Raw genomic sequence first — 1,120,408 nt, 5'->3', positions numbered from 1 at the left:
CATATAGTCTTGGATTTGCTGATAACTATTTACTTAAGTTTAAAAATTGTGTTTTTTAGAGAGATGGGGTCTTGCTGTGTTGCCCAGGCTAGTCTCAAACTCCTGGGCTCAAGTGATCCTCCTGTTTCAGCCTCCCAAAGTGCTGGGATTACAGGCATGAGCTACCACATACAGCCATGGTAATGACTTTTTAGCTACAACACCAAAGGCATGACCCTTTTATGAAAGAATTTATGAATCGGACTTTGTTAAAACTAAATACTTGTGTTCTTCAAAAGACACTGTGAAGAGAATGGAAAGACAAACCAGACTGAGAAAATATTTGCAAAAGACTTAGGATGAAGGGTATCAAGCTATCATCCAAAATATACAAACAACTAGTAAAACTCAACAGTAAGAAAATGAACAACCCAGATAAAAAATGAACAAAAGTAGGCATAGTGGCTCACACCTGTAGTCCCAGCTACTTGGACGGCTGAGGTGGGACAATCACTTGAACCCAGAAACTCGAGTCTATAGTGAACTATGATCGTGCACTCCCACCTGGGTGACAGAGCAAGACCCCATCTCCAAAAAAATAAAAATAAAAATAAATTTAATAGACAAAACACTGGAACATACATCTCACCAAAGAGATGTACTGATGGCAAATAAGCGTATGAAAAGATGCTTAACATTGTATATTACTAGAGATTTACCAATTAAAACAATGAGATACTACTATATACCTGTTAGAATGTGAAAAGTCCAAAACACTGATGATAAAACCAAATACCTGAGAGGACATGGGACAACGAGAACTCTCATTTGTTGCTGGTAGGAGCACAAAATGGTACAGCTACTGTGGAAGACAATTGGGCAGTTTGTTACTAAACTAAGCATGATCTAACTGTGTCATCTAGCAATTGTACTCCTTGGTATTTACCCAAAGGAGTTGAAAGCTTATGTCCCCACAGAAACCTACACACGGATGTTTCTAGTGACTTTATTCATAATTACCAAAACTTGAGAGCAACCAAGATATCTTTCAGTAGGTGAATGGATAAATAAACTGTGATACATCCAGATAATGAAATGTTATCCAGCTCTAAAAAGAAATGAGCTAACAAGACATGAAAAGACATGGAGGAAATTTAAATGCATATTTCTAAGTTATTTGATTCAGGGCAGAGGACTACACAAGGCTGTGAACATTGGGAAGTTAGGGTCACTGTGGGCCTTCTTAAAGGCTGGCTACCATGCAAAGTTTTTCACCTTTATCAGAAGAAAGTAGTTCTTAGTATTTATCTGTGATTCTTTAAATATGCCATATCAAAAATCATCCCTCTTTACAGTCCTAAAGTTTTTGATGTGTGATACTCTCTCTCTCTCTTTCTCTCTCTCTTGGCCCTCAGAAGTCAAATGATGAGGTGCTGTGACCACCAGAATGAATGCTAAATAAGCCACATAATAGATGACCGCTAGACTTGTCTATCCCACAGGGTCACTGGATGGTCCAGGGAGGTTGAATGCGTTTTTCAAATCCAAGTAAATAAATGTGGAGGGTGATGTAAATGACAAAATTTTCCTTACACTTCTTATGCTGGGAGAACTCCTACTCATCTCTTACTAGTCATTCATTCAGCACCAGTGTTAACCTCTGTTAGGTTGACCATACTCTTTGATAATTATTTACTTATATGTCTGTCTCTCAGTTCTCCAATAACACATTCCTTCAAGTGAGGGCTCCTCCAGAGCTAGAATCCATATGTATCCTATAGTCCTCAAGGCACAAAGTAGGCATCAGGAGACTAGACTTGCTAAATCAAAGAAGGATAAACTATCAGTGATTCTCAGAATAGACATCCTCCCTCCAATTTTTAGCCTTTTCTAAACCTTTGGAAATCATTATTGGAAATGCATCAGCCAAATCCCAGGGAGTTCTGCAGGGGTGAAGGGAGGAAATGTACCACCGGATTATGTTATTTAAAAAATATATCTCCTAACGACTGGAAAACAGCACCAGGCATTATTTTATTTACGGAACTCAAATCAAATCACCAAGAGGCAAAGACCTAAGTAGCAGGAAGTCAGCAGATAATTGACTAATCAGAGCTGTCTTCTCATCCTATTTGATTCTAGGGTTAAAGAAAATCTGTGTTGTGCAATCCATTTATAATCTAAACACATACATGACTTTCTCCCCCCGAAACACCAATGCTCCCAGCTTAACTGATGCTGAAAACTCTGCCTATATTGTAGGGGAAAAGAGCTGAAGTCCAGTGGATGTAGCTAGTGGAAGAGTGCGGGAGACATAAATTGAGAGATAGCAAAGACAGAACAAAAGTTACTTGGAGGAACAAGAGATCTTCTGGAGAAGGTGTCCAAGTGGTTTCTTAGGATGCTCCACTTATGGGTCTTCTGGGTGAGCCTTTTGGATACTAATAGCTACCATTTATTGAGCCATTGCCATATGCCAGATGTTGTGGTAAGCATTTTTAGTGCATTATCTCATTTTAATTCTCAGAACAACCTTGCAAGTTCAGTATTGGTACCCCCATTCATAGATGAAACTGAAGGTCAGAAGATTGTAGTGATTTGCCCATTGCCATAGAGTTAAGAGCTACAAAAGCCATGAATCCCTGCAGATTAGATTTGACTCAAAGCTTCTGCCCTGGGTCGTTAACTATCCTCACAAAACCACTTTTCTTTTCTTTTCTTTTCTTTTCTTTTCTTTTTTTTTTTTTTTTTTTTTTTTTTTTTGAGATGGAGTTTTGCTTTTGTCACCCAGGCTGGAGTGCAATGGCACTGTCTCGGATCACTGCAACCTCCACCTCCCAGGTTCAAGCGATTCTCCTGCCTCAGCCTCCTGAGTAGCTGGGATTACAGGCACACAGCACCACGCCCAGGTAATTTTTATATTTTTAGTACAGACAGGGTCTTGAATTCCCGACCTCAGGTGATCCACCCGCCTCAGCCTCCCAAAGTGCTGGGATTACAGCGTGAGCCACGACGCCCGGCCCACTAAACCATTTTTGAGGCAGCTAGTAAGTATTTCCTCCATTCTACAGATGAGGAGACTGAAGCCCAGGGATGACTTAACTTGCCCAAGTGACACAGAGAGTAGCAGAGCCAAACCAGGTTTCCAACTCCAAAATCTCTTCTGCTTTAAAGATAGAAGAAGAGCAACCGCGAAGAGTGAGAACGTGCCAGAAGGCCCCTGCAGGCCAGGCACTGCCCTCTCCTAGGACACAGCTCCGACCCACCCCCAACCTCCACAATTAAGCCACTTTCAAGAATTTTCTTTTCTCTACCTCTGCCCCAGTGTGGCCCCTGAACTGAACAGGGACTGGGTGGTTCTTGGGAGAGTCTAAAAGATACCTTCGCAAAGATTCCCTAGGAAGGGAACAGCCAGGGCACCACCAGCCCTGGTGCTCCCATTCCCACACATCTGAGCAAGGCCCGTGCATAAGACTGGCAAGTGCTTGAACCAGGAGGCAACCAAACTGGGCTCAAACACAGCCCGCCGGTTTTGACCAATACCAGCAGCTCCCCTTTTCAAAGCATCTATTCAGCGACAGACATTTCACTAGGAGTTTCCTCCATGTTTTAAAATTTAATAGCTCCCCCTCCACCAACGATTGGCCCTATTTTACAAAAGAGGAGCCTCCGACTCTTGGGGATGAAGCGACAAGCCCAAGGACAGAAAGTCCTCACGAGCTTGGGACTTGAACCCACTACGGCCCCAGATTCTGCTGTTGCCCGGGAGCAGAGGAGGGAGGAGCTGCCAGTGCGGAGGGAGGTGGGGAGAGAGGGCAAGCTCCCAGCAGCGCGAGCTGACGACAGCAGGTGTTTTTTTTTTTTTTTTTTTTTTTTTTTTTTTTTCCCAGCACTTTTTCAGTCAGCATCGTTCCTGGATTTTTTTTCTCCCGGCTGAGCGGCGTAAAAGGGTGGGGCCGCTTTCCTGCAGCAGAGGCAGAGGCGGCGGCGGCAGCTGCTGCAGCATCTTTCACAGGCAGCGGCAGAGACCGAGAGCTGCAGAAAAGGGTGGGGTCGCTTCCCAGGAGAGAAGGCAGTGGCGGCGGCGGCTGCGGCATCCTCGCGGGCAGCGGCGGAGGCAGCAATGCTCGGTCTTCGCTGGAGGTGATGGCCTCCCAGTCCTGCTAGGTGGCCGGCTGCACTAGGACGCCGGCAGGAAGGAGACTCGAGCCCGGTCCGCGAATCCTGCGGCCACACCGCCCGGCCCCTCCTCTGCGCCATGGCTTAAGCCTGCAGCCACCTCTCCTCACGTCGCCGCGCTCGACCGAGGTCTGTGCGCCGCCGCAGCCGCAGGGAGGGGCGCGTCCCAGACACCCTCGCCCGGGACTCGGGAACGCCGTGCCTCTCGCCCTTCGGCGCCTGCAGCAGACTGCGCTCCCAAAGGCGTTTGCAACCGGTAATTGAGGGACTCAACAGACTCTCTTAGGATAGCTCTCCCCGGGTGCTCGCTGAGGGAGGAGGGCGAACTAGCTCCGGCTGATCGGGGGTAGAAAACGGTGGGAACCACATTGGCTGGTCAGGATCGGAGGCTGAAGGAAGATTAGAGACTTGCTTTAGAACCTCAAGAAGAAAGAGGGGGCCGGCTTTTCAGCTAGCATCATGGCGTGGCCGTGCATCACGAGGGCCTGCTGCATCGCCCGCTTCTGGAACCAGTTGGACAAAGCGGACATCGCGGTGCCGCTGGTTTTCACCAAGTACTCGGAGGCCACCGAGCACCCGGGCGCCCCGCCGCAGCCACCGCCGCCGCAGCAGCAGCAGGCGCAGCCTGCGCTCGCGCCCCCCTCAGCGCGCGCGGTTGCCATAGAGACGCAGCCAGCCCAGGGCGAGTTGGATGCAGTTGCCCGGGCAACGGGGCCAGCGCCTGGGCCTAGCGGTGAGCGTGAGCCGGCGGCTGGCCCCGGCCGGGGCGGGCCGGGCCCGGGCTTGGGCTCCGGCTCCACCTCCGGCACCGCGGACTCGGTGATGCGGCAGGACTACCGCGCCTGGAAGGTGCAGCGGCCCGAGCCCAGCTGCCGGCCGCGCAGCGAGTACCAGCCCTCCGACGCGCCCTTCGAGCGCGAGACCCAGTACCAGAAGGACTTCCGCGCCTGGCCACTGCCGCGCCGCGGAGACCACCCGTGGATCCCCAAGCCAGTGCAGATCCCCGCGGCCTCCCAGGCGTCGGCGCCCATCCTCGGGGCGCCCAAGCGCCGGCCGCAGAGCCAGGAGCGCTGGCCAGTGCAGGCCGCCGCTGAGGCCCGGGAGCAGGAGGCGGCCCCCGGCGGAGCTGGCGGCCTGGCGGCCGGAAAGCCGTCCGGAGCGGACGAGCGCGACACGCGCAGGAAGGCCGGGCCTGCCTGGATGGTGCGCCGCGCCGAGGGCCTGGGGCACGAGCAGACGCCGCTGCCCGCGGCCCAGACCCAGGTCCAGGCCACCGGCCCCGAGGTTGGCAGGGGGCGCGCCGCGGCGGACGCCGTCAACCGGCAAATCCGCGAGGAGGTGGCGAGTGCAGTGAGCAGCTCCTACAGGTGAGACGCGGCCGCTGCTAGCGCGGGGGAGTCGCCGCGCAGACGATCCCCAACGCAGGCCTAGCGTGCAGCCTGCCTCCAGTCCCAGGCCACACCCTCTCCCCAGCCGCCTCCCAGGCCACCTCCCGTCGAAGCCTTCTCTTCTGCCCTGTCCTGTGCGCAAGCTGTTAGTATTTTCCATCTCAGCCTGCCTGGCTCTTTCACTTTACAGCTGTAGCGGTTTTCTCCATCTCGCCCACCTCAGATCCCTGCCTGCCCACAGAGACCCTTTGCGATGTCAGCAGTGGCTGCGCTTCCGTCCTGCTCCCACCCAGCTCACCTGCTATGTTAGCCTGGATGCTGCCCTTTGCCGTCCGACAGGGTCCCCATTCTTCTAGAAGAAGAATTCTTTCCAAGTGGCCTCTCGCCCTCCTCCCTGGCCCAGTTCCCTTGGCCCTTCATTCTTTCCTCCCTCTCTCAGTCTCTGGGCAACACCCAAGCACCATACCTTTTTCTAGATTACCCACAGGATCTTTACAAATCACCCTCCTCCTTCCACTGCTGGAACTTTGAAGTCATTGTCCTTCTACTTCTTACTAGCTGTGACTTTTATTGATTTGATATTAAATATTTTATTTTTATTTAATTAATATTAAATATTCAACATATTTTTGAGTGCCTACTATATGCCAGGCACTGTGATGGACATTGTGAGGATTAAATGAGATGATTCAGGAGAACAGCTCGTGCCTAGCACATAGTGGTAATTAGTACATCTTGATTCCATTCCTACCTTCCACGTGATGCCTTATGATCCTAGATGCCTCCAGCCTTCTCTGCTATTGAGGCATCTTCTTTCTACTTTCCCTACATGTTCTCCAGATGTCTCTCATTCTCTTGCCATCAAGAAGCCCTTTCTCCATCTCACTCAATTCCTTGCAGATGAATGCTTTCAAGCATGAAGAATCTCTCTCTCTCTCTCTCTCTCTCTCTTTCCTTCTGGAATTTTCCCTCTGCTACAGCCTCAGCCATTCCAGTCTGCCTTCTTGCCCTTCATCCATCCTGTATATACTTCTGACGGCTTAGCTTTCAATTCTGCCCTTATGTTTCAACCAACAATTAGCTAACAGAACACGGTTGACTCTGGACATGTAACATTGCATTTGGGGTTTCTCGAGGAAGATGTGTATGAATAGTAATTGAGCTAGAGGTGTTCAAAATGCAGCTTATGGGGTCCTTCATCAATGTCACAGCTTTCTGCTGCCTTCTTCCTGCAAGAGGGTGTGGTGGGGGAGGACTAGAGAGTTAGTCTTTTGCCAATAATCTGTATGTAGCCTCATGTTAGACTAATGTCCTTCTCCACTGAACATTACCAATACTGTCTCATAGGCTGAGGAAAGAATGGCATATCCAGACATCCTTCATGTTAAGAGAAAATCTGTCCCCCAACTCCTACCCCTGCATTTCTCATCTTCCTGAATTCCACCTCCCACTTGGCATCTCTCTCTTGGTTTACTGCTGTCACAACAGCCACACTGGGAACCCAGGAGTACAGCACTTCCTTTGAGCTCTTGGTCAAACAAGGACATACATCCTTTTCCTTGAATAGCCATGAGATGGTAGAATGTTCACTATGTTTTTATGCTGCTATCAAGCGGGGAGCAAAAGAAAAGAGGGGAAATAAACAAGAGACATAAAAAAACAAAGGCAGGATGTAGTTTTCTGGTTCTGCTATGGCTTTCTTGCTTCAAGACCCTACTTCATTTCTTGATCTTCCTACCCTGAGAAGGACGACCCACGTCTGGCCCAACATCATAGATTACTGGCCTGGCCTCTTCATCTTCCCACTCTCATTCTAGCACCCTGTGGCAGGTGGAACCTTACTACCCACTAGCAGGAGCTGTCTCTTCTCACCACCATACAGTCAATGCCAATCAAGAGAGATTCCAGATTCTTAAGCCTCTTTGGGTGATCCTGTTCAGTTTATGATTTCAAGTTGGCAGGACTTGCTTTGTTTATGGATGAGTGACCTGTCACTCAAGGAATGACCACATCCTTTGGATATAACGCACTCCAGATTTGGGGTTGTACTTTGTTCCGTATAGCCTTTTTCCTCAAAACAGCAGCTTAACTGTGCAGTAAGCATGTCATGCTTCACGTTACACACATACTGGAAATGACTGGATTTGGTGGGGGAAGGCTATGCCCTCGGAGCTGGTGAGAATGATTATTTTTAGCACTTATCAATTCTATTAACCTGTCAAAAAAATCTTTTAACACCTCAAAAAATTTTTTAAATTTAGGTCTTTTGTAAAATTTAATTATACCTATGACTTAGGGGTCAGGAGTACTATTTTGCTATATAATCAGAAGGGTTTTGAAATATTAAGGGAATGATTATTGTTAAGAAACATCAATTTCTTTAATGAACAATTTAAGTGCATGACAAATTTGATGTGAAATTTAATGGTTTTTTTGTTCCAGAATAAAAATGAACAAATAATTGAGAAATTCACTTTGATTGAAAGTAGATATAAAGAAATAAGATATTCGGTACATTAAATACACAATAAAGAAAAAATCATTGGCAATTATAAGCTTATCTAGAACATTGATTTTCCTTCCCTATTGTCTCGCATTCTTTTCCTTGCTATGATTCTAGGATATCTTCTGAATTTAAGTACCATGTCCACTGTAGATGGGCCTTATGTCACCTTAGAAGCCAAGCTGTGCTCCACTTCAATGATAATTTGATTTACAAACCCTTTTCTTCTGCCATTCTACATAAATTATGGTGTGTTTACACCATGGTGACTGGTTCATCTCATGGACTTTACAAATGACATCTGCTGCATGACATCAATGTGAACAGTCTGCTTAAACAGAAAGGGACATACAGTCCATCATGTAAAATATACATTCAAAATTCAGAGTAATATGCGTGCTCATTGTTTTACTTTACAATTTACAGTCATAAATAACATTACATACCCTTTGACGTTGTGGTTTTGAGAAACCTTCCCTATTCAATAACTCATCTAATTCCCAATCCATTCGTATCAGCCTGAGATTTTTGCATTCAAGTAGTATCCAAGATAGCTTTAGGGTTATTCACAAACATGAGTTTGATTAATTTTTAATACATTCATTTTACATAGATGATGTTATAAAACTGAGAAGCATGTCTTTTTTTTTTGAGCCGGAGTCTCGCTCTGTCGCCCAGGCCCCAGGCTGGAGTGCAGTGACCAGATCTCAGCTCACTGCAAGCTCCGCCTCCCGGGTTCACGCCATTCTCCTGCCTCAGCCTCCCAAGTAGCTGGGACTACAGGCGCCCACCACCTCACCCGGCTAGTTTTTTGTATTTTTTAGCAGAGACAGGGTTTCACCATGTTAGCCAGGATAGTCTCGATCTCCTGACCTCGTGATCTGCCCGTCTCGGCCTCCCAAAATGCTGGGATTACAGGCTTGAGCCACCGCGCCCGGCCAAAGCATGTCTTTATTGCCATTTTTAATGTTAAAGATGGATTTCATTGGGAAGCCATTTGTGACTTTAGACCTGACGTTCTCAATTAGAAAATAGATGAGTCATAAGGAGGTGATTAAAATTCCTCTCCCAGACAACCCCATTGCCCTGGCCATCAGATAATAGGGGTAGATAGGGTAGCAGCTGCTCCCTATAGACATGCTAATGAGAAACTTTTCCTAGAAGAAACCAGCTGAGGCACTAGGAGGTAGAATTAATAAACCAGGGTGAAATACTTGAAAAATAAGAGCAGTAACAAGGAAGTTAGAAAGAAAAGGAGTCTTTAATGTCTGCCCTCCAGCCTTGCATGAAGGTTACAGGAAGGCCCATCTGACTTACTTTATGCTATGCAGAACTGCCCCATTCTCCAACTGCCCATTTCCCTAATTTCCTCTTGGGTCAATCCCAGCAATGCCTCAAGGCCAATCTTGGATATGGAATTTATAGCGATGCCTTCCTAGATCCAGCCATTCTGAATGAATTTTTCTTCTATTCCCTTTTTACTTTCTTAACTCTTATCGTTGTCTGCTTGATTGTAAAATACTTTTGTCTATATCTGTCTCCCCCACCAGGTCATGAACACCTGAAGAGAAGGCTGTATTTTGTTCACTCTGTACCTCTCACAGCCTAGGTGCTATATAGATTTGTTGAATCTAATGGAATTTTTAGGGCTTGGTGAAAATTTTATTTATCTACATATTGATAGAGTCAATTTCATTTAGTTGAATTTTTTTCAGAAAATGATCACCAAACCCCTGCCATGTACCAGATAAGGAGCTGGGGATATAAAATAAATGAGTCATAATTTTAATGTAAGAAAATTATGTCTTCCTCAATCAAGTTAAAGTCCAAATCCTGGTCAGGCGCGGTGACTCACGCCTGTAATCCTAGCACTTCGGGAGGCTGGGCGGGGGAGGGCAGATCATGAGGTCAGGAGTTCGAGACAAGCCTGACCAACATGGTGAAACCCCATCTCTACTAAAAATACAAAAAATTAGCTGGGCATGGTGGCGTGCGCCTGTAATCCCAGCTACTCAGGAGGCTGAGGCAGGAGAATCGCTTGAACCTGGAAGGCGGAGGTTGCGGTGAGCCAAGATCATGCCACTGCACTCCAGCCTGGGCGACAGAGCGAGAGTCCGTCTCAAAAAAAAAAAAAAAAAAAAAAAGTACAGATCCTACCAGGTTAGCACTAAAAGTAAATGTTCAAATGGAGAAGGGCAGCAAACTTTACAGACGTGACTCTACATGGACTTTCACCTAGGGCAGTGGTCCTCAACCTCGGCTACACATTGGAATCAGTGGAGAACTTTCAAAAGATGCATAGGGGCCTTGCCCAGAAAATCTGATTTCATTGGTCTGGGGTGTAGCCTGGGCAACCAAGTTTTTAAAAACTATCTCAAGTGATTCTAATGCGCAACTCACGTTATGATCTACTTTTATAAGGCATGGTTCTCAAAATATAGTACACAAAAGAATCACCTAGAGAGCTTTCTGAAATGCAGATTCCTGGGCCACATCCTCATACATACTAATTCAATGGGCTTAAAATGGAGCCTAAGTAATTTTTAGCAAGCATGCTAGATAATTTTAATGCAGGTGAATGCAGGCTTTACTTGGGAAAAAATTACTTGGAGAGATTTGCCATCTTTAAGCTATTGAGTTTTCCCATATGCAAACATGGCAAAGGTGGCCATTTATTTAAGTCTTTTATGTTCTTCACTTATATTTGGTAATTTTCTCCACAAAATCACATACACATATATACTCATATATATACACATATATACCGTTTTAAAGTTTTATTTCTGTATTTAAATTGTTAATAATCTAACTAGATTTTATCTTGATGAGTAGAGTGAGGTAAGGATTGAATTTTTCCCTATATGGAAAGTCATTTATCCTTACACCCTTTTTTAAAGCTTTACTTTTCCCCACTAACTTATGATATCTCCTCTATCACATAAGGGTCACATATCTTTAGATATTATGTCTGAGTTCTCTGTTCTATTCCATCAGTCTGAGCTAATATCACATTATTTTATTTTTTTCTGATCTAGCTTTTAATTATTGTTCCTATTGTGAAGAGTTTATTACCTTTTCTAATTTATTATTGCCCATTTGCATTAATTTTTGTATGTTAATCTTGTATTCAGGAACCTTATCATACTCTCTAATTAGTTTTGATTGTAGACACTCCTGGATTGTCTGTGGAGATAATGTATGTTTTTAGCAAATAACACTTTATTATCTTCCTTTCCAAGATTTACATATCTTGTTTTTTGTGTGTGTGTGTTGCTCTGTTGGTTAGGACATCTGGGGTGGTTTCAAATAGTAGGTGATAACAAACATCCTCGTCATGGGATTTGGCAAGTTTCTAAAGTTTTATCATTAAGTATGAGGTTTGCTATATGTTTTTATAAGATAAGATTAAGAAATTTCTATTTTTCTTAGTTTGCTAGGGGTTTCTAAAAATTAGTTTGGCTATTGAATCTTACTGAATGCTTTTTCTCTTATTGAAGGCTCAGTATCAACTGAGATGATCTGTGATTTTTCTTTTTTAATCTGTTAATAGATTTTTTTTCTCATATTGAACAATCTCTGCATTTCTAGGATAAATCTCGCTTAGACAGAAATATATTTTATTATGCTGAATTTGGTTTGCTATTTTTTATCTGAAATGTTTGCATATATATTCATAAATAAGATTGGCCTATAATTTTTCCTTTTTTATATTGGTCTTACGTACTGTTGGGATCAAGGTTATACCTATAAAATCAGATGGATAGATTCCCCTCCTTTTTAGTTATTTGAAAAAGCTTATATAAGAAAGACTCCTCCTCAAATATCTGATAAAATTATCCTGTAAAACTTGCTGGACCTGTTGTCTTTTTCATGGATTTTTTTTTTAAACTATCAATTCGATGTCTTTAATAGTGATTCACTTATCCAGGTATTATATTTCTTCCTGAGCCAATTTTGGTAATTTATTTTTTTCTGGAAAAATGTGCATTTCTTCTAATTTTATAATTTATTGACATAAAATTGATCATAGCATTATCTTGTGGATTTAAAAATAATCTCTACTTACCTGTAGTTATGTCTCTTTTTTCATACCTAATATTTATTTGTTTCTCGCTTTTTTTTTTTTCAGGATTAGTCTTGCTCAGATTTGTTTTGTTTTTTAGTCTTTCCAAAGAATAAATTTTTGATTTTGTTGAGCATCTCTTTTTTCAGTAAATTTTACTCTTATTTTTATTATTCCCTTTCTTTTTGTGCTCTGAGAGGTAGGCAGAGGTCAGCTTATCAACAGCCTTGTATTCCTGGCTAAGAAATTTGGATTTGCTTCTACAGACAATAATGAGTCACTGAAAAAATTTAAGCAGAGGGACAACATAGTTTGATTCCAATTTTATAAAGCTCCCACTGGCTGGCTGACCTGGGGAGATTAGAGAAACGGAGGCCAATAAGGAGGCTATTGAGATAATTTGGAGAAAATAACAAAGCCTCAATCATGGTTGTGAGATCGGAGATTTTTTTTTTTTTTTTTGAGATGGAGTCTTGCTCTGTCACCCAGGCTAAAGTGCAGTGGCACATTCTTGGCTCACTGCAAGCTCTGCCTCCCTGGTTCAAGCAATTCTCCTGCCTCAGCCTCCCGAGTAGCTGGGATTACAGGCACCTGCCACCGTGCCTGGCTAATTTTTGTATTTTTAGTAGAGATGGGGTTTCACTATCTTGGCCTGGCTGGCCTCAAACTCCTGACCTCGTGATCCACCCATCTCGGCCTCCCAAAGTGTTGGGATTACAGGCGTGAGCCACCGCGCCCGGCCAGAGATCGGAGATTTATAAGATAATATGGGTACAAAACAACAGATCTAAATGACCAAGCGAGATTCATAGAAGAGGATATGGCCCAGAGTGACCCTTGTGTTTCTGATTTTGGTAACTGGTAGTGATGCTAGTCACTGGAACAGGGAATATACAGGGAGAAAAAAGTCTGAAGTGAAAATTGAGGTACTTTTCAATATATAGAATTTGGATTGTCTATGGGATATCTAACAAGAGGTGTTTGAGGGTCAGTTGAGTAAGTGGATCTGAAAGCTTAGGGAGAGGCCTGGGCTGTAAATATAGATTTGGAAGCAATCAGCTTGTGGATGTTTCACTTCCTGTGAAAGTCATAGGAAGAGGCAAAATTACCCTTGGAAAAGGAGTAGACAAAATTAACCAACAGAAAATGGAGCCATGGGGGATACACATATTTGGAGTACTGACAGCAGAAGGGATGTCCATGAAAAAGATGAAGGAGGAGTGATGTGAGGAAGGAAGAAAGCCAGTAGAGAAACTTGTCATGGAAACCTCATGTAAACTCAGCAGTGTTTGATGTCTGTTTGGACATTTTTACTGAGGCGTTTTGTTAGATCATTGGTTAACTTTGTACAATTAACCCTCAGAAATACAAAGCTGACCAAGACTAACCCACAAAGAAGATAAGATATATACAATTAATTATTTGTTGCTCTCATAGGGAAAGATTGCATCTAACACATATATGAACTTTAAAAAAAAGTCAAGCCAGTGATAGTTCTAAAATCAACAATCACTAAGAATCATTCAGTGCCCCAAATATAAAACTAAAATAAATCAACAAATGTTCATTAAGATTAAGGAGCTATCTCTACAATGCTGCTTTGGCTTTACAAACTGTGTCAACTGTATTAATGTAAACAGGTAAGCTTCTCATTCTCTGCTGAATGAAGATGACTTCAACATGGACCTGAACCAGCAAACTAAAAACTTCTAGTTTCACCATCAGAAATAATAATACTAATAGTAGCTAATTTAGTGCCTAGCATGTGCCTGGCAGAAGGCTAGAAACCTTAGATACATTTTCTCCCTGAAATCTTTGCAGTCACTCTTCAGGAACCATGCTGTTACTTCCCTGTTAGAGCTTATGATCCCCCTTCCTCTTATCGCCCAGGCTGAAGTACAGTGACGCCATCTCGGCTCACTGCAACCTCTGCCTCCTGGGTTCACGCAATTCTCCTGCCTCAGCCTCCTGAGTAGCTGGGACTACAGGCACGCACCACCCATGCCTGGTTAATTTTTGTATTTTTAGTAGAGATAGGGTTTCACCATGTTGGTCAGGCTGGTCTTGAACTCCTGACCTCAGGTGATCCACCCACCTCTGCCTCCCAAAGTGCTGGGATTACAGGCATGAGCCACCGCGCTCGGCCCCTTTAGGTTTTAAGACTGTTGAAATCACAGATTTTGTCTACGCTTGTCTTTCTCTACACTCAGCACTTCCTCCATATCATATTAATATATACTCTCTTCATTCAGTTTTCATTCAGTAAATGTTTATTTGTATCTACTATGTCAAATCCTGGACCAAGTCCCTGGATGACAAAGTGGTCCCTGCTCTTAAGAGTCTTATATTTATTGGACAGAGACAAGTGTGCTGAAAAGTTACAGATTCCCTGATAAAATGTCTGTGCAGGGCATGGTGGAGCACAGAGAAGAGAGGAGTTAAGTCTGCCCGATTTGAGGGTTGTTGGAAAAGAATTCAGTAGAGAAGGTGACTAGTATGCTGAGTCTTGAAAGATGAGTTGGCAGTAAATGGGAGAATGGATTAATTTGAGTAAAAGTACAAGAAGAGAAATTATAAGCAGTTCTGTGTGGGCAGAACTTGGAAGTATCATTGCATAAGGATAGAATGGCAAGGGACAGAAGAGGGAGGTAGGCTGGGGATAGCTCCTTTGTCTTATAAGCAACAGGAGAATCAGGGTTCAGTTTTAGATTTTAGAAAAGGTGACTTTGACAGCAGTGGGAAGAATGGACTGGAGAGAGAGACTGGGAATAGAGTCCAGGGAAGAAACTATAGTCTAGGTGAGAGATAATAAAGACCTCCATCAAGAATAGAATGTAAGCAAGTGCTGATAAGAATAAAATAATAATGGCTAAATAAAAGTAGAAAGGGAGAGGGAAGAGTCTAGGATGTTTCCAGGATTCATGTTTTGGATGTCTGGGGCGGAGGGGTGGGGAAATGGTATACACTGAGATAGATAGCACAGTTTGCTAAGTTGGGTTAAGGGTGTCTTTGGAAGGTCTACTTGGAGATGTTCAGTACAGAATGAAAATGGAAACTCATACTGCTGCTAAGGGTGTAAATTCGTACAGCCACATTATAAAACTGTTTAGCGTTATCTATTCAAGCTAAACATACATTTACCATGACCAAGAAATTCCATTCTTGAGTATCTACCTAACAGAAATGAATACAGAAGATGTGTATAAGAATGTTTATAGCAGCATTATTAATAGCTAAGAACTAAAACAGCCCAAATGTCCATCAACAGTAGGATACATAAATTGTGGTATATTCATACAACAGAATATGATATAGTAGGGTATGGAAGGCAGAATAATCTCCCCTACAAAGATATCCAAATCCTAATTCTAGGAATTTGTGAATATGTTATCTTACATGGCAAAAGGGACTTTACAGATGTCATTAAGTTATGGGCCTTGAAATGGGAAGTATAGCCTGGTTTCACTTGGGCTCGGTGTAATCACAAGAGTCCTTATAAGTGAAAGAGGAAGACAGAAGTGTCAATATTAGGGTGATGCAGTGTGTCAAAGACTTGACTGGTGGTTGTTGGCTTTGAAGATGGAAGGACATGTGCCAAGGAATGTAAGCCGCCTCTAGAAGCTGGCAAAGGCAAAGAAAGTATTCTCTCCTAGAGCTTCCAATGAGACCCATTTTGGACTTCTGAATGACAGAAGTGTGAGATGATAAATCTGTGTTGCTTTAAGCCATTCCGTTTGTGGTAATTTGTTGCAGTAGCTATAGGAGATTGATACACAGGGTTTATCAATTATTGACCAGATAATTCTTTGTTGTGGGCCTGTCCTGTGCATTGTAGGATGTCTAGCAGCATCCCTGGCTTCTATGTACTACACGCCAGTAATATTTCCCAGCCCTCCCCACCCTGAGTTGTGGCAGTCAAAAGTGTCTCCACACACTACCAAAAGCTTCCTAGTGGACAACAAAATTGATCCCAGATACAGGGGTATTTACTGAATGATTCCATTTATATGAAGTTCAAAAACAGGCAAAGTAATTGATGGTGATAGATGCTGGAATAATGGTAATCTCTGGGATTTAGGTGGGTAATTGGCTGAGAAGGAGCACAGGAGAACCTTCTGAGGTGTTGGAAATGTTCTATATCTTGATCTGAGTGGTGGTGACATGGGTTTATACACACAAACAATTGAGACTTATGGACTTTATTCTCTGTATGTTATACCTCAACAAAAAATAAGAAACAAAATACAAAAGAACTAAATGGAGATAGAGCTTGAAGTTCAGGAGAAAGGCCAGAACAGAAAAGATCAGGACAACATCAGCCTGTTGGTGAGAATCGAACCCATAGATATTAGGGTAGGTAGGGGACAGAGAGGGTGAGAAGAAAAGAATGCTAAGGTCAGTGCCCAGCAAGCATCGACATCTCTGGTATATGTGGGAGGAGTAAGAAAAGGATGAGCTCTTCGTGTCTGTGCTTGCCTCTCCTGTCCGAAAGAGAGTAGGAGCATAGGCCTCACTGTGGTCTCAGCCTCCCACCTCTGGTGCTGCTGGCCTTGTACATTACACACAGGAACTGCTATGTATTACATAATATACATCGTTATTATCTTTGCTATCCTTCCCTTATCCTAGTATAGTCCACTGTCAGTGGGTATTTGTTTTCAAACTGAATGAAGAGGCTTTTGCAGGATTAGGCCTGGTGTAACCTCTTTTAGTGGGAAAATTGTGCCCAGGCCTCAAGCCACAAAACCCACCACAAGTGCATCCCTGAAACAGTACCTCCTCCACTGAGCTGTACCCTTGTGGTCACTGTCCATTTTGTGCAGTGACTTCGAAACAGTGACGCACATTGTGGCATACCCTAGAGTGCACAGTGCATTTTTGCAAGCCTCCTAGCCCTTAAGGATTGTTCCCCATTAAACCATAATAATTAGGCAGAAGGTAGATCAAGGCAGAATGCAAAAGAGCAGAATATTAGAAAGAACAGAGACATAATTGAGTTTCAGGCTCATCTGCTGAGTGTTTACTCTGTGCCATCTGCTTTAACGTATCTTTTTCTATAGACTTCCTAATGACCTTTTAAGGTAAACATCTCTATCTTTAAAGATGCAGAATAGACTCAGGGAGGTGTGGGGATTGAGGTTACAGAAACAGTCAGTGGCTGAGTTGGCTCAGGAATCTGATTCTCCTCATTCCAGCCACAGCTGTGTCTTGCTTGTGCAGCTCCAGCAGGCCCCTGCCAAATCCCCTCATGTTCGCCTAGTCTAACATGCCATTCTTGGGACGGCTGCTGCCAACTTCAACCTTTATGCTGTCTTTCTGGCCCCAACTCTGCTAAGCCCATACCATCTCCATCCACTAACCTTGTTTCTACAGTGGAGGAGGGGTGGGTTGTTTCACCTCTTCTTGTCCTAAACTCTCGATGGATTCCCTTCTCCTCCAGGGCAAGACCCAGGCACCTTGGTGTGCAGTCAGTGCCTTCCATTATCTGACCTATCTGATGCTTCCAGTCTTTTTACCCACTGCTCCCTGCACACACTCAATGCTTTTTCTTGGGTGTTCTCAGCCCTGGCTGCACATTAAAATCATATGGGCCTCAGCAGGTGCTCTGACCAAATCACAGCCTAAACTGGGTCTCACAAGCCCCACATTCAAACTACTGCTGGATTTTGCTCACAGTTTCCCCCCTGCCCTCCTCCCATCTTCTTTCTAAATCCTTTCGATCCTTCGGGGCTTTTAGTCCATTGAGAAAGAGGCTTATACTATAAAAGCAGGGAATTAGGTTGGATTTATTTGATCCTAATTCCATAATAATAATGCAGTGGGCCTAATATTATTTTTACTCAGAGTTCAATGCAACATCTTAAAGCATGCCAAGGCTGGGACTATAGGCTATGAAGATTCAAGGTGAAGAGCACATGACCCCTGTTTGCAGGAGATTGCTGTCTTTTGAGGGAGATAATATATGTGCAAGTATTGTATATAAAAGTACCAGGCAGGCCCTGGTGAGAGTGAAAATTGGGAGCCAGAGTTCTCTAGGGGCACAACAGTGGCTAGTTAACACTATTGGAAGATTGTTGGAAGGAATGGTTGTATGAGTCCTGGGAGGTGCCCTTATGTCCTGTGAAGAATTTAGCGTCCATCAAAGCTGGGTTTGAATCATGCATCTTAACTTAAAGTCTGTGTGGTCTTGGGAAAGCCTTTATTTTTCTCATCAATAAAATGGGGGTAACTACACAGTTGTGACTTCACAGAGTCATGATGAAGATGAGGGGAGATAATGCTTGTATACAGTGCATACTCATCATAGTAAGTGCTGGCTACTTTTATTATTATCACTGAAATAATGAAGTAGAGTAGGTTACCAATGAAAGTTTTTCATTTACTCATTCAGGAAACATTTATTGCATCTCAATGAATCACTATGCTAGGGTAGAGAGATGAATTATACCTAGCAACTGTCCCAAAGGAGCTCCTGGTCTAGTAGGAGGAAGGCATTTTTTTTTTTGAGACAGAGTCTCGCTCTGTCGCCCAGGCTGAAGTGCAGTGGCCGGATCTCAGCTCACTGCAAGCTCCACCTCCCGGATTCACGCCATTCTCCTGCCTCAGCCTCCCGAGTAGCTGGGACTACAGGCGCCCGCCACCTTCCCCGGCTAATTTTTTTGTAGTTGCAGTAGAGACGGGGTTTCACCATGTTAGCCAGGATGGTCTCGATCTCCTGACCTCGTGATCCGCCCATCTTGGCCTCCTAAAGTGCTGGGATTACAGGCTTGAGCCACCGCGCCCGGCCGGAAGGCATATTTTTCGAAAGTATAGTCATAGTAGTAAGTACAAGAATAGAAATGTGCGCAGGATATTGAGGAGATGTAGAGGAAAGGGGGTTTCCGGCCTGAGTCATGAACCACATCCTGAAGGGGTGTACCTGTACAGTGTGTCAAAATCTTAGGAGTTAGTTCCATTGAGAAGGAAAAAGATTAGGAACTATAACTTTCTTCCTAGAGGTTTTTATCAATGAGATGAAAATTCAGAAGGGCACTTAAAAGTACAATACTTTTTTATAATTCCTGCTTTCCTCTGATGTCTGGCTTTATTTAGGACTTTGGTTTCAAGTCCTGCTTACCACATATTAACTGTATGATTTCGGGCAAGTTGCTTAATTTCTCTTCTCTGACTTTGTTTCCTTAGTGGTGAAACAGAATCACTAATATCTACCTTACAAGTTGTTGAAAGACTTAACATTCCATTAAGTCTGTTACTCTCTTCCCTGTCTTATTTACCATTGTACCTCCAGCACCTAGCTTAGTGCATGTTATTTAATAGATGCTTAATAGATATTAATTAATTGAACAAATGAATGAATGATGTACATACAGTGCTTAGCACAGTCCTCACCCGTAGTAAGCACTCAATAAATGGCAACTATCCTCATCATCATTGTCCCTGGTGGGTTGAGTACTACTTGGCTAATATTAATTAATTGAACAAATGAATGAATGATGTACATACAGTGCTTAGCACAGTCCTCACCCGTAGTAAGCACTCAATAAATGGCAACTATCCTTATCATCATTGTCCCTGGTGGGTTGAGTACTACTTGGCTAATATAGAGAGGTCCTTTGCCCTTCTCATTGCACATATTCTGAATTTCTGGGCAAAGAACCATTAAATGCTCAGGTCAAAGATTTTCTGTGAGTATTTTTTTAGTCCAGTAAGCATCTCTGAGTCACCATGTTCTAATCTAACTGTGCAAATGTGAATTATATGGAGAGGCCTGGCTTTTGCCACTTTGTATACACAAAAATTATTTATTTTATTGCGTGAGTAAAATAAGAATCATAAAGTTAGAATTGTAATAAAAGCAATTAGAAAAGAATGATTTTTAACAAGTTTAAATTTGCTCTGAAAATGAATTCAGAAATGTTTATGTGCTTAGTAAAGTGATGTTATCTAATATTTGCCAAAGTCTGGATTTGGGTGGCATCTAAGTGGCACAGGTCAGAGAATGGGTTTATTGTGTACAAACTCAAGGTCGAATTTTCCTCCTTGGATTGTGATGACTTGCCAGCCAAGTATCTGTGCTATTCTGACAGCATTATGCCCACATCTCCTCAAAAAGCCCAGGGGCCCCAAGGACTCCTCCCGAGAATTTGGTATAGTTCACATGATTTTTCAGGGATGTACAAGAAAGTCCATTCAGCTTGCTTTCCTTGCAGGCAGAGCCTGGGCCTTGTCTTTTTATCCCTTTCTTAGGCCTGGCGCAGAAGAGAGTTCAACCAGTGTTTGAAGAATGACTCTCAGCGAGTGGATGGGTCCATTGCCATTCTTCTCAGAGCTTCCTGATGACCACATTCTCCCTTGTGGATTGAGTGAGCCACTGGATTAAATATGCAATTCAGATACTGAGACTCTGTTTAGCAGGTACAGGGAGAGAAAAAAATGAGGCATCGTGGATGTAATATGGGTGGGAGAGAAGTAAGCGGAGGAGAAGGAGTAGGGATGGCAGTCGGAGTGTTGCTGTCCATAAGCAGAACCGTGCCCCACGCCTGATGACTCGAGAAGACCACATTGTCAAGGTTTCTAAAGATGGATTCACAGTATTTTTCTTTGTTTGTTTTGTTTTGTTGTGTTTTTTGTTTGTTTGTTTTTTGAGATGGAGTCTCACTCTATCACCCAGGCTGGAGTGCAGTGGCATGATCTCAGCTCACTGCAACCTCCGCCTCCTGGATTCAAGTGATCCTCCTGCCTCAGCCTCCCTAGTAGCTGGGATTACAGGCACATGCCACCACGCCCGGCTAATTTTTTGTATTTTTAGTAGAGACGGGGTTTCACCATGTTGGCCAGGATGGTCTCGATCTCCTGACCTCAAGTGATCCACCCGCCTCAGCCTCCCAAAGTGCTGGGATTACAGGCGTGAGCCACCGTGCCTGGCTGATTCACAGTATTTTTCTGAATAATACTTACTGTAGTGTGTCAACACACAATTCTCCATCCTTTTAACTTACCACAGCCTTGCTGTACCAAGTGCACTTCTTCCTGAGGGTGAGCAAAGACGTAAGTCAGTGGTAGAAACAACCAGTTTGGAGTTTAGATCACCCTTCCAACAGCAGTCAGGTTACCTTTTCATTAATTATTTCTTCCTTTCCTGTTAGCACATCAGTCAGTTATTCATTCATTAAACAGACATTTGTCAGTCTCCTACTGTATGTACATAACTTCCTGCCCAGAGGACACTTGCAGTATAGGAGGAAAGGCAGCCATGGATGTGAACTCCTTGACTATAGCAAAGTAAATTACGTTTTATAGGATGTCACCTGCTTTGGTTTTTTTTGTTTTTTTGGTTTTTTGTTTTTTTTTGAGACAGAGTTTCCTTCTTTCACCCAGTGGAGTGCAGTGGCGCGATCTCCACTTACCGCAACCTCTGCCTCCTGGGTTCAAGCGATTCTCCTGCCTCAGCCTCCTGAGTAGCTAGGATTACAGGCACATGCCACCATGGCTAATTTTTGTATTTTTAGTAGAGACGGGGCTTCACCATGTTGGTCAGGCTGGTCTCAAACTCCTGACCTCGTGATCTGCCCGCCTCAGCCTCCCTAAGTGCTGGGATTACAGGCGTGAGCCACCGTGCACAGCCCAGATACTACATACTTTTTGAGCAGAGGATCTTATCAATTCTAACTTGAAAAGTCAGAGAAGACTTCAGAAATGAGGATGGCATCTGAGCTGGACCTAGAAGGATTAGTCTGATATCAGCAGGCAAAACAATCAGGCAGGCAGCAAAGGAGGTGGCAGGTCCCAGCAGAAGGGACAGCTGTGGCATGGAGAGCTAGACACGCCTATGGAGAACCACGGATATTTTCATATAACAGGTGTTCCAAGCATAAGAAGTGACATGGTGGGAGACAAGCTTTATAGCTTTAGTCGAAACCAGTGGTGGGCAAAATTCCTATAGAGGGACAGAGAGTAAATATTGTAGGCTTTGCAGGCTAAGATGCAAAATTAAGGTTATTAAGTAGGTACTTACATAACAAGCAAGAAAACAAATTTCCACCAAAATTTTATTGCTAAAGTTCAAAATATAATAATAATTATTGAATATAATCTTTTATAATACTGCTCTGCTAATGAGAATAATTTTGGGGGGGCAATAACATTTGCTGAATTGGGGTTCAAAGTTAGTGTTCCCTTTCATCAGGTTGATTGCAAACATTCATCGACAAAAACCATTCTTAGCTCGCGGTGGAACAAAACAGACAGAGGGCTGGATCTGGCCGGTAGGCAATAGTTTGCCAACCTCTGATCTAGGTTATTGAGGACAGAATACTGTGTTACCAAGTTTCAGACTCTGTATTGAAGTAGCAGGTAACCCCCTGAGCAGAGTGCATAAGAATACTTGGTTCAACTGTGCCTTAGTAAGCACATCACTCATTCTTCCAAAGTGACATAGCCATTCTTTTGTTTCCTTACAACTGAATAGCAACAGGAAGCTGATGTACATGTAAGAGTCTCTTTGTCTTTATATATAATGGATAACCAACCAATCTCGCATAGCAACCAAGAATGCAAGGTACAGGAGTCACCATTGTGAAATACTGTTAGTCTCTGGCTACTATGACCATTTTTGTGTGGGGTTCCCTTTGGAGCTACAACATGGAATTTTTTAAAAAATAGACGAGAGATAAATGGTATTAAAAGGTATACAGTGAGATAATCAACATGCCAGGATCTAGCACCCAAAAATAGCACAGAAGAGAGAGCTCTACCATGAGGGACTGTTATGACACCTCACTGAAGCCCTGGTCCAGCATTTCTTCAGAGAGGGCCAAAGGCAGGCTGTGAATTGGAGAAAGGCTTGGTAATTCTAAAAATCTACTCTAACAACACCATTCTCTGGGGAGCCTTTTAGCACGTCATAGTAGTCCCAATTCAGACTGCATTTGTGAGAATGAGATTCTCTGCAAGCCCTTGGTAGAATGCATTACTTTAGTCATTTGTTCATTCAATTCATATTTGTTGAGCTCTTCCTACAAATAAGACTCTGAGCTAGGCTCTGGGGATATGACTATGAAATCCAGGCATTGGGACGTGCTGATTGAAGTAGGAGTGTCAGCTCCTACTTCAATAGTAGAGAGAAATGTGATGATGAAGATGGTGATGATGATGGGGATTATGGTACTGGTGGGTGAGGAAGAGAGGACAGAGCAGCAGAAGCATGAATGCTCTTAAATAAGGAAGGTCTTTAGGGTTAGGAGTGTGTGATTTAGGGGAGAAGTGTTCTGCAGAAAAGGTGAGGAACACAGGAGAAATTAGTAATCACAGCTACTCATCTGGTAGCCATGGTGCAGTGGACCCACCAAATGGCTTGGGATCAGAAAACCTCAGCTTAAATTCCAGCCTTTCCATTTACTATTTGTGTGACCTTGGTAAAGTTATTTCAAGTCTCTGAGCCTCAGTTTCCTCCTTCAGAAAACAGGGCAGTATGATACATGTCATAGGATACAGGATATGAACATGTGTAAACTCTTAGATCCTTGCAGTTGTAATTCCTAAATATTAATACTCAGAGGTGAGCGTGGAATCTGAATGCACACTAGTCTGGACACCAAGAGAGCAGTCACTCAGGGAACGGACTCTGAACTAAGTTATTGGATTACAGCCATGAACAAGACAAAGTTCATCATGGAATGAGCAGTGTAATGACAGATAAGGTGTCAAGTGTGCATTTCAATAACTAATGATTAAATTCAGCTGTGATAAATGCTTGGCAGGGAAGGTACAAGGTGCTAACAGAGCATTTAATGGGAGCTGACAGGCCAACCTAGATGAGGAGCTGGAGCTGTCATGTGAGGAAGTGGTGTTGGAGCAGAGCTTAAAGGTTAAAGAGGAACCTTGAGGCCAGCTTTGCCTCCTGTGTGACCCTGGACAAGTCTCTCCTTCCTGCTTCATTGTCCTCATCTGTTACTAGGGGTTGGCCCAATTTTTGGGGGCGTCCTTTCCAGCACTACAGTGCCACACTCAGAGATCCCTTTAAAGGCCTGGGTGCGTGATGCCAAAGAATGGTCTCGCGTTGGAGTGGGGAACACAGGAAGGAGCACGACGGATCTGAAAATCCGATGACATTGAAGAGGGAGGGAACTCATGGCCAAAGAATCAATTCCATCCATTTGATACTGCTCTCATTCCCGCCTAAGTATCTGATGGTGCCTGCTCCAATAAATCCTCAAAGCATTTTCTGTTTTTTGTTTTTTGGGTTTTTTTTTGGGGGGGGGGGCAGAACTTTAAAAAATACACCACTAAGAAGGGTAAAACACACATATTTTCACTATCCAGAGTTTTAAAAATTAACATTTTATTATATTTGCGCTGGGTGCGGTGGCTCACACCTATAATCCCAGCACTTTGGGAGGCCGAGATGGGTGGATCACGAGGTCAGGAGTTCAAGACCAGCCTGGCCAAGATGCTGAAACCCTGTCTCTACTAAAAACACAAAAATTAGCTGGGCGTGGTAGTGCACGTGCCTGTAATCCCAGCTACTTGGGAGGCTGAGGCAGGAAAATTGCTTGAGCCCAGGCAGCAGAGGTTGCAGTGAGCCGAGATTGCGCCACTGTACTCCAGCCTGGGCAACAGAACAAGACTCCATCTCAAAATCAATCAATCAATCAATCAATCAATCATATTTGCTTCTAGTCTTTTTTGTATTTAAAAATATTTTTTCAGATAAAGTTTTTGTGTGTTTTTTTTTTCCCCACTAGGCCCAGACCCATTCTGCTTCTTCCTTTGCCCCCTGGGCAGTCACCACTGTTATAAAGAGGTATACTTTTGTGTATACCTCTTCATCCATGAGCTATATAAGGCCTTGCAGTTATGTGTGCTTTCTGACATGGCATCCTACACTGTGTATCATTCTGTCACTTTGTTTTTTTCACCCAACATCACGTGTCTTGAGAAAATGCAAACACACACATATATGTAAATACCCATACATATACAGATCATTCTTTTTAATGGCTCTATAATCTGCCATCATACGAAAATATCACATATTATTTATATCCCTATTTACTTTTAGGTTTTTGTACATTTTTACTATCACAAATAATGTTGCAGTGAATATCCTTATACATGTCTAGCTGTGAATATATTAAAGGGTTAGAAGAGAAATTGTTGGGTGTTGGGTTATGCACATTTTGTATTTTATTAAATGTTGAAAAATTGTTCTTTTTACTGGCTGGACCCATTTATACTTCAACTAATACATATAAAAGTATCCCCTTTGTCTTATAATGTCAGACTTAAAAATTCTTGCCAATTTCATAATATGAAAATGTTGTTTTGTTTACATCATATTTCCCTGATTTTGAGTCAAATTAAGAAATTTTCCATGTGTTTATACACAATTTGCATTACTTCTTCTGTGAATTGCATATTCCTACACTTTCCCATTGTCCTGTTCAGGTGTTATCTTTTTCCTGCTTGTCTACATTGATTCTGATTACTAATCTTTTTTTCTGTGGCTTGTCTTTTACCTTTGTAGTGTCTTTTGTCACGCATAAATTTTTCATTTTAATGTATTCAGTGGACTTAGTCCTTGCCTTTATCATTTATTTTTTATTGCTAATGTAAGAAATACTTCACTATCCCAGAGTTATAAAGGCACTATTTTCTTCTGATAGTTTTCTGTTTATTTGTTTGTTTTTAGACAGGGTCTCACTGTGTTGCCCAGACTGGAGTACAGTGGTGGGATCACAGCTCATTTGTGTCTCAACCTTCCAGGGTCAAGCAATCCTCCCACCTCAGCCTCCTGAGTAGCTGGGACCACAGGCATGCACCACTCCACCTGGCTAGTTTTTAAAATTATTTTTGCTAGAGATGGGGTCTCACTATGTTGCTCAGGCTGGTCTTGAACTCCTGGGCTCAAGCGATCCACCTGCCTTGGCCTCCCAAAGTGTTGGGATTACAAGCTTGAGCCACTGTGCCCAGCCACTTCTAATAGTTTTAAAATTTGTTTTTCACATCTAGATGTGTAATACATCTGGAGTTCATTTTTGTGTATAGTGTGAAATAGGGTACAATTTCCTGTTCTTATATGTAGGAAGTCAAGTATCCCAAATCCGTTATTTGTCTGACAGGTAATTCTTTTTTCCTTGATTAAAAAAGTTCTCACTATTATATAGCAAGTTTCCTCATTAGTTTCTGGGCTCTCTATTTTGTTGGATTGATCTGTTTGTCTTTTTCTAAAAAAATGCCACACTTATTTGTCATAGCTTTATAATACGCTTTGATTTTTAACAGGACGGATCTCTCTTGGTTGTTTTTTTTTTTTTTTTTTTTTTTTCAGAATTGTCTTGGCCTTTCTCAGATATTTATCCTTTCATATTTATGTTGGACTCAGTTTTCAAGTACTGCAAAAAATACTGTTGGGATTTTGATTGGCCTCAGGTTAAATTTATAGATTAATCTAAGGATTAACATCTCTATAATACTGAGTCTTTCTATGTGTAAACAAGATATCATTCCCTTTACTCAAGTTGTCCTTTATATTCTTCAAAAAGGTCTCTTTTCCTTGAGATTTTTCCTATACGTTTTCTAGATTTTGTTGCTATTATGAATGAGTTTTTTTCTGTTATCGTTTCTAATTGGTTGTTGTGGTATATAGGAACAGCGTTGTTATGTCTTCTACCTGTGAACTTGCTAATTCTTTTATTCTAATATTTTCTCCTTTGATTCTTTTTCTTTACTCCTTTTCGATGCATTTCTGTCTTCTATTGAACTACATTTTTCTGTATTCCCTTCTATGTGGAAGTTACATATTCATTTTTGTGGGGTTTTGTTTTTCTGGTCAGGTGGTTTATTTTTTTTCATAGCTATTCTTATTTTTAAATAAGAATTAAAAAATAAGTTTCAGCCGGGCATGGTAGTTCATGCCTGTAATCCTAACACTTTGGGAGGCCAAGGCGGGGATTCCTTGAGGTCAGGAGTTCAAGGCCAGCCTGGCCAATATGGTAAAACATCGTCTCTACTAAAAATGCAAAAATTAGCCGGGCCTGGTGGTACATGCCTGTAATCCCAGCTACTTGGGAGGCTGAGGCAGAAGAATCACTTGAACCTGGGAGGCGGAGGGTGCAGTAAGCTGAGATCATATCACTGTACTCCAGCCTGGGTGACAGAGCAAGACTCTGTCTCAAAAAAAAAAAAGAAAAAAAGTTTCAAATCAATCAAGATCTACTGCTCCCAATTTCCATGTTTTTCTTGTCTTATATTTTACCTCATCTTTGCTTTATAAATCCTTGATTTAGAAACAATTAGTAATACAATTTTTAAACCCAATGCTTATTAGATTTGCCCGCATGTCTACTAATATTTTACTCACCATTGCTTCTTCTTTTTTTTTTTTCTTTTCCGAGACGGAGTTTTGCTCTTGTTGCCCACGCTGGAGTGCAGTGGCATGATCTTGGCTCACCTGAACTTCCACTTCCTGGGTTCAAGTGATTCTTCTGCCTCAGCCTCCGGAATAGCTGGGATTACAGGCGTGTGCCACCACACCTGGCTAATTTTGTATTTTTAGTAGAGATGGGATTTCTCCACGTCAGGCTGGCCTCGAACTCCTGACCTCAGGTGATCTGCCCACCTCAGCCTCCCAGAGTGCTGAGATTACAGGCATGAGCCACCGCTCTTGGCCTTTTTTTTTTTTTTTTTGTAATAGAGGGGTTTTCACCATGTTGCTCAAGCTGGTCTTGAACTCCTGGGCTCAAGTGATCTGCCTGCCTCGGCCTCCCAAAGTGCTGGGATTACAGGCATGAACCACCAAGCCCAGCCAGCCATTGCTTCTTGAATCCCACTCTTTTGTGCTGAAAATTTGGCCTTTGCCTGAGGGATCTTTATCTCACTCTCCCGCTTTAGAGATAGTGTCACTGAGCGAAGAATTCTGGAAAGGCAATAATGTTTTCTTAGCACTTTGAAGATACCATTCTATGGTATGCTGGCCTCTGCTGTTGCCTGTGAGAAGTCTGCTATCACTCTCATTGTTCTTCCTTCCAATGGAATCTTTCCTCTTTGTTTTAAGATTTCTGTCTGTGTTTGCTGTTTTGCAGTTCAGTATTATGCATCTAAGTATGGACTTGCTTTTATGGATCATGCTTGAGACTAGTTATTTTCCTGAATTTGAAGACATATAACTTTTTCTATTCCATGAATTTCTCATCCAGTATCCCTGAATAATGCCTCTCTTTGTTTCTCTATTCTTTTCCCTAGAACTTGTATTACACATATTTTATTTCTTCTCAATATATCCTCCTTGTCTTTAAACCACTCCTTATTTTTCATATATCTTATCTATTTGTGCTTCATTCTGGGAAATTTTCTCAGTCTTTCACTAATTTTCTCAAATAGGATATTTACCTCATTCAGTAAAATTGTAATTTCTATGATACTTCATTTCTAGAAGTTCTGTTTGATTTTTCTAATGTGAGTATTCTTTTTTCATCATGTCCTATTGTTTCACTATGCTTTCTTTTTTGTTTAAGTCTTTAAATGTTTTAAAAACATTTATTTTATAGTCTCTTTTAGGTTAGATGTTATCTCAAGTTTTTTGGATGTTAATCCTCATGGCAGATCATTTCCTCATATGGTTTTAAGTTTTTATTGTGGGTTGGGAAAATGGCCCCCTGGAGCAATTGCGCTTTTGTTCCTGAGAAATATTTCAGGGTTTCACTGGTCTGGGGTTCATTTTTACCTTAATTCCTCAGCTTGGAAATTCTGTACTCTGGGTACTGCAAATAGGGATTCCACACCCATGCATGACTCTCACTTAGGGTTCTGATGGATAGTGGCAGCTTCCCTGACTCCATCCCACCCCTACCCAGAACCCTAAACAGAAAGGGACATCCTTAGACTTCCCTGGGCCAGTGACTCCATTACACAGTGCGGCAACCTTTGTGGCCCTGCTTCATGCATGAGTTTCAGTTCCCACTCTCCATTCTACAGAAGGCCAGGTCTCTTCTCCTTGCCTTGCCATTAGAGCTGACACTGGGGTCCAGAGTGCCCTCTCGGCAGCAATGCAGTCACTTCTTACGTTTACTGCTCTGACTCAGGGGTGCCTTCACTGAAATCCTTGAGATGAACTGGATGCTGCAACAGCTGCCCTCTTGGGTTTAGGTGTTGTTCCTTTATGGAATCCATGCCTAGGTCTGTGGCATACAATTTTTAGGTATCTCATTCGACCAGTTCCAGAGGTATTTCAGCTTTTAGCCTTGATATTCCAGTTATACTGCCTTTACTGCTCTGATTCAGGGTTTCCTGCATCTGAAGATTCTCTTTCTTTGGAGCTCATCTATGAATGTAAAAAATATTTTTATTATATTTTACTATATTTTATGCAGCATTTCTATGCATTTTGTGGGGGGAGAGGGGAGCTTAACTCAGTCAACCAAATTTTCTTTCTTGGATTTTCTGTATAAATAATTGTATTATCTGCAAATGATGACAATGTTGTCTCTGCCTTTACAATCTTTCTTCCTCTTATTTCTTCGATTTTGTCTTATATCACTGTCTAGGAATACCAGTACAATGTTGCAAAGTTTTTGTCATAGTCACAAAATAGACTATGAATATAGGCTTGATTACTATTTGATTCAGGAAGGAAGTCACTCACATTATTGACAAACAAGTGTATTCTGACATGATTTTTTTTTTAACCAGAACATTTATTGTGCTGACTAATCACTGAAATACTTGAGATGAACTGGATGCTGCAACAGCTGCCCTCTTGGGTTTAGGTGTGTTGTTCCTTTATGGAATCCGTGCCTAGGTCTGCGGTGTACAATTTTTAGGTGTCTCATTCGACCAGTTGCAGTAGTATTTCAGCTTTTAGCCTTTGCATTCCAGCTATACTTTCTCTTGCGCTTTGTAGGGTAGCAACATTTGCCACCGTTCAACTTCTAAAAGTGGAAGGCCTTAGCGCCACCACAGAAGCACAATGTGTGTCTTATGGCAAGGGTTTCCAAACAATGATGAATGGGATGTTCTCTTCATCGTCTTGCTTCTGTGCCAAGACCAGAGAGCCTGATGTGTATGTTGACTGATATTTCTGTTTGTATTAAGGGGAAGGTGAGAGAGAAACAATGAAGATGTATAAAGACATATACCAGAACTAGTCAGTCAATGTTGTGGATATCTTTGTTCAATCAGATAATCGTTTTGAATCTTAGAAATGTAGTTCCTTAATTTTTTATGCTATTTACAATGTAACAATTACAAATACAACCCATTTTTAAGCCTAATCTGCATTATTAACATTTACTCCATTACTTTCTTAAATCTAGACAGTCAACAGAGTAATAGACCTAGTGCTGATTTGTAACATTTGCTGATTTCCAGGGTGTCAGTATGCCCACTATGGCAAATTTCAATCAGCCAACATGACCCTGAAGACCACAGAGTTGGGAAGAGCTGTACAGAAGCACATCATTGTTTAGCATTTCCACCCTAAGTCTACAGTAGATGGAAATCACCTCAAGAGCGTAGCTAATAGCAAATGTGCTAAAAGAATTAGGAAATGATTAATTTTGAGCATTTGTTTCTTTAGTTTTAATGTAATTTATTTAATTGCATATTTATATAAATTTTGTATAATGGTTGTGCTTAATAACTGGCTCATAAAATTCCAGAAAATTTAGTTGTGGCTCTCTCGAGCCATTGTGAACTGGCTCCAGCACACTACTGACCTCTGAAATAGACTTGCAGACCAGAGGAAGCTTCCTGAAAGACTGACGTTTGAGTGGGACTCTGGGGGTTGAGTAGAATTCTGCTAGATGAAGTAGAGGGTGGCATCTCAGGCAGAGGAAATGAAGAGAACGAGGAAAGATACCCACAAGGTTACAGCATTAGCTTCACCTGGAAGCTTAACAGAAGTGCAGAATCCCAAGTCCTGCCCTGGAAATACTGGATCAGACTGCATTTTAGCCAAACCCTTATCAGCATTTTAAAGTCTGAGAATCCCCAAGCCAGAGCAGGCTTTCTCTCAAGTGGTCCAGACCACTTATGTTGGAATCACACGAAATGGTTGTTTACAGTGCAGATCCTGGGCCCCACTCAGGCTCCTGACCTTCTAAATTGGAATTTCTAAGGTTGGGCCCAGTAACCTGAAATTTCAGCGTGCTTCTGAGGTTGTTATTATGCATGTCAGCAGTCCACACTAAAAGACTTGGCCCCAAACAGTCATGTTTGAATTGGGTCAGAAAAATGAAACTCCTTAAGCCCTCCTAGTAAACTATTCCCTTCCCTTTGTATGCAAAGCATATAGGTCGTTGTCTGGCAGACAATAGGTGCTGTACCAATGGTAGCAATTGTTCTTGCAGTATTTGTGATATTTGAAACATCATGAGTTTCTTGTCAAGGCCAGAATTAAGCATGATCTAGGGAAAGAGGTGTGTGTGTGTGTGTGTGTGTGTGTGTGTGTGTGTGAATGTGTGTGGGGGGGGTGGGGGTTGGTTGGGAAGGAGGGTATGCAAGGGACTGGATAATTCAGATTGTCCGCTCAGCCTGTTCCCCACTCTCAGTGCCGGCAACCATCTGCTCTAGGAGCCGCCTGTCTGGGAGTGGAGGGTATCCATGGTTACCAGTGTGGAGGTTGCCAAGAGGACACTGTGGCCGCCAGCCAGAGGGGAGAGTGGAAATTAAGTGGAACCGAAAGTGACAGACTCGTGTGTGTTCAATGGAGTAGGAGGCAGTCAGCTGTGAGAGCCACGGTGGGGCATGGGCATGGCAAAGCTAGCGCTTGGGCACCCAGAGGAAGCCTCTAGACAACAGTGACTGCACAGCTGTGCCCAGGAGGATCACTTTAGGCAGTCTGAACAGTAATCTCTCTCTGTGTGTGTCTGTCTCTCTCTCCCGCACACAAACCGCCTCCCTCCCTTGTTTTCTCCCTCCACTCCTAAGCAGATGCTTTAATTGTGGTGTTGGTTCATCTGTCTTTCTACACATATTTTTATAGGGTTGAAATCATGCACTTCCAATTCTGGATTCTTTACAAAAAGTTCCTTTGAGTCAGGCATTTAGCTTTGAGAAGAAATTATAGATTTAGAGTGAGATGTCTCCTGTGTTTGCACCCCGCATCAGCCTGGTCAAAAATTAGTGCTTGAGGCCAAAATGACAAGTTGGCCCAAAATGGATGTTCCTAAGTGAATGCTATTGTACATCTCAACCATTTTACTCATTTCACCAGTTTTCAAGTTGGGGTTTTTTTGTGTGTGTATTTAGCAGCTTTGATAAAGCCTTCCGCATAAAGAAAAAAACACTTCCAACAGGAAGAAAGGAATGGGGGATTGTTTTACTTAGATATATATTTTTAAACTTTGTTTTTATAGATTTAGGGGGTGTAAGTGCGGCTGGTTACATGGATATATTATGTAGTGGTGAAATCTAGGCTTTTACTGTACCCATCACCCAAAGAGCATATATTGTAGTTATTAAGTAATCCTTCATCCTTTACCTGCCTCCCACCCTACTACCCTTCTGAGTTTCCAAAGTTGTTATTCTACTCTCTGTCCATGTGTACACATTATTTAGCTCCCACTTACAAGTTAGAATATGTGGTATTTGACTTTCTGTTTGAGTTATTTCACTTAAGATAATGACTTCCAATTCTATCTGTGTTACTGCAAAAGATATGATTTCATTGTCTTCTATGGCTGAATAGTATTCCGTGGTATATATACACTGTATTTTCTTTATCTACTCATCCATTGATGGACACAGATTGATTCTATATCTTTGTTATTGTGAACAGAGCTGTGATCAGCAGCAGCAGCTATCTTTTTTATATCATGGTTTCTTTTGTTTTGGAGTAGACACCCGGTAGTGGGATTGCTGGATTATATGATAGTTCTATTTTTAGTTCTTTGAGAAATCTCCATACTGTTTTCCATAGAGATTGTACTAATTTACATAACCAGCAACAATATATAAGCGTTCCCTTTTCTCCGCATCCTTGCCAGCATCTGTTATTTTTTGACTTTTTAGTAAATAGCCATTCTGACTGGTGTACGGTGGCGTCTCATTGTTTTGTTTCAGATATTTTTGAAAAGAGCATTCAGATATAAAATGCTGTATTGATCTTGGAGCGTGACATTAATAGAGTGAGAAACAATGTAAGTGGATCATTTCTCCTCATTTAGTGGTACAACAACAACCAGAGGCCTCATTATTCCTGTTACCCCAAGAGCACTAGAGGTGACAGTTGGGGAAGTTGGCAGGAGCACCCCAAGGGCAGTGCCAAATCCTTAGTGACCAACCATGTTTCAGGGGAAAATGGGCATTACCTGCCAGGGAGATCAAGATACCATTTCAAGCAGAATGTTTCTCAGATTCATCCATTGTCTAGATGAGTTCTGTTTCTGATCAGTTCATCTAGTTGTATATTATCTTGAGCAGGATACTTCATGGGAGTGGAAACAACTGCTAGGATTGCTGTAAGCCAGGCCTGAGGGGCCTGTGAGGAGAGCTCAGCAGAGCACAGGGCAGATCCAGGCCCAGTCAAGCCACCCTGGTGTTCCTGAATTTTCCCCAAGGCAATGAAACTCTTTATTTACATCATTTAAATGATTACATACTATTCTAGCATGTAGACATAGCACATCTTATTTAACCATTCCCCTATTATTGGACATTTCACTTGTTTTCAGGTTTTCACTCCGGTTAATTCAAAACATTACAGTGAAGGTAGTTTTGTCTGTCCTTCCTTCTTTCCCTCCCTCCCTCCCTCCCTTCCTCCTTCCTTCCTTCCTTCCTTCCCTCCTTCCTTCTTCCTTCCCTCCCTCCCTTCCTCCTTCCTTCCTTCCTTCCCTCCTTCCTTCTTCCTTCCTTCCTTCCCTCCTTCCTTCTTCCCTCCCTCCCTCCCTCTCTTCCTTTCTTCCTATCTTTCTTTCTTTCTTCCTTAAGAAACAACTCCATTTCAAGGCAATAATTTTGATCCACTGATAGTTTTTGACCAGAAGGAGTTTTATAAGGAACCTGTCCTGCCCTCCCATTTTAGAGATGTGACATCTGAGGCTGACAGCAGGGTTTGTGATTTATTCAGTGGCAAATCTACGGTGGGGTTCAGAGTAGAGAACTGGATCCAAGTCTTTTTGGACTCCTACTCTAGTGCTGTCTTCTCTCTCACCAAGCAGCCTCCAGCTCCACCTTTTCGTTTTGCCTGATCATGTATTTCACACCCCATCACCCAGAAATACTACAAAATTAGTCCATTCAAGACCCTATAAATAGCTGAGTTTATTTTATTGGATGTGTTTCTGCCCTTTTAAATGTTTATTTATGAGTCAATACTGTTTTCACAGCAAACTAGAAAGCAGGGACTGTATCTTTTTCAATTTATAGTCAGTAAATGCTTTTCTTGCATGATTGAAAGGAGCGTGTGAATAATTCAACCACTCCATATATACAGTCTGCCATTAACTTTTATATTTTTGCTTGAGAAAAACATCAGTTTGGCAGCGGCTTGAAAATTGATTTAAAATTCTAACCTCGGCTGGGCGCGGTGGCTCAAGCCTGTAATCCCAGCACTTAAGGAGGCCGAGATAGGCGAATCACGAGGTCAGGAGATCGAGACCATCCTGGCTAACATGGTGAAACCCCGTCTCTACTAAAAAAAATACAAAAAAAACTAGCCGGGCGAGGTGGCGGGTGCCTGTAGTCCCAGCTACTCGGGAGGCTGAGGCAGGAGAATGGCGTAAACCTGGGAGGCGGAGCTTGCAGTGAGCTGAGATCTGGCCACTGCACTCCAGCCTGGGCGACAGAGGGAGACTGTTTCAAAAAAAAAAAAAAAATTCTAACCCCAAAGATGAGCAAGATCACCAATAGAAGGCTTCGCTTAAGCTTCTTGACTCTTTAAATTAACTCAACAAATAGTTTGGACATCTGCAGTGAACAAAACACCAAGTTAATCTAATTAATAGCTGTTGAAAAGGGAGAAGGGCTTTATCCTCAGATTGCTTCCAGTTTAGTATGGGAGGCTGTTTTCAAATGCAAACTTCATTATTACTCATATATGATGAGGCCAGTGGATCAGGAGACAACTGCCATTGAAAGAGATAGTTCGCTCCCAGGAGGAATATTGCGCCATGCAAGGCCACACAGGGAAGCACCAAGTTGGTTCAGGGGGCAAGAAGTATTGAGGGGGAATATGAATGAAAGGCTTCTTTGTAGTTTTTGCAGGAAGGAATGGGTAAGCTGGGGTAAGCAGGCTAAATGGGCTTAGGATTGGCTAGTTTGAATAGTTTCGGTGGGTTCTGGGGCACAGGGGCTGTCCACAGTGGTCTGGTACCTGGCCCTGGGGTGATTAGGGCAGGGGAATAGTGGTCCAAGTGTGAGAGCCTGCTAAAGGAGGTGGTTGGGGAATGGTTATTGGGTCGGTTGGTTTGCATATAAAAGGCACCCTCATAGACAAGTTGTTTACTATCTCTAAAAATTGTCTAGTCCTGGGGTGTATGTGGGGGCTGGGGAGCGAGGGACAGTTTCCAGAGCATCTCTAAGGCCCCAGATGCCAAAATATCAGAATAAAAAAGATGCACTTAATACAGAGGCAAAGCAGGTGCTTCATGCTAGCATTGTATAAGATGAAAAGCTGTAAGTAACAAAAGAGAAGCACTCTTTGGTTAAGAGGAAGAGATTATTTGAAGTGTACTTGTTCTGGCACAGGCTTAATAGAAGAAATGGCTTTTCAGCAGGGCAGGTGAGGGGAAGGAGCCCAGCTCCCATCGTTCATTGGCAAGTCGCCCACCTTGAGTAAATTACTTGAACCCTCTGAACCATGTTTATTCTGTTTATATCCCAAGGATGTTGGGCAGATTCAGTAAATACCTTAGAGTTTCTCTCAATGTGCACCATCTGTGGACCTGCATCGGAATCACCTGGAGTGCTCATTTCAAGTGCAGCTTCCTGGGACCCAGAAGCAGACTATGGGGATGGGGCCCAGGACTCTGCATTCTGACAAGCCCCTCACTCCCACCCTAGGTGATTCTTAGGAGCACTAAAGTTGGGAACCAGCATGGAGAAAACAATGCCAGATGCATTCTAGGATCTAAAGGGTAAATATTACACTTGGGTAAAGAGGTTTTGTGTACTTACTATAAAACAACCATAGCCTTTCCCGTGCTTCAGTATCTCATGCCTGGCAGCTCCTTACACGAGCGTAGGATCCGCTGAGCTAGATGTTAAACACACAGACACAATGAAGATACCTCCCCAAAGCCCTACCTCCTGCAGCTCTGGCCGGCTTGGGCCAGCTGCACGGGGAGGCTAACGTTACAGATGTTCTGATATGGCTCAGAAAAGAATGAAGCCAAGGAACCAAGTCCTCAGACTGCAAGAAGGCTTGAGTCACAGCTTGGCTGCCGATGCAGCTGTGTGGTTTCAAACGCCATGTTTATCCCCATGAGTTTCTATTTTTACCTCAAAAATTTAAAAATATGAACCAACAAACTAATTGAAAGTGTTTTAGCAGTTTCAAGTAAACTTAAGTAAAAATTATTGAAAAATTGCTAAGTCTTTTGGCCTTGCCTAATTGGGCTTTTGGCAGCGAGACGCTGCCTGGCCTGGTGCTGATGGAAGGGGCTTAAGGAGATGAACACTTTGTAAGCACCAGATGCCGCTCATTTGTCTTGGTGTTGATGTGTTTAACCCTCACAGCAGACCTAGGAGTTACATTTTTCCCTTTTCACTTTAATAAAATGAGGCTCAGACACACAGGCCCCAGATTTCACAGGAAGTGAGGTGTGAACGAGGACTTCAGGCCGGCTCTGTTTGTTTTCAGAGGCTCCTTTATGTCCCAGGCAGGCTGCCTCCAAGAAGAGCAGAGTCCCCAGGGGAACCCAGAGGCTGCTCCTGCACCTCCTGTTGATTGCTTTACAATACCCGAGTGCCATTGCTTCCATGTTATGAGCCTTAAACTTTTGGTTCACTGACTTTCACAGAGATCATTATTATCAAATCTCTGACAGAACAACCAAAATCCTGGCCGCCTATTTTGCTCCACATTTTCCTTCCCACTCCCCTAGTAATTATACAGTAATTACAATGTTGGTAATTACCTCATTAGTAATTTGGTGTGAGAAAGCTCAATGAAAGAATAATAAAAGGACATCTCTTTATAGCTGCCAGATTACAGATGACAAACACAGTTTTAATAGCCCTTGAACACTCATTAATAGAAAAATAAATTTTCCTGCACAATATTTTGAAAAGTGTCAGCATCTCTCTTAACCCATGCATGGCTTTCTAAAGAGGCCGAGGCTTTCTCGTCTGAAGAGCCAATTTCCAAGCAAGCGAAGGTACTCTGAAAGTTCTAGTAAGAGCCGTCTCTGTGGAATTTGCTTTCGCCATCCTTTGGCCATGAAAAGCCATGTGTCTCCCATCTTTGGTGAATTCATATCATAAAGATGAGACTTGGCTGGGTGCTGTGGCTCACACCTATAATCTCAGCACTTTGGGAGGCCGAGGTGGGTGGATCACTTGAGGTCAAGACCAGCCTGGCCAACATGGTGAAACCCTGTCTCTACCAAAAGTACAAAAATTAGCTGGATGTGGTGGCACACACCTGTAATCCCAGCTACTCAGAAGGCTGAGGCAGGAGAATTGCTTGAACCCAGGAGGCGGAGGTTGCAGTGAGCCAAGATCGTGCCACTGCACTCCAGCCTGGGTGGCAGAGACTTTGTCTCAAAAAGAAAAAAGAATAAAAAGATTAGACTCGTGTCTTCTTTGACATTTTTGTCCCTGCTTCCACTTCCATAAAGTAGAATAAATCTTCTCATTTATGTGCTCTTAACACTGTTTACATACTTTCTGTGTAAGATTCTTCATTCATTCAACAAGTTTCAGCAAGTATCTCTACTCAAGAGTCTCTTCTGCTGAGCCTGGGGATGGGGACACAGCTACTCTCGCCCACCCATCATAATCTTTTGTCTGGACTATCGAAGGAGTCTCCTAACAGGTCTCCCTGCTTCTGCCTTGCCCAGCTAGTGTCTGTTCTGAACACAGCAGCTGAAATAAACATAAACCGAGAGTCAAATCATGCCACTCGGAGCTAGATCAGGTCTGTTCAAATCCTCCAGCCGCTCCCCATCGCACAGAGGATTAAACCAAATCCCTCTCTCTGCTATCCAAGGCCCTCCCACTTCTGCTCGCCCTTCTCTGATCTCTGCTACTCCTTGTTAGCTCCCACTCAGCCTCACTGGCCTGTTCAGCATTCCTCAGACACATCCTCCTGCCTTAGGGTCTTTGCACTCTTCCCGCAGAAGCTCCACAAGGCTCACTTCCTCCAGGTGTTCAAATGTCACTTGTCAGAGAGGCTGTTGTTGACCCTAGGTAAGCACACATATACACACACAGCACATGTGACTTTCTGTCACCTTTATTACTCTTGTTGGAACTTCCCACCACCTGACATACCAGCTTATTGGCTTATGGTCCCTCTCCCTTCCCTGGAATGTAAGTCACTGCTCTCCGAGAGGGCAGGGACTTTGTATCCTCTGTTCTCTGTTGTATCCCAATGTCTTCGCACAGCACCTAAGTTAATATATGTTAAACGAATGAGTGAATTTTTGAGCATCTCTCACTGGCATTCCTTATGAAATACTTACCCACAGAAAAATCCTAAGTTTACCCAGAGTATCTCTCAGAGGAGTGAGATTTAATTTCAAGTTATATGAGGATCAGCCTAAAGAACAAAAGGCACATGGACCTTTTGGGAAGATCATTTGCCTTCATAAGTCCCGTGGGATGGGGATTTATGAGCAAACCCCAAGCAATTCAGAGGACATACTTAATGGAATAATTTCTAATGCCCTGTACATGGTAACTCACATGAAATACTTAAGTAAAGGTATGTTACAAACAGTCAGGTTTTGTGGAGATATTGTCTATTGTTGTTTTTAATAACAATATACTATTAGTACCTTTAAAATACTGTCTCTTCTGGTGCAAAACAACAACAACAGCAACAACAACAACAAAACTAGACCAGGAAATGAGAAACTGGAATGCTGGTTCCAGCTCTGCCATCAGTTGCTATGTGACTTTAATGGAGTTATTTCCTCTCTCTCCATCTAATTTTTTCAATCTGTGAAAATTAACATATTGAATTAAATTATCTCTATGATGTCTGCCAGCTCTAAAATTCTAGGGTTCTAGGAATTACTGACTGGCTGACTGGATGGATAGATGATTCTAATTTCCACATTACACAGTCATAACAATAGTGATTAGTTCTAATCTCTTCTTATCACTGTCTTCCCACAATTCCCTAGTCCAGAGAATACTACCCTTTATCTGAGGTTGTGTACATCTCTTACCCTTAGGTCCTTGTATCTATCTTCTTTGAATAGTGAACAGTTAGAAGCCAGTAGATTATAGAATCACACAAAACAAAAGTGGTGGTAACGGAAGGGTATTTATTCTGTGAGAAAGGAAAGAAGAAGATGGATGTATTAACTTACAACCAAGAATCAGGAAGGCATACAAAGTAGTTCATGCAGTCCACTTCACCATGCCTGTCTGTTTGTGAGAGACATTTCTTTACACACTTTTGCACAAATTATTACAGAGATTATACAGACATTGAATCTTCCCTTTGGTGGATTATAAACTCTGATGGCTGAACATGGAAAAACCCAGAATAACATCTGAAAAAGTGATATTTTCCCCCTAATTTGCTGTCCCCGTGCAAGTCTCTAGAGTTAGAATGGAACACAGAGGAAGCCTGCCCTGGGCTCAGATCTACTTCTTACTAGCTGGGTGACCTTGGGTAAGGCACCCGCTATCCCCATGTTCCTGGAAATAGAATAGAGCTAATAGGGTTGAAGTGAGGATTAAACAAGAAGGCTCAGTGAGGTAAAGTAACTTGCCCCTAATGTCACAGGGCTAATCATTTGAATCCCAAAGCCATAGTAGGAAATGAATGTAAAAGGAATCAAAAGAGACTCCTATAATTTTACACTCTCCGTTGATTAAATTGATGGATTTAAAGTAAGGAATGCCTGTATGGGGCTCGCAGAGATAATTTCCCCATTGCTAGAAATTCACTTATTCACAAACTTGGTGTCCATTCAGCAAAATATACCAGAAATGTGTTCACTGGTGGTACTTGCTGGATGAAATTGGATCATTCCATCTAAGTGAAATAATTGTATACCCAGTGCCTATCTCCTGCAATAGCAGAAATGATCACTTTTCATTGATCTCCTTTTAGACCTGACCTTGATACTCCCTCATTTCCTCCTAAATATATCAAAGCACCCGAGGATATAAGTGTGCTCTGCTTCAGTTGAATTTCACTGGTCTCATGTTGAGATTTGTGTTCTGAAGCAAGCACTTGATCATCTCATCACCAGCCTTTGAATCTGCTTCCTTTTCTTCTCTTTTTATGTTTGAGTTTCCTTAGCTAAGACAGCCACTTGACAGCCATCCATCACTGTAGCTGTGAAAGTGCATTTGTGCCGTCTCCTGCTGGCCCTGTGTTACATGAGCCCATCTGGAGGAGGGGAGTGGGAGAGGGTTGGGCAAAGGGCAAAGGGCAATTAAGAAAAAAAAATTACACTGTATTTTATTAAATCTGCACACCACCACAGCAAGGTAGATGACATTATCGCTGTTTACAGATGAGGAAGCTGAGGCTCAGTGAGAGTAGTTCTTGAAGTTCCACAGCTGATACACAGCATAATTGGGATTCCAAACACAAGCCCTTTTTCATAGTCCATGCTTTGTTATTGCTGAGAATGAGTGGAGATTGTGGGAGAGTGACCAAGAATACCTAGATAAGCCTGCAGTCCTATCAACAATTTTTACCTAGCTGTAGCCCTGTTTAAGGTAATTTGCATTATGCTTCTTAAACCAGTCACATTGGCACCCACAGCATGCCACCTTGAGCCAAGTGGTGTGCCAGGCACTTTATTATAGACACAAATTACTTTATTCATCATCTTTATCCACAAAGTCCTGATAACTTTAAAGTGGTGTTTTTCAAAGTATGCTCCTCTGACCAACTGCATTAGAATCACCCAAGGAACTTGTTAAAATCAGATTCCAGGGCTTCACCACAAGAGTAAGAACAGTGGAATTTTCATTATTAACAAATTCTATGATACATTTGGACAGTTCTTAAAAGGTAATAAGTCCTTGTTATTAACAAAATACTTGAATCATTACCTTTTAACAAGCCTTTGTAAGTTAAGCATTTTGTATTTAAAATGTAGCTGTGGCTTCCTTTAATTAGTAATGAGTTTAGGGAGATACAGATAGGAAGCTGGAACTCAGTGCAGGGCTTAGTTGAATGACTGTTACCTGGTACCCAGAGACATTTGAAGGATTCTATTTTTAGGAGTGACTAGTCGGTCACATCTATGAAATTCAAGATCTGGTATAAATAGTCTGAAATTTGTACTTCAGTCTGGACTTTTGTAGTATTCTATGATATATCAGATAAAAGCCTCTTTTAAAAATTTACGTTAAATATTCATCATTAAATTATATCAGGTAAGATACAAAATTATAGAAACAGATTCATTACCTTTAATAAACATCAGCTGCGAACTAGATGCAATGGTTTACAAAAACAGTTAAGCCGGTGATTCCTGCCAAACATGCAAAGAAAAATTAATACCAATTTTCACAAACTCTTCCAAAAAATAGAAAAAGAGAGAACACTTCATAACTCGTTCTATAAGGTCAGTATTACCCTGACACCAAAACCAAACAAAGACACAAGAATTCACCAGTGAAGGTGGGAGGATTTTAAGCCCAGGTTCCATGCTGGTTCTTTAACTGGGCGGGGTGGATTTCCAGGAGAGGGTAGAGTCGGAAAGCTCAGAAGACCGCGACGAAGACAATGGTGTGAAGGTGGTGGTGATGATAGTTACAGCAGCACATGCACACACACTCGCATCACTCATATGAACACAGATTTGAAATCCAGTAGCGTGTTTTATCAAGCATTCTTCTGTAAGGTAGGCCCTGGCCTTATCTTTGCTGTAGTTACTAATTGTGGTGGATATTAGAAGACATGAGAATTCAGTGTGTTGCAGATGAACAAGAACCAAGACTTTTGGTCCTGTGTCAATAAGACTTCCTCTCACTGCCTTCTTATTTTCTCTTCTCCTCTTCATCTCCCTCAGCCCACTCCCCTCCCGGCAATGCCCTCACTGTCCTTCAGTAAGAGCTCCCTCCACACACCACCACCCCTGTCAACTTATCTATAGCCCTGTTTACAAACTTGCATCCAGACCTAGATCTAGTTATTTGGTTATGACACTGCAGTTTTTGTTAACCCTTTGACAAACAAGCAGGTGATAGCAGCTGTGGAATAAACTTTTTCCAATCCCTTTGACCTCAAAATAAAAGAATATAAGAATATAAAGTCAGTCTTTTGAGCAAAAAAAAAAAGTGTACTTCATATGCAGGATGCCAAAAAACTCCCACCCTGAGCACCACTTTTACTGGCGCAAGTTGACCTGTGAAGTCCCAAGCAGAGACACGATAGAAAGACCCAGGCTTGGCAGGGGGCGGTGGCTCATGCCTGTAATCCCAGCACTTTGGGAGGCCAAAGTAGGAGGATCACTTGAGACCAGGAGTTGGAGACCAGCCTGACCAACATGGTGAAACCCCATCTCTACTAAAAATACAGAAATCAGCCAAATGTTGTGGCACATTCATGTAATCCCAGCTACTTGGGAGGCTGAGGCAGGAAAATCACTTGAACTCAGGAGGCGGAAGTTGCAGTGAGCCAAGATCGCACCACTGCACTCCAGCCTGAGTAACAGAGCAAGACTTTGTCTCAAAAAATAAAAACAAAAAAACGAGAGATGCAGGCTTTTTGTCCTCATGAGCCTGAGTCCCACTTGTTGGCTCTGTGACTTTAGGCAGATCTCTTTACGTCTCTGAGCCTCTGTGTTCCAACCTGTAAAACAGGAGTAGTAACTTCTATCTTGCAGGGTTGATTTAAGATTACATTAGATCAAGTGTGCAAATCTATTATTAAAGCATCTGGCACATAGTAAGTTTTCATTCATTGTAAGTGTAACTTTTACTTTCAACAAATGCAGCTCATCAGACATAATTGCAAGGTGATTTTACTTTTGCCTCCCACTATCCCTTTAAATTTATTCTCCAGGTCAAGTTCTTCCCCTCCCCTTTCACAAAATTTTGGATGAGTCTCATAACTTGTACAATATTTAGGGAGGTCTTGTAACTTGGCAAATGTCAGCAAATAAAAGTCCTCCCGTAATTTAAATGTTCAGTCCCGTGTAATAGTCAAAGTAGTCAGTCTATTTTTAAAGTGAATGTTTTTCTCCCTCCTGCCGTTCTGGCGTGCTGCAGAGGAGATGCCTGCAGTGGGCTTCTACTGCCCTGTCCTCCCCTCCCCTAGCTCCTCACCTTTCCAGGGTTGGTATTCAGGGAGCAAGGGCGGGGAGGAGGCGAGCTCTCGCTTGGACCCGTGTGGCCACGGTGACTGCTCTCCCCCAGCAGGTGTTTAAGGTGGGATCTTTCTCTTGCGGGCGCTTTGCTGGGTTCTTTGGAGGCCCCACCCATCACTTTGGATCTCATCCCACAGTCCCTTGATAAATGTGAATCTCTCCAGCTGCTTCCATACTCCTTTTTCACCCCCAACATCCTGCAGTCCCTCCAGCTTCTTTCTGGTGGGATCTGTTTGCCACTTCAGCTGGCCCTCTTGACCCCATCTGCTCCAGGAAAACAGCACTGTGCATTCTTTGCTCCAGCAAACAGAGTACAAGCCACCCCCAACACAACCATTTCTCTCTCCCTCTGCTCCAGGATCAGCTAGCCAGCTGTCTCCTGGGCCTTTAGGTCTCTCAGATGAGTCAGCTATGGCTCCAGCACAGCCCCTGAGATGTGGGTGTCCTTGAGCCTCTCTCTTGTTTTCAGTAGAGGAGAGAAGTAGCCCCGTCACAGCACATAGAACTCTTGCCAGTGTCCTCTCCCTCCACCATTCTCAGCCTTTCCTTTGAGGATCCTGCATTGTGACCTTGTGCCCACTTTGGTATTGTCTCAGTTCCTCAGCTGAATGTTCCATTTCAGTTCTGGGACACGGCTCTTAATTGTAGTATTTTTGTTTAATCCTAACATCTCTACTTATTGCTGTCCAAGGTCGAGACACGGAACCCCCTCAGATCCTGTTTCCTCATCTGTAAAACAAGGATGATAATAACAGTGTCTACTCCATAGGGTCTCCATGACGATTAAATGAGATAGTGAAAAAGTGTGCCTCATACAGTTTCTGGAACCAAGAAGCTTCTCTGTCATCTACCTTCACAGTCGTCACCATTAGCATCAGTAGTCTCAAAGCAAATCCGTTTCTCACTGGGACGGACCCCTTGTTTTCAGGTCCTTTTGTTACCAACCCTCCCTCCTCCTACTGTTTGGCCAGAGCACACACACACAAAGACACGTACAGACACGGATGTACGTGCAAGCACAGCCGCATGTGCAGAGCAGAGGCCGTTTAGGCATGTCTTTGCAGCTGACGCTTCCACACCCAGCACTCTGGTGCCCCTTACTAACTGGTTTATCTCTGCACACTGCCCTCCTAGGAACCTAATTAAGTTGTGGGCCTGTGTGAGGCCAGCTGCTGCTGGACCATCAGCATCTCTCTCCCAGGACCCCTAGGTCTCCCCAGATGGCACAGAGTTCCCTGGGGCAGAAAGACAGGCTAATCCCATTGTTGGGAAGTCAGGTGCAGAGTGTCTGTGTTGAATGATTACAAGCATGAAGATGATTTTTGAGTCTCACAGAGGGGTGCTCTGCATATTTCCTCTCTGCTTTCAGCCATTTCCTGGGTTATACACAGTTTGGCTCTGCTCCAAAAAGAGAAAATGTAAGTAATAGGACAGTAGGCCTGTTTTCAATTTGTAATGCATTTTTTTCTGCCACCATCACAATTAGACTTCACTCATTGCCTCATGCTAGCGGTTACAGCCCTGCTCTGGGCCTCCTCAGCTCCCTCTTTTTCCCTGGGTTATAGCATCTCTGATATCAAATGACTCAAATCATTTATTTTCTTTTTCTGCCCTTCACTAGCTTGTGGGCTTCTTGTCTTTTCTTCCCAGGGCCTGGATCATAGTCTCTCTGAGGCCCTAGATAAGTAACTTCACCTCTCTGAGCTTAGTCTCCTCATCCACAAAACAGAAAGTAATAGTGCCTACCTCAAAAGGTGGCTCTGAGGTTTAAATTAAATAATGAATGCAAAGCACCTGGTACACAGTGGGCCCTCAGTAAAGGGTGCCCATGTTATAATTGCTGCAGGCACTCAATAAATGCATTAAATAATTTATTAACAGAAGTGACACTAAGTTTGTAATTAAGATTATTATTAAATAAAACATACATGAATCTGCAGCCTCTAGTCTCTCCCTATCCCAGCCTCTTATTGTCCCAAAGTGGCCTGAGTCACCAAAACAAAATATCTCCCAGGCCACATCATCACGTCACTCCTCTGCTCTGAGCTCTTGAGTGGCTCCTGCTGCTTCCAGAGTCAAGCCTGAGCTCCAGTGTGTGGTCCCTCCTCACCTCTCCACCTTCTTTGCCTCTATTGGCCTTCATATAATTCTTAGCTATAAAATGAAAGTGTTCAGATGTCTGTCCAGCTCTGCTACTCCGTGATTCTTAGGCAGTCATATTCACTCAGCAAGCCTTTTCTCAGTGCCTGCTCTGTGCTGGGCTAGGCTCAGATACGCTCCCATCCTCTAGGGCATCCAGTTCAGAGAGGATATATGCTTGTCAAGAGATGACTGCAGCAGACTGGGATGCCGTGTGGGAGCTGGAGTGAGAGTTTTCATCCAGTCTTGGGGGTCAGTGATGGCTCACAGAGGTGACACGTGTGAGGTGAAGCAAAGAGCATGGGGCAAGGCCGGGCACGGTGGCTCAAGCCTGTAATCCCAGCACTTTGGGAGGCCGAGACGGGCGAATCACGAGGTCAGGAGATCGAGACCATCCTGGCTAACATGGTGAAACCCCGTCTCTACTAAAAATACAAAAAATTAGCCGGGCGCGGTGGCGGGCGCCTGTAGTCCCAGCTACTCGGGAGGCTGAGGCAGGAGAATGGCGTGAACCTGGGAGGCGGAGCTTGCAGTGAGCCGAGATCGCGCCACTGCACTTCAGCCTGGGCGACAGAGTGAGACTCCGTCTCAAAAAACAAAAAACAAAAAACAAACAAACAAAAAAAGCATGGGGCCTGGGAGAGCATTCTAGAAACAGAGCAATATAAGCAAGTGTGGATAAGCTGCTCAGAGGACGAGAGTGGGAGGCAATGGGCCTACAGAAGTGGGCTGTGCTGGACTGGATCCGTGGTCTGGCTGAGGAGTCTGGCCTTGATCCTCCAGAGGCAGAATTAGCAGAGGTCTTTTAATCAGGCCAAGCCTATTTTCAACCGTGGCAGAAGTGTGCCTCCCTTTTGGTAGTGTAATTTGTGCATGTGATTGGTACTAAGTTTTATTTTGATATTGAAGTAAGAGAAAAAAGTTTTGGGATTCTTTTTTTGTTTTTCGTTTGTTTGTTTATTTGTTTTCTGTACAGAAACTGATTACTGTAGAAAAGTAGGAAAATGTCAGATCTGAAGTTAATGGTTCACGCTTGAATTTGAGTTCTGGTCCTCCTGTTTGTTAGCTGTGTGCCCTTGAGCAAATCGCTCACCTCTCTGGGCTTTGGTTTTCTCATTAGAATGAGGGGAAGTCCCCGCCTGGTGGCACTGTGTGGGGATTGAGGGCATGTTTGTGCAGCATCTGGTGCACACTGTAGGCCCCAATATCCTCTTCTCTTCTGTCCCCCTCAGTCCCAGGATGCCAGCCTGATGACCTGCACAGCTGACAGATAAAGAATGCAGGGTGCTGATGCGAAGGAGGCTTCCTTTGAAATATTAATTACTTCCCCCAAAGACTAGGTGTTTTCAAGGGCTTTGTTTACCCAGCTGAATGCACATGACATGACGGGCTTGGACCTGCCATCCTAGGCTGCCTGGAAAATGCCTCTAAAGATGACTCCAAGCACTGTGGCTGTGTTAATGAGTTTGTGGGGATGATCTTCCTGTGAATGCTGGGAGGGAAGGATTGCAGAAATGTCAGTGCCTCCCCTTCCCTGCCTGAAAATTCCTACTCTTCTAAAACTGCCCTGAGATTCCTTGGCGAGGCCCTTGAACTCCCAGAGCACCTGCTCTCCCCAGGTCCTGGTGTGCACTTTTGTTTTCTTTGTGTTGAGGGAGGCTTACTGCCCCACTCAGCTGAACATGGTGAGAGGCCAGCTCACATCTTCATATTACTCTAGGATGCATCCTCAATGCGTGTTGAACAGAATCGCTGGCAGAGGCCCAGCGGCATGAAACAATGCTTACTATGTAGGCTGAGCACCTGCTATGTGCAAGGTGTGTTCAGTAGGCACTTGTTGTCCATTGGAATATGGACGTGTTGTGCAGGTGATCATGCCTTTCGAAAGAACATGGCTATTCTCCTGATGGGTCCATGCTTTACGCTGACTTGTGCCCTTAGCCTCTTTCTCTCTACTCCTTTTTTTGGGCTATATTTAAGTTGCATCTCGGGTAGAAAAGGGAAGCAGAAAATTCAAGGCGGGGCAGTTCATGCAGACACAGACTAATGAACGTGCTTCAAGCATCTACAAGGGAGCTCGTGGAGCTTGAGATATGGAGTTGGATGGGCCTGGGTTCTAGTCAGGCCCTCACTGGCCGTGACACTTCAGGGAAGACCTTGAACGTCTCTAGGAGCCAGGGGGCCTCCAGCCTTACTGGGCTGTGCTGAAGGTGAGAGAATGAGTGCATATAAGTGCTGCCCACCCCTCTGGCATGGAGAGGAATTAAGGAAGTCATGCAGCCGCCCTGAGCAATTGGCCTCTGAGGTGCTGGCCACAGCACATCCCTGTCACCCTGGGTCCCGGCCCAGGCAAGTTTTATGCTGCAGCTTCATGATGAAATTCCACATCCCATTTTTGAGGAAGCCCCTCTGGATTTCATGGCCTGAAAAACAAGTCTCACATTTTCTCAGACACTGACACCTCTGAGTATGTCTATTACTTCTAGAGTTAGCAGGTTGCTGAAAAGCTTGCTGAAAGTAAAATTACAATGTGAAAAAGAAAGAAATATATCGAAGCCAGGGAAGGTTAGTTGGGCCTGGGTAAATGAAGTCCATGATTCACTCACCAGACTGCCCACCCACAGCTGGCCCAGCTGCACATCCCTGACGTACTCCAGAGCTCTGGCCACTGCAGGTGAGACAGGGTGGGCAGCTGAGGGTCTCAGTGTGGGCAACGGGGCTTCATCAGCATCACTTCCAGGGAATCAGTAGCAACAAGAATCAAAAGCAGCACAAAATGCAATAGAAGTGGTATTTCATGCCACTTTCATCATGGATGAATTGCTTGAACCCAGGAGGCAGAGGTTGCGGTGAGCCGAGATAGCGCCACTACACTCCAGCCTGGGTGACAGAGCGAGACTCTGTCTCAAAAAAAAAGTAAGACAAAGGTGTTTATTCATTGGTTAAGTAACACTGACTTGAGTGCATGCTGAAACGTGCCAACCTCCAAACCAGACACCAGGGATGCACAGATGGGTCAGATGCCACCTCTGCTCTCCTAGGCCCCACAGATGAGCTTGGAAACAAATAACAAAGATCACAGTATAAGTCAGACAAAGAAGGTGGGCATCAGAGGAGGCAGGGATCACCCCCTTGCAAAGGGAGGGGTGTCAGGAAAGGGGATGTTCCAGCTGGATTTTTAAACAGCTTTATTGAGGTATCATTTACATAACATAAAATGCACCCCTTTTAAGTGTATATTTTCATGAGATTTAGTAAAATTATACGTTGGTGCAATCGTCTCTGAAAGACAGTTTTAGCATCCTCCCTTTCACTCACAGGCCTCGGCAACCACTGATCTTTCTGTTTCTACAGTTTGCCTTTTCTAGAATTTTCATATAGTTGGAATCATACAATATGTGTTATATTCTGTTAGCCTTCTTTCATTTAGCATGTTTTTAAGAGTCATCCATATTGGTTCATTTCTTTTTGTTGCTAAGTAGTATTCCATTATATGGATACACTCATTTTGTCTATTCATTAGTTGATGGACATTTAGGCTGTTTCTATCTTTTTCTCAAAAATAAATTGACTATATATGTGAGCCAATGGTATGATGATAAATGTTTAATAACTTTTTCCCACTTTCTGGAAAAAAAAAAGAAGGGCCTTATTTGTCTTATTTATAGTGTTAGCCAATTTCCTGATATGAATACTGTCACATGGCTGCTTTCAAGCTACCAATAGTTTAACAATCAGTTCATCGAATTCCTGAAAATTTAACAATTATTGCTGTAAGCCAGTGTGAGCCAGCTTTAGCACACTTCTGTATGCAAAGATCTATTTCTAAACACTCTATTCCGTTCATAGATCTATGTGTCTATCCTTATGCGAGTAACACACTGACTGATTACAGTAGCTTTATAAGTTTTGAAATCAGGTAGTGTAAATCCTCACACTTTTTTTCTCCTATTCAAAATTGTTTTGGCAATTCTAGATCTTTTGCATTTCCCTGTAAATTTTAAGATCAGCTTGTCATTTTCTACAAAGAGTCCTGCTGGGATTTTGATATTAGTTGCTTCGAATTTATAGATCAATTTCTAGAGCGTTGCCATCTTAACAATGTTGAATCTTGCAGTTTATGAATATGGTGTATCTATTTATAGTATTTCTTCAATCTCTCTCAGCGGCATTATGTAGTTTTCAGTGTACAGCCATTGCATTTCTTTTTTTACATTTATTACTGGCTGAGTGCAGTGGCTCACATGTAATCTCAGAACTTTGGGAGGCCGAGGTGGGAGGATTGCTTGAGACCAGGAATTTGTGGCTGCAATGAGCCATGATCATACCCCTGTACTCCAGCCTGGCTGACAGAGTGAGACCTTGTCTCTTTAAATTAAAAAATAAATTAAAAATTTAAAAAAAAACCTTATTCCTGTTGTATTCTGATTGATATTATTGTGAATGAAATTCTAAAATTTTATTTTCCCATTGTCTGTTACTAGTATGTAGACATACAATTAATTTTTGTGTATTGATCTAGCATCCAGCAATCTTGCTAAACTAACTCATTTTTTCTAGTAGCCTTTGTTGTTTTGTTTTTGTTTTTGTTGAGATGGAGTCTTGCTCTATGCCCAGGCTGGAGTGCCCTCGGATCACTACAACCTCCACCTCCTGGGTTCAAGCGATTCTACTGCCTCAGCCTCCCAAGTAGCTAGGATTACAGGCACCCACCACACCACCTAGCTAATTTTTGTATTTTTAGTAAAGATGGGGTTTCACCATGTTGGCCAGGCTAGTCTCGAACCCGTGACCCCAAGTGATCCACCCACCTTGGCCTTCCAAAGTGCTGGGATTACCCGGCCAATTGCCGAGTATTTTCTAAATGCAAGATTATGTTACATGCAAATAATGACAGTTTTGTGTCTTCTTTTCTAATCTGTATGCCTTTAACTTCTTTTCTTGTTTTATTATACTGACTATGGCTGTCAATACAATATTGAATAGAAGGGTTGAAAATGGGCATCCTTACTTTGTTCCTGATCTTAGAGGGAAAGCATTTGGTCTTTTACCATTGAGTATTATGTTAGTTGTAGGGTTTTTGTAGATTTCCTCTAGTAAGTTGAGGGAGTTCCCCACTATTTCTAGACTGATGATATTTCTCTTTCTTTCTTTCTTTCTTTCTTTCTTTCTTTCTTTCTTTCTTTCTTTCTTTCTTTCTTTCTTTCTTTCTTTCTTTCTTTCTTTCAAGTAAAGATAGGGTTTCATCATGTTGGCAAGGTTGGTCTTGAACTCCTGGCCTCAAGTGATCTGCCTGCCTTGGCCTTCCAACATGCTGGAATTACAAGAGTGAGCCATCACGCCCAGCAATATTTCTTTTTATCATGAAAGGGTGTTAGATTTTGTCACATGCTTTTTCTAAGAATATTGAGATGATCATATGGTTTCTGTTCTTTATTCTGTTACTATATGATATATTATCCTAATTGATTTGGAATGTTAAACTGACCTTGTACTCCTGGGATAAACTTTACTTGGTCATGGTGTTTAAATCTTTTTATGTTGCTGGATTTGATTTGCTAATATTTTGTTAAGAGTTTTCACATATGTGTTCATGAGGAATATTAGCCTATAGTTTTCTTTTCTTGTGATGTCTTTGACTGGCTTGGTATCAAGGTATCAGGGAAATGCTGTCCTCTTAAAATGAGGTGAGAAGCATTCTCTTTTCCTCTATTTTCTTTTTTTTTCTTTCTTTCTTTCTTTCTTTTTTTTTTCCTCTTTTGAGTCAGAATCTTGCTCTGTCACACAGGCTGGAGTGCAGTGGCACCATCTCTGCTCACTGCAACCTCCACCTCCTGGGCGCAAACCATCCTACCACTTCAGCCTCCCAAGTATCTGGGACTACAGGCATGCGCCACCACACCCAGCTAATTTGTATGTATTTTTGTAGAAATGGGATTTCACCATGTTTATCAGGCTGGTCTCAAACTCTTGGGCTCAGGTGATCCACCCACCTCGGCCTACCAAAGTACTAGGATTACAAGCTTGAAACAATATGCCCAGCCTCTTTTTCTCTATTTTCTAAAAGAAGTTGTTAGGATTGGTATTTATTTTTTCCTTAATGTTTGATAGAATTCACCAGTGAAGCCATCAAGCATCGGACTTTCTTTGTGTAAAGATTTTAAGTTACTAAGAGATATGCACATCAAAACCACAATGGGATACCATCTCATGGCAGTCAGAATGGCAGTTATTAAAAAGTCAAAAAATAACAGATGCTGGTGAGGTTGTGGAGAAAAAGGAATGCCCATACACTGTTGGTGGGAATGTAAATTAGTTCAACCATTGTGGAAGACAATTCCTTAGAGATCTAAAGACAGAAATACCATTCAACCCAGCAATCCCATTACTGGATATATACCCAAATGAATACAAATCATTCTGTTATAAAGACACATACACGTATAAAGACACAGCACTATTCACAATAGCAAAGGCATGGAACCAACCTAAATGCCCATCAGTGACAGACTGGATAAAGAAAATGTGGTCCGTATTTCTTTTTTTATGTCCTTTGCAGAGACATGGAAGGAACTGGAGGCCATTATCCTTAGCAAACTAATGTAGGAACAGAAAACCAAATACTGCATATTCTCACTTATAAGTGGAAGCTAAATTATGAGAACATATGAAACCATAGAGGGGTACAACACACACTGGGGCCTGTCAGAAGGTGGAAGGTGGGAAGAGGGAGAGGATCAGGAAAAATAACCAGTGAGTTCTAAGTTTAATACATGGGTGATGAAATAGTCTGTACAACAAACCCCTGTGACAAGTTTACCTATGTAACAAACCTGTACATGTACCCTTGAACTTAAAAGTTAAAAAATAAGTAACAAATGAAAAATATATGTACAGATTAAAAAAAAAGATTTAAAATTATGAATTCAATTTCTGTACCTGATATAGGTTTATTCAGGTTTTCTATTTCTTCTTGAGTCAATTTTTTTTAAAGCAAATAAAACATTCATTCATATTTTTCTCTTTTTTACAAAAATGTCCATACATACACAGGGTATGGTGTGTCCTAGGAAAGACACACACTAACACGCACGCCTCACTCACGGACACACTTGCGCACACTCCTCACGCACACACTTTCCTGCTTGGCCCCAGGCCTGGACCTCCAAAAGCCTTAAAGACTTTGCTAGAGCAGCCTCCCCTCCTCTATGTTTGTATCTTCTCTCCCACCCTCTCCCCCTCAGCCTGCTTAGTCCTTTGTGAGGCAGGAGTCAGAGCTGTGGTGGGGGAGGCCCCAGAAACAGAGAAGGCTCACGGATCGGGCAGTGGCCGAGGGGTCCCAGGGATATGCTCTGCTTCTGGGGGAGATGAAGGATTTGGCACTATTGGATCAGGAAGCACAGGACTCCCAGAGCACCTGTCGGCTCCACCAGGGCATCAACAGGAGGTCAATGTAGGGGGGCCTCTGGCCAGGGCAGGGACCAGATAGAGGTCTGCCGGTCTCGACTGTCAGGGAGCTTTGTCTCAGTACCCAGTGGTGTGGGGAAGCTTCCAGAGTCATCTGAGGAAGCAGGTGAGAGGGACTCCCCCTGCACTCAGGGATAAGAGTCTTTTTTTTTTTTTTTTTTTTTAACAATCTCACTGTGTCGCCCAGGCTGGAGTGCAGTGGCATGATCTCGGCTCACTGCAACTCTGCCTCTCAGCTTCAAGCAACTCTCCTGACTCAGCCTCCCAAGTACCTGGGATTACAGGCGCCCACGACCATGCCTGGCTAATTTTTGTATTTTTAGTAGAGATGGAGTTTCACCATGTTGGTCAGACTGGTCCCAAACTCCTGACCTCAAGTGATCCTCCCACCTCAGCCTCCCAAAGTGCTGGGATTATAGGCGTGAGCCACCACGCCCAGCCAAGAGTCAATTTTATAATTTGCATCTTTCTAAGAATTTGCCTACTTCATGTGTATTGTCAAACTTATTGACATTGAGTTGTTCCCAGTATTCCCTTATAAAACATTTTAAGGAGTAAATTAGCATGGTTCTCAAGAATTCATAAAATGATGTTATTTTTAGTGCCAGCTTTGTTTAAAACATATTAAGTACTTTTTTCAAAAAAAAAAAAAAAAAAAAAAGAAAAACAGGTTTATGGAGTACTTCGCTAGATGTACCATACTGTGTCCTTGGCAGTTTTTACAGAGTTTACTCTCAGAACTCTAGGTTACCCCACTAAAGGAGCAGCACTCCCTCCCACCTTTCAGGGCTTATCTCCCTTCAACATTTCCATTTCCAGTCTAGGGAACCATCTTTCTGCAAGGACGGACACAGATCATTGGGGACCCAGCTAACCAAAAGAGCGTAGCCTTCTCTCCTCAATCTCAACTGATAACTCTATGGCTTTGTGGCACAACCACCTCAGCATTCCTAGGACTGATAAACCCTGACAGTGATGGGGAAATGGTTATGGGGAAGTTTTCTTACAACCCTATCACTTCTCATCTATCTCTTATTTTTTTCTACTTGAGGTTTATTTGTAAGTGTACTTGTCTTAACTCTCACACTCCCCCACTCTTATCCTCCACCTCGGCCAACTGTAGGTTTTCTCATTTTGCACCATTTTTCTTCCTACGGTTTCTAATAAATACTGCAATTGAAATTAATTTGTGTAGAATCAAACTGACTCCTAATTTGAGTTTTTGGGGTTTTTTGTTTGTTTGTTTGTTTGTTTGTTTTTGGAGACAGAGTCTTGTTCTGTTGCCCAGACTGCAGTGCAGGGGCATGATCTCGGCTCACTGCAACCTCTGCCTCCCAGGTTCAAGCCATTCTCCTGCCTCAGCCTCCTGAGTAGCTGGGATTACAAGCACCCACCACCACACCTGGCTAATTTTTGTATTTTAGTAGAGAGGGGGTTTTACCATGTTGGCCAGGCTGATCTTGAACTCCTGGCCTCAAGATATCCGCCGGCCTTGGCCTCCCAGGGTGCTAGGATCATAGGCATGAGCCACCGTGCCCAGCCTAGTTTGAGCAGTTTTCATTTTTAATTGTCCATCCTCATGGTTTTATATACATTGTTCCTGTGGACTTTCTTTGAATGAGACACTGTTTCCCAGATGCACAAGGGCCTCTAAGCTGCAGGTCACCCATAACTAGACTTAGATAGCAGCTATATGCAGAATGAGCCATTTACCTAGTACAGGGGCCCAAACCTTGACACCTATCATTGCCAGATGTTACTAATCTTTCTATGTAAGAGAGAGGGAGCATTCTTTTCTATTAATTATCTACTCAGATTAGCTTCAAACTTTTCTTTATATACTTGACCATTTTTTGTCCAAGTATGTGCTTTCTCATTTTATGAAATCATCATCCATGGTATACCTGTACTTACTGGATATTAATGGATGAGAAAAATGATCCTAAATAATTAGAATACTGTCATTCTCAATGCAATACTTTTTTCTCCCTTTCACACAAAAGAAACTGAGAACTGTGCACGAGCATGTACACATACATAGATCTTCAAGCTGCTCTCTTGGCCAGGTCATCTCTGGCCAGGAAAAAGCAATCTTCTACTACATTCTAAAAGGAGACAGAAGCTCTCTACACCACTTGCAGCCCTCTAGGCCCCAGGATGTTCTTTGTTTTTAATCTATAGATCCTGCTTCCATTAACCACATCCTGACAATAGCTTGGCAACCGACAGCATTCAGCGACTGCCTCCATCAGAGTGCACAAAGGAGACGGCTTCCCTTCTTCAGGAACACTTTACAATAACAAATGTAGACAAGATTTTTGAACAGAGACTTAACATGTTTCCATGGCAACATAAATTACCTACAAAAATCTGTGGGAAAACTAGACCCTTAAGACTTAAAAGCACTGTCTTCTTCCTTCGTAAAGCAGTCGAGGAATGTCAAAAAATTTTTATGAAGAAGATGGGGAAAGAATTGTATTTTCCCAGGATTTAGATACATAATAAATAATAAATACTTAGACACATAATAAATAAATTCCTCTTCCCTTATGAACAGAGAAATGGGATTTTTGTGTAGCCATAGTTGTCAGCAATCCATTATTCTAAGTCTCTACTTTTATCAAGAAGTGATTTGTACCGATTAACACATGTAAATGTTCTTCACAGCAGTAAAACTTGTTCCTTATATAATTATATTTCCTTGTTTCTTGTAAATGTCAGTGTTTTTCACATTAGCAATGAAAGCACAGGCTCCCCTCTGTTCTTTTACAGTACTTTCCAGGGCCAAACCCGCCCACCCCGCTCACTCCTGTTGCCTCCCTCCCTCCCTCTTCTGGGGCCTGGCCTCATCAGTGACAAGCTGTCTTCGGGCTCTCCATCTATAATTGCTCTTTCAGTATCTCCGCTTGAATGACTGCAAGCAACTATGCTTAAGTGGAACAAGGTCTTAAAAAGGGAACATCTGTTTATAGTGGGTACTCAGTATTGGAGATTCAATTAATCAGGCATTCATTGAATGCTACTTTGTTCAAGTCTAACTTGAAATGCACTCAGAAATAAGCCTGGCGCTGGAAGCTGCTGCCCAAATTTTGCCCACTCTGGGCACCAGAACGTTGACTGCAGCATTCAGAAGTGTAACAATAGCTGTCACAGATATTTGATTATGTAATTGTTGATCTCTCCCCACCTGACAACAAGGTCTGTGGAGGCAGGGGCTTCATCTGTCTGTACACATTGCATTTCTAGCTCCATGTCTGGAGCACAGAAGAAATGCAGTAATTTTTCTTGAATAAACGACTCTGTAATGAAAGCCAAATACATTTATTATGCGCGTGTCTACCATGGGCTTTGTAATTCTGATATGAATGTCCAGGTCCTCTTCAACTAAAGAACTGCTTTACATTCTTTCTCATTTAACCCCTGCATCAATTCTATGAGTAGGCCGTGTATAAATCCTTTGCAAATGAGTTCACCAATGTTCAGAGCAGGCAAGACCTGGCCCATGGCTTAGAGCTAGGATGGATGTATCTCACTCCAGAGCCAGTTCTCTTTCCAGTAACTTGTCATCATCATCTGGCCCAGGTTCCATGCTTCTTCTCACCCTGTTAACCTCTGTCTGCACTTCTGAGAAGCTTGCATGTGCTGTGTGCTCTGAGACGTCATTTTCTTCTGTGATGGCCTATGTTTCTTTTTTCTGCTTATGACCTGGATCCAAGGCAGTTGCATCGTTATCAGCTTTGCTGCACTGGAGGCTTTGCTACCTTCTAAAGAAGGCTGCAGACCATTCACCCTGTTTCTTACAACAGAGCATGACTTCTCTCCATTAAGGTCATGCTGCAGCTCTGCTGGAAACTTGAACTTCTGTGCTCCACTTACACCAGTATTTTCTGCCTTGCTAAGATGACACAAGTGTTTTAAACCCTTTTTGATGAGAAGAGAAAATTTTCTGATTGGGGTTTGTATTAGAATTTGTTGCTTGTAACAAATTACTCCAAAACTTAGCCACATAAATGGCAATAAATATTTTTGACCTCATAAAGTTTCTAAGGGTCAGTAATCCAGGATGGCTTAGCTGGATGGTTCGAGCTCAGGGTCTCTCAGGAAATCATGTCAAGGGTGGTTTGGGTCTTCTAGGACTTTTCACTCCCATGACTTTCGGTAGGAAGCCTCAGTTCCTCCTGACACGGGCCTTTCCACAAGGGCTACTTGAATATCCTTATGACATGGCGGCTTGCTGCCCCAGAGAGAGTAATCCTGGAGAGAGTACAAGGAGGAGGCTGCAAAGCCTTTAATGATCCACTCTCAGAAGTTATGCACCACCACTCTCACCATCTTCTGTTTGTCAGAAGTGAGTCCCCAAGTCCAACCACACTGAAGAGGAAGGAATTAAGCTCTATGTAAGGTAGAAGTATCAAAGAACTTGTGGGCATATTGTAGGAAGTTATATGGATGCCATGAGATGTTGCATAGCAACTTTAGACCCCCTCCCTGGCTGGAGCAGCCACGGGGAGGTGGGAGCTGCATTCCACATCCCTGTCGTAGACATGATGAGACTTACATGGATGCAAAAGGACCGCCTTTACTCTCAGGGATGGCACAGTCTGGAAGGGAAGAAAGTCATCTACACAGGTAGCTTGAGGTAAAATATAGCACATTGCATGCTACAGAGAGGTGCAGGTCACAGAAGGAACAGAGAGACCAGACAGGAGGAGTTGAAGGTTGAATGTTGACTCCTCTGAAAACTTCGCCTGATCAGCAAGATCCCAAAGTCCTGCTTTGGCAGCTGCTCTGAATGTGACTATATGGCTGTTCAAAGGTTCTGGAGGAGCAGCCCAAAAAAATCTTGCCTACTAAGTCTCCATGAGATGGCTCAAACTGGGCCTGGCTCTGCCATCCCTTAGTAGGGGGTTGAGGGCTGGCCCAGCCTTCTCTCCATAAATTTTCCCAGCACAAATAAGCCATCAAAGAGTCATTTAAACCCAGATCTGAATATATCGATTGAGCCCACTCATCTGCAGTTTACCCACCCGCTGGGGGTATCATAGCCCCAGACTCTCCTTCTGCCGCTGCAGGATTGTATATGAGATAGGTCATGTTTCAAGGCTCAAATAACAGGGTCCACCAGAGGCTCTGTTGTGGAGGGGACAGCAGGCCTTTGGTGATGCACTTACAGAGCACCCTGTCCCTGTGACTTCTACACATCACAATACTAGAGAAGCTGTGGCATGAGGAGCATCTCTGGGATGTCAGGAGTAGAAACTCACAGATATGGGACCCTCCCAGTGTGCCCAGGGCCTCACTGTGGTGTACACCCAGGCTGACTGAAGGGAATGGCTTTCTTGTGATTACTTCTAGGAGCCAAAGTGGCCATGAGCTTGAAGGACACCAATACAAGCTTGGGTTACACATCCACCCCCAGGTGTGAGCTTTGGAGTCAGGCATTCCCATGCCACCGAGAAGCAAGTGTCTGCCCCATGTAGGGCAGGGAAGGAAGGGCTCAGGAGGAAGTGACATCAGCTGACCAGAAATAAATCTAACAATAGTTACTAACATTAACTGCCCACTGAATGTCAAGCCCTTAAATCCTGTGAAGAATGTAAAGAAGATACGGAGTGTGGCCCTGTGTGGCAGCCTAGGGTATGGGAAACAGGCAGGGATTGGAGTCCTAGCCCTGCTCGACCCTAACCTGCAGCCTGACATAGCATACCCCTTTGCAGCCATGCAAATGAGACTGGACTCAAGAGTAGGATTCTGTCATAAAATTTGTCTTATCTTATCCCTTAAGAGAGACAAAATGGACTCATGAAAGAACGGAAGAATGGCATGAAACTGCCTGGTAACCACAAAGATGGCCAGTAAAGTAAATGGACCAGGAGCTGAGAGATGGGAAATTTTGGGTTGAGTAACCCAGGAGAGGTTCCTGGAAGAGGAGACCCCTGAGCTGAGCCTTAAAGAATAGGTAGAATCGGGGCAGGCTGATAGTAGGAGAACACCATCAATGGAGAAACAGTGCTGCCTTGCTCATAAACTTTCAGCATCTTCCCAGGCATAGCACATGCTTCCAAACATGGCATCCAGGCTCTGTTCTGCCTGGCCTCGGCTCCTATCCATCCTGGGCACTTTGCACAGCTTCCAAGACCCCACCCTGCATCCTGAGCAGCCTCCTATCCATCCTGGGCACTTTGCACAGCTTCCAAGACCCCACCCTGCATCCTGAGCAGCCTCCTATCCATCCTGGGCACTTTGCACAGCTTCCAAGACCCCACCCTGCATCCTGAGCAGCCTCCTATCCATCCTGGGCACTTTGCACAGCTTCCAAGACCCCACCCTGCATCCTGAGCAGCCTCCTATCCATCCTGGGCACTTTGCACAGCTTCCAAGACCCCACCCTGCATCCTGAGCAGCCACCTGATCAGTTCACCTGCTGTCTGAACCTGCCATACAGACTCAGACTAGTGTCTGAATTCCCTTCATCTGCTTCTCTGTTGACATCCTTCAGTACCCCTTTCCCCAGTCCTCACTCGCCTTCAGAGTTAAGCATTCCTTTCCCTCTTGCCCTCTGACCCCTGTCCCATTTGATTCATTCTGTCTTTTCTTAGGATCACACATGGTCAAGTCTAGATACCTGAACTCTAGACACCTCATCCATGGCTTATACATCCCTGTGGGGCACATTCCATGCCCTTGGCTAGTGTGTGGCAGATGCCAAATGAATGGATGAGTGGATAGATGAATGAATGAATGAATGATCAAGAAAAAATGTAGTTGCATAGGAAGGGAAGATCATGTTACAGGGGACCATGAATTTGTCAAGAGGCACTGGGCATGACAGGGCAAGAGTGTGGCCCATATTGCTCTCAGTCTAGCATCTCAGGGCTGGAGGAGCTTAGGTGCCATCTAGCCTGGTCTGTGTCATGTAACTCCTCTACAGCATTACAGGCAGCAGGCCAGGCCCTGCACAGACACCTCCAGTGAGGGCAGGCCAAGCACACTGCAGCTCTGGCGCATTGCCGAAGTGTAGTGGGAAGGCTGTGGGCTGTGGAGCCTGACTGACCTGAGCTCAGACCCCAGTTCTGCTATTTGCTAGTTGCATTGCCTTATTCTAGCCACTTAATCTCTCTGAGCCTTGGTTACCCTCCTTTATAAAAGGGGCATAATAGTACCTGTTCTCAAAGTTGTTATAAGAACTATAGAGAATATACCAATAAAACAAAATCCTCCAGCTTATAAAAGGCAACTAATGAATGGTAGCTAATTTTCTTTCTATGACATAATAGTTGTTGCATGTGACTGGAGGTTTTACGGAGAGTTCAAAGAAAGTTCTTTTTTCTTTTTTTTTTTTTTATTTTTTCATTTTTTATTATTTGGCTCATTTTCACGCCTTGACAAAGAAGTTTCTAGGAAATGGAATTTGGGCTTAAACCTAACCATCTGTCATAATTACAGTGAACCTGTTCTGCAACTCATTAAAAAGGTCTCATGTGAAGATGACGTACCAGAGTTGTTCAAGATCAGGGGTTACCAAACTTTCCCACAGGGACATGTCCCACTGATAGTGCTCACAGGTGAGATGCTCCCCAGCCCACAGGGGCCACTGCAGGGATGCAGGAGGCTGCAGAGGCTGGTCTGCAAGAGGTGACCCAGAAGCAGTGCTTAGGAATAGGGTACACATATCTCAGTGCTAGTTCTGGAAGTGGGCAGGGGTGTGACAGAGAATCCAAGTTTCTGCTGTCACATGTTCGGGAGCAAGGTTGTTACTGAATTGGTCCTGGGAGGCCCAGGCCCAAATACCAGGAGCCCATCTAACAGGCAAGGCTTCGGCTCTGAGGTTAGAGGGAAGGAGGGAGAGACTGTAGCCTCTGGCAGGTAATGTTGGCCACAGCCCCAAAGCCCCTAGGCCTGTGTGTAGGGCCAAAATGGTTCAGAAGTCAGGTCAGGAAGGAGGATTGAACCTAAAGAAGGTGGAGAAGTGAGGAGGAGGGATGAGGAAGGGATCCAAGAACAGCCTCGTTACTAGGGTAAGTGGGATGCCGTGAACAGATTCATGAGGGCCTCAACCTCTTTCCAAAGCCCATTTTCCTCCCAATTTCCACGTCTCAGTGGGGGACTACTGCCCCCCAGCCAGAGCCCTGGCGTCTCCCCAGATGCCCCCTTGACCTCACCTCCCACCACTCATGAGTTTCCAAGTCCTGCCCATTCTCTCTCTTGACCCAGCACCCTCTTCTCTGTCCCCTGCTTCCGCCACTTCCTAACTGCACAGTCTCCTGCCTGGCCTCTTGCCTCCACTCTTCCCTTCTGTCCGCTGTTCACACTGCTCTCAAAATTCTCTTTCCAAAACTAGCCTGGCCACACTCATCCTTGGCTTGAAATCATTTGGCAACTCTTAGTTACAGTGGAGACTGTCCCCTTAACATGGCTGGCAGGGCCTCCATGGCCTGTCTAGCCTCTTATGCCCTTCCCCACTAAATGTGAGCCCAGCCACCCACACTGCCTGCAGGTCCTCACAGGGCCTTTTCCTACTCGCTTGGGGTCCATAGCACCCAGCATCCTGTTAGGCAGACCATAAGCACTCAGTACATATTTTGTGAATAAAGGAATGAATGAATGAATGAGTGAATGAATGACTGCATGAATGGGTGAAAATGAATGATGAGGGAATCCAGGAGGAGAAAATAATTTTTGGCAGTGAAAACAAGATGATTTGGGTCTAGGGACATTGAGTATGAGTTGTTGGTAGGTGTCTTTTTCCATTTTCTGTTGCCTATAACAGAATATCCAAAACTGGGTAATTTATAAGAAATAAAATGTATTCCTTACAGTTCTGGAGGCTGGGAAGTCCAAGGCCAAGGAGACATATCTGGTGAGGACCTTTTTGTTGGTGGGGACTCTGCAGAGTCCTGAGGCAGCACAGGGTGACACATGGCAAGGGGGCCAAGTGTGCCAGCTCAAGTCTCTCTTCCTCTTCTTATAAAAGCCACCAGTCCCACTCCAATGGCAACTCATTAATCAATTACCTATTAATACATTAATCTAGGAATTGGTTAATTAATTCACAAGGGCAGAGCCCTCATTACCCAGTCACCTCTTACAGACCCCACCTTTCAATACTGCCACCCTGGGGATGAAGTTTGAACATGAGTTTTAGAGGGGACAAACATTCGAACCATAACAACGGGGCATCTAGGTGGAGGCGCAGGCTGCACTGGAAAGGACAGTCTGAAGCTCAGGGAAGGGTCTCTTAAAAGCCAGTGGTCTCTCTTCACATATGAGCCAGTTCCCCTAGAGAAATACAGAGATCAGGAGGTCAAATAACCAGCAAGCTCAGTATTACCAAATCAGCTTTATCAACTAAGACAGCCTCAGAGCTAGAAGGACATTATAAGGACCTTGTTTGGCCTAATTCTTTCATTTTACAAATGAGAAAACGAATGCTTAGAGCAGGGAAAGGCCTGCCAGCATAAGGCAGTGCTAGCGTGAGAGCCTGCGTGTCTCCATCGCAGTCCAAGCTCTTTCTTCTGCCTCCTGCGGACTCCTTGTTCCTGGTAGTCCTCTCTGAGCCCTGAAGGAGGGAGTCATCAGTGAGGGAGACAGTGGGCCTTGGAAGAACCTAACTCCGCAGATATTCATGCCCTAACTCCTCCTTTCCCACAATGCAGCTTTTTGTGCCCCCAAAGGAGAACAGACCCAATAAAGACCCCAGAAGTCACAGAGCTCATGCATTGACTCTCGTGCACTTAACACACAAGGTAGACCCTCGTGACCTCCGTCAGGAGCTACATTTTTTAACTCTGTTTTGAACATTGTCAGCCATCTACTCTCCAGCCCTATAACAGATCATAAACAGCTGATTAGAAACCACGAGAGGGACTGCAGAGAACAAGAAAACTAACACACTGACTCAAAAAAGCAGCAGATGAGGATCATTTAGGATAAGGACCAATAGCCATTTACACCAGAGCACATGAAGACGCTCCCACACACACAGACAGCCCAATACAAGTTGTAGTTGTGAACTCCAAATTATGTTCAGTCTGTGTTGCTTACTAAAGATCTGCAAATATTTAGACATTTCACAAGGATGTTCATCTAAAGTAATTAAGATTATTGAAGTTCTGGCACTCCAAGAAGCAAGTCCTCTGCTATTCAAATGGGGGAATTATCCTCAAGGAATCTGGGCAACAAAAGTTCTTCATTATGAAAAAGGGGGGAAGGGAACTGGCATTCATTGATTTCACAACTCTTTAACTTTGCACATAGCAAACACTCAATATTTTTTTACTTAATGAATGACTGAATGGGTTGAGTTTCTTCAGTCTCATTTTCAAGATTGGGAAAAAGAGCCCTGAAGATTAGAATTGCCTCCCCATGGTCACACAGTGTGGAGCTGGGAGCCTGATCTCTTTCTCCAAGGCACAACTGCTATTGCCACAACCTGACCTGGGTCAACTTTGCAAGAAGGGAGATTTGCACTCTTCCTTATGAAAGAGTGAGGCTAACCCTCCAGCCACACTTCAGTCAATACTGCAAGCACTGATGGAGAGCTTGCTGTGTTTGCAGCCCTGTTTCAGGAGCTCTGCTTCCAGGCAGATGATGCTTCATATCACATATGCTTTCTTTGACTAACAGGAATGAATTCAGGGCATGGACGGACATCAAGCCTGTGAAACCAATAAAGGCCAAGCCCCAGTACAAGCCCCCAGATGATAAGATGGTTCATGAGACCAGCTACAGTGCTCAGTTCAAAGGAGAAGCCAGCAAGCCAACAGCAGCTGACAATAAGGTCATTGATCGCAGAAGAATACGCAGCCTCTACAGTGAACCCTTCAAGGAACCCCCAAAGGTGAGACAGAACTTGTAGGAACCCATCAGCACAGCCTGGACCGTAAGGGTTAACTGCAGCAGAGCATGGGGTGGGCTGCTGTCAAATCTGGCCCAGCCCCTATGGACACCTTTGAAATCCCTGCTTCCTCTAAAGCACAATGAAGACCAGGGGCATCTTCAACAGGAACCTTTCTTAAACTCAAAGGGAATATTTAAGAGGGACATCACCTAAAATAAAGACAGCTTAAAGGCTGGCAGATTTCCAGGGAATTAGCTTCCGACTTTGAGAAATCCAGATAAACAGTAGCAGAAAACCTCACCTGAGCCCTAAATCCCCTTGTCTTAAAATAGATGTGCTTGGGCCCCGGAAGGGCTGGCCCAGTATTGTAGGCCCCCATGCCCGGCTCCCCTCCCGCTAGACCGTGCCCTGCCTCATCCTTGGCTCCAATCACTGGACCCTTTCTTCCCTCCCTAGTCCCTGAAAAGCACCTGCCGTCTCTCATCTTCTCGGGCTAAGCACCATCCACTATGCCTTCTCAGTCTCTCACAATGCACCTGTAGCATCAGCTATAAGATATGTTCCCAGCAATTTGTTACCAAAATGAATGGTTTGTGAAAGCGGACTCAGGGATTTTCCTAAGGTAATATTCCTCCACCTTACGTAGGAGTTTGTGAGCAGAAGAAGCATGTTGGAGATATAGCTGGTGAAGCAGGACTCATACAAGCCATGCAACCTAGCATCTTCTGATGCCAGCCCCCATGGAATTGTACAAATATCCACTGTCCTCTGTATCATAGCAGAAAATGTCTGAGAACCTAAATAGCTCTGGAACCTAATTAGCCTTTTCTCTGCTTTTGTCTAAAAGTCTTACACTTAAGTGGAGTTTCCTATTTGGTCCAGGACCAGTTTATGGGTAAGGTAACTAACCGACCCAGTTTGCCTGGGATTCTTCCATCTTAGCACTGAAAGTTCTGTGTTCCAGGAAACCTCTCAGTTCCAGGCAAACCAGGACGACTGGTTCCTTTCCTTACAGGTCAGGAGTGACTGAAAGCCACTGCACCTCAGTGAGTGAATGATCCAGCCTGTGAGGCCCAGCATCAGCTCCGTCCATCCAGAGATGGGGTGGAACCTGGGGCATGAGATCGGCATTGGACAAAAGAGGACGTAGAGGAGAAAGGAAGGAAAATGAGGGAAACTAAATCTAGAGATGGATGAGGGCGGTGGCCTATTGAAGGGTCACTTTCGGTGACTCCAAAGTTTCCTGAGAAAGAGCAGGCAAGGCCATCTTCTCCAGATGAAGGGGACAGAGTTAGAGGAGGGAGGCTGGGGAGAGTGGAGTGAGCTTAGAACAGCTGCTCTGGGGAAAATGGTAGGGGAGCCAGGCAGAGAAGAGGAGCAGAGGACTGGCGGCAGAAAGCCTAGCTGAGACTGGAGACCCCCCTGCCCAAAGCATCTCAGCAAGGACGCTTCTCCATATGGGTGAGCCAGCCTAGAGACAGAAACAGGGGAAGCTAGTGAGTGCCGCAGTGACCCACCGCCCCAGAACCTCTGCATCTTACATCAACAAAGGTTTATTTCTTATTAATGTCCATTGTGGGTTGGCTGCCACTCTAACCCTCTTCATCTGGGTCTCGGGTGGCAAAGCAGTCTCTCTCTGCTGCAGAGGAAAAGAGAGCACTGGGCAGCACAGGCTGACTCTCAAATCTTCCGCCTGAAGGTGACCCAAGTCACTGCTCACATTTCATTGACTGAAGCAAAATCCTATGCCTGTGGGCGAGTTGAGCAACGTGATGAGGTGTAACTTCCTGCAGGGAGGGGCTCAAATATTGCCCAACAGTGGTATGGCCCACTGCCTGGGGTGGTCGGGGGAAGGCTGGCAGGACAAGGGCGCCCACGTGGCCAGTGAGTGCTGCCAAAGCAACGGAACAGGGAGTTCAGACGGGATTTGCCGAGTGCCCTAATGTACCTGGGAACACCTCATACACTGTGCTCCACCTGGGCCAACCTCTGTCATTACCGTTATTCCTTAATTAACCATATCTTCTCTCTAAATTCTCTCCCACTCCCCCCCTTTTTGTGTTTCTGTATTTGCCGTCTGTCTCTCCGTGCAGGTGGAGAAACCTAGTGTTCAGAGTTCCAAACCAAAAAAGACCTCAGCGAGCCATAAGCCCACGAGGAAGGCCAAAGACAAGCAGGCGGTGTCAGGCCAGGCTGCCAAGAAAAAGAGCGTGGAGGGCCCGAGTACCACCAAGCCAGACGACAAGGAGCAAAGCAAAGAGATGAACAATAAACTGGCTGAGGCGAAAGAGTAAATTTCCCTGCACTTTCCTTTTACTCTTCTCTCTCTCTCCCTCCCCCCAACTTTTTTTTAAACCAACAAACCAAAAAAGGCCACAAAATTAATTAGAGGCTTCTCATCTGCCTTGGTCCTGAGTGTTCCAGGAGCTCTTTGGTTTGGCTTCTTTTGATGGAAGAATCCTGCTTCACAGACTGAGTGGCAGGCCTCCTCCTGAGGGCAGCCCCTGGAGCACCAGGAAGCGTTGCCGCTGGCTGTGCCCTCCCCTGGCACTCCGACTGCATGCTGATGGGCAAGGCAGGCAGGTCGGAGAGGCAAAACTAATCTCCCGGCAGTGCTTGGAAGTGTCTGTGGGGTCTCCTCCTCCCAGATCCCCAAGATCTGTGTCACTGGTCGATTTTGAACTTTAGGTACATGTGTTCTTTTCCAGAATTCAGAGAATCGCCACGTGCCACAGAAGCTCAGCCTGGGCTTCAGCAGTTGACAAAATTTGAGAAAATGTTAAACAAAAACAACAAAGAAAGAAACAACCTTGGCCTTAACGTCAATAAAAGGGAATTGTGTCTGTTAAGTGGTCTTTTCATAGAATCGTCCATTAGACATGTGTGCCTGTGTTTAGTTTCCTATCAGTGGGCTTTAAATTGTATACCAAGTCATAGATATGCCACTGATAACTAAAACTAGGCCAGGGCTGGTGAAACAGGTTAGGTGCTTTAGGTACATTCTAGCTGTCATAGGAAGATCACAGAAATGAGGAGGCTGTTTTCCTCTGATTCCCCTCAGCTGACCACCTGTCCAATGCTGCTGGTTTCCCAGAGCAACTGGTTGGAGATGTCTGAGGAAGAAAGTTCAAGGTGTAGGGATAGTCTATTTGGAATTTGACTTTCTGTTTCTGAGAGACCCAAGGGGGCGTAGATGTAGTGGCAAGTGTGGCGATGTTTACTCTCCCTTCCTGAACCGCTCTGGTCTGCTCCCCAGAAAGGGCAGCAGTGCCAGGCCTCAGGTCAGGGAGAATGTCTGTGACTTAGCTGCAGACTAGGAGACTGCTCTGCTAACTAATTAGCAAGCAGCTTTGACCTCATTAATATATAAAAGCAGCTCTCAGTATATTCCGTGTCGTGTGTGTGTGTGTGTGTGTGTGTGTGTGTGTGGCCAAAGCCCCCAGGGGTGGCAAGTGCCACCTTAGCTGTGCTAGAGTTGTGTTGTAGGAATTAGGGAGTTGTTGTGAAAAAAAAAAAAAAAAAAAAAAAAAAAAAAAAAACCCAGTGCTTGTGAGGGAACGCAAAATAGTTACCAGAAAAATAAAATTTGCCAATGTGATGTGTATATTGCTCAGCACACTCTATATCTCCTGTCCTTAAAATTCTCTCGTCCCTGGCATTCTGACATGCTGGGCTGCCGTCCAGTGTCAAGCCCCGGTGCAGGCTTGCTCTTCTTTTATAATGAAAGGGGTGAAGAGTGAGGGTCTCACAGTTCCTTACCTCAAAGTCCCTTTAGGTCATTCTGGTTTGGAGGAAGTGGAGCCTCCGCAAACTCTCTCTTATTCTGACCATTCAGGCAGCAAAGTCTCTGCTTACATCATTTTGATTGTCACCTTGGGGCTGAGTGAGAAGTCTTTTGCAAATTAATTTGGCATGTGCTACGTGAGCCATAATTATTAATAGAATAGGAATACCAGAAATGAAGTCATTGGTGAGGCCCACTGCGACCTTCCTATCTATCTCAGGGTTTGAAACTGTGAGGAAGGAGAAGTATGAAAAAAGGTAGAAAATGCCGGTGGGTTTCCATGTTTATGAGTCGCAGATTTTGAAAGCTATCAGGAAATGACTGGAGTGGATCTCAGTACTGATTCCAACTCTTTGCCAGCTAATCTTAACATTTACCAGAAAGCTCTAGCAACATGATCTTAATTGTATCCAGAGAATTTGCCAATGTATGTTCAGTCTCTCAAGATTTAGCATTAGTCAGACATGTTGATGCTAGCCACAGTTTGGATTTCTCTGTAGAATAATCTTTTATTTTTGCAGATCAGGTAAATCAGAGTTTACAATGCACAGAGGATCATTCACTTAGCATTCTCTTGCTAGAAGCCTGTGTGCCAGGCACTGTGCTGGGCGTGGTGGGCAGTATAAAGAAATCTGTCTCCACAGCCACACAACCAGAGGGTGCACACGACTTGATCCCTGTGACCAAGTCAAGTTGGTGTTGCCCAAATCGCAGTCTGCCCTAAGGGTCCCACAGGCTTCCCCACCCCCCAACCCCCACTCACTGCCCCAGGGACCAACTTCCTACCCTGCCCACCCGAGGCTTTAGAGGACCTGTAGAATGTCTTTTTCAACCTGTCAGTATCCCCTTCTGTTTAACACACCCACTGAGAAAACCCTGTTTGTAGTTCACTTTGACTCTTGAATGTGTCGCTTCAATGGCAAGAAACTTCCTTTGATTTCTACTGTTTACAAATAAAACTCAGCCAGTCTCATTCTATATCCCAAACATACTGAATGAAACTGATTTTGGTTCCACAAGCAGTGTTTGGGTGTTGCCTTCCTGAAGGTGACCAAGCTTCCAGTGCTTGTCCCACTGGTCTCTGTACATTTCCCTGTGGTTCCCCGTCCTTCCCTGGCGAGGGAGCAAGGACTGAAGCTTTCCCGCTGTTTTCCTGCCTGCAAAAGCAGCCCCAAGAGCTGTGCATTGGCTTCCCTCAGCAATCCTGCCTCTGTCCGTGCTCCCATTTGGTCCACATAGCTTTGCCTCTCTGAGGCAGACAGGAAGTGTCTAATTACGATTTTGTGGCCTGGGTTTTGTTGCATACCACAGATTGTCTATGTAACGTGTAGCGCACACCTCTCTTGGTGCTATTTCATTCCTGCTGTAAGAGAATGACAAAAATATTCATGTATAGCCAATTGATTGTGACGTGCTTGTGGTCTGTGCTTGCTCAGAAAAACAGACAGACAAACAAACAGTTTTTCCAATTATAAATAAATGCTAAAGACGAACACCACTTTCTTGATCTTATTTCCTTGATGAGGCCCACCTGAGTAGGTGAAGGAACGAACCTTTTCCATTTGAGCCATTCTCTGCAAGATGAGCTGTGCCCTGCAGTCTTCCTGGGGCTCTCCATAATGCAGCTTGACTCTTTTAGATTGCCTCTCAGATACTATTTGCAAGCAGTCAGAGCTAAGTGTTGGGAAAGCGAAGATGGACCGGGAGACGCACTGGCCAACAAGGTAGTGTAACGTTCTGATCCCATGTTGCCGGGAAGAGTGACTGCCTGCCCCCAGCACCACCTTGCCATGCTGGGAGGCTGGGCTCTGACTCTTTGCCTCCTTCCTGTTGACTGGCAGAACTGTCGTTTCTGGCTTTTTCTCCTCCCAAGGGATGGCAGAGATGCCTTCACTTGCTCAGTTAATCTATGGTCATTATGGATGTTCCACCCTTAGGGGGCTGGCTCACTGTGGGTTGTGCAGGTGACAGTCACGTGTGTGCCTTATGTGGGGGTGCTGAAACAGCCACCAGAGAGGCAACCAAGTAAAGTAACAACAGATCAGGTAGTTGGGAACTCAAATGAAGGACAGGCTTCTTCCAACAAGGGCTGGGGAGTTGTGGAAGGCTTTGTGGCAGCGGGAGCCCTGGAAAGCAGCTGGGGTGTGGATATGTAAGGGCAAGGCCGCCGCAGGGAGCAAGTCTAGAAATGGAAAAGTGGGGGAGCTGGGTGGGAACCTGAAAGCTAGGACCAAGTTTGCCCACTTTGTTATCCTTCTGGTAAAGTGGAAGACAAAAGATTTTATACTCTTCATTTTTCCAACATATGTTGATTGAATACCTATTATGTGCCAGGCACTGTGCTGGGCACTAGGGAAACCAGGATGACTGAGACCCTGCCTCTGATCACAGTGGGGCACGAAGGAGGAGGCCATTCTAGCTGGTTCCATGGATCAGGGAGGACTTCAGCGATGGGTAGGTGTTGACCAGGTGAACAGAGCTGGGGGTGACCAAGGCATGCCAGACAGAGGGGTCTGCCCAAGCAAAGGTTGGAGGGTGGGGGCTGTCAAACGCCGGATGAACTTAAGTTCTGGGGGGTAGTTCCCTTGGGAGGGTCATGGCACAGGCTGGAGAGTGGCAGAGCTCGGTGGTGGAGAGGCCTGGTGCACGTGAGTGGGCGGTTGCTAACTGGGATCTCCATTTCCATTTGCCCAGATTGCACCCACACCTCTGCATGCTCCCCTGTCATGCTTCTGTCGCTTGCTTACGCGTCGGGCGACACCACAGATCCTCTCTTGCTCTAAGCTAGGAGCCCTAGGGTGGACTTTTATTGCTGGACCTGATTGCTGAGTTTTGGGGGAGGCAGGGGTAGAAATCAATCAAGGGTGGTATAAATGAAAAGTCGTATGTATTTGTTTTCCACATGAATAGAAAACATCCCACCCACCTGTCTACTTTTGTATGAGGCAGAAAACACAAAAGCTGCTCAAGAAATAAAACAAATACATGAAAGCATATTATTAAGCTCTATTTTGACGAGTTAAGGGAGAGAGACAAAACGGGGATTGAGAGAGGTGGTAAGAAAGACAGGCGAGACGTGAGAGGTAGAAATAGTGGCACAGAGAGAAAAAGACACGGGAAGGCACACAAATGAAGACACCTAGAGTAACCTAAGAGAGTGCGAGAAGGTGAGACATACTCAGAGTCAGAGAAAGGACAAGCATTGGGCAATGGAGGAGGCAGGAAGGCAAGGGCCTTGCCAGCTTTGTCAGTGCTGCCCATGCACTCAGGGCTCCCCCAGAGGCTCTTCCGCCTGTGGTTCCCACCATGCTCCCCTCTGCTGCCCAGAGCCCCAGGAGGCGAATCTGTAACCCATCGCTCACATTGCCTCCCACAAACAGCAAACAAACAAAATTCAAACCAGCCCCCTATTTGCAATGAAAATAGGTAATTGTTGCTAAGTTAGCTATAAATGTATTTCATTCTTCCTTAGAGTTTGTGTGTTCTTTGTGAAATTCTTCCCTCTTTTGCTTCACTAAGGTTTAAGAATTTACCACTTTGGGAGGCCGAGACGGGCGGATCACAAGGTCAGGAGATCGAGACCATCCTGGCGAACACGGTGAAACCCCGTCTCTACTAAAAAATACAAAAAACTAGCCGGGCGAGGCGGCGGGCGCCTGTAGTCCCAGCTACTCGGGAGGCTGAGGCAGGAGAATGGCGTAAACCCGGGAGGCGGAGCTTGCAGTGAGCTGAGATCCGGCCACTGCACTCCAGCCTGGGCGACAGAGCGAGACTCCGTCTCAAAAAAAAAAAAAAAAAAAAAAAGAATTTACAACCTGCTTCTCATAGATTTGAGGAGTGTCAAGTCCCATTTCACAAAGTCTATGGACTCCTTTAGTGTGTCACTGTGGTTTAAGGCTCCTTTTACTGCTAAAATGCCTTAAAGCAGTTCACATTTTCAGGACCATAGGTAGAGAAGTTTCTTTCAGGATGTAACCAGTGGACCATCTGCGTTAAAGCAAGGCTCCACCCCTAGCACCACCTGAGACCAGTAGGGCTAGGAAAGTGGCTAGGGCAGCCAAGGCCACTGAAAAGGAAAGACAGCTATTTCAAACAAATGGAGCCCAAACTCCACTCTCACAGAACCAGGCAAGTGATCCAAGCCCCACTTCCACCACACTGCCATTTGATGCATATATCCTCATAACACCTAGACCATCCTAGAATTCCTACACCAGGGAGAAGTAGAATTAACACCGTTATGTACTGTGTTATTTACCCTGTGAATACTGGTTAACATGGACAGTGCTCTTAGGTGTTTACAAGGTTCATGGGTGGAAATCAGTGCTGCCGTGCAAACCTGTGTCTCTCACTAACCTCCTGGAGCATTAGTGTCCTCCTCTGAAAATGGGGATACTAATACCCCCTCAGAGGAGCACAGTGAGGATGAAATGACATGAGGGCTGTAGGGAACCCATGGAGGACACTAAACATATCACTTCATGCCCTTCTCCTCCCTATAGAGTACTTGAAAGTACATGTCCACTTTCTGATAGATATATACTTAGCTGTGAGTAGTACATGAGGTTGACTGAGGCAAACATTCTTAAGAAGATTGCTTTTAAAGAATTACAGCTATTGAATTACCTTGAGTCCACAGACCTAAATGATAATATTCTAACAATTTATATGTATGCATTGCTTATGAAGCATTTCTTTCTGTGACATTCCACTGAACCCTCCCAATGTTATGGGGCAGGTGTTGGCCTCAGGTAACAGAGGAGAAAGGGAAGCTCAAAGAGGAGGGGGCACCTGCCAGCTTGGTCAGGCTTGGAAGATGGAGGAAGCACTGGAATCTAGGCTTCCAGCTTCATAGCCTGCTGTCTCTCCCTCTCACCTGAAGGAGGCTGGGCTGGCCTGAAAAGAATCAGGTTTCAGACAAGTGGGACTCCCAGTAAAAACTAAGCCCATACCCCACAGTGCCACACTCTGGCTGGGCCATTCCAGGTCCTCCAGCAGGCTTGCCTAGTACCCTTTTTAAATCTTGGGACCCAGATATTAACTGAGGGAAAATAAGAATGGGGTCAGGTCTTTACACATCTGACTGAGACATCCCGGCTGTACTGACCAGTCATCACAGCCAATACACAGTTTTTCTCCTTTTGGTACTAGCTTGCCTGGGTGACTGCAATGTAGGTTACTAAATGCAGAATGGTCCAGCAGATTCTTCATTCATAAGAAATATACTCGGTCCTGGAGGTACCAAGATAAAACTGGTATCCATTATTATCTGCAGTATGTGGGTATTGGATCTGAGACTGCCATTTTGAGCATTTTATTTCAGTCAGTGGAATTGAACTTAAATTTCTGTCCCTTGTCCTCATGTAATGGGTCTCGATTACTTGTTAACCTGGCATTGTATATAGTGATCTCAACAGATGGTCCCAGAACTCTTACCTGGGGCCAAGAGAGCTCCAGATGCTGAGATTTAAAAGTTACTGCCACTGCTTGCTACTGGTTTAAGCTGCTAGAGGGATCTTTATGCAAATCTGACCATGTCACCCCGTGCTTTAAACCATCCGTGGGCTCCTCGTGGCGCAGAAGCTTCTTGTTCCCTCGGTGCACCATGCTGCTTCTCACCTCCATGCCTTTCCCTCGCTGTCCACCTGCCCGGAATGCCCTTCTCCTGCTTCTCCACCTGGCTAACTCATCCTTCAAGACTCCGCTCAGGGGACAGCTCCAGGAAGCGTTTCCCGCACCTCCCAAGCTGGGTAAGCTGCTCCCTGTGTGTCTTCATGATGGAACTTGCCACATGTACTGTGTCATCCGCTCATGTGTATGTCCCCCCATTAGACCGTGCTCCTCCAGGGCAAGGGCCAGGTCTCTCTGTTCACCTTTGTAGCCCTAGCTCCTGGCCCAAAGCCTACCATAGAGAGTGTCTTCTAAAGTGCTCGTTGAATGAAAAATGAGTGAGTGAATGAATGATAAGATTCACTATCTGCCTCCACATTCACCATGGTGCCTCCACAAGGCTCTTCTCTGACTAATAACTGTCTCTGCTCCCATGAAAGGGGCAGTTTTGTGAGAGGTCACGGCAACTGTGGAGCAAAGAGCAGTCAATGGCTGGTTTTATACTGGCTGGCCTTTGTTCAGGCCTGCATACCTCTGTACTTTAGATAGCCACTTTTTCTAAACAGTCTTGATTGCATAAAATCATGGGCCCTTGGTTACAGGGTAATCTAAGAGGTTGGCCAATCCCACTCCCTGCTCAGTTCAGGGCTCCTAACTCTAGGGTGACAGGACCCTCCCCATCACCACACATTTCATAGGCATGTCTAATTCCAAGCAAGGATTACAACCAATAGGCCTGGTTCTAAATCCAAGTTCTACTATTTACTAGCTATGTGACCTTAACTGAGTCTCTTAATTTCTTTAAGCCTCCAATAGATAGCAATAATACAAATATCAATCACTCTCTGAATATATTTGGTTCCCAAATTCAGGAAGTAAAAATTTGGCCAGCAAGGGATAACATGTTATTTCAATTTGTTTGTTTCCAGAGTTCAGGATAGCAGGTGGCCAGAGCTCTGATAGCAAGGGATACCTGATTCCCAGGCCTGCAGTGAGGGCCCTGTGGGGAGGCATGCAAAAGTCCTCTGCAAACTGGAATGTGCAACGCCCTTGCCAATAGCTCATGTTATGGGTAGTTTTGCTGACCACAGCTTCCCAGTTAATTACTGCCCTGGTCCCCAGCAGTATGGCAGCTGGAGCTACACAAGGTGAATCCACTCCTTCTGCCACACAATGGCCTGAGATTAAGGCCATCTAGTGTTGGCTCTTGCTGCCTCTTCCTGTCCCCCAGCCCTTCATCTGGCCCCTGCTCTCTAAGCACACCCTATAAATCACCTGGTGCAGATCCATTTCTGCAATTCCACGTTCATTTGGAGTGATCCCCTCTGGACACAGGAAACCAATTTTGATTAATTGCTCAAGATCCAATCCTTTGCTTCAGATGGGGGTTGGGGGAAGACAATGATTGATTTGCAAGTTCCCAGGAGCATAGTGTTAGACAAGAATTGAGCGCTGCCTTAGTCCAACACTTTACATTTTAAAAAGGGTCATTAGCAGAATTATTAGATTCCTGGCAGCCCACTGGGACAATCTACTGTGCCTTTGACTTTGCCTTCTTGGTGCTAAAACAATCGAGAATGCTTTTAAAAATATTTCTCATACAATTGGAAATTTATTTAGTTCTGGTTAGCAGGCCAAATCTAGAAAAGGTATTTAACAATGGCAAAAATAAATAGGTAAATAACCACAAAGAAAACATAACCACCTAGCCACCTACCCACCTAGTGCAACCATTTCCCTGAATTTCAGAAGACCATGTCTGCCTGGAGGGAAGCCGGAGTGGCAGGGAAAGACCTGAACTAGGAACTCACCCCAGATCTTGATTCAACTTTTGTAAAATGCAGAGTTGCCACAGCCTAGGGAGAGGGAATGAACCCTTACTTGGCCTTTACACACTTCCTCTCATTAAATCCTCACAGTAAGGTTAGAGTCTGCAGGTGTCACTCCCATTTACAGATAAAGAAATCAGACCTCGATGGTTAAGGAACAAAGTCACACAACTTGTAAGTGGTGAGCCAGGATGTGAACCTAGGTTTGGGTGACCCTAAAACCAATTCCTTGTCCAGGACTTGGGACTATCTGTAGGATTCCCGTCATAAAGATGTGCATCCCCCTGAAACAGCAGCCTCCTCCTCTGTCCCTCCCTTGCTCTGAAACGTTCGATGACTCTCCATCCTCTAGTCTATGGAAAATGAGTCACAAGAAGGTCACAGATGCTGTTGATCTACACAGTTCTCTCCTTCCACCCCTGACCCAGAATTAAGTCTTGTGGAGGCAGCATTTCTCCTAACTGTGGTCCTAGCCAGTGTTTCCGTGTGATGAGCCACATCTGGCGGACTCAGTGTGACCCTGGGCTGGTAGACTGATTGGCAGCTGCACAAGTAGGGCTTCCAGGTGTGAATGTGGATGGGCACTCTTAGGCAGGACGCCTCTGCTTTCTGGAGCTAAGGTCTTCTTTTTCAGGGTTGGCTGAATGCTAGGAAGTAAACATGGCGGGTAGGGGGCGCTGTGCAGTGGGAGTAGCCAGCCAGGTTGTTGGGGGCCTGGGCCCAGAGGGGCAACTCTCTAAGGAGATGCAGTTGGGAGCTCTGAGCTGGGACCTGCAGAAGTCATTGGCTCCAGCCAGAGCCAGTCAGAGTCATCTCAAGCCGAACCCAGTCCAGACATCTGCAGACAAATTTGGAATCTCTGTATCTATATATCCCACCAGGAGGGATATTATAGAGGGGAAAGAGCTCCTCCATTAAGGTCCTGACTTTGCCCGAACTCACTACGTGACTTTGGGCAACTTACTTCCGCTTTCTGCACCACGTTTTCGCTTCTGGAAGGCGAGGTGAGGACTTTCTGTCTGCCTGGCTGACACCATTGTTGTGAGATTCAAATGCCTTGTATGTAAAGTTATCTCAGAAACCTTAAAGAGATGTTATCATTTGGAGGGACAAAAAAGGTGCTGAGTTAAAAATAGGAAAACATTTTTATGTTATGTAAATGCGGTTGTTAGAATTTGATTTTGCATGAGCTATTTTAAAACTCCTCATTGAGAAGGCAGGCCTCCTACTATGTGCCAGCTCTATGCTAGTGATCCCTATGGCCTGGTACACAGTAGGCATTTAGTAAATGTTTGTGGAAGTCGGAAGGAGGCAAGAGGCAGGGAAGAGAGAGGAGAGGAGGGGAGGGAGAGAGGGAAAGAGAGATGAAGCAGGCATGGTCCCTGGCCTGAAAGTGCCCAGTCTAGAGAGGCAGATACAAAACTAATGAAGCTGATCTGACAGGGGCTGCTGCCGAGGTGGGGGTGGGGGTAGGGGTGAATAAAGAGTTGGTTCTCAGAGCCCTCACATCTCAACTGCCCTCCTTATAACATGTCTCAGTTGGCTCTGTCCCTTGGACAGAGTGAATAAAGAGAAGTGAATAAAGAGAAGAACCTGGAACTGATTCCTCAGTCATGGAGGAGGGGTTTGGACGGCGAGGGATGGTGTTTGGGCAGCCTGCACTGATAAAGCTGGAGCTGCTTGGGCTGATCATTGGAGGTGTAGACTCCAGGGCAGAGGAGGTGTGGCCTGTGTGGAGACCACACCTACAATATGGCTTTCAGTTCTGGAGTTGCACTTTCCAAGGGACAGAGCCAACTGAGACACGTTGTAAGGAGGGCAGTGGAGATGTGAGGGCTGTGAGAACCAAGTCTGAACTGTTGTGGGGCATATGTTACTTGGAGAAGCCAGGGATACAGACCCAATTGCTGCCCCATTCAAATACCTGAAAGGCTGTCCTGGGGCAGCCAGCAGGGCATTCATTAAAAGGGTGGCTCCAGAGTGCAAAACAGGGATCAGTGCAGAGATAGGAAGGAGTGGAGCTGACTGTAATGCAGACTTCTGCTCAGGTCTAACCAGTGGCCACTAAGGAGGAGGCTGCCTCACCAGGCATGTGCAGCGCCCCCCAGGCAGTGCGAGCAGCAACTGGGCAGCCACCTGCCAGGGAGACTGCAGCAGCGGCTCAGGAGACCCGTGGCCCAGCAGTCTGTCCTTCCAGCCCTGGGCACCTTTGATTTGGCTTGTGGAGTTGTGCTTTTATGGAATAGAGAGGGAAGAATTCTCCAACAGAGTGACAGCTTGGCCCCTAATAAGACCTTTGAGCCTCTCTGGTTTGACGAGATACAGGCTGATAAAGTTTAGGGCCCAGCTTGGAGGTGGTGCCTGTACCCGGGTGGTGGTGTCATGTTTGTGGTGTGTGTTGACAGGTCTGTCTCCTGCCTCACTCTAGGAGCTCCTTCCCCCAAGTCAGGGGTTGGCTCTCATTCACTTCTGTGTCCCCAGTGAGGGCCTGACACAGAGCAGGGTCTCAGTAGATTTGTTCAGTGAATGGATAAAAGAGAAAAAATTAAAAGTGAATAAAGAGAAGACGCTACACCAGCCATGTGTTTTTCCCACAAATATCTGCCAGGTACTACAATGAGCCAGACCCTGTGCTAGATACTCGTGACGCAAAGACGAAGAAAACACAGTCCCACGGGCTAGCAGGAGAGGCAAATAATTACCAAGCAACAGGATAATTACTAAAAGAGGAGCTCCCACAGCGTCCTGTTGAGGAGAGAGGCGGAGCGAGAGTTGTTTTGAGAACTCCTGTCTCCTGCAGATTCTTCATAAGAAAAATGAGCCTTTCAAAGATAGTTTCCGTGGCAATCCCCCTTGGCGGCTGTGTTTCCATCACGTGTTAGGAGCTTTGTTTGTGTCTTAAGAATTATGAGCACGTGTATGGGGCCCGTGGAGGCAGGCAGCAAGGGAACAGAGCCCTGGAATCACCCTGTCTCTGTCCATGTCCTGCCAGGGGCCCTGGGGTGCCGTTGGCCTGGGCCTCGCTGTTCCCCTCCTGCCCATCTTTTCTCCAAGTGAGTTTGCTCCATCTCTTCCACCTGCTGCTGAGATGTTGAGAGGCCCATGTTTTAGTCCTGGACCTGGAGAGTCACTTGCCCATTCTGGGCCAAGTTTCCATCTGTGGAGCAACACAATTGGACCAGATCGCCAAGTCGCCCTTTGGAATTGACATTTGCTAAACGTCACCTGTATTCCAGGGGCCATGTCATGAGCATTCACATAACCTAATCCTCCCTAGAAGGTGGACCTGCTAATCCTCCTTTTATAGATTAGGAAACTGAGGCCTGGAGATGTATGCCCCTGATGCCATCCTATGGCTAGGAAGGGGTTGAATTCACATTCAAACCCAGGTCTTCTGGCCTCAAGCCCAGTCAATGCACTGTCTCTTTAGCAGGTTGCTTTTTACATCATGAGAAATAATATATGTTAAAACGTCTGACACCAAGCCTGGCCCATAGTTATTGCTCAGTTTCTTTCTTCCTCAAGGCTTTTCCACAATGCCCCACACTCCCACACTTCCCCGGGAAGGCAGGGGATTCAAGGACAGAGTCCATAGGCTCCCTGCTTTCTGAATGGAGCCCTATGCCGGGAGCATTGCCGCAGCTGTTGGCTGCTTTGATGGTGCAACAGGAGACAATCTGGGAAGAAAAAACCACGTGGATGGACTATAGGACTGGAATTGTGTGCAAGGGCAGGAATCAGTGGGAGGGAGTGAAGTCCTTTCTCCATCCAGTGGAGGGCAGGGCTCAGTAATCCTGCTTCTAGACTCTGGAAAGTGTGGATCCAATGTCAGTGTGTGTGCACTCAGGAGGCATTGCCTGTCTCCATGGAAACAGGAAGAAGGGCAGACAATGAAGTGTCTAAGACAAGATGTCTCATATAACCTTGGAACATTAGTTTTGCAAATAGGACAGAGCCTGGCACAGAACAGTCTCTTTATTCATTCACTCAAGTGTTAAGTCAGAACCCACCTGGGCTCCGGTACTGTTCATTTAAGGTACAGAGGATACAATGATGTGCAAAACTGACATGGTCCCCGCCCTCTGGACACTTCAGTCTAGTGGGAGAAATATTAATCCAAAAGAATACAAGGAATTCACTGAGATAAGAGAGGAAAACAAGTGCCAGGGACTAGGAGAGCCTGTAGCAGGGGGCTGGCCATGACTGTGGGGTCAGGGAAGGCTTCCCAGGGCAGTGCTTCAGTGAGCTGAGAGAGGACAGCTGAGTAGACACTAGCCAGGTGAAGAGGGAACAAGAGAATATTCCAGGAGGAGACAACTGCATATGCAAGAGCTGTAAAATGGGAAGGAGCAGGGCTTGTTGAAGGAACAGAATGCTGGGCACAGAGAACCAGGAAAGGCAGGAAGGAGAGGGGTGAAGGGGTAAGGAAGCAGGTAGATTGGCCAGCTAGGTGGGGCTGTGTAACAGATTTTCTTCTTTATTCTTGGTACAAGGAGGAGGTATTGAAGGGTTGTGAGCAAGGAAGGGACAAGATAGGGTTTGCTCTCTTAAAAGATCATTCTGATTTCTGTATGAAGAATGGATTGGAGGAGAGCAAGAATAGATGGAACAGGGGACAGCAGTTAGGAGGCTGTGACAGTGGTCCAGGGAGATGATGGCATAGCAGGTAGTAGGGGAAGGGAAGGAGGGAAAGAAGCGGGAATATTCAAGAGATAAATGTTAGGAGCTGAAATCAATGGGAACTAATGGATGGGGTGAGGGTTTTGAGGGAGAGGGAGGTATCAAGGATGAATCTGAGTTTCTGGCAGGGGCTAGGGAATAGGGGATGAACCAGCTTTCAGCAACAATAACTTTTAAAACTTTCCATTTTGCCTTCTTTGTTTCAGATACTGTGCTGAGCATTGGGGCTGCAGGCAAGGAGGCTGGCCCCTGCCTTCAGGGAGCTCACTGTCTAGCAAGGGAGCCTGGCCTGCAGTGGGGATATGTGAGAAAGTAGAGGGAGAGACTGTGAGATGGTGCTGCAGCAGGGATGCAAATGAAACTAATCTGGAGAGACACAGGCAGGAAGACCTGGGAGGAGGTGGGAGCTGAGCCGAGCCTTCAAGGACAGGCAGGGCCCTGACAAAGAAAAGTGGGTGAAGCAGAAACAAAGACACAGCCCTTGCTGGCAGTGTGCAAAACAGCATGAGAGGATGATGCAGGGAAAGTGGGGTTCCCCCAGGACTGCTGTGAGGGTTGAATGACATAAGGTAACAGACGCATGAGCATTTTAGTAAACTGCTAACACAGTTATTACAGAAGTGGACTGATTTGTGCACTATCCAAGCACTCCGAAAATATCAAGAATTATTATTCCAGATGCCCACCTAGCAAAGTCTTCTGTTGTAGTAATCCCTGACATTTATATCATTATCCCCACTTGACAGGTGAGGAAACTGAGGTCTATTGTGGTTAAGCAATTGCCCAAGACCTTTCAGGCAATAAGCAGCACAGAAGCCAAGGTCAGCCCAGCAGGTCGTTGTACTTTCTGAGAGGTTAGTGCTTTCAGGGTGCACAGGCTGGGAGAAGGCACCTGTGGCATATGCTATCTTGAGAATATGTGCTGCTGACCAAGGGCACAAGATTTGGTTGTGCAGGTTGGGCCATGCCCAAGGACAGCTGGCCTGTGGCCTGAGTGGGCTGAATGCAGCCTGCTTCTGCTCCCCAAGCCATGAACCAGCTTCCACCCTGAGGGGATGGCTTTGCCTCATTCATACCAGCCTCACTGGAGGAAGTGAGGCACTGTACAGATGGGAGTCTGGCAGGCAACTGGAACCACATGAGGACCAGTCAGTGTCAGTGAGGATTTCATGGCGCCCTTGAGTGCAGTTTCGTGCATAGAAAAACTGCCCAGGCAGCTTGGATTTTAAAAATAAATGCTTAATAAAAAGTAACAAAAATCAAAAACTTAGTAAAATGTAACAATCTCTTTTAAGGAGGATGTTATAGTTTACTTCAATTGCCCTAAATATAAATTAAATTATAAATAATTTTAAATAAATTAAGATAAAAATATGGTGACCATTGGCTTGTCATAAAAGTTCCATCATTGTTTAAAAATGTGTAAAACTGTCATATCTTTCAGCTTTAAATTATACATCTAATTTAATTATTCCATTAAACATTTTATATTGGGATTACAAAACTAATCTGTTAGACATTCTAATATACTAAATTATCTTAAACATTACAAATACCTTTGAAGTAAATCTATGCATATTTTTCCTAAACTTTCTTCTTTTTTTTTTTTTTTTTTCCTGGAGCCGGTGTCTTACTGTGTCACCCAGGTTAGAGTGCAGTGGTATAATCTCACCTCACTTCCACCTCCACCTCCTGGGCTCAAACGATTCTCCCACCTCAACCTCCTGAGTAGCTGGGACTACAGGCACCCACCACCACACCCAGCTAATTTTTGTATTTTTACAAAATACAAAAAATGTAGAGATGGGGTTTCACCATGTTACCCAGGCTGATCTCGAACTCCTGACCTCAAGTGATCTGCCCGCCTCGGCCTCCCAAAGTGCTGGGATTACAGGGTTTTTTAAAAACTTAATGCAAAAAAAGTAATATTGGGGACTTGATTTAATTCATCATTTTTAATCTTAATTATAACCTTCCCATGATTAAAGATACCTACTAAAGAAAAAAGTTTTCTAACCTAAGCAATATGGGGTTATGTATCCATGCAAAGTTGAGGTTAGCTCACAGTTGGCTCATTAAACAGAAGAGCCCATTAAACAGAAATTTGGTACATGGCTCAGGAGCCAATGCTGTAAATATCCAGGGAAACGTACTTCCTGGCCCAGGCTGCAGGGCTGGCCTTCTTTGTGACCTCCATGCCAGTAGGAGACTCCAGGCCCATGGCCTACCCTTGGGATAGGTTCTGCAGCCCAAGCCCCTGAGATGGAGTTAAGCTCCCTTTTTTTCTTTTGTCCCTTCTCAGTTTCCTCACCCTGTTGGGAGGACACCACCCAGGTCGCTTCACAATCTAAGAGAATACCCCTAATCAATTTCCTGCTTGGCTCTATTCTGAATTCGGTTTTTTTTTTCCTCTCTGACCAGCAACCAGTGACTGGAGGTATTTTAATGCTACTTTTGGATTCCACATGCTTCTCACGGCCTTGCCTGGCTCTCTTCTCAAACACTAAGGTCCTACTGATAGCAGCCAGCTGTGTCCATCTGGCCAGAGCAACTGTGTTCCATGTCGTACTGAGCCAGAGAGCCGCCCTGGCCCCTTCCACTGTGATGCTCAGGGACAGCAAGGGGAACTGGATGGAGAGGTTGCCTGTGCCGCGTGGACTCTGCTGAGAAATACCAGTCCCTGGGTGACTCAGGATGCTAAATACAGTAAAAAGCTTCTGCATCAGGACAACACAGAAGAATAAAAGTAGTCCAAATACACATAATTTTACTTCCAAGTAAATAGAAAAACAACCATAATACTACCTAATAATACTATAGTACAAGGTGCTCTAGGTACTGACCTCTAATCATTATAGATTTCTGAGTAAATATCATTATACCCAATAAATAGGGTAATAGTAATAGCTACCTTGCATTGAGCACCTACTATGTGCCAGGCGCGCTAAGGGAAAGAGCACAGGCTCCAGGAGTGGAAGGACCCAGGTGCTAGTCCATGGGGGTCCCCCCACTTTCCCCATCACTTGTCTTCTCACGACCTCATTTTCTTCTTCAGACAAGTAAGGGTAAAGAAAAATCCTTCCTGTGTGCTTCACAGGGCTGCTTTGTTGCTGAAATGAGCTATAAAAGGGAGTCATTTGGAAAGCTGGATGTGTTGTAGGCGTGCAAGGGCCTGTGATGCTTGCTGAGCAATGCCACTCTCGAGTGGCAACTTCCAACATGGCCTGCAAGGAAGGAGTGTGCACTCTAAACCAGAGGGCTCCAGGCTGGCCAGGTCTAAGTGTGGCAACCGTTGTCTTTGAGAGTTAGTGTTGTCACACGCTCTCCACAGTGTGGGTGGGCCAGAGGATGAGGCAGATGGCCACAGTGAGGCAGAGGGAACAGTGCCTGAGGATCCTGATGAAAGACTGGGACTTTTGGCTGCAGGGAAATAAGCCCAGGAGCCTTGGAGTTGGTGAGGGCAAGGGTCTCAGGAGAGCAGAGAGAGTCAGAAATGGGAATGGAGTGAGGGGATCAGGGCCTCATCCCTACCTGAATGCGGAGTCCCAGTGAGTCACCTACCAAAGGTTGGGGGTAGTGGGAATGGTGCAGGCAATCACAGGGTGCACTGTCTATGGAGAATTTAAAGCAATAAAGCTAAAAGCTGCCTGTAGTCCAGCTATTCAGGAGGCTGAGGTGGGAGGATCATTTGAGGTCAGGAGCTGGAGAACAGCCTAGGTGACATAGTGAGACCCCATCTCTACAAAAACAAATAACAAAAAAACTAAGCTGTCCTGCTTTTTATTATCACCATATGCTGCTCATTCTATACAATGTCAGTGATAAAATACTTTTCCCCTTGCAGGAGAGGGGGAGAGAGGCATTCCCACTCCCACTGCTTCCTTTCCTAGTATGCCATGGACCCCTTGCCCCTTCCTGCAGCCAGTGGTTAACAAGGGGGCAGGGAGTCAGGGAGGGAAAAGAACTTGGAAGGCCCTGAGAACAAGGAAAGAGCACCCTGGCCTGTGGGGGCATCTGGTGGGCAGCTAAGATGGGGCTCCCAGGATGGGCCCAATAATCCCAGAAGAAAAAGTAGGAATCTGGATGGAGTGTGGGGTGGACGGGCTGCTGGGATGCCTACTGGATGACTCCGAGTCCAGCTATAGTACTGCCATTGTCACCAGGGTGCTACCCCCTGTGCCACGTGCAGGTTATAATCAATTGGCAAGCACATTGAATGACTGATCCCTGAGCCTTCCCCTCACCCCCCTCTCTCACCCCCACCCACATTCTGTACTGAGAACACAGAAATCAGATTCTCCTGGCTCTCCAGCAAGAGCTGCCTGGCCCAGGCTCCACTAGGCCAAGACTTATTAGGCAATCTGTACTCTGCCCTGTCCCTGCCTGAGCTCTACTCTCACAGTGATCACCTCTCTCTCCTTTGCAGGAGCCTGGCTCAGCCCATCAGTGATTCAAGTAAGAATCGAGGTCCTGTAGCCACAGAGCCAGACAAGGATCAAGGTTCTGTGGTCCCAGGCCTTCTGAAAGGTCAAGGTCCTATGGTCCAAGAGCCTCTGAAGAAGCAAGGTTCTGTGGTCCCAGGGCCTCCGAAGGATCTAGGTCCCATGATCCTGTTACCAGTCAAGGATCAAGATCACGTGGTCCCTGAGCCTTTAAAGAATGAAAGCCCTGTTACCTCAGCACCAGTCAAGGACCAAGGTCCCTCGGTCCCAGTTCCTCCAAAGAATGAAAGTCCTATGATTCCAGCAAGAGCTAAGGATCAAGGTTCTGTGGTACCAGAGTCTCCAAAGGATCAAGGTCCTAGGATTCCTGAGCCTGTGAAGAATCAAGTTCCTATGGTCCCAGCACCTGTCAAGGATGAAGGTCCCATGGTCTCAGCACCTGTCAAGGATCAAGGTCCCATGGTCCCAGCACCTGTCAAGGATCAAGGTCCCATGGTCTCAGCACCTGTCAAGGATCAAGGTCCCATGGTCCCAGAGCATCCGAAGGATGAAAGTGCCATGGCCACAGCACCCATAAAGAATCAAGGTTCCATGGTCTCTGAGCCTGTAAAGAATCAAGGTTTAGTGATCTCAGGGCCAGTTAAGGATCAAGATGTTGTAGTCCCAGAGCATCCAAAGGTTCACGATTCTGCAGTTGTGGCACCTGTAAAGAATCAAGGTCCTGTAGCCCCTGAGTCTGTGAAGAATCAAGACCCCATTCTCCCAGTACTAGTGAAGGATCAAGGCCCCATGGTCCTGCAGCCTCCAAAGAATCAAAGTCCTATAGTCCCTGAACCTCTGAAGAATAAAGTTCCTATAATCCCAGTGCCTCTGAAGGATCAAGATTCTCTGGTGCCAGCACCAGCAAAGGACCAAGGTCCTGCAGTCCCTGAACCTCTGAAGACTCAAGGTCCCAGGGACCCTCAGCTACCTACTGTCTCACCTCTACCCCGAGTCATGATCCCAACTGCCCCCCATACGGAATACATTGAGAGCTCCCCTTGACACTCACCCCTTGACACACCAATGAAGAAGCTGACAGTGAGAGTGCTCCCCTCCCAGGGGCAGTGAAGACACATATTTAATCTGCATGAAACATGTACAGTAGCCTTGCTGGAATCTAATAAAAATGGTCCCTCTGACTCAGCAGTTTCTGTCTGTCTCTGTTGGGCAGGGGTGCATATGTGTGTATAGGTGAGCCTGTCAGGCTCTGCATTCACCCATCTGAACCAGAGGGGACTGAGAAGCACCAGTTCCTGTGAGTTGTCAGCATGAGATGGGAGTGGGCAGGCGATGCTAGGTTGAAACAGGACCCCATCACAGAGGTGGGCAGAATAAGGCAAGGGTCAGATGCCAAGACAGCCTCATAAGTGGTGCCAAATCCCAGCAGGCTGAGCCCTGGGTGGCTGAGTTCATCTGAAGCCTGCAGATGAAACAGGAGCAAGGACCCACCTGGCACACAGGAATTCTGGATGACAGTTGTTTGCCAAGAGCTCAGCCTTAAAGCTCATCCAGGAGTCAAACTTCTTGAGGAAACCAGGCCTCTGATCATAAGTTTCAGGACACGGTAGAACCTAACACCTGTTAATCCTCATTCAATATTCATGACAGCTCAACCGAGAGCTTCTAAAAAATATACCTAGAGCCAGGAACAGTGGCTCATGCCTATAATCCCAGCATTTCGGGAGGCCAAGTTGGGTGGATCATCTGAGGTCAGGAGTTCGAGACTAGCCTGGCCAACATGGTAAAACTCTGTCTCTACTAAAAATAGAAAAATTAGCCAGGTGTAGTGGCGGGCCCCTGTAATCCCAGCTACTCAGGAGGCTGAGGCAGGAGAATCACTTGAACCTGGGAGGCAGAGGTTGCAGTGAGCCGAGATTGTGCCACTACACTCTAGCCTGGGCAACAGAGCGAGATTCGGTCTCAAAAAAAAAAGTGTGTGTGTGTGTGTGTGTGTATCTGAAGTCCCCATTCATTTCTCCATGCAGCAAGCTTGTCCTTAGCATGCACTTTGTGCCAGACTGTGCTGAGCACTGGGGTCACTATGGGAAAGAATATTATGACAATAAAACATGGTATGGGATGAGGCCCTAGGACAAGTCAAGGCCTGGTTTTAAGAGGCCAGTGAAGGGAGAACACCTGGCGAGGGCGGCCAGGAAGGCTTTCCAGAGAAAGTGGCTATGGAGTTCTGATGGAGTCTAGGCAGTCCAGACAGGGTAGACAGGGCGGCATGGGTGTGGCTGAGAACTGGGTAACGCTCCCTCTGGAAGTCCCTGAATAAAAGGAATCTGGTTTGCATGAGGACTTGACCAAGGGTATGGCAGGTCTCTGGGGTGGAAAACTAGGACGAGGCAGGGGTGATCCATTTTCTGAATTCCAGGAAATCAGGGACGGAGTGGGGTCGAGTCCTGTAGGCTGTAAGTGTGGTGCTGGCAGGCCGAGGAACAGCCACAGCCAGGCTGTGGGGAGGAAGGCTGGGAGCTGCCAGCGGGCCTGGGGCTCAGCCTCAGTCAGAGGTGGGTCCTGCCGGGATGCCACTGGCATGGGCCACAAGGCTGTACTACAGCCTCCCTTTCAAAGTCCAGAGCCCCTAAGGAGCTAGGATGGAGGCTTCACCAGTTGCCCCCACCAAAGCTGGCTCCCAAGGAATACTGCTACTCCTTTCAAAGGAGCTCAGCTCAGTTCTTACAGGAAAATCATCAGAGTAAGTACAGTACGGAGGACACCGAAATCGTCTAGTTTTCTAAGCAAGCCTTCCCCATCCAACTGGCCCCAAGCCTGCCTCCTCACGCGTTCCCAACAGCACTAGGGTTTTCTCTACACACACACACACACACACACACACACACAGAGGTTTCTTCACAGTGAGGCTGGCTTTTTTGGCCCAACACAAAAGTAGCCCTCAGAGCTTGCTGCCATATGAGCTCCAATAGTCAGGGACCTGAAGATAAGACAAGGCCACATTGAGGCTAAAGAATTGCGTGTGAGGCCGGGCGCGGTGGCTCAAGCCTGTAATCCCAGCACTTTGGGAGGCCGAGACGGGCGGATCACGAGGTCAGGAGATCGAGACCATCCTGGCTAACACCGTGAAACTCCGTCTCTACTAAAAAATACAAAAAACTAGCCGGGCGAGGTGGCGGGCGCCTGTAGTCCCAGCTACTCGGGAGGCTGAGGCAGGAGAATGGCGTAAACCTGGGAGGCAGAGCTTGCAGTGAGCTGAGATCCGGCCACTGCACTCCAACCTGGGCGACAGAGCGAGACTCCGTCTCAAAAAAAAAAAAAAAAAAGAATTGCGTGTGAAGGCCAGGCTCGATGGCTCACAGCTGTAATCCCAGCACTTTAGGAGGCCGAGGCGGGTGGATTATTTGAGGTCAGGAGTTCAAGACCAGCCTGTCCAACATGGTGAAACCCCCTCTCTACTAAATATACAAAAATTAGCTGGGTGTAGTGGCAGGCACCTGTAATCCCAGGTACTTGGGAGGCTAAGACACGAGAATCGCTTGAACCTGGGAGGCAGAGATTGCAGTGAGCCGAAATCTAGCCACTGCACTCCAGCCTGGGCAATAGAGACTCAGTCTCAACAAACAAACAAACAAACAAACAAACTTTGCGTGTGGACACCCTCCTCCTCCTCCCACTCCTTCCTCTGACCCACACACCAGGTCCCATGACACACACGTTTCCACAGGCCAGGCGGACGTGGTGCCACCTCTGAGAAGCAAAACAAGGTTTCCCTGAGGGCCTCCGAGACACCCGGGGGCAGATGTCCAGGCCACTGGCTACCAGGGCTTGACCTCTGAAGAGACGTCTGGAAACAGGGCCTGGGAGTCAGCTGCCCCGGGGCTGGGGGGAGGATGGTCACAAGTCCCACATGAAGGACACCGCTTCCTCGGAGAGTATCAGAATGGAAAGAGATGCGGGTCCAGTTCCAAGAGGGGCTGGCCCATAGCTGTAAGGAGGAACCAGGGGCCTGTGGTGCCCGGAGTGATTCAATCAGGAGACAGTGAGGCCGGGTCGAAAGCTGGGAGGGCCGGCGCAGATGAGGACTGCGGGGTGGCCGCTAGATCTGGCAGCTTCTGCTATGAGCCCAGAGTCAGCCCCTCAACATCTTCATTTGCAAGCCGGTCCCGACTTAGAGCAGCGCCTCTGAGCTGCAGGCATTCCCAGCTCAGTCCAGTCCAGCTCTCCACTACCGAGAAAGAAGGCCCAGTGGGGGAGGGGCTCTGGGTCCCCATCCTGGGCTGGGGCAGCGAGGGCGGGGGCGCACCCGACTCCCCTGGACCTTCTTACAAGCAGGCTTCACTCGAGGCCTAGCTCCTCCCTGCGGCAGGCACCTCCCCGTCTCCCGCGGCGTCCCCGTCCCCACCTCCTCCCGCCTCTCCTTCCTCCTCCCCGCTGCAGGGCCTCACAAAGCAGAGGCTACCGCAACCCCCGCAGTCCGCGGGCTCCGGCGCCCCTACTGCAGCAGCCCGGGGAGGGGAGAGGACAGCCCCGTGGCAGCGCAGAAAAGGCGCCCCTACGCCGCGAGGGGCTGGGAGTTGGGGGTGGTCTCTGGAATGGGAGTTTCCCCGCCCGGCCCAGGGGCAAAGGCGACCTGCTGAAACCGGATGGGCCGGCGGCGGAACTCCTACCCGAGAGTCCCACCCCGAAGATGCCCAGGCTCGGGAGGGCGTCTCCGCCCACAGAGCCCCGCCACCCGGGCTCTCGGCTTGGAAACAGCAGCCCCCTAGCCCCGCGCACTCGCACAGCCCCCCGCCTGCAGGCTCGTCTCCGGCCCCGCCCCGGACTCTGGGTTCCGCCGCCCGTGCAGCCTGGCCCCGCGAGATCTCGGGACGCGGGATCTGGCCGGTGAGAAGCACAGTGCCCTGGCGAGGGTGGGCGAAAGAGGCCCCAGGATCTGTGCTCCGCCTACCCGCCTAGGGCCGCTAGAGGGCCTGGCTGGGAGACCCTTTCCGGGGGCTGGGCTGAGGCCTCGCTGGAACCCCCGGTGGCTGGTCTGGGGAATGGCCGCGATGTTACTCCTCACACAATGGACCCCACCAGTGATACCTGCCGACGCCCCGCACGGCCTGGGCACCTTGTGCCATATTGGGGGAGCTGGGAGACGGTCTTTGTGGACAAGGGACAGGAGCCAGGTCGGAATGGAGCGACACTTTCGGGAGTCTGTGCCGCTGGGTGGATGGATGGCCTAGAGGAAGTGGGTGGGAATGTACTCGGGTTGACCCAGTTCTCAGCCAGAAGCCGGGAAATCCTTTTTAGTACCAGTCTCTGACCCTCTGCTTCCAATCTATCGCTAAGACCTGCCTGGTCTTCCTGCTAAATAGCAAATTTGCCCACTTTTCACTATCGCTATGGCTACCCCCTCTTCCTTCACACATCTCACAATTTGTAATTCAGTCTATGCATCACAGGATGGCACTCAGGTGTAAGAAATGCCGCGTCTTTATTTTGGCAAATCTCATTAAATACACTGGGAGCCCCCTCCTCTCGTTGCCAGGGTTGACAGGAAATCTGGTATTAGTCATTTTCCTGGAGCCTTATCCTGTCTTTGGGGCTTATCACAATTCCAGGAGGCTCAGGCCATCCTGAGAAGAATCACTATGGCTTTCCTGAGCCCAAGCCAGCAGGGGCAGGCAGCCCCGCTCCCTCTCCCTCTCCCTAGGGCTTGGCTTGGGGGCTCCCAAAGCCTGCCCAGGTTGTGGTATTTCTGCCCAGTTTGCCCAGGCATTCCTATAGCCTCCACATCTGAGCCCATCATCCCTCAGAGGCCCTGCAACGCAGCCCGCAGGCGCCTGGCCCTTTCTGCACACTTTCATTCCCGGAGGCAAGCCACTCCATCCCTCATCCATCAAAGCACCTGCACTTTCATTCGCTCTTCACCTTGGTCCATCAGTTCAACATCCTCTGCTGGGTGTGGTGGTGCATGCCTGTAGGCTTGATGAAGGCTGCCGTGAGCTCTGATCATTCTACTGTGCTCAAGAGCCCATCTCTTGAAGCGTGGGGAAGGGGGGAAAACCCTCTACGGGATTGATTCTGGTTCTGGGTGGGCCAGGGCTCCACTATTTTACATTCCTACCCACAGTGTAGGAGGGTTCCAATTTCTCCGCATCCTCACCAACACTTGTGTCCATCTTTTTCATGTAGCAGTAATTTCTTTGGCTTGTTCCAGAATCTTACATTTTTTTTCTTACACACAAATTAGTATCTAATAAATATGAGTAGACCTTTATTGTTATGTGGATTAATGGGAATCCAGGAAATAGCTTGTTTTGGCAGGAGGATGGACTCAATTTGATGTCCAGGAGACTTCTGGACATGGCGGTCTGAGCCTGGGAAAGGGGTCTGAGCTGAAGGCGGAGATGCAGACCTCATTGAAATGTGAGCCTCACCAACCCACAGAAGGTAAAAAGGCTATGAGAGAGGGTGAGTTTACCTAGCAAGAGTGTAGAAAGTGAGAGACGGATGGGGTCAGGACAGAGTGCTGGGAAACACCCACATTCAGGGGACAGGCAGAGGAAGGAGCCCCCAAGTGGAGGCTGTCCTAAAGAAGCAGAGGAGTCAGAGGAAAACTAGAAAGGAATGTCACCTTGGGAAAGACATCAAGGATGAAGAGTCAACAGGGTTAGAGACCATAACGGCTTCCCTACAATACAGATTTAGAATCTGTTGAACGAAATGGGCAAAATGTCATCACATATTGAAGTTTTGTGATGGGTACTATTATTTATTTATTTTGAGATGGAGTCTTACTCTGTCAGCCAGGCTGGAGTGTAGTAGTGAGAGCTCTGTTCCCTGCAACCTCCACTTCCTGGGTTCAAGCAATTCTCCTGTCTCAGCCTCCCGAGTAGCTGGGACTACAGGCACACACTACCATGCCCAGCTAACTTTTGTATTTTTAGTAGAGACAGAGTTTCACCATGTTGGTCAGGCTGGTCTCGAACTCCTGACCTCATGATCCACCCACCTCAGCCTCCCAAAGTGCTGGGATTACAGGCAGAAGCCACCGTGCCCAGCTATGGGTACTATCATTTAATTGTCATGTATGTTGGAATTTTTTTCATAGGCATGAAATTAGTTGTTTTTTGTTTGTTTGTTTGTTTTTTGAGATGGAGTCTCACTCTGTTGCCAGGCTGGAGTGCAGTGGCATGATCTCGGCTCACTGCAATCTCCGCCTCCCAGGTTCAAGGGATTCTCCTGTCTCAGCCTCCCAAGTAGCTGGGACTACAGGTGCACACCACCATGCCCAGCTAAGTTTTTGTATTTTTAGTAGAGACGGGGTTTCACCATGTTGGCCAGGATGGTCTCAATCTCTTGACCTCGTGATCTGCCTGCCTCAGCCTCCCAAAGTGCTGGGATTACAGGCATGAGCCACTGTGTCCGGCCGAAATTAGTTTTTTTAAAGTAGCAATAAAGAGATCACTGACCTTGGCAATTGCAGACTCTCTGGAGTAGAAGAAACAGAAGCCCGATTTCAGTGAAGGGGGATAAGAAAGGAGAGAAGTCAAGTGTGTTTTCATACCTGATGCATAATTTACTGACATCTCATTTAGCAATGACTGAGCACATATAACCCAAGTATCCCTGAGAAAACACAGTGTGTGTAACAGTCATTAATTACTTTCACAATCCCTTGGTGCCTCCCACATTGAGACCACTGTCAGCTAAGCCCAGCCAGCAGTGAGCAGTCCTTCCCCAAAAGGAGGAAAACTGCTTGCTAAGGAGCAGCAGACTTCACTCCTAAATTGTAGATACTCCATTGTGATTCTTCTGTCAGAGTCTGCCATGGGTTCAAATACCATCCCATCTGCTGCAGACACTTGAGCCACCTTGGGATTGGCTGGGCTATCAGGGCCATGTGGCAGAGTTGCTTGCCTTTCATTCTGGACCACCTGGAAATTTTCCTTTTCTCTGGGCCCCACTCCAACCCTGCAGCCTTATAGTTTACTCAGTAAGCTTATAAGGATCAGAAAAACACACCAATATATGTTGCCTCTAAAATACACAGAAGCCCAAGAAGTGTACTTATTAACAGTAAGAGGCAGAAAGCCCAGCAAGTTGTCTTTCACTTTGCAGCGTCTTTCCTGGCATGATCCAGATCACTGAACACCCAGGAACTTCACGTAGGTGGCAGGCCCCTATGTTCTCACGAGATTTACTTCCATTCTCAGGCACACTTGTATCTTATTGATGCATCTGAAGTACCCACTGCTTCTCCTTCTCCCAATCCTAGCAACGTAGTATAATCAATGTAGTGGACAAATATAATGGCCTGTGATATGGGAGGATGATCAAAATCCACATAGACAGAAAATCAGAGACTTGAGGAGTTTCAAGACAAGATGAGAAAGGTGTACTGCTATCCCTGCCAAGAGAAAGAAAACCGCTAAGGGGACAGTCTACAGAGGACAAGAAAACATAATTCATCAGATAGTTTTACATTGTGGCAGAATAAAATTATAGTTTCCATAAAAAGACCACACCTGGAATAATAGCATCTGCAACTGAACTCACCCCGAGTAAGCTTACGGTAATGCCCTGTCATTCTCCAAGACCCGTGCCTTCTGCACAGACCAAATAGATGAGTTAAATGAAATGTGACAGAAACCACCGTTGCATCTTTCAAGTCTTTGATGGTGGCACAAGTTCCTGTGACTCCCCAGAGTTTATTATTGGTGTATTATTTTTGTAAGAAGGGGAAGATTGAGGGGTTTCCACTTCATCATTTTGCCATAATGATGCTTATTCCACAGGTCTGGAGGCTTATGTGTGAATTCTACCTGTAATTCCAATCATATCATGAAAGTAAAAAATAATCATCATAATTGCAGAATGGGTTCAGGGTCCCACTGCACTCGGGTCAAAACTCCAATTATTACCTGACCCACCTGAGCCTCTACACAGCAGCTTTCTGTGTCCTCAGGAATTCACATTACATAGACTTAACATCCACTAATCCCTGAAAAATTTTCCTTTCACAGAGCACAATTCTCTGGCAAATGGCCCACGACCTTTTGCAGAAGACTGAAGGAATGATTTACAGTATGTATCTCTGGTGCTATTAAAGGGGCTTTTGTGAAGGGTACCGGCCTCTCTTTCATTCTAGGGACTTGGGGTGAGAGGTTGAGATTCTGTTTTTAGTGGGTCAAGTCAAGCTTCCACTTGCCAGCTCTGGAGGGTTTGTGTTTTTCTGTTTGTTGATTGTTTTGTTTTGTTGTTTCTGTTATAGAGATTGAGGAGGGCCAGGTGCAGTGGCTCATGCCTGTAATCCCAGCACTTTGGGAGTCCGAGGTGGGTGGATCATCTGAGGTCAGGAGTTTAAGACCAGCCTGGCCAACATGGTGAAACCCCGTCTCTACTAATAATACAAAAATTCACTGGGCGTAGTGGTACATGCCTGTAATCCCAGCTACTTGGGAGGCTGAGGCAGGAGAATCGCTGGAACCCAGGAGGTGGAGGTTGCAGTGAGCCGAGATCGCACCACTGCAATCCCATCTAAAAAAAAAAGAGAGAGAGAGATTAAAGAGGACCTTAAGAGCTGCCCATCTGTTTGGTCTCCTGGGTCCTATTTGGCCCTTGATTAATCAGCCTTTGCTGAAGTCATTTGTGGTCAGAACATGCTGATTGCCACCTGAGGTCTGATGTTCTGGGCGGTCGAGCGCTGTTCGCCCTCTGCTCCCCTGGGGTCCCATTATTTCCACTGAAATCATGGAGTCCATTTTCATGGCAGCATCTCCCACCAGTATGCCCACGCCACAGAGAGCAAGTGCTGCATCATGCTTCACTCATGTGTTTCTGGGTGCCTTGGTGAAGGGAGTCTTCCAGGCTGTACAGGAGGAAATTAGGCATGTGGAACTTAGCCAAGGAGAGGGAGTGGGTCACACGGGCAACAGTCACCTCAACATTCCTCCCTCCCTTGGTCTTTGAATTGCATCTTCTATATTAAAACAAGGAACTTCTGGCATCTCGATTTCAGTGAGCACAGGCCTTGATTGAATCCAGGAGTCAGTCAACCAGCTAAGCAAACAGAACCACTCCTAGCTGCTCACACTGGCACATTGAATCTAGAATCTCAGCTAAATGTACCTATATTAATCAGTTCAGCCCAGTGAAAATCATATTCCTCCCTCCCTGGATTAGCACCCACAGAAAACATTCTCATATATGCTATCCAGACTTATGCTGATATAAGTTAGCAAAATCTTGCAATTCTTTTGATGTGTGTGCTGCGTCCTCCCAGATTTGACTCAGGAATTAGGCAGGCAAGGATCTAACCCATGATGGGGCTGGAGACAACGTGAGTGTGGCATGAAGAGAACTAGCCTCCCCTCAGGTGACATATGCCCACCATATTTTGCTCCAGAAGTGGAGTCTAGTTTTCACGCCTTGAATTTGGGCTGGCCTCATGACTAGCTTTAACCAGGAGAATGTATGATAAGTGACATGATGCAAGAAGCCCAGGCCTCAGATGCTTAGCTCTTGCCTCCATTCTCCCGGAATCCTGAGGTCACCGTGCCATGAAGAAACTGGGAAGAAGGACCCTGTGGACAGAGAGGCCCAGCATCAGCCATCCCAACTATCCCAGCTGAGCCCAGCATCCAGTGATTGCAGTCATCTGAGCAAACCCAATTAAGTCACTACCTGTGGAGTGGCCTGTTACTCAGCAATAAATAACTAAAACACTGCAGGGTAACTTCAAGGCAAGGTCATTGCAACATCTTCAGGCAAGGCGGCAGGAGCCTCCGCAGGCAGAGGAGCAGGGACTGCTTCTGCCACTAAGAGGCGCTGTGGAGTAGGAGTTGTTGGGGCGGGGGCGGGGGGCCTCTAAATTGTCTGTATCTTCCCACATGACCACTATCTCATTCTCATCGAGGTCTGGGCCCTAAGTTTCACCTGAGACAGAGCAGTACTATGAATTCAGTCGATAAACTGACAATGTAATTTGGCAACAGCAGCCTCAAATTCATGTCTTAAGAAATCAGAAGGCCGGGCACAGTGGCTCACACCTGTAATCCCAGCACTTTCAGAGGCCGAGGCAGGTGGATCACGAGGTCAAGAGATTGAGACCATCCTGGCCAATGTGGTGAAACCCCGTATCTACTAAATATACAAAAATTAGCTGGGTGTGGTGGTGCGTGCCTGTATTCCCAGCTACTTGGGAAGCTGAGGCAGAAGAATCTCTTGAACCCGGGAGGCGGAGGTCGCAGTGAGTCGAGATTATGCCACTGCACTCTAGCCTGGCAACAGAGTGAAAAAGAAGAAGTCAGAAAATGTGGCTCAGTGCACTCTCCTCTGCCTGGAGTTTCCCCTGCTGAGCTTGGGACCTCTGCTTACACCAAAAGTGGGTAAATGGAGAAATGACATGGAAAAAAACAAAGGAAAAGAGCTGTCCATTTCTCAGCGTGTGTCTTTTAAATACAAAGCCACTTCCTCATTCTTGCTGGAGCAGCCAGGTGGATCAGTGTGAACTGGGTGCGCCCAGAGGGATGGGGCACTGGAGACCACGTGGTGGAGCTGAGCACACTGAGAAAAGTCACACTGAGAAAACGGAAGAAAAACGGCAACAAGATGCACGAAGGATGGTGTGTCTCCAGGGCACCTGAAGGGATACTGCTGTGCGTGTGTCATGCTTCTGTCTAGGGGCCTAGAAGATTCCGTGGGGGTCATGCTACCCTTTGAAATAGGCCTCTAAGGATGAGGGGGGCTCAACAGGCAAAGGTGGGAGAGGCCTGGCACCAGGTACAGGAGACAGCATGGGCAAACAGGAAGGGGAGATGGTGATAACTGAGTGGAGCAGTAGAGGTAGCGGGAGTGGCAGGACAAAGGATTGGGAAACTTGAAGGGGTTGAGTGGCAAGGGCCATCTGTCCTGCCTCTAAGAACACTCACTGACCTGCTGTGTGCCTTATCCAGGGGGCTCCCATCACACAGCAGTTCGATCCTCCATCTCCCACTTCCACCCTCCTCACCGCCCCCCTCCCTGTGTTCCAGGGTCACCCTGCCTATTCCAACTGCTGCACCCCTGTTCCAGCTGTCCCTCACATCTGGAATGCCTCTTTCCTTCTTGTCATCCAGCTCTAGCCCCTTCTTCCAGGAGTCTCCCCTGACACTTCAGCCCAGCCTGAACCCAAGGCACTGTGGCATAATGGAAAGGATCAGACTTTTTACAGTTGCAGAGAGGTAGGCTCAAATCCCAGCTCTGCTATATGATTTCTTTTTTTTGTTTTGTTTTGACGGAATCTCACTCTGTCGCCCAGGCTTTCACTCTGTCTTCCAGGCTGGAGTGCAGTGGCACGATCTTGGCTCACTGCAACCTCCACCTCCCAGGTTCAGCGATACTCCTGCCTCAGCCTCCCGAGTAGCCAGGACTACAGGCAAGCACCACCATGCCCAACTAATTTTTGTATTTTTAGTAGAGACGGGGGTTTCACCATATTGGCCAGGCTGGTCTTGAACTCCTGACCTCGTGATCCACCCACCTCGGCCTCCCAAATTGCTGAGATTACAGGTGTGAGCCACCACGCCCGGCCTGCTGTATGATTTTGAATCACTACCTTCTCTTATTAGCAACTATTAATAATATTTACTGGCTATGTATTTGCCAAGTACCAGGGATTACCTCATTTAACTTTCACCACAACCTTATGAGGTAAGTACTGTTATCATTTTCACCTTACTACTGAGGAAACTGAAGCTCAGAGAAGGTAAGTAACTGACCCAAGGTCACACAGCTAGGGAGTGGCAGAGCTGGGATGCCCATCAGACCTGTCAGGCTCCAACGCCTCTGCTGCTAAACACCATAGCTCCCACTGGACAGCTTCCTTAGAATGGGCGTTTATTAGGCACTCCCTGTGTGCTGGGCATTCTGCTAGGTGCGGTGATGCAGCAGGACACAGGCAGACAAGGGCATGCTCTCTCGGAGGCCACAGCTGGAGTGTCAGGAGGACAAGGAGCCCCGTGCTGCGGGGACTGGGGAAAAGTCCCTGCAAGCTGTGACTGCCCCCTGCAAGCTGTGGAGCACGGAGCTCACACATGTCAGTAACTTCTCCTTCCTCTACAGCCAGGAAACCTGGGTTCCCAATGGGCCAAGCTCTGTCATTGACCTGCTGGGTAGCCTTGAGCTGGTCACTTCACCTCTCTGAGCCCCAGTTTTCTTGTTCATAATGTGGGGCAGTAATAGCTACTCCGGAGGGAAGTCTGAAAATTAAATAAAATCATACATGGCAGTGCAGGGCACACAGTAGGCACTCAGGAGAAGGCTAATCCGCATCTCCCCCACTTGCATCCACATCTGGGACCCACACAATCCAACAGGCTCATTATCTCCCGAGACTTTAACAAGCACCAGGGTGAGAATAACAGGGTGATCCCTCCAATGGCCTCCAGGCGGCAGGAAAACTCCACACAGGGCAGTGATGGGCCACTGGGGACAGCAACACTGGCTGGACCAACCTCTAGAACCCACCCCACCCCTAACTCACCCATCTCTGCCACCTGCACTGCCACTCCCACACCAGCAACTCCAGTCATCACAGACTGGTGTTTGAGATGCAACAGCACAGACCTCTTACCACCCTCCCCACCTGAGTCAAGATGGAGGAGCGTGGCCTCAAGAACCCCTTTGGGTCCTCTGGGTGGCCCCACACCCATGCCTGGCTTATTTTACTGCCCATTCCCACTTGGTGGGGGAGCTGTCACGGGCTGAACTTCAGGGCCAGGAAGCCTAGGTTCCAGTCCAGTCTCTGCCTTCTCTGAGCTGCACCTTGTAAAGTTAGGATGACTTCCCACCTAACAGGGCTATTGCGGGGATTAAGTGAGATGGATACAGATTGTATGCAAGTTAACGTGCCTTCTTTACTAGAATCTGTACTCAGTGCTGGGTTCCAGGCACTGTGTTAGGGGCCTCTCCTGCCCTTCCTATGTGGCAAAGCAACTACCCTACCGACTCGGATCGAGTCCCAGTTCGGCCCCCACTGACTGTGGGGGCCTCAGGCAGCTCACTTAACCGCTCAGCCTGTTATCTCACCTGTAAAATGGGAAAAATCCCTTACTAGCCAAGTTGTTAGGAAGCTTGGATAAAATTGTACATATCAAGTATTTGGCACATAGGAGGAGCAAAACACAAAGCAGTACCAGCTGGTTTCACTCAAAGCATTATTCTGATCCGGAAATGCCTACTCACCCTTTAAAGCAGCCCACATGTCACCTCCTCCTGGAAGTCTTCCTCGATATGTGCATGATGCTAAACTAGGTGCAGGACTTACAGCAATAGACAACCAACCATGGACCCTCTCTTCATGGAGCTTCCATTCTAGGAGGGGAGGCATGCAGGGAAGTCTTAAGTGGGTAATTTCATAGTGCTAAGGAGTCAGTAAAGTGAGAAATCATGGTAGAGAAACTGAGGTGGGAGAGGGACTGGTTATGTAGGGTGGTCAGTGAAGGCCTCTCTGAGCAGACGTTTACGCTGAATCCTGGATGACAAAAAGCAACACTGTAAACATCTACAAAAACAGCCTGCCAGGCAGCAAGGACAGCTAGTGCAAAGGCCCTGAGGCAGGGGGACAAGCGTGGCACACAGAACAGAATGATCCAGGTGCCTGGAACACAGTGAGCCCTGAGCACCCTGGTCACTGTCCAAGTCTCCACCTCTAGACAAAGCCCCTTGAGGATAGAGATCTGAATGATTGAGCTGAAGCACAGGACGGCCCTGGGACTCTGAGCAGTCTTGCTGAAACTCTGTTGTGGCAATGACGGGAGTGAATCAGCTAGCCCTTCTGCAGACCCATGTACATCTTGGTGGCTACTGCTGGATTGCTCAGCCAGGAAAGGGGTCCCTTCCTGAATCAACAATCCCCAGGTCACAATCTTTGGCAGAGGAAAGCTGGAGGTGCCCAGAGAAAAAAATGACCTGTCCAAGGTTAAATGGCCAGCAGGCAGCAGAGATGGGGCTCCAGCCCAATATCCTCTGCTCCTCTGCCTCCCTGGCCACTGGCTCCATCCTGTGCATCCCTCTCTCTCCCTGAGTTATGGTGTCAGGAGCCCTAAGGACCATGAGGCATCCAACCGGAGGACTGTGTCAAAAGGGACTGTGTTGGGTACCTCCTCCTCGCCTGCTACAAATCCAACACTTCGGGCCACCTAAGGGCAAGGATCCCCACAAGCTCCTTCCAAAGCCCAGCCTAAAGCCAGGCAACTTACTAAATGTGTGCCTGAGTTTGTACCTGCGGCCCTGGATGCAGCATGAGGTCAGTTTGCAATGAAAGGCTAGAGGAGCTAGGCATAGTGGCTCATGCCCATAGTCCTCCCTGTAGTCCACTACTCTGGAGGTTGAGTAAGGAGGTTCGCTCGAGCCCGAGTTTGAGTCCAGCCCGGGCAACATAGTAAGACCCACTTCTTAAAAAAGGGTAACGAAAGAAAGGCGAAGAGGTTGAAGACTGGCTCCAGGTCCAGTGCTCTCATTCAGGCCCTGCAGCTGCAACTTCTCCAGGGCTGCCAGAGCCAGAACAATTTCCCGGGTCAGCACGGAGTGCACCTGCCACTTGGCGAGGTCTGCACAGTGATCTGCCAGCATTCCAGGGCCTGATATAAGCCATCAGTAGCAAGTCTGCCTTAACAGGAGACCTTGTCCCCTGGGAAGAATGGTGTAAAAATCTCCTGATCCAATCTTCTTCCACGCTTCAACAGAATTTCATTGGAAAAGTTTTATTGAAAAAAAAATTGTACAAATAAGTTCTTGGATTGATAGCAACAAAGGCTCATGTTCCCCCTTCCCTCCCCATCTTTGAAGAACTAAAAAAGGAAGAAACAAAAACAAAAAGTTCATCCCCACAATGCCAGACACGATGCTTCTTGACCAGAGTCTGCCCAGAAGCCCCTCCTGGGAGCTCTTTCTCCATCCGCCTCACTGTGGCCAGGTCATTCTGGGGGTGCCTGGTCCCAGGGGCTGCAGCACCTAGTTTTATAGTTGGGAGAGGTTGGGATAGAGCTAGGGAGGCAGCTGAGGTGTTTTGGCGTCAGGAGAAGAGGGCTGGCTGACCCCGCTAGCTCAATTTGGTCTCACAGGTGAGAAGGTACCTGGCTATAAATATGAACACTGATTGAGGCAGGCTTGATCTGGGACTTTGAGGGCAGGCAGGATGACTGTGGCCCAGGTCCCACAGGATGTGGAGTTTCCAAGCTCAGCATCATGGTATCTGGGGCCCATGTCCAAGTGGAGTGAATTCTAGCTGGGAAGGTCCGCTCAGGCACACGGGAACCCTGGTCTTTTTTTCCACCCCCACCCCATGGAGTATCCAAGGCTGGTACCTCACCTACCCCCAAACCCCAATAGCACCCATGTGTCTCAGAAGCCTTTGGCTGCCTCCTGCCATCCTGTGTGCACCCTAAGGCCCTATAACTCGTCTCGCATCTTGTCACCCTTAGGCCGGACCAGGCGCCCAATGAACAGCAGGGAGCCGCTCTGGGTGTCCCGCACCAGGAAGATGAAGGGGTGGTCGGCGTAGAACAGCTTGGGACTGCGCAGCTCCTCGCGCCCATAGATGTCCTGGTCAAAGGGGTTGCCGTCTGTGTCCAACTCAAAGGCGGTGGCGTGGAATACGCTGGCCAGGTACAGGTCCTTCTTGCCTGACATGCGTGACAAGTCGGCCTTGTTCTTGTCAATGGCCTCAGTCAGGCCCAGCCCAGCCAGATGTTTCTGTGGGAACAAGGAGGTGTGCCAGGTGAGGCCATGGCATGCCAGGCTCCTCCACCCTCAAACCCTCCACCCCATATTACCCTGACTGCTCCTCAGAGAGGAGAGAACTGCTCCCTGGCCACCTTCTGTATGCCAGGCATGGCACTGGGCACTTCAAACCACAGCTTTCTCAATTCTCACTGCAACCCTACAAGGGCTTCTAATCCCCACTTCACAGATGAGGAAGCTGAGACTCAGAAAACAAGTGAGAAACTATCCCAGCACTGCCCAGCCGCAGTTCAGGGACAGGCAGCATGGGCACCACCCAGGAGCTTATCTGAAATGCTCATGTCCTGACCCCAGCCCAGACCCCCTGAATCAGAATCTCTGGGATTGGGCATGGATTCCTTTTCACAAACTCCCCAAGTGCTTTCTTAGCATACTCAAGTTTGAGAAAGACTGATCTAAGGACAACTATGTCCACATCACTCTGGGGCTTAACACCTGTCCAGAGTGATAGGATGCCTGGAATTTGCTTCAGAATAATCGGATGCAGGGGGGAATTGGTGGGTAGAGATGGCTCACTATTGGCCGTGAGCTGATAATGCTTGAAGCTGGGTGATAGACACTTGAGGGTTTGTTACACTAATCTACTTTTAATTTATTTTTCCAATGTTCCATAGTAAAAAGTTAAAACACATACACAAACACACACACGCATCTTTCTACCGCCCTGCACAGCTCTTGGAAGCCAACCATAAGCTCTTTAACATATGACCTGTGCCTCCGTGGCAGCCTCCAGCCACATCCCTTGGCACGCCCCACCCCACCCTCCAGACAGCCTCACTGGACAGCTTATACCCTGGATGGCCATCCTGTCTCCCATTTGGGCTCTTTAGAACCCACTTCTTTCAGGAAGGTTTCCCGAGCCCACAAGACGAGTGGTGTCTCCCTGGACCTTCCTGTTATCAGTCTGGTGCTGCCTGTCTCTCTCACCTGGCTTGGAGCTTCCTGAGGGCAGGGCCCACGTCCAGGGCTCTCCCTGGCTCTCAATGCAGGAGAGAGGACAGTAAAGGGCTGTGGGCTGAGTAAATGGCAGGGCCCAGGGTTCTGCAGGATAACCTCCACCTCCCTGGCAAGGCCACACAGGAATTAGGCCTGAGGTCCTGAGACTCAGGGGGTCCTGAGACAGGCATTCGAGGTAGGCCCAGCTCTTCCCACCCTGACAACCTCGCACACGTCATCCACCTCAAATTTCCCAACTCAATCTACCCCATGAACTGGGGGGTGGGGTCTCCACTGAGAGTTCCAGGAAGACACCAGAGGAACAAGGGGAGAAGGGCGTGGGACAACAGTCACTGGAGAAGGGGCTAGGGAAGGATCAGGCCCAGGACCAGGAGAGAGGCAGTGACCCCTCTCCAGGAACTCCCAGGGTCTACAGCACAAACCAGTACAAGCTTCACTTGTCCCTGGTTTGGAGCCTAAGCCCCACTTCATCTCCAGCTTTCTCTCTCCAAGCTGTCTGGGCAGCAAGTCTGGATCAACTCTGCAGGTGAGAAACATTTTTGGCATCCAAGGAAAAAATGACACAAAAGTTTCCTTTTTTGGGTAAGTCAAAAATCTCTCTCTTGATGACAAAAAGGCCGCTATTATTTTACCTTGAGGTCTAACTGCAACTCCACCACTTACGAGCCTGGGGAAACTTAGCGAGTCATTGCTTCTCTCTGAGCCTCTGCCCACTGCCCAGGGTGGCTGCAAGGGAGAATCTTGAGCATGTGTGTTAAGTTTCTGGCCACCCTAGATGACCCATAGCTACCAGTCTGATTATTGCATGGTAGATAATCCTCCAGCTTAAACAATCTATAACTGGGGGCACTTCAGACCTCAGAGGAAGTGCTGTGATCGAAGGTGAGCTCTGGTGCAAGATGTCTGAATTACTAGCTGTGTGACTCTGCACAGGTTACTTAACTTTTCTGAGCCTCAGTTTCCTCATCTCTAAGATGAAATTTATAGTCCTACCTAATGAAGTTGTTTTGAGGATTAAAAGAGTTTAATACATACAAAGGCTGGGTATGGTGGCTCACACCTGTAATTCCAGCACTTTGGGAGACGGAGGCAGGCGAATCACTTGAGGTCAGGAGTTCAAGACCAGCCTGGCCAACATGGTGAAATCCTGTCTCTATTAAAAATACAAAAATTAGCTGGGGGCGGTGGCTCATGCCTGTAATCCCAGCTACTCGGGAGGCTGAGGCAGGAGAACTGCCTGAATCTGGGAGGTGGAGGTTGCAGTGAGCCGAGATGGCACCATTGCACTCCAGCCTGGGCAACAGAGTGAGACTCCATCTCAAAACAAAACAAAAACAAAAATAAAAACATATAAAGTGCTGAGAAGAACGTCTAGCATACAGGAAGTGTTCCGTTATATTTAGCTGCTGGTATTATCATCATCTTCCCAAGGGCAGGGCCCACACCTCCTGTCCCAACTTCCCCTATCACAGAGCCCAGCACTGCCTGGACATCCAGAGGGTCTTGGGATAGACCTGCTGAATTGGTGAGTGGGCCCCCAACACCTCCCCCTGACTCCAAGCCCTGCAGGCCCCTGGGCTGGGCCACCCCTTACCTGCAGGTCATGGGTCACCTCCACCACACCCTTGGGCAAGGAGATGGCGACAGCCTTCTTCTGCATCTTCCCCATCCAGATCTTCAGCTGCTCTTTGGTCAGCAGCTTTTCAAGGCGCTCAAGAGGCTCCACGTGATGGGGCATGAGGATGATGAGGCTGGAGAGCTTGTGGGCCAGGGGCATCTCCACGATTTGCAGCTTTTCCTTCTCGTCGTCATAGTAGTTGTAGAGGCCTGGGAGAGGAGCGGAGAGGACACCGGGCACCCTGTGTGCAGGGGTCAGACCCTAACTACCCTTAGATCTCCACCCACCTTGACACCCTGCTCCTCACAGCACCTACCTGTCCGGTGCATCATCATGACACCCACGGTATAGGACCGAGTCACCATGAAGCCACGGTTGTCCACCATCTTGTGGTGGAATTTCTCATCCCAGTGTGCTATAGTTGGGGCAAAACACAGTGTCAGAGACACATGGCCGCCCCCAGACACAATGACAGCCCACAGCCACCCCCAACTGCAGACCCTTGATTTGTCCCTGCCACAGGTCTTTGCTCCATTCTTCAGAGCCCAGCTGTAGAGCACCCAGCCCACAGAGTCCATGTTCCCAGCTTTGGGAAGGGGTCTTGGCCCCAGGACATGCCATCTGAGGATGCGGTTCCCTACAGTTAGTGCCTGGCTGCTCCCACATGAAACAGAATTTATTCCACCCTCAGTTCAGCCACCTACCTCTATGGCCACCCCCAGCTCTGGCACTTGTCAGATATTTTGGAAACATGCTCTGAGGTGGGCTTTCTACCCTACCTGGTACCTGAGGGACAGCTGTGCCCTGGGCAGGGAGTGCCCCATGACCACCCTTCATTTTTTTTTTTTTTTGAGGCAGAGTCTTCACTCTGTCGCCCAGGCTGGAGTGCAGTGGCGTGATCTCGGCTCACTGCAAGCTCCACCTCCCGGGTTCGCGCCATTCTCCTGCCTCAGCCTCCCGAGTAGCTGGGACTACAGGTGCCTGCCACCACGCCCGGCTAATTTTTTGTATTTTAGTAGAGACGGGGTTTCGCCGTGTTAGCCAGGATGGTCTCGATCTCCTGACCTCGTGATCCGCCCGCCTCGGCCTCCCAAAGTGCAGGGATTACAGGCGTGAGCCACCGCGCCCGGCCCATTTTTTTTTTTATTTTTCTTTTTGAGATAAGGTCCGTCCTACTCCGTCCCCCAGCTGGAGTGCTGTGGTGCAATCACGACGCACTGCAGTTTTGAATTCCCGGGCTCCAGCAATCCTCACACCTCAGCCTCCAGAGTAGCTGGGACTACCAACATGTGCCACCACGCCTGGCTAATTTTTTGTAGAGATGGGGTCTCGCCATCTTACCCAGGCTGGTCTCGAATTCCTGGGCTCATGTGATCCACCTACCTTGACCTCCCAAAGTGCTAGGATTACAAGAATGAGCTACTGTGCTCGGCCCACCCTTCATTTTTCTCTGCAAGTTCTATCTCCATGACCAGAAAATCACAACAAAAAATATCTGAGAGTGGCCTGAACCCTGCCCTTGCTCACAGCCAGACCTGTGTTCCAATCCAAGCTCAGTCACTGACTCGGGGAGACCTCACCTCTCCTAGCTTGGCCTCATTTGTAAAACAAGGGTTACTTCATTCTCACAGCAAACTGTGAGAATAGTATTGTCTATGTAGGTACTCAAAAATATTTATTAACCCTACATCTAATCTTCAACTGAAGACCGAGGCATCTGGGCCTGAGTCCTGGCTTTGCTTCCTCCTCGCTGAGCCTGTTTCCTCACTGTGAAATGAAGGTAACACTGCCTGTCCCCAAGGTTGCTTTAAGGATTCCGGGTCTTGGTCGGTTATGGTGGCTCGCACCTGTAATCCCAGCACTTTGGGAGGCCGAGGTGGGCAGATCACTTGAGGCCAGAAGTTTGAGACCAGCCTGGCCAACATGGCAAAACCCTGTCTCTACTAAAAATACAAAAATTAGCTGGGTGTGGGGGTAGGCGCCTGTAATCCCAGTTACTCGGGAGGCTAAAGCAGGAGAATTGCTTGAACCTGGGAGGCCAAGGCTGCAGTGAGCTGAGATCGTGCCACTGCACTCCAGCCTGGGTGACAGAGTGAGACTATCTCAAAATAAAAATAAGTTTAAAAAAAGGATTCGGGTTCTTTCTCTAGCTCACTACTGAGGCAGAATGGATTATTAAATTTTATTCATTCCAAGATATAAAGGAGGAGCACTTTGACGAAGTTCGGTGGGAACATATTCCATGGAGTCCCTCTGGGGCCTCGGCTCCCTGAACCATTCCTTTACACACTACCTGTCTTTGAATCTAGTTTCCAGTCTGTACAAAACGCTCAGTGATAGTCCTGCCTCCCTGGGTTGTCACAGCATAAATGAGAGGCAGTGAAGAATGGAGCGCATGGAATGTCGTCCTAACTCTTGTAGGGGGTCCTGGCAGGAGGAGGAAGAGGACCCCTGAGCGCACCCCCGACTCACGCTTGAAGAACATGGCGTTGACTAGCAGGGCGCCGTCCGTGCGCTCCACGTCCTTGGTGACCTCGGGCAGCTTGCCGTCTGTGGTCTGCGCAGCCCACTCGTTGATGGACTGCAGCGCGCTGCGCTTGTCACGGAAGTTGATCTTGGAGTGCTCGCAGTTGTAGTGCTGCTTGCTGCTGCGCACGAAGTCATCAGCGAAGCTCACGGAGCTGGGTCCGTATAGGCGGCTGCCCAGCTTCCACGTCACGTTGCGCGCCGTGGAGTTGCTGAGTGAGCGCAGCAGCTCGCCCAGGCCGGTGTGCACCTCCTCGTCGCGCAGCTGCTCAGCGCTCAGCACTGCCTTGGCCTGCGACGCCGTGGTCGCCTTGCCACCCAGCGACACGAGCCCCAGCGACGAGGCCACCACCACGGGCGACACCAGGATGTTCTCCACTGCCTGGTCCTTGGCCATGGCCTGGTACAGGCTGAAGGCCAGGCCGGCGCTGCGCTCAGCAAGCGTGGCCGCCTTGGGACTCAACTTCTCTGCGGTTCCAGGAGCTGCTGCAGCTGCAGGTTTCTTCACCTCGGCGGTCAGAGCCACCGCAAGAAGGCAGAAGGCGCTGAGGAGCAGGAGGGAGTGCATGGCTGGGAGGTGGTTTTCGTGCACCACGGTGGGCCTGTGAGGGTTGCACAGACAGGGTGGTCTTGAAGCCCAAGGCCTTCCTCCCCCAACAACCACCCCCAGCCCTCTGGCTACCACAAGTCCCCTGGAGATGGGGGCAAGAGAGCCCACAGTCCAGGAATCCCAGACCTGACTCAGGGTTGCCAGCCTCCCAGAGGCTTCTGTGACCTCCCTACTCAAAGCAGCATTCCCAGCAAGTCACCACCAGACCACCTTATTGATTTCCTGCATTGGCCAGCCAACACTTCCACTTATTTGTGTGTTTATTACATATCTATTTCTGCTCCTAAGTAGGCTGTGGCCTCCAGAAGGACAGAAAACCTAGCCAATCTGGTTGCCACTATATCCCCCGTGCCTAGTACACAGTAGGCCTCAGCTCTTCCTGAATGAAGGTAAAACAGGGTCACTTGGCCAGACCTGGGGTCCTCATCAGTTTTATAGAGTGGTCAGCCCTGATCTCACATAACCCTGGGGGCCCTTTTTCAGTGAGAAAAAGCAGCAGCTGAGCTGAGAATCTGCAGGAAGCCCAGATGCCTGGGCAAGGGATGAGGGACAGACCTGGAGAGCTGCCCCGCCCCCATGCCTTTCTTTCTGCTCTGGGATGTTAATGAGTCACCGGTTGGGTCACTCATTAAATGGGGAGCCCAGATGCTTCACTCTGCTGCCCCAAGGGTGACCCTGAGAGTGTGTGTGTGTCCTGTGTCCACTCAGCCTCAGTCTCCCTTTTCCAGGCTGAAGGGTCCAGGTCTCCATGCCCAAGGCTTCTCTCTGGGCAGGAACTTGGAATGTCCATCTGCCCACGGTGCTCCTGGTGCGGATGGGAAATCCCCAGGACAAAAGCTCCTGAGGGACCAACTCCTTTGAAGACTCGGTGGGGGTGGGGAGGAAGCTTCCTGACATAGCACAAGGACAGGATACTAGGGAAAAGGGTGAGTCACACACAGCTCGATAGAGCAGTGACCCCCTCCCCCATCACCAGCAGCTGGCCAGATGTGCAATCAGCCTCCAAGGAAGCTGGAGCCATGTCAGATTCCATTCTGCCCTCCCATCTGACAGCCTCTGCCACACAGGCCATTTGCTCCAAGGCTTCAGGGTTGCCCTCAGGCCTCCTCCCCAAGCCCCAGCAGTAGCAGTGGCCCCCAGGACAAGCCCCAGTCCCCTCTCTGGGGCCTCCAGTTGAGACAGTCTCTGTTCCTGGGATACTTCCACACTCCCTCTCTCCCTTCAGGCCATTATCCTCCTCTACGTCATGCAACAGCAGAGGAGAGATGACAGCGCAAAGGGAAGGATAGAAGGAACCCTGATGGAGGCTGCAGTACCACTGCTCTGGTAGATCCCAACTTGTGGTCATCCTTGAAGAAGACCGAAATTTGAGATCCTGGTGGAAGACCCTCAGGACTCTGGCTGCCTGGGGACCACTGTATTTCTGGGAAGACTCTACTGCTGCCATCCCAAAAACCGGGACAGGTTCCCCATCTCCCGGGACTGCCACCCTCCTCGAAGCCTTGAAGGTGCAGTATAAGAGAAGCAAAGGGTCCAAGGGGAGGGAGGTGGGGAGAAGAGGGAAGGCCCAGAGATCTACAGATGTCTGGCAGGAGCGGGGAGATCTGAGTCTCACCCTAAAATGAAGGGGGGATCTTGGGGCCTAGAATAAACCCCAAGACACCTTCCTCCCAGCCCTGGCTCCTTCCCTGCCAGAACTGGAGCCTCAAAGGCAGAACAACCATATAATTTATTGTACAAACAAGGACACTTATAAAAGTAAAAAGGGCACTACTAATTATTACACCAGGATAATAGGCATATGGCCACCCTACTCAAAAGCCACCTCTGATCCAGACCAGTGATGCTGGAGCTCAGACCGCAACAGAGGCCACCAGCCTCCCTTCCCAGAGAAGGCAGCTGAAGAGCCCGCTCCCAGCCACGCAACGTGGCAGGTACCATCTTGACAGCCCCCACCCCCACCAGCCAGAACCTCAAAGGACTGGGAGGGGCTTCTCAAGCAAGCTCCAAATAACTGGTTTGGGATTCCTCAGGCAGCTTGCTAGGCCCGCAGCAGCTTAGCGCCTGCTCCTGGTGGTGACGTGGCAGGCAGGAAGCTGAACTGTCTCCACCGGCCGGCAGAGGGGGGCTTCCAGCCTGGGAAGCAGGTCTGATTCAGGTCCCTGGGGGTGCCACGTATTTGCCCGGGGACTCCAGGAGCCTTCTTGGCCTTAGTTCCCTTCCCATCTGCACATGGATCTCTGAAGGGAGATGCACTACTGGGGAGAAGGGCAGCCCCATTAAACCCAGCAGCAGGAACGGGGAAAGGCAAGTTACTGCAAGCAGGCCAGCCTCCCACAGCCCAGCCCATCTCGCCACAGAGAAATGCCGGCCCTCAGGCCAAGGTTAGCTGAGTTACAGTCCCACAAAGAAAATACAAGATGACCTAGCCAGGACTGTGCCCACAGCTAGTCGGACTGAGCAGGTTCTGGAAGGGAAAGGGAGGAGATGATGGGGGCCACCAGAGGGTCCCAAACACTTGAGAGGTCTAAAGTACCTGGAAACTGCCTCAGAGGGAGGTCAATGCCTGCCTTTTTCATTCTGAAAGAAAACAGAAGAGTGAAGAGGACGGGAGAGGGCAGAGGACAGATGGTGAGGAGGCCCCTGGCACAGAGGGCACAACCAGTTCCCAATCTACAGGGCCCTTGGAGGTCGACCACCTCACTGTACAATGGGAGAAAAGAGGCCAGGGCAGGGGGCCACCCCAGGTCCCTCGGGATAAACAGGGGTCCGCCTTCCTAGCACAGGGGTTCTTCCTCACAGAAGCACAGATCCCCTCCAGAGGGCTGCATGCGGTGTCCTGTTACACAGCCAGTACAAAAAATCTCTGCTGGGATTCCCGGTGACAGAGGAGACAAAGGAGAGGACGGGAAGGGGGGATGGGTACATGAACCATCTGAAGACAGTAGGGTGTGGCCCCGGTCAGAATTCCGGAGAACCAAAGCCCCCCTCATTCTCCCCAGGCCTCCATCTGGGCCCTACAGCCCAGAGGGACCAGCCGGAAAAAAAGGAAGAGGAGGGGCTGAGACTCTGGGCCAGTCTGGAAGTGCATTCATTGTCCCTCCTGCTCTCCAGCCACCTCAGGAATGTTTCTAAGCTGGGGGGCAGGGAACCCCAGCCTCTGGAAGTTAGACTCTGCAGTTTAACTAAACCCTGCAGTTACTCCAAGAACCCGGTGGCAGTGGACAGAAGGAGAGACTCAAATCCTTCTAGTCAGCCCCTTCATCCCCAAAGCAGAGCAGACCCTGCTGACCCCTACTCCCTTTTTCGGAGGGTAGGGAGCCTCGCTGGCCAAGTGTTTCCCTTGACTGCCATCATCCAGGCTGCAAGCTGCTGATGAGAAATTCAGCCACGGTCGCCCACTTCTATCAGAGCACATGGACCCCAGGAGTCAAGACTATTTCACCTCCTTTCCCACCACCCTACTACCTTCAGGAGGCTAAGATTCCCTCAGCAAGCCTGTGAGGAGGCTGGGCCACCAATCACTGCTGCCCCTGAGTCTCAACCATAGAACGGAAGTGACCGGGAACTGCGAGGCCGGCCTCCCTACCCCTGCGGGAAAAGGCACCGGACCCCATCTCCTTCCTCCTCTGTGTCTTTCCGCAGAGGCTCTGCTCTCCGCCCCCAGGCCCCTTTACACAGCACCTATTCTCATCTCTGCCAGCACCACCTTCTAGGGATCCCTGCACTTTTTCCCAGTCCTCCGAGTGCACGGACTCCCACCCCGGCTCCTATCTCCGCCCTAGCCCTCAGCTGGCTCCATCACCGGGCTAGCCCTGGGCTCTCGATTCCAAACCCTCCAGCGGCCCACAAAGTGCCGGGGGCTCCAGTTTGCAGGCTCTGGCTTGGCCCCCAACGCTTCGCAGGGTCCCCTAGCCCTTCTCACTCACTCGCGCACCCCCAGATTGTTCGGCGCTCCCCCGGGCCGCACGCAGGCGTCTCCCGCGCCTCACCTGGGTCGGGCTGGGCTGGCGCCGGGACGTGACTCTCGCTCTCGAGCCACGACACGATTCTGCTCTTCGCCCGCTCCCCGGCTCCTGGGATCTATATATGGCAGTCCCCACCCCCTCCTGCCCGTCCCGAGAAACTTCTGGAAAGTTGGAAACGCTTCCGGAGGGCGCCCCAGCTCCGCCAAAAAAAGCCAAAGACCTCCCTCAAACCTCCCCAGCCCCCGGCCCCTCCCTCTGCCGGCGCCTCCCGGTCCCTGGGTCCTACTGCCCCCCTCGGCGGCCCAGGCTGCGGGGCGCCGGGAGTCCCCACGGGGACCAGCGTGTCCTTCAGAGTGCGAGACTCCTCCCACTCCCAGGCTCTCTGCACAAGCTAGCCCACTCCTAATTGCACATTCCTTCAGGCACCCTTTTCCCCTCAGGGGCTCTGCTCCAAGCAGAGCCATCTCCCTTCTCCCCGCTCTCCCCCATTTTCAAGCTGAAACATAATTGAGCCCTATGCACCCCTCTCCCTCTCAGGGGAGACGGTCACGCTTCTGAAGGCAGTGCCCTTCTCCATGCTTGTTCATTCAAAAGACCTCAACCTCAGCGATGGCCAGAGGGAGAGGGAGCCGACCGGACCCAGTACCTGCCTGGCACCCGGAAGGTTCAAGTCTTGGAGTAATAGAAGCAGAGATGCCTGGGGAACTTCAGGTGGTCTGGCTGGGCTTGGAGGAGTGCAGAGGAAGGAAAACCTGGCTCTCCACTGAGCAAGGTGCTGTGTGACCCTAAGCAGATTACTTTCCCTTTCTGGGCCTCTGTTCCCTTGGCTGTGAAGTGTGGTGCTAAGGCATCCCTTGCTTTTTCTCCCCTCTCTCTCCCTTTCTCAATCCTTGTCACCCCAGGCCCTCTCCCTATTGCATCCCCTCCCTGTCTGGGTCCCCTTCCACAGGCCTCAGGTCTCACTGTCAATTCCTACCCCACCCTCGAAAACTGATAGCTCCTTGACCTCCGAGTTAAGCTAGGGTATTCATTACTGTTCTAGGTGCTGAGGACACAGCTGAGAGCTGAACAAAGTCCTTGCCCTGTGCAATGTCCATCTGAGGGGTATGCGCATGTTAGTAGGGAATTCAGTGAGGCAGATTGTTTAGGAAACCCTAAATAATCTGGGCGATGGTGGCTCAATTTCTGGTCAGCAGCTTGCAGCCTAGATGATGGCAGCCAAAGGAAAGACTTGGCCAGCGAGGCTCCTCCCTACCCTCCGAAAAGTCCTCTTTAGTAGTTTAATGATACCTATTGGATGGACACAGTATGGAGAGAAAGGGACAGGGTAGGGACTCTTCAGTCATTCATTCATTCATTCATTCATTCATTCATTCAACAAACTGTGTTGAGCGTCTTCTTTCTTCTAGGTGCCTGCCTGGATCCTGAGGAGCAAAAAAATACCAGCACCCAGCAAAGGAGTCAATCACCTGGGTCCCTGCCCTCCATTATGGTTGTGGGGAAGCCTGCTGGTGGTGACACACCTCTCTGTCTGGGTAGGCTTCTGCTGCTCAGAGTCTTTTGAGTACAAAGACTGTGGGAAATCTCAGATCCCAAAAGCTTCAGACTCTGTGGTTCAGGGTCAAGGAATCAGAGATTACTTTCACTCAAAGCCCCCAAGGAGTCTTTGAATCCAGCTAAGGAATCTTAACATATCAAAATCTCAGAGTCGAAGGATTCTGGAATAAATGTATTAAAGACTCAGAGCTGCAAGGCATCCCAAAAAGGCAAGCACCCAGCACCTCTAAGAAGAGAGAGCTTACCTCCTTCAGAGACAGCCCCACATTCTTTTTTAGGACAGGTCTGATTATTAACAAAACCTTCCACCTGTAATCCAGCACTTTGGGAGGCTGAGGCGGGTGGATCACCTGAGGTCAGGAGTTCAAGATTAGCCTGGCCAAAATAGTGAAACCCCATCTCTCTAATAAAAAGTATGAAAATTAGCCAGCTGTGGTGTCATGTGCCTGTAATCCCAGCTACTCAGGAAGCTGAGGTGGAAGAATCGCTTGAACTTGGGAGGTGGAGGTTGTAGTGAGCTGAGATGTTGCCACTGCACTCCAGCATGGGTGACAGACGGAGACTCCATCTCAAAAAAAAAAGATAAATTCTTGTTTATCCAAGGAGAACTCCCGGGTCCCAGGCCAGACCCCACTCTCTACTCTCACCCTCACATTGGCCCTCAGGCTTCCTTGTGACTTGGTCAGGAAGCTGAGGGCAGGGCAGAAACAAAGAGTGCCCATCAATGCTGGCAGAACAGAGGGTCGCCTGGGTTTTCAGCAGGTTCAGACGTCAAAATCCCGACAAGACTTCCTTCCTCTACACTCTTACATCTCTTAGCTCTTTTAAGCTTCACCAACACCTGAGGGGGAGGCTGAGAGTGTTGTGACTGTCCCATTTTGAGGGATAAACCAAGGCTCATGCTGTTAAATAGACCCAGTATCACGAGAGGTCACAGGAGAGAGGATCTGCCTTTACAGACAGCAAAGCTGAGGCCTAAGGTGGGCTGGGTCTGAAGGCCCAACCCCCACTAACCTCCCAGAAGCCTCCTCTGTGGCCCATCCCGCTGCTGCACTATCTCTGTTATCACCCTGTATTGTCAGTGAACCGTCACTGGAGACTTTGGAAGGGCAGGGTCTTTTCCTTGTCACTCTGAGTCCCCAACTCCAGCAAAAGGACAGTATGGAAGAGGCACTGGGTAAGCACAGCCGGCCAGGGGATGAGAAGTGGCTGCTCTGAGTCTGCTGTGCCCCTAGCACAGCCTCCCTGAAGAAGGAAAAGCAACCGGCTCCTTTAAATTTCAAAGATCAGCAAAAAAAAAAAAAAAAAAAAAAAAGTCAAGAGCCTTTGCCACAATATTCTTAGCTCTGAGCCCAGCCCAGACTGACTGTGGCCCTTCCCCCACATTCCAGGCAGAGCTTTCTGGAAAAAGCACTCTTTTAGCGGATGGGGGAGAAGAGTCTGATAAGCAGAGAAACTCTCAAGCATTTTGTCTCTGGACTCCTCCAGTGCCTCGCTTACCTGCAGGAAGTGGTCCTGGTGCCTGGCACATGGAGGCTGGCTGGAAATCCTCTGGGTCCCTAGGTCCCGGGAGGTGTGGAGAGCAGGAAGTAGAAAACCATCAAATCCAGCGGCATCCACACTATACAGAGAGGAAAACGGAGGCCCAGAGAAGGCAGAAATTTACCCAAGGTCACACAGCAAATCAGAGGTGGAGCTGGACTCCCAGCCCTCTTTCTCCCACAGTACCCTCTAATGACCCAGGGGGTATGTAGGCCCAGTTCTGCCAGGTGCTGCGGAAACAGCTTTCTTTGGCCCTAGTGGCTAGATTCACTCAGTCTTCACCCCATAGAATCCTAGGAGAAAAACTAGCATGTCCTTTAAGTGTGCAACATATTCACATTTATTATCATATTTATTCCTTTCAGGTAAGGAAGAATGTTCCCATTTTCAGCATGAAGAAACTGAGGATCAGGGAGACTAAGCAATAGCGTCAAGGGCACACAACAAGCCAGAGTCAGAGCTGGGTTTTGAATCAGGTCTGTTTATGCCATATCCATGGGAAGGCAGGGAGTGGACGAGAAGGAAGTGACATTTATGGGCTATTTTGCCACTGCCAGGCCCTGTGCTGGGCACCATCAACTGTGTCTCACTTTTAATTATAGAACGTTAATCAGAAGGAAGTTTAATCCCCTTCTTTTTACATTGGTATAAAACTGGAGCCCAGAAAGCTCCAACTGCCAGTCCAGGGTCAGCCCCCTCCCTCAGGGAGCCAGGCTGCTGTAGGCAGCTCTTCTTTGAGATGCTGTCCAGGAGCCAAGAATGTGCTCTCAGCCCAAGGCATGAGTCAGGAAAACACGATTTCTGTAATCTCGGATTCTCTCTCTCGGAGCGTGGGGCCTTCCATCCAAAAAGGGCTGTCCTGCGTGCTGCCACGTTGGAGGGTGGGCAGCCGGTCCATGTGGGGATGGGTGGGCACATGATTCCTCCCCTCCTCCTCCTCCCAGGGCAGGCCCGCCCCCACCCCTCTGCAATCCTGGTGCTGAGCAAAGCCACATAGGAACTCCAGCGCCTTCACCCACATGCCTGGCACAATACCCAGCAGACACAATCCCACTGACACGCTATATATACACAGGCGTGTGTGCACCCACACACATGTTGCACACACATGGCACTTAAGCAGTCTCTTCACACAATCCATGTACACACATGTCTGTGTAACTCCAGTAACCCAAATGCACCCCACCCGCCTACACAGGTGTTTGCTGGGTATTGACATATGCACAGGCTCATGTTCCCTGCCCCCTCTCCCAGCCTCCCTCTCTCAGGCTTCCTCTGGCAACCCATGCAACCAGCTCCAGTGCCTGCAAGACCAGGCCTGAAGGGCTGGTGGGATGGAGGATGTGTGTTAAGTACAGTCCTGCCTTTCCCTTCCTTTCTTGTTCTCCTGTCCCTTAGGTGCTGCTGAGCCTGTAATAATAGCGATGCCCAGGTGGGCTGCAGGGCTGTCCTCCCTTGTCTTAGCATCCCTGACACTCAGAAGAGGGACTCCTGAGCTCTGACCACCCCCCTGCCAAACCAGCTATAATCTGCCAAACCAGCTATAATCTGCTTCAGCCCAGTGCAGCCCTGCTGTGCTATGGAGTGCAAAATGCCCTCACTTGGGGGTTAGGAGACCCTGCCCCAGGTCTGCCACTCCTTGGCTATGCGCCCATGATTTAAGTTCCCCCTTTGTAAAATAGGACTGATACTCTGCAGGATGATGAGACACACAGATAAAATAATGAATAGGAGGGGATGTTATGAACACTAAGTGATGTTAGGATCTCCACTCCGCACCTCTGCTCACATCTTCACCAACTGGTCAACTCTTACACAACCCGTAGACGCGAGCTCTGACCATTCCTGCCCTGTCCTCTGACCATTCCTGCCCTGTCCTCTGACCATTCCTGCCCTGTCCTCTGACCATTCCTGCTCTGTCCTCTAAGCGCTATCCCATCAGTTCCTCTCACACCTCACCTTGCACATACACACGACGCTAACAAAGGGCTGTGACTGGAGTGGGGACTTCTCTGAGGAGGAACAGGCAGAGGATAGTAGTCTGGCAAAGCAGGAGAAGCCCAGCCTGGGAGTCAGGAAGTCTGTGTTGGGATCTGTCCCTGCCACTGTTCATCGGTGACCTTGGAAAGTCACTGCACCTCTCTGCACCTCAATTTCCTCATCTGTAACATGGGATATGAGCAGGGTCTGGAAGAGTTTGAAGGATTCCATTTTAAACAGGAAAAAGATGTGTACACACGCCTGGCAGGAGTAGAAATTGGTACATGCTTTCTAGAAGGTAGTTGGCACTTTTAAATAAAAATATGTTATTGAATAATTCCCTGCAACATTGTTTATAACAGCAAAAGTTGGAAGCAACCTAATTGTCCAACCATAGGGGGTGGGAATACCATGAAGCCGGAAAAAAAAAAAAAACGCCAGGAAGTTCTTTATGTCCTGATACTGAATTTGGTGTTAGACTGGAAAAGCAGTGTGCAGAGCATACGTTACCTATTCACACATTTTCACAATTTAAAATTATTCATGTTCTTTTGGAAAAAAAATCAATTTTTAGAAACGTCACTAAAGGAAATGATGTTTAAAAATATGAGCATAGATGTATGTAGAAGAATGTTCTTCAGAACCTTGTGTGTAATAACAAAAAATTAGAGAGAAGGTCAATAAGGGATGAAGTATTTGCAGATGTCAAAAAGGGGAAAGCTTGTTGTAATCCCCAGGCACAGAAAGATCGCTTGGTGGATTGTTGGATAAAAAATAAAGCCGTTTATGAAACAACCTGTTTACGAAAATTCCATGGGAGAGCTGCAGATATCTGGAAGAATGTTCACATTTCACCAAAAAGTTAATGCTGGTTTTGGGGTGATTTTCACTTAATTTTTTAAACGTTTCTGCTATTAAAAGATTTGGGGTTATTTATTTAGAAACAGAATCTCACTCTGTTGCCCAGGCTGGAGTGCAGTGGTGCAAACACAGCTCACTGCAGCCTAGATGTCATGGGCTCAAGCGATCCTCCCACCTCAGACTCCCAAGTAGCTGGGACCACAGGTGTATGCCACCAAGCCTGGCTAATGTTTTGATTTTGTAGAGACAGGGTCTCATCATGTTGCCCAGGCTGGTCTTGAACTCCAAAGGCTGAAGCAATCCTCCCGCCTTGGCCTCCCAAAGTGCTAGGATGACAGGTGTGAGCCACTGCACCCGGCATTGGATTTTTATTGAATGAATGTGTATTATATGTAATTAATACAAAATATATAGGTATACAAAATATTCATAGAGAAAGGCTACAAAGAAGTACTCTTACATGGTTTAATAGTGTTTATCTTTGGAGATAGAAATATATATCATCTTTATTTTCTTTTATCTGCTTCTCTGAACTGTTTTCAATAGCATATATTACTTTTATAGTTAGCCAAAAAAAAAAAATCAACCAACTTGAAACACACAGAAGGGTATCAAGCTCCAGCCTGAAGGGGGCTTGTCCGAGGGTGGCTGGGGAAGTGGTGGTGCTGAGCCGGGGGCTCAGAGCTACTGCACTGCAACCCTGGGGAAGGTGGGAGGCTGGGGCTGTGGCTCCTCTGGCCAGGTCTGGCATTTCCCACCAGCCCAGGCCTGCTGGCTTTAGGCCTCAGGTTAAAGAGCCAAATCATGGTAAGATTTCATGGGATGCAGCCAGGGGAGGGTAGGCATGAGATCCCACAGAGGCCACCATGGGAGGGGGTACGTGTGAGTAAAGCTGTGGAAGTTGGTGACAGGTCATCCTGCGTTTTTGCTTCTCTGCTGCTGCATGGAGAGTGAAAGAAGGAGGCCAGACGAGAGAATGGCTCGGTAACCTGGAGAGAGATGCTGGTGCCCGGACCAGGCAGGGGACTCGGGCTGGAGAGGGCCCAGTGGTGGTGGGTTGGGCACGGAGGGCCTGGGAGAAGGGGGAAGGAGGACTCTCTGGTGCCTGGCCTGGAGAACAAGTGGCAAATGGTCCCTTTCCTGCAGTGAAGACTCTGGGGAAGGCAGTGAGTTCTGGGGGAAGCTGGTGGGCTCCATAGACTGGAGACATCAGGAGGCTATAGTGTCTGTGAGTCTGGTACTTGGGAGAGAAGGCCGGTCCGGAGATGACAATTTGCAAATCATGGTTATAGGGGAGTAACTGAAAGATGCCACAGGTGAAAGATGCGGATCAGAGCAAGCACAGAGAGCCTGAGGAGAAGAGAGGCTGTGGAGAAATGGGCCCACGCCAGGCCAAGGGGTGACCCTGCCACCTCCCAGAAGGGAAACCAAGGCTGAGCTGGCAGAGCCACTAGTGGGGGCAGAGGCACAGAGGGAGGGCCATGCCCCGGGCGATGGAGCAGCAGTCCCCTCCTCCTAGCTGAGAACTGAGGGAGGACCAGGCGGCTGCAGGGTAATGGTAGTGGGGTGGGCTGGACCAGTGCTGGGGTCTGTACACTCGGCCGGGCCCCATTGGCTGTTGGGACCAGAGCAGGCCCAGGGACAGGCCGAGCTGATGCAACGTGGGCCTATCGTTGCAGGCCTTGCTGAGGGGATGCAGCTGTGCTGGCTGCTGCCCAGAGGTTCCAGCAGGGAGGGGGCTGGCTCTCAGGGCCGCCTAGAGCTCTGGGACTGCAGCCCAGCCAGGCCCAAAGGCTGTCTGTTCTGGGTCTGCTCTGACTCAGGAGGGAAACACGCCTTTCATGGAAGCACCCAGCGCTGTTGGCTGGGTCTGTGTGTGTCTGTGTGCCCATGTGTGTGTGATGGGGGAGGAGCCCATAGCTGATGCTATATACACAGCTGTGCTTCACAGGCTCAGCATTCCCAGGGCCAGATGGGGAAACAGGGGAGGGGAGCAGCTGGCCACCTGCCAAGCCCAGGCCTCTGGCTGAGCCCCAGCTCCTGGATTCCAGTCTGTGCTCAGCCTCTGACTCTACACCTGACATTCAGCAAGTCCCTGATCCCTCTGAGCCTCAGTTTCCCCATCTCTTGAGTTGGCACAGAGTTGTGAAAAAGAACTCAGAGGCTGGGAGCTAGAGTGGGAAGGGAGTCCCCAGGGAGCACAGCTGCCTGGTCTTCACACCAAAAGCAAGCACAGGAGAAAGGGAACGAGCGTTTCCTAATGCCCGCGGTGTGCCAGGAGCTCCTGCGTTTTCTATTAATTCCCATCACCCTGCTATGAGGTAGGCATTTTCTCCCCATTCTGCAGATGATGAAACTGAGCCCCAAACAAGCAGAAATTATAGAGGTGGGTTTGAAGCTAGCTCTCCTTGCTGGGGTCTGGGATTCTGTCCACAGCAGCCACTGGGCCATACCTGCAAGGGTGTCAGAAGGTTTGTGCTGGCGTCAGTGTCGCCAAGGACTCCAGGAGCCACCCACATTTTGGGCACTGCCTAAAGTTGATTACTTTGTTAACCTTCCCCAGGCCCCAGGCAGAGGCTTTAAATTGTTAGAACAATGAAGAAGGGAGAGCTGGATAAACACCGGCCAGGGTTGAGGGAGTCCTGGGACATAATTGGGGTAAAGGACTCATCAGAGCATAGGCTAAGGTTCAGGAATTCATAGGCAGCTTCCTCCAGCTCCCTGACACAGGGTCCCTAGAAGACTAATGATGGTGGTGCTGAGTGCTACAAAGGGTCTGTCCCAGACGCAAATCTAGACACCAAGTCTGGTCCCCCGAACAATTCAGGGAGCGAGGTTATTGGAGCAAGGCTATGAGTCCCTGAGGTGAGGAACTACAGAGCTTGGCCTGAAGATGGAGCTTGGCACGGTTTGTGCAGGAGCAAGCAGGTCAACAACAGGCCAGCATCACAGGTCCACAGGACTGGCCCAGCCCCACGCCAATGCCAGGTGTCTGCCCTGCCACCTAGGGTGAGGCTGGCTCTGCCATGGTGCCCATGGGTGGTGGGATGGGGGATGAGGATGTCTAGTGCCTACAGAGCTGGCTCTGCCACCGCTGGGCATTTTCCGAGATGGAGTCTTGCCCAAGGATTACCCCATAGAAGTTTTACCAAGGAACTTCTGGAGACAGAAGGGCTTGACCCAAAGACATCGTGTTGACATAAAATTCCAAGCACTGGGAGACCACTCATTTTCTCTCAAAACCCACTTTTCCTGAGCAACTGTTCCGAGCCAGGCCCTATTCTGGAACACAGAAGCAAAACCGAATCTACTTCCTTAAACAACGGGACTCACTCACACCAGGTGCTCAGGAATGTGACGGAGGGGAGGAAGCAGAAGAGCTCTGGACTGTAGCCCAGCCAGAAGAAGCCCAGAAGTACCCAATCCAATGTGGGAACAGGGGTCAGGGAAGACTTCCTGGAGGAGGCTGCCTAAGGTTGAGAAGTGCACACCAAGCAGAGAAGACTGGGAATAGGGTGAGGCAAGTGAGGCACCTGCCTTGGGGGTGCAATTAATGAGAGCACCAAAAACCTCAGTCATCAAAGTAAATCACTTTTCATGCAATATTTCAAAAAATCTAAATCAATGCAAAAATTCTATGAGTAACAAAATATCACAATTTTTTTTTTTTTTGAGACAGAGTCTCGCTCTGTCGCCCAGGTTGAAGTGCAGTGGCGCGATCTCCGCTCCCGGGTTCACGCCATTCTCCTGCCTCAGCCTCCCTAGAAGCTGGGATTACAGGCGCCCGCCACCACGCCCGGCTAATTTTTTTGTATTTTTAGTAGAGACGGGGTTTCACTGTGTTAGCCAGGATGGTCTCGATCTCCTGACCTTGTGATCCGCCCGTCTCGGCCTCCCAAAGTGCTGGGATTACAGGCTTGAGCCAATTCTTTTATGGTTTTGAGGTCAGAAGACTTAAATGGGCTAGCAACTCCTTCTAAAGACTTGGGATGAATCTGCTTCCTTGCCCTTTCCAGCTTCTAGAAGCCACCCACATTCCTTGACTTGTGGCCCCTGCCTCTACCTTCAAAGCCAGCAGCATGGCAGTTGCCAGTCTCCCTCTCTCTCCGATTTCTCCTTCCCTTATCACATCTGTTTCTCTGACTCCAGCCCCCTTGCCTCCCTCTTGAGATGGACCTCCCTGATGACACTGGGCCACCAGTAAAGTCTCCCTATTTCAAGATCCATAATTTAATCTCACGTGCAAAGTCCCTTGTACCATGCAAGGTAATGCACTCACAGGTTCCAGGGAGTCAGACATGGATGTCTTCGGGGAGCCATTCTTCCTCCAACCAAAGGAGAAGGGAGACCTTTATGGTGGGAGCGGGGGATCCCAAGCAGAGGGAGCTGCATGGGCAAAGGCCCCACAGTTAGAATGAACTAGGCATGCTCTAGGAATAGCAAGAAGGTCAGCCTTCTAGCAAGTAATGCTCCAGTTAGCTTGATTTGCATCAACAACATTCGTGAGGCCAATCCCATCTCTACTGACAAATGTTCTACAGTGTGCGTCCAGGAGCCCTGCAAGTCCAGGGCATCCCCTTGGCATTTCAGGTCATCTCCTGCATCCTTCTGCTTCTAGCTGCCAGACTCTTCACATACTTAGAGCAAGAGCCCTGGACACTTGAGGAAGGTGCCTGCCTGGGCACTCACCTGGGCTGGTGCCAGGCCGACTCTGGTGGAGGGGTGGGCCCAGCCCCCAGTACCTGAGTATAATTCTGCTCTTTCTTCCCCACTGAAGGCCAGGATTGTGTGGCTAAGGATGGATGGGGGCAGGAAAGCTAGACCTCAGGCAGTGGCAGGAGCTGTCAATGGCCATATTGTTAGCTCTGGGCTGCGGCATGGAGGCACCAGGGTAGGGCTGAATGAGGCATCTGTTTGCTAGGTCAGGACGCCTAGGTCAGGGTCTCTCTTGGGAGATGCCTCCTAACCCCAACTCTGTCCAGACCCTGCCATGTGGCTCCCTTGACATCTCTGGTACCCACCCCTCAGGGACCACAGCTGTAACTGGCTGGCTCACTGTAAGGTTGGCTGTCAGATGGTGGTCTTCTCAGTTAAAATGTGAGCTCTCCACATAAGCCAGGAACTGTCTTCATCACCACCAAGTCCCAGCAGCCAGCAGCCAGCACCCAACCCAGGGCCTGGCTCAGAGAAGTTGCTCCATACACGCGTGCAACGAACGGAGGAATGGAGAAATGGATGAGAGAGACTGGGCCACCCTTGCTTCCCCTGGTCACCTCCTCCATTGACCACTGCACCCTCCTGCTCACTAGGCCTCCCTGCCTCTGGTCTCTCTTCCCAGACACTCTTCATTTTAACACACCATCTAGTTAAAACCCTCCTGGGGCTCCCTGAGACCCCCAGGATCTGCCAAGCCCCAGCGTCACCAGGCTACCTGCCCACCGATTCTGTCCTCTACCTCTGCACTCCTCCTCAAGCAGTCCCCGGCGCTGTCCAGTGTGCGCCCTTGTACTTGTGTATTCTTATGCCCAGAAAGCCCCTCCTCCCCTTCTCCCGGTATGGATGGCTCCTACCCTCGGTTCAGGCTCCCCCAGGAAGCGGCCCGGACCACCCCCGGCCTCCCCTGGGCTCCCACAGCCCGTGCTTCCCCCATCTCAGCACCAATTGTAATTCTCAGTTAGTACATCTGTCTCCCTTTCCACACCCTGAGCCCCTCAGGGCAGAGACTAATGCTGACCCATATCTTTCTTTGTCCGATCCAGGGCCCTGGACGAGGTCAGGCACAGAACAAATGTTCAGCAAAGGTGTAAGCCCAGCCCCAGGCCAGTGGGCGGGTCCCATAGCCTGACGAGTGGGCGCTTCTGCCCTCTGGTGTCCATTTTGGGTCACTACGCTTTTCTATCTCTTTCAGGGGCTTCCTAGGGTGATGTACCCCAACAGTGGTTCTCAGAGTGTGGTCCCAGGACCAATGGTATCAGCATCACCTTGGTACCTGTCAGAAAATTCTTGGGCTGTACTCTGGGCATGAATCAGAAACTCTGGCTGGGGGGAAGCAATCTGGATTTTACCAAGCCCTCCAGATGTTTGTGATGCAGGCTAAAGTTTGAAAACCATTCTCCTGGAAGAACCCTAAGCCTGAGCCACTCCCAGGAGCTCCAGGTAAGGGAGGAGACAGGACCCACCTGATGGAGTTGCCAGGTACAATACAGGATTCCCAGTTAAATTTGAATTTCAGATAAACAGAAACACGTTATTGCAAGTATTGCACAAGACATACAAACTAAAAAAAAAAAAAAAAAAATCATTGTTTATGTGAAATTCAACTTCAACTGGATGTCCTATGTTCTCTTTCTGTATCAGCAGCCCTATGCAAAGGACCTTGTTCTTATTTCAGTACGCTGCTGTCGCCATCTTGAAATTCTTTTTTTTTTTTTTTTTTTTTTTTTTTTTGAGACGGAGTCTCGCTCTGTTGCCCAGGCTGGAGTGCAGTGGCCGGATCTCAGCTCACTGCAAGCTCCACCTCCCGGGTTGACGCCATTCTCCTGCCTCAGCCTCCCAAGTAGCTGGGACTACAGGCGCCCGCCACCTCGCCCAGCTAGTTTTTTTTGTATTTTTTAGTAGAGACGGGGTTTCACCGTGTTAGCCAGGATGGTCTCGATCTCCTGACCTCGTGATCCACCCGTCTCGGCCTCCCAAAGTGCTGGGATTACAGGCTTGAGCCACCGCGCCCGGCCTTGAAATTCTTAGTAATCTTTTCTACTAGGAGCCCTGAATTTTCTCTTTTCTTTTTTTTTTTTTTTTAAGACTGAGTCTCGCTCTGTCGCCCAAGCTGGAGTGCAGTAGCATGATCTCGGCTCATGCTACTAGATCTAGACTATCCTGGCTAACATGGTGAAACCCCGTCTCTACTAAAAATAAAAAAAAATCAGCCAGGTGTGGTGGCACGCGCCTGTAGTCCCAGCTACTCAGGAGGGCGAGACAGAAGAATCGCTTGAACCCTGCACTTTTCCACGCAGTCATCCCAGACACCCCTAATCATCTGCTCTCCTGCTGCCCCCTGCCCTCCAATCTCCCAGACCTCTTCGCCACTCTCACTGCGGCTGACGGCCTTGCTTCCTGATTCACTGAGTGGACGCGATCAGCAATGAACTCCAGAGGCTCCACGACCACACCAGCCAACCTCCCTGCATCTGCCTTCTCTCAATGGATAAAGCCACGCGCTCCTCAGAAGATCGGCCCCTGCTCGTGTGGCTGAATTCCAACCCCTCAGCTACTCAAGGCCATGGCTGCGGCAGTCCCTCCATCTCCCCCATATCTTCCACTGTTCTCTCATCTAGACCTTTCCCATCAGCATACACACATTCTATCTCATAAAAACATTCTCGATTTTTCTCTTCATCCCCTTTCCTTCCTTCCCTTTCCATCAGAACTCCTAAAAAAGGTGGTCTAGGCCAGGCATGGTAGCTCACGCTTGTAATCCCAGCACTTTGGGAGGGCGAGGTGGGAGGATCACTTGAGCCCAGGAGTTCGAGACCACCCTGGGCAACATGGTGAGACCCCCATGTCTAAAAATAATTTTTAAAAAATTAGCTGGGCGTGGTGGCATGTGCCTGTGATCCCAGGTATCCAGAGGGCCTGAGGTGGGAGAATCACCTGAGCCCAGGAGGTTGAGGCTGCAGTGAGCCGTGATTGTGCTGCTGCACTCCAGTCTGAGTGACAGCAAGACCCTGTCTCAAAATAAAAAGAGTGGTCCATATCTCTGTCTCCAGTTCCTTCCTCCTGTTCTCTCTCAAGCCCACATGAACCAGCATCCCACGTTTATCACTCCACTGAAACTCTTCAAGCTTACCAAGACCTCCACATTGCTAAATCCAATAGCCAGTCCTCAATCCTGCTCTCCCTTACCAGCAGCAGCAGCAGGGAACCTGCCGACAGCCCCTCCTTGGTTTCACTTTCCTCACCTGCCTTCCAGGACACCACACAACTGTGCTCTTCCTCCCACCTTCCTGGAGGATCCTCCTGCCCTGATATGGGAGCCCCAGAGCTCAGTCCTTGGTCTTCTTGCTTCTCCCTCAACCACCATTTCCTTGACAATGTCATCCAAGTTCAAGGCTTCAGATACCTTCTCTATGCCTGTAACTCCTACATTTCCGGACCTCTACCAGACCTTAGACTTGTGTATCCAACGGTGTGCCTGACATCTTTACTTGGATGCCTAAGACATCTGAAAATGAATATGTCCAATTCTGAATTCTGGTCTGCTCCCCAAAACCTACCCCTCTCATCTTCCTCATGTCAGACAAGGGCAATGTCATCCTTCTAGGTGATCAAGCCAAAACCTGGGGGTCATCCTTGACTCATCTCTTTGTCTCACTACCTACATGTAATTCATCAGAAAATCCTGTGGCTCTACCTCCAAAAGACACCCCAGAATCGGACTACCTGTTACACGGCTCCTGCTGTCACTGTGATCTAACCCGCCATTACCTCTCCTCGGATTGCGGCATTCTCCCCCTGCCTTTACCGTATCCCCCGGGTCTAACTTATAAGTCAAACAATGACACCCCTTTACTTAGAACTCTACAATGCCTTCCCATTTCAACTGGAGTAAAAGTCAAATTCCTACTGCAGGCTCTAGGCCCTCTGTGATTGAATCTCTGTGACCTTGTAGGCTCATCTTTTATCTCTCGCAAGCCCATCAGTCACTCCCTCCATTCCAGCCACATTGGCTTCCTAGTGTGAACACACCAGGGGCCTTCGCACCTGTAGTCTGCTTCAGGTTTTTACTCAAACGTCACCTTCCTTGACTCCTCTATTTAAGTGGCAAGTGCCCTCACTGACGCCTCCTGGTCTCCTCTGTCTATGAGGCTCTTTCTTTTGCCCATAGCATGTATCCCATCTAATACACCACTCCCCGGTATTTGTTTTGCTTATTGTCTACCTCCCTCTACTAGAAAGTAAATTTCATGAAGGCAAAATTTTTCACTGCTGTGTCCCCAGAACTGTATGAAGTAATCACTCAGTATACATTTATTTAAAGCAGGAAGAAAGGAAGGAAGCAACGAATAGCGGAACCAATTGCTCTTCTGTCCTGGAGGGCTGAGCTGCCGGAGAGGGCAGTAGAAACCAGAGGCATGTACCTTCGCATGTAGCATGATGCTCTGGGTCCCATGCTGGCTGCTGGGGACATGGCCGCATGGAAGCAGACACACAAGCTGACATTCACAGAACTGACTGGTAAAGGAGTGGACAGAGGCCTCGGGGAGCCCAGAGAAAAGCTTGAGGTCCAGGCAGGGCTTCTGTGAGGAAGTGACACCTAAGCCGCGTCCTGAAGTCATACCTTGCCACTCTCCTCTGGCTGCCCTCTAGCCCCACTGTGACTCTGAGTCAGCAATGATTCAGAAGAGCGCAGACTTGGGAGTCAGAACCTGGGTTTGCGTATTGGTTTACATGCTGGGTGGCTTTGGGCAAGTCACTTCCTCTGGCCAACCTCAGTTTTCTCATCTGTAAAATGTGACAGTGGCTGGCCTAGAGCATCTCTTAAATTCCTTCCAACTTTAACATCCATTAAGCCATGGAGGTTTCCCACTCAGATCTTCCTTTAAGAGAGTGTAGAGCAGGAGTGTCGTTAGCAACAGATCCCAGCAGCGACATCCCGGGATCTACTGCTGCGTTCCTGACAAGGCCACTTTCTCCTTGGGCAGCCCTAGCCAATGACTCAGCTCAGTGGGAGAAGGAGGCCTGGCCATTTCTGCCCAGCAGATGTCTCCTCTAACTGGTTTTTATTTTATTTTATTTTATTTTGAGCCACGGTATCACTCTGTTGCCCAGGCTGGAGTACAATGGCACGATCTCAGCTCACTGCAACCTCCGCCTCTCAGGCTCAAGCGATCCTTCTGCCTCAGCCTCCTGAGTAGCTGGGACTACAGGTGTGAGCCACCACGCCCAGCCTCTAACAGCTAATTTGTGCTCTGGGCCTCCCCACTGGGCTGGCTGAGGCTTTCTCGGAGCTGCAGTGCAGTCTGAGGCTCTTTCTACTTAATCTCTCCTTCCCTTCCTCCTTTCCCAGATGGCAGGCCCACCTCATGGTCAGAGGGAAGCTTCCCGGAGGAGGAGACATGGGAGCTGTGCCTTCCAGGTTGACTTGGGTGTAGAGGGCCCAGCATGTGCTGCCGAGAGCCAGGAGAGGAGAGCCCCTGAGGAGCTTCAATCAAGAGAATGTTGTGCTCAGATCTGAAATAGTGGGAAGTGGACAGGAGAGGGCAAGAGAGGAAGCAGGGAGAGCACTGAGGAGGCTGACATGATGGGCCCTGGCCTCGGAGGTGATTATGGGAGCCACAGTGTCAAGGAGTGGATGGAAAAATGTTTAGATGTTCAGGAGATAGAAACTCCAGAGTTGGGAGCATGGACACTCCAGTAGCTAGCTTGCTTTTTCTTTGCTTTGCTTTTCTTCTTTCTTTCTTTCTCTCTCTCTCTCTCTCCCTTCCTTCCTTCCCTACTTCCCTTTCCTTCTTTCCTTCCTTCTTTTCTTTCTTTCCTTCTCCTTCCTTCCTTCCTTTCCTTCTCCTTCCCTCCCTTCCTCCCTCCCTCCCTCCCTCCCTCCCTCCCTCCCTCCTTCCTTCCTTCCTTCCTTCCTTCCTTCCTTCCTTCCTTCCTTCCTTCCTTCCTTCTTTCTTTCCTTCCTCACTCCATCACATAGGCTGGAGTGCTGTGGTGCAATCTCAGCTCACCTCAACCTCTGCCTCCTGGATTCAAGTGATTCTCATACCTCAGCCTCCCGAGTGGCTGGAATTACAGGTATGCGCCACCACCAGGCCCAGCTAATTTTTGTATTTTTAGTAGAGATGGGGTTTCACCATGTTGGTCAGACTGGTCTTGAACTCTTGACCTCAAGTGATCCACCCACCTCGGCCTCCCAAAGTGCTGGGATTATAGGCGTGAGCCACCATGCCCGGACTCCAATAGCTTTACAATTCCCTTCCTTGGCCAGGCGCGGTGGCTCACGCCTGTAATCCCAGCACTTTGGCAGGCCGAGGCGGGTGGATCACAAGGCCAGGAGATCAAGACCGTCCTGGCTAACACGGTGAAACCCCGTCTCTACTAAAAAATACAAAAAAAATTAGCTGGGCGTGGTGGTGGGCGCCTATAGTCCCAGCTACTCAGGAGGCTGAGGCAGGAGAATGGCGTGAACCGGGAGGCGGGGCTTGCAGTGAGCCGAGATTGCACCACTGCACTCCAGCCTGGGCAACAGAGCAAGACTCCGTCTAAAAAAAATATATATATATATATAAATAATAAAAAATAAAAAAAGAATTCCCTTCCCTGCATCTCTGTGACTGACTGGCTATAAGGGATGATGTCTAGGATGTTGGGATCTGTCACAGAGATGGAGAATACAGGAGCGGCTTTAGGGGGAATCAATGATGCAGTTTTGGACAGTGTAGAAAAACAACGTGTTGTGTAAGAGTGACACCATCTTGAAGTTAAACTACCATAATGACCAATGTTTTGCTTTAAGAGATGCTCTAGGCCAAGGCATTCCTATACCAAGGCATTCAGCACCAAGGTGAAGAAACAATGCCGGCAGCATAGACAACCCCTTACAAAAATGCTTATCTAACTTCCCCAGTGGCCACGTGGCCTCAGGTTCTGCAGGGTCTGAGACAGGACCAGCTGCACATTTTACCCCAAAAGCTTGCTATATAAAGAATAGTTTGGCTAGGCGCGGTGGCTCACGCCTGTAATCCCAGCACTTTGGGAGGCCGAGGTGGGTGGATCATGAGGTCAGGAGTTTGAGACCATCCTGGCTAACAAGGTGAAACCCCGTCTCTACAAAAAATACAAAAAATTAGCTGGACGTGGTGGCGGGCACCTGTAGTCCCAGCTACTCAGGAGGCTGAAGCAGGAGAATTGCGTGAACCCGGGAGGCGGAGCTTGCAGTGAGCTGAGATTGCACCACTGCACTCCAGCCTGGGTGACAGAGCGAGACTCCGTCTCAACAACAACAACAAAAAGAATAGCTTGTGGTAGGGCCAGTGCCGGGATCCAGCATCTCACAGCTGCCAGAGACATCACTCTGTTTGTGCGTCCCTACTAAATGTTGCTTTCTGAGAAACTGGATTTGCCCCCCTCTTTCTTCGGCCTCTCAGTGTCCCGGCCTCTGGAGGTAGGTTTGCACAGGGCTGCTCACTGCAGAACAGACAGTAAGTTTGAGAGGCCTGTGGATCATCAGAAGGAAGCAGGAAATGTGGGTCTGGGCCTTAGCGGGGAGGTCTGGGCTGGAGAAAGAGAGAAATTAAAGTTATGGCAGTAGAGGGTGGCACCCATGAGACCTAATGACTATTCGCAATTTTTGATGTTTGTAGTTGAGGAAACTATGACCAAGTGTGGTGGGCTGTATTATTCCTCAGCTCTTCCTTCCACCACTGCCATGGTCCATAGTGGGAGGGTGCAGTGTATTTCCTTGCCCTACTGAGATTGGAAATGGGTTTGTGGCTTGCTTTGGCCAATGGAACATGGGCAAAAAGAGATAGTATAACTGTGCTGAGCCCAGGCCTTAAGAGGTGTCATGAGTTTCTGCTTGCAGTTCCTGAGTTTCTGCTGTCACCAGGAGAAAAGCATGCTCTGGGGAGCCACTGATCCCAGAATGAGACACACGTGGGGCAGCCCTGAACCCAAGAAGCAGCCGGAAGCAGAGCTTCCCCTGCCACTCCAGCCTGCCTGCAAGCACGTGACAAGAAAAAATGTATATATTGTTTATTAGCCACCTAGATTTTTGAGTTGTTAGCATTATCATTGCAGCTAACCAATACACCAAGGTAGGGGATGTAATCACAGAAGGTCACGTTAAGTCATAAGTAAGTGAATGTGTATTGCTTGGAAATACGTATGAAATAATGTTGAGTAAAATAAGGAAAGTCTACAATATTACAAACAAACCTCGTTACGACTATACAGAAGGCATGTGTGTGCACTGATCAGAGGGGAGGACACTGGGTAGACTGTCTGCAAGCAGCTCTCCGAGGGATCGCCTCTGCCCCTCCCTCCCTATGTCTGCAGATACAGGTAGCACCGACTTCCTTCTTGGCCCCTGTGAGGGTGGCTGAGGACCATAGCCAACCTGGGCCAACCACCTTCTTCCTAGGAATTGGGAAGCAGGACAGAGATGGGAAGCTGTTTCTCTTGGGGTAGGTGAGCCATAATAATATTCATCTTGGCCAGACGCAGTGGCTCACATCTGTAATCCCGGCACTTTGGGAGGCCGGGGTGGGTGGATCACCTGAGGTCAGGAGTTCAAGACCGGCCTGGCCAACATGACGAAACCCCATCTCTACTAAAAATACAAAAATTAGCCAGGTGTGGTGGCGGGTGCCTGTAATCCCAGCTACTCAGGAGGCTGAGGCAGGGAGAACTGCTTGAACCCAGGACATGAAGGTTTCAGTGAGTTGAGATCATGCCACTGCACTCCAGCATGGGAGACAGCAAGACTCCATCTTAAATAAATAAATAAATAAATAAATAAATAATATTCATCTTGGTCCTGTTTGATGACCCTGTTTTGTTCTCATCTCAAGGTTGTTCATCCCTGTCCTTGGAACTTGGGAGACTCCCTCATATCCTTGCAGTCACTTCCGCTTTATGCTGAAACTCATTCAACTCAGGTTTCTACCACCAACCAAAGAGAACTGACTAAACAGAATCAGAAGAGAACCTGGTGTTGGGGGGCAGAGGTGCTGGGGGAAAGAAGAGAACCTGGGAGGAAGCAGTAGATGGCATTTTGAATTTATGAAATTTCCTTTGGTAAAGTTAACACAAATAAAGGGGTCTGTTTTTGTTACTAATGTGGCACCCCTCTCTCCCCCACTAAACTGAACACTCCTCAAGGGCAGAGGGCAGGGTCTGATTGCATTTTGCATCTCTAGTGCCAGCTTCAGGTCTGGCATGGACTTGGCCCTCAGCACACTTTCCTGGAACTGAGTTATTCTAGGAAGCCAGGGTTCCTATCACCACCCCATGGTACTGGCTGGTTGGGGTATTGCTAAGTTTTGGCCCTGAACAGTGCCCATGGGCGCCTCTTAAGCACGTGATGAGACAGGTGTCTTCTCTCAACTCTCCTCTTCCTTCCCCCTCCCCTGCTGCTCCTGGAGATAAGGAGGCCCCTCTGTTCTGAGAGGGTGTCATAGGGCTATGTTTTGAAGGAAACTCTATCAACTTAACTGGTAGCTACTCTTCCCAGCAGCGGAGGGGCCCAGAAAAAAAGAGCACCAGCAGGGAGGGGACCCACCTGCATGGGTCCTTCAGTGGCCTCACTTTCAGGGGACAAAACCACCGTGTGAAAGTGTAAGAGCGTCTAGTACTTACAGACCCTGGAGGGCACACCAGAGGTCTCTCTGTCTCTCTCACACACACAGGAACACACACACACATACACACGCACACACAGGTCAGGGAGTACAGCCAGAAAGAGATGAGACTCATGGGCCACCGCCTATATTGGGTCGAGAGTGTCCAGTTTTCCCTCAGGGAGCTTTAACTGTTAGGTTTAAAGCAAGCAGCACTAGTTCCAGTTGGTCACACTGTGACTGAGAGGTGGTCACTTCCAGTTTACAAGACCATGTCCGAATGGTCCATTTAAAGGAGGCAGCAGGAAAGCCAGGAACCAGCCTGCTAGGTGGGAGAGAAGCCTCTAAGTTTTATCACCAGCCACCAGCTGGAGCTATTCGGGTGGGGCATAGTATTGATTGGAAACTGTGTCAAGGGTGACTGAGCCCTGCTTCTGGTATGAGAACGTTAAATTTAAAAATGAATGCCGAGTACAGACCCTGCTGGGGAAGTCTGCAAGGTCAAAACTCTTTCCGTAATGAGACTAAGGCATCATTTGCCTTTTTTGCTGGGTTGACATTTCCCTGATTGTGCAAAAGCCATGGCGGCGGCCTCCAGTGCGATGTACAGGAAGTCATCGCGTTTTTCACTGCCACGCCCTCGCAGGGAAACACTGCCAACATCAACCAGGAAAGTCTTTGACACAGCAATAAAAATGATCCCATTCACAATATATTGGTCCTTGAATATACATCTTTTTAATATTCTGGGAAGCAACATAGAGCACTTCTGCCATATCCGATGCAGCACAATGGTTGTCTCCAGGAAAAGCATTTGCACTTGTTTGAACTGTGAGCTTAACTAGCCACTTTTTTTTATGGAACACCATTTTGACTTGAAAGACATACTGACAGATAAATTATGCTTATGCAGACTTGGGTCTCTGGCAGACATTTTCTCAAGAATGAATAAAATGAATCTGTCATTTCATGGCAAACTGACAGTATTTGCTGCTAATGATGAAATCCAAGCTCTAGTGAAAATTAGAATTTTAGAAACCTTGTGTTCACCACTGTGACCTTGGCAGCTTCCCAATACTCAAAGACTTCTCTGATGAGATCGGTACTGATATTAACTAATGTGATTTTTAAAACATAGTATACTAATATCTGTCAATATTTGGAAGACCTGCATAACTTGGTGAACCATTTTTTTCCAAACAGCCAGTGCACTAAGTTATAACAGCATGTTGGACAAAAGATACATCCAAAATGCAAAAGAGTCTAATGTATTTTAATGTAACTGAACATAAAAATTTCTTCGATAGGATTTCAGATTTTTTTTTTTTTTTGAGATGGAGTGCCATGGTGGAATCTTGGCTTACTGCAACCTCTGCCTCCCGGGTTCAAGTGATTCTCCTGCCTCAACCTCCTGAACAGCTGGGACTACAGGCAGGCACCACCATGCCCAGCTAATTTTTGCATTTTTAGTAGAGATGGGGTTTCACCGTATTGACCAGGCTGGTCTCGAACTGCTGACCTCGTGATCTACCCACCCCGGCCTCCCAAAGTGCTGGGATTACAGGCATGAGACACTGCGCCCGGCAGGATTTCAGATTCTAATCACAACTAACCTTCAAAAAAAAAACAGCACTTGTCAAGTTTTGGCTATTATCAAAAAAGAATAGCCAGGCTCAGTAGTTCACACCTGTAATCCCAACACTTAGGGAAGCTGAGGCAGGAAGATTGCTTGAGGCCAGGAAAACACCAACCTGGGCAACATAGTGAGAGCCCATCTGTACCAAAAAAAGAAAAAAAAAAGAAAAATTAGCTGAGTGTGGTGGTAAGTACCTCTAGTACCAGCTACTTGGGAGGCTGAGGTGAAAGGATCACTTGAGCCCAAGAGTTTGAGGTTACAGTGAGCTATGATCATGCTACTGCACTCCAGCCTGGGCGACGGAGCAAGATCCTGCCTCTACAAAATAAAAAAAAAGAATAGCCACAATTATTTGAAAGGGTTGTTAACATACCCCTTTTCCAACTATGTATTTGCATAAGCCTGTATTTTCTTCATAAACTTCACTTAAAACAACATATTGGCTGGGCGCAGTGGCTCACGCCTGTAATCCCAGCACTTTGGGAGGCTGAGGCGGGCGGATCACAAGGTCAGGAGATCGAGACCATCCTGGCTAACACGGTGAAACCCCGTCTCTACTAAAAATGCCAAAAATTAGCTGGGCGTGGCGGTGGGCGCCTGTAGTCCCAGCTACTTGGGAGGCTGAGGCAGGAGAATGGTGTGAACCCGGGAGGTGGAGCTTGCCGTGAGCCCAGATCGCACCACTGCACTCCAGCCTGGGTGACTGAGCGAGACTCCATCTCAAAAAAAAAACAAAAACAACCCCAACATATTGCATCAGATTAAATGCAGAAGTGTGTTTGAAAATCCAGCTGTCTTCTATCAAGACATTAAAGAAATTTGTAAGCATATAAAATAGTGCCAGTCTTCTCATTAATTTTTTATTTTGGTAAATATATTTTTTCTAAAAATGTTGTTACACTACATTTATTATTTTAATTATATAATATGAACATTTTAAAAACACATCAATTTAAATTTATATTAATGTAAATACTAATAGACATAAGACATACAAACAGATGTTCTTTGGGGTCCTCAATAATTTTTAGGCAAGAAAAGGGGTCCTGAAACCATTAAGTTCCAGAACCAGCCCTCTAACGTTGTACCAACCAGTGTTAGACAGCAGGCGGCAGCAGAAGCAACCAAATGAAGGCATCCCCTCTGCATTTCCACAGTTAAAGGTATTGAGTGCCTACTGGGTGTGGCCACACCCTGTGCTGGGACACAGAAATCAATCTGGCAAGTTCATGGTGGGGATTGGAGGGAAGCAGACCCTGGCAACTGACAATGGTGGGGACAAGGTAGATAGCTCCTCCAGTGAGCATCCAAAGGCTCTGGGGAAGGGTCAGCATGGCGTTATGGTGACCTCAGTTATTCCCACTGGCTGGCGACAAGAGCTGGTGGGGAGAGGAAGCTTCCAGGATCTGGGATCAGAAAGGAATGTGAAGCTCCCCGGCTTTGCAAGACTGGAGCCTGAGCAGTGACCCAGGAGATTGAGAAAGGGGGTCATGTATCTTTTTTTTTTTTTTTTTTTTTTTTTTTTTTAGATAGGGTCTCCCAGGCTGGAGTGCAATGGCACGATCTCAGCTCACTGCAGCCTCCACCTCAAGCCTCATGCTTACCGAGTAGCTGGGACTATAGGCATGCGCCACCACACATGGCTAATTTTTGTCGTTTTAGTAGAGACAGGGTTTCACTATGTTGCCCAGGCTGGTCTTGAACTCCTGGCCTCAAGTGATCTATCCGCCTTGGCCTCTCAAAGTGCTGGGATTACAGGCATGAGCTACCTTGCCCAGCCATGATATCATTTTTTTATTAACTTGACACAGACATTTCCCAAAGCCCCCTCTACCAAGTGAGAAGGGGCTGCTTCAGATCTTTCTTTCCTGTCCCCACTGTGGTCCTCACCCCCAACCCCCAAGTACAGCCTCTCTTCAATCCCAGGTCAGCCTCCTGCCCCTCCCTTATTCACAAAGCTTTAACTGAAGCCGTCTTCCAGAAACCAACACCAAAACCAGAACCCTCCTCTGCCTCTGCCTTCCCGGCCAGCTGCCATCCAACCATGTTGCCCTGTCAGCTGCCCTGGAAGGGGCTGTCCACCATGTCACCAAGTAAGCCCCTGCTCCTGCCTCCCACCCCACCCACACCACTCTTTCCAAGTCACCCACAGTCCCAACGGCCCACCCCAGAGGACACCTCCGTCCTGGCCCTCCCGGCCCTGGCTAACCTCTCCCTGTACTCTCTTCTCAGTGTCTGCTCCCCACTGTCCTCTTCTCCTCAGAGGAAGAGGGAAAGAGGAAGCCCTCAGAGGGCTCCTCCTCAGGCCCCAGCCCCTGCCTATCCTCTCCGTGGTGAGCCACACTTCCCTCCCAGGGGCCACTCCCCCTCTCCTCCCAAAGGCTGTCCACTCCCAAGAGGTGGGCTCAAGCCTGGCCCACCCCCAGAGCTCTACCACAGCATATCCCATGTATCTCCCAATGGTCCCTCAAACTCACTGTGTCCCCAAAACACATCATAACCTTTCCTCATACTTGCATCTCCAGGATCCCCGCCACAGCAAATGGTACCACCAGCTGGGCCCCTGGAGTCACCCAGGCATTTCTAGCTCCCTATTGCCCTACGTGGACACAAATCAGTAGCTCGTGCCTCTTTCCCTGTAAATGTTCTTGGATGCCTCCCACCCACTTGGGCCACAGCTGGGGCCCAGGCTCAGACCCGCACCTCTCCTTGTCACCTTGACTGTTAAAACAGGCCCCATTCTGTCTCTCTGACTCAGTGATCTCTGAGACGCACACACGACCTTGTTGTCCCTATGAAACCCTCCCACGGCTCCCCTCACCCTCAGCACAGAGGCCAACTTTTGACTAAGATCTTGTGTGGCGCGCCTCCCCCCCGCCCCGCCCCGCCCCCCGCCTAGCTCTCCAGCCACGGGCTCTCTTAACCTTTCCGCCTTGGTACTACAGAATTGATTTTGGTCTCCCAGATATACATCTTGTACCTCAGGCCTCACTGAACATTTGATCTTTTCATCCTCACCACCTTTGAAGGAGCCACTATTTTATTTTTCTTTTTTTTTCCCAACTGAGCTAAACAGCCTGAAGGAGTTACTATTTTCATCTCCCTTTTACCCACAGGAATCTCAGGCACAAAGAGGGAAGGTGACTGGGCCAGGATGTGCACCTGGCTCCCAAGCCCACAGCGTCACAACCCACAGTGCCCTACATCCAACCAGCTCTCCGGGCCAGACAAGTGCCTCCAGCCCCTCGCCACTCCCCATTCCACATACACACTCCTACCAAATCCACCACATGTTAAGTCAGGCTACAGCTCAGATGCTCACCCTGCACAGGTGTCCTGGATCCCCTTGGGACCCCTAGTTGACCTCCTTTGGCAATAATCTGGAACATAAAGTTTCCCCCAGGTGTACTGGGGTAGGTGTGGCCCCAGCTCCTATAGCACTGTTATACATCAGTTGAAGTCAGTTGGGGCCACAGGGTCACTGAGGGCAGTGGAAGGCCAGAGAGGAGGAGGGGCAGGCAGGTGGGGTCCCAGGGATGCCCTCTGGATGTGCATGAGTGGGTAGAGCAGGCTGGGTCCAAGCCAAGCCTCCCACTCCCCTTCATACTCTCTCCTTGCTAATACTCCAGCATCCTCCCAATAAATTCCAAACACGAACCCCATCTAACATGGCCTCTCTGGCTCCCCCTCATTTACCTGACACTCAATGGGAACTTATGCGTGTCATCAGCACTACCCTAGGTTTCTTACGAAAATTAACTCACTTAATCCTTATAAATATCCTACAAGGTAAGTACTGGGATTATCCCCACTCTACAGATTAGGAAAATGAGGCACCGAGTAACAACAGAGCTAGTACTTGGTAGTGTCGGGATTTGAATCTAGGCCATGCAGCTCCAGAGTCTGTGCTCTAACTGCTCTGTTGTGCAACTCACTTCTCCCTCCCTCTGTCATTTCTGTTGCCTTAAATGCACCTAACTTCTCACCCCCCACCCGCCCATTCCCACTTTCATGCCTTTGCGCTCAGTGTTCCCTCTGCCTAGAAGACGCTTCCCTCCTTATCTTGACAAGTTCTGCTTCTTAGATACCCAAGCATCACCCTCCCTATGAAGCTGCCCTTGGCCCAGCTTGCCCTCCTCCAGCTGAATCAGGCAGCCTCCTCTGTTCACAAAGTACTTGGTACACATTTCCATGCAGACAGCTCTGGGACTGGAGGCCCCTCGATGATGAGGGCAGGTTCTCATCTGATTGTCCCACCCCTAGATACCCAATGTTTGGTATAGGACTTGGTCCAACTCAGGAAACGTTGGTGAATGAGGGACTGGGGCAGAGAGAAATCAGACTCCACCCCTTGCCCTCCAAAAGCTCATAATCTGGTGGGAAAATTGACCCATCAACAGCAGCCCAGATCCAAAGGCATTAGAGTTCCAAGGAGGCACAAAGGGCCTTCAGTGCCACAGGCTCCAAAGGAAGAGGCTGTGCTTGCAACTGGGAGAAGTGGGCAGGGTTCTCAGAGGCATCAGCTTGTGAGAAGGGCCTTGAAGGATGGAGAAAATCCTCACTAGGCAAGCAGGACACATGCAGGAAGGAGAGACAGGGAAAGGACTCCAGGCTGGCAGGGATGGAGACAGAGGAGTAGGAAGGCACGAAGCATTTTAAGGGCTCAATGAGCTCAATAGAGCCCAACCACCCCACCAGACAGGGAGCTGCAGGAGGGCAGAGCGTCCCTGCCATTGCCTCACACAGGACCTGCATATATGGATGCAGTGTAAGGATTTGCTGGAAGCAGATCTCCAGGGGTGTGGAGCCTCATACAATTCTATCTAAGAAAAACTGAAAAATTACTAATATAAATGTAGGTGTGAAAGTGAATGTCTGTCTGCCATAAGAATGGGAGGAGCTGCGTTTAACAGCCCTGGGGCCTGAAGCTGAAGCTGCTGCCTCTGTGTAAGGAAGGTAGAAGGTTCTTGGAAACAGCAGGGCATCAGGCAGAAAAGACTAATGTTTCTGTGCAGCCTTGCCCTCGACCACCGCCCAGACCAGCCACCATGACCACCTCTGTCATGCTTTGTGGAACTCATTTGCCACCAAAAGGCCAGATTCCCCAGCTCACAAGACTCCCTTCCCTTTGGAAGAGTGGCCAGACGGCAAATGTGGGTGTCTGAGACCTGTTTGCTGGTCACCTCCTGATGACCTTGGGCATGTCTCCCCCCACACACCCCCAGCGCCTCAGAGGTCATGGAGGTCTATTCTGAAAAGCTCCTTTTCATTCTGACATCCTGCTCATCTGACCTGGCTGAGGAGGCTCTCGCAGCAGGGGCAGCCAGAGAACTCTCTGAGAGCCTCATTCATCTCCCAGCGCTGAGATCTCACATGGGCAGGCCATGTACCAGGCTGGGTGGTGGTGGGTGGGAGGGAAATCAGACATGGATCAATCATTACAGAACCTTCAAGCTGAGGGAGCCCAGACCAAAGGCAGGCAGCCTGGGGGAGTTCAGGAAGGCTTCTCGGAGGTGGTGATAAATCTTGGAGTAGGTGCCAAGTAAATAATTGTTGAATAAATGACCCATCTCATGTCCCACCTCTCATGAGAGATGGGGCATTTATTCAACAATTATTTATTTGGCACCTACTATGTGCCAGGCTCCATGTTAGGCTCTAGGGATACAGCAGTGAAGAGAACAGGTGGGCATTTGGCCACCTTCAGCCCAGCAGAGAAATGGGAATTAACTCCAGAGAGAAGGGGAACAGCAGGGCAACACATGGAGGAGACAACTGCATGGAGACAGGAAGCATTCTGCTTGCTGATGGAGCTGAGAGAAGTTGGCACAAGCAGAGAGGGAAGTAAGCAATGGGGAGATGAGGTTGGTGGGGTCAGCAGGCAGACAGCAATAACAAAGGGGCTGGAATGCCAGGCTAGGGATGTAGGGCTTGGTCATGCTGGCAATCGGGAGCCAGAGAAGGCTCTGGACAGAGGGAAGGGCCACAAGGTTTCTTAGCGTCAAGTTCAACAGATAAAGGCAAAACTGCCTTCTCCCAGCCCTCAGGCTGGAGAGACCAGTCCCAGCTTCCTGGAGCCAACTTGCCTACTCCCAATCCCTGGGCCTGGAGAAGAGAGGGCACCCTCAAGTCCGCAGCCTAAACTTCAGCCTCCAGCTCACCCTCTTCCTTGTTCTTCCAACCAGTCTCTCAGCCATAGTCTGATGCCATTTCTTTTGCAGGGAATGCCCATGCTTCACCCACTGAAGCCTGCTGCCTGCCCAGTGCCTCACCTGGTTCCCTGCCAGGTAGCACCTTTATTCTTCTTTTATAGATGAGGAAACAGAGGCTCAGAGAGGGAGAGTAATCTGTTAAAGTCACAGAGCTTTACCCTAGAATTTGATAGTGATGGGTGGATACAACTCTGTGCCAGCTGTGTGGTCTTGGGAACGTCACTTAGCCTCTCTGTGCTGAGTCCCCATCTGTGAAATGGAGTACCTATCACAACATAAGGTTGGTGTGAGGCTTACAAAGAGGCTGTCCTGTGCCACCAACATCCCTTAGCTCCCCAGGGCAGTTAGCTGCTTTCACTTGGCCCCTACCCCACTCCCCCGGGGCACACATTCAACTTTCATTCATACATCAATTCCCTCCAACGCCTTCTCTGCGCCTGTCCCTGTGCAGACACACTGAAGACCGCTCCGTGGCCAAGCACCAGGCTCACACCTGTAATCTCAGCACTTTGGGAGTCCGAGGCAGGAGGATCGCTGGAACACAGGAGATGGAGACCAGCCTAGAAAACACTGTGAGACTCTGTCTCTACAAAAAAATTTAAAAATTAGCCGGATGTGGTGGTGCACGCCTGTAGTCACAGCTACCCCGGAGGCACAGGGTGGGAGGATCTCCTGAGCCCGGAAGTTCGAGGCTGCAGTGAGCCGTGATAGTGCCACTGCACTCCACCCTGGGCCACAGAGCGGGACCCTGTCTCAAAATAACATAACACAACATAACATAACATAACATAACATAACATAACATAACATAACATAACATAAAATGAAAGATGGCTCTTGCACCCAATGTGCAGGGTGGGATGGGGCGGGAGCAGACTGCAGATGCATCACGATTCGAAGTGTGTGTCCTCACACAACTCTCCTCTTGAGTTCGTATTTTTAAAAATTGACCACGACGCTCTCCTCCTCGGGGATGGGAGCAGGGAAGGGAGGCTTGTGGAAGACAAATTCGTTCCTTATTTCCAAAAACTTGTTTTTCACCATTTCGTGAAATCTGAACACTTCCCAGACCAACTCTCACCTCTGAGTGCCGAGCACTAGAAGCTGGGCAGGAGCAAGCTGTCGGCGGCATCCCACCACCCAGGAGGGTTCGCTCCAGCGTCCCTGGGATCCCTGACCCCGGATATCCCCCCACGCCTCCACCTTGCCTCGTCCCGGCTTCTTTTCCTACCCTGGCCCCTGCTGCTTCCCCGTGACCCCCGCAATCCCCGCACAGCAGTCCCCAAGCCCCTGTCCCAAACAAGCCAGCCCTCTCGCCTCTCCCTCCATCCGGGTCCCGAGACCAACCCCCTCCCCGACTCGGCCCTTTCTGAACTCCCAGCCCCGCCATTGTCCTTTTGTAGCCGCACCTCTTCATTGTCCGCCCCGCCCTCTCCGAGGTAGAGTCCGCGTTCCGCAGGGCGCCGCTCCGCTCCCACCCTCGGATTGGCTCCTGCGGCCCCATGCGCGGGGCCCGGGAAGGGGAGCCGACGCGCGCCCCGCCCCTGCCCGCTGCCGGCCGGGGGCGGGGTCCCTGCTGACTCCGCCCCGTCCGGGCGGGGCCGCGCTGGCTGGCGCTCCGGCGCTGGGCGGCGCTGCCTCGGCTGAGATCGGGCTGCGGCTCCGGTGGGGGTGGGCGGCGGGGATGACAGCGGAGGTGGCAGCGGCGCGGCGCTGAGCGAGCGGTGAGCGAGCGGGGGAAGAGGAGGAAGTGGAGCCGCAGCCGGGAGCTCGGGAGTCGGCTGCCGCGCCGAGGTCCGCCCCGTTTTACAGAGCGAGCTGAGTCGGGACCTGGAAAGACTTCCCCGCGGGGCTCCGGCCGCCGCACCTCCCCGCCGGCGCCTGCACTGCCCTGCCCTGCCCTGCCCGTCCCAGCCCCGCGGTCCGGGGCGTGCGGCCGGGACGCGCGGAGTCCCGGCCCTGACCCGCTGCGCCGGGGCGGCACGCTCCTAACCCAGCAGTACGGGTCCGTGGTTGCAGGGTAGCTCCGCGCCTTTCCATCAGTGAGGGTCGGAGCCCCTACTCCGGAGCTAGCGCATTGTGGCCCCAGGCTCTCGACTCCGGTGCACGGGACCCCGGACGCCCCCAGCCTCTGGCTCCACGAGACCCCAACCTTCAGTTGCTTCCACCCGAGTGCTTCGGACTTGGAACAGCGCGAGTGCCCAGGAAGCTCCGGCCGGGTCGTGCGCTCCGTGAGGGGTCCTAGGCAGGCAGGACAGTCGGACCGAACGGCCAGGCTGGTGCCACGAACCCAGGCTGCCACCTTCCTCCCGCCTCAGGCGAGGGGCTCAGTGCCTGCCCCGAAGATAACACAGGGGTCCCCTTCTGTCCCGTCGGCCCGCGAGAGCCAAGGCTGCAGGTGAGAGCCCCGGATGCGGGGCAGAAGCGGTCCCCGACCCCATCGCAGCAGCGCGGGGGCCAGCGGAGGGAGTCTCGGGGGGAACAAGCAGAGGCTGGAACTGGCTGGGAGGGGGCGCGGGAAGGGGAGGGGAAAGAAAGAAAACGGGCTCTTATTGAGCGCCCATTGTGTGCGGGTCCGCGCCCCGCCACGCCCCGCCTAAGGCTCACTGCTACTCCTGAAATAGGTGTTGTGTATTATTATCGGCGCTTGCAGATGGAGAAACTGAGGCTTAACGGGGCTGAGTGATCTCCTTTCACTGCGGGGAGGAGACTGGGGAAGCGGGAGAGGATAGAAGGGGAAGAAGCAGAGCACCTGAGCGCTGATCCTAAAGCTGAGGAAGTGGCTTTTTTTTCTTGCCTCCCGCTCCCTGGCCATGTCACCCCCCAGGAAAGGTGACTCAGAGTTGAGGGCAGAGGTGAGAAGCTTCCTAGTTCCAAAGCTTCTCTCCCTGTGGGCCCAGGATGTGAGAGCAGCAGCTCCTGGCCGTTGTGTGTCAGACTCCAGGGTCTCTAAGACACTCTGGAGATCCTGAGATGTGCTTATCTGTTGGTGAATTCACTGCAGAGATCCCCAAGTAAGGGTCCATCAGAGCTGGAGATGTGACCCCTCTGGGGTGGCTGGAGACGTGGCTCACGTGGCTCACCTCCCTCACATTACTAATGGGGCCACTGAGGCCCACCCGAAGGGAGTGTCAGTTATCCGGTCCTAAAGACAGTGAATCCTTGATCCAGAAGTAGACTTGAGAAAACCTTCGTGAGCATCCTTCAAAGTATCCACACTCCTCCCCAGTTAGGATCTTCCGGATAGGTGGCTGGGGCTTTCCCTATCCCTGATGTGAGATCTGGGCGACCATGTATGAGGCTGTGGTGAGAATCAGTGTGGTTGGTGCAGGGGCCCCGAGGAGTGCCCGCAACCCCATAGCCTTTGGCCCAAATGGAAGGTCCAACCTAATTCTCTTCTGGGCAGGGGAACCTGCAGGACACCTCTGCCCAGGAAGGAAGGGACCTGCTCAAGGTCTCAAGGCTGGGGGCTCCCAGGGCTGGGGCACAGTCCCAGGTGTCTTGATTCCCAGGCAGGGGATGCTTCTGCTGCCCCCGAGGCAGGTAGGGAGAGGGGCGTTGTGAAAGAGCCCTTGCCGTGACTCTGTGGGCTCTTGTTCTGTGTGGGGAAGGGGAGGGGATCTGGCCCTGGTCTGGGCCCTGTGGCCTTGGCTAGGACTGGTTAACCCTAGATGTGCTCAACTCCCTGGAGTCAAGGGGAAACCTCCTTGGAAAGCCCCTGGAAGGTGGAGGAGGGTGGTGAGAGGTCAGTGGAAGTCTGAAGCTCAATCCCTGGGGGTGGAAGGGTTAGAGGAACCCAAAAGAAAAGGTGACTGAGGGACTTGGGATTCCCTCTACCCCCTACCTCCATCCAGGGATTCAAATCCTCCCTCACAATAATCTCTACATCTAAACAAAGCTCTTAGAGGAAATAATTTCACACCTGTGATCTCCTTTCATGATGTGGAGAGAGCCTGGAACCTGAAGTGAAGCAGAAGAGGGTTGCGGAGTCACCTGAGACCTCTTGATGCATCCATGGTTCCAAGTGCCACCTTAAAATTGATTATGGCAGGCTGTGTGTTACCTGCTCAGTTAGTGGGGCCATCACATCCAACAGTTAAGTGCTAAGGGGTATGTCGTACTTGCCAAGACTGGGGTAGTTATTAACGGCCCAGTCTTGTGTGGGAAACTGAAGCTCAGATAGGTAAAACCACTTCCCCAGGGCCTTTGAGTTTGCTTGTAGAACTGTTTAAGTGCCAACTGCATACCAGGTGCCCTGGAAGTTACCCAGACGGGCTAAGCGGCAGCCTCGAGCCACAGTAACTGGTGAGCCCCAGATAGTGGTGAATCAGACAGACCAGGTGGGCGTGAGTCTACTCTGCCTCCCACTAGCTGAGTGGCACTGAGCAAATCACTTCATCCCTCTGAGCCTATAAAATTAGAATACCTCCTTTAGCAGGTTGTTGTGAGGATTAAATGAGCTACAAAGATGTAGTGCCTGGCCAAATATCTGTTTCTATCCCTATGAAGAAAAGAAAGCTTGAAGTTTGACCAGGAAGTCTAGGGAAATTATCAGACTTGTTTTAGATTAGAACGCAGGATATTGTTGCAGGCTCAGAGACCTGAATTTGCTCAGCTCAGGCTGCTAGTCTCATAGCCTCTAGAATCAGTCTGCTTGGGGACACTGGCAAGGGGCTCTGGATTCTTACCTCCTCCCTTGGCTTCCTGCTGGCAGGGCTGTGGTGCCTGGAGCTGGTGTCCATTCCCTCAGGTCCATTGTCTGACCTCCCTAGGCACCTAGGTGCGGTGAATAATGTATTACTCCCCTCAGCTGGGGGCAGACTCAGGGAAATAGCTCTATGCTCAGTAAGCTTCTGAACCCTACCAGAGGAGGTGGGGGCTCCTGTCTGTGCTGTTAGCAGTCTTGGATATGGAGGGGCAGGCAGGATAGGACAGGGAGAAAGTATCATCTGGCCCCCAACAGAAGAGAGCTGGGGTTGATGATGTCCTGTCTCTCCTGTTGGGGGCTAGATGGTCCCATAGGCAACACTGGGAACCAAGCTAGCTGAGCTAGGATCAAGTGGGCCTCTGATTCCAGAGAGGTGGTGAAGGGGAGGAGTAAGGGGGAGGGTACAGGGCAGAAAAAGGGTGGAGGGGAGGCCCTTGAGGACTGGGGTAACCAGAAAGGCTTTGTCAGGGAGGTGGCTGTCTGGGCAGAAGCTAGAGGCAACTTGCTGCAGAGATGAGGGATCCTGACATCCCTCCAAGAATGAATCCTGGCTGTGCCACCATCTCACTGAGAGCATGGGCAAGACACATGATCCCACCAGGCCTCCATTTCCTCTTCTGTGAAATGAGGGTCGTGATGTCCACTTCTCAAGGCTGTTACAGATGATCTTGAGGTCCCATGTGTGAAACACACGGCACTATAGGCACTCAACAAGGGGGTGCCTCATCATGAGTGTGAACCATGGGTGGGCTAGTGGCGGGGCAGGTGGCATAGTGTGGTAAGCCGAGAGATGGGGAGAACTTGGGGCGAGGAGCCTGGCTTGGTGGGGTTAGTGAAGGATGAATGCCCATATGGGAGAGGGCCTTGAATGTTGGACAGAACTCACATTTCAGAAAGCTTAATGGAGCCCCCATTTAGAAGCCTCTGTGGCTCCTTACAGCCTGTAAGATGAAGACCAGGCCCTAGTTATGGCATTCAGGTCCTTGGTCGCCGTAGCCTCTGCCTGGCCCTCTGGCTCATTGCTCTACACTGTCTCCTAAACACACCACATGTGGCCCCATCGCAGCCCCTTTGCTTGTTCCTCCCATCACAACTGCCATCTCTGCCTCTTCTCCACTTATCTCCCCACCTGTCAAGACCTGACTCAGGTCATAAATTCCCTCAGAAACATTCCTGGATTACCCAACCCTCTGGTCATGCCCCCTCTGAATCTTTAACGTTCAACAGTAATAGTAAAAAATAATACCTACCATCCATAACATTTTGCAGTTTGTAAAATATATCCACACAATACTACAGTGATGATATCAACAACAGCTGATACTCTTGAGTACTTACTATGAGCCAGACAATGTGCTAAATGCTTTATAGACACTCTTGTTCACCCAAACTCCCCCAGGTAGCTACTGTTATCCCCTAGAAACGGGCTCAGAGAGGTACCTTACCTTTCCCAAGGTCACACAGCTTGAAGGTGGGGAGCAGGGAGCCAAGCTGCATCTGTTTGAATTGTAAATCTGTGCTTAGAAGAAGTACTGTCTCCTCACCTCCACCCAAGTACCTCGAAAGCATACTTTGTATGTAAAAAGCCTGGACAAGGCTTTTTCTCAAGGCTATGGAAGGGCAGTGTTGGACTGAGCATGGCACCCAGGAAGGACCTGGGCCCTAGGCTGTGCGCAGGCTGGCTGGCTGGCTGGCGTGAGTCGGCCCCTCCCTGGGGTCCTGTGTGTCCATGTCTATGGGGAGCAGGGTGGGGTCTGAGCTCCCCTGTAGCTCCAGCTTTCTTTCTTTTTTTTTTTTTTTTTTTTTTTTTGAGACGGAGTCTCGCTCTGTCGCCCAGGCTGGAGTGCAGTGGCCGCATCTCAGCTCACTGCAAGCTCCGCCTCCCGGGTTCACGCCATTCTCCTGCCTCAGCCTCCTGAGTAGCTGGGACTACAGGCGCACGCCACCTCGCCCGGCTAGTTTTTTGTATTTTTTTAGTAGAGACGGGGTTTCACCGTGTTAGCCAGGATGGTCTCGATCTCCTGACCTCGTGATCCGCCCGTCTCGGCCTCCCAAAGTGCTGGGATTACAGGCTTGAGCCACCGCGCCCGGCCGTAGCTCCAGCTTTCTACAGTGTCTTTCGTGACCCTGGAAGGAGGAGGAGGAGACTATAGCACCAGAGCCAGAGGATGTGGTGTGACAGGCAGCTGTGATTTTTGGCCTGGCCACTGTCTGGGCCAGCAGGCTCTGTGGGTAGCTGCCTCGCCCAAAGGAGGGTGGTGGCCTAAGCTGCAGGCAGCATGGTCATTAGCTGGCAGAGGAGACCCTGTGATTGGGAGCTGGCTGGGCCAGGCCAGGCCAGGTTGGCAGGACTGGAGGCAGGCTGGCCGGGCCACAGTGGGGTCACTGGCAGGGCAGCCAACTTCTCCTCCCTTTGCCCCCTTTGGGGTGGTGGCAAACCCACACTGGGCACCAGAGCTTTGTAGGCCAAGGCTTACCCTTTCTCCTGCTGGGACCATGGGAAAGAGCAGTAAGGAGTTCAACCAGGCGCAAAGATGCTGCCTCCTATAAGCTTCCAGGACTCCTCCCATGCAGGTGGGATCCAAGCCTCCTCTGCTGCTGATTCATGGCCATCTGCACACTGACTGTGGTCTGTGGATTGGGGTTCTGCTTGGTCTGCTTCCCTTGCTGGCTTGTCAAAACTAGATTCTATGTGCCCCCCCATCCTCCCCTCCCTCTGAGTGCCTAGAAGTGTGCCTGGCACAGAACCACACCCTCCGGACCAGGGGAGGCAGTGCAAGCTGCCCTGTGGACAGCTTGCTCAACTTTTGCACCTCTGTTTTTTCCCTGTAAATTGGGGCTGATAATAACTGTTATTAAATGAGATGAAGGAAGTGGGGTGCCTGTCCAGGCCTGGCACACAGGTGGGTACTCCATCAGCATGAGTCCTCTTGCCCATCCCCTCAATGGCTTTGGCAACTCAGTAAGAAATTGATGGAAGAGTCCAGTGTGAGATGGCAGGAGGGAGGGCATGCCAGGTAGCAGGGAGGCCTTCTCTTAGGGGGATTTAGCTGGGGTTTGCAGAGACACAGTTCCTACCACCTTCCATGTAAACACTGGTGTGTAAGCAGGTGCTGTTGGCCTGGAAGGGTCCTGAGCTAGGTTCAGGGCAGGGAGAAGGACTGGGATATCTGGGGACTTGGGTTTTGTTGTCAGGCCTACGCAGAAGAAATGACCCAGGTGGGAGAAGCCGTCTGGTGTCCAGCTAGCACATACTGGGCGGAGAGTGTGAGTTCTTCCTTAAAGGGAAGCAGCATTTATTTGGTGCTGCTCACGCATGCATCCAACCAAAATGTAACACGGTTGGAGATTCTGATCTGTGGGGGAAACAACATTAGACAAAGAAATACACAGATGCAAAACTTCCAAATTGTGAGAAGCGGGCTCCTGAGGCAGGGGCCGGTCCCATCTGTATCTGTGGCTGGTGGCACAGGGTAGGGCTAAATGACTTGGGCAAGTGATTTAACCTCTTTGGGTTTTAGTTTCCCCATATGTAAAGTGGGGATAATTATAGCATCTTCATCATAGTTGTGAGGGTGAAATGAATTATACATGTAAAGCACTCAGAAAAATACCCAGCGCATTATGAGCACTCAGTGCAGGTTAGCTGTTATGATCTGTATCTCCAGCACCTCACAGAGGATCTTAGAGAACTCGAACAGGTGCTCAGGAAAGGCGTTTGGAGTGAATCCCAGGCAAAGGGCAGCTGCTCTGTGGAATGAATGAATGAACAGCCTGCTAGGGATGGGAGGACACAGAAGCAGTGACAACACAGAATGTGACAGGGAAGTCCAGGGGCCTGGGGTTGCCCAGCGCTGGGTGGGGAGGGGAGTCAGGGAAGGCTTCCTGGAGGTGGTGCCCGTGTTGCTGACTTTGGACCTCTGTGAGGTCAGCACTGAACGAGCTGAGAGAGAAGTAGCTCCTCTCCAAAGGTAGCTGGCAAGGGGGAGTGCTTGGGCAGACCCCAGGACCAGTGGACTCCACAGGCCTCTCACTTCCCACCACCCCACACTGTCTCTCCATCTGTGACATTCTGCTTTCAGGGCATGAGGAAGGCGAACAGGCAGGTGGGGAGGAAGTGTGGGCTGCTGGTCTGACAGGCCCAGCTCTTCCCAGGCTGGTGACCAAATCTCCTACAGAAAAGGATAAACAGGCCTGCTTTGAGTTCTTTTATCTTCCTGCTCCCAAGGCACGCCAGCAAGCAGAGGGGGTCTTCCAGCATTAATCCTGCAGCTGTTTAGCTTTTGAACGAGTGGACTCTTTAAAAAAATGCCACGAAGAATGTGTCTCACTCTCTCACCCAGAAGCCTCAAAGAGAAACTTCTCTCCCACTGACAAGGGAGCCAGGACCCCCCAAGTGTCTTAAAGAAGCTCACCCCAGGGGCAGTCAGATATCAGGGGACCCCTCATGCTGCCTCGATTTGTTGCTGGCTGGGGGGCCTTGAGGACACCCTTATATTTTGCGTGGCTTCTGCACGTTTTGTAAAATGGGGTCAGGGTAATAAATCCCTTCTTTCCTTAGAGAGGTGTGGGGTAGGGGAGTTTCAGAGGTGGGAAGGGCAGCAGTGGGCATCCAAGCCCATGCCTTTCAAACTTTGTTTCACATTAGAATCATCTGGGAAACTTTTGAAAGTCCTGCAGGCCCTACAATCTCTGGGGCAAGACCCAGGCGTCAGTAGTTGTTGAAGCTCCCCTGGTGATTTCAGTTTGAGAGCCACCTGGCTGCCCTCTGCAGCCTGCCTCCCACAGTGTCCCAAGACAATACTTGGACATCCCCAGGACAAGGAGCTCATCCTTCTGAGGCTACTTCCTCCCCGCAGGACCTCCCTGCCTGGAGAGATGAGGGGAGTGGAAAGACTTGGTAATCCAGTTAACCTGGGTTCCAGCTGCTCCCTGCATGTCTTCTCAGAGCCTTGGTTTCCTCATCTGAAAAATGACAATAACAATCTCTCTGAAAGTGCCACAGAGGCCAGACGAGGCCACACATGGCAAACGTAACCTGACACCGGGCTGGACTGAGACCCTGAACTCCCTGCCCCAGCCACCTGAGGCCAGGTCTCTGAGATTGGTACTGGTTGGGGTGGGATCAACACCCAGCCCTGGGGCCCTTCCCACTGTTCCCTTTGTCTCTAAGAGATAAGACAAGGCAGTAAGCATTTTGTTTTGCTCAGTTTTGCTTTAATGGTCAAAGTGTCAGACTCTCCTTAACAATGAAGCCTTGTCTGAATCTGCTTGTTTTTCCAACCCGGACACCCAACTGCACCACCCACTTGGGGCCCCTGTCCCACCTGGGAGAACTGTAGAATGTCAGAGGATTTTTTTTTTTTAACCTAGGAGGGGGTGTCCAGGGAACATTAGAGGCCTCTGGGCAAATTCTCGCCAATAACTGACCGCACTTAAGTCATCCAACTCTGCTGTGATTGTGAGCCAGTTCACTAAAATTATTTCAAGGCAGTTACTAGGTGTTGTGCCAAACCCCATCAGTGCCAGTGAGGATGGCACCAGGCTCAAGAGACCAAAGAGGAGACCCAGAGCCAGCGAATGAAACATGGAGTTTTACTAGGGGCTCACACACAGGGGAGAGAGTCCAGTGGCTGCTGACTGGACCGAAGAACCACAACCACTTGCAGGAAGTGTGCAGTTTTTTTTGTTTTTGTTTTTGTTTTTGTTTTTGTTGAGATGGAGTTTCGCTCTTATTGTCCAGGCTGGAGTGCAATGGCACGATCTTCACTCACTGCACCCCTCTGCCTCCCAGGTTCAAGCAATTCTCCTGCCTCAGCCTCTCGAGTAGCTGGGATTGCAGACATGTGCCACCACACTCAGCTGATTTTGTATTTTTAGTAGAGATGGAGTTTCACTATGTTGGTCAGGCTGGTCTCAAACTCCTGACTTCAGGTGATCTGCCCACCTCCACCTCTCAAAGTGCTGGGATTATAGCCGTGAGTCACAGCCCCACTGGCCTAAAAGCATGCAATTTCTATAGCATTTTCACTTAGCACCTCCCCCAACAACTTCCACCTAGCAACCTGCATTTACCCCAAAACAACAGGCCTCAATCCTGTTTGGCCCGCAGGTTCCATAGGATGGGCCGGGAGCTCAGATGTTCCTCATAGATAAGGAATGGATCTCCGGGTTGGCTACTCCCAGATCCCTTAGCTTAGAACCAGACTGCATTCAGGTGCATCTGCCATACAAGTTCATTCTCAGGACTTGCTCAAGTCCAGTTATCTCTGTCCAATATGTCTACCATACAGAAGACAGAAAACTTACGTTGATCCTGGCTTTGTCACTTACTGGCAGGATGACCCTGGAAGAATCATTTTATCTCTTTGAGCACGAGTTGTCTCTCCTGTAAAATGCATTAGTAGGAAGGAATTCCTGGGATTGCCTGAGAAGCAAATAAAATTCTTGGTATGTGGAGCGCAGTGCCTACCGTACACTAAGCACTCAAAAGCTGTTGGTGCATGCACTCATTGGGGAGCTGACCCCTGCCTCCTGCCCCTTCCTTCACTGGCTGGTCCATGCTCCCTATCTCCCAACCTGCTCCCCTTGCCCTACCAGGCCCAGGCTGAGACAGAGGACAGAGGAGGCCTGCACGTGTAATCATGGGCATCCCTTCAAACTGCTCTTCTTTAAGAGCAGAGGAGGCTCTGAGGGCTGGACAGAGGAAGACTACAAAAGGGGCCATTGGTGGCAGTGCTTGGTCTCCTTGCCTTGGCACAGCCAGAGAGGGTGCATCAACCCGGAGTGACTGGCTCAGGCATTAGGCGTGTAACAAATCAACACAGGATAGTGCAGCACTGAGGGACTAGTAGTGGCTGGGAGCAGTTGCCACTCAGGGCTGAAGGAGCAAGGGAAGTGGGCAGCTATAGGGACAGGGGCTGTGGGCCATCAGTACAGGGACCCAGTCAACCCACGAGACCTCACAGGGGATAAACCTCAACTGTCTTTTCTCTTTCCTTCAGTCCCCCATCTGTGCTTCCTGTTGGGTGAACCTCTCTGGAAGCCAGCAGCACGGAGCCCACTACAGTCCACAGAGGTCAGTTCCCAGGGCCCCAGACAAGGTGGAGAGTGGCTCTGGAGAGGCAAACTAAAGACACTTCATCAATCTGTCCCTCGAAAGCCCGGGAGTCCACTGAATACACTGTCCTTAGGACACAGTTTAAAGATCATCTGTTTTTACCATGCCCCTTAATGAAGGAGCTCTCAGCTCTCACCCCAAAGATGAATCAGCAGCCCAGCTGCCACAGACACTTTGGCGAGAGGAGTTTTGGAGTTACCCATCTCTCCATCTCTGCCTCCTCCCCCAAAGCAAGTTACAGGTGGCTTCTGGGGTGACCCTGCCAGGGACAGGGGATCCTCTGGAGTGGAGCAGAAGTCATAGGTAGGCTAGTGTCAGGCAAGCTCAGGTGTACAGAGCAGCAGCCCCAGCCCTGCTGCAACTCGCCCAGCCTGGAGCTGGCCCCGATGTGGCCACTTTATACACCTTCCTTAGAGCTGGGTAGTTATTGCCACAGTTCTGGGGATAGTCCTGAACCCAGAACATGTTGCCCATGTCCCGGGTGCCATGAACCACACCACTCTGAGTTCAGAGGGTCTCCCAGGAGCCTGTGAATGTCAGGTAAGTGGAGTGTGGGGCTGAACAGGCCTGGGACAGGCCATGCAGCAAGTGCCACCAAATGCTGCCGGGCCCTGTGATGGGGAGTCTGGGTGTAGAGTTGGGTGGGGGTTGGGGTTCCTGCCAAGTAGGGAGCAGGAGGCATAATGGTGCCAGAGACTAATCCTTGCCCAAGAGGAGGCATGGTCAGGGAAAGGACAGAAGATATGGCACTTTGCACGGAAACCACGTGGGAGGCCCCCACAGGGTGTTGTCTGCAGAGGCACAGCTGGCAGTCCTAGGACACAGAGCCCTTTACAGCTGGCCACCAGTGAGCACTCCCTCTCCTTCCTGAAAGGAACGCCTCTGGCATCTCCTAGCTCACACCTGGGCATCTGAGGTGGCACAGTGAGATGCCCATGGCAGGTGTGGTAACACCTGGATCCTCAGAGACTTCCTGAGAAGGGAGGTATGTGGAGTCAGAGTTCTGGCTTTAAATCCTGGCTCTGCCTCTCTTGAGTGGAACTTAGAAGACATGGGCAAGTAACTTAGCCTCTCTGAGCCTCAGTTGCTCACTTACAAAATTAGAGCAGCAACACTTACCTTCCAGGCTGGTTTGAAAGTAAAATGATGGCCGGGCGCGGTGGCTCAAGCCTGTAATTCCAGCACTTTGGGAGGCCGAGACGGGCGGATAACGAGGTCAGGAGATCGAGACCATCCTGGCTAACACGGTGAAACCCCGTCTCTACTAAAAAAATACAAAAAACTAGCCGGGCGAGGTGGCGGGCGCCGAGATCCGGCCACTGCACTCCAGCCTGGGCGACAGAGCGAGACTCTGTCTCAAAAAAAAAAAAAAAAAAAAAAAAAAAAGAAAGAAAGTAAAATGACATAATGAATGAGACAGCATCCTGTATTTCAGAGGAGATGTTACAGTTGCCCTCATCGTGCCCCCCTTCTCTGTGTTCATGCTTAATGCCTCTGCAGGAAGTTCTTTCTTGAGACTAATTGAAGTCCATTTTGCTGCTATTGGAGCCTTCTTCCTCTTGCTGGGGACTCTGCAGAGGCAGACTGAGCCCCTCCTCCATCCAGATGTGCCCTGTCAGTGCCTGCAGTGAGTGAAGCAGGGAATTGGGTGACCAGGTGTTGATTTTCACCTTGGGGCTTGTGGGCCCAGCCGTCAATGGCCAGAGCCTCTTGACCAGGGCAGGGTAGGGGGTGCATCATCCTAACTCTTCACACTGTTCTTCCTCTCTGTGCTTAATCCATGCTCCAAAAGGGGTGACTTTGGGCCAGTGCAGAGAGCCCTGGGCTGGGCCAGAGCCTGGGTCCTGGCACCTCTGTCTCACTGTGTGGCCCGAGGCCAGTTAGCAACCATTTCGGGCCACCGTGGGCCTGCAAGAATCTCTGTGCTCTGGGGCCCAGGTCCCTCCAGTGAAGACATACGTAGTTCTGACTGAAGTCCCTTCTCCTGCCTCTCCCCTGCTGGGACCTTAGCCAACCTGGGAAGACAGCAGATAGGGTCCTGCTGGTGGCTGGCAGTGGTAACAGCTGAGTCCACCTCTCAGACCAGGACTGCCAAGGGCAGGCTGAGAATTCAAGGTTAGATGGGTGATTCCTGGTAGGTAGGGTTGTGCCTCCCTCCAAAACAGGGATTTTGAGAGCCTGGTGCTCCCCTTCCTGCCACTCAGCTGAACTCACCCAGCTCAAGGGCAGTCATGTTTGAGTCTTTCCTTGGAGTGGATCCTTTCCCACATGAGACCCACTTTCATCCCTCATTTTGCAGGTGAGAAACCTCAGGCTCAGAGGGGTGAGGTGACTGGCCTGAGGTCCCACAGCCTGTCGGTGGGGAGTGGTGAGGGCCCCTGGGGCAGCTCCCATGGCACCTGGGCCAGGCCGTGCCCTCTAGGTCCTTGGCAGGAGTGGAGCACAGGAGAGTCAGGAGGCTACTAGCCAGGTGGTCTCCTGGTCTAGGAGGGGGCCCCATGGGTTCCAGGGGAACCCTGCTCTGTGGGCCTTGAGGGGTCATCTGGGGCTCCTGGGATTGCCGGATCTCTTTCCCTGGGAGGAAGTTAGCCAAGGAATGCCAGAGGTTGAGAGTGAGGAGCCCAGGAGTTCTAGGCTGTGGCCAGTTCTGAGTGCCCCTGTGAACTTCAGTGTTTAGTTTCACGGAGAGTCAAGACTGACTACTTGTTGCCTTTGGACACATAACAGTTTAACTTTATGAAGCACTCTAACATCTATTGCATCCTCACAGCAGTCTGTGAGAAGGAAGCGTGGGTCTTGTTTGGGAGGGTGGGAGAGTGTGGGCTCTGGAATCAGACACACCAGAGCTTACACCCTGACTCCCATCAACTCTCTGACCTCAGGCAAGTTGGTCTCAGTTTGTGAAAGGGACAATTTACCCCACAACAAATTGTTAGCAACACCTGCCTTGCTGACTGTGTACATTAAGAGAACATCTGTAACTGCTGGGTTAGTGTCTAGTGCCATGTAATACTTTTCATGATTTTTATCTTACCCACTTTATAGATGGGAAGATGGAGGCTCAGAGAAGGAAGGTGACTTGTCTGAGGTCATGTAATGATTTAAATCAGTCCTCCAGACTTCTTATCTGTGAATTTTTTTTTCTACAAAACCTCCATCTCTATCCTCAAGTGACCCAATACCTCATTTATCCAGAACCTTCCATATGTGATGCTGTCTGGATGTGGCGTTGTGTCCCCAGTGCCCAACAGCACTTGCCTGGTACACAGTATGTCCTGTGCTTACATGTGTTGATGAATTCATATAAACTGTAAGAAACATTTTTCCAGAAGCAGCAGCTAAGACCTGTGTCTTGCCTTAAAGACTTCCTTCCTTCCTTCCTTCCTCCCTCCCTCCCTTCCTTCCTTCCTTTTTGAGACAGAGTTTTGCTCTTGTTGCCCAGGCTGCAACCTCTGCCTCCCAGGTTCAAGTGATTCTCCTGCCTCAGCCTCCCACATAGCTGGGATTACAGATGCCCACCACCATGCCCGGCTAATTTTGTATTTTTAGTAGAGACAGGGTTTCACCATGTTGGTCAGGCTGGTCTCGAACTCCTGACCTCAGGTGATCCACCCGCCTTGGCCTCCCAAAGTGCTGGGATTACAGGCGTGAGGCAGCACAACCAGCCCTAAAGACTTCTTTGTGCTCTCTATCCCATTAAGAACAACTCTTAACAGTTTTGGTTGGAAACCTTTGCGAAAGAGATTGATCACTTTCTTCCCCTGAACAATGGCAACATGGATGGCTCGAGGGACAGGCCTTAGGAACCCCAACCGCCTTGCTGAGAATGCCGACAGGCTTGACCCCTGTGCCAGATGACTGTGGGCTGCTGCACGTGTTCAACTCTGGTTTCTGGCTCTTCCCACCCTGTCGGTTCCTTTATTCTGCTGCCCACAGACTTGCCTCCAGAGTGCTGCGGCTCTTTCCTCTCCCCTCATGCGTGTGTGTGTGTGTGTGTGTGTGTGTGTGTGTCCTTCCCAATTTGCTGCTTCTACCAGTTGGGGACTAAGAAGTGGAACAGTTGACCTTATTAGAATTGGTTCATGTATTCATTCATACCTATTCAACCAGCCAGCCATTGGTAAGCCTGGGTCACACTGGGGATTCTGTCTGTCCATTCTTCCATGCATCCATGTATCCATCCATCCATCTGTCCTGATTGAGGACCTCTGCAGTGCCTTGTGATCAATCAAGACATTACCACACCCTCCTGGCCATGTATGCAGTGAAATAATGATGCACATAGCAAATGCTGGCACCGGACTTGACAGTTTATAATCTGCCTCTGCTGGCATTACCACGCTGAATCTTCACAACAGCCCTGAGAATAGCATTATCCCCATTTTGCAGATGATGAATGCAAAGCTTAGCAGGATGGGGTCCCCCGCCCAATGGCCAGCAGTGAGCACAAAATGACAGCTGGAACTCACTCAGGTCTCTGGCCCACCCTGTTACTTTCTCTCTCCTTCGTGCTGCATTTGGAAGCTGTCTGATGCCATGTTCATTATCTGTCTCTGTCATGAGCTATTAGTAGTGGTGGCTGAGGTTGAACCTTCTGCCTTTGTCAAATGGTCAGTGCAGGGAAGTGAAGGAAGACACTTCAACCTGCAGACCTTGTCCCACCTGGACCCAGGCACACTATCTAGTCCACACTTCCCAAACTGTCCCCTGAGGAACCCTAGTCCCATGGCATGGGAATGGATTTGAGGATGCATGAGCATACAGATTTGGGAAACACTAGGTCACATAAATCTAAACAGGCCTTCTCAGGGTCTTTAATGTATTAATATGAATTGGGGACCCCAATGGGTGGCACAGTGTGCAGCCACCCTTTCCTAAGCTCATTTGAACATGCAACTCCTTGGTCAAAGAGCAGGGTCTGGACACATCATCTTGAGAAAGTACTGTGAGAAGATCTCATGGGCAAACCCTGACCTTGCTGTTTTGTACAAGGAAGGCTCCAGCTAGAGCTAGTTTCCTGGCCCAGGACTGCATTTTGAGAGAGCATCACAGGGAATACTCTTTAGCCCCAGAAAAGGTTCAGTGGTAATGCTGGAACTTCAGGCAGCAGGGGCAAGTGGCAGGTGGAGATATTTTTATTCTTTCATCCACTAAACGAACATATCTCAGACATTTACTGTGTGCCAGGAACAGAGCCAGCACTTGGAAATGCCAAGACAATCTGACTAAGACTCTTCCATTTCATTTTCCCGTGCCCACCAAGGATTTTTAAAGACAGATAAGCCTTAAATACATGCTTTAAAAGGAGGAAGTGATTTGTTAATTGCTCTGGGTCATTACTTTGGGTGGGTGACACATTTACTCAATTCAGTGGAGCTGCACCTTCTTAGTCCCAGGTCCTGAGGGGCAGAGAGTGAGGCAATTCCAGGACCCATTACCCTGGGCAGAGTGCACAGATGTTGCAAGGGAGGTCAAGAGCATGGGGAGGCCGGGAGGAGGAGGGGACGGGGAGGGGAAAAAGTGAGTGAGCTTCCTCCTGGAGTCCATCAGTTTCAGCTTGGGGTTGGGGGGCACTTAAGTGAGGCTCTGCGAAGAAGAGATTGGGGAGTGGGGATGGACGTGCTCCAAGTGGCTGGGAAGGGCGCTCTTCCAACAGCTGGAGCAGAGTTGAAAGGAGGCAGCACATGACACTGCGTCATGAGGACCCTGTAAGGACCCCGTGGCTGTGGGAGCAGAGGGAGGAAAAGTAGGTCAGATGGGGCTGAAGAAGTTCCTGGGGAGGATTGTGAGGGTCTGAGCTCCAGCTAAGTGGGTACTCACCTGACGAGCCTCTTCAGAGCTGGTCACATTCATCCCAGTGTCCCCCGCACCTGGCTGGTTCCCAGTGGGTGTTTGTGGACTGGCTGGACTCTCCCTCTGTAGGCCTCGGATTCTTCACACTAGTGGTCAAGCGAGGTCACCTGGCACCTCCCTTCCTACCCTGAAGAGCTCTCAGGAGTTCTGGATGCTTGTGCAGGGGAAGGCCTGACCACTCCCCCTGTCCCCTGCCTCAGGGTCCTCTGGGTTGCCCCAGCCAGGCAGGGGCCATGGTGCCCTCAGTGGGGCACAGCCCTCCTGCTGCCAGGGAACTTTGCCCCTCGTGCTTTCTGCCTTCAGCAGTTGACTCCCTGAGTCCAGAAGGACATTCCCAGAAGGACATCCTGTGACTGGGAGTGGCAGTGGAGTTGAGCGCATGCTGCAGCTTAGCACAGGGAGGAAGCTCTGCTTCCATCTATGTGAAAATGGGCAGCCAGGCGCGGTAGCTCACACCTGTAATCCCAACATTTTGGGAGGCTGAGGCGGGCAGATCACTTGAGGTCAGGAGTTCGAGATCAGCCTGGCCAACATGGTGAAACCCTGTCTCTACTGAAAATACAAAAATTAGCTGGGCGTGGTGGTGTGTGCCTGTACTCCCAGCTCCTCGGGAGGCTGAGGCAGCATAATCGCTTGAACCCGGGAGGCAGAGGTTGCAGCGAGCTGAGATCGTGCCACTGCACTCCAGCCTGGGTGACAGAGCGAGACTCCATCTCAAAAAAGAAAGAGAAAATGGGCAAGTGACTCAGCCTCTGAGCCTCTGCCTTCTTGTCTGTTAGTAACTTCCACACTGGACTTTTATGAAGGTTCAACGGGATAAAGTTTATGAACATGGATTGTAAACTGACTTACTCCACAAACAAGTAAATAGTTCTTGCCATTAACAATACTCATTTGTCCAATTTCTATTAATCCCCCAAACCTTTGGACCACTCACCTCTTTTCAAGAAGTGCTCCCTGGCATCAGCTCACTGTTCTCTGTGCAAGCTGCCCCTGCTGGTACATTTTATCCAGGCCAGAGCAATAGGAGCCTCTGAATTATGTACAAGTCGCACACACAGGCCAGAACTGTGTGTCTGCAGCCCTGTCTGTGTTTGAACAGAGAGAAAGATGGTGCTGTCCTTCCTATCTGCTGGGCCCAGGGGCCAGATCCCGCCCCTTCCCTGGCTGCAACCCAGGGGTCTTGGTCTCTGGGGCAGGCTGGGAGCACATGTCAAGAACACCCCCCACACCCAACTTGTCTGTCCTGTTTACAGTCTGGGTCTAACATGGCCTGCCCACATGCAGGAGCCTCTCTGTGTCCTGCATCCCTGGGTGGCTGGTCGGCATAGCGCTCGAGGGGCAAAACAAGACAGTCATTCCACATCCCTTTCACTTCCCTGTTCGTGCCAGGAGGTGTCGGGATGACCAAGATCTTCAATGTGGACACTGCTTTATTTCAGCAGGGCCTCGGGTACCCTCTCTGGGAGGCCTACAGCCTGTCACAGCATGCTGAGTCAAAGCCACCTGCCCAGGGTAGGTGCTGGAGGGACAAGGCTAGGTTGTGCCCAGCATCCCTTCTCCTGGAATTCTGGGGGTCCCTCTCAGTGCCCTTGTTCCTGAGCAGCTCCAGATGGTCCTGGTCCTATGTGGGGGGAGCAGGGGCAGACAGCTGGTGAGGCTGGCACCCAGAGGCATCACAGATCCTCCCTCTGCTTAGACTGGTGTGGGGGCCACAGTGGGGGAGGCAGAGTGGCAGGCAGGGAGAAAGATATACTGGGATATTGATGTAAACCTAAGCGGATTATTTTTAGAAGATCCCAGTGAACAAACATCAATTTACCCCTCCTCCAACTCTCCCCCAGTCTTAAGAAGACGGAGCAGGAACACACCTGGCTTCCTGTCGTGGTTCCATCCCTGCGCCTGTGCAACCTTGAATTTGTGCCTGGGCCTCTCTTAGCCTTAGCTGGCCTCATTTTAAGATGCCGATGATAAGGCCAACGTCACAAGGCTGGTGCGAGATCAAATCAACCCAGTGGGTGGCATACCCAGGAGGGCACCGGATGGATGGCAGGCCACCAGTTTGCAGGGCAGATCTAATGCTAGGCCAGAGCAAAGTAATTGGATGTTTTTAGATACTTGATCTGTGGTCTCTGTAAGCAGGAGAGAGGAGATTTTTGTCGACTTCCTCAAAATGGTCAGTGCAGCTTAGGCACATTTTTGTACCTTGTGGCTCCACCAAAAGGGCTTGAAAATCACCCAGGTATTTGTTGACCTTTCCTCTGGGACCAGGTAAAGTCACTGGGTGTGAGTCCTGAGTCTGTCATATTAGCCAGGTGACCTGGGCGAGTCCCTTGTCCTCCCTGTCCTATAAAATGGAGGGAACAAGTACCTAATTCTCAGGATCATTGTGAGCTTCAGATGAGAAATAATCTATAAAATCCTATTGGAGAAAAAAAAAAAAAAAAAAGCTACTGATAGATAGTGGGTGTTGGGGGATGACGGCCCAGAGTGCAGGTCAAGGGCTCAGGCAGCCGAGGCTGAGTGTCCCGTCCTAAGGACTGGCAGGCTCTGTGATGGTCAATGTGTGTGTGGAGCCTGATTTGCTTTCCTTAATGGGACAGCTGTTTAATTAGCCTCTGAGTGTTCCTGACAAGTGTCCCTGTGATTGTCCCCAGCATCTAACAGGGTCAACTCTCTCCAGACCATGTGTGTGCTGAGCTGGCCAGCCTTGGGTGTGAGGCATTGACCCACTGTCCCATCCTCTGATTCTTGGCTTGTCACTCAGATGGCCTCATGGGGCAGCCACTGTGTTGGGGACTAAGGGAACAGGAGACAGCCCTGCCTTAAGAATCCCGGTCTGGGCTGAAAAGGAGGAATGCAGAAAAGGCTCGGTGGCTGTGACCCAGTGGGGCTTGGAGGCAGCCAGTGCCCCCCAGCCTGGGAACAATTCTGCCTGGCTCTGCCACCAATTCTCTGTGTGACCTTGATCATAGGCCCTTTCTCCCTCTGGGCCTGTTTTCCCCTCTAAATGATGTTGGAAGAAGTGGTCCCAGGAAGCTGCGGCCTACAGCGTAGCAGGGTGAGGGGAGCAGTGATCTGTGAAGCCAGCCCAGCCTGGGGTTCTCAGCCCGGCTCCTGCACTTTCCGGCCTGTGACCCTGGGTAGCCCACCCAGCCTCTCCATGCCTGCCTGACAAGGGTATGCTGGCCCTGCTGGCACAGAGCAGACACTGAACACCCTGCCCAGCAGTATCTGGCATTGGTGGGCCCCAGGGCAGCTTTGACCCTTCCCCTCTTTCTTTCCCTGTTGGTCTCTGCAGTAACCAGAAGTTCCCCCGGGAGTCTTGCCCCAGTGGATGAGGGTGGCATAAAACAAGTGTTGCTGACATAAAACCATGCTGTCAAGTGTTGCTGACCTCAGTGCCAGAGTCCGCTCTGTCGCCCAGGCTGGATGCTGGCCGCATCTGTGCAAGCACCGCCTCCCCGCCATGCCAGCCTCCCGAGGAACCCCCACCAGGATTGGGGGGTTTCAGAGCTGGCCATCCCTCTGCCTCTTCCCAAGGCTGGGATTACAGGCTGGACGGAGAAGGGGGAGGGGGGGGAGGGGGGCAGGGGCAGGGTGCCCACTCTAGAGCCCAGCATCCTGTCTTTGTTGGCATCTTGGAACCTTGGTCCTTAGAACCGTGGACTCTTTCAGTTCCCAAATCTTGGAAGCACTGGATCATGGAACCATAGAATCTTGGTGATATGAAATCCAGACTTGGAGGTGGCCTTAGTGGTCACAATCCAAACCTTCATCCAGCCCAGGCAGCCCCTCTGCAGGCTCCGTGAACACTCTGGCAACTGGGGAGTCATCTGTAGTCCCCTCAGGTAGGTCTTGGACTTCAGTCAGATCACAGAGCTGCCCCTGCCCTTCCTTGTGGTCTTGACTGGCCACTGTGATGCGTGCCTGGGGCTGGTTAGTGCTAATGGACAGCTGGGATGGAACCAGGCGCCTGCTCAGCTAAGAATAGAAGGCTTTGTGTGATTTAAGTAGCAGCCAGATCATATCAGGCCTCCCAGCCAGGCCCCGGGGAGCTTATTAAGCGGGATCTGGGGCCACCCTGGGTCCTCCTAGGTGGAGGGGAAAGCCACTGGACTTCCCCAGGGTTGCTGTCTTGTGTTTACCTGATGATGAATTTTCCTTTTCCCATCAAGTAAGTTCATCCCTCCTCCTTCCTCCTCCCTGGGGCTGGCTGAGGAGCATCACCCAGTGTTCTGGGGGGAGTGTCTTCTGGGAAGAGCTCAAACAAAACAGAGCGTCCCTGAGAGGAACAAACAGATCGATGAAAATGTCTTTGGAAGGGAGAGAACAGATTATGGCGACCTTTTATTGAGTGCCTACTGTGTGCCAAGCTCTTGGCTCAGCATTTTGTGCTGTTGCTGTATCTGACCCTCCCAAGAGGCTCTGGAAAGGGTCCTTATCTCCATGATGCAGATGAGAACACAAAGGCCCAGCTGGTACTTGGTGGAACTGATATTGGAATCAAGGACTGCCCTGCCCGGTTCCTTCTGGGGGAGAAACGGAGTTCCTGAGAGCTAGGGGAAAGAGGCAAGAGTCAGAATTCTTGGAGAGAGCCCTAGGCATGGAGGATTTTGTCTCTCTGACTGCAATGATTCATGCTTTACCTTATGTTAGAGTCTTTTCCACTTTTGGCAGCATGGAATAGGAGAAACGGTGCTGGACTGGAGGAGGAATTACGGCGCTATCACAAATATAGTAGGTGCAGGCACACGTTGGTTAGGTTTGAATTAAACCAAATCCACGTCGGTCTCAGATTTCCCTTCTGTGAAGTGAGTAGAGGCTGCCTGGGGCAGGATCATGAGGCTGCAGCTCCAGATTCCCGGTCTTTTGACCAGAGAGTGTCCTGTTCCCTGCTCTCTGCAGGTCTCTGGTGCCTCTTGCCTCCCCTTGAGAGATTATTCCCAGTGTGAGAATTGGAAGGACACCTAGGAATCGCAGGTCACTCTCTGATGGTACTGACAGGAAAACAGGGGCCCCACAAGGACAAGGACTGGCCCAAGGTCATGCAGTGAGTGGGCCTCAGAGCACATAGTAGGTATTCAGGAAATCCCTTCTTCCAAGCCAATGCCTACTCTCCTCTGGGGCACTGCTTTTCGGTGGTGATCTGGAGAGCCGGGGGTGGGGCGGGGGGCTGAGGCAGCTGGATCCTGAGAGGGAGGCAGGGGCCAAAGGTCCAAGCCTCTGTCTGTAGTGCCCCAGGCCCATCTGTGCTTGCCCAAATCCTGCCCAGCTCAAATGCCCCCTCTTCTGTGAAGCCTTCCTGGACTCCCCTTCCTAATACCCTTTCTAATCTCCCTATCTACCTCGAGAGTGAGAGTATTTTTTAAAATTGTATTATTTTATGTTAACAAACATAAAATGTACCATAGTAACCATGTTAAATACAGTTCCATATGTTAACTATATTCACATTCTTGTGCAACAGATCTCCAGGGCTTTTTCATCTTGCAAAACTGAGACTCTACCTATTACACAACTACTCCCCATTTCCCCCTCTTTCTCTGGCCCCTGGCACCCACCATTCCACTTTCTGTTTCTGAGTTTGACTATTTTAGATACCACATATAAGTGGAAACATACAGTATTTGGCTTATTTCACCTAGCACAGTGTCCTCATGGTTCGTCCATGCTGTAGCATGTGGCGGGATCCCCTTCTTTGTTCGGCAGAGCGCTGCTCCATTGTGTGGCTAGACCACATTTTTCTGTCCGTTCACCTGTCGATGGACCTTTGGGTTGCTTCTGCTTCTTGGCTCTTGTGACAAGAGTGGGGAGTTTTGAAGTTGGATGGGCCTGGGTTGGACCCTGGCTTTTAGCCTCCCTTTAGCTAGGTCTAAGGCCATCCTCACCTGCCACTGTGCCCAGTGGGATTGCTGCAAGGAGTAGAAATTGTTCATGTTGAAACACTTGGCACGCAGCAGGTTTGCAGTGAATAGTAGGTGGGATTCATTCTTGTTATCCACTTTCCCTCTAGGGACAGGTCCCTTTTGCCCATGGCTATAGGACCCACAGCTCACCTGCACCCCATCCATGAGGCCAGCTGAGCACCTGGTGAGTCTCAGAATATTGGAGCTGGAGAGCACCTGTACACAGAGAGGGGCATGGACTGGACTCATCCAAGTTCACACAGCCAGTCAATGGCCATGCCAGGATTCAACTTGGCTCTCCAGCCTGGGGACCTTCCCTCTGCAGTCCCTGAGGTCCGCAAGCCTCCCTAGGGGCCTGTGTCCCTGCAGCATTAGGAGGGAGATGAACATCTCAGGAGGCTCAAGAGATGAGCATCCATGGCCGGGCGCGGTGGCTCACGCCTGGCACTTTGGGAGGCCTGTGTCACAAGGTAATCCCACGGTGCAGCATTCAAAAAATTAGGGCGCGGTGGGGCGCCTGTAGTCCCAGCTACTCGGGAGGCTGAGGCAGAGAATGGCGTGAACCTGGGGGCGGAGCTTGCAGTGAGCCGAGATCGCGCCACACTCCAGCCTGGGCTGGGCGACAGAGCGAGACTCCGTCTCAAAAAAAAAAAAAAAAAAAAAAAGAGATGAGCATCCGTAGTGGACGGAGGCCAATGGCACCTGCTAGTCTCCTCTGATCACCTGACTTTCCCCAGGGCTGTGGACAGCGAAACTGCTTCAGCAACAAGGGGGCTCACTTCAGACTCATTTGCATGGTACAGGCTCTCTAAGGTCCTTGCCTCGCACCTGGGAGTTCATCTGCTTTTGCTCACTTTCATTCATTCATTTGCCTATTCCTTCCTTCGCTCATTTGTTCAGCAACCACTCCCTGAGGCCTGCTGTGGGCTGGGAGACCAATCAGACCTTGCAGGCACTCAGTATGGCATAGCAGTGAATGGTGTGGATTCTGAGGCTAAACTGCCTGGGTTCAAATCCCAGTTCTGCCAGTTACTACCTCTGTGACCTTGGACAAGTTGCTTAGCCTCTCTGCCTCAGATCCTTTTCTGAAGTGGGGAGAATGATAGTTCATAATTTATATTTGTTAGTTATTGTTGTCACATAACAAATCACCCCAAAACTTAGTGACTTTATATAAGAACAGTTATGGCCAGGCGTGGTGGCTCATGCCTGTAATCCCAGCACTTTGGGAGGCTGAGGCAGGTGGATCACCTGTGACCAGGAGTTTGAGACCAGCCTGGCCAACATGATGAAACCCCATCTCTATTAGAAATACAAACATTAGCTGGGCATGGTGGAGCGCACCTGTAATCCCAGCTACTCACGAGTCTGAGGCAGGAGAATCGCTTGAGGCAGAGAGAGTGATCGCTTACCTGAACGAGACTGGGAAAAAAAAAAAAGCAGAGAGTTCGCAGTGAGCTGAGATGTCCCACTGCACTCCTACCTGGGCGATAGAGCGAGACTCTGTCTCAGGAAAAAAAAAAAAAAAGCAATCATTATCTCACAGTTTCTATAGGCCAGGAATTTAAGTTGGACTCAGCCTTGGTCTAAGCCCAGTGGCTCTGGCTCAGGGTCTCACATGGTTTCTGTCAGATGGCGTCTAGAGTGAGGAGGAGCTGGGGCACTTGGAGGTTGACCCGGCTTCTCTTGCTCTTTGCATAGTCTCAGGCCTTCCTTTCTCTCTCTGCGGGCTTGTTTGAGCTTTCCCACAGCAAGGCAGCCTCAGAGCAATCACGGTGTCTACATGGTGGTGCAGGACTTTAGCAGGAGTGTCCCAGTGAAGGAGGCAGAAGCTGCTTCACACTGGATGACCGGTCCCTGAAAGTGCCATAGTGTCACCTCAGCCATTACTCCCAAGCCCTCTCAGATTCAAGTGGGGGTGACAGAGACCCCACCTCTCTCCATGGGACTGGTGTCAGCATCACTTTGTAAGAAGACGGTGTAGGATGGGAGACATTGCTGCAGATGTCTTTGGAAATACAATCTGTTACAATTGTGAGAGTTAGATGAGTAAACACAGGAAATGCCTAGAACAATGCCTAGGCATCGTATATAAATGGTAGCTAGATAAAACCAAGGGTGATTTTGACCATATGCAACTTATTCATGATGTGCTGACTGTAGGATGTGACTGCCACTATGGAAGCCAATCCACCGAATAGCAGCATTTCCCATTTGGGTATTGAGGGATCTATAGGAGTTCACCAGACTGAGGCAAGCAGAAAGGCATTCTACACAGATAAATTAACTTTGCAAAGGTGTCGAGCTGGAGAGAGGAGTCCCTGGAGCAGGAACTTAGCTCCAGGTGGCAGGGCTGGCCTGAGGTGAGGAGTGAAGGAAGTGACTGGAAAGCCCAGGTTGAGAAGAGTTTTGCATGTAGGTTTTGTACTTAATCCTGAAGGTTCCAGGATGTCCGTCTGTTTCTCAGGCAGCAATATGAGAGGCTTGAGTACCATCATGAGGAAGCCATTTCTGAGACCGAATCAACAGGATCTTGGGAGATACTGGACTTGGGCGTGTAGGGAGAGGTCAGGACTGATGGGGCCCACTCCCCGGTGTTTGGCACGGGTCATTTACATCGGTTTTGAATGTGATGTGCATACCTAGCCTGGCTTGCTTTCCCTCCTTTTCCAGTATATTAGAAACTTCGTGATTGTTCTCTGCTGAGATTGGCTCTTTGGTAGGGGAGGGCAGAAGTGTAACTCCCTTGGCAGAGGGGTCTGGAGGAGCCTGGCAGGGCCAGTGGCCTCTTCCTCTGCCCCCAGCCCCGTCTGTGGAGAGTGGCTCCTGCTCCCTCACCCTCTCCTCTCCCAGCACCCCTCCCCACTCTGATCACAGCCTCGAGTCCAAATGAAACCAGCCAGACTGTTCAGGGAACTGTTGCCACGTCTCCCTGAGCCCCTGCTCTGGTGCCCCGAGCACCAGCCTGGAACCCTGGCTGAGCCAAAGGCGTCACCCCTGGAGCAGGTAACTCTGAGCGAGGCCATGGCCCGGGTCTGTGTTTCCAGGATGTTTACATTCCTGTGGACCTGTCTTTGCACGGCTCCATGTACTTCCAGGAGCCTGTGTGCTCACGCCAGTGTGCCCACTCGTGTCACCCGTGTCTGTCCGTGAATATGTGCCCTGTCTTTTTGGATGTCTCTGTGTGTTCGCGTGTGTTTGCACAAGTATGAGGTGGGCCTCTTAGGCTCTCTCCAGGGCCCCCATGGTATCTCCTCATAAATGGCAGGCAGGTTAGGGTGCTCTGAAGGGGGCTAAGTGCGAGGAGGGGCTGAGCCAGGGGATAGCCCTTGCCCCTGGGGGCCTGTGGTCTGAGGGGAAATCCAGACCTCACCAATGTGGCACACTCAGCAGAAAAATACAAATTTCCAGATTTGAGAAACCTCTTTGGGAGCCCTCATGCTGCACTTGGCCTGGATGTTGGGCACCCAGGGTTAGACAGACCCTGCCCCTACCTTCCAGAGCCAGCTCAGGCAGGCAGCTGTGCAGTTGGACACTAGCGTGGCTGCTGAATGGATGGCTGTACAGGGCACATGAAAACAGGTGAAGGCATACCTGGGCCTGCTGGAGAGTCAGGGAGGGCTTCCTGCAGGAGGAGTTTGAGTGGCGACTCCAGGGCTGTTTGGGGGATGAGAGGAAGGAGATGGAGAGCAGAGCTGGGCTTGGCGTCAGATGGCACTAGAGGGTTTGAAGAGGGAGATGGGGAGGGTGATTCTCATCTTCCAGGCCTGGAGGTTGGAGGGAATGGAGGTGCCTTGAAATGCGTGGAAAGGGAGAGGAGTTCCCATTTGGCCACTGTGGGTGTGAGCTTCCTGTGGGGTGTCCAGGTGCAGGTGACCAGAGGGTTGCAGGATACTTGAGTCTTGAGCTTGGTCCAGGCAGAGACGGGTGGTTGAAGCCATGGGGTGGATGATACTGCCAAGAAGGATATGGTGGGCAAGGGAGGGAAAGGGGGCTTAGGATTGAGAGCAGCAGCATTCAGGTGTGGGCAGAGAGACAAGCCAGCAAGGGGCTGGTGAGGTGGGGCCAGAAAGGGGGACGAACAACCGGGCAATTAATGTCCCGGAATCCAAGGAAGGAGACTGGTTTTAGGAGGGCGAGTTCTGCAGTGTCAGCTGAGGATGGAGAAGTGCCCCGTGGATTTACCCACACAGAACCATTGTTGAACTTGGTGGCAGCAGAGGGTATAATGGGTTTTGCAGTGGGTGGGAGGAAGTGGAGATATGGGTGTAGACAACTCTCAAGTTTGAATGAGAAGGAAGGAGAGAAAGGGAGGAGAGCTGGGAAGGGGTGCCGGGGATGAACTGCATGAGCCCCAGGCTGCTCATTGCTGACTGGAAGGAGCCAGAAGAGGAGAGAGGAGAGACCAGAGGGAGACCAGAGGGAGGAGAGAGGGTAAACTGGTCATCTGTAGACACCCGCCTAGTCCTCTGCCCGCGGCAGGGAGGGTGCCTGGAGGGGGTGGTGCTTTCTGGAGGAATGGTTGTGGAGGGCTGAGGGTGGAGGAGGTGCAGTGCTGGGCGGGTAGCCTTCAGTCCTGCCCTGACCTCTGCCAGTCTTCGCATCTGCAGAGTAGGGTGGTAGCAGCCACCCTGGGGCGTGGGGAGGATCCCAGGAGGCAGAAGCCCCACTAGCTCAGAGCATCCTCATAAACCAGGTTCAGGTCAGGAGTTGAAGCTCAGGGCTGGGCGGGGTTGGCCTCTGGTGGTTTTTGCATCTTCAGTGCTCACCAAAGCTGTTTCGTAGACACTGCAAACAAGAAAGGCCTGGGAAGGTCAGGATGTGGATGGCCTGCTTCCAAAGAGGCCACACCCAACCCCATCTCTGGGCCCAGCTCCCAATTACAGGGAAGTTCTTCCTTTGGGTCTAGCCTAAGTTTTTCCCACTGTGCATTCCCTTCTGGTGAACTTGCTCAACCCTGCTCCATGGAGCCAAGCCTATCAGCCGACCACTTGGAGTGGTGGCCAGTGTTTTTACAACTTGTTTTCATGAAGATTATTTGAAGTCTCCTTGCATTCCCAGAATGTCAGACCCGCCCTGATTCACAAGGATTGACCAAAACAGGGTCTGAGCCAACCAGAGGAATCTGAGGACTTAGTCATACCCCTTGGATCATCTGCACATTCCTTTCCTTCCAGTTAAAAAAAAAAAAAAGGAAAAGAAGAAGAAAGAAGGAAAGTTAGCCTAGATGACCAGGAAGGGACAGCGGTATTTGGGGATGTAAACAAACTCAGATGATGCTGGCCATGGATGAAGGGGTGGGGCCTGAGGGGTCAGTGCTTGGCTTTGCACCTGGCAGACGTCAATTCAAGTGCATGTTCTGCTGCTTGTAAGATGGGGATCTTTCACAGGATACTCTTCATGTCTCTGAACTTCGGTTTCCTCATCTCTGAAATGGAAACATTGATGGCAACCACCTCAGACACCTGAAGCAGACCTAGAAGCAGACCCTGAGGCAAGGATTCGTGTGACAGTGATTCATTAGGAAGCTTCCCTGCTAAGGGAAACCTGCTAAGGGAATAGGAAATGTAGAAGCAGAAAGAGAAAGAGAAGAAGCAAGAGGCTATTTCCAGCCAAGCTCCATAGAAGAACTTTGGCTTTGTCTTCCAGAGGAACTCTCATGGGGACACTGTAGGTCATACCCTAGGGCTGGCCCTCCAGGGGCAAAGATGCTGGAGAATTCATACCTCTCCCTCCTGAGTCAACGGATTATATGAGATAAAGCATGTAAGGTGCTGATTGCCCAGGACCTGGCACCAGCAAGTGACAGCTATGAGAAAGGGGTGTGCAGAAGGGGAAATCCCAGGCTGTGTGGTCAGCAAGGGGCAGTGCCTTCTGAGAGCCTGCCTGTGCTCCACTGCTCCTGTAGCCCCAGGTCTTTGTCTGTCAGCTTTTAGAGGCAAAATCCCACAGAGCTCCCGCCCCCATTGTTGTCCCGGATGACTTGGCTTTGGGCAATCTCTCCAGTCAGTCCAGGTCCCTCCCAGCCCTAGAGGCCGGCCCTGGTGCCCTGCTGTAGTTCTCCCTTCCAGCCCACCCACCCAGCCTGGAGGGCATCAGTGATGATTACGAGGTGGGACAAGGCTTAAGGACAGAGATTAGTTCAAGGCCATGGAAGCACCAAATGCCCATAGAGGAAATCGAGGCCATTGTGGCCCATCCCCGCCTGAGTCGAATTTGGATTTGACTTTTCTTCGCAGCCCACCCACTCTGTGTTTCCATAGAAGGTACTCAGGGATCGCTTGGGGGAACTTGCGTGGGTCAGCACATTCCAGGAACAAATAAACAGGTTGCCCTTCCTGGCTGTACTGACTAAATCCTAAGACTCCGACTATGTGACTCTCACTTTCACTGGTGATATCGGGCTGGGTTAGCCCTCATGGGACCCACTCTTACCCTTCTCCTGTCCGCTGTGATATCACAAGAGATGTTACCCATGATCTGGCCTCCCCACTCAGGCCTCTGGGAGTCAACCTCCCCCTCCACTCCCCCCACCCCCAACAGACCATGACAGGCCTGGGTGCTAGTCCACACTCTGTCACCTGCTGTGTGACCTTAGCCAAGTCACCTCCCATCTCTGAGCCTCATGAGGTACCCTATGTTTGTAACCAGTTTTGTATGTGCTCACCTAGAAATCAGGCGATTGTAACATGGTGTTAATCCCTGCTTGACGCAGTGGATGCCCAGAAAGGTGAAGTGATTTGCCGGTGATCACACAGCAAAAGGGCAGAGAGGGCTAGGACCTGCTTCCAACCCCACGGCCAGTTAAGTGAGCATCCTACTCTTTTATCAGCTCTGCTCTGGCCCCCCAGCCCCTCTTTGATTCAGAACTTGAATTAAGCCCCTAGTGGTCAGGATGAACTGAGCAGGCACCGAAGTGGTCAGTCACTGCTGCAAACTCATTAACTCATTTGATTCCCATGTATTGGGTACCTATTGTATAAGGGGTTCTGTGCTCAGATAAGTACAGTTTAACTTTCACCAGGTTTAACATAAATCCACTGCAAAGGCTTGAGCACCTGCAGGTGCCAAGAGTGAGGGTGCCCTTAGGGTGGTGGTCCCAGAGGAGAAAGTGGTCTAGAAAGTCTAGAGCCCCCTCACTGTCCAGGAGGCAGGCAGGGAGTGGCTAGGTTGGGGAGGTGGATGTCAGGGAAACAAGTTTGTTCACTCCTGGGTATTCACTGCTGCCTGTGGTGGGTCCAGCACTGTGCCAGGCTGGGGGTGAGGCTGGGAGACAGCTTTGATTCACCGTCAAGGCCTCCACCCCTTACGCGTCCTGCCGCCTTTGTTCACACGATGCGCTTGGTGTGTTTGTCTACACCATTAGCTCGTGGGCTCGTCCAGCAGGAGCTCCGTCTGTCTGCTGGGCCTACAGGAGAGCTTAGGAAATGTGTGTTGGTGACTAGATTTTTGGTGTCTAGACTGGCTTGGTAGTAACAGTATGAATCCAGGAGACCCTAAATCCCCTCGAGCCTCTGTTTACCATCTATAAAAAGTATCTACTGCAGCCAGGCGTGGTGGCTCATTCCTGTAATCCTAGCACTTTGGGAGGCCGAGGTGGGCAGATCACTTGAGCTCAGGAGTTCAAGACCAGCCTGGGCAACATGGCAAAACCCCCTCTCTACAAAAAAATACAAAAATTAGCTGGGTGTGATGGCACATACCTATAGTCCTAGAGACTCAGGAGGCTGAGGCGGGAGGATTGTTTGAGCCTGGGATGTAGAGGTTGCAGTGAGCCGTGATTGCACCACTGCACTCCAGCCTGAATAACAGAGCGAGACTCCATCTCCAGAAAAAAAAAAAAAGTCTGCAGTGGGAGGCTAAGAGGAGTAAGATAGCACACATAGAAACCTTGGCCTCGTACAGAGAGTATGTCCAGCCCTTGTAAATGTTGGGCAGTATTAACAATAGGTGGGGCCGGGCGCGGTGGCTCAAGCCTGTAATCCCAGCACTTTGGGAGGCCGAGACGGGCGGATCACGAGGTCAGGAGATCGAGACCATCCTGGCTAACATGATGAAACCCTGTCTCTACTAAAAAAAAATACAAAAAACTAGCCGGGCGAGTTGGCGGGCGCCTGTAGTCCCAGCTACTTGGGAGGCTGAGGCAGGAGAATGGCGTAAACCCGGGAGGTGGAGCTTGCAGTGAGCTGAGATCCGGCCACTGCACTCCAGCCTGGGCGACAGAGCGAGACTCCGTCTCAAAAAAAAAAAAAAACAAACAAACAAACAATAGATGGGCCCTCGGCACTGTGCCAGACTGAGCAGGAAACATGAGGGAGATGGGGTCTGGCCCCTGTTACAGCTACTACACACTGTACAGTTTACACAGCCCTGTTACGTCCTGCTCACTGGTTCTCCCTGTCATCCCAAGATGGGATCTGGGCAGGTGCCAGTATCCCCATATGACACAGGAAGATGTTGACCTGCCTTCCAGTGGCCAAGCCAAGATGAAAAGCCAGGTCTCCTGGCTCTCAGTCTCCTGCTCACTCCTCTGCTCCCCCACCTCCCGAACTTGCTTCCTGCTCTCTGGAAGCTCCTTGTGAAAGATGCTAGGCAGGGCAGTGGGCAAGGAATGTGGAGATTTGCCAGCCCAGGTGTTGGGGGCTGAGGGTACATTGTGGTGGCTTTAGCCCAAAGTAGGTTACTGTGGCTAGTAGGTCCAGAGTAAGGGGGCAAGAGGAGAGGTGAGGGAGGGGGACTGAGTGGGGATGCAGAGGAGGAGGAAAATAGCTGTGGGCTATAGGTCACCAGGACCACTGCCCAGCTGGATGGCAGGGGGCTACTAGCCTGGTGCAGCAGAGGCTTCTGGGCCCTCCCAGCCTAGCCGGCTCCCTTTCCGGGGGGATGGTGTAACAAGAACTGGGGATGGAAGACCCTGGGCACCCTGGCTCCCCTGCAAGGCGGTGTTGGAGCTGAAGGGACTTTAAGGAGTACAGGGTCTGTGGGAGAGGCCAGTCAAGTTGTGGTCACTGCCCCTGAGGAAATTTGAGTGCTTACTGCCCTGGAAATACAGCCCCACGCACAAGGCGTAAGCATAAGGACCTTCCATGTGGAAAGCACTTGTGAAAGGCGGACTGGGGAAGGCAGGGCTGGCTGGCAGACATGCAGTTGCTCACAGATGTGAGGTCACCAGCACGGGTGACCTGGGCCCCGCAACATAAGAGGTGGTGGGTGGGGAGTGGACGGGCGCCTCCTAAATTTGGAGAACTGAGAGCAAAAATACAAATAGAGATCCATGTATCTTTGTCAGATATTTGAAGGTTGTAATGCAAGCCAGGAGACTGTTAAATAAAATAGATTTGATTTTCCCACCTTGACAAATATACCTTCGCAATGTACATTGAAATACGTACATTGTGTACTTATTTACATTGTGTAAAGTTTAGTTTTATTTGAGAGTGATAAAATATCAAGAATGTCTGAATTTAATTATTGCACATCTCGGGTATATTGTTGTTAAGCTGATGATGTTCAGATATAAAAAATAAGACTTAACAATTCTTTTTTTTCTTTTTTTGAGAGAGTCTCACTCTGTCACCCACGCTGGAGTGCAGTGTGGTGTGATCTCAGCTCACTGCAACCTCTGCTTCCCAGGTTCAAGTGATTCTCCTGCCTCAGCCTCCTGAGTAGCTGGGATTATATTGAATATATATTTGAATTATATATACATATAGTGTATGTGTGTGTGTGACAGGCTCACTCTGTTGCTCAGGCTGGAGTGCAGTGGGCATGATCTTGGTTCACTGCAACCTCTGTCTTCCGGGTTCAAGCGACGCTCCTGGCTCAGCCTCCCGAGTAGCTGAGACTACAGGCACGTGCCACCATACCCAGCTAATTTTTTGTATTTTTAGTAAAGACAGGGTTTCACCATGTTAGCCAGGATGGTCTTGATCTTCTGACCTTGTGATCTGCCCGCCTCGGCCTCCCAAAGTGCTGGGATTACAGACGTGAGCCACTGTGCCCAGCCTTTATATGTATTTTGTTATTGTTGTTGAGATGGAGTCTCACTCTGTTGCCCAGGCTGGAGTGCAGTGGCATGATGGTAGTGCACTGCAACCTCTGCCTCCCTGATTCAAGTGATTCTCCTTGCCTCAGCCTCCTGAATGGCTGGGACTACAGGCGTGTGCCACCACATCCGGCTAATTTTTTTTTGTTTAGTAGAGACGGGATTTCACCATGTTGGCCAGGCTGGTTTTGAACTCCTGACCTCAGGTGATCTGCCTGCCTAGGCCCTCAGAGTGCTGGGATTATAAGCGTGAGCCACAGCATGTGGCCATCAAATTTTGTATACTTTAAATACAAACACATTTTATTTTTAGTACTTTAGATTATTGCCATCAACAGAACACAAGTGATGAAAATCTTGATTATAACAATATAATTAGTGATCTTGCTAAAATAAAGATTTTATGAAATAAATAAAAATAAGCTGTGGCCAGCTGCAGTGGCTCACACCTGTAATCTCAGCACTGAGGCTGAGGCAAGCAGATCACTGAGGTCAGGAGTTCAAGACCAGCCTGGCCAACATGGTAAAAACCCATCTCTTCTAAAAATATAAAAATTAGTTGGGCATGGTGACACATGCCTGTAATCCCAGCCACTTGAGAGGCTGAGGCAGGAAAATAACTTGAACCTGGGAGGCGGAGGTTGCAGTGAACCAAGATCTTACCTCTGCACTCCAGCCTTCTAGCCTGGGTGACAGAGCGAGATTCTGTCTCAAAATAAATAAATAAATAAATAAATAAATAAATAAATAAATAAATAAAAAGTAAACGAATGTAAATATAAACATAGGCAAATTTATTTTATGTTTTCAAGAGGGTTTTTATTCCATAAAATGATCTATTAAAATGAAAACAATACCCATCACAACGAATGAAGATCAGATTTTTAAATAAAATCTTTAAATAGACATGAAATATTAATTCAATTTTTGAAAATTTTATAGAAATGAAACTATTCACAGTTCTAGTATTCAATGTCCATCTAGTTGCAAATTTAAAGAATTAATACCAGACTTCGTGTTACTTTTTTTTTTTTTTTTTTTTTTTGAGACAGAGTCTTGCTCTGTCACCCAGGCTGGGGTGCAGTGGCCAGATCTCAGCTCACTGCAAGCTCCGCCTCCCGGGTTTAGACCATTCTCCTGCCTCAGCCTCCCGAGTAGCTGGGACTACAGGCGCCCGCCACCTCGCCCGGCTAGTTTTTAGTATTTTTTAGTAGAGACGGGGTTTCACCGTGTTAGCCAGGATGGTCTCGATCTCCTGACCTCGTGATCCGCCCGTCTCGGCCTCCCAAAGTGCTGGGATTACAGGCTTGAGCCACCGCGCCCGGCCCAGACTTCGTGTTACATTAATGTGAGTTGCAGAATATTATAAGATGTTCCTCAGCCACCATGTGCATTTTTGTGAATATCACACTAATTCATGAGTACTTTTAGAACCACAAATTGGAGCAGGAAGAAATGCCAAAATAAAGGATGCACAGCAGGGCTGGAATAGAGATGCTTGCTTATGCAAGAAACTCGTGCTCGCTGCTGTCTGGGAGGAAGGCTTTGACAAGCTAACTTGTGTCTCCCTTGTATATTTTTGCCATTCAGGCCCCCCCCCGCTGCACCCCTCCCCCAAGCAGCATCCATCTCCCCCCTCAGCAGCAACACGACCCGTAGACCTTTACAGCATCTTAACAGAATCACCTTTTGTTCTTCAAGTTCAAGAAATGGAAAGGCCTGGCATGGTAGCGTGCCTGTAGTCCCAGCTACTCAGGAGGCTGAGGCCAGAGGGTTGCTTGAGCCTGGGAGTTCAAGCCTGTAGTGTGTTATGACTGTGCCTGAGAATAGCCACTGCACTCCAGCCTGGGCAGCATAGTAAGACCCAGTCCCCAACTCATGCCTTAAAAAAAAAAAAAAAGAAAAGAAACAGAGAAGAGTTTAACTGGAGCCTTACAGGTGTTAATCAGGAGCGAATGTTTAGGATTACAGGTCACATGAGTGTAATGTGACAGAGGCTCCTGTGTACTCTAATGAATTTATTTGTGAGTGTGTGAGTGTGTGTGTGTGTGTGATGTGTGGGGCCCCCTTTTCCCTGTGTAAGGTGTTCGGGGGGTGAATCTTCTTGCCAATAAAGAGTTCTCTATCATACAGTGAACAATAGACAAATGATAGATCTTATGCTATAGCTAGAGTTTTACATCTAGGTATCTTTTTTTTTTTTCCCGAGACAGAGTCTCGCTCTGTCGCCCAGGCTGGAGTGCAGTGGCCGGATCTCAGCTCACTGCAAGTTCCGCCTCCTGGGTTCACGCCATTCTCCTGCCTCAGCCTCCCGAGTAGCTGGGACTACTGGTGCCCGCCACCTCGCCCGGCTAGTTTTTTTTTTGTATTTTTTAGTAGAGATGGGGTTTCACCGTGTTAGACAGGATGGTCTCGATCTCCTGACCTCGTGATCCACCCATCTCGGCCTCCCAAAGTGCTGGGATTACAGGCTTGAGCCACCGCGCCCGGCCCCATCTAGGTATCTTAATTCACTCATTCATTTCACTCATGTGCATTTGTTCATTCACTTAAAACCCTATATTTGCAAGGTGCAGTGACTCACGCCTATAATCCCAGCACTTTGGGAGGCCAAGGCGGGTGGATCACCTGAGGTCAGAAGTTCAAGACCAGCCTGGCCAACATGGTGAAACCCTGTCTCTAGTAAAGATACAAAAATTAGGTGGATGTGGTGTGTGCCTGTAATCGCAGCTATTCAGCAGGCTGAGGCAAGAGAATCACTTGAACCCGAGAGGCAGAGGTTGCAGTGAGCCGAGATTGCACCATTGCATTCTAACCTGAGCAACAAGAGCGAAAGTCTGTCTCAGAAATAAAATAAAACCCTGTATTCACTTGCTCCAACCCTTCATTTCATGTAGATTACCAGGCTATAGCAGTCTTTTAGTGCAGTCCATGATCCTATGAATGAGGATCAGAGAGGGTACTGATACTGATGTACCTAAGACGCACAGCCAGTCCATAGCAGAAAAGTCCTCAGGCCAGGCAGCAAAAGTGGAGGGTGAGTGCCAAGTTTGAATGTCAGGTAAAATCTGAGCAGATGTTGCTGTGTCCCAATCAGCTTCCCTTCCTTCACCAGCTTCCACTACTAAGCCATCTGCCCCAGGGCACTGGGGGATCCTGCAGGGAGTTTCTGCTTGAAGAGCCTCTTCCTGTTTGGGGCCGAGCGCTTCCTTCAGTGACTCACAGCCTCCCACTGGCCCCGTGCTGGGAAGGCAAGGTGGGAGTGGAGCCAGACCCGGGCGTGTCACCCTCAGCCTGAGACCCCAGCTGGGTGACCTGACACAGGATAGTGGGCACAGGCTGGAGGGAGGAGGAAGGGAATGGCAGGAGGATGTGAGACCATTCTGCCTCACCCAGCCTGGTGGGCAGGATGGAGAGAAGACAGAGTGGGGATGGGGACGGCCTCCACGTCCAGCCAACCCCACAGGTAGTTTCCAGGGCAGCTGTGGGACCAGGTAAGGCTGACAGCAGAGCTGAGAGCCCTGAGGAGACTCTGCGGTACTTTCTTTTCTGACAGGCCATAAAGTGTGGTGGAAGGAGCACTGGGACGGAGTCATGGACTTGTATTTCTCACACCAACTTTCTGGTGGTCATTTCCGTTTTCTGACCCTATCTGGGCCTCAATATCCATGTCTGTCTGATGGGGGAGCGGTTTGATGGCTGTGACGTTTTGTGCAGCTTATAGGTTTGAGCTTGAATTCTGGCTCTGCTGCCTTGCTGGGTGTGTTCACTTCTCAGAACCTCCATTTCAAAATCTGAAATAATAGTCACTTTAAGTGTTTTATGTATGGTAACTAATTTAATCCCCACACTGACCCTATGGGGTAGGTTTTATTATTCGTAGTATTTTATACCTAAGGAGATTGAGGCACAGAAAGGTTAAGTAATTTGCCCAAGGTCACACAGTAAGAGCCAAGATTCTAACTTGTGTAGTTTGACTCCAGGTCCCATGCTCTTGACTCATTCTGGCCTTGCTCCTCAAATTGTGGTCCAGGGACCTGCAGCATCAGCATCACCTGGGAGCTTATCAGAAATGCAGAATCTCAGGCCCCAGCCTAGACTTACTGAGTCAGACTGCATTTTAACAAGTTCCCTAGGTTTCTGAGGTCCAAGGCCCCAGGAAATATAAATAGACCATGGCTTCTCAAACATTAAAGTTTAGAGGAGAAGCCACTGGTCTATTTTTATTTCCTCTGCCACTTAGGCCTTAGGATCATTGTAGGGGGTAGAGGAAATAAGTATGTTTTATAAACTGTAAAGTGCTGTACATTCAGGGCACTGTGAGAAACCTGGGGACTGGAGGTGGAGAGGGGCAGGCCTGGTAGTGTCCCAAGTGCTGATCTCTCAGTGGCTGTCATTTCCCAGCTGTCTCTGAGTCCAGCTCTGTCCACCTCTGGTTCACACACAGAGACGTGTGTTTGACTGTATGTTTCTTGCCAGTGTGTGGCTCTAGAGTCCAGTTGGGTTGGGGAGAGTTGTCATATTGGCACCAGGAGGCTCAGGTCCCAGCCCTGGCTCTGCCTCTGTGTGATGTAGGTAGGCCTCCGTCCCTGCAGCCTCAGTGTCCCTAGTAGACAAGGTGTTAGCATCCTCTGAAGCCTGCAATGCTGACCTGCAGTCTCCTCCTCACATCTCCTGGCCCCTCTGCTTCCCGTGGCCTGTCGATACCATCTCTTTTCCCAGTTCCTGGGCGGGGGGTTGCCCTGCTGGCTGCAGGAGCTGGTGATGGGGGAGGTGGTGCATGAGTCAGAGCTCAGGCACGTAATTGTGGTGCCCCAGATCCCACCTCCGGGCTACCGTCCTTCCCTTAGCAGCTGCTTTAGAAGAACAGCTGGTTTGGCAGCTACCTCAGAGAAACAGGTCCCTGGGCAGCGTGAAAGGGCCTCTGCCCCCAGGGTGGCTGAGCTTTGGATCCTGGGTCCGTGGGTCCTGGAGGGACAGGAGTGGTTCAGGGAACAGGTTGTATGGGTTGGGCCTAGGGCTGGTTTGTGGGCAGCATGCGTGGAGGTGGATTGCATGTGCCGGGTTTCATGGCTCGGGATTAGATCACGTATGTCCTATCAGCCCTCCCACCAGCTTTGTGGCTTCCCCAGGGCAGGGACTTGGTGTCACCCATCACTGGGCCCCACACTCAGCATGGGATGGGCACTCACTAAGGGTCAAGTGGGACAGTAGAAGGCAGGATGAACTGATGAATGAACTCACTGGGTTTATCCCCTTTTCCTCTCAGCTCTCCCAGTGAAGTGATATCACTGCCTCTGTGGACAGGACACCCCCAGGAGCCCAGCTCACAGCCACTGGTACCTTCTTCCAGGTAAAGAGAAAAGGAGGGAGGGAGAAAGGAGTTCAAGACAGGCTGCAGAGGGCAGCTGTCTGGGTTCTTTCACAATGTCCACCTCCCCCATGGGGGCTGCACTCTACGGTTTATGAAAAGGCATAAATGGGATTATTGTCCCATTTTATGGACAGGAAAAACTGAAGCTCTGAGTAGACTTGTCTCTTGCTTAGTACAGCGTTCCAGGTACTTGTCTGAGAGCCCATGAGGCTGATACCATGGTTATCCCCACTTTATAGTTAAGGAAGCTGAGGTATAAAGGCATTTTGAAACTTGCTCCATTAAATACATGGTAGAGCTGGGTTTCAAACCCAGCCAGGTCGCCAGGCATGGTGGCACGTACCTGTAGTCCCAACTACTTGGGAAGCTGAGGCAGGAAGATCGCTTGAGCCCAGGAGTTCAAGTTCCAGTGAGCTATGATTGTGCCACTACACTCCAGCCTGAGTGACAGAGTGAGACTGTCTCTAAAAAAAAAATTAAAATAAATAAAAACCCAGGCAGGCTGACCTCTTCACAAACCCTGTGATTTACTGCCCCTCAAGAGCCCAGCATTAAACTAAGTTTCCTTGACCTCCAATCTGAGGGTTGAATGGGCTCCCAACTCCAGAGAAGATTTATATTTTAAAAGAGAATCCTAGAGAAAGTGATGCTTCCTCCAAAGGAATGAATGACAAATAGTGGATTTGGAGGCCTTATATCATGGAACTGGCATGAACCTTCAAGGTGGGCCAGCCAACTCCTGGGACTTTCTTCCTCAGCATTCAAGCAAGCTCGGTTTTCATTGGTCACCAAGGTGAAACCTGGCCATTTGAAGGAAGAGAGGAAAAGTTTAGGCCCCAGGTTCTCCGACATGCCTGGAAGCAGGGAGACTGCTGCTCTTTGCAGAAGACTGTGAAGAGTAGCAGTGTTCATGACAGTTATGAAATTAGTATCCTGTGCTAGATCTGGGGTCATCTTACACTAGATATGGTATAGAAATGTGCAAATGGATATCAGAGGTTTAAGAAAAATTTGTGAGAGAAAAGTACCTAATTTAGTTTTCTTTTTTTTCTTTTTTTTTTTTTAGTAACTTAATTTTTTTCTGTAAATTGGGAAAAGGCTAATTATTATTCAGAGGCAGAATTCAGGCTTTCAGAAGTGGCTCTGCAGTTGTGTGGTGTAAGATGCTTTGATTGGTTCTTTTTTTCCTTCCGTCTTGCATTTAACCAGCTTTTTGACTGACAACTAATTAGGTACCTCCTTGGTGCCAGGCCCAGTGCAGGGGACATAGGTCCCCTATACAGTGACTCTTCTGGTAAGGACAGGGCCTGGCATATCTTATGTCCCCATCACCAGGTGTGGGGCTGCAGACACTACAGGTCTTCAGAAAAGCTTGGCCAAGTGGATCAGAAGTCTGAACCTGGGGAAGCTCTCAGTCTGGCGGGCGAGGCAGCCACGGAAGCAGATAATTACAGCACACTGAGGCCTGTGATCATTCTCAGGAGCTCTGCCAGATGATGTGAGCACAAAAAGGAGGAGGCAGTGGACTTTTGTTGGGGGGAATTAGCCCAAGCTTTGCACGGGGTCTGTTTGTTAAGATGGATGGGATTTGGGGAGGGCTTTCCTGGCAGAGGGCCCAACCTGAGTGAGGCATGGAGGTGGGAAAGCTGGCTAGGTGTTGTCTTTGGAGCACAGTGGTACAAGGAGGGGCAGGAGAGGACAGAGACAAGATTGCTCTGTACAAGTCTCCACTGTACTCACGCTCCTCCTCCTCCTCCCCCGCCCTTTCATTTACTTGGTGTGCCCCACTTTCCCACTCCCCCTTCCCTGGGACTGAGGAAGAGCCATCAGAAAAAGCCAGCCTGGCTCCTGCAGCTGAGCCACTGGGCTCCTGGAAGGGGCTTGCACAAGTCAAACTGAGGGTGGGGGATGCTGAAAGTCTCTACTGCCCCCGAGTAGTTGTCCCGGGGCCCCTCACTCTCTCTGCCTGCTCCCCAGAGAACCTGTCAGTGTCACTGGGGGAGAAGGGGGTGGGGGCAGGATCTCTTCTTAGGATGGCCTTCCTACAGTCCTGTTGGCTTGGAGAAAACTACTCAGCCCTCCAGGGAGGGAGGGGCCTGTCACTAGGAGTATGCGAGCCTAGGGAAGCCACCGGCCGGTCTGGAGAGACTGGAGAACCACCAGCAGGAGCAGCACAGGGGATTTCTGAATGGAAGGGGAGGCTGGATGGAGTACCTCCGGGACTTTGGCGCTGATACTGTGTGACTTAGCAGTCTGAAATCCAGGGATAGTTGGAAGATGCCAGTTGAATTGTTCAATGAGGATTCCATGACACTGTGAGTCTTGGGTGAAGTGATTCTAGAGCTCCAATTTGGGGCATTTGGAGCCTGAGATTTTGAGTTCTGAGATGCTAAGCTGTGCCCTCTGGGAAAGGCCAGGTCACTTTTGGTGACTACTCAGCCCAAGCTCATAGCCCTGACCTGGGAAAGAGAAGTCCTTTCTGTACCAAGAGAACCCAAGGCCCCCGGGCAGGCTCCTGAGCTGGGGAAGAACTAGTCTACCTTCACCTCTGGGCCCTGCCAGCCTCCTCGCGAGAGGAATGACAATCAGAGGTCTCTTGGGACAGAAGTGTTGGGTAAACAGGAGGCCCTGGCATCACCGTGGAAAGAGATTAATAGTGACCCTAATTATGGCATGATTGATTCTTGGAGGCTCCGGCTGAGCCCCAGCCTTGGCCACTGAGTAACATTTCCCCAGAATGAGCAGGCTTGCAGGGCCTGGGTGGCACAGACCCCACCTGCCTCTTCACCTCAAGGCCTCTCTCCCTGCCTCCTTCCAGGCACCTCTTCCCCAAGCCTCTCCCAACTGGAAGCTGCCCCTGTGACTTAGACTTCCTTCCTGCCCCTAGGTCTGGTTACCTTCTCTGCAGATTCCGTTAGAATCTAGGGCTTCTCCGAGGCCCAGAGAGGTAGAGCGACTTCCCCAAGGCTGTACAGTGAGATGGTGGCAGCTGGGATCTCTCTGTTCAAGCCATCAAATGAGGCTATGCAATGGAAAATAGACTGAGTCGTGAGCTACCTGCAGGAGGCTGGGGCTGTAGAGCATAGGGCAGGGCCGGGGATGAGTGGGTTCCACATTTCACTGGTTGGGCTCTTTCCGGAATCTTTCCTGTCTCCCCCACCTCCAGCCCTCGTCCTGGGGCCAGAAATTCATTTTGTAGGTTTGGGTTTGGTTGTTTTGTTTTGGGAAACGGTCCACTCGGTGAGCTGTTTGGGGTGCCCTCTGCCCTGGGAGAAGCCCCAATCACTGCCCTCCCTGCCACCTAGGCTTCTGCTGTGCTGTCTCCGTACCTAAAATGCCCTTCCTTCTCCCCTTTGTGCTGCAAATCGTTTCTCATTTCTGAATTCTGCATAGATCTCACCATCTCCCGGAAGCCCCTACGCAGTGGTCAGGAAACACAGAGTTGTGGCATCCAGAAGAGATCGTGACCCAGTCAGGAAGGGCTTCCCGGAGGAGGGGCTACCTGAACTGAGATGAGCAGGAGTTCGCCAGGCATTGAGGATAGGCAGAGGGGCTCCACGGCTAAGGTGGTTTCACAGGCACAGCTGGGTTGGGAGCAGGGATGGATGAAGTGGTAAGGAAGGACCGCAGAAAGGCCCTGGTCCTGCTCCAAGGCCATGATCCTGGAGCCCTATGGAAACAAGTCACCATGGCCCTGCACCTTTCATGCCTGGCATTTCACTGTAAGGGAAGTTTGGGGTCATCACTATTTGTGAGTCATCTAGGCCACAATGTACCTACACCTTGAATCCTATCAAAGATGGTGGAGGCTCTTGGGCAGGGCCAGAGCTGGTGCTCAGGATGACCAGGTGCCTAACTTTGTTATGGGCCTTCCTGCCACTTTCATCCAAGTTTTGAACTGCGTCCTAGGAGGGTGACTGTCAGGATGCCCAGTGATTAGCCATGGGAGCAGAGGGGAGCTCTTCCCCAGTCAGACCAGGGAGGGATCAGGGGTTGGCCTTCCCTTTTCCTCAAGCAGCCCCCTCTCTGCTTTGCTACTGGGGGTGAGGAAAGAGTGGGTAGATAAAGGGTTTTAGAAGTTGAGTGCTGGAAAGGCCCTTGGAGATCAGCCGAGGGTGCTCAAACCCTCCCATGATACAGATGGGAAAACTGAGGCCAGAGGCTTGGGGCGGTCACTCAGCCCACTGGTGTTCGAGCTAAGCCTCAGACCATCATCCCAGGGCTGGGCTGGGGTTGCGGCCCAGTGAGGACAGCCATGGCCGAGGAGAAGGGGGGTTTCTCTCCATCTGCTTGCTTGCCCCCTTCCCCAGGGCCCTAGCACAATGCCAAAGGTCGGCCTCCCATCCCCACCCATCCTGGCACTGTTGGGAGTTTTTCCTTTCCTCCCCAATGTTCCTAGACTCATTCTGCCTATGCTTTCCTGATACCAACCAAAATATTGAGCTTGGTCCTTTGAGGTACAATTTTCAGTTATACAGGTGCTGCAGCTGGCATTGACGTGGAAGGTGATAGAAACATGAACAGGCCGGCACTGTGAGGCTGCAACTATGGAGAGTCTGGACTTTAGAGTCAACAGCCCCGGGTTCAAATCCTCCCTCCTCTGTGATTAGCTGTTTGGCCTTGGGTGAATTATCTAACCTCTTGGGTGCAGGTGTGCGCGCGCGCGTGTGTGTGTATGTGTGTGTCTGTGTATTTAATACACTTTTTCAAAAGCAGTTTTAGGTTTGCAGTAAAATTGATTGGAAAGTACATAGAGTTTCCATGTACCCTCCTCCACATTCTCCCTCCCCACAGTCTGGCTTATTCTTTTACATCTTATGTTAATAAGGTACATTTATTACAATTGATGAACTAATATTGGTTAATTATGATTGACTAAAGTTCATAGTTTGCACTATGGTTCACTCCTTGTGTTGCACACTGTATGGGGTTTGACACATGTCCATCATTACTGTATCATACAGAAGGGCTTTGTGGCCTCAAAATTCCTTGAGCACCACTTATTTTTCCCTTCACCCTGAGTCCCTGACAGCCACTGATCTCTGTACTGCCTCCACACTTTTTCCTTTTCTAGAACGTCGCTTAGTTGGAATCATGCAGTATATAGCTTTCCAGATTGGTTTCTGTCACTTAGCAATATGCTTTCAAGGTCTCTCCATTGCTTTTTGTGGCTAGGTAGCTGACTCCTTTTTATTGCCGAATAATATTCCTCATTGTGTGGAATGCACTGCAGTTGGTTTGCCCATTCTTTCAGGCCCACGTTTGCAATCTGTTAGGTAAGACCATTGGTCTTCGCTCAGAAAGGTTGTCAAGGGGAGGGGATGCCTATGCAGTGCTCAGCACGGTACCCAGCAATGACCTGGAGTGCCCACACCACCCAGCAGCAAGTGCTAGCACATCAAACAGTAACCATTGTGGCTGGTAGTCCTCACACTGTACATATGTTAGCTCAGCCAATTCTTTTTATTATTATTATTTTTTTTTTTTAGAGATAGAGGTCTCACCATGTTGCCCATGCTGGTCTTGAACTCCTGGCCTCAAGTGATCCTTCTGCCTCGGCTTCCTCAAAGTGCTGGGATTACAGGCATGAGCGATGGCACCTGACCTCATTCAGTTCTTGAACACATTTATTGAGTGCTTAAAACCTGTTAAAAGCTGGCAACACAGTGAATATCCTCATACCAATCAAGGTTTGGAATTGCAAACAACAGAAACAATTCAGGTTAATTTGGCAGAAGAGTTCCTTGGAAGGAACTAGAGTTGTTTCCAGAATCTGAGGGGTCTGGAGACCCATGCCTGGGTAGGAGTGGAGGGGGCCCAGGTACAGCCAAGGTTTCCAGGCTGTCGTCCCCTCTGGTGCAGCTGCCGCTGACCTCGCAGCACCTCACAACTAGTGCAGACATTCATGTGACTTCCAGACCTGAGCACTTAAACAAAAAAAAGTTTTATTGAGATAAAGTTCCCAACCATCACCACTAATTCCAGGACATTTTCTTTCTTTTTTTTGGGGTTGGGTGGTGGCGTGCAGGGTCTCACTCTGTTGCCCAGGCTGGAGTGTATGGCACCATCTCAGCTCGTTGCAACCACCACCTCCCAGGTTCAAGTGATTCTCCTGCCTCAGCCTCCCAAGTAGCTGAGAGTACAGGCGCGTGCCACTACCGCCCAGCTAATTTTTGTATTTTTAGTAGAGATGGGGTTTCACCATGTTGGCCAGGCTGGTCTTGAACTCCTGACCTCAAGTGATCCACCCGCCTCGGCCTCCCAAAGTGCTGGGATTATAGGCATGAGCCACCGCGCCCGGCCAGGGACATTTTCACCAGCCCAAAAAGAAACTCCACACTTACTAGCAGTCACTCTGCCTTTCCTCCCCAATCCTCCCAGCCCCTGGCATTCACTGAGCAGCTTTCTGTCTCGTTTTTTGCCCATTTTGGTCATTTCTTATACATGGAATCATACGATATGTGGCCTTTTGTGAACTTGGCATGACGTCTTCAGGATTCATGTTGTCGCATGCCTCAATTCCTTTTTATTGCAGACCTGAGCACTTCCATGTATTACCCCATTTAGTCCCCATTCCCCAGATGAGTAAAGTAAGGCTCAGGGAGAGGTAGTGACCTGTCCAAGGTCATGTAGCAAGTCAGTTGAGGGTGATCAGGCTAGAATCCAGGCACTTCATGATCAGAAAGGGGCTGGGAGCAGTGCAGTGTAGTCTGGGGGGCACAGCGTGGGCCTGGCAGTTATGGAAGGGAGAAAGGGTAGGGGAGCAGGCAGGTGCGTCCCGAGATGTGAGGATGGGACAGGACGCCGGAGGTGCACGCCCATCCCCAGCATCCTGTCTCTGCTCCATAGTGGGTGTTTACTCTATCTCAGGCATGGACTCTTGGAAGGCTTTTCCCTGTGCAAGCAGGAGGCTGTGCAAGTTCAGGGATTCTGACAGAAAACAGGACTTTGGGCTGGGGAGGGGCCTTGGACATTAGGCTCAGAGGTGAGAGCGTTCTCTTGTCCCAGAGCCAGCAGTAGCTCCCAGCAAGGGATTTCTTGGGAACTTGGCTGGTATCAGCAACCCTGGGAGGTAGCTTGGAGAAATTGATTGGACCTAAGTAATGCCATTATCCCTGGCAGGAAAGGGAGGGAAGGTGATGGGCTGGTGAGGGATGGCGGAGAGAGTCCCATCTCAGAGCTTGTCCCTGCTGCCAAGTGTGGTGTGAGCAGCATGCCTCCGTTAGCAGAACTTCCGGGCACTTGTCTGAAGTATGGTCCAAGAAGTCCCTAGTGCTTCCTGCTCTTGCTGCCCTGTGTTGCTCCCTGGGGACATGGGGTTAACGCAGACCATCCCATGGGGGAGGCAGGCATGTCCACAGTGCTCTCACAGTGTGCCCAGTTAAGAGGGAGGGACATGCCAGGGATACGGGAGGCTGGGGAGACCTCTAACCAAACTGGGCCTCCATGGAGGAGGGAACATCTGACACTTGAAGGATCAGGAGGAGTTCACCAGGTGAAGGGAGGCAAGGCTGGAAGAGCAGTAGGGGTCAGATCCTGGTCACTGCCTGTTAAGAAGTTCAGTCCAGCTGCAGGTGAGAGCTTGGATTGGAGGGATGGGGCTGACAGCAAGGAATCTGGAGGAGTCCCCAGCCAGGGGAGATGAAGCCTTGGACAGGGGGAGTGGCTGTGTGGATGGCGAGAAAAGGGCCTTAAAAAAGGGTGGTAGAGGGCAGTGTGGCTGAACTGGGTTTGCAAGGCCTGGGTGACAACCCTGGAGACATCCAGGAGCTGCTGGCTGTCTCGATCAGAGGCAGAGCCTGGGTGGCCGTGGCAGCACCTGGTAACTGAAGCCGTGGGAGTGAACAAGATGGCCGTAGCCAGAAGAGCATACAGAAGACAGAGAAGAGGTTTGCCTCCCAGAGAATCCCCTACAGTTATGAACAGGATGAAAATGCACCTTGGGGAGAGGAGACTCTGAGAGCCAGAATCAGTGAAGTTCTGGGCCGAGGCATGACGCACACACTTCTACTTCCCTCTTTTCCAGGTTTGAAGTGGAATTTCCATTCCTGGATGGGTTGTAATGTGCAGGCGTGGGGACAGGGGAGGGGCAGGCAGAGGACATGTGGGAATTAGTCCTGGGGCAGGGGAGTCCTGGGAAAGGAGTGTGAAGGCAGGGGAACCTGGGGTGGGATCCCACATGCATTGCAGGATGTCCACCTGTTGTACCTCAGCGTTGCAGTACCTGCTGGCACCTTTCCCTCACACTGCCCCCAATTGTGTGTCCTATAGAAGTCAAGGCAGAAGCTGTTACTCGCTTTTACAGATTCAGAAACCAAGGCTCAGGGAAGAGCCTGAGTGGCCTCAGCCACAGAGCAAGTCAGTGCGAGGCAGCATAAAGCTAGGCTTCTTTCCACATTGCACCTGCCTCCTCCCTTCCTGGGGAGGCGGGGGCAGACGTAGTGGCTGACATGACAGTAGAGACTCCCGTCTGGGGAGTGCACAGGGTGAGATCTGGCTCCCCTGGCTGTGGACCCTGGCCTACCACCCCTGCGGGAAGGCTGGGAATGTGGGAGTGCCTATGTGGGCACACAACACTCCCCAAATCTTCTGGAGTATAGTAAAGCTGAGAGCACCCCACACCAGCCCCCACCCATGGTCTCCCCAGCCCCATGGGAGCCAAGCTGTATCCCCACCCCAGCCTGCCCCAGGCCCTGGCTCAGGGAAGCCCCAGCAGCTGCACCATAGTCCACATGCCTCCCCAGGGCTCCCCCAGACAGAGGCTGCAGCAGTCCATTCCCAGCACTCAGGAGACTCCAGGTCATTCAGTATTCCCAGCAAGCCCCTAATGCATCTTCCCCCTCAGACTGCAGGCTGTAATGTCATCACTGAGGTGAGGTCAGCATTGGGTGTTGGTGTTGGAGGGATAGGCAGAGGCCCTGAGTGAGGCCTGGTGGTGGAAGTAGTGAGTGGGACTGAAGCCCAGTGTGCTCCTACAGTGCAGCCGCTGGGGCTTTGGAGAGTGGCATCTTAGGAGCTCATGTTCCAGGCCTCAGCTCAGTGCTGACTCCAGGGAGCATGCTCTGACCCTCCCTGCACCATGGTCAGTGCCCACAGGCTCCCTTCCCTCCCTTCATCATACACTGCACTTACCATACGGCTCGTGGGCCATTAGAGTCCAGTGACTTCAGGAGTCTGCAAACTTTCCCTCTGAAGGGCCAGACAGTCAGTATTTTAGGCTTTGCAAGCCATATGGTCTCTGTGGCAACTACTCAACACTGCAGTTACAGTTAAAACAGCCATAGACAATACATAAATGAATGAGCATGGCTGCATCCAATGAAACTTTATTTATGGACACTGAAATTTGACTTTCATGTAATTTTCATGTGTCACAAGATATTTTTGTTTTGACTCTCACAACCATTTAAAAATATAAAGACTATTCTTAGCTTTTGGGCTGTACAAAAATAGGCGGCGGATCAGATTTGGCAGGCCCATGGGTTAGAGCAAGGTCCCTGGAGCCAGCCTGCCTGGGTATGCATCCTGGCTCTGCTGAGTGACCTTTGGTGAGTGGCTCAACCTTTCTGTGCTTCAGAGTTCTCATCTATAAAATGGAGATGATGATGATGATACTTTGGGGATGTAACATGGTGCAGTCACATTGGAAAACAGTTTGGCATTTCCTCAAAAGGTTAAACATAAAAGTTACCATATGATCCAGATGTGGTGGCACACCCCTGTAGTCCCAGCAACTCAGGTGGATCACTTGAGCCCTGAAGTCTGAGGTTTCCATGAGCTATGATCGCACTACTGCACACCAGCTTGGGCAACAGAGCAAGACCTTATCTCAAAAACAAAAGTTAACATATAGCACAGCAATTCCTTTTTTTTTTTTTGAGATGGAGATTCGCCCTGTCACCCTGGCTGGAGTGCAGTGGTGCGATCTTGACAACCTCTGCCTCCTTAAAATCGCTCCTTAAGTGATTTTCCTGCCTCAGCCTCCCGAGTAGCTGGGATTACAGGCGCCCACCACCACGCCCAGCTAATTTTTGCATTTTTAGTAGAGATGGGATTTCACCATGTTGGCCAGGCTGGTCTCGAACTCCTGACCTAAGGTGATCCGCCCGCCTCAGCCTCCCAAAGTGCTGTGACCAGCAATTCTATCCCAAAAGAAATGTGTACCCCAAAAGAATGAAAACAAACGTTCACACAAAAAACTCATTCACAGAAGCATTATGTATAACAACCCAAAAGTGATAACAACCCATATGTCCTTCAGCTGATCAATGGGTAAACAAAATGTGGTAGATCCGTACAATGGAATGTTAGACATAAAAAGGAATGACATGCTGATCCGTGCTACAACATGGATGAGCCTTGAAAACATTATGCTGCGTGAAAGAAGCAAGACACAAAAGGCCACATATTGTATAATTCCATTTATATGAAGTCTCTAGAATAGGCAAGTCCATAGAGACAGAAAGTGGATGAGCAGTTGCCAGGGCCAGAGGAGTGAGGCCGGGGTAAATAGGGAGTGACAGTGCATGAGAAGGGTGCGGGGGCGGGGTGAGGGTTGTTAGGATGGTGAAACTGTTTTGGGATTAGATAGTGGTGATGGTTGTACAACTTGTGAATATACCAAAAACTGAATACTGTATATTAAATACTGAATTGTATACTTTAAAAGGGTAAATTTTATGGTATGTGAATTATATCTCCATTTTTTAAATGCGAATACTTTCTTCCTTCCTAGGGCTGCTGTTACAGTTTCTGCATGGAAAGCATTTGGAACAATGCCTAGCTGTTCCCCTCTCTGGCCCTCTCAGGGCCCTAGGAGTCTTTGTGTGTCCTGCTCACATTGTCTCCAGGGCCTCGGATAGGGCCTGGTACAGAACATATGACTGAGTTTCTGGAGTCCCACAGGCCAGGGTTGGAGTCCTGACACCTCAGTATAGCTGTGTACCTCTGGGCAAATAGTTTCTCTGTTCTGAGTCCCGGGTTTGTCATCAGCAAAATGGAATAAGAATAACTCACAGTGATGTGGAGGACTGGATGACACCTGATACTCAGGGTGTGTGAGGTGCCCCAAGCTCATTGCCACGTGGTCACACTTGACCAACACTGGCCCCCGGAGGCTGTGGCTCCCACAGATATTTCCAGGGTGCCAAGCAGGGCTGAGGCAGTAGCTCCTGGCAGCCACACTTCAACCCTTAAGACACCTCTTGCTGCTATACCATCTTCCCATGGGCTAGGAGGCCCACCTGGCTAGGAGGCTCCCTGTGTCTGGAGAATGAATACTTTGGGGCACTAGAGCAGTTCCTAGATTGACTACGGTCCAGTTATGGGACAGCAGCCAGGCATTGCTCCTTGTTCTCTGAGCCTCAGTTTGTTGAGCTGTCAAATGGGTTTAGGACACAGAACCTGCCATTTCATATGGTTGTGCTGAGATGGAACAATGAATGTAAAGTCGTTACACGGTGCCTGGTGTATTTTAAGTGCTCAACACATCTCAGCTTGTATGATAATTTCTTCTAAAATGTTTATTTTGAAAGTCTGCTATGTGCTAGACACTGTTCCAGTTACTGGGAATACAGCAGAAAATACAACAGACAAAAATCCTTGCCTTCATGAAAACTGCATTATAGTAGGGTCGATAGACAGGAAAAATAAACAAGTTATATTTAAGGACATGATTGAGAAAACAAAGCTGAGAATGTGGGAAGGAGCTTAGGGAACGTGGGAAGGGGCTACAGTTTTACAGAAGGTGATCTGGGACAGTGTCATTGAGAAAAGGACATGTGACCTGGTGCCATGGCTCATGCCTGTCATCTCAGCACTTTGGGAGGCCGAGGCAGGCAGATAACCTGAGGTCAGGAGTTCGAGAACAGCCTGGCCTACATGGCAGAACCCCATCTCTACAAAAATACGAAAATTAGCCAGATGTGGTGGGCACCTGTAATCCCAGTTACTTGGGAGTCTGAGGCAAGAGAATTGCTTGAACCTGGGAGGCAGAGGTTGCAGTGAGCTGAGATCACGCCACTGCACTCCAGCCTGGGTGACAGAGCAAGACTCTATCTCAAAAAGAAAAGAAAAGAAAAGGACATTTGAAGACCTGAAGAGAGGAGGGGAAAGAGGAGGAAGCCGTGCAGGTTTCTAAGGGAAGAGCATTCCAGACAGAGGGGACAGCAGCATGCCAGGCCAGTGAAGAACGTGGAAGAGGTCAGGAATGACTGGAGGAGAAGGAGTAGGGAGGAGGAGGGCCTGGGTGGGAGGCAGAGGACAGGTCCTTGGGGACCTGCAAGGGTGGGCCTGTGACTCCAAGTGAGACGGAGCCCCACTGCAGTGCTTTGAGCAGGGGTGACCCTCCCTGACCTAGGCTACAATGACTTGCTATGTGGTGCCTGACTCTTCACCCTTCCCCTGCCTCACCGCCCTGTGCTTCCTCCTGCAGGACCAGCTGGGGGCCTCCATGGGCGCCTGAGGGCCAGGCGCCAGGGCTGCAGGCACGAGTATGGTGAGACACCAGCCCCTGCAGTACTACGAGCCACAGCTGTGCCTCTCTTGCCTCACGGGCATCTACGGCTGCCGTTGGAAGCGCTACCAGCGCTCCCATGATGATACCACGCCGGTGAGCCACCCTGGAACAGGGTCAGAGGGACCCAGTGAGCCCCAGCAAGCCTGAGGGGCTGGGGGAGGGGTCTTACCTCTGTCTCTGCTGACTCGCTCTGGACAGGCCAATGGCCTTTCTGGGTTTCAGTTTCTCCCTCTGTAAAATGGGCTGATAGTAATTCCTGAATCTGCTGACCAGGAGAGCCAGAAGGAGTTCGTCCCGTTGACATGTTGTTAACTCTCCTCTGACATTGTTGAGGTTAGGCTGCTCCAGAAGGGAAGAGTCACCCCAAGGTAGGCAGAAGTCCTCAGCTTTCTGGCAGACCCTGACAGGCAGGCAGGCAGGCAAACAGGTGGGTGCTGGAGGAGAGAGTGAGGAGGTGGGCCCGGCCATCCTGGAGCCTGAGAGCTGGCAGGGCCACGGTCTGGCACCGGGGCTCAGTCACCTGAGCCACAGGCTTGCCAGAGCTGGCAGCAGGTGCACAGCCGGATAAAGAAAGCCTCCTTCAGTGCTGGGCTCCCCAGGCCAGACCTAAGCTGCACTCTTGTCCCTGGGGCGCTGTCAGCCGGTGGATCTAGTTTCTTCTCTGAAGGAACCCAATTCCTGTGTAGTGTTTATCTAAAAGCTTTACTGTCTGGAGAACAACTTTCCTCCTCCTTCCTGCTTGTCTGAACAAAGAAGCCAGCCTCTAAATTCAGCCAGCCCCAGAAGAGGCTGGAGTGGCCAGGGGGTGGCAGGGTGTGGGCGGCGGGGGAGGTGGGGGGTGGGGGGGGTGTTGGCTCCCACTGATGTCAGAGGCCCAGTAGGCCTGGCTGTCTCTCTGGGGAGGTTGGTGAAGCTTATCCACCTGTCTGCCCTCCTCTGCCTGTGCTGATGAGGAATAGAGCCCTAGACTGAGGAGCCTGGGTTCATGACCCCCAAACAGTAAAAAGCAGGAACTGCCAGGGTGGGCACCAGGCCTGATTCACTGCCATCTCCCCACTCCCAGCCACAGAGGAGTCAAGTGGCCAAACTGAGGCAAAGGAGAGGGAAGGACCTGCCCAAAGCAGGCCCCTGGCAACGTCAATACTAGAGCCCCGGTCTCTCCACTCCAGGCCCCTGCTGGGAAGCCCTCTGAGATACCATATGTCACAGCTTTCCCTCTTACGTGGAGGGGCACAGGCCGTGGGCTCTGGAGTCAGATGGATTCAGGTTTTGGTGGTGCATCCTCTACTTGAATCTAGTTGCCTGTGAGCTCCCTCACCTGTGAACTGGAGGGGAGACACACCCCTCTCAAGGAGCCACTGGGCCATGACATGTGATGAGGGCTGTGATGTGACCAGCACAGTGCCAGCTATGACTAGCCATTGAGACAGGTCATTCCAGATGCCCAAGCCTCAGCCTCTCCATCTCTGAAATGGGAGATAGGTTGTGATCATGGCTTCAGAATCCCGTGGACACTCTGCCGTGTTCCACACTCTGTTCTGGATCTGGACCTAGGCAATGGAGGTCCAGCAGCCACTGGTGTGAATGGGGTGGGGAGACAGCTGAGGCTAAGGGGAGAAGAAAGGTGGCTGAGCTCCCAGGCAGGAAGCCCCTTGGCCATAGGGGCAGACGCCGGGGAAGGCGTATCTCCCAGGAGTCTCATCCCCTTGGTGGGACCAAGGCTGGCCAGTCATAGGCATGGAGTCAGGAAGTGATGGTCTTGGCTGCGGCCAGCACAGGGCCCAGAGTGGAGGAGGTGGGCCGAGGCTGGTTTTGAGCTGACTGAGAACCAGAACAGAACGTGCTCTGCAAGGCTAGGGTCTGGGTCACCAATCTGGGGCAGGGGTCTGGGGCCAAGGCTGGAGGGGCAGCAGGGGGCCATGAGCTAGGCAAGGAGAGGGTATAGGTTTTGCAGCAGCTCTGGGTGGCAGCGCCTCTGCAGAAAGGGCTGAGCTCACCTCAGGTGACCCCAAACTCATAGCTGAAGATGAGCATCCTCTGCTCCCCCGCCCCTTTCTCCCTGCAGTTGCTCACTTTGCTCCACCCCCTGTCTCCTCCTATTTCCTGGTTCCAAGCCTCTACCCCTCATCCTTTCTCTCTCTCCCTGTTTCTCTTTTCTGTCCCTATTCCTCCCTGAGGCAACTGGGTGAGGGCAGCAATGGGGCTGGACTCTCGCAACGAAGGAATAGCAGTCTGGTTTCTCAAAGACATGGCTGGTGCAGGGTAGGGGCTCCAGAAATTTTGCTGAACAAATAGAGGCCTTGCGTGAGCTCCATGGGGGCTGGCAGGGAGAGGAGAGCTGCCTGGGCTGAGGGGTGGTGGAGAGGGCTCTGCCAGTGAGCCTGGTGTCTCTCCTTATTCTCACCATTGCCGCCGCAGGGGGAATTCTCCTCCTGTGTCTCCCAACTCAGAGAAGCCTGGGTTCAACTCTTGTGAAACCAGATCTCCCTGGGTCTCATCTGCGAAATGGGCTGAAAGGTGGGAGAGTCACAAGGCATTTTTATTCTCATTCTTAGGCTGGAAAATGAAGTATGAAAGTAATAGTATCTGTTAACATTTATTGAGTACCTACTGTATGCAGGGAGCAAACGGTTTACATGCATTGTCCTGGTCATTGTTGTAACATCTGCATGGGCCATGTTTAATTGTGTACCCATTTTACACATGGAGAAATCAGCCACACAGGCTGACGATAGATTTGCAGCCTAAACTGCTGGAGACTAGGGAAGATAGCGTGTGTTGAAGATGTGGGTTTAAGTGACAGTTTGCTGGAAGAAGAAAGGCAGGGGGACTTGGGAAGTTGCCTGATGGAGGAGAAAGAGCACTGCACCAGGAGCATTTGGGACAAGATAGGGAGTAGCCTTGAATGCCAGGCTTGGAAGCCTCAGTGTTTCCCTGGTTAGGATCCAACCCTGGGCCCTGAAGTGGATCCTGGGAAGTGGAGAGTGTGCATGGAGAGAGCCTGGGAAGGGCCCCTTCCTCTCCCTCCTTCCTGCCCCCAGCCTGACACATTCCCACCTCTTCCAAGCCTTTGCCCCCCAGCCCCCCAGGACACACACTTAACAAATAAAGAAGCAGGAAACCAAGGACCAGAGAGGTGAAATGGCCTCTTCTCTTGCCCCCAGTTCTGAGGAGTGGAGGAGCCTGGCAGCAGGAGGCCGGGCTCACTCAACAGCCAGGAAGGGGAAGCAGAGCTTTTTATAACTGGGGATAATTAATTGGTTGTTGTCTGTGACTCATTACTCTAATACTGCCAATTAAGGACTTGGTAGGACAGAAGACTGTTCTCAGGCCATCCCCACAGGGTCCCCTGAAGACTGTGTCTGCAAAAGGCAGTGTCAAAACCAGCTTCTCTTTAGAGACGGATATAGGTCAGATGCCTGGAGGAACTTCCCAGCCAGAGACATTGAAAGAGACAGACCATGATAGCCAATTCTTGCACTTCCGTAGTACATTTACCTTTTGAAGGCTGCTATAATCTTAATTGATTTCCTCCAGGAAGAGCAAGGGAGTTACTCAGGCCAAGCGGCTGAGGGCACAGCCTGCACTGACCCCGCTCACACCCTCAGGCCTGTGCCCTCTCATCTGTTCCACACCAAACAGTCTTGTCTGGGGTGCCCTGATTACTTATTTAATCAACAAATCTGTCCTGCTACCTGCTCTGGGGTCATAAGTGTATCAGACCTGGTTCTCCCCTCCCTTGAAGGGCCCCCAGGCTTGTGGCGGAACAGACAAGAACAGACACACCTGGACCACCCAGGGTGATCATTTTGGGGGCCTGGGGAAACCCTGGGGGCAGGGAAGGCTTGCCTGAGCTGGCCTCTGGGAGGATCAGCCCCATCTCCCCATACCGGGGAAATGTTCAGGGTAGGGGGAACCGTGTGCACAAGTGTCTTGTGTTCAGGAACTGAAAGGAATTCAGTCCACCGGCTCAGGTGCAGGGAGGGGGAAGAGTGCTGCTCAGTAGGCCTGAGCCTGAAGCTGTACTGAAGAGCCTGGGCTTCATCCTGGGCAAGTGGGGGCCTGAGCCAGGCTCAGGCTGTGTGAGGAGCACTGTGGTCAAATTGTGGAGAATGCTCTGAGGGCCTCAGGTGGAGGTGGGAGGGCCAGTGAGGCCTCAGGTGTCTGTGTGGGGAGTGAGGAGGTATACACAGGGATGCAGGCCAGGGGAGGCATTCCAGAGACACCTAGAAGTTATCATCCGTGGGCTGGCTGTGGACTGAGCTGCAGAGGAAGGAGTGTCTGACAGTGAATCTCATCCTTCTGTGATGCCCAGCGTGGGTGGATGGAGGCCAGTCCTGGAGATGGGAACCCATGCTGTGCCACAGGAGCAAGTGAGAGAGCGGTCTCGGTAGAGTCCAGGAATAGCACAGGAGGGGTGGGTAGAACAGACAAGTAAGCCTCCCCAACCCCAGTTGCCTGTCTCCTATGATGGGATATGATGAGAACCCCCCATCACCCTGCCTTGGCAGGAAGACACTCGCTCTAGGCAAATCCATCCCCAGCTCCTCTGCCCCTTCCCCTCCATGCTCGTCCATGCCAGCCACCCTGAGCTTCTCCGCATCCCCAGGATAACCTCACCCTTCATAGCACTGGGCCTTTGCTCCTGCCATTCCCTCTGCTTGGAATACCCTTTCTCCTCTCTGCCCCTTAAGACTCATTGCAAATCCCCCTCCATGCCCCCAACTTCTGCCAAAAAATAGCCCTCCTCTTCCTTTCTCTCCTCACTGCTCTCTCTCCCCGCCTTCCTCGCTCCCCTGGGGTCCGACAGCACGTTGACCTGTGCTGGCCGTGTGGATTGTGATTTTTTGTTTCCCACTGAACTCTTTAGGAAAGGGCCTGGGCCTGCACACTCCAGGGACCTGACTCAGAGGAGGTCCTCGGACAAGATTTGCTGAATGAATGACTGGAAGGAGGATTGAGCGTATGTGTTCATAAGCGAGTGAGGAAGTAGTTAGGGGATGTGACTGCCATCTTGCTGACCAGGTGGGGCGGCTGAACCCCTAGAGAGCTGGTGGAGAATGTAGGCGTACATGTGTGGACGGGTGCGTGCTGCGTTCTTGGTGCTGCCTCCTGTGCTCCTGGCGGTGGTTGGCAGTGGAGGGTGCTGCCTCGGCCAGAGGGACCTCCCAGATCACCCTTGGAGCTGGAATTGGGCTCTGCCAGTGCACAAGAGGGAGGAAGAGATGAGGTTCCCAGCTGGTCCCCACTTTTTGTCCTGTCAGCCATGTGGATTTGTGTCCAGGATATGGAGCTGGAAAGAATGGATCCCACTCAGGAAATCAGGGCAGGCTTCAGGGATGAAGCAGCCTTTTGAGATGGGCTCCAGGGTGTGGCTGGATAGAGCCAGATGCCACTGGGCATTCCTGGCAAGGGAGCTGCAGTCTGAACTTGACCCTGCCTTCCAGTGACTGAGTGTGTGATGTCAGGTCAGGCCCAGACCCTCTCTGGGCCTGAGCTTGCTTGTGGGTTAAGTGGAGGTATGAATCTATGTCCTGCAGATACAATTAGATCGTGGATAGGAATGTGCCTCCTGCCTTGTACCGAAGAGACCATTGTTCCAACCCTGCAGAAAACGTGCCCTCCCTACAAACTTTCAAAGTGATGGCTTTCTCTCCTCCAGTGCTTTGAGGAAAAGAGGCCCGGCAGGGGTGAGAGAGAGGCCCTCTGAGCTTTATTTTTCCCACTTCTAAAATTGCAGGATTCCTATAAGGATAAGTAACTAGGAGATTATATTATTACATCCACGAGAGAGAAAGAGGAGGGGCTGGTTTGTTGCAGCACAAGGAGGTGGGGATTTATCGCTGCGATAAAGCCATCCAGTCTCTTGCCTTCGGAAACCTCCACACCCTGCCTAGCTCCTTGCAGAATAGCACCAAGGGCACCTGGCATGACCATGCCACGCTCCAGGGGAAGTGGCTAAGTCTTGTTGATGACACTCTGTGAACACCTTGAGTGTTGGGTTATGGAGCAAGGGTGGGACAGGAGATGGGGCATTACCAGGGGACTATGGCCACCCATCCCTGAGAAGGGATCTGGGATGGTCCTTCCTAAGGGCTCCTCAGCCTTTCTGCTCATGTCTCCCCAAGGGGCTGATGTCAGTGAAGGGATAGGCTGGGAGAGACAGGGTGCTCCAGGCAGGACTTAATTGCATTCTCCTGCCTAATGAACCACTCTGAGTGCACCCCAGCAGAAGCAAGGACAGAGGCCTGATTGCCCAGCTCTCTGTAGTCCAGAAAAATAAATCCAGCCTCTTAGGCTGTCAGGAGCCAGCTGGGGGTGGGGATTCTAATCCCTTTCCCTGCTTGGCCCTAATGCTGCAATATCTCTCCAACCTCCCCAGGCCGCCACCTCCCCCAAATCTCCCGGATCAGGGCCAGGGTAATCCTGCATAGCTTGCCCATCTCTCCCTTTTGGGAGCTCCCTGCACCCTTTCCAGCTGACATTTTTTAGGCTTTCCCATGCATCAGTCCCCCCATTTGGAACTTGGTGAAGGTGGAAAAGGCTGACCATTGGAAGAGCTGAGATGCCCAAGATTTGGCTTGCAGGTGGCAGATTCAGGGGTAGGCACTCCTCCATCTCTCCCTCTTGGTCTCTGTAGGACCACGTGCTGAGGGCGCAGCTGGGCTCTGGGACCTCAAAGAAGAGCTGGAACCACTGGGGAGAGGGCTTGGCCAAGCAAGAAGGAGCTGTGCCAGGCAGAGCCCACACAAGGGGCAAGGGGCTGCCTTGGGCCAGGTTGGAAAACCTGGAAACACAACCACAGGCATTTGAGAACTCACTGTGTGGTGAACGAATGTAGAAATTACTACCAGTATCACAAACGATGTAGGGACAGCTGAAGCATCCATTTGGTGAAAGTAAAATTAGATCCCTGCCTCTTACTTCACACCAAAATAAATTGCAGATGGATTAAGATGTATTTTTTTCTATTTTTAAACTTTTTTCCCATTTTGAAGGCATACATTTGTTGAAAAAATTTAAACAACTTGGAAAGATGTAAAGGAAATTCTAGTCTTCATGCTTTAGAGATAAGGCTTTTAAATCTCTCTCCGCACACGTGATATCCATATGGAACTATATATAGATGGATGTCGGATGGGTGGATTGCAGATTGAAATGTAAACAATGAAGCTGAGAAATCGTGGGTGTAAAATATTACTTAAATATATAATTTTGGGCCACCCTTCTTAAATACAATACCAGAGGCAAAATGTATAAAAGAAAAGAGGGATAGATTTGACTATATAAAAATTTAAATTTCTGTGCAGAAAGCATGATAAATAAAATTAATTCAAATGATATATGAGAAAAAATATACAGCGTGTGTGAAGGCTGATTCTCTTATTATAGGGAAAGCTTTTATAAGCCCATAAAGAACCAGTTCCCCAAAACAAAGCCTGCTTTGCCCTGTGCCTTCAGGCCCTCTGCTCTTTTTCTCTGTCTGGATTGAGGCTCCCCAACGTTGTCCTCTCAACAAGCCCTTTCCTTCCACTTTGCTGCAGGTGTCTCCTCCTCCAGGAAGGCTTCTAGCTCACCCCTCCTCCTATAACTAACAGTGTTAAGGATCTGGGCTCTGAGCTCCTAAGCAACCTGTGTTTTCCCTGCTCACCACACCAATTCCCAGGATTGGAGCTGTTTGCTGCCAGTCTTGGCTCAGGGTGGCCTGATTTATCTCTGAGTGTCTAAGGGCTCAACACATGTATGTAGATGACTGGAAGAGAAGGGTGGTAAGGATGTGGAGGAGAGACACTGAGATTTAGTTTGGTACGGGGTGTGAGGTGGGGGTCTAATTATAGTTGTTACCAAATGAATATCCAGATGTCCCAACACCGTAAGTTGAATTCCCCATGATTTTTGCACTAATATACTAATGTCCTAATCTCTTGCCCACATTTCCAGGCCATTCTCCTTCTTTAGATCGTGGTTTCTCCATTTCTTAGTTGGATCTTTAGGAGATGAGGCGAGATAATCTCTGACATCTTAGTTAACTCTGAAATCCTAGGGTCCCTGCTCTGGCGCTGCCTGTGACTCAAAGTGTGACCTTGGGCAAGGCCCTGTTCCTCTGAGCCTGTTTCCTCCTTGGTCAGGCAAGGATAATGTACATGTCCTGCCCCTTGTTGCCCCGAGATGGCTGGGGACACTGGAGGTACACAGACCTGGTTGTGAATTGTGGTTCCACCATTATGTGTGCCCTTTGTAACCTTGGCAAGTCTCTTCCCTCCTCTGAGACTTGGTTTCCTCTGCTTCGAAGAACTGTGGGGATGATGAGATGCAGCAAGTAAAGGGCTCTTAGGAGTACCATCCCCACCCAGCCCCAGTCCCCCAGTGCCATGGTGAGCTCACACAGGGCTCTGTTCCCGACAGCCCAGGATGCAGCCTGTGAGTGAGATCAGGCAGCTGTCGTGCCAGGGTCTTCTTCCTCCATTGGTGCTGGCTCCCAGGGCCACAGCCTACAGAGCCAGGCCTGGCCTTTGCATCTGGCTGACCATGGCACCCACTCTGGGTTGGGGGCAGGCAATCAACCTGGCTGTCCTCAGCAGCTGGAGAGATGTGGTGTAGAGCAGGGAGGAAAGGCTTGATCACTGTCTTCACATAATTAAAGGTCTGTCAGATGCGAAATGATAATTACAGGAACGATCCTGGATTTGGCGACTTACAGCTTACATCTGTAATCGTGCTGGGGCCTGGCAGTCCTCCTGTGAGGTGGTGGTGATGTCATTCTGTGAACAGAGGAGGAATCTGAGGTCAGAGGTCCTGAGCGATTGACCTACAGCCACACAGCCAGTGGGGAGAAGGGCCCGTGTGAAAATCCAGCTCTTTTGTGTATTCTCCACTCTGTAGTCATTTGACCCCAATATTTCTTACCCTTTGGTTGGCCTTGTTTTGTGTGGTATCAGAGAACCAGCTGCAGGGGAGCAGTGGAGGAGGCAGATTTCAGCTCCACCTCCCGGGGAGCGGGGGGAGGGCAATAACTCCCCTGCCCAGAAGGTCAGTCTCACCAGACACTGTGCACGGGAGGCTTCAGTGGTCTGTGCAGCATGCCGATACTGTCCCCATTTTACAGAGCAGGAAGCTGGGACACAGAGAAGGTAAATGTCTTCCCCAAGGTCACTCAGTCGTGGCCAGTCTGGGATTCAAACCCAATATTGCTAGACTCCCTCAACCCAGCCTCCCATTGTCAGGCTCCATGTCTTGGAAGGAAGAATTTTGAGTCCACAGAAGGACCAGGCAGCATCTGGAAGGAGAGACCGCTTCCCAGGAGCCAGTGGAGTAGAGCAGGGTAAGCTCCTGTCCTGGAGGCTGCAGACACTCTCTCTGCCCCAGGGCAAGGGGACAGGCAGGGGAGCTCTGCGATTCTGAAAGTCTATAACGTTCAGAGAGATGTGTGCAGACTTTAGACCCCAGGTTCTGTTAAGAGACCCAGGGGAGGTGCTCCATAACCTTCAGGGTCCCTAGTAGTGGGAGGGGCAGCTGTGTGCATTTTGGCCTGGGGCTGCAGTCTACAGTGGCAGGGGCCCGTAACCGTGGCAAAAGGCAGCAGCAGAGCCATCCCACCCCAGCGGCCATGTCCATGTGTCCTGTGTGGGGCCAGGGTTGCGGCTGCAGTTGTGCTCTGTGACTCTACGAGCTCCCGCTGGTAATGAGGTCTTTCTCTGTGTTCTTCTCTGAACATGGAGGGCTCTGGGGTGGGTGGGACAGGACAGAGACAAGGAGGGGTGAAGAGAAGACATGACCATCCTCAGGAGACAGTGAGGAGAAGGACTGGCCTTCAGGGAAATTTACCCACAATTGCCCAGATTGCTACAGAGGGGCTCCTGTTCCTGGAGGGTTAGGGTAAGAATGGAAGGAGATGCAGCAACCTCTGGGATGGAGCCTCCAGGATTCTCCATCGCAGCAGTTCCGACCTCAGCCTCCATCCCCTGGGGCAGGAATCAGCATCCTACCCCATCCACAGCCAGGGGCCACTCCTGCCCCAGCTGCTCGCCCTGTCTGGTCCCTCCTTGGGCAGCCTCCAGCACACTCCTCCTGATGCCTACCCTAGGAGCCAGCTGCTCCCCAAGCCCCAGCCCACTCAGCTTTTCTCCTGCTCCCTGAGGGTAAGTCTGGGGCTTACACGATGGTCCTGCCCACTGGTGGCCCTGAGCACCCCTCTGTCGCCCTGTCTCACATCCATACCTCCTTCTGTCCCTCACGCCATAGGTGACCACCACCTTGTGGCCAGCGTGATGCTAGGACCAGGGGACATAGAGACAGCTCAGGCTATTCCTGCCCTGAGGGAGCCCACAGCCCAGTGAGCCAGCCCTCATTATGCGCCTACTGTGTGCCACTTGAAGCCCTTCGGCTCATTTAACAACCTCCCTCCGAGGGAAGGGCTGTTATTCCCATTTACAGCAAGGAGACCAAGGCTCAGAGGGGCCAAGTGACATGCTGAGTGGCAGAGCCAGCTCTTTAGAGCCCGTGCTCTTTCCATCTCCACAATTTACAATTTGATTGAGGGTCACGGTGGTGGGTGCCAAGAGTCTGTGCAGGATGGTCAGGGAGGGGAGGCCTTTGAGGCCTGGAGGGATGGAAAGGCTTCCTGAAGGAGCATCAGGTCTGGCCTAGGGGTCAGAGAGATGGAGGAGAGAAATCCAGGGAACCAGGCTGGACCTGGGATCACCATACTGGGTCCCAGAGGGCAAGGTGGGTTTTGAGGGGAGCTGTTCAGGCTGCCTCCCAAGGGGGGCCTGTAGAGTCCAGTCAGTATGCCTGGGTTCAAATCTTATCCCCACTCCTCCCCTACCTGCTGACCCCTCTGACTCCCCTCCACTCACCCGTGTTGAGCCTTTATGCAAATTAGCAAAAAGCGCCCCTTTCTTAGGACACGACTGCCATGTGCCAGCAAATCATCATAATAAATATGCACATTGATGGTCACCATGATGTGAGTGGCACTTCTTAGGGGGCAGTGCAAAACTTGCTCAGCCATATGTGGTGGCCCTTCTCTGAGCCTCTGTGCAATGGGGGTAGATACCCCTCAATAAACAATCCCTAGTGTTATGCAGACTATGAGAGATGAAGGAGGCCGTGGCCGGGGCATTGAGGCAGCAATCACTGCTCCGTGTCTCTGGGAGCAGGGCCAGATTGGCTTGCTAATGGGTGGAGCGGGCAGGCCTCTCTCTGCTGTAATGTGCCCTGACAAGGACCATTAGTGCCATTGGGGCCTCTTTATCAGTGAAGCTGCTCCCCAGGCCACTTCCTCCAGCTACTTCCTCACTTCCCCTTCCCTTCCTTCCAGCCCCTGCCATTCAGTGTTTTCCTCTGATTGTTCTTAGAGTGACCCCCGCTGCCTGCCTCCCTCTGTGCTAGGGCCTCTTCGTCCCCATCTACAGGCTCCCTGTGGCCTCCGGCTTCAGCTCCCAGGGCTTTAATCCCTAGGTTGACCCAACCCCAGCTCATGCCCTAGTTCTGATCATGGGGTTCCTGACGCCTTGTTGCTTGGGCCCTGCCTGCATTCCTTTCATGCCTGGATGCCTCACCCCCCACCACCGCCAGCTCTAGTTTTGGCTGGTTCCCAGGAGTGGGAGGTGCAGCCCCTCATTCTTGCCCTGCCTTGCTCCACTGTAAGGATTTGGACACGTGAGGACAATGGCCTTTGGGGCATAGGACCCTGGCTGCCATGGGCCCTCCCAGCCCCTGTGGTCTTCCCGGCCCCCTGTCAGCCTTGCCTCTGGGCCCTGCATCATCCCGGCCACAGGACGTCTTCCCAGCGCCTATGGCAGGTTCTCTTACCTTCCCACCTCTAGGGTACTTGCCTGGGACCACACCCATCCTAGGCCGAGGCTCACCCCTCACCTAGGTCCCTCTCAGAACCTTCTCTGCTGGTCAGAGGCACACAGGCCTTGCCCCTGAGGAGGCAAAGTGGTCTCTGTGGACAGACAGCCATCTAGCACTGCCAGCGTGGGCTCTGTAGAAGACTAGGCACTTCTTTGTGGGGATTGGGTGTTAAGCCTGAGGGAAATCTCTTACCCTGGTGAAATGCCAGGGTAGGAGAAAGGGTGTTTCCTCACCTATCATTTCATTATCAAATCTTTCTCAAGTTCCTGTGCCACCTGGAACACAAAGACTGCCTAGATCTCAAGGCACTTATGTACAGCAGGGAGACTGACATGTATAGAGTTCTAGAACTGTGGGGTCTGAGCCATAAGAGAGATGGCTGCATGGGTTACAGAGCTCTGCGGAGATGGGATTCACCCTGCGAGACAGGGTGGTCTTCAGGGAGGAAGCACTCTGGAAGGAGTAGGGGTTTGCCTAATGGAGCAGAGACAGGTTGCTTTCTAGATGGAGGCTCCGGCTGTGTGAAGGCTTGGGGTCTGGAGAGCCTGTTTGGGGAACCATGTGTAATTCTGTGCATGGGGCATAAAGCACAGAGCTGGCCTGGGCCAGACAGAGTAGGCCCTGATATCTACTGAGAAGCTCTGGCCAGTGGGAGACTCAAGCTGGGGCATGACATGACCAGATGGGTGTCAGTCTAAAGACATGGTTCACCCTTTGCGAGACTCAGATGTTTAAGCTGGCGTGGGACTCACCAGCTGCACTCTGCAGGAAATGAAGGCTGTTATGAGCAAAAAAGAATTTGAGGTGGCAAGAGGGATTCTGAGAAAGACTAGTCCTGGGGTGCTGGCTGGAGGATGGTGGAGGGACGGTCATGTGCAGACCCAGACTGCCTCCATGGGAGGCAGGACTGAGTCTAGGGACTCGGTCATTCTCTGGGTGGTGGCTCCTACGGTTCGATTGATCTAGAAGGGCACAAGTCCTGCCCTGCTCCTAGCCAGGGTTTCCCTATTCTTGACCAAGGCTGGGCTTTGCTGTGCCTGGAACTGGAGCTTGTGCCATTCTTGTATCCAGCTGGGGCAGACACAAGTGGCCTACTCTCTGAGAAGCCACCTCCCCAAACCTAAACCTGCTAGAAATACTGGGCCTCAGGGTGTCGTCACCTTTGCCTCTCTGTTTCTGTACAAAGTGAGGCTAAGCAAGGCAGTCTGGCTCTGCACATAACAAGGAGTGGTGGCAGCTGCTCACCCAAGCACAAGTCGCCCAACTGGAGTGACCCACCTGGGCAGGAGGGTCACCCAGGCACCAGCCCTCTTGCCGAAGGTGAGGCATGGAGCAGGCCCTTAGTGGGTATGGAGTCATGGACCATTAGGGTGTGAAGGCCTTTCCTACATTCTAGAGAAGCAGAGGATGTCACAGATACGCTGGTAGTGTGCTGAGTGCTTGCCAAGCCACCTGACTTATATTATCTCATTTAATTCTCCATCAATCCCATGGCATAAGTACTAGTATTGCCCTCATTTCACAGAGGTGAAAACTGAGTTACAGAAAGGATGAGTACTTTGCCCAAAGTTTCACAGCTTGTAAGTGGTGACAGGGATCTGAGGTTCCCAGGTAGACTGATGGTGTCTGCATGGTGTGGGGATGGAGGGATTCTGGACAGTGAGAGGACTTTCCCTCCTTCCTGCCCAATCCTGCATGTGGTCATAAAGTACTAGTGGAGTGGAAGTCGGCTCAGTCTCCATCCTTGCAGAACGCACACTTGTCTGGGGGACACAGTGAGCAGGTCATGGTGTGCAGAGCGTGAGTTTAGACAGAGGGATGCTGATGCTGTGGGAGCAGTGCAGCAGGCATGAGGGTGGCAGGGTGGATCCAGGGAGGCTTCACAGAGGCAGTGATATTTGAGCTGACTTGAAAGGTGAGTGGGAATGTTCAGGGAACAAGCCCACAGACAGTGGCCCTTCCAGGTTGTAGGAAATGGTTGTGGACGTCGAAGCTGGAGAGATCAGGGGGCCACACTCCAGGTCGGCTATCAGTAAGGAGCCATGAAGAGGTTAAACTGGGATGGTTTAGAAACATAGCAGGGAGCCCAGAGGTAGGGCTGCCTCCGGGACTTCACACCCTCAAAAGAAAGGTAGTCTTGGTTCTTCCTCACACTGACCTCTCCTCAAGGGCTGTTGACTTGTTCTGATGATCTCAGCAGTTTCCCGGGATGCAGGATATTCCAAGCTTTTTGTGCTTCCAAGATAAGGGGACGGATGAAAGCAGGGAGAAACCAGAGGTCCAGGAGGAAGTGCCTGCAGATGCCTGAGCTGGCCCCTCAGGAAACAGCAGTGGTGGTATCAGTGTCCCCCGCCACCCCACTTCCACCTGGCTGGAGACGGGTATCTGGCCCAGTGGAGGGAGCAGAACACAGCACTTCTGTACTTCTTCCAGTCCAGAGACCAGGGTGCTGGTCCTGAATCCTCTGCTAACTTGCTGTGTGACCTGGGCAAGTCACTTGGCCTCTCTGGGCCTCAGTGTTTTTCTCGGTAGCAGGGGGTAGAGGTGGAGAAGAACAGTGCCTTCTTTGTAGGCATGTGTGTGAGGGATGTGACTTCACAGACTGTCGATCACTGTGCCTGCACCAAGGGAGCCATCCCCAGAACAGGGAGAGCAGTACATGATGGAAAGGCTGCAGGCCACAGTGAACAGAGCACAGCCCCGGCGGGGAGGCCCTGACTGCCCCTGGCTCTCCACCACTCTGTGACTTTGGGCTTGGTGATGGTGGACAGGTCACTTCCCCTCTCTGAACCTCAGTTTCTCCCAGGGTAAAGAGGGCAGGAATTTCTGCCTGGCAGATTTGGCTACAAAGTGGGAGGGAGGGGGACACATTCTGTTGGGAGGCAGCCTAAGGGGCTGGCCCCTGACCCGCTTAACCCCCTCCTCCTCTGCTCTTCCAGTGGGAGCGCCTCTGGTTCCTGCTCCTCACCTTCACCTTCGGCCTCACGCTCACCTGGCTCTACTTCTGGTGGGAAGTCCACAATGACTATGATGAATTCAACTGGTGAGTGGGGGCAGTGGGCGGGGGAGGAAGGGCCTAGAGCCGGGTAGCCAGCAGCTGGGACCTGGGGGCTGGAGTTAGAGCCTGTCTCCCAGGCTGGCCCTCTGAGCTCTGCCACCAGCTCTCTGTGTGGCCCTGGGCAGGGCCTACTCCCTGGGAGCCTCTGTCCTGCCCACCTCCAGGGCTTTGGTGAGGAGGCTGCTGTGGGACTATAGTGGGAAGTGCCTGAGGTGTGGGTGGGGATTGTATCACAGACTGTCAAGAAAGAAGAGGAGGACACAAAGAGAGATCCATGCCCTGAGGGGAGTCCCTGGGAATTTAGGGAAGGCTTCCTGGAGGAAGAGGCATGGGAACTGGGCCTTAAAGAATGGCTGGGATTGAAACCTGGGGAACTTTAGGGGCTGGTCTTGGAGACTCCTTGGTGCTTGCATTGATGATTCAGCCTGCATTCCTGGCCTCCTGAAGAGGTGGAGGGGAGCCTAAAAGAACAAAGGCTTACAGGAGCCAAAGCCCACTGGGGAGACACAGGACGCTCCTTCCCGGTGCTGTGACCATGGAAAATAGGGACATAAGGCTGGGCCAGGGCTCAGCCGGGGCTGGGGCCTCTGGTCACCCCCTTTGTAGACAAGAAATCTACAGCTCAGAGGTCTCTGCAGAGGAGATAGCCCCAGAGCCTAGGCCTCCTAACTCCCTTAGCCAGGCCCTGGGCAGGGCTGGCAGATGAGCTTGGGGACAGCTCAAGGTCCTTTGTGGGTACCTCAGATCCAAAGGCAGGGCTGTCTGAGCCACTTTCCTGGGTACAGGAGGGGCACCTGTTTTTTTCCTCTTCCCTATTCCATCGCCTGCCTTTTGTTAAGCAGTGGGAGGTCATGGGAGGAGGGCAAGGACCCAGGGTTCCATTGACAGATAAGGAAACAGGCCCAGGTCACACAGCCAGTTGGGGACAGAGCTGGGGCTTGGAAGCCTGGCTCCTCACTCCCCATCCATTGCTGTTCTTTCCTTTTTTTTTTTTTTTGGAGACGGAGTCTTGCTCTGTTGCCCAGGCTGGAGTGCAGTGGCACAATCTCAGCTCACTGCAAGCTCCGCATTCCGGGTTCATGCCATTCTCCTGCCTCAGCCTCCCGAGTTGCTGGAACTACAGGTGCCCGCCACCACGCCCAGCTAAGTTTTTGTATTTTTAGTAGAGACGGGGTTCACCGTGTTAGCCAGGATTGTCTCAATCTCCTGACCTCGTGATCCGCCTGCCTCGGCCTTTCAAAGTGCTGGGATTACAGGTGTGAGCCACCGCGCCTGGCCTATTCCTTCCTTTTGATCAGATGTTCAGGTCAGCGTGGCCGTGAGCAAGTCCCCGGTGCTCTCTGAGCCTCTCCTTCTGTAAATGGGATAACTCCGACCTCATCAGGTCTTTCTGAGGATGAACTGAGATGATGGACACAACAGAGCTCAAAGCTCTACCTAAACATGAGGGCTGCTTCCTGGGAGACCACATCTCTAGCTGGGAGGCAGCATGATGTTAGTATTTGGGATTTTCAGGACCCTGGGCTTCTGACAGGCTGTGGTTTAGGATTCTGTGATGATCCTGGGACTCTGTTCATGGAGCTGGGTGTCCACTTTTCCCCGCATGGCACCAGGCTGTACCTCTGTTATTAATGAACGTAATCAAGAATATGCTGCGGTCCCACCCCTGCTCTGCGGCAGCCAAGCAAGATGAGCCAGAGCCCCGGCAGAGTCCCAGAGGTGGCCTCTGGCCTTTATTAAATGCCATAAATCAATTATTCATCTTTGCAGATGTCCAAAGCATGGGCACCATCATGAGTAAATGGGAACGTTCCCTATTGGTCCTCAACTGCAGACCCGGATAGTTCTTCCAAACTGGAAGTCTGCTGCCTAGAAGATCATCAAGTCTACCCCCATCATGTACAGATGGGGAAATGGAGGCCCAGAGAGGGGCAAGACTCATTCATGGTCACACAACCAGTTAGTGCCAAAAACATGAATTGAGGACAGACTGAAGAGACTAAGGCTTAGAGAGGTTAAGTAGCCTTTCCAATGTCACACAGCAAGAAGCAGACAGATCTGGGACAGGAACTTCAGCCTGCCTGACTGTATCATGTCCATGGAGCCACCCACTCTACCCAGAAAGTGAACTCCCTGTCACTGGGAGATTTAGGCGGAGGATGGGTTCCTGCTCTGTCGGGGAGGTGGCAAGGGGAGGCCTGCCTGGCACTTAGGGATGCCTGGAGACCTGCAGCTTCTTCAGCCTGTCACCTCAGTTTCTTGGAGTCAGTGCTGGGGTTCAGGATGCCCTGGCCCAGTCCTGATGGTCTCAAGAGTCTCTGGGAACCAGGCACAATGACTCATGCCTGTAATCTCAGCACGTTGGGAGGCCCGGCAGGCAGGTCACATGAGTCCAAGGTGTTCAAGATCAGCCTGGGCAACGTGAAAAAACCCCACCTCTACAAAAACTACAAAAAATTAGCCAGGTATGGTGGCATATGCCTGTGGTCCCAGCTACTCAGGAGGCTGAGGTGGGAGGATTGCTTGAGCCTGGGAGGTGGAGGTTGCAGTGCAGTGAGCCGAGATCTCATTTTACCCCATTCTGTAAAATGGGAGTAACGCTGACCTTATCAGATCTCTCTGAGGATGAAATGAGATGATGAACATGAGAAGATTGAAAGCTCTACCTAAACATGAGGGCTGCTTCCTGGGACACCACATCTGTAGCTGGGAGACCACTGCACTCCAGGCTGGGCAACAGAGTGATACTCTGTCTCAAAAAAAAAAAAAAAAAAAAAAAAAAAAATCTCTGAGAATAATTCAATTCATATAGTAAGAGGGTGTGAGTGACAGCCAGGGATCAGCACTAGACAGGAAGGCCAGGGAGGGCCGTCTGGGCTGTTGCTGTCCTGAAGGACCTCCCTGTCAAAAGGGGTCACACTTGAGAGACAAATGGGACCAGAACATCTTTCAGGAATAGTTATCAGGAGCAAGTCTTGCCCCTCTTCAGGCCTCAGTTTCCCAACTGTATGATAAGGTGAGTGCCTTCAGTGATCTGCCAGGCAGTAGATTTTCCCCTGGACTCTGAGGGTGAGGGCCAGGGAGGGCAAATGCCCCATGGGGTCTTCCTGGTGTCCCTTCCCAGCTCTCTGGCAAGGTCCCAGATGACAGCAGGCTGAAGCTGCCTGGTGCTGACTCGGATTTTCTAATGACCTTGAACAAGTTGCTGCCTCTTTCAAGCCTCAGTTTCCCCCTTTGTACAAGGAGGATGTAGGTGGTTCATTCTTTGCGGAGAGCATCTAAGCACTATCTATCAGGCCCCTTAAAAAGTTCATTCCCACCAGGCACAGTGGTGTGTGCCTATAGTCCCAGGCACCAGGGAGGCTGAGACAGGAGGATCGCTTGAGCCCAGGAATTCAAGTTCACCCTGGGCAACAGAGCAAGACCCTGTCTCAAAAAGAAATTCATTCTCTTTGACCCTATAATTGTATCTGTAGGAATCTATCCTCAGGAAGTAATCAAAAATACAGAAAGATATGTATAAAAATTTCATTTTTATGTTAATTTATAATAGTGAAGAATTAGAAAGTATTTCATGCCACTAGTAGGGAGCTGGTTACATATGGTACATTAATTCAGTGGAAAACCATGTGGCTGTTTTAAAAATCACATTTTCTCAGGATTTTTACTGGCATAAGTAAATGCTTGTGTTGAGAAGACAGTTGGCCAGGCATAGTGTCTCACGCCTATAATCCCAGCACTTTGAGAGGCTGAGGTAGGAGGATCACTTGAGCTCAGGAGTTTGAGATCAGCCTGGGCAACATGGCAAGACCCTGCCTCAACAAAAAATACAAAAAAAAAAAAAATTAGCCAGATGTGGTGGTGGGTGCCTGTGGTTCCAGCTGAGGTAGGAGGATTGCTTGAGCCCAGGAGGTCAAAGCTTCAGTGAGCCATGTCCACATCCCTACATTCCAGCCTCAGTGACAGAGACCCTGTCTCAAACAAACAAACAAAAACCAGGAAAGTTTAGAGTACTTACCATGCGTCTCACCTCACTTTATCCTCATGAGACCCCATAAAAGGCACTTTCTTATCCCCATCCTATAGGTGAGGAAACTAAGTCTCAGAGAAGTCAAGTATTACATTCGGTCAATTCTAAGACCCCCAATTTTCACATTTTAACATTGAAGTTGAGATGACAGTCACAAGTGATGGCATCTTAGACTCAGTGAAGCCTGTCCTCCACAAGGTCCCGCAAGACAGTGAAAAGCAGAGAAGACAGGGGGTTTGAATCCAGCCTGCGTGCCTCACTTCAAAGCCTGTGCTCCTGACTGTGTTGCTTTGTGCAATGGGGTCCTGGCTTTGCTGTTTATACAAACATATAGGCACAGGGGCGGGGGAACCCACAGGAGGAAGATCCAGCACAGTCTTGGGAATGATTACTTCTGGCCAATAGGATTATGGGGCATTATTTTCTCCTTTACATTTCTTGGTCCCCAGGTGGCTGCCATGAGCAGGCATGGTACAGCATCAGGCAAATGCTGAGTCTCGTTGCTGGGTGGGCAGGGCCTGGTCATTGAGCCCAGCCTGTGGTCTGTGTGGAGGCTCAGACCATCTTGATTCCTGGGCCAGGCAGTGGCCTGGTGGAGGTCTGACCCCTGCCCCCTCTCCTCCTGGCAGGTACCTCTACAACCGCATGGGCTACTGGAGCGACTGGCCCGTGCCCATCCTTGTGACCACAGCTGCTGCCTTTGCGTACATCGCTGGCCTCCTGGTACGTGGGGCTGTTTCGGAGGGCAGGTGGCCCTGCTCCCAGGGGAAGGGAGACTGGGCCTGTGCTAGGCTGATGGAGGGTGCCACCCTAGTATAAAGGGGAAAGTTGTATTGTAGGAATGTTGTATTTATAGGAATCTATCCTAAGGAAGTAATCAAAAATACAGAAAGATATGTATAAAATTTTTATTTTTATGTTAATTTGTAATAGCAACTAATCAGAAGCTATTTCATGCCACTAGTAGGAAGTTGGCTACATATGGCACATGAATTCAGATTTTGCCCAGGGCCTCTAGGGCTGCTGCACCTCTGAGGCCTGGGTCCCCCAGGGGAGGAAGTCCTCTTGCTTTTGCCCATCTCTCTAGGCTGCCCCTTCCTGGAATGTTTGCCCTGGACCCAGTGAGAGCTGTTCTGGCTGAGAGGGCCCACTGCAGGCTTCCTCTTACAGGAGCCTCTGCTTTGGATTCTTGCTCCCAATATTCCACTCACTGAGATGCAGGTGGATCCCCCCATGCTGGACTGGGGGCTCCTTGGGGACATGCTCAAGTCTGTTTCAGAATCCCAGGGACTGGAACTCCCAAAATGTTTGATGAATGAAGTTGCATAGTCCAAGTACAGCAGCTCCCAGTGACCTCTTAATGGGGAATCCCACAAAGGAAGAACCTAGAGGCCTGGAATCATCTGGGAGGAGGCCAGGCTCAGGCTGGCTAGTCTGGGCTGGGCTGGGGAGGGCAGGGCATTCCCATTGCCTGGAGGGAGGTTTGCTACCTCTGCCCAGGCTCAGACCCAGAGCAGCAGTGGGGAGCAGGGTGTTTGAGAAAGTGGCAAAGTCTTCCCGCCCACACGGGTCTGACAATCACCCTGTGGGCCCCTCCTCAGGTCCTGGCACTATGTCACATTGCCGTGGGGCAGCAGATGAACCTGCACTGGCTGCACAAGGTAAGGGCCGCCTCAGCTGGGGCGGGGAGAGGGCAGGGGAAGCTGGAGGTGGCAGCAGCAGAGGAAGGGCCTGGCCACCGTATCCCTCCCCGGATCACTGTTAGAATTGTTCTCATAGCTAATACTGAGCACTCACTATGCACCAAGCACGTTTCTCACAACCTCGCCCGTCTTCACTCACTTAACGCTCACGGCAACCTTGTGATGTAGGTACTGCTATCATTCCATTTTGTGGTTGGGGAAACTGAAGTACAAAGAGGTTAATTAACTTGCCTAAGGTTCCCAGTTTAAACATGGAAGATCCAGGTTCCTGGTCCCGTAGTCATGCGATTAACCAGCAGAGCTCCACAGCTCATACCGTAGCACCCACCCTCGGGGGCCCTGCCTCGGGTCTCACCTGCCTCTTCCTTCTTTGGTGAGCTCTTTTGAAAACTGTGATCTGGTGATGGCATTCCCCAACTTAAAGCCTTTTCACCACTCCCAGGATGACCCAAACTTCTCTACCTGGCATGATCTGGCCCCTGCTCATCTCCCAACCCGTCATGGGACAGTCACCCTCAGCTTCTGCTACATGAGACATCCCATGCTCTCCCAGCATGTCTGCCTCCCTCCCCTGTTTAGCACTTTGCTCTTGTCCTCCCTTTCTCTCTCAGACCCCTTCCTCAGTACCTCTCCTACATACACAGGCTTCTCTCCCGGGACTTCCTCAGCCCCTGCAGCCCCCACTGCTACATGTCTGAAGAGCTGTGTTTTTGTGTTTTTAGTATTCGTCTGGCTCCTGACCCCGACCCATCCAGTCGAGGTGCTCCTTGCAGGCCAGAGTTAACCTCCATCTCCCTGTTCCCAGTAACCCCCTCAGGGCTGGGCCCAAAGCAGACAGGCTTCACACAATTCTGGAGCCTTAACTCTCTGCCTTACGTCCGTTGCAGGCATAGTGCTGAAGTGTGTTTCTGATGCCTGGCCTTCTTGAGGCCCTGGTGGGCACAGAGTGGTACCCAGCTTAACAAGACAGAGCCCCTCCCTCTCAGGAACATTTGGATCATCTCCCTTTCCCCAGAGCCTGGCTCCCTGTGGGCCTGCCATTTAGGAAAGGGCAGAAATGTTCAGAAACTGCCATGAGCCCATGAGATGGGGCCAGAGTGACTCCAAGGGTAGGGGCTCACTTCTAGCTGGAAGACGGATGTGGAACAGGAAAGGAAGAGGGGATGGCATGAGCCTGGGTTGGGCTGTGTGGAGTGGGAGGTGCCTGTGAGCATCCAGGAAGGCACTGAGGTTGGTTTGTTACACAGGCCTGGAGCTTGGGAGTCAGACCCCAGAGACTGAAGTCTTAGAGTGATAGGAGCCATGAGCAGCCCCTGGTCCCTCCACCTTCCTCCTGCCCCTCACTCTACTCACAGGCCTCCTCTGGGCTTCCACTGTCCCCTCTGTGAGGGACTTTCTTCTCCTGGCCACAAAGCTGGCATTTGAAAGAACTGCACCAGCTGGCACCCTAGGTGCAGCTGGCACATGCTGTGGTCACCTTCTGGGGCCATGCCTGGCTCTCAGCAGGTAAGGTCACACCTGCTTGATTCTAGTGGAGAGACCTATAGAGCCGCTGAGCCAGCTGGAGCTGGCAGATCAATGTAGGGAAGCAGATCCCATTGTCCATGCTGGTGCCAGCTGCCAAGGTGCCTTCCTCTGCCCTCTGGCCCTCTGTGTGATCGCAGCATGAGCAGGGTCCTTCCAGGTGGAGCTGACCCAGAGCTAGGCCCGCCCCACCAGGAGGGAGTTCCCCAGAGCTCAGAGTGTTCCAGCAGGGCCTGGAAATTCTCTTGTTTCCAAGATGCTGTGATTTGATTCTAAAATTCTAAGGACAGTTTATTCTTTTTTGCTTGTTTTGTTTTAATTAATTTTTGACCATGTAATACATCGACATGATTCAAAATACAAAAAGCACAAAAAAGTATGCAAAGAAAGTCTCCTCACTATCTTTCCAGACAGATTGTAAGCACATGCACATGTACATATGCATTTCTTTTTTCTTTGAACACAAACAGTCGCCTACTCCACCCTCTGTTCTGCACCTTAACAGAATTCTTGAAGCTTGTTCTTCCCTGCATTAAAGCATCCCTGTTGGTGTCCATCCCTTTCTCCTGCTCCCTGGTCTGGATATTCCCTGATTCCCTAGGCATCTAGCCAGTTCCCTGTTGATAGACCAGATCAACATCCTAGCTGCTTTCTGTCTTTTGCCAGGACGATGTGGCGGTGACCTGGGAGAGGAATTTCTGGGTGAAGAATGTGTACTTTCATCATTTTGATCTTGCCAAATGGCCTCCTTGCCAAGTGCCACCGATTCATGCTCTCTTAGCAATGGATGGTTGTTCTATAAAAACACCCTTGCCCATAAAGCATCAGCTGACTTATTGGCTTTTGTCAGCCTGATGGGTGAAAAATGGTATCTTGCTGTAGTTTTCATTTGCATTTCCCTTCGGGTGAGTTAGATTCAGCATTTTTCACATGTTTGGTTTGAGTAACTTGTGTTTTCTTTTCTATAAAACTGTCTCTTCATATCTTTTGCCATTTTTGCCATTGCTTTTTGCTTATTCATTTGCAGGAACTCTTTATAGATGTGGGAAATTAGCCATTTGGCTAACAAACTGCAAATAATTCTTCCTAGTTTGTCATTCATCCTTTGACTTTGTTCATTGTGTTTTTACCATGGGGATATATATTTTTTTTATTGTTACACACTTGAATCTGTCATCTCTTGATAACTCCTTGGTTTTGTGTCAGACTCAGAAAGGTCTTTCCCACTCCAAGATTATAAAAATTTCTCTATGGTGTCACTTGGTAATTATATATTTCCATGTTTTTAACATTTAATTTTTTCTCTTTTTGGAAGCTATTTTGGGGTATAGTGTGATCTTACTCTGTTCTTTTTAGATGGCTTCCCAATGTTCCCAACTCTCTCTACTGAGAATTTGTCCTTTACTCATTTGAGATGCTATTTTTATCATATACTAAATTTTCTTTATGTATTCAGATCTGTTTCTGAACTTTTTGCTTATTTTCATTTATCTATCTGGTCTTATATCAGTATCACAGCACTCTAAAGACCACAGTTTTATAGTATGTTTTAATCATGAACTTTATTTTGAGAGTCTCTGGTTCCCCTGGGTCCTGAGGAGGGGAGGACAGAGATGCTCAGGACAGGGTAAGAGGGAGCCATTCACAGCAGGCTAGGTGCTGAGTAGATCTGGTGCCCATATGGGGACCAGATCTCCTGCCTTCTCCTCCCTAGTCTGCCAAAATCTCCTGTTTCCCAGAAATCTCTCCCAGGTGAGTGTTCAAGAGAAATTGATGTACCCAGGAGGTGAGGGAGCAGGCTGAAGGGTTCTTGGGAGCTTTACAGTAAACAGGAGGCCCTTTCACTGAGATGCCCTGCTTCCTGTCCCACCTACCACCCTCTGTGAGGTGCTTTGGTTACAGCTCACACCTCCCCAGCCTGCCCTGAGCACACTGCACCGCTCTTGTGTCCTCGCCTGACTCCCCTGTCTCAGTGGCAACAGCCCCCAACCCAGGACCTGCACAGAGGAGGTGTCTGTCAGGGACCCAACCTGAACCCCAGAGAGAAGCACTGGGTACCACATGGCCCCAAGGCAAGTTACTAGCTGGGGCTTCTGCCTCCTACCAAGCCTCCATCAGCCTCTACCTGCCATCTGCTGTGTCTACTTCATCATCTCTCCTGGTGAATTCAGACTTCTCTCCATGCACTGGCCCAAGCTTTATGGTTTTTGCTGGTGTCCAGCCTCTGTCCCTCCAGCAGCAGCTTAAGGCAGGCACATTCGCTGAGCGCCTCCTGCGTGTGCCAGGCACTGTGTTCACCATAACAGCAGTAACCATCATTTATCGGGTGCTGACCACATGTGTCGGGCACCTTTCACTCAGAAAATCACAATCATTTCACTCCTTACGACAACCCTTTTCCCATGATATGCTTACTTTTTAAAATGATACCACTGATACTTAGTAAGCATTTTCTTCTGACCAGCCATTGTACTAATCATTTCACTTGCATTTCCTCATTGATCTTCCCCAACCGCCTTCCAGGTAGGTACTCACTATCCCTATTTCACAGCTCTGGAAAGGTTCCTGGAGAGGATGTGGAAAGATCCCCAATAGGTAGCAGAGCCAGGATTTGACTGAAGACCGTGACTCAAGTGAGGCTCTTAACCCTGGGCCAACTGTCTGCCATTTGGACTGCAAATCCCAGAGGTCAGATACCCCTAAGAGGCCAGCCGTTGCACCTCTGCAAGGCAGGATTCCACCTTCTCTCGGGTCCCAGCACCCTGGCCAGACTCATCGAGTGAATGAAAGACTCTATTGTATCCCCTGTTCCCACCATTGCCATCACAAGCCATAGTCCCACGAGGACAGAGAACTCAAGGCCACTTTCTCAGAGGAGGACGGTGGTCTGTCTCTAGGCCTCTAGGGTGGGATTCATCCTTCTCAGTCAGATTTCAGGAGCGACGGTGGTTGCATTGTTGGGTGTCAGTGCTATTGCTGTGACTTAATGATGCAAGGTAGGGGGAGTCCCACAGACACTGAACATGCAGTGATGTTGCTGAGCGTGATGATTACCGCCAAAGCACCTGTGGAACCCAGAGATAATAACATTTTTAATTGTATTAGGGTTTGGGGAATCAGTTTTATTGCAGGTCATTTCCATTAACAGTTAGGTATTGTGATGAGATGCTCCCAGAAACCGCCCTTAACTCGCTGTGTGTAGGGCCTCCTCCCACGATGGCCACAAGGGGGCAGCTGCGCGCCGGGGTCAGCCGGGAGGAGGGGCCTGAGTGCCGAGGGCGGGGTTCTCAGGGGTTCGGAGGCGCGGCTGGGCCTCCCTGAGACTGCACAGCCCAGCGTGCTGTCAGAGAAAGCGCACACCCCCTCACCCCCTGAGATGGGCAGAAGGTGTTCGCTTCTGGTTCTGCCCCTTCGAAGCTCCGCAGCCGGCTGTTCCGCTTCCCGTGTGTGAGATGAGGATACCCATACCTCCGCTGAACCAACCTGGGGACCACGCGAAGCACCCCCACAGGCCCAGGCACGCTTGTGCCTCTTCCCGCCCTGAGCCCTGAGCCCTGAGCCCTGAGCCCGCATGTCGCAGCCCCTCCAGCTGCTCACCTGTCTCGGCCTCACTCGCGTCTCTTGGGGGAACAGCCATCAGTTTCCAGGCTGATGGGCTGGAATGAAAAGCCCCCAAAGGGAAACTTCATCCCAGGCGAGACTCAGCCTTCCCCGCCAGCGAGTGAAGGTCCCTGGGCAGGGAGCGGAGATGCTGGCCACCGCCCCACGCTCATCGTCTAGAAATGCCACTGTCCCTGCTCAGCGTCAGAGGGTTCTTGGCCGCTACTGCCTCTGGGAAAAGTTGCCTCGGGAGAAAGGGAGTGAGGGCCCTGCCAGCAGTGAGAATGGCTCCAGGGAGGCAGGGCAGCCGGCAGTGCTGTGGGAGGACAGGCCTTTGGAGGGAGGTGGGAGACGAGTCTAGAGAAACCAGGGAGACGGAGGTGGCGGCTTTGACCCTTGCAGAGACTGGGAGCTGCGGGAGACTTTGGAGGAGAGCCACAACCTGGGCTTTAGAGAGACAGGCCTCGGGATGGGGAGGGTGGTGGGTGGAGTGAGATCCACGGCCAGGGGCGAGGGGCTGGGGGCCAAGGAGCCGAAAACCTCTGCTGAGCTTCGCGTGGTTGAAGATTTCAGGTCTTCCCTGTCCCTAGAGATCTCTGTCCCTTGGAGGTGCCACCTCATCCTCCATGAGAGCTGTGCTTTGCTTTCTTCTGGAGGCTGCAAGGAGGGTGGCCCCCATCACGGTGGACCTGGATGCTGGGAGTCTGGGAGAGGGCAGACCGTGGAGATGGGGCAAGTGGAGCTGTGTTTCACCACCCACCCCTGCCTGAAGTGCCACTGTGAGCCCAGCCCAGAGTGCCAGGCTGGGCTACACTCCAGGCTCCTGCAGTGGACCCAGGTCCTCAGCCTCCTTCCCCTAAGGCCTGGGCATGGCCTTGGCAAGTGGGTTTCCTCCTCTGCCGTGCCAAGCCGAGAGTACAGGGAGGCTGGGGTGCCAAGCCGAGAGTACAGGGAGGCTGGGGTGCCAAGCCGAGAGTACAGGGAGGCTGGGCAGGGTGTGACTAATCTGCCTTGGGTGGGACTAATCTGCCAGGCCCAGGGAGGTATCCCTACTGAATGTTCTTCCTCCTCACAGCTCCCTCCTCCTCCTGTCCCCATCCTCCCTTTCATTTCTCACTGTCCCTTCCTCATTGGGTCTGCCGGCCTCCTCCTGCCTCAGTCTCTCCCTGCCATGTCTGTCTGCCGGTCTCTGGTTTCCTGGCAGCCCATGCCTGTCTCTTTCCTCCCTCCCCTCTGCCCTGCTCCATTGGCCTCTCCTGCTCTCCCTGTCTCTCCCTTTGGTGCCTCTCTCAGACACACTGGGAACCCTCCCGCCCACTCTGAGTCTGTCTGGTGTCTCTTCCCCCTCCAGATCGGGCTGGTAGTCATCCTGGCGTCCACAGTGGTGGCCATGTCGGCCGTGGCCCAGCTGTGGGAGGACGAGTGGGAGGTGCTGCTGATCTCCCTGCAGGTGAGTGGGGAGGGGGCCTGGGTGGCTGCTCCCCCAGGACCCTCACAACAACAGCCTTTCTGTCATTTCCCTTCCTCTAGACCAAGGCCCAAAGAGGGGCAGGGAGGGGCCCAGAGTCACAGAGCAGGTCAGAACTAGGGAGGATGCCAGGGTCCTGAGGCTCCCAGTGTCCTCAGTTGGCAGATGGAGACAGGGTTGCCTGCCCATGGGCAGAAGTAGGAGGCTGGTGACACAGGGTCTGGGCAGAGCTGGGCGTCATTGGTCTCCCTTCCCTCTCCCTGCACGCAGGGCACAGCGCCATTCCTGCATGTGGGGGCCCTGGCAGCAGTCACCGTGCTCTCCTGGATTGTGGCAGGACAGTTTGCCCGCGCAGAGCGGACCTGTGAGTAGAACTGTGAAGGGCCTGCCCCTCCAATCCCTGCAGGTGCCAAGACCAGCTGGCGCTGCCATGACCTGGGCTTTCCCTGGGTGGCCTGGGGATGGGGTGGGGTCCCTGCACTCAGTGAGGGGGATCCTGCCTCAGAGTGGCCCACAGAGTCCATGGAGGGTCGCAGCTTCGGTCGGCCTCACACTGTATTCCTCCTCCATGTCTCTCTCTGCCTGCATGCATGTGTATCTGTGTGAGTTAGAGGCGGGGTTCACCTTCCCAGCAAGAATAAAGGCTGCCTCCAAGAGCACCTGGATCCTGACAGGCCGGGGGTAGAGGGGTCCAGCATTGCACCCCAACCTGCCCGGGGCTCACCAGGCAGCACTAACGGCCCCTTACCTGCAGCCTCCCAGGTGACCATTCTCTGTACCTTCTTCACCGTGGTGTTTGCCCTCTACCTGGCCCCTCTCACCATCTCTTCTCCCTGCATCATGGAGAAGAAGGACCTTGGCCCCAAGCCCGCCCTCATTGGCCACCGTGGGGCCCCCATGGTGAGTGCCATCTCAGGGTCCTAACAGCCCCATGGGGTGGGGTGCGATGGGGGAGACCTTCTTGGGAAATTGATATATGTAACAGTAGCAACCATCTGTAGCTTTTTGAGGGGAGGTGCATGGGAAGGATTGGTAAAAAGGCCGGGAGTGCTGGGATGGAAGCACATCTTGAAGCATCCTGAAGGCGTCTTCCTAAAAAGATTTCACTTTTGTCTTAAGTGCCCTGCAAAGATGCAGGAGGGTTTTAGGCCCAGGCTAGACCCAGGTGCAGGTTAGGAAGGTCCAGGAGACGGATGCTGAGTGTGGGGCCTGGGGGCTGCCACCAGGCATCAGGAGAACCCTCCAGGAGAGCTGGGAGGCAGCTCAGAGCCCACTGTGACAGTGAGTATGGCTGAACCGGCTTGAGTTGGAGAGAGAGGAAGGGGTCAAAGTCAGTGCCGCATTCTGCCACTGGGGCACCCCATGGCCCTGCAGGAGAGCTTCGGTGAGAGGGCAGGCTCCAGAGCCGTGCTGCCTGAGTTAGCATCCCGGCACAGCCCCTCACCAGCTGTGGGAGGCCCAACAGTTTCCATCTCTGTGCCTGGTTCCCTCGTCTTGTACCATAGGATTAGAGAGAGCACCTGCCGTGGGACTATGAGGAGCAGGAGGTAGCCTGTGTGCAGTGCCCAGATATGCATGTGGCGCACAGAAAGTAAGAGGTAGACACTGATGTTACCTTGGGCAGGGCCATCTGTCTGGACCAGGGTCTCTTCCTCCATGAAAGCCTTGAACCCTGGGCTTCTCAACAGAGGCAGTACCACTCCCACCCTGCTGAGGAGGCGGGGGGTGTGGGCACTTCCTGAGGGCTTGGCTTCCCAGTGTTTCAGGCTGTTGTGGGACCTCAGGGTAGTAAGGGGGCCTCACATAACTGCTTTAGAAGGAGGTGCTGGGTCTGCCAGGCTGCCACTCACTCTGGAAGTCTGGCCCCCTGCGTGTGGTGGGTGTTATTTTCTCAATAAGACTCCAGCCCCTGAGCCAGACTCCCGTGCTGACCCCAGCCCCTCCCAGAGGCAGCCAGTGGGGATCTGGATCTCGGGTCCAGTTTGGCCACATGCTGCCTGTGCATCTTGGAGGGGGTCACCAGTCCACTCTATGCCTCAAAGGTATGGATGCCCCTGCTGCTGGTTATTGTGAGGATCAGTTGGAGCCCAGCCTTCCCAGCAGGGACAGGGGAACTCTTCTGAGGGGCTCAGAATGACGGCCTCTCCTGTCTCCATGACTCAGATTACCATCTCCCGGGCTCCCTCCAGCGGCCAGGGGACACAAGTGGTATGCTGAAGCAGGAAGGTGGGTGTGTGAGGGGGCCCCAGTGAAGATGGTTTTCTTTAGTAGAAAAAGGTCAAATATATGTAGAAGTGGAGAAAAGCGTATAACAACTCACATAATGAAGAAGGATGTAATGAATCCAGTCCCATACTTACCAACATTTGGCCATTCTTGCTTCATCTGTCTGCTACTTTTTTTTCTGGGGTAGTAAAGCAAATCTTAGGCATCGCATCGTCTTACCCATAGGCACTTCAGGATATATCTGTACACATGAGGACTTTAGAAAGATACATAACCACAATGCTGTTATTACACCCAGCCAATATTAAGGATAATGATTCCTTAATATTATCTAAAATAGAATCCATGTTCAATTTCCCTTTATTGTCTCAAAAATATCTTTTTACAGTTTAGTTGTTAAAAATCAGGATCCAAATGCGGTCCGCAGCATGCATCTGGTTGGTGTGTCTCTGGAGTGCCTTTTGGTCTGTAACAATCCCCCCGCTGGGCTCGGTGGCTCATGCCTATAATCCCAGCACTTTGGGAGGCCAAGGCAGGCAGATCCCCTGAGGTCAGGAGTTCCAGACCAGCCTGACCAACATGGAAAAACCCCATCTCTACTAAAAATAGAACATTAGCTGGTGTGGTGGCACATGCCTGTAATCCCAGCTACTTAGGAGACTGAGACAGGAGAATCACTTGAACCCGGGAAGCAGAGGTTGCACTGAGCTGAGATTGCTCCATTGCACTCCAGCCTGGGCAACAAGAGTGAAACTCTGTCTCAAAAATAAATAAATAAATAAAAATCCCCCTCCCTTTTTTCCCTTAGGCTGTTTATTTGTCCTGAGAAACTGAGTCATTTGTCCTGTGGGATTTTTCACATTCTGCAACTGGGTGATCATGCCCTGGAGGTAGTTTTTGAGGGGCTGGCAAGGGTCCTCTCTGTGTGTCCCTGTGCATTGCCTTGGGGGTCTCTGACTCTGGGTCCACATGTCTGTGTGTGGTGGGCCCAAGTGTACATCTCTGTCTTTTTTTTTTTTTTTTTTTTTTTTTTTTTTTTGAGACGGAGTCTCGCTCTGTCGCCCAGGCTGGAGTGCTATGGCCAGGTCTCAGCTCACTGCAAGCTCCGCCTCCCGGGTTCCCGCCATTCTCCTGCCTCAGCCTCCCGAGTAGCTGGGACTACAGGTGCCCGCCACCTCGCCCGGCTAGTTTTTTGTATTTTTTTAGTAGAGACGGGGTTTCACCGTGTTCGCCAGGATGGTCTCGATCTCCTGACCTCGTGATCCGCCCGTCTCGGCCTCCCAAAGTGCTGGGATTACAGGCTTGAGCCACCGCGCCCGGCCAACATCTCTGTCTTGGAGACTGTGTGCCCCGGACGTGTTGTTCCTATGCAGACGCGGCCTGTCCCTGTGTGCGTAGGTGTACGTGTACTTTAATATTCGATTGCACTAACTCTGAAGCTAGGACTCTTTTTTAATAGTACTTGGAGTTGCTGTTTTATAAATCCAGGTCTCTTAACCATAGTGTCCTGCCCACCTGAGTAACTACCCCCCACCCCCATGCACAGCCTCCTAACAACAGAACCCCACTTGGACAGGCCTGAGGCAGGTGCAAGCTCTGAGATGGAGACTAAGAATTCACCCCAGCAACATGTATGCTTCTGGGGCCTTCCTGGAGTCCTGAGTCTGGCCAGGGAGGGCCAGGTTTCCACATCTTTCTCCAGGAGGCCAGCACCTAAGCCAGAGAGACCTTAACTGTGTCTAAAAGCTTCCAAAAAAGACTTTCCCCTTCCCAAACGCTTCCTCTGCCCTGAGGGTCTTCGTAACCCCTCCCAAGCTTCTGCTTTCTGCAGCCCCAGCCCATGCAGCAGGGAGCATGGACCCCTGTCAAGTGGTCACTGGTGGAAGGCCCGGCCACAGGATATTTAGAGATGGGTGGGATTGCACTGAGTCTGTGCCTCTGTCTTCATGCCTTTCTAGTCCTGCCCCCCCTGGGAGTGCCTCACACAGCCCACTGGTCTGGGAGACAGGTAACATGTCCTCCAAGAGTGCTGTGTGCCAGGGACAGGGGAAGAAAGAAACTCATTACAGAGACCCTGCTGTGTGCCCGGTCCTGGACTAGGGTCTCTGACATTTGTTATCTCACCTATGAGGTGGATAGTGTTAGCCCATTTTATAGCTAAAGAAACTGATGCCCCGGCTCTGTGTCTGGGAAGTGGAATTGCACCTTTTCAGTCTGTTCCAAAGCCCTCACCACTCCCTGGCTCCCCAGTGCTAGGCTGTGTCACAGAAGAGGGGAGTGGCTGGGGAACATCGCGGCCAGAGGGAGAGAAGGTAGGAATAGGATTGTCTTCAGTGGGAATGACTGAGATCAGCCATGGGAATCCTTCCCACCTCACCCCTTCACTGACAGGGGCGGGGATGGGGGGTGGGGTGTCCTCCCTCCCTTCTTCCCTGGGACCATCCCTCATGGGCCTGGGCTTAGCCCAATCCTTGGTTTGGTGCTGACCCCCAGTGGCAGCAAAGGGTATGACAGAGTCCTCAGATGAGATGGAATTAGGGAGGCTTAGAGCCCCAACTGTCCTAATTAGGCATAAGGACCCTCATGAATACACATCTCTAAGGGCACATGGGGAAACTGAGATCCACAGAGAAATATACCCAAAGTCAGAACAATAGCTAAAGGCAGAGTCAAGGCTAGAACCAGAGCCGGGTTGAGGAAGCTGAACTTCAGAGAAGCTGAGTGGGTGCCCAGGGTCACATAGCTACTCTGTGGAGGAACCAGAATTAGAACCAGGCCTCGCCCAGCCTCCTAACATGGAAGACTTCCCATTGGCTGGGGAGAGTACATCAGCTGAATCTTGGCTCTCCCTTCACCACCCCTTCTTCCCCAGCTGGCTCCAGAGCACACGCTCATGTCCTTCCGGAAGGCCCTCGAGCAGAAGTTGTATGGGCTCCAGGCTGACATTACCATCAGGTAGGTGTAGCGGAGGGGATATAGCTCCTCTAACCCCTCCCACACACATCAGCATCCACCTGGGTCTCTGCTGGAGGAACCTCTGGTCTCAGAGCCTCTGAGATGGGAGGAGGGGGGCTTAGATTATCCACAGCAGGGCAGGCACCCCGTTCCTGCAGACTCCAGGACGTAAAATAGAGGAAAGAACAAATGCTCTTGGTGCAAGCAGGAGCCCTGCCACAGAGCCACTTGAAGGGAAAAATAGATCTATATGGCTGTGTATGATAGAGCTCCAACACTCTCATGAGGGAAACAAAGCAAGTTGCAGAGTGATACAGTCACTGTGACCCCAGTTACGTTTTAAAAGACCACAAAAAAGTGACATATACACTTTCTCCCTGTACATATATAAGTAGATACTAGTATAAATGGCGGGAAGAATCCATACTAATCTCATAACAGGTTATCTGAGAAGAGAAGACGGGCAGGACTGTCATATATAGTTGTACAGGTTGTGTTCTGAACAAGGGCATCACATATATGAGGACATTGTTCCCAGTATAGACATAGAATTGTGTATTTATCACAACTTTCTAGCAGATGGTGGTAAAATGCCTTGAGGAACAGAGGGCACGGGTGCCTTTTACTTTTTCACACTAAGGCACCATATGAGCTATTGGCAACCCTGGTAGAGTAGACAAGGATTGGGGTCGGATGAAATTTGCCAAAGAGGTCTACATTTGCACTGTTCCCATCATAGCATCACAGGGATTTGGTTCCAAACCAGGTTCCACCACTTACAGGCTGTGGACCTTGAGCTAGACACTTCCCTCTCTTAGCCTCAGTTTCTCCATTATCAAATGAGGCAGCACCTACCTTCCAAGGCTGCTAAGAGAGTAGGTCCAGCTTTTTTCCCAGCCCGCCCTCCTTGGCAGTCCCCACCCCCATCTGACCCTCACAGAGAGCCAGAAGGCGTTGGCCCTTCAGGGTCACCCACCAGCCCACTGTCTTCCCTGTGCAGATGGGGAGACTGAGGCCCAGAGAGCGGCAGCCCAGCCGGGATCCTGTGCTGGATGGGGAGGACTGTGTGGGGTGACGATCATTGGTGGGCAGGTGAGGGATCTGGGGGGTCAGTGACTCGACGGCCCCACCCTCCCTGCAGCCTGGACGGCGTGCCCTTCCTCATGCACGACGCCACCCTGCGGCGCACCACCAACGTGGAGGAGGAGTTCCCAGAGCTGGCCCGCAGGCCTGCCTCCATGCTCAACTGGACCACCCTGCAGAGACTCAATGCTGGCCAGTGGTTCCTGAAGGTCTGGCTGCACCTGACCCCAATCTTAGGCATGGAAAACACCAGCAGGGATTGCAAGGAGTGAGATGCAAGGGTGGCCATCAGCTCCGAGACCCCCACTCACAGGGCTTTCCCGACCTCCACCCAAGCTGCTTAGTGGCCTCCTGGGCTTCCTGCCACTGCTGCCAGATCTCGTGGTTGTCACTGCTTGTTCTGGGTCCGTTTCCCTTACTATAAAAGGTTGACAGGGACGAGAGCAGTAAATAGAATTGTTAACTCTGTAAAACTCTAGAGAGGGGTTGGCTTTCTGGTCTGAAATGCTCTAGAAGGAGAAATGCCGTGGGTCTGGGCACGATTCCAAGTAAGCTGCCCTCCGTCCTCTTGCTAAGCAGGGTGTGGGGAAGAAAGGTGAGGGCTGGGGCCTCCTACAGCCTCCACATGGCCACAGCCATCAATCTGCTAACCCCAGCAGCCTCTGGCAGCCCAGGGGTCTCCACGCTCGGTTGCCAGAAGGGTATGTGGGGGCCCCCAAAGGGCTGATGATGCAGCCATGTGTGTGTCCCTATCCCTGCCAGACTGACCCCTTCTGGACAGCCAGCTCCCTGTCACCCTCCGATCACAGAGAGGCCCAGAACCAGTCCATCTGCAGCCTGGCAGAGCTCCTGGAGCTGGCCAAGGGCAATGCCACACTGCTGCTCAACCTGCGTGACCCACCCCGGGAGCACCCGTACCGCAACAGTTTCCTCAACGTGACTCTGGAGGCCGTGCTGCACTCTGGCTTCCCCCAGCACCAGGTGAGGCCCTGCAGCGCAGCTCTGCTCCCGGGAGCTCTGGCCTGGCTAGAGCCCTGCTGCTGCATAGCCTCTCCCTGTTGCACTCCGGACTTCAGCTTTCTCGTTTGTAAAATGGGGATCACACACCCCTTACTTCCCTGGCAGGGTCATCATGGGACAAGAGGAAAACAAGAAAACACCTTAAAATGTATAAAGGTCCAGGCTGTCAAGTTATTTCAGTGAAGTGTTGCCCTGTTGTGTGGTGTAATAATTTGGGACCAGAGAAATCTGACATCAGTTTAGGACAGCACACTAAGTGCTAGTGGCCATGTGCAGAGTAGTGGCTGTTTGGGTTTTCCCTCCCGTACTAGCAGCGGGCCAGAAGGGAAGCTTCCTGAGTTGCTCCCAGTGCGCTTTGCAGCCTTGGCTGGGACTGAGTCCTGCCCTGCTAATGACTGCATCTAAGCTTTCACTGCCTGCCAGGTCCCGTCTCTCAACCCCACGGGTGCTCTAGGAGGGGTAGCTACTCTTACCCATTGTGCAGAAGAGAAGTCCGAGGCTGCTTCTCTCCTGCCTGCAGGTCATGTGGCTGCCTAGCAGGCAGAGGCCCCTGGTGCGGAAGGTGGCTCCCGGCTTCCAGCAGACATCGGGCTCCAAGGAGGCGGTCACCAGCCTGCGGAGAGGCCACATCCAACGGCTGAACTTGCGCTACACTCAGGTGTCCCGCCAGGAGCTCAGGTGCCTGCCCTGACCCAGGCTCCTCCAGGAGAGGGTGGGACTGAGTCTCTCTCAGTCCTGCCACCACCGCCCCACAAAACACACACACAGTTGGGCAGAGGGATGGGCACACAGAGGAATCGGGCACACATGGTTCAAAGACGACAGGGTATGTCAGGCAGACCCGGGCTTGTCCCCAAGCTTGGCCCTCTGGAGCCGACGTTCCGTCCCCCGGGCATGGCTGTGAAGTGGTGAAGAGGACATGCTTTACCAGCCCTCACACTGGGCCCGGAGCTGCCAGAGTCCACATGCTGACCCACCTCTCCCCTGCCTCACAGGGACTACGCGTCCTGGAACCTGAGTGTGAACCTCTACACAGTCAATGCACCGTGGCTCTTCTCCCTGCTGTGGTGTGCGGGGGTCCCATCCGTCACCTCTGACAACTCCCACACCCTGTCCCAGGTGCCTTCCCCCCTCTGGATCATGGTGAGTCGGGGGGCAGAGGGCACCTGGGGGGCAGTGCTGGAGCTGCCTATGGCCTGCCCTGACCACTCAGCAAGCTCTGTGCTTGGGGCTGTCCCTGGGAGGTCTCTGGCTTGGTGGGAAGTCTGTGGTGGGGGTGCAGGCTTGAGGCATGAGGATTTCATGGCATCTGGGATCTGCACTAAGGTATTGGGAGGACCCTGGGCCTGATCCACAGGGAGAAAAGCATCAGTAAGGGCTCTAGAGAAGTAAAGAGCTGCTTGGGTTTCTTTGGTTTGGAGGGTAACAACAGGACTGGAATAGGAAGCATTGACTGGGCGCGGGGCTCACACCTATAATCCCAGCATTTCGGGAAGCAGAGGCAGGATGATGACTGGAGCCCGGGAGTACAAGACTAGCCTGGGCAACATAGTGAGACCCTGTCTCTACAAAATAATAATAATAATAATAATTTGCTGGCCATGGTGGCACACACCTGTAGTCCTAGCTACTTGGTAGGCTGCAGTGGGAGGATTGCTTGAGCCCAGGAGGTCCAGGCTGCAGTGAGCTGTGATCACTCCAGCCTGGGTGACAAAGTGAGACCCTGTCTCAAAAAATAAAAATAAAAAAGAATAGGGAACATTAAAATTTGCTCAGAGAACAGCAAGTAAAACAATATTTTAGCTGGTTGACTGCGCACCTGCAGATAGGTGGTGGCTCCACTGCCACCTCCCTGAGCATGCAGAAGGCAGATGGAGGGTATCCTTATGGCTGAGAGAATGCAGTGCCAATGAATCAGACCTAAGATGTGGATGGTTCTGTGGGAGAGGAGGGTGAAGGGAAGGCAGCCTGGGGAAAGGGGCAAGACCGATGGGATGAGAGTCAGGAGGGAGGGAGGAGCAGGGTCACTGTCTTTTAGTATCTGGCTCCTGCTTTGAGGCCGCTGGACACACAGACCCTGCAGGCCTAGCACATGCCCCCTCTGCCCTTAGCACCATACAGTCCCCTCCTACCCTGAGAGTGCACACATGTACACATACACGCCCCGGCCCCCAGGCCCATAGAGCCCGGAGCTCACACCTGCAAAATGTAATCTTCAGCCCCCAGACCCCCTCAGAGTCCTCCCTTGCCCTTCGCCAGTGGCCATGTGGGGTCCTCTGGTCCACGGACCCTCAGTCTGGAGCCTCAGTCTGGACTGGCCGTGACTGGAAGTTGGCCTCGGGCCGTCTGTCCACAGCCCCCGGACGAGTACTGTCTCATGTGGGTCACTGCCGACCTGGTCTCCTTCACCCTCATCGTGGGCATCTTCGTGCTCCAAAAGTGAGTAGGATCTGACCACTTCCGTGGCCATCCCTACCCTACAGCAGGCCCAGCCCCTACCCCAGCCAGGTGAACCTGCTCCTGAGCCCTGGGCCCTCAGCCAGGAGCGGGCCTGACCAGGGGAGAAGGAAGGACCCTGGTGGCCCCATCCTGCCTCAGACAGAGGCTGGGTGGCTTCTGGAATGAACTTGCAGCTGGGAGCGCAGAGCCAAGCTCCGCCTTGAGTGGCTGTGTGGGCTTAGGTGAATTTCAGTTCCTCTCCAGGCTGGCCTGCTCATCCGTTAGCCAGGGCATGGGTTCCCACCAGCCCTCAGCAAGATAGCTGGGGTGTGCTCAAAGTGGGGAGGTGTGGTTGGTCCCAGGGAGGGTCTAGGGCCAGCCCGGGGCCCCCACCCAGCCAGGAACCAAGGGGCTGGGATTTTGTTCTTTACTGACGTTCTCTCTCTGTCCCATCCTGCTCTGATCGGCGCATGTCCCTCCTCTCTCCCCCTCCCCCTCTCTCTGCTGCACTCTGGCATCTCACAGCTATCACTTGATCAGGTAATTCTGGTGTGGTCTTCCTCCTCCTCCTCCTGTTCCTCTTTCTCCCTCTTGCCATCCCCTTCTCCAGTTCTGTCTAAAAACCCGCCGTGCACCAAACCCTGTGCCTGGGTCACCTCGCAGACACCGCCCTTGCCTGAAGCCTCCCTTACCCCTGCAATCCTCTTTTCTGCTCCTGCCGTCCCACTGCCGTGTGTGTCCCTCTGCTCCCTGTTCCTACGGCCGTTTCTGCAGGTGGGGACCAGTGTTTCCTTGACAGCTTCCTGACCTGGCCTCTCTGTGCACCAAAGTGTCTCCCTCTGGAGGAGGGGACCCTACCTGGGCACCGGCATCCCCCTGCCTCTGGCCCACTCACCGGGGTCTTCACCACTTGTCCAGGGCAGACCCTACCAAGTTTCTGCCTCTCTCTTCCCATCTTCTCCCTCCCTGGCTCTGCCTCTCCCGCTGTTCACTCTTCCTGTTTACCTTTCTCTGCCTCTCCCATCTCTTTCTCTCTCTTCTTTACATTCTATCTGTGACACCCATCCCTGCTTTGCTCCCCCCACACACAGCCTTTTTCTTGTTCCCCTGAGAGGACCCCACAGTGGCTGAGCTTCCTGTTCTGGATGTGCCTAGCCAAGAGACCCTGGCCTGACACCGTCCTGGGTTTTGACGTGAATTTCCAGGATGAGACCTAGACTCAGGGACCCAAGTCTCCCTTCGTCTAGTGCCTTAGCCCCTCCTGGGTCAGGCAGCTTCACCAACCAGCTTCTAGGAGGAGACGCTGTGTCTGGCTATGGGACACTCCCTGAGTCATTCCTCTGTCCACCCAGTTGACCAGCATCCACACACACCGGCTGCTGGTGCTGGTGCTGTGTCTGCAGCAGGAGTTGGGCCTTCTCACGCGGAGCCGAGCGTGTCAGGGAGGCTGCCCCATGGTGATTCAGCCACTGGCACAGACATGCTGGGTTTGCTCAGACACAGCCAGGGCAGTGTCATTGTCTCCTGGGGATCAGGAGAGGCCTGATGGAGGAAGGGACCCTGGGGGACAAGGCCAGGGGAGGATACCATTTCCCTGCGGACCTTATTCTTCCATTCATTCGCTCAACAAGTACAGGTCAGGCGGCCAGGACACGGCAGGCGTTGATGGTGCTGGGGCACAGCGATGAACAGAGAGAGATTTGCTCACTGCCCTCAACGATTCATAGGGCAGCCAGCCACGCCAGGGTGTCTGTGCTACCCCCCGCCTCCTGCTTTCCCCTTGTCTGCCTGCTCTGTTCATCCATCCATCCACCTGTCCATCTGTCTGTCCGCTTCTGCTGCGCTGACCCCATCTAGTAACTCACAATTGGTTTCTTGTGGAGTCTTGACTCCCTCCATCCCCCAAGCAGGGTTCAGTCCCTGAGACAGCTGGGTTCTTGTTCCCAAGCTGATCACCCACTCCTCTTGGTGGGGACAAGGGTGAGAGTTCAGTGATCCTTCTGCCTAGATCCCAGGAAAGGTCTAAGTTCAGAGGTCAGGAAACTGGGGCTAGTTCAGAGGAATGACAATAGTGAAGACAGTGGCCTGGGCTGGGCTCAGAAACATGAGTCCTTTCCACTTAGTGCCTGGTCCCTGTATGCCCTGTATGCATGCTCCACCTCCCAGCCCACTCTTGAGTAATTTTACCTTGCACCTGTCTCAGCCGTCAGGGGGATTCATGCTGTGACCTCCCTCCCCAGTAGGACTGTCAGGACAGAGCAGCAGCTGGCCCCACTCCAAGTCACTCTAACCCCCTTGCCTTGGGAACCTGTGCAGACCAGCTCTGGGCAAAGCCCCCTACCACCTGGCCCCACCCCCCTGCTTTCCTTCCCTCCCTCTCAGGGGGTCTCCCCAGTAGCTTCGCTTAGCCTGGTCATGGTGGTAGAGTTGTAAGAGACATCAGCTGGACTCCCTGAGATTGGTGTGTGCCCCAGCTTAGGTCAGCAGTCATGCCTACTAAGCTCCTCCTGCTCCCAAATCTGTCCCATTCAAAGAGAGCCAGGTGCATTACTGGGGACACCTGAGACAGAACTAACCAACTCTAGTCCTGGGCCAGGGCTGCTCACTGACGGCTCTGGAGGTAAAAGGGAGGCCGGGAAGCCCTGGCCGAGAGTCAGTAGGCTCTGATTTGAGCCCCAACTCTGCTCTCTCTCTGGGCTTATTTCCCCCTTGTACAGTGGGACAAGAGTCCTGCTGGTCTCTCAGGCCACATCCAGAGAGGCTCTGGAAGTAGGCAGGGTCCCTGCTCCAAGGCAGGAGTGAGGAGGGACCTGATGCCCACGGGGCCATCTCTGCAGGTGGCGCCTGGGTGGCATACGAAGCTACAACCCTGAGCAGATCATGCTGAGCGCTGCAGTGCGCCGGACCAGCCGGGACGTCAGCATCATGAAGGAGAAGCTCATTTTCTCAGGTACACAGCCCTGCAGACAGGTGGAGGCAGGCCCTGGGCCCAGCTTTCTGCACCCCCACATGCAAACAGATGTGTATGCGCACACATTCACGTGCGGCACATACGGGTAGGGACAAGGGCACAGATATACATAAACCCACCGGGATTATACCCACACACATACAAAGGCATAAGTACATGTGTGAAAACACACACCCCCACACACAGTCATCCACTCTGTCATCCACCATGGCTCGGTGTCAGTGCCATGGTTGGTGGGCAGGGGTGGGGTAGGGAGAGGAGTCTGTTTTGAAGGCCCGTCCCCCTTTGCCTGATTCATACTTGGATCCTACAATATTGGCCTCACCCTTGCTCTTTGCCAGTCCCTGTCAACATTCCCAGTCTGATGGAAGCAGCAGCTACGTAAACAGAGGCATGGAAAGTCGAGTTCCTGCGATGGCAGTGCTGTGGGGGAGGGCGTGGTCAGAGCTGCCTGGGCAGTGAGGAATGCCTTGGGTGCCTGATACACTGAGATGGGGAGGATGCAGAGGAGGTGCCTGGGTAATGGCTTCAAGTTGAGGGCAGAGCGAGCTGAGGGAAGGAAGGGCATTCCAGGTGGGCACGGCATGTGCGCAGAGGCGGCAAGGGAGCACTGCTTGCCTGGGCACCAAGAATGAAGAGTCCCTCTATTGGGCCGAACTCCACTCAGCAGAGCTTTCTTGAGCCTCAGATCCGTGCCCAGCACTCTACCAGGCCCTGGGGACATAGATGCCCAGAACCCACCCTGGGCAACCATACAGAATGTGGCCAGGGCAGAGGGAAGCAGGGGCTGGGGTTGCCATGAGGAGGCCCCAACCCGGCCCAGGGCTCTGATGAGGCTCCCAGGAGGCTGAGTGACAGATGAGAAGACTTGAGCCAGACAGTAGGAAAAGGAGGTGGTGTTGGGGCAGCCACTCCTAAGAGAGGGGCCAACACACGCAAAGGCCCTGAGGAGAGTGGACACATGGGTGCCAAGCTCAGGGACACAGGTGGTTTTCTGTGACTGCAAAGTGAAGTCCCAGGGGACAGCAGATGAAGGTGAAGCTAGAGTGCTCGGCAGATACCAAAGGGGCCTTGAGTGCCAGGCTCAATGTCGACCTGAGCCCAGTGGTTTCATCAGCCTCCAAGTGCCCAGCTGGGTGGTACAGCCTTCCCGCCCCATCTGTCACCCATCCTTATGACTGCCTCCTCCCTGACTCACATTCTGTCTCCCTCTGGCCCCGCAGAAATCAGCGATGGTGTAGAGGTCTCCGATGTGCTCTCCGTATGTTCAGACAACAGTTATGACACATATGCCAACAGCACCGCCACCCCTGTGGGCCCCCGAGGGGGTGGCAGCCGCGCCAAGACCCTCACAGAGCGGAGTGGGCGTTAGCTGAAGACATGTCTCCCACCTGTACCTGACACAGAAGCCAGGGGAGCCTAGGAGAGCTGATGGAAGCGTGTCTGAACTCGGAGTGCTCTGGAAGCTGGCTCCACAGCCTCCTTGTGGCTCCAGCCCCTTGTCAGCCGCAGCCTCTCTTGAGGGGGACTCCCGTGTCCCCCTGAGGCCCAGCTGGACCAGGACTCCAGCCTCTCAGATGCCCCTGCAGGCCTGGGGCTCCTTCTGGGTGGTGCGGGGCCTAGGGCTTGGGCCCCTCTTCTGAGGCCCTCTCCTATATCCTGACTTGGAAGCTTTGATGGGTCATGGGCCATGCCATGCCCCCTGTGGCAATGGAGGGTGCAGATGCTCACCTGTGCCATCTGTCCTCCTATCCGTGCCCCGAGGCACTTGAATTCTGTTTTTATCCTGCCCCAAGGGCCTGGGCCGGGCCTCTACCCGAAGCAACTCTGCTCTTCCTGTCAGTCTCAAAGCACAAGGAGGTTCGGCCCAGGAGGAAGCCAGCTGCAGTGTGGAGACACGTCCTCCTCCCCAGTCCACCTCATGCCACCACCAACCCCCTGTCCCAGGAGCAGACCTGAGCCACATTCCCCAGGAGCAGCTGGAGATGGCCAGAAGAGTGAGCTCAGGGCTACTGGATCCTATGCCGAAGTGTCCAGCAGACCTCAGGGCAGAAGAGTCCCCTAACCCAGGAGTCCACAGACTGATTTAACCTCAGGTTCCCACATCAGTGGCCACAGGGCAGGGCCCACCTGGTAAAAGTGTTCTGGACATGGTCAGGGTGGGTGTGTGGCTAAGTAGGCCTGCACAGAGGGAACCCAAGGGGCTCGGCCAATGTGATTAAAGCTGCCATCTTGATGTGTGTTGTCTCTGAATTGCCAGCAGGAGGGTGGGGACAAGTGCACTGGGTCTAGGTTTCAGTTCTGACCCTATGATTTGAGGAGGAACCATTCTCAGGAATGAATGGGAAAGCGGCAGGATGGTGCCTCCCCTTCTCTGGGTCCACCACGGTGCCAGTGGCTGGGAGCCGGTATCCTCACATGGTGGATGGGGAGACAGTCTTGGAGAGGTAAAAGTGACCTCCAAAGGCCACACAGCTTAGAACAGGCCAAGCCAGAATCCCACCCAGAGTCTGACCCCAGCGCATATGTTATGTCTCCCGTAAGCTAGGAATGACACACAGAGGGGGAGGGCTCCTGGGTCCAATGTGGGGCTGGGAGTGGGACTGGCAGGTGCCGTCACAGCCACACGAAGGCATTCTGCCTCCCGGCTGTGTTGGGACAGGCCTTCAGCACAGGGAGGCCTCTTCCCCATGTGAGGAGTTTGCCTTTAACTTCTCCGAGCTTTGGACCTGCCTGAGGAGGGCCCATGCCCATGCCCAGGACTGGGGGCACCTGGGCTGAAAGCCAAAGTACAGCCCTGGGACCACAGGTGTCCTTTCCTTCCAGTCCTTGGGACCTCTGCTGTCTGTGAGCAGGAGTCAGTGGTGGCGTCAGAGCAGGCCTGTAACTCCCCTCTTTGTTCTGAGAGTCTGCCTGGTCATGGGTGTGTCCTGAGGGAAAAGGGGGAAGCTGAGCCCCAGCTCCAGCCTGCATCAAATTAACGCCATGCTTCCTGGGAGCCAAGGGACGTGTGTCTTCCAAACAGGAATCTTCTGGATAGAATTCTTGGGGTCTAGGAGATTCTGGCATGCAAATGTTGGAAGCTCCACTGGGCCCCCACAGCAGCCTCGAGGAGCGGCCCTCCTGCCCCTGCTACTGAATGTCTGGCAAGTGCTCCTCTTCTTGGGGCAGAGGTCAGCTCCCGCCTCTCCCCGGGCTCAAGGGAGTGAGACTCAGAGCCACTGTGCCCCCTGCCCCACACATGCTTAGTCACATTGGCATCTACATGGTCACACAGCCACATGTCCACACGCAGCCCAGTGCTACACAGTCACTGCATTCCATGTACTTCCACAATCACGCATAGTCACCCTGGAACCTACATGCCCACAACTCCACGATGACACCCCTCCCACACCCCAACTCCAGCACCACACATCTTCAAACCCTTGTCCTCAATCAGGGACAAGGCCAGCACCAGGTCACCCCCAACCCCAGGCACGAATCCAAATCCAAACCCTGGAGTTGCACACAGTCAATCCACTCTTACGCCCCTTCTTTCTTTCCCTCCCTCCCAGGGCTAGTCCAAGAGTAGAACAAAAGCCCAGCATCCCCTCCCCACTCGCTTCTCCCTTCCTCTCCCTCCCCCTCCCTCCTGGCGTCCAGCCCCTTTGTCCTCCCGCAGCTGAGCCCGAGCAAACAGCGAACGGGGGTCTGGCAGAGCAGCACGAACATTGGAGCTTGGGCTGCCAGGGGTGCGGGCAGCAGGCACAGACGGGAGTGATACCTGTGAGAGCAGCAGCTGCGGAGCACTTGGGAGAGGGTGTGGCCAGGTAAGCGCCAGGTGCATGGGGCAAGGCTTAGGCTGCAGGGCTGCCCCAGCTGCGTGGTGTCCACAAGTCTGAGATGGGGAGGATGCGGAGGAGGTGCTTGGGTAATGGCTTCAAGTGGATGTGGGTGTAAAAAAGAGTGATGGTGGCATGTTCGAGTCAGCTTCTACAGGCTGGGCCCTTCAGTCTGCATCATGACCCATGGCTTGAAGTGCCTAGACTCAGCCGAGAAGGGAGGATACTCATTGAGCCCTACCTGGGAATTTTTACCTTCCGTGTTCCAACTGGGTGTCCTTCGGCCCCCAGACTGGGGATCCCAGAGTGAATGCTGGATCTGATGTCACTGTGTGTCCAGAGCACCCAGTGCAGTAGACAGTAAAATGAAAAAGTACTGACACACTTCCTAGGAGGGAACTCTTTCTCCCCCAGGGAGCTGCTTGTGCTGTGGGACACCTTTGCAAGAAGTCCATCCTTATGCTAATGAGACCGGCCCTCTTGGGTTTCAACTCAGAGTGTAGTTGCTTTCTGGGCTAGTGGAGGACAGACTGGTTGCAGCGTGCTGTGATGACTGGTCTCACTTCCTTCCACCTCCTGGCTGCTCCTTGGGACACACCCCCACCCTGGCAAGTGTGGCATGCAAACCCTGCAGCCAGGTGGATTCAGGATCCAGTCTCTCCACTTGGGCAAAAGTAGTTAACTTTCTTGCCCACCAGGGAGTTCATTTCTCACGATGCTGACCAGGGGATCCATGGCCCGGAATGACCAGGGCATGAAAGCCAGACTAACGCTGGGCAGGATCTGACCTCCAGAAGCAGCAGAGCAGCTGGGAGCAGGAGGATGGAAGGAGAGGCAGGGCGCAGAGGGTGGACCTGAGCCCCCTAGAGTAAGCTGATGGAAAGGAGGGAACTCCCTGTCCCTGGAGGTGTGCAAGCAGAGGCTGTGTGTTCATAATGGCCAAATCATAACCAGCATGGCCCAGCCCCTCAGTCTGCAGAGCGCCTTCACAAACACCCCTCTGCTGAGCCTCGCCGCAAACCTCTGAAGGGCAGGTGTCCTGTGTGTGCTTGTTTCCCTTATGACAAACTAAAGGGGCAGGGGTGGGCTAAAGAAACTTCTCAGGTTGTGAGGATGAAATTAAATTATGTCTATAAAAGTAACTGGCACACACAGTGTCCTCCCTTCCTCTCGAGTAAAAACAATACAGGGAAACACCCATGTAGCTCGTACTGTGTACCAGCACTTTTCATAAAGCCCATGTAATAGTCATGAAGCCACAGCCCTGTGAGGTAGGGATCCCATTTCAGATGAGATAACTGAGGCCAGGACCGGCAGGTGAGAGGAGTGACTTGCCCCTGGCCACACCGTGAGCCAGTGGCAGGGACTGGGTTAGTTTGTCCCTAGAGTTCTTTCCACTTCCAGACGGTGCTACCTGGAGAACACCAAGAGAACTCACTAGAGAGAGGGCCAGCTTCCCTCAGCCTGGGCTCTAACCTTTCACCCTCTGAGAATTCGCCCATCCTTCTCAGCTGGAAGGTTCCCCTCAAGGACGCCCTCCCTGACTCCCCTCCACCTGGGTCCAGCGCCCCTTCTATGAACTCCCCTAACACCCGGTGCCTCCCCATGGCACCGCCGCCAGACTGTGACCTCCGGGCACACTGAAACTATGGTTGTCTTGCTCACTGCCTGGCACAGAAAAGGCTCCCAATAAATACTTGTCGAATCTGTTTGCGCGAATGCTGTGTGTATGATGCTGTCTATCAGGGGAGTGCTCAGGGTGTGGTCAGTGCTCAGCACCTACCGGAGATCGGCAGGAGACAGGCAGGATTGAGCAGAGGACAGTCGAGTTATTGTACCCTCTCTCCTGCACACGCACACACTGGGTCTCAATGGGGCGGCCTTAGTCCCTTGACCCAGGGCTTCAACTCCTGTCACGGGACCCTCCTTACACAGATACATTTCCAGGTTCCAGTAACTTCCCTGCTCCCCCGCTTCAGACCCCGGGGCGGCCAAGGCGCCTTGCTGTTAGTAGCCCGGGGAACAGCTCTCCTCCTGCCGCAGTCCCTAACGCCGACTCCGCTGTTGAAAATAGTTCCTTTATTAGACCCTCCTCCGATTATCCTATTTGAGAGCGTGCCATCTGTCTTCTGCAGATATCGATAGGAAAACGCTCAGCGAGTTTGAAGAACCGAAAGGGGCACTGAGTGTCTGAGTGGGTAGGCAGGGCAGAATGTCGTGCTGGTGAGGCGGGGCTGAGGCACTGTAGCCATAAGGAACCTGAACGGAGGGGACAGTCGCTTAACAAGTGGTCAAGGGAGGAAATAAACGGATGAGGGCGGTCGCCTCTCCCAGGCGCAGCCAGGTGACTTCCCCGATGCTGTTTGTGTTCTCTCCCCAGCAGGATGCGGCAAGGCCCTGGGCCGGAGGAGTCGGAGCCGGGCTGCGAGGCGCCGTGCGCGGGCCGGTGCCACGCGCAGCGCGTGCTGCAGACCCTGAACACGTACCGGCGGAGCGGTACCCTCACCGACGTGGTGCTGCGCGCCGGCGGCCGCGACTTTCCATGCCACCGCGCGGCGCTCAGCGCGGCCAGCGCCTACTTCCACAACTTGTTCGCGGCCGGGCGGCCCGAGCGCGGCCCGGCAGTGGTGCCGGTGGCTGCCGAGGCGCCAGGCACAAGCCCGGCCGGGGCGGCGGCGGCGCTGGCCGTGGTGCTCGACTACGTGTACGGAGCGGGCGTGCGGCTGCGCGAGGAGGACGAGGCGGCGGCAGTGCTAGCGCTGGCGGAGCGGCTGGGCGTGGCGGGCCTGCGTGAGGCCTGCGTGCGCTTCCTCGAGGGCAGCCTGCGCGCCGCCAACAGCCTAGCGCTGCGCCGCGTGGCCGTCGCCTTCTCGCTGGCTCCGCTGGCCGAGCGCTGCGGCCGCGTCCTGCGCCAGGCCTTCGCCGAGGTGGCGCGCCACGCCGACTTCCTGGAGCTGGCGCCCGACGAGGTGGCGGCGCTGCTGGCGGACCCTGCGCTGGGCGTGGCGCGCGAGGAGGCCGTGTTTGAGGCGGCCATGCGCTGGGTGCGCCACGACGCGCCGGCCCGCCGCGGGCAGCTGCGACGCCTGCTGGAGCACGTGCGCCTGCCGCTACTGTCGCCCGCCTACTTCCTGGAGAAGGTGGAGGCGGACGAGCTGCTGCAGGCCTGCGGCGAGTGCCGCCCGCTGCTGCTGGAGGCCCGCGCCTGCTTCATCCTGGGCCGCGAGGCCGGTGCGCTGAGGACCCGGCCGCGGAGGTACGGCCGCCGTCCCCTAGCCTCCCGCCCTCCGTTCTTCTCACCTTCTTCCACCGCCCATTCATTCCTTCATCATCCTTTAGTACTGCCTCTTGATGATATGCAGACAGACATTCGTTAAACATTTTAGAGGCTCGGTGCCCATAATTCTGCCCTTGAAGAGTTAACAAGCCAGTGAGGGAGATGCAGAGACCCCACCCCTGCGCACACTGTTTCTTTCGCCCATGCAACCGTAATTCCGAGTACTTACTACTCTACGCAAGTTCTGTGCAGGGTGCCTGGGTGTGGAAGTGATTTGAAAACAGTTTGCCCTCTGGGAGCTCGCAGTCTAATGAGGGATAGAAATAGGCAGGAGCATGGGGAAAGGGTGAAAGCGGACTGCCCCACCCCTGGAAAGCCAGACTGAGAGGCTCTGAGCCGAGTAGCCCTTAATCATGCCCCCAGAGACTACACTATCTCTAACACTAAGCACAGGGCCTGGGACAGAGATCCTCAAATATGTGCCAAAGGAATTAGAAAACCGGTGGCTAAAGGGTATGGTAATTCTGGTGGGGTCAGATGCTTGAGGCGTCAATGAGAGGAAAGAATGATTGGCTGAAAGGGCGAGTTATCCGGCTTAATGGAATTAGGGATAAGGGGATGTCATAGGAGGAGGGAGGCAGCAGAATCAGCGGTTGGAGGTGAGAAAAGAGTGTTGAAGATGAGTTAGCGACAGACAGACCTGGGCTTGAATTCCAGCTCGTCATGACGCTTAATGGCTGCATGACTTTGAGCACGCCATGGTATGTGAGCCTCAGTTTCCTCCGTGTGAAAGCGGTAATAATCCCTACTAATATAATTGCCATACGGATTAAACGAGGTTATTTTTCTAGGTGAGGGCAAGGGCTCTGTAAAGATTGTTTTGTTTTGTTTTGTTTTTTCTGTAGTTTAGAGGTCAGCAGAATGCGGTAAGAATGAGCGATTCTCTTCCCAATACCCACAGGGAAAGTTGGAAGTGGCAGAGTCTAGCGGGAGTGGGGCCGGGGGGTCGGGTGGGCGGGGGTGATGGCAAAAGCTCATGAAAGGGACGAGAGGGTAAGAGAGGGCCGAACTTGGGTGCGGCCCAACAGGCAGTGGGCTTATCCGCACGCCAGATTCATGGACCTAGCTGAAGTGATCGTAGTCATCGGCGGTTGCGACCGCAAAGGTCTCCTGAAGCTGCCCTTCGCCGATGCCTACCACCCAGAGAGCCAGCGGTGGACCCCACTGCCCAGCCTGCCCGGCTACACTCGCTCAGAATTCGCCGCCTGTGCTCTCCGCAATGACGTCTACGTCTCCGGTGAGGGCGGAGCCGCAACGGGAGCTCACACGGGATTGGCTAATAGCCTCCGCGTTCCGCCCCCTTTGCTTTTTCCTCCAATTGGGAGAGGGGGGTGGGATGTTTTCTGATAACCTACAGTTATTGGCTGAAGTGAGCAGAGCTAACTACGGGTGTGACCCCCCCCCCCAGTTATTCAGCAATGTTAACTTCAATTCATATGATTACTTTTTGTTCTGAGCAGGTTTCCTAGGGAATTCAATTCGTATTAGTATTAATAATCACTTCATCTAGCCTACTATGTGCCGAACATTATTATGCTAAGAAGCTTACATTCGTTATCATTAAATCCCCCTACAATGCTGTTTTACAGATAAGAAAGGATCAGAGAGGCTCAGAATTTCCCCCATTGTCTCAAAAATGGCAAAGCTAGGAGGAACACACATCTGTTTGATAGCAACAAACTGTGTCCTCCCTGAGGCTCAGGCCCTTGAAGACTCAGAGAAGCATAAAACAGTCTTTGCTCCCCTGGAGTGTCCTGGAGAGGAGAGAGAGACTTCACTTTTACCGCCAGGCAGAATGTGATCGGAATTCTCAGAGTCCCCAGATGATCTGGAATGCCACTCAGGGAATCTAGCCAGGGTTCATAGAAGAGATGATTTTTCAGTTGGACCTTGAAAGTTGGAGGGAACAGTATAGGCAAAGGCACAAGGGCAGGGACATGCAGAAAGGAACACTGGGGACTCAGGGCTCTGAAGTGCAGGTTGAGTAACACAGGTGAGGCAGGAGTCAGATCACGGAGGCTTTGAGTCTGGGGCTAGGTGGATTGACCTTAACGTTGTAAAGAACTATGGGTGCCTGCAAAGGGTAAGGAGCAGGAGAATAAGCCAGGGAGGCCTCACAGATCATCCAGGCCACAGATTACCACTGGACAATTTATCCAAGGCCATTGATGGTTCTGAGCAACATGTGGGGCCTCTGTTGGGTGCCACTAGGAATAAACAAAGATGGGGGCTACCAAACAGATGTGGCTCTGGTCACAGGCTCAGGCTGAAGGGTGCAGTTAGGGTTGTCCCCAAAGAGGCTCCCATTGAGAGGTGAATCCCCGGCCGAGATCCCCAGGGTGGCCAGACATGGGAAGGGAGAGCCCACATCCTGCGTCCCCAGTGCCTGGCCCCATAGGGCATACCATGTCCTCCAGCAGCACCAGTGCTGGGCCATGTAGTCTTCAGCAGGTCATTGTTGGTCTCTAAGCCTCATCTGAGTTTCTTATATGTAAACTGGGTGTAATATTCCCAACACCTCATGGAGGGATGAGATCAGAAATGAAATTGTGCGGGTGAAGGTGGGAGGGAGGGTTATTGGGTCACCCTCTACCCCTCCTGGCTCCTAGTGCAGCTGACTCTGCTTTTCCTGGGTCCCTAGTACATTCCAGATGCTTGCCTTGGGTACCCTTTGTACTCTTACCTTTCGTACAGCGGCCCCCTCTTTGCTTCCCTGAGCACAGAGCCTGGCACACCACCAGCACCACCATAAGGCGCCCAGTGAAAACCAGCCACTTCTTCCTGAATCTGTCAGGCTTCTCCCCTCAAGGGTCATAACTCAAGACATTCTCACCACTTATTCAAAGCACACTGTCTGGGTCACAGGCCCAGAGTCTTACACCAGCTCAAGAAGTCCTCTTGCTGCCTTCCCTTAACCTTTCCTTTGGATCTGGGGGCCCTAGTTTCTAGCTCTTTGCGGGTACTTGAGATAGCAAGAGAGCCTGTGGGCAACAGCTGCTTCTCTCTCCCTAGGAGGCCACATCAACAGTCATGATGTGTGGATGTTTAGCTCCCATCTGCACACCTGGATCAAGGTAGCCTCTCTGCACAAGGGCAGGTGGAGGCACAAGATGGCAGTTGTGCAGGGGCAGGTAGGCACAAGCTGCAGCGGCTGCCCTGGGACCCAAGGTACAGATCTATGGATGTCCTGGAGGGAGGTTATCTAAAACCCTCTTTGTAAGAAGGGGTCTGAGGCCCCCCAAAAAAGAGACTTGTCCAAGGTAACATAATAATGGCTGATGTTAATAATAATAGCAATTACTGTAATAGTAACAGCCTGATGGTCAAGGGTGTGGGCTCTGGGGCCATACAATCTAGGTTTGAATCTTGATTGTGCCACTCAAGACTAAAAGAATCTGTCGGCCGGGCACGGTGGCTCACACCTGTAATCCCAGCACTTTGGGAGGCTGAGGTGGGCGGATCACGGGTCAGGAGATCGAGACCATCCTGGCTAACACGGTGAAACCCTGTCTGTACTAAAACTACAAAAAATTAGCCGGGCGTGGTGGCAGGTGCCTGTAGTCCCAGCTACTCAGGAGGCTGAGGCAGGAGAATGGCGTGAACCCAGAAGGCAGAGCTTGCAGTGAGCCGAGATCATGCTACTGCACTCCAGCCTGGGAGACGAGACTCCGTATCAAAAAAAAAGAATCTCTCAACTGTCTTCGTAAGCTACATCCCGAATTCAGAAACAAAAATGCTTCTTAGAATCAATTAAGTGGGGTGGTAAAGTCTCAAAACTAGCTATATAGCTATTATTTTTTTTTTTTTTTTAATTTTTTCTGAGACGGAGTCTCTCTCTGTGGCCCAGGCTGGAATGCAGTGGTGCAATCTTGGCTCACTGCAAGCTCCGCCTCCCAGGTTCATGCCACTCTTCTGCCTCAGCCTTCAGAGTAGCTAGGACTACAGGCACCCGCCACCAGGCCGGCTAATTTTTCTTGTATTTTTGGTAGAGACGGGGTTTCACCGAGTTAGCCAGGATGGTCTCGATCTCCTGACCCGTGACCCGCCCACCTCAGCCTCCCAAAGTGCTGGGATTACAGGTGTGAGCCACCGCGCCCGGCCTAGCTATTATTATTAAGCATCAGCTTGGTGCCAGGTGTTTTACAGCTGTAACCCGCATTCAGTACCCATCCTAAAGACAGGTCGCATTATCCCCCCTAAATGAGAGGAAACCAGCTCAGGGAGGTACAGCAACTGGGTGGAGGCCGCCCAGGTGGTGGCAGCACTGGGCTCTGGGGTCACTTTGGTCTTGAAGCTGGGTTGGGGACAGGGAAAATTTGCAGCTCAAAGACTGTAAAACTGAAGCGGTGAGGCCGAGGGGCCTAAGGCCCTGACACCCGGCCCCCCGGCCCATGTCCTCACTTGCAGCTGTTCGCAGTGGGTGGTTTCGACGGCCTGAGGCGCTTGCACAGCGTGGAGCGCTATGACCCCTTCTCCAACACCTGGGCGGCCGCCGCGCCCCTCCCGGAGGCCGTGAGCTCAGCGGCGGTGGCATCCTGCGCGGGCCAGCTCTTCGTGATCGGGGGCGCCAGGCAGGGCGGTGTCAACACGGACAAGGTGGGCGTGGGCCTCGGGCGCAAGAGGGCGTTGAAGGCTGCGGCGACCACTGTGTGCCAGGCGGAGAGCTGGGCGTTTCCGTGCCCTTGTCTATTTCTTCACTTAATCCCATCAACAGCCCAGACCAGTCACCTCCATGTTTCAGGGAAGGAAATGAGCATAAAAATGACCCCAAGGTCACAGTGGGTCAGCAGCACACTGGGACTCAAATGTATGGGCTGGCACCACATAAGTTTCATACATTTTAAAAATTGAGGGCAAGATAGTTAAAATGCTTTTGTTACATTCCAAAAATATTTACTGAAAATTTAGAAAACAGAAAAATAGAAAAAAAAAACCATAATCCCACCATCCAGGCAGAGCTGCTATTTATATTTTGGTGCATTGCCTTACAGGCTTCCACTGAATTGATTTTTGTTTTTCTTATAGTTCTGTTTTCTCACTGTTAGAATTTTGCATTCTGCATTTTATTCTAATTTAGGTATAAGCACTTTCCACGTGATTAGCAACTTTACAGCCATCATTTCAATGCCTGTACTATTCCACTTGGTGGATGAACTAGAGTCTACTAATCTTTTATTGGACATTTAGGCTTTTTGCAAATAAAAATATTTATCATAGCAGTTCCTTCCCTCCCCTGATGGCCTCATAAGCCTGTGGTCCTGGGACTTGACTCTTTCCCAAATTTGGGTGCCCACCCTTCCTTATTCCCTGACCACATTCTTTCAGCAAACCCTCCTGGAGCTGAGTGATGGGCACTCATGGTAGGAGGCCCCATTTAACACCATCCATGCAGCACTGATTTGTTATAGGCTGCTGTGGTGGAAGGTGGGGGTCTCCAAGGAAACAGTTGAGGAAACAGAGAGTGAGGTGAGCAGGCAGCTAAGTACAGAAACTGTTAAGGGCATCAGAAACACCCATGGGCATGTGGACAGCTGTAGAAATAGGGCTGCAAGACACCTCAGCTGGAATTGTATGACCTGAGAGCACCAGGGAAAAAGTGAGTTGACAGTGTATGCAGCCAGGAACACATCCCTATGGGGGGTCTGCTATGAGAACCCTCTGTAACCCTAAAGCAGACGGTACCTCTTCTCGCTCGGTATGATGTGCTCTATGATTAATCTTACATGAGGCAACTGTGTTCTCCATCAAAGGAGAGACTGTTCCTGTGTGTGTGTTTTGGGGGGTGGGGAGGGGGAACACCAGGGAAGCCTTTAAGGATGGGGTGGCATTTGAGGAGGACCTTAAAAGATGGGGAGGCTTTTGACAAAGGAAGTCCAGAAGCAGAGGACAGAACATATAACTAGATGAAGAGCCCTTGAGGACAGGGACGGTGGATCTCCCCCTCCCTCCCAGATGCTTGCTCGGGCCAGGTGTCATCGTTTTGAATGAGTGCCCCCAGGGAGACAGGTGGCAGCATGTGGGCAGTGGGGCATTTGGGATGGGGCAGTGAGTCTTCATCACCGCTGCTCCTCTTGCCCCTCAGGTGCAGTGCTTTGACCCCAAGGAGGACCAGTGGAGCCTGCGGTCACCAGCACCCTTCTCACAGCGGTGTCTCGAGGCCATCTCCTTTGAGGACACCATCTATGTCATGGGGGGTCTCATGAGCAAAATCTTCACCTATGATCCAGGCACAGATGTGTGGGGGGAGGCAGCTGTCCTCCCCAGTCCTGTGGTAAGTGGAGGCTTCAAGGCAGGAGAGCGGAACCCACTTCTAAGGCTCTGGATCTTGGAGCTTGTGAATCTTGTGTGACTCCACGCTAGGTGGTTTTATTATACATCGCTCTCTAGCTTTGTCCTCACAGTGATAGTGAACCATGCATTTCACAGATGAGAAGACTGGCCTTAGAGAGGTTCAGCACCTGGCCCAGGCCAACTAGGCCCTGTTAAGGCAGAGTCTAGAACTCTGCAGTCCCAAGTGCTATAGCTTTGAGTGGGGATTTGGTCCAAATGACCCTGTGGTCTCTCCTGCCCTGAAGGCCACTGCTAGTAACCAATCATGGGGTAAGAGGTGGGGAAGGGAGTTGCTAAGTTCTGCTCTAGTGATATCACAGCAGGGAGGCCCAAGTCTTGGAAGCTCTGGCCCCTGCAGTTCCTTGCCTCCCCTACCTTCGTCTCCATCCCCTGAAACTCCAGAGATTACACAGGTATGGTTGGACTGGTGGTCTCTGCCAGTTCTGACCTTTGGTGACCTTAAGTGGTGAGAATTCAGGTTTCCCTGAGTCTGTGATTCTAAGATGGCGGCAGTCGAGATTATTGTTATTGGCGTGCTTACCATATTCCAGGCTCTATATAAAATGCTTTACATGCTTAACTTCCATTAACTGTTAAGGGAACCCTGTGAAGAAGGCACTCTGGTTCTTCTCCCTTTGCAGATGAGGAAACTGAGGTCCAGAGAGGTTAAGCGACTTGCCTAAGGCCATTCACTGAATAAGGATCAAGCTAGAGCTGGAACTCAGATCCATCCAGTTTCCTGCCTCTCTACAATCCAGATTGCCTGTTCACAGTCTGTGGGTCAAGGTCCTATTATCTGGCCTGGCCAGGCAGGGACAGAAGGAGCCCCAGGCTGAACCTGATAGTTAATTGTCTTTCTGTTTGTCCACTCAGGAAAGCTGTGGAGTCACTGTGTGTGACGGGAAGGTCCACATCCTTGGTGGGCGGGATGATCACGGAGAAAGCACCGATAAGGTCTTCACCTTTGACCCCAGCAGTGGGCAGGTGGAGGCCCAGCCATCCCTGCAGCGCTGCACCAGCTCCCACGGCTGTGTCACCATCATCCAGAGCTTGGGCAGGTGACTCAGATTTGGACAGCCTGAGCCAGGAGGCGGAGAGGCACGCGGAGCTCAGGCGCACACTCTGCTCCCTCGTGGCACCTCCACACAAACAGCCCTTCACTTAACGGTCTCTTTTCTTGTAGAAATAAAACCTTGTTGGGTCTGTGTTCCAGCTGCAGTCTGCCCTGACTGAGATGGAATGTCCAATATTTGCTCCCTGTGTTTACTCTTGATGAAGCACTTTTATATCTGTTTGGGCTATTATCACAAAACACCTTAGACTGGGTGATTTATAGACAACAGAAATTTATCTCTCATACTTCTCAAGGCTGGGAAGTGCAAGATCAAGTGGCCAGCAGATCTGGTGTTTGGTGAGGGCTCTCTGCTTCCTAAATAATATTTTCTTGCTGAGTCTCCACATGTGAGAGGGAGGCCAGGCAGCTCCTTCCGACCTCTTCTATAAGGCTCTAATCCCATTCATGAGGGTTCCACCCTCATTCCCTAAGCAATTTAATGCCTTCCCAAAGGCCCCACCTCTTACTATGATCGCTTTGGGTATTAGGTTTTGACACATACGTTACCTCATTTACTTTCAAAATAGTAGTGTGAGCATTTTAAAAAACTGTATTTCATGCATAAAAAACACACTATATATATAAACAGTTAAAGAATAATAAAATGTCTGTTTCCCACCACTTAGAAAGAGATGGTTACAAACAACTCTGTAGGCCTGTGTCTGTTCCTAAACACATCCTTTCCCACGCTCCTCCGAGACGAAGTTACCATCCTTAAATTTGAGATTATCAGCACTCACTGCTAGGAGCCGGAGACAAGCAGCCCCCCACCCCCCATTCATGGAAGAGGCTGAAACAAAACAAAAACAGTTATGGATCCCTGAACAACCACGGAGTGGAGGCTCACAGCAAACTGCAGGCCCAGGGTGGGGGCACCATAGCCATGGGCCCCTGAGAAGTCAGTCACCCTGGCTCTGCACCTGAACCTGTTAGGTGTCCAACGTCAATGGGGGCACAAGCCACTGATGTCATAAGCCTGGGGCTCTAGGGGCAGCAACAAACTGCTGGGTAGGGAGGGGTGAGCTCAGAGAGGGAGAGAAAGGGAACAAAAGATGCAATAGGCAGATTCTGTGAGGCTCTGTGCGTATCGCTGTGAGGCCTGGAGGAGCTGGCCAGGCCCCAGCTGCGGGCTCCCCCTCATTTGTACTCAGATTGCCTTTGGAAGAAGAGCGATCATCTGCTTCTTGCATCTCCCTCCAGCACAGAGCCAGCACCACATCCTATCCCATCTTCCAAAGCCCCAGGGCCCTGTCTACAGGGTCTCTCCAGCTGGGGCCGGCCCATCACAGCAGGCATAAAGGCCCGGGTCCCAGCTGAGCTCTGACCCACTGATTATCCCAGATTAGGGAGCCTGTGACCATCTGGACACAGCTGATAATGGCAGCAGAGGGAGGGGAGTGGGGACACTGAGTCTGCCTGTGCCCACCCCAAGGGGAATGCTCAGGACAAAGCAAAGAAGGCACCGTATCACTGGCCCACCCAGGGAAAAAATAGGGGCAGATCCAGGGCACACTCCTCCCAAACATATGGGCATCATAGCTGACTGAACCCTTTCCACATGCCAGGCAGGGCGCCCCATTTCCCCCAAGCTGACTATACCTCCAGTGCGCTTTCGTGCACATACCTTCTCCTGCTTTGTCTGCCCAGGCCCACCTTATAACCTCAACCCCAGAGTTGCCCTCCTCTATCACCAGGCACATGGCAGGTCTTTTATGTGACCTGTGTAGTCTCCCCTGACACACCCATAGGATGGCCCTTGAGGCAGGAAAGGTGTCAGTTTCACCTGTGTCCTCCAGTGCCTGGAACAAGGCTTCCCACTGACTACACCAAATCGTGTAATAGTGTAAGGCAGGCACTATTGCCGCCCACCTGCCCCCTCACAAATAAGGAAACAGAGACTCAGCCTTGTGAGGTGAAGTGACTAAAGTCATTGGGCTGGAGAGTGGCAGCAGAGCCAGGATTCAGACCTGGGCCCAGCTATCTCTGAAGCCAGCTCTCTCCATGCTGCCTCCCCCAGCATGGAGACTAGTCATTTTATGACTATTCTTAATGCTCTTCCAAAGAACAAGATTTAAAAAATAAAATAAAACAATATAAACCCAGCACTTTGGGAGGCCGAGGTGGGTGCATCACCTGAGATTAGGAGTTCAAGACTAGCCTGGCTAACAAGGCAAAACCTCATCTCTACTAAAAATACAGAAATTAGCTGGGCATGGTGGTGCATGCCTGTAGTCCCAGCTACTGGGGAGACTGAGGCAGAGGAATTGCTTGAACCTAGGAGGTGGAGGTTGCAGTGAGCCTAGGTTGTGTCACTGTACTCCAGCCTGGGCAAAGAGTGAGACTCGATCTCAAAAATAAAAAATAAAAATAAAAACAAAAGGAAACATTCATTACCATATGGATATATTAGATTTTCATTTTTTGTTTGTTTTGAGAAAGAGTCTCACTCTGTTGCCCAGGCTGGAGTGCAGTGGCGCAATCTCAGCTCACCATAACCTCCACCTCCTGGGTTCAAGCGATTCTTCCGCCTCGGCCTCCCTAGTAGCTGGGATTACAGGTGCACACCACCATGCCTAGCTAATTTTTGTATTTTTAGTAGAGACGGGGGTTTCACCATGTTGGTCAGGCTAGTCTCGAACTCCTGACCTCAGGTGATCCACCCGCCTTGGCCTCCCACCCAAAGTGCTGGAATTACAGGCATAAGCCACCACACCGAGTCAGAGTAACCACCAAACAGTGGTTACTTATCACACAATACTGTGTGATAAAAACCTGAACCAAACAGTGAATCAGGATGACTATTCTTCCTGGTATGTTGAGGGTAAACCAGTGAGCAAAAGATCCACCTCCTTTGGCACCCACCCCCTCTGGCAGGAAAGTGGCCCTATTGCTGTGCTATGCTTCCCCGGAAGCTCCCTCTAAAAAGCAAAAAAGTCCTTAATTAAAGACCAGCTCTACCTTCTCTCCAGGCAATTGAGGGCTCAAAGCGCCGAGCTCTCCTGCTCACCACACTAAGGGCTGTTGAGAATTGGCTGGCTGCAGTTGTAGTCAATGGCCTGCCAGTGAGGGCAGGATGCATACATCACAGTGGACTCCCTGCTCTGTGGACAGAGACCCAGTTGTACCTGGGCAGGCTGAGTGGTTAGCACAAGCACTGGACTAGGCAGCAGAGGCATGGCTTCATTTGAATTTCAAAGCTACTGGGCCTCCATCTACTTCTTTGTGAAAATGAGGGTTTGGGATCACATAAGTCATTCCAATCCACAGACTCATGTTACTTGTTCTCAAATTGGAAGTTAGGATCTTGACATTCTAAATTTTTTTTTTTAAATTTGAGACCAATTTATTCTCAAATTTTGCAGACACAAATATTATCCTTGAAGTACATTAAACAAATCTTTTAATTCACTTCATCCTGTATTTTTTTTATTTAAAAAAATTTTTTAACCTTTTTTTCCCCTACCACCACTGCTGCCACTCATCGTGTATTTTAAAATAACTTTTTTCCATATTGATTTTTCTCCATTGGGGATAAAAACCGAAATAAAAGATAACCCAAATACGGTTAAAAAATGTTTAGGATCTTGGGTTCCAGGCAGTTCAAAAACTCTGTCAAAAGGTTATATTTACCACCAGATTGCCACAATGGCATAACAAAGTAAGAATTAGGACACTGAAATGGGTGGGGTGGTCCTGCCAGCTGGATCACATGGCCACCTACCCAGAGAGTCTGGGGCCAGGGGCAGCAGGTGGCCCAATGGCAGCCTGCCCATCCCTGGAATGAAAGCAAGAAAGCAGAGCCAAAGCTTCAGCTGTGTGGCCTTAGGGGTGGGGCAGACTTGTGGAAAACCAGGCTGCAAACACCCTGGTTGCTGGTGGTCCTGGAGGGGTGGAGCCCGTATCTCCACCTCTTATATCTGACCAGTTGCATGGCACAGTGGGGAGGTAGGCCCACTTCCTTCCTGGCCTCTAGATCTTGATCTGGGCCAAGGCTGGGCAGCAGGGTCATTTTGGCCAATGCTCATACAGTAAGCTGATCTCCATAGGTTAACAGTCACCTTCCTTCCCAAGACCCCAGCATCCCCTTACAGGTGTACTTTCAGGTGGCAATATCCTGCAGCTGGGGCACACCATCAGCAGTTGAGTCCCCTGGGACAAGCAGCACCTCAGAAAGCAAGGGCCTGGGGCTGTGGCTCTGGGAAGGGGCCAGGAGACCAGCCAATGTTTCTCACCTCCCAGGCTCAAGTGATCCTCCCACCTCAGCCTCCCAGTAGCTGAGACTACAGGCATGTGCCACCAAGTCTGACTAGTCTTTAAATTTGTGTGTGTGTGTATGTGATGGAGTCTCGCTCTGTCGCCAAGGCTGGAGTGCAGTGGCGCGATCTCGGCCCACCGTAACCTCTGCCTCCCGGGTTCACGCCATTCTCCTGCCTCAGTCCCCCAACTAGCTGGGACTACAGGTGCCCGCCACCATGCCCAGCTAATTTTTTTTGTATTTTTAGTAGAGACAGGGTTTCACCTTGTTAGCCAGGATGGTCTCAATCTCCTGACCTCGTGATCTGCCTGGCTCAGCCTCCCAAAGTACAGGGATTACAGGCGTGAGCAACCATGCCCGGCCTAAATTTTTTTAGAGATGGAGTCTGGCTATGTTGCCCAGGTTGATCTTGAACCCCTGAGCTCAAAGGATTCTCCCGTTTTGGCCCCCCAAAGTGCTGGGATAACAGATGTGAGCCACCATACCCTGCCAATATTTCTTAAAGCCTAAGAAAAATCAACAACTCCCCCTAAGATGTACTGCATGGGTTAAACTTGTAAAATGAAGTTAGTAATGAAATGTGTCCACTATAAGGGATGTCAGGAGATTAAATGTTTACAGAAAGCTCAGGGCATATAACAATTATCTTCTCACCATGGTCATGCTTACGCTATAAATGTAGCTTTGGTTAATAACAGAGAGTCATACCAATCTGGGTATTATAAGGACAAAAAAAAAAAGAGAGAATGGTTTGGTAGATAAAACATTATCAAACTCTAATGTCCCTGAGGAGAACAGTAAGAAAAACAATCTCTGAGGTTGAAACTATTAACTCTCTACGATACTTCAATGTTTTCCTGTCTCATGTTGGCAGGCCCTACTTTGAAATACAACAGCTGCATTTATACACAGCAACATCAGATATCAGAAATAATCACTAGATGGATGCCTGTAATCCCAGCACTTTGGGAGCCCGAGGTGGGCGGATCACCAGAGGTTGGGAGTTCGAAACCAGCCTGGCCAACATGGTGAAACCCCGTCTCTACTAAAAATACAAAAATTAGCCAGGTGTGCTAGTGCATACCTGTAATCCCAGCTACTCGGGAGGCTGAGGCATGAGAATCACTTGAACCCAGAAGGCGAAGGTTGCAGTGAGCCGAGATCATGCCACTGCACTCCAGCCTAGGTGACAGAATGAGACTTCACCTCAAACAAACAAAAAAAATTAGAAATAATCAAGATGGAAAATGGAACAAGGCACACAGTAAAAGGCCAAATTCACCATTGTAAAATGGGGATGATTATCTGCCCAGCTATGCCCACCTTTCAGTAGAAGCAGAAAGCATGGCACCTGTGGTCAGGGTACATATAGTTGGGATGGGGAGAATCCAATATCATGAATTTAGCTATTAAAATCCAAGAGGATATGCTTAAGTAGTGGTAATAGTAACAGCTAGCACTAATTGGGCACTTGCTGTGATAGGTCAGGCATTGTGTTAAGCACTCTACATGCAGATGACCAAAGGGAGGCACAGGGAGGTAACTGATGTGCTGGGGCCCATACTGCTAAGTTGTATACCTGGTGCTGAATCCAAACTGTCCAGCTTGAAGAGCTGGGCTCTTTTTTATTTTTCTCTTAGCCATGTTTTCCTTTGTTGTCCAAATTTTCCACAATGAGTGTTGATGTCTTTTTTTTTTTTGACAAAGTATCGCTATGTCACCCAGGCTGGAGTACAGTGGCACGATCTCGACTCACTGCAACCTCTGCCTCCTGGGTTCAAGCAATTCTCATGCCTCAGCCTCCCGAGTAGCTGGGATTACAGGCATATGCCACCACACCACTCCCGGCTAAATTTTTTTTTTTTCTTTTAGTAAATTTTACTTTTAATACAGAGTGAAAGAAAATAAAAACTTAATAGGCTAAAACAAGTCAAACACCCATTCTACACAGATAAAAACCTTCACAAAGGTCAACGGAAGTAATCCAGAGCTGAAACTGAATTGTGCAGATTTTCAATGGTCATCAAAGTCATGTAACACAAACAAAAGTCAATTATATGTACACACTCAACAAGCCCTCTAAGAAATGTGCCCCAAGAAGCATTAACCTTTGTTTTGTGCCATCCTGAAGACTTGCACATTTTATTTTTCAGATAGCTTAACATTTTTAATAGAGTGTGCTCTCTACCATGCGGTAATGCTTTGGTACTATTCATACGGGGTCTCGCCTGTCCTAAAGACCTGCCATTTCCCAAAGAGGAGCTTTTGATTCTGCTTTAGAAGTTTTACATAAATTAAAATCTTTATCAAATATTAATATGAAGGGAGGCACAGGATGCAACATATATAGTCAAGTTACCTCTGTATATTTAGAAATTACTTTCTCCTCCAAGGTATTTGCAACAGAAAGCTCAATCTGTCCTGCTTAATAATCAGTAGTACAGGTTTGAATCATCAGAAGCTTGGCAAGACCTTAATATTTCAGAATTATCAACAACTACCTCTAGGGGCAAGTCCATGTTACTGAGTTATGACAAATTTATTATCGTGAGGGAAAACAAGAGTAGCCAGCCATCTTAAAAAATGCCCCAACCACTGCTTCTCAATACAGAAAGACTAAAAACTACATACAGTTTATCATACAACAAATCCCATCTCTGTCCCCTGAAATTCCCCTAGTTTCATTCATTAGAAGGGGATTAAAAGAAAAAAAAAAAAAGACTTAAAGAGCACTTTACAGCAGCATTCAGCTTTCCTATGAAATACTCAGCATCTTAAATATTACGTACAACTCTTTTTTTAGTAAGCTAGACACTGGCTTCAGAGTTTGTGGGACTGGGGGAAATCAACCCATTCAAAACTACTCTAGAAATTGTCTTTTGGCAGAATAGCAGATATCCAAGTTAAAACTAGGAGGGTCATTTGAGACCAGCCTGGCCAACGTGGTGAAACCCCATCTCTACAAAAACTAAAAAATTAGCTGGGTCTGGTGGTGGGCACCTATAAACCCAGTTACTTGGGAGGCTGAGGCAGGAGAATCACTTGAACCCGGGAGGCGGAAGTTGCAGTGAGCTAAGATCACGCCACTGCACTCCAGCCTAGGCAACAAGAGCAAGACTCCATCTCAAAAAAAAAAAAAAAAAAAAACAAAAACAAAACAGAGGGTCAGTTTGTTGCTTTGTGGTCTTTTCAAAATTTAGATTTTTTTTTTTTTTTTGTTCCCCTTCTACATAAAAACCTGTCACCACTCCTGAGTGGAGATGGCTTCTCGGCAGCTGCTTTCTTATTGCTGCAGCAAGGCTTGAAGAGATGTGTGTCAATGAGGACTTTCCCAAAACGGCCTTTATAGATGATCCCACAACATATCTTCTGTCTTTTCCAGTATGTGAGATCTAAAAAGGAAAAAACTGGTGTTCTATTAGAACCAGAAGCCATCTCTGTATCTGAGCCGTCATCTGACTGGTTACTGTAACAAGGAGATTCAGCTGGGGAGGCACTTGAGGTGGTACTGTGAGCATCAGAATTATGACGTTTAAATTCCTTCTGCAGTTTACTGATCTGGTTGCTTTTTATCCTGTTCCCAGATAGAGTTTTCACTTTCTTTGGTTTCAATGTAGTCTTTAGACTGGGTCCAGCCCTTACATCTACCACATGATTCCAGTTTTTTGATCCTGCTGGCAACTTCTTCCATCTTGTCACAAGCAGGACACAGGCATTGCAGATGTCTCCTGAACGAGTCTCATGCAATCCAGAACAGCTCTGGAAGTCCTTTTCATAGTGTTTACTGTCAGTGAATTGAGAACTGGAGGACTTAGCTCTGCAAATACAGCAGCCCTCTATACTTCGGTACATCTTTGGCTTGTGAAAACTAAACATCTTTTCCTCTGGGCAATAGTCTTCCAAAAGCAGCCGTTCCACACTCAATAACGTCCCCGAGGTGCGGAGTGCACGCCAGGACAGTCCCCCTCAAGCACTCCCTCCTCCTCAACTGCCTTGTCTAGAAAGATTGTCTCCTGCAGTTCTGCAGTTGCTACCCCTGGCCAAGAAGGTGTAGATTCCGCTTTCCTTTTTTTTGTTTTTTTTTGAGACGGAGTCTCGCTCTGTCGCCCAGGCTGGAGTGCAGTGGCACAGTATCGGCTCACCACAAGCTCCGCCTCCCGGGTTCAAGAGATTCTCCTGCCTCAGGAGTAGCTGGGATTACAGGCGCCCACCACCACACCCGGCTAATTTTTGTATTTTTAGTAGAGATGGGGTTTCACCATCTTGGCCAGGCTGGTCTTGAACTCCTGACCTCGTGATCCACCTGCCTCGGCCTCCCAATGTGCTTGGATTACAGGCGTGAGCCACCGTGCCCAGCTAAATTTTGTATTTTTAGTAGAGATGGGGTTTCACCATGTTGGCCAGGCTGTTTTCGAACTTCTGGCCTCTACTGATCCACCAGCCTAGGCCTCTCAAAGTGCTGGTGTGAGCCACCACACTCCGCCATAGCTGGGCTCTTAGCTGTTATAACGTCTCCAAACAGAGGTAATATACTAGATGATAAACACTAGAGAAGAAACACAGAAACACGTATTAATAGTTACATCTCCTTTAATTCCCACAACAGCCCTATGAGATAACTGAGGATCAGAAAGGTCCAAGGTCACCCACTCAATGAATCAGTGCTGGTGCCAGAATTTGATCCCAGGTCTCTGATTGCAATGCTCAGCTTCTCCCCACATCTCAAGTCTCCTTAGTAAAAGCACTGCAGAGGAAGGTGTTCCCACTCGCCTCACCACCACAGCAGCACTGAGATACTCATAACCTTTGCTTCATTTCCCAGGTAACAGTGTGGAGCATGGCTGACTGGAGGTGGTGAGCTGGGTGGGGTCTGTGGCTGAAATTTCTTGGACCTCCCCTTGGGGGTGAGGTCACAGATGCAGGTAGCAGGCTCCAGAGTATCACATTACGCTGTGGGCTTCAGCAGCCTTGCCAGCCCAGATTCTGTCTGGGAGTGGACCCCCAAAAAACCCTTTATCCACTGTCCTCTCACATACATTGTGCTTCTCCTGGTTCTCTTCGCTAACGGTGGTGGTTCCATCCCTGACTCTGGCTCACCCTTTGGGTCTATCCCCAAGAGCTCATATTACTAGCAGGTGTTCTCTTTGACTGATGGGCAAGCTCATCAGTTAAGCAGCTCCCAGCTCCCAGTCTGTCACCAGCTGCCAGGAAACCTCAAGACTAGAGCCTAACTCCTCAGAGCCTGACAGTAACCTTTTTTTTTTTTTTTTTTGAGACGGCCATCTCAGCTCACTGCAAGCTCCATCTCCTGGCTTCACGCCATTCTCCTGCTTCAGCCTCTGGAGTAGCTGGGACTACAGGCGCCCACCACCACACCCGGCTAATTTTTTATATTTTTAGTAGAGAAAGGGTTTCACCCTGTCAGCCAGGATGGTCTCGATTTCCTGACCTCGTGATCCGCCCACCTCGGCCTCCTGAAGTGCTGGGATTACAGACGTGAGCCACCGCGCCTAGCCAACAGTAACCTTTGATGAGAAGTCAATGAAAGGCGTCAGCCCTTGTCTCCATGTTGCCAATAGCCATATTTCTACCAGTGGGTTTCAAGGACAATTTCACAATGCCACAAAGCATCAACACCTTACCTAGTTGGGGGAGAAGTGCATGGAGTAAGGCACTGGGCTGGGCCTCATTTCCACTGTAGAAGCCAAAGCTATCTTTTTCAACAGCTGGGTCAGACACCAGGCTTGGCCAATCAGATGCTCTCACCCACAACTTTAAACCTCACAGTGACACAAAGAAAAAGGGACAGGTGAAAAATCATTCACTGGGAGAGTCTGGTGATGACATCCTAGACCAGACTGCTTTTCAGTCATAACCTTGGCTGTGTTCCCTGATGTCAGCCTCCCTAGATCTCATTTCAGAGCTGAGTTTTCCAGGCTTCTCACAGATTCTGAGTTACCTGAGATCCTTCCAATAAAGTTCTGTGCTGCTTGTTAGCCAGTTTCTCCTTTTGCTTGCAGATACAATACCTAACGTGCTGTGGACAGCATCCAGCTCAGAGGGTTCTTGCCTCCAATGTGGCAGTCTTCTCTAAAATCCTGTTGTGATGAGGTTACCCTGAGGGGGCAGGCCTCTTTCTAAAATGGCTTCTGAACAAATTGTGCATTAAGCTGCCAGTATTGTCATACTTAAGGTAATAGCATCTGGGAAAAGATAAAAATACACACACACTCAGTTGTGTATACATGGAGTGTCTCTCTTTAAGAATATACAAGAAAGGCCGGGCGCGGTGGCTCACGCCTGTTAATTCCAGCACTTTACAGCACTTTGGAAGGCCGATGGGCAGATCACAAGGTCAGGAGATTGAGACCATCCTGGCTAATATGGTGAAACCCCATCTCTACTAAAAATACAAAAAATTAGCCAGGCCTGGTGGCGGGCACCTGCAGTCCCAGCTACTCAGGAGGCTGAGGCAGAATGGTGTGAAGCCGGGAGGCGGAGCCTACGGTGAGCTGAGATCACACCACTACACTCCTGCCTGGGTGACAGAGGGAGACTCCGTCTCAAAAAAATATATACAAGAAACAGTGGAGAGCGCCTCTGCAGAGGGTGAGCTCAGCAGTGGGAGAGGGGTTCTTTTCTGTACTCTAGAATTTTTACCATGTTTATGAATAGACTAACTTGTTTTAAAATATTATTTGGAACACATGTAATTTTCACAAGTTAAAATAAAAACAGGATGGGCATGGTGGCTCATGCCTGTAATCCCAGCACTCTGGGAGGCTGAGGCGGGCGGATCACTTGAGGCCAGGAGTTCAAGACCAGCCTGGCTAACATGGTGATACCCCATCTCTACAAAAAATTACAAAAACTAACTGGGTATGGTGGCGTGTGCCTCATACAGCCTCTTGAGGCTGAGGCACAAGAATCACTTGCCTGGGAGGCAGAGGTTGCAGTGAGCTGAGATCACGCCACTGCACTCCAGCCTGGGCAATAGCGTGAGACTCTGTCTCAGGAAAAATAAAATAAAAATAAAAACACATAGACTAGTGTCATCTTTATTTCACTGGTAATCAGATTTTATATCTGAAGCCCTGACAGAAAGAAAATGACTCTCAAGCTTTCCTGTGACCCCTGGCCCTCAGCCTTGGCTCCTTTGGTCTGAGCCTCCTACTCTCCTGCAGAGAACATCCAATTACTTTGGGATCACTGATGGGGTGGAGGATGGGAGAGCTGGCAGTGTGATGGGTGGTGGCAGGAGTCCCTGAGGGCAGTATGTACCCCCATCTGCATGTTCAATGCCTCTTCTTGCCCTCTTCTTCCAAACCCTATTTTCAACTGGAAAGGAACAGAGGGAAGTAGTGATAGCCTTGGCTTGAAGAACATTCAGGAGAGCTATAAGTAAGCAAATCTCTCCTCATTCATCAAGCCCCAACTGTGGAAGTAGGAAAGATGGAGTTGCAGAGAGGTCCAGCCAGGAAAGGCAATAGAGTCCATGACAAGAGCCAAGCCAGTGCCACAATACCTCCTTAAAGGCCCTATCTCCAAATAGTCGTGCTGGAGGTTAGGGCTTCAACATCACAATTTGGGGGGACATAAATCAGGCCATAACAGCAAAAGCCAGATCAGGGAAGACTTCACAAAGGCAAATTTCAACTGAGTTCTACTGGAGTCAGTCACAAGGGTGCAAGCAATGTAAACAGCCAGGTACACGGCCGGGCGCGGTGGCTCAAGCCTGTAATCCCAGCACTTTGGAGGCCGAGACAAGCGGATCACGAGGTCAGGAGATCGAGACCATCCTGTCTAACACGGTGAAACCCCGTCTCTACTAAAAAATACAAAAAACTAGCCAGGCGTGGTGGCGGGCGCCTGTAGTCCCAGCTCTTCGGGAGGCTGAGGCAGGAGAATGGCGTGAACCCGGGAGGCGGAGCTTGCAGTGAGCTGAGATCCGGCCACTGCACTCCAGCCTGGGCGGCAGAGCGAGACTCCGTCTCAAAAAAAAAAAAAAAAAAAAAAAAAAAAAACAGCCAGGTACAAAAGCACAGAGGAAAAGGTGAGTCCTTGTTTGGCCTTTCCTTCAAGGGTGCTGTAGATGGGCTTCACCTGGATATTTAACTAGAAGCCTTTTGCAGCCCTGAGGGTGGGGCCATGACCACTACTGCAGCAGGATTCTATCTACTTTCACTACTTGCTACTTGTATCTACAGATTACAAGCTAAGATCTCTGGCTGTGTTCAGCACCACCTAAGGCTGAATGGTTGTTCCTACAGGACACTGACAATGTCAGACTGCTTCACCAAGAGCCACAAGGCCTTTAAGAATTACCTCAGAGGTCTTCCCACCTTCTCCAATAGCAGCTAAGTTCAGGGAACCACTAAACTCCTCTACTGAACAGCACTCCTGTGGCTGAGGCAGGAGAATTGCTTGAACCCAGGAGGCAGAGGTTGCAGTGAGCTGAGATCGCACCACTGCACTCCAGCCTAGGCAAGAGTGAGACTCCGTCTTAAAAAAAAAAAAAAGAAAAAAGAAGATATACCAAGTTTTGTTTTGTTTTTGAGAGAGTCTTACTCTGTCCTCCAAGCTGGAGGATCTTGGCTCACTGCAACCTCTGCCTCCTGAGTTCAAGCATAATGTGTAGTGGCACAATCTCGGCTCACTGCAACCTCAGCCTCACAAGTAGCTGCGATTACAGATGCCCGCCACCACGCCTGGCCAATTTTTATATTTTTAGTAGAGATGGGGTTTCACCATGTTGGCCAGGCTGGTCTCAAACTCCTGGATTACAGGCATGAGCCACCACGCCCGGCCAAGACGTATTAAGTTTTAAAAATACAGGCCAGGCGCGGTGGCTCACGCCTGTAATCCCAGCACTTTGGAGGAGGCCGAGACAGATCACGAGGTCAGGATATCGAGACCACCCTGGCTAACACAGTGAAACTCTGTCTTTACTAAAAATACAAAAAAATTAGCCAGGCGTGGTGGCGGGCGCCTGTAGTCCCAGCTACTCCGGAGTCTGAGGCAGGAGAATGGCGTGAACCGGGAGGCGGAGCTTGTAGTGAGCTGAGCTCACGCCGCTGCACTCCAGCCTGGGTGATAGAACAAGACTCAAAAATAAAATAAAAATACTTGCTAGTACTTTTTATTATACTGTCTAGGGAGGCAATTACTTTAAAAATCAAGGTAAATGCCAAGCACAGAGGCTCATACCTGTATTCCCAGCACTTTGGGAGGCCAAGGCAGGCAGATCACTCGAGGTCAAGAGTTTGAAACCAGACTGGGCAACATGGTGAAACCCCATCTCTACTAAAAAAATATAAATTAGCCAGAGGTGGTGGCACGTGCCTATAGTCCCAGCTACCTGGGAGGTTGAAGTGGGAGGATGGCTTGAGCTCAGGAGGTAGTTTGCAGTGAAACTGTGCCACTGCCACTGCACTCCAGCCTGGGCAATAGAGCCAGACCCTGTCTCAAATACTCTAGTTACCAAGTGCTCACCTGAGCTCTACGTTTGTCTTATGTCATTTTCTGAAAAAGATGTAAAAGACTAGGCTGGGTACAGTGGCTCATGCCTGTAATCCCAGTACTTTGGGAGGCGGATCACTTGAGGTCAGGAGTTCGAGACCAGCCTGGCCAACATGGTGAAACCCCGCCTCTACTAAAAATACAAAAATTGGCCAGGCATGATGGCGGGCATCTATAATCACAGCTACTTGGGAGGCTGAGGCTGTAGTTAGCCGAGATTGTGCCACTGCACTCCAGCCTGGGTGACAGAGTAAGACTGTCTCAAAAAGAAAAAAAAAAAACCCTCCCATTCAGCCTCCTAAAGATTACAGGCATGAGCAACTGCACCTGGCCTCCTTCTTAGATACAAGGAAGGGGGCAAATCTGGGGGTCTTTTTTTTTTTTTTTAGACAGGGATGGAGTGTGGTGGCACAATTATGGCTCACTGCCAACCTCCACCTCCCAGGATCAAGCCATCCTCTCACCTCAGCCTCCGTATCTGGCAAATTTTTAAAATCTCTTCATAGAGACAGGGTTTCACCATGTTGTCCAGGCTGGCCTGGAACTTCTGGGCTCAAGTGATCCACCTGCCGTGGCCTCCCAAAGTGCTGGGATTACAGGTGTGAGTCACCACAGCCAGACACATTTTGGTATTTTTAAATGGTTACACAGGGGTGTTCACTTTGATAATTCAGTAATCTATACACTAATAATCTTCATATTTTTGTCACAATTTTTATTTCTAAGCTGTTACTCCTACTGCACATTGCCTTTATCACAGCACCACCTAGTGGTAATTAACAGCACTTTCTCCTAAATAATTCAGTAATCTATATGCTAATAATCTACATACTTTTCTGTCACAATTCATTACGTTTCTTTCTTTCGGAGTCTCTTAGGCTGGAGCTATCACTGCACTCTGCCTCCCGGGTTCCCGCCATTCTGCCTCACATTTCCTTTTTTTGTATTTTTTAGTAGAGACACCGTGTTAGCCAGGATGGTCTCGATCACCTCGTGAGTCAGGTACTGGGATTACAGGCAGCCACCGCGCCCGGCCCTTTCTTTCTCCTTAAGCTATTACTCTTACTGCACATTTCCTTTGTTAACAGCAACACCTAGTGGGAATTAACAGCACTACCTTCTCCTACCGGCTGAACTTCCAAGTGGACTCAAGAAAACTCATGAGGAATTTAAAAGATCACCTAATCTAAAGTACAGGGCAGTACAGTCTTAACCTGTTTCCAGTACTTAATGATTTGCAGATGTTCAAATAAGTTCAACTGGCTGTGCAGTGGCTCATGCCTATAATTCCAGCACTCTGGAAGGCCGAGGTGCTTGGCCTCACTTGAGGTGAGTTGAGACCAGTCTGGCCAATATGGGGAAACCCCATCTCTACTAAAAATACAAAAATTAGCTGGACATGGTGACGGGTGCCTGTAATCCCAGCTAGTCGGGAGGCTGAGGCTGGAGAATCACTTGAACCTGGGAGGCAGAGGTTGCAGTAAGCTGATATAGCACCATTGCATTCCAGCCTGGTAGACGAGAAAAACTCCACCTCAAAAAAAAAAAAAAAGACAGGAATCGGTATAACCATCAAAGTCTCTTTCAACAAGGTGAGGGAGGGGCAGCACATCTGCAAGATGAAGTTCTGGAGATTGATGCAGAATAAGAATATACAGCAGTCTTCCTGCAGTACCAATGATTGGTTCCATGACCCCCTTCAAATACCAAAATCTCCAGATGCTCAAATTCCTTATACAAAATGGTAGAGTATTTACACCTAAGATAACCTAGGCACATCCTTAAGACTTTAAATCTTCACTGGATTACTTTTAATATCTAATGTACGTGCTACAGACAGCTGTTACACTGCAGTGTACAAGAAAGTGACAACATAAGAAAATATTTTGAAAACAAGTCTACACGTTCAGTAGACACAACCATCCTTTGATTATTTTTGATCCAAAGTTGGTTGAATCCAAATGCAAAACCCTTGGACAGAGGGCTATCACTATAGAAGTGTACACTTAAATTGTTAAGATGACCCATTTATGAGTCAGAAAGGGAAGGGGGCAGATAACTTGTGAGTGTGCGCCCTACATAATTACCTCAAATATTAAGCCCTTACCATGTGCAGCTCAGTCTAATTGAGAAGACAACCAAATAATCACAGCATCTGCTAAGCGGTCTATGGAGCCAGGGTTATCTCACCCGCCAGGCTGCATCACCAGGAAGCAGCCACCGGATTTGGCCTTCCAGGACTATAATAGCTGTCCCTGGAATTCCCCTCTGTGATCAACCAGACTGTGATTTATCATCAGTCTTGTATGATTTTCAAGCCAACCTGTCCCTCACTAGTTTTACCTGAGAAAATAGTGCCCAATTTCTTGTAAAATACAGACACTGGCAGAAAATACTTCAAAATACTGACAGATAAAATCAGAGACAATTTAAATGTTCTTTACAGGTCTCTAGAACATAATGGCCTGTAGTACCAATGACTGGTTCCATGATCCCCTAAGAGAACACAACTTAGGAATGTGGATTCTAATGATAGCTTTATACTGCTTAGGCAAATTTACTTCTGAATCTTAAGTTCAGTGGCACAAGCAAATTTCCTTTACACTTTAGAGAGGTTGATTAACGAGTACATATGTAAAGAATACTTAGAGCACAGCATGACACAAAATATAATGACCATTTATGTTCACTTTCTATATGCAACGTGGATCGCCTTATGCAAAGGAAAAACTCAAATACAGCCCTCTTCTAAACCTATAACCCTGAACTACAGGACAACGAATCAAGGTGCTGCCTTGCTTGCTATCAGTCTTCACTATCACACAAAGATCTCTCTCTGGTTAGCTCTGCTTGGGTCTTACAGTTCTGGCCCTTGCAAATACTTCAAGTATGGTACCAAGAAGATATGTAATGCTCCAGAGGCCAACGTGCCCCTCAGTCTGAATACTAAACAGTCTATTCAGGCCTTGTGTCTTTGTACCAGATTTTATTAAAGATCTTTACAGAGCAACATCCAGACTCCAGAATACAGCTGCCAAGGAGACCCTGAAACCAAATAAAGCACAAAAGTAAGAAATTTTACCAGAGTTATTAAGTTCCTTATTTAGGCCGGGCGCGGTGGCTCAAGCCTGTAATCCCAGCACTTTGGGAGGCCGAGACGGGTGGATCACTAGGTCAGGAGATCGAGACCATCCTGGCTAACACGGTGAAACCCCGTCTCTACTAAAAAAATACAAAAAATTAGCCGGGCGAGGTGGCGGGCACCTGTAGTCCCAGCTGCTCGGGAGGCTGAGGCAGGAGAATGGCGTAAACCCGGGAGGCGGAGCTTGCAGTGAGCTGAGATCCAGCCACTGCACTCCAGCCCCTGTGACACAGCGAGACTCCGTCTCAAAAAAAAAAAAAAATACAAGGCACCTAGAGACACAACACCTATAAACAAAAAAACCCCAGGTGTTGACCATAGCTGCTGAGCACAGTGGTTCACCTGAGGTCAGGAGTTCGAGACCAGCCTGGCCAACATGGTGAAACCCTGTCTCTACTAAAAATACAAAAATTAGCTGGGCTTGGTGGCAGATGCCTATAATTCCAGCTACTCGGGAGGCTGAGACAGGAGAATTGCTTGAACCCGGGAGGCAGAGGTTGCAGTGAGCCAATATCGTGCTACTGCACTTTAGCCTGGGTGACAGAACAAGACTATGTCTCAAAAAAAAAAAAAAAATCTTGAGCAAATAAGGGAAGATAAGGGAAAACTATTTCATTTCATACACACGAGTGAAAGCAGGAACTTCTGAAAATAAAGGCAAACACCTGTCCCAATGGAACTGAGGGTTAAATAGACCCCAGGTTTCAACTTGTATTCTCCCACATAAAGTAAATAAATGCAATTTTTATTCACCAAATGCTTACCAGAATGTGGGATACAAGTATTAACAGAAAGACTAGGAAGGACCCTATTCTGCCCCAAGAGGCCCCTGCCCCTGCAGACATACCTGTTATGCTGTGGGGACTGGCTGGGGCATGGCAGGCGGCTCTGGCTTCCCACCCTTCTGTTCTGAGATGGGAGTGGTAGGCAGTATTTCATCTTTGGGTTCCACGATGCTCACATGGTCAGGCAGGGGCTTCTTAGGGCCAATCTTACCAGTTGGGTCCCAGGGCAGCATGATCTTCACCTTGATGCCCAGCACACCTAGAGGACACCACAGTTGTTAGCACACAGCTGGGATCTCACCGGCCCCCATCACACAACACCAAAGAGAGCAAGCAGTTTACTCAAGCACTCCTGGGTCTGGTCCCTTCTCAGACAAATGCCTCTAAATCAATCAATGAATAGGACACTTCTGCAGAAGGAACTCACGCACAGCACCACAGAACATGGTACTGACAAGGACCAAGAGCAGGAGGTGACCTTTCTGACTCGTCATCATGTCATCACTGAAGGGTACACAGATGGCTAAAAAAGACAAACCAACTCTTGGATCTGACAGGTCTCAGCAATTTGATTCTTACAGATCAATGTGGTAATCGATATACCAAGGAATATGAACATACCCAGCTGCTTCCATGATAAACTCCCCCAAATTTTTAGATGTCTGTGGAAAACCAAATCTATCCACAAATGCCCTTTGACAAGCACTCTCAGCTGCTCACCCTGTCTGAGCAACACATGGCGCACAGCAGTGTCAACGTAGTAGTTAACAGGGTCTCCGCTGTGGATCATCAGGCCATCCACAAACTTCATGGATTTAGCCCTCTGTCCTCGGAGTTTCCCAGACACCACGACCTCGCAGCCTTTGGCCCCGCTCTCCATGATGAACCGCAGCACACCATAGCAGGCCCTTTAGAAGAAAAGAAGAGATCTACTTGTGTTATTATCAAGGACCTCCACCAAGTTTAAAAAACAAAACAAAAACTTAGTATTCAATGTTCCTTTAATGGAGAATAAATTTGACCAGAATCTGGCCCCAATGATACCAATTCTCTTCCACACCTATCACACGGAATCTTAGGGTAATATTCATCAAGTATGTCAAGCTCCTAAACATGTACTTTCCAACTCTGGCTGCATACTGGAATCACCTCGGAAGGCTAAAATAAAAAACAAAAGAAACCCTGATGTCTAGGCCCTACTCTAGGCCAATTAAATGGGCAAAGTACAGGAACATGTATTTAAAAATGCTCCCTGGGTGATTCTCACGTATAATCAAAATTGAGAACCACATTTTTAAACTCCAATTACCCACTTTGTGGTCCCTTGTAATACTCTGCAACCTCCGAAGTCTCATTCACTAGGAAAGCTAACCCACCTAGGATCCTGGCTACCTTGCTATTAGAATGCTGATAAAACATTTTAAAATATGCCCTACCCCCCAACTCATTCAGTAGTTTACACTCTGCGAGATACTAACTGGAGAGCTAGCCACCTCCAGGCCCTTTCACATTATCTTACTTAATATTCCACAACTAAGAGGTGGTATGATGGTCCACCTTAGAAGATAGTAGATCCCAGGCTCAGAAGTACATTAACTTGCTTCAATGTGTGCAACTAGCATGTGGAGGGGTTACTAAGACAGACTGCTGAGTCACACATCCAGTTTCCTATTTGGTGGGTCTAGGACTGGCACTAATCTTCTGAGAACCATTGTTCTAAGCGCCTAGCGGGCACTCGAACCAGGTAAGCAGTCTTTTCTAGGTCCTTACCTACGGCCTTGTCTACACTACCCATCCCTGCCAGTCAACCTTCCTACAGCACAGTTTTCCTATCATTCCTCTAGGCAAGGCATTTCAATGCCTTTACATACAGTCAAACTGCACAAAGAACTTCCTGTTGAAATCTTACCAGTACACCCTCACATTACTATCTGCATGCAACTCAGAGGTTAAGTGTCTAGATTTTAAGCTCTCTCACATCAGGTCTATCTTATCTCTTCAGAGTACCATTTTAAGAGTGAACACATTAAGTAGATCCAAATGATTCCTACTGAAGTTTCATGGTATCCCACAAGTACTAAGGCACTTCTACCTAGGGATACATAACACACACCCAGTAACAGGCCTAATTATTCTTCATTGCCCACCGCACTCCCCGACAGGGCTCTTTGTAAAGCCTCCTCGAGAAGACCAACAGGAGTTGGTCCCCTCCTTGGACAGTTCTATTTGTGTTGAACTCCCGAAGCACCCAGAACACTTCTCCATTACAGTACTGACCACCCTTTATGGTTCTCGCTGTTTTCATAGTCTTGCTAGTCTGCCAATTCAGTGAGGGCATGGTTTAGTATCTTACTATAATCCTGGGAGACTAGCAGATCCTGTCACTTTATAACAGTTCATCTGCTAATCAACAAACAGGAGACATATATTTTGATACACACAAAAGGTCATGACCATTATTAGGTCTCAGGACACTTACCTCCGCACAGCAAGCCCTCCTAGGAGTTTGTAACGCAGAGACTCTGCCTGGGCAATGGCACACAGACCTCTAGTGGCCACCTTTTCAGCATAAAGCTTTAAAGGAAGGAAGGGACATCCTGTTACCATCACCACTGTTTTCAACTGAAAGTTGAAAATTTGGCATGTCACACAAGCATCACTTTCTAGACCAAGCTTGCCCAACCCAGAGGTCGCATGCTGCCCAGGAGATGGCTTTGATTGTGGCCCAACAAAAATTGAACATCATGATTTTTTGCACTACCAGTAGTGTGGCCCAAGATAATTCTTCCAATGTGGCCTACGGAGGCCAAAAGACTGCACAACACCATCACAAACAGCATATAATTTCAGTATCCCTCAATTCCTAAAGCACTTCTACCACCTACACACAGTGCAGGTTCCTTGCCCTCCCACCCTGGCTCCTTTGGCCATACCAAGTACACCAATGGGGATAGTCAATCCATCATATGCATCATTTCTATACCCAAGTTGAATGTAAAATCCTTTAGCTATCAGCCATTAGCAGAACAGGCTTACAAAGTTAAGCCCATTATTCATTAAGAGAATTTCAACAAAGTTGTATCAGTCCATTTGTAATGAACAAAGTCTCCCAGTTTTTAGAAGTTATCATTCTGAAGAGCCATTATCTCTGGCATACGACAGAATCACTCACCTCTACACTGCCCTCTGGAAAGCCAAACCTCTTCTGAACTACAGCAGTCAGTTCCCGAATCCGCCGGCCCTTCTCACCAAGAACATTCTGTGTTCTGGGCGGGGAAAAAGTGACAATTCATGACTCTCACAAATGCTAGATTTAACTTTAAATCTTGCATATATATGTGGTAGCAAAATCTCTGCCACAAAGCATATAATTTTCATTGACAAAAACTAAAGTTAAATTTTCAGGCCGGGCGCGGTGGCTCAAGCCTGTAATCCCAGCACTTTGGGAGGCCGAGGCGGGCGGATCACAAGGTCAGGAGATCGAGACCACAGTGAAACCCCGTCTCTACTAAAAATACAAAAAATTAGCCGGGCGCGGTGGCGGGCACCTGTAGTCCTAGCTACTCAGGAGGCTGAGGCAGGAGAATGGCGTGAACCCAGGAGGCGGAGCTTGCAGTGAGCCGAGATCGCGCCACTGCACTCCAGCCTGGGCAACAGCGTGAGACTCCGTCTCAAAAAAAAAAAAAATTTTCAAAATGCAGCTTTTTTTGAGACAGGGTCTCTCTCTGTCACCCAGGCTGGATCACACCAATGGCTCACTGCAGCCTGGACCTCTTGGGCTCAAGCCATCGCCTGCTTCAGCCTCTGGAATAGCTGGGACCACAGGTATGCACCACCACACCCTTATCTTTTTTAGAGAGGGGGTTTCCGCATGTTGCCCAGGCTGGTCTTGAACTCCTGAGCTCAAGCGATCCTATGCCTGGCCTTAAAATCCAGCTTTTAAGAAGCAATTACATTCACTAAGCCCAGACTCACTGGCTGTCTATCCCCTTAAGTTCACAAAGGACAAACCAGCCAGGCGCGGTGGCTCATGCCTGTAATCCCAGCACTTTGGGAGGCTGAGGTGGGCGGATCCCGAGGTCAGGAGATTGAGACCATCCTGGCTAACACAGTGAAACCTCGAATCTACTAAAAATACAAAAAATTAGCCGGGCATGGTGGTTGGCCCCTGTAGTCCCAGCTACTCAGGAGGCTGAGGCAGGAGAATGGCAGGAAGCTGGGAGGCGGAGCTTGCAGTGAGCAGAGATCTCACCACTGCACTCCAGCCTTGGGGACAGAGCAAGACTCTGTCTGTCTCACAAAAAAAAAAAAAAAAAAAAAAAAAAAAAAAAAAAAGGAATAAACCAACTTAGCATTTACAACAATTATAGGTGATGGCCAGTCAAGTGAGTTTTACCTGGTGGCTAAGATAATGATTTCTGTCCTGGTTGGTGTAACTCGCACCTCAACTCCAGAGTAGCCATCTTCAGCCAGCTCCCGAGTAAGAAACTCATTCAGTTCAGCTTTGAAGATGCCATCAGCGACAAACTAATCCAAAAAAAGCGAAGTTCAAAATTAGGACATCGGTGTAGGCTCACTTTCGCCTGAGCCAGTGTCTTATTAGTCAATGCATCCCTCCCCAAAACTAAATACCTCCAACCAATGGTTCCAAACCCTTGTTCCAACAGGAGTGCAGCAACCCTTCTCAGACAAATGCCTCTAGGTCATCTTTAGGAAGTTACTTCAACCAGGGCCCTTTAAACTGTGCCACAGAATGCAGCACAGAGTAGGCAACCTGGGCGAAGGCAACACCCCCAAGTCAGACTCGTCATCATCTCTTCATCGAAGGGTTTAAAACAGTTCCACATGCAAAACAAGAAACTGCTCTAAAATAGCCTATTTACACTTCACTCAGCACAGCAAAGACACTGTACTTGTCACTGTGAAGGAACAGAATAGATAGTGGACTTAACATAAGCTCTCTCACTTGCAGACACAACCTGGACCGTCTAAAGAATCCCAGCCATGTTATCTGGCCTTACGGTACCTGTGGTTTTAACTGTAAACAGAGCTGGAAAATCCTAACTCACAAGAGTTGTGGATTTAATTTTAACATCGAAGTGTAGGTATACGAAATGACAAACTGTCTATTTTTAAAGCTAATGATTTTTACACAGTTCTTTCCCATGGAATAACAAAGCGTTAAATCCGAGGCAGCTTCCTCCCGGGGTCCTCAGACGGAGCAAGCAATCGTCAGTAACCCTTCATGTTGAGGTCGTGGGACCAGCAGACTGTACCCAGACTCGACCAGTAAGAAGACAAGTATACACTGCTGCCTCCCCTTCCCAAAACCATGGGATAAGACATGAGGGAAATGACACACGCCCTCAAAATACCACGTTTACTAATTCCATTGACCAAAAAATGCTCACAAACGCCTTCTCCGGGACAGAAGGGGCGCCTGGTCCCCATCTCTCTGCGCTTCACTCGGAACCAGAGAAAAACCTGTCTCTCCCTTACCCGGCCACACAGCGCCCGCCTGGCTCGGGCCTCTCAATCCACCGCCATCCGCGGCCCGTGGGAATGCCAGGAGGCCTAAGCCGCTTCCCAGGGCAGGGCACGGAGCTGCAGGCCTCGCGGTGGCACCCGAGAAGCCCCTGACCCTCGCGGCGCAGTCGTTCCCCGAACCCAGTCCCCAGAGGCTCACCTTCCTCTTCTTGGAAATTTGCACGGCCATCTTGCCGCCGCGCTCCGCCGAAAGAAAAAGAAGTGGCGGGCGGGCGGAAGTGAGTATAAAGGGCGCGAGCGACGACGGAGGGCTGCGCTACGTGGACGCCTATGGGTGCTCATGGGAAATGTAGTTTTTACGTAAAGAAGGCGTCAAGGGAAGGAAGAGTGTAGGCAGGAACAGCAAAGGGGGTTCGACCAGCAGGACTGCTAGACTTCAGAGGATCTTAGAGTTCAATTCTCTTTTTTTTTTTTTTGAGACGGAGTCTTGCTCTGTCGCCCAGGCTGGAGTGCAGTGGCCGGATCTCAGCTCACTGCAAGCTCCGCCTCCCGGGTTCACGCCATTCTCCTGCCTCAGCCTTCGGAGTAGCTGGGACTACAGGCGCCCGCCACCTCGCCCGGCTAGTTTTTTGTATTTTTTAATAGAGACAGGGTTTCACCGTGTTAGCCAGGATGGTCTCGATTTCCCGACCTCGTGATCCGCTTGTCTCGGCCTCCCAAAGTGCTGGGATTACAGGCTTGAGCCACAGCGCCCGGCCGCGAGTTCAATTCTCATAGTTTAAAAACAAGCAATGCGAGGTGCAGAGGTGGAAATTACAGGTATAAGTTCACACAGCAACAGAGTTTAACCAGCGTGGAACTCTGGCCCCTACACTTTCAGGGTGGACATTGTAATGAAAATCTGCTGAAATCCCTCAGTGAAATTCATTTAAGACTCCTCTTTGGGAGGCCAAGGCGGGCGGATTACTTGAGGTCAGGAGTTAAAGACTAGCCGGGCGAACATGGTGAAACCCCGTCTCTACTAAAAATAGAAAAAGTAGCTGGGCGTGGTGGCAGGCACCTGTAATCCCAGCTACTCAGGAGGCTGAGGTGGGAGGATTGCTTGGACCCGGGAGGTGGAGGTTGCAGTGGGCGGAGATCCCACCACTGCACTCTAGCCTGGGCGACAGAGTGAGGCTCTGTCTCAAAAAAAAAAAAAAAAAAAAAAAGAATGTCCCCCAGTCTGTGCCCATTTCCTCCATTCCAAATGATAATAAAACCTGATATTTACTAAGTGTCCTAGGGACTGTGTTCTGTGCCCTTTATGTTGTTTTCATTTACTCCACCTTACTTTCATCAAGTCCATTACAATTTGTAACAGAAGTCCCAGAGAGTGGCTCGTGTGCCCGCCCGCACTCCCTCTCTTTCTTCCTTCCTTCCTTCCTTCCTTCCTTCCTTCCTTCCTCCTTCCTTCCTTCCTTCCTTCCTTCCCTCCTTCCTTCCCTCCTTCCCTCCTTTCTCTCTCTTTCTCTCCTTTCTTTCTTTTCTCTCCCGTTGCCCAAGCTGGAGCGCAGTAGTACGATCTCAGCTCCCTGCAACCTCCACCTCCCAGGTTCAAGCGATTCTTCTGCCTTGGCCTCCTGAGTAGCTGGGATTACAGGTGCACACCACCAAACCCGGCTAATTTTTGTATTTTTAGTAGAAATGAAGTTTCACCACGTTGGCCAGGCTGGTCTTGAACTCCTGACCTCAAGTGATCCACCTGCCTCACCCTCCCAGAGTGCTGGGATTACAGGCATGAGCCAATGCGCCCGGCCTTCTTTTTCAATTAAAAAAAAATTCTAGCCAGGTGCAGTGGCTCAGGCTTGTAATCCCAGCACTTTGGGAGGCCAAGGCAAGTGGATTGCTTGAGGCCAGAAGTTTGAAACCAACCTGGGCAACAGAATGAGACACTCTCATCTCTACAAAAAGTGAAAAAAGAAAATTAGCCGGGTGTGGTGGTGTGTGCCTGTAGTCCCAGCTACTCTGGAGGCAGAGGTGAGAGGACTGCTTGAGTACAGGAAGTCTAGGCTGCAGTGAACCGCGATTGTGCCACTGCACTCAGCCGGGACAGCAGAGTGAGACTCAGTCTAAAAAAAAAAAAATTTAAATGTCTGTTCATTTTATTATGAAGCTTACAGAACAGTTGGAAAAACTGTACATGTATGCATCACCAAGCTGAGGGGGAATTGAGAATGATGCTACAACTAATATTTTGCTGTTGCTTTATCATATATCTACTCATCCCTGTAGCCACCCACCAATATATCTTTTGAGGCATTTCAAAGTAAGTTGCAGACATTGGTAAACTTTACCCCTAAACACTTCAATAACAGTTTTAAGTTTGAATAGTTTTCTTCACGTAAAAGTCAGGGTATTTCTCTCTAAAACTATTTCAGGTTTTTCTTAAGCATATAGAAAGATCGCCGGGCGCGGTGGCTCACGCCTGTAATCCCAGCACTTTGGGAGGCTGAGGTGGGCGGATCACAAGGTCAGGAGATGGAGACCATCCGGGTTAACTCGATGAAACCCCGTCTCTACTAAAAATACAAAAAAAAAAAAAAAAAAAAAAAAAAAAAAAAATTAGCCGGGTGTGGTGGCGGGCACCTATAGTCCCAGCTACTCGGGAGGCTGAGGCAGGATAATGGCATGAACCCGGGAGGCGGAGGTTGCAGTGAGGTGAGATGGCGCCACTGCGCTCCAGCCTGGGTGACAGAGCGAGACTCCATCTCAAAAAAAAAAAAAAAAGAATATAGAAATATCGCCGGGCGCGGTGGCTCACGCCTGTAATCCCAGCACTTTGGAAGGCCGAGACGGGCGGATCACGAGGTCAGGAGATCGAGACCACGGTGAAACCCCGTCTCTACTAAAAATACAAAAAATTAGCCGGGCACGGTTGTGGGCGCCTGTAGTCCCAGCTACTCGGGAGGCTGAGGTAGGAGAATGGCGTGAACCCGGGAGGCGGAGCTTGCAGTGAGCCGAGATCGCGCCACTGCACTCCAGCCTGGGCGACAGAGCGAGACTCCCTCTCAAAAAAAAAAAAAAAAAAAAAAAAAAAAAGAATATAGAAATATCTAGCAAAATAGTGAACCCACATTTCTTCATGGGCAGTGCTCTCCTTCCCCGTTATACCAAAAGAGGCTTTCCAATGTGCCACACTCCCTGGCAGCATCACTCAGTTATTTTCTGGTCCTAGAAGCCATTGGAGTGTTTAACTCCAGCACTAAAACAACTCTGATGTAAAGTGACCTGTCCTATAATCATGGAATTAACAGAGTTCTACAGGAGCTGAGCAGAGGGACCAGGGAAGACGACAAAAAGTGGCTGGGTGCTTTGGCTCACGCCTGTAATCCCAGCACTTTGGGAGGCTGAGGTGGGTGGATCACCTGAGGTCATGAGTTTGAGACCAGCCTGGCCAACATAGTGAAACCCCATCTCTACTAAAAATACAAAAATTAGCCAAGTGTGGTGGTGCATGCCTGTAATCCCAGCTACTTGAGAGGCTGAGGCATGAGAATCTCTTGAACCTGGGAGGTGGAATTGCAGTAAGCCATGGTCAAAACCACTGCCCTCCAGCCTGGGTGACAGAGTGAGACTCCATCAAAAAGAAAAGAAAAGAAAAAAGAAAAGAAAAGAAAAGAGAAGTGGACGAACCAAAGAACCAAAGAGATGGTAGCTGTAGATCTATCTTTTTTTTTTTTTTTTAGGAAAAAGTTTCCCTCTGTCGCCCAGGCTGGAGTGCAGTGGCGCAATCTCAACTCACTGCAACCTCTGCCTCCCGAGTTCAAGCGATTCTCCTGCCTCAACCTCCCGAGTAGGTGGGATTACAGGCACACACCACCACTAGCTAATTTTTGTGGTTTTAGTAGAGACAGGGTCTCACTATGTTGGCCAGGCTGGTCTCGAACTCCTGGCCTCAGATGATCCACCCGCCTCAGCCTCCCAAAGTGCTGGGATTACAGACATGAACCACTGCACCCAGCAGATGCCCTAGTTTCTGACTTCAGTCGTGAATGCTTGGCGACAACCCTTACCGAGATGAGGAACCTAGGAATAGGTTGTTTTTCTTCCCACTGCCCCCCCAACCCCGCTCCCCGTCCATCTGTTCTCTCTCTCTGCTCTTCATGCGCCTCTTCATCCAGCTCCTTGGTCTGTCTATAGAGTGGTGCCAGGTTGCTGAAAACGTGAGCCTGGTAAATCCACCTGCCTGACTTCCCTATGTCTTCACTAGAGATGTGGGCGCTGAAGGAGAGCACCCGCCGTTGTGTGCTGGGATGAGAGTAAAATCACAGCAGGCTCCTAGACCCTCTCAGTGAATCACTTCTATTTCCTCATTCCCATATGCCTCACATTCTCCCACAGTCCCTATTATAATATTTGACAAAGCTTTAACCCCAGAACCTCCTCACTTTCAGAAGTCAACCTCCCTCCTAGCCCCTTGGCCCCCTAATAGATTGTACAGCCAGAAACTGCCTCCTGCCCATCCTATAATCCTGTGTATTCCTGGCTATCCTTTCCTCCTTCCTTCCCAGCTTAGGAAAGAGACCATCTTTCTTCCCAAGGCCAGCCTTCCCATTGTGTTCTGGTCCCAGTTTAGTTCTGTTTCCTTGAGACCTTGCTCTAGCAATCATTCTCCCCCTTGCTCATGGTCATCTCGCTTCATACTGACTCTTTCCTTTCCCTGCTGCCCGCATGTTAAATACACCACTTCTTCAGGGTTGTGCCTCCTCTCATTGCTTCAGTAGTGTTCTGTGCATCCCCTCCTGTAACACTCATCTCACTGGGTTGGAATGGTCTATGTGTTTCTCTCAGTAGACTGTAGGTTCTGTAAGAGCCTGGACTGAACCTATTTTATTCATTCTATTCAGAGCTTGGATCTGGACAGGCTCAGGCCCAGTGTCAGTCAAAGTTTGAAGAGCAAACAAATAAATGCATGGATTCTAGTTTTTAGATAATTCCTTGTAGCACGGAACTAATATGAATTTGCCTGCACATGCTGTATCTTATCTGGGATGTTCAGAAAACCAAATTCTGGAGGCTCAAAGCTGAGGATCAGACAGTGGCAAGTTCTCTGAGGTAAATGCCACCTCTTGATGATGTGGTAGCTCATCTGCTGCCCTTCCCCAGGGATGCCAGGAGGCTGCCTGCCTGAGTGTCACCCCCCAGTCCCAGGAGAACGTCCATGAAGGAAGCCTTTGTCTTGATCATACTGCCCTTCCTCTGTCTAAGACTATTATAAGAAAAAGGCAATATAGTACTCAATGCTGTGGAAACAATAGTAGTTGTAATACATTGAGTTGTTACTAAGAGCAAGGACAGTGAGAGTGCCTTAATCTCTCCCTGGGTATCCAAAAAGAAAGCAAAACTCTATCTGTTTAGCCCACAGAGTCACAGAATTGTCCCTTGGATTGTGAAGAGAGGACTGTGAGTGTCTGAGAAACATATGGCTTTGTGGCCACACTTGGGCCATGCATGGGCCCTTGGAGCGTCACAAAGGACTTTCCTGAAATTCCTGAAAACCAAAGGTGAGATTTGCCCTGGTCAAATGAATACAGCCCACAGTTTCTGGGAACAGTTTGAAAACAGTAGAACCTCATAGAAAGCATTGAATTTACCTGAATTTACCTGAATCCAAAGGCTAGGCACGGTGGCTGACGCCTGTAATCCCAGCACTTTGGGAGGCCAAGGCAGATCACTTGAGGCCAGGAGTTTGAGACCAGCCTGGCCAACATGGTGAGACCCCCATCTCTACTAAAAATACAAAAATTATTTGGGCATGGTGGCAGGCCTATAGTCCCAGCTACTCAGGAGGCTGAGGCACAAGACTCGCTGGAGCCCAGGAGGTAGAGGTTGCACTGAGCCAAGATTGTGCCACTGCACTCCAACCTGGGCAACAGAGTGAGACTGTCTCAGGAAAAAAAAAAAAGAGAGAGAGAGAGAGAGAAAGAAAGAAAAAGAAAGAAAGAAAGAAAGAAAGAAAGAAAGAAAGAAAGAAAAAGAAAGAAAAAGAAAAAGAAAGAAAAAAAGAAAGAAAGAAAGAAAGAAAGAAAGAAAGAAAGAAAGAAAGAAAGAAAGAAAGAAAAGAAAGAGGAAGAAAAACTTACCTGAATCCCACTTGAGGAGCTTGACAGAGAGAGAACTGAAGTTGTGGGAATAAGGGTGGGTGTCCCTGCCTTGCTGCTCCAGAGTGGCTCAGAGGGAGGTGGGAGGACAGAGGAGCTTCTTCTGTTCACAGAGAGAGGGTAAATGGGTCTCCACTATGGCACCTGTTAAGGGATTGCTGTTCTAGGGCAATAGCGACCATATTCAGTTGTCACTTACTTTAGAGTCTGACACCCCCAGAGAGACACAATGATGTCATTGGATTCTCAGTGATTTGGTTAAAATAGATCGGTGACTCACTCTGGGCCTCAAATTGAGTCTCTGCATATTCATAGAAGAATGCTGTCAAATAAATTTGAACAGATCTTTTTTCACTGCTTTTGTATCATTGCTTAAAAGACTCACACTTCTGAATACCCCTACTTAAAATAAAAATAAGATTCAGTGTATGGAAGGGTGTGTTAAAACAAGCATCCTCACTCTGTAGGTGAGGTGTGAACTGGTTCTTCCTTTTTGGAGGGCAGCTTGGCAGTATCCACTAAAATTGAAGATGTAGATTCCCTTTGGCCTAGAAAATATATTTCTTTTTATCTACTTCAGAAAAACACTCACACAATGTACATGGGGTGATTGCAAGAATGCTTATTAGAACATTGTTAGTAATAGTGAAAAACTAAATTATAAACAGCCAAAAAGCCCTGCAGTAGGAAAATGGTTGTGGAATATTATGTAATAACTAAAAAAAAAAAAAAAAAAAAAAAAGAAAAATTACAGTGGCTCACGCCTGTAATCCCAGCACTTTGGGAGGCCGAGGCGGGCGGATCACGAGGTTAGGAGATCAAGACCATACTGGCTAACACGGTGAAACCACATCTCTACTAAAAATACAAAAAAAAATTAGCCAGGTGTGGCGGCGGGCGCCTGTAGTCCCAGCTACTCTGGAGGCTGAGGCAGGAGAATGGTGTGAAGCCTGGAGGCGGAGCTTGCAATGAGCCGAGATGGCGCCACTGCACTCCAGCCTGGGCAACAGAGCAAGACTCTTTAAAAAAAAAGAAAAGAAAAGAAAAAAAGAAATAGATCTATGTATTTGCACGAAAAAAGCACCAAGTGATACTGCTATGTGAAAAAAAGCAAGTTGCAGAACAATATTACTCTATAATATGTATGTAAAATATAATAAAACATATCTATGCATGTAAATGAATGGAAGGATTTATACTCAACTAACAGAGAACTAAGGTTACCTCTGGGGAATGCAGCAGTATTAGGGGAGGTTAAGGAGCAATTATGGCTTGAATTTTCTTTTCTTTTTTTTTTTTTTGTCTGAGACAGAGTCTCGCTCTGTCGCCCAGGCTGGAGTGCAGTGGCGCCATCTCGGCTCGCTGCAAGGTCTGCCTCCCGGGTTCATGCCATTCTCCTGCCTCAGCCTCCCGAGTAGCTGGGACTACAGGCGCCTGCCACCACGCACGGCTATTTTTTTTTTTTTTTTTTTTTTTTTTATGTATTTTCAGTAGAGACAGGGTTTCACTGTGTTAGCCAGGATTGTCTCTATCTCCAGACCTCGTGATCCGCCCGTCTCGGCCTTCCAAAGTGCTGGGATTACAGGCTTGAGCCACCGCGCCCGACCAGCTTGACTTTTCTTAAAATATATTGGCTGGGTGCAGTGGCTAACGCCTGTAATCCCTGCACTTGGGGAGGCTGAGGTGAGCAGATTGCTTGAACTCAGGAGTTCCAGACGGGCCTGGGCGAAACTCCATCTCTACAAAAAGATACAAAAATTAGCTGGGCGCGTGGGTCTGCAGTCCCAGCTACTCGGGATACCGAGGTGGGAGGATGGCTTGAACCTGGGAGGCGGAGGTTGCAGTGAGCCCAGATAGAGCCTCTGCACTCCAGTCTGGGTGACAAAGCGAGACTCTCTCAAAACACAAAAAAGAAAAAAAAAGTATATTCACGTGTTACTTGTGAAATGAAAACAAAGAAAAAATGTAAGGAAACACGAACATATATGGATTTCTGATAATGTGGCCACTTGTGAAACAATGGGGATGTCTTTGTCTACAACACAAAATGTCATAATCCTTTCCTCTGAAAACTCAGTCTTTTTTTTTTAATTTTTCTTTTCACCTACAACGTGTTCTATGATAGAAAACTCAGAGTCTTAGGGCCAGGAGCCGTGGCTCATGCCTGTAATGCCAGCACTTTGGGAGGCTGAGGCAGGTGGATCACCAAAAGTCAGGAGCTCAAGGCCAGCCTGGCCAACATGGTGAAACCCCATCTCTACTAAAAATAACAAAATTAGCCAGGTGTGGTGGCACACACCTGTAATCTCAGCTACTCAGGAGGCTGAGGCAGGATAACTGCTTGAACCTGGGAGACGGAGGTCGCAGTGAGCCGAGGTCACGCCACTGCACTACAGCCTGGGCAACAGAGCAAGACTCTGTCTTGGAAACAAAACAAAACAAAACAAAACAAAACAAAAAACTCAGAGTCTCTTAATCAGACTATAAATTTGTACCATCTTATTTTTTTTTTTGAGACGGAGTCTTGCTCTGTAGCCCGGGCTGGAGTGCAGTGGCCGGATCTCAGCTCACTGCAAGCTCCGCCTCCCGGGTTTAGGCCATTCTCCTGCCTCAGCCTCCGGAGTAGCTGGGACTACAGGCGCCCGCCACCTCGCCCGGCTAGTTTTTTGTATTTTTAGTAGAGACGGGGTTTCACGGTGTTAGCCAGGATGGTCTCGATCTCCTGACCTCGTGATCCGCCTGTCTCGGCCTCCCAAAGTGCTGGGATTACAGGCTTGAGCCACCGCGCCCGGCCAATTTGTACCATCTTATACCATAGCCACTGGCCTCATGGGGCTTTTGAGCACTTAAAACTGGCTAGTCTGGATGGAAAAGTGCTGTAAGAGGAAAATACACATCAGATTTGGAAATATAAAAAGGAATATAATGTCTCATTAATATTTTTATATTGATTACATGTTGAAACAATAACACTTTAGATATAATGGGTTAAATAAAATGCTATTACGGCCGGGCACGGTGGCTCACGCCTGTAATCCCAGCACTTTGGGAGGCCGAGGCGGGCGGATCACAAGGTCAGGAGATCGAGACCACGGTGAAACCCCGTCTCTACTAAAAATACAAAAAATTAGCCGGGCACGGTTGTGGGCGCCTGTAGTCCCAGCTACTCGGGAGGCTGAGGCAGGAGAATGGCGTGAACCCGGGAGGCGGAGCTTGCAGTGAGCCGAGATCGCGCCACTGCACTCCAGCCTGGGCGACAGAGCGAGACTCCGTCTCAAAAAAAAAAAAAAAAAAAAAAATGCTATTACAATTAAGTTCATCTGTTTTTTGCTACTAGGACATTTAGAATTACAGGCATATCTCAGAGATGTTGCAGGTTTGGCTCCAGACACATCACAACAAAGTGAGTCACCTGAATTTGCTTTGTTTCCCAGTGCATATCAAAGTTATATTTATACTATAGTGCATGTAAAAGTTATATTTGCACTATTGCACACTGAACTGTAGTCTATTAAGTGCGCAGTAGCATTTCTAAAATAAAAATGTACATATCTTAATTAAAAATATTTTATTGATAAAAAATGCTAATGATAATCTGAGACTTCAGTGAGTTGTAATCTTTTTGCTGGTGGAATGTCTTGCCTTGATGTTGATGGCTGCGGACTGATCAGGGTGGTGGTTGTTGAAGGCTGGAGTGACTGTGGCAATTCCTTTTTCTTTTTTAGAGACAGTTGATAGCAAACTCACAGTTAAGTTTCATAGTCAGGTGAGTTTCTGGGACCCCACCCTGACCTAGAAGATTAGTTTTATAAGGATGGAAGAGGCAGATTAAGGGAAGTCCAGGATTGTTCCTGGAGGCCTGGAGCCTTGGAGCCAGGGAAGTGAGACCACCACAGCCCCTCGCCCACATATACGTGTTCTTTCTCTTCTATAAACTGAGGTCCAAATGGTTTAGTAAATGAGGAGAGGTGAACTCAGGGAGTGCAACCACTTAACCTTGTTCAGGTTTTCCTGAACAAACTGGCTGTGTAGCCACTGGATCTGCACAGTGGGCTGGGATGTGGATTTGAATTCCTGCCTTTGGGACTATTCAACACTCCCCATGACCAATTTTATTTCTTTATTTCTTTATTTTGGAGACAGGGTTTTGCTATGTTGCCCAGGCTGCTCTCAAACTCCCGGCCTCACGCCATCCTCATACCTCAGCCTCCCAAATAGTTGTGATTACAGGTGTGGTCACTGCTCCCAGCTGTATTCAAAACACTTTTCAGATTGAATGATACTTTGGAAAAACTCTAGGTTTTTTCATTTAGCGAAGCATTACAAATCACCTCTTCAGTGTGGCGTATGTTTGAGCCCGACAGCCTGTCTCGCATTCCTGCTCTGGGTTTTTATAGTTACCAGCTAGGCGACCTCAGGTGCGTTATCTCTGCATCAGTTTCTTCATCTCTAAAATGGGATGAAAATAATAGTAAACTCACCCCCTGGAATAGTTGTAAGAGTAAATGAATTAATACAGGCAAAGTGCTTAGCACATAGTAAAGCACCTGGGATGCAGTGTATTCAATTGGCATTAGCTATTCTTGCTTGGAACGAGTGCCAATGCCAGATCCTAGGGTCACTGAAGAATCTGACTCTGCTCCTGCCTTCCAGGAGCTCAGAGCTGGGAGTGGGGATACAGATAAATGAGTGTGATAGGCATCATAAGGGGCATTACAGTGAGAAGGCGTTGGGGAAGGCAGGGTGTTGGAAAAGATGTTGCAGAGTTCCAGTTCAGTGGAGGTTCACAAGAGGCTCAGGTGTTTACCAGAGTAGTGGACACACCAGGCAGCGTAAATGGGTTGAACACTTTGGGAGCAAGAGAACACCCCTGAGTTATGAAAATAGTGTTTTGATTTAAGCAATAAAATGCTTTCATTTAAAAATATTGAAAAGAGCAAAGAAGGAAATAAAAATGACCCAGGAAAGGCTGGAGATGGTGACTCACGCCTGTAATTCCAGCATTTTGGGAGGCCGAGGCAGGCAGATCACTTGAGGTCAAGAGTTTGAGACCAGCCTGGCCAACATGGCGAAACCTCATGCTATTCAGGAGGCTGAGACAGGACAATCACTTGAACCCAGGAGGTGGAGGTTGCAGAGAGCTGAGATTGCGCCACTGCACTCCAGTCTGGGCGACAGAGTGAGACTCCTTTTCAAAAAAATAAAAAAGACCCGGGAAAATAAAAATGACACTGTTCTGGTAAGGCAGTGTAAACTCCGGGGGCACATGTTTCCAGATCTCTCCCTAGGTGTCGATACCCACTGTGAGGAGTCAATGTGCACCTGCAATATCACACGAACAGGGCGCACAATACACCCACCGGCCGGTGAGGGACGCTGGCGCCGTGCCTGGAGGGTGGAAAGGGAGTGGGCAGCTCGGGGGAGGCAGAGAGTGGGCAAACTGGAAACCAACTCAGTCTGTTTGCTACCCCAGTACTGCCACTTGCAAGCTTTGTGATCTCAGGCAAGTCACTTAACCTTTCTGAGTCTAAGAGTCTTCATCCATAATGTGGAGGAATTATCATTAATTTCATAGAATTTCTATGATTGAATTAAATGGTATCTGTAAAGCATTTAGCTTAGTGCTTAGCACATGGAAAATCCTTGTAGGATGGAATGGATTACCATTGCTTTTAATGCAGACAAACAATTTGGCATTTAGGTTTACATTAATCTTCAGTGTTTTTGTTTAGTGAGTCAGTTTCAACATGCCCTACCCAACACGAAAACGTGGTTCACATCTCAGCTCTTAGCAGAAGACCACAAGACACCAGTGCCTTTCATTCTCACACACACCAGGCACTATTTCGTTACAGGCAAAAGGACCACACTACCAAGACATAGAGGACAGAGAAAGCTCCTTTGAAGGAAAAATGTGGGAAGCAGTTGGCCAGAGATCAGACTGCTGGAACAGAAAGGCCAAGGATGTCCCAGCCCCATCAGGTATCTTGCAGGGGCAAGGGACCAGCATCTGTTCTAGAGAGATGGAGCCCAAGGGCAGCTGCATCAAGGGCCTTCCCAGGGCCAATAAGGGCCAGGAGCAGGAGGGCAGTTTCAGTGGTCAGCCAGGTAAGAAAGACCAGCTGAATCCTTCTTGACGGGCTGTTACTGAGCCCAGGTTGAAGACGGGGAACACAGTTGGAATACCCAGAGGCAGTAGGTTTATCCAGTTTAATTTTATTTTCATTTTTTTCTTCATAATCAGTTCCGTCTTTGCTATCACTTAATTTTACATTTAAAATGCCACCCTAGGGCTCACGCCTGTAATCCCAGCACTTTGGGAGGCCGAGACGGGCAGATCACGAGGTTAGGAGATCGAGACCATCCTGGGTAACATGGCGAAACCCCGTCTCTACTAAAAATACAAAAAAGTACCCGGGTGTGGTGGTGGGCGCCTGTAGTCCCAGCTACTTGGGAGGCTGAGGCAGAAGAATGGCGTGAACCCGGGAGGCGGAGCTTGCAGTGAGCCGAGATCGCGCCACCGTACTCCAGTCTGGGCGACAGAGCGAGACTCCGTCTCAAAAAAAAAAAAAAAAAAGCCACCCTTCCAAAGTGGCTCTCCCAAAACTGTGCATACTGCGCCCTCTGGTGGCCATAACAACCAACTACAGCAACGTGGTCAATTTGTTTCCCAGAAAGGGTTGGGGCTGCTGCTCTCTGCATCCTACCGCCATTATAAACCTGGCCCCCAACCAAGTGGACACCATTGGTAATCCCATTCAAACTCCATTCAAAGGCCTGAGCACGTAGAACAGTACATAGCGGATGGTGGGCATGCCTCACAGAAACCACAGGCAGGAGGCTGACTTCCCAGGATTTGACTAGTGAAATCCACACATATAGGTCTGAATATACTGTGTGACTCCACCAAGGTAGCTGGAGGACAGGAATTTCCCAGCTTCCTATGCAGAATAAGGCTGTGTGAACAGGCAGCTGGTTAGCTTGGAGGCAAGTGGGGAGGGAAAGAGCCAAGGACTGGCAAGCAGCCAAGTTGACCAGGGAGGGACAGGAGCCAGGTATGACAGGGAAGAGAGAGCTTTAACTTAGAGGTGAGTGCTGAGGGCTTTCGTAAAGAGAAGCTATTAGAACCATCTAATCTAGTTCAGACCTTGACTCTTGGCCAGGCACGGTGGCTCACACCTATAATCCCAGAACTTTGGGAGGTCGAGGTAGGAGGATCGCTTGAGGCCAGGAGTTCAAGACTAGCCTGGGCAACATAGGTGAGATTCTATCTCTGCAAAAAAATAATAATAAAAATTGGCCGGGCGCGGTGGCTCAAGCTTGTAATCCCAGCACTTTGGGAGGCCGAGACGGGCGGATCACGAGGTCAGGAGATCGAGACCATCCTGGCTAACACGGTGAAACCCCGTTTCTACTAAAAAATAAAAAAAACTAGCCGGTTGAAGTGGCGGGTGCCTGTAGTCCCAGCTACTTGGGAGGCTGAGGCAGGAGAATGGCATAAACCTGGGAGGCGGAGCTTGCAGTGAGCTGAGATCCAGCCACTGCACTCCAGCCTGGGCGACAGAGCGAGACTCCGTCTCAAAAAAAAAAAAAAAAAAAAATACAATAAAAATCAGCCAGGCATTGTGGCCCATGCCTGTAGTCCCAGCTACTTAGGAGGCTGAGGTGGGAGATTGCTTGAGCCCAGGAGTTTGAGGATGCAGTAAGCCAAGTTTGTTTTTCAAGACCCTGTCTTGAAAAAAAAAAAAACAAAAAGCAAGACACACACATACAAAAACCCTAAAACCTGACTCACCAGACTTGGGAGTCTGAGGTCCTGGCTCCAAGTAACCTCTGCTTAGTTTGAACTTCCCCAGAGAGATGATGGATGTGTTTGCCTCACGAATGCTGCAGACCCCCACCCAGTCATCAAGTTTATGAAGTGTCAGGGAGCCAGAGATCACCTCTAACTCCTTCTTTTAACTCTTAGTGAGCTCTTCCCCTGGATCTAGAAATGAAATCACCAACAGGCAGATTAACAAGAGAAAAGTATACAAATTTCACTAATTTTACATGCACATGGGGATGTTCATAAGAGGGTGAAGCATGAAGAAGTGGCCAAAGCAAGACACTTTTATACTTTTTAGAGTGATACATGTGAGAAGAAATGACAGAACCAAGAAAATCTGGCTGTGGGGCAGTAGATTTTCTGGGGAAGTCACTTAGGAGATACATGGTGGTGGGGAGGTGTGAACCAAGTGGAAGATAAGGGTTACTGTTAAGTATGTTTATTCAGGTCCATTGTGACCTCTAATTCCCAGTCTCCGGTGATAAGGGCTATTTTCTCTCTATGGTGTGGAGAAGGGACTCCTCCCATAGGAATCTTTATTGCTTGCTGCATGTAGCAAGAGACAGGTCAGTTCACCCTTTCAGAAACTACAATTTCTCAGTGTTTTCATCTTGCAATAGTCAATATACCAATCTGGCATATTTCGGGATGGCGCGTCTTTTACCCGTTCACAGGGATGTGGAACAATGGATCTTGCCAAGCCTGCTCGGGGGGAAGTACACCAGCACAGACGCTTTGTGGAGTCTGGTATATCCTTAAGGAATGTTGATCCTGCAGTCCTACAACTCAGACGAACCACTCCCAGGTATACAGCCTGAGTCCTGGGATTCAGGGTGTGCTCACATTCCCCCTCCAAGAATTTGAAGGATGTGTTTTTCTTCTGTGTGTTTAAAGTCATGTAGAACTTTGGGTAGGGTGCGGTGGCTCACGCCTGTAATCCCAGCACTTTGGGAGGCCAAGGTGCATGGATCACTTGAAGTCAGGAGTTCCAGACCAGCCTGGCCAACATGGCGAAACCCCATCTCTACTAAAAATACAAAAAGTAGCCAGGCATGGTGGCATGCGCCTGTAATTCCAGCTACGCAGGAAGTTGAGGCAGGAGAATCGCTTGAACCTGAGAGGCGGAGGTTGCAGTGAGCCAAGATAACACCACTGCACTCTGGCTTGGGTGACAAAGTGAGACCCCACCTCAAAATAAATAAATAAATTTTTAAAAAGTTATGTAGAACCTTGACATAAGTAGAACTTTTCACTGTAAGTTTAAATAAACTTGCAAAATCTATCATTTCCAGCACTACTCTAATGTTGACACTTTAAAGCAGTTAGTCTCTTGTTAATATGTATCCATGGGGCTGGGCGCGGTGGCTCAAGTCTATAATCCCAGCACTTTGGGCGGCCGAGACGGGCGGATCACAAGGTCAGGAGATCGAGACCACCGGGTTCGGTGAAACCCCGTCTCTACTAAAAAATACAAAAAAACTAGCCGGGCGAGGTGGCGGGCGCCTGTAGTCCCAGCTACTGGGGAGGCTGAGGCAGGAGAATGGTGTAAACCCCGGAGGCAGAGCTTGCAGTGAGCTGAGATCTGGCCACTGCACTCCAGCCTGGGCGACAGAGCAAGACTCCGTCTCAAATAAAAAAAAAATTAAAAAAATAAATAAAATAAAATGCATCCATGGGAATAATATAAATGTCACCGTGATTTGTTTATTTATTTATTTATTTTTTTTTTTTTGAGATGGAGTCTCGCTCTGCCGCCCAGGCTGGAGTGCAGTGGCCGGATCTCAGCTCACTGCAAGCTCTGCCTCCCGGGTTCACGGCATTCTCCTGCCTCAGCCTCCCGAGTAGCTGGGACTACAGGCGCCCGCCACCGCGCCCGGCTAGTTTTTTGTATTTTTTAGTAGAGACGGGGTTTCACCGTGTTAGCCAGGATGGTCTCGATCTCCTGACCTCGTGATCCGCCCATCTCGGCCTCCCAAAGTGCTGGGATTACAGGCTTGAGCCACCGCGCCCGGCCCCATGTCACCGTGATTTGATACCCATAATCATCCACTTTAAAAAATACACAAATAAGCTTTTTTTTTGAGACGGAGTCTCGCTCTGTCACCCAGGCTGGAGTGCAGTGGGGCATCTCGGCTCACTGCAAACTCTGCCTCCCGGATTCACGCCATTCTCCTGCCTCAGCCTCCCATGTAGCTGGGACTACAGGCGCCCGCCACCACGCCCGGCTAATTTTTTGTATTTTTTTAGTAGAGACAGAGTTTCACCGTGTTAGCCAGGATGGTCTCGATCTCCTGGCCTCGTGATCTGCCCGCCTCAGCCTCCCAAAGTGCTGGGATTACAGGCGTGAGCCACCGCACCCGGCCACAAATAAGCTTTTCTTGAACAGTTGAACATTTTTTATTGTTTCATTTCCTTCTCGAACTTATATTTCCATTCCGCACAACCCTGGGAATGTCTTCATGCACCCTGGAAATCCAGAGTTCTCTGTGGAGTTGATCCATGACCTCTTCCCCACTCGCTCCCCTTGCCCAGGGTGGCAGAGTTGACTTCGGTTTGGTCTCACTGGGTAATTTTCCAGGAAAAGCCTGTCCAGCGGGATGTTTTCCCAGCCCAGTGACCCACTGAAATTTACTTCCTGGCCGGGCACGATGGCTCATGCCTGTAATCCCAGCACTTTGGGAGGCCAAGGCGGGCGGGTCACATGAGGTCAGGAGTTCGAGACCAACCTGGCCAACATGGTGAAACCCTGTCTCTACTAAAAATACAAAATTAGCTAGGTGTGGTGGCATACACCTGTAATCCTAGCTACTCAGGAGGCTGAGGAGGAGAATCACTTGAGCCCGGGAGGCAGAGGTTGCAGTGAGCCGAGCTTGTGCCACTGCACTCCAGCCTGGGCAATGGAGTGAGACTCCAGCTCAAAAAAAAAAAAAAAAAAGAAAAAAGAAATTTAGTTTCTTCCCACCCCCTCTGTTTACTCGTCAAAAAGGTTCTGAGCTAGGACCCTAGAATGCATGCAGGGGCAAGTAACACTCCCCAAACCTACAAACAATTGTTTATATTATGTATTTATTTATTTTTGAGACAGCGTCTCACTCTGTCACCCAGGCTGGAGTGCAGTGGCGTGATCTCAGCTAGCTGTAACCTCCGCCTTCCGGGTTCAAGCGACTCTCCTGCCTCAGCTTCCTGAGTAGCTGGAGCCAGCCCAGTCACATCAACCAAGGTGGGATGTCGCTGAAGAGCGGGAGGGCAGCTTGGAAGAGGCGCCGCTAGGGGGCGGCAGAGCACAGCGGAGCCGGCGGGTTGCAGGAGCCGCGCTGTGGTTCCGCAGCAGAAGCGAACCCAGAAAGAGCCTGGCCCCAGGAGGACGCCTCTGATGCCGAGCCCTCGCCGCTAAGCACCCAGCTTCTGTGAAAGGGAAAGAAGGCAGGTTCCCAGGAGGGATGTGTGGCTCTGTCCAACGTGAGCCATATGGGTAATTTCAAGTTTTCTAGTAGCCACTTAAAAAAATCAATAAATGAAATAAAGTAGGCTGGGCCCTGTGGCTCACGCCTGTAATCCCAGAACTTTGAGAGGCCGAGGCGAAGGATCACTTGAAGTCAGGAGTTCGAGACTGGCCGGGGCAACATAGTGAAACTCCGACTCTACTAAAAATACAAAAATTAACCAGGCGTGGTGGTGCACGCCCATAGTCCCAGCTACTTGGGAGGTCGAGGCAGGAGAATCACTTGAACTCGGGAGGCGGAGGTTGCAGTGAGCCGAAATCGCACCACTGCACTCCAGCCTGGGCAACAGAGCGAGACTCCATTTCAAAAAGAGAACCATAAAAAGAAAAAAAGAATGAAACAGGGCCCTGGCACAGTGGCTCACGCTGTAATCCCAGCACTTTGGGAGGCCGAGGCGGGCAGATCACCTGAGGTCAGGAATTCGAGACCAGCTTGACCAACATGGTGAAACCCCTTCTCTACTAAAAATACAAAAATTAGATGGGCGTGGTGGTGGACACCTGTAGTCTCAGCTGCTTGGGAGGCTGAGGCAGGAGAATCACTTGAACCCGGGAAGTGGAGGTTGCAGTGAGCTGAGATCGTGCATTGCACTCCAGCCTGGGCAACAAGAGCAAAACTCTGTCTCAAAAAAATGAATGGAACAGGTGACTTCAATTGCAATACTATTTCAATCTAACCCCATATATTCAAAAATGTTCTCATTTTGACATGCTATTAATCTAAATATCATTCAGACAGACACCTTACATTCTTTTTTTGATACTAAGTCTTTGAAATCTGATGGTTTTTGTTTCTTGCCCTTCTCAATTTGGACTAGTCACATTTCAAGGGCTCAGTAGCCACTTGTGGCTACTGATAATTTTAGTCAGGTAAGTACCTGCTTCGGCACAAGGGCTTAGGAGGATTTCAGAGCATCCCTGGGAGATGGCTAGGCTCAGGGTTTCTCCTGGCCCTGCCCACAGTCCTGCCAGCCCACACCTGCCCCACACACTTCCTGGATGCTTGCTGTCTCTCTCTTCACCCCTCAGGCCTCCTCCTTGCTACATCAGAGCTGCTTTCTTTTTTTTTTTTTTTTTTTTTTTTTGAGATGGAGTCTCGCTCTGTCGCCCAGGCTGGAGTGCAGTGGCCAGATCTCAACTCACTGCAAGCTCCGCCTTCTGGGTTCACGCCATTCTCCTGCCTCAGCCTCCCGAATAGCTGGGACTACAGGCGCCTGCCACTTCGCCCGGCTAGTTTTTTTAAATTTTTTTTTATTTTTTAGTAGAGACGGGGTTTCACCGTGTTAGCCAGGATGGTCTTGATCTCCTGACCTCATGATCCGCCCATCTCGGCCTCCCAAAGTGCTGGGATTACAGGCTTGAGCCACCGCGCCCGGCCTCTCAGAGCTGCTTTCTAAAACAAAACTTCAGCCAGGCATGGTGGCTCATGTCTGTAGTCCCAGCTACTCTAGAGGCTGAGGTGAGAATATCACTTGAGCCTAGCAGTTTGAGACCAGCCTGTGCAACATAGTGAGACCCCTGTCTCTCCAAAACAATTTGAAAATTAGCCAGGCATGGGCCTGGCATGGTGGCTCATGCCTGTAATCCTAACATTTTGAGAGGCTGAGGCGGGGGGGATTATTTGAGACACGCCTGGGCAACATGGTGACACCTTGTCTCTAAATTATATGTTTTTTAAAAATTATATATATATATATAGAGAGAGAGAGAGAGCACCTGTGGCCTCACCTACTGGGGAGGCTGAGGCAGGGAAATCACTTGAACCCAGGAGTCTGAGGTTACAGTGAGCTGTGATCACACCACTGCACTCCAACCTGGACAACATAGCAAGACCCTGTCTCAAAAAAATTAAAACATATAATAAAATAACAAATGCAGCTTAGCCTGTCATGCCCCAGATTAGGAAACTTTTGTGGCTACCCCTGTCTCTCTGTTCCCCTCTGGTCTGAGAACAGAGCTGTTCAGGATTCAGGAGGTTGGAGAGTTTAGATAGCTCAACTTCAAAGACCACAGTGTTGGGACGGCAACACCACCACCACCACCAACTGGATTCTTGATCCAGTTTCCCACTGGAAAGGCAGATCCAAAAAGAGGTGAGAGCACTTGGCACAGGGGCTCATGCCTGTAATCCCAGCACTTTGGGAGGCCGAAGCGGGAGGATCACTTGAGGTCAGGAGTTCAAGACCAGCTTGGCCATCATGGTGAAACCCCATCTTTACTAAAAATACAAAAATTAGCCAGGCATGGTGGTGTACGCCTGTAATCCCAGTTGCTTGGGAGGCTGAGGCAGGAGAATCACTTGAACCCAGGAGGTTGCAGTGAGCCAAGATCGTGCCACTGCACTCTAGCCTGGGAAACAGAGTGAGACTTTGTCTCTAATAAAAACCAAAAAACAAAAAACAAAAAAAGAGATGAGAACAAGCTCTGGACTCAAAAGCCTGGTGTGGACCTTAGTTGTGTTGTGTGGCCTTGGGAAAATGGCCTAAAGCTCTCTTTGGACCTCAGTTTTGTCATCTGTAAAATGGGGATAATAACAGTACTTGTCCAATAAGGTTGGTGTGAGGATTAGATACTTTAATTATAATAGTAAGAGCTAAATAAATGCTAACTTTCTAAAATCTTCATTTGTGTAACAGCATTTCAAAACTTTAGAACAATTATTGCTTGGCAACACATGTAAACTACTGAGAGCTGTCTCTGCAGCTGTGCTGCCCGGGGATGGGCCTGAGGTCACTCTGATCAAAACCCTTGTCAGTGGTGCCTGGACTGGGCCGTTATGATATCACCTCCTGTCATCTCCTGCCAAATGAAACCTATACTCTGCCAACTAAGGTTTTTTTTTTAACAATCTAAAAAAAAGTCATCCATTTGATCGAGACCATCCTGGCTAACACGGTGAAACCCCGTCTCTACTAAAAATGCAAAAAATTAGCCGGGCGAGGCGGCGGGCGCCTGTAGTCCCAGCTACTCGGGAGGCTGAGGCAGGAGAATGGCGTGAACCTGGGAGGCGGAGCTTGCAGTGAGCCGAGATCGCGCCATTGCACTCCAGCCTGGGCGACTAAGCAAGACTCTGTCTCAAAAAAAAAAAAAAAAAAAAAAAAAAAAAAAAAAGTCATCCATTTAAAAAAACTTTTTAAAACAATTCAATTGTTGCCTAATAAATGGCTACCACTTCTTGAGTGCTTGTGAAGTGTCAGGTGTTTATTTATTTATTTATTTAGAGACAAAATCTTGCTCTCTTGCCCAGGCTGGAGTGCAGTGGTGCAATCTCAGGTCACTGCAAGCTTTGCCTCCCGGGTTCATGCCATTCTTTTGCCTCAGCCTCTTGAGTAGCTGGGACTACAGGCGCCCACCACCACACCTGGCTAATTTTTTTGGTATTTTTAGTAGAGACGGGGTTTCACCATGTTAGCCAGAATGGTCTCGATCTCCTGACCTCGTGATCCGCCTGCCTCGGCCTCCCAAAGTGCTGGGATTACAGGCGTGAGCCACTATGCACGGCCGGTGTTTTTTATTTTTTAAATGTGCTTTAACACATTTAATTCCTGCAACGTTATGAATTAGATTCTCTGTTTCACAGAGGAGGAGATAGTGCCCAGAGCCAGGAAGGGGTGGAGGTAAGATTAGCTCCAGAGTCTGAGCTCCACCCCGTGCCATGTGTCCGGTCCAGCCTCCCAGGTGAGCAGCCTCCCGCTGGAAGGCCCGAACTCCATAGAGTGGCCTGCGAGGGGTTCTTCACCCTCTACCTGCACACCACCTTTCCAGCCTCAGCCCCAGACCAACCACTGCTCCGTGCACACCAGCTCTTCTTTCCTTAGTTGACTTTCAGGCCTCTATGTCTTTGTGGATCCCTCTCCCCTGAGCAGCCTTGTCTACTTTTCACTGGCAAAATCTATTCCCTGAACCCTTAGGCCTCACCTTCAAGGCTCTCGCCTCTGTGAAGCTCTTTCAGCCACCCCACTGCCACCTGACCTGTTCTTGACTCTGGGTCTGTGTTCCAGCTCTTGGTTCAGGCCTCCATGCATACACCTGTCATGTGACATTACTGTGAGTTATGCTGGAATCCAGTTCCTCATACCAGGGTGTCAGCTTCTGCATGACGACAAGGAGCAAGTCCAGGCCCCAGCTGAGGATCCCAACAGACCATGGCTTGGTTTCTGGTTCTGCTACCTCCTTTGTGGGTGCCTCGAACAAAATACTTAATTCATTGTGCCTCAGAGGGGTCCTGAGTGTTTTTGGCAATATGTGTAAAGTTCCTGACACACAGTAGATGCTTCATAAATGCTGGTTTCTTATTATCAGTGACAATGACTGTGTTATATTTTTCTCTGAATTTAAAAAAAGATAGTTTCTGTATGATCATAAAATGACATAAACAGTTAATTGATGTGAAAGGCAATTTGGTAATAACCTTAAACATTTTAAATATGCTTGCCCTTTGACCCAGGAGTTGCGCTTCTAGTGCTTCTAGGAAATTATGCTGCAAATACATTCTTATAGGTGAGAGATATTGTATATGCACAAAAGTATTCACTATAGCAAAATATTGGAGGCCACCAAAATGTCCAACACTAGGGAACTGTTCAAAAGTGTACTGTGTCCATCAGATGGGATACTATGAATCATGTACAATAATGAGATACCTCTATGTGTATTGGGATAAACCATTTTCCAAGATTTAAAAAAACTCCAGGTGCAGTGGCTCATGCTTGTAATGCTAGCACTTTCAGGAGGATCATATGAGCCCAGGAGTTCGAGACCAGCCTGGACACTGTGGCGAAAACCCATCTCTACAAAAACTACAAAAAGAAAAAAAAAAAATTAGCCAGGTATGGTGGTGCGTGCCTATAGTTCCAGCTACTTGGGGGGCTGAGGTAGGAGGATCGCTTGAACCCAGGAGGTTGTGGCTGCAGTGAGCCAAGATCACTGCATTCCAATCTGGACGACAGAACAAGACCCTGTCTCATTAAAAAAAAAAAAAAAAGAAGAAGAAGAAAAGAAAAAAGAAAAAAGAAAGAAAGAAAAAGAAAAGAAAAGTGCAGAACAGTGTGGAAAATGTTACAATTTGTTTATTTTATTTTATTTTTTGAGACAGAGTCTCAAAAGTCTTGTTCTGTTGCCCAGGCTGGAATGCAGTGGCATGATCTCAGCTCACTGTAACTTCTACCTCCCACGTTCAAGTGATTCTCATGCCTCAGCTTCCTGAGTAGCTGGGATTACAGGCGCCCACCACCATGTCTGGCTAATTTTTGCATTTTTAGCAGAGACAGAGACAGGGTTTCAACATGTTGGCCAGGCTGGTCTTAAACTCCTGAACTCAAGTGGTCCACCCGCCTCAGCCTCCCAAAATGCTGGGATTACAGGCATGAGCCACCATGCCTGGCCGACAATTTGTTTAAAAACCAAAAGTAGAAGTCTGTATATCCAAATGCTTATATATGCATTGAATATCTCTGGAAGGAAACACCAGAAACTTCTTTCAGACACAGTCTTTGAATGGGAGCTGGATTCAGATCTATGAAAAGGAGATTTACTTTTTTTTTTTTTTTTTTTTTTTTTTTTGAGACGGAGTCTCACGCTGTCGCCCAGGCTGGAGTGCAGTGGCCGGATCTCAGCTCACTGCAAGCTCCGCCCCCCGGGTTTACGCCATTCTCCTGCCTCAGCCTCCCGAGTAACTGGGATTACAGGCGCCCGCCAACTCACCCGGCTAGTTTTTTGTATTTTTTTAGTAGAGACGGGGTTTCACCGTGTTCGCCAGGATGGTCTCGATCTCCTGACCTCGTGATCCACCCGCCTCGGCCTCCCAAAGTGCTGGGATTACAGGCTTGAGCCACCGCGCCCGGCCCATTTGGCTAATTTAAAAAAATTTTTTTTTTTTTTTTTTTTTTTTTTTTTTTGAGACGGAGTCTCGCTCTGTCACCCAGGCTGGAGTGCAGTGGCCGGATCTCAGCTCACTGCAAGCTCCGCCCCCCGGGTTCACGCCATTCTCCTGCCTCAGCCTCCCGAAGAGCTGGGACTACAGGCGCCCGTCACCTCGCCCGGCTAGTTTTTTGTATTTTTTAGGAGAGACAGGGTTTCACCGTGTTAGCCAGGATGGTCTCGATCTCCTGACCTTGTGATCCGCCCGTCTCGGCCTCCCAAAGTGCTGGGATTACAGGCGTGAGCCACCGCGCCCGGCTAAAAAAATTTTTAAAGTGAAGATGAGATCTTATTATGTTGCCCAGGCTGGTCTTGAACTCCTGAGCTCAAGCAATCCTCCTGCCTCAGCCTCCCAGAGTGCTGATATTACAGGCGTGAACCACTGTCCCTGGCTCACTGATGCTTTTTGACTGTTGTATGATGTGCAGGTATATGAGTTAATAAATTTTAAAAACATAAAAAATAAAAAATAAGGCCAGGCACGGTGGCTCACGCCTGTAATCCCAGCACTTTGGGAGGCCGAGGCGGGCAGATCACCTGAGATCAGGAGTTCAAGATCAGCCTGGGCAACATGGTGACACCCCGTCTCTACTGAAAATACAAAATTAGCCCAGCGTGGTGGCACATGCCTGTAATCCCAGCTACTTGGGAGGCTGAGGCAGTAGAATCGCTTGAACCTGGGAGGCAGAGGATACGGTAAGCCAAGATTGCACTGTTGCACTCCAGCCTGGGCAACAAGAGTAAATCTCCATCTCACAAAAATAAAATAATAAAATAAAATAAAAATGAACCTCCAAAGATATTCAATCTCTACCACTGTAAGGGAAATGCAAATTAAAACAATAAGATGCTACTTTTCGCCTGTTAGACTGGCCAGCATTTGAAAGCCTGGTGTCAGTCCTGCCATACCTTGCTGGTGGCAGAGTATAATGGTACAGCTAATTTTTTTCTTTTTTGAGACAGGATCTTGCTCTGTCACCCAGGCTGGAGCGCAGTGGTGTGATCTCGGCTTAGTGCAACCTCTGCCTCCTGAATTCAGGCGATTCTTCTGCCTCAGTCTCCCAAGTAGTGGGAACTATAGGCACTCGCCACCACACCTGGCTAATTTTTGTATTTTCAGTAGAGATGGGGTTTCACCATATTGGCCAGGCTGGTCTTAAACTCCTCACCTCGTGGTCCACTGGCCTCGGCCTCCCAAAGTTCTGGGATTACAGGCATGAGCCACTGTGCCCAGCCAGTTAAGCTAATTTTTTTTTTTTTTTTTGAGACGGAGTCTCGCTGTGTCACCCAGGCTGGAGTGCAGTGGCCCGATCTCGGCTCACTGCAAGCTCCGCCTCCCGGGTTTACGCCATTCTCCTGCCTCAGCCTCCGAGTAGCTGGGACTACAGGCGCCCGCCACCACGCCCGGCTAGTTTTTTGTATTTTTTTTTTTTTTTTTTTTTTTTTTTTTTTTGAGACGGAGTCTCGCTCTGCCGCCCAGGCTGGAGTGCAGTGGCCGGATCTTAGCTCACTGCAAGCTCCGCCTCCCGGGTTCACGCCATTCTCCTGCCTCAGCCTCCCGAGTAGCTGGGACTACAGGCGCCGCCACCTCGCCCGGCTAGTTTTTTGTATTTTTTTTTTTAAAGTAGAGACGGGGTTTCACCGTGTCAGCCAGGATGGTCTCGATCTCCTGACCTCGTGATCCGCCCGTCTCGGCCTCCCAAAGTGCTGGGATTACAGGCTTGAGCCACCGCGCCCGGCCAGTTTTTTGTATTTTTAGTAGAGACGGGGTTTCACCATGTTAGCCAGGATGGTCTCGATCTCCTGACCTCGTGATCCACCCGCCTCGGCCTCCCAAAGTGCTGGGATTACAGGCTTGAGCCACCGCGCCCGGCCTCAGTTAAGCTAATTTTATTTTATTTTATTTTATTTTATTTTATTTTTATTTTTATTTTTTTTTTGAGACGGAGTCTTGCTCTGTCGCCCAGGCTGGAGTGCAGTGGCCTGATCTCAGCTCACTGCAAGCTCCGCCTCCTGGGTTCACGCCATTCTCCCGCCTCAGCCTCCCGAGTAGCTGGGACCACAGGCGCCCGCCACTTCGCCCGGCTAATTTTTTTGTATTTTTTAGTAGAGACGGGGTTTCACCGTGTTAGCCAGCATGGTCTCGATCTCCTGACCTCGTGATCCGCCCATCTCGGCCTCCCAAAGTGCTGGGATTACAGGCTTGAGCCACCGCGCCCGGCAGTTAAGCTAATTTTAAAGCAACTTGGCAATATCTCGTAGAATACACTTGCCCCCATGACCACAGGATCCCATTTTCCAGTGTCAGTTCTAAGCAGAAGGTAGAACTCTGTCTCTGCCATGCTCAACATCAGCCCAGCAGCAGCAGCTACTTCTGCATGGGCATGGGGACCAGGCTGCAGGAGCTGGTCCAGAAAGGACCCATCACCATGCCCAACTAATTTTTTGTGGTATTTTTTAGTTGAGATGGGGTTTTATTATGTTGGCCAGGCTGGTCTCGAACTCCTGACCTCAAGTGATCCTCCTAACTTGGCCTCCCAAAGTGCTGGGATTACAGGCATGAGCCACCATGCCCGGCCAACATCTGTGGTAAGTCTATGAGTCTCTTGCCACAATGGCTTGGGGGTAGGAAGGCAGATGAGTCAAGGGTATGAAGTGGAGAGTTCTGGGTGCTCTAGTACCTATAGGGCAGGGTTTCTCAACCTTAGCACCATTGACATTTTGGTCTGGAGAATTATGTGCTGTGGCAGGGGGTAACCTATGCACTACAGGATGTTTAGTAGCATCCTTCCCTTCTCTCACTAAATGCCAGTTAGCACCCCCCGCCCCCCTACAGTTTGACAACCCTGTGCTGGGTGCTGGGGAGGCCTTAGCCAACAAACGGACCCTGCTCAGGGCAGATGGAGGAGGCAGGCAGGGGGTACCATCAGCACGGTCTGTGAGGGGAGGCATGCAAGGTGGGAGTCCAGAGGATGAGCCTTTCTGGTCTGGGGGGCAGAGGAGTGATCAGCGAGTGCTTTGGTCAGCTCTGGGCATATGTGGAGTCCAAGATGCTTGAGACGTCCGGGGCAGATGTCCAGGGACCAGGAGAACTGTGGGTCTGGGCTTGGGAGTGGACTCTGGGCAGAAGCCCCGGAGGAGGGTGGAATGATAAGAGCCAGCAAGAGAGTGAGGAGGGCAAGGGCAGAACCGGGAGCCTTGGGGCTTCGGGGCAGTGAGGGAGACTTAGAAGAGGCAGCCAGAGGGGCGGGGTGGCACATGCCTGTTGTCCCAGCACTTTGGGAGGCTGAGGTTGGAGGATTACTTGAGCCCAGGAGACCAGCCTGGCGCAACATGGTGAAACTTCGTCTCTACAAAATACAAAAATTAACCGGGAGTGGTGACTTGCGCACCTGTAGTCCCAGCTACTTGTGGGGCTGAGGCGAGAGGATCGCTTGAGCCCATAAGGTTGAGGCTGCAGTGAGCTGTGTTTGTTCTACTGTGCTCCAGTCTGGGTTACAAAGTGAGACCCTGTCTCAAAAAAGAAAAAAAAAGAAAGAAAGAAAGGAAAGAAAGGAAGAGAAGAGGCAGCTAGAGGGAGACCTCAGGATTGGTGTCAGGTGGCCAATGGAGAAGAGAATTTCCAGGAGGAAGCTGTCACTGCAGGCAGCACTAGGGGGTGGGCAGGGGAGCTGGAGGTGGTGGTGGTCCCCCTGGGCCATGAGTCTCCCAGCTGCAGGCCTTCAGCCTCCAGCAGCTGGGGGACAATGCTGGGACCCCCTCTCCCCACCACTAGGCCACTCCAGCTCACTCTAGCCTCCTTGCTCTTCTTCAGCTATTGAAAGGCCTCAGGGCCTTGGCCCTTGCTGTTCCCTCTGCCTGAAGGATGCCCGAGTATATCCTCATCTCCTTCAGATATTTACTCACTTGCGGGCCTTCTCCACTAGGCCTTCCCTAACAATCACTTTCAAATAGCAATGTCCCCTCTCATCATTACCGAATCTCCTTCCCTACTTAATTTTTCTCCATGATACTTTATTGCCATCCAACAAAACCTATACTACAATTTTCTAAACTTTCCTTTTGATTTGAATGGATAGTATGTTTTGTGGTTCAAAATTCAAAGCTATGCTCAGTCTTTTGCTGTTTCAAACAGTACTGCAATGAATAACCTTGTGCTTGTATCATTTTTACTGTGCCGATAAAGCTTTAGGTTAAAGCCTCAGAAATGAGGTTGCTAGGTCAAGGAGTAAGAGCATTTAGAATTGTATGTATTAATTTTTTCCTGCTCCCTGAATAGAATGCAAGTTCCATAGGAGGGCAGGGGTTCTTAAACTTTTACTCGTTGTTGTTATCTCTAGTCCTTTGAACAAAGACCTGGCACAGAGTAGGTACTCAATAAATACATGTTGACGTCGGGCGTGGTGGCTCATGCCTGTCATCCCAGCACTTCGGGAGGCCGAGGCCTGTGGATCACCCGAGGTCAGGAGCTTGAAATGGTGAAATCCTGTCTCTACTAAAAATACAAAAAATTAGCTGGGCATGGTGGCAGGTGCCTGTAATCCCAGCTACTCAGGAGGCTGAGGCAGGAGAATCACTTGAACCCAGGAGGCGGAGGTTGCAGTGAGCTGAGAGCAAGCCATTGCCCTCCAGCCTGGGGGACAAGAGCGAGGCTTTGTCTCAAAAAATAATAAATAAGTAAATACATAAATAAATAAATACAGGTTGAATGAATGAATGGCCCCACTCCTGGATGCTTGAAGATTTACTTTTGACAGCCACTTCCAACTCTGTCTCCTTCACAGCCACAGGGCTGTGGATCCTTAGAGACCTTTGAAAGCAACAGATGGTCCCATCTCCTATTCCAGAAGTCACAGCGCTTTTTCCTCAGCAGATACAGGGTGTCATTCTAAGGCCTGGCTGTTTTCTCCCTCTGCTTCCCTTACTTTACTCAGGAAGGCATTAAAAAAATATGTCTTGGCCAGTTGTGGTGGCTCACACCTTGAATCTCAGCACTTTGGGAGGCTGAGACGGGTGGATCACCCTAGGTCAGGAGTTCGAGACCAGCCTGGCCAACATGGCGAAACTCCGTCTCTACTAAAATTACAAAAATTGGCCAGGCGTGGTGGTGTGCACCCGTAGTCCCAGCTACTCAGGAGGCTGAGGCAGGAGAATCGCTTGAACCTGGGAGGCGGAGGCTGTAGTAAGTTGAGATTACGCCACTGCACTCTAGCCTGGGTGACAGAGCCAGACTCCATCTCAAAAAAAAAAAAAAAAAAGAAAAAAGTATGTCTTGGCTGGCACGGTGGCTGACACCTGTAATCTCAGGACTTTGGGAGACTGAGGCAGGAGGATCACATGAGCCCAGGCGTTCAAGACCAGCCTGGGCAACATAGCAAGACGTTGTCTCAAAAACAACAGCAACAACAACAACAAAGAAAAAGTATATCTACCAAGCAGCATGCATCATTTCACCTCTAAATTCCCTTTCTTGACTACAGTTTCCTCTTTTTTTTTTTTTTTTTTGATGGAGTTTTGCTCTTATCACCCAGGCTGGAGTGCAGTGGTGTGATCTCGGCTCACTGCAACCTTGGCCTTCCAATGTGCTGGGATTACAGGTGTGAGCCGCTGCGCCTGGCCCAGTTTCCTCTTGTCTAACAATTTACAAAATCACCAAATACTTGAAGAATTATCAGGTGTCAGAGAAAATGGGATAATTTTCAAAAGTGAAATTCATTCACAGAGTGAGTGGTAATTTTGTGCCAGACCGGCCCCATGCAGACAATGAGGATGGAGACAGGATGAAAAACTGTCCCTGCTGTCAAGGGAGCTCAGGAATAAAGCACCCAGGAACAGTTTCCTTGAGGGCAAGGACTGTGTCTTCTCATCTTGCTGTCCCAGTTTTCAGCAAAGTGTCTGGAACATTCCAAATGTCTACCCGCCTTTCCTCCCCCAACAAAAAATTAGCTGGTTAAGGTTTAAGTTCCCCAAGCATCTATAACAAGAGTGAAGAGGTTGACCTGAGTAATTATTTGATTTTTCCTCATCTGTCAAAAGGATCGTTTTTGTTAGCTGGTTTGTTGACTTTTGCTTTCATCTATCTGAGTGTGTCTGTTGATATTTGTCTGAGTCAACTGTTTAAGTGCAAGGAACTTGGCCGTTCTGATTCTAGGCGTTTCTCTCTGAGTCCTTGAATGAGTGAATATCTAAGTCATCATTAGGGCTTTTCCCTCCTGGTCTTCCAGATTCCATGGCAGTGAGGAGGCAGGAGAAGGGGTTAAAATCTGAAACCAGACCAGTCTGGGTTCAAATCCTGGCCTGACAACTTACTAGCTAGGAGGTCTTGGGCAGCTGAGACTAAAGCTCCCTTCACGTCGCTTCCAGCCCCATCTACCCTTCCTGCTCCCCACCCCTCATAACGAACCACCCCAATAAAGAGAGGAAAGGGGTAAAGTCCTGACCCCAGGACTCAGCGCTGGGCAGGAGGCAGAGCTTCCATGAGGCAGTGTGTGCCCAAAGCCAGCCACCTCATTCATGTTCATGGTCAAGGTCTCTTTATAGCAAAACCTGGGGTCCCCGGCTGAAGATTGTTTCTGAGGCTCTTTTGTGGCTGTAGCTATAAACACCTTTTGGCTCCTAACCTAAACTTCCTGAACTTTCTGAGAGGTTCAGATATAAATTAGAGCACTGTTTGACTATCTTTAATCCCATCTGGCACTCAAGTATCCCTAGCCTGTGTAAACAGGGGAGCTCTTAACAAAGTTTGATAAACAGAAAAATACAGAAGATTTCTAGACCCTGGACACCTGCCTCAGTGTTTATGCAGGAACAGGGGATCCCAAATTTCTATATTGACTGGACCCCCAATAAAAAGTCCTTTAAGACCTAAAGAAACTGGAGATAATCTTTTGATGCTAAAAAAACCTGAAGATTTGAGAGAGGTTGAAGCAGCCTGAACTTGAAGGCAATCCAAATGGTTATTTCAAGAGGCAATAGTGATTAAGACAAGGGATCTGGCCTTCAAGCAGGAACAAAACAGTCACTGTAGATTTTGGATGCTGTTTGGATCAGTAGAGAAGGAAATGTAATTCCAGGTCCCTAAACTGAGGCTGTCCAAATGGGAGTATTCCACTGTAGCCTGGGAGAGATTTGAGAGACACATATAAACTAAATGCAACAAATATACTTTGGGTCCAGATTTAAACATACCAACTGTAAAAAGAAACAAAAATGAGATAGTTATATTTGAGACTGATTTGATCTTGATAAGCATTGAAGTTGAGTGATGATGGGTACATGAAGTTCATTTTGCAATTTTTTTCTACTTCGGCATATGTTGAAATTTTTCTCAAAGTAAAATAAAATAAGGTCAATTAAAAAAATGAAATATTCCAAATGTTCAGATCAAGTTCTTCTCTTTCTTTACGTATCATCAATTGCTTAAAATCATGCCACAGTTTCATATTTGAATCACAATTTTCTGGTATAATGTTGTGTTTTTCCTGGAGTTTCTTTACACTTTTCCTATTCCTTTTTGAGAGAAGAATTATGTGCTTTCTTTACCATATGACTAAGAGCTTCTAGCTTCTTAATTGTACTGTCTATGGACTGAAATACCCTTTTTTCTTTTTTTCTTTTTTTTTTTTTTGAGACGGAGTCTCGCTCTGTCGCCCAGGCTGGAGTGCAGTGGTGCGATCTCGGCTCACTGCAAGCTCCGCCTCCCGGGTTCACGCCATTCTCCTGCCTCAGCCTCCCGAGTAGCTGGGACTACAGGCGCCCACAACCGCGCCCGGCTAATTTTTTTGTGAAATACCCTTTTTTCTTAAAAACATTTTAAAGACCTGCCAGGTGCGGTGGCTCACGCCTGTAATCCCAGCACTTTGGGAGGCCGAGGCAGGCGAATCACCTGAGGTCCGGAGTTCGAGACCAGCCTGACCGGAGAAACCCCGTCTCTATTAAAAATACAAAATTAGCCAGGTGTGGTGGTGCATGCCTGTAGTCCCAGCTGCTCTGGAGGCTGAGGCAGGAGAATGGCTTGAACCCGGGAGGCGGAGGTTGCTGTGAGCCGAGATTGCACCATTGCACTCCAGCCTGGGCAACAAGAGCAAAACTCAAAAAAAAGAAAAGAAAAGAAAACAACATTTTAAAGACATTGTTATCACAGCCTTCTGTTTCCATGTTCTAATTTAAACCAAATACTTCCTGGCAGTTATCATTGTGGGACTTCTTTTTCAATGTGCATGTGAGTTAGTTCTGTTGTTTCTTGGTTACTATGTGACTTAGGTCAGTCCCCCTAGGAAGCAGAGGCTGGGACAGGGTTTTTGGTGACAGTGACCAACTGAGGGAGTGATCTCAGGAGAAGAGGAGGGAGGGAAGCAGGATAGGGCATTTTGTACTGGGAAAATGGGAAGCTGGGAATGGGTGCAGCAGCCTGGTGAAGGGGATTTGAGTGGACTGACAGCACCATCCACAACTCTGGAGTCTGCAAATTTGAGCATGCACCACATCACTTGGAAGGCTGGTAAAGACACAGACTGCTGCCCTCAAACCCCAGAGTTTCTGACTCAACAGGTCAGGATGGGCCCTACATTTGCATTTTTAACATGTTCCCAGATGCTGCTTCTGGAACTCTATATTGAGAATCAAAGCATTACATTATATCCGATTTTTTGTTTTTTCTGGATTACAATCTCAAGTAATTTTTTCAGCAAAAGCACGTGGTATGGTGGCTCACACCTATAATCCCAACACTTTGGGAGGCCGGGATGGGAAGATCACTTGAGCCTCAGGAGATCAAGACCAGCCTGGGCAGCATGGAGAAACCCCAACTCTACAAAAAATACAAATATTAGCCAGGTGTGGTGGTGTACACCTGTAGTCCCAGCTACTTGGGAGGCTGAGGTGGGAGGATCCGTTGAGCCCAGGAGGTCAAGGCTGCACTGCATTCTAGCCTGGGCGACAGGGCAAGTCTAAAAAAAAGAAAAGAAAAGAATATGTGGGAGGTAAATTTTATTGGTTCTCAGAATTTTGCCCCTAAGCTTGTTTTGTGGCTTAACTGTTCAAAACCATTTCCCCTTAGAACTACACAGACCATTGTTTTATAGCTTCTAGCTTCAGTGAAGCCCAGTGCTAATTTGATCTTTATTCCCTTACAGATAATGTTTGTTTGTTTCTAATTTCCAGAAGGTCTTGGACTTTCTGAAACCTCATGAATCCCTAGGATTCTGCTCAGTATTCAATGGACACTTTTAATCTAAAGACTTATTTTGTTGTTGTTACTGCTCTGGGAAATTTTCTTCTAGTATTTCTCTGATTATTTTCTTACCTCTATTTTCTTTTTTTTTTTTGAGACGGAGTCTCGCTCTGTCACTGGAGTGCAATGGTGTGATCTCGGCTCACTGCAACCCCTGCCTCCCAGGTTAAAGCGATTCTCCTGCCTCAGCCTCCTGAGTAGCTGGGATTACAGGCATGCGCCACCATGCCCAGCTAATTGTTGTATTTTTAGTAGAAACGGGGTTTCACCATGTTGGTCAGGCTGGTCTTGAACTCCTGACCTCATGATCCGCCTGCCTTGGCCTCCTAAAGTGCTGGGATTACAGGGATGAGCCACCATGCCTGGCTCTTTTTTCTTTTTTCTCTCTGGAATTCTCCTTAAACAGATATCAGACCTCCTGAACTGACGCTTTATGACTTGATTTTTTTCTCCCTATTTAAAAAAATTGTGTCTGGGCAGGGTGGCTCACACTTGTAATTCCAGCACTTTGGGAGGCTGAGGCAAGGGGATTACTTGAGCCCAGGAGTTCAAGACCAGCCTGGACAACATAGTGAGACCCTGTCTCTATAAAAGGTAAAAAATTAGCCAGGTATGATGGCATGCACCTGTAGTCCCAGCTACTTGGGAGGCTGAGGTGGAAAGATCATATGAGCCTAGGTGGTCAAGGCTGCCATGATAGTGCCACTGCCCTCCAGCCTGGGCAACAGAGTGAGACCTTGTCTTAAAAAAAAAAAAAAAAAAGGTAAAATAAAAAATTGTTTTTTGTCTCTATATTTTTGGAGAACTATATGACTTTTCATTTGTTTGTTTGTTTTTTGAGTCAGAGCCTTGTTCCGTTGCCCCAGGCTGGAGTGCAGTGGTGTGATCTTGACTCACTGCAACCTGCCCCCCGCCCCCACCCACCACTCAGGTTCAAACAATTCCCTCCTACCTCAGCCTCCTGAGTAGTTGGGATTACAGGCATGCGCCACTACATCCAGCTAGTTTTTGTATTTTTAGTGGAGAGATGGGGTTTCTCCATGTTGGCCCAGGTCTCAAACTCCTGACCTCAGGTGATCCGTCTGTCTCAGCCTCCCAAAGTGTTGGGATTACAGGTATGAACCACTGTACCCGGCCACTTTTTAAAGTAAATTTTTAATTTTGGAATAATTTTAGATTTGTAGAAGGCTGGGTGCAGTGGCTCATGCTTGTAATCCCAGCACTTTGGGAGGCCAAAGCAGGTGGATCACTTGAGGTTAGGAGTTTGAAGCTAGCCTGGCCAACATGGTGAAACCCCATCTCTACTAAAAATACAAAAATTAGCTGGGAGTGGTGGCAGGTGCCTGTTGTCCCAGCTACTCAGGAGGCAGAGGCTGCAGTGAGCTGAGATTGCACCACTGTACTCTAGCCTGGGTGATAGAGTGAGGCTCTGTCTCAAAAAAAAAAAAAAAAAAAGGTTTATAGAAAAGTTGCAAAGATAATATACAAAGTTCCCATATACCCTTCACCCACTTTCTTCTTCTTTTTTTTTTCTTTTTTTTTTTTTTTTTTTGAGACAGAGTCTGGCTCTGTCGCCCAGGCTGGAGTGCAGTGGCCGGATCTCAGCTCACTGCAAGCTCTGCCTCCCGGGTTCACGCCATTCTCCTGCCTCAGCCTCCCGAGCAGGTGGGACTACAGGCGCCTGCCACCGCGCCCAGCTAATTTTTTGTATTTTTAGTAGAGACAGGGTTTCACAATGGTCTCGATCTCCTGACCTCATGATCCGCCCGCCTCAGCCTCCCAAAGTGCTGGGATTACAGGCATGAGCCACGGCGCCCGGCCTCACCCACTTTCTTCTAATGTGAGCATCTTACATTGATGGGAGCCGAAAGCCTGAGGGTTGTGACCAACTCAGCATTCCACTGGAGTCTGTATGATCAAACAGCAAACTGTTTATCATGAATACAGAATGTGGGCAAACTCACATGCGCACCTGCCACCAGAAGGTATGCTGAAGGCAGTCACTCCCTGGTGCCATGCTCCTTGAGGTTATCTATGGGGACATCTGGAGCCTACTGTTCAAAGAATGCAGTCATGTAGGCTGTGCACTAAGTCAAGCAGCTGACCAACAAGCACCCCCTTCTCCTTTTCTCCTTTACTTAATAAATACGAACAGCTCTAGAAGCTCAGGGCCCTTGTTCACCAGAAGCAAGGAGCCCCTAACCCCTTCTTCCAAATACACTCTGGTCTTTTTTTTTTTTTTTGAGACGGAGTCTCGCTCTGTCACCCAGGCTGGAGTGCAGTGGCCGGATCACAGCTCACTGCAAGCTCCGCCTCCCGGGTTTATGCCATTCTCCTGCCTCAGCCTCCGGAGTAGCTGGGACTACAGACGCCTGCCACCTCGCCCGGCTAGTTTTTTGCATTTTTTAGTAGAGACGGGGTTTCACCGTGTTAGCCAGGATGGTCTCGATCTCCTGACCTCGTGATCCGCCCGTCTCGGCCTCCCAAAGTGCTGGGATTACAGGCTTGAGCCACCGCGCCCGGCCCGTGGTCTTTGTTTTTATTCCCGCGTTCATCCTCCTTTGTTCAGTCCACCAGGGTCCCTGGAGTTACATTACTGTGGTCCATCAAAACTAAGAAGTTAACATTCATATATTACTATTAATGAAACTCCAGATTTTCACCAGTTTTCCTGCTAATGTCCTTTTCTGTTCCAGGACCCACTCCAGTATTTCCCACCGTATTTAGTCGTCATGTCTCCTTCGTCTCCTCTGTGACAATTTCTCAGTCTTTCCTTGTTTTTAAAATCACTTTCACAGTTTTAAGAGGGCTGGTCAGGTATTCTGCAGAATATTCCTCAATTTGGAATTTTTCTCATGATTAGGCTGGAGTTAGGTATTTTGGGGGAGAATATCGCAACGGTGGAGTGTCTGACTCATCACATGATATCAGCAGGTGACATAACCTTGATCACTTGATTAAAGCAGTGTTTGCCAGATTTCTCCACTTTAAAGTTACTATTTTTTTCCTATCCATACACTGTTCTTTGGAAGTGAGTCACTAAGTCCAGCACACATTCAAGACAGGAGGGCCAATTCAACTCCATCTGAAGGGGAGAGTATATCTATATATTATTTGGTATTCTTCTGTAAGGAAGATCTGTCCTTTCCTACCATGTATTTATTTATTCAACCATTTATTTAGATCACTACGGACTCATGTTTATTTATTTTATACTTTGGGTTACAATCCAATATGACATTATTTATTTTGTTGCTCATACTGTTCCGATTTTGGCTGTTGAGAGCTCTTTCAGGTTCTTTTTTTTTCGGTACTTCCTTATTTTCTGTCACTAGCCTCTAGACTTTTTAATTGTATTTTTTTTTTTTTTTTTTTTTTGAGACGGAGTCTCGCTCTGTGGCTCAGGCTGGAGTGCAGTGGCTAGATCTCAGCTCACTGCAAGCTCCGCCTCCCGGGTTTACGTCATTCTCCTGCCTCAGCCTCCCGAGTAGCTGGGACTACAGGTGCCCGCCACCTCGCCTGGCTAGTTTTTTGTATTTTTTAGTAGAGACGGGGTTTCACCGTGTTAGCCAGGATGGTCTTGATCTCCTGACCTTGTGATCCGCCCATCTCGGCCTCCCAAAGTGCTGGGATTACAGGCTTGAGCCACCGCGCCCGGCCTAATTGTATTTTTAATCTGGACAATCATGTTTTTTATTTCCCAGGTCTCTTTCATGTTGTCTAATTGATCCCTTTATTAGCAGTTCTTTCTTGTTTAATGAATCCAATATAATCTCAAATTAGAATTTGTTTCTAATTATAATATTGAAAATGCTATTTATTGGATTTCAATGAGCAGAATAACTCTCTAGATAAAGCATGGAAGACTTAATTATAGTTACAGAATATATGTAAATATTATAACTCTTGGCAATATAAGAGTATAACTATCAGTGTCAGAAGGCTGAAGTAGAGGAGGAGAGATCAAACACTGCACAGATGCTAACTTTCTCATTTTACAAGTATAAATCAAGAGATACTATCTTGGCTAGGAACGCTGGCTCAAGCCTTAATCCCAGTACTTTGGGAGGTCAAGGCAGGAGGATCAGTTGAGCCCAGGAGTTCGAGACCAGCCTGGGCAATATGCTGAGACCTCATCACCATTACAAAAAAAAAAAAAAAGACTAATACTATCTAAAGTTCATAGGAATGGAAATAAAGATTTTAAGCAATTATCAATCAATGGAAGAATAAACTAACACTAAAACACAACGTAGAAAGGATTGGGAGATGAGCATAAAGTAAATGAACAAAGGTCTTTCTTCACGAGAAGAGTCAATAAATGTTAATTCAAGAGGATAAATCAAGAAATTGAGGTATAGGCATATCAATCGGATTTGTGGTATAAACTACCATAGCTAAAAGCAGAAAAGGTAAAAATGAAGTTTTTTAAGAGGGCAGCGTGGGATGAGGTGGGGTGGGGCTTTGACTTCTCCCTTACTAACATTCTGTATTGAAACTTTTTAAAAATGTAATGCTTTTATACAAATAATTAAAATGTATATAAATATTGACTGCAGAAACATGCTGGTACTTGATAGAACATGCAGGGTGGGCAGGGATATGATGGGGCTGGATGGAGCAAGAAAGGCATTTCCCTGCTTGGGAGAGGTGCAAAATGTGCAGGAAGGAGAGGTTGGAGCTGTAGAAAACAGCCCACCTTGGATTCAGGGGGTCCCAGAGGGTCGGGCCCTTTCCTCTGCTCCTAAGCACGCTCGTCATCCAACAATTCACCTAGCGCGCTTCCTAAGCTTTAGACCCTGTTTTGGAGGTGAGGACATGGAGCACTTTGCTCTGGACATTTAAACCAATCATTACAAAAAGACTGCTGACCCTAGGGTTGGCAGTCCCCACCATGGGAAAGGTATAGTCCATCCCTTTCTGATCAAAGAGACTGGAGGATTCCCAGGAGGTGTGGTGTAATCCCTGGTTTCCTTGGGACCGTCCTAGTTTAAAAACTCATAGTCTATGGCCCAGGAAACCCCCGCATCTGGGAAACCTGTGCAATTGGTCACAGGTTGCCTTCTAAGGGGGCAATTCCAGCCCAGCCTCTCATTCTTCCTCCATCTTGGATCTGCTGGAGGAGAACCTCTAGAGCCCCTAGCATGATCTGCTTTCTGAATTTTGGAGGGTCCACAGTAGTCGCGGGGTTGGGGACAATGCAGATCAGGAAGCCAGTAGTGCTGATTTTCTGGATGGTTAAAGGAAAGGAAAGAGAGGACTCCAGCAAAGGGAACTAGGAGAAGTGGGAATACAGTAAGGTAGGGTGATCTCTCATCCTCCAGAATTAGCATGTCTAAAAGCATACAGTTTGGGCTGGGTGCAGTGGCTGATGCCTGTAATCCCAGCACTTTGGAGGCCAAAGTGGGTGGATCACTTGAGGTCAGGAGTTTGCGACCAGCCTGACCAACATGGTGAAACCCCTGTCTCTACTAAAAATACAAAAATTAGCTGGGCGTGGTAGCGGGTGCCTATAATCCCAGCTACTTGGGAGATTGAGGCAGGAGAATTGCTTGAATGTGGGAGGCAGAGGTTGCAGTGAGCCAAGATTGCACCACTGCACATCAGCCTGGGGCAGAGTGAGACTCATTCTCAAAAATAAATACAGGACCAGATTGTTATGCCCATCCCATTTCTTAAAATGCATTTATTCAATGAATATTTATTGAGCACCTACTGTGTACTAGGCTCTGATTAGTCAGTTACAATACACTCACTAAGTAATCAGCTCTGTTCTAGGCTCTGGGGGTGCAGCTGAAAGCCAGGCAAATACAGACACAGATATAAATCTTACAATCCAAAAGGGGATGCTGACAATTGATCACATTCTTTTTTTTTTTTTTTTTTTTTTTTTTGAGACAGAGTCTCGCTCTGTTGCCCAGGTTGGAGTGCAATGGCGTGATATTGGCTCACTGCAACCTCCGCCTCTGGGGTTCAAGTGATTGTCCTGCCTCAGCCTCCCATGTAGCTGGGATTACAGGTGCCCACCACTACACCTGGCTAATTATTTTTGTATTTTTAGTAGAGACGGGGTTTCACCATGTTAGTCAGGCTGGTCTTGAACTCCTGACCTCAGGTGATCCACCTGCCTCTGCCTCCCAAAGTGCTGAGATTACAGGCTTGAGCCACCGCGCCCAACCGACAATTGACCATATTCTTATGGGGCTATTTCCATCCCATTAACCTATTTGCCTATCCTTAGACTAGTACTATTCAGTCTTTTTGTGTGTGTGTGTGACAGAGTCGTGTTCTGTCACCCAGGCTGTAGTGCATTAGTGCAATCTTGGCTCACTGCAACCTCCACCTCCTGGGTTCAAATGATTCTCATACCTCAGCCTCCCAAGTAGCTGGGATTACAGGCACATGCCACCACGCCCAGCTAATTTTTGTATTTTTAGTAGAGATGGGATTACACCATGTTGGCCAGGCTGGTCTCGAACTCCTGGTCTCAAGTGATCTGCTTGCTTTGGCCTCCCAAAGTGCTGAGATTATAGGTGTGAGCCACTGTGCCCAGCCCCATTCAGTCTTCACAATGGCAGCTTCAGAATAAATTTTAAAATCAGGTAGTATGGTCCTCCAACTTTGTCTGCCCCTCACCACCAAGATTACTTTTGTTATTTCCATATAAATGTCTACAACAAAGGCTTATTGTATTGGATTTATAGAACAATTTTGGGAAAATAACAGCTTAATAATTGTTTTGTTTCAATTTAATTTAACTTAATTTAATTTAGGAGAGCTAAGTAATTAAACATGAGGCCAAAGTACATAAGAAAATGGCAGTCTTTTATTGCAAATATGCATACACTCTCGGACGAGGTTCTCTGGTCCTCAGGTGTGGGGGGCCAGGGAAGTCGTGCCGGCACTCTCGGGTGATGTTCTCCGGTCCACGAACGCGGGGGCCGAAGAAGTCACGCCGCCTCCTGCCAGCGGGGGACTTTTATGCCTGGGAGCTGGAAGGGGAGGAGTTTGGGGCGTGTGTGTAGGAGTGGCTTCTTGAATTTCGGTGTCCCCGGCTTGATGTCATTCTGCGCATGCTCAGTTGATTTGGTTCTTTTCCAGGGCACGGGAAAATCTGTGATGAAGAACCCAGAAACAACAGGGACTGCTCCATCTTGTTCACCTTCCTCCATCTTGTCCCTTTTCCTTCACCCAAACAATAATGGTTTATGATTTTCAGTGTACAGATAGAGGTCTTGCATGTCTTTAGTTAAATTTATTCTTTTTTTTTTTTTTTTGATACAGAGTCTCACTCTCTTGCCCAAGCTAGAGTGCAGTGGTGCAATCTTGGTTCACTGCAATTTTCACCTCCTAGGTTCAAGGGATTCTCCTGACTCAGCCACCTGAGTAGCTGGGACTACAGGCATGCGCCACCACACCCGGCTAATCTTTGTTTTTTGTTTTTAGTAAAACAAAAGAGACACGGTTGCACCATGTTTGCCAGGCTGGTCTTGAACTCCTGACCTCAGATGATCCAGCTGCCTTGGACTTCCAAACTGCTGGGATTACAGGTGTGAGCCACTGTGCCCAGTAAAATTTATTCTTACGTACTTTGTGTTTTTTGATGCTATTATAAATAGAAATTTAAATCTCAATTTCTTTTTTTCCTTTTAGAAACACAATAGATTTTCTTATATTGTTTATTAATTCTAGCAGTTCTACATGTTCCTTAATATTTTCTATGTAAGTATTCATGTAATCTGCAAATATAGACAGTTCTACTTTTTTCTTCTCAATCTTTGTGCCTTTTATTTCATATATATTTAATTTAATTAATTACTTTTTTTTTTTTTTTTTTTTTTTTTTGAGACGGAGTCTGGCTCTGTCACCCAGGCTGGAGTGCAGTGGCGCGATCTCGGCTCACTGCAAGCTCCGCCTCCCAGGTTTACGCCATTCTCCTGCCTCAGCCTCCCGAGTAGCTGGGACTACAAGCGCCCGCCACCTCGCCCGGCTAGTTTTTTGTATTTTTTAGTAGAGACGGGGTTTCACCGTGTTAGCCAGGATGGTCTCGATCTCCTGACCTCGTGATCCGCCCGTCTCGGCCTCCCAAAGTGCTGGGATTACAGGCTTGAGCCACCGCGCCCGGCCAATTACATTTTTTTAAAATATGGAGTCTCACTCATTGCCCAGGCTGGGGTGCAGTGGTGCAATCTTGGCTCACTGCAACTTCTACCTCCTGGGTTCAGGTGATTCTCCTGCTTCAACTTCCCAAGTAGCTGGGATTATAGGCATGTACTACCATGCCTGGCTAATTTTTGTATTTTTAGTAGAGACAGGGTTTCACCATGTTGGCCAGGCTGGTCTCGAACTCCTGACCTCACCTGATCTGCCCACCTCGGCCTCCCAAAGTGCTGGGATTACAGGTGTGAGCCACCTTACCTGGCCAAAATGTTCTTACTAAGAGAGGGATATTGAAATTTCCAACACAATTGTGAGCTGAGATCGCGCCATTACACTCCAGCCTGGGCAATAAGAGTGAAACTCTGTCTCAAAAAAAGAAAAAAAGAAAAAAAGAAAATTGCATTAAGTACATATGGACTAAATATTCTAATTAAAAGAACAGAAAAGCAAGGCTCAACTTTATACTGCCTTCAAAAAATGTACTTTAGGCCGGGCGCGGTGGCTCAAGCCTGTAATCCCAGCACTTTGGGAGGCCGAGACGGGTGGATCACGAGGTCAGGAGATCGAGACCATCCTGGCTAACATGGTGAAACCCCGTCTCTACTAAAAAATACAAAAAACTAGCCGGGTGATGTGGCGGATGCCTGTAGTCCCAGCTACTTGGGAGGCTGAGGCAGGAGAATGGCATGAACCCGGGAGGCGGAGCTTGCAGTGAGCTGATATCCGGCCACTGCACTCCAGCCTGGGCGACAGAGCGAGACTCCGTCTCAAAAAAAAAAAAAAAAAAAAAAAAAAAATGTACTTTAGGCAGGGCGTGGTGGCTCACACCTGTAACCCCAGCACTTTGGGAGGCCCAGCTTGCAGTGAGCCGAGATCGCGCCACTGCACTCTAGCCTGGGTGACAGAGCAAGACTCCGTCTCAAAAAAAAGAAAACAACAAAAAACAAACAAAAAAAGACTCCACAATAAAATATTATTTTGATGTTCACCAGTCAATTAAAAGTAGAGCAAAAATATTTGTTCATGTATTTGTCCATATACTCGCTGTTTCTAGTGTTCTTTCATACGCTTCTAAAGATTTATCTTTTGGGGGACAGGCATGGTGACTCATGCCTGTAATCCCAGCGCTTTGGGAGGCTAATGCAGGAGGATCACTTGAGCCCAGGAGTTTGAGACCAGCCTGGGCAACATAATGAGACCCCTGTCTCCACACACATACAACATTAGCCAGGCACTGTGGCACATTTTGGACTCAAGCAATCCTCCTTCATTGGCCTCCCAAATTGCTGAGATGACTGGGAGTGAGCCTCTGCACCCAGCAACATTTCTTATTCTGCAGGTCTGCTGGCAATTAATGCTCTATGCTTTCATTTATCTGAAAAGATCTTTATTTCACTGGACGGACAGGTTTTTGTTTATTTTTCGGCACTTTAAAGATGGTATTCCATTGTTTTCTGACTCCATGGTTTCTGATGAGAAGTCAGGCTTCATTTGCATTCTCTGTATGTAATCTGTTTGCAATTATGTCTTTTTCTATGGCTACTTTCAAGACTTTCTTTCTTGCCAGGCGCAGTGGCTCACGCCTGTAATCCCAGCACTTTGGGAGGCCGAGGTGGGCAGATCACCTGAGGTCAGGAGTTCGAGACCAGCCTGACCAACATGGAGAAACCCCGTCTGTACTAAAAATACAAAATTAGCCGAGCGTGGTGTTGCGTGCCTGTAATCCCAGCTACTCGGGAGGCTGAGGCAGAAGAATCGCTTGAACCTGGGAGGCAGAGGTTGTGGTGAGTTGAGATTGCACCATTGCACTCCAGCCTGGGCAACAACAGCAAAACTCCATTTCAAAAAAAAAAAAAAAAAAGACTTTCTCTTTCTTTTTTGTTTTTAACAGTTTGATTATGATGTGTTTAGGTATTGTTTTTGTTTCACGTGTCCGTGTGAAGAGACCACCAAACAGGCTTTGTGTGAGCAACGGGGCTGTTTATTTCACCTGGGTGCAGGCAGGCTGAGTCCGAAAAAGGAGTCAGCAAAAGTGGTGGGATTATCATGAGTTCTTATAGGTTTTGGGATAGGCGGTGGAGTTAAGAGCAATGTTTTGGGGGCAGGGGGTTGATCTCACAAAGTACATTCTCCAGGATGGGGAGAATTACAAAGAAACTTCTTAATGGTGGGGGAGATTATAAAGAACACTGATCAGTTAGGGTGGGACAGAAACAAATCACAATGATGGAATGTCATCAGTTAAGCTATTTTCACTTCTGTGGATCTTCAGTTGCTTCAGGCCATCTGGATGTATACGTGCAGGTCACTGGGGATATGATGGCTTAGCTTGGGCTCAGAGGCCTGACAGTTTTCTTCATATTTATCATACTTGGATTTTGCTAAACTTTTTGGATTTCTTTTTTTTTTTTTTTTTTTTTTTTTTTTTTTTTTTTTTTTTTTTTTTTTTTTTTTTTTTTTTGAGACGGAGTCTCGCTCTGCCGCCCAGGCTGGAGTGCAGTGGCCGGATCTCAGCTCACTGCAAGCTCCGCCTCCTGGGTTCACGCCATTCTCCTGCCTCAGCCTCCCGAGTAGTTGGGACTACAGGCGCCCGCCACCGCGCCCGGCTAGTTTTTTGTATTTTTTTTAGTAGAGACGGGGTTTCACCGTGTTAGCCAGGATGGTCTCGATCTCCTGACCTCGTGATCCGCCCGTCTCGGCCTCCCAAAGTGCTGGGATTACAGGCTTGAGCCACCGCGCCCGGCCAACTTTTTGGATTTCTAATGAGGTTTTTCATCAAATATATGAAATTCAAATGCGGCCGGGCGCGGTGGCTCAAGCCTGTAATCCCAGCACTTTGGGAGGCCGAGACGGGTGGATCACGAGGTCACAAGATCAAGACCATCCTAGCTAACATGGTGAAACCCCGTCTCTACTAAAAAAAATACAAAAAACTAGCCGGGCGAGGTGGCGGGCGCCTGTAGTCCCAGCTACTCCGGAGGCTGAGGCAGGAGAATGGCGTGAACCTGGGAGGCGGAGCTTGCAGTGAGCTGAGATCCGGCCACTGCACTCCAGCCTGGGTGCCAGAGCGAGACTCCGTCTCAAAAAAAAAAAAAAAAAGAAATTCAAATGCTGTTTCTGTCCCATTCTCTCTTCGTTTTCTGGGACTGAAATTACATGATTTAAGCTCCACAAGTCAATAAGACAATCTTTTCTCTCTCTTTTTTTTTTTTTTAAGACGGAATCTGGCTCTGTCACCCAGGCTGGAGTGTAGTGGCACAATCTCGGCTCACTGCAATCTCTGCCTCCCGGGTTCAAGCAATTCTCCTGCCTCAGTCTCCTGAGTAGCGGGGACTACAGATGCCCGCCACCACACCCAGCTAATTTTTTTTGTATTTTTAGTAGACAGGGTTTCACCGTGTTAGTCAGAATGGTCTGGATATCCTGACCTCATGATCCGCCTGTCTCAGCCTCTCAAAGTGCTGGGATTACAGGCATGAGCCACCGCACCCAGCCTCTTTTCTCTCTCTTTATCCTTCAAATTGGATAATTTAGATCTTCAAGGTCATTCACTCTTTCTTCTTCTGCCACCAAGCTGATAGTAAGCCCAATTAGTGAATCTTTCATTTCAAATATTGTATTTTGAATTATAAATGTTCTATCTGGTTCTTTTTAAATATGTATTTTTTGACTGGGCATGGTGGCTCATGACTGCAATCCCAGCACTTTGGGAAGCTGAGGTGGGCAGATCACTTGAGGTCAGGAGTTCAAGACCAGCCTCGTCAACATGGTGAAACCCCATCTCTACTAAAAATACAAAAAATTAGCCAGGCATGATGGCACACACCTACTCAAGGAGGCTGAGGCAGGAGAATTGCTTGAACCTGGGAGGCAGAGGTTGCAGTGAGCCGAGATCATGCCATAGCACTCCAGCCTGGACGACAGAGTGAGGTTCTGTATTTCTCTCTCTCTCTATATATATATTATATACATAAAATATATATAATATATAATATATGTATTCCATTTCTGTGCTGAAGTTTACAATCTGTTCACTAATTATGAATGTATTTTCCTTTAAGCCCTTGAACACATTTATAATAGCTGGATTCTTGTCTGATTGTTCCAACATCTGGATTATTTTGGAATCTGTTTCTATTGACTACACTTATGCTTGACTGTGGGTTACACTTTGTTCTTTTGTTTGTTTTTCACATATCTACTATTTTTTATTGTCATAATGAATGCTATAAATAATATGCTATGGCGACTCTGGATTTTGTCATCTTCCTGTGGAGACTGTGGACTTTTATTCTCTCAGGCAGTTAATTTACTGACTGATTATCTGGAAGTTGATGGAAGCTTGATTTCACACTTTGTTAGGGCAGTTTCATTTCAATTTTTTTTTTGAGACAGAGTCTCAATTTGTCACCCAGGCTGGAGTGCAGTGGTGCAATCTCGACTCACTGCAATCTCTGGCTCCTGGGTTCACTCCATTCTCCTGCCTCAGCCTCCCGAGTAGCTGGGACTACAGGCGCCTGCCACAACATGGGCCCGGCTAATTTTTTGTGTTTTTGGTAGAGACGGGGTTTCACTATGTTAGCCAGGATGGTCTCGATCTCCTGACCTCGTGATCCACCCGCCTCGGCCTCCCAAAGTGCTGGAATTACAGGCATGAGCCACTGCACCAGGCCTCAATTTTTATTCATTTTTAATTACTAACAGTTTAGAAAAGTTTCTTTCAGCTTCCAAATCTGTTATTGATTTTGTCATATACAATTTTAAGGTTGTCAAATTTGGAACAAATCTTTAATAAGTTTCACATATGAGTGGTAAGAACATTTCAAGTTTGTTTGTTTATTGTATATGCTGACTACTCTTTTTTTTTTTTTTTTTGAGACGGAGTGTCGCTCTGTCACCCAGGCTGGAGTGCAGTGGCCAGATCTCAGCTCACTGCAAGCTCTGCCTCCCGGGTTCATGCCATTCTCCTGCCTCAGCCTCCCGAGTAGCTGGGACTACAGGCGCCCGCCACCTCGCCCAGCTAGTTTTTTTGTATTTTTTAGTAGAGACGGGTTTTCACCGTGTTAGCCAGGATAGTCTCGATCTCCTGACCTCGTGATCCGCCCATCTCGGCCTCCCAAAGTGCTGGGATTACAGGCTTAAGCCACTGTACCCGGCCATGACTACTCTTAAATACTCTTTTATTCTTTAACTGGTTTGTAATCAGGACTGCACTGTAGTGTCCTATCATGAATTTTACATTATTTTAATCAATGTTGGTATTTTATGTAAAATCAGGAAACATCAAAATTTTTTCAATATCTTAGTTGTATTACTCTTATTCATTAATTGGGTTGTCAAGCAATCTAAGAGACTGTTCACCTCTGCTATTTGAAGTATGACTCTTCCTCTCAATTACTCCTTTTGGGATGATCTGAAAAAAATTGTCACAATTCATTCTTTGGGCCAGGCATGTGGCTCACACCTGTAATCCCAGCACTTTGGGAGGCCAGTGAGGGTAGATAACGAGGTCAAGAGATCAAGCCCATCCTGGCCAACATGGTGAAACCTCATCTCTACTAAAAGTACAGAACTCAGCCGGGCATAGTGATGTGTGCCTGTAATCCCAGCTGTGTGGGAGGCTGAGGAAGGAGAATTGCCTGAACCCAGCAAGCAGAGGTTGCAGTGAGTCGAGATCACACCCCTGAACTCCAGCTTGGCGACAGGGCAAGACTTTTGTTTCAAAAAAAAAAATAAAACAAAAACAAACAAACAAAAAACGCAATTCACTGCTTGATGTCTACATAATTTCTATTGATTAACTGTTTTTTTTTTTCCGAGATGGGGTCTTGCTATCTTGCCCAGGCTAGTCTTGAACTCCAGGGCTCAACTAATCTTCCCACTTTGGCCTCCCAAAGTGTTGGGATTATAGGTGTGAGACATTGTGCCCAGCCTCTACTGATATTTGTCACTTATTTTTAAAAAACATGACTTTACTGAGGCATAGTTTACACATGAGGCATGTCACATACATGATCCATAAGTTCAAGTGTACAATTCAATAATTCTTTTTTTTTTTTTTTTTTTTTTGTTGAGACGGAGTCTGGCTCTGTCGCCCAGGCTGGAGTGCTGTGGCTGGATCTCAGCTCAATGCAAGCTCCGCCTCCCGGGTTCACGCCATTCTCCTGCCTCAGCCTCCTGAGTAGCTGGGACTACAGGCACCCGCCACCTCTCCTGGCTAGTTTTTGGCATTTTTTTAGTAGAGACAGGGTTTCACTGTGTTCGCCAGGATGGTCTTGATCTCCTGACCTCGTGATCCGCCCGTCTCGGCCTCCCAAAGTGCTGGGATTACAGGCTTGAGCCACCGCGCCCGGCCACAATTCAATAATTCTTTTTAGTAGATTTACCAAGTTTTAGAATATTTTCTTCACTCTCTAAGATGACTCATGACCATTAACTGTTAATCCCCATTTTTTCCCTCCTCACCCCTGCCCCAGGAAGCTGTTAACCTACTTTCTATCTCCCTATATTTGCCCTTTTTACACATTTCATGTAAATTGGATCATACAACATATATTTTGTTTCTGTCCTTTTCCGGACCATCCATGTCATAGCATGTATCAGTATTCCATTTCTTTTTACTGCTGAGTTCCTTTTTATTCCATTGTATGGGCACAAAGGTTGAGTATCTCTTATCCAAATTATTTGACACCGGAAGTGTTTTGGATTTTGATTTTTTTGGATTTTGGATTGTTTGTATTATACTTATTGGCTGAACATCCTAAACACAAAAATCTGAAATCCAAAAGGCTCCAATGGGCATTCTTTTTGAACTGCATGTCAGTGCTTAAAAAGTTTTGGACTTCGGAGCATTTTGGGTTTTGGATTTTTGGATTTGGGATGGTTGACCTGTACTATGTTTTGTCCCGGCATTTTGTTCATCCACGATGATGGACATTTATGTTGTTTCCAATTGTTGGCTATTGGGTCTATTTTGTTTTGCCAATGAATCTTGGGCCAGACTTGAGAAACAGCCTTTATTGTTAAGGTATGACACTTCTGAGGTTTCAGTGGAAAGCCTGGTTGGTTGGTTGGTTTGTTTCCAGATGAAGTCTCACTCTTGTCCCCCATACTGGAGCGCAATGGGGTAATCTCGGCTCACTGCAACCTCCACCTCCTGGGTTCAAGCAATTCTCCTGCCTCAGCCTCCTGAGCAGCTGGGATTACAGGTGCCGGCCACCGCGCCTGGCTAATTTTTGTGTTTTTAGTAGAGACGAGGTATCACCATGTTGGCCAGGCTGGTCTTGAACTCCTGACCTCAGGTGATCCGCCCGCCTCTGCCTCCCAAAGTGCTGGGATTACAGGCATGAGCCACTGCCTGGCCTAAGCCTGGGGTGTTTACCAAATCCCTATAAGTTGGACTCAAACTTCTAATTCTATCCCCTTGTGATGGAAAACACCTGAAATCTCTGCTCAATTCTTTTGGCTTTCTATCTACTGCTTTCCACTGGGCTCCTTGGAGTCAACTCTGCTTATATATATATATATTTTTTTTTGAGATGGGGTTTTGCTCTTGTTGCCTAGGCTGGGGTGCAATGGCATGATCTCGGCTCACCGCAACCTCTGCCTCCCAGGTTCAAGCGATTCTCCTGACTCAGCCTCCTGAGTACATTAAAGGGATTACGGGCATGAGTCACCACGCCTGGCTAACTTTGTATTTTTAGTAGAGACAGGGTTTCTCCATATTGGTCAGGCTGGTCTGGAACTCCTGACCTCAGGTGATCCGCCTCGGCCTCCCAAAGTGCTGGGATTACAGGTGTGAGCTCACTGTGCCTGGCTGGGCTTATATGTCAAAGGGTTAGGCCAGACCTTTGGAAAGAAGAGGGGCATGGAGTGGGTAAGCCCCCAAATCTGTATATAGACTTATTTGGGGGCTTACCCCCTTTGTGCCCCTCTTCTTTCCAGGATTTCCCCTTCCATTTCTAGTCATTTTAGCAGCCCCTAATTCCACTCTTTAACATCTCAAGCAGCTTCCTGCTTCCTAGAGATTTCTGCCTGAGTCCTAGCTTCCATACACTGCTCAGACTGGGGAGTACCATCAGGAAGAAAGTATAGAAAAGGAGATTTCCCCAGTGTGGTTCCGCCTCCAAAGAAAGAAGTAGCTTATATCGTCTTATGCCCAATTTCTGCCTCCAAAGAAAGAAGTATAAACTAAAAGGCAGAAATGAAATCCACAGGCAGACAGCCCGGCGCCGCACCCTGGGCCTGATAGTTAAAGATCGACCCCTGACCTAATGGGTTCTGTTATCTATAGATTACAGACATTGTATAGAAAGGCACTGTGAAAATCCCTATTTTGTTTTGTTCCGATCTAATTACCTGTGCTTGCAGCCCCCAGTCACATACTCCCTGCTTGCTCAATCAATCACGACCCTCTCATATGCACCCCTTTAGAGTTGTGAGCCCTTAAAAGGAACAGGAATTGCTCACCTGAGGAGCTCGGCTCTTGAGACAGAAGTCTTGCCAATGCCCCTGGCCGAATAAAGCCCTTCCTTCTTTAACTCGGTGTCTGAGGAGTTTTGTCTGTGGCTTATCCTGCTACATAACAAGGGTGAATCCCCTCCAATTTCGGACTGTTTATGTTTGCTCTGCAGTGATTTCAAATCCTTGTTTTTATTTTTTATTTTTTATTTTATTTTATTTTTTTATTTTTTGAGACTGAGTCTCGCTCTGTCGCCCAGGCTGCAGTGTAGTGGCCGGATCTCAGCTCACTGCAAGCTCCGCCTCCCGGGTTCACGCCATTCTCCTGCCTCAGCCTCCCGAGTAGCTGGGACTACAGGCGCCCGCCACCTCGCCCGGCTAGTTTTTTGTAGTTTTTAGTAGAGACAGGGTTTCACCGTGTTAGCCAGGATGGTCTTGATCTCCTGACCTCGTGATCCGCCCGTCTCGGCCTCCCAAAGTGCTGGGATTATAGGCTTGAGCCACCGTGCACGGCCTGTTTTTGTTGTTGTTGGTTTTTTTTTTTTTTTTTTTTTTGAGACGAAGTCTCACTTTGTCGCCCAGGCTGGAGTGCAGTGGCACCATCTCGGCTCACTGCAAGCTCCGCCTCCTGGGTTCACGCCATTCTCCTGCCTCAGCCTCCGAGTAGCTGGGACTACAGACGTGCACCACCACGCCCGGCTAATTTTTTGTGTTTTTAGTAGAGACGGGGTTTCACCGTGTTAGCCAGGATGGTCTCAATCTCTCGACCACGTGATCCGCCCGCCTCGGCCTCCCAAAGTGCTGGGATTACAGGCGTGAGCCACCGCGCCCGGCCTGTTTTTGTTTTTTGGGAGGCCGAGACGGGCGGATCACAAGGTCAGGAGATCGAGACCATCCTGGCTAACATGGTGAAACCCCGTCTCTACTAAAAATACAAAAAAACTAGCCGGGCGAGGTGGCGGGCGCCTGTAGTCCCAGCTACTTGGGAGGCTGAGGCAGGAGAATGGCATGAACCCGGGAGGCGGAGCTTGCAGTGAGCTGAGATCCGGCCACTGCACTCCAGCCTGGGCGACAGAGCGAGACTCTGTCTCAAAAAAAAAAAAAAAAAAAAAAAAAATACAGGGTTTCACTCTGTCACTCCGGCTGGAGTGCGGTGACACAATCTCAGCTCACTGCGGCCTCAAACTCCTTGGCTCAAGCCATCCTCCTGCCTCAGCCTCCCAAGTAGCTGGGACTACAGGTGCATGCTGCCACGCCTGGCTAATTAAAAACAAAACAAGGCCGGGCGCGGTGGCTCAAGCCTGTAATCCCAGCACTTTGGGTGGCCGAGGCGGGTGGATCATGAGGTCAGGAGATCGAGACTATCCTGGCTAACACGGTGAAACCCCGTCTCTACTAAAAATACAAAAAATTAGCCGGGCGTGGTAGCGGGCACCTGTAGTCCCAGCTACTTGGGAGGCTGAGTCGGGAGAATGGCGTGAACCCAGGGGGCGGAGCTTGCAGTGAGCCGAGATCGCGCCACTGCACTCCAGCCTGGGAGACACAGCGACACTCCGTCTCAAAAAAAAAAACAAAAAAAAACAAAAAAAACAAAATTTTTTTGGAGATGGAGTCTCACTCAGCCACCCAGGCTGCAGTGCAGTGGCATGATCTCAGGTCACTGCAACCATTGTCTCCTGGGTTCAAGCGATTCTCCTGTCTCAGCCTCCCGAGTAGCTGGGATTACAAGCACCCACCATCCACCATCACGCCTGGCTAATTTTTATATTTTAGTAGAGATGGGGTTTCACCTTGTTGGCCCAGCTGGTCTTGAACTCCTGACCTCAATTGATCCAACCACCTTGGCCTTCCAAAGTGCTAGGATTACAGGCTTGAGCCACCGTACCTGGCAAAAAAAAAAAAAAAAAAAATTTTTTTCAGAGACAGGGTCTCGCTATGTCACCCAGGCTGGTCTTGAACTCTTGGGCTCAAGTGATCCTCTTGCCTTGGCCTCCCAAAGTGCTGGGATTACAGACTTGAGCCACCATGCCCAGCCAAATCCTTGTTTTTATCTTTTGTCCAACATTTATATTGTTATCTAGAGGAGGGTGGAGGATAATACTCTACCATTAACAGAGTCAGAATCATTTTCTCCCTGTTTTAGAAAGCCAGGCATCCCGGCAAAGGCCTCTCTGTTAGCAAGGACATCTATCCCTTCATGTTGCCTCCCATTCTGAGCTATTCCTATAACTCACCCAGTTGCATTTCACAGTGAAGTGGATACTTGAATTTTTTTGGCTGCTCACTCTCTAAACTCTTTTCTTTTTTTGAGACAGAGTTTTGCTCTGTCACCCAGGCTACAGTGCAATGGCATTATCTTGGCTCACTGCAACCTCCGCCTCCCGAGTTCAAGCAATTCTCCTGTCTCAGGCTCCCGAGTAGCTGGGATTACAGGCATGCGCCACCACCCCCAGCTAATTTTGTATTTTTGGTAGTGACGGGGTTTCACCATGTTGGTCAGGCTGGTCTCAAACTCCTGATCTCAGGTGATCCACCCGCCTTGGCCTCCCAAAGTGCTGGGATTACAGGCATGAGCTGCTGCACCCAGCTAACTCTTTTCTTATGTTTGGGGAATTCTCTATTTCATGAGTCTTACAGTAAGTCAAAGCCCACCTCCCAGAATGGAAATCTCAAATGCCATCTACCCAGTTTCTTAGCATCCTTGAAGCAAGGTTGGGAGCACATAACCTAGACTCAGTCAATCAAATGCATGGGGGACTTTGACTCAAAGATGCAGAGCCAACAAAGAGTCCATCGTGATGACAGAGGCAGCAGTGACCATACCTAGTTTCTGGGGGCAGCAACAGGGCTGGGTTTGGTGCTGGAGATCGTGGGGATGTGAACTGTGGTGTCCACTGTTCAGCAGTGGCAGCTACCTGAATATATGGCCAATAATTTTTTTGTATGTTTAAGTCTGTCAGAATTGGTTTTTGTTGATTACAAATGAGAATTTTGACGCCGGGCACGGTGGCTCACACCTGTAATGGCAGCACTTTGGGAAGCCGAGGCAGGCAGATCACGAGGTCAGGAGATTGAGACCATCCTGGCTAACACGTCTCTACTAAAAATACCAAAAATTAGCTGGCGTGGTGGCGGATGCCTGTAGTCCCTGTGCAGCTGAATGAGCGGCAGACAAAACTCCTCAGACACCGAGTTAAAGAAGGAAGGGGTTTATTCGGTCGGGGGCATTGGCAAGACTTCTGTCTCAAGAGCCGAGCTCCCTGAGTGAACAATTCCTGTCCCTTTTAAGGGCTCACAACTCTAAGGGGGTGCGTGTGAGAGGGTCGTGATTGAGTAAGCAGCGGGTACGTGACTGGGGGCTGCATGCACCGGTAATTAGATCGGAACAAAACAAGATAGGGATTTTCACAGTGCATTCCTATACAATGTCTGTAATCTATAGATAACAGAACCAACTAGGTCAGGGGTCGATCTTTAACTACCAGGCCCAGAGTGCGGCGCCGGGCTGTCTGCCTGTGGATTTCATTTCTGCATTTTAGTTTTTACTTCTTCTTTCTTTGGAGGCAGAAATTGGGCATAAGATGATATGAGGGGTAGTATCCTCCCTTACCAGCCACTCTGGAGGCTGAGGCAGAATGGCGTGAACTTGGGAAGTGGAGCTTGCAGTGAGCCCAGATTGCGACACTGCACTCCAGCCCAGGTGACAGAGCGAGGCTCCATCTCAAAAAAAAAAGAAAAAAAAGAGAGAACTTTGAAATGTCCACCTAGTGATAAATACAACAATCCCACCTTAGGAAAATGGGGACTGGAGATCTTGTTAGACAAACCTAAAACAGGCCCTGAGCCACACTGGGGAGCTGCCTTGTCTGAACCTGCTTCCTCAGGATACGGCCCCATCTTCCTTTCCAGTCCCTCCCCACTACTCTGCTTTCGCCGCAGATCCATCTGAATTCCCCCAAGCATTGTGCCCTTTCCTTCCTTCCTGGCTTTGCAGCTGTTGTGTGTCTTCTTCCTGGAATGCAGTTATCATTCCTCCCTCTGAATTGCTGACACCATGTCCTAATTGGTCTTCCTCTCTGCATCCCTTCTGGTGCATGTCCAATCCATTCTTCACACATCAGCCATAGCATCTTCTCCAAATGCATGTCTGAGCATGTGACCTCTCTGCTCAGCCTCTTCATTGATACTTGGATGAAGAACAAATTCCTTACATGACCCTCCGGGCCCAGCATGGTCTCGTTCCTGGTTACCCCTCCAACTTTACTGGGGGACACTTAGGAGGTAGTCTGGGACTAGGTAGCTATGGATTGAGATGGACAAGGAAGGAGTCAAAGATCACACTCAGATTTCTGGTTGGGCAGAGGTAGGGAAGCTCCTTATTAGTTTCTCAATTTCTAACATCTTAAAAGGAGCACATCAGTATTTTTGTATTTTTAGTAGAGATGGGGTGTTGCCCAGGCTGGTCTGGAACTCTTGATCTCAGGTGATCTACCCACCTCAGCTTCCCAAATTGCTGGGATTACAGGCATGAGCCACCACACCCAGCTCAAGTCCTTTGTTGAACAAGGAGCTGAAAACTCATCCACCCGCTACACTTACACTTCAGTCTGACTTTAGTCTGACACTCAGCTACCTGACCAGCTATGCAGCAGCTTTGGGTTTGAGTCCTTGCTCTACCTTTCATTTGCTATGCCCTTGGTTTAGGCAATTTCCCTTGTAAAGTTTTGTGTTCTCATCTACAAAGCAGACAAATACTTCCTTTCTCTCTATCTCTCCTTTGCTTCTTTTTTTTTTTTTTTTTTTAAAGAGACAGGGGTCTCTCTTTGTTGTACAGGCTGGAGTGCAGTGGTACAATCATAGTTCATGGCAGCCTCAAACTCTTGGTCTAAAGGGATCCTCCCTCCTAAGTCTCCCGAGTAGTTAAGACTACAGGCACACACCACCAAACCCAGCTAGTTTTTTTTTTTTTTTTTTTGAGACGGAGTCTCGCTCTGTCACCCAGGCTGGAGTGCAGTGGCCGGATCTCAGCTCACTGCAAGCTCCGCCTCCCGGGTTCCCGCCATTCTCCTGCCTCAGCCTCCCGAGTAGCTGGGACTACAGGCGCCGCCACCTCGCCCGGCTAGTTTTTTTGTATTTTTAGTAGAGACGGGGTTTCACCATGTTCGCCAGGATGGTCTCGATCTCCTGACCTCGTGATCCGCCTGCCTCGGCCTCCCAAAGTGCTGGGATTACAGGCGTGAGCCACCGCGCCCGGCCCAGCTAGTTTTTTTTATTATTATTATTTTTATTTTCTGTAGAGGTCTCACTATATTGCCCAGGCTGGTCTCAAACTCCTGGGCTCCAGCAATCCTCCTGCCTCAGCCTCCCAAAGTGCTGGGATTAGAGGCATGAGTCACCACATCCAGAACCCCCCTTTCTCATTTTTTGATAAGAAATTATTGTGAGTGGTAAATTTCAAGCATGTGACTAGCCCTAGTTGGAATACAGTTGGAGATGACCATCTCCTATGAGCCTCAGCTGAGAAGCCATTTGCCTTTGAGCAAAAAATCACTCTGTTGCTTAGGTGGAGGATGTGAGACAAATGGGTTGACAGGAAGAATGGAGCCCACCAGTCCTCTTGATCATGACTTCCTTTGGAGAATTACATGGAGAGTTGGAACAGACAGACCCTGACCCAAACCTCTGAGTCATCCTGGATCCTCCATTATTCACAGCCAGTCCCTCAGTATGTGCTGGCGGCTCCCTTTCCAAATATATCCTGAACCCGGCCAGGTGCGGTGGCTCACGCCTGTAATCCCAGCACTCTGGGAGGCTGAGGCGGGTGCATCACCTGAGGTGAAACCCCATCTCCACTAAAAATACAAAATTAGCCGGGCAGGGTGGCATGCGCCTGTAGTCCCAGCTACCTTAGGAAGCTGAGTCACTAGAATCGCTTGAACCTGGGAGGAGGAGTTTGCAGTGAGCCAAGATCGTGCCACTGCACTCCAGCCTGGGCAACAGAGTGAGATTCTGTCTCCAAAAAAAAAAAAAAAAAAAAAAAAAAAAAAATCTGCTTCCCAAATATATCCTGAACCCCTTTACTTCCTTCATTTCTGTGGCCACCTGTCTTGCCCAAAACCCCACCCTGACGACTGCAATAATGGGGTGCCTTGCCTCTGCTCTTGTCTGGTACCAAGTCACCTCTATCCAACAGCTAGAGTGACCTTTAAAAATGTAAAGCAGATACTGCTACTCAGCTGCTTAAACCTCCCACTGGCTCCCCAAATTCCTCATCCTCAACTACAAGTCCTATGTGACCCCAACCCTGCTGCCTCACCTGTACCACCCCTTGCCTGTTCACCAACACCAGGAGCACTGTCCTTGCTTCTGCGCCTCTGCAGTTGCTGCTCCTTCTGCTTGGGTAGTTCCTTCCCTGACTGTCCCCTCTCATTGCTGATTCTTTTCTGCAGGTCTCAGCCCAAAGCCCACCTCCTTGGAGGGCCTTTTTCTAAGTCTACTTGTCCCTATCATCCTGTTTCATTACTGTTTTATTTTCTTCATAACACTTATTACTGGCTGAGATTATATTGTAGATATACAAAGAGTTCTCCTCAACATTATCACTTTTACATTTCTTTTTTTTTTTTTTTTTTTTTTTTTTTTTGAGACGGAGAGTCTCACTCTGCCGCCCAGGCTGGAGTGCAGTGGCCGGATCTCAGCTCACTGCAAGCTCCGCCTCCCGGGTTCACGCCATTCTCCTGCCTCAGCCTCCCGAGTAGTTGGGACTACAGGCGCCCGCCACCGCGCCTGGCTAGTTTTTTGTATTTTTTAGTAGAGACGGGGTTTCACCGTGTTAGCCAGGATGGTCTCGATCTCCTGACCTCGTGATCCGCCCGTCTCGGCCTCCCAAAGTGCTGGGATTACAGGCTTGAGCCACCGCGCCCGGCCACTTTTACATTTCAATAAAATTTTTTTTTTTTTGAGATGGAGTCTGGCTCTGTCAACCAGGCTGGAGTGCAGTGGCGTGATCTCGGCTCACTGCATTCTCTGCTTCCCAAGTTCAAGTGATTCTCCTGCTTCAGTCTCCCAGGTTGCCAGGACTACAGGCGCCCGTCACCACGCCTGGCTAATTTTTTTTGTTGTTGTTGTATTTTTAGGAGAGACGGGGTTTCACCATGTTGGCCAGGCTGGTCTTGAACTCCTCACCTCAAGTGATCTGCCCGCCTTGGCCTCCCAAAATGCTAGGATTATAGGCGTGAGCCACCATGCCCGGCCATTTTATTAATACATAAATATATTTTTCATAGAGCCTGGCAGGTAAAGCAAAATTGTCCTCTTGACTTTAAATATGCAGTATTTGGACTCCTGCATGTTGACTCCACAGTCTACCAGTCTGTTCAGTGTCCCTAAATGTTGGAGCCCTGCTTTGCAAGCTGTGGGGAGAGGTTACCTGAAATCACCTGATGCATCTTTCTGGACTGTTTCTTTTACTCAGAAGTAATTAAAAACATTATTTTTACAGTAAAACAAATACAAAAACAAATACAGTAAAATAAATACACGAAGAATTTGCGTCAGTTTTTAAATTTAGGGCCAGGTGTGGTGGCTCATGCCTGTAATCCCAGCACTTTGGGAGGCCAAGGTGGGTGGACCACCTAAGGTCAGAAGTTCGAGACCAGCCTGGCCAACATGGTGAAACCCCATCTCTACAAAAATACAAAAATTAGCTGGGCATGATGGCAGTAGCTGTAATTCCAGTTACTGGGGAGGCTGAGGTGGCAGAATTGCTTGAACCCGGGAGGCAGAGGTTGCAGTGAGCCAAGATCATTCCATTGCACTCCAGCCTGGGTGGCAGAGTGAGACTGTGTCTCCAAAAAAAAAAAAAAAACCATTTAGATGTTTTGGGCATCAGCATGGAGAGATCCATTGGAGATCATATGGTTTGGTCAAACCTGTTTTATAGGTGGGGAAACTGATGTGGAGAGTGGCAGGACCTGGCCTCACCATCCTGGTTAGGGATCTCCTGTCATCAAAAAGATTCTAGTCTGCTCCTTTCCAGATCTCTGAGCCCTGCAGAAACAACAGGTGGCTTCCTCTTCTTCCCCTGTGGAGGGTGAAGCCCAGAGGCCAAGACTGGGAGGAGGGTTCTGGGCCTTCCTCCATATTCTCTAGCTCCTAACATTGCCCAGAGGTGGGCCACCCTGCCTACCCATCAGCCTTCCCCTGCCCCTCTGCCAAATCTGGACATAATTATAGTAATGATACTGCATATAAACAGTATAGGTAACTGCTTCTGAGCATGATTACAGGAGATGTTTACACACTCACAACAGCATCAGAGTAAATGATAGCTTCCTCCCTTAATACTTAGACCTTTCAGGCATAGTTAGCCAAATCTCAGCAGTGAGGGTGTGGGAAAGACCTTACAATTTCCCACTACCTGCAAAGCAGGAAGGCACCTCAGACAAAGCAGTGTCCCAGCCAAGATTTCACAGGACATCAAGAAGCCTGCAGAGAAGTGGGCTAACATCTACTGGGCACCTACTGTATGCAGGCACTTGGGGAGGCCAGCAAACAAGCAAGTTCTTTCAACCTATTAATTCTGCAGGCTGATATTAGTGTATCCTCACTTTACAGGTCCGGACATGGGTTCTCAGAAGCTTGGTGTACAGGGTCACCCGCAGCAGGCCATGGAGCTAGGCATGGGCACTTTCCACGGTGCTACCCGGTCACATCAGCGGGCCAGCTCTGCCCTCTTCCTTTATCGCCTCTTCTCACTTCTCGAAGCTTCCCTTTCCTGGGCGGCTTCCTGCAGCCCTTGCTGGTCGCGGGTCTCCGCTCAGTTCCCCAGTGTCAAGGCCGTCTACTGCCCCCTCCACCCCTTCTTCCTGTCTCTGTTGGGTGACTGGGTGTTATCTCTCCAGTAGAAGGGGGTGGGGTGGGGTGGAATGGGGAAGGGTGGAGCACAGGGCGAAGGCCTTGCCAGGCATCCCGGCGTCTCCAGCTAGGCGAGCGGCCGCAGAGAGCGCGGCCTCGGGGTCGCCAGACCCTCGGCTTCCAACCACACGCACACACAAAGGCTGCCCCGGCATGCGCGGGAGAGCGCGCTCGCACCCACGGCCGTGCGCACACACGCACAACTGCACAAAGACGTGCACACTCCTCCATCCACACCAATACACTCCCAATAGGGCCCGCACACAGCCGTGCGCCCTCACGTACACCACACCACCACCACCATACAAACACACACACACTCACTCATACGGACTCGCACGCGGGTGGACCCCTCCCCCACCACAAACGCCAACCTTGGGGCCTTGACGCGTCCTGCCGCGCTGCCCTGGCTCGCTGGGCGGCGCGCGCACACGCAGACGCACGCGCGCGCGCACACACACACACCCCGCGCGGTTCCACGCCCCTGACCGCGGCCCGGGCGCTGCGCTGCTCGGCGCGGCGGGAGGCGGGCGGGGACCCGGGGCGGGGGCGGGGGCGGGGGCGGGGCGGCGGCGGCGGCGGCGGCCGGGAGAGCGGAGAAGGCGGAGCAGGGAGCCGGGAGCGGGCTGGCCCGCGCTCCTCCTGCTGGCCGGGGATTTTCCAGCCCGGGTGCTGACGCCGCGGACCTCCCTGCGGCCGTCGCGGACCATGGGCGACAAAGGGACCCGGTGAGTGCAGGGCGGTCGCCCGGCGTGGGGCGTGTGGGGGCGACCTCGGCGAGGGCACGGGCGGGGGCTCCGATTGCGTCCTGGTTCTGTGTTTGCGGCCATCCCGGGATCTAGTACCAGCCCTCCTCCACCCGAGGTCTCCTGTGTGGTCTCCCCGGCAGGGCCGTGGGCGAGGGGGACCCAAAGGGCGAGGGCCGGGCCGCCCCATGTGGGCCGCGGCTCCTGGCCCGGACACACTCACAGCTTGCTGATACCCAGCATTGGCCGGCAGCCGCAGAAACGCGCGGGGGCAGGTTGACACACAATACACGCACGGGCACACTAACCCGTGGCACAGGCATGCTGGCGCACACACTGGCAGCCACTGGCACACGCTCATCACACACAGTGGCACGCCGTCATACACGCCTCGGTCAACACATTCTTGCTTACAGCCTTGTTGGCATGAACAGCTCACACTCCAACACACCAATTCTAACACACCCTCGTGCTAGCACACACGTGTGGGCATACACTGATACGCAAACTGTCACCTGCACTCGCTGTAGCAAACACTCTTGCTGGTACACACATCACCCTCACTGGCACACACACTTGTGCTGGCATGTCTCACCAACACAGTGGAGCGCAAGGCCACACCAACACTGACCCCCACAGACACAATCAGACTAATGCTTGCAAAGACTGGCACCCCGCAGGCACGAGCTGCTAGCCGGAGGCCCGCTGACACACACGTTCCAGGCCCCACATGGCCAGAAGTGGAAACACACATCACACGGGGTAGAACGCTCCCCACTGCCCCCAGCCTGGGGAAAACAGATCCCATTCCATCCGAATAGATCGCATCCATCTACTCTGTTCCCTTTCCCTCTGACCTCCTGAGGAGTGGCTGGCCAGGGGCTGTTTTGAACCTAGGGCTGGGAGAACCCCTCCCGTTCTAGAACCTGGCCTGAAATACTCAGAAAGAAACGGTCTATGCCTCTGAAAGGGGAAAGTGGGACAGAAGGAGGAGGGGGCTGGAGCAGGACAGCCCCTGGGGGCAGCCCTTCAGACAGGACCAGCCCTTCAGACAGGACCAGCCCTGGTCAAGGGCTCAGCATTGCCACCCTATTTTCCCTGTTGCCCTCCCCACCCAAGTGGGCACAGCAGCCTCTTCCTGGGCTCCCCCTCTTTCTCATTGTTTTCTGTCTTTCTCCTCTCCTATTCTTGTGCCTGACTTCTGCCTCCTCCCTTTCCTCCCCTCTCCTCTCCTTGGTTCCATTTATTATTAAGCTCTTGCTGTATACTAGGCATAGTGTGGGTAATCAAAGATGAGCAAGGCCCACTCCTCTGAAGGAGCTAACAGACTAGAGAGACACACCCCAGTGGGCACCACCTTTCAGGGCCACTGACAAAGCCATTTCTCACGTACTGCCATCTGAGACTCTCTCTCAACAGTGTGAGAAAGGGCTTCCAGAGATTATTTCTATTTTCTAGAGGAGGAAACTGAGGCTCAGAGGCAACTTAGGCTCTTAATGTTTAGAAACTACTTTCCAGCCATCCTCCTGACAGCTCTTCCAGGAGGTTAATTTTCCTCTTCCTGTTTTCTTTTTTTTTTTTTTTTTTTTTTTTGAGACGGAGTCTCGCTCTGCTGCCCAGGCTGGAGTGCAGTGGCCGGATCTCAGCTCACTGCAAGCTCCGCCTCCCGGGTTCCCGCCATTCTCCTGCCTCAGCCTCCCGAGTAGCTGGGACTACAGGCGCCCGCCACCGCGCCCGGCTAGTTTTTTGTATTTTTTAGTAGAGATGGGGTTTCACCGTGTTAGCCAGGATGGTCTCGATCTCCTGACCTCGTGATCCGCCTGCCTCGGCCTCCCAAAGTGCTGGGATTACAGGCTTGAGCCACCGCGCCCAGCCACCGCGCCCGGCCTCCTCTTCCTGTTTTCTAGCAGAGGAACCAGAGAGCTGGAGAGGTCATGTGATTTGCCTAAGGTCAAAAGAGGCCAGAGGCAGGGCAGAGGCTGGAGTCCACTTGGTCATGTCTCTGTGGATGGCCCTAGGGCACTACCAGGCCCCACATGGGCCAGGGAGGGGTGCCCTGCTCTGTGCTGGAGGCCCAGGCTTTGGGGGAGACAGCAGAAGATCATGCTGTGTCTGCATGCATCTTGATGGCTAGTCCCCATTGCAGCTGGCTGGCCAGCACTGTGACCTAGGCCTCTGTCCTCAGTAGGAAGGTATGTGACTCCCTCCCCAGCCACATCCATCTTGACCCATGAGGTCAGGCTTTTCTTCCTGCAGGGTATAGCAGGGAGTTGGAGCCATTCTCCACTCCTCCTGTCCTTCCTAGGCTGCCTTGTGATTGGGGTAACTCAGCCTCTCTTGGGTCTCTCTGTACCTCTCTGTGACTTGGGGGATAAGTGTCATTGCTGTCCTGCTGACATGATTGTCAGGAAGATGTGGACACCATGGGCTTCCAGGCACCTGTTGGAGACCCTGTCTCTGAGGCCAAGATATTTTCCATGACTCCCCCTGCCCTGCCTTGAACTCACTGCTGGACCGTTGGGACATTGGGCAATTGCCTTTACTTTTCCGGACCTTAGTTTCCCATCTGTAAACTGGAGCTATCAATACTTAACATTTTAAGGCTTCCCTTGTACTTACTGACTTCACTGGGCAGGGGAAGAGGCACTGCCTGAAGCCTGGAGCCAAGGCCCAGCTAAATCCACCTGATAGTGGCCCTGACCTCCCCCTCAGACTCTCCTGCAGCCCCATGAGGGCTTTCTGTCCCTTTCCAGACAGTTTGCTAAGTAATTTAGAAAAGAAGGGCAAAATCGGTAATGGGCTGTACCTTGTCTTTTTCCGTAAGCCATGAGATTCTACTTTATCTATGACTTAGAGGAGGAATCTGAAGATATCGAAAACTGAACATCAGGAATCATTGCATCCATCCCTCCATCTGGAATTGCACCCCCATATGAAAGTGACAATGAAAATTTATCAGAAACTGTCACTGCCTTCTAGGAATTCCCAGGGTCAAGGGGAAAGTGGTGTTAAATACCTGGACAGGGCTGTGCGTGGTGGCTCACGCCTGCAATCCTAGCACTTTGGAAGGCTGAGATGGGCAGGTTGCTTGAGCTCAGGAGTTTGAGACCAGCCCGGGTAACATGGTGAAATACCATCTCTACAAAAAATACAAAAATTAGCTGAGTGTGGTTGCACATGCCTATAGTCCTAACTACTCAGGAGGCTGAAGTGGGAGGATCACTTGAGCCTTGGAGGTCAAGACTGTAGTGAGCCATGATCATGCCACTGCACTCCAGCCTGGGTGAGAGTGAGACCCGGTCTGAAAAGATAAAAACAAAATACCTGAACAGGACTAATCACAGGGCAGGAGTATGATGGTTGCTGTAAAATGCTCTGGGAACAATCATATATTCATTCAACAAATGTTGATGAGTGCCTTCTGAGTGCCCAGGGCCTGGGGATTCAGAGAGGAAGGAGTCTACTCTGTCCTCCAGGGATTTAGAGCAGAGCAGGTGGTCATAATGCAGGATGATGTGTGTTGTGGGAGGCTTAAGGAGAAGTCCCCAACCCAGGCCCAGGCAGGGAGCATGGCACAGGAAGCTCTCCTGGAAAGGAGGTGGCATTGGAACTGCTGAGCTTCATCTGGAAGGATGAGGAGGCCAAGGGGGCGGGATTGGGAATGATATTCCTGGCCGAGGGTGCCGAATTTGCAATGGCTTGGAGGCAGGAAGCAAGGCGTGCAGCCTGGGGCCTGGGCTGGGGATGACACTGAGCCTTAAGAGGTAAACACAGGCCGGTCACCAGCAGCCTGGGAATGTCAGGCTAAGGAGAGAGCATTTTCTCCTGAAGTGGATGGTGAATCAGAGAAGAGTGTGAGGCAGCTGAGGGCTGAAAGCAGATGTTTTCATTTCAGAGAGATGTCTTTGGCAGCGCCAAGGAGGGTGGATGGGAAGAGCAGGCCTAGAAGCAGGGAGACCAGTCAGGAGGTTGGGGAGAAACCTGAGAACTAAGGCTGCGAGCTCTGAACTTATGCTGCAGAGAGGATAGAGCTGAGAAACATGAATGTGAATGGGAGGTGGAGTCCATCAACCTTGCTGGTCCATGGAACCTTTGCCAGGTATCTGGTGTGTTAGAATTATACGCATAATCTCAATGAATTCAACTGTAATCTAGTAACGTAGTGATTGTTGTCCCCATTTTGCAGATGAGGAAACAGACTAGGAGAGATTAAGTATTTGTTCACTGCCATTCAGCCAGCAAGCATAAGAATCCAGGCCTATTGGCCCACAAAGCCCTCTCTGCTACTCGATGCTTTTGCCCAAGAGAGGGGGCCTTGTCTGGCTCACAGTTGGCCTCCCCAGCAGCTCCCAGCCTCAAGTTGTGCATCCTTTCTGGGCCTTGCTGTTTCCACTAACTCAACAGACAACATGAAGGATCAGATTTAGACAACAGGAGGGACTTCCTGAGAGGCAATGGTAGGGAATGGAATTTCCTTTCCTGCAGATGAACTCTTTTTTCAGAGAAAGGAAGATGATGGGGACATGTAATCACCAGCTCTCTGTGAACTTTGGCTGTCATTTCTCTTGGTGGTTAAGCCCTGTGTGACCCATCTTGGCTGGAACATGGGGAAGTCCTGTGGCTTTGGCCAGGGCTGCTTGTGGGCCCACTGGGAGTGGTAGCATCGAGCCTGGCCCGTTATCTCTGATCCCTGATTCCAGGCCGGCCTCTGGGCTTCAGACTTCTCCACTGCTCTCTTCCTTCCAAGTTTGGGCCTCCTTGCCTGAGGCTGACGCCTCCCGTTGGCATGGGTCCAGAGGTCCTGAGTTGTGGGCTTGCCACTTCCAAGGCTTCTGACACTTTGAGGTGGTGGCAGTAGAACAGCAGGCTGGGAGTCAGCACACCCCAAGTGAGGTCCTGGCCTCCACCCAGCCGTCCTCCGCTGCTGCCACAGTGCTCGTGCCTACCATCTGGCTGAGGCCTGCAGGGCTGGGAGCAGCTTGGTGAGGGAGCCAGGGCAGTCTGTTATAGGCTGGATGTAGTGGGGCTTCTGCGTTAAGGGGTCTGGATCCTGGGGTAAGGATCAAAATGCAAGGGAGGGCTTTGGAAATGTGGATGAATGACGTCGCATAGGGAGGAGGTATAGAGTATGAAGAGAGGATGATTAGGGACAGCCAGGGCCTTGGAGAGCACCAGTGCCTGGGCGTGGAGAGAAGAGGGAGGAAACTGACGGAAGGCCATCTTCTTGGAGCCAAAGAAGCAGGGACAGACCCACAGAGGATGAGCTGGAGCAAGACCCCTCAGATTCAGCCAGAAGACAGTAGCTGGTGGCATGGGTTTTGGTGGAGTGGTGAGGGCAAAGCTAGGCTACAGCGGGCAGAGAGGAGTGGGAGAGGACCCTGCTTTTCTTATGCTTGGAGCAAGGCTTGAGCCTCTTGGAGGAAGGGCATGAGGCCCAGGGCTGGGAGCAAGCGGGCAGTGAAGACTGTGGGTATGGGAACCTAGGGGTTTTATCTCATCCACCCCCTCCTTCTGCCTTATGTCCAGAGGCAGAAGGCCACTGCCCTGTGCTGTCCTTTCAGGCTTAGGCTGAGGGGTTGTGAAGTGTGAGCTGGTCCTGGGGAAGACATGCAATGTGCTGGCTCCAGAAAGGTGGGGCGTCTGACTCAGGTGGGGGACTTGGAAGAAGGCTTCTTCGAGGAGGTGACCCCGGAGCTGGGTGCTAGAATATGAGAAAGAGTTAGGTGGGAGTAAAGTGTTCTAGACAGAAAGAAGAGCCTAGGCCAAGGTGCAGATACTGGTTGCAGGTGTGGGAGTGTGAGGGGTGAGGCTGTGGAGGAAGGAGCAACCTTGGCCAGTAGGCCTTGGGTGGGTGGTTTCAAGGTACTTTCTTATTCATTCATACTTCAGGCTGAGTGAGCTCCCCATTTGGTGAGCAGCTTGTGGTTCAGGGCTATTTCTGTTCTCAGTTGATACTTCCTCACCCACACTGGGTCTGCTTCCCCAGGAGATGCCTGGCAGAGGTTTGCTGAACTGGACTGAACATTTTTTTCCCTTCTTGCCTCTGCTGTCGGCCCAGGGACTCCCTAAGTGCTGAAATTAGGCCTTTCCCATTAGTGAATCCTAAGACTGAAAGAAATACTTCCCACATTAGGCAAGTTCTCAAAAGAGAGGGGTGGGGTCCTGACTCCTGCATCAGCCTGGGAAGTCCTGAGGGACAGGAATATACCACCCCTATTAGCATGGGGCGCCTGAGCTGGAGGCCTGGGAGCTCCCTCATCTGATTGGCTTTTGCAGGTGGGAGCCATGTCTCCCTCCTCAGACTAGAGGCTTCTGAAGGAAGGATATCTCCCCCATCACACTGGGGGCTACTGAGGTTGGGGCCTTGTCTCCTACGTGAGTCCTGGGATTAGAACAGGTATCATCTCAGATGGTCCCTGGGTGCTCTGCGTTCTTCCCTCCCATGTGGACAGGATGGGTCCTGTCCCAGGGGTGGCTTGAGTCCCAGTAGGGGGTTGGAGAACAGAGGGGGTTGGCAGGACAGGGTGGCTGCTTTTGAGAGGGTAACAAAGGACTCTGTTGTCCCAGCCCCCTCCCGCCTAAGGGGCCCTGGCAGGGTCATCTCTCCGGAGACGCACCTCCTCCTTCCTGGGACTGGCCCCATCTTTAGTCCCACTTCAGAAGAACTGCTTGTTCCTTCCCAGGAGACCTGGTGCCAGATGAGGCCCCTGGGAGTTGGACCAGACAGGTCCCCAGAATTCTGTGTGACTAAGGTCACCGCAGGAACTGAACAGCTTTTCCTCTGCCTGGGACTGGGCAACACCTGGCTGAGGCCACAGTTGAGCTTCTGCCTCCCTGCACCTGGGGAGGGATCTGCTGCTGTAAAAGGCCTTTAGCACTGGGAGCACTGTGACTGATGTTGAGTCAGCGGGAGGCAGGATGCAATGTCTGAACCATTCAGTGGTTCAGCAGCCCATGTATGGGCCTGGATGAGGCAGGAGGTCCCTTTCATGCTGGCCCTGGACCTGTAGCCCACAACCAGCTCACTTGGTCCTTGTGCAGCTGTACCCTTCCCTCAGCCTTGCAGGGAGGCTTGTTGAACTGGACTGAACTCTTTCTTCCCTTCTTCCCCCATCACACTGGGGGCTCCTGAGGTTGGGGTTGTGTCTCCCACATGAGCCCTGGAACTAGAACAGGTATCATCTCAGATGGTTCCTGGGCACCTTGTCTTCTGCCTTCCCGTGTGCAGGATGGGTCCATCCCAGGGGTGGTTTGAGTCCTAGTAGGGGGTTGGAGAACAGAGGGTTGGACAGAGGGCGAGCAAACCTCTGCCAGGTTTGTTCCCTCTTCACCCTTGCCCCTGCCTTGTGCAATGGGCATGGACAAGTTTTGGCATAGGGCCAGGGGAGGGGTGGGGAGTAGACTGCTGGGGCTCACCGCCTCAGAAGGGTCCCAGAGATATGCTCTACTGCGTACTTATTGCTGTGTGACCTTGGGCATGACATGCACCCTCTCTGGGTCCTAGTGTCCCTATGAAGTCAAATCACATGAGAGGCCCTTCTGTTAGCAGGTCCAGGAGTGACCTTTCTTCTGGGCAGCCAAAGTGGAAGATTGAGCAGCTCAGGCCTCTGCTACAGGCCAGTGGTACTGAGACCACCAGGGAGTGTGTCCTGGGTGGGAGATGGGTGTTGGGTGCTGAGGGCCAGGAAGGAATTGGCTATTGCTCGAAAGGGTGGTGCTGTCTCCCATGGTATCAGGAACAGCAGTCGTGATCACCTCCAGGGACATACAGCATCTGTAGCAGGTATGTGGCTCATGCCTGTAATCCCAGCACTTTGGGAGGCTGAGGTGGGTGGATCACTTGAGGTCAGGAGTTTGAGACCAGCCTGGCCAACATGGTGAAACCCCATCTCTTTTGAAAATACAAAAGTTAGCCAGGCATGGTAACATGCACCTGTAGTCCCACCTACTCAGGAGGCTGAGGCAGAAGAATCGCTTGAACCCAGGAGGTGGAGGTTGCAGTGAGCCAAAATAGCACCACTGCACTCCAGCCTGGGTGACAGGACAAGACTGTCTCAAAAATTAATAAATAAAATAAAATATGGCAAAAAAAAAAAAATAAATAAATAAACAAAGCATCTTTAGTAACCCTTTGCCCAGGTGTTTGCTCCTCGTGAACGCCCTTCCCTCTCTTTTAAGACTCAGGTCAGGCCGGGCGCAGTGGCTCATGCCTTTAATCCCAGCACTTTGGGAGGCTGAGGCTGGTGGATTGCAAGGTCAGGAGATCGAGACCATCCTGGCTAACACGGTGAAACCCCGTCTCTACTAAAAATAAAAAAACTTAGCCGGGCGTGGTGGCGGGCGCCTGTAGTCCCAGCTACTCAGGAGGCTGAGGCAGGAGAATGGCTTGAACCCGGGAGGCGGAGCTTGCAGTGAGTGGAGATCTCGCCACTGCACTCCAGCCTGAGCGACAGAGCGAGACTGTCTCAAAACAAAACAAAAAAACACACACACACAAAAAACACTCAGGGCAGGAGCACTTCCTCCAGGAAGCCTTCTCTGCTGCTCTGGGGCCTCCTCTGGGCACCTGCAGCCCTCTTGGTGATCTGATTAGCATGGATTATTAGCAGATTAGCATAGGGGTTAGACTCTTGGAAGAACCAGATTTCCTGGTTTCCAGTCCCAGCTCTGACACTTACCAGCTGGGTGGCTTCCCTGATTACTTAACCCTTTCTCTGCTGTGGCTCCCTTATCTGTAAAATAGGGTAGTATGTTGTCATGAGGACTGAGTTAAAATTAAGTAAAATAAAGCAAAGAAAGTCCCTGTGCAAGGTCAGTGTTTCCGGCTGTTATCGCTTGTGTGACCTCTCACCGGGCCTGCCTCCCTCACCCAGCTGTGAGCTCCCCCAGGGAAGGACCCTGTTTGATTCATTTTTTTGAGACTCCCAAGGCCTCATTACAAGCCTGTATTATTGTTGGCTTTCAGTACCTGATTGCTGACTTGACCACATACAACAGCTTTCCCATCCTTAAAGGCCTGGATCACATACATTCACCTCTTCCTCTGGGAAACCCTCACTGGATTCCCAGCGCTTTGTGACCTTCTTGTAATCTCTCTCTGTCAGCACTCATCCCTCCCTCCCTGCATAGATCCTGGGTATTTGCACACTCATAATGTCATCTTGTGAGGTCAAGAACTTTTCAAGAGCACCTGGCCTGGATCTGCTTGTCCCCAGCACCTGCGCAGACCTGGCATGCCGCTGAACTCCATAAATATTTGTTCAGCCAAGGCATCTCACTGGGAGGAGATATTCTAGGGGGTGGGCAGTGTGGTTGGTGAGGACCATAGGACATCATTGCTGATTTCAAAAATATCTCAAAGTAGCCCAGAGCCATAGGAATTAGATTATTCTTTGCGACCTAAAGGGCAGAGGTCACTGGATGTCCAGCTTTACCTTGCTGGAAGACTGTATTTTCTGACAATCAGAGCTCTCTGGGAAGGGGCTTGGCGGCTCATTCCCACCTCTGGGCCTTTGTTCCTGCTGTGCCTCTCTGTCTACTTGTTCCAATCCTACTTCTTAAATAGGTGCCCCGGTCATGAAGCCATTCTCTCCCGGCCTCTGGAGTGTGCGCTCAATTCTTCATCCTCATCGTCAGTCATGTATGGAGCCTTTCCCGGGTGTGGGCAGTGGCATGGGAGAAAAGGGAGTCCCTCCTTAGGATGGACATCTGGGTCTGGCTGCAATCCCTCCAGTGTGGTTTGACCTGGCCTGAGGAGGGGACCATGGTTTCCGATGACCCACCGGTGATCAAAGAGCTCTTTATTCAGCTGGACAGCCTCCCTTGGCTGGCAGAGCACAGAGCTCCCCATCGACTCCCCACTGGGCAAGTACTCAGAACCCACCTAATTACTGGGGACAGAATTCTGGGCACTGCATCCAGCAGGCTGCGGTCATAATCAGCTAATTAAACCACCCAAGCATTGCTCCTTGGCCCAGAGCAGAGGGAATGGGGGTGGAGTGGTGAGGCTGGGAGGAGATGTAACAGGGGAGGCTCAGAGATGGGCCTGCAGAGCAGGGCTGGGAGGGGGAAGCAGGAAGTGCAGAGGGAGGGTGTGAAGCAGGGAGAGAGGCAGGCAGATGCCCAAAGGTGCCATCTGAGGAGAGCACCCAAGTGGGGTGAATGGAGGGCAGGAGCTCTGACCTGGGAGACAGGGATCCCACTTCTTCACTGTCCCTGTGCTGCCATAGGCAAGCTGCTTTTCCTCATTGGGCTTCAGTTTCTCTATGTGTCAAGCAGGAAGTAGGAGAGGCTTTGGCCTAGAGGCTCCCTAGGACCCTTTCCTTCTCTCGTTGGGAGAGGGCATGAGCGGCAGCGTGATTCTGGCAGGATAGCTTGGCCTCTGGCAGCCCTGCTTTCTGGAAGTGGCAGACAGTGTAGGAGTCTGTTCCAGCCTGAGACTGGGTCAGAAGGGAAGACAGTTGGGAGCAGCAGTCTGCCCACCTGGCTCCGCAAGCACGTCCCGCCCTTGGTCCTGCCTTCGGGACTGTCCTGTGGTTCCCAAACTGGTCCTCAGCGAGGGACTCTTTAAGGCCGAGGTCTCCCTCCCCAGGGCTGGGCAGTGTCATTTCCATTTGTGTAGGAATTGCCCAAGTAGCACCCTCAGAGTGTGTGGAGGAGGGGCTCTTGGAGCTAGAGCCAGGAGGTTTGGAGGTTGCAATTCAGAGTTAGACTCTGCTTGTACTGCTCACTTGCTAGCTCCATGACCTTCAGCTTGGGTCTTAAACTCTCTGGCCTCAGTTTTCTCCTTTGCTAAATAGGTATAAAAATATTAATGGGGTTGCTGTGGGCAGAGAGGGTCAGGGCTTCATAAAAAGCCATTGTCGGCCAGGCATGGTGGCTGACGCCTGTAATCCCAGCACTTTGGGAGGCTGAGGTGGGAAGATGACCTGAGGTCAGGAGTTCGAGACCAGCCTGGCCAACATTGTGAAACCTTGTCTCTACTAAAAATACAAAAATTAGCCAGGTGTGGTGGTGCACACCTGTAATCCCAGCTACCAGGGAGGCTGAAGTGGGAGGATTGCTTGGACCAGGGAGGTGGAGGTTGCAGTGAGCTGAGATCTTACTACTGTACTCCAGCCTGGGTGACAGAGTGAGACTCTGTCTCAAAAAAAAGAAAAAGCCATTGTCTTTCAAGACTGAGAGTGGATCTCAGCTCCTTCCCTCTCCCATGTCCCCTCCCTCCTCTTTCATCCCTCTTTTCCATGGTCCAGGGCTGTGCACACAGCTGTGTGCAGCGGGTGGGGGCTGTACCGGCCAGCTGAGAAGCTCCGAGGAAGGCAAGAAGGGAAGTGAGATTGCCCAGGGTCAGCAACAGCAGTGTGGTGCTGGGCCTGGGGCCCCTCCCCTCTGGCCCCCACCCATGGCAGATTCTCTAGGAGGAAGTGGGGAGAGATTGGGGAGCAGGAAGCTGGGGGCAGTTGTGGAGGGAAGTCCCTCGGCATCCTGGCCCCATGCTCCTCTTTCTTAACCCTCACCCCTGTGCACAGCCCCGAGCCTGGCTTTCTGCCAAAGGAGCCAGCAGGCCACTGTTTCACACACTCAGAAAGCAACAGCTTTCCTGGTTCCCAGCCCCGAGTAGGAGGTGCCTGCTTGGAGCTCAGGCACTTGGAAAGCAGTGCCTACTACAGGGTCTGCCAGGTCTGGAGGAGGCAGCAAAAGAGAAGAAAGACCCCCAGCCCCCACAGCCTCTCCTCGCAGTGCTGGGCTGAGACATGCCAGGGACTCTGACTCCAAGGCAGCTGGTTACATAACTAAGCATGCCTCCCTGCTCCTTTCCTCCCTGTCTCCCTAGAGGGGCCTTGGAGGAGGTGCTGCATCGCCCAGAATTCCTGAGCCCAGAAGGTCATGAGGAGCATCCCTCTGCCTTGGATAGTGGTAGTGCCGCCCACACCGTGTAGAATGGTGAGCCGTGTAGGATGGTGAGCCGTGTATGCTTCCTCAGTGCAGGCCTCTGGGGTTGGCTCTGAGCATTGTCCCCTCCAACTCTCTTGGGAGCAGAGCTGCAAAGGGAAGAAGCCTCATTAGAGGAAACAGGCCTTGTCCTGAGATAATTTGCCTGAAAACTGCCCCCAGAGGAAACGGGCCTCTCTGCAGCCAGAGGAACAAATAGCTAGCATTTTACACTTTGTCCCATTCTATTCCACAAACATTTCTCCTTCCACTCAAGGAATGTCCCGAAGCGGCCAGGCCTGTCCCAGTGGTGTGTCTCTCTCCAAGCGGGAAGGGGATTTATGGAGCAGCTCTGCTCTGCCTCCTGCCTGACGCTGCCCTTTCTCCGAAGTTGAGGGCCTGGCCTTCCCAGGTTCTGGGTGGCAAGGAACCTTATGATGTGGAGCGCTATCTCCCTGGGCCTTGGGCTAGAAGTTTTCAGGGTTAGCTTATATCGTTTCTGTTAGGCCATCGCTGTCCTCCCGAGGAGATTCCAAGGAACAAAGCTTTCTCTCTGTGCCACACCCCAGGCCCTGTGCTGGGCACCTGAAATATAAAGAGGACCCAGACAAGTCTCTGCCCTCATGCTGCTCAGATGTATTGGGAGAGAGGAAATAGATGATCACAACAGCTGCCAGAAGAGGGGTAGTGGGCATCTGTTTTTAGCAGGGACAAAACAGAGCCAGAGGTTAAGGATCAGAGGCAGCTCACCAGAAGTAGGGGCCGTGAGCAGGTTGGAAAGTGCGTTTGTGTGAGCCAGAAGTAATACTCTTCTGGCAGTATCTCTGTGACATGGGTTTTCATCCGGGTCTGACTTTCTTCAGCAGACTTGAGAAACCTACTATGTGCCTGCATAGTGTCAGGCACTGGTTTCACCTGCTGTCAGTAAGGAGTGTCTTGGGAATGCAGACTGCTTAAGAACAAAACACACTAGGGTGAAAAGTGAAAGTTCTGCCACATGGCATCACAGTGAGTTTTTCGGCCTGGACAAAGAAAATGGGGTGGGTATATCAGGAGACACTGGGCTCAGCAAACCTGCCGTTGGAAACCAGGGTCTACTGTGCTGAGGGTATGGAGAGCAAAGCTTTCCTCCAGCCAGGAGACACTGCAGAGGTCTGATGGCTGTTCCCAGAGGAGCCCATGGACACTAGACAGTTGGGAAACTGTGTCTTAGGAGAAACAGCTCCAGGCTGTGGGACTGGCAGCCAGGGGCCATGTGTGCTGGTCTCTACAAATTGGAGGGCTATCTTTAGGCACACTGAGGCCACATGGAGTGGTGGAGAGAGGCAGCTGGCTGGGGTTCTCACCTCCCCTCTACCAGTAATTGCATGTCTGTAGGCAAGTTTTCCAGCCTCTGGAGATAGCCTGTTCACCCTTTCTCAGTTACAGCTGTGCTAATGAAAGCACCCAGCACATTAGCAGGGCTCTTCACTGGTTGATGTTATGATGGGTCTCTATTGCCCCAGGGTACTGGGAGAAACCTAGAGACATTTTAAAACTCAATAAGGAGATTTTTTTTTTTTTGCAACAGATTTTTTTGACATTCTAAAAATGACAAAGATGATTACACATCATAATCAAGCGGCTAATATGCGTGGTCGTTTCTCCCTGCGCTGACTGTTCTATAGCAGCAATTCAGTGTAGCAGCGATTCACTATGCATACTTGAAACAATCCAGCCACCTCTGATGTTCACCATTTGCAGAGTAAACTTTGTAGTAGGAAGAACTTTCAAAGAACCATGACCCGGCCCCACACTGAGCCCTGACCCAGCGTTCAGAAAGACCTGGGTTGCTCCGGCCTCAACTTCCATTTGAGTGTAGAGCTGGATGGGGGTGTGTCGAGCTCCCTGGAAAAGAGAAACCCATTCCTTCCTGTGGGCAACCCGAGTTCAGGGGATCCAAACTGAATGGTGATAGAGACATGTCTCCCAAAGTACTGTTGTCCTCATTCTACCGCCACTGGCTCAGGTCAAGCCCCACTCCTGGCCTGGATCATTACAGTTTTCTTCTAGTTACTCTCTTTCTGCTCAGTCCCAACCCTCCAAGCCATCCTGTTATTCTGAAATTCACATGTGGCCATATCCTTCCCAGCCTAAAGCCTGATCCACTGCTCCCCATCTCCTATGGGAAAGTCCCCATTCTCTAGGAGGCCCTTCAGGATCTGTCCGTAATGTCCCTTCCACACTCCTTTCCCAGCTGTCCCCACCACACTGCTAACAACCTGGCTGCATTGACTTTTTTGGATCTTGCTTAACAGTCTTTGCACTTTTCACACCTCTGTGCCTTTGCTCAAGCCTGTCTCTTTAGCTGGAATGCCCTTCCTCCTCTGGTGAAATCTTCCTTAAAGACATTTCAGGCTGGGTGCTGTGGCTCACACCTGTAATCCCAGTACTTTGGGAGGCTGAGGCAGGCGGATCACTTGAGCACCATTGCACTCCAGCCTGGGCAACGAACAAATCTCAGTCTCAAAAAAAAAAAAAAAAGAAAAAATAGACATTTCAATGAAGTTCATTGAACAACTGCACAGGGTACCTGCTTGCTCTAGACATGAAGCCCTCCCTTGACTCTGCTCCCTGCCCAAGTAGAGTGAATGGCCTCTTTCAGGCTCCCTTAGCACTGTGCAGGCTTCCTGGATGGCACTTTGTATTGTAGTTGACTGCTAACAAGTCAGTTCCCTCTCTGCTCAAGGGCAAATGTGTATTTCTTGTCTCTTGGACTCCCAGCTCCTGACTGGGGCCTGGCACAGTATGAGGCCAGAGTCGGTTGGGGAGTGAGTCAGGGAAGATTCCCTGGAGGAAGTGAGCCCCAAGCTGCTGACTTAAAGAAGAAGCACCCTTTCCCTCTTCTTACTTCCTTCCTGGTCCTGGTGCTGAAGGAAAACAGTTGAAACTTTTTTTTTCCTTTCCTTTTTTTCCTTTGAAATAGGATCTTGCTGTGTCACCCAGACTGGAGTGCAGTGGCATGATCATAGCTCACTGCAGCCTCGAAGATTTTTTTGTGGAGACAAGGTCTCACTGTGTTGCCCAGGCTGGTCTCAAACCCCTGGGCTCCAGAGATCCTTCTGCCTCAGCCTCCCGTAGTGTTGGGTTTATAGGTGTGAGCCACCATGCCTGGTCTGAAACTGACTTTGAAAAGGGAAATGTATAGCTTTTGAATTGGTGGATGAAATCTCCTAGCCTGGAGATAATTAAATAAGGCTTAGATCTCCCTCTCTCCCTTCACACATTTCCTGAATACCTAGAACATGCCAGACACTGGAGCTACAAAAATGAATTAAATAAAACGTGTCTATCTTTTTCTATCTCCATAATGTTCATGCTGGAAACTGCCCTTTCCTTTTTCTGTTTCATTGGACCAAGTTCAAATCTTAGCATGTCACTTGTAGCTCTGACTCTGGGCACATCACGCCACCTTTCTGAGCCCTAGTTTTCGTATGCATACCACGGAGATGATAATATTCCCCTCACAGGGTGGTGATGGATCATGTGTGTGAGGGACTGAACAGGTGACTTTGACAGTGGTTTCTCATTGAGTGGCAGCCACTCTCTGACTGGAAGTTTCTTAAGGGCAGTGACCATGTCCAGTAGATAAATGTGTCTTAGTGGCCAGCCTAGGACCAGGCATGCAGTACATGAGGGTCATCAGCCATCCCAATTTTCCTGGGACAGTCTCAGTCCTGCTGTAGCAGGGCGAGTGGCAGACAAAACTCCTCAGACACTGAGTTAAAGAAAGAAGGGGTTTATTCGGCCGGGGGCATTGGCAAGACTTCTGTCTCAAGAGCCGAGCTCCCTGAGTGAACAATTCCTGTCTCTTAAGGGCTCACAACTCTAAGGGGGTGCGTGTGAGAGGGATGTGATTGAGCAAGCAGCGGGTACGTGGCTGGGGGCTGCATGCACCGGTAATTAGATCGGAACAAAACAAGATAGGGATTTTCACAGTGCATTTCGCGGAGTCTTGCTCTGTGCCCCAGGCTACAATGTCTGTAATCTATAGTAGCTGGAGAGAAGGCCCATTAGGTCAGGGCCAGGATGGTCGATCTTTAAAGTGCTACCAGACCCAGGATAAGAGAACCCATTAGCGGGGTCGATCTTTAACTACCAGACCCAGGGTGCGGCGCCGGGCTGTCTGCCTGTGGATTTCATTTCTGCCTTTTAGTTTTTACTTCTTCTTTCTTTGGAGGCAGAAATTGGGCATAAGATGATATGAGGGGTGGTCTCCTCCCTTACTGCATCTCAGGAAACCCTTCAGCTCACTCCTGGGCAAATCAGTACTGTGGGTCACCCTACAGTATCTTCTCATAAAGATTCGTAGAATAGGTATATCCACTAAGCAAGCGTTAGTGAAGTACAGGGGTGGGACTTGAACAGGGCAGGACAAGCACTGGGTGGCTGCCTTGGGCGCTGAGAGGAGTCAGCAGAAGGGTCTGGAAGGCCTAGCACGTGTACAGTGGTAGGTAGGGATGGGACCATCTGCAGCTTGGCAGGGTGTGGGGAGGACATCAGGCCCTGAGTCTGTAAGGTGATTGCTTTCAAACAGGTTTCAGGCTCCCAAGGGCCATGTGCTCTTCCTCAGACACATCCAGAGAGGGTGTGGTTGATTCTCACTTTTTTGATTTCTATTAATATATTGAGTCCTCAGCTGCTCTTCCACCTTGGTAGCTGGAGGCCTCTCCTTCGTCAGCCCACTGAGTCTCGGCATGCCTGCCCACTGCCTTCTGAGCTGTCCATGCCAGACTGAGATGAGACAGGGCAGAGGCATGGGCTGCCAGATGGGAGAGCAGGGCTGCAGGCTCGTTCTCAGGCCCACCAGCCCCAGAAACTGAGTGAGCCTTGGTTTCTCACACGGTGTCTGTGAGTTGTCACGTGTGGAAAGCCCCTTGGCGTCTTTAGTATGCAATAGGTACACAGCAAGTCTCGTGTTTTGTCCCTGTCTATAAAAGGGAGACAATAAAGCTTGCCCTGCACACCTCCAGGACTGTTGTGTGGGCCAAACGGGATGTGGATGTGGGATGTAGGAACATTTGGTAAACTGTATCATACCCTACAAATGTTTGAGGATGGGGTTCTTGTCAGCCCAGGATTCCAGCCCAGGCATGGAAGGCTTCTCTTGGGGATATGCCCCAGGATCACAAAGAAATCTGGCGGTGCTGCCCTTGTGAGCAGCAGACCCCTGCAGGCAGGACCTAGACTCAGCTGAGTTTTTCTTCTTCTTCTTCTTCCTTCTTTCTTCTTTCTTCTTTCTTCTTCTTCTTCTTCTTTTCTTCTTCTTCTTTTTTTTTTTTTTTTTTTTTTTTTTTTTTTTTGAGACAGGGACAGGGCCTGGCTCTGTTGCCCAGCCTGGAGTGCAGTAGTACGATCATAGCTCACTATAGCCTTGACTTCCTGGGCTCAAACAATCCTTCCTCCTCAGCCTCTCGAGTAGCTGGGACCACAGGTGTGCGCCACCGTACCAGGCTAATTTTTAAATTTTTTGTACAGATGTGGTTTTGCTACATTGCCCAGGCTGATCTTGAACTCCTGGGCTCAAGCAATCCTCCTGCCTTAGCCTCCCAAAGTGCTGGGTTACAGGTGTGAGCTACCACGCCTGGCCAAGATCTGCTTCTGAAACCATGGGAAGAGAAAGACAGACAGACTTGGACCTACTGCAGGGGAGGGTTAAGTAGCAGCGGGACTCCAAACAAGAAGAAGGAATGTCTTCCGGAGCCTCATCTGTCTGTTGGGCTGGAGGCAGGGCCTTTGTGAAGGCGGGTGGTGCTCAGATCGCCTCTGGGCCCTTCCTCCAGCCCCGAGGCGGATTCACCATGAGGCTGATGCAGCTTCAGCTTCCGGCCCTTCACGCTCTAGAGCCCTTTCCAAGGCCTAGCAATATGTCCACGTGCTCAGGGTTTTGTGAAATTTGCAAAAGGAAGATATTTTTGTACTCTTAAAAAAAAAAAAAAAAAAAAAACCTTTCAAGCTATATAAGCTTTAGGCCCACAAGCCCAGCTCTGCTCTGCTGTGGCAAGTTTTCCTTTGGGCTGGGATGTTGGTGCCATATCTGCTGCATGTCCTCAGGGGGCTCTCATCCCCCTGAGGCAGAGATCTGTCATTGGTTAGAGTCCTCCCTGCAGAAGCAACACCTGAAAGGCATCCAGGGGAACCAGTTCTGGGGCAGGCTGAGCCTGCAGCTTCACTTGCCATGTAAATTAGAGACTGGAAAGGCTTCTCTGGCTTTAATCTTCCTCTTCTGCAAAATGGAGATAAGACCTTCCTGGAAAGGTTAAAATAATGAACCATAGGTAAAACTGCCTGGTCTAATCCCAGGCTTGTCCTGGGAGCTCAGGAAATGCTGATGAAAGCTGGATGGAAATGGCTAGCACTTTGGCCCTCCCAAAGTGCTGGGATTACAAGCATGAGCCACCGCGCCCGGCCCGGGATGGGGCCTTCTGTGGGAGTGGGGCAGAGTAGAAGTCTGAACAGGCCTTTCCTGCTCCTGGGACTGGGTCAGGAGTCTGGCTGTTCTGGTGCCTGAGAGGAGCTGCCAGGGCAGGCCGAGCTGACCTTTCCTGCTCAGAAAGGAAGCCAGGCTGGCAGGGTGCGGTGCATCCCTCTGCAGAGTCAGGGAAGGGGAGTTTGTTGGCAGCAATATCTTGCCTCCTGTGCTTCCCTAAGACAGGAGGCTGTGGGGAGGGCTTTGAAGAAAAAACATGGTGTCCGGCCGGGTTTCAGATCCCACCCCTACTGCTTGTTACACCTGTGAGCTGCAGACGGTTACATAATCTTTCTGAACCTTGGTTTTAAAAACCATTTCTTTAAAATGGGGGTAATAAAATCCTCTCCTCACCCCCATAGGGTTGTGGTAAGGCTTAAATGAGATAATGCAGGGCTTAACACAGTGCCTGGTACACAGTAGGTGCTCAGTACATACTGATTGTCACTCTCCTGCCCCAGGACCCTCATCAACTTCTGTTTTATACTTCCCCATTTGTCTGTGCCCCGAGTTGGGTGTGGGCTGTCTGGTGGCAAGGGCTGAGTTTTGTTCACCAATCGTTCCATTCCCCAGCCCTGGCACAATGCCTTCAAGACACCCTGAATTGGTTGGCAAGAAGCTGCACTGAGCCCAAAGAAAACAGTGTTAAGTTTTAGCTGGAAACTTGCTTACAACACACTACTGTGAGCTGCTGCCAGAGCACTTACTGTATGGCTTCTGCCCTGCAGAGCTTGAATGGCCACCCACAACTGTGGCTCTGCCCTTCTAGACAAGCAGCTTTGTTCTTTTCTTCAGAGCACTTAGCACCTGCTGTAATCTATTTGGTGAGCTTTGTTGAGTCCAACTCTGTAAAATATTTGAGGAGATTTATTCTGAGCCAAATTTGAGTGACCATTGTCATGCGCGTCCGTGTGAAGAGACCACCAGACAGGCTTTGTGTGAACAATAAAGCTTTTTAATCACCTGGGTGCAGGCGGGCTGAGTCTGAAAAGAGAGTCAGCGAAGGGAGATAAGGGTGGGGCCGTTTTATAGGATTTGGGTAAGTAAAGGAAAATTATAGTCAAAGGGGGGTTGTTCTCTGGCAGGCAGGAGTAGGGGTCCCAACGTGCTCAGTGGGGGAGGTTTTTGAACCAGGATGAGCCAGGAAAAGGAATTTCACAAGGTAATGTCATCGCTTAAGGCAAGGACTGGCCATTTTCACTTCTTTTGTGGTGGAATGTCATCAGTTAAGGCGGGGCAGGGCATTTTCACCTCTTTTGTGATTCTTCAGTTACTTCAGGCCATCTGGGCGTATACTTGCGAGTCACAGGGGATGTGGACATGCAAGTCACAGGGGATGCAATGACCTGGCTTGGGCTCAGAGGCCTGACAACCATGGCCTGTGACACAGCCCTCAGGAGGTCCTGAGAACATGTGCCCAACCAAGGTGGTCGGGGTACAACTTGGTTTTATATATTTTAGGAGGCATGAGACATCGATCAAATACATTTAAGGAATACATTGGTTTGGTTCAGAAAGGTGGGACAACTCAAAGCAGGGGGCGGGGTTGGGGGGAGCTTCCAGGCTATAGGAAAATTTTTTTTTTTTTTTGAGACGGAGTTTCACTCTGTCGCCCAGGCCAGAGTGCAGTGGCACGATCTCGGCTTACTGCAAGCTCTGCCTCCTGGGTTCAAGTGATTCTCCTGCCTCAGCCTCCTGAGTAGCAGGGACTACAGGCATGCACCACCACACCTAGAAAATTTGTGTATTTTTAGTAGAGATGGGGTTTCACCATATTGACCAGGCTGGTCTTGAACTCCTGACCTCATGATCCACCTGCCTCGGCCTCCCTAAGTGCTGGGATTACAGGCGTGAGCCACCGCACCTGGCCAGCTATAGGTAAACTTAAACATTTTCTGGTTGACAGGTGGCTGAGTTTGTCTAAAGACTTGGGATCCATAGAAAGGAAATGTTCAGGTTAAGATAAAAGATTGTGGAGATCAAAGTTCTTTTGAAGTCTTATGGCGGCTGCCCTTAGAGACAATAGATGACAAATGTTTCCTATTCAGACCTTTAAAAGGTGCTAGATTTAGTCAATCTCATCAGGATTGGGAGGGCCTGGAAGAAAAAGATCTAGCTATGTTTACAGATGCAGATTTTCCCCCATTAAGGATGGCTTTGCAGGGCCATTTCAAGATATGGCAGAGAAACATGTTTTTGGGGAAAAATATTCTGAAATTCTTCCTTCTCGTAATTGTCACACTTGTCTGTGTGAAGAGACCACCAAACAGGCTTTGTGTGAGCAATAAAGTGATTTAATCACCTGGGTGCCAGTGGACTAAGTCTGAAAAAGGAGTCAGCAAAGGGAGAGAGATAGGGGTGGGGCAGTTTTATGGCATTTGGGTAGGTAGTGGAAAATTACAGTTAAAGGGGTTTGTTCTCTTGCAGGCAGGGGTGGGGGTCACAAGTGGGAAGCTCCAGAGACTTATTGTCCAGGAGAAGGAATGTCACAAGGTAATGTCATCAATTAAGGCAGGAACTGGCCATTTTCACTTCACTTGTGGTTCTTCAGTTGCCTCAGGCCATCTGGATGTATACCTGCGGGCTTGAGCTCAGAAGCCTGACAGTAATGTTATGCCATAGTCAAACTGGAAAGTAAGTCACGACATGTAGGGGTACATAAAACCCATCTGATGAGGTTCACTCGAGTGCGTGTGAAGAGACCACCAAACAGGCTTTCTGTGAGCAGCAAGGCTGTTTATTTCACCTGGGTGCAGGCGGGCTGAGTCCGAAAAGAGAGTCAGCGAAGGGAGAGGGGTGGGGCCGTTTTATAAGATTTGGGTAGGTAAAGGAAAATTACAGTCAAAAGGGGGGTTGTTCCCTGGCGGGCAGGGGTGGGGGTCACAAGGTGTTCAGTGGGGGAGCTTTTGAGCCAGGATGAGACAGGAGAAGGAATTTTACAAGGTAATATCATCAATTAAGTCAGGAACAGGCCATTTTCACTTCTTTTGTCATTCTTCAGTTACTTCAGGCCATCTGAATGTATACGTGCAGGTCACAGGGGATATGATGGCTTAGCTTGTGCTCAGAGGCCTGACAATGAGAATTCTTGGTTTGTAGATGACTCCCCAGGCCCCTTGGATAGGAATTTGGGCAAGATAAAAAAAAAATCAGACAAGTTCAGGCACCGTGGGACACCCCTGTAATCTCAGCACTTTGGGAGGCCGAGGTGGACGGATCACTTGAGGTCAAGAGTTCAAAAGCAGCCTGGCCAACATGGTGAAACTGTGTCTCTACTAAAAATACAAAAAAATTAGCCAGGCGTGGTGGCGGGCGCCTGTAATCCCAGCTACTCGGGAGGCTGAGGCAGGAGAATTGCTTGAACCTGGGAGGTGGAGGTTGTAGTAAGCCGGGATCATGCCACTGGGCAACAGAGTGAGACTCCGCCTCGAAAATAAAAATCAGATTTTAGTCCTCAACGTCTGAAATCTGCCTCTTCCCACTGGAATGCAAGTGCTACAGGAGCTGTGTCACCAGGTGCCAGTGCCTGGCACGGGGGACATGGGATAATTTTGTTGAATGAATGGCTGTCTTTCTTTTTTTTCTCTGAAGTCCAGCTGGGTTCAACTTCCAGCCCAGCTGCTTTCTAGTTGGGGAAAGTTCCCTGCCACTTTCATTCAGCTTCAGTTTCTTCATCTTTAGAATGGGAGAATAGCTGTGCCATATAAAGCAAGTGCTGAGCCGGGCCTGGAACAAGGTAATGATGCCAGCTGCTATTTTTCAAATGATTTCCAAGGGTCCTTTCAGTTCTGACCTTCAGTGATCTCTCTGCCTCCAGCTTGGAGGAGACTGGGGAGAACATTCCATTCCTAGCAGACCCTTTCTCTTGGCCTCACAATGGATTTGAAGCTCTGTGCAAACTGTTTATATTTCTTCAGCAGAGTTTATTACCCGGCTGAGCCTTCTGCAATTAATTACAAGCAAAGCAAATAACTTGTCCCTAGGAGGCTGGGCTTGGCATAAACATTTACATATAGCCAGGGGCCAGCCCAGGGCCTGAGCTCTTTCCTGAAGCCTTTGGAACAGAGAGAGATTAGAGGATTAGGGTGGTATGGGGTGTGACGGGGTGTGGTGGGGAAAAACAGCTTTCCTTCAACAGCTTTTCCTGGACTCCTCCTTAGCCCTGGAGATGCTATGCTTAAACTTTCTTTCAATCTTCCTAATTACCCAAGTAGGCTCCCTGTTTGCAGTTGAGGAATTGAAAGCTCAGCTAAGTTCAGCAATTTGTCCAAGACCATACAGCTTTCAGGAAAAGCAGGATCTGAAGGTTCACATGGCAGCTGTGTAGGTAAACAGACTAGAAGAGAGAGGCTAGAAGTTGGGAAATGAGTGACAGATTGTTTGTTCGTTCATTTATTCATCCAGTGCAAATTTGTCAGGCCTCTGTCGTGTGAGAGGGAGTCTGAGAGGCAGTAGTGCCTTTTTTTTTTTTTTAAGATACAGGGTCTCAGTCCGTCTTAATGTAGCCTTGAACTCCTGGGGTCAAGTGATCCTCCTGCATCAGCTTTTCAAGTAGCTAAGACTTGTAGCACAGGCATGTGCTACCATGCCTGGGTACTTTTTAAAATTTTTTGTAGAGATAGGGTCTTACTATGTTGTCGAGGCTGGTCTCAAACTCCTGGGCTCAAGCTATCCTCCCACCTTGATCTCCCAAAGCACTGGGGTTACAGGCATGCACCACAGTGCCCAGCCAGTAGTGATTATTGTGACTGTTCGTCTTTACATGGAATGTCAGAAACCCTCTGAGGATGGTCCCATTAACAGGCTAATTTGTGGCAGAAGGCGGTTTCGTGAAAGGCCAGGAAGGCAGTGGTCTGCATAGTGGTCATAGCTGCACCATTTTACACAAAGAGACAGCCTGAGTGGATGTAGTCTTTAACAGGAGGGGCTCTGCAAGGACAACCCACTGCTCCCACTCTAGAATCTGGAATTCTAGATCCTTGAACCCTGCTTTTAGGCAGAGATGGCTCAGAGAAGGTTTGGCTCAAGGTTACACAGCAGCGGGGTGCAGTGGCTCACACCTGTAATTCCAGCAGTTTCGGAGGCCGAGGCGGGATGATCACTTGAGCCTAGGAGTTCCAGGCCAGCCTGGGCAACATGGTCAGACCCCATCTCTATAAAAAATACAAAAAAATTAGCTGGACGTGGTGGTGCGTGCCTGTAGTCCTAGCTACTCAGGGGGCTGAGGTGGGAGGATCAGTTGAACCCAGGAGGTTGAGGCTGCAGTGAGCCAGTAAGCCGTAATTGTGTCACTGAATGTCAGCCTGGGTGACAGAGCAAGACCTTGTTTTAAAAAAAATAAAAAATAAAAAAATAAAAAAAAAGAGAAAAGGTTACACAGCAGGAAGGGGTGGATGGTTAGGAGTCCCAGCGAAGTGCTGTTTCTAGTGCGTTGACATTTGATAGGTGCAGTGACCGATTTGCATGGGAAACCCTTACTGGCTGCCCCACTCTCTTCAGTGCTCTGAGTTCTGTTTTCTGATGGCCCTCTCAGCCCAGCCATTCCCATTCCACTCAATGGTTTTGCCATGCAGATCTCTGGAGCCATCTGCTGGGGGCCATTTTCCTCTATGCATTGAGGAAAACTGGGATCCAGGAAGGACAGGAGCAGGGCACTCCTGTCTGTATTCATCCTGGATGTGGTATGCCTGGCCCCTGGCCCTGGATCCTGGAACTCCTTGGCTGGACAGGAGCCCATCCCAGAGGGTAAGACTGCAGCCTCCAGGCCTCTGCAGTTTCAGACTATAGTAGAGTCTGGGACTTGGCCTGAGCTGTCCACACCAGGTGGCCAGCAGCTGGCACAGAGCCCAGCATGTGGTAACAGATGCCCAGGGAAGGTGTGACACTTGGGATGGGTGAATGGCTGGTGAGAGACAAGGATGTAAGAAGGGCACTTTCGTTTGGGTGGCAGGGTCTTCAGTTCAAGTCACCATCTGTATCACAAATGAACCTCCATGTTGTCTTCTGGGGAATGGGGATGAACAACTGTCCTCACTCACAGGGTTTTAGCGGGGAGGAACAGGCAGCATCTGACTATTCACAATAGCCAAAAAGTGGGAACAGACAGCCTAAATGCCCATCTGCAGATGAGTGGATAAACAAATGGTGGTGTATCCATGCCGTAGAACGTTCTTCACCCGTGAGAAGGAATGAAATACTGATCCATGCTATAAAGTGGATGAACCTTGCAAACCTTACATGAAATGAAAAAAGCCAGACACAAGAGGTCACCTATAGTATGAGTCAACTTGTATGAAATATCCAGAATAGAGAAATCCATAGAGACAGAAAGCAGACACTGGCAGTTGCCAGGGGTTGGAGAGTGGGAAGACTGGGGAGAGACTACATGGTGAGTAAAGGGTTTTACTTTGGAGTGATGGACATGCATTGGATCTAGATAGAAGTGGCGGTTTTGCACAATGTTGTGAATGTACTGAATGCCACTGAATTGTTCGCTTTATGTATTTATTTTATTTTTATTTATTTGTAGAGACAGGGTCTTGCTGCGTTGCCTAGGGTGCTGTCAAACTCCTGAGCTCAGCCGGGCACGGTGGCTCACGCCTGTAATCACAGCACTTTGGGAGGCCGAGGCAGGCAGATCACCTGAGCTCAGGAGTTCGAGAACAGCCTGACCAACATGGCGAAACCCTGTCTCTACTAAAAGTACAAAATTTAGCCGTGCATGGTAGTGGGCGCCTGTAATCCCAGCTACTCAGGAGGCTGAGGCAGGAGAATCGCTTGAACCCGGGAGGCAGAGGTTGCAGTGAGCCAAGATCATGCCACTGCACTCCAGCCTGGGTGACAGAGCGAGACTCCATCTCAAAAAACAAACAAACAAACAAACAAACTCCTGAACTCAAATGATCCTCCTGTCTTGGCCTCCTAAAGTACTGGGATTACAGGCATGAACCACTGCACTCAGCCAGTTGTTCACTTTAAAGAGGTAAATTTTATGTTATGTGAATTTCACCTCAATGAATTAGTTTTTCTGCTGGTGGATGTGGTTGGCACCTGTACTCCCAGGTGTACTCCCAGCACTTTGGAGGCTGAGACAGGAGGATTACTTGAGTCCAGGAATTGGAGATGATCCTCGGCAACCTAGTGAGACCCTGTTTCAAAAAATACATGTTATAAAATTTCAAAGATAACAAGAGTCTGGGCATGGTGGCTCACACCTGTAATCCCAGCATTTTGTGAGGTCGAAGTGGGCAGATCACTTGAGCCCAGGCGTTTGAGACAAGCCTGGGCAACATAGCAAAACCCTGTCTCTACTAAAAATACAAAAATTAGGCATGGGTGTGGTGGGGCGTGTCTGTAGTCCCAGCTACTCGAGAGGCTGAGGTAGGAGATTGAAGCTGTAGTGAGCCATGATTGCAGCCCTGCACTCTAGCCCGGGCTGGAGTGACACCCTGTCTCAAAAAAAAAAAAAATCTATCTATCTATCTATATAATTTTTTTTTTTTTTTTTGAGACGGGGTCTCGCTCTGTCACCCAGGCTGGAGTGCAGTGGCCGGATCTCAGCTCACTGCAAGCTCCGCCTCCCGGGTTCACGCCATTCTCCTGCCTCAGCCTCCCGAGTAGCTGGGACTACAGGCGCCCGCCACCTCGCCCGGCTAGTTTTTTGTATTTTTTAGTAGAGACGGGGTTTCACCGGGTTAGCCAGGATGGTCTCGATCTCCTGACCTTGTGATCCACCTGTCTCGGCCTCCCAAAGTGCTGGGATTACAGGCTTGAGCCACCGCGCCCGGCCTATATAATTTTAAAAAGGCAGTGTGTGTTAGGAGGGGATGAGGTTGTGATGAGACATGGGTGTTAGGGTGAGACTGCAGGAGACAGTGTGTGGGAGAGAGGCTGTGGCAGGTAAGGGTGCCGAGTGGGAGGCAGAGTGGTTAAGATTAAGACCAAGGTTGACTGCCAGACTTCAAAGCTATGTGGCCTTGGGCAGGTTGTTTAACCTGTCTCTGTTTCAGTTTCCCTGTCTATAAAAGAGGAATAACACAATTTTTGTTATGAGAATCTTAATCTTTTATTGTGGGACTCTTAATGTTTCCATTAGGCTTAAATGAGTTAATATTTGTAAAGTGCTTGGCACAAAGTAAGTACTACGTGTTAGCTGCTGTTATTATCACTCATTCACATTTTTATTTATTTGTTCATTTACTGCACACCCACGCTGCACCAGGCCCTGGGCTGCTTTCTGGGGATGCAGCTGCAAGCATGACTCAGTGCCTCTCTCAGGAGCTTTCGCACATCCTCTGGCAGCACCCTCCTCCTCCCAGCCTGGAGCCTTGGCTGTTAATGAAAATTCTTCATCACCTCCTGCTTCTCCAGAGCTGCCTGAGCAGGCACCGCCTCCCCTGGGACCCTGCAGAGCTCCTGCAGGGCATTAGAAAACGCCCTAGGCTTGGGAGCTGGTGCCCTAGGCTTGAGGGAACCTTAGGAAAGACCCTAGGCCTTAGTTTCCCTACCTATCATGGGAGAGGTCAGGCTGGCTGAGCTCTGAGATTCTTCTGTTTTCTAACCTCCAGGCCTCTGAGTCAAGCTGGCTGAGTTGGGCCTGGAGCTTTTGCTTTGAGCATTGGTAGGGTGAGACCAGAGAGGGCGTGAGGTCCAGAAGGGATCTCAGAGGTCCCTTTATGCACAAGGTTAGTGAGGTCCAGGGAGAGGCTGGGACATGCCTGGGGGTGCCTGGAAGGTAATGGACAAGTCTGGTTTGGGGAGGGGCTTCGGTGGCCTCAGCCCCTACCTTTTGTTAGCATGAGCCGCAGGGTTCACTAGTCTATATTTTGGATGGGCTTGAAGTGTCACGCCTGTTGAGATTTATTTTATAAAAAGTAAACTGGGCCGGGCGCAGTGGCTCACGCCTGTAATCCCAACACTTTGGGAGGCCGAGGCAGGTGGATCACTTGAGGTCAGGAGTTTGAGACCAGCCTGGCCAACATAGTGAAACTCCTGTCTACTAAAAATACAAAAATTAGCTGGATGTGGTGGTACATGCCTGTAATCCTAGCTAGGAGGCTGAGGTGTGCAAATCGCTTGAACCCAGGAGGCGGAGGTTGCAGTGAGCTGAGATTGCACCACTGCACTCTAGCCTGGGTGATGGAGTGAGAGAGTCTGTCTAAAAAAAAAAGGGTAAACTGCCTTTTTTGGGCTGGCATTCTGGGCAGCCGGAGTAGGGGCTGGGGTGAGGGTCAGGAGATTCCTGCCCCACCCCTCTGGTAGCCATTCAGGCTCAGTCTGACCTCAGCTCTCCTGGGCAAAAACAATCTGATTCTACTGCTGGTCCTCCTTACAGTCAGCCTCCCCATGTTGGCACCTCCCCCACTGCCAGCCTCAGTTGTCATCCCTGCACCATGTAGTCCCCCCTCCACCCCTGATAACCAGCATACGTTCCCTGCCATTTCCTTCCATAGGGTTTTCTTCAGGTCTCTACCCTAAGGCCCTCCTGCCCAGCCCTGCCTCAGTCTCTGACACCTGCATCCCTCCCTGCCTCACCTCACATGCCAGTCAACAACCCTGGGTCCCCATGTGCTGGCTTCCCTCCCAGAAGTTTCTCCCAGGGACAGGGGTGGGGGTGGTGAGAGAGGCAGAAACATCTAGAAAGGGCCTTGCTCTCTTCTTTTAAAAACAGCTACACTTTGAGTGTAGACATAGCAGTTAGAACCTTCCAGGACTTCTCTGTGGTCTCAGGAGGGGACCAAACAGGCAAAGTCACAGCAGAAGGGGAAGGGGCCGGAGGAGGCAGGTGGAGTCGGAGTCAGGCGCACAGACTGTCTGGGTTCTCGGAAGACCCAGGTATGTTTCCATTCTTGCTGCCCACTATTCCACACCCACACCCACACGCACACTCCCCAGGCCTTCAGGGCTCGGCAATGGTGATCAGGGAGGACTTCTTTGGGTAGGATGTTCATTTATTCAGCCCTTAATTCATTCATTCACAGCTCTCGCTAGTGCCTCCTTGGTGGTAGGCCCTGTTCTGAACCCTGAGGACATGGAGAGGGGCCGGACCTCATCCCCACCTGAGGCTGATGAGGGCGGCTGCTGTGGACTCAGAGGAGCTCAGCTCGGGCAGATAAAGACCACTCATTCATTCACCAGTAAGTGCTCATCCAGCCTGCTGTGTGCTAGGCGCTGTCCCAGCAGTAAAGGAAGCGGGCAAGAATCCCTGCCCTCATGGAGCAACTGGTGCTGGTGCTGTGTTCCCCTAGACCTGAGGCGAGGGCGCGGGCACACAGCCTGAGTTCTGAGGGCTTAAAAGAACTACCAGTTATCTTTCAGTAGTCATTTAAACAACAACAAAACCCTCCACATTAGACATGGAGAAGAGAGCGATCATCCAGAATTTCATCATTTAGAAACAACATTTCTAACACTTTTTGGTGTTTGTGCTTCTTGCTTTGTGTGTGTGTGTGTGCGCGCATGTGTTTGTGTATTCAAGCACAATTGTGATTAAACTGTATGTAAAATTTTGAATACTGTTTTTTTTTCTTCAGTATCTCCTATGCTATTAACTCATAGTATCTCAATTTGTTAATGATTGTCCCTCATGTGGGTGCCCTACAGTTTAACCAGCCGCTTCTTTGGTATTTACATTATTTCCAGGTGTTTGGTATTGTAAATAGTGCTGAAATGATTAGCTTTGGAGCTATCCCGTCACTTCCTGAAGGCAGAGCCTGGACCCTGGGGGGCTCAGAGGTCCCAGGCTTGGCTCTCAGCCCCTCCCGTCTTCCCTGCACACCTTTCCGCTTCCTTCCTGCTCAGCTGCTTCCCTTCTTGCTCATGGCGGGGAGAAGGTTTCCTCTCCAGGTACACTTATTTTTTTCTTTTTTTTTTCAGACAGAGTCTTGCTCTTGTTACCCAGGCTGGAGTGCAATGGTGCGATCTGGGCTCACTGTAATCTTCGTCTCCTGGGTTCAAGTGATTCTTGTGCCTCAGCCTCCCGAGTAGCTGGGACTACAGGTGTGCACCACCATGCCTGGCTAATTTTTGTATTTTTAATAGAGATGAGGATTTTGCCATGTTGGTCAGGTTGGTCTCCAACTCCTGACCTCAGGTGAGCCGCCCGCCTCTGCCTCCCAAAGCGCTGGGATTACAGGCATGAGCCACCACGCCTGGCCCCTCTAGGTACATTTCAATGTGGGTTGCTCCATTTATCTTTTGCTACATAACAAATAACACAAACACTTAGAGGCTCAAAACAACAACATTCATTTTGTTATTGACTGTGATTTCCATGGGTCAGGAGTTTGGGAAGAGCTCCGCTGGGCAATTCTGGCATAGAGTCTCTCAGATGGCTGCACGTGGCACAAGGTGGGCTGGAGCAGCTGGGTGCTTGGAGCGAGACCTGTTGATTTTATCTCTGAATCTGTCCAGTTTTCTCTTTCTCTCTCATTGCTACCTCCCTATTCTGGACCACCCTCATTTCTGACCCAGATGAATAATACTAGCTAAACACACAGCACTTCCTGTGGTCCAGGTATTGTTCCAAGTTCTTTACATGTGTAAAGTTGCTCATTTAATCCTCACAACAACCCAGAGAAGTAGATACTGTTGTAATCTCCATTTTACAGAAGGGAAAACTGAGACCCTGAGAGGTTTCCCATCTAATGAATGGCAGATCTAGGATTTGAACCCAGAGTAGTCTAGTTGAATCTGCCTCCTAACTGGTCTCTTTGCTTCCACTCTGGTCTCTCTGCCCTTCCATTTGCCTCCCAGCAGCCCAAGTGAACATACTAAAGCATGACTGCGTTGTGTCAATCATCTGCTGAAACCCCACCAATGTCTTGTCACGGTGACAGAGTAAGATCCACACCTCTGATCTAGCCTTCTGGTGATCAGGCCCTGCCCCCATGTCCCTGCTGGCCTTGTACCTTCAGTGATTCCCTCTCATCCCCTAGAACCTTCCCATGGTAGGTTTGGGGTGTTTTTTTGTTTTGTTTTGCTTTGTTTTTTGAGATTGAGTCTTGCTCTGTTGCCCAGGCTGGAGTGCAGTGGCGTGATCTCGGCTCACTGCAACCTCTGCCTCCTGGGTACAAGTGATTCTCCTGCCTCAGAATCCCAAATAGCTGGGATTACAGGCATGTGCCACCATGCCTGGCTAATTTTTGTATTTTTAGTAGAGACGAGGGTTTTGCCATGTTGGCCAGTCTGGTCTCGAACTCCTGACCTCAGGTGATCCATCTACCTCAGCCTCCCAAAGTGCTGGGATTACAGGCGTCCGGCCGGTAGGTTTGGTTTTGTTTCATCTCAATTCAGCACGCCAGCCCTTGTACCTTTTGGAGTTAGTACTGCTGCTTCTTCAACTCCTAGCCCAGATATCACTTTCTTGGGGAAGCCTTCGCTGACTCCTCAGGCTGGTGTGCCCCCTCCTGGGCTCTTGGAGCCCTCCACTTTACAGCATTTATTGTGAGAGTCACTGTATACTTGTTTGTATGATGCCTATCTTGCAGGGCTGCTGTGTTACCTGCTTGTAGGAATGCTCTGTGTTCTGTTTGTGCTGTGATCTGTGTCCTGGTAACAAAAGGAGCTGTGTAATGCAAAACCCTGCAGTTTCCCTGGCCAGAAGGGAAGCTTTTTGTAGACAGGGTCCATTGCCCAAATCTGCCCTATTCACCATATGTCTGATGGCCAACAGCATCTGACACACAATAGGTGCTCAATAAATTCTGTTGAATATTCATAAGAAGAGCTAACATGTATTACTAGGTGCCAGACACTACACTCACTTAATCCTCAGAACAACCCGATGGAGTGGGCGCTGCTGTTATCCCATTTTACAGATGAAGAAACAAGTTGAATGAGGGGAAGTCACTTGACTGATGCCCTCTAGCTGGTTCCAACCAAGGCGACCGGTTCACTAGGATAAAAAAGTGAATGAAAGAAGAACCCCTAAACTCCAGCAGCTTCAAGTAACTCAGATGAGGGCTGTAAGGAAAACACAGACTAAAGGCATCCCAATAAAGCCTCTCTCAAATGATGGTGAGGATGTGTGGAAGGAAGGTGGTTTCCTCCAGCAGGGAGAGAAGGAGGAGAGAAAAGGCCCCTGGAGAGGAGATGGGTTACCTTGGTGGTCACTCTCCCCTTGGGCTCCGAGCCTGGCTTCCTACTTTCCTGACCACAGCTTCTGCCTCCCAGGCTCACTCTGCCATAATAGAGGCCTGAGGAAAGAGGTTGCGGGGGGTGGTGGGGCGGGCAGGGGTGGGGTGGGATTCTCTTCCACGTTCTGAGGTCATACCAGAGGCCTTTGTTCTTACCTACCTGGAGGCCTAAACTTTACCTTGTGCCTCTCCTGAAAAGAAGGAGGGCAGGAAAGCAGGTGTGCAGGAGAGGGAAAACAGAACCAGAGAAGTCAAAGGATTTGTCCAAGACACAAAGCCAGGTCCCTGGGAGCCTCTTAGCTCCCATTAGTGAGTGTATGTGTGTTGGGGGTAGAGGGGCAAAGATTATGTCTCCCTGTTCCTCAGCTCCCATGGCCCCTCCTGTCTCCTCATCCCAGCCTCCTGTCCCACCAGAGGAAAAGGCCCCCATGAAGGCTTTGCAAATGGAACTGAAATGTGTCCCAGCGCCCAGTGGTCTGGGAGGCCAGGGTCGTCTCTGTGCCGGCACTTCCTCTTCTGGGTTCCTTGGGTTTCCTAGCTGATTCTGGGCTTTCCAGAGGCTAGGATGAGTTTTACTCTACAATGTTTTTGAGTTTGTGCAGTGCTGGAGCCAGCCCAGCTGAGGTCAGGTCTGAGGGCTTTGGGAAGAGTCGGGTACTTGAGTGGGGTCTCGAAGGAGGAATCGGAGTTACCAGATGGAGCCCATATCCTCTTCCTCCGGGAGCGTTCAGCCCTTGCGGGTACAGAGCTGGGCAGGCCCTGATGACTGATCCCTCCCCATCTCTGGTGGGGCTACCCAGCCCCCGAAGCTTTCAGAGGCTCCAGTCTCAGGGCCACCATTCCAGCCACCCGCCCTCGGAGGCCTCAGCTTTTTCCCGCTTCCTTCCTCACAGGTCTCAGTCTGCTGGGGATTCTGTTTTGGTTGGAAGGAGGAGGCGGAGGAGTTTGCATGTCTGGCTCTTTCCTCCTTTCTTATTCCTCCTCCTTTCCTCCCGCTTGCCGATCAAGATGTTTCCTTCGCCAGCCTGGCTCCACTCCAGCCCCCTCCCCACCTTGGGCAGGCAGCAGCCATCCTCTCTTGCCTGGGGCTTCTGTGGGCTGTGACTTCCCAGGGTGTGCCCTTAATGCCCCGTTCACCAGTAGAGGGTCTGCAGGCAAATCCTTCAGGATGGTGGTGCCTCTCACCTCTTCTCTTCCTCCTCTGTTGAAGCCCAAATCTCCTGGGAGAGGAGGCTACAGGCCCTCTCCCGGGCAACCTCCTGCTCTGCAGGGGACTTTGGGCTCTTCCCTGTCCCCCTTGGGGCCTTAGTCTCCTGGGGAGTTCACAGCCAACTGGGCCTCTTGGCATAGAGGTACATAGCATGCCTTGTACTTGTTTAGTAGGAGTTTTGTGCTGCTTTGCCAAGCATCTTTACTCCAGGCCTGGAGGCACTGAGAGGAGCTACCCTCCACCTACCACCTAGGCAGTGGCCTGGAATGTAGAATTTGAGTACTTCTAATTTTTCAAACCCCCAGGGGTCCCCCTGAGGACCCTCACGGTCCCTTTCCCTGTCTGCTCCTGGCTTACAGAGCTTCACAGGGATGAAACCAACGTACATCCTGGCCTGACAGAGCCCAACCTTGGCCTTGTAGCCTTAGCACCTTGCACTGTGCCTGGGGCAGGGCAGATGTTTATTAAATTTTTGTGGAGTGAATGGCTGGAGGAGCAGCTAGGGAATCGCAGGGTGACCTGATGGAGCAGTGAGGGCGGACAAGGTGCTGAGGGAACACTTCTCAGAGCCCAACTGCATTTTGAAGGATGAGTGAATTGGACAGAGAGGCAGGGTGGGAAGGGCATTCCAGGCAGGAGCAGCCTGTGCAAAGTCTGAAACAGTGTGGTCAAATCTGGCACTTAGGACATGTGTGAGGAACCTCTCATCTGGGCATGGGCATGCTGGCCTGCTGGAGTGACACCAGCGACTGGCCCCCTCACCTGGTCCCAGGTCTCTGTGCTGTGGGCCTGGGCTTGGAGAGCAGGCAGGTAGTGGAAGGGGAGGATCCCTGGGGCTTGCCAGGGCTCCCCAGGGCTTGAGGCTGTGCTAATCCTTCCCTCCTGAGGCTTGGGCTCTGCTCCCCTGGGCAAGGAGGTTATAGGGTTTGAACCTGTTGGAGCCAGCTGTGGTTCAAGCAGGTTCTAGCTGCATAACACAAATAGAACCAGGTTCAGTTCTGGTCTCCATAATTTCCTGGCTGGGACCTAGGGTAAATTATTGACTTCTGTGTGCTACAGTTGTTTCTATAATAAAGATAATAGAACCTACCTGGCAAGATTGTTATGAAAATCAAACAAGGTAACTTGTGTAAAGTTTTCCTTTTTCCTCCTTTCCTTCTGCCCCTCCTCCCATATGCTCCTCTCCTTCTTAGTAGGGCTGGGCATTTGAACTGAGGGCCTGACTGCTGTTTGAAGGATCCTGGACATCCTCAGCCCTGATAGCCCAGTTCTCAGTGTCTGTGGGCCACAGCATCAGCATCCCCTTTAGAAATGCAACATTTATGCCGGTGCAGTGCTCACTCCTGTAATCGCAGTGCCAGTGCTTTGGGAGGCTGAGGCGGGAGGATTTTTTTTTTTTTTGAGACAGAGTCTCACTCTGTTGCCCAGGCTAGAGTGCAGTGGTGTGATTTCAGCTCACTGCCACCTCTGCCTCCTAGGTTCAAGCAATTCTCCTGCCTCAGCCTCCTGAATAGCTGGGATTAAAGGTGCATGCCACCACACCCTGCTAATTTTTGTATTTTTGGTAGAGATGGGGTTTCATCATGTTGGCCAGGCTGGTCTTGAACTTCTGACCTCAGATGACCTGCCCACCTCGGCCTCCCAAAGTTCTGGGATTATAGACATGAGCCACCGTGCCCAGCCATGGGGAGATCTCTTGAGCCAGGAGTTCAGGACTAGCCTGGGCAACATGGTGAGACCTTGTCTCCACAAATAATAATAAAAAAAGTAGCCAGGCATGTGTCTGTAGTCCCAGCTACTCAGGAGGCTGAGGCTGAAGGACTGTTTGAGTCCAGGAGTTCGAGGCTGCAGTAAGCTATGATTGTGCTGTACTCCAGCCGAGGTAACAGAGTGAGACCTAATCTCTCTTTCTCTTTTTTTTTTTTTTTTTTTTTTTTTTTTTGAGACGGAGTCTCGCTCTGTCACCCAGGCTGGAGTGCAGTGGCCGGATCTCAGCTCACTGCAAGCTCCGCCTCCCAGGTTCACGCCGTTCTCCTGCCTCAGCCTCCCGAGTAGCTGGGACTACAGGCGCCTGCCACCTCGCCCGGCTAAGTTTTTGTATTTTTAGTAGAGACGGGGTTTCACTGTGTTAGCCAGGATGGTCTCGATCTCCTGACCTCGTGATCCGCCCGTCTCGGCCTCCCAAAGTGCTGGGATTACAGGCTTGAGCCACCGCGCCCGGCCTAATCTCTCTTTCTCAATCTCTCAAAAAACAAAAAAACAAAACAAAAAAACACACACTAGTGAGACACCCACATTTCCAGGCCTACATCACATCCACTGAATCAGAACTCTAGGACTGGGCCCCAGCAACCTGTTTTTTTTTTTTTTTTTTTTTTTTTTAGACGGAGTCTCGCTCTGTCGCCCAGGCTGGAGTGCAGTGGCCGGATCTCAGCTCACTGCAAGCTCCACCTCCCAGGTTTGGCCATTCTCCTGCCTCAGCCTCCCGAGTAGCTGGGACTACAGGCGCCCGCCACCTCGCCCGGCTAGTTTTTTGTATTTTTTAGTAGAGACGGGGTTTCACCGGGTTAGCCAGGATGGTCTCGATCTCCTGACCTCGTGATCCGCCCGTCTCGGCCTCCCAAAGTGCTGGGATTACAGGCTTGAGCCACCGCGCCCGGCCTAGCAACCTGTTTTTAAACAAGTCCTTCTGGTGATTGTGACCCCAGCTCAAGCGTGAGGCCCACTGCCTTAGGGGACCTCAGCATCTCGGTGGGTGGAGCCTGGCTTTGACTTCGAGTCGCAACTTGACTTTGTCTTGACATCTGAGCACATTTCCAGTTTGCACTGGGCCTACAAATTATGTAGCTAGTCCTGGGCGCTGATTCCTGCTGTGACCCAGCCTAGGGGGTAACCTCCAGGAAGTCACTTGCCCTTTCAGAGTCTCGCTGTCCTCATCTGTATAGCAGGGTGATAATTCTCACTCTGCTGGGGCACTGATGGGGGTTAAGTGTGATGCCTAGGCACAGCTCTTAGCACAGGGCCTGGCACATGCGAGTGTGGAGTGACTCTGAGGCTGGATGCCAGTGCGGTGCACACCTCTGGGGATACCGTGGCAGCAAAACAGACATGTCCTTGGCTTAATGGGGCTTATGGTCTGGAGCAGCAGGTAGATAGACAGCAAGAGATGCACACTGTGAGATGTGCTTCCAAGGGAAAAGTGCAGGCACAGGAGATTGTCTGATGGAGGGATCTGACCTAGTTGCAGCTCACTAAAGGCTTTGGAAGTGCCAAAGGAGCAAAACTCAGAGAAGGAGTGGCTGTGAACCGGGCATGGGGGTGGGGATGCCGTCGGGGGTTGTGAGGAGGCAGCAGCACTGCCATGTGTTATTTTCACATAAATTAATAACCAGTCTCTGGGATAGGCTGATGGGAGGGGAGAGGAGCTGGAGGGAGGAGATGGGCCATAGGGGCTAAGGGTGGGTGAGAGGCTGCCTTGGGGGCCTCATCTTCCTGGTCTGGGTTCCTTTCCTTCAAAAAGGCCCTAGACTGTAGCCATTTAGAATGGAAATGGGGCCCTCACCCAGAGGCCACCTGACACAGTGGAGGAGAATGACTTTGCCAGCTGGTGCCACAAGTTAAGTTGTTTTACCTCTGGAAGCCTTAGCTTCATGTAAGCAAAATGGGATTATTATTATTATTATTTTAAGACGGAGTCTTACTCTGTTGCCCAGGGCGGCGGCACGATTTCGGCTCACTGCAACCTCCACCTACTGGGTTCAAACGATTCTTCTGCCTCAGTCTCCCAAGTAGCTGAGACTACAGGCGTGCGCCACCACACCTGCTAATTTTCGTATTGTTAGTAGAGATGGGGTTTCACCATATTGGCCAGGCTGGTCTCGGAACTCCTGACCTCATGATCTGTCCACCTCAGCTTCCCAAAGTGCTGGGATTAGGGGCGTGAGCCACCGTGCCTGTCCTATTATTATTATTTTTAATTAAAATAAACAATTTTTAAGAGATAATTCTCACTGTCTTGCCTAGGCTGGTCTTGACCTTCTGTCCTTAAATTATTCTCCTGCCTGTGTCTTCTGAGTTGCTGGGATTACAGGCACGAGCCATCGTGCCCAGCAAAATGGGACTAGACTACTGCTTAGCCCCTGTCGTTGTGCCGTTGTGGGGTTTAAGCAAGATGTTTCATGGCAGGTTCCCATGGCACCCACCCGCTGGAAGTGCTCAGTGAATAGTCCATTCCTCTTTCCCCTCTGTTGGTTTGCAAGTGGGGAGCTCAGTTTTGGATTAGGAGTTCCTTTAGCCCAGGCTCACTTCCCTGGGGAAGTGCTGGCCCCTTCCTTTAATTGTAAGGAAAATGAGGCCGATCACCCCTTTTCTGTAGAAGACCAGAGGAGATAAGGACATAGCCAGCATTTTTTTTTTTTTTTTTTTGACAGAGTCTTGCTCTGTCGCCCAGGCTGGAGTGCAATGGCACGATCTCGGCTCACTGCAACCTCTGCCTCCTGGATTCAAGCAATTTTCCCACCTCAGCCTCCCGAGTAGCTGGGATTACAGGCACCCGCCATCATGCCTGGCTTAATTTTGTATTTTTGTAGAGACGGGGTTTCACCATGTTGGCCAGGCTGTTCTTGAACGCCTGATCTCAGGTAATCTGCCTGCCTCGGCCTCCCCAAGTGCTGGGATTACAGGCGTCAGCCACTGTGCCCCACCTGTAACCAGCTTTGAGGCCCAGAAGCAGTGGCTCCAGAGACAGCTGAGTGCCACCTGTCCAGGTGTCCTCCCTGTTGGGGTCCCACTTGGGGGGTTAATTAAACCCACCCAGCTATATCATAGAGTGGGGGTGGGGTGGGTGTATTTTCCTCTAGTTTGGTCTTGAGGTCTCTCTCTGAGAATGGCTATAAATTCTAGCCCTGCTTGACGGAGTTCCAGGGCAGGTGGTCGTGGGGGTCCACAGTGTGCCTTTCATGATGAGATGCTTCTTTATCCTGGTGGATGGTCTGATGCCTGAGTATCCAGCCGTGACCAGGTGTCTCTCTCACAGGAAACTGACTTATAGTGGAAGGTGCCCTGTGGCTCTTTTCTGACCTGTGTCCAGTTTATTCCTACCAAGAAAACCACTCTCTAGGAGAGTGTGTGGTCAGGTGAGACACGGAGGAGGCAGCACAGCAAAACCCGGGAAATAACAGAAGCAGAGTATTACTCACAGAGGGGAGGGCAGCGGGGAGCTGCCTGGGACACCGTGCTTAGCCAGCGAGTTGGAGCAAGAGGGAGATGGGAGGACCTGTGGGCTGGAGGCTTTGTTGGGGTGCAGGATGTTACCCACGCAGGTTTCTGTGGGTAAATATAATTGGTGGGATTAGAGCAAGCAGGCATAAGGCATGGTGACTGAGGGGGGTCACTGTGGCAAATCCATGCAGCTCATGTGGGTGTGTGTGTGGGGTCAATGGGCGAGTTAGGTGGCATCTGTCTAGCTGTCGCATGGCGAGGTGGTGACCAGGAAGAGGTTGCATAAGGCACATACCTGGATGGATTACATTGAACTGGGAGGAGGCCGAGCACTGGAAGCTGTGTCAAGGGTGACTGAGCCCCACTTCTGGTATGAGAAAGTCTGACATATTCAGAATGGGTGCCCAAGCAACATGAAATTGTTAAAATTCACTACAGCGGGTGATCTCCCCCATCCAGGGGGTGGTGGTGGTGGTGGAAGCAGCACTAACTGGGACCCAGGTGTCCCGAGTGCAGGCCCTGTTCTCTCAATGGAAAGAGCAGCTGTCATCTACCACGGGCCTCACTGTTCACCGGGCACCGAACCAGGTGCTCCACATGTATCAGTGAAGAAAGGCACTGTTGGCCGGGCATGGTGGCTCACGCCTGTAATCCCAGCACTTTGGGAGGCCGAGGTGGGTGGATCACCTGAGGTCAGGAGTTTGAGACCAGCCTGGGCAACATGGCAAAACCCCGTCTCTATAAAAAATACAAAAACGAGCTGGGTGTGGTGGTGTGGTGCCTGCCTGTAGTCCCAGATACTTGGGAGGCTGAGGTGGGAGGATCACCTGAGCCTGGGGAGGTCAAGTCTGCAGTGAGCTGTGATGGTGCCACTTCACTCCAGGCTGGGCAACAAAGTTTTTTTTTTTTTTCAAAAAACAAACAAACAAAAAGGTGCTGTTGTTAGAGATGAAAGTTAGAGGTTCAGTTACCCAACTGGTGAGTGGCAGACCCCAAAGCCTTAACCATTGCTCTGACCTGACTCCCAGAGTGATACTGTGGGGCCCGCAGCAAGTCCCTGCTCTTCTGTGGGCCTCCTGTTGCCTGCGTGCTCTTAGGGGGACATCTTGTGTTCCCAAGCCCCCTCAGCTCCAGTGTCCTGGGGTCTGCATTTCTGGGGGGTGGGGGTGCATCCCTGGGAGCTGTACCACCATGCCCTGCTGCATCCAGTCTGCTGTTACCTTTACTAAGAAGATGACCAGCTGACTTGGGCCCTCTCAGCTCCAGCCTCCCAGGACCCTTGCCATTGAGGGCTGACCTGTGGTCCCATCCCTTCCTTACCCACAATGGGGAGCAGAGGTGGCCAGGACCCATGGTTTCTCCACCCTGTGTTAGTGGGGCCCCAGGCTGGTGGGGCTGGAGTCCTGTGGGAGAGACCCTGAAGTAAGAAGGAAGTTGGTGGCTCCAGGGAACTGACCAAGGTCAGTGTGGCTAGAGGGTGTGTGGGGGCAGGGAGCATGGTGAGAGGGAGGCTGGAGGCTGGACAGAGGCTAGATTGTGAAGAGCTCTTGGGAGCCATTAAGAGTTTTTAGGCAGAGGAGGCACGTGATCAGGTTTGCATCTAGAATGATTAAGAAAATGCCTGCAACTGTTAAGGCAGTGTTAGGCACATAGGAAGCACTCAATAGCCATCAGGCCTGGCTGTGATGCTTTTTCTGTTGCTCATTATGAATACCCAGACTCCACTGCTTACTAGCTGGGAGAACTTGGGCCAGTCACTAACCCGGGGGACCTGCTTTGCTTACCAGTAATGCAGAAGGATAAGAAGTTTCCTCACAGGGGTTTTATCAGGATCCAAGTAGCTAAGTAGGGGATTTCATCTTCTCAGTTAATCTGGCAAACACTCAGCCAGCCAATCCCAGCTGCACAGCCAGGGCCCTTCCTGTGTGTCACATGCCTCCCTGCTTCTCAGTCAGGACATGGCAGGACTTAGTCACGGGATCTGGAAGGGCCCAGCTGTAATAAGGCACAAAGCTTAACCTTCTCCAGTTCTCTCTTGTCTTCAGCCTTAGCCTACAGTGGCAGACCCCTGCCTCCTCCTCAGACTCTCCCCCTAGCCTGAAGCCCTGGCTGAGGGGCCCCCAACCTTAAGAGCTCATAGAGATTCTTGCATGACCTAAGGGAGTTATTATTATAATTGTTATTATTTTTTGAGATGGAGTCACACTCTGTCGTGCAGGCTGGAGTGAAGTGGCGCAATTTCAGCTCACTGCAACCTCCACCTGCCAGGTTTAAGCAATTCTCCTGCTTCAGCCTCCCAAGTACCTGGGATTATAGGCATAAGCCACAATGCCTGTAATTTTTGAATTTTTAGTAGAAACGGGATTTCACCATGTTGGCCAGGTTGGTCTAGAACTCCTGACCTCAAGTGATCTGCCGGCCTTGGCCTCCCAAAGTGCTGGGATTACAGGTGTGAGCCACCACGCCTGGCCTGAGGGAGTTACGAGCCTTCTGCGAGCCTCAGTTTCCTGGTCCGCAGAATGGGAATGAGAATGCCTGTCGTATTAGTCTCCTATTACTCCTGCTACAAATTACCATATATTTAGTGGCTTAAAACAACACAAATGTATTCTTTTACAGTTCTGGAGGTCCAAAGTCCTGAAATGGGTTGTCAGGGCTGTGTCCTCTGGAAACTCTAGCGGGGATCCGTTCCCTTGCCTCTGCTAGCTTCCAGAAGCTGTCTGCATGCCTTGGCTCCCAGCCCCATCCTCTAGCTTTGAAGCCAGCAGTGTAGATTTTCGTCTGTCTTTCAATGCTTCCATCATCCCATCACCTTTACTCTCTCTGACCCTCCTGCCTCCCTCTTGTCAGGACCCTTGTGATGACATTGGGCCCACCCAGGTCGTGCAGGATAATCTCTCCATCTCAAGGCCCTGAACAAAATTGCATCTGCAGAATCTCTTCTACCACATGACCTAACACAGCCGCAGCTCTGGCGATTAGGATGTGGGCATCTTGGGGGGCTGTTACTCAGCCTACCACACACACCTTGCAGAGCAGTTGTGTGGATGACATGAAACAAGACAACTGAAAGGCTCCCAGTGCCTGGGACAGGCCGTCAGTCCCCCTTCTCCTCTCCCGGGGCCTGTGTCTCCCCATCTGTAAGATGAGGTCCCTGGCAGTCCACACAGTCTGAGCCCACGTCCTTCCAGCATGCAGTACACACAGGCAGACTGTCCCTTCGGCGGCCAGGAGTTCCTAGGAAGTGGCAGACTTGAGCCCTGTCCCCAATGCCTCTTCTCCCACTCCCTCCCAAGGGCAGGCCTATTCTCAGTTCCCGTTGGTGCATTTCCCATCTTTCCCAGGGACGGCTGCTGGGAAAGGCTGAGCTCACCACTCCCCGGGGAGGGTGAGGGTGGAGGAAGGAGAAGGGAGAGGCCAGCAGCAGCCACTGCAAGAGATGGAGAGGAGAGGCTACGGAATGAGACTTGCAGTGGGAGAGGCTGAGGTGATCGGCACTCAGAGAAGGGGAAGAGGCTGGGCAGGGCCTCTCATCTAGAATGGTCAGCTTTTCCTCAGCCCCTTGGCCCAGGCCCTGCTGCTTGGTTCCTCTGCCGGCCACCCCCTCTCAGCCAGCCCCTTCTGACAGGCCCTGGTGGCTGCAGGAGTGTGTGTATGTATGTTGGGGATGAGAGGAGTGTGTCACAGGCCAGCAGGGGCCGAAGTGGGGCTCTGCCGCCGGACAGGAAGCCAGGAATCCCCCACTTCAGTGAGAAGAGGACCATTTCAGCCAGAGTCCACCTCTCACTTCCCTCTACTCAGAAATTAGTCACCGTTTGCCCTGGGGCTCATCATCTGCCTTCACTGGACCTCACTTTTTTTGTTTGCCTGTGTGTAGCGGGGTGGAGGGCCATGGGAGAGGCAGTTAACACCATTATGGGATTTGAGAGGGTGAAATGAGGTTGTGATTTTGAACTGATTTTGAAATGTGCAGTCTGCTATATAAGGATGTGCATTCCATGCATAGCCTGTTCCTTTAATGTTCTCTTCTGCAGTTTGACAGTCTGACAAACTCTTCATTGTGCTTCAAGTCCAGCTCAGATGTCGCCTGCTCTCTGTAACTTTGTCAGCAGCCCCCTGCCCGTCCCAGAGAGAATGGAGCTGCTCCCTCCTCGGAATTGCTGTGGCCTCTTAATTTTTTTAATTTTTATTTTTTCTTGAGACAGAGTTTCGCTCTTGTTGCCCAGGCTGGAGTGCAATGGCACCATCTCAGCTCACTGCAACCTCTGCCTACCAGGTTCAAGTGATTCTCCTGCCTCAGCCTCCCAAGTAGCTGGGACTACAGGCATGTGCCACCATGCCCAGCTAATTTTGTATTTTTAGTAGAGACAGGGTTTCACCATGTTGGTCAGGCTGGTCTCGAACACCTGACCTCAGATGATCTGCCCGCCTCGACCTTTCAAAGTGCTGGGATTACAGGCATGAGCCACAGTGCCTGGCCCTGTGGCCTCTTTATAACCCTCTCATGGGGTGCCTTTGGTGGGCAGGGTATTGGTTTGGACATCTGTCTACCCCACCCTGTGTGGGCAGTACATTTGTAACAGACCCCTCTGCTCCTTAAGGTCACTGTGGTTGTGATGGGACAGAGGCAGTGTGGCAAAGGCAGTTGGGGAGCCGGCCTCCTGGGGTCTGGCCTGTACAAAGTTGCCACATGTCAGTCCAGCCCTTAGAATTGCGCAGACTGCATGACTGACTCAATCAGATTCACACGAACCTGAGCTAAATTAAGCAGGGGACCAAATAATTCGGGTCCATCGCTCTCTGTGGCATGAATGCCTATGCCCACTGCCTCCTGCTGATAATCAGACAGCACAGGGGCCGCGTTGCTCATGAGGTTTCCTGATGAGGGTGAAATCTGAGCCAAGGGACGGTGCTGAAGGAAAGGCCATCTAGGTCTTAAGGAAGCACATTCCATAAGCTCATCCACCACACTCCAAACCCCCTGAGAAGGCTGTGTCCCACTGCCTGGTGCCGGTTTGATACACAGAGAGTATCAAATAAATGTTGGAAACAATGTAGCGTGGTGATCAAAGGCTCCTCCACTTCCTCAGATGTTCTTATATGCCATTCCTTATACCTTTTCCCCCTGCTAGACTTTAAGCCCCACAGAGGCAGGGCCCTGGATGGCCTTGTTCTCCTCGGTGTTCCCAGTGCCTCTCAGTGCACTCACCTACCTATGTTGAACCCAGGTTACATGCCAGGCATATACAGACATCAGCCTTTCATCCCCCTCAACACCTTGAAGCAGGCTGTGTTGCCCTGTTATCCAGGTGAGGACAGGGAAGGTAAGATGCCATGTCCAAACACAGCCATTAAATACCAGGAGAGAGAGCAAGACCCTGTTCCCAATTGCTCCCCACATCCATTTCCATTTGTGCAGTTCTCCCTGAGGTTTGGGATCAGATGGCCTGAGCTTCAAGGTTGCAGCAGGCAGAGCTGGCTCTGGGGAGGTCATTCCAGATAGATTGGTGGCTAAGAAGAGGGCCAGCACCGTTCCTTCTGTGGGCTTCTGACCACCCATCCTGAAGCCATAAAAGGGAACTGGTTTGAGGAGCAGGTGAAAGGTTTGGGGGATGCATATTACCAAGTCCCAGTGTGTGTCTGGGGAAAGGTCTGGAGATGCTCTAGAATGCTCCTCCCCTGCTCCCTGCCTCACTGAGGCACAGCTGCTCTTGGTTGGCTTTGCTGTGCCCACCTTATCTGCAAGCCTGTGTGTTCCTGGAAGTAATGGAAATGCATTTATTTAAAATGCTCCATAATTCAGCCTTGTCCTAATATCAGGCCTTTGTCTCTGCTCAGCACTCTGGTCTCCCCAGGACTCCTCATGTACCCATTATCTCCCCTCAGCTATCTAGGCTCCTGTGAGGTAACGTGACCCCCTGTGAGAGCCCGTAAGCCAGCTGAAGCCAAGATGGACAAGGACCTGCCCAAGGCCACCAGTGGGTCTGCTTGCTGTGGTGGGGGTTTGTATTTGCACCATTCACAGAGCTCCAACTCTGTGCCAGGGCCTCATTTCCCTCCAGACGGCTGTGCAGCAGGGTGATGAGGCTATAGGCCTGCCTGACCCTAAGCTTGTGCCCTTAACTCCTTTATGATGCACCTTCTCTGTGCCAAGCACAGGCCTTGCCCTGGAGGAGTTCCCATCCTGGGGGGCAAGTTCTCAAATGAATGATGCCCACTAAGGCAGGGGCGTGTCCTCAGAGAGGCCTGGCAAAGCTCCCTGAGGGATCAGGGCTTAAGCCCTCTCCTCCAGGGGTCCCTGCAATGTGGGGTCAGGCCCACCAGGCAGGCTGCCTGAGCACTTTGATGCTGGCTGCGCCCATTTGTGGGCCTCTGGCCTCCCCAGGCCACCTTCTAAGAGCACAGGGAGCTGTGTGGGCAGGAAAAGGAGCAGAGGCTTTGGGGCCACCAGGCGGGCATTGCCTCCCCTGAACTGGGTAACTTATCTCTTTCCCCTCCCTAGCCTCCAGTTTCCAATTCTGTAAAAAGAGGATACTGGCTTTTTCTCCGTGAGTTATCCTTGAGATTAAACATAAATATATAAAGTACCTAGCACATGACAAATTAATAAATGATATGTCTTAAAATAATCACTGGGCACGATGGCATGTACCTGTAGTTGCAGCTACTCAGGACGCTGAGGTGGGAGGCTCACTTGCGCCCAGGAGATGAAGACAATATAGTGAGACCCTTCCTCCAAAAAAAATGTTATCGTAGGACTTTTTTTTTTTTTTTTTTTTTTTTTTTTTTTTTGAGATGGAGTCTCACTCTTTCGCCAAGGCTAGAGTACAGTGGTGTGATCTTGGCTCACTGCAACCTCTGTCTCCCGGGTTAAAGCAGTTCTCCTGCCTCAGCCTCCCAAATAGCTGGCATTATAGGTGTGTGCCACCACGTCCAGCTAATTTTTTTATTTTTAGTAGAGACGGGGTTTCACCATATTGGCCAGGCTGGTCTTGAATTCCTGACCTCAAGTGATCCACCTGCCTCGGCCTCCCACAGTGCTGGGATTACAGGCGTGAGCTACTGTGCCTGGCCAAATTTTTTAATAAGAAAATATACCCTGGCCGGGCGCGGTGGCTCAAGCCTGTAATCCCAGCACTTTGGGAGGCCGAGACGGGCGGATCACGAGGTCAGGAGATCGAGACCATCCTGGCTAACACGGTGAAACCCTGTCTCTACTAAGAAATACAAAAAATAGCCGGGCGAGGTGGCAGCGCCTGTAGTCCCAGCTACTCGGGAGGCTGAGGCCGGAGAATGGCGTGAACCCGGGAGGCGGAGCTTGCAGTGAGCTGAGATCCGGCCACTGCACTCCAGCCTGGGCTACAGAGCGAGACTCCGTCTCAAAAAAAAAAAAAAAAAAAAAAAAAAAAAAGAAAATATACTCAGATTGTTACCAAAATCCAGTCAGATTGCTTTTCAGTGAACAGGCATTCTGCAAATATTTACTTAGTGCTGTCTCTGGGCTCACTTGGGCCTTGGTCATAGGACCTGGTTTCAAATGCTGGCTCAGCGACTCCCTGGCTCTACTCAGTGGCCTGAGCTCCTGGGCCTTGGTTTCTGCCTCTTGTTCATGGTCCCTGGGGCCTCTGGTGAGACTGAGCTCATAAAGTGTCGGCAAAGTACTTTGTGGATCGATGCTAACTAATAGCGGTTCCCTGGAGCTGCTGTGAGTAGGAAAGACGACTGCGGAGGTTGCTTGGACCAGGCTCAGGGCCGGCACCCAGGGAGGGCTAGTGTTGTCCTCACAGTGGGACTAAGGAAGGGCCTGCTATCCCCTGTCCCTGATGCTTTATTCCACTTTAGCCAGGAGTGGGTGCTGATAAAGTTTGATGATGGGGATGGTGCTATCCGTGGCCATGGGGTAAGAGGCTTGCCCAGTTAGTGGCAGAGGCAGATGTGGATACTCATCTGGGTCACATCCAGCCAGAGCTGGGGCCATGGTCTGTCCTGGGATCCTCTTGTCAGGGATCCCCTTCTTGTCCCCTTGCTGTCTCTCCAGAGGGTGCTGGCCTCTGTCCAGACACACAGCTGTCATAAATATGGCATGGTGGCTTCAGTTCAATGGAGAGCATAAATGGGGAATTGGAGTGGGACCCTGGGCAGGGGAGGGTGTGAGCAAGGGCTCCAGAGGGAAGCCCTTCCCCGTGTGTTAGACTGAGCTGAAGTCTGTCCTGGGAACTTCTGGGGAGAGGGAGCAGATGGGGATCATGCCCTCTGGGAGCTCCTGGTGTGATGGAGGAGGCATGGCCCTGACCTCCAGGACACTCCTGTCTGATGGGGCAACGTGGCTTCTGTTTCCTGGGACTGCCTGTGTAACAGAGGGGACACAGTCCTCTTGTCCTCTAGGAGCCGTGTGTCTGAGGAAGGAGGCATGGTCTCCATCCTGCAGGAGCCTCCAATCTGATGGGGGAGCTGCGGTCACTTCCCTCGGAGAGATTCCCTATTTGAGAGAGGAGCCCTGACCTCTGTCCTCAGGAAGGACCCCTGTCTGATGGAGGCTTACTCAAGAAACCCCATTTATGGCCTTCACCTTTGACCCCTTCACCTTTGACCCCTTCCCCTACCTGATTCATGGGGAGGCCAGGTCCCACAGGCAGCAGCTACGCATGGAGCTGGGCAGTTATGAACTTGGCTGCTGTGGGGCAGGGAGGAAGGGAAGACAGGAGACTCCTTACAGGAGACTGTAAGGAGGCCCCCTGCTTTAAGTGAGGGTGACATAGAAGCCTTCCTGGTGAAGGTGTCTGTCTGGGATCCTCTGATGGACAGGAGATGCCTGGCTGTGATAAGTACCTACTGCAGATAAGGGGTAAGGGCTCCCCCAGGCTGGAAGGGAAACTTGATGGGTCACTCTGGTGAGCCCCTGTCTTCATGCAGGCTGGACTGCTGGAATGGAAAGTGGTCTAGGGAGACCCTCAGCATCTTTGGGGAGACCCTCACCCACTGCCCATCTGTGTACAGGCAGAGTGCTGCCAGCCCGGGGACATCCGCCCTCCATGGCCTGAGAAGCCCGGAGGAGGAGAGGAAACAGGACGCATATCAGGAACGCCTTTTCCTTTTCTTTGTAACTAACCCCTCGCTTGGAGCTAGTGAGAGCTGAGCCTGCGGGGCTGGCCCTGGCCTGGTTGCTGCTGCCTGCGGCCCCCAGCTCAGGCTCCCTCCACCTCACAGTCCACGGCTTTGGTGCTGCTCCTGGGCTGGCCTCTTCACTCCACTGAATCTCTGGGCTCTCATCTGTAAAATGGGGTAAGACTTTCTATCTGCCTTACCAGGAAGTTTGCTTTTCCTCTCTTTCTGGGATTTACATGATTTCTTCCTCTCTCCATGAGATGTGCATTGAATGCTTCCTGTGCACCAGCCTCTGGCATAGGTGGGGATGGAGAACACGGGGAGGAACAGTGTGGGGCAGAGAGGGGGAAAGGCTGTTTAGGACTTGTCTAAGGAGTTGGGGGACATCAAGTAGAGATGTCTGAAGGCTGATGGGTGTGGGGTCAGAGAGGGTCTGGCTGGAGACGAGGTTTGGACTTACTAGCATCTGGTGGCAGCTGAAGTGGTCAGATGGGTGGAGTTGCCCAGGGAACTCCTTGTTATGGGATCTGGGAAGAGGCCAAGGTCAGACTCAGCTCTGGAGTCTCCTGAGAGCTGGGTACAGAGCAGGGATGGGGAGCCATGTGGCCAGGGCCTCCAGCAGGACTGAAATGGGATCAGTACGTTTGGTGCTTCCTGTGGGAGTTGAGACTTTTGCCTTTGCAGTGTGATGTCGGGGTGTGTGGGGAAGGGTGGATCACAGAGGATGAGGAGGGAGTAAAGGTAAAGGTGCTCAGACATCAAGGAATTTGATCAGTCAGGTTGTCATTCTTTTGCTTGTTTTTCTCATTATTCAAACTATTCCCCTGCTGACTGAAGGGCTGCTATGGGGTGCATGTGTAGTCGGTTATATGCTGTGTGTATGTTGTATATGTGGGGGTTTGTAGACAAGATGTGTATGGGGAGTGTGATGCATGTGTGTGTTTAGTATTTGTGTGTGTCTTTCTGTGCATGGTGTGTAGAGTGTGTGCACATGACCACATTCAGATCCTTGATCCATACAACAGGCTGGTGCTGAGTCGTCTGCCTGGGCTGGAAACTGGGAAGGATTCATCAAGATTGTGAATTTCTCTTCTCTACTTAGGGTTACACCCAATAGTGTGCTGGTAACAACTGGCCCTCCAGAAAAAAAGGAGGGTGGGGGATTTTAGCATCTGCCAATTTCTGTGATGTAAATTCTCTGACTTCAGATTTCACTCTTACCAACGTGAAGTCATTGAATGTGCAGTTGGGAAGAGATGAACAGCAGACACCATTGTATAGCATTTCCATCATACAGGTGTAGTAGGCATAAATACCCTTGAGGGTATGATAGTGACAACAGTAAAATAATTAGTAAGTAATCAGTTTTGAAAATGCATTCCTGGACCAGTCATGGTTTCTCATGCCTGTAATTCCAGCACTCTGGGAGGCCGAAGCGGGAGGATCACTTGAAGTCAGGAGTTCAAGACTAGCCTGGCCAACATGGTGAAACTCCATCTCTACCAAAAAAAAAAAAAAAAAATACAAAAATTGGCTGGGTGTGGTGGCGCACACCTGTAATCCCAGCTACTTGGGAGGCTGAGGCATGAGAATTGCATGAGCCCAGGAGGTGGGGGTTGCAGTGAGCCGAGATCACATCACTGCATTCCACATTCTAGGGCAACAGAGCAAGACTCTGTCTCAAAAAAAAAAAAAAAAAAAAAAAAAAAAAAGAAAATGCATTCCCTTTGCTTTTAATAGATTTTGTTTAATTGTAACTTCACATTAGGATTTCTATTATTCTTTTTTTTTTAACTTTTTTTTTCTCTTTTTTTAAAGACAGGTCTCACTATGTTGCCCAGCCTGGTCTCAAACTCCTGGGCTCAAGCGATCCTCCCACCTCAGCCTTCCAGAGTGCTGGGATTGCAGGCATGAGCCACTGCTCCAAGCAGGGTTTCTCAGCATCAGCACCATAACATTTTGGGCTGGAGATCCTTTGCTAGGGGGTTGGGGACACTGACATGTGCATTATACAGGCGGCATCCCTGGCCTCTACCTGCTAGGTGTTAGTAGCACCTCTTCCACAAATCATGACAGCTCACAATGTCTCCAGACATTGCCAGGTGTCCCCTGGGGTGCAAATTCACCCCCCGGCTGAGAACCAATGGTACTGGCTGTGTTTAACAACCAGCTCACGAAATTCTTAAAAATGTGACACTTGCCTCTTATGAGCCTGTACAAGCCAGCTCAGCACACCATGGGCACCGCATCCAGATAAATATAAGGCAGTTTTTCCCCCCAAAATTATTTCCCTGGAAAAAGCTGCCACCTTAGACCTTAGATTTCGGTCTGTACAGAGTCCCCGACCATGGAGAACCCTGTTGGCTTACTGACTGATCCACAGAACAGTGGACACAGAGTCAGAGATATACTGCCATAGTGGATCTGTTATGACATTTTATGAAATGTGAGAATAGGAAGAAATTAGTGATGTTTTTGAATTAATATCTTATCTTAACATACGTTATTCTATATCCTTAAAAGTTTGCATGTTGAAATTGGCAAAACAAACAAACCAAACAAAAACCCCCTTTAAATAAAATCTTTCTGCTGGGAAAATACTGGCCTGTCTTGTGTCAGGAGCGCCCTATAGCTAATGAGTTCCTGCCGAGGCTGCACATCCATGGTGCTCATCCAGGTGGTGAGGCTGCCACTTCTTGGCCCAGGTCCTATTTTTTCCCAGCTTCAAGCTCAGGGCTTGGCTCTTGTTTGTTCATTCAAAATCTTTATTAAGCACCTACTATGTACCAAGGAACATAAGTGACTGAAGTCACAGTTTCTGCTCCCTGGGGCTTGCCATCATTTCAGTTCCGTGGCGTCCACTCAGGAGCAGCTGTGTGCAGGCCCTGTTTGGATGCTCAGGGGCCAGCAGGAGAGGGAGGGAAAGATGCACATGTGTGCTGGGTGCCTGGTGTGTGCCTGGAACGGAGCTGGGCACATCACACATGCACCTCCTTCCACCCTCCCACTGTGCTTTTGAGGGAGGGCTTGCTCGTTAGTGGAGTGTCTGCCTCCCACTGCCCTGTAGGTGCTCTGGGGAACAACACCGACTGGGGCCTGCACCTCCTACAGGTAAAAACAGCCCCAGGTCCAGAGATTTGAAAAATAAAGGGAAGAAAAGAAAGGAGGGAAATAAGAAAGACGAATGGAAGGAAGCAAAGGAGGGAACAAGGGCAGAGGAGTCAGGGCAAGAGCACTTTAAGCCAAGGCAGTCAAGGAAGGCTTCTTGGGTGTGGTGACGGTGGGACTGTGTGAAGGATGGGAAGGGCTGCAACTGGTAGAACTGATGCAAAGGATAGTACAGGAAGAGGGAAGAGCAGGGCACGTACACGGAAATTTCTGGAATGTGGATGTCTACACTGGGAAAAAGTGGGGGCACAGTGACTCACACCTGTAATCCCAGCACTTTGGGAGGCCGAGGTGGGCAGATCACTTGAGGTCAGGAGTTTGAAACCAGCCTGGCCAATATGCTGAAACCCTGTCTTTACTAAAAATACAATAATTAGCTGGGCATGGTGGCGCGCACCTGTCGTCCCAGCTACTCCGGAGGCTGAGGCAGGAGAATTGCTTTAACCCAGGAGGCGGAGGTTGCAGTGAGCCAAGATCATGCCACTCCAGTCCAGCCTGAGTGACAGAGAGAGACTCCATCTCCAAATAATAATAATAATAATGTAATAATAATCTGGGGAAAAACATCATAAAGTGTTTTCTACCCATGACTGTAGGGAGACAGACAACTTAAACCTTTCCCTGTCCCAGTAGGAGTAACACGACCGTCTCCTCCCAGCAGCAAGGCTTTCCCACCTGAGGGACATTTGGGGGAGAACTCTCCCTGAGCAGGGGGTGGGGACGGGACACTGGCCAGGATAATGATGATGATAATTGTAGTATCATAGCATCAACAATGTTAGCTTCTCTGTGTTGAGTCACTACTGGGGACCAGGTTTTTACACATATCCCCAGCCTGTGGGGTGGGTATTATCCCCATTCTCCAGGCGAAGGAAGCTGAGCCTTCGAGAGGATAGGAAACGGGCCTGAGGTCACACTGGGCTCAAGCAGGGACTCAGGCAGGGACTGTCTGCTTCAGCCTCTGGGCTCTTTTGACTGCCAACAACCTTCTCTTTCTGAATCTCAGCCCCGGGAAGGCTGGGCAGCGCTCAGGCACAGTCTGTGGGCTCTTTGGTACCCAGCTGCCAGCCCACCTGGGGAAATTTTGATCAGCCCTTGATTTTCAGATCTCCAGTTTCATGGGTTAACAGAAAGTAAGCCAAGCTCTTTTAAGAAACTCTCCCCTCTGTCCATGGCCCCCTCTTTCCTCACTCTGCACCACCTGAGAGTTTTCACAAACATGCTTCATGGCCAAAAAAGTGAACCCATGAATGCAGCAGGAGGCTTGGGGAATTGCTGTCTGCCTAGAAGTCTATGGGAAGTCTGCAGCCCAGGAGACTGACTTGGCCAGAACCCCTCACCCCCCAGCTACCATCCCTGACCCCTCTGGCCTGCCAGGCACTGCCCTGTGCCCTGGGAGCCATGGCAGATTTCAGCAGGGATGTGACAGGAGACGGGAACCACAGAAGCCAGCAGTCCCCATCCCAGTCTGACTCTGGGCACACTAGTGAGTCTCCCTGAGCCTGAGCTTCCTGGCCTGGTGTGAGGCTCTTCTCTCACTTTGATTTCTCCATCTGGGAAATGAAGCAGGTGGGACTGTGCTCCCTCAGGCTCCGGAAATCTCTGAAATGGGGTGACATTTCTTGCCTTCCTGCCTGCTTCCCCCTCCCGGGCTGTCCTGAAAAGCAGGTGCACTGATGGTGGGTAAACAGGCAGACCACGCTCTAACACAGGGAGGGCTGGGAAATTCTGGCAGGGCAGACAAGCTGGTACACAAATAACTCTGCTACCAGGGAGAATGTGATAAAGGCCTAGGAACCTCTCTGCAGCCGCTGCCACCTGCTCCCCACACCTCCCTGCTCCCTGATGGCTGCTCTCACACCCAGGAAAGTGGGTCAGAATGTAGGGCGGTTGAGTCTGAGTGAATGCCCCCTTGCGTCTCCCCACCCTACCCAGCTGAGCCATGGCTGCTATCGGGCAGGGATGGGGGAACATTATGGAATTGAGGGCCTCTCTGGATCCAAAATATGGCCCTGGCCCATCAGTCTCTCTTCCCTCAAATGCCCATCGCTCCCCATTGCCTTCTGGATAAGGTCCAACTTCCTCGGCCCAGCACTCAAGACCCTTCACGGCCCTACCCTCCTAGCCGAGGGCCCACACATACAAGTTCTCCGTGATTCTCTGTGGAGCGAACGGACCATTCTCCAGCCCAGCCTCTTCCCCTGGGGCTCCTCCCAGGCACTTGGGGTACACTCCAGCCACGCCAGAGGCTCGCTGTCTCCTGAGCACCCGGTGGACTCAGTTGCCCTCTCCAGGCCTCTGCCTGCAGTGTGGTCACCCCTTCTGCACCTCGTGTGTCCTTCAAGATTTTCCTCATTGCTACCTCTTCCCTTGAAGGCTTTTTTGTTTTTGTTTTTTGAGATGGAGTCTTGCTCTGTTGCCAGGCTGGAGTGCAGTGGCGCGATCTTGGCTCACTGCACCCTCCTCCTCCTGGGTTCAAGTGATTCTGCTGCCTCAGCCTCCAGAGTAGCTGGGACTACAGGTGCCCACCACCACGCCCAGCTAAGTTTTGTGTTTTTAGTAGAGATGGGGTTTTGCCATGTCGGCCAGGATGGTCTCAATCTCTTGACCTCGTGATCTGCCCACCTCAGCCTCCCAAAGTGCCGGGACTAAAGGCATGAGCCACAGCGGCCAGCTCTGAAGGCTTTCTTGACTCTCCAGATAGAACCACATAATCCCACCTCTCAGGCAGTATTGTGAGTGATTAAAAGTGTGGTCTCTGGAGCTGGAGTACCTGGGCTCTGATATCTAGATCTGTTGTTTACTCGCTGTGTGACCCTAGGCAAATTACTTAACCTCTCTGTGCCTCAGTTTTCTTATCTGTGAAGTGGGATAATAGTAATACTTGTTATAGAGTTGTTGGAGAAATAAGTGAGTTGATATTTATAACCAGCTTAGAGCAGTAACTGGACTTGGTTTCTCTCCTGGATAAGCTTTCTTTTTGTTGTTGTTGTTTGAGACAGAGTCTCACTGTGTTGCCCAGGCTGGAGTGCAGTGGCGCAATCTCAGCTCACTGCAACCTCGCCTCCCGGGTTCAAGCGATTCTCCTGCCTCAGCCTCCTGAGTAGCTGGGATTACAGGCACGTGCCACCACATCCGGCTAATTTTTGTATTTTTAGCAGAGACAGGGTTTCACCATGTTGGCCAGGCTGGTCTTGAACTCCTGATCTCGTGATCTGCCCGCCTCAGCCTCCCAAAGTTCTTGGATTACAGGCATGAGCCACCGTGCCCGGCCTCTCTTGGATAAGTTTTCTAATGTTGACTGAAGGGTGAGTAAATATCTGAAGGTCTTCTGACATTCCCTGCATTTGTAGCATTTTTTTTCTAATATTAATTTTCTAATACAAAGAAAGGAATTATTACCAGTGCTTACATAATTCACTAGTACTGAATCCACATTCATGGATGATCTTTCCAGTGTGAGTTTTCTGATGCTGAGTAAGATATGTCTTGTCTAAATGATTTCCCATAGGTGGTCCATTCATGAGGTTTCTCTCCTATGTGTTTTCTGATACTAGCTTTGTGATTCTGGACAAGTTAGGTAGGGTTTCTGAGTCTGGGCTTCTTCTCTGAAAAATTGGAGTATTTAGAAGGAATATAATAATGTATGTGAAGTGCTTAGCACAGCGCCTTGCTCATAGGGAAAGCTCAGTGTACAGTGGCCATTTTTCTTAGTGGGTTTCTCTAACTAGGCTATGCTGTGGTCTTTTGTCAGCAGGGACCACCCGTTGTTTATGTTAGTGCCCCTAGAGCATTGCACTGGCAGTGGCTGTGTGATGGCTCAGTGGTGAGTGAATGATGAATGGGATCGCCACTGGTCAGAGCTGGGCAGAGGCCTGTTTGGGATGTATCAGCTGTTTTCTTGGCTCAGCCTGACAGTGGCTGTGGACTCTGTTCCTATGAAGCATTTTCTTTCTTTTTTTTTTCGTTTTTAGAGACAGGGTCTTGCTCTGTTGCCCAGGCAGGAGTGCAGTGGCGTGATCATAGCTCACTATAACCTTAAACTCCTGGGCTCAAGCGATCTTCCCTCCTCAGCCTCCCGATAGCCGGGACAACAGGCATGTGCCACCATGCCTGGCTAATTTTTAATTTTTTGTGGAGATGGGGTTTCACTATGTTGCCTAGGCTGGTCTTGAACTCATGGTCTCAAGCATTCTTCCTGCCCAGCCTCCCAAAGAGTTGGAATTACAGGCACAAGCCACCATGCCTGGCTCCTATAAAGCATTTTCTAAGCCCAATGCCCATGGCTCCTGACAGCCAAATGGAAGTATAGATAGAAGAAGAAATCCCTGGAGTCTGCTCACTCAGAGACAAGGATCATCACCACCATCTTTTTATATTTATTTATTTATTTGTTTATTTATTTATTTATTTTTTGAGCTGGAGTCTTGTTTTGTCACCCAGGCTGGAGTGCAGTGGTGCGATCTTGGCTCACTGCAACCTCTGCCTCCTGAGTTCAAGCGATTCTCCTCCCTCAGCCTCCCAAGTAGCTGGAATTATAGGTATGCACCACTACGCCTGGCTAATTTTTGTAATTTTAGTAGAGATGGGGTTTTACCATGTTGGCCAGGCTGGTCTTGAACTCCTGATCTCAAGTGGTCTGCCTGCCTCGACGTCCCAAAGTGCTGAGATTACAGGTGTGAGCCACTGCGCCCGTCCCACCACCATCTTTTTAAACTTCATCCATTCTCATACTTGAATAATTCTCTTACGGCTTTCATTTAACCATATTCATCCTATATTTATTTATTGAGCACCTACTATATCCTAGGTACCATGCTATGCCCCAGAAATACAGTGAAATAACGCAAATAATATACCTCTACTTTCATTGTTGCTATAAAAGTGAAGCTGAGGGTATTATCAGACCATTACAAAGTGTGGGAAGTGCTATGAATGGGGACACACTGGATATGGAGCTGAGGGGCCCCTAACCCAGACTTAGGGGGTAGTCAGGGAAGGCTTCCTGGTAAAAGGATAGCTGAGTATATGATACATTAGGCCTGGGAAGGGATCTCAGGAATCACAGAAACGTGGATCCTGGATTGTAACATCACAGAACCATAGACTGTTACATCAAAGCATTCAGAGTTTAGGGTCCAGATTTTCCCTACTTCACTTACTTTTTTTTTTTTTTTAATTTCTTTCTTTCTTTTTTTTTTTTTTTTGAGACGGAGTCTCGCTCTGTCGCCCAGGCTGAAGTGCAGTGGCCGGATCTCAGCTCACTGCAAGCTCCGCCTCCCGGGTTTACACCTTTCTCCTGCCTCAGCCTCCCGAGTAGCTGGGACTATAGGCGCCCGCCACCTCGCCCGGCTAGTTTTTTGTATTTTTTTTAGTAGAGATGGGGTTTCACTGTGTTAGCCAGGATGGTCTCGATCTCCTGACCTCGTGATCCGCCCGTCTCGGCCTCCCAAAGTGTTGGGATTACAGGCTTGAGCCACTGCGCCCGGCCATTTTTTTTGATTTCTAGATTCTCCTTTCTCCTTGACTTGAGACATATCTTGTTAGGGAAACCCAAGCATCTTTATAAAGTACTTTATGCTTGTTGTATAACAGAAAAATTATAGATATAAAGAATTGTGTGGGTGGGCGGAGTCTTCTTCAACTCCTGTGAGTATTTAGGCACATTTCCCTTTTTTTCATTCTGTCTTTTTTTAGTTTTTTTTTTTTTTTTAAATTGAGATGTAATATACCGTAATATTCACACTTTTAGGGTAAAATTCAGTGGTTTTCGTATATATTCACAAGTTTGTATAACCATCACCACTATCCAATTCCAGAACATTTTCATCACCTCCCAAAGAAACTCTGTGCCAATTAGCAGTCACTCCCCATTTCCCACTCCATCAACCCTTGGCAACCGCTAATTTACCTTCTCTCTAGCAATTTGCCTACTCTGAACATTTCATGCAAGTGGAATCCTATAATATGCAGCCTTCTGTGTCTGGCTTAATTTACTTAACAATGTTTTCAAGGTTCATTATGTTGTGGCATGAATCAGTACTTCATCCCATTTTATGACTATATAATATTCCATTGTATGTATAGACTGAATTTTAAAAAGATACATGTATTTGTTGATAGATTTTTTTTCCCCACTCTTTTTGGCTATTTTGAATAATGCTGCTACAAACATTTATGCACAAGTTTTTGTGTGTGGACAGTTTCAGTTCCTTTGGGTGTATACCCAGGAGGGGACTTACTGAGTCATATGTTAACTCTTGGTTTAACTTTTAAACGAACCGCCAAACTGTTTTTCAAAGTGACGGCCCCACTTTCCAATCCCACCAGTGATGTATGAAGGTTCCAGTTTCTCCACATTCCTGTCCATACTTACTATCCTTCCTTTTGAGTATAGCCATCTTAATGGGTGTGAAGTGTATCATTGCAGTTTTGACTGATGACTGATGATGCTGGACATCTTTTCATGTGCTTATTGGCCACGTGAATATCTTCTTTGGAGAAATGCCTATTCAAACAAATCCATTGCCCATTTAAAAATGGGTGATTCGCCTGTTTGTTGTTGAGTTGCAATCGTTCTTAATATATCCTGGCTATTAGGACCTGATCAGATAAATGATTTGAAAATATTTGCTCCATTCTGTGGGTTGTCTACTCCCTCCCTTCCTTCCTTCCTTCCTTCCTTCCTTCCTTCCTTCCTTCCTTCCTTCCTTCCTTCCTTCCTTCCTTCCTTTCTTTTTTTAATTATACTTTAAGTTCTAGGGTACAGGGCACCTGCAGGTTTGTTACATATGTATACATGTGCCATGTTTGTTTGCTGCATCCATTAACTCATCATTTACATTAGGTATTTCTCCTAATGCTATCCTTCCCCCCGCCCTCCACTCCCCGATATTCTCTTTCTTGACAGTGACTTTTGAAGCACAAAAGTTTTAAAATTTTGTCTACTTTTTCTTCAGTTGATTGTGCTTTTGGTGTCATATCTAAGAAATCATTGCCTAACCCAAGGTCATGAAGACTTTACTTATGTTTTCTGCTAAGAGTTTTATAGCTGCAGCTTTTACATTTAGGTCTCTCGTCCATTTACTTTTTTTTTTTTTTTTTTTTGAGACAAAGTCTTGCTCTCTTACCCAGGCTGGAGTGCAGTGGCGTGATCTCGGCTCACTGCAAGCTCCGCCTCCCGGGTTCACGCCATTCTCCCGCCTCAGCCTCCCAAGTAGCTGAGACTACAGGCGCCCGCCACCATGCCCGGCTAGTTTTTTGTATTTTTAGTAGAGACGGGGTTTCACCATGTTAGCCAGGATAGTCTCGATCTCCTGACCTCGTGATCCACCCGCCTCGGCCTCCCAAAGTGCTGGGATTACAGGCTTGAGCCACCACGCCCGGCCCACCTGGCTAATTTTTGTATTTTTAGTAAAGACAGGGTTTCACCATGTTGACTAGGCTGGTCTCGAACTCCTGACCTCAGGTGATCTGCCCGCCTTAGCCTCCCAAAAGTGCTGGGATTACAGGTGTGAGACAGCGCCCGGCCACAATTGAGTTAATTTTTGTACATGATGTGAGGTCGGGATCTAACTTTGTTTTTTTGTGTGCGACTATCCAGTTGTCCTAGCACCATTTGTTGAAAACAATGTTCTTTCCCCATTGACTTGCCTTGGCTCCTTTGTAAAAAAATCAATTGACCATAAATATATGGGTTCATTTCTAGACTCTCAATTATATCCCATTGATCTACATGTCTTTTTTTTTTTTTTAAGATGGAGTCTCGCTCTGTCACCCAGGCTGGAGTGCAGTGGCACCATTTCTGCTCACTGCAAGCTCCACCTCCCGGGTTCACGCCATTCTCCTGCCTCAGCCTCCCGAGTAGTTGGGATTACAGGCGCCAGCCACCATGCCCGGCTAATTTTTTGTATTTTAGTAGAGACGGGTTTCACCGTGTTAGCCAGGATGGTCTCGATCTCCTGCCTTTGTGATCCACCCGCCTCGGCCTCCCAAAGTGCTGGAATTACAGGCGTGAGCCACCGCACCCGGCCCTATATGTCTGTTTTTATGCCAGCACAATATAGTCTTGATTACTGTAGCTTTGTAGTAAGTTTTGAAAGTGGGAAGTGTGAGTCTTCTAACTTGGTTCTATTATTATTATTATTTTTAAGATAGTTTGGCTATTCTGGCTCCCTGGCATTTCCTTATGAATTTTAGGATCAGCTTGTCAATTTCTGCAAAAAAGCTAGCTGGGATTTGATAAAGATTATATTGAATCAGTTAGGGGAGCGTAGGCATCTTAACAACATTAAGTCTTCTCATTTTTTTGTTTTGGGTATTTATTGAGTGTAAAGTTGAGCTCATGCCAAACGTACTGTTCTGATTCCTGACTTACTCTGCTTACTATTCTATGATAGGCATTTCCTTGTGTTATGAAAGATGGAAACCTAATTTCAGTGCTGTATAATATTCCATTGTTGGCTGGGCACAGTGGCTCATGCCTGTAATCCCAGTACTCTGGGAGGCCGAGGCAGGTGGATTGTCTGAGCTTAGAAGTTCGAGACCACCCTGGACAATATGGTGAAACCCTCTCTCTACTAAAATACAAAAAATTAGCTGGGCATGGTGGCACACGCCAGTAATCCCAGCTACTTGGGAGGCTGAGGCAGGAGAATCGCTTGAGCCCGGGAGGTGGAGGTTGCAGCAAGCCGCGATGGTGCCACTGTATTCCAGCCTGGGTGACAGAGTGAGACCCATCTCAAAAAATAAAGGAAAAAAATATTCCTTGTTTAGCTGTATCATGTAGAATTATAAACTCTTGTTTTGGTGTAATCAGTGTTGGAAGGTGCTTCGTTTGGGTCCTTTGTCGTGTAGCCCTCTCCCTGACAGGCACAAAGGGACACTGGGAGGACTGATGGCTCACCGAAGAGCAGTGAAATATTAGTGTCAAAGTTGGTCCACAGGTACCCTGTGCTGCAGGTGGGGAATGGGGCTCACTGGAGAAGCTGACATTCTGGTTCATGGAGAGTTGACTTACCCGTCTTCCTGGCAGCATCACCTTGATGGAATGGACTCAGAAGACAGCATCCAGCAGTCTGCACGGACACTGATAGGGCATGTTTGGTTTAGGCATGTTTTTCTAGAACAGTGGATCTGAAACATTTTTAAATTTGCATCGTGAAATTCGTTTTACGTTGTAATTCAGTACACACACATTCACCTGAAACAAACATTTTGCTAAATAATACTCTTTTATTTATTTATTTATTTATTTATTTATTTATTTATTTAATTTTGAGACAGAGCCTTACTCTGTCACCCAGGCTGGAGTGCAGTGGCGCGATCTCACCTTACTGCAACCTCTGCCTCCCAGGTTCAAGTGATTCTCATGCCTCAGCCTCCTGAGTAGTTGGGATTACAGGCATGTGCCACCACACCTGGCTAATTTTTTGTATTGTTAGTAGAGACAAGGTTTCACTATGTTCACCAGGCTGGTCTCGAACTCCTGGCCTCAAGTGATCTGCCCGCCTTGGCCTCCCAAGTGTTGGGATTATAGGCTTGAGCCACTGTGCCCAGCCAATACTCACTTTTTGTATCAGCCAGGAGAAGCCAGCCTGCAGCAGTAAGAACCCCCAAATCTTAGTGGCTCAAGAGCTTTCATTCTCCTTTATGCTACACATCTGTCATGTAGTGGGGCAGCCCTGGGATTTAGGTTGATGGAGGCTTTCTCATGCAGACCATTGCTGGTTTCAGTGGCAAAGGAAAGACAGCATGGCAGGCAAAAGAATGCTCTTCCCAAAGATGTCTACGTCATAATCCTTGGAACCTGTGAATATGATATGTCACATGGCAGAGGGTAATGAAGGTTGCAGATGGAATTAAGGTTGCTAATTAACCGACCTTAAAATAGGGAGATTGTTCTGGATTATCCAGATGGGTTCAACATAATCCCAGGGGTCTTTATAAATGGAAGAGAGAGGCAGAAGAGAAGATCAGAGTGAGGCAATGTGATAAGAACTCGACCTGCTCTTGCTGGCTTTGAAGATAGAGGCAGGGGCCATGATCCAAGGAATGTGGGCAGCCCCTAGAAGCTGGGAAGGTCAGGGAAACAGATTTATCCCTTGAGCCTCCAGAAATGAATGCAGCCCTGCGGGTACCTTGAATTTAGTCCAGTGAGGCCCATTTAGTGTTTCTGAACTACCAAACTATAATATGTTGTGTGTGTGTGTTTGTGTGTGGGTGTTTTTTTTTTTTTTTTTTGAGACAGGGTTTCCTTCTGTCGCCCAGGCTCAAGTGCAATGGCACAATCTTGACTCACTGCAGCCTCCGCCTCCTAGGTTCAAGTGATCCTCCCATCTCAGCCTTTGAGTAGCTGGTACTATAGGCACACGCCACTACGCCTGGCTAATTTTTGTATTTTTGTAGAGACGGAGTTTCACCATGTTGCCCACACTGGTCTTGAACTCCTGAACTCAAGTGATCCTCCCACCTCGGCCTCCCAAAGTGCTGGGATTACAGGCGTGAGCCACCACACCTGACCTGTTTGTGTTGGTTTAGGCCACTAAGTGTGTGGTAATTTGTTACAGCAGCCATAGAAAACGAATACAGAGGGCATGGGGAATGAAGCACCAGCACTTAAATCTGCCTGGCGCAGACATCTGGCACTTCTACTCATATTTCATTGGCCAGAGCAAGCCACATGGACATGCCTAACTTCATAGTACCACAGAAATCTGATATTCACATACCCCCAGGCTTAGAGGGAAACTGAATTTTGGTGAATATAATAATGTCTATTATACCTTGCTACCTGCAGTGCATGCTTATATTTTCTATTCCATTCCATTTCATTAAAAAAAAAAATCTCTTAAGTTGGTTATTTATTTATTTATTTATTTTTGAGACGGAGTCTTGCCCTGTTGCCTAGGCTGGAGTGCAGTGGCACCATCTCAGCTCACTGCAACCTCTGCCTCCCTGGTTCAAGCAATTCTTCTGCCTCAGCCTCCCGAGTAGCTGGCACTACAGACGCATGACACCATGCCTGGCCAATTTTTGTATTTTTAGTAGAGACGGAGTGTCACTATGTTGACCAGGCTGGTCTTGAACTCCTGACCTCAAGTGATCCTCCCACCTCCACCTCCCAAAGTGCTGGGATTATAGGCATGAGCCACCATGCCCAGCCATAAGTTGGTTTTATTATCAACTAGTGTGTTGTGATCCCCTGTTTGGAAAACATTACAGACCCTCTTCTGCCCAGGCCTCCTGGACCATATGACACACCTAGATATAGCTGATTGGCCCAGGTGTGGAACACATGACCAATGCTGACCAATCAAATTCCTCTCCTGGGAATTTGGAAGTGGGCCATTTAACCAGTTAGCGGTGGGAAGCTGAGTGAGAAGCACAGTGGAAACAGTGTCAGAGTGGGAGTCACATCCAAGCCAAAAGGATGGAGGAGGAGAAAAGCCTTGAGTAAGTAGAGACAGCTGGTCCACAGAGGCAAGGGGGCAGCCGCCCAGAAAGCAGTGCAACTGGGGGAACATGCAGCCCCAGGAGGAGAGGTGCAGAGAGAGTGAGACTGCCTGAGATTCAGATGGCTTCCCAGGTCCTGCGCCAGCCACCATGCATCCTGCCTGCATCCCTTGAGAGTTTTGCCTTCTTATAACATGCCCTCCGCTTTTCTTGAGCTACCCTGGGTGGTGGGGGTCAGGTGTGGTGGGGGCTGGTTGTGTTTCTCGTCTCCACTGAGGCTTAATCAGCTGGAACACTGCCCGTATGTCTCTTATAGGCACCCAGCTCTGTGAATCAGGCCGTGGGGCATAGATGGGGCTGGGGGCGAGACAGATCCTGCCTCTGGCATCCTGGAAATTTAGCTTTGACCAGTCTTGGACGTGTGTGCATGCTCTTCAAAGTTGACAGACAGAGCCATCTGTGTGACACTGCATAGGTGGAGGTCCCAGGAAACGAAAAATCCTCACAGGGGCCTCTTTTCTGATAGTGTTAGGGTCGGGAAGTCAGAGGAGTTTTATCACAGAGGGCTTGACAGTGTCACGGAGTGGAAAGTACATGGGCTCTGGAGACAGGCAGACCATGCTTCACCTTGGTGAGCCTCAATTTCATCTCTGAAATGAGATTGTAAGGATCAGCAGTATTCTAGGAAAAATAACTAAAGTCACGTCTAGAGCATGGCATGCTCTTGGGGAATGTGGTGGCTGCTGCTGTCATTTGAGGAAGCCATCAGAGTCCTGCTTCCTGAAGGAGGTGGTCCTGGTGCTGACGAGGTTAGCAGCAGGTCATTCCCCACTGCTGGCCACACTTCCTACCGTGGTCACACTCACTCTGCCCCTTGCCCCTCTCCTCTCCTCATTTCCCCTCTTTATTATTCCCAGTGTTGTTGAAAACACCCGGTTTAGGAAAACAGCCGGGTTGGATATGAAGCACCCAGCTTCTGGAGGCAGGCAGACAGAATTGGGTCTGAATCCTGACTGAGCCCCTGGCTTGCTGTGTGTTCTTGCAGAAATTACTGCATCTCTGTGAGCCTTGAGCTAATTACCTGTAAAATGAGGATGATAATCCCCATTTCACAGAGCTATTATGAGAAATAATTAGCCACTCAACAAAGTTCTGTCTTCCCTCCCTCCCTTCGTGAAGTTGCCCCTTCCGGCCTGACCAGGGTGTCTCGCTCCTTCCAACAGTCCCTGGAATGGTTTTCCCTGACTCAGTTGTTAGTGGCCTCAGGCACTGTGGCCTCTCTTTCCCTCAGACCATGGACTCCCAGGGCTTCTGGAAGCAGGTGGAGTCCCTTCTCTGCAGAGTCTTCTCTGGTCTTCTCTGCAGGTCCAGCCCCACCTTGGGAGCTGCTGCTTCAAACTGTGTGATCTGTATATTTCCTCACTTTAGCAATTATCACACTCCAGCTGACTGTGGCATCTTCACACTCTGAACACTAATAAATATTTATGAGAAGGAAGCTGGATGTGGTGACTCACGCCTGTAATCCCAGCATTTTGGGAGGCTGGAAGTGGGCGGATCACTTGAGGTCAGGAGTTTGAGACCAGCCTGACCAACATGGTGAAACCCCGTCTCTATTAAAAACACAAAAATTAGCCTGGCCTGGTGGTGCACGCCTGTAATCCTAGCTACAAGGGAGGCTGAGGCACGAGAATCACTTGAACCAGGGGGATGGAGGTTGCAATGAGCTGAGATCACACCACTGCACTCTAGCCTGGGCAACAGAGCGAGACTCTGTCTCAAAAAAATAAGAATGAATAAATAAATAAATACATATTTATGAGGAGGAGAAAAGCCCAGTCTCCCAGGGGAGGTGGGGCGGGATGTGCCAGGCTTCTTAGCAAGCCATGCTCACACCCATCAGTGGTTCCTGCCAGCCCAGAAGTGAGAGGTGGGGGTGGGCAGGGCCAGGGCTATGAAGGCAGCGCAGAGCCACCACCCACTCACCATCTCTTCCGGAAGGAGGCAGGAGTGGCTGTCCCTGTGCCTTGGCGGGCCTCACTGTCCTGCCCACCCTGGTGCCTGCTGGGCCCTGTGCTCCTGGGGGAGGACTGGGTGGCAGGAAGCCCTCTCAGCCTCATGTGTGCCTACCCTACCCCTGTCCATGGCTGTTTTAGCCTCTCTTATTTCATCTTTTATTTTCACCCGTCCAGGGTCTGTGTCCCTATCCTCCTCTCTCTTCCCCAACCCCCTGTCTTATCTCGGGGTCTCTGTCTCTATCTTTCAATTTTCTTCTCTCCCTCCCAACAATTACTTTGAGAGATCCTGGAGCTAGCTGTTGGGGAAGGGGGTCTCAGGCTCCAAGACCCAGCTTGTGGGAGAGGGCAGGAGGAGATATGGAAGGCAAGTGAGTTCCACTTTTTGGGAGTCATGGACTACATCTCGACCTGATTCCTTGTCTAGCACTGCTGGGTGACCATGGCTTATTCTCTGCCTTTCCTGGGCTTCAGTTTCTGTTAAGTAAGGTGGTTGATTCCTTCACTCATTCATTCCTTCACCTGTTCAACTGTTTATTGAGTGTTTGCTACCTGCCATTCATTTTTTGTTTGTTTGTTTTTGTTTTGAGACTGAATCTTATTCTGTTGCCCAGGCTGGAGTGCAGTGGCACGATCTTGGCTCACTGCAACCTCCGTCTTCTGGGTTCAAGCAATTCTCCTACCTCAGCCTCCCAAGTAGCTGGGATTACAGGTGCCCGCCACCACGTCAGCTTATTTTTGCATTTTTAATAGAGACGGGGTTTCACCACATTAGTCAGGCTGGTCTTGAACTCCTGACTTCCTCAGCCTCCCAAAATGTTGGGATTACAGGCATGAGCCACTGTGCCTAGACCCATCGTTTATTAAACAATGATTGCAGTGCCATTCTGGGTGCTTGGGATAGATGCATCTGTGGATAAGAGAAACAAAGATCCTTGCCCTCGTGTAGTGACATGTTAGCAGAGCAGACACATAATAAACAAGTAAAATATGTATACGTTCGAAAGTGTTAAGTGTTGGCTGGGCGCGGTGGCTCACACCTGTAATCTCAGCACTTTGGGAAGTCAAGGTGGGCAGATTGCTTGAGTCCGGAAGTTCAAGACCAGCCTAAGCAATATGGTGAAATCCCATCTCTACCAAAAAACAAAACAAAACAAGAAAAATTAGCCCGGGGTGGTGGCGTGTGCCTGTGGTCCCAGTGACTTGAGAGGCTGAGCAGGGAAGATCATTTGAGCCTGGAAGGCAGAGGTTGAAGCAGTGAGCAGAAATCACACCACTGCACTCCAGCCTGGGTGACAGAGTGAAACCCTGTCTCAAAACAGAAAGTGATGAGTGCTATGGAAAAAGAAGAAGTGGAGCAAGAGAGGGACTTCAGGCCCGGGACACAGTGCGGTTGAGCATGCAGATGTCTCAGGGAGAGCCTCTGAACTGTCCCTGAGGTGGGAATCGCCCTGGTGTGCTCGAGGACCAGCCAGGGGCAGATGTGGCTGGAGATGGGTGAGGGAGAGTAGTAGGAGGTGACACCAGGAGGTGAGAGTAGATCACACAGACCTTACAACATGCCAGGCTTTTCCTCGCTTGAGCTTAGAAAATTTGCACTTGGAGACTTCCGCAGCCTGCCCTGCAAAGACCTGACTGCAAGGGGGCTGTTGCGTAGCCCAGGAGAGCTCTAATGGCTATCGTGGAGGCTTACCAGTGGAGATGGTAAGAGCAGATTACATGGGCACTATTCGGATCTCAAGCTTGCATGGTGCCTGTCAGTCACTCCAGCCCTGGTCCCCGGTCCTGCCTCAAGGTGGCCCACAGGAACTTGCTCCTGGGCAGGATTTGTGAACCCTGGCCTGACCTCTCTTTCTCTCCACAGAGTGTTCAAGAAGGCCAGTCCGAATGGAAAGGTGAGTCTGTAACAGCTGTGCCCAGCAACTCCCTGACCTCACACTCTGGTCATTTTCTGTTGGGAAGCAGAGGAAATGGCATGTCCCCTGAAGTGCACACCTCTGTGGGAGGGGGCAGGTGCTGCTCCCCGTCTTAGGGGTGACACAGCTCTGTCTTTTGGAGCTGTCAGTTGAAGGGGGAAGGACACACTCAGGAAACTTTCTGAGTGGGGAAGCACAGCTCCCTGAGCTCTGGTGTGGAGAGAGATGGTCTGTCATAGAGAGACTTCAGTAAGTGTGTGACAGTGGAGGACAAGCCAATCAGTAAGCGCCGAGGGCCCTGGGGGAGTGAGTCCCCTGCTGTGAGAGGACCCTTAGCCAGGGCAGTTCCCAGGGTCTGGCTCTCTTGCTTTCTCCCTGCAGGCCCAGATGCCATCCTGCTTCCCCCTCAGTTCAGCAGGTAGACATTGACACCATTCCACACCAGGTCTGGGCTGAGCCGGTGGGGACAGGGGCAGGGTCTACTGAGATGAATGAGGCACAGCCTGTGCCTCTCACAGCCAGATGGCAGAGACAGACACCGAAATCCATCATTTCAGCATGAAGTGGCAGGTGGGAGATATGGGGCCATCGGGGCTGCAGGACCCAGCCTGGTGGGCAGTGGCAGCTTCTAGGAGGGATGCATTTCCAGCAAGGCAAGGTGAAAACAGCGTTGTAGGCAGGACACAAAAGCATAGGGACTGTGGGAATCTTAAGCAGCTGAGTTCAGAGTGCCAAGAGGGAGGCTGAGGCTGAGAGGCTGCAGGGCTGGTCACGGGAACCCTGTGGCTTGGCTTACGAGCTGGCCTGGGTTGGCAAATAGCACCACATGTGCTTCCACATCTCTCTTCTGTGCCCACAGCAGATAACATCAGTCGCCATCGCCCTTTCCTGCTGCACCAGGGTTTCATCTTAGATTTCTTCTTAGCCCAGAGTCCCAGACAGCTCCCTGCCCCCTCTCCCCGCTGGTAGATCTGAGTTGGCACTTGGAATGAAACCCATTTGTCATCCTTATTTTTGGACACTGAGGAACCATTAATGGGTTTCAGGCGGCAGTAGCATGGTTAGATTTGAATTTTAGGGCCGGGCGTGGTGGCTCACACCTATAATCCCAGCACTTTGAGAGGCCAAGGTGGGTGGATCACTTGAGGTCAGGAGTTTGAAACCCTGTCTCTACTAAAAATACAAAAATTAGCCAGGCGTGGTGGTGCATGCCTGTAGTTCCACCTATTTGGGAGACTGAGGTGTGAGGATCACTTGAACCCAGGAGGCAGAGGTTGCGGTGAGCTGAGATTGCACCACTGCACTCCAGCCTGGGCGACAGAGCGAGACTCCATCTCAAAAAAAAAAAAAAAAAAAAAAAGATTTGCATTTTAGGATGTCTAGTCTAGCTAAAGAGGAGAGCAGGCTCTCAGCGAGTGAGCAGCAAGGGGCTGGTGTGGTAGTCTAGGCAGGAGTGGCTGTGGGGATGGAAAGGGATGGACCTGAGAAATAATGATGGCGATTGAGTCACGAGGATTGAAGGGTTGTTGAGCAACAGACACATCAGGGTGACACTCTGGATCTGGTTTAGCTGCTGGAATTCTGTCTCGGAGTTTTTCCCTCCTGGCTGGCTACTGAGTGGGGCATGAGTCCCCGACCCCTCAGTGCTTCAGAAGGCAAGTCGTCACACACAGAACTGCTAACTGTGTGAGGCGGTGCATTTGTTCATTAGCTGGAGGTCACCTTTCCACAATGTATATCTATTTTAAAACATTGTGTTGTGCATGATAAATAACATATACTTTTAAGTCAATTTAAAAAATCAATTAGGCTGGGCGCGGTGGCTCACGCCTGTAATCCTAGCACCTTGGGAGGCCGAGGCAGGCTGATCACCTGAGGTTAGGAGTTTGAGACCAGCCTGACGAACATAGTGAAACCCCGTCTCTACTAACAATGCAAAAATTAGCCGCACGTGGTGGTGCACGCCTATAATCCCAGCTACTTAGGAGGCTGAGGCAGGAGAATCACCTGGACCCGGGAGGCTGAGGTTGCAGTGATCTGAGATCGCGCCATTGCACTCTAGGCCGGACAACAAGAGCAAAATTCCATCTCGATAAAAAAAAAATTAAGAGAAAGAAAACGAGTCCTCGTATCAGTGGATCCCTGCCTGGCTACATGGGAGGAGGAGCAACTGAAGAACACAGTGCGGCCCGCGTTCAGAGCCTCTGAGGGCTCCGTGCTCCTGCCTGCCTGGGGGCTCTCACCCTCTGAGATGCCCGCACTCCCATTCACCTGGCTTCTCTGCCGCTGCTGCTCCACCGGCAGTGGTGCTTAGCATGAAGATCTCTCCGGGCCTCAGTGTCCTCCTCTGTAAAACAGGAACAATAATGACTTCTTCACAGGGTTTTGGGAGGAAGAGGTGCTTTTAAGATTTTACAAGGGTTTGCGAATCTTGGTATTAGGGATGGGGTGAAGGCCCAAGTCCCGTTAGGATTTTGATAAAGAGTTAGGGATGGGTCTGGAGTTTCAGAGGCTGCTCTCAGGGTTTCCTCCAGGGCAGGGTCCTATGTCCTCTGGGCCTGCGGCTGCTAACGCCCCCTATGCCTCTCCTCCCCAGCTCACCGTCTACCTGGGAAAGCGGGACTTTGTGGACCACATCGACCTCGTGGACCCTGTGGGTGAGTCCCTGGAGGGCGAGAGGAGGGCTGGGGGAACATGGGGCTGGCCAAGCCTCCCAGAAATAGCTCTCAGCTCTCCAAAGGGGCTTGGTGCCAAGAACGGGGGTGGATGGCTTCCTGCTTCAGACAGCAAGCATTTACTGAGCAGCTACTTTCCCACTCAAGTGAGGACTGCAAGAAGAGACTGTGGGAAGGACTGAGGTAGAATCAGGGAAGGCGTCCTGATGACGGTAAGAAGGGTGAGGGTGATGACGACAGACACCACCACTTACTATAAGGCGTGTCATGTAGCAGACAGTGGGGGTGGCTATGATGACTAGCCCTGCTTTACAGACAAGGAGAATGAGGCACAGAGTGGCTCAGTGACTTACTCCAGGTCACAGAGCGAGTAGATAGAGGGGCCCGGTTCAAACCTGGCAGAGTCTGCAAAACTCTTTGTTCTGCTTCCGTGTGATGGCAAAGGGTGGGAGAGAGAGGGAGAGTCCTTCTTAGAACTTGTGAAATGGGAGCTGTCCTCACGTACATGGCGGTCCTGCTAGGACCTGGGCTGTGGCCGAAGGCATCTTCCAGGTTCTTATTCAAATTCAGGGTTTTGCAATCTCTGCATGCTTGACATTTTGGACTGGATAATTCTTTGTTGGTGTGGCCTGTCCTGTGTGTTATAGGCTGGATAGCCACATCCCTGGCCTCTACTCATTCAATGCCCAGAGTACCTCATGCTCCAGTTAGGACAACTAAAAATGTCTTTAGGCCGAGTGCGGTGGCTCATGCCTGTAATCCCAGCATTTTGAGAGGCTGAGGCAGGAGGATCACTTGATGTCAGGAGTTCGAGACCATCCTGGCTAACATGGTGAAACCCTGTCTCTACTAAAAATACAAAAATTAGCTGGGCGTGACGGTGGGCGCCTGTAATTCTCCCACCCCAGCTACTCGGGAGGCTGGGATGGGAGAATCGCTTGAACCCGGGAGATGAAGGTTGTAGTGGAGCTGAGATTGTGCCACTGCACTCCAGCCTGGGAGACAGAGTGAGACTCCATTTCGGGGGGACAAACAAAAAAAAAAAAAAAAAAAAGTCTTTATTCGTTGCCAAAGTGTCTCATCTGGGGGCAGAATCACCCTGATTAAGAATGACTGCTCTCATTGGAAGAGCCTTGGTCTCATGGTCTCTTCTCATGCCTGTTTGTGAGAGGGAAGCCTAGAATTACTCCTATTTTATAAATGGGCACAGTGAGGTCCAAAGAGGTTCAATGATTTTTGAAAGATGAGCAAGCCAGCTGGGCATGGTGGCTCATGCCTATAATCCCAGCACTTTGGAAGGCAGATCACCTGAGGTCAGGAGTTTGAGACCAGCCTGGCCCACAGGGTGAAATCCCATCTCTACTAAAAAATAAAAATAATAATAATAAAAAAAAAAGCAGAGCATGGTGGTGCACAACTGTAGTCCCTGCTACTGGGGTGGCTGAGGCGTGAGAATCCTTTGAACCCGGGAGGCAGAGTTGCAGTGAGCAGAGATCATGCCACCGCACTCTAGCCTGGGTGACAGAGCAAGACTCTGTCTTAAAAAAAAAGATGAGCAAATCAAAGTGAGGCCTAGTGTGGCCTCTCCCATCAGTGTCCCTGCGGGCTGTCCTGGGGCCAGGGCAGGAGTGATTTGTGTGGTCCCTGAGCCAAGGGAGCGAGCCCAGCTGCGGACTTCAGCTCACCAGGAGGAAGACCTGGGGACACTGGGCTCCAGGGGCCAGGGGACAGTCAGCAGAGCCCTTCATGGCCTGGAGCAAACACCCCCACTTCTCCCCTCCAACCCTGCCTAGGATGCTGTTTGGTGTCTTCTGAAGCTCAGTGTCCCTCTGCCATTGGCATCTTCTCCCTGTGCTGGCCCCTCAGAGGCTGGGAGCAGGCATCCCGGTGGTCACCTGTGGCTGCTTCATGTTGTCATTTCTGGTGGCCCTCTGAGGCCAGGGTTATCCGTACCCATTGGCCTACTAAGGACAGCAGCAGAGGCAGCCCAGAGACTGGGAGAGGAGAGGGGTAGGAATCTAGCCCCCAACACACGCAGGCACCCTGAGAGCTGTTCAGCAGGTGTTCACAGAGCACCCCCTCTGTATCAGGCCCCTTGTGAGCCCTGGGATCCCCGAACACTCTGGGGCACTGTGCGGAGCTGCTCAGGGACTTACTGTGACCCTTCTCCCATAGTGACCCTGCCATTTGGCTTGATCTGATGATACCCTCCCTATGCTTACCGGTTCCCCACCAAACCTGCACACAAGTCCGAGCCCACTGGCCTCACCAACGGGACATTGGTGATCCATCCTGGCCCTCCTCTTCCACTGGCAATGGAATGACAATGGGTTAGAGGGTAGGGGGAGAGAGAGGAAAGAAAGGTTTGGCCAGAGATAGACAGGGGATGTCAGCCAAGGGGGTGACCCTGAACCAGTGTTTCTGGCCTCCTGAGGTGCTGAGTAGAGATGTCCTTTGTGTTCAGCTGGACTCTGCTCCCGAGGGCCAGGGCACTGAGGCACCTTCCACAACCTGCAGAGTGCTCTCGAGTGCTCGGCACTGTCTAAGTGCTGCACGCATGTGCACATTCATGCGTATACCCATTCAGTCCTCACGGGAGACCCATGAGGGAGGCACTGCAGATCACAACCCCTGATTCACATGTGGCAAGCCCAAGAAGCTCTGAAAACCTAGCATTGCTTCCAAGTTTAATGCAGAATTCATTCATTGGCAAACCTGACCCCAACTGATGTGAGGCTATATTTAGCCTCTTGGTGAGAATATTTGTGTTTTCCTACGGAGGTATCAATGGCTTTAGTAATAGGGTGCAGATCTTGCAGAGGTCATTACAGAATATATGGAACGTGTACCATTTTGCCTATTTTATTTTATTTTGAGACAGAGTCTCGCTGTGTTGCCCAGGCTGGAGTGCAGTGGCATGATCTCAGCTCACTGCAGCCTCCGCCTCCCAGGTTCAAGTGATTCTCTTGCTTCAGTCTCCCAAGTAGCTGGGACTACAGGTGTCCACCACCATGCCCGGCTAATTTTTGTATTTATAGTAGAGATGAGGTTTCACCATATTGGCCAGGCTGGTCTTGAACTCTTGGCCTCAAGTGATCCACCCGCCTCAGCCTCCCAAAGTGTTGGGATTATAGGCATAAGCCCCCATGCCCGGCCCATTTTGCCTCTCTATGCTTCACAATTTCTAAATTCGAAAGTATACCTGGTTCTAGGAGTTTTGGACCTGTGTTACTATTCTTACTAACATATGAAGAAACAGAAGTGTTAACTAACCTGCTTAAAGTCACCAGCTGGGTCTGTTAGGCTGGCCTGGGATGAGGGAAAGGTAGAGCATGGTGGAGGTCGGCAGTGCCACCCTCTAGGTGCCGGCCTTTCCATTTTTCTCAGGATGATTTTAGATGGACATATGGTTGAATCTGGGCTTGGGCTGGTGTTTGGGGGCGCAGAGGTTTGGGAGGCCAGGTTGGGAGAGGCTGCTCACTCTCTGTCCTTTCCCCAGATGGTGTGGTCCTGGTGGATCCTGAGTATCTCAAAGAGAGGAGAGGTAGGCTGTGGCCCCCATCCCCAGCCTGTCAAGGGCCTCCTCTTCCCCCTGGACCTCTAGCATAGGATCTCCCTGTCCGTCCCCACTGGTTCCCCTGAAAGCCTCAACAAATACCCCCACAGATGCCCTTGCCTCCTCCAGCCTGGGACGGCCCTGCCCCAAGCCTACTTTGGGAGAAGGTTTCCCTATGCCCTGAGCACTTTCACATCAATATGTCATGACTATGGCAAGGCTGGGGATGCCAGCAGGGCAGGATTAGGGTCTTCTTTAACAGAACAGAACGTTGATACCGGGGCAGTATCAATGTGCACCAATGTGCAGGAAGACAATGTGCACCAATGTGCACCAATGGGCGACTGAGCTGTGACAAGATCCTTGCCTTCCAGATACCACCCAGCACTTGCCCTGCCCCTACAACTCCCTGCTCCTTCCTCAGTCCTCCTACCCCCACCCCAGGCCTGCCAGACTACTCCAGCCCCCGCCAAGCCTGTCAGACCATTTCCATACCCCTCCACACATGCCCTGGAGAGAGGTGGGAGGGGGAAGAAGGACAGGGCTTGCTCAGCAGGCAGCCCCCTCCTCCTCCCAGGGGCCAGGCCATGGCATCCTTCCAGGTACTCAATACCAGCCCCTCCTGGTGGAGACAGTACAGCCATCCCCAAAGAGCTTGGGACAGGCCTGGGGCCTCCAGCGGGGCTTGTCCCATGGCTGCTGTTGGCACTCTGGGGGGCTCACCTGCTGCTCTCCCAGGCCCCTCCTCAGTGCTCCTTGCTCCCCACAGTCTATGTGACGCTGACCTGCGCCTTCCGCTATGGCCGGGAGGACCTGGATGTCCTGGGCCTGACCTTTCGCAAGGACTTGTTTGTGGCCAACGTGCAGTCCTTCCCACCAGCCCCCGAGGACAAGAAGCCCCTGACGCGGCTGCAGGAGCGCCTCATCAAGAAGTTGGGCGAGCACGCCTACCCTTTCACCTTTGAGGTCAGGAACTGCCACCCCTGGAGCCCCATTCCAGAAATACCACCTCTAGGAAGCCCTCTGGGGTGGGCATAAGGGGTCGGTGTGGGTCATCTGCTCCCTGCCACCTAGTTTCCCAGTGTATGCTGGGACCTGGGGCACTGACACCTATGTTACCTGGTAAGTGTCTCTTCTCTAGCCCCTGCTGGGGTTTGTCACCTGTACCTTTGGGCCACTCAGACCGAGGCCAGGTCATTGGTGGGAGAAAGGGGGCGCCAAGGGGCTTCAGAGAAAGCAGGAGCCCTTTGTGGCCTGTGAGTCACTGCAAGGTGTCTCCCGCTCAGATCAGCTCCCCACTTGCCTGGTTTAACCCAGCTCGCAAGAGAGGGATGGCAAGTAGGTGATCTGTCTGCTCCACCACCTTTCAAATCAGAGACCAAGATGCTGGATTTCAAAATCTCAAGTTCCTTAGGCTCTCTGATTCTGAGATTCAGTGTGGTCCCTCCCTTTCTGGGAGACTTAGAGAGTGGAGAGGGTTATGGAGTCACCTTTTCCACATAGACATGTTAGCTCCCTATGGCTGCTGAAACAAATTGCCACAAACTTGGCAGCAATTAGAACAACACAGATGTATGAGCCTACAGCTCTGGAGGTCAGAAGTCCCAAAACGGGTCTCACTGTGCTACAATGGAGGCATGGCAGGGCTGGCTCCTCTGGAGGCCCTCAGGGAGCGTCCACCTTTTCCAGTTTCGCTTTCCTTGGATCCTGGTGCCTTCCTCCATCGTCAAAGCCAGCAGTGGCTGTTGAATCTTTTGCACATCCCATCACTCTGGCTCGTACATTTCTGCCTCCTGCTTCTACTTCTAAGGACTCTTATAATGATATCAGGCCCACCAAAATCATCCAGGATACTGTCCCCATCTCAAGGCCTTAATTGGATCTGCAAAGTCACTTTTGTCGTTAAGGTCCCAGGTTTGGGGGATCAGGGTGTGGACATCTTTGGGGGACCATTATTCTGCCAACTACAGTAGACATCATAGAAAGATCTATTTAAACCATTGCTGCGAGAACTGGGCTAGGCCAAACTCTTTAGATAAAGAAAACTCAGACACTTGCGGGGCATGGGTTGGCATGGTCTGATGGGGTAGACATGGCCTGTCCCCTGGGGCCCTTGGTCTGATAGGTGTATGGGCGTGTCTGGGCTGCAAGACATGAGACAGGACAGTGGTGGATGTGATAGATGGCTCGTTCTGTCTTCTTGACAGATCCCTCCAAACCTTCCATGCTCTGTGACACTGCAGCCGGGGCCCGAAGACACAGGGAAGGTAGGTTACCCCAAGGGGACCATCTCTCTGGCTCCAGGACTCTCAGGTCCCCAGGTCCCTGGCTTTCTCCCAGGGAGGTGCTGGACACACAGAACCACTCTCCCTGTTGAACAGTGTTAGGCTAAGCTGGTCCCACCTTGGACAACCAGTCTCTCTTTAGACAGGGCAGCAGGTATGGGGTCAGCCTCACTCTCCCATTAAGTGATGGATCCAGAGGCCCTCCTGAGTGGCGTTGGTTGCAACAGGACCAAAGTGTTCTGAGGACCTACACCTGGCCTCACGTAACCCCTGGCAACCTTGAATCAAGGTGTGATCATCCCCATGTCACAGATGGGGAAACTGAGGCTTGGAGAGAAGTGACACCACTAGCTGCAGACCTTTGAGCCCAGCTTCCTCATCTGCAAGATGGAGATGACAGCACGTGCCTCCTTGTCTTATTAGAGGGATACCGGAGAAGCCAGCCAGGGCCAGGTCTGCGCACAGTAGTAGTAGGTGCCCCCAGTCCGCTCAGGTACCTGTTGCTATTTCTGGGCAGCTGCCTGGATGAGGATGGCCACCCAGACTGAGGCAGGAGTCCAAAGAGCAGAGCCCTGTTTGGATGATTTGGGATGTCCCATGTCAGATGGAGGAGGCAGCACAGCACTGGGGCTGAGCACAAGGGCGTTCCCCTGCTTCTTCCAGACCGAGGAGGGCTGGGCTGTGGGAGCTTGGTGTTCCTGTCCAGTGTCCTCGCTTGTAAAATGAGAGGTAGGCTGGCTGTGTACTGGGGACCCTGCTTCTCCAAGGCCCTGTGGTCAGTGACCCCTTCCCCACAGGCTTGCGGTGTGGACTATGAAGTCAAAGCCTTCTGTGCGGAGAATTTGGAGGAGAAGATCCACAAGCGGTGAGTAGGATGCCAGGGTGTGGGCTGCCTGCTGGGTGAGGGAGGGAGACAGGATGGGCAAAGTCCAAGAGGAGATAAGTAACAATACCTGGAAGTGTGTGAGGAGGGGCGCACATTCCAGCCTTGGAAGGGCACTCTGGAAGCTGAGAGGTCACGGAGGGCTTCCTGGGGGAGGTGGCTTTGACTGCCCAGGTTCAGGCTGCCGCATCTTCTCCTTCGCACCGTTGTGGAAGCTTCCTCCCTCATCTCCCTGCCTCTCATTTCATCCCCTCCAGACTGCATGTCTTTTTAATTTGTTTTGGAAAAATCCTAAATTCAGATTGTGTTAAACCGTGAGCAGGCTGTTTCCTGACCATCCCCATTTTCCAGTTTTCCTCCTGGGAGGAGTTCAGCAGGGGTTGAGTGTGTGTCAATGGCAGCTTCTAAGTGAGGAGGAAGTGGAGATAGTGAACCCATCCAGGGCAGAGTGACAGGGAGCTCGGCCCACATCCGAGAGGGGAAGCATTCTCCGGAGAAGCACAGCCTGGGCAGACAGAGAGCCCAGGCTGGCAGCCAGAAACAGCTGGCCCGGATGTCTCAGGCCTGCCCCTCCTGGGTCAGGCTGTGCTCTGCCTGCCTCCTGGAAGAGCTGGTGGGCCCTCAACGCTGATGTTCCTGCATCCAGAGGCACTGTTCCCAGAGGAGGTTGGCTGAGGGCACAGCAGCCTTTTTAGGGCATGGGCTGAGTTTGCCACCTGGTGGCTATAGGGTGTATTGCATACATTTGCATCTGCAGCCTTGCCTGTGTGTGGGGAGATGGGACTTTTCTCCCTTGCTTCTCTGTCTCCCTTTTCCTCTTAAGACCTGAGACAAGGGAAAAGGAAGGGTGCTGTGGGATGTGGGAGGAGGCTTAGCAAGCACAAGAAAGAGGAGGTGACATTGAGAGCCACCCCTCTCACCCTACCACCAATGGGACATTTAAAATCCACACCAAGGAGTTACTAATAATAATGATATAGAAGCTATCATTTATCAAGGGCTGATTAGGTGTCAGGCACCATTCACAGTGCTGGGCTGTACGAACTAATTTAATCCTCATAGCAGCTCTAAGAATTAGGTCCTGGCTAGGCGCGGTGGCTCACGCCTGTAATCCCAGAGCTTTGGGAGGCCGAGGCGGGCAGATCACTTGAGGCCAGGAGTTCCAGACCAGCCTGGCCAACATGGTGAAACCCCATCTCTACTGAAAATACAAAAATTAGGCAGGTGTGGTGGCACATGCCTGTAATCCCAGTTGCTCGGAAGACTGAGGCAGGAGAATTGTTTGAACCTGGGAGGCAGAGGTTGTAGTGAGTTGAGATCGCGCCACTGCACTCCAGCTCGGGCAACAGAGTGAGACTCCACCTCAAAATAAATAAATAAATAAAATTTAAAAAGCAAAAAAAGAGATAGGTCCTTCTATCATCACCCTTTACAGATGAGGGAATGGAGGCAGAGAGGTTAATGTACCCAAGGCCACATAGTTAGCAAGAGGAGAGCTGGGAGTTTAACCCTGGCTCCTCCGTTCCAGGCAATGGAAGCAGCTTATCTGAGCAATGGAGATGCAGCATTCCCAGCATGCCTCAGAGACGGCCTCACTGAGTCTCCCTCCCTCACCAGATCCTCATTTGCTCCCTGATCCCCTGTAACCTTCGTGGAGCCAGTCTCATCCATGGCCCTTCTCCCCTCCCTGGGCTTGTCCCCTTCACTGGCTTGCATCCCCCTGACTGAATCCACACCTCCTCCCTGAACCCCAACGCCTCCCCAAACCCCATTTCTTCTTGGGACCCCTGTCCCCTCTGCGTAGTTTTACATAATAGATATCTGGCATGTGTTTATTATATGGCACGCACAGTTATAGGTGCTGAGAGTACAGTTGTGAACACCTTAGACACAAATTTCTGTCCTTAAAGAGCTTACACAAATAGTGTCCTGTGTCACCAAAAGAGATGACAGAGGGACACTATTTGTGTAAGGTGACATAGGGAGGCGGGAAGTGACATTGTTACCTATTTGGTGACATAGGGAAGCAGGAAGTGAAAATGTAGTCCCTGTTTCAGCATCCTGCTGGGTACCAGGACCCAAATGAAGTGCGGCCACGGGGCACTTCTGGGATAGAACAGGGGAGGATGGAATGGAGCCAGATAGTGACAGACCCCTATGCTGATCTCTGCAGTTTGGCTGGATTCTAAGGCGTTGAAGAGCCATGCCAGTCTCTTGAGCAGGAGAATGATGTGAGGCTTGCAAGGAGAGGGGATGAAGGCAGGTGACCCTGGTCCTCTTTCACTCCGTCCATCCCCATTAGGAATTCTGTGCGTCTGGTCATCCGGAAGGTTCAATATGCCCCAGAGAGGCCTGGCCCCCAGCCCACAGCCGAGACCACCAGGCAGTTCCTCATGTCGGACAAGCCCTTGCACCTAGAGGCCTCCCTGGATAAGGAGGTAGGAGGCTTGAACTGGGCAGGGGGTGGGGGCTGCTCCACTAGGACCTGGGCCTCAGATCCCAGCTCTCTCCTGGCCTGCAGGGATGCCTCAGGTAGGAGCTTCTACCCCCAGCCCAAGGACCACAGGGCTCAGGGAATCTGAGACCTCTCCTGGGGGATTTGGAGAAGTCTCTTGGGCCTAAAGGAATGGCAGAGGGGGCGTGAACTTGAGGGATGTGATGGACTTCAGAAGGGAGGAGCAGACCCTCCCGAAGGTCCTGGACATCTCCCCCACACCTCCACCAGCTGCCTGCTTCAGGCCGAGTGCTGAAGGTCAACCAGCATTGCAGAGGGGGTACGGTGGGGGGCTGTGACCTCCCTGCCAAACCCTGAGCATCGGGGCGACAAGCCCTGCTGAAGGAAGGGCCTCCCCTCAAGCTCTGAATCAAACCCAGATGACTGATGCCTGCTGTGAGCTCGGGCTAGCCCCTCCTCAACGTGTGGGCACCCCCCCCTCTCTTGGGGCATGGCTGAAGGGAAGTGCCTTGGGGCAAGATGCAGGTTGAGGCCTTTTTGTGGGGATTCAGAGCTGGCTCCCTCAGTGAGCTGGTCAGCCCCTCCTCACCTTTCCCTGCTTCTTCCAGATCCTTCCATGGACAGAATTTAGAGCTGGCAGGGACTTCAGATATCACCTAGTCCAACCCCTTCATTGCACAGAGGGAGACTCTGAGGCTTAACCTACCCACGGTCACACTGCTTTCATCATCGTCAGTGTTATTGTTGTTATTGTTGTCACGATTACTGGTGGCCAAGTCAGGGCTGGAGCCCAGGACTATCACCTTCCAATTCCATTATCTTTCAAGGGTCCCACCAGGGAACTGAAGGCTAATGTGCTTGGTGGCTTTCATGCCACCTTAGCAGCAGTGGGAAGTGGCTGATGAACTTGGGGCAAATGTCACAATGCCTTGGGGGATTCAGAGAAATCTCTTGGGCCTAAAGGAGTGGCAGAGGGGGCATGAACCTGAGGGATGTGATGGACTTCAGAAGGGAGCAGCAGACCCTTCTGAAGGTCTGCCCAAGGTCTGGGGAACCCCAGAGGATCGCGTGGGGGCTTTTCTCCCTCCCCTTTCCCTAGGACCTTGCTGTCCTCCCAGCCAACCCCATCCCTTCTTATGCCCCCCAGATCTATTACCATGGAGAACCCATCAGTGTCAACGTCCACGTCACCAACAACACCAACAAGACGGTGAAGAAGATCAAGATCTCAGGTACCCCAGGCAGAGGGTCAGCTTAGGGGACAGCAAGAGGCAGTCTTCCGAAGGGCTGGGAGTGGCCGAAGGATCTCCCCTTGTTAACAGCCTTGTATAAAAAATAGCCACTGAAGCCTGGGGCCTGCTCTGAGCCACAGGGCAAAGCTTTTGAGTCGGGTAAGGCAGGCTGCTTATTGGCCAGGTAATGAGCTTGCTCTTTAAGCCACCTCTTCAGTTTCTTGGGTTCTGGGCAAAGCTGTCCTTGAGGGGAAGGCTTTGGTTATGGAAGGAAAGGGATGTGTTTGGGGCTACCCTTTGGATGGAAGACAGGGGTGGTCTCATGCAGAAGTCCCCACTGGTGGCCTCTGGCCATTGCCTGGGGCTGAATATCCCCAACCCGGGACGCCTGTGAGACTCCATGGGAGCTGCATTCCTGACTCACTCCACCTCGATTCCTCTCCCTCCTTAGTGCGCCAGTATGCAGACATCTGCCTTTTCAACACAGCTCAGTACAAGTGCCCTGTTGCCATGGAAGAGGCTGAGTAAGTGGGCACAAGTCTGGCCTTGGGCGTGTGGGATTCGGTGGGAAAAAGAGAAGCTCTAGGTGTCCCGTTACAGGTCCAGGTGGCTCTTCTCCACCTGGCAGAGGGCTGGGCCTCAGACTTCCTTGCCATTCAGAGTAGATGATCCCGAAGAGCCTTTTAGAAACCATCCACCTGATTTATCTACAAGAAAATGCATGCTACAGTCAAGGAAGAGACCCACTAAAACTAGAACGACAAAACAAGAGCTAATGAATGTAAGGGGATTGGGGTTGTGGAGAGAAGATAATTACGTTGTACAAGAAACCTAGGTTGAAGGGAAATACTTTGTTCTTGAACTTTCTGGTAGCCAGGGCAAAGTGGGTAAGGCACTAGGTACACAGCTCTTGTTTGATAAAGGGGTAATCCAGCTCATTGGGTGAAAGAGGTTGTGTGGGGGAGTGTAGAGCATAATTACACACACACAATCCAGGTTTGAGGAGAACTACTATGGTTGAGCATGGACTGAACTTTGTCCCAAGCTTGTTGGCAGCTGAGGCAAGAGGAGAGATCTCAAGTGAAACATCTTTACTTGCCTAAAGGAAGTAAATGCTCCCATTCAAAGACACACACATTTTTTTTTTCCCCCTGGCCCTGCAAGTAATTTCTTGGAGCAATTACACCCGATATAATTTTACATGTATATGTGTATTTGTTTATATATAATTCCAATCAGTATTTCTTGCAACTTAAAACATTTTTTTTTTTTTTTTTTTTTTGAGACGGAGTCTCGCTCTGTCACCCAGGCTGGAGTGCAGTGGCCGGATTTCAGCTCACTGCAAGCTCCGCCTCCCGGGTTCCCGCCATTCTCCTGCCTCAGCCTCCCGAGTAGCTGGGACTACAGGCGCCCACCACCTCGCCCGGCTAGTTTTTTTTTCGTATTTTTAGTAGAGACGGGGTTTCACCGTGTTAGCCAGGATGGTCTCGATCTCCTGACCTCGTGATCCGCCCGTCTCGGCCTCCCAAAGTGCTGGGATTACAGGCTTGAGCCACCGTGCCCGGCCAACTTAAAACATTTTAAAAATGTTACTACATGGCCTTTGAAATAGTTTTTAATGTCCTATAGGTGAACATGCTATGATTAGATCAAGCATTCTCTGGTTATTGGATATTTTTCATATCCACTGTTGATTTTTTCAAAAAAATCAGAGCTATGAGGCATAGATTCCTGATGGTAAAGTGAAATGACCTAGAACCAGAGTAACGTATAATCCCTAAAGAGTAGAAAATCGCAACCACTGCAGATGGTGCCAGCGTCTGCATAACGAATACCAGCAGGGAGGGCTGGGGAGGCATTTGCATTCACAGACTTGTTTACTTCTCAGGAAGCACTGTGGGGCTGGGGTTGCTGCTGCCCCAGTGTGTAGAGGAGGAAGTGGCTCAGAGAGATGTGACTTGCAAGCTAGCAAGCAGCAAAGCTGGGGTTGGAACACAGCTCGTCCGACTCCAAGGCTTGTTCACTATCTGCTGCATGACAGCTCTCTCATTGGAAAGGGTGGGGGATAGAGCAAAAGCAAGTAAAAATTGGACAGTCAAAACGCCCTATGTATGATGGATGTGATCAAGCAAGTAACGTTTTAATTGTTGAACCTTTATGATGGGTATATGGCTGCCCAAATAGCTTCATTTATGGTTTGTGTGTAGCTATAATTTTTTCTTTTTAAAATTTGTTTAGAGACAGGGCTGGTGCTTATGCCTATAATCCCAGCGCTTTGGGAGGCTGAAGAAGGCGGATCACTTGAGGTCAGGAGTTTGAGACCATCCTGGCCAACATGGCGAAACCCCATCTCTACTAAAAATACAAAAATTAGTTGGGCATGGTGGTGTGCGCCCGTAATGCCAACTACTTGAGAGGCTGAAGTAGGAGAATTGCTTGAACCTGGGAGGTGGAGGTTCCAGTGAGCCAGGATCACACCACTGTACTGTAGCGTGGGCGACAGAGCGAGACTCTGTCTCAAAAAATAAAATAAAAATTAAATTAAATAAAAAAATTAAATTAAATTAAATTAAATGTTTAGAGACAGAGTTTCACTCTGTTGCTCAGGCTGGAGTGCAGTGGTATGATCATGGCTCACTACAGCTAGCCTCGAACTCCTGGGCTCAAGTGATCGTCCTGCCTCAGCCTCCCAAGTAGCTAGGACTATAGGTGTGTGCCACCATATCGGGCTAATATTTAAAATTTTTTGTAGAGATGGGGTCTTGCTATGTTGCCCAGGCTGGTCTCAAACTCCTGGCCTCAAGCAATCCTCCTGTCAGCCTCTCAAGTTGCTGGGATTACAGGCATAAGCAACTGTGCCGGCTGTGGCTGTAATTTATTATTATTATTATTTTTGATATGGAGTCTTGGCTCACTGCAAGCTTCGCCTCCCGGGTTCATGCCATTCTCCTGCCTCAGTCTCCCAAGTAGCTGGGACTACAGATGCCCGCCACCACACCCGGCTAATTTTTTGTATTTTTAGTAGAGATGGGATTTCATCATGTTGGCCATGCTGGTCTCAAACTCCTGACCTCAGGTGATCCACCCACCTCAGCCTCCCAAAGTCCTGGGATTACAGGCGTGAGCCACCGTGCCCGGCCAGCTGTAATTTTTTAAATGAATACGCTTTTCAGCACTGTGCTGCTTGACTTGGACAATCTTTTAGAATATCCCAGATTCAGTCCTGTTTGTGCATAGAATGTAGATAGATGTGCCTCTTTTGAGTGGCAGTGGTTCTCCTTGCTTGAGCTGGGCTGGCCCAAGTGGTCCGTGCATCTGGGGAACAGAGGTTGGGAGAGGGAGACTTGGAGCAGGCCCAGACTAGATATTCTGCTGGGCTGGAGATCAGGGGTGGGGTTGGCTCTGGGGAGGGCCATCTCCACAGCTGCTTCCCTTCTTCCCAGTGACACTGTGGCACCCAGCTCGACGTTCTGCAAGGTCTACACACTGACCCCCTTCCTAGCCAATAACCGAGAGAAGCGAGGCCTCGCCTTGGACGGGAAGCTCAAGCATGAAGACACGAACTTGGCCTCTAGCACCCTGTGAGGACCTGCCCTCCTAGTCCTGGGCTCCTAGTGCACCTTGCCTGATGGGGCCACACCCTCCTTGGTCCCCCCAGTTCAAAGACAAAGCTCAGGCTACCCTCTCCACAGCCTTGTCAGGGCCTGTCCTCAGGTGCTTGACTTGTCAGGGAAGCTGCCTCCTTGCTCCCATTCCTACCCAGGGGTGACTGAGAATAAGATGGACCACTAGGCCAGCTCGCTCAGGCAGTGCTGGGCTCTGCTACCATGCCTGGGGGAGGGCAACCTGGGAAGGCTTCCTGCAAGAGGTGGCAGCTTCTGACATAATGCCTTCAGTCAGATGGGGTGTCCCTGAGGAGAGACCAGGGTGGTGAGCTGGGTTAGACCCAACATGAGGTACCCCTCCAAGTCAGGGGTCCCAGGGCATCTTGTCACTCCTGCTGCACGGTCATCATGGATGCCTCTAGGCTACTCTGCTCCAGCAGAGCCCTGGCTATGGGGATGCCATCTTGCCCTCTTGCGAGTGTGGTCCTTCAGTGGGGCTTTGGCCTGAGTCTAGAGCAGCCGCCACTCCAGCACAGACTCTCTCAGCTCTCCTCAGCAGCCCCTGCACAGCCTCCCACTTACCTGAAGCTTTTTGCCCTGTCTCCACACTGGCTCACACCCTATCCACCTTCAAGACCCAGCTGAGGCACCACTTTTGTGGAGAAGTCCTTCTCTGACGGCCCCCACCCCATCCAAGCTGCCTGGCCCTCTGTGAACGCTGTGTGTGGCCGTTTCTGCCCATGGGTTGCTGAGAGAAGCAGAATCCGTCTGAGGGGAGGAGGAGCCCGGCCATCACTGCGGGCATGCTGACCTGGGCAGGGAGAGGGGCTCAACAGGGCTACACAGCGAGCGAGTCTCACAGCCAGACTTGGAACCGGGGCTCTGGGTCCCTGCTACCTAAGGGCACTGCTTACCTTCCTCACCTCCACTGCACTTTACTGGACATGGTAGCTGAGTGGCCAGCCAAATGGGGGATGGATGGCCACTGCCCCCCAGCACACCCACCCCTGAGGTGTCTCGCCCACCTGGCAAGGCCCCTGAACCGGCTCCCCTGTGTCACTTTGCAGGTTGAGGGAAGGCGCCAACCGTGAGATCCTGGGGATCATTGTTTCCTACAAAGTGAAAGTAAAGCTGGTGGTGTCTCGGGGCGGGTGAGTGCTCTAGCCAAGCCCAAGACCCTGGTGTGCAGAGGGGAGCGTTGCAGATGCTCACAGGCCCCTGCCCCATTCTGCCTGTTTGCAGCCATTTTAGCTGCATCCACCTTGGAGGAGGAACCTCCTGTCCCTTCTGTTCCTCTTTCTCCTCCCCTGCCCGCTTTTCCTCTCTTCCTTCCTTGGCCCTCAGCCCCTCTCTTACCCCCGGCCATCTCTTTCTCTCCTCCTTCTCCTCCTCTATCCTGGGTCTGGGCTCACACTGAGGATTGGCCATGCCCAGGGGACGGCGTCCTCAGAGTCTATGCTGTGGGGTGCCCAGGGGTGCAATCTCCTCATCACACTGTGGGCATGGCACCCACCCCCATGCATGCCCAAGCTAATTTTCCGAGGAAACAGCTAAAAGGGCTCAGAACCCAGAGCTGGATTGCGGATTTACTAGCTAGTCAGCTTTGCCTTTTTACAGATGGTGAAACAGAGGCCCAAACAGTGCCCCAAACATTGCCTGAAATCTCCTCCCCTAACTCAGGTCATGGGCTGGGGTCATAGCAGTGGACCAGACTTCCCTGCCCTGGAGCATAGTTTGGTGGAAGCTTGGGGAGAAGAAGAAAAAACAACTACGTTTCTTTTTTGTAACTTAATTCATAAATTTCTATGAAAAGATTGAAAAGCTAAATCCCATTAGACATTGGGTCTCCTTGATTATTAGAAGAATGCCTCTTGGCAGTGGCAGTGTGTAATCCTGACCTTATATAATAAAACATCTCAAAATTACAAATCCCAAATCCTGTGTCTGGTGACCTTTCAGGATCTGCAGTCCCTCAAACATTCTTGGCAACTCCGGAGTCCTTCCCTCTGCCTTTAGATAGCCCAGCCTCCCTTGGGGCAGGCAGCACTGGGGTTAATTTTTACACTGCCTTTACAGATGAGGATCCTGGGGCTCAGGGGGTTTGCTGAGCTGGGTCTGGATCCCAGTCCCTTGGGGCAGGGCTAATGCCATTTCAGTGTATCCCTGAAAGAGCAGTCAGGGCTGTGCAGGGGGGTGGGTGGGAGTGTGTCCCATGGGTCTTCTCTATCCGGGGGATAGCAGAAGTGGTGAATGAATGTGCTTTTTGTTTTCTTCCTCTCTCCTCTCTGAACTCTCTCCCAACCACTTCTCCTGCCTCCTCTGACCCACCCAGCCTGTTGGGAGATCTTGCATCCAGGTAAATTCCTCCCTTCCACCGTTCACCCACCTTCCTGGAGGGCCTGGAGCCCATTGGGTTGACTGACCAGAATCACAGGGCACTGGGTTGGAAGGAATCTTAGTGGTCATTTCAGATTGCCAGGTTCAGGTGTGAGCTGGGAGACACAATTTCTCTTTAACAAACCTTACCTTGCTCTTCCATCCCACCCGAGTGACAGGGACCTTTACAGAGAGCAAAGCCTGATTACATTGATACAGGGAGTGGCCCCCAAGAGAGCAGTTTGAATTACTGATCACCTGAATTATAGGAGCTTTTGGAGAAATGCAGACTTCATGACTTTCAAACTTCTACACTAGTGAGGATGAACTGCTGGCCGAGTGTTGCTAAGGAGAGGTCCTTAGGAGATCCTATTTTGTAAACAAGGTCTCCTTGCAGCCAGCTGGATGCACTTATATTCCAAAAATGCATGTACCCCAAACACAGCAGTTTGGCCTCCTCCTGTCACAAGATGGCAGTGTGGCTCATCCTAAGAAATCTTAGACTAATTTGACAGGTGAAATTCGTTCAATTCAATTCAGTTCCATATAATTCAGCAAAGATTTCCTCACCCCGGGCTTGTGTCCAGGCTAGTGCTGAGTGCCAGAGTCCCAGAGAGGAATCAGATGTGGACCCTGACCTTATCATTCCTGGCCCAGTAGAAGGTTAAGATCCAGATTCTTCCACTAAACTGTTGGCAAACCCAGTCTTCCACTAGCTCCATTCTGAAGAAATCCCCAAAGCAAAAGGAAAAAAAAAAAAAAAAGAGAAGAAAAAAAGGCCAAATAGCTCTGACAGCCTTGTAAAACCCCCAGGTTCCCACTGAGGGGAAGTAATGATTCTGGCAGGCACAAGCTTCACATTTTTATTTGATTTTTTAATTCTATTTGAGACAGAGTCTCGCTCTGTCGGCCAGGCTGGAGTGCAGTGGCGCCATCTTGGCTCACTGCAACCTCTGCCTCCCAGGTTCAAGCAGTTCTCTCCCTCAGCCTCCCAAGTAGCTGGAATTACAGGCACCTGCCACCAACCCCGGCTAATTTTTGTGTTTTTATTAGAGACAGTATTTCACCATCTTGGCCAGGCTGGTCTTGAATTCCTGACTTCATGATCCACTCGCCTCAGCCTCCCAAAGTGCTGAGATTACAGGCGTGAGCCACCGTGCCCGGCCTAATTTTTGTATTTTTAGTAGAGATGGGTGGTGGGGCAGCGTCTCACCATGTTGCCCAGGCTGGTCTCGAACTCCTGAGCTCAAGGGATCCGCCCACTTTGGCCTCCCAAAGTGCTGGGATTACAGGCTTGAGCCACTGTGCCTGGTCAAGCTTCACAGTTTAACTCAGCCCTTTAGCTGCCTCATCTCCCAGAAGTTCCAGTGGTTCTAGAAGACAGGCTATCTAGAACCTGTTGTTATCCCCATTTCCACGTGGAGCTCAGTGAGACTCAAAGCTAGAAAGTGCTGCATCAGCGAGTGGTGAGGCTGGTGGAACAGACCTTTCTAATTGCATGGCTTGTGCCTCTGACCACTCCATTCCCTGTCCCTTCCTTTTTCCCAACTGGGCTCTGGACAAAAAGATCAGTAAGATGTGGCTTGTGCCTGTAGGCACTCGCAGTTGGGGGGTCTCCTAGGGTGATGCCACCCCAAGCCGAGAGGAGCCTTCAGGGTTGCTTTTGTTGGTCTCAATTCTGCTACTGTCACACAGTGATCAAGGGTGTGGCTGTGGAGCCAGAATCTGCTATCACTTATCATTAATAGCTGTGTGACCTTGGGCAAGATATTTTAATCTCCTCATGTCTCAATGTCCCAGTCTGTACATTGGGGATAATAATAGGGTTGTTGCGAGGATTAAATGAGTTACTCTATGGAAGGGGCTTACAGTAATCCTTGGCACAGGGTCAGTACCATGTGAATACTTGCTCTTATTCTGTCCATCAGGGCCAAGTACAGAGAAAGCCCCATCAGAAGCACTGGCTGGTGGCTGGGTCTTCCCGACTGCTTTCTCCTGCATCCCCACAGCGTGGACAGCCTTGGGCCGTGGGGCCATCCTAAACCTGACTAAACTGACCTCCACAGTGCTTCATCCAGATTGCAGGGGTGCTAGGGTCACCTGAGCACTTTTACAAGAGTGCCCTGGAGGTGTCGGGAGATGGGATGGTGTGAGGGTGGGAGGAGTTCCAACCTGGAAGTTGGGAAGGGCAGTGTCAGGGGAGGTGAGGGTGGCTGTGGCGATTTGAGGTGGGCAGGGTCCCAGGGCACCTCTGGAGCCCCGCAGTGACCATGGTGCATGCTGCCCTGGGCAATCCTTTCCCACCGCTGGGCCTCCTCCCAGCCCATGGGAACCCAGGGAGCCTTCTCAGGAAAGGGGAGGCTTCCATTTCTTTTTGGAGCCAGAGGAAGTCTCCTCATCCAGCTCCCAGGCAGAGCGAGGCTCTGAGTGGCAGAACTGGGGCTGGAGGACATCTTTTGGATCTACCTCCTCTGATGGCAAAACCCTTCGCAGTCCTCCCTGACAGGGCGTTGACATCGAGTCTCACAGCCTGCGAGTCTGCTCAAGGCTCACTGGGTCTGGGTCTCTTTCAGTGATGTGGCTGTGGAACTGCCTTTCACCCTAATGCACCCCAAGCCCAAAGAGGAACCCCTGCATCGGGAAGGTGAGCAGAATCTGTGGGTCTCTGGGGTAGGGATTCTCCAGCAGCTGCCATGTGACCCTGTAACCTACCCCCTCCCCCGGTTTGCCCTCAGCCCAGTCACCCTTTTCTCAGGTCCCCACATCTTTTGTGGGATCCAGAACTCGATTTGCTTCTGACCCAACCAGGACACAGTGAGGCGTGGCTCCTGTTCCCCATGGGAGAGGGAGACTAGGAGTGGAGGAGGGAACTCACTGATCATGCTTTGAGCCTCTATCTTGCACCCAGGCATGGGCTGGATCCCGTTTGGAAGTAGGGGAAGGGGCTGCTTGGATAAGATGACCGCTGGACACACTATTATCATGTTTTTCTCCTTCTTTTTTTTTTTTTTTTTTTTTTGGTTTTGAGATAGTCTCACTCTGTTGCCCAGGCTGGAGTGGATCTTAGCTCACTGCAACCTCCGCCTCCCAGGCTCAAGAGATTCTCCTGCTTCAGCCTCCCAAGTAGCTGAGATTACAGGCGGCTGCCACCACACCTGGCTGATTTTTGTATTTTTAGTTTTACCATGTTGGCCAGGAGGGTCTCAAACTCCTGACCTCAGGTGATCTGCCTGCCTCAACCTCCCAAAGTGCTGGGAGTACAGGCATGAGCCACCGCGCCCGGCCTGTCATGTTTTTCAAGTGATAGCAGATTGGTCATATTTCACTGAATCTGAGACTTTCAGTGAAGAGAGACAACATTATAGTAGATATGATTAGGAAAAATCTTCCATGGTGAAACTGTGCAGTGCCATCGACGGTAAGATACACTCCAAGTTCAGAGATGTTAAAATGTGAAGGAAAATATAAAAAAGATTGTCTGGTTGGGCACAGTGGCTCACTCCTGTAATCCCAGCACTTTGGGAGGCCGAGGCGGGTGGATCACGAGGTCAGGAGATCAAGACCATCCTGGCTAACACAGTGAAACCCCGTCTGTACTAAAAATACAAAAAAATTAGCCGGGCATGGTGGCAGGCGCCTGTAGTCCCAGCTACTCGAGAGGCTGAGGCAGGAGAATGGCGTGAACCTGAGAGGCAGAGCTTGCAGTGAGCCGAGATCGCGCCACTGCACTCCAGCCTGGGCGACAGAGCGAGACTCTGTCTCAAAAAAAAAGATTGTCTTAGAGTTGGTAAATGTCATATATGCTAGGAATTAACGTAAGTCATGTTGGAGACCTCCCAAAAGAAACAGAAGTTAGAGGATTTTCTGTTCTTCTGGGGCTGCAGTGGGGATTGGGGCCCTCCTGGTGCCCTCCTCCCTGCCTTTCAGATGCTTTGGGGTGTTTCAGTACCAGGAATGAGTCCTCCCCCCTCTCCATTCCCCTTTTTCTTTTGCACTCCTCATGTTAGTCTGGTTGTCCCAGGGTGGGGGCCTGTGCCTACTCGCCCCGTGCTCATCCACTCACTAACCCCTGGACACTCTGCCCACCCGCCCTGTGTTTAGTTCCAGAGAACCAGACGCCAGTAGATACCAATCTCATAGAACTTGACACAAAGTAAGCCGAACCCTGCCTGCAGACATCGGGGGACGGGGTGGGCCGTGGGTGGGCGGGGCGGAGGGGTCATTTGCATATATGCTTATTAACCCCTGAGGAGCCGCTGGTCTAACCCCGTCTGCTGAGAGCTGCCTCTGCTCGCCTCTTCAGCAACCCGCTTGCCTGCATGTGACTTGAAGGACCCTCCGTGCCTGTTCCTCTTCCTCCTGCCTTGGTGGGGTCTGTCTTCCTCCCTCGTCCTTGCACGTCCGTCCGTCAGTCTGTTCGTCCATCCACAGCGCCTGCTCAGCTCACACAGGGCTGGTCCATGGCCCTGGGCTCGGCTCTCCTGTCCTGCCCACGCCAACCAGTGGAATCAGGCTGTGGGGTGGGCAGGGGACTGGGGATCTTGTTGCTTCTGACTCCTGAGGACCAACCGATGTGGATTTCCCTGCGGTCAAAGGCCATCGAGTCACCGGACAGTGGCCAGAGTGGGAGGACCTGGGCCAACTGCGAGAACCACCTCCAGGGCCAACTGGTTTTCTTGCTGCAGCTCCAAAGCCAATCTTCCCTTGTCCCCCAGGAGAAATCTGGGGTGTGGGAGTCTCAAGTCACCCCATGAGGATGCCGTATGCACTGGCTGAACCCTGTTGGGCAGGGGACCTGGATGGACCCCTGCATGGTCCTAAGTGGACATGTTTCATGGTAGAAGGGAACTCGCTGTTCTTAAAGGCAGTCCTTAGTCCTGAAACCCCACTTAAGCCTCCCCTTTCCTCACGAACAGGTCCTCTACTCCCCTATTCAGATTCACATCCTCCTACCCCAGCCTTCTCCTGTGTGGGATCCCCCATGGGAGAATCTGAGCTGACACTTCCTGGGAGAAAGGTTCTCCATGGTCTTCTCTTCCACGAAGCCAAACTACTCCTTCCTGTCCAGACACGGGAATGCTTCATAAGGGCAGTTTTCTGGGTGGTGGGGTGGGGTTTACCAGTCTTATTCTTGGGGGATTCAGAACATGCTGTGAAACAACTACTGGTGGCCTGGCTTCTTAAGTCCTTCCTTGGGCTACAGAGCCACACTGCTCCCCCCACCTCCTAAAGAACCGGGTTACTTTTCTAGCCCTTAGGCACAAGAGTCAAATTCATGCCCCTCTCTGCCCCTTTCATGACTGGCCTGAGTCCTGATGTGACTGTCCTTACTGCCACAGGTGGCATCCACATGTGCCTGCCAGACAGGCCTTTCTGCTTATGGTCAGTCGCCGAGGTCAGAGACCTCAGAGAGGGTGGTTCTCTCCCCGGCCCCAGAGCCACACTCTGAGTCACCTCTGGCCGGGCCTCTGGATAAGCCTACTCTCCCTGCCCCTGCAAACACGCCACATTTTCCTTGTCTCTCCCACTAGTGATGACGACATTGTATTTGAGGACTTTGCCCGCCAGAGACTGAAAGGCATGAAGGATGACAAGGAGGAAGAGGAGAATGGTACCGGCTCTCCACAGCTCAACAACAGATAGATGGGCCGGCCCTGCCTCCACGTGGCTCCGGCTCCACTCCCGTGCGCTCGGATGCTTATTCGTCTTCTTCCCGTTCTGGTTTATTTTCCCCTTTGTTCTTCCAGTTTCTACCAGGGGGGCCTGTGGCCTTCCAGATCACGGTGATGAACCTCTGACCTCAGGATTGGCCCCACATCACCATGCCAACAGGACCACAGCACACCGGCTCCACCCCATCTCTGCCATTGCCTCTCCACTGCCCTCCTTTTCATGCTGTCTCCCAGAAAAGCTGCCAGGGTTCTGGCCTTGGAATTGGACTTGAGCTGGGGAGCAGACAGGGGAGGATGGGGCATGCAGGACACGGTGTGGTGGGCATGAGGGCTTGGAGGGGTGGGGATGAGGGCTCAAGACACGAGAGAAGATGTCCACGGTTCCAGGTGGTTAACAAAGTTCTGGCAGCTAAAAGATGACCGCATTGAAGGCCACCTCCTTCTGGCTGGGAGGGGCAGACCTGTGGACAGATTCTCAATGCCTTTTTGAAGTTCTGACCCACCAAAGACCTTCTGCCTTCACCCTCCTCCCCACCCGATGTCCCTCTGTGTCTGATAGTGACGTTGGTGAAAGTTTGTAGACCACAGGAGTAGAGAAAAGCAACTGGAGTGACTTTCGTACCAGCAGTTACCTAGACTGAGGCAAGCTGTGTGGACTCAACAAAGTATATTTCAGTACTGTCAGGATGTGACATCTTAGCTACCTTGTATTTCAAGTGCATGGGCCTGTCTAGAGATATGCAGAGAGAAAAGCAGAGGGAGGGAGGGAGGGAGGGAGGGCGTCTTCAGCAAGCACCAGCCCGCAGCAGAGTTAGCTGAAGCTCTTGATGAGGGTTCCCGAAGTGGGCCGCTGGGAGATGGAGGCAGGGGGTGGGGAGAGGAGAGTCTGCCTTATGTCCCTTCCTTGTGGACTTCACATGGTCATGTAGGAAGTGAGGATGGGGGTCTAGCGGGGGCTGAGGCCACTAGTATCCTCCTGCTTCCCCCTGCCATTCTCCAGGGCTGGACTGAACCTGCAGACTGGGAGAGTGTGCCTGAGGCCACCATGCCGCAAGGGGGTCCTATCCCAGAAGGTGGCAGCATCCATGGAGATATCCTCACCCAAAGGGAAGGAGGCTGCTGGGTAGCAAATAAGCCCCTTCTTTTCTTGGGGAGTTGATGACCTCCAGTAGCTCCCAGTGTCATGGGTACCCAGTACGCATTGGCTGGTGTTGGCGTGATTGAGACCTAGGGCAATTCCTGGAGCAAGAAGCCAGATGGGAGATGAGGTAGAAAGTGTTAGGAGTTATCCTCTTTGCCTGGCCTTTGAGAATAACTTACTGTGTGACTTTGGGCAAGTTCCTTCCCCACTCTGCGCCTCAGTTTCTCACTTGGGAAAGCAAGGAGTTTGACCAGATGATCACAATGGGCCTTCCTAGCTCTGGCCACCAAGAATTTGGGAATATTAGCACTCCTGGTCTGGTGGGTGGATCCAGAGCTGCTGCCTGGTCTCTCTGTCTCCAGAGTGGATTTATTGGACCTCAGAGGTGGCAGGGCCCTATGGAGCACCAACTCCCCTCAACTCCACCCCCTGCCCAGGACTGGGAAGGGATTGATGTCAGGCTGTGGCCATAGCTAGCCTGAGTTGCCCAAGGAGGAGCAGAGCATGTCTTTGCTGAGGCTTGGCTGAGGGGCTTGTGATAGGGCCTGCAGCACCTCACTGCCCCCTGTGGATGCAGACACCCTGAGGTTTACCCAAACAAATACATTGATTAGCAGGACAAGGGCTCTCTCCTCAGTTTCTGCTCCCTTCCATCTCTGTCCCATACTTGTCTGAAAAGGGAGACAAAAAAATCTTATGCAAGTGGCATCTCAGTCCTTTCCAGTCCAGCACCTCCTGGGCAGGCAGTGCGACTTATTTCCCACGGTGAAATCACCTGTTTCACAAGCCTGGCAGTGCGACTTCTGAGGCTCATGACCACTCAACCTAAGGGACCCCTCCCCAGACCAGAACCAAGTCAGCTGGGGCAGTCGTACTGCCCGGTCTCCCAGGCATCCAGCCCCTCCTAGAGCTTGCTGGGCAGGCTGCACCTCATCTGGGCAGGCACAGAGCTGATGAAATGCTGGAGCAGTGCATGGCAAACATACACACACCCCCCCCCCCGCCCCCCTGTCTTCTGAAACATTTGGGGCTGACACAAGACCCTTTAGTGTTTGGAATGACCTCTTTCCTGCAAACCTCTTCCCCTATCCCTAACGCATGCATGGAAAAGGTTTGTCAGGCTGGTTTCCCGAGCCTCCGCCTCAACATCACACTCACCCTTTTGGGTTTAGCCCAGTGTTGTTTAGCAAATTTCTCCAGCTGCAGGGAAGGATCAGAGTACTATCTTTTTTTTTGTTTTTCTCCTTGAGCCAGGACTGTACAAGGCAATGGCCAAACGTAGTTGAATTCAGCCTACCATCCTTTGCTGATGACTCAGCTCTATGCCAAGTACGGGAGACAGAGATGAGTCAGTCCCAGCCCCCATCCTCAGGAAGCCCATAGTCAGGGGAACGTTGTAGAGGGAGGTAATAGAGGGCAATTGCCTTCAGGGCTCCTGGTGGCTGCTGGTCCCTATCGTACCTTGATGTGAGTTAGAAGACAGTGCCCTTTCCAGGTGATTCAGACCCACACTAGAATGCGTAGCTTTGTGAGTGACACACAGGTTGGATTTTGGCACCCCTTTCCCCTTGGCCAGGTGCCCTGCTACACAGCCGTGTGCTGCAGCCTCGAGGGACACACAGACCAAAGTGTTTCCTTCAGCTTCTTCCTGGAGAGGAAGCACCAGGTCATGTTTCCAAGCTTCTGGTCAACTCCAGGCACCATCTCCCAGCCCCCAAACATGGCCAAGTGAGTGCTTCTCTGCAGGGCCCCTTTCCCTTCTGGAGTCAGTCTGTCCAGGTGAGACCTTGAAGTGAAACTAGAGGTGGCGGAGCCTCACTAGGCCCCAGGCACCAGCCCACAGTACTGGCGGTTTCTGTACCAAGCATTTGGGGCCTGCGCTGGCCAAGCCGTCCGTCACCGGGACTTTGTAGTGCACCCTGTGGGTGGCGTGTGGACACCAGTTTTGACAGGAAGGAAGAGCATGGCCTGGTGAAAACCCACTGAGCAGAGGGCCAGCTGGCCCTCCTCAGCATTCCACCCAGGGGAAGAGTTCAGTCCCCATGAAAATAAGGACTGAGTTATTTGGCTGCACCTCAGCGTCAAAGCTCAGCCCTGCTAGAGTGGGTTCACCTGGCTGCTGGTTTTGTGGGAGAGTTCCTGACAAGCTGGTTCCTACGTGGTGCAGTAAAAGGAATTCTGTCCTGGAAGTCCCCAATGCCACCTCTCAGTCCTGGCTGTCACCAATCACCTGGGGGACTTGGGCAAGCTACTCAACCTCTGGGGCTCAGTTTCCCTAACTGTAAAATGGGATTATAATCCCTTCCCTTCCTGACGCAGGAATTGTTATGAGGCCCAGATGAGACGAAAGTCAGCGGTCAGGGCTCTAAGTTGAAAATGGCTGCATGGGTGTGGCCCTGCCACTGCAGGGATGGCCCAAGGTCACACAGGAAGTTTGCTGCGGGAGAAGCCCTCCCCACCAGTCTTCATCACTTGCCCTGCTTCTCACTTAGGTAGATGTCAACCAGAATGAGACACAGCTAATTTGGCTTTGATGACCTAGCTGAGCAGGAAATTTAGATACGATTCAGGAATATCATGCCCAAAAATAGTGGTCCCATCAACCAGGACACAGAGGGAAGACATGGATATTGTCAGTGAGTGGTGGAGGCGGACATCTCGGACCCTCGTAGGTCTGGAGTCACATCTCCCATCTGTCAGAACCCCACAGAGGCCAAGGGGCCTTAGCTCTGACCCCAGGTTAAAGAGAGCCACCAGCCCCCAGGCTCAGGGAGCTGAAATCACCCATCTGCAGAAAATCTAAGGGCAAGGAGAAATAGAAATTGCCTGTTCCTTCCCTTGAAAGTGTAAGGCCTCTTGTGGGATCAGCTGGAACTACCACGGCTTCTCAGTGACATTGGGAGGGTTTCAGGCCCAGGGAAAACCTAAGCCTTTTGCCCTGAGAGCTGAGCCACAGCGGATGCAGTCCCCCAGTGGCGTCAGCAGTCCAGAGCGGCAGCTTCTCTCCTGCCAGTCACTGGAGACTGGTTGTTCTCCATCCATCCAGGAGGAAGGGTTTAGGTCCCAGTCTTACACTCTTAAAGGGTCTCATGGACATAGGCCTATGCCTGTTCTGATACGTATATTTTTTAAACTCAAAAGGACCAAAACAGACTCCTGAACCCTCATCTATATGGCCTTACGGCCTGCATTGGGCCTGGTGTGTCTTCCTGGCCCAGGCAGCTCCATCACTTCTGCCATCCCTTCTGGACTAAAGTTGCAGGATCCCCGCCTCTACCACTTCCCCAGAGGGTCACTGCACAGCGGCTTCAAAGAGAGGCCCTGTTGAAGGGGAAACATCCTCCCCCCATCACACTCCCAACTCGTCACCCCAAAAGGGAAGTCAAAGCACAGGTCTGTGGGGCCCATGGTTTGTAGACACTGATACAGTGGTTTTCAAACCAGGTGCTGCGGAACCCCTGGTATTCCACAGAGCTTTGTCAGGGGATGCTAAGGTGGGAAGATGGGAGTGGAGGTAAAGGATAGGTTTCCAGCCCTCCTCCCATTTCCACCTCCACCAGAACAACTCTGCTTTTATTTGTCTTGCCTACTGAGATTTCATTTTCAAGCTTTCTTTGAAGAAAAACTTCAAACCACCATCTCCAGGTTTGATCTTAGACCAGCCAGCACAGGTTCTATTCTTGCTGCTCATGTTGGAATGGCTCCAGCATTCCAGTACAAAGTGTCTTTGTGTTGGAACCTGACACACACACACACACGTACATAGTTGATGTTTTTTCTAGCCAACCCACCCTGAAGCTCTGGCCAAGATTTGATTTGAACAGGGACCTGGTGCTCAGTGGGGATGGGTCTTGACCCTGATATTGGCCCATGAGGCATGGGGAGCTCTGCAGCAAGGAAAGAGGCTCAATCCCCCACCTAGGACTTGTGTCTGCACCGCTGCCTGGCACCCCACTTTCCTGGCCCAGGCCCAAGGGACAGCAGGAGAAGCAGTGTGATGGAGAGAGAGCCTAGGGTTAAATTCATCTTTACACAGAGCCAGATGGATGGAAATCTTGGCTCACATAAAAGACAGACTCAGGGAGGATTTTATGACAAAATCCCTCCTTTGAGGGCAGGATTCCCCCAGGAATCCTGTACACTTTAGTGAGACATGGATCAGCCCGTGGTACAAAGTCCTGCCTGCCCTGCCCCCCACTCCCACCCCACAAGGAATTCTAGGTGAAAATGTGAAGCTCAGGGCACAGCAAGCGCATGACATGGGTGTATTACATTAGGTCCGAGTGTGTCCTTAGTTTCCCTGTGTGTAAAATGAGGCTAGTGCCAGGCTCTTCCCACCTCACTGGGACAATTGCAAGGGTCATAGGAGAGTTGGGTATGATAGGTGGTCATATGAGGTGGTGGGTATAAGAAGTGGGTGCCTCACAAACTCGGGGTGTGGTCCTGACCTGCATGGCAGATGAGGAGAGCACTTGGGAACGAGCATAGGAAGTGCCGTCTTCCCGGGCATCTCTGCTCCGTGTTAAGGTCTAGCCACAGACGCTATGGGACCTGCCTCTTCCTATGGAATGGGGGCCTGCATGGATTGTGTCCTGGGGCAGGAGTGAGGGATGGCTGGGAAGAATCTGCAGCTCTGTGGCCCTTGTGTTGAGTGATTATTTTGTGACACTCTCATTCCTGGACCACCTGCCAGGTTTATCTGTTATACCTGTGGCATTCTTATGTCAGACAAATTATTATAGTTTATTCAACTCTAACAAATGAACAAAAGAATAATAAATAGGAAGCCATTAAAGGTCTTTTGTGGCAGAGGATGCTGGCTGCGCTTTCATTTTTGTCTCATAAGCCCATGGCAGGTCAAAGACCAAGAAATGCTGCCCTGCTGTCCTGGACTGGCAGATGGCTCTCATGACTGGGTGAGGAGCTCTCTTCCCTTGTCTGTGGCCCCAGCTCCAGCTTGGTCCTTGTACCAACTTGGGGAGACTGCCAAGAACTTTTCTCTGTCCCTCTTCTGTCACTTTTCAGCCTTATGGCCTTGGGAAGCTGGCAAACCTCTCATCCCTCCCAGATATCACAGGATTTCATGACCCATGGTTTGCTCTGGGGGTGAGGCCATCCTATCTTCTATCTTTGGCACCACACTGACCACATCAGCGGGAGTCCTCGCCCCAGCCACAGCCCTGGTTCTTGTTCACTTATCTCCTGCTCTGCTGGGTCTTCCTGAAGTCACTTCAGTTTTCTAAGACTTACCTGCCACCTGGTCTAACAGAACATATGGGAGGAGTAAGGATATCAGTGAGGAAGGGTTGATGTTCCAATAGATAATGTACTGTATTAACACGAAAGGAAGACGCCCATGCATATAAGATGACTTTCCTAGAAAATATATGAAATATATTTATATATTTCATACACACACACACACACACATTTCTGCCTCTTGGGTTTAAGAGATTCTCATGTCTCAGCCTCCCTAGTAACTGGGATTACAAGTGTGTGCCAACACGTCCATCTAATTTTTGTATTTTTTGTAGAGACAGGATTTTCCCATGTTGGCCAGGCTGGTCTTGAACTCCTGGTGAACAACATATTTTTTAACATTCCTGTAAAATACTGTGCAATGTAGATCAGAGCATTGCCCTCCTAGTTGGCCAGAAGGGAGCCTGTTTCCTCTGATGTTCCCTTCCTGTCAAGAGTAGGGCAGTGGGAAGACATTGACACTTGAATCAGGAGACATGAGCTACAGCTTTTGTTCAGCTGCCCTCCCATATGGACTGTGTCAGTCTGAGTCCAGATAAGCAGTCTATCCCTGTAGCAAGAATTTAATTGGGCCAGATGCAGTCACTCATGCCTGTAATCCCAGCACTTTGGGAGGCTAAGGCAGGAGAATCTCTTGAGGCCAGGAGTTCAAAACCAGCTAGGACAACATAGGGAGACCCCTCATCTCTCAAAAAAAAAAAAGAAAAGAAAAGAAAAGCCAAGAGTAGTAGTGTATGCTTGTAGTCCCAACTACTTGGGAGGCCAAGGCAGGAGGATCCCTTGAACCCAGAAGTTCAAGGCTGCAGTGAACTATGATCATACCACTGCACTCCAGCCTGGGTGGCAGAGCGAGAAATTGTCACTTTAAAAAAAAAAAAAAAAAAGCTAGGTGCAGTGACTCACTCTTTGGGAGGCTTGCTTGAGCCCAGGACCAGCCTGGACAACATAGTGAGACTTCATCTCAAATTTTTTAAGATTAAAAAAAAAAAAAGAAAGCAATTTAATTGGGGAAATGTTTATTAAATGTTGGATGAGATGAAAGTGCAAATGGGGTTTGAGACCACCCAAAGATGTGGCACAATAGGAGACCGTTACTACCCCTAGTGTGGAGGGACAAGGAGAGGAGCTGAGGAACCAGAGCAGCCTAGCAGGAACATGGAGGAAGAGGGTATCTATGAAAGCCAGAAGCACAGAGGAAACACTGCCCTTGCTGGGAATGCTGCCCAAAGCAGAGACTGTAGACATGCTCTGGCTTCTTCTCTTCTCCTGCCCTCCAAATTCAAGCCAGTGCCTCCCACTGGCAGAATCTAATTAAAAGCTTATTTTCAAGAAATTTGAAAATGTAGTTTGCGATGGTCAGGGCCTGACAATACAGAGCAACAGAAGGTCAAGGAATTTGATCTGAGATCAAACAGGCAAATGGCAAGCTCTTCCTGAGTGTTCTCATCCAAAAAGTAGAAGTAGTAATGTCGGCTTGTTTACCACAATTTAGAAGGAATGCCTTGACCTCTGAACAGGATTCCAAACAAGAGAGAGATATTTGCTGTTTTCTTAATGCCACTACCACTGTCTTCACTGTGCTTTGGAGATTCATTTCTCCTAGCTTTTTTAAACTCCAGCAAATCAAAAGAAACTGAGCAGGAGGTTCAAATTCTGGCCAACATGGAGTAAATCCATTATAGCCTACCTCTCCTACTGAATACACCTGAAAACACTGGACAAAAATACAAAACACAATTAAATAACAACTCTGTGAAAGTTAGACAAAAGAAGGCAAATGATACAGGTGATTTAAAATTTAGAGAAGTCATCTCCATAGGACGATTTTCCCATTTTTTCTCTTTTCTGGTGGTTTTTCACTAAGATTAGAACCACCACCCACAGAAAGTGAGACAGAGCTTAGAATCTGAACTTAAATTGGTTCATTGCCTCCTGGAACAGCAATAACAACACAATCAACGTTCTATAGAGGATTATAGCAGGACCCAGAGTCTATACAATATAACATTCACAATGTCCAGGACACAATCCGAAATTACTCAACATACGAATATGGTAGTCTCCCCTTATCTACGGGGGATAAGCTCCAAGATCCCTACTGGACACCTGAAACTGCAGATAGTACCAAACCTTTCACATATTATGTTTTGTTCTATACATACATACCTATTATAAAGCTTAATTTATACATTAGTTACAATAAGAGATTAACAACAATAGCTAGTAATAAAACAGAACAATTATAACAAATGCCAGCATCACTACTTTGCACTTTGGGGCCAGTGTTAAGTAAAATAAGAGTTACTTGAACACAAACACTGTGATATTGCAACAGTTGATCTGATAACCAAGATGGTTACTAAATGACTAATGGGTAGGTAGCATACACAACTGAGATACACCAGACAAAGTGATGATTTACATCCCAGGCAGGAGAGAATGGGTCACTGTGATATTTAATCACACTATTCAGAATGGTGTGCAATTTAAAACTTATGAATTATTTCTGGAATTTTCCATTTAATATTTTCAACTGTTATTGAGTGCAAATAACTGAAACCAGAGAAAGCAAAACTAAAGATGGGGTGGTGGGGTGACAACCCATAAAAATGTGACCAATCCTCAAGGAAAGATACAATCAACAGATGCCAACTCTAAGATGACTTAGATGTTGGAATTATAGGAGATTTTAAAGTGGCTGTTATAACTTGAAATGGATTGCAATAGTTGTTCTCAGCAGAGATATAGAAATTATTAAAAAAGAACCAAATGGAAATTTTAGAACTGAAAAATACAATATCTGAAATTAAAAATTGATTGGATAAGCTCATAGCAGAATGGGGGTGACAGAAGGAAGAGCCAGTGAACTTGAATATAGATCAATAGAAATTATTCTATCTGAAAAAACAGAGAAAATAGGTTGAAAACAATTAACAGTCTCAGGGACCTATGGAACAGTATCATAAGGCCTAAGATTCCATGTCACTGGACTCCCAGAATAGAAGAGAGACTGGTGGAGAAAAAATAGTTGAGAAAATAATGGCCACTAACACCCCAAATTTGGTAAAAGACATAAATTTATAGATTCGTGAAACTGTGCACATCTCAAATAGGTTAAACTCAAAGAAAATCACACATAAACATATATAACCAAACTGCTGAAAACCAAAGACAAATTTAAAAATTTTGAAAGCAGCTAGAGAAAAGGACACATTCTTGTGTTTTCTTCCATACAAAGAATGACTATCTGAACGCAGATTTCTCAACAGAAGACATGGAGGCCAGAAGAAAGTAGTACAACATCTTTACAGCACTAAAATATTGTCAACCCAGAAATCTATATCTAGTGAAAACATCCTTCAAGAAGGATGCAAAATAGATTATCAGATGAAGGAAAACCAAGAGAATCTGTCACCAGCAGACTTACTGGGGAAAAAAAAAAAAAAAGCTAAACAAAGTTATTTAGTTTAAAACAATGGCAGAGATAAACCCAGATCTTTAGAAATTAAGAGCAACAGAAATGGTAATTATCTGGATAAATTTAAAAGGCTATATTTACCGTTTATCCCCTAATCTTCTTAAGTTCTTTAAAGTATTTATTATTGGTGCTTTTTGTTTGTTTGTTTTGTTTTTTGACAGGGTCTTGCTCGGTCACCCAGGCTGGACAGGCTGGAGTGTAGTGGTGTGATCATAGCTCACTTCCACCTCGAACTCTTGGGTTCAAGTGATCCTTCCACCTCAGCCTCTTGTGTAACTGGAACTACTGGCATGCACCACCACACTCCACCAATTTTCTTTATTTTTGTTGTAGAGATGGGGCCTTGCTATGTTGCCCAGCTGGTCTCGAACTCCTGAGCTCAAGCGATTCTCTTGTCTCAGCCTCCCAAAGTGCTGCAAATACAGGCATGAGCTACTGTGCCTTATTACTGTTGAAAAAAAAATTTTATAACATTGTTTGATAGGTTTACCAATGTTGATAGATGAAATACATAAAATAACTATAATGGAAAGGTCAGTGGAGGGAGATAAACCTATTTGTTTTTTGTTTTTGTTTTTCTTGAGAGGAAGTCTAGCTCTTGTTCCCCAGGTTGGAGTGCAATGGCGCGATCTCGGCTCACTGCAACCTCTGCCTCCCGGGTTCAAGCAATTCTCCTGCCTCAGCCTCCTGAGTAGCTCGGATTACAGGTGCCTGCCACCATGCCCGGCTAATTTTTGTATTTTTAGTAGAGATGGAGTTTCACCATGTTGGCCAGGCTGGTCTCAAACTCCTGACCTCAGGTGATCTGCCCGCCTTGGCCTCCAAAGTGCTGGGATTATAGGCATGAGCCACTGCGCCTGGCAAACCTATTTGTTTTTAAGACTTCTATATTACATTTGAAATGGTGAAATGGTACAGTGTTAACCCTAAGTAGATTGTGAAGGGTTATATATGTATATTGTGGTCCCTAGAGCAACAACTAAACTAGAGCTGAACATATAGATAAATTACAATAGCAAAAAATATTTTAATGACATACAAAAAATATCCAAGTATTCCAAAAGAAGACAGAAAAGTTGAAACAAAATAATAAAAAATAGGGGGACAAACAGAAAAATAAATGTGGTAGACCTAAATACAACCATATCAATAACTACATTAAACGTAAATGACCTCTACACAACAATTAAAAGATAGAGATCGCCAGATTGGATTAAAAAACAAGATCCAATTACATGCTGTCCACAAACATACTTTAAATACAAAGAAACCTACTTTAAATATAAAGACATAGATAAACATGTCTTTATGAAAAGAATGAAAAAGATATACCATGCAAACAATAATAAAAAGAAAGCTGAAATGGCTATATTAATATCAAACAAAATAGACTTCAGAACAACAAATGTTACCAGGGATAAAAAGGGAAATATATAATAACGAAAGTGTCAATTTACCAAGAAAACATAACAACGCTAAATGTGTGTGCATCTGATCATGGTGTTTCCAGATACACAAAGCAAAATGTAATAGAACTGAAGGGAGAAATATACAGATCCACAACATTCCTCCCTCAGTAATTGATGGAATGAGAAGACAGAATATTAGTAAGAATATAGAAGACCTGAACAACAATATCAGTTTGACCTAATAGACACTACGGAATATTTCATCTCAAAAGAATTGAATATGCATTTTTTTTCATGTGTACATGGAACATTCCCCAAGAACTATTTTCTGGGGAAAAAAAGCTTAACAAATTGTAAATAATTTATATATTTTTTATTTTAAAATTTTAAAATCTTTCTTTATTGTGACAGGGTCTCGCTGTGTTGCCCAGCCTGGTCTTGAGCTCCTGGGCTCAAGCAATCCTCCTGCCTCAGCCTTGTAAAGTGCTGGGATTACAGGTATGAGCCACCACACCTGGCCAAATTTAAAAGAATTTAATAAGTACATTCTTTGGTCACAGCAGAATTAAACTAGAATAACAGAAAGTTATCTGGAAAATTTGCAAATATTTGAAACTTAAGCAATTTCTAAATGGGCCAAAGAGGAGATCACAAGGAAATTTATGAAATGAAATGAAAATAAAAACAAATATCTAAATTTTGAGGTTTCAGCTAAAGCAGTGCTTATCTCAACAGATACAGAAAGGCACTTGACAAAATTCAACATCTGTTCATGATTTAAAAAAGCAAACAACTCTTAGAAAACTTCCTTAACCTGATAAAGGGCATCTACAAAAAACCTACACCTACTAACGTAGTTCATGGTGAGAGACTTAATACTTTTCCTCTAAAATCGGGAACAAGGCAAGGATGACTACTCTCACCACTCCTATACTAGAGGTCCTAGCCAGTGCAATAAGGCAAGAAAAAGGTAGAAAAGGCCTACTGATTATAAAGAAGAAATAAAATAAGGCCAGGCACAGAGGCTCAATAACTGTAATCTCAACAGTTTGGGAGGCCGAGGCAGGAGGATCATTCAGCCCAGGAGTTTGAGACCAACCTGGGCAAGATGGCAAGACCCCATCTCTACAAAAACTTAAAAAAATTAGTCAGGCACAGTGGTGCATGCCTGTAATTCCAGCTACTTGGGAGGCTGAGGTGGGAGGATCCCTCGAGCCCAGGAGTTAGAGGTGGCAGTGAGCTATGATTGCGCCACTGCATTCCAGCCTGGCAACAGAGAGAGACCCCCGTCTCTAAAAAAAGTAAACAAAAATGGTTTCTATTCACAGACATCTTGATTATCTACATTAAAAATCCTAAGGAATCTGCAAAAAAAGCTACTAGAAATAATAACTGAGTTTAGATAGGTTGCAGGAAACATGATTAACAGACAAAAATCCATTGTACTTCTGTGGAGTAACACGAAACAATTGAAATAGAAATTTAAAAGATGATGCCATTTATAACAGCAACCACAACTGAAATACTCATATATAAACCTAACAAAATATGTGAATGATCTCTATGCTGAAAAGTAAATAGTACTGAGGAAAGAAATCAAATAGGCCCAAATAAACTGAGAGCTATACCATGTTCACAGCTAAGAAGATTCAATATTGTTATGTAAATCTTCCTCAAACTGACTGTAGATTCAATGCAATACAAATCAAGATCTTTGTAGGATTTTCTTTTAAAGACATAGAGGAACTGATTCCAAATTTATATAGAAAGGTAAAAAATCTGGAATAGCCAAGCAATTTTTATAAAGAAGAACAAAGTTGAAGGACTCTACTATCTGGTCTGAAGACTTACTAGAAAGCTACAGTAATCAAGACAGTGTGGCAGTGGTGAAAGAATAGACACCTATATAAATGGAACAGAACTGGGAATTCAGAAATAGACCTGCACATAGATGGTCAATTGATTTTCAACAAAGGCACAACGGCAATTCAATTGTTGTTTTCAACAAGTGATTTTGGCAAAGATGGAGAGGAACTAGACCTCTCATACACTGCTAGGGGAAATGCAAAATGGTACAGACATTTTGGAAAACAATTTGGAAAGTTCTTGTAATAAATTTAAACATATTCACTATAATATTCAGCAGTTCCACTCTTGAAAGAAAAAGTGGCTGGGTGCAGTGGCTCATGCCTACAATCCAAGCACTTTGGGAGGCCAAAGTGGGAGGATTGCTTGAGCCTAGGAGTTCAAGACCAGCCTAAGCCATAGGTGAGGCCCTGTCTCTACAAAAAAGGAAAAAATTGAACAGGCCTGGTGGTGGATGCCTGTGATCCCAGTTACTCAGGAGACTGAAGAAAGAGGATTGCTTGAGCCCAGGAGTTCGAGGCTGCAGGGAGCTGTGTGTACCACCGCACTCCAGCCTGGGCAACAGAGCGAAATCTTTTCTCAAAAAATAAAATAAAACAAAGAAAGAAATAAAAAGGGACATTCCTTCAAAAACCTGTACATGAATGCTTACAGTGGCTATATTCATAGTTGTCAAAAACTGGAAACAACCCAAATGCTCTTCAACTATTGAATGGATAAATGATTGTACAACCATATGATGGAATACAAACTATAATGATACCTACAACAACATGGAGGAGTTTCTACTGCATTATGCTAAGTGAAAGAAGTCAGATTTAAAAGGACAACATGTATGATTCTACTTATATGACATTGTGTCAAAGGCAAAACGATGGAGACAGAAAACAAAGCAGTAGTTGCCAATGGCTGGACTTGGGGGGAGGGCTGGTTATAAAGAGGCAACAGGAGGGATTTTGGGGGGTAACGGAACACTGTATATCTTGTCAAAACACATAGAATTGTATGCCAAAAAGAGTGGACGTTGTATAAATTTCAATAAAAAGAAATGGAGCAATTTACAGCTCACAACTGCAAACGATAATTACTGGGCATGTACCATTTGCTGGGGCTTGTGCTGGCCCTCAAGACACTAAAATTAAATAAGACAATCCTGGCTGGGCACAGTGGCTCACGCCTGTAATCCCAGCACTTTGGGAGGCAGAGGTGGGCGGATCACTTGAGGCCAGGAGTTTGAGACCAGCCTGGCCAACATGGTGAAATCCCGTCTCTACCAAAAATACAAAAATTAGCTGGGCATGGTGGCGGGCGCCTGTAATCCCAGCTACTCGGGAAGCTGAGTCATGAGAATCTCTTGAATCTGGGAGGTGGAGGCTCCACTGAGCAGAGATTGCGCCACTGCACTCCAGCCTGGGCAACAGAGCGAGACTGTCTCAGAAAAAAAAAAAAAAAAAAAAAAAAAAGACAATCCCTTCTGTCAAATTGCTCACAGATTAATTGGGGTATAAGGCATGATGCTAAAGGTTTGGAATTGCTGATGAGGGGTATTGCAGAGGGGGCCTGTTGTGTAGTCACAGCATGCCATGAGAGCACCAAGGAGAGGTCTCACGTTTAGCTAGAGTGGCCAAGATGAGAATTAGGCAACTTCCAAGAGGACAAAATGCTTGAACTGAGTTTTTGTTTTTTTGTTTTTTGTTTTTTGAGATGGAGTCTCACTCTGTGGCCCAGGATGGAGTGCAGTGGCACAATCTCTGCTCACTGCAACCTCCACCTCCCGGGTTCAAGCGATTCTCCTGCTGAGTAGCTGGGACTACAGGCACATGCCCAGATACTTTTTGTATTTTTAGTAGAGTCTGGGTTTCACCACTTTGGCCAGGCTGGTCTCGAACTCCTGACCTCAGATGATCCGCTCAGCTCGGCCTCCCAAAGTGCTGGGATTACAAGTGTGAGCCACCCCACCTGGTCTTGAACTGAGTTTTGAAGGGTAAAAAGGGAAGTAGGTAGGCAAGGAGGGGCTACGGACCTTCCAGGTAGAAGACACAGCACATAGGGAGTCTCAGGGTGACACAAGCTGTGGCCTTCAGGCAACTGTAATGACATCGGAGTGAAAAGTGAAGGGAGCTGGAAAAGCTGGCAGGAGATTGGACTAGTGGGTGGGGGTCACAGATAATCAGTAAAAAAAAAAAAAACAAAAACAAAAACAAAACCTTCTTCTTCTTCTTATTTTTTGTAGAGATGAGGTCTTGCTATATTGCCTAGGCTGGTCTCCAACACCTGTCCTCTGATCCTTCTGCTTCAGCTTCCCAAAGTGTTGAGATTACAAGTGTGGACCACTCACTACACCTGGCCTCAAAGAGCTTGGTTTTATCCAGAAGACAGTGGGACAGGTGTTTTTTTTTTTTTTTTTTTTTTTTTTTTTTTTGAGACGGAGTCTCACGCTGTCGCCCGGGCTGGAGTGCAGGGCCGGATCTCAGCTCACTGCAAGCTCCGCCTCCCGGGTTTGCGCCATTCTCCTGCGTCAGCCTCCCGAGTAGCTGAGATTACAGGCGCCCGCCACCTCGCCCGGCTAGTTTTTTGTATTTTTTTTTTAGTAGAGACGGGGTTTCACTGTGTTCGCCAGGATGGTCTCGATCTCCTGACCTCGTGATCCGCCCATCTTGGCCTCCCAAAGTGCTGGGATTACAGGCTTGAGCCACCGCGCCCGGCCGGGATAGGTTTTAAGCAGCCTAGAGTAAGGAGAGGGATCAGATTCACGCATTTTCACTGCAGTGCGGGCTGCAGTGTGGGACCAGAGGGGGAAGCTGCAGGCTGGGGGAACAGGGAGGAAGCTGGGACAGGGATGCACATTAGAGAAGTCCAAGCTGCGACCAGGTGGGGAACGAGTCTAAGGACAGTGAGGGGAGGTGTAGGGGTAAAGTGGCCAGAACTTGCCTTCCACCTGATGTTTGAATATTTGGTCTCAGCACCTTTGCGCTTGCTGCTGCTTCCGCCTGGATTAACTTTTCCTAGATTCTCTGCATAGCTCATTTCTTCCCATTCTTCAGGGTAGGTCGCCCTCAGAGGGGTCTTCCATGACTTACCCCACTCAAAGGAGACCCCTCTGTCACTCACTATCACATTACCCTGCTTATTTCCCTCATAAGTATCGTGCTTGCTTATCCACTTGTTTACGGTCTAAGGCAGGCTCTGGAGCACAGCCTGAGTTCTCAGCCTAACTTGGCCTCTTATTAGGCGAGTGATCTTGAGCAAATTATTCATCTCTATGTGCCTTGGTTTCCTCCTTTGTGAAGTAGGAATAAGAATACCTGCTTCACAGAATTGTCATCAGGACAAGATGGATTAATATACATAAACTACCTAGAATAATCCCTGGCACGTAGCAAATTCTGTATATGTTAGTTTTTACTATTATTGTTTTATAAGGACAGAGGCCTTATTGGTTTTCTTTCTTTTCTTTTTCTTTTTTTAAATTTTTTGAGACAGGGTCTCACTTTGCCACCCAGGTTGGGGTGCAGTGGCGTGATCTTGGCTCACTGCAACCTCCACCTCCCAGGCTCATGCAATCCTCCCGCCTCAGCCTCCTAAGTAGGTGGGATTACAGGAGGGCACCCCTGCGCCCAGCTATTTTTTGCATTTTTTGTAGAGACGGGGTCTCGCCATGTTGCCCCAAGCTGGTCTCGAACTTCTGAGGTCAAGCAATCCGCCGGCCTCGACCTCCCGAAGTGCTGGGATTACAGGCCTGAGCCACCACATCCGGCTCTAGTTTTCTTTAAAATTGTATCCTCATCTTCTTCCTAGCACAGTGCTTGGCACACAGCAGGCACTTATATACTTGTTGGACGGATTGTTGACTGAACAAAGAAAGGCACTTTCCCATCTCCACCAGCAGACGGCGCACGTATGCCAAGAAAAGTTAAAGCTGACTCGGCTCCCACACGGATCGGCCAACAGATGTCGCTGCAGCTCCCTGGGTCAAGGAACCAAGATTAAGCCAGTGGCAGAGGGTGCCTAGACAGAGCCCTGGACAAAGATTCCAAATGCAGGGCCAGAAGCTGTAATTGTATTAAAAAGCCAAAGTTGGCCAGGCGCGGTGGCTCATGCCTGTAATCCCCGCACTTTATGAGGCTGAGGCGGGAGGATCGCTTGAGCCCAGCAGTACAAGGTTACAGTGAGCTATGATAACGCTACTGCATTCCCAGCCTGGGTGAGAGGGAGCCCTCATAAATAAATAAACAAATAAATAAGTGCCAAAATTAAGAGGCTAAGACTAAATTGTGTTCTGCATGATCACATATTCTAAAACTGCATTTTCTTTCTGCTCGCTCACTTTGTAGACAACGGAGTCAGCCATCCTGGGATCTTTTTTTTTTTTTTTTGAGACCGAGTCTCGCTCTGTCGCCCAGGCTGGAGTGCAGTGGCATGATCTCGGCTCACTGCAAGCTCCGCCACCTCTCAGGTTCACACCATTCTCCTGCCTCAGCCTCCCGAGAAGCTGGGACTACAGGCGCCCGTCACCACGCCCGGCTAATTTTTTTTGTATTTTTAGTAGAGATGGGGTTTCACAGTGTTCGCTAGGATGGTCTCGATCTCCTGACCTTGTGATCCACCTGCCTCGGCCTCCTAAAGTGCTGGGATTACAGGCGTGAGCCACCGCGCCCGGCCCATACTGGGATCTTATATAATTGAAACCCCAGTTTAATGAAGTGGAGGTTGTGGGAGTCAAAGGAAGCACCCATCCAACGTGCAGAGGGGGAGGCCACAGCATCCTGCGTGATGCCTCTTCCCCTGCGTTTTGTATTTCTGTGGGGGCAGGGGCTGGGAGAGCGTTCACAAATCTCTATGTACCTTGACTGGGGACCTAAAAGTGACTAGGTCTGGCCTCTGTCCTGTGGGAGCTTCTGTTCTAGTGCAGACAAGAGGCAAGAAAACCAGTCAGTACAAAGAAAGGTCTGAGTGGTACAGCAACAGGAGAAAAACAGTGGCGACATAAAGATTGGGGGACTCCTGGGCTGCCTTGAGTGCTCCCTGTGTTGGGGAAGGCATCCTAGACAGAGGGTACCGTGTGAGCAAAGGCACAGGGCATGGAAGAGCTGGGCCCCATTACTAACATCCCCATCGTTTGGTGCAGCTGGAAAATAGGGTTCAAAGAAGGGGAGCGTATTAGTTATTTATTGCTGGTAGATTTGCTGGTCTAGTCTAACAGTCTAGTACTTTTTCTTTTCTCTCCAGGTCTTGTCAAAAGTCATTGAAGACCAGGGCCCAGCAGCTTGGTACAGTCTTATTCTTTTTTTTTTTTTTAAAGACAGAGTTTTGCTCTGGTTGCTCAGGCTAGAGTGCAATGGCACAATCTCAGCTCACTGCAACCTCCCCTCCAGGGTTCTAGTGATTCTCTTGCCTCAGCCTCCCAAGTGGGCATGCGCCACCACGCCCGGCTAATTCTTTGTATTTTTAGTAGAGATGGGATTTCACCATTTGGTCAGGCTGGTCTCGAACTCCGGACCTCAGGTGATCCACCCACCTTGGCCTCCCAAAATGTTGGGATTACAGGTGTGAGCCACTGCTCCCAGCCAGTCCTAGTTTATTCTTGCTCCAATGTAATAACAGTGGCCCCTTTCACTCCTGAATTTGCCAGCTTGGATGATCCCCTAAGTTAGGGGCCTCCCTGGGACCCCTGTGCTTCCATGATCAGTGTCCTGTGTGTGTGGTCACCATCTTGATCAAGAACAGAAGCAGGATCTGGTTCATCCAGGTGAGCCTCGTGCTCAGATGACAGAAGCTCGGGAGGAATGAGTTTAATGCCTGGGACCTCAGAGCCTGGAGGTCCATACAAGCCCCTTTCTGCTCTCAGGGAGGATAGACATAACTCCCAGTAGGGCTGCTGCCTGCAAGATGCTGGCATGGGGCTCCTGAGGCCTGCCCAGAGCCCTGACAGAGGCTGAAGAGTCCTCCCAACCCTCCACAGCTCATTTTCTTATTTTCATCTTCAGGCTACCACAGGCTTGGGGCTGGCTCCTGGATGCACTGACAGGGTGGAGATAGCAAGTTAGGAGGTGGGGTGGCTCTGCCAGATGCTCAGACCCAGGGCAGAGCAGGGGCAGCCCTGGGGCATCCTGGGCTCAGGATCTGCCCCTGACAACCTGTGTGACCTGGACGGGCTCCTGCATACTTTTGGCCTCAGTTTCCCCACCTATCCAATGAAGGGTTAGTTGAGGGTCTGCATGGGCCTGGCCAGCTCCTGGCAAATCGCCCTGTGACAGTGCTGAGGGAAGCAGGTGGGGGTGGTGAGGCGGGGGTGAGGGGTGGAGGGGGCACTCAGAAGACGGCCAAGTGCATTATTAGCACAGGAATATTAACTGCCCCCGTCACTTCTCCTAGTCTGGGAAAGGCCATACCCATAAATTAGGGCTGAGAGTCTGCCAGGCAGCAGCTTAATGAAGAAGGAGATGGACTGCAGGGAGAGCAGGCAGTGCCTCCAGAGGTCACAAGTCCAGCCCCAGCCCGGACAGAGGGAATCTGGAGCCAGAAGCAGGCAGGGGTGTCCGAGGCCACAGTGTCAGGCTGGGCCAGGAAGGCAGGGGCTGGTTCTGCTGTGGTCACTGCTGAATTCCCAGACCCCGGCACATAGTAGGGTCTCAACCGGTATTTCTGGCTAAGGACCAGGTGACATGGCAAGTCAGGTGCTGAGTTCAGACTCAAACGCAGTCCTCCCAACTCTAGCTAGGTCCTCCCTGGTTCCCAGCCCAGGTGTGAGGGTGTGAGTAGGGGAGGGGGGCATGGAAGCAAAAGTCTTCTCAAGGAGATGTCTTTGAAAGGCAATTTCACAGTGTTCATGAGGTCACAGAACCTGGGAAGTCTGCCACATTTCTCCAGGTGTGCAGCTGGCTTCACGTCTCCCACGTTTCTGACAGTCACACACACCTGTCCTCTCCTCTCCTGTTCTTTACCACGCTTGCTCTTTAAGGGGACATCCTAGAGGTAGATTTCTCCCTGTCATTTGGCTCCCGCAGGCAGGCCCCAGGCCTCTGGGCCTCTGCCCACCTCACACTCCAGCAGCACTCCCAGTGTGTGATCCAGAGGAGGAGGCTGGCCATTTAGTGGGGCCCTGGCACCTCTGAGAGAGAGTCTGGAGTGCATGGTGTCAGGGAGTCTGGGCAGGGTCAGTCGGCTGCCCCATCTCACTTTTTACTGCAAGGCTTCTCCAGGTTCCCCTCCCCTTCCCTTCTCTTGCTGCCCTCATCTGGCCATGGCTTTGGTTTGATTCCTCTCTGTGTCTCCAGTGCCCAGCATGAGGCCAGGCACAAAAAGGATGGGCAGTAGGAAGGAACAACCAGGCTTTACAAGCAGGAGGCACAGTGCAGCTCCCTGTCCCCCCATCACACCTCTCTACCTTCCTGACTTTTCCTCCAAGGGCAGACGTCCCTCTAGTGCTTCCCAGTGGAGAATGTGGTGAATGTATTAGATCCATTCTACCCCATACGTATCCTCCTACCTACCCCCCGCCATTGCTGGCCTTCAATCCTCGGGCTAACAAGATCTTCCTGCCTCCAGACCTTTGCAGAAGTTGGTACTTCTGATCTTTTTCTGTTCAGCAAACTTCTACTCATCTGTCAAAACCCAGTTCAAGTGTGACTTCCTCTAAGAAGTCTGTCTAGGTGGGGTCAGGGCTCTTACTCTGAGCTCTCATTATTTCCTGGGAATTCTTTTCTCCAGATCTTGATTAAATGTGATTCCTTCCCTGGATTGTTAGCCTCTCTAGGACTGGCAGAGTTGCATTCAGTAAAGGCTGAGTGAATGGCTGGGTTTGTAGAAGAGGTGAAGCTGGGGGCCCTGGACCTTGTTGATAGCCCCATAAGGCTATAGGCCACTGACAGACAGCAAGGAGCATGGCAGCCTAGAAAAGACATTTAATGGGGATCAGTGAATGGTAGTAAGGTTAAACGCCAACTGGCACACAGTAGACGCTCAATTAGTTGATTTTTGATGACCATTGATTTGATACTTAGCAGTAGCCCTCATATACATCTTTGGAACTGGGGAGATCTACAGATTTACAGATCACCTCCTCAGTTCCAAAGACATGCTCTCTGCTAATGCAGCTTAAGACTACAGTAAGTCCTGGCAAATAAAACATGCTATTAGCTATGGGATTGTTGTCAGCAAAAATCTTTGAGGCTTTTATGAGAGCTACTGCTAAACTAAGTATTAAATCAATAGTTATCACAAATCAGCTAACAAGCTCTAACTTGCATTAGAGAGACCATCACTATATTGTCCTGGGGGACTGCTGGGCACCCTTTGAAGGTCATTGACAGATGTGTCAAGAGGACTTAATCCTTTCTCATGAGGAATGACTGGGAGAAGGCATAGGGAGTGTGCTGGGAAAAGACAAGGAGTCACATGCACAGTCTCTGACTTGTGAAGAGCTGTCCTGGGCTAAGGGGTGCTCCTGGCCCCATGGCAAAGCTGGGGCTGTCAGAGTCCCAGGCAGGCTCCTCAGACACTGAAAGGAAAGGAGGGAGTGAGCCTCCCATCACGAGATGATGCCTCCTGTTGAGACAGCTTAGGAGGCTCCCCACATTACCTCTGCAGTCCTTTTCAGTAGTTAGAAGGCACACATTCTAGAATTATGTGGCCCTAAAATTAGAAAATGCCAGAATTCTAGGCTTCTGCCCTATGGTTCTAGGGCTCTATGACCCTGAATGCAACACAATCCAGCCTGGGGACCTGGAGGCCCTCCTGTCCCAGAACTCGCCGGTCCCCTGGCTTCACATATCTCAAGGAGTCATTTCATCCACACCCCCCACACACAGCCTCTCACATACCCAATATGCAGGTCTTACCGTCTGGCCAGGAGAGCATGACGTGACACGGAATATAAGGGAGTATCAGATAATTCATTAGAGAGGATGATCCCAAAGCAGCAAACAATCCCTCTTCTTTCCTGTCTGAATTAACTCCTCATTTTCTATAGCTGGATTTACTCCTGGATGGCCTTGGCTGAGGCTAATGTTAGTCTGTCTAACTCCATCCCCACCCTGAAGATGAGGAACGGGAAGAAAGAGGATGTAGAGGAAGTGTTGAATCCCACTTTGGCTGTGCATAACCCCTCCTCCGATGATAGAAAGCAGGCTGGCTTGGGGAACAATGTCATCCCAATGGGAAGTCCCTCCATGTATCTAACCTTAATCCTGCTATGTGCAATCAGAGCCCATTTCTTCTCCCACAGTCTGGGAGAACGCATCAACGGTCACTGCCCCACCAAAGACAGGTCCAAAGAGTGTCCCCTCCCACCCCCATCAGCACCCCAAGGTCAGCAGGAATGATGTGGCACCACTAACAAGAGTAGAGTATCTGAGATTATTGCAGACTTTATAGAAAACTGCTCAAGGGAGATCCACATTTTCTGGGTATGGGGAGGGAAGGCAGGCCTCAAGCCAATATATTAAAGGAAGGTGACTTCCTGTGTGCAGACGCAGCACAGGCCAGCCATTCTGCCTGCTCTAGAGGGTGGGGAGTCAGGGAGAGGGCATCCTCTCCCCCTCTCACCAATTGTGCTTTGGGATCATGGAGAAGGCAAGGTGCTGAGGTTCTGACCCTGAACCAGGAGGGCTCGTGCCTGAGGCAGGAGGCAAGACCCACTTCTCTTCCAGAAGATATACGGGGTGAGGTGGTGGTGGTAGTGGTGGTGGCAAGGAATCCCCAAGGGCGAAGAGCCACAGGCATGGGAGACAGCATGGAGAAATCGAAGGGCAGCAGCTTCCAGCCCTTCAGAGCCCACTTCCTGCCCCTCTCTGAAGCCACGATGCCCCACTATCCCTTTCACACACTGAAGGCTCTCTCCTTCCCCACAAGGATCTGCCAGGATGCACCAGGGGTGCATGGCACCTGCACCTGTCTGGCAGGACTGAAGAGCTCGTCCTGGGAGGAAAAGGGGATGAGGACATCCCAGGGACCGATTCCTCACTGGACCTTGACTAGTGAATGGCAGGGGTGGATGCTGAGTGCCAGCACTGGGTATGGCGGGGGGGGAGGTCAAGAGCCTAAGGCTTGGGCAGGGGGATGAAAGTTAGATCGGGGTGAAGAGCTGTCTGAGACTGGGGACCAGCACTGAGTATCGGGAGGTCAGCGCCCTGGTGGGAAAGGCTGAGAGTCGGCTCCACACTAAGGCTAGATGGGATGTGCTTGCCCCTGGGATGGGAGGGACATACTAGGAGCTGAGCCCCACGCCTGAGCCGAGGAAGAGAAGGGCCTGAGCCAGAGGCGGGGGTGGGTGACGGCGGGGCAGGGGTATGAAATATATTCTTGGATGAGGGGAGGGTGCCCAATCCTCAGAGCCCCAGGGTTGGGCCTCCATGCAGGATGGAGGGCTCTGAGCTCTGGGATGGGACAAAGGGCTCAGAATCCACAAAACCATTCTGATGGGGGTGCTGTGCTTCGAGTCCAGAATGGAATGGGAGGGCCCACGATCCCCGGAGGGGACTGCGGGCTCCGAGCTGGCGAGGGAGGTCAAGGCAGTCTCGGGTGTAGGAGCTCCAAGCACAGGGTGTTGGGGGCAAGTCTCAGAGCTTTGGCCTTTATGAACAGAGTCTCTGTGTGAGCCCTGAGGTGGGGAACGGACTTTTAGTGGTTCAGGAGGGAGGTTTCGGAAACTAGGGTAGGCGGGCGGGGTTTCTGTATTCGGACCGGCTATCTCTGGGTCTTTGACGGTAGGAGCTCTCGGAGGCGGGAACGAGAGGGTACGGCTTAGTGCCTCCGAGTCGGGGGAAGGTCTCAGAGCTCGGGGCTCGCGGGCGTCTCATCTCCACGGTTTCGGGCCAGGCAGGGGCAGCTCAGAGCCCCGAGCCCGGGGAGGTGGCGCGGGAGCCCGCGGGCGCGGCGGGCGCGGGCGCGCGGCGCGGGTCGGCGTCCTGCTCGTAGCGGTAGTGGTAGCCCTCCATCTGGTCCCGGCACGCCTCGCGCAGGTTGCGCATCCAGCGCTGGATGCCGCGGCGGTTTAGGTAGAGCACCATGAGGAAGATGAGGCCGATGAGCGCCAGCACCAGCCCGAAAAACACGTAGGAGGCTTCCAGCTCCGGGCCGGCGGCCTCCGCCTCCTCTCCGCGAGCGTCGGCGCCGCTCTCCGCGCAGCGCAGCCGAGCCCCGTCCAGGTCCAGCAGCGGCCGGTCCAGCAGCGCCCGCGGGGCGGCGCAGCGCAGGCGTCGCGCGTCGGGCACGCGCTCCGTGGCGTTGCGCAGCCAGGCCAGTAGGGGACGCGCGGCGCAGCCGCAGCGCAGGGGGTTGTCGGCGAGCAGCAGGCGCGGCCCGGGGAGGCCGCCATCGCGCTCCAGCGCGCGCAGCTCGTCGGGGCCCAGGCCGGCCAACCCGTTGAGGCTCACGTCCAGCTGCTCCAGGCGCGCCAGGCGCAGCGCGGCTGGCGGCAGACGGCTCAGCGCGTTGCCCGCCAGGCCCAGCAGGCGAAGCTCGGCCAGCGGGGCCAGCGCAGCGTCCAGCGCGGCCAGCAGCGCGGGGCCGCCCCGTACCAGCGCGTGGTTGAGCTGCAGCGAGCGCAGCGCGGGCAGCCCGCGGAAGGCGCCACCGCCCAAGGCGCGCAGCGGGTTGTGGCTGAGGTCGAGCGCCGCCAGGCTGGGCAACCCGTCGAAGGCGCCGTCCTCCACCACCTCAATGTGGTTGTGCGTGAGGCGCAGCGCGCTCAGGAGCGGCAGGCGCACGCCCGCCGCCTGGTCGCCGTCCTCGTCCGCATCCCCGCCGGCGAAGGCGGCCGCGCGCAGCACCGTCAGGTTGGCGCCCACGATGGTGAGGTTGCGCGCGTCGGGCGGCACGTCCCGCGGAGGCTGGCGGAGCTCGGCGCCCGACGCGCAGCGTAGCAGCAGCTTGGGGCCGCCGAAGCAGTAGCACTGGAAGGGGCAGGGTGCCGCGGGCTGGCTCAGCGCCGCCGCCACGAGCAGTAGCCCCTGGAGCCCCGGCTGTCCCGCACGCGGGGCCATAGCGGCCGACCCCGCATCCAGCGCCCGGGCCGCCGCGCTCACCAGTGAGTTGGGAGCGCCTGGTGGGGGCACGGGTGGGGCGAGTCCTTGACTCGGAGCGGCTGGCAGTCCCGGTCGGTCCGTTCGTTGTCTCGAAAGTCCGAGGAGCCGTAGTTATTGGCTGACTGGCCGGGGGCGAGAGGGGTCAGACGGGGAGCGGAGCCCCCCGCCCCCGGTGCCCTCGCCCTGCGAGCCGGCCTCCGACTTCCGCGGCCGCTCCGGGCTCGGAGCCGAGTGGGCAGGGTTTGCTTCCCCCCTCCCCGCCTCCCGGCCTCCTCCTCCGCCCCCAGCGGAGTCTCCGCTCCCTCTTCGCCGTGGGAGGCGGGGTGGGAGGCTCCCGAGAATCAGGGCTGTCGGCTGCTGCCCTTTCTCTTTACCCTCTCGGTCTCCGTCCCCCCGGGCTGCCGAGAAGTTTGCCTCCTGGAGACTCCGACTTGGTTTCCCCCTCCTCCAACCCCCACATTTAAGCTGGGTCCTTCCTCCTCCCTCTCCAGCACGTGTGGGGCGGGGCCCGCCTGCGGAGAGCGGGCAGGTGGGTCACCACCAGGGAGAATTCGGGGGTTGGGGAGGACTTTAGAGCTGCTCCTACTACAGAAGGAAGGGATGAGGGGTGGGCTGAGAAAGTTACTTATTTTCCAGCCTCTTCCTAAGGTAGAGAGACTGGAAAATCCCGGTCTCTGCTTTCTTCTCTGCGACCCTAGTTCCATTAGACCCGGCTGTGTCACCACCCCTGTAGGTCCTGTGGGACCAGCTTTTTCTCCATCCCATCCCATCCCATTCCATCATCAGGAGAAGTCTGTGGCACCCGCTCCCCTCCCACCCACCAACTCTGGCTGCTCTGCCTCTGCCAGGAGTTCCCCCATCTGGTTTCCTCCACCGGGCTGGACTCCTCTGCCAAGCACTGCTCTAGGCACAGAGACACGGGGGTGTAGTGATTCTGCTCTTTGCTCTCATTCCCTGCCCCCAAACGTCTTAGACTCCTGGGATTCCGTTGGACACCATCAACCAGTCCCTCCAGGCTTCTCCGCCTGTGAGTGGGGTTTGGGGCACCAGAGGTTGGGAGAACAGGAGCAGATTTTGCAGCATGGAGTGGGGGGTCTCAGAAGGGGCCAGGGCTGAGGTGGGGGCTGAGGTGTTTACAGATTTGTTTTGTTCTGGATTTTTTTTTTCCCCAGAACTGGGAAGCTCCAAACCTGATTTAAAGAGACAGGCTCCTGAGAAGGAAGCATTCCTGCTCTTGGCATGAATTATTCAGGCTGGAGAGGCTGACACTTGATCCGCAGGCCATTCGGGTATCAGCAGAGCTGCTTGGGATAGAGGCTCCCCCCTCCTCCCAAGAATCAGTCTCTTTCTCCTGAATTGGGGACGATTATGTTGACTCCTTTCCTGAGGTTATATTTAACAGATCGACAAAAGGATCAATACCACTTAAGGAGAAGAGGCAGACCCTGCAGTGGCCTGGGTCTTGGGCACGGACCAACATTAAGGGGCAGGGCTGGTGATGGTGGGGGTCCCCCAGCTCTCCCCTCCTCCCAACCCTCTCTTTTCCCTACCCCTGTCATAACTCTCCCAGGTATGAGAGCTCAGATGTGCTTCATGCAAGTCCATGCAGACTCATTCATATGTGCGCATAGGATTGTAGGTTTGAGTGCATCCTGGCATGTGTCCATAAATTGATAAAGACATACATATTTGAATATGCACACTTCTGAGCCCATGCAAGTTCCTGGGTACATTCTCAGAGGGCAAGCTTATAGGCCCATGCATAAGCCATGCCAAACATAGGGACCCAGAGATTGGCTAGCACAGTCAGAGCCTACTCCTCCTGCCCTGCACCATGCCCTTGGTCTGTGGAGGTAACAGGCTGGTGGTGTCTTTTCTCACATGGGCACACGTACTCAAGTAGATGCCATTGGGGCTGGGTCCCCAGCTGTAGCACTCTCCTAAACCCCGGCCCACACAGCAACATGCCCAGTTCTGACATCTCCCCTGGTAGGAGGCACTGGGTCATCTTCACTTTTGTGTTTCCAGTATAGGGACTATCATCACAGAAGAGTGTGTAGTGCAAATGACAGACTGAATGAACAGAACAATCTGTTTCCTTGTCTGCTTCCAGGCCCTGAGAAATCACAGACCACTGCCAAGACTGGAACTCCTTCCCCAGGCCCCATGGTGGCTGGCCTCAGATTGGCTGATGCCTACCCCCTCTTCTGCTCCCCAGGAAAGGAGTTGCATGGCCACAGGCACCCTTGATTGGGGGGGTGCTTGACACCTCATTTGGGGAAATGAGGCGTGGGGAGAATTTAGAATCATCAGGTGCCAGAGAATAAGGCACATGTCCTCTGTATTGCACAAATGGGGAAATAGGCCAAAGGGGCCCCAAGGCCCCTGTCAAAGTTTCAGGGTTTAGCCTAGAAACCTGGCCCCAGGGTCCTTGCCCAGGACTCTGTCCAAGATGGTGGGGTGCATCTGAGAGGGTCCTGCACCACAAGGAAGTCTTATCCTGACCCCAGGAAGCTGAGGCTGGGAATGGATGCCGTGGTTGGTCTGGTGTGACCTCAGGCTTGTGTCAATCTTGGGCTGTCACCTTCCTCTTCTGTAAGGGGGATAGGCTTTGAATTCCTGTTCTTCCTGTTTCTCTCAGGGCTGTTATGATAAAGTGAATTGAAAGTGCCTCAAAACAAGAAAAAACATTTCACCTGGGTCTGGGGGCCTAGCACTCATGCTGCCAGACCCTGGATAAGGCATTGCCCCTCTCTGGGACTAATACGCTCCCTTGTCATTTTTCCCTGTTCCATGTTCTTTCCTTCTCCAACATAGCAAATTTGTGGTAAATGTTAATAAAATGAGTTTCTGCTTATCTCTCTGTATGGCCTCTCCTCAGCCTTCTCTCCTCTCTTCCCACTTTGTATAGGTGTTTCCCTTCTAAATTCTCCTGGAACCAATTTCTCTCTGTCCAAGTTCCCCACGGAGTCAAATCTGCAAGCCACTGGGGCTGAGGGATCTCTGTTCTTTGGAGGAACAGCGCTCTCCATCTTAGATTTGCCAGTGTTCAGTATGCATTAAGTGTTCAATAAATGTGTGTCCACTTGAGTCTGAGGCTGTGTGTTTATTCTCTGATGCATCTGGTGGAAGTCTCTTCTCTTGGACTGTTTCCTCCAGCTGGGGTGCTCTCTTGATTCTGTTTCTCCAGTCCAGTCTGCTGTCCCTCAGGACTTGTGAGTTTTGCCCCCTTCAGGGAGCCCTCATGTCTTCGCCCTCCATCCTTTGAACTTCATTTATCAATCAGAGGGTTAAGACTCCCCTGATCTTCTTGACTGTCAGCAGCTGGGGCTCAGGACTGGTCTAATTTCTTAGGAATCAGTACAGAGAAGGCATCAGGGAACATTTGCTGGATGAAATAATGATTTAAAAATCTGTGACTCGAATCTCCCATCCCTATGAGGCAAGCTTGGTGAGGATCACTCATCTACACTTCATACCAGGAGATAGCCGGATAGCCGGTCAGAAATGTTAAGTGCCTTCCCTAAGGTTGCACAGCTGACTGGGACCTGAGCCCGATAGAAGCTCAGGTTTCTTGCCCATCTCCTTTGCCGCAGCCCCCCTCATCCTAGGATCCCTCTCTCCTGGGAGTGTGGCTGGGTCAGATCCCAGGGGAGCCTGTGGGCAAAAAGCTCCCACCCTCAGGGTTTCCTTAGGACTCGGAAGAAGCAAGGTACCCCTTGCCACCCGTGGAGAGTGATCATCTGCCCTGTGCCCAGATGAATATCCCCCATGTCAGCCACGCTGGATCTCCATGCTTGAATTTATTACTCCACTAGGTCCCAGAGCCCCTCTGTGAGTATTCCAAGATGTTGTCTCTACCTGAGCCTCTAGTGCCTTCACTGGGCCTTTTCTGCTGGCACAGACCCTGCTCTTGGTCAGCTCCACTAAGCCTTGGTAGGGAGCACAGAGTGTGATGACGTCCCTGAGATCACCCAGCAGGTAGCCCCTTCTCCAGCTCCATTTTGTCATCAGAGGTGTGTCAATATTACTAAAGTCCTTGGACACACCTCAGTTTCCCTGTTGCAAAAAAGTGTGTGTGGATGGGATGGTCTTGGGGGACCTAGTGGTCTTGTGCCCCTTGGCTTTTTAGGGATGGGGGTCAGGGAGGGGAAGGTCATACTGGGATTGGCCCAAACTGGTGCCCCCACCTTCTCAATATGTGACCTTGAACTTGGCACCACCCCAATTAAGGCCTTGGTTGCCTGACTAGAAAGTGGTAGGGGTGGCCTGGGGTCCTTCTGGGGTGGATGCTGTAGCGTCCTGAAATCCAGGCTCCCTTTGTCCTCTGTCCCAGCAACCCTCCTGCTGCCTCGCTGTCCCTCTGTTTCCCCCTCCTCCAAGGCAAATGGAGGAGCAGCAGGCAGCCTGATGTGATGAACTCAGCCATGAGGTAGTAGTGGGGGAGGCCCCAGCTTCTCTCTTCTTGCTTGACTTCCTTGCCATCAGGGATAGGAAACTTCACTGTGGGCCTTGCCATTCCCATTTCTCACTCCCCCTCCCCTCCCCCCTGCTGCGAAACACAGGAAAATCCATAGGCCCAAGATTCATTTTCTCCATTGAGTCAGCAGAGGCCCGTGCTGCTTCTGAGGGGCAGGCAACTGGCTTTTAAATAACTCTCTGCTATTTAATACCCTCCTCCTCCATTCAGTGGCCTGGGCCTCTGGGGAAAGGCTAGAATAAATAAGCTGGATGCGTCCTCCAAAAGTCCTAAATGTTCTTGCTCCCACCTCAGTCTTTCCCCCAACCCCCAACTCCCAGACCATTGGAAAAGATGACTCCTTACTACATCTGTACCTTGCTTTACAGTTTCTAAGTGGTGCCCAGGCTGGGTTTGTTATCCCAGTTTAGAATGGGAAATGGACATTTAGAAAAGGAGAGAGATCCCACTTGACTTTTGGTCTTTGCTGTTGGCTGGCTGTGTGGCTATGGGCAGGTGGGTCCCTGTGCCTCCCTGGGCTTGTGTTTCCTCATCTGTGCTGCAAGGTGGTTCTGCCATTGGGTTGTCATTGGTCCCCTTGGCTGTGTAATGTTATGATTTGCTGTGCTGGCCTAGGTCTCCTTCCCTAATGAAGCTTCTGTTTCTGCACTCCTCTTCAAGGAAAGGCTAAAGAGCAGAGCTGCCTGAGGCTGAAGGCCAGCTAGGGTCTGGCCCCTGGGATTCCACTCTGTTGAGTCAGGGACAGGAGTGGGTAGGGGAGACAGGGAAGGGAAAGGAGCAGAGTTGGGTGCCTTCCCTCCCCTCCCCTCCCCTCCCCTCCCCTCCCCTCCCCTCCCCTCCCCTCCCCTCCCCTCCCCTCCCCTCCCCTCCCCTTCCCTTTCGTTATTTCTTTTTCTTTTTTTTGTTTTTTGAGATGGAGATTCACTCTTGTTGCCCAGGCTGTAGTGCAGTGGCACGATCTCGGCTCACCTCAACCTCTGCCTCCCAGGTTCAAGCGATTCTCCTGCCTCAGCCTCCCTAGTAGCTGGGATTATAGGCATGTGCCACCACGCCCGGCCAATTTTGTATTTTTAGTAAAGACAGGGTTTCTCCATGTTGGTCAGGCTGGTCTCAAACTCCTGACCTCAGGTGATCCGCCCGCCTCGGTCTCCCAAAGTGCTGGGATTACAGGCGTGAGTCACTGCACCCGGCCCCTTTCGTTATTTCTTGTTTTTGCCAGTAGAGGTTGGGACAGACCAAGGGCAATATAACCTGTCTTGGTTCTCTTAAATCCCAAGGTCTCTGCTGCTGTGGATGCAGTTTAATGAGGTGGGAACAAAACCCTCTTCCTCAACTGTGCCCAGGCCCAGGCTCCTGATAATGGAAGTTAGTGGGCCCAGTTCTCCTGGCTTTGCCACTGTTCTGCATTATTCAGAAGACAGGGATTGATATCTCTGTTGGCTATATGAGAACACTGGAAGGTTAAGAGCTGTGCTTGGGGTCATCCCAGATTAATGATGGAACAGGGCCTATAATCTAGGTTTTCTAATTCCTTACTCAGTGTTCTTGCCACTTCCCTGATCCAGGCAGGAAGTTGGGACCTGAGGGATGAGCATAGGAGAGGCAGCTGGTTCTCTAGGGGTGACCTTAGTTTGCCCAACTTCTTTAGCCTCCTCTTGGGTCTTCATGTTCTTCCTCAAATGTACTGAGCCTTCTACTTCTAGAATCACAGAATCTTGGAATCAAAACATTGACTGCTAAGAACCACAGACTCAGAGAGCCATAGAACTGTTGTCCCTTTGAATCAGAACAAAGACTTATGGTGTTGGTAGTATGGGTGGTGGTGAATGAGACACTTAGAGCTTGTGGTAGATTGTTGTATTGATGGTCCAAAATGAATTCTGCCTATATAAGTCCATACTTTTATGTTGTCCCTCCCCACACTGACTTTGGGTTGGCCGTGTGACTTCCTCTGCCTCTGGTTAATGAGACATCAGCAAATGTGATGCAAGCAGAGTCTTAATAAGTACTTGTGCATTGGGATTCACCTCTTCTTGCTCCCCTGAAACTGCCATGTGTAGAAACACAAGCATGCCTTTTAGAGGAAGAGACCAGAAATAAACCGTACCAGCTGAAGACCAACCAGCTCCCTGATGGTCTTCCACCTGCCTCCAGCCACCTGAATGACCCCAGATGAGACCAACAGAACTACTCAGCTGACCTGAGTCCAAATTTCTGACTCACAGAATTGTGAACAAATAAAATGGTGGTTGTTTTAAACCACTAAGTTTTGGGGTGGTTTGTTACACAGCAGTAGATAACTGATGCAGAACCTCATCATTGTATGATCTTGGTCATAGATTCAATATGCCCTGACAGTCACAGCATCATGGAACCCCAGGGCCAGAAACGAACCACTGATGTAGAATCCAAGGAACAGAAGAGTCCTGAAAACACCTTAACTCCCACCCAGTGGTACCCTCTCCTTTCACTGTCAGACCACGTGACCACTCACCGTCTTTCAACATTAAGCCCTTTCCCCACCCACAGATGTCCCTTATTCTTTAGCGTTCTGCCCATTCTGTCACACAGTCTTCTGGTTCCACCCCTCAGCCGGCTTCTCAATCCCTGCTCTAGGAAGACTTCCCATATCGATCTGTTTGCTGTGGTCCTGGGAGCCAAATGTGGACTTTGTGGAAAGTAGTCTTAGTATTCATCCCAGTTCCTAGCACGGTGTCTGGCCCAGAACTTATCTTGAGGACAACAACAAGCACCACCAACCACTTCTCACTTTCTGTCCTGTTGCCTCACAACTGGCAGTCCTGGATCTGTCCGTGGTCCTGAACGTCTTTTTCCGTCTTGTCACTGTCTGCATCAGACTGGCCACTTCCCACATTCCCCAAATTCCATTGTTTCCCCCTCCCCCATATATAGATCATTAGCCTGGACTATTAAATGCAAAATAATATGTGGTGATGATGATATATATTAATTAGGATTAGTTTCAACTATATGCGTCAGGATGCCCAAATGAATTTCTTAAATGATAGAGAAATAGAAGTTCAGTTTCTTTTTCTCTCATGAAAGAAAGTCCAGATGTAGTAGCCCAGAGTCTGAATGGTCTCTCCAAAGTCATGAGGACCTCACATCCTTCTAGCCTCCCACTCTGCCTTCCCGATAGTCCTCATTGCCATGGTCCAAATGGCTGCTAGAGCACCAGCCTTTCCTCCATGGCAGATGGAGGAAAGCTATAAATAACGGTACCCCCTTCCCTTCGTTGGCACTCTCTATACTTTCATTCAACACTTTCACTTACATAAGCACACCTAACTAGCTTTAAGAGGCTAAGTAAGATAATGTGTCCAGCAAAAAGTTATGGTCCTTATTACTGAAGAGGAAGAAGAAATAGTTATTGAAAAGCAACTACAAATCTCTGATATTAGTAACGGAACAGAGGTATTGATGGTGACAGAGATTGTGGTATAATAGTTGTAGTGTTAGTAATGGTGATGGTAATAGTGGTGGTGGTGGTGGTGGGAGAGTGGGGGTGATAATGGTGATGGTAGCATGGATGGTGGTGAATGAAGCTGGTGGCTGGTAAAACTCAGATCCAGGAGCACACCCTCCCTTACACATTAGCCTGGACCAGGAGAATACTGGGAGATGGACCTGGTGACTACAAAGTGTCTTGAGCCTTGGGGCCTGCTCCAAGCCATGCGGGAGTGATTTCTGGCACCCCTGCTATTTGCACTTCATCAGTTACAAGCCTCCCTCCTTCTTGGATACAAGTTATCCCCAGCAGAACATGAATCAGATTCCCCCATCTAGTCTAGAAATAACTCTGGAATGAAAATTTTACGCCTTAGGGATGTGAAGCAGGAAGGGCAATATTGGACTTCCATTTATTAGACAATAAGCACTGATGGAATTTGTGGTTATAGTCAAGGAAAGCTTTGCTGTGAAATACACAGAGAAACACATGGACATGTAGCTTCAGAAATAGAATCAAGTCATTACAAAAACAGAGAGAGTTGCAGAGCTGGAGAAAGAAACAGGCCCACAATCAGAAACCAACAGGCACAGACACATTAGTCTCACAAGGATGGCCAATCTGTCTCCCCAAAGAGATAAGGATACCTGGCCATCTTTTTGTTGTTGTTGTCTGTTTGTTTGCTTGCTTGTTTGAGACAGGGTCTTCCTCTGTCTTTAAGACTTGAGTGCAGTGGTGCAATCATAGCTCACTGCAGCCTTGAACTCCTGGGCTCAAGCGATCCTCCTGCTTTAGCCTCCCAAGTAGCCGGGACTACAGGCACATGTCACTATGCCTGAGTAATATTTAATTTTTTTTTGTAGAGACAGAGTCTCACCATGTTGCCCAGGCTGGTCCTGAACTCCTGGTTTCAAGCAGTCTTTCTACCTGGCCTCCCAAAGTGCTAGGATTACAGGTATGAGCCACTGCCCCTGGCCCACTCAGCCATCGTACTCCAATGGAAAACTTTCATGTTACCAGCTGGGTCCTATGCACTGAAGATACCTAGGAGCCAGAAATAACAGTGATGAGGGGCTCAGAGGTCAGTAACCAATCACAGAAGCGGGCAGTCTGACCTTCCATGCTGCTCTCATCTGCAATGTGATATTGCACTAGTGCACCATGGCCTGCACCAGGCTTTGTGACTGAAGGTGATCAGAGGGGTGAGGCTTGGGTAGGAGGGGGTGTGTCCTCCAGGAAGTCTCCCTCCAGGGGCCCAAGGACACATCTGGAAGCCATTAACAGAGGGACCATCAGGCAGCAGGCTCTGGCTCCAGGTGAGAAGGCGTGATGAGAACATGTGGCAGCCTCCCGCTTGCTGGAGCTGGCACATGGAGGACACCTTGGCACTGAGTAATTCCAGAATCACCCTCTGCCCAGCACTCACCTAGAATGTAGAGCTGTCCACAGGGCGGGCCCTGGAGCTTACCTCCAGAACCTTTGGTGATCCCACCTCCAGTTCACCTCTCGAACCTTTGATGCCAGCTTTTCTGACCTCCGTAGTGGCACTCTTTTTCCAGAAACCCATCCTGATGCCTCCTTTGCCCCTCCCCCCTTAGTCTCTTTCCTTTTCTGCTTCTGCTCAGAGCTCCTATAAGACATTGCTCTGACAGGCCTCCCATTTCCATTGATCTGTGCTTCTTTGGAAGTGACAGCCCTGCCTAGCTTCAGCTGCTGCAGTTCTTCTCTCTGTCCTGCTGGAGCATCTCCATTTCATGGCACTTGCAGTCCTTTCCTAGTGATTGAAGATGTCTGGGTCCCATGTTGGGTCTCAACCCCCTTGCTGCTAACCCTTGGTCCTGGGACTCATATGAATGACTGTCAATTAATTTCCTGCCACTGCAGCACTGGAGCTCCGAGTTCATGATGGAGCCCCGAGAGATTCCACTCTGCAGACAGATCATCTATTACCACCAGCCTGTACCTCCAGAACTGGGGGCTTCTGCCACCCTGGAACTTCTCCCTTCCCAGCATCATGTTGGCTGTTTACCAGGATGTTCTATTCCTGGCTTCCCCCAGTGGATCTGGTTCTAGGTTGCTGGATTTCCCTGACTGCGTTTCAGAATGATAGAAAAAGCATTTAGTCCCAGGTGGCGTTGGGATAACTTCTTCCAAGCCCATACGGGTATAATAGAGATCCCTGGGGATCTCTATGAGTTCGTCACTCACTGGAAGGCTGTGAGTGGGCAGGAAGACCTTGAAGGCTGGCCAGTGCATTGATTATTGGCTGTCCCACATATTCCCGGACATAGGACACGAACCTCAGAACAGATGGGTGAAAAGCAAGTTGTGTAGGCAAGAAGTTCCCTTGGGGCAACCCCAAACTCTGGGTCTCAGCAGCCCCCACAGCTCAGCCAGGATAAGCAGCTCTCACCCTGTCCTTAGCACAAGGACTGACTGTGGTTGGGGCCTTAGCTTTGCCCTGCCAGTGTGTCCCCATCCCTGCCCTGGGGAAGGGAGAAAGAAGCCAGTTGGAAGTTCAGAAAAGGAAAGGCTAAAAAGGAGCCCACAATCAGCACTAATTAGCCACTGGGAGAGAGGAAAGGAGGTCAGAGGACTGAGTCTACTTCTGAAAGAAAGCATCTGGCAGGCAGAACCCCGGTTGGTCATCACCCCCGACTGCCCAGCATGGGCTTGGCCCCACACAAGCCCATCTGACACTGCCCCAGCCCTGCTAGGGGCAGGGCTCCACCTCTGCCCATATACCCTGTTCAGATCTTCAGACCTTCTTCTCTGGAAGAGACAACTGGCTAAAAGGAAAGAGGGAAAGAGGTGAAAGAGGGAGGGAGGGAAGGCAGGCAGATGCGATTGAGCACCCACTGTGTGCAGTGTACTGAGTTGAGAGCTTTGCATACAGGATTATGTTTAATTCTCGCAATGGTCCTGAAATGTGGGTACCTTGGCCCTCAGCCTCCCAGGTAGCTGGGACTACAAGTTTTGAATACAGAGGTAGACACTCAGGTTAAGTAATTGATCCAAGATTACTGAAGAGAGTCTGGTTCAGGCTGTATATGCTGCAGTCTATATTCTCAGTGCTGTGCAATGAGCACTTGGAGGGCAGAGCCCTTGCCCGAATCATCTCTGTGCTCCCAGTGCTCTGCCCAGGCACATGGCAAGTGCTGAGAAGAGCTGTTGAACTTGACAGGCAGAAGAGGCTGAGCCAGGAAAGGACACAAAAAGAGGGAGACGGTGGAATGGTGGAGGTGTAGCAGGTGACTCCCATCCCACGGGACACCGAGCAGGGGACCTCTGGGGGGAGCTTTCCTGGGGCCCAAGACAGCCTTTTACCCAGCCATGGGGGGAGGCAGGGAAGGTAGAAGTGGGGGAACATTGTATTTATTCTTCCCTCTTCTTCCAATTCCCCGGTAGTTACACTGAAGCAGAAAACACAATGAAGAACCTTTAAGCTCTTGCTGGAGCCAAGCCACCCATGCTGGAGCCAAGGCAGATCACCAGCAGGCCAGCTGGCCCAGAGCCAGCTTGTGGCCCAGGGTTGGGGGACCAAGGGGTGTTGAGGGGAAGAGGGCCTCTGGGTACGGCCACTGTGGGCATGATGCCCTTCCACATGGGCTGGACCTTCTGGCAGGGCTGAGTGTCCCTAACGAGGAAGACAGGCAGTGGCATGGGGGGAGGGAAGTGTATCGTCCTGTGTCCCTGAGCACCCCAGTAGCAACTGGGGAGTAGGAGAGATACACTGTGGGTCAGGCCGACTTCACATAGTGGCTGAATCAGTCCTCACAACCATCACCCTGAAAGGTGATGATTCTCAGTCCTGATTTTTTTTTTTTAAATGGAGTCTTGCTCTGTCACCCAGGCAGTGGTGCAATCTTGGCTCACAGCAACCTCCGCCTCCCAGGGTTCAAGCGATTCTCCTGCCTCAGCCTCCTGAGTAGCTGGGATCACAGGCGTGCATCACCATGCCTGGCTAATTTTTGTATTTTTAGTAGAGATAGGGTTTCGCCATGTTGGTCAGGCTGGTCTCAAACTCCTGATCTCAGGTGATCCTCCTGCCTTAGCCTCCCAAGTGCTGGGATTACAGGCACGAGCCACCACATCCGGCCAGCCATAATTTTAAAGATGAGGTACTGTGGTTCACCCCTGTAATCCCAACATTTTGGGAGGCCAAGGCAGGAGGATCACTTGAGGCCAGGAGTTTGAGACCAGCCCAGGAAACTTCAGGAGACCTTGTCTCAACAAAAAAATAAAAAAAGATAACTGGGCATGGTGGCACACGCCCGCTGTCCCAGCTAGTCAGGAGGCTGAGGTGGGAGGATCGCTTGAGCCCTAGGGGTTGAGGCTGCAGTGAGCCATGATTGCACCACTGCGCTCCAGCCTGGGTGACAGAGCAAGACTGTTTCAAAAGAAAAAGAAAGAAAACGAGGAAACTGAGGCATAGAGAGGGTAAGTAATTTGCCTAAAGTCACAGTTGAGTTGGAGGAGGGCTGGGATGCCTCCCCTGGCTGTTTGGCTCCAGGCCTGCTCTTAATCATTATGATCTCCTGAGAGGAGCAGCGAGAAGCTTGCCTGCCTGCACCCCCCAGCAATTAAGGACCCCTTGGTATTGTGAAAAATGTCAGTGGAGTGTGTCTGATTAGGCTCATCAGTGCCCAGCATGGGACACATGTGTTTTTAAGATGGATCACCATTATCCCTGGCTGAAGAATTGCATGGGGTTTTCTAATTACAAATTATTCCTGCTGGATTTCATTATGCTTCCTCTTGTACTGGCTTTTTGTATTTTCATTAATCTTATAAAACTTTGAAAATCATGATCAGCCAAGCTTATTTTCTAGGTCTTAAAAATATATAGTTAAACTTTTATTAAGACACAGTATTGTTATATTTTTTTAAAAGTTAATATTTGACTCAATATTACAAAACAGCAATTACTTGAATTTTACCATTCCACAATTATAATGAGTCAGAAGAGAAAGCTGAACGTTTATCTTCCTATAGAAAACCTTCATTCACTCAGAAACCAAATTTTCTGTGGTAGAGAAAAGTTTTCACTTAAGTGTTTTAGACTGTTTTCAGCCAACAACCAAGTAGGCAAGACGCCTGTGTTAATTTCATAATTTCTAACTGAGACTTTTCACTGATCACTGAAAATTCTTCCAGTTTAACAGCATTAACAAAGACAGCAGAAAATGAATGGTATATATCATTTTAAAAAGAAGAATATAGTTCAAATCCTAGCTAGGAAAAAAAAAATTTAAAGAAGAATAAAGCGTAGTGATCACCAGGACCAAGCCTAGGTTTACTTAAAAGAAGTCAGGCTAATCTCTCATTTCTCTTACTTTGGGAGAACCAAAATTGCAATAGATCAGGGGTCTGTTGAAGTCTTGAGAATCTTGATTTCAAAAAGGCAATTGGAACATCTGCCAAGTGACTTTTTTTTTGTTTTTCAGACAGAGTCTCGCTGTGTCGCCCAGGCTGGAGTGCAGTGGCGCAATCTCGACTCACTGCAACCTCTGACTCCTGGGTTCAAGTGATTCTCCTGGCTCAGCCTCCCAAGTAGCTGCGACTACAGGCACCACCACGCCCAGCTAATTTTTGTATTTTCAGTAGAGACGGGATTTTACTATGTTGGCCAGGCTGGTCTTGAACTCCTGACCTCAGGTGATCCGCCCACCTCGGCCTCCCAAAGTGCTGGGATTACAGCGTGAGCCACCATGCCCAGCCTCCCAAAGTACTTTTATGGCAAGCTACAGTCGGGATCAAATTGTGATACACTAGGGGAATCCCTGGCTGCCTGGACAGCAGGTGGTGGAGAACAGATAAGTGGATCAATGGCAGCTTAGAGGGAAGACTAGTGCCCTGCTCCGGGCTTGGTCCTCCCTGCTGTCTTGCTCAGTCTGATGTGTTTTTTCAAGGACTTGGATTAGGCCAAATAAAGCATGCTTATCAAATCTCGGGGGGAGAGTGATTATGTCAGACAGCAGAACTGGGTTTCAAAATGATCTGGATTACTTTGGCCCATAGGTGATGACCATAGGTTCATGTTCATGGAGGTAAATGTCAGGTCCTTATCAGGGCTCAAAGGTTGGGCTGAGGGAGAGGAGAAGGAATTATTGAGCACATACTTCGTGCTTTATCCTAACGTAAGATAACTCAGTTAATAGTAAAAACCTTAAGAGGAGGATGTTGTTCTCCTTTTATTTTATTTTTTTTTTTTTGGAGACGGAGTCTGGCTCTGTCGCCCGGGCTGGAGTGCAGTGGCCGGATCTTCAGCTCACTGCAAGCTCCGCCCCCCGGGTTTACGCCATTCTCCTGCCTCAGCCTCCCGAGTAGCTGGGACTACAGGCGCCCGCCGCCTCGCCCGGCTAGTTTTTTGTATTTTTTAGTAGAGACGGGGTTTCACCGTGTTCGCCAGGATGGTCTCGATCTCCTGACCTAGTGATCCGCCCGTCTCGGCCTCCCAAAGTGCTGGGATTACAGGCTTGAGCCACCGCGCCCGGCCCTTTTATTTTTTTTTAATTATAGATTCAGAAGGTACGTGTGCAAATTTGTTAAACAGATATTTTGTGTAATGATGAGGTTTGGGCTTCTAGTGTATCCATTGCCCAAATAGTGAACGTTGTACCCAGTAGATAATTTTTCAATCTCACCCACCTTCCACCCTGTTCTCATTTTATAAAGGAAGAAACTGAAAGCCAGAGAAGCTGAGCATTTGCTCAGGTCACATAGTAAGAGATGGAGCTTAGATCAAAGCCAAGGCCCATAAGACTCTTAGGTCCATCTTCATAAAAAGTTCAGGATGGAGGAAACAGCACTTAATAGCAGTTTATGTGGAAAGAAAACAAAACCACACATTTATGTGATATTAGTCCTGAATTCATATGCTAAGTCTTCTCTGAGCCTCTCTTCTGGGGACCATCCTTGAGCTAGGATCGGGGTGCAGAGATGAAAACTCACAGCCCCTGAGCAAGTTGAGCTCCTGGTCTGGGAGAAGAGCAACCAACACTAGAACAGGTGAATTTAACAGTGCTGGGCATACAGGATACTGTGGGAGTCCAGAGAAAACCTGAGCCCTCCAGAAAACTGTAGAGGAGGCAGTGCCTGGCCTGAGACCTGAGGCTGGATGGCTTGTCTGGGAGTCCAGGGAGGACATGGATTGTAGGTCCCGGCAGGTTGACCCAGTCTGGGCCTCACTTCTGCCCCTCAGTGGTGAGGGGCACTGAGGCCCCGGAAGGGGCAGAGCTGAGGGAAGGAGGTTTGCCAACTCTCCAACAGAAATGGAAGAAGAGAGCAGGAGGGGGCGGGGCGTGATGGCTCACACCTGTAATCCCAGCACTTTGGGAGGCCGAGGTGGGAGGATCACTTGAGATCAGAAGTTCATGACCAGCCTGGCCAACATGGTGAAACCCCATCTCTACTAAAAATACAAATATTAGCTGGGCATGGGTGCCTGTAATCCAGCTACTTGGGAGGCTGACGCACAAGAATTGTTTGAACCCGGGAGGCAGAGATTGCAGTGAGCTGAGATCGTGCCATTGCACTCCAGCCTGGGCGACAGAATGAGACTCTGTCTCAGAGAGAGAGAGAGAGAGAGAGAGAGAGAGAGCGCAGGAGGGGAGTGGGAGTTTTGGAAGGCATCTGAGAGCCAGGCGGGGACACGCCTCTGTGGACGCTGGGAGGTTCTGGGAGCTTAGCTCCAGATAGGCCAGTTACTTTGTAACACCCCACTGTGTCCTGCAGCTGATCCTTCAAGTGAGAAGGGCTAGAGACTGGTGTTCAGGGGCAGTGAGCACGTAAACAGATGTCCTGGGAATCATTTGGAAGAGGAAAAGAGGGCATCCCAGGTCCTTGTGCTCACAGGAAAGACAATCTGAATAACACATGGAAGTTTCTAAGGTGGGGAATGAGGCCAGGTGGGCTGGAGACAGGAGGTCAGGAGACAGAGAAGGGGGTTGTTGAGATACAACTGGCACTGTCAGCAAAGGCCAGGCCATGGTGGGCCTTGCAGGCCTTGAAGATTTTAACCTTTGTCTCAAAGGCAAGGAGAAGCCATTGGAGGCTTTTAAGTAGAAATGTGACATAATTTTGTTTGCATTTTGTAAAGATCACTCTCACCACATGATTCAAAGAGGTGAAAGGCGATGGTGCTTGTGCTGGGTGGTGGTGAGGAGGTGGGGAGTGGTGGGTGGGTTTGAGATACTTGGGGTCTCATGACAGGCTGGATACAGGATGAATGGGAGGGATGGGGTTCCTGCCCTGTGGGTGGTAGAATTGACAGAGGGAAGACCAGGTGTGAGGTGGCAGACAGGGTGAACTCAGTCTTGGTCCTGATAAGTTAGGGATGCCAAGACATCCAAGTGGAGACATTGACTGGGCAGTGGGATATTGAAGCCTAGAATTTGGGAGCCATGTCAGGGCTGGGGGTGCACAGCTGGGATTTGCCAGCACTTAGAGGATAATTGAAGCTACAGACCCACCATACCTGTATATTCAAGGCCCTTCTGGGTCCCCTAGCTGCTCTGGGAAGCCATTCCTGACCCCTACGCCACTGCAAGGCTAGCTTAGGGCACCCTCCAGCTCCCTCTGCTTCCCGGTGGTGGTGTCTTACCAGTTTCTGCCACCTGCTCTCTGCCTGCCCCCAGATGGCGCGCTCCTGAGGGCAGGGACCACATTCATTCCTGCTTCCCCAGAGCCCAGCACAGGCTGTGGCTCAGAGAGGCATTTCAGCAGTTTGAGTAGAGTGGGCTGCCAGAGAGGGAAATGAGCTTCCTGTCCCAGAAGGCATGAGAGCCAGGGCTCTACAGCCAGGGGATGAGAGAGAGCCCTCCATTCAGCAGATGTCCTTTGGAGTCTAGTTTTTCAGGATCTGAGTCACCTCCCCAAGGGAAGAGGAAGCGTTTTCACCTGAGTCCATGGTCATTCTGTGGCCTCCTCCAGAGAGGTTTTTAGAGGCTGTGCTGAGCTCAGCAGAATGCCCTCCTCCTGCCACCAGCCTCTTTGGCCCTGAAGCTGCCACCCAAGCATAGATGCCTTGCTAGAGTTTAGCAGAAGCTGCTGAGGTGGCTCTGGTCTGGATTGTTAGGGTTGGCTGCTTGCCCTGCCCAGCCTCCTAGACCTCAGCCTTGGCCTGGGCCCTCCTCCTCCCTGCCGCCTCTGCTTTACCCATGGCATCTCTTACTGCAGTGGCTTAGCTACCGGGACCGAAGTGGGCCTCAGCCTAGAGATTCTAGGGGCTCGGCAGGGAGTGTACTGGGAAGGAGAAGGAGAGGGAGGAGCTTGGTGAAGAAGCTGGGAGGGAGAGAGAAGGGAAGAGGTTTGGGGGAGAGGAGAAAGAGACACAGAAAGTCAGCACTGGGCTGGGTGGCCTTGAGGTTACCAGCTCCTCCCTAGATTTGCCCAGGAAAAAACTGAGAAGAGAGGGGGCCTGACTTAACTAGAGGATGCACGGGGCACCAAGAATCCTCCTTGCACTTGGAAGGGCGAGAAAGGCCAAGCAAGGCAGAGGGCCCTGGAGGCCAGGGGAGGTCGCGGCAGTGCAGGGAGGAAAGGGGGCTGGGGGCTTGCCACTCAGACAAGAAAGATACCGAAGGCACCAGGGAGAGGCCCACAATTCACACAACTGAGCAGCCCTGCCCCATTTGCAGAGGAAGGTGAACCTTGAAGCCTGGGAAATGAGAGATGAAACCAGCAGAGAGGAGGATTCCAGCTACCGGAGCTGGAGTCCTCATAGTGCAGAAGGGCTTGATAACATACACGTTGTTACAAGACGTGGGCACACTGGGCTCTTCCCACCCTGGTTCTGAGTGGTCGGCGGGAGATAACCGTGGTCACTGTGCCCTCATGCTGGCCACACCAGCTTGGTTAGTGAACGCTGCAGGAACTGCCAGGCTGTCCCAGAAAATGCAGAACTACTTATGCTTCCAACCATGATAGGATATGACTATGAGAACTTGAAAGGACCAAGGCATGTCAGTACCGTCACTAGGGTAATATCTTATTTATGCTTGTTTCTTTTTCTTTTTCTTTTTTCTTTTTTTTCTTTTTTGAGACAGATTCTGGCTCTGTCGCCCAGCCTGGAGTGCAGTGGCAAGATCTCGGCTTACTGTAACCTCCACCTTCTGGGCTCGAGCCATCCTCCCACTTCAGCCTCCTGAGTAGCTGGGATTACAGGCGCTTGTTACCACATCTGGCTAATTTTTGTATTTTTTGTAGATTCAGAGTTTCACCATGTTGGTGGGACTGGTTTCGAACTCCTGGGCTCAGGCAATCCACCCATGTGGGCCTCTCAAAGTGCTGGAATTACAGGTGTGAATCACTGTGCCTGGTCTATGCTTGTTTTTAAAATAAAATTTATTTTACTTTTTTTTTTGGTGTAAAAATTTGAAAAACAGAAGTTGAAAGAAAAATAATTATGCTCATAGTCCCACCATCTAGATACTTTTTTTGATGGACATCTTTCCAGTCTTTTTTCTATGCATATTTTCTTCATAATTATTATAACACTGCTATAATCCTTAAAATGGTTTTACAGCTGGGCACGGTGGCTCACGCCTATAATGTTAGCACTTTGGGAAGCCATGGCTGGAGGATTGCTTGAGCCCAGGATTTCAAGATCAGCCTGGGTAACATAGTGAGACCTTATTTCCACAAGAAATAAATAAAAATCAGGCCGGGTACAGTGGCTCACACCTGTAATTCCAGCACTTCGGGAGGCTGAGGCGGGCGGATTGCCTGAGCTCAGGAGTTCGCGATCAGCTTGGGCAACACGGTGAAACCCCGTCTCTACTAAAATAAAAATAATTAGCCAGGCGTGACAGCATGAGCCTGTAGTCCCAGCTACTTGAGAGGCTGAGGCAGGAGAATTGCTTGAACCCTGGGAGGCGGAGATTGCAGTGAGCCGAGATCGCACCACTGCACTCCAGCCTGGGCAGCAGAGTGAGACTGTTTCAAAAAATATATATTTATATATATTAGCCGGGCATGGCGGCATGTTCCTGTAGTCCCACCTACTTGGGAGACTGAGGTGGGATGGTCACTTGAACCTGGGAGGTCAAGGCTGCAGTGAGTCGCACCACTGTACTCCAGCCTGGGTGACGGAGTGAGACTCTGTCGGAAAAACAAAAACAAAAACAAAAAACCCAGCCAAACAAACAAAAAACTGTTCTTTAGCTGGGGTGTGGTGGCATGGGCCTGTGGTCCCAGCTACTTGGGAGGCTGAGGTGGGAGGGTCACTTGAGCCCAGGAGTTTAAGGGTACAAAGAGCCATGATTGTACCACTGCACTCCAGCTTGGGTGACAGAGTGAGATACTGTCTCAAAACAAAACAAACAAAAAAACAGGTTTACGTTATTTTTATTTATGATTGTTAAGGTAAAGTGTGCTCTCTCTCTTTTTTTTAATAGGGAAGTACAGAAAAACATTAGAAAGCTAAAAAAAAAATTACTCATGATCCCATCAGTCATCGTGTGAAGACGTTGGAGTATTTATTTCCAGTAATGTTTTTGTGCCCCACACTTTTTAAAAAATGTGTACAAGTGCTTTGTGTTTACAGTTTGGGAGGCAGCATAATGTGTTTATGAATAACAACAACAAAACCCACCAGTTTTTGAGTCCTGGCTTCATCAGCTACTACTAGCTGAGTGACTTTGGGAAATTTATTTCACCTTTATTAACCTCAGTTTCCTCAGCTGTAGAATGGGAGCAACCATTACCTAGCTTATAGAGTTGCATTGAAAATTTGTGTATATACTATACAGCCATAAAAAAGAACAAGATGTCCTTTGTGGGAACATGGATGGAACTGGAGGCCATTATTCTTAACAAACTAACACAGGAACAGAAAACCAACTACCACACGTTCTCACTTATAAGTGGGAGCTAAATGATGAGAACGCATGGACACATAAAAGGGAACAACACGCATTGCAGCCCATTGGAGGATGGAGGGTGGGAGGAGGGAGAGGATCAGGAAAAATAGCTAATGAGTACTCGGCTCAATACCTGGGTGATGAAATAATCTGTACAACAAACCCCATGACACAAGTTTACTTATGTAACAAACCTACACATGTACCGCTGAACTTAAAAGTAAAAAATAAAAAAAAGAAAAAAATAAATTGTGGATATAAAACTCCTGGCAAGGCAGAGGCCTTGGAACCCTATATAGTGCTGGGCCTTTACTGTAAAAAAACAAAAACAAAAACAAAAACAGCTCGTGGCAATGAATTGAGCCCTTAGTGGGTCCTCAATAAAGGGGCAGCGAACATTTGCCACATTTTTTTTCTTTTTTTTTTTGCTGCATAGGACTAATCCGTTGCTTTGTATTTTGAGTAAATCTCCCACTAGGTGAGGCTTTATGGAAACTAGGATCCCATCTCCCCCTTCAAAGTCAAACGTGGCCAGATACTCTTTCACTTCCACTCCCTGCAATTTGGCCGACAGAGTGCCTGGCTCAGGATTTGATGTGAAAATTGGTGAGGCTGGGAGGAAGCTTCATTAGAACTCATTGTGCTTTTGTCATGCCACAGTCTGGATATGCAGTGGGGTGATGTTCAGAGGCCAAGATCATGCTGTTGGAGACACTGGAATCAGCTGTTCCTATGTTATGAACTTGATTGTGAATTCAGCTGTTCATTCATCTCCAGCTTTCTCATCCATTCTGAGATGCCTGGTGGAACTTTCAATAGGTTTTTTCTGTTTTGTTTAACCTGAGTCAGTTTGTTGCTTGCACCACAATGGTTAGTTCTTATCCACATATTTATTTATTTATTTTGTAGAGACAGGGTCTCACTGTGTTGCCCAGGGTAGTCTCAAATTCCTGGGCTCAAGCAGTCCTCCTGCCTTGGCCTCCCAAAGTGTTGGGATTACAGGCATGAATCACTGCGCCCAGCCAAGGTTAGTTCTTAAATCTTTCCAATAATAAAGTAAATTTGAAACATTAGCTTCAATTTCCAGCCCAAGTTTTCATGCAGAAAGGTCCTGGGGGATATGCTAGAAGTACCATTCTCTGTGCTGGCCTTTTGGACAAAGAACAGGATGACCCTCAGATCTTTGCCTCTCTGCTTGGTCCAGAGCCAGCCTGGAAAGGGGAGGTGCTCAGAGAGGGCTGCTGATGGAAAGAGTAAAGGAGGGAAGGGAGAGAGTACAAAGAAGATTTCCATGTGAAGAAGAAAGCTCCTGAAGGCAGCTTAGGTGTGGTGCATTTGAATTCCTGAGGCTCTTGGGCCTCTACCCAATGAATCCTGATTCCAGCATCCTGGAACAGTTCCAACTCATTTTCCCTTTTTGATCTCACATCCTCCCATGTTTCCCAAGGATGGCACTGCCCAATATAGAAATCCTGAGTGCCATCCAGGACACTTCCCTTGATCTCTCTTCCCCAGCATCCAGCAGTCCTGGTGAGTCCCCCTACTAAACATCTCTCAATCCATGTCTTGCCCCCATCCCCAGGGTTCTAGTTTATCCTCTCATCCATCTGCATTTCTCCCCAAGGCCCTGGATTACCGTAAGATGTATCCTTGGGAGGCCAGGTAGTTGTCAGGGGCAGGCGCCCAGATGTCAGCTCCCCTCTGAGCAGCGAGACTGCTTGTCTGGATATCTCCGTCTGTAGGCAAGGGGCTGTACACAGGTCTAGCCAACAATTGGAGCCCCAGAAATACCATGTCTGGCCTCAATCTCACTTGGAGCCAAGTTGGTACTAACCAGCTTGAAAAGAGGGAATATTTGTGTGTCCTTCTAGAGTCCCCATGGGTGCAGGGACTGAATCAGGTTCATCTCTGCTCCCCCACTCTCACCCCACCCCGGTTCTAGCATGGGACATGGCCTGCCATCAGTGCTTAGAAAGTGTGGAATGACAGTCTGGGATCATTGTCTCAATCCTTTCTTGGCATCCCATCAAAAGTGAGACCTAAGCCTGCCTACCTATCCTACCTTGCACCCCCCATCCCTACCTCACTCTCCAGGCTCCATCCACAAGACTCATTCATAGTTCTCTGAATGCGTGCCAACCCACCTCACCCACCATGCCATTGTACATGCTTTTCCCTCCACCCAAAGCCTTCCCTCAACCAGGTCAGCTTGAAGACCTCCCATGAATCCATCCTTCCTTTAAGGCTCAGGGAGTGCAAGTGCTGCCTCCTCTGGGAAGCCTTCTGGAACTGGCCTTGGGAGGCCTCCCTCCCTTGTGCTGTCTCCGTGCCTGCCCATGCAGAACTCTGTTTGCCACTTGGCATGGAGTGTTGTGAGTATGTGTCCCCCCACGAAGCAGTACCCCTGAAGGAACCAGGTTTGTTTCCTTCTGTACCTCCAGGGTTTAGCTGGTACCTAGCCCAGAGGGAATGCCAGGACATGGTAGTTCCTCTTCACTCATACCCACTTTTTGGAGGCAGATGATGCAGCTAGAGAGGTTGCAGGGCCTTGAATGCCAGGCTAAAGAGAGAGGCTTGGCTAGATTTGCATTGTTCAATGATACTGGTGGCTGGGACACCCTCATTTGGGGACTGGATAGTGATTTTTTTCTATTTTGAACCTCTTCCAGCCCAGAGGACAGGGATTAGTTCCTTAGCAGGAAGATAAAAGATGAGCCTGAGCTCATGACTCCCTCCTCTCCTGGACTCCCTTTCCCCTTCTGCATTCACTCTCAAGTCCCAGAGTCCCTCTCTAAAGGCCTGGGATCTGGAATCCACCCCCACTACTCAAGGACCAAGTCCAAACCTCAATCCCCAGTTATGTAAGTGAATTATCTGCTGTCCCCAACCAGCGCCAGCCAGATCTCCTCCTCCTCCTAATTGATTTAATCTTCTCATACCAGAGAGTGGGGCCGGGTTTGGGGAGATGGTGTTGATCAGAAGCCAACACATCAGTGACGTAGACTCATTAATTACAGAGAATCTGGGTCATGGATTGGCTCTTAGTGGCTCTGATCCTCCTCCTCCTCCCTAGTCATTTGGGTCTATGAAAGGACATTTTCAGCAACTCCTCATTCCTCAAGCCCCTGTCCTACATATAGAGAAAGACAAGGGTCCCTAAGACCCTGTCTGTCTCTTAGATCCCCCTAACCCTTAGCTATGAACAGAACTTCCCTGCATTCCAGTTCTGAGTACAGGACATAGATAAACCTAATTCATTGAAAAATGAAGAGATGAACAAACTATTTAACTTTAGGCTGGGACGATACCTTAATTTACTTTCCACACCAAGCATGCCTCTACTTTGCAGCTTCCTGGATAGAGGATGCCCAGACCCTATTTGTACACCCTCAGGAATAGGGAGCTCACTGCCCTGGGATGGTCCTTCCCTTGTGTGATGACTCCACCTAGGAGAAAGTCCTTTTTCACATGGGGCTGGGATACCAGCCTGGTGACTTCCCCTCGGACCCAGCTCTGCTTCCGAGGACATAGGGCATGCCCCAGGACAGCCAGCCAGATCCTGGGACACAGTGGTTGCCACTACTGAGTTTGCTTTTCTCCAGGCTGAACACTTAAGGTTCTTTCACTGGTTCCTCAATTGTTGGACTTTAGAGATTACTCTCTACTGTATCTCCTATGTGCATATCTTAGTTCATTTTTGTGCTACTATAACAGAATACCTGAGACTAGGCCATTTATAAGGAACAGAGATTTATTTCTTACACTTCTAGAAGTCTAAGATTGAGGGGCCCACATCTGGTGAGGGCCTTTGTGCAGCGTGATCCCACGGCAGAGGGGAGAAGGGCAAGAGAGGGTGTGTGTGTGAGAGAGAAAGAGAGAGAGAGAGTGAGCAAGAGAGGGCTTGCTTTTATAACAAACCCACTTTTTCAATAATGAACCCATTTCCATGATAGCAATATTCATTCCTTCATGAGGGCAGAGCCCTTATGAACTAATCCCCTCTTAAAGGCCCTACCTCTCAACACTGTTTAATTCAGTTTCTAACACATGGACTTTGGGGGACACCATAGCAATGCACAAGCTTTGGATGGCATCATCTATTCAGAGGTACAGAGCAGAGCACAGATTCCAGGGAAGTGTGAACAGCTCAGGGCAGGATAGAATCATCACTCTTTTTGGTCTTGTTATTAGATTTCCACTGATACAGCCTGAAATTGCCTGAGATCTTTGGGGGTGTTAACACACTTTGACTCAGCTTAAGCACAGAGTCAACTAACCTCCATCGTAACTTTTCTGGCACCAGCAATGGAAAGTTTCTGTGAAAAAGATATTAGGAACATCTCCATGTTCCCCCAACAAATAATTCTCTCCACCTACTCTGACATTTGTCTTTCCAGACAATGATGCAATTATTCATCTACTTGTTTGCCCATGCAACTACCCAACCACATATATATGCAGGTTTGTTACATAGACAAACATGTGCCATGATGGTTTGTTGCAACCTATCACTTAGGTATTATGCACCATATGATTAGCTATTTATCTTGATGCTCTCTGTCCCCTCACCCTCTGACAGGTCCCAGTATGTGGTGTTGCCCTCCCTGTGTCCATGTGTTCTCATTGTCCAGCTCCCACTTATAAGTGAGAACATGCATTAACCAACTATATATTAACCCATACATTTACCAGCCCAACTAGCCACCCACATTCCCTTCCATTCATCTGTCCATAGAACACTCATTCACCTGTCCAACTACCCACTCATCCACAAATCCACTTACATTTAATCAATTTTCTACCCTCCTATCCAATGATATACTTCCCTGTTATTAATCCATCCATTCACCCACCCACTTACTTACCCACATATTCATCCCTTCATCTACCCTCTCTCCCAATCACCCATACACCTGTATTCATCATCCATCCATCCATCCATCCATCCATCCATCCATCCATCCATCATCCCGATTTTTTTTTCTTTTTTTGAGATGGAGTTTTGCTCTTGTTGCCCAAGCTGGAGTGCAAAGGCATGATCTCAGCTAACTGCAACCTCCACCTCCCGGGTTCAAGTGATTCTCTTGCCTCAGCCTCTCAAGTAGCTGGGATTACAGGCGTGCACCACCACATCTGGCTAATTTTTTTGTAGTTTTAGTAGACACAAGGTTTCATCATGTTGGCCAGGCTGGTCTCGAGCTCCTGAACACAGGTGATCCACCCACCTTGGTCTCCCACAGTGCTGTGATTACAGACATGAGCCATCATGCCCAGCCCATCCATCCATTTTTTTTACTGAGATTCTATGGCGTGTCAAATCTTGTGTTGAGTATTTTGTGCGTGCGCTCTCTCTCTCTGCCCTTCCTTTTCTTAGGGGAAGGAATAGGAGCAGATAAAGCAAATGGTGTGAAATACTATAAAATAGGAACAAAGAAAATGCTTTGGAGATTTGGAGGAGAAAGTGGCTTCTGGATGAGGTTATGGTTGCCTTCCTGTCAGGGGAGACATTTGGTTTGGGCCTTGATAAAACAGCAGTATTTGGATATACCCGAGTACATTGGAAGTCATTCCAAGTAGAAGAAGCAAAACATCAAAGACAAGGTGCCTAGAGAGCAGCATTCATATCTTATGCTTTATATCCCTCCTAAAGTGCCTAGTAGAGAACTGGGCACACTTCAGCAACCTAATACATACTTGCTGATTCATATTGTCTCTCTCTCTCTCTCCTTCTCTGACAGGGGCACCCCCAACACTTAATTAAGGTGAGAATTCACTCTTTCTCTTTAAAAGATTCAAGAGTTGCCTTATAGATAGCCTTGGGCAAGTCACAAAACCTTTCTGGGATTCTCTGAGTTTGGGGTTGATTTTCTGTCTCTATCAGGTGATCCTTTCCCCATAATCTTAATTACTTATGCCATGCTCTCTGTTCTCTTCAGAGAGATTAGCATTTACACATATGTTTAATGTTATTTTCTTTTGCTAACACCAATTAATGTAATCCTATCTGTTTTTAACTTCCTTAGCCTCGATTTTCAGGCAAGAAAGTCTGTGATATGAATGAAGGGGTAAGTTTGTGGAAATAGCATTGGGGTAGAAGCCAGGAGCCATGAATTCAAGCCAGCTTTGCCATAAGCTTGCTGTGTGACCTTGGGCAAGTCCCTTTCCCTCTCTGTTTTAAAGGTTTTCCACTATAGCACATTAGCACTGAACTCAGCATCTGATATTGTCTAGTCCAATATACATCTTGCAAATGGAAAAACAGGCTCAGAAAGAAAGGGCACATGACCTGTTCTAGATCATATCTGGATTAGTGGCAAAGCTAGGACTAAACTAAACTTCCTGACTTCCATTTTAGGGATTTCTCTACCCAACCACCACATTTCAGCCTTCATTCACAGCCTCTGTATATCTCAGAGACAGCTTCATCTCCCATTTTCATTCCCTAGGAAGAAACGTGTGAATCTTCCAAGTGTTCTGTCTGTTTTACTGATTCATGCCTGGGTGGGGGCTGGGTAGGCAGTATTTAAGAGCAAGCATTCCCAGCCTGACGGAGTTAATTATGTTCATCAGGAAGGGAGAAGAGAAAGGAACAAGGCGCTCTGGTTATCTACTGGGCTTTAATCAAATTGAGAAGAGAGGAAATCCATCACCCAGAGGCTGAGGGAGGTGGAGACCTTGGCTTCCGCTGGCTCCGCGTCCTGTAATGGGTTGGGCGCTGTCCAAGGTGCTGACATCTTCACTTACTGCTCTGAGTTGCTGGGAGGAGCTGGGAGAGGCCCCCTCCTGGCCAAGGGACATCAGCTCTTAGAAGAGGGTCCAGAAGAGACTTAGAGAGGGTGTGGGCATGTTGGGAGAGGCTCGAGTTCCTACTCTGCCTCCTGAACCTTTTCTTTTCCGTATATTTGTCTATCTGCTTTAAGAAAAATATTTCTTCTTATGGCCAGAGTCCTGGGTTGGGATAGAGGGAGGGAATACACAGACTCCTTGCTGTCAGGGAGAGGGGCCCGAGCCTGAGGGTGGAGGTACAGTCCTTGAGGACTTCCATATCTTTTTTTTTTTTTGACTTAGTATTGCTCTGTCGCCAGGCTGGAGTGCAGTGGCGCAATCTCAGCTCACTGCAACCTCTGCATCCCGTGTTTAAGCGATTCCCCTGCCTCAGCCTCCCGAGTAGCTGGGACTACAGGCGCACACCACCACGCCTGTCTAATTTTTTGTATTGTAGTAGAGATGGGGTTTCACCATGTTGGCCACGATGGTCTCAATCTCCTGACTTCAGGTGATCTGCCCGCTTCAGCCTCTCAAAGTGCTGGGATTACAGGCGTGAGATACCGCGCCCAGCCGAGGACTTCCATATCTTAAAGGGGAGAAGTGGCTTCTGCTTTTGTGAAATCGTTAGTCCAATGGCAGAGACATATACTTGCCTTTGGGAGTTTGTTGATCTGATAGAGGAACTTTACTGTACCTCTAACTCTACTCAAGTATGATACAAGGGAACATTGGCCCATGTCTACATGGAGCCTCCAGTCTGATGGAGAAGACATGGTCTTCTACTGTAAAATTCCCAGTCTCATTGAGGAGCCAAACTCTTGATTCAGGGGGAAATCTCACATATAATCAGGGAGACAGGATAGACAGATAAGTTACAGGTCTGTACAGTAACCAGCCAAGGAACTCATATCTTCACATTTCACACTCAAATTAGGTTGTTGGTGTTAGAGATTTAGTGTCAACCATGGAAAGCCTCCTGGAAGAGGCACATTTGAGTTGGGTTAACGGGAAAGGAAGGGACATGTGTCTCTAGACCTTGGGTCACGTGAGAACCATAACCATGTCTTCCCATTTTTTATATTCCCTTTGAAATAAGTATAAGCCTCGTCACAGTGAAGACTCTTCCTTAATAAACAACAACCAGCAGGTAGAGAGTAATGTACCTCTTTGGTAGGCTGGGAGACAGCAGAGTGTGGATGGGCTCAGAATTAGGGAGGAGGGTTAGTTGGGACAGAAAGCCTGAGGCTGGGGTGGGAGAATGATGGTGAAATGACAGGATAGGCAGAAGGAACAGCCCAATGTGTGTCCAGGCCACTGAACCACAGCATTTGGAGTAACTCCCTTGTATTTCTGGAGCTGGTGAGAGACACTTTATTGAATCTTGAATTGTTAAAGCTAGAGACCATTACATTATAAAATCATAGGCTTCTCAGCTTCTAGAGCTACACAATTATGGAAAGTTCTAGTATTAAAATCATAGCATCTTAGCAGGGAAGAATCACAGAAATTATAGAACTGTAAAATATTAGAGCCAGAGAGCCAAAACTCCATATTAGACAATTTTAAAATCCAAGAATCTCAGTGTTAAAAAGGAAAAAGAGAACTCAACAATTTATTGATCCTCTCTATTTGCACTGGTTATGATGTTAGGAGCACTCTCATATGTTATCCCATTTAATTCCTACCACAAGTCTTATGTCATTCAGTCCCATACCTGTTCAAACCTTTGTCAGTAATACTGCATTATCAAACACAAGCTTGCATAACCTTTATGACATGGGAGTCATCACATCTGGGCATAGCTCTGCCCCCTGCCAAATGGTGCTAGAAAATTCTCCCTTACGTAAGTTGCACTCTATCTCCCTGTCGTGCTCCCACACCGGTCCAGTTCATGTCCTCTGAGCTACACCGAGTAAGTCTAATCTCCTGCTCACATGACAGCTTTTCAGATGTCTAAAGACAGCCCTTATTTCTTTCTTCTCTAGGCTAAGCTGGCTTGTTGATCATGTAGCTAGAAATGGGACAGCAAATGAAAGAATATTTGAGCTTAAGAGGCCCTTAGAGGTCACCTTGTCTGGATACTTCCTTTTACTGCTAGGCAATATGGCTTTATAGTCAGGATCCTGGACCTCATGTTTCTGGGCCTCTTTATTTTATCCCTAAAATAAAGATAATAGTAATACTGCCATAACAGAGGTGTTGTGAAGATTGAATGAGATGATTCAAGGGAAGCTCTTAGAAGAGCGCTGGACACACAGTAAACAGCCAGTAAATATTAGCTGTAATCACTGGAGGCCCAGAGGGGGAAGGGACTTGCTCAAGATCGCACAGCAACTCAGAGGCAGAGCTGGGGTTAGACCAAGGACACCTGCCTCCCAGCCTGGGCCCTTTCCCATTCCACTCTTCCCTCTGTCTTCCTCAGAAAAAGAAAATAGTCCCAGAGGGGACCAGGATACTTCTCACTGAATCATTTAGGATGCAAGGAAGAGGTCACCTGCTTTAGAGTGGCTTAAAATTTTTGTTTCTTAATGAGGCCAGAAGAAGGTGGTACCAGGATTGGTCTGCTGATTCAACAATGTCTTTGATGACCCAGGCATTTCCCATTCTGAGCCTTGAGGGTGACTACCCCTGTGATTGCAAGAAGACTGAGTGCCATCAGGAACCGTGTCCTCCCAAGCAGGGAGAAAGGGCATGGTAACAAAAAGGGTGTTCTCCTTTCACATCATCCTCTTATCCAGGAGAGAAGCTTTCCCAGCAGACTATCCCCAAACATGTCATTGACTAAGACGAGGTCACATGTCTACTCTTGGACCACTCTCTGGCAAAGGGGAAGGCATTTCCATTGCTGCCTTGGATCATCCCTTGGCTGAGCACCTTGCTATCGGAATGAAGAAGAGAGCATTTGCCATGGGAAGGCAACCAATACCACCTGCCATACTCACCTTCTGTTTTCTCTCTGGATTGCCCTCCTACCTCCTCTCCACCTCTGCCAGGAAGTCTTCCCTAGTTGCCAGGCCCTTGTCTAGGACACCCTCTTCTAATGTAATTGAACGTTCTTTAATTCAAGTTACATTTCACGTTGCCAAAGATCTCTTACCTTATCATGTCCAGATCTTGTCTTCTCAACCAGGCTGTGATAGGTCATTGCAAGAGTTATAGCAGTGACTAATGAATAAGAACCTATTGTGGGTCAGGCACTGGTCTGGGTGCTTGTTGTAACCAGCTTCTAAATGGCTCCCAATGATCCATACCCCCTGGTATTCATGCCCTTTTGTATTCCCCTCCCACATTATACCAGGGTTTGTCTATGTGACCAAGAGAATATGGCAAGTTATGGTATGTTAATTCCAAGATTAAATCATAAAAGACACATGGAATCAAAGCTTTTGGTCAACTGCCAACAGGGTACAGAGGCCCAACAACAATCATTGAATGAGCTTGGAAGTGGATCCTCTCACTCCAGTCAAGCCTTCTGATGACTGCAGCCCTGGGTGATGCTTGACTACAGCTTCATTAGAAATCCTCATGAAGATCCAGCACCTTCCAGTTAGCCCATCTGTGGGTTCTTGACCCTCAGAAATTCTATGAAATAATAAATATTTGTTGTTTTAAGTTGGTAAACTTTGTGGAAATTTGTTTTTTAGTTTTGGGGTTTTTTTTTGAGGCAGGGCCTTGCTCTGTTACCCAGACTGGAATGCAGTGGTACAATCACTGCTCACTGCAGTCTTGACTTCCTGGGCTCAAGCAATCCTCCCACCTAAACCTCACAAGGAGCTGAGACTACAGGTGTGGGTGCTACCACACCTGACTAAGTTTCTTTTTTTTATTATTTTTTGGAGAGATGGGGGTCTCTCTATGCTACCCAGGCTGGTCTCAAACTCTGGGGCTCAAGTGATCCTCCTGCCTCAGCCTCCCAAATGGCTGGGATCACAGGTGTGAGCCACTGTGTCAGCCAGGAAATTTATTACTCAGTAGTAGATTACTATATTGCTACTTTATCACATTAAATCCTCTCAACAATTCTGATGGGCGAAACTTATTTCTCCCTTTTATAGATGAGAAAACCAAGGCTCAGATGAGTGCAGTGACTTCCCATGCCTGGTAAGTGGCAGTGCTGGGATTGGCCCTCCTGTCTATTGGATTCCAATGCAGAGGGACCTGGGTTCTGTTTTCCCAGCTGAAATGTCCCCAGCTGCAGGATGAAGGATGAGGAAATGGGGACATAAAAAGGAAGCCTCTTTCTCTGATGTGTTTTCTCTCTTCCCCCCTTTTTTTCATCCCAACCACATTAGTTAGTACTTACTACATCTATTGTGTATATGTGATTCAGGGACAAGTAGGTTTATTAGCAACAACATGGGAGTCTTAGGAGGGGGATACCTGGGCTCTTGAGTGACCTTGGGCAAGTTTCTGCACTTTTCTGGGCCTCCGTTTCTTTACCTACTACATGGCAATAATAATCCCTTTCCTGACTTCTTCACCAGGAAACCATGAGGATGGCGTATAAAAGGACTGTGTAAAATGTGAAATGTAGTGAACATGAAAAAGTTTGTTTGGACTAAGGAGCGCCCCTGACCTAGGGCTCAGACCTATACAGCCACCTCTGTACAGAGGTGAGGGCTCCCTCTCCTCTCTCACCTGGGGCTAGGTTCAGGAGATGGACAACACTGAGTGGCATTGAGAGCGTCAACCCACTTCTTCAGCCTCACCCTCCCCATGCTTCTCTCTTAAGCCATGCTACAGCCATACTAAACTAGTGGAAATACCCCAAGCCTGCCAGGAGGTTTCTGTCTACTTTGTGCAGTTTCTTCTGCCTTGACACCCTTCCCAACTTCTCCCCTTGGTGCGTTCCCACTCATCTTTCAAGACTCGCCTTAGATGTCCCACTTTTAGGATGCCTCTCCTGACCCGGGTACAGTCCTCCTACTTCTCTTGATTGTTGCATCCGCCTTCTGCCTGAGCTCTTGGCCTTCAGCTTCTCTTTCCCGCTCAAAGACCCCATGGTGCAACCAGTGACTTTTCCAACATACAAATCTTGTCATGTCACTCCCTGCTTAAAATAACTGGCCAATGGAATAATCCATCAATCAATGCTTCAGGGGTTCCTCCTTGCCCTCAGGAAAGCGTCCACACCTTCGGCTGGATCTCCATGCTTGGCCCCTGCTGGTCTTTCCAGCCTCTGCTCTCTTCTCTCTCCTTATTGCCCTGCACATGCAGTGCCCTCCAGCCACATTGCTCTTGTCACTGTATCTCAGACACACCTCTCTCTATCTTTGCTCATCCTGTTGTTTTTCCTGCCCATTCCCACCTTGTCCACTTGAGGAAGTCCTGCCTAATCCTTAACACTAGGTCTGATATAACCTCTTGGAAGCCTTCCCTATTGGCCCCAGGAAGAGTCCTTGGCTTCCTCTTCTTCCCTCTCCTGTATGACTAACTACTCATGCTTTTGTTACTGTTTGTCAGCTTGTCTGTTTACACTGAGAGTTTGCTGAGTAGAGACTCTATCTGACACATGGTTGTGTCCCCAGCAGTGCCAGGAGAGGGGCACAGAGCAGACATGTAGGATATGTTGCTCATGTGAGTGGTTGAATGAATGAAGGGTGAGTGAATCCAACCTTGAACCATCATTTCTTGGCCAGCCCCAGAATTGCTGTTTCCTGGGGTAAGCCCATTTGATAGCCAAAGGGGAAGCAGACAGGAGGGACTGCTCTAGGAGGAAGAAAATCAATAAAAATGTAAATCTGGTTGAGAAAAGCTGTCCCAAGCTAGCTGTGGGGAGAGATAAGACTGGGCTGGCTGAGCCCTGGCTGACAGTGGAGGAGAGATTGGGGACAACGGAGCTGCGGCCAGGGTAGGGCAAAGGAGGTATGTTCCTTCCTGTTGTCACTGCCCCCTCCCACCCTGATGCTCTCTGTGTTTATGAAATTTTTTCTGGGACAGAAGGAGAAGGGAGCTTACAAATCCTGATCATCAGGTGTGGTGCCTGTGAGCAGGTACATGATCTTACCCGGTCCTCACAGCTTCTGGGAGATAGGAGCTAGGCATGCTCAACCTCACTTGCAGGTGAGCAAACTGAGGTGCAGAGAGGTTAAATCATTTGTTCATGGTCACACTGTAATAAGTGGCAGAGTCAAGATCTGATCCCAAGCCTGACTCTCTCCACAACTCTATAATCTTTTCACTCCATTAAGGGCTTTTGACTGGGGATCTGGGATTCTTAGGAAGTCTACACCCAGGCATCAGATGGTCTTCAACCTCTGAAATCAAATGCACAATTGTGTATTTGTCTGTGTGTGTGTTTTGTTTTATGTTTAGTGGACAGTCTATGTCTTTGATTAGATCCCCAGAGGTGGTTGTCACTTGCCCCCCATTGCCTGTACCATGTTGCCTTCCTGGAGTTGGTGGCCTTTGAGCTGGGCCTGGAAGATTGAGTAGGACTTTATGAAGTGGGGATGGAGAGACAAGCAGTGGGGTGGGGATGAAGAAGATAACCCAGGTTAGAGGGAACAGCATAAGCAAAGGTATGTGAAGGGGAAATAATTCAACACCTCCAGGCAATGGTGAGGATGTCCATGAGTTCTCTTTCACTTATGTGCATGTCAGTCATGACCCTTGGAGGCCAGCTCATGATGGGTCATCTGCCTGCCCTAGAACTTACCAGCCTCTAGCATCCCAGACCTTCCCAGGGTCTACAAGAAAAGAAACCTCAGGCCTAGGCATCAGGATGTCAGTTCTGGTCTGAGTCCTGTCCTCTGCTGACTTTACACTGGCACAATCTAGCAGGGAGACTTAATGTCTTCTCCTCCCAGCTTCCTGGTACAGGGTAAGAAAGTAAGCTCACAGATGCAAATGCTTGTGGCTCTTCATTGACCAGAGGCTATATTAGGGGAGAGGACTTCCCTGGGGCCCCCACAAGGCCTGGAAAACCCCTCTGGCCCTGACCTGCTCCACCCCTTGGCTCTCGACCCATTTCTGTCTTGGGTAACTCCTGAGTCTCTTCACCATGGCCAGTTTGGAAGACTTTAGGCACAAGGACCTCGTCTTTTCCTTCAGATCTTGGCTCAACAAAGAGGTGGACTCACCGTGATATGGATACAGCTTGAGCGTCCAGGAGTCTCCCCAGATCCACGGGAGGGCCTCGGTGGTGTGTTCATGTTGTCATATTTTTGTAAAATTTGCAAAGGTAAGATACTTTAACCATAGTAGAAATTACTATTTTCTTCCCACTCCAGCTTCGTTTGTGTTTCAATTTTCCTTTATATGGGATAATTGGAGTGGCCATGGGCACTTCTGGGATCTGACCAAGGGGAAGCTGAGTGGGGAACTGATTTGAGTTGGGTTCATTAGGACATGTTTATGTGGTCCTCTGAAACACAGGATGTATTAATATTTATGTGGTTCTCTGTGTATAGATAAATCATTGCTAGTAATCTCTGTGTAGAGAATAGCTTCTAGGAATTCTACCCACTGCCCAACTCACTTGGCATGGTGATATTAAGTTGCCATATCGTGATATGAATGTGTCTCATGGCACCCAGCCCAGGAAGTATATGGTCAGTAGAGAAGAAACAGGAGAAACCAGGCTTGAAATGTACAGAGCCAGAAGCTAGTCTGTGGAAAATTCTTCTAATCATCGGGGGAGAAAATGTGTTTTAGAGGTTATGCAGGGCAGTTAATAAAAGTATTATGCATTTTTGGGGGATTGTGTGATGTATCTGTTTTGCATTCTTTTCTCATTATAGGTAAATACAGGTACTTTGTACCTAATTTTATGTTTATAATTTTGTATATTTTTCTTAAAGAGGGCTCCTCAAATTATAAAACCTTCAGTTCCCACAAGGTCTTCACATCCAACCTTGGCTCCATCATTTATTTTCTGTGATCTTGGGGAACTCACTTGTGCTTTCTGAGCCAGTTTCCTCTTCTGAAAAATGTGAATGATAATTTGGACAGGTGAGGATTCAGAAATCCTCGTGACCTTATTCCATTTTTGAAACCATTAGTAGAAGAAGTCACTCAGTCAAACAAAAATTAAACCAGAATATAAAGATAGGAAAAGATGTAATATACAAGCAATAACGGTGAGCAATGAATCCAGTAAAACTTAAATCTAAGTTAATGGAAATGATGTGGTTGTTGCAAACCTCTAATGCAGTTTATAAAGAAAGAATTTTTGTAATAGAAGAGACATTATGCAAGAACAAATTTAATAATAAGCTGTATCTATAATTCCAGACTTTTTTCCCCTGCAAAACCTGGGAAACAAGAGGGATGAAGGAATATAAACATCCTAAAAGCCTCATATTGTTGGAGACTTTGAAATTCTTGGCATTGATACATACATGCTTAGATATTTGTTAAACATTTACAGATACCAACCAGCAAAATAAAAAGGGAATTGGAACTTCTCTACCTCCCTTTTCTTTTATCACGTGGAAAAATCTCAAAGCCCTGGCACTGGGAGCTGCTCAGAAGGCAAGGGCCACATGTGACCCCAGCTTCCCCCCACCTCAAGCACAGGGCCAGGAAGCCACTGCTGGTGGCTCCGTATCTGCTGCCTCCCAAGCAGCAGGTCCCAGTGAGGTGGGGTGGCAATAGGTTGGGCTGGGAGCAGATTAATAAACTCTCTCCTCCCCGCAGGGAAATAACCAGGCCAGATAAGACTAGCCTTAAAACAAAACAAGGGCCGATGTAGAAAAGGATTGGATCATAAGACCTGAGCAAGCCATAGCATCACTCATTACACAGAGCTGAGCTTTACTGCTCCCGGCATTACAGTAATGGGCCTGACACCAGCCCAGGAATCCAGAGAACCAGGTGCCACCCCCCAAAAAACAGTGTCACAGAACTAAACATTATCCATGCTGCCCCAAGTAACACAGACCCAGGCACTCAGGAGAAAATAGAGAAATTAGGATCCTAGTCACAAAGGTCACAGGGACTTTGGTGGCCCCTGGTCACATGTGTGAAATCTTGGCAATGTGTAGGAATCAGTGAGTGCACGCTGAGTATGTGTTTGTCTGAAATTAGAAAATACCCAAGTGTGGGCCTGAGTCTCCCTCCCTGCCCCAGGGCCCAGACTTGCCCACCCAGGGCCCCTAAGGCAGGTGTTGGGCCTCACCCTCAACCATGGCTCCCTGAGGGCAAGGGCTAGAACTTCCTGTGATGGAGAGTGAGTCTCCCGGCTTCAGCTAAGGCTTCCTGGGGCCCCCACACAGGCCTTCTGAAGGCCCTGCCAAGTCTGGGTGTCCCACACCTGAGGCCAGCTCCTTCCTCCCTGTGGGAGTCTACCCAGGGGCCAGCTCAGTGCTCTGCCTCCAGGGGGCGCCAAAGGGACACTTCTTAAAGGCTGCTGGAGTTGGGGAGGAGACCTGAGTGTACACTGACCACACAGATGGTCACAGCTGAACGAGCCTGAAGGCTGGCAAGTTCATTCCCACCTGACAGGAGATGGCTGAGGCTCAGATAGGGTGATCCAGGCGAGTGCAGACCTGGGCTGGGGCCCAGCATGGGGGGCAGCCTGGCCCACTATGGCTCACTTTGCTATCCAAGGGCCCCAGGGAAAGGTATGCAATCTTTCCACCCAGGAAAGCCTGGCTCCAGGACAGCTGGCTGGCTGGGGGAAGGAGGAGGAAGACCCTCTTGCTTCAGAAATGGCCAACACAGCAAATGCCCAAACAACTCTTTGGTTCAGACTAGCAAGCAAAGGCTCAAAAAAGCATCAGTGTCTTGCCTGAAGCCACACAGCAATTTAGTGGAGGAGCCAGAATGGAACACAGGGCTCTTGACACCCAATCTTGGGCAAAGGACTCAGAGGAGGTACTGCTGTGGCTGCCACTCTTGGCCAGGTGGGGCCCCAGGACGGCTCACACTCGGGAATCCTCCGGCTTCTTCCCTGGCCCTGACACTAGCAGTTGCTGCGCTACAGCAGGGCTGGATCTGCTCTCCTTGGTCCTTGCCTCTTTGTCCTGCTGCCTCAGGATGGCCAAAACTAAGGCGAAGCAGATCACGGAACCTGTTTTGAAGAAGAACTGGAGGCCGATGAACCTGGGGAAAGAATGGGAACCCTTGAACTCAAGAGCGGCCAGGCCAGGGCATGGACATCAGCAGTCATCACTCATTGTGAAATCAGAGGCACCGAGGCCTCAGGGAGACACTGACCTCTGCTGCAGCTCTTCCCTGAAGGAGAGGGAGAGGCTCTGCAGAGGAGCCCTGGGTGGGAGCAGAGGCCTGGCCATCTTCATCGCCATGTCTTGGACTCTGCTCTGTGGCCTGGGCTGGCCCTGCCTGTCTCCGAGCCTAAGGGCTCAGAGGGCCTGACAAGTAGAATTTTATATTGCCCCACCTGTCCCAAGAACAAACGGGTTCCCTCTCCCCTGTTTAACTATCAAGGCCCTTGTCTGACTTTTCCTCTTCTAGGAAGCCCCCCTGTGGACAGTCCCAGCCCACAGGAACTGTGCCCTCCTCACCTCCTCAGAGCTGAAAGTGAACAGCTCCTTGTCCCCAGCCCTGCTATCAAGTCCTCTCCACATCCATCCCAGGCCAGCCGCATCTGTGCCTTCAGGTTCCTTTGAGTTCCCCATTGTACAGATGGGAAGACTGAGCCCCAGGTAAGTCCCATGATGAGGGAGACAGAGCTGGGCCTGAAACCCAGGCCTCCTGTGTCCTAGACAGAGCTTTCTCCCCAGCCCTTCACCCCAAGTCCCTCTTGCAGCATGGCTGCTCCTCTGTTTCTCCCCAAATTCCTGCATAGATGCTGTGGTCAAGGCCCAGCTCTGCCAGTTATTAGCTGTGTGACCTTGGGCTACTTGCTTTAACTCTCACTTTCTTCATCTATAAAAGGAGGGGGGCAGTGTCTAGCTTGAAGGACTGGTGAGCTCAGCACTGAATATATAATGGCACCTGTCACCTAGCAGGTAGACTTAAATGAAACCTCCCCTGCCTGCTGGTATCCTGCCTGGGACTCTGAGAGTATTTCCAGCACCCTTCCCACAAGCCGTCAAACCAGGTCTCACCGGTTTCGGAGCAGGTCGTTATTGTAGTAGCGACAGACAGCTCGACGCCCACAGCTCAGGGCCCAGTGCACACAGGTGGTATCGATGGCGCTGCCGTGGATCACGGGGCTGGGCATCCAGGCTGAGGGAGGCAGTGCTCAGGGGATAACGAAGGCCCAATGTCCTGCCCTGCCCCCTCCCTGGCACATACAACCCCTCAGGGCCTCTGGGTTACTGGGGCCTCTTGGCTCTCTGGCCCTCAAGCCCGCCCCACCCCTGTATCTGAGGTAGCTTCCTGATGGGTTGTCTAGCCTCTGCCTATACACCCCGCTGTAGGAGAGCTGGGCCAGGTCTGTTACCCCATGGGCTTGTGAGCCCTAAGATCAGGGATTGAGTTCCGCTCATGCCTGTGCCCCAGGCCTGGCACACAGTGGGCATCTGGACCCCATCACCACCAATGGTCCCAAGCAAGATCTTTACCCAAAATCCTCAGGAACATGAACTGGATGCCCACGGCCAAAGTCTTGTCTTCTTTCTTCACTCCTCTAACAAGCAGAGACATGGGCAACATGAGGTTGGAGGGGTTCCAGCCCCCAGGGGCCAGGCATCAATGGTGAAGGGTTCTCATCATGCCCTTCTCTCCCACCACCCAGCACCAGCCTCCCTCCCATCTGATGATCTAAGCTGGGGGGCTCAGGGACGTACCCCATCCCTTTTCAACCTGCAGAGCCTGGTCCCATATACAAGACAACACACCCACTGACCATCAGGGTCCTGTGCTGACCTCTGTATGTTTCTGGTCACAGACATCACTCCTCTTCCTCCACCCACTGGTCCCATCAAATTCTCCCCTTACTCCTACAGTTGGCAAGACCTGGAGCTGGGACAGCCAGACACTTCCCCAGCATCCCCAACCACTGTAACGCCACAGCCTGCGATCCTCTGGCTCCTGCCAGACAACACCAGTGGCCAGCATTTATGGAGCACTCACTACGGGCTCAGTAATTCTGCCCTGCAACCCCACATCACTCCCATGAGTGAGATGTACATTAGCCCCATTTTATAGATAAGGAGACTGACACTTAGACAGATTCAATAACTTGGCCAGGATCTCATGGCCAACAGCGGTCAGGGCCCTCTCCACGCAGTCCTGAGGCTGTGTTCTCAACTCCTTTTAGTCAGGCTGCCTGTTGGGCATCTGATTCCTCTATTTTCTCTCCCAGGCCGGCTTGTGTTCTAGATCTACATGTCTTCTAGTATTTGCAAGGGGCTCCATTTCCCTTCTAATTTCCTAGAAAGTAGATAGTGAATAAAATAATCCCAGGAGAAGGAAAATGGAAATTATCTTGCTCTGAGGTCCCTGTGATATTGTGAGATACATATTTGGTCTTCCCGGCATACACTCCTACAATTCTTGGACTTTTCAAAGTGAGAAGTGTCTTTTTGTATGCTAATAAGTGGACTGATGGTGAGCAGCCCCTAGGGAGCTTCAAGTTGGGGCTTGGTCACCAGAGGGACCAAGGCAGGATTAGAGGGTAGGGACTTTCAGCCCCAACCTCCAGCAAGGGGAGAGAGGCTAAAGGTTAAGGTGACTGCCAATGTCCAGTGATTTAATCAATCATGCCTACATAATGAAGCTTTGGAGAGCTTCCGGATAGCTGAACACATGGAGGTCCCTGCAGGGTGCTGCCAGGGAGGGCATGAAAACTCCTCCCCCATACCTCGCTGTGTGCATCGCTTCATCTGTATCCTGTGTAATATCTTTTATAATAAACTGATAAAGTAGATGTTTTCCTGAGCTCTGCGAGCCACTCTAGCAAATAAAGCAAACTCAAAGATGGGGCTGTGGAAATCCCAGCGTATGGCTGGTCAGTCAGAAGTACTGGTAAAACAGCCTGGGGCTTGCGGTTGGCACGGGAAGTGGAGGGGAAGTCTTGTGGGACTGAGCACTCAGCTTGTGGGGTCTGATGCTGTCTCCAGCTAGATCGTGTCAGAATAGAATTGGAGGACACCGGTTGGGGTCCACTGCAGAATTAATTGCGTGCCTGGTGTGTGGGAAAATACCCCCACACTTGTTGCAGAAGTCTTCTGTGTTGATTGTTGAGTGACAGAATAGAAAAACTGTTTTTCTCAGCCGAGTGTGTTGGCTCACGCCTGTAATCCCAGCTGTTTGGGAGGCCAAGGTAAGTGGATCACTGAGGTCAGGAGTTCGAGACTGGCCTGGCCAACATGGTGAAACTGCATCTCTACTAAAAATACAATTAGCTGGGTGTGGTGGTGGGTGCCTGTAATCCCAGCTACTAGGGAGGCTGAGGCAGGAGAATCACTTGAAGCCAGGAGGATTGCAGTGAACCGAGATTGCACCATTGCACTCCAGCCTGGGCGACAGAGCAAAACTCCTTTTCAAAAAAAAATTTTTTTTTCTCACTCAGTCCTCTTATCCCAGTCCTCACCCCAGGAGACCCTGATTTTGAACTCAGGTGACAATTTGTCAGGGCCAGCAGGCACTCTTAGGATGAGGGCCACAAAGATCTTGGCCCAAAAGGCAGTGCTCAGCATGGGCTGGGTCCACAGTGGGCACCTGATAAGCGCTTATATGTAGCCTTGAAGCAGCATTCAGAATCATGCACCGGACTGACACAGTTTGTTTTCCTACATGCACCTCCTGCAGCTCATCCATTGCAGGTATGATGTCCTCACCTCTAGAGGCCAGGACAGGGCCCTAGGTATGTCCTCCTCTCCCCTAGGCAAGTAGGAGCCTGGGCTCTGGGCCAGGGAACCAGTACTATTCCACCCAACACTTGCTATGTGACGGGGGCCAGCTCCTGAACTTCTCTGAGCCTCAATTTTCTTATCTGCAAGATGGGGAGAAAACCTTGCCTCAGTAGGTTGCCATGGGATGAACACAGTTAAGGCCACGTTGTGGGGGCCAGGACACCCAAGTGGCCTCCTTCCTTGAACTCCCCCCTCAGAATTCCTTGTTCTGCTTCTGGTTAAGGACCTCCTGGTATCCACCTGCCCCTGCCCCGCCCCCACCTTCACCTTAGGATGAGCATGAAGGAGGGTGTGTGGGTGAGACAGGCCAGGGCCGAGCCCAGGCTGACCAGGAGCAGGAAGGGCACCACCAGGTGGCTGCAGGTCGAGTCGCAGGATCCCGCCATCACGGGGTTGCCCTCCGCCACGCAGCTGCAGTTGGTATAGAAAACCTGGAGTGGGAAGAGGAGGAAGAGACTTCAAGAGCTCCAAGGGCAGGCAGCTGGCCAAGGGCTTGCAGCAGGGAAGGCTTGTGAGAGGCCCAAGTCCCACGGCCATTTGGGGTAGAGCTGGCTGGGCGTCCGAGATCCTGACCCATTGGCTGAGCAAAGATGGCTTGAGGAGCAGCCACCTCAAGGGCTCTCTATGCTCGAGTTGAGCCTGGGCTGAGGCTGTGAGCAGGGAGAGGGAAACAGAGAGAAAGTAGAGAAGAGGCAGGGACCCAGAAGAGCATCATTCTCCCACATTCTACACCCCAACTGTAAGAAAACATCCCCAGACTGGCCATGCCCCCAGGCTGGTACCCTGGAGTGTTTGATCCCAGCCTGCACTCACTCCTTAGGTAGCCAGGAAAACCTCCAGCTAAGGACTCTGAGAAGTGATCTGGAATGCCAGGGCCCGCGGGCACCTGATAGAAACCAGGCCAAGCCAAGAGGCCTGGTCTTCTCTTTACTTTCCCATAGACCAGAGCTTCTAGACTCATGTGCCCCAGCCACACAGGGCCTCAGATGGGAGACAGGTGTGCAGGGAGTAGTCCCATCAGCTCTTAAAGTGGCCAGCTGGCCTGGGCAGCTAGAGCCCTCTGAGCATCTCACCTCCAGCCCTGGCAGCTGCAGACGCTTCCCAATGTGAAAAGGGTTCGGAATCCCTGAGGTGGATGCTGGGGGCCTTGGGAGAATTTTAAGCCAGGAGTAGATGAGACTGGATGGTACAAAGGGTGTTCTGGGGGCTGCACGGAGGAGGGACCAGATCAGGGATGCAGGCCAAGGGCCCATCACAGAGTGGGCTTGGGGGTGTATGGATAAAAGGGTTTAGATTTGAAGTTACTTAGCAGGTGGAATAAGAGAAAGGCAGGAGAGAGTGAGCATGTGAGCACTTAGGCTTGGGTGACCAGGCACTCTCCATTGGCCGGCAGAGCCAATGTGCATGATGAAGCTGTGCTGATCCTTCACACAAGGGTCTGAAGACCCTTCACACAAGAAGCTGTGTGACCCCTAAGTGCATATCATCTTACATTGCAGGAAAAGTGGCCCCTGAGCCTCCAAATACAGGCTGGAGATACAATGGAGGGACAAGAAATGGAGAAATGCTAAGGCAAGGTTCCTGGGAGAGAGACATCCTGCCCCTGCTCCTTTTCTCAAAAGCAGAGGGTTGCTGGGATAAACGCAAAGGCTGGATTTTTCCTGACCCTTGGGTTTTTCCTGACCCTTCAGTTGGGTTTTTCCTGACCCTTCATATTCATCTAATTCCATGGCAGGAAGTTTTTCTCATGAATGACTTCAATCCCTCTGCTGCCTCAGAGTCTCATTCCCCCAGAGCATTCAGCACCACACCTGTGCAGTCACCCACCTGCCCCATCTTACCTCATTCACTCACGTACTCATAAGCTGTTACTGCACAGCTGTGCTGGGTGCTGAGCCACCCATCCCTGAGCCAAGATGCTCACAATCCGAGGAGGCAGACATGTCAAGACACAATTCCAGGCCAGCATGACAATAGTCCCTGAGTGCTAGCCTGGTCTCAGCTGCACCCTCCTCCAAATACTGTACCTAAATCCAAGCCTCCGTGATGTTCCAAAGAGGGGGCTGACTGGGAGGCCAGGGCCTTGGTGTCTAGTCCCAGCCCTGGTATTGAGACTCTGGGCAATGTCTGGTCCTTTCCTGGGCCTCCATTTCTCATCTGTACAATGGGCGTAATAGGAATGTGTATTACTGAGTATTTAAAATTGCCTAGGCACTGTGCTGTGTGCTTTCATGGATAACGTCATGTGGTTCTTTGCTTACTATTTGATGAATTCATGCAGGTAAAGCATTTAGTCAGTACATTCCTGCTCTGTAGTAGGCACTCAATAATATCTCCCCTATTTTACAGACCAAGAAACTAAGGCACTGGTTAAATAATTTGCCTAAGGTAACAGAGCCAGTTAGAGGCAGAACAGGGATTTGAACCGGGTCCCATACCCACAGGAGTTCACTGCTCCACCTGCCAAGGCCTGGGGGCCTCTGGAAGGGCTCTCAGGCCCAGGTGGTGCCTGGCTGGCTTCTAAAGGACTGTGCACCATCAACATGTTCTTCTGCACCAGCCGGTGCAGCCCAGGTCTCTCCCTGGAGGAGCCTCAGCTTTAGATGCTGATGCCCAGCATGAGGGTGGGAGGTAAGAGGACTCTGGAGAGAGGGAGATGTTGTCATAACAACCAGCCTGATGCTGCTGCCCCGACAAATCCCCCAGGCTTCACTACAGCCTGGGGGCCTGAGAAGGCAGACATTGTCCCCCTTTGTCATCTTGGGAAACTGAGGAAAAAGGGGAGGAGGAACCGGCTGGTCTTAGCCTTCCGAAGATTCAGAGTGCACTGCTGCTGATTACATTGCCTTCATTTCCCCACTGGGCCCCTTGGCTCTGAGTCCTCAGCTCCCAGCACAGGGCCTGGCCCAGAGGAAGAGATCAGTGAAAGTTTGTTGACTGACTGACTGACTGACTGCTCGCTGGCCTTCTATGTCCTGTACTCTGCTCGCCTGCCCCCACACTATGGCCTCAAGCGTGATCAAACACAGATCTGAACTTGTTACTCCCTTGCTGAAAACCCATCCATCGCTTCCTACTGCTCTCCAGAAAGTCCCCATTCTTGGCCTGGCATTCAAGGCCCCTCTTTTTCTGGGCCCTGCCTTCCCTTCATGAACCCTTGTGCTTCCGCTCCAACAGAAATACTGTGTGTGCATGCTTGCACATGTGTGTTCCTCCAAACCTCTGCTTAGGCCATTTCCTCCTGCCTGGAAAGCTCTTCCCTCCCAAGTCCTAGTTTACCCATTCATTCTTGAATGTCTGGCACAAATGCCACTTCCCGTGAAGCCTTCTGGGACCCACCCCCACCCAGGGGGGATGTGTCTCTTTTCATCCTTGTATGTACTTGTATCGACCAGTGGTCTTACCTATCAGCACCTCTGGAATTCCTGTGAGTTATTTCCTTTTGCATCTCCCCTGCACAGAGATCTGGAAGCCAGAATGGTTCACCTCTGTGCCCTGGGCCCAGGCTGGCAATGAAAGCTTTATTTTTATTTTTTGAGATGGAGTTTCACTCTTGTTGCCCAGGCTGGAGTGCAATGGCATGATCTCGGCTTACTGCAACCTCTGCCTCCCGGGTTCAAGTGATTCTCCTCTCTCAGCCTCCTGAGTAGCTGGGAGTACAGGCACACACCCTGACGCCTGGCTAATTTTTTGTATTTTTAGTAGAGATGGGTTTCACCATATTGGTCAGGCTGGTCTGAACTCCTGACCTCAGGTCATTTGCCTGCCTCGGCCTCCCGAAGTGTTGGGATTACAAGCGTGAGCCACCGCGCCCGGCTGATGAAAGCTTATTGAGAGAATAATGTTCTACATCTGCCAACAGAGAGAGACAGAGAGAAAAGAGCTAGAGAGTGAGAGCTTGCAGAGGTGGAGAGGATGACAGGCCCACAGAGACAGGGCAGGCAGGGCCCTGAGGGGCAGAAATTGCCACCAGAGGCCTGACTCACCTGGCTTTTGTCCAGAGCATCCTGGACCACCTGGCTTGAGCAGCCTGCGTGGCAGGGTGTGATGTATTCCACACGAGTGCTGGGGTCGCAGACAGGGTTAAAGCCGTCCGACGGGCAGGAGCAGACCTCCATGCAGCTTGGAAACAGCTCCGGCCTAGGCTGGGCACTGGTGGGAGAGAAGGTCAATAGGGTTGGCCTGGCTTCCCTCCCTTAGGCCACTAGCAGGGACCTCCTCAGCCCTGTAGCTGAGAGCAATGGCCAGAGATTTCAGCTCCACACGGAGGATTTTCACCATCAGGGCTGCCGGATGATGGTGTGATAGTGAGCTCCTTGCAATGAAGGTGTGCAAGTATGGAGACTGGAGACAGGCCCCCTAGATCCTACGAGCCTTTGAGCTTCTTCAAACATCTCTGCACCTCAGTGACCCTTCTACAGGGTATACAAGATAAATTCCTCCCAGAAGTTAGTGTCGGATGAAGAGTATCTTTTCCTCAATGAGCTTCCTTTCTCCGAAAATCAATGATTGCTTCCTTTCTCAGAAAATCAGAGCTATGAGTGTGGGACCCGATCAGGAGAACTGACCACCCGTGGGATCTCCAGCCTGTTCCTGCCTCTCTGGGCTTCAGTTTCTCTGCCTGTCATGGCCATCCTGCAGTCTCACTCCCACCACCCTGTTCACTGTGTCCAGGAAACATTTTAGTCTCACCTGCCTCCCTCCGAGGGCCTGCCCCCAAATCCCCGGGGTGCCCCAGCTCCAGGTGGCCAGGGCAAGGTGAAGGTGGGCAGGGGCAGGAGGTCAGAGGGAGGCTTAGTCTGAGGGGGAGGTCACCCTGGGAGGAGGGCAGGGAGGTGGCCCCTGGGACTTAGAGTGTCACCTGGCTTCACACTAGGGGGAAGCACAGCTAACCTGCCAGGGAGAGAGAGGCTCAGAGAGGCTGTGCCTTTCAGGGTCACACAGGGGTCCAGTGGCCAGGCTGCGGAGAAGGCCAGAGGTGGAAGCTGGAGGTCCCTGTCTTGGGCTTGGGGTGGGTGTGGGGCAGAGGCCAGGCTGATCAGTGAGGCTGGGACTGGAGCTTAGTGAAATCTCAGTTCCATGGAGAAGAGGGTGAGCAGGAGCTGGAGACAGTCTCTAGCCAGGGTGCGGAGTGGGGAAGTGGGGCATGGGGCAAAGTGAGCTCCTCTCCCTCCCTGGGGTGAGGGGGCACTCCATCTGAGAGGGAAGGAAGATCATCAAACACAAAATATTTCCTTTTCCTCCTCTGCCAGACAGTGCTGGTGTGTGTCTGACAACGTCTTGGCACATCTCCCTCGGGGTGGGGGAGGGAGTGGGAAGGCTGGCACTGTCTGCACTGAGGGCCCATCAGGAGGCGGTGCCAGGGGACTCTGCCAAGGGAGAGGCACCTCCCAGAACCCTCTGCCAGCAGCTGGAAGGCTGAGCAGATAAGAGTTAGGGGGCCCTTCCTCTGCTCGTCACTCTCATTGACCACCTGGAGCTGATTGCTTCTGTGGGGACAGGCCTGGCTCCAGGCTCTACCCTGTTCCAGCTGTGGGGTAACTTCACCTCTCTGAGCCTTGCTGTACTCATCTGTGAAAAGGGGCCAATAAGAGGACCCATTACAGAGATCCTGTGGGGGTTCAATGAGATGTAATAGGGGAAGACGCTGAGCGAAGGGAGACCTTCGGTTCTTGCAGCTGTTGGGACCTGTGGTTGTGCAGGAATAGGGAAAGTTCTTCTTGCCTAGCTCAGTTGGTCCCAAATGGTCTCTTCAGTGAAGTAGAACCCAGAGCTTAGTGAATAAACCTCAAGAATTTAGGTGAGAACACAGGTGACATGAGATGTCAAAGCTAAGGTGTGAAAGGGAGAAGAAAAGAGAGATGGGGCGTGTGGGATGAGCTGACTTTTTCTCCCACACACTGTTGAACACATTGTGATAAAATATCCATTGACTTTTTACTCTAAAAATCATTTGTTTGAGGACCTGGCTCCCTTCTCAGACCAGGGACTTCCTGAGGACGTGGCTAAAGCCCCCGCTGCAGTGCCTAGAACAGGGCTCTGCACACAGGAGGCCCCAGTCTAGAGAGCGGAGTTGCCTCCCTGTTTGGGAAAAGAGGGGCAGAGAATGAAAGGGGGAGGAGGGAAGGGAGATGGGGGAGAGATCAGCGAGGGTGGGAGCTGGGACAGATGGGGAGGGGCTGGGTGCTCCTTGGCCCTGAGCTGAGCCCCCGACAGCCATGCAGGAGGACCCCCGGTGATGAAAGCTGGCACCTGGGTGGAGGCAGAAGATGCCAAGGAAGAGGCGGGGACAGAAAAAGTTGGGAAATTCTAGCTGAGTGTTGGGCCAACTTAAGCCTGGAGCAGTTTCCAGGAAAAATGAAATCATTCCGGAGAAGAGGCAGGAATATGATTTCCAACATCCTCTCCAAGAAGGCTCCCAAGGGTAAAGGTGTGATGGAGAATTGTGGAGCTAGAAATCAAGAGACTTCCTCCCAGAGGGTGGAGGCAGGTGCTGCCTCACAGATGTGGAAAAAGAATTCTGTAATTTTAGAGTAGTGGAAAAACAGAATTTCAGCTCCCAAGCTCTAAAACCCAAAATATCAGAGGTCTGCTGTGCAATCTTTTCCCAGTGCCTGAGTCTCCTCTGCAGCCTCTCTGATAGGGGCCATCCAGTCCCTTGCTCACTCTCTCATCTCCTCTCGTCCTGGGATGGAGAGCATGCTCCCTTCTGGGCAGGCCATTCCTCTGGCTGAGCTGGGTCCTGGCTCCTGTGATGCGGCCTCTGTCCCATCTCTGTTGGGCCCACAGGGCTTAGTCACTATGGAGATGCCATCCCATGGGTGGCTCTGCCCTGTCTCAGCCTCCACACCCTCCCGGACTTGAGAGTTTCTGCCCCTGAAGTCTCATCCATGCCCCTTCCAGTGGTGCCTGACACCTACCCTGGAGCCTTCTGGAGCACCCCACTGCTTGACTCCAATCTCCAAAGGGCTGTTAAGCAGAGGTGGGGAGGCAAGATTTGAGGCAGCGGGCACCCCACCATCCTGGCCTCTGCCCAAGGCCCCTGTCCTCCCTGTCCTGTCCTCCCAGGCTTGCCTTCATGTGCCCACGCACACACTCACCTGGTCTGGTGGGTGATGCCTGCAATCTGGTGACTGGGGCAGCCGATAAAGAAGAGCGGCAGGCTGAAGAAGAGGCATAGCAGCATCCCCAGCAGGCAAAGGGCACCGCATCCCACGGGGCCCAGGTGGAGGCGCTTGACCAGGACGCCACCCACCACGATGCCCACGATGACCGAAGGGAAGGAGAGGCAGCCAATGAGCAGGTTGGCGTAGGAGGCTGTGATGGAAAACTGGCGCTCCAGGAACTTGGGCAGGAAGGTGGCCATGCCGGCAGCCATGGATGACAAGCACACCTGGGACAGGACCACCAGCAGGAAGATAGGGTGGCGTAGGGTCTGCAGCAGCACCCTGGGGAAGACTGTGGGGGTGAGTGCAGAGGAGGTCAGGGCAGGCAGGGCAGCCAAGCAGTCCAGCAAAGACTGCCCTCCTGCCCTGCTCAGTTCAAGCAGTTCCATTCCTTTCCAACCTGTCCCATTCCACTTAAATCTATTGCAATCAATTTTATCCCACTTGATTCCAGTCCATTTATTCTAGTCCTTTTTTATTTTATTTATTTATTTATTTATTTGTTTGTTTATTTTGAGACAGAGTCTCTCTCTGTTGCCCAGGCTGGAGTGCAATGGTGCAATCTCAGCTCACTGCAACCTCTGCCTCCTGGGTTCAAGTGATTCTTGTGCCTCAGCCTCCCGAGTAGCTGAAACTACAGGCGTGTACCACCATGCCTGGCTAATTTTTGTATTTTTTAGTAGAGATGGGTTTTGCCGTGTTGGCTAAGCTGGTCTCAAACCCTAGCCCTCAAGTAATCCACCCTCCTCGGCCTCCCAAAGTGCTAGGATTACAGACGTGAGCCACCACACCTGGCCCTTGTTCTAGTTCATTTTTGAAATTCTGTTTCATTTCGTTCCACTGAGTTAGACTTTATCTTATTTGATATATATATTTTTTTATTCAATTCTATTCAGTTCCATATAGTTCTGGTCCATGCCATCCTGTTTGATTCAATTTCATCCATCCCATTCCATGTCATTTCATTTTTTCTATTCTATGTATTCATTCCTCTCCCCTGCCCCACACAGTTCTTTCCATCCTGTCCTGCTACAGCTTTTTCCAAGCCACCCAGGCCTTCATCCTCCCTTGCGTCCCAAACACAGGTCTCAATTCCTTGCCCTGACCTACCCATCCCTAGCTTGTATTTCTCCATAGCCCTCTACCTAATGTACTATATTTTCACTCATCTAGCTGTTTTATTGTCACCCTACCAGAATATAAGCTTTCTTTAAAAACATCAGGGGGTTTTGTCTGTTGTGTTGATTACTAACTCTCCAGAGCCTGGGATATAGGAGGCACCTGAATTCATGGGATGAAGGAAGGAATGAATGGATATATGGACTAATATGTAATCAAATGTCAATATGTCTGGGGCAGAATCAAAGACCTCCAGAGAAGGTGAAATCTGAGTCGGCTTGGTGCTGGGAGACTTCCTGGAGGCGGGACAGAGCTAGGGCCTAAAGAATTGGTGGGGCGGGGATCTCGGGAGGTGAAGCAAGGAGGAAAAAGAATTGAGTAGGGACCCAGGAGGGGCAAATGCTTGGAGGTAGGAAAAGAAGTGAGTGTTCTGGCCAAAAATTACCTCCCCAGTCTCCTGCTAGCTCCTAAAATGGTGCCTCATTCACTGGTGCCCCCATTGCAAGTCTGCTAAACTGAAGGGCACAAAAGGGTGGGAAAGTCCTTTCCTCTCTGGGCTCCAGCAGCCAGGTGATGCTCATTGGCAGGGGCAGCCCAGGTGAAAGTGTCAAGGACACTTTCTGTTTGACACGTGAAATCCTCTCTCCACTAACATGTGTTTCTGCCTGCAGTAGGCAAGACTGAAGTCAAATATAAGATATGGAGGGAGAGGAGCAAACCACTTGCCAGACCAGGCTGGTGGGGCCATGGGGGTTCTCTGGGCCAGGTGGGGGCTCCTTCTGTTCCTGCAGCAGCAGGACCAGGGCCTCTGTCATGGGAAGATTTCTGTCTGTCCTCAGAGCAGGGCCAAGTCAGCTGGTTCCCTGGCCCCCTTGGGCCAGGCTAGGATCTGTTTCCTTGGGAGGTAGAAAATAAAAGACAAACAGTTCGGGCGGGGTGGGTGGGGACTGTGGAATTCCCCCTCTTTTCTGTGCCAGGTCTGCCTCCTGTCCCTGGTTCCTTGCTGCACACCACGCATTTAACCAGCATTAGAGTGAAGAGGGTGTGAGGCTCCCTCTGACCCCAGGTAGCTGCTCAGCCTTCTTGCCATGAGCTGCTCTGGCCAGGGCGTCTGAGGCCTTATATTGAGCCATGAATTTCAGTCTGGCATGGTCCAGGTTGTACAGGTGCCCCTACTGCATGGTAGAGTCCAGAGAGGGACAGGGGCTCGCCCAAGTTCATCCAGAGGCCAATGTAAGGTCAAGAGTTTCCTAGGGTCTCCTGACTCCTAGTACAAGGTCCATCCTCCCTTCTATCCTCCCTCCCCCATTCCTGTGCCTCTCTGGCTGCCTGACTCCAGAGGGCTCCATTTCATGGATTGCTTCCAGTCCATTCTCCTGCACTGATCACTGCAGTGTGCTTTATAGCCATCCCCCATCTCTCCTCAGCATCCACAACCTGGCTCCGGAATAGGTGGAAAATTCCTGGAGGGCAGAGGCTATGCCTTTCACTAAGATAGGGCTACCTGCAGGGGAATCCCAGGGCCCATCTCCAGCTCTGAGGCAGATCTTTCCCATGAGACAGGGCTTCCCTTAGCACAGCGCAGTGTCTCCCCCATCAGACAAGTCAGGGCCTCCCTCAAGTCAGTGACTCTGTCTTCTTCATCAGCCAGGAGCCTCACCCAGCTAGACGCCAGGTATCCTCTGTCAAACAGAACAGGTTCTCCCTCAATCTAGGGACTATGCTTCTTCCAATTAGTTAGGGGCTTCCCTTAACTCAAGGGCAATGTCTCCCCCCTTAGACAGGAGCCTCTTCTACTTCAAGGACTACGTCTCCCTCATCAGACAGGGGCGTTCTCCATCACAGAGGTCAGGTCTCTTCCATCAGCCAAGGTAGGGTCTCGCTCCATTTGGGGACCACGTATCCTCCAACAAAGAGATTGTATCTTTTGCATTAGACAGGGGCTTCCCCTAGCTCAGAGACTGTCTCCCTCATCTGACAGGGGCCTTTCCTAGCTCAGGAATTATCTTTCCCCAAGAGTATAGGGCACCTCCAGCTGAAGGACCATAGTTCCTCCTCCCTTGGCCTTCCTTTTGGCACCAGGTGGTCAAGGCCAGACCCTAGAGTCAGACTGGCCCCTGGAGCTCAGCAGAAGCCAGGCTGGCTCACTGGCCACAGGGCCTGAGGCACCCCTGCCCTGATTCCCTGCAGGCTCATGTAGAAGCTGAAACTACCAGAGACAATCTGGCCTAGAACACTTGCTCTAGGTTCCAATTTCAGCAGCTTCCCTCCGGGCAGAAGCCCAAGCAGTGATTAATAAGCAATTCAGCAGCACAGCGTTCTGGGGCCTAATAGCATCTGGGGGTGGCCTGAGGCTAGGGAGTCCCAGCCCCTGCCTCTAGGCCCAGCACCACGCATGGAGTCCAAGCCCTCTCTTTCCCTGAGAATGCTGAAAAAACTGGGGGCTAGATTACCGATATCCCAACATCAAGTCTTTTTTTTTTTCAGACAGGGTTTCTCTCAGTCACCCTGGCTGGAGCGCAGTGGTGAGATCACAGCTCGTTGCAGCCTCAAACTCCCAGGCTCAAGCGATCCTCCCACCTCAGCCTCCCCAGTAGCTTGGACCACAGGCATGCACCACCAAGCCTGGCTAATTCTTTTTTTTTTTTTTTTTTTTTTTTTTTTTTTTTTTTTTTTGTAGAGGCAGGGTCTCCCTATGTTGTCCAGGTTGATCTCAAACTCCTGGGCTCAAGAGGTCCTCCTGCCTTGGTCTCCCAAAGTGTTGGGTTTACAGGTGTGAGCCACCATGTCCTGCCCCAACGTCAAATCTTAGGAAGTTCTTCCCAAGAATAGGCCTAATTCCTTCCTGTTGCAGAAATCCTCAGTAAGGAATGAAGCAACCCCTGTGGATAGTACCCTCCTAAACCACAGGCAGCTCAGTTTACTATCCTAGGGCATGGTCAGAACAACAGTGGAACAAGAGTAATAATTGAAATAATTGTACCTTATATATGAGTGCAGTTTTTTTTAATAGCATAAAGAGGCTTTTCATTTTTCATCTCATTTGATTCTCATGATAGCCCTTGAGACAGGCAGAACAAGGATTATTGACCCAATCTTCCAGATGAGGAAACTCAATTTAGAAAAGGAAACTAACTTCTAGGCCGGGCGCGGTGGCTCAAGCCTGTAATCCCAGCACTTTGGGAGGCCGAGACGGGCGGATCACAAGGTCAGGAGATCAAGACCATCCTGGCTAACACAATGAAACCCCGTCTCTACTAAAAATACAAAAAAATTAGTCGGGCGAGGTGGCGGGCGCCTGTAGTCCCAGCTACTCGGGAGGCTGAGGCAGGAGAATGGCGTAAACCCGGGAGGCGGAGCTTGCGGTGAGCCGAGATAGCGCCACTGCACTCCAGCCTGGGCGACAGAGCGAGACTCCGTCTCAAAAAAAAAAAAAAAAAAAAAAAAAAAAAAAGAAAAGGAAACTAACTTCTTTAAGATTGTACACTGGTCACTGTTACGGGCAGGACTCAAATCCAAGTCTTCTGACCTGCCATCCGGAGCTCTGTAAGAACTGGGCACACGGCAGGCACTCACTCAATGCTCCTGGGGTCATGCTTTTGAGAAAGAATGGCCTGGTCATAATGCGTACTCTGGTTACTGATAGACTGAGTTCATAGTCTCATGATAATAGCCTCATGGACCTTAGATCATTGAGTCTCCTCCTCGCTATATAGATGGGGAAGCAGAGGCCCAGAAGAGAGCAGGGATCAGGGACAAAAGCCCAGGTTGTGGATTTTATCCCAGAGCTCTCTCTGCCCATGCCACTGCCTGGGAATTTCACAATTTCCTGATGGCCTCCCATTTGCAGGCTCAGTGGTGGGTGGGAGGGGAGGAAGGGTCATAGAGGAAGGGTCATAGAAGGCCTGACCTTCAGGAGCACAGGCTCAGACCTGAACTCATCTAGAAGCCCTGAGGGTTCTGAGAGCCAAAGAGGGAGGGAAGGGGCCTTGCTGGCCCATGCCTGGCCCATAGGGGATATTTTGAAAGCAATAAAAAATGATGGTCCAGGCAGAGAGGATTGCATGTGCAAAGACTAACAAGAAGTAGATGGTGCTCACACGGAGTCTGCAGGTAGAGAAGATGAATCAAGAAAGGCGGGAAGGACTGGATCCCGTACAGCCTCGAGGGCCCCTCTGGCCCTGGCTCCCCATAACCTGGTCTAAGCTGACTTACCTTTAATGAACTGGATCACAGTCAGGTTTGGTGCAATCTGGACTAGGCCATCCTGCTTCTTTGTGGACTCCCCAGGGCTCTGCTTAGAGGGAGAGTCCTTGTCCTGAAGGAGACATAAAACCAAGGACAGTCTGCTGGATACCAGCGATCCCATTCAGAGTGGGCTGTGGGCTGGGGAGGAGAGCTCTTGGAGAGGAGAGGGTGAGGGCCCTGTCATATCTTCAGGAGCAACTAAGGCCTGCAGTGTTCCATTTGTTCTTGGCCCTACAGGTACCCAACAAGTGGTTTTGAAAGAATGAATGAAATTCTTGTGGTTAAACTTCATCATCACCAGTATCCACATGGGTTAGTTGTCATGACCACTATTAACATCATAATAATCACCAACATTTTTAGGAAAATCACCACCATAATCATCGTCATCATTTCTATTCCTTTCAGCTTAAATATCACCCTCATTCACATCACCCATATCATTGTGACTAAATGACAAATTTAGTCATGACATTACCATCACAATATGATGATTGCTATTGTTATCTCTGTCGTGATCACCACCACCAGCACAATCATCATTATCACTGTCACCTGAACCTCCAGAATCACCACCACCATGATGATAATCAGAATCATCAACGTCATTATCACTGTCTCTATCATCATCATCACTACCATTGTCTTCACTGAGATCAGTATCACCAGCCTCATCTCCATCGCCACTTCCATCATCACCACCAATGCTACCCAAAACACCAACACACCAGTCCCGTCAATCTTCACTCCCACTGTCACTGCTCCTCTTGGATGAATCAGGTCATACCCAGAGGATGGGCTCAGCTTTGGGTCCAAGCTGTGAAGATGCCCATGGACACCCTGGAGTATGTCCCTCCACCTGGGCGGGGACCGCCTATGTGCAACTTTTGAAAAAGAGGGGACAAGAATATTGTGTGTGTGCAGGGAGGGGGCACAATCACCATCTTCTGATTGTCAGAAATAAGAAAGGAAATAATGATAAATAACGGTTAATGCCTACTAAGCACTTACTATATGCTGGGCACTGTTCTAATGACTAATGCGTAACTTACTGAAACCTCACAACCTCCTGAAGTATATACGTCCCTACCAACAACTTGGAGAAGGAAATAAGCGTCAAAAATCATTTTTAAGAAATGAAGTAGATACCATAATCATCACTTTTTGTCATGTAATAAAACTGAGACACAGAGAGAAAATAACTTGTTTCAAGCCACACAGATAATAAGTGGTCCAGCTAGGATTTGAATCCAGACATCTTGGCTCCAGAGTCTGAGCACTTCACTGGTATACTCTGCAGGAAGGGGGCAACCAATGCCAAGGGCACAGAGTACTCTGCCTACATTTCTCTAACAAAACTCTGTGAGGCAGGTACTATTACTGTGCACATATTTTAGATGAGGAAACTAAATCTTGGAGAAGTTGCTATGGGCACAGGGTCATTTGAATATAAGTGAGCAAGTGGAGTGCAATTTAGTTACATTTTTCTATGTAGGCTGAGGTCAGAATTAAAAGCGAAAAATTCCCTGGAAGAAAACTTATGCCGAGGCCGGGTGTGATGGTTCACAGCTGTAGTCCCAGCACTTTGGGAGCCTGAAGTGGGAGGATTGCTTAAGCTCAGGAGTTCAAGACCAGCCTGGGCAGCATGGCGAAACCTCGTCTCTAATAAAAATAAAAATAAAAATAAATCAGTCAGGCGTAGTGGCTCACCTCTGTAATCCCAGCACTGTGGGAGGGTGAGGCGAGTGGATCACCTGAGGTCAGGAGTTCAAGACCAGCCTGGCCAACATGACAAAACCCTGTCTCTACTAAAAATACAAAAATTAGCCAGGCATGGTGGCGCGTGCCTGTAATCCCAGGTACTAGGGGGGCTGAGGCAGGAGGATTGCTTGAACCTGGGAGGCAGAGGTTGCAGTGAGCTGAGGTTGTGCCACTGCACTCCAGCTTGGGCAACAGAGCAAGACTCCATCACAGAAAAAAAAAATTAGCCAGGTATGGTGGCATACACTGGTAGTCCCAGCTACTCAAGAGGATGAGGAGGGAGGATCATTTGAGCCAGGGAGATGGAGATTGTGTCAGAGGCGTTAGAATCAGAACGATTCCATGTTGACTGAGGGTTAGGAAAAATGAGGCTGGGACTTGCTGGGCTACATTCCCAAAAAGTCAGGGCATTCCTAGCCTCTAGATGTTGATGGTTAAAGGAACAGATTGAAAATGTTTACTAAATAGACCCAGACTTAGGAGTGTCCTGATATCCCGATGTCTTGAGAGCAGAAGCATTCCTAATTTTGCTTTAAAGATAATAATATCGATTCTTGCAAAATGTAGTAATTAAGAAAATCCTTGATCACAAACCCTTGTAGCAGAGCACATCTCCCCATGATCTTTTTTCATCCTATATAAACATATATTGTACCTAGGGTGGATGCGTTCCTCCTCTTACTTTCGGGAACACCCTGCTCTGCCTATGGAGTAGCCATTCTTTATTCCTTTACTTTCTTAATAAACTTGCTCTCACTTTATGGACTTGCCCTGAATTCTTTCTTGCATGAGAGTCAAGAACCCTCTTTTGGGGTCTGGATCTGGACCCTTTCTAGTAACAGTTGCAGTGAGCTGAGATCGTGCCATTGCACTCCAGCCTGGGCGATAGAGTGTTTCAAAAAAAAGACTTACCCGCAGTGTGGACAGTAGTTTAGAAGAGGCTGCCCTGGAAGGAAGCAAGCTCCCTGTAACTAGGAGTGTGCAGGCCAAGGCTTCCCCAAGTCCAGGGCCAGGGTGCCATGGGCCATAGGGAAGGAACTGTTGGGCTGGAGAGCGCTCATTTGGACTTCCTGGTTCTGCCTCCTCTTCCCATGTTGCCTGTGAGGTTCCTACAGGACTTACACTCTGGTTGGGTCTGACACTTTCTCTTTCTTCTCCCATCTCGTTTTCTCTGAGATCATCATGAGGCAAATTCTGGATTTCCCCACATTTCAGAAGCTTCATGTCAGCCACCACCTCTGGGGGGATCCCCTGTTCCATGCCTCCCCCACCTGGCTTCCTGATGTGGCTGGTTCAAGACTAGTCTGTCCCAGCAGGACAATTCATTCAAATATTAATTCATGTGTTTGTTCCCTTGGGCTTTTTTCCCTTTCTTCTCTCTTCTTTCATTCCAGCAGGGAGCAGGCTCTGGGGTTCCTGTCCTCAGGGGATGTTTGTGACATGTCAGAAAGCAGTAATAGGTTGCAAAGATTTCCCTTCCTGTCTTTTGTTTCCAGAGTTTGAGTCCCTTGAGGAGGTTCTGCTGGGTGTTGTGGTGGGTGTGAGCAGAGAGGGAGGCTCTGAGGATGAGGGGAAAAGAATACCATCTTCCCTAAAATAAAGCCTGGAAAAGAGGAAGGGGCAGAGACAGAGCAGTCTGTGGGTTCCATGAGCAGCAAGGTGCCACGTACCCTCTGAGACAGGGCCCACGGAAGCAATTCACCTCCAAGGGGCAGGATGCACGGTGACCTAGGGAGGCTGGGCTCCCATGTTCCCAGCCTCACCAAGACCTCTTCTCCAAGCACGGTAAGGGAACCACATGGGCCAGGATGGCAAGTGGGCATCACCATAGTGACCACAGTGGGCTGATGCTGATGTCTGCTGAGCGGGGGGCGCCCTGGTGCTTGGGCACTGTGTAAGACACAGGACCTTTGCTTCACCTTGGTCAGAGAGCTCTGAGAAAGGCTGAGATTGAATTTCTTGATGATCTGGCAGGATGGGCATTCACAGTAGAAATTAAGTTGATTTTTAAATAAAATAAAGAATGTCTATTTTATACATGCTTTAGGTCTGAGGCAAACCTTCTTTGACAACTTTCTCCCTTGTGGACCCTGAGCTCTGCAAGAGCAGGATTCACGTTTATCTTGTTTTCTGTTCAAACTCTTGTGCCTAGCAAGGGCCTAGGGTGAAATAGTGGTTCAATTGAAAGAGGAGTGCAAGAGATGGTTCTAACCAGCAGTGGGTGTAGCCAATGCCAGGCTTTTGGGGGAAGAAATGAAAGCAAGAGGAGATGCCATCATGCTCCCAGGGAGTTCTTGAACTGCTGATGGTTCCGAGACAGGCCAAGGGTCCACAGAGCACACCAGGGCTAGCGGAACTACCATTCCAGGACATGCCAGGCCACTGGTATATGGGCTGGTAGCTATGCATACATGAGCCTGCTCCATCTTCACTGGGACCTGCCAGCCATTCCTACACTCCTTTACACATGAGCAAACAAGCTCTGAAGGTAGGCAACTTGTTCAGCATCACATAACTAGAGAGTGGCAGGACTCAGATCCGAGCTCAAGCTTGCCTGAGTAGAAAACTCATGCTTTGACTGGGCTCACATCTATAATCCCAGCACTTTGGGAGGCCAAGGTAGGAGGATTGCTTGAGGCCAGGAGTTTGAGACTGGCCTGGGCAATATAGCAAGATTTCATTTCTATAAAAATGTTAAAATTAGCTGGGCATGGTGGCGTGCACCTGTGGTCCCAGCTACTCAAGAGCCTGAGGTGGAAGCATCACTTAAGCCCAAGAGTCCGAGGCTACAGTAAGCTATGATGGCACCGCTGCACTCTAGCCTAGGTGACAGAGCAACACCTTGACTCAAAAAAACCCTCATACTTTATCCACTAAGCCCCCTGAGTCAGACAGCCCTGATAAAGGACTGGAAGAATGTTTGTGGTGTGATTTGAAGGAACCTGAAATCCTACCTTTTCTTATTTTTTTGAGTAAGGCAGCCTGCGTGGATTATTCATTTATACCTTAGAGCTGCACTGCCTCATACAGCAGCTACCTGTCACGTATGGCTCTAAGCAATTGAAATGTGGCCAGTCCAAATTGAGATGTGCTGTAGGCATAAAATACACGTTGCATTTTGAAGACTTAGTATGAAAAAAGGAAAATGTTTCATCATTAATTTTTTACTATTATATGTTAAAATGAGAATATTTTAGATATAGTGGTTCAAATAATATGTATTATTAAAATTAATTTCTTTTACTTTTGCATGTGGACAAAAAAATTAGAATTACATATGTGGTTCATGTAACATTTCTTTTGGACATGCTGCCTTAAAGAGATTCAGTGAATCCTTGCTCCTTTCTGAGTCCCGTCTGAGCTCTGGGAGAGTGGTCTGGGAGGGGCGCCACAGTGATGGGAGGGTCCTGGATAGCTGAGAGAGAGTGCTGGAGTGAGTGCTGCCCCAGGAAACAGGAGGACAGGCTGGGGACAGACTGATCACTTCCCAACATTTTTTATCAGGAAGGGGCAGGGTAAGCAGAATCTTCTGAGTTCCTTGCCTGGGTTCCCTATTCTCATAAAGAGTAAAAACAACCACAATGTCGTCTGCTCCCATGTGTACATTCCTATTTGGTCTACACTGCACTTTTTTTTTTTTTTTTTTTTTTTTGAGGCAGAGCCTTGCTGTGTCTCCCAGACTGGAGTGCAGTGGTGTAATCTCAGCTCACTGCAACTTCCGCCTCCCAGGTTCAAGCAATTCTCCTGTCTCAGCCTCCCGAGTAGCTGAGACTACAAGCACACGCCACCACACCTGGCTAATTTTGTATTTTTAGTAGAGACGGGGTTTCACCATGTTGGCCAGGCTGGTCTTGAACCCCTGACCTCAGGTGATCTGCCCGCTTTGGCATCCCAAAGTTCTGGGATTACAGGGGTGAGCCACTGCGCCCAGCTACACTGCACTTTCTTTCTTTTTTTTTTTTTTTTTGAGACGGAGTCTCGCTCTGTCGCCCGGGCTGGAGTGCAGTGGCCGGATGTCAGCTCACTGCAAGCTCCGCCTCCCGGGTTTACGCCATTCTCTTGCCTCAGCCTCCCGAGTAGCTGGGATTACAGGTGCCTGCCAACTCACCCAGCTAGTTTTTTGTATTTTTTTAGTAGAGACGGTGTTTCACCGTGTTAGCCAGGATGGTCTCGATCTCCTGACCTCGTGATCCGCCCGTCTCGGCCTCCCAAAGTGCTAGGATTACAGGCTTGAGCCACCACGCCCGGCCTACACTGCACTTTCTTATCCATCATGTCGTTTAATTCCCACAATGGTCTGTCTGGTGCAGGGATTATTATTGCACCTATTTTACAGAAGAGAAGACTGAGGCCCCAAAAGGGGAAGTGTCACCCAGGCAGTTATTGGCAGAGCAGGCTCTCAAACCAAACCCAGGTTCTCTGGTCTCCCTGTCTCAGTCCTGTCTCCTGCTGTGAAAGAGCATGGGGTTTGGAACAGGAGAGGAGTGACAGACCTTCAGGGCCTGGGTGGTCAGGGGCAGCATCCAGGGAGAAGTGAGCTTTGGGGTTTGGGTAGATAGAAAGGGAGAGCAGATTTGAAGCAGAGGCACGGTGGTGGAAGGAGCCTGTCTTGTGCAGGACGCAGTGGGGACACCAACGTGATTACAGCGGTGCTTGACTGGGGCAGGGGCTGGGGCCAAAAGACCGGCCAGAGCCAGACTTGGGTGGTTTGGAAGGCCAGGCTGAGATTTTGGCTATATTCTGTGGCTGTTGGGAGCCCTAACTGTCCTTAGCTCCTGACCCTGTGTTCTCCACAGATTTCTGCTGCTTGCCCCCTCATCTGTTTTGAGGACAGCTGAGTAACAATGGGCTCCAGAAACAGGAAACGCCTCTGCTCAGTGCAGGGATTGCAGTGCGACCCATCTGGGCTGTGTTTGCCTGGGTCAGCAGCCCTGGATGGAGAAGGCTGCTGGAACTTCCCCTCTGGGGGCTCTTTGCTGATTGCTGCAAGCCTGCTGGACACCATGTGCTGTGTGTGGCTCAGCCCATGGAAGGCCCTCCTGTCTGCTGGGCCCCCAGGGATCCAGGCACTATCTGTGGTGACAGCTGAATTCCTGTTAAAAGAAGGCTTTGTCCAGGGGCTAGGTTCCCTGACCCACAGAGCCAATGTGGACCCTGGGGTGATATGGAACGCTCTGCCAGCCTCGGGTTCCTTCACATATCATCAAGGGAAGCACCACGGGGATGGGAGATCTGCTTAACTTCCTCCCATCCCATGAAAGAGAGTGTTTTTTCAGTAAGAGCTGAGTTTCCGTGAAGAATGAAACACGTTCCCAGCTTTCTTCTTTTCTTTTTTGAGGCAGAGTCTTTCTCTGTCACTCAGGCTGGAGTGGTGCAATGACACGATCTCGGCCAACTGCAACCTCCGCCTCCCGGGTTCAAGCGATTCTCCTGCCTCAGCCTCCCAAGTAGCTGGGATTTCAGGCGCCCACCACCACGCCTGGCTAATTTTTTGCATTTTTAGTAGAGACGGGGTTTCGCCATGTTGGCCAGGCAGGTCTCGAACTTCTAACCTTAGGTTAGAAATCAGTATATTAAAGAGACAGAGAGCTGAATTTATTATACATTTAAAAATAACAAAGACACTTTGGGAGACTGAGGCAGGTGGATCATCTGAGGTCAGGAGTTCAAGGCCAGCCTGGCCAACATGGCGAAACCCCAACTCTACTAAAAATGCAAACATTAGCCAGGCATGGTGGTGCATGCCTGTATTCTAGCTACTTGTAAGTCTGAGACAGAAGAATCGCTTGAGCCCGAGAGACAGAGGTTGCAGTGAGCCAAGATTGCGCCCCTGCACTCCAGCCTGGGTGACAGAGCGAGACTCCATTTCAAAATAAATAAATAAATAAATAAATAAATAAATAAATAAAACTAAGAGAGGGACCGGGGCCAGGTGTGGTGGCTCACGCCTTTAACTCCATCTCTTTGGGAGGCCAAAGCAGGCAGACCACTTGAGGCCAGGAGTTCAAGACCAGCGTGGCCAACATGGAGCCTGTAGCCTATAATCCCAGCTACTTGGGAGGATGAGGCAGGAGAATTGCTTGAACCTGGGAGGTGGAGGTTGCAGTGGGCCAAGATTGCACCACTGCACTCCAGCCTGGGTGACACAGTGAGACTCTGTTTCAAAAAAACAAAACAAACCAAACAAAACCAACAACTAAGAGAGTATAATTGGAACATTTGTAACACAAAGAAATGATACATTCTATTGATTGGTTATACATTGAAAAATAAATTTAAAAAATAAGAAATGATAAATTCTTTCTTGTTTCTTGAGGTGTTGGATACCCCATTTACTCTGATATAATTATTACACATTGTATGCCAATTCAAAATCTCTCACGTAGGCTGGGCGCAGTGGCTCATGCCTGTAATCCCAGAACTTTGGGAGGCTGACGGGCGTGGATCACTTGAGGTCAGGAGTTGGGGATCAGCCTGGCCAACATGGTAAAGCCCCATCTTTACTAAAAATACAAAAATTAGCTGGGTATGATGGCGGGGACTTGTAATCCCAGCTACTCAGAAGGCTGAGGCAGAAGAATCACTTGAACCCTGGAGGCAGAGGTTGCAGTGAGCCGAGATTGTGCCACTACACTCCAGCCTGGGTGACAGAGAGAGAGAGACTCTGTCTCAAAAAGCAAACAAACAAAGAAAACCAACCAACCAACCAAACAAACAACTCATGTACCTGATAAACATATACACCTACTATGCACCCATAAAAATTTGAAAACATTTTTAAAAAGAAAATGAAAAAACACAAATTTTCAAATAAAAGAATATATTTAAATCAAAGAAAAGAGAGAGAACTGCACTCCCACGCTTATTGCAGCACCATTCACAGTAGCCAAGATATGGATTCAACCAAAGACTCCATCAATGGATGAGTGGATAAAGAAAATGTAGTATGTATACCCAAAGGAATACTATTTGGCTTTAAAAAAGAAGGAAATCCTGTCATTGTGAAAACATGGATGAACCTAAGGACATCATGTTAAGTGAAATAAGCCAGGCACAGAAAAACAAATACTGCGTGATCTCAGGTGTGGAATATAAAAAAGTCAAACTCATAGAAGCAAAAAGCAGAAGGGTAGTTACCAGAGCAAGTTGTTAGTCAAAGGATACAAAATTTCAGTTAGACAGGAGAAATAAGTTCAGGCAATCTATTGTACATCATAATGAGTCCAGTTAATAACAATATATTGCATACTGAAAAATTGCTAAGAAAGTAGGTTTCAAGTATTCTCACCACACACACACAAAGATAAGGAAGTGAGGTAAGGCATGTGTTAAACAGCTTAATTTATCCACTCCCCAATGCATACATAGATCAAAACATCATGTTCCACCATAAATACATACAATTTTTACTTGTCGGTTGAAAAACTAAATTTAAAAAATAAAAAAGTTAAAAACCATGTAAAAAGAAAAAGCATATAAGGTTAGAAAAAAGGCACCTTTTCTATTAGTTTTCCCCTTCAGAGCTGGCCTGCTCCGAGAAAGATGCCAAGAACAAGCGCTCCTGTTTACTGTGCCTGCGCTTTGGCACTGAACTGCCCACCTCACCGCTTTGCCTCACTTCATTCTTACAAAGACGCCGAGATGCAGATGTTACGGTTATACCCATTTTACAGATTTCAGAATTAGTAAGTAGCAGAGCCTGGCTGGTATGGTGCGGCCACCATATTGCATGGTAGATGCACCTGACAGTACTAGCTTCTTAAGCATATCCTGAGAATGATCCTATGGCCTAAACAGAATGTGCGTTTGGAGTTCTTTTTTTTTTTTTTTTTTTGAGATGGAATCTTGCTCTGTTGTCTAGGCTGGAGTGCAGTGGCGCAATCTCGGCTCACTGCAACCAATGCCTCCCAGGTTCTAGCGATTCTCCTGCCTCAGCCTTCCAAGTAGCTGGGGCTACAGGTGCACGCCACCATACCCAGCTAATTTTTATATTTTTAGTAGAGACAGGTTTCACCATCTGGCCAGGCCGGTCTCAAACTCCTGACCTCAAGTGATGTGCCCACCTCAGCCTCCTAAAGTGCTGAGATTACAGGTGTGAGCCACCACAGCCAGCCTCATTTGGAGTTCTGAGCTAAGGAATCTGGGAGTGGCCAACCCAGAGATTCATTTCTTATTTATGAAGGACATCTGAACCCCCGGCTCATCCCATGAAACGCAGGCTGTATGAAGGATCAAAGCCCTTTGTTTTGGGTTAAGTGAAGGTGGCCAGGTGGAGGGTGCCATATAATTTGCATGGTTTTTACAAATGGTAGTGATTCTCTGTACAGCCCACCACCACTGGACCACCCTGTATGTAAGTTCCCTCAATAAACCCGATGTCTTGTTTGCTAACTCCGAGTCTTCTCTTCAGCCCCTTTAGCATGGTGCCATCCCTATTGAAGTCAACAGGCCTCCAGCATGACATGTGTCTAACCCCTGCCATGTCTAGCCCTGTCCCTGCCACTGCAGGATGCCTTAGACACCAAGGAAGCTCACATGGTGCCTCTTGGGCCTGATCAGCTACCTTTCATCTCTTCTTTAGCCTCAGTCTCCTCCTCTGACAAATGGCAGTATTGGACTAGCTCTGCTGGTTTTTAGGAACAGAACCCTTTTCCCAATTGAAATCTCATTCTTTAGATTTAGTCTTTAGACAGGTATGAAAACACACACTTCAGTCCGAGTAGTTCTATATTTTGTGTGTGTGTGTAGAGGCGTGGAAGGCCCTTAGCCCTGCTCGGTGATACCCCTCCTCCTCCTCCCTATGGTGGTACCCTTGGGGTTCTGTGGGGTTCAATTCAAAAAACCAGTCAAGCAGATCGCCCCAACAGGGCCTCAAGCCATGATGTTAAAGGAAGCTCTATGTGCAGACCTGGTGGTCTGGGGGAGCCTTTCCTCAGCTATTTGGTGCCAGGACCTGGCTTTGTACAGACCAGTACAAGGGCCTGTGGTGCTGTCCAACCTCTGGACATGTCTTTAACCCTCTATGGGCCAATCCATCCATCAGTGAGATGCAGCGGGGTCTAGAGGCAGTGCCTGCAAAGAGGAGGCACTGGGGGCTAGAAGGCCTGCAGCACCTCAGAACTCACAGATGCTGCCGTGGAGACACAAAGCCCCAGGGAAATGGAGGCTTCCTGGCTGGGCAAATCCTGATAGACCAGCCCTAAGTCCTGGGTTTTAAGGACCATTGGCACCTCACACTCCTGTCCTCCATCTCTGACCATTCTCCCAAAGAAGTACATGGAAGTTAACGACTGGAAGACCGTGGACATCACAGGCTTACAGACTCTTAGCCAAAATTGCAGCCATTTAGAAATGTGGATTTGGGGAGTCATAGGCCTTTCGAGGCACAGACTTTTAGAATAATGTAAGTACTTGAGAAGCTCTATTAGAAATACAGACTTTAAAACCATATAATTTTAGAATCCCAAACTCTCAGACATATTCCAGAAATAACAGACACATAGATTCCTGGTCTCTGTGGTCAGAGTCCGGTGGTGCTCAGAGGCTGGAGAGGGACAGGGGTCCTCATGGAACAGGCTTGCCTGCCAGAAAGTAGCTCTATGGGCCCCTCTGAGCCCCTGACCCAGCCCCAAGGGCAGGTTCTCAGAAGGACCAGAGGGCATGGTGGGCACAGGAGAGTTGCTGGCTGAATGGGAGCACCACCACCACCACAGGGACAGATGGGGAAGAAGAATCTGTCAGGAAGCCCTCAAGAGACCATCTTTACCCCACAGACCCTGCAGAGCCATCTGCCAGGAGTCCTTGGGCCTAGCAGGACCTTGGGGACTGGCTGATTGTAGACAGGAAGACTGAGGCCTAGAGGGAGGTGAGGCCTGTCCTGGGTCACTCCTATGAGGGTCTCTTGGTAGCACCTGAGCTCCGAGGCCACAGATACAGGGACAGAGCCAAAGGCAAGAAAGTAGGGCTCCTGTCCCCTCCCATCCCCTGCATGGCCTCCCCCAATCCCATCTCTTACTCTTCTACTCTACTCTTCATGGGGACTGCTAATGCCCCCTGCCCCCCAGGCAGAGAATCCCATAATCATGGCCATGGGAGAAACCTGAGCTGTCATTCATCATTCCCCATCTCTCTGCATCTGGCCTTCCTTCACCTTCTCAGACCTCCTTGGGGCAGGGGCTGTGGAATGTACGCCTCTTTTCCCCTGTAAAAATGCTCACATATTGCTCCAGAGACAGTGAGTCATTTAGAGATGGCCTTGAACCTGTCAGGGGCGACAGACCTTGTCTGATCTGCTACCCATTTGATAGATAGAGACACTGAGGCCAGAAACCTTCTCTGGGCCACATAATTCTTGTATTACATACTGCCATCTCCTGGATATCTTTAAAAACAGCATTTACTTCGAAGAGGGTATTTAGGGGACCCTGGAACCCTGAGCCTGGGAGGGGACGCCTGGTGAGATTTCAGAGTTAGCTCTGCCCTTCACTTTCTCCTCTTGCCCATTCTCTCGCCCTGCAGAAGATACACATCCCATGTCTGGAGGTCTGGACTTTCTGGAAGCCAATTCAGCCTCATTGGGCCTTTGCTCCTGGTTTATTCAACTCCCGATTGGTGGCCCTTCTGAGCCAGGCCAACCAGCTTTACTGCAAGCAGACCCGGCCAAGGCAGCCTCAGGGAGGTGGAGGAACAATTCCTCCCACATCAATATTTATTGCCTGAGAGCTGCTGGAAGCAGATCATCATGTTCTTAGCCCTTGTTTCTTTTTAAAGAACCTCTCACCCCCTTCCCTCCCCACTCCCCATCCCCAATGTGCTGACAGATTGAATCCAGACAGCCAGACAGGTTCACAGCTGGGGAGCCAGGGTTTCAAAGCATCATAGAGACACAGCTCTTAAAATTTGAGTCTCTGAATCATAGCGGCTCCGACTCAAGGAATCGTGCATTCTTGGAATCCGAGGCACACAGGATATTGCTCCAGGAGCCTAACCTCAGCATCTTACACAGCAGCACAGAATGCGGAAGTGGCTTGCTGCTCAAGGTCATATGGCTGGCATGTGACAGAGCCCAGTGCAGTCTCCCACCCCTAAACTTTGCTTCTGCCACCTATCCCACCCATGGCTCAACTGGCATTCTTCTCTGTTAAAATTTAGGACTCAATTTGGAGATCATCTGTAACCAGCAATGTAGGCTCTCTCTCTTTCCTTTATGAACATCACCCCACCTCTAAGTTCTAGGAATTTCATCGTATCCAAACTTTGGCCTGAGCTAGGCAGAATCAGAAAGGCCCAGCTGTGGTTTCAAACTGTCTTCTTCCCCTGAAATTGCTCACTCCCTGGCAGCTGCTTCCCCCTGCCTCTGAGACAGCTGCACCCAATCCCAGCATCAGCCCAACTCATCACTGTCTTGGGGACATCCTGCAGCAGGGCAGCTATGTGTAGTCCCCAACCTGGGTAGCTCCCAGATGCACCTCTATCCCCTCACTGCTGATGCATGGCTTCCACCTGGCCTGGACCACCATCAGAGCTGTCTGATTTCTCTCCCTGCCCCCACCCTCTCCAAACATATTCAAATGCATCAACCTGACACAGAAATGCTCTTGCAGCAAAAACATTCAACAGGATTTTTATAAATTGTCCCTTTGAAATTAGAATTACTTAGCAACAAGTAAGTTACTTAATTTATGATTGTCTGTGATTTCTTAACAGCCACCTCCCATACTTGGCAAAGAGGAAATCTAATGCACAAATTTTCAGAATGTAATGAAATGTGTATAAGTATTTAAAAAAATTAATGAACTTGACATTACTGGCATGTAATTAAACTTTTAGGCCTGGCACTGTGGTTCACACCTGTAATCTCAGCACTTTGGGAGGCCTAGGTGGGCAGATCACCTGAGGTTAGGGGTTCGAGACCAGCCTGGCCAACATGGTGAAATGCCATCTCTACTAAAAATACAAAATTAGCCAGGCGTGGTGGCGCACGCCTGTAATCCCAGCTATTTGGAAGGCTGAGGTGGAAGAATCACTTGAACCTGGGAGTTGGAGGTTGTGGTGAGCCAAGATCTAGCCTGGCCAATAGGGTGAGACTCCGTCTCAAAAAATAAAAATAAATAAATAAATAAACTTTAAAAATTGTTTCTATTTTGTCATTTTCTTTTTAATTTGAAGCCAATTTGTTGTTTTTCAGGCCTCGTGTTTTTGTGGGTACCTGGAAAACTTGGAAGTCCCTGGCCCAGAATACTCTGTTTTGCCTAGTGGCTCATGTGATCCTGTCCTCTCCTACCAGCTTTGTGACCCTGGGCAAATCCCTGCACTAGGCTGGGCCTCTGTGTCCTCTTCTGAGGAGAGACCCACCTGCCGCAAGAGTGGAGAAGGGGGATTCTAGACACCCTGGAGCATCACACCGGTCGTGACTTGTCCATGAGTCTGTGTCCTCCCTAGACTGTGCCCGCTGGAAGGGTGGAGGCCATGGACTGATCTTCAGGTCCAGCCTGGGCCCTGCACTCTGTGCATGTTTGTCCCCTTCACTGTCCCCGAAAGGGCCAGGTTTATTTCTATAGCCAAATCTTTCACGCAGGATGTTTCTGTGCCTGGAATCTCTGATCCTCTCTCCTTTCTGTGCTTCCACACATCCTTCAAAGTCCAGCTGAAATCCCTCCTCTTCAGGGAGGTCTTCCCAGACTGTCCTACCCACTCTCCCAATTCTTAACATTCCTATGGCATGTTCAGAATTTACAAAAACTTTAAGTGATGAGCACAGAGGCCATACTGTAGTGGTTAGCATGAGGGGCATGGGCTCAGAGAGGTGCGGGTTCTCATCCCAGCACTGCCCTTGCTTGCTGGCTTTGTGATCTTGGGTAAGTCACTTTCCAACATTGGCTCTGGGTCTCCTCAGCTGTGGAGAGGGCAGGTGATATTCACTGCGCAAGGTTGTCAGAAAGATGTGATGGAGCCCAGGCAGAAAGCATAGTGCCCAGTGGGGATGCAGTGTAATTTTTTTTTTTGAGACAGAGTCTTGCTCTGTCGCCCAGGATGGAGTGCAGTGGCGTGATCTCAGCTCGCTGCAACCTCCACCTCCCGGGTTCAAGCGATTCTCCTGCCTCAGCCTCCCGAGTAGCTGGGACTACAGACACCCGCCACCACAGCCGGCTAATTTTTTGTATTTTTAGTAGAGATGGGGTTTCACCATGTTAGCCAGGATGGTCTCGATCTCCTGATCTACCCGCCTCGGCCTCCCGAGGTGCTGGGATTACAGGCGTGAGCCACCGCACCCAGCCGAAGTGTAATGTTACAAAGGAGAACAAGTGGGTGGGGCTGGAGCCTGGACCCAGACAGGTAACATGGAGGGAGCTTACCTTCCTGGCAGGTGAGTCTGTGACTGCTAAGACCTTTCGCCGAAACTGAAGCTCATGTTTTTCTTTGGGCATTTCCTTGGGGAAGAAGAAGTAGGGGATGGCAGCCAGGGCCACTGAGCCAGCAGCAATGAGGAAACCCAGCCACCAGGCACCCACCCATCGGGGGTCCTTTATGGTCAGGCTGATACCACCTGGAAGAGAAGAGCATGGTGACGTTAGCGTCAGGATGATAGGCTGTCACTTCTAAGCCACCATCCTGGGACTGGCCTCTGAGACATGAGGTGGCCCAGGCTGGGAGTCAGGAGACCTGAGTTCCAGTCTGCTCTGCCAGGTGTGTCCTGTGTGACCCTGGGCAAGTCCTTGGCCCTTTCTGAGTCTTGGCTTCTTCAACTACTGAGGCAATGTAGTGCAGTGGTCAAGGCCATGGACTCCGGAGGTGAACTGCTGGGTCTGAATGCCATTACTAACTCATAACCTTGGGCAAGCTACGTAACCTCTTTGTGCCTCAGTTTTTGTCCTTTGTGAAATATAGATATTAGTAGCTTCCAAATCATAGAATTGTTGTGAAAATTAAAGAAATTAATAGATGTGAAGCACTTAGAAGAGTGTGTGCCGTAGAGGTACCTGCCCATCCTCCTCTTCCTCCTTCTCATTACTATTGTGATTATTATTCTTAAATGAAGGGTTAGGATTACTGTTGTGTTTCTCAGACCTGTGTTATCCCCAGGGATGTTTGTCAAAAATTGCCTTACCGAGGACCCACTTAGAATGACCACAGAGTGGGGTGGGAAGGTGATCAAGGAACCCATACCTTTAACAAGTTCCCCAGATGATTTTGATCCCTACCTAGGTTTAATTAGAACTAGATTATCCCAGATGTGCCTCCTGGCTGGAACACACAAAGCTCCTGTCATACTTCTTAATCCCAAGGCTGAGTTGCGTACATTCTCCTTCAATTTCCACAGCATCCGAAAATGCTTCATAAAAATACAAATGAGCTGGGTGCAGTGACTCAAGCCTGTAATCCCAGCACTTTGGGAGGCTGAGGTGGAAGGATCATTAGAGGCCAGGAGTTCGAGACCACCCTGAGCAACATAGTGAGGCCTTGTCTCTACAAATAAATTAAAAAGTTAGCCAGATGTGATGGTGCACACCTGTAGTCTCAGCTACTCGAGAGCCTGAGGTGGGAAGATTGCTTGATCTCAGGCATCCAAGGCTGCAGTAAGTTAGGATAGTGCTACTGCGTGAGGGGCAGAGTGAGACCCTGTCTCAAAAATAAGAAAAACCAAATGCTCCTTGATATAACAACCCCACATGCAGAGCTGGTTCCCCTCGTGCTTGATCCTAAGTTCCTCCCAGGCAGGGACCAGAGGACTCAGTTGGCACTTAGCAAATGTACCTGTAATGCTGAGGATGGGTTTGGCTTTTGCAGTGATTAGACTTGATTCTCTCCTTACTTTTTAATCTCTCCTGCCTGCATGTCAGGCTGGTGAGAACTCACACATGCACCTCTCCAGCCCCTCTGCTTCTCTCATATCAGTCTGTGCCTGCAGCTGGCATGATCTGCCTACCTTGTGAAATCCCCCATGGAGAAGGGAGTTTTGAGGTGGCAGGTTGGTTCACAGAAATGTCACATCTGCCCGTGGAGATGCCCCATCTGCCTGGACAATGTCAACAGTCAGAAAACACACCCCCTTGCATGGAGCTGAGGTATGTCGGGGGACATCTAGGGAACCCCTGACTCCCAGGACTTTTCTTTCAGGGGAGGGAGAGGTTGCAGCCAGAGCCCACACTCTGGACCCAGCCTTCCAGAAGGAAAGCGGGCGGGGCAGGGCTGTCCCTAGTGGCTGCTGTTCAGAGCTGTGCAGACCTGTCCTGGCTGCAGGCACTTGTGGGCAAAAGCTGGGGAACAAGAAGCAGCGTCTGCATGTTCATTCACACACACACACATTACCTGAGGCTCCCAGGACCTGGCAGAAAGTCTGCAGGTGAGAATGGCAGGAGGCAGGAGGCACCTCTGGAGCTGCTTGGTTTGATGAGTTAGGAGCTGGGATGCCACAGTGACACGCTCTAACAGGAGTACCCTACTGCTCTCCAAGGACTCCAGAGCCCCAGAATCCCCAACACCCCTCCCTCCTGGCCAGCCTCTGACCAAGCGTCAGTCCCACTCCTTGGCCCACTCTGACCACTGCCTGAACTAGAGACTACTGTTTCCCAAATGGTGCCCCTGGCAGTTTCCTAGGCTCTGAGCTGGTCAGAACTAGAAGGATTCTTAGAGGTCACAGTAAATGCCCCATCTGAGAGAGGCCCAGGGTAATACTTTGAGTCACCAAGTTCTGCTCCAAAAGTTCTCTCCAGTGTGCACTGTCCTTTCTGTTTAACTCAAGTCTTGTTTCCCCCTAAAGACGGAGGCTCCCTACAGGTCAAAAGAGTGCGCTCTTTCACCTGCCCCACAGCATGTGTGAGCAGGGGGCTGAGGGCCTGGGGAAGGTGGGGTATGGAACAAGGCGAAGACTCCTAGTAATAGTAGTGACAGCAACCACGGTTCCTCATCTGATGGCATTTTACAGTTTACCTCCACCATCTCACTGGACTCCAATTGCAGCTTTAGGAGACAGACAGGACAGAGATTTTCTCACAGATGAGAAAGCTGAGGTTCGAGAGGCTAAGAGGCTTGCCCAAGGTCAGTGGTGCTGTTAGGATTTGAACCGAGGTTCCCTGGCTCAGTGTCTCCTATGAGAGTGGCAGTCAGTTAGCTAGGGTCTAGCAAACGTGTGCTCCTGAGGCTCACCTTCTGGCATCTGGTTAATGTCCACATAAAGGCGCAGCATGAGGCTGCCCAGCCCAAAGGCCAGGCCTGGCCCCATCATGGTCACTGCAAACAGGATCCCTACAACACAAAGCCTGGGTTAGGATCCTCTAGTCCTGGCTTCCCTCCTCAGACCAGTGCCTGCCCAGTCTGTGATGGGCAAGAACACTCTGTCTCCCCTGGTCAGGGATGGGGAAGTCTCCAGGGCTTCCCTGGACCTTTCCCGGCCAGACGGGGCAGGGGGCAGGGACTCCATCTCCAGCCCCAACCCTGGGTCTCTCTTCCTCCTAGCTGAGCCTGGCCTGACCATCAGAGGCCAAGGGATGAGACTGGTCCTTACCGAGGTAGAGGGGTGAGTTGCTGTTGTGGGCAAAGTCATCGATGTAGGAGATGCCAAAGGGCTGAATGGGCACCCCACCCACGCCCAGCAGGGTCTGTGCCACGAACATGATCCCCACCACACTCAGATGCCGGGTTTCTGTGTAGCTCGAGCAGTTTCCGTTGGAGTGGGTCCGGGCTGGGGCTGAGGTTGTGGGCAGGCACAGGGAAGCCTTGAAGTCCTGTGGCATATCCTCTGAGAGACGACAATGAAAAAATGTTACAACAATAGCTAAGACTTAAATAGCACTTCCCCGGGGGAAGGTACTCTTCTAAGTGCTGTGTGTAAAAATAATTCGAGCCCCACAGCAAACCTCGAGGGGGAGTGCCCTCATTACGCCTGTTTCACAGGTGAGGAAACTGATGCTTAGACAGAAACTAGTAAGGGGACAGGGCCAGGATTGGAACCCAGGGGGTCTGGCTTTAGGGTCCATGCTCTTAAACTGCCCTACACCACCTTTCTGACCAGAGGCATTTGCAAGTGCCACAGCAACGGCGGCCCCTGCGTGGGGCGGGGCGGTCAAAGGGGGTGCAGTTTGAACTGGGTCCAGAAGAATAAACACAATTTACCAGAAAAAGAGGGAGGGGAGGGGTGTTCTAGGGAGAGGTCACAGTACAGGTAAAACCCAGGGACTTGAAAGGGCACCGTGCCAGGAGAATGAGAAGTTCAGAATGGCTAGATCACAAACTGTGAGGGCAAGGCCAGGGTTGAAGTCACGGTGAAGCAGGGTGGGGCAGCTGGGGCTGGATTGTGGAGGGCCCTGGGGCCCTTGGTGTTCACTTTGGGGGAGGGTTCAGTGTCAGCTTGGGACACAGATGCAGTGTACAGAAAAGAATTTCTTAATTTAGTTACCTGACATTTGTTCCCTGGAGCTCACCAATATTTGGTGAGCAAACTTGAGGAGACCCTCACACTATTATTATCCCAAATGTGGCTGTAGAAGCAGCCTTCTCTCTGCGGCTCTCCATTTATGGAGCTGAGACTCTGAGCTGTGTCAGTCCAGCCAGGAGAGCCACTTCCTTGGGCTGCAAAGAGCCATGTGAAACAAGGTCAAGAACCTGAAAGAAGCCTTCCATGGAGGCTGCCTGGGACTTGCTGTGTGACTTCACAGAGGCCCTTACCCACTCTGGGCCTTGGTTTCTTCATCTTTCACACGAAAGAAAGAACAAAGTTTGCCCAGATGCTGTGGCTCACGCCTGTAATCCCAGCAATTTGGGAGGCCGAGCGGGGTGGATCACTTGAGGTCAGGAGTTTGAGACCAGCCTGGCCAACATGGAGAAACCCCATCACTGCTAAAATACAAAAATTAGCCAGGTGTGGTGCTACATGCCTGTAATCCCAGCTACTCAGGAGGCTGAGACAGGAGAATTGTTTGAACCTGGGAGGTGGAGGTTGCAGTGAGCCAAGTTTGCACCACTGCACTCCATCCTGGGCGACAGAGTGAGATTCCATCTCAAAAAAAAAAAAAAAAAAAAAAAAAAAAAAAAAAGAACAAAGTTCTCCAGATAAGGAATTCAGAAGTGGAAGAATTCAGCAGTTCAGAGCAGCAGCTAAGGTAGCGCTACCTGGGTGTGTCCTTGGGGCAGTTCCTCCCCTCTCTGGGCCTTGGTTTCCTCACTTGTGAGCAAGTAGTGATAATCCCTGCCTTCTGGGGTCATGAACGTTAAGAGTGGTGGGTGGTGAGCATGCCCAGGCATGGGGCCTACTAGACGTTAGATGCGACAATTATTAGAGAGGTTATGTCTGCCTTCCCCATCCCTGTGTCCCCAGTGCCCCGCAGAGGGCCTGGCACAGAACACAACTTCATCAGTATTGGATGAAGAATGAGTGAATGGAATAACCTGGACTGTCAGAACAGGAGGGGAGTTTGGAGATCCCCGAGTCTCTCCCATTCTTTGGGCTGATGTAAAGATGGAGGCTCAGACAGGAGAAGGGATTTGCTAAAGGATTCAGGGGCACCTATTGCAGAGGGAGGTTGTATGGTAGTGAGGATGAAGAACATGTGTGTCCTTGCACAGAAAAACCTCTGTAAAGTGAAAATTCTGTACAAAGAAATGTGAGGAAATATTGTGTTTTGGTATTCCAAGCAGTTCTCTTGACAAGTTTCCATGCAGGCCTAGAGAACCACTCCGCATTCTTCATGCACGTGCTGGGCTTTCCCATTTCCCTGCCTCTGCACCCATGCCCTCCCCTCCACCTGCAACTGCCACCTTCTCTCTAAGCTGCAGCTCAAGTGCCACCTCCTCTAACCCCTCCAGCTCCCTCCAGTTGCCAGGGTCCTTCCCTTATTCAGGACTCTAATGGCCTCCTCTGGTCACCTCCCAAGGTGCTCGGCTCTATACCTTGTGGCAGAGTTGCCCGTGCTCATGCCAACCCTGCACCCCACTGGGTCATGTCTGCTTCATCTTGTCTCCCCTATCCCTGTCTTCTGGTCTGGTACAGAGTGGGACTTCAGAGGCGTGAGCTGGTGGGAGGGTGAGGGAGGAAGGCTGTTCTCTGACAGTCTTCCTCCCCTAGGAAGGCTTCCTCCATGCCAGGATGGAGTGTGGGCTCGCCCCTGCCCTGTGCTTCCCTCATCACACAACTGTTTTTTGTTTTGTCTGTCTCCTCTCCCAGGCTGGGAGCTCCCTAGAGTAAAAAGAACTGATTCCCCTGAGAGGCTCAGGCACGAAGTAGGCAGCATTAAGAGTTTGTTGGGTGTTCCACTGGATGGATGAATAGATAAATAGATGGATGAGTAGGTGGATGCATCGATGGGTGGATAGATATGGATGAATGGATAGATGGACAGATGGGTGAGTGGGTGGGTGGGTGAGTGGGTAGGAGAGGGAAGGAATAAAATGAGGGCTCAGGTTGTTAGGGTCATTCTCTAAGAGACAGGCATCCCTTTGTCAAGTAGGGCCTCAACAAAATCCCACTGGGCTGAACATGGCTTCACCATTCCTGTCCAGAATTCCTTCATTTTTAAAAATTTGTTCATTCACTCATTCATTCTTTCTTTTCCCAATGTCTTTTATGAGGATTAAATGCATGACTACACATTAAGTGCTTAGAGCAGTGTCTGGTGCATAGTGAGTAGTGTATGACGCTATTATTACCACACAGGCAATTCCTGAGGGTCTACTGCATGCCAGGCCCTCAAAGTAGGCTGCACTGTAAATTCACCCCCACTTAAAAAAACCCACAGTGACATACAAGCAGGCCCTCACCCCTCTGCGCAGGGCCTACTTCCTGCCCCACTCCTCAGGTCTGCCAGAGACCCACCGGGGCTGGGGCCTGAGGAGCCGGGCGGGGTGGGGGACTAGCAGCTATCCTGGGGTGCTGGGGCATATCCTGCCTGATGAAGGCCTGTGGGTGGGCCCCAGCGCAAAGCAATGCAGAGGCTCACGTCCCATTCCTGCCCAGCCCTGCTGCTCTTACCGGGGCTGGTGTTGTCGTAACGGTATGGCTCTGAGATGAAGTGCGGGAGAGTCATGAGCAGGCCCGCCAGGGCCACAAGGATAGCCCCATAGCCAATCATTCGTGGTCGGTGCACCCGGCTGCCAAAATAGCTCACAAACACAATCAAGGCTGTGTTCCCCACCTGCAAAGGGACCAGGAGACCCATTAAGGTGGAACAGTGCCCAGGGCTGGGGGCCTGCACCATCCTTGTCTCTATCTCCAACTTCGGTATGCCCATCTGAATAACGGACTGAATAAAAATCATCTGGGTCTCTCTCCTGGGTCCCCCTCAGAAGGGCCGCACTGCCCCCTTAGAGGAGAAAAATGAGGGCAGAGCGGAGAAATCTAGGAGTTCAATTCCATTTTTGAACACAGATTGGACTCCATGTTAGAACATGAGGAGGATGGGCCATCAAATGAAGGGATTTTGAGTTTCAGGAATGTCATAAACAAAGTCTAAAGCCAGGTCAAGGCTTGGATTTTTTTTTTTTTTAGACAGAGTTTTGCTCTTATTGCCCTGGCTGGAGTGCAGTGGTGCAATCTCGGCTCACTGCAACCTCCTCCTCCTGGGTTTGAGCAATTATCCTGCCTCAGCCTCCCAAATAGCTGAGATTACAGGCATGTGCCACCATGCTTGGCTAATTTTTGCATTTTTAGTAGGGATGGGGTTTCACAATGTTGGCCAGGCAGATCTCGAACTCCTGACCTCAAGTGATTCACCCACCTTGGCCTCCCAAAGTGCTGGGATTACTGGTGTGAGCCACCGTGCCTGGCCTAAGGCTTGACATTTTGAGCCTTAGGATCACGATCCTAGGTTGTGAGTTCAGGAGGGGACTTCAGAGCTTGCAGGGCAGGGACAGTCTCTGCACCATGAGCAGGGAGCACATTGGCTCTGCTGCTTATTGGTTGGTAACGGTGGGTGAGTCCCAGACCCTCCTCGCTGGGGGAGTGGGGCAGTGTCGGTGGGGGAGCCACGGAATGGCTGACCCTGGAAAGGACAGCCACACTCCACAGTGGCCAGACCCTGGAAAGGACAGCCACACTCCACAGTGGCCAGACCCTGGAAAGGACAGCCACACTCCACAGTGGCCGGACCCTGGAAAGGACAGCCACACTCCACAGTGGCCAGACCCTGGAAAGGACAGCCACACTCCACAGTGGCCATATCCATAGATAGGGCCCTAAGGCCCAGAGACAGGGGAGTGACTTGCCCAAGCTCCCAGAGCAGGGTAAGGACTTTCCCCTCCCACCTCTGATGCAGGTGCTGAAGAGGATCCGGGGACACTGCAGCTGGGCAGCCTTGAGTTGTGAGGAATATGACACAGTGAGGAATATGACACATTACCCAGGGGGAGAATTTCATGGGAATCTGCACGGGGGATGGGGAGAAAGACAACTTTCTTCAGGGTAAAAACATCTGGCAGGGGAAGGACTGAAGGACTGGGACACAGCTGGACTCTGATCTCCAAATCCACCCAAAGCAGCTCATCTGCTCCTCCCTGCTTGGCTGTGGGCCCCACAGGCCTATGAATCCCCGGGCAGTTCTAAGGACAGACACCCTGCACCACGGTATCCCTCCCCCAACCACCCTAAGGCCCAGAGGTTCTGCTCTTGATGCAGTTTAAGCCTCTCTCACTACCGTTGAAGTGGCTTTCTTTGATTCCTTCCTGGGACAGGCAATAACTGGGTGCCTGAAAAGGTAAAGGATGCCAAAGGGGACTGGGTGGATATGGGGACCCTGGCTAGCTGTGAAATATCCCTGGACCTGACACAGTAGAGGTTCCCAAGGACAGACAACCAAGTCCAGGTCCTAGAAGACAGCTGCAAACGCTCTGAGGTTTCAGGCAGGCGCTGGGACAGGGGTTGCCTGAGGGCACTGGGAGGGGAAGGCCTTAAGGTGGGGTAGTGAGAGGGAAGGTTGGTGGAAGGTGCGGTGCAAGTCTCCCTCAGTGTCCACCCCTGTGGCTGGGCGGGGCCTGTACCTCGTTGAAGGAGACCAGCAGCCCCGACGTCTGGCTGGAGAGGCCGAAGCGCTTTTCCACTGTGGAGATGGAGCTCTTAAGGTAGCCGGAGATCATGAGCTGCGCCAGCTGCAGCAGACTGTGGCACAGGACGAACAGCTGTAGGGGGACCGGGAGGCAGGCAGAGGTGGGCAGTGCAGGGGGAGACAAAGAGAGGGAAGGAGGCAGACAGAGCACCAAGGAACAGAGATGGGGGAGCAGAGTCACAGAAAGAGATAGAGAGCAGGAGAGTGACCAACAGAAGAGAGACAGAGAGAGACCAAAGGAGACAGGCAGAGGAGGAGGGAGGGGAGAGAAAGACAGAAAGGGAAGAAAGGCCAGAGGAGGTGGGGGGTAGAGAGAGATGGTGATTGGTGTAGCTCACAGCTTCTCACACAGGACTAAAAACTAGAAAAGCCATCCTGAGTACACTCCAGGGACCTGGGGGCTGTTGAAGAGCCACAAGACCAAGAGTAGGGTCTTCCCGTGGCCAGGAATGGTGGGAGCCCCTTTGGCTCTCAGAGCCCCCCTTGGCTGGGCTGGGCTTTCCTCCCAGTTCCACCATCCTGCCCCTTTCTCAGGGAAGCTATCCCAGATTCACCCAGATCCTTCTCCATCCCACCTGCACTAGTCCTCTCCCAGAGTGACACTGTGAGGCCACCTGCACACATTGAACGCTACCCCAAACATCCCAGCCTGCCTGGAGTCTCCTCCTGAAAAACTCTAAGAGAATTCCTAAGAGAAGAAAAACTTCAAATGATTAAAAAATAGAGTATTTATGACAGAGCTTAATATATTCACTCTGTTCTGAGTCTCAGTTTCCTCATCTGTACAATGAGGACAACAGCCTGAGTTCCCAGGAATATTGTGAGAACTAAATAAGATCACGTGTGAGGGCACCCGGCACAGGGCCTGGCACCCAGTGGGCTCCAGTGGACGTTGGATGTTCACAGCTGCCCTTGGTGGAGCCAGGACTCCCAGTATCCACATAGGTTCGGGATCCCCAGGGTACTTCTCTATTTCTCTGGGAAAGTGGGAAACAAGGGGTGCCTCATCCTGTACTCCTCCAAGAGCACCCCTTTCCTCCCTGGGAGGAGCGAACACATACTGGCCACCTTCCATGTGCCCAAAACCCAGCTGAGTGCTTTTGTAGATCATCCCTTTGATCCTCACAGCCACCCATTGTATAGATGAGGAAACTGAGGTTCAGAGAAAGTCTTCCTTGGCATTACACAGCCAGTACGTGGCAGAGCCTGCTCTTTTAGACTCAGAGTCCCCTGCCAGGCCCTGAGAGGTACCTTGATGTTATGGAACACACTTGGCCGCACGTCCTGAGGGTCTGGGCTGACTTTGCCTCCAGGTGTGTTTTCTGTGCCCATCGTGGCCTTGGTTTCCTTGTCTGGTACCTGGGGTCCCTCACCCGCTGGCCCTGAGGGACAGAAAACCAGGGAAGGAGAATAGATAGAATCCCAGAGAATGGCCCTGGCCTGATCAGGTAGCCCTAGACCTCAGAACCAAGGTCTTTCAGGGGGAAGGGTTCTTAGTGGTTGATGAGAATCTGAGAATCAAATCACCTTCAGCCTTCCTCATTCTTAGGTCACAGTTCTGGAAGGGACTTTCCTAAAAGGGTGTGTGTCCCTGTGCCCCTACTGACCCAATGCCTACTGGGTACCTATTTCACACTTCACTCTGCTCCCAGCAAAACTTCCCTTCTGGGGAGAAGTTGCTGACCTCCCCATACAGCAAACCTGCAAGTAGTGGCCCCCGCGGGAGGGTGAGCCGTGCACATTCTCAGCCTGCCTTGGGTTGTGAGACAGCCTGTGCTCTTGGAGACTGAGTCTGGGCCTGGGACTGTCTGGTTCAGTCTAGGATCAGAGGTCTGGAGCCAGGGGCAGGGTCAAGGCTAGGTCCATAGTCAGGGAATAAAGGCTTTTCTGCAGTGTATTGGAGTAGATTCCAACCCCTGCACAGGGACCCCCTGTGCATGTCATCACAGAGCTAACCAGCCTATCCCCACATCACACCATCAGACCATGTTGCTGGTCAGGGCAGAAAGGGCCCTCCGAGCTCGTCTCATTTAACACCCTTGTGGACAGAGGCCCGTGGGGTGATAACTGAGGACACAGAGCTGTCTTGGACCCTCGACCTCCTTTACGCATGTTGGTTTTCCTCACATGGTAACTATGGTAACCCTCAGTATCTCACTCACCGCAATGAGAGGAAAGTTCAGCCCCTTCAGAGGCATCTCCCAGGGTCTCCTGAGCTCATTCTCAGTGGGGAGCCTGGAAGTCCAAACTTCAGACTCCACCCCTCCATTTAGACTGAAACCACCTGCTCTTCCTGGCAGCCCTGGCCTCCCTGGCTTTCCTCCCCTCCTGCGGCTTCACTTCCTGCCGGAAGCCTCCATTGTTTTATGTCCCTCTCACCACCGGCAGGAGTTTCCTCTCACTCAGCATGCTCTTTCTGGAGCCTGAAAATTGACCTCAGGATTCCTCCTGACCTGGGGGACTCTCACTGTATCTCTAGGGCTGAAAGACAAACTCAGGGAGGGGGCTACAGAGGCCCTGAACCACCACAGGTGAAGTTTTTGTGCTCCTCTTACAGGGTACCTGGGAACCTGAGGATTTTTAAAATTGAGATGTAATTTATAGTCATAAAATCCACCTTTTAAAAGTGCACAATCCAGTGGGTTTTAGTATATTTACAAAGCTGTACAACTATCTCCACTATCTAATTCCAGAATATTTTCATTCCCTCATAAGAAGTCCCGTACCCATCTGTAGTCACCCTCCATTCCTCCCTCTTCCCTGCCACTCATCTACTTTTTGTCTCTATGAATTTGCCTATATTCTGAACATTTCCTATAAATAAAATCACACAATATGTGGCCTTTTGTGACTGGCTTCTTTCAGTTAGCATAATGTTTTCATGTTTCAGGTATTACAAACATTCATGTACAAATTTTTATGTAGATATACATTTTCAATTCTCTTGGGTATATACCTAGGAGCAGAATTGCTGGGTCATACGTTCATATAAAATAATTCTGTGTTTAACTATGTGAGGAACTGCCAAACCATTTTCCACAGTGGCAACACCATTTTACACTCCCTCCAGCAATGTTCCAATTTCTCTACATCTTTGCTAGTACTTTTATTGTCTGTCTTTTCAATTATAGCCATCTTCATAGAGTACAGGTGGTATCTCAGTGTGGTTTTGGTTTGCATTTCCCTAATGACTAATGATGTTGAGAATCTTTTCATGTGCCTACTGCCACTTGTATATCTTGCTTTGGAGAAACGTCCATACACACAGGTTGAGGAATTTGGCTGAGGAAATGGAAGTGCGTGTGGCTAGGGAGGAGTCCCTCTTGGGGGCATAAACACTCAGAGGAAGCAAGGAACTGTTGAAACAAAACTGACACCTGACAGGAGTAGATGGGAAATTGGCCTAGGGAAGAGGAATGTCATGGGACATTCAGTGGGAGTCACTTTAAAGGCAAGGAGGAAGTAAGGCAGTTCAAAGCAAAGGCGCCCAGAGGAGGTGGAGGGGACCGTTTCTAAGCCTCAGCTCCTCTCACTAGCAGCAGTGGGTTACCTGCTGTAGTCTGGGCTCTGTGCCACAGGCTTTCTGTGCACTGGCCCATGAACCCTCTCCACAGCTCTGTCCCTTTGGTGTCTTATTATCTCTATGCTTCCGATAAGGACACCCAGGCTCAGAGGAACTAGCTTTGCTGGTTAGTATTGGTCCCAGGACTCAAGTCCAGGTAGGTGTTAAACTCAACGTCACTCAATGCTCCTTGTACAAGTTTGACAAGGGGAAGAAGCACAGTGCTTTTCTCTGTCCTGGCCCAGCCAAACCTAGCAGGTCACTTCATAGGTAGCAGTGCCAGTCCACCAAGGGGCCAAGCCAACCAGATGAGAGAGCGGGAGCTGAGGTTGGGAGCAGAAGTCCCTGACCTGGAGCCCCAGCTCTGAAGGAAACCCAAGGAATGGATGGGGCAGAGGGGTGGACGGCCTGTGGGCTGGCTCAGAACATGAGGCCCCCAGCTCCAGGCCAGACCCTGGATCCTCCATTTAGCTTCCTGGGTATACTGGAGACATTCTTGCTGTGCCCCAGCCTGTCTAGCCCCAGTTCCAGCCCCACAGCCTCTCACCTGCCCACTCATGGAACATGCTCACCTGCCTCAGGTGAGCTCCCACTCCAGCCTCACTTCTGGCTCTCCCTGAAGCTTCAATCCCGGCCTCTTCTGTCAAGACTCAGAGCCTTCCTGGGATTACTTTATCCTTTAGAGATATGGCTGTTTGTGGAGGGCAAAGTCCACAGCCTGTGCCTCTGGGCAGGGGAGGGAAGCACTGGCTACATTCCTCCTGGCTCTGAGAGGTGCACGAGTCATGTATTTGGGGGGTCAGTCGGTCACTGAATGGGGCTTGTCAGGCAGGCTGTCCACCCCCTCCAAGACTTTCTTGTGGGTTGGGGTCTCTACTGATGCCCTGACAGCAAACCTTTGCCTCCCTGACTCAGGGCGGCACTCCCCTTGGAAGGATGGTCAAGTCCAGGGCTGCATGTCCTCCTGTGGAAGGGCACTGAGGCCCTGCCCTGTTCTATGGGGCCTTTGTCAGGGGCCACCCCTGACAGGAGAAGGGGATGGCCATGGGACTGAACCTGGGCTGGGCTGGCAGTCGCCTGTGGGAATGAGGGGACCTGGGGCAGGGAGCCAAGCCCTAGTTTAAAACACCCAGTCTCTCTCTCTCCCAGGTGAGCAGCTAAGTTTTGGGATCCCAGGTAGGCCAGGTGGCTCCAGGGGCTAGGGACCCGCAGCGGGTCTGTGTGCCCGACTGTCAATCAGTCACTTGGCTGATCACTCGTGCAGGCACACCGTGTCCACCTGCTGGTAAGCCAGCCAGCCAGCGGGCCACTGTCTTTCAGGAGAGCTGTCCGTTCAGACCGTCAGTCAGCCACCTGCCTGCAGCTCCTCATAAGACAGTCAGACAGGTTCCTGAAAGTCTGTCAGCCACAAACTTCGTTTCCCATGTGTCTGGTCAGTCGGAGACTCCCCCTTCAAGGCTGCCCTTCATGGGTAGAGTCAGCATTCTCCACACCACTGGAGTCTGGGTAATGAGGAGCAGGGTTTCAGAGATCAGCCTGACTGCAAGGACCACCTTCCTTTACCTGTTCTCTGCGGGAAAGGCCCGGGATTCTGCTTCCTTTGGCTGCCTCCCAGCTACAAAGGGCAGATCTCAGGGAAATGTGAGGCTGAGAATAGGCTTTAAGGCCTCAGACCTGGGTTGGAATCCCAGCTGTGCTACAAGCCCATTGTGTGAGCCTGGGCACATCCCTTGAGCTTTCTGAGCCTCAGTTTCCCCATTTGTAAGGTGAAGATAACAGTATTTACTGATGGAATTCAGGACACACTACTCCCCAAATATGGCACCTTGGCCACATTTGAGAAAACAGTAGAAGCAGGTCATAAAACTTAGGATAGTCACACCGCTCTGACCTTCTCCCGCCTTTCACCCTGAAACAGGTCGTAAGATCCTCATTTGAGAGTTACTCTCTTTCTACCTGGAGAAAAGAAACAGCCTTAACTTTGAAGACGCAAGGACACAGAGAAGAATCTGAACAAACAGGCCTTGCTAGATTTCCCCAAGTTTATCACCATTAACACACACCCTCTTTGTGCAATACTTCTCCGCAACTATATACTTCTTCATCAAACTTGGCATAAAAAGTCACAAGTTTTTGACATTTTAGGCTAGATGATTAAAAAATAATAAACCAGCCTGGACAACATGGCGAAGCCTCATCTCTACTACAAACACAAAAGATTAGCCAGGTGTGGTGGTGCATGCCTGTAATCCCAGCTACTTGGGAGGCTGAGGCAAGAGGATCACTTGAGCCCAGGAGGTAGAGGTTGCAGTAAGCCGAGATCATGCCACTGCACTCCAGCCTGAGCAACAGGGTGAGACCCTATCTCAAAAAATAAATAATTAAATTAAATTAAATTCAAAATAATGAAAACTAAAAAATTTAAGAATACACGGGTTTTCCCATTTCTTTGGGTCTTCATTTCTGAAGGCCCCCGTGTCATGGAAAACTTACATTAAATAAATTTGGGCCAGGTGCAGTGGCTCACGCCTGTAATTCCAACACTTTGGGAGGCTGAGGTGGGAGAATTACTAAGCCCAGTAGTTCCAGACTAGCCTGGGTGACATGGTGAGACCCCATCTCTATGTAAAAATAATAATAATTAAAGTAAATCAAATTTTTAAAAGCCAAATAAATTTGTATGCTTTTCTCCTGTTAAGTTGTCTTTTGTTATAGTGACTTCAGCCACCAGCCTAGCAAAGAGTGAGGACAAGAAATCTCTTCTCCTCTATATGACCTCAAAGAGGTAAGGCCTCTGGGGCAGCTGGCCTGACATATAGGTGGCCCTTGCTCTCCTTTCCCGGGGGCCATTGCTCTCTTTTCCTGATAAATATTCAAGCACATCTGAGGCAATCGGCCCAGCTGGACCCATCCCCTTCCACACACACCTGGTCTTCCTCCAGGTAAACCCCTCCATCCTGACATCGCCATTCATCCATCTCTGGATCATCTCTTTCCCTCTCTCATTCAAGCCGTAACCAACCACAGGACCCAAGGAACTGGACCCCTTCTCTCCAGGCGCACTCACTGGCTAGGAGGCAGTGATACAGGCTTGAAGCCCCCGGCTACAATGCAGGGACTATAATCCCACCTTCCTGGTGCAGAAAGCATCTCCTGAGGATGAAAACCATCTATCCCCACATTCAGCCTGAGCGCTAAAAACCCCAAACTGTACCTTACACATCTACATACACATGATGCTATTTGCTATTTCACTGTCTTCATTAGCAATTTTTTTCCTCTTCCTAGACTGTCCGTCCAAAGCAAATGGTTTGATTGTTCTTTAGAGAAACTTCCTGAAAGATGGATCAGCCCTTCAAAGGAAGAGGCTGTGGCCCTCAGATTCTCAGACTCTCTCCCCACAAAATCCAAAACCATTGAATTGAGATTCTTACCCATCTCCATCTCCATCTTCATCTTGAATAGGGGTTGGGTAAAGTAAGGCTGAGACCTACTGGACTGCATTCCCAAACAGTTAGGCATTCCAGGTCATGGAATGAGATAGGAGGTCAGCACAAGGTACAGGTCCTAATGACCTTGCTGATAAAACAGCTTGCAGTAAGGAATCCAGCTAAATCCCACCAACACCAAGATGGCAATGAGAGTGGCCTCTGGTTGTCCTCACTGCTACACTCCCACCAGTGCCATGACAGTTTACAAATGCCATGACAATGTCAGGAAGTTACCCTATATGGTCTAAAAAGAGGAGGCATGAATAATCCACCCCTTGTTTAGCATATCATCATGAAATAACCATAAAAATGGTCAACAAGCAGCCCTCGGGGCTGCTCTGTCTATGGAGTAGCCATTCTTTTATTCCTTTACTTTCCTAATAAATTTGCTTTCACTTTACAGACTCACCCTGAATTCTTTCTTGCACGAGATCCAAGAGCCCTCTCTTGGGGTCTGGATGCAGACCCCTTTCCGGTAACACCAGCAGCAGATGCTGGGCAATCCATTCCTCATGATAATGGCAGACGCCCCCCTCCAGAAGTGTTGGGGTGGGAGGCAGCCAACTTCAAGGCTACAAAGCCCTGCCTTGGGCCCTTCCTACCTCCTAAGTTGCCTGAGATTCCCTGGGCCTGCAGACACCCCTGCCAAGCTCCTGCAGCCCAGCTCATCTCTCATCTCTCCCTCCATAAAACCCCCTCCCAGGCCAATTTCCGCTGGTCACTCTCTTGCATTACTTATGTTTCCCTCTTCTCTGCCTGACTAGGCAATAAATTCCCCCAGGGCAGACGTTGTCCTGTACTCCCCCAGTCCTGGTGGATCATGTTAGTTCCCTGCTGAAACCCTCTGGGTGAGAAGACTTTGGATTCAAAGATTTGTTTTGTCATGACGTAGCTGTGTGACCTAAGACAGCTTATTTAGCCTCTCTAAGCCTGTTTTCTTCTCTGTGAGTTAGTGAGCAGTGTCTATCTCCCAGTGTTTTTATTACGATTAAAGGAAAATGTCCTATGCCTGATATACTGTGGTCCTCAACAATGGTTAGCCCCTCCCCAACTCCAGCTCCATCTGCAAACTGTGAGCATAGGCTCAGCCCCAAGGAGGTCAAGGTTAGTGGAAGCCAATCCCATCCCATGTACCCCCCACCCTAGTGAGCATGTGTCCCTCGTCCCCAGCAAACCACTTATCTTTTGAGGCCTGGCTCACGCCTGGCCTCATGGTGGCTCATGCCTGTAATCTCAGCACTTTGAAAGGCCGAGGCGGGTGGATCACCTGAGGTCAGGAGCTGGAAACCAGCCTGGCCAACATGGTGAAACCCTGTCTCTACTAAAAATACCAAAACTAGCCGAGCGTGGTGGTGTGTACCTGCAATCTCAGCTACTTGGGAGGCTGATGTATGCGAATTGCTGGAACCTGGGAGGCCGAGGGTGCAGTGAGCCGAGATTGTGCCATTGCACTCCAGCCTAGGCAACAAGAGGGAAACTCCGTCTCAATAAAACAACAAGATTGTTGAATTGAACTAAACCAAATGAAGGGGAAGAGAAGGCTGGAGCATGGGGTCTGTGGGTGGGGACTGCGGTGGTGCACATGAGTTGGGATGGGGGCAGCATGAGGGCCCTGAATGTTCCAGTTCCTTGTTTGGCCTGGCCCAGCACTCTGGAGGAGAGGGAGTCAAAGGCAGGAAGGGGGAATGTCTCCAGGCATTGGGCTTGGCTGTCATATTTGGGAAATTCCTCCCAGCAGGACCTTGGGCGGTCTGCTGGGAGGACAATAGCATGCTTGAGGTCCAGCTTTGTGAGACTGCAGCTGTTGTTTCTTGAAGGAGATCTGGCAGGGTCGCAGAGGGGCCAGGCAAACTTTCTGGTGGTTTCCCAGCTCAGTCAGGGACCCTGAGTTGGGACTTTCTGTTCCCAGTTGTAACCCTGGCTACCCCATCTAGACCTAGGATGACCTAAAAAATGGCAACTACAGCCTGGGAGGAGGGTCTCCCTAGGCCTAAAACAAGGAGCCAGAGGCTCAGAGATATGCAGCTATGGCTCAAGGCTATGCTCCATCCGCTCCATGTGATCCCAGCTAATCTCTCTCTGTACTTAAATTGATCCTTTAAGGGGTCCATGTTATCCCATCTCACTCGGATCATGAATCTCTAGTCCTCCAAACACAAGGTGACCCTGGGGTCTAGAGAGGACCTCAGGGCAGGCTTCCTGCAGAGTCAGCTCCCTCAGGCCTATGTTCACCAGGCACAGGCTGGGAACATTGGAGCCTTCAGTACAGACTTGTCCAGAAAGAGGGGAAGAATAGGCCAGGAAGGCCTCTGTTACCAGTGGGGGGCTCGAGTTTGAGCCCCAGCTCTGTTGCCGAGTAGCTGCATGGCCTGGGGCAGGTAACAGAGCTCCTCCTGGCTTTTGTTTCCTCATTTGGTTTTGATTTTTTGTTTTGTTTGTTTTTTTTTGAGACGGAGTCCTGCTCTCATTGCCCAGGCTGGAGTGCAATGGTGCGATCTCGGCTCACTGCAGCCTCCGCCTCCCAGGTTCAAGCAATTCTCCTGCTTCAGCCTCTGGAATAGCTGGGACTATAGGTGCCTGCCACTACACCCAGCTAATTTTTTGTATACTTTTTTTTTGTAGAGATGCAGTTTCACCATGTTGGTCAGGCTGGTCTCGAACTCCTGTCCTCAGGTGATCCCACTGCCTCGGCCTCCCAAAGTGATGGGATTAGAGGTGTGAGCCACCATGCCCGGCCACCCTCATTTGTGAAATGGGCCCAGAGTGCTTCGTCATCATAAAAGTGCTGCACATGGCTGGGCGTGGTAGCTCATGCCTGTAATCCCAACACTTTGGGAGGCTGAGGCGGGTGGATCACAAGGTCAGGAGTTCAAGACCAGCCTGGCCAACATGGTGAAATCCTGTCTCTACCAAAAATACAAAAATTAGCTGGGCGTGGTGGCAAGTGCCTGTAATCCCAGCTACTCCGGAGGCTGAGGCAGGGGAATCGTTTGAACCCGGGAGGTAGAGGTTGTAGTGAGCTGAGATTACGCCATTGCACTCCAGCCTGGGTGACAGGGTGAGACTCCATCTCAAAAAAAAAAAAAAAGTACTGTACACATGAGTGGGGTTATTATGAAAGTTCCCAGGCCACAGATTCTCTGGGCCACTGAAGCAGGGCCGCTTCCTCCTCAGATACTTTCTATAGCTCCCAACTGCCTTTAAGACAAAGTCCATGTGCCTAACCTGGCATACACGTTCCTTGTGACTGGGCCCCATCAGCTTCTTTGGCTTAACTTCCCACGGTGTTGCCAGTGGCACCCGCTCCTCCAACGGTACTGGGCAGCTCACTAGCTCCACAGACATGCAGTGTAGTCACTTTTCTAAGCATTTGCAGTGCTATCTCCTTCCCTGGCATGCTCACCCTGTATGGGATTGGTGGAAGGGAAGAGAAAGCCCCAGGGCAATGGCATGGAGAGGAAGAGCTCAGGTACCAGGCAGACCTGGGGGCTGGCCTCCACCCTGCTGTTTACTTTGGGGTGAGCTTGGACTTTGCTTGCCCCCTCTGAGCATCAGTTTCTCACCTATTAAAAAGGGGAGGACATTTCACTGGGTTCTCTTAAAGCCAGTGATGCAGTGCTGGAATTTGAACCTGGGACTGCTGGTTCTTTCCCTCGCCCCACCTGTCTGCCCTAGAATGGCTTACATTTGAACACAGATGGGCTGCAGAGAGGAACAGCAATACCGGAAACAAGGAGGGATGAACCTCTAAGAGAGGGTCAACAAACAGCATATGGGAGAGGTTACCCCCAGCTGGAAGAATCTGGAACGGCTTCCTGGAGGAGTTGGCATTTCGAAGAGTTGGAAAACAGGGCGAATGTCACCAGGATGGGATGTGGGCAGGGGCTTCCTGAGCAACGGTGAACAAGCGGGAAAATGAAATCTTTGCGTCACACCATGTGTGTGTCAATGGCTGTCCTGGCACTGGCAGGGAAACTGCTGCCTAAGAGGTATGTGGTGAGTTGGTGAAGGGGCTCTGCTGGAGCCAGATCTGACCTTCACTCCTCTCTGGTGTCTGCCCTGACTGGGACAGCTTCCCCCTCTCCCCTGGGGACTCTTCCCAGGCTGCAGGCTTGGTATCCTACCCCACCCGCATTCCTACACCCCTCAGAGTCGTGTGGTGAGCCTGGCCACAGCCCAGAATGGGTCTCGGGAAGCAAGGCTAGAGGTGGCACCTGATGGCCCACCGGGCAGATGCTGGGGTCAGCTTCCTGCTGTCTGTGTGGGAAGTCAGGGGGCACCTGGAGAATATTCCAGAACTGGGCCCTGCAGGGATCAGAAAAATAGTCCTGGGGGGACTTGTGGGGGGGTACAGTGCAGCCAAAGTCTCTAGTTAGTTCCCGCACCCCCCAGCTCTCCATCCCTCCCATCCACACTAAGCCAAAGCTGATGGGGAATTTGGTTTGTCAATGGCCCATTCACATCGCCCCCCCACCAAACCATCCCACCCAAACTGACTTCATTCACATCTGTCCTGTGAGGTGCCCTGAGAAGAGGCATCTATCCCACCCTTCCTGCCATGCTGCAGTCCCCAAGCCGTGGCTGCGTTCTCCTGGAGTCCCTGCAGCTGCGCCTCAGCTGGGCTGTCTCCATGGCCTATAAAGCCCTCCCTGCTGGGCTCCTGGGAGCAAGTGGGGCCTTGCCCAAATGGCGGTGAGGCTCACACAGCCCAGGGGAGATTCAACAGCTGGGAAAGAGGCCAAAGGTGACTGCTATAGGGCATCTAACCTGGAGTTCTCCCAGTCCAAAAATCCTTTGTTTCTTCTACCCACACTGACTTCCCAGGAAATGCTGGGCCAGGTGCTCTGTTCCCAGAAACACTGGCCTCGTTTCAGGGCGTTTCCTTGTCACCCTGCAGGCAGAGCTTCAAGACCTTTTTCCTCCAGCCTCCTCCCCTCTCCACAGTAAGAGACCTCACTGTGCAGAGACCCATGCAGGTCTCTGCAGGTCACTCTCAATCCCCTGGTCTTCCGGGTGGATCTTCTGACTGCCTGCAGGTCTGTCTGTAGCTCTCCGGCACCTGTCCCTGTCTGATTCTCTTTCCTGCTTTGTCTCCTTCGTCTCTGTCTCTCGCAGTCTCTGCTGCAGCCCTCTCTCCAGGTTTGACCTCCCTACCTTTCCCTGCATTCTCCTGCTGACACCTGTTGATACTGCATTCTCCGACCTGTGTGCCTCTTTGTTTGAGCCTGCCTGTCTGCACTGTCTAACTATACACTGTTCTCTTTTTCTCGGCTCTGTCTGTCTCTGTCTCCTTCGAGAGGGGAAACAGGGCTTGATGAGGGGGTCAGGGGCCTGTCTTTCTGTTGTCCTGTAAGTCTCTGTGTCATCAACAAGGTTTGGCTGGGTTCCCTGGCTCCAGCTGAGTAAATAGTGTCCCTTTCTGCTCCTCCAGTCACCCACTCATTCATTTAACACACCTTTACTGAGCTCTGGCCATGTGCCTGGCTCTGTGCCAACAGCTGTGAGCACCTATCCCACCCACTCTGGCTCTACGGCCTCACCCTTTTCTCTGGGAACATGTTCCCCAGGCTCACTCTCCATGCGCCTTCCTTACTTTGTCTGGACTTACCTATCCTGGGTCCCATGACTGCTGCAGTGCAGTGAGCTCCAGCCCCTAATTCAATCTCAGGACCTGGAGCTTAGCAGGGGAGAGGAAGCAAATCTTCTCGGGGGCTCCTGGAGACAGCAGCAGGTGAGCCACAGCAGGGATGCAATAATGGTGGGAGCTCCAGACACTGGGTCAGTTCCTCTTGGGCCACACAGGACATGAGATTTGTCCAGGCATAGGTTAGGGAGTCCTCCTCAAACTCAACCCCAAGTGTCTCCAAGTATCTGTCTCCCTGGATCACTTGCTCCTTCTGTCTCTCCCTTGCCCTGGCTCCACAGTTGTGTAGGAGGTTGGATTTATTCAAGTCCAGCCTCTCTGCGAGGAGGAAGCTGTGCCCCGCCTCCCTGAGGCTCAGCCTCAGCCTGTCCTTTTCCAGACTCTTGCCTCTGCATTTCCCTTAGGTATTTTCCCCTGCTCTGTTAGCAGCAGAGAGGTGGGGGCGCAGAGGGGATGTTGATAGGTCTCCCCAAGCTCCCCAACCTTCCACACTCATCCCCCAGTCTCCTCACTGCACTACCATTTTCCACCCGAGCCCTTCTCCTACCAAGCTCTTGTTCCCTTCACAGAACTTTTGTTGCCCTCCCTTGATAGGAGGGCCCCATGGAGAGCCCTTGTTCCTCCATCTAGCAGTTGTCCTCTTTCACTGAACCCCTGCCCCCCTCAAGCCTACGTCCCCTCTCACTAAATCCCTCATCTCCTCCCTGAGGTCCAAGGATCCAGAGCAAGAAGTGGCTCTGTCCACTAAGTATCCAGTGGCAGCCTGCCTGGGTGGAGCTCATGGTAGAAGGTCCATCAGTTTCAGCCATCTAGGCAAAGGGAGGAGGGGAACAGAATGGAAAATATGAAATTCTCAGCATTTTCTGAACTGAGGACTGAGGATGGAGGTCCAGGAGCCAGACAGATCTGGGTCCCATCTCAGCTGTCATTTGCTGGTCAAGTGATCTCAGACAAGTCCCAGCATCTCCCTGAGTGTCAATTCTCTCATCTATAAAGAAGGGACAGTAATCCCTTGCAGAGCCACTGTGAAGGTTCAGCGAAGGAGAAAGAAGCCAAGCCTGGAGGCCTCTGAAGCTCAGAGAAAGGAGTGGCAGAGGTGGGGCTCAGAACAGGGCAGCAAGGGAAAGCAAATCCACCTTGCCTTTCCCAGCTTGCACAGCACTTTCACACACAAGGCCCCACTGGGTCCTCCCCTTGACACTGTAAGGTCAGGTTATTTATTCCCTGATTTTACAAACAAGGCATTGAGTCTCAGTAACTTGCCAGAGATCACCCAGCTAGTAGGTCGTGGGTGCCTTGAACCTCTAATGCTAGAACCAGGCTTTTCCCTCCACCCAGGCTATCTTCTCTGAAGAAGATCTGGGTTTCCCCAAATCCAAGATACAGAAGCGAACCTGACCCTGTCCCTGAAATAAAGTCTTTTTGCATGGAATGAGGATGTGGGTTTGGAGTCTAACTTTTGGGGTGCAATAACAGAGAAACATACACCAGCTCCACTTGGCTCCTATTTGCTATATGAGGGTGCTAGTAGGAAGTAGGCAATGTGTGAAATAATCACAGATCTCCCTGGCACTCAGGAGGCACTCAATAGATACTTGTTACATGAATAAATGAGTCTTTGAGAAACAAGAAATGTGAGTGCATGATCATTCATTCCACTGAGAAAGGTCAAGAACTGGCTTGGATTAATAGAAAGACCAGATCCTGATGGGTTTGACCCAGGGTCTGACCTGATCAGACCCTACTTAGGAAAACCAAATTGGGTCTGTCTCTCCAAATCCTTCTGATCAACGTCAGCATTGTGAATCCTCACGAAGATTGGCAGAGGTGCAACCTCCCAGACTCCAAATTACAGTATAAAGATCCCTTTAAACTTTCTGGAAGCCCAGTGACCCCCACTTTGGCCCCAGGGCCTGAAGAAGTTCTGTGCATGAAATGGTCTCGGTCGGGGGGGGGGGGGGACCAGCTTGTCTGGCTAAGTTTATCTCATTGATCTTTTTGTTTTTGTTTGTTTGTTTTTGAAATGGAGTCATTCTCTGTTGCCCAGGCTGTAGTGCAGTGGTGCGATCTCGGCTCACAGCAGCCTCAGCCTCCCAGGTTGAAGTGATTCTCGTACTTCAGCCTCCCAAGTAGCTGGGATTACAGGCGCATGCCACCACACCTGGCTGATTTTTGTATTTTTAGTAGAGATGGGGTTTCACCATGTTGGCCAAAATGATCTCGAATTCCTGGCCTCAAGTGATCCACCCACCTTGGCCTCCCAAAGTGCTTGGATTACAGGTGTGAGCCACTGCACCTGCCCGGCCTATCTCATTGATCTTTGAGTCAAGCAATGCACACTACCCCCCAGGGCATGGTATGTACAGTAGCCTCTGGTATGAGCAGCTTTCATTTATTACCTCAACTTTCCCAGGCTGGCAAAGCCTGGTCCAAGAATATTCCTGAACTTGAGCTGTGGAACTGCAGCAAGGGTCAGGTACCCAGGAGCCTCTGAGACTTAGGCTAACATGCCTTCAGACCAGCTCCCTGGTGAACCCCATAGTCAGCTCCTGCTATGCGTGGCCCAGGTCTGAGGTTTGACCACACTGTTTTGTACCTGGGCTTTGCCATTTGCCAGTGTGTGGTGTTTGCTGTGTTTTGTTCAAGTATTATAAGAAGGTGCATTTTACAGAGTACCACGATGCATGTGGATCATAACACCATCTGTGGATTCCCACAGTTTACAAAACTTGATGCCTTTTTTAGAGTCCTGTGCCGTTGGCCTAGCCCAATCTGCAAAACTTTGCTGCTTCCAGGGCCTCATAATATTCACAGAGCCCTGTGTCTCGTCTCTTCTTTTTTTTTTTGAAATGGAGTCTCGCTCTGCCACCCAGCCTGCAGTGCAGTGGTGCGATCTTGGCTCACTGCAACCTCTGCCTCCCAGGTTCACGACATTCTCACGCCTCAGCCTCCCGAGTAGCTGGGACTACAGGTGCCCACTACCTTGCCAGGCTAATTTTTTGTATTTTTAGTAGAGAGGGGGTTTCACCGTGTTCGCCAGGATGGTCTCGATCTCCTGACCTCATGATCCACCCTCCTCGACCTCCCAAAGTGCTGGGATTACAGGCGTGAGAGAGCCCTGTGTCTCATGCTAAGCCTGATGTTGTTCATAAAACCTTGGGCTGTTTGCAGAACCTAATCCCTTACCTTCTTCAAGCCAACCCACTTAGGAAAATGCCTTTTGGTAAACCAGGAAAAATAGGAGACTCTTCATTTTATAGAACTATCTGCTTGGGGGTACAAAGGAATAGTGCTGGGCCCAGATTAAAGACCTCAATGCTGGTCTCAGCTCTGTTATAATCCTGCTGGAGGACTTTGGGCTGATCCTTTATCCTCTCTGGGTCGCTGTCTTCCCATCTGTTAAATGGAGATCATGACATCCAACCATCCACCTCAGGCCTGTCCTGAGGATACTGTGAGATTGCCCAGAGGACGGGGTGTGGGCGGGGTGAAAAGGGGAAGAGTGCCCAGAGGCTTCTTCCTGAAAACGGCTCCAAACTGCCACCTCAGCATCTTTGTTCCCACTTCCCTTCTGGCCTAGCAGCCAGGAAGGGGATATCTATAAATGAGCCACGGGCCAGGCAGACAAGCGAGGGCCTCAGCCAGAGCCTCGGCCTTCCCTGCCCCCCGGAGGCCGCCTTGGAGTCAGGCCCTCACTGTGCAGACACACTCCCATGTATGGCTCGTTAACTCTGCTCAGGGAAGGCTATGTCTTCCTTATTTCACCCATGAGGACACTGCTGCTCAGAGAGGCCTCGTGTCTTGCCTGAGGCTACATGTCAAGCATACAGCAGGGGCTGGGATCTGAGCCAAGAACAGCAAGGATGGATGCCTGGTCCTCAGAGGTTGGAGTGGGAAGGAATGTGGAACTCCTTTAATTCAACCTTTCCTTTTTTCAGATTGGTAGATTGAGGCCAGGAGATTGTGGAGTCCATAGGAGAGTCACTGTTTATCTCTCCCTAGATAAGCAGGCTTCAGTCTCTCTAGCTGATCGATGAGAAACAGGCCCCATCCTGCCAAGCATTCAGGGCTTCTCCTGTCTTTGTTGGCGCAACTTCTCCATCAGGACACAGCTCATCTCCTAATTGTGAGGAGAGGAGCAGGTGTGCAGGCGGGGTGGGTGTTCAGGTTGCACAGCCACCTAACCTCAACACAGCCCCTCGCTCTTCCAGTGCCCCACTCTTGTATAGGCCCTGCCGTGCTCCCTGTAGCAGCTTAAACCCCACCTGGAGCTTTCTCCCTACCTCCAACCACTCCCTGGGGAAGCTGCCTTCCCCAGCCCCCACCTCCAGGCTCTTTCACCCCACAGCAGCCTCATCCTAGTTCCAGCTCCCCCCATCTCCCAGCAGTTTCTGCCTCCAGCCTGTGAGAATACACACTGTGTTGAAAACTGTGTCCCTCCCTGAAAGTGGCATCTCTGTGCCCCAGAAAGCGCATGAGCTTGGGTGTCAGTTTAACCCTGACCCAGTCCAAAGCTCTCTGAGGCTGTTTCTTCATCTGTGAAATAGAGATGAAACGTGACAACTGAAACATCATGAGGTCTATACATTTGGAGAGAAGACTTTATTTCTTTTCTTTCTTGCTTTCTTTTTTGCTTTTTCTTTTTTAGAGACAATGTCTCACTCTGTCCCCCAGGCTGAAGTGCAGTGATGCAGTCATGGCCTACTGTAGCTTCCAACACCTGGGCTCCGGTGATTCTCCTGCCTCAGACACCCCAGTAGCTGAGACTACAGGTGCATGCCACCACGGCTGGTTAATTTGGTAAGTTTTTGTGGAGACAGGGTCTCACTGTGTTGCCTAGGCTGGTCTCGAGCAATCCTCCCACCTCAGCCTCCTGAAGTGCTGGGATTATAGGTATGAGACTTACTTCTTATAAAGAGTTACAGCCTACAAGGTGGCCATTCCTTTGGGCTGGGGAGCTCAGTCTTTGGCAGAGTCCAGAGACAGACACCTCAAGGGAGGAGGGGTTAGATAGAAATTTAAGCTGAATGCGTTGCCCAAATACACATATTCAACAGGTTATAGGAGGAGCTATGAATATTCATGAGGTGGTCCTAATGTATGCATATTGAACAAACATGCGTGTTACATATGACCATGTTCACCTTGGGTTGGAGACTTAACATTTAAATGCATGTATACATCAAAAGGTGAAGCAAGGACACGAAGGACTCAAGTGCGGTGTCTATAAACTGGCCAGAGCCCATCCATGGTCAGTGGTCTCTTATCGGAAAAAATTCCTGAAATCAGTCTCTAGTCCAATTAGACCTATAGTTATGGCTGGTGGAACGGGCATCAGTTAGTTAGTGTCTGGCGGTGGAGGAGCTGCAAATTGTTTTACCATTGCTTATCTCAAGACCAGGGCTTATTTAGCTGCTAGAGAAAAAGAGAAATGTTGTGGCGGTGAGAACATAGTTTATTCTTTAGTGTATGGGTGTGGGACTTAACCCTTGCCTGGAGTGACCCTAGGTCTTGTTTATAGTTCAGCATCTTATTGCCACAGAGAGTCCATTCTGTCAGTCTTATGATCTCTGTTTTAACATTAATGCTGCTCAGGTGTAGTGTCTAAGCCACAAAAGGGAGGGGGATAAACGAGGTGTGTCTCTTGTCCCTTCATGGCCAAAAACTCAGTTTTTAAAGGTTTCTCTGGGGTCCCCTTGGCCAAGAGGTGGGTTATCCATTCAGTGAATTGGGGGGCTTAGGATTTTAGTTTTAGTTGACACAAGAAACCTCCTGGCAGGACTGTCCTAAACCCTGTTACCTTGCCCGATCTCCTAAGCATGTGGTACAGCTTCTTCCTTCTGGGAGACTGCCCCCAGCCTCGCCCAGTGACCTGGGGCTGGTCACTTGCCCTCTCTGATCCTTAGTGCCATTGTCTGTGAAACGCCTTCCCAGAGCAGTCATACAGCTTGGATGAGCTGATGGATGGATTAGTGCTTCCAAAATTCTGAGAGCTGAGCAGACATGAGCCATTATTAATATGGCAGTGATGGTGATGGTGATGACTCTTATAATTCTGGAAGCAGAGGATGAGGAGGAAGTAAATCATGACACGTACGTGCCAGGTCAGCCTGACCTCACCGACAACTCAGGGGAATAAATCACTAGGAAGGCCCCCTGAGGTAGGAGGAAGCTCAGGAGCAACATGGGGACTCTGCAGGTGGGCGGGGGACCACTGTTCACAGTTGCTGTTCTGCAGGTGCTGCAGGGCTGCAGCTTGGGCACTGGCTGGCCTTCAGCCCCCAGCCTCGGCTCTGCCACTGACATGCTGGTCAGGTCTCATTCCCTGCCTGGTCCTCAGTTTCCTTATTATAAAACGGTGGAGGGTGGGGGGTGCAGGTGCAGTGGCTCATGACTATATTCCCAGTGCTTTGGGAGACCAAAGCAGGAAGATTTCTTGAGGCCAGGAATTCGAGGCAAGCCTGGGAAACATAGTGAGACCCTGTCTCTACCAAAAATTTAAAAATTAGCCAGGTGTGGTGGCACATGTTTGTGGTCCCAGCTACTGGGGAGGCTGAAGTGGGGAGGATCCCCTGAGCCCAGGAGTTGGAGGCTGCAGTGAGCTATGATCACACCACTGCACTCCAGCTTGGGCAGCAGAGCGAGACCCTGTCTCTAACAAAAAAAAGAAAAAAAAAAAATTTACCGGTGGTTGGGGATGGGGGTGGCGGGGGTTGGGGGAAGAGTGTCATTCTGTTCTGACCCTGTCTTTTGGAGTCTCATTCTGCTCATGGCCCACATAAGCTAATGGCTGTGCCACTGTTTTCCTAAAGTGTCAAGTGTGGGATTACAGTTTTTAATAATGTGTCTCCTTGGAGAGAGGACACGGTAGAGGGGTGGTGCAGCAAAGGCTGGGAGGGACGCCGAGGGTGGGGGCTGGGGATGGGGTAAGGGGGAGTGGCAAATGCGGGATGGGAGCAAGCCCCTGCTCGGCTGTGGATAATTTGGAAGAAGGGCCCTGCTCCCCAAAGACTTTGCAACACTGCCCCCTGGGGGCTGGAGAGGAAGCCTGTGCCCTGACTTTTCCTCTGAGACTTCAGTCAGGGAGGGGACCTTGAAGGATCACTGTCCAGAGGCTGAACTGGGTGGGCCAGAAGAAACCCAGCTAGGGCAGTCATTGCCTGCCTGCCTTCCCCACCCGTCCATTCCACTTCATGAGCCTCTCAAATCTGCAGCCCTGTCCTGGTCTAGCCCACCACCGCTCTTGTCTGGGCCATGTGCTGGCCTCTTTCCCACCTCCAGTCTCACACCAGCGCATCTTCCTGCAAGTCAGAGGGAACTTTCTAACCCTTAAATCCTACCATGCCCCGTTCTGTGTAAAACTCTGACCCAGCTCCCAGTGCCCCCAGGAGAGACCATCCTTCTCAGCCTGACACTGAGTGGCCCCTGTCTCTCTGTCCAATCACGTTTTCTGCAGGTCACTATCCTCACTTGCAGATATGACATTACAGGGGTGTTTAGAGCAAAGAAGGCTCTGGGGTAGCACTTTTTGGGTGTGACTGCTGGCTTCCCCCCTTGGTAGCTGTGTTACTTAATTCTTAGTTTGCACTTTTTTTTTTTTTTGAGACAGAGTCTTGCTCCATCTCCCAGGCTGGAGTGTAGTAGCATGATCTCAGCTCACTGCAGCCTCTGCCTCCTGAGTTCAAGCAATTCTCCTGCTTCAGTCTCCTGAGTAGGTGGGACTACAGCTGTGTGTCACCACACCTGGCTAATTTTTGTATTTTTAGTAGAGACAAAGTTTCCCCATGTTGGTCAGGTGGGTCTCGAACTCCTGACTTCAGGTGATCCGCCCATCTTGGCCTCCTAAAGTGCTGGGATTACAGGCGTGAGCCATGGTGTCCAGCCTGCAGTACTTTTTAAAATTGTAAAGTATGGCCGGGCGCGGTGGCTCAAGCCTGTAATCCCAGCACTTTGGGAGGCCGAGACGGGCGGATCACGAGGTCAGGAGTTCAAGACCATCCTGGCTAACACGGTGAAACCCCGTCTCTACTAAAAAAAATACAAAAAACTAGCCAGGCGAGGTGGTGGGCGCCTGTAGTCCCAGCTACTCGGGAGGCTGAGGCAGGAGAATGGCGTAAAAACCCAGGAGGCGGAGCTTGCAATGAGCTGAGATCCGGCCACTGCACTCCAGCCTGGGCGACACAGCGAGACTCCGTCTCAAAAAAAAAAAAAAAAAAAAAAAAAAAAAAAAAAAAAAAAAAAAAATTGTAAAGTATATATAACATAAAATGTTAACATAAAATTCAGTGGCATGAAGTACATCTACATTGTTGTGCAACCATCCTCACCCTCCATCTCCATACCTCCCTCATCTTTCCAAACGGAGACTCAGATTCATGTGTTCTTCATTCCACCTCTGTTTCCTCATCTGACGGATGGAACTAATCACTGAGTGTGCTTTGCACGTGCTTATAGGTGGGTAATAGGTATTCAGGTAATGTTACGATTGTTTTCTTCTCTTGAGGAAGCTGCTCTGGAAAGTCAGTGCAGCAGCACCGCACGGAGTGGTCTCTAGAAACCCACGGCCCACCGCCGCCCGGCTTCATTTCTGTGGCTCGGGTACATTTTCTGAGAGCTGCTGGGGAAGCATGCCGCCCATCTCATCTGGGAAGATGAGTCACTTCCTCTGCTGATGGGTTATGAGCCTAGGGATGGGGAAGGCAGGAAGCAGAGCACAGGCAGCTGCTTCTCGGCTGGTCGGGGCCTCCGTAGCGGCTCACATAAGAACCATGTGGCCAGGTGGATTCTCTCTGGTGTCTGGACAGGGTAGGACACCCTAACTTGCCTGTGTGCCAACTGTCTCAGGAGGGGCTGGAGCAGGCTAACTTCCTTCCATCAGTGCTGCTTATTCAGAGCACATCAGTTTGCATTTTGCTTGATTCTCTCCTTTTCACATCACACTCCCAACATATCACTCCCCACCATTCTGTGCACACACTTCCAAGATTCACTCACTCCAACTCTTCCTGGCATGTGCGTCTAAAATCATCTCACCTTCTAAGTGGCACTGTCCTTATTTAAATGCATGTCCTTTTTTTTTTGTCCCCTAGGTGGAACTAGGGGAGAGACCAGGCCTCAGGTGTCCCTGATGGATCCTGGTTTCTGGCCTGCTCTCTGACTAGGGGAGCAAGTGGATTTATCCAGCAAACAGGCTGAATGGTGGTGTCAGAATCAGACTGGGTCCATACAGGACGCTTAGAGGGCCACAGAATCTCCTCCTACGAGTCCTTCTGCTGGGGACTCCAGTCTCTTCAGTTAAAGACACCCACCATCCTCCAGAAAGAGCCAGGGGTGGCAAGCAGTCAGCTTAAGTGAACCAGTCAAGCCTTTGGAGTAGCTTAGGCTGGAACTCGGCCAACATTAGTTGCGTGGCATGGGGCAGATACTTCATTTTTCTAAGTCTCAGTTTCTTCTTCAAAATGGATGCAACGATTACGACTAATACTCATTATTTGCTAAGCATTATTCTAAGCACTTGTATCAGCTCCGTTAATGCTCCCAACAACCTATTATAACCCCCAATTTACAGATGAGGAAACTGAGGTACAGAGAGACCTGCCAAGGTCACACAGTTGGTAAGAGGCAGACCAGAATCTTAACCTAGACAATCTGGCCCCAGAGTCCAAGCCCCTGAGACGGCACTTAACCGTCTCAAAGGGCAAATTTGAGGACTTAGTCATCATCCACTGGTCCCTAAGCCATGAGGTTGAATACGGAATGAGCCAAGTACTAAGCTGCTGCCTTTGACGGACCCTGGGCATTTTACTTTCCTTGTCAAATCTCAGGTTTCCCTCCTACAACAGGAGGGGCTTGAACCCCAGCTCCGTTTCAGCAAAGAGCTCACCATTTGCCTGGAAACCTGCCCCTCCCAGGTCCCTGTTCTGAGCCCCTCCTGTCTCCTCAGAGTCAGCCCCCATCCCCACAGCCTGTGTGGCAACTCTGCCTTCATATTCCTCTGTCTCTTACTCCCTCTTTTCCCTAAATTCAAAGCCCACTCCTTGTTCCTGTGGAACCCTGCACAGCTTCCTGAATCTTCTGTGACTCCTGTCTCCCTAGTTCTAATCCATCCTCCACATTCTACTGGAGCCATCTTTCCAAACACTAATCTTTTTTTTTTTTTTTTTTTTTTGACAGGATCTTGCTCTGTCATTCAGGCTGGAGTGCAGTCATGCCACCCTAGCTCACTGCAGCCTCAAACACCAGCAATCCTCCAGCTTTAAGCTTCCCAAGTAGCCGGGACCACAGGCTTGCACCATCATGCACAGCTAATGTTTTTTTATTTTTATTTTTGTAGGGACAGAGTCTTGCTATGTTGCCCAGGCTGGTCTCAGACTCCTGGGCTCAAGTGATCCTCCCACCATGGCCTCTCAAAGTGCTGGGATTACAGGTATGAGCCACTGTGCCCAGCTCCAAACCCTAGTCTTATTGTGCCCAGCCTTTCTCCTCAGAGCAAAGCCTATTTCTTAGCCTAACATTTGCTGCTCATCACCACACACCTATAACCTACCTTACACTTTCATCCCTGGCGCCTGTGTATGCACAGTTCCCTCAGCTCAAATGCCCTTCCTGCCTTTTACCACTGGATAAGCACAGATCCATCCTTCACGTGATAAGGACGACCTCCAATCCCTCCCAGCACCACCCAAGTGTTCTCTGCTTCCTCCTGAAAGAATACGCATGTACTCACAGTCGTATTCTAGCTTTCCACGTGTCCTTGGCTGACGAGCATCGAGCTGGCTGGACATTCCCTCGGGGAGCTTCCCATCAGCCAGTTCCTCTGCCTGCAGCCTTCCTCCTGTTCATTCATCTGAGCTGCTCCAATGCTCCAATGCAAATGGAGTTTTTCTTCCCCTTCTCAGACACTGGACTAAGAATGGGGGCAACCCAGGGTCACCTGTCACAGGACTGGCATAATCCCAAAGAGAAGCTGAGTGCGAGAGTCTCAGGCTTTGCAGGGTGAGAAGCCTCAGAGGGAAAGGCTTCCAGGGAGTGGAATCTCTGTGGCTGTGCGAATGAACTGAGGCACTTGATTTGCAAAGCACTCTCACATAGAGCAGCTCACTAAACCTCACTCGAGCCAATATTGCCGTGATTATTACCCCCATTCACAAAGAGGAAACAGAGGCACAGAGAAGTGAAGTCACGCGCCCAAGGACACACAGGCCATACTTGGAGCTGAGATTTGAGACCAGTGCGTTTGGCCACCAAAGCTGATGCCCTTACGCTGGGGCCACACTGCCCCCTGGTGGCAGCGAGGATGGTGGCGGTGATGAGTATGTACTAAAAAAAAAAAAAAAAAAAAAAAAATTAGCCAGGCGTGGTGGCAGGTGCCTGTAATCGTAGCTCCTCGGGAGTCTGAGAGAATTGCTTAAACCAGGAGGCAGAGGTTGCAGTGAGCCAAGATCACGCCACTGCACTCCATCAGCCTGGGTGACAGAGTGAGACTCCATCTCAAAAAAAAAAAAAAAAGAAAAAAAAGAAAAAAGAAATATCTGATGATCAATCCTCCATTTCGCAGAAGAGAAAACAGGTTCTCGGAGAGCTAAATGCCAGGCTTGAATCCAAATTAGTCTGGCATCAAGATCAGAGCATTTAACCACGATACTGCCTCCCGGTCGCATTCAATGGGGAACAAACACTTCTACAGTCTCAATATCTTCACAAAATTCCCCCACCACTCCAGCCTTAAGTGAGGGTAGGAACTCCCCCTGCAGCGCCAAATCTGCACACTGACCTTTATTACACTCTTTCTACTCTCTTGTCTCCCACTCAATGCCCTGGGAGCCCAGACACTGGCTTCAGAAGCTCTCCTCCTCCTTCTCCTCCTCTATTGACCATCCTCTTCCTCTCCCATTCCTTCGGCCTCTCTACTGGCTGCTTCCTACCCATGAATGGTGGGAAATACGCTCAAGTATCTCAAATTTTTAAAGTACAACAAAATTCTCCCTGACTTCCTGCTATGGTCTGAATGTTTGTGCTCCCTCAAAATCCATATCTTAAAACTTGGCCAGGTGTGGTGGCTCACACCTGTAACCCCAGCATTTTGGGAGGCCTTGGTGGGAGAATTGCTTGAGGCCCAGGGTTCAAGACCAGCCTGTACAACATAGTGAGACCCTGTCTCTACAAAAATGGAAAAAACTAGCCAGGAATAGTGGCATGCGCCTGTAGTCCCAGCTATACGGGAGGCTGAGGTGGGAGGATCACTTAACTCCAGGAGTTTGAGGCAGTGAGCTATGATGGTGCTACTGCATTCCAGCTGGTATGAGTTGGAGTGAGACTTTAATCTAAAAAAATTAAATGAATGCATGAATGAATAAATAAATTAAAATTTAAAAGGTCAGACATGGTCTCAGCTCCCATCTACTTGGGAGGCTAAGGCAGGACGATTGTTTGAGGCCAGGGGTTCAAGACTAGCCTGGGCAACAAGGCAAGATCCTGTCTCTACAAATAATTTAAATAAAGCCAACCTAACCTCTAGGGTGATGGTAATTAACGGTGGGGCCTTTGGAAAGTGATTAGGTTGTAAGGGTGAAGCCCTCTTGAATGAGATTACATCCCTTATAAAAGAGGCCTGAGAGAGCTTGTTGGTCCCTTCCACCATGTGAGGACACAGCTAGAAAGTGCCATCTATGAAGCAGAGAGCAGCCCTCACCAGACACCGGATCCACTGGCACCTTGATCTTGGACTTCCCAGCCTCCAGAACTGTGAGCAATGAATTTCTGTTGTTTATAAACGACCCAGTTTAAGGTATTTTATTATAAAACCTTGAACTGACTAGGACACATCTCATCAGTCTCCAACCATCCACATCTCTCTCTCTCTTTTTTTTTCTTTTTAAGACCACAGAAGCCTGACCATTCTGTTTAATTATCTCTAATAATCCTTAAAAATCAGCACACAAATCCATTCCAGGTAGCTTTGCCTCTCCACTTGCTGTGGTGGCATTTGTCCAGACGCCACTACTCCCCTAAGAGTGGGTCAGCCTGGGGGAGCAAGGCCTGAGAAAGGAAAGGAAAGGAAGGGAAAGGCCCCCTAGTGCCTGCCCCACAGCCCTGGGACAGGCACATATTTAGCCTGACCTGAGACAGGGCAGGAAGAGGCCACAGGGCTGAGTGCAGGGACAAAGGGGCCAGGATCCCAAGTGTCCGGGCCCCCAGCTACCCACCCCATGTCTGTTTTTGGTTTTGTCATTAAAAAAATAAAGTGACAAATACTGGTGGAAACCAGTTGTTGCACTGTCTTCTGTTAAAAATACGGACCAAGGGCATAGAAAGTCTCCTCTTCAGCAGGTCCTGCTTCACAGGATGTCTGCCCGCTTGCTCCGCACACGGCTTCGAGCCTTGGTCCGGGCTTTGAAGGTGGCAGTATTGTACAGGTGCTTCTCGAAGCGTGGAACCTTGCAGTGGCATCCAGCAGCAGCACAGGGCCCAGGCCAAAGATGTCACGGAGTAGCTCATTGCTCCGGAGGTGGTGGTGCATAGCTGAACCCAGCACTTCCTTGAAGGCAGTGTAGATCCGGTGCCCAGCCCAGCTGTCCCTGTAGAGCACCTCAAAGCCGAAGCGCACTATCTCTTCTTCACGTTCACCGCCCTCCACCGAGTGCAGCACGGCGCGGAAAGTAGAGCCCTGGCGCTGGCGATCGGCCTTGGCACGGTACTTGTTACTGTCAGTGGCCAGAGTGCGCAGGACACTGCAGAGGGCCTCCATGTCCTCGTAAACAAACACCTCCTCAAGGTCCCGGGCAAGCTCAAAGAGCAGTGCAATGGTTTCACCGGCAGCGATCCACAGGTTCACACTTTCACTGGACAAGAGCTGGGGCAGCCGGGGCAGCTGCCTGTCAAGGATGTGGCTGATTTGGGTGCTGGGGAAGATGGTGAGCAGCAATGCCCAGGTCTGCAGGGCAGCACAGAGCAGGCCGTGCAGGCTGGCAGGAACCACAGGAGTCGTGGAGCTACCCAAGCCATAGAACCGGCTGAAAACACTTTCTAAGCAGGCAAGGCAAGAGACTAGGTCCTGGATGTCGGCAGCAGCCACGTAGCAGCCCAGGCCAAGAGCAGAAGCACAGTGGAGCCGGGCAGCAGGGCTAGCTGTGCTGTCACTGAGCATAGAGACCAGCAGAGGCTGCAGGCTGTGGAACAGCTCCTCACCCTTGGGTTCAGGGCCCAGCTGCACGCAGAGCAGGCCTCGCACAGCAGCAGCCAGGGCTTGTTTCTCTCCCTTCCCTTTCCTGAGGCACTTTTCCAGGGCATCAGCTAGTGTGAGGCGGCGCTCCAGCAAGAAGTCGAGGAGTAGGCGCGACGCCAGGGCCAGGCGCAGGCTCTTGAGAGCACCCTGCCGGGTCTTGGGACTCTTGTCTGTGAGGCAGTCCACATACTCCTTCAGCTTTTCCTCAAAGTCTTCCTGCTGGCCCTGCTCATCCACGACATCCCCCACAAGGCTGTCCTCTGCAGTGGTGCTGAGAAGCCTGGGGCATTCACTGGCGGTGCTGCGGGCCTCACTGGCTGCCTCATCATCACTGCAACCCGAGTCAGCTTGGGTACTGCTCCGGGCACCTCCTCCACGGCGCGCACCACCCTTCCGGAGCGTGTTGCCTGTAACGGGCGCGAGGCATGCCGGGCACCGGGCGCGGGGGGCGCGCGGGGGGCGTGGGGTCAGGGACCCGGTGGGTGTGGGCTCCCGGACAGCGAGATGCCGGCCGGTGCGCTGCGCTGAGACTTGGCCAGACCACGGGCACCACACGCCGCGCACGCCACCATCTTCGCGAGGCGCCCATCCACGTCGTCTCTTTACAGGCAAACATCTTGAAGACGTTATCTATTCTCTCTCCATTTACTCACTCTCAACCTTCCATGCTCACTGTTCCACTAGCCTGTTCACATCTGGGGCACCAGTTCACACCTGGGGCACCCTTCATCACTGGACCCCACAGACACTTTTCATCTGGTTCTCGTCCTCTTGGGCACATCAGCAACATTTGATGCTGCTGACCACAGCTGCCCTAGGGAGCCTCTGTGATATTACACTCTCCTGGTTTTGCTTCGTGCTCTCTGGCTGTTGTTTCTCAGTATCTTTTGCAGACATTTCTTGTTCTGCCTCAGTCTCATGTTGTTTTCGCCCCAAGGTTCTGTCCTTCTCACACTACACTCTCTCCCTAGGTGATCTTGTTCACTGTCGTTAGTATATGCTTCCCAAGTCTTTGCCTGCATCCACTCTGTCTCCTGAGCTCCAGACATCAGTCAACATCACCACCATGTCTTGTCCCCCAAACCAGAATACTGGGCATCATCTTGGACCTTTCCATAATCAGTTGTCAAATTCTGACTATTCTACCTCTTGAAGATTCTCCAAATTTTTTTTCCTCACTCTGTTGCCCAGGCTGGAATGCAGTGGCTTGATCTCTGACTACTGCAACCTCTGCCTCCCAGGTTCAAGAGATTCTCCTGCCTCATCCTTCCAAGTAGCTGGAATTACAGGCATGTGCCACCACACCTGGCTAATTTTTATGTTTTTAGTAGAGGTGGGGTTTCACCATGTTGGCCAGGCTGATCTCGAACTCCTGGCCTCAAGTGATCCACCCGCCTCAGCCTCCCAAAGTGGGATTACAGGCGTGAGGCACCATGCCCAGCCAGATTCTCTAAGCTTTTACAGTTAAGAGGTATGGCTTTGCAGATGGATTGGACTCTACACTAACTCACTATTTGTCCAGCAGAATGACCAAAGCAGGCTTAGTTACTTAACCCTCTGAGCTCCCTCATCTATAAAACAAAGGTAATGGAAATTGCTCTTTGGATTAAATGAAATGAAGTATGTGACTACCAGGGCACAGCCATTAGTACAAGTAAGCTCTCAATAAAGGGCGGCCATCATCTGCTATCGTTGTCATTAATACTCCTCCCTCTTCTTCTCCTCACCACCAAGCTTCCTGACTGGTTGCCCTGCCTCTGGTCTCTCTCTCCCACTCCAAGACATTCTCTGTGCACAGTGGGTATGAGCCTTCTCAAACATGTAGCTACCTATGTTAGTCCTCTGTCTGAGGCCTGGTTCTGGCTTTCCAATGTCCTCATGCTGAGTGTTTAGTCCTTGGCTTCAAGACTCTCTTCCCTCTGGCCCCTGCCAACCTCTTTAGCCTCATCTTTGGAGACTCCCAGTCTCTCTTTCTATATTGCAGCCCAAACCAACTTCTATCTCCCCTCTAACACACCTCCTGCTTTTTCTACACTTCATGACTTTGTTTACCCCCTCCTTTGTGGCCTGCACTCTATTCATCTGTTTGAAATTTATGACCCATTTAAGAGATGTCTTCCATGATGCAAGTCGGCTTCATTTCCTCCTCTGGGCCCTTCAGCTCTACAGTAGCACAGATCACAGTGGATATGATGGACAAGGTTTGGACAAGGTTTTGACTGGCTACCCCACTAGACTGTGTCAATTGCCTGTGACCACACACCCGGTGCAAAGCCAACCTCATTCAATGTGGAATGAAGAATGAGCCTCAGCTATCCTAATCTTTAAAATGGCGGCATTGGCAGCCAGTCCTGGTCAATCCAGAGGAGAGAAAGAGCACTGGAGGCTGGAGGAAGATGAAGTCACAGAAGGCTCCCTCAAGGAGGTTGGGCTTAGAATTATAAGGCCTCTGTATTAGTCCATTTTCACACTGCTGATAAAGACATACTCAAGATTGGGCAATCTTCTGAGCCCTCCAAACTGTTCCAACCTGTGCCTGTTACACAGTTCCAAAGTCGCTTCCACATCACAGAAGGCTCCCTGGAGGAGGTTGGGCTTAGAATTATAAGGCCTGTGTATTTGTCCATTTTCACACTGCTGATAAAGACATACTCAAGACTGGACTTCTTCTGAGCCCTCCAAACTGTTCCAACCTGAGCTTGTTACCCAGTTCCAAAGTTGCTTCCCCATTTTTGGGTATCTTTTCAGCAATGCCCCACTCTATTGGTACCAATTGACTGTATTAGTCCTTTTTCACAATGCTGATAAAGACATACCTGAGACTGGGCAATTTACAAAAGGAAGAGGTTTATTGGACTTACAGTTCTACTTGGCTGGGGAAGTCACACAATCATGGCAGAAGGCAAGGAAAAGCAAGTCCCGTCTTACATGAATGGTAGCAGGCAAAGAGAGAATGAGGAAGACGCAAAAGTGGAAACCCCTGATAAAATCATCAGATCTCGTGAGACTTGTTCACTACCTAGAGAACAGTATGGGGGAAGCCGCCTCCATGATTCAATTGTCTCCCACTGGGTTCCTCCCACAACACCTGGGAATTGTGGGAGTACAATTCAAGATGAGATTTGGGTGGGGACACAGAGCCAAGCCGTATCAGCCTCTAAGAACGATTAAGAGTGAGCAAGAGAGGGCAAGAGTGAGGATTTGGGAGACTGAGTGGCTCTCTGTTCTGTCACGCTTGTTCCTCCAGCTTCAATACACTTGAAGGATCCCAGCAGCCAATAGCACAGCATTTTACATTTACACAGAAAATTTTCACAAACTTTTTCATTTGTATCATTAGTTGGTGCAGAGGCTGGAGTGAGAGTTAGGAAATCTGCCTTGTCTTTGGATTGCTGTGTGACTTTGGGCAATCCCTTTCACCTCCGAGCTTGTTTCCTCATCTGTCACGTGTGGATACCAATAGTTGCTCCATACGTGGGAAAGTCCCCATAGACCATAAAGTTCTGTGTCCCTCTGAGCACTATTAATCTTGTTGTTCTAATTATCAGCAAAGCCCATGGTAACTGCTAACCAGCCACATGGGGGTCCCCAGAAAATATTATTCAGGGCACAGTAAAAGGGAACCTCTGGGGGTCAAGGCCTCAGCAGGCCAAGAAGTGGTAGAGCTTGGGGGTTTAATGGGATAGGCTCAGCTCCAACCTGGTTCTTCCCACTGAGGCAGCACTGGCTTGGGGAGAGGAAGGAGCAGCTGGCATGGCCTGGGTTGGGCAGATGAGCTGGGCCGACCTGCAGAGGTCTCGGGTATGAAGGCTGAAAGTGAAGTGCCCAAAGCCTGTCATAGTCAAGGAGGGGCTAGGCTCTGGGAAGACAGCGTCTGGGGAGATGGGCAGTTAGGGACCCTCATCCCGCTAGGAGAGGGGCTCTAGGAGAAGGTATCTGAGCCAAACTCTTTGTGCTCTGATTTAGAGCATTCCGGGTGGGCAGGCTATGCTGCTGGTTTACCATCTGTGTGACTGTGGCTGGGTCAGAACCCCCTCTGGGCCTCCCCCTGCCTATCAGCAGCAATACAGGAGCTGGACTAGGAGCTCTCTATAGAGTCCAGTGTTGTCTGATTCTGTAGCAGCACTGGACAGGAAGCCCTGAGGTTGTCAGGACAGTCATGGTCCAGTCGGCCTGCGGAAAACTGGGAAGCCAGGTGCCCAGACCCCACTGATATGCTGGTTTTGTAAAAGAGGGGTCAGAACACATCCCAGGCCCCAGGGAACCCCTAGTCTGGTGAGGAAGCAGATGTGAACATGGATAGCTCCCAGCATTGTCTGGGCTGCCAGATGGGAAAGCTTCAGGGACCCTCCCATAGAGGACACCTGGGAGCCCTGAACAGGGAGCAAGCATCTGGCTTCTGGTGTGGCTCTGCCACTAGCTCTCTGTGTAGCCTTGACCAAGGTCAGCTCTCCTTTCAGCTTTAAAAAAAAGTATTTTAAAATTATTTTTATTTTTTATAGAAACAGGGTCTCGCTATGTTGGCCAGGCTGGTCTTGAACTCTTGATCTCAGATGATCCATCTGCCTCGGCTTCCCAAAATGTTGGGATTACAGGCTTGAGCCACTGCACCCAACCCAGGTCTGCTTTATCTTAATAGGGAGTGAATTTATTTTCAACTTGGGTTCCATTCAGGAAATAACTTCTTCTATGAAAAGCATATACAATGTCTCTGCCCTCTGAAAGTGACCAACAGAGGAGTTTCACAGGACATCGGACTTTCAGTACTAAAACCAGGACAGTTCTGGGCAAATCAATATGGTTGGTCACTGTATGATACAACAAAGAGAAAGGATACAAAGACAGATCCTAGGACACCCAGGTTAGACAGAGACAGACAGAGCAAGCCCCTGCACAGGCACACAGAAAAGGAAGCTATTTCTGGGGTAAGCAGACAACATTTTGTAGTGCTTCTTGGAGGAAGCCACTAAAGAGAAAGATATCACAGAAAAGGAATTCTCATGTGAATGGAAATGGAGAGACTAAAACAAAGGGCACTGATTCAGACATAACATTCCGTCCCAGATAGAGTGAGATGAGAATGGAGCGGGGCATAGAAGAGGAATGGAATCCAGAGCACCACAGAAGCTGTTGTTTCAGTTATCCCCAAAGGTTTCCCAGCAGCTCCCTAGAGTTCATGAGCTAGAAGTCTTTATCAGTGGCCCCTGACAATCCTCCAGACTCAGAGGAACACAGCGTCAGGGGAACCTTAGAATAAATGACATAGTTTTCACTCCAGGGTTTAGCTTTACTCACTCGCAACCAGTGATTCTGCTGTCTTCACAAGGTCCCACGATAAAGAACCCCATTCAGGAATCATGCAGGCATAGCTGGACCGGATGGGCTTATGTCAAATGACTACAGTCAAGATCCTGGTGCTTAGAGTGGGCAAAACCCGGTAAGTGTATTCATCAACATTACCATACCTAGATTACTTCACCTGTGCTAGTGGGAACTGGGCTAAAAACCAGACATCCTTAAAGGAGCTACTTGAACTAATAGAAGAGCTACTTGATTTTTTAATTGGCACTTGAACACAAGCAGATGCCTCTCAGATTTTTTCTCTCCAATAGGTTAAATTTGCCCACCAACATTGCAATCTTATTTTTTAATTTTTGTAAGATAAGGTCTTGGTCTGCTGCCCAGCTTGGAGAGCAGTGGCGTGATCATGGCTCACTGTAGCCTCAAACTCCTATGCTTACCTTAACATCTGGAGTAGTTATGATTACGGGTGCATGTCACAATGCCTGACTAACTTTTTTGACTTTTTGTAGAAAAGGGGTCTTCCTATGTTGCCTGGCTGGTCTCAAACTCCTGGCCTCAAGCGATCCTCTGGCTTTAGCCTCCAAAAGTGTTGGGATTACAGGTGTGAGCCACCGTGCCTGGCTACAGTCTTATTCATATGATTCATTTATGTTATTATTATTATTTTTAGAAGCAATGAATCTAGGGTTAGAAAGTTACTTAAAGGTTTTTAATCTAGCTGCTATCCAAATATTAAATCTCTGTAGCATTCCAGACAAAGACTTCGGCCTTACAACCTCTAGTTACATGGACTTCACTAATTATCAAGCCTGTTTTTGCATTATGGAGTCTTTTTTTTTTTTGTCCTTCCTTCCTTCCTTCCTTCCTTCCTTCCTTCCTTCCTTCCTTTCTCTCTCTCTTTTTTCTCTCTTTCTTTCTTTCTCTCTCTCCCTTCCTTCCTTCCTTCCTTCCTTCCTTCCTTCCTTCCTTCCTTCCTTCCTTCCTTCCTTCCTTCCTTTCTTTCTTTCTTTCTTTCTTTCTTTCTTTCTTTCTTTCTTTCTTTCTTTCTTTCTTTCTTTCTTTCTTTCTTTCTTTCTTTCTTTCTTTCTTTCTTTCTTTCTTTCTCTCTCTCTCTCTCTCTCTGTCTTTCTTTCTTTCTTTTTCTTTTTCTTTTTTTTTTCAGGGTCTCACTCTGTTGCCCAGACTGGAGTGCAGTGGTGCAATCTCAGCTCACTGCAAACTCCGCCTCCGGAATTCAAGTTATTCTGCCTCAGCCTCCTGAGTAGCTGGGACTACAGGCATGTGCCACCACACCCGGCTAATTTTTGTATTTTTAGTAGAGACAGGGTTTTACCATGTTGTCTAGGCTGGTTTCAAACTCCTGAACTCTGGTGATCTGCCCGCCTTGGCCTTCCAAAGTGCTGGGATTACAGGCATGAGCCACCGCGCCCGGCCTTCATTATGGGGTCATTCTAATGATAAGAAACTTCTTCCATATGTGGGACTGATCTCTGGGCCCCTGAAGCTGCTAACAGTGGCCCCAGTTCTTTGTAAGTGTTGCTCCTTCTCTTTGACAGTTCTTAGGTGCTTGTGTCTACCTCTCTTCCCCCCGCAAACAGGACCAGCTCTTTCTGCCATTGCTGTTAGACATCTCACCACTCCAGGAATCTTAATTGTGCAATACAATTCCTGGCACAAAGAAAGTGTTGGGACTGAGATCCATAGTTGGAAAGGAAAAAGATGCATGTTCTAGTGAATGTTTCCTTGATTGTTCTGGTTTCCAGATGTTCCCAGTGTGTATCTACAGACATCCAGCTCTGACCCACTATGGGGGCCATAGCCTGTAATGGATCAGAGGACTCCTAGCCTGTCTTCTGTCTGGTCAGCATTCCTGCTCTGCCAGAGTCCCTCTTCCCCCAACCCCCATCTTCGTGATTTTCTTTCTTCTTTCCTCTTTTCTTCTTTTCTTTTCTTTCCTTCCTTCCTCTTCCTCTTTCTTTCTTTCTTTCTTTCTTTCTTTCTTTCTTTCTTTCTTTCTTTCTTTCTTTCTTTCTTTCTTTCTTTCTTTCTTCCTTCCTTCCTTCCTTCCTTCCTTCCTTCCTTCCTTCCTTCCTTCCTTCCTTCCTTCCTTCCTTCCTTTCTTTCTTTCTCTCTCTCTCTCTCTCTCTTTCTTTCTTTCTCTCTTTCTTCTTTCTTTTTTTTTTGATGGAGTTTCACTCTTGTTGCCCAGGCTGGAGTGTGATGGCACAATCTCTGCTCACTGCAATCTCTGCCTCCTGGGTTCAAGCAATCCTCCCACCTCAGCCTCTGGAGTAGCTGGGATTACAGGCACCTGCCACCATGCCTGGCTAATTTTTGTATTTTTAGTACAGATGGGCTTTTACAATGTTGGCCAGGCTGGTATTGAACTCCTGGCCTCAAATGATCTGCCTGCCTTGGCCTCCCAAAGTTCTGGGATTACAGGTGTAAGCCACCATGCCTGGCCTTGATTTTCTTCTTAATCTATCTGCTTATCCTGGTGGGTGACGCCCTTATCCTGGTTGTTGTGATGGCAGAGCCCAGCCTCCACAAGCCCATGTACTTCTTCCTGATAAACCTCTCAGCCCTGGATATCCTCTCCATTACAGTCACTGTCCCCAAGATGCTGTCCCTATTCTTGCTTGGGGACCACTTCCTCAGCTTCCCTGCCTGCTTCCTGCAGATGTACCTGTTCCACAACTTCTCCTGCTCAGAAGCCTTCATCCTGGTGGTCATGGCCTATGACCGCTATGTGGCTATCTGCTGCCCACTGCACTACCCTGTCCTCATGACCCCACAGACCAACGCTGTTTTTGCAACCAGTGCCTGGCTCACTGCCCTCCTCCTGCCCATCCCAGCAGTGGTACAGACCTCCCAGATGGCATTTAACAGCATTGCCCGCATCTACTACTGCTTCTGCGACCACTTGGCTGTGGTCCAGGCCTCCTGCTCTGACACCACCCCCCAGACCCTCATGGGCTTCTGCATCGCCGTGGTGGTGTCCTTCCTCCCCCTTCTCCTGGTGCTTCTCTCCTATTCCCACATCCTGGCCTCAGTGCTTCACATCAACTCTTGAGAAGGGCACTCCAAAGCCTTCTCCACCTGCAGCTCCCACCTCCTGGTGGTGGGCACCTACTACTCATCCATTGGCATAGCCTATGTGGCCTACAGGGCTGACCTGCCCCTCGACTTCCACATCATGGGCAATGTGGTACATGCCATTCTCTTCTTCTTCTTCTTCTTTTAAATACCTCCTTCCCTCCCTGTATATGCCATGCCATTCTCACACCCGTTCTCATCTGCATGCTGAGGAACAGAAATGTCAAAGCAGCCATCACCAAGATCGCATATCCCCAGGAGCCAGGGTGTTCTGGGGCCCCTAGATTCCTAGATCCAACTAATTCAGCTCCCAGGATACCAGTGACAGCACCTAGCTAAGAAGAACAACTCAATGAATATTTTTAAATGAATTACAGCAATCTAATTTGGTTTCGTTTAGTTGAGCAGAAAGCTACAATCTGGTTCTCAAATACTGGATCAGGAAGTTTTCCCAATAGTACTGTAGAATAATTGAAGACTTCACAATTTTCTTTTCTTTCCTTTTTTTTTTTTTTTTTTTTTTTTTTGAGACAGTGTCTCACTCTGTCGCCCGGACTGGAGTGTAGCGCTGTGATCTCGGCTCACTGCAAACTCTGCCCCTTGGGTTCAAGTGATTCTCCTGCCTCAGCCTCCCGAGTAGCTGGGATTACAGGCACCCGCCACTACACCCAGTTAATTTTTGTGTTTTTAATTGAGATGGGGTTTCACCATCTTTGCCAGGCTGGTCTTGACCTCCTGATCTCAGGTGATCTGCCCACCTTGGCCTCCCAAAGTGCTGGGATTACATGTGTGAGCCACCACGCCTGGCCAACTTCACAATTTTCATCCGTCATTAATGTAATAAATAAAATTTTATCATTCGGTCATTCATAAAAATTCTTATTGGGTGCTAGAGACAGAAATGAACCAGACACAAACTGTTTCCCTGGAGGTATCTATAGTTGAGTGTAGGAGTCAGATCCAGAGAGAAAAAAACATCTGGTCATAGGACAAAGAGAAGCAAAAGGGGTTGAAGGAGCTCAGAAGTTAGCATTTCATTCAATGTTAACATTTTCTCCTATTAGTTCTTATATTTTTGGCATTGGGTATCACTTATTTGTTAGCAAGTACTCATGTATCAGCAATATGGGCAGTGGAGGGTTGGGGAGCTTGGAAAGATCGGGTAATCACTAGCTGCTCCAGCCAGGAAGTGGTAACTGTCCATGTTCCTGCCCAGTTGGAAGGATTCATCTTTAGTTTGAATGACCATCCAAATAGGATGCTTATGACTAGGCGCGGTGGCTCACGCTTGTAATCTCAGCACTTTGGGAGGCCGAGGTGGGCAGATTACTTGAGGTCAGGAATTTGAGACTAGCCTGGCCAACATGGTGAAACCCCATCTCTAGTAAAAATACAAAAATTAGCTGGGTGTGGTGGCGGGCACCTTTAACCCCAGCTACTCAGGAGGCTGAGACAGGAGAATCGCTTGAATCTGGGAGGTGGAGGTTGCAGTGAACTGAGATTGCACCACTGCACTCCAGCCTGAGCAACATGAGCAAAACTCCATCTTGAAAAAAAAAAAGAGGCCACTACTACTTCTGCTGCCCTCCTCCCCTTCACCTTGCCTAGTTCACAAGACAGGAGGAAAGAGAGAAAGCAAAAAGTTGGAAAGAAACAAAAGTAAGATAAATAGCCAGACAACCTTGGCACCACCACCACCCGGCCCTAGGAGTTAAAAAATTAAGAGTAATAACATCAACCCCTGACCTAAACTACTTGTGTTATCTTTAAATTCCAGACATTGTATGAAAAAGCATTGCAAAACTTTCTGTTCTGTTAGCTGATGCACGTAGCCCCCAGTCACGTTCACCATGCTTGCTCGATTTATCACGACCTTTTCACCTGGACCCCTTAGAATTGTAAGCCTTTAAAAAGGCCAAGAATTTCTTTTTCAAGGAGCTCAGCTCTTGAGACACAAGTCTGCTGACACTTCCAGCCAAATAAACCTCTTCCTTCTTTCATCTGGTGTCTAAGGAATTTTGTCTGCGGCTTGTCCTGCTACACTGCTAAAGGAGTTTAAATCTCATTTCTCCTTAGAAATCACACAAGGATCAGAGTGAGGATGGACAGAGCTGCATTGTGTCCCAATCAGGCAGAAAGGAACAACATTGCCAAGAGAGCACACAGCAGGAAGCTGGCACTTTGTGGTGCATCTTGTAGGGAAGTAAATCTGCGAGAAAGCCTCGGCACTTAGCCGGACCCTGAAAAAGTGGATAAGAAATGAGAATTTTTCACAAACCCCATTATAAGGGTATTCATATGAGGAAATGACATCCTGCAGACCCATAGGCAACAAGCCTATGACATCTGTAGAACCAGACTCTGTGAGAGATGAGGAACACAGGCAAGTCTAAGATCAAAGACTTTCTTAGTTAGAGCCATGGATTCTTGGTAGTTCTTAGAGGAAATTGCAATTATTATTATTATTATTATTATTATTATTATTAGAGACAGGGTCTCACTCTATCACCCAGGCTTGAGTACAGGGATGTGATTATAGCTCATTGTAACCTCAAACTCCTGGGCTCAACTGACCTTCCCATCTCAGCCTCCCACGTAGCTGGAACCACAGGCATGCACCACCATGCCTGGCTAATTTTCTTATTTTTATTTTTGTAGAGATGGGGTCTCATTATGTTGTCCAGGCTGGTCTTGAACTCATGGCCTCAAGCCATCCTCCCACCTTGGCGTACCAAAATGCTAGAATTCCAGGCGCCTGGCTGTAAATTGCAATTAGTATTTCCTTTAGGTTTTGTGGCATAGTTTTATGTTTATGTCAATAGTATAATAAACTACATATAATTCTCAGTTCAGAGTTTGGGTTCAATTATTCCCAAGCTGAACTCCAAATTAGCTTTTTAATGTATCCGTTAAGGAATTAACCCAAGTACCATAAACAGATTTCTGCAAGAAGTGGAAACATCTGACTGTCACTCTTAATAGTTTGATGCCCATGGTAGGACAGATCAAATAACCAGTCTCTTCATTTCCTTCCAGAACACTCTCTTAGCCTGAATTACATCGTTAGGATATGCTATATAACATGTTAGTGGTGGAGATAGGAATACACATAAATACCAAATATATATTAATTGGAAAATGTGGAAGAGGTTGAGATGGGTGGACCACCTGAGCTGAGGAGTTTGAGAGGAGCCTGGGCACATGGTGAAACCCCGTCTCTATAAAAAATACAAAAATTAGCCGGGCATGGCAGCACGTGCCTATAGTCCCAGCTACTCAGGAGGCTGAGGTAGGAGAATTGCTTGAGCCCTGGAGGTGGAAGTTGCAGCGAGCTGAGGTCACGCCACTGCACTCCAATCTGGGGGACAGAGTGAGACCCTGTCAAAAAAAGAAAGAAAGAAAGAAAGAATATGTGGAAAGCCAATTAGTTAAAAATTTTCCTTTCCTTTTTTTTTTTGTTTGAGATGCAGTTTCATTCTGTTGCCCAGGCTGGAGTGCAGTGGTGCAATCTCAAATCACTGCAATCTCCGCCTCCCAGATTCAAGCAATTCTCTTGCCTCAGCTTCCCCAGTAGCTGGGATTACAGGCACACACCACTATGCCTGGCTAATTTTTGTATTTTTAGTAGAGACAGGGTTTCACTATGTTGGCTAGGCTGGTCTCAAACTCCTGACCTCAGGTGATCCACCTGCCTCATTCTCCCAAAGTGCTGGGATTATAGGTGTGAGCCACCACGCCCAGCCAAACTTTCCTTTTCAATTACATATGTATTCTTGGTTGTAATTTTATATGGTCCATCCACAATAAGATCCTGTACAAGGGAGCTTATGCCTCATGAGAATGACAGAGTGAAATGTTGGTTGTATCATAGTGTTTCACAGGGAGCGGAACGGCTTTCACTCCCACCATCACTGGGAGACATTTGAGAACATTTTGGTTAGAATGAGGAGTCCCAGAATATCAGGGCTGGAAAAAACAGATCATCTAGTTTTACCCTTCCCATTTTATCATTATGAAAACTGAGGCTCATAACACTTGCCCAATGTCACACAGCAAGTCAATGCCAGAGCCAAGACTCAAACACAGATCTCTTGTCCTATAAAACAGTAGTCCTCCTGGAATATTACAATGACTAGGAGTAAACTTGGGCAAAACTGTAACCTTAGGTTTAATGATAGATTGTCTCAGACTTCAGAACTGTCTCTCTGTCTTGCCTGATAAGATTGCCAAGCTTCCTTTGCCATATTCTTTACTATGACCAAGAAGTACTCATTGAAACCCCCCCAAAATACTCAGCCATTAGGCAGTTATACATGTCAATTTCCCGATGTGAAACATAACCAGTTGCAAGGTTCGCTCTTCCTCTTAAACCAGAAAGAATGTGTTGGGGAACAAAATGGAACATTTGTTATGTATGTCTTATCTATGTACAATTAAATCTGTCCATATGTCAACAATGCTCCCAAGAAGAGGTTTGAAATGTAAAACCCTTCTTTTACCCACATAGTGATATTTTCTCTCCTATTGTAGCAACACGTACCTGAAATAATTCAGTTGATTCCTCAATAGCACTGAGAAAAACTAAAATAAAAAACCCATTAGTCAACCAACAAGTTACAGCATCCCCCATATACAAGTACTGAATAGCTCAAAAAGAAATGGCCAGCACTGAGGAAATGATTCTTCCTGATGTTTCTTCCATGTAGAGGGAATTCAGTTCATGGAAAGCTTTTGACCGGTCCCATTGGCCACAGTATCCTGGGACATTTAGGATGACTTAACCTAAAGTCTGCTTGGGAAGACTAATCTGAATAAGCTTAGCATAACTTCTCTCTTCTCCCTCGCCTCTGCCCTTACATGCTCCTCTGCTCCTCCATTTGGGCATTTTATAGAGACTTTTTCTCATGCAGGGATATTTGGGGTGGTTCTAAAATGCCTAGGGCTGGGCAGGAATCTCTCTAATTTTGGAGTTTCGTTTGAAGAAGTCCCACGCTCTCGGATATATGCCATGTCCTTCAACCTAGTGATATTTACATGCCCTCTGCTGATGCTTTTGTTCAGACCCACAGTTCATTCAGAACTGAAGTGGGGAAGAGAGGTGCCCCACGCTTGGGCCCCCTCAATAACCCTCAACAGTTAACTTGACAGCTAGTCACTGAGTATACTTGATTCCAAAACCACACAGCCTGTCTGATTTGAAATGTCACTGGATTAGCTGAAAATGAACCAGCTGTCTTGGTCTTGGGCTACCAAACCTAGGAGTCAAGACTTCACTGAGCTGAGATAATATGATGATTGTAGTAGGCATTAGGGTTTTCAAGTAGTTACCAGTCTAGAAAAGGTCATATTTTGAACCTTCAAGTCCTTAGAACCATAATCTAAAAAGGCTAACACAGAATTTGCATTGCTCATCTCTAGAAGTATAATTTGGTAGAGGGGGCAGTTGGACCATCAGGAAGAATGCTGATTTTTCAGAGTTGTTCTTGTCCACAGTGGAGAAACCCCAAGATTACTTTTACTTAGTGTCAACCCCCTAAACTAAACCCTTGCTCCTTCCATACCTGTTATCCTTTGCTTAATGACTGAGCCTCAGGCCCTGACGCAGAATAGACTAATGTGGGTAGGGGAACAAGATAATGGGGGAGCAGATCCCTGTCTTTCCTAATCTGCCATTGCATATTGCCACTTCCACTGCTAACTCTGGGATTTCAACATTAAACATTGGGCTGGCTTCATAATTAAAGGCACTGCCACCTTTATCAAGTGGGAGAATGTGGAGGATAGGGTGGGATGTGTTTCAGAGGAGCCTGGAGAGTCAAACATCCTCAATTCCTCTGGCTCTTCCCATATATCCCCTACCCAATTGCTACAGTCTCACTGTTTGCGAATCACAGCAACACTGACCATAAAACAGACTGTATTTGAGTAACTGGAGTATTTGATTAAGCTGTAGTTTTTACAATGCATGTGATGAATTTCTAATTTGGGCATTAGCAATCATACAGGTTGTAGGTTTGCATGACAGCTATATACTTTCTTATCTACGTCTAGCTGTACTCCCTGCCTTTTCTTTTCTTTTCTTTTCTTTTTTTTGAGACAGATTTTCGTTCTCTAAGCTGAGATCATGCAATGGTATGCCTCTGAGGTTCAAGTGATTCTCCTGCCTCAGTCTCCTGAGTAGCTGGGATTATAGGCACACACCACCATGCCCAGCTGATTTTGTATTTTTAGTAGACACAGGGTTTCACCATGTTGGCCAGACTGGTCTTGAACTCCTGACCTTGGGTAATCCACCTGCCTTGGCCTCCCAAAGTGCTGGAATTACAGGCATGAGCCACCCCACTCGGCCCCCTCACTGCCTTTTAAATCTACTTCACTTAAGCCTGTAAAAAGTAAACTAACTCAGTTTTATCCTTAAGTTTTTTTATTCTTTTGAAATTGTTCAGTGGTGGGTTCTGATGGATTTGTTATTCAGATTAAAAATCCCGGTGAAAAGAATGAAAAATTCTAGATTGCATATTTAAATTTATCAATTACATTATAGAGTTGATAAGACACTATGGAACAACGAGGCCAAAATTGGAAGGAATACAAACAGGCAAAGAAGAGAAACAGAATTTTCTCTGAGGGAATTTTCTAACCTTGAAAATTCAGATTTTTACTTGTTTGCCTCATAGGATGGGGAAGTGGGAGGGGACAGGAATCAAAGACCAAAGATGCTTAAGGTGGAGAATTTAATGAAGAGTTACTTCACTGCAATAACCTTGAACTTCAATGGGCTACACCCTTTTATCAGTGAGCCAGAATTGTGATAAACCTTCTGAAGATCTGGATCCCAGGATCATATCTCCTGGGTATTCTAAGGAACCTCATAACTTACCTTTGCTTAAGGTGGTCCTGAAGTGTTCCCAAGTGCCTGATAAAAACAAACATAAATTCTGCTAGAAGAAATTTGATTCATCCCTAGATTTAAATCTATCTTTCCTTCCTTCCTTCCTTCCTTCCTTCCTTCCTTCCTTCCTTCCTTCCTTCCTTCCTTCCTTCCTTCCTTTCTTTCTTTCTTTCTTTCTTTCTTTCTTTCTTTCTTTCTTTCTTTCTTTCTTTCTTTCTTTCTTTCTTTCTTTCTTTCTTTCTTTCTCTTTCTCTCTCTCTCTTTGTCTCTCTCTCTCTTTCTTTTTTTTCCCCAGGATATCCCTCTGTCACCAGGCTGGAGTGCAGTGCTGTGATCTTGGCTCACTGCAACTTCCACCTTTCTGGGTTCAACAGATCCTCCCAACTCAGCCTCCTGAGGAGCAGCTGGGACTACAGGTGCATGTCATTATGCCCAGCTTATTTATTTATTTATTTTTGTAGAGACAGGGTTTCACCCAGGCTAGTCTCAAACTACTGGGCTCAAAGGATCCACCAGGCCCACAAGGAAATAAATAAAAGCACCAGAGTGAGATTAGGCAGAAAAATGTAAATGAGTATTGGAATAAACAGTCACATACAAAACTATTCTTATTATGTTTAAATAGATAAAAGATGATTGAAAAATATTTGAATAAAACAAGAAAATATAAAAAGTGACCTAAAACTTTTGAAAAAAGAATGAAATGTAACTTTTAGAAATAACTAATAAAATAGCTGAAACTCAAAACTCAATGAACAACTTTAATAGTAAGTATGATACAATTTAATAAAGAGTTAGTGAACTGGAAGGAAGGTCAAAATGAAGCTTGGAAAGACAAAAACTATAAAAAGTGCAAAAGAGAGAGTATGAGCCTAAGACTCAAGTAAAAAGGTCTGATATATGTTAATCATATTCCCAGGAAGAGAGAAATACATGGTGTACTAGGGTTCTCCAGAGGGACAGAACTAATGGGATATGTGTATATATGAAGGGGAGTTTATTAAGGAGTATTGACCCACATGATCACAAGGTGAAGTCCCATGATAGGCCATCTGCAAGCTGAGGGAGAAAGATGCCAGTAGTGGCTCAGTCTGAGTCCAAAAGCCTCAAAAACAGGGAAGCTGACAGTGCAGCCTTCAGTCTGTGGCCAAAGGCCTGAGAACCCCCACCAAACCATTGGTGTCAGTCCAAGAGTCCAAAGGCTGAAGAACCTGGAGTCTGACGTCCAAGGGCAGAAGGAACAGAAGGAAACATCCAGCACAGGAGAAAGATGAAAGCTGGAAGACTCAGGAAACCAGCTTATCCCACCTTTTGTCTGCTTTGTTCTAGCCAGTTGGCAGCCCATTGGATGGTGCCCACCTGCATTGAGGGTGGGTCTTCCTCTCTCAGTCCACTGACTCAAATGTCAATCTCCTCTGGCAACACCCTCACAGACACGCCCAGAAACAATACTTAGCAGCTATTTAGGCAACCTTCAATCCAATCAAGTTGATGCCTAATATTAACCATCACAAATGGGTTGAGATAATATTTGAAGAGCAAATGGCTAAGAATGTTCGTAAGTATAAAGACATCAAACAACAGATTTAAGGAGCTCAAAAAAGAAAACTCAAGCAAGATAAATAAAAAGAAATACATTACCTAGATACATAATAATGACACAGTAGAAAACAAACAAAGAAAACTAAGAGAAACCTTAGAAGTAACCAGATAAAAAAAGGTTGCTCAATAGTGACATTAGAAGCCAGAGCCTTTGGAATTATTTCTTCCAGAAATAATTATAAAATGCTGAAAAAAAAATAACTGCCAGAATTCTAGCCCAGTGAAAATATCTTTCAAGCCCAGGCTGGAGTACAGGGGCGCAATCTCAACTCATTGCAACCTCCACCTCCCAGGCTTAAGCAATCTTCCACCTCAGCCTGGCTAATTTTTGTATTTTTTGTAGAGATGGGTTTTGCCATGTTGCCCAGGCTGGTCTTGAACTCCTGGGGTCAAGTGATTCACCCCCTTGGCCTCCCAAAGTGCAGAGATTACAGGCATGAGCCTCTGCACCCAGCCAGTTCAATGTATTTTTAAATTCCCCTTGGTACAGTGTATTGAAACCAGACTTAAATTATTATTATTTTTTAAAGATTTCCCTTGAGATTTTCTCTTTGACCCATGAATTATTTAGGAATATGTTGTTTAATTTTCAGTGTTTGAAGGCTCTCTTGTTATGTTTCTGTTATTGATTTTTAGTTTAATTCCACTGTGGTCAGAGAACACATTCTGTATGACTGCAATTCTTTTGTATTTGTTGAGATTTGCTTTATGGCTCATGGTATAGCTTATCTTCATATATGTTCTGTGGGCACTTAAAAAATGTGTATTTTTTTTTTTGAGATGGAGTCTCACTCTGTTGCCTGGGCTGGAGTGCAGTGGCACGATCTCAGCTCAATGCAATCTCCACCTCCTGGGTTCAAGTGATTCTCCTGTCTCAGCCTCCTGAGTAGCTGGGACTACAGGTGTGCGCCACCACGCCTGGCTAATTTTTTGTATTTTAGTAGAGATGGGGTTTCACCATATTGATCTGGCTGGTCTTGAACTCCTGACCTCAGGCAATCTGCCTGCCTTGGCCTCCCAAAGTGCTGGATTACAGGCGTGAGCCACCACACCTGGCCTGAAAAAAATGTGTACTCCTTTCTTGTTGAGTGGAGCATTCTGTAAATGTCACAGTCGACCCTTTTGGTGATGTGGAGTTCTCTATTTGTACTCATTTTCTGTCTGGCTGTTCTATCAATTGCTGAGGGAGGAGTGTTGAAGTACGTCACTATAATTGTGGATCTGTCTTTTCATTTCAGTTTTCAGTTTTTGCAGTTCCGTTGTTTGGTGCATACACATACAGGATTGCTTTATGTTCTTAGTAGATTGGCCCTTTTATCATTATGTAACTTCCCTCTCTGTCTCTGATCATTTCTTTGCTCTGAAGTCTACTTTATCTAATGTTGGTATAGCCACTCTTGTTTTTTGTTTTTTGTTTATCTTTCTTTTTTAAGGAGATGGGGTCTCATTCTGTTGCTTAGGCTGGAGTGCAGTGGTGCAATCATGGCTCCCTGCAGCCTCAAACTCCTGGGCTCAAGATCCTCCTATCTCAGCCTCCCCTGTAGCTAGGACTACAGGTATGCACTACCATACCTGGCTTTGTGTGTGTGTGTGTGTGTGTGTGTGTGTGTGTGTAGACAAGATTTCACTATGTTACCCAGGCTGATCTCGAGCTCCTGACCTCCAGAGATCCTTCCACTTTGGACTCCCAAACCACTAGGATTACAGGTGTGAGCCGCCATGCCTGGCCTCCTGTTTTCTTCTAGTCAATGTTTGTATTATACATCTTTCTCTATCCTTTTACTTTCAACCAACTTTATTATCATAGTTGAAGTGGGTTTCTTGCAGGATCATAAAAGAAATCCACTCTACCAATCTGTGTCTTTTAATTGGTCTGTTTAGACTATTCACATTTACTGTAATTGTTGATATGGTAGGCCTTAAGTCTGCCATTTTATGTTTTGCTTTCTGTTTATTCTTTTTTTTTCAATTATTTGTTTTCTTTATCCTGTCTTCTTGTGAGTTACCTGAACATTTTTTAAGCATTCCATTTTGATTTATCTATAATATTTTTAGTGTTATCTCTGCATGTAGCATTTTTAGTGGTTACTCCAAGTATTACATTATATATATATAAAACATCACCATTTATTGCTGTTGACATTTTATCAGCTTGAGTGAAGTCGAGAAACTATTGACTAAAGGAAAAAAATCTAGCCTTTAAAGTTAGTTTTATTCAGAAGTCTTACTGAGGACTGTAGAATGAGGACTACAGCCTGAGAGGAGTTGTTCAGAGAGATTCTGTTAGGCTGATCTGAAAGTGTTTTAGCTTAGAGTGTATACACAGAAAGTGGGGGGTTCAGTACATGTAAAATCACATCAAAGTTTGGGGGCAAGAGTACATCTGGTTATAGATTACTAAAGTACATCTGGTTATAGATTATAGAAACATAATCACTTACCCTGTCAGATGTTATCTTGTGTGTAGGAAAAGGCAAGGACTAGGGTCATTGATATGGTTTAGCTCTGTCCCCACTCAAATCTCATCTTGAATTGTAGTTCCCATATTCCCCATATGTTGTGGGAGGGACCCGGTGGGGGATAATTGAATCATGGGGGCAGTTACCCCCATGATGTTATTGTGATAGTGAGTGAGTGCTCACAAGATCTGATGGTTTAATGAGGGGCTTTTCCCGCTTTGCTTGGCACTTCTCCTTCCTGATGCCCTCTAAAGAATGTGCCTGTCTTCCCCTTTGCCTTCTGCCATGATTGTAAGTATCCTAAGGCCTTCCCACCACAGGGAACTGTGAGTCAATTAAACCTCTTTTCTTTTATAAATTACCCAATCTTGGCTATTTCTTCATAGCAGCATGAGAACAGACTACTGCAGTCATTTATCTTTTAAGGAATGTAGTCACTCAGGAAAGAGACCTGAGGGGCCATGTGCTCTATCCCATCTTGTTTTCAAAGCATCTCTCTGGAGAGCTGCACTTGTCGTAGAGTCAGGGGCTTTGTGAAACTATGCTGGCAAGCAGAAATGGGCAAACGTGGCTTCCTTATGTTTGTTACTTTGTCTCACAAAATCTTACCTAAATTTCCTTTCCTTTACACTCCTTCTTTTATAATATAATTGTCCCAAATCTTTCCTCTATATACACTTAAGACCATATCAGCAGTATTTATAATTTTTGCTTCTATTGTCAAACATGACTTGGAAAGCTCAAGAGGAGAAGAAAAATCTGTCTACCAATATATTTATCAATATTCCTGATGTCTCAAGAGCCCTTCTTTTATCATTTCCTTTCTGCTTAGAGAATTTTCTTTAGTCATTCTTTTAGAATAGGTCTTCAGGCAACAAATTCTCTTAGTTTTCTCTCTTCTGATAATATCTTAACTTCTGTATTACCAAAGAATGTTCTTGCTGGATAAAGGACTCTTGGTTATACAGTTCTTTTCTTTCAGAACTTCAAAAATGTTCCACTTCTTTCTGGCCTCCATGGTTTCTGATGATAAACCTACTGTCATTTAAATGGTTTTTTCCCTACAGGTAAGGTGTCATTTCCCTCTTGTGCTTTCAAGATTTCTACTTTGTCTTTAGTTTTCTGAAGTTTGACTATTATGTGTGTTAGGGTAGATTTCCTTGGGGTTCTCTATTTGGGGTTCACTTAGTTTCTTAAAGCTGTAGGTTTATGTTCTTTACCCAACTCAGGAAGTCTTTAGCCATGATTTCTGTAGGTTTTTTTTTTTTTTCAGTTCTACCTATTTCTCCTATTCTTCTGTAACTTCAATGACACTAGATCTTTTGCTGTCCTTCCACAGGTCTCCAAAGCTTTATTATTTCAGTCTGTTTATCACTGTTCAGACTGGTGATTTCTTTTATTCTATTTTTCTCTTTATTGATTCTTCCTCTGTTTATTCTTCTGTTGAGCCCATCCATTGAATTTTTTATTCTGTTTATTATAATTTTCAGTTCTAAAATTTCTATTTGATTCTTTTTTACATCTTCTATTTCTTCGTTGAAATTTTCTATTTTTTGGCTGGGCATGGTGGTTCATGCCTGTAATACCAGGACTTTGGGAGGCTGAGGTGGGCAGATCACTTGAGGTCAGGAGTTCAAGACCAACCTGGCCAACATGGTGAAACCCCATCTCTACTAAAACAAAAATTAGCTGGGTGTGATGGCACATGCCTGTAGTCTCAGCTACTTGGGAGGCTGAGGCAGGAGAATTGCTTGGACTCGAAAGGCAGAGGTTGCCATGAGTCAAGATTGCACCACTGCGCTCCAGTCTGGGTGACAGAGTGAGACTGTGCCTCAAAAAGAAATCTATTTTTTAATTTATTTCCAGTGCCTTTGTTATTGCTCATTGAGGCATTTTTATAATGACCGCTTTAAAATCTTCACCAGATAATTATCCGACACAATGGTGAAGGGGCTGTAGGGGAGCTTGAAGTACCTAATATCAGCCTGGAACTGGTGGACTTTTAGGCTCCCCATTTGGCTTTTGCTGGTGGAGGTGGAAGCTGAACCACAGTTTTCTCTGTGGTATTTGGCAAGTATACAAAAGTTGCTTCCTAAAAGTTTTCTGTCTCGCTAGTTGCCCCTGTTCTGGCCTTTTGGGGTTAAACAGACTACCCTTTCATTGGCTTTTCTTTTTTTTTTTGGTTTGAACCTGTTGACATTTCTAGGTTGTTAGCTTCTTCAGCTCCAAGTCTGAGATTTATGAAGCAAAAGGAAAATTCCTGGAACCCAGTACCATGCTGTTCTTTGTGTCCCAAGGTCCTAAGCCACTCTGCCTTCTTCTTTCTCCCTTTCATAGTCTTCTTTTGTTTGATTTATACAAAACATCCAGGATTTTAGGTTGTACTTAGCAGGAGGAATAGAGAAAAGTACATCTACTCCATCTTCATGAAAGCAGAAGTCTACATTGCTTAATTTTATCTTTTCTGTTTTTGAAGTTTATTTGAAGTTCATCACTATGAACATCTCTTCTGGATCAATTACTGACAAAGTTTTAAAAACCCTGAACACTTCCAGAAAGAAAAAGCAGATCATCTGCAAAGAAATGAGATTCAGATTGATATCAAATTTCCTAACAGGAGCACTGGATACAAAAACACATAGAAGCAATAATTTTAAAGTACTGAAGAAAAGTAACTTTAATTTACAGTTTTATATCCAGCTAAATGTTCATTAAGAATATAATGGCTAAATAGATTGTATATTTGCACCATTTTATAATGTATACTAGATATTATAAAACAAACTCAACAATATTATAAACATAATACTGAAAAAAAAACAAACACAGAAAGGTAAATACCATATGTAGAAGTCACTGTTGGTAATCCATCTGTCTGCTATGAATATTAGCTGCTAACAGCTCACAGCTATACTATTCTCTAGAGCGTTGCCTTCAACTAATTTTTCCTGCCAGGAAAAATGTCTGGTAGTTGACACCTTTTCCCCAGGGATAACCTATAGTGATGACTAACTGATGAGGGGATACAAAAGGTATCCCCCACCCCAAGGCAGAACAATGCTATAGTGCCTTTCACACTCCAGACACCTATGGCATGAGGTTCAATATCAGCTGAAACTCGTATTTGCCTAACTTCTCCTGCACTACCCCGCTTCCCTCCTTACAGGTCTCACCTGAGAATACTCCCTCAATAAATCACTTGCACAAGAATCCCTTTCTCTGGCTCTGCTTCTGGGAAGCCCAGCCCAAGAAAGTTGGTGCCAGGAGTAATTCTAGAAGACAGATTCTGAGGATGAGATTCTGTAAGTGGATCGCTCACTATCTGAATGGCAATGAGGACCCTGTCACTGATGGTAAACAAGAGATTGTGGCCTATGCTATAGGAATGTGATTGCTAAGCCTTTTATCTGCTGCAAGCTGGCTGGGACCTAGATAAAGCAGCTGCAATAGCTTGTGCATCATCTCTAGTGTTTTAGAGATATGACAGAAGTAAAAACTTTAAAAACTGTGGGATTGGAGGATGTTGCTAAAAGGACAATGATGTATTGAAGGGTAGAGATAAAACAACAGACTCAGATCTATTAATCCCCAGTGCAAAGTGTGAGAGTCAGAGGCTCTCCTTGACAGCATCCTCTGCAGAGGGCGGACTGAGTTGAAGACTAAGCAAAGGGCTTAATCACAGAAGTGTAAGAACTTTGGAGAAACTTCAATTCTCAGAGCATCCACAGCAAAAGAGGCATGAAACAACCAAGTGGAGAGGATGACTTGGCCAGGCACATGCACGGGTAACCAGCGAAGCAGGGGCACCAAAAATACTTCTTAAGATAATTTGACCTTTGATATTTCAAAGCACTATTCAATTATTCCATCACAGGAAATACCAGAATTTGGCTGGACTCTCTTACAGAGTAGGGTTCTTGTTTAATTTGAAATTATATAGTGGATCCTAAGTAATGCAATGTGGTGCATACGGCCAAAAAGACACTGTTTTCTAGGGCATAGGACTTGCCCCAGAAGGTCCTCCCCATTTTACGGAAGGAAAACTCAGACTCAGAGAGGCTAACTTACCTAAGGTGACATAACTAAAATGTATTATAACTGATATTCAAACCCAGGGCTTTCTAACTCTGGACCCTATGCCCTTAATCTCTATGGAATACTATAGTGCACAGACCTGGGAATCAAGCCCTGGGTCTGAATTGCAGCCCTGATATGACACGTCTGTGTTAGTACTGGCACATCATTTCACCTCTCTTTAGTTTTCTCCTCTTGGCTGTCTATCTCCCCTGGCTCTTCTGAGGACCAGATGGAATAAGGTAGGTAAAAGCTGCCCATTGGTTGTAAAGTTCTGGAACCCATGAGGGCTGTTAATGATGTTTTTCTCATTATTGGCAAATTCCAGGGGCAAGTCTCCTCCCAACATATGCTCCACAAAGGCCCAAAAAGTTCGTCCTGGGTGCCTGGGGGCACAGTGCCCAAAGGAGCACCATCTTGAGGGAGAGGCTCCAGCAGGCCTAGCTGAAGGGAGGGGCCAGAGGGTTTAATGGGCCACAGCTCAGCACCTACCTGGCTCTTCCCTCTGGGGCCAGATTTGGAGACACAAAGGGGACACCATGGGAGACAGCATGGTGGACAGGGCGTGGCAGAAGAGTGAACTGGGTGTAAAGTGCCCAGAGCTCAGCAAAGACTAGGATAGGAAGACAGGGGTAGAGAGGTGGGGAAATGTGGAGTGTGGGCCAGGGATCCAGAAAGATAGACGGGATGTGCCCGTAGGCAGGTGCCCAGGATCCAGGTTGGAAGGTGCCCAGGATCCAGGTGCATGCCCGGGCTGTGAGACCTTTGGCCAGATATCCTGGCAGGCCTGGGCAATGGATGCACTTACAGACGGGATTCAAATCTTCTTGGCCAAGGCCTTCCTGCAGGGAGAAAAGACTGATGACAGCAGGAACCACTGGAAACACTAGCAAACTTTGTGCTCTTCCATGTTCCGGGCTCTTTGTAAGCATATCTAAGCGTTCCCTACATAAAGAAAACCCCATGAGGTCACAGATCAGGGGCAAAAGGCTCAGAGAGGGGAAAGTGACTTGCTCTATGTCACACAGCTGGAGTTAGAAGCAGGGATTGACTCCTGAGTCCACACACATAACCACTAAGGTGCACATGACATAATGAAGGTCAAGAACCCAGTTCTGCTGTGGCGTTCCCTCAGTGCGAGAGCCCTCATCCTCTCCCTTAGAGGCGTGGGTCATGTGACATCTGTCCTGAACCCCCACTCTGCAAAACGCAGAGGGACACTCAGAAAATGGCTCATTGAATTGGAAACCTCTCAGAGATGATTTCCTCAAACCCCTCACTGTACGATGAGAAAATCAAGACTCAGAGCCCCACAGTCACAGAAAGAGAGTGTCAGAGCTGGCCCAGGAGGCAGGACTGTGGGCTGCCAGGCTCCAGGAGCAGCCTGTGCTCTCACCCCTCACCAACTGTGACCCTGAAGGAGGGTCTGGCCTTCTCTAACCCTCAGTTTCTTCATTAGCTGAAGGGGCATAAGCACTTCCTTGCAGGGCTGTCTGATGGGGAGAGATGATGTACAGAAAGTGCAGGATGAACATTCAGATGTTGGTTTTTCTGACCCCTCTTGCCCACCAGCACTGTAAAAACCCAACAGGAAAGATCTGCTCGGGCAAGTTCTGTGCCCTGGGAAAATGTCTTTTGGCCCTAAGCACTGGGCTGTATTACTCAGATGTAGTATATAATTCAAAATAAAACAAGAAGCCTAACCTATAAAATAAGTGTTGAGATGGTCCAGCCAAATCCTGATATCTCCTATGATGGACTAGTTGAATGATGTTTTGAAAAATCAAATGTTAAATTCTCTCAGGAAGTATTTTTGGTGGCCTTGCTTTGCTGGTGACCCAAGCCTGATGTGACCCTTGGATAGTCCTGGCAGTGAAAAGCCTCAGACCACCTCTCCACTGGGGTGTCAGCAAAGCCGTGAACAGAGGAGCAGGGAGAAGAAAGGGCAGCTGGACTGGATGACGTCTTAGGGCCCCTCTGGCTTTGACCTTCTTAGTTTCTGTCGCTCAAACCCCCCAACTCAGCCTAACCTGGGGACAGTCAGCCCATGACTCACACTCTGAGTGCAGCAATGTCCAGGGAAGTGCAGTTTGCATCCTTTTGGGTTCAATGAAAACCTGTCTATTAGATCTGTTGGGATGGGGCTTTAGTTAACTGAGCATTAACCCTTTAGAATGATGATAGTCCATATTCAACTCCTGTACAGCTCATGGGGGTGACCTCTGAGATTCTTTATCAGGGAGCTCTCACACAAGAGGGTCATCTATCCCATGTTCATTTTAGACAAAGCATTTTCCAGTCACCACTTCCAAATCTGGGAGCCAGGCTTCACAATAAATCAGAGCAACAAGCAACCCAGGACTTTCTTTTTTATTTTTATTTTTATTTTCCAGACAGAGTCTCACTCTGTCACCAGGCTGGAGTACAGTTGTGCAATCTTGGCTTACTGCAACCTCCACCTCCTGGGTTCAAGTGATTCTTCTGCCTCAACCTCCTGAGTAGCTGGGATTACAGGTATGCGCTGCTATGCACACTCGGCTAATTTTTGTATTTTTAGTAGAGACGGGGTTTCACCATATTGCTCAATCTGGTATTGAACTCCTGGCCTCAAGTGATCTCATCCACCTCGGTCTCACAAAGTGCTGGGATTACAGGCATGAGTGACTGTGCTTGGCCTTGATAGGTAGTTTTGTGATCCTCACTTTCCTCCCACCCTTCACCCTCAAGTGGGCTCTGGTGTCTGTTGTTTCCTTCTTTGTGCCCATGTGTACTCAATGTTTAGCTCCCTCTTAAAGTGAAAACATGAAGTATTTGGTTTTCCGTTCTGCATTAGTTCACTTAGAATAATGACCTCCAGCTCCATCCATGTAGCTGCAAAGGACATTATCTTGTTCCTTTTCATGGCTGCATAGTATTCCATGGTGTATATGTATACCACATTTTCTTTATCCAGTCTACTGTTGATGGGCATTTAGGTTGATTTCATGTCTTTGCTATTGTGAATAGTGCTGTGATGAACATGTACATGCATGTGTCTTTATGGTAGAGTGATTATTCCTTTGGGTATATACCCAATAATGGAATCGCTGGGTCTAATGTTAGTTCTGTTTTAAATTCTCTGAGAAATCACCAAATTGCTTCCCACAGTGGCTGAACTAATTTACATTCTCACCAGCATTGTATAGGCATTCCCTTTTCTCCACAACCTTGCTGGCATGTGTTATTTTTTGACTTTTTAATAATAGCCACTCTGACTGGTGTAAGATGGTATCTCATTGTGGTTTTACTTTACATTTATCTAATGATTAGTGACATAACCTTTATTTTTTAAGTTAATATGTGTATTTTAGGATACTTAAAAACACAAGAAGTAAAGAACAAAGTCACCTACAATCACAAGCTTTTACAGTTTCCAGGTCCTTTGTGCATATAGGTATAACATCCAGTTTTATGAGATTGAGATCGTACAGTACGAATCGTGATTTTTTTACACATCATGAATGCTTTTGTTCTAGAAAAGAATGTAGATTTAGTTCCAAGAAAATCAAAGAAAAACTGCTCATGGAATCACTGGAATTCAAAGATCAGCAATGTGGATATGAACCTGAAGCTGACAGGACCACCCATCAGAAGCTTCTCCTGAAGTAGGCTAAGCCAGTATTTCCCTCAGCTCCAGTGCACCAGTCCAGGGCTGACCCAAGCACAAACATAGTGAGCATGTATCAAAGTTTTCAGAACAATCCCTGAAAACTTTGAGACAAACTTCCCTTGTCTTTGGACAGCTACTGCTTTCAGTTATCTGGGTCCCTTCTAGCAACAATGGCCCTCGTGACTGCTCCTTTTGGCTTTGAGGAGGTGGAGCCAACAGCAGAGTGGCTTTCTTTTTATTTTTTGAGACAGGGTCTTCTTCTATTGCCCAGGCTGGAGGTCAGTGGCACAATCATGGCTCACTGCAGCCTTGACCTCCTGGGCTCAAACGATCCTCCCACCTCAGCCTCCTGTATAGCTGGGACTACAGGCATGCACCAATATGCCCAGCTAATATTTTTGTTTTTTAGGAATGGGGTCTTGCATGTTGCCCAGGCTGTGACTGACTTTAGATAAGGGCATGAAGAGTTCATCTGTGGTCACAGACAGGAAAGCGCAGTGTGTGGGTGCAGAGGCTGGTAGGTGGGTGGTTGTGGGATGACAGTCTGTGGGAGTTATTGCACGATTGCTGGAGTGGCGATGGGAAGAGGTATTGCTGGATTGAGGAGTGAAGAGAAGGTGTGAAAAAGTCACTGAAAAGAGGAGATGAGAGAAAAGAACGGAGACATATAGGATGAATGTCTGGCAGCATCAAAGTCCCACTTGAGTTAGGTTTGTTATCTGAAGAGGCTCCTCACACTAAACTCACATGAGGCATACTTCCATCCAGAAAACGCTGTCTTAAAATTGATCTCATTTTTATCTCAGAGTGCAGTGCTCATTCTGAGTCACAGTATGTCTGACTAATGGTCCTAATTTTACTGATTCTCTCCAGTAGAGCTTTGGGTTTTTTTAACCAAACATTGGGATGCTTACATAAACTAATGTGTTTTACATGTGGCAATGATCTGAATTTTTTTAACCTAATCATTTATCTGTCCTCAAAAGTGGCTACCTAAACCTCTTGACAAGAAAATTAAAACAGTCAGCTAAATGACATAGCTGTCATTCACATAGTAAGTATATATATCATGAACCTACTACGTGCTATATTTTATATCTCAATGTAGCTGGGAGAGGGAGAAAGAAAGATAAAAAGATAAACTCTAAGATATCAAAAACTAGTTTAAAATATTTCTAAAATCAAATAAAACATTGAGCTCAAAACCTGACTTCAATTATCACATGTAGTAAAAATATTTAATGTAGTCCTTTTGCAGTCATGAGACAATGATTCCATTACAAGAATAATATTTATTGAAATGCTATTTCTTCTGCATTAATTTAACATATATATTTTTGAGATGGAGTGTCGCTCTGTCACCCAGGCTGGAGTGCAGTGGCGTGATCTCGGCTCACTACAACCTCCGCCTCCCAGGTTCAAGCAATTCTCCTGCCTCAGCCTCCCAAGTAGCTGGGACTACAGGTGCATGCCACCATGCCCAGCTAAATTTTGTATTTTTAGTAAAGATGGGGTTTCACCATATTGGTCAGGCTGGTCTCAAACTCCTAACCTCAGGTGATCTACCTGCCTCGGCCTCCCAAAGTGCTGGGATTACAGGTGTGAGCCACCACGTCCGGCCAATTTAATATATTCTTAATGGTAAATAAAATAAAATACTTATACTAAATTCTTATTTTGTGCTTTCTGTTTATATTTCAAATACCATGATTCAATTTAATTCCTTTTATCCTCCTTTTATTTCCAGAATGATGTACATGACTTGGTCTAATTTCAACTTTGAGGGCTTCATTTTTTTGTAAACTTGCTTTAAAATTTTTTTTTTGTTCTAAGCAATATATGTTTTAAATAACCTGTCTACTTTTTCTGTGCTATCTTTAAAATAATAAAACCTCTATCACTACTTCCACATATATGTGGAAATTAAACAAGAAACTTCTAATAACCAGTGGGTAAAAGAAGAAATAACAAGGGAAATTAGAAAATATTTTGAGATGAATGAAAATGAAAACAACATACCCAAATTTATGGGTTACAGCTAAAGCAGTACAGAAAAGGAAATTTACAGCTGTAAATGCCTATATTAAAAAGAAAACAAATCTCAAATCAATACCCTGTTTATCTTTAGAAATTAGAAAAGAAGCAAACTCAATTCAAACAAGAAGTGGGCATAAAATAACAAAGATTAGAACAGAAATAAATGAAATAGAAAATAGAAAAATAAAGAAAATAACAAAACTAAAGTTGGTTCCTTGACTATATTAACAAAACTGTTAAAACTTTAGCCCACCAATATAAAAAGAGGTAAGACTCCCATTACTAAAATCAGAAGTGAAAGAGGGGACATTACTATAGACCATATAGAAATAAATAAGAAATATTAAAGGAACAGATCACTACTCAATGTCAGAAACAAAAGGCTGAATGTGTCACTAGTGTAAGCACAGGATGCTATGGTTTATGATATAATCTGTTCTTGAGAAACACAGGGAGCTGATCTTGCACAGGGCTGTGGAAAATGTGGAGATCTGGGGTTGGTGGACTTTCAGAGGTGGGGATGTTTAGGGATTAGTTTGCCTTTAGCTATGGAAGTGTGGGTACTGGAGTTAAATCATTGCTGAGTGGCTGACTTCAAGATTCGCTGACTTTCAGAAGTGTGTGTACTGGCTCAAAGCTGTAATTAAACAATTAAGTATGTTTCTTTGTTTTTTTGAGGGGGGCTTTTTTGGAAACAGAGTCTCATTCTGTTGCCCAGGCTGGAGTGCAGTGGTGTAACCTGGCTCATTGCAACCTCCACCTCCTGGGTTCAAGCAATTTTCATGCCTCAGCCTCCTGAGTGGCTGGGACCACAGGTGCACACCACTGGGCCCAGCTAATTTTTTTTTTTTTTGTATTTTAGTAGAGACAGGGTTTCAGCCATGTTGCCCAGGCTGGTCTTGAACTCCTGAGCTCAGGCAATCCACCCACGTTGGCCTCCCAAAATGCTGGTATGACAAGTGTGAGCCACCACGCCCAGCAAGTTAAGTATGTTTCAGACAAGTTCTGATCATTGTTACCGTGGCTATAGAATAGCCAGTTATTTCCCAGCAGGATGAGGACAGTTTTATTCTTAGAGGTAATAAAAGAAATCCTATTTTATCCCATAATGTTATAAAAGTGAGTCTTAGAATGTTGGCTTTTCATACAAAGAAATCTCAGCCAACAGTTTTACTCTCTTCTATTTTGGTTCATTCTCTTTAGTAAAATAAAATAGGAAATCTAAAAGGATTCTAAATTGTAGTTTTTGTTTGTTTGCTCCTACTTATTGCAATTCTCTTAACTGTTGCATTCCATATGGGTTATTTTGGCCCAAGTGCCCAAGTATTTTAGTCACTTTCATACATAACATCTCAAAAGTCTTAAGTCATTCTTATGCTGCCAAAAGATGGCTTTTTAAGGCTTATTAAGGATATCATCATGTCTAAGAAACAGAAAACAGAACAAAAGAATCCACCTAACATCCTGGTGATTTTGCGGGATTCTTTGCCTTTAACTTAAGAGAGCTTAGTCTTCTCCCCCAGAAACATCTTTAGCACTTACCTTTATGGCACCAAAGTGAAGATCCACATAAATAAATTTATCCCAAACCATAATTCTTCTCTGATCTACTCACTACTACTAGCAAGTAGTGAGTAGATCTAGACAGGAGGAGACAGCACATATAGTTCTGCTTGTGATTCAAAGAAACTTCCCAAACCATCTTCAGCTCCATCATGAAGTTTATCAGGTCAGGAGGGGGCTGTAACCTCTGTTGTACCATGTTTTCATTTCCATCATGCTCTGTGCTCAGCTGCCAAGGACTTAGTAACCTCGCAGTCTGCAGTTGAAAGTCTGCAGTCTGCAGAGGTCTATTAGGGAAGTCTCTTCTGCAGGCTGAAATGAACCCTTCATGCATGGGTTTCCCCTGGTCCTGGGCAGAAGCATCAGGCCGGGTGTAACAGGGTCATCCCAGTCATCACTGTGACTCAGTATCCTCAAAGCCTCTGGGTTTGAAGCTGGGATAGTCCCTGCACATGCACACCCCATTCCATTTGAAAATGTGCTGACTGCTTGGCCTGGAAGTTCTACTTCTAAGGATCTGTCTATCTCAGAGAAATATTTGAGCACATGTGACCCCAAATGCATGTTAAATTATAATAGTGTTCCTAATAGCAAGAATGAGATACAACTTAAATGTTTGTTATTAGACAAACTATGTTGTATCTGTACTACAAAATGCCAAATATCAGATACAAAAAATGAAGCAGATCAGACACAGAAAAATTCCAAGAGTTATTAAATTAAGATATGCTATACAATAAATACAGAATGATTCAATGTAAATTGAAAGAAAAGCAAAACTGTACACACACACACACACACACACACACTTAGAAAAGTCTGGGAGAAACATATCAAATCAGTAATAATGGCTACTTCTGGAGCAGGGAGGAAAAATGTGGGTAAGAATTGGTGTGAAAAAAACTAACTTTTCTTTCTTTCTTTTTCTTTCTTTCTTTCTTTCTTTCTTTCTTTCTTTCTTTCTTCCTTTCTTTCTTCCTTTCTCTTTCTTTTTCTTTTTCCTTCCTTCTTTCTTTTCTTTTTCCTTCCTTCCTTCCTTCCTTCCTTCCTTCCTTCCTTCCTTCCTTCCTTCCTTCCTTCCTTCCTTCCTTCCTTCCTTTCCTTCCTTCCTTCCTGACAGTGTCTCACTCCATTGCTAAGTCTGGAGTACAGAGGCACAATTGTGGCTCACTGCAGCCTCAACTTCCCGGGCTCAGGTGTTTCTCCTGCCTCAGCTTCCCTGGTAGCTGAGACTACAGGTGCATGCCACCATGCCCAGCTAATTTTTTGTATTTTTCAGTAGAGATAGGGTTTTGCCATGTTGTCCAGGCTGCCCTCTTTCTCCTGGGCTCAAGAGATCCTCCCACCTCGGCCCCCCAAAGTGCTGGGATTACAGGCGTGAGCTACCGCACCCGGCCTAGAACTTTCACTTTTGACTCAGTAAAGCTCTGTATTGATTAAAATGTCTTACAATGAGGTTCTGTTTATTACTTGTGAAATTAAAAAATATTGAAATTTTATGTGTATTAGTAGGAGTGACCAAGTCAGTCAAGTCAGAAACATAGAACACTGGAGCCAAAGGAGAGAATCAGAAAGATTGAGGCAGGAAGAGTCTGTAACTCTTGACTTTGTCCTGTCTGGGGTTGGGGCAGAGACTTCCACCCTCACATTCTTTCCACAAAACCTTTGCAAGTTCTCACTGCACAGCAGCAGAAGTATCATATTCATTCAACAGGGCTTTACTGCTTTGGTTCATTAAATAATAGCTCTCACTTATTGAATGCCTAATAAGCGGCAGGAACTGGGTGAAGCACCTCAACCTGCCCAGTCATCCTGTGAGAGAGTTAGTGTCGTTATACCCATTCTACAGATGACAAAATGAAGACCCAGAGAGGTTAAGGGATTTGTTCAAAGTGATATTACTGGGAATAACTCGGGTCTTAGCATTAGATAACATGTTGCTGAACCACTGAACCAGAATTGGAACCTTGGGTACAAATCCCAGCTCTGCCACCGGCCAGTCATGTGACCTTTGACAAATCACCTCACTGTTCTAGATCTCAGTTTCCTCAAATGTAAAGTAGTGGAAATAATCCTGACTCTGCCTGTCTTCCCTGGCTGTTGTGAGGGCCAGATGGGAAAATAGGAATAATACTGGTAATAAAGTTCTGGGACCCATGAGGGTTGTTAACGATGTTTCCATTATCAGCAAAGCCCAGAACAAAGTCCCCCACTCCACCCTCGGAAGTCGTTCTCAGCTGACTGGCAGGTCTCTGGTCCCACAGGAGAGCCATCTTGTGGGAGAGAGCCCCAGTAGGCCTGGCTGCAGAGAGGGGTCCAAGGGTTTAAAGGGCCATGGTTGAGTTTCTACCTGGCTCTTCCCACCCAAGGCCAAGTGTGACGACTCCACACAAGACATCAAGGCGGACCAGGCTTGGTAGGTGAGCTGGGCTGGAGATGGAGTGCACAGAGCAGGCAGAGGCTGGGATGGGGAGATAGGCTCAGGGAGGCTGGGGGCATATACAACCATAGTAGAGATCCTGGGAATGTCAGGGTCCCATGATCCAAATCAACCATGCACAGTCAGCCTGGGTGAGTGCAGACCAGACACCCTAGCAGGCAGGGGCAGGGCTGTGCAGTCACAAGCAAGAGGCTGATGATCTTGGAAGAGAATTCCTCACAAGGAGGCAAAGCTGATGACAATAAGAGAAATGGGAATAATTTGTGAGGGAATTGCAGTCCATAGGAGGAAAGTGGTGGAGCCAGGAAGGAAACTCAGGTCTTTCTAACTCCGAAGTTAATAGACCTAAATTCTGTGCTTCACGTATATCCTGCTCCTTTTCTATGGGAACAGTGCAGGGTGGTGAGAATATCATGAGAGAACTGCATGAGTTTGGGGGTCGTAATGATGTGTAATGGCATAATGACTGTGAAGAATCAAGCATGCAACAGAGGCTTAACAAATGGGAGCGCCCTTGCTTTCCTTCCTAAGAGGCTGAGGCCATGACACATCCGTCTTCGAATCTCTCATTTAGCTAAGCACAGAGTGGATACTCAAAAGTGTTTATCAAGCTGGAGATCATTGCTTCCAAAATCCTCATTTTATAGATGGGAAAACTGAGGCAGAGAGACCCAGCGTCACAGGAAGAGAGTGGCAGAGCTGGTCCAGCAGGCTGGTGAGGCTCAATCCCTTGCAGCAGGCTGGCTCCAGGAACAGCCTCTGTTCTCATCCCTCACCAGCCATGGCCTTAAATGAGGGCCTGTCCTTCTCTGACCCTCAGTTTCTTCATTAGTTGCAGGGGCATGACCACTCCCTGGCAGGTTTGTGTGATGTAAGATGACGTATGTAAAATGCAGGTTGAACATTGGGGTGACTGGTTTTTTTGTCCTTCTCTCTCCTCAACCAGCACTATAACTGACTCATAGGTAATCCTGGCAGGGAGGGTCCTCCTAAGGAAATGTTCCCCTAAATTATGCTTTCAGTGATTGGAAGCACTAAAAACATCCCTGCAATATGTAATTCAAACTAAAATCACTTAATCTAAACCACAAAGCAAATGTAAAGAAGCCCAACATTTTCTGATTTTTACCGTGATGCTACACATTAACGTTTTTTAAAAATATCAAATTCTGAATTCTTTCTTTCTTTAAAAATAATTTTTTTAAAGATAGTGTCTTGCTCTGTTGGCCCGGTTGGTCTTAAATTCTTGGCCTCAAGCAATCCTCCTGCCTCTGCCTCCCAAAGTGCTAGGGTTATAGGAGTAAGCCACGGTGCCTTGCCCTGAATTCTTTCCAAAATTAATTAATTAATTAATTAATTAATTAATACAGAGTCTTGCTCTGTCGCCCAGGCCAGAGTGTAGTGGCACAATCTCAGCTCACTGAAACCTCTGCCTCCAGGTTCAAGCAATTCCCCTGCCTCAGCCTCCCAAGTAGCTGGGACTACAGGGAAGTGCCACCATGCCAGCTAATTTTTTTTGTATTTTAGTAGACTTGGGGTTTCACCGTGTTGCCCAGGCTGGTTGTGAACTCCTGAGCTCAGGCAATCTGCCCACCTTGGCCTCCCAAAGTGTTGGGATTACAGGCGTGAGTCACTGCGCCTGATCTTTTTTTTTTTTATGTTCCTATCTAGCTGGTGCCCTAAGCACATGCTCTGTTTTTCCATTGCATAGGCCTGCTCTGCCAAGACAGCAGTTTGAGGGGAAGGAAGTGCTTCCGGGCCTTTGGACTGAGAGGAGCACAAACACCTCAACTGGTTGGTCTGTCCTGTGGCCCCATGTAGGTGGGGCAGCCTGGGCTCATCCCCGAGTTACCCCTGGCTCAAGGTGAGTTGATAATCTAGCCCTGTTGAGAGTCTAGTTCTAGTTCTATCGCCTGCTTACTGTGTAACCTTGGGAAAGTCACAGCCCATTTCTGGGACTCCCTTTTCTGGGACTCCCTTTTCTGTCCCCATCGGTATAATAAAGAGGTTAGGTGAAGTGCCAGCACTTTGGGAGGCCGAGGCGGGCGGATCACTTGAGGTCAGGACTTCAAGACTAGCCTGGCCAACATAGTGAAACCCCATCTCTACTAAAAATACAAAAATTAGCCAGGCACGGTGGCATGTGCCTGTAATCCTAGCTACTCGGGAGGTTGAGGCATGAGAATCGCTTGAACCCAGGAGGTAGAGGTTGCAGTGAGCCGAGATCGTACCACTGCACTCCAGCCTGTACGATAGAGCAAGACTCAGTCTCAAAAAAAAAAAAAAAAAAAAAAAAAAAGAGGTTAGGTGAAAACTACTTAATCACTAATGACCCCTTCATTCCTATTGGATGATTTATCAGCAAAACAAGGCCAGTCGGGAAAGCCGCATTCTGGAGCACTAAGCTCCTGGGAAGGGGGTGCAGTATTAAATAGAAATGATCTGAGAGTGCTTCTGGTGTGGCGAACACATAAATAGACAGTGACAACCCAGTGTAATCACAATTACAACAAACAGAAGCCCAGGAACTTCAAGAGCCCAGGAAAGAGGCTCCTGATATGGTCCAGCCAGGAACATAGAAGACCTCTTGGAGGAAGTAATTAATATTTGAGCTGAGTTTGGCAGAAGCACAAGGCAAGAGCAAGGAGTTGCCATTTGACTAGAATCAGGAGAAACAAGGCTACAAGAAGACAGGTTTTGAATAGCAGGCTAAGGAATCATCCTCTCATGAAAAATCCCACAAAGACTGGGTGGGAGCCAGAACACTGGCTTTAAGCCCTACTTCTGCTATGAATTTGTTGGTTGACCTTGAAAAGACACTATTTCTGGACTTCAGACTCAGCATCTGTCTCTCCTGCTGTTTAATAGAAGTGAGGGAGGAGGTGGGAAGAGAGGCTCAGTCAGGCTTGACGGCTCTGAATTTCTACCCCTCAAACCCCAACTCAGCCTAACTCGGTGGCATTCAATCCATAATTGACTTCCCTGAGCTGTAACAATGTTCAGAATAATGTAGTTTGCATCTCTGGGTATTAGAAAAACCTGGTGATTTGCTTAGGCAGGTTGGTTCTGTTAACCGAGGGTTATCTCTTAAGTGGAGGTGCAGCAGTTTTGCTTTCCTGCTTGCGTAATGGGGGCCAATCTGTAGAATACTCTTTCAAGGGAGCATTCACAATGGAGTGGTCTGTCCCATGTGTCTTTTTGTTTATTTGTTTTGTTTAAAAGACAGGGTCTCCCTCTGTTGCCCAGGCTGGAGTGCAGTGGCATGACTATAGCTCACTGTAGTCTTGAACTCCCGGGCTCAAGTGATCTTCCTGCCTCAGCCTTCTGAGTAGTGAGACCACAGGCACAAGCCACTGTACTTGGCTAATTTTTTAATTTTTTGTAGAGACAGGGTCTTGCTATGTTGCCCAGGCCGGCCTCGAACTCCAGGTCTCAAGCATTCTCCCACCTTGGCCCCCCAAAGTTCTGGGATTACAGCTGTGAACCCCTGTGTCCCGCCTCATATGTCTTTTAGAAAGACGTTTTACCAGCCTTCACTCTCTGACAGAGAACCAGGCCACCCCACACTTAGGAAACTAAAGAACAAACTCTGAAATTTACAGTTTGCTGCTGATAATATCAGCCAAAGATATGGAGAAGGAAAGAGAAAACATTTGCCCCAGTCTCTCCCCTCATGAAAACTTGAACTTCCAGATTCTCCAGGGAACTGACTATAGAAGAATGCTGCTCTGGGAGTTAGAACCTGGGCTCCAGTCTATCTCTGTGGCTCGCTGGCCATGACAGTATGGGAAAGCCCTGGATGTTTTTGTCTTTTGCCCTTTCTCTCTTAAAAGAAAAAGCTGGCCAGGTGTGGTGGTTCACACCTGTAATCCCAGCACTTTGGGAGGCTGAGGCGGGCGGATCACTTGAGGTCAGGAGTTCGAGTCCAGCCTGGCCAACATGGTGAAACTCCGTCTCTACTAAAAATACAAAAACTAGCTGGGCGTGATGGCACATGTCTGTAATCCCAGATACTCAGGAGGCTGAGGCACATGAATTGCTTGAACCCAGGAGGGCGGAGGTTGCAGTGAGCCGAGCTTGCCCCACTGCATACTAGCCTGGGCGGTAGAGCAAGACTCTGTCTCAAAAAAAAAAAAAAGGAAAAGCCGACTGGATATTTCCAGGTTTGGTACTTTTACGATTCAACGGCATGAGAGATATTTTATTAGTGGTAAGAGAAATAGGGAAAATCAGAGAGAAGGTACTCTTAGAATCTTCAGGGTCAAGAGGCAATGATGTAAACATAAACGTGAACTTGCTCCTGGATTGTTTATTCAGAGAGAAATCCCCAACATAGTAGAGCAGTCAATATTCTCCCTCAGTTAAAGATCTCTGGTTCTGTGGGCAGACAAAAGCACACATCTCTTCTTCCTTGACAGGGGGAGAACAACCTCTAGGATGGGGTCTTCTGCCTTTGGGCACTTGTCACAAGATGTTCTCTAGCAACAATGGCTCCCAAGACTCCCAAGTTTCCAGATTCCTGTAGTACCATCTTATCTGGGGTTAGGGAAGACTACAGGATAGTGATAATGACATGGTTAATCAGGAACACCTGCTGAACAGCGTAGCTGATAGGAGAGAACAAAAGTCATGCTCTTACACAGGGACATCCTCCAATTTCTGTTTCTGCTATTGGGTAGAACACACCTTTAACTTAGATTCCAATCTGGAAGCAAGTCCCCTCACAAAAGGCATCTTTTGCCCTTCCTTTTACTGTAATATGACAATAAACATTTATGTATGTATGTATGCATATATTTATTTATTTATTCTTGAGACAGAGTCTTGCTCTGTCACCAGACTGGAGTGCAGTGGCACAATATCAGCTCACTGCAACATTCACCTCCCAGGTTCAAGCGATTTTCCTGCCTCAGCCTCCTGAGTAGGTGGGATTACAGGCATGCGCCACCATGCCCAGCTAATTTTTGTATTTTTAGTACAGACGAGGTTTCGCCATGTTGGTCAGGCTGGTCTCAAACTCCTGACCTCATGATCTGCCTGCCTTGGCCTCCCAAAGTGCTGGGATTACAGGCATGAGCCACCGCACCCAGCCTTATCTTTTTTTTTTTTTTATCTTATTTTTCATTTTTAAATTTTTTTGTAGAGACAGAGTTTTGCCATGTTGCCTAGGCTGGTCTCGAACTCCTGTGATCTGCCTGCCTCAGCCTCCCAAACTATTAGGATTACAGGTGTGAGCCACCATGCCCAGCCTAACAAAAGCCGTTTAGAGCAACATCAAAAGCAGAAAAATGTAACCAATGGTGACAGAACTCACAACAATAGCTACATTGGGGGTAGGGGAATTTATTGGATCTGGTGCAAGGGAGCTTTCTGGGTTGCTAGAAATGTGCTATATCTTTAGCTGTGTCACTAGCCGTTTCTGGGTTGCTAGAAATGTGCTATATCTTTAGCTGTATCTCTATATAGATTTGTATTTATATCTATAGTTATCTATATATTATTCATCCCAAATAGTTTTGGGCTTTATTACACCTGAGTACCTTAAACAAATGAACAAACAAAAATAGCTGAATACCTTGTCTTACCTCTTGGTTATATGTCTTGATGTGAAATTGCTGAGTCATAAGTTTAAGAAGCTGTGGCCACGCTGTTATCCAAAGTGGTTGTATTAGTTACCATCAATGTATGAGGGTACCAGTTACTCCATATCTCACCAACACTTGTGGTCCTTTTAAGTTTAGCCATTTTAGTGAGTATGTACTATTAACATCCTGTATTTTAATTTACGTTTCTAGAAGGATAATTTTTTCGTATGCTTATTGGCCATTTGGATGTTCTCTTTTGTAAAGTGCCCACTTATTCAAGTCTTTAGCCCATTTGTCTATTAGGTCATCTATCTTTTTCTTACTGGTTGTCGAGGTTTTTATATATACTGGATACATGGCCTTCGATAAATATATTGAAAATAGGAAAATATCTTCTAGTCCGGTTCCTGCCTTTTCTTATTCTCTTTGTATTGTATTTATTATTGTCTTTTTTGAGCGAAGTAAAATTTACTTCTACTGATCTATTTTCCAGGTCTCTAATCCTATCTTCTGTTGTGTCCAGTTTGCTATTTTACCTATTCAGTGAGTTCTTAATTTCAAATATTGGATATTTCACTTCTAGAATGTTTGCTTGATTCTTTTTAAAATAGATTCCAATTTTCTATTGAAATTGTCCATTTTAAAACCCATTTTATCAACATTTCCTCTATTTTCTTTAATATATAAACATAGTTATACTAGAGTCCTTGTTTGCTAACTCAGGTAATGGGATCATCTGTATGTCAACTTGTATCATATATTTTCCCTCTTGATTGTTGGTCACATTTTCCTGCCTTTTGCAATAATTCATGTTGTGCACCAAACATTATTTATATTAGATTCATAGAGGCCCCAGATGATGTCTCTCATCAGACAGATTCCTCCCTTTTCTTTGTTAGGCAGGTAGAGTAAGATAGGCTGGCTACCTAAAGCCAATTAAGGCTTGAGTTAGGTTAGGGCTGAGTTTCAGTTCTAGTAAAATTTAGTCCAACTTTGGCTTGTTCTTGTTCTGAAGTTATGACCCTCCTGAGTTTTGAGCTTACAGCCTGGTTGATCCTTGTCTCCTCAGCCCTGAAGGAGTATGGGAGATTTGCATCTATCCTTTGGTGGTTTTGAGCTTAATTCGTTAGCTGCATTCCCCGTCCCTCCTTTCCCCCCGCCCACTACATACACACATAGCTTCAAATCTTTGTAAAATGTTTTGAGAGGAAATACCAGTGTGTGTGTGAGGAAATCCCTCTTCCTCTATTCTCTTAAGCATCATGGGAATCATGGAAGATTTTGTTTTGTCTTTTAGAGGCCCTCAGCCCAGCTTTCTAGCCTCCCTTGCATAGCCAGAATTCAGATGTCCCATAGGGAAAACTTGTTATGCATTTAGAGTGCCTCAAATTTCCAATATGTTTTGCTAATCCTTTTTTAACTATCACAAGTCTTACTGGTTTCTCTTTCTCTCATATATGACTCTCTGCCTAGTCCAAGTCTCAGCCACACTATGGTTCCCAAATCAAATACTCCTGGAGAACAAAAGAGCTGGTGATTATTAGTTAACTTTGGAGGGTCTCACCCATTGGAGTTTGACTTCATCGCATCCTTATGGCACTCATATTCCTCAATTTGTTTAAAAATATGATTTGTGTAATTTATCCAGGTTTCCCTAGTCGTTGCAGTGAAAGTGTTGGGCTATCATGGTCTATTATATCCAATGCAGGAGCCGAAGTCCAGACACCTAGCTTAAATGGAGTCAGAAAGAACCACTACTCAAGGCATACAAGAGTTAATAAGAGTGTGAGCAGCTGCATATTACACACAGCCTTGGAGAAAGGAGCCCCTCAATGGAACATGGTAGAACTTTGAGTGAGTGCAAAAGTAGAGACATGAGCTTAAGGACTTGATTTATGAGATCTGACATCAACCTAAACCACACAGCATGGAACCTTAGATGGAGACCAACAGAAGCCTTTCCAAAGCACTTTCATAATTATAATTCAACAATCAACTGTTTAGATTTGATTTTTCCAGTAAAATATAAACTCTGGGAAGACAAGAACTTTGCCTGCCTTCTTCACTTTGATCACTTCATCACCTAAACAAAGCATACAGACTTCTATTTGGTAGGTTATTAATTAATTAATAATCAATATTTGACAAATTTTGGGTTCACATGGTAAAAGTCAATACCATAGCCCCTCATCAGTCCTCTACAGTTGGTTGTAAATAATTGTGCTTATATTACCTACAGAGTAAACATTATAGAATTATCACTCCAGAATCCTTTGTTTCTATGGTTTCCAGATGTTTCCAGTGTCTAGATGTTCCAGCTGCTCATCTCTGAGAAATCCAGCTGTGTCTCACCATGGATGCCACAGCCTGTAATGAATCAGTGGATGGCTCACCCATCTTCTATCTGGTGGGCATCCCCTCTCTGCCAGAGATCTTCTTCCTCCCTGTGTTTTTTATTTTCCTCCTCTTCTACCTTCTCATCCTGATGGGTAATGCCCTGGTTCTGGTGGCCGTGGTGGCAGAGCCCAGCCTCCACAAGCCCATGTACTTCTTTCTGATCAACCTCTCCACCTTGGACATCCTTTTCACCACAACAACTGTCCCCAAGATGCTGTCCCTATTCTTGCTTGGGGACCGCTTCCTCAGCTTTTCTTCCTGCTTACTGCAGATGTACCTCTTCCAAAGTTTTACATGTTCAGAAGCCTTCATCCTGGTGGTCATGGCCTATGACCGCTATGTGGCTATCTGCCACCCACTGCACTACCCTGTCCTCATGAACCCACAGACCAGTGCTACCTTGGCAGCCAGTGCCTGGCTTACTGCCCTCCTCCTGCCCATCCCAGCAGTAGTAAGGACCTCCCAGATGACATACAACAGAATTGCCTACATCTACCACTGCTTCTGTGATCATCTGGCTGTGGTCCAGGCCTCCTGCTCTGACACCACCCTCCAGATCCTCATGGGCTTCTGCATCGCCATGGTGGTGTCCTTCTTCCCCCTTCTCCTGGTGCTTCTCTCCTATGCCCACATCCTGGCCTTGGTGCTTCGCATCAGTTCCCGAGAAGGACGGGCAAAAGCCTTCTCCACCTGCAGCTCCCACCTCCTGGTGGTGGGCACCTACTACTCATTTATTGCTATAGCCTACGTGGCTTACAGGGTTGACCTGTCCCTTGACTTCCACATCATGGGCAATGTGGTATATGCCATTCTTACACCAATTCTCAACCCCCTCATTTACACTCTGAGAAACAGGGATGTAAAGGCAGCCATCACCAAAATCATGTCTCAAGACCTAAGCTGTGACAGGAGCATTTGACCTTTAAATGCAGCTAATTCTGCTTCCAGGACACCAAATAACAGTGCTTAGCACAGAGTAAGGACTCAATACATAATAATGAAATAATGTTAATTTTTATAGGAATATTAAGTTGTTGTATAAAATTTTGCTATTTAGTAATCCAAGAAACCTTTACTAAAATAAAAAATCTTCATGGCAAAAAATTATTATAAGCAAAGTCAAAAAAACAAATAAAAAACATATCACAGGGAAATGCAAATATTCATATTATACAAAGAATGTAGAAGACTGAAATAAACATTTCAATAAAAACATGGGCAAATATATGTGTAGACAAATCACCAAAAAAATGCAGTGGCCTTTAAATAATGAGTCTTCACTTTATAAAAAGAATATGAATTTAAATTGTGCTGAAATGCTATTTTTCACTTAATCAGATTAGCAAAAATCCAATATTTTGACAATATGCATGTAGAAAAACAGAACTTTTATAACTTGCTTGTGAGGATACAAATTGGTATAACACTACCACAATACCTACCAAAAGTACATATGCATTTACCCTTTGACTCAGCAGTATCACTTCTAGGGATCTATCCCGAGGAGTCACTGTCAATCATTCATTAGGTTACGTATTCATCACTATACAGGGAACTTATTGAATAAACTGTGAAAATGCATGATGCAGTAATAAAAAGGAAATGAGGAAGCTCTCTACTGATATGGTATCATCTCTAGGATATGTGTTAAGTGAAAAAAAGCAAGCTGCAGAAAAGTGTTTTTGTAAGAAAGGAGATAGTTTGCTTAAAATTTCAGGAAAAAGCTAGGGGGAAAATGCGAACTCATAAAGATGGTTATCTATAAGGAGAGGGAGGGAACAGGAAGGGACGGAACCGGAATGGAAGCAAGACTATATATATGTAATTATTTTTACATAGTTCAAAGAAATCAGAAAGAAAAACCCCACAATTCCCTCAATTTAAAATAAACAGAAGCACTTGACCCTGGCTGTCTCTCAAGTTAGTGGCATGACCACACAGAAAATTACTATAAGTGACTTTTAAACAATGTTTTGATATACATCCTAAAAGGGGTATACTAAAAGGACAAGAAAAATCACATCTTAAACTGCATTGAGGAGTTTTTGTTTGTTTGTTGTTTGTTCTGAGAAGAGGCCTTGCTCTGTCACCCAGGCTGGAGTGCAGTGGTGCTATCTCAGCTCATTGCAGCCTTGACTGCTAGGGCTCAAGCGATCCTCCCACCTCACCTCCCTGAGTAGCTGGGGCCACAGGCACATGCACCACTACTCCTAGCTAGAGGAGTTTTAAAAACATGCATATTACAGTTTTACTTATTTAATATATATTAGATGTAAATTACGTATTTCTATAACCAAAACCATTTTTATCATTTTATTTTACCATGCATGGTTTTATATTTACCGAGAGTTCCAAAGATATGAGAGTTCCCATATATCCTTCACCCAACTTCCTCTGTGTCAACATCTTACATAACCATGATACACTTATCAAAAGTAAGAAGTTAACATTGGTAAAATACATACTATTAATTATACTAGAGATTTTATTCAAATTTCTCCTGTTTTTCCAGTAATGTCTTCTTTCCATTCCAGGATCCAATCCAGAATGTCACGTTGCATTTTATTATATCTTCTTGGTTGCCTGACTTTTATTGGTCTTTCCTTGTCTTTCGTGACCTTGACACTTCTGAAGAGTCAATAGTAAATTTGGCTAAGTGAAAGAATCCAATCTAAAAAGGCTGCATACTGTATGATTCTAACTGGAATTCTGGAAAAGGCAAAACTATGAAGACAGTAAAAAGCTCAGGGGCTGCCAGGGGCTAGGAGAAGGGAGGGATTAATAGGCAGAACACAGAGGACTTTTAGGACAGTGAAACTATTCTGTATGATACTACAATAGTGGATACATGTTATATATTTGTCAAGACTCATAGAATGTACTACACCAAGAGTATACTATGGCCTTTGGGTCATAATGTTGTGTCAATGTAGGCTTGAATGTAACAAATGTAACCACTCTGGTGGGGGATGTCATTCTAACAGTTATGTAGTGGTATCTTATTGTGGTCGTAATTCAATTTAATTACATTTCCCTATAACTAATTGTGTTGACCATCTTTCATGTGCTCATTTTTTATCCATATATCTTTTCTGGTGAAGTGTGTTCAGATCCTTTGCCTGCTTTTTAATCCAGGTTGTTTGTTTTCATAACATTGAATTTCAGGTGTTCTTTATATATTCTAGGTATAAATTTGTTATTAGATATTTGATATACAAGTAGTTTCCCCAGTCTTTGAATTCTCGTACAGTGTCTTTTGCAGAGCAAAGGTTTTCCATTTTGATAAAGTCTAACTTATCATTTTCCTTTATGGATTATGATGTTTGATAACATATCTAAATACTCATCACCAAACCAAAGGTCATGCAGATTTTGCCCTATAGAAAACAACGTTTCTGGAAGTTTTCCATTTTTGATTTCATTCTATGAACAATTTTGAGTCAATTCTTGGATAAGGTGTGAGGTTGAGGTTGAGATTTTTTTTTTTTTGCGTATGAGCATCCAATAATTCCAGCACCATTTGTTATAAACCGTTCTCTATCAAATTGCGTTTACACTTTCGTCAAATATCAGTTGATTATATTTGTGTGTATCTATTTGTGGGCTCTCTATTCTGTTCCACTGATATATATGTCTATCCTTTACCAATACCACATAGTCTTGAATACTGTAGCTTTATAGTTAGTGTTGAAATTCCGTAATGTGACTCCTCTGACTTTGTTAATTTTTTTTATAATTGTTTGGTTATTCTAGTTCTTTTGCTTTCTAATATAAATTTTAGAACCAACTTACTGGGATTTGGGGAGGGGAGGGACTATGTTAAATCTATAGATTAAATTTGGGACAACTGACATTTTAACAATGTTGAGTCTTCCAATCCATGAATATAATATATCTCTACATTTACTTAGCTCTTTAATTTTATTCATTACAAACTGCATTCTTGGGATGAATGAACCCCATTTGGTTGTGACATATTTTTCCCTTTATATATTACTAGATTTGACTTGCAAATATTTTGTTTAGGATTTTTGCATCAAAATTTATGAGAGATATCAGGGTGTAGTTTTCTTGTAATTTCTTTGTCTGGTTTGGTATTAGATAAATGCTGTCCTCATAAAATGAGTTAGGAAGCTTTCCTGTCTCTTCCACATTCTCAAACACATTGTATAGAATTGGTGCTATTTCTTCCTTAAATATTTGGTAGAATTTGCCTGTAAAATTTCCAGGGCCTGGAGTTTTCTTACAGGAAGTTTTAAACTACAAAATTAACTATTTAATAGATACAGAAAATTTTCCATTATCTATTTCTTCTTGAATGAACTTTATAATTTCTGCCTTTTAAGAAATTAGTCCATTTTGTCCAAATTTTAGAATTTATAAAGAGTTGTTTGTACTGTTCCCTTATTATCCTTTTAATGTCTGTGATGTCTACTCTTTCATTCCTAATATTGGCAATTTGTGTTTTCTGTTATTTTTTCTTGGTTAGTTTAGCTTTAGGTTTACCAATTTATTGATTTTTCAAAGAATCAGCATTTAGTTTGTTTATTCTAATTGTTTTCCTGTTTTCAATTTTATTGATTCTTCCTCTAATCTTTATATTTTTTTCTCTACAAAATTTGGGTTTAATTTGATCGTTTTTCTAATTTCTTGACGTGGGAGATTAGATCATTGATATGAGACTTTTCTTTTTCTTTCTCTTTTTTTTTTTCTTTTGAGACAGAGTCTCGCTCAGTCGCCCAGGCTGGAGTGCACTGGCCTGATCTCGGCTCACTGCAAGCTCCGCCTCCCGGGTTCACGCCGTTCTCCGGCCTCAGCCTCCCAAGTAGCTGGGACTAAGGGCGCCCGCCGCCGCGCCCGGCTAATTTGTTGCATTTTTAGTAGAGAGGGCTTTTCACCGTCTTAGCCAGAATGGTCTCTGTTTCCTGACCTCGTGATCCACCCGCCTCGGTCTCCCAAAGTGCTGGGATTACAGGCGTGAGCCACCGCGCCCAGCCGAGACACTTATTTTTCAGTGTAAGCGTTGAAGTCTGTACATTTCCCAATAGCTCCCACATTAGCAACTTCACACGAATTTTGATATGTTGCATTTTTATTTTCATTTCATTCTAAATGTATTTTAAATTTCCCTTAAAACATCCTAATTGACCCATGGTTATTTCAAAGTGTTTTTATTTAATTTCAAAATATTTGGAAGATTTTCCCAATCACTTTCTGTTACTGTTCTCTAGTTTAATTCCTTTATTGTTCAAGAATATGCTTTGTATGATTACTATTCTTTTTTTTTTTTTTTTTTTTTTTTGAGACGGAGTCTCACGCTGTTGCCCAGGCTGGAGTGCAGTGGCGCGATCTCGGCTCACTGCAAGCTCCGCCTCCTGGGTTCACGCCATTCTCCTGCCTCAGCCTCCTGAGTAGCTAGGACTACAGGCGCCCGCCACCGCGCCCGGCTAATTTTTTTGTATTTTTAGTAGAGACGGGGTTTCACTGTGGTCTCGATCTCCTGACCTTGTGATCCGCCCGCCTCGGCCTCCCAAAGTGCTGGGATTACAGGCTTGAGCCACCACGCCCGGCCTTATGATTACTATTCTTTAAAAAGCTTTTCTATTCTTTTACATTTTTTGTTTAATGGCCTAAAATATGATCTATCTTGGTGAATGTTCTGTGCACTCTTGGAAGTGTATTCTGCTATTATGTGGAGTGTTTTATAAATGTCCATTAGGTCTAATTGTTTAATATTGTTTTTTAGGCCTTCTATATCTTAACTGATTTTCTATCAGCTTGATCAATTCCTGAAAGGGAAATATTAAAGTTTCTAACAATAATTATGGATTTGTCCATTTCTCCCTTCAATTTCACCAGTTTGTAAGAAAATTTCCACTTTTTAGATTCGGGGGTACACATGCAGGTTTGGGACACAGGTAAATTTCATGATGCTGAAGTTTGGGATATGAATGATCCCGTCACCCAGATAGTGAGCATAGTACCCAACAGTTAGTTTTACAAATCTCGCTACCCTCCCTCCACTCTCTATTAGTCCCCAGTGTCTATTGTTGCCATCTTCATGGTCATGAGTACCCAATGTTTAGCTCCCACTTATAAGTGAGAACATGCAGTACATGGTTTTCTGATCCTGTGTTAATTAGCTTAGGATAATGGGCTCCAGCTGCATCCACGTTACTGCAAAAGACATGATTTCATTCTTTTTTAGGGCTATGTAGCATTTCATGGTGTATATAGACCAATTTTCTTCTTCTTTTTTTTTTTTTTTCTTTTTGAGACGGAGTTTTGCCTTGTTGCCCAGGCTGGAGTGCAATGGCATGATCTTGGCTCACCACAGTCTCCACCTCCCAGGTTCAAGGGATTCTCCTGCTTCAGCCTCCCAAGTAGCTGGGATTACAGGCATGTGCCACCATGCCTAGCTAATTTTGTATTTTTAGTAAAGATGGGGTTTCTCCATATTGGTCAGGCTGGTCTCGAACTCCCAACCTCAGGTGATCCGCCTGCCTCGGCCTCCCAAAGTGCTAGGATTACAGGCATGAGCCACTGTGCCCGGCCATATTTGGACCAATTTTCTTTACCCAGTCCACCGCTGATGGGCATCTAGATTGAATCCATGTCTTTGCTATTGTGAATAGCAATGAACATATGAGTGCATATGTCTTTTGGTGAATAATTTATTTTCTTTTGGATATATACCCAGTAATGAGATTGCTGGGTCAAACGATAGCTCTACTTTATGTTCTTTGAGAAACTGCCAAACTGCTTTCCACAGTGGCTGAACTAATTTACATTTTCACCAACAATGTATAAGCATTCCATTTTCTCTGCAGCCTGGTCAGTACCTGTTCTTCTTTGACTTTAGTAATAGTCATCCTGACTGGTGTGAGATAATATCTCATGGCTTTGATTTAAACTTCTCTGATGATTAGTGATGTTGAGCATTTTTTCATGTCTGTTGGCTGCTTATATGTCTTCTTTTGAGAAGTGTCTGTTCATGTGTTTTGTCCGCTTTTTGATGGTATTATTTGGTTTTTGCTTATTGAATTAAGTTCCTTATAGATTCTGAATATTAGACCTTTGTCAGATACATAGTTTGCGAACATTTTCTTTCTTTTCTTTCTTTCTTTTCCTTCTCGCTCCCCACCCCTCCCCCGCCATCCTTTTTTGAGACAGTCTTATACTGTCGCCCAGGCCGGAAGGCAGTGGTGTGATCTCAGTTCACTGCAACCTTGACCTCCTGGGCCTAAGCAATCTTCCCACCTCAGCCTCCCGAGTAGCTGGAACTACAGGCATGTGCTACCACACCTGGCTAAAGTTGCCCAATTGTCTCAAACTCCTGAGCTCAAGGGATCCTTCCACCTCCGCCTCCCAAAGTTCTGGGATTACAAGCGTGAGTCACTGAGCCTGGCAGTTTACAAATATTTTCTCCCATTCCGTAGGTTGTCTGTTTACTCTTTTGATAGTTTCTTTTGCTGTCCAGAAACCCTTTAGTTTAATTAGGTTCCACTTGACAATTTTTGCTTTTGTTGCAATTGTTTTTGAGGACTTAGTCATAAATTCTTTCCCAAGGCCAATATTTAGAATGGTGTTTCCTAGGTTTCCTTCTAGGATTCTTATACTTTGAGATCTTTACATTTAAATCTTTAATCTATCTTGAGTTATTTTTTGTGTATGGTGAAAGGTAGGGGTACAGTTTCATTCTCCTGCATATGGCTAGCCAGCTATCCCAGCACTATTTATTGAAGAGGGAGTCCTTTCCCCATACTTATTTTTGCTGACTTTAACGAAGATCATATGGCTGTAGGTGTGCAGCTTTATTTCTGGGTTCTCTATTCTGTTCCATTGGTCTATGTGTCTGTTTTTATGCCAATATCATGCTGTTTTGATTACTGTAGCCTTAGAGTTTCAAGTCAGGTAATGTGATACCTCCAGCTTTGTTCTTTTTTGTTTAGGATTGCTTTGGCTTTTTGGGCTCTTTTTTGGTTCCATATGAATTTAAGAATAGCTTCTTTTTCTAATTCTGTGAAAAAAATAATGTTGGTAGTTCGATAGGAATAGCATTCAATCTGTATATTGCTTTGGGCAGTATGGTCGTTTTAATGATGTTGATTCTTCCAATTCATGAGCATGAAATGTTTGTCCACTTTTTTGTTTCATCTATAGTTTTTTCAGCAATGTTTTGAGTTCTTCTTGTAGAGATCTTTCACCTCTTTGGTTAGGTGTATTCCTAGGTTTCTTGTGCTTGTGTGTGGCTATTATAAATGGGATTGTGTTTTTTAAAGTTGATTTTTAATGTTTATACACGTTATAACATTACGACATGATGTTGTAATGATGTACAAAATCTTTATGATAAATAAAATTATTGCACTTAATGTCATTTATCTGAAAAATGACATTAATTAATTTCATTTTTGTGAATTTAATTTCATTACTGTGAAAACAAAAATCATCAAATTCCTTAATGCTGTATCAAACATAAGCAATACCAGTTCAAATTAGAGAAAAGGTATGCCAACACCAAATTTTGACAACAAAAAGAAAGTTAAAGCCCTAATACTTGTCTAATCTAGGTCAGGTAACCATGGAAATGAAAGAATATTAAAATTATTTCTTTTATTATAGCATAATAATTTTTATTATGCTTTTTATTATAGCATACATTGAAGAAAATCATAACCCCATTAAAAAGTGGACAAAGCAGGAGTTCGAGGCCAGCCTGACCAACATGGTGAAACCCGTCTCTACTAAAAATACAAAAAATTAGCTGGGTGTGGGCCGGGCACGGTGACTCATGCCTGTAATCCCAGCACTTTGGGAGGCCAAGGTGGGTGGATCACGAGGTCAGGAGATGGAGACCATCCTGGCTAACACGGTGAAACCCTGTCTCTACTAAAAATACAAAAAATTAGCTGGGTGTGGTGGCAGGCGCCTGCAGTCCCTGCTACTCAGGAGGCTGAGGCAGAAGAATCGCTTGAACCTGGGAGGCGGAGGCTGCAGTGAGCCAAGATCATGCCACTGCACTCCAGCCTGGGCGACAATGCGAGGCTCTGTCTCAAAAAAAAAAAAAAGAAAAAAGTGGGCAAAGGACATGAACAGATACTTCTTGAAAGAAGACATACATGTGGCCAACAAATGTATGAAAAAAAGCTCAACGTCACTGATCCTTAAAGGAATGTAATCAAAACCATGATGAGACATTACCTCACACCAATCAGAATGGCTATTACCAAAATGTCAAAAAACAACAGATGCTGGCAAGGTGGTAGAGAAAAAGAAACACTTTTACACTGTTGATCAGAGTGTAGATTAGTTCAACCAGTGTGGAAGACAGTGTGGTGATTCCTCAAAGACCTAGAGGCATAATAGTAACATTTGACCCAGCAATGCCATTACTGGGAATATACCCAAAGGAATATAAATCATTCTATTATAAAGATACATGCATATGTATGTTCATTGCAGTATTATTCACAATAGCAAACACAGTAAATCAACCTAAATGCCCATCAATGATAGACTAGATAAAGAAAATGTGGTACATATACACCATGGAATACTATGCAGTCATAAAAAGGAATGAGATCATGTCCTTTGCAGGGACATGGATGGAGCTGGAAGCCATTATCCTCAGCAAACTAACGCAGGAACAGAAAACCAAATACCGCATGTTCTCACTTATAAATGGGTGCTGAATGATAAGAACTCATGGACCCATGGTGGGGAACAACACACACTGAGGCCTGTCAGAGGCTGGGGGGATGGGAGGAGGGAGAGCACTGGGAAGAATAACTAATGGATGCTGGACTTAATACCTAGATGATGGAATGATCTGTGCAGCAAACCACCATGGCACCTGTTTACCTATGTAACAAACCTCCACATCTGCACACGTACCCCTGAACTTAAAAGTTGGAAATTAAAAAAAAAAAAAAAACACACACACACACAGAAAATCCCATGTGTTATTAATCTCAACTATCAATAATAATTATTGCCCCTGGTGTGATTCCATCCTGCGCAGCTGTTCTCTTGAGCAGTGGTTGTTTATCTCTCTCTGCCTTCTCTCCCACCTAACAGCATGCCGCCACTCATTGGCAGATTCGATGGACCTACACATGTGCCCCTGAGGCCCCAGAACTATCTTCTCAGTTGGGAAGTAAAGGCCGACAAAGATTATCACTTTAAGGTGGATAATGATGAAAATGAGCACCAGTTATCTTTAAGAACGGTCAGTTTAGGGACTGGTGCAAAGGAAGAATTGCACATTGTTGAAGCAGAGGCAATGAATTGTGAAGACAGTCCAATTAAGGTAACATTGGCAACTTTGAAAATGTCTGTACAGCCAACGGTTTTCCTTGGGGGCTTTGTAATAACACCACCTTATGGTTGAAGTGTGGTTCAGGGCCAATACATATTAGTGGGCAGCACTTAGTAGCTGTGGAGGAAGATGCAGAGTCAGAAGATGAAGAGGAGGAGGGTGTGAAACTCCTGAGTATATCTAGAAAGCAGTCTGCCCCTGGAGGTGGTAGCAAGATTCCACAGAAAAAAGTAAAACTTGCTGCTGATGAAGAAGATGATGATGATGAAGAGGAGGATGATGATGATGATGCTGATGATGGGGAAACTGAAGAAAAAGCACCAGTGAAGAAATCTATACAAGATACTCCAGACAAAAATGCACAAAAGTCAAATCAGAATGGAAAAGACTCAAAACCGTCATCAACACCAACAAAAAACAGGAAAAAACTCCTAAAAACACCAAAAGGACCTAGTTCTGTAGAAGACGTTAAAGCAAAAATGCAAGCAAGTATAGAAAAAGGTGGTTCTCTTCCCAAAGTGGAAGCCAAGTTCATCAGTTATGTGAAGAATTGCTTTCAGATGACTGGCCAGGAGGCTATTCAAGATCTCTGGCAGTGGAGGAAGTCTCTTGAAGAAAATAGTTTAAGCAATTTGTTAAAAATTTTTTGTTGCCGGGCATGGTGGCTCACGCCTGTAATCCCAGCACTTTGGGAGGCTGAGGTGGGCAGATCACAAGGTCAGGAGTTCAAGACCAGCCTGGCCAACATGGTGAAACCTAGTCTCTACTAAAAATACAAAAATTAGCCAGGCATGGTGGTGCATGCCTTTAATCCCAGCTACTCAGGAGGCTGAGGTAGGAGACTTGCTTTAACCCAGGAGACAGAGGTTGCAGTGAGCCAAGATTGTGCCACTGCACTCCAGCCTGGGCAACAAGAGTGAGACTCTGTCTTATTTCATTTCTGTAACAGTTGATATCTGACTGTCCTTTTTATGATGCAGAATGAGAACTTTCCCTGCTGTGTTTGATAAATGTTGTCCAGGTTCCATTGCCAAGAATGTTTTGTCCAAAATGCCTGTTTAGTTTTTAAAGATGGAACTCCACCCTTTGCTTGGTTTTAAGTATGTATGAAATGTTATGATAGGACATAGTAGTAGTGGTGGTCAGACATGGAAATGATGGGGAGACAAAAATATACATGTGAAATAAAATTCAGTATTTTAATTTAAAAATAATAATTATCAAGCAACCATGCTGATAGGAATAGCTGAATTATATTTCTCTTTTCTTTTCTTTTTTTTTTTTTTTTGGGACAGAGTCTCACACTGTTGCCCAGGCTGGAATTGCAGTGGTGAGATCTCTGCTCACTGCAACCTCTGCCTCCTGGGTTTAAGCGGTTCTTATGTCTGAGCCTCCCGGGTAGCTGGGACTACAGGTCATGCCACCACACCCAGCTAATTTTTGCATTTTTAGTAGAGATGAGGGTTTGCCATGTTAGTTAGGCTGGTCTTAAACTCCCGACCTCAGATGATCCACCCACCTCTGCCTCCCAAAGTCCTGGAATTACAGGCATGGGTCATCGTACCCAGTCATATTTCTATTTTCTTTGCTAAATAATTATTTTATAAAATTACTGACACATTGAAAGACAATCAAAGAATATAAAGCCAAAGATATGTGGGGGGAAGCATTAGATATGTCAGGGGGCTCAGTAATAAAAATGTGCATTTTTTTCTGGATTTGGAGGCATATGTAGTCTTTTTTCTTTAAAAAAAAATTTTTTTTTTTTTGAGATAGAGTTTCGCTCTTGTTGCCCAGGCTGGAGTGCAATGGTGCCATCTCAGCTCATTTCAACCTCTGCCACCCGGGTTCAAGCGATTCTCCTGCCTCAGCCTCCTGAGTAACTGGGATTACAGGCGCACGCCACCACTCCTAGCTAATTTTTGTATTTTTAGTAGAGACAGGGTTTCTCCATGTTGGTCAGGCTGGTCTCTAACTCCTGACCTCAGGTGCTCCTCCCACCTTGGCCTCCCAAAGTGCTGGGATTTTGGGCGTGAGCCACCATACCCGGCCTTATTCATCTTTCTATAGATTCTAGTTCTCTCTTTAACTCTCCATTTCTCATATTTTATTTATCTTTTCCTCTTTTTTGTAATATATTTATTAATCATAGTTATTTTAAGGTCCCTGCCCGATAACTGTATCTGAATTATCTGTGTATTTGCTTCTACTCTCTTTTTCTCCTCTTGTTTTTGTTCATTTGATCTTTCATTTTATTTTGTTTTAACCATGACTCATATTTTTTGATTGGTTACCTGACGTCAAAAATTTTTTAAATTCAAAGCTCTGGATAATTCAGTTTTTTCCAGAAAGAGTTATGTTTTTCTAGCAAAGAGTACTAATGGATTGCCTTGTTGTGGCTTGGTTTTAGGTTACATTATGTCATGTTTATTTCAATTTTGCTATTACTTTTAGGGTTTAGCCGTAATTCTAAAGCCTGGAATTTCCAGGGTCTCAACTGAAATTCTGGGGTACTTACAATGGCCCCTCCATTTGCATAGGGCTAAACTCCAACCACTGAATCTCCAACATCATGTGGCTATTACAGTCTTTCTGAAGCTCTCTGGCTTCCCAGATGCTGTATTCTTCTGGGTTCTTTGAGTCTTTCCCTGCATATACGCACCTTAGGAGTTGGTCAATGATAAGAGGTAATCTGTACACAGGTTTTGGTGTTCCTTCTCTGCACTGTCATCCTCTCCTAGAATTTGCTTCTTAAGTTCCAGTCACTTTGGTAACCTAAACTCCAAACAGTGGGGCTTGTGTTTCCTAATTGGGCTCTACTTTGCCATCCTGCAAGCTGGGAAATACCTTAGGATAAAAAGCTGGAGTCAGGTGGAACTAGCCTCATGTGACTCCCCTCTCAAGGACTGCAGTCCTTCAAGACCTGCCATTGGTTGCTCTCTGAGGTCTTCAGACCATTGTTTTACATCTTGTCCAGCTTTTACGGTTGTTTTTGGCAGAAAGTTTAGTCCCAGACAAGCCACACTGTCATACTCAAAACTTAAAAGTCCCCTTTGAATTTTCTTTTCTTTTTTTTTTTTTTTTGAGATGGAATTTCACTCTTGTTGCCCAGGCTGGAGTGCAATGGCACAATCTTGGCTCACTGCAACCTCCGCTTCCCGGGTTCAAGTGATTCTCCTGCCTCAGTCTCCCAAGTAGCTGGGATTACAGGTGTGTGCCACCATGCCTGGCTAATTTTTTACTTTTTTAGTAGGGACAGGGTTTCACCATGTTGGTCAGGCTGGTCTCGAACTCCTGACTTCAAGTGATCCACCCACCTCGGCCTCCCAAAGTGCTGGGATTACAGGCATGAGCCACCACGCCTGGCTCCCTTTGAATTTTTGAGGTAAAATACACTATTGAATCACAGCACAGCCCACTTGAATTTTAGAGAAAATTCATGCTTTTTCTGTAGTTAACTATTCTCCTTCTGAAAAATAGTGCCTGGCCCTGGAGCAGACTGAATGGCTGACCAGGGAACACTGAATGAATATGAGTCCCACGCTGTTCCTTATGAGTTGGATATTAATTTGAACAAACCAAATATAAAATTGAACATGTACAGAAACATCCCTTCTTCAAATGGAAGTAATAAATGTTATTCTACTAGGCTCAAGCAGATCTCGAAGGAGCTATTAAATTGAGTGAGTAGGCAGCTCACACTCCCATGACACCCAGTCTTGCTGTGTTGGCAACTTTCCATCAACTCTAACACATGATCTCATGGGAAGTTCCCTATAACCAATTCCCTGACGAATAAAAACATTCAAACCTGGTTTACAAATGTTTCTTCAAAATATGCTGGGGCCACCTGAGTGGACTGCTGCTGCATTGCAGCCCCATTTAGGAGGGCCCCGAAGGATCGCCAACAAGGTAAATCCTGCCAGTGGGCAGAATCCTTGGCAGTGCATCTGTTTTTTCACCCTGGTAAGTTCATCTCACCTGAAAAGTGAAATGGAAAGAGGTATGGATCCATAACAGAGTATGGGCAAATGCTAATGGTTTTGCTGGGACATTCAAGTAATTAGAAAGAAGATTGGTGGAGAGGAGGTATGGAGAAGATTTAAGGTGGTAGGCCTCTAAGAATGGGTACAGATTGTGAAGATATTTGTGTGCCATGTGACTATTTACCAGAGGGTATCATGGCAGAAAAAGCTCTCCAAAATCAATAAGAGTAGGCAAAATCAGGTAGACAAGATGATCCATCCATGAAAATCAGTTAGACTCTCTTTCCTAGATGCTTCAGTGTTTGCTCAATAGATTCATGAATAAAAGGCACAGTGACAAGGAAGGAAGTTGTGCATGGATTCATAAAGGCTGGTCTGGCTTAGCTTCTGCTATATATCCAATATGTCAGTAACAAAGACCAACACTGAGTCTATGATATGAACCATTGGCCAAGGAAACTGGCCAGCTATGGGTGACAGGATGAACACACTGGATCCCTTCCATCATTGATGGGGCAGTGGTTTATCTTTATTGGAATAGAAACCTATACTGAATATGAATTTGCCTTTCTTACTCACAATGTTTCTTCTGTTACCACTTTCTATAGATTTAATAAATGCCTTATTCATCATGATACTATCCCATATGGCCATGTTTTTGACAAAAAAAGAGTCAATTTTAAGGCAAAATAAGTGAAGCAGTAAGTCTCATGCCCATGGAATCGCTGATCTTACAATGCACCCCATCACTCAGAAGCAGGTGGCCTGCTAGACTAGAATAATGACTTACTGAGACTCAGTTTTGGGTGTTGGCTGAATGATAATACCTCAAAGGGCTTGGGTGCTGTCTTGTAAGCTGAAATACATACTTGTAACCAGTATTCAATATATAGAGCAGTTTCCTGTCTAGCCAGAATACACAGGTCTGAGAACCAAGGTAGGAAGTGGTAGTGCTTCCTCTTATTACCCCTAAGAACCCAGTTCTAAAATACATAGAACCTGAAAGGGAATTGGGGGAAAAAAATAAAAAAGGAGAATCAAAGTACGTGCTTCCTCCTCCCTAACTTTGGATTCTGCCAGTTTATGTATTTTAGTTCCTAAGCATGGAATAGATCTACCAGGAGTGAAATAATCATTTCATTGAACTGGAAGCGGAGATTGCCACCTGAACTTTTGGGTCTCCCCATGCCACTGAATTAACTGGCAAAGAAGGGTACAACGAATACATCTGATTAGAAAGAGAAACCAGGGTTGTGACTATGTAATGGGAGGAAGAGGAGGTATTTCTGGAACCAAGCACTTCTCTGAAGTGCATATTAGCACTTCTGTGTACATTTAGAAAAGTAAGTGGAAAACCAGCAAACCAATAAAGGAGGATCTTTAATATTTAATAGTTCCAGGCCCCATCTTCTTGATTATTATATACTTCTGTTGCAGCAGTCAAGGCACTAGGCAGGGAATAAAGCCTTAGGTCTAAATTCCAGCTCTTCCTCTAGCCATCAATGTTAAAATGGACCAGCTGTTTCACTTCCTAGACCTCGTTTTCTTTCTCTTGGACTTACTGTATACCCTATTGTTAATTCCTGTCTTCTCTGCTATTGTGAGGATCAGAGAGGATAATGAGGATAAAGGCTACACCTTTACATTGGTGTAAAGTTTTGGGCCCTTGAGGGCTGTTAATAATGATCTTGTTATTATTTGCAAAGCCCAGGGACAAATACTACTTCTATCACATACAAGCTGAAGGAGATGCCAGGGAGTTGATCCCTGAGGGATGGTGAGTGTGGCGTGCCATGGAAGCACCATTGAGAGAAATTGGTGAAGCACCAGGAGGCCTGCCAGAAAAGAGGGGCCTGAGGGTTTAATGGGCCATGGCTCAGCCCCAGCCTGCCACCTCCTCCAAGGTCTCTCATGGAGGAACACAGGAGATACCAGTGTGCAGCAGGCTCAACAGGTGAACGTTGCTGGAGATGGGGTGCCCAGAGATAGGCAGAGAAATCTGGGATGGAAAGACAGGGACAGGGTGTCCAGGGACTACAAACCTGGGCCAGAGGTCAGGAAGACAGATTTAGTATGCACAGAGCAGGCACCCAGGATCCAGGTTGGAAGGTGCCTGGGATCCAGGTGCATGCCCGGGCTGTGAGACCTTTGGCCAGATATCCTGACAGGCCTGGGCAATGAATGCACTTACAGACGGGATTCAAATCTTCTTGGCCAAGGCCTTCCTGCAGGGAGAAAAGACTGTTAACAGCAGGAACCACTGGAAACACTAGCCAACTTTGTGCTCTTCCATGTTCCAGGCTCTTTGTAAGCATATCTAAGCGTTCTCTACATAAAGAAAACCCCATGAGGTCACAGATCAGGGGCAAAAGGTTCAGAGAGGGGAAAGTGACTTGCTCTATGTCACACAGCTGGAGTTAGAAGCAGGGATTGACTCCTGAGCCCACACACATAACCACTAAGGTGCACATGACATAATGAAGGTCAAGAACCCAGTTCTGCTGCGGTGTTCCCTCAGTGCGAGAGCCCTCATCCTCTCCCTTAGAGGCGTGGGTCATGTGACATCTGTTCTGAACCCCCACTCTGCAAAACGCAGAGGGACACTCAGAAAATGGCTCATTGAATTGGAAACCTCTCAGAGATGATTTCCTCAAACCCCTCACTGTATGATGAGAAAATCAAGACTCAGAGCCCCACAGTCACAGAAAGAGAGTGTCAGAGCTGGCCCAGGAGGCAGGACTGTGGGCTGCCAGGCTCCAGGAGCAGCCTGTGCTCTCACCCCTCACCAACTGTGACCCTGAAGGAGGGCCTGGCCTTCTCTGACCCTCAGTTTCTTCATTAGTTGAAGGGGCATAAGCACTTCCTTGCAGGGCTGTCTGATGGGGAGAGATGATGTACAGAAAGTGCAGGATGACATTCGGGTGATCAGTTTTTCTGTCCTTTTCTCTCCCCCACCAGCACTGTAACTGACTCATAGACAAACATAACTGGAAAGGTCTGCTAGACAAGTTCTGTGCGCTGGGAAACAGTGTCCTTTTAGCCCTAAGCACAGGGCTGCATTACTTAGAGATAGCAAGTAATTCAGAATAAAATAACTCTAAATTGTACAGAAAGTCCAGCCAAATTCTGATATTTCCTATGATGGGCTAGTTGAATGGTGCTTTGAAAAAATACATATTAAATTCTCTCAGGAAGTATTTTTGGTGCCTCTGCTTTGCTGGTGACCCAAGCCTGGTCTGCCTGTTGGGTAGTCCAGCACCACCTGGCTGTGAAAAGCCTCAGGCTGTCTCTCCACCAGGGGGTCTCAGCATCCATGTCTCCTTCTGCAAAGCAGTGGATACAGGAGAGAGGAGGAGGGGCAGCTGGACTGGATGGCCTCCAAGGGCCCCTCTAGCTTTGACTTTCTGAGTTTCTGTCCCTGAGACCCCCAACTCAGCCTAATGTGGGGACAGTCAGCCCATGACTAATTCTCTGAGTGCAGCAATGCCCAGGGAAGTGCAGTTGCCCGCTTTGGGTATGAGGAAAACCTAGCTACTGAATCTGTTGGGACAGGGTTCTGGTTAACTGAGGGATAACCTTCTCAACTTGGGACAAAGCAAGTTCACTCTTGCCAGGTCTTGCGACATTATTTTAAAGGAGCATTTGCATTGCTAGACAGTGATTTAGTACCTACTGTATAGAAACCCAGAGGAAAATTTGAGATTTAGTTTTGTTTGATGTTATCAACTAGAAAACAAAAAAGGGAAATAGAAACCTTTGTCTTAAAAGACTTCCCCTTGGAAACTTGGACTTCTGTATTCTTCAGTAAACATGTATAGAAGAAAGAACCCTGTCCTGGCAGTGTTTCTGGCTCTGCAGCCAGCTGTCCGTGGCACCTGGGAAAGCCCCTAGCCTTTCTGTGAGCAGCCTCTGGACTATGGGGGGTAAATTATTTGGACTTGAAAATAAACATCTTTTCCATTTTTTACGTTAGTGATTTTATCCATGAAAGATATTTCATTAGAGGAATGGGAAATTAGAAGTGACTTGGGAAAAATAGTGGAAACTGCTCCTGAATCATTGGGATTAATGAGACAGTAATACAAACGTCAACAAAGACTTGTGCCGGGGGTCCTTTAGCGCAAGAGACAAGCCTAAAGTAGAGGGTGAATCAGTACTTTCCTTCAGCTCAAAATCCCCGTGTCTGTGGGTTGAAGCACTCATTCCTGGTTCCAAAAGGGGTTCTTTTGACTCGGAGCAGCTACTACAAACAGATTTCCAGGTGGTTCTTTTCTATCAATCATGCCTCCCAAGTTTTCCCAGGTTACCATGACACTTTCTGACTAGCAAAGAAGCAGAGAAGCCTGCTGGGTGGTGGGAATGCAGTGGTCAAACAGGAACACAGCTGAGCTGCAGCAGCCAGCAGGGAGGGAAGCTCAAAGGAGTTACAGAGACTGTCTTGGATTCTCTGTTGTTGCCCAGCTGTGGAAGAAGCCATTATCAGGAACCCAGTCTGGAATGACTCTTCCTACCAAGAGCATTCCAGTGTCACTCCCTTCACTGTAACATAACAAAGAGCCCCACAGTCAGAGACAGGATACAGAGAACTCAGCTTAGATGGAAACAGCAGAAACATTGCACCAAGCAAACAAGAGAGAAAGGAGCCATTCCCTAGTTAATAATTATGATGGAAAGACAGCATGTTGCAGTAAACCTGGGAGACATCAGCCCTCCCTATTCGATGTGGTAACAAAGATGCCATTTTAAAAAAACTTAAAGCAAATGCCAAAAGAAAAAGGAACTTGGTGTTCTGGTTTAAGAGATCTGATATCCCCAAAATAATCACATGGAACATGGAAAAGTAGACTAGAAGTTCTTCCAAAGCACTTAAAACAATTGCAATTAAATAATTATGTGATTCATTGCTTAATGTCTTTCTTCAGCCCCACTAAGTTGTCTACTATATATCCAGCAAATAACACATGATTTATATATTGTAGGTACTTTTTCCATACTTGATTTAAAAAGGAAAGAGAATTCTGGGATAGGATGAAGAATTTTGAGATAAGATCGAGTCCATCATCTATTTATTATACAGTGATCATTTAGTAATTCTCCTTACAGAATCTCTGGTTGTTTTGGCTTCCAGATGGGCCTGGTTCCCAGGTGTTCCCAGTACTCAACTTCAGAGCATCCAGCTTTAACCCACCATGGAAACAATCACCTGTAATGGATCAGGGGACTCCTCAACCATCTTCTACCTTATGGGCATCCCCTCTCTGCCAAAATGCCTCTTCCTTCCTATTTTCTTTGTCTTTTTCCTCCTCTACATGCTCATCCTGATGGGTAATGCCTTGATCCTGGTGGCTGTGGTGGCAAAGCCCAGCCTCCACAAGCCCATGTACTTCTTCCTAATCAACCTCTCCACCTTGGACATTCTTGTCACCACAACAACTGTCCCCAAGATGCTGTCCCTATTCTTGCTTGGGGACCGCTTCCTCAGCTTCCCTGCCTGCTTCCTGCAGATGTACCTGTTCCACAGCTTCTCCTGCTCAGAAGCCTTCATCCTGGTGGTCATGGCCTATGACCGCTATGTGGCTATCTGCCGCCCACTGCACTACCCTGTCCTCATGACCCCACAGACCAACGCTGTCTTGGCAACCAGTGCCTGGCTCACTGCCCTCCTCCTGCCCATCCCAGCAGTAGTAAGGACCTCCCAGATGGCATTTGACAGCATTGCCCACATCTACCACTGCTTCTGTGACCACTTGGCTGTGGTCCAGGCCTCCTGCTCTGACACTACCCCCCAGACCCTCATGGGCTTCTGCATCGCCATGGTGGTGTCCTTCCTCCCCCTTCTCCTGGTGCTTCTCTCCTATGTCCACATCTTGACCTCGGTGCTTCGCATCAACTCCCAAGAAGGATGCTCCAAAGCCTTCTACACCTGCAGCTCCCACCTCCTGGTGGTGGGCACCTACTACTCATCCATTGCCTTAGCCTATGTGGCCTACAGGGCTGACCTGCCCCTCGACTTCCACATCATGGGCAATGTGGTATTTGCCATTCTCACACCCGTTCTCAACCCTCTCATCTACACACTGAGGAACAAGGATGTCAAAGCAGCCATCACCAAGATTGCATGTCCCCAGTAGCCAAAGAATGCTAGGAAACCCTGATTCAAAGAAATAACTTCATCTTCTCTCATAAACATCAATAACATAGAGGGGAAAAATGGCAAATTTAGAAAGCCCAGTAGTCAGAACACTCAATCTCAAAATATAGTCCTAGGTAGTCCTCCATTGTAATCAAATAATAATTTTTTTCTTAATTCATAGAAAAAAAGAATAGGATTTTTAAATTTAATTTTAAGGTGTGAACCCCAAATTTCACAAGACTGTAAATATAATTGAGGTCACATTACCATTAATTCAAACAGTTTTGATTCTTGGAGATTCCAAGTATTTGATTAGCAAGAAACTCTGTCTTTTCCCTTGGATCTCTTCTTTCGATGTTTCTGAAAATCCCTAGCATTGCTGGCTATTGGATATGAATTATTCTTGCGCTTTTTGGTGAAATAGCAACTTAGATAGAAATATCCCTCAATAGAAAAACTCTGAAACCGCTCACATCTCAATCCTTGTGCTTGAAAATTCACTGCCACCACTGATTTTCAAAACCAGTCACACAGGAAATTTGCCTCTGCTATCTAGACCTGCGTGATGCCCTAGAAGCAGAGCATGCCCCTCACTCAGCTTATGCTCAGGCAAGCAGTGTCCCTTAGCACACCTGTTTGGGTAAAAAGCAGTAGTTATTTTAATTCTCAGCACACCATAGTTTCCCCACGGTGGCTAAGTAGAGACACCAGGTGGCTGAGTGGAGAAGTTTCTCCTTATCAGAGGTATGCTGTTCCTGGGGCCACCACCCTTTCTCAAAGTATGGTCCTAGATATTCCTCTTCCTGCCCCAAGCGGCAAGCCCAGTCTCCTTATTCCCTTCTCCTATGGCAAATTTCCTCTTGAAGACCTGTCAGGTTTGTCCATTGAGGGACATGTAGAGCAATGAAAAGTGTTAAGGGGGAACCCAGGTGACAAATATCCTCATCGTTGGCTCTTCACAGATAGCCTCATTCCAATTTCTAGAGTCCCAGTTTTTGTCAATCAAGGCAATACTGTTAACCATTCTCCCATTGCATAAGACCCAATGTAAATGGGACCTCAATGGGTGCAATTCAACAAAGGATATGATTTGTTCCTGGACTCAGCTTTCTGTGATCTCAGAGATCCTGCTATGGTCAGAAAGGGCTTCCCAAAACAGGGTGATATGAAGGCTCTGAGTTTCCTTGTTTACTGACCCTGGGCAGCTGGGATTGGGATTCATGTTCTTTTATCTAAACATTACTAATTTTGCAAGACATTTATTTCCAGCTCCTTGAAACTGATGTCTAAATGTCAGTGGGACCACATCCTTAAGGTCTAAAGGAGGTAGCCTAATAAGTCGCCTTGCCCTAGAGTTCTATGCACTATCAGAATTTAACCTAAGGATGTAGAGGGGAAATTTTTTTACTGTCGACTCCACTACCACCCAATAAACAATTCCCAAAGTACTCCTGTGTTACTACCAAAGTTCTGTCTGGGGTTTATCTGTTCAGAACCTCCCTTCTGGTACCAATTTCAGTTTTAGGTCAGGGCTTTGGTTTGCTATGTCCCCAGATCATGACATCTTTTCATCTTCAGCTCCCCTTCTAGATGAACAAAGAATTAATCACATGTTAAGTTAATTGTAGTGATATGGAATCTCAGGCTAGTTCTACCCTCACTCAATATTTTCCTGTGGTTTCTCCTAAACATTTATCCGAGTAGACATGAAATCATAGCAACAACAACGTTTTTCACTTGTAGCTATACCTGCTAATTGGTAGTCTCTCCGTATTTCCCAAGTAAGAAAAAATTGCCTCAATTTTTGTACATCAAAGGACACTATCAAGAGAGTGAAAAGACAATCCACAGAATGGGAGAAAATATTTGCCAATCACATATCTGATAATAATTAATAATTATTATTAATAAAACAATAACGGATGATCAATAATAACTATTAATAAAATAATAATCAATTATTATTATTATATTAATGCATCATATAATAACTTTATTACATTAGTATATGTTATATTATATAATATTAATATTATATTATTATAATGACAATAATTTATAATGATAATAAAATATTTAATAAAATTATTATTAATAAAATAAATCAGAAAATGATAAGTGTTGATAAGAATGTGGAGAAATTGGAACGCTTGTGCATTATTAGTAGGAATGTAAATGGTGCAGCTGCTATGGAAAACAATATGGCAGTTCCTCAAGAAATTAAACACATAAATACCACATGACCCGGTAATTCCACTTCTGGTTATATATCCAAAAGAATTGAAAGCAGGGTCCTGAAGAGATGTTTTTATCCTTATGTTCATAGCAGCATTATTCACAATAATCAAGAGGCAGAAACAACCTAAATATCCAATGACAGATGAATGGAAAAACAAAATGTGGTATATACACTAAATGGAATATTATTCAACCTTGAAAAGGAATGAAATTCTGATACATTTTACAACATGGATGAACCTTAAAGACATTATGCTAAAGGAAATAAGCCAGACACAAAAGGATAACTATTATATTATTTCACTTACATGAGGTGCTTAGAATAATCAAATTCGTAGGGACAGATAGTAGAACAATGGTTACTAGGAGCTGAGGGGAGAGGAGAATGGGAAGTTGTTGTTTTATAAATACAGAGTTTCTGTTTGGGATGACTACAAGGTTCTGGAAATGGATAGTGGTGATGGTTGGACAACATTGTAAATGTATTTAATGCCATTGAGCTCTACACTTAAGGATGGTTAAATGGTAAATATTATGTTATGTATATGTACCATAATTTTTTAAAGTTAAATAGTTTCAAGCCAGGCCATAGATCACAGGTCACGGATAGCCTGGGAGTTGGCTGCTTTTTGTCAGATGCTGGCTCTGGACCAAACTAGCTGTGGCCAGAGGGAAATGCATGAGTTCAATCATATGATTTAACAGGGGCACCTAATCGGTGGAAGCAACTGGGGGAGGGAGGGTGGGTGGATTGGGAAGATATCAATCAAAGGATACAAAATTTCAGCTAAGCAGGAGGAATAAGTTCAAGAGATCTATTGTACAACATGATGACTATAATTAATAACAATGTATTGTATACTTAAAAATTGAAAAAGAATAGATTTTGTGTTCTCACTACAAAAAATAAGTATTTAAGGTCATATACATGTTACTTAGTTTGATTTAGCCATTCTGCAATGTATTCATATTTCAAGACATCATGTTGTACACCATAAATATATAGAGTTTTAATTTAAAAAAATTTTTTTTAATAAAAAGAGATGAGGTTTTGCCATGTTGCCCAGGCTGGTCTCTAACTCCTGGGCACAAGTGATCTGCCCGCCTCTGCTCCACAAAGCACTAGGATTACAGGCGTGAACCACCAAGCCCAGCCAATATATACAGTTTTTGTTTATTGATTAAAATAAATAAATAAATAAATAACCTACAAAAAGAATCAGTGGAGCAGTTTGTCTTAAAAAGAAGGGTGAGAGGGAGGGAGTTGGAAGCCCTATACACTTGGTGGAGTCTTTTCACCCCTGTGAACCTGAGGTGGTGGTTGTGAAGGTATCCCTAGGCACCTTGGCTCCTCTCCATCCCCACATCCTTGACCCGGGTGCAGATGTCACCATCTGATCTCTTCTGGATGAGCACAGCATTCTCTTCACGGATCTCTCTGCTTGCGTGTCCGTGTTCCCATACATAAAGTGGCCAGAGCAGGCTTTCTGACACACAGATCTGGTCATATTACCACCCGCCATGTGACTTAAAGACTCTCTCTGATCCAGTCCTGAACGATCTGTTTGGCCTCAAGTCTCGCCATTATCTCTTGCATGGCAATTCTGAATTTCTTTTCAGTTTCTCAAACACACCAAGTTCTCATTCTCTCTTCAAACTCTAGCAAACTCTTCTCTCTTCCTGAAGCACTTTTCCTCCTTGTCCATCTCACTTGCATACATTTTATTCAGGTTCCTCCAGGGAATCATCCAGGAAATTAGAGAATTAGAAGCCTGTCCTGGCTCTTAATTCTGAAATGTGAGGTAGATGTCATTCTTTACGTGTGTGTATGTGTGTGTGTGTGTGTGTGTCTCTGTGTGTGAATACATACATACATACATATATATATATATATATATATATATATGCACAGAGTGGCCAAAATTCCCAGTCACCCTATGAACGAGAGAAAGAGAGAGTCTCACTATGTTGACCAGGCTGGTCTCCAGCTCCTAGTCTCAAGTAACCCTCCCACCTCAGCCCTGCAAAGTGCTAGGATTGCAGGTGTGAACCACCACACCCAGCTGGTGCCCTGTAGCACTTTATAATTCCACCACGACGGCACTTCTTTTTTTTGGACCTTAGGCGAAAAGAGTTCAGAGCATGGCATACTCATTAGTTTCTGCAGGCCCCTTGCTTGTTTTACTTATTTTCCCCTTTCAATCTCCTTCCCACATAAGCACAAAGCATAGTGCTGCTTTGTGCATGTATGTGTAATTTTAATTTACAATAAAAGAATTGTTTCATGTCTCAATTTATTTCTTACATTTTTTACTCATTCTACTTTTTAAAGATATATTTATGTTGTTATTTATACATCTAGTTTCATTAGTTTCAACTGATACATAATATTCCATAGTATGATTTGATCACATTTTACTTTTCTCCTAGTGAAGGGCGCCTAAATTGCCTCTAACTCTTTGCTACCTTTATGTCTTGATGAATGTCCTTGTGATGTCCCTTTACAGACCCATGGAGCATTTTCCTGAAATATATACCAAGGAGTGAAATACATTAGTCATAGGGTATGCATAACCTTTAGCTAAATACAGTCCATCCTCATCGTTTGAAGATTGCAAATTTGCCTGCTTGCTAACCCCAACACTCACAGAGCTTGCAGGGTCATTCTTGAACATGCACACAGTGGCCAAAAATCTGAGTCACACTATGAGCATGTTCCTAGCTGAGATCGAACATGATGACGTTCTGCCTTCGTGGTTCAGCTCTGTAAATAAGTGTCCTTTCGGCGGGCTATTTAGAGCCAGGTTTTTCACATTTTTGTGCTCTTTTTGTTGGTGACATCACTGTTTAAAATGTTTCCAAGCATGGTGCTGAAGTGCTGTCTAGTGTTTCTAATGCAAGAAGGCTTGTGGGAAAAAAATTTTGTGTTAGATAAGCTGTGTTCAGGCTTGAGTTATAGTGCTGTTGGCCATGACTTCAATGTCAACAAATCAATAATACATGTTAAATACAATATCTTTAAACAGAAACATATGTAAAACCAGGTTATGCATTGTTTGATTGATAAAAATGTTGTAACCAGAGGCTTGCAGAAACCTAATCCTGTATTTCCCCTAGAGAAATGATTCAGTATTCACTAATTCAGTGTTTGCGGCAACTTTATAAAACATAACTACTGTAAATAATGACAGTTGACTGTACTTTGAGATTGTTTCCTAGAATGGCTGTGCCATTTACACTCCCAGCAGTAACGAACTAAACAGTTCCCATCTTTCCACATCTTCAGCAAGACTTGCTATTATCCAGTTTTCTAATTTTTGCCATTCTTATCAGGCTAAAGAGCTACTTCGTTCTGCCTAATATACACCTTTCTGATTACTAATAAATATAAACACTCTTTAAATACTTGTTAGCACTTAGCATGCCCCGTTTGCAAATCTTATTGAGAAATTTTGCTCATTTCTTTGGATCTTCTATCTTATTGTATTGCTTTGCAGAACTTCCACATGTTCATGCCGTGTCAACTTTAAATTGCAAATATGTTTTCCCAGTTTGTAGTCTATCCTCCATTGAGCAGAAATCTCTAATTTGATGTAGTCAAATCTATCACATTTAAACTTTATGGCCTGTGGAGTTTTAGTCTTCTTTTTGTATCATAAAGGAATTTCCCAGCAGTTTTTTCATTAGCTTCCCAGTTTTATTTTTCAAACTTGTATCTTAAAATCATGTGGAGTTCCTCTCTGTTTAAGTGTAAGGAAGAAATTCGTTTCTTTTTCTTCATACCAGAAGCCATTTTTTTCTAAAGTCTATCTTTTAAAAAACAATCTGTCCTTCCTCATTGTTTTATAGTACCATCTTTATCAATATCAAATTCCTACACACCTCATCTACCTCTGAGATATTATATTCTATTATTATTTTGTCTATTGTTATGCCAGAACAATACTATTTTATTATTGTAGCTTTGAAGTATGTCTTTTATCCTAGCTGATAATGGAAGCCCCTTCAATCCTTTGGTATTTTTAAAAATTGACTTAGCTATTTGCTTGTCTTTATTCTTTCATTTAAATTTTGGACCAGGTGTGGTGGCTCATGACTGTAATCCCAGCACTTTGGGAGGCCAAGGAGGATGGATCACCTGAGGTCAGGAGTTCGAGACCAGCCTGGCTAACATGGTGAAACCCTGTCTCTACTAAAAATACAAAAATTAGCTAGGCATGGTGGCGGGTGCCTGTAATCCCATCTACTCGGGAGGCTGAAGCAGGAGAATTGCTTGAACCCAGGAGGCAGAGTTTTCAATGAGCCAAGATCGTGTCATTGCACTCTGGGTAACAAGAGCAAAATTCTGTCTCTAAATAAATAAATAAATTTTGCAGTAAGTTTGCAAGCTCTCTCAAAAATTCAGCACAATTTTCAGGGGGTTGCATTATGCTACTCCTCCCACTTATCTGATATACCTCCCCGTTTATTTGAATCTTCTTTCATTTAAGTTTTTAATTTTTTCCAACAAAGTTGGTAGTCATTTTTGGTTGGATAAACTTTTTTATTTATGTTACTATCATGAAAAACGTTAAAATTTTTTTCTAATTGTTATGCTAGAGAAAGAAAACCAGTTTCTAGCTAGTATATTGGTTCCCAACAACTGCCCTTATCATACTGAATTATAATTACCTTGTTGTTACTTATATGTGTTTTTATGAGAAGAATGAAGCCATGTGAGGATGGAAACTGGGTCTCTTTTTTCATCTCTGTATCCACAGCACCTCTCAGAGGGCCTGGGACACAGAGTGGCTTAATTAGTTCAGCCCATGGCCCATGGTGTCACTCACCATTAGTTCCCTCCCTCTCTCTGAACAAACATTTCATCAGATTCTACATTGCATGGATGGATAGACTCATGTCCAGAGAGAGAGGACCAGAGAAATTAAAGAAAAACTAGAGCTACAGCCCCAGTGTCCTGGCTGAGGTCCATTTCATTTCCATTAGGCTGTCTTCGCTCATTAAGTGCCCCTCCCCTTAGCCTTACAAGAATAATGAGTAAAAACAAAGTCAAAGGTCCATTCTCCTCAAGAGGCTTGATGATATGGAGGGTGATTCATGGCGACACAGAATTCCAGGGTGCCCCTTCTTTCAGTGCCTGATCCTCTACACCAGGGGTTCTCAAACTTTAGTGTGCATAGAAATCATAGTAACAGCTCATGAAAACACAGGTGCCTGGGCTCTAACCTGATTTTTTAAATCACATAGATCTTGGGTGGTGCTGAAGGATTTGCATTTCTTTTCTTTTTTTCTTTTTTTGTTTTGTTTTTTGAGATGGAGTCTTGCTGTGTCACCCAGGCTGGAGTGCAGTGGTGCGATCTCGGCTCTCTGCAACCTCCGCCTCCTGGGTTCAAGTGATTCTCCTGCTTCAGCCTCCCAAGTAGCTGGGATTATAGGCATACGCCATCACACCTGAATAATTTTTGTATTTTTAGTAGAGACAGGGTTTCACCATGTTGGCCAGGCTGGTCTCAAACTCCTGACCTCAGGTGATCCATCCACCTCGGCCTCCCAAAGTGCTGGGATTACAGGTGTGAGCCACTGCACTCAGCTGGGTTTGCATTTCTAACAGACGAAAGCACATAGCAAGCACTCAGTAAGCATTAGCTTTTAATGTTATTGTGCAGAATTGATTAATTTAATGTCATCCCCATAATATTACTCAGTGTTGCCCAATAACTTTCTCCTTAAAGATAGTGGAAGAAAAATGTTTTACATAAAAGCAAACTATTTTCCTTTTTTTGCTGGGTAATGAAATGTTTCGTATCCAGCTAGATTCTTTTTTGCCTTAGCTGACAGGAACTCAGCTGCTTCCTCATCTTTTGCACCTCTCTTGTTCAAGTGCCTAAAAATATCAATTGTTCTTCTCTCTCCTCCTAAATTATTTTTTGTTATGTTTTTTCCTTTTTTAAAAACTTTGTCTATAGTTTCTAAAGCTATCTCAAATCTTTCTGATACATAGAATATAAATAAATATATATGTATTATAATATAAATGCATAGATATAATTATGAAGACTTCTGCTTAAAACAAATTAATGACCATCAGAAAAACCTTCAGGAGTGTATTAAGTCCATTCTTGCAATGCTATAAATACTTGAGGTTGGGTAATTTATAAAGAAAAGAGGTTTAATTGGCTCATGGTTCTACAGGCTGTATAGGAAGCATGATACTGGCATCCGCTTGGCTTCTTGGGAGGCTGCAGGAAAATTACAATCACTGCAGAAGGCCAAGAGGGAGCAGGCACTTTACATGGCCAGAGCAGGAGCAAGAGAGAGAGTGAGGGGGGAGGTGCCACACACTTTTAACAACCAGATCTCACAAGAACTCACCCACTATGATGAGAACAGCACCAAGGGGATGGTGCTAAACCATTCATGAGAATTCCACCCCCATGATCCAATCACCTCCCACCAGGCCCCACTTTCAACATTGGGGATTATAATTTGACATGAGATTTGGGCAGGGACACGATCCAAACCATATCAAGGAGTAAATATTATTTTGTGTTACCTTTTATTCTCAGTAGATTGTCTTGAATAATCTCTAGTTTCAGGGAAATTTCCTGTCCCTAAGCTGCTTAATTAATGCTCCTTATGGAGAGGTGGCTATCAGACCTGAGTAGTATGAAGGAAACATTAGGGTGCTACTGAATATCAGACCCTAGACAAAGCCAACACTTGCTGTATGGCACCTTGCAAGAGCCTTGTGAGATTCTACTGGCATTTCTGTATCTTACTGGATGACTCCTCTAGGTTCCAGAGGCATAATATTCAGAGAAGGAGTCCTAGCCCCCAGAAAGCTCAGAGAGCCCTAGGAAAAGGTCTGGGGAAGGAACCTATTGTCCTCTCCAATAGGCTCATCTGCCCAGTTTGGGATCCTATTCATGTGAGTGGTCACCAGGGAAGGCTTGGGCACCCTAGGCATAAAAAGAAAAGAAACAGCCCTAAGAAGATGGGGTGGCATGGGTTGGGGGTGCAGCAGATTCGGGCTCTAGGCTCTGAGGGAGACTGTGAGGTACCTGGGCAAGGATCAGATCAGGTTCAAGATGGGACAATCAGAACAGAAACTGACCCCTGGGACTGTAAATTCACCATCCACCCCAGTGCCTCCTTATAAAGGTCTGAGTTGCCAAATATGGTTCTTTCCTGACTTTAAGTCCCTGACAGCTCAGAGATTCTAGGGTCAGCAGACCAGGGGTCTGAGCCCAAGCTTCTCTGATTTGGAAGACACATGACCCCCAAGGCAAGATTCTGAGATTCAAGATTTTCCTTCAAATATCCTAATATTCTATTATGTTAAAACCATTCTTAGAGTGTAAGATTCTAAAGTTCTCAGGTTTGAGGTCTATGGTTTGAGATTGTAAAGTTTTAAAATTTAGAAACAAAGATTCCAAGGGGAAGAATGTAAACATCTAAAATTTCATGATTTTAGATATTTTAGATTTTTGGAGACTAATATGCTAAAATCTTTAGAATCTAAGTGTCAATGATTGCAAATTCTTAAAATTTTAAGTCTAAGAGTCTAACAATTTGGGATCTTTAGCTCTATGATTTTATACCTATTCACTGGTGGTACCTGAACAAATAAATAAACTTTCCAGCCCACCTGCCAGGAAGTGCTTGGCACCTTCCAAGATGATACTCAGGGGCAAACCTACATGAAGGTCATAGCTGCCAAATGGTTCAGTCACTTCCTGGTAAGGTCAGATCATTTATGATGTGAACCTCTTCTCCACCTGCAACATCTTCACTGTGGTGCTGGAATGGATACCTATTACTTTCCTGTGTGCCCAGCAGCTCTTGTTTTTAGGAACTGCAATTCCGCCAACTCCATGTGATTCCAGTGGGGCTGGTGACCACACAGCACCACGTTCACCACCTCAAGGATGGGCATGCGACCCGGTCTAACTAGAAAATTCCCATGTCCTGAACGCAGCAATTCTTCCACAAATGAGCCAATACTTCATACGAGAGACAATTGTGCACTTTCATCACTTGGGATCAGGAGCTGCAAGGATGGAGTAAGCTCTGTTAGTCAGGATTTGCTACTGGCCAACTCCTCCATCCAGGGAAAAGAGCCAGGGCTGAGTTATTCATTAGGGACAGCAGAAAAGTGCCTCGGGCCCACTATACTTTCAGGAGCCCATGAAAATGTTTTAACTCTTTTAAAATCAGAAGAAAAGAAATACAGTTCAGCCTGGATTTATTCAACTTTATACCCATGCAACTGTAAAAATATAATTTTTAATATTGTTGTATGGAGGGAGGAACCCAAAAAGCAAAAGTACCAAGGGCCTGTGAAAGTTATAATGTGACTCTGGAAAGGACTTACCTGAGAATGAAACCAATATGGGGAAAATATCTTTGAGAGATGGAGCAAAACAGAATGATTGGTTGAATTCTTGGGTCAGCCACATTAGAAGCCAAACAGTCCCCGTGGACATCCCAGTTAAGTGAACAAATGAATTTTGTGTTTACTCAAGCTGGTGTGTTGGACGTTGTCATTATCTTGGCTGCCCAGAAGCTTCCTATGTTTGAAGAGTTTCCCACCTTCTCCTGCCACTGAAGAAGCCTTTACTTGCTTTCCAACCTCCCTTGCAAGTAGAGCTCAGACATATGACCCAGATCTCTGACCCCATATAGATTTCGTGAGATATCTAATATCCTTTGGTAAAATTATCTGTTGATTAAACCAGTCAGAGTTGTTTTCTGCTATTTGCTAGACTGGTACAGCTAGTTTGAGCTGAACTTCTACCCTGTGCAACCAAAAATGTTTTGACTAATACAGAGCAGAGCTCTCCTCTGCCTGTCCTTTTTCAGGGTTCAGAGACATCAGTTGTTGTATCTTCCCAACAGTCCAGCTACTTTGTCCCTGGAGAAAGGATAGGTCAGGGTGAGTCCTACCCAGGACAGGATCACAGGGACCAGAACAGCTGCAGAGCACAGCTTGAAAAGTCAGTGTGATTTCAAGACTCCTTAATGTTTTTGTCCTTTTTCTCCCAGACTCCAGCCTCTTCTTTACTCAGGACTTTACTTCTGACATCATCTTTAGAAGGTGGGGTGCAAAGAAAAATTATTTTGTTTGTTTCCTTCTCCCACCCACAAGCACCATAGACATTCTCCCACAGGAAAGTATAAGAAAGGTGCCTCCAAGTTGCCTAGATGGATGAACCTGGAGACAAAATCTGAACCAGCTGCAAGGACAAGGCTGCTAGGAAAAGCAGCTGATGGAGAAAAGCTCAGGAGGAGGAAATACTCCCAAGAGCGCTGTGGAGAGAGGACAAGGGAAGGGCTCAGGAGACTCAGACCTACAATTTAGTCTAAGTACCTGTGAAGTGGTCTCTCTGCCCCATGGCCGCACAGCCAGCACTATTGCCTCATTCACCACCACCATCCTGAGGCCTTCGTCCCAACCCATCCTGTACTCCCAACCTGATTCTAGTATTCTGAAGATACTGACTCCTCATTCTCTTTCCCACTGATGATCTTGTATTCCCCTACAGATCTGATGCTTCAGATCTGTATCAACTGCCTTATTTGAGTATAGCCCCTACTTTGCTCTTGGGCCTCTTGCTCATCTCAATTCTGCTTCATCTTCTGATTGTACCTGTGTCCTCTCATTACCCTGCAAGGCCTGGAGGTGGAGACCAGGTGATATGGTTTGGATATTTGTCTCTGTCCAAATCTCATGTTGAGATGTAATCCCCAATATTGGAGGTAGGGAGCCTAGTGGGGGTGTTTGGGTCATGGGGGTGGATCCCTTATGGTGTGGTGCTGTCCTTACCATAGTAAATTACTTCTCATGACATCTGGTTGTTTAAAAGCGTGTGGCACCTCCTACCTCCCTTGCTCCTGCTCCCGCCATGTGCAATGCCTGCTCCCTCTTCACCTTCCACCATGATTGTAAGCTTCCTAAGGCCTCCCCAGAAGCAGATGCCAGTGCCATGCTTCCTGTACAGACTGCAGAACCCTAAGCCAATTAAACCTCTTCTCTTACAAATTACCCAGTCTTGGGTATTTCTTTATAGCAATGCAAGAACAGCTTAATAAACCAGGTATAAGTCTTCTCAGTCCTTGGGACTCAGCAGAGTCTGGCACAGAACAGGGGCTAAATCTTGTGACCGAATGAATTGTATGGTGAATAGCAGGTCATCAGTGGATGTTGGTTGATTGGTTTTACAAATGTACTCATTTAATAGAGATGTTTCTTGGATTAATTTACTGACGACTTCCAGGTTACAAAAAAGAGAGAGGCTCTCCCTCTTCCCAATGCCTAAATGGAGGGAAGATAAAAAGTAAAAAGAAAATTGTTTACCAGAAGATTATTTGGTATCCTTGAAGTAGAAATCCCAGTGAATGCAATGGAAAGTGTATTCAAAGATAAACAGCAGAAAAGTTCCTTGAAATAAAGAACTAATTCTGCAGCACTCTAGGGTACCTATTCTTATTTCAAGAATAATTGGTACAGGAAGATCAATACCTACACATACCTTGATTAAGTTACCAAACTTCAAGGATAAAGATAAAATATTTCAAGCACTTCAGAAGGAAAAGTCTTCTCCTCAGCATTATTCAATGTCACAACATTGTGGAACAATGTCTCTGAAGTCATTCAAGCCCAAAGGCAACAGGCAAATATTCTCAGGAATTCAGAAAGTACAGCACCTATGAGCTTTTCATTAAAAAACCTACTACATAAAGAAATTCAGAAAACCAATGGTTAAGTCAAAATAAAGCATTATGGAATAGAGAAGCAGTGATAAATGAATGATTATGAGGACTGCAAAATCTGTTTAAATGTAGAACTAGGACTAAAGAACTTTGGGAATTATAACTACACAGTAGAAATCAATGTTTTAAACCTTGACCAAATAAAATTAATGATATAACTAACATTTCTGAGGATCAAAGGAAAGTGAGAATAAGTGTACAAAGTTAACAGAGTCATGCATCACTTAAAGTCAGAGATATATTCTGAGACATGCATTAGGCAACATCATTAGGCAATGTCATAGTGTGCTTACACAAACCTGGATGGCATAACCTACTACACAGCTAGGCTCTATGGCATAGCCTGTTGCTTCTAGGCTACAAACCTGTACAGCGTGTTACTATACTGAATACTGTAGGCAATTATAACACAATGGTAACTATTTGTCTGTCTAAATGTATCTAAACAGAAAAGGTACAGTAAAAATATGATATAAAAGATGAAAAGGCTACATCTGCATAGGCCACTTACCATGAATGGAGCTTGCGATACTGGAAGTTGCTCTGGGTGAGTCAGTGAGTGAGTGGGGAGTGAATGTGAAGGCCTAGGACATTACAGTACACTACTGTAGAGTTTACAAATACTGTATACTTAGGCTACATTAAATTTGTTAAAAATATTTTCCTTTTCAATAATAAATTAACCTTAGCTTACTATAACTTTTTAACTTTATAAACTTTTAAATGTTTAGAAGCTTTTTGACTCTTTTGTAATAACACTTGGCTTAAAACACAAATATACTGTACAGTTGTACAAAAATATCTTTATATCATTGTTGTATAATTTTTTTCTATTAAAAAATATTTTTTACTGGCTGGGTACGGTGGTTCATGCCTGTAATCCCAGCACTTTGGGAGGCTGAGGCAGGCGGATCACAAGGTCAGGAGATCGAGACCATCCTGGCTAACACAGTGAAACCCTGTCTCTACTAAAACAAAAAATTAGCTGGGCATGGTTGCGGGCACCTGTAGTCCCAGCTACTTGGGAGGCCGAGGCAGGAGAATGGTGTGTCCCCGGGAGGCAGAGCTTACAGTGAGCCGAGATCACGCCACTGCACTCCAGCCTGGGTGACAAAATGAGACTCTGTCTCAAGAAATATACATATATATATATACACACACACACATTTATTTACCTTTAATGTTTTTGCTCAAAACTAAGACAGAAACACACACATTAGCCTGGGCCTACATGGGATCAGGATCATCAGTATCACTGTTTTCCACCTCCACATCTTGTCCCACTGGAAGATCTTCAGGGGACAATAACATACATTGAGCTGTCCTTCTTCTGGAATACCTCCCAAAGGACCTGCCTGAGGCTGTTTTATAGTTAACTTTTTTTAGTAAGTAGAAGTACGTTCTAAAATAATGATAAAAAGCATAGGATAGTAAATATACAAACCAGTAACATAGTCCTTTATTATTATCAAGTATTATATAATATAGATAATTGTATGTGCTATACTCTTATATGATTGGCAGCACAGTAGCTTTGTTTATACCAGCGTCACCACAAACACATGAGTAATGCATTGCATCATGAGGGCTATGATGTCACTAGGTAATAAGAATTTCTTTTTTTTCAGATGGAGTCTTGCTCTGTCACCCAGGCTGGAGTGCAATGTCACAATCTCGGCTCACTGCAACATCCGCCCTGGGCTCAAGTGATTCTCCTGCCTCATCCTCTCGAGTAGCTGGGATTATAGGCATGTGCAACCACGCCCAGCTAATTTTTGTATTTTTAGTAGAGACGGGTTTTTACCATGTTGCCCAGGCTTGTCTTGAGCTCCTGACCTCAGGTGATACACCCGCCTCAGCCTCCCAAAGTGCTGGGATTAGGTAATAAGAATTTTACAGGCTAGGCGCAGTGGCTTATGCCTGTAATCCCAGCATTTTTGGAGGCTGAGGCAGAAGGATCACTTGAGGCCAGCTCGAGCAACATAGTGACACGCAGTCTCTACAAAATTTTTAAAAATCCGCCAGGTATGGTGGCATGTGCCTGTAGTCCTAACTACTTGGGAGTCTGAGGTGGGGGGATTGCTTGAGCCTGAAAGGTTGAGGCTGTAGTGAGCTCCGATGCCTCCACTGCACTCGAGTCTGAGGAACATAGTGAGACCCTGTCTCCAAAAAAATTTCTTTTTCAGTTCCATTATACTCTTATGGGATTATCATTGTATATGTGGTCCATCATTGACAGAAACGTTATACATGCATGACTGTTTCTTCTAAAATTGAAATGAGAAATTTAAAAAAATGACTCCAACTTCAGTGTTTTTCATAATCTTTTAATTTCTTAATCCTTATGTTTCTTTAACGAGTTAACATCTCTTGAGCTGAAGATACATTTATCTGAAGTTCGTTGATTTCTTTAGTTTCACCTCAGTTCTTTTTTTTTCTCTTAAGTAAAATAAAAGTTATTTAATAGGTGCAGGGTTTCAGTTTGGGAAAATGTAAAAATTCTGGAGATGGATAGTGGTAATGATTACACAACAATGTGAATGTACTTAATGCCACTATATTGTACACTTGAAAATGATTAAAATTTTAAAAAATTCCTGTTCTCTTAGGAAAGCACTAACTGTGGTTGGCCATATAAACAAGTAAGCACCAGAACTGGATTTCAAACCTGTTCTAATCAATTCTGCTATAGGTATGGTAGAGTGAGCTCCTAACAGACTTCCTCTCCTTTCCACCCTTCCCCACAGATAACAATTATAAACTCTGGGGAAATTTTTTTTTTTAACTACTTGAAGATTCTGGAGAGCAACAAAAAGCAGGCAGAGCCTAAAGAAATGTCAAAAACTTGAAAAAATGTATAAGTGCAGGATGATTTTCCTGATTTTACATACTACAGTTATAATGCCAAGCACAATGACTAACACTTTAATAGAAAATCTGCGTCCCTTAAGTCAGAAGAACCAGAAGACAGACGAGAACAACCATCATGTCTGAAAAGTCAGCAGTAAGATGGGGTAGGGAAGTCAGGGTAGACCAAGATACATTATAATCAAATTGTCAAAAGACAAAGAGAGAATCTTGAAAGCAGCAAGAGAGACCTGAATAGTCACATGCAGGGGATCCTAAGGAAGACTTACAGCTGAGTTTTCATCAGAAATCACAGAGACCAGAGGGCATCCAGAAAGGAAAGAACCAGAGAGAAGATTGAGTTCTATGTAGAAACTCTTCCTACATTCCCGGGATGACCCTGAACCATGAGTGTCTGGGGAAAACTCAAATCAGCATGCAGCTAAGTCTTAAAAAACTTAATTGATACTTTAGTTACAACTGACTGCAAGCAACACCAAACTTATAGTTTGAGTCCAATCAAGTAATTTGCTTTAAAAAAATCAACCAAGTAACATCACTGAGAATGATGAAATAGAAAGTGCCAAGAATTTGTTTCTCTACTGAAGCAACCATGGAGTTGGCAAAAACTAACAGAATCAAACTTTTTTAGAACCCTGGATCCAATTAAGAAAAAAACTTACAACAACCATGGAGTATTTCATGAAGAAAGAGGTGCTACATTTTAGCATTTAAGGAAATCTCTTTCAAGACACTGACTGACCACTGAACTAACAGATATAGAATTCAGTGACCATATACAACAAAGAATACAGTCTTTGCCAAAAACAGTTTGAAAAAGTCACAAAAGAAAAAGATGATGGCAGCACATAACAAACAACAGCAGCAAACTCTGGGGAGGGTGAGGAGAATCTGATTTCCAGAGTTACCACATTAGAATACTCAAAATGTCCAGTTTTAAACCAAAAATTTATAAGGCATGCAAAAAAACAGGAAAATATGGCCCATTTACAGAAAACACAAATTAACAAAAACTATCCTTGAGGTAGCTCAGACATTGAGCTTCCTAGATGAAGAGTTTAAAATACTTGTCTTTAGTATGTTCAAAGAGTTAAAGGAAACTATGAACAAAGAAACAAATAAAACCAAAAGATGTCTCAATAAATTAAGGATACCAATAAAGAAAGAAAAATTATAAAAAGGAACTAAGTAGAAATTATGGAGTTGAAAACTATAACTGAAGTGAAAATGTTTATTATGTGGGTTCAACAGCATATTTGAGCAGGCAGTACAAAGAATCAGTGAATTTGAAGATAGGTCAATTGAGATTACCCAATTGGAGGAGCAGAGAGAAAAAAGAATGAAGAAAAATAAGCAGAGCTTACAAGACCTGTGATACATCATCAAGCACACCAACATATGCATTATGAGAGTACCAGAAGGAGAGGAGAGAAAGGTACAAAATGAATATTTGAAGAAATAATAGCCAAACATTTCCCAAATTTGCTGAAAGACATCAATCTACACATCCAAGAAGCTAAACAAAAAACCTCAAATAGGAGAAACTCAAAGACATTCATACCAATATACATTATAATCAAATGTCAAAAGACAAAGAGAGAGTCTTGAAAACAGCAAGAGAGACCTGAATAGTCACATGCAAGGGATCCTAAGGAAGATTTACAGCTGATTTCTCATCAGAAACCATGGAGACCAGAGGGCAGTGAATTGATATATTTAAAGTGATAAAAGAAAAAAAGTCTGTCAACCAATAATTCTATATATGGCACAATGATTCTTCAAAATGAAATAGAAATTAAGACATTCTCAGATAACAAAGGTTGAGGGAGCTCATCACCAGCAGACCTTCCCTATAAGAAATACTAAGGAAAGTTCTTTAGGATAAAATGAAAGGACAGTAACAATAAATTGATGCCACATAAAGAAAAAAGATAAGATCTCTGGTAAAGACAACTACACAGATAAATATAAAAATCCAGTATTAGTGTATGTTTGGTTTACAAATCACTTCTTTTTTCCTATATGATTTAAAAGACAAATGAATACAAGAAAAATTATTAATCTATGTTAACCAGAACACAATTTCTAAAGATGTAATTTGTGACAATAACATAAAGGAGGAGAAGACAGCAGTACAGGCACAGACTTTCTGTATGCTATTGAAGCTAAGCAGGTATCAATTCAAACTAGATTATTATGAATTTAGAATATTAGTTGTAATCCTTAGGGTAACCATTAAGAAAGTATCTTTGAAATATCCAGAAAAAAAATATGAGGAGGGAATCAAAATGGCACACTACAAGAAAACCAACTAAACACAAAAGAAGGCAGTAATGAAGGAATTAAGGAACAAAAAAAGATACAACATAAAAAACAAATAGCAAAATGGCAAAACAAGCCCTTCTTTACCAGTAATTTTTTTAAATGTAAATGGATTATACTCTCCAGTTAAAAAGCGGAAATTAGAAGAATGTATTTTTTAAAAGGTATTATCCAGCTATATACTATCTATAAAAGACTCATTTTAGATCCAAAGACAAATACATTGAATGTGAAAGTATATCAAAATATATCTCATCTGGGGAAAGATGGCAGATAGGAGGCAGGACTAGCTTGCAGCTCCCACTCAGATGGACAGGACAGTATGTGGAGACTTTTGCTCCAAGAGCTACCACAGGAACATACCAGGAAAGCCAAGAGAATCTATAGAGCCTTTGAAGGAACTGGATCACCAAATCAGGCTCCCTGAGATGCCAAAAAACTGTGAGTCTGCTTGGTTTCTCAACAGGAAGGCTCGTGGTCTGGGGCAAATTCTCAGCCTAGGTCACTGGCTGCCTAGAAATAGACATGGTGCTGTTGTGGGGGCACAGTGGGAGTGAGGCTGGCCTTTAGCACTGTGGGCTGCATGGGAGCAAGGTGAGGTCTTAGACTGCCAACTTTCCCCCAATTCCCTAGTGACTCAGCAGAGGCAGCCATAATCCCCTTGGGAATATAACTCCATTGGACAGGGAACCACACCCCCATATGATACAGGAGCCACAGCAAGCCCTGCCAAATGAGAAGCTGAGCTCAGACACACCTATCCCTGCTCCCACCTGGTGGTGTTTCTCTACATGCCCTGCTAGCTTAAGACAAAAGTTATAATCTCTTGGAAGCTCTATGGCCCTGCCTACTGCCTGAGAAACCAGAATACTTAACCAGGTTTGCATCCTTCCTATAAAACCACAGCTGATGTGATCTTGCAAGTGCCACCTCCTGACTGAAGGTCAATCAACACAAAACCAGTGCATTAAACAAAAACACAACCAAGGACCCTCACAGAATCCACTTCACTCTCCTGCTACCTCCACCAGAGCAGGCACTGGTAGCCACAGCTCTAAGACCTGAAGATAGATCACATCACAGGACTCTTTGCAGACACTCCTAGGACAAGCCCAGAGCCTGGTAGCTCCACAAGGTGGCTAGATTCAGAAGAGCAAGAACAGTCACTACAGTTCAGCTCTCAGGAAGCCCCATTCCTAGGTGAAGTGGGAGAACACCACATCAAGGGAGCACCCGGTGGGACAAAAGAATTTGAACAGCAGCCCTTGAATCCCAAATCTTCCCTTTGACATAGTCTACCCAAATAAGAAGGGATTGGAAAAACAATTCTGATAATATGACAAAGCAAGGTCTTTAACACCAAAAGATCACACCAGCTTACAGTGTGAACTCAGAAAATCTGAAATAGGTCTCAATTTAGGAAGTTTGTTTTGCCAAGGTTGAGGACACACCCGTGACACAGCCTCAGGAAGTCCTGACGACTTGTGCCCAAGGTGGTCGGGGCACAGCTTAGTTTTATACAGTTTAGGGAGACATGAGACATTAATCAACATATGTAAGAAGTACATTGGTTTGGTCTGGAAAGGCAGGACAACTTGAAGCAAAGGTAGGAAGACTCAAAGTGGGGAGGAGGTTTCCAGGTCACAGACAGGTGAGAGGAACAGTTGCATTCTTCTGAGTTTCTAATCAGCCTCTTCAAAGGAGGCAAGTGAGTGGAGGGGTGACTTTGAATAGAATGGAAGGCAGGTTTGCCCCAAGCAGTTCCCAGCTTGACTTTTCTCCTTAGCTTAGTGATTTAGGGGCCTCAAGATTTACTTTCCTTTCACAACAGCAATGGATCCAAATCAAGATGAAATCTCTGAATTGCCAGAAAAAGAATTCAGAAGGTCAATTATTGAGTTAATCAAGGAGGTACCAGAGTAAAGTGAAGTCCAACTTAAAGAAATCAAAAACATGATACAGGATATGAAAGGAACATTATTCAGTGAAATAGATAGCATAAATAAAAAACAATCACAACTTCTGGAAATCAAGGACACACTTAGAGAAATGCAAAATGCACTGGAAACTCTAAGCAATAAAATTGAAGGAGCAGCAGAACTTCAGACCTCAAAGACAAGGTTTTTGAATTTACTGAATCCATCAGAGACAAAGAAAAAATAATTTTTAAAAATGAACAGAGCCTCCAAGGAGTTTGGGACTATGTTAAACGTCCAAACCTAAGAATAATTGGTGTTCTCAAGGAAGAAGATAAATCTAAGAGTATGGAAAACATACTTGAGGAAATAATTGAGGAAAACTTCTCCAGCCTTGCTATAGATCTAGACATTCAAATACAAGAAGCTCAAAGAACACCTGGGGAATTCATCACAAAAAGATCATTGCCTAGGCACATAGTCATCAGGTTATCTAAAGTCAAGACAGGAAAGAATCTTAAGAGCTGTGAGGCAAAAGCATCAAGTAACCCATAAAGGAAAACCTATCAGATTAACAGCGGATTTCTCAGTAGAAACCCTACAAACTAGAAGGGATTGAGGTTCTATTTTTAGCTTCCTTAAACAAAGTAAGTATCAGCCAATAATTTTGTATCCAGTGAAACTAAGCTTCATAAATGAAGGAGAGATACATTCTTTTCCAGACAAACAAATGCTGAGAGAATTCACCAGTACCAAGCCAGGACTACAAGAACTGCTAAAAGGAGCTCTAAATCTTGAAACAAATCCATGAAATACACCAAAACAGAACCTCCTTAAAGCATAAGTCTCATGGGACCAAATAACAATAACACAATTAAAAAAAAAAAAAAAAACCCCAAGGTATTCAAGCAAAAAAATAGCATGATGTATAGAATAGCTCTCCACATCTCAACACTAACATTGAATGTAAATGGACTAAATGCCGTGCTTAAAAGATACAGAATGGCAGAATGGATAAGAATTCACCAATCAAGTTTCTACTGTCTTCAGGAGACTCACCTAACACATACAGATTCACATAAACTTAAGATAAAGGGGTGGAAAAAGATATCCCATGCAAATGGACACTAAAAGCGAGCAGGAGTAGCTATTCTTATATCAGACAAAACAAACTTTAAAGCAACAACAGTTAAAAAAGACAAAGAGGGACATCATATAATGATAAAAGGACTAGTCCAGCAGGAAAATATCACAATTCTAAATATATATGCACCTAACACTGGAGCTCTACAATTTATAAAACAATTACTACTTGACCTAAGAAATGAGATAGACAGTAACACAATAATAGTGGGTTGGACTTTAATACTCCACTGACAGCACTAGACAGGTTATCAAGACAAAGTCTACAAAGAAACAATGGACTTAAACTATATTCTACAACAAAAGGACTTAACAGATATTTACAGAACATTCTACTCAACAGCTGCAGAATATACATTCTATTAATCAGCACATGGCACATTCTCCAAGATAGACCATATGATAGGTCACAAAACAAGTCTCAGTAAATTTAAGAAAATCGAAATTGTATCAAGTACTCTCTCATACCACAGTGGAATAAAACTGTAAATCAACTCCAAAAGGAACCCTCAAAACGACACAAATACATAGAAATTAAATAACCTGCTCCTGAATGATCACTGGGTCAACAATGAAATCAAGATGGAAATTTAAAAATTCTTTGAACTGAATGATAATAGTGATGTCACCAGTGGAGAGTGTCCAGGCTCTTGGCATCTTGAACAAAGAATTGGACAAAATGTACAAACAAAGCAAGGAAGGGAGGAAGGGGTTTACTGAAAATGAAAGTACACTTCACAGCGTGGGAGTGGGCCTGAGCATAGGAACTCAAAGGCCCCATTACAGAATTGTGGGGAGTTTAAATACCCCCTAGAGGATTCCATTGGTTACTCTGGGTACACCCTATGTAAATGGAGAGGATGAAGTAAAGTTACAAAGTCATTTACAGCGTACGCCCTATGGAGAGGATATTTCCTGTCATAGCTGAAGTGTGAATCAGCTTTATGTTCCCTGCCTCCAGACCCTATTTTCCTGTCTCGGTGACATAACTTATCAAAACCTGTGGAATACATCAAAAGCAGTGTTAAGAAGAAAGTTCATACCATTAAATGCCTACATCAAAAAGTCTGAAGGAGCACAAATAGATAATCCAAGGTCGCATCTCATGAAACTGGAGATGTAGCAGGACAAGCCACAGACAAAACTCCTCAGACACTGGGTTAAAGAATGAGGGAGCTTTATTCGACTGGGAGCTTCAGCAGACTTGCATCTTAAAAGCTGAGCTCCCCAAGTGAGCAATTCCTGTCCTGTTTAATGGCTTACAACTCTAAGGGGGTCTGCGTGAGAGGGTCGTGATGGATTGAGCAAGCAGGGGGTACGGGATTGGGGGCTGCATGCACCGGTAATTAGAAGAGAACAGAACAGAACAGGACAGGGATTTTCACAATGCTTTTCCATGCAATGTCTGGAATCTATAGATAGCACAGCAGTTACGTCAGGGGTTGATTTTTAACTACCAGGCCTAGGGTATGCGTCGGGCTATGTGCCTGTGGATTTCATTTCTGCCTTTTAGTTTTTACTTTTTCTTTCTTTGGAGGCAGAAATTGGGCATAAGACAATATGAGGGGTGGTCTCCTCCCTTATTCCCCCTTGAGAACTTCACTCATTAGTGGGAGTTCTCACTTTCACCCTCACTGCCCATGTCTTCTTATAGGATAGATAGTGATTTATATAGTATAGTTGTGCTGAAGCATTTTGGTGAACTAAGGTAGCGATGAAGCTTTTTATCATTTGAAGGAGTACAGGTAGCAAACAAGGGAGTAGTAAGAAGGTTCCTATTACTATTATAATCTCTATTATAAGAGTTTTAAATCCTCCTAGCGCTGGGAACCATTTTCTAAACACGGCCGTAGGATTAAATCCATGCCACACTTGCATGGGCACATGTGCCAGTTTTGTCATATCTCTAACTATGTCTTCAACTACTTGCCCTTGATCATCTATGTGTAAACAGCAATTGGTAAGGTTAAATTTCCCACAGACCTCTCCCTCAGCTGCTAGCAAGTAGTCAAGAGCCAACCTATTTTGATAGATAGCATTTCTCATCTGAGTTTCTTGCCGGGTCAGAATAGTCAAGACTCTGCCGGTTTTATTAGTGATTATTTCTAAGACAGCTTGTAACTGTATGATTTGGTTGAGCATGTAAATGGGAGTCCAGTATCCCCATAAGCCATCTTGTGCCTAAGTAGCAGGTCTATAGTATTGTATGACTTTCTTAGGGGGCTGTTTATCATCTTTCCAATTAGCTATAGCTATGTTTCTCTTTCGGCGGGAAGCATAAACAGGGAAGCCCAGGAGTTTGCCTGTTTTTATGGGCAGTAGGAAGAAGGAAGGTTTAATAGTGCCAATAACACAACTACCTGCCCACTGGTTGGGTAATCTGGCATAAGCTCTATGCCCGCATATCCAGTATAATCCAGTGGGGATATGTCCAGTCCTGGTGGAACTCCGGGTGGGCCCACACGGTTTGCAACTTTGGGAATTTACTAAATGGATTCTTTTTAGTATGGTTTAGACCTCACCAGGTGACTGTTGTTAATTTTATTTTAAAAACTGTGACTGGCCGGGCATGGTGGCTCATGCCTGTAATCCCAGCACTTTGGGAGGCCAAGGTGGTGGATCACAAGGTCAAGAGATCAAAACCATCCTGACTAACATGGTGAAACCCTGTCTCTACTAAAAATACAAAAACAATTAGCCAGGTGTTGGCAGGCGCCTGTAGTCCCAGCTACTCAGGAGGCTGAGTCAGGACAATGGCGTGAACCAGGGACGTGGAGTTTGCAGTGAGTTGAGATCGCACCACTGCACTCCAGCCTGGGCGACAGAGGGAGGGCAAGACTCTGTCTCAAAACAAACAAACAAACAAACAAACAAAAAAACAAAACTGTGACCATAGGGGGTTCAGATGGGTTATACACACGTCAGGCTGGTCACTTCTTGGGCTACACACCTTGTACTGGGTGGCATTATACAAACAAGTCCTTTTTAGAGTTCCAGCACATTTGTAATAACTATAGAACAAAAAGACAGTTTTAACTTTTTGCTCTACCTTAGTGACCTGATGTATATGCTGGGAACAGCCCTTAGTTTGAGGAAGGTCAGTTGAAGTCCGTACTGTACAAGTCCAAAACTTAAGGAAAATAAGTCCCACAGTGAGTTTCCTCATGCTTTGGCTGTGTGTGGACCAGTCAGCTTCTTGGTGTGACTGGAGCAGCGCTTGCCATCTTGTTCAGGGTCACTTTGTAGGGATTGTCCGGGCTTGGTCTCTCCTCCCAGGTCTCAGGTGCTGCGGGTTTCACGCAGCTGCGGTAGATCCAGGCTGGGATTCCTTTCACTTTTACGGCCGTGGGAGTGGTCAAGATGACGGTCTGGGGTCCTTTTCACCGTGGCCGCAAGGGCGCTTGTTCTAATCCTTGATCTACACCCGATCACCTTTGCTGTCTTCTGTACCAAGTCAGTCACAAATGCTGGCCCATTGTCCGAGCCAATTTGTAAGGGCAGTCCAAATCTAGGGATGAGATCTCCACATCTGGGCATCTCGCTGAAGTCTACTTGGAGATCTTCAAAGGGGGCTGCTCTTTAAGCCTGTATGCCGGGCAGGACGGTTGGACCTTGCCTAGCATTGTGCTGCTGGGAGGTGACACACTGCTGCGCCACTGTTTTGGCAAGGGTTGACAGACATGAGATGTAGAAGTACCAGCCTAACAACTTTTCAAGTGACTCTTGGCCTTGGTGGGTGGTCTCATGCACAGCCAGTATGACTGCCGCTCCTAGTAGTCGTGGCACAGCTATTCCAGCTGATAACTGGATCCATCCTTCTTCTATTACCTGCCCTCCCTCTGGTTGATGAAATGCCAGGGTGAAAAGGATAGCCAGTTGGACTAAAGCACAAGTGCCACTCTAGTTATTAGGCAGAGTGTCCAGTAAAAGGTCCACCACAATACCATCACACGTCCGCTCAGGGATGAACAAGAGCTGATTTATTGGTAAGCTCTTGAAAATTCTTAAGCTCACTGCATCCCTTCAGGTCTCCAAAGAACGCTGTTTCCTCCCTGACATGAGAGACATGAAGTGAACTTAGTGTTGGGAGACGGAAGCTGGATGGCCCTTGGGGGCTGACCCACAGGGTGTCGAACTGCAGGATATAGCAGAGAGAGAGCCTGGCATGACTTATTACTCCAGGCTGTAGAATCCTGGAAAAGAGCTACCATGCAGTCCATGCCTGGTCGACTGGAGGACCACCTTAGTGGAAAGGGGACAGTCTGGACCTCTGGCCTGCCATGTGCACAAGCATAACAATTGCTTTTGTTTAATCTGCAGATCAAATATTTGATTTATTCCAACCAGGCATTTGCATCTTGGTATCCTGTCTTAATTGTTGAGGTTTGTTTTAAGTCTATAACTTCTATGATCCTCTAGTAAAATGAATGTATGCTTTTAGGAAATTACAAAAACCGGTTGGGGCAGTCCATCCTTGCTCTTTAGTGGTTCACAGAACGTTGGACCAACTACAGCATAAAAACTCTACATCAGGGGAAAGACTCCTGGTTGATACTGGGGTCTTTATCAAAATCTCCTCAGATTAAATGGTCCTAATGTACTAATGCCTAGTCTGAGGAGAGTCAGGAGGGACAGAGGTACTCTTCTGAAGTAGAGAGCAGTCTTTGACTTGGCAAGTCCCCACAAGGTGTAACAAGGCAAGCATTAAATGCAATAGTTTGAGGTGAAATTGACTTGGTTATGTTAATAACTAGATGGTTAGCAATAGAGCGAGGAAAGAAGAAAGTGTAATAGATGAAACAGTTAAATTTTTCTTAGCTGTAGTTTGGTAGGGTTTTCCCCTGTGACTATGGCCCACGACTCTGGAGGGGGTGGGGCTTTCTTGACTCCAGTGTGATGAGTCCATCCCTTTTTCACTGTACAAACAGGAGTCTTGGTGGTTAGCAGCACAAGGTAGAGTCCTTCCCAGGCTGGCTCGAGTTTTCCTTCTTTCCACCCTTTGATGAGAACGTGATTTTCAGGCTGGTGCTGGTTTATGGGAAATTCTAGGGGTGGTACATGTGCTAAAAGACTTTTAGTTTTGAGGGAAAGGAAAGTGGAAGATAAACCAAGTACATAATTTTTAAGAAATTGACCTTTTGTTTTAAATGTGGGGACATCAGCAGTGGACTTTATAGTCCTTGGTGCCTTCTTACAGAGAAATTTCCTTTAGCAACTATTTTATTAGTTTTTAGACCAAAGAAAGCCAAACACCATTTTATATTTGACAATACTTTCTGTATGATTTTTATACCAGATAAGCTAAATTTCACCTTTATATTAGTGTGTTATTAATGTTAAACTTAGTTTTAATAAAACTTTGTAGACATGTTTATTCAATTTTTAATGTCTGACCATAAGGTAAGATTTTTATAGACTCTTTTTAACCTTTTATAATTTTTGTTAAAGAGTAGGTTAGTGCTTTTAGAAAAACCTATTGTGTTTTTACTTTAACGTCCGGTTCACAGAAAAACTGGATGATACCCCTTTAACTTTTGCTAATACGTTTACACACAGAATTTCCTTTATAATTAATGTTTCAAAACTTGTTTAAACCTTCAAAACAAATTTTTTTAAATCTTTCAATGTAGGCAAAAATTCACATTCTTATGCCTCCTTATAATCCTTTTACCAAAGGTATATTTTACTTTCCTTACACACCTTGCACATAAACTGTTTTTTCAATACTTTTACATTCAGGAGGCCTAATTACTTTTAAATTATGCAACATTTCTTGCATACTTTTTTTAATAACTTTTTTTTACTACTTTCACAGACAATTCTTTGACATGTTTCAACTTTCTGATTTATTATAAACATTTCTTTCTTTAAACAACCAGTTAATATATTTCAGGACAAGAATTTACTGTATAACATTCTTTTTACATAAATTCTGCTCTCCTTTTTTTTGAAGATGATAACCATTCTTTTCCAAAGTGAACTTCCTTTATATCTGTGGACTAGACTGTCTAAGGCCACAAGATTAGAAGTTACTATAATACATGTTACACTGTTAACTTTTAGCAAACTTTACTTTTGTTGAAAACCTTGAAAACCTTGTAAGTTTGGGATTTCCATTATCCTTTGCTATTAATAAGACTTTGTTTACTCCAAATTAACTTAGAATTGGTATAGATAGCTTTTTTTTCCCCCTTCAATTACCCTGGAGGAAACATCTATCATCCTGTCCTGAAGGAAATTCCTCCTAGGTCTGGTCGGACCTTTGTATGGTAATTAAGATTTAGATCCCCTGTTAGGAAACCTGCTGGGTTAAGGAAATTTTCAGTGATTAATGTTAAATCATTTTTTTTTTTAACAGGATGGCCCTATACTTTAAGATTTTTAAGTTAGTAAGCTACCTTTTTGCCTTTTTTTTCCCCCTTAGGATACTTCTGAACTGGTGAGGTGTGCTCACAATGAGGTTTCCTCTAAAAGTTATTTTTCTACTTTCTTTGGTTAGTGAAGCAGTTGCTGCTACAGATTGAATGCATTTGGGACATCCATGGGTTACTGGGTTAAGGATTTTTGATAGGAAGGCTATGGGTTATCAGTGGCCTCTGTGCTTTCCTTACAAGGGCATATGCCTTTATTTACATTGACAACAAAGTGGTATTGGAGTGTTATAGGGTTATGGAGAATACCTTTAATTATCAATTATAGGTTTTAAATTTACCTTGGCTTTTAAAGGAATAGGGTAACTGTTTTTTTCTTTTTTTTTTTTTTTTTTTTTTTTTTTGAGACGGAGTCCCGCTCTGTCGCCCAGGCTGGAGTGCAGTGGCCGGATCTCCGCTCACTGCAAGCTCCGCCTCCCGGGTTTATGCCATTCTCCCGCCTCAGCCTCCCGAGTAGCTGGGACTACAGGCGCCCGCCACCTCGCCCGGCTAGTTTTTTGTACTTCTTTTTAGTAGAGACGGGGTTTCACAGTGTTAGCCAGGATGGTCTCGATCTCCTGACCTCGTGATCCGCCCGTCTCGGCCTCCCAAAGTGCTGGGATTACAGGCGTGAGCCACCGCGCCCGGCCAACTGTTTTTTTCTTAACTATTTGTATCTCTCTTTCTCTCTTTGACTTTCTCTCTCTCTCTCTGACTTTCCTTTTGCCCCGTCTCTTCCTCTTTCTCTGCCTCTCTCTCTCTCTCTCCTTGACTCCCTCTTTATCTCTCTGTATCTTCCTCTCTCTCTTTGCCACTTTTCCTCTCTGTCTCTTTCCTCTCTCTCACTCTGCTGGTCTTTCCTTGCCTCTGCCAGCTTGTTATGCTGCTGTTCTCCCACCTCAACCACTGTGGGAGGTTGGGGGCCATCTAAAACCAGCTGTAATCAAATACCTACGTATGGGAACTGGTCTGGGTGCCCTGGCTTACAGGTTACCTTGTGCTATACCTTTGAAACAAGGGACCTGTCCAGGCTTCCTTCTGATGGTCAACCCACTTGTAATGCTGGCCAGTCTATTTCATACAAAGTTCTAAGTTTTCCTGGTGTCACAGTAACACTGTAATCTCCCTTAAATCCTTTCTCGAAATTTTTCAACATAGTTCCTAGTGGGGTGGGCTTACTTTGTGCCTGACCCAGGCTTCCTCGAGACAAAACACCATGCTCACACCACATGCACACCACAAAATAAAGAAAGGGTAAAAAGGACACACACACACTTTTACAGTTTATACCGAACCAGATCAAAACCAAAATCAGAGTATCAAGAAATCCAAGCCAGGTCAAAACCAAAACCAAAGTATAAAGCAATCCAAGTCAAGTCAAAAACAAAAACCAAAGTGCCAGTACAGGCACACTGTGGGTGATCAGGCCATGCTTCCACTCAAATGGAGTGGGCAAGTTCCAAAGACCAGTCTTACCAAGTTTCAGACATCCGGACTCCAAGTACCAGTTCCTTCCCAGGGTTCAGTCACTGTGTTGATCCTCCGTGGGGGCCTGCCACATGCTGCTCTGGCAAGGCATCCCACTGGGGCAATTGCCTACCTGGGAGCGCTCTTTGGATCCGTGTTGCTCAGGCTTGTCTGAGTCCCCCACAGGGATACTCCACAGGGTTGGGCTAAGTCGCCTAAGGGGCTGCCTTGACTGTCCACCAATTACCTTGCTTCCCAGTCAGGGAACCAAGAAATGAAGTAGGACGAGCCGCAGACAAGACTCCTCAGACACTGGGTTAAAGAATGAAGGAGGTTTACTTGGCTGGGAGTGTCAGCAGACTTGCGTCTCAAAAACCAAGCTTCCTGAGTGAGCAATTCCTGTCCCATGTAATGGCTTATAACTCTAAGGGAGTCTGCGTGAGAGGGTTGTGACTGATTGAGCAAGCTGTGGGTATGTGACTGAGGGCTGCATGCACCAGTAATTAGAACAGAACAGAACAGGACAGGGATTTTCACAATGCTTTTCCATGCAATGTCTGGAATCTATAGATAACACAAGCAGTTAGGTTGGGGTTGATTTTTAACTACCAGGTCCAGGGCATGCGTCGGGCTATGTGCCTGTGGATTTCATTTCTGCCTTTTAGTTTTTACTTCTTCTTTCTTTGGAGGCAGAAATTGGGCATAAGACAAAATGAGGGGTGGTCTCCACCCTTAGAGAAACAAGAACAACCCAAACTCATGCGGTGGTGCATGCCTGTAGTCCCAGTTACTTGGGAGGCTGAGGCAGGAGGACTGTTTGAGCCCAGGAACTCGAGGCTGCAGTGAGCTATGATTTTGCCACTGCATTCCCACCTGGGTGACAGAACGAGATCCCATCTCAGAAAGAGAGAGAGAGAGAGAGAGAGACAGACAGACAGACAGATAGAGAGGTACTGGCATAAATATAAACGTATAGGTCAATGGAATAGAATTAAGACTCCAAAAAATAAACCCATGAGTCTACGGTCAAATGATTTTTGACAAGAATGCCAAGACCATTCAATGAGGAAAAAATAGTCTCTTCAAAATATGGTGTTGAAACAACTGAATAATCACATGCAAAAGAATGAATTTGGCTCTTTACCTTACACTGTATACAAAAATTAACTCCAAATGGATCAAAGACCTAGTGTAAGGGCTAAAACCATAAAATCCTTAGAAGAAAACATAGAGGTACATTTTCATAACTTTGGATTTGGCAATGGTTTCTTAGACATGACACAAAGAAACACAGGCAACAAAAGAAAAATAAATAAATTGGACGTCATCAAACTTTTAAATTGTTATACTCCAAAAGACTCTATTAAGAAAGTAAAAAGACAACCCATAAAATGGGAGGAAATATTTGCAATTTGTATATCTGATAAGTTACTAGTATCCAGAATACATAAAGAATTTCTACAACTCAACAACAAAAAACAAACAACTCAATTTTTATTTATTTATTTATTTATTTATTTATTTATTTATTTTTATTTTATATATTTTTTGAGACAGAGTTTCACTCTTGTTGCCCAGGTTGGAGTGCAATGGAGGTGATCTCAGCTCACTGCATCCTCCGCCTCCCAGGTTCAAGCATTTCGCCTGCCTCAGCCTCCCAAGTAGCTGAGATTACAGGTGTGCACCACCATGCCCAGCTAATTTTTGTATTTTTTAGATGGGATTTTGTCATGTTGGCCATGCTGGTCTCAAACTCCTGACCTCAGGTGATCCACCCACCTCAGCCTCCCAAAGTGCTGGGATTACAGGCGTGAGCCACCGTGCCCGGTTTTCAATTTTTAAATGGGCAAAGGACTTGAATAGACATTTCTCCCAAGAAGATATACAAATGTATAATTAGCACATGAAAAGATGCTCTACATCATTAGCCATTAGGAAAATGCAAGCCAAAACCACAATGAGATACATCTCACACTCACTAGAATGGCTGTAATCAAAATGGGAAAATAACAAGTGTTAGTGAGGATGTGGAAAAACTGAAACCCTTATACATTGCTGAGAGGAATGTCAAAGATGCAACCATTTTAGAAAAAGTTTGGCATTTCCTCAAATAAACATGGAATTACCATATAACCCAGCAAATCCACTGCTGGGTATATATATCCAAAATACAAAATTTGTACATGAGTGTTCACAGCAGCACTATTCACAATAGCCAAAAGGTGGAAACAACCCAAATGTACATCCATTGATGAAAGGATAAACAAAATGTGGAGTATATATACAATGGAATACTATTTAGCCACAAAAAGAAATGAAATTTTGATGTATGCTACAACATGGATGAACCTTGAAGGCATGATGCTTAGTAAAATAATCCAGACATAAAAGTACAAATATTGTGTGATACCACTTATATGAGGTATCTAGAAGAGGAAAATTCACAAGACAGAAACTAGATTAGAAATTACTGGGGCTAAGGGGAGACAGGATAGAGAGTTACTGCTTGATGTTTATAGAGCTTTTGTTTAAAATAATGAAAAAGTTTTTGGAAATAGATAGTGGTGATGATCGCAAAACATTGTGAATGTAATTAATGCCATGAAACTGTACATTTCAAAATGGTTACAATGGCTAACATTATATTGATTTTACTATAGTTTTAAAAAGTTAATAATTTAATATATCAAAACCCATTGAATTGTACACTTTAAATGGATGAATTGTCTGTGTAAATGGGTGAACTATATCTCAATAAGGCCGTTTTTAAAAAAAGGAATGACATATTGATGAATTTACTACAACATGGATGAACCTTGAAAACATTATGCTAAGTGAAATAAGCAAATCACAAAAGAGCACATATTATATTATTTCATTTATATGAAATGTCCAGAATAGGCGATTCTATAGAGACAGAACATATATTAATGGTTTCCTGGGGCTGGGAGGAATTGGGGAGGGGGTAAGGAAAGTCACTGCTAACAGGTGATAAAAATATTCTAAAAGTGATTTTGGCAATAGTTGCACAATTCTGTGAATATGCTAAAAACCATATAAGTGTACACTTTAAATGAATGAATTGTATGATATGTGAATTATTATTTCACTAAAGCTGTTTTGTTTTTGTTTTTGTTTTTGTTTTTCAGATGGAGTCATGCTCTGTCGCCTAGGCTGGAGTGCAGTAGCATGGTGTCGGCTCACTGCAAGCTCTGCCTCCACTATGCACTACTAAAGTCCTGCACCACTAAAATCCTCCTCTTAGATGATAAAAACAATCTGTGATCATCTTTGCACTTGTACTTTTGCTGCAAATGGACAGGGTGCCCCCAAGGTCTGCCAATCCCTGAGGGGCCCAGCCCAGCAGAGGAAAATGGGCCTGTCTCAAGCACATACATATATATTTACCTCCCCTCTTCCCACCTCCCAAGCTTCCAGTTGTCTTAATTGGCCTCCAAAAGAGAAACATTTCATTGAAGGGCCCTAATTAATCCCTAGGAATCTGGGTTCCCACATTCTCCTCTCACCCCACCCCAACTCCCCAGTTATTTGTTCCAGACAAAAAAAAAACTTTGTAGACTCCCCAAGGAAAGAGAAGCCTTAGGAGAGGGCCACATGTACAGTCTGTGCTGGGTGTTGTAATGAGGCCCCAGGAGGCCCTTCCTCACCAGGGGCCCAGCACTTGAAAGTGAATGCTGAGTGCTCTTCCCTCACACCTACAGGAGAGTTCCAGCAGCATGCCCACAGCCACCTTTACCCCACATTACAGGCATTTCTGCTCTCACCTAGCTCCTCACAGGCGTCTCTGTTCATACAGCTCTGTATGTCCTGCAGTTCTGGAGGCATGGTCTGGGTCACTGCCATGACAGAGTGTCCCTGCTGGAGACGGTTCTGCCCTCACAAGGGCCACCTCACCCACCCTGCTTATCTTTCAAGGACCAGGGCAATCGCTCCTCTTTGAAGTCTTAGCCAAGTGCCAGACAAGCTGCCTCACCCTCTCTGGGGGCATCCATGGTTTGTGGCTCCTGGCAGCGTTCTTAGCACTGCAGGCTCTGGAGCAGAACTGGCAGTGTATGTATTACACTCCCTGGCCAGATCGCAGATCCATAAGCATGGGGAAGCCAGATCTGAGGCAGAGGCCTCAATGTCAGTTCTGCTGTAGTGCTGTCTTTACTCCGAAGTGGAATGTTCTGTGGTGTGCTCATAGCTGTTATTTTAAAATGGGGTCTATACTCAAATAAAATTGTGAACCAAGACATGAAAGTTTCGTTACTACTTGTTAATATACATTGTGAATCTCTAAGAAGGTGACGGTTCTTATGTAACAGTTCCTAGACTTTTTTTGACTATGGGATCTTTTTTATTCCTGAGCATCTTACAGGATCAGTATTCTACGGAATCATTCTGGGAAACTCTGACCTAGATTACAACTCATATGTACCCAGACCAATTGGGGGAAAATTTAGAGCTTCGCCTCATACCGTACACCAGAACAAACCCAAGATGAGTTAAATAATTAAATGTAAAAATGAAACTATGAAAACTAAATGAGGAAAAAAATGAAAGGAAAATGTAAGCAGGGCCTTTGGATTCCCAAGCCTGGCACTGAGCCTTGCCACTGTGCTCGATAATTATTCATGGAATAAACACAGGGTTTATGATGTCACTGATGGACATGCTATGTAGGTAACATTCATTTTTGCTTTTTTTTTTTTTTTTTTTTTTTGAGATGGAGTTTCACTCTTGTTGCCCAGGCTGGAGTACAATGGCACGATCTCGGCTCACTGCAAGCTCCGCCTCCCGGGTTCAAGTGATTCTCTTGCCTCAGCCTCCCAAGTAGCTGGGATTACAGGCATGTGCCACCACACCCAGCTAATTTTTTTGTGTGTTTTTAGTAAAGACAGGGTTTCTCCATGTTGGTCAGGCTGGTCTCGAACTCCTGACCTCAGGTGATCTGCCCGCCTTGGCCTCCCAAAGTGTTGGGATTACAGGCGTGAGCCACCGCACCTGGCCAATTTTGCTTTTTAAATAGGCTGCTTTAGCTTAGATGAACAAGTTTCCATTTTGGCCAAATTCCTCCTATGAAATTGCATCTAAGAAACTAATAACCTCGTACTTGGAAAAGCTCCCTAATGGTGCGACTTAATGTGGCCACCAATTGTGCCTGCTCTTTACTACAGAGGCATGAAATAGCCTTTCATTCAAAGCAGTGATTTCAGACCTGAGTCCATGGTTCTGATGGTTGGCTGGGAGGTGGAGAGGGACTGACTCACACAGGCTCTTCCTCAGGCAGAAGCCAGTCTTTCTGACCAAGAAGTCATCCTCTTAAAAGGTCCTGTGGGCCTGGGCCTCAGAAACAACCCATGAGGTCACATGTATCCTAAGCTCCTAACTGGCCACCCTCACCTGTGGGTACCCAGAAGCCTGAATACCTCACGTCCTGTATCTGCAGTTGGCCACGAATTCCTGCCAATTCTACCTCTACAACATCCTTGCCTTCCTCTCTACCCACATCACTGCAACGATTTAGCCTCATCTACTCCCTGCTTAAGGGTCTCTATCTCCCATCTCCTGGCCTGTGAGGTATGAGAGGTCAAAGACCAAGTGTCCCTGATACCCAGCAGAGGAGCTCATGTTTCTGAATGGGTGGGTGGCTGAACCTGGCAGGGGCAATTCCTCATCAGAGACGGAAATCAGGTTGGGAACTTCAGCAAAGGCAAGCCCAAGAGAAGGAAGGAAGTTGAGCCTCTTCCTAGTGAACTGGTGCCTATACAATGCCATGAAGCTGTCAATGGCTAACACTTATAACTCTAATACTGATCTCATTAGGATGGAGACTCCCCAGCCCCAAGCCTGCATGAGCAATAACTTTCTGGGAAGAAATGCCAGCCAGTTATATATATCACCTTCTCCATGGGCAGAGGCCAGCAACCAGATGTACTACTAGGATGAAGGAGAGTCAATCTCTCTCTCTGGGCCCACAGAAGCCGAGATCAGCACTGGTTATTTTCTGAGTCCTTGGCACATGGAAGCCCGGCAAAAGGGAAGGCTTTGGTGAGATATGGATGGATGTGGGTAGGTAGGTGGGTAGATGGGAAGGTGGATGAGTGATAAATAGCTAAAGAGGTGAATGGGGTGGCCCAAGGTTGGGCCCAGAGCACTTCCCTATAGGAAAGCCTGCTTTCTAGCACTCTCCTAGCCACCACCCTAATCCCTCAGGTCAACTGTAGGCCATACCTTAACTCCTCTTCTCTCATCTCATCTGCTATTCACCTTGGGCTGGACTCAACTGTCAGGAGATCTCTCAAGTCCATCCTCCTGACCTCTTCCCACATTGAACCTCATTATCCTTCTCTGGCATCATGGCCCCAGCATCCTTCCTGACAACCTGTCTTCTGTGGCGCCCTCCAACCTACCTTCCTTTTTACATACCAGAGATCTTCCTAGAACACATGTGACCGTGACATTCTGTACTTGAAAACCTTCATTGCATCCTCATTTCTTGTGGGACAAAGTCTGGGCTCCTTGGTCTGGCATTCAAGGCCCTGTCTCTCCTGGCTTCAAACTACTTATCTGCAGGTGTTTACATGGCCCAAGCCACCATTATCCTATACCACAGCCAAAGAGAGGATTTATGCAAATCCCCTCATGGCAGATGGATAGTAAAAAAGCCCACTTTTCCTGGTGAATGAATTAGAAATGGTGTCCATTGAGGGCAGAGGCAGTCCGCAGACAGACAGACAGACAGACAGACACACACACACACACACACATGCACACAGAGAGGGCTTCCTGGGTGAGCAAGGGCTAAATGGTGGCCTTTGTGCACAACTGTTGCTGCCTCCCAGACGAAGCATGCACTATCCTGTAGGGAGGGACAAGGAAGCCTTCCCTTGCCTGTGGCCCTCTCCCTGGACTCTGAGCTCCTGCAGGGAAAGCTTCTATTCATCTATCACAAGCCCTTCTCAGCACTTACTCCTCTCTGTCTCTTTGCAAGTCCCCCATGCCCCACACTCCATGCCATAGAGTGGGAACATAGTGCCGGGAGGGCTCCCAGCTAAGACCTGGGGCCTTGGTTTCTGGTCTCAGGCCCAGCCCTAAGATGCTGGGGGAACTAGGCAAATCCTACCCCTACCCTGGGTCTCAGTCTTCCCTTCTGCAATCTCTGAGGATTGGATTCAGTGGACTAAAAGCTCTGATAAGGGACCCTGTGCCCTGGGAAGGGGCCAGAAACCACAACATCTGATAATTGATTAGGCCTGGAGAAATGCCATCCTGGAGGTGCGCTGTCTCTCTCTCATTTTCTGCATCACCTGATGCTGGGCCCAGAAGCACACCCTGCAGATAACCCTAGCCTCTCCTGAGAAGTCTCTTTCACCTGGGCCAAATGTCTCCCAAAGAGTGGTGCTGTTCTAGGAGAAAGTGAGTCCCTGTCACTGGCGTGCCCGAAACATGCTAGATAGGTACTTGGCAGGATGTTGTAGAGGTCCTCACAGCTCTGACTGTAAATGCTCACAAATGCTTGCCCTGGCTACCTTGATTCCCCACTTTCCCTATCCCACCTCAGGAAGGCTGGACATGTGGCCAGGAGGTAAAGTACAGAGACCTGGAAGCCCTAATGGGACAGAACCAGCAGGGGGCGAGGTGAGGATGGGAATGAGACTGGCAGAAACCTCTTTCCCTGCCCTGAGTCTCCTGCTGAGTATCTCACCTCCACCACTGAAGGGAGGGCTGATGGCCCCTTCTGTCCCAGCACGTGGAATGTTCTCTCTATGGCTACCCTACTCCAGCCCTGTGTCCCCCACCCCATGGAGCAGGCACAAGGCAGAGCTCCAGCCCTGCTGTACACTGACTTGCTGTGTGACCACTGCTTCTCCCTGGTCCTCAGTTTCTTCACCTATACAATGTGGGGTTTTAGGAGGTCAAGGTCACCTCTGGGGCCCCTTTGGCTCAGACATTCTCTGGTTGTCAGCAGAAGGAGGGAGAACAGGCAGCATTCACACCTGATGCTCTGGGGACTCCATGGAGCAGGACTCCTATGGGGCGTGGAACTCCAGAAGCTTCTGGAAAGGCAGAACAGGAGTTTAGGCACAACACTGACCCCACCTACTGCTGTGTTCAGGGCCACAGGGCCTCCTCCTGGCCAGCTTGGGGAAGCCTCATCCTGGAGTCTGAGCTGGAGAGAGGGTGGTGAAGAGGCCAGGCTGAATGGTACAGATAGCTGGGGCACAGGAGGAGTGGGAGAAGAGACAAGATAGAGCCAGATCATGCAGGACCTTCCATGTGACACTCAGGAGCTCGGCTGAGAGCTGTGTGGGGAGCACAGGAAGGACTTGATGCAGGCGAGGGGCATGGTCAGGCACATGCTTTCTGAGTCACTCTGACTGGAGTATGGAGGGGGTGGATGGAGGCTGGGAGGCCAGAGGCTACTGCACTGGTCAGGAAGAGAGAAAGGAGTACTGAGGTGAGACAGTGGTCATAATTAGAACGGAATGGGGGCGAGGGAGGAATGGATTTAGGGAATACTTAAAGGGAGAAAGGAAAGGATAGAACTTGGCATTTGACTTGCTCTGGGCTTGGGGACCCTAATTACTTCATAGATCACCTATGTAAATTTTACAGATGGGGAAACTGGGACCTGGAGATGATCAAGAACTTGCCAAAGATCACAGAGCTAGATAGTGGTGAAAGTGGTCCAGAACCCAGGCTTCCTGGCTGCCAGCCCCAGACACTTTCCCATAATAACACAAATACTAGAGGTAGGACTATGCAGGTTTCCCAGCCTTGAATGCCAAGCCTGGGAATTTGGACCATTTCTGTGACCAATTAGGAGTCATTGCAGGTTCTTAATACTTGGCAGCATTTCTTATTTGTCTTCCCCCAACCAGAAGGTTTCCAGTTGCTAAAATGCACAAACTGGCTGCTCCTAGGCCAACCCAACCCCTTCAGTCTTTATGGAGAAGAGGGAGGCATCCTTTCCTCTTTACAAAGAGAAAGCACAAAGCCCTTAGAGGTAAAGAAACTCACCTAAAGCCACACAGCAAGTTAGCAGCCCAGATTTTCCCAACTCCCATAATGGTTTTCCTAAACCCTGATAATGAAATCAAGAAGGCTAAAATTACTGGCCTAGAGAGGGGAGGGTCTGGTTCAAGGTAATCACAAGTGGGTAGCAGAGCAGGACCTAGAACCTGAGTCAGACCCCAGGGGCCAGTGCAATAGCCAGCTAGCTGTCCCCACTCCCCACCATCGCCTCCCTTCTGTGGCTGCAGTCCTGTGAGAAAGTCTGTATCCTGACTCTCTGCCTCCACAGTCATTGTGCCCTCATCTGTCTTGTCAGGGGCCAATGCTGGGACATCTCCAGGCTGCCTTCAATTATGAGCCAATAAATATGAGATGCGCTGTGCAATGAGCGGCTGCTCGGGCCACCAGCTCCACCTCCAGCCCCGCCAGCTTCTGTACCAGGCAAGATTGGATTTTGTGTCATTCATTTTTTATCTCTAGTCCCTGTCAGATGGGGAGATACATGACGTGGGCAGTGGATAATTTTATCCTTCCCCCGTGTAGCAGATGCAGCACTGAGGTGGAGCGTGGGATGTCCTCAGGTTGCCTGCTGCCCTCACATGAGGAGGTCCCCCACCCCCAACCCACTAACCCTGCACTCCTGTTCTCCACTGGGGCAAAATGGCATGTGTAGAGGAGAATCCTAGGCAGGAAGATGAGAGACCTGGGTTCAAGCCTCAACCCTGTTGCTGACCCCTTTTGCAACCTTGAGCAAGTGTCTGAAAATATTTGATGAGGCCTTCTTTATATCAAGCCCTGTGCAGGATGGCAGGGGGCCACAAAGAAGAATCAAACCCGATCCCTGACCTCAAGGAGCTAGCAGTTGACTCAAACAGACATCCCAAGGAGGGGTGGCATTCATTGGCACTGGGTGTGATGAATGAGAATTTGCCAGGTAGGATGTGAGGGAGGGGAGGGACAGAATACACTCGGGCTTAGGCAGAGGGAACTCCTTGAATAAAGCATGGCAGAAGGGAGTGCGTGACCAATGTGTGCTCAGAGACCTGCAAGTATGGCTGGGGCATAGGGTAGATGGAATGGGGGGAGAAAACCATTTTAAGCAGGTGAGTGTCATGATCAGATTTGACACTTTAGAAAAATTTTTTCTAAATTCACTTTAGAAAAATTTTTCTGACTACTATGTGAAAAGCAGATTTGGCAGTTAACAGAGAGTGAAGACAGAGAGCCCAGTGAGGAAGCTGATGTGATGGTTCAGGAGAGGGAAGACCATATCCTAGATAAAGCAATAACAGTGGAGCCAGAAATCATCATCATCATTATTATAATGAATACTATCATTAAGTGTTGCTAGGGACAGGCAGTCTTAAGTATGCACATCATTGTTTCTAATTCTCACAATAACTCTTCAAAGTAGATTATTATCCCCATTTTGTAGATAAGGAAATTAAGACTTGAATGTATTAAGAGAGTTGCCCTTAATATACAATCACACAGCCGATAAGTGATAGAGGCAGGATTTCAACCCAGGTCTGTCTAACCCTAAAGCCTATACCTGTCCAACCAGGTCTTTCTACTGTGTTCTACTTCCTAGAAAGGAAGGTACAGTTTCTAGAGAGCCTAAAGGGGCATAGACTCTACCATGGTTTGGATATTTGTCCTCTCCAAAACTTATGTTGAAATTTGATCCCCAGTATTGAAGGCAGAGCCTAATGGGGGGCATTTGGGTCACGTGGGTGGACCCCTCATGAATAGATGAATGCCCTCCCTTAGGGGTGAGTTCTTAGTCTTTTGGTTCTCATGAGAGCTGGTTGTTAAGAAGAGCTTGGCACCTCCCCCCTCCCTCTTGAGAGCTTCCCCTCTCTCCATATGATCTCTATACACACCAACTCCCCTTCACCTTCACCCATGCGTGTAAACAGCCTGAGGCCCTCACCAGATGCAGAAGATGAATGCTGAGCTTTCCAGCCATCCAGAATTGGGAACCAAATAAACCTTTTTTCTTTATAACTTATCCAGCCTTATATGTTCCTTTATAGCAACACAAAATGGACAAAGGCAGACTCCATCTGATTTTTGTGAATCTTTGGAAATGGAAAGCAAAAGACAGAGAGTGTTTAAAAATGATGTGCAAGCTTCTGGGCAGGAAGACTGAGTGGACAGAGAGAGAGAGAGAGCACAAAAGGAGGAGCAGGCTTGGGAGAAACAGGTGAGTTTGGTTTTGGCCAGCTGAACAGGAGGGCAATTGAATATTTGGGTGTGGAGCCAGGACCTGTCTGGAAATAGAGATTTGGGAATTGCTGACAAATGAGTACTCACAGTGTGTGAGTGGTTTAGGTCATTAAAGGGAGTGTGTATGGTGAATGGAAGATAAAGGGTGGGATCTTGGAGAATTCCAGACCTTAGAGGATGAGCTTAAGAGCGAAGATGAGAAAGTAGAGTGACACAATATGAAATTGCTTCAGGAAGGTCAAGGAGTAAATGGTCCCTGATGCTGCCCAGCAGTCAGTAAGGTGAAAGCTAAAAACTTGACCTGGGTTTAGAGACCAGCAAGCAACAGTGGGGCAGAAGAGCTCCACGCAGCAGTCACTGGAAACCTTGGCAAGGTAGTCTTCATGGACACAGTGTTAACAAACAGTTGGAGGGACCTATACATACTCTACTTGTGGCCCTGAATTATCTCTGGGCTCTGGGCATGGGGAGAGTTTTGACCAGCGTTACTGGGACACTAGTAACTCCTATCCAACCTCTCCCAGAAATCCTTAGCCAAGTGAGGGAAGTACCAGTATTAGGAAGGGAAACAGGAGAGATGGGGGTATGACAACTGAGAAACCACCAAGAAAAGGAGATTTATTTTAATACTGTTTACAAATAATTTTAGTTACCAATAAAGAACTCACAGTCCACCATGGCCAAAATGTTAAATGGGTGAAGAAGAATAAAAACTGTGTGGACGAAGCGAAACAGAACAGTGCAGGTATTGGTCTGTTGCCTTTAAGGACACTTTAGCTGTTGTCTTTATACTTGAATGATACCTTGGCATAACATTAGAGGGCATTTGAGCAGAAAAGCAAAACTCCAGCTGCATAGAGAAGGCTCAACTGAGGTGTCATCACCAATTGAGTTATACCAAAGTATTCAGTATTTATCTTTGCTCGTCTTTTAATCTTGATAAAAAATTTGTTTCAGAACTACTAGAGCTGTGACATGTCTTACAATTTACAAAGCTGATTTCAAGTTTGATTGACAGTATTTTTAGGCTATTGAAGGGAGTATTTTTTTCCTTCGGAAATGTGGCAGCACAATCTTCCTAAGCTTAGGGCAGTTTAGGTAGAGGGGGCGGGGGAGTGGAGGCTGGTGTGAAGAGGGGTAAGGAAGAATAGCTAGCAAGTAGAGAAACTCAAGAAATTGGGCTATGACAGAGGAAGGAAAGAATAGTGACTGCAGAGTAACATGGGTTTGAGGACACTTTTGAGATGGGAAAGTTATAAACACGTTGAATGCTAAGGAGCCAGGGGAGAGAGGTAGCTTAAAGAGGTGAGGGAGGGATTGATGGAAGTAGTTCCTAGAGGAAGTAGGCAGAAAATGGGCTCCCAGGCCTTGAACTGGAGTGAGGCTTTGAATCCTGGCTCCACCAGGACCATGTGAGTTTGGTCCTTCCTTAAGCTAAGGCAGAGATTTGCAAAACAGCGATCCTGATAGTGTCTATCCTATAGAGTTGTTATAAAGATTGAATAAGTTGATACAGATAAAGTGCTCAGAACAGCACCTAACACATGTTAAGTTCTTAACAAAAATTATCTGTTAGTGGTAATAAAAATCAGCTGTTAGCTAATTCATTTTGTAAAGCCAGAAAGAAAGGGGTGTGGCCTGTGGAAACTCCATTTGGAAAGGAGAAATGATGATAGAGTTCACACCAACAGCTTTGCTCTTGAGCGAAGGATTTGGAGTTAGAGCTGGGTTCACATCACTTCACCATGCTCAATCTCAGTTTTCTCATCTGGAAAAACTCCATCTCAAGGGAAGATTGCAAAGAGTTCTTAACATAAATGGGTAAAGCACTGAGCATGGGGACAGGTACTTAGAGGTGCTCAGTGAATGATAGCTACTTATAAAGCTCTCCTACTCCCTTCCCAGTGACACAGACCTTGGCAGGGAGTCTGCTGATGGGGAGAGCAGAGCTGAGGTTGGGAGATTTAAGTGCAAAGTTTTTTGAAGAGCAGGGTGCTGTAGAGGATTGGGGCAGGAGGATCACCCTACCCCAAGTCCAGGCTGGCCAGGGAAGGAAGGGAGGCCAAGAAAATCTGCAGGAACAAGAGGGATCCAAGGCTGGAGGCCTCTGCAAAGGTGAGGGAAAGGGGAGGGGTCGGGAGAAGGGTCTATGGTGGGAGAGGAAGATTTCTGAGTTTCATTCAATCAGAGTTTTCTGAGTCCTATAGTATGCCAGGCACTGTTGTAGCACTTTATATACATGAGGTAATCCAACTTCAACCCCTCCCTGCTGCCCATCCAGGGCCTGTCATTCCCACAAATCTATGAGGGCCTTGCAGACCATAAACCAGTCTACAAATCTCTGGCAAGGTTGGGCAGGAAGAATCAGAGGGCCAATCAGACTCCCTCTATCATGCATGTGAACTGAGCAGGATGGGGAGAAACTGCTAGTTTCTACAAAGGAGCCCAGAGGAACAAACTGTGGAGTTGAGTTGTAGCCATGAGCAGTCACATGTAAGAAAAAGTTGTGCTAGAACAGAGATTTTGAGGAAGCAGAAGCTGTGAGACAGACAGGAGAGAGGGAAAGAATACACCTATGAGTAGTGGAAGGTGAGCAGATAGCAACAGAGACCCATTGACAAAGAAATGGAGGAGAAGCTAGCCCCCAAGTGACCTGTGTTCCTTCCAATGTGCAGGTTCCAGTTCCGGTCCCCAAAGTTGGCTCCTTCCCCAACCCACTTGGTTGGGCTCAAGTGGTTTGCTGTTCTTTGCAATGGAATAAATCCAAATAAAGCCTATTCCCATTTTGCAGATGAGAAAACTAAGGCTGAGAGGGAAAATGACTTCTTCTTGGGATCCACCCCTGTCCCCCATCTCCCAGTCCCTTTTAGGTTCCTACTTGGGACTTGACATTCACGCAGGAAGTCCCCACAGTGGCTAAGGATCAGGTTTTAGGGCTTGATGAGAAAGCAGGGAAGGGATTCACAGGACCCAGGCAGGAAGGACAAGGGCCAGACCTGAGCAGAGGGGGTAAGAATGAAAGTTGTCTCTGAGTGGATCCTAGATCTAAATAGGACCCAATAATCTCCTTGGAGCCTCATGACTTCCTAGGAAAGTCAACGCCATCATCTCCATTGTACAGCTGGGAAAACTGAGGTTTGAAGAGGCTAAGTCACCTTCCTAAGGTCACATAGCCAGTAAGAGACAAAGCTGAGGCTTCCCCTCTGGTCTCAGACTCCAAGTGCAGGCCCTTCCTGCTGCTGTAGCTGCCCGTCTTTTCTGGAAAATCAGCTTCACTCAGAGAAGAGCTCTCAGCCTGCCTTGCTATAGAATGGTTGTGGCCTTGGCCCAGTCCAGTTGCCTCCCTCCCTGGATCTTAGCTGAGTGGGGAGGGGGTCCACTAGATGTCTGAGGTCTGCCTGCCTGCTCTTCTAGTGGGTTCCAGTCTCTCTACAGCTGGGCACCATCCAGGCTACTCCCCATCCTACCTCCTTTCTCTAATAATTAATCTCCAGCCAACAGTCCTAGCTGCAGTGCTTTCATCATCCAATTACCAGAGTTGCGGGCACAATAAATCTTGGTCACACAAATGCAGGCAAATCTGCAGCTATTTTCATGGCCATTACAGTGCATAGGACATTGGGACTCAGGTCATTTGCCTTTCTGACATGGAATCCTGCCCCCACCTCCTATCTTCCCCATCTTCTTTCATTTTTCAGTGGCAGCTGCCTCCCTCCCCTATCATCTCCCAAGCACCTGCTCCTCCCTTCCCCTCTTGGGCTGTAGACCAAAGATCAGAAGACTGTGTGACCTCGGCCAAGTCAATTCTCTGACCTTCAATTTCTTCACCTATAAGACAGGAATAGCATGATTGACCTTATTAGGGTTTTGTGAAAAGTAAATAACCCAAGTGCAGTATACATCTCACTGGCGGCAGGTACAGCCTACTTCAGTGGTCTTTGCTATTTTTTTTAATAGCTATGTATATAATTTAATGTATATTAGGAAAGATATATAAAACCAATGATTTCATGAATATTATTCCTTAGGAGACCATGAATTAGGCATTTTCATAAAATATGCTAAAGAAAATTATTAAGAATCCATGGATTTAGCAAAAATCATGGAGGAGGCATATGAATGAGAGAAACTTGACATAATGGCTGTGTGCTGCTTGCCTTCATCAATATTTGCTCTGTTCTCCACCTTCCCTCAGTTTCCGCAGAGGGGTATGTGGCACCCTACAGAAGGAGGGGACTCATTCTGTTCTGAGAGGCTAACTTGCTCTAGTACATGGCTCTTCATTCATGTGAGAACCACCTCCCTCCCCCTGGGGCCTGTCCCATGCAGGCCCTGTGCTGGGTGCTGAGAACACACAGCTCAAACGGCAGCCCTGTGTTCAGGGAACTCCCAGGAACTCTTCTCTGAATCTGGCAAGAGAGCTGTCATTACCTTTACTTGACAGGATGTAGAGCAGGACTTTCCTTGAGTTCTGGATTTGTGGAATTGCAGTGAAGGCCCAAAGCTGAGGACAAGAGGCTCTAAGACCACACTCTGTAAAGAGAGATATGAAGGAGCGTACACGTGCACACACACTCAAAGAGAGGACATAGGAGGGAAGAGGGGAGAAGTCGGGGTGGCCTTGTAAACAGTGTGGTGTTTGTGCTGAGAGTCACTGCCATGATGGGGAATGGAGAGTGTGCCCAAGCCCTGCACAGAAGCTGGGCGTGCCTGCCAGAAAGGGAGCCTCACCTGGCATCTGGGCAGAAAGCTTGCTGCACCGAGAACTCACAGGCCCACCATGGGGCTGCCACTGAGCAGCACAGAGGTAAATGAGTATCCAGTGGCAGGAAACCTGCTGAGAGGGTCTGGTCCGTCCAGCAAAGCCTTAAGGGAACATGGTGAGTTCTGCAGGAAGAATGCACAGGACTCTCTCCCAGTGTTTCCTGGCTGTAGGCAGGCATGGAAGATGACAGGAGTTTCCATGGCTCCATGCAAAGAAGCACACAGATTAAAATAGGGGAAGGATTCACAGGGCTGTTCAGATGGCCTCAGACCAGGTAAGCCTGACCCCACCTAAACAAGAGGCTGAACCGTGGGCCTCTGATGGAGTCCAAGGAAAACTCAGCTGCCCATCTCTGAGTGGGGCTTGGCAACAGCAGGCACAGAGGAGAAACTGAACATTGTGCCAGGAAAGTCATGCCCACCAACTCCCAGCTAACAACAGGTCGGCAGAGTCCATCAGCCTTGGAACCAGAAGCAGATCCCATGCTCACATGCACACACACATAGAACTTCTTCACTTGTAAAGCCACCATCCCTCTCGGGCATCAATTTCCCCCTGGGGACAAAAGAGTTTCAAAACTGACAAAAGAGTTTCCAGGCAGAGACTGCTGTTCTGCCACCAACCACAGGCATTACTGCTTAAAATTCCAGGGTGCCTGAGCCTGCAGGAAGTTGGGGGAGATTGCCACCTGGTGGTCAATTTTGGCAATGCCATGGAGCTTGTAGCAGAGCCTGGGACTAGGAGTCCTCAGGCTTGCCTGGCCTGACTATCTGTATGACCTTGAGCAAGTCACTTCCACTCTTGGAGACTGTTTTCTCAACTAAAATGGGGAATAATGATGCCAGCCTTGCAGAACCATAGTGAAGATTAAACCCACTGCACTACTGTGCCTGTCTTGAGCAGGGCCTCAGTAAAGGTTTGATTCACCTAGGTCTTGTTCCCACGGGATATGAGCAAGGGTCAGCTCCAGGAGACAGAGGGGGAGGTGAGCCACGCTCATGGAGATCCCCAGCTCCCCAGGTTTCTTTCACTGCCCGCCACCCAGGACCGTCTTTCTGTGTGTATGGAACTATTCTTAACCTAAACCTGGACAGCTCTTTGGATTCCAGAAGTTCAGAACTGTGAAATGCTGATTCTAGAGTCTGGATCAGGAGAGCTCATTCCAGGCCTAGTTCTTTCACCAACTTGCTGTATAGCTTTAGTCAAGTCACCTGGTTAATATCTAAGCTTTTGTTTTCTCTTTGTACAAAGCAGGTAATGATTCCTGCCCTGCTTTTCGGCTCTGTATTGTGCTATAACTCACTTTTTTACCCTCAACTCTTGAAGGAAAGTCTGTTACATGCACATGCTTGCGCCTGGTGCTTTGGGGAATGAGGCAGCAAGGGCAGCATCAGAGTCTGGAGCAAAACAACTCAGTCACAGTCACAAGAATGCAATAGCAGCAGGAATTAAGAGTGAGAGGTGATCAGAATATAAGCTCCCAGGAATTCTCAGGATCTTGGGAAAGACTACGCTTTGCACAGAATATAGGATGATGACTTGCAAAATCTTTTTCTTTTTTTTTTTTCTTGAGACAGAGTCTCACCGTGTCACCCAGGCTGGAGTGCAGTGGCGAGATCTCAGTTCACTGCAACCTCCGCCCTCCGAGTTCAAGCAATTCTCCTGCCTCAGCCTCCCAAGTAGCTGGGATTACAGGTACCCACCACCATGCCTGGATAATTTTTTGTATTTTTAGTAGAGAGGGGGTTTCACCATCTTAGCCAGGCTGGTCTTTAACTCCCGACCTTGTGATCCACCCACCTCAGCCTCCCAAAGTGCTGGGATTACAGGCGTGAGCCACTGCACCCAGACAGTGACTTGCAACATCTTAAGAAACTGAGGGAAAGTGTGATCCCAGAAGGGTGGAGGAGCAGACAATCTGAGGACTTCCATGTTACCCAGATCTCTGACTCACTAGAGGGACTGTTCTGGGACTTGCGGGACTGTTTGCTGGGAGCCTCACTCCCACATGGGAAGGACTGACTACAATATTATTATCCATACCTATCCACCTGAAGTTGTTCCCAAGCCTTGGACAGAGCTGTGCAGGGCCCATGGTCTCCTCTGACTACTCCTTACAGATACCTCAGATTTTAGACTTTTGTCTTGCTAGCCCCAGGCAGTCTTACAGATAACATGTCCTAATTTCTGAAAACAAATTCAGACCTAATCTCGTTTGGTAAAAGAGACCAAAATGATGAGTTCTCAACTCTGTACCCAGTTCAGGTGACCCTCTCAGGCTTGGGGACAAAGCTACTTGCCACTCGCCACTTACCCACAACTGCCCACCCTATCATTTTCACTTATATACACACTCATTTAACAAACTCTGTGAGGCCCATACTCTGTGCCAGGCCCTAGGCTGGGCACTGGGAACATAGAAAGGATCAGATGTGGTCCGTGTCCTTGAGGAGCTCACAGTCTAGAAAAGGAGCCATATATAGCAACAGAACATTCCACACAGAATGGGCAGTACAACGTTAGAGGGGGCACAGTGGAAGGCCAGAAGTGGGCCTACCTGATCTGTGGTCAGGGCAGGCTCCCCAGTGAATGGCATATTTAAGCTAGATCCTGAGAGGAAAAGGAGGAATTCTATCAAAGGAGAAAGAGCATTTCAGACAAAGCAAGGTGTACACAGAGGCATAAATACTGTGACCTGTTCAGGAACATTGGGCTGTGTATGGAGGACTGTTGTGGGAGATGAGGTAGAGAGATCAGGCCCTGAACACCAAGATAAAGGCTTCATCCTCCTGGTGAAGGAGCCATTACGTGGGAGAATGGATTGGAGGGTGGCAGGGAGCTGAAGGAGCAGTGAGGACCTGCTTGAGCAGTCTTGACTAGATATGGCAGGCCCATAGCCTTCACTGCCTCCAGTCCCCCTAAGTGGGTCACTGTGGTTCCCTCAGACACAGGAGAGACCCCTTATGGCCCCAATCCCACTGACAGACTCTGCCTCCCGGGCCCACTGGCCCTGCCCAGACATGAGAGTGGTGTATTAGTCTGTTTTCATGCTACTGATGAAGACATACCCAAGACTGGGCAATTTACAAAAGAAAGAGGTTTAATCGACTTACAGTACCACATGGCTAGGGAAGCCTCACAATAATGGTGGAAGGCAAGGAGGAGCAAGTCACATCTTACATGGATAGCAGCAAGCAAAGAGAGGGCTTGTGAAGGGGAACTCTGCCTTATAAAGCCATCAGACCTCATGAGACATTCACTATCACGAGAACAGCATGGGAAACACCTGCCCCTGTGATTCAATTACCTCCCACTGGGTCCCTCCCACAATATGTAGGGATTTAAGATGAGATTTGGGTGGGGGCACAGCCAAACCATATCATTCTGCTCCTGGCCCCTCCCAAACCTCAGGTCCTCACGTTTCAAAACCAATCGTACCTTCCCAACAGTCCCCCAAAGTCTTAACTCATTCCAGCATTAACTCAAAAGTCCACAGTCTAAAGTCTCATTCGAGACAAGGCAAGTCCTTTCCACCTATGAGCCTGTAAAATCAAAAGCAGGTTAGTTAATTCCTAGATACAGTGGGAGTACAGCCATTCCAAATGGGAGAAACTGGCCAAAACAAAGGGGTTACAGGGCCCATGCAAGTCCAAAATCCAGCAGGGAAGTCAAATCTTAATGCTCCAAAATAATCTCCTTTGACTCCCTGTCTCACATACAGGTCATGCTGATGCAAGAGGTGGGTTCCTATGTTCTTGGGCAGTTCTGCCCCTGTGGCTTTACAGGGTACAGCCTCCCTCCTGGCTGCTTTCACAAGCTGACATTGAGTGTCTGCAGCTTTTCCAGATGTACAGTGCAAGCTGTCAGTGGATTTACAATTCTGGGGTCTGGAGGACAGTGGCCCTCTTCTCATGGCTCCACTAGGCAGTGCCCCAGTAGGGATTCTGTGTGGGGGCTCCAACCCCACATTTCCCTTCTGCATTGCCCTAGCAGAGGTTCTCCATGAGAGCCCTGCCCTTGCAGCAAACTTCTGCCTGGACATCCAGGTGTTTTCGTACATCCTCTGAAATCTGGGCAGATAGTCCCAAATTCCACTTCTTGACTTCTGTGCACTGCCAGGCTCAACACCACGTGGGGCAGGAACCATCATATACGCATTGTGCACACATTATGGGCTAATATGATTACTGTAGGAAAAAATAATAATGAGGGCGGCTCCCATGTTTTGAACACTGTGGAAACTGCCAAGGCTTGATGTTTGCACTCTCCAAAGCCATGGCCCGAGCTCTACATTGGCCCCTTTCAGTCACAGCTGGAGCAGCTGGGACGCAGGACACCAAGTCCCTAGGCTGCACACAGCACAGGGACCCCGGGCCCAGCCCATGAAACCATTTTTCCCTTTAGGCCTCCAGGCCGTGATGGGAGGGGCTGCCATGCAAACCTCTGACATGCCCTGGAGACATTTTCCCCATTGTCTTGGGGATCAACATCAGGCTCCTCTTTACTTATGCAAATTTCTAGAGCCAGCTTGAATTTCTCCTCAGAAAATGGGATTTTCTTTTTTATCGAATTGTCACGCTGCAAATTTTCTGAACTTTTGTGCTCCACTTCCCTCATAAAATTGAATGCCTTTAACAGCACCCAAGTCACCTCTTGAATGCTTCACTGCTTAGAAATTTCTTCTGCCAGATACCTTAAATCATCTCTCTCAAGTTCAAAGTTCTGCAAATCTCTAGGGCAGGGGCAAAATACCACCAGTCTCTTTGTTAAAACATAACAAGAGTCACCTTGGCTCTAGTTACCAACAAGTTCCTCATCTCCATCTGAGACCACCTTAGCCTGGGTTTCATTGTCCATATAATTATCAGCATTTTTGTCAAAGCCATTCAACAAGTCTCTAGGGAGTTTCAAACTTTTCCACATTTTCCTCTCTTCTTCTGAGCCCTCCAAACTGTTCCAACCTCTGCCTGTTACCAAGTTCCAAAGTAGTTTCCACATTTTTGGGTATCTTTTCAGCAATGCCACACTCTACTGGTACCAATTTACTGTATTAGTCAGGGTTCTCTAGAGGGACAGAACTAATAGAACAGACATACAAAGGGGAGTTTATTAAGTCACATGATCACAAGGTCCATAGTAGGCCATCTGCAAGTTGGGGAGCAAGGAAAGCCAGTCTGAGTCCCAAAACTGAAGAACTTGGAGTCTGATGTTTGAGGGCAGGAAGCATTCAGCAAGGGAGAAAGATGTAGGCTGGGAGGCTAGGCCAGTCTAGTCTTTTCCCATTTTTCTGCCTGCTTTATAGTCTAGCTACGCTGGCAGCTGATTTGATGGTGCCCACCCAGATTAAGGGTGGGTCTGCCTTTCCCAGCCCACTGACTCAAATGTTAATCTCCTTTGGCAACACCCTCACAGACACACCCAGGATCAATACTTTGCATCTTTCAATCCAATCAAGTTGAGTCCGTTTTAACCATCACAAGTGGGAAAAAGGCAGGGAGGGGAACAAGCTCACTTTATCTCCATCTCAAGCCCATTACACAAATGCATTCTAGATCCTCTCAATAAGCTAAGAGGTGAGAGTTGTTGTGCCCACTTTACCGAGGAAGAAAAGTAGGCTCAGAATTTAGTGAATTGCCCAAGGTCTCACTCAGCTAGTTAAAAAAGGCAGTGGGTGGGTGGGGAGAGGAAGGAAGGAGGGAGGGAAGGGAGGGCTTAAAAAAAGTGCTAAAACTTGAGTTAGAATGAAGACTTGTCACTTCTGCTCAAAGCTCCTCTTCACTGCAAGCATAACCTTAATTTTTCTCTCTTCTCTAAGACAGAAATGACATTCTCCTAAATGTCATTTAAGTGTTTTCCTCCCTACCTCCCAGTCTTGTCACAGAAAATAGATTTTACTAATTCCTATCCCAAGATCAGAGGCCCCACTATGCAGTACAGAGGTCTTTTTCAAGAGTGGTCTAGAGTGCTCTAGGCAGAGCAGGCATATCCTAGAGGCATCCCCGCATAGCCCTGAGAGAGGAGAACTCAGCCTGGCTCACAGGCCCAGGTCAACCTCTTTCAGACAGTACAAGGAGAGCCAGCCTTTGGCCCCAGTATCCCCAAAGAAGCCAGGCAAGGACTCCTCAGCCCAGCATCCTCAGGCAGCCACGATCAGCCCTACCTCAGACACCCTAAACCAGGATTTCCCAAGGTCTACCCTGTGCTAATTAGAAAAGGTGCCCCTTCTGACAGTTGCAGCCTTATAATTGCAAGGGCTGGGAGCTCAACTCTTGGCTGGATTTCAGGCCTCATTTGCCTCTTGGTCAGATACGTCTGTATGGGGCACCAACAGTAGCAGCCCTGCTCAAACACATCCACCTATCTGAGCCCCTGAATCTGGAACCTATCTGTCCCTAGCTGGTGGGATCAGCCTCAGCACCTTAGCAAGTATAAGTGTGTCTGCAGCCCCATCAAGTTCAGGAAGTCTGACAAGGATCTGCCCCAACTCTGGGCCTAGTACAAGACCTATGCCCTCTCATTTGGAATGCCTGAAGCACTGGGATACTCACTGGCATTGGAAGCAGACATGGAAGCCTACCCTCCCAAGAGCTGTAAGGACATTGTAGCTTTCCTCTAAGTGAGCATCTTCATATGAGGGGTGGAGATTCTTGACTCTGGCCTCAAGATTTATCTTTCCTGTTAGGTCTTCCCTCACTGATTTCTACTGCCACCACCATGCTGGCCTTTGGGAGCCTCACTCTCCACTTTCAGGGCTCTAGGTCGGATGTGTTTACCCAACTATTCCTTACAGCCATTGACACAGCAGATGCCAGGCTAGAGTGTTCAGACCAGGCTTTAGAAAAGGTTTCTGAGCAGCAACAAAGAACATACTATGAACCTGGATAATTGGACTGGCAAAGTAGATCTTTCTCACCTCCAGTCTGGGATTCTCTCAATGGCACCTTCCTGAATCCATGGCTCACTTTAACTCGGGCTGCTGGGGATCATCCTTAGGGTCACTTCAATGCCATAAAGTCTCAAATGAAAGGAGTGTGTCAAGAAAGGCAAGAGTGTCCTATCCTGCCCAGGACCTACCTTCGAGTTTCCAATTTTGAAAGATCTCTGCTTCTCCAAGTGATTAAAAATAGAATGGCCATTAATTCTTTCAACAAATACTTAAGTCCCATTATGCTATGGGATGGAATAATATGGTAAACAAACGAACTTGGCACCCCTCCTCAAAACTCATACCTGCCCATAGGACTTGGCGTTGACCCAAAATACATGGCCTATAAGCATAATTCAACTTCAAAACAGAAACCTGAGCTTCCGAGCCAGGCACATAGAGTAGCAGGAAAGGCATTGCAGCTTCTTGACAATTTTCCAATGCCTTGACCCCAAAGAAACCTGAATCTGGGGTCGCTTAGGGGAGGGAGCTAAGGAGAGAGGTATCAAGAAACACAGGAGGACCTCTGTCTTTGGCCACAGTGTGGCCACCAAAGGCAGAACATGAGAGTCCAGATCAGACAAAGGGTCAGGTTATTGTCTGGATGATGGGTACAATGAAGCCCCACACTTTTCACCCTTGAATCTCATATTTGACCCATAAACCCATGGAGTTCAGCAATCTCTAGCTTGGCAACTGTCCAGACATAGCTTATGCTCTGAGGTCTGACCCTTGTTCTCCCCTTTGCAAGGATAAAAAGCCCCTTCCACACAGCTGAGTCCTTGGCAGCGCAAGTAACTCGAGGTCTGTTTGTCCACAGCCTATCCAGTCCTTGGGTGAGCCCAGAGTCTTACAAACATGCTGTATGGGTGGTGAAGCATCCTGTGCCCACTTGTCCAGATCCGTGCTCATGCTATGTTACCTTTATTGGAAAGACTATCAGTAGGAATTCCAGGTAATTACTATGTCATGAGAAAGCTAAATTTCTGACCAGGAAGGATACAGCTGACTAACAGACTAGAGACACAAGTTGGACACCTGTTTGGGAAGTGAAGCTTGATTCCATAGGAACAATAGTAGTGACAGTCTGTATTCCTCCTACCTCATGAGGCTGGCAAGAGTGTGAGTAGGAGGCAGGTAAGTCAATAGATGAAGAAGAAACTACCATAACATAATTCTACTCCAAGAGTGGTCTGTGCACCCGCAGCATCGGCATTATTTGGGAACTTGTTACAAATGCAAATGTTCAGATCCCATCCCAGATTTACTGAATTAAATTCTTGTGGAGAGGGAGGCTTGAGGGGCAGTGAGGCCAGGAAGCTTTTTTTTTTTTTTTAAAACTTCTACAGGTGATTCATATGCACACATAAATTTGAAGGTATTGCTAACACGTCTTAGTTCAGGCTACTATAACAAAAACACATTATACTAGGCAATTTTTAAACAGACACTTATTGCTCAGAGTTCTGGAGGCTGAAAAGTGTAAGATTAAGCTACCAGCAGATTTGGTGCCCAGTGATGGCTTGCTTTCGGCCTCACAGATGGCACCTTGTTGCTGTATCCTCACATGACTAAAGGGCAAAGGGGCTAACAAGCCCCCTTGGGTCTTTTATAAGGTCACCAATCCCATTGATGAGGACTCTGCCCTCGTGACCTCATCACCTCCCAAAGACCCCACCTCTTAAGACCATCATCTTGGGTGTTAGGTTTCAACATATGAATTTGCGGAGGACACATATATCCAGATCATCACATACACATTGTGCACACATTATGGGCTAGTATGATTACTATAAGAAAAAATAATAATCAGGGCAGCTCCCATGTTTTGAACACCTTCTATGTGCCAAAGGTTTAAACTTTTATCTAAAAAAGTTTTATCTATCTCCAAGTTGTGACTCAGAGATAAAAGGTATTTTTATTATTCTTTTTTTCTTTTTTTGAGGCAGGGTCTCACTCTGTTGCCCAGGCTGGAATGCAATGGCACAATCACAGCTCACAGCAGCCTCAACCTCCTGGGCTCTGGTGGTCCTCCCACCTCAGCCTCTCGAGTAGCTGGGACTACAAGTGTGTGCCCCTACACCTGGCTAAATTTTGTATTTTTTTTTTGTTGAGACAGGGTTTCACCATGTTGCCCAGGCTGGTCTTGAACTCCTCACCTACCTTAACCTCCCAAAGTGCTGGGATTACAGGCGTGAGCCACCATGCTCAGCCTATTCTAGTTTTTACAGATGAAAAACTTATAAAGATATTTTCCCAAGTGACTCAATCTTTCCAAGGCTCAGTTTCCTGATTTGCAGGCTGGGGACAATGTTTTGCTTCTTTGGCTGTTGTGAGGATTAGGGATGACATGTGAAGGACCATTCACATTGCAATGGTAGGCTGAGACCTGGCCACTGGGTACAGCTTCAGAGACTGCCCCATAGTGGGGAAAGGCAGAGACAGGGTTACTGGCTGTAGTCCCAAACAGAATCTATCTCCAACTTGTGACTCAGAGATCTGCCTCGTGTCACTTGGCACTAAGTCAGCTTCATCTGCTATCAAGTTCTGTTTACCCCTTAAGATAATCCAGGTTCTCGTTTCTGATTCTATTCCTAGTTGGTGACAACAGAAACTATGTTTAGGATGACTCTGAGTCTTGGAAGCCATCTGATCTGAAGGTTGGGGGCACTGGAAAATAATCTCCAGCTAGGTCTGGGCTTCTGAGGAGAGAAACGAATGCATTTCTCTTGGATAAAGTGGAAGGGGAAAACCTTTGGTTTGAGAGGCGACTCTAGTGCATGCTAAGACACATTATTACAGTTGCCTCATCAGCTGCCTCTTACCAGCTGCTGAATGTCCACCATGTTCCAAGGACTTAACAGGCACTATCTCTGCCTCGTATCAACCTGCAAGGTAAGCACTGCCCCTCACTTCTGCCTCTTTGCTGTATGACAAAAACAGAGGTTTTTGTCACACTTACTGGTTGTGTGACATTGGAACATATTGTGTAACCTTGCTGAATCTCAGCTTTTCTAGCTCTAAACAGGCTTGTTGAATTAAGTGAGAGAATGTATAACCCAAAGCACATAGTAGGCAGTTTACAAATGTTATTCCCCTTGAACTCTTCTTCCTATACTGTAATATGCCTGGCCTTGTGGTAGGCACAGAGGACAGAGACCACTTAGACCAAGTCCCTTCCCAACTACTTGGGGCTGAGATTTCCTTCTTCCATACCCAGACTGGGTTGTTTCTCATAGCAGGGGAGCAAAAGGTCTGGGGCACAGTCAGAAGGTTGGTGAAAATCATCAGGCCTGCAGTTGCTAAGGATGGACTGAGGCAAGGCATGATGGCCATCTACCTTGGAGTGCCCTCCTCAGTGGGCCCTGCCTTCCTCCTCTCTTTCTGCATCACTCTCATTTTTAGCATCCAACTGTCAAACCTTGCCAGTGCTGAAGGATAATGGAGATCAAAGGGAGGATGGCAATTTATCTTCTTCCTATTGACACAACACTTCACTGTTTGCTAAACCCTTCTGAGGATTCACTAGCTCATCAGATCTACACCACTCTCTGGTGAAGGGGCTGGGCAAGGGTTGTGCTCATGATAGAGCCGAATCAACTGGTTCCCAGGAGGGCCAGTGACTTGCACAAAGTCATCCATCAGGTTACTGACAAGCTCTAGGACAAGGACCTTGAACTCCTGGCCCCTCCTAGTCCAGTTCTCTCTCTGTTCTAGCCCAGTGTCTCTCCTGGTAATGTACTGGTAGGTAATAGTGTTCATTAAACTTTAGTATTTAAAGTAATTTCTTGGACAATCTTCATGCGACATCACCAACAGGTTAACAAAGCCTTTAAAGCTCATAGTGATCGGAACCTGCAAACACGCCACTAGAACTTAGCGAAGTTGATCAACCTGTGATTGTGTTGCCTACCACTTAAGACGTGTATGCTGCCTGTTGCATGGCTCTTGCTTCAATTCCAAGAGCAAACTTTCACTTTGGGAAGTACTGTGTCAGTTACTATCACAATGTTCATTGCTACTTTTGATCAACTTTATACCCTCGTTCCAGAGCTTAAAGAATTCACTACTCCAGACAGATCAATCATGGGAAAAGAGGGTCAAAATGCTCCGTGGTTCATGGCTGACTGGAACAAAATGAGCAACTTCAACACAAGTGCAAAGTCGCTAAAGCTGTCTTCTGATATATTACATTGTATGCAAGCTGAGTGGCAATCCAAAGCAACAAATCACCAAAAGGTTTAATGCTCTACTATCTGCTGTCAGGTCTGGAGGTGTCTCTGTCAGTTGATCTAGATCCTGCGCTTGACTTTAAAGAGGCTGCATCATGGTTAGCATGCAAAGGCCTTGACATCAAAATCACATACTTTTGTTTTAAACTTGATGCTGACCCAAGCCTAGGGATGACCCCGTGTGCCTTTATAAGCCAATTTAAACTCATTGCCACATTTTCTGAAATGACACCATATGTGATAATGCATAGGTTCACTGAGGAAGGTTTCAACCATGCAGCTTTGTTGCCTGGAGTAGGTCGTGACATCATGAGGTTCCTGAGGGTTGGAAGACGCCTGACTGAGGAACATGGTGAGGAACTATTTCCTTTCCTCAAAGTATTTAGGCTACGAGGATGTGAGGAATTATCACCCACTAAGTCCCCAAACCTCTGCATGGCTGTAAATGCATGCAGATGGAAACTGGACACGTCATTCAGGGACTATCAATCAACCAAGGAATCTTTGTCAACACTGCCAGATCATGATATTGATAAAGCAGTCTCAAAGCCACACCTCAAAAAGGCACTTATAAGCAAAGAGGATGAAGATGGATTACAAACTACATACAACGTAACCAGAGAGGAGATCAAGGTAGCTGTAACACCCAAGCCAGGCAATGAGCAAGTGGGGATTCTATCAAGGCTTCTTGAGGCGACAGAGGGAAGAGAGTGCATGCAAAGTAAGGAGAAAAAAAAAAAGTTAATTCCTCATGGCTTACATTTCAGTTCCAGGTAGTGACTAACAGGTTTAGGTACCAATTAATCAAGTTTTCTGTGAGGATGGGTACTTAAATTCTTTTGGTTGAAAGCTATATATATATATATATATACACACACACACACATATATAAAATTCAAGCTAGCTTAAGAAATAAACGCTGGTAGGTCACTGGTTCCCACAACAGTGAAGGACCCTACTGGCTATCATCAGGAATCTTGCCGCCTCTCAACCCTTATCAGTTTCTGCCTGGCTCCCTTCTTTCAGTTTTCTACTGACACAGGCATTCTCCACCAGCCAAAGATGTTTTTCTGTAAATCAGTGTTCCAAAAGTGCTGGGATTGCAGGTATGAACCACCATGCCCAGCCTGAAAGCTTTCCAATAGTGGAATTAAGAGAGCAGACTGACCTACTAACAGAGCTTATGCTGAAACATTTGGCCAAATTCAGTAGTGCCTTAAACATCTCAATGGAACAAACAAAGTCAAGTAAAAATTAGCAGTTAAGTTAAAGCTATCATTCCACTTGATTTGGCTAGTAATAAATATTTGTGGCCCCTTCAGCTACAAGTTGGGAACAATCTCAAGGTGTTTTGAAAAAAGGTTAAGTGACGCAGTGGCAAGCACCAGTATTGGTGTCAGTGGTGACTCTGTACCTCTGGCTCCTCCTCTTAAAAGCTAGTGTATGAGATTGTGCTCCATAACTAGGCATTGTAATCCCTGCTCTGCTTCCCTTAATAGGTAATTATGTTCAAATAACAATGTGTAAAAGTCCAAAGGATTATCATTAGTAAAGTTTCTGAGAGTAAAAGTTCTTATGAGAAACCAAGAAATTGCCTCAAACTAGATATTAGTATAATAATCATCTTACAGTTTAAGAAAAAAAAAAAACAATAGTCACCAGAATTAAGTTCTTTATTCCTCTTTGTTGTTTCAAAGAATGATGGTAATTTTCATAGTACAGAGTATTTCTGGCGCTCAGTATCACAAAGCCAAGACATAGTCAGAACACATCGAGTCGAGCCTCAGCAACTCCCTTAGAAGCCTGGAAAAGTTGTAACTACAGAAAATTCAACTGGGGACAAAGGGAAAATACCAGTTAAGTGAGAACCCCAAATCAAGGCTTGGCTTGATTAGGCTGCCCACTCTTCTCGAATAGGCCATAAATTTTCCCCACTGCACTTTTTGGGCTGTGATCCTTGGGAAAGCCAGGGACAACCAAGCTTAAGCCAGAGAAAGGCCCATCCCAGGAAGTGTATAACTGACCTGGAAGCAGGCCAGAACAGAGAATACACATTGAGGGTGAGTGTTCAGCAGGTTTTGAATGCTACACAATCTACAAAGGGATGCAACATCCTTCTCCCTAAAGCGGAACTGCCCCTGGCCTTCTCAATTAGCTTCAGAGGCCAAGGATCGTTGACTCATTCATTCATTCAGTGTATCTTTACTGCTGGCTACTCTGTTTCAGGCCCTATGCTGGGTGCAGAGGACAAAGAGAGGAATCAGACATAGTCCTTACCTTCAGAGAATTCAGAATACGATAGAAAAAAAGCTTATACTTTTAGATAAGCCACTGTGATTCAAGGTAAAAAGGACACAGTGAGGAGTCAGTCAAGGAGTTCACAGCCTAGCAGAGGCCTAGAGGGCACAACATAGACAATAATACATGGCAGCCTATGGTAAGGACCAAAGGGAGGCCCATACTGTGAATTCTGGCACCGCAGAGACGGATGCGTGGCCTACTGAAGAGGTGGATTATGGCCTACTCGAGAGGAGTGAGAAGCCTAATCGGGCAAAAGTGAGATATCAATTTCTACTGCCCTGGGGAGGAGGCTGTGCAGCCTCAGGTTGACCTTTGTGGGTCCTTTGGGCTACCCAACAGGCAGAGCGAAAAACCTCTTACCCATGGCTGAAGCTACTTGACGTCCTGTGAATATCTGAGGGGAGACTGGTGACCAGGGGAAACAAGTCCAAATTAAGTACCCAGACAATGGCCTAAGGTGAATAGTGAGAACATGAACACAGCCAGTAGGCTGTGTCGGCAGGAGGCTGGCCTGGGTATATACCAGCAGCAGGAGGCCCCTACCCATGCTTCCTGCACTCTCAGTGTTGGGCCATGTGTGCTGGAAGGATCCATTCTAAAAGTCCAAGGGACAGGAAGGGGGCTCCTGAGGGCAAAGGACCGAGGCCTATGTAGTCCTCTCTACATGCCTGTAGACAGGCTACCTGTCTGTTTTCCTCTTTTCTTCACAGCTGCTACCACCTGCCCTGTCTTTTCCACCCTGTCAATCTGAGTGGCTGAAATGGGTTCACTTAGGGTACCAGTATCATGGAATAGCTCCCAGGTTGGGTAATGGGCACAGAGTTGGAGTGTCTATAGCTGTCTTTGTTGGTCATCTGGAACTTGGACAAGTTAAGCCAGCTTAAAGTTGCAGTGTTGGGTTAGGACCTTCTCCACAAGCTAAGTGCCAGCCTGTGCAGGTCTCTCTTCCTTTCCACAGGTTTCAGGGAACAGCTCCAGCCTGTTGTCATTTCTTCTTCACAGCAGCTACCACCTACATCATCTCTCCAGCCTAGGCCTCGTGTCTGTGACACTTTTTCTTCCTAAGGTGCCAGGACTCTTCTGATCTGTTCTTTTTCTTCACAGCTGCCATCACCCACTCTGCTCCTCTCTCAAGTCCTTATTCTGGATTTCCCCTGTTCCCAATTCCCTTTTCTTACTATTCCTGAGATAAGCACATAGGCCTCCCCCAATTAAAGAGTTTCGATGTTAGTCATTAAAGAGAAAAAACATGAAGTAGGGGGAAGAAGTAAGAGGAGGGCAATTTAGAGATGGACCTCTTATGAGTACTGGTATTAGACATCTCTGGGTCACAATGGCACAGGACCAAGGTCCCTGCCTTGACTCCCTTCTTGAGTAGTACTAAAGAAGCTGATATTCTCATTCTTTTCATCCTTTAGCCCTGGTTGTAGGACTTGGCCATCCTCCCTATTCCTATCCACTTGCAGTACAGTGCTCAGGAAAGCTTTGCTTAACAAGGAGTTTCTACCACTTAGGAGGGGGCTGCCCTTTTAATCCTCTCCCCTTCCCCAATTCCTCCCTGCACCAACCCTGCCCATCCCTAGACCACCACCACCCTTCACTGGTCAACTTGACAGAGGTTTTCCCTGACACTGGGCCTCATATAAGGAAGTAGAGTAAAGTGTGCATTATTTCACTCAACAGCTGGAAGGTCCTACATGTCAGGCTAAATGTAAACATCTTTACATTATAATAGGCAATAGGGAACCACAAATGATTTAGAGCCAAGGAATGGCAGTAGAAAGTACCTTGTATTAGGCACTCAAGAAATATTTAGATAAATGTATGCATGAGTGAATAAATAATTGTGTATTGGGAAGATTACCTTGGCAAAGGTAGGAGAGGCTAAGGGGATTTTTAAAAGCCACTCTAAGCCATGGCTTAAGCAATCTGTTAAAGTAGGTAAAGTTAATCTCGACTTTCATCCTGTAGTACTCTCTCTACCCAACTAGTGCAACAGTAACCCCTAGCCTCCTAGGCTATATTTCATGACTAAGACTTGTTCTCTGTGGTCATTATACAACACCAAATATATTTAGTTGATACCAGTTTAAGCATTAGCCTCCTAAAATAGGTACAAAAAAATAAACCTCTCATGATAGAATTTCTGTTGCAAGAACAGGCTATGGGGGAAACAATCTAAGATAGGAACAACCAACGTGGTATCATCTAAGAGACTCAGCATGGACTAAGTTCAGCATGAAAATCATTAGACAAAAAGGCATCCCTGCTTCACAAGTAGTGATTTCCATGGGCCTATACAAATAGGCCTGATTCTGAGATTTGGGGGTCCAGAGATCTTCCTAATGGTGAAGATCTTCTCACAGGTAAAGGAGTAGCTGGGCCAGGACAATATCCTGAGAAAAAATAAAACAAACAAAAAACAAACCCAGAAGCCTGGACAAGCCTTGGACAGACGACTCCAGGCACATTGAAGATGCAACTAAGAAAATTACATCAGGAGCTACCATCACCCCAACATATAGCCCAACATCTACAAACTCTCCCACCAGCTACATTTATTTTCTTGAATTTTCTCCCTCTTCTAGCCCCATAAACTGGTGAACTCCTTGAGGGCAGAGACTGTGGGAAATTCTGTCCAGTGTTTTAAAGTCCTAATCCATGTCCTTTTCCCATCGGGAACATCCTAATAAATGAACTTAAGCCCATCCTTCATCAGGGTAATGCCACCAGAAGCAATACACACTATTATCCAGTACTACTGGCACTGAGATTCTCATTGTCCTCCCTAGAAAATGATGTTTCTGGATGAGGAAGAGAAGGTAAGCAGAACTACAAAGGTGTAGAAGGTAGGAGACTTCATGATTCTTCTGTTTTGCTTAATTCCTCTAGGATAGAGTGCCTACAGAGCTCTGACCATTATTAGAAGGGTGTGGATATTTTTGTTATTAAAAATGGAACAAATCATATAGATCTGGTCTTCCTTCCTGCCATGACACCTGCCTGTAACCTCACACTTGGATAAGGGGTAAGTCATGTGAAAAGATAAGTCTTCTGATTTCCATTTTGACATCAGAGTCTTCTATACAGCCAGGACTTACTGACCATGAAGGATGCAGGCACTATGCTTCTCCTAGGGATGAGAAGATAAGAAATCTTAGAACCAATACTCTCATTTTACAGATGGAAACCTGAGGTCCAGAGAGTTCAGGTGACACATCCAAGGTCCAAAAGCAAGCCAGTGGCAGAGCCAGAACCACATTCTGGTCTTTGAACTCCTAGTTCAGTGCTCTTTCCACTGCAGTAGCTAAGGCAAAATTTTCATTTTGCTCTTTGGAGGGGGAGAAGTGAAAAAAGGTAGGGAACAGAATATTAAGTTTTTTGATTCTCTGTAGACTTCAGTAGCTTCTGTTAACCTGGCTGTAATTGCCATTTGCATCTATGGAAATTGGGTCCTAAGCCAATTAATTGCTTTTGAATTGGCTCGGGTTCCTACCAGGGCTGGTGCAGTGCCCCTGCAGGTGGCTCAGGATCTCCCGGTCTGTAAATAGGCGGAAGGCAATCTGCTCACACTCTTGCTTGGTCCCACATTCAAATAAACACCCAAACAAGCCCTCCTCCTCCAGAGCAGCCAGATCAGAGTAGCCACAGGGCCCACAGTGCAAGATCCAGGGGCGGGACCAGCAGGCAGCCTCCAAGGGGGTCTGGTTGAGATAGATTCCTAGGTCAACCCTCCGTTTCCTACTGGTTGGGTGTGAGTACAAGAGCCATGATTCTGACGGTGTTCCAGCTTCCTCCTCCAGCCTCAGTGAACTGCCTGGAGAGCTCTGCTGAATGGTGGGTACATCTTTGCTATTAGAGTCCTGGCACCTATGCGGGATCTCCAGGGGCCGGAAACTTACCACACTCCCTTGGCAACCATGTGGGGGCTCACAGAGCTGTTGACTCAGGGCCAGCCTCTGAAAGCCCTCACCATGGTCAGTGCTGAGAGCCTCTGCCCGGCACCTGTTTGGTGTCCGGGCACTGCAATATAGCACAGGGTGGCCAGCCCTCCCAGTCACCTCTGCCACTTCGCATTCTACTGTAACCATAGGCCTAATGAGTCTCCCATGGTGCCATGTGACCCCTAGGTCATCACTATAGATCATCAGAGAATGAGGCCTGGTTTTACATGGTAGCTGGAAGCAAAAGAACCAGGAAGGGATGTAGTAGGTATATGCAGGGATGACGAGTCTCCCTGACTGCAGCTGGATGCCATGACCTGGGCCCACAGCAAATGTGGCCCAGTGCTTCAGCTCTGAGCCAATGACCTCCTCAGTCAAGTCCCTCACCTCACTCCATGAACATCCAGCATCCTGACTGCAGATGAAGCAAAGGCGGGCAGCATTCCTGCCTGATACAATCTGTTGACGCTCTGTGACATGGCCCCGCACACAGATGAAGAACAGGAACACATAACCACTCTTCCGTTCCCATACAGGACAGGGGTTCATGGTCCGATGCCCAGGTAGTGTGGCTTCCATCAGTGGCTTCAGGGGCCCCCACTAGACAAGGAGAAGGGAGAAAGTAGGAGTGAGATACTAATAGGAAAACGTGAAGCTCATTAAAAGTATTAGTATTTTTCATAAATAAGAAATGATATTGAAATCTATAAAATCATGAAGGCCTAACTACTCACTAAATTCTCAAATATTACAGGATAACTTACAAAGCTGGAAAGAGACAATGCTAAATGTTGTACAAGCTGTCTCCTCTGTCTGGAATGCTCTTCCTCATTTTATCTAGATTTCCAAATCATCCTCCATACCCAACTCAAAAGTCACCTCCTTTATAAAGCCTTCCATGAAACTCACTCTCCTCCCCTAATAAGTTTATTGTATAACATTGTAACTTCTTGTGACTGTCTTCCTTTTCTAGACTATGAGCCTTTTGAGGGCTTATACTATTAGTTACTAATATTGATTCTCCAGCACCTGGTACATAATAGGAGCTAAATATTTTTACAACGAAAGAAAGAAAAAAAAGAAAAGGAAAGGAAAGAAAGAAAAGGAAGAGAAGAAAAGCAAGGCAGACAAATAGGGAAATTTTAGGCAAATAAAGGGAAATTTAAGACAAATTTTTTTCCTTCCTGTACTACACTGGGAAGGCAATTCATAACTTTTGTTGAAAGCTCAAGCATAGATTCAGAGACACCTAGTTCAAACCATGCTTTCATCACTTATTTTGTGACTATGGGCAAGTTGCTTAATCTTACTTTACCTCAATTTCTTCATCAGTTAAGTGGAAAGTTTAATAACATCCTCACAAAGGAGTTATTATAAGGATACAATGAGATAATGCCTAATCAGACATATTGCAAATAAAGAAAGATCTAATCTCCCTAACATATTTTCAAAACAATAGTAGAAATTGGTAAGACAATTTCCAGGAACCCAACAGAAATGGGCAAAGAGCAAGATCAGACAACTTACAAAAAGAGAAAAAAAAGTTCAGCTTCACTTATAAGAGAGAAATGCAAATTAAGACTAAACTGACAATGGCCAGGCACAGTGGCTCATGCTGTAATCCCAGCACGTTAGGATAGCTTGAGCCCAGGAGTTCGAGACCAGTCTGGGCAACATGGCAAAATCCCATCTCTAAAAATAAAAATAAAACAAAATAACTAAATTGATATAACTTTTACATCTGTCAAATTAGCAAAATCATAAAGCTTGACAATACTGTGTTGGCAAATGTCAAGAAACTGGCACTTTCATATATGGATTGAAGTGCAAATAGTTCAACCTGTATGTAGGACATATATCAAAATTACAAACAACATTTATCCTTTCCCATCATGCCCAATTCTGGGAATCCATCCTAAGATATATCTGCTCATCAAATTAAGTATGTATAAGATTATTCAAATGCAGCATTACTTGAAGTAGCAAAATACTACAAACAACTCAAATATTCATCAATAGAGGATGGGTGAAATAAACATGCAATACATGGGGTAAAACTTTTTTCCATGTATAGTGATATGGAAAGATTTCCATAATTTTTTTTTTTTTTTTGAGATGGAGTCTCTCTTTCTGTCAACCAGGCTGCAGTGCAGTGGTGCAATCTCAGCTCACTGCAATCTCTGCCTCCCAGGTTCAAGCGGTTCTCATGCCTCAACCTCCTGAGTATCTGGGATTACAGGCTTGCATCATCACGTCCAGCTAATTTTTCTATTTTTAGTAGAGACGGGGTTTTGACATGTTGGCCAGGCTGGTTTGAAACTCCTGACCTCAGGTGATCCACCTGCCTTGGCCTCCCAAAATGCTGGGATTACAGGTGTGAGCCACCGCGCCTGGCCTGATTTTCATAATATATTCTTAAACAAAGAAAGCAAAACACACAATAGTGTATGTAGTATGCTACTTTTTGCATCAGAAATGTGGAGGAAAGGGACTTCTGGTTACAGCAAACTAAATAATTGGACCAATCCTTCCACTGAGAACTTGAAAAAAATAGATAAAACATTTAAACAAAAACAAAATATATGAAAGCACCAGAGAGCAGAGAGCAAACATAAGAATGAAGAATTACACGCTAAGTTCATTCAGAGAGGTTGGCTGGTCCCTTTTCCCCTTAGGGCATCCTACTAATTCTCAAAGAAGTAACTGAAAGGCTGAGAAGCTGAGCAAGTCATTTGACAACCTTATCGAGTAGGAGGACAAAACTCGAAGGCCTGGTAAACTGTCATGTAATTTGAGATGGAACCTTAAAGGGCCAAATCCAAGGAATAAGGATGGAACTGAGGCAGAACAGCCCTTAAAACCATCACTTGAGAAAACTGGTTGACATTATCTACTGAGGTAGAACGTACACATACCACATGAACCAGTAATTCCACTCCTAGCTACATACCCAACAAAATGTATGCCTGCAGTACCAAAAACATGTATAAGAATATTCATAGCAGTATAGTCTATACTTATAATAACTAACCCAAGTATCCAACAACAGTAAAATGGATCACTTAATTGTGGTATGCTCATACGACAGAATACTATGTAACAATGAAAAACAAATTAGGGTTACACACAACAATTTGGATAAATCTCAAGAATACTGAACAAAAAAAGCCAGACCAAAAGACTACATAGATTAAAAAAAGCAAAACTAAACTCTAGGGCTATAAATCAACTTAATATAATTAACTTCTCCTTTGGGAAGAAGGGCGGGGCCATAAGAGAAACTTCTCAGATGCTGACAACATTCTATTTCTTGGAATATTAGTTCTATATATGATGAGTCCACAAGTGTTGGCTTTGTCATAACTCACTGAGCTGACACTTAGGTTTTGTGCATTTCACATTTATGTTTTATGTTTTCTGCATATGTTATCACTTCACATTTTTAAAAGTTTTTAAATGGGCAATTAAGAGTACATACTTGTTTTGCTTTGCTTCTGTATGAAGTAGCACCGAAAAGATAACAAGAAATAATAGTGATTGCCTATAAGAGATAGGGGAATGGAAATGAGAAATATATCTTTTTATACTATTTTTATTTTTCAGCTATATGAAATGTATTAACTACCTAAAACAAAAAATAAATTTAAAAAATTAATTTCTTTTTTTTTTTTTGAGACGGAGTCTCGCTCTGTTGCCCAGGCTGGAGTGCAGTGGCCGGATCTCAGCTCACTGCAAGCTCCACCTCCCGAGTTTACGCCATTCTCCTGCCTTAGCCTCCCGAGTAGCTGGGACTACAGACGCCCGCCACCTCGCCCAGCTAGTTTTTTGTATTTTTTTTAGTAGAGACGGGGTTTCACCGTGTTAGACAGGATGGTCTCGATCTCCTGACCTCGTGATCCGCCTGTCTCGGCCTCCCAAAGTGCTGGGATTACAGGCTTGAGCCACCGCGCCCGGCCTAAAAAATTAATTTATGTATAAATGGACAAAACAGATTAAGCAGGCTCAGATCATAGACTCTCAGAGCCATTTGCCTGAGGCCAGGAGTTTGAGATCAACTTGGGCAACATAGTGGGTCCTTATCTCTACAAAGCATTTTTATTTTTATTTTTATTTTTTACATTATCTGGGCCTGGTGGTAAGTACCTGAAGTCCTATCTACTTGGGAGGCTGAAGCAGGAGAATCAATTAAGCCCAGGAGTTTGAGGCAGCAGTGAGCTATGATCAATCACTACACTCCCTTCTAGGTGACAGAGCAAGACCCTGTTTCAAAAACAAAAAAGAAAACTAAGCCATAATGGACCATAAGGGTTATCTAGTGCTAACTCCCATTCCACAGAAGAGACCCCTTGCAGTCTTCTGGATAAAAAACCATTCCGTCCTTGAACTACGCTAGTTCAAAAGGGAATTCAAGATCTCTGGGACAGCCCATTCTATACCAGAGTACCCTAAGCACACTAAACATGCCAGAGGTAAGTGATCAAGTCAGCTTACTTATTAAGCAGTCTGGTTTTGGGGAAGTCAGAAGTTTAGTCATCCTTAGTGGTTGAGAGGAGAAAATAATTTGAGCCAGATATATCTAACATATAGTTGACATGAAGGTGGAAGAAAGAGTAAACAAAGCATGAAAGCCTTGGAATCTAAGATGATCTCAACTAGCTGGAGCAATGGGACATATAAATCAAGCTGAGGCTTGACAGAGGTAAAACACGTTGTGGCTTAAAAATGTGCATGGGGAAAACTGATTAAAGAACAAATGTAGGCCAGGTGCTGTGGCTTATGCCTATAATCCCAATACTTTGGGAGGCCGAGGTGGGTGGATCACTTGAGGTCAAGAGTTCGAGACCAGCCTGGTCAACATGGTGAAACCCTGTCTCTACTAAAAATACACACAAAAAAATGAGCCAGGCATGGTGGCACACGCTTGTAGTCCCAGCTACTTGGGAGGCTGTGGCAGGAGAATCGCTTTAACCCAGGAGGCAGAGGTTGCAGTGAGCCGAGATCGCGCCACTGCACTCCAGCCTGAGTGACGGAGTAAGACTCCATCTCAAAAAAAGAAAGAAAGAAAATGTAAAACAAGAACAAATGTAATCAACAAGCATATGAAAACATGTTCAGCATCACTAATTAATGCAACTAAATGCAACTAAAAACCACAATGAGGTATCCCGTATCCCCCTCACAACTATTTGGACAGCTACCACACACACACACCAGAAAATAACAAATGTTGGTGAGGATGTGGAAAACTAGAACCATTGTGTACTGTTGGTAGGAATATAAAATGGTATAGCCACTATGGAAAATAGCATGACAGTTTCTCATTACATATAAAATTACCAAATGATCCAGCAATTCAACTTCTGTGTTTACGTCCAAAAGATTTAAAAGCAAAGTCTCAAAGAGATATTTTCACACCCTTATTCATAGCAATGTTATTCACAATACCCAACAGGGAAAAGCAACCAAAGCATCCATCAAGAGATGAAGGGAGCCCGGGCAACATACAGAAATCCCGATTTCTACAAAAATAAGATAAAATAAATTAGCTGGGTATGGTGGCATACACTTGAAGTCCCAGCTACTCAGGAGGCTGAGGATTGCTTGAGCCCAGGAGTTCGAGGTTGCAGAGCCATGAGCACGCCACTGCACTCCAGCCTGGGCAACAAAGTGAGACCCTGCCTCAAAAAAAAAAAAAAAAAAATGAATAAACAAAATGTGGTATATACATACAATGATATATTATTCAGCCTTAAATAGGAAGGAAATTCTGATACATGCTACAACATGGATGAAACTTGAGGACATTACATAAGTGAAATAAGCCATCACAAAAAGACAAACACTATACAATTCGACTTATATGAGATATCCAGAGTAGTCAAAATTATAGAAACAGAAAGTAGATTAGTGGTTGCCAGGGACTGAGGAGGGAGAAATGGGGAGCTGTTTAATGGGTGTAGACTTTCAGTTTTGAAAAATCAAAAGTTCTGAAGATTGGCTGCACAATTTGAATATACCTGGCACTAATGAATTATACATTTAAAAATGGTTAGGATGGTAAAATTTATGTTAGATATATTTTACTACAATTATTATTATTTTTTTTTTTAAAAGAGAACAACAAATGTGAGAAAGACTTGGAGGTTTTGGCTGACCATCTACTCTACATAGTCTACATAGTCTACACAATCTACATAGTCAATTGTGCTATGTAGCTACCAAGAAAGTGCTATTTTACCTTCAATTGCATTAAAGGGAATACAAGATAGGATAGCTCACCTCATGGCTGAGATGGTTGGTCTACCCTTGGAGTCCCAAGTTCAGTTCCGAGTATTCTACTTTAAAAAAGGACACTGCCATCTCAGACCGGATCCCAAGGACAGTAATCACACTTTTCAAGGGACCAGAAACCAAATCAGGACTGTGCCCTAAGAAGTTACAGAAAGAACTGAAGTTGTTTAGCCCAGAAAACATAATACTCAGAGGGCATGAATGCAGCTTTCAGGTACTTCAGAGAGTAGTTCTCTGAAAAAGAGATTGTATCTACATTTTGTATAGATTGACTGCCCCAGAAGGCAGAATAAACCAATGGGTAGTTATAGAGAAGTAGAGATCATCTCATTCACAGACAAAAAACAGCTGCCACAGCAATCAGGTGCTCATTTGAAGAGTTGTGCAAGGAGACCCTTAATGGAAAATGACAAATGTTTAGTTCTTACTATGTGGTATCTATTATTAACTATATGTTGCAGATGATGAAACAGAGAAGAGTCAAGTATCCAAGGTCACAAAGCCAATAAATGATAGGTCTTGACTGACTCCAAAGCCATGCTCTTAACCACTAAGATTTTAGTAACTACCAATAGAATACAGATTTCTATATTGGGAAAGAAGTTGGGCTTATGATTCTTCTAACTTCAAGATTCTACAATTAAATAAATCAGAGAATGAAATAAAGAGAGAATGAATTAAAGGGGACATGTTTGTGAATGTGTATGACTACTGAGTAGTGAAGTTATACAACAGTTGTGGTCTGATAAAAAATGCTTGCTTGGCTCAGTGGCACCTGCCTGTAGTTGCGGCTACTCAGGAGGCTTAGGCGAGAAGATTGCTTGAGGCCAGGAGTTTGAGGCTGTAGTATGCAACAATCACACCTGTGAATAGCCACTGCACTCCCGCCTGGGCAACACAGAGAGGGCTTGTCTCTAGACAGACAGACAGACAGACAAACAGATAGTTAAAACTTAAAAGGCTGGGCACAGTGGTGTACACCTGTAGTCCTAGCTACTCAGGAGGCTGAGACAGGAAAATTGTTTGAGCCAGGAGTTCAAGACCAGCCTAGGCAATATAGAAGTTGTATCTAAAAAAATAGTATTTTAAAAAATGCTTAACAGCCTACTGTCTTGATCAAAAACAGTGCAACATGACCGATGACCACAGGCAATGCTTGTCCTAGAAGAAAGGAAAGAGCTAGAATCCCAAGTTCTACTGGGCTGTAGGGCTGGGCCTCTGTGGAGGCTAGTTATACATGCAGAAGTCTGGTCCTGGGAGGCCATGAGAAAAACTCATGACAAGATAAGGTGAAAGAGCAGGAACCAAAAATCCCACAAAATAAAAAAACTTCACCAAGATAAATGTGAGCCAATGTCATCAAAAGCAAAGATAGGGATTGATAGCAAGGCCCATGTTCAAGCAGAATAGCATTTGCACTGTGCACTTTAACAGCAGAAGGTTATCTGCTATGGATATGAAGATTTAATGGTCAGATTTGAGGCATCTGTAGGTAAAAAAGCAGGGTAGGTTAGGAGTATTAAAGTGCCTACTATATAGATATAGAGAGATGACACAGCTATATATATTTTTACAAAAGACTCTCAAAACCATTGTCTCATTTGTCTCACTTAAGCTAGCCCTGGGAGAGAGGAAAGCAACAATAAGAAATACAGGTATATGTGATTTATTGCACTTTGCCCTACTGCATTTCTCAGATATTGTCTTTATAAACTGAAGGTTTGTGGCAACCCTGAAGTGAGCATGTGCTCACTTCATGTCTTTGTCATGTTTCAGTTAATTCTCACAATATCTCAAACATTGTCATTATTATCATATCTGTTACAGTGATCTTTCATCAGTGATCTTTAATGTTATTACTGTAATTGTTTTGGAGTATGATAACTGTGCCCATATTACATGGTGAACTTGATAAATGCTATATGTGTCCTGACTGCTCCACCAACCGTTCCCTCATCTCTCTCCCTCTCCTTCAGCCTATTCCCTGAAACACAACAATATTGAAATTAGGCCAATTAGTAACCCTACAATGGCCTCTAAGTGTTCAAGTGAAAAGAAGAGTCCCCCATCTTTCACTTTAAATCAAAGCTAGAAATGATTAAACTTAGGAGGAAGGCATGTTGAAAGCCAAGACAGGCCGAAAGCTAGGCCTCTTGTGCCAAACAGCCAAGTTGTAAATGCAAAGAAAAAATTCTTTTTTTTTTTTTTTTTTGAAACAGAGTCTCCCTCTGTTGCCCAGGCTGGATTGCAGTGGCTCTATCTCTGCTCACCACAACCTCCGCCTCCTGGGTTCAAGCTATTCTCCTGCCTCAGCCTCCTGACTAGCTGGGATTATAGGCATGCACCACCACGCCTGGCTAATTTTTTTTTTTTTTTTTTTTTGTATTTTCAGTAAAGACAGGGTTTCAGCATGTTGGTCAAGCTGGTCTCAAACTCCTGACCTAGTGATCTGCCTACCTTGGCCTCCCAAAGTGCTGGGATTACAGGCATGAGATATCGCACCAGGCTGAAAAGTTCTTGAAGGAAATTAAAAGTGCTACTCCAGTGAATACAGGAATGATAAGAAAGCAAAACAGCCATATTGCTGATAGGGAGAAAGTTTTAGAGGTCTGGATAAAAGATCAGACCAGCCACAGCACTCCCTTAAGACAAAGCCTAATCCAGGGCAGAGCCCTAACTCTCTTCAATTCTACAAAGGCTGAGAGAGGTATGGAAGCTGCACAAGAAAAGCTGGAAAGTAGCAGAGGATGGTTCATGAGGTTTAAGGCAAGAAGCTGTCTCCATAACATAAAAGGGCAAGGTGAAGCAGCAAGTGCTGATGGGAGAAGCTACAGAAAGTTATCCAGAAGATCTAGCTAAGGTAACTGACAAAGGTGGCTACACCAAACAACAGATTTCCCTGTAGATAAAACAGCCTTCTACTGAAAGATGCCATCTAGGACTTTCATGGCTAGAGAGAAGTCAATGTCTGGCTTCAAACCTTCAAAAGACAGGCTGGTCACTTTAAATTGAGGTCAATGCTCATTTGTCACTCAGAAAATCCTAGGGCTCTTAAGAGTTATCCTAAATCTACTCTGCCAGTGCTCTACAATAAAAAAAAGCCTGGATGAAGCACTTCTGTTTACAGGCCCCTGTTAAGACCTATTCCTCAGGTAAAAAGATTCCTTTCAAAATATTACTGGTCATTGACAATGTACCTTGTCATCCAAGAGCTCTGATGGAGATGTATGAGATTAATGTTGTTTTCACAGCCACTAATACAACATCCATTCTGTAGCCCACAGATCAAGGAGTCATTTCAACTTCCAAGTTTCATTATTTAAGAAATACATTTCACAAGACTATAGTTGCCATAGATAGTGATTGTTCTGATGAATCTGGTCAAAGTAAACTGAAAACCTTCCGGAAAAATTTCACTAGTCTAGATGCCATTCAGAACATTCATGATTCATGGGAGGTCATAATATCAACATTAAGAGACACTGAGAAGTTGATTCCCACAACTCATGGATGACTTTGAGGGGTTCAAGACTTCAGTAGAGGAAGTAACTGCAGATATGGTGGAAATAGCAAGAGAATTAGAAGTGGAGCCTGAAGATGTGACTAAATTGCTGCAATCTCATGATAAAACTTGAACAAATGACTTGCTTCTTACAGATGAGCAAAGAAAGTAGTTTTTTGAGATAGGATCTACTTCTGGTGAAGATGCTGTAAACACTGTCAAAATGACAACAAAGGATTTAAAATATTACATCAACTTAGTTGATAAAGCAGCAGCAGGGTTTGAGAGGATTCATTTATGAGTTCTACTATGGGAAAAATGCTATCAAATTCTGTAGCATTGCATGCTACAGAAAAATCTTTTGTGAAAGGAAGAGTCAACTGTTTCAGCAAACTTCATTGTTGTCTTATTTCTTGTTGGGGGTAGACAGGGTATTGCTGTCCCCCAGTGGCACAATCGCAGCTTACTGGAGCCCTGAACTGGGCTCAAGCAATCCTCCTCCTCAGCCTCCCAAGTAGCTGTGGACTACAGGTGTGTGCCACTACACCCACCTAATGTTTTTTATTTTTATTAGAGACAAGGTCTTGCTATGTTGCCCAGGCCAGTCTTAAACTCCTGAGCTCAAGCAATCCTCCCACTTTGGCCTCCCAAAGTTCTGGGATTATAGGTATGAGCCACTGTGCCCAGCCCATTGTCTTATTTTAAGAAATTATCTATATAAGTAAGAAATGCTTCAATAATAATGATAATAATAATAATAATACACTGAGTCTTCAGCAACCACCACCCTGATAAGTCAGCAGCCACCAACATCAAGGCAAGACCTACTCCAGCAAAAAGACTGACTAGCCAAAGGTTCAAATAATCATTAGCACTTTTCAGTAATATTTTAAGGTGTGTACTTTTTTTTAGACATAATGCTACTACACACTTAATAGATTACAGTATAGTGTAAACATAACTTTTATATGCACCGGGAAACCAAAAAATTTATGTGTCTTGTTTTACTGTGACAGTCACTTTATTGTGGTGGTCTGGAACCAAATCCACAATATCTCTGACGTATGCCTATCTGGGGTCTGAAATAACCCCGTAGCTTCCAGGCCAAAGAATAGCAACCTCTCTTTCCTCACTAAAAATACAGTCAAAATGTTCTACTGAAGAGGAAGGGCTCCAACTCCAGTTCTCCCACTTATTAGATGTGTGACCAAAGCAAATGAGCTTAATTCTCAGGCCTGGTTACCTCCTGCAAAGTGGAGATAATAAAATGTACCTCACATACAGCATTAGCATTAGTAGTAGAAGTGTGGTTATTACTGGTATCCCCCCATCATCTGCTAAATGTGGTCCTGAGCAAATTACTTACCTCTGGAGCACCAGGATCCACCATCAGCAAAATTGGACTACCAATGCTTACTTCCTTGGGTGATTTATGAGGATTAAATGGAATATAAATGAAAGGCACATCATACGTTAGCTGAATCTAAATAACTGTGGCGGTCTCTGGAGTCAGCAACTGAGTTTGAAGCCAGCTTCTACTGCTTTATTATAGCTGTATAACCTTGAGCAAATGGCAACCTCTCTGACTCTCAGTTTCCTTGTCTGTAAAATATGACTGAAAACAGTACCTACGAAACAGAGTGGCTGTGAGGACCCAATGTGCCCCTGGAACACAATAAGCACTCAGTGAGAGCCATTGTTTTTGCTGTTTTTTCTGCCTCTGCTCCCCACATGGCTTTCCTGTACTGATGAGAAAAGGCACAGATCCTGAAGAGCTCTGAGCTTTGTGAAGAGAAACTGAGGCCCAGACTCAGATCTGGGATGAAGAGTCACCTGTACCAAGTGCCCAATCCTCAACCCTCGCCTCAGCACCAGGTGGAGAGCATCCTCATCCCTGCTCGTGGAACGCTTCTCTGCAAAGGCCAGGAAGGTGTGGGTGGGGGGTATGTAGAGCAGGGCTGGGATCCGGTAGGTAATCCCTCTGTCATCTTCCTGCCGGAACAGAGGGCTGTTGAAGGAGCATGTTGTCACTTCTTCCATGACCTCTGCAAGGATAGAAGGCAGCTCAATGTGTGTCCATACCCAAATGCTGGCCTGCATATAAATTCTGCTTCATCATTTCACTTCTGGAGAGCAAAGGGGAGGCACAGATACATATTCAAATGTTTATTTATACAAGAGTAACATATGCTCTCAATAGTACAAAGCAAGCAATATACATTCTTATTTAACAAATGAGAATTTCATTAACTCCAGACCCTGTGGGAATTCTGTGTGGCCTGTGTCAAGTATGTATCTTGGAGCAGAGCGGTTTTGCATTTCTTTTTGCCAAGCATCCAGGGGTATTACCAGCCTGAGGTGGTTTTTAATGTCAATTCTTGACTTGGAGTTTCTAGGCCATTTGGGTATCTATACGAGTGAATGGCTGTGGTTAAGAATTTTCTGGGAAAACTTTTTTTCTGTACAAAAGCCTAGGATAAAAGGCAATCTTCTTTGTCTTCCCTCTGTGTCAGTAGGGAGAATTTTTTTTTTCCTAGTAGATCTGGTATGATATATGTCCCCTCCAAAACTCATGTTGAAACTTAATCCCCGATATGGCAGTGTTGAGAGGTGGGGCCTCTAAGAGGTGACTGGGTTATAAGGACTCTGTCCTCATGAATGAATGAATGGATGAATGCGTTATCAAGGGAGTTGCATTAGGGGCTTTATAAGAGGAAAACCAGAGATCTGAGCTAGCATAGTCAGCTCCCTTGCCATGTGATGCCCTGTGCTGCCTTCAGACTCTGCAGAGTCCCCACTAGCAAGAAAGCCCTCACCAGATGTGGCCTCTGGACCTTGGATTTCTCAGACTCCATAACTGTAAGAAATTTCTTTTCTTTATAAGTTATCTAGTTTCAGGTATTCTGTTATAAGCAATGGAAAATGAATTAAGATACTAGTCCACCCTATCAGAAGGTATACACCCTACACAGGGTGCAGATTTTCAAGGGACCTAGTTTCATGTGAGGATTTCACATGCCATCCTCTGTCAAAAACTAGAGTCTAACCAGGCTGGGCATGGTGGCTCACGCCTGTAATCCCAGTACTCTGGGAGGCCGAGGTGGGCAGATCACGAGGTCAGGAGATGGAGACCATCCTGGCTAACATGGTGAAACCCTGTCTCTACTGAAAATACAAAAAAAATTAGCTGGGCATAGTGGCGGGTGCCTGTAGTCCCAGCTACTCAGGAGGCTGAGGCAGGAGAATGGTGTGAATCCAGGAGGCGGAGCTTGCAGTGAGCCGAGATTGCATCACTGCACTCCAGCCTGGGCGACAAAGCAAGATTCCGTCTCAAAAACAAAACAAAACAACAACAAAAACCCACTAGAGTCTAACCCATGCGGACCTATAGCTTCATTTGGTATAAAAACAGGCCTATTGGCCGGGCGCGGTGGCTCAAGCCTGTAATCCCAGCACTTTGGGAGGCCGAGACGGGCGGATCACGAGGTCGGGAGATCGAGACCATCCTGGCTAACACGGTGAAACCCCGTCTCTACTAAAAAAATACAAAAAACTAGCCGGGCGAGGTGGCGGGCGCCTGTAGTCCCAGCTACTCGGGAGGCTGAGGCAGGAGAATGGCGGGAACCCGGGAGGCGGAGCTTGCAGTGAGCTGAGATCCGACCACTGCACTCCAGCCTGGGAGACAGAGCGAGACTCCGTCTCAAAAAAAAAAAAAAAAAAACAGGCCTATTAAAGTCCAAGTTTCTAGGTGAGACATCCAGTACAGCTGAGGGCAGATTAAGGAGCTAATCACTCTGGTTTTCAGTTCACGCTTGGTTTCTTAGTCCCTGGAGATTTCTCTTACTTTCTCACAAATTCAGCTATAAAGGGCTTTGTTATTTTTTTTTCTTTTGAGATGGAGTTTTGCTCTTGTTGCCCAAGCTTGAGTGCAATGGCGTGAGCTCGGCTCACTGCAACCTCCACCTCCTGGGTTCAAACAATTCTCCTGCCTCAGCCTCCCGAGTAGCTGGGACTGCAAGCGCCTGCCACCACGCCCAGCTAATTTTTTGTATTTTTAGCAGAGATGGGTTTCACCACGTTGGCCAGGCTGGTCTCAAATTCCTGACCTCAGGTGGTCCACCCACCTCGGCCTCCCAAAGCGCTGGTACTACAGGTGTGAGCCACCATGCCCGGCTGCCTTTGTTATATTTTACCCCCCATTTTACAGTTTGGCTACCCTGCCATAATGCTCACAATGGAGTCTCCAAGTATTCTTCTTAAAGAAAACCAGGTGTTCCACTTCTCAGAGGCTCAAAAGGGAAATCAAGCCAGACAGACAAAAGGCAGCCTTAGAATTACTTTTTCCTCAAACCAACTGTCATCCAAACCCAACTTTACAAATCATTTGTAAATATTATCAGGCTGTAAGAACGATTTATTCAATAAATATTTCTAGGTGTCTCCTCCATGTCAGGCTCTAAAATAGGTGCTGAGAAGATAGAGAAGGATCAGAGGTTCCTGCTCTCAAGAAACCCAATCAAGTGAGGGAAACAGACATATACATGGACAATTATAACACGATGTAATAAGTGCTACTTTAGAGGTAAACACAATAGCAAGTAGAAAAACATAAAAGTGGCATCTGTCCAGATCAAGGCACCAGAGAAGGATTTTTGGAGAGAATTATTGAGCCAAAAGAGCTCCTGCCTCATATAGTCACAGGCTCTGCCTGGAACACTCGTTTCAGATAGTCACATAACACTCTCTCAACTTCTTCAGCTCTGCTCAAACATCATCCAATCAGTAGGGTTTCTCTGTCAACTCCTTTGCCCCAGCCTATCTTCTTTCCTTGTTCTATTCTCCACACCACTTATCACACTTTGATGTCTCCTATGTTACATTTGTTTAATACATACCACAAAATGGAAGCTCCAGAAAGGGCAAGGGTATGTCTGTTTTCTTATTGCTCCACCTTGACACCTAGAACTATGCCTAGTACATAATAGGCACTCAACAAATTTTTGTTGAATGACTGAATGAGTGAGCCAGATCTTAAAGAATGAATAGTGGGTTAGCCAACTGAGGGTGAAAAGAAGAAGGGTAGAGGACGAGGATGTGAAAAGTGTATAGGTGACAGAAAACAACCTACAGGTTAGCCAACTGAGGGTGAAAAGGAGAAGAGCAGAGGACGAGGATGTGAAAAGCCTATAGGTGACAGAAAACACAGAGAGTTGTAGGGCCTCTCAGTAGTTTAGTATGACTACAGTAAGGTGGAGTGCAAGGGATGGGGCAGAGGTGGGACTGAAGGGGTCAGTACAGTCCAGATCCTGGGAGGCTTAGATACTTTATTAAGGTGTTTATTCCACAGATGGGAGACCACTCAAGAGTTCTTGACAGAGGAATGGCATGATGATTTTAGACCAATCTTCCAGGAAGCTTTCAGGACAATGAACTATAGGGCAAAGTTGCACTGCTTTTGGTTACAGCCTCCTAGTGTCAATCAAGACAAACTTTTATCAATAGCATATGAATACTTAGTCACTTGTTCCTAACTTAAAGAAGGGAAAAGAACTATGGCTCAGTATCATGAGGGGAACTGCGGGAGTGGCCTTGCTGAGTCCAGAAGAAAAGCCTCCCTTCATTTCAATCTCAGGCTCTCAACAGCAGAATCAAAAGATAAGCAAGGGGAGACCATCTTCTCACCCAATACTAGAGCACACTTCTCTCCCCTCAATTCAGGCTCTCCTCCCTGGGAGGGTCAGGCTTTGTTCTAAGCAAATAATCTGTCTCTGAGCCAGGCTGGGGTAATGGTTAAGAACATAGGATTTGGACCAGGCCAGGACTATGTGACCTTGGGCATGTTACTCAACTTCTCTATGCTTCAGGATCCTCCCCTATACAATTCAGTAGAGTAGGTGATAGAAATAAAATGCTTAACTACAGTGGCTATTACAAGGCCTGTGACATAGTATGAGTGCAATATACGACAGTTATTTTTAAACTACGAACTAATGTATATTCTAGTTTTATTCCTTGAATCCTGTGGATAACAATGACAATAATAACAATTACAACTCCCTTTCTTAAAAACATTTAAATCCCTCTTTATTGCTGAAAGAGAACATACTTTAAACTCTTACCACTTTAATTAGAAGTTAACCCAACACTACTATCATCAGACAACATGTGACTATTAGTTAAATTTAAACAGGAATTCTCCAGGTGATAAGAATGGAGCACAGGATAGGCATGGAGTAGGATAGGGCTCAGAACAGGAAAGGAAGAGGCTGGGTGCGGTGGCTCATGCCTGTAATCCCAGCACTTTGGGAGGCTGAGGTGGGCAGATCACTTGAGGTCAGGAGTTCGAGACCACCCTGGCCAATATGGTAACACCTCGTCTCTACTAAAAATACAAAAAAAAATTGGCTGGGCATGGTGGCATCCACCTGTAATCCCAGCTATTCAGGAGGCTGAGGCGGGAGAATCACTTGAAACCAGGAGGTGGAGGTTGCAGTGAGCTGAGATTGCACCACTGTACTCCAGCTTGGGTGACACAGCAAGACTCTGTCTCAAAAAAAAAAAAAAAAAAAAAAAAAGGAAAGGGAGAGGAAATAGGAAATCAGCAAAGGAGAAGCACAACTTGTCAGATGGGCTGGATTCATGTCTCAGCTCCATTTCTTGCTGCATGACGTTTTGATGGTTACTCAACCTCTAGATCTTGGATTTCTTGCTTGTACACTATGGATAATAATACCTACCTAAGCAGATCAATATGAAGAACCACTCAAAAGTGCTTTATAAATTTTAGAGTCCTGTTTCAATAGGTGTGTTTAATTATAAATTTTGATGTCTTCACAGTTTCACTTATGCTTTATTATCACTATAACAATTACAGCCATTAATTTTTGTAATTATACTGATCGTGTTGATGACAGAAGTAACATAGATGGTGATTCTGGCATTGCCACCCAAACTATTTCACACAAATCAGGTGCTGGAAACTGGGGAGAGAAAAGAATCAGATATGGTCCTGCTCTGGGGTTCATTTAGGCAGAGAATTCAAATGATTAATTGCTGCTCGATATAATCACTTTCCCATCAAGTCCTCCCCGCTTTCTTACTGGGAGAGAGTATAGCCTAGCATGGACTCTGAAGTCCGACTTATCTTTGACACTTACTAGCAAGTCACTTTACTTCTGAGCTTCAGTTTCCTCACTTATAAAATGGAGATAATACCGCCTACTTCTCAGGCTATAATAATGTAATTCCACAGCCTCCAACTAACCCAGTGAGCCTCCAGTGAATCCCAGAAGGAGGCCTCCCTATCTCATCTATTCACTCCTAACAAGTAATATTTAAGGAGCACCTATCACGTGCCAGACCTTTGAAGATCTGTAGTCTAAACCACCTCATGGTATAGATGGGAAAACTCAGGCACAGGATGGGGGCAAAGCTTACTGAATGCCGCTCCACAGTAAAATCTGGACCAAGACCCAGGTCTCCTAAGTTGAAACTGAAGCTCAGGGATCTTTCTGCCGACCAGAGACCTCTGGTAAGAAGGGGTTTTCCAGTCTCAGTCCCCTTTCATCTCTGCAGTGATAATTCTGAGGTTTAAGTCAGGCTTCAGTGAGAACAAATAAAAATAGGACTAGCCAAGAATACTCCGGCCAGGTCAGATCCTAGCGGACAGGGTGGCTCTGTCTCAATGATCCAAGGCTGGATTTCCCAAGCGCAGATGGTCTTGCTCAACCTGTCCCCACAGTTGAGTCCTCCTCGGGAGCTCTCCTGTCTCCCAACCCCGCTCACCTGCACTGGACCCCGGCTCCTCCGTCTCTGTCGGGGCAGAGCTGGACGCCGGGGGTTCTTCCATGGGGCGCGGGGGCAAGTCCCCAGGTCTCATTCGCCGAAGCCTGGGAGAGGCACCGGCCCCAAGGCTGCGGAGACGGAGACAGAGGAGGATAGAGAGGGAGAAACAGAGGGAGGACACGGAGACAAACCCCGAGAAGCAAAGAGCAGGTCGACTGCCGGAAAGAGGTAATGGCAACGAAAGAGGCGGACGCAGGCTGTAGTCAGTGGCGGTTGGGGCCAACCGTTGGCCTCCTCCGCGAGCCCGCCCCGTCCCGCCCCCTCGGCGCTGCCCCTCCCTCCAGCCCACAGCCCGGTCCCCACCACCGCACGGGACCAGCACCACCTCTACCCTCGCCAGCTCAGCTTAAGCCCTGGGCCCACCTCAGTTCCCAACAGTCGCTTCCTCTCTTCAGTCCCACAGCCCCGAGCTCTTACATTGGTCTGCAGCTCGGTATCACCGCCTAAAACTTCCCCGGACAGCCTGAGAGTTGAGCAAAGGTTCCGGGCCTCAGAGGGTACCCTACAAAAAGGACCAGAGGTCCAGAGCATTGGCTATCCTTTTTGCAAAATATGAAAATGAAAATGTATTCATATGTATAATTTATGTCTGTATATACACACATTTACATACACAGATTTGTCACATAGCACTGAGTCCATTCTTCTGTTTCACAGTACCTGAATTTAAGCCCTCCTCTCCCCAACCAAAGAGGAAAGGGCTGATCTAAGGTCATTTTTTATCTGGGACTAAGTATAACATAAAGGAAATAGGCTGGGCCTGGTGGCTCATGCCTGCAATCTCAGCGCTTTGGAAGGCCTACGTGGGAGGATGCCTTGAGCCCAGGAGTTGGAGGCTGTGGTGAGCTGTGATTGCACCACTGCACGCCAGGCTGGGTGACAGAGCGAGACCCTGTCTCTAAAATATAAAAATTGTAAAAAGAAGAAATTTTACAAACACCAATAAAAGGACAGACTGCTAACTTAGAGGACATAAAAATGTAAAGCTTCCATAAATTTGAATTCGTGATATTTTTTCTCATTAAAAAAAAAAAATCCTGTGCTGAGGCAGGGAACATACAAGATGAGTCTGGAACGTCGTGGTGCCATAAAGAAAGAACTCACAAAATGATGAGGGTTCTTTGAAAGAACACAGGAGCCAACCTCAATACAACCTGCTGTATTTTTCTAAAAAAAAAAAAAAAAAAAAAAAAAAAAAAAGGCCTAGAACCAGAGGCCAACTCAATCGTAATAAGCCCAAATAATGGGTCTTAAACTACTATTTTGTCCCCAAAGGAACCAGGGTTCCATGGAAAAAATGGCTGATTTTAGGTGCAGGGAAGAAAATTTATAAGATTAGCCTAGAACATCTTGTCTTAACAGAAAGCAAGAAAGCCATAAAAGACTATTTCAGGTCATGTCAAAAGAAGATAAGAGTCAATTTGAAGGTAATTCCACTGGCCAAATATGGAAAAATTAGAACATCAAAAAGAACAAGGACTGCAAAGAAAGTTCATATTGACATATGAAGAAAAAAGTCACTTTGGTCACCTCAGAGTTTGCTAAGGAAAGCAGCTTTTTATTCTGCCTTTCCTGTACAAACCATATTTCTGGGTAACTAAATAGTTGATGGGGAAAAGTTCTCCTTCATGAAATAATTAACTAACCAACGCCAAGTGAATGATAGAATTTCATCATTTTTTCCTTTAATGACAAAATGAATTTAATGAATCTAGACAGCAATTATCAATAGCTACTAAAAGCTACACCCTTATTGCTCACCTTTTCTTCCCTTCCTACTTTCCCACCTCATTATGGCACTCCCTGCATCTCTCACATATACTACTGCCCTCAGATCCTGGTCTCAGAACTTGACTCTGGGAGAACTCAAATAAAGACCCTATACCAGGAGATAAGAACAACAAAACAGTAATGAGTTAAGGATCTAACTTAAGAATGTAGAAAAGGAAGAATAGAATAAATCCCAAAAAGGTAGAAAAGGAAATGATGAAAATAAGAACAGAATAAATGAAACAAGAAGCAAAGTACAATAGAGGGGACTGACAAAAGCAAATATTAGTTATTTAATATATCTAATAAAATGGACAAACCCTCTGGCAAGACTCATTTTTAAAAGTTATAAATGATATTAATGAAAAGGAGACTATAAGCAGGGATACAACAGAGATCAGAAAAATAATATTATACAAACTTTATTCATTAAGTTTGAAAATCTAGATAAAGTTAATATGGTTTTAGAAAAAGTCACCAAACTAAGATATAGAAAATGTGAAGTCTTACAACTAGTTAAAAATCTCAATCAGTATTTAAAAATCTGTTCACAAAGATAACACAACTATCCCAATTATTCCAATCTTGTATTTCCTTCATTAATAGAAGGAATGTAAATTGGTACAGTCACTTTAGAGGAAAATTTAGCAATACCTAGAAAAGTAAAAATGTATATCCTCTCCCACCAAAGAATCCCACTACCTGTATTAGATGTATCCATACAAGAATGTTCATAGCAGCAAATGTTTAATAGTGAAAAATTATAAAAGACCTAAATGTCCATTAATAGGGTAAATAAACTGTCATGTTTAACAGTATACAGCAGTGAAATAGAATGAATTGTAGCTACAGGTATCAATCTAAATTACCTTCACAAACACAATATTGAACAAAAAAGCAAGTTGCACAATACAGAGAGAATGGTACTTGTGCAGATTTACCATAGGAGGCCTAACAGTGCTATCCTTAGAAAGGCCTGCTTGCAATTGGTGTTTTTTGACTGGTGTGTGGAAACCTGGCTCTCAAAGTGTTCCCAGTCACCAGTCAAGTGAAAACAGTAGTTGACTATGCAGACTGTTTGAATGCAGTATGATTTATGCTGGAAACCTGCTTGCTTTCTAGGGGTCTTTATTATGTGCTAGGCAGATGGTGCCCACATGACCAAACCTCAATAATCTGTGGGTACTCTCTAATGGGCTCCCTGGACAGAAACATTGCACACGTGTTGCTGCATTTTTGTTGCTGGGGCAATGTGAGCTCTTTGTAATCCCTCATGGGAGGAAGAGCACAAGGAACCTGTAAATGGATTCCTCCAGACTCTGCCAGTGTCCTTTTCCCTTATGATCCAGATATATGTCCTTATTACATCGAGGAATAAATCTTAGTCATATATGCTGAGTCCCATGGGTCCTTCTAGCAAATATCTGAACACAGGGGTGGTTTGGGAGACTCTCAATCAAAAACCACATATAAAGTTTAAAAACAGGTAAAACAATAACCATATATATATCATATAAGAGCTCCCAAGGAGGTAAAAATAAAATTTAAAAATCACCATATGTCTCTACATATCTGTATATATCCATATATATAATGGACACATAGGTATGAAGAAAATGCTTAGGAATAATAAATACCAAATTCCAGGTAGTAGTTACTTCTGAAGGTGCAGGAAGTAAGATGTGATTAAGGATACCCAGAGGACTTCAATTTTATTGGTAATGTATGTATTTCTAATGCAGTAGGTTCACAAGTATTCATCTTATTATTCTTTAAGACTTATTTGTCTGAAACACTTCCTTTATAAAAACTGGGTCACTCAAGTCCTGGGGTTCTTTTTTTTTTTTTTTTTTGAGACAGAGTCTTGCTCTGTCGCCCAGGCCGGAGTGCAGTGGCTCAATCTTCGCTCACTGCAAGCTCTGCCTCCTGGGTTCACGCCATTCTCCTGCCTCAGCCTCCCGAGTAGCTGGGACTACTGGTGCCCACCACCACGCCCAGCTAATTTTTTTGTATTTTTTTAGTAGAGACGGGGTTTCACTGTATTAGCCAGGATGGTCGCGATCTCCTGACCTTGTGATCCGCCCGCCTCGGCCTCCCAAAGTGCTGGGATTACAGGCGTGAGCCACTGCGCCCAGCCATCGTGGGGTTCTTTATCAGACTTCTTCAAGTTCACAATCACCAACTCTGTGGATCTCAAATTTTATAGACCCAAAGCTAATACCAAATCTTTCTAAATTCTTTGAGGTAAATTCAGATGGTCTCATCTTATGCCTGAGACAGTGAAGTTAAGGAGCAATTTCTGTATTTGGAGGTAGAGAATCCTGGCTCCAATCCTCTCTTCCCACTTCCTAGATGAGTGATCTTGGCAACTTATTAAACTTCTGTGCCTCAGATTCCTCATCTGTAAAATGGCCCAAGTCCTCATTCATGGCTCAGTTTTCACTTCCTGTATGAAGACCTCCCAGACCTCCATACTAGAACAAATACTCCTCTTCAAGCCCCCATAGCACTTTGCACCTCCTTCTATTGTGTTGAGATTATCTAAGTGTCTGACACTCTCAGCAGACTGTGAGCAACTAAAGTGAGGGGATCAGGCCTGGCGCAGGTGTTAGCAGAGCAGAATTATGTAAAAGTTTGAAGGAAGAGGGATGCAGAAGGGTACTGAGAAGTAATGCGATCAAGTAAGACGGGACAGGAGTATCGGGGGAACTTCCTGTTACAGAAGTTAGGGAGCTTCCAAGATATGGGACAGGCAGAAGTAGGAGTGGGGCTGTCAAGAATTGTGAAGGGTCTGAGATTTTTATCTTACCTGCAAGCTAATAAGGTAGCCTGTTCCTACCTGTAATAAGGATAGTTTGTTTGTTACAGCAATAGTGGTAGCCAGAGTACCAGCATTTGTGCCAGTTCTGAGCTCCAGTTCCCATATGACGACGCAGAGAGCCAGATGATACCTGCACAGGCAATGGAGTGCATTAAAGGAGAGGAACTTTGAGCGTAGGGAACCTGAATCTTCAATAATGGGCAGTGGGCATGGACACCTTTTGCTCTGATACCTCCTAAGGTTGTTTGCTATATAAACATTCCTGGACAAATAGTCTGGAACAAAGATAGTCAGTGTCTCTCTTTGCAAAATATGCAGAAATGCTAGAGACCCATGAAAATTGTCTCCCAACAAGATGTACCTTTCATTTCTGTGCCATCTCGGCTTTTGATGAATTCTCCCATGAGCATGCCACTCCACCTGTCACTCTGATTAAACTGACAGAAACTGGAACCAGGTCCATTAAAAGTCTTTTATAACATTTAATTAAAGATACTATCAACAGAACTCCATGTAACAGGATAAGACCAATCAGTATTGACTTCAGTCATATCCAAGGGCCTGTATCCAAGAAGGTGGGAAAAAAAATCAACAAGCCATCAGGATCTACGTTAGAAAGTCAAGTGGCATTCTCGAGTTTCTGTATTGACCATGTACTTGGTCTGAGACATTAATCCAGTCACAGTGGGATGTATTAGTGATTGCACTGACTCCACTTTGGCCCACAGAGAGGAAGAGCAATTCTGTCACCCATAACCACCCTGGCCAATGAGTTGAGGCTGATTTAAGTGCCATCCAGAGCTGAGGTGGTGTCACTGATGACTGCAAGTAAAGTCAAGAACAAATTCCTTATCAACATTTCCAATAGGATGACTCTCAAGATAGTGATACTGTTGGGAGAGGCAATCTGCCACGAGCCCTGAGTGTTCCTGCATGTATGTTCTTCCTTCATATGAATTTAAGGCTGTGACGATTCTTCTTGGGCTGTACCTCAGTGTTCTGTTGGCAGTAAGCTACCTTGAAATGAGCAGGTTTACCTATTGCTCACTAAGTTTTGAGGACCCCACCCCCACCACCAAGCTTGGGGTCTGCATTTGTAGGCATTCATCTAGGCCTACCTTGTGGCACTTTTGGGGGTGTAGGCCATAAGGAGAACAGCTTTGTGTCAGTCAGCAAGGCCATGTATTTACTTTCAGTTCAAGTGGCTACCTACTTGGACTCAACAAACAGCTAAAGTTTTTAGTTCAAAGTTCTATATCCTTATTGCTGCCATCATTTATTTCATCTTTGGGAAATCATTCATCAGCCTTGGCCATACTGCCTCTCAGCTGGAGCCATGAGCTTGCTGCCTCATTGTCAAAACATCCTCCTGCCTCCTGCCCAGAGACTGAGCAATAACCTAAGTACAATTTGGGCAGCATGTTTCAATCCTACCTCTTGCTCCTTAGCCTCAAAATATTCTCAGGTAGGACTCTTTCTTCAGGTGGGACTTTCCTCAGGACTCTTTCCTCCTCCCTCACTTGGGAATATCTGATTTTCTACCAGATCCCAGGGAATTTCTTTTATTTCTAATCCAGCCCATGAAAGGCCTTTGTCCTTTCTCTTCTAGAAAACCATGTTGGTCAGGATCCAATTTTCATTACTAAAACTTTCACATCTGTGAATTTTATCCTACTTGTAAGCTAACAAGTTAGCCTGCTATGCTTTCATGGATGTTGCCAGAAGACATGAGATTCCTGGGTCAGAAACAAATAACTTTATTACTTATGGTATAGCTAGCAACATGAGCATGATGTTTGCACCAGCTGCCCATGGCCTACACCCCCCAAAGTGCCACAGGGTAGACCTAGACGGATGCCTACATATGCAGACCCCAAGCTTGTGAGGGGAGCGGTGCTCAAAACTTTCATAGTAAGCAACAGGCAAATCTGCTCATTTCAAGGTAGCTTACTGCTAACAGAACACTGAGGTACAGCCCAAGAAGAATGGTCAGTCTTACATTCACGAGGCAAGAATATGCATGCAGGAACACTCAGGGCTCATGGCAGATTGTTTCTCCCGTTTCTCTTTCTCCAGTGGGTCACCTTTGACAGTATTAATCAACCAACTCTGGGGCACTAAGAGCCTGACAACTACTCAATCCTCATCAATTGCTTCCCAGAACAGTTTGTCACAGGGAAATCCCTCTGAAAGGGCTATTGCTCCTTTATAGCAGCCAAGAAAAACCTGAGACCTTTCCTGTTGTGTTGGCATGGGTCTAAGCCTGGAATGACAAACTGTAGGAGGGGGTTGGCTCTAAGACAGCCCAACAGTTTCCATTCTTCCTTAACAAGTATTATGTACCCTGAATCCCTCTATGCCCAAGTGAATAAACCAAAGTTCTAACAATTCACCTAGTTTCTGTCCACAGGAGTAAGGAATTTCCCTTCTTTCAAGCTCTTGTAAGGATGTGTCTCTGTGACTGTTATCTGAGAGGAGGAAGAACCCGCTGCCTATACAGGAAGAATGTTAGTAGCAGCAGTTAAAATGGGGCAGACCTGAGGCTGAATGCCAGATTAGTGATGAAGTACCTCTTTCTAGAAGACAGTAAGCAACAACCAGGACATAGTTTCAGCAACCATCTTTGAATCTGTTCCAGGAATTCTGGAACCACCTCCCTAGTTCCTTATTAACAGACAATGATGTGTGTATGTATTTAAAACATTATTCTCAGAAGGGGACCATAGGGTGGGTTGTTAGGAATACTCTAATTTAATAACAAAAAAGGCTGTCAGTAGGGACAGGATATATTCTAAAAGTCTAAATTAACGTGCTATTAACAGTTTTCTCTGATGACTTCCCCCACGGAGAAAAGGTTTGGGGTGTGGGTAGGGCTAGCCAGGAGTGGATAAAGTAGAGTTAGTGAGAGATCGGGCTCTAAGCTGAGGAGGAACTTGGGTCCAGAGAAGAACACAACTTGTGTGTATGCAAAGGGACTTTGCATCTTCTTCCATTCCCCGAAATTGTTCTGAAGTAAAACTTGTTTCTATACATACATAAAAGCATGACAAACATTAAATACACATTAGCAGCTGAAATTTGCAAATAATGAAAAAACATTAGGATCTTTTTCCACTGTCCTCAGTGGCCCTCTCTGTTCTCAAAAGAAGTCCGTCTGACGTTAAGTGTGAGGAACTGAGAACTTCATTCATGATGATGTGATGGGTGTCAGGGTTTCCTGGTAGCAAGGGTGTTGCAGACCTACTAGAGGGTACAGAGCAGCCCAGCAGCATTCTGGACTGGGCTGAAGTGGCCACTCAGTAGATGCATGTGTCAGAAGCTGGCCAGAGGCGCTCCGCAGCTCTACAAAGTGTGCCCTTGCTTAGGCTTGAGCTTGCAGAGGGTACTTTTTGTTCACGTGATGAGACACTTCTAAAATGCCACAAGTGAAAAGACAGGGGACCAATTGCAACATGTAGCTGGGCTGATAACTCACTTCTTCAGCAAACCTAAACTGCTTCAACTGGTTTCTGGAGTCAGGGAAAAACCTTAAAAGAGATCCATGTAGTCCAAGAAGTCTCAAGTGGGGCTTATAGGCACCTTTTGGGGATATGGCACCCAACATTTTTTTGTAATCATTAAGAGATGTTTTATATTTCCCAGGGGGTAAGGAGTTTTCATAATCTCAAAAGAATACATTCTCTCAAACTTTTTTTTAACAAAAGACTTCACCCTAGAAAAGGAATAGGATGTATTCAAGGTCACAAATTAGAAAAAAGTTGCCAACAGCCCAGGTTTCTCGTTTCTCATTTGAGGACCCATTTGTTTCCCCTCTCTTCAATCCACACTCCTTCCTGGAATACTGAAAAAAACTGGGGAAAAATTATGATCAATAGGGAATTAAAGTAAAAACACTTATACTATGAATATTATGTAGCTATTAAAAATGAGACTGACCTGGCCGGGCGTGGTGGCTAATGCCTGTAACCCCAGGACTTTGGGAGGCCGAGGCGGGCAGATCACAAGGTCAGGAGATCGAGACCATCCTGGCTAACACGGTGAAACCCCGACTCTACTAAAAATACAACAAAATTAGCTGGGCTTGGTGGCACACGCCTGTAGTCCCAGCTACTCAGGAGGCTGAGCCAAGAGAATGGCATGAACCCGGAAGGCAGAGCTTGCAGTGAGCCGAGATTGCGCCACTGCACTCCAGCCTGGGTGACAGAGCAAGACTCTGTCTCAAAAAAAAAAAGAAAAAGAAACTGACCTATGTGACCTATATATACACACACACAGGGGTTATCACCCCAGCTACTTGTTGCAATTGGTCCCCTGCCTTTGCACTTGTGGCATTTTAGGACAGTTTCTTTTATATATGTATGTCAGACTTTTTTTTTTTTTTTTTTTTTTGAGACAGAGTTTTGCTCTTGTTGCCCGGGATGGAGTGCAGGGATGAAACCTCAGCTCACCGCAACCTCCACCTCCTGGTTCAAGCCATTCTCCTGCCTCAGCCTCCCAAGTAGCTGGGATTACAGGCATCTACCACCACCACCATGCCCAGCTAATGTTTTGTATTTTTAGTAGAGATGTGGTTTCACCACGTTGGCCAGGGTGGTCTTGAACTCCTGACCTCAGGTGTGACTTACCTGTCTTGGCCTGCCAAAGTGCTGGGATTAAAGGCATGAGCCACCATGCCTGGCCTCAGACTCATTTTTAATAGCTGCATTATACACACACACAGGGAAAATGCCTAAGACATATTAAGTTTAAAACACAAATTACAGGACATATATCAATATAATTCAATTTTTGTTAAAAAAAAGTGTATGTGGAGATACATATTTGCATGTACATGTAAAGAAAAAAGCATATTGGGGGAACTCTAAGGGATCATCATGGAGAGGGTTATTCACTGTCTCTATCTGCAAGCCTTGAGACCCCTGTGTCTAACAGTACAGTTGGCCCTCTATATCTACAGATTTAACCAACCATGGATTAAAAATATATTTTAAAAAATAACAAAAAATATAAATAAAAAACCAATACAGTATAACTAGTTACATACCATTTACATTGTATTAGGTATTATAAGTAATCCAGAGGTGATTAAAAGTATATGGGAGGATGTGTATGGGTTATATGCAAATACACTACACATTTTATATAAGGGACTTGAGCATCCTTGGATTTTGGTATGCTTGGGGCTCCTGGAACCAATCTCCCACAAATACCAAGATGACTGTAACTCCTCCATTGTAAAAATACACTTATCTGGTTACATGCTTTCAAAAACCTTAAGAAGCTCACGGATTAGGATTATCACCTTGTGGGAGGGAAAGGAAGCAGAAACCGGAAGCTCAGAGAGAATTCTGCAACTTACCCAAGGTTTATAGGAATGAAGAGTACAGAATCCAAGGCTTTAACTTTCTGTCCAGTGTTGTTCACAATTCCCTACTATGTGGTGTGAGATAGGACAACCTTCCCAAGACAAACAGGAAGTGCGATAATGGTAATTTCTTACAAACTAAATATAGTGTTGGGGACTAGGCTCAGCCGGAACTGATGTTTTGTAAATCTGCAGGGAAATATTCCTAAAGGTCAAAGGATCTTGGCAAGCACCCAGGTCTTCTCTGACCATACTGGGAAAACACTGGAAAAACTGCTGTTTTGTCTCTGCAGGACCACAAACTCTGAAGCCAGACTCCGCAGGTTTGAATCCCAGTTCTATCACTAGCTGTGTGACAATTATTTAACTTTTGTATCTCAGCTTCCTCATGTGTAAAATGGGGATAATAACAGTACCTAATATTGCTGTGAGCATTATTAACACATGTAAAGTACTTGGAGCATTTCTGACACAAAATAAGTACAGAATGTTGTTATTGTTGTTATCACTGGAAAGCTAAGAGTTCCTCAGCTACAGGTTCTCAGGGGTCTCTGACAGGTAAAATAGCCTAAAAACGAAAAAAACCTATAGTAGAAAGATGTTAACACTCGTTTCTCTGTTCTCTCCATCAAGACTATGACTCATTTTTTTCACATCTTCCTTCCTTTTATTGAAAAAAATTTTAGAAAATGGCAGTTAATAAAAGGCACAAACAAATCAACAGGGATATACTAGTGGAAAACACAATATAAAACTAAAATGCCATTGGCTTCTTTAACTGGTTAAAAGCACAAAATGTAACAGGCAGAAAGTCTGTTTCAAACAAATTAAAAAGCTATGTTTTTTTTAAATTCTCCCCAAATCAGATATATACACACCCACAAAAATAGTGTGTGAAGGAAAGCTGTCATACACAAGACGTTGTATCCTGAATTCTTCAAGGAAACACATATTGAAATAGGAATTAACAGAGTCAGCAACAGATTAATAATTTTTTAAAATTCAGTCTTAAAATGCTACATGGCCCAAAGCTATACTATATAAAGTATGCTAGGTACAAAAGAAAACATCTGTACAGCTTTTAGCAAAACTACTTTCCCAGAAAAGCAAATTAAAATAATGTAATCAGCAGATCAAGGAGACTACAGCTAGACATCAGAGCTACAACTTCTCATATCTGTGTCAGAAAATCCTATTTATCCAGAATAGACTAAAATTTCAGGACAAAACAGGGACTTTTAAACATTTCTTACTTTACCCATTTTAAGTTCTTTTTATCTCCCCCACCCCGCAAGCCAGTAATTCAGCAAGATCCAGCAGAAAGAGGGCTACTTTTAGAATTGGCTATTTTATTTTTCTTTCTACGGCGAGACTGTCATGGAGCCTGGATATTTCAGGCTCATATGCATCCATGACCAGTGTCCCACTGTGGTCAAAAAACTTAGCAATGGACTTGGTGAACTCAGCTTCCCGCTGCTGCTTTGTTCTCCCACTGATGAAGGTCAGCTTCAAGGTGTATTTGTCATCAAACCTAAGCATGGGGGCAAAGATAACAAATCAAAAACCAAACACAGAGATTCAACCAGTAACAATACGGCACCAAGTGATTCCGAAGAAAAGGAGTAAGTTGGGCACCGGTGATACAGGGAACAAACACATCCTTTAAAAGCAAAAACAAAAACAAAACCCCAGGGTTCCTAACTCTTCAAGATACTAGTTCTGATTCTTAGGTGTTGATATATCTTTCCTGCTTTAATTACTGTGTACCTCCTTTACCTTGCTGTAGACTTTTAAGCCATGTGGACCATCTTCTCCCATCTCTGGACTTTGTATTTGCCATGCTAGATAGGTCTTCCTAGAAGACTCTTCTCCCCTGTCTCACCTGACAAGTTCTTATTTGTTTTTTTTGTTTTTTTTTTTTGAGACAGAGTCTCGCTTTGTCGCCCAGGCTGGAGTGCAGTGGCCGGATCTCGGCTCACTGCAAGCTCCGCCTCCTGGGTTCACGCCATTCTCCTGCCTCAGCCTCCTGAGTAGCTGGGACTACAGGCGCCCGCCACCTCGCCCGGCTAGTTTTTTGTATTTTTTAGTAGAGATGGGGTTTCACCGTGTTAGCCAGGATGGTCTCGATCTCCTGACCTCGTGATCCACCCATCTCGGCCTCCCAAAGTGCTGGGATTACAGGCTTGAGCCACCGCGCCCGGCCCTTATTTGTTAACACTACACTTGGGCATAAACTTTTCTGGGAAAGCCTCCCAATCTGGGTCAGATGTGTCTCCTCTGTCTTCCACAGCACCATCAATCAACATTCAACTCAAATACTGACCTCCTATCATATGCCAGGCCTCATAATAGGATACTATGGTATCAAGAAAATTACCTATCTGTTGACATGATGTGTACTATGTTCTTCACTAGACTGGGAGGTTTCTTTTCCCTTTGTTTCTGGTGCTTGAATCAGGATTGTCTAGGAGATTCTTGAGCAAAGATTTTTGTCTCGTTTCATACTCTTAGCTGGGTTTCTAGTAGGCAATCAAATTTTTATAAATAAATGAAGAACCCTTGCTTTCAAGGATGCTCTCCAATCCCAGGGTGTCTAGTCCTTACACTCTGTAATCAATCTAGCTCCAGGTTTTACTCTGATCACAGGCCAGGGATGCTAACTGCTTTACTAAATGAACTCCAGAGACTCCTTATCTATACTTTAAGGTACCCTGAAGGCCATTACTATGTCCATCCATTCAAGAGGGTTTAATGACACCAATTACTGGTAGGCTGACATCCCCCACCCTGTTTCCATTTATTGGGACATGTTCAGTGGATTGTTAAGCTAGTATTATCTTTAGATGAAGCAGTTTCTTGAGGCTCTATTTCTGCATGTTTAAAATGGGAGAACTTCCATCTGCTTTTAGGATTACTGTCATAACTAAAACAGTGCCTATCATTAACTAGTGCTCAAAAGATCACAGCTCCTCAGTAATTGCTGGTCTAGGCAGTAACTCCCAACTTGGAGAGCTAGTCGTGAAGTTCCTTTAACTATTTTCAACACCTCAAAAGATTTTCTCAAGTTCTGACCAACTGCTACTAATTGATATCACAGTAATTTTTAGATTTCTGTGCCCAGTTTTATTGGCAGGTACATGGCTTTGGTGGCAGTCCATGAACTGATGAGTTGTGACCTGACACATTTTAGAAATGTTCATTAATTAAGATATTTATTAAGCCTACCTATATGGGTCAGGCAGTTTTAGATGGTAAGAATGTATGGCAGTGAACATAATATAAATGTCTGCCTTTTGGGACTTTCATTTCAGTGTGTGTAGGGAACAGACAGTATAAAAAAATAAGATGTTCTCTTAAATAGGTGGGCAGAAAAACCTTCACTAAGCAGATGTTTGAGCAGAGCCAAGAAAGGTAAGAGAACAAGCTCTCTGGAAAAAGAATGCTCCAGGCAAAAGCAACAGCAAGTGCAAAGGCCCTGAGGCAAGAACATGCCTGAAATGTCTTAAGAACAGAAAGGGGCGTAATGTGAACAGAATGAAGTGGGAGAGGATGAGAGCCATAGGAGATGAGGGGTATGTTTGCATAGGTGTGTGAAGTACAGAGAATAGACATGTATGGACTTCCAGGCCATCCTCAGGATTCTGGCGATTTCTCTGAGAGAGTTTTGAGCAAAAGACTGAGTTGATTATGTTTCAAAATGATCACTTTGCTTGCCGTCCTGGGAATAGACTATGGGTGGGGAGAGGGCTGCAGAAGTCCATTAGAACATCATTACAGTAGGCTGGGCACCGTGGCTCACGCCTGTAATCCCAGCACTTTGGGAGCCCAAGGTGGGTGGATGACGAGGTCAGGAGATCAAGACCATCCTGGCTAACATGGTGAAACCCTGTCTCTATTAAAAATGCAAAAAATTAGCAGGGCGTGGTGGCAGGCACCTATAGTCCCAGCTATTTGGGAGGCTGAGGCAGGAGAATGGCGTGAACGTGGGAGGTGGAGCTTGCAGTGAGCCGAGATCGCGCCACTGCCCTCCAGCCTGGACAAAAGTGTGAGACTTCGTCTCAAAAAAACAAAAAAACAAACAAACAAAGAACATAATTATAGTAACTTATGTGACAGAGAATGGTAGCAGCAGAGATGGTAAATGGTTAGACAATACATTTAGATGGTACAGCGAACAGGATTTTCTGACAGAAGGACTGAGAAAGAGGAGTCAAAATGACTCCAGAGCTCTGTAAGGACAGCACTGCCATTTATTGAAGTGGGAAAACTGAGGGCAGGTTTGGACGAGGCAAAGATGAGTAAGGTTTTGGACATGTTGACTTTGAGATGCCTATTGGGATCCAACATCAAACAGAATGCCGGAATATATTTAGAGTTCAGAGAAGAGATCAAGGATGAAAATACAAATTTAGAGATCTTCATCATAGAGAAGAGGTTCCAGAACAAGCCCCGGTGGCATTTCAAATGTAAAACAAATGGGAGATGAAGAATCACAAAGGAGACTGAGGAACAGACATTAAGGTAAGAAGAAAATTAGAAGCGTGTGGTATCCGAGGAGCCCAGTTAAAAAAAAAAAGTATTACAAGGTAAGGGTAATTAGCTATGTCAAATGCTGCTGACAGGTCAAGTAAGAGGAGAAAAGAGAAGACAAGAGCAGATCCAGGTGATAGCACAAAAGGAAAAGGAGGGTAGAGAAATGAGGAGACTGTCTGAGGAGCAGAAGGGGAAAGAAAACTTTTTTTTTAGTTGGGAGAAATTACAGTATATATGTATGTCAGACGGAATGATCCAGCAGAGGGAAACATCAAGTAAAGGAGAAGGGATAGAATCCCATAGACCAGGGAGGGAAGGTCTTAGATAGGTACTTGGAAGTAGGTAAGTAGTGATGGTAGACTTATGATGGCTTCTATCTTCCCAACAACAAAATACTGACAGTAAAGATAGGGGAGGAGGCCTAGGAGGTTTGAGGATAGGGAAGATATGAAAGATCCTCCAGGACAGGGAGAGAGTAACTGGACTACAGAAGTGTCATGGAATCTAAGCCAGGTAAGGAGGAAGTGAAGTGGGTTACAGATACCGCTGGGGCAGAAGAAATGCTGTGACAAGAGAACTAGAAGGAAATAAATTAGAATAACAGGAAGCAATGGTCAGGGTGGGACACTTAAAACTGAAATTATTGAACGTAGTTTGTTCTTAGTAATTGCAAGGTCTACTAGGGTATGTCTATGAAAGTCAGTGTTTAAGACATGATAGAAAACAGGATAATGGGAAGAAGGAAGTAAAACTAAGAGGCCAAATTACTAGAATAATCATCTATGTGAATATGGCAATCACCAAGACTTATGAAAGGACAAATGTTAGAGAGTGCCAATGAGCCAGGAATTATCTTCAAAAGAGCAGGTCTGTATTTAACTGCAAGGAAGAGGCATAGAAGTGGCACAATGTGATGACATGCATTCAAAGGGCGGGGGGCGGTTTAGGGAAGAGGAGGCATTGGAAGCTGCAAAGGGGAGACCCATCTCTACCTGTAGTACCAGAGTAATGAAGGCTGTGAGAGAAACATCAGCCACCACTTGCAGTCTGCAGAGGAATTACGTCCTCAGGGGTTATGGTCCAGTTTCACTTAGGGCAAGAAAGAGAAGGGAATGTTCACAGAGACGGCTAGGTTATAGGGGACTTTGTGGATGGCTGACAATGACTTGGCTGCAGGCAGAGACTAATTAGGAGGTCATGGCTGCTGCCCAGCTCAGATGAACGTCAATCATTCACATAACAAAACATGCCACGCCAGGCCCTCGGCTGGGTCTGGTTACCAAGGGGTAAGTGAGAAAGTCCCACCTGGGCTTAGGTTTCTAGTGTATAGTGAATGGTAAAGGAGCTCACGCTTTGGAGGAGGGGGGCAGGCCCAGGAGTAGACACAGACAGTAAATAATTATAGCTCCATGTGGTAACTAACAGAGGTAAGCATAAAATGCTTTTAAGAATAACTAGGACGGGCTGGGCGTGGTGGCTCATGCCTGTAATCCCACCACATTGGGAGGCGGAGGCTAGGGGATCACTTGAGGTCAGGAGTTCATGACCAGTCTGGCCAACATGGTAAAATCCCATCTCTACAAAAAATACAAAAATTAGCTGGGTGTGGTCGTGGGTCCGTAATCACAGCTACTCAGGAGGCTGAGGCAGGAGAATTGCTTGAACCCAGGTGATGGAGGTTGCAGTGAGCCAAGATCGCATCATTGTGCTCCAGCCTGGGTGACAAGAGTGAAACTCCATCTCAAAAAAAAAAAAAAGAATAACCAGGACCACCTAATTTAAACTAAGGCATGTCAGGGAAGGCTTCTTGGAAGTAGGAGTGAGCCAGGTTACAGAAAGATAGCTAAGCCAGAGAGAAGAACATGTTTAAAGGTACGGGGTCACTGGGAAACTTGGATAACTTAGCATCTTGCAAATTCCATAATATTGCCAGAGTGAGAGAATGGATTTTGAGAGGGGCATAAAAGAAAGCTGGAGATGTCACTAGGAGATGAATGCTGTAACACTTCATATGCTGAAGGAGTTTAGACTGTATAATGAATATGCTGGGGAGTCACAAAATCACTTTTTGCGAGAAAGTCACATAGCTTGTGCTGTCTGCACATGGCAACTGGTAGTCTGTGAAACCTTTCATTGCCATTTTCACATCACGTGACCTGGCAGTGGGAATAAGACATCAGAATCAGCCACTGTTAAGCTACTAAATCCGTCTGTGAGGTGGGGGAGGGGGAGGACATCAGCAGAAAGTGGGGAACAAAGCAAGAACGTTCACACTTCCACTCCACCAAAAATATGGCAGTTGGTAAAAATAGTAGGAAACGTGAAAAAATCAGAACCCTTGTACACTGCTAGTGACATTGTAAAATAGGGCAGCCACTTTGGACAACAGTCTGGCAGTTCCTCAAACAAAAAGAGTTACCATACGATCTAGTAAGTCTTCTCCTAGGTGTACTACCCAAGAGAAATGAAAACATGTCTACCTAAAAACATGTACACAAATATGGATAGCAACATTATTCATAATAGCCAAAAAGTAGAAACAACCCAAATGTCTGTCAACTAACAAATGGATAAACAAAATGGAATATTGCTTGACCAAAGAAAGGAATAAAGTACTGGTACATGCTACAACATGAATGAACCTCGTGTGCAGTATATATAGGAAGTAATGGCACTAAGTGAAAGAACCTAGTTATAAAAGACCACATATTGTATGATTCCATTCATATAAAATGTCCATAAGAGAGAACAGAGAAAGTAGACTGGTGGTTGCCCAGGGCTCAGGGAAGCGGAAGGATAGGGAAGTGATTAGCTAGAGTACAGAGGTTTTTTTTTTTTTGAGGTGATGAAAATGCTCTAAAATTGACTGTAATAATGGTTGCAAATATCTGTAAATACACTAGAAACTTGTGAACTGTACACTTTAAATGGGTGAAATGTATGGTAGGTGAATTATATAAAAGTTATTAAAAAATACAAAAGTCAGAATAAAAATAATGAAATTACAATGCCGCTAAGTTTTAGAATTCTGCAACTCTGCTTCAGTGGCCTGGTAGACGATGCAGATTATGATGGCTGAGGCCAAAGGGCAGCTCGAAGCCCCTGTTAGGAGATAAGCAAGGACTCAGCTGCAACAACAGAATGAAGGTCTGCTTCCCTTTCTCATAGGCGCCTCTACAAGTTGGCAATGAGAGAGCCTGTACAGCACAGATGCTACACTTAATTTCATATGTAAATAATTGTACTTATAATTTGTGGGGCTATTATGCACTAGTTAAGTATAATATGTTTTTAAGATAGTGACTACGAGTATGAATTCTGGTTTCAAACTTGGGCTGGAATTCCTGCTCTACCACTTTTGGGCTATATGATACTGGAAGAGTTGATTTAACCTTTGGGCCTGTATTCTTATCTATAAAATGAGTGTTCTAAAATCTAAATGAGATAATGCATTTAGCAGAATACCCAACATATAGTAAATGTTCAATAAACATTTGCTATTATTATAATTGGTATTTCATCTTCCCAGAAACTCTAGACATCATTTTTGACCCCACTAAACCTGATAATTTATATGATTTACCCAAAGTTATACAGCTAGAAAGAAACTGAACTGGAACACGAACGTAGTTCTTGGTACCTACAAAACACATGTGTGTCAGCTGCACAAAGTTTTACCTAACACTGGTCAGAAATAGACTGTAGATTGTGCTTTTTTTGAGTTGCCCAGTGCACTGCTCCAGAGATTCTTGACTGTATTCATGGAGAGAAGACAGGATCATAGAAGACACAGAAGCTAATGGAGTTCTTCAAAGATAACTGATCTCTCATCTTTGGCCTTTATAGTTTTGTACACTTAATCGTCTCTGTTAACTGGCCACAGGAAAAAGAATCATTCTTCATTCTTCCACCAAAGCACTTTCTCCCACAGTTTATCCTCAGAGCATTTCTGTGATAATGCAATCTCAGAACTACAGAGCTAGGACAAACCTTCTAGATCATTCACACTCCTTTCTTCATTTTATATGACTAGCCCTATGATCCATGTAGAGTAGGCACATAATAAGTCTTCTGTTGATAATGATAACATGCCAGGGCAAATCCAACACCAGGATTGAAAAATCTGTGAAGATAGTCATACCTTTTAAGACTGGAGGACAGCTGCCAAATATCATCAGGATCCATTCCTGTAGGATCTTTCCTGTGGGCCACGAGAAAGATGCTCTTCTCCTTATATGAGGTATAAATGGTCAGAATCCCCATCATCACAAAATAGGTTCAAATAAAGTTAAGGGAAAAATACCCAAATATAAAAGAGAAGTAACACAAATTGACAAGCAAGAGATATAAAAACTTTCATAATGATAGTCCTAAAGAAGACAGCTTTGTCTTGCTGCAAAAACACTGAAAATTTAGCTATTTCATTTTCATCCTTATGTTTATGTACCAAGAGAAACAAGGTTCTCTCTGGTTAATTCTGCGAACATCTCAAAATGGAAGAAAAGAAAAAGGTACAGAGCATAAACTAGCTCTCATCTTTATGTTCAAAGACAACATGTATAATAAGATACTTAGTTTGTCAAGACTTTGTCATAATAGTGCTTATTTCTTTATAAAAAACAACTAATAGTCCCAGTGGACTTGACCATGTTCAACTGATTTTAAGGGTTATAAGAAGAGAAGAAAAGTGACCCAAATAGTTCACTATAGGAGAGTATGTCAAATAGTACTACAATTACTTCCTGTATGCACATAGACTTATTATTATATTGTTTTTGACAGTATTAAGTACCATATATAATAAGCACTTACAGTTTGCCAAAAACTAGCATGAGAGCTTTGTGTACACTGTGCCATTTAAATTTCAGAAACAAGGCTGGGCACGATAGCTCACACCTATAATACCAGCACTTTGGGAGGCCGAGGCAGGCAGTCTGAGACCAGCCTGGCCAAAAGGGAACAATGGGAAATTCCATTTCTACTAAAAATACAAAAATTAAGGCTAGGCATGGTGGCTTACGCCTGTAATCCCAGCACTTTGGGAGGCTGAGGTGGGCAGATCACTTGAGGTCAGGAGTTTAAGACGAGCCTGGCCAATATGGTGAAACCCCATGTTTCTACTAAAAATACAAAAATTAGCCGGGCATGGTGGTACATGCCGGTAGTCCTGGCTACTCAGGAGGCTGAGGCATGAGAATGGCTTGAACCCAGGAGGTGGAGGTTGCAGGGTGGCAGTGAGCCGAGATCGTGCCACTGTGCTCCAGCCTGTGTGACAGAGCAAGACTCCATCTCAAAAAACAAAAAACAAAAAAATTTAGCTGGATGTGGTGGTGCAGGCCCATAATCCCAGCTACTTGTGTGGCTGAGGCAGGAGAATCACTTGAACCCGGGAGGCAGAAGTTGTAGTGAGCCAAGATCGTGCCACTGCACTCCAGCCTGGGCGACAAAGTGAGACCCTGTCTCAAAAAATAAAAATAAAATAAAATAAAAATAAATTTCATGAACAGTGCTCGCTTCAGCAGCACATATACTAAAATTAGAATGATACAGAGATTAGCATGGCCCTAGCACAAGGATGACAGGCAAATTCATGAAGCATTCCATTAAAAAAGAGTTAAAAAAGATAAATTTCATGAACAGGAAAGGCAGGAAAATATAGTGCAAAGTATATGGACTTCAGAGTAGAGATAATCCTAGATTTAAATCTTGGCCTTTAATCAGTATAATCATAACAAATAACTTCCTTGCCCAAGTCTTAGTATCCTTACCTTTAAAACTGGGATAATACTGATATTTTAGAATTATCATGAGATTTAGAGATGAAGGATATATGTAGTCTATGATACAGAAGAATTTTTTTTTTTTTTTTTTGAGATAGGGTCTCACTCTGTCACCCAGGCTAGAGTACAGTGGCACGATCTCAGCTCACTGCAGCCTCAACATCCCAGGCTCAAGTGATCCTCCCATCTCAGCTTCCTGAGTAGCTGGGATTATAGGTGTGCGTCACCACTCCCAGCTAATTTATTTTTAATTTATCTAATTACTTTATTTATTTTGAGACAGAGTCTTGCTCTGTCGCCCAGGCTGCAGTGCAGTAGTGGATCTCGGTTCACTGTGACTTCCGCCTCCTGGATTCAAGTGATTCTTGTGCCTCAGCCTCCCAAGTAACTGGACTACAGGCATGCACCACCACGCCCAGCTAATTTTTGTATTTTTGGTAGAGACAGGGCTTCTCCACGTTGCTGAGGCTGGCCTTGAACTCTTGGGCTCAAGCAATTCGCCCACCTTGGCCTCTCAAAGTGTTGGGATTACAGGCATGAGCCACGATGCCACAGAAAATATTTATAATGTAGTCCCTACTATTATAAATAAAACTGATATGACTAAAAATAAGACCTTGTTTTATTAAACAAATATAACCAAACAAATGAATTACCATCAAGGTAGTTCTGGGAGGCCAGATGTTTGTAACAAGATTGCTATCATTTTCAAATCGCTTTGGAATTCCCCTGGGAACTGTCTCTAGAACCTATAGACTATTATTCTTTTGAACTGCCTCAACGGTGAAAAATTCACACTGGGATGATTAATCTGATGACTGGAAGGAGTCAAGGATCACCTGGTACCACTTCTGGGGGCTATGTAGGGCAAACTGGATAATACAATTTTTGACTAGGATCTGCTTTATTAGAGGTTTGCTAACTGCCTCTGAAGATAAATCTCCAACATGAAGTTTTAAAACATATTTCAGGTTGGCTGGGCACAGTGGCTTATGCCTGTAATACCAGCACTTTGGGAGGACTGCTTGGGCCCAGGAGTTTTGACACCAGCCTAGGCAACATAGTGGGACCTTGTCTCTGTAAAAAATTTAAAAATTAGGTAGGCATGGTGGCATGTGCCTGTCTGCTCAGGAGGTTGAGGTAGGAGAACTGCTTGAGCCAGGAGGCTGAGGCTGCAGTGAGTCATAATCACACCATTGTACTTCAGCCTGGGTGACAGGGTAAGACCCAGTCTCAAAAAAAAAAAAAAAATTTAGGTAGTGGTAACATTGTTTAAAAAAGTAAACTGCCTACCAAAATTATCTGTTTTAATAGTGAAGTATAATTAAGTTCTTTTTTTTTTTTGGGGGGGGGGGCGGGGAACAGAGTCTCACTCTGTTGCCCAGGCTGCAGTGCAGTGGCGTGATCTCGGCTCACTGCAAGCTCCGCCCCCTGGGTTCACGCCATTCTCCTGCCTCAGTCTACGGAGTAGCTGGGACTACAGGCGCCCGCCACTATGCCTGGTTAATTTTTTGTATTTTTAGTAGAGACGGGGTTTCACCGTGTTAGCCAGGGTGGTCTTGATCTCCTGACCTCGTGATCCGCCCGCCCTGGTCTCCCAAAGTGCTGGGATTACAGGCGTGAGCCACTGTGCCCGGCCTTAATTAAGTTCTTTATATTCAACTTCTTGAGAAAAAAAAATCAACTGGGTAGGCAACGACCATGATCTTATATTTATCATAAAAAAGAGGGGAAAGGAAATGATTATATATCAAATACAATATAAAATCTCTCATTTAATCTTCATGATAATTCTGAATGCTACCCATATTTATAAATGAGTGGTATTCAAATCATTTCAAAAATAAGTAAATTTTCATTAGCACAAGATCACAAATACCTTGGATTTCAAACCCACATTCTCTAGCTCCAGAATAAGTTCTTAATTCCACTATAATACAAGTCACACTTGTGTCTCATGCTAATTTCCAGTTCAGCTCCTCAGCTTCAAGTAAACCTGATACAGATCTGAGTCTCCAAAATCAGTTCCTTTCCTAATTTGAAGCAGCCACATCTAATGGAAAAAGTTCTGGGCTAGAAATGAGAAGAGCTGGGTTCACGATTACTATGTGTTTTGCTATTAAGTGCTCATATTAGGATAATAACCTCTACATTAATAACAAAAATGAATTACGATAAAATAACCATACTAAACATAAAATATCAAGGACAGTTACTATATAAAATGATAGATGTTTACTAGATAAACATCACAGCTCATAATATTAAATTCTAACATTAGCAAGCCCTAACATGAAAGTCTGTTTTGTTTTTTGTAGGGAGAAGCATCAGCAGATTTTTTAAAATGGTCACTAGAAAACAAACCTGGGCATAAAGGATATGATATGACGCACAAAGCCAAAACGGGTTTCGACTCTGGAAAGGGGTGCATATAATCCCAAATCAAAGCCACTATGGCAAAGAAACAGGAGATTGTACAGATGGTGAGGCGACCATCAATTAGACCAAAATTCTCCACGTATTTGTATTTTTCCAGAAGTACCTGGTGAGAAAAAGAAGGAATCAAGCTAATAGGAATACTTCCTTCCCAGTATCTGCTTTTATTCTTGATTTCCATGATAAAAGAATCTATGAATTACCAAGAAGTTCCCTCCAGTTGGGATTTTACCACACCAAACAAATAAGACTCAAGTCTTCTATAAAGAACCAAGAGAAAAAGTTCATCAATCCCTCATATACAAACTTTAAACTCAACTTTTCCCACAGCTAAAATGTTCTTCTGACTTTTTCTGTGAGAAATTTTAGAAACTGCTTTCTGACTCAATTTCTAACACTGAAAACTAAGGTCACTCCAAGTTACAAAAGGAAAAGATTTTCCAGGAGAGATGGCCATCAGCTGTATAGATACTAACCAACCCCTCCTCAAGAAAGTACCTTTTTGGCAGAATCATCCAAAGAGTTTTTCACAGCTGATCCATCCCACTTGTCAATTTTTACAGGCTTATCATCTATCTTCCACTGTAAAACAGAAAAGTTGTGCATCAAGAAACTAGGCCTCTTACTGAAGGTAAAATGAACCACTTTTTAAGAGCATCTCTCATGCACACATAATATTTACTCTTTGTCTTCTGATGTTGCAGAACTAAAAGACAAAACAGGCTATTCTGGGCACACTCCTATGGGGTAGCCCTGCAAGAAGCAGTTAAAAACAAGCAAACAAAAAAGACCAAACAATTAAAATAGATGAGGTAACCAGAGTCAGGTGGTACTCATGTGATGTTGACATTGCCAGTCTCCATGCAGAGAATATAAAAACAACCCCAGAACCAGAACACGTATATGGGCTGCAGAGACTGTAAGTGTAAACTTGCATATCCCACCTTCATTTTACCCAAATGTGAGTATAGAAAATTACTCTATTTATTCATGCTTTCCTTCTCTGACCACAAAACTCACAAAATACAGATACATGAATTTACAGACACTAACAAAATGGGGAGGATCTCCTTTAATATCACTTTGTCAGCTAACAACTTTTATTATTTTACCAGCATGTCTTAACTTTAAGACAGCAATTCCAGTATAGCCTGTTGGAAACAACACTAAATTTTAAATTACAAACCAAGTCCCAGACTCAGTCCCATCATGAGTTGAGTGGACAAACTCTGCTTCTATTTCCTTTATCTATAGAGGTTTAGAAAGTTTCTCAAACACTACTATTCAGAGGCAAATAATTCTCTCACTCACTGCTCATGTAGAAGTTCAAAATGTTACAGCACCTACGAATGCCAATTTAGCACCCTGAATTCAGCTTCCCACTTCTGGGAATGTTTCTATAACTGAATACATGTGAAATGATATACAAGGCTACTCACTGCAGCATTGTCTGTAATAGTGAAAAGCTGGAAGTAACTCGAATGCTCATTTACAAGGGGATTGGTTAAACAAACTACGGTACATCCAGATATCTTATGGGGAGGAGTAAGAGAAATATGGGGAGGAGTAAGACTACTTACGTGTGCCTTTAAAATTTTTTAACCATATGAATGTATTACATAGTAAAAAATTTTCTCAAATTCAAGTATTTAAGTAAATGTAGCTTAAGAGGAACAGGGTGCTACAAATAATCTGATAAACCTGGTTTTTTTTATAGAACATTAATGGCCAACTCTTAATTTTTTAGATCAAGTGAACAAATATTATATTCCATAAAAATCACAAACCAGCAAGCAATCCAAAATTCATTTGGATTTAGAATGGATTATTTTATGGAAAGACAGAGAATGTCATATTTATCTTTTGGATTGAGCACAAGTACAAAGATAATGCCTATAAGAAATAAAGAGATGGCAGTGGTGAGTACCTGCCGTCCCGGATACTTGGGAGGCTGAGGTGGGAGAACAGCTTGAGCCCAGGAGTTCCACTCCAGCCTGGGCAATATAGTGAGAACTTGTCTCTGGAAAAAATAAATAAATAAATAAACAATAAAAAATAAAATAAGAAGTAGGATAAAAATAATTGTAAAGATTTTAAACAACTACAGAAATATAATTCATCAACTTTGATTTTTTAACTGTGATTCTATATATTATTATACAAAAGAGAAGGCCGGGTGCGGTGGCTCAAGCCTGTAATCCCAGCACTTTGGGAGGCCGAGACGGGCGGATCACGAGGTCAGGAGATCGAGACCATCCTGGCTAACACGGTGAAACCCCGTCTCTACTAAAAAATACAAAAAACTAGCCGGGCGAGGTGGTGGGCGTCTGTAGTCCCAGCTACTCGGGAGGCTGAGACGGAGAATGGCGTAAACCCGGGAGGCGGAGCTTGCAGTGAGCTGAGATCCGGCCACTGCACTCCAGCCTGGGCGACAGAGCGAGACTCCGTCTCAAAAAAAAAAAAAAAAAAAAAAAAAAAAAAGAAAACCCGTTCTGTGAAGTTTGTTGGGAAAAATAACATGAGCTAAAAATAGCCATACTTAAAGTGATTAAAAGTCAATCAAGTTTTTTTTTCCCTTGGTGCCTTGTAAAAGCAAGTGTTTTTCTTCGAGAAAACTACTCATGGCAGCATACTGCAATATTGACTGCCAGCCTACAAATCAAACATGACACCTAATTTTAAAGATGCAAACTGAACCAAAAAGAAATTAGCAGGCTTTCTAGCTAGATAGCTCATTTACACTGTCAAGTAAATCCCTCTTTGAAGACATGCAAAAGAACCAACTTGTAGAGCCAAACCCACCATAGCATTTGAATTATTTGTGAAATAAAGTCAGAATAAAGTCATTTAAAAATTATGGGTCATTCAAAAACAGGGAAATCATATTCTCAGACACCTAGCCACACTTCACTGCCTGCATTGCATCACAGAAAAGAAACTTGCCTTTATAAGTCAGAAAATAATGTCTTAAAAATTTGGGGGAATAAAATGCAGAAGCAGCCATTACAATGTATTGAAATAGCCTCAGCTATAACTTCACTGCCTGGTACCTAGAAGCAATCTTCAGTAAGTGGAACAGAAACATTTCCAGTGAATTACATGAAATCACAAGAAAGGTTATAATTTGACTTTATGGAAACATAGGCCATTTTGAACCTAATAGTGTCCCTGGTACAGTACAGAGAACCATCTGGAAAAAGGGGAGTTGCTATTAGGGGCTGATTTTTCTGATTATTATTTCTCATCATGCTCAAAAATTGCTCATCAACTAAAATGTATGCTGCTCCTCACGTTCTCTCTACTACTAATTCGGGTATTTTAGAAGCTATCTTTTTTTTTTTTTTGCCTCATTTTTGTCTTCCTCAACACTAAGTGCAAATTGCTTTCCTTTTGTAATAGATAAAGCAAAAATTAGTTTATTTTATGTAGGACCTCACAGGATAAATTACAAAGAAGGGCAGTGTGCAGAAATAAGTGAACCTGGGCCCAAGACTGCCATCTTCGGCAAGGCTTGTTTGCAAGGTTGGCCCCTGGCTGGCATCTGACAAGCTGGCTGATAAAACAGTTCCCTACACTGATATAAATACATTCCCTCAGTGATAAGAATGGCTCACTGTGCCTCAACTGTTTGTATAAATGATGTGATTTATGTTGAACACCTTTCCTCCTGGAAATCTAGAAAAAATTAAAGTTCTTTATGTTGGCAGTATCCAAAATTTCAAAATGATATCCCTTACACAGGTCAATTTTCACCCACTGTAAAACTGCTATTGCCACTCATCTTTTTATTGCAGCACTAAGCAGACCCTCAATCCAGACACCAATGTTCTTCAGATTAGAAAACGAGACTTCAAAGAGGTTAAGTGCCATACAACTAGTAAGTGACAGGCCAACAAAATTCTTTAGGGCTAAATTACAAATACATGTCTCATTATAAAACTGTCTCTTCTTCAGTGATATAAATTTATTTTTACTTGCCTTAATCCCTGAACTCAATCCCAAAGCAGATTGTGGCCTTATACTTAAAGGTGTACTGTACTTCAAATCACAAGCTAACTGGTTTTGGCCAGGCGCAGTGGCTCACTCCTATAATCCCAGCACTTTGGGAGGCTGAGGCAGATGGGTCGTTTGAGGTCAGGAGTTCGAGATCAGTCTGGCCAACATTGTGAAACCTCGTCTCTATTAAAAGTACAAAACTTAGCCAGGCTAAGTAATCCCAGCTACTTGGGAGGCTGAGGAAAGAGAATTGCTTGAATCCGGGAGGCGGAGGTTACAGTGAGCTGAGATGGCGCCACTACACTCCAGCCTGGGTGAACAGAGGAAGACTCCATCTCAAAAAACAAACCAACCAACAAACAAAAAAACAAAAAACAAACTGACTGGATTTAGACTAAATACAAATGTATGCAGACAAATGCTTTTTTTCCTTACCCAATAAGTGAATCCTTATTATCCAAGGGAGAATGGAGTCAGGCTACTTTATTTTAATCTTCACTTTTCCACTTAATACTGGAAGGCACTGGACAAATAATTTAACCGTTCTAAAGCCTTATTAGTTTGCTCAATTGTAAAATAAAGACGGTGAAAGTATCTATTTCACAGGTTGGTATGAGAAGTAAATAGTGTAATTATAAAACATAGCACAGTGCACAGTACCTAGTAAGTACTTAATAAAAATTAGCTATTGCTGTTGCTATTAATGATATAAAACTATATAATACACTGCATCATGATTACCTGACTGTATGTATTATCTCCCTCACTGGGTAACAGGGACTACACACTTTTGTATTCTCAGAGCCTGGAACACAATATACTCTCAATAGCTTTTTTTTTTTTTTTATGTCTAAATACAAAGAAAAAAAGGGAAGAAAAAGATCTCTAAAATGTTACTCTCCAGTCTAAATTTAGCAAATGTAGACATGCTCAAAATGATCTCACTTGGTTCTTATTCACAGAATTTTTTTAAGGGATGGAGGGCAGACAGAAGATATAATCATAGCTACCATTTCCTGAATGCCTAACATGTGCTATATATGTGCAAAGTATTTTATATACACTACCTCACTTAATTTCCACAATAACTCTACAAGGTAAGAACAGTTAAAATCTTCCTTTCACAGATAACACTAAGGGTTTAAAAAATTCGCCAAAGATGAAAGACAGAAAGTTGTAAAGCCAGGACTCAATACTCATGCTCTCTCACTATTCTACACTGCTTTCCCATGAAGAGAAAGGAAAGGAATTATTAGCCATCAAAAACACAAAAGAACAGGAAGCAAAAAGGTCCCTGAAGTGACAGCTATACAATGTATCTTGATTCCTAACAAGCTCTAGTTCATAACATTTTTAAAACCTTAAAAAAAAAAAAGAAAAAAGAAAAAAAAAAAGTTAATCTGAATAGGACCACAAAACTCACAGGGTATCAAAAATGTTGAATCTCCCCACTCAATGTAAAACCAACTGCAATTTGGCTGAAAACAGAGATCAAAAAGTACTATTTTAAAGAAATTACTCCCCTACACTACCCACTGAAGAGATAAAGACAACTTTTTTTTTTTTTTTTGGAGACAGAGTCTTGCTCTGTCGCCCAGGCTGAGTGTAGTGGCATGATCTCAGTTCACTGCAACCTCCACCTCCTGGGTTCAAGCAATTCTCATGCCTCAGCTTCCCGAGTAGCTGGGATTAAAGGCATGTGTCATCACACCAGGCTAATTTTTTGTATTTTTTAATAGAGATGGGGTTTCACCATGTTGGCCCTAGACTCGAACTCCTGGCCTCAAGTGATCCACGTACCCCAGCCTCCCAAAGTGCCACCACACCCGGCCAAGATAAAGACAACTTTTATCAAACTAATATACCTGATGCCAGAACTGGCTGGCTAACTAGTTAAAAGAAAACAGGCATTTGATAGCTTTAATAGAACACTATGAAGAATCATTTCAGTTACGTTTCTCCACTGCACATTTGAATAACAAAAAATTCTACGAAGACATTTCACTGAAGGTATGGCATCAGGAACTCCGTAAGTGATTAGGAAGGATATTAAACACAACTCAGGTCTGAAGGATATGCAGGCAATGCAGGAAGGCATTTTCCAAATTAACTCATGTGAGGGAATACAGCCTTCTGTTCCCCATGCGTCACCAGGCTTAAAGGGATAGGGTGGGATCAAAAAAAGAGACAAAATAAGCCAGGCACAGTGGCTCACGTTTATAACTTCAGCACTTTGGGAGGCCAAGGAGGAAGGATTGCTTGAGTTCAGGAGTCTGAGATCAGCCTGGGCAACATAGCAAGACCCTATATCTAAAAAAAAAAAAAAATTAATTAAAAAAATTAGCCAGGCATGGTGGTGCCCACCTATAGTCCCAGGTACTTGGGAGACTGAGGCAGGAGGATGGCTTGAGCCCAGGAGGTGTAGGCTGCAGTGGGCCGTGATTGTGCCACTGCACTCCAACCTGGACAACGGAGTGAGACTCCATCTCACAAAACGAAAGGACAAAATCCTTGGCCATTAGGATATGTCCAACAAAACAAAATTGTTTTGAGTATGACAACATGAACACCTTCAATTTTCTTATTTTAATAATAGTGAAAACAGAAGTTATGCAGTGATATAAAAGACCTGAGTGGATTGCTTCACAAAGTTCCCTGGCTTGATAATAAGACTCAAAGGATTCCTCAATTCACACTGGAGAGATGAAGAATTACCAGGGGTGAGAGTGGTGTCAATGGTGACCCTGTTCTGATTTAGACAGAATTGAGCATGGCTTTAAGAAAAACAAACTTTTTCTCTCCTTTATCCCAGTTTAGAAAGTAGACAGAAGCTGCAAAGGGGGAAAGTAGCAGGAGATGAGGCATCTGAGAGAAACCATTTCCTAGTTATTATATAGAAATGGTTTCTCTATATAATATAGTTAATATATAATATATATTATTATATAATATAGTTATTATATAGAGAAACCATTTCCTAGTTATTAGGCTAAAAAACTTGAATTTTATTCTGAAGCGGGCAATGGAGAGTATTTTAAGCAGGGGAATAACAATCAAATTTACGTTTTTTTTTTTTTAAGTCATTTTAGTGGCAACCTGGCAGATGATCTGGAGAGGAGTAACACTGGACATAGAGATGTAGATGGAGCCTGATGTAAGTGCAGAGCCTCAATGCTCAATAGAGCAGCAGTAGGGAGAATGAAAGGGAGTATTTCTGAGGTAGAATTGGCAGGACTTAGTAACAGACTAGTTATAAGGAACATGAAAGAGAAGAGACAGAGATGACCACCTACTAGAATTAGGGCTTGGATGACTTGTTGGAGCCATTATGTCATTTTCCGAGAAGGAGGAAAGAGGATACCCATTTGTATATGTGGAGTTCTAAACTAAAATAAGGAGATACTAAAAACTGATGGCAAACTCAGAAGCTGAGATTACAATTTCAGTTGGAAATACATATGTGACCACATCCCCCCACACACATATTTAGCAAGAAAAGAAAATGTTCAGTTTGGGGAGAAAATGATGTCTATCTTAAGAATGTGCACTGTCATCTAATTTAAATCCCAATTCAGCAAAAACATGGTATCTCAAAGAGATTATGCTCTTAGCAACACACTGAATCTTCAATTTCAATCTATTTTTTATAAAAATGGTCAAGATACACTGCAAAGAAAATTACTAGCTTAACAGTGCTTATTACTGACTGCATTCATCACTGGAGTTAGAAGTTAGGAAATTACCATGTGTTAACTAAATTATGAGCATGCACATTAGTGACAACCCCAGAGAAACTGATTCTTAGGTTTTAAACTGCCTTCTCTACTCCACCACAAACTGCATTTAGCTGTGACAGGGCTGCTTCTACATCAACTCAGCCCATGACAGAGAAGCCTACATGACTGCAGCTCTTTGAGGGCCAGGTCACTGGATCCATGACTTAAAATCCTACCACTGAACCCAGAAAGTGTGAGATCTAAGGCTGAAAAGAGCTTAAAGTTAAAACAGCTTGATTCAGCATATTAATCAGCAATGCTCCAACAATGAAGTATTTTTTCTACCAGCAAACTGAAATGTAGTCAACAATCCTTTCAATACTAGCAACTAACATCTTCTAAAGTCTGACTGAATTGTTGGCATAATCAACCAATATAAATTTCTTACCTTTGCAATGGGTAGACAAGAAATTAGATACACACAAAAAAATGGTCTTTACAATTGTGTTAAGGAAAATCCTATACTTAACAATGAATTATAAACTATGCTAAGTGCTAAATGGTAAGAAGTAGACATAGAAGGGCAAGGGCACACTACAGGTTCGAGGATCTGCAAAAAAGATTCTGGATAAAATGTTACCTATTACCTCAGGGATATCAATCTGCAGCAAAGCTGACTGGGGAGGGTTGGAAGAGAGAGGGATATTGCCAAGGAAGGCCTGAATTAAGGCACGAAGACTGGCTAGGAATGTACTACATTGATACAGATGTGTGATGAGTCCTTATTCTAGAAAGGTAACAGATCACATACTCCATTTAAGAATTACATGCAATCAGTTCTGAAAAATGCAGCTGAGTGCAAATTCAGGCATAGGACCACACAGCTGTTTCATCTGATATCCATCTCCTACTGCCTAGAAAAATATTAACTGTTATATGACTCTTCCAGGTTTCTTTTTCTTTTTAAGGAAACTGCCAAGTCTCTCAATAGCAATTCATTCCAGTGTTGGACAATCTTTTAAAAGAAAAAAAATAATATTTTTAAACACAATCTTTTTGGCAATTACACTTCTTTATTTTCTTTAAATTAATATTGAATGGCTGCTTGCTATGTGCCAAGCACTGTTCTAGCCACTAGGGATATAGTCATAAACAAGACAAATTCTGCACTTGTAGAGCTTCTTCTTGTATGGAAGATAAAGAATAAGTAAACAAATATGCATATAATTCCAGGTTGTAAAAAAGATTACACAGAAAAATGCAATAGAGTTTTTAAAAAGACTATTAAAAAGTTATTAAATAGTGAGGGAAAATAGTTAACATCTGAGCAGAGCTGAATAAACGAGTAACCCATGAGAAAATCTGAAGTGTCCTAGTGAAAACAGAACACCAAAATCCCCCAAGCTTAACGTGTTTGAGGAACAGCAGAAAAGCCAGGGTTTCCAGAGTCAGTGACTCAAGTAGAAACTGACAGATGAGGATGACAGAAACAGGCAGGATCAAGAACATGTAGTGTAGGGTCCAGTCCCACAGGGTCGGTGGGTTTTTCTCCCTGTATGCGGAGACGAGAGACTGTAGGAATAAAGACACAAGACAAAGAGATAAAAGAAAAGACACTTGGGCCCAGGGGACCACTACCACCAAGATGCGGAGACCAGTAGTGGCCCCAAATGCCAGGCTGTGCTGGTATTTATTGGATACAAGACAAAGGGGCAGGGTAAGGAATGTGAGCCATCTCTAATAATTGACAAGGTCACATGAGTCATGTGTCCACTAGACAGGGGGCCCTTCCCCGGCTGGCAGCCGAGGCAGAGAAAGAGAGGAGAATAAGAGAGACAGCTTACGCCATTATTTCTGCATATCAGGGACTTTTAGTACTTTCACTAATTTGTTACTACTATCTAAAAGGCAGAACCGGGTGTACAGGATGGAACATGAAGATGGATTAGGAGCGTGACCACTGAAGCACAGCATCACAGGGAGATGGTTAGGCCTCCGGATAACTGCAAGAGGTGGAGGAGTACAGTCTTCTCTAAACTCCTCCGGGGAAAGGCAGATTCCCTTTCCTGGTCTGCTAAGTAGCGGGTGTTTTTCCTTGACACTGATGCTACCGCTAGACCATGGTCTGCTTGGCAACAGGCGTCTTCCCAGACACTGGCGTTACCGCTAGACCAAGGAGCCCTCTGGTGGTCCTTCCGGGCATAACAGAAGGCTTGCACTCCTGTCTTCTGGTTCCTTCTCACCGTGTCCCTTCAGCTCCTATCCTTGTACCGCCTAGTTTTTCCTAGGTTATGATTGTAGAGCGAGGATTATTATAATATTGGAGTAAAGAGTAATTGCTACAAACTAATGATTAATGATATTCATATATAATCATATATATTATTTATATCTAGTATAACTATTCTTATTTTATATATTTTATTATACTGGAACAGCTCGTGCCCTCAGTCTCTTGCCTCAGCACCTGGGTGGCTTGCCGCCCACAATGTAGGGGCTACAAAATAGGCCACAATTAGGGGTTTGGATTTTAGTTAATTGAGATGGGAAGTTACTGGAGATATTTCAGCAAGAGAGTGAGTGATCCATGTTTTAAAACATCAGTCTAGCTGCTGTGTGGAGAATAAAATGTAAGGGAGCCAAGCACAGAAGCTGGAAGACCAGTTGAAATGGCTACTACAGCTGTCTAGGTAGGAGTGGTCAGATTCTGGATGTACAGCCAGGAAAATACAACGATGGGATGGCTGTGGAGTACAAGGCAAAGAGAAGATCAAGGGTAACTCTCAGGTTTTTGTTTGAATAAATAAGATGAATGGAGGTGTCTAACTGAAATGAGGAAGACTGAGAGAGAAGCATTTTGAGGGGTAAGCAGAAATCAGGAGACTGGCTCTGGCTATTGATGCCTGATACACGTTTTAGACATTTAAGTGGAGATGACAAGCAGGCAGTTGGACATAAAGTCTGGGGCTTATAGGAAAGGTCCAGGTTGAGAATATAAATGTAGAAGTCAGCAACTTCTACATGTTATTTAAGCCACGACATTGGGTATCACCTTGGGATGAGGCTAGACAGAGGAGAGGGCCAGGGGTAATAAGCTCAGGGACGGGCAATATTTACACAGGTCAGGAAGAAGACCAAAGAATAATGAAGACAACAGAGACTAGTTGACGGAGGAGGAAAATTGGGGGCAAACGGTGTCCTAGAAGCCAAGTAAAGAAAATATCTCAAGAAAGAAGTGATCAATAAGTCAAATGCTACTGAAAGGCTAAGTAATATAAAAAAACTATTGAAATTTGGTAAGATAAGAGATCAGAGCAGGGAAATGGTGCTGGCAACAGCTGAAAAAGGTACCTTGGCAGGCAGATTATATATATATAGTATATAATATATATAGTATATATATACACACTTACTTTAATTACTAATTAAAAGACTCACTAAATATATGTATGTATATATACTATATATACATATATAATACGTATATATAGTATTTTAATTAGTAATTAAAGTAATAGTACAAAAGTAATCAGTATCTGTGATACCACTGTGTTACATGATACATAGTTTAAAAAAACAAATAATCTGAAACTTTAAGGGTTACTCCATGAAAGACAAAAATAAGTTTCTAAAATTGTGATACAATTCACACACTATAAAATTCACTATTTAAAAGTATGCCAATTCAGGGGTTCTTAGTATACTCACAAGGTTATACAACCATCACCACTATGTAATTCTAGAATATATGCATACCCTCAAAAAGAAACTCCATACCCATTAGCAGTCACATCTTATTCCTGTGCCCTATATAGCCCCTGGCAGCCAACAATCTACTTTCTGTCTCTATGGATTTGCCTATTCTGGACATTTCAAACAAATGCAGTCATACTATATATGGCCTTTTGTGATTGGCTTCTTTCACTTAGCACATTTTCAAGATTCATCCATATTGTAGTATGTATCAATACTTTATTCTAACAGTCAAATTATATTCCATTGTATAGATATATCACATTGTGTTTATCCATTTATCAGCTGACAGACTGTTTCTACCTTTAGGCCATTATGATAACTGTGTTATGAACATTTGTGTGCCAAGATTTCCCGTGGACACACGTTTTCAATTCTCTTGGGTATATACCTAGGAGTGGAATTGCTGGGTCATATGGTTAACTTTACGTTGAATTTTCTGAGGAACTGTCAAACTGTTTCCAAGAGTGCCACCACATTTTACATCTGTTAGCGATATATGAAGATTCTGATTTCTCCGTATTTACACCAAAACAGGTTATTTTCCTTTTTTTTCCCTTTATTATAGCAATCTTAGTGGAAGTGAAGTGGTTTCTCATTGTGGTTTTACTTTGCATTTCTCTAATGACTGATGATGTTGCGTATCTTTCCATGTGCTATGGGCTATTTGTATATCCTCTATGGAGAATTATTTATTTACATCTTTTGCCCTTTTAAAAACTAGGTCGCTGTCTTTTTATTACTGAGTTGTAAAATTCTTTATATAGTCTAGATGCTAGACCCTTACCAGATATATGATTTGAAAATGTTTTCTCTCATTCTGTGGATTTCTTTTTTCATTTTCTTGATAGTGGCCTTTGACACACACATACTTTTTATTTTGAGGAAATAAAAAATAATGAGTTTTGAGATCCTAATAGGATCAGTTTGCAAAACAGTATTAAAAGGCCAGCACCTTGTTTCATTAAACAAACACATACAATTATAATAATGTCATAAAACCGTTCATCTTCCTTGTCAGAGCTAGATAACAGGGCACAAGCATATCATCTGGAAGTCTGGCAAGCTAAGGTATCTTCCAGTAGAGTAAAAGAGGAGACACCTAAGGACATGTGGTTGGTAGGTGACAAAGCCAAGGCTACAGCCTAGGTCTTTCACCTCACAAGAGATGTTCATTCCACTACTATGTTAGCTAGCACATTAGTTAGCACAAGGCACACTGTGGTATGGGAAGCAATGTGCTGAGTAAAGAAAGAGCACTGGATTAAGTACTGGGGAAGCCAGGTTCTGTAAGTGTTACTAATTCACTGTGTGGTCTTGGGCAAGTTGCTTTGCTTGTGTCCATGTCTACAAAATGAGGCTGAAGCATCAGATGAGTTTCAGGGTCTCTTCATTAAAAACATTTTAAAGAAACCACTATTAAGCAGAATAGCTTTTAAAAACAAAACAAAACAAAAACCTTAAAATGTCAGAACCAGAAGAGACTTAAAAAAATCATTTAAGCCAGTAGTTCTCAACCTGGAGGTAACTGTTAAAATGCAGAGGTAATAGAGACATGTGAAGAGAAACGCAGATATTCAGGCCTAAGAAAAGGTCCAAAAATCTGTTAATTTTAACTAATTCTCAAAGGAGTCTGATGTAAACAGATTAAAGCTGTTCTTTAAGATCAGGCTGACAGGCTAGCCAGGAGACAGAAATCCAGGTATAAGGCTAAAAGGGTCCAGACAATACCTTCTGGAAAGCATGGTTTAACACCACATATCAACTTTAATAGCCAAAACAAATTAAGCAAGCAGCTTTTCTTTATAACTGCCAGGCAGAAGAAAATGCTTTGATGTATTTGGGGCAAAATAACACACTGCAATGATCTAAGTCAAGTTATTCTGTGATGGAGGCGGAAGGATTATATTTGCATACTTATTTTTAAGATCAGGAAACAAGAACTGCTGTGTTCTTAAAGTCAGTTTCATAAGAGTAGAAATTCACATCTGCTTAGGGAAAACTAGGAACATATTTGCATCTCTTTATTGCACTTCTTTATGGCAAGTAAAACTACAGCTGCAGAAATAAAATAAAAACCCTCCCCACCGAAATCAAGACACATCAAATTAAATAAATTACATTAGGCTAGGTGTGGTGGTGCACGCTTGTAAACCCCATACTTTGGGAGGTCAAGGCCATTGGATCACCTGAGGTCAGGAGTTCGAGACCAGCCTGGCCAACACAGTGAAACCCTGTCTCTACTGAATATACAAAAATTAGCTGGGCATGGAGGCGCATGCCTGTAATCCCAGCTACTCGGGAGACTGAGGCAGGAGAATTGCTTGAACCTGGGAGGCGGGGGTTGCAGTGAGTAGAGACTGCGACAAATTGAGACTCTGTCTTTAAAAAAAAAAAAAAAAAAAGAAATTATATTAAAGGTAATGGACTCATTCCCACAGAGCAAAAGTCTATTAGTTCAGATCCTGCTCCAGAGAATAACATTTTTTTCCCCCAAGTTCTCTCCCACAGTACCCTCAGTCTTCAAACAATTAGAGGCACCATCCTCTAAAGCTGATTCTGAAGACTGAGGTGACAGATCTCAAGTTGTTTCTGTGCGAAATTCAATGCTAAAAGTACTTATCCTGTGTTGATCACTAGAGAGAAGCACTCACAGGAAAACAGGCAAATACAAATTGGTGGAATAATACAAGATAGTATGTCATATTAAGTGACAGTTTAATTCCCACGTGCAGTGTAAGTGCTAGAGGAATTCAGAGAGGGAACAGTTCAATGTAAGGCTGAAAATCAAGTTTTCCAAGAAAAAGCACTCAAGCAGCTCTTGACTATTTTGTCTCTTCCGTCCCTCACTTATTGGATAAATCTTCCAAGCACTCTTTTGTGAGACCTTTTATCTATTTCTGCTACTCATGTTGGGGTTCTCATCACCTTGTCATTCTATTTTTACCACAGACAGCCCTGCACAAAGAACATTTACTTCTAGTAGATTCCAAAGGACAGGGAACAGAGCTGGGTGCGGTGGCTCATGCCTGTAATTTCAGTACTTTTGGGAGGCTGAGGTGGGCAGATCACTTGAGGCCAGGGGTTCAAGATTAGTCTAGGCAACACAGTGAGACCTTGTCTCTACCAAAAAAAATAATAAAAATAAAAAGGGCAGAGGAAACCAAACAAAAAAACCCAAAGAACATTTGCCAGCACTATACAATGTGATCCTTACTATAACATGTATGAATGCCCACAATATTTACATAAGGAAATTTCAATTCAGCAACATCACACAACTTATCCAAGGTCATGTGGCTTTTATTAGGTAGGTGCAAAAGTTATTGTGGTTTTTGCCATTACTTTCAATGGCAAAAACAGCAATTACTTTTGCACCAACCTAATAACATGCTGCACTAAAACTCAAATGTCTCTTTTTATTATATATTATACACTACTGTGTATATGGCCTTATTAAGAAGTCTTCTAATTTCTCTCTCTCCAAACCATCTGACTAGTTTTCCTAAAAACCCCTTTACACAGTCTCAAAACCCTTCAACAGCTTTCTTCTCCTACTTCAAGCAATCCATGGCCTCCCTAATCGGATTCTATCTACTTGTCCCTACAGTTCCTTTAGAGAGCCTTCTAGTCAACTCAATAACTGAGAAACATTAAACACCATCATATCTGTGTACCTTCACTCAAGGAGACTTTTTTTACCTGGCATGTCTTTCCTTTCTCCCCCCAAATAAGGTGCCAGTTCCACTCTCAGGAATGAGGCCTTTCCTTGAGGCTCTTACTCTTCTTTTTTTTTTTTTTTTTTTCCCCGAGGTGGATTTCCCTCTCGTTGCCCAGGCTGGAGTGCAATGGCATGATCTTGGCTCACTGCAACCTCCACCTCCCAAGTTCCAGCAATTCTCCTGCCTCAGCCTCCCGAGTAGCTGGGATTACAGGCATGCGCCACCACGCTCGGCTAATTTTTAGTAGAGACAGGGTTTCTCCATGTTGGTCTGGCTGGTCTTGAAGTTCCGACCTCAGGTGACCTGCCTGCCTTGGCCTCCCAAAGAGCTGGGATTATAGGTGTGAGCCACCGCGCCTGGCCGAGGCTCTTACTCTTATCAATAAGTTTGCAGGGATCACTCTCTCTCTCTCATTTGAACTTCTCTAACAAGTACACACTTGCGCGAATATACCATATACTTCCTTAAATAGATTCAATTACCCCATCTTCTATATTCAGCAATTCTGAGTGCTGTCTGATATTAGGATTCTTGATTTACTCCTCCACCATCACACATTGTACCAGACACTACAGGTAATGGAGATCATTAACGTGTACTGTCTTACTTGGTTCTTCCCCAAACCCCGTGATACAGGTGCCAGAGATTCTAAAATTCCAAATGAAGAAACGTTAATTGATTTGCCTGTCTTCATACTGTTTGCAAGTAGCAGAAATACTTCAAAGCTGAAATCTTATGATCCCCAAATCCAGGTTCTTTCAATAACACAATGGTGCCATATACACTATTCCATAATAATAGTATTCCATACTGCCTTAGCAGAATGCCCATACTTTGCTGATGATAATCCCACTGCAAGGAAAAGCAAGAGCAGTTAAGAGTGTCAGGTAAGCACAGGTTGTTAGGCGCTTACCCAGGAAGAGGGAAGGATTTGTGTACACAAATGACCATCAATTCCCCATACTCTCATGTCTTGAAGCAATTTACCATCCCAACCTCCAGAATATGTTTCTGTATCTTAAGGTTTGAGTGTGAGGCCAGGTGCATGGTGACTCATGCCTGTAATCCCAGCACTTTGGGGAGCCGAGGTGGGAGGATCACTTGAGGCCCAGGAATTTGACACCAGCCAGGGCAACACAGTAAGACCCTGACTCTACAGAAAAGTTAAAAGCAAAAAAATTAGCCAGACGTGGTGGTGCACATTTGCAGCCCCAGCTACTCCGGAGGCTGGGGTGGGAAGATCACCTGAGCCTCGGAGTTCAAGGCTGCAGTGAGCTAAGATCCATTCTGGGCAATGAAGTGAGACCCCTCACAAGAGAAGTGTGTGAGAACCATGTCTTTCAAAACCAATGACACTCAAAAAGACAAGTAAAAAGACCTGGATCTGAACCCCTCAACATAATCAAGTTTTCATTTCTTAAGCACCTACCATGTGTTATGCACAGGGAAGTCTGAAAGCTGTTTTCAATTAAATTCAAAAATCCTGTTTACTATACTAAAGACACCATGCTTAACAATTCTCATCAAACCAGCCCAAGGTCCTACAATGAGAGAAATGGAAGGGAATTTAGGATTAAGTCCCTCATTTTAAGGCTAAATCTCTCACTTTGCAGATGAGCAAATAGACATAGAGAGCAAGCATATTTCACGGTCACAAAGCTAATTAGAGGCAAAATCAACACTAGGACGAAGTTCTCCATCCATCTGTTTCTTCTAAGATGCTGTGCAAAGAGCAAGAAGGGCCAACCCAGGGACAGTTTTCCTTTTTTTCTTTTCTTTTAAGCCCTTGTTGCTAGGACTGCAGTTAAAAAAAAATTGGATGAGCAGAGGAGGAAAGGGACAAGCGTGAGCGGGCAGCAGTGCACTTGGTAGCAAACAGGGAGGTAGAGGGGAGAGAGGAGAGGGCGGGGAAAAACAATAGAAAGAAAGAAAAATCTTAAAGGCTTCTTGTCAGCCCAGTAGACGAGTCAATACTCAAATATTTTAAGTATTCGCCTATCATGATTAAATGCCTAAAAACTTAAGTAAGCAAAAGGACAAGAAGCACATTGGAATCTGTAGCAGCACGCAAGGCTGATGGTGGTAGGGAGTTTCGGGGATATCGATTCTTGAATCCTTGGGCTTCGGTTTTCCGTGTCTGTGAAATGGGCACTGGCAACAGTGCACCCAGCACCCCAGGGAAAAAGCGATGGATACAATTAAGTATAGGAAGAACCAAATTACCGAAAAAGCTGTGGCGGCCAGGACCAGAACACTTACGAGAAGCAAAGAAGTCCTAAAGAGGAGAGGGTCCAGGTTTGAAGTGTGATGAGGGCAGGCTACAAGCGTGCGTAGGGTTGTCATAGTGGTTACACAAGGGCTCCCCTCAAAAGGCCGTAGAAAATAAGGGAGACCGGGATGGGAAGGTGGGTTCGCCGCCTCCCAGGCCTCCCCAGGATTCAACTTTTCCCAAGAACCGGCTCCTCACCTTATCCAACAAGCCGCTACGGCCACTGCCTGTCCCGCAGTTGGAACCACCGCCAGCCCCACTATTGCCTCCGAGACCACCGCTTCTCCCGCCCTGTGTAGCTGCCGCCGCCATGTTGTGCGCCTCTACGTCTCCCTCCCCTCCGACTTGTCTGAAGCCGATTGGCTGGAGCTGACAGCGTGACGCGCCGCGCGGAGTCAATCGGGATCCGTAGTTTGGGGGCTTGCTGGCGCGAGGTAGTCAGAGGACGTGGCCGCGGGGCTTGCTGGGACTTGTAGTTAGACGTCCTGGCCGTCAGTTGCAGCCTACACTGTCTGCCGTCGCGTCCCAGTTACTAAGGCGTCGGAAAGGTAGCGGCAGGCACCACCGTGGAGCGGCTCCGAGATCCCCGGCAGGCTCGCAGGCGCGCATCCCTCCTGACTGGGACTTCGCCTCCGCAGACCCCTCGGAGGCTGAAGCGACGCCGGAGGCAGGTGCGACTGAAAACTTAGTTTCCGAGTTTGAGTCTTTCTCCGGCCCAGGTGTGGAGTTTCCAAAGGAGTGGGCAGGAGCCGGTCCTTCATCCTTTTCTAGCCCGGTTGTGGCACTTACTGATTGTTTTCTCAAGCAGCTGTCATTTTAGCTGTTAGTAATGTTTTCGTGTTACGGAGAACTCACATTTACTGAGTGCCTAATGTCTGCCAGGCAATATCCTATGTGCACTTCCAGCCATCCTCTCTCTCACTGAGTCCCACAACATCCCTGTTAGGTGAGGAGGAAACTAAAGAACCTACCCAAAGCCAGATAGCGTGTATCTGAACTCGGTTTTCAAGCCGGCATTAAAAAAAATCAATATATATCCCTTCTGACACTCTGCTTTTACGGTTTTAGGATGTAATAGGAGTCTACATTTTAATTAATAATTTTTTTCACAAATATATATTGAGCACCAATATTGTACTGATGGATACAAGGGATCAAGATAGACCTGGTTGCTACTCTGGTGGAACTCCCACTCCATGACAGAGTTATCAAATAGCAGAATTGTATTATACTATGCTCTGTTACATTGTATTGTTTTTTAATTCCTATATATCCCCCATAAGCATCTAAATAATTAAATATTTTTGAGTTGCTTACTATGTAGTAGGCCCTATTCTAGTCACCAGGGATATGTTCCTGAATAAAATAGACAAAAACTTGTCTTGGGGAAGCCAAAATTCATGTGAAAATAATTATTATCTAGGCTGGGCATGGTGGCTCACGTTTGTAATCCCAGCCGAGGCGGGTGGATCACCTGAGGTCAGGAGTTTAAGACCAGCATAGTCAACATGGTGAAACCCCGTCTGTATGAAAAATACAAAAATTAGCCGGGCGTGGTAGCGGGCGCCTGTAATCCCAGCTACTTGGGAGGCTGAGGCAGGAGAATTGCTTGAATCTGGGAGGCAGAGGTTGCAGTGAGCCAAGATCAGAAAGAAAAGAAAATAATTATCAGTAAATAACTAAATTATTACTAAAAAGAAAATAATTTTCACTATGTAACAATAACATAAGATGACATTTCATTACCTCTCTGAAGCAATCCCTGGACACTCTAATCAGATGCCCCTGTAGCTTGTTGCCATTTATCTTTTAGAACTTCTTATTTTTCTTTTATTTAAAAGAAAATGAGATGATATACCTTTGCCCTAGTCACTTTTTTTTTTTTTTTTTTGAGACAGAGTCTCACTCTGTCACCCAGGCTGGAGTGCAGTGGTGGGATCTTGGCTCACTGCAACCTCTGCCTCCTAAGTTCAAGCAGTTCTTGTGCCTCAGTGTCCCAAGCTGTAGTCTCTGTAGCTGGGACTACAGGCACATGCCACCATGCCCAGCTAATTTTTATATTTATAGTAGAGAAAGGATTTTGCCATGTTGGACAGCCTAGTCTTGAATTCATGACCTCAAGTGATCCATCTGCTTCGGCCTCCCAAAGTGTTGGGATTACAGGTACGAACCACTGTGCCAGGCCAACTTCTCATCTTTCAAGATCCAGCTCTAATGTCACCTACCCTGTGAAACTATCCCTGATACTTGCTTCTTCTTTCTTCACCCACTGCATGAAGTGCTCCCGTGGCATTTTGTTCATGGGTTGGGTTAGTTCAATTAACACTCATTGAGACTCTTCCTTCAGTAAGCCAGGTCCTGTGTAAGATGCAGGATAAAGAGATAAGTAGGACCCAGGCCTGACCTGATCTTGGAGATACTCACAGCCTGGGAGTGAGGTGGGGAACAGACAAGGAAGCAGGCATTATAATACAGTGTGGTATAGTGCCTGTATTAGTCCATTTTCACACTGCTATAAAGAACTGCCCAAGACTGGGTAATTTATAAAGGAAAGAGGTTTAATTGATTCAACATGGGTTCTTTTCTATTTCCCTAAGTATTGACTGGTCTGAGAAATAAAGGCAAAGAGTACAAAAGAGAGAAATTTTAAAACTGGGTGTCCGGGGGAGACATCACATGTCGGCAGATTCTGTGATGCTCCCTGAGCCGTAAAACTAGCAAGTTTTTTATTAGCAATTTTCAAAAGGGGAGGGAGTGTACGAATAGGGTGTAGGTCACAGAGATCACATACTTCACAAAGTAATAAAATATCACAAAGCAAATGGAGGCAGGGCGAGATCACAGGACCACAGGACGGGGCAAAATTAAAATTGTTAATGAAGTTTTGGGCATGCATTGTCATTGATAACATGTTTATCAGGAGACAGGGTTTGAGAGCAGACAGCCGGTCTGACCAAACTTTATTAGGCAGGAATTTCCTCGTCCTAATAAGCCTGGGAGTGCTACGGGAGACCAGGGCTTATTTCATCCCTTTGTCTACTATCGTAAAAGACAGCCGTCCCCAAAGCGGCCATTTTAGAGGCCTCCCCTCAGGGACGCATTCTCTTTCTCAGGGATGTTCCTTGCTTAGAAAAAGAATTAAGGGATAGTTCTCCTATTTGCTTTTGAAAGAAGAGAAATATGGCTCTGTTCCGCCCGGCTCACAGGCAGTCAGAGTTTAAAGTTATCTCCCTTGTTCCCTGAACATTGCTGTCATTCTGTTCTTTTTTCAAGGTGCCCAGATTTCATCTTGTTCAAACACATATGCTCTACAATTTGTGCAGTTAACACAATCATCACAGGGTCCTGAGGCGACATACATCCTCCTCAGCTTATGAAGATGACAGGATTAAGAGATTAAAGACAGGCATAGGAAATCACAAGGGTATTGATTGGGGAAGTGATAAGTGTCCATGAAATCTTCACAATTTATGTTCAGAGATTGCAGTAAAGACAGCCATAAGAAATTATAAAAGTATTCATTTGGGGAACTAATAAATGTCCATGAAATCTTCACAATTTATGTTCTTCTATCATGGCCTCAGCCAGTCCCTCGGTTCAGGGGTCCCTGACTTCCTGCAACAAACTCACAGTTCCGCATGGCTGGAGAGGCCTCAGGAAATTTACAATCATGGCAGAAAGGGAAGAGGCAGGTCTTACATGGTGGCAAGCAAGAGAGGGCAAGAGTGTGAAGGAGGAACGGTCAGACAGTTATAAACCCATCAGATCTTGTGAGAGCTCACTCACTATCATGAGAACAGCATAAGGGACCACCTCCATGATCCAGTCACTTCCTACCAGGTCTCTCCCTCAACACATGGGGATTATGGAGATTACGGTGGTTACAATTCAAGATGAAATTTGGGTGGGGACACAAAGCCCAACCATGTTAGTGCCTCCATTAATAAGTGGGCTTGATGGCTGGACAAGGGGGCTCACGTGTGTAATCCCAACACTTTGGGAGGCTGAGTTGGGAGTTTGAGGCAGCCTGGGCAACATGGTGAAAACCCATCTCTATCAAAAATACAGAAATTTAGCTGGGCATGGTAGCACACATCTGTGGTCCAGCTACTTGGGAGGCTAACGTGGAAGGATTGCTTGAGTCTGGGAGGTGGAGGTTGCAGTGAGCTGAGATCATACCACTGCACTCCAGCCTGGGTAACAGAGTGAGACCTTGTCTCAAGAAAAAAAGAAAAAAAAAAGTGGACGTGAGGAGACTCAACCTAAGGAGAGGGAGATACAGGAAAGCTAATCTGTATGTAGCCAGGCAAGGAAGAGGGGCAGAAATGTGATAGGCCAAAGGAATGGAACAAGCAAAAATATGCGTTACTGTGTGTGTGTGTGTGTGTGTGTGTGTGTGTGTGTGAGAGAGAGAGAGAGAGACAGGGAGACAGGGAGAAAGAGAGAATGTTTGTTTTGGAGGAAGCACTATAGCCAGATTGGCATTAGTTGTGTCAAGTTTGAAATAGAGACCAGAGGTAACTAAAGCTAACCAGGAAGTCAGCCTCCAAGTCTGGAACTTTGACTTTTTTTTCTACCGTATAAAGTTCTTACTTGTCTTAGATAATGTAACCTAGGGGTTATGTGCCCTTCTTGGCCCATTAGTTGTAGATCCACACCTTCTCACCTAATATTCCTAATAAGGAACTGGAATTTCTACGATAGCATGCAGGTCTGCATGCCTCCTACAAGCTTGAGTGTGAGTCATCTTTTGTATTATATGTATGGCAATATCTTTTCCCAGACTGTGTCTTATATTTCAACTTTGACTTTGCTCTTTTTATCTGGCAGAAATTTATTTTGTGTAAATAATCATGTAAACGATCCCTTCCTTTGAGATTTGTGCTTCATGTGTCTGATTTAAGCACTCCAGCCATACCCCACTATCATGATTATATTCTCCTATACCACCTTCCCATCTATGTCTTGTCTTTGTCTCCATCTCTGTATCTCTATCTATCTATTTCTTGGATCTTTAGTCCTACGGGCAAGGACTAAAGGCAAGACAAATTTTGGAGTAGAAGACTCACAGTAGAATATAATTAATGAGAAAGTTCAAGAGCTGTGAATAGCAGGCTAAAAAGGAATGTAATATTTATTCTACAGGCAAAGAAACAAGTGAAGAAACAAAAAAAGAAGGAAGTCAAGGGGACATTCCCAAAGTCAAAGATCAAGTAAGTACTCTGGAGACCTGAAACCAGGTCACCATATTCTTTAAGTTACTGATGTCTTCTCCGACAGCCATCATACCTAACATTTTCCAGCTGGCAAATTACATCATATCTAACATTTTCCAGCCAGCAATTTACTCATTCATTCCTTCATTTACCTCTCTAGCGGATGTGTGTGATTGGTCATGAGAGCGAGTTCCTGAAAGACATATTGACTGAATATAAATTTGTCCCCATCCATCCATCTGTCCATTAATCTTCCAAACATATTTTTAGTGAGTTGTAGGCTTTATACTACATGTTGGGATTACACAGCTGAATAAGGTAATTATAGGCCCCACAGCAGGTGAGAAGTTGATGAGGGGAGAGCAAACAATTATAATAAAGTCGTAAGTACTATGTTAGGTGAAGTATGCAGTGTTGTAGGAACACATAAGAAGAGCTTCCAACCCTTTGCAGGGAAGATCAGGGATCAGGAAACTCATAGTGCCCTGTGTTGGACCAACGGAGATACCAACATTCATTCATTTATTCCACAAATATTTATGGAATCTGTTATGTTAGGTGCTTTGTTAGGAATAAATTGATGACTACCACTGATATTGCCCTTTCCTAGGAAGGTTTTAGAGTCTAATTGACGCGGTGTGTGTGTAGCAGATATATGTATATATATCTTGGTCCTAGGAGTGCCATCATATCCTTCACTTGGCTCACACGTCTATTGCGTGCTTCCTATGAGCTAAGTCCCAAGGGTGGAAGAGAGACAGTGAAGTAGATGTGTTTCCAGACTTGGAAATCCATAGTCCATTGAAGGTACCCCTTCATGATCGTTAGTAATCTTATGAGGTCGGGCCATGCAATTAATACTGATGAAAGACTTTACAGCTTAGCAAAAGCAGCAGTTATTTCCACTGGCAGGTTCAGTGAGGGCTTTGTGGAAGGGTTGGCATCTGGGTGGAGTCTAGAAAGATGCTTTTTTTCTATCCATTCTGTCCATTATTACCTAATTTATTTCTTACTGCAATTCTCGGAGGCACAGAATTTTTATCGTCATTTTACATGTGAGGAATCTGAGGCACAAAGAGGTAAAGTTATTTACCCATGGTCACTCAGCTTGATAGTAGAAACTAGAGTCAAATTTAAAAGTTGTTTCCCTTCCTATTGCACCACTCTGTATTCATAGAATATTTGTCACTGCCAGGAAACCTTCTCTCAGCATGCCCCAATCTGAGCTTTCCACATTGCTTTTTTTTTTTTTTTTTTTTAATTGAACTCTTCCCAGACCCTTTGAATTGTGGTCTCATCTCACATACTTTTTGTGGCCTCCCTTCCCCTGGCCAGCGGCTTGCAGGTTCCCCAATCTCTACTACCTCAAATTGCATGAATCTATCTCAGCACATATTTGGAAATGCCTAGATCCCTTTAAGGACAAATTTTAAGAGCTTGAGGTTAAAGAAACTTAATCTTTGAGGTGGTCTTGGAGCTGAAACATAAAGGATGAGGTCAACCAGGTGAACAAGATGGAGAAGGGGGTTTTAGGCTGAAGGAACACCAAGAACAGAGGCAGGGAGGGCTACATGTGAATGATCTGTTTTGGGAGTGGAAGATGACACTGTGAGCCTGAATGGGTAAAACTAACTGGAGCTGGAAAGGTTAGGACATAGGACTCCAAGGACTTTCAAGAACAGGCTTAGGCATCTGGCCTTCATGTTTAGTGGGAACCCAGTCAGAAAACTGTTGTACTATTCTAGGTGGGAGATGATGAATGATTTAATGAAAACAGTAGAGATGGAGAAAAATAGACCACTGGAACAGTATTTCTGAGCTCAAATTGTCATGACTCAGTGACCTGTTAGATGTATGGGATAAGAAAAGAGGAGCTGGGACTAGTATGTTCACGTTGCATTAAGTGGTGCTGTGCATCTTCAAGACAAAAGGAAATGTGTGTTATTGAATTTGAAAATCCCAGTAGTCGGAGTTTGTTTTATTGAATGGGACTTATTGTTTAAATTTCCACACCATGAAAATAGAAGATCAGGCTGGGTGTGTTGGCTCATACCTGTAGTCTCAGCACTTTGGGAGGCCAAGGTGGGTGGATGGCTTGAGCCCAGGAGTTTGAGACCAGTCTGGGCAATATGGTGAAACCCTGTCCCTACAAAAAATACGAAAATTAGCCAGGCATGGTGGCGTGTGCCTATAGTCCCAGCTATTCAGGAGACTGAGGTAGAAGGATTGTTTGAGCCCAGGAGGTTGAGGCTACAATGAGCCGTGATTGTGCCACTGTACTGTAGCCTGGGTGACAAAGTGAGATGCTGTCTCAAAAGAAAAAAGAAAAGATCAATCAGAAAAAACAAATGTAGCCTGGAGTTGAATCTGGCTCTCAGGTGTTTGGTTTGGCCTGCACATTGTTTTAAAATGGCAAATTAGTTGCCAACCCTCAAATAGGAGATTTCATATATAAGGCAGACTTTCCTTGAAAAAAATGTGAAGATCTGGCAACGATGACTTAGGTTTCTGTATGGCAGCAATTGGTAAGAGCTGACTAGTTGCTGCCTCTATGAGCATGTGCACTCTCTCTCTCTCTGTGACACACACACACACACACACACACACACACCCTCCTTCTACTTTCTTCCCCTCGCCTCCAGCTTTCTTCACTCACTCACATGGCCTGCCCAACTCCTGTAACCATTTGTGTTTGCAAGTCCTGGGTAAAATGTAGGTTTTTCCAAGGTTTGACATCAGACTGTGGTGAACAATCTGTGAATGACAAATGGTAAGTGCAGTTGTGATTAGGGCTATCTATTCCTTTGAGGAACGGTTTTTATGCCTGTTTCTCTGAAGAGAATAATAATTTGATGAAGAAAAAACTGAGTCATACCCTAGTCAGAACTATATTCTCTTTCCAACTTTTTTGCATGTGCATGCATGCACGGGCACGCACACACACACACACACACACACACACACACCCCCCTAAAGAATTTCTGACTCACTGTAAATTGGTATTGGTGAGTCTCTGGGAGCCACCCCATAGCAGATAGAAAATGGAAGGTTATTTCTTTTGTGCTCTTTTTATTCTCTAGGTGTTAGGGAAGTGGAACACTCGGGATATTTGAGATCTGTCTCCCATCACAACTGTCCCTGAGGGAGCCTGCCCTCTCTCATCCTCAGTGAGGGAACCCCTCCCCTGGATGCTGAGTGCCCTTCTTCTTGCCTTCTCAGGGATGGCTTTGCAGGTCTGCCCATCTCTCTCCTGCATTGTCAGTCTTTCCTCCCCTACTGGCTCCTTCCTCTCAGGCTACAGATGTAGTCAAGCCTTTCTCATCCTATTAATAGCATAGTAATGGAAAATGAGCAGCATGAGTTAGCCATGTGCCAGATACTAAGGCATTTTCTCCTATAATCATCAAAACAGCCCTATGAAGTAGGTGCACTTATTGTCTACATTTCACAGAGGAAAAAGCCAAGGCATAGAAAAGTAACTTGCTCAAGGCCACAGAGCTAGTAAGTGGCATAGCTAGGATCTGAACCCATGCAATGAGCTTCTGGAATTTATTCTCGGTAGTGACTCTGTCCGCCAGGGCTAGGACTAGGGTGGAGGCCAAGTGCTGACACTGCATTTGCACAACTCTGAGAGAGAGCACATGTTCCCCTAGGTGTTCCTTAGGCACCTTCCCCCAGCACTGGCCCTGATATTCACCCATCTCTCAATTTTACCTTCCATCTCACTGCTGTCTTGCTTTTCTCCTCCTTTTCACAATCAAGCTTCTTGAAAAACTTGCTTATATTCACTTTTTGTATTCCCTCGCCTTCCATTCACTCTTTCATACGTAAAGTCGGGCTTTAACTCCACCCTTCTTCCAAAACTGACCTCCTGCTTTCTCATGGCCTATTTTCGGTCCTCACCTTGCCTGACTTCCCTACCTCTTTCCTAGAGTTTTCTCTTACCTTGGCTTACCTGGCAGCTCCCACTCTCCACCTCCCAGTTCTCCTACTTCTCTAAAATTATTTTCTTTTGTGGATCCTCCAGGGCCTTGTCCTCCTTTGTCCTCACATTTTTTTTTTTTTTTTTTTTTTTTTTAATATGGAGTCTCACTGTCACCCAGGCATGATCACGGCTCACTGCAGCCTGGACTCCTGGGCTTAAGCGATCCTCCCACTTCAGCCTCCTGAGTAGCTGGGACCACAGGCATGTACCACCATGCTGGCTAATTTTTTAAATTTTTTGTAGAGACAGGGTCTCACTGTGTTGCCTAGGCTGTGTCCACACATGAAATGCTCATACTTCTAATTGGTCTTGCTCCTCTTTTTCTTTTCTGTTCCTCCCTTTCTCATTTCTTTTTTTCTGTCCATCCTTCTTTTTTTAATTCTTTAGTTTATTAACATGAACTCTCATCAGCTTATCCCTGGATTGCTGCAATACTCCCCTAACTGCAATCCCAGTTGCCACTGGGTGCTGCTTTCACCTACTACTATTTTTGTCAGATCTCTCTTTCTAAAGCACAGCTTGGATTATGGTTCTGTCCAGCTCAGAAATTATCCATGGCTCCCAGTCACCTATAAGATGAAGCCTGAGCTCCTAGCCTGGTACCCCAAGCCCTTCAGGAGCAGGCACCATCCTTCCTATCCAACTTTATTGTTCAAGACTACCAAACATACATCCCTCTCCTTCTTGGGTCACATTGTTTCTTTACTGTGAACAACTATGCCCTCCTGTGGCCCTTACTGTTTGGAATGTTTATCCTTCTATCTATCAGAAAACTCAATTCATCCCTCAAATACTATTTATCCAGTTCAAGTCTCATTATTTGTACACTATTGTCTCTAAAATGTGAGCCCCTTCTTCTCCGAACTCTGTTAAAACAAAGAAAACATCTAGCAAAGACTTAATATGTATCAGGCACTGTCTTTCTCACTTATTTGTCTTTTAAGGTAGGTATTATAACCCCCATTTTGCAGGTGAGGAAACTGAAGTTCGGAGGAGTAGAGTAACTTGCCCAGTCACAGAGCAAGGAAAGACAGAGCCAGGATTCAAACCAAGTCTGTCTAAGCCCGAGGATCATGTTCTTTCTAGGGTTCCATTGGGTTAGGATTTATTTGAACTGAAAAACCCAGGGTCTTGTTTCCCTCTTCATATAAACAGCCAGCCCATTTCTGAAGCAAGGGCAGTGGGGCCTCCAGGTGTCAGAGGCAGGGTGTGTGCAGGGTGTGGTGGTCCTGGTGGGCTCACGAGCTGCACTGGAGTAAGAGTGCTCCGCTGTGTCTTTTCACTCTTCTGCTTCCTTGCTTTCCTTGCCTGGCGTTCAGGGAGATGGCCTCCTCAGGAATCTACAAGCTGGATGATGGGAAGCCTTACCTGAACAACTGCTTTCCAGCCAGAAACCTGCTTCGCGTGCCAGAGGAAGGTCAGGTGACTTCTCAAGTTGATACCTTTTCCTCATACCTAGCTCCTGCTTTAGACCACCTCACACCTACTTGTTCTTCTCCAACCCCTTCACTACTGTTCCCTGCTCTACCCAGTCCTTCCCCCTCCAGTCCTAGTAGCCTCCGTGGGACTTCTAAAGTGCACATTTAACCACAGTGCCCCTTCTGTTCAGTGACTTCTCATTGCTAACTCCTTTAACTGGCATTCTGTGTCATTCTGAGTTTAACCTGCTCTTACCCTCTGCGACAACCCATTTCCTCCTTTATGCTCTATTCTACGGTGCTCGCTTTTCACATAGCTTTTTTATTTGCCCTGAATGTTCCAGCCCTCATTCTTGTTAGCCAAACTCTTCCCATCACACAAATCCCAGCTTTCCTTCTACTTCCAATAAGCCATGTCTGACTACCCTAGTCCTCAGCACCCATCCTCTCGTGAGCTGTCTTCCTGTCTGTATTTCTTATTTGGTGAGTGATTATAGTCTGCCAAACTCCTAAATAAAATGGCTTAAATTTGACTCTGCTAGGTAGATTTTCAAGTATTTATCTAGTCAAAAAATTCCCCGGAGCAGGGAATTGCCGTAATAAGAACTCTATAGGTGGAACACTAAGTATGGGTTCTCTGGATTGGATTAGTTGCTTTGAAAGGGTAGGGCAAAGGAGAAGTACACCTTGTTTACTCCAGATGTTGTAACCTGTTGGTCACTCTGTAGATGGAATATTGGAAGAACCTTCTCTTCCTGCCTGTCCTTCCTGCTTCTCTACAGTGATTTTGTTTTTCACACAGAGACTTTCCCTGGCCACCTACCTATCAGACACCTTCAAATGGAGCTATCAGTGTGAACTCATAGTTTATCTCTTTGTCTCTCTCTCTTTCTCTCGCTCTCTCTCTCTGTCTCTCACACACACACAGACACACAAAGATGGATAGCTACAGAAATAAATATAGTTGTATATATCTATATGTCTTAGTGTACATATGTGTATTTCCCAGTCCACTGACAGCAATGACACCTCAGCAGCAAAAAGCATATGTAGTATCTACATCTTGGTTTCTAAATACCATTCTCCAATGAAAACAGCATGGGCTTCTTGGAGAAATAGCTGTTTGCAGGACTAGGGCAGAAAAAATACAAGTTGAGTTGGAGTATCTTGTGGTGCCAGAAGTAAAGAAGTGCTCAGAAAAATAATGGGGCATGTTGAAAGGACACAGCCGACTTGAAGGTGCTCCCAATCACCAAAGGTAGGACAGTTTGAGCAATGAAATAAATAATGGCAGAATTAGGTTGTAGACCATGGAACAACAAATATTCATGAGTCTACTAATATAAATGAATACTTGAATATGTAAATATGTGGGGGAAACAAAATAGCTCTTTCTTTTCTTTTTTTTGAGATGGAGTCTCTCTCTGTTGTCCAGGCTAGAGTGCAGCGGTGCAGTCTTGGCTCACTGCAACCTTCGCCTCCCTGGTTCAAGTGATTCTCCTGCCCCAGCCTCCTGAGTAGTTGGAATTACAGGCACTTGCCACCATGCCCAGCTAATTTTTGTATGTTCTATAGAGATGGGGTTTCACCATGATGGCCAGGCTGGTCTCGAACTCCTGACCGCAAGTGATCCACCTGCCTCGGCCTCCCAAAGTGCTAGGATTACAGGCATGAGCCACCACTCCCAGCCAGCTCTTTCTTATAGTAGAATTCCAACTAGAAAATGTAGAAGGAATGAGGGAAATAGAAAGTCACTATTCAAACACTACAGTAATAATTTTTGTAGGTAAGAACCATTATAGGATGTTGCATTAGAGTTCTTCAGAGAAACAGAACTGGTAGGAGATAAACAGGACTAGTAGGAGATAGGTAGGTGGGTAGACATATATATATATTTTTTTTTTTTTTGAGACAGAGTCTTGCTCTGTCGCCCAGGCTGGGGTGCAGTGGCCGGATCTCAGCTCACTGCAAGCTCCGCCTCCCGGGTTTAGACCATTCTCCTGCCTCAGCCTCCCAAGTAGCTGGGACTACAGGCGCCCGCCACCTCGCCCGGCTAGTTTTTTGTATTTTTTAGTAGAGACGGGGTTTCACCGTGTTAGCCAGGATGATCTCGATCTCCTGACCTCGTGATCCGCCCGTCTCGGCCTCCCAAAGTGCTGGGATTACAGGCTTGAGCCACTGTGCCCGGCCCATATTTTTTTTTTTTAAGGAATTGACTTTATGTGATTGTGGGGGATGCAAGTCTGAAATTTGTAGGGCAGGCTGGCAAGCTGGAAACCCCTGGGGAGGAGCTGAAGTTGTAGTGTTAAAGCAAAATTTCTTCTTCCTCTAGGAAACCTGTTTTGCTCTTAATGTCTTTCAATTCATTGGGTGAGGGCACCCACATTATCAAGGATAGTCTCTTTAAGTTAACATCAGCTTATTGTAAATACTAATTACATCTACAAAATACCATCACAGCAACACCTAGATTAGTGTTTGATTGAATAACTGCATATTATAGCTTAGCAAAGTTGACGCATAAAATTAACCATCATGGATACTAGAATAAGTGGGTAAAAGTATGATGAGAAACAGGATATTTACATAGTTTCTTTTTTCTCCTGTTGATCTCCTGACATGCTCTGAGCCTTCCTTTCTGGCCTTGTTAGGGATTTTGGCACCAACTCAGGCTGAGGTCCCTAGCAGTCAGGCACATGAAGATAGGATAAAGTAGAAGCAAAGTCCATGCCCCAGATGAGGGCAGCGCTGGGAAATGGGGTACCTGGAGTATCAGTCCCATAATGGAAATGGGAAATGGCTCATATGAGATACAGGACAGGGACTGCATCCAAGAAGCAGGATGGGCAGCAGTGCTGTATGAGCCGGGGCAAGTCCCTGAGGCAGGGATAGTGGGCTTTCCCAGAAGATAACCAGTGGTTAGAGGCACAAAGCTTGTTCCCACAGCACCCCTTATATTATTATTATACTATTGTATATAAGATGTTATGTATTATATTATTATGACTCCTTTGAGTTAGGGCTTCCTTTTTATTCATTCTCATACTCCCAGTTCCCAGCATAAAGTAGATGCTCAGAAAAGATAGGAATGGATGACTGTGTGGGCAGGGGCTATAGGACAGAGTTCATTCAGTCATTTGTTCAGCAACAGTCACAATGTGGTAAGCTCTGTGCAGACCTTGGGAATACTGAGATGAATGAGTCAGATAAAGTCCCTGCTATTCCAGAGCTTCCGCTCTAGAGAGGGAAACAATGAATAAGTGAACAAATAAAAGAATTACAGATTGCAATGAATACCATGCCATAAATAAACTGCTGGTGCAAGAAAGAACAGATTCCAAAATATGTTATGATTTTTGTTTGGTGGGCTTACTAGTGAACCTCATATTCTTTTTTTTTTTTTTTTTTTGAGACGGAGTCTCGCTCTGTAGCCCAGGCTGGAGTGCAGTGGCCGGATCTCAGCTCACTGCAAGCTCCGCCTCCCGGGTTCACGCCATTCTCCGGCCTCAGCCTCCCGAGTAGCTGGGACTACAGGCGCTGCCACCTCGCCCGGCTATTTTTTGTATTTCTTAGTAGAGACGGGGTTTCACCGTGTTAGCCAGGATGATCTCGATCTCCTGACCTCGTGATCCGCCCATCTCGGCCTCCCAAAGTGCTGGGATTACAGGCTTGAGCCACCGCGCCCGGCCGTGAACCTCATATTCTTTTTGCTTATGCACAATTTAAAATTCTTTCTACAGTAGACATTTATTATTAGGTTTTTTTTTTTTTAAACACAAACTGTCCTACATTTTCTTATTGTGAGTTTCTAACAGCATCTTTTCTGTACACTGATAGAGGTTTGAGAAGATGGAACCCTTGAATTGAGGTCACACATTAGGCATTACTCAAGAGATGACCAGTAGAAGAGTAACTGGCATGCATGAGAAAGAGCAATCAGCTCTACTGAGGGGCAAAAGGGAAGACTTCACAGAACAGGAAATACTTGATCTTAGTTTTTGAAGGAATAATAGAATTTGGAGATAAAAATGTGAAGGAAGGAATTGGGCAAGTCATTCCACCTCCTTTTGTCGCAGCCTTTTCATCTATAAAATAATGACAGTAACATGTTTTTCACTGGGTTTGGAGGTCAATTAAATGACATACCTAAGTAGATATCTCCCCTACCCCCAGCTGCAGTCCTGTGTCTGGTGCATGTTAGGTAATCAGGAGCTAGTTTGGGTTTTAGTATTATAAACAAAGTCTATAATTGCACTCGTTGTAACTTTGGAGTTTTCCCCTTTTCACTGTTCTAATTTTCCCAACAGGCCAAGGACACTGGTTAGTGGTTCAGAAAGGTAACCTCAAGAAGCAGCCCAGGGGTTTGGTTGGAGCACAAGCTGAACGTCGGGAAAGCCTGAAGGTGACTTCTTTTGAGTTCAGGGGGAAGAAAGGGTCTCGGCGGGAAAATCAGGTGGACCTTCCTGGACGTATCCTGGACCAGGCTTTTCTGGTGAGAGTAAATGCATCCTGGAGTGGCCGGCACATTAGCTAGGGTGCGGAGGAAGTAGGGAAGGATTTACCCTGCTCTGGCACAGCTACCCCCAGTCTACTCCAAACTATTAGAGTGATATTGGCAAATTGAATACAGCCAGGATAATGAAGGGACCCAAAAGTTTCTTGACATGTGAAGCTTTCTTGACAGCTACCTAGTAAGATAGGTATTGGCATCCCTTTTGTGTTGTTGCCATTGGGCAGTTGGGAAAACTGAGGCTCCAAGAGGTAATTTGCCTTGGCTGAGGTTCCACAGCTAGTAAATGGCTGATCCAGGATTAGAACTCTGGTCTACTGACTCCAAAGCCTGTACTTTTACATTATATGAGGTAAAAACTCTTACTAAGTTGGAGAGGCAAAGGAGCAGGTCAGGGGAAACAGTCAATTGAAAATTGCATTCCAGCACCTAGTAGGGTTGAGAGATTCCTGCTCTGCTCATTGGGGCGATCTCTACAGGATCGAGTGAGACTGGGGAGATCCTGCTCTCCCACAGCCTTTGTCCTTTGACTTTAGTGTCTGGCTGAAAGCTAGGGGAGCTCACCAGATACTACTTAGTGCCCGGGGCAGGCTTTACAAAGAGGACTGGGGTGGCTGTGTTGGAAACCAGCCAGGTAGTTTCACGTCTGCTCTGAGAAATGCCTCGGTGGCTTTGCTAAGAAGGATGTATTTTGTAAATCAATATTAATGTGCCGTCCAGTTCTTATAGCTCCCTAAGAACTCCCTGGCTGCCTGCTTTGTTTCCAGATTCTGCTGTGGTTCCCAAGAGATGGGTGTTTGCATAGATCAGATGTTGAAAGAGACCTTTGTTGGTTTCATCTCACTTCAAGTGGGTAGTATAAGCTTTTTGCAGTCCTGTGGAATGAGTTTCATTATTATGTCCACTTCTCATTGGGAATGAGGAGGACTGAAATAATAATACTGAGAAGGGGCAGAAACACTTCCCATAGTGGCCTTTTTTTCTTCCATTGTTTCCAAATACTTATACATTCCCACATTCAATAAATATGACTTTTGCCACTGTGGGAGGCAGGAGCAATAGGGATGTTTCTCAGAGTTATGGGGTATCCACTCTGCCTATTGGATGGTTCCACTTGAATGTTTCATTGACAGTTGAATTACAGCACCAATGCTCCTACTCCAAATCCCAAAACAGATCTCTTTTCCAGTATCTACTTTACTGTCTCTGTTGGCACTACTATCTACCCCATCGCCAAGCCAGTACCTGAGGTTTTCCTTGACATTTGCCTCTCCCACACTGCCCCCACCCCAACTTTTACCAAGTCCTGGCACTTTTACAAAATAGTTTTCAAATCTGTTTTCTCGTCTCGACTGTCATGACCCTCATCTGGGCCACCATCATCTCTTATTGGACTAATTCAAACGTTTTCTATCTGTTGTGAGCCAATTAGGATGCTTTTATTTCACCTAAAAAGCCAGAGGCATTGTTTAGGGTAGATTAGTTTACTGGATTAATGATGTCTTGCAAGGCTTGGGTTCCTTCTGTCTTTCTACTGTGCCATTTTACATGTTACCTTGTCCTCTTGGACTGATTGCCTTCATGATCCTGAGATGGCTGCAGCAATTCTGGTCATCACATACAGAAGATAACATCCTGAAGTAGAGAAGGGATTGCTACTGTCTAATGTCTTTTCAGAAGGGATTGTTACTGTCTAATGTCTTTTCAGAAGTAAGAAAATGCTTTCCAAAGCCGGTCCCCCTCCCCAACACCAAGCAACCAGTATCTCATTATCTAGACCTATGTCACATGCCCAAACAGTTATGAGTTAGGGGAATGAGACCTCCATGATTGGTTTATACAGATCAAGACTTACTGCCTGGAGCTGTGGCTTAAGAACATTCCATTTGGAGAAATGTGAATAACACTGGTGTTCTTTAATAAGGAAGGAGTAGTGGTTATTAGGAAAGTAATTAACCAATCTGGTACATTGGTCTTTCCCCTTCCTCTCCTGTCTTCTCATCTACGTGATGTAATCTGTCTGATATGTCTATGTGTAGCTGACGTTACAATTTTTATAAAATTACTATCAGCCCCCTACTAAAAATCTGCTTTCCATTTGTTGTAGGATAAAATCCACGCTCCTTTGTAGAGCCAGCGTGGACTCATGATCTAATGGCCATCTCACTAACCTTATCTTGTTTTTCATCCTCTCAGAAGCACCTTGCTTTTTCCTGCCTTGGTAGACTTCATAATCCCTACTACCCACTTTCATGAGACCTATTTAGCTCTTAGGTCTCTGAAATATTACTTCCTCAAGTAAATATTTCCTCATTCAGACTGAGGTTAGGACCTCCTGTTATATCTCTTATAGCATCTTGAATTTCTCCTTTTAAATATTTATCATATTTATAAATACATACTTGCTACTTGGCTTCCCATGACACTGTAAGCTCTATGAGGTTACGGAATGTCTCTGCTTTTTCTTCATTGTCTTCCCAATGCCTTTTAGTGCCTAAACATAGTGGGTACCATAAATAAATAATTAGCAAAAAAAGAATGAGGTTTGATTAAATATAAATGGAAGCTCCAAAGCTAAAATTTACCTCTAACTTTTAAATTATGTCAGGTGACATATGGTAGTCAAAAGTGCGTAGCGTTTAGTGATTACAGATTTGGATTAGTAAGATCTGTCACTTGCTAACTGTGGTACCATTTTTTGGCAAGGCACATTACCTCTTTTAACCTTGTTTTTCTCATTAAAAAGGGGAGATAATCTTACTTATGTCAAAGGGCTTAGTTAGGATTAGAAGGAAGTTTGTTAATGTATTCAGCAAAGCATATGGCCCAATTTAGTGTTTGGTAAATATTTGGTGAATGAATGGATGAATAATGAATGAATGAATGAACAAGCAAACAAATTATGACAAGTACAAAAGATTGCCCAAAAAGAGAAGGCTGAACGATAATAGATTAAACTTTGTAGGGGCCTTAAGAGCCAACTCTTTGTATTATGTTCCAGCTAAAGCACCACTGTGTGAGGAAGCCATCAGATCTGTGCACTGTTAATGTCAGTGGCCTGAAGTTCTCCAAGGTGAGGTCTGCCAGCAAAGATGTGATTGGGGTGAGCCAGACTTGAGATGGTGCACCTGTCTGTTGTAGTTTGTCTCTTGCACCTCCAGAGTCCATAGGGACTGGAAATCTGGTCACATAGAAGGAGGGAGAGGAGGGTCAGACAAGGATTTATTGGGTAGAAACAATATTCAGACACAAACTTTTGCTACAAATTTTATATTGTCCTTGTCCCATTTGACATGAATTAAAGAAAGTTGCCTTATGGGCCAGGCACGGTGGCTCACATCTGTAATCCCAGCACTTTGGGAGGCCGAGGCAGGTGGATCATGAGGTCAGGAGCTCAAGACCAGCCTGGCCAAGATGGTGAAACCCCATCTCTACTAAAAATACAAAAAATTAGCTGGGCATGGTGGCGGGTGCCTGTAATCTCAGCTACTCGGGAGGCTGGGGCAGAGAATTGCTTGAATCCTGGAGGCGGAGGTTGCAGTGAGCCAAGATCGTGCCGGTGCACTCTAGCCTGGGTGACAGAGCGAGACTCTGTCTCAAAAAAAAAAGAAAATTGCCTTATGAAACTGGTTTCGAATTTGCCATGTAATTTTGTGGGTACATAATTCATTGTGTGACACTGAGTTCCCATCACAAGAGCCTACAAAAGACATTTCTTAAGTTTCAATGCCAGGGATTGTAATGGTTTTCCCAAGAAGCTGGTTCATTCCTAACTTACAGGTGCTGTGACTCATGCAATGAATCATGTTTCTTTCTTTGTGTTGGCTTATAGGCAGCTTGGAGCCATATTTGTTACCCACCATTAGCCAGTGTGTATACGGGATATTATAACATACATCTTTGGCATGTAGGCTTTCGTGGCATACCAAGAGAGATTACTTGTATAAACCATAGAGTAGAGGCTCTAACCCACAGAATGGCCAAGTTTGTGGTAGAGCAGACTGCTCCTTTAACAGGGTTCTGCTTCACTTCATTTAGTACTCATGTTTTCAGAATTGAGTTACTTCGGGACAGGTTAGCGATAGAAATATATTCCTCTTGTGGCTAAGAGGCCGTCCATTCTAGGCCAGCACATGGTCCTGGAGATTATAATATATAGTTCACATATAACAGTGAGACAAAGTCGTAGAAGAAGATTTCAGAGGTCTCTGTCAATTCAGCTTGTGAGGGCTACAACATGGCTGGCCAAAGCTCAGTCCCCTCATTGGATACCATCTGTTCTTCTTTTACTTATTCACTCACCTGCTCACCAAACATTACTGAGGCCTGGTGTGTCTCTGTGCTATTTGCTGGAGGGTATAGAGGTGGCTCAGACACTGCCTACCCTCTGGAGCATATAGTCCAGTAGGTAGGGAGGAGGCTGGGCTTAGATGGATATGGAGTTAGACGGGACTAGCTAATGCAGCCAATGAGAGAAACACGAGAGTGCTGAATATGACCTCAGAGGACAGGCCCCTGACTCAGCCTTACACAGGAAACACACCCTGGAGAGGGTGGTAGCTTAGCTGAGACCCACGGGATGAGTGGATGCTTGCTAGCTTTGTGGTTAAACCATAAAGGAAAATGTCTGTGAAATTTAATTAAAAATATCTATCTAACAAAAGTTACCATAAACAAAGGTAAAAGATAAGCTGAGGCTAGGATAAGATATTAGCAAGTAATATAACCAAAAGGTATTAGGATCCAGAATATGTCAAGAGCTCCTACAAAACAATAGGAAAAAAGAGAAACCCAGTAGAAAAATAGACAATAGATAAATATGTTAGTATACAGAAGAGGAACTTGAAAGGCCAGCAAATACAGGAAAAGATATTCAGCCTCATAAGTAATCAGGAAAATGCAGTGCCTTTTTATAATAATCAGACTGGAAAAAATTAAAGTTTTATAATGCCAGTTGCAAGGATTTAAAGAAATAGAACTTCTCATACACTGCAGGTAGGACTATAAATTGTTTTAACTACTTTTGAGAACAATGTGGTACCATCTCATAAAGCTGTGTATTCCCCACAGCTTGATAGGAGTATATCATTAAAGAAACTCTTATGATGAGGAGGTGTGTATTAGAATATTAATTACATCATTGTTTGTAATAAAATTTGGAAACAGACTAAATGGGAATGAATAAACTTGCAATATATTCAAACAATGGAATATTGTACAGGAATTAAAATGGTTGAACTGGGGCCAGGCGTGGTGGCTCATGCCTGTAATCCTAGCAATTTGGGAGGCTGAGGTAGGAGGATCACTTGAGGTCAGGAGTTTGAGACCAGCCTGGCCAACATGGTGAAACCTTGTCCCTACTAAAAATACAAAAATTAGCCGGGCATGGTGGCAGACACCTGTAATCCCACCTACTTGGGAGGCTGAGGCCGGAGAATTGCTTGAACCCAGGAGGTGAGGTTGCAGTGAGCCAAGATTGCACCATTGCACTCCAGCCTGAGTGACAGAGCGAGACTTTGTCTCAAAAGAAAAGAAAAAGAAAAAAAAAAGACCGAACTAGAACCATATCTGTCAACATATGTAAATTTCAAAAGCTGCATGTATCGACACAGGTAAATCTCAAAAACAGTGTTGAGTGAAAAGGCAGGTTGCAGAATGATACCTACAATATTATTGCATTTAATGTAAAGTTTTACTATCTGTATCTAGCATTATATATAGTTGATAGATACACACACACATGTGTAATATAAGTATAAAAAACGTATGGGAGCTGGGTGCAGTGGCTCACACCTGTAATCCTAGCACTTTGGGAAAAGTGATTATTGTAAAAAGGCACTGCATTTTCCTGATTACTTATGAGGCTGAATATCTTTTCCTGTATTTGCTGGCCTTTCAAGTTCCTCTTCTGTATACTAACATATTTATCTATTGTCTATTTTTCTACTGGGTTTCTCTTTTTTCTGGCTGAGGCGGGTGGATCACTTGAGCCTAGGAGTTTGAGACCAGCCTGGAAATCATGGCAAAACCCCATCTCAGCTAAAAATACAAAAAAGAATAGCCAGTCTTGGTGGCGTGTGCCTGCAGTCCTAGCAACTCAAGAGGCTGAGGTGGAAGGATCACCCAAGCTGGGGAAGTCAAGGCTGGAGTGAGCCCAGATTGTGTCACTGCACTCCAGTCTGGGCAATGGAAGTGAGACCCTGTCTCAAAAACAAACAAACAAGCAAACAAACAAAAACTACCAACTATGGGAATGATAGTCTGCAATTCAGGATAGCTGTTATGGGATTAGTGAGGGGATATATGGACGGGGTGGTAATGGTGGTGGTTCACCCTATATAATATTTTCTTTAAGGAAATTTAAAGCAAAGACAGAAAAATATTCAGCTGTATTAAATACATACATCTGGATAGTGGTGATATGGGTCTTCAGAGTGTCATTCAGTATACTTTTCTGTACATTTGAAATGTTTCATAGTGGAAAAAAAGCAGGAAAACGCTTACAGCACTCAAGTGGCTGCTCTTGTGCTAAGGATGTCCCTTATTCCTTTAGGTCTTTGTTCCTTCTGACAGTGGCCCTGAAGCTTCAGCGAGGCTTTTAGGCAGGGAACTAATCTTGTCGACTTTTTTTTTTTTTTTTTTTTTTTTTTTTTTTCCTGAAATGCTTTCCTACAGGCTAAGGAAAATGACTTCAAGCATTTTCATTCTGTGATTTATATCAATGCCTCAGAAAACCTGCTGCCTCTAGGTAAGCTTTTTCTTTCTTGAAAGCTCTCTTCCTCCTCTTAGCCAGCACAGCCATTCACATGTCTGAGGATTTGTCTATCTATCCATCCATGATTGGCCGCACATCTCTTTTTTGGGGTACAATAGGCTGGGTCCTGGAGAGCATAAAGACCTCGATTCCAGTCCTGCTCTGGCGCTACCTACTTAGAACATTTTTCTGTGATCTACTACTTTTCTATCTGTCAATGGGGGTAATTCCCTTCTTTTTTTCCTCCCATTGCAGGATACCTCGCAGGCTCATATGAGATGGGTGTATAAAAATGTTTCTAAGCCTGTAAAGTGCTCCTGTGGGAGCATAAAGCCTTCTGTTATTCAGCAAATCCACAGCGACCCCTGCTGGGTATTAGGACTATGTGAATATTTGGCTTTTAGAAATGAGTGCATCCAGTCCTGCTCTGGTGAGCTCGTGGTTTGGTGAGAGAGATGGACTCAGATACAGATAGTTAGAGCAGAATGAGGGGAGAGCAGTGAAAGAGAGAATCAGGAAATATTATGCAAGCATATATGTGGGACTTCAAGCCAGGCCAGAGTGTCAGGAGGAACTTCTGAGAAGAGGAGCACCTAAGCTGAGACCAAAAAAATGAATAGGAGTGATTCAGGAACTAGAAGGTAAGAAGGCATTTCTGGCTGCTGGAGCAGATGTGGAATGGCAGCACCTGATCAGGAAGACTGAAGAGGTTTTGTATGTTTGCCAGGGAAGCATGTGAGGGACAAATGAAACTAGAGAGATTGGCAGTGACTGGATTATCAAGGACCAGGAGTGAATTGGACTTAGTGCTACAGGCGAAAGAGAGCCTTGGAAGGGTTTTAAATAGAGAAGCTCAGTGGCAGTTGTGAGGAGAGTGGATTATAAGATAAGAAGAAGATGGAGGCCAGGAAACCTGGGAGATTATTTCAGGTTTTTAGGGGAGTGGAGATGAGACCTGAGCCAGGATTATGACAAGAAGCATGCAGAGGATTGAGAAAGAGAGAGACAGAGAGAGAGAGAGAGAGAGAGAGAGAGAGAGAGAGAGAGAGAGAGAGATTAAGATTGGTTTAGAAGGAGTAGAAACCACAGGACTTGGTAACTGATAGACTGATAGGGATGTAAGGAGAGGGAGGAATCAAGGGGGCATTTCACTGAGACAGGGCACAGCACACTAGAGAAAAGGCAGGTCAGAGGGAAATAGGATAAGTTCAGTTTTGTTGCATTGAGTTTGAAGATTGTTTTCAAAGAAGCATATGATGAGGTCCTGCCCTTTAGGAGACAGGGTGTTCTGTCAGGAGCTTGGGCTTGAAATACAAAGGCCAATAGGTATATGAAAAGATGTTCAACCTCACTAATAATTACAATGGATCAAGATACTGTTTTCTGCCTGTCAAATATTGGCAGAAGTGAAAAGGGCTGATGACAGCCAGCATTGGTAGGGAAATGGATATTCTTGCATTGAACTGTGGAAGTATAGTCATTGATGTAACATCTTGGAGGTAATTTGGTAATGTTTCTTAAAATTTAAAATAGTCATTGCCTTTAATCTAGTAGCTTTACTTCCAGGAAATTATTCTATAGAAACACACTCGTACAAGGCTGCTCATTGGAAACATCCAGAAATACTCACAAAGCAGCCTTTATTAGGTTCTACTGAACATTCTGACTTACAAGACTACCATAGGCTATATTTAACATCAGGTTCACTTAGAAGGCTCTAAGTAATTCCACACAGAATGCCAGTACTGCCAGCATCAGGAGTTTCTCTTCAGTGGAGTTCCCAAAGCCATCCATGAGGCATTCTTTGTGCCCCTTCTCCCGACCCCCAGTGTCAGCTCAGGTACAAGACAGTGAAACTGTCATTGGGTGGATGCAAAAGCCACCCTGGCTTAGAAATCTCATTCGCCACAGGAGCCAATATACATTGAAACACTTATAGGCATAGCTCCTAGAGTTTCTGCAAAGGATATGTCCAATTATAGGAATCACTACACATAGGGAAGCCCAAAATTATGGTGCCCCTTTCAGGCGTCTATCATTCATTTACAGTTTCTCCTAGCCCAGATGTAATTTACCAACCTAGGGTGATTTTTACCACAAGTGATACTGCCTGGAAATGCAGTTACTATACCATTGGTTTCAGGTTACCAGAGGAACAGGGCTAGAAAAAGTTCAGTTCTCATTCAGAGAGAGAAACTTTTATTCATATAGTTCGTTACCTTTTATTCATATAGCCTAAAGGCCATCAATAGGGAAATGGATTAGTAAACTAGCATATATCTATACAGTAGAACATCAAGAGACAGTAGGCATATCTATATGTTTTGACATGAAATAATCTTTAAGTTATATTGTTAAGGGAAAAAGCAAGTCAGTACAATGTGTACAGAATGACTCTATTTTTGTTAAAAGAGGTATGTGTGTGTATTTTGATATATACATGAGAAAAAGTTGAGTGCTATATATGTAACTTTTAATACTTGTCTCTGGATGTTGGGATTAAACAGAACTTTTTATTTTTCTATGGTGTTTGACTGTTTTTCTTAGTTATGTTTTAATTTTTGTAATCAGGATTAATAAAGATAATTTTTTAAATGTGCTTTGCTGTTGAGCAGACTTAGATTCAATCCTTGGCTCTTTCACTTACCAGCAATTTCATTCTGGCAAATCACTTAGTTTGGCTGAGGCTTAGTCAGCCATAGAATGGAAGTAGTAATCCCTATTTTTCTGCGTTGTTGGAGATTTAGAGGCCATGTATGAAGAGTACCTTATACAGTGCCTGGCCTAACCCAGTAGGAACACAGTAAATGGTAATTATTAATATCTTTCTCTTAAGTCCTTTACAAACTGCAGACTGTCTTTCTCCTCCCCATGTAGAGGCATTTCACACGTTTCCAGGCCTAAAGGAACTGGATCTCGCATTTAATGGCATCAAAACTATCTACGTGAAATATGGAGACTTCAAGTTATTGGAAGTAAGTTGGAGGTAGGAAGTTTTTGGTGCCCACCAAGTTCCCCTGTAAGGAATGAGTATAGAGCTTTACTGATTATAACTTTTGGGAAGGGGCTTGCTGGGCCTGTACAGCCAGGCCCTTGCTTCATTGCTGGCCTCAGGGAGGGTGGGGGTGGGGGTTGTAAGGGCAGTGATAGTGATGGAGGTGGTGGTGACGGTAGAAGTGGCAGCAAATAGTTGATACCAAAGACTTAACCATGGTGCATGGTCCTGGAAAATAAATGCCAAAGGTCATGTCCAAGGGAGTCTGTGCGGAAAAGTTTTAAAACAGAATATTATAGGAGGGAGAGTTTTGAGGGGAGATCTGGATCTAGTGGGGGTTGAGGAGCCATGGAGCTTAAGAGCTAGGTGCAGCAGATTGGATTGGCTCAACTGGAGATATTATAGACTCATTCCAGAGTCTCATTGTGGTCTAAGTGAGCTGAATCAGTCTCAGTGGCTGGGATAGAGCAGGCTATAGACTTAGTCCATAACCTCGGAGATGAGTATGAATAGGGATTCAATGGCATCAGCAGCAGAGTCTTGAACATTTGTACATTCACAGCTATTCTTCAAACCCCAAATTAGAAAATACAGAAAATTTTGTTTGCATTCTTGGTTTTCTCCTAAATTTTCCCATAGCCATGCATTTTCTGCACATGTCCTCATAGTTCAAGTTGACTACTTCTTCAGCTTTCATGAAGACTTGTGGGTCACTTTTTACAAAGGAACAAAGCTTTGTCACTACCTGAGAGTCACTGCATATGTGGACAGTAAAGAACAACAGAGTTGGAGCCACGTGTGGGGCTGGGCATCTGGCCATGCTCACTCACTGAGTAATAGACTCTTCTCCACATGCTGGAGTAGAAGTGTTTCAGAGTCAAATCTCAGCAAAATGTCTGCACATCATGAACCTTGAGGTCGACCCCAAAGAGCTGTTAACTTAAATGATTTCATCAGCAAACATCAAGGGTCAGCCATTCTTCACAAAAGCCTCACTTAACCTGTTGTTGTCAGTGAGGGGAACCTTCTACAAGAGTGAGTTTTTCAGAGTTGATGGCCTTCATATGCCAAAGCTTTAAAAGGTTTTAAGCTCTTGGAATAGCCATCTTCCTAAATTGGATTATATGTCTTTGCATTTTTAAAGCATATTCTGCTGACTGTAGTGGAACCTTCTCTCCATGGTCTCAAGTCATATTGAAGATAACAGTAATTTACTATGATTTGGGACAAAAGTAGTCCTCACACTTGTCCAGGAAGCAAAGCTCTTGAAAGTCGAATAAAATAGAAAGTTTACAACAACCGGTGCATTTTTTTTCTGTGTTAATGAATATTTAATAGTAGATTTTGGAATAGACAGAAGGAAACAGGTTTCAGATGGTCTAGAGATACAGGGAGCCATGTCCCTTTTGGCCTGGGAGCTTCTTAAGAATTTCCATTTATTTGTTCTTCTACTTTTTCAAAGAGTAGTCATTGAGCTCCTGTGTTGTGCATTGTACCATGCATCTTGTCTTCTTCCCCTACCATTTCAAACCTGTTTCAAGTGCCAGTGGGTTGAAGGGAGGAGGCATGACTATAGGCTCTGACCCCACAACTGACTAGCTTGGATCTAGTGATTGATCGTGAGTGACTTTTTTGGAGGCCTTACTTTATAGTGTGATTGCATCTGATGAAGATGATTTATCCACAGACCTACCCTTACAAAAGGGTGTTTACATAAGAGAGCAGACCAAAGTTAAGATGCAGAATATAAATGAAAACAGGAAATCTCTTGCCCAGCCATCTGTTTTCATCTGTCTGTGATTTGCAAGGGCTCCCTAAGAAGAAGGATAAACCTGTCAAATATCCTGAATTTGCAGCTCACAGTAATGAATATTTTGATGTGTAATAAAACTTGATGTGACTCAGCAGATGTAGTAGCCAGGTTAGGAGTCTTCTGTTCTTGTTTGCCAAAAAGGCTGCCCCAGGAGGAAAAGCCCAGAGTAGAATAATTCTTCAGGAGTCAATTTAGAAAAACTTAACTTGCCATGGTTTGATTCTCAGATTACAGATCTGAAGAAGGTTCAGCTGGAGCCCCGCCCTGGTAGTCAGAAGACCTTCTTTTGTCTTGGTTTTGCCAGTACTTTGCCATGCCTACCTGGCCAAACATTGTACCCTCTCTGGGACTAACATTTCCCCTCTGTAAATTCTGGGTCAGCTCTGAAATTCTGTGGCCTGTGATTCTAAGGCTATTCATTTCTTTGAATTGCACTTAATTCTATAGAAAGCAAATTTGGATCCTACATTAAATAGTCAAAGCAGCTAGAATGAGGTCAGCAAACTTTTTCTGTACAGCAGGCCAGACAGTGAATATTTTAGGCTATATCAAATATATATGACCATATATATTTAGACAATAATATATGGTCATAACTAATCATAACTAGTCAGCTCTGCTGTTGTATAATGGAAAACAGCCATAGATAATATGTACACAAATGAGAAATGAGGATGGCTGTGTTCCAATAAAACTTTATTTATTTTAATTAATTAATTAATTTTTTGAGACAGTCTCACTCTGTCACCCAGGCTGGAGTAAGTGGCACAATCTTGGCTTACTGCAACCTCTGCCTCCTGGGTTCAAGCGATTCTCATGCCTCAGCCTCCTGAGTAGCTAGAACTAAAGGGGGGAACCACCACACCCAGCTAATTTTTGTATTTTTGGTAGAGACGGGTTTCACCTTGTTGACTAGGCTAGTCTCAAACTCCTGGCCTCAAGTGATCTGCCCACTTCAGCCTCCCAAAGAGCTGGGATTACAGGCATGAGCCACCATGCCCAGCCTAAAACTTCATGATGCTGACATCTGAACTTCACATAACTTACACATGAAACACACTCTTATTCTTTATTTGATTTTTTCAACCATTTAAAAATGTAAAAATTGGCTGGGCAGGGTGGCTCACACCTGTAATCCCAGCACTTTGGGAGGCCAGGGCAGGAGGATCGCTTGAGCCCAGGGGTTCAAGACCAGCCTGGGAACAAAATGAGACCATGTCTCTACAAAAATTAAAAAAAAAAAAATAGCATGGTTGTGCATGCCTGTGGACCCACAGGAAGCTGAGGCAGGAGGATCACTTGAGCCTAGCAGCTTGAGGCTTCAGTGAGCCATGTTCATACCACTGCCCTCTAGCCATGTTCACACCAGGGGTGACAGAATAAGATCCTGTCTCAAAAAGAAAAAAGCAAAAATTATTCTTAGCTCATGGGTTATACAAAATAGCAGTAGGCCAGGCCAGCTTCTGAGCTAGAACGCTAATGAAACAGCTCAGTATGGTTGGAATAGAGACTGAGACACAGTAGAGTGTAGTGATATGTGAACCTGGAGGGGTAGCAGAAAAGAGACTGGGGAGAACCTTGGAAACTTGCTGAGGAGTTTAAACCTTATGGAGAGTAGGGATTCATTGAAGGGTTTTAAGCTAAGTGGTAGGATCAGAACTGCATTTTAGAAAAACCATTCTGGCTTCTGTATAAAAAATAGATTGGCGGGAACAAGTATGAGAGATATTAAGGAGGCAGATAGAATCCGTAGGCTGACTGTTCACACATGAGTATGAGGGAGAGAATGTTCCCCACCTTTCCCTGTGCTTATCTTGGGCACCTTTCCAGGTCTTCCTCCTGTAGGCTTCTCTGCTCCAGCCAAGTGGGATCACCTCATTGTCTGAACCCTCAAACCTTGGAATTTGCTCATGGTGGCATGAACTCGGTGCTTCTGTAATACTTGGCTAGTCTTGTCAAGCCATTTCTTATACCATGGACTTCAGTCATAACCAAACTATTCATGGTTCTCAGAACAAGCAAGGTTGCCTCCTGCCTCTTGTCTTCCATACATGCCACTTGCTGCCCTGAATGTATCTTTGCCCTTAACAATTTGGTGAATACCTGTTGGTCTCTGAGGACAGCTCAGATGTTACCTACCCTGTGAAGCCTGTCCTGATCCCCTGGTAGACCTGACCATTTCCTTCCTTTGTGCCCTGATTCGTCTGTCTTCAGACATCTATCCCAGTAGCATTGCTACGTAATGAACATATACATGTATTTAGTTGAGTAGGCTGGGAGCTCCTAAAGGGCAGGGATGGGTGCAAAGTAAGCCTTATGCATAGGGTTGAGGAATGAAAGGATGATGATGATGATGATGACAGCCAACATTAAGCATTTACTGTATACTAGACTCCAGGATAAAGGCTTTATTTACATAGGAACCACTTATTTCTACTTTACAGATAAGGAAACCCAGATTAAGTAATTTGCCTAATATCACATGGTTAGTCAGGACTTACGCCCAGGTCTGCAGAACTATCAATTAATTATTACAGCAGAGTCGGACCAAACCCAGTCCTTCTCTGATGGTAACCTGTAGTGTGTATATGTCTGACTATGTAATACTGATGTGGCTGACCAAAGACTTACTCCTGTACCAATTGAATTAGGTGCTGAAACCAACCCCATTCAATAGACTTCAATGTATGTTGAGGAGGTGGGCACACGGAAGCACATAAGAAATAGGGGTGCATGAAAGGGAGCCAACTTGTATATATAGAGTCTACAGAGGCTTAGGAGAAGGAGAACAAATATTGGACAGATGTCATTTATCCCGATTTTCTTTGTCTCTGCAGAGAAACACAGTTTTCTGATTGACTCCTTGGCCCCTTGACCCCAGTCAACTATCTAATGAATCCAGAAGGCCAGTTAGAAGGTGGTTGACAATAGGGTGAAAATTTGGGTTTATTGTCCTCATAAGCCAGTTTATTTCTTTTTATTTCTTTTTTCTTCTTTCTTTCTTTTTTTTTTTTTTGAGACAGAGTCTTGCTTTGTCACCCAGGCTGGAGTACATGGCGTGATCTCAGCTGACTGCAACCTCTGCCTCCCAGGTTCAAGCAATTCTCCTGCCTCAGCCTCCCGAGTAGCTGGCACTACAGGCACGTGCCACCACACCCAGCTAATTTTTTGTATTTTTAGTAGAGTCGGGATTTCACCATGTTATCCAGGATGGTCTTAATCTCCTGACCTCATGATATGCCCACCTCTGCCTCCCAAAGTGCTGGGATTACAGGCGTGAGCCACTGAAGCCAGTTTATTTCAGCTCATTTTTTATGTGCAACTACTTTGCTCCAGGTCTTATGCTAACTTACAAGGATAGTGTTACAGTGGCATGGCACTTGACCCCACAGTCCTCCAAGTACCAGTTTATGATCTAGTCCACCACTGTGTGCCAAGCACTATGCTAGGCATATCCATATGCCAGATACCTGGCAGACTTGGATAAGTACCCCGAGTACCCTGAGAGCAGTTTAGATAAAGCAGTCAAAGTTAGGGGAGGTAGAGATTCCATCTGTCTGGGGAATTGAGAAGGTTTTACAAGGAGGCAACTTTTGAGCTATCTTTTGGGGGCTTGGATTAGGATACATGGAAGAGGGGCATTCCCATTTAAGCAAACAGTACAAGCAAAGATCTATAGGTGGATGAGGCAAAGAGCGGGGAGGAGTCTGTTTGCCCAGCACTACAGGATAAACAAAGATTTGTAGTGGCAAGTAAGGCTAGAAAACCGGTTGGGTACTGACTCTAGTAGACCTTTAATGTTAAAGGTGCAGGAGGGTTTTTTCCTGTGGGCAATGGGGCACTCTAGAAAGTAGTTCCCACATCATATATATGAGCATCATTGTCACACAGAGTGCTTATCTTCCCCATCTTTCATCTTTGCATGGCAGTTCTTGGACCTTTCCTTCAACAGCCTGACTGCGGAGGCCATCTGTGATTTGGGGATTCTGCCACACCTCCGTGTCCTGCTCCTCACAGGCAATGGCCTCACCTCCCTGCCGCCCAATTTGGCCGTCGCAGAGCAGTAAGTTCTATCTCCCGGAGTCCATTCTGTGTTTTTGTGTATAAGTATCCAAGGAAATAACCCATAGCAGCTTGGAAGTGCCATAAAGACAGGCTGTAAGTGCTCAAAGCAGGGATAATGTCACCTACTGAAGCTCCCAGAAAGGCCGCAGACACGTGCCCCCAATTTCCTGTGTGCTGTTAGGAGAGATCAAGATGTTTGGCAAGCCACTTTCCCTGCCTCTGACTGGTCATCTGTAAATTGTCTTGCCAGACAATTCTCCTTCACGAGCCTTCTGTGTCAGCTCAATAAGTCTGTTCCCTGGTCTCTAGATAAGCTTTGTACATTCCCACTCTGCACCTTTGCTGAGACCATTCCCTCTGGCTGGTCCTTCCTCTCTTGATAGTAATAAAAACACGTATGTCGTACTTACAATGAGCCAGACACTGTACTCAGCATTATATATGTTAACTCATTAAATCTTCATAACAGCTCTGTGAGGTAGGTCTCCTATTATTATCCACATTTTTTAGATGAGGAAATAAGTACAGACATTTAAGTAACTTGCCCAAAGTTGCGAAGCTAGTCGGTAACAGACCCAGGATTTGAACCAAGTCTGTCGGACTCCAGAGACCATACTCATGACCATTATATTATATTCTTATGTAGATTCTGTACATTTTCTAAGGCCCAGCTCAGACCTTCCTCCTTTCCCTACCAGGAGCCTTCTCTGACTGCTTTAGCCCATGCCTCTTAATCCCTTCTCTAGGGATCAGTTTAATTTAGTGTTTCCAGTTAATTTAATACTTAGCATATTCTATTGTGAGTTATGCCTAAATATATATGTGTATATATGTAGTAAGTTACTTAGATTTTATATAGTGATGATTGTGGTTGGTTAGTTACTCAAGGGGGTTGAGATAATAGTAGTGATCATTTATTAGGGGTTTCATTAGTTAGGGGTTATTTTGTTTGCAGGTAATAGAAGTCCAATTCAAAGTAGCTGCAACAAAAAGGGGAATTTATTGGTTCATGTATGTGAAAAATCAGGTGAATCTGCTGGATGCTTTGGCTGTATATAGGTGCACAGGATGTTGTCAGGTCTCTGTGTGCATCTCTATTTCTTGAGCATGTGTACAGCTTCTGTTAGTCTGTTACTTGTTCTGTCATACACATGAAGACATCTTTGTTTTCCTTAGTGTTGGCTTCATTCTTTTTTTTTCTTTCAGTTTTATAACTTTATTTGATATAGTTGACAATCAGTGATTAGTTCTTGTCCACATCGACTGTCTGTAGTTTTTGAAAGTGGTAACAGGTACATAGGTAACCAAAGTATAGAGCTCATTTGGTGAATCTTCATCCTCATTATGTTTTCTGGACAACCGCACATGGGTTCAGCATGGGACATTCCTTATTCCTTTGGCCCAGACAGCCTTGTTGAGCCTGGTATCAATGCGCACATCTAGAGTTCCCATCTCCTTCATGGCAAATTTCTGAATCTCTTTGAGTGCTCAAGGGGCACGTTTCTTGAAGCCCACTCCATGGATGCACTTGTGAATGTTGATGGTGTATTCTCGGGTCACCACCTCATGGATGGCAGAATGGCCCTTTTTCTTCTTGTCACCCTTCTTCACGGGAGCCATTCTGCCGGGTCCTGGCTTCATTCTTAGATAAGCTTTCTCTATGAGCCTGTCAGGCTGTAGACAGAAATACAAAACCCACTTAAGGTATTAAAAATAGAAGGGATTCATTGGTTTATCGATTGGTTTATTGATTTATTAATTCTTGGCAGGGAGAGATAATTGGTATTTTGTTATGGAAAGTTTTTTAACACATATAAAATTAGAGTCAATCATAAAATTGACTCCAGGTACCTATCACCCACAATTATCACCTGACAATTATCAAATTATGGCCAATCTTGTTTCATCTATGTCCCCATCACGCCCCCTCCTGGAATATTCTTAAGAAAAATCTCAGATATATACAGCCATAAATGTTTCATATTATTTCATCTATAAATATTCCAGTATGTAGCTCTAAAAGGTAAGCACTCTTAAAAATCATACCCAGAGAACCATTATTCCACCTAAAATATCACCAGTGATAAAGAGAGGGAATTGGTTACATGGCTGTTAGAAGGGATGGAAGAGCTAAGTGGAGAAGAGGGGTATGGGAAGAACAAAAAGGAAGAAGCGTTGATAACCAGAGATCAGAAGCTGCATCACTGCTCAACTGAAGTCAACAAGTCTATATCCACTGCTGGGCTTTCAGGGAAGGTGTCACTGTAATTGTAGACCTGCTGAAGATGTGATGCCTCAACCAAGGCTGGAATCTCTGCCAATGCAGTTACCGTGGTTAGTACTGCCATTGCTGCTGCACTATCACTGCTGCTGCAGACAGAAATGCTATCAGAAGCCAAACAAGACAGTTGCTTCTCCCCAGCTCTGGCCTTCCAGTCTCTCATGAATTCCTTCTATTGGCGGTATCCAGCTAGTTGGAAAGGCAGTCTGGGAAGTGTAGTTAAGGAAGTGGCTCCAGCCCCCTGCAATACACAGAAGAACACAGAAGGAAGGGGTGAAGGCTGAGAGCAAACAGGCAGATAACTGGCACCATTCAACCCTTGGAACCCCAATATCTACTCTCCTGCTTCCCTCCATATTTAATTTCCATACAACAATAGCAACTGCACCATGCTTTTACCTAACATGAAGGAACTCTTCCTCTTACACTGAAGATACTTTCACCATCTCCTCAAGAAGGATGAGACACAGTTCCATCAGTTACTGTAGCCATCGCTGGATGATATTATTTTCTCTTCTAAAGAAATTTATGGATATTTTATATCCTAAAAACTAAGTTGTAAAGTCAATCACCACTAGCAGTTTAAGTGTGCATGCGAGTGCACACACACACACTAAGGAAGGAAGAAAATGCACATGAAAATATGCATAGTTGCTACAGTGATCATTTCTTAACTTGTCAGGAGGCCATAGTGAATATTCGTAAATCCTTTTTTCCATCACCTATTTAATGTTCCTTTGTCCTCGTCCAGCACTTTGGCTGGTTGGGGTTCTTTAACTGATGTGGTCTTCTGAACCTTTACTTCTGAAGGGTCTGAGTCTTTAAAGGTCCTGCTTTTACTGGGTTGCTGTAGTTTTCATTAAAAGACTAAAAGACATGGAACTTCTTAGAGGAGCACTAGATAATACTGTAGTCCCAAAGATACTTTTTTTTTTTTTTTTTAACCTCAAGGTATAACAGCAATTATATTTATTTTTATAAACAGTATCAGTCACCTAGTCAGTAGAATGAACCCCTCTTTGTCTGACTATAGGTTCAGTGAAATGAGAAATGCAAGTGGCCAGTAGCAATCTTGACTTCCAGTTCAGTGGAACCATGATTGTGTCTCCTGGTAAAAGTACCTCCTTAGGAACTAAGACTTGTAAATCAGAAATACCAAAAATTATAGAATGAGAAGCAAAAAATCTGCAAGTGGACTGTTAGATATATTGTAAGAGGAGCTACTTTCATTTCCATTAATTCCTAGGCCCTTAGGTTATGGTTATGAGAAAAACAGTATCAGTTTTGGTTTCTGTGATACCCTATGCTGTTAAGTTAGGGTCCCAACTTTAACTATATCTATTTGGTATAGTAGATAAATCATCAAAGACTATTTCACTAGAGGATTCTGAGAAGATGATAGAGTAGGAAGCACCAAGAATGTGTCTCCTCATCTAGACAACAGTTTCATTGGCAGAATCAGTCTGATGTAACAATTTTGAAACCGTGGACACAAATAATCTTCACACTCTATTAAAAGTTTACGTCGGCCAGGCGCGGTGGCTCACGCCTGTAATCCCAGCACTTTGGGAGGCTGAGGCGGGCGGATCACGAGGTCAGGAGATCGAGACCATCCTGGCGAACGCAGTGAAACCCCATCTCTACTAAAAATACAAAAAAACTAGCCAGGTGTGGTGGCGGGCGCCTGTAGTCCCAGCTTCTAGGGAGGCTGAGGCAGGAGAATGGCGTGAACCTGGGAGGTGGTGGAGCTTGCAGTGAGCGGAGATCACGCCACTGCACTCCAACCTGGGCAACAGAGCGAGACTCTGTCTCAAAAAAAATAAATAAATAAATAAATAAAAGTTTACGTCTTCCAGGGGAAGATTTAGATGACAAACTGCAGCTAATTTCAGTCAATTACAGCTCTTAACCCGGTAGCAGCTACCCATCCCCTAACTCCCAATCTCATGGTTCAAGTTTTAAACCTGAAAATTAGAATAATAAATATATTTGTTGGGTAACTCACATGCAACTTGCAGAAGCCAGGGTGAGCAAAAAGATCCCTGTCCTCCAAATTTTAGAGATTTGTGCTGTGATCACTGATTGCTACTTCTAATCATTGAGGCACAGACAGAGAGGCACACAACCATTGTTGCACACACACCCATCCACAACTGTCGTAAGCCCTTTCTGCTCCAGCTGAAGAGACTTCCAGGGAATTTAAAGGATTTCTTTTCTTAATCCCCATTCCTTTCCCCCTCTTTTGGGAGCCAGACATTAAAGTCTGGGACATTTAAAAGCAGCTGCATATACAGAGGAAATGAGAATGTCACCACATATACCCAGAGAAATGCACAGGCTTAGAAAAGACCTGAGAAGACCTTACATTTACACCTCAGCCTAATCCTTGACACAGAGACAGCCTACAGTAATCAAATACAAAACAAAACAAAACAAAAAACAAGCAAACCCTGGTAAAGGGGAGAATCTGATTTCTAGAGTTACCATATTAATAGATTCAAATATTCAGCTTTCAACAAAAAAATCACAAGGCATACAAAGAAACAGAAAAATATGGCCCAGCCAAAGGAAAAAATTAAGCAACAGAAACTATCCCTGAGAAAGGGAGGACTTACTAAAGACTTTAAAACAGCTGTCTTAAAGGTTTTCAAAGAACTAATGGAAGATATGAATAAAGTCAAGAAAATGATATATTAACAAAATGGAAATATCAACAAATAGATAGACAATGAAAAAAGAAACCAAAAAGAAATTTTAAACCTGAAAATTAGAATAAGAAATGAAAAATTCACTGGAGAGATTCAAAGGCAGATTCGAGCAGTCAGAAGAGAGAATCAGCAAACTTGAAGATAGAACAATTAAATTTATCAAGTCAGAGAAACAAAAGAAAAAAAAAGATTGACTTGAACAAAGCCTAAGGGACCTGTGGGATTGGGATACCTTCAAGCAGACCAACCTATGTATTATGAAAGTCCCAGAAGGAGAAGAGAGAAAGCACGAAGAGATTATTTGAAGAAAAAGCAGCCTAAAACTTCCGAAGTTTGATGAACGACATGAATATAAACATACATGAGGCTCAGTGAACTCCAAGATAGGATGAACTCAAAGAGACCTCCACTGAGTCATATTATAATCAGACTGTTAAAAGACAGAGAGGATCTTGAAAGCAGTGAGAGAGAAGCAATTCATCACATACAAGGAATCTTCAATAAGATTATCAGCAGACTTCTTGTCAGAAACTTTTAAGGCCAGAAGGCAGTGGGCTGATATATTAAATATTTAAAGTGCTAAAAGAAAAAAAAAAACTCAATCAGGAATCCTACATCCAGCAGAAGTGTTCTTCCAACGTATGGAAGAAATTAAGACATTCCCAGATAAATAAAAGGTAAAAAAAATTAATTACCACCAGTCCCGCCCTGCATAAATACTAGAGGGATTTTTGCAGGTTAAAATGAAAGGATGCTAGACAGTAACTCAAAGCTGTAAGAAGAAATAAAGCTCTCGTTAAAGGTAAATACATGGGCAATTACAAAAGCTAGTATTATTGTAACAACAGTTTCTAATTCCACTTGTCGAACATTGTGGGCAGGGAAGGCAAATCTATATCCAAAAATACATTTATAATCTAGTAAACAAAACTTGCTGCTGCTTTTTAAAGTCAACTTGGTACTAGATGGCTGTATAATCCCTCTAGAAATGGTGCCATATTAGAGGCTCAGCAGTGGCTTCTGCCATTGGCAGGTTGAGTACTCAGCAAGTGTTATAACCACATTTGCTTTGGTGAAAGGAAGTGTGTAGCCTTCATCCCCGCCACCAAGGGAAAGAGGGTAACGGACATTCATGGAATGGGTTACCTTATCTTCCTGAGAGTCTCCCCCACAGGGGATAGTCTTGGGGAAAAAGTCATATGAGACACAAATAATCTTCATACTCTGTCCATTCTGAGAGGTTAAGTCACATAGTTTTTCTCTATACTTTCAGCCACTTTCCCATATTTTTTCCAAGCTTTGACTATTCAGCTAAACCATCAGCCACTGCCCATGAATCAGTATAGATCTGTACTTCTGGCTATCTCTCTGACCAAGCAAATGGCTGATCAGATACATTGTTCTAAGTTCTGCCTACTTAGAAGATTTCTCTTCCCCTGTCTTTTTGGTCACTCCTATATGGGCCTATAATATTGTAATAGTTGACTTTGAGAAGGTATCAGCATATCATGCTAAGTCATTTGTAAACCCAACTGGAGGTTTTTCTTCCTATATTAGATGGCCGCATGACCTTAGTTAAGGGTTGATGGAGAGGTAGCAATACAGCAGGAGAATGCACCATAGGAATCTGAGCCATATATTCCTGCAACTTTTCCAGACTTGCTGGAGCCTGATTTCAAATATTGCTTTCACTTGATAGGGGAGTTCTGTTGCATGTTCAGTTCATGATGAGTGGCTCAGGTTGCATGATCACACAGTATCCTGTGGTCAGGTATTTGGCCTCTACCAACATGTACTAGTAAGCAAGAAGTTGTTTTTCAAAAACAAAATAGTTATCTGCAGAATAGGGCATAACTTTGCTCAAAAATGGATCTGCTATGGGTACCTAGAAAAGGCTGTATTCGTAGAATGATGATGTACTTTATCATCCAAACCAGGACATATATGAGAGTGAAAAGGGACAGTATTAATAATTATTTGGAGATAACAGGTGAAAACTCAGGCTGTCATTGAAATCCAGGATGTATGGTACCGTATCTGTACAGCACACCTATTTGCCATAGTCCTTTAGAAGCCATTTGGACCTGCTGAGTCATATGCCCAATGGAAGAGCAACTTGCATTACAGTTGGGAACTATTGTAGAACCTTGCCTTGCTCTGGGCCTCACTCAAAACTAGCAGCCTTGTGGGATACTTAGTAAATGAGTTAGAACAGCACAAATGTTTTATATGTCACTTCTAAAATCTAAAAAGGGGATGGGCACGGTGGCTCACGCCTGTAATCCCAGCACTTTGGGAAGCCAAGGCAGGTGGATCACTTGAGGTCAGGAGTTTGAGACCAGCTTGGCCAATGTGGCAAAACCCCGTGTCTACTAAAAATACGAAAATTAGTCAGATGTCGTGGCGGGTGCCTGTAATCCCAGCTACTCGGGAGACTGAAGCAGGAGAATTGCTTGAACCTGGGAGGCAGTGGTTGCAGTGAACCAAGATCACACCACTGCACTCCAACACTGGGTGGCAGAGTGAGACTCCATCTCAAAAAATAAATAAATAAATAAATAAAATAAATAAATATAAAATCCAAAAAGGCCAATGAAACTTTGTGATTTTTTTCTTACAAGTAGTGTCAGATAAATAAGAAGCAAGGTATAGGATTATGTCTTTCACATTAGAAATATATCACAACATGCTTCAGATACCTGGACAACAACAAAAAATTAATCCATATCATAGCACTCTGAATTTTGATGGGGGAGGGGGCTTACCTCCATCCTGTAACACAAAGGTATCTTACTAACGCATCTAGGGTGTTTGCAACTTTTCCTGCTTGCCAGGTCCAATCAGCATGATATTCTGTAGGATATCAAAATAACCAAGAAGATCCCAGAGTTGATATAGCCCCAAGAGAAAAGGACAGAGGTGTACTGTTGTCCCTGTCAGGTGAAAGCAGACTGCTTCTGGTAGTTTTTGTTAATTGATAAAGAGAAAGAAATATCTGACAGGTCCCTAGCTGTATCCACAGTGCCAGGGGCTGGGTTGATTTGTTCCAGTAAAAAGATTCCACATCTGGAATAGCAGCTGAAAGTTGGAGTCACCTCTTGATTAAGCTTACAGTAATCTACAATCATTCTTCAAAACCTGTTTTCTGTACAAGCTAAATAAACAAAGGATATCTTCTTCACAAGTTAAATAAACAAGAGATATTAAACAGAGATGTCATAGGAATCACTATCCTTCCATCTTTTTGGTCTTTAGTGATGGCAGTAATCTCTGCAATTACCTCAGGGATTCAGTATTGTTTTTGGTTTACTATTGGGAAGAAAGTTTCCTGGGGTTTCAGTTGGACACTTCCTACTATAATGGACTATACTTTGTTGCTCAGTAAGTAAATGTGGGTGTTCTGCCAGTTGTTTAGTATGTCTGTTTCAGTTACACATTCAGGAACCGAGGAGAAACCACAAGGTAGATTTATGACTCCACTGGTCCGTTGTGAAACAGACTTTGGCTAAATTTTCATTCTTCCATCTGACCTTTATGATCCCCCATTTTTGAGTGAGGCATGGTCTACCATGCCTTTCATATCCACAGATATTAGCACCAATTTGCAGACACTGTCTAGTAATCCTTACAAGGCTGAATTTAGCACTGTTCAGTAGAACTGACTACAATGTTGGAAATGTTCTGTATCTGTGTTGTTCATAGTTTAGCTACTAGGCATATTGAGCTCTTGAGCACTTGAAATGTAGCTAGTGTGATATAGGAACTGAATGTTCAATTTTATTTGAGCTTAATTAGTTTTAAGTTAAATATAAATAGGAACTGAATGAGAGGCCATGGCTCTTTCTTTGGACAACTCAAATCACGTTTTTCCTACCAGATCAAGGGTTTTCTGGTGATCTACATCACTAATAATTTCAAATCATCTCATTTCAATTATAAACATTGAAATTATTTGAAGCTAGTCTTCAGTCTCTGCAAGGTCCATACTATTTCTAGTATATATATCCTTCGAGGGTTTGGTTTTCTAATGACCTAACTTAGAGCATGAGCAGTCAGGCTTCCATTCTGTGGCATGCCTTGGATTCCAGTTTTCGGCCGCTGGCCCACTATGGTTGTCAGAATCTCTGCTCAACTTCTCAGCCTCTCAGCCACTTCTGGAGTCAGCAGACAGTCCTAGGGGAAAAGTATTGCATGAACCCCTTTGGATTTCCTTCTTTTTTCAAATCTTAGCACCATAATTCTTCACAGCTTGTTAGTTCCCAGGTACCTTAAGGCAGATTGTTTTTAAACGTATATTTTGTCTGGGTTTTCTAGTTTTTTACTCAGGAAAGAGTTGGTCCCACATTATTTAGTTTGCAACACTATAAACCTTTCTATTTATTTTGGTACCTAGGGTCACTCAGTATGGAAGAAGCTTAAGCTAAATTCCTGACTGGGTGTTTTCTAAACCACTCTGATGATACAGATTTGGGCTATAGTTTTACAAGAGGACCAGTCTGCCCTTCCCCTTCTCCTTCTCTGTTCACTCCAAGACAGTTTTCTCCTGGCTATGGGATAAGGAGAATGGGTTTAGTTTTGGTTAATTTCACCCTGAGGGTGTATCCCTTTAGGATCCCAAATTCATTTAAGGGTCTCTGATTAAACTCCCCACCTTCAGGGTGCCCGGGCTTTGATTCTCTAGCCCCATGATACTGTCAAACCATCGTTCAGTTTCAACAGGATAAGTAAATGCCCTCAAGGCTTCAGTGGCTTCCTATGTTAAGTTTCTCCCTCTGGGTTTTTAGATTTGGCATACTGCTTCCTTACTCTCTTCACATCTCTTAAACATATTAAAATGATGGATCCACCACCACAGGGAATGGCGGTGTGTGCCTGTAGTTGCCAGCTACTTGAGAGACCAAGGTGGGAAGATTGTTTTAGGCCAGGAGTTCAAGTCCAGCCTAGGCAACATAGCAAGACCCCATCTCTACAAAAGAAAATAAATAAAATGATGGATCTTTTTTCTTTTTATATTTTATTCATCATTCTAGTTGTTTTCAGTGGAAAGCCTAGTTACATAAAATAAGGTAAGTCTCCCCCACCCTGCACTTCCATGTTCTTATATATGAGGGGGAGAATAAATGTATTCCTACCTGCACCAGAGTAGTGATTGAAATCAGCACGCTTTGGGGCCGGGTGCGGTGGCTCACACTTGTAATCCCAGCACTTTGGGAGGCCGAGGTGGGTGGATCACGAGGTCAGGAGATCGAGACCATCCTGGCTAACATGGTGAAACTCCGTCTCTACTAAAAACACAAAAAATTAGCCGGGCGTGGTGGCACGTGCCTGTAGTCTCGGCTACTCAGGAGGCTGAGGCAGGAGAATGGTGTGAACCCGGGAGGCGGAGCTTGCAGTGAGCCAAGATCGCGCCACTGCACTCCAGCCTGGGGACAGAGCGAGACTCCGTCTCAAAAAAAAAAAAAAAAAAAAAAGAAATCAGCGCACTTTGAAAGCTGTGGGTTGGCCAGGCATGGTCACTCACACTTGTAATCCCAGCACTTTGGGAAGCTGAGGCAGGAGGATTGCTTGAGCCCAGGAGTTCGAGGCCATCCTGGGCAACGTAATGAGACCTTGTCTCTACAAAAATAAAAATAAAGCTGTGGGGCTCCAGACAAATACCATTGTCATTATTTTCATCCCACTCATCTATCTAGATTCAGTATGCTCTGTGGGTTCCTTTTCTGCCAGCCTCTTAAACTTTGGTGCTCCCCAGTCATCCACCCTCAACCTACTATTTTTCTTAATCTTTATACTCTTTATTGGTGGCCTCCTCTCCTCGCAAGTCTTCTCAACTATAAGCCTGTTTAGCCTACTTATCAAACTCCTCACACACATCCCCATGCCAAAAAGCCCTCCTCACTCTCTATTCCTTTCTTTCCTTTCCTGGCCTCATTGACTGGCACTTCTTCCCATCTACTATGTAGTTGTCCAGGCTAGAAACCTGAGCATTAGCCCCATTTCAGCCTCCCTCATTCCACACATTCATTCAATCACCAGGTGCTGTGAATTGTACTTTCTAAATTCTTCTCAAACCTGCTCATTCCTGTTATCCTCCTGTTTGGTCCCAGTCTGCAGTTTCTTGCCTCCCAACCCATCCTCCTTTCTGTCAGCCAGAGTGATCTTTCTGAAATGCACATGTGATTCTATCACTGCCCTGCTTAAAGTCCTTTAGCAGGTTCCCACTGTCCTAAAGATAAACTCCATTAACATCGCTCAAGGCTTTTTATGGCCTGACTCTGTCTGCTTCTCTATCCTCCTTTCTCTTCACTTTTTCAATTCATCATATACCTCATCTATTCTGAACTATTTGTGTCTCCATCTCTTGCTATTTTCTTTGTCTGGATGAGTTAGGGGAATCATATTTGACCCATTCTATCTTTAGACTATTACTTGTTTTGAGCTGAAATCTGCTACTTTGGCTCTTTCATTAGGCCTACTCCCTTTCTGCTTCAGACCATACAAGTTGGTGTTCTCAGGCACCACCAGCACAGAGCAGAGGATGAATTGTTACCTCCTTTCTTTTAGTCACTGTATTCCAAATAGCGCCACCTAAAAGAGCACTAGCTTTTTAGTAGCCACATCATAATCCTCTTTTACACATAATCTGTTTTTAAATCATGTCTCCCTTATTCTGTGTGTTTGCACAGTTGATGTTCTATATCTTAACACAGAAGCTGATCTGACATTTGTCCTAATGTAAGTGCTTGCTAAGTTTCATCTTATTTGTTGCAGCCCTTGGTTCAGTCTTTTGAGCAATATTTTTAGCCTGATCCAAAGTCTTATAGTGTAAAGTAAAATAAATCCCCTTTTACCATATAGATAGAGGATCTAGGCCCAGAGATGCTCAACACCAGCCAGAAGTCACACAGCAAGCAAAGCAGCAGCAGCACCCGAGCCAGAGCTCAGGGATCCTGGCCCCACTTCCCATGCATCTTCTAATATGGTACACAAATTCCCATTGCTCAATCCAGCCACTGCACATACCCTTAGCTTCTGAAAAACCTTCATTAAATCTCTCAGATTTTAAGTAGTATTAATTCTGTTTGGCAAGAGAACTGATAATAAAAATAGCACCACTCTGAACAGCTGGAAACCCTGGCTTCTCCACTACGGACAGACTTTGCCACTTCAAAGAGCTTTTCTTCCAAAACTGCAACAGGAGGGGCTCGGTGGGAAAGCCTGCTGCTTTCCTCTGAAGGTAGGCATCTGTCTTCTCACCCATCTGATGGCTGCCCCTCTATTTTAAGATGTCTATTTTAGACACAAAAAATGAAACTTTCCCATGCTATAATTAGGGTGGAACTTTAAAAAGCAAAGTAGTGTAACTTGTCACAAGAGACAAGACAGAGCCAACTTCTGCATTATGGAGCTTAAGAGGAATTTTTTAAAGGCTTATTTCTTAGCTGTTTCATATTTCACTGGAGTAAAATAAAGATTGGCCAATCAATTATAAATCAACAGAGGTGCTGTGCACTGTTCTGTAATAGCTCTCAGAGATTAAAAATTCAGTGTATGAAAGTTGGTCTTTCCAGAAAGAGGAAAGGGCACATCCGTGACCTTGAAATATTATGAACTATAAAGGCTTCCTGCCTTCTCTGTTAAGTGTCTCTGGTCTTTGGACTTCAAGCCTGTTCCCCACACTGTTGCCAGGTCTCTTTCTGAAAGTTTATCTGACCTGTCCCTTTTTCCAGTCAGAACTGTCATAATCTATAGAAGTCTGTCAGTGTTAGGATACGGAAAAAAAGTCAGGGGGGAATTGATTGTAAGAACATTGGGGAATCTCACAGCCGTGCTTTAGGGTCATACTGAATGTAGGCCCTGAGGACTGTGGAGCAGCCTGGAAGTTCTGTCTCTCAGCTTTCACATCTCCTCTTCTCCGTGACTTGCCACATTTTTCTTTACAGGTGGGCTGCCTGTGTCTTTCTAGACGCTATGATGGGAAACATGGCTGCCTATAGCTTCTAATACTGTTACAGATCCAGCCACAAAGAGATTATTATTATTTTTTATTTTTTTTTTTTTTTGAGACGGAGTCTCGCTCTGTCACCCAGGCTGGAGTGCAGTGGCCGGATCTCAACTCACTGCAAGCTCCGCCTCCCGGGTTTGCGCCATTCTCCTGCCTCAGCCTCCCGAGTAGCTGGGACTACAGGCGCCCGCCACCTCGCCCAGCTAGTTTTTTTGTATTTTTTTTTTTTTTTAGTAGAGACGGGGTTTCACCGGGTTAGCCAGGATGGTCTCGATCTCCTGACCTCGTGATCCGCCCGTCTCGGCCTCCCGAAGTGCTGGGATTACAGGCGTGAGCCACCGTGCCCGACCAGAGATGATTTTTTTTCCCTGTTCTCTTTCTTTCACATTGGTTAAGAGCATGACAACTCACTTGCCATTCCTCATGGTTTTGCTTTAACATTGCTTTTCCTGAATAGGTGCCTTCCCCACATACTTCTTTTATAGTGTTTGTCTCACTGCAGGCTGTGTGTCCACCTACTCCACAGACTGTAAGCACCTAGAGGGGAGACATGTGTTCTTTTATTTGTATTCTTAGTACCTGGCCACATAAATATATGTTAAAGACATTCATGAGTGTGAATGAATGAATTAATTAGTAATACATTCATTTAGAATATACCCTTTCTAAATTCACCTGTGAAATATCCCAGACTTCAGGTATACATTACTGTCCTAGCTTTTGAACTCACTGCCAACCTTCGTTAAGCTCTCTCTAGCTCAGACATCAGCTCCGCCTTCCACTTCCCCATCCTTTAATCCACATGGGGCTGGTAGGTGTGAATGTGAGAGGTGTGATTGGCAGTGGAAAGGGCATGGGATTTGGAGTCAGGCAGACCCAGGTTCTAGTTTGAGTTGTCCCACTTTCTAGCTATGAGACCAGGCAAGTTGCTCTGAGCTTCATTTTCTTAATCTGTAAAGGAGGTATATAATACCTATCCTTGGATAACACATACAAAACACATCACACAATGCCAGAAATGCAGTAGGTGCTAAAGAAATGTTTGTTTCCCTTCCTCTAGTTGTGTGTGTGTGTTTGTGGCTTATATATGTGTATACTGTATGCATTTGTGCCTATGTGTACTATTTTGGTGTATTGGTGGCATACAGTATGGAGGGAAGAATGAAAATGTTATTTGCATCATCTGCCTGTGTGGAAGAGAGTTACCTAGGTCTCATCTACCTGGAGGATACAAATGAGGTCACATTAATGGCAGTACTTAAAATGCCACCACTTCCTGCCCACCCCTGTAATTCAGGGCATCACCCCCCTAAATCTCACTCTTAGGTATTTCTGGGAATCTTCAGAGAGTTTGAGTTTAAGAAGAAACTTCTCCAGTCCTTATTTGTGTGTTCATTTTATGAAGCCACTTGAGAAGAGAACCTCACTGCAGCCAGGGATGGTGCCCTCAATCCACCCTACTTTACCCTACTAGTTGGCAAAGCTATGGTCTATAACAAGGGCATTGTCTCCTGGTGCTCCCATAGTTACCAGTCTACTAGGTGACACAGCATAACAAGGAGTCTTCCTGAGTCAAAATTGTGCAGTGATCTCCAGCAGAATGCTCCCTCCAGCTTGGTCATACCTCTTTCACTCTGGCATTTTCAATAAGCACTACCTATACAATCCCCCACCCTGCCCTAACCTGGTCTCAATGATGTATGTAACCTTTCTCCATACAGAAGACGATATGGTATGTATAATAGTGTTTGGGAAAGGAGAAGGTGGGGAAGGAATTATACTTTCTGTGCATCCCTGTGGGGACCTCTTTTGGGCACTAGAACAGTTCCTAAGCTGGTTAGGCCTCCTAATTGATTCCCTGTCCTCCATGGCTTCCTGGGAATGGTGGAGTTTGTCCCTCGACCTTGCTCATTACCCAAGATCTTTGAACTCACAGGGAGTCATCTGTAACATCGCTGACAAGCAAGAGGTACATCTTGAGGTTCCCAGCGCTGGAGACACTGATGCTGGATGACAACAGACTCTCCAACCCCAGTTGCTTTGCCAGCCTGGCTGGGCTCAGGAGGTAAAGCCATAAGCCTTTCTCTGCTTGGGCTCCTCTAATCCCCAGGCTTGCTCACACTCAGTGCTGTTCTAGAAGCCAAAAGGCTTGGGCTTAAACCCTAGCTCCACAATTTATCTCTACTCTGTGGCCATGGGTAAGTCATTTCTCCCCTCTGAGCTTTGGCTCCTCCATAAAAATGGCCATCAGTGAGGACATTTCTGATCACATGACTGAATTAGAAGCAGCAAAGAGAAAGGAAAACAGGAGGAGATTTTACCCAGGATAGGATCCAGACCCTGACAGTAGAGACAGGAAAATTTTTTAAAATAATGAGAATAAGAAAGACAAATTTAATTCCTGAGTTCTAACTGAAGTAAATAAAATAGTGGCATTTACATTGTTAAGCTTTACTTCCCTGGAAAATTTACTTTGGATTCAACTACCATTTACTGAATACTAATTTGTGCCAGGCCATTTACATATTGCCTCATTTAATCTTCACAAGAGCCCTGAAAGGTATCCCCATTTTAGAGACAGGGATATTGAATCCCAGAGACAGTAAGTCACTGGCTCAACGCCACACAAGGGGAATAAGTATCTGAGCCTGATTCCATGTTTTTGCCCTAAAGTGGCTTGGTAAACAATCCTGAGGTATCATTATTGCTATGATTCTATATTCACTTTCCTTAATTGAAGACTGAAGAAGTTAAGCCTGGATGAAAACAGGATTATCCGGATCCCATACCTACAGCAAGTTCAGCTCTCTGACGAGTCAGTGGACTGGAATGGAGGCGGGGGAAGTCCCCAGAAAGAGCCCCAATTCATGCTGCAGTCCAAGCCAAGGATGCTTGAGGACTCAGATGAGCAACTGGATTATACTGTACTGCCCATGAAAAAGGATGTTGACCGGACAGGTGAGTGACACCCCTTGTTCCAGAAATTCTAGCCTCATGGTGGAAATACACTTCTGAGAGTTTATTCTGAAAGTCTCACTTGGTCACGATGAATATCACGAATTGAATTTGCGGATTCTTTGTCAAGGATTTTTGCATCTATGTTTGGGAGATGTGTTGGTGTACTGATTTCTTTTGTTACAGTATTCTTGTTAGGATTTATAATCAAGGTTATGCTTGCCTGATAAAATGTGTTTGGAAGTGTTCATTTTTTTCCATTTCCTAGGAAAGTTTATATACTATTATTATTTTCTCCTTAAAGTTTGGAAGAATTCACCATGAGACCACCTGAGCCTGGAGTTTTCTTTGTAGAATGAGGTTGAAATTATGCAACTTTAGAAGGTTGGAAGAGGTGCTCCTGACACCTGAAATTTAGACCTCTGGGTAAGAGGTGCTGCTTGGCTCTTGGTGTCTCTGAGCTGTGATGGGCTTTGTGTAGCTGAGAAAAGGATACTGGCCAGCTGGTGCTGGTACCTATGGAGGAGTCACAGTGAAGCAAGTTTATAAAAGTTGGAAAAACTGCAAACTAGATTCAGCTACTGCTGAGGAAAGACTTGCTAGACTACAGCAAAAACAAAACAAACCAAAAATCACATTATTCCAGTGGCATTCACAGGAGTCACAAGCAGTCAGGAAACCCATGGGAAGCAGATAGGAAGAGATAAGCCCCTTTTTCCTCTTCCAGCTTTGCAGTCTCCCTTTAGCACCACCCATATTGTCAGAGTCTAACAGGAAACCAGTGGTCAAAGCAGAAATATGGTTTTGAGAGCCTCAGCTCCAGCATTCCAAAGCAGAATAAAGAAAGATGAATTTCCAAGTTAAAAATATTAATAACTGGCCAGGCACAGTGGCAGTTATTTTGGGAGGCCAAGGCTGGAGAATTGTTTTGAGGCCAGGAGTTTGAGGCTGCAGTGAGCTATGATCATGCCACTGCCCTCTGGCCTTGATGACAGAGCAACACCCTATCTCTTTAAAAAATTAAAAATTAGCTGGGTGTGATGGCATGTGCCTGTAGTCCTAGCTACTGGGGGCTGAGACAGGAGGATCCCTTGAGGCTGCAGTGAGCTATGATCACGCCACTGCTCTCTGACCTGGATGACAGAGCGAGACCCTATCTCTATAAAAAATTTAAAAATTAGCTGGGTGTGATGGCATGTGCCTGTAGTCCTAGCTACTGGGGGCTGAGGCAGGAGGATCCCTTGAGCCTGCAGTGAGCTATGATCACACCACTGCTCTCCAGCCTGGGCAGCAGAGTGAGAGACCCTGTCTCTAAAAATAATAATAATAACAACTTAATAAAAGGCACAATTATGTTATTCAGATTCTCCCTAAAATAATTTTCTGTCTACTTAGTTTGTTAACTTTGGAAATGGGTGTATTAAAGTCTATCCCCACTATTGTAGATTTGTCAGTATCTCCTTGCATTTCTGGCATTTTTTTTTTACTATGAAGTTGGTTTGGTTCTCTGTTATTAGGTTTATGACTTTTATCTTGGTAGATTATGTATTTTAATCATTGTAAAATATCCCAGGTAGATAAATAATTTTGGTTTTGACTTGGGCCTCTGTTTTGTTTGATATATTTATTTTAGGATATCTTAAAAACAGTATAGTACTGCATATTTTTCCTAATATGAGTCTTAATGAGTCTTTTTTCATAGAAGAATTTAACTCACACGGTGATTATTGATATATTTCACCTTATTTCTACTATTAGTGTGTTTTCTATTTACCTATGCCTTTTCTTCTTGTGAGCACTAAGTTTTCTTTCAATTCCAATCTTTTCACTAATCATTTAAAGAAAGAAATCTCATGTCTAGATCTCTAATGGTTACCTTAAAACTTTTTTTTTTTTTTCTGTTTAGAGACAGGGTTTTACCCTATCACCCCAGGCTGAAGTGCAGTGACACGACCGTGCTCAAACTGTTGTTGAACTCTGGGGCTCAAGTGATCCTCCTGCCTCAGCCTCCCAAGTAGCTGGGACCACTGCACCTGGCTATTAACCTAAAACTTTTAATTCACATTTTAAAACTCACTTTTGTCTATCAACACCTATAATCAACCAAATACATGTCTTCTTTTTTAATAAGAAAATGTTAATATGCGTGTATCTATAAAGCCACCCTACTCCCATCACTTCCCATAATGTAATAAACTCTAACAATAATTCAGATTGGTTTTAATTTTTAAAATTATGTATCAATGATTCTTTAGACTGAAAGATTGAACCTTATTCTTGGGTTTTTTATCATGTGTACATATGTATAACTTAGGAGCAGAGACTTCTGTTTACAATACAACTCAGGTCCTAATACAGTATAATTTTTAATCTCTTCAAAGCTCTTCTTGCCCTCTTATTTGTTTTCTTTCATCCTTAATTCCTATTCCCATTTCCTATTTTCATATAAATATCTACTCTTATCTTGGATATATTTTCCTGGATATATGTATTTATCTTTGTAAAATATATTTAAGAGTTTTCCTTCTTGCTGTTTTTTTTTTTTTTTTTTTGAGCTGGAGTCTCGCTCTGTTGCCCAGGCTGGAGTGCAGCGGCGATCTCCACTCACTGCAAGCTCTGCCTCCAGGGTTTACGCCATTCTCCTGCCTCAGCTTCCTGAGTAGCTGGGACTACAGGCGCCTGCCACCACGCCCGGCTAATTTTTTGTATTTTCAGTAGAGACGGGGTTTCACTGTGTTAGCCAGGATGGTCCCGATCTCCTGACCTCATGATCTGCCCGCCTCAGCCTCCCAAAGTGTTGGGATTACAGGCGTGAGCCACCGCGCCCGGCCTAGTTATTGACTTTTAACTAATGCTTAGTATTCTACAGTATATGCTCTAAACACATTTCACACATCTCTTCCATTACTGATGAACACTTAGGTTGCTTATAACTCTCTTACTACAAATAGTGGTACAATGAACAACCTTATGAACATCTTTTGCATATACCACTGTGCCAGGGTTTTCCTGAAATATTTACCCAGAAGTGGAATTGATGGATGACAGAGCATATATATATGTAGTTTTAAAAATTACCACCTGATTGTTCTTCAAAATAGTTGCTTCAGTGTACCCTCACACAAGTAGTACATAAGGGTTCTTGTCTTCCTATGTCCTTATCAATATTTGGTATTATCTTACTTTATAATTTTTCTAAATTTCATTATGCTGGTAGGTGTAAAGTGATATATTTAAAAACTTTTTAGTTTATAATTTTTGTGGGTACATAGTAGGTGTATATATCTATGGAGCACATGAGATATTTTGGTACAGGCATATAATAAACTCTTTTAGGTATTTTTAAATGTATAGTTAAAGTATTACTGACTATAGCCCCCCTTTTGTGCTACCAAATACTAGGTCTTATTCATTCTTTCTATTTTTTTTTTGTATCAATTAGCCGTCCCCACCTCTCCCCCAGACCCCCACTATCCTTCCTAGCCTCTGGTAACCATCTTTCTACTCTCTGTGTCCATGAGTCCAATTGTTTTGATTTTCAGATCCCACAAATAAGTAAGAATATGCAATTTTTGTCCTTCTGTGCCTGGCTTATTTCACTTAACCTAAGGGCCTCCAGTTCCATCCGTGTTCTTGCAAATGATAGAATCTCGTTCTTTTTAATGGCTGAATAGTACTCCATTGTATATATGTACCATATTTTCTTTATCCATTCATCTGTTGATGGATATGTAGGTTGTTTCCAAATCTTGGCTATTGTGAACACTGCTGCAACAAACATAAGAGTGCAGATATCTCTCTGATACACCGATTTTCTTTCTTTTGGGTATATACTCAGCACTGGGATTGCTGGATCATATGGTAGCTCTAGTTTTAGTTTTTTGAGGAACCTCCAAACTGTTCTTCATAATGGTTGTGCTGATTTACATTCCCAGCAACAGTGTACGAGGGTTCCCTTTTCTCCACATCCTCACCAGCTTTTGTTATTGCCTGACTTTTAGATAACAGCCGTTTTAACTAGGATAAGATGATATCTCATTGTAGTTTTGATTTGCATTTCTCTGATGGTCAGTGTTGTTAAGTACCTTTTGATATGCCTGTTTTCTATTTGAATGACTTCTTTTGAAAAATGTTTATTCAGATCTTTTGCCCATTTTTTAGTCAGATTATTAGATTTTTCCCTGTGGAGATGTTTGAACTCCTTATGTATTCTGATTATTAATCCCTTGTCAGATGGGTAGTTTGCAAATGTTTTCTGTCATTCTGTGGGTTGTCTCTTTGTTGATTGTTTCCTTTGTTGTACAGAAGCTTTTTAACTTGATGTGATCCCATTTGTCTATTTTTGCTTTGGTTGCCTGTGCTTGTGGGATATTACTACTCAAGAAAATTTTGCCCAGACCAGTGTCCTGGAAAGTTTCCTCAATGTTTTCTTGTAGGTGTTTCACAGTTTGAGGTCTTATATTTAATTCAAATAAAAGGCAAGAGATGGAGTCAAGTTTAATTCTTCTGCATATGGATATCTTGTTATCCTAGAACCATTTATTGAAGAGACTGTCTTTTTCCCAGTGTATGTTCTTGGCATCTTTGTCGAAAATGGGTTAACTGTAGGTGTGTGGGTTTATTTCTAGGTTCTCTATTCTGTTCCATTGGTCTATGCGTCCATTTTTATGCCAGTAGCATAATATTTTGGTTGCTATAGCTTTCTAGTTTAATTTGAAGTCAGGTAATGTGATTCCTCTAGTTTTGTTCTTTTTGCTCAGGATACATTTGGCTATTCTGGGTCTTTTGTGGTTCCATATAAATTTTAAGATAGTTTTTTTCTATTTCTGTGAAGAATGTGTCATTGGTATTTTGATAGGGATTGTATTGAATCTTTAGAATACTTTCAGTACTATGGACATTTTAACAATATTGATTCCTCCAATCCATGAACATGGAATATCTTTCAATTTTTAAGTGCCTCTTCAATTTCTTTCATTGGTGTTTTATAGTTTTTATTGTAGAGATCTTTTACTTCTTTTGGTTAGTTCCGAGGTATTTACTTTTATTGGTGGCTGTTGTAAATGGGATTCCTTTTTTATTTCTTTTTCAGATTGTTCACTGTTGGCATATAGAAATGCTACCAATTTTGTATGTTGACTTCAGGTCCTGAAACTTTACTGAATTTGCTTATCAGTTCTAATCATTTTTTGGTAGAGTCTTTAGGTTTTTCCAATATAAGATCATATCATCTGCAAACAAGGATAATTCAACTTCCTCCCTTCCAGTTTGGATCCCCTTTATTTCCTTCTCTTGTTTGATTGGTCTAGCTAAGACTTCCAGTAATCAGTTGAATAATGGTAGTAAAAGTTGTCATGTTCCAGATATAAGAGGAAAGGCTTTCAGTTTTTCCCCATTTAGTACGATACTAACTATGTGTCTGTCATATATAGCTTTTAATATGTTCAGGTGTGGTTCTTCTACACCTAGTTTTTTGAGGGTTTTTATTATGAAGGGATGTTGAATTATATCAAATGCTTTTTCAGCATCAATTGAAATAATCATATGGTTTTAGTCTTTCATTCTGTTAATGTGATGTATCACATTGATTTGTGTGTGTTGAAACATGCTTGCATCCCTGGGATAAATCCCACTTGGCCATAATGAATGATTTTTTTTTTTTTCTTGAGATGGAGTTTCACTCTTGTTGCAATGACACGATCTTGGCTCACTGCAACCTCCACCTCCCGGGTTCAAGTGATTCTCCTGCCTCAGCCTCCTGAGTAGCTGGGATTACAGGCATGTGCCACCATGCCCGGCTAATTTTGTATTTTTAGTAGACACGGATTTTCTCCATGTTGATCAGGCTGGTCTCGAACTCCCAACCTCAGGTGATCTGCCCACCTTGGCCTCCCTGAGTGCTGGGATTACAGGCACGAGTCACTGTGCCTGGCCGATGAATGATCTTCTTAATGTACTGTTGAATTTGTTTTGCTAGTATTTTGTTGAGGATTTTTGCATCAATATTCATCAGATATATTGGCCTGTATTATTATTATTATTATATTTATTTATTTATTTATTTTATTGATTTTTTTGAGACGGAGTTTCGCTTTTGTTGCCCAGGCTGGAGTGCAGTGGCGCTTTCTTGGCTCACTGCAACCTCTGCCTCCTGGGTTCAAGAGATTCTTCTGCCTCAGCCTGCTGAGTATCTGGGATTACAGGTGCCTGCCACCATGCCTGGTTAATTTTTTGTATTTTTAGTAGAGATGAGGTTTCACCATGGTGGCCAGGCTGGTCAGTATTTTTTTTTTTTAATGTGTCTTTCTCTGGTTTTGGTATCAGGGTAATGCTGGCCTCATAGAATGAGTTTGGAAGTATTCCCTCCTCCTTTATCTTTCCGAACAGTTTGAATAGGATTGGTATTAGTTGTTTAAATGTTTGGTAGAATTCAGCAGTGAAGCCATGATGTCTCAGGCTTTTCTTTACTGGGAGACTTTTTATTATGGCTTCAATCACATTACTTTTTATTGGTCTGTTTAGGTTTTGAATTTCCTCATGACTCAATCTTGGCAGGTTGTATGTGTCTAGAATTTATCCATTTATTCTAGATTTTCCAATTTATTGGCATGTAGCTGCTCATAGTAGCCACTTACGATCTTCTGAATTCCTGCAGTAACAGCTGTAATATCTCCTTTTCCATCTCTGATTTTATTTATTTGGGTCTTCTCTTTTTTTCTTGGTTAGTCTAACTAAAGGTTTCTGAGTTTTGTTTATCTTTTCAAAAAACCAACTTTTTGTTTCATTGGTCTTGTGTAATGTTTGCTTGATTTCAAACCAACTTTTTGTTTCATTGGTCTTGTGTAATGTTTGCTTCATTTCAAATTCATTTATTTGTGCTCGGATCTTTATTATCTCTTTTGTTCTATTACTTTTGGGTTTGGTTTGCTCTTGCTTCTCTAGTTCTTTAAGATGCATCATTAGGTTATTTATTTGAAGTTTTTCTAGTTTTTTATGTAGGCACTTGGAGCTACAAATTTTCCTATTAGTACTGTTTTTGCTGTATCCTGTATGTTTTGGTATGTTGTATCCATTATCATTTGTTTCAAGAAAGTTTTAAAATTTCCACCTTAATTTCTTCATTGACCCACTGGTCATTTAGTAGCATATTGTTTAATTTCTATGTGTTTGTATAGTTTCCAAAATTCCTCTTGTCATTGATTTCTAATTTTATTCCATTATGTGTAGAGAAGATGTTTGATATTATTTCAAGATTTTTAAAAAAATGTTTTAAGACTTGTTTTGTGACCTAACATATGGTCTATACTTGAAAATGATCCACGTGCTAAGGATAAAAATGTGTATTCTGAAGCCATTGGATGAAATGTTCTGTAAATATCTGTTAAGTCCATTTTTGCTACCATGCAGATTAAGTCCAATGTTTCTTTGTTGATTTTCTGTCTGGGACATCTGTCCAATGCTGAAAATGGGGTGTTGAAGTCTCCAGCTATTACTGTATTGGCTTCTATCTCCAATAATACTTGCTTTATATATCTGGGTGCTTCAGTGTTGGGTGCATGTATATTTGTAATCACTATATATTCTTGCTGAATTGACCCCTTTATCATTATATAATTATCTTCTTTGTCTCTTCTTATAGTTTTTGTCTTGAAATCTATTTTGTCTGATATAAGTATAGCTATTCCTTCCCCTTTTTGGTTTCCATTTGCATCGAATATCTTTTTCCATCCCTTTATTTTTAGTCTATGTGTATCTTTTTAGATGAAGTGTGTTTCCTGTAGGCAGCAAATTAGTGGGTCTTGTTTTTACATACATTTAGCTACTTTGTCTTTACTGGAGAGTTTAGTTATTTACATTTACTGTTATTATTAAGCAGGGACTTACTCCTGCCATTTTGTTGTGTTTTCTTGTTTTGTGGTCTTCTCTTCCTTCTTTCCTTCCTGTCTTCCTTTTACTGAAGGTGATTACTGGTAATATGTTTTAATTTCTTGCTTTTTATTTTTTGTGTATCCATTGTATATTTTTTTGATTTGAGGTTGCCATAAGGCTTGCCAATACTATCTTATAACCCATTATTTTAAACTGATGACAACTTAACACTGATTGCACAAAATGCCAAAAGAAAACTAACAAAAACTCAACACTTTAACTTTGTCCCCCAACTGACTTTTTCTTGTTTCTATTTATGTCTTATTATACTGTCTATGTCTTGAAAAGTTGTTGTAATTATTATTTTTTATTGGTTCATCATTTAGCCTTTCTACTTAAGTCAAGAGAAGTTTACACATGACCACTACAGTGTTATGCTATTGTTTCTGTGTGCTTAGTATTACCAGTGAGTTTTGGACCTTTAGATGATTTCTTCTTGCTCATTAACATCCTTTTTTTGACACTGAAGAACTTCCTTTTGCATTTCTTGTAGGACAGATCTTGTGTTAATGAAATCCCTCAGCTTTTGTTTGTCTGGAAAGGTTTTTATTTCTCCTTCATGCTTAAAGAATATTTTCGCTGGATCTACTATTCTGGGGTAAAAGTTTTTGTGTGTATGTGTATGTGTGTGTGTGTTTTTTTTTCTTTCCAGCAGTTTAAATATGTCATGCCACTCTCTCCTGGCCTATAAGGTTTCCACTGAAAAGTCTCCTGCCAGATGTATTGGTGCTCCATTGTATGTTGTTTCTTATCTGTTGCTGCTTTTAGGATCCATGATCTTTGGGAATTTGATTATTAAATGCCTTGAAGTAGGCTTCTTAGGCTTAAATCTACTTGGTGTTCTATAACCTTCTTATGCTTGAATGTTGGTATCTTTCTGTAGGTTTGGGAAGTTCTCTGATATTATCCCTTTGAATAAACTTTCTATCCCTATCATGTTCTACCTCCTCTTTAAGGCCATTAGATTTGTGCTTTTTTTTATGTTTTATTAAAAAAAAATTTTTTTAAAATTATACTTTAAGTTCTAGGGTACATGTGCACAATGTGTAGGTTTGTTACATATGTATACATGTGCCATGTTGGTGTGCTGCACCCATCAACTCGTCAGCGCCCATCAACTCGTCATTTACATCAGTTGTAACTCCCAATGCCATCCCTCCCCGCTCCCCCCTCCCCATAATAGGCCCAGGCGTGTGATGTTCCCCTTCCCGAGTCCAAGTGATCTCATTGTTCAGTTCCCACCTATGAGTGAGAACATGCGGTGTTTGGTTTTCTGTTCTTGCGACAGTTTGCTGAGAATGATGGTTTCCAGCTGCATCCATGTCCCTACAAAGGACACAAACTCATCCTTTTTTATGGCTGCATAGTATTCCATGGTGTATATGTGCCACATTTTCTTAATCCAGTCTGTCACTGATGGACATTTGGGTTGATTCCAAGTCTTTGCTATTGTGAATAGTGCCGCAATAAACATACGTGTGCATGTGTCTTTATAGCAGCATGATTTATAATCCTTTGGGTATATACCCAGTAATGGGATGGCTGGGTCATATGGTACTTCTAGTTCTAGATCCTTGAGGAATCGCCATACTGTTTTCCATAATGGTTGAACTAGTTTACAATCCCACCAACAGTGTAAAAGTGTTCCTATTTCTCCACATCCTCTCCAGCACCTGTTGTTTCCTGACTTTTTAATGATTGCCATTCTAACTGGTGTGAGATGGTATCTCACTGTGGTTTTGATTTACATTTCTCTGATGGCCAGTGATGATGAGCATTTTTTCATGTGTCTGTTAGCTGTATGAATGTCTTCTTTTGAGAACTGTCTGTTCATATCCTTTGCCCACTTTTTGATGGGGTTGTTTGTTTTTTTCCTGTAAATTTGTTTGAGTTCTTTGTAGGTTCTGGATATTAGCCCTTTGTCAGATGAGTAGATTGCAAAAATTTTCTCCCATTCTGTAGGTTGCCTGTTCACTCTGATGGTAGTTTCTTTTGCTCTGCAGAAGCTCTTTAGTTTAATTAGATCCCATTTGTCAATTTTGGCTTTTGTTGCCGTTGCTTTTGGTGTTTTAGACGTGAAGTCCTTGCCCATGCCTATGTCCTAAATGGTATTACCTAGGTTTTCTTCTAGGGTTTTTATGGTATTAGGTCTAACATTTAAGTCTCTAATCCATCTTGAATTAATTTTCATATAAGGCATAAGGAAAGGATCCAGTTTCAGCTTTCTACTTATGGCTAGCCAATTTTCCCAGCACCATTTATTAAACAGGGAATCCTTTCCCCATTTCTTGTTTTTCTCAGGTTTGTCAAAGATCAGATGGCTGTAGATGTGTGGTATTATTTCTGAGGGCTCTGTTCTGTTCCATTGGTGTATATCTCTGTTTTGGTACCAGTACCATGCTGTTTTGGTTACTGTAGCCTTGTAGTATAGTTTGAAGTCAGGTAGCGTGATGCCTCCAGCTTTGTTCTTTTGACTTAGGATTGTCTTGGCAACACGGGCTCTTTTTTGGTTCCATATGAACTTTAAAGCAGTTTTTTTCCAATTCTGTGAAGAAAGTCATTGGTAGCTTAATGGGGATGGCATTGAATCTATAAATTACCTTGGGCAGTATGGCCATTTTCACGATATTGATTCTTCCTATCCATGAGCATGGTATGTTCTTCCATTTGTTTGTGTCCTCTTTTATTTCACTGAGCAGTGGTTTGTAGTTCTCCTTGAAGAGGTCCTTTACTTCCCTTGTAAGTTGGATTCCTAGATATTTTATTCTCTTTGAAGCAATTGTGAATGGAAGTTCATTCCTGATTTGGCTCTCTGTTTGTCTGTTACTGGTGTATAAGAATGCTTGTGATTTTTGCACATTAATTTTGTATCCTGAGACTTTGCTGAAGTTGCTTATCAGCTTAAGGAGATTTTGGGCTGAGACAATGGGGTTTTCTAAATATACAATCATGTCATCTGCAAACAGGGACAATTTGACTTCCTCTTTTCCTAAGTGAATACCCTTTATTTCTTTATCCTGCCTGATTGCCCTGGCCAGAACTTCCAACACTATGTTGAATAGGAGTGGTGAGAGAGGGCATCCCTGTCTTGTGCCAGTTTTCAAAGAGAATGCTTCCAGTTTTTTCCCATTCATTATGATATTGGCTGTGGGTTTGTCATAAATAGCTCTTATTATTTTGAGATACGTTCCATCAATACCGAATTTATTGAGTTTTTAGCATGAAGGGCTGTTGAATTTTGTCAAAGGCCTTTTCTGCATCTAGTGAGATAATCATGTGGTTTTTGTCTTTGGTTCTGTTTATATGCTAGATTACGTTTATTGATTTGCATATGTTGAACCAGCCTTGCATCCCAGGGATGAAGCCCACTTGATCATGGTGGATAAGCTTTTTGATGTGCTGCTGGATTCGGTTTGTCAGTATTTTATTGAGGATTTTTGCATCGATGTTCATCAGGGATATTGGTCTAAAATTCTCTTTTTTTGTTGTGTATCTGCCAGGTTTTGGTATCAGGATGATGTTGGCCTCATAAAATGAGGTAGGGAGGATTCCCTCTTTTTCTATTGATGGGAATAGTTTCAGAAGGAATGGTACCAGCTCCTCCTTGTACCTCTGGTAGAATTTGGCTGTGAATCCGTCTGGTCCTGGACTTTTTTTGGTTGGTAGGCTATTAATTATTGCCTCAATTTCAGAGCCTGCTATTGGTCTATTCAGGGATTCAACTTCTTTCTGGTTTAGTCTTGGGAGAGTGTAAGTGTCCAGGAAATTATCCATTTCTTCTAGGTTTTCTAGTTTATTTGCGTAGAGGTGTTTATAGTATTCTCTGATGGTAGTTTATATTTCTGTGGGGTCAGTGGTGATATCCCCTTTATCATTTTTTATTGCATCTATTTGATTCTTCTCTCTTTTCTTCTTTATTAGTCTTGCTAGCGGTCTATCAATTTTGTTGATCTTTTCAAAAAACCAGCTCCTGGATTCATTGATTTTTTGGAGGGTTTTTTGTGTCTCTATCTCCTTCAGTTCTGCTCTGATCTTAGTTATTTCTTGCCTTCTGCTAGCTTTTGAATGTGTTTTCTCTTGCTTCTCTAGTTCTTTTAATTGTGATGTTAGGGTGTCGATTTTAGATCTTTCCAGCTTTCTCTTGTGGGCATTTAGTGCTATAAATTTCCCTCTACACACTGCTTTAAATGTGTCCCAGAGATTCTGGTATGTTGTATCTTTGTTCTCATTGGTTTCAGAGAACATCTTTAATTCTGCCTTCATTTCGTTATGTACCCAGTAGTCGTTCAGGAGCAGGTTGTTCAGTTTCCATGTAGTTGAGCGGTTTTGATTGAGTTTCTTAGTCCTGAGTTCTAGTTTGATTGCACTGTGGTCTGAGAGAGAGTTTGTTATAATTTCTGTTCTTTTACATTTGCTGGGGAGTGTTTTACTTCCAACTATGTGGTCAATTTTGGAATAAGTGTGATGTGGTGCTGAGAAGAATGTACATTCTGTTGATTTGGGGTGGAGAGTTCTGTAGATGTCTATTAGGTCCGCTTGGTGTAGAGTTGAGTTCAATTCCTGGATATCCTTGTTAACTTTCTGTCTTGTTGATCTGTCTAATGTTGACAGTGGAGTGTTGAAGTCTCCCATTATTATGGGAGTCTAAGTCGTCTCTTTGTAAGTATGGAAGTCTAAGTCTCTTTGTAAGTCTCTAAGGACTTGCTTTATGAATCTGAGTGCTCCTGTATTTGGTGCATATATATTTAGTATAGTTAGCTCTTCTTGTTGAATTGATCCCTTTACTGTTATGTAATGGCCTCCTTTGTCTCTTTTGATCTTTGATGGTTAAAGTCTGTTTTATCAGAGACTAGGATCACAACCCCTGCTTTTTTTTGTTCTCCATTTGCTTGGTAGATCTTCCTCCATCCCTTTATTTTGAGCCTATATGTATCTCTGCACGTGAGATGGGTCTCCTGAATACAGCAAACTGATGGGTCTTGACTCTTTATCCAATTTGCCAGTCTGTGTCTTTTAATTGGACCATTTAGTCCATTTACATTTAAGGTTAATATTGTTATGTGTGAACTTGATCCTGTCATTGTGATATTAGCTGGTTATTTTGCTCATTAGTTGATGTAGTTTTTTCCTAGCATTGATGGTCTTTACATTTTGAAATGTTTTTGCAATGGCTGATACCAGTTGTTCCTTTCCATGTTTAGTGCTTCCTTCAGGAGCTCTTATAGGGCAGGCCTGGTGGTGACAAAATCTCTAAGCATTTGCTTGTCTGAAAGGATTTCATTTCTCTTTCACTTGTGAAACTTAGTTTGGCTGGATATGAAATTCTGGGTTGAAAATTCTTTTCTTTAAGAATGTTGACTATTGGCCCCCACTCTCTTCTGGCTTGGAGAGTTTCTGCCGAGAGATCTGTTGTTAGTCTGATGGGCTTCCTTTTGTGGGTAACCTGACCTTTCTCTCTGGCTGCCTTTAACGTTTTTTCCTTCATTTCAACTTTGGTGAATCTGACAATTATGTGTCTTGGAGTTGCTCTTCTTGAGGAGTAGCTTTGTGGCGTTCTCTGTATTTCCTGAATTTAAATGTTGGCCTGCCTTACTAGGTTGGGGAAGTTCTCCTGGATGATATCCTGAAGAGTGTTTTCCAACTTGGTTCCATTTTCCCCCTCACTTTCAGGCACACCAGTCAGACATAGATTTGGTCTTTTCACATAATCCCATATTTCTTGGAGGCTTTGTTCATTTCTTTTTCTTCTTTTTTCTCTAGACTTCTCTTCTCGCTTCGTTTCATTCATTTGATCTTCAATCATTGATACTCTTTCTTCCAGTTGATCGAGCTTGTGCATTTGTCACGTATTTCTCGTGTCATGGTTTTGATCTCTGTCAGTTCATTTATGGCCTTCTCTGCATTGATTATTCTAGTTATCCATTCTTCCATTCTTTTTTCAAGATTTTTAGTTTCTTTGTGCTGGTTATGTAATTCCTCCTTTAGCTCTGAGAAGTTTGATCGACTGAAGCCTTCTTCTCTCAACTCGTCAAAGTCATTCTCCGTCCAGCTTTGATCTGTTGCTGCCGATGAGCTGTGTTCCTTTGGAGGGGGAGATGCGCTCTGATTTTTTGAATTTCCAGCTTTTCTGCCCTGCTTTTTTCCCATCTTTGTGGTTTTATCTGCCTTTGGTCTTTGATGACGGTGACGAACTGATGGGGTTTTGGTGTGGGTGTCCTTTCTGTTTGTTAGTTTTTCTTCTAACAGTCAGGGCCCTCAGCTGTAGGTCTCTTGGAGATTGCTTGAGGTCCACTCCAGACCCTGTTTGCCTGGGTATCAGGTGCAGAGGCTGCAGAAGATAGAATATTGCTGAACAGCGAGTGTTGCTGTCTGATTCTTGCTCTGGAAGCTTCGTCTCAGGGGTGTACCCCACTGTGTGAGGTGTGAGGTGTCAGTCTGCACCTAGTGGGGGATGTCTCCCAGTTAGGCTACTCAGGGGTCAGGGACCCACTTGAGCAGGCAGTCTGTCCATTCTCAGATCTCAACCTCCATGCTGGGAGATCCACTGTTCTCTTCAAAGCTGTCAGACAGGGTCATTTACCTCTGCCGAGGTTTCTGCTGCTTTTCATTTAGCTGTGCCCTGTCCCCAGAGATGGAGTCTACAGAGACAGGCAGGCCCCCTTGAGCTGCAGTGGGCTCTACCCAGTTCGAGCTTCCTGGTGGCTTTGTTTACCTACTTAAGCCTCAGCAATGGCGGGTGCCTCTCCCCCAGCCTCGCTGCTGCCTTGCAGTTAGATCTGACTGCTGTGCTAGCAACAAGGGAGGCTTCGTGGGTGTGGGACCCTCCCGTCCAGGTGTGGGATATAATCTCCTGGTGTGCTGTTTGCTAAGACTCTTGGTAAAGCACAGTATTAGGGTGGGAGTTCCCCGATTTCCCATGTGTTGTGTGTCTCAGTTTCCCTTGGCTAGGAAAAGAGATTCCCTTCCCCCTTGCGTTTCCCAGGTGAGGCTCACCCTGCTTCAGCTCTCACTGGTCCGGCACTCCCTGGTGAGATGAACCCAGTACCTCAGTTGAAAATGCAGAAATCACCTGTCCTCTGTGTCGCTCACGCAGGGGGCTGGAGGCTGGAGCTGCTCCTATTCGGCCATCTTCAATAGTTCACAGATTTGTGCTTTTTAAGGCTATTTTCTGTATCTGGTAGGCATACCTCACTGTTTTTTTATTCTTTTTTCTTTTGTCTTCTCTGAGTATTTTCAAAGAGTCTGTTGAGCTCACTAATTCTTCTGCTTGATCCTTTCTGCTCTCAAGAGACTGATGCATTCTTTAGTATATCAATTATATTTTTCAGCTCTAGAATTTCTGCTTGATTCTTGATTATTTCAATCTCTTTGTTAAATTTATCTGATAGAATTCTGAATTCCTTCTTTATATTATCTTGAATTTCTTTGAGTTTCCTCCAAATAGCTGTTTTGAATTCTCTGTCTGAAAGGTCATACATCTCTGTTTCTCCAGGATTGGTCCCTGGTGCCTTATTTAGTTCATTTGGTGAGGTCACGTTTTCCTGGATCATGTTGACACTCTTAAATGTCTTTGGTGATTTACTATAGTCATCATAATATGGGCTTATTTGTGCTTGTCCTTCTTGGGAAGGCTTTCCAGGTATTTGAAGGGACTTGGACCCCAAGCCCAATAATGCTGTGATTTTTGCAAACTTGTACGCACACCACCTTGGTTGTCTTAGGTAAGATCTGGAAGAATTCTCTGGATTACCAGCCGGAGACTCTTGTTCTTTTCCCTTACTTTCTCCCAAACATGTGGAATCTCTCTCTGTTCTGAGCCATCTGAAACTGAGGGTGTGGTGATACAAGCCCCCCTGTGGCCCCCACCACTGGTGCTGTGCTGTGTCAGACCTGAAGCCAACACAGCACTGGGCAAACTTCCCTTCAGGGTGGCAAGTTTCCCCAGGCCCTGGGCATGTCCAGAGATGCTGTCTGGGAGCCAGCGAGTGGAGTGAAGCACCTTAGCAATTTACACAATATTCTCTTCTACTGCAGCTAAGCTGGCACTCAAACCGTAGTACAAAGTCCTTCCCACACTTCCCTCCCCTTTCAACAGGCAGAGGAGCCTCTCTGTGGCTACCACCACCAGTTCATGGGGGTTTCTGCCAGGCCACTGACAATATTTGCTTAAAGCCCAAGGAATCTTCCCTTAGCTTGTGGTAAATGCTACCAGGCCTGGGACTCATCCTTCAGAGCAGTGGACTCCACTCTTGCCCAGAGTGGGCCCAGAAATGCTGTCCAGGAACCTAGGCCTGGACTCGGAGACCTTAAGAGCCTGCTTGTTGCTTTACCTTACTATGGCCGAGCCAGTGCCAATGGTGCAAGACAAAGTCTCTTTTACTTTTCCCTCTGCTTTTCTCAAACTTCTGTTTGAGTCTTTCACCATAGCCACTACATCTGGAAATGTGCTCCATCACCCCTGAAGCCAGGACATCTCAGGCCTTAAGGCCCATAGTGTACTAATTCAGTATTGCTGCTGGTTATTCAGGGCCAAAGGGCTCTTTCGTCAACAGGGGATGAATCTTGCCAGGACTAGTTCCTTCCCTTCAAAGCAGCAGGTTCCCTTTTGGCCCAGGGTGTGTTTAGAAATGTCAGGGAGCTAGGGTTATCAAGGGCCCAAGGGCTCTTTAGTCCAACAGGTGATGAATCCTGGCAGGACTGAGTCCTTCCCTTGAAAGCAGTTTTCCCTTTTGGCCCAGAGTGTGTTTAGAAATGTCATCTAAGAACTAGGGCCTGGAATGGAGGCCTCACAAGTCTTCCCAGTGCCCTATCCTACTGCCCAGTGCCCTATCCTGTGCCTGAGCTGGTATCCAAATATAAGACAAAATCTTCCTTACTCTTCACTCTCCTCTCCTTAAGTAGAAAGAAGGAGACACTTTTATTGCTGTGAACTGCACTGCCTGGGGTTAGGGGAGGGGTGGCACAAGCACTCCCTTAGCTGCGCCAGCTGGTGTCTCCCTAGGTCATGTGCCACCCTAGTTCACTGACTCTAAGCCCAGCCTAACACTAGGAGTTCCCTAAGAATTACAGCTCTTGTGTCCTAGACTGCCTTTCTAGTTTATCTAGAACTCCAGAGCACTTCAGCCAGTGGTGGCAAGGCTGGCCAAGAAACGTCAGTTCCAACAGCTGGGATGGGTGATTCCCCTCTGGCTAGAGGCTGGTCCAAATTCTGCCTCTGTGCACCAGCACTAGCTGAGCCCAGCATGGCTTTATTCTCTGCTGTGACAGGGCAGCACAGAGTTCAATGTAAGGTCCCTCAGTTGCTGTGCTCTCTGTCCCCAAAATGCACAGATTCTGTCTCTGCACCACATGGCTCCTGCCAGGGGATGGACGAGGGGTGGTATTGGTGATTTAAGACTGTCTCTCCTGCCCTCCTCAATACCTCTTTCAGTGATGTGAAGTTAAAACCAGTTACTGTGATTGCTCACCTGAGTTTTTGTTCTTGTGATAGTGCTATTCTATGTGTAGATAGTTGTTAAAATTTGGTGTTTAGGGGACGGGAGGGGACAAATGGTGTAGGCTTCTGTTCTGCCATCTTGCTCTGCCCTCTTTGGTTACCGATATTTGTTTTAATGTGCACTTTTCTATCTGCTGTTAATGTTAAGCATTCTCCATTTACTTAGGTATTTGGTTTTCTACTTCTATGAATTAGTATTTCATATCCCTGGACAGTTTTAATATCTTCTTTTATTATTACCTATGTTAACTTTATCTATTATAGACATTTTTAAGAGAAAAATCTTAATTTTTTAAATCTTTTATTTTATTTTGGGTTCAAGGGCTGATATGGTTTGGCTGTGTCCCCACTCAAATCTCATCTTGAATTGTAATCCCCATAATCCCCACCCAGTGGGAAGTCATTGGATCATGGGTGGCAGTTCCCCCCATGTTGTTCTCATGATAGTGAGTTCTCATTAGATCTGATGGTTTTATAAGTGTTTGGCAAGTTTCTTCTTCATTCGTTCTCTCGCCTGCCACCTTGTGAAGAAGGTGCCTGCCTCCCTCTCACTTTCTGCCATGATTGTAAGTTTCCTGAGGCCTCCTCAGCCATGTAGAACTATGAGTCAATTAAACCTATTCTCTTTATAAATTACTCAGTCTCAGGCAGTTCTTATAGCAATGTGAGAACGGACTAACATGGGGTACATGTACAAGTTCATTACATAGGCAAATTGCATGTCATGGGGGTTTGATGTACAGATTATCTCATCACCCAGGTAAGAACAGGAATAGTACTGGACAGGTAGTTCTTCAGTCCTCACCCACCCTTTACCCACCCTCCACCCTTAAGTAGATCGTGGTGCCTGTTTTTCTTTTCTTTGTGTTAATATGTACTTGATGTTTAGCGCCCACTTGTAAGTGAGAACATTCAGTACTTGGTTTTCTATTCTTGTGTTAATTTGCTTAGGATAATGGTCTCCAGCTCATCCATGTTTCTGCAAAGGACATGATTTCATTCTTTTTTTATGGCTACATAGTATTCCATGGTGTATACGTACCACACCAAAATATGTACATTTTCTTCATCCAGTCTACCATTGATTGGCATTTAGGTTGATTCCATGTCTTTGTTATTGTGAACAGTGCTGCGGTGAACATACATGCGCATATATCTTTGTAGTAGATTGATTTATATCCCTTTGAGTATATACCCAATAATGGTATTGCTGGATCGAATAGTAATTATGTTTTTAAGTTCTTTCAGAAGTTGCAAAACTGCTTTCCATAGTGGCTGAACTAATTTATATATCCACCAGCAGTGTATAAAGTCTTCCCTTTTCGCCACAACTTTGCCAGCATCTGTTGTTTTCTTGACATTTTCATAATAGTCATTCTGACTGGCGTACATGATATTAATATCTCATTATAGTTTTGGTTTGCATTTCTCTAATGATGTTAGAGCATTTTTTCATATGCTTGTTGGCAGGATGTATGTCTTCTTTTGAAAAGTATCTGTTCATGTCCTTTGGCTACTTTTTAATGGGGTTGTTTTTTGCTTATAAATTTAAGTACCTTATAGATTCTGGCCATAGACTTTTGTCGGATGCATAGTTTGAAAATATTTTCTCCAATTCTGTACTTTATCTGTTTGCTCTGTTGATAGTTTCGTTTGCTCTGCAGAAGCCCTTTAGTTTAATTGGGTCTCATTTGTTAATTATTGTTTCTGTCACATTTGCTTTTGGCATCTTTGTCATGGACTCTTTGCCCAGTAGTGTATTTCCTAAGCTATCTTCCAGAGTTTTTATAATTTTGGGTTTTACATTTAAGTCTTTAATGCATCTTGAGTTTGTTTTTGTAGATGGTGTAAGGAAGGGGTTCAGTTTCAGTCTTCTGCATATGGCTGGCCAGTTATCTCAGCATCATTGATTGAATAGGGAATCTTTTCCTGTTGTCTGTTTTCATCAATTTTGTCAAAGATCAGATGATTGTAGGTGTGTGGCATTATTTCTGGCCTCTATAACCTGTCCCATTGGTCTATGTGTCTGTTCTTGTACCAGTACCATGCTCTTTTGGTTACTGTGGCCTTGAAGTATAGTTTTAAGTTGGGTAACATAATGCCTCCAACTCTGTTCTCTTTGCTTAGGACTTCCTTGGCTATTCAGGCTTTTTTTAAAGGTTCTATTTGAATTTTAAAGTACTTTCTTTCTAATTTGGTGAAGAATGGCATTGGTAGTTTGATAGGAATAGCATTGAATCTATAAATTGCTTTGGGCAGTATGGCCATTTAAACAGTATTGATTCCTCCTATCATAAGCATGGAATGTTTTTCCATTTTTTTTGTGTCATTTCTGATTTTTTTTTAAGCTGTGTTTTGTAACTCTTGTTGTAGAGATCTTTCACCTTCCTGATAGCTGTATTCCTAGGTACATTATTTTTTTTGTGGCTGTTGTGGACAGGATTGTGTTCTTGATTTGGCTTTCAGCTTGGAGGTTGTTGGTGTATAAAAATGCTATTGATTTTTGTACATTGATTTTGTATCCTGAAACTTTGCTGAAGTTGTTTATCAGATCTAGGAGCTTTGGCGCAGAGACTGTGGGGTTTCCTAGGTATGGAATCACATTGTCTGCAGAGATAGTCTGACTTCCTCTCTTCCTATGTTGAGGCCTCTCATTTCTTTCTCCTGCGTGATTGCTCTGGCTAGGACTTGCAGTACTATATTGAACAGGAGTGGTGAGAGTAGGCATCCTGTCTTGTTCCAGTTCTCAAGGGGAATGCTTCCAGCTTTTGCCCATTCAGCATGATGTTGGCAATGGGTTTCTCATAGACGGCTCTTATTATTTTGAGGTTTATTCGTTAAATGCCTAGTTTGTTGAGAGTTTGAAACATGAATGATGTTAAATTTTATCAAAAGCCTTTTCTGCATCTATTAAGATGATCATGTGGTTTTTGTTTTTTGTTCTGTTTATGTGATAAATCACATTTATTGATTTGCATATGTTGAACCAACCTTGCATCCCAGGAATAAAGCCTACATGATCATGGTGGTTAAGCTTTTTGATGTGCTGCTGGATTTGATTTGCCAGTATATTTTTGAGGATTTTTGCATCTATGTTCATCAACGATATTGGCCTGAAGTTTTTTTGTTGTTATTGTGTTTCTGGTGGGTTTTGGTATCAGGATGATGCTGGCCTCAAAGAATGAATTAGGGAGGAGTCCTTCCTCGTCAATTTTTGGAATAGTTTCAATAGGAATGGTACCTGTTCTTTATACACCTGGTAGAGTTGGGCTATGACTCTGTCTCATCCTGGGCTTGTTATTGGTTGGCAGGCGTTTTGTTACTGTTTCAGTTTCAGAACTTGTTGTTGGTCTATTCAGGGATTCAGTTTCTTCCTAGTTCAGTCTTGGGTGGTTGTATGTGTCCATGAATTTATCCATTTCTTCTAGGTTTTATACCTCATATGTTCGTAGTAGTCTCTGATGTTTTTTTGTAATTCTGTGGGGTCAGTGGTAACATCCCCTTTGTCATATCGAATTGTTTTTCTTTTTATCTTCTCTTTTTCCTTTATTAATCTAACTAGCAGTCTCTATCTTATTAACTTTTTCAAAAAAGCAACTCCTGTATTTGTTGATCTTTTTTCTTTTCTTTGAGACAGGGTCTCACTCTGTCACCCAGGCTGGAGTGCAGTTGCATGATCTCAGCTCACAGCAGCCTCAACCTCCCAGACTCAAGCAATCCTCCCACCTCAGCCTCCCAAGTAGCTGGAACTATAGGTGCACATCATCATACTCAGCTAATTTTTTGATCTTTTCTAGAGACAAGGTCTCACTGTGTTGCCCAGGCTGGTCTCAAACTCCTGAGCTCAAGAAACCATCCCACCTCAGCCTCCCAGATTGCTGGGATTACAGGCATGAGCCACCATATCCAGGCTGTGGATCTTCTGAATAGTTTTTTGCATCTAAATTTTCTTCAGTTCAGCTGTGATTTTGGTTATTTCTTGTCTTTTGCTTGCTTTGGGGTTGGTTTCCTCTTGTCTCTTTAGTTTCTCTAGTTGTGATATTAGGTTATTAATTTCAGATCTCTCTAACTTTTTGATGTGGGTATTTAATGCTATAAAATTCCCTCTTAGCACTACCTTAACTGTGTCCCAGAGATTCTGGTATTGAAGCAGCCTTGTTGTCTAGGGTGATACGTGAGGTTCATTGTCTCATGGCCGAGGAAATAAAGGATATGGACACACAAAGAGTGAGTTTAAGAGTGAAAGTTTAATAGGTGAAAGAAAGAGAATAGCTCTCTGCTAGAGAGAGGGGTCCTGGAGAAATAAGTTGCTGGATCTGCAGTGAAATGCAGGGGTTTTTATAGGTGCCTGGTGAGAAGGCAGTTTCTGATTTACATAGGGTACAAAAGATTGATTAGACCAGGTGTGCCATTTGCATAGGACACTAAAATCTGGTTAGGAATAGCTGTGCCATTTGCATAGGGTATGAAAAGCTGGTCACCCCTACCCAAATCTTTTGTTATGCAGATGGGTCCTCTGCCTGGCCTGTGATACACTGCCCATTCCTTTACTGTACATGTTGTAACAACAAAAAAAGGGAAGATGGAGCCTCTATGTTGGACATGCCTGGTCCACAGGTAGCCCTTTTTATTGGCACAGCTGCTGACATTCCCCTGTCCAAGATTCCAGCTCTCTTATCTATGTTTGCAGCTTGATTTTTCAGGCTTCTCTTTGTTGGAGAAAACTTTTTTTTTTTTTTTTTTAAGACAGAGTCATGCTTTGTCACCCAGGATGGAATGCAGTGGCACAATCTTGGCTCGCTGCAACCTCCACCTCCTGGGTTCAAGTGATTCTCCTGCCTCAGCCCCCTGAGTAGCTGGAATTACAGGTGTGCCCCAACACACCCAGCTAATTTTTGTATTTTTAGTAAAGATGGGGTTTCACCATGTTGGCCCAGGCTGGTCTCAAACTCCTGACCTCAAGTGATCTGCCTGCCTCAGCCTCCCAAAGTGCTGGGATTACAGGCATAAACCACCATGCCTGGCTGGAAAAAAATAATTTCTTGTACGGCCTTTTGTTAAAAGGGAAGCTCTACTGAGGACTCTTTTACCCTCACAATCTGCCTAAATAATTTCTTTCTACCTCCAGTATCATATTTACCCCCTGAGGAGTGGAAATGCTAACAGCTGTTAGGGGTATTGGAGGACAACTCTTTCTGGCTACTTCCTGCTAAAGACGGGCATCATGTGGGTAACAGCAGCAAAGGCTCCTTCTGGAGTTGATCTAAGGGTTCTTGGAAGAAAGGCATGTCCATGTGTGGTTCCATCTGCAGCACCATTTGGAGTTTAATAGCTTTTAGGCAAGAAGAGATACATTTTACAAGAAGGTTTAGAATATAGAGTTTGAATATGAATATTAAGAATCCCATTATTAGTGGGGGTACTATAGGCTACAACCAAGACAGTAGGGTTTAATACCTGATAGTCATTTTGATGGGTTGTAATACTAGTTGCCTCCATCAGATGTCGCTGTACTTCACCAGAAGCGTAATATAAAAGCAACATTTTTCTTTGAAAAAAAAAATATATATTCCCCCTTGACTTGGCATTAGAAGATAATTTTAGGCCTGGGCTATCTTTTATGACTTGTGATGTGATTGGGAGGAACACATTATTGGGTGGCTAGAATAACTTTAGTGTTAACCTTGGCTAAATCTTTCCTGTAATTATTAATCCTGTTATAAAGATTATAATTTGGCAGAATATTACAGAAATTAGAATTTTCCATCCAGAATTCTACATTGCAGGTGCCACAGTATACAGTCCTACTGCAAATAGCAGAGAAAGTGTAACAATTTCCACAAGGGTGGTGTAGTAGATAATTTCCATCTAAAATTTTACTTAACAAGATACAGAATTTCCCTTTGGGAGTCTATGAAGTTACAAGTGTAATCTCACAGATAATAAAAATCTTCCCACAAGTATGCATCAAAAAGTTCTAGTATCTGACAGTAAATCTCGAGAGGTAAAGTAGAAATAACTGAAAGTATCTAATAAGGTAGGACTGAGTAGGATGAATAGCCCTTACTCATTTACTTATCTTTTATGATTTTCAGCTTAAGATCTCCTATTTCTTCACATTGATATCCAGCACATTCCTCTGGGCTCTCTGGGGTTGCTCTCTCAGGTTCCAGGCTTTGACTTGAGTGATGCATCCAGGAGTTGATTCCTATAACATTTTTTGCTGAGGGGTTGAAAGAACAGTGTAGGGCCCCTCCTAACTTGGGCTTAGGTAGGGAGACAGAGGGCAGAGTCTTTATTAATACCACATCTCCTGAGTTAAATGATGATGGTCCTATTTTGGGGGGTTGGGCTTCTGCTTACTTCTGGAAGTAAGCTAGGGAGGTTACATGCTTAACCAATTTAAAGGTCTCTTGGTCTAATAGAAAATCATTTGTAAGGAAAGGTTGTTAATACAGCATTTCAAACAGTGTCAGACTTAACTTTGAAGGGGTATTTCTTACCCACAGTAAAGCCATGGGAAGAAGAGTGACCCAAGGAAGGTGAGTTTCTTGGGACAGTTTTCTGAGATGTCTTTTGATAATATTGTTTGTCTTCTCTACCTTTCTTGAGGACTGGGGTCTCCAAGCACAGTGGAGATGATACTGTATGCCTAGTGCCTTTGAGACCCCTTGTGTGACAGCTGTCTTAAGCAAGGGGCCATTGTCACCTTGAAGGTACTTAGGTAGACTAAAGTGGGGAGTTATTTCATTAACTAACACTTTTGTTACCTCGGAGGCCTTTTCTGTACAGCATGGAAATGCTTCTATACAGTTAGTGAAAGTATCTACCCATACCAGGAGGTATTGGATGTCCTTCTTCTTTGGCATGTGGGTGAAGTCTATCTGCCAATCCTTCCCTGGATGGCTTCCCATTCTTTGGGTTTGAGGAGGAAGGAGATGCCTGTTAAGGGGAGTATTATAATTTTGAAACACAGTTTCACTCTGTCGCTCTGGCTGGAGTGCAGTGGTGCGATCTCAGCTCACTGCAACCTCCACCTCCTGAGTTCAAGCAATTCTCATGCCTCAGCCTCCCAAGTAACTGGGATTACAGGCGTGCACCACTACACCCGGTTAACTTTTTTGTATTTTTAGTAGAGTTGGGGTTTTGCAGTGTTGGTCAGGCTGGTCTTGAACTGCTGACGTCAAGTGATCCACCCACCAAAGTGCTGGGATTACAGGTGTGAGCCACCGTGCCCGACCAAGGGGATTATTTTTAAGACAGACTTCACAAGCACTAACAAGCTGCTTGACTGTTTTTAATAAGTTATCTCCTGAAAAATCTCTGGGCACACGATAAGTTTTATCCTTTCCCAAGTGAAAAGCCTGGTGAAGGATCTTAAGGACTTTACACTGGCGGGAGGCTGGCAAGTGGAGTTTGCCATCCTCTGACTGTAGCCATCCTGAGAGCTGAAAAGTATACCCTTGAGAAGTGGCCCATTCTGCTTCTGCAGGGGAGTACTGAGGCTTAATTTCTCTTATGGAGCCTTCCCAGATTAGAGGGGCTTCAAGTGCATTGAGGCCCTCAGGCTGACTTGCTGCTGACTTGGCTGCCTGATCAGCTAACTTGTTTCCTTAGGCTACTTCATCTGCTCCCTTCTGATGTCCTTTACAATGCATCACTGCTACCTCTTGTGGAAGGAAAACCGAGGATAATAACTTGTTAATTTCCTGATGCTATTTTATAGCTTATCTTTAGTAGTAAGAAAGTGTCTTTCCTCCCAAATGGCAGCATGAGCATAAAGAACTAAGAGAGCATACTTGGAGTCTGTGTAAATGTTAGCTACCTTTCCCTTGCTTCATTCAAGTGTTCTTGTAAGAGCTGTCAGTTCAGCTAGTTGAATGCTTGTGCCTGGGGAGAGGGGTGCACTTTCAATGTCATTCATAGTGTACATTGCATATACCACCTTGTAGACTCCTCGCTTCACAAAGGAACTTCCATTTGTGAAGAGGGTCCAGTCTGGATTTTCCAGGGGAGTTTCCCTGAGAGCTTCCCTGGCTGCATAGGTCTGTACCACAACTTGTTCACAGTCATGTTCAGGTTTCCCAGTTTCCTTGGGGAGGAAAGTGGCTGAGTTTAGGCAAGAGCAAGTTTTTAACTGGATTGTAGACCCTTCTAATATCAGAGCCTGATATTTAAGGAGTCAGCTTTCTGTTAGCCAAGGGCATCCCGTAGAGGACAGCAATCCTGCTACATTATGTGGGTTATAAACAGTTAAGCCATTTCCCAGGGTTAATTTAGTGGCCTCTGGTACCAGTAGGGCCACTGTGGCAGTGGCTCAGAGGCATGATGGCCATTCTTTAGCCACCAAATCAGGTTCCTTACTTAGGGAGCCCACTGGCTGTTGAGCTGGTCCTTGGGCTTGAGTTAAAACTCCCAGGGCCATTGTCTTCCTTTCTGATACATAAAGATTGAAGACCTTCCCTATGCGAAGGCTGAGGACTGGTACCCTAAGTAAGGCTTGTTTTAACTGATTAAAGGCCTTTTGAGCTTCAGGTTCTCAGGTTAGAAAATGAGTTTTAGCCACTTGAGTTTCTTTTTTTTTGGGACGGAGTCTTGCTCCGTCACCCAGGCTGGAGCGCAGTGGTGTGATCTCGGCTCACTGCAACCTCTACCTCCTGGGTTCATGTGATTCTCCTGCTTCAGCCTCCCGGGTAGCTGGGAATACCGGCATGCACCACCATGCCCAGCTAATTTTTGTATTTTTAGTAGAGACAGGGTTTCACCATGTTGGCCAGAATGGTCTTGATCTCTTGACTTCATGATCCGCCCAACTCGGCCTCCCAAAGTGTTGGGATTACAGGCGTGAGCCACTGTGCCTAGCCTTGAGTTTCTTTTATGAGGTGATATAAGGGGTAAACTACCTCACCATACCAAGATGAGTTTGCAGAATCTTGTAATGTCCCCAAATCCTCTTAGTTGCTTCAAGGTTTTAGGGAGGGGGAAGGAGGATATTGGCTTAATCCTTTCTTCCCCTAATGCTCTGGTCCCTTCAGACAACACTACACCCAGTACTTCACTGAGGTTTGGCAAAGGTTGACCTTAGATTTTGAAACCTTATATCCTCTGTTGGCTAGGAAATTAAGAAGAGCTTCACTGCCTTCCTGAGATGCTTCCTCAGTTGGGGCACAAAGCAGTATGTCATCTACATATTGCAAGACCCTGACCTGAGGATGGGAAAACTCAGAGAGGTCCTTTGACAGTGCCTGTCCAAACAAGTGGGGACTGTCTCAAAATCCCTGAGGCAGCACTGTCCATGTTAAGTGGACATCTGGCCAGAGGGATCTTCGAAGGCAAACAGATATTGAGAATCAGGATGTAACGCTATATAGAAAAAGGCATCCTTTAGATCTAGGACTATGAACCATTTAGTTCCCTCAGATATTTGGGTTAGCAAAGTATAGGGATTAGGGACCACTGGGTGAGTTGGAACTATGGCCTTATTGATGATGTGGAGGATCTGATCTAGTCTCCATTCTCCACTGGATTTTTGCACTCCTAATATTGGGGTGTTGCAGGGGCTGCTACAGGGTTTGAGGAGGCCCTGCATTTTCAGGTTATTAATAATGGCTTCTAACCCCTTCCTAGCTTTGGCTTTAGGGGATATTGTCTCTGGTTAGGAAAAGAAGTGGGATCCTTAAGGTGGATCTGGACTGGCCTATTCTTCCTTGAGTTGCTCACACTTCTGGATTAATAATAGCTTCCACCAGGGGGAGACAACGAGTTTCTCTTGGAGCTATAAGGATACTGGCCCCCATGCAAGCAAAAATGTCTCTGCCTAATAAAGGAGTGGGACTTTCAGGCATGAGTAAGAAGCCATGTGTAAATAATAAGTCCTCCCAACTACAACTAAGGGGTTGAGAAAAATATCAGGTTAGAATTTTTCCTGAGATGCCCATCATGGTCATGCTATGGGAAAAGGGGAGCCTGGATTAGGGAGAGATACTGGTTCCAATGTCTAGAATAAGGTCCACCTTCCTTCCTTCCTTCAATTTTCAGAATCACCTGGGGCTCCTGTGCAATAATGACAGTTTGAGCTGCTGGAGCCAGGGGTCTGAACCCCAGGACCCATCAGTCCTGTTGGACCATCTGTGAGACTGGTTCTGAACCCAGTAACCTCTGTCTCCAGGGGCAGTCTGATCTCCAGTGGTCCCAACCACTGGCTGGACATGCTTGAGGTGGCTTCTGCTTGCTGCCTGGGCACTCCTTCTTAAAGTACCCTGACTTGCCACACTGGTAGCAACTAATGGATGCACCTTGGGGATCCTGGACTTGCAAGTTTGCAAAGCAGCTTCTAGAGCCTCTGGCCTTCTCTTGTGTTTCCTCTCTCCAAGGCCTCCTTCCAGTCCCTATTATGAAAGACCAAGGTAACCACCCTCAAGAGGTTTTTCAAGGTGCTATCTGGTCCTATAGCTTGCTTCTACAGTTTCCTTCTAATATTGGGAGCTGCCTGTGTAATAAACTTCTCCTTTAGGGTGAGCTGTCCCTTGACTGAATAGGGGATAAGGAGGTGTGTTTTATTAGTGCTTCTCTCAGCCTTTCCATAAAGGCTGCAGGGTTCTTATCTGGCTTTTGGTTTATCTTGGCCAGTTTAGAGTAATTAAGAGGTTTGGCTCTCCTAGTTCTTTGTAGGCCCTCCAATATGCACATTAATAAGTGTTTCCTTTTCCATTCATCTGTGAAGTTATCGGGGTTCCAAATCAGGGTTGTCAAGAGGTACTGCCTCTCTTCCCTACTCGGAATGATAGTTCCCCACTGGGAATGATGGTTCCGCTATCTCTTCACCTTCCCTATTTTCTCTTTTCCTTTTTGGCCTACTATAAGAGACATATTGCTTGTCTCCAAATTTCTCTGATGCTTGCAGAGCTGCCTGTTTTTCAGCTGCAGTTAGGGTTTGGCTTAGGAGCAGCATAACATCCCTCCATGAGAGGTCAAACACCTGAGTTAAATTTTGGAAAGCTATATACCGATTGGAGTCATCAGAAAATCAGCCTAAGTATCCCTTTATTTGCCTAAGGTCATGCAATGAGACGGGAACTTGAACCCTAGTGGCATCACCTCCATTGGTCATTTCCTATAGGAGTAAGAGTGAAGCTGGGGGAGTGGGGAATTTTGGAGATGGTGGAAATAGAGGAGCTGATGGCACAGTTAGAGGGGGCCCCAAATAAGGGTGACAGGAAGAGCCGGGACACTCAATAGCTGCCTGAAGTTGCTTTTTTAGTTTTGGGGAATCATTACCTTTTGGATTGCCTGATAGGACAGTAAGAGTGAAGCTGGGGGAGTGGGGAATTTTGGAGATGGTGGAAATAGAGGAGCTGATGGCACAGTTAGAGGGGGCCCCAAATAAGGGTGACAGGAAGAGCCGGGACACTCAATAGCTGCCTGAAGTTGCTTTTTTAGTTTTGGGGAATCATTACCTTTTGGATTGCCTGATATGACTGCTAAAAGAGCTTGGTTGATTGTCCAGTGCTTGCAAAGGTCTAGTAAGAAGGCCATGCCCTTGTGCAAAAGCAAAGTTTCAGGATTAAAGGAGTCTCAGTGCTTCAGAATGCACTTGAGAGGGGTGCAGGCTAAAGATGGCTGAAAAGATAGGGGAGACAAGGAGTCCCTTATTCCCCTCCTTCCTTTGGAATGGCCCAAGGTAGAGAGGAAGACAATGGGAGCATCCCCCAACTGTTTTCCCTTCTTGGTTCCCTGAGCCCCGGCATCTGTTAAAAGTGCTACTCTTGGATGCAGGCATGTCCCTCAGCCATGGATCTAAAGGAGCTAAGTGATGGATTTAGTCACATTCACCCTTGCAACTCTAATCCTCCACTGGTGATTTCCCTTTGACTTCCCAGACTTGTATGATCTACGTGGCTCCCTGATAGATGGCTCTTGGGAAAGACTATGTAACAGTTGTATTTGCAAGTCCCCTTAATGGAGAGAGTGTACTGGGTTGAGCTCTATACTGCTTTTATGGCCTGGACTAAAATATTTATTATTAGGCAGTGGTTCTGGTTAACTTTAAGACATAACAACCCCTTACTATTTAAGTACCATTTTAATGGGAGGCAGAATAGGTGCCTTAAAAGAATGTAGGAACTGAATGGTGGTTTTCCTGCTGATGGGACAGTATCAAAACTAAAATTTGGTTTTGGAGGACATTTTCCTCCTCATTGTTGAGTTTTCCCATTCACAAAAGAGGCATAAAGCCTGACCTCTAATAGAGGAATACAAAAAGGGAGGAGAATTGGGAAACTAGAGTGTTTAGGCAAAGGGCTGAGAAGATACTTCATAGAGAGGATTTCTGTTCCACTAGGTGGTGCTGTAGATCTTGAAATACCATGTGATCTCCAGACCAAGGGTAGAGAGATTGATGCTCACTGTGGGGGAAAGGAAGATCCTCTATTCCTAGAAAATCACAAAAATGGCAATCCTTTGCATTATATTTCTGGTTACTATGGCATTTGCTGATCCTATCTAACAGGATTATTTCCCTGAAGTATAAAAATTTCCACAGCATTTCATACAGAGAGGGGATAGGAGACATAGCAGTCGACAGGAAAGAAGGAAAAATGCAATAGGAAAAGCTTGGAGATCCTGTTACTGATGCTCAGCAGGCAGTCAGAGTCTGAGGTTAATCCAGAAGCCTTCGGGTAACACCTGGGTGTATCCCTGGCCAGGAACTATCAGTTGCCTCTGGACCTCTTCTAGCCCCACGCAATGGCTAGGCTCTCCGTGAAAGGAAACGGGTTTGAAACAGAGTCAACATTCCCAGCACCCTGAGGGTACTGACGGATTCATTAAGTTCTCCCCAGCAAGCCTGTCATCTGAGTCTTGAGATGGGTGGCATGCTCTAAGGGCATCTAGGTGGCCGTCAGACACCAAGTGTTTTTGGTTTTATTTTAAAACGGAGGGCAGAAGGCCCCGAAATGAAAGTAAAGATATGGGGACTTCTCCTATACTCACCCTTCCAATGAGTCTACCTTGGATCCCAGATGGGCCCCACAATGAAGTGGCCTCATTGGTGGGGGTGATACCCAAGGTTTGTTGTCTCACAGCTGAGGAAATCAAGGACATGGACACACAAAGAGTGAGCTTAAGAGTGGAAGTTTAATAGGTGAAAGATAATAGCTTTCTGCTGGAGAGGGGGATCCCACAGAAATGGCTTGTCAGATCTGTGGTTAAATGCAGGGGCTTTTATAGGTGCCTGATGAGGAGGCAGTATCTGATTTACATAGGGTGTGAAAGATTGGTTGGACCAGGTGTGCCATCTGCATAGGGTATGAAAAACTCATTACACTAGGTGTGTCATTTGCATAGGGCACAAAAAACTGGTCGTCCTCATACTGATCTTTTATTATGTAGGCAGGTCCTCTGCCTAGCCTGCACCACGTTGCCCATTCCTTTACTGTACACATAGTAACAAAAAAGGGAAGATGGAGCCTCCATGTTGGACATGCCTGGCTCCCAGGTAGCCCTTTTCTATTGGCACAACTGCTGGCATTCCCCCGTTCAAACTTCCAGCTTGCTTATCTATGTTTTCAGCTCAATTTTTCAGGCTGCTCTTTGTTAGAAAAAAATAATTTCTTGGGCTCCTTCTTGCTAAAAGGGAAGCTTTGCTGAGGACTTTGCTGAGGACCCTATCTGCCTAAATAATTTCTTTCTACCTCCTGTATCAGTATGTTGCCTCTTTGTTCTCATTAGTTTCAAAGAATATCTTGATTTCTCCCTTAATTTCATTATTTCAAAAGTCATTTAGGAGCAGGTTTATTTCGATGTAATTATATGGTTTTGAGCAATTTTCTTAGTGTTTCTATTTTATTGTGCTCTACTCCAAGAGTGTGGTTAGTATGGTTTTTAAAAAAAATTCTACTGAGAATTGTTTTATATCTGATTGTGTGGTTGACTTTAGAATATGTGCCATGTGCATCTGAGAAGAATGTATATTCTGTTGTTTGGGGGTGGAGTGTTCTGTAGATGTCGATTGGGTCCATTTGGTCAAGTGTTGAGTTCAGGTCATGAACATCTTTGTTAGTTTTCTGTCTCAATGATCTAATATTATTATTGGGGTATTGATATCCTGCACGATTATTGTGTGTTTATCAAAGTCTCTTTGTATGTCTCTAAAAGCAGCTTGCTTTTTGAATCTGGGTGCTCCTCTGTCAGATGCATACATATTTAGGATAGTTATGTCTTCTTGTTGAATTGAGCCCTTTACCATTATGTAATGTCCTTGTCTTTTTTATCTTTGTTGGTTTAATGTCTGTTTTGTCTGAGTTTAGAATAAATTCAACAACCCCTGCTTTTTTTCTGTTTTTCTATTTGCTTGGTAGATTTTTCTCCATCCCTTTACTTTGAGCCTATGGGTGTCATCACATGTGAGATGGGTCTCTTGAAGACAGCATACCATCAGGTCTTGCGTATTTATTCAACTGATCACTCTGTGCCATTTAACTCGTTTACATTCAAAGTGAATATTGATGTTAGGATTTGTTCATTATTATGCAGACTTGTTCATGTGGTTGCTTTATAGTGTTACTGGTCTATTTACTTAAGTGTGTTTTTGTAGTGGCTGGTAACAGTCTTTTCTTTCCAAGGTTAGCACTCCCTTCAAGAACTCTTTTTTTTTTTTTTTTTTTTTTTTTTTTTTTTAATTCTTTGTTTTGAGACGGAGTCTCGCTCTGTCACCCAGGCTGGAGTGCAGTGGCTGGATCTTGGCTCACAGCAAGCTCCACCTCCCGGGTTCACGCCATTCTCCTGCCTTAGCCTCCCGAGTAGCTGGGACTACAGACGCCTGCCACCTCGCCCGGCTAGTTTTTTGTATTTTTTAGTAGAGACGGGGTTTCACCGTGTTAGCCAGGATGGTCTCGATCTCCTGACCTCGTGATCCGCCTGCCTCGGCCTCCCAAAGTGCTGGGATTACAGGCTTGAGCCACCGCGCCCGGCCAAGAACTCTTGTAAGGCATATCTGATAGTAAGGAAATCCCTTAGCATTTGCATGTCTGAAAAGGATCTTATTTCTCCTTCACTTACAAAGCTTAGCTTGGCTGGATATGAAATTCTTGGTTGGAAATTCTTTTCTTTAAGAATGCTGAGCCTTGCACAGTGGCTTACACCTGTAATCCCAGCACTTTGGGAAGCTGAGGCAGGTGGATCATTTGAGGCCAGAAATTCAAGAGCAGCCTGGCCAATATGGTGAAATCCTGTCTCTACTAAAAATACAAAAAATTAGACAGGTGTGGTGGCACATGCTTGTAATCCCAGCTACTTGGGAGACTGAGGCATGAGAATCACTTTAACCTGGGAGGCAGAGGTTGCAATGAGCCAAGATTGCACCACTGCACTCCAGCCTGGATGATGGGAGTGAGACTGTCTCAAAAAAAAATAAAAAAGAAAAAAAGAAAAAAAAAAAGAATGACTGTAGGCCCCCATTCTTTTCTGGTTTGTGCTGAAAGGTCTGCTGTTAGTTGATGGGGTTTTTTGTAGGTGACCTGCCCTTTCTCTCTAGCTTCCTTTAACATTTCTTCTATCATTTTGACCTTGAAGAATCCAATTACTATGTTTCTTGGGGATGGTCTTCTTGTGTAGTATTTCACAGGGGTTCTCTGCATTTCCTGAATTTGAATGTTGGCCTCTCTAGCAAGGTTGGGGAAATTTTCATGGATGATAACCGGAATGTGTTTTCCAAGTTGCTTGCTTTCTCTTCCTGCCTTTCGGGGATACCAGTGAGTCATATTTTTGGTCTCTTTACATAATCCCATATTTCTCAGAGGTTTTGGTCATTCTTCCTTACCATTTTTTTATTTTGGTCTCACTGAGTTATTTTGAAGAGCCAGTCTTTGAGCTCTGAGAGTCTTTCCTCAGCTTGGTTGATTCTGCTGTTAACACTTGCAGTTGTATTCTGAAATTCTTGAAGTTAATTCTTCACCTGTATCAGCTCACTTTGCTTCTTTCTTAACATGGCCATTTCATCTTTCATCTCCTGTATTATTTTATTTATTCCTTAGATTCCTTGTATTGGGTTTCAATTTTCTCCTGAATGTCAGTGATCTCCATTTCCATCCATATTCTGAATTCCATTTCTGTCATTTCAACCTGTTTAAGTACCATTGCTGGAGAACTAGTGTGGTCATTTGGAGGTAAAAAGACACTCTGGCTTTTTGATTTGCCAGAGTTCTTGGCTGGTTCTTTCTCATCTGTGTGGGCTGGTAATCCTTTAGTCTTTGAAGGTGCCATCCTTTGGATGGCCCAGTGGTAGCATGGGCCAGGGTGCAGGGCCACTGGTGTCCATGCTTAATGTTCATGCTGGCAGTGGCAGTGTGGTGACAGTGGAAGTGGGTGTGCTTATGCTGGCAGTAATGGCATGGTGGGGTACGTGTACACCCACCCATTCTCCAGATTTGGAAAGTTTTCTGTTATTCTTTGAATAAGCTTTGTACCCCCTTTGTCTTTCTCATATCCCTGTTTAACTTCAGCAACCCAAATATTTTCTTTTTTGATGTTATGTCCCATAAATCCTGCAAGCTTTCTTTATTCTTTTTCATTCTTCTTCATTTTTTCTACTCTGTGTATTTCATAGTCTTTGAGCTCACTGATTCTTCTGTTTAATTCTGCTGTTGATACTCTCTATTGCCTTTTTCATTTCATGCATTATATTTTTCACTTCCAGGATTTCTTTGAATTTTTTTTTAAAATTATTTCAATCTCTTTGTTAAATTTTTCTGGTAAATTTCTGAATTGATTCTCTGTGTTTTCTTGAAGTTCACTGTGCTTCCTTAAAACATCTGTTTTGGCTAGGCATGGTAACTCATGCCTATAATCTCAGCACTTTGGGAGGCTGAGGTAGGAAGATTGCTTGAGCCCAGGAGTTCAAGACCAGCCTGGACAACAAAGTGAGAGTCCCATGTCTACAAAAAAATTTAAAAAATAGCCAGGCATGGTAGTGCATGCCTGTGGTCCCAGCTACATGGGAGGCTGAGGTGGGAGGATTGCTTGAGCCTAGGAGGTTGAGGCTGCAGTAAGCCATGTTTGTGCCACTGTACTCCAACCTGGGTGACAGAATGAGAGCCTGTCTCCAAAAAAAGCACAAAACAAAACAAAAAACAAAGAAGAAACCCCAAAAAATATTCTTTTGAATTCTTTGTCTGAGAGATCACACATCTCTATTACTTTATGGTTGATCTCTGGCATCTTATTTTGTCTGTTTGGTGACGTCATATTTCTCTGAATGTTCTTGATTTTTGTAGAAGTGTGATGTCCTTGCCTTGAAATATTAGGTATTTATTTTTGCCTTTATAGTCTGGCTTTGTTTGTGCCTGTCCTTCTTCAGAGGGACTTCCAGGGATTCTAAGCAGACTGACTTATGTTTCCTGAGCCTGGGACCACTACTGGCATCTCAGCACTGAGGGATGGTCTAAACCCAGGCTTGCTGCAAGTCTTGCAAAGACTGAGAGGGTTGCAAAAGCTGTAGCCAGAGGGACTGGATTTAAGACTGGGGCATGTTGGGATCTGCTGTAGGAATGAAGCTGGTGGTCCATCTCATTGGCTTAGACAGGTGTATGTCACCTAGCAGGTCCCTGCACAAGTAGTTCCTTGACTGCAACAAGAGGGGCCAGAGCTGAGACAGCCCCCTTGGGATCTGCTGTGGGATGGAGGCTGGTGTGCTTGTCATGGTGGTTCAGACAGGCACACAGCTGCCCGCATGGCTCTGCACAGATGGAATAATTCCCTGATTGTAGTGGGAGGGGCTGGAACTGACCATAGGTCTCCTTAGGATCTGCTGTGGAACAGAGGCTAGAGAGCCCTGTCTTGGTTTAGGGAGGTGCACATTGCCCAGCAAGTTCCTGCACAGATAGGATAGTTCCCTGACTGCAGCAGGAGGGGCCAAATTGCAGACTGGGCCTCCTCAGGATCTGCTGTGAGGTAGAGGCTGGAGAGCCCAGTCTCACTGGCTCAGAGGGGCATGTGTCTCCTAGCAAATCCCTATGCAGATGAGACAGTTACCTGATTGCAGCAGGAGGGGCCAGGGCTGACACTGGGTCCCTGTGGGATTTGCTATGGGAAGGAGCCCATCTTGTTGGCCCAGACAGGCATGTGTCTCCCAGCAGGTCTCAGCACAGACAGGATAATTCTCCACTGTAGTGACAGGGGTCAGAGCTGAGACTGGGCTCTCTCAGGATTTGCTGTAGGGTGAAGGCTAGAAAGCCCAGTCTCATTGGCTTAGAGGGGCATGTGTCTTCCAGCAAGTCCCTGCACAGTCTGGTTAGTTCTCTGATTGCAGCTGGAGGGACCAAGTCTGAGACTTGGGTCCCCTTGGAATTTGCTGTGGGACAGAGGTTGGTAAACTCATCTGGGAGCCTCAGGCTGCGAGATATGGGTGAGTCTCCCTCTGGTTCCTTGTGTAAGAGGCGGTGAGCAGGGACCTCAGCTGAGAGGGGCTGGATCAGAAAAACAGGGCAACTTTCAGGCTTACTGCCAAGACCGATGTCAGCAGGCAGACAAGCCTTTCCACCAAGGCACTAGTGTGCACTACTCCTTCTGGACCTCTCTGCAGATGGTTTTGGTTGCAGGCTTAAGGCCAAATATGGCTGTAGCCCAGGACCTTGGAAGCCTGGGCTGTTTCTAGGCTTGAACTGGGGAGCAAGCTTGGTGGATCAGCCACTGGTGTTGGTCTGTACTCTCAAAACAATCCTTCAAGGTCTTGGAATCCACCAGCGTTTCACAAACTCCTACCTGAATCTTGATGCTCCTGCAGAGAGACTTTTGACTGTGGGTGGGTGTAGAATTTTTGTGGTTGTGAGGGGACATGAGTGGGTTATCTTCTATTCCACCATCTTCTCTCTGCCTTTTTGCATTCTGAGAGTCTCTCCACTCAGTCTTCCATTTTATGAATTAGTTCTTCAACTGGGTCCATTTGTCTATCCAGCACATGTATGAGTTATTTTCATTATAAATTTACAGCTTTGTTAGTAGTTTTGCTTCCACAGCAATCTGCTTTTGTTTCAGGAGTGAAACTTTGGCATTTCTCAGAGGATACTGATTATCCTATTTTTAAGTTTTTATAACTTTTGTTAAATAAACTTTTTATTCAGGTGATAATTCTTCTCTTTTTTATATTGTTAATTTTCCTCAAATAGTAAGAGATTCTTGATTGTTTAGTCTGTTTGTATAACAATGCTCAATCAGAAGCTTAAAATGCGGTAATTTCTGTGATTGTGGGGAGAGCAGGATGCGCGATCAGACAGTGTGCCAATCTTTCTAGAGTTGCTGTCGTTTTCTAGGGTTCACAGATTAGCACTCACACTTGCAACCATGGCCCATCCCCCAGGGAATTCCTACTTTGTTCATTGCACAAGGCTTTCCCAAACTCCCTTGCAGACTCTCATCACAGGAGAAGTTATTTATGCCATGTTGTTCCATCCCCTATTACTGTTTTCTTCATTGTCATGTGACTTTTCTCATTATAATATCATTAACATGTAGAAGGTATCGGTTAACTAGGGTAAAGGTGAGCAATGTCTGCACAGGATCTAGTCCCATCAGATGCTATGCTGTGTTAGGTTGAACTCAGCTGTTTATTGACTCATCTCATTCTGATGGTCCCAAGAATGAAATCACTCTGCAGCCTCCTCCTTATGACTTTGTGCTGGTTGTTCTTGGTATCTCTCCTGAATATACTGGCTCAACTCATTCTGTTTCTACTAATATAACAAATATTTCCAAATCCTCTGACAGAATGTCTTCTATATACATTTTTCTCTTCTAAGACAGTTGGTTAGCTTTCTGCTCAGTATGGACTCCCCAGTAATTCTGAGGCTCAAAAGTGCTTAGGTGTTTTAAAGTCAGATAAAAGGTCAGTGTGGCTGAAATACAGTGAATGAAGGAGAGAGTATCAAGAAATGGGATTGAAGAAGTAGGCAGGGGCCCAATCATGCAGGACTTCAGAGGACTGGATAAGCAGTTTGTATTTTATCCTTAGTGCAAAGGGACTTATTACCTGATGCATGTCACAGCCAGCTCTTCTTCCTAGTCAGCATTGGGGCCGGGGACCAATGAGGACTCCCTCTAGGAGGTGCCCTGCTGCACACAGTGGATGGCAGATCTATATCCAGGGTGTTCTAGGCATCAGTCAATGCTGTCACCAACCTTCATTCTGTTTATCTTCTGTTTCAGAGGTTGTGTTTTCGTCTTACCCTGGATTTTCAACCTCAGAGGTAGGAACTGACTACTTTATATTTGTGTTCCTGAGTTAGAACATTAATTTTAATAGACAAAATGAAATAAATTAATGGAGCCATGAGAGTCATTTCTATAGATCACACTTAGGAAGCCCATTCATTGTATAGGTAGTTGCCAAGTACCTACCATGTACCAGGTCCTGTGCTGGCCACAGACAGACATGTCTTGACCTTACCTGCCTAGTCTAACTTTCATTGTTCTCACATGCTGTTTAGCATAATGTAATAATGGCAGCTGCCTCAAGTGATAAAATTGGCATTAAAGTGGGGCTGCTACCAGCAGCTCCGTAACTAGAGTCCCCCAAAGCTGGAAAAGTCCTTGCCAGATACACCACTATCCAGGACCTAATCCTTGATGTCACAGGCTTAGACCCTTGATTTTTGTTAGCATAGAAAATTGTTTTTTCTCTCACGGCAGATACTCATGGAGACTGGTGCATGTAAACTAAATATTGATTTATTCATTTACAATAAATAGTATATCTCTTCATTTAGCCAACCTGCATCCTTGAGAGGCAACTTAGTATACAACCTCCCCACAGATACAACTGTGTGAGAAATTCTATCAGTTAACTATAGCTGCTTACTCAAACCAACCCAGTAACAATTCATTATTTTTCACCACTCACAATTGAGTTGACAAAGTGATTCCACTGGCTTCGCCAAGGCTCACTCATGCAACTGCATTTAGCTGGCAGGGTAGCTGTCAGCTGGGCTCAAGGACACAGCTGGCATGGCTTGGCATCTTCTCTGTGGTCTTTTCCTCCTGGGCTACATTGCAGTATGGTTTCATTACAGCATCAGGGTTTCAAGAGAGCAAGGATGAACTGAAAGGTTCTAAAATTGAAATAGTGTCACTTCTCCACATTCTGTTGGTCAAAGCAAGTCAAAAGCCCAGTATTATATTGCTGTACAATTCTGATGCTGACCCTTGAGTTTGTGCAGACCCCACAAGTTAAGCACAGAGCCCCCAAGTGAGGGTAGTTCCCAAAAAGATTTCGCTCACTTCAGAAGCCAGCCACAAGTTTAGGAGTCCCCAGGCTATCCACACTTTGACCAACTGGTGATAAATTCAAGAGTTTCCACAACCCACTCAGGTTCAGTAATTTTCTAGAACAACTCATAAAACTCAGCAAAGGGTTATACTTACAATCACAGTTTTACTATAATGCAGCAGTGCCCAACCTTTTTGGCTCCAGGGACCAGTTTTGTGGAAGACAATTTTTCCATGGACTGGGGTGGGGTGGGTGGTTTCAGATGATTAAAGTGCATTACTTTTATTATGTACTTTATTTCTGTTATTATTACATTGTAATATATAATGAGATAATTATACGACTCACCACAATGTAGAATCAGTGGGAGCCTTGAGCTTGCTTTTGTGCAACCAGACGGTCCCATCTTGGGGTGATGGGAGACAGTGACAGATCATCAGGCATTAGATTCTCATAACAAGAGCACAACCTAGATCCCTCACATGCCCAGTTCACAGTAGGGTTTGTGCTCCTGTGAGAATCTAATGCCACTGCTGATCTGACAGGAAGTGCAGCTCAGGCAGTAATGCGAGCAATGGGGAGTGGCTATAAATACAGATGATGTTTCACTCACTCACCCGCTGCTCACTTCCTGCTGTGCGGCCCAGTTCCCAATAAGCCAAGAACTGGCACTGGTTTGTGGCCCGAGGGTTGGGGACCCCAGCTGTAAATGACACGAATCAGGACTAGCCAAATGGAAAAGCATATAAGGTGAGGTTTGAGAGCTTTCTTGCCTCTCCCTGTGAAATCAGGGCATGTCTCCTTCCCAGCACACTGAATGTGCTCACCAACCAGGAAGCTCACCCACACCTCAGAGTCCAGAGTTTTTATTGGAGGCTCATTGGCCACCTGATTGAACTCAATTTCTAGTTCCTTATCCTCCCCAGGGGTCAGGCTGGTGCAAAGCCCCAACTCTCTAGTCACATGGTTAGTCTTTCTGGCATGGCCAGCCTCCATCCTGAGTCATGTCATTACCCTAAACTCAGGTGTGACTCAAGGGGTCCTGCATAACAAAGATATTCCTATCACTTAGAAAATTCCAAGGTTTTAGAAGCTCAGTGCCAGGAACCTGGGACAAAGACCAGACAAATTGTTTCTTATGTAATAGCCAGTCTAATTTCAGGAGGGTAGACACATGGTCTCCACCTCTGAATGGGAGGAGCAGCAAGGTCACACTGCAAAAGGGCATGTATGTGGGATGGAGGGGCTTGTGGCCATTATACAGTCTACCTCACAAGTCAAAGATAATTTGTAGGATTGCTCAGTGCTCGGATCAGCTCTCTGACATCTGAAAATCTAGAAAGTGAGTTGGATAGTTGAGACTTTTAGTGGCCTTTCTCTTAAAATCAGATGCATCTCCCTCTAAGACAGGGCCCTCTCTGCCCCCATCAGGGCCAGTTATGCCCTTGGGTCAGGATACTCCTCATCTTGACTCTCTGGCTTTTCCTTGTCTGTACTGCAGTCTGACTTACCCCCTTCAGTTCACACAGCCTTGCTCTAAGTAGGGAATTACATAGTGGAGGAGACTGCCTTATCAGACTGCCAGCACATTCCACTCTTGCATCTCAGAGATTGCCTTGGGATCACTGGGAGAGGCGAGTCATCTGAGTTCCCAAACACCATCACTGGTTTTTGTTTTATTCTCACCCGTGACTGACCTGTCCACTCATATGGTTTTACAGGTTGACCCAGAAGGGTACAAAATACTTGGCTCAAAGTAAGTGCCCTATAAATGTTCATTGAATGAACAAGCAAAATTTAAGTGACTTGCTCAAGATTCCATAGTGATTAATTAATTCAGCTTAAGTCAGAATCTAGTTCATCTGAACCTAACCCTTAGCCCAACATCTACCCTTATAATATCCTGTGGTCCCATTGAACTCAGGAATTAGTGAGTGTAGTGAGTTATGTATAGTTAAACCAACAATGACCTTTTTCTGCTTGATCAAATATGTTGAACCTGTGGCAGTCTGGGTTGTATGAAAAGAACATGACCCTGCAAGAAGGGATCCAGATGCAGCATGCCACATTCAGCCCCCACGGGCCGGCTGAAGTCATTCAGGACTGTTGTTTCATCCCCACATGAAGACCCTCCAACTCGAGGATGTGGGCTAGCCCATCAGAGCAGGTGTTCAAGGCTCAAGTCACCTCCCTCTCCCTCTCCCCACTAGAAAAATTCCCCTTAAGGACACAAGCACCTTCCCCTTTGCCTTCTGGAGAAATTTTAGCCCAACTGTGTAGAAGGACCAATTCAGGGTAAGCTGCTGTAGGGCAGAGAGGGTGGGGACCAAGTACCTCTGATGTCTGCACCAGTGCTGTATTATCCTGTGGCCTCAGAAAACTTGAAAATGGAACTTTGGGTGCTTGAGAATTAGCTCATCATATGACCTAAGAGAACTTGGAGCCAGAATTCTGGGCTGATGGTGACATCTACCCTTATGACCCTACATGTCTCTTTTTGGCCAAGTCTCTCTAGGAAGGTCATTCATTCCACCCTGTTCCATTGAAAGGGTCTGTTGGCCCTTAGTGACCTTATTTATTATCGGGCACTTTGATTTTGACTTTTCCTTCTTTCTAAGACAACCAAGATATGTTCACTTCCTCCTATATTCGAGATCCTTCCTGTGAAGTCACTGAAGGCCAGGAACCAGACGCTGGCCCCACCCTTCCCAGAGCTGAGATACCTTAGCCTGGCCTACAACAAGGTGACTTTTTGCTCCTCTACTGTTTCCTCAGGGGCACAGATGGGAGGGTGGGATGCAAGTTGCTCTGGCCTAAAAACCAACCTTCCATTCAATTCCCTGCATTACAGGTACATGGGCTCAGGAATTCTCAGGGTGGGGAAAGTGGAGGGAGTTCAGGCCAAGGCAGGAGTCCATCTCTTCAGTCACAGATATTTATTTAGCACTTACCATGTGTCAGGCTCTGTGGTAGGCACTAGGTATACTGCTGTGGAAAGAGACTTGGCCTCTGCCCTTTTGCAACTTATCACCTATAAGGAAGAAAGGAAGACTGATAGGGACAAATCATCACAATACGAGCATGCTTAGTGTTATGAAGAAATTCACCGTGTTATGAAGTAAATGATGGAGGGGAGGTGTCTAACCTAATACTTGGGATCAAGGAAGGTTCTCAAGAAAGTGGTGTTTAAGCTGAGATCTGAATCAGTGAGTTTAATCAGGTGAAGAGGGGTGAGTCAAGTGAGGGTAGAAATGTAGCTTAAGGGGAACAGCAGATACAAAGTCTAAGGGACAGATTTAACATATTTTTCCAATATTCATGTCCTGTTTGGTTTTCTGTAAAATCCCACTAATTGAGCCCTACTCAAGTCTGAAATGCAGGAAACTTGTAAGATACTCTGCTTACATTCCTCTACAGCAAGCAGCTGGTACAGCTAAACTCCCCAGGTGTTTTCTTCTAAGAGTTTTATTGTTTTAGCTCTTACATTTAGGTCTTTATTTCAACTTAATCTTTATATATAGTGTGAAACAGGTATCAGCTTCATTCTTTTGCATGTGGATATCCAGCTTTCTTAACACCACTTACTGGAAAGACTATTCTTTCCCTCATTGTTACACCCTTGCCGAAAACCAGTGGACCGTAGATGTATCACAGGTCCCTTTTCTTGAAATTGGTAATTTATGTCTTCTATTGATCCAAAATAGTTAGACATTACCTCTTTTATTGACTTTCTCTTATTAAACTAGCTGCTGCTTTCACTGGATGTCTCTGTTTTCTATTTCATTGATTTCTGCTTGTAACTTTACTTCTGTTCTTCTTCTTAAAATGATTTTAATTTGCTCCTCTTTTTCTCACATCTTAGACAGTATAATTTTAGTTAATTGATTTAGACCTTTCTTTCTAATATAAGCAAGTAAAACTTTACATTTCTTCTCCAAGCACTGCTTTAGCTGAGTCCTACAAATTGTAATATATTTTCTTTTTATTTTCATTAAATTAAAATATTTTCACTTTTTCCTATGATTTCTTCTTTGATCCACAGGTTTTTAAGAACTTAATTTCCAAATATATGGGGCTCTTCTAGGTGTCTTGTATTTATTTCTAATTTATTTTGTGTGCAGATAACATAATCTGTAAGATGTCATTCTTCTGAAATCTGTTTAAACTTGTTTTATGATTCACCCTATGGTCGGTCTGTCTTGGTGAACGTTCCATGTGCATTTCAAAAACTATGTATATTCTGCAGTTTTGTGGGAAAGGGTTCTATAAATATTAAGGTAAGGTGGTTGGTTGTGTCACTCAGATCTTCTCTGTACTCTTGTCTAGTTGTTCTATCAATCACTGAGAGCAGTGTGTGAAAATCTCCAGACGTAGTTGTGAATTTGCTTATTTCTCCTTTTAGTTCTGTCAGTTTTTACTCCATGTATTTTGAAGTCTGCTATTGATGCAGATACATTTAGAATTGTTATATCTACTTAACGTATGGGTACTTTTATAAATTATGAGTTGCCTTTTTTTGCCTCTAATAATATTCCTTGTCTCAATGTCTTTTTTGTTTGATTTAAATATAGCTACATAGCTTCCTTATACTTACTGTTTGCATAGTATATCTCTTTCTATCCATTTACTTGCAACCTATTTATATCTTTGTAGTTAAGGTGTGTCTCTTTTAGATAGCATATAGTTAGTTTTTCCTAGGGTGCCAGTGTTTTTCTCAGTTTTCCTGCTTTGTCCTCAGTTTTCATTCTTCCCTGAGTGCCTGCACCTCAGAGGAGTTTATCTCCACATGCTCATTCCTCCCCCTAGCAGTAGACTGCTTTTGCTTGCCACTTAGTGCTTGCTAAGTAACAAGTGGTGGTAGGGGCCAAAGGGAGGCTCTAGCGCCAGTCTTAGGCAGCCCTGGGACCAACCCTGTGTCTCAAGGATGGGCTTTTTTCAGTGGTCCTACCCCTCTCCTAGCAGTAGGAGACCTCTAATGTGCTAGGCCCAGGTTGGTTTCCTGCTCCAACCACAGGAGTAGTGGGTTTTAATTTTTTCCCTACCCAAGATGCAGTGCCCCAGGCTGCAGGGTTTGCTGATCTTCCTCAGCAGCTGAAGGCTTTTGTTAACTATGGAGAAGGGTTGGTAAAGCCCCCTGCCTTTTTGTGGTGAGAGCTATCTCCTCTTCCAGGCTCACACCACCGAGAAAGCCTGTCATCAGTCTCTCTCCTGCCTCCAATCTTTCTCACACTAGTGAGCGTGAACTCCCTGGATGTCTGCAGCTTAAAGGGGTTTACTCTAGGCCATGCTTGGTCTTTATAAATTCACTAAAATTTTTACCTGATTTCTTAAGTGCTTGTGTGGCACTCACATCTGCCACATTCTGCCGCAGGCAGGCCAGTGTCTGTGTCCCACCTCTCCTTGGAGGTGCCAGTATTTTCTTAGATTTCAGGCCACAATTGTCCTGGGATGTTAGCTCTCTATTGGACTCAAGAAAAGTTATGATTTTATAGATTATTCAGTTTTTTTCTTAAGGCTGGAGCAGCACTCCTTCCATTTTTCTATGTTTGCACCTGAGTTTTTAAATGGTATTTTACTTTATGATAGTTACCACCTAATGTGTTGTATCTTTTTCTCTATTGTTACGTATCTACTACCAGAATGTGCTTTCGTTTTTTAGCACTAGGACTTTGTTTTGCTTACATCTATAGGCTCATTATCTAGAATATTACCTGATACATGATAGGTGCTCAACAAGTTTGTTAGATGAATGAATGATTTTTGTTGTTGTTGAGATGGAGTCTTACTCTGTTGCCCAGGCTGGAGTGCGTGGTGCAATCTTGGCTCACTGCAGCCTCCTCCTCCCGGGTTCAAGCAATTCTCCTGCCTCAGCCTCCCAAGTAGCTGGAATTATAGGCACCTGCTACCACGCCTGGCTAATTTTTGTTTTTTTATTAGAGATGGGGTTTCACCATATTGGCCAGGTTGGTCTTGAACTTCTGACCTGGTGATCCACCCACCTCGGCCTCCCAAAGTGCTAGGATTACAGGCGTGAGCCACCATGCCCGGCCCCATGAATGATGTTTTAGTCATGTCAAATAATACAGCTGTGTTGAAATATTCAATTAGTAAAGTTACAAACTTCAAGATAAATTCTGCCTTTAAACAGAAGTTATACATGTAGAATATTCATCAGAAAATCACTCAGAATATTCACTAGAAATTTTTGTGTCAAAAGTAAAATAATCACTTTCACTTGGTCTTTAATACTTAGTTCCTAAATGTGACGGATTGTTACACTCTCCTTAACCCAATGAGATTGAGAAGAAATTTAAAGTTATCATTGGAACCTGAATGCATCTCCAGAAGCATTCAGCTCACCCTAGAGGGAACAGGCTAGCACCATGGCCAGATTTCGGCTTGCTGTATCAGCCAGAATCCTAAGCCCATACCTTTCAGCTGGGCTTAATTTCACAGAAAATGTGATACACATGACCTGAATATCATTCAATTTTTTAATCAATTTTTAATTGTAATTTTCTTCAACTTTTTAATCACCTGGTTTGGGTGAATGTAATTTTGCATCCTGATAAGATTAAATTCTGCATCTCCCATTCTTTAGTGATTGTCTCTTGACCCCCTGATTTGCACACAAGAGACTCTACACCCACTTTGACCACCATTATAGTCATTTATCAAAACATATTGGGCACCTTTTTAGGTTCGTCCTCTATCTCTGAAGTCTAGATAATGGCAGCAGAATTTTATATTTTACTCTGTTGCAACTACTTAACTCTGCTCTTGTAGGACAAAAGGCAATATGGCAACAAATGAGACAGGTAGTATTTTTTCTTTTTTTTTTGAGACAGAGTCTCACTCTGTTGCCCAGGCTGGAGTGCAGTGGCGTGATCTCGGCTCACTGCAACCTCCACCTCCTGGGTTCAAGTGATTCTTCTGCCCCAGCCTCCCAAGGAGCTGAGATTACAGGTACCCGCCAGCACACCTGGCTAATTTTTGTGGGTTTTTTTTTTTTTTTTTTTTTTTTTGTATTGTTTTAAAGTAGAGCCAGGGTTTCACCATATTGGCCAGGCTGATCTCAAACTCCTGACCTTGTGATCCACTTGCCTCAGCCTCCCAAAGTGTTGGGATTACAGGCGTGAGCCACCGCGCCCAGCCAGAGAAAGGTAGTATTCTAATGAAACTTCAGTAAATGGATCACGGGCCAGATTTGGGCCATGCGCTGTATTTGCCAGTCCTGGTTTTGGTACAGCCTGTGTGCTAAGAGTGGTGTTTACATTTTTTAATGATTGAAAATAATCAAGGATAAAATTTCATGACACGTTAAAATTATATGAAATTCAGATTTCAGGGTCCATAAGTAAAATTTTATTGGAAAAAAGCCACCACACCTATTTATGAATTGTCTATGGCTGATTTTGTACAACAATAGTAAAATTGAATAGCTGCAACAGAAACCATATGGTCTGCAAAGCCTAAAACACTTTGACAGAAAAGGTTTGCTGATCCCTGGTCTAGAAGATCAAATGTTAAAGTCTCTCAAGGCTTACTCCTAGTTTCTTTTCTCTCACTCCCTACTGTTTCCCTAGGGATGACTTCAGATACCCATTGGCCCATGAACAGTGACTCACAAATTTCTAACTCTAATGCAGACCTCTCCTCTGTATTCCAGGAGGCCTCAAAGGTACCGCCAACATACACATACCCAAAGCAAGCTAATGAATTTTTTCTTCAAATTTTATGTTCTTTCATTGTGCCCTTAGTGAATAGGTTGATCTTCCACCCAGTTATTCAAGGCACAAACCAGCTGTCACCTTTGATACTTCTCTCTCTTTTGCACCTTCCCATCCTCCGCCTCCGCCCCCCAATATCTACATCATCACCAAGTCTTGTCAAATTTAGGTCCTCATATTTCTAAAATCCATCTAATGAGTTCCCCAAGGACCCAAATCTTAAACTACCCTTTGTTTGGCCCCTACTTGCATTTCCAGCCCCATTTTGCACCAGGTGCCCTCATTCTCTCTGCTTTTAATTACACTAGCCTTCTTTAAACCCCTCCAGCAGGCTATGAGACCTTTCACACATTTTTCTCTTTGTATATAGAACACTTCCTCTCTGCATTAAAGTAAGACTAGCTACTGCAACAAACTTAAACATCTTAATCACTTAACACAATAAAAGTGTATTCCTTGCTTTTACAAAGTCCATTTTGGATATTCCTGATTGGCAGGTAGCCTTCCACATGATCATTCGGAGACCCAGGTCCCCTCTGGCTATGTTCTGTCATCTCATAGGGTCTTAACACTACTCAACTGGATCCTATGTATCCCATTAGATGGTTGAGCAGGGGGACTGTGGTAAAGGGAGGAAAGTAGAGGAGGTACAGGAGGGTACAGACTGTACATAGAAGTAGCATTTACTACTACTGCCCAAGTTGCATTGGCTAGAACTGGGTCACGTGACTACACGTACTTGCCTGGGAGGCTAGGAGATAAGATCCGTGTGCTAGAGGTAGAGAAATGGTTTTGGTTAATAGAGAGGTTTCTCTGCCACACACTCCATGCCCCACTGCGTTCACTAATTACCTCCTTCAGACCTCAGAGACACCTCTTACCTCTCTGACTGGGTCAGATGACCCTGTTACTTCATGCACCTATCTTGTGACACCACATTGTAAGTCTATTCTCCTGTGTTACTGTCTCTGCAGTGCTTGTTTCCCACTAGACAGTGCTCTCTGAGGGCAGAAATTGTGTCTGTTTTGCTCATTCCCAACAAAGTGCTTGGCACATGGTAGGTATTCAGTAAATATTTGTTGGTTGAATGAATAAAAATGAAAGAGAAGTTAGTTGCTCAGTGGAAATCTAGTGCTATCCAGTAAGGCTGCGGAGGAAGCTAAACTGAAGTGCCCTCCCTCTTCCAGCCCGTGGACTTTACGACCTTCATTGGGTCCTACATCTGGCCCAATACCTTTCAGTATGTCCAGGGGTCTGATAGGCCACTGCCCGACTCCTGGTCCCTTCGATCCTGATGTCCCTGATACTTTTCCATTGCTAATAGATACTCTCGCCAAGATGGTCCCCAGCTTTTCCAGGCAGTCTGCTCAACAAAGCTTGTATATTTTTTGCCCTTCAGAGGCTGGCTTGGCCAATAAGCCACCACTTGCAGGCTGGCTTCACAGGGCATTCTCTGTATCCCAGACAGCCATGAGGTCTCTCTTAACACTGGCTCTACTTATCCCTTAGATGTGTGGGTCCTCCTTTCCCCCTATCCATCCCCAGAGAAGTGCCCAGGACTGGCTTCAGTGAAAGAGCCATCAGGAGTGTGTAGAGGTTTGTGTTGAGGAAGATGAAGTGTCAAATTGTATCCTGAAGTTAAAGTCAATGCCCTGTCAACCTTCCAGAATCTTCATGAGATAAAGAGTTTGTTTGTTCTTACCACAAATGTTTGTTCTTATTATTTTGCCACCAGCTTCCCTAATACTTGATATAGGCTACATATCCAGCATGGAAAAGAGAGGAAAAACTCTTAGCTCTTAAACACGCAACAGTGATGGTGGAATTTCAGACAAGAGGGGCAAGGCACTCTCTGCACGAGTAGGTGATATTGTAGGGACAAGGCAGCACCCAGCAGTGAGTCCCATCCACAGCAGCATGTCTTACCCAATACCACCCCCAATCCAAGCAAGCATGTAGCCCTGCAGTGAGGGGCCTAGACATACCTAGGTAGAGGTGAGGGGTGGTGTCAACCTGAGAGTCTCTCTTGCATTCATTACAGATCGCAAAAGAGGATGCTGTCCTACCAGTAGCTCTCTTCCCATCTCTCTGCGAATTCGTCTTTCATAACAACCCTCTGGTGGCCCATACACGAGGTATGGTGCCCGCAAACCTGCCCCCTCTCAACCCAGTGCCCAAGGAGCAGTGTGGCACCCTCATCCCCACCTCATCAATGGCAAGCCCTGGGATCTACTCTGTGTCAGGGTGGACAAGGTTCATGGTACATTGAGAAGTAGAGGAAATAGCTCTGTACCAGCTCATCCTGACAGTAACCCTGTGAGGCAGGCATTATTGTCCCCACGGACAGTGGTAGAAACTGAGGTGCAGGGAGGTTCATGATCTGCCTAAGGTCACACAGCAAGAAAGAGTCTGAGTTGGGAATGGAATATGGAATTCTCTAAATCCTGTATGAGCTCTTTTGAACCACACCCTGCTTTGTGGAACAGTTCTGTCATGACCTCATTTCCCACTTCCCAGTTGCAGAGGGGTGCAGCCCCAACTGCAGGAGCCTCTCTTCCCAGAGCACAAGGAATGGGGTGGTCAGCAGTGGAGCAACTGTGTAAGATACAGGAGCTGGAGGCATTTTAGAGTCCTGGGCCCTGGAGTGACACCAGTGAAGTTCTGATCCTCACTCCACAGTAGCTTTATTATCTTGGACAAATTCCTTAGCCTCTCTGTGCCTCAGTTTCCTTGCCTATTGAATGGGAATAATGAGGTACCTACCCCTAGGGTTGAGAATAAGTTTCATTAATACATGTAAAGCGGTTTGAATAGTGCCTGGCACATAGTAAGCCCCAGTATAAATTTTAGCTAATAGTAATCTTATTTTCCCATCATGGCACCAGGGGTCCCTCCTCTGCTGAAGAGCTTCCTCCAAGAGCGACTGGGAATCCACTTAATTCGAAGGAAGACAGTAAAGCCTAAGCATCATGTTTTGATGTCTCGGAAGGAATCACGGAAGGTAGGGCTTCCAAGGCAGGACTCTCACCCCCAGGAAGAGTGCAGCCTATTATAATGGATGTAAACCAACCTGGCTGTAGAGCTGCTCACTCCACAGTGCCTGGAATCTCTCCATTAGATTCAGCATTGCCTTCTCCTTTCCTTGCTTTGGGAAGAGCATTGGATAAAACAACAGATATGAAAATATATTTTAAACTCCCAAAACTCTTACCATTGAAAGTTACAGTCACCTACAGTAATTGAGAATGGCTATGGGCCAGGTGTGGTGGCTCATGCCTCTAATTGCAGCACTTTGGAGGCCAAGGCGAGAGGATCACTTGAGGGCAGGAGTTTGAGACCAGCCTGGGTGAGATCCTGTCTCTACAAAAAAAAAAAAAAAAAAAAAAAAAAAAAAAAAAAAAAATGGCTAAGCCAGGACCGGAATACATCTCCTGCCTGAATCTTAAGGAAGTGTTTCCTTATGTTGAGAGAAGTCTACTTCCTTTGCCATAAAGTAAGTCAAATCCCTCTTTCATCTGAAGAATTTCAAAAATTTCTGTGAAATGCTCCTCCCTCCTGAACTTTAGTCTTTCTACAGCCAAAAGGTGAGCTGAGCATTGCTGATCCCAAAAGTTAAATACAGGTATTTCCTTGCCATCCCCTCTGCAGCCTGCCTCTGTCCAGCCAGGCTCTTGTCTGACGTCCTCAGAGGACTGGACAAGCATTTGAAGTCAGAAATAGAAATTCCAAGGTTTCCATCATCTTCCTTGTTGTCTGTTACCTCCTCTTAAGGATCTGCCCCATTATTTCCCATCAGCAAGCTAGGGAGGGGCAGAATCCTCTCTCTCCTTTACGAAGCCCCATGTCCAGGACTCTGCGGAGCCCTTGCATATATGCTATCTCATAATTCTCACAGCAGATGAAGCAACAGACTCAGAGAGGTGAACTGACTTGTTAAAAGTTAGTGTGGGTCCTAGGGGACCCCTCACACCTCCTCCCATCAAAGGTTCTGACAAACCTTTGAGCTAAATGAGTTAAATAAACACAGATGCCAGTGGCCAAATGAGAAACAAATCAATGCTTTGTTAATGTAGGCAAATACCCTCTATCTTGGACTGGAGATTGTGGCTTAGTCCTGAGTCAGACTGGGGATGCCTGCATGTCCCCATTGTGCATACAGAGATGGGGCTAGAAATGCAGATTAGACCCCTGGGGTTACATGGACAAGGGCTGCAGCCCCTCCCCTCACACCTAGGCATGGACAGACAGGAGGAAAATGGAGAACCTGCCAGAGCAGGGCTGTAACCAAGAAGCTGTGTGAGCCCTTTGATGTGAGGACACAAATAGAAGATAAAATAGCCTGGTCTCATTGACGAGCAGATCCAGCCCACGACTGAAGCAGGGCCCAGTGACTCAACCTCTGGCCAGTTAGGTTACCCATTCCTCCCTTGGAAAGGGGTGGGGAAAGTAGCTGTGGGATAGAGAAAGAGCATTTCCTCCAGCACATCTCTCTCACAGAGCCATGAGAGGGAAGGGGAACTGTCCCTTCCCACCAGCTGCCAAGTGATGGCACTTGGTGTTTTAGATGCTGAGGTGCAGTGCTGTGTTCATGCCCTGTGCCTTGTGGCATGGATTCAGACAAAGACTCTGGGTCCCTCAGGCTTCAAGTCTAAACACTGAGGTTCTACATATTTTCCAAAAGGAGATTTTTTTTTTTTAAAGTAACATGTTTTATAAAAGTCATCCTTCGCCCTCCTTAGTCCGTTAGGTACATTTGCACACACCATTTCATTTGGTGGAACTCTGTGAGAGAGGCACAAGGAGGAAATGGGAACTCAAAGGGTAGACCTGTATTCCAGCCCATATTTTTCTAACTACAGTGCTTGGAATCTTTCCACTACGCAACTTAACATCTCTCAGTAAAAGTATAGATATAAGTGAACCAAATACCTCTGACAAAGAGTGAAAACAATCCACTATGTAAAGGGGGAGAGGGAAAAAACTAAGCCTAGCTGAGGTAAATTGGGCACATGGACACCTCCTGGCAGCTGAGGAGGATGGGGAGAATGGTCACAGGCTTTTACTAATTAAGGAAGTTATTTTCTTGGTCCTGAACCTTCAGAGAGATCTATCTTTTGGATCTTTATATAAGGTATAGGGACCAGCACCCTGAAAGGGGCCTGGTGCTGCCATCTTCCAGAAAATACAGGACCATTCCCCAACACCCTCTCCTCGGAGTCCCTGGGGAAAGCCATAGGCACCATGTTAAACCCTCATCTGACGAGTGAGACTACTGAGGGCCAGAGTGACGTATGGTCAGGGAGGCAGCATGAAGCCTGGAGCCCAGGACTGGAATTACATCATCCAGGCATTACTGCTGAATCACTCTGGGACTTGGACAGGTCATTTTACCTCTCTAAGCCTGTTTCCTCATCTATAAAATTGAGGATAATTATTCATTGGGTAGTTTCAAGGTAGAAATAAAACAACTTACATCATGCATGGGGCACATCATAGATGCCCAACAAGTATGATTTCCCTTTCCACCTCCCAGTCAGTCCGTACCCAGCACTCCAGCTGCTATACAAGTGGCCTCAGGCTAGTGAGGCCCAGGAGGAGAGACTCCTGATTAGGAAGCACATTCATTCCAGCCCTTCTCCATGACAGGTGAAAACCGAAATCCCAAAGGTGCCGAAGCAGCCTCTGGTGCTCCATCACCCACAAGTGACCACAAACAAGTCTCCCTCAAAGGATATGCTAGAGCCAGAGGCAGAGCTGGCTGAAGATCTGCCCACTACCAAAAGCACTTTTGTGGAGTCAGAGATGCCCACTGAGAGTCTGGAAGGCCTTTCCCTGTCTCGCCGGACCTTCGTGCCACTGCCTCCCATCTGCTCCGACTCCACTGTGCATAGTGAAGAGACCCTGTCCCACCTCAGTGACACAGCTGTCCGTCTCAGCCCAGAGCACCCATCAGATGAGGACTCCAAGAGCACAGAGTCCATCTTCCTGACCCAGGTACCTGTATCCAGCTGTCCCTGCCCACTTGTTACTAGCTCCCACAGGTTCCTCTGCAGCCCTTAGGCTCGACTGCTGTGGACAGCTGGGAGCAACAAGCACATGGCAGGTCTGGAAATGAGAAGTCAGCACCCTTGGCGGAGCTTGCAAGCCTCTTCTGGAAGATCTCTGGTCTGAGGCTACTGATAGGGGCACCCATGGGGACAAGTCATGTTTCTGTGGCACAGACAAGATCTGTGGTCTGACTGGGATGTGATTCCAACTAGTTTTTCAGAAGGGTTTGCTGCTGCCTGTACCTCTCTACTTCAGGTCTCCTCACTTTTGATGTTGCCTCTGGATCCTGGGAACATAGATAGATCAGATGCAGGTCGTGCCCTTGAGGTGCTCTCAGTATAATGGGGAACACAGACAGACCAGCTCATGCAATCAGTGCTGAGACTGAGGAAATCCCAGAGGCTGGGAGCCTGGAGGAAGGAGAGATGCCAGTGCCCCAGCCCAGGAGGCCGTCCTGGAAGAGGCTCAACTGAGCTGAGATTTACAGGCTAAGTAGGAATTAAAGGTGAAGATATAGCAGCAAGGGCATTCTGGACAGAGGAAACAGCATGAAACAGGATAGAGGAAGAAAATTAAAATGGTACATTCAGAAACCACAAATGTTTAGTATCAGTGCAGCAGAAGGGTGGCATGTGGCAAAGGGTAATGTAAGGCTAGAAGAGTTGGCAGGGCCCCCTTGAACTTTATTACTGTACCATCCTTCTCCCTGATCTCCCTGCCTCCAGTCTTGCCCCTCCAATCTGCTCACTGCCAGATCTTTCCCGGATGTACATCCATCCATTCATGGAGGTCTAACTCTCCATCCATCTATTTCTTTTTCCACAGATGACTTATAGTGACATATAAATTTATACAGTATAAAAGTATCTTAAAGAACTATCTCAGAACCTTTTTGGAGCAATGCAGAATATAAATAAGCATTTTAAAAGAAACAATTTGAGAGAGTTAGATGGAAAATATGGACAGGAAAGGAAGTAGTACAAGAGTAATTCTGTCACTCAAACATGCACATCATGCACTGCTGCTATTATAATAAAGATGTTTTGACAAAATGCAATTCTGACCTCCTAGCGGCCAAAGCCATGCAATCAATTATGAGTCACCATGTTGTTCAGAAAAAAAAAAAAAAAAAAAAAAAATCTTTTTTTTTTTTTTCTGACCTAATTGTCCTGGCTATAACCTTTAATACAATGATGAATAGAAGTGGTGAGAGCAGACTTCCTTGTCTTGTGCCTGTTCTTAAGGGGAAAGCATTCAGTCTTTCACCATTAATTATGATATTAGGTGAAGGTTTTCCATAGATGCTCTTTATCTGGTTGAGGAAGTTACTTTGTATTCCTAGTTTGAGTGTTTTTTAATCATGACAGAGTGGGCTTTTCCTGTGTCTATTGAGATGATCATATGGTTTTGTTCCTTTATTGATATATTACATTAATTGATTTCCAGATGTTAAACCAACCTTTCATTCCTAGGATAAATCTCACTTGGTCATAGTATATAATCCCCTTTACTTGTGGAATTCAGTTTGCTAATATTTTTTGAGAACGTTTGCATTTATATTCATAAGTGATACTGCTTTGTATTTTTCCTTTCTTATAATGTCTTTCCCTAGTTTGGATTTCAGGTTAATACTAACCTCAGATAACAAGCCTCTTTTAATTTTTGGAAGAATTCTTTTTTAAATGTTTGGTAGAATTCACCAGTGAAACCATCTGGTCCTTAGCTTTTCTTTGTGGGAAGTTTAAAAATTGCTAATTCAGCTTTTTTGCTTGTTATAGGTCATATATATTGTATACACATACGTGTGTATATATACACGTATATTCACAAATACACACACACGTATATACATGATAGGTCTCACTGTGTTGCCCAGGCTGTAGTGCAATGGCTGTTCACAGGCACTATCCCACTACTGATCAGGATGTGAGTTTTGACCTGCTCCATTTCCTACCTAGGCAAGTTCATCTCTCCTTAGGCAACTTGGTGGTCTCCCACTCCTGGGAGGTCACCATATTGATGCCAAACATAGTGTGGACACTCGAGGAGCATAATGCACTACAGCCCAGAGCTTCCGAGCTCAGTCCTCCCACCTCAGCCTCCTGAGTAGCTAGGACTACAGGCATGTGCTACCCCACCTGCTGAGTCATTTTAATAAATAACTACATCCCTACATGACATACAGATTTCTTATAAAGCCATTAGGATAGGCTAAAATCCTCCATGGTTTGCCATGAGAGTGAGGATAAAGTACAAAATAAAGCACACCCTCAGCTTGGCATATAGTGGTCCTTACTGATCTGGGTCCTGCTTACCACTGCAGTTGCCTGTCTCTCCACATTTTACTTAACTGTACCAATCTTTAGTTCCCCCAAAATGAACCTTGATGTTTCTTACTTCTGCACCTTTGCTCATGCTGTTCCTTGTCTGAAACAATCATTCTTTCTCATCACTTGCAGTCTACACCTCTCCCCATTGCTCCGTAGGGATGGCTCTCCTGGCTCTTTAAGACTTAGCTCAGGCTAAGGCATTCTTCCAAGGGAGCTTCTTGGCTAGGTTGGGGCTTCCTCTGGGATCACCCAAAACCACTGTGTTCCCTCTGTTAAAGCATTTATTAACTGTCTATTTTTATGTCTGCCTCCTTCCATCCCAGTCTTGGTCTTACCCTTGCCCTTAACAGGGCCCAGCAGAGACCAGCACAGAGATGATGCTCTGAATGTTCATGGAATGAGTGAATGAATGAATGAATAAATGAATGAATGAATGAATGAATGACAAATGAATGTGTTTTCTTCCTGGGCACAGGTGAGTGAACTGCCTTCCTCCATCATCCATAAGGATGATTTAGAGTTGAAGGAGAAAGACCAAAAGAAACCACCAACGGCACCCAGAGAGGTGAAAGTGACTCGGAGGAAGCTCACAACTGCCTCCCTTCCCAGCAAGTACCACGGCTATGAAGAACTGCTGACAGCCAAGCCTGATCCAGCCTTCATTGAGCCAAAGGGTATGTGAGGGCATATCCTTGCTCCAGGCCAAGAGGCCATCCCCACAGCCCAGAGCAAGTCAGGGTCAAGCCAAGGCTGGCACCAAGCTGTCTTTTCCCAACTAGGGTGCTGTCCTCTGTCTAAATACCTGTCAAAGGGCTCCTTTTAGGGTGTCCTTTGTTTGAAGCCCCACATATTGGGACCCCTGTCCTGGCTTGGGCCTTCACTGGCTTACAGGGAACCACAGTTTATTCAGAGATTGTAGTCGGTCTCAGCCTAGCTGTTCTGGATGATGAAGTCTCTCCTCAGGAAAAATTTGATGAATGAACACCCAGACTGGCCAGATTCTTGAGCTTTTCCCAGCCCAGGTTAAGTTCCCAAACTGAACGTCCGAAATCCTTCCTATCTGGTTGGAGGCAAAGGAGGCAGCGTCATCTCTGTGTTAATCTGTACTTCCAAAGCAACTGGCATTCAGCTGGACTGTTCTGGATATCAGCCCCTGCGATATAACCCCCTGAGGTTAACGGGGTTGCACTGGAGCCAGCCTTTTCCCCCACTCCAATACGATCGTCCCATTACAATCTGTGCTATTTTTCCATTATAATATGGGACAAATACTCACTGAAGAATGATGGACCTTCAGGCACTGGAACAGACCCGGAAGAAACCTGGGAGCAGTGTTTTCTTTTGGGGACTCTCAAATCCTTTTACCTAGAGCTGCTGTGAGACTGAGGAATGAAGCAATCAGGGGAGGCATCTGGGCGGACGGGCAGTGCCTTGACTCAGTCGCCTTCTTGCCCTAGGAATCCAGAAGAATGCACAGGCCCTGCAACACATGCTGAAGCACCCACTCCTGTGCCACTCCTCCAAGCCCAAGCTGGATACTCTTCAGAAACCCTATGTTCCCAAAGAGAAACGGGTAAACATCCAGCTCATTGAGTGTGTAAATGGCCCCTGAGTAACCCCCTCAGGTACAGATGTGGCTGTCACCTTGGGACCCTCTGAGGGCCATGCTTTCCCAGCACCCCCAGATGCTCCTCAGCCTGTTGCTGTGACGATATGAAGTTAGGCTAGGAAAGTCTGTGCATAAACCTGGGATAATACCCTCCTCCATGACCTTCTGCCAGGCCCAGAGGATCCCGATTCCACCCCCAAGGAAGACTAGAACCCAACTGCTGGATGACATCTTCATTCGCTTGCGGGATCCCCGGAACGTTACAGAGGCTCCACTAGGTATGGCTCTGCCACAGCTGCCAGGATCCCAGATCCAGTTCACTCCTGCTGACTAAAGGCAAAGAAAGGGCTTGTGTCAGTGCAGGAAAGGCCCCTAGAGAGCAACTACCTACATCAGTCTCTGTATGTAGATGGAGAAAAGGAGAGCCAGCGTGAGGCCTGGAGTTGCCTAAAATCACATAGCATGTTAAGGTCTTGAACCAGAGCTTAAGATAGAGTCAAGAGGGCATACCACTGACTTCCTACTGCCCCAAGCCGGAAAGGCCATTTTCAGCCCCTTAGCATCCTCCTGTCATGCCATCCCACTTTCCAAGGGTCTCTGGACCCAATCCTCTTGCTTCCGGCTGGGTGGGAACCAGGGTGAGCTTGGTGCCTCTCCTGGCTTCTTTTCCTGCAGGTGCTGTCCTGCACCGGCGGACAGAACGGCGGCTGGTGAACCACAAGCAGTACCTGGAGGCCAAGAGGCTGTTGAAGGAGTTCCAAGCACGTTACCGGCAGCTGGTGAGTGGCTCTCTGCGGACAGTGTTCGGGACCACCCCGCTTCCCCCAGCCTGCCCAGCGCTGAGTGAGAGTCAGCCCAAGTTCGGCCGCTTCCTCGAGTTCATGGATGAGTTCTGCCAGGAGCCCACAGCCAGTGACTCACAAGGCTAGGGCTGTGCATGGGGGCTGTGCGCATCATCCAGCCTGTGCCTCAGCTCTCCCTAAGGGCTCTGTGCCCTGGACCGCACCTCGAGGTTGACCAGCTGGCCACAGGCCTCAGAGCTCAGCTGGGCCCCACTCGCTGGCCACAAGGTGGCCTCCCCTTGTTAGGATCTCCCCTTCTTGGGCCAGGCATGATGGGGTGCCTGGCCCAGCAGCAATAAAGAGTGGGTGCACAGGGCAATAGACTGGGTGCCACATGCATTCTTTCTTGGAACCCAGGCCACAGCAGCACTGTCACACTTCCCTCTAAAAATGGTTTTCCAGTTCAGATGCAACAGGGATACATTTGTTCTCTGTTGTACAAGAAACTGACACCAGGGGGATCTTAACAAATTCCTGAACAATGGCTCCAAAAAGGGTATTTTTAGAAACCAGATCTTTTGAGTACAACCCTAATGTGCAGGGACAGTGTCATCCTGTATATTCATTCTTTACTCACACTCTTTCTTGGTTCCTTCATTAGGAACATGAATAGTTGAATGTGAACATGACAGTAAATTGGAGCAAACTGTAAACTGGAGGTAACTTATGCCAAAAGACACAGTTGTATACCACGGAAACCCCATCCCTGCTCCTAATCTTTACCGCCGTTCTGAATACCAAAGCAAGACATTCAACATAGGGCATTTCCCAGAGCACATACAGCACCAACAATCCACACACAGCTTAAGCTTAACCCATGTTTTTGTCTGAGATTGTTCTCCAGAGACAAGACTCTGACTAGAAACAGAACATCCACTTTCATGAGTTTTCTTTACTGTATTCTCAACTTGGGCCTCACCTCAAGCAGGCAAACATACATTGAAGAATGCGCTTTGGTACTGTTTAAATAACAACACATCAGCCCACTTGATTCCATGCCATGTCCTTGCTGACAGAAGCATCCCCAACAGGGCATGCCCTGGTCCAAGTCCTCTGTCTTTGTCAAAATGTTCTTCTGATGAGTTGGAGAGGAGGCAGCCAGCAGTGGCAGTCCACAAGGATCCAGGTACCTTCTCCAATCCTAAAGCAGACAGCAGGTTGAATAAAACCAACACACAACCTATTTTCTAGGCAGGAGGGGAAAAGGCCCTTAGGACAATAATATTTGTACAAAGAGTTGAGAGTAAACAGTATATCAGGCTCAAAAAAACAACAACAACAACAACAACTATTTGTTGGCATTTAAATTTTTTTCCCTTGCATAGTATCTATTCTTTCACTAGGACTTTTAAGTGCTCTGCTGGAGGCTCAGCGTTGGTAATACCATGTTTGATGCAAACTTGAACCCAATGAGGAAGAACCCCTGCTCTCATTGGTGGCACAGCTTTGGAGGGTGGTGGCCCCAACAAGGGGCAATCTGCCTGCTGCTATATTAATCTGGAACCAGGGCCAACAGCTACTCTTGAACTATGGTATTTGAAGAGTGAGTTCATTGCCTGTTTTACCTTATATTAAATGACAGGAAAGGAAGATAAACAAACCTTGCTTTGCCTTGGCTTCAAACTAGTTCTTAAGACACCAGAAAGGGAGAGAAGGAGTCTGCTCAGAGTTTGAGGTTGCCTCTCACAAGATGATGGCTAAAAGTTGCCACCTTACTCAAAAGGCATTACGGAGGCATTTACTCACAAAGGAGAGAGAGTAAATTTTTTTCTTAGGAGGAAAAAAATACTGGTAATACATAGAATAATCTGCACATCCAGTCTTGGCACTTTTTCCTTCATCTAATTTGACTAATCTCTAAACTGGTGACCCTTGCATATATCTTAGTCTCTTTTCTATGATCTTCTTCCGAAAGCTACAGCGGATAAGTCATGTATAAAGATGCATTTCCTAGATCATCTTCAGAAGAAAAATCTTTTCAACACTTTCCCTAGAATCTGCCCCACGACCACCCTGCCCCAGACCTGCTTTCTCTTTGAGAATTCATAACCAGCTATGTTTAGATACCAGTTCAAAAGACCACTCTATGGGTTGATGAGGAAAAGGGTGGCTGAGAACAATTTAAGACCAGAGTGAGTTTCCAGTTTTTAAAGAAAATTTGGCTAGCTGGCTTTTAATTCTTAATTAAAATCATTAAATTAAAATTATTCCGATCAAAATACATCACTCTCCAAGATTCCACATTCATATTACTTACTTATACTATGGAGACTTTCTCTACCTGAGCATGTATTCAGGGTCTATAGGTATATTTAACTGAAAAAATCAGGAAGAAAAAGCTAGTAAAATAGCCTCCTAAATCATTTGGGGGTATCCCCGTCATTGGTGTGTATGTCTGTGTGTGTCAAACTTTAATGATTATTTATTCAGACCCTAGAAAACTACACTATAAAATAGGGCACTGGATCGCAAGTTCCTCGTTTGGTTAAAAAAAAAAAGGGGGGGGGGGGGGGTGGGGGGCAGAGAAGAAATTTAACCTGGATGATTTCCATGCCCATTCCAGCTATAACATTCTATGACCGTGACCCAGCCTTTGATTCTTCTCTTTTCCCATTCTCCTACTAGACATTTCAATGAAAAGTTAGGCAGGAAAAAGGAAAGGAATCCCAAGTTGCTGCCAGCTCTGAGGAGAGACCAGGTTGGGGGAGAGATTAGGAGGTTACTAAATTGAGGTGTGGGCCTCCCCTGACCATGTCAGTGATCCACAACCCACCTCATTTCTTGGAGCTTAAGCTAAAAGCAGCATCTGAAGAGATGTTAATGTCCTGTAATTACTAGAAGAGAAAATTCATTCTCCTTCCATAACATGACTTAGTAAAAGAAAAGCAATGGTGCAAATTCACAACTACCGATGGGGTCTCTAAAATGTAGAATGCAGCCTGCTGGGTGCTGGGCAGTATCCTAAATGGGACCAGAAATGGCTTTCCTAAGACCATAAATAAACTCCCCAGCCACACATACATTCAAATGCATTCCATTAGACATCGAGCTCCTCAAGAGCAGGAACTACTTTTTCTCCACAGTCCAGCTCAGGGCTGGCACAAGTCTGAAGCTCAGTAAATGTTTGTCAAATAGAAAAGAAAGGATGAATAGCCTTCGGTCATCAGCTGCATGAGTCAGGCACGGTGGCAGCTTCCCATTTTAGTCAGTTTGCCAGTTTGTAACCAGACAGTAATCAATTAAGAGCTTTAATCTCTTAAGGACATTTTTCCTTTAGGGAAAATGAACAAAAAATAAAACACTTACTACCAGTGCTTCTTTCAAGCAAAAATTTAAAAATTAAATTAAAATTTAAAAAATAAGTGAAGCCACTTAGGAGTTTTCCCGGCAAGCCTCACCCAACAAGACTTAACCTTTTTAAAACAGAGGCAATTATATGAAAGGGGCCAGGAGCTGGATACATAGTCCCCTGATTTGCTACCAACCCAACCGGCCCAGATGACTTCTTCCAGCACATACAATCAACAGGTCAAGAACATTTTCTCAAAGTATGTTTCCCTCTCTATGGAAAGGAGCTGACAGCCCCCTTCTGAGGGCACCACATTTCTTGGATTTCCCCTCAGACTGACCTTCACCCTCCCACCTCTCATACCTTCCCCTTTAATAAGAAAAAAACCCACAGACTGCATATGTACAAGGAACAGAGTAAGACATGGGTAATTTGTGTGGTCAACTTCAATGATTTGTGAGGAATTTGTGAAATCCTGCACCTCTTATTCTAGCTCACAAACCCTCCCATGGTTCTGTTTCCTTCTTTGTCCTTTTCGTTTCCCCCAAATAATCCATATTAACATATCGACTTGTAACCAACTTCACAATCATGGAAGGAGAGAGGGAGAGTTTTCAGAAAGAAAAAGCATTCAGGTTTTAGTTACTAAGGATGGGAAACATCTTAAAATACAGATAGATTATCTTAGTGGTTTTTCCTTTCTCCAAAGCCAACCTGATTAAAGATCAAGCCTCTGCCCTCCTTAACCTAGACCACTCTACCTATATTTGAAGGACTGTTGCTCAGCAGGAAGTTCAGAAAACAACTGCCAATACCATCCTAGGCATCACTGTAGGTACAAGGCGGGAAGGCAGTAAGCTGGACCTAGTGTTTGGAATATTTGCTTAACAAGAATTTGTTCTTCACTCTGCACTTGTTGCAACCGCTATGCAATTCTTAAAATGAAAGTATTAATTTGGGGAAATATTTAAAATATATATCTTTTATCTATTAAAAATATTTCTTTTTACCAAAGACAAAAATCAATTCCAACTGAAAAGTGTTTTTCGAATTACTGGAGATATAGAAAAAGATGGCAAGTGGAAAAATAAGTGTTTTTGCTCCTACCAACAAGACTTGCCTTCCAATAATATTTACTAAGATCAAAAAGGAAATGCGTGAAATGGCAGTAACTGGTAAGTTTCCTCTAAGGGCATTTATGGTAAGGTCACCCTCCCTGTCTTCTGTAAACCACAGCCAGCTCTTCTGTTTTGGGCACAAACACGCCCTCCAGCAGCCCTTGGAGAACATAAGTTGTTGGTAGGGCCTAAAACTGAAGTGGTGTGACTATAAAATCATGAGATTGACATATGTTTTTAAAACATACATCTGCACATGTGCACACACACACACACAGAACACAGAATACATACATTCAGGTGAGTGATGTTCCCCACCGAAGTAGTCATCAAAGAGATTTTACCTATCTCAATGATGACCACAATGTTTAAGACATCTCTGGAACTTCTCTTTGGGAACTGTTTGGGAACTATGAGCTGCACAAGAAAATGGCTCTGACTGCTTTACAGCAGCACTCCATTTATTACTGCAAACCCACTTGATAAGCCACCTTCTTTCCCAGAGGCTTCAAATAGCTGCCGACTAGTCTCAGACTTTAAATTCTCTCTCCTAACCACAAACCACCACAAAACACTGAAGATTTGCCCTAAGAAAAAGAAGGCAAATCTGCGAACACTTAAAAGGAGTTATACTATCTGACTTAATCAATGGGTCACTGTTCTGGGCTTTGGCTTCTAGGTCTAGAAGCTGAGGAGGACCTTAGGAGTAGGCTGGAATAGATAACCATTAAGGTCCCTTCCAGTTCTAGCATTTTCGGAGTCAGTGTTTCTAGTCTTTGAAGACAGTTCCAGAAATGCTTTCACCAATGGCATTGGAAAAACTAAGCAGTATCCTGCTGGGGCTACTCAAAGGAGACAACATATATTGGGATATATAAGCTCTGGAAAGTCTGTTAAAATGCCAGTCACATGACTTTATAGTAACAACTTATACATACATGGGGAATGCCAGCCCATCAGAAATTCCCTAAAATCATACCTTGATCCCTATTCTCAATGAGCCCAGATGGGCAGAAGCACCAAGCACCACCAGGGATGCAAAAGACACATGGTGTCAGCTGCTAAGGAAAATAAACCCCCAAAGGTCCATGGGACTGAATTTACCAGCTGCATCCAGCTAGATACCTTGTTTCCATAGTATGGAGTTTCAGTATTGTTCTTTGCCTGACTTCAGGGCAAATTTTTCGGATTTTAGATCAACATTGCAGATAACCCTTGGCCATGTGAAAAGTAATAATTAAGCCTGATTATAGTTTGTCTCATAGGCTGAAACCCCCAGAAAAGCAGAAGGCTATAAACTGTGGGGGATGGGGATAATGCACAGTATATGTTTATCTACCCTGTTGATCTTGTTTGCATGTGGATTTTGCACTATCAGTGTTCAATGCCCAGTCTAGCTTCCCCTAGGCTCCCCTGGCACACCCTTAGGTCGTAATCTATTTGGGAAACCTTTAGAAAACCCATGGGTTATGCCTCTCAGTAGCTGAGAGAACCGGAACATCTGCACTGCAGTTTCATGATCTAAAAATGGGGCTAATGCCAGTTACATGAGAGGTCTCTTGGAAACACTAAATTAAATAATGTCTGTAAATGTGTTCTGTCAACTATATAGCATTCACTAAATGTTATTTTTTTAAACAGAGAATGTAAATTAACTTTTGTAAAGGCATAAGCTTAACTGATATAGATAGGTATTTATTTTTTGGCAAGGGGCGGCAGAAAGAGGACCATAACCATTATCATTTTGGATCTGCCAAGGAACTGTTCACTTCTTTGAAAAAGATGTAATTAATTTTTATCTGCAAGGCTGATTTAAAACAATACCCTGCTGAAAGAAGTCAGGAAGTCTATCAGTTTAAGAAGGTATCCCCTCTTTACCATTACTAACTGTGGCCATTATGTTCCTGAATGAGGCTGTTCCAAATCTCATTCCCAGTGGGTGCTGCCAGGTTTGGCCCAGAAGCCCTTAGGGATGGGTCACTTAGGCTTCTGGCCTGGGTCACAGAGAAACGGAAATCTGCTCCCTTGGATATTGACTACAAAGGCCCTGGAACCTCTCAGAACCATGTTAGACAGTGTTTTGCCATTAAAATAAAACCAAAGTGAGAACACTCAGCTCTTCAGGATAAATGATCAAGGCCGAAGACCTTTTAAACCTAGGTAACACTGTTCGTTAGGTGCTACTTGGCCCCGGCCATGTTGCTGGACCGTAGGAGATACTGATCCACACTTCCTTTTCGCCGGCTCACAGTCCGCCTCTCGTTGTCAAACATGCGCTGCAACTGCAGAGCCAACTGTCGGTCCTCTTCCTCTTGCTGAAGTTTCTGCTCCATCTCTCGCAGGACTGGGTCTGTTGGGGCCAGACCCACCTCACCACTGGTTTGTCGCAGTTTTTTAAGGGAGCCATTTTGTTCCAAGTGCTTGGTCTTACAGTGTCTTTTCCGGCCTCGACGCAAAGGAGGAAGTGGCTCTTCACTTAGGCTCTCGACTAGAACACCATTAGTCAGATCAAAATGATTTAATGTCTTCAATTGTTTCTTTGTTTTGAGGACTCCACCCAAAACACTGTTTTGGGGTAGCACTGAATTAACTGTGGTGATTTTCATGGCTCTGCTTATACAGGTTTTGTCTAACTTGGCATCTGGAGTTGACCCTGAGCCCTCAAACTGCTCCCTCTCCAAAGAAGTCCCACTGCCTCCCACTTTGAGTTCTGAGGAACAGCAGGTTTCCAGTGGGATCTCAATGTTACTTTTGTTATCACTGTCCTGTTCTGCTTTTGTTTGGCTAACAGAGGGGAAATAATCAAGATCAGCAGAGATGGGTCCAGTATACTCAGAGAGAAGAACCTGCCCACTGGACAATCTTGTATTTACAGCCACAAGTGGCTTCTCCTTGCTAGAATGGATACCTTCAGAGCCTAGTAAGTCTTCCCCCATTTCAGGAGCCAGAGAGGTAAGAGTGGCTTTTGACAGGGTCTTTTTGATCTGTCGCTCCTGAAAGATCTGTTCCCACTTTTTGAGGATCCGTGGACTGGCCTCATAAGAAGTCTGCTTCTGCAGACTTCTGTTTAGGTTGCGTGGAGTTGATTTGATGATGAGGGGACTTAGCACACGGCCATCAGGGAGTCTTTTGGGAGGGGTACATGGTGAGCAGACAATGGGCTTGAAATGGTTTAGTTCTTCGGAGATGCTGTCATTGCTCTCAGGGCTGATAGAACGCTCTGGCTTATGCAGGGAAGCCAAGGATGAAAGGGAGCTGAAGGGTAGACGCTTTTCGATGGTTAAGTCAGGGGCTGAGAGGCAGCGGTTGTTTTGAGTTGACAAGAGGACACCAATGATGGGGTTGGAGGCTGGAGTCATAGTTGTGACCTGAAAGAGATTAAAAACATTATGCATTCATACACACATACATACACATTTTCCTTCATCATTCCTTTATGATGGTGGAGCGACAGGGAAGGGGAGGACAAGAAAAGGGATGAAGGGTAACGTGAGCCCAAGAAAGGGAGAAAATCCCTAACTTAGAAAGCATACCATTTAGCAGAAAATCCTATATACTTCAAACAATTAATAAGACTGAAAATATGTAGGGGGAAAAAAAACTTATCTAAAGCTTTAAAAAAGGTTTCTTGTCCAGGCATGGTGGCTCATACCTCCCAAAGTGCTGTAATCCCATCATTTTGGGAAGCTGAGGCAGGTGTATCACTTTGAGACCAGCCTGGACAACATAGCAAGATCTCATCTCTACAAAAAATTAAAAAATTACCCAGGTGTAGTGGCATGTGCCTGCAGTCCCAGCTACTTGGGAGGCTGAGGTGAGAAAGGCTACTTGAGCCCAGGAGTCCGAGGCTGCAGTGAGCTATGGTTGCACCACTGCACACCAGCCTAGGTGACAGAGTGAGACTCTGTCTCTTAAAAAAAAAAGAAGGGGGGATTCTCTATTAGACCTTATTCTACCCATCGGGCTACTAATTCAAACTTTCTTCCTTCACATCTGTTTGTGGACTTCTCCAGCATAACTAGTATGCCTGAGCTCATTCTGCTTCTCTTCTGGAATAGTTTATTTCGTGACTGTGTGCAGAGGGGGTGATGAGGCAGGCCTCGCAAGCCCCGGAGGTCTGTGGCTGAGGTGTACCTTGGCTTTGTTGCCTGGAGCTGCTCTGAGTCTGCTCTTCGCTCTTTCCTGGGCTGTGTCACTACAGCTCTGACTCCTTTCCACCTTGGAGTTCAGCTTCCTAAAAAAAGAATAAATAAAAAACAAGTAGTCAAAATTAGTCTATTTACTAGGTAAGGAAAAAGGATGACAGTATCTTTTTGCTTTCTAAGCCACTAACCAAGAAAGAATTCCCTTGGGCAGCTACAATAGGAATGAGTTAATTTATTAACAAAATACATTCTGAGAAGAAACTCTGCACAAAGAGAGTGCTCCGGAGAGGAGCACTATTTGGTTCAAGGTTTTGTTTCCAAACTAGACCCTGCCAAAAGGAGGCAGAACCAGTGGCTCTTTTGAACATGCTTAGAGAGATGTAGAGATACTTCACTATCCTTAATAGTGTGGATACAATGTTAAATCACCTTTACAAGCAACAGATTTTTCTTTTTATTGACCCAAACCTCTCTTCAATCTAAATCAAGCACAAAACAAATATTGAAGTTCTTACAAAAATGCACAGTAGTGCATTAGATCTTTATGTACAGAGTCAAAATTAAATGTAGTCTCTCCTTTAATCCATTACATTTGAGCTTTCAAAGGCCTAAATCCTAGTGATTTCAGAGGTTTAAAGAACACATGATTTTTGTCTTTATGACAATGAGTTTATAACCCAAACCAAACTCCACAGTACTTGGATTATATACTGAAGTCCACTACACTATAGCATAGTAAGTGCCATAAGACAGCAGTTAGTATGCAACTAAACTTCCCAAGTGTTTTCTTCTAAGAGTTTTATCATTTTGACTCTTAAGTTTAGGTCTTTGGTCCATTTTGAGTTAAATTTTGTAACTCAAAATGGTGTGAAGTTGGAGTCCAACTTTATCCTTTTGTATGTGGATATCTATTAACAGTTGTCCCAGGATCATATGTAAATCTATGTTAGAATTATATGCAGATGACTGTCACCTGCCCCAGAAACAAGTAGGGACACTTAATTTCTCACTTGCCTTTGTTTCCATTCCTTCCAACAGGAATATATGTCTGTTCACCAAGCATGTATCATATACTTACTATATGTATGCCAGACACTGATGGCCACTATCCATGCACTGAGAATACAGAGAAGAATAAGACACAGTCTAGGTCTTCAAGGAATTAAGAGTCCAGTGGGCAAATAAATAAATACAATACAGTGAAAGGGCACAACAAAAAAAAAAGTATGCATAGGAAGCAGAAATGGCGTAACAGAGAGAGAGTTCTTCATAACCTGGGATGAAGTGAGATCTGGGTTGGAAATGTCTTCCTATAGCATGTTCATTTCAAAGGATAAACACAAATTTGCCATAAGTCAAGATGGACACATAGTTATGCAGATGATCTCAAACAGAAATTATTTCTTCAAATGATTCGATTTAGCTTTGGAATGGAATGCATCATATCTACTCTTTTGTAGCAAAAGACTTGTTTTCAGAGTTTTACTATGCCAGTATTAGCTCGAAGAAAACTTGAAAAGGAGGTAAGGTATCTTCCCAAGGTGCCTCTCTTCTCCCTACATCTCTAGTAGGTAGAGTGGGTAGCATGTCCTACCCACTCATAAGGGCTTCTATTCCAGTGTTTCTGTGTTATTCCTCCCATTCAAAACCCTCCCATCCTATGTCTTATGGCCACATAGTGTTAACAGGAGAAAGCGGTGGCCAGCCTGTATCACATGCTTGCACTGTACCAAGAAATTCAACATTTAACCCAAATGAAAGATGTGAAAGTTGTACTATCTAGTGGGAAATACATTTTGGAGCAGGTAGAAAATTTCAACATCCCCCTACAAAAGCAGCTGTGTAAAAGTCAGTTTGATTGGTAGTTTACTTTAAAAAATATTGATATTCATTTGCATTCCTAGAAGTCACAGGAACTGTCAGTGGTGTAAGCCACCCAGAAGCATACTGTATGGCAGATTAAAATGCTGTGGTAAATAATATATACCTTGGGTTAGAAGAAAGGGATATAAAATTGAGAGAGACAGCATTGTTACTTCAAATATATCAATTGCTTGGTGTGATTCCATTGGTGAAACAAGCAGACACCAAGAGGAAAAGATTTTCTGATCAACCTGAGAAAGACCTTTGTAACTTTTAATAGAGCAGTTCACTGATAGTTGCCTGGGAAGACACTGAGCTCCATGCCATTAGAGGTATTCAAACTGAGGCTGGATCTAGACCTTAAGTTCCAAATATTACATAATTAAGACATAGCTTAATATAATTTTTAAAAACAGGCTATAAATCCATTTTGTCAGGTGTAAAACAGTCAAATTGAAAGTCACTGTTTTCAATCCTGCGTTATCAGATACACACATGACAACTACCTGCAGTTGGGGAGAACATCTTCAGATGCCCCATAAACTCCATTTTGGCAAAAGAAAAGGCCCAGGGAGGAAACACTTGCAGTGACCACGCACATAATGAAGAAAAAAAAAATTCTGACAATCTAAAATCTTTTTGGTAAACTTTAGTATAGCTGAAATTGTCATTATCTCTCCCATTCATATTTGATCAACAGACTTTTTACTGAGCACCAACTCTGTGCAAAGCATTAGAGACAGATTGATCAAAAGACAACCTTCACTGAAAGGAGCATCTAGACACTGAAGTCTACCACTATAGCATAAGTGCTGTAAGAGAGCAGTTATTATACAACTGAACTCCTCAAGTGTTTTCTTCTAAGAGTTTTATAGTTTAAGCACTTACACTGAGGTATCTGATCCATCTGGAGTTCATTTTTGTATGTGGTATGAGGTTGGGGTCCAGCTTCATTCTTTTGCATGTAGATATCCAGTTATACCATCACCATATGTAAAGTGGCTATTCTTTCCCCACTGAATGGTCTTGGCACCCTTGTTGGAAATCAGTTGACCACAGATGTATGGGTTTATTTCTGGACTTTCAACTCTATTCCATTGATTTACATGTCTACCCTTATTCCAGTACCACACTATTTTGATTGCTATACTTTGCAGTAAGTTTTGAAATCAGGAGTTGTGAGTCTTCCACCTTTGTTCTTTTTTTTTCCTTCAAGATTGTTTTAACTATTTGGGATCCTCTGAAAATTCATATATGTATTTTGGTACGTTTGTCCATTTCTGCCAAAAAGATCATTGGCATTTTAATAGGTGTTACACTAAATCTGTAAAATGATTTCAAGAGTATTGACATCTTAATGTTATGTCTTCTAATCCATGAGCACAGGAGGTCTTTTGTCTTACTTAGATCTTTAATTTCTTTCAACAACGTTTTGTAGTTTTCAGCATACAAGTCTTGCACTACTGCGGTTAAATTTATTCATAAGTATTCTATTTTTTGATGCTATCGTAAACTGAATTGTTTTCATAGTTACCTTTTTGGGTTGTTCATTGCTAGTGTATAGAAATGCAACTGATTTTTGTGTGGTGAGCTTATATCCTGCAGCTTTGCTAAAATCTGGCTATTAGCTTTAACAATTATTTCATGGATTCTTTAGGATTTTTTGTGAATAACATGTCATATGTAAAGAGAGATAGTCTTACTTCTTCATTTGCCATCTGGATGCCTTTTATTTTTCTTGCCCAATTTTTCTGGCTAAAATTTCCATTACAAGTTGAACAAAAGTGGCAACAGTAGACATCATTTATCTTGTTCCTGCTACTGGGAGGAAAGTTTTCTCTTTCACCACTAAGTATGCTGTTGCTGTGGGTTTTTCATAGATTCCTTTTATAAGATTGATGAAGTTCTCTTATTTTCCTACATGTTCAGCATTTTTCTCATGAAAGGGTATAAGATTTTGTCACTTTTTTGTGTGTGTCTACTGAGCTTTTTTCCCCTTCATTCTACTAAAATAGTACATTACATTGATCTTCATACGCTGAAACACCATTGCATTCTTGGAATAAATCCCATTTGGTCATGGTATATAATTCTTTTTAAAAAATGCTGCTGGATTTTGTTGGCTGGTATTTTTGCTGAAGAATTTTTATCTATATTCCTAAGAGATCTTGGCCTATAGTTTTCTTACGAAGTATCTGTCCAGCTTTGGTATCAGGGTATAATGCTTACCTCACAGAATATTTATTCTTCTAATTTTTGGGAGAGTGTCAGGATTCATGTTAATTCTTCTTTATTTGTTTGGTAGAATCACCAGTGAAGCCATCTGGCCCTCAGGTTTCATTGTTGGATTATTATTATTATTATTATTCTGGGTTCAACCTCTTTATATAGGTCAATTCAGATTTTCAACTTCCTCGGGTACTTTACATGTTTCTAGGAACTGGTACATTTCATTACATTCACTCTAGGAACTGGTACATTTCATCTAAATTATCTAATCTGTTGGCATAAAATTGTTCATAGTCTATAATCCTTCTTAATTCTATAATGTCAGTAATGTCATCGTTTTTCTTCCTAATTTTGGTAATTTGAGTCTTCTCTTTTTTCTTGACCAGTCGTTAAAAATTTGTCAATTTTGTTGATCTTACCAAAGGACCCAACTTTTGGTTTCATTCATTCTACTGTTTTCCTATTCTCGGTTAATCTTCAATGTAATCTTTATTATTTCTTTCGTTTTGTTTTCTGTGTTTAGTCTACTCTGTGTGTTTAGTCTTAGATCTTTTATAATGTACGCTTTTACAGCTATAAATTTCCCTCTGAGCACTGCTTTCTTTACATTCAGTAAGTTTTGAGGTACAGGTTTTCTTTTATTTTTACCTTTTTCTAACTTTTAAGTTCAGGGGTACATGTGCAGGATGTGCAGGTTTGTGTCATAGTGGTTTGCTGCACAGATCATCCCATCACCAAGGTATTAAGCCCAGCATCCATTAGCTATTTTTCCTGATGGTCTCCCTCCTCCCACCCCCATCCTCCTACAGGCCTCAGTGTGTGTTGTTTCCCCACGTGTCCATGAGTTCTCATCATTCGGCTCCCACTTTATAAATGAAAACATGTAGTGTTTGGTTTTCTGTTCCTGCATTAGTTTGCTGAGAATGATGGCTTCCAGCTCCATCCATACCCCTGCAAAGGATAAAATCTTGTTCCTTTTAATGGCTGCATAGTATTCCATGGGGGTATATGTACCACATTTTCTTTATTCAGTCTATCACTGAATGGCATTTAGGTTGGTTCCATGTCTTTGCTGTTGTGAACAGTGCTGCAATGAACATACACGTGCCTGTATTTTTATGAGGGAATGATACATATTCCTTTGGGTATATACCTCGTAATGAGATTGCTGGGTCGAATGGTATTTCTGCCTCTAGGTTTTTGAGGAATCGTCACACTGTCTTCCACAATGGTTGAACTAATTTACACTCCCACCAACAATGTAAAAGTGTTTCATTTCTCCACAACCTTGCCAGCATCTGTTGTTTTTTGACTTTTTCATAATAGCCATTCTGACTGGTGTGAGATGGTATTTCGGTTCTGATTTGCATTTCTCTAAGGATCAGTAATGTCAAGCTCTTTTTCATATGCTGGTTGACCACATGTATGTCTTCTTTTGAGAAGTGTCTATTCAACCTTTGTCCACTTTTTACTGGGGTGGCTTTTTTTTTCTTGTAAATTTGTTTAAGTTCCTTGTAGATGCTGAATGCTAGACCTTTGTCAGATGGATAGATTGCAAAATTTTTCTCCCATTCCGTAGGCTGTCTGTTCACTCTGATGACAGTTTCTTTTGCTGGGCAGAAGCTCTTTAGTTTAATTAGATCCAATTCGTCAATTTTACTTTTGTTGCAATTGCTTTTGACACCTTCGTCATGAAATCTTTGCCCCTGCCTATGCTCCTGAATGGTACTGCCTAGATTTTCTTCTAGGGTTTTTATAGTTTTGGGTTTTACATTTAAGTCTTTAATCCATCTTGAGTTGATTTTTTAATTTTTTGTATGGTGTAAGGAAGGGGTCCAGTTTCAGTTTTCTGCATACGGCTCACCAGTTCTCCCAGCACCACTTACTAAATAGGGAACCCTTTCCCCATTGTTTTTGTCAGGTTTATCTAAGATCATATGGTTGTAGGTATGCAGTCTTGTTTCTGGATTCTCTATTCTGTTCCATCGGTCTGTCTGTTCTTGTATAAATATCAGGCTGTTTTGGTTACGGCAGCCTTGTAGTATAGTTTGAAGTCAGGTAGCGTCATGTCTCCAGCTTTTTTCTTTTTGCTTAGAATTGTCTTGAATATTCAGGTTCCACATGAATTTTAAATGGTTTTGGTTCCATATGAATTTTAAAATAGTTTTTTCTAATTCTGTGAAGAATGTCAATGTAGTTTAATGGGAATAGAATTGAATCTATAAATTGCTTTGGGCAGTATGGCCATTTTAATGATATTCATTCTTCCTATCCATGAGCATGCGATATTTTTCCATTTGTTTGTGTCATCTCTGATTTCTCTGAGCAGTGGTTTGTAGTTCTCCTTGAAGAGGTCCTGCCTTCCCTTGTTAGCCATATTCGTCGGTATTTTTTTCTTTTTGTGTTAATTGTGAATGGGAGTTCATTCATAATTTGGCTGTCTGGTTACCTGCTACTGGTGTATAGGAATGCTAGCGATTTCTGTACAATGATTTTGTATCCTGAGATTTTGCTGAAGCCGCTTATCAGATTAAGAAGTGTTTGGGCTGGGACAATGGTGTTTTCTAGATACAGAATCATGTCATCTGCAAACAAAGACAGTTTGACTTCCTTTCTTCCTATTTGAATACGCTTTATTTCTTTCTCTTGCCTGACTGCCCTGGCTAGAATTTCCGTTACTATGCTGAATAGGAGTGGTAAGAAAGGGCATCCTTGTCTTGTGCCTATTTTCAAGGGGAATGCTTCCAGCTTTTGCCCATTCAGAATGATACTGGCTGTGGGTCTGTCATATATGGCTCTTATTATTTTGAGGTATGTTCCTTCAACACCTAGTTTATTGCGAGTTTTCAACATGAAGGGATGTTGAATTTTATTGAAGGCCATTTCTGCATCTATTGAGATAATCATGTAGTAGTTTTTGTCTTTAGTTCTGTTTACGTGAAGAATCACATTTATTGATTTGCCTACGCTGAACCACCCTTGCATCTTGGGTGACATCATTAGGCTTTGTGTCCCCACTCAAATCTCATATTGAATTATAATCCCCATAATTCACACAGAGATGGTCTGGAATTGGAACTTATGTTGAAAAGGAAAGCAGAGCATAAGTGTTTGGAAAATTTCCAGTCTGATGGAGCAATAGAAAACAAAAACTCAGCTGCAGAAATTTGCATAAGTAATGAGAAGCCAAATGTTAATTGCCAAGACAATGGGGAAAATGTCTTCAGGACATGTCAGAAGTCTTCACAGCAAGCCCTCCCACTGCAGGGCCAGAAAACTAGGAGGAGAAAATAGTTTTGTGGGCTGGGCCCAGGGCCTTGCTGCTTTGTGAAGTCTCTTGGTGCCCATGCCCCAGCTGTGGCTAAAAGGGGCCAATGTACAGATCAGGCCATTGATTCAGAGGGTACAAGCCCCAAGCCTTGGTGTCTTACATGTGGTATTGGGCCTGTAGGTGCACATAAGTGAAGAAATGAGGTTTAGGAACTTTCACATAGATTACACAATGTATGCAAATGCAAGGATGTCCAGGCAGAAGTCTGCTGCAGGGGTGGAGCCTGGAGCACCTCTGCTAGGGCAGTATGGAAGGGAAATGTGGGGTTGGAGCCCCCACACTGAGTCCCCATTGGGGCACTGCCTAGGCGAGCTGTGGTAAAGAGGGCTACCTTCCTCCAGACCCCAGAATGGTAGATCCACAGACAACTTACACCATGTACCTAAAAAAGCCATAAACAATGCTGGCCCATGAAATCAGCCAGAGAGGGAGCTGTACCTTGCAAAGCCACAAGGGCAGAGCCGCTCAAGGCCCTGGGAGCCCACCTCTTGCACCAGCGTGACCTGAATGTGAGACATGGAGTCAAAGGAGATCATTTTGGAGTTTTAAGATTTGGCTGCCCTGCTGGATTACAGACTTGCATGGCCCTCTGTTTTGCCCAATTTCTCCCATTGGGAATGGGTGTATTTACCCAATGCCTATACTCTTATTGCATCTATGAAATAACTAACTTGCTTTTGATTTTACAGGCTCATAGGCAGCAGGAACTTGCCTTGTCTCAGATGAGACTTTGGGGGGCTGTTGGAAAGGTTTGTGTTTTGAAATGTGAGGACATGAGATTTGGGAGGGGCCAGGGGTGGAATGATATGGTTAGGCTTTGTGTTCCCACCCAAATTTCATCTTGATTTATAAACCTCATAATCTCCATGTGTCAAGGAAGAGTTCAGGTGGTGGTAACTGAATCATGGGGGTGGTTTCCCCCATGCTGTTCACATGATAGTGAGTTCTCATGAGATCTGATGGTTTTATTTATTTACTTATTTACGAGGTGGGGTCTTGCTCTGTCACCCAGGCAGTAGAGAATTGGTTCAATCTTGGCTCGCTGTGATATCCACCTCCCAGGTTCAAGCGATTCTCATATCTCGGTCTCCGGAGTAGCTGGAATTACAGGCGCATGTCACCACGCCCAGCTAATTTTTCTATTTTTAGTACAGATGGAGTTTCACTATGTTGGCCAGGCTGGTCTCAAACTCTTGACTTCAAGTGATCTGCCCACCTCAGCCTCCCAACATGCTGGGATTACAGGTGTGAGCCATTGCTTCTGGCCAAGATCTTACGGTTTTATAAGGGCCTCTTCCCCCTTCATTCATTCACTCCCTCCTGCCACCTTGTGAAGAAGGTGTCTGCTTTGCCTTCCACCATGATCGTAAGTTTCCTCAGGCCTCCCCCAGCCACATGGAACTGTGAGTCAATTACACTTCTTTTCTTTATAAATTGCCTAGTCTCAGGCAGTTCTTTATAGCAGTGTGAAAACAGATTAACATACAGGGGATGGAGACTACTTGATCATGATGGATAAGCTTTTTGATGTGCTGCTGGATTTGGTTTGCCAGTATTTTATTGAGGATTTTTGCATTGATGTTTATCAAGGATACTGGCCTGAAGTTTTCTTTTTTGTTGTATCTCTTCCAGGTTTTGGTATCAGGATGATGCAGGCCTTATAGAATGAGTTAGGGAGGAATCCCTCCTTTTCAATTTTTTGGAATAGTTGCTGTAGAAATGGCATCAACTCATTGTCGTACCTGTGGTAGAATTCAGCTGTGAATGTCTTGTCCTGGGCTTTTTTGGTTGGTAGGCTACTCCTTATTGCCTCAATTTCAAAACTCATTATTGGTCTATTGAGGGATTCAATTTCTTCCTGGTTCAGTCTTAAGAGCATATGTATATCCAGGAAGGTTTTTATTTTCATTCCTCTCAAAGTATTTTCTAATTTCTCTTGTGACTTCTTCTTTGGCCCACTGGTTTTAAAGAATGTGTTGTTTCATTTCCACATATTTGTTAATTTTCCAGTTTTCTTCCTATCAATTTCTAGTTTCATTCCATTGTGGTCAAAAATATAGTTATTATTTCAACCTTTTAAAATATATTGAGACTTGTTTTATCGTCTAACATACAGTCCATATTGGAGAATGTTCCATGTGCACTTCAGAAGAATTCTTGTTGAGTTGATCCTTTTATCATTATATAATATATTTCCTTGTCTTTTGTAACAATTTTTAACCTGAAGTCTATATTGTCTGATATTAGTATGGCTACTCCAGCTCTCTTATTTACTGTTTGCATGAAATATCTTTCCATCCTTTCACTATCAATGTATTTTTGTCTTTGGATCTAAGGTGTGTCTCAGCATATATCCGAATCATTTCTTTTTTAAATCCATTCTCCCAATCTCTTCCTCTTAATTGCAGAGTTTAATCAATTTACATTTAATGTAATTGCTGATGAAGGACTTCTGCTATTTGTTTTCTAGGTCTTATACAGGCATCCCTTTCTTTTTTGTCCTTTGCTTTATTGCACATTGCTGATACTGCATTTTTTACAAACTGAAGATTCATGGCAACCCTGTATCAAGCAAGTCTATCAGCATCATTTTTCCAACAGCATGTGCTCACTTTTTGTCTCTGTGTCACATTTTGGTAATTCTCACAATATTTCAAACTTTTTCATGATTATTATATCTGGTATAGTGATTTGTGATCTTTGCTATTTCCAGTATTCTGTTTGGCTTTCAACAGTCTGATTATAATGTGTCTTGGTATAGACGTCTTTATCCTACTCTGGAGTCACAGAACTTCTTGGATGTGTAGACTTATGTCTTTCATTAAATTTGGTTAGTGTTTGGTCATTATTACTTCAAATATTCTTTCTGCCCCTTTCTCTCTCATTCTGGGACTACCATTTTGTGTATATTGGTACACTTAACGATGTCTCACAGATTTCTTAGGCTCTGTTCATTTTTCTTTATTCTTTTTTATTTCTGTTTCTCAGACTGGATAATCTCAATTGACCTATATTCATATTAGTTAATTATTCTGCCTGTTCAAATCTGTTCTGTCACTGTACTTTTCAGGTCCAGAATTTCTATTTGATTCCTTTTTCATAATTTCTCTTTATTGATACTGTCTACTTAGGACATTGTTTTTCATGGTTTCCTTTAGTTCTTTGCCCATAGTTCCTTTAGCTCTTGAGCATATGATTTAAAGTCCACATTAAAAATGTCAAATGTCTCAGCTTCCTTTGGGACATTTTCTATCGGTTTCTTTTTTCCTGTGTATGGGTCATTGTTTCTTGCTTCCTATGCCTCATATTTTTTGCATTTTGAATATTATAAGGTGGCGACTATGAAAATCAGATTCTCTCCCTACCCCTGGGTTTGTGGTTGCTGTCTGTTATAGCTGTTATTTGTTTAGTGACTTTTTTGAACTGATTTTATAAAGTCTATTTTTTGTCATATGTGGCCAATGAATTCTCTGTTCTGTTAGCTTAGTGGTCAGTTAGTGATCTGACAGAGTTCCTTAGATGCCAAGATTCCGGTGTTCTTTTCATTTCTTTTCTTTCTTTCCTTTCCTTTCCTTTTTTTTTTTCTGAGAGAGGGTCTTACTCTGTTGCCTAGGCTGGAGTGCAATTAAGTGATCATGGCTAACTGAAGCCTCTATCTCCTGGGCTCAAGAGATCCTCCCACCTCAGCCTCCTGAGTAGCTGGAACTACAGGCATGTATCACTATGCTTGGCTGATTTTTAAAATTTTTAGTAGCGACAAGGTCTCACTATGTTGCCCTCGCTGGTCTCAAACTCCTAGGCTCAAGCAGTCCTCCCACCTCAGCCTCCCAAAGTGCTAGGATTACAGGCATGAGTCACCACACTCGGCCACGTGTGTTTTTTCTAGATTGAACACTGCTTATTTGCTATAAACTTTTGATTAGTTTCCAGAGTTCCAATAAAGTTGGTGTTGGCTGTTTTTGTCAATTATTACTGTTTTTATGGAAGGCTTTTGGAGTTCCCTGATCTGCCAAGTTTGCTCATGTTACCAGGCAAAGTATCTTTTAAGAAACAGTGAGATATATTTAAATTATAAAGCAAGAAAGGTGTTTTATTACCATGGCACTACTCAAAAGATCAAGCAGTACTTCTAGCAACATGCAGTATAAATGTGGACACTAACAGTCACTAAAATCATGAATGTAAAAATATTATATAAAACATAAATATAGTACACAGATAATATTGTTATTGTTGTTATTGTAGCATTTGGTCAGGGGAAGAATCTTCAAAATGCTGGTACAGAATAAATAGTCAAGAGCAATAAACTTGATGTTCTTATGATTTAAAGTGCCCAAACAATAATCTCACTTAAAAAAATGGAGGCAGTAACTACTCCTTCCTCTTTTGTACGGAGTCCATTTCTGTATCCCTAAACTCTAACATAGTGCCTGGCATATAGTGGATATATTAAATAAATTTCTTATAAATACATAAAAATATATGCAGAAATAACCTCTTCCTATCCCTTAAGGAAAAGAAAGAAAACATCAACATTTATTAGAAACCCATTATCTGTCAGGAACTGTGCTAAGTGTTTGAAATATATTGTATCTAATTGAATCCAGAGACTCTATGACATAGGTATCATCATCCCCAACTCATGGACAGAGAAATGAGAGAAGTGATCTTTCCAAGGTCACACAGCTGAAGTGAAAATTATTTAAACCTATAGTATCTCTATAATTCTAAGGCCTGTGCTGTTTGCACCACAGCATACTGATCTAACTTACTCTACTCTGCCACAGAACAGACTCAAAACATCTAGGGAAGCTCTGTCTATCTGAACACATAAAGAAGGCATAAACTAGAGAAAGCAGCACTGTCTGAAAAGCAACTTGCTTAAAATTTCCACTGCCAAGAGACCAGATGGTTTCTGGGATATCTAGTTAGGCTAAAAATACCTGCACCCACAATGAGTTTGATTTACAAACAAAGAAAAGCAGGGGTAGCCAGTATAAATATACAGCTGGAAAACTAGAAGATTTAAGTACTTAAAAAACACTGCTTACAGGGTTTCAAATGGCCATATAAAACGTTAGATAGCTTATGCTCTCAGTTGCTTGCTCATTACTCTGTCTGTCTCTTACATACCTACACCATACTGGTTTCTTAAGGATACCTTCAGGTCTGACAGAGCTGAGTCCCACCAATAAATTAAAGTTGGAGAGAACCCTCTTGCCAGTCTCTGGCCTAAAAGACCCTACCCACCCTCTCCATCCTGTCACACATACACACATCTCTTTCTCACCCACCCACCCACTCACTTACTCACTCACTCACACACACCCTGAAGTGAAACCCAGAAGCTTCTTTAGACCTTGGTGCAGCTGCTATCTACCCAGAAGTAGGTAATACTTTGTTACACTCTGGGTTACCTGCCTTGTCTATACTAGTATTCTTTGTATTTTTTTAGGCGTACATTGTAATGGTTTTTAGTATATTCAGTTATTTAACCATCACCACAATTAATTTGAGAACATTTCTGTCACCTCAAAAAGTTCCCCATACCCTTTAGCTATCACCCTCAAACCCCACTTCCTCCAGCCCTACTACTCATGTATTTTATGTCTCTACGTATTTGCCTATTCTGGACTCACGCTTGTATTCTTTTACTGATGGATAGGAACACTTGTTTCCATAGCTGTATTCCAAAAGGCCTAACATAATGCAGAAGGATTTGAGTTCTCTTAAATGAGAAATAACCGGACAGATTCTCACTTTCCTCTGTAGCAACCATGTATCTTTTTGGAACAATGGAGGGTATAAATTATTTTTTAAAAAAATGGAAGGAGAGCAGCCTTCTGTTGCAAAGGTAGATAATTTCAAAACACATATTTAAGTGCAGGGCCTTTTGTCATAGAGCTCTGATAATGGTCTGACAGAAAGAACATAGATTTGGAGTAAAAAGAGAACTTGGGTTCCAATTCCATCTCTGTGTTCTACTGAGTTGAGAGGTTCTTGGGTGAGTCACTTAACCTATTTGAATTGCAGCTTCCTTCGCTGTAAAACAGTGGTATTACACATTTTGCAGGATGAATGTGAGAATTAAATCACATGAGGTATGCTAAGAACTCAACATGGCAGAGAGCCCAAGGAAGCAATGGGAAAAGGCTAGCTCCTGACACTACCCCTCACCAAACTTCCAGGCCTTTCTGAAGACTATGAGAATATTTCTGTTCTAAAATGGCAGAGATATTACTGACGCCTCTAAAACCTGCCATTCTCCTTAAGCTCCACGTTGCTTCTCCTTAAGCTATCTTCCTTTTCCGGCCATATTCCATTACTTTTAATAAGATTTGTCCTCTTAATATAGCAGGTTGGTAAACACTTGACTTGTTCCAATTCCTTTATCTCTCCTCCAACACACACACACACACCCCCCCCAAGCCACCAAGCCTTGCCATTTCAACTCACTGCTTCATCTTCTTCTCATAATCTCCTCTCCCTCAAGCCACTGTTTGACTATTCCCACACACAATTTAAGTTTGATCTTTATTGTTACAATTTCCTAATGGCCCCCACCCCCTTTCTTTTCATGCCCTGGCCTCATTTCCTCCATAACTCAAAACTCTGGTTTAAGCCACCTCTAGACATTTCCATTTTAGAGGAAGAATCTTAAGAAATCACAGAATAGGCCGGGCGGGGTGGCTTAAGCCTGTAATCCCAGCACTTTGGGAGGCCGAGATGGGCGGATCACGAGGTCAGGAGATCGAGACCATCCTGGCTAACACGGTGAAACCCCGTCTCTACTAAAAAATACAAAAAACTAGCCGGGCGAGGTGGCGGGCGCCTGTAGTCCCAGCTACTTCGGAGGCTGAGGCAGGAGAATGGTGTAAACCCAGGAGGCGGAGCTTGCAGTGAGCTGAGATCTGGCCACTGCACTGCAGCTCGGGCGACAGAGCGAGACTCCGTCTCAAAAAAAAAAAAAAAAAAAAAAAAAAAAAAAAAAAAAGAAATCACAGAGTAAATCCCCCTGCCCTAGCTTGTAGGTAAGGCATAACACTCTGCATTTTACATAGATGAGACTGAAGGAGAGCCAACTGATTCTACTCAAGGTCACACTGCTACTTCTTCCCTAAAACTCCACCCCTTAGTTCTCTGAATCTGCTTATTTTCCTCAATCCTGAAGCTAGTATTCCAATATCACATCACTTATGCATTTCTGTTACCTGAATGCTTCTGTATTTCATTTGTGAATTTTAAGGAAAGGTACCTATTTCCCAGAGGGTCTTCAGATTTCAATTCACTCTAACACTGGCTGGACATGTGTTTAGTATCTCTGAGTCTGTCAGTAAGTCTCTGTCTATATCTCTCCTTATACATACACTGTATAGAAAGCACAGCCACTTTAAGTCCCTTGATGTGCCACACTCTGAGCCACCAGAGACTCAGGCTTAAAAGTATCTGGAGTTTAGAAAACAAAATGATGTAGCTATGGTTAATTTCTACTAAGTAGAACACCGATCTTTCTTTTATAGCATCTATAAAAAGTATCAATATAAGCTATTGCTAAAGCATTCGAAGACTAAAAAGCAACTTCATAGCACATAAAAATGTTATCAACATGGTCACTAGACTTCCCCCTAAATCCCATATTAATCCTATGGAATCTAATCTAAAAAACAGCCATTAGCCAATCTAAGCTCCTAGAACCCTCCTAGAGGCCCTCTGCTGCAAGTTTGACAATCAGTTCTGACAAAGCCCCAGTTTAACCTACCAACAGGCACAAGGCCTGTCTTATTCAAACATTCCACAAATATTTACTGAGCCCTTACTACGTGCCAGGCACTGTACTAAGTATTATAACGATGAACAAGATGCTATGCCTGCCTTTGATGAGTTTAAAGTCTAGAGAAGAAGGTGAACAGAGGCAGCATGAGGATCTGTAAGAAGGTATGGAGTACAGCAGAAAGAGCAGTAAACTCAGAGCCAAGAAGCGTCAGTTCTAACTCAGTTTCCTCCTGTTTTAGCAGTGTAAGATTTGGCAAGCCATGTTCTCTCTCTGGGCTTTAGTCTTCCATTTAGAAAACAAATGGACTGAATAAGATGATATTTAAGGTCCTTTTCAGCTATAAGAGTTCATGTTTCAAAAGAAGATAAAAATCGCAGCAGCAGCAGCAATATTCACTGAAGACTTAGTATGTGCCAGAAATCTTGCTAGGAACCATTTACTTAAGATTCCATTTTTGTACAAAATGGCATTACCTGCATTACTATATCACTTAAAAAGAAAAAAAACTGGAAAGAAGACTGGTTTGATTATGTTTCTTTGTATGGTTATACTCTAAGTTACAAGAAGAATCTGAAGTGATTTACAGTAAAAATACATAAAGACTAAGCCTTAAGACAATAAAAACCGCATTAAGTAATACATGTAAGAATGGTACAGCAAAAATTATTTTTTAAAAAAATTAACAGGCCATGTCAGAAAGCCATGGTGACTGAATTGAAAATCCTGTCCTAAACCTAACTTGCCTGACAGCCAAAGCAAAGAGGAAAATGCAACTAGACATGGAGCTCTCTTAAAGGAATCAAAAAAAGAAATATTCTTCATGCTGCACTGTAAGATGAATTGCAACCATGTGTTTAGTTCGTTTCTCATGGGGAAGAGGAAATGAGAAATGAAGGGAAATAAGTTTTTAAAAATAATTAAACCAGTTTTCAGATACTTAAACATTTAACTTTACAATGATATATCCTTCTTATGGTTCAAATTAATTTTTTTCAATTATCATGTATTTTGTGATTAACCTAACAATAATCTTGGATAAACTATTATTCTATCTGCCTATTTGGAAAAAATTTCATTTTCAAAGGGATGTAGAACTTCATTAATATGGCTGCAAAACCCTCTTTACTGTGATTTTTTTCAAATGAAAGCAAACTGACCAACTGGCAAGACTTACAGAATCTATTGATGCATTCCTTCCAAAATAATCACCTCATCAGTCATACCTATTCACCCTTACCTCCAGGCTTTTGTGCTTAAGAAAGAAAAGTTTATCAAGTAAACAGGAAAAACAAATGGCAGATTCATTTGATTCAAATACAGGTATAAAACCTTTAAAAGTTTTTACACAGTCTTCTCTTTAGGAGAAGAATTTGCAGGAAAAAAAACCTATTGTTGTTGCTTTAACAGAAAAAAAATGCATTTGAAATATCCAAAAACTATAAATGATGTTAAATTTTTAACTGTGGTAAAAGATAAATTTATAATTTTAACCATTTTTAAGTGTATAGTTACACTGTTGTACAACCATCACTACGCTAATTCTTTTTGAATATGTCCATATGCTACATCTCATTGTCAGCACTAATAACTCCGTACTGTTTTCCGAAATATAATTTGGAACTAAAACTTACTGTTTTCTTATCTAAGGAAACAGCATGTTCTAAGTAAGAGATGCAATTCACAGTATTACTATAACTGATTTTGCAAACTAAGGTTTCCATGACATCAGCAAACTATTTCCTAAAAAGAAACCCTAATAAACTAAATTCGATGGTCTTGATAACTATACTAATAATTAAACCTCAGTTGTTAGGCAGAAAGTGAGCCCTGAAACCCAGAAATGTGTAATACTGATTATAAGCATTTCTTAATAGAAAAATCTTAAGTGAATATTTTCCAATAAATTAGTTCCATTGTGGCTCAATGGAACAGGGTAAGGACAAGGATGGGCTGGAAGAGGAAAAGAAGATATATAAGAGATGTTCCAGAACCACTTATAATGAAAAGCACACTCCTCCATATAGGCTTTGCAATTTTGTCCATTAGAAAAGAATTTTTAAAGTTCTGTGGTAGGCATCTCTAAGCGATGAAATATTAACCTGCTACTCCCTTTAAAAGAATGAATTACAAAGGTATAAGAGACTGGAATTAGTGATAAGCAATTTATCCATTCAATACCTACTCCAACTAACTAGGGCAACTGTCCCTTGGTATAATATTTGGATTTTAATATACATTTTTTTTCTAATTTGTTTTAAATTATGAGATATTAATTAATCACAGATTTCATAAAACAATAATTATTGGCTTCAAGGAGTATTTATTGTCACTCGATGGGAATGAAAAATTTGATCTTTTTCTCTTTGCAGTAGATCCCTCTCTTATAATCATTAAAATATGTGTCCTATGAATTGAGGGAAAATACACACACACAACCAGGAGCTGAAAATTCTTAGTCAAGCAATCTTGACTTTTTTTTAACTTTAGAAGGCATCTATAGTTCAAGTTCATGCAATGCAAGAGTCCCATCTTCATCATAAATAGAAAGGACACTGGCTTACTTACTGGGTCCTGTTTACATCAAGCAAGCCTAAGTGGCTGTGCTACAATGGCCATTCAACAAATGTCAAATGAGTGAACAAATATTATGGGAGGTACTTTACTGGGAAAAGAGCTGCCATCACCTAGTGAAGGGGAGGCATTTAAGCGAAAGGGAGATTCAGTGAATTTTACTCTCAGAAATAACAGAGGAAAATGAGACTACTCACAAATAACATATACAAAAAAGATTCAAAAATTAAAACTACATAAAGGATCATAATAGTAAGCATTTTATAATATTTTTAAACTTTTGTAGCTTCTTTCTGTCATATTTATGAATAACTAGCAGTAAAAGTCTTACAATAGAAAGGGTCTATCTAGGTGTCTATCTAGGCTCACGCCTATAATCTCAGCACTTTGGGAGGCTGAGACGGGCGAATCTCTTGAGCCCAGGAGTTCCAGACCAGCCTGGGGAACATGGCAAAATCCCATCTCTACACAAAATATAGGGAAAAAAAAAAATTAGCTGGGCATGACAGTACACGCCTGCAGTCCCAGCTACTCAGGAGGCTCAGATGAGAAGATTGCCTGAACCCAGGAGGGCGAGGCTGCAGTGAGCTGTGATCACACCACTGCACCTCAGTTTAGGCAACAGAGAGAGCTCCTGTCTCAAAACAAAACAAACAAACAAAAAACCCAAAAAAAGAAAGGGTCTGGGTGTGTATTCACAGGAGCAGCAAAAGAGAGATCTACTAAATAATACTGGTAGAAAGAAAGAACTAGTTGAACCCTAGAGATAAGGGTGAGCAATACCAGCTTTAAACAAAACAGAAAATGAACTGGGGTGAAGATTGTTTCTTTGGCTAGACACAGTGGCTCATACCTATAATCCCAGCGCTTTGGAAGGCTGAAGCATGAGGACTGCTTGAGCCCAGGAGTTCAAGACAAGCCTGGGCAACACAAGGAGACCTCATCTCTACAAAAAAAAATTTTTTTAAATTAGCCAGACATGGTGGCACACACCTATGGTCTCAGCTATTTGGGAGGCTGAGATGGGAGGATCATTTGAGCTCAGGAGATTGAGGCTACAGTGAACCATGATTACCCAATTATACTCCAGCCTGGACAACAGAGTGAGACACTGTCTCAAAAAAAAAAAAAAAAAAATTGTATCTTTACATCTGTGTATTAAACCAGAGCCGAGCATGTAGCAGCTGTTCACAAAATGTCTGTTGAATGAATGTATGCATGAGTCCTTCCTTCTTTCTTCCATTTCTTTTTCGCTTCCTTTCCTTCCTCCCTTCTATCTATTCATCTTTCTTTTCCTCCACCTAGCCCTTCATTATCCTTCTAGCACCCATCATCTATCCAATTCCTTCTTCCTTTCCTTCCCAGGGCCTACAAAGTCTAAAGGATCAAGAGATTCCTTGACAAAGGTCTTAAAAACTTTTCAGTTTGCCCCTTACAACCTATAAAGATATATTTTAGGTCTAGGCACTGAAAAGAAAATCAGTTCTGCTCTCACTTCCTACTAAGTCCAGAGGGAGAGTCTGTGCATATTGTCAGACTGAAGAAGACTTTATTGTTTCCTCCCAAGATAAAAGGGTCATACTTTGCAGCACAGCAATTAGCACAATCCTATCCTGAGGATGTCAGAAAAGGGGTAAATGTTATTTTTCCTGAAAAGTTCAGGTCAGCCCTTTTTCCCTAGTCCATATTTGAAAACCAATTCCCACCTCTTTTCTCCCCTTCCACCTCCTCACCAAAGTAGCCACAACAAATACCTTTGCTCCCCCAGTCCCTTTTATCTCATACCCCAAAACCAAAGAATGCTGACTGAATTCAGCATCAGTCTCTTACCCTGCCAGGAAAGCTAAGGAGTAGGAGTTGTTCTTGGAAACAAATGCCGAGCGATGTGTCTGTGTCATCTGGGCTCGAGAAGGTTCTTCATTCTCTGAATCTGAGAGACGTGCAGGACACTGGCAGGGAGACAAGGGAGACAACACTGTCCATTTGGAGTTCCCAAGGCATCTAGTCTAGCTATAGGTTCAAATCTCTTTCTCTATGTCACTTCTCTGTGAGCTCCAACCTGTGTTTCCAACTGCTTCCTGGAGATACCAATCTCAAATGTGGTTCAAATTCAATATATCCAAAATCAAACTCACTATATTTCTCTTCTGTAAGCCCCATAACCAACCCATCTAGAAAACTAAATGCCATCTATTTCTGTCCCTTACTTCTAATTCATAGTAACATTTGGACAGTGGCTTTAGGTACTCCATCACTTCTAAATATTTTATTTCATTTACTGTTTATGTCACTCCCATTAAAAGCAGGGTGATTATCTGTCTTTTACAGATAGCAAACTGAGGCTCAGAGTAGTTAATTTTCCTGGAATTACAGGGTTAATACATGGATAAAACTGGTTCTTAAATTAAAAGCATTAGTCTCCAAGCTATTTCCACTCTAATCTATTCTACTTCTAGAATGTCTCTCAGATCTAACTCTTCCCATTTATATTCATGGTCATTGCCTTACCTTAGATTCTCATCATCTTTTGCCTGGACTACTGCAACAATCTACTTACTGGTCTCATTCTCTTTAGGCTTTCTTCTCTCTAATACCCTCCACACCACCAAGAATTATCTTTCCAGCAATCACTCCCCTGCTTAACTGCTGGTGACTTCAGGATAAAGTCTAAATGCCTCAGCCTAATACCACAACCTTCACAAACTAGACCTAACCTTCTTTCACAGCTTTTCTCCCACCAGTTCCCACACATGGAACTCCCTGAGCTCTAGCACAACCAAACTATTTTTACTCTCCACATGTACCACAGTCTTTCAAAACCTCTATCTACCCTTTGGATATGCTACACCCTTTGCCTAAAATTCCATCTGCGCTCTCTGCCTATAAAATACTCATTGGCCTTTCAGAGTCATCTAAAATATCACTTTTTCTGCAAAGGCTTCCAAATTATCCTAGAGTTAGTTTTTCCATCTTGTTTATATCCATTCATTTATTGTTGTTTTACTTTGGAGTCCCTTTTTAGAGTCTTTCCAATTACATTAGAAACATCTTAGAGGTATGTCTTTTACATATAATGTAATGAAGTTTTGCCTCATTATTAAACATGAGAGTCTTTTTCTTTTAATGGATAGCAACTAATCACACTGAACTGTAGCTTCTTATTTAGGGGTCTGTTGTGCTTTATGCAATGAGCCCTGTGAGAGCAAGTGACCATCTTTTAAAAAAATTTCCAATATTGTTATATAGTAGGTAAAGAAGAACCTTTTAATCAGTTGACGATTAACCAATTATCTAATGATCAAGTATTATCAAAGTAAGAGTTGTAGATGTAGGCACGCAAGGCATCATATGGCTCCGAGTACCCTGCATCCCTGAAATGCTTTGTTTTCCTCTCGGCTGACAGGCACAGCAACACAATAGACTGATTTGAACAATTACAATTTATAGAGAGGCCTTTCAATTTTGTAGGGTATCATTCCTCAAAGAACCCTGTTGTACAAAATATTCAATGAAGAAACTTTAATAGCACTAACCCATTATCAAATTTTATATAATATTCTCATCTCACTCTATAAAAAAGAAAAGCTTTGATACCAATAGACTCAATAGAGAATAATGGCAATTTCTGTCTATATAAGCCTCTCTTCATAATTAAATCAGTACCAAGTAAAAAGTGTTCAAATCCTAGCTCTGTCAGCTATCACTGTCACTATGGGTTAGTTGTTGTTTTATCTTCCTGAGCCTCAGTTTCCTCATCTGTAAAATAAAGACTTCTCTGTCTACTATAGTGACAGGCCATTAAAAATACCTAGAGTACATTAGCTAACAAGTAATAAGTGCTCAAAAAGATAGATCTTATTTGTATGAACTCCCAAACTATTAATCTTTTAAGAAAAATTTCAGTTTTATAACAGATATATGCCAAGTTCCTTTTTTTTTTTTTTTTTTTTTTGAGACGGAGTCTCACTCTGTTGCCCAGGCTGGAGTACAGTGGCACGATCCCGGCACACTGCAACCTCCGCCTCCCTGGTTCAAGTGATTCTCCTGCCTTAGCCTCCTGAGTAGCAGGGATTACAGGTGCCCACCACCACACCCGGCTAATTTTTGTATTTTTGGTAGAGACAGGGTTTCACCATGTTGGCCAGGCTGGTCTTGAACTCCTGATCTCAAGTGATCTGCCCGCCTCAGCCTCCCAAAGTGCTGGGATTACAGGTGTGAGCCACCGTGCCCGGCGCCAAGTTCCTTTCAGTTATTGCAAAATAAATTACATTACAAATAAATAACTATTTATTTAGACAAAAGCTCTCCCACCCCTCTACATTTCTATTCCCAATATTTACCCCTCATCTTTCATCTTTGATAAAAATAAGCCCCAAGGCACTATGGATTCCTAAAATGGTACAAAGCATGCATAAATTAAATCCTTGCAGTGACATCTAAAACAATGTTGTACCTAAAAAAACTAAAAGAAAGATAATACTCAAAGTTGGCAAGATGTGAGGAAATTAGTTTAGTACTCCTCACGCACTACTGGTGGGAGCATAATAAACCTATAATAAATATAAACCTTCTGGAGGGCAACTGTGTAATAAACATCAAAAATGTTAAAAAGAGCACTCCTTTTGACCTGGTCATTCTACTTCTAGTAATTTATTCTAAGGAACTAATAAGAAAAAAATGAGACAAGTGGATTCCATCACAGTGGTGTTTAAGATAGCAAAATATCAACAAAAGATTACTTAAATAAATTCTACAGTCAAGAATATTAGAAGACCACTGGATAATGATGTGGATTATTTATTTACACACAAAAAATAGGCCGGGCATGGTGGTTCAAACCTATAATCCCAGCACTTTGTGAGGCTGAGATGGGTGGATCATTTGAGCCCCAGAGTTCGAGACCAGCTTGGGCAACACAGTGAGACCCTGTCTCTACAAAAACAAAAACTTTAAAAAAACTAGCCAGGCGTGTAATAGGCTCCTGTGGTCCCAGCTACTTCAGAGGTTGAAGTAAAAGGATTGCTTGAGCCCAGGGGCTTGAGGCTGCAGTGAACTATGATCACGCCACTACACTCCAGCCTGGGTGACACAGTGAGACCCTGTCTCAAAAGAAAAAAAAAAAAGGAAAGAACACCTACACTTTGTTTTTGAGACAGAGTCTCGCTCTATCACTCAGGTTGGAGCACAGTAGCGTGATCCCAGCTCAATGCTGAGATCACTGCTCCACCTCCCGGGTTCAAGCAATTCCCCTGCCTCAGCCTCCCAAATAACTGGGACTACAGATGCACGCCACCATGGCCAGCTAACTTTTGTATTTTTTATTAGAGATGGGGTTTTGCCATGTTGGTCAGGCTGGTCTTGAACTGCTGACCTCAGGTGATCCATCCACCTCAGCCTCCCAAAGTGCTGGGATTACAGGTGTGAGCCACCGCATCTGGACAACACCCACACTTTAAGATAAATTAAAAGAGGTTATAAAACAGTATCTAAGCCGGGCGCAGTGGCTCATGCCTGTAATCCCAGCACTTTGGGAGGCTGAGGTGGGCAGATCATGAGGTCAAGAGATCGAGACCATCCTGGCTAACATGGAGAAATGCCATCGCTACTAAAAATACAAAAGATTAACTGGGCGTGGTGGCACGTGCCTGTAGTCCCAGCTACTCAGGAGGCTGAGGCAGGAGAATCAATTGAACCTGGGAGGCAGAGGTTGTAGTAAGCCAAGATCACGCCGCTGCACTCCAGCCTGGCGACAGAGTGAGACTCCATCTCAAAAAAACAAGCAAAAAACCAGTATGTATACTAGGTTACATTTTCTGAAAAGAAAAACAATACATGGTGTATATTTATATGTTCTTAGAAATGAACATATCTATATGTTCTATATGTTCATATGGTACATATCATAAGGATATGTACTAAAATGTTTATAGGGATCATTTCTAGGTTGGGGGATGACAAGTAATTTTTCCCTTTTTGCTTTCTAGTCTTTAGTATCAAATTGTATCAAATTGTTTTCTAATAATTCGATTATTGGATTAAATGTACCATAACTAATTGTAATAAATTAAACACTGTGCTCACTTTATTTCCATTCTAAAAAAAAAAAAAACACATGATAATCTGCTACTAGAGTAAGCTTCTTCCTCCTTCCATTCAAACTTAATGTCATAAACATGTATCAAACACTTCCAATGTGCAGGGTACTACAGGAGATTTAAATGGATAAGACATTTCCTATACTCAACAAACTTACAATCTAGTAGAAAAACACAAACACACAAAAAACCATGATGTAAAGGAAAATGAGAGAACTCTTATAAAAGTTATAAAGTGGGGGCTTGGGGGAGTGGCTGATGGGAGTCGAGAAACAGAAGAGGAATTCCTATAGGCTTCATGAATGTGACAGCTTTTGAACTGGACATGGAGAGATAAATAGCCTTCCAACAGGTAAGCTAGATGGCATTTCGATGAGATGAAAATGCAAGAGCAAAGACCTTGAAAAGGGAAAGCACAGTGTATGTATTTGGGGGAAAGCAAATATATACTCCTTAGAGTTTTGGGGTATAAGCAAGGATGAAAGCATAAGCTAGAATCACACTGAGGGCCTGAATGTTGCGGTGAAGAGTCCTCATTTAATTTCACAAGAGGAGTCATTAAAATTTTGGGGACAGGAGAGAGAAATGATCAGTCTCGCTCTAATCACAATAGTTTCTATGTAAAAAATAATCCTTTGGTCAGCTTTCTTAAGATTCTTTTGGGTCTCAATTTGAGTGTAGTCTTGGCCAAACTAAATGGAATTATTTGCTCCACACTGAAAACTCTTAAATTAGAGCCATTTAAAAGTCCTCCAAAATATAAAACCAGCCCAGGCACACTGGCATGATCATGCCTGTAATTCCGCACTTTGGAAAGCTAAGGTGAGAGGATCCCTTGAGCTCAGGAGTTTGAGACCAGCCTGGGCAACATAGGGACACCCTCATCTCTACAAAATAAAAAAAGTAAAATAAAAATTGGCCAGCCATAGTGCTACACACCTGTGGTCCCACCTACTTGGAAGGCTGAGGCGAGAGGACTGCTTGACCTTGGGAGGTCGAAACTATAGTGAGCCATGACTGTGCAACTGCACTCCAGCTTTGTCAACTGAACAAGTCCCTATCTCTTAAATAAATAACTATAAAAGAAAACAGAAAAAAAGGCAAAAATCACAAAAATCTAAAACTTGACACATTCGTAGGTCAGATTTTATTCAACGCATTTGTAAAACTGGCTGTTATCAAGAACAAATCAGAATTTGTACTTTGACTCCTTTTAAGATTAAAATTAGGTGGATGCATTTGATTTCTATTTCAAAAATGGTAGTGGCAAATGAAAACATAATTAGAGTAATTTCCTCGTCTTGGCATGACCTAGGAACAACAGGTTATTTCTATCAAAGGACCATTGTGAAGGGTCAGCTCTCTGTCAAGGCTAGTTTATCCTTCTGGGTTGTTCTGCCTGAGGACCTTAATGGGTAGTAGAACTGTCAGGGTGAAGAGGTAGAGCCGCGGTCTTTAGAGACTACAAACCACAGCTGGGGCTACTAGTCACACAACATACTACATACACAAGACCATCATAGAGCTTATTCTTGTCTAGCTAAACTGTAGCCTCTCTAGTAGCAGTCTTTTTTGCCCTCTGTGGTTTCTAACGTTCAGAGCATTAAGAGTACACAAACACTTCATGCCTGTAAACTGAATCTTTTGGAAGGCTGAAACCCTGTAAAATGTAAGTGGCTTGTTTAATAATTAAATAATAATTATTATTATAACTAGAATCAGAAGCCGCACATGTATGTGGCACTCAGCAAACACTACTGTACCAAGAAAGCTTAAAGAATTTTCTTTTTTAAGTTCAGGAAAGACACCTTTGCAAAAATAAAACCAAGGCCAGGCAGTGACTTACGTCTGTAATCCCAGCACTTTGGGAGGCCGAGGCGGACATATCACTTGAGCCCAGGAGTTCAAGACCAGTGTGGGCAAAATGGTAAAACCCTCTCTCTACAAAAAATACAACAATTAGCTGGGTATAGTGGCACAAGCCTGTAGTCCCAGATACTTGGAAGGCTGAGGGAGGAGGATTGCTTGAGCCTGGGAAGTTGAGGCTGCAGTGAACCATGATCACACCCCTGCACTCTAGCCTGGGCAACAAAGCAAGACCCTGCTCCAGAAAAATAAAAATAAATAAACCCAGAAGCACAAAGAAATTAAGTAACCTGGCCAAAGTTGTACAAACAGTTACAATGCTGGGACCTGTGTAAGAGGAAGACTGCTGATCCAGAGATTTTTTTTTTTGCCCCCACTCGGCTATCTTGCCTGTCATTATAGATGGTAAAACTTTATCGATTCTAGCTGCCCAGAAAGATAACCTGAAATATTAACAAGCCTGAATCACAAAATATTTTAAAAGATAGGAGTCTAAAGATGTGCTAAGTACACTCACAAACAATATATGTCCAATCCAATATGACTTACTAAAGAAATAAAACTCAATTGTGATTATCCATTTGGGTATAATTAGTGGATCCTCCAAAAGTGCTTCCTTATGTAAGTTAAATACACAACTTGCAACCTTTTCTAGTAATTTACTTGGTAAATAAGTAATGAAACAAACTCAGGCAGGATTTGGCCCAGTTAGAAGTCTAATTAAATATAGACTAAGTGGCCGGGCGCGGTGGCTCAAGCCTGTAATCCCAGCACTTTGGGAGGCCGAGACGGGCGGATCACGAGGTCAGGAGATCGAGACCATCCTGGCTGACACGGTGAAACCCTGTCTCTACTAAAAAATACAAAAAAACTAGCCGGGCGAGGTGGCGGGCGCCTGTAGTCCCAGCTACTCGGGAGGCTGAGGCAGGAGAATGGCGTGAACCCGGGAGGCGGAGCTTGCAGTGAGCCAAGATCACGCCACTGCACTCCAGCCTGGGCGGCAGAGCGAGACTCTGTCTCAAAAAAAAAAAAAAAAATATATATATATATATATAGACTAAGTATCTAAACCTACCTTATATCTACACTGTGCTGCTTAGGGTATTACAACGAATAAAGGAAAGTAAAATACATGCTTTAAGAAAATCTAGTTGAGGACAGAAGACAATGTACAAATCTTAAATGTCAAATAACACATAAGTCAAAATAACAACATACATATAAATCTTATCACAAGTAGTAAACTATACTAGGTTTTTCCTTTCACTCACCTGCTTTTCCCACTGTTCCTTCATCTTCCCACAAGTCTTAATATCCCATTCAAAAATTATTTTCTCAAGCTCTGGCCTGGATGTAAGTTCTTCACTACTTTTAAACTGCACAGTCAATGACTGTTACTGGTCTCACAGTTTACCAACACAGGTCTTTCAGGTCCAGGTCACCTGGGCTAACCACTGATTTCTGAGGCAGGTATCCATTAAAAAGGTGATTTACTTACACGTTCCAGATTTGTTTTCAGTACTAATGGTTCATCTCTTTTTTTCTGTTCATCCATTTTCCTTTTCCCTGTTTCTGTATCCTCTGGTAACAGCTTGTGGATTTGATCTTCAGAGGGTTTTTCCTCTTGTAACTTTTCTTCTCTCAGCTAAAAATACAAATAATGCAAACACAGTCGAGTTTTAGGCAACTCTAAACTTAAAAACATATTTTACTTTGTAGTTTATTAGAACAAACAGATCACATGGCAGTTTTGAGACTATTTTTCTTATCAGATATAGAGCCCTCTTGATTTCTAAGTAAATCTACCTTTACTTGGCTCTTGCCAAACATACTCTTCAGGGCTAAAGATTTAACTGCTCTGCATTGTTAAGCAATATGAAATCATATTCCCATAAGCCAGATGTAACTGCATTGGACTAGAAGAAGAGCAGAGATGGCCACAGAAAGCCAGAGAAGCTGGATGAGGCCTCCTTGGCAACAAAAGAATGACTTAATGCAGTTCTAACGTCCTATATTTTTATGCTGTTATCCTGCAGTTACAGGATAAGTCAAGATACACAGTCTACAAAGAAATTTTGTTTTAATTTTATAATAGTAGAGATGGGATCTCACTATGTTGCCCAGGCTGGTCTTGAATTCCAGGGCTCAAGCAATCCACCTGCCTAGGCCTCCCTAAGTGCTGGATTACAGGCATGAGCCACTGCACCTGGCTGTACAAATTTATGGCAGAGAGATATGCTCTTTATTTTGGGGAGGTGGCATGGCATTATCAAAATAGCATGGGCTTTGCAATAAAACCTTGGTGACCAGGAGCAAAGGAAGCATCATTTGCTTGTCTTCAAGAAAACAGGGATAGTGCAACTTACCCTGCAGGAGTAAATGAGATAACAATATAGTAGCATTTATTAACAGAGTCTTGCTGTGTACCTATAGTACATCAAGACTCCATTTCTACTTTTTTCCTTTTTCCTGTCTAGAGTTTTAATAACATTTAAATAAAATGATGTATATCAAAGCAATTATAGGCTACTAATACTTTTAATTATTCTTATGAAAAAATTAAGCTAAAGAACAAATAAATATTTTTGATAGGCTGCTGCCTCTGGGTTCAAAACAAAACAAACAAACAAAAACAGAAAAAACCCCACAACAACAAAGCCTTAGTCTTATCTTTCTGATTTCTGTAGGTCTGATTTTTGTAAGCCTGAAATAATCTTTAAGATATTAGTCGAATTCATGAGGTTAAGAATATGCAAAAAACACCAAACACAATGCTGTGCCAGGAGGAGATTAAAATTAAAAAATGTACTACCATCTCTGCCCAATCCAAACAGGAACACAGAGGGAAGGAAAGCAAATCCATAGCTGGGGAGAAAACAAAACTATAGTCTACACTAACTGCCTACTTCAAAGATTTAAGGTCTTTTGAAGATCTTAGATGAGAAGACCTTATTCAACAACTTGACTACAGGGGTGGTTTACTTTTAGAGGACAGAGGAGCATAATGGTTCAAAAGAGAACAGGTTTTAGCATCATTGGAATTATCATTTACTGAACTCTGTGTGTCAGGTGCTTAGCCAAGCACTATGTCTACATTGGTTTAAGTGTTAGGTAACATGTTTAAATTCACACTGCCATAGGCATGGGGAAGGAATGCAAATCAAGGTCTATCTCAGCAGTTCTCAACCAAGAATTATTCTGCCTCCCTCCCCAACTTGCCAGAACATTTGGCAAGTCTGGAGACAATTTTGATTGTCACAACTGGGGAAGTGGAGTCTGTGTGCTACTAAACATCCTAAATGCACAGGATAGCCCCCTCCAATATATACATAAATACTGCTATTTTTAAGAAAACTAAATATTACATGTCTTGTTTTATATATCTTAGTGTTATTTTGTTTGGTGCTTAATGGTGTTAACATACTATGTTCTCTGGCTTTTCTAGTGTTTTAGAATGTATCCTTCTGCCTCCAAATAATTTATTTTTTTCTTAATTTTATTTTTTAATAGAGATAGAATCTCACTATGTTGCCCAGGCTGGTCTCAAACTCCTGAGCTCAAATGATCCTCCTGCCTACCAAAGTGCTGTTATTACAGGCATCAACCACTATGCCTGGCTTCCTAATAATTTTTACCACCGCTCTCAAAGTTTTTGACAATGTACTTGGGTTGCTGGCAAACAACATTTTCATTGCAATGCTGAGCCACTGCTAACAGACCATTAGCTAAAAATTTACAAAAGTGAAAAAAATCATGTATCCATTTAAATATTCAAATGAATCATGTTGGTGTTTTCCAATATGGAGTTCTATACAAGTTTTCATTTCTTTGTTTTCATTGCTTTTGGTTGTTATTTATAAGGATTTGAGAACTTGGTCTCTAGAAGCGAGTTTTTATACTGAAAAAGACTAAGGGAGGGTCAAAAAATAGCTTTTTTTTTTTTTTTTTGAGACGGAGTCTCGCTATGTCGCCCAGGCTGGAGTGCAATGGCACGATCTCAGCTCACTGCAAGCTCTGCCTCCCGCATTCACGCCATTCTCCTGCCTCAGCCTCCCGAGTAGCTGGGACTACAGGCGCCCGCCACCACGCCCGGCTAATTTTTTGTATTTTTAGTAGAGACGGGGTTTCACCGTGTTAGCCAGGATGGTCTCCATCTCCTGACCTCGTGATACACCCGCCTCGGCCTCCCAAAGTGCTGGGATTACAGGCATGAGCCACCGTGCCCGGCCAGAAAGTAGCATTTTAAACATGAATAAAAAATATCAATTGCTGTTGTTTGTTGAACCCTTCTATGTTCTAGGCATTAAGTTTATCAAACTTACCTCATTTAATCCTTAAGGACTCTGTTTCTATTTATTTATCATTACTATTTTATAGAGACGAAAATTAAGACTCAATGGTTATTTCTCAAATCATAGACATTAAATACTGAAGAGCTTGGATTTTAAAGCAAACCATTGGCTTCAGATACCGGTTTCTCAACCTCAGCACAACTGACATGCCGGGCTCTATAATTCTTTGTTGTGAGGACCAGGGCAGTCTGAGAAGGCTTATGCATTAATACTTCTGCAGGGTGTAGAAGGACAGAGCAGCACAACCAAAAAAGACAGAGAGCCAATATAAAGTGCTACAATAGTTAGCCCATTAGTTGGCTACAGGTATATGAAATGTATCTCAAGACTGTCAGTCTGAGGTGAAAAAAAAGGAAGCATGTATCTATTGGCTCCCACATCCCACTGACCAAAGTGTGCCCCATGGAGTGTTAAATACTCCACAATGATTGGCTTGTACAACCTGAGTAAGTCCCCATGGTAGGTACTGCAATAGAGACAACAGAGCAGAGAAGCCGTAGAGCTAAAAAGCAGCAGGACCCTAAACAAGGAGATAGAATGAAGCCATCCACTACTGTAAATGAGGTCATTTTTACTCCTTCCATTTTCAGATGCTAATTACTAGAGAAAAGTTATTGACATCTGTACATTAATCTCATAATCAGCCACACTATCAGGATTACTAAGCAATTTTTTTCCTGAAAAGAATCTTTACTTTTCCCTCATTAATTTCTAAAACTAAAATTTTAAAAATCAAAGCATAATATACACACAGAAAAGTATACAAATAAAGGAATGACAAATTATCCATTCACCACCACCAAGATCAAGAAACAGTTTATTACCAATACAGCCCTTATGCTTACCCCTCACCCAAAAGTGAGTGAACTATGGTAGAAACCATGATTCTGGTTTCTAATACCAAAAAAAATCATTTTACCTATTTCTGAATTTTATATAAGTGAAGTCTTACATGCTTACTGAATCTTTCTGCCTTCACTCAATATTCTATTTGTGATATTCATCCATGTAGGTACAAGCAGTTTATTATTTGTTTTGCTGTATAGTATTGTGTTGTTTGACAATAAAACAATTTAACCATCCTATTGTTGATGGATATTTAAGTAGTTTCTATTTTTGGCTATTTATAAATTGACTGCTAAAAATATTATGGAATATGTATGCAGGTATACACAATGTTCTCTGGAGTGATCTTAGAACAGAAACTGCTGAGTCATAAGGTATGCAGCCACAGTTTTCCAAACTGGTTATACAAATTACATGCCTCCCTCCCCAGTGTAGAATGACAGTTGCTCCCAGCTTTGCTGACACTCAGTACTATTTGTCAATTTTAGCCATTCCAGTGTGTATATATTGGCACTGCATTATTATTTTAATTCGTATTTCTCTAATGATTAAAGATGTACAACAGCTACAACAGCTTTACATGTTTATTATGCGAAAATCCTCTTTTATGAAGTGCCTATTGATATCTTTACCCTTTTTTCTTTTAGATGTTTTTTTTCCTCTAGTAATTTGTAAGAGTTCTTTATATTTTTTGGATATGAAGCAGTTGTCAGGAAAAATATATGAATACATATATACATATATCTTATATGTATGTACGTGTATGTGTATATATACATGTATACTTTTTCCCCCTCTCACACAGAAGCTTGACTTTCTCACTATCTTAGTACAGCTGTCACTCGGAATATGTGGGGGATTGGTTCCAGGACCCCCACATATACCAAAATCCATACATACTTAAGTCTCAGAGTAGGCCCTGCAAAACCTGCCTAAATAAAAAGTCGGCTCTCTGTATCTGCAGGTTTTGCATCCCATGAATACTAATTTTCAATCCGTAGGGTTGCAAAACAAAATGTGCATATAGATAAACTCACGTAGTTCAAATCTCTGTTATTCAAGGGTCAACTATACTCTTCTGAAGACAAGAAGTATCAGGTTCTAATGCAGTTCAATTTATCACTCTTTTACCTTATGGTTGGTGCTTTTTCTATCCCATTTATAAATGTTGCTTACCCCACTATCATGAGAATATTCTCCCATGTTATCTTTAACAAGCTTATTATTTGACCTTTCAGTCTACATAGAATTCATTTTTTATGTTAAGATATAACCCACATATGACACATATGGAATGTATAGTTCAATGAGTTTTGTCAAATGTATATATCCATGTAATCATTTCCCTAATCAAGATACGGAACATTTCTGCCCTCCCCAGAAAGTCCTTTTGAACCTACTGGCAATCAATCTCGCAAACCACTTAGCCCCAGGCTACCACTAATCTGATTACTATATTAGTTTTGCCTATTATAAAAATATACAAGATGTATTTCTTTGTGTTTTCATTCACTCAGCATGATACTTTTGAGACTGATTCATCCATGTTACTGAGTTTACTAATAAGACACTTCTTTCTGCGGATAAGATATAACACATTGTATGAATAAAGCACAATTTGCTTATCCACAAGTGTTGGACATTTGGGTTGCTATTTAGTTCTGGGCTATTATGAATAAATCTACTGTGGACATTCATGTCATTTTGTGGACAGGTGTTTTTATTTTGGTTGGCTAAATAGCTACAAGTGGAATTGCTGCATCACACAGTTAAGTGTATATTTAAATTTATAGAACAACAGCCAAAAGGTTTCCAATGGTGGTTATATTTTATACTCCTACTACTGCTGCATGAAAGTGTATCTTATTTTGTGGAATGTCTGTTCAAATCTTTTGTCCTTTTTTTAAACCTTACTACTTAGATTAGCAAGAGTTCTTTATATATTCTGGATCCAAGTCCATTGTTAGATACACATTTCTTAACATTGTCAATAGGTTCTCAGAAACTGAAACTTCAAGCAAATGACATATAATAAAACAATTTTACCATAGGCTAACTGGTATAAAAGAGTTAAGTTCCGACAGCATATTTCTATTCACAAAAAAACACCAAACTTCTAAATAAAGACCCAACTACTTCTAATATTAAACACTGAGATGAATGAGAGCTACACATACATTTAAGAAAGATAAAAACAAGCAAGATAATTATTTACCCAATTTTGGTGAATCAGTGAGTGATAGTGGTTGCAGTAGTGATGCGTTAAATCAAAGAATACATGTTTGCAAAGAAAAACTCTAAAGAGCACCTCCTACCACTATGCAGTGCAAAAACAATGACAGATATGATAGGCTCACTGAGCACTTTCGTACTACATAGTTCATTGTTCTCCATTTGTATGATTATCATATACTTCACAAATTGTTATTTTACAAAAATTTGTACTCATTTATTCACTAATTTCCTAACCTATTTATTCCAGTTCAGGGTTACAGGTGGCCAGAGCCTATCCCAGCAGCTCAGGGCATAAGCTAAGAACAAACCCTTGACTGGACACCATTCCATCACAGGGCACACTCACACACACATACCCACTCACTCAGACTAGGACAATATAGATATGCCAATTCACCTAATGTGCACATCTTTGAGATGTGGGAGGAAACCAGAGTATCCAGAAAAAACCCACACAGGTATGGGGAGAATGCAAACTCCATGCAGACAATGGCCCTGGCTGAGAAGTGATTTTTTTCTCTCATCAATGTCATAATGAAATGATGTTGAACAAAATAACATCATTGTTGAACAATGACCTGCTGTATATAGTATACGATATGGGTCCAATTTCATTCTCTCACCGTATTCTTAAATTCTCTCCATGCAAGGGCAGAAATGCCTGTACAATATTTACCACCAATCCATGTATCTTGAATAATGCTCATTTCCTCATGAAAAATTATTAATATTTATCTTCATAATTGTTTATTAACATAATTACTGATTCTAGGTGATGGATATATGGAGGTTCATTTTTATTATTCTTCCCAGTTTTATGTCTGTTGAATATTATAAAAATCAGAAATTCTGAGATCATTTATAACATCTGTTATGTTTGTTAACAAACCTCAGGTACTGGGTGATGATTAAAATAACTGATGGGCTTATAGGAGCCTATGAAGTGAAAATTCTGATTATAATCTTTTACATACTAAGTAACTACTCCAGAGTATATATTTCCTGTTAGTACTTAAGATGTTAACTAGCCATCCTTGGAATATAGGCTAAAACATATATACATGCCACACTATTTCAAATAAGACATTTAAAAATATATTTCATAACACCCAGAACATATCTCATATCTCTATCACAGACTTCTAATATAAATTACTTGTGTTTGGTCGGGCATGGTGGCTCACACCTGTATCCCGACACTTTGGGAGACCAAGGCAGGCAGATCATTAGGTCAGGAGATTGAGATCATCCTGGCTAACACGGTGAAACCCCATCTCTACTAAAAATACAAAAAAAAAAATTAGCCTGGCGTGGTGGCAGGTACCTGTAGTCTCAGCTACTCCGGAGGCTGAGGCAGGAAAATGGTGTGAACCCAGGAGGCAGAGCTTCCAGTGAGCCAAGATCGCCCCACTGCACTCCAGCCTGGGTGACAGAGCAAGACTCCGTCCCCGCCCCCCCCCAAAAAAAATTACTTGTGTTCAATTACTTGTTTTCAAATCCCTTTTCCCCCAGATACTGTGAGCTTCTTCTAATCAGCAACCTATGCATCCTTGATTTCCACTCCCCTACTTGAGTTCCAGATACAGGGTCTGTGTTCAATAAGCTCAGTTCCACAAATATTTACAGTGCATCAGATTCTATGTGTTAGGCAAATTTTTAGTGCTAAGACTATAGTCTTGACCAAAAATGACAAAGTTGCTCACAAGCAGAATGCTGTTGAAGATTGGACTGATTTTTTTTTTTTTTTTTTTTTTTTTTTTGGAGACAGAATCTCGCTCTGTTGCCCGGGCTGGAGCACAATGGCATGATCTCAGCTCACTGCAACCTCCGCCTCTCAGGTTCAAGTCAGTCTTGTGCCTCAGCCTCCCGAGTAGCTGGGATTACAGCTGTGCACCACCGCGCCTGGCTAATTTTTGTATTTTTAGAGACGAGGTTTTGCCATGTTGGCCAGTCTGGTCTCGAACTCCTGACCTCAGGTGATCCACCTGCCTCGGCCTCCCAAAGTGCTGAAATTACAGGCGTGAGCCACCATGCCCAGCCTGGACTAACTGATTTTTATAAACGGTCCTTCCAACAAAGATATTTTTTGACACAAACCATACCTATTGTGGTGACTGTTTCATGCTTTGTGAGGAACCACTGTATTCTCAATTCCACCATAAAAGGTTAACCACCAGACAGTGCCATGGGTATAGGGCTTATGGGGGGAGTGCTGCTCAATGGTACTTTAAAGACTAGAGCTTATATATCCATAATTTTCTGATTTTCTTATCTCAACTGGTTAAATGGACCACCATCCAATAATAGTAGACTAAAGAAATAATTTGGGAGTGCCGTAGAACCATACAGTCTCATGGTGTTTAATTAATCCTTCTCCTGACAAGGGGTAACAGGTTTTTCCTTATAAAATAAAATGATGCACATGAAATAGTAAACTATGAGTTATGAACATTTTACTCATGTTCTGGTTATCTCTGGGCCAATGGTTCTCAATCTGGGACCCTAGATTCTAAGGGGGGTTTCACAAGCTAATAATGGGAATATTTAAGTTAATTTTTAACATATTTTTAAAAATCTAACAAATTAGACACTTATAGTCCATAAGTTTCTATCTATTAAATATCACCCTCTTTGCTTTTTAGAGACAGAGTCTCACTATGTTGCCAAGGCTCCAGTGATCCTTCCGCCTCAGCCTCCCAAGTAGCTGGGATTATAGGCATGCACCACTGTGCCTAGCTTAAGTATCACCATATTAATAAGTAGGCTGAATACACTTTTTTTGATATCTAGAGCTTTTTAATAGCGCTATTAAAATACTTTAAATTAATATGGGGATCATGAAAGGAATATAATACAAGCTGGTAAAAAAGTTGGAGACCACTGCTTCAGAACCACCGATTCAGAACATAAACTAGTTAGATAATCAAACTGGTGTCAGAACATTTCAATTTACTTTGGTATCTAGAACAACTGATGCTTTATATTCTCTATTTCCTGTACTCTCACTTGGCAGTAACAGCTACGGCTTCTATAGGGTCTGACTGGTGACTACTGCTGATGCTATCCACAAAAACAATATATTTGGGGTGAAAGGACTACTCTTAGCTCCCGTTTACAGCATCCCGAACTCACAGCAAACGATCTCTTGCATACAAGGTAACATGCAAAAAAGCCGTAACTTTTACTTGATATATCACATAAATAGCACCAAAGCATCTGACTTACTCTTATGAGTCTTACCTAATTTTAAAGAAATCACATTTATCATACTATGTTCTCTTCACTTTAAATTCTAGACCACTTTCAAATTAAATGTTAGCTTTAGAATTAAGCATATCTAAATATTTATGCCAAAACAATATTTTACCAATTTTCTCCTTATGTAATAAGATATTTAAAATTACTTCAATACAGGTTTTAAATTATTACATGCATTTTGTAGATAGGCATATAAAATGAATTGTAGGCATCCAAGTTTACATATAAATTGAACCAGCAGGTATCTTATCAGTCATATGTTTAGCTGCCAAGCCGAAAGGCTGAATGAAAAGGGGGACAGTTGCTTACGGGAAGCAGAAAGAGCTCTTAAGTCATCACTGTAAAAAGACAAAGACACATCTTCACTGTCCGAGTTCAAGAAAATTGAGAATTCATTTGTGTTTCATATCAGTAACTTGCCAGCCTCCAACTATGACTTTTTGAGTTTTCTGTTTCTTACCCAAAGGCAGCAAATAAATGGTAGCAACAGAAGGCATTACTTTGTGCTAGATTTTTTAGAATTCCAAATACTAAATATTAATAAGTAATACTTATATACAGTTTACTATGGACCAGGCACTATTTTACAATAACCCTATAAGCTTGGTACTATGATGTCTACTTACAGACCAGAAAACTAAGACATGGAGAACTCAAATAGCTTGCCCAAATTCACATACTATTAAGTGGCAGAGCCAGGATTTGAACTCAAGAAGTCAGCTCTTAATCACACTATTGTTTCTCAGCTTAGGGTAAATATCTACATCATCTGTATTATGATTTGTTGAACACCTGCATTTTTTAAAAAGTTTGCGATAAACAAAAAAGTTTACTCTCAAATGTAAACAACAAATAAGACCTTAAACCCTGATTTGAATCTGGAAAAATATAACCAAGTTTGCAATTTTAGAGGAACACTCATCACTGAAAGCAGATTACTTGTGAGGTTTTAAACAAATTTAGCTAGAGATGGGCATTTTAAAAATCAGTTTATCTTATGGAATCTTTTCTACATATTATATTTTTAAAAGTTATTTCTGACTCTTGAATGGTTTTGGATTTAGGGAAAATATTGGCATATATGTGATATATTACAATATTTTCTATAATTCTATACAGCCATTAAAATGTTGACATAGATCTATATTAATACGGAAAACTTCATGTGATATGCTAAATTTTAAAAGGGCAGTAAAAGTGGCATGCATAATGTGATCTTAAATCTGTTTTTAAAGTCTTAAGCTTAAATTTCTGATAAATATTTAAACATGTTAATTAGGTGGCAGGATTACTGGCGATTTTCCCTTTCTGCTTTAAAACTTTTTGATAACCTGAATGTTTCTTTCCCAATTAACAGAAATGCACAATTCTGCTTATGTTCATAAGCAGAAAAAAATAAAGCTATTCTAATTTATTAAAAGCCTCACTCATTACATATTTTAACAAAATATTTTATTTTATACTAGAGATAACAGTGGCAACAGCTTCTGGAAAATTCCTTAATTTGGCTTCCAAGTAGTAGTTAAATGATTTTATTAATACTTAAACCATAAAAATAATTATACTAATATTTAACCTTATAACTACTGATCCTAACCCTAAACAATAAGACAAGGAAAAACAGCACACTGCAGAAATAACCTGAATAACCTGCTATTCTAATTGAATTTGATCGTGTTTTGAATGCTCCAAGTGTGTTCTTTTCTTTGAAAAGCACATTATTTGACAAAACTGTTTCTCCACATCTGGGTAGTTACAAATAGCAAAAGGAGACAACTATATCTAATGTTCTTGGATCCTGAACATCCTATAAATTAACTGTTCTTCCCTCATGTAGTTAAAATTCAAACATTATATTCAGAATTTTTCCTTCTTCTTAATACCACACCTGTTACCTGTACATCTTAAAGATGTACTATGAGATTCTGTACTTACCTTCTGGTTTTAGAGATATTCTAGCACATGCTAAAAGTGGGCATTTCTTCAAACATTATATAACATTTCAAAAGAAAGAAGAAAAAATAGCAATAGTGTAGGAAAAAAAAAACCCACTGGAAATCTTTTTTTTTTTTTTTTTTTTTTTTTGAGACAGGGACTTGCTCTGTTGCTAAGGCAGGAGGGCAGGGATGCAAACACGACTCACTGCAGCCTCAACCACCCAGGCTCAAGCAATCTCCCCAGTTCAGCCTCCTGAGTAGCTGAAACCACACCCGGCTAACTTTTTAAAAATGTTTTTGTGGTGATGAGGTCTCACTATATTGCCCAGGTTGGTCTCGAACTCCTGGGTTCAAATGATCCTCCCACTTCGGCCTCCCAAAGTTCTGGGATTATAGATGTGAGCCACTGTGCCCAGCCAAATCCCTAGAAATCATAAAATATATCTAGCTGTATCATGAACCAGCCATATATACATCCTTACACAAGTCATTTCTAATAAGAGAAGGGGCTGTGAAACTAGATGATTAGAACTTCAATTAGATAAGTACTCAGTGAAGAGCTATGTGTAAGATATTACGTTAGATACGGTGGAGCTAAAGAGACTAAAACAGACAGATCTATCTTGAAAGATTTATAATCTAATAAGAAAAAGCTTTTAAAATAATCTGCTTGTTCTGTGGTATAACAACATATTTTAAACTTTCTAGATAAATAAAGCTACTTCTAAAATAAATAAATAAAAATAAAAGGCCAGCTCAACAGTTCACGATACACTGCATAGCCAAATGGATTTAAGTGCAATTTTTTTTTTTTAATACTTTAAGTTCTAGGGTACATGTGGATAACGTGCAGGTTTGTTACATATGTATACTTGTGCCATGTTGGCGTGCTGCACCCATCAACTCGTCAGCACCCATCAACTCGTCATTTACATCGGGTATAACTCCCAATGCAATCCCTCCCCCCTCCCCCCTCCCCGTGATAGGCCCCGGTGTATGATGTTCCCCTTCCTGAGTCCAAGTGATCTCATTGTTCAGTTCCCACCTATGAGTGAGAACATGCGGTGTTTGGTTTTCTGCTCTTGCGACAGTTTGCTGAGAATGATGGTTTCCAGCTGCATCCATGTCCCTACAAAGGACACAAACTCATCCTTTTTTATGGCTGCATAGTATTCCATGGTGTATATGTGCCACATTTTCTTAATCCAGTCTGTCACTGATGGACATTTGGGTTGATTCCAAGTCTTTGCTATTGTGAATAGTGCCGCAGTAAACATACGTGTGCATGTGTCTTTATAGCAGCATGATTTATAATCCTTTGGGTATATACCCAGTAATGGGATGGCTGGGTTATATGGTACTTCTAGTTCTAGATCCTTGAGGAATCGCCATACTGTTTTCCATAATGGTTGAACTAGTTTACAATCCCACCAACAGTGTAAAAGTGTTCCTATTTCTCCACATCCTCTCCAGCACCTGTTGTTTCCTGACTTTTTAATGATCGCCATTCTAACTGGTGTGAGATGATATCTCACTGTGGTTTTGATTTGCATTTCTCTGATGGCCAGTGATGATGAGCATTTTTTCATGTGTCTGTTGGCTGTATGCATGTCTTCTTTTGAGAACTGTCTGTTCATATCCTTTGCCCACTTTTTGATGGGGTTGTTTGTTTTTTTCCTGTAAATTTGTTTGAGTTCTTTGTAGGTTCTGGATATTAGCCCTTTGTCAGATGAGTAGATTGCAAAAATTTTCTCCCATTCTGTAGGTTGCCTGTTCACTCTGATGGTAGTTTCTTTTGCTGTGCAGAAGCTCTTTAGTTTAATGAGATCCCATTTGTCAATTTTGGCTTTTGTTGCCGTTGCTTTTGGTGTTTTAGACGTGAAGTCCTTGCCCATGCCTATGTCCCAAAATGGTATTACCTAGGTTTTCTTCTAGGGTTTTTATGGTATTAGGTCTAACATTTAAGTCTCTAATCCATCTTGAATTAATTTTCGTATAAGGAGTAAGGAAAGGATCCAGTTTCAGCTTTCTACTTATGGCTAGCCAATTTTCCCAGCACCATTGATTAAATAGGGAATCCTTTCCCTATTTCTTGTTTTTCTGAGGTTTGTCAAAGATCAGATGGCTGTAGATGTGTGGTATTATTTCTGAGGACTCTGTTCTGTTCCATAGGTGTATATCTCTGTTTTGGTCCCAGTACCATGCTGTTTCGGTTACTGTAGCCTTGTAGATAGTTTGAAGTCAGGTAGCGTGATGCCCCCAGCTTTGTTCTTTTGACTTAGGATTGTCTTGGAGATGCGGGCTCTTTTTTGGCTCCACGTGAACTTTAAAGCAGTTTTTCCAATTCTGTGAAGAAACTCATTGGTAGCTTGATGGGGATGGCACTGAATCTATAAATTACCTTGGGCAGTATGGCCATTTTCACGATATTGATTCTTCCTGTCCATAAGCATGTTATGTTCTTCCATTTGTTTGTGTCCTCTTTTATTTCACTGAGCAGTGGTTTGTAGTTCTCCTTGAAGAGGTCCTTTACATCCCTTGTAAGTTGGATTCCTAGGTATTTTATTCTCTTTGAAGCAATTGTGAATGGAAGTTCATTCATGATTTGGCTCTCTGTTTGTCTGTTACTGGTGTATAAGAATGCTTGTGATTTTTGCACATTAATTTTGTATCCTGAGACTTTGCTGAAGTTGCTTATCAGCTTAAGGAGATTTTGGGCTGAGACGATGGGGTTTTCTAAATATACAATCATGTCATCTGCAAACAGGGACAATTTGACTTCTTCTTTTCCTAACTGAATACCCTTTCTTTCTTTCTCTTGCCTGATTGCCCTAGCCAGAACTTCCAACACTATGTTGAATAGGAGTGGTGAGAGAGGGCATCCCTGTCTTGTGCCAGTTTTCAAAGGGAATTTTTCCAGTTTTTGCCCATTCAGTATGATATTGGCTGTGGGTTTGTCATAAATAGCTCTTATTATTTTGAGATACGTTCCATCAATACTGAATTTATTGGGAGTTTTTAGCATGAAGGGCTGTTGAATTTTGTCAAAGGCCTTTTCTGCATCTATTGAGAAAATCATGTGGTTTTTGAATTCTACCAGAGGTACAAGGAGGAGCTGGTATCATTCCTTCTGAAACTATTCCAATCAATAGAAAAAGAGGGAATCCTCCCTAACTCATTTTATGAAGCCGACATCATCGTGATACCAAAGCCTGGCAGAGACACAACAAAAAAAGAGAATTTTAGACCAATATCCCTGATGAACATCGATGCAAAAATCCTCAATAAAATACTGGCAAACCGGATCCAGCAGCACATCAAAAAGCTTATCCACCACGATCAAGTTGGCTTCATCCCTGGGATGCAAGGCTGGTTCAACATACGCAAATCAATAAACGTAATCCAGCATATAAACAGAAGCAATGTTCTTTTTAATAAAGTACTTTATATTAATATTTTACAGTTCAAGGCAGTAAGTTAATAAAAGGAAATTTTAAAATGCAATTTCAAAGATAATTAGGTCCTAAAAAAGTTTACTTACTTCTAAAATATCCCTTCACAAGTTAATGACTGCCTTACAGTGCTACTAATTACTTAGGTAACCCACTGACTACATCTGACTATTCTGTTCCCTGGCTAAGGACTAGAAAACTGCATGCTTACTACTTGAATAATTCAGCCAACAATGGGGAGAAAATACTCCTTGAAAATGAACCAGAAGGCCAGGGAAGGTGGTACGTGACTGTAGTCCCACCTACTCAACCAGCTGAGGTGAGAAGATTGCTTGAGGCCAGGAGTTTGAGTCTGTAGTGTACACTTGTGAATAGCCACCACATTCCAGCCTGGACAAAATAGCAAGACCCCATATACTTTTTTAAAAAGAGAACCAGAACGGAGGAAGAAAAAAAGAAAATGGATAGGTCGGGAAACCAATCCAAAGAAGCCTAAACCACTCATATGCTCCACAGAATAAATGAAAGCAGTTCACCTTTCCCACTGTAGAAATCAGGAAAACGAATAGTCTAGAAGCAAGGCTGCTTTTCCCCCACCTTCAATCTTTTCCCCACCTTCAGTCTTTCAGAGTCCATTGATTCAAAGACAAACAAGACTATCCTGGATCATGTGTTTCCCAAATCAAAACAAAGTAACTATTACTGAACCATGAAGTCAAAGTTAAGCATCTAACAAGCAAAGCAGAAGAAATAATGGTGAAAATAATAAGCTTAATTCAACCAGTAATTAATATTTTTAGAGATAAATCAATTATTTCAAAAGACAAAGATGGCTAAGTCTTATATAGAATGAAAACATTAAAAGATATCAATACTGAAGTAATTTCTTCCTAAAATTTTTTCATTTCAACATGCATTTACTGCACATCCTTATATAACAAGAACCAATACTACAAAATCTTTTCCATTAAGCAATATATCAAGATGAAGGACTGAGCATGTGCTAATACTCTCCTTCCATTTAAAAACACCATAAAATGTCAGAAAACTTCTTTTAATAGAATAAATATATAATAGAATGGAAAAACAACAACGAAAAAGCATGCCATTAGCAATCAAGATCACAAATACCCAAAAGATAGAACTGGTTTTCAGATTTAAATATTATAAACAAGAAATCACAGAAAACATACAAATGGTCAATTAACATAAATGCTACTCCTCTGTAGTAATGAAGGAAATGTAAATTAAAACAACGAGATCTTTTAATCTAGCAGATAGTAAAATATCAAAACAATGAAAAAGGTTTGGCAAGGATTTGAGGAAAATGGACTCTCTATACTGCTGTCAAGAGAGTAAGTTGAAAAAGTCTTTTTAAAAGGCAAATTGTTCTGTTCCATTGGTCTATATCTCTGTTTTGGTACCAGTACCATGCTGTTTTGGTTACTATAGCCTTGTATAGTTTGAAGTCAGGTAGCGTGATGCCTCCAGCTTTGTTCTTTTGACTTAGGATTGTCTTGGCAATGCGGGCTCTTTTTTGGTTCCATATGAACTTTAAAGCAGTTTTTTCCAATTCTGTGAAGAAACTCATTGGTAGCTTGATGGGGATGGCACTGAATCCATAAATTACCTTGGGCAGTATGGCCATTTTCACGATATTGATTCTTCCTGTCCATAAGCATGTTATGTTCTTCCATTTGTTTGTGTCCTCTTTTATTTCACTGAGCAGTGGTTTGTAGTTCTCCTTGAAGAGGTCCTTTACATCCCTTGTAAGTTGGATTCCTAGGTATTTCATTCTCTTTGAAGCAACTGTGAATGGAAGTTCATTCATGATTTGGCTCTCTGTTTGTCTGTTACTGGTGTATAAGAATGCTTGTGATTTTTGCACATTAATTTTGTATCCTGAGACTTTGCTGAAGTTGCTTATCAGCTTAAGGAGATTTTGGGCTGAGACAATGGGGTTTTCTAAATATACAATCATGTCATCTGCAAACAGGGACAATTTGACTTCTTCTTTTCCTAACTGAATACCCTTTCTTTCTTTCTCTTGCCTGATTGCCCTAGCCAGAACTTCCAACACTATGTTGAATAGGAGTGGTGAGAGAGGGCATCCCTGTCTTGTGCCAGTTTTCAAAGGGAATTTTTCCAGTTTTTGCCCATTCAGTATGATATTGGCTGTGGGTTTGTCATAAATAGCTCTTATTATTTTGAGATACATTCCATCAATACCGAATTTATTGAGTGTTTTTAGCATGAAGGGCTGCTGAATTTTGTCAAAGGCCTTTTCTGCATCTATTGAGATAATCATGTGGTTTTTAGAGTCCTCAGAAATAATACCACACATCTACAGCCATCTGATCTTTGACAAACCTCAGAAAAACAAGAAATAGGGAAAGGATTCCCTATTTAATCAATGGTGCTGGGAAAATTGGCTAGCCATAAGTAGAAAGCTGAAACTGGATCCTTTCCTTACTCCTTATACGAAAATTAATTCAAGATGGATTAGAGACTTAAATGTTAGACCTAATACCATAAAAACCCTAGAAGAAAACCTAGGTAATACCATTTTGGGACATAGGCATGGGCAAGGACTTCACGTCTAAAACACCAAAAGCAACGGCAACAAAAGCCAAAATTGACAAATGGGATCTCATTAAACTAAAGAGCTTCTGCACAGCAAAAGAAACTACCATCAGAGTGAACAGGCAACCTACAGAATGGGAGAAAATTTTTGCAATCTACTCATCTGACAAAGGGCTAATATCCAGAACCTACAAAGAACTCAAACAAATTTACAGGAAAAAAACAAACAACCCCATCAAAAAGTGGGCAAAGGATATGAACAGACAGTTCTCAAAAGAGGACATTCATACAGCCAACAGACACATGAAAAAATGCTCATCATCACTGGCCATCAGAGAAATGCAAATCAAAACCACAGTGAGATACCATCTCACACCAGTTAGAATGGCGATCATTAAAAAGTCAGGAAACAACAGGTGCTGGAGAGGATGTGGAGAAATAGGAACACTTTTACACTGTTGGTGGGATTGTAAACTAGTTCAACCATTATGGAAAACAGTATGGCGATTCCTCAAGGATCTAGAACTAGAAGTACCATATAACCCAGCCATCCCATTACTGGGTATATACCCAAAGGATTATAAATCATGCTGCTATAAAGACACATGCACACGTATGTTTACTGCGGCACTATTCACAATAGCAAAGACTTGGAATCAACCCAAATGTCCATCAGTGACAGACTGGATTAAGAAAATGTGGCACATATACACCATGGAATACTATGCAGCCATAAAAAAGGATGAGTTTGTGTCCTTTGTAGGGACATGGATGCAGCTGGAAACCATCATTCTCAGCAAACTGTCGCAAGAGCAGAAAACCAAACACCGCATGTTCTCACTCATAGGTGGGAACTGAACAATGAGATCACTTGGACTCAGGAAGGGGAACATCATACACCGGGGCCTATCACGGGGAGGGGGGAGGGGGGAGGGATTGCATTGGGAGTTATACCCGATGTAAATGACGAGTTGATGGGTGCTGACGAGTTGATGGGTGCAGCACGCCAACATGGCACAAGTATACATATGTAACAAACCTGCACGTTATCCACATGTACCCTAGAACTTAAAGTATAATAATAAAAATAAATAAATAAATAATAAAAGGCAAATTGTTATCCAACAAAACCATGTCTGCTTTATTTATTTATTTATTTATTTATTTATTTATTTTTAAGACAGAGTCTTAGTCTGTCACCCAGGATGGAGTGCCGTGATGCAATCACAGCTCACTTCAGCCTCGACCTCCTGGGCTCAAGCAATCTTCCTGCCTCAGCCTCCCGAGTAGCTAGAACTACAGGCACGTGCCACCATGTCCAGCTAACTTATTTTTTTGTAGAGATGGGGTCCCACTATATTGCTCAGGCTGGTCTCAAACTCCTGGGCTCAAGGTATCCTCCTGCCTCAGTATCCCAAAGTGTTGGGATTACAGACATGAGCCACTGTGCCCAGCCTCTTACCATTTCCCACTTTCACTTCTAGGAATTTAATTGAAGGGATTGTATTTGCCCACATATGTTCGTGGGTGCTCAGCACAGCATTCCTTTAAAACTGGGGGAAACAGGCTGGGCCTGTAATCCCAACACTTTAGGAGGCCCAGGAGGGAGGATTGCTTGAGCCCAGAAGTTCAAGTCCAGCCTGGGCAACACACTGGGCATGGTGGCATGTGCCTGTCATCTCAGCTACTTGGGAGGCTAAGATGGGAGGATCGCTTGAGCCCAGGAAACAAAAGTTGCGGTGAGCTGAGATCACACCACTGCACTCCGGCCTGGGTGATAGAGTGAGACCCTGTCTCAAAAAAAAAAAAAAGAAAGAAAGAAAGAAAAGAAAAAGAAAAGTACCTATATTAAAAACACACACACCACCCTCTCCCCCCAAAAAAATGCTGTTCAGTGGAAGAAAGCAAGTCACCAAATATATTGTATTGTTTCTCAAAAATCCTTCCCTCCGGCCAAGTGTGGTGGCTCACACCTGTTATCCTGACACTTTGGGAGGCAGAGGCAGGAGGACTGGTTGAGCTCAGCAGTTCAAGACCAGCCTGGACAATACAGCAAGACCCTCATCTCTACAGATATAAAAACTTTTCAAGTAGCCAGGCATGGTGGTGTGCTCCTATACTTCCAGCTACTCAGGAGGCTGATGCAAGTGGATCACTTAGAGCCCAGGATCCAAGTCAGCAATGAGCTATGATCCCACCACTGTGCTCCAGGCTAAGTAACAGAGACAGAATCTCTCTCTTCAAACAAACAAACAAATGAACAACCTAGCTTCTTTGAAGTGTTTAGCCTTAAACTGTAACACTCATGACCCCTCTCTGCCACTCTCCTTCATTTACAGAAAAACTTGGCACTTAAATTTTAACTTCTCTCCAACTACTCCAGTGATCATTCCTGAAGGTCTCAATATTGGTATACTCTCTCAGTTCCTTCACCTCCTCTTTAAATACATCTTTTTCTCCATCTTATTTCAGCTATCTACTCCATAGTCATACCCTAAATTGTGATATCCATAACTAAATTATCTCCCAAGGCTCACATTTAAGCCTTTTATATTGGGACCACCACTTCCTAGCTTTCCAGCTTTATTTATATATGCTAGCAATCCTACTTTTACAATTTTCACCACCAAAGTTTCCAATCCATTGACCCTACAACTCTTTCACTGTCTATCACATCCTTTATGTACTCAATTTTCCCCTTAACCTAGATCCATCATCCAAAACTGTTAAGAACTTCCCGTCCATCTACCGCATCTCTCCATCTTACTTCTGACAAAATCACAACCCCAGTTAAACCCAACATACTGCTTACTCTCAAAGTGTCCTAACCAGTCTTATTTCCATTGTTGTCCCAGGAGACAGAGGCAGCTAGCTGCCAACCCAATATCCATTTTCTCCTTCCTTACTAAGAGAACCCTGATTTTACTTAGGAAGTTAATGTTCCCAGCTAAAACATATGCTTCCCAGCCTCCCTAGTACCTAGGGCAGTTTGTGATATCCCCAGTGCTTCAGCACATACTAGTGGCACGATATTTCATTAACCAATGAATATATATCATGATCTCATTTATACAGAAGACTAAAGTATATGTATGTGTCTGCATGCACAGGTAAGCATATAAGGGGTCTAAGATAAACACTAAACTTGATTCTAGGTACTTCTGGGAAGGACAGTGGGAAGAAAGGTAAAACGGGACTTTCACATTTTGCTCTGATTATTTTTGCATTATTTTTCTTATGTTAAAAAACGACAATTAACTACAACACATGCAGAAAGAAAAAAAATCTAAATATATTTAGAAATATATGCCTATTCACAGAATGATAATATTTAGAAACTCATAGTGACCTCAGTAAGCATACTAACTCAAAAGCCTCTGGCTAGAAAGGATGTTAAGAACACAGCTCCCTGTCCTCAGTAGGCCCCTCGGTCTTGGTTCAGTACTGTTCTACAGTAGTCCCTTACCCCAGCCTGGTTTGTTCCCAAATCTCCCACATGTAATAGAATCTAGGATTTTTAAATAAAGTAATACCTTTTAAAAGAACTAGAATTAGGGGAATAAAAATTCTTGTTAACTTTTTACAGCCTTTATAAAGGTTTTTACTGTCACTTAAAGTAATAGCGTATACTAAGTGAAAAGTATATTAGTAGCATATCACACATCAAATTAGTAATAATGAGTTGTATAGAATTAATTTCCACTTATCTTCCTTTGCTCAGCACAAACTTTTGAAGATCTACTGAGATCTGTTTTAGAAATCATTATGTCACTTCAATAAAATCCTTCACTCCCATTTACTGTTAATCCCTGTTCTCACACCCTATCCCAATGGACCACTAACCTATCTGTTGCTACTATTTGTCTATTCTGGTCATTTTCTATAAATGGAATAACAATATATAATCTCTTATATCTGCCCTCTTTCACTTACCATCTTTTTGAGGTTCATCATGTGGTAGCATGTATCAGTGGTTCACTCCTTTTTATTGCTGAATAGTATGCCATTGTATGGATATGCCATACTAGTGCCTTTTAATGTTATGGCTTAGACTTCCATTTTCCAGGTTGTACAATGGATGCAGGATAACTTGGGTACTCGGGGTGGGTGAGAGGGACCAGTAACTAACCTTTATTTAACCCAAATGATATAGATGAGTATTTCTCAAATCCAATCCAGTTTACACAGGATGAGATTATCCTAGCTTCACTCAAAAACATTATGGCATCAGCCCCTTTTAAAACCACTGTCCCATACCTCTCCTCTAACAGGAACATAAATCACAGTTCCTCAAGGTTTCCTTCTCTCTCCCAAGGTTTATAAAAACCCCTACTCTTGCCAGGCATGGTGGCTCATACCTGTAATCCCAGCACTTTGGGAGGTGGAGGCAGGAGAATCGCTTGAACCTAGGAGGCAGAGGTTGTGGTGAGCCAAGATCGCGCCACTGTACTCCAGCCTGGGTAACAGAGCAAGACTCTGTCTCAAAAAAGAAAAAAAAAAACAACCCTACTCTTACTATGTCTTTTGCTTTACCTCCTTTTTCTACCTTCTACTCCTTGTTTTCTTTAAGATTACCTTCAAACTGACAGCTTCAAAATTTCCACATTTTCAAAATGTTTAAAAAGATATATTAGAAGTAAATATTGTATGTGCACATTCTGAAATTTTATTTAAGAACCTGTTCTTTTTATGTGGTCCCTGAAAATAATTTCTTTTTCAACAGAAAAAAAACTTTGTAAGTAGTTTTAAAAGAGACAAAAACCTCACAATGCCAATATAAATGAAGCATGAAGATCCAAGTCAACATTTGACACCCTCATTTACAGGCAAAGATCAAAGAACATACAGTAACTAGCCACAGTTTCCTATTATCTTTTCTCTTTAATATGACCTTGTTAAACACTGATTTTTCATTCAGTGAAAAACACCACAATAGTGATGGCGGCAGCGGCCTGCCTGGAGTGGGCACTGTGAAGATGCCAGCTGCAGTGGGAAAGACACAGCTAGGACTGTACGCTCCACGGAGCCGGAAGGAGTCAGTGGGAGCCAGGAACAGGTAGGAGCCATGCCCACTTTCAAGTTGAAGGGGCGGGATCTCTGCCATGCCAGGTATAGCTGCAGCCACCCAGCCATGGCAGCAGGCATCCCTGTACTCTTGGGGGCTCCCAACCCCATCCCCTACCCCTACAGGCTCAGAAGTGCCTGCTCCCACTGCCTGGCCTCTCCCCACTCCCAGCACCCATGCCAATTTCAAAGGAAAGCTGTGACTGAGCCCAGGCACTGTCACTACCTGGCTGGGTGGGAGCAGACTCGGGGTGGTGCTGACATGCCAGTGCCCTGCCACCTCAGCCCCCTCTGGACTTTGGGCACCCCAGAGGACAGGAGGAAGGCTGTGGGAGTGCTGAGAGCAGGTTGGCACAGGCCTGCAAATGCCCTGTGGCACAGCCTGGGCACTGTGGGTACTGTACAGGGCAGGGTGATGGTGGCAGGAGGTAGATAGGCTCTTGGGCAGAAAGGGGCGGATCCACCTTCAAGTTGGGGATGACCTGAAGCCGGGGGTTGGGCTGCCAGTTCTGCAGACTGGAGTGAGAACTTACAGTGCTTTTTCCAGGCCTGCCAATGGACCAATCAGTATGCACCTCCTCCCCCCTGAAGCCCATAAAAGCCCTGGATTCAGCCAGACTCCAGCAGACATGGGGATGACCTGCCTGTGTAGGGGAGCTACCCACTGTGGATCTCCTCTCAGCTGAGTGCTGAGTAGATGTCCGGATGACCTGCCTGTGGAAAGGAGCTACCCACCTCAGTCTCTTGAGAGCTGTACTGTCACTCAATAAAGCTTCTCTTCACCATACTCACCCTCCAGTTGTCCACGTACCTCATTCTTTCTGGACACGGGACAAGAACTTGGGACCGGGACAGAAAGAGCTGTAACACAAATGGCTGAAACACGTCCCTCACTCACCATGTTGCGGGCAACGAGAAAAGAGAGAAGAGCTGCAGCCCTTCAGGGAGCCCAGACCGAGGTGCTCCCGAGCCAGGGCTATGACACCCTCTTTGGGGCTCTGTGGTTCCTGGCATCTCCAAGCTTCCGGGCACCACCACGTTCCTTAGTGCCAGCAGTGGAAGCTGCTTGCAGTAGGCCTGGTCCAGCCACAGCCTCACAGGAGACAGTGCCCATGCCAGCACCTGGAGCTCCCTACCCAGTCGCAGCCAGTATGCCTGGCTATGCACAGCAGCTGGACCCCATGCTCGCTTGCTCACGCACCCCTCCCCTCTGCACCTGGCTCGCCTTTGGCAAGCATGGGATCCAGGCTGGTAGTGCGAGCTGAGCACAGCCTGGCAGAACGAGCAGGCAGAACGAGCCCAGTAGGCCCAAGTAAAACTTGGGCAAAGGCACCACCAGCCACAGAGGTTTCCAGCTGGCAAAGCAACACCCCAAGGATCCTGTGACAATAGCATTATTGTCTCACCTCTATCTTATGATGATGCTTGATCCAGATTAAGTGGATCACTTACATTTACAAAATATTAGATGCTCACATGTAGAATGATTAATCAATTATAAAGCTGAGTGAGGAATGATGGTGCAGGGAGAGGGCTGGGAAAGAATGACACACATCTAGCAACATACTTCTTATTACCAACCTTTTTCACTTCTTAATTCTCTAGGTGATTCCCAGACAATTAGTTTGAAAACATCATAAATAAGATGATATGGACACAGATAAAAGCTTTCCTAATGGCAAATGTTTTCTAACTAGGAAATTATTTCACTATCCCCTTACTGACCTACATGACAGTTCTTTTGGAGTATTTAATAGAGTGAGCAATAACGGATAACACCAGCTACACGTAATTAGAAGAACCTTGCGAGATAAAGAAAAATAATACAAGCAATTATTAGCAAGGGCACCTATTAAAAGTACCAAGAATACCTCTCTCTGGTGGCCAGTTACTGCAGCTGGCATGTGACAGACTCTGTGAACTATATCTTCATCTTTGAAAAGACAAATAGAAAGGCAATCTTGGGTTAAGGTTTACTCTACTTCCATTATAGCTCCAAATCTAACTAGGCTGGTACAAGGTAGTGTGCAGAAAGGCTCTGCATTATAAATTTTTTAAAACCTGATAAATCCAGACTCCCACTAAGCATTCTTCAATGTCATTATTTCAATCTACTTTAAGAAAATTAATGACATGATAATACTATACCTTTCTCAAGCTTTCATATTCCTCACGAAGTTCCCCAGGCTTGCTTAATTTGATTGGTGCTCTGAATATAAAGTCTGAAAGAAAGGGAAAAGAAAATACTTTTTAACAGGACTTTCTAGGAAGGAACCAGTATCTTGTCCTACTGCTGCCCCTATACTATAAATCACATTAGAAACTGTGGTCATCTCAATTTGAATATGCATTCTTTCACTTAACAAATATTTATCAAAGGTGACAAATCAGGCTCCGTTCTAAGCACTGAGGAGCAGCACTGCACAATAAAGTCCTTGTTCTCATGCAGCTCATAATCTTGTGGAAGGAAACAGCAAACAAACAAGTGTGTGTGTGTGTGTGTGTGTGTGTGTGTGCACGCGCTACGGCTGCTGTACTAAGTGCTATGGGGGAAAACAAGTATAGGATATATATGGTTGTCTAGAAGGGTCTAACTAATAAAGTAACATGGGCCGGGCGCGGTGGCTCAAGCCTGTAATCCCAGCACTTTGGGAGGCTGAGACGGGCGGATCACGAGGTCAGGAGATCGAGACCATCCTGGCTAACATGGTGAAACCCTGTCTCCACTAAAAAATACAAAAAACTAGCCGGGCGAGGTGGCGGGCACCTGTAATCCCAGCTACTCGGGAGGCTGAGGCAGGAGAATGGCGTGAACCTGGGAGGCGGGAGCTTGCAGTGAGCTGAGATCCGGCCACTGCACTCCAGCCTGGGCGACAGAGCGAGACTCCGTCTCAAAATAAATAAATAAATAAATAAATAAATAAATAAATAAATAAATAAATAAAGTAACATGTTAAAAGACCTCAAGGAAAAACAACATTTAAAGCTCTTGAGTTCAATGTTACTGAGTGGCATTTAAAATAAGCTGGAGTTTTATTCATAATACTGTATTTTTCCATTTCTTTCTCAACACTGCCAAAGTATTTTCCTGTAAAAACTTGCATCTAATCTTGTGTATATTTTCAGTATATAACTTGATTTGTTTTTATCCTCAAAGCCTTCAGTGATTTTGACTGGCCTATAGAATAAAGTCAAAACTTTTCAACATCATTCAAGATTCTTCAGAGACTGACCACAACTTTATCTTTCTAAAGCACTGTGCAGCTCAACCCTTGACTGTCTTGTCACAACATATACATGCCATACGGTCTTTTAAAACCGTTTATGCTGTTTTCTCAACTGAAATTCTGTCTTTTCCCCTTCTTTCTATGTATTTTTAAATCCAAGATGTCAGACCCATAAGAGGCACAATACATGTGGGTTATATAAATAAATGATAAAAATCAAAGCTAAGAACAGAATAAATGATAAGTCTTAAATACTATCAAAAAGGTGGAGGAAAGTATACACTTCTGTCTCCTTAAATGTACATGACACTTCTTTATACCCTCAATGTATATTTGGTGGTCTAAATATATATTAATTTTAAAGACTTAATAACTCTGCATCCTACTGAGGTTGATAAATATTCATTATAGAAAAGTAGTCTCCCCAGAAAGTTGCCTTTTGTCCTTTTTCAGTTGTCTCAACTATCTTATTTTTTTCCCTGCATTTCCCTCACACAGGAATCAACTATTTTAGAAAGACTCTTAATTAGTATACTGAGTAATGCAGAAGATATTTAGATAGAAACATTGGACCTAAAGCAAATACAGAAAACAGTAACATAAACCTTTTCCAACCACTACAGAATTATTAGACCCTAGGTTCGGGAGGCAAACATTCCATCACCTTCACCCACTTGAAAAAGAAGTCCTGGGCAACATAGTAAGACCCTGTCTCTACAAAAAATAAAAAATGAGCCAGGTGTGGTAGCATGTGCCTGTAGTCCCAGCTACTTGGGAGGCCGAGGTGGGAGGATCACTTGAGGCCAGGAGGTTGAGGCTGCAGTGAGCTGAGATCATGCCACCGCACTCCAGCCTGGGCAACAGAACAAGACCCTGTCTCAAAAATAAAAAAGTCCTGATGATTATTTTAGTCCCTTAAGCACATTCAGAATTATAGGCAAATAGTGTTAAAATTAGATGCTTAAAAAAATAAAAATAAAGGGATAGAAAGCCTTAAGGCAAGTGAGTAGTTTACATCCATTTACTGAAAACCTACTACATGTATATTAATGTAAATACACATTTTTTTCTCAGTGAATTTTCACAGAAACTTGATAAGGTAGGTATTATGCCCATTTTACAATAAGAAAACTGAGGGATTAAATGACTTAGCCCAAGGTTACAGAGCTAGTGCATGGCGAAGCAGGGAGAAAAGCTTTAACAGGAATCAAGAAGGAAATACAAAATGATTCAAAAGGTAACCCATCTAGAGCTGAGCTGACTCTCTCCCCTTTTACAAACCCCATTGTAGTGGCCCTCCTTGAATAAAATCTTCCTTACTATCTCTTTTAAAACAAGAGCAACCCATCAAGAAGATGTAACAATGATAAAACCTGTATGAACCTACAACACAGTAAAAATTAATGACTATATAGAGAAATTAATCAAAAATTAATGTAAGAAATTTTTTAACACACTGCAATTAAAAACAGATAGATCAGGCCAAGCACATACCTGTAATCCAAGCACTTTGGGAGGCCGAGATAGGCAGATCACTTGAGGCCAGGAGTTCAAAACCAGCCTGGTCAACATGGTGAAATCCCAGCTCTACTAAAAATACAAAAAAAATTAGCTGGGCGTGGTGGTGGGCACCTGTAATCCCAGCTACTCAGGAGGCTTGAGGCAGGACAATCACTTGAACCCAGGAGGCAGAAGTTGCAGTGAGTCGAGATCATGCCACTGTACTCCAGCCTGGGTGACACAGTGAGACTCCATTTCAGAAAACAAAACAAAACAAAACAAAACGAAATGGATCAGGCAGACCAAAAGGTTTACATAGAAAAATTGAACAATAAAATTAATGTGGTCGTGTGTGTGTATATATATGTGTGTGTGCGTGTGTATGTTTATGCATATATTAAACCCCCAATGAATAGCATATATACCTCTTAAGGCAAACAATTTAAAATACTGATGATACATTAGGTCATAAAGATGCTTCAAAAAATTTCAAAGAATTTGTATTACTCTTTGATCCTGGATGCCATTTTCCCAGCCTAGTTTTCTAGCTACCAAGGTGGTAATTCTGGGCTACCTAATATTCTTTTTCAATAAGTTCCTTTTCTGATTCAATTTGCCAGAGTAGATTTCTGTCGATTGCAACAACCCTAGCTGATTCAGTTTTTTACATGGTACCTTGAAATAACCAACAAACCAGTCTCTAGTAAAACTGATTAAGAAAAAAAGAGAGAAGATAAAATTATATTAAGAATAAAAAGTTCTAAATACAGACAACAAGGTGAGTTTAAATCTCCAGAGACTATTAAAAGAATGCTGTAATGAATATCTTGCATGTATATCATTTTACATGACTGCAGGTGTATCCATAGGATAAACTGCTAGAATCAGAATCCCTGGGTCAAAGGATATGTGCTTTTTGAGAAGTAACACCAAATTGCCCCTCTGTCATGAAGCCTATATCAATTTACAGTCCCACCAGCAATGCATGGGAGTGCCATTTCCTCACACCTCCTTTTCACTTTTTTTAGAGATGAGGCCTCGCAGTGTTGCCCAGGAGAGAGTGCAGTGGCTATTCACAGGTACAATCATAGTGACCTATGGCCTCAAACTCCCAGCTTCAAGAGATCCTCCTGCCTTAAGCCTCCCAAGAAGCCAATCTACTCACATCTTTTCCAACACCATGAGTGCTGAAACCTTTTAGCTTTGCTAATCTAACAGATGAAATTTTGCATTTTATATGCTTATATTTTATGAGTGAAATTGAGTATTTCTATATGGTTAAGAGTAATCTGCATTTCTTTTGATATGAAATGCATATGCATTTCCTTACTCCTACTTATACTAACATTTTCTTCTTGATTTGTTAAGAAAAATTAGCTTTATATTACCTGACTAGCAATACTTTTCCCGGTTTATCTCTTGTGTTGACTTTGTTTATAGTGGTTATTTTTATGTAGTTATATTAATCAAACTTTTCTTTTATGGCTTTTGCATTTTTCATTATATTTGGACAGACTTTCCTTTAGGCCAAGATACAAAAACAAATTCCATCACATTTTCTTCTGGTAGAATGCATAAGATTCTTCTCAGATCTACTTTTTAAAAATTATAAATCTTTATTTTTATTTGAGAAGCAACATAAGGAGCATAATCTTATTCAGGCTTATAAATAAGCATACTATCCAACACAAGAAACCAAAAATATTTTAGCAATAGTCTGTTAGAAATGGTAATTTTCACTTACTGTTGGAGAATTTGCTTTCTCTAAAATACTTCACTGATATTTAGCACAAAATGTCTCAAGAGCTTAACATCTTCATTTTTTACACAGTAAGCCTGATCTCCAACTTAGAAGGTTCAGAGCCTTGGATAAGTCAGTCTCAACTTCCTCTTCTGTAAAATCAGAATACCTATCATCACAGGCTATTATAAGGATCAGATGAGTGCAATAAGAGTAAAAACACTTTGCAAACTATTTCAGCCAGTAGAGTGGCATGCAGCAGAATTTACTAAGTATAAAATTCTCTCTGGTATTGTTGGGACAGCATTCTTTAAATTGTGGTTTGGTTCAACTTACTTGCAAGTACAATCTATATGAAACAAAGACAATCTCCAGGTGTGGTGGCTCATGCCTATAATTCCAGCAATTTGGGAAGCTAAGGAGGGAGGATCTCTCGAGGTCAGATGTTTGAAACCAGCCTGAGCAACACACAGAGACCTCATCTCTGCAAAAAACAAACAAAAATTAAACAACAACAACAAAAACCCAACAATTAGCAAGGCAAGATGGTGCACACCTATAGTTCCAGCTACTCAGGAGGCTGTGGCAGAAGGACTGCTTGAGCCCAGGAGTTTGAGGCTGTAGTGAGCCATGACTGTGCCCCTGCACTCCAGACTGGGCAACAGAACAAGACTTCAACTCTTAAAAAAAAAGAAGAAACAGGCCGGGCGCGGTGGCTCACGCCTGTAATCCCAGCACTTTGAGAGGCCGAGGCGGGCAGATCACAAGGTCAGGAGATCGAGACCATCCTGGCTAACACAGTGAAACCCCGTCACTACTAAAAATACAAAAATTAGCCAGGCGTGGTGGCGGGCGCCTGTAGTCCCAGCTACTAGGGAGGCTGAGGCAGGAGAATGGCGTGAACCCGGGAGGCGGAGCTTGCAGTGAGCCAAGATTGCACCAGTGCATTCCAGCCTGGGCCACAGAACGAGACTCCATCTCAAAAAAAAAAAAAAAAAAAAAAGAAAGAAACAAAGATAATGTTCCAACTACTTTGCTAGATATATTACATGAAGTTAAATTCACTTTGGGATATTTATTAAAATCTCAAAGTTCATATAAGATCAAGGAGGAACTCAGCATAATGACTGAAATCTTAGTATTCCTCTGGCTTATTTGACTGCAAAAGGTGATGGGCAGGGGTAGAGGTAGGGTACCAGTTTATATTCACCAAAATTAGTACTGATATTAATCAGTTTAGTTGGATTAAGATGAACAATGTTTAATGCTTTAAGGATCATTTTTTGCCCCAACAGGACTGTGCTACGGTAAATGACACCATGCCCAAAAGCTCAAAAATTACATAGAAAGTAAAGTACTTCTTGAATACTAAAACAGTTAAGCATAAAAGGTTGTGAATTGGTCCAAAGTGATATTAACTTAAACATTTAATCCTATGTTCTATTTTAGCAGTACCCTCTAAAAATGCTAAGATGGAAAAAAAAAATTCTCGCCTTTATGGGTTTGCAAAAAGAACATAACATTAGTTTCAGATACCTGCTCTGTCAATTAAGTGACAGTATTTAGAAATGTCAAAACTTAAATGGTGCCTTGGGAAATTTTATATTTTATACACACACACACACACACACACACACGTTGAAGCCTCTCTTTGCCTTAGTCTTCCTGTCTGTCAAATGGGGATCAAAATGCAGGCCAAGCTACCTCACAGGAATGCAGAAGACCACAATTAAAAGTAACAGTAGTAGTAACCAATGAAAAATCCCCATAATAAATAAGTAAAAACAGCCAACGTTTAATGAAAAGCACACTCTATGCTAAATGTTGCATGCATGCATATGCACAAGTGCACACATGTACACATACACACAGAGCAGAAAAGCGTTGACACGGCAGGCCTGTCTATCCTTTTCTTTCTTTCTAACATGTCAGTGGGAGAAGATGTCTATCCTTAAAAAGGTCTGCTTCCAAGGCTTGCCCTTGGCTGGTGCCTAGAAACTTGGATGTCAGGAGGGTTCCCACCCTCCTTAACTGATGAGTTGTTCACTGTACCTAAACTACAGAAACAATATAATTATGCCAAACATCTGCTTTTCTGTGGGGAAATTCTGGCATGTGCTAGGTAGAGGGTGCCTATGTGATCAGCTAACACAAACCCTAGTCACTAAGTCTCTAACGAGTTTCCCTGGTTGGGAACATTTCACACGTTGTCACAACTCCTCACTAGGGTATTAAGCACACCTTGTGTGCCTCCACTGAGAGGGGACTTCAGAAGCTTGTAATTGGTTTTCCCCAGACTTTGTCCCACACGCCTTCTCCCTCTACTGATTTTGCTCGGTGTCTTTTCACTGTAATAAATCATAGCAGAGAATACAACTACATATTGAGTCCTTTAAGTCCCCTGAGCAAATCAATGAACCTGTGGGTGGTCTTTGAGACCTCCCAACACACACATACAACACATGTCATTAACTGAAAATCTCTTTAGATCACAGTTTCAATCTCAGAAATGAAGGCAACACATCAGATAACTTCTAAAGTTAGTGATTCAGTAACAATACTTTGAATTCACTTTTATTTCCTACTCAGTATGGTTCTCTAAATTTTTAAAATCTCCATTAAAGTATAATATTATAGGTAAAATGCTATTAGAATTTCAAACTTACATTAAGAGCATGTATAACATCAAAATAACTTCTTTGAAGCCTTGTGAAATGTGGTGTTTCAATCCACCTGGACAATTATGAGAAAGGAACCGGGAAAAGGCCAGAAAAATGAAGATCTGCCCCTTTTAAATCAAAGTCTCATAACATCTCTTAAAGGTGAATGGAGAACATGTATGCATTCAACAGTATCAATTATGCCAAGACAGTTATTATGAAGCTTTCAGTTTCCTGGATTTTTAATAAAGAAAGAACAATGACATACAATAAAACAATTGTTACTGCTGATGTGAGACTTTACTTTTCTTAATTTTCTCTTTACTTCCCTTTCCTTCCTGGTGTCACATGTCAGCTTCCTCCACCCCAAAAGAGGAAATTGTGGGTGAAATGACAGCAATACTACCCCACCACAAAAGCAGAGCAACAAGATGTCAAGTCAGAACCAGAAAAGGCAACATCATCTTCCTCAGTCCAGAGGAGTTAGTCACAAATCTACCAATCCTTCTACCAGCTTTTACAGGGATTTTAAGTGTTTGGCAGCACAGAAACAACAGTTCACCCTTCCTTCACCTCACAGAACAGAAATACTGGAAACTACTTCAGGTATCACTGACATACTGAATATCGTAGCATTCATAAATGAATCTAACGGTTGAAGTACTTTCTTAATGCCTATCCTTTGACTACTACTATGCTTAACAGGAAGAGAAACTCTCTAAGGATATGATGCCTTAAGAATGACATGCACCTGCGGCCAGTGACCTAAAATGAATCTTATGTGAATTATAGGAACAGCTATAGTTCCCTGAAGATCCTTCCTGAAAAAGGATTTTCACTTGGTCAGAGTGACTGCTTATTAATAAAGGTAAACAAACAAAACAAACTACAAGACAGGCATGTTGCTAATTGCATCAAACCATTAGGAATGAAGTGTCATTGTCAAAGCATCCACACTCAATGCAAAATTAAAAAAACAACCTCACTCAACTGTGATGGGAAGATGCTGTCCCAAAAACTCAAATCCAAAGGAAAGCATCCCTTGGTACCTGAGTATGCGTGAGTTTCTACCCCTGTATATTCATTTTCTATGAGTGCAGCAGAATGAAAAAGAATTTTGGACTTACTGAGTCCCAAGACCAAGATACTCATTTGAACAGTCCCACGTACTAGCTACTTGTCTTTGAACAAATTGAAAAAAAAACAAACTCTTTGCACATGAATTTTCTCATGTGTAACTTGGTAATAATACAACCATATATCAGAACTATAGACAAGATTAAATTAATGTTGAATTCAAAAGCTTGTAAACTGTTGTTTGCCAAATTATTTAGCACTATACAAATACATAGTTACATATAATATAGTTATACTAATATCTGTTATAAAATGGTTAACTGAGGACTAATGTGTTTTCTTTAAACATACAGATAATTTCTGTAATCACAAGAGTTGATGCTATACCACTTATATTTCAACATGACATAAGGGGCCATCCATATCAGTGGTCCCCAGCTTTTTTGGCACAAGGGACCAGTTTTCTGGAAGACAGTTTTTCCACTGACTGCTGTAGGGGTTGTGGGGGGGAGCAGATGGTTTCGAGATGAAACTGTTCCACCTCAGATCATCAGGTATTAGCTTGTCATAGGACAGCACAGCCTACCTAGATCCCTTGCATGCACAGTTCACAAGAGGGTTCATGCTCCTATGAGAATCTAATGCTGCCACTCATTTGCTGTGTGGCCATGTTCCTAATAGGCCATGGACCGGTACCAGTCCGCAGCCCAGGGGTTGGGGACCCCGATCTATATGACGTGGATCTGCCTACCTCTTCATCTTCATACCACTTCATTCCCTGCCTATTTTACATTCCATCAACAACTATGGTTCTTGCCCTAAACCATGCTATTTCTGCCTCTCTGCCTCTGCCTGAAATGCCCTCACTTTCCACACTTAACTCTCCACAGTCGCTTCACAGGAAGCTAAAAACAACTCATCCTTAAAACTCAGTTTAAATTTGTACAAAGCATAAGATAATAAAACAAAGCCAAAAGATGAACTTAGAAAAAGTATTTGCCACACATATAATAAAAGGTTAATTTCCATCTCTATCACCACCAGCAGCATCATTACAGTGGCTGGCAGTTATGTAGCATGCCAGGTCCATTTCTAAGCCCTGAATATTAACTAACTCAACTTCATAATGACTCTATGGGAAGGTGCTATGGTTATCCGCATTTTACAGATGAGGACACTGAGGTACACAGAGTTTAACTTGCTAAGGCTACCACTGCTATAAGTGAAAGAGCTATGATTTAACACAAGCAATCTAGATCCAGCGTCTATCTGTGCACTCACCCACTATGCCTTATATATATGTATAAGCCTAACAACCCCATACAACAATGGATAAAGGACATGCACCAGCAGTTCATAGTATAGAAAAATAAAAACTAAAAACACTTTTGTATCAAGTTGGCAGAGAACAAAAAGTTTCATAAGACAAGAGTTATCAAGGCTATGCTTTATCTTAAAGATATATATGTGTACAAATATATACATACAAGAATGTTCACTGCTGATTACTCACCATACTAAAGACTAGGAACAACCTAAATGTCCTTCAAATAAAGACTGATTAAATAATTAGATGATGGGGAGACACATGGATCTATTTCTATACTGTCTGGTTTTATTCCTGTTCTGGTCTCTGGGTTTACCTGTAATTTTTGTTAGAATGTCATTCATTGTGTATGAAAAACTGTAAAAGCCCTTGGTGATGTTATATTCCCACAGAGAATTCACCATGTTCTCTGATAGGAAGTTAGAATGAGGAGGCAGATCACTTCACAATCCAAACATGACATGAGCTGACTCAAAGCCGGCTGCAGTATAAAGTTTGTACAGCTCATTCTCCCCTAGTTTGTAGCCCTCTAAAGATCCAACTGAGATCAGTGTTTTCCAAACCTATCTTCCTTGAAAGATCATGAACTTTTTCTCTTCAACACTGGAGAACTGTTAGAGTCTGCCTTGCTTTTCAGTAGCTTTCTGTGAGGCTTCTTAGCCTTTTACCCTGCACAGTTAACAATCAGCAAACACCCTGGGAGCTAGGTAGTGGGGAAGTAGGTGGAGGGGGCAGGAGGCTATACATCTCTTCTCTTTGGGATCTTGGACTCTCAGGTTCTGGTTGCCTTGGCAGCTCTGAACTACAATTTTTGTATCCTCAGTTTCATGAAGAAAGCACTGCTGACGTTTTTGCCTCTTAATAGCTGCACTCTCATTTTGCCAAGAATCCACAAATGTCTGAAATCCTGGCTGCCTTGGCAACTTACAATGCCTTTATATAGATTGTTTTAAATCAAGCTTTTCTAGTTATTCTCAACAGGAGTTTTTGTCTGCTACAATCTACTTCATCATAGACAGAAGCAAAATCTACATACTTCATAAGCAGTGGAGAATATAAGATTTTCATGATGAAACTACAAGCCAAAAATTAACACCATTTTTTTAAAGTATGAAATGATGCACATAAGGCAAGTGTGCATACATATGTAAATCTGAGGAAAGGAAAAAGGATCGAGGCTGAATTCTTAAAGGCAAGCCTTCCTGGAGGAGGTGAATTATGTTAGGCATTAAGAACAAGTACTAGCAAGGAAAAAGCCATTTCTGGCAAAGGAAACTTCACGAGCAAAGGCAGAAATGACTATGTTGTGTCAAATGGACTGGGATAGGGTGGGTGGGCAGTAATGCTGGATAGATGAGATTTGAAGATGTAGTCACCATAGATTAAGAGGGTAAAGAGGGAATGAACAGCGAGGAAGAAAACAAAAGTAGAGAGCATTCTTTGAGAGTCAAGAAAGGGACATAATAAAAAGCAGAACGCGGGTGATCCAAGTCCTAAATAAATGTACAACCTTACAAGGAAAGCAAAAACATACTTGGGTGAAACAACTATAGAATGTCAAAAGAGTTATAAAACTAAATACCTAAGTACTGCAAGAGGTGGAGGTGCACAACAGCAAAAGGAAGGTAATGAAACAAAGCACATCTTTTACAATGAAACATATGTTAAGTGCAGAGATACACAAGAAACGAGGCAATTATCCATATTAATCTCATATTTACCTGCTTAGCAGGGCACAGTGGCACATGCCTGTAGTCCCAGCTACTCAGAATGTTAGAGTGGGAGGACTGCAAGTTTGAGGCCAACCCCAGAGAAAGTAGGGAAACCCCATCTCCAAAAAAAAAATCAGCCAGTCAAATTTACCTGCTTATACTATCCACTAAACCTTGAATAACTACTGTCAAATGAAATAAGTAAAAGGAGAAACTTCAATGTTTAAAATAAATGCACCATTTAAAAGTAGGAAGGTAGAAATACAGGAGTGAACAACAAATATACTCTAAAACCAAACTATTGTAAATAACTTTTTTCGAGAAGAAAATAAAATCAGCTAGAACTGAACCCCCTCAAAAAATAAAACAAAAATAAAACCAAACTAAAGTGTTTCCCATTTTATCTATTTTTTGGTTTACTCCTTCTGATTCTCCAAGAATACAGATAGCCAAGTAGCAACTGTCTTAAAACTAATGCAATTTTCACCTACCCCCTTGCCTAAGACAAGTAACAATTCACAATAGGCAATATAAAGAGTGTTTACCTGGGAACAAGAGGAAATACACAGAGAGAAAGTTGAACTAAGCTAATAAAATTTAATATCAAATTCTAAGGCTGCTTACTTAGGTTCTATAATTTACACCACCAATTACTACTGTGTTTTTAAACTGTTCTTTGGCAAAGTACTAATCAAACAGAAATGCCACAGCCCACACAAGAACTTATAAAATGCTATGTAACATTTGATCTAGTAATTTAATTTCTAGGAACTGATCTAAGAGAGTTATCTGAAATACAGCAAAACTTTCACATAAAAATATTTTCATTGCAACATTGTTAACAATTGCAAAATAAAAATCAAGGATAACCTAACTGTCCAATACTGAGAAATGGTTAGGCTAATTATGAACAGACCATATACTTGTACTATTATTCAGTCACTAAAGCTGTATACTTTTAATAATATGCAATATTGCTTTCGTAAGATGGGAAACTGCTTAGGTTAGTGAAAGATGCAAGTCACCTGCATGTTAAATGCACCTGATAGCAATAACTTCAGCATACCCTGAGAATAACCAATATGGTGGACAAATCTGAATGTGTGTTCCAAGCTAGGGAATCTGGGAGTGGCCAACTCAGAAATTCATTCCTTGTCTATGAGGAACATCTGAGCCCCTGTCCAGTGGAACCTGGGCCATATAAGACGTCCTGACTTTTGAGTTGAATGAAGGGGGCCAGGTGGAGGTTGTTAGATAAAGGGTGCTACATAAAAATACTATAGAAACTGCAGGCCTTTTGAAAGTGGCTGCAGTTCTCTCACCCAGCCTGCCACCACTGGAGTCTCTCCCTGTATGTAAAGCCCCCAGGAAAACTCCATGTCGCGTTTATTGGCTGAGTCTCTTCTTTGGCCTCTTGAACCTGGTGCCATCCCCACTGGAGCTGACAGGGGTTTGGCACAACATCACCAGATTAAGTATACCTTATAATCTCAAACATGAAAAACCATTAAACACAGAAACAATAACATACTGGAAAAAGAAACAGTGACATAACCGTAGAACTCACAAATGGAAAAAAAATCGTGATAACATATCAAGTTATCATATGTAAATGTGTAAGAATGATAGAAACAGTCACTAGAGATTAGTAGGTTAAAGAGGGAATGAGCAATGAGGAAGAAGGGAGGTGCTGTAGAAAGAGAAAATATAATAAGTAAAGGCATGAGGCCGGGCTCGGTGGCTCAAGCCTGTAATCCCAGCACTTTGGGAGGCCGAGACGGGCAGATCACGAGGTCAGGAGATCGAGACCATCCAGGCTAACACGGTGAAACCCCGTCTCTACTAAAAAAATACAAAAAATACAAAAAAAAAAAAAAACTAGGCGGGCGAGGTGGCCGGCGCCTGTAGTCCCAGCTACTGGGGAGGCTGAGGCTGGAGAATGGCGTAAACCCGGGAGGCGGAGCTTGCAGTGAGCTGAGATCCGGCCACTGCACTCCAGCCTGGACGACAGAGCGAGACTCCGTCACAAAAAAAAAAAAAAAAAGTAAAGGCATGAAACTCTTTTCCCAAAACATTTATAATGCAATTTATTAGCTAAGACTAATTCATGAAAAGCTTTAAAAATAGTTTTAAATAACTAGGGAGATGATGACAGATGCAATGTCACAAAATAACTGCCAAATGAATCTTACAAACAAACGCGGCAGTTAAGAGTCCACAGGAGAAAGAGAACAGGGCTGGGAAGGAGAGGCAACGCTTTCACAAGATGAGATGAAGCTGCATCTGGCCTGCTGACCATAGTTTGCCAATCTCTGGATTAGCAAGAAAGACAAATTAAGACAGTTGAGGCTGGGCGTGGTAGCTCATGTCTGTAATTCCATCACTTTGGGAGGCCAAGGCAGGAGAATCTCTTGAGACTAGCAGTTTGAGACCAGCCCGGGCAACATAATGAGACCCCATCTGCACAAAAAATAAAAAATTGGCCAAGTATGGTGGTGCATATTTGTAGTCCCAGCTACTCAGGAGGCTGAGGTGGGAGCATCACTTGCTGCAATGGGCCTTGATTGTGCCACTGCACTCCAACCTGGGCGACAGAGCAAGACTCTGTCTCAAAAAAAAAAAAAAAAAAAATTAAGACAATTCAGCTCCCTTCAGAAAACGAATTCTTTAAAAGACCACAGTGCAAAATGATGCTGTCATGAAAGCAGACTTTCTCACTGGTTGATTCAGAAAAAAAAAAAAAAAAAAAAAAAAAAAAAATTAAGACAACCGAGATCAACAGGATTTGCAAAAGCAGGTTATCAGGTAAGAGTAGAGTCAAAGTGAGTAAGATTTCCTGTTGAATCCAGAAATGGCCCCAACAACAAGGCTTTGTTGTTAGGTAATCCATGCTGGATCAGCATAGTCAAAGCAGCAAGAGGCACACTTAAGGAGGTCACGGAAAACACAGACATAGGAATGCTGCTAAGATGAAGGCTTTGGACCTTATGGCCTTTTATCCTAGGCAGACCAAGACCAAGACCATGTGGTTGTCCCCACTACCACATCTACCACCACCATGGTACAAAATCCTTTGGAATTAAGTTTTGCCCTGTTTGAGGCAAAGAATTATTCCTGTTAGTCCACAAGGTAGAATGATACCAGAAAAAAAGTGCAGGATTTGGAACCAGACAGACCTGCAGTCACCTAGTGACTATGTGCCTACCAGTATTTATCTTTACTAAGCCTGTGTCTTCATTCATAAAATGGGAGTAGCACTTACCTCAACACAGTTGTTCATCTCACCTAATCCTCTAATACCTACTTGGTATAGATGGTAGGCATTCAATGGTAAGTAACTGGCCTCCCTGTCTTTTAGACTCTGTCTTCCCATCTATCTTTCACATTGCTTCCCATTCTTTATAAAGAGAACTGACCCTACCATCCTCCCACTTAATAACTTTTATTGGCTTCCCATTGCCTCCAAGATTTGTAAACAGGACCCAATCTGCCACTTCAGCCAATCTTCTACTATTCCTTCACTACTCGTTTTCTCCTCAGCCCTCACACATCTCCCTAATCCTAGATATGCCATACCCTGCCTCCACTAGGACTTTATATATGCCACGTCCTCCTCCCAAAATGATTTTGTTCCCTTTTCACTATATGATTTGCTATTCATACTTCAAAACCCTGTTCACTGCTCTCTCCTTTGCAAAGTTTTCCCACTAACCCAGAGAGAATTGTGTTAGCTTCCTGTAGGCCCTCATGGCATTCTACACTTATCTCAATTGTAGTAACATTTACTACTTGTGTTATAATTACTTGACTTTGCCTCTGACTTCCTAACTTGAAGTTAGGGATGATCTCTAGGTATGTGTCTCAGTGTCAGACAATGGCTCAATTTTTTTTTTTTTTTTTTTTTTTTTTTTTTTTTTTTGCTGAATCAACCAATGAGAAAGTCTGCTTTCATGACAGCATCATTTTGCACTATGGTCTTTTAAAGAATTCGTTTTCTGAAGGGAGCTGAATTTTGTAAAGTTTTTCTTTATAATTAAGGCAAAAGTGAATTTACTAAAGTCAGTCTCATTATCATCAACTTTAGATTAACACAGTCCAATCTTTTGAGGTTGCATTGTAATAGTTTTATAGAACTAAACACTAGAAAATTACAAGAGAAATGGCAAAACAGAAGGAAGGGAAAATAAGTCCATAAACACCAAAACTGAACATGAGTTGTCTTTGGGCTTACAAATTTAGTTGTACATACATGTGAGGAGAAAGACTGGCATGATGGAAGTTCATGCAAAAAATAAAAAAGAACAATTTTTGTTTTGCCTGCCAATACAACCTTTGGCATCATTAATAAGAATTTAGCACTCAGATGGGAAGACAGTAAGTCATGTTATACTTGGCTCTGGTCAGGCATTAAAGTATCAGGTTTTCTGAGTGGCATATTTAAAGATGACTAGAATGGTTAAGGAATCATGACATATAAAGAAAAACTTTCCAGCTTTTTAGGAATTTTTCCTTCATTAAATATTTACTGAGTGTCTAATACATTCCAGATACCATATTAATTGTTAAAGACACAATCCCTGACCTCAAAGAGCTCAGTGTAGTGCCAGAGACAGACATATAAATAAAGAACTTTAACCCAGTGAAATGAGGGATTCACAAGTTCAAATGATGGCAAAAATGAAGGAAGAATCAACTCACGTTTGAGTGAGAAAACATTTTACCGAGCACTTACGTTTCACTTGGGTCTTAAAGGATGAGTATAAATTTGCCAGGTAGGTAAGAAAGAAGAGTATTCCAGGCAGAATAATCATAGGTGAGGAATATCAGAAAGGCTTCAAAAAGCATATGATATTCCAAGAACTCTGAGTAGTATGATAAAACCAGAATCTTGGGGAAGGAAAAAAACAGAACAAAGAGATGAATATGATGAGTTTAATCTAAAAACTTAGAAGTAATCATGGTCTCTAAATACTTGAATACTGAAACTAGGGAAGCAGATTTTGATTCACTAAAAAAGAAAACTTTCAAACAATTAAAATTGTCCAAAACTATCCCTCTTTGACTAGAACAAAAAATAAAAATAAAAATTGTCCAAAAATAGAGAGCAGGGAGTACAAAGTAATCAGAATGGGAGAAATATCCCTATTAATGTATATGATCAATACCTCCACAGGTGTTCAGACCTCATCTTCCTTACTTAGCTCATTCCATTTCCTCCACGCTCTCCAGCAGCATCAATTTCTTCCTCTCTACTATGATAATATACAAATCTAAAATATAAACATGACTTGATATCATCTATCTTAAAAATAAAACATTCTTGGGTTATTGTCCCCACTGTAGGTACTGACCCATTTATCTGCCCCCATTACTGCAAATTCTTCCAAAGAATTGTCTAAATATTATATTCACTGTTTCTGCTTTCTCATTTCTTTTTTGTTTGAGATGGAGTCTCGCTCTGTTGTCCAGTCTCTGTCACCCAGTCTTGAGATGGAATCTCCCTCTGTCGGCTCACTGCAACCTCTGCCTCCCAGGTTCAAGCAATCCTCCCACCTCAGCCTCTCAAGTAGACAGGATTGTATCGCCATGCCTGGCTAATTTTTTTTGTATTTTTAGTAGAGACGGGGTTTCACCATGTTGGCCAGGCTGGTCTCAAACTCCTGACCTCAAGTGATCCGCCCGCCTTGGCCTCCCAAAGTGCTAGGATTACAGGCACCCAGCCTTGCTTTCTCATTTCTAATGCTCACCGTAACCCACTCTATTAGGGCCTTTTCTTTGTCCTACCACATTACCAAAACTGCTCTTAATAAAGTCGAAGTCACCAAGAAAGACTTCCAAGGTACCCCAGGGTACATATACAATATAAGCACAAAAGAGTTCCATGAATAAGTTGAATCTGATATACAAACAGAATCTTTACTTAGCCTAAAAACTAGGGATCTTTAAAATTAAAATATCTAATACTAGCCTTATTTAAGTTATCAATCTGGGATAAATTGGCTCAGCTTCAGCCTTTTTTTTTTTTTTTTTTCTGAAACAGGGTCTCACTGTCATCCAGGCTGGAGTGCAGTGGTGTCATCTCGGCTCACTGCAGCCTCAACCTCCTGGGTTCAAGCGATCCTGCTGCCTCAGCCTCCTGAGTAGCCGGAATTATAGGCGTGTGCCACCATGCCTGGCTAATTTGTGTGTGTGTGTGTTTTTAGCAGAGACAGGGTTTCACCATGTTGGCCAGGCTGGTCTCGAACTCCTGGCCTCAAGTGATCTGCCTGCCTCAGCCTCCCAAAGTGCTGGGATTACAGGCATGAGCCACCGCACCTGGACAGCTTTAGCTTAACATTCTTTCACAGAGGTTTGTGTCTTACTCATCTTTGTATCCCTAGCACCTGGCAGAGCGCTTGGCGCAAATATGTGGTATGTGCTCCCTGAGGGTGTACAAAATGAATGACTGCATATAATAACAGTTAACATTTATCAGGTATTTACTTTCTATAAGCACTTTACACATATCATTTCATTTAATCCTCACAACTTTGCAAAATAACTCCCATTATCCTCATACTAAAAAAGAAGAAATTTAGGCACAGAATTTAAGAGGCTTGCCCAAAGCCACACAGCTACTAAGTGGTAGAACCAGTATGCAAACTCAGATCCACTAACTTCCAATCCTGTGTCCTTTCCAGAATGCTATTTAGGATGCAAAATGTTTTTATACTGAAGTATTTAGTGAAAAATTTTCTCTCTCCTGCAGGCATTTTACAACCCTTCTGACCTCATCAGAAAAGTAAACATGTAAGAATATTATTGTGCCTGGGATTCAGTAGGTGAAACATTCAGGCAAGCTCACAAAGAAAACTGGCCTGGTGGTGCATTTGCACAAATGACCATCTTTCTTCCTCCTTTCATTCATATTTAGCTTATACTATACAATTATCATCTTATTTTATATTATCCTAAGTGCTATAATCAAACCATCTAAGCTGATAAACACATATGAGAGGCTTTAGAGAGGTATTAGAGAAAGAAATGCAACACAACAGTAAATCTCAGTCAATGAATTGATCAGGTTGGCGTTAAAGATCGACTAGTTGAGAAATTCTGAATTGAGGCTACAATAAAGTCATTTATTACACAAATATTTATGAACCTACTACTTGCCAGATACTGCAGCACCATGGAAATTTAGGCCATCCTCCCCAAATCCTACCCCAGGTCTCGGCATTTCAGGCCAAATCTCCTAGTCACCAAAAGCTCAGTTTAAGTTCTTAGAAAGTACAAAAAACAAGTACTTTTTCACTAGCAAATGTGATAAAATATTTGTATGACTGGATTCTCAAACCAATATGTATCTATTTTGACAGTACATCTCCATTACAGATTAAATATTTCTATTGTTACTAACATTTATTGATGACATACTATGGACTATTAGTACCTAACCAATAGCTTTGAAACTTTTAATACAATCCACAATAAGAAATACATTTTACATCAATCCCCAGTACATGTGAAACTGAAACAAATGGTTCATTATGCTAATATCTATTCTATTCCTTTAAAAAAATGCTAATCTTATCCCATTAATCTGATTTTACTGTTTAAATATCACTATGAAACACTTAATATTGATTATCCTATTTAAACCTTACGACAATCCTTTGAGGCTGTTACCATTATTATCTCCACTTACAAATATGGAAGCTGAGGCTCAGAAAAGCTAAATGTTCTACTCAAAGTCAAAAAATTAGCTAAGTAACTGAGGGAGCAGAATTTAAACCAGGCAGTTGGCTATGCAACTCATAGGGCAAAAAAGAGGTTCACAGTATAGGGCCCAGCACAGCTCAATACATAAAGTTTAAAACAAAAAACAAAAAACACAGCATCCGTAGTAAATTAACATTTACTGAAGGATTAAGTGCCAAGTACTGTGCTAGGGGTTTCCACACATATTCTTATTTAAGCTTTACAATAATCCTGTGTGGTTGTAGTGTTTACTTTTTACAGACCAGAAAACTGAAACCTCTCAAGGATGTTAATTAAGCAGCTTTGTCAGGGTCAATGAGAAAAACTGGCAGAACTGAGATTCAAATCCAGATTTTCTGATTTCAAATTCATTGCCCTTCCCTAAAACACATGACCTGCATAAATAACAGTGATTTTTTTTTTTTAAAGACCCATTTTTCCCTTAGATCAGGCAAAGGAATCATTCATAGAACTAATTCAAATTACATCAAGAAAGTTAAAACTTTCTATTTTCCAGACTAGTTTATATATTACAGAAGCATTTTCCACAATGCTGAATACAGAATGAGTATCCCTTATCTGAAATGTTGGGGACCATCAGTGTTTTGGACTTTCTTTGGATTTTTTAATATTTGTATATATGTAATGAGTTTTCTTAAGGATAGAAACCAAGTCTAAATATGAAATTGATTTGTTTTCTTGTTTTAAATTATTTTGTAGAGAGAAGGTCTTGATGTTGCCCAAGCTGGTCTTGAACCCCTGGCCTCAAGCAATTCTCCTACCTCGGCCTCCCAAATTATTGGGATCATATAGGCTTGAGCCACCACGCCCAGCCCATTTATATTCCATATATACCTTATATACATAGCCTGGAGGTAATTTTGTATATATATTTTTTTTATAAAGACAAAGTCTTGCCCTGTCACCCAGGTTAGAGTGTAGTGATGCAATCATAGCTCTCTGCAGCCCCAAACTCCTGGGCTCAAGCAATCCTCCCACCTCAGCCTCCTGAGTAGCTGGAACTACAGGCGTGCACCAACACACCTGGCTAATTTTTTTTTACTTTTATAGAGACAAGGGTCTCCTTATATTGCCCAGGCTGGTGTTGAACTCCTGGCCTCAAGTGATCATCCCACCTCAGCCTCCAGAGTAGCTGGGATTACAGGCACAAGCCACTGTGACCAGCTAATAATTAAAATCGTTTTGTGCATGAAACAAAGTCTGTGTTAAGTACTTACATGTAGAATTTTCCACTTGTCATGTCAGCACGTACAGTTTCAGATTTTGGCACATTTTGGATTTCAGATTTTCAGTTAGGGATATTCAATCTGTAGTAGACAGGGCCAAAGACTCAAAAGCAAGCCAAGCCCAAGACTATACAAAACTAGCCCAAATCTACTTTAAGTGATGGCAAAAAAAATTACTACAACTAGTATTTCCCCAACAAGTTACCTTATATGTTAGTATGACTAAGTATCAAAAATGCACATGGAGGCTGGGCATGGTGGCTCACACCTGTAATCCCAGCACTTTGAGAGACTGAGGCAGGAGGATTGCTTGAACCCAGGAGTTCAATAATGAAAGAAGAAATAATGGGTAAGAGAAACCTGCAATTGTAAGATTAAAGTGTACTGATTTAATTGATTTACTATAGAATTCTGTTATTCCTAGTCGTTTAATGAAAACACACTAGCCAAGAGGCTATATGTATGCAAGGTACTGTGTAACACAGGAAATAAACATATTCATGTAGATTATTCACAGAGGAACTGCAAGCAGTTATTTTGAAAAAATGAAGAGCTACTGGTAGATATGTTTAGATGTCAGTAACCATGTATCCCCATAATTTAACAATTTGGGGGATATCTTTCATATCTACAGCTAAAATGAACAAATGGCTTCAGTAATACTAAGCCTGGCCTCTACCTTCTCCTATGAACTATAATTCTTATATCCATAACCTGCTTTCTACCAAGATGAGACAAATATTTCCAGTCCCTGGAAAAGCTAGTGGCAATTTATAAGCAAACTGGCAGCTTACTGTTCCTGCAGTATACATCAAAAAAAGAAATATGATGGTTATCGCTTAGATTCTGAAGTTCTGCCCAAAGCCCAGGAATGGGCTCTCCAAGAGTACCCTGAATTCAAATTCTGAGTAAAATCTGTTCTGCTCTTGGTTCTTACAATTATACTTTCCCTTTGTCATGCACTCTATTTCCTTCATTATCAAACTGTGAAACAGTAGTCTAAAGGCAGGCATGGTGGCTCACACCTGTAATCCCAGCACTTTGAGAGACTGAGGCAGGAGGATTGCTTGAACCCAGGAGTTCAAGACCAGCCTAGGCAACATGGTGAGACCCTGCATAGTACTAAAAACACAAAAAATTAGCCGGGCGTGGTGGCACATGCCTATAGTCCCAGCTACTTTGGAGGTGGGAGGATCGATTGAGCCTGAAAAGTAGAGGCTGTAGTGCACCATGATTTCACCACTGAACTCCAGCCTGGATGACAGAGGGAGACCTTGTTGGGGGTACAGGGAGAGTCGAGTCTATATTGGCTGATTGTTTCTTCATTTCTCACTCAACCTATTGAAATGACTCCTATCTTTTGCACTTACATAAATGGCATCAAAGGATACATATTCTTTTGCAACTTTTCCTTTTGCAAATATTTTTCCAGATTTATCCATGTTGATATATACCCAGTTCATTCATTGGAACAGCTGTAGAAACTAATTTATCCCTTCTCCTATCAAAGACGACTGTTACTACATTTTCCAGTACTACAGTGCTGTAATGTGAGCATCATTGTGTGTGTGCATATGTACACAAGAGCTTCACTATGGCACACACCTATTAATGGAATCTCTGCATAGCAAGGAATCTCTCTTCAACCTTACTAGATATGGCCAAACTGCTCTCCAACATGGTTGCATGGCAACTTATACTCCTCCAGCAGTATATACGTGCTCATTAATTTTTTTTTTTTATTATTATACTTTAAGTTGTAGGGTACATGTGCATAACGTGCAGGTTTGTTACATATGTATACTTGTGCCATGTTGGCGTGCTGCACCCATCAACTCGTCATTTACATCAGGTATAACTCCCAATGCAATCCCTCCCCCCTCCCCATGATAGGCCCTGGTGTGTGATGTTCCCCTTCCTGAGTCCAAGTGATCTCATTGTTCAGTTCCCACCTATGAGTGAGAACATGCGGTGTTTGGTTTTCTGTTCTTGTGATAGTTTGCTAAGAATGATGGTTTCCAGCTGCATCCATGTCCCTACAAAGGACACAAACTCATCCTTTTTTATGGCTGCATAGTATTCCATGGTGTATATGTGCCACATTTTCTTAATCCAGTCTGTCACTGATGGACATTTGGGTTGATTCCAAGTCTTTGCTATTGTGAATAGTGCCGCAGTAAACATACGTGTGCATGTGTCTTTATAGCAGCATAATTTATAATCCTTTGGGTATATACCCAGTAATGGGATGGCTGGGTCATATGGTACATCAAGTTCTAGATCCTTGAGGAATCGCCATACTGTTTTCCATAATGGTTGAACTAGTTTACAATCCCACCAACAGTGTAAAAGTGTTCCTATTTCTCCACATCCTCTCCAGCACCTGTTGTTTCCTGACTTTTTAATGATCGCCATTCTAACTGGTGTGAGATGGTATCTCACTGTGGTTTTGATTTGCATTTCTCTGATGGCCAGTGATGATGAGCATTTTTTCATGTGTCTGTTGGCTGTATGAATGTCTTCTTTTGAGAAATGTCTGTTCATATCCTTTGCCCACTTTTTGATGGGGTTGTTTGTTTTTTTCTTGTAAATTTGTTTGAGTTCTTTGTAGGTTCTGGATATTAGCCCTTTGTCAGATGAGTAGATTGCAAAAATTTTCTCCCATTCTGTAGGTTGCCTGTTCACTCTGATGGTAGTTTCTTTTGCTGTGCAGAAGCTCTTTAGTTTAATGAGATCCCATTTGTCAATTATGGCTTTTGCTGCTGTTGCTTTTGTTTAGACATGAAGTCTTTGCCCATGCCTATGTCCTGAATGGTACTACCTAGGTTTTCCTCTAGGATTTTTATGGTATTAGGTCTAACATTTAAGTCTCTAATCCATCTTGAATTAATTTTCGTATAAGGAGTAAGGAAAGGATCCAGTTTCAGCTTTCTACTTATGGCTAGCCAATTTTCCCAGCACCATTTATTAAATAGGGAATCCTTTCCCCATTTCTTGTTTCTCTCAGGTTTGTCAAAACCTGTTTCTCTCAGGTTTGTCAAAATCAGATGGCTGTAGATGTGTGGTATTATTTCTGAGGACTCTGTTCTGTTCCATTGGTGTATATCTCTGTTTTGGTACCAGTACCATGCTGTTTTGGTTACTGTAGCCTTGTAGTATAGTTTGAAGTCAGGTAGCGTGATGCCTCCAGCTTTGTTCTTTTGAGTGCTCATTAATTATAATTAATCAATTACAAATTATAGCAGTCTGATGGCATCGCATCACTGGTTTAATTTGCATTTCCCTGATTACTAATGATGTTGTGTATCATTCCAGATGTTTACTGGCCTTTCAGTTTCCTTCTATGAAATGCCTATTCAAATCTTCTCACCATTTTTCTAATAAGGTATCTGTCTTAGTGATTTGTAGTTCATATATGTTGGATATCAATCTTTTGTCAGTTGTTTCACTGCAAATATCTTCTCCCAGCCTCTGGTTGGTTTTCTTAATCTCTTTTTCTGTTTCTGGTGTGTTTGTTGTTTTCTGTTTCTTTTGAGGCAGGGTGTCGCTTCTGTCACCCAGGTTAGAGTGCTCACTGCAGCCTGAAACTTCTGGACTCAAAGTATCCTTCCACCTCAGCCTCCTGAATAGCTAGGTCTACAGGCACGCCCCACGACGCCTGCCTACATTTTTATATTTTTTGTAGAGACAAAGTCTCCCCATGTTGCCTAGGCTGGTGTTGAACTCCTGGCTCAAGCAATCCTCCCACCTCAACCTCCCAAAGTGCTGGGATTATAGGCAAGAGCCACCATGCCCGGCCCAATTTTTAATTTTAATGTGGTCATATTATCAGTCTTTACGTTTTGTGTTTGTTTGAAAGTCCTTCTCTATTCCATTTTCATAGAGATACTCCTAGCATTTTCTAAGTTTCACAGTTTGACTTTTAATCCATTTACAACTTTCTTTTTTTTTTTTTTTTTGAGACAGAGTCTAGCTCTGTCACCCAGGCTGGAGTACAGTGGCATGATCTCAGCTCATTATAGCCTCTGCTTCCCGGGTTAAAGCAAATCTCCTGCCTGTACCTCCTGAGTAGCTGGGACTACAGGCATGCGCCACCACGCCTGGCTAATTTTTGTATTTTTAACAGAGACAGGGTTTCACCATGTTGGCCAGGCTGGTCGTAAACTCCTGACCTTGAGTGATCCACCCACCTCAGCCTCCCGAAGTGCTGGGATTACAGGCGTGAGCCACCATGCCTGGTTCTACAAATAATTTTTTGTATATGGTGCTAAAGATCTATTTTTTTTCTTGTTTTCTGTGAGGTTAGCTAACTAACCATGTCAAGTAAAAATGACACCTTTACCCCAGTGACTTGTAATGGCCACTCATTATCCACCAAATTTAAACATATGAGGGCATGTTTCTATGCTCTTTAATTTTAAAATCAGTTATTCAACCACCCTGATACTAATACCTCACTGTCTTAATTAATATGGCTTTAAACAGCTTGATATTTGAGAAAGCAAATCCACCCATCATGTTCTTCAAAATGGTCTTGACTATTCTTGGCCACTAATCATCCTTATTAATAAATTCCACTTTAAAAGCAAAGACAGTGGCTGGGTACAGTGGCTCACACTTGTAATCTCAACACTCTGGACAGGCCAAGGCAGGGGGATACACTGAAGACAGGAGATCAAGATCTGCCCTGGCAACATTGCGAAACCCCATCTCTATTTTTAAAAAATAAAAAAGAATTGGGAGGCCGAGGAGGGCAGATCACAGGGTCAGGAGATTGAGACCATCCTGGCTAACATGGTAAAACCCCGTCTCTACTAAAAAAAAAAAAAAAAAAAAAAAAAAAAAAAAAATTGACCAGGCATGGTGGTGGGCACCTGTAGTCCAAGCTACTCAGGAGGCTGAGGCAGGAGAATGGCGTGAACCCGGAAGGTGCAGGTTGCAGTGAGCTGAGATCGTGCCACTACACTCCAGCCTGGGGGACAGAGCGAGACTCCATCTCAAAAAAAAAATAAAAATTAAAAATAAAAATAAAAATAAAAATAAAAAAGAATTAGCCAGATGTGGTGGCTCATGCCTGTAGTCCCAGCTACTCAGGAGGCTTGATTGAACCTGGCAGGTGGAGGTTGCAGTGAGCCAAAATCACGCCACTGAACTCCAGCCTGGGCAACAGAGTAAGACTGTCTCAAAAGAATAAAAAATAAAAAAAGAAAGTTTCTTTCTCCTATTCCACAAGTTCTAGTTTTTTTAAAATAATGAATGATAAATTTTGTCAAATGCTATTTTGAGCCATCTATTGCAATGACCATATAATTTTACTCTCCTTTAGTTTGTTAATATGGTGAATTACATTAGATTCTTAATGTTAAGCCAAACTCCTATTCTTCAAATAACTGCTACTTAGTTGTGATTTTCTAGAAATATACTACTAGATTCAGTCTATGTTTCACCTGAGATTTTAAAAATCTGTGTTCATGCCAGGTGTGGTGATTCACACCTGTAATCCCAGCACTTTGGGAAGCAGAGGCAGGAGGATCGCTTGAGGTCAGAAGTTAAGACTAGCCTGAGCAACACAGTGAGACCCCCATCTCCACAAAAAAATAGAAAAAAAAAGAAATAAAAAGATAAAAAATAATAAAAAAAATCTCTGTTCATGAGAGTTGCCTGTACTTTTCCTTTTTCATACAGTTCTTGTGTGAATTTGTTATCAAGTTGTAAAAGCCCCCAAAACAAGTCTGGAAACATTTTATTTATTCCCTGGAACCATCCATCCTTCCATATTTGGGTAATCATCTGTGCCTGGTACTTCTTCTTCAATGGACAGTATTTCTTCTTGCTTTTTTTATGGAAAAGTTTCAAATATATTATTAGAGAAACCAGTAAAATGAACTACCACAAGTCATCCAGCTTCAGCCATCAATCATTAGCAATCTTATTTTCTGTCCTCCCCCAATCAATACCTGCTCCCTATCTCCTGGAACAAATTTGAAGTTATTTTGAAGCAAATCCCAGACATCATATCATCTTAGCTATAAACATTTTTAACATCTAAGAGAATGATTATTTTAAAATATATAACCAGAAAACTACTGTCACACTAAAAATGTAAGTCTTTAATTAACCAACAAATATCCAGCTGGCATTCAAATTCTCATCAAATGTTTTCATACAGTTTTTTCAAATCAGGACCCAAGTAAGTTCATACACTTAAACTGGTTGTATCTTTTAATCCATGGGTCGCCCCTCTATTGCTTTTTTTCTGTAATTTATTTGTGTAAGAAAGTGGGTCATTTGTCCCTTAGTTTCCCCATGTTCTGCATTTGGTTCATTGTGTCCACATGGTGGTATTACTTAGTGGGCAGATTTTACTCTTTGCTAGTTAGTTACGTTTCTAGTCCTATTTTCTATATATTCTTGAGTCAGCTGTGATGTTATACTTTTCCACAAAACTATTTTATCCAATTTTTCAAATTCATGGGCAGAAAGTTTTCCATATTCTATATTTATAGGTTTTTTTAAAATCTTCATTATATCTGTAGTTGTATTCCCTTTTTCATTCCTAACATTTAGGCCTTTTCTTTGATCAATATTGCCAGCGGTTAGGGTTATAGATCTTAATCTTTTCAATGAATTAGATTTTGGCCTTGCTAATTCTTTTGTTTTCTATTCCATTAATTTCTGCTCTTTATTCTTTCCTATCTTCTACTTCCTTTGGGTTTAATCTGCTGTTACTTTTTTAACTTCTTCAGTTGATCCCTTGATTTTGTTCTTTTTTTTTTTTTTTTTTTTGAGACATTGCCCAAGCCGGAGTTGTTGCCCAGGCTGGAGTGCAATGGTGCGGTCTCAGCTCACTATAACCTCCATATTCTAGGTTCAAGCAATTCTCCTGCCTCAGCCTCCCAAGTAGCTGGGATTACAGGCACCTGCCACCACACTTGGCTAATTTTGTGTATTTTTAGTAGAGACGGGGTTTCACCATGTTGACCAGGCTAGTCTGAAATTCCTGACCTCAGATGATCCACCAGCCTCAGCCTCCCAAAGTGCTGGGATTGCAGGCGTGAGCCACCACGCCCGGCTGGTTTTGTTCTTTACCGATGTTATTTAAATTTTGTTTTTTTTCAATTTCCAAACATGAATTGGAGGGGGAATTGGTTATCTTTTCATTATTAATTTCTAATTTTATTATACTACAGTCAGATAAGATGGTTTATGTATCTCTCATATTTGTCAAAACTTCCTTTGTGCCTAAATGAATCTAGGAAAAATTACATAAATGTTGCATATTTGTTTAAAAAGAATGCATGTTCTCTAATCTAGGAGGTGTATGGTTCTATATATGTGTAGTAGGTCAAGCTATATATTGTATTTCTTTTCAGGATTAACCCCATTCGTTTTGAGACAGGATCTCTCTCTGTCACCTAGGTTGGAGTGCAGTGACACGAACACAGCTCACTGCAGCCTCGACCTCCTGGGCTCAAGCAATTCTCCTGCCTCGGCCTCCTGTATTGCTGGGACCACAGGCGCATACCACCACATCTGGCTAACTTGATTTATCATCTGGCTAAATGAGAGACAGGGTCTCATTTTTTTGCCCAGGTTGGTCTCAAACTCCCGGACTCAAATGATCCTCCCACCTCGGCCTCCCAAAGTGATGAGATTAGGATGAGCCACCGCGTCCAGTCTACCTGTAAATGTTTAATGTGCATCTGACTTAAAGCCTAAAGTTGATCAATATCTCTATCTTCTTATTGAACTACGTTATGTATAGATAGAATTTTAGAAATCTGTAATGAGAATCACTTTTCTCCCTGCTTACATTTTATCCTTGCCCAGTATTTTAGTTTTGCCTTGGTTTTAGCCCCTACACATCAGTCATAATCATTTTGTTTTATACAGTCAACACTAGCTTAGACTACCTACTGACTTCTTTCTTCACCACAACTTCTTATATCCTATTTTCTCCCCTAAGTTACATTTTTCTTCCTGCACTATATGCTTTAGGTTTATAATAGTACTTTTAGAAAGTGTGGTAAATTTTCTTTTTCCTGTCTGAAAATATTTCTATTTTGCCCTTTTTTTTTTTTTTTTTTTTGAGATGGAGTTTTGCTCATGGTTGCCCAGGCTGGAGTGCAGTGGTGTGATTTCAGCTCACCGCGTCCTGGGTTCAAGCAATTCTCCTGCCTCAGCCTCCCAGTGATTACAGGCATGCGCCACCACACCCGGCTAATTTTTTGTATTTAGTAGAGACAGGGTTTCAACATGTCAGGCTGGTCTTGAACTCCTGACCTGAGGCGATCCGCCCACCTCAGCCTCCCAAAGTGCTGGGACTACAGGCGTGCGCTACCGCGCCCAGCGCCCTTACTCTTTTAACTTACCTGAATATGAAATTCAGATCTCTCTCAAGGCTGAATATATTACTCAATTTTCTTCTGGTCTCTCTTATAGCTTAAAAGATATATGCTCTCAGTCTGATTACTGCTCCTTTGTCTTTTCTTTTTGGTTATACTTAATAGTCTTTGGTGTTCTGAAGTTTCACTGCAATGTGTTTAGTTGTGGGGTTTTGTTGCTGCTTTTCTGTTGTTAATTCTTACAGGTGCAGTGGCTCACGCCTGTAAAGTCAACACTTTGGGAGGCCAAGGTGGGAGGATCGCTTGAGCCTGGGAGGTCAAGGCTGCAGCAAGCTATGACCACACCACTGTACTCACGCCTGAGCTATAGAGCAAGACCTTGTCTCAAAACAAAAAAAAAAACCTCTTGCTAGGGCCTCATGAGACTCGAACCTAAGGATTCAGGACTTTTTACTAATTCTAAAAAATTATCAAATCATCTTCTCTTCAAATTCCACACCTCCTCCACATTTTTTTTTTTCCTCCTGGAAGTACTATTACATGTTGGATCTTCTTGATTTGTTCTTCTCATTTTTCTTCACCTTCTTTCAAATTTTCCTTTATTTATTTGTATTCTTGAGAATTTCCTCATGTCTATGTCCCACCTTACTAATCTCTCTTCATCTGTGTAAACTATTTTTTCACTTATTTATGAGATTTTTAACCTCAATGACTATATTTTTCACTATGTTTCATTCTTTTTCAAATGTGCCTGTTTCATAATGCTTTATTCATTTCTTGGGATGTCAATTCTTTAAAGTCTTTAGCCACTTAAAATATGCTAATTTAAATTATCTCTCAAATTGTCACTCTCTTATCCCAGTTCTTGGAGCTATAATCCTCCTGCTTGCTCCTTCTGCTGACTCTCATTTGTGGTACAAAGCCATTTCCTCATGTGTCGTCATTTTTAATCGTAAGTTCATCTTCAGTTGGGCTTATTTCTTCTGTAGGAATCCCTTGTGGTCTAAGGTATGGATGTACCTCTCAAAGTCTTGTTTTTCCTGTCTCCAGGTGACCCAGATGGATGTATCACTAGCTTGAAGTCTGTTTTTATATTAATTTCTGAGCCATATAATATAAACCCAGTTCCCAAATGTAAGCAAAGTATATATCTTGTGCTTCAATTTCCCAGGCAAACTTTTTTCATTTTCTCTTTTCATAGAGCTCAAGCAAATCAAGACAAGATTTCTTGCCGTCTCCTTGTGTAATAGGGAAGATTATTTTTCTAGCCCACCCTTTCACCTAGAGTGCAGCACATAAAAAATCTCAGCTTTATGCAGAAATTTTCATTCTGGTTCCTTTTTGCATATGGTTAAAACTCAACCTGCTAGGAAGAGGACACCTGAAATAACCCTTCTCCACACTCCTCACTCTGCTCCAGGGCAATATAGCACAGAGTCAAGGGCTTACAGTTTTGGTTTGTAGATCCATTTTTGTTTTTGGAAACTGGAGATTTTCCTATCTTTCCTATATATGCAAGAATGCATTTAAAAGAACTGTCATTCTTTATTATGCAGCTTTTCTGCGTATTTGTGTCAGGAGTTTTAGCCATCTTGCTAAAAAGAGAATTTGGGCTCTCCAATCCATTTGCTACAACACTTCCATGGGAGTGATCTCTCTAAAGTTCAAAGATGAATTCCTCTTTGAAACTCCTCAGTCTATCCTCATTCCTTAGCATTGCACTCAAAGTCCACTATTATTCAGCAACTGCCCATTTCTGCAGTCCCACGTGCTTCCACTCTCCCATATGCACTCTATATTCTAACCACTTCTGCTTACAATCCCCAGAACGCTCCTTGTTTCATGCTCCTATGCCTTTAAATGTACTGATTTCCCTCTCTCATCTTTATTCTGATGTCATCCACCTAATGAATACTCATGGTCAAATGTCTGGCATTTACTGAAGCCATTCCTGACCCATCCAAACTAGATTATCTTCTTTGTGAAAATACCTTACATTTGTTGAGCGAGCTCTTTATATGCCAAGCATTGTAATAATTCATTTAGTCTTTAACAACAACCTTATGATTTTAATACTATTACTATTCCCATTTTCCAAATGAAGAAACTAAGACAGAGATTGTTCAATAACATACAGCTATAAATAGCAAAGCTAGAATTTGCACCCAGGTAGTCTGTCTCCAGATTTTCCTTTATTAGCCTGCTCTATTAATATATACTATATTGCCTTCTACAATTATATCTTGCATAACAGCTGTTATAATACTTATCATACCACATTTCAGTTGCATATTTACATCCCAATCTTCCCAACTACACTTTGGGACAGAACCATGCTTTACCTCCTCTATTTGCAGCTCCAGTGCCTAGGCCTAGCACACAGAAGACCCTGAAATGGTTACTAAATGAATGAATGACTGAAGTTAATGCCACAGCCAATGCTTTAGTCCAGGCCCTCTTCATCACTTGCCTAAACTACTAAAACAGTCCCTTAACGACTTCCGGCCTCCAGTTTCTACTCACATCTTTCCTCTTCCAACCAATATATATTGTCTTTCTAAAGCACATTATGATGTCATTCCACCACTTAAAAATCTTGAAGAGTTTTATAGGATAAAGTCCAAAATTATTTTACCCTAATACACAATGGACTTCATGATCTAACTTTTTCAGTCTCTTCTCTACTTCCCCACTCCAGTCCACACTCCATCTATATTTAGCTTTTTGCCAATCCCTGAACATCCCAAGCACCTTCAAGCCTTTCTACATGCAGGCTCTTCTACCTGGAATGGACATCCCCTCCTTTCTCATCGGGTGAATAACAAATATCTCCTAAATTCCTGCTGTTCAATCCTGAATTCTGTAAGTTGGAGCTATTCTTCAATAGTAATAATGTTTAGTTGGTAAAGTTGCATGTAATCTCAAGAGCTTTAAAAAACATCTTAGCACAGGGCAAATGTTTCCTGCACTGGTATAACACATAAGGATACTCTCAAATTCTCGGATATGTGTCATTAAGGATAAAGAAATGAGTCATTTTACATATTTTAAACAAATCCTTACAGACTAGGGAATTCCTGTCCTCTTGCACTACAATCACATGGTTTCATTATTCATTAGTCCTAAATGTAATTTAGGCTGCACACATAGCAAACATTGTCTGTCAACTGAGTAATAAACCAGAACTACTTGCTTTTCACAGAAAGGGGAAATTGTTTAAATGCAGAAATGTTAACCCTAAGTGAACAGGGAAGTTGAGATGGGATGAGAAGGGATAAGTGAGGCACTATCCAATTGTTTTTTATCTATTCAATTTTCATGTTTTGTTTTGTTTTTCAGAGAGAGTCTCGCTCTGTCGCCCAGGCTGGAGTGCAGTGGCGCAATCTCAGCTCACTGCAACCTCCGCATCCCTGCCTCAGCCTCCCCAATAGCTGGGACTATAAGCATGCACCACCACGCCTGGCTAATTTTTGTATTTTTAGCATAGACGGGGTTTCCCCATGTTGGCCAGGCAGGTCTCAAACCCCTGGCCACAAGTGACCCACCCACCTCTGCCTCCCAAAGTGCTGGGATTACAGATGTGAGCCACCACGCCTGGCCTATCTATTCAATTTCTGAAAAGCACTTTCAACACCACGAAGAGAAAAAAATTTAAACTGCCAATTTAAAAGATTCACCAGCCTTTGTCTAGCTTTTCTTCAGTCATTACCCACAGCAGAAGAAAAAGAATCCAAAAAAGTAAAAAGGTCTTGGTTTCAAATTCAAAAGCAGTATGATTTGGAATAATCATACTTGATTTTAAACAGACTAAATGAATTCTTAAAATCCATTAATCATTTTTAAATGAAACTTAAGTGTGGCTGCGATGTACAGTTCAAAATCTACCTATGTAAGCCTGTATGGTATGTTTTTTAAATCAACAGATAAGAAATGTCTCTAAATTTAAAATATAAGCTCCATGAGAGAGAGATGTTTAATATTTCATTCACTAATGTTTCCCAAAGACCTGGCACAGAGTAGGCACTTATTACACAATTCCTGAATATTGCTCAAAATGGTCCAAATATTTAATATGTCAATATATACAATGAGTTGTAGATCCTCAAATAATATGAAGTTGAAGTCTGAGTTCATTTTGAAATGATCATTGATGTAGCCCTTACACACACAGTTTCACAAATCAACAAGAACTGATACTATATCCAAAAGCAAACTGTCAATGCATAGAAGAATTAAATAAAACACATACACAGGGGTCATTAAGGTTCTGAACCTTAAAGTTTGCCAAAAAGGCTGGCAAAGAACAAAAATGTCACAAGCGCAACCAAAATTTTCAACAAAGCACAAACTCTTTACACTTTTTCCAGACAAAGCAATTCCTAAAAGGCACTGGACTTCAACAAAAGAAAAAAAAAAAAATTAAGAACTTCACTGAAATACCAGTGCATTTACTACAAAATTTCATTTCCAGCAGGCCTGACATTTCCTTTATCAATTGATCCAACTATGTGATGAGAGTACAACTAAGCAATATTATCTCCGAATATTACTAAAATTGCTATTAGGCTGGTACGAAAATAATTTTGGTTTTTGCCATTGAAAGTCATGGCAAAAACCATAATTAGTTTTGTGCCAACCTAGTAATTCTGTTGCTGTTTCCACTCATAAAAGTACATTGTAAATATTTATAAAACTGGTATTATTAGTTTTCTTTATTAAAGCTATTATGAACATTTCACTGTGAACTAGGCTGTTTCTGCTGACCCTTTTTTTAATCTACTACTAACTCATGTAAACCCTTACTCTCTTATCTGTTCTGGGCCTCAGTTTTCTGTTCTGTAGAATGAGAGATGTAGATTAAAACAATGGTTCAGATTCTGGTGAAAGCTACTGGTGACTTCTCCATAAAAATGCACATATGCATTTACATAATTGTTTATAAACCATTATTTATAATAGCAAAAGACAGGAAACAACCAAAATGTCCACCAATAGGTGGTTAAGTAAATTATGCTATATCCATTCAGTAAAATTCCATACAACCTACTGCTATGGACTTTGATGATGTACTGTTAAACCAAAAAAAAAAAAAAAGGTTAACAGAACAGTGTGTATAATATACAACCTTTTGTATAAAAATGGCAAAAAATAACTGTACTTGAATTTTCATGTAGATCCATAAACTGTGGAAGAACAAACAAGAATCTTTTTTTTTTTTCTGAGACAGAGCCTTGCTCTGCCACCAGGCTGGAGTGCAGTGGCTTGATGTCAGCTCATTGCAGTCTCTGCCTCCCAGGTTCAAGCGATTCTCCTACCTCAGCCTCCCCAGTAGCTGGAAGTACAGGCGTGCACCACCGCAACTGGCTAATGTTTGTATTTTTAGTAGAGAGAGGGTTTCACCATGTTAGCCAGACTGGTCTTGAACTCCTGACCTCAACTGATCCGCCCACCTTAGCCTCCCAAAGTGCTAGATTTACAGGCATGAGCCACCATGCCCAGCCGAAGAATCTTTGATGGGAGTGAGAAATAAGGGCGTAAGAGAGAACTTTTTTTTTTTTTTTTTTTTTTTTTTTTTTTAGCGGCGTATCCCTCTGTCACCAGGCTGGAGTGCAGTGGCGCGATCTCAGCTCACTACAACCTCCGCCTCTCGGGTTCAAGAGATTCTCCTGCCACAGCCTCCGAAGTAGCTGGGACTACAGGCACGCGCCACCATGCCCAGCTAATTTTTGTATTTTTAGTAGAGACGGGGTTTCACCATGTTGGCCAGACTGGTCTCGATCTCTTGACCTTGTGATCCACCCACCTCAGCCTCCAAAAGTGCTGGGATTACAGGCCTGAGCCACCGCACCTGGCCAAAGGGAATCTTTTCATTGTATACTTTGTTACATTTTTGTTTGAATCCTGTGAATGCACTGCCTATTAAAATTTTTAATTTAAAAATACTGTATATAACTTCAAGAGGATCAGACAACACACTGAAGCTAAAAGATACTTCCTAAGCCTTTTGGCAATATTTTTGTATTCTAAAATTCTTCTACTGAATAAGCATATAACTGTATACACGAAACAATCCAAGAAGAAGAACATTTAAGAAAAACATTTTTCATTTTGGTCCTCAATAAACATATAAAGTAATTGATGAATACTAAGTGACTCAATAGATTCTAATTTGAAATCTCATTTTAGATAATTTCCCTTAATCACTGATAAATTTTATGACAAAAACTTTTTCAAGGGAAAAAGTTTGCACAAATCATCAAGCCAAACTCCCTCTCATGGTTCAAATTCAGAACTGGTATTTCACAACGGTCTCCAAGCTTAGAAATCAAAACGAAAATTTCTGGGCCGGCCGTGGTGGCTCACACTTGTAATTCCACCACTTTGGGAGGCTGAGACGGGCGGATCACAAGGTCAGGAGATGGAGACCATCCCGGCCAACACGGTGAAACCCCGTCTCTACTAAAAATACAAAAAATGAGCTGAGCATGATGGCAGGCGCCTGTCGTCCCAGCTACTCGGGAGGCTGAGGCAGGAGAATGGCATGAACCGGGAAGGCGGAGCTTGCAGTGAGCAGAGATCGTGCCACTGCACTCCAGCGTGGGCGACAGAGCGAGGCTCTGTCTCGAAAAAAAAAAAAAAAAAAAATTCTATCCTACATGGACATATAATCACTGGTACTAATAGGGAGACCAGAGAAATACTCTCATCTTGTGACCATAACCTCAGAATTTAAAGCAAATTAAGTAGCATATGAAACCATCACACCACATCCACAAAAATAAGGACATCTGGGGAAGGTTTTATCCCTGATTTGAGCAGGAATAGGATAGAATTGGGTTTCCATCCTTACGCAAGTTACTCAACCTCTCTGGACCTCAGTTTCATCTATAAAATGGAAATAAAAGTACTTATCTCATAGGAATGTTGTGAAGCTTAAAAGGAATAATGAGGGCTGAGCACGGTGGCTCACGCCTGTAATCCCAACACTTTGGGAGGCAGAGGTGAGCAGATCACTTGAGGCCAGAGGTTCGAGACCAGTCTAGCCAACATGGCGAAACCCCGTCTCTACTAAAATTACAAAAATTAGCAGGGCGTGGTGGTGCGTGCCTGTGGTCCCAGCTACACAGCGTAGGTAGGAGAATCGCTTGAACCTGGGAGGCAGAGGTGGCAGTGAGCTGAGAGATTGCGCCACTGCACTCCAGCCTGGGCGACAGAGTGAGACTTAGTCTCAAAAAAAAAAAAAAAAAAAAAAAAAATTGGGGGGCCAAGGTGGGCAGATCACAAGCAGGAGTTCGAGACCAGCCTGGCCAACATAGTGAAACCTCATCTCTACTAAAAATACAAAAAAAAAAAAAAAAAATAGCCCAGCGTGGTGGTAGGCACCTGTAATCCCAGCTACTCGGGAGGCTGAGGCAGAAGAATCACTTGAACCCGGGGTGGGGGAGGGGGCAGGGGCTGCGGTGAGCTGAGATGGCACCACTGCACTCCAACCCAGGCCACAGTGCGAGACTCCGTCTCAAAAAAAAAAAAAAAAAAAAAAGGAGTGACAAGGAACATAGAAAGTAAGATGCAGGTCCCCCTCAATCCCAGGAATAAAATAGCCCGATATCCTAGGATAGTGACAGGTGTCTCTGGAGGCTTGAATCAAAGCAGAGTGCATTCTAGAACCTGTGGTTTCTAGACGCTGCACTTGTATACACAAGCAATGCCTCTCTTTCCCTGCCGAAAATAACACATGGTAGAATTCCCAAAACAGAAGGTGCAAATATCTGGCCTCTCCTGGTTTATGTTTCTTGAAAATCTCATTCAAGATAAGCATTTTTTATCAAACAGAGCTGTAGATGTTGACTGGGTGTGTCCCCAAAAGGATCCTAAGTTATAACACAGTCTTGTTTTATTTTATGCAGGGCACTTTTCTATCTAAAAGCTCAGAACCGAGCTGCTGGTGTTAATGGAAAGAAGTTCAAGGCAAGAGTCCTACAACAGACTTTTAATTGCCAGCAAGCCAGTAGGAAACCCACACTGCCAAGGAGATCGACGCAGCCCCTGCCAACCCAATCTTTGTTTCCAAAACTTTTAAACCCAAGCCAGTTTTGTTGGGCACTACTGGACTTAGTAGTAGTAGTATTACCAATATAAACGGCAGTCACTTACTCGTCCTCACTATGTGCCAAGTTGTGTGCTAAGCATGCATTTTCCAAGATGTATGAAAACAACTGCACATGTGTGCTCCCAACCCCCTCTGCTCTCGAGTCTGAAAAGCTCCCTTCACATCCTCAAATTCAACCTGTCCCCTAAACTCCGGATTCTCCACACCCTTCACTGACCCATTCAAGGCCAGGAGCCACATCTCTCCAAGCAATATGACCCCCAAACTCTTCATGCAACATTAAACGAAGCACTTCTCTGATCCAAGGCCCCTCCCACTCCCACACACCAATTCCAACCTGCCCCTAACTTGTTCCAACAATTCTGTTTCCCTCCAAACTTCGGACTTACGTAAGGTGCCGGGAGCCCTCACCGCCCCTCCGCATGCAACGTGCCCGTCCTTAACTCTGAAGTTCAAAATTCACAAACACACTGCACCTGGGCAGAGCCCGGGTTCCAATCCCACGAGAACTCTCCACACCCGCCCGAGTAGGGCCCGGGACTCTCCACCCCCTAAGCAGGCCAGGCCGGGGCGCGCTCGGCCTCGCTCCAGACCCCAAGGGGAAGTGGGGAAGCTCCACCTGGCTCCGCAGGCGCGGCACGCGGCTCTTGGTCTGGCCTGGGCCCCACGGCAGCCGCGCCCCCGTCCCGGCGCGGGCGGCAGCGCTCGGGTTGGCTGCGGCGGGCGCGCTCGCCCAGCGCCTCTGCGTCGGCCTGGCCGTCGTCGCGGGCCCGACGGCGGGCCCAGCCTGGGCCGCGGGCGCGGCAGCGAGGGCAACCCGGGTCCGCCGCGTCAGCGGCGCGTTGGGAGCAGCCTCGGCACAGCGAATCGCCGCACGGCAGGGCCGCCGCTTCCCCCGGGGGCTCTAGGCACCCGGCGCAGCCCGATTCCTCCGGCCGCGGCGGCAGCGGCGGCTGCAGCAACGGCGGCGACAACACCAACAGCGAAGGTCCAGAAGCCGGGCCTGGGGCTCCAGTCTTAGCTGCCGCCATCTCGTCACAGCGGCCCCGCCGGCCCCGCCGACTCAGAGCGGCCGCTGCCGCCGCGGAAGAGGCCCGAGTACTCGGACCTGCAGCCGCCATCTTGTTTCCCGTTTGAAGGGAGAGTCGGTTGCGAGGGAGAAGAGTGGCGGGCGGGGCATTGCGCGGTGGGCAGCGCTATCTACATATTCATGAGGGGCGAGGCTTCCGTGAGCCCAAAGAGAGTTCTCCCCAGACCTGATTGGCCACAGGGGATACTTCATTAATATTTATTATTCTTTATATATCCGGTCATCAGCCGCACTCTCAAAAAGTCCTTGCAGTTTCCTTTTACTGAACTGAAAGAGGTGGGAACTGAGGGGCTTTATTGGCTATTCTGAACGATGTTAAACTTTGGTTTACTTATCTTGTAATGCCTTGATAACTGGGGAGAATGTCAGTTACTCAGAAACCTGCCTTAGTGTTCATTTGATGTGAGGGCCTGAGCTCTCTCCTAAGGATGGAGGTAGCTTTGCGACTGAAACCAGGGCCACCGTGGTAGCTGCCAAAAGGAGCAGCCTCTTGTCAGTGCTACCTCCTCATCCTCTCTCTCCATGTCCCTTCCTGAAACTGTGCCCCTTGGCTGGTAAAACCACACTTTCCTGTTTTTTTCCGAGCCCCTTGGCTCCTTCTCAGTCTCCCGTGTTTGGGGCTTCCATGTGGGTGTACCTCTAGGCTCAGATCTCAGTCCCCTTCTCAGTCTGCGTGCTGCCCTGGTCCACATTTTCTTCCCTCAGGAGCTCCAGGATTGCTGTCTGCAGCCCAGGCCTCCTGAGTCCAGCCCTCCATATTCAACTGCCTGATGGAAACATCCTCTTAGATCCCTACATCCCTCATGTACAAAACTAATGTCACTGTCTCCCATCCTCTCTTCAAAACTGCTCTTCTTATTTCCTTCATTCTGTTAAAGGTCCCATCCTCCCAGGTACTCAAGCTCCAAACCTAGCCATCTTGCACTTCTCCCTTATCTCCACAAACCATCAGTTATTTAGTCCTGTCAATTCCACTATCAAAATGACTGTTTCCCTACCTCTTCATCCCATTCCCATTGCCCAATTCAGGTCTAATCATCTCTCACCTAGATTACTGCAGTAGCTGCCAAAGATTGATTGTCTCCCCTCTCTCAACCTCTCTTCTAATCCATCCTCCACACTCTTCGAGTTGCTTCCTAAAGGCCAACTCTGACTATATTACTCCTGCTTGAGCTAGGAAGAGGTGCTTGGACTTTGATGCTAGCGCTCTTTCTGGATGCAGAGGTTACAGGAGAAAGAATGACCCCTCTCTAATGGAAAGGTGGTTCTGCTGCAGTAGTTCTCCCATTCTTTGCTTTCTTTGCCCTAGGATAGATTTGGAGCAGGAAAGCATTAAATAAATGACATTTCCTGGTGGAAATCTTTATAGGATAACACGAGTTTTGTAAAGAGAGAAAAGTAAAAAAGCAACATAGGCTGGGGGCGGCGGCTCATGCCTGCACTTTGGGAGGATGAGGCAGGCAGATTGCTTGAGCTCAGGAGTTAAAGACCAGCCTGGGCAACATGATGAAACTTCATCTCTACAAAAAATACAGAAATTAGCTGGGCATGGTGGCACTCACCTGTACTTGGGAGGCTGAGGCAGGAGGATCACTGGAGTCTGTGAGGTTAAGGCTGCAGTGAACCATGATGGCACCACTGCATTCCAGCCTGGACGACAGAACAAGACATTGTCTCAAAAAAAAAAAAAAAAAAAAAAAAACAACCTAATATAAGTATAACAGAAGGCATCAGAAGCCCTGGGTTTTGATGAGATTGTACAGAGCTAGTGGTAAACCAATCCAGTGCTGAATGATTGGTTAACTCAGAGAGCAGGGGGGAAAAAAAAGAGAGAGAGAGATGTATTCCCAAGATAAGAATCAGATGGCCAAACGACAGTCAAGAGTTGAAGAAAGGCCAATGAGTGATTGAAACAAAGACCTGTTTGCACAGAGGCCCAGACAGAATCCTGCCAGACACAGAAGTATGGCCTTGGCTGGGCTATCCTTTATCCATGGGTCCTCCCGACTTCCATCCCAACTTGAGGTTCTTGAAGACATTTTTCCCGGATTCTGACAAAGGAGATCTGTGATCCAGAGATCAAGCCAACCATCATTAGAAATGGGGCTGTTTGTGCAGGCTGTTCACTCTCGATGGCTTGGATCTTTTAATCTGCTTACTGTCGGAGGAACTGAGCCACAGAAACATAGCATGCTTTCTTGGATACAAATAAATATAGAAAATTTCCCTTAGCAGAGGGAAAAAGCAAGAGGTCTGAGTAAAACTGGACCAGAAGCCAGGAGATCTGGGCGAGCTCGCCCAGCATCTCTGCATTGGCCTGGCAGTCGTCACGGGCCTGACGGCGGGCTCAGCCCAACCCTTTCCCGCTGCGTCAGCGGGAGTTGAGCGCAGCCTCTGCACAGCGAGTGGCCGCACCCGGCAAAGCTGTATTTCAAACAGCTAACTTCCCTCTGGGCCTCAATCTTTTAAACAAGAGTGTTGAAGGCCAGGCGCGGTGGGACACGCCTGTAATCCCAGCAGTTTGGGAGGCTTGAGGTGGGCGGATCACGAGGTCAGGAGATCAAAGACCATCCTGGTTAACACGGTGAAACCCTGTCTCTACTAAAAATACAAAAAATTAGCCGGTCACGGTGGCAGGTGTCCGTAGTCCCAGCTACTCGGGAGGCTGAGGCAAGAGAATGGCGTGAACCCGGGAGGCGGAGCGTGCAGTGAGCTGAGATCGCGCCACTGCACTCCAGCCTGGGCGACAGAGCGAGACGCCGTCTCAGAAAAGAAAAAAAAAAAAAAAAAAAACAAGAGTATTGAAATTCATCAGTTCTCAACCTGGGACGCACCTCAGAAACCTGTATATATCAAAGTCCCACCTTAGATCTAGTGAACCCAGAAACCCAGGTGGGGGATACCAGGATGTGAATTTTTTTTTTTTTAGTGCCATAGGAATTGTAATGAATACTCCTAGGTAAGACCACTACAGTAGATAAATTCAAAGGACCGTTCCAGCACTAACATTGTAGAAGTCCAACTTCCGATTTCCAGCCTCTTCTCTCCTCTATGCAGTTGCTGAGTAAACTTAGTAAAAGCAATAGTGGTGACACAGAGCAAGGCACACCTAAGAAATCTGGAGAGTCACTCACTATGTGAGAAGCTAATGGCAATGAGGATGATTCTAAGGTTTCAAGCCTAGCAGCCTGGGATTGTGATGAAAATTGACAACTGACAAAAACGCATCCAACCCTCCTTTTCTTTTCTTTTCTTTTCTTTTCTTTTTTTTTCTTTCTTTTTTTTTCTTGTTTTTGTTTGTTTGTTTGTTTGTTTGTTTTTGAGACAGGGTCTCACTCTTTTGCCCAGGCTGGAGGGCAGTGATGCAATCTGCAATCACGACTCACTGCAACCTCTGCCTCCCAGGCTCAAGCAATCCTCCCACCTCAGCCTCCTGAGTAGCTGGGACTACAGGCACATGACACCACACCCTGGCAACTTCCATATTTTTTATAGAGACGGAATTTCACCATGTTGCTCAGGCTGGTCTTGAACTCCTAACCCCAAGCAATCTGCCTGCCTCGGCCTCTCAAAGTGCTGGGATTACAGGCATGAGCCACCATGCCTGGCCCAAACCTCCTTTCTATTTGGGGAATTCCCCATTCTGTATAGTATTGATGAGGCTAGGGAAGCTGAAGCTGAAGGGATATTCTTCTCCCTGCCCCCTAACAGCTAGAACATGACACGTGACACGTGACCCAGGCTCAGCCACCTGGCCACTCTTCTCTGAGGTTGGCATCTTCAGCAAGTGATATGAAAACATACAGACAATTTTAGAATTATTCATAGCAACAGAGACGGTAGGTATCCAACAGCAGTGGGGCCCTGGTGGGGGCTGAGGGGGGTGGCCCTGCAATGGTGAGGGTGGCCATGCCAGGCTGTACCTGAGGCACGGACTTGGCTGTGGTTCCCGTTGCCGAGCCTGCCTAGGTTACAGCCCATTTTCCATATCTGACACTGCAGTTTTTCTGTCAACTCGTTGTATCCTTTCAGTAAATTTCATTTTTTCTTAAATGACTCACAATCTCTGTTGTTTACATCAAAGTACTCTAACTGAGACATTAGCTTGTTGTTTTTGAAGTGTCACCTAAAAATGGTTGTCAAGGGTGCTTGGTAGATTATAAAATGATACAAGAAGCTTAAGCCAACAGCCTAGAATAGAACGAGCCCAAATAGCTTTTCTCTAAGGCCCCACCTGCACCACAGACCACCATGGGAAGAAGGACTCATAGACTCCCTTTAATGTACGATGCCAACTGGAACAAATGGCAGTGCAGCCACAGGTACCAATGTTTCCCCTCCAGCTGCTTTCTGAGGATTGTATTGCTGTCAGAATTCCCTACCATCCTTCTCACAGCACCTCTACCCAGATAGCTCTGCATGGTTCCACCACCACCACTAACCCTTTCTCACTCCTCATTAACATCACTACAAACCTTCCCTCTTCCCTCCAGCTGATGGCTCCAGCTTCTCCGTGCTGGACTGAAAGACTCAGATATGAGCAAGACCATTCAGCCTAGTTCCAGGTGGAGACAAAGCTGTTTCTTCCTGCAGCCCAAGACCCCTTCCTCCAGCTTAAGTGCTGCTGGGTCCATCCTGAGACCTCACACATCTAAGAAGGAGAAGGCTCAGCCCCTCAGACCACACCAGTGCCATCTCTCCTTTAGCCTCCTCATCTCTTTGGATGGCATCTTCTTCCTGTACTCTTCCTCCCTCAAGTCAGATCTCCCCTGAGATTTGGCCCCTTCCATTTTGCTTTAAAGATTCTTGCTACCTTCTTACTTTTATTCATCTTCAGTTCCTTCCCTTTTGTTTCAGAGGAAGAGGTCATTCTTTTTGCAAATCTAATCCCTCCATCTGTGTTTGTCATGTCATCTGCCCAGTCTCCTCCAGACTCTTTCCAAACACTCTACAAATACAAGTAAGACTTGGTCCTTGCCCCCTCAAAGTCAAAACCTAACAGAGAGGCAAAAGTCAAAAAAAATACAGCAGAAAACAGAAGAGTTATAGAAGAATTGCAAGGGCTACGACAGACATAAACAGAGTGCCATGGAAGCAGAGGGCAAAGGTGAGCAGAAATTGGGGAGATTTCACAGAAGAGGGGACATTTGAGCTCCTTTTTGAAGACTGAGGGAAGGGAGTTCACAACATGGATACAAGGGAAAACAGAGAGAAAATAAGAGCCAAGGCACAAAGGCATAAAAGTTTGGGACCTGTGTGGGACTGATAAAGAATTTGATGTGGCTAGAACATCAGGTTAGAGATGAGGCTAGAAAATCAGAGAAGAAAAGAAACTAGAATTTATTGAGCAACTACCATGTGCCAAGTGCCATGCTAAGCAACCATATACCTCTCTCATTTAAACCTTAAGTGATTGAAAGATTTAATATTTGGCCCAAGGGATTGGTACATACGGATTTGTGTTTTTGTTTCTTGGTTTTTTGTTGTTGTTGTTGTTGTTGTTTTGTTTTTGAGATGGAGTCTTGCTCTGTTACCCAGGCTAGAATGCAATGGCACAATCTTGGTTCACTGCAACTTCCACCTCCCGGGCTCAAACAGTTCTCCTGCCTCAGCCTCCTGAGTAGCTGGGACTACAGGCATGCACCACCACGCCTGGCTAAATTTTTTTTTTTTTTTTTTTGTATTTTTGTAGAGACGGAGTTTTACCATGTTAGCCAGCCTGGTCTCAAACTCCTGACCTCAAGTGATCCACTCTCCTTGGCCTCCCAAGTGCTGGGATTACAGGTGTGTAATCTGTAATTACAGGTGTGTGATCTGTAATCCATGCCTAGCCTAGATTTGTGTTCTGTAAAGATAAATATTGATTCTATAATTATCAGTGAATAATAAAAAGAATCTAAGCAGGCTTCATCCCACCCCCAGAGTTGAGATATTACTGGAGAAAATATGGTGCAGCTAATGTTCATTCATTCATTTGTTCATTCAACAAATATCTATTGAGTACCTACTATGTGGCAGGATTATGTAAGTGCTAAGAATTCAGCAGTGAACATGGAAGACAAAGTCTGGATGCTGGCCAGTTTAAGCAGGAACAGCATTAGGTACAGTGTTTGACACATTCCAGCTGCTGTGGAATGAATCAATGTTATTGCCTTAGTTACACTTTCATGTTTAGTGAGTTTCAAAGTACTCATTGTCAGAAAAAAAATTCTAATTAACAAACAAGCACATCGATGGGGCAAAATAGTTCTTTAATTTCTTTACATTTTCCCTCCAGATGCCTATAAATCCACTTAGAATTGGCAACTAGTCTAACTCCTCTCTGCACCTCCCTCTCCTCACCTCAGTCTTTCTTCCTCTTTTCCCTGCACTCAGGGCCCCTATTCTTCTTCCTCTAGACTCTGACCCCAAGTTCCAAGCAACCAATTAGTTTCCTCTTTGATTTAGTTGTATTTATTTATTTATTTATTTATTTATTTATTTAAGACGAAGTCTAGCTCTGTCACCCAGGCTGGAGTGTAGTGGCGTGATCTTGGATCACTGCAACCTCCACCTCCTGGATTCAAGCGATTCTTCTGCCTCAGCCTCCTGAGTAGCTGGAACTACAGGCATGCACCACCATGCCCAGCTAATTTTTTGTATTTTTAGTAGACACAGGGTTTCACCACATTGACCAGGCTGGTCTTGAACTCCTGACCTTGTGATCTGCCCGCCTTGGCCTCCCAAAGTGCTGGGATTACAGGCATGAGCCACCGTGCCTGGCTGTTTTTTAAATTTTAATTGACAAATAGAAATTGTATATATTTATAGTGTAGAGTTGTTCTTTTTGTTTTACAAGAGGATAGAGGTGGCTTTAAGAAATCCTTTAGGTTCAAGATATAGAGAATAAGAGAGGAAAGGAATTGGCAAATGGCCTTACCCAGCTGCACTCAGAGTGAAATATCTAAAAGACAAAGCTTTCTGTGCTAGTATTGCTCACCTTTTACACTGTAAATCACATTTCTTATTCTCGCAGAGTCTCTGTATTTTCCCATTCTCATCAAAGAAATCCTACTACCTTCACTTTGGTCCAAGTCTCCAATAAGGAGTGGGTCATGGACCTGCCCCAGGAAAAGAATGAGAAGAGTGAAAAACCTCTTCTTGTCATAAATAAATAGATGAATAGTTACATTGAGCAGAATGGAGGATTTGCCTCAGAAGAGAGCGCTGTGATGGGAGCAGAAGAAAAAGTCAGGGGAGCTACAAAATAGCCACTCAGAGATTGACTTTGTCTACTTTGGAAAGAAACAGGGGAGAGATGGGTTCAGCCGGAGGCTGAGAACAGAAAGCATGATCTCCCAAGTTCCTTTGTCCTGAAGGAAGACAGGCTTCTATACCAATCTACTAGTGATCAACGAGAAACCTGATGGGTTCTGTTCTAGAATGGTCATCGTCTCAGAGTTCGTTGTTTACTTGGCTCTGTGCTCTGCAATCCCATCCCTGGGAAATGCCTGCAGGCGTCTCCTGGGTCTATGTTCCTCAGTTTGACCACCAGGGGGCAAACTGAGCCTACGCAGTCTCCTCCACCCAGTTTCCAAACTCCAGAATCAGAATGTCAGAGCTGTAACTGGATTTAGAAATCATCCAAGGCTTCCAATCAAACCTTTTTGTTTCAAGAGAAGAAAACCAAGGTCTAAAGAGGGGAAATAATTTGCCAAAGCCACATAGTGAGTGATTGGTAAAGTAGAAACTAGAAAACACGTCTTTTGACTCACTACTCCAGTTCTACACATGTTCCACACCAAGCTTTCTCCAGTCTCATATTTAATTCTAGAATACATCGAGTTTTAATGCTGTATCTCTATGAAAAGATTCTCTCCCAATTAGATTGTAAGAACTTGGGGCAAGGGACCATGTTCTGACCAACACTGTACATCTTCTCCTGTAGCACACTGTTCTGCAAGGCAACCTGTATGCCAAATACAAAAACGAAGATTTCAACAAATGTTGTTAAACTGCTACGTGGCAAGTCCAATAATGGTTCCTGATAACACAGAGATGAAATATACCACCTCTGCCCTCCTCACGATGCTCCCTATCTAGGGAGGGAAACAGATACACCAACAACACCTATAATTTAAGACATGAGCATTTAACAGTGGCGTAGAAAAGGCAATATGGAAGCACAGGAGAGGAAGTGACTACATACCTGAATGGGATACAGAATTGGGTCCTAAAGGAAGAATGCGAACTCATCAGAGAAGGGAAATGGGAATTACAAATAGAAGGAATAGCAGAGTAAGCCAACACATGGAGGCATGGAGGCATGTGTTCAGTGAAAATGACTCTGAGTAGCTACACACAGTATAGATAAGAAGTTGGACTGGGGCAGAGGAGAAGGAGTAAAGAAGACTAAAAAGGAAGTCCAAGGTCAGCTGTAAAGTTGTTATTCATTTATTCAGTCATTCAACAAACATTAAATACTCCCACGTGCCATGCAGCGCTGTTATTGAGAATGATGGTGGTGGGATGATAATAAAAGTAAGGATAATAATAGTGATGATGAAAATACTAATGTGGGTGAATTCCAAGGGTTTGGGGTCTTGAATCTAGGGTTCACTCCTCACATGAATCAGATAATACAGATAAATATTCCATCCTCCATTTCTTTTTAAAATTCACTTTCTATGTCAATAGCACTCCTGCAAACATGGTGAACATTCCTAAAACTTGCCAGACTTTCCATAAGAAGTGAGGCAAGCACCAACCCCACAAACCGACACAGTACAAGAAGGGTAAGGATCCACTGTATGTCCAGGGAAAGCAGCATTATAACAAGAAGCAGAGTGGCGAGGGTGGGCAGACTAAGCCAATTTTCCAGAAAAAGGTTAAAACCACAAAAAAGAGTGTGCTGAGCCTTGAGTGCAATGAGCCCAACTGCAGAGCTAAGAGAAGGCTGACTATTAAGAGAAGCAAGCATTTTAAACTGGGGGGAGATAGGAAGAAAAGGGCCAAGTGACCTAGTTCAAAGCTTCATCTTTTTTTTATTGTGAAGACAATAAAATCTTGAAGTTAGGTTCACACACACATACAAAAATCTGTTATGTATTAGGCATTGTTCCAGGAGCTGGGGATATAGCAGTGATCAAAAATTAAAGTCCACGGCCAGACACAGCGTCTCACACCTGTGGTCCCGGTACTTTTGGATGTCAAGACAGAAGGATGGCTTGAGCCCAGGAGTTTGAGACCAGACTGAGCAACATAGTGAGATGCTGTCTTAAAAAAAAAAAAAAGAAAGAAAGAAAAAAAAAAAGAAAATTAAAGTCTAGGCTGTTGCAGAGCTTTCGTGCTCATGGAGGAGACGGATAATATACAAGTGAAAAAATATGTTTCTGAGAATTATAAGAAAAGGAAAGAAAATGAGGCAATAAGATAGAAAAGTACTCAAAAGCAGGCATCATTACATAGGTTGGACCAGGGAAACATCACTAAAGAAGTGACATTTGAGCTGAATGAAGTGTTATCTGTAGAAAAGGTTGAGGGAAGAGCATTCCAAGCAGAAGAACTAGCAAGGGCAAAATCGCTGAGGAGGAACTGGGCAGCTTGATGTACCCCAGGGACAGAAAGAAGTCCCGTGTACTAGAGCATAGTGAGCACAGGGAGAGTGTTCTGAAGTCAGAGTGTAGACAGGGCCAGAGCATGGAAGGATTGACATATTTGGCAAATGATTTGGATTTCATTCTTATTTATTTATTTATTTATTTATTTATTTAGAGACAGGGCCTTGCCCTGTTGTCCGGGCTGGAATGTAGTTGTGCGATGTTGGCTTACTGCAGCCTCCACCTCCCAGGCTCAATCAATCCTCCCACCTCAGCCTTCAGAGTAGCTAGGACTACAGGCTTGTGCCACTACGCTTGGCTAATTTTTAAATTTTTTGTAGAAATGAGATCTCACGATGTTGGCCAGGCTGGTCACAAACTCCTGGACTCAAATGATCCTCCCACCTTGGCCTCCCAAAGTGCTGGGATTATAGGCGTGAACCACTGCACCCAGCCTTTGGATTTTATTCTAAGTGCAATGGAAAGGTTTTAAGCAAGGAAGTGACTTCACTAATTTACTTTACTTTTTTTTTTTTCCAGAGATGGGGTCTCACCCTGTCGTCCAGGCTGGAGTGCAGTGGTGCAATCCTGGCTCACTGCAGCCTTGACCTCCCAGGCTCAAGCAATTCTCCTGCCTCAGGAGGACTACAGGTACACACCATCATGGCCAGCTAATTTTTAAGCTTTTTGTAGGGACAGGGTCTCATTTTGTTGCCCAGGCTGGTCTCAAACTCCTGGGCTCAAGCAATCCTCCCACCTCAGCCTCCCAAAGTGTTGGGATTATAGGCATGAGATATGGCACCTGGCCTGATTTGCATTTTTAAAAGATAATTCTGGGGGCTCTTCATTCCCACCTTTGAGTGGATACAGTGCCTGCCACCTTCCGACTACGTGACCCAAGTTGTATGGCACTGTTTTCTGGTGCTCTAACTGCATCCTCACAGACCTATTGAAAGAAGTGTCTGAGAACAAACTGCTTTTCAAAAGTCCACTGAATGTGGAGGAGATAAGAGAGCAAGGTCCTCTCTCTTTGGTACTTGGTAAGTGAGGATGTCCCAGTAGAGGAGGCCTCTGGCCAGTGGCAGAGCTTACGACTCTAGAAGAATGATGATCCCACTCCATGTCTTCTGCTGAAGACACAATGTCCCCACTCAGTTTTCCTCATGAGGGCTCTCTGACATTAAGGGCTATGTGTTCTCCATTCTGGTTTCCTGATACTTCCTCCTCTTGCTGTGTACAGATTGTCCTGGGAACAGAGGGCTCAATGAGGGAGAAAAAAGACTTGAGAATATTCACATAGCCATATGGAAACCCATGTACATACGGATGAGCCTCACTTTAAGAAGATCCATTCACTCACTCACATAGATACTGATCGAGCACCCACAATGCACCAGGCACTATTTCAGGTGTTGAGGATTCATTCATCCATTCTACAGACATTTTTATTTAGGCCAACTATATGCACAATATCTGGAGAGCCAAATAAATACAAAAATGATAGTAGGTTCTAAATAAATATTTGTTATGTAGGTGAGTAACTGACTCAGTTGAGGAGTGGGAGTAGGGTAGGAATTGTTCACAAATAAATAAACTTTGAAGGTCCTTTAAATAAGACTTTCCTCCTAATGTAAATAAATTGGACCCAGCTTTATTTATTTATTTATTTGAGATGGAGTCTTGCTCTGTTGCCCAGGCTGGAGTGCAGTGGCACGATCTCGGCTCACTGCAAACTCTGCCTCCCAGATTCACGCCATTCTCCTGCCTCAGCCTCCTGAGTAGCTGGGACTACAGGCGCCCGCCACCTCGCCCGGCTAATTTTTTGTATTTTTAGTAGAGACGGGGTTTCATCGTGTTAGCCAGGATGGTCTCAATCTCCTGACCTCGTGATCCGCCAGCCTCGGCCTCCCAAAGTGCTGGGATTACAGGCGTGAGCCACTGTGCCCAGCATATTTATTTATTTAAATGATACAGGGTTTCATAATGTTGCCCAGGCTGGTCTCAAAGTGATCCTCCCACATCAGCCTCCAGAGAAGCTGGGACTACAGACATGCCACCACCACTGGCTGAACCCAGCTTTAAAGAGTCTATTTGTTCATTGCTTTTCAGCACCTAATCATGTAAAAGCAGAGTACTAGAGGTGGCTTTTACCAGCTAAGAAGAGCCAGGGGTTAAATTTTTAGAAATGTTGCAAGCTAGTTATTGAACACAATCATTCCTAAAAATTAACATAACATATAATTAAATAAGTTACACTTAAAACAGAGGTAATAAAAACTGAGTCATCACTTCCTAATTACTACTCTCAATGTTCTTGAGGTTATTTACATCTACTATGTCTATAGGGAGGAAATACTGTATAACGTTATCTCACTGTGCCTCTCTTCTCCACTGCGCTTTCAGTGATGTCACATTGGTAGCGTGAATTGGCCACAGTGGGAGTATTTACACCACAGACGTTGGCAACTGTAAAAAACAAAACTTTTTATCCCCTGGAGAACCTGTTGTTAAACACTTACCAGCACACCACTGGTGTAGAGTCTCTATTATGTAATCTTCTTGTGGTGAATCTTCTTTTAGAATCTTATGGACAGAATTAAATGGACTAGGCTAAGTCTCTCCTTGACACTGATCCCTATGATCCTTATCGCTATGGTAATTTTACGTAATTAAGCAACCTGCAGTGGAGGAAGTGGCCTTTTAGTCACAAATAGCATGTCACAAGAGGACTGTTTGAAGGAACTAGGATATTATTCAACAAACCTTTATTTAGCAGCAAATATGTGCAAAGCTGTGTGTTGAAGGCTAGGGAAGATATTAAATAGTAGTCTATGTTCTCAAAGAACTCACTATAGAGGAGGTGACACAAAACCTATTGAAAATACAATGTAATAAGTGCTATAACAAAGAAGTATAGAGGGGAATGGAGCTAACTCAGAGACCAGCAAAGAGGATTCAGAGCCCCTAGAATATAAGCTTCGGTGTCTGTCTTGTTCTCCACTGTGTCCCTAGCACCTAGCACTATGTCTGGCCCAGAATTTGCACTCAATAATTGTTGCATGAGTGAAGGAGTTAGCAATTATCTTAACCCTTGAAAAATAAGTAAGCTTGCCAGACAAATCAAAGTGGGTACAGAGAGGGCATTCCAGGGCAAAGAAACAGTGTTTGCAGAGGCATGGAGGGCCAAGAGCTTGGCACATTTGAAGAAAATGTTTAATGTGGCATGAGGGGTCCCGGGACCCAGACTGGTAAAGGTGAAGGTATGGAAGAGGGGTTCTCTGCCCCAAATCTCTAGAGAGCTCTCAAAAGACAAAAGGACTTGGCTTGTTCTGCATAGCCCTGGGGACAGAGCGAGGGGCAACGCAGGCAGTCACAGAGAATCAGATTTCAGTTTAATATAAAGAACTTTCTAACAGAGCTGTCCAACAGTGGAATGGGCTGCCTTGGCAGGCAATGAGCAAGCTCGCTATGAAGGAAGCAAGCAGATGCCAGATAAACTCTTGGTGCAACAAATTGCTGTGGGGAGATGCATTTTTTTTTCTGTCTAGATTTTGGAAGAATTTATTCGGTCTCCTTTTTAAAAGGATATTAAATAATATATGGACAACTCTCTTCAATAGTAATTCTACAGAAGACACAGAGACTTTCTTTCTTTTTTATCTTTTTGAGACAGAGTCTTGCTCTGGAGCGCAGTGGTGCGAACACGGCTCACTGCTGCCTCAACCTCCTGGGCTCAAGCAATCCTCCTGCCTCAGCCTTCAGAGTAGCTATGACTACAGGTGCGTGCCATTACGCTTGGCTAATTTTTAAATTTTTTGTAGAAATGAGATCTCACGATGTTGGCCTAATTTTTTTTACTTTTTGTGCAGACGAAGTTGGGGGGTCTCACTTTGTTGCCCAGGCTTGTCTTAAACTCCTAGGCGCAAGCAATCCTCCCACCTCAGCCTCCTAAAGTGCTGGGATTACAGGTGTGAGCCACTGCGACCGGCCTGACACAGAAACTTTCAAGTGTTTGTTTCTTATGTCAATCATTGACTAAAGCTGAGGCCAATAGTGGGCTGAAGGCTTTTCCAATCACTGAGGTCTTCACTCACTCATGTAGCAATTATTTATTCAGTATCTTTGTGTGTCAAGGACTTTGCTAAATGCTCAAATTACAGGTATAAATTTTAAAAGGCACCTGCACTCACAGTGCAGGGTAAAAATGCAAATAAATACTTACACTCCAAAAGCTACAATTCAAAGTGCAATGGGAAACACAAAGACCAAACATTGACTTTGCCTGGGGGACTCAGGGAAGACCTCAGAGTGGAGGTGACCTTTGGAAAGTTAAATGGGATTCACTAGATGGAGGAAGACAAAGAGTCCAGGCAGAAGGAAAACATGTGAGGAGATATGGAGGTGCGACGACGCATGGTCAGTTTGGGGAGGTAAGCAGTTGGCCAAAGTGTAGGGTAGGTGGCAATGGTAGATCGGAACTAAAATATGCATGGTGTTCAATTCAGTGCTGACAATTTTAGATTTTAATCTATAAATGATAGGAAGTGAATAATAGGTTTTTTGTGGGAAAGTTATGTGATCAGATTTGTCAGTAGAAATGATCAGCATAGTTCTCACGGCAGGTGTGAGGAAAATAGATAGGAGGGATCCAGATTAGCGGGAGGAGACCTGTTAAGAGGCTGTTGGGAAAGTTCAAGTAAGGAATGAAGATGGCCAGGCACGGTGGCTCACGCCTGTAACCCCAGCACTTTGGGAGGCTGAGGCAAGTGGATCACCTGAGGTCAGGAGTTCAAGACCAGCCTGGCCAATGTGGTGAAACCCCATCTCTACTAAAAATACAAAAATTAGCCGGGCATGGTGGTGCATGCCTGTAATCCCAGCTATTCGTGAGGCTGAGGCAGAAGAATCACTTGAACCTGGAGGCAGAAGTTGCAGTGAGCCAAGATCATGCCATTACACTCCAGCCTGGGCGACAAGAGCAAAACTCCATCTCAAAAAAAAAAAAAAAAAAAGAATGAAGATGGCCTCAACTCTGAGGATAATGAGGATGGACAGGAGGGCTGAGATGGTGGAGGCCTATTTTGAAGTATGATGGGCAGGATGTAGGGGAACCTCATCTTAATCCACTTATTACATCTAAGACACCAATATATGTGCACAGCACATTTTAAACAAAGATGGAGAAAAGAAAAGATCACTGTCCCAGACCCTTGGGATGAGATTGTTTATGCAATTAAGCAGCACGGGATTTAACTCTGAGCTCCCTGGAAGCAAAGGCAAAAAGGGAAGCATGGTGACATGCATAAGTTTGCATTATCTATTAAAATAAAGAATACTCAAGGGAAAGGAAGAGACTGGCCAGATTAGATAGAAGTTAAGCCTGAAGGGCGCTGGACAGATCACGTTTGTCCCTGATCCTGAGAGCCCTAGGAAGGGCCAGTTTGGGGATCACTGGTTCCTCCTACTGCTCTCTTTTGTGGGGTGGAGATGTTGGGGGTAATACCCTGAAAGCACAGTGCAATGGGGAGCCCAGCCTTGGCCCAGAAAGATAACTTTACTGCCAGCCAGCCAAGTGTTTAAAGCCGGAAATATGATTCCCTACCAGAGTGGGATATGGCTCAGCATCCCTTCCCATCTCATACTCCTCTGGCACTCTTTGGAGTCTCCAGTAGCTCTTCCAGAGAAGCTGGGCAGAAAGATGGGGTCCAAAGCAAGGATAGATGTATTTACTCAAAGTGGCCCAACAAGTTAGGGATGGAGCCAGGACAACGACTCTGCCCTTTTGATTTCAGAGTCTGCGTGTTTCTGGTCTGGCCAGAGTTGGTTATTCTCTTCTTAGGGTCCTATTAGAGCATGTATTCATTCAACACAAGAGATGGAGCACCAGTTGTGGGCTGGGGGGTGTCAGGGCCCTGTCCTCAGGGAACTCCCCTTCTGGTGGGAAAGAAAACTCTTTGACAACCAGCTCTCCCTAAAGATGACTGAAGGTGACCATCACTCCCAGAGAGGTACAGCCCTCACCTGCAAAGGCAAAGAAGAGATCTTGCCTTGATTCGGGAGTGGGAGTGGGGAGCAGAGGAAGACCTCCAGGGGAAGGCACAGGATCCCTATGGGCCGGCTTTCAACCTGAGAATGGCGCATGGGCAGACGGAGTGGGAACTGGGCAACTGGTATTGTAGGCACCTGGAATTAGGACCCTTTGTGGGGTGGGTGCTTCGATGTTCATTACCTTATTTCATCTTAGCAACAATCGTGGGAAGATAGTAGATATTTTTACATCTTAAAATGCCCATTTTAAAGCTGGGGAAACAGACTCTTAGGTGGCGTGCTGAAGACCACAAACTGAATTAAGAACGCCAGGGTTCTCATTCCATCCATCTGCCGAGTTCCGGGCACGCACCGCCGGGCGCCTTACTCTGAGCCTTCCCGGTACCCGCAGCCCCGACAGCTCAGCATTCCCCACCTGAAAGTTCCACCTGAGGTCTCCCTCGACTCTGCCCTCCTGCATTCTGGGCGTCGCGGAGAGTCAGGGGTTAAACCCTGTGGCCCGGGTGGCCCCTTCCCCCTCCGCAGCCCCCTCGCCTCCACTCGGCGCCGCGCCTGGAGCGTCTGTCCGGGAGACCCGCACGAGAGAGGAGGGGAAAAAGTGGGCCTGTTTCTCGGGTGGCCAATCCACCGAGCCCGCGGTGTCCCAGAGGAGGCGCCAGCGCTAGGCCAGCGCCAGGCCGGGCTGCCTGCTTCCCGCGGCAAAGTACAAATGCGCCCGAGCGCGGCGCCTGGAGCCCTTGGCGAACACAGCCGGCCCGCGCTCAGCCTCCCTCCGCGGCCGCCTCGCCGCCGCCGCCGCCGCCGGGACCGCCGCCCCGCCGGGCCCCAGGACCAGGCGGCCCGACCCCGAGCCCACCGAGCAGGGGGCGCCGGCCGCCTCTAGCCCGCGCGCCCGGAACACCCGCTGGTCCCGCGCGCCTCGCCCGGCGCTGCGCGCTCGGCAGACGCCGGTCCTCTCCCTGCTTTCTCCTCCTCTCCCTCTCACCTTCCCCCTTTCTTTGATCGCTTCTCCCTCCTGCTGGACCTTCCTCCGTCTCTCCATCTCTCCCGCCTTTCCCCGCGTTCTCTTTCCACCTTTCTCTTCTTCCCACCTTAGTCCTCTCTTTCTGCTCTCCTTTCCTGCCCACCGCTGCTTCCTGACCCTTCTTCGACCCCGCTCTAGCAGCAGCCCTCCCGAGATCTGTGGGTTGATCTGTGGCCCCTGTGCCTCAGTGTCCTTTTCGTCTCCCTTCCTCCCGACTCCGCTCCCGGACCAGCGGCCTGACCCTGGGGAAAGGAAGGATGGTTCCCGAGGTGAGGGTCCTCTCCTCCTTGCTGGGACTCGCGCTGCTCTGGTTTCCTCTGGACTCCCACGCTCGAGCCCGTAAGTAGACCGGGAGACTGAGTGGGCAGAGGAGGGATGCGGCCCCTGGAATGTGCGGGACAGCGCCAGGACCCGGACCCCAAGCTCTTCTGACAACCGTCCAGGCAGCACCTGTGCCGGAGGGGTGGAGACTCCGTGAGGACCAGTATGGGCCGGGGGACCGGAGGAACTCGGCACGACTCAGAACTGAGAGAGGGCTGCTGCCAGGGACCTGAGGAGGGGCACCGAGGGCAGCGGGGGAGAGGGCAGGGCACTGTGCTTTGGGTTGGGGGAGGACTTACTGTTCCTAGAAGGGAGTCGGGCATGTCTGGCTAAGGGTAAGGAGTGTGATGGAGAAGAAAAGGCCTTTTGCCTTTGGAAAGAGTCATTCGACAGAAATGAGAGGTAATTAGGATAACCTTCCCATTCCTTTCTCTCTTTTGATCCTCGCAACTCTCCAGTGAGGTGGGTATTATCATTCGCACTTTACAGGTGAGAAAACTTAGGCTGAGTAAGGAGGAGGAACTTGCTAAAACTTACAGAGCCAGTAAGCCATCCAAAGCCAGAACTCTAGTTCCAGATCCCATGCTTTATTCCCCGCCTCACAGTGTCTAGAAGGAACCCTGAATTTGCAGTGTGAGACTGGGAGGAGGCAGGGCACAGTGAGATAGACCAGCGTCTTCACCATCCCAGCCCCGCTGAATGCCAGCTGCTGAGAGGCCGTCATGGAGAGCACCTCTCTGATCCTGGGTTTCCTAATCTATAAAGCGGAAGTAAAAATCCTAGGAGAGTTGATAGGATTAAATTAGAGAAAACAGGTAAAGCGGCTAGCATAAGACGCGCTTGATAGCTTCCAAAAATAATCAGTTCCCAATTATGCTTTTCCACGTAGATACAGTGTAACATCAAACAGGTTACATCATCAATCTGAGCCTCAGTTTCCTCACTGCCCCCACAATAGGCTGGTGGGCCCCCTCCCCATGCCTGGCCAATCTCTTAGAATATTGTGAGGATGGGAAACCAAACCACATTCTCTTAATCAGAAGAAAGGAGCTTCATTCAAACCCTGAAATACCCATAGGGAATCTGAGGCCAACGAGGGGCAGTGGGTTTCTTCAGGTCATACATGGCACAGCCTGCGATTAAGAACCCGTGTTCCCAACTCCTAGTCTGGTGTTCTTTCCTCTCCCCAGCTCAGCTCCTCCATCTATGCCTTTCTTTTGCACGTGACATTCTGGAGCTGGTAGTGCTGGACTTTGTTACAGTCTTGTTTCTACTCATGAGAGCAGGCTGAGTGTCTCTGGCCTGCCAGCAGCATAAGACTCATAGAAGTCTTTCCATTACATAGAACAAGTAATGGAATTAGCTCAGTGTTGGATTCAAGTCCTGGCTGTGCCCCTTATAGCTGTGTGACTTTTGGTAAGTCATAACTTCTCTGAGCCTCAATTTCCTCATCTGTCTAAGAGAGATACTAATCCAGAACTTGAAAGGTTCTCGGAAGGATTAAAGGAGGTAATAAAGTGCCCAGCACAATGCTGTGTACTCAATAAATATCTCTTCCTCGAACCCTGAGTGTTTCCTCCTAACACCTGCCTTCTATTTCTTAAAAGAGACTGCACAGGATACCCTCCATGCCTGCCTCCCATCCACTTCACACCTTGTTCTTAGTCCATGCGATTTTTTCTCCAGATATCATTGCCCTTGATGCATCTTAGAAAGATGTCCTAGAACCAGACTCTTACTCTACCCACACCCTGCTTCTTTGCTTCCTATATCTTGTCAGCTTTTCATGGCCTTGCCTAGGTCATACCTCTTCAAGCAAACTCTCCGTGGTGATTTGATCCAGTCTGATCTCCCTCCTCTGTGCCTCCCTGGCCTTCAGCTCTGTACCTCTCAGCAGGTCCTGCCAGTATTCCATCTCCCTACAGCTTGGTAAATACAGAGCTCCAGACATGTGAGAAAAAGACTTGGAGCCAACTCATTAGGGTGAGGTGGACTGGCACTCATTGGGGAATGTTAAGATTACTGGATGTTAGAACTGGTGAAACTATCAAAAACCATCTGCTTCTACCCATCGATGTACCTATACTTAGAGTTAAATTAAAGCCCAGAAAGGAAGAATGACTTGCCCAAGGTCATACAGCAAATTTATTAAAGAAAAGAACAAAAGCCAGGCACAGTGGTACACACCTGTAGTTCCAGTCACCAGCTACTTGGCAGACTGAGAGGGAGAGGAATCCTTGAGCTCAGGAGTTCAAGGCCAGCCTGGGGAACACAGTGAGACCTCATCTCTTAAAAAAAAAAAAAAAAAAAAAAAAAAAAAAAAAAAAAAAAACCAGAACAGACCTGGATCCTGGACCCTGATTTGTCACTTATTGGCTGTGTGAGTTGGGACATACCACTTCTTTATCTGAGCCTCATTTTGTTTAGTGCTGACAACCTATGAATCTAGAAAGGATCCTATAGTCATTTGCCACGAGGCTATTTGAAGGTCTCTTACAAAGGTCCTCACTTAGTTTCAGTGAGATCTCAAGCGTGTTGTGGGTCAGAAATCTGGTGATGTCTTAGGTGCTTTCAGAAACAGTGCTAACAGATGAAAATTTTCAAGTCTGTATGGTATCAGGCTCCTGAGGTGCTGGAGCCCTGAAGAATGCCAAGGGCCTGTGAACACAGGTAACAATTTGCTCCTCAGGCTATTCAAACAAAACTTATTCTCTCTTTGGTTCTATTTCCAGCCATAGATTGAGCCCTAATCCCAATACAGACTGTTTCAATTCCAGCCACAAGCCAAGCCCTAATCCTCCAACCTTGGCCACAGGTTGAACACCAATTCCACCCCTATACAAGACCCCTTACCCAGGCTGGGTCCCTGAAGTGGTTACTGACCAGTACTGGTCCCAGCCCTAGGCTGAGCCACAGACATGGGTGATGCTGGTCACTCTAGACAATCAGCCCTTTGTGGATGAGTGTCCACCAGAGGTCTACTATCTTCTTACCTCCCTCTGCAGTGCTTTCTGCCCTACTCCTCTCAGCTCCTCTCTTTGTTTCACTTCCCTAGTTGTCCCTTGTAGGTGTCTAGTATGTTCTGCTTTCTCTTCCATCCCTCCATCCAATCCTGCTTTAAGGAGAGAGTCAGTTACCAAGTAAAAACATGGGGCTGGGCGCAGTGGCTCACACCTATAATCTCAGCACTTAAGGCCGAGGTGGATGGATTACTTGAGCCCAGGAGTTTGAGACCAGCCTGAGAAACATATCAAGACCCTCTCTCTAGAAAAAATAAAGAAATTATCCTGGCATGGTGGCACATATCTGTGGTCCCAGCTATTTGGGAGACTGAGGTGGAAGCATTGCTTGAGCCCAGAAGATCGGGGCTGCAGTGAGCGGTGATTGTACCACTACACTCCAACCTGGGTGTCACAGTGAGACCCTGCTCAGAAAAAAAAAAAAAATCTTTTTTCTTCAAGGGTTTTGTGTATTATGGGAATCCAAGCTTTCATTCCCAGGTGATGGATTCCAGGCCCTAGACTAGACGCAGGCATGGGACAGGAAGGGAGCTCCCATGGTAGGATGTGATGCAGAGGGCAAACCTGGAATCAGAAAGTCAGGGATCCAGCCCTGGCTGTGCCATCAATTCCAACTGTGACCCTGGACAGGTTGCCTTTCTCTGCCTCTCAGTTTTCCCCCCTGTAAAGTAAGATGGTTGGACTCTAGTGAATGATTATTGAGGACAATTCTAGTTTTAACACCTAGTGATTCTAAGTCTCCAAAACCCTAAGATATGGTTGCCTTGATTCCGAGTCCACTCTGGCCTTTGGAATAGGGATGCGGGAGGGTAGTACTCCTGCCCTGCCAGGGAGGAGTGGACAGGCAGACCCTCAAACACCAGAAAAAAGTGCCTGGATGGCCTGTGGCAGTGGAGGTAGTGGGAGACCGACCAGAGGGGACTCTGCTTTTCTGTTCAGCTTAGCTGCATCCCCATCTACCTGTTCAGGTCTGCATGAGGCAGTGGGGAGCACCTAAATGAAGGCCTGAAGTCCGGCTCCAGGCTGACCTCCCTGGATCTGACTGGGCCGTTCTGCACCTCTCCTCTCCCACCAGCAGAGGTCTCTGCCTCACTCACGGGCGTGCAGGCTGCTGAGCCTGAGCCCAGCAACAGCTGCGCAGTTGCTCCAGCTGTTGCACCTGTTCCAGGACTGGCCTCTCAAGTTCCCCCGGCCGCCAACCATGGCGCCCGGCTCTGGGAGAGGGACCTTGAATCCTTCATATTCTCAAAGAAAAGGCTGGCGTGACAGTGGTGCCCCTGGAAAGTATAGTACAGAGATCACTTCAGGCGTCCCCCTACCTCTGTCCAGGACCCCATCTTCATTCTTGTACTCAGGAGTTCTTTTTTGTATCTGGTCAGAAGCCTTCTGTTTACAAGTTAAAGCCATTTCTTCTAGTCCTGCCTAGTAGGGGATGGGTGTCTCTGTAAGCATTCTCTCCACATCTGACGACTGGCATTGAAGTTTGTGCTGGAGTGAATCAAGCTTAGGTAAGGCCCGATCTCTCTCTGGGACTCAATTTCCCAGAAAGGAAACAGAGGACTAGACGTCTCTGAGTCCCTAGCTTTCTACGATTCTATGAATCTAAGCATATATGTCCAAGGCAAAAGAGAATGTGAACAGTCCCCACCCTGCTTCCTGTCCTTTAAGAGGTAACAGAGCTGCCTTTCCTGGTTTGACAGTTCTCTCCCTAGAGGCCCTTCTATGCTCCTGTATGTCTGTCATGTGCCAGAGGAAAAAGTCAGATTCAGAGAAATGCAGTTCCTTTCCCCGGGTTGCACAGCTCAGCCCCTGAGGAGCTGAGGCTTTTCTTCTGGTTTCCTTAAGAGGCCTCTCCCATCGGGTGCCAGAGCCCAGAGCAGGGCTTATGTCTCAGAGGGGAGCAAGTTTGTTTGTGTGAAGAGGGGATTATAAATAAATAGAGAAAGTATGGCTGTGTGGGTGTGAGGGAAGAGATGTAAACGTTCTACATTCCTGGGCAGGCTGGCTCACTCAGGTTTCCTGAGTTCTTGCAGGCTGGGGACAGGCCAGCCACAATTCCAGACCTCTCTTCTCTCACCCCGGCCCCTCCTGATGCCCTTTCCATGGTCTTGTCCAGCCTCCTCTCCAGCCCAGAAGCTTCTTTCTAGTTGTCTTTTCTGCTTCCTATTGGGGAAGAATTCTCAACCGCACTAACCCCTCCTAACTGACCCCATAAAAGACCTTTTATCACAGCATGAGAGTTTCAAGCCAGACTGTGGGATGAACTTGGAACTTGGATGGAGACAGTTTGGAAATTTTGACTTATGTGTGAAGATCATGGAATCACTCATCCCCTTAGCTGCTCTGGGCTCCTGACCTTTTTGTACATGTTGTCATTTGGTTTGGCCAGTGGTTTGAGCATTCAGATGGCAGGGGGCTGGAAAGTGGGGGTTGTCAGAAGCTAATTTCTGTTGGGTGGCAAGGTAAAAGTGCTGAAAGGGAATTGGCCCTCTTCCCATATAATGAACTATTCCTTTTGTTAAAGAAAGAGGCTTCCAGGGCCAGGCGCGGTGGCTCAAGCATGTAATCCCAGCACTTTGAGAGGCTGTGGGGGGTGGATCATGAGGTCAAGAGATTGAGATCATCCTGGCCAACATGGTGAAACTCTTGTCTCTACTAAAAATACAAAAATTAGCTGGGCGTGGTGGCTCGCACCTGTAGTCTCAGCTACTTGGGAGGCTGAGGCAGTAGAATAGCTTGAACCTGGGAGGCGGAGATTGCAGTGAGGCGAGATTGTGCCACTGTACTCCAGCCTGGTGACAGAGCAGAAAAAAAAAAAAAAAAAAAAAAAAAAAAGAATGAAAGAGGCTTCCAGGATTAAGGACCATCAATTGGCTCCTCTTCCAGAATCTCTCCCTCTTTGTTAACTCTGTTCTTTCATCATTGATTTTGTTCATCAGGCACCAACTCTATCTATGTAGGCTCTGCATTGAGCACAAAACTTAATGAGATCTGGTCCTGGCTCTCAAGAAGGTCACAGTTTAGTTAGGAAGCAAAGCTTACTTAAGAAGTACCTCTAATCCATTTGTGATGAGCATTGTAATGAGGGCTGAACTCAGTTCTGCAGGAAAGGCCAGTGGCTGGAAGTTTGGGGCCGCTTCACAAAAAGGGTAGCATCTAAGCTGGCTTTTGAAGAATGGGAAGGAGTTGGTCAAACATAGGAGATGGAGAATCCCATTCCAGGTAGAGGAAACAGCATGTTTGAAGGCACAGTAGGAGGAGGCCTGGGGGCTGGTGGAAGAGTGAGGAATTTAGCAAGAGGAGATGAGGCTGAAAACAGGGCCACCACAGAAAGTTTTGCTGGAAAAGCAGGCAGGAGCCAGCTCATGATAGGCTTGGGATGACACAGTGACATTTAGAATCTGTCTGGTAAACATTGCTGTCCAGAATTCAGATTAGATCAACTAAGTCAAGTCACTTTAAGTCTGTTGAGACAGGTAAAGAGCTTTAGCTGTGGCCTATCCAAGTGGACACTTACTGTGGGAAAGGGAGCTAGTGTCTAGCACTTTGTATATGCCAAAGAGAAGCCTCCATGTCCTTCATGAACCACATCCACTCCCACCTCTGTGCCTTTGCATCTAGTACCTACTGCCTAAGAAGTCCTTCCCCTCCTGCACCTTGTTAATTTCTCCAAGATCCAACTCAGGCATGTTCCTAGAAAAGCCTCGCCTGAAGACCCTATGCTCACACCATCATAGCGTTTGTCAGACTGAATGTATTGTATCTATATGTCTTCTTCACTAGGCTGTGAGCTCCTTCAGGAGGTGACTTTGTTTTATTTAAGTCATGTACCAGGCCCATGGATGTGTATAATATTTGACATACAAAAAGTTCAATAAATAAATGATAATGGGAAGTAATATTACTGTAGCAGTCCCCCTGTATTCATGGTTTCAATTTCTGAGGTCTCAGTTACCTATGATTAACCTTGGTCCAAAATATTACATTGGAAATTCCAGAAATAAAGAATTCATACGTTTTAAGTTGCACATCATTCTGAGTGGCATAGTGAATTCTGTTGCCATTGCTCTGTGTCCCATCCAGAACGTAAATCATCCCTTTTCCAGCGTGTCCACACTGTAGATGCTCCCCACCTGTTAATCACTTAGTAGCTGTCTCAGTGATCAGATCAGCTATTGAAGCACTGCAGGGCTTGTGTTCAAGGAATCCTTATTTTACTTCATAATGGCGCCAAAGCATGAGTAGCAATGCCAGCAATTTGGATATGCCAAAGAGAAGCCATAAAGTGCTTTCTTTAAGTAAAAAGGTAGAAGTTCTCAATTAATAAGGAAAGGAAAAAAATGATATAGTGAGTTTGCTAAGATCTACAGTAAGGGTGAATCTTCTATCTGTGAAATTGTAAAGAAGGCAAAAGAAATCTATGCATGGTCTATCTAGGGTTCAGTACAAACTGTGGTTTCAGGCATCCACTGGAGGTCTTGGAATGTATCACCAAGGATGAGGGGGGACTACTGTATTACTAATGATAATAATGTTTACTGCCTGTTATGCCAAGTGCCCCACACTCACATATGTGTTCAGTCCCGAAACCTCAATCCTGTCCTTGACGGCTCCTTTGCCCTCTCCACCCATATCCTATCCAGTCTGTCCCAAAGCCTGCCCATTGTACCTCCTAGGTGTTTCTCAAATCTGTACTTTTGCCCATCAGCACAGCTTCCATCTTGGTACAGGTCCAGCATGATCTCAAAGCAGGATGACTGCAATAGCCCCTCCGTGGTCTCTCTGCCTCCAGTCTTGCCCTCCAATTAGTTCTCCATTCCTGTGAGCACAGTGGTGATTCTAAAATGCAAATCTGATCATGGGACTCCCCAGTTTAAAGCTTTTCCATGGCTTTCCTTTGCCTCCTGGGCTCTCAAAGCCCTCCATAAGCCTCTGCTTCTCTTTCCAGACTGGTCTCTTGCCTCTCACGTCTGCCTTCCCATTCTCTCCTCCAACTTCTGAGCCACTTTCATCTCTGTATCCCCGCCCAAGGTCTGTGGGCATGAGGCGAGTTGAGGCAGACTGATCTGGCTTGTGGGTGGGGCTAGAAGAATGTAGGAGGCCACCAGAATCAGGGTTGGTGCAATTGTAAATGAGACCAGGGAGATTTGGCCTTAGTGTGTGCTATGATGTTCGTCCCCTAATAGGTGCCTGGGGATGACCACAGAGAGTTCTGGGAGTCAAAGAAACACCACAGGAAACAAACTATTAAGGGATTAAGAAAGTCTGGGGTCAGTGCCCAGATCTGGTTTTTTTTTTAAACCTATTTAGTTGAGCACATAATACATGTCAGCACTAGGTGTATTACATATATTATCTAACTTAATTCTACAGTAATTCTGAGAGGTAAAGATTGTTACTAGTTCCATTTAATAGATGTGGAAACAGAGGCCCCCAATGGTTAGGTAACTTGTCTAAATTCAGGCTGCAAATAAAAGCCAAATCCACAATTTGAACCCCTGCCGATCTGACTCCAAAAGGTCCCTGAGAAAAGGCATGCTTGGTCTCTGAGATGGGGAGGGATGCATGGGGACAGGTGGGATGAGACGTGGTGGTGGGGAGGGAGAGGAATCAGGGCAGGTCCAAGGCCAGGGTAGGGGTGGGAACGCCACAGAAGACCAAAGGGAGTGTATGGGAAAGGAGTGAGATGTGAGACAAACTTTACCTCCTTCACACTCAAGTGACACTCCTGTGTCACTCAGGACTGGCCCTACTGGTTCCCTGAACTTCATCCTAACTGACTTTGGAGGTTCTGAGAGCCTAGGATGTATGAGACCATCAACACATCCAAGAATCATAGAATCTTGCAATGATCAAATCTTAGAACCACAACATTGGACAATTCTAGAAGCTTTGTATTCTAAGGAAATATAGGTTCTTAGAAACATGGAATTCTCAAAATCCTGAATCTTAGAATCCTAGAATTTTGGAGTCTTCAAATGTTGAAATCATGGATTCATAAACTATGCAGAAAATCTTTCAAGATCATAGCTTACCCCCTTCTCTTATTTTGCAGATGGGAAACTGAGGCTCAGAGAAAGGAGGATGAGTCTCTGAATGTCACACAGTGAAGTTGTGGCTTAAAGAACTAAAACTGTTTCCACCGGCCATGTTCAAGGGCTGGGGCTAGTGCCAGCACTGCAGAAACTGAGGCGGCCTGTCGCCGCCTGGCAGTTCTTCCTCCTGCTTGGTTTTGGCATGGCCGTGGGCACTCATCTCACTTGAGAAAGCTCCAGGCCATGCCACCCTTCCTTGTGCCTGTCACCTTCTAGGGTATGGTGGGGTGGGGATTGTGGCCACTGGAGGCCTCCTGCCAGGCCCCCCACATTCTCAGCCTCTGCCAGGTCTATCGGTGGGGGGAAGGGGCCTTCTGCCTGGGCATTAGCTGAGACACTCTTTCTGTCTTCATGCTCTGAGCAGGCGGTGAGGTGAAGGGGGTGCCAACTGGCACAGAGGCCTGGGCTCCAGGGCCGCCCCAAGGAAGGTAAGACAGGGTTTCTTCAGCAACAGGCTGAGACCTAAGGTGGTGGCAGTGTTGCAATCGCCCCCTCCCTGGTGGGAGGAGGGGACTGAGGAAGAAAGACATTATTCACTCCTTGGAGAGTTGGGCTGGCTCTGACCAGCACCCCAGCTGGGCCTGTGTCCCACCCTCTCTGCCAGTGGAGGCTGAGAGATAAACACAGCTCATTTGATACGGGCCAGCCGGGCCTTGCTGGCTTGCTGGGAATGTGAGCTCCACTTTGGGGAGCTGGGAAGGGAATGGCGAGGGAACTAAGTCATGTGTTCCTACTCTCAGCGACCCTCAAAGCACAGACTGAAGGCATCGTGACAGCAGTCTCAAATCTTTGTTCTAGGAGGCCCAAGAGGGCAGAGTAGGAGCAATGTGAGGAACCAGAGAGAGGCCAACTCCAGCTCCTTACAAAGAAAACCTTCTAATGGTTAGGAATGGCCCATGAGCTCCTGTTCCCTGAAGGTGTGTGTCAGGCAGGGGCTGCACGCCAGCCCAGCCCCCAGTGCTGAGAGGGAATTCCTGCACTGAATGTGAGCTCTCCGCTCACCCCACCGAACTCATTACTGCTTTCAATGCTCTGCAATTCTGTTTCAAAGTCTAAGAGAATGTGATTTAGGAAGTGTGAGAACCCATGTTTCCAAGATGCTTGACTCTGGAAAATGAGGAGGAGGCATGAGAGGCAACTTCTCCATTTTAGACCAACAGGGGACTAAAAGAATAAGCTAGGGAGTTGGGGATGGTGGCCGGTGGGGCAGAGAGAGAAGGCAGTTGAGCCTTTAGGCCCTGGAATTGGGTAAAAAGCCATAGGAGATGAGTTGAAGAGAAAGGAGCTCTGCTTTGGAGTTAAGAGTCCTGGGTTGAAATCCTAGCGGAGGACTTTAGGCAAGTGGCATAGCCTCTGTGAGCCTTCTCATAATTGTGGTAACAGTCACAAAGCCACTGCAAGACGGATACTGTCATCTATTCCGGAAGATGACAATGTCCATTTTGCAGTGGCTTTGTGATTGTTACCACAATTATCATAATAATAGCATTCAACTAAGGGTCAGAAACCGGACTGGGTAAGCACTTTACAAGCGTTATCTAATTTAATGGTCAAAACAACCATGTTAATGAGATAACTAACTTCTGTAAGGAGTTCGGCAAAGAGAAGATAGTCAATAAATGTTGGTTCCCTTCTCCATATTTCAATCTCGTTTAATTCAACAAACCTTTACTGGCACTTAGCTTGTGCTGGGCCTCCCAGTTCCTCCTGAAAAGAGCTCAGGCAATGGAATGTTTTTCCCTGCTGGCGTGAAGATCACCAGGTACCTGTGTAGAGGAGGGTTGGCGAGGATAGGGTGGGAGGCAGAGGGGCGGGGCACAAGGCTGCAGTGCTGGGCTGGGCAGTCTAACCCAGGGCTGGGGATAAGTGGGTAGGATGTGGGAGCAGGAGTAGATCAATAGGTTACGAGAGGTGAGAGAGGCAGAGGTTTCAGGAATGCAGGATTGTAGGAGAGATAGCCAACCCATGGAACAAATGATTTTAGTAATTCTTAGAAGCATTCATCCAGATATTGACAACTGATGTACGATTGCAAAAAAGTCCATTGATGTGCCAATCACAAATCACAGTAGTAGCAACGACCATTTTTAAAGATACTTGAAAGTCAGTTTCCTACAACCTTTCCATCATGGCTCACCAAAATATAAGGACATAGAAAAGTGTGAAAGCAAGGAAGCTCCCAGCACCATGGCCTTGGGCCCCATCCCTGCCAACCCTCCTCTACACAGGTGCCTGGTGATCGTCACACCAGGAGGGCTTTGTTCAAAAGGTAGGCTACAGGACCCAGAGAATATGTGTACACGTGCGTGTGTGTGTGTGTGTGTGTGTGTGTGTGTGTGTATAGGGGAGCGGGATGAGAGAGGAAAGAGGGGTGGGAAGGGAGGGAAGGGTGTGGTGATGTACTAAATAAGCCAAATGGGACAAATAAAAAGGAAACAAGCGTGACTGTGAGGGCAGAGGAACGTGGGACTGAGTCAGGAGACTGATGCTGCCATCTCTGCCCGGTGACTGACTTGCTGTGTGGCCCTCAGGTGTAACTTACCCTCTCTGGGCCTCATTCATCTAATCATAATAATTAATGTTACCATGATATAAATCTGTACAGCATTTCAGTGCTTGATTCCCTAACTGCCCTGTGAGATAAGCATTAAGGTTCAGAGACAGTGGCATGCCCAGTGTCTCACAGTAAGTGTGTGGTCAAGCTGAGATTCAAACTCAGACCTTCTGGCCCCCTGCCTAGGAGAGCACGCCCAGTTGTCCAGCAGATTCTCTTTTGCCTGAGTGGCCCAGATGACATCTCTTCTAGAGCTAGAAAGAAGGAGAAATGAGACAGGGTCTTTGGGCTGGAGCCTCCTGGGACTAACATGGCACTGGTCGGTTTGCCAGGCCCAGACATGTTCTGCCTTTTCCATGGAAAGAGATACTCCCCTGGCGAGAGCTGGCACCCCTACTTGGAGCCACAAGGCCTGATGTACTGCCTGCGCTGTACCTGCTCGGAGGTAGGTTCCTCTGGTCACCTTGCCACCTGTGTCGGGGATATCTGAGAACCCTCCAGAGAAGTCACCCCAGAGGGAGGACCAGGCCTTCTAGAACTGTGCTGTCAGCAGCAGCTGAGGGACTCGGGAAAAGCCATTTCACTACTGAGTACTCAATATATAGGATTAGATGGCTACTGTGTACCTCCCAAAGATAAGTCACACAAACATTAGTGGCTGGGTTGGGATGAGGACCCTGGTCTCCCATCTCACATTCCAGCTTTCTTTCCACCTCATAGTGGTGCCAGTCTCCCTGCCTCCCATGCAGCCCAAGACAGAGCCTTTTTGACCTTATCTTCCATTCCCTCCTTTTCATGTACTATTTCCTCCAGCCACTTCGGCCCTGCCTTAGGATGTGTCCCCCACCTCCACTAGCCCAATTACTTATTCCTCAGGGATTTGCCCAAATGGGAAAATGACCTCCACCTGGAAGAATTTGCTTCTTCTGGGATCCTACAGAAGTTTCTCTGCCCCTTTCTCCTATCACTGTTGACCAGGCAGCATAGTTACTGCCCCTCCTAGACTGAACCTCTGAGACTAGGACTTGCTGGGCTCTCACTCATACCTGGCATGATTCCTTGCCAAAGGCTGAACCACCTGAGGTAGAGACCATGTCTTTGTTTTCCATCTCCTCCCACCCCACCGTACCCCATAACAATCCAGCACCTCCACAGGGCCTTGCAAAATCAACTGTGTAGAATGAATGAGACCCCCATGTGGTCCAGAATTCTCAAGCAAGATATGAGATTGGAGGAGTAGAAGAGGAGGAAGCGGCTTAGAAGGCTTGAAAAACCCTTGGTTTTAGCTCAGCTGCCTGGAACCCAGTGTGGATGTCCCCAGCTTTCTTTGTCTGGGTGTTGGTGCTTGGAGGGAGGGGTAGCTAGCTCCTAGCCCGAGCCAGCCTCCCAGCCCCTCTCTTTCCCTGCACAGAGCCAAGAGAGGAATGCGGAAGGCCTCTAAGAGTCTCCCTTGTTAAAACAGAACCCTCTGGGGTGGGAGCAGAAAGAGCTCTGGAGGCGATCCTGTGGGGTGGCGGAGGGGTGGCTTAGCCCCCTCCTGACTTTGACACTGGGGTCCCACTCCTCCTGGGGTCTTTCCCCCGACTCACCACTGCTTCTACCGTCTTGGCCCCAAGTAGAAATGGGGACACAACCCCCATCATCACTGCCTCCCCTCAATTTGCCTTGGCACATCTGAGGCCAATCAGCCTTTTCAAGAAGGACTTTATGAAATATAGCCAGAGAACAGAAAGGAAATCATAACAGAAAATTCCAGACATATCATGTGGTCCAGTTGACAAAGTCCAAGTTTTTTGAGCCATTGGAGTTAATTCATTTCTCCTTTCCCAGAGTTCACATACAGTTTCCTCAACCCAGAGGACTTGTGCTGTTATCTGCAAAATATACCCTCAATCCCTCCACTTCTCTCCACCATCACTGCTCCCCGTAATCCAAGCCACCATCATCTGTCATCTCTTTCCTGGGCTGCCACACAAGTCTCCTAATGGGTCTTCCTGTTTCCCCCTCTAAATCCATCCTCCATGTGGCAGGGAGAATGGTCTTTTTTTTTTTTTTTTTTTTTTTTTTTTTTTTTTTTTTTGAGACAGGGTCTCACTCTGGTACCCAGGCTGGAGTGCAGTGGTGCGATCTCAGCTCACTGCAGCCTTGACTTCCCAGGCTGAGGCAATGCTCCCACCTCAGCCACCTGAGTAGCTAAGACCACAGGTGCATGCCACCATGCCCAGCTAATTTTTGTATTTTTTGTAGAGACAGGATTTTACCAGGTTGCCCAGGCTGGTCTCAAACTCCTCAGCTCAAGAAATCCACCCGCCTCACTCAGCCTCCCAAAGTGCTGGGATTACAGGAGTGAGCCACCGTGCCCTGTGAGAATGGTCTTTTCTCAGCATGAAACTGATCATGTCATTCCGCTCTTAAAACCCTCCAGTAACAGATGATGAACTCATTGACAGGCATGCAGAGACTGTGTGCTGATTGTCATGTTCTGATTTAGGGAAAAAAGGAGAGAAAAGAAAACAAAAAACCTCCAATAGCTTTTCGTTGGACCTAAAGTAAAATTCAAATTCCCTGCTGAGGGCTCTGCTTCTGTCTTATTCTCCAATTTCTTTTCTTTTCTTTTCTTTTCTTTTCTTTTTTTGAGATGGAGTCATGCTCTGTCACCAGGCTACCAGGCTGGAGTGCAGTGGAGCAATCTCGGCTCACTGCAACCTCCGCCTCCCAGGTTCGAGTGATTCTCCTGCCTCAGCCTCCTGAGTAGCTGGGACTACAAGCACCCGCTGCCACGCCTAGCAAATTTTTGTATTTTTAGTACAGACAGAGTTTCACCACCTTGGCCAGGATGATTGCCATCTCTTGACCTCATGATCTGCCCGCCTCGGCCTCCCAAAGTGCTGGGATTACAGGCATGAGCCACCGCGCCTGGCCTTATTCTCCAATTTCATTTCATACCTGCTCCCTCTGCTGCAGCCACACTGACCTCTGTCAGTTTTTCCAACACTTGAGCTTCATTCCAACTTATTTCCTCCACTTGGAATGTTCTTCCCTCAGATCTTCTCACGAACAGTTCCTTCTGATCTCCCAGTTCATAACACAAATGTTACCTCCTTATAAGGCCTTCCCTGACAGCTGTTTCTAACAGAGTCTACCCCTATTAATTAAATAATATTCCTCTATTTATTTATTTATTATTGATTGATTGATTGATTTTGAGACAGAGTCTCACTCTGTCACCCAGGCTAGTACAGTGGCACGATCTCAGCTCACTACAAACTCTGCCTCCCAAGTTCAAGTGATTCTCATGCCTCAACCTTCTGAGTAGCTGGGATTATAGGCACGCACCACCACGCCAGGCTAATTTTCATATTTTTAGTAGAGACGGGGTTTTACCATGTTGTCCAGCTGGTCTCAAACACCTGACCTCAAGCTATCTGCCCACCTTGGCATCCCAAAGTGCTGGGATTACAGGTGAGAGCCACCATACCACGTCCTCTATTTTATTATATATCATAAATTTAACATCTGAAATCTTCTTGTTCCTACTTGTTTACTTTTTTCTTTCTTTTTTTTTTTTTTTTTTTTGAGATGGATTCTCACTCTGTCACCCAGGCTAGAGTGCCATGGCATAATCTCAGCTCACTGTAACCTCCACTCCCGGGTTTAAGCAATACTTCTGCCTCAGCCTCCCAAGTAGCTGGGATTACAGGTGGGCTACTACTGCCTGGCTAATTTTTGTATTTTTAGTAGAGACAAGGTTTTGCCCTGTTGGCCAGGCTGGTCTCGAACTCCTGACCTTAAGTGATCCTCCCACCTCAGCCTCCCAAAGTGCTGGGATTATAGGCATGAGCCACTGTGCCCGGCCCTTGCTTACTTCTTTAATAGTCTATCTTTCACTGCTAGGATGTGAGCTCCGGGAGGGCAGAAACCTTGTTGGTCCCACTCACTGCTACATTCCTAGTGCTCAGAAGAGGGCCTGGCACCCAGTAGACCTGCAGCAAATATTGAGTATGAATGAGTCCACACCTACCCACTAGAGGCAGCTCAGCATTGTGGAAAGTGCACGGGCCCTGGTGATAGTTTTTACCTGCTGTGTGATCTTAGGCAACTTAACCTTTCAAGGCTCTTTTCTCATTTAAAAAGTGTGACTAATACTATGGTACCTACCTCTAGGGGTGTTGAGAATATAAAGTGGGATGATTTTTATATAACGTAAAGGCCCTACCTCAGTAGCCACTCAATAAATGGAGGCTATGACTTCCTGAGAGGTTCCCTGTAACTGCAAAGGGCTTTTCCACGTGCCTTACCTGCCCTTTCACCACTAACCTGTCTCCATCCTATTTCCTGCTTCGTGGTGCTAATAATAATCACCATCCTTGGCTCCTCCAAGGCCAGAATCAAGAGACCGATTCTAACTCTTCAGGTCACACAGTCCCTTGCACTCCATCCTAGTTTCTCATCTGGGAGCCTCAGATGTCTAGCGTCTAGTTTATCCTCTAGACATTTATTAATCCCCCATGTGTGTTGGGACTCTAGAAGGCCCCTATTAGAGCTTAGCCCAATTCTGTGGACTCTGGGATGCCCCTTAGCACTGACTAGTCCTTGCAATTACCTCTGGCCATCTTGGGAAGCAGTGATCCCAGAAGGCATAGGGCCATTCAAGGGCCTTCCATGGGGCAAGAGGCTGCCTCTGAAGTGCTATCGGGGAACTCAGGTCCAGGGAGAGGGCAGGGGGAAGGAACCAGGGGGAGAAGTGGGGCTAGAAACAAACTTTGCCAACCTCAGAATCGTGAACAAAGCAGGCTCCATTCATCTAGGAGAGGACCATCGACCCCTCCTTTCCTTACTCTCATTTATTCACTCACTCATGTATTCATTCAGACTCCAGCAGCCACTAACTTGGAGCAAGGCCCTATGCCTACTATTCTTTGGAATTCGTGGTTGAATTGGTGACACAGGTGTAAATGGTTCATCACAATACAGCAGAGTGACCCTTGTAACAGAGTGAAGAACAAGGTGCGGGAAGGCTGAGGGGCCAAAGAAAAACCGCCTGGAGAGCTGGGAAGACCCCCACGAGGCGTGGTGGCCACTATCCGTCAGTTTCTGCTTGTCTCTCTCTGCGCACATTCCCCTGCCCAGTTCTCTCACTTGCTATACTTGAAAAAGAGAAGGAACTTCAGGCCTCTCCTTCGGTGGTGCCAACTCCAAAGGCTTTGTGCAGGATTACCCAAACCTCCCAGAGATTTAGGGGCTGGATTATAAAGCCATCCATCTTCTCTACATCAGGTTTTTCGTCTCACACCCCGTCCCGGTCACGTGTCCTCATGTTTTGTTCCTTTCTTGACCACAAGGCTCAGGCCCAGGGTTAAAAGGACCAAGCCCCAGAGTTAAAATAGTGCAGTCAAAGCATCAAGATCAATGTCAAACAACTCTAGGCTTTTCCTTGTCTTTCTCTGTGAAGGGGACACAGTGTTTGAGCAAGTCCATGAACAGGTCTGACCTCCTCCAGGGTAGAGGAGGCACATGGATGTGTGGGCCAAGTGAGATCCCCTTGGTGGGCAGGAACGGGGAAGGACTGGGCACACTTGAGTTCATTGTTTTCAGTCCAATCACAGGCTTACTACAAGTACAGACTTCTGCAGTTGGGGTGGAAGTTTTGGGAAAGGACAGGTACAGGTGGAAGATGATGGTTCTTTGAACCAGGGCTGACCCTTGTGTCCCCTTCAGAGCGCCCATGTGAGTTGTTACCGCCTCCACTGTCCGCCTGTCCACTGCCCCCAGCCTGTGACAGAGCCACAGCAGTGCTGTCCCAGGTGTGTGGGTAAGTAGCCATGCTCCTCCCCATTGTCCACTGACCTTTCTCCTACTCCCAGTGTAGCCCTCTAGCTGAGGGAGAACTCTGCAAGGAGAGGGGCAGTCTCTACCCATCAGAGGTGTAGACACACAAAGGTGCTCAAGGGAGGAAATATCCCAGATCTGCAGGCAGTGCTGGGGTAGCAGAGACTTCGTGTCCTTAAGTAGGTGTGCATGGCAGGGGAGGGAGGACATGCAGAAAGTAGCTGCAGGAAACAGGGCCTTGCTTGGCCTGCTGACTGGCACACTTGGGCTCTTGTCTCTCTCGGGCCTGCCAGAGCTGGAGGGTATGGGCGCAGTCTGGGAAGTGAAGGTGAGTGATCTTGGGATTGAAGGTCCTATGGGGAGACCCTAGAATTACCACTGGGGGGCTGAGAAGGACTAAAGGAGTCAGGCCCTGTTCTCTGAGATTCCTCGCACTGCTGAGATTCAGGGACTCTGTGTGTCCTGATGCTCAATGTCTATGATTCCATGATTTTAAGATTCTAAGCCTCTGAGAATGAGATTCCAGGAAGAAGAGGTCAGAGAAAGGAGAGGTGGTCTGGGAAGAAACTGGCAAAAGCAAGTGTCCAGTGAGGGGCAGTCAGAGCGGAGGCCAACTTGGAGGTGGGAGGGGAGGTTGAGAGGAAAACTGATGTTTAGAAGCATCAAGAAAGTGGTGAAGAAGAGGCTTCAGATTCTGGTCTCGGGTCCGGGCTCTGGAATCAAGGCTTTCCTGGTGAGCTGGTATGGAGTGGGGCTCATTTTCCAGCGGGGAGCCCAGTAGGGATCTGACTCGTGGCCCTGATACGGGTCATAGAGATTCCTGGCTGCGGGTTCCCGAGGGGAACAGTGGCTCTCAGCTTCATCCTGCACAGTGAAGGAGTGTCCTCATGTCTGATGCTGACTCCAGGGGGCCTCAGCTCTCCTTGCTGACTTTGGGTTTCCCCTTGTGCTTGGCCCAGGCCTCTTGTTGCTGAAATGCTCTTCACTCCCTCTCTCTTTCCATCCCCTGCTCCTCTGCCTGCTTGGCTCCACAGTTCAAGATTCTGCTTGCCACTGGCCCTTCAGGAAGTCTTCCCTGGCCACTCCTCCCTGGCTGAGTTAGAGGCTCCTCTTCTCTGCTGTCACAACTTCTGTGCTTCTACCCACCCTAGCCCTTACCTGCTACAGCATCATTGCTTGTGGCTTGTCTTTCTGCCTAATTAGATTTCAAACTTCTTTTTTTAAAATTAAAAAAAAATTTGGCCGGGTGCGATGGCTCGCGCCTGTAATCCCAGCACTTTGGGAGACTGAGGTGGGTGGATCACAAGGTCAAGAGATTGAGACCATCCTGGCCAACATGGTGAAACCCCATCTCTACTAAAAATACAAAACAATTAGCTGGGTGTGGTGGCGGGCGACTGTAGTCCCAGCTACTTGGGAGGCTGAGGCAGGAGAATCGCTTCAACCTGGGAGGCAGAGATTGCAGTGAGCCAAGATCATGCCACTGCACTCCAGCCTGGTGACAGAGAGAGACCTTGTCTCAAAGAAAGAAAGAAAAAAAGAAAAAAGAATTAAAAATCTCTCTTTTTTTTTGTAGAGATAGGGTCTCACCATGTTGCCCAGGCCAGTCTCGAACTCCTAGAGTCAAGTGATCCTCTCACCTCGGCCTCCCAAAGTGCTAGGATTACAGGTGTGAGCCACCATACCCCTAATTTTTGAGTTTCAGTTTCTTGATGGCAAGGGCTGAATCTTACTCATTGCTCCATTCCCAATACCTAGCATGGTGCCTGGAATAGAGGAGTGCTTAGTAAAGGGGTCTTGAATGAATGAGTGGGTTCTCTCGGGACCAGAGGCTTACCCCTCCACCTGGCAGGATAAGGATGGACTGATGGGCAGGTGATGGGGAGGGGGACTCTGGGGGCCAGTGAATGACAGGAATTTACACAAGCACAGGGACAATCATCCCAGCTGGTGCCACTAGAATGTAACCCTGTGAGGGCAGGGACTCTTTTGCTCACTGCTATATCCCCAGCACCTAGAACAGTGCCTGGCACTGAGAAGTGCTCCATGAGCCCTCATGGAGCTTATGGAGCCCCACTAACTTGGCACCACTGAGTGGAAGCTGAGGCTGCCGGCTTTACCTTCTTGCTCTCACTGGGGCTGGCTCAGACACTGAGGGGGCCAGAGGGCTGTGGTAGGGGTCATGGGAGGGAGGGACACAGTCAGATGTAGGTATCAGAGGGACCTCTTAGCTGATATGGGGAATGGCTGGCAAGGCCCAGGCCAGAGCTTGGTTTAAATTTCAAGTTGGGGTCAAATGCAAAGTCTTCAGAAAAGTGGCCTCGTTAATTTCAGCAAAGGTTTTTAGATTCACATGAAACCTCATTTTAATCTTCCTCCTGCCCCTCCCCAACTACAGAACCTCACACTCCTTCTGGGCTCCGGGCCCCACCAAAGTCCTGCCAGCACAATGGGACCATGTACCAACACGGAGAGATCTTCAGTGCCCATGAGCTGTTCCCCTCCCGCCTGCCCAACCAGTGTGTCCTCTGCAGCTGCACCGTAAGAACTCCTGCCTTCCCTTCAGCACAGGCCAGCGCTCTGGGCCTGCAAAGAACACAGTAGCCTGGACTGCAGACTGGGGGATTGTCCCTCCTGGCCAAAGCAAAATGAATGGGCTCAGGGGAAAGGGAACATCTGGGGTTTGGAATGTCCTGTCCCTAGCTGGGTCAGGTGACCATTCGGTGAGCTTCCACACCTTCCTGAGCCTTCTGTTTCCCCCAGTAGATGCTGCATTCCTTGAGGGGAGGAAACATATGTGTTTCATTTCTTTATCCTCTGCTGTCAGTCCAGGACCTAAAGCACAGGAGACATCTGTCATGATTGTTGAATGAGAGAATGAATACGCAAATGATCAGTTATCAGTCCTGGGGGACAGAGACAGGGCCAGATCATCTGTAGTAAATGGAAATTAATCTGAAGCTACTTAAACTCCTCCTGCCTATTGTTAGAGCTGGACCTCGGGGCAGGCAGGGCTGACTCGCAGTGTTATCATGGGACAGAGACTGAAGCTACGCAGGGCCTCCTCTAGAAAGTCTTCAGCCTCCTCCTTGTAAGGGAACTGCGGACTAGGCATGGCCTTCCTATAGGTTTGCAGGTGACTTTCAGCATGTCATTTTTAACCCTTGGCTTGGCAACTCATCCATGAATTGGCAGGAGAAGCCCCTGCCCTCCCGATTTCCTTACTACCTGATCACCACACTCGGGCCTCTGAGTGCGTAAGGGAGTCTGACCAAATGATCATTAATGTTCTCTCCAGACGAGGTATCAGAAACCTGTGTTTGAGTTCCAGCACTGTCCCAGTTCCCTGTGTAACCTCGAACAAGTCACTTCTTTTGGGCCTGCCTCCCCGTCTTTTCAGTGACAGGGTCCCATCAGTCTGAGTCTCTGAATCTTCAAGTTTCTGTGCTGCAGAGCAAACAGCCTGCAAATAATGAGGAGTGATTACTTATAAATCAACCTAGTAAGCGATTACCTTTTGCAGGATGTGAGCCTTTTGCAGTGGTCTATTGTGTCACCAGGTTCATAGAAATGCCTGGTTTATAAACAGTATCCGAATGACCCTAGGGGAAGGATATCACTATTTCTGTTTTTCAGATGAGGAAACTGGGGCTCAGAACAGTTAAGTGACTTGCCTGAGATCACACAGCTAGTAAGTGACAGAACCAGAATTCAGACCCAAGGCCACCTGGCTCCAAAGCCAATGTTCCTTTCCCTGTGCCTCCCCTGAAAGGATGAGGCCTGGATGAGGAGGGGCTGTGGCAGGAGACAGAAATGCTGGGTGGTGGGTGGTGACAGCATTCCCAGGATTCCTCTGTTCATTCTCCCTGGATAGTTGGGCCTTCCCTTCTTTCTTCTCATCCCTGACTATAGGAGACTGGCGTGACTTCTGGCCTCGCCCGAGGGACCAGAACACTCACTCCTCAGACCCTCTGGAAAGGGAACAGGGAAAGATCTCAAGGCAACAGCGCTTCCCCCCAGGCACGTTGTGCCTTGTGCTTTTCACAACCATTCCCTCGCTGGATCTTCACACCCCAGATGGGTGTGACCCCACTTCACAGAGGAGGGATCTCAGGCCCGGAGGAAAGAAGTGACCACCAAAGGTCACCTGGCCCCAGACCCCCAGCAGGTCCCTTCCCCTGCAGTCTTGCCTTTCAAGGCTGGATCCCAAAGTTGGAGACCAAGGGCTTTCAGTAAAGAGCAAGACGAGCCCAGGTATCACCTACCCGTCCCCCTCCCAGGACGTTGATTTCAGTGGGAAAAGCTTGAAGACTGGGCCCCAACTGTCTTTCTAACTTGAGATGGCTCAGGCCCCGCTCCAGCTCCTCATCTGTAGGATAGGGAGATTCCCGCCTCACCAGGTAGCACCTAGGGACAAACTGGCTGTGAGTGAGTCGGAAGCTGAAGGCTGGATGTTACCTGCAGGTCCTGGAAGTGGGGCTGGGAGGGCATGGGGGACCCCCTCCTCTGAGCTGGCTGGGCCTTGCCCAGGAGATGCTGCTGCTTCCCCTCCCCACCATAGGAGAGACCTCAAGGCCATTTGCTCCCAGGGAAGCGGGTGTCCCTAGTCCCCAAGGCTAGCCCTCGTCAGAGCTCATTTCCCAGCTGGCTTGCTCTATCTGTCAGGAGGGCCAGATCTACTGCGGCCTCATGACCTGCCCTGAACCAGGCTGCCCTGCACCCCTCCCACTGCCAGACTCCTGCTGCCAAGCCTGCAAAGGTGAGTCTGTCCCTCCATCTGGCAGAGCTCACCCACCCCTCCACTCCATGGGCCTAGCCATAGACTGTTAGAGCCATGAGGAACTGCAGGGGACACCCAGCATGTAGCAGACGGCTCTTTCCTCCAGGGTAGTAGCTTAGCCTGCACCCCCCAGAAAGCAGAGCCTGGCAGAAGCTGATGTGCTACTTATTTGTATTGCAGTCCTTGGGGGAGGAAAGAGGGAAAGGCGGAGTGAAGCAGGTAAGGAGAGAGAAGCAATGCAGGAATATGTCCAGGGGCTGGCCTTTGCTTGCTAACCAAGCAAAAGTGACCTATTGCTCTAAGTAGTCTCTGCTTCTCAGAAAAGTCTGGGGTGGTAGAGGAAGCAGTAAGAATATGTCCACCAGCCACCAACTATCTCTCCACTGAGCCCAAAGACTCATCCATGCGTGGGACTTCCTTGCTGTGCATGCATGGGTGGGTGCTAAGTAGCCCTGGGAGCACAGGCAGGAGTGGGCTGGGGTAAGGAGTGGGGGCAGGGGATGTGGACTGGAGCTGCGGACTTGAGGGAGGGACACTGTGAGGCTGAGCCTGAGGGAAGTGTTGGGGAGCCTGTGCAGGGGGGCTGCCGCTGCAGTGCCTGCCATGGGGGGACAAAGTCCCTGCAATCAGATGAGCTGAGAAGACCATAAGTGGCATGTGAGAGGGGTCTAGTACAGGTAAGGACTACGTCTCATCCTGCCTTCCTCACTGCTGGTCACAGTATTGGGCTCACCAGGGATCAGAACATGTCTTTCATATAGAACCCAGGTAGAACCTCTTATAAAACAGGGAGGCAACACATCAGCTAGTGAAGGGCGGGCTAGGCTTGAGCAGAATGAAGTGGTTGGACTGTTCCCTGCAGGCTGGGGTGGTCAAGGAAAGCCTCCTGGAGGAGGTGGCACTCAGGTAGGGGAGTGCTCCACAGTGGATGCATCCCCAGATGTTGGCGTTTTGGAAGGAGCACTGGACTAGGGATCAGGTGACTCCAGTTTAGTCCTGGTTCTTCCAACTAACTCCACAAATTGCTTTCCTTCTCTGGGCCTCAGTTGTGCCCTGTGATTTCTAACACAGTCTAATTCTAATGTTCTGGGTCTTTGAAGCGAGAATGACTAGTGGGAACCAGACTGTGGAGTGAGGCAAGGGCTAAGGAGAGAGAGGTCCACTCGGGTTTAGGAAGCTGCAGGGCTCCAAACGGCTTTATGTGCTGGTTTCCCAGGGGAATAGGGACTGGCAGGGTCCTCAGGCTGGAGGGGCCAAGGGGCCGGAGTGTGGGGTCCTGGGAGTGTAAACCAAGGCCTGGTGACTTCAAGTGTGGCTGTCCAGGAAACTGCATCTATGCAGGCTGCAGGGATGGGACTCTGGGCCTTTGGGCCATCCATGGTAGATACTGAAGGGTATGGCCCAGTGTCCCAGAGAGGTGAGTTTCAGTAAGGACCAAACAAGATGCTCTGTTTCAAGGAGTTCAGTCCTAATGGTGACCAGGAGGTCAGTACAGGGAAACTGAGGCAGCAACCCAGTTGTAGGGGACTTCATCAACCCAACCAGGATGAAGAGAGGCTGTAATGGGAAGTGGAAGAAGCCCCCACTGGGGCAAAGGAGCCAGCTAGTGGGCTGGGGCTGCAGATGTGACAGCAGGCCTTGGGAATGGGCAGAGCCTATAGGTGGAGGCCTCAGGGCTCTATCTAGCCAGCAAAGCTGGGAAGCCTGAGGCTGACCCAGCTTCCCTTTGAGTTTTCAGATGAGGCAAGTGAGCAATCGGCTGAAGAGGACAGTGTGCAGTCGCTTCACGGGGTGGTGAGTGCACAGCCTTACTGATGGGGTGCGGGGCAGGGGGCTGGGACCCAGGGCCTAAATCTCATGACTCTGGGGCAAGCAATACCAGTTATTGTCTTCATTTCTTGTTTGTCCCCTGGGTCAGCTACATGAACCCCCACTATATTCCAGCCCCTCTCTCTAGCCTCCCATCATGGGTCCCATCATGGTTGATGGGCAAGGAGTGCCCTGAGGGAAGAGGTCACCATGCAGGGCAGCAGCAGGCCCCAAACTTCCTCATTTTCCTCTAGAGAAGCACCTTGACACTGTTCCATCTACAGCCTGTGTCTCCCCTTAGTTCAGGCACCTTCCTCCCAGGGAATGGCCTCTAACTTGGGCCAGCCTTCCCCACCCAATTCCTGAGGTACTGGTTCTTTAGAGCCTGCCTGTCTGTACTTACCTGTATCTTGGCCCCTCTCAAGCTTGCTCTAGGTTAAGATGGGCTTAGCTGGCCAGCTGTCTCTGGTCTGAGAGGAAGGAGATAGAGAATGGGCTCACACATTGATTCAAGTCCCTGACGGGTCCTCTCTGCTATGTCTGCCACATGAACAACTCCACCTGCTCTTTCAGCCTGGGTCTCCTGGTCTTTGGGAGACTAGAGGCTGCCTCCCCTTCCCAGAGATTCCCCAGGAGCCTGAGCTCATAACCACACCCTTCTCCTCTGCCAGCTCATCCTGCTGCCCTCCCCACCTAGGCTAGGCCTTCTCAGGTAGGGACCTGAGACCTGAGAATTGGGGTACTACAGGACCTGAGCCACCATTCCCTCCACTTTCCTTCCTGTCCTCTTCCTAGGAGGCAGTGTGTAAGTGAAACCCACCCAGGTTGAGTTCCAGGCTCCGATCAGCTACTTACTGATGGGTTGGGTGACTGGAGCAAGCATTAGGAGACTGAGCTGTTTGATTCCTTCTTGCCTTTATTCCACTCAACACACATCTCCCGGGAGTATCCTATGTGCCTGAGCCCGTGCTGGGGCCTGGGACAGTTTCCACTCTGCGAGCTCTTGTGAGCTCAGGCTCTGGGCCATCAGAGAACTGATGCAGGGACTGTACCAGGCAGGAATGGGCTCTGGAAGGAATGTGTGTGGCTCCAGGTCAGCTAGGGAGATAATAGGCTCTGGTCCCTGTCCCAAGCCCACTTGCTCCTCTCCTGTGGCCGGGAGCTGCCCACTCCCTAAACTGAGCTGTCCTCGTCACACCCCTGTTGCTGTCACTGACAGCCCTCTCAAGACCTGGTCTGGAGGGACAGGGTCTGGGGGTTTTGGATCCCAGGGGTTCAGGAAAGGGGGCCTAAGCTTCAGAGACCCTTTGTCTGGGTCTGGATGGGGCCTGCTCTTGGTCTTCACGTCCCATGGGATTCTGGGGCCTGATGCAGTCTTCAGAGGGCCATCCTCTTGTCCAGCCACCAACTAAATCTCCGCAAAGGAGAACTGCCTGCCATGCATCCTCACCGCATGCTCACCTTCTGTTTCTCAAATATGAAGTTCTCCCTGATCAATTATGTCTGCCACATCAAGACCTCAACACCCTCTGCCCACCCCAGCCCCAAGGCCTTGGCTCTGTCTGACAAGGCCCAAGAAAGGCTTCCTGGAGGCCAGATTTCCAAATCACTATCCTCTGAGAGTTTTCAAAGATCGAACTGTCTGAAGACATCTTAGACCTCATCCAGATCTTTCTATCTCTGGCCTCTGCCCTCTCTTCTCTGGGAAGTCATGCTGGGGTCTCCCCGCAGCCTCTTGCTGCAGCCTATCTTGCTGTTCCTGTCCCAGCTGGGGCCTGCTACGCTCAGTCAGTGACCTTCATCCTTCCTGCTATTTGCAGAGACATCCTCAGGATCCGTGTTCCAGTGATGCTGGGAGAAAGAGAGGCCCGGGCACCCCAGCCCCCACTGGCCTCAGCGCCCCTCTGAGCTTCATCCCTCGCCACTTCCGACCCAAGGGGGCAGGCAGCACCACTGTCAAGATTGTCCTGAAGGAGAAACATAAGAAAGGTGGGGACTGAACCCTCCTCCAATCTGTGAGGCAGGGAAGGAGGGCCCTGACTGCTCCCACCTCCCACCCCCAACCCCCTGTACTCCCCACTCAGCAGTTCCCCAATTCCAACTTGGCCATGAGCTTGTAGACTCGGAGAATGCCAAAACTGAATGAAGGTGCTCTTAAAGATCATCAGGTTCAAGCCCCCATTTGACAGATGAGGACACTGAGGTTCAGAGTACTGAGTTAGAGACAACTAGTCCTGGAACAGTATAAGATTTTTTTTTAGCATCTACCGCATCTTTGCTGGGAAGAGGGGCAGACAGAACAGACAGATGGCAAATGGAAAATGGTCTCTGCCCTTGAGGGGCTCATAGACTAGTTGGGGAGACAGACAAGTAAATAAATGACTTTAATATAAGGAAGTGTGCTGAGGGACAGTTTCTGACAACAGAAGGAGGGAGCAGAGCGAGGTTGCAGGAGGACAGTGGGGATGAAGGAGGGAAGGTGGTCAGATGGGCAGCCATGGCCACAGAAGGGGAGAAGAGTCGTCCCCGCAGACTGCCCCGACTGCTGGAGAAGGAAGAGCTGTGGCACTACTGAGTCCTTGCCCTGCCTCGTTCAGATGGGACACCGAGGCAGAGGGGGGAAGGGACCTGCCAGAGCTCACATGACCAGGTGGTGCCAAATTTGATCTCAGTTCTACCACAAGATCAGCACCCTCCTTGCTCCCACAGAAGTGCCCTGAAGGGCGAGGGAGGACTCTCCATCTTCAGCAAGTTCCTTCAGGGCCCATCTCAGTTCTGAGTGCTACAGTGGGCGGTGTCCGGGAGAGGGGACAGGTTTTATACCCTGGCCTATGCTTTGCAGGCAGTATGGCTAGGCTGGACTGGTACAGTGAGGGCTCTCCAAGGGCCCACCCCACCCGCTGCTGGACCAGAGGCCCTGGCCACGTCTGAGGCCCTGATCCTCCTCCTTTCTCACCCTCATTCAGCCTGCGTGCATGGCGGGAAGACGTACTCCCACGGGGAGGTGTGGCACCCGGCCTTTCGTGCCTTCGGCCCCCTGCCCTGCATCCTATGCACCTGTGAGGATGGCCGCCAGGACTGCCAGCGTGTGACCTGTCCCACCGAGTACCCCTGTCGTCACCCCGAGAAAGTGGCTGGGAAATGCTGCAAGATTTGCCCAGGTACACAGGCGGGTGCCGGCCAGAGTGAGCCCTGGGTCTCTCTCCCCAGGGTCACAGACACTTGGAACATCTCAGACATGGAAGGGCATGCATCAGTGCCACAGGATGCAAGGCATGTCAGACACACAGGAGTGGAAAACGTCAGATGAAAATATCAAATGGATAGAACCATGTGGTGTCAGGATAATAGATTCAGAGGTTGTTAACGTAGAATCAAATAATGTTCCAGATTCCATGAAGTCACAACCTTTTAGAATGTTAGAGCTTTGAAGAGGTACAGCCACTGTTTATTGAACAACTTCATGAGCTGCTTGTCTCTCCAGAGGACAAGGCGGACCCTGGCCACAGTGAGATCAGTTCTACCAGGTGTCCCAAGGCACCGGGCCGGGTTTTCGTTCACACGTCGGTATCCCCAAGCCCAGACAACCTGCGTCGCTTTGCCCTGGAACACGAGGCCTCAGACGTGGTGGAGATCTACCTCTGGAAGCTGGTAGAAGGTGAGTGTTTGCCCACTCCCAGTGGGGTGTACCTCTGGCCAGTCCCCCTTCCCGTGCCCCAGACCCCACAGGAGCCTTAGGGACACTTTGCTGATCAGGTGCCTCTGGCTGCCCCACCAGGTTTAAGAGCCCCTGATTCCAAGATGCAGGGAGATAGTGAGCCTGACTGGTTCTCTACAGTTCTGATAAGCTCCTCCTGCTGATGCCAAGGCTCGATAGTGCTCCCTCTCCTGGGAGGAAGGCACTGTTGCACCTTGTGAGGAGCCAGGCAGGGTGATGCCTGCCCTGGAGAAATAGATGTCTAAGCAGGATTTTAGCACTGGGGGTGGGGGTGCGGGGGCGGTCTTCTCAGGCAGGAGAGCCCTCACAGCATCCTCAAAGTAGGAGGGCCTGGAGGCTGGCTGTATTCAGTCTTTTTAAAGTGGTGGATCTTATCACTCCCAGGTAAGTGGACATCAGAACTATAGTTCTCATTCGGTGAGAAACCCACCCTCTTCAACAGTCTGTTGCTATCACCAACTTAAGGTCAAGAGGAGTTTTTTCTACTTTTTTTTTTTTTTGAGACAGGGTCTCAGTCACCCAGGCTGGAGTGCAGTGGCATGATCTTGGCTTACTGCAACCTCATCCTCCTGGGCTCAAGCGCTCCTCCCATCTCAGCCTCCTGAGTAGCTGGGGCCACCATTCCCAGCTAATTTTTGTATTTTTTTTCTTTTTTGTAGAGATGGGGTTTTGCCATGTTGCCCAGGCTAGTCTCGAACTCCTGGACTCAAGTGATCCTCCAGCGTCAGCCTCCCAAAGTGCTGGGATTACGGGCGTGAGCCACCACACCCAGCAGGTTTTCATTGATGAAGAAATTGCTGAAAGTCCAGTTTTGTGGCCTTTCTTGTAAAACATAACCTCTGGGTAGAGTGAACTGTTAAGCCATGATCCAAACTAAACTCTTTTAAGTGTGAATTATCTCTAAAGTTCCTTTCCTCTACTGATGGTTTTGGCTGGCGGGGTGGGGGTGGAAGAGGGAATGATAAGAAAAATGACAATGATAATAATAACCAATGTGTGTAGCACTTTGGAGTTTACAAAGTGCTTTCACATTCACTATCTCATTTGATCCTCAACGATCCTGAGAGTTAGGTATTATTATCCCCATTTTACAGATGAGGAAACTGAGGCTCAGAGAGGTGAAGTACCTGGCCCAAGGCCACACAGCCAGTAAGTGGAGGACGGGAGCTAGAGCCCATGTCTTGTGGCGTCAGATGCGGCTCTTTCCCTGCTCTACTCTGCCCCCTGTCGTAGGAGGAATGGACGAAGAAAGTGGAGCTGTTCAGCCTGGAGAAGAGAAGACTCAGGGGGACAGGACTGCTGGCTTCGTGGTTCTGAAGGGCTGTCCCAGGCAGAGGGAGCAGCCGTGTTCTGAGTGACCACAAGGGTCAAACAACAAGCAGGGGCTTTGGGTTCGAATCCCAACTCTGCCAGTTTGAATCCAGACTGTGCTATACCTTAGCTGTGTGGCCTTGGGCAGTCATGTGATCTCTCTGGGCCTCAGGTTTCTCTTCTGTAAAGTAGGGAAGAGGGTTTTTGGAGGATTAAATGACATGACATCAGTGCAGCCCCTGACATACAGCAGGCACTAAAAATGTCAGTCTTCTCATTCCACCACATTGGGATGGTGAGAAATGCAGAGAGGCAGCTTTCAGCTCCAAGAGAGGAAGAACTTTCTCATGCTTAGAGGCTTCTGCCAGTGGAAGGGAGGGAGCAAGCTCCAGTTACGAGAAGCGTGCAAGCAGGGGCTGGTGGGGATTCTGTCTGCAGCTGGGGAGTTAGATTCAGTAACCCTTAACATTTTTTGAGCCTTAAGATTCCATCAGTCCCGGCTGGGCCCGGTGGCTCACACCTGTAATCTCAGCACTTTGGGAGGCCAAGGTGGGCGGATCGCTTGAGCCCAGGAGTTTGGCCAACATGGTGAAACCCCATCTCTACTGAAAATACAAAAATTAGCCAGGCGTGGCGGGCGCCTGTAGTCCCAGCTACTCGGGAGGCTGAGGCAGGAGAATCACTTGAGCCCAGGAGGAGGTTGCAGTGAGCTAAGATCGTGCCACTGCACTCCAGCCTGGGTGACAGAGTGAGACTCCGTCTCAAAAAATATATACAATAAAAAGAGTCCGTCAGTCCCTGGGCAGGTTTTGGCCACATATTTACTCTGGGCCTCTCTCCCTCTGCTGCCTGCAACTAAGTGCCGGGACATGGAGCATAATAGGCCCCAGCCTCTGTCTTTAGGAGGTCATGGCTTAGTGACCTGGGTGCAGCGGAGCTTATTGGGAGCTGAGCTGGTCACGGATGGCTTCGTGGAGAATGGGCCTCAATGATGTAAAGAGCCAATGAACAGATAGTGTACCTAAAAATTAAAATAAATAAGTAAATAAAGAGGCAGGAAGGGTACACTGCATCCAGGATGACAGCGAAAGTCTCAAACGCTGGTTCCAGAGCTCACGCCCATATACCCTGTGCTCTGTGATTGGTGTGTAGCAGGCACTATATATAATGTATCTCATTTAATCCTCTTAAGAAACCTAAGGGACATGTATTAATGCCCCCATTTTGCAGGTAAGAAAACTGAGTCTGAGAAGTCAAATGACTTACACAAAGTCACGCAGTTTAAGCAGTAAAGCAAAGATTCAAATCCAGATCTGACTGTCCCCGGTGCCACCTCCATAGAGGTGACTTTGTGCTTTTAGGGAGGATGGCCAAGGTGTGCCAGGATGGCACAGTGGGGACATAGCTCATGGCCAATCTCATTGCCACCGGCCCAGCAGAAAAGGAAAAACAACTTCACAATGCCAGGCCCTGCCATCCTGTCACTAGCAAACCGCACCCCATCTCCTCACCCTGTGGGTTGCCTAAATGCCCCATCAACCTCCCTGTTCCCTCCCCGTCCCAGACCGTGGGAGTTAAAACAAACACTCCCCAGGGTTGATTGTCAGTGGGAACCACTCACTGTCTCCCCAACCCAAGGAACGGAAACAAAGTGAGCAGGCAGATGCTAGGTGAGGCCACACCACGAGGGGCCAGCCCCAGACACCAGAATCTAACCAGATAGTTGGCTTAGGGTTAAGGGCCTTTTAAAGTTTCACAGTAGAAAGGATGTCAGGGGTCTCAATTCCAAGCCCTGCCTAGGAAGGAAGCCCCCCTGCAGCCTCCTGATGGCCTGATGGTGTCTGGTGCCTGACTGTACATACCCCCACTCCCACACCAGATATGTGACTCACTTCCAACACTGTGAATTGCTTAGCCCAAAGGGCATCTGACTTCACACTGAGCTGAGCCTATCCTGTGTCCCTGGACCCGCCCATTGGTCCCTGCTCTGCATTGAGGATCCACAGAGCCCACCTGCCCTCAGACCTGCCACAGCCCTTCAAAGGGCAAGAGGCACAACCATGACCCTCAGGCTAGCTCTTGATTCCAGGCCAGAGACCCAGTCCTTTCAATTATGTTTTACAGACCACAGTGTGGGAACCCGCCCTCATCCCTGCCACCTTCTCTCCAATTTTTCTGTAACTTGGGAGCATGCAGTGGCAGGCTTGTGCCAAAGGACCCAGCCCCATCTCATCTCTCCCCATCTCATCTCATGCTTGTTGCCTGCCGCTATGATATAGTCCCTGGGCCTTTGGAGTTTATTCCATATCCTGGTCCTTGGCATCTGGGCTGGGGGGTCCATGGACAGTGCTGGACATTTCCTGATTCCTGGAACTCAGTCCCAGGATCAGGGTTTTCTGTTCCCCTTGGCAGGAATCCCACGCTGATTCCCATAAAGCAGGGCCAGTTCTTGGTCTTCTTAAAGGCGGTGTTGGCCTAGCAGAGGCCTTGCTGGTTGCATCTGTTCTTTCTGGCCAGAGACCTTGGTGGGTAACAGCTGGTGCAGCCTCACAGCCCATGTGCTCAGGGCCTCAGAGCCATGTGTGGTGCCAGTGGCCAGCTCCCCATGAGATGCAAACATCAGGGGATCCAGCTAATACCTCATTCCCCCTTGAGGCCTGGCCTAGACTGGGTGTGGGGTGTGTGTGTGTGTGTGTATGTGTGTGTACTTGTTCATCTGTCCAACCATCCATCCATCCATCCATCCATCCATCCATCCATCCATCCAGGGATTCATTCATTCTACATGCCTAATGTGGGCCAGGCTCAAGAGACCCAGAGAGGAGAGCCCTCTCTGGGAGTCCCCAGTCTGGTAAAGGAAGCAGGAGTAGGCACAGTGAGAGCACATTAGAAAGAGGCACAATCACAGATGGAAGCCAGGTGCTGTGGGTACCCCAAGGAGGAATTGCCTCGGGTGGATTAGGGAAGCCTTCCCAGGTAAGGCTTGTAGCACAGGTAGGAGTTCATTTGGTGCCAATAGTAGAAGTAGTGGCCAGGTACAGTGGCTCACGCCTGTAATCCCAGCTTGTGCTTTGGGAGGCCAAGGCGGGTGGATCATTTGAGGTCAGAGTTCGAGACCAGCCTGGCTAACATGTGAAAACCCAGTCTCTACTAAAAATACAGACACACACACACACACACACACACACACACACACACATACAGAGTTAGCCAGGCGTGGTGGCGGGCACCTGTAATCCAAGCTACTCAGGAGGCTGAGGCAGGAGGATCGCTTGAACCCAGGAGGCAGAGGTTGCAGTGAGCCGAGATCACGCCATTGTACTCCAGCCTGGGTAACAAGAGCAAAAACTCCATCTAAAAAAAAAAAAAAGAAGTAGAAATAGAAGGCAATAGTAGAAGGTATTCCAGGAGAGGGAATGGCATTTGGAAAGGCTTGCCTCCTCAGGGGACGTCAAGTATTTGGTTAGGGCTAGGGCACAGGCAAGCCACTATTACTCTGCCACTTGCTCATTCTTTGGTATCTGAATAACCACACCTATTGATTTTTATCATATGTTCTATGCCCTGAGAAAAGTGTGACCAGTCCACATGAGCCAGCCAACCTTCCTTCCTCCCTTCCTGCCCTCCTTTCCTTTTTCCTTCCTTCTCTTTCCTTTCTTCCTTCTCTCCTTCCTGCCTTCTGCCTCCCTCCCTCCCTGCACTGGGGACAGGTGGGTGTTGTGAGAGCAGGATGGTGCAGGTGACAGGAGCAGGGTCGGCAGAGAGAACAGATGGAAGAACACAGGCTTCGCCGTGGAGGCGACAGGACGTCAGGGAATGGGAATGACAGGGTGATGTATACATGTTCTAATGACCACAGCTAGGACTGCAGATTAGAGGGGGAGTGAAAGGGGTTAGGACTCTAGTGTAGTGACCCAGACAAGACAACAGGGGCCTGAGTGAGGATAGTGGCAGCGAGGTAGGAGAATGGATTCAAAATATTGAGGAAATGTCATCAGCAGGATTTTGTGTCTGATCAGAATAGGGATGGGGGAGGGAGTGACTGAGTCCGTTCTGTGCTAAGTCACCCTGTTTCACTTTTCACTGACTGTAAGTTTTTGTCTTTCCTGCTCACGTCCTTGTCTCTGCCCTCAGGGATCTTCCACTTGACTCAGATCAAGAAAGTCAGGAAGCAAGACTTCCAGAAAGAGGCACAGCACTTCCGGCTGCTCGCTGGCCCCCACGAAGGTAGGAGCTTGGGCTGAGGAATGGGGCCTGGAGAAGAAGGCAAGGACACAGGCCAGAGCCTCTCGGGGAGTTCCCAGGCTGCTGGTGCTGGGAGGAGGGGCTGTCAGCCACAGACGTCAATTCCCAGCACAGGAATCCAGTGGGTGTCTGCGCCAGAGATTTCCCAACTCCAGAGCAGGAAGGTGAAGCAGAGCTGGCTGGATTTGATCTTGGGGGTGGAGAGAGACAGGGCTGTGGGGTGGGGAGGTCTGAGCCCCCAAACCTGTGTGCTGCCCACTCCCTCTCTACTGGAACATTTCCCACTTTCCTTCTATACTTTACTCTTAGGAAGATGGACCCAGGTGGGGCTTCGGGTCGGGGAGGGGAGGTCACAGAAAGGAGTATTACCAACAGGTGTCAGGAAACCAGCTCTGTCCCCCAAGGTTGTTTGAAAGCTGAGTCATGTGCCCCAGCCGTGTGATGGGACACTTACCTCCAGGCTCCCTGTGGGCTCCAAACCCTGGCCCTTGCAGTTCCTCCTGGCCCAAGGCTTTTCCAGCCCCCAGCCCCTGCCTCTGTTGTGCATGTGCAGCATATGCGCCCTTCTCTTTTCTGCCCTCCTCCATGCAGGTCACTGGAACGTCTTCCTAGCCCAGACCCCGGAGCTGAAGGTCACGGCCAGTCCAGACAAAGTGACCAAGACATTATAACAAAGACCTAAACAGTTGCAGATATGAGTTTTATAATTGTTATTATATATTAATAAATAAGAAGTTGCATTACCCTCAACCCTGCCTTCTGGGTTCATATCCAGTCTCCTGCATGCTCTCCCAGCAACTCCGCAAGGCAGGCCTGGTTATCCCCATTTTACAGGGATGGAAACCGAGATCCAGAAGGGACAGAGAATGGTCCCGGTCCTCACAGTGAGTTGTCACCAGAGCCAGGGCTAGCTTCCCCAGCCTCCTCACCCAGGCCCCCCACCTGCAGCGCCTCCTGCTTTTCTGGGCAGCCCCCCTCCCACAGCTCTTTGACACTGAGCCTCAGAAAGAGGAATGACTCTAATTAGCCAGGGGAGGGCGCTAATTGAGCCTTAAAGCACTTTCCCAGCAAATATTCCTGGGATCCTCACTACTCTCTTCACACCCTACAACGAGGAAACCCAGTTAGGGAGGAGCAGCGGGCAGTCATTTGCCCGAAGCCGCAGAGCTGCTTAGTAGCAGATCTGGAGTTGGAAGCCAGATCTCTCGCTCCAGGCTAGCACTCCTTCCCCAGTTCCACAGTGTGGCCAGTGTCACAAGCCCAGATAGCCTCACCTCAGAGGATTTCCAAGACTGAGCGGTCAGATTGCCAACTGGCACCATGCTCTGAGAAGGCCCAACAGTTACAATTAAAGACACCATTAGGGCCAGGCGCGGTGGCTCATGCCTACAATCCCAGCACTTTGGGAGGCCGAGGCAGGTGGATCATCTGAGGCCAGGAGTTCGAGAACAGCCTGGCCAACATGGTGAAACCCCATTTCTACTAAAAATACAAAAATTAGCCAGGCGTGGTGGTGCACGCCTGTAATCCCAGCTACTTGGGAAGTTGAGGCACGAGGATTGCTTGAACCCAGGAGGCAGAGGTTGCAGTGAGCCGAGATCATGCCACTGTACTCCAGCGTGGGCAACAGAGCAAGACTCCATCTCTAAAAATATTAATAACAAAATAAAGACACCATCAATTATTTATCCTGCCGACGTGTACAAATCCTTATAATTTCAAAGATGTTTTAATGCCCATGATTTCACTAAAGGTGAATGGTGTAGGCACTACCCACATTTTAGAGAGGAGGAGACGGACTCGGGACCACCGCATGTCTTCCCCAAAGCCTCACAGTGCTGTACTGAAGCCAGGGCTAGAACTCAGGTCTTCCGGCCCCAGGCAGGGTTCTCTCCTCAGGATAGCTGGTCTCAACCCTCTCACAACTATGGCTTCTCCATCCCCTCCCCACCCAAGCCTGATCAAAGCTCCAGAGCAATGGTGGAGAGTAGTCTGTTGACTGGACTTGTGCAGCCACTGAGAGGGCTTGGTGTCATTGTCTCCATAGCCTTGGTCTTTTTTTTTTTTTTTTTTTTTTAAGAGATGGGGTCTTGCTATGTTGCCCAGGCTGGTTTAGAACTAATAGGCTCAAGCAATCCTTCTGCCTCAGCCTCCCGAAGTACTGAGATTACAGGCATGAGCCACTAAGCTGGCCTCCATAGCCCTAATCTTGAATCTAGGGTTACTAAGGTTTGGGAAGTCGGCTAAGGTTTGGGAAGTCTTATTGAGCAGGGATGAGTGTCTCCCTCCCCTAACTCCTCTGCCAGCTCCCAGGGTCTGGGTTTGAAAGTTTGGGGTTTCAGGCTGGAACCTCCCAACATCCCCTGAGTCAGAAGACATTCACCTTCTCCCCTCACAGCCTCTACCTGTCCCTCCTCGACGACTCACAATTTTGGCCTGGCTTGCTCACACAGAGGGTTCACTTGGAGCTTTGGAGATGGGTTCTGAGCTTGCCTCATTTAAAGTGCAGGAATCTGAAAGCTTAACCATTCACAGGATAAACTCTGGTCATCCTTCAGTCTAGCTCAGATGTCTTCAGTGATACCTTCCCTGACACATCTGTGCCCTGAACCCGCTCCTCCTTTCCTGGAAAATGGGGTTTGGAGGCAGGGCTCTGTCATCAAAGGCAGTTCCAGGGTCTCTAGACAGGAGTGGACTTCGCTGTACACTTTTCCTGATGCTACAGACCAAACTGCCTTCCTGGTTTCTCTGACGGGCTTATGGGATGCCTATGAGGTTCGCCTTTCCACCGGGGGAACACATTCAGCACATTGCCCTCTCCTGACTTTGGTCCAGACCTTTCTGAGTGTGTAAACACGGGCTCGCCATGTGAGTCTTTAGGCAGCTCTGCCATGTTGTCTTCTCTTTCATGGATTCATTCATAAAACATCTTCTGCGCTGCTCTTGGGTGGGCTTTATGCTAGAACACCAACACAGTGTAGGGAGCTAATTGCCCTTCCTGTGTTTTGGAGCCTCAAGTCTGGAGGAGGAGATGGAGGAGGAGATAGAGGAGGGAGTGGCATCCGAGCCCCTGAGTGTTGCGAGTGCTAAGGGCAGGGACCAAAGGGGCACAGCCCCAACCCAGACTGAGGACACTCAAGCAGGCTCGGAAGGTGAGCAGGAGATAGAAAAAAAGGAGAGAGAGAGAGGAGGGTGGGTGATGGCACAGGAAGAGAAAACTTGGTAGAAGGTGAAAAATAGCAAGTTACAGCAGAACCACAAATAGCTCACTGTCACTGGATGATAATTTGAGGCAACGTGCAAAGGGAGGTGAGGCTGCACAGCTAGCTGAAGAGCTCTGACTGCATCCTGAAGGCTAGCAGGTAGGCCCAGGAGAGTTTCAATACTTTGGTCAGATTTGTGGTTGAGAACACTGGTTCTACTGGCCAGGTAAAGAAGGGCCTGGCAGAGTGAGGCTGAGGCCAGGTAGGAGGTGGCTGCTGTGGGATCCATGTGAGGATGACTCTGGCCTGGGTAGGAGAGAAGTCATGGGCAAGGTACAGTGGATGACTGGCGAGATTCGGGATTGAGGGAGAGTGAGGAGCAAGTGTGTACCTGGTGTCTCACTTGGTGATACCTTCTGGGAGGAGAAGCCAGAAGTTTCAGCTGAGTACATGCTGAGTCTCAGGAGGTATCCACAGCCCTCTGGGTTTAATAGGTCTGGAGAGAAAACCGGGCTAGAGGTGGGGAGTTGGGAGCTGTTGGCCTGTAGGTGGTAACTAAAGCTGGGAGAGGGGGTGACACTGGTCTGGGAGAGATGATGGAGTAAACAGAGTGGGAGCATGACAGACCCCAGAGCATCAGCAAAGGGTCAGCATGGCAGACGGAACAGGTGGGGGAGCAGGGTGCTGAGAGGACCAGGAGTAAGGCCGGCAAAGAGACCTTCATGGAGACAAGGAGACTCCTCCAATGGCCACAGCAGGGAGCAAAGTCAGGAGAGCTGAGAGGTGGGAGCTGGGTTTTAGGTGCTGAGATGGTTTCTGGGAAGTGAGGAAACAAGCATTTTAAGAAAGCTGGCAATAAAGAAGAGAGGCAGGCCCATGGCTGACTGTGCACATGGGCTTGAAGAAGACAGCTTTCTGGCTGGGAGCAAGTCTGTGATGAGGAGATGCCCCAGGAGAGGGAAGATTAGGAGAAATAGGAGTGAGGATGGATGAAGGCAAGATTTAGGGATGGGTTAAAATCCATTCTTCATTGGCCTCTAACCTGCTGTATAACCCTACTCATCTCCTTGTGAGTGTGATGAAAGGGGAGTGGAGGGCTCCCAGATCTGACCAGCCATGCCCCACCATGGGGCTCCCCAAGGCTCCAGCAGGGAGTCCCATGGGATCCACTGTCCCATCGGTGGCCCGGCTGGGCACAGCCAGAGCTCCCGCTGAGGTAGTGATATCCCTCCTGGCCATTGGTTAACAAAGCACATTCAAATCCACTGTCCCATCTGATCCCTAGCACAGCCCAGTGAGGTGGGGCTTGTTAACCATATCAGACAAGGGAACTAAGCCTCCAGGGAGAGAAGGTCACTCACCAAGGTCACAATAACAAATGGACAATTGGATTCCAACTGAGGTCTACGATTCTATACCCTAAAGTCTTAATTTTATTTTTTTAAATTTTTTGGGGGCAACTTTATGGGGTACATGAGAAATTTTGCTACATGTATATAATGTGTATATAACGTGCAGTGATCAAGTCAAGGTATTTAGGGTGTCCATCACCTGAATATATTATTGTTAAGTACAGTCACCTTACCGTGCTATCAATCACTGAATGGAATCCTTCTGTCTTACTGCATGTCTGTACCTTCAGCCCAGTATTCTTCATCCTCCCGCTCCCTGCACCCTTCCCAGTCTCTGTCATCTACCTTTCCACTCTCTACCTTTATGTGATAGGATTCTGTATCCTCATGGGTCCCAGAGCACAGGAGGGGGCCGGGTCCTGGGCAGGGGCAGGCACCACAGACCTGGGCTCAGAGCCCTCATTCCACTCAACCTTCCCAGGTAGCTTTCTGGCCCTGAAATGTGATCATCCTTCACAATGCCAGGCCTGGCCTCCAGGTTTCCTGGGGATGTTTCCTCCTCCTCTGGCAGCTGTCATGTCACCTCCCTTTGTCCCCCCACAAATGCTGGGCTCTGGGAAATGGCAGTATTTCTGAGAAACAGGACGTGGCCTGTGGTTTAGGGCTAGCCTGGGGGTGAGGGATGGCCTGGGGCCCCGCTGGGCACAATGGCATCTCTCTCTAGGGCTGGCTCAGCCACCCTGCTTCCCCTCACCCTGGTCCCTGGAAGACACCCCCTGCCTGCCACGTCCTCCATCAGAGTCAGTTCATGGAAGATGAGCAGGAACCGCTGTAGGAAGCTGGCTGAGGTTGGAAAGGGGGTGGGTTGGCATGGGTTTTTATGTATACGGTGTTTTCTCAGACTTTCTAGAATTAGAACCTGGATCTCTGGTACCCAGCTCAAGACTGATTTAATGACCACATGAAATTTGATTTCTCTCACCAATCCCACCTTTTTCTTCCTCCAGCACACATCAGAGCTCACATACTTGCCCAAAGTCAAATAGCAACTGGGACGTGGGGCTGTGATTGGAACTCACAGGGTCTCACTCCAAAGTTCGAGCCTCTCCCGCCGGGTTACAACTGGGCCAAGGATGAGATCAGCCTCCTCACCAGCTCCCCTGCCACCAGCCTTTCCTCTCCCACCGCTGCCCCTTCCCAGTAAGTCTTGCCTATCAGAATGGTCTTTCAAAAACACAAATCTGACCATGCCTCTCCCTTATTAAGCTGCTCCCTAAATGACTTTCCTTTGTCCTCAGGATGACACCAAAGCTCCCCTCCAACCCCTTCATGATTGGACTCCTGCTGCCTTTTCAGTCCAACCCTTGGGTTTATCTCCCAGAAATACCCAAGGGTCCTGCTGCACCATCTGACCGAGTTGGGATGGGTCTGGGCTCCAGCAAGACCTGAATCATGGACTCTGACACCATCAGAACATTCCTTCTCCATTCTCAACTCTGTAGATCCTGAATAGCCATACCTTCTTTCCAACCAACTCTTTCAAGAAGAAGACAACACACTACACACTGTTGAACATCCTAAGAGCTCCCAACCAGATCGGGTACAAAGGAACTTCCCTTCCCATTCCAATAGAAATACTTTGGGGAGGAACTCTGACTGGTCCATATTGGGTGACATACAGCCAGTCTTGGGTGGTCAGGGATGAGGTATTAGCATCACATGATTGGAGTAGGGGAAGAGCAGTGCCCCAAAATAAGGGAGTAGGTGGCAAACACAGAGAGTGGTTACCAAAGGGATCCCTGTTCCCAGGCTGCCACTGCTACAACTTTCTTGAACCTGTGTCCTCTCTTCCATGCCTTTTACAAGCTGTTTCCTCTTTCTGAAATGCCTTTCCCTATTTTATGCCTGTACTATTTCATTTTATCTTTCAAGATCTCCTAGAAAATCCCTCTCTAGTCCTTGGCTGCCCCAGCATTGTCTGCTCCTCAGTAGTGGAACTCATCCTTTTGTACTGCAGTGATCTGGTCCTCCCACAGGACAGTTAGTGTCTGGAATCCGAGACCACATGTTATTCATCTCTGCACTTCCAGCCCCTAGCATGGTTCCTAGCCCACAAGAGGCATTCAATATATGCTCATTGAAGGAAGGAAGAATTACAATGATGGTAAAGGCAACAGTGGTAAGATGTGATTGACTGCTGACATATAGTAGGTACTCAATAAATGGTTGTTCAATCCTTGAATGATCACCACTACCATTGTCACTGCCATTACCACCACCACCACCACCGTTACTGCCACTTCCACCACTAGGACCACCCCTTACACTTGCAGGGCCCAAGCAAGAATGCATGTGAAGACTACGTATCACATCCTGAATATTTAAAAGTTATAAATCAAACAAAACTATTACATGAATATGTTTTGTGTTCCTACCTTGACAATTATAACTTCTTCACGGCCTGGAAGGCCAAATTCAAATTTAAAATTTTCTGACTTCTCTGAATTCTTGGCCAGAATATGTAAACCCAGGGAGAGCCAACCCTTAACCCCTGGCTTCCAGCTGTTGGCCCACCTCTCTCCTCATTTCATCTCCATCCTCTACTGTGAGGGGTCCCGTACATACACGTATGGACACCCCAATCTGCATGTCTATGGTGGTTTTAAAACATGTCCACAAATGCTTTTATACTCCTCCCATTGAGAGGTAGCCCATGTGTGGCCCATGTCCCCACCCCTTAAATCTGAGTAGGCTGTGACTCATTTGTACCAACAGAATGAAACAGAAATTATAAGGGGTGATTTCCAAGGCTAGGTCAGAAAAGGCAATGCAGCTACTGCTTTGCTTACAGAGATAACTGCTTTTGGAGCCCTGAGCCATTTGCACAAAGTCCAGCTGCTATGAGGCCACCATGCTGTGAGGAAGCCAAAACGACATAGGTGACACACACATATGCTCCACTCAACAGACCCAGCCGAGCTCTGGACCAACTATCGGAAACACCAAGCAGATATGAACATAAAGACTCCTCCAGGGGGATCCAGCCCCCAGCTTAGAGTTTCCCCAGCTGAGACCCCAGGCATTGTGGAACAGAGACAAACCATTCCCACTGTGCCATGCCCAAGTTGCTGCCCCACAGAATTCATGAGGAAATGAAAAACAGTTGTTACTGGGCATGGTGACTCACACCTATAAACCCAGCACTTCGGGAGGCTGAGGTGGGAGGATCATTTGAGCCCAGGAGTTTAAGGCTAGCCTGGGCAACATAGCGAGACCCTGTCTCTATAAAAAATAACAGCTGGGTGTGGTGGCTCATGCCTGTAATCCCAGCACTTTGGGAGGCCAAGGCGGGCAGATCACGAGGTCAGGAGATCGAGACCATCCTGGCTAACACGGTGAAACCCCGTCTCTACTAAACACACACACACACACACACACACACAAAAATTAGCCAGGCGTGGTGGCAGGCACCTGTAGTCCCAGCGACTCAGGAAGCTAAGGCAAGAGAATGGCGTGAACCCAGAAGGTGGAGGTTGCAGTGAACTGAGATTGCACCCCTGCACTCCAGCCTGGGCGACAGAGCAAGACTCTGCCTCAAAAATAAATAAATAAATAAATAACAAATAACAAATTACCTGGGCATGGTAGCACACGTCTGTAGTCCCATCTATTCAGGAAGCTGAGGTAGGAGGATTGCTTGAACCCAGGAGGTCAAGGCTGCAGCGAGCTATGATCATGCCACTGTACTCCAACCTGGACAACAGAGCAAGACCCTGTCTGAAAAAAAAAAAAAAAAGAAAGAAAAAAGAAAAGTTGTTTGAGCCGCCAAATTCTGGGGTAATTCGTTATGCAGAAAAAGCAAATGGAACTTTTTCAAATTTCATCCAGAGCCCCAGCAAACTATCCCTCAGGTTTAGAGAACAGACCTAGGGAAGAGGTGCAGTCCAAGAAGCAGACTCAGGGCTGCTTGGGCAGAGAATTCCAGGATCCTAGGTCCCCACTGTGGTCTAGAAGGGAAGTGGGGTACACATGCCCTCGATCCTATGGACCCCTTGGGCTGTGGGTAGGAGTGCAGCTGAAAGTGGGTCAGACTGGGGCCCTCCAGAGGGCATGGTCCAGGCTGGGGGTCCCTCTTTCCTGGGCTTAAAGGTGGTCCTGCCCTCCTTCACCACCATTGCTACCTGCTACTACCAGCAAAGGGGATGTAATTGTCCTCTGTGTCCAACTGCATCCTCAAAAGTCTCCAGTCTAGAGAGGGAAAGAGAGACACAAACAATGACAACAGAGTGACAAACACAGAAGAAGGCACAGGGGGGCTGTGAGAACCCATGGCCAGGGGGCAGGGAAAGGGGTGTCAGAGGAAGCTTCCTGGATGAGGGACATCCAAATAGAGACCTTAAGGAATTATTCAGGGAAGTGGAGAAGTTGTGTTTCAGTCCTAGGAAACAGTGAGGTCAGAGGCCTGGAAGCAGGCAAAAGTGGTGACAGGCAAGGATACAAATAGAGATTCCATGTCATATCACATATGATCTATTACATATTATGATACGTACTCTCCATTTGCATTCTTGCCCGGGTGCTACAAATAGGAGCGGTGGTACTGGTGGTGGTGGAGGCAGTAATGGTGGTGGTGGCAGTGGTAATGGGAGTAACAATGGTAGCAGTGATCATTCCAGAGCTCAACAACCACTGATTGAGCACCTACTGTATGTCAGACATCTGGGAAGCAGCAAAAAGTTCGGCCTGGCAAGAGAGTAGTATCGGGCAGTGGAGCTGGGTGGTGCAGGAAGTGGGGGTGAGGGGAACGGGCTCTAGAGGGAAGCCTGGAGAGGCAGCAGAGGTCAGTTTCCCCAGGGCCACGAGAACAGGGCTGATATTCAGGAAAGATGGGCTGGCAGGGCTGTGAACACTGGGGCCTATCCTGATTGCCCAGGGCCTTTCCAAACCAGTAGTTACTTTGAATATCTCCCCTATTTTTGAGCCTGGAACGATTTCCAGCAGGGGAGTGACTCAAACAGATTTGTGTTTTACAAAGATCCCTGAGGCTTCTGTGGGAGAAAGACTTGGAAGGAGTCAAGAATGGAAGCAGGGCAATCAGTTAGTATTAATAAGTTATTGCAGCTACCAGTGACAGAGATGGTGGCAGTCTGGACTAGGGCATGGCAACAGAGAGGGAGAGAAGTGGGTGGGATTGCCAGCCACTTAGAGGGTAGAATCAACAGAAGCCACGGCGAGTCGCAAACAGCCCCTCACAGTACAAAGGGGAAGGAAAAGCATGGATTTCAATAGCAATTAAAATCAGCATTGTTGTGCTTCGCAGGTTATAAAGCCCTTTCACACGCACTGGTGACATGACCCAGGGCTGGTGGAGTGAGCAGGGAAGATTTTCCTTCTGTAGGGGAGGGTCATGTGAGGAGAAAGGTTTTTTGCTGCAGCCCTCCCTTTTCTTCCGGCCTCAGATGCTGTCAGTTAAGGACATGAGCCCTGGTGCTGCAGCAGCCATCTTGTGGCCATGAGGCTGAGAATGATAAAAGCCAGGATGCTGAGGAAGGCTGTCCTGAGCTGAGTCCTCAATGACCTTGATGGCCCACACTGAACCAGTCTGGGGACCACCTACCTCCACATTTCTTGTTAAGAAAACAACAGATGTCCTTGCAGTTTACGCCACTGTAGCGGCACTGCCATTGACCCAAACACAATGCCTCTTATACCTTTACCATTGTCATACATACCAGCTCGCTCCAGTGAGCTTTCATTCCCAACAGCCAGCACCTGCTTCTCTTTGTCAGAGGACTGCCCTCGGGCTGCCAGAGCCCACTTTGCCAGTGAGCATGGAAAACCAGAAGAGCCTGAGAATGTCCACCCCCACTCCACCCCAGGTGGCCCTTAGCCCAGACAGATGAGTATTGAGGTGCCAATCCTCCAGCTCCCTTATGCTAATGTGGATGACTCAGGAGTGACTGCACGATCTCTGGCGCTCCTCTGCAAGTCTGAGTCAAGCTCCCCTTTGTGGGACTTGGCCTGAATCACACCCTTGCCTTGCCTTCTTCCCTTCCCACTTCTCCACTCCCCTACTACTGGTTTGTCTTGGAAACACTGCCCAATACATCACTTTCACATGACTCCTCATCTCAACTTCTGTTTCTAAGAATCCCAACCTAAGACAGCCACTGTTAGTCAGGTTTTCTATACTTGCAGCCCAATGCATTCTAACAGATACAGGCCCAGCAAAGTAAAGGTCTAACAGCAACTTTGCTATGTTTCAGATGTAGGTTTCCTGCCTGCAAAAACCTATCATTTTTTTTAAACGTGCTAATAAGCTGATGATTAAAAACATACCTTTGTAAAGTGCTAATCCTAAACATAATAGCATTGGCAGCTAGTTACTACCAATTACTGAGCATCTCCCATGAGCCAGGCACCAGACCAAGGCTTTATTTACCTCTGTGACCTCATTTAATCTTCATTAGACCCCTATAATGTGGATACTGTTTGTATTAATTTTGTATGCTGAGTAACAAATTACCGCAAATTTAGCATATTTATTGTCTCACAGCTTCTGTAGGTCAGAAGCCTGGAAACAGACAGTTCTCTGCTTTAGGGTCTCACCAGCCTACAATCCAGGCATCAGTTGGGGCTGTGGTCTCATCAGAAGCTTGACTGGGAAAAGATCCACTCCCAAGCTCCCTTAAGTTGGAAAAATTCACCTCCTTGCAGTTGCAGGATTGAAACCCTGGTATTCTTGCTGGCTGTCAGCCAGGGTCCACTTTCAGTTCTTAGAGGTGACCCACAGTCTTGCCACGTGGCCTTTCTCATAGGACTTCTTGCAGCACAACAGCTTACTTCTTCAAAATCAGAACTCACAGTCTCTGACTCCAGGGAGGGTACAGTTCCTCTTTTAAGGAATTTTACCTGACTAAATCAGGCCCACTCAGCATCATCTCCCTTTGGAGTAACTCAGAATCTAATAATTTGGAACCTTAATTACATCTGCAAAATCCCTTCGCCTATGCCATGTTCCAGTGGTCAGAAGCAAATCACAGGTCTTGCTCACACTCAAAAACTGAGGATGATACAGGGTGTGAACATTATGGGTGCCACACTAGGGTCTGTCTACCACACTATTATCCAAATTGTACAGTTGAGGAAACTGAGGCAAAGAAGAGTTTAATAATTCTATCCAAGCTCATACTGCCAGTGAGTGAGGGTGGGGTGTGGTTTTAAACCCATGCACTGCAGTTCAGAGCCTAATCTCCTTTTTTTTTTCACCCATTTCTCCTTTCAAGAAAGAGCCTGCACTCTTGTCTGTTACTCTGCACTGCCCAGACACTGCTCCAAATGCTTTTCCTTCCTTATGTCCCCAAATTTCCTTGAAAATACAAGGAGGAAATGGAAGCTCAAAGAGGTTGAGGAACTTTTCCAAGGTCACACAGTACTGGAGTCAGGGCCACAAACTAGGTTTATAAATCTTCCAAACCCAAGATCTTTAGAGCTTGTTCGGAAGTTTAGTAGGGGAGCATAGCTCCTCATATACCCCTGACAGAGGGATGGTCCTCCTCTATCGGGAAGGTCATCCTCTTTGACCAAGCATGCAGCTTCACGAGGGATGCACTAGAGTGGTAAGGGAGGAAGGGGACACCTGCCTAGTCAGCCAGACCAGCCAAATCAACCCTGCGATCACTGAGGTGACAGATGTCACAGCCAGATTGCCCTCACATCAAAAACTCAAGATCTTAACCAGTGTAGAAGGCAGTCAGTGCTTTCACAGAGGAATAGTGAGTACAGAAGGAGTTCACAGGAGGCCGGGCACGGTGGCTCAAGCCTGTAATCCCAGCACTTTGGGAGGCTGAGACGGGCGGATCACGAGGTCAGGAGATCGAGACCAGCCTGGCTAACACGGTGAAACCCCTCTCTACTAAAAATACAAAAAACTAGCCGGGCGAGGTGGCAGGCGCCTGTAGTCCCAGCTATTTGGGAGGCTGAGGCAGGAGAATGGCGTAAACCTGGGAGGCAGAGCTTGTAGTGAGCTGAGATCCGGCCACTGCACTCCAGCCTGGGTGACAGAGCGAGACTCTGTCTCAAAAAAAAAAAAAAAAAAAAAAGAAGGAGTTCACAGGAGACAAAGAGCACCCCTACTGGGGCAGGGTGGGGCACAGTCATAAAGAAATAACAACATATGGCTATTTGAAAATGGGGGAGAGGGAAAGGAGAAAGTATATTTCCAAGGAGGGGACAGGTCAGGCAAAGGCAAAGCAGCAGGAAAGCACAGGTGTTTCGGACTGAACAGGGGTGGGGGGTAGTTTTGGGGGCACTGAGAAAAAACACTGGAAATGTAGCCAGGTCGCAGTTTGGAACACCAGGCTGAGGGGTCAGAGTTTTATTCTGAAGACAGTGGGGAGCCATACTCCGGTGACCCCTCTCCTCTGCCCACAGGGAGCTCTCAAAGGGTGCTGAGCAGCAGCAGTCATGCACAAAAATGCCTTTACGAGGGTGAATGCAGTGTGTGGAAGACAGGACTGTTTAGGGGTCTTCCTGCCTCTGATGGCATTTCCCACTCAAGGGCATGTGTGATTCTCCCATATCCCTAGGAGGGAGGGTTGATGTGAGGCCATGACCATTTTATGAGTGAGGAAACTGAGGCCCATTGGGAGACACAGGGGCCTGTGAGGGTAACAAGGCCCAGTGGTGGGAACAAATATCCCACTTCAGTCCTGGTGCTGGGGGTATGGGGACCAGCGATTATACTTTTCCTACAGATTATGGCTCATCCATCCTCATTCATGTAACAGAATCAACATGGGGCTGTGGATTCCAAGGCCCCAAGCCCAAGGGTTCCGATTCAGCCGATGTGAGGTGGGGCCATCAACTGGCCTTTTTAAACAAGCACCCTGGTGACCCAGGGCCAGGCTATCCTTCAAGAAACCCTCAAGGGTGTAAGGGTCCAAACCTCAGTGGGAGAACGCTGCTCATGATGCAGCCTTACCTCTGAGGGCCTCCTGCTCCTGCCCCTTCCTCTGGGGGTGCCTCAGCCCAGCTCAGGCCTCATCAAGTCACTGCCTCCAGCCTCAGCCCTTCAACCCCTCCTTTACACAGCAGCCCAAGTGAACTTTCCAAAAGCAAAGCTAGCCTTCTCACGGCCCAGCTCAAACCCCTCCCGCGGCTCCCCATCACACAGGTGGAAGGCCGCCTCCCCGCCTGGGCTCCCGGGTCCAGCTCCAGACAAGGCAATGCACCTGAGTTTTACTCCCCCGTTGCCTCTGCCTGGGCTGCCTTTTCCCGTGTACCGGGGGACCCCTCCTCAACCTCACCTAAGACGCAGCTCCCTGCCCCCTAGAAAGGCTTTTTGTCCCTTGCCCTAGAGCTAGAATTCCTGCTGACCTTCTGTTTCTTACGTAAACCTCGCAGCAGCACTCTAAGGGCTGGCTCCGGCGAATGCTATTAATAATGGGGAAATGGAGGCTCAGAGCGTCAGTAACTTGCCCCAGGTTTCTCTGCTGTAAAAGGTATGATTCGAACTCTAGACAGCCGCCCCTGGAGGGCTCTACTTCCCGCGGCTGCCAGCAGGGGTGCGCGGAGCCGCGGGGATCCGAGAGGCGGGGGCCGCGGTGGGGGCGCTGGAAGAACGGGGGCTTTGATTCCCATCTCCCGGCGCAGACCCAGACGCTAATTAAAATCGCCTGGGCCGCGGGGGCGGCGGGGCGGGCACAAAGCCGGCTTTGACCGGGCGGCGGCGGCCCTGGCGGGCGCGGGGCCGCGTCGCACAGGGGCTGCTTGTGGCCGTGTTTGTTTTCGCTTGTAAAGCGCGGCCGCGAGCGGTGCCCGGACGGCGAGGGGGTGCCCAGCCCGGGGAGGGCCCCTGAGGCCACGGCGCCCGCCCCCACCCGCCCGGCTGCGATCGCTCCCGGGAGCCACCCTGGGCAAGGCCCTGCCCACTAGGGCCTCAGCTTCCCCTTCTCTCACAAGACGGCGGTGTCACTAGGAATGAACGCTTATTGGGCGCTTACTGTATTCCAGGGCCTGGACTGAGGCTTCTCCCACTTGGTTTTATGTCATCCCCCCTGCTCTATTAATATCCCCATTTTACAGATGAGGCCCAGAGAGGTTGAACACCTTGCCCGAGGTCTCACAGGTTTACAGGAAGGAGCAAGGCCTAGAGTCCAGCAGAAGGAGAGCAGGGTTTGGGGCAGCTGGGTCACAGGAGGTGGGTGTAGCAGGGATAATGTTCCTGCTCAGAGCCGGCTGACTGCCCATCAAGCTCCTCTTTGAGAGTGAGCTCCCAGCACCTGGGTATTGAAGCCGAGCCTTCGACTGAACCACTGGGGGCCCTCTGAGCTTCCTTCCAGGCCGGGCCATTAGGGTGCCTCAGTGTGCAGGAGTGTCACTGCCCTGAAAGGAAAGCCTTTTCTGGGCTGCACTGGGCATTGGGGGTGGGCTCCAAGTACTGCCAGTGCTGGCAGAGGAGCAGGTCTGTGTGGATGGGTGGGAACCAAGAAAAGATGGGAGCTTCTTCCTTGGGAGCCCCCACGTTTGGAAGAATCTCCTGGCTTCTACAGTCATTGAATCACCAAATCTTACTGGCCTTTGCACTTGCACCCGCCCTGTGCTTCTTTCACTCACTCTTCCCTGGATTCCTACTCATCCTTCAGTTCTCAGCTCAGAGCAAGTGATACCCTCCCAGCACCCATCACTTCATACCATCACTTCTTCATCCCAGCACCCATCACAGTGGTCACGGTGCGCTCAAGGCCTTGGCCCTTTCTGCCTGACCCGGAGCCCTGAGGACGGGACTGTATCAGCTTGCCCCCCCTCTCAGCCACCAGGTCCCTCCCTTCATAAACGAGCCCAGGAAGATGCATTGGGGAGTGTTTCCTCTGGTGCCTCCAGATCAGAGCTCAGTCAAGGCCTGGCTGAAGGTCTTGGGATGAGAGTGGGCATGGTCAGAGAAATACAGAAGCCTGATGGGGGGCCCAGGCTCACTGCCTAAGGAGGTGACTGACAGGGCGGCTGACAGTGTCCATCCAATAACATGGCACCAACGGAGTGTCCTGTGGCCGGGAGTCCTGCCTCCCTTCTGAGACTGGTCCTCTGGTAGCCTCAACTCTATGCCTCTCTTCCTCCCTCAAGCTAGCCCCTCAGTCCCCATTTGCCCTGTCTCTGCAGTTGGCTGGCTGGGAGGGCTTCGACCTGGATAGGAGTCCCCCACTGATCCCAGCCACCTGTGAGGAGGAGAACAAGGCAGGAGGGAGGGTTTCTCCCAGGCTCTCCCCATCCCGAAGACCTGGGAGCCAGAGCTTGGACAGAGACACTATTAACACAAAATTTGCAAACATGGCTTCTAAAAATAGCTCTGGCTGGCAAGGCCCACCTGGCACAGACTGCACCTTTGCGGCTGCTGGCCTGCTCCCCTTGGAGTGTGGGCCATCAGTCTGTCAGCAGACATGTCACTCTGCCCTCTTCCCCCAGGGGACGGGGCAGCCGCAGCCTTGGGTGGGATCCAAGGGAGAGACCCTCGTGAAGACGGGACTTGTCCCAAACTGATGAGGGGGAGAGGAAGGATGTGCAGTGTCAGGAGGAAGACAGTCTTGGCGATAAGGTGGATTGAGGAGACAGCACTGCCCACAGGGAGCTCTCAAAATGGGTGGGGGGCAGGACACAAATGTATGAAAGAAGACCAAGCAGCATTTAAACTCCTGCAAATGAAAGTAGCCAAGACGAAGAAGGAAAGCCTGCGCAGAGAAGGGCAGGGCCAGGAGAGCAGTTCCATGATCCTTATAGACCCAGATGGGGGTGGGCATCTGGTCACCCCCCAGAAAATCCTCAGGACCTCAGAGCCAGGAAGGAATCCGAAAGCTCACCTTGTCCAACCCTTTTATTGGACACATGAGAAAACTAAAGCCCAGGTTGTTGAGCCTTGCCCTAGGTCCCTCCACACGGGTCTGCTGGCCTCATGCCATTTCCACCAGGCCCCTGGACCTCCCTCTTTGCTGGCTGATGGAATGACCATAATTAATGATTCTCAGAATGCTCCTTTTCCATTGTCAGTTTATTGAGAAAAGTTTTACTGAGTACCTATTGTGTGCCACACACTGGGTTCACAAAGCTGAACTGGACAGGCAGGACCCTACTTTCCAGGTTAATGGCAACACCCGCTTGTGTGTACAGAGCTCTGCTGTGCATTCACATAAATTCACAGAATGGAACACAGTTTCCCAGCTTACAGCTGAGGAACCCGAGGCTCACGGAACTGTCATCAGCAAAGTTGGGGCTGGAGCCTCCCCAGGTTGCCGCAGGAGGCCTTGGGTTGCCTCTGAGTCAGTGGGGACAGGCCTGTAGGAGGCCAGTCACGTGCTCCTGGAAGCCTCCTGTCCCGGATGCCACCATGAAGGAGAGCTGAGAGGTCGCTGGAGGCCCCGGGACCGGAAACACGTGATTCCGCTGCAGTGCCCTGCTTTTGGTTGGGCTCAGTGGCATACCCGGACACATGACATAGGTAGACCCCTGCCCTCGCAGAGGTCACGGGGAAGCCCTGCTGCTCCCTATTGGGTAGCTTCTAGTAGTCCTCCCTAGCCCCCCTCATGAATTCATCAGACCACACACAAATGCCCACTCCTGGAGTGGGAAAATAAAGCAAGAGCTGTTGTCTTCCTCCCCACCCTCACACAGGCTCCATCGGGGTCTATGGAGGGGAGGGGCATAGTGGTCAGTAGATGCGAAGCCACCTGACCTCCCTCAAGGGCCCCTGTCTGTGCTGGTCCCTCACAACAACCCCTGGGAAGTGCCCATCTGAGTTCTTTCTGTAGGCACCCCATGCTCACCCTCAGTGAGGACCTGTGTTCCTTTCTCCTCTTTTTCTGGCATCACGGTGAATTCTCTGCAGTGGGTTCATTCAAGGTGGGGCCTGCACATCCGCTCCAACCATTCCCCCATACCCCCAGGGGCACATCCCCACATCTACAACTCCCTGCTTGCTGCCCAGAACTTTCCAGAACACCATGATGCAATGCTTGCCTAAGTCTCCACATCCATCACACACCTTGTGGGCTGACGGGGCCCTGACCACAGGTCCAGGAAGTAGCCAGCTGTTTCACTCTGCTCACAGACTCTGGAGATCCATCGGCCACAGAGAACTCTCCCTGCCTTAGAAGGCCCGCTCCGTGCACAGCCCCATCTGATGAAAATGGCCACTCTGAACATATGATTGTCATTTTGAGTTAGATGACCCTTCCACCCTAGCCACACCTGAGCAAGGGCCACAGCTCTGGGCTGGACCTAAGAGAGGTGTGTGCTCTGTGAGGCAGCCCAGCTCTGGAACGCTGAGGGTAAGTAGAGGCAAAACCTAACCTGAGGGCACAAAGCATGTTGGCAGTCATGCCTTCCCTAATACTTTGTTCTCATGAAACGGCTCCCCATCCCTTTCACAGAGGCAGGGCTGGGCAGGTCTTTGCCCAGCGCAGGCCACTGACCAGCCAGAGGTGGGGAGAGTCCCAGCTTATAGGCCCCCAGAGCCTGAGGAGGCCCGTGGGAAGGGTCTGCCAGTGAGGTGATGAGCTCACTGTGCTCCCTCCAGGGAGCTATCCTGGGGCCGGCTCAGAGCACTGGGCCAATGGGAATGGAAGGGACTAAAGCACACAGAGGGCTGCCTTGGTGTCTGAGCCTTCCCCAGTTCCAGGCCACACATGTCCCCCAGAACCACTCCCAAGGTGCCCTGAGAGAGCCTGTGTCCCTTGCATCCAAAATGCTGGTCTAGCAAACAGATCCTTTCTCTTCCGGGTTTAAGTGGGGGACCCAGCAAGCGTGAAGGAAAGAGAAGCAGACCCGGTGTGAGGCTGGAGAAGGAGCTAGGGCTGCTGCTGCTCTGGAGGGCACTGAGGAGCCACCGGCCAGCAGGGCTGCAGTGTAGACACTGCCATCAAAAGGCCGTGCCACTGGAGGAGTCCTGTGCTCCCTCACCATCCCCACAGTACCTCAGGGGCTCTCTGTTCCTTGTAGCCGGAACAACCCAAACATGCCACTGGACTCCTGCAAAAACCCTTGGGCCGGAAGGGAGAAGCCCCCATGGCGTGAACTGCAGGGTGACCTAAATCAGTCACTCAGTCTCTCCCAAGCTCAATTTTCCCATCTGGAAACTGGGGAGACCAATCCCAGTTTCTCCATATCCTCCCACAAGACATGGTGTTGGCAGGAGGCGGGGGCTGTGAGAATACAATGAGATCACAAACTGGAAAACACATGGAGACTCGGCCTCCAGTTACAAGTGATTCGTCATTTATGACCTTATCTGCACGAAAACACCAAATGGCAAATCCTTGCCTCTGCCCTCCCTCAGGTTAAAAAGATTCTTCTGTCATGTGGTCAATGGATACAGGAGAGTCTCCCTTGGGTGCCTGACTCCATTTGGGGGTGGAGGTCTCCACATCCATCACACACCTTGTCTGGACAGGCAGGCCCCTGCTTTCCAGGTTAATGGCAAGACCCCAGCACAAGCCTCCCAGGGCTCACAGTCTGAGATGATGAGATTCACATACACAGAATTGCCACCATATTTTGGTGCCAGCCCCGAGCAATGTGTTTTATACATAATGCCAGCATCAGTAGATCAGCCCCATCGCTCGGTGGTGCTATCCTCCGCCCTTACTCTATGATGAGGAAATAGAGCTCAGGGAGGTGGCTGAGAGGCTTGTCCAACATCACAGTTGGGGAAGGTGGGCTGGAACCCAGGACAAGCTGAGTCTGACGCCTTTGGTCTTCCCAGCACCCCTGGCTGCCTGTGAGGCTGTTGAAAAAGGGTTGTCGGGGAGCACTGCCTCACAATCAGTCCCTGACTGGCCCTGTGCTGGGCACGGGCATCCAGAACAGAATCTTGAGCTTTAACCCCTCAGGATCCTGTGGTGCGACCAGAGCTGGCTCAGCTGCACATCTCAGAGCTCCCAGTGCCCCAAGCCTGGTCCTGGCACAGCTGACCCCCCACCAGCAAGAACTGTATCTCCAATGTGTATGCAGCTATCTCTTCAGAAAGACTATGAGCTTGGCCAGGTGCAGTGGCTCGCGCCTGTAATACCAAAATTTTGGGAGGCCGAGGCAGGAGGATGGCTTGAGGACAAAAGTTCAAGACTGGTCTGGGCAACATAGTGAGACCCTGTCTCTACAAAAAATATTTAAAAAATTGCCAGGCATGGTGGCACGTTCCTGTAGTCCCAGTTGCTTGGGAGGCCAAGGTGGGAGGATAACTTGAGCCCCGGAGATAAAGGCTGCAGTGAGCCATGATCATGCCACAGCACTCAAGCCTGGGTGACAGAGTGAGACCCTGTCTCAAAGAAATAAATATATAAATAATAAAAAATAAGAAAAGCCTATGTGTTCCATATTTGACAGGTTAGAGAGAATAAATCCCCTCACCTTTGACTCTTCATGAAGTCGAGGTGGGAGGCTTAGCAAGGTCTAAGGAACTAGGTGCAGCTCAAGGTGTTAGCAACAGAGCCCAGCGTGAGCCCAGGGCATCTATGGGAGTCACACAGCTGCCATCTACTGTGGGTAAATGTGTGTGTCAGCCTCTGGGCTGGGTACTCTCCCTGCACTGTCTCATTTCATCTGCACATGAAATGCTATTGTTACCCAGTGTTACAGATGAAGCTATGGTGGCTCAGGGAGGTTTAGTGACTTGCCTAGGGTCGCGCAACTAGTTCACGATGGAGCTGGGCCTCAATCTGCAGCCCTTTGAATGAAGATCAAATTCTTCATCTGGCATTCAAGAACCTTTTGCAGGATGACCTCAAAAGCATCAACCAGACTGGTCTCCCTCCTCACCATACAAGCAGCTGTTTCCTCCTGTCTAGAAGGAGTGGGCTTCGGTTGATCTCTAGGACCTCGCCAGCTCTGACGCTCTTCCCCTGAATGAAGCAGCTGCAAGGCTTTCTCCCACCCCACCATGCCCTGGAGCTCCCATGCTCCAGATGAAACAGCGGCAGTGACCAACACCACGGGCTCTTACACAACACCCCAGTCTTCTCGAAGCAGGCCTCCAGGGGTGGGGGTGGGGGGATCCAGCCCTGGTGGGTGCTCCCCCATGGGAGGGGTCTCAGGAGCACTGGAATAAGAGGCAGGAGCCTTGGCTTCTGGTTTTGCTCTGTTGTCCTCTCTGGATGACAGATGACATGGGGCAGATGGGTTGTCCTCTCCCAGCTGATTTCTTCAGCTGGAAAATGGGGGTGGGGAAGGGCTGCGTAGTCTCTAAGTGTGATTCCAGTCCTGTAATCCATGACTTTATGAATAAAATGGAAATGAAGGAATTCAGGCATTGGTGGGAAAGATGGGGGGAGTTTTAGAATCCTTGGAGAAAGCAGGGCCTGTGGCAGGAAGTAGAGTTGCTCTCTCCACCTGGGCCGCTGCTTGCCCATAGAAGAGGAGCTGGAGCAGAGAGGAGATGGGGATTGACGCGACAAGGCAGAGAAGCTGAACTACAAGGAAGGGAGAGGCTGAGAAAGAGGGAGAGCACAGAGGTCAGGTGGGTGGGAAGAGGGAGGGCAAGGGGCCACACCAAACCAGGCCCACAGCTGCACACCTGGGGCGGGCACTCCCAAGGGTAGAGTGACATCGCTGGGCCACCCAGCACCAAATGTGGGAAGGAGGAGCCAGTCCAAAGCTGTTTTTTTTTTTTTTTTTTTTTTTTTTGAGACGGAGTCTCGCTCTGCTGCCCAGGCTGGAGTGCAGTGGCCGGATCTCAGCTCACTGCAAGCTCCGCCTCCCGGGTTTACGCCATTCTCCTGCCTCAGCCTCCCGAGTAGTTGGGACTACAGGCGCCCGCCACCGCGCCCGGCTAGTTTTTTGTATTTTTTAGTAGAGACGGGGTTTCACCGTGTTAGCCAGGATGGTCTCGATCTCCTGACCTCGTGATCCGCCCGTCTCGGCCTCCCAAAGTGCTGGGATTACAGGCTTGAGCCACCGCGCCCCGGCCCAAAGCTGTTTTTTTATAAGGCAATATTTTTGAACTACTGACTGTGGCAGGGTTGGGGACCTGCTGATGTCCCTCCTGAGCTCTTCTGGTATCAAACTGTAAAATCACAGGAACATCAACTAAGAAAAAACAATACACATAGAGAAAAACCTAGAAAGACCTCTTGGCAGGGAGGAAGGAAATATATTTGGTAACAGGTATGCCAGACTTCAATAATATATAGAATATCTTATTTCTTAAGCTGGAGGGTGGGTACATGGGTGTTGATCATATTATTCTTATACTTGTTCATATGTCGAAATATTTTATTTTAAAAAGAAATCTCTGTAACATTGGGTGAATGGGAAGTTAAAAAAAAAAAGAAAGAAAGAAAAGAAAAAGAGGATAAAAAGAAAAAATGGAAAAAAAAAACCCTGAAAGGAAATTTGTCAAAATGTTATCAGTGGTTCTTTGGGAGTATGGAATTATCATGATTGTTATTATTTTCTCTTTCCTTCTGTTATTTTCCAAATGTTCTACATTGAACAGATATGGAAAACAATAAACCTTTAAAAATAAATAGATAATTACTCCTGCTGTGACCATAATCTCAGTCTTCAGTGGAAATTAAACACAAGTTGTTGAGCCACTCATCCTCATACCCATTCTCTCATAGACTCAGAGGCTCAATACATCCCCAACCCCGCCGTCATTCTCCATCTCTACCCTAAAGCTGGGCTTCTCCAAAGTAAAGCTTCTAATTCTCTTAGGCCCCTAAGCCCAACAACCCTCTAAGTACAGAGGAAATAATCTGCTTTGTAATAAGAAAGATTTGAGTTTGAAACTTAGCTCCAATGCTTACTGGTTGGTCACTTAACCACTATAAATTGGTTCCCTATGTGAAGACCAAATGAAATAATACATCCAAAGCATTCAGCATCAAATTAACAATGCCTGGCCCACAGTAAGTGTGTAATAAATTCATCATTATCATCTTTCTTATTATCATCGCTGATGACTATGCCTACCACTTCCTTTAGGACATCTTCTTGATGTAAGAAATATCAGTCTGAATTGGGCATCAACTTGTCCTCCTCCTGACAAAAGATCTGGGTTCTAGTCTCAACTCTGCTACTAGCTGTGCGACACTGGGCATGTTCTTGCCCCTTTCTGCCTCAGTTTCCCCATCTGCAAAATGGAAGGCTTGACCTTCCTGCTCTAATGGTCTGTGACTAGGGTAATCATATAATTTATTCTTCAAGCCAGAATGTTTTTGAGAGCAAAAGCATGTACGATCACTCTCAGGATGACAGCTTGAAGCCAAGACAGTTCTAAGCACACTGGAAGTCTGGTCACCCCACCCTCAACAGATCTATTCCATTACCTCCTTGCCCACCAGCGTGGTAGACAGAATAAGGACTCTCAAATGGCCGGGCGCTGTGGCTCACACCTATAATCCCAGCACTTTGGGAGACCGAGGCAGGCAGATCACCTGAGGTCAGGAGTTCAAAACCAGCCTGGCCAACATGGCGAAACTTTGTCTCTACTAAAAATATAAAAATTAGCTGAGCATGATGGTGGGCACCCATAGTCTCAGCTACTTAGGAGACTGAGGCAGGAGAATCACTTGAACCTGGGAGGCAGAGGTTGACGTGAGCTGAGATCATGCCACTGCACTCCAGCCTGGGTGACAGAGGGAGACTCCGTATCAAAAAAAAAAAAAAGGCAACTTCCTAGTCCCTGGAACCTGAGGATGTTAGCTCACGTGGTAAAGGGAATTACAGTTGCAGATCAGCTGAACCTTGAGATGAGATTATCCCGAATTATCTCGGTGAGACCAATATAATCACAAGGATCCTTAAAAACTGAGAAGGGAGACAGAAGAGGAAGTGTAGAGGGATGCATGTGAGAACTACCCAACCGGCCACTGGCTTTGAGAAGGGAAGGGGACCATGAATCAAGGAATGCAGGAAGCTTCTAGAAGCTAGAAAAGGCAAGGATATGGAGTCTCCCCTCCAGCCTCCAGAAAGGAAGGCAGAACTGTTAATGCCTTGATTTTAGCCCAGTGAGGCCCACTTTGAACGTCTGACCTCAGGGCTGTAAGATAAGAGATATGTGTTGTTTTAAGCCAGTAAGTGTGGTGCTTTTCTTTTTTTTTTTTTTTAGATGGAGTTTTGCTCTTGTTGCCCAGGCTGGAGTGCAGTGGCGTGACCTCAGCTCACTGCAACCTCCGCCTCCTGGGTTCAAGTGATTCTCCTGCCTCAGCCTCCCAAGTAGCTGGGGTTACAGGTGTGCACCACCACGCCCAACTAATTTTTGTATTTTTAGTAGAGACGGGGTTTCATCATGTTGGCCAGACTGGTCTCAAACTCCTTGATCTCAGGTGATCTGCCTGCCTTGGCCTCTTAAAGTGCTGGGATTACAGGCATGAGCACCGCACCCGTGTGGTGATTTGTGACAAAGCAATTGACAATGAATATGCCCAGTTTGGCTCAGGTTCAGTGATCCCTTTGTTTATTTTCTTCCCTACCCCCCTCTTCTTTTCACAGGTGTTGAGTGGGTCCCTTTGGCTTGCTGCTCTATGAATGCTGTCCTTGGTGCATGAGAGAACTAGTCTAAGCTCCCAAAGAGCTGGATGCTAATCCCTGTCCTGACACTAACTCACCCTGGGACATTAAACAGGTCAAAAACCTCCTCTTGGGCCTTTCTGTCTGAAAATGGAGGCAAACACTCCCTGCCTTATCTATCTTTGTGTGTGTTGGGTCGGGGGTGGGCTGACATTCAATCAACACTTACCGACTCATTCTATGTTCAGTTCTGAACTGGGGGCTGGGACACCAAGATGAAGCAGATCTAGTCCCAACCCCATCCCACGCAAGAAGTTTAAGAAGCTCCCATTCTGGATGGGGAAATGGTTATGTGAGCAGATAATTCACATGCAATGCAAGGACGTAAAGATAGATGATTATGCAAGTACAGAGAGAAATATACAGGCCTACCTGCGGAGGGCATGGTCAGGGAAGGTTTCCTGGGAAAGGTGACAGCACAGCAAGGCCCTAAAGAATGAGCAGGAGTTAGCAAAGCAGATAAGGAGGGTGGGGGAAGAGGAGGGAAGAGTAGCCCACGCAGAGGTAGCAGCAGAAGCAAAACCCCAGAGATGTGAATCAGCACAGCGTGGGGACAGACGTGCAGGCAGTTTGGTGGTGCTGGCTTGGAAACTGTGTGTATAAAGGGGATTAAGTGGGATGATGGCCAAAGGCATGACGTGAGCGTAAGGCTGCATTATCAGTCTGTGTCTCCCAGACCAGGGCTGGGACAGGAGATGGTACGTAACCAAAAATTCCTCTTGACCTAGCTTGAAGTGATCTCTTCTGTCTCATCCTCACATTCCCCCCCAGACATGTGCCAAAGGCCTGGCAGCTTCCCCAGACTACTGGGGGGGATGAGGCCGTGCAAAATTATAGCCACTACGACGAGGCCGGCGTGACCTCAGGAGCTGGGTTTCATCATTCTGAAATCATGCTCCTGGCCTTAGTCAGAGCCAGAGAGGTGGAGGGGAGAGGGTGGGAAAGCGAAGCGGGTGGCAGCAGATTTGGGCGAGGTGCCAGGGCTGGAGAAGCAAACAGCTGGGACCGGAGCAGGGGGTGAGAGACCAGCTCAGATGCTGTCCTTCAGGCTGTGTGACCTCAGGCCAGCTCCTTGCCCTTCCTGGGTCTCTCTAAGCAGCACAGGTCCTTGGTTCCCAAGGTCTGTTCCCACTGGAGCCTCCTTGTGGAAGGCAAGAACCTCAGGGCCCTTTCTTGTCATTTCTGTGGATGTGGCCCTTTGTGAGGAGGAGCACTAGCAGGCTTGCCAGGGTTTGAGGCAGGGCCCCACCAGGAGGCTGCTCTGAAACACCCACACTTCCAGGACAGTGATGCCTTTGTGAATGGAACTGGCTTCTGTCAGGCACAAACCTATAGAGAGATCTCTAAGCTCTGGGTTACGCAGCCCACACTGCCCAGAGGTGCTTCCTATTTATGTTCTGTATCCTCTTGGGTTGTTTAAGCTGTAGTTCCTGGGTGAGGCTGGGTGTATTCATTTGCTAAGGCTGCCAATAATAAAGACTGGTGACTTAAACAAGAGGCATATGTCTCCTCACAGTTCTGGAGGCTGGAAGTCTGAGATCAAGGTGTTGGTAGCGCTGGTTTCTTCTGAGGCCGCCTCCTTGGCTTGTAGTTGGCCGTCTTCCCTCTGTGTCCTCACATGGTCTTCACTCTGTGCCTGTCTGTGTCCTAATCTCTTCTTATAAGGACACCAGTCATAGTGGATTAGGGCCCATCTCAATACCTCATTTTACCTTAATTACCTCTTTAAAGACCCCATCTCCAAATACAGTCACACCCGCAGGTACTGGGGGTTAGGAATGAAATGTGTGAATTTGGGGGAACACAATTCAGTCCATAATCCTGGGCTTTGGGGCCACCACTGGAGCTTTTCTAAACACAGATGTTGGGGCCCGCCCCAGAGATTCCGACTGTAAGTTCCATGAAGGCAGGGGCTTTGCCCATTGCTGTGTCCCTACTACCTAGAACAGTGTCCACATGTGCTATGTGCTCGAGAAACATTTCCGGAATGGATGCATGATCTAGTAAACTTGGGATGGGGCCCAAGTGTTTGTCATTTAGAAAATTCCATGGTGGATTCTGATTCATCATTGGGTGAAAAACCCTGAGATTGGATTGGGTTTCATCCTTCCTGTTGCTGGATGGGAAGCCTCACCCCCAGGAAGGAAAAGAAATACCAGGCCTGGCACTCCACAAAGAACATGCACTCATGGGACCTGCCCTGGCACCTCTCCAGGAGGCCCAGGACACGAGAGAAATGGGAGAGTCCTCTGTCCCCTGGCATTTATAAGCTAGGAGGGGGTTTCTAAAAGGCACATGGGATCCTATCTCCCCTGCTCAAAACTCTTAAATGGTTTCCCTGTCATGAATGGGATCAAGTCCAAACATTCACCTGCCTGCAGCACCCTTCTCGTATGGCCTCTGCCAACTCCACTCCCTCACCTCTGCCACTCCCGCACAGGCTGTGGTTTAAGTCACACCAAATTCAGCACTGTTCCCTGAGCCCATCATCCCTGTTACCGCTCATCTTAGCACGAGCTTCCTGGGATGACTTTCCCACCTTGTCTGTCTAGGAAATGTCTTCTCATCTTTTAAAAAGCCATTTGATGGCCAGGCGCGGTGGCTCATGCTTGTAATCCCAGCACTTTGGGAGGCCGAGGTGGGCGGATCACCTGAGGTCAGGAATTTGAGACCAGGCCAACCAACATGGTGAAACTCTGTCTCTACTAAAAATACCAAATTAGCTGGGTGTGGTGGTGGGCAACTGTAATCCCAGCTACTCAGGAGGCTGAGGCAGGAGAACTGCTTGAGCCTGGGAGGCAGAGGTTGCAGTGAGCTGAGATCGCGACACTGCACTCCAGCCTGGGCGACAGAGTGAAACTCAAAAAAAAAAAAAACCTCAAAAAAAAAAAAAAAAAAAAAAAAAAAAAAGCCATTTGAGCTTGCTGAGGCCTTCCCTTAACCCGCCCCAGCTGCAGGGAGAGAGTGCATCCTCTGGGCCCCTGGAGTCCTCTTGTTTTTCCCTCTGTCATGTGCCCATTACGCTGGTGGCAGATGCCCATTCTGACATCTCCTCCACCAGCCTGGGAGCTCCTGATGGCAAGGCTGCGTTGGTAAGGGGTGTCTGTGCCCCGGCACCCTGACAGGGCATGGCTTGGCATCTAAATCCTCAGTAAGGTTGTGCTGACTGAAGGATGAACATTGAAGGGACAAACAAATGCTCTGGGAGGAAGCGTCAGGAGGGACAGGAGAAGCTCCAATACAGGGCCTGGGTAGAGTTGTTTTTCAAAAAGTAGTGTTCTCTCAGTCCCTCTCAGACCCACAGTGGCAGAGCTGGGCCTGCAGTTGTGGCTCCCAGCCGAGCCTCAGCTCCCGGCCTCTGTTCTCTGCTTGCTCCCTGGGAGCTTCCCTGCGGCAGCTCAGGGCAGGGGATGCTCTTGGAGCTGGTCAGTGGGCACCAAGCAGAGTCAGGGAGCAGAATCGTAGCCTCAGGTGGGGACCTCAGAGCAGTAGGGCTGGCCAGGAAGCTCTGAGAGGGGGGAGAAGGCAGCAGCCCCAAGGAGAAGAGACTGGAAAATAACAGCCAGGAGCTAAGAGGGTAGGAAGGGGAGGGTTGGACAGCTGGGAGGCCAGAGACCTGATTTCTGCTCCCAGCTCCATTGTGCTGCCTCAGAGAAGCTCCCCGACTCTAACCTTTAGCAAGTTCCTGCCCGCTCTGGGCCTCAGGTTCCTTAATCAAAAATGAAGGAGGAGCTGGACTAGAAGGTCTCTAAGATTCTCTCTAGCCTTGGCCAGGAAGATTTGGGGAAAGTGTGGCCACCTTAAAGGTGCAATTGAGGGGACTGCCCCCAGGCTGGCACACAGATTGCAGGGGCTCATATCCAGCCAGGCATTTGGGGGACGTGTCTCTGGGCCTGGAAAGAACTGGAAGCAGTCCCCCAAGCCTCCTGCACTGGACTTTGTCCTGCGGTTCTGGCAGGCTCAATGTGGCCCTCAACACTAATGAGGCTGACCACCTGGGGAGCCATAGAAACTTGGCCTGGCCAATTTTGCCATAAAGCAGTGGTCTCTTCTCTGCCTAACCCTGAGGTGATGCTCCTGAACGTGGCTTGGGGGCCAGGCAGCACCCTTCATGGGCCACCTGGGGCTCTGGGGAGAACATCTGGTTGGGCAGGGCCTGATGGACGTTCCAAGCCGCAGGGGCAAAGGGCCCAGGTCTCTGGCCATGTGGATGGCCTCAGTTGGCCCTGCACTCCCTGGGTCCTATCCCGCCAGGACAGGGCCTGCTGTCCTGGGCCTGTGCCTGCAGCAATTCCCTGGGTGGTGATTTCAGATTCAATTGGTGAGGACAAGCCTCCTGGGATGAGCCAGTTGGCCCCTCTCTGTTATTTGCTTCTCAGAGTTGGAAAAACTACGCCGTGCACCTGGCGGTACTTGTGGCTGCTGGTTTTTCTTTTTTTTAAAGAAACAGAAAGTAGCCCCTGTGCTTACTGCAACCAAATCCATTTTATCGGCCTCCTGCATCTCCCACTGCAATAATAATAATCCCTTACATTTGATGAGTCTTTTGAGTGGTTTACAAAGCACTTTCTTGTGCATTCTCCCTTTTGGTCCATGAAATAATTTTGGGAGGGAGAGAGGGCTGGCATTATTGTCCCTGGTTACAGGTGAGGAAACTGAGGCACTGACAGTAAGGTCAGCTTCCCAAGGTCACACAGCAAGATGGCGCTAAAGCAGAGACCCTGGGTCCTCTGACTCAAGTCTTGTCCCCACACCACACACCCCTCTTATCATTTGAATATCCAGGCTCTCAGAAACCCTCTTCTAAAAAATAGAAAGGGCAGAAGGCTCAGCTCTTTTTATTCTAAACTTTTTCTCTTGGTGAACTTAACCATCATGTCACTTGAAACTACCACCTCTAAGTCAGTGATTCTTAAATCTGTGCTTCTGAGGCTTGAGATCTTCAGATCCTACCCTACCTCTCCAACCGCCGGCTGGGCATTTCCACGTAATGTTCCAAAATGTCTAGTGAGTGGGACTGCATGTCCAGCACCAGTATAAAAAAACAACACAACAGAAAGGAAAACTCTATATATCTTCCATTTTCTCCCATTATACCCCCTAACCCCATTCTCCCTCCTAGCTACTCCAGGCCTCTTTAATGTTCCCACCCACCCTTACTCACCCAGCTTAAGAAAGCTCAGTAGTACCTTAGCCTTATTTTTCCTTCACCTTCTAAATCCAGTTGGCCCTGTACTGGGTATTTTACTTAATACATTTATTCATCCAGCAAATACTGATTGTATGCTATACCTTTCCCATCTATTCTGGGTCCCCTTGCTACGTGATATGTAGTCGTTTTTGTCTGCCTTCTTTCACTTAGCATAATGTTTCAAGGTTCATCCATGTAATGGTATATATCAATATTTCATTCCTTTTAGGGTTGGACAGTATTCCATTCTAATGATATATCATATTGTATTTATCCATTCATCACCTTATAGACATATGGCTTAGTTCTATTTTTTGGCTATTATGAATGATGCTGCTATGAACATTTAAACATTTATGTACAAGATTTTGTATGAATGTATGTTTTATTGCTTTTCAGTACATATATAGCAATGAAATTTCTGGGTCATAGTGTAACTCTATTTAACATTTTGAGGAACTGCCAAAGTGTCCCAAAGTGCCTGCACCATTTTATATTCCCACCAGCAGTGGATGAAGGTTCCAATTTATCCACAGCCGCATCAACACTTGTTATTGTCTCTTTTTATTTACAGCAATTCTAGTGGGTGTAGTGATTTCTCATTGTGATTTTGATTCACATTTCCCTAATGACTAATGTTTTCCCTAATGACTGACGATGTTGATGTTTTGATGTTTGTTGTCATTTGTATACATTCTTTGAAGAAATGTCTTTTCAGACCCTTTGCCAATTTTTCAGTTGGGTTGTCTTTTCGCTATTGAGTTGTAAATGTTCTTTATAGATTCTGGATATAATTCTCTTGTCAGAAAAATGATTTGCAAATATTTTCATCCTTTCTTTGGGCTGTTTTTTCATTTTTTGAGAGTGTCCTTTGAAGTCCAATTTATCTTTTGTTGCTTATGCTTTGGTGTTGTGTCTAAGAAAGGTTTTCCTAACCCAAGGTCACAAAAATTTACCCGTTTTCTTCTAAGAGTTTTATAGTTTTAGCTTTTACATTCAGGACTACGGTCCATTTTTAGCTAAATTTTTAAATTTTATTTAAAAATTTTAAATTGCAGTAAAATATTCATGACATAAAATTTACCATCTTAATTGTTAAGTATACAGTTCAGTAGTGTTAAGAACATTTGCATTGCTGTGTAACCAATCTCTAGAACTTTTAATCTTGCAAAACGGAAACTCTATGCCTATTAGACAATTCTCCATTCCTCCCTCACCTAGCCCATTAATTTCTATGTATGGTGTAAGAAAGGGGCCTAACTTTATTCCTTTGCATGTGGATATCCAGTTGTCCCAGTATCATTTGTTGAAAAGAATATTCTTTCCCCCATTGATGCTTGGGGTGCCTCATTGATTTTTTTTTTTTTTTAGCACTTTTAAACATCAATTGCCCATAAATGTAAGTTTTAATTCTGGACTATCAATTGTTTCACTGATCTAGATATCTACTGTTATGTTATAACCAGCCTGTCTTGATTACTGTGGTTTGTAGTAAGTTTTGAAATCAAGAAGAATTTCTCCACTTTTGTTCTTCTTTTTCAAGATTGTCTTGACTGTTCTTGGTCCCTTGCGTTTGCATATGAATTTTAGGGTCAGCTTGTCAATTTCCGGGAAAAAAAAAAAAAAGAAATCCAGCTGGGATTTTGATAGAGATTGCACTAAATCTGTAGATCAATTTAGGGAGTATTGCCATCTTAAGGATACTACTAAGTCTTTTGATTCATGAGCATTGAAGTGTTTCCATTTATTTAGGTCTTCTTTCTCCTTCCTTTCCTTCCTTCTCTCTTTTTTTTTTTTTTTGGCAGAGTTTCACTCTTGTTGCCAAGGCTGGAGTACAATCTCAGCTCACTGCAACCTCCACCTCCTGGGTTCAAGCAATTCTCCTGCCTCAGCCTCCCAAGTAGCTGGGATTACAGGCACCCACCACCAAGCCTGGCTAATTTTTGTGTTTTCAGTAGAGATGGGATTTCACCATGTTGGCCAGGCTGGGCTCAAACTCCTGACCTCAGGTGATCCACCCGCCTTGGCCTCCCAAAGTGCTGGGATTACAGGCATGAGCCTTCAAATGGCTTTTTAAAAGATGAGAAGACATTTCCTGACAAACAAGGTGGGAAAGCCATCCCAGGAAGCTGGGATTAGAGGTGTGAACCACTGCACCCTTTAAACAATGCTTTGTAGATTTCAGAATTTATATAAGCTTTGAACTTCATTATATGTATTCCTGAGTACTTTTAAACTTTTTGATACCATTGTAAATGCAATTGTTTACTAATTTCATTTTCAGATTATTTCTAGCTTGTAGAAATATAACTGGTTTGTACATTAGGCTTGTACCCTAAAGCCTTGTTGAACTTACGTATTGGGTTTAATAGGTTTTTTAGTGGATTCTTTAGGATTTTCTATATAGAAGATCACGTCATCTGAATATAGAAATAGTACTTCTTCCTTTCTAAAATGAATCCCTTTTCTTTTTCCTGCCCAATTGCCCTGGCTAGAGCCTCCAGTACAATGCTGAATATAAGCAGTAAGAACAGACTTCCTTGTCTTGTTTTTGATCCTATGGGAAAGTTTTCAATCTTTCACCATTAAGTATGATGTTAGCTGTGGGTTTTTGTTGATACCCTTTATGAGCTGGAGGAAGTTTCCTTCTATTTCTAGTTTTTTTTAGTGTTTTTTAAAAATTATGAAAGGGGCCAGGCATGGTGGCTCATGCCTGTAATCCCAGTGCTTTGGGAGGCCAAGGCGGGCAGATCACCTGAGGTCAAGAGTTTGAGACCAGCCTGACCAACATGGCAAAACTCCCTCCACTAAAAATACAAAAATTAGCCAGGTGTAGTGGTGCATGCCTGTAATTGCAGCTACTCGGGAGGCTGAAGCAGGAGACTTGCTTGAACCCGGGAGGCAGAGGTTGCAGTGAGTTGACATCTCGCCACTGCACTCCATCCAGCCTGGGTGACGGAGCAAGACTCTGTCTCAAAAAAAAAAAAATTACAAAAGGGTGCTAGATTTTGTCAAATGCTCCTTCTGGCTCTATTAATCTCACATTTTTTTTTTTTTTTTTTTTTTTTTTTTTTGAGAGAGTCTCGCTCTATTGCCCAGGCTGGGGTGCAGTGGCACAGTCTCGGCTCACTGCAACCTCCACTTCCTTGGTTCAAGTGATTTTCATGCCTCATCCTCCCAGGCAGCAGGCACAACAGGCGTGCAGCCCCATGCCCAGCTGATTTTTATTTTTATTTTATTTTTGAGATAGAGTCTCACTCTGTTGCCCGGGCTGGAGTTCAGTGGTGTGATCTCAGCTCACTGCAACCTCTGCCTCCTGGGATCAAGCAATTCTCCTGCCTCAGCCTCCCAAGTAGCTGGGATTATAGGCATGTGCTACCATATCTGGCTGATTTTTGTATTTTTAGTAGAGACAGAGTTTCAGCATGTTGGCCAGGCCGGTCTCAAACTCCTGGCCTCAAGGGATCTGCCCGCCTGGGCTTCTCAAAGTGTTGGGATTACAGGCGTGAGCCACCATGCGCAGCTCTGATTCTGAGATGATTATGTGGTTTTTGTCCTTTATTTCATTGATAAGGTTTACTGTATTAATTGATTTTTCAGATATTAAACCAACCTTAAATTCCTAGGATAAATCCCTCTTGCTCATGGTGCAAAATCTTTTTTATATGTCACTGGATTCAGCTTGGTAATTTTTTTTGAGGATTTCTGCATCTATATTCATTAGGAATATTAGTCTGTAGTTTTCTTATGATGTCTTTGTCTGGTTTTGGTGTCAGAGTAATACTGACCTCATAGAGTAAGTTGGGAAATGTTCTCTCCTCTTCTGATTTTTGGAAGAGTTTGTGAAGAATTGGTATTAAATCTTCTTTAAGTGTTTGGTAGAATTTATACTTTTTATTGCTGAGCTGTACTCCATTATATGAATATACCACAATTTATTCATCCATTCACCTGTTGATAGATATTTGGGTTGTTTCCAGTTTTAGAATAAAGCTGCTATGGATATTAGTGTACAAATCTTTGTATGGATGTATGTTTTCATTTTCTTGGGTAAATATTTACAGTGGAATTGCTGGGTCATTTGGCAGATGCATGATAACTTTATGAGAAAGTTCCAGACCAATTTTCAAAGTGGTTGTGTCACTCCTACCAGCAACGTATGAGACTTTTGCTTACGGTCTACGATCTTACCACTTAGGCTGTTGCCACCCTTTGATTTTAGCCATTCTAATGGGCATGTAGTGATATCTCAATGTCATTTTCATTTACATTTTGCTGAATAATAGTATTAAAACACATTTTCATGTGCTTATTAGCCATTGGTATATCTTTCTTTATTCAGTGCTGGTTCTTATTTTTTGCCCATTTTTTTAAAAATTATATTTTAATTGGGTCTTCTTAATATTGAGCTGTATAAGTTTTTTTTTTTTTACATATTCTAGATAAAAGCCTTTTGTCAAATATATAGACATAGAGAGATATATGCATGGTGATAACTTACTCTCATTCTGTGGTTTTCCTACTCATTTCTTAATGGTGTCTTTTTCTCATCAGAAGCTTTAAATTTTGATGAATTCCATTTTTATTGACGTTTCTTGTATGGTTATTGCTTTCTGGGTCCTAAAAAAAGTTTGACTATTCAAAGATGATGAAAATGTTCTTCTATGTATTTTCTTCTAAAAAACATTTTAATAGCCAGTTGTTCCAGCATTGCTTGTTGAACAGACTTTTCTTTACACATCAAACTGCTTTTCCTCCTTGGATGAAAATCAACTACTATTTATGGACTAACTATTCTGTCCCATTGATCTATTTTTTCTATCTTTATGTCAACACCACACTGTCTTGATTACTGTGGCACTACTGTAAGTCTAGAAATCAAATGTAAGTTCTTCACCTCTGTCTTATTACAAGACTGCTTTATACTACATCTTTTCCATTTCCATGCAAATTTTAGAACTTCAACTTATGAATTTCTACAAAAAATCCTACTGGAAATTTGATTGGCATTGCTTTGAACCCATTTATCCATTTGGAGAGAACTGACAAGTTAAGAATATTGCATTCGTCCAATCTACAAATGTGTTACATTTCTCCATTAATTTAGTTTCTTTAATTTCCCTCATCAAAGACAGAGCAAGACACCTGAAGAGAAGCTTCCAGTGATCATCCTCCCCACAGAACACCAAATTTTAACAACTATTTACATAAGAAAAGCACCTTTATAAGAACCAAAAATCAGGTAAACAATCACAGTACCTGGTTTTAACTTCCTATCACTGAAAGAGGCCCTGAAGAGGGTAAACATGATAGTCTTGAATTGCCAATGCCCCTCCTCCCCCATCCCCTTGCAGTGCCCTTGGCGCAGAGAGAGAATCTGTGTGGTTCGGGGAGGGAGAGTGCAGCAACTGTGGGACTTTGAACTCAGCAAAACTGGGCTGAACTCAGCAGATGTGTGTCCATGGAAGGAGCACTTAGACCAGCCATAGCCAGACAGGAATCGCCTATCCCAGCAGTCAGAACTTGAGTTTAGGCAAGCCTCAGCATGGTGGGCTAAAGTGTTCTGGGGTCCTAAGTAAACATGAAAGGCAGTCTGTGCCTCAAGGACTGCAACTCCTAGGCAAGTCTTACTGTTGTGCTGGGCTTGGAGCTTGTGGACCTGGGGGGCATGTGACCTAGTGAGACACCAGCTGGGGTGGCTAATGGAGTGCTTGTGCCACTCCTCCTCCAACTGCAAGCAGCACAGTTCTCAGCAATGAAAGTGACTCCTTCCTTCTGCTTGAGGAGAGGGAAGGGTAAAAATAATTTTGATTTGCATGTTGGATACCAGCTCAGGCACGACAGGATAGGGCAGCGGGAAGAGTTTTGAGGCCCCCATTCCAGGCCCTAGCTCCCAGATATTTCTAGACACACCCTGGTCCAGAAGAAAACCTACTCCCTTGAAGAGAAGGGGCCAGGCCAGGCAGGATTCATCACCTGCTGACTAAAGACCCCTTAGGCCCTGAATAATGAGCAGCAATAACCAGGTTGTATGCCACGGGCCTTGGTGAGACTCTGAGACATGCTGGCTTCAGGTGAGACCCAGCATGTTCCCAGCTGTGGTGGCCATGGTGAGAGACTCCTCCTTGAGAAAAGAAGAGGGAAAAGTAAAGGGGACTTTATCTTACACTTAAGTAACCAGCTTGCCCACAGTGGGGTACAGTACCAAGTGGGCTCTTGGGATCCCCGATTCCAGGCCTTGGCTCTTGGACCGTTTTCTGGACCTGCCCTAGGCCAGAGAGGAGCCCACTGCTCTGAAGGGTGAGTCCCAGGCCTGGCAGCATTCACCCTAAGCAGATGGAAGAGCCCTTGGGCGGTAAGTGAACATCAAGACCCAGTACTCCCCATGGGCCTGTGGTGGTGGCGGTCACTGGGAGAGGCTCCTCTGCTTGTGGAAAGGGAAGGGAAGAGTAGAAAGGACGTCTCATAGTATGAGTTCAGCTTAGCCACAGAATAGAACACAGGGTAGATTTATAAGGTTTTTTACTCCAGTCCCTGGCTCCCAGATAGCATCTCTGGACCCACCTGGGGCCTAAGGGAACTTGCTGCCCTGAAGAAAAGGATACAGGCCTGGCTGGCTTCGCTACCTGCTGATTGTAGAACTCTAGGGCCTTGAGCGAACATAGGCGAAAGCCAGGTAGAGGTAACAGGGGGTCTTGGGCAAGACCCAGTGCTGTGTTGGCTTCAGGCCTAACCCAGCCCAGTCCCAGTGGGTGGCTACAGGGGTGCTTGTGTCACCCCACCTCCAGCTCCAGGTGGCTCAGCACAGAGAGTGAAAGACTGTTTGGGAGAAAGTAATAGAAGAGAACAAGAGTCTTCATCTGGTAATCCAGAGAGTTCTTTCAGGTCTTATCTAAGACCACCAAAGAGGTACCTCTATGAGTCTAAATCATAGTGTTATTAGACTTGGGGTTCCCCCTAATGCAGTACAGCTCAGATTATAATATTCAAGTCCCTTCGAATACCTGAAAAGCCTTCCCAAAGACAGGTACAAACAAAGCCAGACTGTGATGACTACAATAAATACTTAACTCTTTAATGCCTAGACACTGACAAACATCCACAAGCATCAAGACCATCCAGGAAAACATGAAATACCAAATGAACTAAATAAAGTGCCAGGGACCAATCCTGGAGAAACAGAGACATATAACCTTTCAGACAGAAAATTCAAAGCTGTTTTGAGGAAAGTCAAAGAAATTCAAGATAACACAGAGAAGGAACACATAATTCTATCAGATAAATTTAACAAAGGAGTTGAAATATTGAAAAGAATCAAGAAGAAATTCTGGAGTTGAAAAATGCAATTGACATACTGAAGAATACATCAGAGTCCCTTAAGAGCAGAATTGACCAAGCAGAAGAATTAGTGAGCCTGAACACAGGCTAAAAACACAGTCAGAGGAGACGTATTAGTCTGTTTTTGCATTGCTATAAAGAACTACCGGCCAGGCGCGGTGGCTCAAGCCTGTAATCCCAGCACTTTGGGAGGCCGAGACGGGCGGATCACGAGGTCAGAAGATCGAGACCATCCTGGCTAACACAATGAAACCCCGTCTCCACTAAAAATACAAAAAAATTAGCCGGGCGTGGTGGCGGCGCCTGTAGTCCCAGCTACTCGGGAGGCTGAGGCAGGAGAATGGTGGGAACCCGGGAGGCGGAGCTTGCAGTGAGCCGAGATCGCGCCACTGCACTCCAGTCTGGGCGACAGAGCGAGACTCCGCCTCAAAAAAAAAAAAAAAAAAAAAAAAAAAAAAAGAACTACCTGAGACTATGTAACTTATAAAGAAAAAGGTTTAACTGACTCAGTTCAACAGGTTTTACAGAAAGCATGGCTGGGGAGGCCTCAGGAAACTTACAATCATGGCGGAAGGTGAAGAGGAAGCAGGCACACCTTACCTGGCCAGATTAGGAGGAAGAGTACACAGGGGGAGATGCTACACATTTTTAAACAACCAGGTCTCATGAGAACTCACTCACTATCATGAGAACAGCAAAGGGGAAATCCACCACTATGATACCATCATCTCCTACCAGGCCCCTCCTCCAACACTGGGGAGTACAATTCAACATGAGATTTGGGCAGGGACACAAATCCAAATCACATCAGGAGACAAAAGAAAAAAGAATAAAAAAGAACGAGGCATGCCTACAAGATCTAGACAACAGCCTCAAAAGGGCAAATCTAAGAGTTACTGACCTTAAAGGTAGAGAAACAGAAAGTATAATAGTAGAAAGTTTATTCAAAGGGATAATAATAGAGAGCTTCCAAAACCTAGAGAAAGATACCAATACTGATATGGTTTGGCTATATTCCCACCCAAATCTCAACTTGAATTGTATCTTCCAGAATTCCCACCTGTTGTGGGAGGGACCCAAGAGGAGGTAATTGAATCATGGGGGCCAGTCTTTCCCGTGCTATTCTCGTGATAGTAAGTCTCATGAGATCTGATGGGTTTATCAGGGGTTTCCAGTTTTGCTTCCTCATCATTTTTCTCTTGCTGCTGCCATGTAAGAAGTGCCTTTTGCCTCCTACCATGATTCTGAGGCCTCCCCAACCATGTGGAACTGTAAGTCCAGTTAAACCTCTTTTTCTTCCCAGTCTCAGGTATGTCTTTGTCATTTACTAATACAGTAAATTAGTGTAAAAATGGACTAATACAGTAAATTGGTACCAGCAGAGTGGGGTGTTGCTGAAAAGATTCCCAAAACTGTGGAAGTGACTTTGGAACTTGGTAACAGGCAGAGGTTAGAACAGTTTGGAGGGATCAGAAGAAGACAGAAAAATGTGGGAAAGTTTGGAACTTCCTAAGACTTGTTGAATGGCTTTGATGAAAATGCTGATAGTGATATGAACAATAACATTCAGGCTGAGGTAGTCTCAGATGGAGATAAGGAACTTGTTGGGAACTGGAGCAAAGTTGACTCTTGTTATGTTTTGGCAAAGAGGCTGGCGGCATTTTGTCCCTGCCTTAGAGATCTGTGGAGCTTTGAACTTGAGAGAGATTATTTAGGGTATCTGGCAGAAGAAATTTCTAAGCAGCAAACCATTCAAGAGGTGACTTGGGTGCTGTTAAAAGCATTCCGTTTTAAAAGGGAAACAGCATAAAAGTTTGGAAAATTTGCAGCCTGACAATGTGATAGAAAAGGAAAATTCACTGGGGAGAAATTCAAGCTGGCTGCAGAAATTTGCAAAAGTAGCAAGGAGTCTAGTGTTAATTCCGAAGGCCATGGGGAAAATGTCTCTAGGCCATGTCAGAGACCTTCATGGCAGCCCCTCCCATCACAGGCCCGGAGGCCCAGGAGGAAAAAGTGGTTTCGTAGGTCGGGCCCAGAGTCCCCGTGCTGTTGCGCCTGCGGGTGCACAGGAGTCGAGAATTGGGGTTTGGGAACCTCCACCTAGATTTCAGAAGATGTATGGAAATGCCTGGAAGCCCAGGCAAAAGCTTGCTGCAGGGGTGGGGCCCTCATGGAAAACCTCTGCTAGGGCACTGTGGAAGGGAAATGTGAGGTTGGAGCCCCCACATAGAGTCCCTACTGGGGCACTGCCTAGTGGAGCTGTGAGAAGAGGGCCACCGTCCTCTAGAGCCCAGAATGGTAGATCTACTGGCAGCTTGCACCGTGCACCTGGAAAAGCCACAGACACTCAATGCCAGCCCTTGAAAGCAGCCAGGAGAGAGGCTGTACCCTGCAAAGCCACAGAGGCAGAGCTGCCCAAGACCATGGGAACCCACCTTTTGCATCAGGGTGAGCTGGATATGAGACCTGGAGTCAAAGGAGATCATTTTGGAGCTTTAAAATTTGACTGCCCCGCTGGATTTCGAACTTGCATGGGTCCTGTAACCCCTTTGTTTTTGCCAATTTCTCCCGTTTGGAATGGCTGTATTTACCCAATACCTGTACCCACACTGTATCAAGGAAGTAACTAGCTTGCTTTTGATTTTATAGGCTCATAGGTGGAAGAGACTCAGCTTGTCTCAGATGAGACTTTGGACTGTGAACTTTTGGGTTAATGCTAAGATGAGTTAAGACTTTGGGGGACTGTTGGGAAGGCATGATTGGTTCTGAAATGTGAGGACATGAGATTTGGAGGGGCCAGGAGCAGAATGATATTGTTTGGTTGTGTCCCCACCCAAATCTCAACTTGAATTTTATCTCCCAGAATTCCCACGTGTTGTGAGAGGGACCCAGAAGGAGGTAATTGAATCATGTAGGCCGGTCTTTCCTGTGCTATTTTTGTGATAGTAAGTCTCACAAGATCTGATAGGTTTATCAGGGGTTTCCCCTTTTGCTTCCTCATTTTTCTCTTGCTGCTGCCATGTAAGAAGTATCTTTCACCTCCTGCCATGATTCTGAGGCCTCCCCAGCCATGTGGAACTCTAAGTCCAATTCAACCTCTTTTTGTTCCCAGTTTCAGGTATGTCTTTATCAGCAGCATGAAAATGAACTAATACAAATACTGAAGTACAAGATGATAGAACACCAAATAGATTTAACTTGAAGACTACCTTGAGGCATCTAATAAACCTTACAAGGCAGGAGGGGGTGGCATGACATATTTAAAGTCCCAAGGGAAAAAAACTTTTACCCTAGAATAGTATATCTGGTGAAAACATCCTTCAAACATGAAGGAGAAATAAAGACTTTCAAAGCTGAAGGATTTCGTCAACACCAGATCTGTCTTACAAGAAATGCTAAAGGAAGTTCTTCAATCTGAAAGAAAAGGATGTTAGTGAGCAATAAAAAATCATCTGAAGATACAAAACTCACTGGTAATAGTAAGTACACAGAAAAACAGACTATTTTAACACTGTAACTGTGGTGTATAATCTACTTTTATCTTAAGCAGAAAGACGAAAAGATGAATCAATCAAAAATAATAGCTACTTTTCAAGACATACAGTACAATAAGGTATAAACAAAAACAACAAAAAGTTAACAAGTGGGGAGACAAAAAGTGTAGAGTTATTAGTTTTCTTTTTGTTTGTTTCTTTATGCAATCAGTGTTAAGTTGTCACCAGTTTAAAATGAGTCATAAGATAGTATTTGTAAGCCTCATAATAACCTCAAATCAAAAAATATACAACAGATATACAAAAACCAAAAAGCAAGAAATTAAGTCATAACACCAGAGAAACTTACCTTCACTAAAAGGAAGACAGGAAGGAAAAGAAATCCAGAAAACAACAAAGTGGCAGAAGTAAATCCTTACTTATCAATAATAACATTGAATGTAAATAGACTAAGTTCTCCAATCAAAAGACACAGAGTGGCTGAATGGATTAAAAAAAAAAAGACACAATAATTTATTGCCTATAAGAAACATACTTCATCTATAAAGACACACAAGGGCTGGGCACGGTGGCTCATGCCTGTAATCCCAGCACTTTGGGAGGCCAGGACAGGCGGATCACGAGGTCAGGAGATAGAGACCATCCTGGCTAACACGATGAAACCCCGTCTCTACTAAAAGTACAAAAATTAGCCGGGCGCGGTGGCGGGCGCCTGTAGTCCCAGCTACACAGGAGGCTGAGGCAGGAGAATGGCATGAACCTGGGAGGCGGAGCTTGCAGTGAGTGGAGACTGTGCCACTGCACTCCAGCCTGGGCAACAGAGCGAGACTCCGTCTCAAAAAAAAAAAAAAAAAAAAAAAAAGACACACAAAGACCGAAAATAAAGGGATGGAAAAAAATATTCCATGCAAATGGAAATTTAAAAAAGAGGAGTAGCTATACTTACACCGGACAAAATAGACTTCAAGACAAAAATTGTAAGAAGAGACAAGGAAGGTCATTATATAATGGTAAAGGCATCAATCCATCAAGAGAATATAACAATTATAAATATATATGCCCCCAAAGCTGGAGCACCCAGATATATAAAGAAAATATTATTAGAGCTAGAGAGAGAGAGAGATAGACCCCAGTGCAATAATAGCTGGAGACTTCAACACCCTACTTTTAGCACTGGACAGATTTCCTACACAGAAAATCAACAAAGAAACCTCAGACTTAACCTGAACTACAGAATAAATTGACCTAATAGTTATTTAGAGAACATTTCATCCAGTGGCTCCAGAATACATATTCTCCTCAGCACATGGATCATTTTCAAGGACAGACCATACGTTGGGTCACAAAACAAGTCTTATAACCTTAAAAAAAAAATCCCTGAAATATTATCAAACATCTTCTTTGACCACAATGGAATAAAACTAGAAATCAATAACAAGAGAAATTCTGGAAGCTATACAAACACATGGAAATTAAACTACATGCTCCTGAATGACCAGTGGGTCAATGAACAAATAAAGAATTGAAAAATTTATTTTTTTTTTTGAGACGGAGTCTCATTCTGTCACCCAGACTGGAGTGCAATGGTGCGATCTTGGCTCACTGCAACCTCTGCCTCCCGGGTTCAAGCGATTCTCCTGACTCAGCCTTCTGAGTAGCTGGCATTACAGGCGCACGCCACCATGCCTGGCTAATTTTTGCATTTTTAGTAGAGATGGGGTTTCACCATTTTGGACAGGCTGGTCTCGAACTTCTGACCTCGTGATCCATCTGCCTCGGCCTCCCAAAGTGCTGGGATTACAGGTGTGAGTCATCTAGCCTGGCTGAAAAATTTCTTGAAACAAATGATAATTGAAACACAACATACAAAACCTATGGGGTACAGCAAAAGCAATACTAAGGAAATTTTACAGCTATAAGCACCTACATCAAGAAAGAAGAAAAACTTCAAATAACCTAGTTTTTGTCATCACTGTTTTAGTTTTTAAGTGTAGAGATCTTGAACATATTTCATTAAATTTATCCCTATTTTATGTTCTTGACACTATTATAAATGGCATTTTAAATGTTATTTTAATTTTACAATTACTTACTGCTGGTATACAAAAGAATTGAATCTATATTGTCTATTGACCTCGTATCCTGTCACTTTACTAAATTCACACATTAGCCCTCGATTTTTGTTTTGTAGATTACTTGTTTTTTCTTTGAAAATAGTTTTATGCCTTCCTTTCAATCTGGATGACTTACTTTTCTCATCTTACTGCTTTTGCTGAAACCTCCAGTCACATAATAATACTGCATGAACTGATACCAGACATCTCTGCCTTGTTTCCAAACTTAGAAAATTTCAATATTTCATCACAAAGTATGATATATGGTATTTAGTGTTTTGTATATTCCATTTAGCAGGTTGAGGATGTTTTCTTCTATTCCTACTTTTTGAAAAGTGGTGTTTTTTTTTTTTTTTTTTTTTTGGTCAAATATAGGTGTTGAATTTTGTAAAAATCCCCATGGTTTGTCTTCTATGCACGCTTGAAAAGAACAGGCATTCTGCAGTTGAGTATTGTGTTCTGTAAATATCAATTAGGTCAAGTTGATTGATAAAGTTTTTCAAGTCTTGCATATCATTTTATTTCCCGCCAGTATGTTACATGTTCCTGTTTCTCTGCATATTTCATAGCATTTCCTTTCTGTTGGGCACTCTCACATTTCCTCTATGTTCATGGCCTCAAGTTCTACCAGGTGTATGTGGATAGCTAAGGCACTCTTTGGTCTCTCCTGCCCATGTGCTTTGCTAGGGATATGTGGCAGCTTATTGAGGGTCACTATGGCTCTCATTCCCATTATCTCCCTGGTCCCTTGCTTGCTCCCACCAGGACCTCAACTTCAGGCTAGCTGAATTGTTGGTCTTGCTTGTTTTTTGTTTGTTAGTCTGTCACTGAGACTGCTATTATTTCTTTCAATACCCCTGGGCGTGCAGTTTTTCAAATTCTGCTTCAAATCAAGTGAGCCCCTTCCCACAGCAAAGCTGCAGGTTTTCGTGATATCTTTCCTTGTAGCACAATTACTATGGTGACCAAGCTGGTGGGGAGCAGAGGAGAGGAGGTGGGTTGCAAGCAGCCCCAGGTTAAAACACCACAGACTCCCACTATTTTAACCTGAGGGTCAGTAGTTTTTCATGAATAAATGCTTCTCAATTTGTTGTCAGCCTTTAATCAATTTTGTTCTTGACAATCTCTTTTTAAAGAGGATTTTCTGAGCTACTTACTCTGTCATTCCAGAAGTCCTGCCTCATCATTCCACATTCCCCTAAATTACAGATTTATCTACTTGTTTTTAGTTCTGTCAGTTTTATTTCATGTTATTAAGTGTGTGCACATTTACGAGTATTATATCTTCTTGATTCTCTTATTACGTCTCTTTACATCTGGTAATATTCCTTGTTCTAAAGTCTACTTCATGTGATATTAATATAGCCACTCCAGGTTTCTTATGATTTATGTATGCATGGTCTATCTTTTTCTGTCCTAGTACTTTTAACCTATCTGCATCTTTATGTTTAACATGCTTTCTTGTAAACAGTATGATATAGTTTGGATGTTGTCCCCTCAAAACCTCATGTTGAAATGTGATCCCTCATCTTGGAGGTCGGGGCTGGTGGGAGGTATCTGAGTCATCTGGGGGGATCACTCATGGTTTGGTGATGTCCTCCCAATAGTAAGTCCTCATGAGATCTGGTTGAGCAAAAGTGTGTGGCATCTCCCCTCCCCTTCTTTCTCTTGCTCCTGCTCTGGCCATGTGACATGCCTGTTCCTGCTTTACCTTCTGCCATGAGTAAAAGCTCCCTGAGGCCTCCCCAGAAGCTAAGCTGATGCTGGCGCCATGCTTGTACAGCCTGCAGAACCATGAGACAATTAAACCTCTTTCCTTGTAAATTACTCAGTCTTAGGTATTTCTTTATAGCAACGCAAGAACAGACTAGCACACAGCATATGTGTATCTATTTACAGAAAAAAAAATCTAGCCTGATAGTTTCTGCCTTTTAATTGAAGTGTTCATTCCATTTACATTTAATGTTGATACGGTTAAGTCTAATGTCTTTTTATTGCTATTTGTCCCATCTATTCTTTGTCCTTTTTTCCTTCTTTTCTAACATTCATTGGTAATTTTAGTATTCCATTTCATCTCCATTATTGGCTTATTAACTATACTTTTGAGTTACATCGTTGTTTTCAGTGGTTGCTCTAGGTTTACAATATGTATATTTAACTTAAAGCAGTTAAATTATTTAAAGTTATTAATTTAAAAATAATATACCACCTCAAGTATAACATAAGAAGAAGAGTATACTATAATTCCATACTCCCTCCTCCCATCCTTTGTGCTAGTTTTTTCAAGTATTTTATTTCTACTTATGTTATGGACCACACTACGTACGTGTGTGTGTGTGTCTCTCTCTCTTAGGTATTTGAAATACAACTTCATTCTGTTTCTAAATGAAAAGGAATGGGAATGGCAGTAAAATAAGATCCTCACCACTGAATATTATGATGTGAAATATTAGGTTGGTGCAAAAGTAATTGTAGTTTTTGCCAACGTATTGCAAAAACTGCAATAACTTCTGCACCACCCTAATATATATGAAACACCAGAAGGAAACAACCAAAACAGCGAAATATGCAGGTCCAAAAATTGAAGGTATTTTTGAAGTCCATTCATCTCCTTCAGCATCCCAAAGATAAAGCACATGTTCTGCTTAGCTACATAATAAAATGGCAAACACACCACACTACTGACAGCATAGCACAGATGCTTATAAAACTAGACTTCTGATGCTGGGCTCCAGCTTCATTTTCTCACAGATCGTCATTCTTATTCGGGAGAGCATCTGAACAACCTGTAAATCATGACATATTGTGCTGCCAAAGCTGGGTCCATGACAACCTCTGGTGGGGCAAGGGCAAGCATAGCAACAAACTCCAAGTTAGGATCTCCAATTAGTTTTTTAGCAAGCCAGAAGAAGGGCTTTTCAAAGTTGGAGTTACTTTTAGCAGAAATGTCACAATGCTGAAGATTCTTCCTTTAGTAGAATACAATAGAGTTTGCCTTCACTTTCCTGTCTTTAATGTCTACATTGTCTGCTTCTTCACAATGAACAATGCCTTGGGGAGTTTTCTGCCTCCTTTGGGCACTATCTCTATAGCTTCATCTTCTTCCTCAATTCAAATTGCCAAAGCCTGCTTGAGTTTCCTGTCTCTAAGTGAACAAAATATGTATGATTAGAAAGTAAGCTCTATTCAGTTTTGCTTAAATTAGAGTTGGTCTCTATTACCTGATGCACTGAGAAGGCCACTGTCATATACTGATGATGATAAGCAACCTTTGGGAAGGCAAGTTGGCAATATGTATGAAAAGTTTCTTAAAATTGATATCCTTTGACACAGTAATTCTATTCCTAACACTCTATCCTAACAATAATCTAAAATGGGCATCAAAGATACGGTTGTAGTTACCCAAAATGCAAGCATAATGCTCTGGAGGGATTTGTTGCTAACAGAGTTGCTTAAAAATTGCTTATGAGACATTCAATTTGCAGATGAGAGCTGTTATTACAAGGCATTTAGGTCTAAAATGTGGCCATCTAGAGTATGTGAAGGGAAAGAAAACCCTCTCAACTTTGTAATGTGATATTGTATTGAGAGAAGTAGACTAAAATTTTAGAGATCAAGTTCTACCACTGACTTGCCTAGTGGTCTTGGTAAGTTACCTATCGTCCCTGGGGCCTATTTCCTCAGCTATAAAATGGAGGTACTATGTGCTCTACCTACCTCTGACAGCCATGTAATGCTGAGTTCAGCTTTCCCCTCTGTATGTACTAGTAAAGCCTTTGTAATGGTAGGGATTGTTTTCAATGACTTCCCTTTGTCTTTAGACATGCCAAAATCCTTACCATAGCCCACAAGGTTCTGAACCATCTGGCCCAGCCTCCCTCTCTAGCCTGATCCTGGCATGACCTCCCTGTTGGTCACCATGCTACAGCCACATGTCCACCCTGGACTTTCACAAATGCTCTTCCCTCTCCCTGTACCACCTTTGCCTGGTCAACTACTTATCTGTAAAGTCTGACTTAAATATCACTTTCACCAAGAAATCTCTGACAACCCCCAACATGGCCCTCATATGTGGTTTTTCTCCTAGTGCCCTGTACAGATCCTTTTATAAGGCTTATCACAATGGTCATTACATAATTGTTCATGCAATTATTTATTTGGTTGTCTCTCTCTTTTAAAACTCCCTGAGGGCACATTCTGTTTCTGCCTTGTTCATGAGTGTGTAGCTTTAGGGCTTGGCAATACCCCCTACGGAGACACAAGGTAATTTGTTAAATGAATGAATTCTTAAACTCTTACAGCATCAGGGATAGAGACCTAATGCTTTCATTTGAGTTGATAAAACTGAAAGAGAAGATAAAACCCAGAGAAGAGAATGACTTTCCCACAATCACATGGCCAGTGAGTAGAAGAGGCAGTTTTATAATTCATTAATTCATTCAATAAGTATTTTCTAAGAGCCTACTATGTTCTAGGTACTGTCCTAGGTACTGGAGATAGAATGATAGACTAAGACAGTCCCTTACTTCCTAGAACTTATACTGTAGTGGACGAGATAGCCAATAAGCAGATAAACAGATACACAATTAGCAGAGATAGTGATAAGTACTATGAAGAGGTGCTCTGTAGGCAGAAAGCACATAACCACCAAGCACTCAAACTCGTGCTTTCTGCGTCCAAGTCCAGGGCTCTTTCCACTACACCACGCTGTCTGACCGAAGTAAACAAACAAAACCATAATTTATGAGGCTCCCTCAGCTGCCTGTGTGTGCACTTGGTGGGGTGAAACCCTCATGCTGTCCATGAAGAAGAGCCAATATCATCAGAAGCAGCAGCTGACTGGCTTGCCTGCTAAAGCAGGTGTCATGGCACTAGCCAGCCAGGCCTCTGCTGCCTTGAAACTTCACATCTGGCACCCAGAGAGAGAGAGAGAGAGAGTGTGTGTGTGTGTGTGTGTGTGTTTAAATAAGACAGCTATTGAATGAGTGGACTGAAGAGGGTTGGAGTTGGCTGGGCTTAGGGAATGATGCAAACCACAAGGGGACAGTGCTCAGGAGGTGAACAGAGAAAACAGATGGGCTCAAACTGCAGGCATGACTATAGCCCAAGCACCCCATACATCACTGGGAGAGGCTTCTTTGCTGCTAAATATCTGTTTATTTTCTCATTAATAAACAGCATTCTCTGATGTCTGTACTTAATAGAATGCACACTCAGACCATTCGCTTTCCTCTAAACAACTTCATGTAGAAATATTGTTGAAACAAGGATGTGTTGTGTAGCACACAGAATGACACGCAGCCCACCTGAAAGGTAGGGGTGCTGGTGGGGCAAAGGGGAGTCAGGAATTTGACAGGTGAGCAGAACCGCAAGGAAACACTGGGTCCATTAGCCCTCCCTCCTCACTTTGTTAGAACCTCAGTTCTGACAATCTAATGTATTGTCTACAACACGAAGTAGGCACTCCAATAAAGGTTTGTTGACAAAAAATTAACAAAGTATGACAACTTATTTTTCTCACACAGGTAAGATTAAAGCCCAAAGCATTACTCTGAAACAATAAAAGTCCAACCACTATAAACTGGGCACTTTACATTTGTTATTTCTAATCCTCACTATAACCTTGAGGTAGATACAAGCTTCATCTTACAGATGGGCAGACTGAGGCTCAGAGAAATTCGGTGGCTTTTTCTGGGAGTCACACTGATGGTAAAAGGGCATGAACTCCAGTTTGCCCAACTCTAAAGTCCAAGGACTTTCTACAACACCAAAAAGTGAGACAGTCTGCTCTCCAACTGCAGCCAGAGTATACTTTCCAAAAATATATATATATATCTCACTTTCCAAAATATAAGCCCCTCTCTCTCTCAAATAAATAAAGATGGGGTTTCACCACGTTGGCCAGGCTGGTCTCGAACTCCTGGACTCAAGTGATCCACCTGTCTCAGTCTCCCAAAGTGCTGGGATTACAGGCATGAGCCACCGCACGTGGCTAGAAAGCAACTGTCTCTTGCTGCTTTGCTGCTTCTAAAGTGTACAGGCTGGGAAGACACATAACACATATTATGAACTATGCACAATTCTAAGAGTGGGGCGTTTCATGCAGGAGCTTCAGGATAGCTGTTCCTGTATTTTAGGGGTGACCTTTGGAGTTCACAGCAAAACTTACTGCTAGAAAAGAACTAAATCATTGGTACATTCCTAAGTATAATGGTCATTCAATGTCTAATATGGATGTCACTTATGATATGCAAGAATGTTTACTACACTTCACACCACTGGAAAAAAACTTACACTAAGAATGGATGACAATAGGATACTCTGTGTGCCTCTCAAATCCCAGCTCTACCATGTACTAGCTGGACAGCCTCTCTACCATTGAATTTCCTAATTCATCAAATTGGGCTGATACCTACATCTCACAAAGTTGTTAAGGATCAAATCATATAAAGTATATGAAAGCATCTGGCATAGAATAGGTGTATAGTAAGATTTGGGATGAATTCAGTTCATTAGTCTAGGACTATGGGTCATTTTCGAACCAAAGAATTCCAGGGAGATGCCGTCAGTTCCAGGTCTGAATCAGTGTATGTGCGTCAGAGAATGGCCTACATGAATCCTTGGTGAAACTGTGGAACCAATCTCATCTCCATGGTTTAACTAGGACCATGGCTCAGGCAAGAGCCAGAGAATTTCCAAGCATGAGACGACCTAGCAAAAGGCTAATCATTCTACATTTGAAGTCACTCCTAGTACTCTCCTCTCCTGAGTTTCCAAGGGGATCAAAGGAGTCATCTGCCTAAAACAAAACTAGATCTAACTTCAAATTATTTTCCTCTGCTTGTTCTAACTTGAGATGCAGGTTCCATTTGGCTCTTACTTATGATCTACTTTATACCAGTAATTATTCAGGCTACTAAAGCTGATTTTTCTAATGTACAAATCTGACATGTTAAAATTCAGTGGCTTCCTATTGCCTATAGTGCAAGGTCTAAACTACTTAGCAAAGACCTCTGTAAGCTGGCCTCTGCCTACTTATATGGCCTCATAGCCAACCAGTCTGCCTCTCACTAAACCACTTACGACTCTCTAAACAGTCTGTGCTTTCTCGTGTGTCCATGCCTTTGTATGTCCTGTTCCTTCTGCCTGGAATGCCCTTCTCACTTTCCATCTGGCAAACTCCTATTTTTCTCAAGACCTGTTTAAGCACCTCCCCCTCTGTGAATCTTCCCTTAATCCCTCAGGCAGTCATAGGCAACCCTTTCTTGGGTCCACACTGACCTATGAACACACACCTCCTTTACACAGGCGGAAGGACATGGTACGGTAGTCAGAATATAGACTTCAAGTCAGAAGGACTAGAGTTCAAACTGTGGCCCTCTCCCCAGGCCAGCTAGAACACCAACCAGAGGGGAGAAAGCCTTCATCTCTAGCCTAACATATAGTCCACTGGTGTGTGTTTACTTATGTGGAGATACGAGCTGAAGATCATAGCCAAAAGACTCAGACTCACTGGCAAGATCACACCTACCTGAGAATGACAATTGTAAAGGTCTAATTCATTTTGCTCCTTTTGATCCACCCGAAGGGAAGTTGACTTCCATGAAGGTTTGCTAATCACAAGTGTTCAAATATACTAGTTTCTCTAACTTTTCATTATAAATTATTAAACAGAGACATGTCTCACCTTTGCCACTTATTAGGCAAATCATTTAAACTCTCTGAGCCTTCCTGTCTTCATGTGTAAATAAAGTATTGTGAGGATTAGAGAAAGTGTATTAAATATCTCCAAAAATTTGGGCCCATGGTAAGCACTCTTATAAATATTATTATAATATAATGATAGTATATTTGTCTGTCTCTCTCCTCACCAGATAGTAAATGTATCAAGGGCAAGAAATTCATCTTTGTATCCCCAGTATTTAATGCACCAGTGCCGAGTACATAGTAAACTTTCAGTCAAAACTCTGCGAAATGTACAAATATGTACATGTTTTTTTGCCTTCCCAACAGATGGTCAGTCCCAGGAAGTCAGAGAACTTGTCACATACTTTTCTTGAATCCACAGTAGCCACCATAGTTGTTGGTCAAATAAGTAAGCATTGAATGACTCAAGCTACATTTATAAGTGGACCCATATATTCTTCTTAGGGGTTGCTATACTGCGGTAAAGTCACATGATGCAGAGTCTGAAGACGCAAAGTCTCAAGACCTAGGTTCCAGCCCTGGTTCACTTTCTCACTGTATGATGCTGGCCATACTAGCTCAACTCCCTGGGCTTGTTTTCTGCAAAATGTGGGAGAGAAAGACCTTGCAGGTTATCATAAGGATGAAGTAAGATACAGTAAAGCACCATACAAATACATATAGAATACAACTAAGAGGGACAAGGGAAAACACTCCAATCAGGTTTTATGGTTTGCAGGAAAATGGTTCTGCCTTCTGTATATCCCATTCCAGGACAGAACTTTAAAAAGTACACCAGGGGTCCCCAACCCCCGGCTGTGGACTGGTACTGGTCCGTGGCCTGCTAGAAACCTAGCTGCACAGCAGGAGGTGAGCAGCAGGTGGGCAAAGAGCATTACTGCCTGAGGTCTGCCTCCTGTCAGATCAACTGCAGCATTAGATGCTCACAGGAGCGCAAACCCTAGTGTGAACTGCACATGCAAGGATCCATTGTGTGCTCCGTATGCGAATCAAACTAATGCCTGATCATCTGAGGTGGAACAGTTTCATCCCAAGACCATCTCCGCTATCCGGCCATGGAAAAATCATCTTCCATGAAACTAGTCCCTGGTGCCAAACAGGTTGGGGACCACTGCACTGTACCATCATTATGCTATGTTTATATAATCTTCACATACCAGATAAGCTTGAAACCAAGTATCCTAGGAAAACAAGGTTTTGACATTCAAAATGGAGAACACCACCCTGACCTAACTCACTTGCAAGCACCCCAGGACCACTTTCAACCTATGAACCTGCAGCATGGCTTAAATAGGGCACAAATGTCAAATGTCCTCTTGATTTTCTTACAAATATTAAGTCAGAGGCAAGGCCAAGAATCAGACAAACTGTTTCAAGGAAAACAATGTTCTCAACTTAAACTGAAACCAATTAAATGGACTGCTTATGGCAGTATGCTCTATTTGGAAGTTTCCTGGTGATCTAAAAGTAATTGGAAAACTTAATTTTAGTCCAGCCTCTCTTTAAATTCTTCTTAACATTTATTAGCCTACTTATCTAACTTTGTAATTTAGTTAAGTATTGTATACTGAACATAATTGAATCTTTGTTTATAGATTCAAGACCACTTGGCAGGGATGCTGTAGAGAAGATGCAGACTTCAGATGAGAGGTTGATTTAGATAAGCATTAAGATTGCCTTCAAATTTGACAATCTGGGATCTGAACAACCAGCTGCACTTTCACTTATAAAAATGAACATCAGGAGGCCGAGGCAGGCAGATCAGCTGGGGTCAGGAGTTCGAGACCAGCCTGGCCAACATGGTGAAACCCCATCTCTACTAAAAATACAAAAATTAGCCAGGTGTGGTGGCATGCGCCTGTAGTCCCAGCTACTGGGGAGGCTGAGGCAGGAGAATCGCTTGAACCTGGGAAGCGGAGGTTGCAGAGAATCACTTGAAGCTGGGAAGAGGACGTTGCAGTGAGCCGACATTGTGCCACTGCATTCCAGCCTGGGTGACAGAGTGGGACTCTGTCTTAAAAAACAAATAAAAAACCAAAAAACCCATCAATCGTCACTTGGCGGTATGGAAGTGTGAACTAATATATAGCCAAGAGGCGATATAGCACAGCGGTTAAGACTGAGGGCAATGAAGCCAAATTGTCATGATTTATATCGTGGCTCTCACCTTGGGCAGGTTACTTAACCTCTTTGCCGCCATTTTCTCATGTGCAAAATGGGAATAAAACTACCTATCTCACAGGGCTGAGGATTAAAAGAGGTAAATATGAGTTACTCTGCTTTGTATTAGTTTAGTACGTGTCAAAATACTAGCGACTGCCCATGCATTATTTCATTAATGTCCTAAAACAACCCTTTAAGGTAGGTGGGCAGCTCATTTTGAAAGATGAGGAAACAAGTTCAGAGAGGATGCATACTTTGCTTAAGGTCAGCGCCTCAGACAGGGTTTGCATCCAGCAGCCTCTGTCTCCAAGTCTGTGTTGTTTCCATCATGGCATCCGGCCTCCCTAGTAGGTCAAAATTGTTGAGTGTGTACAAAACTGAGTGGAGCCTATACAGACTTTATATTGTATAAACTGCCCTTTGAAGTAATTCCTGGTAACTGCTTGCTTTCTCGTCAATACTCTCATGCTTAAAGCACAACAGAAATAACTCCATTAATTAAAAGATTCACTAAATCATGGTTTACTTACACCATGAATACATAAATGGCAACTGAAGTTCAAATAGTTGAATAACACCCAGTAAAATGGTGAGCCTACCTCAGCCTGTTTCTTTAAATCTTTTATTGTTCTTTGCATAGGAATATAACATTTTGCCCATAATGATTATCCTAATTTGTTCCTAAATTATTAAGTCCCATGTCTATCACTCATCTAAGCATTGTCTCAAATGCTAAATGCTGTTTAGTATGTTTGTCTTGTCACTCCAAAATGGTAACTTCTGGGCTCTTACAATCCCCGAAATATTTTATCCAGGACTAAACATAACTAGCTTCCAATAACTGCTTTATGCTTTGGATCTGACTGATCACAAACAGACACTAAACAAAGTAGTTTTTCCATTCTTCAAGAGCAGTCTGGTAAAAGACATGCCATGAAAAGCCTTGAGAAAGCCTAAAACACCAAAAGAATGAAGCTGAAGAACTAGCTATGAAGAGCTTTAATTATTAAAAATGAAGGTATGGGGAGCCAAGGTGAAACCTCAAGAAACATGGAATCTGGAAAGAGAAAATGAGAAAAATTAAGGGGAGTGGGTGTTCAGAAAACATTAAGGGTTTGAAGTAGAAGGGGAATTGTAGAGTTAAGGTGGATTCTGATCCAATGGAAAAATATTGGATCAGAAGCCTTACCAAGTTTCTCTGGCTAAAGAGCCTGGGTGGCAATCTGTGGGTGGTCTGCACTTAAGAACACAAAAAACTGGACACAGATACAAGTGGAGAGAAGTGTCATGCAGCAGGGAGTGGTAAGAGTCAATCCTAAATGCAGTTATTTGGGTACAATGTGCCCTTCAGAGAGGGCATGGTGACAGCATGGGCTAATTTACAGAGCTGCCAGGGCAATAACTCAGAAAGCAATACTGCCTTCTCACAGCAAAACGAGGCAGTCCCAGAATGTTTCATGGTGGTAAAAGCTGCATTACAGCATACTGAGATCCTGGAACCAATGAAAGGAGACAAGTTTACCAAAACGAGTCTTGACACAGAGTACGTTTCTGGCAAATACATTATTAGGCACTCATTCTACTCATGTCCTGGAGAAACTATTTACTTTCCTTATATGGCCCTTCTCTTCAGCTCTCTCCTGTATAATAACTAATGTCTTCTTAAAGAAACAAAGATAGAAAAGGAATAAGACAACTGTTTCACTCGTTTACCAGCCCCTCTGCCCCCAAATTCCCAGTTTTTTCCAGGGAGGTGAGTGGAGGCTCATCACTGAGAGTGTCAAAGAAGAAACACCAGCTTTTGAAATCACTTTAAAAAACTGATTCTGCTACAGAAATCTACATTGACAGGGGAAGACAAGGGAAACACTGCAATTGTCTATGCTGACTGCCAGAATTAAGCAGCCTTGTTTTAACCAAGATAGTTTTCTTTAATCCGCTAGAATTTTAAGACACAATGTGCATATGCAAGGGTAGAAATACTATCATGGATACAAAATCAAAGTAAATATTGGCTGTCACTCTTAACTGAGAACCAACTTCTGTCACTCTTCTTAAATTTCTTCAGTTGGTCCCCATTATCTACAAATCAAATCCAAACTGCTTAGCAAGACCCCAACTTCATTTCTGAATACACTTTCCTCCCTATTCTCAAGTTCTACCGGCCACCTCTCCCAAAACCCATGCTCCTCTGCCTAGAAAATAGTTTCCATTCCTCTTTGCCTGGTGAAATCCTGCTCATCATTCAAAGAACTGCTTGCTTTCCTCTCCTCCAGGAAGACTGCCTTGATACCTATCCTCCTAGGAATTCTTGGAGGACCTGTACTTGGACTCACATATGGCATTGTCATTTCATTTTACTGGCTTTCCCTTCCACTACATTGTGAGGATCAAGTGCCAAATTCTACTGTTTCTATTATATCCTCTAGTCCCCAGGTCATGGGCTTGACACATAGTAGATATATAATAAATGAACAGTAAATATAGCCATCTGTAATTCCTTCAATAGGAAAATATCTACTCTCTTTAAACCTTTCATGAAATAGGACAACTATCTTCCCCTTTTTACCACATGTACAGCCAGAATGACTGAAGAATACACCACCTGGGCCGTCTAACTGATAACATTTCAGTAAGTTGCTAGCTGATTACATCACTTACGACATCAGAAAGGAAGCCACCATTTGTAGAGCGCATATGTGACTACCATCATGTACCGAATTCATGCTACATACACTTGACTTTAGTCTTGACAACCCTTGGTAATTCATTTATTTTGATAAAGAACTTGAGGCTGTGAAACTTGCCCAAGGTCATACGGCTAGCAAGTGATGAAGCCAAACTAATACAATGTGCTAGATTTTCTTATAGATGAACTAAACAATGAGGTTCGCTGAAACTAAGATTTCCCCAGGGCTGAAAAAATGATGAAGGCAGAAAATAACTTGTTCATCTCAGACTATAGGTATGCAGTTTTAACAGTATCAACTGAAAACCAGCCTTCTTCCCATTCAGAGTTTAAATAATTGCAACACTGTTACCATCCGTCAAATAAGACTCATCAGATACTCAGTTTGAAGCACTGTCTTAAAACTTCTCAAATTTATTTAACTCATGTGGTTAACATGGTATTATGTAAAAAGAAAAAAAAAAAACCCTCACCACTCAATACTTACTAAGCCTTGCAGCAGCTCAAGTTGAGGCAGCATATTGGGCATAGAGATCATAGGATTTGTATTATCCCTTGAAAGTTGGAACTCCAACCAGCACCAGAATTTTCCAATTCAAATTGTTTTAGTCGAGACCCCAGCATAATTTTTAGAAAAAAGATTGGATTGTTGCTTTTAATTTTCCATTCCTATTTAGACAAATGACCAGAGGCAATGACAAAAATAACTGTTTAAAAGGGATTTCTCTCCAGAAGTTTTTTCTAATGGTTTAAGTCCAGGCTTTCCATCCTTCTCTCCATCCTTTTTCATTTTAAAAAGAAAGGGTTTTGGAGTATGTCAACCTTGCTATACAGCTTGCTATACAAAGCCACTGCTTTAGCCCTAGACATAATGCCAGGACTCATCTCCCACACTTCTGGTCTTAATCAAGTTCATGCTTGGTTGCTAAAGAAGCTCATGTTAATCCCAAGGTCAGCACAATCCCAACCTTAAAGAGGAGACAGCTGATTGCATCACTTACGACACACACCAGCCTGAGGCGGAAGAAGCCGGTCAGACACCTCTTGTCTGCTACGTGTGAGACACATCAGCAGCTGAGCGTGACCCCTTCCGCAGAGCTCACTGCAAAATCACCAGCACACCACTGCAATCCACTGAGCTCACCGCCTGTCCAGCCATAAGGGAAGTCGCTTGAAGGTTATCATTGTAATAGACGATTTTCCATAAGTAACTAATAAAAATGTTTCCTTTGCTGTTTAGACTACTAACAATTCAGTCTCTCCCTCTCCACCCTCTCTTGGGGAGCCTCTACTTTTAAGCAAATAGGGGAGCTAAAAATACAAAGGAGCAACATCCATGTATAAATGTGTGCCTTATCTTCCTCACTAATTTCCTGGAAAAGTGCTGTTTTTGAATATTCTGTTTTCTTAAAAAGAAGAAATTTTATGTAAATGTAGTACACTGTATATAGGAAGGGATTTCTCTTTTTAGTCTTTATCTCATTGTACAGGTTTCACTCTCTAGGTACTGAGAGTGGGGGAGGGGGATCAACAAACCAAAAAAAGCAGCATAAAGCACACCCCGTGTCAGCAGCACGGCAGCTCCTCCAATATCGTCAATGCTGACTCGAGGTAATTTCTGGTGGAGTTGAACACATCATTAAATTTCTATTTGTGTTCTGCCTGAGGCTTTTCCCTAACCACTAATTGAGAGTGAAGGTCCCAGAGAGCTTTTGTGAAAGGAACAGAACACAAGCCATGTCCTGGTCTGTAGCCAGGTGTCCATATACTGCATAATGGAGGAAGAGGATTACAGGGAGATTTTCACTTCAGCCTTTAGTCCAACCAAGACTTAAAAGACTTACAGAGAACAGCCTCAGGAGGTTAGGGGACAGAAGTGTGGTACTGGAGGAAGACAAGAGGGGTAAACACATCCAGCAGAATGTAAGGATAAGAAACACCCACATGAATTCTCAGAATACAGAGGAACAAGAAGGAATAATTCCTGTGCCATATGCGGACCAGGGCATAAGGCGAGTGGGGAACAGTGGATTAGCCACTAAACGGCTTCAGTGAGAATTCTGAAAACTGTTCCAGTATAATTTTGGAGTAAATCCTTCTCCTGGACAGGTCAAAGATTGTGCTTTTTAAATGTCATTAGAAGGTAACAGCTTTTTGTCTCCTGCTTCCAGATGATTTCCTTTTGGTTAAAAACCAGAAATAGTATAAACCTCACAGGATGAAAGAACAGTCTTTTGATACAAGTGAGGTGGAGATCTAGATGAACTTACATAGTAAGTGAGGAGCACATTTCTTGGTCTTCTCCCTTGACCACTTCAAGTCTCTGATCTACCAGAGATGGCAGTTTATTTCCTCTGGAAGAAGCCAGTAATGGACACCTGTCTGTTGGCTTTGCCCAGAGCAGCAGTCCCTTTCTTGAGGCCCTTTCGTTCCTCTTTGGGTTCTTTTTTCACAGTCATGGCAGGGGGTCTGTGTACTGAGGATGTCTTCATCTTAAGCTCCTCTTCACTATCTGTGCAGGATTCACTCTCGTAGACTTTTTCAGTCACTGGTAGGATGAGAAAAAAATGGAACATGGGTGGGTTGAATCATTTACTCTATCAAGAAAATGGGATGTCTTGCTAACCCCAATCATTTCAGACTCTCTGATCAAGGCAAATATGCTTACTTAGGACTGAATCTTTCTCCCACTGGGAGATCAGATCTAGCCTAAGGTAGCAAGTACGTGGAATCCTGAGCTCACACTGCCTCTATTTGATGCTTAGAATTAACATTCACTTTTCTCCCTCACTGCTATATCCCATGCCTTTAAATGGCCCTTTATCAGTGAATTGCCTAAATCCTTTATTTGGGTCCTGGCCTATGTTAGCTAACTTCCTGAACTCTATACCTGAATTGTCTATATCTCAAACACTTACTTCTAACTCCATGCTTTGACTGGCTTCTTAAGTCTCATCTCTCTGACCTACAATGCCTGCCTATTCCCGTTATTGGTCTTAAACCGCTGGCCTATCTGCCTGCCTCCATTCTGTCTAGCCAAGCTCACCGTGGACCCTCCTGTCTAGCTCTATCCTGATGCCACCCACTCTCTGCACATCCTAGGTACAGAGAATTGAAGATTAGTTACTCAACTGTTCGGTTCTTAGTTCTTAATGGCTGCAAATTAACCCAAGATTTAGTAGTAGTCTATATCACGAAAGTTAACTATCTCAAGCAAATGCTATCAGATGACACACTTGTTAGTTTTAAGCAATGACAGTGATAAAATGAGAAACAAAGTTACCAGTTTTCTTACTCTCTATCAGCCAAAGGCATAAATTGCCTTTCCCCTGCTATTAAAACTCACTGAACCTTTCCCAAGGGAAACTTGGAAAAGAACTATACCAGTAAGCAGTCATTATGAGCAAGCCCCAAAGGGCACAGGCAGAGATAGTGGCTTCCAGCCACGATGTCACATAACCGAGGAGGATCCACACTACTGCAACACATACACCAACCACAAGAAACAGCACGCCACCTTTCTGTAATTTGAGAGAGCTGTGGCAGCTGCATAACCAATACTATCTAAATTCTTTCTCAGCCTTCCTGGTTGCAGCAAGTGATAGAGAAACATTGAAGGAAAAGAGCTTGTTCTTAGCTGAAAAGTGCAACCTAATATGCATATTAAATGCTCAAATGATTAAAGTTTTTTTTTTCCATTAAAGAACAATGACAGTCTCAAGCTCTTATTGATAATTCTTTCTAATAAAATATATCAAATTGTTCTAGAGGCATAAGCTTTGGAATCAAATGATTCTGTGTCCTAATACCTACTCTGCTACTTAAGATATCATCTCAAACTTTACTATGCATCAGAACCACCTGGAGGGCTGGTTAAAACATAGATTGCCAGACTGTTGTTTCCCAAGTTTCAGATTCAGCAGATCTGGGGTGGAACTGAGAATTTGCTTCTCTAACATCCTCCCAGAAAATGCTGATGCTGCCGGTCTGGGGACCACACTCTGGGAATTAATGTTCTTTCCTTCCCTGTTTTAAATGTTGAAGTGCAATTGCCACTGGAGCACTCCTTCTCTCTTATCCAGCTAATCCCATTAAGGCTGCATAATCAACAATCCCTTCCCAGAGAGTTCCCAGAGTTTGTCTTTAATTTTGTAAGAGCCAAGAATTCACTTTGATTTTCACTTAGAGGCTAAACAATACTAATAAACTTTAGATAGTATTATACTAAGTATTCTGAAAGTCCTTACTACTCAAATTGTGCTCCACACACCAGAGGCAACGGAATCTCCCATGAGCTTATTAGGAATGTACTCTAGTTCCCACTCCTGGCCTACTGATGCAGAATTTCCAATTTTAGCAAGATCTCCAAGTAATGCACATAGTCGGCGAAGTTTGAGAAATGTTGCTCTAAGATAATTAGAGAATTCCCACGGCATACCTATTCGTTCAGCAATTAGACCCCAGAACACCACCTCCATCTCACATGCATCTTCAAAAGCATTATGTAACTGAATTAATGGGACAAAATTACGAGCTGTTATTTATTCAATATCTTAAATTAGAAAAGTCTGAAGAGCCACCTACAGATACAGAAAGGAAATGACTTTCTACTAGTTGGTGGTATAAGACTTTGCTCCTTCATAAGCTATATTCTGTATTCAAATGGCAGCGTATCTACAACATTACACTTCAGCATCAATTAGCTCATTATTTCATTACTTATTAACGAAACCAATGGCTGTCTCATTGCCAATTTTGTATAACACATTGCTTGGGGGAGTTAAAAAACAGGGCAGCACCAATAAAATTTCTTTAGCAGCATATTCAGTATACTGTAAGAGCTAAAAGGAATATTTCTATATTCAAAGCTGTAGCTACCTCAAACCCCAGGAAAAAGGACGCCTCCATTAAAAATATGGGGCCTTTGTTTTAGCTGAACAACATGCCACTTTTCTGGGTTGCCATTAAAAAAAGCAAACAAACCTGGTTTTTGTGGGTGACATCAGATTTCTTTTCCACTTAACTGCTTTGCTCTTAGAAACCCATCCCCTTGTCCAGGAGTCTACTCCAAACTTATCTCAGGGACCCAACTCCCCAGTTTCTGCTGCAAACTCGCAAAGAGGGAAAGATGAGTTTTCTAAACCCACAGAACAAATTTGATTCAGCACGGAACAGGGCAAACCCCCTATGCTGGTACATTTGGAACAGTCTGAGCAGAGAGAGGAAAGCAGAACTCCTTTGTTGGTAACCAAAGCCAAGATTCATTAGGTTGAGCTTGGACCAAAAACCTTAAAAAAAAAAAAAAAAAAAAAAAGGTGCAATGTGAGCACAGTTTTCACTGTTGCATCCAAGGCTCTTAACAGTTCTGTCTGGAGACAGGAGTGCAAAAAAGTCCACATCACACACCTGGCCAAAACTCGAGTACTATGTTTTAAACAAAGCAATAAATAATTACCCACAAATTCCCAATGAACTCTCACAATGACATTTGACTTTTTTCTTTGGGGCAGAAAGAGGAGGAAAAAACTGGCACCAATGCTTTTGTCCTCCTAAATTTAAAAAATATACTGTTGAATTAAGAAAGTCAACAGTAAATACATATATTGTCACCCACGGCCAAACCAAGAGGCTTGAAAATGGCAACTATTAAAAGACTGAAAGCCAAAAAAAAAAAAAAAAAAAAAAAAAAAAAGAAAGAAAGAAAGAAAGAAAAAAAAAACCCATTCAAAGTCCAGAATTCACAGGTTCATAAGAAATTTGGCACTGAAAAGACAGAATTTCCACATGTAAAGAATTTTACTCCCCAGTCGCATGCTACAATTAAAATGGCAGAGGCCTTTTCAGAGGACTGGGAGGTTGGGAACAGTGGGACAGGTAACACAGATGACAAAATGTCCTCACTAGTTTTAAGAACCAGGAAAGGTTGATTCTTCAGAGCCAATCTTTTAAAAACAAGTTTGAACTAGAAGAAAAAAAAAAAATCAAGAACAGGAAAAAATAACCTTCTCTGAAGATCCAACCTGTGGCAGGTGCCACAAAAGGCAAAATGACAACCATGGGCTATCCAACTAACAAAGGTAAAAGCCTAAACCCACAACTCTTTTCAAACACAAAAATACAGTACCAGGATATGAGCATCCCATCAAACCTCAAGTGCTAAATCTTAAAAGCTCCACAGAAGTCTGGTTTGATTATGGAAAGGGCAGAAGTAGCTAAAACATGGCTGAAGAACCAGCCAATGACTCAAAGCCTGAACTCTAATTCCTCCCTAGGCCTTCATAACAAGCACATGCTTTTACCTAACATGGCTTACAAATAGGAAACATAAAGGAAGTAATCTAGATGAGTCATTCCCTTCTGAAGAACAAATGGAACCAAATACCAAAAATGACTCTTGATACAGTCTAATCATCTGTAGCTTCTTTTCCACTGTTCAGATTTATAAAAACAAACATTCTAGGAAAAAAAAAAGCTTCTCAATGTCTATGATAACATCTTAAGCCCATACTGTGGTTTCCATCTTGTTTTTAGACATATTTATGCCACCTGAATCTTCATAACAACCACACATTTAGGCAAAATGGATATTCCACAGATAAGAAACTCTTCACCAGAGACAACATAACTTTTAGCCAACATCTTAGTGCTTATTTTTATAGTGTATGACTTAAACAAGAACCAAGGTGTTCTGACTTACACTCTGCTACACAAAGTGTATGCCATAGACAAACAGCATCGGTAGCACTTGGGGATGATTCATATGTAAATTAAAGTTTGAGATGTACCTGTTCTAAAAGAGATTATGGTGCCTCTACGGTAATAAGAGACTCTCTCCGGATTTGGAGCCAAATATTTGCCTTACCTATGCAGCCTTCCTCATCCACGTAAGTTTTAGATTTTAGTACGCGTTTTCGTTTTCTTTTGTTTTCTCCACTTGAGCTCTAAAAGATCAGAGGATACAATGTTAAGCTGATCAATTATGTTATACAGAAAAATAACAAAAGCTTTTAAATCTATACTAATCATTCTCCAGTACTCCATTATGATAAAAAGTTGAAAGAGAAACTCTACATTAGTTTTAGAGAACCAACCCCATCACATAGACAAGTTACGCTCACTATATACACAGGCTTGATATTTCATTGTTCATAAGGAGGAAAGTAGCATGCTGAAGAAAGAACTGTGTTCTGTTCATTCGGTCAATAAGCTTTTGCTGGGTAGTGCAGGCGACATGGTTAAAAAGTAGGATAAGGACCTTAGTGGAGGAGACAGATAAGGAAAGCAGACCACTGCAATATGATGTGGTGAAGGCTTCAATGGAGGGCTGAGGCAGATATTATGGGAGCACACAGGGATGGCCCCTAAACCACACCAGGGGTTTCTGTGGCATATGCCCTTGCTGTAGATACTTGCTATGTCAGCCTTCACATTTCTTGTTTTCTTTTTTTTTTGGTTTGTTTTTGAGAGGCAAGGTTTTGCTCTGTTGCCCAGGCTGTAGTGCAGAAGTGCAATCATAACTCATGGCAGTAGTCCAACTCCTGGGCTCAAATGATCATCCCGCCTCAGCCTCCCAAGTAGCTGAAACTAAAAAGCATGTGCCACCATGCCCAGATATTTTTAAAGTAGAGACAAGGTCTCCCTGTGTTGCCCAGGTCTCAAACTCCTGGACTCAGGCGTTCTGCCCACCTAAGCCTTCCAAAGTGCTAGGATTACAGGTGTGAGCCAACATGCCTGGCCAGCCTTGACACTTCAACATTACACCTATCTAATTTAGTCTCAAATAGGTATTACTAATACCAACTTCCTTTTATCTCCACTGGTCTCTTTCATCTCATTTTCTCTTCAGCTAATGAGGAAATCAGCGTAAGATTTAAATGATGCACAATGAATTAAGAAAAACTAACAGCCACAGAGGAAAAAAAAATTGTCAGCAACTATTTTTTCAACTCTTCATTATCTACACTAATAGATGTAAAAAAGATGCAGCTGAAGAGCGTTCCAAGCTGTATTTCCCCTTTGGCTGACAGTTTTCCCATCCAGCCCTTTTCCAGAATTGCTTCTGAAGGGCAGCAAATGTGTTTAAGTTGTTTATTCCCCTGTCTTTCACATGTTGCTCTGATGCAGGGGGATCTCTTTTTGCACCACTCTAACAGGAGGTGTACAGCACAGCAGAGATGCTGAAGGTCATGAATACAGAACAGCTCCCAGGTTCCACCTCTGCAATGTTCTTGAGACTATACCCGCTAGCGAAATCTCCCTTCAGGTGAGAATGGAGGAACACCCATTCTGTACAACCTGTAGGAGAGCAGAATGAGACAAGAGCCATCTACTGGCATTTGTGAAGTATACAGCAAGGGAACTGATTTAGCAAAGTGGTTGTAGGTCCTTAAGACATAAAGGATACATGGATATGCAAGAATCCCAGTATAATTTTACCTTGACAGAAGGAGGTTCAGGCTCAGTCTTTGGCACTGGTTCAAGAGGTGGAGACGGAGGAGGAGGTGGGGGTGGTGACTCAGCTTCATAAGCCCCAGGAGAGTCTGGGAAGACTGAAATAATGAAACAGACTTAGATCAGAGAACTACAAGCACTATCTGGTATAATGCCTTCTCCACTGGTTCTCTAAATTGACATGTCCAGCAAAGGGGATTTAGCAAGCAGTAATTCATGATAACCAAGAACTCTGCAGTTATATAGTTATCTTTAAAATATATATTTTATTAATTTTATATAAATAAAATCAGAGAATCAAGAACTATTACAGCCAGAAGTATCTTAGCTAAATGTTTTCTTTTATAGCTAAGTCAGGTTATGAAGTTGGTTTGTAAATATCCACTCATCGCCTTCCATATGCCATGCATTTCACTTTATTTTTACAACTCTGAGACAGATTTTCTTATTTGCACATTACAGTAAATAGAGGTTCAGAGGGGTTCCGAAACTTGCCAAGGTCACACAGCTTACAACGGAGACAGGAGGTTTTAAGCCTAAGTCAATCCAATTCTACAGCCTTGCTATTCCAACTATACCATGCCGCTTTACCATTGAGGACAAGACATTCTCTCTCAAGATCTATGTGGAGACAATCCTCAGGTTATAACGAACGTTCTATGCCAGAGTCTTTCACTGTGACCTAAGGGTTTTCATCACTTGAGATGTTTGTTAGACTGAAAATCTCCAGCTGATGTTAAGAGTATAAACTTGGAGGTGGGTGAAGTCATCTTTTAAATGATTATCATTATTTAAGCTCTAACAACTAGGACCTGATTAATATTTTGCATATTTCTAGTGACTGCTCCACTGATAGGGCCTGTTCTGCTACACTGAAGTTAACAGGAAAGCATACTTTTAGGAAAAAAATACTGCTGTGGAAGTGGCATCACCCAAGAAATGAGCACCACCAGAGGGATCCCATGATTTCTTAACAATTGCAGAATTGGTGGTCTTAGCAAACGGCCCATGAGAGGGGAAGCAAAAATCCTCAACTGACCTATTACTCAATCACCACAAAGAAAGTGCTGGGTAGCAACTTAGCCTCACCTGCTCCCTGACTCTCCTGGCTGTATTCAAATTCTTAACACAAGTCTTGGATCTGAAATTCTCCCAACTGATTAGGTCAGTGTTAAAAATTATGACAGTGAAGCGAGTTCAAGGCCAAATGACCTAAAGAGGTGAAACAGAACAAGAGCCAGAATGCACAATAAATTACACACTTTAAGTATAAAATGGGCCCCAAAAACTTTATAAGCTCTGGGAAACAACAGAGAGAAACACAAAAGGAAAGCAGTCCAGCTATCAGCCCAGCTCTGGGAGGCTAGAACATGATGGGAACTCAGGCAAGAGAAAAGTCAAACACCAGAAGTAAGCCTCCATTGTTCTGAAGGAACAGCTATGAAGAAAGCTGGGCTATAATGGTAGATGTGTTATAATGGGAGGAGGAAAGTTTAGGCAATGAGGAAGCCAAAGGAATTTTGAGACTCACAGTAATAAACTTAGGCATTCTTATTTCCAGTTCTGAAACCAGTTGACTTAACCAAAGAAAACAATCCTAGTGACACCCTCTAAGACCCCTCTCACAGCACTGTATGCAAATGTTTATCTAGATCCCCACTCTAGACTCTAAGCTCCAAAAAGGCAGAGACACCACGATTTCCCTGGCATAAACACAGAGTAACTGTGTGTGTGTGTGTGTATGTGTGTGTGTGTATTTATTTACATAAAGGAAAACCACCACTTTCTGAACTAAATTTGGAATGAGGAACCCAGGTCAAGGAAGACAACATATATCTCTCTCTTCCTTCCACACACTCCCTGAGAGAAACACTGTGATAATAAACAAGTAAAACATTATGACTCCCCCAAACAGGGAGGAGAATAGTAGAGGAGTCAAGAGCCCTTAATGATTAAGAAATTTCAACAAATCCCTGGAAGATGGAAGGCAGATGGGAGAAAGTTGACAAGAGAGGCATCAGTCAAATCAGATGAGTCAGAGAGTAGAGATTATTATCTATTATAAAACTTCTATTTTTATCTGACTTTTAAAATTGTAAATATCTACTACTTTGTTTAAACTTGCCGCCATTCATGTACTAGAATATATGTCTGTCTGCCTTAGTCTTTACCAAGCCAAACATCCCCACTCAATACATTTTTACTGACACAGACATAAAGAATGTCCCATGCACTGGTGTATTTTAAACAGATTTGTAGCCAATCTGCAGCTCTTCAAGTGAAAGTTAAGCAATGAAGTATCACTTATTCCAGGAAAGCAACCTTTGTTGGGACAGAGTAAAAACTGCAATGAAACTAATTTCAGAGATCCACTGTGTCAAAGAGTTCTCTGGCAGAGACAGGTAATTAGAATTCTTGGAAACCATTCACAGCTTCCTAGGACTCAGTATTTTTAACAAATACCTATCTTTACCTAAAATTGGGGATCATTTGCTTAACATTCTCCATAAGCACCTTGCAAGGACTGAAAATATTAGCAAAGACTTAAATATTTATCAGTTAAAACTACATTTCTTCTTAGCAATGTAGATGTTATTCTTAATTTTATTTCTTTCTGGGTCTGGCCTTTTGATTTTGCTTTACAAAGAGAGTATGTAGAACTACTAAAGGTGCATATGACCCCGCAGGGGTAAAAGAGAAAGGCACAGTCCCTTGGGTAGAGAGTTACAAACAGAAGTGGAAGGGAATTTTCTGAAAAAACTGAAGGTACTTGCAAGTATGGGCACCTCAGCAGGAAGAGTAGAGTGAGTAATAAGAAAACTATCTGAACTTGTTTCCAGACACAGGTAAAAGAAAAAACAGGCCAGGTGCAGTGGCTCACGCCTGTAATCCCAGCACTTTGGGAGGCCAAGGCGGGTGGATCACAGGGTCAGGAGTTCAAGACCAGCACGGCCAACATGGTGACACCCCATCTCTACTAAAAACACAAAAATTAGCTGGGCGTGGTGGTGGGCGCCTGTAATCCCAGCTACTCGGGAGGCTGAGGCAGAGAACAGGGTTGAGGCAGAGAACAGGTTGAACCCGGGAGGCAGAGCTTGCAATGAGCGGAGATCACGCCACTGCACTCCAGCCTGGGCGACAGAGTGAGACTCCGTCTCAAAAAAAAAAAAGAAGAAAAGAAAAGACAAAACAAAAGAAAACCATGTACCAAGCACTGTCTTGGCACTTCTGACACATCATCTTATTTCATGTTCATAAAAAGCCTGTACCATTTGTGATAAAAATCCCCGTTTTAGAGATGAAAAACAAGGAATTAAACAAGTTAACTAACCTGCTTAAAGTCACACAATAAATGGTCAAGGTAAAATTTAAACCCAGGTCTGCCTGACTGCAAAGTTCTTGTATTTTCTCTTCTCCTGCTGTTCCTTTTCTAACTTCTGGCTGAAGACAGCATATTGAACTATATGACATACTCAGTGTAACAGAAATAAAGTAATAATAAGTTAGAGACTGTGTAAGGGTTTAAAATAAAATCCCACTGGCTTTGAGACAAAGACGAAATTTAAGAATAAAATGGCAGAGGTTTATAAATTTAGTCAGATGCCAAAAATTATCTTTGCCAGAGGAAAAAAAATCTAAGAGCTTCTGCTCTATATCATCTGTTATTATAGGTTGTGCATCTCTATCGCATTTCTTCACATTCCTTTCAAAACTAAATAACCCCACTTATATTTCTAATCACCCAACAGTATTATTGTTGTAGGCTACAGATCAGAACTACAAGGAATATTTCAGAATGATATAATGAGTGCTCAACCAACCATAGTAATTCCTTAACTTAGAACTGACTCCTTCACTAATACTAGAGTATCTAATTTACCTTTTTAATGTACATTAGGTTGATGGCTTCAAAGACCTTTCCAAAATCTTCCCAAGGTCTTTTACTGATTGGAAATAGGGAAGACAGTTCCAATTAGCACCTATTCCTACATTTACTTCCTAATTATTTTCCCATGTGTCTACATGGAGTTGTTCCTTTCTGCAGCCTTGGCCAAAGCATTTTGATAAATGACAATGGAATGAAAATATAGCATTTGCCTCTCTGGGATGCTCATGTGTCTTATCCTACCCATTCTGAAGGGCCACTAAAAACCACAGAAGGACATTGTACCTCTCACAGCATATCAACGGCTGTAATTCTAAACACATAGCATGAATGGTAGAATCTAAATCCACAGAAGTGTAAAAGATGCTACATCTCTATCACAGACTCAACTTTCTGCTACTATTTCTTGGGTCTGTTCATTTTTTTGCATTACTGTCATCCATATATATAATTTGTTTTTTTTCACTCACTTGTATAGTTGAGCTAATATCCTTTTTCCAGAAGCCTTTCTTAGCATTTTCAATTCCTCTTAGTTTCTAGAAAAAGTAGAATCTTACAAGTTTCATTTTGTCCTTTGATAGCACAGTAGGTTCCTTTTTTGCATTCATTATTATTCTTTACTCTCCCTTTTAGTATCTGTTTGTGTTTGTCTCTATATCTTCATGTGATGCTGAAATACTTTAGACTAGATTTCCCCTCATTACCTAAAATGTTTTATACCCATTATGCCATGAATTCATGGACAATTGATTAGAGCAGTTCAAACTTTTCACCACTGTGTCTCAAAGTGGGCTTTTCAAAGTAGAGTCATGCACTAGTATATCAGTTCAACCCATTTAACTTTCTTTTTACCCTCCTTCTTTTTCTATATACTTTATACAATTTGGGGCAAGATCTTGGCTCTTCAAAATATTTGATATTTTTTAAAAAGCATATTAATGTTCCTGGTAAGACTCTTGCCCTTATGAGGTCTGCTTATCTTACACTGGCCCACAGCCTAAAACTAGAAGGGTCCACAGTGTCATTCCCTTCCAATAATGACACTGCAGGTTGTTCCAGTTAACCCTAGTTTTACCTGTGTGGACCACCACCAATAATATCCTGGCTGCCTAGAATGTCACAATTCTTAAAAGATTCACATGAAGGTAGCCAAAGGAATATCCTCCCCTTAAAAGAAAAGAAAAGAAAAAAGAAAAAGTCTTAGATAGTGTGCATAATAATAATTCTTATCCTCTTTCCCTCTGTGTTATTTTGACAAATTGACAAAAGATCATGGTTCTAGTCAAAAGGCTAACGCAAATTTCAAACAGAAAGAGGTGCTATGGTGTCTCTCAATGCTAGAATTACTACTCTCATTGTGATCCTTAATCCATTACTTTTTTAGCTCCTTGAACATTAAAAGTAAAATTGATCCCCCTAACCAAAAATGACTGGTAATGCCCACCTTCATCTTCACTGCTATCAGATTCAGGAAGTTTGATTCTTCTCCTTTTTTTCTTCATGTTTTCAGTTTCCTTTGTCTCATCATCAGATAACGCTACTCGCTTCCCCCTGTTGTCATCCAGAAATAAATTAAGCTTGTTACACATAACAAAAATGTTAAGTATTCACATGCTCTTATGGGTTTTGCTTTATAACTCGTGGTCTTAATTCCAGAGGGTAGAGAAGGACAGCCAAATAGTCCAATAAGGACTCTTGTTAAGGATACTCTGCTAACTGACCATTAACTAGGTCACTTTATGAGGTGACTTGAATAAAAAATTTCTAGAGTTTTCTAGAAACTGCTGGAAGCTACAACCAGGTTATCAAAAATCTCTCCAAATTCCTTCTTACTTCCCTGATAGGACTTTCAATTATCCAACAAGCATTAAATAAGCAGCTACTACATACCTACAAGGCTCTTTGCTAGCCATTGAGAATACAATGATACAGAAGAAAATACTGTTTTCAAGAAGCTCTGGCAAGCACCACTGGCTATAAGGCAATGTGGTAGATTTAACTGGACAAATAAAATGTTATGGAATATAATTCATATTTCGAAAACTTACAAGCTAAGTAGAAGTTCATCATGTAGAAAGGGGAAACATATTTTAAAGAGAAAGAACAATATGAGCAAAGGCAGAGATATCCTTTTAAGGTGATTCTAATGACATAATAATAATAAAAAAAAAAACCTAGACTCCGCCGTGACATTATTTAGCTCCTCAGGATGAATGGATACTCCATCACACTCCTCATGCAACCAACAACTAATTTATCAAAGGCCTACTGAATGTTAGAGATACAAATATATACAAGACATAATCTTTGCCAACAAGTACCTTATGTCTTATATAACTTTAAATACCAACTTTCCTTTCTACCTTGAACTAGAAAAAGAACAATTAAACCCAAAGTAAAAGGAAATAATAAAGATAAGAACAGAAATCAATGAGATTTAAAAAAAGAAAATTAACAAAGCCAACGTTGTTACTTGTGGGAAAGAGATTAATAAAATTAATAAGCTTTTTATAAAACCCATTTTGAAAACAGAAAAATATAAATTACCAATCGGGAATGAAACAGTGAAGAAATCTGTACTGAGTACAGGTTCTACAAACTCCAAGAATAAGGTTATATAATGAACAGGTTTATGCCAATAAACTCAGCAATTTAGATCAAACTTTGAGTTTTAAAAGCACAACTCAGTCAAAACTGATCCAAAAGAACTAGAGAATTTGCACAGCTCTAGTTAAATCAAATTCACAACAAAAACCTTTCCTACAAATAAAATCCAGCCCTGGATTCACTGGTAAATTTTATTAAACATTTGAAAAATATGTACATATATATAAACTCCTTCAGAAAACAGAGGAAACTTCTCCCAACTGCGGTCATGGATCGCTTAATGACAGGGACACATTTTGAGCAATGCATTGTTAGGTGATTTCACTGTGTGAACGTCATAGAGTCTACTCACACAAACCTAGATGGTCTAGTCTACTGCTCCTAGGCTACAAACCTGTACATCATTGTTACTGTACTCAATACTGTAGGCAACTGTAACATAACAGTATTTGTGTATTTAAACATCTAAAAAGAGAAAAGATAGTAAAAATACTGTATAAAAAAGATTTAAAATGGTACACACGTCTAGGGCACTTGCCATGAATGGGGCTTTCAGCACTGAAAGTTGCTCTGGCTGAGTCAGTGAGTGAGTGGTGAGTGAATGTGAAGGTCATAGGATGTTACCGTACACTACTGTAGACTTTATCAACACTGGATACTCAGGCAACACTAAATTTATTTTAAAATGTTTTTCTTTCTTCAATAATAAACAGCTTACTGTAACTTTATTTTCAATTTTATAACGTTTTGGCTCTTTTGTAATAACACAGCTTAAAACAAAAAATTGTACAGCTGTACAAAAATATTTTCTTTATATCCCTATTCTATAGGCTTTTTTCTGTTTTAAAAATTTTGTATTTACTTTTTAAACTTTTTTTGTTGAAAGCTAAGACCCAAACACACATTAGCCTCGGCCTACACAGGGTCAGGATCATTGTCTTCCACCTCCACATCTTGTCCCACTGGAAGGTCTTCTTCAGGGGCAGTAACACACATGAAGCTGTCATCTCTAATGATAACAATGCCTTCTTTTGGAGTATCTCCTAACGACTGCCTGAGGCTATTTTACAGTCAACTTTTTTTATAAGTAGAAAGACTACTGTCCTCTAAAATGATAAAAAGTATAGTGCAGTAATTATAGTAGCATAGCCATTTTTATTATCAAGTATTATGTATACATAACTATTAATATATATGCTATACTTTCACATGACTGGCAGCACAGTAGGTATGTTTATACCAGCATCATCACAAACACGTGAGGAAAGTATTGTACTACCATGTCATGACAGCTATGATGTCACTAGGCAATAGGAATTTTTCAGCTCCATTATAATCTTATGGGACCACTGTCATATATGTGGCCCATTGTTGACCCAAACATTGTTATGCAGTGCATGACTAATCTTATGAAGTTAGCACAATTTTGACACAGCAACTTGATAAAGACATTACCAGAAAAGAAAGTAACTGACCTATAGCCCTCATAAACACAGGCAACAAATGCTTAGCGTAATATTAACAAATTTAATCCAGCAATATATAAAAAAGGATAATATCATAACTAAGTGGAGTCTATCCCAAGAACACAAGGTTGGCCTAATTCACCACATTAATAAAAACACCATCTGAGCATCCAATAAATTCAAAAAAGCATCTGTCAAAATTCAATAACCACTCATGATAAAACCTCTTAGCAACCTTGGAACAGAAAACAACTTCCTCAATCGGGTTAAGGGTATCTATTAAAAATCTACATTTAACATCACATTTAGTAGTGAAATACTGAATGCATTCCTGGCAATAAGCATCAACAGTGAGTGATGTACCCATGGTTGGGGACATTTTTATCCATACAAGTCATAAGTTCCTAGGAGGTAAGGCCCACTGGACAGAGCTTTAACCCTCTAAAATTTCACCATTTTGTTGATGTTTTCAACGAGAGTAATCCCAACCTTGCCACAAAAGTCGTCTTTCTAGGCCTATCAGTCTTGACAGTGTCCTTTAGAATTTCTTTCAACAGACTAATTCTACCAACTATGAGGTAGTGTCTCCAATTCCTGGATCTAGTTTTAATAGCTTATGTGCTTTTTATTTTCTTTTCTAATTACATTTTACCACTTGAAAAATAAACTCATTGATACAAAAAGAAAACAAAGAACTTTTTCTCTTAAATTTGACTGGAAACAGTAACCCTTCATTTGGCAAATTGAAGTGAAACACACACACACACAATTAGACACACTTATGCCATGTCCACAAATTTAAAACAAAAACTAACAATCAATTTAGATCAATAAGGCCAAAAAAATGACTTTGGTCCTTAAATCATCCAAACTGGCTGATTCCACAGTTCTACTCCACTAGATAAGCTAGTGGGCTTCTCTTTCCATTTTGGTTGTATAGTTGTATCCATAAGGCATTAAGTGGGATTTAGTACTTAACTGAAAACTGCCTGCTGTCAATAAGCCCAAAGAGACCTTCTCACCCCCAGTAGAGACTCTTCCCCAACAAGCAACAACATTTTCCTACCTTTTTTTTTCCTTCTGCAGCACCTTAACAGGCTCTGCTTTTTTGCTGGATTTTTTCAGGCCTGCAGGAGCTGCCAGCTTTGGTTCAGTGACAGATACTGTAGGCTGCTCCACTATTTTTTCTTCTTTCACTGCTTGTTCTGAGTCCAAATTGACTTTAAGTTTATCTATAAATAGAGTATAGCAGACGACATATGACCCCATCATGCAATATTAATACATCATTCTTTTGACAGTCTACCATGTGCCAGGTAATATGTTAGGAGCAGGGGCAAAAAGGAGCTCATGGACTATTTAGAAAACATTCCTCCTTTCCAACTACCACTCTAACTGTAACTTCTCATTTCTGCCTCCTGCTAATCCCTCATTGTATCACAGCCCCCAGGCTAAATGATAGTAAAAGCAAGGCTTAGAAAAAACATATACAACTTTATGAGGTATCATCTTTTTCATTTTCAGATGAGGAAAATCAATAATCAGAAGGATTACAAGATGTTTCCCAACAATACACAGTTTACAAATGGTGACAACGATTTGTAGCCAAGACCTTTACTTTCTATATATTCTATCTTTTAATGCCTGGATACCCTTAATATCTCACTACTACCTTAATGATAAAAGTTAAAGACATTTTGGATTCAAAGAAGTTTGGTTCAAACCCCGCTTCACTCTGGGCAAGTTATTTTTATCTAAAAGTCAGTCTTTTCTACACCTGGGATAATAGTTACAAGTTATTATAATGACTAAAAGAGATCAGTATTGGTTAAATGATTTATCCAAGGTAACACTGACAGAAAAGGTAAGAGTTGGGATTTGAACAGAAGTCAGTTTAACTCCTCAAAGTCCTTAACCCTTTTCCTACACCGAGCTGAAGAATGACTACTGTGCAACAGGGAGAACTAAGAAATGCAAAAAGGCCTAGCCATCTGAGGAACTATAGAAGCATGTCATCTAGCCTTCACACTGTACTTAGTGATAGCTTTTCACAAGTAAAGTCACAAAATACTATTAGAAAGCTGTCAATAGCTGGAGGTGCTTCAATAAGTAGTTTTGGTTATATGTTGTTATAATAGCTTAAACCTTCTACAGTGTAGAAAAAACTAGTATCATAGTCTTGGCTATTATGCATAGCTTAGTATAATAATTTATAAATAATGTGTATTATTTGAAGGTGTAGCTGATGGACCAAAATGTAATCTATTTACACTTTTCTTTTTTCTGAAGACTTGAACAGAAAATGCGAACAGTGGAATCCACCTTTCCAATGATGGCATACTCTTGCATTTTCAACTGTTGTTCTCAAGTATCAGTGCCTCTCAAATATCCCAAATTGTATAAGAGAGTAAACATGCATCTCCAGGGCTCTAGGGGTCAACAGCCAATACAAAAAATACAGTACACTGGAGTCACATGTGTAGCTTTAAAATTTATGCAAAATTTTCAATCTATCACATAAATTATACTGTTTTAATAGCAATTGTTTTAAAAATGGCATCATTAGGAGAAAAAACCTCCAAATACTTCCTACCTACCTTATGTATTAAGGAAAGCGAGGCTACTGCATTGAGTTTACCAATTACAGAAAACTGCTCTCAATTAAAATACCACTGATCAAACATTAGATTCAGCATCCAGAGTTTCTTCTCTCTGTCTTGGTTTCACAGAATTTTGAGAACTCTAACTTAAACATATATGCAGCTACCAATAGCCAATTAACTGGTAAAGAGGTAGTTCAATGCAACAATTTAAGGCGATTATTAAGGAAAATTTAATGACATTTTGTTACCTGAATGATCAAGTCACCTATTTTCTAGCTGATTAAAAGCATTTCCTTCTTATACTCAAGAAAACACGAAACCTTTTCAAGCAAATAAAGATAACCAATTATGACCTTTAAATTTTGTAATCAATGCTGAATTTTGTCACATATAAAGCATTACTTTTAAAAATTGAGATATAATTCACATACCATAAAATTCATCACTTTACAATCAGTGGGTTTTGGTTGTATATCCACCATAACTGTCCAGTTTTAGAGCATTTTCATCACCCCAAAAAGAAACCCTGAACCCATTAGCATTCCTCCTTGACCCCAGTCCAGTCCCTGACAACCAATCTTCCTCTCCTCTCCTTCCTCTTTCTCTCTTTTTTTTTTTTTTTTTTTTTTTTGAGACAGAGTCTCACTCTGTTGCCCAGGCTGGAGTGCAGTGCAGCGATCTTGGCTCACTGCAAGCTCTGTCTGCCGGGTTCACGCCATCCTCCTGCCTCAGCCTCCCGAGTAGCTGGGACTACAGGTGCCTGCCACCATGCCCGGCTAATTTTTTGTATTTTTTTAGTAGAGACGGATTTTCACCGTGTTAACCAGGATGGTCTCGATCTCCTGACCTCATGATCCGCCTGCCTCAGCCTCCCAAAGTGCTGGGATTATAGGCATGAGCCACCACGCCTGGCCCCTACTGTCTCTATAGACTTGCCTATTCTGGATGTTTCATACAAATGAAATAATATATGATCTTTTCTATCTGGCTTATTTCACTTAATATTTCAAGGTTCATCCATGTATATCACATATCAATCTGTACTTCATTACTTTTTATAGCTGAATAACATTTCATTGTCTGGATATACCACCTTTGTTTATCCATTCATCAGATGACAGACTTTTGGACTGTTTCAATTTTTGGCTATTATGAAGAATGCTGCTATGAACATCTATGTACAAGTTTTTGTGTGGACATACAGTTTTAATTCCCTTGAGTAGATATCTAGGAGAGGAACTGCTGCTCTATGTTTAACTTTTAGAAGTACTGCCATATCATTTTCCAAAGTGAGTACACATCATTTTACATTCCCCACAGCAGAACGTGAGGGTTCAATTTCTCCATATCCTTGCCAACACTTGTTACTGTCCAGTATTAAGTTTACATGGTTCAAGTTCCCACAATGAACTCTCTTCATCCAATTCTCAAGCTTCATTTTCATTGTAATGATCTTGTCATGTGTCAAATACAATAAAAAAGTCCTAATTTTACTCTGAACATTCAGCCTTGAAGAAATGTCTGTTAAATAAATTAACTTTGTAAGCAATTCTTTTCTTTACATTAATATTTAATAGTATTTTATTTTATCCAGGTTTTCCCCCTCACTGAATTACGTGCCATTATAACACCTTATTACTCCTACCTAGCAATTACAATCATCCACTATTTGAATGTTTTCTTTCTTTTTTTTTCTTTTTTTTTTTTTTTTAGGAATGGGGTCTTGCTATATTTTTGGCTGGATTTGAATTCATGGGCTCAAGCAAATCTCCTGCCTCGGTCTCCCGAGTAGCTGGGATTATAGGCATGTACCACCATGCCTGGCTTTTTTTCCATATTTATTTGTCCATCTCTCTCAGTAGAGTATAAGGACTTGAGGCAGGGACCTTGTCTTTTTCTCTATTGTATCACCAGTGCATAACAATGCCAAGCATATAGCAGGTGCTTGATCTATTTGCTAACTAAACACATGACTTAAATAAGCACACTTCTGTATAGTTTGATTTTTTTAAACAATTCACAATCACATATTTTATGTATTTTTAAAATAAGAATTTTAAAATTCACTGGGTTTTTAAGGTTACAAAGGCATTAAAAAAAAAGCAACCAACAAAAAGATGGGTCTCATCAAAGTTGCCAAGAAACCATGATCTGATTGGGTACAGTGGCCCATACCAGCTAGGCAGGTCAGTGACAGCATGATGCTTTAACACAGCAGTCCCCAACCTTTTTGGCACCAGGGACCAGTTTCATGGTAGACAATTTTTCCATAGGCAGGGGTGGTGGTGGGCAGCAGGGTAGGGGTGGTTTCAGGATGAAACTGTTCCACCTCAGATCATCAGGCATTAGATTCTCATAAGGAGCCTGCAACCTAGATCCCTCACATGCCCAGTTCACAAAAGGGTTCGCAATCCTATAAGAATCTAATGCCACCACTGATCTGACAGGAGGTGGAGTTCAGGCATAATAATGCTTGCTCATTTGCTGCTCACCTCCTGTGCAAACCAGTCCCCAACAGGCCCCGGACTGCTACCCATCAGTGGCCTGTGGGTTGGGGACCTGTTTTAACAGAAGTAGGAATCATTCCCTATACACCAACTGTGCCTGCAGTAATACAACAATGCTTCCCAGAAACCTTTAAGTATCACATTTTCCATTCACTTTTCTAGTTACCCATTCTGAGCTGCAAGAACACAAAAATGTTCTCTGACAGCTTTTATAGCAAACACAAAAAATGTCACGCTTACATAAGCAGAATATGAAAAAAAATTTAGCCATCATGGAAAGGCAGAATTTTGACTAATTTTGCTTGCATAGGCATGTAACAAAATGCCTCCTTGAAAAATCTTTGTAAAACTGATGCTCCAAGAAAGTGTGCCATAATTATCCTGTGGCTCCTGCATTCTTCCTGGTATTCTACCACATACTCTCAGGGGATGTACACTTGATATGAGAAGTATGAAAATATGTGACTACTGGTTCTTTCCATACAGAAGAATTCTTACTTAAGTATCTTTTTAAAAATAAAGAAGATTTCTGCTTTCTCAAAAAAAGATTTTTAAATGTCCATTATGACTCGGGCTCTTCTAATTCACACTGGAAGTCTAATTCATTACTGTAAGTAATCTGCAAAAAATAACCAAAGAAAGGCAAAATATTTGCTTTTGTGGACCCTTGAGAGATAGAAGAAATAAAGGTCACACCAGGCAAACTGACTCTAGCATCCATGTTATTAACCTCAATACTATACTGCGTAGCCAGGCAGCCTCCCTTTTATTTTAATCACCCATTTTCAAGGGCCCTATGAAGGAAATAGTTCATTATCTTTTCAAAGCGGGAAGTTAAACCAGGAATAATAAACTGCTCTCGAAGAGATCTCAACTGAGCCTAACTGACCCATAAAGTTCCAGCTAAGTTACTTTCATCAATATATTGGGCAGTACACTGTAAATTTATGTTAGGATGCAGGTAGTCTCCTGGACAGGCAAAAACTAAACAAAGTAACTTTCACTTCCGGTATAATATGTCATTACATTAACATTCATTCATTAGTCAAAGTAAGGTAAGAACATGCTTACTCATAGCAGCTTTTCCAAAAAAGTTGCTCATCATATTCCCTTTCCCTGGGGCCTTGTTGCCTGCTGAAGATGCCTACAAGCACAGAAAACACGTATGATTTTTTGCTAGCATTTAGGCTGTTCATGAAGTAGCAGTCTCAAACAATCTCTTCTATAGCACACTGCTGTGATATATTTAATTTGACAGAATTAAAAAAGATCAGAGGCAGTATGTACACAAAGCAGGAAAACCTAAAACATTACATTTTTAATCATCAGAAGTAGATCTGAATTCCTGGTTCCCACCGTTTAGTAGCAATATGAGCTCCAGGCAAATTACTTAAGTCTAGGTTTCTTTTTTTTTTTTTTTGAGACGGAGTCTCGCTCTGCCGCCCAGGCAAATCTCAGCTCACTGCAAGCTCCGCCTCCCGGGTTCACTTCTCCTGCCTCAAGCAGCTGGGACTAGGCGCCGCCACCTTAGTTTTTTGTATTTTTTTTTTTTAGTAGAGACAGTGTTGGTCTCGATCTCCTGACCTCGTGATCCGCCCGCCTCGGCCTCCCAAAGTGCTGGGATTACAGGCTTGAAAGTCTAGGAAAAATAGTTAATACCTCCCTCACAGAACTGATAAGAGGATTTGAACAAAGACCAAACTATTGGCACACAGCTGAAATTCAATAAACATTATTGTTTTCCTCCATCCTTCCCCAAGACAGACACTTGAAAATGACAGTGATCTGAATTGAATACACTTGACACTTGAAAATGACAGTGATAATAATAGTAACAACAATAATTATACTTTTCTAGATTTTTAAAATAGTATCGGAATGATACTTTTCTTAAGTCAATGCCCTTACGTTAGTTCAGATGACTGAACAATAAAAATCTAAGGCAAGCAAATAAAGCAAAACAAAACAAAAAAACCCACATAAAGTATAATAAGAATGGGAAATACCCTAGGAAGGAAGGTATATATTGCAAAGCCCAGAACATAAGATATTCCTCAGAATGACATATTGCAAATAAACATTTTTTTGAATGTTAACAATTCTAGAGGTGTTTTCACATGTTTTCATCTGGGTCTCACAACAATCTCGTTTGCAAAGGAAATCCAAGGCTCGGTGAGAATCATTATCAAAAGCAAAAGAACTCTTTCAGGTAACAGTATCAAGTATTAAAGCATTCAAACTAAAGTAGAAAAATCAGAACTGAGTATCAGAACCTTACATAAATAAACTACTACCACTGGGACCATTAATGCTTTTCTAGTTACCCACTCTGAGCTGTAATGAAGGGTATCTTCAAAGAAGACTTACATTTGTTACTTCCTTAGCCTCTGTTTTAGCTTCCTTGTTGGTTTCTTGGGTTTTAGCAGCAGCTTTGGAGGCAAACATTCCCATAATTCCTTTGGGCTGCTGGGAAACCTGCTTGGATGCAGGTGGGCCATGACCATTGGTGGTCAGCTCATTGTTGGCTTGTGTCTCACTTGACATGTGAAGATGTGACTGCTCAAACTTTTTGGAAGATGAAGAAGATTCAGCAGGAGATCTAGGGACTGCAGCTGCACATTGTATAGCACTAAATCTAGGGACAGAAATGTTACATTAAGTTAATGTCAGCATATGCATTCTTGGGTGGTTCAACAAAAAAAAGAGAAAGAAAAAAAAAACTAATGTCAGTATACAACCTTATTTTCAAATTCTTGCTTCTTCCACACAATACTTAACTCTAATATTGTTTAAAATCAACTTTAGAAAAATGTTGTATGAAACTCTCTATTACATAAAGAAACAAATACTAGAGAGAAGTGAGTCACTTGTACTAGGTCATACATCTAGTTAGTAACAGACAGGGTTGGAATTAGGTGCCTTCTACCACCATTAATTGAATATTCTTGCTTTTTTTGAAAAAAGTATCCTAATTCAAAAAAGAATGCAACCAACCATAATAAAAGACGCAGTAATTTCATTATCCTTGGGAAATGAAATAGCCCTTGTTTTTAAAGACCTTCCTCTGATAGGGCTAGATTTGCAATAAATATTGACTGAATCAAAACTAAGCTTTAAATATTAACAAATTTCCTGGCAATGCTCTTGGCCAGAGTAAATCATGCTGCAGGGTTGGGTGTGCTGGCTCATGCTTGTAATCCCAGAGGTTTGGGAACCTGAGGTAGGCAGATCGTGTAAGTCTAGGAATTTAAGACGGCCTGGGCAACATGGTGAAACTTTGTTTCTACAAAAAACACAAAAATTAGTTGGGTGTGGTGGCACACGCCTATAGCCCTGATTACTCGGGAGGCCAAGGTAGGAGGATCACCTGAATTCAGGAGGTCCAGGTTGCACTGAGCCATAAGCTCATCACTCAACTCCAGTCTAGGGAACAGAGTGAGACGCTGTCTCAAAATAAATAAACAAATCATGCTTTAAAACAAGGAAAAGGCTGGGTGTGGTGGCTCACGCCTGTAATCCCAACATTTTGGGAGGCCGAGGCAGGTGGATCATGAGGTCAGGAGTTCAAGACCAGCCTGGCACACGGCAAAACCCTGTCTTTACTGAAAATACAAAAGTTAGCTGGGCATGGTGGCACGTGCCTGTAATCCCAGCTACTCAGGAGGCTGAGGCAGGAGAATTGCTTGAACCTGGGAGGCAGAGGTTACAGTGAGCCAAGATCACACCACTGCACTCCAGCCTGGGTGATAGAGTGAGACTCTGTCTCAAAACAAAAAACAAAAAAAAGAAAAATAGGAGAAGCTGGGAGCAGAGCCACTGGCTCCAATAACCTATAGTCCTTGACAGCCATTTGTTAATAATTTCTAATAATACTAACGGCACCAGACAAGTAAGTATGCCCAAGGCCAAGAGAAGAAAATTGGTGGAACAGCTTGCGTGGCATATTAAAGGGAACATACATCTCTAATCATTATAGAAGTGCCGTTTCACACAAATCCATAACGTAACATTCCACATTGTGAATAGGTAATTAATTTAGCCTTCTCACAGGATTATTTTCTTTGTTAGAAAAAGCAAAGTTCCCCAGCTTTTTCTAACAAAGAAAAATATTTTATTTTTCCCAGTCTTGCTTATTGAGCATACGTAAGACCTCCTTGAAGTCTTATTTATCTTTTTTATTTCAGGCACCCAGCTCAAGACCTGGCACAGAAAAGTGCTAGAAACAACATGTTGAAAGAATGACTAAGTGAATGAAAGTGAGGCTTCTGGCTTCTCTCCCTTCTTTAGTGTATCACCTTCAACTTGGGGTGGGAGATTTCTAAACTATGTGGTGATAGCAATTATCTTAAAGATCAACCAGGCACAACTTCAAGATTAACTGCTAGAACACCTGGTCTAATGAAAAAAAAAAGAAAATCCCTGATACATCGTTTCATCTCAGAAGTAACTTTAGACTGGACAGCCCCAAAGCTAGAGTCAAAAGCTCCAAAAATCTTTCACTGATTTATTATGGTCTTCATCAGAAAACTCTGTATTTACACACATCTTTTGTGCATCAGAGTTAAGAACAGATGGAAATCATTTGCTTTCACCGACTGCTCTTCCTCTCTGGCCTTGCAGTACTTCCACATACAAGGAAAAGGGTAATGTTTTATTTCACTGTCAATGTCTGAAGTTGGCGTTGAAACAACTCTTTCTCCTTCTGGTTTGAATTCCACACCTTAGGGTCAGGACCAGGAATTGGCAATGAGGAAGAGACCGAGTTAGGCTGGGAGTATGTCTGATGACAAGAGATCTCTGGTCAATCCTAAAATTTCAACTTTCTTCATGTCACGGCACTTAAAACACACGAAATCATGAGTCAGATCTCAGTTGGCCCATAATTCTCAGGACCAAATACAAACTCATTTGTTGGAGATAAATTCACTTTTCTACTGAGGATACTTTAAGTAATTAGGTAAAGTTTCACTGAGGTGCTTCCTATTACCACATTTCTACTTGCCATGTTTATTTTAGTGGGCCCTGGCAGATTTCATTTTGAACTTTTGCGTCACTTTTATTCTTGTTTGCTTACTTGCTAGATACAACAAAGGAACTGATTTTTAGAGCCTGGAATACCCAACTAGATTTAAAAATTTTTTGAAATCTAGTAATATATTTCAAATAAACTTATCAGGGTGTTAATATTTTCTTGAAATCCTTCCCTAAAAGACAAGAGACTTGTAAATTATTACTCTTTGGCTATACATTTGTTTATTTAATAAATATTTGTATACTTATGCTCAAGGTTTTGAGCTAAAGAAAAAAAAGAACTAATGTCTATCACTAATTCACTCAATAACTACTTATTAGTGTTCCAGGCACTATTTTGGGTATATAGTTAACAACTGAGACACGATCCCTATTCTCATGGAACTTACAGAAACTATGGCAATTCTGTCTCTCTCTCTCCCTGAGGACCCATCTTTATCAGTCATCCCACCTCCCCAGGATTTTCAGCCTTTTCTTCTCTATAGCACCCTCCTAACAATCCAAGTTCAAGTCATTCTCAACTTTAGAAACGTATATATCCTTCCCGTCTCAATCCCTCCTTAGCTACCACCCTCTTTTCTGCTTTGCAGTCAAATCTCCTGGAAAGAGCTGTCCATATTTGCTGTCTCACTTCCTGTGTTCCCATTTACTTAGCTCACCAGAATCTGGTCACTCCACTGAAAATGCTCTTACCAAGGCTATCACTAAATTCCATGGATAATTTTCACTTTCTAACTTACTTGGCTTCTCAGCAACATTAACATTGTTGACTGGTCCCTCCTACTTGAATCTCTTTCCTTAGGGGCTAAAACCCCATATACTCTTATCTCTGATGGCTCCCTCTTGAGCCCCCCTTTTTCTGTTCTTCCCTTGAAAAGCAACTATCATTAAATAGTGCTTACTATGTGCCAAGTGCTATTCTAAGTGCTTAACATATAATAGTCCATTTAATCCTCTACAACCCTATTTGGCTGGTACTATTATCAGCTTTACTGACAAGAAAATTGAGGCACCGAGAAGTTAAATAATTTGCCCAAGGTCACGCAGCTAGTAATTTGGCCTAGAGTTTTACTTTCTGCCCTTCTTTCATTCTATACATTCTCTCTGCATAACTATCTACTACTATGGCCCAGTTACTATTCTTTCTGATTCCAAAATCTCTCTTTAACCCAGATTTCTCTCCTTAGCTCTAGATTCACCTATCTTTTGCGATGGACATCCTCAGTTGGATTTCTCACAGGCTTCTCAAACTCAACATCTCTAAAACCCAATTTGTCATTTTTCTCTCTCTCCTAAAGCCTGCTCCTCCTGTTATATTCCCCTTCTTAGTACTCAGCTGCCCAAGCCAGAAGCATGGGTATCAAACTTTTAATACCAAGAAAGGCTGTCTTCCCCCATCCCCTACCCCCACACACCTTGTCTCTGACCACTACCATACATTGAGGTTGTTTTTTATTTTTTTTTTGAGACAGAGTCTCGCTCTGTCGCCCAGGCTGGAGTGCAATGGAGTGATCTCGGCTCACTGCAAACTCCACCTCCCAGGTTCATGCCATTCTCCTGCCTCAGCCTCCCGGGTAGCTGGGACTACAGGCGCCTGCCACCACGCCCGGCTAATTTTTTGTATTTTTAGAAGAGACAGGGTTTCACCGTGTTAGCCAGGATGGTCTTGATCTGACCTTGTGATCCACCAGCCTCGGCCTCCCAAAGTGCTGGGTGCTGGGATTACAGGCATTAGCCACCACGCCCGGCCACGTCAAGGTTTTTTGATGGTCATGACTCATTAAACTTCACACCTCTCCATCCCCAACAGCACAACTTTACATCAGAAAACTGTCGTATCCACCTGGATCACTGCCACATTTCTCCTCCCTGATGGCCTTGCCTCCAGATTATTCTCTTCTGATCTATCTTCATACTGCAGCCAGAACAATCTTTCTAAAATGCAATTTTGATAATTTCACTCCATCTGCTTAAATATTTTCAGTGGCTCCCCAGTGCTCTCAGAATAGAGTCTAAATTTTTATCCTAGTAATCAAAGCATAATGTAATTCCTGCTTGGCCTTTTTAGTCTTCTATCTAATTATTTCCTACCTTTCACTCTAAGTTGCAGCCACAGAAAACAATTGTGGTTCTGCACAAGCATGTTTTCTCTCTTAGCTCTGTCCTTAGCCTCTCATTTCTCCTTTGCTTGGCTATTTCTACTGGGCCTTCAAGCCTCAAGTGAGATGTTATAACCTTCAGTGTCATAAGTCAACTGTCTTGTCCCCTGACTCTATCCATCCAAAAGTGGGAGATAAGTGCCCCAGCCAACATCTTCCCCCAATATTCCTCCTATTACAGCACTCTTACACTGTATCATAACTCCTGTCTCCCATCAGTTACATGAAAAGGTACGCGGGCACATTCACTCTCTACTGTATGGTATGTCATAGGTATCATGAGATATTTGCTGAATGAATTCAAATGATTTTGCTCAGTACCTGTCACAGCAGTAGGTGCTCAATATATATCTGGGGAACTGATCTGAATTCTCAATACAACCCCACGAAGTAGACATTATTACATCGAATTTAAAGGCAAAGAAACCAAAGCTCAAAGAGTTTAAGTAATTCGTCCAATGCCACCGGGCTACTAAGCAGCAAAGCCACAACTCAAGCCTGTGACCACCAATTTCCAAAATGTACATGCATTATAGCCCATTACCTCCTTGTGCTGTTAAGGACACAAAAGATTTTAAAAACCTGATCCTGGTATGGAAGCTTAAGAAAAAGTTGTTTTTGGATGAAAAGTAGAGGGGTATGAAATTAGGAATTATTTTTTTAAGGACAACATTTGAACTAGTTGAAGGATAGGTAGGATTTAGACAAGCAGAGACTGGGTAAGGGAGTTAGAAAGGGCACGACAAACATTTCTGGTGGCAGTGACAGGATAAATACATGAGAAGTAGATTTATGGGGAGTCCACTGGGGTTTTCAATATGGGTTGTGGCTGCTATTTTTCACCTTATGATGTACTAATAAAACCAGGCATGTGTCTTATTGCAAGATAAATGGGGTTTTACTAGACTTGGCATTCACTCTTAAGAGGCAGCCACTGTGTAAACATCTTACAAAATCAATTCGTAAAGAAGCCCACAAGGATCATTAAGAAGCTTACTTGCTGCAGTTCTGCAAGTTGCTTTTAAGGATGTCATAGTCAGTATTGAACAGAGGCCCACTGTCCTTTAGCATGGCTTTCTGGATGCTGTACACATGGATGCTGGCAGTCACAGCTAGCTTGGACTTCACTGCTACAAGTCAACAGGAAAAGCAGTCTGTTAATACACAAACTTCATAGCATAGAGGACTTTAACAAGAAACCCTTCTGCATTAAAGCATTTGTAATCTGCGGTGGTCCAAAAAACTCTAAAAGGCCACATAGCCACATATACAGTAAAACATCAACCCTTCTGTCTGCAATGGGGACATTATGACAAGTTGGTGGTGGTGAGTCATTTCTAAGTACAGCACCTGTGAGGGTATCAGTCATGCAGTGGACACTCAGTAAATATTAATGATTGATGATGACTACGATGATCTTTTTCTTTCGGTCAGAAAAGAGCCTTACACTATAGCATATAATTAAAGAGGACTAAGTAATTTATATCTGAGAATATCATTTATATATTTCAATTTTAGTTTAGAGAAAGCAACTCTGTAATAAAAACAATGCAAACTAGCTAAGCCTATGGAGGAGAAACACAAAAGAACACCACAAGAACAAATGTTAGGTTCTGTGAAGGAAAGGATTGCAGCTAACTTGTTCCATGTCCCCAGTTCCTAGTATAGAGCTTGGCACATAGTAGATAATCATTACCTATCTATACAATAAAGAAATTTTGCTTTGCTTAACACTGTGGGAATTCAGAAAGTAAAAAGTAGACAAACCCACCACTCTGAATACTTTAGAGTTAAATTTGGTAAAATACCCCCATCCTACCCTCACAGGCAGGAGCTCTTTCTTTTTAAAATACACATATTTTTTGTGTCCCTGACATGGCTGCCCTCCACCCTCCTCAGTTCCAATCTGTGAAATGGGGCCTGCAGGCCAAGGAGCCTTTATATACAAAGTACAACAGTACAGGTTTTGTCTTGAGATATAGGTCCAAGATTAGGAGAACCCTGTTATTAAATTCCTTTGAATTGGGTTTTTAAACAATCGAATGGTAGCACTAATAGTCTTGAAAGAGTGAGACAAATTTAATTTAGAAGTCTTTCTGACTTACAGAAAAGCATAACTTGCTTCCTAAAAAAACTGCCACTGTCTTTTTACAGTTGATGAGGTAGCTCATATGGTATTCATAACAGTTTCTGCATGTGTCACGAGTTTTGAAATTCTATGATAAAAGTGCTTTATAAATGTCAGCAGCTATTGGCCCTAAAAATGGGAAGTTAGGCAGATGTAGTATCATATTTTAACATGCTTCAAAAACTACTAATAAAATGACTATTGGGCTATTCAGTTAAATAGCTAAATATATGCAGATGTTAGAGGCAGATTTTTTATTGCACCTACATTGATGCCATAAGAGGAAAACTTGCTAAGTCACTAAAACACTTACCTTCCAATTTATCTTCTCTCACTACTGCAACCTTGTGGCACTGTAAGAAAACAACACTTTATTAGTGCTTAATGTAAGAATCTGCAATTTTAATTTCCTTGCCCCAATAATTCAATTGTGCTTGGATGTGAAATTAGGAAAACACCAGGCACTCCTTAAAATATATGTTATAATTTAATAAAGTCAGACTCACTCTTAATTTGCTTACTTTCAGGAAAAAAATAATTTGCTTATCTTAAAACTTCTCAATAAGGTTAAGAAAAGTGATCTAGTACAGATTTCAGTACTACAATTTAAAAAGTAAAGCATCTCAAATCAGTGTGAGCAAAGGCTTTTTAGTGAGTGATTTAATAAGAATTACTGTATAATCACATGGAGCCACATAAAAATTGGATCTGTTCCTCATACCATATACCAAAATAAATTCTAAATGGATCAGAGATTTAAATGTAAAAAATGAGGCTGAGTGCGGTGGCTCATGCCTGTAATCCCAGCACTTTGGGAGGCTGAAGTGGGTGGATCACCTGAGGGCACGAGTTTGAGACCACCCTGGCCAACATGGTGAGGCCCTGTCTCTACTAAAAATACAAAAATTAGCTGGGTGTGGTGGCAGGCGCCTATAATCCCAGCTACTCAGGAGGGTGAGGCAGGAGAATCACTTGAACCTGGGAGGCGGAGGTTGCAGTGAGCTAAGATTGTGCCACTGCACTCCAGCCTAGGCGACAAGAGTGACACTTGGTCTCAAAAAAAAAGAAAAGAACACACACATGCACATGAAAACATGTGTGAATTCTATAACCGGCTATAACCTAAGAAAGAGGGAACATTTCCTAAGTATAATTTGAAATCCAGAAATAACTGAAATAATCTATTAAAAAAAAATTTAAATGAAAAAAAAAAATTTTAGTACAAACACAAACAATAAAGTGGAAAAAAAATCTGCAACTTACATCACAAAGGGTTAACATACAACTTCTAAAAATAAAGAAAACAAAGACTAACAACCCTTTAGAAAATGGGCAAGAGAGGCCAGACGCAGTGGCTCATGCCTGTAATCCCAGTACTTTGGGAGGCTGAGGCAGGCAGATCATGAGGTCAAGAGATGGAGATCTTCCTGGCCAACATGGTGAAACCCCGTTTCTACTAAAAATACAAAAATTAGCTAGGCGTGGTGGTGCGTGCCTGTAGTCCCAGCTACTCAGGAGGCTGAGGCAGGAAAGTCGCTTGAATCCGGGAGGTGGAGGTTTCAGTGAGCTGAGATTGTGCCACTGCACTTCAGCCTGATGACAGAGTAAGACTCCATCTCAAAACAGGAAAAAAAAAAAAAAAAGGGCAAGTGGTAGGAACAGACAGTTCACAGAAAAAGAAATATAAATATCCCTAAAACATATGATAACATATGCTGTACGGAAACAGGCACTTTCATACATTGTTGGTGGGAACAAGAAACAGAGTGATATTTGGCAATATCCAACAAAAGTACACATGCACTCACCCTTTGACCAAGCAATTCTACTCTAGGAATGTAACCCTAAAACACACTAGCAAAAATATACAAAACACATAGGCACTAAGCTATTCACTACAGCACTATTAATATCTGTAATAGCCAAAGATCGTAAATAACAACTACCAATAAAGGAGTGCTGAATAAGCTAAGGTATATCTATCAATGTGGCACTATGTGGCTATAATAATGAGGAATATTTCTATAACTGCTGTGGAGTGATGCTCTGAATCTACTGTTATGTAAAAAAAAACCAGAGTGCAAAATAGGTTGCACGTATGAAAACATTTATCTAAGAAAGAGAGGCAAAATTAATATATATTTTCTTATATTAAAAATATATACAACAGGCCAGGCGCAATGGCTCACGCCTGTAATCCCAGCACTTTGGGAGTTTGAGGTGGGTGGATCACGAGGTCAGGAGTTCAAGATCAGCCTGGCCAAGATGGCGAAGCCCTGTCTCTACTAAAATACAAAAAAATATTAGCCGGGCATGGTGGTGGGTGCCTGTAATCCCAGCTACTTGGAAGACTGAGGAGGAGAATTGCTTAAACCCGGGAGACAGAGGGTGCAGTGAGCCGAGATCGCACCACTGCACTCCAACGCCTGGGCGACAGAGCGAAATTCCATCTGAAAAAAAAAAAAAAGGAAGGAGAAGGCGAACCCAATGTAACAGTTACCTGTAAGGGAAAGGAGGGAACCTATGAATTGAAAGCAAAATGGAAAAAAAAAATTGAATTTAACTAGATATTGAATTGGTGGCTTCAGTAGAGTGAGGAATTATTTCAAGTGATTCTAAAATACAGGATGACTGTGCATCCTTAGCAGGACATATCCTACAGACAAAGAACTGCAAAGAAATCTTATTTTCAGTAATCAAATTGTTGGTAAAAATACTGGTTTTGCTTTTCGAAACCTTGTATATTTGTGTAAAGCAAATAGATATTTTTGTTAATGTTCGGAATCACCAAAATTCACAACATAAAAAAAAGAGCAATCTAAACATCAAATAAGTATTTTAAAAAGTGTAACCATAAGTTTGAGCTGGGATTATTAATGTTCTCATGATGTGTTTTCTCTTAAAACAGGCAGTCCTAAAAATGTCATTTTTACTGGTTTATTTAAGGGAAGAAAAAAGTCAGGTTCTGTAAAACTGCACACTAAAAATTACAGAGATTATAAAAAGTACAGACCATTAGGAATGAATCACTCAAAACCTATGCAGCTTTGCAGTAAAGAGCCCTAAAAACAGTAATTCGCACCTCATGAGAAGATCTGAATAGACCAGACAGGTCAGAGTGGCTATATACTGCCTCAGGGGATACTGAAAGTACGTAAAAAAACAACAGAATGGAAATGCCAGCTGGTGCTAAAACAATGCAGACCAGAGGAGAGCTCTGATTCAATGGGTTCCTATTAAAGTGGACATGGGAGTTAGGGAGCATCCACAAACCCAGAGCCTAGGAGGGGGTAAGCCCCCTGTTCTTAGCAGAACAGGGAAAACATGGCTAGCTGATGAGAGAAAATTCTTCATAGAAAAATTACGGCTAAAAAAACAGAAAGGCCAGGTGTCGTGGTTCATGGCTGTAATCCCAGCACTTAGGGAGGCAGAAGCATGAGGATCATTTGAGCCCAGAAGTTTAAGACCAGTCGGCCAGGTGCGGTGGCTCACACCTGTAATCCCAACACTTTGGGAGGCCGAGGCGGGTGGATCATGAGGTCAGGAGATCGAGACCATCCTGGCTAACACAGTGAAACCCCATTTCTATTAAAATACAAAAAATTAGCTGGGCGTGGTGGCGGGCACCTGTAGTCCCAGCTACTCAGGAGGCTGAGGCAGGAGAATGGCGTGAACCCAGGAGGCAGAGCTTGCAGTGAGGCGAGATCGCGCCACTGCACTCCAGCCTGGGCGACAGAGCAAGACTCCATCTCAAAAACAACAACAAAAAAAACCAGCCTGGGCAACATAGTGAGACCTCGTCTCTAACAAAAATAAAAGTAAAAAATTAGCCAGGCATGGTGGTGCATGTCTGCAGCCCTAGCTACTCAGGAGGCTGAGGCAAGGGGATCACTTGGGCCCAGGAGTTCAAGGCAAAACATCACCATTTTGTAACCTTTAGTGAATTAATGATTTAGGCAATGATTAAAACTAATCTCAGCTAAAATCATTAGATGAAAAGCTAATAGGGAACCCATAAAGCATAGATCAGGTTGACAGTTCTTCACATTACAAAAAGAACCAGCCAAACATTTCCTTGAAATTTTCAAATAATCCTCTGGAAGAATCTCTGGAATGAGATTTGAAGGAAGCTTTCACGTTCTATATATTTTTAAACATTTTTTATAATAATCATTGGAAAAATAAAAATTATTTACATTTTAAAAAATCCAGGTCAGGCACAGTGGCTCACTTCTGTAATCCCAGCACTTTGAAAGGCCGAGAAGGGCAGATCACTTGAGCTTAGAAGTTCGAGACCAGCCTGGGCAACGTGACAAAACCCTACCCCTACAAAAAATACAAAAATTAGCTGGGCATGGTGGCGAGCACCTGTAATCCCAGCTACTTGCGGGGATGAGGCAGGAAGATGGCTTAAACCCAGGAGGTTGAGGCTACAGTGAACCGAGATTCTGCCACTGCACTATAGCCTGGGTGACAAAGTGAGACCCTGTCTCAAAAAATAAATAAAAATAAAAATGATTAAAAATTCCATATAAAGCCGTGTAATGTCTTTTTTCTTTCTAGAAGCACTAAAAACTTGAAAAGGAAATTATTAATACAAGAATTAAAAGAACAAAACCTGACATAATGCTTAAGAATTTGCCTTTCCTTAGGATTCCCTTTAAGGGAAAAAAAGCATAGGTAAGCATCCACATTTGGTCAGTTAATTCCACAGGGCTCCACAGAGATTCCCAGTGAGGCTATTGGGAGGGCAAGTCCAGGGCTCCAAAATCCTCACAACCACTTCAACCACAGCAACCACGCTCTTAATAAATTTTACATATAGAACTCTGATTAAGATTTTGTTTGAAAAAGCATTCTCCTGCTAAAAAAAGATAGGCAGAATTTAAATGCCATCTTATACTTAGAAACAGAAAACCTTTTTATAAGCAAGCCATGGCTTAGAAGTTTTTAACTGATTATAGGTTATACATCATTTTGAAAAATGGTCTCAGAAATATGCACTGAGGAACACAATTTGAACACTTTCAGTGTCATCCAAGAAAACTCTGGACTCTGAAGACCAACCATGAAGACTGTCCAAGAATCCTAAATTAAGAGCCCCTGTTATAATGGGTTAGTTTGAGTAAAAATCTATATTATCTTAAAACACAAATTATTAACTTGGGATCCTATTCCAGAAGATCCACGAACTCAAAATTTTATGAATGTCAACATATGCATTTTTCTTTCAGATTCTCAGTGACCAAAAAAAGAAAAAAAATTACTGCTTTAAAGAAATATAAAGATTCCCAAGTAAAGGCTTAAATATGACTAGATTGAGGGCACTGACATAACTAAAGAGAGAGACAGAAGGTTAGTTGACCCTGCAAACAGAAGAAAATATGACAATCAGCTATAATCTTTGACAATAACCATTCAAGAGCTCTAGAGTGGCAGAACTCTGGAGGCAGGTTTATCTCTGAAAGTAAATGAGTCACATCTGTTTAACTTTGCTTCAGAGATATAAATGACATTCTTATTTTACACTTGCAAATATCTTGGTTATCATTTGGCTTGCCAAATAGCTTGCAAACAAGAAAAGAATATGTTGGCTAGAGAGTATTAAGTATCTGATCCTTCTAGCAGTTTTGTTGCTCCTTGTAAATTACTAAACTGACATTCCAGTTTTATTTTATATCACCCAAGCTGGAGTGCAGTGGTGCAATCACAGCTCACTGCAGCCTTGACCTTATGGGCTCAAGTGATCCTTCCCACTTCAGCCTCCTGAGCAGGCGGGACTACAGGCGCATGCCACCATGCCCGGCTAGTTTTTGTATTTTTTGTAGAGATGGGGTTTCGCTAGGTTGCCCAGGCTGGTCTCGAACTCCTGGGCTCAAGTGATTCTCCCAACCCAGCTTCCCAAAGGGCTGAGATTACAGGAGCGAGGCACTGTACCCAGCCTGACATTTCAGTTTTAAATCTCACATGCTTGAGACTCAATTGCTAAAAAACAAATCCAGTCAATATTTCGACAAATCAGGGCTCTGAACTTATAATTCTGAGGGAAAATCAAAAGAAAGAGGAAAACGTAGTAGATCTTTGAGAAGGGGCCACCTGACCTTTGGGCAAAGTCCCACGGGGCTTTTTATGCCCAAAAGAACCTTCAGACAGGAAGTCTGAGGAAGTGAGAACAGAGGAGGTATGCCTTACTTTTGGGAGGACGCCAGAGAGGGGAATTATTAAAGTTCCCAAGGCCCAGTTTGGTGCAGGAGAGGGAACAAGACATCTTAGCAGAGCTTCTGGTACCCACCAAGGCATGGGAGTAACAGAATGATCCCTGTGCCCCTGAGAGGGACACGAAAATAGCTAAGAAAAAAATCAAGCAGACCTGAGAAAGCTTTACAGTCAGGATGATGAAATCCAGCAGTCACCTGCGGTGCCAGATGACCAGATACCAGGTGGGACTACAAAAAAGAAGAGGAAGGAGAATAAAATGTTCCCACCCTATGCACTGCATTAGCCATGCTCCTGCCAAAAACCCTTACCCTTTAGGCACTTAGACGTAAGCCTAACCAAATGAATGTTCAAAATTAAAATGAAGTTCAGTTAAAGAAATTATAATTTTTGAACACTTGTATTCGTGATTCGAAATTTGAACAGGTGTAAAATTAAGCACCATTGTTCCCCATATACCTTCAAGAGGGAAAAAGAGATATAGGGAATAACAGAAGCAGTCTCCTAACATCTTATTGCATAATAATGATACAGTCTCTGCATCACAGCCAAGATATTACCCAAACTTCTCAGTTTTCGATTTAGTCTAAACACCCAAAATAATCATCACCATCAAACAGCTCTTTAAAACTACTATAACACAGAATCTTGGTTTTTTTCTCTCCCCTAAACTATGTTATAACACTCTTCATAACACAAACACATTTAAGCTCATTACAAGGCTCTGAGAACTTACGGAATGTCCATTCTGAATGAGACTGCCAGACACCAAATAGGTAACATGCAGTTGGGCTCCTGAATTTTCTTTTCGTTTCCTTTCAACATAATCATACAGCATCCTGTTCCAAAGAAAACAAGCCACAAGTAAGTCATCAGTAAGAGTTCTTACATGATCAACTCTTAATTAATGACTTAAAAGATATATGAAATCTGGTAGTCCATCAAATTTTCTGAACAGTAGCATTTTTGCTTGGCTTATGGTCAGTTAAAAAAAGGATGGACTGTAGACAGGACATGGGGAGTAGAGTCCACTTGTATGGAGCTGGCACAGTGATCAGTATATTAACTGAAATAAGATTAATAATAGACCAAGAGGGACTGAACCTGCATTAAAACAGTGGCAATGATACATAATAAATAGAACACTGAATCAAGAAGTAGTTTGGTAACTGTCTAAGCTCTGGATAAGATAATTAATTTGTCTAGGCCTCTTAATATCCCAAGGTGTGAACAGGAGGGTTATATTAGATTAGTGATTCTTTCAACCTGGGATTCAGGTGGCCATCTATAACCCTCCAACCCTAAAGTTTCAGCAAATGTTTATGTGCTTTTTTGGGAGGAGATGTGTGAGAGTTTTCGATGGATTCCGAAGAGTGAATTACTCCAAAACATTAAGAACTACTAAGTATATGATCACAAATGTCCAGCTCTGAAATTCCAATTTTAAGATTACTCAGATTTAATGCCGATTCAGAATTGCAGAATGTAACAGCTTACTCACATCGCCCAGTATTCAGAATAATTCATTAACCTGAGATAGCCAAATACTAAATGCAGAAATAATGCTGCTTTTAGTAAAATCTCTAAATTCATTTTTACCCTATGATCCAGCAAGTATCAGAAGTTGGCTCCCTTCAACAATCCAGTTTAAAAACAACAAAAAGAGACATAACATGTCTTTTATTTCGAGAAACATTTACAGTCTCTCTATAATATACTTCTGCCAAGCACAGCTAGAAATTTAAAAATCCCCAGAGAAACTCAACCTACATTGCTGTTCCCTCTCTTCTTGAAGAGCCTGCTCTCTCAGCTTCCATGAAACCATGACCCACTGAGTCTCCTGCTACCCCTCTCACTGCTTCTGCTTCACTTTCTGAAGAGACTTCTCTACCTCCTCCCTTTCCTTAACTGTTGGTGTTCTGCCTTCAGCTATCTTTTCACTCTATGTATTAGAGTGACTGACCATTCCTGTCTGCCTGGGTCTGAGGGGTTTCTTGGGATGTGGAACTTGCAGTGACAAAATCGACCATCCTGGGCAAACCCAGGGTGGCTGGTCACCCTACTACATATTTTCCTCGGTTTATTTCATCCATCCCTGACTATAACATCATCTGCTCAAACCACCCAAGCCAGAAATCTGGGAGTCATTATCCTTCACTTCTTCCTATCCAGTGAGTTGCCAAGTCTCATCAGCTCTCCTTCCCAAGTAATTCTTGACTCCATGCCCTCCAAATCTCTTGACTAGACTATTTCAATTCCAAGTATCAATTCCTCTTCTCCTCCCCACTTCACCTTCATTATCCATGATGCTGCCAAAGTGAAGTTTAAAAAATGCAAATCAAGTCATTCAGTCAACAAAACTTTACTGAGTGATTACTTTATGTTCTATGCCTTAGTGACAGAATAGTGAATAAAGCAAGTCTGCTCTTAGAGCTGACATTCTAGAAATGAGACACACAATAAATATATATAATCTCAGATGACAGTAAGTTTATGGAAACAAAATTAAGTAAGGTAAGGAGGACAGAGGGTGCCTGAGAAGTTTTGCTATTTTATATAAGGTGATTAGGGAAGGCCTCATTAGCAGAGCCCTGCACAGAGGGAGGGAGCCAGCAAGGTGGATATCTTGGGAAACAATGTTCTAGGCAGACAGTCCGACAAATGCCAAGGTTCTGACGCAGGATGGTCAGCAAGATCCAAGGAAAAGAAAGGAGGCCAGTGTGCTGCAGTGAAATAAGGACAGTAGTAGGCGAGAGAGGGCAGAGTGCCAGGCACATAGGGCTTTGTGGCTACCATAGGACTTTAAGAAGCCATTAGAAACTTGAGAGCAGAGGTAACATGATCTCACCTTTTGGAAGGATCTGAGGTTATGTGGACGATATACTGTAAGGGAGCAAGGGAGGAAGCAAGGAGACCAGTTAGGAGGCTATTGCAATAACCCAGCCTAGAGATGATTGGTGGCTCAGTTTGGGGCGGTAGCAGTGCAGGTAGTAATTAGTGGATGAATTCTGGGTATATTTTAAAGTGAGAAACAAGAAGATTTGCTGATATACTGTGGTGAGGTGTAAGAGAAAGAAGAGTCAAAAATGACTGCACTAGGCAACCCAAAGAAGCAAGCTGCAATTCACCGAGATAGGGGAAAAGCAGGAAAAGCAGGTGTTGAGGGGAGAAGTCAGGAGTTAGGTTTTGGGGCATATTAAATTTGCAATGCCTATTAGTCACTGTTGATGTTGAAAAAGTTGCTAGATAGTCTTGCCTGAAATATAATTCCTTGTTATAAATCTTTCAGTAGCGCCAGGCACGGTGGCTCATGTTTGTAATCCCAGCTCTCAGGGAGGCAGAGGCGGGAGGATAGCTTGAGCCCAGGAGTTTGAGACCTGCCTGGGCAATATAGTGAGATCCCGTTCTCCACAAAAAGCGGGGGTAAAAAAAGACAAAATAATAATAATAATAATAAGTGTAACAAAGCTTTCAGTAGCTTCTCATCCCCTAAGGATCAACTTCAAATCTCTAGGTATGACAGGTAAAACCCTTCTTGTTCTGGGCCCTGTATCTCTGACCATTCCCCATCATACCTACACTATCTTCATCCTTATGAAACATTCTACAGTTCCCTTTATTCCTTTGTATATGCCCCTCCTTCTGCCAGCCTGGCCTCGAACCCCTGGGCTCAAGCGATCCTCCTGCCTTGGCCTCCCAAAATTCTGGGATTACAGGAGTGAGCCATCATGCCTAGACAATGAGCCTCTGCCTTCTAAGCTCTAACAAATCTTATCTCATATCCATTATTACAGCATGTATCACCCTGCATTCTAACTACTTATTTTACATATGAGGCATCCGCTCTGGACTGTTAACTCCTTGAGTACAAAAAGGTGCCCTAGTCAGGATTTTTGCTGATTCCTCCTCTTTGCCCTTTGATGTTTCTTTCCATTACAACAATTGTGTTAGAAGAATAAATGAGCTAACAGATCCATGAACATTTTGGTTTGTTGATGCTAGTTTGGACCATGCTAAGGGAAGACGTGATAGGCAGGTACCATGCCCAAGATGCTCTCAAGCTTGCTGGCCAAATGCAGTATTTTTTATCCACAACTAATAGTCCTGCCCATATCATCAGTCATTGTCCTCTACGTACCTGTCTCCCCAAATTGACCCCAGTTCTTCTCTCTTATATTATTAACAGAAAATTCAAAGCAAACTCTTATTTTAAAAAAGAATTCCTGCGGCCGGACACGGTGGCTCACATCTGTAATCCCAGCACTTTGGGAGGCCAAGGCAGGCGGATCACCTGAGGTCGAGAGTTCGAGACCAGCCTAACCAACATAGAGAAACCTCATCTCTATTAAAAATACAAAATTAGCTGGGCGTGGTGGTGCATGCCTATAATCGCAGCTACTCAGGAGTCTGAAGCAGGAGAATTGCTTGAACCTGGGAGGCAGAGGTTGCAGTGAGCCAGGCTTGTGCCATTGCACTCCAGCCTGGGCAACAAGAGCAAAACTCTATCTCAAAAAAAAAAAAGGAAAGAATTCCTGCCTATTTTTTTGAGTCTAAAACATGTTTTATCTAATCTAAGCCAAACTTTTTTTTTTTTTTTTGGGAGATAAGAGTCTCGCTCTGTCGCCAGGCTGGAGTGCAGTGGTGCGATCTCAGCTCACTGCAATCTCTGCCTCCAGGTTGAAGCAATTTTCCTGCCTCAGCCTCCCAAGTAGCTGGGACTACAGGCACGCGCTGGCTACTTTTTCGCATTTTAGTAGAGACGGGGTTTCATCATGTTGCCCGGGCTGGTCTCAAACTGCTGAGCTCAGGCAATCCGCCCGCCTCGGCCTCCCAAAGTGCTAGGATTACAGGCATTAGCCACCGCGCCCAGCCTAAGCCAAACATTTTTTAATAAACAAAATGTAAAATATTCTTAAATAAGAATGACGGCCGGGCGCGGTGGCTCAAGCCTGTAATCCCAGCACTTTGGGAGGCCGAGACGGGCGAATCACGAGGTCAGGAGATCGAGACCATCCTGGCTAACATGGTGAAACCCCGTCTCTACTAAAAAAAAATACAAAAAACTAGCCAGGTGAGGTGGCGGGCGCCTGTAGTCCCAGCTACTCGGGAGGCTGAGGCAGGAGAATGGCGTAAACCCGGGAGGTGGAGCTTGCAGTGAGCTGAAATCCGGCCACTGCACTCCCGCCTGGATGACAGAGCCAGACTCCGTCTCAAAAAAAAAAAAAAGAATGACAACAGGCTCGGCACAGTGGCTCACGCCTGTAATCCCAAAATGTTAGGAGGCCGAGGCAGGCAGATCACGAGGTCAGGAGTTTGAGACCAGCCTGGCCAGCAAGGTGAAACCCCATCTCTACTAAAAATACAAAAAGTTAGCCAGGCATGGTGGCACGTGCCTGTAGCCCCAGCTACTTCGGAGGCTGAGGCAGGAGAATTGCTTGAATCCGGCAGGCGGAGGTTGCAGTGAGTCGAGATTGTGTCATTGCACTCCAGCCTGGGCAATAGAGCAAGACTCCATCTCAAAAAAAAAAAAAAAAAAAAAAGAACAACAACATATATGACTTCTTACAAGATACACTTCCTACACGTATGATTAATTATAGCTTCCCATTTTAATTCATTAATCTTCCCTCCTGATCAGTTCCACCCATAATGTTCCCCAGGATGAGTACAATGTATTGCCCATACTGCTTTCTCTAACCTAACTTAATTCTTTCACAGCATTTTCACAATCTGAAATTATCTTGTTTAAATCAATTGGTTGGGGCGGGGGGGGGCTTGTCTGTCAGGTTTACTATTGTATGACATAGCCTGAAATAATGCTAAAGAAAACAGTATGAGGCCAGGCACACTGGCTCAAGCCTGTAATCTCAGCACTTTGGGAGGCTGAGGCGGGCGGATCACCAGGTCAGGAGTTCAAGACCAGCCTGGCCAAGATTGTGAAACCCTGTCTCTACTAAAAATGCAAAAATTAGCCGGGCATGGTGGCGGGTGCCTGTAATCCCCACTATTTGGGAGGCTGAAGCAGGAGAATCGCTTGAACCTGGAAGGCAGAGGTTGCAGTGGGCCAAGTTCCACCACTGCACTCTGGCCTGGGTGACGGAACAAGACTCCATCAAAAAAAAAAAAAAAAAAAATATGTGAGAGAAATGTTTGTGAAAATAGTGAGGCCGAGCTTGGTGGCTCATGCCTATAATTCCAGTACTTTGGAAGGCTGAGGCAGGAGGACTGCTTGAGTCCAGACATTCAAGACCAGCCTGGTCAACATGGCAAGATCCCATCTCTCCAAAATAAAAAAATCAGCTAGCATGGTGGCATGTACCTGTGGTCCCAGCTACTCACAAGGCTGAGGTGGGAGGATCCCTTGAGCCCAGGAGGTCAAGGCTACAGGAAGCCATGTTTGAACCACTGCACTCCAGCCTGGGTGATAAGAGTGAGACTGTATTTCAAAACAAACAAACATAAACCATAGTGCTTGGTATTCATTCAATAAATATGTATTGGCATTCATTGTGTGCCTGACACTGAAGAGAGAATAATTGTGGCATATTATATTTTCCAAAGATGGCTGAGACAGCATCTCCCATTCCATATGCTCTTCTACATTCTCTCATTGAGAAGTAGAGTCCACCCCTTGAATCTGGTATGGCCAGTGATTCACTGCTTGACTTCTGAGGCTAGTCAGAAAAGGCAATTGGCTCTACACTGTGCTGGAACACAAGTTTTTGGAGCCTTGAGCTGCTATGTAAGAAGTCCGACTACCTGGAGACACCAGGCTGTGAGGAAGCCCAGGCCATATACATAGACCACATGCAAGCACTCTAGTCCACTGCCCCTGCGAAAGTCCCAACAGATGGCCAGAAGCAACAGCCAGACATGTGCTTAAAGATGCCTAGAGATGACCAGGTTCCAGTTATTGAGACTTTCCAGTGGGGATGCCAGACATCACGGAACAGACATAAGCCATTCCCACTGTGCCCTATCCAAATTCCAAAGCAAAAGATTCTATGAGCATAATAAAATGATGTTTCCAGGCACTACATTTTGGGGTGATTTCTGATACAGCAATAGTAATCAGAACAGCGATGAACCTGACAAGTTTCCTGCCTTCATCGAGTTTATATTTTAGTGGCAAAAGACATACAATAAGCAAAAAATGCCAAGACAATAATATGAATTATAAAATGCTGGGATAACCATATACCCATGTGCAAAAAAATGATGCTGGACCCTTTCCTTACACCATACACAAAAAATTAACTCCAAGTGATTCCTAGAAGATATAGTCAATATTTATACATTTCAGTGATTCATTTAAAAATTAGCTTGAACTAACACCTAATCTGAAAGCTTTAGTATAGTCTTACTATAACAACTAAAGCATTTCTCCTTCCTTCCTTTCCTCCCTCCCTCCCTCCCTTCCTTCCTTCCTTTTTTCTCTCTCCCTTTCTGTTTTAGAGACAGGGTCTTGCTCTGTCACCCAGATGGGATCATAGCTCACTGCAGCCTTGAACTCTTGGGCTCAGACAATTCTCCTGCCTCAGCCTTCCGAGTAGCTAAGACTACAGGTGCATGCCACCACACCCAACTTCTGTTTTAAAAAACCTTTTTATAAAGATGGGGGTCTCACTATGTTGCCCAGGCTCGCCTTGAACTCCTGGGCTCAAGCAATTCTCCCACCTCAGCCTCCTCAAGTGTTGGGACTAATACAACTGAGCCACCACACCCACCTAACTGAAGCATTTCTAATGTTAACAAGTACATGGCCAGGTGCAGTGGCTCATATCTGCAATCCCAGCACTTTGGAGGACAAGGCAGGAGGATGGCTTCAGCCCGGGAGTTCAAGACCAGCCTGCGCAACACAGTGAAACCCCATCTCTACAAAAAATACAAAAAGTAGCCAGGTGTGGTGGCATGCACCTGTAGGTCCAGCTAGTCGGGAGGCTGAGGAGGGAGAATCACTTGAGCCTGGGAGGCCAAAGTTGCAGTGAGCCAAAATTGCGCCACTGCATTTCCACCTGGGCAACAGAGTGAAACGCTGTCTCAAAACAATAATAATAATGATGTTGACAAGCACATGATCTGTAGAAAACTTAAATATAGTGATAAAAATGATTTTTTTTAAACTCTTAAGTGGATTACAGAATTAAATGTAAGTGCAAAAACTAAGAAATCTTAGAAAAAAAGCACAGGAGTAAATCTTCACAACCCTGGGTTAGGCAAAGCCTTCTTAGATACTATGTCAGAAGCATATGCAACACATCAGAAAGAAAACACAGCAAGGGTATGGAGAAAAGAGAATGCTTATACACTGTTGGTGGGAATGTAAATTAATACAGCCATTGTGTAAAACGGTATGGAGGTTCCTCAAAATATCAAAAATAGAGCTACTGTATGATCCAGCAGTCCCACTATGGATATACATCCAAAGGAAATGAAATCAGTATGTCAGAGATATTTGCACTCACATGCTTACTGCAGCACTATTTACAATAGCCAAGATATGGAATCAACCTATGTCCATTAACGGATAAATGCATAAAGGAAATGGAGTGTATATACACAATGGAATACTATTCAGCCATAAAAATGAATAAAATCCTATCATTTGCAACAAAATGGATGAACCTGGAAGAGACTATGTTAACTGAAATAAGCCAGACACAGACAAATACCACATGATCTCACTCATTTGTGCAATCTGTAAAAGTTGATCTCACAGAAGTAGAAAGCAGAATTTTCTTTCCATAGGCTGAGGTGGTTAGCGGAGGGGGAATGGGGAGATGTTGTTCAAAGGATACATAATTACCATTAGACAGGAATAAGTTCAAGAGCTCTACTGTATAGCATGGTGACTACAGTTAACGATGATATATTATATTCTTGAAAAATGCAAAGATGGTAGACATTAAATGTTTTTACCACCAAAATAACTGTGTGATGTAATACATTTATTAGCTAGATTTAACTATTCCACAACGTACATATACTTCAAAATATAATGTTGTACACAATAAATACATACAACTTAACTTGTCAATTTAAAAAATCTTGGCTGGGCATGATGGCTCACATCTGTAATCCCAGCACTTTAGGAGGCCAAGGCAAGCAGATCACTTGAGGTCAGGAGTTCGAGACCAGCCTGGCCAGCATGGTGAAACCCCATTTCTACTAAAAATACAATAAAATTGGCCGGGCGTAGTGGCACATGCCTGTAGTCCCAGCTACCTGGGAGGCTGAGGCAGGAGAATGGCTTGAACCAGAGAGGCGGAGGTTGCAGTGAGCTGAGATCACGCCATTGGACTCCAGCCTAGGCGACAGAGCAAGGCTTCTGTCTTAAAAAAAAAAAAAAAAAAAAAAAAAAATCTTCTTAGGCCAGGCACAGTGGCTCGTATCTGTAATTCCAGCATTTTGGGAGGCCAAGGTGGGAGGATCACTTGAGATCAGGAGTTTGAGACCAGCCTGGGCAACACAGCGAGATCTCGTTTCTACTAAAAAAAAAATAATAAGATAAAAAAAATTAATCCTTTTAAAATTTAAACTTAAAAAAGCATAAGCAACAAAAGGAAAAATAAATAAATTGGACTTCATCAGCAATAAAAACTTCCATTGGCCAGGCATGTGGCTCATGTCTGTAATCCTAGCACTTTGGGAGGCCAAGGCAGGGGCTTGAGCCTAGGAGTTCAAGACCAGCCTGGGACCAGTCTGTGAAACATGGCGTCTGGAGACTCCATCTCTAAAAAAAATTAAAAAATTAGCTGAGTGTGGTGGCATGCACCTGTAGTCCTGGCTACTTGGGAGGCTGAGGTGGGAAAATCACCTGAGCCCAGGGAAGTCAAGGCAGAAGTGGGCTGACATCACACCACTGCACTCCAGCTTGGGCAATAGAGTGGCATTCTGTCTCAAACAACAACAACAACAAATGTCTGCACTTCAAAGCACACCATCAAGAAAGTACAAAGACAATCCACAGAATGGTAGAAATGATTTTTGCAAATCATTTTTCAATCGGGGTCTTATATTCAGAACCTATAAAGAACTCTTAAAACTCAAAAACAACCAAAAATACCCAATGACAGAAATGGGCAAAATTTTGAATATCATTTCTCCAAAGATATACAAATGGCCAAGACGTGTATGAAAAGATATTCAGCATCATTAGTCATTAGGAAAATGCAAATCAACATCATTTATGAGATACCACTTCACATCTGCTAGGATGGTTAAAATAAGACATAACAAAAAGTTTTAGCCAGGTGTGGTGATGTACACCCGTAGAGCTACTTGGGAGGCTGAGGCGGGAGGATCCTTGAGTTCAAATCCAGCCTAGGCAACATAGTGAAACCCCATCTCAAAAAAAAAAAAGAGAATTCATCCACGAGAAGTCTAAGGGAAAAAAAAAGTGTGTTGACCAGAATGTGGAGAAACTGAAATACTCATATACTGTTAGGACGGTAAGACAGTGTAGCCATTTTGAAAAATAGTTTGTCAGTTCCTCCAAATGTTAAATACAGAATTATAACCCAGCAATTCCAATCCTAGGTACAGATACTGATATGGTTTGGCTGTGTCCCCACCCAAATCTCAACTTGAATTGTAATAATCCCCACGTATCAAAGACAGGACCAGGTGGAGATAACTGAATTATGGGGGCAGTTCCCCCAAGCTCTTCTCATGATAGTGAGTTCTCACAAGATCTGATGGTTTCACAAGGGGCTTCCCACTTCGCTCGACACTCATTCTCTCTCCTGCCAACCTGTGAAGAGATGCCTTCCGCCAAGTCTCCTGAGGCCTCCCCAGCCATGCGGAACTGTGAGTCAATTAAACCTCGTCTTTATAAATTCAATCTCAGGTATGTCTTCATAGCAGCATGAGAAGGGACTAATACATATACTCAAGATAACTGAAAATATATGTTCATATAAACACTTATACATGAATGTTTTATACATGAATGTTCATAACAGCATCATTCATAGCAGTCAAAATATGGAAATAACCCAAATGTCTATTAATGATGAATAAACAAAATTTGTTGTATCCATATATATTTGGAGACTGAATCATGTCTCCAAAAAGATATGGTGAAGCCCTAACCCCCAATACCTTAAAATGTGACCTTATTTAGAAATAGAGTTATTGCACATGTAATTAGTTAAGACGAGGTCATATTGGAGTAGGGTGGATTCGTAATTCAATATGACTGGTGTTCATATAAGATACACATGCAAAGATACAGATACACAGGGAGAATGCCATGACAATGAAGGCAGAGATTGGAATTACGCAGCTACAAGCCAATGCAAATGATTGCCAGCAAACCACCAAAGGTGGGAAAAAGTAAAGAATAAGATTCTTTCCTATAGATTTCAGAGACAGCACACAGCCCCGCCAACACCTTGATTTTTACTTCTAGCCTCCAGTACTATAAGATATTAAATATCTGTTGTCTTAAGCCACCCAATTTGTAGTATATTGTTACGGCAGCCCTTGGAAACTAATAAATTATATAATGGAATATTATTTAGCCTTAAGAACAAATTAAGTAGTGATGCATGCTAAGTGAAAAAAAAACAGACATTATAAGACTATATATGATTCCATTTATACAACATATTCAGAACAGGCAAATCTATAGGCAGAAAGATTAGTGGTTGTCTAGGGCTGAGGGCATAGAAGTAAGGGAGAAATGGTAAGTGAGTGATAGTGGGTAGTTTCTTTTTAGAGTGATGAATATGTTATAAAACTGTGGTGATGGTTACACAACTCTGTGAATATACTAAAAACTACTGAATTATACACCTTAAATTGGTGAATTATACCTCAATAAACTTTTTAAAGGGAGAATTACTAAAGAAATTAACAGAATGATATGACAGAGTTGGGGAGGGGTGGGGATACTTGAAATAGAGGATTAGTAAGATTCCTTACAAGTGGTAACATGTAAAATCTGAGCTGAAATCTGAAGGATGAGGACAGCTGAAAGAGCATTCCAGACAGAGGGATCCTAAAGTGAGAATAAGCTTGCATATTTGGAGAACAGAAAGGCAAATATGGCTAGACTATAGTAAGTGAGGTAGAAAGTGGTATGAAATGAAGTTGGGTAGATAGGCAGGAGCTAGACAGTGCATTAATGCTACAAAAATTAGAGGTAATCAGGTAGCTACAGTAAAATTGCAGGCATCTTCATTTCACCTTTAGGGAACTCTAGTTCGCAGTATACACCTTTGTATCCCAATAGGCTTAGTAATAGTTGCCTAATTTCACTTTAAACATCCATAACCACAATGAACAATAACCCATAGGTATCCATTCCCAAAGTTAACTGAACCTCTTGGGTTTGGGCCAGCTGCTCTTGTGCAATCTCAGTCAAAACTAGTCCCAATCTATCCCTAGGCTAAGACTTTCAGGTTTGAAAGTCTAACCATCACCGCCAAAATCAGACTCCTAAACCTGTCTAACACTAACCCAGATAGAGTCAAAGCAACCCATTCTAGAGACTAGGAACTTTCTAAGACTTGTGGAATGTTCTTAAGGCTCAAAGATTCCTATGGCTCCTTCAGGCATGGTGGCTCACACCTGTAATCTCAGCAATTTGGGAGGCTTTGGCAGGCAGATCATTTGAAGTTAGTAGTTTGAGATCAGCCTGGCCAACATAGTGAAATCCCATTTCTACTAAAAATATAAAAATTATCTGGGTGTGGTGGTGGGCGCCTGTAATCCCAGCTACTTGGGAGACTGAGGCAGGAGAATTGCTTGAACCTGGGAGGCGGAGGTTACAGCGAGCTGAGAGCACGCCTCTGCACTCCAGCCTGGGTGACAGAGCAAGGCTCTCTCTCAAAAAAAAGAAAAAGGAAAAAAAAAGTTTGTACGACTCAAAGAATAGAGAAAACTCAGACCATCCTTAGGAATAAAACAAACTAAATGAGCAATTAACCCAATATTTGTATCCTCAACCTGTTTACTAATTCCCCCTTTTGGGACATAGATGATACTGGCACCTATGCAGGTCAAAACATTCTAAAGTTATTTCAAAAGCTTGCCTTTTCCCCTCTGGTTTCAAACTGGATCACAGGTTTCAGTAAGAAAAGGTGATATGGCAAAATTCAAGAAGAATAATGTTCTGCACCAGCCTAAACATATTCTTTTCAGTTTCACTTAAATAGTTCTCCCATCTCTTATACTGTCATACAGCTTGTGTCAAACACCTGTTGACCTCATTATGGAAGCATTTCAATAACATCCAGAAATGGGCCTAAGAAAAACATGTGAAAACATAGTGAAGATGTAAGAAACAAACATACAAATCTGAGATGTAAACAGAACTGGGCAGGCCATTTAATAAATTTGAATTAACAAAGTGATGTTAACCAGAGCCCAAGGCCACAAATAAATCCAATAAATTTACCATCATACCTTTATATATTTAGGTTGCTGCAAAAGTAATGGCAAAAACCACGATTATTTTTGCACCAACCTAATACAAGTCCACCAATATTTTAAACAAGACAAAAGGTAGTAAAAAGAGTATTATTTTCATTTACCCAGAAAATTAGCTCTAATCTATAGGCTATCTGTAGAGTTAAAAGCAAAGCACAACAAAAAACAAAACAAAAAACTCCAATGTGATTAAAATTGGTAGTAACTTGGACTTACTGTTTGGCCTGGTTAACATGAACCCCTAGTGTATAGCTCAGCCATTTGTATGTCACCTGTAAGAAGAAAAACATTTTCAAATGTTTTATTAGATGACTCCAGAGTGCAGATCAGCCCCGAGTGTCTGTTCCTAAAGATTCCTATTCTTAGATGGTTACGCCTTATAAATTACAACAAATGCCACTGCAGCTTTGCCAAGAACTATCTATCTGGGTAGGCAGGACCAAGTTACTTATCTTAAAAATGCTAGTAAGTTTGTTTCATGAAGTAATGAAAAATAATCTAACAAGACAGATTGAACATACCTAGCAGAAAAAGCTCTCATTTTCCTCACATTCCTTGTTTTACTTAGGCCCTTTCCTCATGATGTCTTTTTTTTGGGACCACCAGCCAAAGCCATCCTAAAACTCACGCAGAAGATAGATGACTTTGAAATGTTATGTCTCAGAAACTTCTAAAGAAAGTTGCACCCATGCAAACATTAAAGGGCGCAGGTGGTGCAGGGGTCAGGAAACGAACAAAGAGGGTAAATATTTTTATAAGAGATCAGATTGGGAACTACCAGCATCAAGCCTTCATCCCTCCTAGACCCAGGATGCCTGCACTCTCTTCTCTCAAAGTCTCTCCAATTCCAAATGTCAAGCTTCCAATAGTTAGAAGACTTGCACAGGTTAGGCAAAGGTAGTGTGATGTAGAAGAAAGTATTAGTAAGAGGACAGACGTAGGTTGAAAAATTGCCTATCCCTTACCAACCGGAAATAAACAAGTTATTTGGCCCCTCAGATTCAATTTCCTCATCTAAGGATACCACCACCGACCTGGGGTAGGGTGCGGGGAGGTCACTGTAAAGATTAAAGTGCCTTGGCACACAGCATGCACTCGATCATCAAGGTTTGAAAAGTGCACTCACATGCATCATCTCGCTTGATCTTTACCGCACCCCTGTGAAGGCGGGTCAAACCTCTATCAATGCTTAAATTTCCAGGAAGAGGAAACAGTATCTGGAGGTTACACAACTTGTAACTTAACACAGTTAAGACACGATTTCCTCAACTATAAACGTAAAACTTTAAACGCCAACCACCTTAAAAGATAGGTGTAGGGACGCCTTAGAAATACTCAGCCAACGGCCCTCCCTCCGCGCCCGGTCTCCGCGGCTCCAGCCCCAGGCTCTGTTCAGAGCACGCCCACCCAAGGGACACGGACTTCCGTGTGTGCCGGAGGACCTTCCCGACGAGTCCTCGCTCGCCCTGGGGCACAGAGCTCGCCCAGGTCCCCTCGTAGGGACCTGTCTCCCCCTGCTCCCCACGAAGCCACCGCAGAGAGAGTCAAGGCTCCCGCCACTCCAGCCGGGCCCAGGACCCCGGTCGCACGCCCGTGTTCCCCAGTAGTAGCTGCTCACGATCTTGTTTTGGTCCGTGACGAACTCGTCTATATTTTCCAGATAAAGCTGGTCCGCCATGGTGCGGCAGCGCTGGGACCCGCCTTTAGCCCCTCTCTCAACCACAGACACAGCTCCCGCCGGCGGGAAACGTCTTTGCTCCCTCCCAGGTCCCGGGTCGTTTCCCCGGCAACGGAAGCGACGCACTACGGCGGCCCTCAGCGAGTCAAACTAGTTATGGAGACGGCGCAGACTGAAGTAGGCAGAGCTAGTGGGAAATAGCGAAGTACGGGGCCTCCTGGCTAGTTTTTTCCTATACCTACGTGCTTATGTTAAAGTTTAATTTATAAATTAGGCACAGTAAGAGATTAACAAAAATAACTAACGATAAAATAGAACAATTGTTATTATTATACTGTAATAAACATTAGTGAATATGGTCTCTCAACAGATGTCGTTGGATATAATATTTCCCTACCGAGATTGGCTGCGGGTGATGAAACCCGGGAAAGCCCGGATAAAAGAGAGACTATTGAAAACAAGTAATTTTAGTAGTGCTGCCAACTGGGGAAAAGTACTGCCTGTTATAATCCCTCAGAGTTGAGAAATTAGGGAAGGTTTTTCCAGAGGGGATGAGGAGAGGCTGAGTGTTTCGGATAGAGGCAGGAGAATTTGCTGGAAAAGAGTTCATTATCTCTGGATTATTAGGAGAAGAGGCGGGTGAGAGATACTTGGGAGAAACCAAATAGTTGTGCCTAGGAGAATGTGAAGAGGTGCATGAGCTGTGTTCTCAGGAAAACTTGGAGAAAAGTTATCAGGTTGGGGAATTTCAACTCAAATTTCTCCTAATATCACCCCCCAAAAATCTTTAATAATTGACTTCAGCATAAGCTGGTGCAGTTCAGTACCGCAGCTGTAGTGCATAAGTGAATCAGACTTACTGGGTTTGAATCCTCGTTTTGCAGTTCGTTGTGTAAAGTTAGGTAATTCTTTAGCCACTAGCAGCCTACTTCCTTATCTATAAAATGGGAATAATAATAGTACCTACTTCAAAGGCTTGTTGCAACATGCATTCATTCAAAGCACAGCAAAATCCTGAGAAAGGCCAGATACTGTTCTGAGTGCTGAGGTGCTGGGGCTGCAGCTGTGAACAATAATAAACCGAGCCTGTTCACATGTAGCTTACATTCTGAGATATTTAAGTGAAGGATAGTGGTGGTTTAAAATAGGGCAGCAGACTGGGCACGGTGACTAACGCCTGTAATCCCAGCACTTTGGGAGGCCCAGGGGAATGAATCACCTGAAGTCAGGAGTTCGAGACCTGCCTGGCCAACATAGTGAACTCCTGTCTCTACTAAAAATATAAAAATTATCTGGGCATGGTGGCACGTGCCTATATTCCCAGCTACTCGCGGGGCTGAGGCAGGAGAATGTCTTGAATCCAGGAGGTGGAGGTTGCAGTGAGCCAAGATCATGCCACTGCACTTCAGCTTGGGAAACAGAGGGAGACTCAGTCTAAAAGTAAAATAAAATGGCTCGGCGCAGTGGCTCACACCCGTAATCCCAGCACTTTGGGAGGCCGAGGCAGGCAGATCACCTGAGGTCAGGACTTTGAGACCAGCCTGGCCAACATGGCAAAACCCTGTCTCTACTAAAAATACAAAAATTAGCCAGGTGTGGTGGCACACACCTATAATCCCAGCTACTTGGGAGGCTGAGGCAGGAGAATCACTTGAACCTGGGAGACAGAGGTTGTGGTGAGCTGAGATCGTGCCACTGCACTCCAGCCTGGGAAATAGAGTGAGACCCCCTCTCAAAATAAATAAATAAAATAAAGTAGGGTAGCAGTGCCAGATACCGTAGGTCACACCTACAATCCCAGCGCTTTGGGAGGCCAAGGCAAGGGGATCACTTGAGCCCCAGGATTTCAAGACCAGCCTCAGCAACATAGTGAAACTCCATCTCTACTAAAAAAAAAAAAAAAAAAAAAAAAAAAAAAAAAAAAGCCATGGTGGTGGCGCAAGCCTGTGGTCTGTGGTCCCAGCTCTGAAGTGGGAGGATGGATTGAGCCCAGGAGGTACAAGCGCTTGATAACGCCACTGCATATAGCCTGGGTGACAGGGTGAGACCCTGTCTCAAAAAATAGTAATTTTTTTTTTTTTTTGAGATGGAGTTTTGCTCCTGTTACCCAGGTTGGAGTGCAATGGCGCAATCTCGGCTCACTGCAACCTCTGCCTCCCGGGTTCAAGTGATTCTCCTGCCTCTGCCTCCCAAGTTGCTGGGATTACTGGCGCCCACCACCACGCCCAGCTAATTTTTTGGATTTTTAGTAGAGACAGGGTTTCGCCATGTTGGCCAGGCTGGTATTGAACTCCTAACCTCAGGTGATCCACCCGCGTCAGCCTCCCAAAGTGCTGGGATTACAGGCATAAGCCACTGTGCCCAGCCAATACATTTTTTAAAATAGAGTAGTGGTAGTGGAAATTGAGAGAACTGAGTGACTTGAGTTTTCTGTTAGTCGGCAAAACCTGCTGATGAATTAGATGAGTGGAGTGTGGAAAAAACAGGAATCAAGGAAAATACCTAGATATAGAACATAAATCTTTAGGTAAATGGTGATGCCCTTGACTGAGACATGAAAAACTGGAAGCAGATGAGAAAATCAAATAATTATATTTGGCCAGTTATAAATGAGGTAATATACATAAAACCCTCATGCAGTACCTGCACACAATAAAATCTATAATCATTGACTATTACATTATTATATACCAGACACACTGTACCAGGTACTTGGAGAGCAATATTTCATTTAGTCCTCATAGCAATGCTGCAAATGCATTATATTGTCCATATTTTATTTATTTATTTATTTATTTATTTTGAGATGGAATTTTGCTCCCGTTGCCCAGGCTGGAGTGCAATGGCGCAATCTCGGCTCACCGCAACCTCCGCCTCCCGGGTTCAAGCGATTCTTCTGCCTCAGCTTCCCGAGTAGCTGGGATTACAGGCCTGCACCACCATGCCCAGCTAATTTTGTATTTTTATTTTTATTTTATTTTATTTTGTGTATGTTTCAACATCTAAAATACAAATATTCTTGTACCTAAAAATTGTAACTTTTTTTTTATACTTTAAGTTCTAGGGTACGTGTGCGCAACCTGCAGGTTTGTAACGTATGTATACATGTGCCTCATTTTGTATTTTTAGTAGAGACAGGTTTCTCCATGTTGGTCAGGCTGGTCTTGAACTCCCAACCTCAGGCAATCCACCTGCCTCCACCTCCCAAAGTGCTGGGATTACAGGCATGAGCCACCACGCCCAGCCCATTAATTTATTTTGTTTTATTTTTTGAGACGGAGTCTCGATCTGTTGCCCAGGCTGGAGTGCAGTGGCACGATCTTCACTCACTGCAATCTCTCTGCCTCACAGGTTCATGCGATTCTCATGCCTCCACCTCCTGAGTAGCTGGAATTGCAGGCATGCACCACCACACCAAACTGTATTTTTAGTAGAGAGGGGGTTTTGCCTTGTTGGCCAGGCTGGTCTTGAGTTTCTGACCTCAAGTGATCCGCCCGCCTCTGCCTCCCAAAGTGCTGGGATTACAAGTGTGAGCCACTGCGCCTGGCCATTGTCCATGTTTTAGAGACTAGATTGTTGAGGCTTAGAGAGAAGTAGATTTTTCCAGGATTATTAGATGGTTGCTGTGGGATCAGAACTCAGGCCTCTTGTCAGTGCTCCACAGGAGTGGGAAGTAAGTCAAGATAATTGGCCAGGGAAGAGTCTTGATACTATCCCTATGCCAAATGGAGCAGATGACAGTGAAGTGGCTATGTTGTCTGGGCTATATACCCTGGGGTTGGTAGTCTGGCGCCAGGAAAATTTAGGACACTAACACAAAGAGTTTAGGAGCGGAGGTTTAATAGGCAGAAGAGAAAGAGAAACAGTTCTCTTTATAGAGAGAGAGAGGGGTCTCCTAGTGATCATGGTGGCAGATGCACTGGACTTTATAGTCCAGCTTGAGGAGGCGGTGTCTGATTTATGTAGGGCTCACAGATTGTTTCGATCAGGTGTGACATTTACATAGCCCAGGGAGAAGGCTGGTATCCCCACCCTAATCTTATGATGCAAATGAACTCTCCTTGGCTGGCATCATCTTGTCTGCTCCTTACTGTACACGTGGCTAGCAGAGAAGGGATGATGGAGCCGCCATCTTGAACATGTCTAGTGCCTAGTTCCTGCCCACATTCACCCGTGCAAGCTCCCAACTTGCTTGTCTACATCTGCAGCTCGACTTTACAGGCTGGTCTTTGTTATAAAATGATTTGGGGCTGCTTTTCATTAAAAAGAAAAGCCTTACCGTGGACTCCTACCCTTTTACTATCTGCCTAAGTGATTTCTTCTTAACTCCTATATCAACCACACTGTTTAGAGTACCCAGCCCAACCCAAAGGACATGCCAATATTAGGGCTGAATGACTTAGCTGGATTAGTGGTTACCCTTGGTAGGGTAGAAACTGGAAGGGACTATGAGGAGGCTTCTGAGATGAAGGTAATGTTCTTGATCTTGGTGCTGGTTGCATGGTGTGTTGAGTTTGGAAAATGATTTGAGGTACATACTTTTGATATGTATATATAGTTTTCTACGTGGATGTTTGCATTAATCAAAAGTTTAAGGAAATTGATTATTTGAGGAATCTTTTTTTTTTTTCCTCACTGCCTGTATGATCAGGTATTTTTTCAAAAGAAGTTGTCCAAAATGATGTGACCCTTATGGAATAATCAAATTTAAGAGTTTATGCAGCAGGCTTCTTTTCCTCTGTAGCAGGTTTCTTTTCTGCAGGCTTCTTTTCAGGGGCTGGTTTCTTGGTAGCGGCTGCCTTTTTTCCCACTAGAGGCTTCTTCTGCTTCTTAACACCAACAGCAGCCTTCTTTCCTTTCTTCCCTACCACAGGCTTCTTGCCTGCAACCGCCACCTTCTCATCTGATTTGGCTTCTAGTGCTGCTGCTGCAGCAGCTGCCTTATCTACCTGGAGCTTGTGATTCCTGGCCTGGCGAAGAATGGTATTCCGGTGCACGGTCTTTGCATATGGGTTTAGCTTCAACATGATTCTCAGGTTTTTCAGTGGGTTCTTCTTTAGGACTCTGCGATGAATCTTCTTGCGTGGTGCTCGAAGGGCTCTTTGGATCCCTGGGCTTTTCAAGATTCTGCTAAGATCTGTATTAATCATCTTGTGCATGGGAAGATTGTAGTTACTCTTGAGGGAAGCGACTTTACACCAAGTGCCATACAATTCATCTAACTTCCAGAAAGCACTCTCAGTCCAGATGCAGAAACGTCCCACATGCCCACCAGGAGCAAGCTTCAAAATGTTCAGTTTGCTTACATTAAGCAGAGTAATTTCAGGGATGTTTCTGAAGGCCTTGATGATGCCATTATCCTCATTATAGATGATGCATGGCCCCCTGCGCTGGATACGGCAATGGTTTCTCATTTTGCCTTTGCCAGCCCTCATTCACTGAGAGGCATAGACCTTTTTGATATCATTCCAGGCTTTAAGTTTCTTAGGGAGCAAAACAGCTTATTTGGTCTTCTTGTAGCCTTCAACTTTATCTTCGACTACCAAAGGAAGTTCAGGAACTTCCTCAACACGATGACCTTTAGACATGACCGGTGCTGGTAGGGCTGAGGCAGCCAGGACAGAACAGATGGCATATCATTTTTGGGTTGTGTTCACTCTACAATGCCAACGGTGCCAGGTTTTAGTTGGTGCAAACATTCGGCCTCCACAACACATGTTTCCAAAAGCTCCCTGGCCAGAGCGGTGAGTCCCACCACCTGGAACTCTGGGAATTCGAGCCACAGTTCTGCCAGTACCCCAAGACTCAGCACTGGTCTGATGACCTGCGAATTCACTGACAGCGTAGGGCTGTCTGTTGTTTTTGCGCAAGTTGGTATGAACAAAGTTCACAATATCTGGTCGAATAGGAGCCTTGAATACAGCAGGCAAAGTGACATTTTTGCCAGATGACTCCCCCTTTTTGGAGTACACCGATATCAGTGGGAGAGCACATGCCATGGCAGAGAGAGGAGACAGCCACGCTCCTCTCACCCCGGCTGCCGGCACAGGAAAAAGTATTTGAGGAATCTTAACTACAGTGTCAAGCCTTCTCAAACTAGGAAAATAGAAAATAGGTAGAGGTATTAGAAAGACTGGGTTTAATCTTAACCTTGGACAATAGAAAGGAAATTCTGGGAAGAAGGGATAATGGGCAAAAGTGATGCAAAGCAAGGCAGTAATTATCAAATCAAGATAAATAATGAAAGGTATCTCTAAGTCTGGGTTGGGATAATGGGACTAGAAAGGAATGACTACAGCTCTGCACAGGATTGGGTAGACTAGGGGTTGAGTGTGTACATTAAGGGCAGGAGAGCTGGAGGGGGAAGAAAAGAGATAGCTTTTCTGTTTCTGTGTCTAAGGTCTACCCAGTTTGACTATTCCTTTTCCAATTTGGAGGGTAACTGAATGAAAAGCATATAGGCTTTGGAAACAATTTTTCTTGTAAAAAGCAAGAAAGCAAACAAACAAAAATCTGGGCCTGAATCCCAGCTTTACCACTTACTAGCTGTGTGGCTTTAGGCAAATCATTTAACCTCTTTTATCATCTTAAAAGAAGAGATAATAATATCCAGCGATGTACAGATAAATGTGTAATAACCAACTTGCTAAATAAAAAAAGCCCTGATCTGAAGTGGTTGCACTTCTGTGGTATAAATGCTCCACATCGCAAAATTCAAGCTACAGATATTGATGCCATAGAATGCAGAGTTAGGAACAGTTGCACAGTATCACACCATTATTTCCACCATACAGACACAATAAACATAAATAACCTCAAGAGCATAGATAGGCCAGGCACAGTGACTCACATCTGTAATCTCAGTACTTTGGGAGACAAAGACAGGAGCATCCCTTGATCCCAGGAGTTCGAGTCCAGCTTGGGAAACATAGTGAGACCTGTCTGTCTAAAAAAAAAAAACAAACAAACGAAAAGAGCATAGACAGTAGTAAAATACTTAGGAAGTGATGAAATTTGAATATTTATTGCCTTGTGTTTAATATAATTTGATTGCACATTTATATAATTTAATTTTTAGTAATGGCTCTGTTTAACTGACTTGCAAACTTTCTGAAAATTTAACATTCAGCTCTCATAAGCAAGTACCGGCCAGCCCTCGTGCATCACTGTAAATAATTTATCTACCTTGCATGATTGAGAGGGTTGAAAGTAACATGCTCTGTGCCTGGGAGATAACTAAGCCTCCATAAATGGCAACTGTTATTGTATAACAAACAGTTACATACCACTGACTATTTGATAGGCTCCATTCCAAGTGCTTTACACACATTAACCCATCTAATCTCCATAACAACCCTGGAAAGTAAAGCATGTTGTTATTCCCTTTATTCAGAAAAGTAAACTCTGTCACAGAGAGGTTAAATAACTTGCCCAAGGTCACAAAGCAACAGAGCTAGAATTATAACCCAGGCAATCTGGCCACAGCATCCATGATCTTAAACACTGTGTTTTGCTATCTCATTATTAGTTTACAACTGTACATGTAAAACCAATAATAAGTACAGTAAACTCTAACACGTTTTATTGCAGAATTTTGGGATTCCTGTGCACATCAGTCAAGTGAGAATTGCTTTCAGTAGAAACCAAGTAACAAATTGGATATGTTGAGTATCACATGATATGACAACATAGAGTCCAGGCAAAAGTTAACATTGAAAGTTCTGGGTCAGGTGTTGGAGGTAAGGGAAGGTTGCGGGGAGTATAGACCTTTGATTAGATTTGGAAGGGAACTACAGCTAGCAAATGCCAGTGAAGAAGCCTAGGACTGTGTCCAGGAGATTAGTATTTTATCTAGATAATGCCTGAAGGCTTCATTTTAGGGTCAAAAGTAAACCAGAAAAGACTCCAGAAAAGAGAACTCCTCTGTACTTTTACTCCCATAAATCCTGAATGAAGAGTGTTGTAGGTTGTATACATTGCTTGGATGATAATAACTATCATTTATTGAGCACATACCATGTTTTGAGTACTTTGCCTAGAGTGGCTCATTTAATCCTCAGCCAATCCTGTTAGATTCAATTATCCCTTCACCAAAAAAGGGCCCAAATTTGAGACTGATTTTGTGTTGTCAATGGGAAGAGTGAGTAGAAAACAATTCCATGTAAGTTCTAAGACAAGGTTTGCTTAAACAAATAACTAAGTAGTAGGTAGTAAGTAGGACTTTACAACTAGCCTCATCCTAATGTAACAATAATAATGACACCACCACCACCAGCATCTAATAGCTTCTTAATAAATGTTTACTGATTTAGTTTTTTTGTTTGTTTGGTTGTTTGGTGTTTTGAGACAGAGTCTCGCTCTCTCGCCCAGGCTGGAGTGTAGTGGCACGATCTTGGCTTGCTGCAACATCTGCCTCCTAGGCTCAAGCAATCCTCCTGCCTCAGCTTCCTGAGTAGCTGGGATTACAGGCACCTGCCACCACACCTGGCTAATTTTTATATTTTTAGTAGAGATGGGGTTTCACCATATTGGCCAGGCTGGTCTTGAACGCCCAACCTCAGGTGATCCATCCACCTTGGTCTCCAAAGTGCTGGGATTACAGGCATGAGCCACCGCGCCTGTCCTAACTTAGGTGTAATTACACCAAAAGCAGTGAGATTTAAGGGGAAAAATATAGGATTGAGAAACAAGGAGACCTCAAAGAGTGTCCACTATGAATTACCATTCACTGCATGTGTAGGCACTATGCTAGGCCTTTTACTTGAATATTTTCATTTAATATTTGAAACAACCGATAAAGTATTATTACCTACCCACTATTATCTCTATTTTCTAGATGTCATTTAGCTTAAATTATTATCCCTATTGTACAGATGAAGAAACTGGAGCTCAGAGAAATTAAGTAAGTGGTAAAGATGTGTTTCCAGCCCAGGTGTGCCCAAACACCATGTTCTCGACACTGTGGTTGTCTTTACACAATAGCATTTGGCTGATTTTTGTTTTCTTCTTTATATCTATTTTTTCTTATATGTGTTTGGAAGTGTTAACAAGAGTCCGTATCATTTTTATTTATTTATTTTTTTGAGATGGAGTTTCACTCTTGTTGCGTAGGCTGGAGTGCAATGGTGCGATCTCGGCTCACTGCCACCTCCGCCTCCCGGGTTCAGGTGATTCTCCTGCCTCAGCCTCCCGAGTAGCTGGGATTACAGGCATGCGCCACCACACCCAGCTAATTTTGTATTTTTAGTAGAGATGGGGTTTCTCCATGTTGGTCAGGCTGGTCTCGAACTCCCCACCTCAGGTGATCTGCCCGCCTCAGCCTCCCAAAGTGCTGGGATTATAGGTATGAGCCACTGCACCCGGCCAAGAGTATGTATCATTTTTATAATCAGAAAAGAATGAACATATTTTCATTTTGAAAAAAATGGAGCATTTAGTAATGTTAAATTAACTCTTTTTATTCCAATCATCTGTAATGTTTCGCTATTTAAAATGTAAAAGGTGGCCGGGCGAGGTGGCTCATGCCTATAATCCCAGCACTTCGGGAGGTCGAGGCGGGCAGATCGCCTGAGGTTGGGAGTTTGAGACCAGCCTGGCCAGCATGCGGAAGCCCCATCTTTACTAAAAATACAAAAATTAGCTGGGCGTGGTGGCAGGCACCTGTAATCCTAGCTGCTTGGGAAGCTGAGGCAGGAGAATCGCTTGAACCCAGGAGATGGAGGTTGCAGTGAGCCTAGATCATGCCATTGCACTCCACCCTGGGCAACAGAGTGAGACTCCATTAAAAAAATAAAATAAAATGTAAAAGGTAATCTCCAAAAAGGACTAGAACCACCATTCCTACCTACAACATCTTAAATGTCACTTTAAAAAACAACAACAACAACAACAACAAAAACAAAAAAAACACTCACTCCTTATTCCTTAAGGATGGTGCCTCATGTTGAGAACAAAAGCAGTTCTCCAGAAGCCAGAATAATCAATCAGCCAAAGCATTTTCTAACCAAAGGAGAGGCCAGACAAAACTGTCGGGGATGTTGGCGTCAGGTGCCACCAGCAGTGGGAACCATAGGACCTCAGCCTCCATGCCTCAAAAAAGAACCTAAGTGTCAGAAGTAGAAGGTTGACCCTCCTCTGTCTTCTTCGTCCCTGCCTCATCCCAGAAATAATCGCATCAGAGAATCTAATGATTCTGATGGGGCATGGAGTGGGAAATCTAGACAGGGCTCAATATTGGGGCAGGGTGATGAGCAATCAACCTTTGTGCAGGCAGGGTTCCCAGACTCAGAGGAGGGAAGGAAGCCAGGCCTCTGCACAGGAAAGGAAGCCCTTGGGGGCAACTTAGGAACCCTACCAGTTGGCTGGCCTTCCGGGATACTACAGGTTTATTGGGGGTAACATTCCAAGCGGGTAACAGGTCAACTAAGATGTATAAGATTAAAGTAATCTTAAGACCAGGCTCTGTGGTTTACGCCTATAATCCCAGCACTTTGGGAAGCCAAGGCAGGAGGATCGCTTGAGGCCAGGAGTTTGAGACCAGCCTCACCAACATGGGGAAACAATGTCTCTACTGAAAAATACAAACATTAGCCAGGTGTGGTGGCTCACACTTGTAATCCCAGCTACTTGGGAGGCTGAGGCGGGAGGATCACTTGAACCTGGCAGGTGGAGGTTGCTGTGAGCTGAGATCCTGCCATTGCACTCTAGCCTGGGCAACAGAGTGAGACCCTGTATCAAACACAAACAAAACAAAACAAAACAAAACAAAACAAAAAAAGAAGTAATCTTAACACCAATATATTTCTTGTTGACACAGATGTATTTAGTAATTAGATCACTCATTCATTCATTCATTCATTCGATGAACATTGCTAAAGGCCTCTTGTATACCAGGCTCTATGTGATTAATGGGGACACAGCATGGTCTTCATCTCTGGGAGTTTACAGTCTGTATAGGGCAAACAGCAATACAGTGTGAGGGAATCACAGCGTGCCAGAAGAACTCAGAGGAGGCAGCTCACCAGATCAGAGGAAATCAGGGAAAAACTTTGGGCCTGGATACCAGGAATATATACCATGTAATCCTTCCTTTCATTTGGCGAAATATATAAAAATGAAATCAGAGTGCTGTCTTTTTTTTTTTTTTTTTTTTTTTTTTTTGAGACAGAGTCTTGCTCTATTGCCCAGGCTGGAGTACAGTGGTGCAATCTCGGGTCACTGCAACCTCTACCTCCTGGGTTCAAGCGATTCTCATAACTCAACCTCCTGAGTAGCTGGAACTACAAGTGAGCACCACCACGCCTGGATAAGTTTTGTATTTTTGGTAGAGACAGGGTTTCACCATGTTGGCCAGGTTTGTCTCAAACTCCTGGCCTTAAGTGATCCGCCCACCTTGTCCTCCTAGAGTTCTGGGATTACAGGCGTAAACCACCATACCCGGCCAGAGTGCTGTCTTTGTTACAACTTTTAATAATACATCACAAGCCTGTATTTCTTCTTTTTCAAAAAGTTGTTTAGGCCAGGCACGGTGGCTCATGCCTATAATCCCAACATTTTGGGAGGCTGAGGTGGGAGGATCGCTTGAGTCTAGGAGTTTGAGATCAGCCTAGGCAACACAGGGCAATCCCATCTCTACAAAAAAAGAAAAAGAAAAAAATAGCCAGGTGTGGTGGCTTGTGCCTGTAGTCCTAGCTACTCAGGAGGCTGAGGCAGGAGGATCACTTGAGCCCAGGAGGTCAAGGCTGCAGTGAGCTATGTTCATGCCACTGCACTCCAGCTTGGGTGACAAAGCAAGACCCTATCTCAAAAATAAACGCATTTTTTAAAGTTCTCATAAAGTTTTATGAGAACATGTGTATCTTGCATAGACTGTCTTGGGGAATGTATAGCTACCCAGGCCAGGACACATTACCCTCTTGACAGCTGGTGACGTAGGAGCTCAAGGACAGTGAGATAAGTCTCCAGGTGCTTGTTCTAAAACACCTTATCAGTACTATAAAAATCAATGCAAAATCCCTCAGTTACCAAAACTAAGTGGGTGAGCCAAGAGGACAGTGTGATACTGGTTTTCCTGCTCCATACGTATACCACCCCATCATGCTCCCAGCCACACTCACACCCTAGCCTGTTTATTCCTCAGCTCGCTCACCAGATGTTCATGTCTCTACCTTTGCTGCCTCAGACATTCAGAAAAAGAGCATGAGGACCTCCCATCCCCACCTTGCATATGCTTTGTATAATTTTTTTCCTTTCTCCCTTCCCTTGGGGGTGGGGAGAGTGCTTGGAATAGTGATGCTAAAAGTGAAGATAACTGAAAACTGGCTATGGGCAGTTTTGTCTTAAGCACATCATTTCTGAAATTTTTTTTTTTGAGACAGAGTCTCCCTCTGCCACCCAGGTTGGAGTGCAGTGGTATGATCTTGGCTCACTGCAACCTCCGCCTCCCAGGTTCAAGCAATTCTCCTGCCTCAGCCTCCCGAGTAGCTGGGATTATAGGCCTCCGAGGTTCAAGCAATTCTCCTGCCTCAGCCTCCCGAGTAGCTGGGCTAATTTTTGTATTTTTAGGAGAGATGGGGTTTCACCATATTGGCCAGGCTGGTCTCGAACTCCTGACCTGGTGATTGCCAACCTCGGCCTCCCAAAGTGCTGGGATTATAAGCGTGAGCCACTGCACCTGGCCTCTGAATTCTTACAATGTGTGTCAGGTGGGGTTGGCATTCAGGGCTAGAAAGAAGCATATGATCCTTTTTTCAGAGAACATTGCTTTCTGCCCCCAAACACTGCTGGTCAGGGAGACTTCCTGAGGAGCTGTCACGTGGGCTTAGCTTTCATGTCAGGTGAAGAAGGGCAAGGGCTGTTGCAGACACAGTCTTGAGGGAGTGAGCTGCTCTCTTTGCCTCATTGTCTTTTGACCTCATTGCTTCTTTCTGTATGACTGCTCTGTTTTCTTCTCTGCTTAACCACAGTTTTTGTTTCCTCATAATTTTAGTATAAACAGAGCCATCGTTGCTATGGTTCATGTCAACCACCACTTCCAGCTTTTGGCCCATGACTAACTACAGATTTTCTCAACAGTTCCCCATTTTGTAATTCCTAACTGGCCCAGTCCAATTTGCTCAACTTATTTCAGTTTTTGTTTTTGTTTTTTTTTAAATCTCAGATTATCAAAATTTTTTTCAGGATACTAAGCAGCCCATGGACAGGTTCCTCTTAGACAAGTGCTCATTCATTCATTCCTCACTTGTTCACTGAGTTTCTTCTTAGAATTCACTATATATATGAGATACAATAGTATACAAGAGACATATGACCCAGGTTGGAGACAGATAAGTTAACAGACAGTTAAAAGACCATGTTGGCCCGATGCAGTGGCTCACGCCTATAATCCCAGCACTTTGGGAAGTTGAGGCAGTTGGATCACCTGAGGTCAGGAGTTCAAGATCAGCCTGGGCAACATGTTTAAACCCCATCTCTACTAAAAATACAAAACTTAGGCTAGGAGCGGTGGCTCACGCCTGTAATCTCAGCAGTTTGGGAGGCCGAGGCAGGTGGATCACGAAGTCAGGAGTTCAAGATCAGCCTGGCCAACATGGTGAAACCCCGTCTCTGCTAAAAATACAAAAATTAGCTGGGCATGGTGGTAGGCATCTGTAATCCCAGCTACTCGGGAGGCTGAGGCAAGAGAATTGCTTGAACCGGGAGGTGGAGGTTGCAGTGAGCCGAGATTGTGCCATTGCACTCTAGCCTGGGTGACAGGGCGAGACTCCATCTCAACAAAACAAAACAAAATGAAAAAACAAATATTAGCTGAGTGTGGTGGTGGGCGCCTATAATCCCAACTACTTGGGAGGCTGAGGCAGGAGAATTGCTTGAACCCAGGAGGCGGAGGTTGCAGTGAGCTGAGATCATGCCACTTCACTCCAGCCTGGGCTACAGAGTGAGACTCCATCACAGAAAAAAAAAAAAAAAAAAAAAAAAAGGAATGCATTGAATTTGGCCTCCATCGGCTAGAGGAGTGACAGTCGCAAGAGCCAGAGTTCAGTAATTTAAGGAATGAAGAGTGAGAAGAACTGGATAGAAGGTGAAGACAACTCTGGCCAATTAACTACGTGGAAATGGAGAGGTGGAAGGCGTTGAGGATGGTCATGAGCTTCATAGCATGTCTGTCTAAGCCACAGGGCTAGGAGGTGGTGGTGGACATTTGTCTTAGGAAAAGGCACGCCAGGCATTGTGGGGTCTGTTTCATCTAGAGTGTTGTCAGTCAGGGAGGCAGGACTGGAGGAACTGAAGGCTGGAATCTGCAGGAGGGGACATGGAAAGGGAATTCTTCAAAGGCCTTTTCATCCCTGGTTCCCAGCACCCTACTTGGCTAAAACTGGAATGAACAGGCCCTTAGCAAATATTTATTGGCGGAAACTGAATGCCTGGTGAATAGATGGATGGGTGGATGAAAGTGAATTAAATATTGTTCTGCTCTATAGTCCCTTTTGTTGAGTTACAGAATATTGTTTGTGGAAGGTGTTGTCTACTTTTCCTTGCACCACTGCAATGACTATTGTCTGTTATCAGGTGAACATTATAGATAAGCTAATGGGGAAATCCAGCTTCCTTGAAAGACCCGGTGATCAGAAATGAGGACAGAGAGGCAACGAGCCCAGGTCCTAAGCAGGCTTGACGGCTGCAAACAGCCCTGCTGCTAGAGACCCCAGAAAGAGGCTTCACACGTTCCTACATACAATCTTGACACATAGTACTTTAGTAAACACTCCATATGTTTGGGGTTGACTAATTTGAAGTATCTTACCTTTCAGTATTTTCTTCCTAAGGCAAAATCAGATAGTGGACTTACCCAACTAACTTCTCTCGTTTCCCCTTGCTCTGTGATACCTCCACCACTCCACTGCTCTCCTCATACCTGCCCTATTTCAGGCCCTCCTATCATCAGTCTTTTCTTTTAAGTTTTCTGCTAATAAAGGAAATGCCTGCTTGTCCTCATCTTTTCTAGCCTCATCTCTACTCCAATCCGCCCTCCCTGGCCCTGGTTCATCTTTAACACAAGTTCTAGGATGAGCTTCCTTCCTTCCTCCCTCCCTCCCTCCCTCCCTCCCTCCCTTCCTTCCTTCTTGACAGAGTCTCTGTTGCCAGGCTGGAGTGCAGTGGAGTGATCTCAGCTCACTGCAACCTCTGCCTCCTGGGTTCAAATGATTCTCCTGCCTCAGCCTCCTGAGTAGCTGGGACTACAGGTGACCATCACCACGCTCAGCTAATTTTTATATTTTCAGTAGAGACAGAGTTTCACCATGTGGGCCAAGATGGTTTCAATCTCTTGATCTCACGATCCGCCTGCCTCGGCCTCCCAAAGTGCTGGGATTACAGGTGTGAGCCACTGCACCCGGCCAGGATGATGTTTCTGAAACACAGATCTGATGATGTTACTCCCTGCTTAAAACCCTTTGGTGGTTCTCTGTTGATTTTAGAATAAAGTCTCTCTCCTTTCTCTCTCTTTCTTTCTTCCTTCCTTCCTTCTTTCCCTCCCCGCCTCCCACTCCTTCCTTCCCTCCTTCCTTCATGGAGTCCCACTCTGTCACCCAGGCTGGACTGCAATGGCACGATCTCACCTCACTGCAACCTCCACCTCCTGGGTTCAAGGGAGTCTCCTGCCTCAGCCTCCTGAGTAGCTGGGACTATAGGTGCATGCTACCACGCCTGGCTAATTTTTTTTTTTTTTTGTATTTTTGGTAGAGATAGGGTTTCACTGTGTAGGTCAGGCTAGTCTCGAACTCCTGACCTCAAATGATCTGCCCACTTCAACCTCCCAAAGTGCTGGGATTACAGGTGTGAGCCACCATGTCCGGCAAGTCTCAGTTTCTTAGTAGAGAAGACAGGAGCATTCAAGGCTCTTCAGGGTCTGGTCCTTCTTCCACCTTCCTCTTCAGCAATGTCAAACTGCAGTAGCGCCAGCATCATCCAACAGCACGCACCTGCTGTCACAGCCACATGCCTTCGCTTCCTGCTTCGCTGCAGCCTGAAATACTGCCCTCGACTCTGCTCCATTCCTTTGTGTCTGGAAGCTTCAGAGCCTCCTTCCTGACATTTGTCTCACGGCCTCCTGCTGATTAAACACAGTCCAGATGGTGCTGCTGCTTCTCATCTGGCTGGGTGAGATTCTGTTTCAGCTTCTGATTTCCACGAAATATCCAATCCTACCAGGCATTTGGGGATTTGGGTAGTGTACTAAGGCTGTGAGGAGTGTGGGGGGAAGGGGTATACTGCACAGTTCACACAATTTACACCTAAGATTTCCCATATGAGGTCTTTCCTTTTCAAAATTCCCTTGTTTCAGTCAGCTTCCCAGCCCAGGGTATTTTCGTCTTCCCCCTTCTCTTTGTCGGAACACATGCGTGCATGCATATGTGTGTGTGTGCGTGTGTGTGCATGCATGCATGTGTGTATGCATGTGTTGCGGGTGTGCGTGCGTGTGTGTGCGTGCGTATGTGTGTGTGCTTGCGTGTGTGTGTGCTTGCGTGTGTGTGTATGTGTGTGTGTAAACCTCCCTTGTCTAATGCAACACAATCCCGCCCATTCTCTACCCAAGTACCAGGCGGCCATAGGGTAGTTTTTCATAGATTATCCTAATTTCTTCTCAGGACACTTTGGCACCAGTTGCTAAAAAAATTAAAGAGGCATCCATACCTTACACAGCTCTCTCACTCAGTTTGCTGTGAGCTCCTGAAGGCCAGGCCCATGTCTAATCCATCACTTATCCTGTTCCAGCTGGAGCCTGGCACAGACATGGCCAGGCCACAAATGAGCCACTGGGCTGTGGTGTGGCTAGAAGAGGCTGGGAAGTGTGGGGATATCAGGTCAGTAAGGAATGCCTTCATTTTTTATCTTGGAGGGTTGGGTTTCTGATGAGCTGCCCCCAGCCAGAGCTGATTCATACCCAGAAATATATCCTCTGCCTCTGTCGATACATCTCGGCCTTTCAGAACCCCATTAGGCCAGACAAAGGATCCATCTGCTAGGTTGTTTCTTTCTTTTCTTCCCTTCCTTCCCTCCCTTCCCTCCCTTCCTTCCCTTCCCTCCCTTCCCTCCCTTCCCTCCCTTCCCTTCCTTCCTTCTTTCTTTCCTTCCTCCCTTCCCTTCCTTCCTTCTTTCCTTCCTTCCTCCCTTCCCTCCCTTCCTTCCTTCCTTCCTTCCTTCCTTCCTTCCTTCCTTCCTTCCTTCCTTCCTTCCTTCCTTCCTTCCTTCCTTCCTTCCTTCCTTCCTTCCTTCCTTCCTTCCTTTCTTTCTTTCTTTTCTTTCTTTCCCTTTCTTTTCTTTGACGGAGTCTCACTCTTTAGCCCAGGCTGGAGCGAAGTGGTGCGATCTCAGCTCACTGCAATCTCCACCCCCTGGGTTCAAGCGATTCTCCTGCCTCAGCCTCCTGAGTAGCTGGGATTATAGGCGTGCACCACCACACCCAGCTAATTTTTTGTATTTTTAGTAGAGACAGGGTTTCGCCATGTTGGCCAGGCTGGGCTCAAACTCCTGACCTCAGGTGATCCACCTGCCTCCACCTCCCAAAATGCTAGGATTACAGGTGTGAGCCACCGCGCCTGGCCTGCTGGGCACTTTCACGAGGCATTCCCTCCTCCAGGAAGCTGGTGTCCCTCTGTGGCCATCCCTGGGAACCACATTTCCCACACATCACCTATCAAACAGCAGGTGCCAAGTATACTCCCACCCTTACTGCCCCTTGCTGAGCACAGGTCCGGCCATCTTTCAGCCTCCCCACTGGTCTTCCTGTCTCCATTTCCACCTCTTCCAGTCTGTCCTCCACACTCACCACTAGAAATATGGTTCTAGGCCGGGTGCAGCGGCTCACGCTTGTAATTCTTGCACTTTGGGAGGCCAAGGTGGGTGGATCACTTGAGGTCAAGAGTTCAAGACCAGCCTGGCCAACATGGCGAAACTCCACCTCTACTAAAAATACAAAAATTAGCCAGGCATGGTGGCACGTGCCTGTAATCCCAGCTACTTGGGAGGCTGAGGCAGGAGAACGGCTTGAGCCTGGGAGGCGAACATTGCAGTGAGCCGAGATCGTGCCGCTACACTCCAGCCTGGGCAACACAGCAAGACTCCATCTCAAAAAAAACAGATGGTTCTAAATGCTAAACTGACCTTGACCTTGACCACTCCCCCAAACCCCAGGTAAAACTCCTTCCATGGCCCCCCTACAGCTTTATTTTAATAACTTTATTGATAAACAATTTAGATACCATAAAATTTACCCATTTTAAGTATACGGTCAGGTGAATTTTAGTAAATTTATAGTTGTGTAACCATCACCCAAATCCAGTCTTAGAACACTTCCATCATTCCCAAAGTTTCCTTGTGCCTTATATTCTCCACTTACGCAGTCAATCCTACTCTCACCCCTTAGCCCTAAGTAACCACTGACCTGCTGTCTCTATAATTTTGTCTGTTCTAAAAATTTCATGCAACATGCTGGGCATGGTGGCTCATACCTGTAATCCTTGTGCTTTGGGAGGCCAAAGTGGGAGGATAGCTATGAACCCCTGGAATTTAAGACCAGTTTGGGTAACATAGTGAGACCCTCTCTATACAAAAAATTTTAAAAATTAAGCCGGGCATGATGGCTCATTCCTGTAATCCTAGCACTTCTGGGAGGCTGAGGCAGGAGGATAGATAACCTGAGCTCAGAAGTTCGAGACCAGCCTGGACAGCATGGCAAGACCCCATCTCTAAAAAAAAAAAAATTAGCTGGGCGTGGTGGTGCATACCTGTAGTCTGATATACTCAGGAGGCTGAGGTGGGAGGATCATTTGAGCCTGGGAGGTCGATGCTGCAGTGAGCCATGACTGTGCCACTGCATTCAATCCTGGGCAACATAGCAAGATCCTGTAACAACAGCAACAACAACAAAATTAAAAAATAAAAACAGAAACCTCATGCAGATGGAACCATACAACATGTAGTTTTTGTGTATGACTTCTGTTTTGGGCTGAATTTTGTCCCTTCCGAATTCATATGTCAAAGTCCTAACCTCCAGGACCTCAGAATGTGACTGTATTTGGAGACAGTCTTTAAAATGGTACTTAAGTTAAAATTAGGGCATTAGAGTGGGTCTTAATCTAATGACAGATGTCCTTATAAGAGATGAGGACTTGTACATGTACAGAGGAAGACTATGTGAAGACATGGGGAGAAGATGGCCTTCTGCAAGCCAAAAAGAGAGGCTTCAGAAGAAATAAACTCTGACAACACCTTGATTTCTAGCCTTCAGAACTGTGAGAAAATAAATTTATTTATTTTGTTTGTTGGTTTGTTTGTTTTTTGAGATGGAGTCTCACTCTGTTGCCCAGGCTGGAGTGCAGTGGCGCAATCTCAGCTCACTGCAACCTCTGCCTCCCAAGTTCAAGTGATTCTCCTGCCTCAGCCTCCCCAGTAGCTGGGACTATAGGCGCCCACCATTACACCTGGCTAATTTTTGTATTTTCATAGAGACAGGGTTTTGCTAATGTTGGCCAGGCTGCTCTCAAACTCCTGACCTCAAGTGATCTGCCCACCTCAGCCTCCGAAAGTGCTGGGATTACAGACGTGAGCCACCGCACCTGTCCAAAATTTGTATTAAGTCATCTAGTCTGTGGAACTTTGTTATGGCAGCCCAAGCAAATGAATATATCATCTTTCATGTTAGTGCAAACATCAGTAGTTGATTACTTTTTATTGCTGAGTAGTATTTTATTGTATGAATGTACCATATTTTATTTATTTACTGACCAGATGATGGATGTTGGATAAGCTCCAGTTTTGGTACTAAAAAATTTGCATACGAGTCTTGGTGTGAATGTGTTTTTATTACCTAGTGGTGCATCTCAGTGCTTTTTTAAATTTTATTTTATTTTTTGAGATGGAGTCTCACTCTGTCACCTGGGCTGGAGTGCAGTGGCATGATCTCAGCTCACTGCAACCTCAGCCTCCCGGGTTCAAGCGACTCTCCTGACTCGGCCTCCCGAGTAGCTGGACTACAGGTGTGCACCACTATGCCCAGCTAATTTTTGTATTTTTAGTAGAGACGGGGTTTTACCATGTTGGTTGGCCAGGATTATCTCCATCTCTTGATCTCGTGATCCGCTTGCCTCGGCCTCCCAAAGTGCTGGGATTACAGGCGTGAGCCACCATGCCCAGCCGTTTTTTTTTTTTTTTTTTTTTTTTTTTTGTTTTTTTTTTTTGAGACGGAGTCTCGCTCTATCACCTGGGCTGGAGTGGAGTGGTGCAATCTCGGCTCACTGCAACCTCCGCCTCCTGGGTTCAAGTGATTCTTCTACCTCAGCCGCCTGAGTAGCTGGGATTACAGGCATACACCACCACACCTGGCTAATTTTTGTGTTTTTAGCAGAGACAGGGTTTCATCATATTGGCTAGGTTGGTCTTGAACTCCTGACCTCATGATCTGCCCGCCTCAGCCTCTCAAAGTACTGGGATTACAGGTATGAGCCACCATGTCCGGGCTGTCTTCTCTTGTTAAACTTGGAATCTTTATCCCGCCAACTCAATGAGCCTAAGCTAGCCTGCTGGAGGATGAGAGGCTATATGGAAGAGCATCAGAGTGCTCCAGCCAACTGCTGATCATCATATATGTGATTGAGCCAACTCACCAGCTATCCACAGACCCATGCATGTGGGAATCCAGCATAGATCAGCTGAACTGGCCAAGACCAAAACTGTGACCTGTATAAATATACTATACTGTAGAACTGTGAACTAAACAAAATGATTGTTGTTTTAAGCCATTGCATTTCAGGGTGGGTCATTTAATAACAAAAGCTCACTGAGACAGAGATGCAGAGCAATAAAGCTGTGGAGCTAAGCAATCCGAGTTGGAAAGACAGCTCTGCCATTTTCTAGCTATATGGCCTTGGGCAAGCCACTCCATTTCTCAGAGCTTCAGTGTCCTCACTTGAATAATGGGGGTAATGGTAGTGCCCATTTCCTGGGGTTGCAATAATTCAGTAAGATGATAGATGTCTGATATTAGCTTGTATGAAGCTTGGCTCAGCCTAATGGGAGCCGTTGTTACCATTGCTCTGTTGTTCGGATGAGTAAACTCAAGATGAGAAAACTAAACTCCCAGGTGTTTGGTCACTTTCCCCAAGGTCAGTCAGCCAGAAAATGATTGAACTTGGGACTCACACTCAAGATGTCTTAATTCCTACCAAGTGTAGGATTCCTAATAAGACTAGTGGGGTGACTGGCAGGGGGTGGGGAGGGACATTTATTGTCTACCTGGTGACAAATTTCCTTGTGTCCTGATTTCAGTAGGAAGCCAAAATAGGCTGGAGGTAATGAATAATCAAACTGAAGTTCTACAAAGATTAGTCGGTAGCACAAAGTACAACTCCCTGGAAGGCACTGGCAGTTTCAGCCCTTCATTCTCTGAATCCAGTGTCTTATCAAGTTGGATTTTCTTTTACTGTTTCTCAAATCCACTCATTTCTCTCTCTCTCTCTCTCTCTCTCTCTCTCTCTCTCTCTCTCTCTTCCCTTGCCCCTGTTCCTGGAGCTGTGCAATGGCTTCCAGCTTCCTTGGCGACTTCCACTGCAATCCTCTTTCCTCTCCTCTCATCCTTCTCCAGCCACACTTTCAGCTCTGCGGCAGCACATGCCTGATGCCTACCAGAGGACAGATTCTGCCTGTGGGCTTTACCGTGGAGCCGGCTTCATGGATTCCAGGTGTTGGGATATAAGGCTTCCATGTGCCTGACACCCCAACCATCAAATTAGGGTATTGGAGATGTCCCCAACAAAGCCTCTCAGAGCTGACCCTTTATAAGGGTGGCACCTGAATCCTACTGAGGGCCTGCAGGTACATACCATCAGTGAGCAGCAGATGGCAGAGTCACCTCTCCTTTTGCCATCTCCCATTATTGCCACTCCTTCCTCCATGAAGAATAACAATGAAGATAGGACCTCAATAAACAATTAGAAAACGCTCTGTGTGAAAACGTTTAATTGAATTAATTGCCCAAATTTAAAGAATAAGGGATTTCCTAGTAAAATTGTATTTCAGGCTTTAAAAAATCCAAATATCTTGTGCCATACCATGGTGGAGCCTTGGTCCTTATCATTCCCTCTGTTCTCCCAACACGGAGGCCAAGTTATTTTTGCCATTGATCAAGGTGGTTGTACTATTATTTTTCTTAAAACTTTTTTTTTTTTTTTTTGAGACAAGGTCTCACTCTGCCACCCAGGCTAGCATGAAGTGACACCATCACAGCTCACTGCAACCTCCACCTCCCACGTTCAAGCTATCTTCCCACCTCAGCCTCCTGAGTAGCTGGGACTACAGGCACGTGCCACCATACCAGCTAAGGTTCATATTTTTTGTGGAGACAGGGTTCTCCCTATGTTGCCCAGGCTGGTCTTGAACTCCTGGGCTCAAGTGATCCACCCGCCTCGGTCTCCCAAAGTGCTGGGATTACCAGCGTGAACCACTGCACCTGGCCTAAACATTATTTTTAATGTGTGAAATATTTATTGATCATGTCTTTAACAAAAGTAAGAAAATTCTGGGCGTGGTGGCTCATGCCTATAATCCCAGCACTTTGAGAGGCTGATGGGGGTGGATCACTTGAGGCCAGGAGTTTGAGACCAGCCTGTGCTACATAGCAAGACCCTGTCTGTACAAAAAATTACAAAAATTAGCTGGAAGTGGTGGCACATGCCTATAGGTCCAGCTACTCAGGAGAAGGAGGTAGAAGGATTGCTTGAACCCAGGAAGTTGAGGCTGCAGTGAGCCAAGATAGCACCACTGCACTCTGGCCTGGGCAATAGAGTGAGACCCCATCTCAAAAAAAGGAGGTGATAAATTATAAGTGAATAAAATATAATTGAATAAATGAAAGAGTAACACCCTCTGGAGGTTGTAGGCATTTGAGATTGTCACCTCTAATCCAACCCCTCTCCCTGCCTAGCCTCCAATCTCAAACTCCTGCTTTTTTGGATGAGATAGCTGAGACCCAGAGATACAGAATAAATTGTCCAAGGTCACAAAGGTAGGAAGTGGCAAAGCCAGGAGCAGAAATCATGTCTTTGGACTCTGTCTCCCCTGCTTCTTCCATATGTCCTATGGCCGCAGAGCTTAACAAACAGTTGTTGAATTGATGACAGGAGGCCTAGTGTAGGGGGAAGAACATTAAGTTGGCATAAGGAGTTCTAGATTCTAGTCTTAGCTGTACCACTGACTGGCTGTGTGACCTTAAGCAAGTCACTTTCCTTCTCTGGATCTCATTCTCTTTTTTTTTTTTTTTTTTTTGAGACAGAGTCTTGCTCTGTCGCCCAGGCTGGGGTGCAGTGGCCAGATCTCAGCTCACTGCAAGCTCCGCCTCCCGGGTTTAGACCATTCTCCTGCCTCAGCCTCCCGAGTAGCTGGGACTACAGGCGCCCGCCACCTCGCCCGGCTAGTTTTTTGTATTTTTTAGTAGAGACGGGGTTTCACCGTGTTAGCCAGGATGGTCTCGATCTCCTGACCTCGTGATCCGCCCGTCTCGGCCTCCCAAAGTGCTGGGATTACAGGCTTGAGCCACCGCGCCCGGCCCTCTGGATCTCATTCTCTACATCAATGTACAAGGAAGATTAAATTCGGCACTGAAGGTTAACTGGGAAGTGTGTCACATTAGCCAATTACAGCCATTTTGTCCTGGGACTAAGAACTTGGCCCCAAAGAAAATAGTAAAGGCCTCATGGTTATAAAGAATAGAAATCAATATTGTCTTATTTGAATAAGAAAAAAGTTTGTTAAGATAATTTTCTATAACTCATGGAGTCACCAGAAAGCCTGAAGAATTAGGGTCAGCAAATGGGCAGAAAATGAAAACATATGCCCACGCAGAACTTGTGTATGAACGTTTATAGCAGCATTGTTCGTAATAGCCAAGACATGGAAACAACCCAAATGTCTGTCAACAGATGAATGGATAAACAAAATATGATATACAATGGAATATGATTCAGCCATAAAAATGAATGATATATGCCACAACATAGATGGACCTTGAAAACATCATGCTAAATAAAATAAGACAGCTGCAAATGGCCACATGCTGTATGATTCCATTCATGTGAAAGTCCAGAATAGGGAAATGTATACACAGAAAGCAGATCAGTAGTTGCTCAGGGCTGGGAAGGGGTGGAGGTGTGGGTGGGATAGGAAATGATAGTTAAAGGGTATGGATGTTTTTTGAGGTAATAAAAATTGGCTATGGTGATAGTCTCACGTATTTGTAAATATACTAAAAGTCAAGGAATTTTACACTTTAAAAGAGCAAATTGTAAAACATGTAATAGCAAAAACTGCAATTATTTTTGCACCAACCTAATATTTCAATAAAGCTGTTTAAAAAATGGCAGAGACTAAAGGAGCCAAGACAGGTACTACCTTAGCCCAAATCCTGCTATGGAACCAATTCAGTAAAGACGCCACTGCCACCTCTATCCCTCCCCTGAACCCTGGACCCAGAGGCCACTCATTGCTCTGCTGGCATTGCTGCCCTGTACCTAGATGTTACTGCCACTGCCTCCACCTCTGCCAAAACGAACTCTCCGCTGTCCCTGCTTCTTTGTGGCACAAGTTTCTTAATCAAAGTTCCAAGAGGACATATCTAATTGATTGAGCCTATATCATATGCGCATGCCCTAGCTGTAAAGGGTGTGCTGGAAAGCAAATATCTGGGCTTTTTCACTTCCATAATAGGAGACAAAATCTGCTTCTCTCCAACGCTCAGATGACCGAGAGTTCTCCGAATATAAGGAAGGGGTTGGTTTCAGATGTTGGGCAACCAAAACAAGAAAACCAGCCAACCAAGCAACAGAAAAAAATTTTAAAAACCTGGCATCTATACTTATATACATAATCCAGTTAAAATGCAAAGGCTGGGAGCACTGGGTCATGCCTGTAATCCTAGCACTCTGGGAGGCCAAGATGGGTGGATCATTTGAGCTCAGGAGTTTCAGACTGGCCTGGGCAACATGGCGAAACCCCACCTCTACAAAAATTACAAAAACTTGTAAGAAATTGTACATAAGATTAATTTATCATTGATGCCTATTGAAGTAAAAAGAGGAAAGGCTGGAAGTGGCAGACAGAATCCCTAGCTTGTTTGCTGTCGTTCATTGTAAGTAGCACATTGCAACAACAATCATGCTTAAGCCCAATACAGTCACTAGGTTGTAGTTTTTTAAAATAAAGCAAATGAAAGCAGTATTGTCCTGGTTTTAAACAAACAAGCAAAAATTGAAATTCAGAGGTGGATGACCTGGAGGTACAGAGAGAGTACAGAAAAGATGAGATAACACGTTGCTGTTATCGTTTTGAGCTGATGAGCTATAGACCTCTTTTTCATGTTTGGTGAATACTTCATCTTTCAAAAAAATTTACAATTTTTTTTTTTTTTTTTTGAGATGGAGTTTTACTCTGTCTCCCAGACTGGGGTGCAATGGCACAATTATAGCTCACTACAGCCCTCCCAGGCTCAAGTGATTCTCTTGCCTCAGCCTCCTGAGTAGCTGACTACAGGGGCAAGCCCACCAGAGTTTCTCATCACAGGATGAGATGGTTGTAGTATAATTTAATACTCTGGTCTTGTAAACCAGAAATGGAGAATCCCTCCCCAGGGCAACACAGGGAAAAAGTATTCCCACTTCACCATCAACACCCAAAGCTGAAGTTCTAATTAAACTACTCCCTGAATTCTTCTCAGCACATACTTCAACTACTATGTCAGTATTAATCAACTAGCACTAATACATTAGCACTAATACTAATACATTTTAATCAACTAGCTTGGTTATTAATCAACTAGCACTAATTCTTAGTTGATTAATAACCAAGCTAGTTGAGTAAAAACCAAGCCGATTTCCTATCACAGGAACTGAAAATGCCAGACTCAATTCTCCAGAGTCCACTGCAACCAAGACATGGCATATGGCCTAAGTGCTACAAATCAGACCACCTGCCTTAGAGAGACTTTGAATTGGAAGCTAGTGAGGCAAAGGAGCAGGCCGTGCAGAATCAGTGTGAGCCATGACCAGCAGCAGAGTCCAGGGCCTGACCTTTGCTGTCTGGACGGTGCCTGTGGTGGTAACACTTCCCCAGAGCAGCAGCTGGCATGTGTTCATGGAGCCAGTTCTATATGGTGAATTTAGGAGCTGCTCTTGCAGTGAAAGATCCCAGCCTTGTTCTCTGGCCCCCCAGGAGATTCTGTGAGCTACCTAATAGCTTTTCAATAACTCCTATTCTGCTTCAGTCGGCCGGAATATGTTTCTGTTGCTTGCAGGAAGGCATCCTGCCTGATAATGAGGAAAAGGAGCAGGAGCTATCAGTAGCCTAGGTGGCCTAGGATGGAGACTACATCAGGGCATTTAATAATTAAACTCCCAAAGCTCAAAGATTAAGAAAGGATTCTTTTTTTTTTTTTTCTTTGAGACAGAGTCTCGCTCTTGTTGCTTAGGCTGGAGTGCAGTGGCGCAACCTCAGCTCACTGCAACCTCCGCCTCTCGGGTTCAAGCAACTCTCGTGCCTCAGCCTCCTGAGTAGCTGGGATTACCACCACACCTGGCTAAGTTTTGTATTTGAGTAGAGACGGGATTTCACCATGTTAGCCAGGCTGGTCTTGAACTCCCAGCCTCAGGTGATCCTCCCACCTCGGCCTCCCAAAGTGCTGGGATTACAGGCGTAAGCCACTGCACCCGGCCATCTACTTTCTTATAGTATCCTCGCATGGCAGACAGAGAGTGAGCTCTGGTCTCTTCCTTTTCTTATAAGGGCACTAATCTCATCACGGGAGCTCTACCCTCATGATGTCACCTAAACCTAATTACCTTGCAAGGGCCCCACCTCCAAATACCATCACATTGAGGGTTAGAGCTTTAACATATGGATTTTGGGGGGCACAAACATTTGGTCCATGGCAAACTATTGACTGAGCGACCTTGAAAAAGTCATTCATCTTTCTGAGCTCTAGTTATCTCAACTCTAAGACAGAAATATTAAGAGTTTTGCCTCCCTCAAAGGGCTCTTGTAAGGATCAGATTAGATCATGGACATGAAAATACTCTATCAAGTATAAAGTGAACTCAATAAATGTTTGTAATTTATCTTAGTGCTTAACACAAAGTATGGCAGACCAAAGGTGCTCTTTAATATCTGAGGTAAAAGCCTGGACAACATGGTGAAACCTTGTCTCTACAAAAAAATACAAAAATTAGCTAGGTGTGGTGGTGCACACCTGTAGTTTCTGCTACTTGGGAGGCTGAGGTGGGAGGATCACTTGAGCCCAGGAGATCAAGGCTGCAGTGAGCTGAGATGGTGCCACTAAGGTAACCAGCCCAGGGTTTAGCACTGAAAGTCTCACATCCTGGGAATCCCCTGGACATGGATGTAGGTTTGAGTGTCATGCCTTTTGCAAATGAGGAAAAAGAGGCTCAGAGAGATTATGCAACATGCCCTTAGTAAATGACAGAGTCAAAATTTGAACCCAGATCTGTCAAGGAGGAAATATGCAGGGAGAAGCTTTAGAATGATGGCTGAAGACTAACAAATCCTGCTCCTTAGCCATGTGACTCTGTCTCAAGCCCAGCTCGGTCTCAGCGCTGGTGGTGGGAGATTGCCCAGAGAAAGTCAAAATCTGGGCCCAGCCCCTGTCACCCGCTCGTCCTGGGCAGTCCCTGGCAGATCGTGGTGTTTTGTTTTCTTTTGTGTTTTTACTTCACAGAAACTCTGCTGTTTCTACAGGGTAATTAAGCCTCTCATGCCTCATCCTGTTTATATTTTGCTTTTGTGTTTTGTTTTGCTTATGAGTGAAAGAACAATTTAACCTTCTGAATCCAAACTACTTGACCCCTTAAAGCAGGTGTTTCTGGTCTTGAGCAATAGCATTATTACAAACACTTAGACAGAGGTAGGGGGATTCTGTGCCCAGTCAGCAACAGAAGCAAAGCATTTCTCAGAGACTGATGGGTAAGTTTTGTGTGGGGTGCAAACGAAAGGTGCCTAGGAAAGCAAAAAAAAAAAAAAAGCCTGGTTGACCTCAAGGTCGAGCTTCCTTTCTGCTCAAATCTCACCTTCCCTCCCATCAGTGCACCTCATGCTATGCTGTTGAATCCAGATTCAGGAGGCTAGCCTGTGGCCCCTAGCTCCGCCCACTAGTAGTGTGTGACCTAGACAAGTCTCTTCCCGCTCTGAGCTTCAGTTTTCTCATCTGTCAGATAAGGGAATCAGATGATTAAATTAGATGCTTCTAAATTAGATGTTTCCCAAGGGGCTCTTGTGGAGTTGTCACTCTAGGACACCATAAGGTAAACATAATTGAACTCCTTCTGAAGGCAGGCTTCGGGCCAGGTGGTATGTGTGAGTGGATGTGGATGGGTGTGAGTGTGTATGCACGAGCATTTGAGTGACAGACCGTGTGTGTGTGTGTGTGGTTGTGTATGAATGTGCATGTAGGTCAATATTAAAAAAGATATTCCCGGCCGGGTACGGTGGCTCACATCTGTAATCCCAGCACTTTGGGAGTCCAAGGAGGGTGATCACTTGAGGTCAGGAGTTTGAGACCAGCCTGACCAACATGGAGAAACCCTGTCTCTACTAAACATACAAAATTAGGTGGGCGTGGTGGTGCATGCCTGTTATCTCAGCTACTTGGGAGGCTGAGGCAGGTGAATCACTTGAACCCAGGAGGTGGAAGTGGCGGTGAGCTGAGATCGCACCATTGCATTCCAATCTGGGCAACAAGAGTGAAACTCTGTCTCAAAAAAAAAAAAAAAAAAAAAAAGATATTCCCAGGGTTTGCTTAAAATTTCAGCTCTGGTGGAAGCTCATTCACCCCCACCCCTGCCCAACTCTCCTGAATTGCTCTCTCAGACTCAGCTTTCCCAGAAGGTGGGAAGTAAAGGCATTTTTCTTGGTGAGAGAGCATTGAGGACAGGAATAAGCCCTAACTTTGAAGTTGGACTTGGGGTTTGTATCCTGACTCTGCCCCTTACTTGGTATGTGACCTCCAGCAAGTCATTTACCTAAGCCTAAATTTCCTCTTGGAGCTAACAGTTCCTAGCTCAGCATAGTTGTGAGGCTAGGATGAAACACGTATGTAAAATACTTGACATAGAACCTAACACATGGGACATTCTCAATCAGGACCAGCTACATAATTTGCAGGGCCCCATGCAAAATGAAAATGTGGGGGCCTCTTATTCAGAAATTGCCAAGCATTCAAAGATGGCAACAGCAGAACATTAAACTAAGCAGGAGGTCCTTCTAAGTACAGAGCCCTGGACATCTATACAGGTGATGTGTTCTCGATGTTAACCTCCTTCCCTTCCAAGGACTGGTTTGTTGATTTGTTTCTATTTTAACAGGGGATTCTTAGAGAACAGAGAACCTTCAAGATCCAAAGAAATGACTGCTCAGTGGTGAGAGGCTATGCTAGACTGTGATGGGTGACGCTTTCCAGGAGTGCCCTCAAATCAAGCTCCTAGTAGGCCTAGGAGCCACTTACTTTTTTTGGGCTAACAGATGAAGTGCGGACATGGGGCCATTCAGCCCAAAGAAAAGCACACTTCCTGCTTCTCTGTCTCAGAAGGACTGTCTGGTGGCCCCAAAAGTAGAGCTGTCACTGGCTGTGGAGTCTCAGGAAAGGCTTGTCTGGAAACAAATAATTTCTTCACCAGCACCAAGACAGTTTACAGATGTCATGGCAACGTCAGTAAGTTACCCTATATGGTCTAAAAAGGGGAGGAACTCTGAATTCTGAAAAACTCATGAATAATCCACCTCTTGTTTAGCATATAATCAATAAATGACCATAAAAATGGACAACCAGCAGCCCTCAGGGCTGCTCTGTCTATGGAGTAGCCAATCTTTGTTCCTTTACTTTCTTAATGAATTTGCTTTAGCTTTGAAACAAAAAAAAAAAAAGAAAGAAAGAAAGAAAGAAAGAATTAAGTTCTCCACTCCCAGAAGTCCACAAGGAAGGGCAGCTTGTCATGAAATTCCTCTCAGTGGGAGGATGATTTCTTAGGTCCTTTCCCACTAAGGTAATAGGATACCAGGACAGTTGATGTTCAGGGAGATGGAAGTCAGGATTCAGGACACATTTTGTGATTTCTATTTGCTCCACAGCCTCTCCTTCTGGGCAGCATCTGGGATACTCAGGTGGTCAATCAGAAACCACTTACTGATACCAACTCTCCCAGGTCCTGCACTGGGCACTAGGGACACAAAGATGAAGCAGACCCAGGCTCTGCCCTCAAGGGCTCACAGTCTGGTAGAGAAGATAAATATGGAAACAAATTATCACCATACTTGGGGTCAGGATTATGGCTGAGGAAAGCACAGGGTCTGTGGGTGCCCGAGGGAATGGTGACAGAACAGGAAAATCAGAATTTTCAAAGCAAAGAAGAGGAACAAATCTGTCCCAAGAAGGAGGGACAGCACAGAAGCGTGAAAGAGCATGGTTGGGGTAATAGCAGGCCCTCCCACATGAACAGAACTTGGGGGAAAGTGGGATGAAGCAAGAGTCATCCACCTCATCAACCACTGAAGAGGTCAATAGTTGCTCCCTAGTTGCTAGATCATAAGGGGCCTTGAATGTACAGCTATGGAGTTCAGGCTTAATCCTGTAGACTGTGGGGATCCAGATAAGTGATCTGGTTATATCTGAATGTTAAAAATACTGCTCTATCAAAGGGAGGGCCTTTCTCATAAAAAAAATACTGCTCTGAAACTTCAACAAGATACCACCACTTATTGGCTGAAAGAAACAAAATGAAAAACACAAACAACATCAAGTGTTTTTTTTTTTTTTTCTTTTTGGGATGGAGTCTTGCTCTGTATCCAGGCTGGAGTGCAGTGGCGCGATCTCGGCTCACTGCAAGCTCCGCCTCCCAGGTTCACGCCATTCTCCTGCCTCAGCCTCCCGAGTAGCTGGGACTACAGGCGCCCGTCACCATGCCTGGCCAATTTTTTGTATTTTTAGTCGAGATGGGGTTTCGCCATGTTAGCCAGGATGGTCTTGATCTCCTGACTTTGTGATCCACCCGCCTCAGCCTCCCACAGTGCTGGGATTACAGGCATGAGCCACCATGCCCAGCCAACATCAAGTGTTAACAAGAATATGGAACAAATGGAACTCTCATGCATCACTGATGGGAGTGTAAACTGACATAACCACTTTAGTTTGGCAGTTAGGTAGTATTTTCTAAGGCTGAACATCTACAAGCCTGATGACCCAGCAATTTCCCACCTATTTACACCGACAACCACGTATAAGAATGTCTACAGCAGCACCACTTGTAATAGCCCAAAATTGGAAACACACCAAATGTCCATCAATAGTTGATAGAATAAAGACATTGGCCATAACCAATCATTGGAATACTATACAGCAGTGAGAATACCTGCAACAACTAAGGTGAATATCACAAACCTATTATGAGTGAAAGACGTTGGACACAAAAGAACACATACTATACGATTCTACTTAACAGTTCAAAAACAGGCAAATCTAATTTTTGATGTTAGAATTCAGGATAGCATTTAGCTTTGCAGGGTGAAGTGGCTGGAAGGAGGCACAGAGGAGCTTCTGAGCTGCTGGTCATGTTCTATTTCTCCACTTGAGTGTTGGTTGCATGGAAGTGCACTTTCTCAAAACTTATGGAACTGTACATGTATGATTTATGTACTTTTCTATGAATGTTATGCTTCAGTTTTTTTGTTTTTGTTTTTTGTTTTGAGATGGAATTTTGCTCTTGTCTCTCAGGCTGGAGTGCAGTCGTGCGATCTCAGCTCACTGCAACCTCTGCCTCCCGGGTTCAAGCAATTCTCCTGCCTCAGCCTCCTGAGTAGCTGGGATTACAGGTGCTTGCCACCACACCCAGCTAATTTTTGTATTTTTGGTAGGGATGGGGTTTCACCATGTTGGCCAGGCTGGTCTCGAACTCCTCAGATGATCCACCCACCTCGGCCCCCAAAGTGCCGGGATTACAGGCATAAGCCACCATGACCGGCCACTTCGGTTTTTAAAGTTGAATTTTGAAAATGCATTCCAGCTACTCTGTGGACTGGAGGGAGCAACTCCTCAGGCACAGAACCCACTGGAAAAGCTGTTGGAAGAGGGGAGGCACCTCCTGCTTTTTCATTTTCTACTCAGCATGCCATGTGCTTTTTGATGACTGTTTCTTCCAGGCAGGTTAGCTAAGCTGTTGGGAGAAGTGTGATAGATGGAAGGTACATCATAAGTAAGGGGTCCCAAATAACTCAAGAAACAAAAATCGAGACTTGGAAATCTCTTCCACCCCACCTCCTCCCTGAACCCACTCTGGCCATGGGAGTGGATGGATGAAAGTCAGAGCAGGTGAGTCACTTGCTTCCTTAACCACTGAGAATATTTTTCCCACTCTGTGCATTCAGTCTCCCCCCACTTCCCAGATATGGAGGCTTAGCTTAGGATAAGACATCATGCATCCTTTCCCAGAGACTCAGTCTTCATTTCTTTTACCCTTTTTACGTCACCTAAGTCCTTCTGGATCCTCAGGACAGGAACTGAGGCCTGGGGATCAATGACAAGGAAGGAGCTGCTGAGAGAGGTCCCTGTCCACTGGGCAGAAGGGATACTCCAGTCCAGAGTGCGGCTGAGCACTTGGAACCTGGGAAGTCAGCCAGCATTTCATCTTTTGTTTTTTCCTCCTGGGCCTTCCTGTCTCAGAGGTGAATGGAGAGGGGTCATGGGGACTTCCTGGCCTCTGCAAATAAACCTTTCCATTGTCGTTGGCCAGGCAGTACTTCCAGGCCAGACAGCCTAGGTTGATGGGCAGTAACTGAAACAGCAATGCTGCCTTCAAAGGAAGCTTACCCCTAGTCCCATCAAAAGTCCCTGTGGGCTGGGCATGGCGGCTCACACCTATAATCTCAGCACTTTGGGAGGCTGAAGCAGGAGGATCACTTGAGCCCAGGAGGTCCAGGTTGCAGTGAGCCCTGATTGCATTACTGCACCCAACAGAGCAGGACCCTGTCAGAAATAAATAAATAAATATCCCTACAAGAGGAGGCCATACACTGCTGAGGTGGAAAAGTAGTCATGATTGCAGCCAGAACTTGAACCACTCATTGTTGGCCCCCAACATCAGAGAATGTGAGGGCTGGTAGGGCC

The 1,120,408-nt window shown here is 46.2% G+C and overlaps 19 protein-coding genes, 1 long non-coding RNA gene, 4 other non-coding genes and 5 pseudogenes across 60 annotated transcripts; 15 read left to right on the top strand and 14 right to left on the bottom strand.

Annotated features, from left to right (window-relative positions):
• The first annotated feature begins 3,870 nt into the window (after positions 1 to 3,870).
• MAP6 (microtubule associated protein 6) lies at positions 3,871 to 85,542 on the top strand. Of its 4 annotated transcripts, none has more exons than XM_050756135.1 (5): positions 3,871 to 5,525; positions 63,796 to 64,009; positions 66,103 to 66,299; positions 84,339 to 84,808; positions 84,875 to 85,542. In XM_050756135.1, the coding sequence occupies exons 1-5, from the start codon at positions 4,618 to 4,620 to the stop codon at positions 85,396 to 85,398; spliced, it is 2,313 nt and encodes a 770-aa protein (XP_050612092.1). In that variant the 5' UTR covers positions 3,871 to 4,617; the 3' UTR covers positions 85,399 to 85,542. The 4 variants fall into 4 exon arrangements, with proteins under 4 accessions (XP_050612092.1, XP_050612091.1, XP_050612090.1 ...); XM_050756134.1 differs by having other exon boundaries at positions 84,842 to 85,542; XM_050756133.1 differs by having other exon boundaries at positions 84,339 to 85,542.
• Positions 85,543 to 100,077: 14,535 nt separating this feature from the next.
• Positions 100,078 to 111,091, bottom strand: SERPINH1 (serpin family H member 1). Of its 3 annotated transcripts, none has more exons than XM_050756253.1 (6): positions 110,834 to 111,091; positions 109,378 to 109,421; positions 106,178 to 106,833; positions 104,022 to 104,120; positions 103,682 to 103,914; positions 100,078 to 101,082 (listed from the first exon to the last, which is right to left on the bottom strand). In XM_050756253.1, the coding sequence occupies exons 3-6, from the start codon at positions 106,797 to 106,799 to the stop codon at positions 100,780 to 100,782; spliced, it is 1,257 nt and encodes a 418-aa protein (XP_050612210.1). In that variant the 5' UTR covers positions 106,800 to 106,833; positions 109,378 to 109,421; positions 110,834 to 111,091; the 3' UTR covers positions 100,078 to 100,779. The 3 variants fall into 3 exon arrangements, with proteins under 3 accessions (XP_050612210.1, XP_050612211.1, XP_050612209.1); XM_050756254.1 differs by lacking the exon at positions 110,834 to 111,091 and adding an exon at positions 109,642 to 109,880; XM_050756252.1 differs by lacking the exon at positions 109,378 to 109,421 and having other exon boundaries at positions 110,834 to 111,061.
• Positions 111,092 to 140,577: 29,486 nt separating this feature from the next.
• GDPD5 (glycerophosphodiester phosphodiesterase domain containing 5) lies at positions 140,578 to 232,634 on the top strand. Of its 5 annotated transcripts, XM_050756179.1 has the most exons (19): positions 141,253 to 141,334; positions 150,649 to 150,722; positions 177,841 to 177,924; positions 190,379 to 190,555; positions 205,261 to 205,364; positions 210,039 to 210,132; positions 211,011 to 211,070; positions 217,588 to 217,686; positions 217,975 to 218,068; positions 218,459 to 218,604; positions 222,803 to 222,885; positions 224,027 to 224,177; positions 224,731 to 224,949; positions 225,509 to 225,666; positions 225,984 to 226,131; positions 227,345 to 227,427; positions 227,953 to 227,967; positions 230,265 to 230,377; positions 231,622 to 232,006. In XM_050756179.1, exons 4-19 carry the CDS (start codon positions 190,439 to 190,441, stop codon positions 231,768 to 231,770), a joined length of 1,833 nt encoding a protein of 610 aa, XP_050612136.1. In that variant the 5' UTR covers positions 141,253 to 141,334; positions 150,649 to 150,722; positions 177,841 to 177,924; positions 190,379 to 190,438; the 3' UTR covers positions 231,771 to 232,006. The 5 variants fall into 5 exon arrangements, with proteins under 5 accessions (XP_050612140.1, XP_050612135.1, XP_050612141.1 ...); XM_050756178.1 differs by lacking the exon at positions 150,649 to 150,722 and having other exon boundaries at positions 140,600 to 141,334; XM_050756180.1 differs by lacking the exons at positions 141,253 to 141,334; positions 150,649 to 150,722 and adding an exon at positions 162,651 to 162,710.
• An 869-nt stretch (positions 232,635 to 233,503) lies between these two features.
• KLHL35 (kelch like family member 35) lies at positions 233,504 to 245,133 on the top strand. The gene is made up of 7 exons (XM_050756190.1): positions 233,504 to 234,210; positions 236,606 to 237,478; positions 238,612 to 238,796; positions 240,572 to 240,690; positions 241,967 to 242,155; positions 243,642 to 243,830; positions 244,763 to 245,133. Exons 2-7 carry the CDS (start codon positions 236,607 to 236,609, stop codon positions 244,949 to 244,951), a joined length of 1,743 nt encoding a protein of 580 aa, XP_050612147.1. The 5' UTR covers positions 233,504 to 234,210; position 236,606; the 3' UTR covers positions 244,952 to 245,133.
• Positions 245,134 to 249,102: 3,969 nt separating this feature from the next.
• LOC126936500 (SIN3-HDAC complex-associated factor-like) lies at positions 249,103 to 253,437 on the bottom strand. Its single transcript, XM_050759260.1, has 2 exons — positions 252,504 to 253,437; positions 249,103 to 249,152 (listed from the first exon to the last, which is right to left on the bottom strand). Exons 1-2 carry the CDS (start codon positions 253,132 to 253,134, stop codon positions 249,103 to 249,105), a joined length of 681 nt encoding a protein of 226 aa, XP_050615217.1. The 5' UTR covers positions 253,135 to 253,437.
• Positions 253,438 to 261,746: 8,309 nt separating this feature from the next.
• On the bottom strand, positions 261,747 to 997,702 carry RPS3 (ribosomal protein S3). 15 transcript variants are annotated; one of them, XM_050756437.1, is made up of 8 exons: positions 997,699 to 997,702; positions 268,391 to 268,450; positions 267,101 to 267,231; positions 265,877 to 265,970; positions 265,184 to 265,278; positions 263,425 to 263,612; positions 262,767 to 262,963; positions 261,747 to 261,822 (listed from the first exon to the last, which is right to left on the bottom strand). In XM_050756437.1, exons 2-7 carry the CDS (start codon positions 268,418 to 268,420, stop codon positions 262,770 to 262,772), a joined length of 732 nt encoding a protein of 243 aa, XP_050612394.1. In that variant the 5' UTR covers positions 268,421 to 268,450; positions 997,699 to 997,702; the 3' UTR covers positions 261,747 to 261,822; positions 262,767 to 262,769. The 15 variants fall into 15 exon arrangements, with proteins under 15 accessions (XP_050612394.1, XP_050612390.1, XP_050612391.1 ...); XM_050756433.1 differs by lacking the exon at positions 997,699 to 997,702 and adding an exon at positions 960,165 to 960,168; XM_050756434.1 differs by lacking the exon at positions 997,699 to 997,702 and adding an exon at positions 681,481 to 681,484.
• LOC126936688 (small nucleolar RNA SNORD15) lies at positions 263,069 to 263,214 on the bottom strand. Its single transcript, XR_007719509.1, has one exon. It is a non-coding gene; the product is annotated as a small nucleolar RNA SNORD15 (small nucleolar RNA).
• LOC126936689 (small nucleolar RNA SNORD15) lies at positions 267,384 to 267,531 on the bottom strand. The gene has a single exon (XR_007719510.1). It is a non-coding gene; the product is annotated as a small nucleolar RNA SNORD15 (small nucleolar RNA).
• ARRB1 (arrestin beta 1) lies at positions 326,752 to 418,188 on the top strand. 6 transcript variants are annotated; one of them, XM_050756246.1, is made up of 16 exons: positions 326,752 to 327,076; positions 392,706 to 392,736; positions 395,354 to 395,414; positions 398,932 to 398,976; positions 399,758 to 399,954; positions 401,196 to 401,255; positions 402,071 to 402,138; positions 404,459 to 404,594; positions 405,759 to 405,843; positions 406,295 to 406,367; positions 409,287 to 409,424; positions 410,516 to 410,599; positions 411,781 to 411,804; positions 414,398 to 414,468; positions 415,926 to 415,977; positions 417,356 to 418,188. In XM_050756246.1, the coding sequence occupies exons 1-16, from the start codon at positions 327,057 to 327,059 to the stop codon at positions 417,465 to 417,467; spliced, it is 1,257 nt and encodes a 418-aa protein (XP_050612203.1). In that variant the 5' UTR covers positions 326,752 to 327,056; the 3' UTR covers positions 417,468 to 418,188. The 6 variants fall into 6 exon arrangements, with proteins under 6 accessions (XP_050612203.1, XP_050612206.1, XP_050612207.1 ...); XM_050756249.1 differs by lacking the exon at positions 417,356 to 418,188 and adding an exon at positions 416,741 to 417,347; XM_050756250.1 differs by lacking the exon at positions 417,356 to 418,188 and adding an exon at positions 416,075 to 416,716.
• Positions 418,976 to 423,446, top strand: LOC126935248 (uncharacterized; annotated as a pseudogene). Its single transcript, XR_007719202.1, has one exon. The product of XR_007719202.1 is annotated as an uncharacterized LOC126935248 (transcript).
• TPBGL (trophoblast glycoprotein like) lies at positions 440,000 to 442,908 on the bottom strand. The gene has a single exon (XM_050756276.1). It carries the CDS (start codon positions 442,631 to 442,633, stop codon positions 441,479 to 441,481), a length of 1,155 nt encoding a protein of 384 aa, XP_050612233.1. The 5' UTR covers positions 442,634 to 442,908; the 3' UTR covers positions 440,000 to 441,478.
• Positions 451,518 to 472,801, top strand: LOC126935300 (uncharacterized). Its single transcript, XR_007719207.1, has 4 exons — positions 451,518 to 451,579; positions 468,227 to 468,250; positions 468,512 to 468,553; positions 472,661 to 472,801. It is a non-coding gene; the product is annotated as an uncharacterized LOC126935300 (long non-coding RNA).
• Positions 477,301 to 532,414, bottom strand: SLCO2B1 (solute carrier organic anion transporter family member 2B1). Its single transcript, XM_050756151.1, has 14 exons — positions 532,012 to 532,414; positions 520,602 to 520,732; positions 519,286 to 519,423; positions 517,283 to 517,445; positions 513,824 to 514,057; positions 513,466 to 513,564; positions 510,675 to 510,865; positions 495,526 to 495,628; positions 490,126 to 490,483; positions 487,012 to 487,177; positions 483,293 to 483,456; positions 480,731 to 480,795; positions 480,272 to 480,392; positions 477,301 to 479,303 (listed from the first exon to the last, which is right to left on the bottom strand). Exons 1-14 carry the CDS (start codon positions 532,025 to 532,027, stop codon positions 479,123 to 479,125), a joined length of 2,130 nt encoding a protein of 709 aa, XP_050612108.1. The 5' UTR covers positions 532,028 to 532,414; the 3' UTR covers positions 477,301 to 479,122.
• LOC126936499 (interferon-related developmental regulator 2-like) lies at positions 545,336 to 547,168 on the bottom strand. The gene is given in 3 exon segments (XM_050759259.1): positions 545,336 to 545,491; positions 545,494 to 546,871; positions 547,109 to 547,168. Coding segments are annotated over 3 exon segments (1,545 nt in total). The 3' UTR covers positions 545,336 to 545,384.
• On the top strand, positions 554,103 to 554,813 carry LOC126936498 (olfactory receptor 2AT4-like; annotated as a pseudogene).
• Positions 579,301 to 588,346, top strand: LOC126935129 (olfactory receptor 2AT4). The gene is made up of 2 exons (XM_050756337.1): positions 579,301 to 579,367; positions 586,681 to 588,346. Exon 2 carries the CDS (start codon positions 587,326 to 587,328, stop codon positions 588,286 to 588,288), a length of 963 nt encoding a protein of 320 aa, XP_050612294.1. The 5' UTR covers positions 579,301 to 579,367; positions 586,681 to 587,325; the 3' UTR covers positions 588,289 to 588,346.
• Positions 593,269 to 598,675, top strand: LOC126936497 (nucleophosmin-like; annotated as a pseudogene).
• Positions 606,836 to 607,909, top strand: LOC126935166 (olfactory receptor 2AT4-like). Its single transcript, XM_050756365.1, has one exon. It carries the CDS (start codon positions 606,866 to 606,868, stop codon positions 607,805 to 607,807), a length of 942 nt encoding a protein of 313 aa, XP_050612322.1. The 5' UTR covers positions 606,836 to 606,865; the 3' UTR covers positions 607,808 to 607,909.
• On the bottom strand, positions 665,774 to 688,730 carry NEU3 (neuraminidase 3). Its single transcript, XM_050756175.1, is given in 6 exon segments — positions 665,774 to 670,963; positions 681,990 to 682,201; positions 687,942 to 688,114; positions 688,116 to 688,185; positions 688,188 to 688,250; positions 688,253 to 688,730. Coding segments are annotated over 6 exon segments (1,878 nt in total). The 5' UTR covers positions 688,533 to 688,730; the 3' UTR covers positions 665,774 to 669,883.
• Positions 698,602 to 728,533, bottom strand: SPCS2 (signal peptidase complex subunit 2). 2 transcript variants are annotated; one of them, XR_007719201.1, is made up of 5 exons: positions 728,361 to 728,533; positions 712,634 to 712,726; positions 711,205 to 711,288; positions 706,632 to 710,812; positions 698,602 to 699,488 (listed from the first exon to the last, which is right to left on the bottom strand). XR_007719201.1 is itself a non-coding variant. In XM_050756486.1 (5 exons), exons 1-5 carry the CDS (start codon positions 728,472 to 728,474, stop codon positions 699,302 to 699,304), a joined length of 681 nt encoding a protein of 226 aa, XP_050612443.1. In that variant the 5' UTR covers positions 728,475 to 728,533; the 3' UTR covers positions 698,602 to 699,301. The 2 variants fall into 2 exon arrangements, 1 of the variants encoding a protein (XP_050612443.1); XM_050756486.1 differs by lacking the exon at positions 712,634 to 712,726 and having other exon boundaries at positions 706,632 to 706,766; positions 710,652 to 710,812.
• Positions 707,997 to 708,100, top strand: LOC126936657 (U6 spliceosomal RNA). Its single transcript, XR_007719487.1, has one exon. It is a non-coding gene; the product is annotated as a U6 spliceosomal RNA (small nuclear RNA).
• Positions 728,569 to 838,669, top strand: XRRA1 (X-ray radiation resistance associated 1). 4 transcript variants are annotated; one of them, XM_050756126.1, is made up of 19 exons: positions 728,578 to 728,833; positions 733,308 to 733,375; positions 738,683 to 738,780; positions 743,089 to 743,273; positions 746,293 to 746,364; positions 749,967 to 750,039; positions 752,923 to 753,020; positions 758,783 to 758,916; positions 773,849 to 773,977; positions 774,653 to 774,870; positions 812,489 to 812,529; positions 816,167 to 816,292; positions 823,320 to 823,413; positions 824,164 to 824,279; positions 826,925 to 827,272; positions 830,132 to 830,330; positions 831,114 to 831,229; positions 831,438 to 831,543; positions 831,941 to 838,669. In XM_050756126.1, the coding sequence occupies exons 3-19, from the start codon at positions 738,687 to 738,689 to the stop codon at positions 832,192 to 832,194; spliced, it is 2,403 nt and encodes an 800-aa protein (XP_050612083.1). In that variant the 5' UTR covers positions 728,578 to 728,833; positions 733,308 to 733,375; positions 738,683 to 738,686; the 3' UTR covers positions 832,195 to 838,669. The 4 variants fall into 4 exon arrangements, with proteins under 4 accessions (XP_050612085.1, XP_050612083.1, XP_050612084.1 ...); XM_050756128.1 differs by lacking the exon at positions 826,925 to 827,272 and having other exon boundaries at positions 728,569 to 728,833; XM_050756127.1 differs by lacking the exons at positions 812,489 to 812,529; positions 816,167 to 816,292; positions 823,320 to 823,413.
• Positions 759,903 to 760,538, bottom strand: LOC126935271 (60S ribosomal protein L31-like; annotated as a pseudogene).
• Positions 832,980 to 929,954, bottom strand: RNF169 (ring finger protein 169). Its single transcript, XM_050756152.1, has 6 exons — positions 929,421 to 929,954; positions 892,264 to 892,337; positions 867,887 to 868,033; positions 860,258 to 860,376; positions 840,649 to 840,748; positions 832,980 to 839,882 (listed from the first exon to the last, which is right to left on the bottom strand). The coding sequence occupies exons 1-6, from the start codon at positions 929,920 to 929,922 to the stop codon at positions 838,695 to 838,697; spliced, it is 2,130 nt and encodes a 709-aa protein (XP_050612109.1). The 5' UTR covers positions 929,923 to 929,954; the 3' UTR covers positions 832,980 to 838,694.
• CHRDL2 (chordin like 2) lies at positions 946,205 to 980,973 on the top strand. Of its 3 annotated transcripts, XM_050756231.1 has the most exons (12): positions 946,205 to 946,880; positions 958,864 to 958,976; positions 964,250 to 964,343; positions 966,759 to 966,901; positions 969,026 to 969,119; positions 970,879 to 970,934; positions 972,770 to 972,938; positions 973,916 to 974,110; positions 974,434 to 974,607; positions 975,762 to 975,816; positions 980,113 to 980,205; positions 980,815 to 980,973. In XM_050756231.1, the coding sequence occupies exons 1-12, from the start codon at positions 946,799 to 946,801 to the stop codon at positions 980,903 to 980,905; spliced, it is 1,359 nt and encodes a 452-aa protein (XP_050612188.1). In that variant the 5' UTR covers positions 946,205 to 946,798; the 3' UTR covers positions 980,906 to 980,973. The 3 variants fall into 3 exon arrangements, with proteins under 3 accessions (XP_050612188.1, XP_050612189.1, XP_050612190.1); XM_050756232.1 differs by lacking the exon at positions 975,762 to 975,816; XM_050756233.1 differs by lacking the exons at positions 975,762 to 975,816; positions 980,113 to 980,205; positions 980,815 to 980,973 and adding an exon at positions 975,901 to 976,485 and having other exon boundaries at positions 946,321 to 946,880.
• LOC126936702 (small nucleolar RNA SNORD43) lies at positions 960,958 to 961,020 on the top strand. The gene has a single exon (XR_007719522.1). It is a non-coding gene; the product is annotated as a small nucleolar RNA SNORD43 (small nucleolar RNA).
• LOC126935255 (uncharacterized) lies at positions 978,557 to 979,035 on the top strand. The gene is given in 2 exon segments (XM_050756500.1): positions 978,557 to 978,808; positions 978,811 to 979,035. Coding segments are annotated over 2 exon segments (477 nt in total).
• A 32,853-nt stretch (positions 997,703 to 1,030,555) lies between the features above and the next one.
• Positions 1,030,556 to 1,087,323, bottom strand: POLD3 (DNA polymerase delta 3, accessory subunit). Its single transcript, XM_050756221.1, has 12 exons — positions 1,087,141 to 1,087,323; positions 1,085,739 to 1,085,794; positions 1,072,822 to 1,072,924; positions 1,066,183 to 1,066,222; positions 1,064,739 to 1,064,871; positions 1,058,919 to 1,059,186; positions 1,057,623 to 1,057,695; positions 1,052,508 to 1,052,673; positions 1,048,813 to 1,048,919; positions 1,043,468 to 1,043,580; positions 1,041,894 to 1,041,972; positions 1,030,556 to 1,037,579 (listed from the first exon to the last, which is right to left on the bottom strand). The coding sequence occupies exons 1-12, from the start codon at positions 1,087,198 to 1,087,200 to the stop codon at positions 1,037,377 to 1,037,379; spliced, it is 1,401 nt and encodes a 466-aa protein (XP_050612178.1). The 5' UTR covers positions 1,087,201 to 1,087,323; the 3' UTR covers positions 1,030,556 to 1,037,376.
• A 4,513-nt stretch (positions 1,087,324 to 1,091,836) lies between these two features.
• LOC126935083 (60S ribosomal protein L4-like) lies at positions 1,091,837 to 1,093,248 on the bottom strand (annotated as a pseudogene). Its single transcript, XR_007719192.1, has one exon. The product of XR_007719192.1 is annotated as a 60S ribosomal protein L4-like (transcript).
• Positions 1,093,249 to 1,120,408: the final 27,160 nt, after the last annotated feature.

This window comes from Macaca thibetana, chromosome 14 (genome assembly GCF_024542745.1).
Source record: "Macaca thibetana thibetana isolate TM-01 chromosome 14, ASM2454274v1, whole genome shotgun sequence".
Taxonomy (NCBI): domain Eukaryota; kingdom Metazoa; phylum Chordata; class Mammalia; order Primates; family Cercopithecidae; genus Macaca; species Macaca thibetana.
This window is presented reverse-complemented; position numbering and strand designations above follow the sequence as displayed.

What these genes read in the sequence shown, in the direction of transcription:
- MAP6 (XM_050756133.1), top strand. Translation starts at nt 4,618, where the DNA reads ATGGCGTGGCCGTGCATCACGAGGGCCTGCTGCATCGCCCGCTTCTGG. An exon ending in GCAGTGAGCAGCTCCTACAG is followed by an intron (nt 5,526 to 63,795) that starts GTGAGACGCGGC and finishes TTTGACTAACAG; the next exon opens with GAATGAATTCAGGGCATGGA. An exon ending in AAACTGGCTGAGGCGAAAGA is followed by an intron (nt 66,300 to 84,338) that starts GTAAATTTCCCT and finishes TCTCCTTTGCAG; the next exon opens with GAGCCTGGCTCAGCCCATCA.
- SERPINH1 (XM_050756253.1), bottom strand. Translation starts at nt 106,799, where the DNA reads ATGCACTCCCTCCTGCTCCTCAGCGCCTTCTGCCTTCTTGCGGTGGCT. An exon ending in CAACGCCATGTTCTTCAAGC is followed by an intron (nt 104,121 to 106,177) that starts GTGAGTCGGGGG and finishes CCCCAACTATAG; the next exon opens with CACACTGGGATGAGAAATTC. An exon ending in AGGTGACCCATGACCTGCAG is followed by an intron (nt 101,083 to 103,681) that starts GTAAGGGGTGGC and finishes TTGTTCCCACAG; the next exon opens with AAACATCTGGCTGGGCTGGG.
- GDPD5 (XM_050756178.1), top strand. Translation starts at nt 190,439, where the DNA reads ATGGTGAGACACCAGCCCCTGCAGTACTACGAGCCACAGCTGTGCCTC. An exon ending in ACCTGCACTGGCTGCACAAG is followed by an intron (nt 211,071 to 217,587) that starts GTAAGGGCCGCC and finishes TTCCCCCTCCAG; the next exon opens with ATCGGGCTGGTAGTCATCCT. An exon ending in CTTCCCCCCTCTGGATCATG is followed by an intron (nt 226,132 to 227,344) that starts GTGAGTCGGGGG and finishes GTCTGTCCACAG; the next exon opens with CCCCCGGACGAGTACTGTCT.
- KLHL35 (XM_050756190.1), top strand. Translation starts at nt 236,607, where the DNA reads ATGCGGCAAGGCCCTGGGCCGGAGGAGTCGGAGCCGGGCTGCGAGGCG. An exon ending in TGGCAGTTGTGCAGGGGCAG is followed by an intron (nt 240,691 to 241,966) that starts GTAGGCACAAGC and finishes CCTCACTTGCAG; the next exon opens with CTGTTCGCAGTGGGTGGTTT. An exon ending in CTGTCCTCCCCAGTCCTGTG is followed by an intron (nt 243,831 to 244,762) that starts GTAAGTGGAGGC and finishes TTGTCCACTCAG; the next exon opens with GAAAGCTGTGGAGTCACTGT.
- LOC126936500 (XM_050759260.1), bottom strand. Translation starts at nt 253,134, where the DNA reads ATGTTTAGTTTTCACAAGCCAAAGATGTACCGAAGTATAGAGGGCTGC. An exon ending in GCCATCTCCACTCAGGAGTG is followed by an intron (nt 249,153 to 252,503) that starts GTGACAGGTTTT and finishes TGCTTGTCCCAG; the next exon opens with GGGACTCAACTGCTGATGGT.
- RPS3 (XM_050756437.1), bottom strand. Translation starts at nt 268,420, where the DNA reads ATGGCCGTGCAAATTTCCAAGAAGAGGAAG. An exon ending in AAATTTCCAAGAAGAGGAAG is followed by an intron (nt 267,232 to 268,390) that starts GTGAGCCTCTGG and finishes TTTTTGGATTAG; the next exon opens with TTTGTCGCTGATGGCATCTT. An exon ending in CCATGTGTTGCTCAGACAGG is followed by an intron (nt 262,964 to 263,424) that starts GTGAGCAGCTGA and finishes GGTGTCCTCTAG; the next exon opens with GTGTGCTGGGCATCAAGGTG.
- ARRB1 (XM_050756246.1), top strand. Translation starts at nt 327,057, where the DNA reads ATGGGCGACAAAGGGACCCG. An exon ending in ATGGGCGACAAAGGGACCCG is followed by an intron (nt 327,077 to 392,705) that starts GTGAGTGCAGGG and finishes TTCTCTCCACAG; the next exon opens with AGTGTTCAAGAAGGCCAGTC. An exon ending in AGGCCTCCCTGGATAAGGAG is followed by an intron (nt 404,595 to 405,758) that starts GTAGGAGGCTTG and finishes TATGCCCCCCAG; the next exon opens with ATCTATTACCATGGAGAACC.
- TPBGL (XM_050756276.1), bottom strand. Translation starts at nt 442,633, where the DNA reads ATGGCCCCGCGTGCGGGACAGCCGGGGCTCCAGGGGCTACTGCTCGTG.
- SLCO2B1 (XM_050756151.1), bottom strand. An exon ending in TGCTGGTCTCCTTCAACGAG is followed by an intron (nt 517,446 to 519,285) that starts GTACAGGCCCCG and finishes GTCCCTTTGCAG; the next exon opens with GTGGGGAACACAGCCTTGAT. An exon ending in TTACGACAACACCAGCCCCG is followed by an intron (nt 514,058 to 517,282) that starts GTAAGAGCAGCA and finishes GTCGTCTCTCAG; the next exon opens with AGGATATGCCACAGGACTTC.
- LOC126935129 (XM_050756337.1), top strand. Translation starts at nt 587,326, where the DNA reads ATGGATGCCACAGCCTGTAATGAATCAGTGGATGGCTCACCCATCTTC.
- LOC126935166 (XM_050756365.1), top strand. Translation starts at nt 606,866, where the DNA reads ATGGAAACAATCACCTGTAATGGATCAGGGGACTCCTCAACCATCTTC.
- SPCS2 (XM_050756486.1), bottom strand. Translation starts at nt 728,474, where the DNA reads ATGGCGGCGGCAGCTACACAGGGCGGGAGAAGCGGTGGTCTCGGAGGC. An exon ending in TGGATGATTCTGCCAAAAAG is followed by an intron (nt 710,813 to 711,204) that starts GTACTTTCTTGA and finishes TTTTCTCACCAG; the next exon opens with GTACTTCTGGAAAAATACAA. An exon ending in TTGGCTTTGTGCGTCATATC is followed by an intron (nt 706,767 to 710,651) that starts ATATCCTTTATG and finishes CTTTATTTGAAC; the next exon opens with CTATTTTGTGATGATGGGGA.
- XRRA1 (XM_050756126.1), top strand. Translation starts at nt 738,687, where the DNA reads ATGGCCTCCTCAGGAATCTACAAGCTGGATGATGGGAAGCCTTACCTG. An exon ending in AAAGGATGTTGACCGGACAG is followed by an intron (nt 774,871 to 812,488) that starts GTGAGTGACACC and finishes CTTCTGTTTCAG; the next exon opens with AGGTTGTGTTTTCGTCTTAC. An exon ending in TTAGCCTGGCCTACAACAAG is followed by an intron (nt 816,293 to 823,319) that starts GTGACTTTTTGC and finishes CATTCATTACAG; the next exon opens with ATCGCAAAAGAGGATGCTGT.
- RNF169 (XM_050756152.1), bottom strand. Translation starts at nt 929,922, where the DNA reads ATGGCGGCTGCAGGTCCGAGTACTCGGGCCTCTTCCGCGGCGGCAGCG. An exon ending in TGCCGCGCCTGCGGAGCCAG is followed by an intron (nt 892,338 to 929,420) that starts GTGGAGCTTCCC and finishes CCTTTCTTTCAG; the next exon opens with ACTTTATATTCAGAGCACCA. An exon ending in AATATGAAAGCTTGAGAAAG is followed by an intron (nt 868,034 to 892,263) that starts GTATAGTATTAT and finishes TTGTATTTTTAG; the next exon opens with CTGAGAGAAGAAAAGTTACA.
- CHRDL2 (XM_050756231.1), top strand. Translation starts at nt 946,799, where the DNA reads ATGGTTCCCGAGGTGAGGGTCCTCTCCTCCTTGCTGGGACTCGCGCTG. An exon ending in TGCAGTCGCTTCACGGGGTG is followed by an intron (nt 970,935 to 972,769) that starts GTGAGTGCACAG and finishes TGCTATTTGCAG; the next exon opens with AGACATCCTCAGGATCCGTG. An exon ending in GGCCCAAGGCCACACAGCCA is followed by an intron (nt 975,817 to 980,112) that starts GTAAGTGGAGGA and finishes CTCTGCCCTCAG; the next exon opens with GGATCTTCCACTTGACTCAG.
- POLD3 (XM_050756221.1), bottom strand. Translation starts at nt 1,087,200, where the DNA reads ATGGCGGACCAGCTTTATCTGGAAAATATAGACGAGTTCGTCACGGAC. An exon ending in GAGAGAAGATAAATTGGAAG is followed by an intron (nt 1,064,872 to 1,066,182) that starts GTAAGTGTTTTA and finishes GTTGACTTGTAG; the next exon opens with CAGTGAAGTCCAAGCTAGCT. An exon ending in CTGCAGAAGGAAAAAAAAAG is followed by an intron (nt 1,048,920 to 1,052,507) that starts GTAGGAAAATGT and finishes GGATGACAACAG; the next exon opens with GGGGAAGCGAGTAGCGTTAT.